The following is a 1,153,433-nucleotide window of genomic DNA, read 5'->3' as shown; positions in this document are numbered from 1 at the left end:
CAGGCACCCCTGTTTACTTATTTTAATGAAAGTATTTGTTAATGGTTCTATTTAGCTATTCCCAGATACATCATCCCTTGCTATAAATAGGCACTCCTTTTATTATAATCTGTAACAGGCACAGTTACTTATTCAACCAAAGCGTGCAGGAGTCCAAAATGCAGTAGGCACAGAACAGGAACAAAGGGTAGGATAATGAACAAAAGGTCTCTGCTCTTACATTTTAGGGATGAATCTATTTATATATTTACTAGTGTGAGTATGTGCTTATACCTATTTTAGAAGAAAAGTGCTGGGTCATAATGGAAACTTAAAATAAATGACCTAGTGTGAGAGTGACTGTTATTCGAGGAAGGTTTTCCTGAGAATGTGAAACCTACACAATGCTCCCAAAAGTAAGCAGGAAAGAAAGAGGATGAAGTAGGGCAGAAGAGGAGTCAGAAAAATCCAGTAAAGAATGGTAGCATATGGAGATCTCTGAAGCAGGAGGTGGCATGGCGCATTTAAGGAACTTCAGAATATCCAGCGTGGCCAGAAAGCAGAGAAGACTGGTTAGAAGTGAATGTGGAGAGACAGACAAGGGCCAGGTCATGCAGTGTCTTGTTCATCATATTGACAATTTTGAGTTTTATCCCAAAAGCAATGTGACCCAGTAGATCTGGGCTCTGGCAATTTTAGCATTACATGTATATAAAATACAGCATGGCTTACCTTTGAATTAAACATGCCTAATTGAAGCATGTGAATGAAATAATACTGTGAATCTCTCTTCTTTTAGATGTCTTTCCCAAAAGTACCCTAAGAATTTTACCTGATGCTTTTATAACACTCATCAAGAGAAACTGTCCTTGATTATTGAACAGGCAGGGTAGAAAAGAAGCTGGTTCCATAGAGCTATGGCTTGAATGTCTGCTCTTGTGTTATTACATTTTAAAGTCCATTGTGTGTGTGTGTGTGTGTGTGTGTGTGTGTGTGTGTGTGTGTGTGTGTTTTAAGTTTATTTAGTTTTGAGAGAGAGGGAGCCTGAGCAGGGGAGGGGCAGAGAAAGAGAGAGAGACAGAGGATTTGAAGAGGGCTCTGTGCTGACAGCAGACAGCCCATTTCAGGGCTTGAGATCATGACCTAAGCTGAAATTGGATGCTTAACTGAGCCACCCAGGCACACCTAAAATCCATGGTTTTGAGGACTTAAGGTTCAAAGAAGATCGTCATGGAAATGTGACAAGAGAGATGGGGGTGAGTGGGTATCAGTGAGAATGTAATAGTTCTCTTAAAACCTGAAGAAGAGAGGAGCTCCTGGGTGTCTCAGTCGGTTAAGCGCCCAACTTCGGCCCAAGTCATGATCTCATGGCTCGTGAGTTCGAGCCCCACATCAGGATCTGTGCTGACAGCTCGGAGCCGGGAGCCTGCTTTGGATTCTGTGTCTTCCTCTATCTCTGCCCCTTTCCCACTCATGCTCTGTCTCTCAAAAAAATAAATAAACACTAATTTTTTTTTTAACGTGAAGAAGAGTTTTACCCACTCCTAACAGACTCCTCATCAGTCACTGTTTGTCATGTTATACCTGTCAACCTGGAAAGACGTGGGTTTTAAATGGATTCAATATTAATTTGAAGTTTACAATCTGAAAACACACCCCTGGATGTTACTAAAGTCAGTGTCTGGAGAATCCTTTTAGCTAAGAGAGTACCAGCATAAGGGAGAAAAATTTTTATTGATTGCACTGATAGTGCTGCTTTCTAAGATTCATTTGGAGAATATATATATATATATATATATATATATATAAATTTATATATATATAATATATAATATAATATACATATATTATATATTATATATATATAAATTCCTTTCTTTTGATGTAGACTTGTACCCACCTCCTTGCCTAGAATGTACTGTCTCAGTATTGCTTCCCCCATTGTATCTCACAAACCCTCTTTCTTCATCCATCTGCTGAGTGCTTTTTTTTTTCTTTCTGGTTTTGACTCCCATTGATTTCTTTATGGAGGTGAAATTGTACAGAGAAGATTTCCTCAAGAATTGAATCCAGGAATATTATATGAAGAAGAACTTCCTACTCTTCAGTTCTATTACGTGACAGAACAAGTTCCCAGGAGCTATAGTATGAGACCAATCACAAGACTTATTTAAAACTCAACCAGATAAAGTCAGGGTGAATGTGCTGTCAGGAATTCCCTCCTTTCAACTACAATAGAATTACAAAGACAAAAAGATAATAAAAGGATTTTTTTTCTGCCGTTTGTTTTTTCTCCTAAGCTGAATTCTGTACTTTCTACTGAAATCAGCTGATACAAATCAGCAATAATAAAAACAAGATTCTTCACTTTTCTGATGCCAAATTTATCAAGAATTGGAACAAAAGAAGGATTGAGCCACTAAGGAAAATCATCAACTATGAAGAAGTAGTCCAATCTCATGAATGAAAATCTGAACTCTGTGTTTCGGAATGTGGGCCCTAATTCTCCTTCTCTTTCTGATTCAGGAAGAGAATCACAGATCAAAGAAAGAAAAATTGCATGGGAACGGGCAATAAGTCCTGACAACATCTTATGATAAATATGTCTGGTTATAAGTCACTTCCTACAATGTCTATGTATCAATTTTGTCAGCCAAATGTGTAATTAACTTAAATTAATTAGTATCTGTTTTGCTATTAGAGACTGAGATGATTTCTCTCTTATCCATTTAATACTTATAGTGTCACTACTCCTACTACTACCTGCTTGATGACTATGACTATGATTTTGATTATGGCACACACCCACCTAGAAGAACATCCCAGAAAATTTTCCTAACCCAAATTATGTAAACTATATGCATTTCAGTTTAGAATACAACTATGCCTCTAGTACTATAGTGTCATGGTTTTTCACTGTGATATCAGAAAGAAAATACATTCTTAAAATGCCCTGAACTTTTACTAAAAATCCCACTATGGTTTCATGAATCAGCAGACTAATTAAATGTAACTTTTAGTTTCTGGAGCACTTTCCCAAACATTCTATCATTTAAACTTCAGGACAATCCTGTGTGGCATGTCTTATTATTAACTTTTTAACATATGAAAAAACTAAGGTTCAGGAAGAGGAGAGGTTTGCTCAGAGGGAGGGTAAGTCCAACCTAAATCCAGCTTGGACTCGATGGCCTTTTACTCTTCCCCTTCTAGATACTTGCCCTTCTCAAGCATTTGGGGGGCTTCATTCTTTAAAAACCATTCAGGTGACAAATTGTATGTGCCAGTTACACTTTCCTTCTTCAAAGTCCTCCTCTACATGTTCTGTTTCAAAACTACACACATAAATATAGGTAGTATTTCAATGAAGGGCTCAGAAAAAAAGATAGAGCCTTATTTATTTGAAAGTATTTTATTTTTCATTCACAGAGAATTCACATTCACATAGGAATTCACAGTTCCTATGAATCGTATGCCTTTTGGATGAAGTAATTAATCCTTCACTTCACTTCATCACCCAATAACTGGATATATTCTTTCTGCTCACTCTGTAACTTCCTCTGACCCTTACTCTTCTTAAATGGTTCTATTTACCCACCAGGTCAAAGAACGTAGCATGTTTCTCTGTGATTTGAGAAAAGAGTCTATGATTGAAAAAAACGACTAAATTTTGGTTAGTTTCAACAGGTAGAGGTGGTAATGTCTATCTTCACTGAGATATGAGCAACAGATGTTTCCATCAATTCATTGCTTATTGTCAGGTAACCATCAAAAACTAAATCTTGATCTTAAAAATGAAAAAGAATAAAAGATATAAACTGGCAAACAATGAAATAATGCTTTGGTTAATGTGGAAAGAGCAGAAAAGAAACAGTTATTTCAACCAAGATCGTACATAGGACAGTGTTTTATCCATTGGCAGGATGAACTAGTTCTACATAAACAATAATGTAAATGGATGTCACAAATATTATTTTCAGTGAGGGAATACAGACACAAGAGTAAATGCTGTGAGACTCTATAGATAATTTCCAAGAAAAATGTAATTTAAAGTGATTAAAATCAGAGTAGAGGATACCTCTGGGGAAACATATATATTATATTTATTATTTACATTATATTATTTAATATATTCAATTAAATTTATTTATTTAGTATGTCATATAATATATATACTATATAGCAACAAAGTGATTAAATTTGCATTTTAAAAGAATACTTATTGGGCGCCTGGGTGGCTCAGTCCATTAAGCATCTGACTGAAGTTCAGATCATGATCTCATGATTCGTGAGTTTGAACCCCGCATTGGGCTCTGCACTGACAGTGCTGAGCCTACCTGGGATTCTGTCTCTCTCCCTTTCTCTCTGCCCTTCCCCTACTTACACTATCTGTCTCTCACTCTTTCTCTCTCTCTCTAAAAATAAATAAAGTTTATAAATAAATAAATAAATAAATAAATAAATAAATAAATAAATGCCTGTTTGTTGGCTCTCTGGAGGATTGAGTGAAAGAGTAGAGGAGCTGGAGTCACAAACCTACTCTACAGGCTATTTAAATAGACCAAGTAAGAAGTGATGACAGCAGAAACAGAAAGAAAAATGACAATGACTATTAATAATGCTTAATGGATACCTAGCTGTGAAAAATAATGGTAAACAAAAAAAGATAAGGGTTATTTTCAATAATGATAATCTTAACTAAGATGATTCAAACTAGATAATCAAATAATTCATCAAATTTAAGAAGGAGCTCATTGTTTTCCTCCTGTGTTTTCGGTGAAAATACAGAAATGAGTATGAGTGTGATTCACCAGGGAGATGTTTGTCTGGTGAGGTAAGCCTGTAAGTCATTAGCACGATCACATTCTAAGTGACTATCACATTAAATATTATCCAGGGATACTGTTTAGGGCAGGAAATTTTTCAAAATAAATAAATGAATGAATAAAGGATTAGCAAAGAAGAAAAAAGTGAAGAAAAGAAAAGAGGAACATCTAGGGAAGCAGAATAAGATCCAGATGGTCGCAGAAGACAAGGGAAAAAGAGTGTTTCAAAGATTAAATGGTCAGTGGGATCAAATCTACAAAAAATCTACAGATGTGCCTGGGTGGCTCATTCAGTTGAGCATCTGACTCTTGACTTCATCTCAGGTCATGATCTTCCAGTCTGTGAGTTGGAGCCCTGAGTCTAGCTCCATTGTGACAATGCAGACCTGCTTGGGATTCTCTCTCTCTCTCTCTCTCTCTGCACCCCCTTTCCCTGCTCTCTTTCTCAAAATAAACTAATAAACCTTAAAAGAAAAGAATCTACAAAGCTCAAGTAACTTGAGATTTTACTTGTGGTTATAAGTTATGCTTGTAAGTGAAGGGAAATTGGTAGTTTGGGTGGTGATGGGAAAACCGACAGCTATGCACCATGGAAAGATTTACAGGTGAGACATAGAATATGTGAAAATGACTGTTCACATAAATTTAGAAGGTAAAAAAAAAAGAGGTAAGAACTAGATGCATAGGTTTTTAATTAATGTCATTTAAATAGTAGAGAGACTTCTGGCACTGTACTGGACGCCAAAGTATAGCTGAAAGAGAAAAAATTAACAAGAGAAAATGAAAGAGCATGGGATTAACAACCTTAGTGACAGAAGTGCAGGTTTCGATGCCTTTGACATTGGAAGAAAGACCTTGTGGACATTGTAGACATAGATAGACTGCACACAGAGACAGAAGAGGTACCTTCTCAAAAAGGGAGATGAAGGAGGAAGTCTAGTGTATACAGCAAGCAGGGAAGGTTTAGAATAGATTGAGCAGAATGGAAGAGGTATTACAACTTTTTGTTCCTTATCAGCTTTTTGTTTAATGTTTATTTATTTATCTAGAGAAAGACAGTGTGAGCAGGGGAGGGGGAGAGAGAGAGAGAGAGAGAGAGAGAGAGAGAGAGAGAGAGAGAACCCCAAGCAGGCTCCATGCTTGAAGAAATAAACTTGGGGTTGCTATGGTCACTGACCCTTATACCCTGAGGCTTACAGCAAAACTTGGAGAAAGCCCAAGGAAATAATTCTTCTTCTTCTATGACAGGGCCAAAGCACTGGTGACTTTCTTTTATTTATTCTTTAATAACAAAGATACAAACATTTAAAGTGAGGCACTTCCCTGGTAGTTATCTTTCATAAAAAAGAAAATTAACCTTTAAGAGCTATAAATTATCTCCAATCATCACACTAACTCAGTTACTTTTTTCTACACAAAGCAAAACTAACAAACAATTTTGGGCAAGACACATTATTATGAAATTACCTCAGTCATTGTTAGCTTGGAATGCTAATAAAAACAGAATGCATCAAGCACTAATAATGCTCAAGGCCCTGATCTTTATTTAAATTTTCTTTTGATCTTTATATTAATTCTGCAAGGAAGTTGTTGTTATTACCCCATTTCACACATGAGCAAACAGGGAAGAAAGCAATCCAAGTTTGAACAGTTATAATGGAGAAAAGCCAATATTTCAGCATGGGCCATTTTGCTCTGGAATGCACAATGCAAAACACTATGGGCTTTTGCTTATAAATAAGGTTTATCACATCAAATCAGATTTAAAAAATAAGTTAAAAAGGTGGACTAATGGGGAGGGGTCAAAATGGTGGAACAGCATAGAAGTTTTTTGTGTGTCTCTCATCCCTGAAATGCAGCCATACCAACACTAAACGATCCTGCACACCTAGAAAACTAATTTGAGAATTAACACAACAATCTGTGCAACCTAACCATAGAGTTTGGCAGGTACACAGCACAGAGAGGTGAACTGGGGGAGAGAGAAGCCAAGGAGGGCAAGGAGCTGTTTTTGCTTGTGGAGAGAGGATGGAGATGGGGGAGAGTATGAGAAAAGCACACACCACCCCAAGCAGCTGGAGAGAAAGTGGAAAAGTGGAACCAGCCACAGGGACTGAACAAAAAAGGGAGAAAAGAGAAAGGAGAGAGTTTAAATTCCATTAACTCTATAAACAGGAGGGGGGGTCAGGCATACAGGATGAAATTCCACAGCTCGATACGTGGTGGTGCTCTGGTGGGAAGGGTGAATCCCCAGGACAAATAGTGAGGTTCAGCCAAGGGGTCCTCACGCCACATGGGGAGAGGCAGTTACCCTGCTGGGAGGACATTTGGTAGAGGCTGTGTGCCTTCCCATGGGCAAAGGTCCCAGTGCACCCCAGAGGAAAACCACATTCACTGGTGTTAGAACAAGGACATTAAGGGGGAAACCTGGTGTCAGATGTGTGTTGTGATTTTCCATAATCCCTGAAATGCTGCTGTTACAAGATCCTGTGAAGGTTTTCTGGGGCAGGATGGCATCCAGCTGCAGTCTCTGGGCATCGGCAGCAGTGCAGTCTCACAAGTGTTCCTGGGCGTGGGCTGGCACCTGGCCATTGCTCAGTGAGACCCTCCCCCAGAAGGTCCAAGGAGGTCAAAACCACAGTCCCTCAGAAGTGACGGGTTGGGAAACAATGCCATTTGGGATAAAACTCAGGAGAGAGGTGCCACCTGGCAGCCTGATGGCTTGGTTACAGACAGTGTAGAAGCAGAGAGTGGATGGAAGCTGGAGACAAAGCAGTGGTGCTTGGTTCCCAGTCATGGAGAGACAGAGTTCCAATACTAGAGACTGGGTAGCAGGGAAACCAGGTGTAATTTGTATCATATTTCATTCTGTTCGCTCGTCCTTTTACTCAATTTTTGTTTTGCTTTTCTTATTCTTAAATATAGAAAGAGAAAAAAATCTATTCTTATTTTCCTTTTTTATTAAACAGATTTTTAATTTTTTCTACTATATATTTTAATTTTTGTAATTTTTTAAAATTCTATTTTACTTTCATTGTTTCATTTTAGTCTATTTTATTGTATTCATTTTTTCAAATATTCAAATGTTTTCCTTTTTTTTTCTTTGTTCTTTTTTTTCTTTTCTTATCTTTCCCTTTTTTCTCTAACCTATCAAACTTTCAACAACCAGACCAAAACACACCTAGGATCTAGCATCCTTTATTTAATGTCTGTGTGTGGTTTTCATATTTTAATTTTTTTTTACTTCATTAATTCTTTCTCATCCTCCAGAATGACAAAATGAAGGAATTCACCCCAAAAGAAAGAACAGGAAGAAATGATAGCCAAGGACTTGATCAACAGAGATACAAGTAAGATGTCAAGACCAGAATTTAGAATAACAATAATAAGAATACTACATAGGGTGAAAATAGGTTAGAATCCCTTTCTGCAGAGATAAAAGAACTAAAAGCTAGTCAGGATGAAATAAAAAATGTTATAACTGAGCTGCAATTTCAAATTGATGCCACAGCAGTAAGGATGGATGAGGTAGAGCAGTGAATCAGAGATATAGAGGACAAACTTATGGAGAATAATGAAGCAGATGAAAAGAGGGAGACTAAGGCAAAAGAGTATGAAATAAAAATTATAGAACTCAGTGACTCTTTAAAAAGGAATAGCATCAGAATCATAGGGGTCCCAGAAGATGAAGAGAGAGAAAAAGGGGTAAAACAGTTATGTGAGCAAATCATAGTGGAAAACTTACCTAACCTGGGGAAAGACACAGACATCCAAATCCAGGAAACACAGAGGACTCCCATTAGATTCAACAAAAATTGACCATCAACAAGGCATACCATAGTCAAATTCACAAAATATCAGGCAAAGAAAGAATCATGAAAGCAGCAAGGGAAAAAAAAAAAGTCCTTAAACTACAAGGGAAGGGAAGACAGATCAGGTTTGCAGCAGACCTATCCACAGAAAATTTGGCAGGCCAGAAAAGAATGGCAGAATATAATATGCAGCCAAGAATTCTTTATCCAGTGAGGCTGTCATTCAAAATAGAAGGAGAGATAAAAAGCTTCTCAGACAAACAATAATTAAAGGAGTTTGTGACCACTAAACCAGCCCCGCAAGAAATTTTAAGGGGACTCTCTGAGGGGAGAAAGACAAAAAAGAAAAAAAAAAAAGGCCTAAAGCAACAAAGACTAGAAAGGACCAGAAAACACTACCAGAAACTCCAAGTCTCCAGGCAACATAATGGCAGTAAATTCATATCTTTCAGTACTCACTCTAAACATCAATGGTCTAAACGCTCCAATCAAAAGACTTAGGGTAACAGAATGATTAAGAAAACAAGATTTATCTATACGCTGTTTACAAGAGACCCATTTTAGACCTAAAGTCACCTTCAGATTGGAAGAAAGGGGATGGAGAACCATCTATTATGCTAATGGTCACCAAAAGAAGGCTGGAGTAGCCATACTCACATCAGACAATCTAGATGTTATTTTATTTATTTTTTTTAATGTTCATTTATTATTGAGAGACAGAGAGAGACAGAGCATGAGCATGGGAGGGGCAGAGAGAAGAGGAGACACAGAAATTGAAGCAGGCTCCAGGCTCTGAGCTGTTAGCACAGAGCCCGACACAGGGCTCAAACTCACAAACTGAGAGTTCATGACCTGAGCCGAAGTCGGACGCTTAACCAACGAAGCCACCCAGGCGCCCCAGACAATCTATATTTTAAAATAAAAACTGTAACAAGAGATGAAGGGCAGTATATCATAATTAATGGACTTATTCACCAAGAAGACCTAACAATTATAAACATTTATGCTCCAAACATTCCCACCCAAATATATAAATCAATTAATCACAAATATAAATAAACTCATTGATAATAATACCATAATAGTAGGGGACTCCAACACCCCACTTATAGCAATGGACAGATCATCTAAATAGAAAATCAACAAGGAAATAATGGTTTTGAATGACACACTGGTCGGGATGGACTTAACAGATATTCACAACATTTCATCCTAAAACAGCAGAATACACATTCTTCTCCAGTGCACATGGAATGTTCTCCAGAATAAATCATACTAGCACACAAATCAGCTCTCAACAAGTACAAAAAGATTGAGATCATAGTGTACATATTTTCAGATCACAACGTTATGAAATTCGAAACCAACCACAAGAAAAAATTTGGAAAGATAACAAATACTTGGAGACTAATGAACATCCTACTAAAGAATAAATGGGCTAACCAAAAAGTTAAAGAGGAAATTAAAAAGTACATGGAAGCCAATAAAAATTATAACACCACAGCCCAAAACCTCTGGGACGCAACAAAGATAGTCATAAGATGGAAGTAAATAGCAATCCAGGCTTTCCTAAAGAAGGAAGAAAGGTCTCAGATATATAACCTAATCTTATACTTCAAAGAGCTGGAAAAAGAACAGCAAATAAAACCCCAAACCAGCAGAAGATAGGAAATAACAAAGATTAGAACAGAAATCAATGATATCAAAACCAAAAAAACAAAAAAACAAAACAAAAAACAAACAGAAAACAAGACAAAACAAACAAACAAAAAAGGTAGAGCAGATCAATGAAACCAGGAGCTGGTTCTTTGAAAGAATTAACAAAATTCATAAACCCCTAGCCAGTTTGATCAAAAAGAAAAAGGAAAGGACCCAAATAAAATCAAGAATGAAAGAGGAGAGATCACAACCAACACAGCAGAAAGCAAAACAATAATAAGTGAACAGTATGAGCAATTATATGCCAATAAAATGGGCAACATGGAAGAAATGGACAAATTCCTAGAATCATATACACTACAAAAACTGAAACAGGAAGAAATAGAAAATTTAAACAGACCCATAATCAGTAAGGAAATCGAATTAGCAATCAAAAATCTCCCCCAAAACAAGAGTCCAGTGCCAGATGGCTTAACAGGGGAATTCTACCAAACATTTAAAGAAGAGTTAACACCTGTTCGCTTGAAGCTGTTCCGAAAATAGAAATGGAAGGAAAACTTCCAAACTCTTTCAATGAAGCCAGCATTACCTTGATTCCAAAACCAGACAAAGACCCCACTAAAAAGGAGAACTGTAGACCAATTTCCCTGATGAACATGGAAAACTCCTCAACAAGATACCAGCCAACTGGATCCAACAATGCATTAAAAGAATTATTCTCCACGACCAAGTGGAATCTATACCTGGGATACAGGGCTCCTTCAATATCCACAAATCAATCAATGTGATACATCACATCAATAAAAGAAAGGACAAGAACCACATGATCCTCTCAATAGATGCAGAGAAAGCATTTGACAAAATACAGCATCCTTTCTTGGAAAAAAAACCCTCAAGAAAGTAGGGATAGAAGGATCATACCTCAAGATCATAAAAGCCATATATGAAAGACCCACTGCTAATATCATCTACAATGGGAAAAACTGAGCTTCCCTCCCCCCCCCACCCCCGCCAAGGACGGGAACACGACAGTATCCACTCTCACCACTGTTATTCAACATACTATTGGAAGTCTTAGCCTCAGCAGTCAGACAACACAAAGGAATAAAAGGCATCCAAATTAGCAAGGAAGTCAAACTTTTACTCTTTGCAGATGACATGACACTCTATATGGAAAACCTGAAATATTCCACCAAAAAACTGCTACAACTGACGGATGAATTCAGCAAAGTTGCAGGATATAAAATCAATGCACAGAAATTGATTGCATTCCTATACATCAACAATGAAGTAACAGAAAGAGAAATCAAGGAATCAATCCCATTTACAGTTGCACCAAAAGCCATTAAAATACCTAGGAATAAACATAAACAAAAAGGTTAAAAACCTATACACTGAAACTATAGAAAGTTTATAAAAGAAATTGAAGAAGACACAAAAAAGTGGAAAAATATTCCATGCTCCTGGATTGGAAGAACAAACATTCATAAAATGTTGATACTACCCAAAGCAATCTACATACTCAATGCAATACCTATCAAAATAACACCAGCATTCTTCACAGAGCTAGAACAAACAATCCTAAAATTGGTATGGAACCAGAAAAGACCCAGAATAGCCAAAGCAATCTTGAAAAAGAAAACTGACGCTGGTGGCATCACAATGCCAGACTTCCAAGCTGTATTACAAAGCTGTAATCATCAAGACAGTATGGTACTGGCACAAAAACAGACACATAGATCAATGGAATGGAATACAGAGCCTAGAAAAGTACCCACAAACATATGGCCAACTAATCTTTGACAAAGCAGGAAAGAATATCCAATGGAACAAAGACAGTCTCTTCAGCAAATGGTGTTGGAAAAACTGGACAACAACATACAGAATGAACCTGGACCACTTTCTTACACCATACAACAAATAAACTCAAAATGGATGAAAGATCTAAATGTAAGACAGGAAGCCATCAAATCCTAGAGGAGAAAGCAGGCAAAAACCTCTTTGACCTTGGCCACAGCAACTTCTTACTCAACATCTTTGGAGCAAGGGAAACAAATGGAAAAATGTACTATTGGGACCCCATCAAAATAAAAACCTTCTGCACAGTGCAGGAAACAATCAGCAAAACTAAAAGATAACCAATGGAATGGGAGGAGATATTTACAAATGACATATCAAATAAAGGGTTAGTATCCAAAATCTATAAAGAACTTATCAAACTCAACACCCAGAAAACAAATAATCCAGTGAAGAAATCGGCAGAAGACATGAATAGACACTTCTCCAAATAAGACAGCCAGATGGCCAACCGAGACATGAAAAAATGCTCATCACTCATCATCAGGGAAATAACAAATCAAAACCACAATGAGATACAACCTCACACCTGTCAGAATGGCTAACATTAACAACTCAGGCAACAACAGATGTTGGCGAGGATGCAGAGAAAGAGGATCTCTTTTGCATTGTTGGTGAGCATGCAAGCTGGTACAGCCACTCTGGAAAACAGTATGGAGGTTTCTCAAAAAATTAAAAATAGAACTACCCTACGACCCAACAATTGTACTACAAGTATTTATACAAGGCATACAGGTGTGCTGTTTCGAAGGGGCACATGCATCTCAATGTTTATAGCAGCACTATCAACAATAGGTAAAGTATGGAAAGAGCCCAAAAGTCCATCAAGGGACTAGTGGGTAAAGAAGATGTGGTATATATACATACATACATACATATATATATACATACATACATATGTATATATACATACATACATATATATATATATATGTGTGTGTGTATACACACACACACACACACACACACACACACACACACACACACAATGGAGTAATACTCGGCAATGAGAAAGAATGAAATCTTGCCATTTGGACTACATGGATGGAATTGGAGAGTACTATGCTAAGAAAAATTAGTCAGAGAAAGACAAATATCATATGACTTCACTTATATAAGCAATTTAAGATACAAAACAGATGAACATAAGGGAAGGGAAGGGAAATAATATTAAAACAGGGAGGGGGACAAAACATAAGAGGCTGTTAAATACAGAGAACAAACGGAGGGTTGCTGGAGGGGTTGTGGGAGGGGGGATGGGCTAAATGGGTAGGGGACATTAAAGAATCTACTCCTGAAATCATTGTTGCACCATATGCTAACTAACTTGGATGTAAACTAAACAATAAATAATTTTTTTAAAAAAGGTGAACTAGAAATATTAAAAAACTCTAGTACTTGGTCAGAGGACTATGTGTCTACAATTGCAAATCATATTATTTATAAGTAAGCCTTTTAATGATTGTACTAGAAAACAACATGGTAAGCTATTACTGTGAAATTAAATTCTAGAGATCATAAATGCATGTTTAAAGGCTGTTTAAAATTTGCTGTAATATTACATAAAAGGGTACTTGTGGCTTAGTATAAAATCTTTAGTATTCACATCGGATACTAATTCAAAAAGTGCTGTCTCAAGCAACTGCACTTTATAAAACATGACATACTCCCCATTTTTTTGTGTTATATAACTTAAAATGTGGATCTAGAAATGAAGTTCCTAAGATCGAAAATAGCAATGACAAATTTAAATGTCCACCTACATTCGCTACTCATAAGCTTTGTTGCAGTAGTTCAGGTTGTCTTAAAAGTCTTTATAACAGGGGTGCCTGAGTGGCTAAGTCAGTTAAGTGTCTGACTTCAGCTCAGGTCATGATCTCACACAGTCCGTGAGTTTGATCCCCGCGTCAGACTCTGCTGACAGCTCAGAACCTGGAGCCTGCTTCGGATTCTGTGTCTCCCTCTCTTTCTGCCCCTCCCCTGCTCATGCTCTGTCTCTGTCTGTCTCAAAAATAAATAAAAACATTTAAAAAAATTTTTAAAGTCATTATTATGTGTTTTCTTGCTGTGAAACAGGATACACCCTTTACATTCAATGTGGTCACATATTTGAGCATACATATATATTTTTTTAGACTCTCCACAAAGAAATACTGATTTCATTGCATCTTTACTTAGATATAGAATGACCTTTTTCAGCAGAGATTGAGACCACGTCTCTGAGAGACCATTGTTCCTGCTCTGCTCTGCTCATAGGTGATTTGCCTTAGTCCTGATGCCATCATTTGTGGCCACATAAAAGGGCTCAGTTCCCCTCAGAATGCACTGAGACTGAGTCTGTAGGCATGACAAGCAATTGAGGCTTGATGGACTCCTCCACTATCTGACCACAGTTCCCCACCTCTGCCAAATGCAGGTAGTATTGCCTGTTCCATTCATTCCCAGAGACGAGATAGCAGAGCTTTCTCATTTCTTTCATCCAACTATTAATATTAGAGAGTACTGTAGGTAGGCAATTCTTCTTTGCAGTACTTAGTGGAATACCAGAATAGGTACAATTTTCTTAGTCTGGAAAGCCTCTACAAATGTGAAGTGTTAACCACAACAGTCAGCAAGCCTGTCATGGTTTTTGCTTGCACCCAGCGCTGTCAGACCCTGGCCTGGAACTCTCGACATATTCTACTATTTACTGGTATGTTTCATGAATAAGGGAAAACTCCATCCAATGTCCAATGCCAGGGATACATGCCTTTTGGCTCCCCCACATATTTCAAATGCCAGCTGCATGCCTTTATATGCTTGTTATTCTTTCTCAAAGTACTGGATGTCAGAAAATACTACTCAGAACAGCGTGTTGTCCTCCCATTGCCTCTATATTCTGTAACTGGCTGGTGAATATAGGAAATGTGGAATAGCTTCAAGAGAACCAGGATTGCTTTTGGCCACTCTGAAGTCCAATCCTCCTACTTGCTTTGTGACTTTGAAAAGGCAGTTTACCTCCTGAGTATCATTTTTCTCCTTTGTAAAAGGAAGGGATTTCATTAAAAGATCAGAAAGATATCTTCAAGGTGAAAAAATCTCTAAGTCTGTGATTGCATAGATATCAATAAATGTAATTTTCTCACTTTTACTAAAGGAAATTTGGGAAGCTAAATATTGTGGGATCATTTGCGAGGATGTGCTCTATTTCATTGTCACTGCTACTATGACATGACAGCTACTTAACATCCCTATTCACATGTCATTGATTTATTTGCGCGCATAAAGTCAGCAGATGTCAGGCACCTGGGATTAGTGGAAGAATATGGTATTATGTGGCAGAAAATCAAGGGATCAAATCTAGGCTCTGTCACAGATCAGGAACTTATGTCATTTCACCTCTCTCTACCTCAATTTCCACATCCATAAAATTAAGGTAGTTATACCTAACTTCCAAGGTTGCCGTGGGGATTGCATGAGGTGATATATGTGAAAAATGGAGCATTTTTGCTGACCCATATTGAGTACCCATGACAGCTTAATTTTCTTTGCATCCTTCCTTAACATTAAACCTGGACAAATCTATAAGATCTATAATTATCCATTTCTCAAATAAATTTCTTGTCAAAACTTAGGCTGAATGAGTATCTCTCCCTCCTGATTACTCTGCCTAAGAATTCAAAGATATAAAATCATTGGAAATCACTAAAGTTATCTGTCTCCCAACATTCACAGATAGTAAAATAAATGACTTAATGTTTGCCATAATGGTATATAAAAAATTATCCTTGGGAAGTATACGTAGAATGATAGAATCCAGAATTTTTGATGCAACATTATAAATACTACCACTTGACAGTCAATACTTTACTGATTTAAAAATATTTTTAACGTTTTTTTTTTAATTTTTAAGAGAGAGACAGAGCATGAGCTGGGAAGGGTCAGAGAGAGACGGAGACACAGCATCTGAAGCAAGCTCCAGCCTCTGAGCTGTCAGCACAGAGACCAACATGGGGCTCAAACGCATGGACTGAGAGATCATGACCTGAGCCAAAGTTGGACACTTAACCGACTGAGCCACCTAGACACCCCAATACTTTACTGATTTTAAATATTATGTTTATTAGAAAGATGTACATTTCTTAAATATCACCCAGGAATTCTCCATTATGTCATCCTCCTGTTACATATTGCTTTTGGACACTTACTGCTATTTTCCTCTATTTTAATTCACATACACATTTATAGAAAACTGAGATACATATCAGTAGCTCAGATGTTAAGTCTCTCAGTTATTATGTGTTATTTAATCTTGAAAGTGGTAAAAATCCAGGCTGTGTGATTGTTATTCCTGACATTATAGTCCCTGACTCTACTAAAATATCTACATTATCCTTGGCTCATGATAAGAAAGCATTCTGCATAGCCTTTCTTGTTGAACGTCCATATTCTTGACCTGAACAGCTAATTACTAACTGTTTTAAGGTCAGAGTGTCAGGTCTGGCAGAAGTATTCCCTCAAGGATCCCATCACCATGTTCATACTTAGTTTGAACTTGAGTCATATGTTTAATGCTCTAGACACTTTCCAGAGCTATAGCTCTCAACCTGGATAATAGATTGTAGGGAAGGTAAATCATTTTCTGTCTGTTTAGTCAAGCCAACAAAAGTAATCTGTTGCTTTGATAACTATGGGAGAGTACCTTCCCCCACTTTTGATTTCATTATTGTCATCAATAATATAAAGGAATTGGACTAATTCACGTTTGCCATTACATCATCTTCTATATTTTCTGACTTTAAGTATTTTTGAGTAGCTATTTTGTACCAGGTTCCATGGGTTTCTAAAGGAAGTAAATGCCCCTGGCTGGAGGTAAGTAAGTAAAATTCTCCTACTCAACGACTATGTATGGGTACTGAGGCTGCGTCAACCAGGAGAGAATGGGAACAAAGAATTAATTGCTCTGGCTATGTGTCTTCTTATCAGACCTTCACCCTGAGAGCAACAACCAGGAAGTGCTTAAGTATGCCTGTGCTGGGCACACAAATAAAGATACTTCTATCTCCTTGTTGAGGGCATATATGGACAGTGGAGAAGTTGCCAACCTAAGTATGAATTAGAGGAAGTTAAATATTCCTAAACCAAAATAGCTTCACCACTCACTGCCCATCTCTCCGATCTAACACACATTTAATGAGCAGCCATTCTGGCCCGACACTGAGCATGGTGCAGAGTACTCCAGAACAAATGACAAACAGCCACCGCTCTCCAAAAACCCAAAATCTGAGACAATGCCTATTCTTGCAGGAAGGAACCTTGGAAAGATTAACACATTAAGAGTTATATGTTGAAAAGTCTTGTGTTCAGAATAGGACCTCTAAACTGTATGATTTAAGAGCAATTACTTAACTCTCTGACCCTCACTTTCCTTAACTATACACATAGTCGATAATGGTTTTAAGACCTTAGAGGAGAGTAAGGCAATGTGAGAAGAGAGCTCCAGAGTTATGATATGATTCAAACAGCTGGGGTAGGAGATTCCAGGAAATCAGATACACACATATGAACTACATATTGGATATTTAGCCATCAGGGCTGAACAAGGATTCAGTTAGCATGATCAAAAATATGCTGAGTCATCAACGTGGGAGTAAGGAAACAACCTGAGATGTCACTGTGGGAGTCTTGGTACGCTCTTCACAACTCATGTCAGCTTCAGTACTTTTGAGATACAAAGTTAGCTAAGCATGGATCTCAGCTGCACGGTCATTGCCTTTTAGATAATACAGTGTGGGCTCTGGGTGCTATTTTAGCCTCACGTGTTTACTCTTCATGTTTCATGTTGTTTTGATATGACGGAGTCCCTGGAAATGAGGTCAAGGCAACACACCAGAAGTTAATATCCTTATTTAAAATTTTGTGCACTTGGGATGCATTTGAGAGTGGTGGGAGAGAGAAGGGAACAGGTCAGTTGCCTGCAAAAGCCACTGCATTTCAAGAATATGGATATCTTCCTGATTCATTCTGCGACTGATATGCACAACCTGGGAAAACTAGGAGAGAGGGAAAGTTCTCAAAATATCCCCTAGAAGAAAGAGCATATTCATCATCTGATGACAAGGCAGGGATGTATCTTCCTGACAGTATATAAGATGTGATTGCCCAGCTGCCTCCTGGGTTTGGACTCCCCACCTTCTGGCTGTTTGGCTGCTGCACCATCCAGCCTCAGGAGCCCATACTCCTCATGCCTACACAGAGGATGAAATGGAGACATAGAGATAAAGAAAGAGTCCACATTTGTTCAGCTTGAATTAGTGAGTATCTGTTTTTTACCGATTTAACCCTTGTTTTGAAGTCTGGCTGCCTGGGATGCCCTCTCCTTGAAGGCTCTGCTGAAATGACTGGGGCCAGTGGAAGGGAGAGCTTGCTAACCAGAGGGCCTTGCTGCAGGTTGCTCTGAAACTCATGGGGCCTTCCCGGTAACCAGAGGGCACCAAAGTTTCCCTCTAGGACATGATTTTGCCCCAGGCACAGTCAGAACCAGCTTGGGGTGCTCTTTGGTCAAGGGTGCCAAAAGACTTTTGGTCTTTTTCACCTGGTCCAGAGGGACCAGGAGCAAATACACCCCAGCCTCACCCTCAAGGAATATAAACCTCCACCCAGACTGTCCTCACACTCTTCCTTCATAAGAAAGGCTGGTCAAGGTTGCTGGTCAGCCTTGATCACACACACAGACAGAGCCTATGCTAGATCTGGCCTTGTGAGGGTGACTGGGATCTTGTCCTCCCTCATCACACCTTCCTAGTTCTGCTGTTCATTCCTCTAAAATAAACAGGTCTTGATCAAACACACACACACGCACACACACACACACACACATATGCACATACACACATATAAACACACACACACACACACACAGTTTAGGCGCATTGTGTAGTTTTTACCAAGAAAAAAATGTTCAATGACTTTAGACAATTTCCATGCAAGGTCAATTATTGGGGCCATTTTGGTATTATTAACTATGCTAGTAAAGCCGTTTCTGTTGTGGTGGCAGTTGTGTTTTAAAAGGCATTTGCAAATGGTCAGTGTAAACCCAGTGCATGTTTGAGTAAAACTACTCCTTAGGGCCAGCTGCCACCTAATAATGGTTATGCAAAGGTGGGTGGGCCTACTCTGTTACCTTAGAATCCTCTTTTTGTTTTGCTGCCCAAATCTAAGTAAATAACCTTGCGAAAAAATAATTACCCTTTTACTAAGAGGTAATTTTTACCCTTAGAACACCCTCTAAAAACTCATTTTACATAGCAATTTTTTTTTAGCCATTGAAACTAACCTTTTATAAGTAAAACACTATTGTTTAGATATGTTTAAAAGTACTTTTTGTAATTTATGTTTTATTTAAGAAGTGTGCCCAATTTTATTATTTCACAAGAAGGAACCAAGAAATAAAAGTAAGTTTAACCCTTCCTGGCTCCTGACCACTGCTAGTCCACTGGCCACTAATGGTACTTCTTATTCACTAGAGTACTGACGTTTAGAAAGACAGTTACAAGATGAAGGTGTGTCTGAGCTATTATATATAATTATAAAAGCTGATGCTGTAAATTCCAGTCTCAACAGTAGAAGTGAAAATTCCATCAGAAGTAGGTAAGATTTCCATTGGTGGGTCATACCTTCTCCACTCTTAGCCCACATGTTCTGAGTAGAATTGACCTTATTCACGTTTGCAGGAAATGATACTGAATAGTACAAGTTATTTCTCCAAATGTGGACTATAAACCATGTCATGAGCATCCCTTGGCAACCTATTAGAAATGTAGTGTCCTGGGCCCTGCATCAGACCTACTAAATCAGAATCTGTCTTTTGAAACATTCCTCAGGTTAACGGACATCAATCATCATAGTCCAAGTCTAAAACAATGGTTCTTAAGTCTGGGTAAACACTGAAATCACTAGGGAGCTTCAAAGGATACTAATGCCTCAGTCACAGACATACAGGCTTAATTAGTCTAAGGTTGGTGTTTTATTTATTTTTGAGAAAGAGAGCACAAGTGGGGCAGGGGCAGAGAGAGAGAGAGAGAGAAAGAGAGAGAGAGAAGGACAGATGATCCAAAGAGGGCTCTGCACCGAGAGCAGAGTGCCCGACACGGGCTTGAACTCACCAATCCTGCGATCATGACCTGAGCCGAAGTCAGACGCTGAACCGACTGAGCCACGCAGGTGCCCCTCAACATAAGTATTATTAAAATCTCTGCAGGTGATTCTAAGGTGCACACACCAATTTTCAACCATTGGAGAGCTTACCTTCTTACCTATAATGCTTGCTTCAGATGTAGGAATTCAATCTAATCCAACCAATGAGAGGCTCACGCTGGGTATTTGTCTGATTCTGAAGGAAAGATAAAGTCTCTCTTTCAAGCTGGAGGTGAAGTTAAAAGTATATGGAATTCAGAAGAGATGTACAAGTGGACAGAGATCATACCTGCCTGGCAGCAAAGCAAACACATGGAAGAGAACAGAGCTGAGCAGCGAAGATGGAATGAAGTGGGTCCTGGTGAGAGTTTTCAAGCCTCACTTGAGGTCATTCCTGAAGCATTTAAGCTTTGCCTTGTCAGCTGGTACATTCCTTCACAGCTTATTGTGATGATTATCTGGTTGTTTTTCTGTTTTGGGCAGCAGACAGTGCCCTAGCTGATAAATTCAGATCGAGGACCCTCTTACTAGACTCAATCTTTAAAGTAAAATATATTAACCCATAATAAGGTTATAGAATTTTAAAGCTTAAAACTTGAAAGGAACTATGAAGTTCTGAATCAGTACTCGTACTTTATAATTGAGAGGACTAGGGGCTATAATGGGTTGAGAAAGCATTCACGACAGGCAAGGGATGAGACTGGCCACTAGGATGGGATGTAGAGCAGCAAGGTGGATCCCAGTGCCTTCAGGACACTTGAACTTTCCTATTTGTAATACTCTCTACCTCACTGACATTCATCCTTGACATTCATAGCATGGACCTTTTAAATTCTCAAATTCTTAAACTCTCATAATCAATTACTAACCAGTGCTCTAAAAGTCACCAGCAACCTGGTAGATAAATGCACAACAAAAAGATTCTGATCAAGGAAATTTGGAAAGTGCTTTTTAATAATTTTTATCTCCTCTGGGGTTGTCACAATTCACTTAAGTTTCTGATAAATGCTTCCGTAAGGAAAACTGTTTAAGTTATCCTTCTCCCTCAAAATACCTATTAACAGCTTTCTGAACTGAAGATTTAGTACACAGCTAGTGAGTAGTAATATGGCTCTGGAAGAGTTTGAGTTCATAAAAGGAGAAATGCCTGGATTCAGTTTCTCCCAAAGCAAACCCTGACAAAAAGATTTGGATAAAATGATTTACTTAGAAGGTGATCTCAGGGAGCAGAGCAGGACTAAAGGAGTAGATGAAGGAGGGGTGGGAGTAAAAGCCAATTAATCAGTCCCCATTTGATGGGGCTCGGACTTCTGAAAGGATAAGAAGGTAACAAAATGCTGCTTTCTTTTTTTTTTAATTTTTTAAAAGTTTATTTATTTTTAAGAAAGAGACAGAGCATGAGCAGAGGAGGGGCAGAGAGATGGAGACACAGAATCCAAAGTAGGCTCCAGGCTGCGAGCTGTCAGGACAGAGCCTCATGCGGGGCTCAAATCCATAAACCGTGAGATCATGACCTGAGCTGAAGTCGGATGCTCCACCAGCTGAGCCACCCAGGTGCCCCACAAATTGCTGCTTTCAAAGTAATCTTTAGTGGTGCAGATTTGGGGGTGATCACCTGCTTGGACAACTGAACGGATGGAGCGATTTCTCCTCTGCTCCTAGTTGTTTGCTATAAACCTGGGGCACAGTTCACAGACCTCTCCCCTCCTATCTTAGCAACAGTGGTCATCTCTGGAGCTTATTAGAGAATTTCAAGTCAGGAAAGAAGAAAAGCCCCCCCCCCCACGCCCATCCCCACCACCTCTGATGCGGTCAGACTTCGTTTGTATTGATCTTTTGGACTCCAGTATCCTGGGTCTCACCAGAAGATAGAAATCTGATATTAGTGACTCTGGAGTCATCAGGATGATTTTAAATTCAAATAAACCTCTTAGACAAAAATGGTACATGTGTGGGGGGCCGGGCCCCGGTGCCAGGCTGAGACCGGGTCGAGCAATGTTCCCCGTTGACTCAAGCCAACCCGGTCGTTCCCCCTCCCATTCATGTGGGAGGCCGGGCCGGGGCCAGGCTGAGACCGGGTCGAGCAATGTTCCCCGTTGACTCAAGCCAACCCGGTCGTTCCCCCTCCCATTCATGTGGGAGGCCGGGCCGGGGCCAGGCTGAGACCGGGTTGAGCAACGTTCCCTGTTGACTCAAGCCAACCCGGTGGTTCCCCCTCCCATTCCCCTACTTTCAAGGGCATACGAAAGCCTTGTCAAGGCTGAGAAAGTTAATTCCTGAAGCCTGTGGTCTGCAGGTGTTGGCAGTAATGCTACCTCCCTTTTTCTACCCCGAGTCAGATAGAAACAAACATGGGAATTGTGTTTTGCTAGCAATCTTATCAACAAGGTCTTGTGACCCGTCTAGAAAATGCACAAGAAACACAGAACTAAATGTTTTGGTTGGCAGCGATTATGTGAAACCTGTTTATTCTTAGAATGGCCTGACCCATAAGAGTCTGGATATAAAAGATTGTGTACAGCAACAATAAAGCCATCACTTGGGCCATCAGCCCAGGGGACCCTCCTGTTCCCAAACTTTCTCTTCTTTTTTCTTGCATTCCCCTACCCTCAGGACCCTGACCTCGGTGTTTGTCGCGCCGGTCGCGACATACATGTTGGTACCAAAGAAATGAAGGTTGACAGTTTAATTTCTCTAAATACTTTAAGCAAAAGGATGTCAGCTCCACTGACTGGTGTGGGGCAGGGTGGGTGGTTGCCTGGGTTGAGTATAATAGACTATGGCAGAGAAATATAATATTAAAACATATCTTTATAAAATTCTACATGGAGAAGCTGGCAGGGACTCTTCTGGGTGAGCATTCCAAGTTGTATTTTGCCTCTTAATCTGGTCCCAGTCTTTACAGCAGGCTGAAATGGGTTGACTTATTTACTACTGCCTAAAACCCTAAAATGACCCTTTCTCTTATCAAAATTTATCAAAGTGCCCCTCGTGTCTTCTGTACATCAGCACTTACACCATTCTTAAGAATGATGATGCTTCAAGTGACAGATATTTATAAAGGGCTCCTGTCTCTTCCATTTAGAAACATCTCAATTTACAATCTCTCAAACATTTTGGGTGCAAGAGCCCTGACATTATTGAAATAGGCAGAAGATTCATGCCACATCTAAGTTTTCTTTTCAAGACAAGGATTGCAATCTCAGATTAACTTTTTAGGCCAAATTTTCTCAACATGGAGAGCAGGGCTCACTGTGAACACAGGACACTAGAAACTACATGGTGGGGGAAAATGACAATGTGAAGAAAATCAGATCTTTTAAGCTTGTATTTCATAATTTTGAGGGTAATTAGAAGAATGCCGTTTTGCGAATGAAATAATTCGGGGGTGGAGAGATGGAATCATCCATAAAAATAAAAAAAAATATTTCTTCTTTGTTTATTTTAGGACATCTACTTTAAAGTATATACAACTGCCCTTCAGCCCAAGTATACTGAACACCATGACGATGATAATAATTACAACTACAATTTATATTAGTTGTATAGGAGAGTTTTTATACTAGAGACTGAGCTATGGTTTTTACCTATGTTAACTCTAATATTTACATGGCAGTTAAACTATCATAGTATGTAAGTCGTGAGGATGAGGAGAAATTAAAAAAAAAAAACTTATACAAGAGGTAACATGTGTTTGTACCATTAACTATGGCATTGGTATCGTTAAAATGAATTTCTAGGCTCAGGATGGAGCTCCTCCTGTCCAAGGTGTCACATCAGCAACCTGGAACTTACATAACTTTAGTGTGTCTGTAAATAATGCTCTGCACTGAGCCTCCCACATATATGACAGCTATTCAATGAGGCAGTAAGCTTTCTTTCAGTTTCTCTCTCTCTCTTTTTTCTTTTCCTCTCTCTTTCTTTCCCCTGTGTCTCTCCCTATCCCTCTCTTTCCCTCTTTCCCTCTCACTGTGTACTTCTCTTTTTCTCTCTTTCTCCCTCTCCTTTCTCTCCCTCTCTTCTCTCTCTCTCTCCCTTCCTCTCTCTCTCTCCTATCTCTCTCTCTCTCTCTCTCTCTCTCTCTCTCTCTCTCTCTCTTCCCTTTCCCTTTCCCTCTCTTCCTCTCTTTCATTCTCTCATTTTGGACCATTAGTCTCTTCACAGGAAGATAAGTTTTCCCTAATCACTCCAAATAAAGAAGCTGAGTCAGTTAGGAAAAACACAACAAAACAAAAACAATCAAAACTTTCCAAAGGATGAATTCTATTTCAGGTGGTATCAGTTAAACTGGATTTGAAAACTTCTAGTGTAAGGAAAATACTTGCAGTTTTGCCATCTGGAATGGCAGAGGTGTGAAAATGTGGAAATAGACCGTGCATGTGCAAAAAAGACTGTGCAAGAGAGAGGTTCCACTCCGCCTGAGCTACAGTGGTGGAAGTTAAAAAGAGCTGCTTCATTCAGTCTCATATTCTGGAGTTGTTTGCATTTATTCACTCTCATCTAAGCTTGGTGGGGCTGAAACCAGGGCTCCACAGTTGATTTCTACAGCCACAAATCGGGACCTGTGGCTGTTGAGTCTGGGACTTTGGGGATGAGAAGGAATGCTTTTGCAAATGTGGACATCTCACAAAATTAGAACACTCTTTACCCGATGGACACCTTTTTCATGACATGGAACTTGTGCCTTTGGTCCTGGCTTGGACAGGAAAAGAGACAACAATGGAGTGGGAGAAGAAAAGTTGCAATACATGAAGAAAACATTTTCAATCCTGTGATAACCTTGCCTCCTCCAAAGTCTGAGTGTAAATTCTAGTTATGCTCTTTTGCAGTCTGAATCTACTTATTTATCCCTAATAAATGTATGATGCTGTTCTGAGAGGTTTGGGCACTTCTTTTTTAACAGGAAAATTGGTTCCTAATGAGAATCTCTTCTCATTTGCATGGGGATGGTGGTGGCCATGTTTGACTCTGACTCTCCATTACCTACCATGATGCTTAGCATGTAATGGTTTCCCCATAAATGGTGATTAAATTATTTAATTAATTTATTGACTATTTAATCATTTGTTAGTGTTATATTGCTGGTAACAAATTACCACAAACAGTGAATTAAACAGCACTCATTTATCATCTTATGATTTCTTCAGATTAGGAGTTCAGCAGGTACAGGTTTACTGATTACTCTGCTCAAGGGTATCATCACGCTGAAATCAGGATGTTGGTCAGGGATTTAATTCTCATTTGAAACTCAGGATCCTTTTCCAAGCTCACAGATTATTGACAAAATTCACTGTTTTGTAGCTATATTACTGAGATCCCATTTTCTTGCTAGCTGTCAACCAGGGATAACCCTCATTTCCGAGAAAATGATCTCAATTCTTTGTCTCATGGCTCCAAAGGCAGTTTACAACAAGGCTATTTGCTTTCTTCCAGGCAATAGGATTACATATCTCTGGCTTCTTAATTCTTCTTTAGTCTGCTGTGAAGTGGTCTAATATAATGTAACATAATGGAATGACTATCCTATCACCATTTGCCATGTAGCACATAATTTCATCAAGGGAGTCCATCGTACTCATGGGCTCTGTTTCAGGAGAGAAAAGGACTATACAAAATGTTGGGAAACTTGGGACATCTAAGAATTCTACCTACCACAAGTGGGGGTATTCATCATCTCCATAATGAGGAACTTCATACATGAATTTCATGTGTCTTGTTTAAGATATTGTTGCATCAACCATCATGGTTAGTCTATTTCCCATATTTTTAAAAATCTATTTTTGTTATTAGTATGAAAAGTAAAAATTATCACTTCACCTGAAGGCATAGGAGTTGCAGGAAAACTTACCCAAATTTGCACAGGTAGTTTGGTTTCTCAAATAGTCCCATTCTTGGTCAGAAGGGAGGCCCCTTTACTCAAAGGGTTCTCCTAATATTACCTACTGAATTTTGGTGATCCCTTGATAGAGAAAGAAATTGTTCACATTATATACTTGCACACACACACACAAAATTGGATTTTCCATCTATGGTTATCCAGTGTGACCACAAACCTTTTTCACTATTCATTGGACAATGACTGGTAACCAGAACGAAGATGAGCCAAGGTTCATTTGGAAATCAAACATAATGACTATACTTTGTAGAAAGGTCACTATGTGCTCAGGCATGTATCAGCCACCATGAAAAACACACACTTAGATGAAAATAGCCCTTTCTGCAGATACAGGTGTAAAATACCTCCTTTCCTAGGGAGAGATACGCAGGTCTTCATCAGTAGTAAGATGTAATTGCCATTCTCAGGGCCTTTTTAAGCATAGATTTTGATCATAATAAGGAATTATTGTTCTATTACAGAAAGTAAGGGCCTCTGGAAAAATACAAAAAAAAAAAAAAAAAAAAAGGAATAACATCTTCTGCCACAGTATCATACCACCTAGCCCAGACCTCCAAAGATGTGATTTCCTGGAGCTGCCAAGTCTAGGCCATGCTCTTCATCTGGTTTGTTCACTTGGACCTGAGAATCACTTGGAAACCTTCAAGATCATCCCTTTAATTTTCTCCATAGTGGCAATATTGTCTAACATTTCCAGGGTAACTATGAGTGACTGTTTCCTCATGTAGTAAGGTCAGATTAATTCAGGTCCTACCTACCATGTCCTATTGTTCTGCTCAGATCTGGTTGTCCAAGGGCAATGATTTTCCTCCTGGGATGTAAGCTTGACCATATCATTTTGGCAAAGTGTGGGGTGTTACAACATCTATTTTCATAGCCTCCAACTTACTAAGACTCAAGGATACCAGAGTGCTTCAGCTTCCCCACAATGAGTTGATAAACAAATCAACTGTAGGATGCTGAGTACTTATTGCAAAGGGCACAAAATAAGTCAAAGCCATTATGTATTCCATTAAGAGTTTTTACATTTATGCAAAGTTTTTCATTTATGCAAAGTTTACATTTATGCAAAGTTAATTATGATACATTAAAAAGTAGAAATTGCAGTGTTTATCAAGTGAAAAAATAAATTAAAACACCCACAGCTCTACTGCAACTATGATTGGGTCACAGTCTGAGTAGACAAGGGATGGACACCTGGATACAGCTGGTTCAGTAAGAGTCTCTTTCCCACAATATTTGAATTATGGGAGTTTTTACTGGACACTTATTTATAATATTTACCCCCCAAAACACATAAAAGATGAAAAAAAAAGATAAGGAAGAGAGGGAGGGAAAGAGGGAGAGAGAGAAAAGAAGAGGTATCTTTAAAGCTTTGGTTCTTGAAGGCTTTCTGCTGTTGGTTCCAGTCCTTCATAAGATCCACATTCATGATGTCTCTTGGGTTGTAAAAGATACATTTGTGTTGTTCTAAGTCTTCTACTTGTTTACGCTAGTTTCACTAACATCTATTACTTTTAACTAAAGGTATCTCACAAAGAGAGGCAGTAATCTCAATCTTCCAATGACACTTGCAATAGGAACTCAGAGAAAGGAGAGGTTTAGATAGACTGGAAATGTCAACATGGGATTTAAGTTAGTCCTGAAAGAATAAGGGTTAATTGAGAAGCCCAAAGGGATAAATGGTATTACAGGTAGTGTGAATAGTATGACCAAAGGCAAAGAGATAGTAATTGACATTTTGTGTATGGATACCATGAACCAATCTCGTCTCCACAGAGGGTTCACAGCATATACCTATGACACATTTAGGCTGGAATATCAGAAATGCTAATTTTGTGGGAGATCAAAATGTTTGCCTGTTTTATTTAAGTTCAAACTGTTAGGTTTGCAACAATGAATCCTCATTTCTAATCAATGGTCAGTTACCCTTTTGCAAAATATTGTCACAAAAATGAGGAAGTCTTATGTGATTAAAAATCTCATGTTCTTTGGAAGGCAGTTAGACCAGAGCTCTACACCAAGCTCCATCACTTAGTAGCTGTATGATGCTGAGCAAGTTACTTAGTCTTTCTGAGTTTCAATTTTCTCATTTACGCAATAGGGGTAATAACACCTAGTATATAGAATGTAATAAAACTATGCATATGTAATGATATTAGGGTCACTAAGATATATGATGTGACTTCCTTCTTGACTCATTCATTGTATACCTGCACTGTTGCTAACTCAGCACTAATCCAAAATGACAATGATAGTTATTGTCATGACAAAATGTGACCCAAGAATTTTGCTAAATGCCTATGTGTCTTATGTATTTAATTCTCACAACAATCTCAAAAAAGATAAAGAGATCCAGTACAGAGTTATTGTTACAAAAATTTTTTGTTGTGCTTACCTCTGGAATTTCTTCCAGGTTATTATCGATTCAGGGTAAGTGAGGATCTCCGGACTCTGAAATGGAGTTTGATTCTGCCATAAAAACAAATTCCCCTCCAACTTAGGCCATTTGGGTGGGCTTAATGAAAGTAAAATGTCACCTTCAGAACAACATGTATTTATTCTTAGGGCAAGTGTTGTATGTATGTTGGCATGGGGTATTCAGAAAGCATGAATAAGGATGCTTGTACTTGATAATTTGAGAAGAAAGAAAGAGATAAAGAAAGGAAGGAAGGAAGGAGTTGGCCTCCAGGTAGAGCTTTACTACAATTAGATTCATCTGTGACTCTCGGGCAAGTCACTTCACCTTCCTGAATTAGCCTTTCTTATTTGTAATAGGTAATTACTTTCATAATGCACAATGTAATGAAGTTCATTGGTTTGAAACCATGGTTTTAATGTCCAGGCCCCCACCTCAGATCAATTAAATTGATTTTCCAGAAAGTAAAACCCATAAATAGATATTTTAACAGTATGCAAGTGATTTAAATGTGCAACCAGACTTGAGATTACTGAATAGATACTTTTTAATGTATAGTTTGTGTCTAAAATTCTAGGTACCATATAGTCATTACATTCTAGAAACAATGAGTAGGGGCAGTATTGTTGGAATTGAAAGGGGATAATGAAAATGATGTCTTTCAAATAGAAGTTATAATAGCCTAATTAGTTTGGGCAACTCTTGTTTCAAGACTGAGTAAAACGTAGTGAAAATAATTTTGAGATACAAGCTGGTAATGATAATCAATTTGGAGATGATTCTTCACACAGATTAGTTTAATTCATTTATTCGGTAGAAGTCTTCGACCACTTATCTTGGGCAAACCCCTACTGGGCATCATAGTAGGAACAGAGATAAATTAGACATGAATCTTACCTACATAGAATTTAACATTTGATGGAAATTCATTATTAGCTCACAAGACATGCTAACATTTCTTTCCATGGGCATTTGAAAATATTTCAGAGAGGGAGGAGGTGATATTTGAGTTGAGCCTGAGCCTGTAAGAACAGATAAAGACACACATATATGTGGTTTGGGAAATGGGTGAGTGGAAGACCATTCAAAACAGAATTGTGTAATTCATGCTTTTCACTTTTTTTCTCAGCAGTACTGATTTTTGCATTTTGCCTCATGGGGTCTTATAATTCCATATCATTAATCAAGCTATTCACTTGATCTGTAAAGCCCTTTGCTTCTTTTTCAGCTGCCTCCTCCAGGAAACCTTCCTCTTACACCAGATTTGGTCCATCTACGTACATCCCTGTGCTTGTCTCCACCATTATATTCACAGTGTAATATCTTACCTGGGTTGAGTTCTTCCAAGTAGGAACTTTGTTCCAAACTGTCATTTATAGGTTTGTTTCTTTTACGTGACCTGGCTCAAAATAGGCCATAAATAAGTTAGATTGAACTGTAAACACTAATTTTTTAATGTGATAAACTATAATGATTCAATCCCTAGCTGGTTTATCTAATATGATTTTTTTTTTATGGCTGTACTTAACACACCACCAAATTTTAAGTTCTTTACAGGTAGGATCCTTTTCCTTGCCTTAACCTACAAAGACCCATGTGATATGCCTTCTGAATATTGGCCTACTATTGTTTAATACCCTTGTCCTTGTTTTTCACCCTGTGCTCTCCACACTGTTCTCTTTTATCCTTCTGTAGCTTCATCTCTTAGCTTTTATCCTTCTTAGCTTCATCTCTTCTTAGCATCATGGCAGTTATTTCTATTTCCTAAGACACTCTCCCTTGTCACATGGCTTACTCTTTCCGATTATTCTATTTTTTTCAAAATTTTATTTGTACATATTTTCCAGCTTTACTGAGGTATGATTGACAAATAAAATTATATATATTTCAGTCATACACTGTGACTTTTTTTAAGATGCACAATATGATGATAATGTACCAATACATCCTGGGTTGATTACCACTATCAAGTTGGTTAACACCTCCATCACCTCACATAGTCACCATTTTTTGTGTGTGTGGTGAGAATACCTGAGGTCTACTCACAGAGAAAATCTCAAGTATACAATACCACTATGCAGAGCATCAGATCCCCAGAACTTACTCATCTCATAATTGCAAGTTTGTAGCCTTTGGCCAACATCTCCCAATTTCCCCCACTCTCCATCCATTTTTATAAATAACAGGTAATACATAATACAATAAATAAATTAGTAAATAAATGACATATACAATAATAAATAAAATAAATACAAATATTATTGTTAGCTTTTTTGAACTCTTCTTTCTAAAAATGAAATAGATTTTTGAGAATCTGTGTTTGGCATCTCTGTTTTTTTGATAAATACCTGTGCCTGAGACATTTAGGGGATGAAAAGCATCTGGGTAAGGATAAAAATGGGATGAGGAGGAGGGAGTAGATATGGCTGATAACCTTTAGAATTGCCTCCTGCCATTGAAAGCCCTATGGAATGTTTCCAGTCAGGGTTCATACTACATTGTTTTAGAATCTTTTAAAATTACCATTGTGTCCCGAATTTCTAAAACATTTTAAACTCTTCAGTGTTATTCAAATATTAATATTTTTCAGTCTACACACATTCTGTAGGAATGTAGGGCAGTCACTTTAAGTAGAAGGCAATGAGGTTCAGAGAAGGTAACAACTTGCCAAAGGTCATATTACAAGTACATGGATAGAAGCAGGAATTCATATTTCACTCAGACATTAATACCCTTAGATAATTTTGTAGTACTGCATCCCGTCTATATTAAAAATCACCCACACCAGTAGTTCATTACATGGTCCTATGAAATGTGTAATGCATTCTATACAACACAACTAAAGTATGGCAGAGTTAAGACTTCAAAAAAAGGATTACACTGAAAGGCAGAAAATCTTCATTCATTATGCTGAATTGCCGTTGCAAAATTACTCCAAATCATTACAAAAGGTTTTAAAAATTACACTCACAGCTGATGCCGCCTTGAAAATCTGGCATTTGTCCATGAACAGACTTGCTATTAGCTGAGCTCTGGCTCATTAAGCATCCTGAATTTGAGGCAAATTGTTTAAGATGCAACATGTGTGAAACCAGTATATTGATTAAGCATGACTTATGGCATAATCAAAGTGCAACTTTATTTTATCTCTCATTATTCCTTTACAATATTGAGGAGCAGATCTTTTTCTGGCCCTGAGTAAAAATCCTCCAGGTTCATGACTTTTATGTTCATTTTTTGGGAAGAGAAAATCTCACTTTAAGTCACAAAGCAAATTTCAATCAAAAATTAGAATATCCAATCCAAGTTGAGTCAAAAGTTTGAACTTAATTTACCATTGAAATCTCTCCTCTCCTCCAGTTGAAGACTATGTCAACTCAAAATCTACATGAGAAAGGGACTTTACTTCTCTGCCACTGCAAAGGCCACTACTCAATTTATACAAATATATTCTGTTGGAACAGTAGGCCCCTAAATCTAGTGAACTGGCTTCAATTAACCTCATTCATCTTTGGATAAGCTCTTTGAAACTAGATGAAAAGAACTAATGTCTTCTCCTGACATGGCCTGTCACTATTCCTTAGGGAAACATTTGGAAAGATGTCCACCTCTCTTGCTGCCCTTCTTCTAGCTAATGATCCCAAAGAAATTATAATGAACAATTTGGGCTCTCCAATTAGTTCTTTCCATTTATGCTTTACAGAGTTGGCTTTGTGAATTTGATACATCATGTTTTTTTGTTTTGTTTTGTTTTGTTTAATTTGGATTAGTATGTTAGAGAACTACAGGGTTTGCTTGGGGATGGTTCATTTCAAGACTAATGTATGAAATGGAACAACAAAAATAAAATATGCTAGGTGATTTCAAGATTATTTTGATTTAATAGTGTGTTTTAAGCCATGCCATAATAAATATTTTGGAAAATCTAATAAGGTTATGTTTCTTGGATATGCAGATTGAAATTTTCAAACAAATTTGGAAAGCTTTCTATCATTATTTCTTTAAATATTTTATCTGCTCCTTTCTATGACTCCTCTCCTTCTGGTACTCTCATTGTAACATGCTGGGGAGCTTAATAGTGTCCCACATTTATCAGAAACTTTGTTTATTTTTCTTTATTCCTCTTTTTCTCTGTGTTCTTTGGATTGTGTAATCTCTGTACATCTATCTAATGTCATCAAATGCTTTCTTCTGCCAGAAGAAATCTACCGGTGAGCACTCCAATGAATTTATTTTTGATTGTATGTAATTTTCAACTCCAGAATTTACATCTGGTTCTTTTTTATAATTTTTGTCTCTGTTTTTGATATTACTTATTTGATATATCATCATCATACTTTTTTTAACTTTAATCAGTGTTTCTTTTAGTGTTTTTGAGCATATTTATAATGACTATTTTTTTTTTTTGAGAGAGAGAGAAAGAGAGAGAGAGCGCTCATGCACGTGAGCAGAGGAAGGTCTGAGGGAGAGGGAGAGAGGGATTCTTAAGCAGACTCCATGCCCAATGCAGAGCCTGACAGGGGGCTGCATCCAACACGACCATGAGATCATGTCCTGAGCTGAAATCAAGAGTTAGATGCTTAACCAACTGAGCCACCCAGGCCTCCCTAATGAGTACTTTTAGTGAGTAATGAGTACTCTAATGAGTACTTTTTAAATCTGTTAAATTTGACATTTGATAAATCAGACAGAGAAAGACAAATGATTTCACTTACATGTGGAATTGAAAAACAAAACAAATAAACAAAAACAGACTCTTAAATACAGAGATCAAATTGATGTTTGCTAGAGGGGAGAAATGGGGGGGGCAGATAGTTGATATAGATAAAGGGGATTAAGAGGTACAAACTTCCAGTTATAAATAAGTCATGGAGATGAAAAGTGCAGCATAGGGAATATAATCAATAATACTATAATAGCATTGTTTGGTGATAGATAGTGATTATATTTATTGTGATGATTATATTTATTTTGTATAGAATTATTGAATCACTATGTTATACATGGGAAACTAATACCATATTGTATGTTAATTAGACTTCAATTAAAAAGAAATATGGCACACTTGAATGTTCTCACGGGTGCTTTCCATAATCTGTTGTTTTTTTTTTTCCCTAGTATATGGGTTATTCTTTTCCACATTTTTGCTGGGCTCCAGTATTTGTGTGTGTGTGTGTGTGTGTGTGTGTGTGTGACATTTTGAATAATACATTGGAACAATTCTAGCACTTTCTTTTTCTTCCCAGGCCTTAATATTACTATCTTGCTTGCTTGTCTCTTTGTTAACTGTCCGAATTATTTTCCTAAATCTATCTTCCCCGCAACCCCAGGGCCCCACCACACACCCAATGTGAAGCCTCGGATTTGCTCTTCAGGGTACACCGACTTGTCCACAGTTACCCTAGGATGATGGTGCTTATGGTGGAACACTCTCTTTTCCTAATCACACACAGTTGTTAGCTCCACTAAATTGCTAACTAGTTGCTCTGTTGTTTTCAATAGTTCCTTGAGAGGTAACTTCCTTTACAGACTAATCCAATCAAATTTAGACTCCTTTCAAGGGATAGTTCTTGAGGTCTGTGACTGATATTTGACTCAAGAGAGTTCTTCCTAGCTGGCACTGTCCTCATTTGTCTCCACCAAAATGAGGACAACTCCCCGGTAGCCTTTGTCACCAATGAATCTATAGGTCTCCTCCCAATTGCCTTTCACCATGACTTTTACTGCTTTTCAGAGCGCTCTTAGGCTTGAACTTCTCTGTACTTCATTGAAATTGCAATCAATTTCTTGGGGATCAGAGATGAGATTAGAGCTCTGTTCTCTGGGCTGCCTCGCCCTGTGGGCAAAATATCTGACCCACTGGTCTGGTCTTGGAGGTAGGGACAATGACCGGCTTCTTTATGAGTGAAACTCCACACTGAGTTACTGCGTGTTCACTTGATACAAGGTGGGCAACGGTCCCAGGTTGCCTCTTCCTGCCACTCTCACCGAGGAATGCCCACCTTAAGATCCCACTCTTTGAATATCCTTGTAATTCTTCGGTAAATCCACAACAGCTCTGCAAAATACAGTTAAAATTTTTAAATATACATCAAAAAATGCCCATCTTCAGTAAATTTCCATAAATGAATTTTTGGACCACATCTATAAGTGAATTGTCCTAGAAAGTGTATTTGGGAGGTTGGGGAAAGTAACATTTATATGGAGGAAAACCCAAACCAAAACAAAACAAAGCATGTGTATCTTTACCAATTTTTTCTGGGAACTATTTCAGTCTGGATATTTTTGCTTTTATGCTAGGCAGATAATCAATAATCTCTGACTCGAATATTAAAAACATTGTTTCAGAATCAACATTAGTTCTTATCTTTCCAATGTATTTATTCTCTTTCTTTTTTCATTTGCTTTATGGGTAAAACAAAGTTCCATATTTGTATAGGGACCTACTTGCAATCTTGTTTCCCAGTTGTGAAATAATTTTCACACATTTATCATGCCTAGAGAGGAGGTAGGAAGGCTTTTAGAAAGGACACTAAACAAATGTATCTGCAAATTTCTAAAACCATTGTGAGAAAAGAGAGAAACGGGTTTTCTGGGTTTTCACAAATAGTAGTTGTGGCTCAGAGAGGGAGAAGGACCACAGGCATGTTGCTTTATTAGCAGGGCACAGGTCTGTTTTCCAAGGATAAGCTCTTATTCATGAGTAGTATGGGTATTTTTGGGAAGAATATTCTAGGCTCCTTTAATGATTGAACTAATCTACCATTTATGACACTTTCTTGTTCATAGAAACACTGAAATTTAATGGCTGAGATGGCTGTTTTGCTTACATTTGCTCATATTAGATTAATCTAAAGAGTAAATCTGAAGATTCTTCCAGGGACACCTGGGTGGCTTAGTGGATTAAGCATCTGACTTCGGTTCAGGTCATGATGTCCTCCTGGTTTATGGGTTCCACCTCCAGCTGGGGCTCTGTGCTGACAGCCCAGAACCTGGAGCTTGCTTTGGATTCAGGGTCTTGCTCTCTCTCTGCCCCTCCCCCATGTATGCTCTTTCTCTCTCAAAAATAAATAAACATTAAAAAAAAAGATTCTTCCAAAAACACATCTTACGGAAGTCAAAAAAAGGTTTGATTATTAAGTAATGGTTCCCCTGTTTTCTTTAAAGTGGCCCCATCATATTTTTCAATGAAGTTACCGCAAAGGAAACAAAGTACATATTTAAAAGATGTTTTTACTATTTTGTTTTTGTGGCTATTGCCTTTCTGACACTTATTTTTTGAATATTAGGTGCTTACATGTGCATACAGGAGTGTTATTACTTTTGTGAAGGCTGTGCAGGAATCTGAAGGCATTTCACCCTTCTAAAAATAAACTGTCAATTTGAAAAGTTTTAGAATTTAAAAAATACTTTGCAATTTCCGAAGTCATTTTTCCTCCCTAAAATCTCCATTTGAACTTTATAACAGCAGCAGCATGAGAACTGGTTTGGAAGATACTATATTATACTCCTACAGTCGAAGAATTCTGGTCTCCAAAAGGTTTTAAAGGTCATTTAATCTAATCATTTCGTCATATTTTTAAGGCCATTTTTTTCACTTTCATTTGAAAATAGTACCAGACTACAAAAGTGGCAAAAGTAAAATTATTGTATACTTTTTATTCAGCTTCCACAAATAAAAAACATACAACCATAGTACAATTTCAAAACTGGGAAATTAAATGTGATTTAATACTGTCAAGTGATTTGTAGACCTGATTCAAATTTTGCCAGTTGATTCACTAATGTCCTTTTCCTGGTCTAGGAACCAATCCAGGATCCTGCCATTTGTTTTCTTGTCTCCTAAATTTCCTTTAACCGGGGGCAGTTCTTCAATTTCTTTGTCCTTCCTGATGATGATGACATTTTTAATTCTATTGGTCCTTTATTTTGTGGAATGTTCTCCATTTGCAACCCTTTCATTTTCAAGTTTAAGCAACCAAGCTGATGATTCCTGAGATATCACAGCAAATTAGTGGCAGATTTATAAACAAATATAAGGCTGCAAATTGTATGAAAATTTATCCCAAGATTTCAGAAGGCTTGTCTCTTACTAGAAGGGTAAAGACTGATACAAGGAACCAGTGAACCTACTCAACTATTATAACAGGTGCAATCAATACATGTCTCTAGTATATTCCTGATTTCCTATTAAATCTTGGATTTTGTGCTAAGCCACGGGATTGTAATAGTTTGCAAAAGCCAAAATGGTCCCACGCCCAGTCTGAGCTCCTTTTTTGTTTCACCCAGGACTTTGTCTTGTCCTAAAGAAGGTGGAAGGGTATATTCACAAAACATTTAGAACATGGCTAGTAGCAAAGTGCTCTTTCAAATGAGTTATGCAAAAAGACTGGGTTTAGAATGAATGTTATAGAAGATCACGAAAAGGGAGCAAAGCATGGCGAGTGATGGAGAAACCTCTAGATACACATACCATCATTGGAGAGATAGATGATGGACTATCTATCGTCACACACACAACCGCACACCATTCCCTCTACTGTCCCTCTGGCGACCGTCCCAGGCCAAGATACATTGTCTGTGCTCTGGGTTAGATCAAGGTTCCAACTGACAGAGACTAAAGGGAAAGACAAGGAATCCCTCAATCCCTCTCCAACCAAAGACGCTGGCAAGAGTCCTGGCTGCAGAGGAAATCTGGACTCCAGGAGGAGAGGACACAAGGGGAACAAAGGGAGAGGCGGAGAACAGGAGGGGAGGGGAGGGTCCCAGGCGCTCCCAGCCGTGGGGAGAGCAGGGCGCGGACTCGGAGTCCCCGCCACTCAGGGACCGCGCCTGCCGGGGTCGCCAGACTCGGGCTCCCGCCCACGTGGCGCGCGGGATTCAACGCGCGACGCCGCCTCCGCCCCCGCTCGCCCCCTCCTCGGCCCAACTCGGACGCAGTCGGGGTCCTGAGCACCCGACCCGCCCCCCGGCCGGCCAGCGGAGAGCCCCGCCCGGCGCCGCCTCCGTCCGCCCCCTCCGCGGCCCAACTCGGACGCAGTTGGAGTCCTGAGCGCCCGCCCCCCACGGCCGGCCGGCGGAGGGCCCCGCGCCGCTGCCTCCGCTCCGGCCCGCTTTCCGCTGCTCTCCGCTCCCACGACGGGAAAAGTGGGCGCCGGCGGCGGCTCCCCCGCCCGGGGAGCGCGCTCCTCACCGGCGCGGGGCTGTGGGTCCTCGGCGCCCAGGGCTCCTGCGGCGGCGGCGGCGTCCCGCGGTCCCAGGGCCCCGCCCGGGAGACGCCCTCGCCCGAAGCCGCGAGGCCGGGCTGCGGCCACTCCCTCCCCTCCTGGAGAGTGGCGGGCTTTGCGCGGGGAGCCGGAGTCGAGCTGCCGAGGAAGCCCCGGGGGACTTTGCTCAGCGGGACCCTGGAACTCTTCTGCTAGAGTAACCGAGAGCTACGGGCTGCGGGGCTGGAGGAGCTGAGCTGACGATCCGCACGTTGGCGGTGACCGGGTCCCCGCATACAAAGGCCACTCCACCTGGGTGACCACCACCGCGTCTTGAGTCCCGAAGTGGCGGCGAGGCGCGATCGGAGAGGTGAGGGGTGAGGGGGGTAAGCGCTAAAGTGTGTGGGTGGGGAGGGGCCTATTAGGCTTCTGAGTTGGGAACTGTGCAGAAAGAAGCCACTGCCGGACTCCTGCCAGGAGCTGTATCACCTCCAAAATGCTTCCGTTCCCCCGGGCCCTCCATCCTCTCCAAGCCCCAACCCTGCAAGAAACTTCTGAGTTAGCAGGTAAATCCTACACTCTGTCACCATGGTCTGAAGCCCAGACAAAGAGTGGATTTGTTATTAAGTACCTGGGATGTGGGGGTGAGAGGGTTAAGTTTTAGGGCAGTCTGACATTCTCAGGAAGGATTTCCCTTGTACTTGCTGCAAACTTACTCATGGCTCCAGTAGGTCCAGGATGAATTATTAGTAAGGGAATTGAAAGTGGACAACTGCAGTGACAGGCATTGTCCTTTGGCGCAGTCCCTCCCTCTGGGCATTCAGGAGATAGATGTAAGTTACAGAGAGAGTCTGCGCGACCTTCTAAGAGCGTGTGTGTGTGTGTGTGTGTGTGTGTGTGTGTGTGTACGTGTATGTTTAGAGCTGGGGCTTGTGCAGCTGGAGAATGGTTGATTGTTTTCCAGTGTGATCCAGTCCTAGAAACATCAGTACACCAGTGACAGCAGCCCCCTGTCCTCCCCCACTGTGTGCCCTCCTTTGGCGAAGAGCATACATAAAGGATTGACCCTTCTTTATGAGGTGAAGGGATCCATAGATCACAGGAGGCTGACACTGGGGACAGTATGTGTGGTGGGCTTGGGATGAAAGCCAGTGACTTTTGGCCATGTCAGAGGACGTTTTAGAATTTGGGGAAGAAATCTGCCGCTCCTCACTGTCAGAGAGTCAATTTAAAGTGAACCTGGAAACTCGTGGGCAGAGAAAACAACAGCTTTGGTGTTTACGATTGAAGACCGTTAACAAAGTGTGTGAAAGTTTTCTAGGCTACCATCAAGTAGACATTGAGAACGTCAGGAACAAGGGCACACCAAAAATTAACATAAGTGAGTGGTGGATTTAATCAAGAAACAGAGAGATTGCTCTTTGAAATATGCACAGATTATCCTGGTTAGCACCTACTACTGTGTTTTCATTTGTAGAATAATTGCCAGACGCCTTCCCAGAGACGTGGTACTTTAGTTAGGCACATTGTGAGCTTCTGAAATGGAAGTTTCGAGTATTGTAAGATAAAATCTGTTCATTAGGAATTCTATGGGACATGGGTTTAGAATGTACTGATGCAGGGGCCTCTGGGTGGCTCAGTTGGTTAAGCGTCCCACTCTTGATTTCCACTCAGAATATGATCTCATGGTTCGTGAGTTCAAGCCCCACATTGGGTTCTGTGCTGGCAGCATGGAGCCTGCTTGGGATTCTCTCTCTCTCTGCCCCTCCCTGGCTCCCACCCTCTTCTCTTTCAAAAAATAAACGTTAAACATTTTTTAAAAATGTATTCATGCAGATCACAGTAACAACATTTAGTATTTCATAGTTCTGTCCTGAGAGCATCCAGAATACCCTAGTGTGTAGCCTTGAGGACACAGGTTCCGGTTCATATGTTGTTCATATACACGTTTACTTCAACAGTTGCAGCAGAGATAATTTCCATGGAGCTCCTGGAGACCTTTGCTCTCCCTGCCTTCTTTAACAATCGCACATCCTTAGTATCATTACCACTAAAATTATTCATTCTGCTTAAATTTGAAATTGTTAAAACTTTCTTCCTTCTTCAAGTAGTTAACTCAGAATTTCTGGCTGTAAAGGGAAGTTTCAAACACATCCAGTACGAAGTAAAGAACTTTGGTCTAAAAATACATATTGTTATCCAAGCTGCAAATTATCCCTTACCTTGTCAAAAAGAATGAGAGAGGGGGAAAAAGCATCTTTGGCAAACCAGATACTTGTGTATTTAAGGACTTACTAAGATGTATTGCCTGTGTGTGTGTGTGTGTTGCAAGCATGGCCAGATGCTGATGATTACAAGTCATATAGGGACAATGTTTTTCAAATCTTGGATGGGTTATGTGCAGGAAGGAAGTCTACTAAGGTTACTTATTGTAGTAAGTAATAGGTATGGTGGCTGTCAATGTTTGAGCACTCAAAGTCTGCTAACTCGTGAGCTTTCTCTTGATTGAAGTCTGTCATTTCTTAATCTTAACCCCCCACACACCCCATACCTTCGCGCTCGCTCTCTCACTCTCTATCTCTCTGTCCTCAGGAGCAGAGGTAATAATCCGTTTCATCTAGCCAGATATATCTGTTTCAGCATCTTGGGGGAGATAAACTTATTATTTTTGTGAATTGGAGTGTGTAGAATCAGAAGTAACCTCTCAAATGGAGGCAACTTGGTGAAATGAAAAACGGGAGATTTGAATTCTAACCCTATTTATTTGTCACGTACCTTGGGCAAATTGACACAATCTGACTTTCGATTTCTCATCTGTAAAGCAAGGTCAGTGCCAATCAGGATTAATCGACAGAATGACACATCTTGACGCACATGAAAGGGCATTGTTGTTGTCAAGTCCTAAACACGTGTGTCGCTGCTACTTCCAACACTTTTGTTTCTCTCAGATCATTAAAGGGAACAACAGTTCATCAACCCCAAATATGAAAACAAAATCAGAAGGTCATGATTTGCCACTTTGATTTCCTCCCCCCAGAAAGAAGTGGGTCATAGGTGTCACACATCCTCTGGATCTGTCTCTTCGATCTTTAGCTAAAAGCCGTAGAAAGACTAATGGTTATACTAACACCTGAATCAAAGGTATGGTGATTATAGACTGCCCACATAACTTTCCAAAAATTCTGAATGGTTTTCTTACCTCCTTTTCCTCTTCTTCCTGTCTACTTTCTGTGCATTTTGCTGATGCTCTTGGGACAGCCATTTGAGGTTGTACCTTTTGCATTGCACGTGATCAGTCCTTTATTATGTATATGTGTGTGTCTGTGTGTGTGTGTGTGCACGTATGAGACAGAGAGAGGGGGACTGAGAGAGTGAGTTCAGAGGAATTTTCAAGATTTTGAGCCATTATTTAAATTCAGGTATTGACATTTGCAGCCTTGGCATACAGGCAAGACTTTTTTGATGAGAACCATGGCAAGATTTGGACCAAATGAGGGAATACTGTAGCATGCAAGATGCCGAACAGATCATTTGTCAGGAGCAGGAACGTGTTGCTTCTACACAACTTATTTTATACATGATCTAACTTTATATGATTCTGTTCACTGCCTGGTGGGGTGTGTTGTGTGTATTATTCTTTGTTCCACCGAGTTTCAAAATGCTAACTAGCTCTAGTTCATTAATCCCGATGAAATTCTTGGTAAGTATGTGGTAAGCATTAATATCTTTTCCTCACATTTTTATGCTGAATATAATTGCATGTTTCAGTTTCTTACCCCCATCTCTTTCTCACTGGCAACATTGCTCAGACAGTCCTCTGCATACATAACTTATGCCATTATGATGATATTAATGTTGCATTTATCAAATTGTATGACCATCTCGTTTTTTGACATGTATGTCTTCTCCTTCAGCTGTTTTTAGACCTGACATGTATCAACACAGCCTTGGCAATTAAACCAGGACAGTATTTTTTTTTGAAAATGCATTATATTCATCATTTAAAAAAATTCACAAATTTTGTGAGGCTTAAATGATCACTTATGTTACACCAACTAGGAAACCATGGTTCAGAAAGAATAAGTCACATGTTCAGGCTCTTACGTGAGTGTCAGGGACAGAGCACAATTTGGAAACTTTTTTGATCTGACTCCCAAATTAATGCCTGCCTTGTGGATTTTAATGTAGGCCATAGAAATCCGAGGCTGTTAAGATCTGTTTGTAAAATTATGCGTCATGAGTTAACTTCAGAGGAGTTCAGGAAGAGGCACATCCTGGATATGGATGCTCCATCTTGAGAAAAAGGAATGCTTTTAATACATACCTGGCAAATTTCATTCCTTAGTTCCAATAGTGAGTACATTGTTCTCCTACTGTCCTCTTCATCTTTAAAGTTTATTTTTGATTTATTTTGAGAGACAAACCAAGCAAGGAGGGGTGAGGCAGAGATAAAGGGAAATAAGAGAATCCCAAACAGGCTGACATGGGGCTCAAACCAACAAACCCTGAGATCGTGACCTGAGCCGAAACCAAGAGGCGAACACTCAACAGACTAAACCACCCAGGTGCCCCTTCTCTTCATCTTCAGAGAGCCTTAAAAGTCAACACTTGAGTGATTCACTGAGCACAAGTTCATAGGAAAATTTTGAGTTCTAGTCTTAGTTCATTCATTTCTGAATCAACAAGAAATCTGATTTTAGCTGGACATTGGCTGTGAAAACCAGGTTTGGTGATCATTTGTATAAGATTTTTTTTTTCAGTTGACATTTTAAATTTTAGTAGAATTGACTTTCTTTAACAAAGTTGTAGTTTTTCTTTTCTGATCAGGGCTCTGGCCCTAATTATGAAGGCTAGTGCATTGTGACATGGAAAGCAAGACGCTGTAGAGGAAGAAAGTATAAGATGTGGAGGCAGATGGACCGGTTTGAATCTCCTCTCTAGGAATCTAGACTATGTGCTTTCTGCTTTCTGATGACACATAGTCAGCTTTTTCTCTGGAGCTCCACCCAGGTCAGAGGCAATGTTTTAGTGTCTTCCATTTGAGGGTATTGAGCTCTTTGTACTTGTGAGTAAAGTTTTGGGGAAACAAGGATGATAGATTGATCTGTGTCCTTGACAGTGAGCAAACCTTCTATTTCACATGATAGGAAATACCTATCTCCCTTTTATTCACGTATACATATGTGTTCAGAAATTCCTGAAATTTGAAACCCACTATTTAAATCAGGTACTGGTTTTCCTAGTAAGACATAAAGACATACTAGTTTGTTTTATATCGCTTTTGTGTTGGCAAGCATGCAATCTTTAGCTACAAAATGCGTAATCTGAGAATAGGAATTAAGCTTCTTTTTGGAATTTGCTTGTACCTTCTATATCATTAAATATTGACTATAGGGGAGGTGGGTTGGAGGATGTGTTAAATGGGTGATGGGGATTAAGGATGAGCACCAGGTGTTGTATGGAAGTGATGAATCACTATATTGTATACCTGAAACTAACATTACATTGTTTGTTAACTAACTGGAATTTAAATAAAAGCTTTTTTAAAAATTGACCCTGGGGATGATTCACATCTTTATCTTAAAAAAAATATATGAATAGAATAGAATAGAATTGGACACAAAACCGTAGAATTAGGCACAAAAGTATTTAGAATGTTTTCTTATTTGTATGAGTAATGGCTAACATGTAAGGAATACTATGGGCCAGGGACAACACTAACAACATTATGCAAATAGTCTTACTAACTTTTCTTTCTACAGGTATTTGCTGAGCACCTGGTATGTTCAGGATACCGATAAAGAAGTGTGTGTGAGATGGTGTAGAAAGTCATGAACCTTTATACGAGACTGTAGAAGAAGCAGGTCATCTGATGGCAGGACTGCCTAGGGAAGTAGAGGTGAGACGGGGGCCTTCTGGCTGGAGTGGTTATGATGGCTTGTGACGAGGGTGATACTTAAATTGGATCATGAGTAGTAGTGAGAACTTTAAAACGGGAGTTGTGAGAGAGCCATAGCTCGGGATAGGCACAAGAACTGAAGAGCAAATGTGGAGAGGACAGATTAAAATTCCTTAATCTACAATACCAGTTTTGAATGAATGTGGGTATATTGCATGCCTAATGAGAAATTGAAAATCGGTCTCCCCCAAAACAAAAATAAAAACAGAAACAAACCCATGCCATCCCTTAGAGATACGATTGCCCTTATTTGCACATTTACATCTCATCTTGAATATCATTGCTTTTTTTTTTATCCTGACTTTTTCCTCAAACACAGTTTTCAAAACAGAGACTGTCGTATTTAGTAAACTCTGTCAGAGACATCCTGAGCCAGGCTACCCAACTGCCACTTTGCTTTATGTCTTTAAATGTATATGCAAATTCCATGACTTTCCTCTCTGTGTATGTTGACTATTGTCCCATACCTCTCAAAAGTATGAAGAATGCACGTGTGTCTCCAAAGGCAAACTGGCCACATGTCATCCCTACGATGGCCAGAGGTGATGGCCTGGAAGAGCTGTGGCCAGTGGGGAGGGACCAGATTCCTTGGAAGATGATGGCCACTGCAGAGTGCACACTCCACTCAGATCAGGTGCGTGTGTAGGAGAGGAAGAAGTTTCCTTCTTTCCTCCAACGTGCTTCCAATTGGTTCAGGAATTAAATTGACATGAGGCAGATTAACAGGATAAAAAAAATAACACAGTGCACACAGAGGCACAGTAATGATATTGAGACTTCAAGAAATGACCGGGGCAGTTTTTATACTTTCTCGACAAAGTGACAATAAATCTGTGAGGAAGTGACAGGAAAAGAAAATGTAACTATGGGAGCTGCAGTTAGTAAAGAATTCTAAACAGAATTTGGGCTGGGATGGTAAAATAGTAAAAAAGTAACAAGGGTTGTGTTTCAAACCTCCTTGGCTCAAATTTCCTATCTCTGGTGATAGAGATTCTCTTTACCTCCCATTCACATTGGAGATTTCTTGCTTTCTGGAGACTAATGCAGGTGTTGGGATGGGGGTGGTGGCAGTCAGAGTGCTCTTTTAACCCTGGTTGTCTCTCAGATAACTTTTATTTAAAATAATCAATACGTCAATGTAGCACATTTGGGAGCAGCTGGCTGTTGGCCCCTACAGATGCAATAGTTGAAGCTTGGCAAGAAACAAAGGTGAAATCTTACTACGTGAGGTTATACTGAAAGAATAGGGCTTACTCTAAAATCTGGGTAGGAATAAAAGGACCTGAATACTCTTGTAGGAAATCCTACCTGTACTTTTACATGTACATCAAAGCTGTCATGTCTCTGTTTCTGCTGAGATCTACTGAATATGTTTATACTACCTTATATCAGTAATGTGCCTTTTACTGTTCAAAATGCTTCGCTTTGGAAGAATTTTGTCATATACTTCAGTTTATTATCATCATAGTCCTCAGAGATGAGAAGGACAGGTATTATTGCCTACCTGTTGTGGGAAATGAAGCTGAGGGATGGCTGGTTGAGCAGAGAGATTTACATGCCAGGTGTTGGAAGAAGGGGGGCTAGAATGTAGGACACAATTCCGTGGCTACCTGGGCTTGCTCAGGCTTTTTTGCCATAGGTTAAGGAGGGAGTTATGTTTTGCCTGAAGCCTGCATTCCTGCCCATTGGGGACCACCAGTGGGCACAGGGTTCCTGGAGTCCAGGAGAACCAATAAAAGTGATATGTGCTGGGCTTTAGAGCAAGTTAGGTGGTTGAGGGTGTTTGAGGGGTCATCATTAGCCTTTAGAAAGTGACCATAAAAGGTGCCAATAAGATTTACTTCAAGTCAGGTGCAATTGCCTAATGATACAAGTGTTATTTTTTATGCTGACAATTGTACATCAGACATCAATGGCTTCTTTTGCTCTTCTTGTATCTGATTGAGGCTGGCTGTTGGAGACAAGGCCGAGGGGAGGTTGTTGAACATGAGAGCAACTTTGTTCTACCCAGATACGCTGTTTACATGACATAACAGAAGCTGACTTTTAACAATGGTAGTAAAAGTCACCATGTCTTTTGAGCACATTGCAGAACATCACTGTTATTTAATTTAATCCTTACAACAACCCTGTGAAATAGGCATTATCCCCGTTCTACCATTGTGGAAAGTGAGGCTCAGAGTGTTACTAACTGGGCTCCTTGGGAGTTACTACAGAACTACCGAACTTCTTGTAGTATAGTACAGAACAAATGGGAGTTCCAGGCAAGGCTTTTATTGGGAACTGTGCTCAAGCACAAGGGTGACAGAACAAAGGAGAGGATCCTTCAGGCTGGCTCTCAGAGCAGAGGCTAAGGAAAGTTGCTAGAGGCTGGTGGGAAAGAAGTGACATCCAAGCATGTAGAGTGGGGAGAGATACAGGAGGTCGGCATACAGGTGCAGTGGGCAGGACATGCTTCATCATGCACTGCATGTCTTATTAAATCTTGTTAAATCTTGTTAAATCTCCACCTTTGGGTGTGATTTTTTAGTGTTATAATGAGGGAGAAAGTTGGTGAAAGGTCAAGTCAGCACTGGGGTCCACCTTGGCACAGACTGGTTTGGTTCAGTCTTCACCAGTCTTCCTGGTTGAGTTCCTTCTTTGGTAAGCATCCTTCCATATTTCTACAAAGTATACTTCTCAGGAGGCATAGGGTTTCAGCTACCAACAAATGCTGAATTTCAAGGTCAGAGTTGAGAGGACCCAAGTCCAGTCCCTGCTGGGTCTTCAAGAGAAAGCTGCCACAAATTACCTAGCTGAAAGGTGGTAAACCAGGGATTCGAGTTTTGTTCTGACTTTGACTCCAGAGTTCTTTCCTCTGTCACACTGCCCTTTTGTATGGGTTCATTTTGAAGTTTCTTAGAAAGGGAATTCATGAGTCAGTTCAAGTGATGGTAGGGAGGACCCTTGGCATGAAGAGAAAAATCTAATTGTCTTCCTTTCCACATTACTCTGTTCTCAGGTTGTTGACCTCTTTTTCTTCTTTTCATGATGTCCACCCATTCCTATGCATGCCACATGTAGCGTCATCAACATACCATCTCCAGCTTGCTCTCCAGGAAGAATGAATACGTGGAAGATGACGTTTGATTCTTCCTGCTGGCTGCTGACCCTAGAGAGACATCATGGACAGCATGGACACTCACTTCAACATGAGGCTACTGAGACGTGTTATCAGGTAATTGGCTAGTCATGCTGTGCCCAATACCTGAAGGCTTCCCAATAGCTGAAGGCTTGATGGTTCTAGGCATCTTCCCTAATTAGGATGAGAGAGGACACGGGAACCCAAACTCATGGGTCATCTGACCCAGGGCTTGCCTGTTTGAAAAGTCAAAGGTCTTCTGTTTAACTCTTCACTTCCCACACTCTCTAGATTAGAATCAAGTCACTTTTGTCACTCTGGTTTGGAAACGCTGCTCTACTCTGTACTCATCCTGCCCTTCATGTTGCTGGGTAGGTGGAGGGATATTAAACTGGGCAGGCTTGGGTTCTCCAGCTGGCAACCAAAACTACATTCAGGGATGGTCCTCAGGCCCCACATTTAAATAATTGTTTTAAGTAAATATTGCCTGTAGAATTAGTGTTCATTCTGTTGATGGGTGTAGGGGAGTGAGCAAGGATATTTATGTTTTAATAACCTCCAAATGATTCTTATTCACACTAAAGTTTGACAAACATTTCCCTAGAGGATTCTTCTATAGGCTTCCATGAACTTTCTGAGCTTGCCTACACATTGTGTGTACTTTTTTTTTTTCTGGAAAGAATTGAGGTCCACAGCTTTCAATAACTTCTCAAAGGAATCTGAATACAGTGGGGTAAGACCCTCTGAAACAGGCTGGTGGACAGATGATAATGTATACAAAAGGTGTCAGAAAGAGGAAAGACTATTTTTCCCTGGGAAGCAGTTTTTCTACTGTTGAAACAAATACTTCATTTTGTAGTTTTGTAATTTTGTAATTACATTCCCATTTTGTAGTGGGACCATCTTGGTACCATCTTTCTTGGTTATCCACATAAACATGATTTGTGTTCTAAGGATAAAATACGGTGTACTCTTTTAATTATAACATATTGATCAGTAGCAAAGACTTTGGAAAAGGCTTCTTGGGTTTGAAATACTGCTTTATCATTTATTAGCTCTGTGACTTCATGAAAATAACTTACTCTATGCCTCTATTTCCTCATATGTGAAAATATTCTTCTTAAAGGGTTCTTCTTAACCCCTCTTAAAGGGTTGTTACAGTTGTAAATGGGTTGGTGAACATATAGCCCTTAACACAGTACCTGGTACATAGTAATAAACATTAGATCTATTGTTATTATTATTATTATTTATTGTTGTTACTGTCATTCAGTTAATAACACTCATCATAGTATATCTAATGTCCACAATGTCCACTTAGCAGATATGTAATATATATTATCTCTCATTTGTAATTATGCTGTCTCCTTTGTCCATTTTCAGGTCTTAGAGCACTGAGGTCATCTCTCTTTTTTTTTTTTTTAAGAGAGAAAGAGTGCCCACATGCATGCCAGCAAGGGAGAGACAGAGGGAGGGAGGGAGGGAGAGAGAGAAAGAAAGAGAGAGAGAGAGAGAGGGAGGATCTTAAGCAGGCTCCATACCTAGTGTGGAGCTTGACATGGGGCTCGAGCTCACAACCATGAGATCATAACCTAACCCCAAATCAAGTGTCATCCACTTAGTTGACTGAGCCACCCATGTGTCTCCCCTTTCTTATCTTTAAAAAGTGTTTTTGTTCTTTTTTTCTATATAGCCCTCACAGCATTTATACCTATTCACTGAGAGCGAATACTTGCTAAATTCTTGCTGGGTGATTTTGGATTTTGTTTTGTTTTTTTTTTTTTTTGGACTTTTCTTGGTCCTCAAAAGCAAGAATACTCATGACCTTGTGCATGAATGTAATAAAATATTATACAGCCATTAAATGTATTGTAGACCTGTATTTAATGTCTTAGCAAATTTACACAGCAAAGCAAAAGTTAAAAACATAAAATCTTAAAATAGTAGGATTTTAAGTTCCATGAAGGTAGAAATCTTTGTCTGTTGTGTATATATCTTAAATATATAACAGGGCATCTGGTACGTAATAGAGGCTCAGTATACTTTGTTGAATAGAATTCTATTTTTGTAAAAGAAATAAAATGTAGAAAAATTTGGAAAAATAGGACTAAAATGTTATTGATTATGGCTTTTTAACTATCATTTAAATTGTGGGGTTTTTGGTGATTCTTCTATGAATATATGCTATTTCTGTTACTTAAAATATTTTATTTTTTAATTAATTTTTTTAAGTTTATTTATTTTGAGACAGAGAGAGAAAGTGGGGTAGGGGCAGAGAGAGCGGGAGAGAGAATTCTTAGAAGGCTCTGTGCTATCAGTGTGGAGCTAACAGGGGACTCAGACTCACAAACTGTGAGATCATGACCTAGGCCAAAATCAGGAGTCAGACGTTTAACCAACTGAGTCATCCAGGCACCCCCCCAAAATATTTTAAACTTAACAAAAAAGATTATGAACCTTATAAGCTTCATTATGCTTCATTCAAGGAACCTAAATTTGACCCCAGAAAAATCTCTCTCCAATAACTAGTGTTCGTAGATAGTTTTGATGAAAGAGGTGGTAAGGTCACTTGGTGTTTTTTCTTCTTGATTGTGTGATAGCAGACATTCTGGGCCTTTCCTCATCAGTTTCTTTAATTAGAAAAGAGACAGAGTTACTTGCACCAAGACTGTATACAATACACTAGACATTCTGGTGACCTGTAATCCCAACAAAGAAAAAATGTATCTCAATTTAAATCTCAGACATTCACTTGATCTTGACATTCATCTATGTGTTTACCTACATGTACATATTCATATACATACACACACTTACACTGCACACCGTTAACCATATGTATACATTGTGAGTCAGGCATTCATATTCTACCTGAAACTCCTTACCCATGAACGTGAGTCATTAGAAGGTGTCACGTGGCTGTGGAAAAGAACGTGGCTGATTGAATTGTTTAAATCAAAGGCAACCTCAGACAAAGGGAGAGAGAAAGAGAAGGTAGAGAGGGGCTGAGGTAGAGAAAGAGAAAGACCAAAAGACTATGATAGAACCAAAGTGAGAGAGAGGGAGAAGCAGGAGAGGGAGAGGGAGCGGGGCAAAGAGGCTATGTCAGAAGCATGGAGACCAAGAGAACCAAAGAGAACATCAGAGGCAGAGTGAGAAACTGAGCAAATCCAGTGACAAGGTAGAACTTGTAATTCATCAGTGTTTTGACAAGTTCCAGAGTAGAACTTGATCTTACACTGACTAGAACTTTTCCTACTCATGAGTTTGTTTTTTTTTTTAAGTGTTGGTATAAGTTCTAGTTTTCTTTTCATAGGTACCATGTCTTACTACTAAAAGTCCCGACACATATGCCAGATTGTGGGGCGCAGGGTAACCAGTAGCCACCACAGTCCCCTTTTGAAGGTGTGTGCATGTGACTTCTGACTTTACAAAGAGAAAGGTATTTCGATTTTTTTTCCTTTGTCTTGGAATGGGTTTTACTTTTGAAACAGTATTCACCCTAGTGGTTAGATTCTGGCAGCCCACGAAAGCCTAGACTGTGTTCGAGCTTATGTTGTAATTTACATGTCCAGAGGGTTAATTTTATAGGCACATCTGGGCATACAACTAGAATTAGTAATTTCATTCCTGGTGAAAACTATACATTTGAGGAGATGTGGGGACCCCAAAGTCTTGGATGTATTTGTTTCCTTTTTTGACTCCGTAGATGCTCAACAAAGGTAGTTGGTAGCTTACCTAACCACATACGCTTGTTCTTCTTTATGGCGAAAAACAAAGTGACTTAGGATTTTTTTTTTCCTCTTTGAAGAAACTAGCACAGGTCAATCACTGTGCATTTTTGCTGTCTTTAAAAGGTGCATTTTGTTTAGCAGGGCTGCATAAAGGGTACACTCAACTAACAATACATTTTATAAGAAACTTTTAACAGTTGTTAATTTGGGACATGAGACCATTGCGTACTATAGGGGCGGGCAGCCTATGTCCCCTGGAACAAATTTAGTTTGCTGCCTGTTTTCCAAAGTAAAGTTTGATTGGAACACCACCACATTCATTTGTTTTTGCATATCATCTTTAGCTGTTTTTTGATGCACCGGCAGATTTGAGTAGCTAGGACAGTGACTGTATGTCACTGCAACACCTAAAATACTTCCGATCTGGCCCTTTGCAAGAAAAGTTTTCTGACTACGGGCCTAGATCATGGGGAGGAATTGTTTATCCATTCCTTTTATATTTGTCTGTGCTGTTCTGATTTTTTTTCCCCATGTGTATGTATTCCTTTTGTAATAAAACTATTAAAACATCTTAAATGATTGTGCTATTGTTAAGATGTAGCCTCTGCCCCCGAGGTTACGTAATTACATAGAGGAAGTAGACAACTATGCAGACACAAAAATGCAATTTATAGAGTGGTAAGTGCATAATAAGTATAATGAAGATTGTGCAAAGTCCTGGGAGAACAAAAATGGGTGAGAAGTCAACTATCGTCTGTGGGAGAGGGAAGGAGTGATGGTATAAGGAATTGATATTTGAGTTAGCCTTTAAACAAGATTAGGGATTTGCCAAGCTGGGGACTGTTGGGAGAGGAAAGGATATCTAGAGCCATTTTTCCCTCCCTTTTATGAGACCTAAGTCCACCTTGTGGTTCTTAGTGCATTTAACAGGATGTGATGAGTCATTCTTCCTTTTTAGTCTCCTCTATGTCCATGCCATTTGGGACTCAGTCTTTAAATGCCATGTTTGATTTCCTTTTTCCTTTTGAGCATCACGTCTCTGACTAGACCAAAGAATCTGACTTCCCAAACAGACTTGCCTTAAATCTTAAACATTTGCTCTCTCATCAATTCACGGTAGAATTTCACTAGCATGTTGTGAGGGAGTTGTGATATTTGTTATGTTGCTCCTTTTATACAAGATGGGAATGGATGATTTGTCATTTTCTTGGCATGTGTCCTGAACAATGCACTGTTGGGATCCATTATGACAAGTCCATTATCATTTTCTCTTAGTGCACTATTGTTACCCTGGGAAATATGATGGTATTCGAAACAGGGAATGACATCATTATTATCTACAGCCAACCTGTTAAATACATATAAATGTAAGAGTACCTAAGTCAGGTACTCTTATCTCTTGATTTTTAACCTTACCAGCTTTCCCAGAGCTGCTCCCAAAGAAGAAAGTTAACTCTTACCAGACTTTGTAAAAATTGTTTTTTTTCTGCAACGACTCCTATCCATCTCTTCTTTCCACCAAATAATTTTTTTAAGTATACATTGAAAAGTGTCCATATTGTTACTGTGCTGCTTGTAGGATTTTCATAAATGAACACACCTGTGTAGCCAGCATTCTAGTCAAGAAAAGAACATTAGCAGCTCCCCATAGGCTTGACTCGTAGCCGCCCCACCGTAGTCATTTCCTTCCCTTAGGATAACCTGTTTTGACTTTAAATAGCATAAGTTAATTTAATTGCTTTAAACCTCATATAAAGTTTGTATAAATGGAATCTAATTCTACGTCCTTTTTTTATACCCATCTTTTTTCATTATTATGTTTTTGAGTTTCTTTCATATTGTATTTGTTTGTGAATTATATGAAGTTATATAATTTGAGATTAGTATGAGTTATCCTTCCATAAATCTTCTCTTCTTTGTCATTTGGTCAACATGAGGACCCATCTCCAATGCTGAGGGCAGTTGTGCCCAGCTTTAGTAGATACTACTAAATATTTTTACAAAGTAATTCTACCAATTTATACTCTCTTCAGCAGTAAATAAGAGTTTTGGTTACTACACATATACCAACACTTGATATTTTCCATTTTTTCATTTTATCTATCTTTTGATTATGGAATATGATTACATACTGATTTTAGCGTTTCCATGATTACTACTAAAGTTTGTTGTTCATTTGGATGTCCGTATCTCTTTTTTTGCAAATTATTTATTCAAATCTTTTGTATTTTATTCTGTTTCCTGTCTTTTTCTTACTGATTTTTGGAAGTTTTTGTTTTTTGTTATGTTTGTTGGTTGTATATCAAATCTGGCTGAGTCATTTGTCATACATACATATATTTTCCTATATGTGATTTGACTTTTCATGATCCTAGGGGTGCCTTTTAATGTATAGAGCCTCTTGACTGTAATTTATTCCTGTGTAGTTACTGCTGCTCAGAACTCTTGAGGGACTGGTTTAAGAAAACCAGACTACATCAAAGTCACCAAAAATGTTTTCCTATATTTTCTTATAAACTATTTAATACTTTATCTTCCACATTTCGACGTATAATGCATCTTGAATGGATTTTTGTGTGTGATATAACATAAAAGTAAAGAAACATATACCCATGACTTTTCTCTGTGGCCATGCAGTTGACACAGGATTACTCATTGGTAAGATCAGTTTCCCTTTTTCTTTATTGAGTGACCTTTGCCATAGATGTGTTGACTTCTATTTGTCAGTGTCTTTCTGGTGTCTCCATTCTGATCCATTAGTTGGTTTTTCCTTATGTTAATGTCATATTATTTTAATTATATGGCTTCATCATAGGTCTTTGTATTGGCCATCTTCACATGTTTAGCAATCTTCTATTATAGGCTAAACAGCATAGAACATAACTCAGAGAATACAAATGATTGTTTCCAAAAGAGAAGTTTCCCTTTTCTTCTGTTAGGATCATAGGATGGGGAGCAGACCACGTTAGTTTTGTCAGGGACTGATCTGGGTTTTGTCTGGGTTTTAGCGTTGGTAAGATTCAGTCTCTTTTGGCTAGCCCCTGCTGCCATGGTGTGATTCTCCATGGCTTTCTACTGAAATCCTGGTGTCTCTGGTTTCTTCACCCCCAGAAAACAGTTAAAAATTAAATTTTATTTTTTTTTCACAGATGTTCATCTTAGCTTTGATCTTTTTAAAAAATTTTTTTTACATTTATTTATTTTTGAGAGACAGAGTGTGAGTGGGGGAGGGGCAGAGAGAGAAGGAGACACAGAATCTGAAGCAGGCTCCAGGTTCTGAGCTGTCAGCACAGAGCCCAGTGCAGGGCTCAAACCCACAAACTCTGAGATCATGACCTGAGCCAAAGTCAGACGCCCAACCCATTGAGCCATCCAGGAGCCCCATAAACTTTGATCTTCTACTCCAAGCGATACTCTTCTCTTGTCTTCTTTCCTTTCCTTCCTTCCTTCCTCCCTTCCTTCTTTCCTTCCTCCCTTCCTTCCTTCCTTCCTTCCTCCCTTCCTTCCTTTCTGCCTTTCTTCCTCCCTTCCTCCCTTCCTTCCTTCCTTCCTCCCTTCCTCCCTTCCTTCCTTCCTTCCTCCCTTCCTCCCTTCCTTCCTTCCTTCCTTCCTCCCTCCCTCCCTCCCTCCCTCCCTCCCTTCCTCCCTTCCTCCCTTCCTTCCTTCCTTCCCTCCTTCCCTCCTTCCTTCCCTCCTTCCCTCCTTCCTTCCTTCCCTCCTTCCTTCCCTCCTTTTCTTCCTTTTTTTCTTTCCTTTTTTGGTAGAAAATGGTTATGGTTTGGTGTCCACCAAACCCCCAACCTTGTCACTCCAGCAGCGTAAAAAAGCAGAAATGGCTGCTAGTCTATCTGCCAACTATGGAATTGTAGCTTTCTGCCAACGGTCCTGACTGGTCCTCAGACTCTAGCTTTTACCAATATTGGAATGTGCTCCCAGGTGAAATATGATTTAGATTCTCAGTATCAATTCACCATGCCTCCTAAGGCCTTCCTGAGTTCCCTGCTCTGGGCCTCTGCCTCCTCCTCCTGGTGGGTTGCTTTTTTCCTTTCTTTCCTTTCCTTTTTTTTTTTTTTTTTTCTATTTTAGTGTTGTTTTATTTTTGAAAGAGAGAGAGAGAGAAAGAGCATGAGCAGGAAAGGAACAGAGAGAGAGGGAGCCACAGAATTCAGGCTCTGAGCTATCAGCACAGAGCCCGACATGGGGCTCTAACTCACTGACCACGAGATCATGACATGAGTCTAAGTCAGAAGCTTAACCGACTGAGCCATCCAGGCACCTGTGGTGGATCGTTTTCTAACTACAGCAAGACTGCAGGTTTGTCTCTTTGTGTTCCTGTGCATCCTCAGAATTCAGCAAAAGTCTTGTGGAGCAAACTAGACATACAAATCTCTTAGAATAGAGGCAAGGCGAATAGTCAGAAGGCTAATTTAGATAGGAAGTTATGGTGGCCAGAAGTAGGTTACTTATAAAGATGGATGGATGTAGGATAAAGTGGAAAAATTTGATACAGATTTTAGGATTTATAACCAGTAACCACAGGGGATCTAGGAAGGAAGGTGGGAAAAGGAAGAGTCAAGGCAGGTAATGCACATATTTCCATGTATGGCAATTGTGTGGCCAATGGCAATATGTGTTGTGATAGGGGACGAATTAGGGGTGCTGGATTTGGGGTTGCCTGTAAGGCGGTAGAAAGGCTGCTGTAGCCTGCTGTACTCTGCCTGTATTTGTACCTTGCAAGGCAGGTGAAGCCCCAATACCACTGAGGGCAACTGTGTGTGTGTGTGTGTGTGTGTGTGTGTGTGTGTGTGTGTGTGTGTGTTTACATATGTTCATGTGCATTCATGACTTCAGCTTGTTTAACTTGTTTACAAAAGTGCAGTCTCCTCTGGCTTCTGTCCTCACTGCAATATTTTGAATCAGTGGTGACCACACAGAGGCTTTTGATATGGGGGATTTTCTGTTGCTTGATTGAGTCTTGTGTGCTGAATAAACATGTGGTTTACCTATCAAGTCCATCTTGGACATCAAATACAAATCACAAGTGTTTTCCTACAAGTGCTTTCTGGAAAAAATTAAGGTGTAGATCAGAGACTCAACCAGTATTGTCATGAGCAAAGCAATCCCCAAATTTAGTGACCCCACAGTGGTTCATTTTAAACTCATCAACTCTTCTTGGTGGCTCAGAGATGAGCTGCCACTCTTGATTCCTTGTATCATCTGACCATCTCTCTGAAGCTTCCTGAATGAGGTATACATGATTAGTTCAAATGATCAAGGAAAATATGTGAATCAGGCTGCGGTAATCCTTAAATAAGTTCTGTCAAGAGAATTGGCAAATAACCTCAGCTCTAGCTACAACTGCTCAGCCAGTTATATACTGAGCCTACTACTAATGGAATCATTTGTGCTTTTCCACCCTTTCTTGAAATATCCTAATGTCTCAATTCTCATAAAAGTCTGTAAAATGCACATGCTAATTCTACAGCCAAGAGAACTTTTTATGTTAGAAAGTTAATAAAGAAACCCTTCAAAATCTTTTGCCCCACCCCCATAGACTATTAGTCCCTTAAATTAACAAGTGTCCTGGAATCTTACAAGTGAGAGGTTCATTTATTCAGTCTGCAATGAATTAGTAAGTGAATGAGAAATGAAGGCTGCCCCTTCATTGCCGATTTTCTTCTCTCACATCTTGCTTTCTCAAAGTTCTCCTTTAATTTAAGCATCTCAGGAGAGAACTGAAGATGAGGATTGGGTCTCGATGTGGGAGACTGAGAGGGTGCAAAGTGGTGTATAAGGAACATAGAGAATGTGTGCCTGATCGTCAGTGATTTGGCTGGTGCCTCACCATAATGACCTTTAATGCTCCATTCCCTCTGGAGGTTATAAATGTGACTGGTGGAAAAACCTAAGAAATAAGCTAAACTGTCTTTGTAAAAGCATGCCTTTTGATTGAATTGAGGAGCTTCCGTTAATAGTAATAGTCAACAGAAAGTATCAGGGCTATTTAGGTAAAGCAGGGACTTTCTCTCACTGATGAACTTTTAACAGAATCCCACAAGGTCTTATTTTCTATCTGAGGCTGTATGGCGAGGTCACCCCAAGGCTCGGCATCTCTGAATATCCAGGTGTCTGCCACTGAATCTCTTGCCATTCTAGCATGAGTAGGTGGCTTCCGGTCAAGTCCAATTCTTCTGAAAACAGACTGCTGTTTTACACTGTCTTGACATCACAGAATTGCTTGTGCTGCTGACTGACTTCAGAACTTTACTGAAACTATCCCTGTGACATTGGTAATTCCTTAAGTGCCAAGGAGTGGCTGAGTTCATTCCTACCATAGCAACAGCTACTTGTGTGATCCATATCTTTCTTTCTTTTTTCCTTCCTTCCTTCCTTCCTTCCTTCCTTCCTTCCTTCCTTCCTTCCTTCCTTCCTTCCTTCCTTCCTTCCTATTATTTATCTTATCTATCTATCTATCTATCTGTCTATCTATCTATCTCCAGAGGCTCATTTTGATTAAAAAAATGAATCTTTCTATTCCTTTTGAAAAGGCTTGCCTCCGCCAATTTTACTTAGTCTCTGGATTTTGGGTTCCTCAGTGTCTATGAGAAGGTAACATGGAAACCATACCTTAGAGAAACCAACTTGCTTCCTTGAGAAGAAGGACATTGTTTTCATGAAAAGTGATGGCAAGCATCAGTAAAATTATATGAGGGAGAGTAAAGCATCTCATTATTGTAGAGTCAGGCTTATCCCATTTATGAGCTCCATTTAATTAATTTTTAAAGGCTAGGACATTTCAAAAAATTTTATCAGCCTCTGTTAAGGTCAAAGTGTTAAGACTCACGTTTAAATGCTTTAGAAATTGTGTTGTGTCAAGAACTCTCTTTTCCATTGCAAGAGGTAAATTGAAATGTAAAGTGGAGGGACCTGGGCTGATTCAGGAGAGCTGATTCATCTTTCTCTACTGTTAACTGGCTCTGTGACCTCAAATATGGTGCTTCCTTTCCATGAGTAAGGACGTAAACATACCGTTTCCCAAGTTGATTGAGAGCGAGTCATAATTTAGGACAATGGCTGATGCAGTGAGGGCCTGACTCACTGTAGATGTCCAGTAAATGTTTGGCTCATCATCTACATCAATTTTTCCTAAGCCATTTTGTTCAAGAAGCTTCACGAAATGCTAATGGTTGTGATTTGTGAGCACTGGTCCAGGATATTCTTTTTAGGCCAGGGAACAATTGTCCGACCTCATCCTAGAATACAAGAATTTTAAGCTCAATTTCATTCATGTGTAACTTTGGGCAAGTTACATAACCTTTCTTGAGCATTTAATTCCCTCATCTGGGCTATTAGCACAATACTGCAGTCTAGTGAAACTTGGGCTCTGAGTGAGACTGCTCGAGTTTGAATCTCCGCTCTACTATTTAATCAATAGTAAATTTAGTCTAAAACCTGGGACTGGCTGAGGAACCTTCTTTGTGTCTGTTTCCTCATCTGTAAAATAAGCATAATGATAATAAAAGCCATCTCATATGATCTTCAAGAGGCTGATGTGAACCAACATGTGGAAAATGTTCTAGAGAGTACCTGTCACATGCTACATGCTCAATAAATGTTAATCGAATGATTTTTATTTCTTCTTAGACTTCACTTGAATGAAATCACCAATCATGGAAAATCAGAATTCTCAGTACACTATTTTTTTTAATGTTTATTTATTTCTTTTGAGAGAGAGATACAGAGAGAGTGAGCAGGGCAGGGGCAGAAAGACAAGGAGAGAGAGAATCCCGAGCAGGCTCAGTGCAGAGTCTGATAAGGGGCTCGATCTCTACAACCGTGACATCGTGACCTGAGCTGAAACCAAGAGTCAGACTCTTAACAGACTGAGCCACCCAGGCTGAGTCCACAGCTAATACAGTGTTAAAGCCATGGAAGTTCTCTGAAGAAAAAGAAATCTATCTAGTGCTCCCGGATTTATTTTATCTGATTTTGTTTTCCTCTCTCTCCACCACCTGTGTGCCCTGATTCCTCTTCTTGGCAGAGCAGCAGCAAAAAAAAACAATAACAACAACTACAGTCTGGGGCCAAACTGCCAGAAACCCAAGAATGGAGACGACCACCCCTCCTCTCTAGTCTTCTCCTCTGCTCCTGGGCTTGTTTTTTTGTTTTTTTGTTTTGTTGTTGTTGTTGTTGTTTTTGGTCAGGAATGCTTCATAAATTTTCTAAGGAGCCTCATAGCTGTGAGCAGCCTTTTTTTCTGGAAACAGAGGCAGTAGGTTCCTACTTCCCTTATAGCAGGCTCATGTTCTCACTCGGGGCATCAAGCTTTTCTTCATCCAACTGGAAACACATGGTCTGCCCCTTCTTGTTTCAGCAGCTCCCACCCCCAGCCTCAGACCAAGTGAAGACAAGTAGGGCTGCCTCCTGGAGGAGTCTCCCTGAGCCCTCTGGGGGAGTTCAGAGTGCCTCTCAGAAAACAGAACTTCGGATTGGACTGTGGCTTCAGCCGCGCCTCTTTTTTCCTGGCAAACTGTGTGTCAGATGACACAAGAGAAAGCTCCCTGCGGAGTGTAATCCAGTCACAGACGCCAAAGGTTGAGGGGAAGTCGCCATTTTTCCTTCCTGTTTACCCCTCAAGGGTCTGTCTCCCTGGATCTTTGAGTTATTGGCATCCTGGCTGTGTACATCGGCCTTGGTATTTGAGTGCACGTGCCGGTGCTCCCAGCACTGACGGTGCGTGGTTCTACCACTCCAGCTGTGTGACTTTGGGCCTTCAGTAAATGTCTCTGAGCTTCAGATTGCTCATCCGGATGATGTGAGTAGTCATGTCTGTCCTGTTTGCTTGATCAAATAAAATCTCAACTTTGTGAATCTGAAAGCACAGGGTCCCGGAGCTTACGTGCTACTCAACGCCGCATTTGTCTGCTGCAGGCAGCCACCAGCTTACTGGCATCCTGGGCAAATGATCCTGCAGCGTCAGCCTGAGCTGTGGCTGGGGAGCTGCCCTCCTCAGAAGCTTTGATTGTTAGAAAGTTCTTCCGTAGACTGGGCCGGGCCCAAATATGAACCCTGCAGTAACTTTTGCCTGCTGGTCTCTGTCTCTGTCTCTTCTGTGGACTCAACAATACATTTTATCCCAAAGGTATTCTCTATATTGAAAACTACTGTAAAAAATGCCACCACAATTTTTTTTAACTGGTTATTCAGTCATCTTTTTAGCTTCTTTGCCTGTCCTGCCTTTGGGGTTCTGATCTGGATCGACCGCATGGTGCGGGGTGTTCCTGAACTTTCTTAGGGGTCCTTGTGTCATTGGTTATAAAACTTTTCTTGAAGTTCCCTGGGAGCAGTGTTATTAATAGTTACTAATGACTTCACTCATATGAGGAATTTAAGATACAAAACATGAACATAAAGGAAGGGGAGCAAAAATAATATAAAAACAGGGAACAAAAACATAAGAGACTCTTAAATATAGAGAACAAACAGAGGGTTACTGGAGGGGTTGTGGGAGGGGGGATAGGCTAAATGGGTAAGGGGCATTAAGGAATCTGTTGAAATCATCATTGCACTATATGCTAACTTGGATGTAAATTTAAAAATAATTAATTTTTAAAATGCCATAGATGTGTTTAAAAACATAGGTGAAAGGAGCTGAAGCAAATATATACATATTTATGTATACATACATATGTAAGAAATGTATACATGTATGTGTTCATATATATATATGAAATAATGTATGTATTAGGAAAACTGGTCACTTACATAGCATCATAAACTTAGGAGTTCTTATTACCTAATATAGGCTGTAATTCTGAATATCATAAATGCTGACTCCTAAAAGTTACATTTATGACTGGGATTATAAGGTATAATCAGACATTCTATTCAGTATTATAGCTGTGCAAAAGTACTATGTTTTCCTTTAGAAATAAAAATTTATAGGGTAAAAAAAGAGCCCAAGAGAGGAAAAGATCTAAGGAATAAAATAGAAGTCATTTGTAACCCATCTCTTTGTAGAAAAGTAAAATTATATTTTTATACCTATACCTTTATCATGTGTCTACATATATGATTATGTGTTTATGTGTAACTGTTGAAATTATGCAACACGTGGTTCTGTAGTCCTACATTTTGCTCTCTTACCGAGAGCATTTTGCTCTCTCTTTTCCTGTGCCATTACCAATTATTTATAAGTATTATCATTATAAGGATTGCATCATAATATTGAATGAATACACTAAAATTTATTTAATAAATTACCCCTTATTGTAATCCTTAATTTGCAGCCAGTTTTTAGGAGTTTCTCTTTGAGAAATGGAAATTGGGAAAAGGCAACACTTGTAGATTCCTGCTGGAGGATTTTCTTTCCCAAGTGTTGGGGTAATCTCTTCACCCCATTCTTCATTTCCTAATTGGGCAGAGTTAACAAGACATAGATCAAGTCCTGTTAGAGCTGGAAAGCTGAAAAACATGGGTTGATTTGTGTGTGTCTGCAGTTCACATATTCAAATTTAAAATGCCATGCTGGTGATGTATCTGATTAACAAGAGGTTTGGGTTTGTTTCATTTACTTATACACATTGGATCCAGCAAGGGCTTGAATAACCCCTTTCCTCAATAGGAAGACTTTCCCTTGATCTAGGAAATCAAGGAAATTCAAGTATCAAGAAATTGCTGTCTTTGAGTGTCAGAAAGAAAACTTTCAATGCACTTGAATCCCCAGGTGGAAATCAAGGAATCCCAGATATGTTTTCCAATGACAAAATCTGAGGCTCCCTTGCTTGTTAGAGCATAGCCCTGGCAGCACAAAGGATTCACTCCCATATAATCAGATCGGTCTTCTGGGGAAATCGAAAAGGGGGCAATACCCCACTTCTCTGCAGACTTATAGACCAATCACCAAGATAGGGGACTAGAAATCTGTTTTTTTAAAGTCTCCAGTGAATTTTGTCAGGTAAATTTAAGAAATGGATCTTATACAATAAAATCACAAAATTACACAAAAAATCATACACAATAAAAGATTTCTAGGCCATCAACTTAGCCTGAAAGACAATCGCTTTACCTTGCCCCACACTTACATTTCCAAGGAGTATTAGTGTCTTAGATACTGGGCTTTGCTTAAAGAATTGTTTCATCTTTGGTAACTATCAAAATCACATGACTGGAAAGGCGTAGCTTCATAAACCTGTAGCAAGACTGATGGAAGGGGTTTTCTCCAATATAGAAGTGATCATTTTTGAAAGAAGTCACCCACATCTCCCCAAAGGCACTGCCACTCATAGAGAACCAGCTGCTGCCTCCATCATGGGCCAATACTACCCTTGTGGAATGGATAAAAACTATGTGTTATCACCTATGGGGCCTGGCTGATTTGAGGCAATAGCATATGGTGAACTGTTAAATCAAAATAAAACCAAGCAGAAACTTGTAGTTGCTTAGTCTCAGTAGAATTCTCAAAAGCCACTACAAATGGCTAAGCCCAGACACAGCCTTACTCCATATGTGTTTTATCTCCAGCCCAGAGGAACAACCTTATTGGGCCTGGTGTGCTGTCCAGACTTTTCTGAGGACACAGGTTTCCGTTTGTGCAGATGAGAAACTGCTAATGGTGTATCTCTTGTGCCTATTAGGAAAGATGAAAAGTCACCTCCCACAACGACCTGGTCCCAGTAGTGAGGATGCTTGTATCTGGGGACAGGTGTCCTCATAGTGGTAGGCTGTGGTAGAGAGGAATAAAAGTTCTAGGTTCTTACCTTTTCCTATGGTATGATTTCAACAACCAGAGAGGCCAGATCCTTTAACCCTCTAACTTTGGTCCTAATGCAGACAAAAATAATAGATAAGAATTATCTTATAAAAACAAGGAAGAGAGAAAGTTTGAGAAGGAGGAGTGGGAGAGAGGGAAAGCCGCCTCTCTTCTCCACATTTAAAGACATTCAGAAGTGTGGGCTGCTTGAAAATAAGAATAGCTTCTCTTTTCTTTGTTGTGCTGCCTGCAAGAGGAATGGATGTTTTCTGTCCCCTCAGTATTGTGGGGTTGTTAGATTTTGTGGGTGGCAGGTAGAGGTACTTGGCATCCAGCAGAACAGGAGACACAGCAAAGTGGGGCCCCCCTCCTTTGAAGTGTTGTCCCTTGCAAGAAATGCAGGTGGGCCTCGGGGCTCTTTGCTCACTGCCTGTGTTTCCTGGAACATTCGGGAAATAAGAGGCAGGTTTCATGAGCATGTGCCCAGTTTTCCCAAGGGAGAGGGACACAGCCAGTGTAGGTAGAGCTGACACCCAGCAGAAAAACTGGGCCCCAAACAGGAGAACAGGAACCAGAGGGACAAAAATTCCAGGGGTATCCCACCCTGCCCCAACTTGAAGAGAAAACTCAGGTGTTGCCGTAAACACCTGTATTTGATTGTAATCCTTGTTTGCTTTTCTTATCATTCCACTTTTTTTCTGACTACAAAAGCAACACATACTTGATAATAATAAGTATCTAGCAATATAAATTATAATATCTAATGTGACAATCACCCATTATTAAATTACCACTTATAGATACCCAGCATTAACTAGTTTTTTTTCTTTTGATGTTTTCAGGAGCTTACAAATTAATTGTGTATGTATTTATAAAAATAATATTTCAACAGAGACACCCACCCAGAAAAATCAGTTCATACATTGAATATTAAGCAACTTGCTTACTTTTACCCTGACAATAGATTTCATTTTTTTTTTTTTTGTTTAGACCTATGTTGCAAATCTACCTCATTCTTTTTTTTTTCTTAAGTAATAGATTTTATTTTTAGAGCGGTTTTAGTCACAAAAAAAATTGAGCAGAATGAGAGTACCCACATAACCTCTCCTCGTCACAATGCAGGCTCCTTCACATTCGATATCCCACAACATGGTGTGCATTTGCTACAGTCCATGAACCAACGTTAGCACATGATTATCAATCATAGTTCGCATTAGGAATTATTCAAAACGTTGTACACTTTATGGCTTTTGATAAATGGATAGTGACATGTGCTTACTATTATAGCATTATACAGAGTAGTTTCTCTCCTAAAGATTCTCCATGCTCCACCTATACATTCCTTCTCCCCCTGAACTCCTGGCAACCACTGATCATTTTATTGTCTGCATAGTTAGGTCCTTTCCAGAATGTCATAGAGTTGAAATCATATAGGATTAGGCTTTTCAGATTGACATCTTTCATGTGGCCATATACATTTAAGGATGCTCCGTGCCTTAATATAGCTTGATAGCTCATTTCCGTTTCGAGCCAATATTCTATTGTGTAAATGCACCACAGCTTATTCACCTTTTGAAGGACATCTCTGTTGATGCAAGTTTTGATAATTCTGAATAGGTGGCTATAAACATTTGTGTACCGGTTTTTGAGTAGACCTAAGTTTTCAACTCACTTGGGTTGATACCAAGGAATGTTATAGCTGAATTGTATGATAACAATATGTTTAGTTTTGTGAAAAGCACCCCGTCTTACAGTCTTTCAAAGTGGATTGTGCCTTTCATGGATCATTCCTTTGCTGCTATATTTAAAAGGCCATTGCAAAATGTAATCATTAAGATTTTCTTTTGTTAATCTCTAGGGATTTTATAGTTTTGTATTTTAAATCTGTGTGTCTGATCTATTTTGAGTTAATGTTTGTTAATTAATTAATTTGCATGTGGTTGTCCAGTTGTCCCAGTTGTCTTTTGAGAAGACAACCCTTCCTCCACAGAATTACCTTTTGCTTCTTTGTCAAAGGTCATTTGACTATATTTCTGTGGGTCTATTTCTTGGCTCTGTGTTCTTTGCCAGTATGGTACTGGAACAAAAACAGACACATAGACCAGGGGAATAGAATAGAGAACCTAGAATTGGACCCACAAATATATGGCCAACTAATCTTTGACAAAGCAGGAGAAAGTATCCAATGGAAAAGAGACAGTCTCTTTAGCAAATGGTGCTGGGAGAACTAGACACCCACATGTAGAACAATGCAACTGGACCACTTTCTTACACCATACACTAAAATAAACTCAAAATGGGTGAAAGTCCTAAATGTGAGACACGAAACTATTAAAACCATAGAGAAGAAAATAGGCAACAACCTCGACCTCAGCTGCAGCGGTATCTTGCTTGACATGTCTCCAAAGGCAAGGGAAATAAAAGCAAAAATGAACTATTGGGACCTCATCAAGATAAAAAGCTTCTACACAGCAAAGGAAACAATGAACAAAACTAAAAAGCAACCAACAGAATGGGAGAAGATATGTGTAAATTACATATTGGATAAAGGGTTAGTATCCAAAATCTATAAACAACTTACCAAACTCAACACCTGAAAAACAAATAATCCAATGAAGAAGTGGGAAGAAGGCATGAATAGACACTTTTCCAAAGAAGACATTTAGATGGCCAACAGACACATGAAAAGATGCTCAACATTGCTCATCATCAGAAAAATACAAATTGAAACGACATTGAGATACCACCTCACACTGATCAGGGTGGCTAAAATTAACAACTCAGGAAACAACAGATGTTGGTGAGGATGAGGAGGAACGGAAACCCTCTTGCACTGTTGGTGGGAACGCAAACTGGTGCAGCCACTCTGGAAAACAGTGTGGAGGTTCCTAAAAACAATTAAGAGTAGAATTACTTTACAACCCAGCAATAGCACTGCTAGGAATTTACCCAAGGGATACAGGAGTGCTGATGCATGGGGGCACTTATACCCCAATGTTTATAGCAGCACTTTTAACAATAGCCAAGTTATGGAAAGAGCCTAAATGTCCATCAACTGATGAATGGATAAGGAAGATGTGGTTTATATATACAATGGAATACTACTTGGCAATGAGAAAGAATGAAATCCTGCCATTTTCAGCAACATGGATGGAACTGGAGGGTATTGTGCTAAGTGAAAAGTCGTTCAAAGAAAGATATTATATGTTCTTACTCATATGTGGAATTTGAGAAACTTAACAGAAGACCATTGGGGGAAGGAAGGAAAAAAATAGTTACAAACTGAGAGGGAGTCAAACCATAAGAAACTCTTAAATACAGAGAACAAACAGGGTTAATGGGAGAGGGCGTGGGGTGGGGAAATAAGTGATGCGCTTTGAGGAGGGCACTTGTTGGGATGAGCACTGAGTGTTGTATGTAAGTGATGAATCATGGGAATCTATTCCCGAAGCCAAGAGACACTATATACTCAGTATGTTAGCTAACTTGACAATAAATTACATTTAAAAAGGTAGTTAAAAAAATATAACATTGGTCTGCATTGCCAAAAATTAAAATGTGTGTGTGTGAGTGTGTGTGTGTGTGTGTGCATGTGTGTGTGTGTATGTATGTAATCTGAAAACTCCTTTTTTAGGATTTAGTTGTCTCTACTGTATCCTGAAGTCTCTTCTATCTCACCTGCTCAGGAAATGTAAGCCCTGAATTGTAGCTGATTTGAAGTTTAAACAGACTATACCTCAAGTGTAATGGCAACTCCAGTGTTCGTTTACCAGGCCATTAAACCTGTCATTTCCCAAGGTAGCCTACAGAGCAAAGTTTTATTTAATTGTTCAAGCATAAGAAATAAAATATAATAGGTGCCCTCCTGGTCTGAAGCATTTTTCCCGGACCTTGCCGTCAGGTAACATTTAAGTTATAGAGAAATAAATTTGGTGAGATGGCCCCATGAAGACTGAAGACCACAATCAAATGGTAATACACATATCTCAAAAGGATGATTTCAGGATAAACATGTGGCATGAAAGAATTATTTTTTCCTCACGTTTACATATTTTTTAAATATTTGGAGAAAATGGTCATTAAGCTAAAATTACAAAATAAATCCAGATGAACAGGCCCTATTTCTTTGACTCACCTTTTTAGCTATTCAAGTTTCATCTGTAAGACCAGTAATCAGTATAAGTCTAGCACTGTCATTACTAGCTTCCAACAATTCTCAGTCATTCTCATCAATTGATACAGAGAAAGAAATTTTGTCAGGTTTATAAGGAATTGCAACTGTGATCACCAATCTTGAGCAAGATTTTGACCTTGGCTCCTTCAATAATTGGTGATTTTCTAGTTCCTTACAAGAGATGTAATGGAATCCCCACAAGGGTCCTGTATGAGGGACTAACACTTTGGCTTTGTGGAGGACAGATAAGTTTAAAAGGAAGATGTGTTTCTCTATTTTCAAGTACTGTAGTTTTTAATTGCAGTGTTATTTAAAGGGATAGATGTTAAAAATTAAATAATGTGCAAAGTCTGTAAAGCCACAGATACCAAGTAGATAAGTCTTAGGAGTTAGGTTGGCAGATCTGGAGGTGGTGGACTGAACAGTGATCACCAACCCTAAGGGGGCAGCAGATGACCATCTCCAGCTAAGTGTTACAGTATTCCAAAGAGAACTCAGAAGAGATGAAAATCATCAAGTTTGTTTCTGCACTTAAGCAAATAAATGGCTTGCTTTGGCCAATAAAATGTGAGAAGGTATTATTCATCCAGAAGCTTGAAAAACTGCTTGTATGGGTCCATCTCCTCATTTGGAATCCTGCTACCATGAGTACAAGCCTAGGCTAATCTGCCTGAAAGTGAAAGACCCAAAGAGTAAGGAAATGTATCCCAGATTACTAGCCTGGAGCCAGCTACCTCTCAAATATGAGGAAGTTCAACCAAAATCAGTAGAAACACTTAAGGAGCTGTAGCTGACCAGAGACAACACACACACAGTGAGTCTAGCTGGGCCTGGCATAGACCAGTAGAATTGTTCAATCACCCCACAGACCCATGAGAAATAAATGTTAACTATTGTTTAACAATGAGGTTTTATGGTTGTTGGTTAGACAGCATTAATGTGGCACTAGATAACTATCAGTCCATGGAAACTGGTCAGTAAATATTAGATATATATGGTCGTATTTCATTGGTTCTATAATGGTACCATCTTGATATTTCCAGAAGCTGTCTATAGAAGGTTTTTGCCCACTATAGTGCCAAGGTTTTGGCATTGTAACTGCCAACTCGATGATATTGACTATTATATTCCACTAATTCTAAGATGCATCCAGAACTTTGAAGATGTTAAAATGCAAAAATCCTGCTTATTGTAGAAAATTTCACTAAGACTCCTCAGAGTAGTGTTGATTTGTGAGTATAGCTGGAGCCCAGCTCCTTAGATCCAGAGCATGCTGTGGAAATAGAGGTTGTCAGCATGATACGATGTGGAATCAGAACTTCAGGTTAATGGGAACGGGGGACCTGGAGAGTGTGTGGCAAATGATTCCCTCCATTCAAGCATGTCAGTGCTATCATCCTCTTTGACCTCCTAGGAGACCAGAGGAGGAGTATTTTCGGTGACTCATGAGTATCCTCTAAACTGCTTAAACATCACCAGAACAAAAGCTCAGATGCAAAACTTTTTTTGCTCTTATAGTTTGAAGGTATAAAATATGCCCCCTAGGGTCTCCTTATGCTGAATTAGGATAGTGTCTAATTAAGCTGCCCATAACTGGTCCTGGGAAAGCCAGGGAGAGTTTAAATACTATAATTAAAGGCTCTCATTGTATGTTTTGCCTTTTATGTTTCCTAACAGTTTGTAAGCTACCCAGAGACAAATTAATATTTTATTCCATTACCTCCACCTTTTACTATCTTTAATGCAGTGGAGCAAACAGGGTTAACATTGGGCATTTAATGGATGTTTAACAAGCATCACAAGAAAACCAATACTGTCATTTCATTGTTATACATCATTTTGGACCAAAAACATTCCCCAGGCTGAGTCCCACCCCTGACTCCAAATAATCTTCCCCTGCTGAAAAAAAAATGCTCTTAAAATAAAAATCTTCTCTGAGGATCACTGCAAAAATAGATGTCCCTAGACTGGGGGAAAAAAAATGATGGCACTACAGGGATCCTGACTGCCCTTTCCATAGCAAAATGCTTTCAAGGGCAGTTGTCAGTCAAGAGGAGTCAACTGAGTGCTAATCTGATTCTGAATACTCTTTCTGGCAAAGGATTCCCAGTACTTCCTTGTGTCCATGTCTAAGAAAGTGCCCTTGACATTATTGATTATCAGGCTGGGAATTGAGCTACTGAATATCCTCCTTGTCTAAGATACAGCTTTGGTTCCCTGCTCAAACCCCTTGCGGTTCCCTGGGAGGGCGAAGGTACTATCTAGGTGGGGTGAAGAGGAGTCTAACTCTGGCTCCACCATATACTGGCTGTGTGACCCTACCTAAGTGCTCTGTTTCTGAACTTCGGTTTCTTCTTCTCTTACAAGGTATGGTGATGATTAATAATGCTGCCTTGTCAGGTATGGTGACACCTAGAAACAATAAGATGCAGCAGGTACCTGTGCATAGATTGGTGTATTTCCATTTTCCCTTTTTTTGTTGTTAGTTTTTTGTTTCTTTGTTTCTATGTTTTGTTTTCAATCCTGAGCCTCTCTGTCTCTGGGCTACAAGTGCTATAGCATGATGCCAACCATCTGCCTGAAGGTCCAGATTTGCTCACTCTCAAATGACACAAGTCCGTGTTCCTCCCATTAGGTGGGGCACTCTCCTTTTTGATAGATTTCTGTGAAGTGACAACCAATCTAAGTGACCAGCATTTATTTTACTCTTGAACACAGTTTCTCTGTTTCTGAGTGTTTGTGTTGCTGACCATCCCAGTGGGCATGCTGTGATCTCTTTCCCTTCCCAGGGAAATCTTGAGACACAAGGTCTACCCCTTTGCAGCCCTGGACTCAGCAGCAACCAGCCAAGGGAGAGCAAGAATGAATCTGTGCAGCCCATCACTATCCCTGTGAACCTTGTTCAAAGACAATTCAATATGGAACTTGGGTTACCTGTGTCACTTTCATATAACAACAACAACTACAAAGGTGGCACTGCTTATGGGATCACCATAAGCATTGACATCCAAGTTTCCAGAAATTTCATGTGTCAAAGCAGGAAAACAGTGAACATTTATCATGCATTTTCTGTGTGTGCCAGTCTCTCTTCCAATGGCTACACATTTATCATTTTGTTTAATACAGCAGACCTATGATGTGAAAGGTATAATAGCTATATTTTATATGAGTGGAAACAGATTTAGAGAAACCAGGTGTCTCACAGAAGTCTATGTAGCTACTGAGGGGCAGTGTGACTCCACAGTTGTCTCTGCTACCCTTCAACTAAAGCCATCCTCCATGGTGCATTTGTCATTTTCAGATTCAAACAGGTTACTAAGGGAACTGGATGTGTTGGGGAAGTTCTTGAGACCTGAAAGGAAGGAGACACCTATGGTTGTGTTGTGGATGGAACTGTATCTTCAGTCACAAGTGATCACATTCAGGACCCTATAAAAGCTTTCTCAGGGGTCAAGGAACAGCAAGAGTTTCAGGTACACTATGTCAAGTGTCCAATGGCATGAAAGGGATTAAATTCCCAAGGTCAAGTCTTTGGGCACCAGTGCATGGAATGTCTTCAGGGTATAAAGAGAAAGACAGATCCACATGCCCTTCCCTCTCTTGGACTCCACTGTCTACTCTGTGTCATATGTAATTAGAGGGCGTGTGTATATGAGCCCGATCTGATGCAAATTAGAAGAGATGTTCTCTAGGGGTGCCTGGCTGGCTCAGTGGGTAGAGTATGGGACTGTTCATCTGAGGTTCGTGAGTTCAAGCTCCATATTGGGCGTGGAGCCTGCAGAGAAGAGAAGAGAAGAGAAGAGAAGAGAAAAAAGAAAAGACAAAAATAAAGAAAAGAAAAGAAAAAAGAAAAAAAGGAATCTTCCTTCAATGCTAAGTCAAGGAATTAACTTGACATGTAATTCTCTCACTAACTGTAAAAATCAAAATAAAGGCATCAGGAACAATACATCCTGAAGCAGAAACGGCATATTTATTTCTGTTCTTACACTTTAATATCAAAACTCAATTATTTGAAACTATACCCTCTCTAGGAGATTTTAAGTTGCCTCTATTTGCCTCTCCTCAAGAAACGTCATACTTAAGCTTTGAATCTTTGGGCGGTGAGGTCACTTAAAGGTTCTTCCTGCCTGTTGGCAATGTCAGGAAGTGAAAACTAATTGTTTTGTTGAACATCCACTTTATTTCATTGATAAAATGAGGACATGTAAAAAAATATGTTCATTGCCTTTGAAAAATCAAAGTGTATTAATTAGGGTACATGTTAGGTCACAAGCTCATGCCTCAGAAATTGTTTTGTTTGAAAACCACAGAAGTAAATTTTGCTTATCCTTATCAAAAACATATCTATATCTATATCTATATCTATATCTATATCTATATCTATATCTATTTTAAGTGAGAGAGGGATTTACTGGAAAACTATCTATCATTAGCCCTGGGGGCAGGGCAGCAGGAACCACAGCTAATATTCTACCAAAGGGACAGTAAGGTTCATGCACCATTGAGTTTCAGATATTCCCTTATTCTAAGTATAATTTGATCAAGATTAAAAGTTCTAAAGAAGAAAATCTAATTGACTAAGACTAGGTCACCAACCTACATCTAGGCTTTTCCAGGAGGTAGGAAGGGGAGAATATGGCCTCGTTGGCTCTCATTTGAGAGAAGTGGCAGAGGAAGGACTTACCTTGAAGAATTCACCCAAATAGGAGGTGACTATGTTACAGAAACAGAGGTAGGAAAGTGTTGAATGCTAACAAGGAAGAAACAAATTATTTTTTTCTTCTAGAAACAAATGTACATATCATGTTATGTGTGTGTGTCTTATAGAACATAAGTTTCTGAACACTGTGTTTAAAATGTCTTTCATCTCAGTTGTAAAAGAGTAACCATCTAGTTGCAATAATTTGGGTGCTGTATCTTTTCACAACTGGTAATGCAAACGGAGCCACAAACTGATTTTGTTTAAAAGTAGAGTTATCGCATAATGGCTTTCTTTAAGGGACAGAAGCTGAATATGTAATTGAACTCCCTTAGGGAAGGGAGGTCTGAATTCTGCCTTCAGGAAGCTTCTGTTTTGAATAGATCTCAATGGAGGATTCCATCACAGATGCCATTACTTCAACCAGACAATTATCCCTTGAGAACCAAGTGTACTGGGATCCCTTTCTCTTTTCTTTCTCTTCATGTGTGTGAGCATGTATGTGATGCTTGTTTGCAATCACATATGCTATTCCAACTCTGACTGGTATGCTTGGTTTTATCCTCTTTTCTAGGGAATTAAGTAACTCATATTTGTTAGTTGAATACATGCTAGGAGCCACTAGCATCTGTTTTAGAATCTACTCCTGGTGATGAGGCTTTCCGTAAGGATCGCCAGCCCAGCACACGTTTTCCTTGTCCAGAAATTCACTGGGGCATAGAAATCTCATGCTTGTTATCTTTGTCCTCTTCTTTCTTGTGTATGGGTCATTTATCCCCTACTACTCCAGACTTTCTGGCAATTTTTAAGCACTTCTGATAAAACTCAATCTGACCTATTGTTACTTAGGGAAATTGACACTCTTGTTTGTTATTTATAACTGGATGACAAGCATGAAAAAAAACACACTTTTCCCACTTTGTATTCTTGTCAAAATACATCAATAATTGGTATCTGTGGCTTTTGTGGGCACCTCTGGGAATCTGCCCACAGGAGTTGGCAACCAAGGAAAGCAAAACCAAAGCCCAGAGATTCTAGTTGGGCTATAAATCGCAGAGCCAGGGAATATACGGACTCCTTGCCCTGTGGAACCCAAGCTTGGGGATTTCAAGACCTGATCAAAATTTTGAGTATAATTTGGGGCTGACTTTGACAAGGTATCAGTTTAAGATTAAAATAAAATAACAAAAACAGCAAAATAAATAAAACATCAAAACCAAACTTCCAGCAGTCAACAAAAGATTTCCAAAAAGAACATTTTTATCACCAAAAGGATGGAAGCACATCATCTCAAATTAAATGACAGTCATTTATTTTGAATAAATTTAGCTTTATGAAAAACAGACTTTATTTTCTTACTTTTTTCTTATATTTAAAACATGCCTCACTAAACTCTTCAACATGACACTCTACAATAAAGATAAATCTCATAAACCTAATGGTGAGTGAAAGAAGCCAGACACAAAATAGCTCATACTGTATAGTTCCATTTTTAGAAGTGATATAAACAGGTGGAGCTAATCTCTGCTGATAAGAGTCTGGGCAGTGGGTTATCATCAAGAGATAGATAGGGAGGGTCTAGGGAGAGACTGGAAGGGAATGAGGTAGGGCCCATTTCTAGGGTGCCAGTAGTATTTGTGTGCTGATTCAGGTGACATTATACTAATCTACTCATTTTGTGAAAATTCAGCAAGCTGTCCATCTTTTACATGTACTTGGTAATATACTGTGATTCAATTAAATAAAAAATAAAGGATTTGTCATCATATTCCTGTATAAACCTATAAGCATTTTTGAATCACTGATTCTGGTTTGGTTTCCCTCTTGACAGAAAGGAAGACTGTCTAGTTCAAAGTCGTGAAGCTAACCAGTGATCTGACTGGGAGCAGAGCTTTCTCGGCTTAGTCCAGGGGCTTGCCACGCTGCCGGGTGCCTCATCCCGAGATAACCATTGTATTTGAAAAGTCTCTGCAAGGAAGGGCCCAACTTATACTAGTGTGTTTATTCAGGTGCCAGGCACTCAGTAGACACCCCATCTTTACTTACTAAGTGAGGTCTAGAGTGCATTTGGCTGTTACTTGTCTTTAACCAGGGAGCTAGACAATTCTTGCTACATAGCTGTCTCTTTCACACTTGTATATCTTTTGGCCATCATATTATCTCTTTAAGAAAATTAATTTCTGGGGCGCCTAGTGGCCCAGTCGGTTGAGCATCCTACTCTTGATTTCGGATCTGGTCATGATCTCATGGTTCATGAGACTGAGTCCCCTGTTGGGCTCTGTGCTGACAGCATGGAGCCTGCTTGGAATTCTCTCTCTCTGCCCCTCTGCTACTTGCACGTGCATGTTTGTGCATGCTCTTTCTCTCACTAAAGGACTCCTTCTGGGTTCCTTCCCTTCTGCTCACAGATATGCTCAATATTCCTCTTAGAGAACAAATGATAAAAAAAATAGCAAAGCAAAATAAACAAAAACAGCCCCTTTCTTTGTCTCTGATAGTGTGCCCTCAGATATATATTGGGTGTCCATCCTGTGCCCACATGCCAGCCCAGGCAACAGTCAGTTCCCAATCTCCCTCTTTGGCTGCTTCTTTACATCTTCATACTTTTTGAAGAAGACATGTAATTGTCAATTCTTCCTCTTCCTCATCTTCGATTTTCTCCTCAGTCCAGGACTGTCTGCCTTCTATTCTCACAGGTCTGCAAACACTGTTCTTTTAAAGAATGCCCATGTCCTCTTGGTAGGGCCTCCCTACATCCTAATTTTCCTGGTATAGTTACAGTATATATACCTGTGGTCCTGCAGCTCATATTAATGAATCTCTATTTTTATTTTTTTTACATTTACAGTTTATTTATTTTGAAAGAGAGAGAGAGAGAAAGAGAATCTTAAGCAGACTCCATGCCCAGCCCAGAACCTGATGTGGGGCTTGATCTCATGAACCATGATATCATGACCCAAACCAAAATCAAGAGACGGACGCTTAATTGAGCAACCCAGGTGCCCCAATGAATCTGTTTTTAAATTCACAAAAATATCACAGATTGAAGAATTAATTGTGATCAGTACTACATCTTAGTCACTATATAAATGGCCATTACTGAGTCCGCTTTCTTATTGGCAGCTGTCAACGTTGGGCATACGTGCATTAAGGCTGTAAGCATAGGCTTTGGCACAGTACCCTGGGTTCAATTCCTAGAAACCTTGTGTAGCACCTGTGTGAGTTTAGGCAAGTTACTAAAGTATTCGGATCCTCAGCTTCTTCATTTGTAAAAAGGGAATAGTAATAATAGTGCCTACTTCATAATGCATTTACATACATTCAATAGGGAAAGTATCTAAAATATGTTGTGCGTTACCTGGGACAATTAACATTCAATTTGTGGGACCAGTTATTACTGCATCTTCCTGGTTGAATCTATCCTATGTTCTTCAGTGTTTCCATGTTTTGTTTTGTTTTGTTTTGAGAGAGTTTGTATGACAGCATGCATGTGCAATTGGGGGGGCAGAGGCAGAAGGAGAGAGAATCCCAAGTCGGTTCCACGCTCAGCACAGAGCCCTATGCTGGGCTCAGTCTCATGTCTACAAGATCATGAACTGAGCTGAAATCAAGTGTCAGATGCTTAGCTGACTGAGCCACCCAGGTGACCCCACCATAGTGTTTTGTTTTTGTTTTTTGTTTTTTGTTTTTTTTTTGTCTTCCATGATGTTTCTTGGAATCCTTCTGTCCAGTCACCCCTTACTCACTTGGTGTCCATGTTTATCATTTCTGTTTTTGACACTACATTTGTGTCTTATGGTTAAGCCTGTGGACTGAGCAGCCTGACTTCATGGGTTCATAATTTCAGATCTGTCACTTAGAGCTGAGTGTACTTGGACTCGTTATTTACCTTTTGTTGCTTTGATTGCCATAATTATAAAATGAGATTTATAGCAGTATCTAACTTCATAGCTGCTACCTGTTTCACAGCCGTAATATTATAAAGATTCAGTGAGCTAAGGCATGTATCAAGTGCTTAACATGACACATGGAACAGGGTATACAACCACAAAATGTTAGCTATTGTCATTTTCAGTCATCAGATTTGGTATTTTGGCCTTGCATTCATTCCCTCCTTTCCCCTGCCCCCATATAGGCATCTATGTTTAGTCCTGTGCATTTGTTCTCTGTGGAGCCCTCACAAACACCACCTCCCGCCCCACCTTTCCCTACCTTCCACTCTTACTCTGGTTCAGACCATTGTTCCTTCTTTCTGATTTACTAGAATAACTTCCTAATTTGTTTCCCTGCCTACACTCTGTTCCCATTCAACCTATTGTCCATAGTAAAGGAGTTGAATTTTTCCAAACCATATCATGTGCTCTTTGACACTAAGAACTCCTGTGGTCTCCCTTTGTCTACCGATTAGATTTCAGACTCTAAGTTCTGCTGTTCAAGCTCTCCTATGTCTAGACCTTATTCACCTTTCAAACATTATTTCTCTTTTGCTCAATTGCTGCATCCAGTGCCTAACCAAATGGGCCTGTTTTCTCTTCCTCATGTTTGACTGCAGTTACCCCATTGAAGACTTTGTTTCCATTGTTCTGTAATTTTCAATACCCTCCCCTCTCTAAATGCCCAGTTACTACCATCTCTTAAAATTCAATTCAGATGTCACCTTCCCTTTGACTTCCCTGATATGTCCTCTGCCCCTGAAATGGAAGGTTTCTCTCTAACCAGTGCAAACCTCTGAGATATTGTCTAACTCTTTGCAATAGGTGCAATATTTTCTACCATGTGTTGAAGACCTTTTCCCACAAGAGCAGCACCTGCAAATGCTTATTCTCCTCGACTCTCTGTCGTCTGTCCTTCATCATGCAGTTTACATCAGTGTGTCCAGGGAAGGGAGGGGAGTTGCTTGATTCCATTAACCTCATTGTGTGCAAGAATTGAACCAGGCTCTGTGAAGGCCACTACAAAAACCATAAGGGCCTCTATTTCTGCCTTGCAGGTACATAAAGCTGAATTGAGAAGACGGCACACACATGAAAATGACTTAGGGACATAAACAGGTGCAGATTAATGAAGTACCCCAGGAATTGGTAAGTGCTGAAAACATGCAGAGTCGGAACAGTCCATCGGCTCTGTGGAATAATGGGTGAAGGGTTGGCGGATAAGGGGGGTTTTGCAGAAGGAATAGAAAGAAGAGGAACAATATAGTATTGCTGGCAAAGAGAAGGAAAGTTACCCTGGTGTGTAGGAGCAAATGGGCAAGGTGCAGCACTGTCTATCTCCTCAACTACCTGAGGGACAAGGCTGGCTCTGTCCTGGAGAAGTTTAGGCCCAAGTCAAGATATTCTCCACCCCCAGCTCAAACACTGAGGAAATCAATCTTATGTTTAATGGTAAGAACATGCATTTTAGAGTCAGACATGCTGGGTTACTTCTTTTACTTATCAGGTGTGTGATCCTGGGCCCATCAGTTCACCTCACTAAGCCTCAGTTTGCCCTTCATCACAGGTCAGGGTTTAAAACATGGGTTTTGTGGTAGATTAAATTCTACCATTCCTAAGTTCTGCATCCGTGACTTTGGAAAAGTCTCCTAACCTCTCTGATCTTCTTCATCTTAATAGGATGGCCATAAGAGTGACTGAAATAGTGTATGTAAGGGTCTTCTATATCATAAAAAAAATCAATGCATTTTATTTTTGTAAAGATTTATTTAAATTCCAGTTCGTTTCAGATGTACAATATAGTAACTGAACACTTCCATACAACACCCAGTGCTCATCACAACAAGTGCTGTCCCTCATCCCATCACCTATTTAACCCATCCCTCCACCAGTCTCTCCTCTGGTAACCCTCAGTTTATTCTCTATAGTTAAGAGTCTGTTTCTTGATTTGTCTCTCACTTTTCCCCCTTTGTTCATTTGTTGTGTTTCTTAAATTCTACATGTGAGTTAAATTATATGGCAGTTGTCTTTCCCTGACTGACTTATTTCACTTAGCATAATACTCTCTAGCTCTGTCCATGTCATTGCAAATGGCAAGATTTCATTATTTTTATGGCTGAGTAATATTCCATTGTGTTTGTGTTTGTGTGTGTGTGTGTGTGTGTGTGTGTGTGTGTGTGTGTGTGCTTGTGTTTAAAATCTTATACCGTAATCTCCTTTATCCATTCATCAGTCAATGGAAACTTAGGCTGTTTCCATAATTTGGTTATTATAAATTTTTTTTAATGTTTTTATTTATTTTTGAAGGAGAGAGAGAGACAGAGCACAAGCAGAGAGAGAGGGAGACACAGAATCCAAAGCAGGCTTCAGGCTCTGAGCTGTCAGCACAGAGCCCGACGTGGGGCTTGAACCCATGAACCATGAGATCATGACCTTAGCCGAAGTCGGACGCTCAACCGACTGAGCCACCCAGGTGCCCCTGGGTATTATAGATACGCTGCTATAAACATTGGGGTGCACGTATCACTTACATTACTATTTTTGTTTTCTTTGGGTAAATGCCTAGTGGTGTAATTGCTGGGCTGTAGGGTAGTTCTATTTTAAAGTTTTTATGAGCCTCCATAATGTTTTCCAGAGTGGCTGCACAAGTTTGCATTCCCACCAGCAGTGCTAGAGAGTTACCCTTTCTCCACATCCTCACCAAAACAATGCATCTTAGAGGATATTATCAGCATTATTCCTTATATCCTTAGAGTCAATAACATCTTCTATGAAATGGAAAGCTAATCATTATTTACAGAGAATGTTGTGTGAGTTTAGTGAGCCATCATCCAAAATTCTGGGCATTGAGTGGGCACCCGATAAATGAAGGGTTGGTACTACTCCAAGACAATATATACCTGAGATCTTCCACTGGATGTCTGGTACTAAACATAGTTTCTAATACAATGTCAGTGTAAACTACTGTCCAGACAAAAAGAGGGACTAGGGAAATAAAATTTTAGTGGGAATTATGGGTCATGCACAGCTGATAGATGGTAGATCTCTATGGACTAATGAATTGTGCAAATTATTTCTGCCTTGTTGGAGGCCATTTTCATTAAATATGGAGAGTATTAATAAGGCTGTAGATTCTAACTTTCTCCAGACGATATTCTTCTGTTTTATTTACACCTTATTTGCAACAAATTCATGTTCTTGCACCCATATTCTCTAACTCTATCCTTTGATTCTTATTTTATTATGTATTTTATCACTTACTATATAAAACTGAAATATTTGTAGGCAGAGTCACCTTGCTTTTAAGAAAGTGCTTTCTATTAGAGTCTAAGGCATGGTGTGTTTCCTGGCAGTTATAATTACTGACTTTTTAAAATGTTTATTTATTTTTGAGAGGGAGAGAGAGACAGAGTGTGAGCGGGGGAGGGGCAGAGAGAAAGGGAGACACAGAATCCAAAGCAGGCTCCAGGCTCTGAGCTGCCAGCACAAGCCAGACATGGGGCTCGAACTTACCAACCATGAGATCATGACCTGAACCAAAGTCGGATGCTCAACTGACTGAACCACCCAGGTGCCCCTGGAAAACTTTAATTAGATCCTGGAAGGGAGGAATAATTCCTTGGGTTAAGTTACACAGAAAAAAAGAGACAAAAATGAAAAAAAAAAGTTCTCTAAAGAATGAAGAAGGGAAGGAAAAGAAGCTTAGTCATGGCAATTTAATCAGCTTAGCTAAACTTTATCAACTTGCAATCTCGGAAGTGGCTAGCAACTTCATTTGCAAATGTTTATTAAGTACCTCCTAAATGCAGGCAAGTGAAGTGCTACACTAGGTAGGGTGGGAATTAGAAGGATAGGGCATAGCCTCTGCTCTCAAGGAACTTCTATCTTAGTTGTAGAGGGAACTAGAAATTAATAAAACTTGAGTAAGCCTCTTGACCACTTTGATTTTAGTCTGTAGAAAACAGGCCATGATGTTGAAGGAGTTTGGAAACTGGTCATCTGAGAAATGATGAAAAGATGTCAGAGTGATTGTTTTGGAGAGATTAAGTGGGAAGGTAGTTTCAGAAACTAAATGGCTACTATTAGGAAAAGTTTCAGATTCATTTCATGTGGCTCCAAGAGGCAGAATTAAGACTGATTAATTTACTATTTCAACCATTTATTTAGTCATTAAATAAATACTTACAAAATGTCAACTAAATGTCAGATAGTGTTGTGTCACAGAGGAAAAAAAAGCAAAAAAAAAAAAAAAATCTATGCCCTAATGATGGGAATTCCCTAAAGGATACAAAGGATGTTTGCTTCAGGAGTTGGACTTCTTCAGAATCCGAGCTTTTCAGCAATGAGCTTCTTATGGAGGTAGGATCAAAAATTTCTCAGAGCTTTCAAATTGTTTATACACAAAAAGCATTCAACATATTGATTGATTGATTGATTGATTGATTTAGCAAATATTACTATTTACTATAACCCACAAACCATACCAAGTGATGGGAATACAGAGATAAATAAAACACAAGTGTTATCTTCACAGACCTTACATCCTAGATGGAAGGAGAGACACAACAAACATTTGTACAAATAAACATGATAGTTTCAGGGATGATTCATGTAAAAATTACAAAGCATCCTTTATAATTGTGATAAGGAGAATCTGAATGGGATGCTTTAAATTGGATGATCAGCTTGCAGACGAATTCCCCATGCTAGTGATTGCCCTCAGCTGAAGAGGGCAGTCACCCAAGACCATGTTCCCTTCCAGGGAGGGAGGTTTATGGGGAGAGTTCACATGCAATGACTCACCAAGTAAGTATGTAAAGACCTAGATACCTCATTCTAATAAGGTACAACTATGCAGAGCCTTCTTCTAAAACTCACCACAGTGTTGCCTGAGACTTTCATTGAGATGGCATCACATTTCTACTTCTCCTTCTGACCAACTCTGTTTTCTTCACTTCCCTTCAGAGTTTCATCCTGAGAACACTCCCCAGTAAATTTCTTGCATGCAAATTTCTGTTGTAGAGTTGGCTTCCCACAGTCTGCTTTTACATGGCCTATGACAGATGCAATTGATAAGGAGTTAACTGTGCAAAAAATACATTGGTCTACTCAACCATTTAAATCAATGAAATTGATGACAATATGGTACTATTATTAATACAAGTCCAAGAAGATAAGATCTTTTTTTTCTGATTTCCAAACAAATATGATCCTAGCCAGCTGTCCCCTCATGAATGTTCTCTGTGACCAAGACTGCCTTAGCATTCCCTCAGCGTGACTCAACTTCAGACAAGTTTCCCTTTGACAAGAGGCCCCTGACTTCCATTTTCTTCAAGCATTTGCTTTAGAACACTTGGAATTATAAATGTTTTCTCTGCCCTTGAAAATGTAAAGCCTTCCTTGCCAGTTTTATAACCCAAGAATGTCTTTGTCAAGGACAGGAACTCTCCCTTTGAAATATGATCATCAGGGAAGATAGGCATATTACCTTGCAGTCTCTGTGAGTGGGCAGGAGCCTAACTTCAATTAAGCACCAATTAGCAGAAAGTGATGGTGTAACCACATTGACCAAACTCTATCCCAATGCCCTCCGGTAGTTTTCCACGAGCTCACCAGCTGCTTAAAAAACAAACAAACAAGCAAACAAACAAAACACACACACACACACACACACACACACACACACACACACACACGACTTCCTTGTCTGTTGAACTGCTTCTGGTGAATTTATTTCTTTGACACCTCCTTTCTCTGACAATCATTTTAACAAGCAGGGAGGCTGGCAAGGGAAAACTAGCTAGAATTAGCAAAGCTTGATTCTTCCAGCAGTAAACTCTCAGATTTTTATATTATTCATTTGAATTCCTCCTGGTCAGGATCCCAGAAGACTATAAGAGTCCCTGTAGTTAAACTTCTATAAGGGCAGCCATAATAAATCTGCTGATATCTCAGACACCCAACTGGATAATCAGGTGGAAAAGAGCTGGTCTTGGAGAGCCAAGCATGGGAATGAAGCTTGGGCTCTGGTGTGGCTGAACGGGCAGTTGAGATTTCAGGCCTCAGGATCTACATTACCAAGCTCCAAAACTGATACTGAGCATCCAAAAGTATGATTAACTTGGCTATTTCTAAGGGCTCTTCCTATTCTGATGATTCTGTATCAACTTCTTTAAGCATCAACATGGACTTCCAAGAGTTCATTTGTTGTGGTTACACAGTGGTCTATTGAGCTGATACACTGAAATTTACCTTACAACCCCCCACTAGAATTTGAGTTACCTATTCTTTGCTATTTGTTGTTTGTTTGCTTGCTTGCTTGCTTCAAGGTTATTTTTCACTAGGATACACTATCAGTGTTGGGATTACCAGGTCAAAATGCATATCTTGTTTATGTTTTTGTTACCTCTTCAGATTGCCCTTTTAAAAGATGGAAAAAAGTTCATTTGCTGCCAGCACTGTATATACCGCTACTCTACAATCTTCTCCAATTCCCTTTATGTAATTTAAATTTGCTGTTTTCGTCATTTGTTTGAATGGACCTGGTAATTATTTTAAAATAATTTAATGTATTTAATTACTGTTTAGTCTATTTGTTCTCTGCAGGTAACATGACAGCAAAGACTCTTGACATACGTTTCAGATAATTGTCCCTGGGCACAGCCCTCTGGTTTCATCTTGTCCTTGGCTAAGTGTAAAGGATTCTTTCTGTGGTTATTTAATTACTGTGGTATGAACAATGGTAAAGGAGAGATCTCAGAGGAACGAGTGCCAAGCATGGAGAGGTATCTAAAGCAGGACTTATTTCTGAGCTGTGAGAGAGGGACCCTCTAAGTTAGGGAGATACACATTGAGCCTGATTCCTGTACTCTTTTCTCCCCCAATCAACTATGCGACATTATGTTAAAATCAAGTAAGAGCAGCTCAAAAAATGTAAGAAGCCCTCTAGAGGTCGCTTCAGTGTGAGGCAGCCAGATAGGAATGGGAAAGAGTATTGGGATTGGTAGGTTACAGGCTAACTGTATGTATATGAGAATTAGTTTATTCATATTAAACAAGCAAACAAAACTGTATAGAGATAAACATTTTGCAAAAATATTACACATAGTTTGAAACATTTGAAACAGTATGCAAGAGTATACATTTTTAAATAATGATCATTTTCCCGTTTTATTTCTGGGAGGCGTCTTGTGTTAAGTTCTGTGTACTTATATAGAATTTTAAACATAATTTCAAATATTATTATGAAATGTATTCATACAAGAAACAATAAGGATTGATGTAATGAATATTTCTTTACCTGTTTTTACTTTACCAAATTTATCAAACTCCTGTATTTCAGGTAGTTCCACATTTGTTTTCTTTTATGCCCATACACGTTATGTAGTAGGTTGAGAAATTTTTCATTCCATCTTTCTTTCTAAATATACTCATAGTCTGTATACAATTCCCCTTCTGGCATTTTCCCAAGTCAGTACATCTAGGATAGTCATTTTCAAACTGACCACACATTATAATCACATGGGAGCTTAAAATAAATCTTCATATTTATGTTAAGATGTTTAAAAATGTAATTGAGAGCTTCTCAGTCTTTGCTGGATATCTACATAATTTCAAATTATGTGCCCCAAATTACTTAACTATTACAAAGAGGACAAGGGTGACCTCACAGTAAAAAGGTCTGGATACCACCTTAATTATGTTATCAAAGATAACATTACCAATATTAGGACAAGATAACATCAGTGTGCTTCCTGACATGATGCACTGAAAGCACATAACATCACTTTTCTAATGTTCCTATCAAAAATTCATAAACTAGATCTAATCTTGAGGATAGCCAAGACAAACAGGACAGTCTACATAATACTCATGGCCAGCACTTGTGTTTGAAGTAAAATGAAAGAACTATAAACTAGTCCTCCCATTTAGTGACTGCTCAAAAGAAGTTACTTTATAAACACACGTAAACAAATGTGAAAGAGGGAGACTAGGGAACCTAATAGGCACCTTCTCACTCTTCAGACATAATTTCTTTTTGCTTTCAAGCATATATTCTTATATTCTTGATGAGATAATCTCATTACCAAATATACACTTAGCAATGTACTATCATAGTTTATGTATCAATATATCTTCTTTTGTATGTGATTTTTGAATGTTTCATTGTATGATTACATCATAATTATCTAGAGTTACTCCTACAGGGTTTATTATAGAATAGAAAATCCTCCAGGAAATGCTATTCTATTATGGATATTCTATATTCCAATGCATCTGCTTAATTTTTGTCTTAGGCTAAATTGTAGGATTGGAATTACTGATCAAAACCTTTTTTTTTCTCTACTGTTTTCCAATGGCTATGGCATTTCACGTCAGTTTTATATTACGTATAAGTGAGATAAAGAAGCATTTTAAGTATTTATCTAAGTCAGTAAAAAATTTGTATTAGAGAGATCTAAGTAAAAAGATTTTTGGCAGAATTCTAGATATGAACATCTAGATTGACCCAGCGAACAATTCAGAGTCCCCATCAAGTGTATATACATTGAATAGTGTCCTTATCTGTCAGTGATGTTCTTCCAAAGAGACTTATATTTTCTAAAAGAGTCACCATTACACTGAACAGCCATAATTTTTAGAATGGAATTTTAGTACTATTTTATAAAATCATAACTACAGCAATGAATTATTATGAAATGCTAATATAAAGATACATGGTTCATTTCTCTCTCTGGATCTTCTTCCTTTCCTATTGGGTGCATTTCAAAATCGTGTGTCTGTACAATTTTGGGTGACAAAGAAAAACGTGACTTTTCACTTTGAGAGTACAATTCCTGTTGACTCCTAACGATCATGTCTAATTTTTCTCTGTTTATCCTTTCTTTCCTCTTTCCTTTCATCCCTTTCCTCACTCCTTTCCTCCTTGTCCCTCTTCCTTCTTTCCTCCCTTCTTCCCTCCCTTCCTCCTTCCTCTCTTCTTTCTTTCCCTCCCTCCTTACATGCAGTTGAAAACCATCTGCTTAATAATTAGCTGTGGAGTTTGGACAAGTATTTTTGGAATATTCTAGGTAGAATAAGTCCACATTTTACTATTGGAGGAGAGCTGGAGTTACCTGATGATGATGTGCGTTCATTTATACTCATTCTTATTAGGTTTGTGTTTGTTTATTATTTTTTTTGGTTAATGTTTATTAAAACATTGGATATCCATACTCTTTCATAAGACTAGAACCAAAGTCATAGACTATCTAGTGAAGAAAGCGTTCGTATTTAGTGTTGGAATTTTTATTCGATATGGAGCCTAAGGATGGATTGTGATTTGAGTAAGTTTATGGTCAGGCAGTGGTAGCGCCTGGACCAGATTCCAGTTCATTGTGATTCCTAGATTAATGCTCTTTTTCTACTCTCTTTTCCCTGACTTTTTATTTCTTTTCAATTACTATTGGGTATATCCAAGAATTATGCATCCTTTATTGCATTTTATCAAGAATCTTTCTTTTTCCTTTCATTGTCTTAATTTTTCTTTTCTCTTTCTTTCACTGCAAAGAATGTAAATCTAAAGGCTACCAGTTCCTTTCCGTAACAAAACCTGCTCTCAATTCTGTTTTCTCCAGGCTATATACAAGCACTGTGTGTAATACAGTGATATCTGTTTGAAGCCCAGGACATGGAATATGGAACCTGGCCTCCACTCTCCACCCTTGAATAAAAATTCCCCTGTCCTATTTGCAGAATATTCCTGGCAAATTTGGATCCTAGGAACGTACATGGTCTGTAAAGGATTTCCTCAGTTTTTGCTGCACATCAAGTTCCTGTGCTAAGTTATTTTTGTGTGAATTGTATCTCTTAACACAGTTTGTACAACAATCCCTTTAAGAGATGGTATTATACCTAATTTATAAATGTGAAAAACTGAATATCGGAGAGGAAATGATAATAATTTATGTTTTAGATAATGCATGATGGACCTAGAATCTGAGGAGCAGTCTGTCAGACTCAGCCAGCTGAAGCTTGATTCCTTCTGTCTTCAGTTTCAAGTGTGTGCGTGTCTGTGCGCGTGCGCACATGTATGCCTGAGTATGTGTGTGACTGCATATGTCTGAGTCCATCCACATATAGGTGATATTTGTATCTGAAATGTGTGCATGTGAATCTATACATATACGTGAACAGGTGTATCCGAACAAGGGAGAGACGATGTTATAATTTCAAGGGATGTGGCTTCTCGTACAAAAAGGAAGCCACATCAAAGGAAGACTAACCTTTGAATAGTCTAAGCACCTCTCAATACAAGTAGAGCAATGCCTATTCTCAGTCTTTTCCAGGGGAGGAATAGGCTCTCATTTCATTTTTTTATAGGAACATCTATCCCTAGTCGGCAGTTTATGAGCAGCTTTCTGTCGTGGGCAGGAGCGCTGGCTCACTATAATTAATTCCTTTCTCACCCCCACACTTGAGAGTGAGAAATGAAAGGGCACTAAAGGGAATGCAGTTACAACCCACAAAGGAGCTACATAAAATGTTACCTTTTGGCTCAACACACCGCTCCCTTCAGGAGTCCTATTCCTAAGTCCCCATCTCAGCACTGAACACCAAGTTTATTGCTGGCTGAGACCCAATGACAGATTCGTTGGCAGTCACTCTCCAAGATTTGGTAGGGATATTCATTAAAACTTTGCTGAAAGTAAAGATTTTGTGCCAAAGGTTTTCCCTTATACCATATGTGTTATGTATAAGATAAATAAAGGCAAAAAAAGAGATGAATCATTGGTGGAATTTAAACCTTGGAGTCAGAGAGTGGGGTGTAGTCCCCACATTGTCATGTAACAGTCTAGAGTAGGGTTCAGTCACCTAGACTTTCTGGACTTCAGTTTCTCTATTTGTAGCACAAGCATGGCAATACTTGTAAGATTTGCGGGAAGGTTAAGTGAGTAAAGTGTATATACTGCCTAACACTGTGCCTTGTACATAGTTCTCAGTCCTCACAATGATATAAATTAAAAGCAATTAAAACACTTCTCCCATTTATCTTCCCATGTACAGTTTACAAGGCACATTCACATCATGTCGTTTTATCCTCAGAGCAATCTGTTAAGACAGGCATACATTCTTTTTTCATTTGAACATGTTTCATAAGTGATGGATGGCTGGGTTGGCTGATGCTGTTTCCAGTGCAGTAGATGCCACTAGGAGAAGAGAACAGTGGCTCTTCTAGCTCTGGATCATGCTGGATGGCTCTGTGGGGAAAACCTTCAAAACACAAACTCTGCTCCTTTCCCGTAGTAGGACACATGGTCTTAAGGAACAAGGGCCTTACAAGGACCAGAATCCTCACCCTGACCTTTCAGTCTGTGGTAAGCACCTTGTGCAAAACCTCAATCTTGTTTCAATTAATACATTTCATAATGTTAGTTCTATTGACTTCTGTGTTTCTTTTTTTTTTCTTTTTTTTAAATAAGGCAGTGTTTTCTGTGTGTAATGTATTATTTGAGGTTCTATCTTCCTCTGTGAATCAGGAAAATAAATTATGGAAAGAGTTGGTACAAATCCAAGGCTTCAGTTTGAGTTTTCCTCCCAGGGGAAATGCCCTGGGGTTATCTCAAGTTGCCACAGAAGAGTACATGTAGAAGGCTTACTCACGTAAGTACATGTAGAAGGGAGGATTTTTGGTAAAATGCAGATATCCTTCCCTGGTTCTCCTACCAGTCTTTGGTAATTTGGAGAAATAAGGAAAAAGAAACAGGTTGAGGGATCCATTCCCTTATAAAAGGTGAGAGAAACAGAGACAGAACTGGGTGGCAAGGAGAATATGAAAAACTTTCTTAGCTTTATACTTTTGAGCCTTCTACCCTTGCCAATTTGGAAAACAAAGCACGTACATAGTGTCATTATTATTGTTTTAATCAGCATAATGCATCCATCTACCCATATTTTTAAAAACAATTTTATGTTTATTTACTTATTTATTTATTTTTTTGAGAGAGAAGAAGACAGTGCGAGCAGGGTAGAGGCAGAAAGATGGAGACACAGAATCCAAAGCAGGCTCCAGGCTCCAAGCTGTCAGCACAGAGACTGATGCGAGGCTTGAACGCACGAACTGTGAGATCATGACCTAAGTTGAAGTCGGACACTTAATTGACTGAGCTCCCCAGGCACCCCCATCTACCCATCTTTAGTTTATTAAAACCCAAAATTGTTATCAATGCACTTAGGTGAACGGTACCATTCTTTAGTTCTGGGAACTGACCTCTTTCAAATCATGGAATGTCCCCATGTGCTCTCATGGATCCAGGGTGGAAGACACTATTGGAAGTCTGTGCCTCTGACACTCATCCATTTATTTTTATTTGTTTATTTTTAAATTCATCTGCAAGCACTTACCTGCTGGGCATTTACTTTGTGAATGGAGGAGCTATCCTAAACTCATTATTACTGGATTCCAAGATAGTCAGGTGAAGTCTGTGTTTCTGGAGAAATGGAGAGAATCAGCACAAGTAGTGTAGATGGATCATCCCCAACCACTGAAAGGAAACTAGAATGTTCCCCAGGACTAGGTGGTATGTATGGACACCCAACACTCACCACCTGCTGTACCAGAAGATGGTTCTACCTTGACATGGTCTGGCTGGAATGTGACTTTTGAATATTGAAGAATATTCAAAAGTATACATCATGATCAGATGGTGGTGAGGGAGACAGGTGCCATTTAAATCTTGGGTGAAAAGAAGCCTATGCCCTCTGAACCTCAAAGGAACTGGGCATTCTGATCCCACATTTTGGAGATGAAGAATCTGAGATTCAGAGAGAAAAGATAACTTCACCTCAGCTTCCCATTGGGCAGCAGGGGCATTAGAATTCACAGCTTCTCATCCCATGTTTGATGTTTTTGGTTTGGTTTCGTTTTCCATAAATCATACTGCCATGAAGCATTAATACAAATAGTTACAAAGTCTTAATTATATCATTATATGTTACCTATGGGTTTTTTGGGGGGAAACAAAAATTAGTTCCAAGAAAAAAGACCATTTAAGTTGAGATGTGATGGGTAAGTAGAAGGTTGGCTAGGTGACAAATGCCAGGGTAGCACTGAATCACTTTGAAGGTGTTGGTTCTCTAGGCAGAAGGATTTTAGTTTAATTCTACAACAAATTTGTGCGTTGCATCCCATCAAAAGTAAAAGGCAAGAAAAATCTTAACAAAACCAGTCCCTGGGATTTTTTTCACAGATGTCTGTGATGGGCTGCCAATGAGGACCTGATGTCCTTAGTCGAACAGCCTGTGAGGAACTCAATCCTGACAACAACCATGTGATGAGCTTGGAAGGGGCCCTTCTCCAGGTGAATCTTGAGATGACTGTAGCCCAGTCCACAGCTGGATCACAACCTTATGAGAGAGGGTCCTTGAGCTGGCGGGTCCCAGATAAGCCATACCCAGATTATGGTTCCAAAGAAACTTTGAGAAAATTACTGTTGTTTTAAGTTGCTCGGTTTTGGGGTAATCTATGACTTAGCAGTAGATAATTAATAATTATTCCTTGCTGGGATCAAGACATGTTCAGTCTCATTTTCATATGTCTTCTCCTTGAAGTCTTTGTCTAGACCCTTGAAAAAGAGGGTCATAAAATTTCTTCTGATAATTTTTCTCAGTGAAGATAGACATCAAACAAACCATTAACCACATAGCTAGAGAACTTTGTCTTTTTCATAGTCATAAAAGTCTGAATCTGAGGTTAATTGACATGGTAACATCCAGTTATTCAGAAACTATGCCTTAATAGTGATACTATTAAGGGCCTCATGTTAAAAAAAGGCCCGTGGGGCTTCTCAGGCCTATATGGTACACTGCACCTTAGGCTATCATAAGGTCAGAAGCTACTTTCTGGAAGGGAGTGGGGGCTGGGGTCATATTCTTCTCAACACAATCTTTTGTAGCTATAGACGGCCTGCTTAGATGGCATGCGTTGTTCCCAGTGAGTTGGTTTCCCTGGCTTCTTTTAGGCCAAGGATCTCCAAAGAAAAGGAGAGGTAATTTGTGATCTCCTGTAAGCCTATGGAAGTTTTTACGCTAATAACTAGGGAGACCGTCCCCTGAGGGATTTGGGAGCAATCCCTTGCCCTCTGCCTCCCACTTTTCTAAGGGGAAATATTACTGCCAAGTTTATTCTGAGAACAGCTTAAAAAACACATACCGAACAGCATGTCCTGGCAAAAATAAAAGCAAGAATGAGGATAGGCTATTTCTAGATAAAAATTTAAAAAAATATATATGCAGAGAAGAAAAATTAAGCTCATGCAAATTTGTGACTTCTCCCACAGTTGTCGGGACCTACATACCAAGAATTTGGTTTTCTTTCTGTTTGCTTTCATATTTTAATTGTGCAATGTTTCAAACTTATCCAGAAAAGAAGAGAATAATATGACGAGATCCTGAGTACCTTAATTCATCCTCAATAATGATCAGCTCAATTATATGTAATCTAGATTCTACTTGACTCCCACTCCCAATGTACACACTGGGTGTGGACTGTGGATTATTCCTTATGCATTTCCAAGACAGTGTACTACTTGTTTCTGTGTGTGTGTGTGTGTGTGTGTGTGTGTGTCTCCCCCTTTCTTCCAATGCTATTCCAGTGCTATTTCTTCTCTTCTAGTACCATGGTCTGGGATGAATGCATAGGCACTGAGGTAATGTGATTTTGCCTAGATTTCTGTTTGCTAAAGATTGTTTATTGAATCCTCTAATAATGCTTTGAAGACAGTACTATTAATAATTCCATTTTACAGATGCAGAGAATGGTCTGGTGAAATGACATCACTTGTTCAAAGCCACGGAGATGGCCAGTCTATGACATGAAGGAAAATCTATCAGAAAATTGATCAATGCATTTTAACAAATAGTTATACTTTTTCCTAAAAGTTTGTTTTCCTCTTTCCTAAAACAGGTTGGATTGTTTTCCATACAAGAGGAAGCCCTTTTTTTTTTTTAAATGAGCCCTCATTTTTTATCCATTGCTGAAGTAGGACAGTGAGAGACTCAAAGGCCTGGCAGGGATTATGCTGAGAGGGCGTTGTGACCACTAGCCACAGGTCAGCTCAGGACATCCATCTGGGATGCTGGAGAATAAAAATAGGGGAGGAGAACAGTTTATTTCAGCTCCGATTAGAATCAGAGCAAAGGAATCAATGTTTACCAAATGAAACTAGTCTAGAATAACACTTATTTCCTAAGTCCCATAGGTATTACAAATTGAAACAGGAAATGAGAAGCTATTAAAATAAATGATCCAACAGTGTTCTTTAAACAACTATCAGCACTTTGATAAAAAGGAAACCCATACCACCCTCTTCTATATTTTCTAAGCTCAAACTCCTAGAACTTACTTGGTAGGTCAGCACTAAATTTGGGTGATGACTGCTAAGTCCTAGACACTAGTACTTAATAGAAGCAGAAGTTAAAAACAATTTCTGTACATGTGGGTGTTTTGCTTATAGGTAATTGGTTGCTAGAGGTAGAGGAAAGTTGAAAACATGGCTATAAGAAAAAAACATACGAGGCAAGTATTACATTTTATTTAATTTAATGTGCTGGATAGAAATGACTGAGCCCATTTCCTCATGAGCTTTAAAGAAGGTGTTGTACCTCTGTTAATATCGTTTCTTTCCTCACATTCCATGGAAGTATCTGTGAAAAGTGCAAGGGGAGAACAATAGATGTAATGTGAAAATAATAATAATAGTCATCATAGCCATTATAATCATAATAATAGCCTCTTTTCCCAGTATTATTTCTCATTAGTACCTAGAGTTATGATCATTCTGTAGGTTTATAGGACTGAGGGCCTTTTTAAAAGTTTTTAAATGTTTATTTATTTTTGAGAGAGAGGCGGGGGAGGGGGGAGAGGGGCAGAGAGAGAGGGGGGGAGATACAGAGTCCAAAGCAGGCTCCAGGCTCTGAGCTGTCAGCACAGAGCCCAATGTGGGGCTCGAACTCTGGAACTGTGAGATCATGACCTGAGCTGAAGTCAGACACTAAACTGACTGAGCCACCCAGGCTCCCCAGGGCTGAGGGCTTTTCAAAACTACTTTAAGGATAGAGTAAAGGTTACTATAGTAGGTGTTTTAAAAGTATATGAATACATCCTATAATATATACACACACGCAACTGAATATATACCACATTTTCTTTATACATTCACTTATCGATGGATGTTTAGGTTGTTCCTGTATCTTGAGTCCCATGAATAATGCTACAATGAACATTCAAATGCTAATCTCTCTTCAATACTCTGATTTCCATTATTTTGGATAAATTCCCAGAGGTAAGATTGCTTTTTCAAATGGTAGTTCTATTTTTAGTTTTTGAGGAACCTCCATACTGTTTTCTCTAGTGGCTGCACCAGTTTGCATTATTATCTGCATGGTGCAAAGGTTTCAGTTTCTCCACATCCTCACCAGCACTTGTCTTTTGGTCTTTTTGATAATAGCCCTCCTGATAGGCATGAGATTATGTCTCATTGTGGTTTTGATTTGCATTTTCTGGAAATGAGGCACTACTAATTAGCAGGCATAAAGGTTCACTTACACAAGACGAATAACTTCTAGAGATCATCTGTACAATAGTGTACCTATAGTCAACAATACTGCATTTTACACTTAAAACTCTGGAGGGTAGATCTCGTGTTAAATGTTCATACCACCAGTAAAAAGAAAAGTGTATGAAGAGATCTAAGTCATTTTGTAATTACTTCTATAGATCATGTGTCTTAAGTGGTTCCATGAAAGTGTTCTTGGACTGAACCATGTGCATCACAGCTTTTATAAATGATGCATCCAGTCTATAGGAAGAGGTAAGCTCCATTTTTCCTCTACATTCTTTCTTCCTGTCTTGATGTTTGCTGGCAGTAGAAAGGGCTGATTGAAATGACTGGTTAGTACAGTGGACAATTCCTCAATATACTAAAGTTAAAATTGTGGTAAATTAAATGAATAAGAAAGTTGAAGAGTTTTTGAAGGACTCTGGCTTTAGTTTTTAAAGTTATACATGTATCTTCTGCAATTAAGTTCCCAAATTAAAGTTCCCTTCATACTTTCGAATTTGTATCTTCCTAAGGGTACTTAGCCAAATATTCCTTCAAAGACCTTGTGTAGTTTATCCCCAGGGAGGCTCATTCACAGGGATTTACTCAAGAAGTAACTGTTATGTTTGCAGGATGTTTGACATCCAAGCTTTTGTTCTTGGCTGAGCTGTTAGTAACCTTGGGAGAAGTCCAGCAGAAGTGGCTATGAGCAAGGAGGAGGGCAGGGATTGATTGCTTCTGTGCATTAAAACATTGAGTGGGAGCAAAAAAGCACTGCTTTCTCAGAGCCTTGCAATTATTAATACATGTCAATACACACATGTACGTTCATAACAGACTGAATACAATTCTCATCACGAATCCTGTGCTTCTGTATTGTGGTAGACTTAAGAGTTAGCATGTTGACTGCTAAGTGCAAGTTGTTTACCCAAATGTGGTCACACTGTGGTGAAAAAATAGACACAAAAAGAGTCAGGACTTTGGGAAGGCTATTAACAAAATTAAAACCAAACACTTCTCCCAAAACTTTTACCTAACTGATCCAGAACCTCCCATTTGGAGACTTCATTCCAAATAATTATGGATCATTCTCTTATTCTCTATTATTTTGTGAAATCTATTTAGATCTAGATGAGCTAAATTAGTAGAATTCCTCCCACATACAAACAGGTTGATTTGAGAAAATATATCCAGGGTATATCTGGGTGGTAATAGCTGGTATTTCTGAAGCATTTAGTTTTTAAACAGTTATCCCTCAGGGATGCCTGGGTGGCTCACTTGGTTAAGTGACCGACTTCAGCTCAGGTCATGATCTTGCAGTTTGTGAGTTTGAGCCCCGTGCCGGACTCTGTACCCACAGCTCAGAGCCTGCAGACTGCTTTGAATTCTGTGTCTCCCTCTCTCTCTGCCCCTCCCCTGCTTGTGCTCACTCGCTCTCTCTCTCTCTCTCTCTCTTTCAAAAATAAATAAACATTAAGAACAATTTAACAATTATACTTCATATTTTGGGCCTCTTCTATTTGTAAAAGAGTTCCAGTTTGCTACAGCCCAATTTCTATAGATAGGTTTTTGAGAGTATAGTTAGGTTGTGAAACAGAGAAGGCGCATGGCAATGCCCAAAGCAAAATCTTGGATGAAACAGTACACAGGTCATCTCTAACCCTTAAGCTGTCTTGGTGTAGTAGAAAAAAAAAAAAAAAGGAAAGAAAGGAAGAAAGGTGCTTACCCTTTCCTCAATACAGTTTACTTTCCTTAACAGAATATGGTGATAAGAAATTAATTTGTTTAAAGGAAATTAGATATCTTACTGCTGGTCGTGTGAATGTTTTTCTTAATAACTACACAAAGATCTGATGTTGGCGATGTGCCGATCAGATGCCCTTTAGTGTGTTACCATTCTGCACTACACAATCTGCACAAGCATATGCACCGGCTCCGTGGTTTGATGGTTAGTGCTGAAAGCTAATGAGGAAGGCTTTCCATTTCCATTTCTTAGGTCCTGCCGACTGAGAGTTGGGTGATGCTGACCATTGTGGTGGCAGGGGTGATGCTCTGATACCTTTACCTGGCAGGGGTGGAATGTTTAGAGGTTAAAGGGGCCCCTACAGAGTACCTTGAAATACCACTAAAATGTTAATATTTCAGTCTGTCAGGCTTCATCTTATATTAATTTAATATTAGCAAGTTGAATCAAGCTTTGAGGATTAAATAATTATGAAAGAAAGACTTTAGCTTGAGAAAAATTCAGCCCAATAATTGAGTGTCTTGATGACGGTTGGGTCAAGTGCCCCTCTTAAAGCAGCAGAGCATCTATCTGAGTGAGGTTTCTACAGGAGTGGAGGTAGGTATCTCCTCCTTCCTTTGAGGTAAGGTCAAATATTAGCATTTGAGTTAACCAGGAGCTCCATTTCCACCAAGGGAAGAAACCAGAAAGCTGAAAGCACCTCCAGATGTCACTAAGACTATCCATATATACTCGTTTTCTTCTCCTTCTATGCATATTGTGACACTGCGCTTGAAACCAGCTATGCCCATTACACTTGTTTTGTCCATTGACATGTAAATGAATAACTCTACAGGTTTGGCCTCCCCTTGGGATTGACTTGGAGCAAAGCTCCCAGATAATGGGCAGGTAGGTACTATGAGAGAGAAATAAACCTTTTAAGCCTCTAGAAGTTGAGAGTTCTCAAATGTTAGTGCTCATCAGAATCACCCAAAGGACTTTTTAAACAGATTGTTGGGCCCACCTCTAGAGTTTCTCATTTAGTAGGTTGGTAAGAGACGTGAGGAGCTCTAACAAGCTGCCAGATGATGCCAATTCTGCTCATCCAAAGTCCACGCTTTGGAAACTGTCTCAGGCTGTCTTGACCAGGCAGAGAAGATGCCCTGATTTATTTAAGTTAATATAAAGGATGACCATGTATTGGTAATTTATTCTATGGTAGGCATTGTATTTCTTCACTGTAACCCTAAAACTATGTTGCATTAATATCACCCATTTTATTGAAAACTCAAGACTTCTAGAGCTTACACTATTGCCCACAGTCATTTACACAGTAACTGGCAGATATGATATCTCAGGCTGCCTGATATTAAATATGAAGCTTATATTAATCTGTTTTTGTATGATTCAGACTATTTTGGAGGTGTTTGATCACCTAAATAACACTGTCTATCAAACTACTGGGTTTTTGGAACATTTTCTCATGTAGTAAGATTATACTGAGTTACTTCATTTCAATATAATTATATTTTAGGATAATTAGGTTTTTTTGGATGTGATGGAGGCCGCAAAGATGGATAAAGTCCAAAATGTTTTCAAAGAATTTTCAGTCTTTTAGGGTAAGTATCCCCACAGCAAGGCAGATTATAAATGCATTAGGATGAGAATAAACAGAAGACTCTGGCAGTCCACAGGAGGGAGGGATTCCACGGATGGGAACCTGTAACAGTGACAGGTCTTTAGAGCAATGTGAGAAGGAAACCGTACAATTGCAATACTGAGCTACAAATCACCACTGAGAAGATTGGTTTGATCCATAATTTCTTTAATTAAAAAATATCCTTGGGACACTTTAGTTCTTTAAAGGTTAATTAATAGATGTATTGAGTGCTATGGTGAGGATTAATTGAGGTGGTGCTGGAGGAATACTGAGGAATTGAAAGCATTATGTGGATTTTCTGCTAGGTCATTTTCCTGTGAGACAGCTAAATATGATGGCAGCGACAAGACCAAATCCCAAATAATATTTCTAAGTAAATTGCTTAAATCCTCAATCTAGTTGTTTTTTTTTTAATCTAAAAATGTAATAGCTAATAAGTTTAGGAAGTGCACACAGATGAAAATGATTTGTGGAGATAGTGATGTAAAATATGTTTGTCCCCAGATTAGGTCCAATAGAGTAGCTTAGTAGCTTAGTATAAGTGGGAAGGAATTGGAATTTCTTTTGGAAAGGATCGTCTAGCATCTTGTGCCTTCCATCAAATAACTGGCACTTTTTAAGAAGCTAACATTTGCCAGAAACAAATGGAGCTGTTTTTGTGATGCTTTTTTCACACAAACATGTCACAGTGAAGTCAATGTGTCAGCTGCCTCATAAATTTGATTGGGTTTTGAACTTCACTTTATAGCAATCGCTTGCTTGAGGCATGTCCAAAATGTTTTGAGACTGCCAATAAAGCCACTAGCTGACCATCTATAGAGACATCACTGTGAAGTGCCCTGATTGTTTTTTCCTCCAGATGTTCTCCACAATATTACTCCCTTGAATCACTAACATTTCTGTAATTCCAGGATGACAAGTGGGGATTGTGGGAAAGTAGGTGGATTTCACTAAGCCGAGTCTAGCCACCAATTCCGGCATCCCTTCTGTGGGCAAGAGAAATGAGGTTAACAGGGATGTGGATTCTGCACTGAGACCATTTGGATTAAAATTCACAACTTCATCTTTCACTAGGGAAGACTGAGCATTATTCCTGTTTGAGGAAATTAAGATCGTGATGGACTTTGGATTTAGACAGACTTTTGTCAAAATCTAAGCTTTACTACTTACTGGCGAGGCATCCTTGGATAAGTCCCTTAGCTTCCCTGAGGTGAGGGCTGTGAGTGCCAGGGAAGCTTCGTGCAAGACATGGATGGGCACGACCTGGAATATGGAAGTGAAGCTAAGATATTGAAACTCCAAGGCTGCATTTGATAACATAAGTTTAAAAGGATCTGACTGATGTGGACATTCTGGTGGGATGGAATTGGACAGGAAATTTGACCACCTCCAGATGAGAAGTATATTAAATTCTCTGCAGAATTTCCCCTTTTGACATGAGTTCACTGGATTTCTCCCAGGCACCAAGGTTTCCATCCTTGTATGTGCTCTCCACTTAACCTATATTATCCAGTGTGAGGCTGAGGGTGACAACCTATCAGAGAGAAAAAAAAGGGAAGCAAGCAAAGCATTTCTCTTTGTGTGTATACTTTAATTTTTAAAATGTTTTTGTTTATTTTTGAGAGTGAGAGAGTATGAGTGGGGGAGGGACAGAGAGAGAGGGAGACACAGAATCCAACGCAGGTTCCAGGCTCTGAGCTGCCACCACAGAGCCTGACCCGGGGCTTGGGCTCACAAACCACAAGATCATGACCGGAGCCAAAGTCAGACGTTTAACTGACTGAGCCACTCAGGCACCGCTGTGTGTATGTATTTTAATATAGACACCTAGACTCAAAAGCTCTGATATACCTGTCTTTTTTGCAGTCAGAACTCTGCTGCTGGGTCTCAAGATTTTGACTTTTCCTCACAGCTGGTGGGTTTGAGTTTAGTATTTGTAGGGAAAAGTTTACCAGGCGCGGTGAAGAGTTTGGTTACTTCAGTGTAAAAGGGAGAAACTTACTGCTTGTAGATAACTCATCAGACTTTAAAGCCATGCCTTTAAAAAAAATGTTTATTTTTGAGAGAGAGAGAGAAATAGAGCGCAAGAGGGGAGGGGCAGAAAGAGAGGGAGACACAGAATCCCAAGCAGGCTCCAGGCTCTGAGCTGTCCGCACAGAGCCTGACACAGGGCTTGGACTCATGCACCACGAGATCATGACCTGAGCGGAAGTCTGACACTTAACCAACTGAGCCACCTAGGTGCCCCTCAAGCCATGCCTTCTAAAGAGTCTTTGGAGTAAAAAAGGGATTTCTGTGGTGGTTGTGTTCCATTCTTAACATGTTTTTTTTTAATTTTCATGTCTGAATCTAACTGGTTTATGTGATTGCCCCCGCATGTGTGCCAGCAAATGATTGCGTTACTCCTCGTCCCATCACTTGAAATGCGGACTTAGAATATTCAGTAGAGAACACATTTTATTTCCACTAACACGTCAAGTCATGAGCATGGGAATCAATATTATTGAACCCTAAGGCATAGCCCATCTTTACTTTTCAGACTCTGCCTTAGTTGGGGTTTGACAACTCTAAGACAGTAGACAGTAAGGGCTGGAGGGGGTTGGAGGTGGAAGAAAGGCATGAAATGAAGTATCAGTCATTTCCTAAGTCCATGGCTTTTCTATTTCTTTTCTTGAAACAGATACGGGCTATAAAAAGGGTCATGTTTAAAGTGAATTAAATGGAAATTTTATTTGAATAATCATAGAACATATTGTCTGTTTCTACTTTTTTCAGAATCTCTAAATTTCTCACATGGTATTTATTTTCCCATATTATAATTCAAGATGTCATATTTTTAAATTTCAGTTTACTCAGTAAAACCTATTGTAGTCTGTCAGAGACTTGTTAACTAAAGAAGAATAAGATTGCCTACTCATCCCAACCTGATCCAGTGGCTTGAACTAAAAAAAAATAAGGAAAAACACAAACAATTTTGACAAGCAGCACTGTTAACAATGAGCTGAAGTATCAGTGGATATATTGGGAAATCCTCCGAAGAAAATATTCCTCCGCAGAAAGCAAGGATTAGCCTTCCAGGCTCATGAGAGAAGATTTATCAATATCACCCAAATTAATTCTAAAGAATGGTAATATACGTTACAAGAAGTGTGTCTTATCATTTGGGAAACATTACGTTAAGCATATTTAACTTTAGGAATTGCCAGAGGCTTTAACATACTACTGCACATTAAGAGAGTCCAATGTATTTGACAATAGGAACATTTTTCTCTTGGGCCTTATTTCAGGACTAATCTTCAGTAGAGGACATTTAAGAAAGCTGATTTAGTTGCCTTATTTTCATATTGATTGTTTCAATGTGATAAGTAGAATAGGGCACACACGAAACCTTTAAAGGGTGGTATTACAAAGGCACATCACATGACTTTATGTTTTGCAGCTTGGTGTTTCTGTCAGAGTTGTAAATGAATCAAGGCATTGAGCCAGAATGAATAGCCTTGCACGGTACTCTTCGATATTGCCCCCACCTTTACCCCATTAGCCCTTCTACCTAGTATTAGTGCTTCTTCCTGAAAACAGTGTTGCTTTTTTTCTGGGGCGGGGAGTAGGAATGCAGTGTTAAGTGTAATAAGTGTGCTGCCCCTTTTATGGCTTCCCTTGCAGCTAGGGACTCAGTTATGGTCAAAATACATACAATGAGAGCACTGATAGTAAAGGTCAAGCATCATAATAGGAGACAATTCTCAGGTACCAGATCTTTCCATTTCTGCTTGCATCAGATATGTTTAGACTTCTTGTGTCCATCCTGTGAAGGTGAGATGAGAATAATGAGGATGAAGGTAGCAGGGGAGGATAGAGGAAAATGGTTTATTGGTGGCTACTGCCTCAACTGTGAGTGTCTTCACAGTAGATATCACTATCTTAGGAAGCTTAAAAATTTCAATATAATGCGTTTATTTGTATTCCCCGATATAAGCAACTTTGCCTTATTTTCTTTATCCAGACTCTTTCTTCATATTGTAAGTGTTCTGGATGCCCAGGTGGCTCAGATGGTTGAGCACCTGACTCTTGATTTGGGCTCAAGTCATGATCCCAGGGCCTTGGGGGTCAAAGTCTGCACTGGGCTCTACCTTGAGCATGGAGCCTGCTTAAGATTCTGTCTCTCCCCTTCCTCTGCCCCTCTCCCCTGATCACACACTCTCTCTCTCTTTCTCTCAAGTAAAAACATAAAAAATAAAATAAAACATACTCTAAGTATTCAAAATCAGCAAGGACCTTTCTTTGAATGTTTTGAACTGTGATCAAAAAAGTTAATAACTTTTTCTAACATATACAGCATTCAAACACCTTCTGGTTTGATTTTTCTTCGCCTGTGTGTGTGTGTGTGTGTGTGTGTGTGTGTGTGTGAAGGCTAAGCAGGTCGAAGACTGCTAAGAAATTTGCTTATGTTCTTCAAAGGCACAAACGTTAGACCTGTAATTTTGATAATTAAATATACATATATTATAAATATATAATATATAATATAAACATATATATAATGGAAAGTGTGTACTGTGTAAATGTAAATATACAATATACCATACATCTAAATATAAATATATATATATAATGGACAGCGTATACTGTCCATATGTAACTGTAAATATAGTTAATAAATTAGAATCCTCACATCCAGCACATTCACTAATCAATGATCATATGCCATTGGCCTGCCCGTGCAAATAGTCACATGAATTCTGTGACCCAAACCAGTGCTGAGTCAATTGGTAGGATTACTAATATCTTTAAAACTTTTTGTGCCTATTGTGGGACAAATTGTTTAATATGGAGATTGTTTTTAACTTAAAGACTACTGATTTGAATATTTATAAAATAAAGGAAAAGTGCCAGCAAAACATAATAATTTAAAAGACGTTAAAAAAGCAATTATTATTGGTTAAAGCTTTGAATTTCCTGGACCATTTCAAATAGGATTGTTCAACTAAGTTGCTCAGTCTTTCTGTTGATTGTAGTCTGTTTTTTTTTTCTTCTTTCCTTCCTTCCTTCTTTCTTTCCTCCCTTCCTTCCTTCCTTCCATCCTCCCTTCTTTCCTTCCTTCCTTCCTCCCTTCTTTCCTTCCTTCCTTCCTTCCTTCCTTCCTTCCTTCCATCCTTTCTTCCTGCCTGCCTGCTTGCATTTCATTCTTTTTTCCTGTTTTATTCTGGCTGCTGCTAAGTTTTGTATCCAAGTAGCCATGCAGCTTGGCTAGCAGGGATTCTGGGAGCTGGTTACATGTTCCTGGGGCTAAGAATTTCTATGAAAGACTCAAAATTAGATATAGAGATATAGATATCCAATTAATTGCTTTGTAATCCTATCTCTGATGGGATCAAGAAAAGTTATAAATCTGCATTGGGTATCATCATTGAGAAATATTCTTTGCTAATGTACTTGTTGTAGAATGATATCTTGCTCTTTTAGTTTTCAAATCACTCTAGGGAAAATGACAATGTTTCATGTTTGTTGAAATAGTTGAGAGTCCCACTGAAACTTTGTTCAGGAGGAAGCATCATAAGGACATTTAAAGAAGGGATAAACTGAGGAGCAAGGCTATACATTTAACATTCCAGGTGCTATTTAATCACAGGCTAAACAACTATGTGGCCAGAATGTGTCAGAGACAGTTAACGAGTAATATTTGGAATAAAAGAACTTTCAGTCTCCTTGAATCCTGACTATGTACTTGGGGATAAAAGAATACATAGAAATGAGTTGTATATCAAAGTGCTAGATTCTGAGCAGAGGAATTTTTTTAGGGTCTTCCCCCCCTTCCTGATGGCTTCCTTCATTTGTTCACTTCCCTCTACTCTTTACCTTTCCCCCTCAGGAACAAGATGTTGATTATCATTTATCTAATGGCAACTCAGATTAGCACCTTCGAAAACATGCCAAGTTTTAACCTAGAATTCGGGGTATCTTCATCTCAATTGTCTTAAGATCCTTTTTGTTGTCTTTCTTTCTAAAGGAGATTTCTCCTCAATAAATTGAAGCTCATTTCATTTTAAAATGAAGCAGCTGCACGTGGTGTTAAGTACGGGGACTGTTGTGTATGAGATAACAGACTATTGGTCGGATAAAAGCTGTGTCTAATGGGAAGTAGGATCAATTTAGCAAATTGCTGTACTAATTTCTAATGATAGCCTGATTTGAAAGACCACATAATCCTGTGTGAAAATCCTAAAATTTTGGTAATTTGGGGGAAGGTTTCGAGAAACCACAATTAGAAAAAACTTGTTTGTCTTTTGTTTTGGCTGTTCTTACTGTGATGCTGAGATATGATGTTGTTTGAGTATAAGGATAAATACACTTCCCCATATTCTGGAGTCTACCACTCTATATCAGAGGCCAAAATAATGGCAGGGGCTACTCCTAGGGATTCAGTCTAAGGAAGAAGTCTGCATAATATTTGTAACTATTTCCCCCCATGTTATAAATGCTAAGGCCTGGAGAAGAGGAAAGAGTTCTTCTTGGTTCCCATTTGAGAAAAAAGATTAATCCTTCTATTAAGAATTTATTTTGGATCAACGGATAGAAACCTCCTGGGCTATTTTAATGTTGTCAGAGATCACTCAGGTCAACACATTCTCTCTTTCCATCTCTGAAATGTCTCATGAAAAAGGTTAAACATCTGATATCATCCAGAGGTCTGTAGCTGGGGAGTTGGCAGAACTGAATTCTCATCCTAGTTTCATCACTGACTAGTTTGTTACTTGAAAAATTTCTCCAGGTATTGGAGCAGCAGGAACCTCAACTGTAAAAGAACAAAAATAAAACCAACAGTCCCAGGGATAGCTATAAAATTCTGTGGGATGTCCACCAAGTCAAGCAATCTCATGCCTTCCACAATACGGTATTCCCAAACTTGTGGACACTCTATACCTTGTGTTGTATCTAAGTGTCTTAATCATAGTACATAAGAAATGTGAATCATATGCATTTGAGGTAGTTCCCATACAAGCTTCTCCATCATACTCAGTAATGGTCAATCAAGACTTCAGTAGATGTCAGAAATGTTGGCACCTGGTACTTCTGTGGTTGATAAAGTCAAGTCAAAGAGTATAGTGATTAATCATATGGGTTCTAAAGTCTGTTGACCTGTTTTAGAATTCTAGATTCTCTCCTACTAGTCATGTGAACTTAGGCAAGTAATTTAACTTGTCAAGGCTTAATTTTTCTCACCTGTGAAATTGTGGCATCATAAACCAACCTACTGAGGAAAATGAAAATGAAATGGGGCTTTTATGTAAATCATGGTGCTAGTACATTTAGGTGATCCAATAAAGGTTAGCTATTATTTTTACCAACCCAAACCTTTTTAACTGAGTTATATTTAGAAGCTATAAAGTACTGTGTAAAATATGACTGAAATTTCCAGATGGATTGTGGTATTAAGGTATTTCCCCACTTTATTTTCCTTCTATAAGCATCTGTAAGCGTCATTAAATTATGCTAATAAACACTGACTTATATCCTCTACTTCTACCTCTATCCTCTTAAATTTTTGGGTTTTTTAGGAATACATTATTTCACATAATAGTTCCCTTGTGAACAATTTAGAGACCTAAGAGAGCTTTCTCACTGATTATTTCACTTCCATTCTGTTAGAGAGAGACCTCCAGGTAACCAATTCAGACCCACTAGGTTGTTAAAACCAGACCTGTCATTTATTTCTTTCTCAAATATTTATTGAGCAGTTACCGTGTTTCATGTAAACGTCTAGTTGTAGTAGTGGATAGTGAGGACATTAAGGAATCCAACTTTCACTAGTCCCAGTGAATGGAAGTCTGCTACCCTCCTGAATTCGTTGCTGTGAGTGTCAGAATTAAAATTCTCAGGACCTGAGAAAGCTCTCCATGGAGGGTGGTTGGGGGGTGAAGAGTTTGGAAAGAGTTAGCAATCAGTCTCTCACTCCAGAGGGTCCTATTACTATAAGTGGGGTCTGTAACCTGAAGAAAAGGGCCCATTTTTTCCCTTAATTTTTAAATTGTTATTTTGTGGCTCATGGATGTCCCTGTCTCTCAGGGTATAAATAGCAAAGATTTTATTCTTCTCATTCCCTGTTCTTGGATTCTCCCTCCCTCTTAACTTTAGGTCTCCACTCTGCACCACTCTGCATTTGCTCTTTCCTGAGCCTCTCCATTAAAAGGATGTTGCAAAACATGCAGTTTTTTTTTAAACAAAACATTTTGTTTATGATACTAGTAAATTCTCTTTGGATTTGCCAAATACCCACTGTGGGTCTGAAGGATTTATATGGAAATTAAGGCAGCACTACATCTGCCTAATTAGACAGATGTACTCATAAAAGGAGCCCCGTGTCTGCTGGAACAGGAGGAGGATTGGGCTGGGGAGGAGGGGGCTGGAGCTCTTCCTCAGCTGTGAGGAGCTGTTAGCACACAGGCTCTAGTCTCCTGGGACACTTCCCTGCTCCACAGGCAAAGGGAGGATAAGTTCTTTTTCACAACCAATAAAATACTCAAATTAACCTCCTTCACCACTGTGACATAAGTAATGCCAACTTTAAGGAAAGCAGTTCTCAGATTTCCAGAAGAATGGCAGAGACCTAGCCACTTTACTGGTAGAGAGGTTCTATACCTGTGTTGCACATGAGAATTACCTGGGGACTCTTACAACTTCTTATGACTGGGGCCACTTAAGACCAATCACTGTCTTTCAGCATCCTCCCAAAATCAACTTGAGGGGGAGGATATAGGTCCCAACGTAAAAGAAGAAAATCAGAATTTAAAATTGTTCCCCTGTGGTGTTCACCATGCCTGTTAGAACAATTTAGCAACATTGATGGGCCAAATCACCATTGCCCGACCTCGTCATTTGTAACTAAAAGTGGCATACAAGTGCTCGGAACTGATAGGGGTTCACAAAACACAGCACAGAGCAGGAACAGAGAGACAAACGCTAGCATGTTTAGAAACTTCGGCCACACAGCTACAGATACATATTCAGGCACACAGATTCATTCCTAGAACCTCATGAACAGGTTCCTAGACATGTGCACACTCAGATGCACATAAACACAGAGATCTCATAGGAAAGAGATCCACAGATACAGATTCACACAGACGTAAGTATTGAGACACAAATAAACAAACACATGCGTGTTTGGATGCATACAAAAGCCCACATGTATCAAGTTAGCCCCAAATGTACAGCAAGACCATTAGAGATACTCAAAAAGAGAAAGCAGAATTACAGAATTAACCTCATGGTTAATTATATCTCAAGAAAGCTATTGAAAAATTAAGACTAAAAATTGCAGAGATATACTTAGCCAACCAGCAAACAAAGATGTAAGAGGGCACAGACACACTCAGGAAATATCCTGTAAAAGTTTTGGGTCTTTTCTATTTGTGTGCGAGTGTCTACAGGTTTTTGGAGCGGCATTGTGATGTTCTCTGCTGCCTCTGGGTGGAAATACTTTTGCCAGACTCCATTGCAAGTTCCCTGGCCCCTTGCCCAGATAGAGCGTGTGGAAGACAGGATTGAAAGTATAGTCTCCAAGGAGAGAATTATCCATATTTTTCTGGAAAAGGAGATTCTATTGAAAAAGTTCTTCTCATGTGAATCTGAAAATTTGAGGAGCAAGTAAAGCATGTTTAATTCAGGTTTGAAATAAGTAATTCAGGTTGAAAGTAATAATTCAGGTTGAAAGAAGTAATACCGGGGCACCTGTGTGGCTCAATCGGTTAAGGGTCTGACTTTGGCTCAGGTCATGATCTCACCGTTTGTGAGTTCGAGCCCCAGGTCGGGCTCTGTACTGACAGCTCAGAGCCTGGAGCCTGCTTTGGATTCTGTGTCTCCCTCTCTTTCTGCCCTCCTCCACTTACACTCTGTCTCTCTCTCTCTCGAAAATAAACATTAAAAATATTTTTTAAAAAAGAAGTAATATCTTTGTGGCCTTGTATAGGTACAAGTTGTTGCATACCTACTAACCAGTTAATTATATCACAGAGCTGTTCCCTATGATCTCAGTTGAACTTCAGAGTGATCAAAGGAATAAGAATTATGTTTATAAACATTTTACACTCATTGAAATTACTGTCCAAAGAAGCTATGTAACATCCAGCCACGGAGTTGAAGTTTTGAAGTCAAATTCACATCTGATAGACTTGTGAGTCAGTGCTCTTGACAATGTGTGCTAAGTCCTCTGCAGACGCTGGGCTTGGGGTTGATCTTATGGCTCATCTTACTTTGCATATGGGAAAACTTACATTTGCATATGGGAAAATACTTTACACCTAGCTCCCAGGGACACATACAGACTTGAAGCTAATATTCTGATTCCTGTTCTAGGACTGATTTCACCAGATAAATGAACCTTTAAAGTAGTCCATGGGCTGTATATGAGCCGGACTAGGTGAAGAAACTAAAGCTTAGGAACCAAGATTAAATTAAAAGCCCACTGGCCATAGCTAGAACATCTTCCAAAGGAGAATGGGTTTCCGTGGAAGACAAAGGGGGTTCTGTCTACTTCTCTGTACTCCTCTGTTGCTTTTCTGAGGAATATGAAACTATTCTCCCTAGCATTTGGGCCAGTGACCAAAAAGTTCTTGGAGGTGATTGCATTCTATCCACAAGAGTGGAGGTACAACTTGGCCCTCAGGAAGAGGTCTTGTCCATTTGTCATTTTCTTAGGGTGTGGGTCTGGCTGGGATGAAACATGTTCAGTAAGTGGGAAAGCATCCTAATCACATTGTAGCATTTCCTCTAAATTCTCTCCCCAGAATCTGATTATGATTATGAAATTCTTTAGTATTTAATTCCATGGGTAAGTGATTAGGGGGAAAAAATTAAGACTCCTTAAAGAAGGTGATCATGCCAAAAAAGGTGGAGAAGCACATTAGATTGTATATTATGAATCCACATATTATTCATTGAAACATTTCAAAGTGTTGTCAACTTCAAAACTTAGATTTTATGTAAAAATCTCAATTCATTATGTCTTTTTAAAATGAAAATCAGAAGATCTGACAACTCTGGCAATGGTTTCCATGGCAATGATTGACCAAACTTGTGTACCAGTTTCACCCATGAGTAGGTCATAGCTCTGTTGTACATCACAATCTCTATACTCCCACTAATTATGTTCATTCTGACCCATTTCACTTATCTGAGTTACCTGTCTGGACATTGCAGGTATGTATTTAGATTCCCAGTATTCAGCTAAAAATCATCACAATTTCAGAGACAGATGTTTTAGCAGTCCAGGGAGAGAGAAGTCAGTGAAAGATTGAGAGCTCAGAGATGGCTTCATAAGGAAAGCGGGAATTAAGCTGTCTTATAACAAATCAAGATTTATTGAGGCAATAAAGGAGGGTACTTTCATGAAGGGTGTATAATAAGGGGAACAAAGTTAAGATAGTGCAAAATTAAATTCTGGTGGACAAAAGACCAACTGCACAAAGTAAAACTTTTAAACATTTTGAATAAAAGGTGAAACATATTTACAATCTTAGGTTTGCAACGATTTTCCTTTTTAAGCAACATAAAAAAGGACAAACCATAAAGGAAAAAAAATAGATAAGTTTGAATCCATTCAATAAAGAACATCTGTTCATCTAAAGACATCATAAACAAGGTAAAAAGACAAGGAACAGATTTTGAGAAGATATTTGCAATGCATAAAACTGACAAAAGCTAAGTATCCAGAATTTATAGAAAGCCTCTACAAATCAAAATGAGAAAAAGATAAACAACCCAATGGAAAAACGGGCAAAATATATGGAAATGTCATTCACAAAAGATAAAAGACAAATGGCCAATTAGTACATGAGAATGTGCTCAGTCTGACATGTTATCAAGGAAAGGCAGATTAAAATAATAGAAAGCTATTATTCTGTACCCCTGATACTTACATAAATCTAAAGTCGAATAATGTCAAAGGGCTAGACACAGATATGACAGATTTCAAAATCCATACAGTGAGAGCTGGTACATTCTTTCGGGGGGCAAATGACAATATTAAATAAATTGTGTTATATACATGCTTTTAAAAATATATATATTTATTTTTGGGAGAGCGCAAGCCAGGGAGGGACAGAAAGAGGAAGACAGAGGATCCGAAGCTGGCTCTGCGCTGACAGGCTGACAGCAATGAGCCCAATGTGGGGCTCAAACTCATGAACTGCGAGATCATGACCTGAGCCAAATTTGGAATCTCAACCAACTGAGCCACCCAGGTGCCCCAGTAACTTTCGTATGTTCGTTGAAGAAATTTTCACTCATGTGGAAAAGATGATGTATGCTTGACTGTTCATTAAATTCTTGCATGTGATTGGGAAAAAAGTTAAAACATCTTAAATGATCCTCAACAGAAAAAGTGGGATAAGTAAATTATTATATAGTCACAAAATTATAAGCTATAAGATAGTGGAAATAATTGCGCTAATACACCTGTCAACTTAGCTAAATCTCCAAAACCTTCAAATAATCAAAATAGAGAGAAATGCACTCAACCAAATATAAAAGCAAGGAAAACAAAAAAAAAACAAAAAACAAAAAACAAAAACCTGTCAGGATAGAAATGGGTTTGTTCCCTGGGGGAAAAGAACCATTGTAGATTCAGGTGGAAGGTGGTAGTTTTCTAGTTTCAAAACTTATGTCTGAAAATAAGTCTTTTGCAAAGCAGCCAGTCCTGAGAGACGGAAAAATCAGTTGATGTTTTCTTCAGTATAGACATCTCATCAAGGAAAATAGTTGGGCTCACATAGACCATTCCCTATATTAGATAAACTTCTCTTCTTTGTTCACTTGCTTACAATGACCTTACTGCTCTCATGACCTTCTGTCCATTCCTAGCCTCTGCTTCTTGAATACATACAAACCAGCCAAAAACAGAGCTCTGAAAATTATACTCCCCTTCTCAGAAATGCCAGATCCTCATTATCTAATCAGAGGGAGCATAGACTTTAGTCAAAGTCCAGATCCTGTATTCTCTGAGGTTTTTTTTTTTTTCTCTTCTTTTAGAATAGTTTTTGGTTTATAGCAAAATTGAGCAGAAAGTATAGAGAGTTCCCATGTCCCCCTACCCCCACAAAAGCACAGCTTACCCCACTATTAACATCCCACACCAGAGTGGTAAATTTGTTATAAATGATGAACCTACACTGATACCTCATTATCACCCAAAGTCCATAATTTGTGTTAGGGTTAAATCTTGGTATTATACATTCTTATGGGTTTTAATATATGTATATCACATGTACTCACCATTATAGCATCCTACAGAGTAGTTTCTCTGTCCCCCAAATCTTCTGTGCTTCATCCCTTTTTCTCTACAACCGCTGAGAACCACAGATCTTTTTACTGTCCTCCATAGCTTTGCCTTTTCCAAAATGTCATACAGCTGGAATTATATAGTGTGTAGCCTTTTCAGATTGGCTCTTTTGCTTAGTAACATGTATTTATGTTTCCTCCATATATTTTCAGGTTGATAGCTCATTTCTGTTAGCATTGAGTAGTATTCCATTGTATGGATATACTATACTTTATTTACCCATTCACCCATTGAAGGGCATCTTGGTGGCTTCCAAGTTTTGGTAATTATGAATAAAGCTGCTATAAACATCCACGTGCAGGTCATCGTGTGGACATAATCTTTCGTCTCCTTTTGGTAAATACCAAAGAGTATGATTGCTGAATTATCATATATTATATGATATCTGAACTATAAGAGTATGTTCAGTTTTGGGAGACACTTCTAAACTGTCTTCCAAAGTAGTCGGATCATTTTATATTCCCACCGGCAATGAATGAGAGTTCCTGCTGCTCTATATCCTTGTCAGCATTTGGCGATGTCAGTATTCTCGATTTTGGTCATCCTACTAGGTTTGTAGTGGTATCTTACAGTTGTTTTCATTTGAATTTCCCTAATGCCATACAATGTGGAACATTTTTTCATATGCTTATTTGCCATCTGTAATCTTCTTTGATGAGATATCTGTTAAGACCTTTTGCCCGTTTTTAAATCAGTTTGTTTTTTTATTGTTGAGTTTAAAGGGTTTTTTTCTATCTTGGATACCAGTCCTTTATCATATATGTCTTTCACAAATATTTTCTCCTGTTCTCATTCTCTGACATTGTCTTTTATAGAGCATGTTTCATTTTAATGAAGTCCATCTTACCAATTATTTTTTTTAATAGTCACGCTTCTGATATAGCACAGCCTCTGATTTTTGACTCCAGCTTTACTTTCTATCCTTCCTCAGCTCTTCATCTGTTGTGTCAATAGGTCTTTATCATGAACTTTATTGTGATCACAGGGAATTGAGAAGGAGCAAGAGAAACAATAGGGTTATTTTTAGGTAGCGCATACACCCAAGTAGAGGCAGGCCATAAACACACTGACAAATAAGAGAATTTCAGAGACTATCAGTGCTATGAAATATGTAAAACAAAAATATGGTACAGTTTCACTGGGGACACTAGGCAACGTGATCAGTCTATGCCACTGGGTAGATGAAACCCAAGCTGACACCAGTAACATAGGAAACAGTCATGTAAACATCTGTGGGAGGGAAGGGTCAGACTCCTCTCCCGTGCTTGGGGCCCAAGTACCCTCCCTACCCTGAAGGCGTCTCTTCCTCTTGTCTAGCCTGTTTTTTTTTCCTACCTGGAACACCTCCACTGATACCTGCTTGTGACAGTCCCACTGCACTTCACATGGTGCCTCCTCTGTGACATCTTACCTGACTCACCGCATTCAGTGCTATTGATCCTGCCTCTGCCAATCCCTTAAGTAGTAAGGTCAGCCTGTTCTCTCTGCTAGTCTGGGCTATTTTGATTACCAGTGATTGAACCACTGAAATAGGCATAAAGGGGAACAAAAGAGAAAAGAGGGCATATATTGGGTTAGAAAGCATGCCATTAAAAAATGATGACAGGTTAGAGCTTCTTAACCCAACTTCTAATTTTAGTACATGGTTTTTGGAAGCAGAGGTTTGTTCTCTCTGGCACAATCTATCACTGTGTCTTACACATATTAGGTGCTTATAAAACATAGGTTGAATAAATCTTTGTATGCTGTTTATCATTGTTATTATTGGCTAATACTTATTGGGTACTTATGTGCCAAGCCCTATGCTAAGAATTGCTTATTCATGGTCTTACTTCCTATATATAGCCTGTGAGCTAGGCAATATGATTATTTATGCTTTACCGATAATGTTTTCAGTAAAAATGTTTAGCTACCACAATAACAAGACAAGGTGTTATTCTTCGACCATTTCTTTGGATGAGAACAGTTTGGTGAAGCACTTTTCTTTTAAAAACTTTCAACTCACCTGCCATTTCCTGTTGATAAAATGAAACAAATTGGTAGTGGCCAGGGCTGACATATTGGGTTACATCAGTTGGACGTAAAACTATTTCTCAGGACATTGCAGCCCATAGGTTATATGCAAGATCATTTTATTAGCCCTTATTTTTTAATACATTTCTTGATCTTTTTTTCCAAGTTCTTGCTTCCAGTCTTTAAAAAAATGTGGAGCATACTCTTCTTCTATTTGCCTTTATGCTTGGCCTTGTCGTCTGTTTGTCCAGTGGAGTATGGGAATAGGTAACATGCTCCATTTCTAACTCTAGGCCTTACAAGCCCTGGTGTGTTTCCATTTACCATCTTTCATTCCTGGCATCTCTCAGGAGAGTTTTCTCTGAGTTTCCTCCCTCTTCAGTCTGGGCCCCAGAATGAACTCATGTCCGTCAGGACTGCCCCAGCTGACTATGCACTATAGACTGCAGCATGAAGTAGGGGGGGGGGGGGTCAGTGGACTCAACAGCCTGAATCTGATCCACACCATGAGAAAAAAAGTGTGTATTGTTGTATGTCACTGTTGGTGCCTGTTGCTTATGTAGCAATAAAATTTAAATATCTATCAAGTAATTTTTATGAGGAATAAAAGTAGAAGTAGTTGGGGGAAGTGATCACCACAGGAATCTGTACTTTATTTAACCTAAGGCACAGTGTCATTCTCTCTCTCTCTCTCTTTCTCTGTCTCTCTCTTTCTCTGTCTCTCTCTCTCCTGTCTTTTTCCTTTCTCTAGCCCTTTCCTTCTGCCTAAATCAGGTTTAATAAGATTGTTTACCTAAGTTAGCATGGGGAAGTATTTTTGCAATAAAGAATATCGCATTATGCTGAACTAAGCCCCAGAAGGAACAACAAAGGTGGCAAGGCAAAAAGAGCTAAGAGAAAGCCAATGTGGATCAAGATGGTTTTATGTGTTTTCTGGGAGTAGATGACATGCGGGTACAGATTACTTTCATTCATCCCCACACTGGCTAGCTCTGTCCGCTTCTCCCAAGTTTAGAGTATCAGCTTCACAAAGTATTTTTGGCAAAGAAAGAGGCATTTTGAAGCATTTGTCTCTGTAATACCTAGGCTATGGCACGATCTTACCAGATGTTGGTCAAACAAATGAATGAATGAATGAACAAGTAAACCAAATAATCAATGAATGGTAATCAATAGAAAAGATTATCAATGATAACAACAATGATCCCAACAGCAATATAATTTATTAGACACTTAAAATGTGACCAGATTAGAGCTCATCCTTTCCTTCCTTTTCCCATTAAATCTTTAAAATGTCCTATTGATATAGATGATATCCATCTCACAAATGAGAAGATTGAGGGTGGAGCAATTAGCTCAGAATGATACAGGTGGTAGTAACATCCTTCTAGATACGTCTCCCGAGACAAGGGAAACAAAAGCAAAAACAAACTCTTAGAACTACATGAAAATAAAGAGCTTCAGCACAGCAAAAGAAATAATCAACCAAACTAAAAGACAACCTACCGAATGGGAGAAGATATTTGCAAATGACATATCTGATAAAGGGTTAGTATCCAAAACATATAAAGAACTTATACAACTCAACACACACACAAAACAAATAATCCAATTAAAAAATGTGTAAAAGACATGAACAGACATTTCTCCAAAGAAGACGTACAGATGGCCAACAGACCATGAAAAGATGCTCAATATCACTCATCATCAGGGAAATGCAAATAAAACCTTCATGAGATATCACTTCACTCTATCAGAATGGCTAAAATAAAACACAAGAAACAACAAGTATTGACAAGGATGTAGAGAAAAAGGAACACTTTTGCACTGTTGTTGGGAATGCAATCTAATTCAGCCACTGAGGAGAACAGTACAGAAGTTCCTCAAAAAATTAAAAAACCCTACTATCCAGTGATTGCACTAGTGGGTATCTTCCCAAAGAATATGAAAACACTATTTCAAAGGGTTATATTCTCTCTTATGTTTATTGCAGCATTATTTCCAATAGCCAAACTATGGAAGGAGCCAAAGTGTCCATGGATAGATGAACTGATAAATAAAATGCTATTATATAAGTTTATATATATATATATGTAAACTTATATATAGATATATAAGTTTATATATATATATATGTTTATATATATATGTATATATATATATACACACACACATATATATGTGTATATATATATATAATATTAGGTATAAAAAAGAATGAAATCTTTCTACTTGAACAACATGGATGGATCTAAAGAGAATAATGCTAAGTGAAATAAACCAGTCAGAAAAAGATGGATATCATAGGATTTCATATGTGGAATTTAAGGGGGAAAAAATGAACAAAGGAAAAAAATAGACAAACCAAAAAATAGGCTCTTAACTATAAAGAATAAACAGTTACCAGGGGAAGATAGGAGGAGGGGATGGGTGAAAAAAGGGAAGGGGATTAAGAATAAACTTGTCTTGGGGCGCCTGGGTGGTTCAGTCGGTTGAGCATCCAACTTCGTCTCAGGTCACGATCTCGCGGTCCGTGAGTTCGAGCCCCACATCAGGCTCTGGGCTGATGGCTCAGAGCCTGGAGCCTGCTTCCGGTTCGGTGTCTCCCTCTCTCTCTGCCCCTGCCCTGTTCATGCTCTGTCTTTCTCTGTCTCACAAATAAATAAACGTTAAAAAAAATTAAAAAAAAAAAGAATAAACTTGTCTTGGGGAGCACTGAGTCATATGTGCAACTGTTGAATCATTATATTGTACACCTGAAACTAATATAACACTGTATGTTAAGTATACTGGAATTAAAATCTTAAAAACAATGAAATTGGTAGTAAAGGCTAAAAGTGAGATGCAACTCCTACTTCTCAGGCTTTACAGAAACTCACTCACTGAATTACTTTTATTGTTGTGGCTTATATCTGTTCTACAGATGAGACAACATGGACTTAAAGACATATGTGAGCCTTGTGTTAGCCACCCGGAAGGACCAGCAGCAGGCAGTGTGGAGATGAGAACTGAGATTTGCTCTATGGAAATCGCAAAATTAAGAGAAACAGATGTGACTCCAAGGCCAAGGGTCCTACAATTGGAAAGAACACCAATACCACACTATGAAATCAGGCTTTGAGGCCCACAGAAAGCTCAGCCATTGTGCTGCCATGCTGACCCTCCCTTCTGAAGGTGAAGATCTGATTGTATTCTACTGCTTACATAAACTGCCTCTCTAAGGGGTTGTCACTGTCAGTACACGCTGTGATAACTTGTGAAGATGAGATTTGATTTCTTCTCAACAAATAGTCTTTCTTCCTCTCTTCACTGCCAGATATGCTGAGAATTACACTGCTTAGACTTTCTTCCCTTAGACCAGGATTTCTCAGCCTCATCAACTTTATCACCGTTAACATGTGCACTCAAATAATTCTTCTTTTTATTTGTGGAGGGGGTCTGCCTTGTGAATTGTAGGATATTTAACAGGCTCCCTGGACTCTACTCAGTAGTCCCCAAAATTCCCGTGCATCACCCCCCATTTATGGATTGTGAAAGTCAAAACTGTCTAGCTTAGTTCAATTAAGAATTCCTGTTAAGATTCTAGGATGCCCATTAAGTTGGCTCATCAGTCAATTACCCCTTTTTGTGCGTGAGTTTCAGATTCCTTCTTGAGAATATGTATTAATGGAATGGTGATTGGAGGGAAAGAAATAAGGAAAAACTTATGAATGTGAAGATGAGGTTTCAGGCATGAAGACATTGACTGCTAAGACTTGGAGTGACAAACACTAATTTCCTCTTTCTTACATTTTGCCTCTCTTCTTTACATTCTAACATTTCCTGTTGATTCACATATATGTGTCTGTTACCAAATTAGCAAAAATAATACATTTTTTAAATGTTTATTTATTTATTTTTGAGAAAGAACAAGAGTGAGCAAGCAGGGGACGGGCAGAGAGACAGGAAGAGAGAAAATCCCAAGCAAGCTTCATGCTGACAGTGTGAAGGCTGACACGGGACTTGATCTCATGAACTGTAAGATCATGACCTAAGCCAAGATCAAGAGTTGGACACTCAACTGACTGAGCCTAATTTAGCTGCCCCTAATTTAGCAAAAAGAGTATTAAGAAGCACTCCTTTATGCTCTTTGGGGGTGAATATCAAAATAAAACACAGTTCTGGACATGAAGCTCACAGTTTTGTGACACTTTTGCAGCCCAGGTCTTTGCTTGCTGATGTGGCCTTGCTTCATCCTACACCAGACTGACACCAAGAAACAAAAAGCGTCTCTTCAAGAATCTTTAAGTACTCAATTCTCAGGAGCTCACAATTTAGGTGAAAGGCTAACAACACTCAGCCTAAAAGTGAACTGTCAGCGATTTCTTTTCCTTAAAAGATGGGGTATTCAACTAATGAACCTGTGTTAAGGACTTAATTGCAAGGTGCTAATAGATTTGGAAAGCACAGTTTTCCATTTGTTTAATTTAAAAATGGAGGTTAAGTACTGATTTCTTTGTGCTACCTCAGGCTGTAAACACCATGCTCATTCATGTATGTGAAACAACAAAATGCACTGGGTCTCAGACAATCAAGGGTCAGTAGCCTGCTCTCAAGGGTTCGGTCTCCCTGGGGCAATTTCCTTCACCCTTTAAGCCCTTCAATCATTTGTGTCCACCCAAGAGTAGGATAAGTGGTTGGCCCCTCTTTCACTGCCAGTTATTTTTCAGGGCAGACTTTTTCACATTTCACTGGTTCTGTGGGAGAAAAATGCCATGTTGACCATAGAGATAGCATTCTTTGTCCATATCGCGTTTCATTAATGTGTCCATTCACAACTGGAGAATTTCCCCAGGTGCTTAGGAAAAGGGTGGGTGAATTGCTATTGACAGTATTTTCCCTTAGATAAGAGAGAGTTACTTGTCATGAATATTCTAAGAAGCTCTAACAAATAAAAGAACTCCTATGCATTTAGAAGGCACATATCATGCCTTATGTGCCCTATTCTTCATATTCTTTCTATTTATCCTCAATTTCTCTCATACATTTTCACATGCTCTCTTTGGTGTAGAGTCATGAGGTTTGTTTACCAGGCATTATCTCCCGTTTAGAGAAGAGAAAACTGGAGCACAGAAGGGTTAAGTGATTTGCCCTGCTTTAGTGAAGCATGCTTCCTCTTTATCCCCAAAATGATGACCGGGAGGATTGTGTTCTTTTTCTAGGGATGCCCTAACAGTTCCACTAACTGGGGGCCTTAAAAAATAGAAATCTATTGCCTTACAGTTCTGGTGGCTAAAGACTGAAATCAAGGTGTCGGTAGGGTTGGCTCCATCTGAGGGCTGTGAGGGAGAGCCTGTTCCAGATCTCCATCTTTGAACATGGAGACGGCCCTCATGTTCACATGACATTCTTTGTTATGTAAGTCCGTCTCCATATCTTCTGTTTTGCAAGAACATCAGTCACACTGGATTATAGCCACCCTAAGACATCATTTTAACATTACCTCATTAAAGGTTCTATCTCTGAAATAAGGTCACATCTGGAGGTACTAAGGATTAAGACTTCCACACAGGCATTTTGTGGGAAACGATTCAACCCATAACAGGGAAATTCACGTAAACGGTTCTCAATAAACCTTTCCTCACTTGCCCTGGAATAAAGAAGTTTCCCTCCACTATTATGAGCTATGTGTCCCTCCCAGATGTAGCCCTTGACCCTGACTTCAGCCTAATCTCTTGCCACTGCACAGCAGGAAATCTAACTCTCCTGAACTACTCAGTAAAAATAACTCATATTTATCAAGCACTTAAGACTCTGTGTTAAGTGCCTCATATATGTGTATAATGTAAATATGTTATACTGATCCTCAGTACCACCATATTATAGATTTATTTATTCATTCATTCATTCATTCATTCAAGCATTCATTCAATCAGAGCTCATTCAATTGAGCTCTATTACATTGAAGCTTTCTTTGTTCAAGATTCAGGGGGTATAGCTGCCAATAAAATGAAAAACTCCCTAGCCTCACAAACTTACATTCTAGTAAGGGAAACAGATAATAATAAATTAAAACATCATATAATACGGATGGCCCTTGAACAACATGGGTTTGTTTGAACTGTGATGGTCCACTTAGAAATGGATTTTTTAAATAAATACAGTACAGTAGTGTAAATGTATTTTCTCTTCCTTATGATTTTCTTAGTAACATTTTCATGTCTCTTTTCTAGTTTATTGTAAGAATATAATATATAATACAAACAATAGACAAAATATGTGTTAATTGACTTTATATTATTGGTAAGGCTTCTAGTTAACAGTAGGCTATTAGTAGTTAGTTTGAGGGTAGCCAAAAGTTATAGGTGGATTTTTGACTGTGTGGGAGATTGACGCCCCTAACATCCCTGTTGTTCAAGGGTCAACTATGTATTAAACAATATGGACTGCAGTAGAGAAAGTTTGGACATGGATGAAAGTGCTCCAGGAACAAAATGCAATTTTTAAAAATTATATAACAATTTTATATTTATGAAAAGGTTAAAAGAATACTCTGCGTCCAGATTCTGCAAATGTTATTCTGAAATAATTCAAATGTATAAAGAAGTTGCAAAATGGATACAAACATGTCATGTGTCCCCCATTCACTATTATTCATTTCCCAACATTTGTTCACAGTTTCTCCCTTCTCTCTCTCTCTCTCTCTTTTCTCTTCATCTGTCTGTCTTTCTCCACTTCCATATTTCACACACATGATACTATAACATCCTTCTTGCTGGATTATACTACTGATGACCCTTATGTAACATACATTTATTTCTTCAACAAATTAGTCTTGAGAGTTTTTACTAGGTTAATATTAATCTTTTCTCAACAAGAAATTGGCTATGTTTTTACCTTACACATCAACATAAAAGTTCAACTAATTTTCAAATTATTGAGCACTGAACTCGGCTATTACAAATTAGATGCTAATTAATGCTCCTTTACTTGCTCATTTATTTGTAATATTTTTCCCCCTGTCAGGGCCCAGAAAAATGTGAAAATTCCATTAATTATTTTTACTAACTCATTGATGGATTGTAGAACAAAGTAGTAATTTTGAAAATTATAGTTATCCAACACCTACATTTTTAGAAAGATGCAACATTCTGAAGGATATTAACTAGATAGCAATTAAAAATTTCAAGAAGAATGCTTCACAGCAAGATCTGTGATAATTTTAATAAATTTCTGAAATGAGATAAACAGTTTCTCTCAAGGACACCTCTAACCTTGAGATTCCATGAAATTACTACTGGTGAAATGGTGGGAAGGAATATATCATTCAATATGTTTTGATATAATGATTAGAAGATATCTAAAAATGTTTGAACACATTTAGGGAAATTAAAACTTATCAAATATATAATACTTGTATTTCATAGTTTTGACAACCATGATCCAAAGTTATTTTATTCCCATTTTATAGATGAGACAGCTGAGGACTGGAGTTACTCAAAATTTATACTCCTCTAGTGGGAGCATTCCAGGTGAGGGACACATGTGAAAATGGGAAGCTAAAGGAATGTGGGCAGCTGGAAGAACTAAAGGGAGGCCAACGTGCCTGGACTATAAGTGTCGTGGGAGAGTGGTCTGAGCTGAGGCCAGGGAGATAGGAAGGATGGCACATGCAGTGTTATTTGGGAAATGACAAGCACCTAGGACTTCAGCCACCATGTTTCAAGATCATTCTTGTCACAGTGTGAAGAATGGCTTGGAGGGGACAAGTGGGAGACAAGATGCAAAGCAATTGCAGAAATCCAGGGAGGAGAATGGTGATGATGTTGATGATGATGATGATGATGATGGTGATAATGATGGCATGGCCTACAGAAGAGGCGAGCTGAATTTGCTAGAGAGTTCATAGGAAAGTGGTAGGAATCACTGATGTCAGGAAAGGTTGATGATGAGGGAAAGGTAAGGACGATGGCCTCCTTTTTGGATCTGCTCAACTGTCTAGAAGGCAGAAGGGAGCACTGATGAAAGAGAAATTAGAGAATTTTCTGAAGTGTTTCTATGGCATGAAGAGTTGAACTGAGACATGTAAAAAATGTATTTGAATATACAGATATGGAATTCAGAAATGTCAAGATTGGGGACATGAGTTTGAAAGCAAAAGTAAGGAATATTTTTAAAATTTATTTCAGTGTTTTTCAAAGTGCTCTTTAGACTACTTATGTCCGAAGGCCCTGCGTCTCTATTTCTTAAGTCAGTGGTTTTCAGGCTTTCATATGCATCAAAATCAACAAAGTACAGGATACTGAGGAAGATGGAAGCTCTAGGTTCGATCAGCTTTGGTTTGAATTAGCTTAGACACTTTCTAGAACAAATGTGGGCAACCTAGCCTCTGTGCCTCAGTTTTTTTCTCTATAAAATGGAAATAATAATACCTCATTGGGTTTCTTGAAGATTAAATTTAAAAAATAAGAAAATAATTGAGTCAACCAAATAAATTGGATTATAAATAAAACCTTTAGGACACTTATGGGCATTTAATAAACCGCCAAAAAATGTTAGGCTAGGCATTATTATTTTCCAGATAATTTATTAAAATACAGATTCATGGGCCTCCAACTCCTGTAAATTTCAAGTTACAGGATGCTGTGGGCATTTTCATGTGGATTTGGCTCTGTTTTGGACTAGAGATAGAGGACAAATTAGAATTCAGTGATTCTGGACATAATAATCCTGGACCCCGCCACATTTATTAAATCACATGTTTTTTGTTGTTATTGTTTTCCAGAGGCCAATTAATCTGCATTTTTAAATAAAGTCACCAAATCTTTTTTTTTTTTAATTTTTTTAACGTTTATTTATTTTTGAGAGAGAGAGAGGCAGAGTGTGAGCAGGTGAGAGCCAGAGAGAGAGGGAGACACAGAACCGGAAGCAGGCTCCAGGCTCTGAGCCATCAGCCCAGAGCCCGACGCGGGGCTCGAACTCACGGACCGTGAGATCGTGACCTGAGCTGAAGTCGGATGCCCAACCGACTGAGCCACCCAGGCGCCCCGAAAGTCACCAAATCTTAATGATGCTGATCTATATCTATGCTTGAAAGGGATAATACTAGACAAAATCTTGTGATACTCATTGTGTCACCATTGCAGTCAATTGACTCCATTGTGTCAATATCCACCATTGTGCAGTTCCATTTCATAGCGGCCATTAGTTTGCAGCAAAGTGGTTTGCCAGCCTGCTAGAACACTGCATGCCCAGTATGAATTTTTGACTATTACTGACCAATAGAACATAAATAGAAGTGATGTTTGTCACTTCTGAGACAATACTTCTAAAACACAGTCATGTCTTTCCCACATTCTGTTTCCCCCTCTGCTCACCAATGCAGAGAACAAGCTGTAGGTGATGCTCTAGCAATAAGATGAAAGAAATCTAGGATTGAATTGATAACAGTAGGTTAGTCTGTTGTTACATGAATGAGAAAAAAGATAGCACAAACGAGGGAAACAACTTCTAATAGATTAGGGAAATGTTGGAAATTACTGCCTATAGCAGTTGGTACCACACTATTTACTCCTCTTAAACACGAGACTTCTTCTCCAAGTCAGTGTTTATCAGTAGCTGCTGGAAGAACAGTATCATTCGAGTATTAGAATTAATGTGTCAGATTCTTATGATGCAAAGAATAAAAAGATCTCTTGTTTGGTTCTTGGAACATAATTCTGTGCCTGCACAGTCCCAATGTTTCATTGTTTACTGGTTGCTTTTGGTTGTTGATTTATAGTTATTGCAAAAAAAAGTGTGCATTTGCAGGAAAGTTTTACATTTTCCTTAGTAAAATTTTAATGTATAATCCTGAACATTGGTAGCTTTGTTTAGTATCACTATTCTTTCTTCTTAGCTCAGGAAACATCTTGGTGGTTTTGTTCCCCCTGAAAGTCGGAGATGGGTCTCTATTATGCATCTCTTCAGGGAACCAAGCACGTGGTTTTTTGTTTGTTTGTTTTTTTTTTTTATAAAATAAAAGAATGTTGTTTGTATCTGGATCATTACTTAAAGTCATAAAAAACAAAAACATTGCCAAACAGTGTAAACATCGATACTCATGAATTATTATTCGTTAAAAATGGTGGCTAAATTTACATATAGATTAAACTTAGAATTTATGAAATGTGATTTTCTTTGAGTCTGATGGCTTAATGCCGCTGGTGTTTTATGGGTAAGGTCCTTGCACAGAAAGCTGAGTGTTGTTCCATGTGACTCAGGACATGGAAGACCTCGTCACTGGCAGACCTCACGGCATTAAATTGCAAACCGAACTTGAGAGGGCAGAGAAAGGTTGTGCTGGAGAGTGACTGAGGGCTGGAAATTAAAACTACATGGAGCCAACACATGTCCCTGATAAACTCCCAAAGCAGCTTCCTCCTCTTGAAAGGGGGTTTACAGAGAGCAGGTTTCATCATTGAGGGCATATATTTGATACAGCTTTTGTTCAGTGCCAACTCTCTCTACGGAGAGGGTGTCGATCTCCTTTCCTGGAGGTTTATCAACTGCACACAAGCACATTGACACCCAACCCTAGGCTGGCCGGGCCCTTACTCTCACATTGCCTGACTGTGGGTGGAAATGAAACCAGATCCTCATGCTTCACCTTGACTTTTAGTGCTTCGTACACTAATGACTTTTACTTGCAACTTTGGTGACAGAACGTAACTTCTTTGGCAGATCCCACGACGTTAAATTGCAAATTGACTTTGAGATGCAGCAAAAGGATGTGGCAGAAAGCGACCAAGGACTGGAAATTAGAATGACGTGGAGTTAATACCTGTGACCTGAGAGACTCATAATGATCTTTCTTGCTTTCTAATGAGGGTTTACAAACAGCAGGTTTAATTATGGAGGCTGTATGTTTGATGTCAGTCTTTGATCGATACTGATTCAGCTTGTTCTCTGCACGAAGATGACCCTCCTCTCCTTTCCCGGCAGTCTGTTGCATGTACACACACACGCGCGCACACGCACACACATACACACACATACACGCCCATCTCCCCCACATGGCCTGGCTCTGGCTAAAAGAGAAATCAGATCCTTATGTTTTCACCTTGATTCTTTCATTCTTTACATCCCAATAGCTTTCTCATTGTGACTTTGGTAACAAAACCAAACTTTTGTTTCTTTCTTTATCATGTTATTTTTTTTTCCCAACAGCATGTGATTTAACACAGTTTCTTAATGTTAATTGGCCTCTCAATAAATAGCCATTGTGAACAGGACCCACACGTGTTGTGTTCTTCCTACCTCTCCCACTCCTCTTTGACATCGGCCCAGGCCATTGTCCTCTCCAAACTGTACTCTTCGTCAACTGTTAAAAGAACGTTTATAATAGATTGTAATATGGACCTTCCCAAGTCAGGGTATCATAATGTCTCTTTTTCTAAGTCTGTCTGTAATGTAAAATGTTCTCCAAATGCACAAATATTAAGAAATCAATCAGCAAGTTTTGAGTACTATGTGATTTCTCAAAATATGGTTCCCAGCCCAGCAGACTCACCTCCGTGCTTGTTAAATACTGAGATTCCTAGACCTGACTCCAGACTTATAGAAAAAGAAGGCCTAGAGCTGGGTCCTGAACAACTGATCCCAAGAAACCCTGGAAATCATTTAAGTGTGAGAACCACTGGTCTAGTATATACCTATTACAGTGGGAGTTTTAAATGGGGTACAAATAAATAAAATTCTCATAATAAATCATTTTCCATTTTGATATATTAAATGAGAATCCCTTCATCTTCTACCTTACCACACCCATATCCAGAGCCATCCTTTGCTGGAACTCAACAGAACCAGATCCAATCCTTCCCCCAAAGCTGGGAGAGTGGTGAAACACTGCTCTGGTGGGTACATAAGAAAGTGTGCTTCAAAACATTGTCAATTCCTCTTGCAAGTAGAAAGTATAGCTTATGAATAAATAAATTAGAAAAGAAAAACCCAATGAGTTCTATAAGGAGCCTTGAGCCTCTATTCCTCAGATCTAAGGGTAACTATGAAATTGGCAAAGAAAGTCATAGTCCTTGCAACCTGCCTCAGAATTATCACCAGCTCCACAAAGTAGGTATGAAATGACAGCCTTTCCTTGTGGGAGAGTATTATCTCTTATCAGTTCCAAGCCAAAAGCTACAGTTAAATAAAATACCTTATTCATTATCCTTACTTTTATATGTGTTTTAACACTTGCATGATATGATTCTTTTTTATTCCCAGGGTCCATGTTGATCAGTGCTGTATTATTGATTTTTGTTTTTCATTAAATTAGAAACAAGTATCACTAAAGTTTATAAATCCCCAAGAGTAGAGAGTGAAGTGTTTTCCAGAGTGAGGACGAGGTATGAAAAATGCCTTCAAATTTCCTGATTTTTCTGATGATTCTATGTCTCTCGATGTACTACAAAGGAATCAAGATTGACTATTATTATTCTCAACTGGATCATGTTGCTCAAAATCATTCCAACTGTATCGTATGATTCTATGTATTTTGACACAGGTATGTTTTTTATACACACACACACACACACACACACACAAACACACTCACTCACTCATTCACCCCAGGTTGTGTGGAAACCAATAAATCATTGTAGGAAAGCAAAACTCAGGAATGACTTCTGATATTTGATTGTACGAAACAAAGGTTTAAATTCTACTTGTATTCAACATCAGCCTAATTCCTATTATTTTATTATTTTCCCTGACAGTCAAAAGTCCAACTTGTATTTGTTAGTTTTATTTAATTTTGCTTCCTTTTGTTTGTGATGGATGGGTCTAAGACAAGGAAGAAGTTCTCACCAAAACAAATAATGAATGGATAATTTTATCTTGTTTTGTTTTTCTATATTTATCTCCCTCAATCTTTTCCTGCTTATGTCCCTTTCTGTAAATTCTATGAGCTAATGTTTATTGGACATTTAGTATGTTCCAGGCCTTGTATTCTGCGTTTTATGCACATTTTACTTCATCCACACAACTATCTAGAAGAGGTGCTTGAATTTAAAAAAGGAAATAAGTGGGGTGCCTGGGTGGCTTGGTCGGTTAAGTGTCCGACTTCGGCTCAGGTCATGATCTTGCGGTCTGTGAGTTCTAGCCCCGCCTCAGGCTCTGTGCTGACCATTCAGAGCCTGTAGCCTGTTTCAGATTCTGTGTCTCCCTCTCTCTCTGCCCCTCCCCTGTTCATGCTCTGTCTCTCTCTGTCTCAAAAATAAATAAATGTTAAAAATATTAAAAAAAAAAGGAAATAAGTTACTCAAGGTCATAAAGCTAGTAAATGAGAGTCAGTTCACTTGCTCATTGGTTCATTCATTCACTAATTCCACTGATATTTATAGCTCACTTATGTACCACAGTCCTTGGTCTTGGGATGCAGCAATTAAATAAAGGACATAGCCTCTACATCATGGAACCTTTATTCTTGGGGGCAGAAGGACACACACACACACACACACACACACACACACACACAAGCACATATATATGGACTATAAATGCTATGGAGAAAAATTAAACAAAATAAGGACTGGAGGCTGATGAGGGTAACATGTTAGTTTGCATATAGTGATCAAAGATGGCATTTATGAGAATGTGACATTTCCATTAAGAGAACTGAATAATGTGAAGGAGAGGGTCATGTGGGTATTTGGGAGGTTTGACAATCTTAATATGGCCTATAAATCCCTGTGGGATCAGTTTCTTGCCTTTCCTTCAATCTCATTGTCCCCCATTCTGTACATTCCTGGATTTCTCTTTTTTCCTCATTGACTATGAACTCAATTAACTTGGAACTTTCATTCATGCCATTCCTTTTTTCCCTCCTGGAATCTCCTCCACTTGGGTTCTGTCTGGCTGTTTTGTGCTCCTTTGTCATGGGATGTGGGTCCTGATCACATGCTATTCAAAAGTTGAACTTTATCTGTTCTTACTTCCTCTTAAAGTGCAAGACCCATGAAGGAAGTAGGTATATATCCAAAAGAATTGAAAGCAATAATTTAAATAGATATTTATACAGCAGTGATCATAGTAGCACTATTTATAGTAGCCAAAGAGTGGAAACAACCTAAGTGTCCATCAAAAGATGAATGTATAAACAAAATGCAGTATACACATTCTATGGAATATTATTCACATGTGAAAAGGAATAAAATTCTGATGCATGCCACAACATGGATGAACCTTGAAAACATTATGGTAAGTGAAGTCAGCCAGACACAGAAGTGCAAATATTGTGTGATTCCACCTACACGAGGTAGCTAAAAAAGATAAAATGATAGAAACAGAAAGTATAACTGAGATCACCAGGGGCTGAGGGGAAGGAATGGGCAGTTATTGTTTATTGGATACAGAATATCTGTTTGGGATGATAAAAATATTCTGGAAAGACAGAGATGGTTACACAACATTGTGAATGCACTTAATGCTACTAAGTTGTACAATTAAATACAGTTAAAATGGTAAATCTTGGTATGTATATAAAATGTGGTTACAATTTTTTAAAAGTTTTTATTTACTTACTTTAAAAGAGACAGAGTGGGGGTGGGCAGAGAGAGAATCCAAAGCAGGCTCCACACTGCCAGCACAGAACCCGACGTGGGGCTCAAACCCACTAACCGTGAAATCATGACCTGAGCCGAAGTCAAGAGTTGGATGCTCAACCAACTGAGCTATGCAGGTGCCTCAGTTATGAAAATTTTTTAAAAGGCCCATAAAGGAAAGCTCTTTTATTATTTTACCTTTTACTCCAGTACCTGACATGCCCAGGAGGTACTCAACACACATTTCTGGAATGAATGAGCCAATATTAGGTCCAGTTCTCTGTCCAGAGCCCACTCATGCTCTTAATCTCTGTACAGTGACTTTCTAAGTGTGTTATGCATGCATCTGCCAGGTGATTTCAGGTAGAACTTAAAATTATTTTACATGGTACAGAGCCATAACCCCATGTACACCACATTATGCCACAGGGAGAAAAAATGTACATACTTTATGATTCTTTTTTTTTTTTATTCCTGTGACCTTTATCAAGGAACAAGCTTCATTTTTGGTGCTATAGCTCCACACTTGTTAATCTTTTGCGATCTTTCCTCCCTCCTCCCTTTTTTGATAACAGGAAACATTCCTTTGTCAACAAGAAACATCAGGCATAGAGCCTTTTCTTGTCTTTTTCTCTTTTCTTTTCTTCTCTTTTTTTTCTTTGAGAGAGAGAGAGAGAGAGAGAGAGAGAGAGAGAGAGAGTGTGTGCATGCTCTGGTGAGTAAGGGAGGGGCAGAGAGAGAGAGAGAGAGAGAGAAAATTTTAAGCAGGCTCCATGCCCAGTGCAGAATCTGACACAGGGCTCAACCTCACAACAGTGAGATCATGAGCTGAGCTGAAATCAAGAGTCAGATGCTCAACCAACAGAGCCATGCAGGCACCCCTTAGAGCCTTTTTATGGGTAGCAACACTTAGCTAGAATGTCATCATATAATCTTTATTGTTGTTATTCTGACTTTTTTTTTAAGATGTTATTTTTAAGTAATCTCTTACGACGCCCAATGTGGAACTCAAACTCATGACCCTGAGATCCAGAGTCATAAACTCTACCAACCGAGCCAAACAGGCACCCCTATTCTGACTTTTTAAATCTATATGTAATAATACTGGCTTTTCATAGGTGGTTCTACTCAAATGTTTACATAAAAAATATTTAATTAATTTAAAGAAAATTAATTAGTTTAAAGAAAATTTAATGAATTTAAAGAAAATTAATATTTAATTAATGGATTATTACAACAACAACAAACCTAGAATGGTATTATAAAAATGGCTGATGGGGCCCCTGGGTGGCGCAGTCGGTTAAGCGTCCGACTTCAGCCAGGTCACGATCTCGCGGTCTGTGAGTTCGAGCCTCGCATCGGGCTCTGGGCTGATGGCTCAGAGCCTGGAGCCTGTTTCTGATTCTGTGTCTCCCTCTCTCTCTGCCCCTCCCCCGTTCATGCTCTGTCTCTCTCTGTCCCAAAAATAAATAAACATTGAAAAAAAAAATGGCTGAGGTGATCAAAACACTTGCCCCTATCTCTGAGGACTCGGTACATCCCTGAGCTTGGGTATGCTTTTCTCATTGTCATTGGTGTCTGCCTCTCTCACTCTCTGTCCCTGTCCTCTCCCCACTGTGTGTTCCATGACTGCCCCTCTTTCTGATGCTCCTGTCTGCTACTCCATCCCCCACCTCCCTACATTGGTGCACCTTAGACTGAGTCTTTGGTTAGTTATGTCACCCACACTATACCCGGGGGTAGGACAGAGTGCTGACAGTCTGAGAGTGACTTTCTATGTGGAATAATTGCTGTTTGTTTCCTGTGGGTCCCTGATAAACAGTTAACAGCTGCTTGCTTTATTTACCACCTCCAGCTTTACCCCTGAAAACTCCTAAACATTCTCCCATCCTTCTATAATTTCCAGAGTTGATTCCCAGTGAATGCTCACAGTGGTCACAAAATTACAAAGGGCTAACAAACTGTACCATAGAGGAATATTGCTTTATTTTTTTAAGTTTACTTATTTATTTTAAGAGAAAAAGAGAGACAGAGACAGAGACAGAGAGTGGGGAGGGGCAGCAAAAGGGAGACAGAGGCTCCAGTCCCAAGCAGGCTCCACTCTGTCAGTATAGAGCCCAATGTGGGGCTTAAACCTACGAACTGTGCGATCACGGCCTGAGCCGAAATCAAGAGTTGGATGCTTAGCCAACTGAGCCACTGAAGCACCCCGAGGAATACTACTTTTAATTGAAGTGCATTTATTGGTTCTCTCTCTCTCTCTCTCTCTCTCTCTCTCTCTCTCTCTCACACACACACACACACGCACACACACACGCACACACCACAATCACCACCACCACCACACTGCGCTTCTTATGATTTGGAATTTAGACCAAACCACGGGTCTAGATATCAGATGAAGAGAGATGGGCTGTTATAATCTGCTGGGTGATTAACTGAGTCCTCCACTGGAAAGGAGTTTCAGGGCACTTCTCTTGGGGTGGGGACCCTGTCAATGAGTCATGAGGGGTGTGTGTGTTTGTGCACACACACCACATTAGTAATGAAAAGACGCTGATTGTGTTCTTCCTTTTTTTAACCTACAAAATCGAATTTCCAGAACAACTCCACAACCTCCTTCCATTCCTGTATCCAGCAACAGGGTGACAAAGTGGACTGCAGGGGAACAAGAGCTTTTCCACACTCTGTTCTACTCCTAAGTCACTTTTCTTCCAAAGCCATCAGGACAAAATTATTTTGAAAAGTATAAACTGCATGTTTGCAAAGCCAGGACTAGGCCTATGCAAAGATGCACAGGAAGGAGGTGAGGTTAGACACATGGCATAAAAAGCCGGAGCTCCAAATTTTTCCCCCAAGGGCTCATTTCCATTGAAAGACAGACAGCTGGGCACCTAGGTGGCTCAGTCAGTTGAGCCTCCCACTTTGGCTCAGGTCATGATCTCATGGTCCATGAGTTCGAGCCCCACGTTGGGTTCTGTGCTGACAGCCCAGAGCCTGGAGCCTGTTTCAGATTCTGTGTCTCCTCTCTCTGCACCTCCCCTGTTCACATTCTGTCTCTCTCTCTCTCAAAAATAAATAAACATTAATTTTTTTTAAAAGACAGACAGAAAGGCAGGCACACACACACACACACACACACAGAATAACTAAAGCACAGATGCCTTCTGAATTAATCTTCAAGGAGAAACTGTTCAAGCATCACTGCAGACAGCTCGATGCAACAGACTTTACATTTCACAGAAATCAAGACGATCAGCAAAGCCCTGGAGAGAACAGATGCCCCCACCTCCTCCAGCCAGTGTGCTCCCATAACTAATGGGAGAGGCGTCCAGGCTGCTAGGCTTGCCCCTGCTATTTATCTGCACAAGCTGCGTACCAGTCAGCAACCTTACTTCTTTCCCCCGGCCCCACATTACTGAGACAAATATATTCCTGGGTTCCACTGTTTCCTAAATTTCAACCTTGCTACAAGGCACCTTGCAGTGGACTCATGTGATTCTGTAAGTGAGCTTACAGTCCACCAATCCCAGTATTCTCTTTCTGTCACAGATGATCAGTAGAATGGCATATTCATCCCCCTTGCAGTGTTAGGCCTGCTTCCCACTGATGTCTAATATCTCATAACCTGCATGACTCAGTGGCTCACGTACACATTATTTAAAACAATCTTGGCCCAGTTTGCATTTTCCACCTATTTTAAGTCTTACGTCAGTGTCTCTGTGGCTTTCTCTTCCTACCATTTGCCTTAAAATTGTTTAGCTCTAGTGAGCAGTCCCTGTGAACATCCCTGTTATCAGATAAGAGGGAACGGGAAGAGCCCTGATCTCTGAGTCAGAGACCTGGGTTTTCTCCTAATCAATGTACCTCTGACTTCTGAATAGTCTTGGAAGCTTCCTTAACTTTTGTAAGTCTTTTTTTTTTTTTTACTTCACACATGGAGCCATGAGCCTTGACTTTCCCATGTTGTTATTAACATGATAAGGTCCCAGTTAGAAAATACATGTGACAATTTATATTATTAATTAGTGAACTTAGTTTGCACTCTGTACAAAATCCTTTTTAAATTTTATAGCCATGTATTATAGTATCTTGGTTAATTACATTTTTCAAAGTAATACTTGGCAGAGTAAAATTTAATCTATGGATTAATGAAGAAAAGCAATAGTTTCTCACCCCACCGCTTATTGACTGTACCCCCTTCCTGAGAAGTTTTATTTTAATAGTTTCTGGCTTTTAATAATTTGTTTTTAAGTGTTTGGGTTGTTAGCTCATAGGTTTTAAGCAGTATTCTTAAAACTGCGTCAGTTTTTTAAATTTACATCTAATTGTCCTTATTTTCTGCATTTCTCCATTTCATTTTCTGAGAACACTTCTAAATATTTCCCTAACCCAAACTTGTGTCCCAAAGAGAAACTGAGTAAAAGGACAAGGAGAAAGTTTCCCCATTCCTTCTCCTACATCCCAAGGCACGACAGCATTATTGTCCCCACCCAGAAAGAGCATTGACATGAGATCAAAGGTCAGCGTGGAGCAGTCACAGATGCGGACATCAATGGGGACACAAGGTCCCTGTGTGACAGCTCTTAATGCGTTATTTACTTATTCAGTGGTCACATGACATAAGAGAAATCACTCAGGATCCTCTTCCTGAACAATAGCGTGCCAAGAACACAGAAAATAGCTTGGTGCCCTTCTCAGACAAAATTGGATGGTCTTTTAGCTGCAAAGAGAGTTGCTTTGACAATAACACGTCTTTTCTTTTTTGCCAGCCTCTGTCTGTACTTGTAATGGCAGCACAATTGGAGTTGGATTCCTGCAACTGTCAAAATGAATGAGATGGAGCATGAATCCCATTGCTTTTTCTTGCTGCATTCGGGGTTTGTTTTCTAAAGTAATTATTCACAAGATGTAGCGCTTCACTTTGTGTCTCCACAGCAGTGGATGAAGACTCACTACAAATCAATACCCTGTTCTTATCGAGAATTACATAGGAAGAGAGCCTTGAAGATGATTGGAGGTGTTTGAGAGAAGGAGAGATTTTTTTTACAAGGGAAAGTGAAAAGGACCACTTAGCTTGTGGTGGAACAGGTTCGGGAGAAATGGTCCCGAGTAATATAAATGAAGGGCCAATACCAAGAAAGCCAATAGAATATCCCTGCTTGCTGCAGAGTAAGAAATATAAAGAAAAATACATTTAATGTGGGTTCAAGCAAAACCTTTTGTTGGGTACAACACTTAATCTGTAAGTGTCTTGCTCCATAGCACTAGTTCTAAAAGTCACCTTCACTACAATAAATAATATAATACTGATATGTAAGAAGAAAAATAATAGCGATTGATAGATAAATTAACGCTAAATTTCCTCTTCTATTACCAAGTTATAAAACTACTATAGTGATAAAGACCCACTTTCTGTCTGATTTTAGAAATATCAGTAAACGACGGCACATAGCGTGTCCTGAAGGGAGTACATACTGTGAAATACTAATACCATCTTCTATTTGGATTGTGTTTTTCGGGTTTTAATACACTTTAAAATTTCCTACCCAGTTTGAATCTCAAGAAACTCTGTGAAGTAATATTATTTTCTAAAGAAAGAGGAGCTTGAGGCTCATGGGGTATGCATAACTCATCCAAAATCAGATGTGAGGTCAGCAGCTTAGCCTGGACGAGAACCTGCTTCTCTTTAACTTAGTTTTCTAATATTCAACTAGAAGGGGAACAAAGAATCTTTCTTTAAATCTCAATTCCAGTATGGAAACCAATTTGATGATAAATTTCATATTAAACAATAAAAATAAAAATAAATCTGAATTCCATACTATGGCAACTAACGGTAAATCTTTGAAAGAAAAGTTTATTGGTTATACCTAATTAAGAAATGTAGCATTTCTCTTGCTTTTCTGTTTAACCGATCACATCCATGTAAGATACCTTCCCCCGAGAAGTCTTTTATAATACTTCTTAGTCCACTCAAATACTCCATATATACTTCACTCCTAGAATCAATGAGAAGGACCTGGTTGTCCTGGCTTAATCATACAGTATATTGATAACAGTTCTTCCAATGGTATTAACATAATCAGGACTCAAACCTTGCTTTCCCACCTATACATGATTGATCTTCCATCATTTACTTAATTGCTCTAAATTTTATCTGTAAATAGTTAATTAAATATACTTCCCTGTTGTGGTTAACCAATTTTTTTTTTGTCTGCTTCCTTCACCAATCAGATTTACTATAGTAGACCTACTAATGAAAAGATCACACCCCTGGGCCTTAGGGTTTGGCATGTGACCTAGACGAGATAACCAGGAACTCCAGCCCCATGGTTGCAGTAATTGATAGGAAGGTGGATATGTTATCAAGAATGATCTGCCAACGTCTTCCTTAGGCCCTACCTGGTGATGTAAGGTGCTTGTTGTAGCTGCCTTTGTCCATCTGCCTTATTACAGGGAGGAAACCTGTCTATGGAGTAGACAGAGTAAAGTTAAAGCACAAAAAGTCAGTGGGAGGAGAAAGAGTGTGCCTAATCCACCCATTTCAGCAGAATCTTTACCAGTAAACCCCTTTCATTTTATTATTTTTAATATTAATATTACATTTTATTTTTGCTTAATCAACGCTGAGTTTTTAGACTTTGTTTATTGGTAATTTGAAAAGTCGTGATTAAGGGCAATATGATAGAGTTACTGTGAGTAATGAGGTGATAAATGAAAAGTGCTTAGCACAAAATCTTACAAATAGGCAAACTCACTTTACACTTGTATCTGGTATTCTTTTACTGAGGCTTAAAGAAACTACATCATCAGCCCAAGATCAAGCAGCTAGAATGTGGCAAATGAGGTTTTATAACTGAGGTCTGCTTGAATCCAAAGTCTATGTTCCAAGGCACCGGTTTGCTGCTCTATTGATTTTTCTGTCGTCTGGTGGCAGCATTGTTGGGCACATAGTTGAGTGATCTTATTCCTTCCCCAGTTGTCTCATCATTTTTCTTACTATTCTTAGGAAGCCCAATGCTGGTGCAGCGCCATCCACTACAGAGGAATAGGCTTTCTAACCCCCAAAGAGCAACCTTCTTGTTTCAGATGGAAAAAAAAAAGTTTCTAAGTCCAGAGAGATCCATGGAGAGTGGCTAAAACCCTGAAGATGTCTTGGCCTTGTTCTCCATTCTGTAGAACATACCCACACTTCCTAGTCCCTGTGTTTATCATCACACTCAAGGCAAAGGATTCATCTGACACCAAGATCCTTCCATGCACATTGTTTGCCAATCCAGCTAAGTAACCTGTTAATGGGCTGCAGGGCTGCCTTCCTGGTAGAATTCTCTCCGAGGCTGTTCACTGTGTGTGTTTGGGACAGTTTGGTGGCCTGCCAAGTTCCTTGATAAAAGCTGTCTTTCTGCTTTTCAGTCTTGAGGGGAACATAATTGATTGTTTTTTCTTAGCAGCCCTCCCTCCACTTCCCTCCCCTCAACTCTTTGCTAAGAAATAGGATAGAGGTTGTTTCCTTTTGTATTGAAAGTTCACACTTCAGTGCCAAGAATGAAATGTTTTTGCAAAATGTCTTGTGAAGCTTAGGAGGGATATGTGAGTGTATGTGAGTATAGGAAGGTGTTACGCAGTGTGTGTGTGTGTGTGTGCACGCATATGCAAGTGGGCACTCCCTATGGCACCTAAAAATTCATAAACTTAGAAGTCCATGAGTGAACCCCCAATGAATGCCATAGACATAATGGACAGACTTTAGGGAGGCCCCATGCACCCTGCTTGTTGGTGTTTATACCTTGTATTATCTCTTTCCTTTGATTGCAGCAGAACCCTGTTCCTTGCTTCTTACCAATAGACCATGGCAGAAGGGATGGGAGTTCACTTCCGTGATCACATACTTTATATAAAGCTCTCTTGCTAGCTGACTCACTCTTACTTTCCTGTTGGCCTTGAAGAAGCAAGCTGCCTTGTTGTGGGAACAGCAGACAGTGTTCAGGTGCTGAGGGTGGCCTCCAGGTGACAGCCGAAAACCAGAGCTGTCAGTCACAACCACCAGGAAGGAAAATCTTCCCCAAACCTGAGTGGTTTTGAAAGTGGATTCTTCTGCCAACAATCCAGTTGAGAACAGGCTGGCTAATGCCTTGGTTGGAGTCTGGGGAGACCCTGAAGATGATGAACTAGTAAAACTGTCTGAATTCTTGGCCCACCGAATCTGTGAGACGATAATCCTGGGTTGTTTTAAGCCATTAAGTTTTTGGTAACTGGTTATGCAGCAACATATAACTAACACAATACACACCAAATAAGGAATATATTATTAAAATTTATATAATTTGAATAAAAGGAGTCTGCAGTCAGACCTTCCTCATTTGAAATATTGACCTCAACTTTTATTTACTGTGTTCTTCAGAAATTTATCTGCTGTCTCTGAGCTTAAATGAGACTTCCTAAACTATTTTAAAAATGGCTATAGTTGTTAACCCACAGGATGTTTATAAACTTGACGTGAATTAATTCATGCCGTAAGCTTTCAAAGATTATAGTCTGCTCTTCACCCTCTGGGTAATCTCTGCCACAGTTAACCTCACTTCCCATAGTATCTTACTCATACCTTTATTTCAGCCTCAGAACTAGACTGTGAGAGCAGCAAAACAAGAAGATTCCTGTCTTGTTGACCTTAAAAATCTCTAGCAAAACCATGACCAGGCTGCCTAGCAAATAGGCTTAATAAGTAATTGTCAGATACATGAATTCATGAATCTATATCAGGGGTTCTGAGCACATCAACATGGTATTTGTTAACTTGACAAAGTTATAAATTATGTTTGTGTTTACTCACTCATCCCCAAGGCTAATTGATGTGACAAGTTTAAATTAAGATAAATTAAAAAAAATTCACTATTGATTAAAAGCTGAGTTTTGCAAATAGAGTTTACTGAATTGCCCACCACCAGATGGCTCATTCATGGCCACTGACTGAGCATCAGTATTGTTTTATAAATAGAACATGGCAATTATCTTAAAAATCTAGCTTTAAAGATCTAAGAGAGATCTAAGATAGAGCAAGCATCAACCAGGAAGGCTTTTCCTAACTACTTTTTTACCTGAAGCTTGAAATTTAGGCTATATGATCAATCACAAAATATGGCCGCAGATTTTTCCCACCCTACTATGTACCCCAGTCTTCAACGTGGCATTGTGAATCCTTTCATTAAGGTGTAGCCTCTCTTTACTCAACCTTGAAACTATACCAGCCTTATGACTTGTACTGTTGAATACACTTGGCCAGAAGTCACAGTAGGAGGGACCCAAAGCTAAGTCTTCAAAGGATTTGTGGCTTCCATCTGCAAATGCTTGGATACCCTCCTGAGTCAAACAAAGAAACAGGCTAGCTCAGAGGGAACGAGAGGCCGAGGCCGTGTGGAAAACTGAGATTCCTAGCTAACCGCGTGCAAGCACCACGAGTCAGCTAGATTACACGAACATTCCACTGATGGCCATGTAAATTACACCTGGAAAAGCCAGCATAGGAATCGTTTAGTCAACCCACAGAATTATAAACAATAATAAATAATTATTTCTTATATAAATAATATGTGTATATAAATAAGTATTTGTTATTTATATAAATAATAATAAATCATTGTAATTTAAGCCATTGACTTTCAGGGAGCTTCGTTACACAGCAAAAACTAACTGGACCCTCTCCCCTAAATTTGCACATGTGCACATATGACATTGAGATTCATTGCTAGTTATTTAGTGACTCTGACAGATATATTTTCTATCTATAGATATATTTAAGTCAAGAAAACAAGCGAACAAGCAGAAAGGGTTAAGAACCATAAACACATTTCCTGAAGCTGTTCTCCTTGTATGTAGAATGAACACATGGTGTTGTTTTCAGGATGAAATGGGTAGGTTCTGAAATATAGTAAGGGCATTACTGGTTTCATCTGTGTCCAAATGTTCATGTCAACTCTAGTCTGAATGTCACGTTGTTGTTACCCATTTGGTCTTTTCTCCATGCCTTCATTTTGGGAACTACTCCTACAAGATTTGGTATGATAAAGGAAGGGTACAGTTTACCAAAAGGGCTTGCTTCCCAATCAGGACAAATTGAGGTCTCCTTTAGGAGATAGGTTTAGATTCTGGGAGGGGCAAGACCCTTGTCCTGAGATCACAAGCTATAAGAAGCATGTGAACCTGAAAAGTTTCCCACCAAGAAGAGAGAACCTGCCAGAAAATGAAGGTGTCCCAGAGTTAAGTAGGGGGGGGGGGCGGAGAGAGGTAATATAATCAGATATATTTATGTATTTCTTAAAAACATAATTTGAACCCCTAGATCCGGCTATTTCTTATATATACAATTTTATTATTTTCAGTAACATGATCAAATGAATTCATTTTTTCCCTTCAATAAGCTTGAAATTAGGTTTCCATCACTCCAAGTAAAAAGCCCCATGGTTAATATACTAAGATAGACTTTTCTGGTGGATTTGCATTGCATTTAAATCCTTGTCTCATAATGAGATGCAAATGCTATTTTATATGAAAGCCTTTTAAATATCAAACTAGCAAGGATGTTTATTTGGGGGTACAGCAAGGATTCTGATGGGGCTTCTAAAATCACATCCATGGAGATACCAGCCTCATCCCTTATGTGCTGTTATTTAAAGTAAAATTGCTATGGACAAGGTAGAAGGGCTTGAATACAGTAAAAAGGCTGACTCTCCCTTAAGTAAGAGGGAGCTCCTCCTGCCTGGCTGCCTTGACTTGGGACATTGGTTTTGTTCTGCCCTCTGACACCAGCTCTCCTCACCCTGTAACTTGCTGTCTGCAAATCTTGAGATTGTCCATTTCCATAAACATGTGAACCAGTTCTTTACAATAAATGAGTCAATCTTTTTTTTTCTCTCTCTCTTCCTCCATCCCTTCCCCTCTCTCACCCTGTTTGAGATAAATGAAGCTGTTACATGATCCACAGAAGAGGATTAATATGCTCCCACCATTATACCTCAGTGTAGTGTCTCTGCCTCATGTGGAAGAAGGCACACCTATTGCACATTCCTTCATATTTTAGAGAAGAAGAAAACACGCTTTGGGGTGGTGATGGCTGGATAAAATAGACATCCTTAAAATCATATAAATCCTAGTAGTCTGAGCATCTTCCTTGTCAGATTTGAGAATTGCAAAGCCATGGGAAATTCTCTTCGATTATAAGTCAGTATGGTTTCTAATATGACTTTGTTGTGGCTTCTATCTTAAGGTTTCCCAGACAGAACCCTAGTAACCTTCAATTCCTTGAGAGAGGAAGGATTGTCTTTTTAACTGGAGTTTTCTGCCAGGTATGGGAGAAAGGAGTTAGATAATTTGGGAAGGCTTCATATTTTGCTCATAAGACAGACAATTAGTAAGCAGAGTAGGAGGAGGACCTTGGCAAAGGTGAATACCTGAAGACCTGCTACAATGGAGGGGAACCTGGTCAGCTGTAGAAGAAAATGAAACAAGAATATTGCTGTGCTCATGGACATGCTCCCTGCCCCCCTGCAGCAAATGTTTTACGACTTCTGGATGTGTGACCCAAAGGTAACACACGTCAATAAAACAAGCTTCATTCCAACATATTCAGCTTAAGGAGAGATTCTGAACATCAGCCTCCCCTCCACATGAACGTTACTATGACCTCCAAGAGAAGTTGGCACATTTAATGGCAGAGCAAAACAGAACACGTTCCCCTATGTTGGTTGCTGAGGTCCTTGGAAATGTCTGGATTCTGATTCCCATAAATTAATTATTCAATTATTTATTGGATTTAAAAAGATACCCCAGTACCCTTACCTATTTGCCCTAGGATGGTTTCTTTTGTGACAAAACAAAACAAAACAAAACAAAACTTTAACATGCGTTTTTTAATATACAACTTTTGAGTAGCAACTGGAGATTTAAGCTCAGGTCTCTCTGTCTCCAAGACTTGAACATTTTTCTTCTCAAATCCAAAACATTGTTAATGATGATACTTTCTCAGTTAAGAATAATACTCTGTAGATACTTGGTTTAAAGAATACTATTGACAATTTTGTAATTTATCCTTTATTCACATTTTGTTGGTTTAAATCGGTATGCCTATTTTCTCTGTATTTCGTTTTACTCGAAATGTGAAATACATTGCGATTGCTTCAAAACTTTTTGTTCTTACCTTCTCCACTCTCTAATTATCAGTAGGCACATTACTAAGTTCAAAAGAATTTCTTTAGAGTTTATTTTCTTTTCCTGAGGTTTTCTGGACGGTGAAAGTATCCAAAGGGGCAAGCGGGTAAATGTCATGGTCCCTCCCTTCCGCATCCTTCAGATCAGAGCCGGCTCTCCCAACTAATTACTTACTCAGTGTGCAGGGATTCCGCAAAAGTGACTGATAACACTGTTCCCCCCCCCCCCGTTTTCAAAGATCATTTTACTCTTGCAATTAAAGTCTGTGATCCTAGCTTACCAGCAAACATCTGCTGTTCATTGATAGCGACGTCAGGCACTCCTAACTCTGCTGGGAAAGCGTCTGTGCAGCGGCCTCCCAGAGGATGTTTATTCTAAAATGACATGCTACAAGTACAGGCCTAATAGTGTAGGTTTGCTGAAACCAGAAAACCAATTTACCCTTTCCACGTTTCTGAATGGACTCCCCTTATGCCTCCACGTGTTCACGGTCCAAGTATATTTGTTTTTTGTATTTGAGAAAATACATAGTAATGTGCCTAGTGAGCGGCTTGAGAGTAAATATGCTTATCAGCATTTCTCCTAAAGCCAGTGGGCATGTAATTCCTAATCTGAATAATTTATTTTGAGGGATGATTATGACAAGGTAGGGGCAGCTATCACATGACCTTTGGCGGTGCTCTGTGGAGAAGTGATACCTTTTAATGAATCCATAAATGTTGCCCCATTCAATTAGTAGCTCCTTGAATTATTGATCAAACACTTGAACTTACTGGAGTATCTTGATGTCACAGTCATGTTGGAGAAGCCAAATTAGAGTGGTGTAATCAAAAGGGCACTGGATAGGATCATTAACCAGCCGCGTGAGCTTCGATGAGCCACTTGACCACACTGAGCCTCACTTTTTTCATTGGTAATGGAATACCTGCCCCACCCTGCCTCTAGATTATTGTGATGTTCAAATGAGACAAACAATATGAAAATAGATGATGAGCAAGAGTGTATAAATTGTATGTTTGATATTACTCAGTGTCTCTTATTTCCTCATAAGAATTTGATGAGATTGGATTATTTTGTGAGTTTAGAGCAAACTAATTATATATTTGTGGTAGGTATATCTACTATATTTCTGTAATAAGTTTATATCTGTAAGTATGCAGATATAATTGTATATCAATTCTATGGAGAGATTTACTCATCCAGCTTACTCCCAGTAAATTCCCACCCAGGAGCAACATACTTTCTGAAACTGTACATGCTTTCTAATGTGAGCCATGTAAATTCCCCCAAGATTTCCTGGAAGGAGCACCACTATTTCAGGGGTGTTGGTCTTGAGTCCCGCACTGGCTTGTCATTTCAGTGGTAGAAACTGTTATGCTTTCCTTCTGCATCGTGAAGCAAATGAATAGAAACTTTTATATATAGGCATAACACATATTTGGATTGCTTTATTGTCAGAAGGGAAACAGAGAGAATCTAAAAGTAGCTTTAGTTTTGTTGAATGTATTTAACACTACCACACTTGCAGTCACAGACAGAGATCAGATTTATATGGGATACAAAGAGCATTGCTCATTTGCTTCTAGACCACACGCTTTTTTTTTTCCTTTTTTTGCAAGCAGCTTGTGGAGCCAAACAACTTAGATATCTCATTTAAAGGATAGACATGTTTGAACCGAGGCATCCCATTTATTTCAAGGCTCTAAGAATAAAGCTGTGCCTGGACATTTTGGTGTACCTCGGTCTGATTTTTGAAAAGATCAATGAAGAAGCTCAGAACTAGAAAATGGAGTTCATTGGAGTGCTGAAGAGTTTGACTGCATGAATCCCGTGAACAGAATAGAAAAATCCCACAGGAGTGGCCTGGAACATGTGAACAGTGTGACGAATCACAGGTCATTCGTGTGCAGGGTCAAAGCAGCAGTGATGACTGAGTCTGAGGAGAGCAGAAGTTCAGAGTTCAACCACTGGAACCCACATCCATGATCAGCTTCATGGGGAAATCATCAAACCTTAATTAAGATTCACTGAAATAAAGAGTGGGGCACTGGTTAAACATCCGACTTCGGCTCAGGTCATGATCTCACGGTATGTAGGTTTAAGCCCCGTGTCGAGCTCTATGCTGACAGCTCGGAGCCTAGAGCTTGCTTCAGATTCTGTGTCTCCCTCTCTCTCTGCTCCTCCCCCACTTGTGTTCTCTCTCTCTCTCTCAAAAATAAATAAATAAGCATTAAAAAAAAGATTCACTGAAATAGGGTAGTAGGAGAAAAGATGAATTATTCAGATATTTTCTTCCCTAACCTAACTGTGGTATAAAAAGAGGTGCAGGGTGGGAAATAATGGGCCTGAACTTGGGGAACTGGATTCAGCTGAGTCAGGGAAAATGAAGGGCGAAGAAGGGCATTGTGGCCGGGCCCAGCTCACTTTGCACTGAAAGAGCTTCCCCAGGGAGACGAGTGCCAGCACAATTTAGAGCGGATGGGCGTTTTAGTGAACACAAGAGGCAGAGATAGAATTCAGACAACTGAGCACCTATATGCTAGACAAAGGAACAGACAAAATACTGATGTGCAGAGTGAGGGGCAGACCAGAATCATGGTTCCCTGTCAGCCCTTGGCTCAGAGATAAGCTGTAGATATACAGGACCATGCTCTATGAGGCCTCGCAGGGAGGTGCTTCTATGTGTCGAGGACTTGAGAAACTCCCCAGAGGTTGGGCAATGTTGGAAGACATTGAATCACAGCCAATCCAAAGTGAAGAGACCTCGCTAAGCACTTCAGGCATTTAGTTGAGACTTCAGAAAAGTCAAATGAGAAGTAAAAGGCAGGCCCAGAATATAAGGGAAGAATTACGACTAATAACAAAAGAAAAAATAAAACCACAAGAGCAAAGGGAAAAAAAAGCCTATCAATGACAACAGGTCTGCCATTAATTAAACTACTTGATTAAACACGTTTTAAAACCCTCTAAAGGAAGACATATGTCACATTCCCTACCATATGTAATACACAATATGTGATATGCAACAAAAATGACTAAACACTGGAAGGAGCAAGAACATATGACCCAAGAATAAAACAAAACGGAACAAAACAAAATAATGCAGCCAGTTAGAAAACTGTTTTCTGTAAAACTGTAAAACTTCATTTTACAATTAGAAGACAAGGAATTTAAATCAATTATTGAAATTAAGTTCAAGGATTTAGAGAAAATGTGGTAATAATGAATGAACTGGCAGGGAATCATAGCAAAAAAAAATGAAAGCTGTAATTCTGTTCTGGAAATTAAAGTCACAGTTTCTCAAAGAAAGGAAACAAAATCATTGGATGGGCCAAACAAGGTATTCAAGACTACTTGAAAGAGTCTATTAATATGAAGATTAATAGAAATTATCCAATCTACAAAAAAAAGTAAATTGGTTTAAAAAATAAATGGGGGCTTAGATTTTGTGCTGCAATATTAATCAGTCTAGATATTTGGGTTCCCACTAAGGAGAGAAAGTGTAGGTCAGAAAAATTATTTTAAGAAATAGATAAAATACTCAAATTTAGTGAAAATTGTCAGACTACATATCTAGCCCATGTATCCAAGATCTTGGAGTCAAAGGGATAAAAAAAGAATAAATACAAAGACAGTTTTCAAGTCTAATTGATGAAAATCAAAGATAAAGAGAAAATCTTAAAAGCAATCAGAAAATAGATACATTACAGAGAGGGAATAACAATGTGAGTGATGGCGGACTTCTTATTAGAAAAAAAAATATATATATATGTATATATATATATATATAGGTAACTTTTATCAAATATTTAAATACCCATCTTACACAAAATGTTTTAAAAATTAGAGGAGGGTGCACCTCCCAATTTGTCTCATGAGGCCAGAAGTGACTATTACCAAACCCTGGCAAAAGTAGTTATAGTAAAGAAACTTTCAGACCAATATCACTCATTAACATAATTGTAAAAAATTATTAATGAAATATTAGCTATAATAAATTCAGGAAAATATACACTTTTTATTTTTTTAATTTTTTATTTATTTTTGAGACAGAGAGAGACAGAGCATGAGAAGGGGAGGGGCAGAGAGAGAGGGAGACACAGAATCCAAAGCAGGCTCCAGGCTCCGAGCTGTCAGCAGAAAGCCCAAGGTGGGGCTCGAACTCACAAACCGCGAGATCATGACCTGAGCCGAAGTTGGATGCTTAACTGACTGAGCCACCACCCAGGTGCCCCTAAATTCAGGAACATATAAAAAAGATAACATATTATTGCCAAGTAGAGTTTATTCCAGAAATATAAAAATCAATCAGTATAATTCACCCTTTCAAAAGAATTTTTAAAAAATTATACAATCATCTCAAAAACATGAAATGAAAAATAAATGCATATGTGATTAGATACATTGATGGATAGATAGATCTGTATTAAAGCTCATATATTAAACATTAAAGGTAGACATTATTTAGTTCTTCTACAAGTATTCACTGTAATATTCCTTCAAATTTTCTGTAATTTTAGAGACGTTCACAATTAATTGTTGAGAAAGATCACTGCAAGCATTTGGGGATATAGTTTTTTTCTTCTTTAGAATTATTTTCTAAAAATAAATCCCCAGGAATGGGATGACTAAGTTAAAAGATATGAACAATAAATAAAACTTGTAAGTTAATAGAATTTCCCATAACAATTAGTCTTTAATTTTCACATGTGCCTAGTGGACTGAGGATGTCAAACATGATTTCCTTATTTAATGGTTATAGAAACTGAATCTCTAAAAGGAGAGTAACTGACTGCCCAAGGTCCAATAAACAGTAGGTATCTGGGGCAGACCCAGAGCAAAAATCTTATGGACTTGGGAATTTTCTATAAAGTAGGGTAGCAAGGGGAGAGTATATCTTTTCTCTTTGCTTTAAAATTGCTATTGATTCCTTTCCATTTTTTATAGCATTTTTATGGCTAATTACAAGGTTTGGGGGGAATATGTCAAAAGAAGAGAGAAAAGAAATTCATTCAGTGACTTTGATATATATCATTGAATTGTAATAAAAATGAAATGTAAAAATAATAAAACTGTTTTTATTGAGTAATAAAGTACTATATTAATTGTTCTTTGAATTATATCATAGAATTCTAACTAAAATCATATGATGTTTTCACTGCAAGATATGAGGGAAAAGAAGCCTGGAAAAGTGGTATAATTTCCAAATAAATAGGCAGTCTGTAGGTTGCAGAATTAGGCTTTGAAACAGGATAGCTGAGACACCAAAGCACTTAATTTAACCCTATTTTTGTATCTCCCTACAGCCATAAAACAGAATTGATGGATTAAGAATATTCCAGACTTATTAGTGACACAATCTGAGTCTTGGTTTTAGCTTTTACCCAGTTTTCTCAGCTACCTGAATGATGAAGCTCAGCATTAGAACAAGGATCACATTGTCTTCTAGCTAAGTCTATTGGGTAGGTTAATGGCAAATTTCCCCATTTTTAAAAATGTTTTATTTATTTTTGAGAGAGCACAAGTAGGAGGGGGCAAAGAGGGTAGAGGGACAGAGGATCTAAAGTGGGCTCTGTGCTGGCAGCAGCAAGACCAATGCAGGGCTTGAACCCACAAACCATTGAGATCATGACCTGAGCTGAAGTCAGACACTCAACCAACTGAGCCACCCAGGAGCTCCATTTTTTTCCATTTTTATCAATGATTCCAGTGCCCTGAGAGTTTGCATAACTCACCCAAGGTCACTAAATGTGTCCCCATCCATGCAGGCAACTGAGCCCTGCTGGTTTCTATGATAAATGAGTTAAGGGCTCTATGCCTTTGACAAGTAAGCAACAGATATAAATGTTCAAACTGTTTCAGGAGACAATTACCATGGAGCTCTACCATGGCTCTACCAGTATTTCTTTTATGTAAAAATATTCCCTCTCTCTCCTTTAATGATAGTGGGGTTTGTAACATTACTGTTCTGTGACATGCCATTTATTACAGTACCAGCTATTCAGAAGAGAGGTTTTTTTTTTTTTTAGTGTTTTTTTTATCTCTCTTTGAGTTCCAGATGGCTTCCATAATTGGTTTATTAACTTTGCAGATGTTGTAGGAAAATTATAGGATGTAAGCCAATAATGGATCACAGCAGCTAATGAAAGAAAGCTTTCAAATTTATTCTTTACTGTGAGAAAACAACTATATTACATACATCAATGCAGAAGTATAGATCTTGAGTCCAGAGTATTTGAAAACAAGTTGATCACGACGAAAGTGATTGGTAACATACTGATTTATTTAGGTCATTGAAAGAGACAATGGAGTTGTGCATGGATGAAGAACAAAGTAGAAATCCTCTAACTTTGATAACATTAGTAAAATAGAAAATCCACTTACAAATGTAATCTACTTAAAAAAAAAAAAGTAACTCAGGATGATGCAATTGAAGTCTATTCTTGCTCAGTCTAGAGGAAAGGACTAGGGAAGAGTTTGGGAAAATTCCCCAAGCAAAGAAAGAGATAATAAAAATCACTAAGTGCAAAAAGAGTTGTACTGATTCTGTGTGCTAAGAAACTTCTTAATTTGTTTGTACACCTGCTCTATCTCCTGATGACTTTAGTCATAGTCAGGTAGGTGGTAACACTAAAGTGTTCTATGCATATGTGTTTCTTCACACCATCTGACTGTGGTCATTACTCCATGAAAGAAAAAACATGCTAGAGAAAAGAATTTTAGTAATTTGAATTCCACAGCTAGTGCCATGTCCAAGAAGCAAAATTTATTTTTTCATGTCTCAGTTTTAAGACCCTCGTGTTGGAATTTAGTGCAGATCAGGCAGTGTGTAGTAATTCTTACCCCACTCTCACTCCCTATGTCTTTCAATGGGTTTTAGAAAATAAAGATAAGAGTACCAAACAATAAAGTCGAAATTTTCTCATAATTCAAGCCCCAGAATGAAAATTGGTGACATTTTCTTGTTTATTCTTCAAACATTTACATGCATGTTTTGCAAAATTAGTTCATACAACAACTGACATTCAACCTGCTTTCTTGTTCAATGGCTAATGACTGGTTTTCTTCCTCTTGCAATTAATTATTCTTCTAAAATTTGATTTTTGTCAGCTACTGTTAGCCATCACTCTTATGTACTGGCAAATAGTTGACCAGTGACCTTTGATTGGAAATTAAGTTTTTTCAAGATTTTTATAATCTGTAACATTTATAAATATTTTTGTGTATTTGTAATTGCACATATAAGACAAATTCTTATATGGACAACTGTTAGGTTAAAGCATATTAACAATTTTGGTTTGGTTTCTGAAACATTGATAAATGCCTAAGTTCTTTTCTATGGCCAAGAGTAGTAATTAGCAAGTACAACACACACCCACGTATATTTCAGAACTGGGACAGAACAAAAGTGTCATTTGATCATATATTTCTGTGACTACTAGTAGCAATAATCTTTTTCTTTGATCTTTTTTTGCATTTAGATCCCTTTGTTTAGGAAATAATATATATTTATCCTTTGTAAAGGGCAAAAAATTGTGACGTACTATATACACATACATGGCTAACTCAGGATTCTTTTTTTTTTTTCTTATTGAAAGAGACAGAGTGCATGAGCGGGGAGTGGGGCAGAGAGAGAGAGAGAGAGAGAATCTTAAGCAGGCTAAACACTCAGAACCAAGCCCCACGCAGGGCTTGATATCACAACCATGTGAACATGACCTGAGCAGAAATCAAGAGTTGGACGCTTAACCTGACTGCACCATCCAGGTGCCCCACGAGTCATTCTTAATCAATCATGATCCAGTTGGCATACCTCTGAATGGAAGGCTGAGCTAGATTCAGTTTTGACACAAACTATATAAATTGCTTCGTAATTTGGACCAAGTGTTCCTTTTATCTCTATGCCTTATTTTTGCCAATAGGGGGAACAACGATGAAAAGAATGATCTGTACGCTTTGAATTTCATCAAGACACCATTGGAATAAGTGAGATCATAACCCAATATTATCATGATATCAGCTACCTATGAAAGTAAATTTATACTTTCATGTTTCATCATGCTATTTAAGAATGACATCAGGGGGCGCCTGGGTGGCGCAGTCGGCTAAGCGTCCGACTTCAGCCAGGTCACGATCTCGCGCTCCGTGAGTTCGAGCCCCATGTCGGGCTCTGGGCTAATGGCTCAGAGCCTGGAGCCTGTTTCCGATTCTGTGTCTCCCTCTCTCTCTGCCCCTCCCCCGTTCATGCTCTGTCTCTCTCTGTCCCAAAAATAAAATAAACGTTGAAAAAAAAAATTAAAAAAAAAAAAGAATGACATCAGGATATTTTGTTTTATGTATTAAACTAAGACCATCACAGTCCTTAGCTATGTTATCTATAGCTCCCCTGTTAGTAAGAAGGACACTGGCTTTAGAAGTTATTAAACACGTATGTGCCAGTTAATACACTAAGGATTTTACATGTATCACTTCATTTAATCTTGACATGTTGGATGCTATAATCACCCTTATGTGTTAGGTGAGGAACTGAGGGTAGGAGCATTTTAAATAACTTGCCCAAGAAGACATAGGTAAAGATATTTAAGGTGGGAGTCAATTCTTGGAAATCTAAATAAAACTACAATGTGGTCTCTGTGTTGTGAGTCTTGGAATAAAAGCATGATTTGAATTCATTGTACTATTAACGTCTCAAATCCACAGTAAAATTGGGGCACCTGGATGGCTCAAGTTAAGAGTCTGACTTCAGCTCAGGTCATGATTTCACGGTTTGTGAGTTCAAGCCCCATGTCGGGCTCTGTGCTGACTGTTCAGAGCCTGGAGCCTGCTTCAGATTCTGTGTCTCCCTCTCTCTCTATCCTTCCCCTGTTTGTGCTCTGTCTCTCTCTGGAAAATAAATAAACACTAAAAAAATTTTTTAAATACATGGTAAAATTAATGGCAGGTTAATCCCTTTCTGACACCCAACAGAAGCCTAGGTCATCATTTTCCATTTTCAGTAACTGAGTTCTCAGAATATACAAAATAATATTAGCCTAGACCAATTATAATGAGCTGAGTAAATCAATGACTGAAAAAAATAAAATAACCAAAAGTACGTCCTCTGAAAATATATTACAGTGATCAGATATCAACAAGATGATGGACTACCAAGTTACAGCCCCTCCTTCTTCAACAGAGACATGGAATTAAAAACAATGTATAGACCAGAATACCTCTGTGAGAACTCTAGAGATGAGTTGAGAAGCTACAGCACCCAGTCCATTGTAAAACCAAAAAGGGATCCAGTAAAAGAAGAAAAACATGAACCACGTTAACTGGTCTTTAGGGAAATGTCACTCTTCAAAGAAACATCAGGAAAAATCCAGGTGTGAGGAGAGAAAATAAAGTGTGTGTGTGTGTGTGTGTGTGTGTGTGTGTGTGTGCGCGCTGTGGGGTGGGGGCTGGGGTGAGTGACTTAATTAGATAAAGTGATCAGAGAAGACTGCCATTTAAACTAAGGCATGTATGAAGTACAAAAAGGAGGCAGCAAAGTACAAACAGAAATGATTCCATGTAAAATGGAGCACATGGCCTGGTGTATAGTGTGTCTACAATAAATAAATATTTTTTTCAACCAATAAACCAGGAAATGTTATTAGTGACTCACTTTGTGGCAGAAATATTGACGCTCAGTAAAATCTTTGGAGATAAGAGTATGGGCCTTGAGAATTAAGCTGGGTCAAGTTTCTACCTGGTGGTCTGACTCTTTTTCAAGTAATATATCAGTTCTCTGGTTTAGTTTGAATATGACTGCATAGGTTTTCAGTGATTGTACATATGGTCTTCCCTTCTGAACTCATTTGACAAGCAAAATCCTTGCTAAATCCTTGATATTTATGGTGGTTTTTTTTTTAATATTAGTCATTTCCTTTTGTATCTGTCTTACCTCCTCTGCTAGGTCATGAACTCATTGATCTCCACAGTGCTAGCCCAGTGCCAGCATTACTTACTCTTCCCTGTGTTGGAAACATCTTTAATAACTTTAATAACTGGAGTTTCTGGAATGAAGAGACTATGTCCAATTTGTTCATGGACTGATTATCTCAGCATCCATCACTTGATAGGTTTTCAGTTATAGTCCAGTAATAGCCTAATGCATATTCAAATTATAATTTCACTACAATCTTTTCAGACAAGGAGGAAAAGCTCAGAGAGGTCAAGTGATTCATCCAAGCTTGCACTATTAGCATGGATGGCAGTCACAGAAATGAAAGAATGCTGAGGCACCCAACACTCTTGAATTGTACGTGCTATACTATCTCCTTTCAAACTAAAGTGAAGGGTGTTTGATCAGTAATAGCAAGAAATAACATTTAGTGTGTACTTACTATGCACCAGGCATTGTGCCAAACCATTCATGTCTTGTCTGAGTTCATTTTACGATACTCCTATGAGAATAAGTGCTATTATTACTACTGTTTACAAGAAAGGAGTTCTTGAAAAACTTGACCAAGGACATACAGTTAGAAATGGTAGAACCAAGATTCACACTCAAGCCTATCTGACTCCCAGGTCCATACACCTTGCCATTATCTTATAAGTCTTTTTTTTTTAGTGAACTTTTATTTCCTAGTTCTAGAGGTAGTGGGTGTAACTGCATTATGTTGTGATAGGAAGCACGGGGACTCTGAGTCTGTACCTCAAGATGGTGATTTCAAAGTGTTGAAGACAGAGATGTTGCATGTGTCAATGGTAGCAATTTGGGATTGTTCTCATTAACTTTAATTCTATATTTTTGTTTTTTACCATACTCTATGCTTCTTCTCTCGATATATCCCCTAATGTATTTCCCTCCAAAAATGGCTTCCAGAAATGCATTTCCTGTTTTTAATCAATTATCTTAAAGGTTCTCCCCTTACTTTGTATTGTTTTTGTGTTTGTCTTCACACAAAAATCATGCTTCCTTTTCTATCTGCTGTTTTTTATCTGTGGGTTTAAAAATGAGTCATCTAAATTTTAACTAGTAATTATTCTGTAATTAGACACTTGGATATTTGACTTTCTTGGCCCATGGGATATCCTAGTCAGAATTCAGAATCAGTTTGTATAATTTGCCTTTTACATTCTCATTTAATGTCCTTGAGTTATTAAAATATACAGTTATGTGATAACATTAGGAGACATTTTTCATAAGGAACCCAGTGTCCTTCAGCAATTAATATGGTGAAGTATTGTAGGAAAGAGGACTCTGATGAAGTTCATATTTACTTACTGATGAACTCTGGCCTGGCTAAATTGTATAAATCTGGACAAACTGCTTATTTCTGAACATCCGTTTTATAATCCATCATATTGTTCTGACTCATTTTTAAAAATTTTTTTAAATGTTTTACTTATTCTTGAGAGAGAGAGAGAAAGACAGATTGTGAGACAGGGAGGGGCAGAGAGAGAGGAAGTCACAGAATCCAAAGCAGGCTCCAGGTTCTGAGCTGTCAGCACAGAGCCCCACGCGGGGTTCGAACTCACAAGCTATGAGATCATGACCTGAGCTGAAGTCAGAGGTTCAAACGACTGAGCCATTCAGGAGCCCCGTGTTCTGACTCATTTTTAAAGTTTTTTTTTTGTTAAAGTCAAATGAAAACTATTCTTGTCATAACACAATCTATATCTGTGAGAGAATGTAGGATGATGATGCCTATTGTTCATGTTGAATATTTATTGAATTCTTCCTGGGTGTCAGGCTGCATAAGATATTCTGTGTGCAGTATCTCATTTGGCCTTCCATTTGAGACTTGGGAGAAGTTTCGTTTCTCAAGTCACTACATTTAACTGAGAAAAGCAGATACAAATTTCTGCCTTAAGAGAGCACATTGTCTAAGTAAAGATGATAGCATATGCATTCTCATATTCCTTGATCACTTGGGTTTATCATGTCACATGAGAAATGGACAAATTCTTTCCTTCACTGAGTCTCAGTTTCTGTATCTTTAGAACAAAGGTTATACTCTGAGGACCTGTTAAGCTAAAGCAATCTATATAAATAAGCCACCAAAATACTCTGTGCTTCTTCTTAGTTTCTGCCCCCAACTCAAATCATATTTATACCACCCTTATTAACTCTTGTTTTGCTTTGCTTGACTTCTCTTTTGAATTTTTTTTTTTAAATTGTGGCTGTGAATGGCTGCTGAGACAGTTGCAAAGAAATCAAGCTTCTACTGTGGTAAGACATGGCCTGGAGGCTTTCAGCAGAGTTCCATCAGCATGCTCACCTAGCCCTTCCCCCCACCCCCCACCTGTGCTGGACAGCTGATGACCTGCCACCTTGCTTGTGAGCTCAAGATGAAAGAGTCAGGAAACCACTAAGGAAATCACATGGGGTCACTGGAAATTATTACTGACACCTGTTTAATGGTCATCATGAAATGAATTGACCCACACATCTGGGGCCAGAAGAAATGGATCTATGGGGTTGAGGCTTCATGCAACATACTATAACCAGACGTTTCACAGATAATTTTTGAACCACTTGAAAAGAATTTTAGGGGGTATTAGAACTAGAATGGAAATGTCTTCTTATACGATATTTCTGCAAAAAATATATGCCAAAAAATAGTTTAAGTACCTCATGCCACTCTAAATTTTCTAATAATGCCCTTCTATTGTCACATAATTCATCCATATCCATTAAACATGCATATATATGTAAAATAATATATATATGCATGTGTGTATAAATATATAGGCAGCATGTGTGTATGTATATAGATGCGTGTATGCATACATAGGTAGTGTGTGCACATGTATATAGATGTGCGTGTGTACATACATAGGCAATATATGTGTATGTGTGTGTATATATATATACATTTATAGGCACTGTGTGTGTGTGTGTGTGTGTGTGCTGTCCATTATGTATTAGGCTTCCTGCCAGTTCTGAGAATATAAAAACTATGATTAAAGGATGATCTTTTCCCCCAAAAAAGCTCTACATGATTTTTAGATATACTGGTTTATAGGATTTTAATATTATCCATTTAATGGAATTGTTGACCTGGATATGTAGAATGCCAGGAAATCTATAAATTTCAGGACTGCGTATAGAGAAGAAATGAGAGTATAGTCTTGAGCTATGTTTTCGGTAAATATTTTGGGTTTTGGAATCCAATCCCAAAATGCATGTTGGGGAAGGGGTTCCCCCACACCACCAAGTAATTCTTTGTACACCAGCTGGGTGTTCTATAATTCAGCTTGATCCTGACCCTATTTACCTGAAGATATATTCTGCAGAGGCCGCTTTTAGGCAAAAGTCTTGAGCAACGGAAACCTGAGTAAGATAAAAGGGCCCACGGTGACTTTTGGGCTGAGTACAAAGGTTCATTAAGCAACCACCTCAAAATAACCATAAGCCCTAGCTGACCACTAAGCTACAACTTACAACCAAGCACAGGTACAGAAAAGGAAAATTCCAAAATTCCATACCTTCCCATACCTTTTCAACTTCCCCCTCTTAATTATAGCCCGCCCCCCCCCCTTTGCTATCCTGCACGTTACTTCCTTACAATGTATTCAATAAACTTCAGTTTCCTTTGTTCTTTCATTGCCTGAATCACCAGACTCTATCCTATCTGGTCACCCCACAGATTCCACAGGTTATGGTTCGGGCTACAAGCATCCCCCCACCTGCCAAACACACACTTCAGATTGTAATCACAAGCCCAGGTTGTTTCCAGTGTTTCTGGCCAATTGGCTATAGATCAGAGGTTTCCATGATCCTCTCCTTGGGTTTAATTAATTTGCTAGAGCAGCTCAGAGAACTCAAAAAGCATTAAAAAATGTTTTTTATGTTTATTTATTTTTGAGACAGAGAGAAGCAGAGCATGAGTGGCGGAGGGGCAGAGAGAGAGGGAAACACAGGATCGGAAGCAGGCTCCAGGTTCTGAGCTGTCAGCACAGAGCCCCATGCGGGGCTCCAACCCACGAATGGTGAGATTATGACTTGAGCGTAGGTCGGACGTTTAACCGACTGAGCCACCCAGGTGCCCCTCAAAAAACATTTTATTTACTAGATTACCAATATATTATAAAAGGATTTAACTCAGGAACAGCCAGATGGAAGAGATGCCTAGGGCAAGGTATGGGGATGGGGCAGGGAGCTTTCATGCTCTCCCCAAGGATTCCATTCTCCACGTTTCTCAGTGTGTTTACCAACTCAGAAGCTCTAAGAACTGGATCCTTTTGTTTTTTTATGGAGGCTTCATTACCTAAGCATGATTGATTAACTTACTGGCCATTGTCAATGGATTCAACCTCCAGCCCCTCTCCCCTCCGCAAGGTCAAAGGATGGAAGTGTAAATTCCAAGCCACTAATCACAGGGTGATTTCCCCTGGCAACCAGCCTTCACCCTTAGAAGAACTTGAGGCATTCCCAAAGTCATTTCGTTAACATAACGAAAGGCACTTTACCACTCCTATCACTGATGGAAATTCCTGGGACTTTAGGAGCTTTGTACCATAAAAGGAACAAAGGCCAAACATACATTTCTTATTATAAATCACAGCATCATCAGAATCAATATATTTTGAACTATTTAATAAGTGACTGGTTTGGAAAGAAAAATGAATAATGTTCATATCTATAGGTTGAATTGTGGAAGAGAAGGAAAGAGATTACCGCTTACTTTGTATTTTAATAGACCTTGTTAAATAAACTTTAGTGTTTCAGGATAAATTATAAGTAGAGAAGATAATTGCACATATAGTCTGTTTCCTGTAGAGCATAGTCATGGCTTGCAACATCTTCAATGAATCTATTTATTTTGTTATTCAAATCGGACATAGACTCCCAATGTTGATTTTGCTTTGATTTTGAAGAAACTGACTTCTTTTTAGTGAAGGATTATCTTTTGAATGGCAAATAACTACTTAGCTGACAAAAGATGAACTCTGGCCTCACTCAAGAAATCTACAAGAATTTGAAATTGTTCAAATTCCTTCACACTTCCTTGAAGGCTGTAATGGTTAATTTCATGTGCTAACTTCACTAGCCTAAGGGGATGCCCAGATAGATAGTAAAACATTATTTCTAGGTCTGTCTTTGAGGATGTCTCAGAAAGAGATTAGCATTTGAATCAGACCAAGTAAAGAAGGCCTTTGCCAATGTCAGTGGGCATCTTCCAATCTATTGAAGGCCTAAATACAACAAAAAGTTGGAGGAAGAGCAAAGTCTCACTTAGCTAAAACTGAGACATTCATCTTCTCCTGCCCTCCCTCCAACGTGGGCACTCTTGGTTGTCACACTTATGGACTCAGACAGTGGTTCTAACTTCATACCCTGTGGTAGAGCCCCTCCCTAAGGAATGTGATGTAAACTTCAAGACAAGGGGAGGCAACCTGACTATGTGCCTGTGCACAACAGTCCTCAGGACTCTGTAACATAGACCACCCATTGAGACTGTATGTTACCATATATGGGAGACAAAGGATCAAAAATTGTACCCCACCCCCACCTCCACTGTGCTTGGCTCTCGGCCTTTTGGGTCTTAGGGCGCTGAGCCCATGCTGGCATGAATAAAGCTGCTTCCTGCAGAGAACAGCCTCAATGTCCAGACTCTCTGTGTGTGACACACTACTACACCTCCATTCTCAGGCTTTTGGACTCTAACAGAGGTATGCTACTAGCTTCCCTGGTTCTCTAGGTTACAGACGGCAGATTGTAGGATTTCTGAGTTTCCATAATCAGATGAACCAATTCCTAAAACAAACCTCTTTATTATCTATTTATCTATCTATCTATCTATCTATCTATCAATCATCTATCCTCTTTCTCCTATTGGTTTGTTTTTCTGGAGAATTCTGAGTAATACGAGCATATAGTAACAAATAAACAGAATCACCAAAAGCCCTCCCTCACCCAGGACACTCAGTATTTATTATACCAGTTGCCCCAACATTTCTACTGATTGAGATCTTTTTTTTTTAAGTTTATTTATTTACTTTGAGAAAGAAAGGGTGAGAGAATTCCAAGTAGGCTCCACGCTGTCAGCACAGAGCCTGAAGTGGGGCTTCAACTCACCAACTATGAGATCCTGACCCGAGCTGAAATCAAGAGCCTGATGCTTACCTGATGGAGCCAACCAGGTGCCCAAGATTTTTTTTCTCTCTCAAGTGTCTTGGAAATAAATTATACAGTTTTGCAATTATCTTACTAATGACCAACTTCCTCTGCCCTTCTTCACAATAATAAAGAGTCCAACAAGACTTGGTCACTCCAATACATCCCAGGAAGAGCTTTAGCTAATAAAGGAGACTGTATCATAAGAGAAAATGTCTCCATTCCTGATCACTATAATTAGATTCATCTACTCCCAGAAACATTTTCATGTACTCTGAAGCCTAATATGGCATTTGCCTTAATGCTATAGAATGAGGAGTAAGTGGAGCTGATAGTCAAAAATAAAATAAAAATAAAACTCAATTGCATATTTAAGTGGATCCTCATGACCCAGAAAGATGCGATGCATTTTTAAAAGGCCATACTTAAAAGTTGTGTGTCCATAAAGAGTAAGGTGGGTTAAAAAATGCTAATAACATACTACACCCCTGCTTTTCAGCTTGGGAACTGAGGCTGCCTCTCCAAGTCACTGAAGTTATCCATTTCTTTCTTAGAGCAGGGACCCAGTTATAGGATTCAGTTACTAATTTCACAAGGGAGCAGTGATAATGAAAAGTGGCTTTCTTAAGAGGAGAGCAGAGTGGTTTCAAAGCAAGAGCTTTGAGATAAGGCAGATTTGGGGATGAATCCTGGTTATAGAAATAAGTAGGGTGACAATGACCTTGTTACTTAATACTCTGAAGCTCAATTTGTTCATTCTTGTAATAAGTCTAATAATTCTTCTTTGATAGGATTTCTGTGAAAAGTTACTGGTAGAAATTCTGCATAAAGGGCTAAACAGTACCCGATACCTAATAGCAATTGGCAAATACAAGCTCCCCTTTCAGACTGGTGTTGAGGCCCTTAGGCTATCCTCTTTCTTCCATTATATTTCTAGGATTGCCTGAGTCCAGCCAACCTGCAAATTTAATTATTTCTCTGTTGTGTATAACTCCAAGGTACTCACATCACTTTTGAAAGAAGACTATGTTTACACTGTCTACCAGGACAGTTTTTCTTCATTCTTGTTCATTCGACACTTCCTTTGAGTTCACTGGAGAAAAGTTTACTCAGTCAGTGGTTTAAACTTTTTCCCCCAAGAAACTATTCAAACATGTTTTGTATGTGCAGGTAAACAGGGCAGTATTTCTATATTTCCCCCAGCTCTCTAGCTTTCTATTCTTATGCTTCTATTAGGGAAAATGCTGCAGGCCCCTTGTTTACTTGTTCTTTGTTTGGGTTTAATGCAAGCCTATATCTATGATCTTTCCTATAACCACAACAGCCCTGAACAGTTTTCTGAAGACTTTGTTGCCTGATTTCAATCTATGCTGAATTCAGAAACCGGAAGCTCCCTCACCTCACCTTGGGTGGGAAATGTGTTTCTCATCTGCTCATTAGAACACAGACTTCTCTCTGTGAATCACAATGGATGGAAGGAAAATGTCTGAAGGTTTGATGAGGAAAAAACAATGGAATAAAGAGTCAGGGATGACTCCTGAGGAAAGAATGACAGCTTGGGAAAAGGAAGATAAAGGGAGAAGGGAAAGAGAAGACTATAAATATGAAGGTGCTAAAAAGTTAAGAGGTATTTCTGCTGTCCAGTCTGACATATAAGGAGCTTAGAAGTTGTCACTCCTGTTGTTACAGGAAAAAAAAATCTGAACAAATTAAAAGTTAACAACTCTTCTTTGATTCTTAGATTCGTCAGAAAATTGAGGTCACAAGGCAAAATACTGCCCTGAAAATTGGAGACACAGATAGGCAGGTAGAGAGAATCCCAGATTACTAGAGCAGAATTCTAGGACCAGAAGCCCACCACTTGAGCCAATAATGGTGTACAAATAGGGACAAACTTGAGAGTTAAAAACTCTAGGCTTAGGGGGACTTCACACTTTCCTGAGATTTACCTGCAAGAGTCCCATCAGATTCTCAGGGTGAAAATAAAGATAAATAAATAAATAAATAAATAAATAAACAAACTTTCCTCTGCTGCAGGTCTAGGGAAGGGAAAATTAGCCATTTTGAAATATGCCCAGGGTGTTCTGTTTGTCTTAACAAGTCTATGTCTTAAGGGAAAATATTTCACTAGATCCTGACCTTCTTGTGTTTTACCAAAGACTAACTGACCTCAGGGAAGGAAAATGCCCAAACTCCAGCCCCCTCTAGTCTTCCTGTCACATTTAAGTGTGTGCAGGTATGGGTGGTAGCTGAGAAGCACTTGTGGGTGAGAACCAGGGTTACAGGCTCCCAGAATGACTGAGACCTAATCATAGGACTATAGAATGCTTCCCTTCCTCCCACATCTTACCACCATATCAACAGTCCTCATATATTTGGGAATTCCAACAGAAAGAACTACACATTTCAGAAAAAGTTTAAGAATTCTCTAGAGAAACACAAAGACACAAGGGAGACAAAGACAAGAGCAACAGAGAAACTTTAGCCTCTGAAATCCACGCCTGTGGTGAACAGGAAACATGGCTTGACTCTAAGATAAATATAAGATGTCACAGTAAAGGCCTATTTATGTCAGGCCTTTTTACTCAGTACATCATGCACAGCTTCCAACCAAAACTTATAAGACATACTCAAAGAAAAACAATACTATATGAAGAGAGAGAACAAGCATCAATTCAGACATAGTTATGGCAGAGATTTTGGAATTATGGATCAGGAATTCAAATAACTGTCATTAAAAATCTGGAAAAAGCAGACAAACAAAAACAGATGGACAATGTAATCAGAGAGATAGAGGAAACTCTAAGGAAGAATCAAAATGAAATACTATAAATGAAAGCACCCTAACAAAACTGATAATGCCTTTGATGGATTCATCAATAGACTAGACATGGCCAAGGAAAGAGCCAGTGAGCTTAAAGATATGTCAATAGAAACTTCCAAAACTGAAATGAAAACAGAAAACAAGAATGAGAAAGATGGGACTCGGAGATAATTACAACAGGTGTAATGTATGTGCAATGGGAATACCAGGAGAAGAAAAAGAACAGAGGGGGATGGAGAAAAGTAACTAACCCAGCAGTGTATGAAGCACAGTAGAGAATTGTGATTAGAAGTCCTAACACTGAAGCCAGAGAAACAGGTTGACATCCCAGCCTGCCACTTCTTCTTGACATATTGTCTTTTGTCAGTTTTCTTAACTCTGAGGAATCTTTGTTTCTTCATATATAAAATTGGGAAAAATAATAGCTACTAAACTATAGGCTTACATTGAGAGATAAAGGAGATATTACTACATGTAATAACTTGGCATAATATTTGAAATCTAGAAAATGCTTAATAGAATTCAGCTAATATCAATGTTTTGAAGGTGTATCCTAACATAGATATTAGGTGAAGACCTATTTATACATTCACATATTTGATCCAGATGTTATAGGTTTATTACACCCATAATATAGATAAGAGACTTAATATGCAGGGAATTGAACTTAGCCAAGTGTGTGTGTGTGTGTGTATATACATATACACACATACACATACACACACACACACACACACACACACATATATATATATTACCATTTATTTCTGCAGTCCCAGAAGGAGGGTTTTTTTTTTCTTTCATTTTTATTATTAAGATGATTCCCTCTCCCTCTCTCTATCCCTTTCTCTCTCCATCCTTTCCCCTGTCTCTTTCTAATTTCTAAAAAGTCCATTAATCTATTAGCTGGTGTTAAAGAGGTTCCACTACTTGTTCTCTCTAATATTAAGAACTGTTAACTAGCTTGGAAGCTTTATGAAACCTCCTTGGAAAATCATTTCAGTATCTATTTACTTCTTAAGTTCTTCTTGTCTCTGGCTTCAATTTACCTTTGTTCCACAACTCTATTGCTTCTGAATAATTTTCTTTTAATTTGTATCTATTTTATAGTAATTTGTTTCATTACAGTGTTTGTCTTCTTGCCTTCTCCTGTCTTCCCAAGGTTGGAGGTTAATGCTGTACCTTCCTCCTGAAGGCTTCTGCTATGCAGGTCTGTGTCATCATAGAACTTTTTCCAAAGGTTCGGGACAGACCACTCTGTCAGCCTCAGAACAACAGGTTGAACTATACGAGATAGTTAGGTGGTTATCCTGGCTTATGCTGCCACAGCAGTAGGAAATTTTATTTATTTATTTATTTATTTATTTGTTTGTTTGTTTTAAATTTACATCAAAGTTAGCTGGCATATAGTGCAACAATGATCTCAGGAGTAGAATCCGATGATTCATCTCCTATATATAACACTCAGTGCTCATACCAACAAATGTCTTCCTTATTGCCCCTTGCCCATTTAGCCCACACCCTCCCCCACCCACAACCCCTCTAGCAACCTTCAGTTTGTTTGCTATATTTAAGAGTCTCTTATGTTTTGTCCACCTTCCTACTTTTGTATTGCTTTTGCTTCCATTCCCATATGTTCATCTGTTTTGTATATTAAATACCTCATATGAGTGAAGTTATATGATATTTGTCTTTCTCGGACTGGCTAATTTCACTTAGCATAATATAGTCTAGTTCCATCCACATTGTTGCAAATGTCAAGATTTCATTCTTTTTCATTGCCTAGTAATACCCCATTATATATATATACACACACACATATATATATACATATACACACATATATATGTATATATATACATATACACATATACGTATATGTATATATATGTGTATATATGTGTGTATATATATATATATATATATATATATATATACACACCATATCTTCTTTATCCACTCATCTGTCAATGCACATTTGACCTCTTTCCATACTTTGGCTATTTTTAATAGCATTGCTATAAACATTGCATGTATGTGCCCTTTCAAAACAGCACAACTGTATTCTTTGGATAAATACCTAGTAGTGCAATTGCTGGATCGTATGGTAAGTTATATTCTTAATTTTTGAGAAGGCTCCATACTATTTTCCAGAATGGGTGCACCAGTATGTGCTCCCACTGGCAATGCAAAAAGGTTTGTCTTTCTCCACATCCTCACCAGTATCTGTCATTGTTTGAGTTGTTATCTTTCACCATTCTGACTGGTGTGAGGTTGTATCTCATTGTGGTTTTGATTTCTATTTCCCTGATGATGAGTGTTGTTGAGCATCTTTTCATGTGTCTGTTAGCCATCTGGATGTCTTCTTTGGAAAAGTGTCTATTCACATCTTTTGCCCATTTCTCCACTGGATTGTTTGTTTTGTGTGTTGATTTTGAGAAGATTTTTATAGATTTTGGATACTCACCTTTTATCTGATATGTCATTTGCAGATATCTTCTCTCATTCTGTCAATTGCCTTGTAGTTTTGGTGTTTATTTCCTTTGCCATGAGAAGCTTTTTATCTTGATGAGGTTCCAATAGTTCATTTTTGCTTTTGTTTCCCTTGCCTCTGGAGACATGTTGTGTCAGAGGTTGCCGCAGCCAGGGTCCAAGAGGTTTTTGCCCTCTTTCTCCTCGAGGATTTTAATGGCTTCCTGTCTTACATTTAGGTCTTCCATGCATTTTGAGTTTATTTTTGTGTATGGTGTAAGAAAGTGGTCCAGGTTAATTCTTCTGCATGTTGCTGTCCAATTTTCCCAACACCATTTGCTGAAGAGACTGTCTTTATTCAATTGGATATTCTTTCTGCTTTGTCCAGGATTAGTTGGCCATAAGTTTGTGGGCCCATTTCTGGGTTCTCTATCTGTTCCATTGATCTAAGTATCTGTTTACAGTGCCAATACCATACTGTCTTGATGATTACCACTTTTTAATACATCCTAAAGTCCGGGAGTGTGATGCATCCAGCTTAGGTTTTCTTTTTCAGGATTACTTTGGCTATTCAGGGTCTTTTCTGATTCCATACAAGTTTTAGGGTTGTTTGTTCTAGCTCTGTGAAGAATGCTGGTGTTATTTTGATAGGGATTGCATTGAATATGTAGACTTCATTGGGTAGTTTGACATTTTAACAATATTTGTTCTTCCTATCTAGGAGCATGGAATATTTGTCCATTTTTTGTGTGTTTTATTCAATTTCTTTCATAAGCTTTCTATAGTTTTCAGTGTATAGATTTTTCACCTCTTTGGTTTGGTTTATTCCTAGGTATTTTATGGGTTTTGGTGGAATTATAAATAAGACCAATTCCTTGATTTCTCTTTCTGTTGTTTCATTATAGGTGTATAGCAATGCAACCGATTTCTGTGCATTGATTTTATATATTGCGACTTTCTGAATTCATGGATTAATTCTAGTAGTTCTTTGGTGGAATCTCTTGGGTTTGCCATATAGATTATCATGTCATCTGCAAAGAGTGAAAAGTTTGACTTCCGTGCTAATTTGTATGCCTTTTATTCCTTTGTATTGTCTGATTGGTGAGGCTAGTACTTCCAATACTATGTTGAATAACAGTGGTGAGAGTGGACATCCCTGTATTGTTCCTGACCTTAGGGGCAAAGCTCTCAGTTTTTCCCCACTGAGGATGATATTAGCAGTGGATCTTTCATATAAGGCTTTTGTGATCTTGAGGTATGATCCTTCTATCCCTACTTTCTTGAGGGTTTTTATCAAGAAAGTATGCCGTTTTATCAAGAAAGGATGCCATTTTATCAAGAAAGGATTTGTCACATGCTTTCTCTGCCTCTATTGACAAGATCATGTGGTTGTTGTCCTTTCTTTTGTTGATGTGATGAATCACATTGATTGATTTGTGGATACTGAACCAGCCCTGCATCCCAGGTATAAATCCCACTTGGTTGTGGTGAATAATTGTTTTACTGTATTGCTGGATCCAGTTGGCTAATATCTTGTTGAGGGTTTTTATATCCAGGGAAATTGGATGTTCATCAGGGAAATTGGTCTGTAGTTCTCCTTTTTAGTGGAGTCTTTGTCTGCTTTTGGAATCAAGGTAATGCTGGCCTCATAGAATGAGTTTGGAAGTTTTCCTTCCATTTCTATTGTTTGGAACAGCTTCAAAATAATAGGTATTAACTCTTCCTTAGAATTCCCCTGGAAAGTTGTCCAGCCCTGAACTCTTGTTTTTTGGGAGATTTTTATTACTAATTCAATTTCTTTACTGGTTATGGGTCTGTTCAAATTTTCTATTTCTTTCCATTTCAGCTTTGGTAGTTTATGTTTCTAGGAATTTTTCCACTTCTTCCAGATTGCCCAATTTATTGGCATTGAATTGCTTATACTGTTCTCTCATTATTGTTTGTGTTTCTGCAGTGTTGGCTGTGATCTCTCCTCTTTCATTCTTGACTTTATTTATTTGGGTCCTTTCCTTTTTCTTTTTATCAAATTGGTTAAGGGTTTATCAATTTTGTTAATTCTTTCAAAGAACTAGCTCCTGGTTTCATTCATCTGTTCTACTTTTGTTGTTGGTGGTGGTTGGTTGGTTAGTTGGTTTCGATAACATTGATTTCTGGTCTAATCTTTATTATTTCCCGTCTTCTGCTGGTTTTGGGTTTTATTTGCTGTTCTTTTTCCAGCTCTTATAAGTGTAAGGTTAGGTTGTGTATCTAAGACATTTCTTCCTTTTTTAGGAAGGCCTGGATTGCTATATACTTCCCCTATATTACTGCCTTTGTGGCACCCCATAGGTTTTGGGCTGTGATGTTATCATTTTCATTGGCTTCCATGTAATCTCATGGCTTGGGCCCACTTCAGCCCTCTGGGGGAAGATCTCACTGAGCAATGCCTAGGTGCCAGGCTTGCCCCTGGGAATGCTCATGTGACTCTGCCGCTGCAGAGGACCAGATTGTGCATCTGTGTGCCAGCCTGCCCCAGAAAAATTGTGCGTGATCGTGTAGCAGCAGTGGTTCAGGGAACTACGGCAAATCACAACACACAACTATTGCCAGGCTTCACCTAGCATCCTTGTTCTAACACCAGCAAATGTTGCTGTTTTCTATGGGCCACTGGGGCTTTTTCCTGGGAGGAGGCCACAAGGTCTTTACCAAATGTCCGCCCACCAGGGGAACCCAGCTCTCCCTGTGTGGCCCAAGGCCCCTTCGACCTCACTGTCTGCCCCTGGGAATTCACCTTTCCCACCAGAGCACCACCAGGTATCCAGCTGTGGAATTTCTGACTCTGCACTCCCCTGTTTATAGAGCGTGAATGGTACTAAAATCCTAGTCTTTCTCCCTTTCTTGTTCAGACCTTTGTGGATACTTTCAGTCTTTCTCTTTCTCTCCAGCTGTGTTCAGGGGGAGCGCTTTTTCTGTACTCTCCCCTCTATCTCTGCCCTCTCTCCGCAAACCAAAACATCTCCCTACCCTCCATGGCTTCTCTCTCCTCCAATTCACCTCTCCATGCCGTGTACATGCCAAGTTCTGTGGCTCAAGTTATGCATATTGTTGTGATAATCATAAGATAAATTTTCTAGGTGTGCAAAATGGTTTGTTGCTAATTTAGCTGCAGTTCAGGGATGAGAGAAGCAGAGAACTTCTGTGCTGCTCTGCCACCTTTGTCCCTCCCCCTCTAGATCGCCAGTAGGAATATTTTACCTGCATATAAGAGATTCCTTCACTTACTAAACAAGGTCTGCTGCTGCTCTCCACTTTGGAGGAAGACATTATATGGGGAAACTATATTTGAGAACAGAAAGATGGATCAAATTATCTTTGTAAAAATTTTCATTCTAGATTGCATTAAATAAGCTTTTTAAAATATTTTATTAAAATATGATATTTAAAAAAATGTCATGTAATTCCTACTCCTGTTTCTATCTCATTTCTATCTTTCTTATAAGAACCTTATTTATGTGGACATTTGTTGTCCCTGTTCTCCAAGTTGCCCGTGGGTGGGTGTGAATGAAAATATTGACAACGATATGGAAGTCACTTTTTTTTCATTTTACTTTTATTTTTTATTTTTTAAAATTTACATCCAAATTAGCATGTAGTGCAATAATGATTTCAGGAGTAGATTCCTTAGTGCCCCTTGCCCATTTAGCCCATCCCCCCTCCCACAACCCCTCCAGTAACCCTCAGTTTCTTCTCCATATTTATGAGTCTCTTCTGTTTTGTCCCCCTCCCTGTTTTTATAATATTTTTGTTTCCCTTCCCTTATGTTCATTTGTTTTGTCTCTTAAAGTCCTCATATGAGTGAAGTCATATGATTTTTGTCTTTCTCTAATTTCACTTAGCATAATACCCTCTAGTTCTATCCACATAGTTGCAAATGGCAAGATTTCATTCTTTTTGATTGCCGAGTAATACTCCATTGTGTGTAATACTCACATCTTCTTCATCCATTCATCCATCGATGGACATTTGGGCTCTTTCCATACTTTGGCTATTATGAATAGTGATGCTATAAACATTGCAGTACATGTGTCCCTTTGAAACAGCACACCTGTATCCCATGGATAAATGCCTAATAGTGCAATTGCTGTGTCATAGGTTGGTTCTAGTTTTTGTTTTTTGAGGAACCTCCATACTGTCTTCCAGAGTGTCTGCACCAGCTTGCATTCCCATGGAAGTAACTTTGAGAAGCTGTTTTGTCATAAAGGCATATGTAAGAGTTCATCTGAATTGTAAAGACATAAAAGCTCATAAAATTATGCTATGATTTCTTCTCATTTTTAAAATATCGGAATATTTTCAGCTGAATAGATTAATACCAATATAAGGGTCTTGAAAGACCACAAAGGTGCACAACCCTTAAGGGAAATGACAAAGTTGTTGAGTGAATCTTCAGGAGCAAGTGAGTTAATAAGATGTAAAGGTAACTCTTAATTTCACTTAAAGTTAGATTTTTGATGGTGGATTGTTTAAAACTGCAGGTCATTGTTTACATTGCAAACTTCCATAAAAAGTTTAGAGTTAGTAAATTCATATTAATCCATTTAATGTGTAATAGAAAAGTTATTTCTTTTCACCAGTTTTGCATTTGCACATTTATCTGCTTTTGAGGCCAATCCAATAAAACCTCTGGTTTGACATTACCTTCCTGTGTCCTGCAGTATCTGTTTTAGTTGGATTAGACCCTGATTGTTGCTACAGTTTCCTGAGGGCATTGATATATATGCCATTGCAGAATGATTTCCTTCATAAGACTTCTTTTCCTTTGTCCCTTTTGAGACTGGTATCCTTTCCACTGTGAAATGACCTGGGTTTGCAAGCAGGAAGATAACTATGGTATCTGATTATATCACCACCTGATAACACCTGCTATGCTTAAATAACTTTCCAATTATGTGACCCTATTCAATATTTTGACGAGGGACCTGAATGACATTTTCTCAGTTATCTTATCCACTTCCAAGTAGAAGTTCTAATCTTTGAATGAATAGCAAAATGAATCTTTTCGTAACGCACACACTAAAGCCCCTAATTTTGAAAAAGAAGATACGGGGCTTTAGAAAGGACAAAAACTCCCAACTTCTAATTATATGTGATAAATCATTAAAAAGGAAACCATTATGTGTGTGCATGTGTGTTTATAATCTCCCAGGCTTTAGTGAATTTGCATCCATAAATTTCTCATTTATAAAATGAAGGTTTGAAGCCCCTTCTCATAAGGGAAATGAAATGGAACAATGAAATAGCTTAATGCACCCATATCTTTGATTCACTTTGTTCCATTCTATCTTGTCTAGTTCAACACCCTTGAACATACAGTGCACATTTGAGAAGCAGTATAGCATAAGGTTTCATCATGTAGACTCTTGAGACAGGTAATCTGTGTGTATATTCCAAATCTGCCTCCAAGTGCCCTCTGTGTCTTATCGACTTTAAATGTAAAACATGACTCAAGATAGTATTTGCTTAGAGAATTGTTAAGGTTAAATGAGATAAGATTATATGAAAGTCTTATTTAAACATAAGTGTCAGTTATTGTTAATATTCTGCCATCTAATAATTAATATCATTACCATATTTGGTGGGCATCTATTGATTTGCCTGCACAACCCCTCTCCTCCTTCTTTGGTAATAATCGTTTTAATTTAATTGGGAAACCCCTTCTCATTAATGTGATTTCTGAAATTTTTACTCATGGTGTTCTATCCTACCCAAGCCAAAGAGTAAGCATGAAATCTAAGGCAGGTAGATCTTCTCTCCATGTAATTAAAAACAAAAACAAAAAACAAAAACAAAAACAAAAAACAAAAGAACACCACATTTTTATTGATATTCTGTTCATATGCAAATCTTTGGACTGACGAAGTTTTATACCATATAAACCCATGGAAACACCTGAAAATAAAGATAAAAAAAAGTCTTTCCTGTATCACAGATACCTGCTTCTGCCTCTTCCTAGTCACTACCCCTAAAGTAACTAGCATTCTAATTTCTATTCTGATGGAATAGCTTTGTATATGATAATACACAGTAATGAAAAAAAATACTTCATACGATATGGATGAACCTCAGAAATATTGCTGCCAAGAATAACATAAAAGAGTATATATTTTATGATCACACATATAGAAATTTGTAATCTGTTTTATATAACTAAGAGCCCTGATTGATACACTCTGTTCACAAAGCCTGCTCTGTATTCCTTTGTCCTTCTACTCAAATTCTACTCAACAGTGCAAGTGCAATGTAAATCATCTCTCATTTAAAAAATTTCTACAATCTCTTGACATTTGCAAACTAATCACACTATTTTTTCCTAATTTATTAAGTCATTTTATTTAAAAAAATAATGTTTCTTCATTTTTGAGAGAGAGAGAGAGGCAGAGAGTGGGCAGAAAAGGGGCAGAGAGAGAGGATACACAATCCAAAGTAGGCTTCAGGCTCTGAGCTGTCTGCACAGAGCCCAACGCAGGGATCAAACTCACAAACCACGAGATCGTGACCTGAGCCAAAGGTGGATGCTTAACTAATTGCGCCACCAGGTTGCCCCTATTCATTGTTATTTTATATTTAATTATTATTGGGCATTGTTTCTACACCCAGAGTCTGAGAGCCAGGAAGAAGGTAGGACTCTTAGAAATTATACAAGAGATAAGATCCTGGGTAGTAGTTACTCATATTCTATTTGAACCCTACCAGTGACTGGGAGTTCACTTCTTCAAGAGGCAGGGTATTCAATGGTTGGGTAATTCTAACCATAAATAAGAAATATTTTAAATAAAGATAAATAGTGTTATTATAATTCATATCTATTGACCCTAGTTAAGTTCTCTGAGACATTCCAATCCCTACACCCTTTTTCCTCCGAATAAATCTGCAGATATTTGGAAAGTGTTATTATGTCTAAACAGAATCTTCACTTTGAATTATTGCTCCATTAATTATTCCTTAGAGGAGATGGCCCCTATCCTCCTGTCAGCCTGCATATAGACTCTGGATTACATTACATTTACCTTGTCAATGGCTTTCAACTGACAGAACAAATCATGTCACTCAAGATGTGTTCAGGTAATTGTAGGTTAGACTAGAACTCTGACTTGATGTCCATACTGTGTTAACATTGTACTTGCTAGGGAATAAAATATAGTAATATGTTGCAGTAAAAGATACTGTTGCTAAAATGTGAGTAAAGGTAACTTTCTATTAAGACATTTTAAATGAACTTCAAATACAATCCCTTAATCATTGAAAATGAGATTGTGGAACAAGAATAATGGTCTTCTTGACCAAAGGTCTTATGGGTTGGATTATTTTATTTTAATTATATATTAAAAATTAGTTTATGAACTAAGTATGTTTAGTAGAGATTATTTATTTCCCAAAGGGTATGCCATGGTATTCTTCATAATAATTAATGCTATATTTTTGTAAATAAAAATTTCACTTACATATAACTTTCAGGAATATATAAACCTTCATTATGTGAAGTAAAATTATCCAATACTCATTATTAATATTTAAAATGAAAGCCAGTGTTTCAATATGATGAAATAATGCATCAACTATTAAAGAGACAAAATTTAATCCAACAAAATCAAATAAAATGCAACATACATTGTGTGTTTGTGTACATATGTGTTTGGAATTTATGAAAGGTCAATAGAAACCACATTAGTAGAAACACAAGAAGATAAAATTGTTAAGGAAAAAAGGAACACAGATTTAAGAGACATGGAATGATATCATGTACTCCAACAAAGGAGTAATTGAAATATTACAAGAAGAAGGAGATGGTGGGGAAGATTAATTATTTGAAGCAATTATGGCTGAGAAGCTTCCATTAAAGAGACACTCCAAATCACAGATCTAAAAAAAACAACTGATATAACTTCATAAGGATAAATACTGAACAAAATCAAAGCAAACCAAACAAATAAACAAATACCCTAGACGTATTTTATTAAAATTGCTCAAAATGAAAGACAATGAGAAAATCTTGAAGGCAGTCAGAAGAAAAATGCACACGACATACTGAGGGTCAAGGAAAATATTCAAAGTAGAGTTTTCATCAAAAATTCAGTAAATGAGAGGATAATGAAGTGATATCTATAAATTCAGATTTCTATGCCCAGGGAAAATATTTTTCAATAATGACATAGAACTAAAGACCTTTTCAGACAAAGACTGGGAGAATTCAATATCAGCAGAGCTGTATTGAAAAAAAAAAAAAAGAAAAAAATTAAAGAAACTTCAAGGAAACAAGTCTAAAAAAACAGAAAGAAATTCAGAAAGGGCACATTTAATTTTAAATATAAGAATATACTTTTTATGACTGTCCTAATCAAAACTAGTTGCAGTACGTTATGTGTTTGCAGAATGTCAATGTAACATGTATGACAGAAATACAACAAAGATTAGGAGGGAGGGATTGAGATTCTATTATACTATTGTAATGGCCATATATTAAACCTGAAGCTGTATAATACTTGAAAATAGATTCAGATAATTAGTGATATATACTATAAATCCTAGGGAAAGTATTAAAAAATTAAAAGAAGTTTAATATAAGCCAGTAGTTGAGTTATTATAATGTTGCAAAATATATGCAATTAAGTTTTTAAAAGTCAGTAAAAAAGAAAACAAAGATCAGACAAAATAAATAGAAAATATCTAGGGAGACAATAGACTTTTATCAAACAACACGAATTAAATTAATTATCAATGATTTAAAATATTACTTAAAACAGAGGTTATCAAACTGGATTCAAAAAGCGAGATCTAGGGGCACCTGGGTGGCTCAGTCGGTTAAGCATCCGACTTCGGCTCAGGTCATGATCTCACGGTTCATGGGTTCGAGCCCCACGTCGGGCTCTGTGCTGACAGCTCAGAGCCTGGAGCCTGTTTCAGATTCTGTCTCTCCCTGTCTCTCTGCCCCTCCCCCACTCGTGCTCTGTCTCCCTCTGTCTCAAAAATAAATAAACATTGAAAAAAAAAGCAAGATCTAACAACCATAAGATACCACCACGCACCTATTAGAATGACTGATAGCTGAATCAGTAACACCATCAAATCCTGGAAAGAGGGTGGACCAAGAACTGTCATTCATTACTGATAGAAATGCAAAATAGTACAGCCCCTTTAGATGGCAGTTTGGCAATTTCTTAAAAAACAAAACAAATTTTTACCACATGATTCAGAAATCACACTCCTTGGTATGTCCACAAACAAATGAAAATTGCATGCAAAAATTTATAAGCCGTTTTTATAAGTCTGAAATCATGGAAGCAACTATGCTGTCCTTCAAGAGGTGAATGGATAAGCAAACTGTGCTTCATCCATAAAATGGAATATTGTTCAGCCATAAAAAGAACTAACATAACCACAAAAAGAGAAATGGCTATAAACTCATGAAAACATATGGAGGAAACTGAAATATATATTATTAAGTATAAGAAGTCAATATGAAAGGATTACACACTGTACAATTCTAATTATATGACATTCTTGAAAAGGCAAAACTATAGATAGTAAAAAGACGAGTGGATCTCTAGAAGTTCATGGGGAGGGAGAGTTGAACAGGTGGAACACCAGGGAGTTTTAAGGCAGTGAAATGATTGTGTGTGATACTATAGTGGTGGATACATGTCATTATGCCTTTGTCAAAACCCACAAAATGTACACAAAGATTGAATCTTTTTGTGCACTATGGATATTATTTAACAATGTATCAGTATTGGCTCATCAACTGTAAAAAGTTGGCTGCATTAAATATAAAATGTTAATAATATGGGAGGTGGGGGAGGGGAGAAGGAAAAAAATTCTACAAGAACACTATAATTTTTGTTCAATTTTTCTATAAACCTAAAACTGCTCTGAAAAGTCTATTAATTTATTTTTTTTTAATTTTTAACGTTTATTCATTTTGGAGAAAGGGAGACAGACAGAACATGAGCTGGGGAGGGGCAGAGAGAGAGAGGGAGACACAGAATCCAAAGCAGGCTCCAGGCTCTGAGCTGTCAGCACAGAGCTCCATGTGGGGCTTGAACCTGTGAACGGTGAGATCATGACCTGAGCTGAAGTCGGATGCCTAAACAAGTGAGCCACCCAGGCGCCCCTAAAAACAGTATATTAATTTAAAAAGGCAAGATATAATTATATGTTAGTTACTAGAAACTTAGATTTAATGTGAAGGCATAGATAGATTAAAAGTAAAAAGGATGGAAATAGATATGCCATGCCAACTCTAACCAAAGCTGGTGTGTCTATATTAATATCAGGAAAAAATAAGTTAAAAACAAAACATATTATCAGAGATTAAGGAAGGGGGCATCATAAAATAATACAATGTTGAATTTGGGGTACCTGGGTGGCTCAGTCCACTGAGCGTCCGACTTTGGCTCAGGTCATGATCTCACAGTTCATGGGTTTGAGCCCCATGTCAGGCTCTGTGCTGACAGCTCAGAGCCTGGAGCCTGCTTTGGATTCTGTGTCTCCCTCTCTCTCTCTGCCCCTCCCCAGCTCATGTTCTGTCTGTCTCTCTCTCTCTCCAAAATAAATAAACATAAACATTTTTTTTAAATGTTGAATTCAACAAAATGACATAGTAATCCTATATGGGTGTGAAGTAAAAAATGTAACTTCAAAATGCGTGAAACAAAAATAGATAAAACTTGAAAGGAAAAAGAGGCAGACACAACATTAACGTTGAAAGCCTCAACACTCCTCCATGTTCAGTAACCAATAGAACGAATAACTAGAAAAGTTGGTGACACTATACAAGAACTGAACACTACTATCAATGGATGTGAACACTTCACCCACTGATAGCAAATTACTACTTTTTTCATGTGCACATGGAACGTTAACCAAGATGAGACCATATTCTACGCCAAAGGTCAGCAAATTTCTTCTGTAAAGAGCAAAATAATAAATATGTAAGGCTGTGTGAACCATATAATCTCATTCATCATAACTCATCGTTTCTGTGGTCATGTGGAAACACGAGCAGCAACACCGAAGCAGCTTGCTAACTTTTTACGAGGTTAAACATGCACTTACCACTCAGCTCAGTTTCACCCGTCTCTACATATTTACCCTTGCGAAATACAAATGTATGTTCACCCAACAATCTCTAGTCAAATGTTTACTACAGTTTTATTGATAATCACCCAAACCTGGAAACAACCCAGATGGCTAGGGAATGGGTCCATCCACATAGTGGAAAAGCACTCAGCAGTAAAAAGGAACAAAATCCTGTTACGCTCGACTATGAGGATGTATCTGAAACACACAGGGCTAAAAATAAAGACACTAGTTTTGAAAAGGCCATATCTGATATGCTTCCATTTATATAACATCCGGGAAAGACAACACCCTAGAGACTGATGTCATAGCAATGATTTCCAAGGTCTGGATGTGTGAAAAAGGTAACTACAAGGTTCCAGAGGGAACATTTGGTCAGTAATGGAACTGTTTCATATCATTATGGTGACACTGATTATATTAATTCATTTTTTTTAACTTATGAAAACTGTATATTGTTTATCAGTAAATGTTACTGTGTATAAATGCTATGCTGCATTCTAGAGAGTCCCTGAAAGATGTGAGTGCTGATACTATGAGTGAGGACATTGTGAAAGCTACCTGCACCCACCTGAAATATATGTTAATTCAATTTCAATTTCAAAACAAACTCCCTTTGTATTTGTTTCAAGAAATAGAGTTCTTTAGAGAAAAATTAAATTGAATGGCAGAGTTCCCAACATTCTGTACTAGATTCTAGCTTATAAGAAGGAAAGACTCAGCTTACAAGATAGTTCCCAAATTTTATTATCCTCAAAGACTCCATAGAATTTTCTGTAAGAAGCTGCTTCTGCTGGGTCTGTCGCTTCTTTTGGGGACTGATACATGACCTTTTTTTTCTTTTTTTTCTGCATTTGATAATGATATTTCAATGATCATTGGAAATCCATTCCATGAAAGCGATGGTACAATATTTAAAAAGAAACGCGTCATTGGAAATGCCTCACTAGCTCCGTGAGTTCCAAAGTAGGCATTCTACAGATGATCTTCAGGTGTCTTAGGGGCTCCTACCAGGAGCGGCATGATGTGAATGGGGGTCCCTCCCTTTCTCTAAATGCATAATTTCAGCAGAGAAACTCTCCTTTTGTTTGGTACATTTAGATTTTCCGTAAGGTTACTCAAATAAAATACTCTACTTTCAGGATGAGTTAAGAACCACAAACCCTCTTGATAAGGGATGCTTTTTAAACAAATAGGTCTGTTGTGGTTTACTTGATTCTTTCCTCTCCAGGGCAACATTTACCCCTCCCCAACCTATGCTTTGTGGGGCACTACTGAACTAGCGGCCATGCTATTTATAATCTGCCTTTGTTCAGTTGTAGTGTCAACACCTGGGAACACCCTTCATCCTTTCCTGTTCTTAGCTAACTTTACTCAGACGTTTAGATTGATTTTAAGAGGTATCTGTGTGGAATGCCCTTGATACCCCAAACTGGATTAGTTGTTCTTTTTCGTAATCCCTCTTTATATATTGATTTGAGTACATTTCCACATTGTGTTGTACTGACCCTTAAAGTGCGTCAGGTCCCAGATTCGGGGTCTCTCTTGGTGTCTTCTTTTTCCTCACTGCCTCTTCTCCCTTGGGAATCTCATTCAGTTTCATATCATTTTATATTACCTACATGCTGATATTCACAAAACTATCTCCAGTTTGACATCTCCACCAAAATAAAGACTTGCACTATGCATTTCTCACTTAAACTCTCCAGGCGTATATGTAACAGGTATCCCAATCTCAACTTGTTCAAACTGAATTTCTATACACTCCCACCCCAAACATATTGCTGCTTCTGAAATATTCCACTTTTAAAATAATTGTAGTTACATGAGTCCAGTTGTCAGGCCAAAGTCTCTGAACTCATTCCTGAATCTTTTCTCTTTATCAGTATCTGATATATAATATAATCCCTCTACTTTTGCTATGAAAATATACTCCTATAGGTCCAGTTCTATGTCAATGTAATCCTCCAAAGACCAACCCTCCAGCCAATTACAATGTCAATTGTGACAATGGACAAAATTCAAAAGAAAAAAAGTGACTACCTGAAAACTAAGTAGAGCAAATAAAAATAGGCAGAGTGTTAGAAGGAAGTTTAAAATGTGAGTAAGTAATCAGCATGAAGTTAGACCAAATTTGTGAATTTCCCTCACTTGTGGCTTCATTACAAGGGTATGCCCCAATAATGGAACAAAGCAGCGTGGCTGAAACTCCAGTAGCAACCATGCCAAAAGAGCTACAAAGGAAGAGGCTATAAGCCAGAGCGTGAGGGGAACTGTAGAGAGGAGAGCCAGAGAATATGATATTAACTCTGTACAGATCCATTTAATTTCAGCCTTATTCCTGAAACCGGCAAGCGCAGGATAGCCCCAAAGCAACATATGAAGGCCTTTGAGAACTGAAGCAAGATTTGTATGTTTTCCCAGGCTGAACCTAACTAACCTGCTTGTCTTTTAGGACAAAAATATCAACACTTTCTAGAGGATTATAATAAAACCCAGAGTTTGTACAAGATACCATTTACAGCATCAGACTTAATTCACGTAGCTTAATGACCTCAAAGGTTCATCCGTGTTGTCACAAATGGCAGGATTTCCTTCTTTTTATGGCTGAATAATACTCCAAAGTGTGTGTGTTTGTATGTGTGTGTGAGTGTGTGCATCACTATTTATCGATTCATTCATTGATGAACACTTAGGTTGTTTCCATGTCTTGGCTATAGTAAATAATGCTGCAGTGAACATAATACATGTATCTCTTTGAGATAGTGATTTTATCTTCTTCAAATGTACCCCCAGAAGTAGAATTGCTAGATCACCTGGTAATTCTATTTTTAATTTTTCGAGGAACCTCCAAATTGTTTCCCATAGTGGCTGTACGATTGTACATCCCTACTAGCGTATGTAGGGTTTCCTTTTCCCCACATCCTCACCAACATTTGTTATCTTTTATGTTTTTGCTGATAGTCATTCTAACAGGTGTGATGGTATTTCACCGTGATTTTGATTTGCATTTCCCTAATAGTGATGTTGAGCACCTTTTCATATATCTATCTGGTATTGATTTTCTTTGTTTTTTTTTCATTCCTGACATTGCTGATTTTTTTCTTCTCTTTTACTTTTTCAGTCTTCCTAGAGGTTTGTTAACTTTTAAAAATCTTTTCAAAAAAGAAGTTTATGTTTCACTGATTTTTCTCTATTTTTCTATTTTCAATTTCATAGATTTCTGATCTTATCCTTATTATTTCTTTCATCCTATTTGTATTGGCTTTATTTTGCTCTTCCAGGTTTTGAGGTGGGAACTTCGATTATTGATTCTACACTTTCCACTTTCTAATGTATGCATTTTAGTATTGTACTTTTCTTGCACAATACTTGGTTTGCTATATCCTACAAATTTTGATATGTTCAGTTTTCATTCAACTTAATGTCTAAAATGTTCTTATTAACCTAGGAAATACTGAGAAATTTACTATTTAGTTTTGAGATTTTGGAAGATCTTTTTCCATCTCTGTTACTGATTTCTGGTTTGATTATGGTCAGAGAACATACTTTGTATGGTTTTAGTTCTTCCAAATTCATTGAAGGATGTTTTATAGCCCCAAATACTGTATGTTCTGGTATATTCCATTAGCACTTGAAAAGTATGTATATTCTGCTAATGTTTGGTGAAGTAGCCTATAAATGTCAATTAGATTTTGTTACCTAATGTTGCTGTGTTCCTCTATATTTTTTTCTCTGATTTTCTACATAGTTGTTTTATCAGTTGCTGAGATGGGATGTGCATGTTTTCAACTATTGGTATGGATTTTTCTATTTTTCCTTTCAGTCATGCCAGTTTCTGATTCACACATTTTCTACTGTGCAAACATATTTAAGATTATGTCTCCTTGGTAGACTGGCTTTTTAAAATACAACGTAATGTTCTTCTCTGACTCCATATATATATATACACACACACACACATACCTCTGAAGTCCATTTTATCAGATGTTAATATAGATTCTCCTGCTTTCTTTGACTAAAGTTTCCATTATATATATATATATTTTTTTTCTTAGATATTCAATATACCTATATTATTACATTTGAATTTAGTTTTTACAGACAGCAAATAGTTGGGTGATATTGTTAAAGACCATTTTTGTTTAGTGTAATTACCAATATGTTAAGACAGACATTTTAGTTTTTATTACATGTTTGTCCTTCTTTCATTGTTTCACTGCTTCTCTTCTTGCTTTCTTGCAGGTAACTTATAATTTTATTAGAATTTTATTTTAATTTACCCATAGTGTTTTTGTTTGTATCTGTTTATATATCTCTTGTTTTTGGTGGTTGCTGTAGGTATTACATTATATGCACACAACTTACCAAGTCTACTGATGTCATAATTTCACCAGTTTAGGTGAAGTGTAGAAATTTGTGCCTCCCTTTATGTTTCTCTGCCACTCCCAATCTATAATTGTCTTTTCTGGTTCCTCAGGTTCCCTCTTATTGTCTTCAATTCCACTTTAAAATTTTTTTGATGTTTATTTATTTTTGAGAGAGAGAGAGCGCACAAGCAGGGGAGGAGCAGAGAGAGAGGGAGACACAGAATCTGAAACAGGCTCTAGGCTCTAAACAGTCAGCACAGAGCCCCATGCAGGGCTCAAACTCACAAACCGTGAGATCATGACCTGAGCTGAAGCCAGAGGCTCAACCAACTGAGCCACCCTGTTCAACTCCACTTTTAAAGAATGCTTGTTCCACCAGACAGCACTAAATTGGGATAACAAAAGCACACGTGCACCTCAGGCATTGTCTTGCTGTATCTGGTACCTGTGTGCCAATTTCCCTTCATGCTTGGTTTCTTAAAATACTGCTTTCTTCCCACTTTTTAATAAGAGAGAAAGGGTTTGGTAGAATAGTCATTACCACTATTAGGAAACAGGATTTCAAGTTAAAAATAATGAGACCATGAGATGTGGGTGCCTTACCAGTCTGGACAAAATGTTACAGATATGACTATAGAGAACAACTCCACATTGTGTCAAGGGCTGAATCAGCCCTTTCCCCCTAGTGCTCACTTTCAAGATTCTATTATGATGGAAACAGGCTGAGAATGAACTCCAATTGCATCCAAACTTCAAAAGCTATTTCATAACTGCTTTTCATCTGGCTATTTAAAAGTATAACCTCCAGATAAGATTCTCAATCTATCTCCCTTATAGAAATAGAAATTATTAATAAGAAAAGAGCAGTTATTCCTATATTCCCCTTATCACATGGATTCATGAAATGATGCTTCTCTTGGATGTTTAAGATAGAGGGTGCATGTCATAATTAAAATACACCCCTCCTTTTCTCATTCATGCCAAAAAAAATTAATCCAGACGTCGCTTATTGATGGCTTACAATCAAATGTGCAAATAATATGCTTAGAGAACATTAAAACAGGTCTAATAGGGTGGCAATTCATTTCCTTTTCAATACATATGAAAAGAAACTTTAATAGTGGCTCCCTTTAATGTATTCACCATGAAGAATGAAAGTCCACGCTAATGTAATTTAAAAACCTAGCCCTGCCTGCAAATTTCAGAGGCAGGATTAAAAAAAAAGCAAAAGCTTATGTAGCAGAGAGCTCTGGCAGTGCTTTTCCCGAATATACTGACTAGATCATCAGCTCCAGCTAAACATTTTCTTCTCTTGACAGTAATCCATGCTTCTTCTCCTTTGTGGAATTTAATAGAAATTGTTACTGTGAAACCAATAAGAGTTTGGTTCTTTTGTTTTTGTGTGCTAGTTACCAACCCACTGAGACTGCAGATGGGTTTGTGGGACTCAGTCTTGAAGCCTTAGTTCTTTGCTTCTGTGAGTGACTATTTCAAACCCAGGGGTCTAGTGATGTGTCAGGCAGAGTACTGGACTATCTGAGGTCCTCAATGCAATGAATCCAGCCATACCTCTTTCTCACCTGAACTTGGCTTTCCAGATTTTGTAGCATCCAAAATGCCCCCGGTACTAAGTAACAGAGTCCTCTGTCTTTGGGAGGGAACAAAGGGTTAATATTTTATAGCACAGTGAGGACAGGGCAAATCGGCAAAGGACTATTTACTGGGTAAGAAAAAAAACATAAAATAAATCTTGAAGAAGTCTGCTCTGGAAAAATGTATCTTATATACCTTATACATTTACCCCTGCGTTTTTTTTTTTCTTTTCTGGTCAAGTCTTATTGCATTGTGGAACATCAATAGTATAGTACAATGGAATAATGAACTTTTATTTATTTCAAAAATATTTTCCTGATTTTTACTGTTCATTTTTAAACAATTGTAAGTAAAAAATGTTTATATTAAGGTATACAACGTCAAAATGGTGTTTTGATATACCTATACATAGTGAAACAATTACTACAGTCAAGCTAATTAATATATACATCTTATGTACTTTTTTTTTTTTGGTGGGCTAATGAGCTTTTAAAATGAAAAATGCTAAATTAGGAAATCATCCTACCTTTCATTAAAAAATCATCAAGGTTCAGGCTTCTGCCCTGGTAATTAAAACTTAATAAGAAATATTCATGATAGTTATAATTCCTTCATTACCTTTGTCAATGAGTCTGTGAGTGGCTATTGATATCCAAAGGTTGGCTTCCACTTAATTATTGTGATCTTTCCATTAATGCCACATTTTTTTCATCCCCAGAGCTTGAGCCCTATCACTATTCGTGCATCATTTCCCCTATATGTGAGATGTAGCTCAAGATGATTTACCTTAAGTTCCATTTTACCAAGGGCTTAATTTTAATCATTACCTGCTGCGCAAATAAAATAAGAGAAGCAACGAGGCTCTCATTATTGATAAAAGTTGCATGTGTTTTTGATACAAGTTATGTTCGGCCACTCTCCTTGAAGTTTTCTGTAAATTTTGAATGAGCTAGGTAGCATGAGATGGCACAAAATCACAAAGACTGCATAACGAAGCAATTAACAGCACACTGATATATTTGAATTGCTGTGTCTTGTTTTAAGTTGTTTGCAGTGGTTTTATCATTGCATTTCTGTTATTATGTGCTCATGTACCTAGGTGCATAACCAGGCAACCGTATTCTTGAAGGCAGTTTCTAGGATGTCTCAGTATTTTAAACTCCTTTCAGTGTCCAAAACCTAGTATGAACTCAAACCCAGTTCTTTTCTAAAAGAAAGTTAAGGTGAATAGGAAGATAAAATGGGTTAAGGTAGACAGGCTAGGACAAAAGATGTCGCAAGAAAAAATGCTCTGGAGCGTTTAAAGGATTAGAAAGGAATTAAACAGGAGGATTTACTGGAACTTCCACTTTTAAACAGTTGTAGATTTCTGAATACACGCAATAGGGCATATAGGGCCACTTACTTTGTAGCTCTGAGTAAATAATGTATTTCAAAGTTAAGTATGCATGTATTTTTTACCTCACTTACTTTTACTGGCTTCCAGATGTACCAATATCTGTAGTAGTGCTGGTAAGCATAATAAATGATGTTTACATGATAAATTATCCGATGTTAGTTGGTGACAAGAAGGAGAGACTTCCCATTGCATCCAAAAGTGTTGTTGCTTTAAGAAAAAAAAAAGAAGAAACAATGTGTCCTACTTGATGATATATAGTTATTCTAACAATAATAAAATCAAAGTTCTTTTGGGGCCAAGCCCACCCTGCATGATGGATGAAGGTGATGTTCTAAAGATTTGATTCTTTGTCATTTCTTATTTCACAAATATTTTATGACACCTGAATTTCATGGCAGGAAGAATTAAGCATCTTGCTTAGACTTCCTGGAACTGGTGACCTGGGAATGAATAAGTCTGTCAGTAAATAAGAATAAAATTAAGGAAAATAAGACCTAGAATTTCATAGTCTCTAAAACTGTAGTATTAACTAAAGTTTCTTGCAAAGGATGGAATTAAATCTCCTTGATGATGCACAAGATGATGAGAGAGTTCTGCTGCCTTTGTGGTTCTTTCTAATTGTCTCTGATAACCCTGAGGCAGGCAATTAGTACAGACAATTGGAGAACATGAAATGCCCCATTAAGTACTAATAAAGTATGGAGATTTGGTTATAGAACACACAGGGTAAGTGGGGGACCTCTTGTCCGTTTTCTCACCTTTTGCCTTGAGCACATCGTTGCATTGCTGCACTGCTGAGGCACGCCAAAACTCCTTACCTGGATTTCAATCTTTGTAAGTAGCTAAGGAAAAGAGTAGGGTAAGAGGAGAAAGGATGTTGTAATTATGGCACAAGAAATTATTTCCATCTTCACCACCATCATCTCTCAAATAGCCATGAAGACTGAGCCAAAAACCCCTTATAGCTAAGTGGCCACTAGTTTCTGGCAATTCTATGCCTGGCCACAACTGCTGTCTCTGATCCCTGCTCCATACCGAGTTGGTCAATATTCAAAATTTAATGAGACTTAATGATGTGCCAGGAGTTGTTTTGTGTCTTGACATTAGAGGAGGAAAAAAAAAACAGTTTAGTGATTAAGAGCTCCAGATTCAGGCAAACTTCTTAGCACTTTGAATACGAGAAAGTTGAATACGAGAAAATTAACATACTTTCTGTACTTTAGACTTCTTATTTAAAAATGTAAGAATAGTATGTAAATTAGCACAATGCAGGGAGAATTAAATAATGAACATGAAGCATTTATAAAAGTGTTACCAGTGTTTACATATTGTCAAATGTTGTATTATTGTTTACCAAGTGTTACCTCTATGTTAAGCACTATAGAAAGTGCTGGGATATAAAAATTTGTGTATCTGGTCTTTATGTGCTTACCTGGGATAGAATCCAGGATAAAAACGCTTCTCTATAGAATGATTTTTTTTCTGCTGGGTTGTACCTATAGGACCTTCCCATGGTTACAAGCATCTAAGTCCTAAAAGGCGTTTCTGGTGATATCATTATGGGGTGTGTTGAGCCTACAGATCCTCCTGGCTAACCAGGGGCCTTCAGTATGTCTGTCTTCATGCACAGTTTTACCTACTAAGGGAATAAAGGGCTCTCCCACTGACCAGCAGCACCATTGGCCAGACAATGAGAGGACTCCCATACTTGTGGTGAGATTCCTTCCCTGTAAGATGTGGTATCTGATTTCAGGCAGCTTAAAGTAGGGCCAGTAGACATAAATCAGCACAATGAAGAAAGAGGGAAAAGCTACATGAGACGTGTGTGATATGAAATTATTCAGTGTCCCCTCACAATTCAAGTGTGAATTAATGTTCAAGGATAGGGTTTTAAAATCCATCTGTTTTCTTAGAAACATGCTCTGCCTTTTATGAGCTATTTGAAGTAGGTGATTTACTGCTCTAAACCTCAGCTTCCTGGTCAGTGCAGTGAAGGTGATCATAGCACCTCTACTTAAGGTTATTGTGTGACGATGTGTAGCCTCTCGTAACTAGTACAGTGCCTGACATATAATAGTCTTTCAATAAATTAAAGCAGTTGGAACAACACAAGGTGAATAGGTTAGGGACTTTCAAGTGTTTATTTTTCCCCTGTACAAAGGGGAGGTTGAATTTATTAAATATAATTTTTAGATACTTGGAGGATGATTCTCATTAAGTATCCAGACTTGAGTAAGGGCTTGCCATTTTGCACATTTCATGAAGCATCTACTTCTGTTAGGGATCACCAGGCTTTTATAACCCAAATCTGTTTTCTATCTTTCCTTTCCTTCATTTTGATTCTCAATAGAAACAAATTCTAAAGATAAGGACTTTTTGGTTTTCAATTACTTTAACTGTTTCTGTCATTCAAAGAGCCATCTTAAAATAAATGAAATAAAAATTAATAAAATTATAGATAGACAGGTGACAGCTAGATAGATGCAACTGTGTAATGAGAGGCTATTAAATTCCCCCCATGTTTTTACACCATCTTCATCTACATGATAAAATAGCGAGGGACTAAAATGGAAGAAGTAAAACAGAGAAAAATTGTACCAAAATTGAATTGAGCTCAGAATGGCATAATACTGCACTTATTCAAAAGAAAGCCCTGTTTATGTTGTTTATAAAAAATTATTAAAAAAAGAAGATAAAATTAAAATATATATATATATATTGTGTTCCTCCACAGAAAATCTCTTCTGGTTAATCAACTGTTAAATTCCCTCAAGCCTTAGAAGTTACTATTTTATGATAAGGAAGCCAGGGGTACACCAGGCTAATTATGTTGTTGGTTTCAGTCCAACAGTGACTTATTCTTGCAAGTTATTAGTGAGTTTATTGAACTTCTAAATCAAAAATTTATTAAAATAAACTGTGTTTTTCCTTGGTTTTGTGAAGCATCAGGGTTACAGATGAGGGTACATAAGGCTACAAAACCTTAAATGAAAGATTATAAGCGTGGGTTTCTAAAGTAAAGCTAGATTTAAAATTAGCAAAGATTGGGGCACCTGGGTGGCTCAGTTGGTTAAGCATCGACTTTGGCTCAGGTCATGATCTCACAGTTTGTGGGTTCCAGCCCCGCATTGGGCTCTGTGCTGACAGCTCAGAACCTGGAGCCTGCTTCGGATTCCGTGTCTCCCTCTCTCTCTGCCTCTGCTTGTGCTCTATCTCTCTCTCAAGAATAAATAAACATAAAAAAAAATAAAATTAGCAAAGATGTAGCTTCATACTTGGACTTCTCAGCAAAATAATGCACTTCCTATGGAAAGGTCCCATTTTGATAAGAAATGTTGCCTTGAATTAAGGTGAAAATATGGAGACTGTAGGGAAATCATCTGCTATCAAATGGCCTAGGGAGAGACGGCTTTCTTTTCCTAGTCCTGGCTCCTAAATGGCAGGTAGTTCTAGTATCATTTGCTTGGGAACTATTCTCTTAATTCTCATTGGATTCCCATTTAAAGCTCGTCTTTGTATCATATGAAATTCCTCACTGGTGATGAAAACCCACCAGTAGAATCTGAATCGATGAAAATTATCTGTAATATACATGTGTCATTTCCTCACTCGGAATGACTACCTTTCCCACTAACCAATGCCTATTGTCATTTTAAAATTAAGCTCTATTGCTTACCCTCTGTGAATTTTTTTCGTGTCTATTCTCATTCCCAGTGAATTCATATGGTAGACTCTGTTCCACCAAATTGAGTCCTTGATTTTGTGCTACCTATAGTTCTTGCTTGGAATGTCATGGGTAACAATTTGTCCTCCCACACGAACTGAACATTATTCAATAGCAGAGGCAGTGATGTCACATGACGAGTAAAATTGGCTTCAATTAAAATATCAGGCATATTTGGAACTTTCTGAGAACACTCTATTTTCTATAAATGGCATCTGAAATAAGTATTGTGACCTAATCTACGGGCCATGGTCACAGGAGGTCGAAATATTTGCAACTAAACGTAAGGTATTTGCTTCATTGGTGTCCCTACAGAGTAGCCAGTTAGCTAGCCTTAGATTTAAAATGACGAAGAGAGGAGCTACATAAGGAAACAACAATAAAGACAACAAAGTACTTGATGATTAGGCAGCAGGGGTTTAAGTGTGCTGGAAAGTGGAGCAGGGGGAGCAGTGGGAGGGGAGAACAGGTGAGAATCACATCTGGGTGAAAACCATATATGCCTCCCAATCAATGACAAAGACTGTCGAACATTGACTTCCAAGAAGGGTGCAGAGGTTCCTGGGAGAGAAGCTTTTTGTTGTTGTTGTTCTTGTTGTTGGGAGAGGAGGGATAATTCTAATTACAGCATGGAGTCCCATCAGTCGGTTGTGTTCCTGTCCACACAGTTCATGTCAAAACTGAATGTGAAACAAAGGTTTTCAAGTTGAAAACAACAACAAGTAATGCAAACGGAATAAAACAGAAATCTCTGGAACACTTTCGGGCATCAGCAGAATTTCTTGAGTGCCACCATCATGGAATATGAGCCACGAGGGAAGAGGAAATATTTCCCTTGCCGTAGTAACACACCCTACAGCTGTGGCAGAAACAGAAGACCAGGGTGTTCTTAGAGGAAACAGCAGCACCTGGTGGGCAAGTGATTACTCATCAGGGTATTATAGTCACTTAGGGATTTTATGGAGACCTAGCAGTGGGAGCCAGCGGAAACCTGGCTTTTTTGTGAGCACATTATTCATCAATGTGGGGATCCCAGAGATGTTTCGCTGGGGTAAGGACTTTACAGAGGATCAGAAATCAGAGTCTATGAAAGTTGCTTTACTATTATTACTGTAACCTCACACGCACCACAGTATGTTAAAGCTTAAATCATCTTCGATTTCAGGCCAATCGTTTAAACTTTAGAAAAAGAAACAGGGTAAAGAATACAAAACTCTTCTCAGAAGAATAGTTATTTATAACTTTTGAGTAAAAAGTAAGAACTAGATCGACTCAGGCTCTTATTATAGAAATTAACAATTCTTACAGATACACCAGAAATCATTCCAAGAGGATAGTAATTTTGCCTTGGACAATTATTTTAAACATTGATATTACTCAGACAATAATTATGGGGTGTGTGATAAATACGGTGGGACTTTTGTTTTTGTAAGGAAAGCGTCTTTTGGACAAGGAAAGAGAGTGAAACTAAGACATGTAATCATTCCATGGAAAATATTCTTGCTTCTTACGTGTGAAATTTCAGATACAGAAGTATTTAATTTTCCCATTAAACCCAGAGATTGGGTTCTGAAGATTTTTAGAAGGAACAAATTCTAGAATTTATTCAGAACAATAACTGAAAGGGGATGTGAATGAACTATCACTGATGCTTCTAAGAAGTGTGCATGGTTTTTCCCTTTTTAAAGGAAACCGTGCATGATTTTTCTCTTACCTGTGGCAGAGAACACAGTTGCAAGATCTATAAGCCTGCTCCCATAACCACATTTTCACCATCATTGGTATCATGAACATTTAACTCAGTACTTAGTATTTGCCAAGCACTGTGTCGAATGATCTACCTATTCATTTATTTGATTCTCTAAACAACCCAATGAATTCAGTAGCCTTAATCCCAGTTTTCAGAAGAGAACGTTCAAATAAATAACATGTACAAGTTCATAGATGTGAGAAGTGGCAAAGCTTGGTTCTGAACTCAGGTATTCTGACCACAGAACCTGTCTTATTGATGAGTGCTTTATCCTGCCTCCCAACAGCTCCTGGTTATTTAAATCCAAGTATTATTTATGTCTATCTTGGAGGAATAATGGAATTCATCTTTCTTGGTTTATATTTGTCTAGATAAGGGATCCTGCTCTTGCCCCTCAAGGAGAGTCATAGCTAAGCTGTTCACAAACTTGCTTCAAGTGAAAACAAACAAACAAACAAACAAACAAACAGTGGTCAACCAAAACGGTTTCTCTGCATTTCTGAAATGACCAGTTACTTCCATATAACTGCAAAGCTACGATGCCTCCGCTGGGTCGGGGGATATTAACCCCCTTTGATGTCAGAGTGAGTAGCAGTGTCCCATGTGTTTAAAATGGTCTTTTCTATCCTGTTAGTATTTACAAATTTGAACGACAGTCTCCTATCTTCCTCAGTGCTGTCATAATCTCCCCACCCTCACATCCCCAGCTATCATCATTTTTGAGAATCTAGCAACTATGTAAGTTTGATTAACTGAACTCACAATTTCTACCTCAGGAAGAACTTACTTACTTTGTTTGTTTTGTCACAGTCTCAAACTCAGTTTACCATTATGCAACTTCCTTCCCTCTCTGTCTCCCTGCCTCTCTACATTCTTCTTTCTATCCTTTCTTATTCCCTTCCTTCAAAAGGCAAAGTGTGTGCCAAGAACTGGTAGAAACTGGAGTTTTGATGAAGAAAAATCTGTATTCTTTGCATTTGACAATGTAATAGGAGGGAATCAACACAGACGTCCATTACTGTAAATGCAGCAAAGACATTGTATAATGGGAACTCAGAAGGAGTAAACGCAGTGGTAGCTTGGTAAACCAGATCTCTGAGGGGAAAAACAATGTGTAGCGTTTACCAGTTTCCAAGTTGTGAATATTTTAACCCTGAAAGTTCTCAAACTATCAAAATCACATCACTGATGGTGAAGTTGGAAAGAGATATAAATGTTTTGTTCTCATAAGCCTGTAGAAGTCACTTCTATCATGTTTTTAGCTGTAGCTGGTTAAACAGCTATGAGCCTTAGAGAAAGCTGTCACATTGGAGTTGAGATTTGATTTGTTTCTCATGTCTCCTAAACTCTTAACTCCTTGATCTGTGTCTTTACATCCTTTTATCCCCACATCACTCCTGTTTATTCTAAATACATGTTAATTTCACTAGTTTAATATAGATACATATCTATGACTAGCCTAAACTAGGAAACCTAAGGATAGATACATATGTATAGAGATATGGATATAAATATAGATATATATTCCCAAGAGAAAATATTTACAGGCATCCCTAAACTACTGTATTGGTGCATGAAATGATAAAACTTGTTTGATATCCACTCATGAGTTCCATATTAATTCACTTTCTTTGGTCTCTCATTACCATTCTGCATCCCCTCCTTCCTCCCTTCTTAACTCCTTGTTTCCTTAATATGTATTTTTTAGTCTGAGAGAGAGAGAGAGAGAGAGAGAGAGAGAGAATGAGAGAGAGGCAGAGAGAAAGAGAGAGAATCTCAAGCAGGCTCCACACTCAGCACAGAGCCCAAACCCTGGTATCATGACCTGAGCCAAAATCAAGTCGGTGGCTAAACGACTGAGCCACCTGGCACCCCAACTCCCTGTTTCTTTATAATTACTGCTGCAAATATGTACCATGACTCTGCAGCCACCGGTTCCACCTCTGAGCCCTTTATTCTCACAAAACAACTCCCATTCCTTCTCTTCTGGGCTCAGGTTCAAACAACACAAAGCTCTCCTTTTTTGGAAGGGGCCACAAAATGCCACTTCTGCATCTTTAACAACCTGGTGAACTTTTTCCATGTGTGCTCCTAGTCTCGTTTATTTCTGACTTCTCTGAAACTTTGTTCCAGGATTTGTCAATATTCTCTCTCTTATATCATCAAAACTCCTGGGTTTTTTTTTTTGTTGTTGTTGTTTTTGTTTTTATTAGTTATTTCCCCCACCTATAAACAAGCTTGGCTTTTTTCTCCTGTGAGAGATTTTCTCCGATTGGCTACATCCTCAAGCAATACTTTTAGCTTGTTTCTTTCCTACGGTGTATACTTTTCAGGAGAGTTTCATAGACTATTTTCCTCTCTTTCTCCTTTTAACATTAATCCCTTACTTTCTCACCAGGCTTTATCTGCACTCCTCTGTGATCAACTGATTTCTTGAAGGGCCCAAGGTGCGGCCTAAGGAGGCACTCCCGAGACTTTTCCGCCAGGCTGAGTGTTGATTGGCTCTTTGCAGCTCCTTTCCTTGACAAGTGCTCTCCACTGCCATTTTGCCCTCCTACTTCTCTGACTGCATTTCTGTTTTGTTCTGTGGCTTCCTTTCCCATCCCCACTCCATAAACATTTCCTCCTTTAGCTCCTCTTTGTGGCAATTGTATTTACTCTATAATTCTAAGACAGAAGCTCTACAGACTTTTTAATGTTTGACATTAGACATTTAACCGAAGGCATTCTAGTGAGTGTGAGGTAGAAATCATGCGTCTCCACTGATGACTAATGATGTTGACTACTTTTTCATGCACGTCTTAATGCCAGTTTTATTTAAGAATATGTAAATATGCCTCTTTGAATTGTCTTTTCAAGTCTTTTGGCCATCTCATATTGTATACTTTGTATTTCTTTACTGATGTGGAGGAGTGCTTTTCTACCTTCTGGATGACAGCCTTTTGACAGATGTAGGTCTTTCTTTTCAGTGCCTTGCCTACTCCTTTTCAATGGGGTCTCTTGAGAACGTTGATGTTTTCATGTTGATGCAGTCTAATTTATTCTAACTTATGGCAGTTCTATTTTATCCAGATAAGTAAAGATATTCTCTTGCAGGATTGTAAAGTTAGTTTCCTGTGGTATTCCCTGGGCGTTTGGAAATGCAGGATTTATATTCATGTCTATGATGTGTCCCCTATTAATTTTTGAGTGTAATGTCAGGTCGTGGCTGAGGTTTATTTTTCATCCCTAGGAATATTGAATTCTTCTGGCACCGTAAGTTAAAAACTATTTTCCCCTTTGAATTGTTGTGGAGGAGGTCATCTGTAGATGTGACCTCTGGGTGACCTGAAAGCTGGCCCCAGGCAGTCAGAGGCTCCTCACCAGCCCCCTCACCTGTCTTTGGAACTTTTGCTCTGCCCATTGTTCCCACGTGGGAGCTGTTTACAAGGATGCAGCCTTAAGAGAGTGAGGTGTTGTGGAGACAGCTGGAAGGGAGGCACGGCTGACCCCAGTTAAGGTCTATTTATGAAGTTGTAAGATTCTGGAGAGCATACAGGGAGATCTACTCATCTTACTGCCAAGAGAAACCCGGTAAGTAAGTTCCCTGTTTTTTTCTAAATTTTTTTTCTTTTTATGTTTTCTTTTATTTTTGAGAGACAGAGACAGCATGAGTGGGCGAGGGGCAGAGAGAGGGAGACACAGAATTCGAAGCAGGCTCCAGGCTCCCAGCTGTCACCACAGAGCCCGACTCGGGGCTGCAACCCACAAACCGTGAGATCGCGACCTGAGCCAGAGTTGGACGCCCAACCGACTGGGCCACCCAGGAGCCCCAAGTTCCCTTGTTTTTTAAAGCTGTCACCTACCAATGTGAAGTGGCCAGCCTTGTTTTCAGTGGCTCCTTACCCTCCAGGTATGGGTTGGGGCAGGGGGCGGGGCCAGTTTGTGAACCGACAGCTGTTTGGCATCTTTTAAAAAGCAGACCTCGGTGCAATCATTCCTTGGGTTCCCCTGGTCTATTTTTCTGTCCTTACTAACAAATTAGTTTGTTCATGGTGGCATTACATGAATCTTGAAATTAGATCGTGTAAATCCCCCGATTTTGTCCTTCTTTTTCAAGGTTAATTTGGGAGTTCTAGGTTCTTTCATTTTCCATATATATTTTATAATAAATTTGTCAATATTGATGGGAAAAAAAGCCTGCTGGGATTTGAACGAGATTAAATTTAATCTTGAGATCAAATAGCAGAGAATTGACATCTTAACAATATGGAATCTTTCATTGCATTAATAGGGATTATCTTTACGTGTATTCCTACCTGCTTTAGTTTCTTCCAGCAGTGTTTCATCTTTTCTCCAGTGTAGAATTCCTGCACATCTTTTATTATATTCAAGTATTTTATGTTGTCTAAGTAATGACAAATCATGTATTTCAATTTAATATCCCAATTATTATTGCTAGTCTACAGAGATAAATTTATACTGATTAATTACTTTATTTCTTGTGACTTTTGTAAATGCACTCATTAAGTTGTGGAATTTTTTTGGACCTTCCTTAAGGTTTTTCACATAGCTACTGCCTGAAAAATATATTTTACTTGTTTCTTTCCTGTTTTTTAAACTTTTTGTTATACATAAACATGTTTATGTAATGTTTAAAAGACATGATGAAAGTGAACATCCTTGCTGTGTTCCCAATCAGAAGAAAACTTCTAATATTTTATCATTAAATATTATGTTGGCTGTAGGTCATACATATGGGTGCTTTATGAGATTGGGCAAGTTTCTTTTTATTCTGGCTTGCTGAGGTTTCTTTTTTTATCATAAATGTGTGTTGACGTTTTCAAATGCTTTTTCTGCATCTACTGAGCTGGTATTTTTATATACACTTTATTCTGCTAATGCAGTAAGCTATATTTATCTAATTACAAATATTAACTTTGCATTCCTGGTATAAAATTTTTTTCAGTTTTGTATAATGTTCATTTGATATGTTACTATTTTGTTGAGAATTCTGCATTTAAATTCATGATGAATATTGGCTTGTAATTTTATTTTCTTATAATGTTGTCTGGTTTTGGCATCAAAGTTATTCTATTATCTGGCCTCATAAAAATGAGTTGGAAATGGTTCTTACTCTTCTATATTTTTGGAATAATTTATTTAGAATTGGTGTTATTTCTTCTATAAATATTTAATGCCAAATTCTGGTGAAGCTCTCTGGGCTGGGCTGGTAATTTTAATTGTGGGGCACTCTTTGAATACAAATGTGGTTTATTTAATAAGTATTAAGCTACTCAGATTGTGTATTTGCGTGTCAGTTTCAAAATTAAACCTTAGAGAATATAACTGAATTTTCTAAAACTTTACAGTTAAGAAAACACAACTTCATTTCAAGACCAAAAAAAAAAAATGGGCATTTTGAAAATGACAATATTATGATATATTTATCTAGAAAGCCTTTATTATGCCAAATAGAGGTGGACACAGATAATGCCATATTTCCCAAGGGAAGAGGAAATATATAAAATGTAAAACTCCCCAGAGTTCCCACAAGTAACCAGTCACTGACATGATGCCTCCTTTGGACAGACCTCGATATAAATGTCAAGAAGCATCCAACCTGCCTGGTGAGACTTTAGCTGAGCCTGACAAATAACACCAGGCTAATGTACAAGTAAGCATGTCCATATGGTTGAGATGCAGTCAAATATTAGCATAGTTAAACAACTGAGGAATGGAAAGAAAAACTTGATGCACCTGCTGCTATTTCAAAAAACAAAATAATTTTACCAAATCATTACACCCTAGTTGTGGCCTTTACCTCCTTTAACATAAAGCTGCTCTCCAGCTACTATATATATATCTGACAGCATCTAAATGTTTTTTAATCTTATTTATTCTTTTAAAAGAGTCAGATATAATTCATATATGATCATTGGAAATAGTTTGGAGAACACAAAAAAGGAGACAACAAACAAATGAAAGCCCTCAAAATCTTATTTTCACAGTTAATGCCAGAATATTTACTTAAAAAAGTATATGTTTATAATTAATAAATAGTATCATACTACATTCATATTATATATTTTTATTAGTATGATATAATTTTCCCATTCAAGGTAGACATTTTTGATTTTTTTTTTTTTTGAGAGAGAACGAACATGATGGGGTGGGGGGCAGAGGGAGAGGGCAAGAGAGAATCTTAAGCAGGCTCCATGCCTAAAATGGATCTCACCACCCTGAGATCATCACCTGAGCCAGAATCGAGAGTCAGATGCTCAACCAACTGAGCCACCTAGGCACACCAGAATTTCTTAATAACATAATATTATGACATCTTATAGCTACACTAGAATTTTGTATAAATTTATATATTTGTGTAAATCTATATATTTTCTTTGCAGAAAATCTATATAATTCTTTGCTAGATTTTCTTATTATTTTGATAGATTCCTATAAAATTAAATAATAGGTCAAATGGTATAGTTTCTTAAGGCTGTTGGTAGAATATGCCTGGTTTGTTTCCTACAGAGCAATGGGAATTTTAAATTCACAGTACAGATAAATGGAAGTACCATTTACTTGCACACTTGTAAGTGATCAATTTGTAAAAAACCTTTGAACTCTTGCTAGATAAATATACCACTATTTTAACTCTCTAAATATTCATAAAGTTAAACATTTTTAGTATATTTTATTTATATGTACTTTTTTGTTAATCACATTATTCCCTTTTCCTACTTACCTATTGACATTTTAGTAAATAATACTTGTTGATATGTAAGCTCTTTAGAGAATAATTGATTTTTTTCTATAATATTTTAGTAAATATTCTTCTTGGCTTTAATTGCCATTTAATTTAGTTTATGTGTTTTGATATTAGAATAATTATGTCAGCATTTAAATTTTTCAATTTCTTTCTTCTGGTTTACTTAATTGCATGTATTTTTAAAAATTCCTGATAGTTATGAAAGCAATGTATCTATATGTTGGTGAGAGTTTTACGGGTTTTTTTTAATGTTTAAAATTCAGTCCATCTGGTATTTATTTTGGTCTACTAAGCCTTACTGTAAAGGAATTTATCTTTTCATTCCCATTATTAAGTTCAAGACTTAGTAGCTAATACAGCAGAACTTAATAGGTAATGAAGTTGATCAGTGTATTTGTTTTCACTCTTTCTTTAAAAAATATTAGTCGTGTTTCTCCTATATCTTAGAAGGGCACTCATTTCCAGCTCTTAGTACATGAAAATTAGTGATTGCATATTTCTGTAGTACAAGATAAAGAAAGTACATTTCTACAGGGTAGGCTGGAGAACAAACATAGAAGAGAGAAAGAGAGAAGAGTATTTGAGCTAATGAGGGAACAATAGAAAGTTTATTTTCAGAAGTGATCTTGGAGCTGCTGTTCAGAGCTTTGCCCAAACAAGTACTATATATGATTTGAATCTCATCAATATGAAACTGTCAGCAAATCAAGAATGTGGAAGGCTTTTTAGAACAATGACCTGGAGTTATCAAAGTATTCGATATTACAAGCAATGTAGGATGCTCATGATCTAGTTGAGACTGCAAAGACTAGAAGGATATAACTGGCAAATTAAGCATGTGAATTTTTACTGGATCTTGAATTTAAAAAAAAACTGGGGGCACCCAGGTGGTTCAGTCAGTTAAGTATCTGACTCTTGATCTTGATTTGGGTCGTGATCTCACAGTTTTGTGAGTTTGGGCCCCACATCAGGCTCTGCGCTGGCAAGGCGGAGCCTGCTTAGGATTCCCTCTCTCTTCTCTCTCTGCCTCTCTCTCACTTGCACTATGTCTCTCTCTCAAAAAAAAAAATTACAAAATTTAAAAAATAAGAAATAAAAAATAAGGTTTTTCAGACAACTGGAAATGGAAAATTGATGGAATATCATAGGATAGAGTTGAATTAACGTTGATCTTTTCATGTATGGTAGTTGTGTTGTGGTCTTGTGGGAGAATATCCTTGACATCAAGAGATAGAGTCTGCAGTATTCTTCTTGAGATGCACATTTGGAGGTGTTGCTATGGATACACCCTATTGTTGAATGGTTTAGTATATGGGGCCTGTGTACAGGGAGAGAATGGAGCAGTCAATTAGTATGAGCATGTGAATTGTAATTATTCTGTAACCTTTTTCATCGGTTTAAAAAGTTTCTGAACACATGCATACATACACATATGAGGATAATAGCACCAAACTGTTATCACAGGCATGTCATGAGCAAGAATTGTGCTGGTTCATGGAAATAGCTTACTAATATTTAATAATGTTCGTAAATGTTAACAAAGAACCTTCATACAAGAATATTGAGAATAGATTTTCTAATGGATGATGTTGATGACAGTGGTGGCGGTGGCGGTGGTGGTGTTGGTTGAGTTCAAACCTCCATCCGATGCCCATATCTTTCTAAAGCAATTCTGGTATATGGTTTCCTCACTTACGTTTGAATGTCTCCAGTAAGAGTACCTTATTATTATTTAATTGCTATCCTTGCATAAACCCATTCTTCATGGCGTTTTAAATGCCTTCTCTTTCATGAGGTATTAAAAGCATTCTTCTCAATTGAGATTATATTTTTCTTTTGAATTCTGCAAACTAACTTATTGCTTATATTATTGATCTGGGCATTTAGATGTGCCCTGCTCCCCTGCCTCTGACTACTGTATAATAGTTCGCAGCATTCAGTTCAGTACCCATTTGTAGTATGAATGCAAATACAGTTTTAGAGCATAAAGAAAAATGCAGCTTAAGAAGAACAATCGATACTATGTCAGGTGTTGCTCTTTAAGATTCTGCCCCATTGTGAAAGTAGAGTTTTCCTAAAAAGTCTGAAATCTAAAGTGAGAAAAAATCATATGACTTTAAAGATCCCTCTGATTGCACTCTACAATCCAGAGTACGAAGAAGGACTGAATATTTCTATGTACTTTGAATTCTAATATTCCTTGCCTACTTCCTAAGTGCACAGATATTTTCTATAATAAAAATTGGCCCCAGAATAGGATTAATGTAGATGAGATTCCCTCAAACACAATACCAACTGTGATCCATTCAATTTAAGTTTCTACTTCCATGGGATTTGCAAGGAAAGAAATTTAATTTTTTCTGAAGACAAATGTATTAATATTTAATAAAAACAAAGTCAGATGACAGTGTTATTAAAAAATAAGAAATGTACATAACATCTTCCTATATTTGAATAAGACAACTGAATTGAGCAGCATTAACTCCTAGACATGAAATGAGATGTGGGTAGGCAGAAGAATTTCAGGCAGAAAAAAATGCTTATCGCACTAAAGTGCTGAATGGATTCATGTTATGGAAATAAATCACAGATTCAGTTTTTAAAAGGTTGTTCTTTCAGATATTGGTGAATATGGATGTGGTTACCAATGGCCTAGGAAATTGGCAAATGTGTTTAGGATGAGTTACCCAACATCACTCAAATAAAGGCTATAAAATACATAGTGGGCAATTAACTTTTTTCCATCTCTAATCCTTTGCATTCTGACTTCTCTCATAATTTGTATAGTTTACTGTTAGGTGGTTCCAAGTTGGGCCTGGCCTTGCAGAGCATTCTAAACCTTTGCTATAGTACTCAATTCAGAAATTGGCATGTAAGACAAGTCAGCACATCCAGATTTCTCTCTGAGACTTATGTCAATCAGGTAGTTGTATTAACTACGATAGGCTGCAGCAATAACTTGAACCTGACATTTCAGAAGCTTGGCAAAACAGAGTTACGGGGCAAGAGAAGTCTAATTTGGGTTGGCTTACACTTTTGCTTGTGACTTCACCATATGAAACACGTGGCCTTTTAGGTCACTGCACCAGCAGGGAGGGAGGCTGTAAGACACAGAAAAATACTTTTAAGAGCAAGGCCTGAATGGATATAGACGATTTTCTTCCACAACTCATTGCTGGAGCTCAATCACATGGTTCTAATAATATGAAAATGAGGCTAGACAATGAGTCTTCCTGTCTACATAGGGGGAAGTGGTGTACGAAAAATGTTTCTTTCATTGCTCTTCCCACAGAGATTAATAGTCTTGTAAAATATGAGCCCGGGTAATTAATGTCCATTTTTTCCCACCAAATATGGAGGGAAGAAAGCCTCCAAAAAAATAAAAGCAGACAAAGAGACATTGTCCTGATTATATCATTTGAATCTTACATACAACTTCATAATTGACTCCTTTTTCTAAGTATTGTTTCTAAGTACAGTTTGGATTTCTCCTTCTTACAACCAAGAGTCACCACTAATTTAAAGCTTTTAGACTAAGGAGGCTAATGCTTCCTAAAATTAGGTTTATTAATCAATCCATAGGAAATAATTAATTTAAAATTATATCCTTAACACTATAGTGCACCTGGTAAACTTCTACTCATCTGTCAAGTTTTATTCTACTGTCATTTCCTCAATAAAGTGTCTTTATCACATTCTGTGGTGGATCACAGCTCCATTAATTCACATACTTCTCATGGGCAGCATGGCATGAAAAATAAAAATATAGGCGCTGAATAGACTCCCTGGATGCCAACTCTGGTCCTTCCAATTGTCAGCTCTGCAGCATTGGCATTGTGTTGAATCCCTTTTTGCCCCAGATTCTACTGGCTGTAAAGTAGGTTTAATATAAAGTTATTTTAAGGAAAAAAGGAGTTAATATTTAGAAAGATAAGCAATAGTAGCACACTTCAGGCAAGCCTTAATAAATGGTATATATTTTACTGCTGTCATTATTATTTTACTTTTATTAGGCTGTGAACTCCTTAATAACAAAGACAGTGCTTATTAACTGAATGTTTCAACAGTGTTCGAAACATGCTTTGTATTTAGAGAATACTCATGAAACTTTAGTTGAAAGGATCACACTAATAGTAACTACTTAGTAATAATTATAACAACAACTAGCATTATTATTAAGCCCTTACTATGTGCCAATCATGGTCCAAGTGCTGTGTGCATACCAACTCATATAATTAACAACAACCAAAAAAAGGAGTATATCACCATAGAATATATAAACTCTAATGGTTTAAAAATCTAAGACTTTATTTATCATTTGCAAAAATTTCACTTGGATGTTGCTCATTGATGAGGACTCCTAGGCGCACTTCTAACAGTACTGACTCAGGGCTCCAGGCTTTGAACTTGGTACTCCACGTCTTTAACAAGGGCTTCTAAGATCACTCTGGAAGATTACTTTTACACCTATTCCATCAATCTATTGACCAACACTTGTCACCCGATTGTACCATTATGAAAATAAATGAAAAACCAAGATTCATTTGTGATTATTAGTAAAATGAAAGCATTTGATTAACAAGACATTTTAAAAATTGGTTTGAGGGGGAGACAAGATTAACACTCAAACAAATGAAAAACAAAGATCGTTATAACTCCACTCAAGAACTTGAATGTACCCTGCAGGATGAGAAAAGGTTGGATTGGTGGAAAAAAAAGGGGAAGGCATTTCAGGTGATGTGTGTGGTGCAACTAAAGGTGTAGAGGAAGACTTAGCAGGTAAACTTCCTGTCAGAAAAACCCAGACCCAGCACATGTAAACCCAGCAATGAACACAGCACACAACCATCACATCCTTGCAGCAAATAATATGTGCATCCTTCTTTCTAGAGGACCCTTTGGACATAGGGCTAAGAGTATTTCTTGGTACAGTTTGAAATGGACTCATTGGATCTGGTTGTCAGGTAAACAGGTTTTTTATATCTGAATCATCTCCTCCTCCTCCTCCTCCTCCTCCTTTTCAAATGACTATATACAAGATGGTCTACTGATCTGGGTAAGGGTGTTATTGTTGGCAACATTTTCTGATAATTTCAACCTGTTGCACCAATTCTGAGTCCTAATTGTTTTCACAAAGTTTAGTGTTGCCCCCTCACCTAGACTATACTTCATTTGAAAATAGAGACATGAGTCATTCCAGTCCTAAGCACAGTGCAGTAAGCACAATCATTTAAATAATACTTCTTTATCTCTTGATTCACTAGTTATTTTTATAGATTCCTGGCACCGCAGTTCTTTTTTAATCTCTGTACATAGGCTTCTAAAGAGAAAGACATAATCTCCAAATCCTATTTATCTATATATCTGTCTTTATGTATTTTTCCCTATTTTTTTCATCTTTTCTACTGGTGAAGCAACAAAAGGCTAAGTTGTGACATTTCAAGTCATGGACCTGTCTTGGTCCCTATACTCCATCTTGTGAGATATGGGGCACAGCTGACCACGAACAAATGATTGCTATTTCCTACTTTACCCTGTTCATACAACCATCAGTAACTCACATTTTATTGAATATGTTGTCCCAGAAACATATGTTATTCCTTCACTCTTCTGCCACATTTGGAGGCTGGGTACCATGTTAGCTTGTGTGGGTGTCCAAGCTTGGCTTAAAATTCTAGTGCTTTCTCTCTTCAAGTTCTAAGGCATTTGAGGGAAGTGTAATAGCTTCCTAGGAATGCATCTGCCAAGTAAGGGGATTAACTAAGCAAAGAAATAGAAATGACATATCATGAAAAACCCAATTCAGGTCCAATTGAGGTGTCTCTAAGAAGCATCTTTTAAGAATAAATTTCTAATACATATTACATTTGTATCTTAAAGTAAGTGGTTGTGGAGATGAATAGATTGCTCTATGTGATGAAATAATTTGCATAGAATAAGTTTCACTCTTAATCTGAAATATGTTTCCTCTGAGGTCCAAAATAGGTTGGTTCACAGTGTTCTACTCTTCAAAGAATTGTATCTTTAGGCTTCTGGATAAAAAAAAATGAGATCTATATTTCCTTTAATAAGTCAATAAGGTCTGACTGAGGGCATCAGAATTGAACTTGGGGACCTAGTGTTGAAAATTTATGATCTAGACTGGAGGTGTATTTTATCTTCACTATTGCTGGCAAAAACAAAGTCATGAGGAGATGATAACAAATTGGATAAATAATGCAACGTTGTTCCAAGAAACAAGATTTGACTACCAGCTTAAGTAGATGGGACTAATGAAAAGCCTATAACTGCAGGGGCTCTGGAGCTAGAAGATACCATTGCACTAATTTTCTTCATTGCATAAGGGTTCAGGGTTGCAGCATTAGGCTAATGGATAAATCAGGCAGTGGATAAGAAGAAATAGCAAGAAAAGGGCAGGATTAGAATAAAGACTTTTCAGAAAAGAAAGGAAATGAGTTAGGCTGCTGAAGTTTGCCTTTTCCCCCAGTGTGTGCATGGGTTTGTACAGTAGTCCCCCATTATCCACTGAGGACACATTCCAAGACTCCCAGTGGATGCCTAAAACCTCAGATAGTACCAAACCTTATATTTATGTTTTTTCCTATGCATATATACCTATGGAAAAGTTTAATTTATAAATTAGTCATAGTAACAGGTTAACAATGATAACTAATAAAATAATTTTAACAATACACTATAATAAAAGTTATGTAAGTGTGGTCTCTCTCTCTCACACACACAATTCCTCATTGTACTGTACTTACCCTTCTTGCGTTGGCATGAGATGATAAAACGGCCATATGATGAGATGAAGTGAGGTAAATGATGTAGGCATTGTGATGTACTGTTAAGCTAGTATTGACCTTCTGACCATATGTCAGAAAGAGGATCATCTGCTTCTCGACCATCGTTGACTGAGGGTAATTGAGATCCCAGAAAGTCAAACTGTTGGTAATGGGGACTACTGTATTTTCAGCAGGTGTGATTTCCTCCAGCCTTCAACTCACAGCCATTTCCTGGTCCAACCCTTTGTGAATGGAGTAGTAGTGTTCGTTTCATTTATTTGATATATGTAGAAATAACAAGCTGTTACCACCTAGCCAGAAAGAAACACACCAGGGGTGCAAATCCTCCACTTTTGCACATCAACTGTGTAAAACTCAGAATGCAAGGCTGAGGATCAGTGATGAGGATGTTCACTGATCAAAAGAGCTGTAGTTAGGTAGATAATGCGGCTGCTGATGACTGTGATGGTAGTCAGCATGATAGTGATAATGGGAAGTATCATTAACAGTCAAATTTTCCTCTCTGACTCTGTTTTCAGTCATACGACTTATTTAATCTTCACAATGGCACTTGGAAATAAACACTATTATTATCCCATATTTTATAGAAAGGAAATGAAGCCAAATAAAGTTGAGTTTGTCTCAATTCACAGAGCTTGTAGCTATCAAAGAAAAATTAATAGTGATAAAAGCAAGAACACAGCTCTAAATTGCAACAGCTGAGACTTCTGGAAAGAAAACAGCACCAACAACCCTTGTGAATTTCTGTAGTTTCCACCCCTTCCTCCAACACAGTAGCCCAGATTTTTCCAGTGACTTCTTTTTAGAAGACCAACCATTTCAGACCCATGTCTAACAGAGGGATGGAGTTCTCAGGCATCCCGGTGTCTTAAGGCTATGATGCTATACCCGGACAAATTCTGATGTTTTTTCCTGGTGTTATTTACCATTCTGTATAGAATGTAATTCTAATTACAAAATTAAGGATGTTGGAAGTTAACAAATTCCGTTCTCTTTTTCACTAAATCAGATGTGGATCTAAATCCCAGTACTCATGGATGAGTGACTTAGACCCTCTGCCCAACTATCTTGTTCCATTTTGACCTATTTGATGGCCCTACAGTAAAGACCAAACGTAGACATTCAGAGAAGTTAGAAGGTTTATCCTTTGTATGTGGTCGCTGTTCTTCTGAGTCCACAGGAGACAGACTACCAAGAAACATTACTCTTCAGGTTATTCCCTCCGAAGTTGATTCCAAAATAATATATAAATCACTGTTTTCAACATATCTCCTTTCCTAGTACTTTTCTTGCTCCTGTAGATTGGCACATTAGAAGTTAGGCTTTATCTTGTAGCTATAAATATAACACCTTGGCATTAATATAGATTACACGCCAGTATGAGATCTGGCAAGAATGGTACTAGCCAATAAATCTGATGAGAAAAGTTAAATTCCTCTCCATGTACCAGCATTGGCAATTATATTTGATTGAAAAATGAGTTGTTCTCACTGGCACTAGAAGTAGCAGATTTCAAGTATTCATATATCAATAAATAGCTAATAACAGATGTTGTATATATCATTAAATAATCATAACAATTATTCTTCTTCAATAGGACTAGAGTACCTTGCGCACTGAAGCTGAGTAAATCACTACCCTGGATGGTTTCCTGTTTTACTCTAAAAAGCAAAGACTATAAATAAGATAAGCCGTTAGCTGTCACACAACTCATATCATTAGTAGCAGGAATATTTATGGAACCCTAAGCAAACCTAATATGATAGAAAAAGGATGAAAGGAAGACTGCAGTGGCATGGATAGAAATACTAGTAGGAGAAATAGCAAGTAACATAGCAGATGAAATAGAATAATATCCGACCTGATTTTGAATGAGCATTCTTCCAATCAACAGATGTGGTGATGCCTTGAAGTTTGCTTACACGTGGTTAGATATTTTGGTGGAAAATATGCCCTGAGTTCTAGCACAGATTCAGGAACACAGATTTTAATGTGCAAAGGTCTGTTTATCTCATAATTTGAAGAAAATATTTAGTTAAGTATTAATGGTTATTTGAAATTGTATTCAGACATAGATTTATTCAGCTGTTTATAACAGTGTATAGAAATAACAGTTTTAAGAAGCTGGAAGTGAAGAGCCAGAAATACAGACTCATATTCATTGGAAGTCCAACTTTGTTATGTGTTCCTTTCCTGCCATTCATATCACATATGATGCAATGTCAAATGGACCTCGTGTTTCAAAAGGATTTCTGTAACTATGGAAATCACTTAGATTTTTGGTTGTATTTAGACTTGCGTGTATCTCCTTGAGGACCAATATTCAACCCATTACAATTGCCAACCAGACTCAGGGCAAAAACTCGCCTATGTGGTGCTTACAATAGACCCATCTTAAGTATAAGGTGGAAAAGACAAAGGAATTAAAACAAATCATATAAATGGTTAAAGAAAGCTGCCATAGCAAATTTATATCAGAAGACTCAGATTTTAAGGTAAGAATCTTTATTAGAGATAAACAATGATAATTTCACAATGATGAAAAATTCATTCACCAAGAAAATATAATAATTCTAAATGCATATGCACAAAATGATACAGCCTCTAAATATGTAAAGCAAAACTATGTGTAATTGAATAGAAAAATTGATCTATCCATAATTCTGGTAGAAAATTTGAACATAGCCTTCTCAGTATGTGACAGAAAAGTCAAAAAAATTCAATAAAATATGGAAGTTCTGAAAACAAACTTGATATACCTAGGCAGACATTGAGCACTGAACTGAACAATTTAAGAATACATACTGTTTTCAAGTGCACGCAAGATTTTTTTAACAAAATAGACTACGTCTTAAGCCACTGCTCAATTCTCAACAAACATCACATAATTGAAATACTAGTGCACTGACAGAGACCTGCCAAAAATTTGTAAATTAAGAGTTATAAGTGAAAGAAGATATGACAAATTAAAAATGGTAGTTTAATGGTCATGAGTAGGACATTGGAACAAAAAATGGAATATTCAATATTAAAGGAATTCAGATAAATCTGTGAATAGAGGAAATTTATAGTCTTAAACAAATACTTTAAAAATTAAGAAAGCCTGGAAAGTAATTATTTAGTGAGTCATCCAAAGAATTTTAGAAAATGACATGAAACAGGTGCCCCAAAAGAGTAGAAGGAAAGGAATAACAGTGATAAAGTAGAAACTGACAAATAAAAAGAAAATAAAATATACAATGGGAAGAATAAAAAAAATCCCAAATCGGTTTCTTTTTTCAATGTTTATTTTTGAGAGAGAGAGAGCACGTACAAATGGAGGAGAGACAGAGAGATAGGGAGACACAGAATCCGAAACAGGCTCCAGGCTCTGAGCTGTCAGCACAAAGCTAAACATGGGGCTCGAACCCACAAACTGAGGTCATGACCTGTGCCAAAACTGGACACACTGACTGAGCCCAGGTGCCCCTCCCATCCACACCATGCTGATTACTTGCACCCACAGATAGCTGTCTTTTGCTTGATGTTGATATACTTCCAAAAGTCAGAACAGTTTAGAACGTTGGTGTAGGCTGTTGATTTTTAACATTGAGTTGGGGGGGGGGGGCGTAAAAATATCCTATTCAGAGCCAAACAGAGTGGACATGATATGTCTTTGAGATTTCCCAGATCTGAAAGAATCAGTTCCAGTGGCAGTCTCTCCTAGTACAGGGGCTTAGGACCATTCTTGTTAGAAGGAAAAAGTAAATAAGGCTTGTCAGAGATCTGTAGGGCTGAATATTCTACATGCAGCATCAGAGTGAAGGAGTGAACAGAAGAACTTGTTGACAGAGCAGCTAGTGGAATCCTGCCTGTCATGTTTCTAGGTCAAACCTATTAAATTGTTGTCATATACATGGATCTAAATCTCAAGCTTACACTTTTTCTCTGTCAAGATTTTCTTAAGTTTTCCTAGTCAAAGGAAGCCTAATGATATGACGGTAACCAGGTAGACCATGGGATGAAATTTTGGGGTCATTCTGGATGTAAGGGGCAGCCACTGGAAGAGATTTCCTTTAAAAGATCATTGGGCTGTTGTGTGGAGAATGGATTTAGAGAACATGAATATGGAAGCAGGGAGACCAGTCACATAGCTGTATCAGTGGGCTCAGTGAATGTACCCAGCCAACCACCTGCAGATAACTGTAAATAGAATTAGTGTGTCAAAGTCACTCTGACTCCCATGGCCATGTCAGATACAGGGCTACTTCCTCAAGCTGTGTTAATTAAGCCTTCTCTCTCCTAATCATCTTGGAGCATTTATTTTCTCTGTGAAAATGATTTGTGCAACAACACCTCTTTTCTTTTTTCTCAAGCAGAGAAGAATCTGAGAATCAAAAGTTCTAGTGTTTACGGCTAGAGAGACGTTAAAAATCTTCCAGCTATAAAAATAATTACCCAAAATGAAAGGCATGAAAATGCCGGCTGGTTCTTATAAATGTGTTTTAGGTCCTGTAAAATCATGTTAAAGGTACAATTAGAGATTATTCACCCCCCTACCCCCCGGGAAGGCTACATGCGATTTTCAGCTGCAGAAATTCCCTTTATCTCTTGAGCTCTAGGCAACCATCCCTGCAGACTGTAATCTGTTCACCTGTATTACATGTAAGAATTGTTGCCGAGGTCAATATCTTCAGAGGTATCAAATGTAGGGAGAATTGTTTCCTGTGCCTGATATGTGTCTTCTGTTAGGAATATTGGGCTGAAATAGTTTAATAGCAGATATTATAGAACTAATTCTGAATCTCCTTTCTGATGGCTAGAAAATTGATAACTCATCCATCAAAAATTATTTTCTAACGTAATTTTTTCTCCAACCCTGCTGTAAAGCTTTTAAGATTATTTTAAGAAGCATCTTTGCAGTTACATTCATCATGGGATGTGAAAGAACTAAGTTTTAATATTTTTTTTTGTCTGAACTTCTTGGTCCTTCTTTATTGTAAGCCTCTAGGTTATATCTTATTTGTGAAGTAAACTCTAAAGCAACTTTGAACAGCTTCTAAGAACTTTTCTGTTTTTGGAAGGAGAAAGGCCTTTTCCATATTCTTATTTTACAGGCTTCTCATGTATCTACCTGCAAGCACAGTAACTTGTGAGCATGACTTCACCCCGTCATGAATAAATACTGAACATATATGTACCAGACACTGTGTTAAGTTCTAGGTGTACAATAGCCAACAAAACAGAGGAGATTCTTGCTCACAAGGAGCCTTCAGCCTAGTGTGAATGAAAATTCATTCATCCCAACTCCCTCACTCTGCTGAGCTCCTGATAAGACATAGGGAAGATGCCAGGCTCTGTATTTAAGAGTCTTTATTTTGAAGGTGAAAGTCTGATATTTCCTCTGTGGCTTTAAACTTGCATATATACATTGCCTGTGGGCCTCGTATCAAGTTTGTGTCTGTGAGACATGGGCATCTAAATGGTTTTTAAAATGTACTAAAAATGTGGCCCATAGACTTTGACTTTCAGTTCCTACTCTGCATCAGGCACTTTAATGTGCGTGCACGTACTCATGTATGTTTGCCTGCACCCTCTGTGCCTTTGCAGTATCCCTTACGAGCAGATTCGTATGACCCATGCACAAATAAGGGAATCAACAGTAAGAAAATAACTCACTCCTGGCCAAGCAAGTGGCAACGAGTGGACCAGGATTAAGGCTTAGGACTGTCTTCTTCAACAGCCTGTTCCTCCAACAGCACCCCTGCCCCACCTCTGTGTCTACATCACTGATGGTTTGGCTTCTATGGCTTTCAGCCGTTTCCACTTATCCTCATGGGATAGGGCAGCTTTCGCCCTTCTTAGACCAAAAATTAGACTTTCAGTGCCTTCAGCTGCTTTCCAGCTTGGTCTTGAAGGAAAAAAAAAAAGGTGAAGGAATTAATTAAGCTTAGATATTGCTCACATTGTATATGTATATGTAGATATTTTTGTGTGTTTATAATGCTTTATGCTATAGAACTAAAGTACATAAGCCCCCAAACTGAGAATCCAAACATAGAGCTATGGACTGAATTGTGCTCTTCCATACCATAGTTCATATTTGAAGCCCTAATTTCAATGTGACTGTAATTGGAGATAGGGACTTTAAAGAGGTAATTAAGGTTTGATGAAATCATAAGGGTGGGGTCCTAATGCAATAGGATTGACACTCTTTAAGGAGAAGGAGAGAAATGGGATGCACTTTGCATGAAGAAAGTCATGTGAGGACACAGCGAAAAGACTGCCATTGCAAGCCAAGGAGAGACCTCAGGAAAAGCCAGCCCCGATGACACCTTTATCTTGGCCGTCCAGCCTCCTGAACCATGAGAAAGTACATTTCTGTGTAAGCCTGTGATATTTTGTTGTGGCATCGCTAGCAAACTAATACACATCATGATAACACTACAAAAAGAAGAGAGAAAGAATAGCTACCAGTTGGAGAGAAGAAATATTTTTTAAAGTACAAAAGGGAGGAAATAAGTGCACAAAATAAGGAAGATGAGATGGCAAGAAAGGCAGCCCAGTAGCTTCATAGTTATTAGTGATAATTAAACTCCCTCGCTCACAGTGTTTAACCAGTGTCCTATCCTTTGGGTCACTGAGAGAGTAAAGTTCCTCCCTCAGTTTAAGTTCTCTATGTGGAGTTCGGAACCACCAGTATTTTTTTTAGAGACAGAGAGAACATGGGCAGGGAAGAGGGGCAGAGGGAGAGAGAGAAAGAGAGAGAGAGAGAGAGAGAGAAAGAGAGAATCTTAAGCAGGCTCCATGCTCAGTGTGGAGCCCAGTGCAGGGCCCAATCCCATGACTGTGAGATCATGACCTGAGCCAAAATCAAGAGTTGGATGCTCAACCAACTGAGCCACCCAGGCACCCCCAGAACCACCACTATTCTGATGTGACTACTAAGAGATTATCACAGCCTAAATATCTGACCTGTGCTTCCTCCCCTAACCACATGAGTAAACCCATGGTTCAAGAGTGGAAAAGATAGCTGAACTTCCCCCTCTATGGTAAACCGAGGGGACACTACCACATAGAAGAGAGAACTCTCTTTCACTTGGACAGTCATCAGTTAAATCTTCTGGTCAATCTTTTTGAGGTCCTGGGATGCGTCTCTGATAGATCTAGTCTGTACTAGATACCAAAGAGTCAGTGGCTGACAATTGAAAGGCCTTTCCAGTAGGGTTCGTAGTGAGAAAGTCTGATATCTCATTGACCAGAAATCTTTTTTAGTACCTGTGGATGACCACATAACATAGGTCAGCCATCATCTGTTGGTCATTGCAGACCCTGCTTTATCTACTGGCAATACTCCTATTAAAGTATTTCTGGTATCTCCCACCATGCACCCCAGCAAACTAACTATACTGCCTTATTTCACTTACAAAATTTGTGTGATAAAACATTGGTGGTGCAATGCAATATATAAGACACTCACAGTCTTCACCTCCTTAAGCCTGTTTCTTCACTTGTAAAACTGGGGTAAATGATTCTTATGAGGATTAGATGAGTCAGTATGCTAAAGTACTTAGTGCCCGGTACATGTCAGTTATCCAATAACTAGAACCTAATGATACTCTGATTATTCAAAATGGGCATATACATGAAGACTTCTTAGGAGAATGATACATGAAGACTTCTACAACTATGGAACAGGCCACAGCCATCTCTGCAGGAAAATACCAAGGTGGTGTTTCCAGGATGCAGACTGCTATTTTGAGCTACAATGTCTAGTATCTCTCCCAGTTCACCAGGTAACACCGACTGGTATCCTCTGGGAGAGAAATCCTGCTGCTTGTTCCCCGTCCCCCTCCCCCCACCTCTCTGTAAATAAGGACCAGAGCTAAATGTCGAGCAATTCTTTTCTATTGTAATTTCAAAGGAGTGATGGTTCCCTAACAAAATCCCAAAGGTTTATTTCTTTTTTTTTTAATTCACTGTTTACCAGAACTTGCCATTGCTTTTCCCAGGGAGTGCTATAAATAACCATCTAGGGGAGATATTTTGAGTATACAAGATGTAACCTCAGGAAGAATTCATTCTTTCTTAAAGCAGAACTCTCTTCTCATTTCCCCTCTCTGGGGACATAATGAATAATGTGTGAGAGTTAGGGAGTAATTAAGAATAATGGCAGTGTCAACCTTAGGACAAGTGATAAATCTTAGTTTGTTTATGATTTAGAAATTTTATTAATGCTTAGTCAAAAGACCACTTCTGACTTGCAGTGAAAGTATACTAGAGTAATTCTTTAGCCTCAGAAATGGAGAAACAGACTTGCAAAATATGTTCAGAATTTTTTTTCCCAGGAGGCATAAATTAAACTTTGATATTCCATAGATTATTTCACAGCATGTGCAATTTCAAGGCTTTTCCATAATATTTAATTTACTTTTAAATATGCATATGTCCTAGGTACCTAATGTCTACGCTGATGATATAGTCCCCACACTGCAGACTCATGGGGAGGTGGGGTGAAGGCACTTACACATAAATAATCACCAAAAAAATGTGATCAGTACAAAAATAACATTCTATGCAAAGTGCTTAGGCAGCACAAACATTGTGGTACTTGAATCAGTCTAAGAAAGGAGATGATTTGTCCTCAGCCCTACAGATTCTGATTTAATTGTCTTGCTGTGGGACCTGGCTTAGGTATTAAAGTTCCAATGATGATGTCTATGTGCAGCCACAATTGAGAACCTCTACCCTAATAGGTAGCAGTCCATTCTGCTGAACTTATTCTTGGGAGTAGCCGCTTTATGATCTCTCTCAGGGAAAAGACAATGGAAAAGTTTCATATTTGGGTTTCAGGTTTTCATCATAATAGAACACTAGATGCAATACCTGAGGGAGAGAAGGGTACTGAAAACTAGCTAGATATATTCAGAGACCAGGCCTTTATCATTCTGAATCTCAATTCCTTGCTCTAGCTTGCTCTCACTTGGACACTCCTGATGTTTAAAATTAACAAGTACAGAAAACACTGGAGAGAAATAGGTTAGGGAAATGATTCTCAAACCTAGTTGGGTATAAGAATCACCTGGAAGACAACTATTTTTTAGTTAATTTTTAGAGAAACAGAGACAGCATGAGTAGGAAAGGGACAGAGATAGAGGGAGACAGAAAATCCTGCACTATGGAGTATGGAGCCCAACGTGTGGCTCAAACTCACAAAACCATGAGATCGTGACCTGAGTCAAAACCAAGAGTCAGATTCAACCAACTGAGCCACCCAGGTGCCCCTGAAAAGGTTAGTTAAAAGCATATTCCTGGGACCCATCTACAGGGATCTGGTTTCAGCTTGTGTAGAGTAGGGCACAGAAATATATATTTTTAATAAGCTATTTGGTTGATTTTTGAATAGGGAATCTAAGAACATATTTTGAAAAAAAAACTGCTGAGGCTTGAGGAATCTCCAGTAGTGCCAATCAAAGGGTTTCCTGGATTTTAGACATCTCTGAAAACATAAAGAAGAGATGGACAGAAAAAGAGGAAACAGGCGTAACAGTAAAGGGACCCTATATATGTGCCAAAGTACATCTTAGTGTAGAAACAGTACTTTGGTGTTAGAAACAACCTCCACGGTGATTTAGTTCAATCACATGTATCAGTATCAGTTATGGCTTTACAAATGAATGGCCATGTAGCCTTCGTTGACCTTCACACAGAGAGTTCCCTATATCCCTATCCATTTCTGGATGACTCTGACTGACCATATCCACCAAACTATACTTACTGACCTTTGGCTTTTAGCAGTATCAAACAAGCCAACTTGTTCCTCCCCATGGCACCTTTCATATACTGAATAAGGACCCTCTTGTTTACGTCCTGTCAGCCCTCTATTCCCCTTGAAGAGTCCTCTTCCTCCAATATTCTTCTTTCAGCAGTTTTCAGACCATTCGCCATCTTGGCCATAATGCTTTGAAAACTGTAAGCCTCACACAGGGTCTTCTCAAATGCTCCCAGGAGAGCAATCCTTCTGATGTTTTATACCACATCTGCTGCCCCCTTCCCCAAGTATAACGAGAGTATTACTTTCTGAGATCATTCCCTGTTACTTACTGTAGTGCATTTACAGAATACTAGCAAAGGATTTGGAGCACGAATAAATGAGTGGTTTTTTTTGTGGGTTCCTTCAAATCATTAACTGACGTAAGAAAGGGTAAACTCATTCCAACAGAAAAGAAGGCAGTGTGGGCAGAGAAATTGCAAGAATTGTTTGCAGACATTGGGGCTTTGCCTCTACACCCAAAACCATGGGTGGATTGTCATGTTCTGATTCCACAAGATTTGGCTCATCACCAGAGGTGATAAATTTGCCATTTGATGGCAAATACAGTCTACTGGGTTGGCAAAACAGAAAATGTAATCCCCTTCGTGAATCTTTGATTTGCAAACTTGTGTTTCTAAATAGTTTTCTATAATAACTGATTTTTATATACTGTGCACAAACAAGGCTGAAGGTTGTTCTTTAAGAGACTGGGGGTAGTTTGGGAAGGGGAATAGTGAAGATGTATTCCTCCCCATTGTTTGCACAGGAAGAAAAGGTACTTGTCAATGAGAAATTGGGAATCTGGATCAGCCAGTCTAAAACCTTCTAAGGGAAAAGATATGGAGCTTTTCTAATCCATCTGAAATTTTTATTATGTTGTTCAATCTAAGGTGGCTGACATTGGAGGTGAGTTGTGGGCAGAGGATCACAGAACTAGAAGATGTGAATGATTCCTTCTTTCTGTGCCATGTGTTTTAGCAAACAAGTCTGAACTTGTTTGATAAGATGGTCAAGTGTAACATTGCTGTACAAATATCCATAATGATGCTTTATCCATTTAGCACAAATCTCCACTGCAGGTTATCTGCCTATTTCATGAATCATTACTTCTCAAGGCACCTATAGCCCTTCATGATGAAGTTCCAAAACACCTTCCTGCAGAGTTGTGTCCCACTAGGTAGCTCAGGGCATCACAGCCTTAACTCTTTGCTGTGCCCTGAACATAGTAATTTCATTCAGACCTCAGACCATTTTTCTTGCTGATTCTTCACCAGGTAGATTACTACTTCTGATATCTTTCCACTGAAAATTTGACTTATTTTGCAAAGGCAACTCCAATGATACAAGGTAAATGAAGCCTTTCTTGAATTTTTAATAATTGCATGATTTATGGAGCTTCTATGTGCTGTGTTAGATATATTATTTTTTATCTTAATCCCCATATTCATCTCATAAAGTGAAATATTATTTTTCTTATTTGAGGACTGGGACTGGAAGTTTAGACAAGTGTTATTTGTTTACCCCTTAGGGTACCCAGTTTACAAGGGAAGACTTGAACTTTCGACTTAGATCTGCAGATACAAGAGTCAACACTCCTCATCACTGTCCTCTATGATGTTCATTATTACTCCTCCCTCTATTTGTACTTCTCCAAAAGGACCATGCCTCTATTTAAAGTACTTACCCTTCTTTCTGCCTTCTCCAAAAGGACTTATGCCTCTTTATGCCCCTATTATCTATTTCTACTTTAAATATAGTAAGCTGGCCACAGGTCTGTTATCCTTGTTCTATTATAAGCAATTCCTTCTCATCTACCATCTTCTCCCTCTGTTAGAGAAAGAGCCAGATCCAATAAATATTCATTGAACTCAAAATGCAGGAACAATGGCTACGTCTTTTGCTTATGGCCATGATGTAGTAGCCTGTGTTAGAATAACTCACATTAACAGAAATACAAAGGAAGTCATTTAGCTAGAAGAAAAATAATCTCAGATGAAAGATGAAACAAGTTTTAAAAAATGAGTCTGTATGTAGATCTAAATAAATAAAGACTGTTTAAAACAATGGCAATAATGGTTTTTGAGTTTTAATATATGTTGTAAGTAAGGGTCATAAAATCTTTTTGTTGTTGGGGAAGTGGTAAAAGTAATAATTTTTTATATACTCTGACAAGACAAGAAGAAATGTAGAAGTGAATTAAGGAAATGTGTAACAGGCAAGCTATTAGAGGGGAAATGGAGTGATTTTTAAAATTCATAATTATTTCAAAAGAAGGCAAGACTATGAAAAAAATATGTATATTCCTACAGAGCATAGATTATGATGGTGGATTTAGCTCAAATATATTATTAATTAAATAAAAATAGATCAAGTTCTCTAATTAAGATAAAAATTATAGGATTTAGAAAAGAAGAAAATAACTCTCATAATAAGAAATACCTTTAAATATAAGGGCATAGAAAAAGTGGAAATAAAATGATGTACAAAGATAAAAGACACATCAAGGAAATACTAACCAAAAAGAAAGTTAGTATTGCCTTAATACTATTAAAAAAGGAAACATTTATGATCAGAAATATTTCCAGAGTTAAAGAGAATATTTAATGATGATAAAAGGGTCAGCCCAACAGAAATATCCACTCATCCTAAACCTGTATGCCATTATTAATGTCCTGAAACAATATATAAAATGAATGGTGGTGATTAGATCCTAGCATCTGATTTCTCCTTCTCCTGACTTTCAGTGATGTGATCATTCTTTTTATCAGGCCCATACATATAAAGAGCCTAATTCTGAATGTTTCACATTCAAGATGGCTTTTGCAACATTTTTATTGCTATTAATATGATTATTTTGTTTATATGCATATATACATGGAAAGATATGCGTTTACACATATATAAAAAACTGTGTGTGCATGTGTGTGTGTGTGTGAAATGCAAACAAATAAGATGCTAAAGTGAATAGGCCAATAAAATTCTCTTACAAGACAGCTAAATCATTTGCCTAACCTTAATCATCCTACCTGTGACTGGATGATACACAGGATATACAGGCCTAGGCAATCCCTGGCTTTATACGAGTTTCTTTGGGATGACAATACTAAAATAAGTGGTATCTAATCATTGTGTACTTTATCTTAATATTATTTTATTTATTAACTATTGGATAGGCAATTCATGCACATTGACTGAAATTCAAAACCACAGAAGTGAATAAAGTATATAGTATGCGTCCCTCCCTGTTTTGTTCCCAGGTTAATGAGTTCTTCTCCTTGAAAGCAACAACTATTGCCTTATTTATTTTCTAAAGGTATTCTGTGCATTTAATAATATCATTCAGTAATTATATATAAAACAAGAGATCTATGTATGTGTGTATGTATATATCTAGATGTGTTGTATATATGTGTGTGTATTTTCCTTATGTTTATTTATTATTTTCTCACATTGCTTTATAGCTGACTTTTTAATTTAAAACTACCACCCGGAGACCTCATTGTTTTTCACAGCTGCAGAGTCTTCCATTTTATGAAGATAGCATAATTTATTTTACCAGTCTTCTTACACGTAAACCAATTTTTCCCTATATTTTGTAATTACAGTTATGCGACTAATATCCAAATACATATATAATTTTACATCTCTTATGACAAAGACATTGGAAACGCTTCTGTAGAATAAATACCTGTATTCAGAATTGCTAAATCAAAGACTTCATTTTTAAAAAAAAAAATTTTAAATGATTTTATTTTTGAGACAGAGAGAGACAGAGCATGAGCAGGGGAGGGGCAGAGAGAAGGAGACACAGAATCCAAAGCAGGCTCCAGGCTCTGAGCTGTCAGCACAGAGCCTGACGCAGGGCTCGAACTCATGGACTGTGAGATCATGACCCGAGCTTAACTTGGACACTTAACTGACTGAGCCACCCAGGCGCCCCAAAGACTTCATTTTTAAATTTGAAAGCTATAGTCCAATTGTCCTTTATAGAGACATTCCAGGTTGCCACTCCCATTGCTAAGGACTTACTCTCAGTACAGTCCTCAACATAGTGCTCTGAGAGAATGGGACTGGAATGAAAGAGAAACACTAGAGGCAACTGCATGTTTCTGAAAAGACATAGCTGTAACACCCACCGATTGTGGGTGGTGACTGAGCATATCCCTCAGGCACCCTGATTAAGAAGGCTTCTCAACTTGGGGGTGCTGTGTAGCTCAGTCAGTTAAGCATCTATCTGACTCTTGATTTGGGCTCAGGCCATGATCTCATGGTTCATGAGTTCGAGCCCTGCAATGGGCTCTGCGCTAACTGTGGAACCTGCTTGGGATTCTTTCTCCCTCTCTCTCTTTGCCATCCCTTGCGCTCGCTCTCTCTCTCTCTCTCTCTCTCTCAATAAATAAACTTAAAAAAAAGAAGGGATTCTCAACTTAAAAACTGCATTGGGATCCTCTTTCCTTAAACTAAAAATTACATGCAGCAAGAAGTGATTCTTTAAAGCTCCAAGACCTCAGTAATAAAAATATAGGAATTCCCACCTTAAATGAAACTCAATGGGGCAAGCATTAACAGTCAGATTAAGGAATTGAAAATATATAAGCATTTAAAGAAGAGCTATTGAATGTGCACATGAGATTTCCCTGCAGGGAAAATGGGTGCAATGCTGGAAGGAGGCAGGAGGGAAGGGTTGAGGACTATATTAAATCTCTGCAAATACATACTATTTGCTCTAGTTCAGCCAACATTAATTCTCTTCTGTTAATTTGCAGTTGAGTTCACTGCAAAGCTCCAGAAATAACAAAAACACCTGGACACATGGAATAGAAAACAAATTTTCCCCATTATTAAAAAATGCTTTAAACCTCTCTCTTCCATCTTCCCCCCTTCCTCTTCTAAAACTACCATTTACATTCTACCAGAAGATGATTTTGTTTGCTGCTATCTTCACACAATTTTCACTTAGTTCCCCATATAATTGCAGGTTTCTCAGGAAAGTTAAAAAGCCTGCCTATAAGAACCAGTCTACATACTCTTGAAGCTACTTGTGTAATAGATTTGCAAATGTCTAAGTTCTAGGGCTTTTCCCCAGATGGTTCAGACCTGTATATGCTCTTGTCTGTGTACTACCCCTTCATGGAAAGCAGTGGTCCTGGGTCAACTTATTATATCAATCCAGAATCTACTCCACAGCTTGGCATTCAGATCCCAGACAGGGAGTTCTCAGTGGCAACTTGCAAAAATTTATTCCCTACAGTGTAGCCACAGGAGTGGAGAATAATAAAGGATACACTGTCTTAATTATTGGAGGGTAGTACAATTTCACAGGGAAAGACTGTTCTCAGTTTATTTTTCCTATTTTTTTGTTTGTTTCCTTAAAAGCCCTCCATAGCAATTAATCAAAAATATGGTAAATAGAGGAAAGGTAATCACCCTTACCCAAAGATTAACCACATCAAACCATTCAGTTCTGTGTTGTTTTTGGTATTTTCTATGTTTTAAACACAGTTTATTCAGCATATATTTACAGAGTATCTGCTAAGTGCCTGGCATTATACTAGATGTAGTTGTGACAATGTCATGTGGTTAATTTTGGAATCTGAGATTTTTTTGTTTAACTTTACTATATAAACCTTTCTTGTTATTATACATTCTTTGTTACACATATTAAGTATATTTTAACATAAAATTATTGCTTGAGGTAATAGTTTTTATTCACGATAGTATAGTGGTTAAAGGTAATAGTTCTGTAGAATCCGAGTGAATCACATTCTGACTCACTCTTTATTAGCCGTGTGAATGTGAGGAAGATAGATAGTTAATAGGATCTTCAATGTTTTCTTGGATAAACTAGAGCTAACCTATACACATGAAGTACATTAGCCTGTATCACCTTGACTTCTTGTGAGCATAAGTGACTTTATTCCAGTAAAATGGTTCTTCTACACCACTAGGCTGCCCCCAACTCTTTGTCTTTCCCTCTGGCCACATCCAAAGTACTGGTGAGAGCTGAGGAAAATCATCCAGTATGGATGACTGAGAACAGGAAGCATTCATTGTCATCATTTGCAAATGAAACATCATGAGCCTACTGATAAGATTCTAGTTAAAATCCCCTCTATTCCATCTTTCATCTCTATAGTGCAGGAGCTGCCCATCTCTCCAAACACAAACTGCTCTGTCACTGCCCTGGATCCCAACTTCTCTTCAACATCTAAGCAAGTGTCTCCTCTGGGTCCCATACCTTCAACTGCTGCCTCCCAGTCGTCTGCATTTCACCAGCCGTTGAGAATGCAAAAATCTTCTCTCGTTGTAAAAACAAAGAAACCAAAGCCAAAGCTAAAATCATGACAACTTTCAAGCCCATATTTCCGTCCAGCTACTGCCATCTCATTTCTTATTCCTAGGTGAACCTCTCAAATAAAGTGGCTCCACTATCTTATTCTGCTCTTTGATCATCCTTTCCCTACTTGACCCACTTGAATATGTCTTTTACCCTTTGCACTCCAGCAAAACCACTCTTCTGAAGATTAGGATGACCTTCCTTTTTTATAAAGCCGATATACACTTCCAGATCCTCATTTTCATTCAGCTCTTTAGAGCATTGGGGACATGTGAACACATCCCCTTTTTAAAAACACTTTTTCCTTGAATCTGTGATACCACAAACTCTTGGTTTTCTCCTTCCAAGCTGTTCCATCCAAGTCTTTATTTCCAGGTTTTTTTCTGCCTGCCCTTTAAACGTTATTTTGATATATTTTCCTTACCTATTGATTTATAAATTGCATACTATTATAGGCTAAACTGTGTCCCCTCAAAAGTCATACGTTGAAGTTCAAACTCGCTGTACCTCAGAATGTGATTATTTGGAGATAGGAGCTTTAAACAGGCACTTAAGGTGAAATGAGGTCGTAAGGGGAGGCCTTAATCCACTTTGACTGGTGTTCTCATAAGAAGAGGAAATTTGGACACAGATTTGGAGGCAATGGAGGAAAGACCATCGGAGGCCACAGTGATATGGCAGCCATTTGCATGATAAGGAGAGAGCCCTCAGAAGAAACCAACCCTGTCAACACTTTGCTCCTGGACTTCTAGATGGTGGAACTGTGAGAAAATATATTTGTTGTGTAAGCCATCTATGCTGTGTGGTATTTGGTAATGGCAGCCCGGGCACAGTAATGCACATATGCTAAAAGGTAAAAATCTTGTGTTCAGTTTCATGACATTTTACACATTGATAAGGTGACATGGAGTTACAACCTAGATAAACCCATAGACTGTTGTCAATCTCCCATGCGTCTCCGCTAAAATAATACCTATCTTGATCTCTGGTACCACATGTTACTTTTGTTTTTCAACTCTGTGTAGGTGGAATCGCGTTGTCTACCTTTTTATATCCTGTTTATTTTGCTCAAAACCACATTTGTGACATTCATCCCTGTTATTGAATAGTTGTACAGTGTTCTGTTGTGTGAATGGAATGGAACAATGTATTATATTAGTTCCTTTTTTTATGGATACCAATATTGTTTTTTTTTTAAAGTTTATTTATTTATTTATTTTGACAGAGAGAGAGAGAGAGAGAGAGCGCACCAGCCCGTGAGCTAGTGGGGGAAGGGCAGAGAGAGAGAGAGGGAGAGAGAAAATCCCAAACAGGCTCTGCACTGTCAGCACAGAGTACAATGCTGGCCTCAAACTCACGAACCGTGAGCTCATGACCCAAACCAAGATCAAGAGTCAGATGCTTAACTGACTGAGCCACCCAGGTGCCCCTGGACACCCATATTGTTTCTACTTTCTACTATTATAATTACAGAATGGAAATTTTACTATATATCTTTTATGGGACATAGTGCTAATTTCTCTTGGGTTCCTGTGCATACATTTTATTAAAAACGAGCACTTTTTTTTCTCTTGGGTAGCTATGTAGGAATGAGATCACAGGGTCATAGAATGTGTGTGTTTCACTTTAGTCTCACTTTTTCAAAAATGAGTGTACTAATTAACACTATACTCATTGTTATGTGGGAATTCCTGTTCCACAGGCTCACCAGCAGGAATTAATTTCTGTTATTCTAATTTCACCTCTTCTGGTTGGGAGTATAGTAGTGTCTCTTTGTGATTTTAGTCTGCATTTCCCTGACTATTAATGTTACTGAGAACTTTTATAAATAAATATATATATATTATATTTATATATTATATATACTATATAATAAATTATATTTGTATATATAATAAATATAAAGTATGCTATATTTATATGTTATATATAAATATAAATATATGTTTAATTAAAAATATACACAGTGAAATGTTTATTACAATAAAAATGATGCTTATTCATCATCAAAATACCTTCTTCTTTTGTGAGGTACCTATTCAAGTATTTTATCCATTTATGTAGTGGTTTGTCAGAATGTTTCTAATTTATTTGTAGGTCTTATTTTTATATACTAAATACAAATCCCTTTGTTTATTTTTTATTCTTATTTCTTATTTGAGAGAGAGAGTGTGAGCAGGGTAGAGGGGCAGAGGAATCATGGGAACATACCCTGAGCTGAAATCAAGAGTTGAATGCTCAATGACTGAGCCACCCAGGTGCCCCATATGTATCTAAATACAAATCCTTTGTTACATGTGTGTATATATGTGGGTTTATGATGTATATGTATGTATATAATATATATATACACAGAAATATACACATACATATATAGAGTTTTCTGTATGAGAAATATTTTTTCAATTGATAACATTATTTTTCACATATAATACTTCAGATTTTCTATTTAATCTTTTTTTTCAGTCTAATAAATTGCATTCTGAAGGAATTGACAATTTTATCTCATTTGTAAATTATTTCTTATAATTTCAAAATTTCACAAGATATTTTCAATGTCTGTAAATGTAATGATTTATATATTTTATTCATGTGCACTGCATGTTCCTTATATTCTTATTTTGTTTTATTTTAACATTTCATTTTCTTTTTATGCTTCAATTTGAATATTTTCTATTACTTTTCCTTGAATTCATTAATCCTATCTTCTGCTTATCAAGTTTTCTATTAAATCTAAGGAGTGAGTTTATAGTTTGTCTATTTTGTATTTAGGGTTAGATAAGGTGAGGGCCAATACCATCAAGCAACATGGGATAGCTGAGTCAGGTTATGATTTATGTTTTAGGGAGGGTCAATTTACTTCTGGTTTATACCCTTCTTCCTCATGCAGAGACTTCCCTGACTTTTTGTTCTACTCCTGGTATGTCTCTATTTCCTCATCCCAAAATAAGAATGAAGGATATTCAGCTCTATCCTTTTGAAGTTTTGAACTTTGCCTTTTGGCCCCTTTCTTTGAGGCTTCAATAGGACACGTGTCTGCTGGAGAGACAAATGTGTCCTTAAGGCAGCCTCTCCCTCTGGTAGGACTTTGCCTATGAAGCACTTAAAGATTATAAGAGCTTTCCTTGTGCCTTATAGAAGATGCTTTCTATTCCTCAAGCCTATGGAACACAACCTTGGAGCCCAAATAATGCCCCAATGGGGGAACACTGGCTGCTCATTCAAGGCTCTTCAGGTTTTCAACCTCATACCCATTTGTCTGCCAAGGTCTCTCACTTTTTCCTCCCATTTCATTAAAGCTGTGGAAACCAAACTTGATACTCAGTCCCTGATCAAACTCTGCAAATGTCCCATTCTAGAAAATGGTCAGTCATGGCCAATTCAACTTGGATGGGCTCCCTTGTCTCCAGAATTTCAATTCATTTGCCTCTCACTGTTCACACAGTGTTCTAATTTCTTTAAATATATGTGTATTATTTATACAGTTTCTCCTGATTCTTGCAGGGTTACATGGGATGGCTGATATAACCTACTCTATCCTACGTGGCAGCAGAAGGCATCTCCTGGGATACTAAAGTTTGGAGTCCCTTTTGACTTAAGGGTAGGTACTCTTTTGCTTTTACAATTTTCCTACTGATTCCGTATTTATGAGACTTTTACATTTATTTTGCTAGATCAGTACCTGAAACCCTGTAAGTTTAGAACTAAAAACATATTTATTACCTCCAACTGGTCCTCTTTTATACTTCAGCGAGTCATAACATTATCCACTTGTAGTGGTTTTTTTTTAGTTTTTTATTTTTTATTTTTTATTATTTTTTTTAATTTTCTTTTAACGTTTATTTATTTTTGAGACAGAGAGAGACAGAACATGAACAGGGGAGGGTCAGAGAGAGAGGGAGACACAGAATCTGAAACAGGCTCCAGACCCTGAGCTGTCAGCACAAAGTCCAATGCAGGGCTCGAACTCATGGACCGCAAAATCATGACCTGAGCCGATGTTGGCCGCTTAACTGACTGAGCCACCCAGGCGCCCCATTAGTTTTTTAAATGTTTGTTTATTTTTGAGAGAGAGAGAGAGCTTGCACAAGTGAGCAGGAGAAGGGCAGAGAGACTGGCAGACACAGAATCTTGAAACAGGCTCCAGGCTCGGTGCTGTCAGCACAGAACCCGATGCAGGGCTCAAACTCACCAACTGCAAGGTCATGACCTGAACCGAAGTCAGGTGCTTAACCGACTGAGCCACCCAGGTGCCCTGTCCACTTGTAGTGTCTCTATTCACTGTCCAGAACCCTGAGAGTCTTCTTTGACTTATTTCTCCCTTACACCACCAATATAGGATAGCAGTCTTTATTATTTACTACTTAAATATTTCTTGACTCCATCCAATTCTCTATATGTGTACTCCCTTCTTCCTACTCCTTGCCACCGTCATTGCTCAATGCAATTTTTGCTATAGTGGCATAGTGCTTCCTGCTTCTATGCTTCTATGCTTCTATGCTTATCCACCTCATTCTTCAAGGGTAACGTGTGTCTTGTCCATTGAGGCTATGATTAATGGAATATTATAGACTGGGTGGCTTATAAACAACAGAAATTTATGTCTCACTAAAAGACAAGTTTCCAGTAGACATGGTGTCTGGTCAGAGCCCCCTTCCTTGTATTCTATATTTTCACAAGGCTGAAGGGATGAAGGTGTTCTCCTGGATCTATATGATAAGGGCACTAATCTCGATGGGCTCCACTCCATGATCTAATCGCCTACCAAAAGCCCCACTTCCTAACATCATTGGGAATTAGGTTTCAACATGTGAATTTGGGAATGGGACACACAGTCTATAGCCATAATCTTTTAAAGCTTCATATTTAATATGTTTCTCTGCCCAAATGTATGGTTTTCAATTTTTCATAAGAATATGTCTATAATATTTAATAAAGTCACTAAGACTGACAAGATTCAGCCTGTATCTATATATCTACACTTAATAGGATTACCCTCTGCTTTACTCTGCTTTATTCTGCTTCAGTTTGAGTGTTTGGAGGGTTTGGTTGTTTTTGTTGTTAATCCACTTTTCTCCACCACAAAACTTTTCATATGTGTTGTTACCCTGACTTGAATACTTCCTCTACCCGATATCATCTGAATCACTCCTACTTATTTTTAAGTTCTTAATATAAATGTCATCTTTCTGAAACAGCCTTCTGTGAGAGTTTATTCTGAGGTTGATACTCCTCTCTCATACATATCATAGTCCCCTTTATTATTACTTCTACTAATATGTTATTATTCTCTCATGCACTATCAAGAAAGAGTTAATTTTTTGTAAGAAAATTTCCAAGTTAAAAAAAATAGTTTTACTGACCCCCACATGTTCATCACCCAACTTCAAAAATTACAACTCATGGACAATTTCATCTATACCTATATCCACCCCTCCCTAGCTCATTATTTTGAAATAACTCCTATAAACGTTTCAGTATGTATATATATGTATATATATTTAAAAGATGAGGATCTTTTTTGAAGAAGAAGAGATTTTAGTTTATATTACTGAGAGAGAGAGTGTACACATGAGTGGTAGAGGGAGAGAGAGTATCTTAAAAAATATTTTTTAATGTTTATTTTGGGGAGAGAGAGAGAGAGAGAGACAGAGTGCAAGTGGGGGAGGGGCAGAGAGAGCAGGGAAACAGAATCTGAAGCAGGCTCCAGGCTCCAAGCTGTCAGCACAGAGCTGGACGTGGGGCCTGAACCCACAAAGCGCGAGATCATGACCTGGGCCGAAGTTGGACGAAGTCAACCGACTGAACCACCCAGGCACCCCATAGAGTCTTAAGCAGGCTTCACACTCAGCACACAGCCGAACTCGGGGCTTGATCTCACAACCATGAGATCATGACCTGGGCCGAAATCAAAAGCCAGTCACTAAACCAACTCAGCCACCCAGGTGCCCCAAAAGATGAGGATCTTTTTAAAAAATTATACCACTTGTCGCATCTAAAACTCTGTAGGATTTTCCATAATTACAGTAGTATTATAAAGTAACTAGTCATTGTTTCTATGCCTCTGCTCCTCTCCCCAGTCCAGTTTGTTTCTCTGAATTGGGAATCAAATCATTAACCAGAAAATAAGTATACATTACAACAAATTAGTATCTTTCTTAAATATGTTTTATACATAGATTATTTTATTTATTTATTTGTTTATTGTCTTGCCATTTATTTGTTGAACAATCATGGGTTACTTGCCCTGTTAATTCCTCTAAGCTGATTTGTTTAAATTGTATGCCCATGATAAGGATATTTAATAACATTTAGCATATTCCTCTGTCTTCTATGTATTCATTATTTGCAGTTAGATCTAAAAGCTTATTTATATTCAGTTTTAATATTTTGTGGAAAATTGGTCAGGTGGTCTCATGTACTTTTATCAGGAGGCACATTATTCTGTTTTTCTCACTTTCTGTGAGCTCAACTTTCTTTAGTTGTTGGGTGCAGTCATTGTCCTAGGCTATTTTGCATGCATTATGTGTTCCACAAGGGCAGGAAACACTCGTCTTGTGCCAAGTCTAATACTTGTTCACACACAATGTGTTCAATTGACTAGTGAATGAGAGTATAGCCTATTGTTGTAATTTATTGTACTGTCATATAGTCTTTGTTTCCATATGGATTTGGGGTTGCTGCAAGGATAGATCCTTTTATATAACTTCCTGGAATGGACTGAAATTTTTGTCACATGATATATCAATGAAGTTTTGAGTGGATGCTTTCAATCAGCCAGGTAATTTCACACGCTGTAGAGAACTATCAGCTGATGAAGGGTCTTAAAGCATATAAACCTCTGAAATTTGATTATCCTAAATCCACGTGGCAGTTGAGAAATTAACTCCATTTGCTTTTCAGCTATAGCATTTTTCATCCAAACTGCTCCTTTTGCCTTATTAATCCATGGTAGGGTTGCCATGGCCTCTAAATTTAAACTTACTGCAACCCCTTGGAACTAAGTTTATGATGTGAGTAGTCACTCTGTGGTTTACAGTTTAACATGCTCAGTTAACTCTAATAGTGCTGTTTTCCTTCAACAGACATAAAGCACTTCCACGATTAAAGAGAACAGTAAACTTTGTGTGCCTTTATTACTTTCCCTTTATTTTCTGTTGATTCATATGCTGTCAACTTAACAAGAACATATTTTTTCCAGCCTATTCTTAGATATGTTATGTTTCTTGCTTTTCTCTTCTTGGTCTGCAAAGACAGGACCAAGTGCAAAAGAGGATTCTACTGTACTCCTTGTAGGCCTGTTCCATGTTAGGTTGATAAATCATGGAAGCAGAAGTCAATTGCCAGAAAACCATTTATTGGAATGAGAATTACTTTATGTTCAGAGCTTGCTGGATTGGTTTATTAATTCTTACTAAATCCATCAAATCCTGATTTTCCAGAAATATAATACATAATAAAATTAAACAAAGTTCTCTGTCTTATAGTAGTACCTTGAAAGGAAATGTAACTGTATCTCGTTGCCATATCATAAATGCCATTATGTTGAATTCAGTAGTTAAATACACACGGACATATTTCAAAATAGATCTAATAATCACTGGTTATATTCATTACCACTCTTGATTTCAAAATAGTGAATATCTCTAGTCATAGCCATAGCCCAGGTCTCTCTCCTGCTGATAAAGAGAAAATAATAATAATCCTCTTTGATAAAGATGGAACTTTTGCTTGTCTCCTGAGTTCCTAATTGAACTCCAGGTACTGACAAACCACTTTTTTACTTACCCCTGAAGTGCTGCATTAAGCAATGTTTTATTATGTATTTCTGTGAAAACCACTGGGATCACCCTGTAACCAGTCCTCAAAATTAAAATTCATTAGTCTACCTGAAAATTAAAGAGGGAAAAATAATGTAAAACCCTTTCAAAAATTATTATAATGCCTGTCCCTGAGGAACATGATAACAAACCTTCCTGTTAACAAATTTGTTACATTAATTTAAGGAATGTTAATGAGCACATCCTCTTTGTAAAAACTCATTGGGAAATTTATTTTCAGCTCCTCTTATGAGACTTGCTTCTGAATCTCTGTTATTTCGCGCTATATCTTGCAAACACTTTCATTTGTGAGCTAATCATATCTTCCCTCTGCTTGGGCTGTTAGGCAACTCTAAAGCCAAGCTGTAGTCTACCTACCACCGGAACGTGATTTTTTACCTGTCTTTTGAGTATTTATCTCCTCGCCCCCAAATTGGGCTTGAATTTATTTCCCTGTTTTTATATTTGTTTGCATTTTTCCCCATCTAATATCTATTAGTGTTATCTATGACAATTAGAAATGTAAATTCCAAGATATTTTATTGTACACACTGTGTTCAAACTGGTGGCAGGAGTGTTACAATTTTTTAGTTTATGTTCCATCTCAATTTGTTCTCTCAAATATGTTCCTCTAGAAACTCATATTTCTCTTAATTGAGTTACTTATTTCTGTTTTGTATTTTCATACTGTTTGGTGACTCCTAGCATTTTTGGGGTTTTTTTTGTTTGTTTGTTTTGTTTTATTAAAGCACTTCCAGGAGTGCCTGGGTGGCTCAATTGGTTAAGTGTCTGACTCTTGATTTCAGCCCGGGTCATGATCTCATGGTTCATGAGTTCGAGCCCCACACCAAGCTCCATGCGCTGATAATGTGGAGCCTGCATGGGATTTTTTCTCTCTCCCCTTCTCTCTCTGCTGCTTCCTGCTCACTCTCTCTCTCAAAATAAATAAATAAACTTTAAAAAGAAAAGCACTTCCAGACTAGACTCTTGCATATTTTCTCTAGTTATTTTTTCTGTAGATGTCAGTACCATTTTTTTATGGTATCTAATTTTCAAAATTGGCTTAGTTTTTTGCATGCTGATGGCAGTTACTATTTTTGTTGTTTGTCTTGCATGTTTTCTATAATCTAGGTTTCTATAATGTCAGGGATGAAAAGAACACATAGGCTCTGTTTGTCATCTTAAATCAGTGCCCCTCAGTTACCACTTTTTAAAAACTGTTTGTTTGTTGGGGCACCAGAATGGCTCAGTTGGTTAAGCATCCAACTTCAGCTCAGGTCATGATCTCACAGTTCGTGGGTTCGAGCCCCACGTCAGGCTCTGTGCTGACAGCTCTGAGTCTGGAGCCTGCTTCAGATTCTGTTTCCCTCTCTCTCTGCCCCTTCCTCCCTCATGCTCTCTCTCTGTCTCTCAAAAAAAAAAAAAGTTAAAAAAAATGTTTGTTTATTTTTGAGAGAGAGAGGGAGGGACAGATAGAGACGGAGACAGAGAATCCCATCTAGGCTCCACACTGTCAGTGCAGAGCCTGATAGAGGGCTTGAACTCACAAACTGTGAAATCATGACCTGAGCCAAAACCAACACTTGGTTGTTTAACTGACTGAGTCACCCAGGTGCCCCAGTCACCACTTTTTATTTTGCTAGAGGAGGGAGTCTATCACTCTAGGATGTATGTGGATCCATCTGTGGATTCTATTTTCTTTTATTCACATGTGTGTCTATTATTTCACTAATAGCATGTCTTGGTCAATTTAGGTTTATAATGAGTCTTGAAGTTGGGTTATATCCATCCTGTGATGTTATTCTTCTCCCAAATGTTTTTTGTTTGTTTCTTTCTTTCATATAAATTTTAGTAACACTTTGTTGATATATGCAAAATAACTTGATATAATTTTGATTGGGATTATATCGAATCCATAGATCAAGGTGGAAATAATTGAAATCTTTGCAATATTGAATCTTGTAGTCAGTGAACATGGAATACATCTCTATTTATTTAGCTCTTTAATTTCTTTCATAAGAATTTTGTGTTTCAGGTCACCTGGGTGGCTCAGTCAGTTAGTATCCCCCTTCAGCTTGGGTCATGACCTTACAGTTCAAGTTCAAGCCTCACATTGGGCTTTTTGCTGTCACAGTGGAGCCTGCTTGGGATCCTCTGTCCCCCTCTGTCCCCCTCTGTCCCCCTCTGTCTTTGCCCCTCTCCTGTTCTCCCTCTGTCTCATCAAAAATAAACAAACATCTACAAAATTCTTAAAAAAAAAGAATTTTTTATTTCCACATATTGATCCTATAAAAATATATTGTTATATTTATACCTAAGTATTTCATTTTTGATGTAAGGGATATGATAGTGTTTTTAATTTCAAGTTCCAATTAGTTTTTCCTGCTATAAAGGAGAGTAATAGACTTTTTAATGTTAATCTTGTATTCTGTACCTTGCTATAATCGTTTTATTCCAGGAATTTTCTCTTTATTTTTTACATTTTTTCCCCATAGACAGCCATTTCATCTACAGATGAAAACAGTTGAATTTTTTTCTTTCAAATATGCACATTATTTATTTCTGTTTCTTTTCTCATTGCAGTAAATTAGGACTTCCAAAAAAATGTTTATCAGAACTGGTAAGAAAGTACATCCTTGCCTTGTGCCCAGTCATAGGGAGAAAGTACACAATTTCTCATTATTAAGTATGATATTAGCTGGAGAGTTTATGAATGTTATTGACCAAATAGAGGAAATTCCCCTATTTCTTCTTGCTGAGCATTTTACCATAAATGGATGTTGGCTTTGTGAAATAATATTTCTATATCAAATGATACAATTACATACATTTTTTTTCTTCTTTAGCCCATTGATGTGATGTATTAAAATAACTTGTTTTTGAATTTTGAACAAATCTTACATACCTAGAATAAATCACATTTGGTCATAGTGCATAATTGTTTTAATACTTTGTTAGATGCAATTTGATGATATATTGTTGAGATTTTTGCATCTGTGTCTAAGAGATAGTGGTATGTAATTTTCCTTTCTTGTTATGTCTTTATCTGTTTTTGGTATTAGGGCAATACTGCCACCAAAGAATGAGTTAGGAAGTAGTACCTCTAGTTATATTTTCTGGAAGAGACTGTAGAAAATTGGTATCATTTGTTGTTAAATGTTTGGTAGAATTAACTAGTAAAACCATCTGGGTCTGGTGCTTTTTTTATGAGAGATTATTAATTATTGATTAAATTGTATTTAATAATTATAGGCCTATTCAGATTATCATTTTTTCCTTTTGTGAATTTTATTATTTTCTGTCTCTCAAGGAGCTGGTTCATTTTATCTGTTATCAAATTTGTGGGAATAGAGTTGCTCAAAATTATTTATTATTATCCTTTTAATGCTCATGTGATGAATAATGATGGCTTTTCTATTTCTTATGTTAATAATTAGTGCAATTTATTAAACAACTTTTTAAAAAATGCATTTAGACTAATAATTTTTAATTACAAATGTACCACAAAGACTAGCAGAGGTTGGGAGTTAGTTAGCCCTGACAGTTGATAGAGGTTTTGCATCTTTGTTCACCTTTTTAGATAAGGTAAACTTTTCTTATATATGAGGTCTTTCTTATTTATATTTTTCTCACATACAACCATAGATATAACTAGATACAAAAACTAGTAGAGATATACCTGTTGTTAAACCAATATGTCAACATCCAAGAAGGAAATTCTTTCTTCTGTTAATAACAATTTTCTGACTGATATGAAAGTGCTATTGCCCCCTCTGTCCCAAACTCTTCTCTGAAACAGCGTTATCTTTAGCACTTTAGGATTCCTGCTTGAAAATCATTTTAGTATAATTTTATTTTGTGTATATTTTATTATGTGCGATGTTGAGTATTTTTTCACATGTTTAATGCTGTTTGAATTTCATTTCTGGTTAACTTCAATTATCATGTTTGGCCGCTTTTCATGTGAACATTTGGTATTTTTTCTATGAGGTTACAAACATTCTTTCCATATTGAAGAAATTGACCCTTTATCTGAAATACGAGTTTTTATTGTTTCCATTTTGCCATTCATCGTTTTTCTTTGTTTATGGCAGTTTTTGGTATTTAAACATAATTTTTATGTTGTAATTGAACAAACTTTTCTAGGTGTGGTACAAAGTTTAGACGTCCAAATATTTTTGATAAATTTGAGTTAAAAAGTAATTTAAAATAGTCCCCGTGTCTTTTTATTAGTGATGTCTAGTTTTATTTTTACGTTTTTTTAATTTTTTTTTAAATTTTTTTTAATGCTTGTTTATTTTTGAGACAGAGAGAGACACAGCATGAGCAGGGAAGGGGCAGAGAGAGAGGGAGACACAGAATGTGAAGCAGGCTCCAGGCTCTGAGCTGTCAGCACAGAGCCCGACTCGGGGCTCAAACCCACAAACTGTGAGATCATGACCTGAGCCGAAGTCGGACGCTTAACCGACTGAGCCACCCAGGCGCCCCTTATTGTTTACGTTTAATTCTTGGACCACTTTGAGATTCAGTCTGCTATGACAAATAAATCCACATTTATTTGATTTTAAATAGGCACCTAGCTCCTAATGCCAATTTACTCTAAAAAAAAAAAAAAAAAAAAAAAAGGAAGGAGGAGGGAGAGAGGGAGGGAGGGAGGGAGGGAAGGAAGGAAGGAAGGAAGGAAGGAAGGAAGGAAGGAAGGAAGGAAGAAGCAAGGAAGCAAGGAAACTTCTGAGAGAAAGTACGCTTCTTGTAATACAAATTACTCTTTTTAAATATTGTTATTGATTTAAATCCTTATAGAATATTTCTTCCTGAAATTATGGCCAATATAATTTCCTGATTTATAATTCTTCCTAGAATCAGAGGATATCTACAGAAAGCTGGATATATTTAGAGGTCTTCTGAACTTTTGCTTTTTAGGCATGTCATATTGATTTCAATGTATTATTTACTAAAATTTAGTATTTCCTTGCCCAATGAAACATAGTGAGTTTTATACTACATCAATGACTATAATATTTACTAAACTCTAATTGGAATATAGCTATTTATGCCTATGCTTACATTTAGTCCAATTCTGCAAAATGCTTATTCTGTATTCTATGAGCATGGCACTCTGTCTGACACTGCAGGGAATCCAAAGATATTTAAGACTACCTCCTGCCCTCAACGAACTAACACAGAGATAAAAGAGTGGTCAGTGAGTACAGTAAGAATCAGAAGAAAATATTTTTCTCAAGAGTATAAAAAATGCTAATCTTCTGGGAATATAAAAGAGAGAAAATCTCATGTTTGTGAGGGAGTTAGGCAAGAAAGGTTCATGGAGGAAATATTTAATGTTTGAGATGGTTTCTACTAGGTTGGAGTGGGCTGTAAGAAGGTCAGTTGAAGAATGGAAATATGAAAAAAATTTTTAAAGTTGGAATAGTCAGAAAACTCTTTCCACACAGAAAGAAGTTTAGTTTAACTGGGTTGTAGAATATTTACTGAGGGGCAATGAGAATTAAATTTGGAAAGGTGAAATGGCATTATATCAAGAATAGCATTTGCTCAGAATTTCCAGGTAGTGGAGAGCCATTTAAAGTTTGACGAGGTAGAGGGTAATGTAATTCTACATCACAAAACTTAACCAAGTAGCCAAATAAGGGTTGACATCAGTTTGAGTTTATTCATGAAGTGTTTAGGAAGCAATCTTTATTTCTGCTGTGGGAATCAATCCCACCTGCCCTTAGGAACTTCTGTCCTGTTGTGGAGGTGTGTATTTTATGTGTGTGGTGAGCAGAAGTGGGAGGTGACACTGAATACAGGCATCCCTCCTAGGATTAAAATAACCAGCACTTGGTGGCTTTGCATTTTTCTCCTTGATTTTCTACGTCATGCAACAATAAAATACTATGTTGAAAGACCTTGACATTTCTGGGTTCTATAGAGTAGTTTTGGCAAATGAAATTGCTTAAGGTGAAAGCCTCTACCTGTGTTGTCTCCTTGAACCTTCTTGGGGAACGGGTAAGAAATACTATGATGTCTTCTGGTGGGGTCAGGAAGAGTGTGCTGGAATACCATATATGTTTGCCCAACTCTTCTTCTGAAACTTCCTAGAAGACTTCTAGCCACTAATGCATTAAAAAAAAAATCAGTCATGTAAATTTAATTTGCTGAAAAGCTTATGAATAAATAACAAAAACCACATTCTAATCAGTGTTTTGAGCTAGCATAATTATGTGATACTGGCCTGGCGGAGAGGGTGGAGAGTTGGACCTGAATGCCTTTGACATCCTGCCCTGTGGTCACCTACACACCTTCCTCCCTTCCATACAAGGCTTCAGTTGATAAAAAAATGTTTCCTTTACCTATGAAGGCTGAGAGAGAGTTGATAAAGGCTCCCTTTGAAGGCTCTGACATCCAAAGGTCAGGGTTGACATTTAAATTTAGCACCTGGACACCTGCATTCACTTCTTTTCATTTAATGTCACCAGAGTGGCCTTCCTGGAAAAGCAGGATTTTTAGCACCTAAGTTTTCTGAGTGATAGATGACATCTAAGTTTCTTTTAGAGTGATATGACTAGGGATCCCATGTATACCCCAGTCCATAAGGAAGGATACTACTTTTCACATTTACCATGCTCAGAATTATAGTAAACGAATGAGGGGAGGTGAAGGAAAGAGAGAGAGAGAGAGAGAGAGAGAGAGAAGGTGAGAGAGGTTTTCATCCACAGGATAGAGAAATGTGAGATGGAATATATGTGATTTAAGCATAGTCTGACAGTGATGCCAGGTACATCCCTACAAATTTGGGGGTAGAATAATTTCCATATGGATAAATAAAGAAGAAATTGAGATCACAGTCAAATCACAGAAGGAGAAACTGGTGATTGCTGAACATGGTGAAGTAGTTAATTGAAGTCATTGAATGACAAATTGATATTTCTATTTGTGCAACTCCTAGAATTTATTTTTATGGGGCCATATTTATAGTTTCTGTAATGTTAGCTTTTTAGATTCCTATTGGCAGCAGGTCTGGAAAATATGGAAACTTGATGGAGAAAGATTGTCTTTGAGCGAACCATGAACTTGGAAGATATAGATAGAAGACCACTGAGTAATAATAATAGATAGAGAGGCAGTTGCATTAGAAAGCAAATGCATGGTCCCCTTGGCTGGAGCTGTGAGATGGGATACCAGGAACATAAGGTCTGGTTATAAGTCAGGCTAAAACAGGAGGTGAAGAAGGGGCCCAAGAGAGTCAGCAGACTTTATCATACCTCAAACTGCAGAATTTTCTCTGGCATTGGTGCAGTTACTGTCTTCAGCCAAAGACCAAATACATTTCCTTGCTTTTAACAGGTAGCGACACAACAACACACACATCCACCATTATTGTTTGCTAAGTACAAAATATGTGCCAATATCTTTATAAATTTCTTTACCAACCTATTATTTAACCCTCCCCATGATCCTCTGAGGTGATACCATGATCATTCGTGTTGAGAGGAGCAACTGAGGCTTAGAGAAAGCAAATAATTTGCCTAATATTTCACCACCAATGTCTGTTAGTGGTAGTGTTTGAATCCAGATCTGTATTAACAGAACTGTTTTACTTCTTGGGGTCTGTAACTAAGATACTGTTATTATTAGGCTACTTATGAGACAACTGGAACTGAGAAAGTACTTTCTTATATTTGGGGTGAGTGTTTTCTGTGGAAGAGAGAGGGGCAGACATTCCAGGGATGTACTTTATTCTGTCAAGAAGGGCCTCAGGCTTGCCATTAAGTGTCAGTGCCCGCACAATTAACGGAGCATTACTGAAGTGAACTCTGGCTTTGAAACTTAGAAATACGCTTTTGAAAGCAATTGCAGGAGAGGCAGCGCTTAAAAAAAGTCAGCAGTTTTGAAGCAGAAAGAAAAAGGTTTATAAAGAAAACTCTATTAAAGTCATCAACTTTCCTTTGCTTAAGGTCAAAAACTTACAGTATGCTGGAATACTATTATATTACAAATGAGTTCCAACAATCATCTATTTTCTTGGTCTTGTCAGGTCTCTGCCTGGGGTCTTTCTATTTGATCATTGTTGTGTTAATGACTATGAGCCAATGAATAAGCTATGATACCTACAGTTTTAAAACAGTGTGTGAGAGACAGAGCTAGAAAAAGAGAGAGAGGGAGAGCAAAAAAGGATAAGAATACATGGTCAGAGGGATTCTTTCTACTGGTTTACATCACTGAAATCAATCTAATATAGAAACTATTGATTTATAGTTGAAAGCAAAGCAATCAGTCAGGAAAGTAAACACAAGTGTTATTAACCCTTTTGAAAGGTGGAAGACTCAGAGAAAGGGGCATGTGGGGCAAGTCCTCCAATGTTTGGCTACCTGATTGACATCCAAGTTCTATACCCAGAAGATTATGCTTCAAAGAGAATTAGCCTCTGGCATTTACATAATGCATCAAGGTCAGCAAACAACTTTTTAAACCACATAATGAAATAAACACAGGACTAGAATTTGAATCTCATTAGAAATAAATTTCAGCCAGAATATGGGTGACTATTTCAAGGCAGGTATATAAAACATTTTTAAACTTCCCTAAGGCAAGTACATACAGAGCAAGTATTTAATAATTCTATGAATACATGAAAGGATGGAGAGAAATGAAGAAAAGGTGTGTGTGGGGGGAATGAACAGTCTTATATGTCAGGATTCATAAGAATGTTCTCTAACTCTAGAGCAATCGTTGTATATCAGAATTTTGATCTATGAAATGGTAATACATTGGGGGGGGCATTATCCTTAGGTCTAGAAAGTTATTTCTATAAGGGATTTCAGGAATCATCTGCTCTATTTCTGGTATTTACAGTAAAAAAAATTTAAGGATGAGAGAAATTTAATAATTATGTGTATAACTCTAGTCAGTGTCAAAGCTAGGACTAAAACCCAAATTTCCTGACATTGTCTTAAGTGTGCATTTGGACATTATGTTAATTTGAGCTCAGGGTCAAATTCAGTAAAATTTCATTTTATTTGTAACTCCTCCTGTTCTATTCATGTTATGTATTATCTAATTATAGTCACTTTCGTGTGATATCTATAGAGCACTTTTTGAATGCCAATATCATGCTGGGCACTAGGATTCAGCAATGAATAAGGTGGGCATAGTCTCTGCTTTCATTGAGTTTACAGTCTACTGGAAACCAGATATCAAACAACCATTAATAAATGTAAATGGTGTTTAGAAAGTGGAGTTGAATAGGGTCCTTATCAGAGCAAGTTTTATTATTTCTATTTTATTGATGAGGAAACAAAAAACATTCCAGGAGATTGTTGGGCAAATATAGAAAGGGTCTGGGACTTTAATGGTTCAGGATCCCTGACATCTTATACCTTATATCTGTATGTAGAGGATCTTAGGTTTATATCAGTTTCTAACTGTTTTAAAGTTAGACAACACAAAAAATACACCAGATAACGTTAAATAGGCAAGGAAGATTTTATTCAAGATTTCCTGTAGGGGTGCCTGGGTGGCTCAGTCAGAGTCTCAGATGCTCAGCCAGTATCTGACTCTTGATTTTGGCTCTGGTCATGATTTGATGGTTCATGAGTTTGAGCCCTTCATTGGGCTCTGCGCTGACAGCATGGAACCTATTTGGGATTTTCTCTCTCCCTCTCTCTCTCTCTGCCCCTTGCCCTGCTCTCTCTCTTAAAAATAAATAAATGAACTTAAAAAAAAAAGAGTTACTGTAATAGGGGAGAGAAACTGAACTCAATTCCTCTGAAACACAAGGTATGAAAGTTTTAACTTTTGGAGTAAGCTGTGAAAGTACTAAGGGATGTTTGGGTGGAGGTTGGTCAATGTGAAGTCCTATTAGTTTTCTAATTGTTCCTGATAGAAATTAAGCTGCTACCCTCTCACAGGGACTGGGGGATAGGGTCACTATCTTTCTTGATGATTACATTTCAAAGGGATGTCTCCCAGGTCCTTGAGAAAGACCTGGGTTATGAAGCTAGCAAAAGTCTGGGAAAAGAGAAAAGTTTTACAATTTTAAGTTTTCTAAAGGTAATGTTCCAAGAAAAGGAAATTCAGGTGCCTATATTCAAGAAGAAACCTATTTAAAATTTAGTGAAGGTGAGGGGAACGTTAAGTCCATTTTGTCATAGAACATATTGAGGAGCTCATTAAAGCTTGGAGCCTTCTTCTCAAGAAAATACACTTAGGAACTAAAGTAGAAATCTGATCTTTTGTCTTCACAGAAGATTTGGTGAATACAAGGGTATCACAGATGTTGGTTAAGGAATGAGCACTTGACCCGGTTGGCCCGATATGGACGTACTGACAAAGAAAAATCTTTCCTCACTATTGGACAGGAAGCAGGAACAATCTAAGACAGCGTTGCTAGGGGTGATCAGATAGAGAGAGCCCACTGTGGAGCAAGCACAGCGAACTGGCAAGTAGACCTAGAGAAAAACAGGGTCCTGATAACATCACTGCAGCTTTTTGGATGTAGCCATGCCTAAAAATAGCATCTTGTTTTTTAAATGAAAATGAATGATTTCCCTGTTTTAACAAAAACAGTTTGAGCTGAGTTTTCTGGTATTTTCAGCTTGGTGGATGAAAGACAACAGTGAAAATGAGGATTCTTTCCTTAATCTTCTTATTTTACTCTGAACCATGAAGAATATTACATAGTCAGAATATTAAGTGTTATATAAGTATTATACAAGCATAGTACTGGCCAGAATACAATATGTCAGGCACTGAGATCAGCTTGTTATGAAACTCTAAAACATAGCTGAAACCAAAGTAAGGAAAGAAGGAGCCAAGGACAATGAACCTTCACGCATATGTGGGTCCACTTAAGGACATTAATCCTTTTATATATCTTCTGGAGAACCCTTCTGTTTCCTTCTTTGGGCTATTGTTCTCCCATAGCAACCTGAGGCCTCTGATAAGGCTTTAACAGCAATGAGCTGGGATGTACTCAAGACTAAGATGTCATTGTGATAATGGACTTTTTCCCATGCTCAGCCCTCCTTGTGGGAAGAAGCAGACAATCCACCACTAGCTCCTTCTCAAAGCTCAGTGCTCAACTGTTGGCAGCCTTATTACATTCTAACAGAATATGTGTTCTCCAATATAGAATAATCAGGACAATATTGGGTACAACTTACCAGTGTGTTCAGTTCTGATGCAGTAAAGGGAGATAGTTCCATAGAAAATTCTTCCATTTGCTTGGGTGAGCTACCTAAAACCACAGGTGATGTCTCTTTCATTCATTACTAGGTGCTATTTCAGTACTTTAAAAATATTTTGTCCATCAACTTTAATCATTTATTTGGCAAGGTTTCTAAATGTGATTGGGAGCCCAGTGCTTGACTAATGGCTCTATTTTTCCAGATTTTTAAAATTTATTAAGCCCTCACTCCAGGCTAGGCAGTGTAATGAATAAATGTGTACAGATGCTTACATTTAGGATTCCCAGAAACTCTATGAGGTAAGTATTATTATTATCCTTACTTTAGAGAATAGGAAATAAAGGTTCAGAAAAATAAAGTGCTTGTCTCAGAGTCTCATAGCAAATAATTGAAAGCACTGGGGTTCAGCCCCAAGCAGGATGCTTCCAAAGCCCATGTTTGTATTCACAAGTTCTTTGATGTCTTTGAAACTTCTAAGGATCTAGGGGTTTATATTAGTTTCCTATTGCTGCTGTAACAAATTGCGAAAAACATAGTGGCTTAAAACAATGCAAATTTATTATCTTTCAATTTTGATGGCCATGGGTCCAAACTGGTCTCACTGAGCTGAAATCAAGGTGCTGACAGACCCACATTCCCTACGGAGGCTTTGGAGGAGAATCCATCCCTGTCTCTTCCAGCTTCTAGAGGCTATCCATGTTCCCTGGCTTGTGGCTCCCTATCATTTGCAAAGCCAGCAATGGGGAGTACAATTGCTTTCACATCACATCACTCTGACACTTCTGCCTCACTTACCCACATTTTTCCCCAGCTTTATTGAGGTATAACTGAGAAGCAAAAAATGTTGTGTACATTTGCATGTACAATGTGATGTTTTGATGTTTTTATGGGTTTTGAAATATTTACCACAATTAAGTCGATTAACATATCCATCACTCCCAGATAGTTATCATTGTGCATGAGTGTGTGTGTTTCTGTGTGTGTTTGTTGAGAACATTTAAGATCTACTCTCTTCCTTTTCACATTTAAGGACCCTTGGGATTATAGTGAATCAATCTGGGCGATCAAAGATCATCTTCCTACCTACAGTTTAGTTTATTGGCAACTTTAATTCCATTTGCAACCTTAATTTCTCTTTGGCTGAATCTTACCCATTCCCAAGTTGAAGGGACTAAGACATGGACACCTTTGGCAGGTCATTATTCTGCCTACATCTAGCTCAAGTCTTAGAGGTACTGTAGTGGTCAGTTCTCACCTCCAGGCAAAGCATGGGTTCTGAAGACACAGAGCCTATTGAAGCTTTTCCTAGGCAAGTGCTTATTTTCCCTGATTTACTTGTTTAAACTAACTGGACCCTAAAATACAATGAGGCGGCGTTCCTTTTGCCCTCACCTGCCCACACCACCTGTTCCGTTAAGCCTAGCCTAGTATGAATCAGTAGAATTCACAACCTTTGCTGTGCATTCCAATAAGGGCCTTATCCTCTATTCCTGAGATGGCAGATTTCACAGGTTCTCAGAGGAGCTGGATTAGCCAGAAATACCAGCAATACCTGACCTATTCCTGTGGACCCATCCTTCCTGGACTTGCTTTAATCATGCTGCTTCCCAAATATATCTTGTGTTTCTCAGAATGTGGTCTGTAAACCATCCACATAAAAATCACGAGGAGAATTATTTTCACTGTTGGTTCTTACTCCTCTTCTCTTGCCCAAGACTGGTCTGAGTTAGAGCCTCAGAATCCTCTTTAGAAATAAGTATCCCAGATGAGTTTTACTCCAGCATTCCAGGGTCACACACTGGAAAACACTCATACATACAAAGTTTCCAAAGCATGTTGAAATGGAGACTTGACTCTATCCTTTGGGCGTGTAGAGAGAGAGGGAGAGAGAGTTCTATGTCAGCTTGTGCTATAATCTTCTTATAGGGAGTCTCATTTAACAGTTCTAATAATCATACAAGGGAAGTACTACTATTATCCCCATTTTAAAGACATGGAAACTGAGGACTCTGAAATATAAGTAACTTAGCCAATGTCACAGAGATATGACACATCCAACTGTATCCATACATTTGCTCTTTTTCCCTGCTGTCTAAATTGGGTAAAATTCTTCAATACAGACAACGACTTCATGGTAGAGTTTATCCTACTCCCAAAGTTATACCTGGCACTTCAGAAAGTCCTTCTCTAAATTTGAATTCAACATGCTTCACATCTGGTTTGAAATAGTGGAAGCAGAATTTCGAGTGTTCTCCTTCTGTCTCAATTCTGAAAATGATTAAAATAACTAGGAGAATACATTGCCATATAATTAAAAATAGAACCAAATCTTTTCTTTTTGGCACAATAATGATATTTTCGTAGTAAACTGTAACTCTTTACCAAGGCTGGTAAACTATGACAGATTCTTGGTTTTAAGTAGTAGCAATAATTTCAAAAAGTTTTTTGAAAATTAAAAAAACTACAATTAAAATATAAAATATAGATTTTTTTTTTTAATTTATAACTTTTGAAAGTGAAATAGGTACGTTTTAATAATTATGCTTGGGCAAGAGGAATAAGCTGTGACCATCCCTGCCAGGCAGACCTTTTCCTTAACTCAAGTGATACTGAATGGACTGTGGTCATGTCTGAATGGGCCTGGCATGCAGCTTTGCAGGGCCCTGGAGATATGGAATAGGAGCTCATCTTCCTGTGGTGAAGAAATGTTTACTGGAAATTAAAACTTTCCTTTAATTTTTAATTAGTTTTTTTTTGTCTAACAAATAAAGCATTTAGGCACACATATATAAATATGCATCTTTGTGTATCATTAATTGCATATATATTTTTAAAAACTGTAGTATATGATTCTAGCGTCATAAAGTTATTCAGTCTATGTATGCACCCATTCACTCATCTATCCATTTATTCCTTATGAACAAAGTGATGGCTAGAATACTTTTCATCATACTAAAATACTAATATTTCCCCCCTCATGAGGAGAAGCTATATTAGGTGATTTCTTTTGTGTTCTGTTTTATTCTGTACTCCCCTGCATAGCTTAAAATTTCATAATGAACATGTTAGCTTTCTTTAATTTAAAAAAATTTTTTTAAATTTATTTTTGAGAGAGCGAGCAAGCAAGAGAGAATGTGTACAGGGGAGGGGCAGAGAGAGGGGGAGACAGGGCAGTCAAAGCAGGCTCCAGGCTCTGAGCTGTCAGCACAGAGCCCGACATGGGGCTCAAACTCACAAACCATGAGATAATTATCTGAGCCAAAGTCGGATGCTCGATGAACTGAGCCACCAAGACGCCCCTTAACTTTTAAGATGTAAAAAATTTTGGTTTTTTTTCAATAGAAAGTTTAACTAATAAAGGGTTCATATCTGCCTCCTGGGTCAGTTTCCACAGTATGAAACCCTAACCAAATTCATTCCCTGCTTTAGCTGTGGTAATTCAGAATTGCCATAGTTCCTGTTTGCTGAGAACAGTATTCATTAAGTCACTTGTCCCCGTAAAATTACTAAGAACTCTGATTCCTCTCTATAGTGTCCTTGTTTGGAAGACAAATAAATATACGCTCACTGTAGCAGCACGGGTTCTGATTAACAGTTCTGTGTGTGGGATATTTATATGCCTTCGTAGTCACCTGTGGAAAACACAGGAGAGAAGCTGGATGAAGCAGAAACCAAGTTGGGGTACAGGCCCAACAACAGCCGTGGCTGATCCCATAGGAACCTCTGGAGCTCACATGGCCCTTCACAGCTGTCCACGTTGGGCTGAGATGTATTGATGTGTTGATCAGTCACTGGATATTGGCCGCCTTGAAAGGGACGTGACTTGGTGGGTCAGCTGTCTCCCACTGGGGGACTCACTGAAGGTTCCTTCTGCTGACAGACCTCATAGCAGTCGTGCAATGATATCTTCATTAGAGGGGAGGCCTGGGTGGCATTTTTGGTGTTGTTTTGTTCTCACTGAAGTGTAGTTTCATGAGGTCCAAACACATCTTTGGGGACCAAATTAGCTGGCCCATTTCATCACAATGCAGAGAGGAAGTGCCTCTAAAAGAAGCTATCTGGTAATGTGAGCAGAGATCCCAGCAGGCCTGGGATGGAATGAGGTGCTTCCCTCATGGTTCTGAGGATGTGTGTGGTCACAGCGGTTATTAAAAGCCCTTTAAGTTGCATTAGGCTCTTTTGTTGTAACTTCCCCTACAATTATGCCTTGTAACTGAACGAAAAGGACAAGGACTTTCTCTGAAGTCTTTCCAGCTGAAAACTTTCTCTGCTAAAGAAAACAGCCAATGTCCCAACTCTCCATTTCTTTGTCTGGGAGGTTAAGGTTTTGGTTTTTGTTTTGTTTTGTTTTGTTTTGCTTTTTGTTTTTTAACACACATATACCACCCCCCGCCCCCGACACTCACACTGAGGAAGCCATCATGACCACACTACAAACCAACATCAATACAAAAAAAATAGTGGATTATTGTTACCCTGGTAGTCTTTGGGGTTCAGGCCGCAGAAGATGACTTTTGTCCTTTACAAATTCACATTTTTCCTGACTGAGACATTTTTTATTAACTTCAAGAAGGAGAGATTCAGATTATGGGAAGGATTCATCTAGACTATCCTATCTCAGATCTTTTATTGAAGGATGTGTCTGGATTTTTCTTTTCGTTCTTCACATTCTACCTTTGTTGTTGTTGTTCTTATTCTGAATTTATTCATTTGTTAATAAACATAAGTGCTCTTGCCAAGAACCCGAAAAGTAGGTGCTACTGGCACCTCTATTTTAAATATGAAGAATCCTAGACTCAAAGACGTTAAGTAACTTGCCCAAAGGTTATTCAGCCTAACATGCGGCAGAGGTTCAAAGCAGGTCTGTCTGGCTCCAAAGCTCATTCCTTTCACCATGAAGATACCCTGTGTTCCTTCATGAAAGGGTCACGACTTTAAAATGGGCAATCTTGGGGCGCCTGGGTGGCGCAGTCGGTTAAGCGTCCAACTTCAGCCAGGTCACGATCTCGCGGTCCATGAGTTCGAGCCCTGCGTCAGGCTCTGGGCTAATGGCTCAGAGCCTGGAGCCTGTTTCCGATTCTGTGTCTCCCTCTCTCTCTGCCCCTCCCCCGTTCATACTCTGTCTCTCTCTGTCCCAAAAATAAATAAACGTTGAAAAAAAAATTTTTTTTAAAAATAAAAAAAAAATAAAATGGGCAATCTTGCAGAGTGGATGTTCTACCTCCCTACCCTGTTTCACTGACACCTAGAAAGCAAGTAATTCAGTTTTCAGGGCTAATTGAAATGTGAATGCTCTAGAGGAGGCTTTTGAAGGACCCAAGTTCATTCTGGGTCGTGGCAATGCATAGGTCACCCAACTCAAAGTAATTGATGTAGTAGTAATAATCAGTTCCTTTTAGAGAGGATTGTGCAGTGTTTAAAATAGGGTTCAGGGGAAAATGTGTTATTTAGCAAAGCATCATTACAGCTTGAGAGGAAAATGACCCATCATTTGTTGTTAATTCCAGTTTTCCCCCCCTGCTCTTGTCCCTAATTTGGACCCAGGGTTTCCTCATTAATTGTATAAATGGGATTAATGACTTCATACCAGCAGAGAACATAAAGTACTTAAGAACTCTGGCCATATGACACATTATTGTAGTAGCAAATGGTGAAGTATTTAGCATTTATATAGTACTTTATTTGCAGTGTGCCTATTCTGATCGCATATTCACACACACATTATAACCCTAATGATCACTTTGTGCTTTTCTATTTGTTATGCTTGTATGTATTTGCAGAATTTAAAATTGGTAATATTAAGCAAAATTAATGCTCATGAAAGCCTGCAGCTGCCTGCCTGTGTGGTTTGGAGTTTCATTTATTCATAGAGCCTCTGCCTCCCCCGCAGAGGACCCTAAACCCATTAGGTTATTTGGCATCAGGGACTTTAGATCAGTCATCTTCTGTTGATGGAGAGTTGAATGATGCCCTAAAGTTATTTAATTCCCCAAGCAGCCTCTGTTAGGGCAGCTTCTCCACTCTTGGTGGTTTCTGGCTACAAATTCCATAACCTTCATTCCTTTTAAGTAGGCTTAGACTTGGGGCACCTGGGTGGCTCAGTCCGTTAAGTGTCTGACTCTTGGCTTTGGCTCAGGTCATGATCTCACAGGGTTCGAGCCCAGCATCTGGCTCTGCGCTGACAGGTGGAGCCTGCTTGAGATTCTTACTCTCTCTCTGCCTCACCTTCTCTCTCTCTCTCTCTCTAAATAAATAAGATTTAAGTAGGCTTAGACCATTCTGGAAGTGCCTGAGTTCTAACTGACCAACTCCCAGCTGACAACCACCTAGGAAAATGCAAAGTAGACTATGATGCATTTTGACATCTTCCCACTGAAGGCTGTTTATGACTGTTTCTGTTTCTGGATTAATAAATATTCCAGAATATTAACAACAATAACAATAGTAATCATAGAATAATACATATGACTCAAGCACCTGGGTAAGTACTCTGTGTATGCAATCTTGTTTACTCCTCAGAAAGTCTCATGAGTTCATTACTAGCATTAGGAAGGAGGAATCTGAAACTTGGAGAGTCAGGGTGACCTGCCCATGGTCTCACATCTAAGAAGTCTTATTCTAGAGTTCCAATTCAGGCAGGATGCATTCCAAAACAACTAGGAACCTTAAAGTCATCTTAAATCACGGGAGTCTCACAATTAGGGAGAGGATTTCATGACGGTCTTGAAAACAGACCGTGTCATCTGTCAGCTGCTTTGTGCACTTAACCTGCTCTTTTGCTTACAAATAAAAGTCAGGGAATTACCCTTAGCAATACGTCTTCTCATTTCTCCCCCACCTTCATTTATTTTTTTCCTTTTGAAAAAGATTACCACTTTCTCAGCGTTGTGCCATTCCTGTTCAATTTAAAACTCCAAATTTACACTTCAGCTTTTTCTACCTCATATTTTAGTAAGATTTAAGTGTTTTTGTGTTACTATTTAATGACATATTTGTGATAATGAGGAAATATCTGGCAAATGGTGTCTTGTTTTTCTATAAAGAATGTGAATTTTGGGTGCCCAGGTGGCTCAGTCATTAAGCATCTGACTTTGGCTCAGGTCATGATCTCATGGTTCCTGAGTTCGAGTCCCACATCCGGTGAACGCAAGCCATGCTTGGGGTAAACCCCTCTTCTCTCTCTCTCTCCCTCTGCCCCTCACTCAGTTGTGCCCTCTCTCTCAAAAAAGAAATGTGAATTTCATTGAGGCTTGGGAAATTGCAATGTCTTGTTTATTTGTTCCTTCCTCCTCCTGCTTATTTTAGCTACTCTAGTGTCCCAAATCCCTGTCTCCTATAGGACTGTGATCCGGAGACAGATGTGTACTTAGTGTGGCAAATCAGTGAAGTACTTCTCTGCTCATTGAGGCAAGTATTTGCCTGGCTTTTGGAGGTGGGGTGGCAGAGGATGGGATGGTTTCTAAACTCTATGTCCTGCTGAGAGGGTGCTTTTCTGTCATGGCGTCTGGAATTTGCAAGTTTAGCTCCTCTTTGGGCAGAACCAATTCTTCCCTGTTCATTACTAGTAGGAGAAGAACAGGGTATTTTTCCTGTGGAAAGGGGGGAGGACCCCTTTTTGACCCCCTCCTGTGTGCTAGGCACCTTTAGACTTATCTCATGGAAAACTTACTACTTTCTCTCATGTTTGGAATTGGGGGTACTTTCTCTCATGTTTGGAATTGGGGGCTGGAATGCTACTTTTACAAGACACAGAGATGGAAAGAAAACCTGGAGTCCCAGTTTACAGGTGCATTGCCATTCTCAGCTTTCTCATGGTCTTCATCACCCACTGGAGCTTTCCTGCATGTCTTTATGCTAGAATCCTTCGACACACCCAGCTGGGAGTTGTCAGCTTTGCAACAAAATATTTTCCCTTGCATTTCCCCCAAATGATATTCCTAAGTTCTCAGCCTTGACTTGAAGCCCTTCTTTAAAAAAACCTCTCCCTGTCCCTTTTGATCTGGGGGTGAGGGGATCATATGGTTCTGAGTTCTTTTTACTATCACCTCCCTCCCTCCGCCCACTGTCAAAAGAGAACACAGCATGGCTGAGCAGTGCCCTCAGTCTGGGGTTGTGCGTCACAAGACCCTTTTATGGTGTTGACCTCTATAAATGCCACTTGGGGAAGTCTGTCACTTTTACAACTGCTGCAGCTCAGGGCCTCAGACCACTACCATTTGTAACATCAAATCAGGTTGAATAAATTTCTCTCTGACAGATTTAAGCTCTGTCGAGACCCAGGGAAAAATCATCCAAAGGGCCTTAAGATTAACTGATCTTCCTGTCCTCAATCGGAAATGAGTAAAAAATGTCAGCGAGTGGAAAGTGTCAGCATGTTGAATGTCATAAATCTGTCAGTAACCTAACTCTTCACATATATGAAATTAAGCAAAGCATTTTTTCCCTCTGATTTTAATTTGAATTATGTACTCAGTATACTTGATAGATTGACTACTCCCCAACTGGTAGGCATGATTTTAGGAGACATGGATGTGTGTTTAATTTTATCCTGCTTCCGGTTCAGTGGTTGAGGTGACAAGTGACCAAGCGTCAGGTGAAAAAAATAATCTGTAATAGGTGAGTGCAAACCACTTTTGATTATACCCAATGAGATATAATTGGTGATATTGGCAACACCAGGAATTGCATTGATTTTCCTATCCATCTGGAAACCTTGATGACACTTTTATTTTCACCTGTACTATCCTTTTTTTAAAAAAAAATAAAACTATTTGTACAATGAAAAAAAATACTAGTTGCAAGTTCCATGTGTGTATCTGTGCTGTTTTCCTGAAGGAAATGCACTTGGATATGTGTTATCTTCAAAAACATCAAGATAAATCGGTTAATGATTTTGGACTCCGCGGGGCCCCCATCTACTGTTGTGCGAGTTGTACATCACACAAGGGCCCCCAGCCAAGGAGAAAACTAGTGTCTGGAATCCTGCCCATACTCCACTTGCCAAGTTGGCCACCCAGAGGAAGGGGCTTCTTTTTCTAATTTACACAAAAACACCATATGAACAAACAGAAATTACCATGTGCCAGGAAAAGACTAGAAGCTCTATAGACTTTATTATATTTAATGTGTACAAAACTCTTTAAAATTCGTACTCATTCCTTACATGTATGGGAACTGAAGTTCAGAGAAGCAACCATAGCCCGTAGTTGAACATTGGATTTAAAAGCCTGCTCTGTGCCTCTTCCATGCCCTGTGCTTATCCACTGGGTTCTAAGTCCTCTACTGTACCATTGAAATGGGTTCCTAGGGAAGGGTTCCATGTCCTACCTTAGATGAAATGGGAAAAGGTAGCTTCTCTGTGACTGCCCCAGGCAGTTATTGAATTATTTTCTTGCTTATGTCCCCAAGTCACTCTCACAGCATGAAAAATGTCTCAAAAGACTACTCAAACTCTACTTTCATAATAAACACACGCTGCTCTTCTAATCAAGATGCATTTTGAGGCAAGACAGACAAACAAGTTCAAATTCAGAGGGAAGATGGAAGGACCACCGGGAAGTCTCATGGGACACAAGGAAAGCAGAACACCAAGCTTTGGGAAGATCAAGTCTTGGTTGTTTTTTTGTTTGTTTGTTTGTTTGTTTTTGTTTTAATTAGAGAGAAGGGAAGAGGGGGGTACAGAGAGAGAGAGAGAGAGAGAGAGAGAGAGAGAGAGAGAATCTTAACCAGGCTTCACAGTCAGCACAGAGCCAGACACGGGGCTTGATCTCACAACTGTGAGATCATGACCTGAGATGAAATCAACAGACACTCAACACACTGAGCCACCCAGACACCCCTCCTTTTTTTTTAAATTTAATCCCTTTTTCTCAGGGTTTCTATGGATTTCTTTCCTCATCTGTTCCATTCTTTTACTCATCTGCTTTCTCTGTGGCTCTACTTCATATATATCTGTTTGCACATGTCCTGATATGAGGAGCCCTAGTCCTGACTTACCAGTACCTCTTAAATCCACCATTTGGAATTCTGTATCTCCCTATTTGAATTCCCAACCTTGGGGGTCCCATTGGCTTACTCTTCCTTCCATGATAGATATCCTACTCAGGTATCTTATCCTGTTATATTTAGCTATAGCTGGTTTCTGCTGAGATTTGGTTAGGATACAGGATTTAGGCTTGGGGCACATGGTATGGCACACACTCCAAGGTACGAACAGTTGGGAGCCCATATTAATGGGCATAGATTGACAGATTCCTGAAATAGATTTAATGAACTTTCCAGATTCTCTAGCTGATATTATACTTTGGAAGGGTCATAACCTATCCAATCCATGGCAAAGGCTACAATAACCAAGGTGCTCATCCAAGGATGAAGTTGGGCCTGATGGAAGGATAAACATGTCTTAGGGTAGGAATGAAGAGAATGAATGGCTCTTAAATTTCAGGGAAAAAAAACTGGCTCTTTATTTTTTGGTGCCCGTATTACCATCACCCCTTTAAAAGTTGTAACCCTGCTAAGATCAGTGGCCAGCAGACCTATAGTACCTTCAGCCACATGCATGTTAAATCTGATATGACACTAGGTTCTAATTTGCACCCTTTGCTTAAAACCTCCCTCATGATCTGGCTGTCTCCATTGTAGATGTCTCCATTTCCACCAGAGTAGCCCAGTTAGGTTGTGGTTCTGGGGTAGCCTGTTTGGATTGGCAGTCAGATGACCTATGCTCTGGCCTGGTACACCCTTAATATGTGGCTTCTGATTTGGACCCTTGAGTTTCTTCTGGTCATAGCCAACCTTACCATTGTATCTTTCTTTATGTAACAGGTATTGAGAATGTATTTAAGTCAGGCACTGTGTTTAGTTCTACACTAATTCATTTGATCTTCAGGAAGCCCCTATGTGGTAGCTGATATCATTATTCTTTATTTGACAAAATGTAAAATAAAGTCTTGGAAATATAAAATATAATATCCAAGATAACCCAGAAACTAAGATGTTTAGATGGAATATAAACCCAGACTCTAGAGCTTGTATTCTGATTCACCACACTACAGTGGTTAATGCCAATATGCCCGATGGGAACACCTAACAGGGAATCTCCCATACACAAGGAGCAATAGGCTTGTTTCTCTGGCTATGACACGTCTAAGTTACCTCCTCCCGACACTTAACATTTCTTGTGGACCTAGGCTATTTGGAGGCACAAATCAAGTTTGCAAATACTGGTCAGAAGGGACCTATACTTCAGCTCTTATCACCATCAAAGGAAAGCTGTCACTAGGATGTGTATGTGTGTGTGCTGTATGTGTATACACTGGTGGGTGTGTTTTTTGCCCAGTTTGAAGTCATTTTTCCTAGGAGAGGGAGGCTAACTATCAATGCTTGGCCGCCCCCAAAACCTGGTTTTATGCTGAAGCAATTAGCACTTTTACAAGTAAGTGTGATTACAGGGCTCATTGATTTCTTCTGATGATTAATTTACTTAAGTAATTTGGTAACAATGACAATGATAATAGTTTTGCATTACCAAAAATACTATTAATGTTATTCACAAAAAATATTAATATAACTAATAATATAAATTAATAAAACTTGTATTTGAAAACATAGTTAATAATGTTATTCTATAATATAATGTATAATACATTATTAAGGTTATATAATATTATATACTATATATTCTTAAATATAATATATAATTATATATATTTATAATTTATATAATTAATATTTATCTCTGGAAAAATCTCTAAATTTCTGCTCCCATTTCAATGGCATGCTGGAGAAAAACCTGACCATCATAAAATCTCAGTACTTTCAAGCCATCTAAAGTGACTAACATGCTTTAATCACTAGTGCATGATTTAGAACAAAAACAAGGCAACTTTCTTCACTCTTCCCAGTCTCCTCATCTTTCCAACCAGATGGTCCAAAAACTATTCAGGCCACTTTGGACTATGGTGGTTCAGATGGATAAGGATTAAAAACTAAGGATGGCTCTGGGCTATGTTTTAAAAACAAAAGGACGGACTACCCCTAGCCCCTTTAAGCCACTTTCTGTGACTGAGATGAAGCCATCAAGATCACCTGTATCCCCATATTTCAACGCACACACACACACACACACACACACACACACACACACACACAGTTGTTCCGGTTATCTTTTGCTGGTGCTTGAAAATTTAGTAGCTTAATGTGACAACTATTATATTATAGCTCACACTTTTGTGGATTAAAAATTCAAGCAGGGTGTGACTGAGTGATCTTCCATTCCAAGTGGCATGGGTGAAAGTCACTTCTGGTATACAACTGGCAGACAGTCTGGTCTAGTATATTTATAAAGGCCTAACTCACATGTCTGACACTTTGGTAAGGGTGGCTGGAAGGCTGGGCTCAGTGGTACAACAGACAGGAGAGCTTAAGTGTGAACTTTCCTGCATGTTTTTTTTTTTTCAGGATAATTAGATTTATGTAGTGTCTCAAAGTTCTAAGAGTATGTCAGTGAACAAGGAAGACCTATGGTCTAATGTGACCTAGACACTGAAGTCCCATAATGTCACCTCTACCATACTCAATTGCTTGAAGCAGTTATAAATTTATCACTTAGCACAGTGCCTGGCACTAAGGAAGTGCCCTCCAAATCACAGCTACTACAATGACATCACTGTTCATAGTAGCTTCCTGAAGGTCAGGGCCTGCCTTGTAGGGAGATGTCATCAGTGAGTCAGGCTGAGCACAAGAGATTGTGATTGCATTATATTGGCGCCCAGTTCAGTAAGGCCAAATCTGATCATCCCCTAGCTCAGAAAGCCTGTCCCTGCAGAGGCATAGCCTGGCTGATCTCTGCCAAGACAGGGCCCGTCTTGTTTACTTCAAACTGCATCTTTTTCATAATTGATAAGACCCAAGGACATCTCCATCATTCACCATCCTAATTCAATAAAATATATTGTTAACTAAGACAGTAGTGCTCGAAATGGCTATTGATTCCAACTTTCATCTGGGGACAGAGGGGGGACTGTCATCCCTCTGAATAGGGATTTCACTGACAATATAAGATGAACATCCAAGCATTTCTCTTTCTGCTTCATCCAAAGCATGGTGTCAGAATTGCTTAAAGCAACTGAACATCGACAACTTAAGCACCAGCAAACCAAGAAAATATCCCTTATAAACCTTCTGGAAAGGGGGAAATGGGCAGATATCAAGCCCTGTGGCACCTCATTGGAGCAAACATCCTCCTACCATTGGCCAACTTTTGTGTTGCTGAGCAAGAAAACAGAGAGGTCAGAGTTTATCCGATTACAGCTCAACTATCATTAGAAAAACCACTTAACAGATCTGGGGAGAAATAAAATGTTATAGCTTCAGTGAGCACTTCAGCCAAGACACCCAGAGTATTATTCTATTGCTGGAAAACAAATTGCCACAAAGGTAGGAGCTTAAAACAATGCTCATCGGCTCAGAAGGTCAGAAATTCAGACACCATGCAACTGAGTTGTGTGCTTAGGGTTTCGCCGGCTGAATTTCATGCTGCATTTCGATCTGGAAGCACTTCTAATTTACACTGGTTGTTGGCAGAATTCACTTCTTTGCAGCTGTAGAACTCAGTTCATGTTTCCTTGTTGGCTTGCCAGCAGGATGCCACTCCTAGTTCCTCGAAGCCACCCATATTCCTGACACATGGCTGTCTCCATCTTCAAAACCAGCAGCAGAGTTTCTCAGGTTAAATCCCTCTCACATTTTTTAAAACTTTTTACCTTCTTTCCCCCCCACCCCTTTTTTTCCCCTCTGACCTCTAGACTCATATTTAAGGCACTCATGTGATTTGTCTGGCTTACTTAGATAATCTCCCTATCTCAAGGCCAGCAGATTGAGGGCCATAGTTACATCCATCAAAGCCCTCTGTGTCATTACCTACCTTAGTGTCTGAGTAGATTTCTGGGACCTGTGTGCATGCCAGATGTCAGGAATCTTAGAATTCTACTTGCCACTCCAGGGATCAGGATTATTTGAATGCCAGGGTTGAAAGGGCTCTTATGTTATTTAGGCTCAGTGAAGAACTCTTGGAGAAGTATCAGCTGTGGAGTTTTGATGAGTGTTTCTAGTAACTGATATTTCAGAAATTAAAGAAATGCTTTCAGTTCACTTGAGTGGTCATGGAACACTTTGTGTATTGTGATTTAAACATCCTTTGAACCAAATGAAGGCAAGAGAATTTTCTTCAAAACCATAATTACTCTGTGGACCAGAATGTAAGCAGCATCAGAATTCAATGAACTAATAATAACACTAGTTATAATAAATAGCTAGGTAATTACATATTTTACTTCCATTATCTTATTAGGTCTTCCTTAAAAAACAAAACAAAACACATAAATAGGTGACATGAGGTGGTTTATGGTTTCTAAAAGTGTGGTCCAAAAGTCAATGCTAATAGATGCCTCAGGGTTAGTGAGGGAGGTGAATGTTAAAAATACAAAGCTGTGAGCTATATCCTAGCATCATGAAGGAGATCTCTGTGGGTGTAGCTTACAAATCTGCATTTTAAACAAGCTTCACTGGTAATTTGTTTGCATTGAGAATGGATGATATTTCTTTCCCTGTGATAAGAGCTAGATTAGGGTAATTTCTGAACTCTTTCTCTGAGTTTACTCCCTCTACCATTTACTCCCTCTACCACAGGGGATATAGAATGTTATGTCTTATAGTAAAGTTTGTAAAGTTGCAAAGAACAAACTGGGATACTTAGTTTAACTCCTTTTCTTCTCCTTGGGGGGATCTGCCGGTGGAGAGGAGGTATTCTCTGCTGTTCTCCTGGGGCAGGCTCCTTCTTTGTGCCCTACATAAACATGGTGGCTGCCCTGGTCCAAAATGAATGGTTATGAGTTGGTCTAATCCTCCTATTTCTGAGGTTATTTGTCATAATCATAAATAAATGAAGCACCTACTTAATTTGATACCAGTAAGCTTATTTTTCCCCCAGAGTGTAAAGTGGTATCTTTTCCTATAAATCATAAACTCTGTTTCCTTTGCCAAATCTCCCTCCCCCAGCCTAGTCTCTTCACAATTATTTTCTCCTTTTGTCTGTATTCTAGTTTGTTCTTCAAGCATAGAGAGGATTTTTATTTTCATTAGATCTTATTTTACATCAGAAATCCCTTCATTTACTTATGTCAAAGTAGGAAACCCTCAGAGAGGCCCAGCTGACCTTACCAGGAGGGAGATAGGGACAAGAAGCACTTCCTTTAAGGCCCTGAGCAAATAAACATCCCTTCTGTGGGGATTTATGATTCCTTTGACTCTACTCACCTCTTAGAATATGCTATGTGCAACTTTTTTTTTTAATTAAGGTTTTTTGTAAGACACTAAATTATGAGTTTTTTAAAGGCAAGAAACGTTATCTTTTTCCCTGTAATCTTTTGAGAATCTAGCATAATGCCAGGGACAGAGTAGTTGTGTGACAAATGTATATTTAGCATGAAATTCCTTGGGATTTCTAATATTTGTAATCAGGCAAATAATAAATACAATTGCAGAAAAATTGTAGAAACCTGAAAATAAGAAAAAAATAATATAATACTGGTTTTGCTATTATATTTTAACACATTTAAAAATAAGTTGGATAAATACAATTTTATAGTTAAATAAGACTTATAATATCATCATTTCCCAATGTTATTCTGAACATATATAGTAAAATAAGTAACAGTTTAATTATATTCCAATGGGTTTATTGATAAACATCTTATCACTTCCAATTTGACCATAGACTACACTGAACATTTCTATGTATAAAGGCTTTTTGAAGGTTAGAGAAAACATTTCATTAGTTTTTACTCCTAGAATTACTGGGTTAAAATTACTACTAATAATATAATTATTTTTATAAACTTTTTTACACAATGTTTGCAACAACTTCCTTTTCTTACTCTTTAATGTGAGTTACATCAAATTTGAGTATGCATATCTTATAAACAATATTTGTAAGCATGTAAAATGATATAAATCTTTGAAAATTTGTAGAACAGATTTTTAATGTTTATTTATTTATTTTTAGAGAAAGAGAGAGCATGGGCAGGGAGGAGGGGCAGAGAGAGAAGGAGAGAGAGAGAAGCCCAAGCAGGCTCCATGCTGCCAGCACAGAGCCTAATGCGAGGCTCGATCTCACATCTGTGGCATCATGACCTGGGCTGAAAGCAAGAGTTGTCTGCTTAACCTACTGAGCCACCCAGGCCCTCCTAGAACAGTTTCTTTTTAAGCTTTTCTGTGAAGTAAGTGCTATTCTGTACAGTGTTATGAAGTTTATGCACTGCACAGATGTTTCTCGGGAGGGGGTTAATGGGCGTGACAATGTGCAGGTGCACCATAGCCACACTACTCACTCTAAACTGGCTCTGCTCAGTGCTGTTCCTTTTTCTAATTTGTGCAGGGTTGTCCTTTGCTCACCAAGCCATTTGCCCATGGGTAGATGGTACTTTATCTGAATACCTCAAACACTTCTTATAGGGCAGAGGGGCCCTGGCCCCAAAATTTTCAAGGCTAGGGGGTCCTATTTGTGTATTGGGTTTCCATGTTCATGTTATTCTCTGAAATAAAGGTGCTCTTTAACTTGGGTGGGTGGGTGGGGCAGGTAAATGTGACACTGTGAAGGGCAGGGACAGTAGGATGTCTCTCTCTCTCTGTCTGTCTCTCTCTGGGTGGTGGGGGGAGTGTTTCTCTTTTAACTCTTATAGATCTCTGTAACTCAGACACTGTTTGTTTCTTAAAATGAATAACAATACAAATGGACAGGCAGTGAGTTGACTGACCTACAGGACATATCACCTTTCTTTTGTTCTCCCTCCCTCCTTTTCTTCTTTCTTCCCTCCCTCTGTCTCTCTGTCTTCCTTCCTTCCTTCCTTCCTTCCTTCCTTCCTTCCTTCCTCCCTCCCTCCCTCCCTCCCTCGCTCCCTCCCTCCCTTAAGTGATTAATATTTATTGAACACACAGTGTGTCATGATCCACACCACAGAAACCTGCACAAGCATATCCATAGACTGATGATTGGAATGTGATATGTCAATGCTATAGAGCTACACACAGAGACATAGAAGAGGGACACAGAAGAGGGACAGGTTAACAGAAGAAGGACACAGAAACCAGGATAGGTTAACATATAGTTAGGACAGTGGGTAGGTAAAATTGAATGAACTAGAAACAAGCCCCTTTTGGAGAGAGGACTGAGTCAGCATTGACAGCATTTCTTGCATAAAAGAGGGCTCAGGTCTAGCTACTTATTATAATAATGCTTTTCCTATAAAGATATATATCCTAAGTGGGGAGGAAAAGGAAAAAAAATATTTTGCATGTAATTAATATTCCTAGCAACTTGCACCCTAACGAAAGAAAAAGTTTGGGGATATTCCACAAATATATTTTAGCTGAGTCCAATACTTTTGTTTGATGCCTGTTCAGGCAATAACCAGGCAGTAAGCCACTTGTGGCTTAATTACTAAATCATATTAAAACAAAGCAATTTAATTGCAATTTGTGTTAGAATAATTTATTCATAAAATGCCAGTATATGTATTTATTTTCTATAATCCATTACTTTCAGCCTGGTACTATGTGTGCTCCATTAAATTATAAAGTACAAGGTCATTAGCCTACAATTCTACTTGTGATTATATTTTTAGATTGCATTCTGTTTGTTCTTCAGTTAGGATTAAATTGTTAGCCCTCTTAGGTCATTTATCTTTAGCTATTTAATTTCTCTGTGATCATCTAAAGGCTCTTATTATTGCTAATTAAACAGGTGTGATCTACTCAGAAAACAGTTGGCTTTCTTTGAACACCTGGTAGGATCCAAAATCAAGTCAGTCCTCTTCAGCTTTCATTGTTCCTCATAACTGAATCCCCTCTTTAGTGATTCTGAAATTGTAACACATATCTGCATGTTTTGGATTATGAAAGTTTTGGAAGCCTTTACAGAGAGCATTGGGCACATGGAAAAATGCATATATGTAGGTACTCTTTTATTCATTTTTTTTCTGAGTCTGGCCTAAGGCTTTGGATGGCCAGGGCTGGTCAGCTGAGCATACAGATAATGAATCTGGAATTGTGGCACGAGGCTTTCCAGGCAAGTAGCTTCATGTAGAGAAAAACCCATGTTCCACCAGCACAGAATGCATGTACTCCTACTACTTAAGGCGAACCTTCTAAATAGCTCTTTAATATACTCGTTTGAGAAAGAGTAGATGGTTCTACCCAAACCCACCCACACTCTTGAGACATTGACTACTTGTTGGTAGGCATAGGAGGGAAATCCAGTTAAGTTCCTCTTGCCAAAGCAGCAAGGGATGTTGAAATGGAGATTTTCAGACCTCTGGCCCTAGGAAAATTTTCCCAATCCTTCAAGAGAGGTATTACTACAAAACCATCCTCCATAGAGGGAGAATCTAGGACCTAGAGATAAATTGACTTGCCCAAGATAGCCGACAGGGAATTAAAATCTAGTTTTCTGGGATTCTAAGGCTCAATATAATGCATGGCATTCTATTTTCCCTTTTGCGGTGCCATACGTAGAACAAGCAATATTCCAGAACTGCGTAAACTGTTTGAGAATTAACCACTTTTGGCCATTTCCCGCCCCTGTCTCCCACATTCTTGCTATCCTCTACCAAGCATGAGACACCCTGAGAGTCCAGGACAGAAAATGTAAGGCAGTCTGTGTTGTGTATTGTGGTGTGTCACTGAAGTTTCCCCTTTAGGACTCAGGCATTCACTAACCTGGCTTCAGGGAATGTTGCTCGTGATAGATCTCAGCTGTGTTATTTCTCCCCAGAAAATTCTCTTGGCCAAAGGGAACTGCTTTACCCATGTTTACACCCCTCTCCAAGGCACCCCTCCATCAAATGGCAGATTGACATAGGGAAATAAAGGTCTGGTTATTGCCTCAATTAGGTAAACTCGTAAATTTTGAATCCTCATGAGTCCCCAAGCTTCAGAAGTAGAACACTCTTCCTTGTTAAAAGCCAGTGTTCCCCCATCATTTGAAGACAAAGAACAGTCTTCTGCCTTATAAGATTAAATCTCCTTTGAGAATCAACCCTTATAACCCATCCTGTCCCAAGACCAGTATGTAGGGTTAATCACAGCACACGCAAGTCAGGGGAATCTAAATTACTAAAGTTGGGAAGTACTCTACTTCATGGAGCTGCTGGACCCATAGAACCAAGCCAGCTCCAACTGACAGAAGCCAGGAAATTATATGTAGGACTGGATCCTGAGGATGCTTCATCTAGGGACAGAAACACATATTGGGCAAGAAATATGTTGCTGAAGAAAATGATCTATCCCAAGATACAGGACTTAACCCTCTAGCAAGACTCTGGGAGACAGTGCTGATATGCTGCTAGGGTAGCTCCTGAAGCCTTTAATAATGTGATGGCTCATAATAAACTGATGTAGAAATGTCAGGGCCACTGAGGTAGATATTGGAAAAAGGGATTAAAAGGTTCAGAGGCATGAAAATACTAGAGTGTGTATACTATGGAAGGCTATTTACAAACTAGCTGGATTTGTTCTGTGACAGGACTAGAGGGCTTTGTGTTTCAAAGAGATAAGGTATGCCCTGGTGAGAGGAGCCCCAGCATCACTTGTAAGTTCACATTGACTGTCCTCTGTAGGTTGAGGCTACGGTGGGAGATGCTGTTACAAAATTGACCTGCCTAAGAACAGTGAAATGGTGGGATGCTAAAATCACAGGGGCCAGGTTGCCATCCTAAAACATTAGATAGGTGGGCACAAAACTGATAATGAGTTATACAGGCAGAATGACAGCCAGGGAAGCCTAACTCGTAGAGAGCTATGGAAAAAATTAATAAAACATAGTATTTCTAAGGGCAAGAATGTTAGGCTGGAAACAAGAGTGTTGCTTAATCTGTTCAATCCAAAGAAATCAAGAACAATCAAGGGGCAAATGTAAGATACCCTAATAATAAAATCATAATTCTTGGCCCACATTTGCTCAATGTTATGGAACTGAACTAATACATTGGTGAATAGGTTGTGTTCTCAGGAGGAAGGATCATATAATTCCACAAGTATATACAATAATGTAGTCCCTCATTCTCAAAGAGAGTCAAGACTACAAATAGATAACTTTTCACTTGAGAAATGGGAATACTATGGCATTTTGAAGAATATTAGATGCACGATCCACTTTGACATTAAAGCCCAGGAATCAGACATGTCATTATTGTGCCCCTCTTAAAGTAGGATATGAGTATTCCCAGGGATCATTCCCTTGGTCCTCAAATGTGTAGTTGGAGTAAGCATATGTGGTTGTTGGTAGGAGCTTCCACCAGTTCCTTGGCCTTTGGGGTAAGAACTACCAAAGTGATGAAAGCCACAAAGACTAAGATTTTAAATTAAAAACAATAATGTATCCCAAGGAAGGCCAGGACTAGGGTGGAATAAGTGAGGCACCTAAGGCACAAAATTTAAGAAAACTTGCACTTTCAAGATCATGTACTCTAGCCCTGACTCTGAACCTAAATTAGGAGGCAAAGATTAGTAGCATACCTGAAGACGTAAAGGATGCCAGGAATATGGCCCAGATTGTAACCATGTTTAATGGCTCCACCAAAAAACATAGATATGGGAAGATGGCAGCAAATTATCACAAAAATCCATGAAGTAATAAATCTATATGCAGGTGCTCTGCCAGATGAGGTATCTTTGCTAGAGCAGATTGACAAAACCTCAGTTATATATTATGAGGTCATTGATCTGGAAAATGTATTCTTCCCCATCCCTACCAAGAATTATCAAAAATATTTTGCCTTCATAGAGGGTACACAACAGTATACATTTATATTTATGCTTTAGGGCTATATTTATTCTGCTATCCTTTGGTATAATATAGTCTCAAATGATCTTCACTGTCTGGACAGTCTACAGAACATTATGTTGTTCTATGTAAATCAGACCAGATGAGCAGGAAATCGCAAATATGTTGTAGCTTTGGGTAGTCATATACACTTTAAGGTGGGAGGTAAATTCTGTAAGAGTTTGGGGGCCAGGCACAAAAGTGGCGTTTTTAGGGATCACATGTGCTTGACATAACAGAGTATCTGCTTGAAAATAAAGCACAAATTGTTGCTTCTCTTGCACCTCCCACCACTAAGAAAGAAGCACAGCTTGATTATCTTCTTCATGTTGTAGAGTAGTGTAGTTTACACTTTATATTATTTCAAAGCATTTGCCCAGTAGCATAAAAGACTACCTGCTTTGAGTGGACCCTGCACTGTATAAAGGCTCTGAATCAAATTCAGGATGTGGTTCAAGTTCTACCGTATGACCCATCACACATGTTGGTATTAGATGTATCTATAATGGGCAACAATGTCATATAGATTTTAAGGGCAAATCCATTAAAGAAGCAGAATATAGATTCCCTATGTTTCTTGAGTCAGGCCATGATATCACATGACTATGTGACCATAAATGTTCATCATGAATTCATTTCTCTCAGACTCAGCAGTTTATAAACTTGGATACAATTACATAGATATGGTGTATCCAAGGTCAGGCAGGAGTAAGGCACAAGTAAGCTGACCAATCAGCTTTCCTAGATAGCAATGCCATCTGCCATTTTTGCTTTAGTTACCTTATTCTCTGCTAACAGAGACCAGCCAACAACAACAAAAAGTTTTGAGCTTGATTCATAGGTGAGTTACCTTAGTATGTTGATAGATACTGAAATGATTGGTAGATTGACTACAGATCCACCCCAGTGACTCAGACAGCAAGCATTTACAGAAAATCATTCTGAGTGGCAAAGTTTCAAGTGTTATACTTTGGAATCCACTTTAAAAAAATTAGGAGTTTAAGGATTTATTTTTAGAGAAATTCTAGGGTCATCCAAAATTGAGGCGAAGTTTCAGAGATATCCCATATAGTGCACCCCCCATCCCCGCACATGCATAGCCTTCCCCATTATCAACATCCTGCACCAGAATGACTTAGAAGAGTAGGAAACTAAAGTATTCTTCTGCCCTATGTGTTGAACTACTCTGGTCACTTCACTTACAACTTAGGCAAATAAAGCAGATGTTATTATAACTGATTTAAAAATGAGAAAATAGGGGTTCAGGCATATCCAAAATTTTTCCATGGCCTATACAGCCAATAGATATTGAGACCAGTGGATTCTAAGTCATGACTTCCTTCCTGTCCCCTCTCAGTGGAAGCAACATGCTACTACTTCTGTTGTAATAGCAGGAGGGCTTCAAGCTCCTGTATTAAGCAAACTTATTTTCTTTACTCAGGCAGAACAGCCTTTTTCCATGATGAGCGAGCCATTTTGCTGCAAGTTTTTGCTTTCTTCCCAAGCAAAGGGAAAAAGTAAAAATATCAAATAACAAAATAAAAGTATCAACTTTTTTTTCTATTTCTGTATGGGATCTTTTCCTTTTCATCATCAACAAGGAGACATTTTTCTCATAGATGTGTATGATCCAGTTTTGTGTTTTGCTGACCATTAACATTGTATAATCAATATGTTTTCTTTCTTTCACTGGTTCAACCCTTTTGAGAACTTACTAGAGACCAGTTCTCTGTTCATCCTTGGAGCTATATAAAGGAACATTAATCATGCTCTTTGCCCTTGCAAGTCTGACATTCTATGGGGTAAAGAGATGTGGACAACAAAAATGACAATATGAAGAGAAACATATTTTCATTGATACCCCTGTCTCCTTAAGTCAAGGATGATTAGGATACAATTAAGTAAGATCTCATTGGCAGAAGCAAAAAGAAGCACAGTATAGCAATTCTGAATGACTGGAATATATATGGGGAAGAGATGTCAGGGTACCATTAGAGGGAAGAGCAAGAATCAGATCAGTAAGTTGAACATCAAGGGATTTGGATTTAAGCAATAAACAAGAACTTCAACCTCTGTTGTTTGCTTTACAGTCTCCACAATTGGCAGACAATGAAAGAAACCATCTTCCTACACTGCCTTGTTCTGTCATCTGGATGAAAGTCATACCTCCACAGGGGGAATGGAGTGATTTACTAGAAGTATAGGAATTTGATGATCATGTTTTCAGAGCAATTTTGGATTTATGCCTGACCACAAGCGAGCATATTTTAAATTAAAATAGCTGGAGGCAATCTATGCTAATTTAATACCTTTTAATGTTTTCTATGAGAAGTAAATCAGATTACTGTTTCCTTGTTATTGGGTCCAGCAGAATCTATCCTATTTAGGTAACTTGAATCTGAATCAATCTGGCTTAAAGTCTGAGTGCTTAATAATAATGCTTCAATCCTGACATGGTTTCTAGGTCTAGTATTCTATGATTCTGTAGGGCTGTTCTTTCCTGGCCTCTTCATTCACAAAGTATGTGTTTTCATCACCACAGTGCTTGACAAATGACCTCCCTGGGGCTTGTCTACAATGTTGGCTGGACATCAGAATCACCTGGCAGTGTTTAAAAGCCCTGACACCCAAGCCAAACCCATGACAAATTAAATCAGAATACCTGACTTTTGGAGATGGGACTGAGGCATGTGTGTGTGTGTGTATGTGATTTATCAGGTTATTCCAATGAGCAATTAAGGTCAAGAATGACTATTGTATAGTAATCAGCCATGAATCATTTATTTTGTTTTAAAATCACATTCTAGGTGTTCATTATGTACCTGCTGTATACCTGCTAACAGAGGGTTAAGCAGTGATTGGAAAATGAAAGACATAATACAGGGTCTCTAGTCTCTAGGACATGACATTTTAGATTGAGGCTCAAGTCAACCGTATATTAAATGGTTAATAAAAAGTCCAGAGATCATAGTAAAAAGTTGCTACATTTATATGTGTGTGTGCACGTGTATACCTGTGTATATGTGTCTTTTCAATGAAAGGGGGGTGACCATACATTTAAGTTTTCCCAGAGACAATAATGGCTTACATCTGTTTCCTTGGAATAATAGTAGTAGTCATATGCTCTCATGTTTCCTACTTTTGCTGATAAATCATAAGCTCACCCTAAATATTAAATAATGAGGCAATGGGAAATCATGGGATGAATCTCAGGAAGATGCAAACATTGATGGGCACTTGTGGCGGAATTAGTAGGGAGAGAAAGAGAAAGATATCAAGGGACTAAGTAAGTACTTAGCATTAACAGTGGTCACAATCAATGGGAAGAAAGTGAGAGGAAGTTCCAGCCAGCATGCAAAGGGGAATTAGAGAAATGAATCTTCCACAAGTAGTGTAAATTGAACATACTGGAAGCCAAAGGAATTTGTAGGGAGTTTTCCTTGTGTGGAGAAAGCTATGAAGAGGTCAGTTTTCCCTATGGCCACTTTAATGGAACAAGGAGTTCCCACAGTTCACCCTTTGGTCTTTGGTTTTACTCAATACAGCCAAAGAACATTCAGTTCCCTGAGCCTGGGCTCATCCCCCATTTCCTCTCTCTCTCTCTCTCTCTCTCTCTCTCTCTCTCTCTCTCTCTCTCCTCCCCCCCACCCCGTCTCTCTCTCTCTCTCTTTCTCTTCTCATTCCCCTTTTTTTCTAAGCTACCTTGTGTTCATCTTCTAAATACAAATTTAAATGTCACATTTTCAGGTAGACATCCCCTACTCCCCGACTAGGTTACCTCTGTGAGGGACTAGGACTGAATCAAAACATTGTCCTTGGAATTGCTGTGGGTCAATGAAAAGATGCAATCCAGGATACACATAGATTTAACCTCCATTCTAATTTTCCTTCATGCGTTCATAACATGGTTTAAAGTTGGTACAGCTTCAGTTTATACATAAGTTCCTTCTTCTCTGAGAGCTTAAATTACTACTTTTTTAAAAAGGCAACCATTAGAATCACTTTTTATATTCAGAGCAATAAAAGTTCATTTTGCACAAGCGAAATGGCAGCTTTGGCCTCTGCTTTGATTTTTTTTTCTCTTCCTGCAGTAACTGTCTCGTGATGAGACTGTCACTTCCCTGAGTGCCCACAGACTACTCAGGTTATTCCTGTTTTGGTTTGTCAGCATCGATTGGACCACCAAGGCTTTTAGAGGATTTTTGTATAATACAATTGTCAACCCCAAAGTAATGTGATTTGTTGAGAGATTTTCAGCTTTATCACTGACAATAAAATGGCCACATCGGTAATACGGTGACATTAAACAGTACTTTGGTTAAAGTTGGTATTCCACAAGCTAAAGAGCAGGTAGTAAGACATTACCAGGTATCTACACATGACAGTTTTTTTCAGGGCCAGTATCTCTCTCTTATAGAGTCAAAACCAAGACAGGGAATTAATTAATTCAACTTAACATTATTAAATGTAGAAACCCAGTTCTGTGCTCAATCCTAAGCATCCGGCATGGACCCCTAGTTCCTATTGGACTTCATGGTCTAGCTGCCTCTTGATCTGCACAGAGGTCTACACTGAACAGTAGTATTTTTCTTTTTTATTTCCTACACTCTGCCGCACCATAGTCTCTCCCCTGGCCCCATGATCAGCGGTCCACCCAATGGGAAGCAGCTAACAGATGCTACATTCACAGCACCAGAGCTGTGTTATATTTATATATAGAAAGGCGTTCCTCAGCAAATTCTCCACAGCATGTGGAGCTGTGTTTTCAAGGACAATTTCTATGTTGACATGTCCATGGAAGCTTAATGAAATCACTGACATCAATCTAAAATTCCCCTCAGATCTTGAGGAGCAGGCAGAGGGGAAGATTCTGGATCCAGGTGAAACAAAGGAGCATCCAGTGTCTACCTTGTTGCAGAACCTCTTCCTGAGGAGAGGATTGTCTCTGGGCTGGGCTAGTCGGTTGTCTCTAGAAGATAATTTAGCTGAATTCTGCCATATCATTGAATACATTATTGATCATAAATATATGCAAGCTGCAGCAATGTGTTTAGACTGTTGAATGAGCTCAATCTTTTAACTTTTAAAATAATTTAAAATTTATTCTTTTCTTTCTTTTATTCTTTTTGTTTTACTTTATGTAAGTTCATCACCTCTCTGACCCTAGTTTTGCTTGCATTTTTAACCAAACTATTAGCTTAACCAATAATTTGTGGGCAAGTAACCATTGTGCCTCAAAGATATAGATGTCCTTAAAATCTAAGGCAGAAAAAACGGATACAATGTTAGATAAAGCATATGGGTATAATTGGTTTACTTCTTGGAATTTTTTCCTACAGTTGGCTGTCCTTAAACCCTGTTAGCATGGTGCTGGGCTTAAGGTCCAGTCTTATAAGTAACAACTACATCGATAGTAATTTATTTTCTGTTAACACCTATTAAAAGGAATAGCACCATGTGATAGACAGTGTGAAGCACCCCAGTCAATCAGAAATTACAGAAGTAATAAAGGAGTAAAAGTATAACTTATTTATGTAACACATATCCTTTGTGCCTTCTGTATCTTGAGCAATAGCCTAAATGGGGGGATAGAAGGTTGTGTGACACAGTACCCCGTCTCCTCAGGGAGCTCACAGACCCAAAGTGGACATAGACACACAATTACAAAAGACATAAGTGCCATAGGGAAAGAGGGGTGGGGGTGGGAATGTAACCTTGTCTAAGGAGATGTTCTCTGGGGAAGGAGAGACCTTGGAGCTCAGATCAGAAAGAAGAATGATGGAGAATGAGAGACGACAAAGGGGCAGGCAGAGGAAAGTGTTCTAGGCAGAGGCATATGACACAGAGATTCTGATATGGTGAGAAGCATAGCTCAATATGGCAGGAGTGCAGAGTTTAGAGAGAGGGATGGGAGAGGTGTGGCTGCAGGGCAACAGGGCCACGTGATACAGACCAAGAGAGACCCACCTGAGGCTTTGCCAATATAGTTTTATTGCCAAAAATGCATAATACAAATCTATTTATGAGTGAAGCATCAGACAAGCACAAATTCATGGATATTCTACAAAATAACTAGACTAATCAAAAAAATGTCAAGTTCATGGAAGATGAGAATAGATTGAAGAATTTTACAGAATAAATGAGACTAAAGAGCCATGCCACTAAATGCTGTTTGTGATCCTGACTTATATACTAGACCAGGAAGCAAACATATAAATAAAGTTATAAAGATAACTATTCCAGAAATTGGAGACATTTGAATACAGACTATGGGTTGCATAATATTATTATATAACATTACATTTCATTATTGGGCCAGTTGTACTTTGGTTATGTGATAGAATGTCCTTGTTTTAAGAATATACTTTGATGTATTTTAAGGATAATAAGATATGTCTCCAAATTCCTGTAAAATCTTTCTGAAAAAACATTGTGTGTCTGTTTGTGTGTCTGTGTTTGTGAGAGAGACAGACATTGTTCCCCCTTGATTTCCATGCCTTTGTTATGTGCATGCTCTGACAATTAAGTCTGACAGAATGTCAGAAAAGATTGATACCCTCTCTAAACCATTGGAAAAAAAAAAAAACTAAAACATCCTGTTCCTTAAGACTAAAAAAATGTATATTGTTGTTTTATTCAGCTCCTGAAAAATGTTCCCTGGGTTCACCTAAATTTTATACTGAACTTAAAAAGTATTAATAAAAATAACCAAAGTTCTATTTGAAGTACTTTGCATGCTTTATACCACTTAATCCTCAAATAGTCCTATGAAATATGAATAGTCATTATCCCCATTTTTTGATGAGGATTTGAAATTTTAAATAAGTCATTGATGGTCACACCACTAGTAAGTGTCAAAGTGAGGCTACAAATCCAGGTTACGCTATTTCCAAATCCATTCTATTAATGATTATACTGGTATTAAGAAGTAGACCTTGACATTTTGATCTTAAAGACAATTCCCAGATCCTTTGGCCTGCCAACAATGCCACGTTGGCACACACAAGTGACAAAGCACAGTCTTTTCCATTGATGTTGGAGATGTAACGTTCTTATCACCCTGTTCTTCCGTGTCAGAGACTCTGTGAATGTCACAAGATGTTGGCCACAGACCCGTGCCATTTTACCACTGTCCCATGCACAGAGATGAGTGGTCCTTCTGAATGTTCAAATCCTCAGTTCCCTCCAAGCGACAAGCACTGAGATGTGACATGGTGCATTTCTTCTGCTGGGTCACCTGCCAAGCACCAGAGTTAACAGAGAGGACACCAGCAATGTCATGGTCAGTTGTCTGATTTGTCTATTCCTAGGAATATGGTGTCAGAAGTAGATACTACAAATACAGGCCTGAATGTGAACAGTGACCTAGAGCCAAAAGGAGATTCTTGTCTTTGCAACAGGCTGTTTCCTTTTCTTAAGTCAAGAAATCTGTCCTCATCCCTTTACCTTCTTGGCCTCACTTCTTCATCAACTATTTAATTGAAGGTGTAGATTAGCTTTCTCCTTATGGCAGTTTGGGTTTGTGTTTTGTGAGTACCAGTGTCAGCTGGGAAAGGGGAGGCAGGACACCATAGAAGTGAGGTGGGGTGGCCCTGATGAGGACCGTGGAAACCTGGTTGGTCCCGGCTCTGGCACCAATGAACCAGGCATCTCCAGGCCTCAGATTGCACATCAGCAATAATCAGGAGAACTTAGTCCTTGTTCAAATAAGGCAGCCCTTTTTATGGTTGTTTTTCCAACATAGTTTTTAATACTGCTCAGTTTCGCTCTCAGAAGTATCCCCATTTGTATGATAAATCCTACAACACCCAAATACCAGAGAGAATAATTGGGTTGATATGAAGATCAGATGGAACAATACAGGGTGGACTGGAGATTCCCTGCACAGACCCTGTAAACAGACTGCTGAGGTTTAAATATTCACTTAGCCACTTATTAGCTATGAGACTATGGATGTGTGACAAGGTAAATTGGGCCACTCCCTCTGGGAACTATGGCAGGTCGTGAAGTGATGCACATATATAGAACTACATACTTTCTGAAATAGTCCTTTTATAAATATTCCTCATGAAACTGTAAGAGCCAGATACTTAGCTATCCTGATTCTTATTAATATACCCTTTATGATTAATATAGATAAATTATAGGTAAATCAGTTCTTGTCAAATGCCATGTAACCACCATTTCTACTTACAGGGCAATACATACATGCATACATGGATACGTAGACTTAACCTGCTGTATGGAAAAGACTTATCAGTGTTTTCTATATTTAAATAAAAGATGTTATTGCCTCACTGCCAGTATAACTTCTCCTTGAAGTTTCCCCTAATAGTGGCTATGTGTTTGCTCTGAATAATCTTTACTTTTTTTTTAATGTTTATTTAATGTTAAGAGAGAAAGAGGGAAAGAGAGAGAGAGAGGGAGAGAGAGGTGGGGGGAGGGAGTGCAAGTGGGGAAGGGGCAGAGCTGTCAGCATGGAGGCTCTGAGCTGTCAGCACAGAGCCCGATGCAGGGCTGGAACTCATGAGCTGAAGTCGGATGCTTAACTGACTGAGCCATCCAGGTGCCACTGAATAATCTGTAGTTTCTAACCCGGGTTTCTCTGTGAGAGAGCTGGGTTGGGGACTAGTTCTACAGACTGTATTCATTCCCAAGAGTGATCCCTCTGCCTCTGCACTGACCCCATTGGTTCCCCTGTGGCCCCAGGAGGTGTGGCATGCCCCTTCTTTTGGGGTACTCTGAATAACAAATTATTTGTTAAGTGCAATTGTCTCCTGATGTGTTGACCTCATCATACCCGTAAAATAATGAAACCTACATTTTTTAACAGATTCTGAGATTACTAGTCACTTACTTGCCAGGTCTTGGACATGTGATTCTAGTTTTTTAAAGAGTCACTTGTTCTTCTCATGGTGATCCATTCATTCCAGTGATTTTGCTTTTTCAATCAAGTAGCATGGACTTTCTCATGCCTTTAGGAAATCCCATTCACAAGATATTTGCAATAGGTAAGGAAAGAGGGTGATGAGTTGACAAAAATTGTCTTAGTATTACCCTAGGGATAATTTTTACATTTTTCTTTAGTGTTTATTTATTTCTTGAGAGAGAGAGAGAGAGACAGAGACAGAGACAGAGAGACAGAGAGAGAATATGAGCAGGGGAGGGGCAGAGAGAGAGGGAGACACAGAATCCAAAGCAGAAACAGGCTCCAGGCTCTGAGCTGTCAGCACACAGCCCGACGTGGGGCTCGAACTCATGAACTGTGAGATCATGATCTGAGCCGAACGAAGTAGTATGTTCAACTGACAGAGCTTAACTGACTGAGCCACCCAGGTGCCCCAGGATAATTTTAATACATGGAATAAAATCTTCTGGCACCATAGTTTAAAATAACTTTAGAGGAAATACCTATTATTCAATACTTTTTCACAACCAATGCCTTATGATTTTTGGTTTTTAAAGCACATCATGAACATTTCCTCATATGATCATTGTGATAACGGTCTTATTATTTGTACTTTCTAGATGAAGGACATTAAATTCAGAGAGGTTGTGGCTCACTAGCTGCAGGGCTAACATTAGAACTGAGGTCGACTTGGTCCCAGTCTTGTGTTCCTCGCTTTGAATCGCACTGTTTCCCATCTATGACATTCCTTTTTATGATGAGATAAAGATAATGATGATAATGAAGATAATGACATGTATTCAAAATGTTTCATGTCTGGCATTTTTATTTTTATTTCTGCAAAAGTAGGCTTTCCTTTGTGCCCAAACATAAATAAGGGGTCATGTTTCATGATCTAGAGAAAAGAAATTATTCTTTCAATTTTTCCCTAGGCTTTTTTCTTCCATGCTAAGAAATATTTTTCAACGCTGTTTTCTTAACTGTAAATAAGGTTACAAGAGGGAGTATTCAACCAAAACAATTATAATTGGCTACAAACATAATCCAATAACCTCATTTCACCCATATTGTTAAAAGAGTTAATTGGACCTACGCTTACAGCCACCAGCTAAATATATTTCTGTATGCAAACACTGAATCCAATTTCTTCCATAAACATCCCTCTGCAAACGTGGTGTACATGAAAGGGTAAGGAGGGAGGATTCTGCAGTGTAAGCCCCAAACTTCACCCGTTTATCCATTTGGTTACAAGTGTGTGATTCTATCATTTCAGAAAGGAGAGAGACAGACAATGTGTGTCTATTATCTATATGCATTTTCAAGTAAACCAGGTAAATGATACAAAAAATAGCTTGTAATTGCAGCCAAGCTCAGCCCAAATCAGGTGTCTTTTCTGTGCAGACATCTAGTAAACATTGCACCTAACATCTATGGCATTAATCTGGAGGAGATGAGGTATCTTTTGTCTGGGTAATTGTTTCACCTCTGGGCACATCAGCTTATATTTTTCTCTTTAAAAACTCAAATATAGTACTTACTTTTTTCAAATCTTACTGACTTGGAAGTGTTGCTGTTCAGGCCAGTAGTTAGTTCATTAGAGGTATTAGAAAGACATCTCACGTATGGATTTCTGCTCCCGCTGTGTTCCGTATTTACACTGCAAGCTGAGGCAAATCTGGAAGCATTTTAAACCTTACATTGTTGTTGTTGTGTTTTCTTTTGTTGTTTTGTTTTGTTTTTGTTTTGTTTTTGTTTTTTTTACAGATGGGATCATGAATGAATGTGAATGAATTTTTTAACAAGTGCAATATACACTATGTGGGAAAATATTCAATAAGTGAATTCAACAAACAATGTAAACAACTATGGAAGAGAAAATTTACTTTCCAAATACAAGTCTCTTTGAATTACTCTTAAAGCATAAATTATATTGTAACAGAGATTCACAAATGGCATGTGTTCACCCTTATTTCATTAACAAAGATCTCTCCCTTGAATATTAATTTAGTTAATTCAGATTTTATTTGTTGTGGCTTTAAAGTACACTTTGAAAGCAAGGTTTTACCCAATTCCATTGTTGGTCATTTCTGTTAGCCAAATTAGTGAGCTTGTATGCCAGCCATTTTCATGGTCTGAGTTGACAAGCCTTACGCTTGGGATTTTGTGTTAATGCAGAAACTCCATTTTTCTAGAAAATAAATTATTTTTCTCTGTAAATTTTATTAACTACCTTTGCTTCTGAGACACTCCATAAATAAGGAAAAGGGAAAATAGAATTCTGATTCCTCATTCCAAGTTTAAGCATTTTCCAAATACTGGGTGTTTGAGTTTATCCCTTAACATATTGTTCAGTATTTATTAGCCCATTTATGTCTCAAGAAAGAGACTATGCCCCTGCCACTCATCTGTTCTGTTTACTTTGAGGATCTTCAATGTGCTTTGCACGATTAGTGTTAATGCTATCTTCCCCAAATTTGTTCCTATTCATATGTTTACCAAGAGTACACTCAGCACAGTGCTATTTGCTGTAAGAGGCAGAATAAAGGTAATTTTAGTTGTTAGTGTACCAATAATAGTCATTATACAAGATTTATGGAGCTTATAGTTCTTTTGGGGAGATGAATGATAGCCCAAAATAGTTAATGAGCAACAGAGACAGTATATGATTAAGGAAAGCAATTTGTGAATCCCGTTGTCAGTGTTCATGGGAATATAGAAAAGATAGGATATAATACTTGGGGGGAAGCTTCATGAGGGAGGTGAGGCATGAATTGAGCCTGAGGGTGAGAGCTGTGTGTGACTAGGATATAAATAGAATAAAATGTGAGAAGAGAGATTTGAGATTAAGATTTCAAAGTGACTTCAGGGCTGAACTATTGATGCCTTTGGGAGAGTTAGTATAGTAGGCTACTCTTTTTTATCCTTTGCTTTAAATGAAGGTAAATTCATGAATGTCAATGATTTGGGCTTCTCCCAATTTAGGCAGTCTCATTGGATCTTATTGCTGTGTCTGATATTTAATATTTATTAGAATAGCAATCTACTTCTTGGAATACTCCTCCCTAGCTCAATCTGTATAGTTTCTAGAGACTTTTTTCCCCCTAGAAAATATCTGTATATACCTTCTGGTCATATTTGATTGGCTCAGGAATAGACCTTGAACTAAGTTTAACAAATGAGTATCCTAGACAAGATTTTTGATCTTGGAACAAGGGAGATCATTAGATCACTTTCTCTATTTGCATCTGTAAGATGTGAAACTTGGAAGCTATTATCACTTTCATGTTTAACCAGGTGTAAACAGCTGCTCTGTGGTAGGAGAGAAGAATGAGGTTGACACACAGAGACAAATGAGTGTGCATGCGTGTGTGTGTGTGTGTGCGTGAGAGAGAGAGAGAGAGAGAGAGAGAGAGAGAGAGAGAGAGAGAGATCATCTTGAGTATGTTGATGGTTCTATTTAAAGCCCAACCACAATCTTGTCCTTACCGTACCTTTTCAGTACTTGCAAGTAAAAAGACACTTCTTCTTTAACAAATGCTATGTTCTGAATATTTATGTCTGCACCCCTCCCCAAAATTCGTGTTGAGATCTTAACCTGCCAGGATGGTTTTAGGAAGTGGAGCCTGAGAGACAGGATGAAGCCATAAGGATAGAGCCCTTGTGAAGGGCATTAATGGCTTTATAAAAGACGCCCCACATCTCTCCTTTGCCCCTTCTGCCAAGAGAAGATATACAAATCTTCAACCCAGAAGAGGGCCCTCTGTCTACCATGCTGGCACCTTGATCTTGTGCTTCTAGCCTCCACAACTGTCAGAAATATATTTCAGTTGTTTATAAGTGACCCAATCCGTGGTATTTCGTTGTGGCAGCACATATGGATGAAGACGACAAATTAACAACTGATTTGGAGATGCAACATTCAGCCCATTCTTGTCCTTACAGCACCATTGTGCAAATTAAAATAAAGATATTCCCTCTCGTTGCCCTGTAAGTATAGGAGTCATCAAAGGAGCACAGAATATCTTATAGTCTGCACTTACCCACCCCTTAACCTGTTGTTTTTGTGCAGTAAAAAAAAAACCTTATATAACCATCCACAGCAACCTTACAGAGGTCATGGCCTTGGCTATAAGGACTATTTTGCTTAAATGATAGCCCTCTGTCCTAAACAGCCTATTAGTTTATTTTTGTCCAACCTAAATATCCTGAGGCACTTACCAGGAATATTAAACTACCTGTATGGAGCTTTCCAATCATCAGGAAATGGATTTGTTATCACCTTCATTTCCTGATAAACTCTGCCATAACATAAACAGAAAAACATTTTTTTTTCAATGAAAGCGAGAAGTGGTAGTGGATATGAGTGAAAAATGTGTGCAAAAAAAAAAAAAAGCCAGTCCTATTTGCCTTTAGTTTCATGATTTGAGTACTCTAAGCAGGAAACTGTAACTTGATTCCTGAGTCAGGAACACTTTTGACAGTTACACTAAGCTTGGGCACCAAATAATGTTCCTAGAGAAACTGAAAATTGGTATGTGCATATTATATTGCAGTACCAAATGAAGTCATAATGCAAACAGAATGCTCACAGCAGGAATAGTTATTCTTGGGCAGATCTGGACATGCCCCCCAGCCTCTACAAACAGAGGAAGCCCTCCTCCCCAAAGTTTGTGAAAAGGCCAGAACATTATATTTTGTGTGTGGCAGGGGGGGCCTTAGTGGGATAAATTCTTCAGCATAAATTATTGCACAACTTGTAACTCTTTTATATAATGAAGAATCTAATTTAGCTTGTCAGCTCAGGGGTAGAAGAATCCATTTTCTTTATAAAGAAGATACCTTACAGGGTAACTGAATATGGAACTAGGAAGGAATTCTCTTCCTAAGAACAGATATTCCCGAGCCACAGATTTAAAGATAAAGAAATCAATCTCAATGGGAGGGTGCCAGCTTGTGATTTATGAAGCCAATCGGTCAACACAAGTTTATGGGACAGGCAGGAGGGAGACTGTTGAAAACATGGTTCCTGCCTCCCATTGAGTATAATTTCTTTCCATCCTCAGAACAGTTGTGTAGATCTTCATTTACTCTTACTGACATCATGCCTTTCCAGTATCTCTGATCTTAGCATTGCGTCCCTGAAATCCATGGCCACGGTTACTTGGCTCAGTCACAGGAGGTACTGTGTAGTTTGGCGGTCAGACCACCTTTGTTCAGATTCTGACTCTGACACTCTCCAAAAAGACCTTGGTCAAACTGTAGATCTTTTCAGGATTTTGTTTTCTGCATCCACGAAATGAAGGTTCAAATAGACCTACCATGTAGAGTTGTTGATCTTTTCCAAAAGCAACCTTTCAGTTTAACAAATTTTCTGTATGTGTTTCTATTCTCTATTTCCCTCATTCTCACTTGAATCTTTATTACTGCCTCCCTTTGCCTTGCTTTAAGTTCAGTTTGCTCTTCTGTATCTGGTTTTGCTGCATCCAGTAAGTTTTGGTATGTTGTGTCTTCACTTTCATTTATATCAAAATATTTTCTGATTGTTCTCATTTTTCGAGTCATTGGTTACTTAGGAGTGCATTGTATGATTTCCCCATATTTGTGAATTTCCCAAATTCCCTTCTGTTACTGATTCCTAATTATATTTCATTGTGGTTGGTTAACATACTTTGTATGATTTCAGATTATTGAATTTATGGAATTTCAAATTATTGAATTTTTAAATGACCTGACATATGGATTATTTTGAAGAATCCTGCTGTCGTTGGGTAGAATGTTATATAGATACATGTCTGTTAGGTCTAGTTAGTCTATACTGTGGTCCCGGTTTTGTTTTTCCTTATTGATCTTCCATCTAGTTGTTCTGTACATTATGGAAAGTAGAGTAGTGAAGACTGCAATTAACCCTGCTAGACTTTGCTTATGGGTTCTTTATGTGTGTTAGTGCATATCTCTGATGCTTAGGCAGGAAGTTTATACCTCTGCCTGAGTCTTAATTTCTTGATTAGAGTCTCAAGGTCAGCCAGAGGTGAGAGGGTAGGGACTTTTCAGGTCTTTTCCTGCACATGTGCTCAGCCCTGGGCATGAAAAATCCCTGTGTATGTGTGTAGCCTTTTAAGTTCCCAAAAATGTGTCTGAGATTTTCACAGCCCCCTGTGAACATCTAGTCATCTATCCCACCAGCATTTTCTTTTATTTTATTATTTTTATTCTTTGGTGAATGCTTATTTTGTGCCCCATTTATTTTTTTTTAAGTTTATCCATTTATTTTGAGAGAGAGAGAGAGAGAGAATGAGTGGGGAAGGAGCAGAGAGAGAAAGGTACAGAGAGAATCCCAAGCAGGCTCTGCAGTGCGAGTGTGGAACCTGACACAGTGCTCAAACCCACAAACTGTGAGACCATGACCTGAGCTGAAATCAAGAGTTGGACACTTAACCGACTGAGCCACTCAGGAGCCCCACTGTACCCCTTTCTTATCATATCAAGCCTATTTGATATTAAACAATTGACACTTTTTTTTTCTTTTACAAACACCCCTGGGAGAAAGTATGTTCATGGGGTTTTAACTCCGAGCCAGGTCCAATAAAGACAAACGAGTTAGGTTTGATAGGGAACTTCTAGCCAGATCAAATAGCAGTTCTTTGGGAATGGTGCTTAGGAGAAGCTCCAGTCCCATTCTGCCCCATCCAGTGCTGCTGACCTCCTGGATTGTGGGGATGCTGATTCTCAAGGCTACAGCAGAGGCAAAGAGAGAGAGAGGGTAATAGGGCAAGTTAAATGCAATAAAGTTCATTATTATTACCAAAGTTCTTTCTCTCTAATAAATACCACTCAGATAGTTATAGGCATTTGCTTAATTCCCCAAGCTCTGAAAATATTGATTTTCACAATTTTTTCCACTGTGCTCATTACTTCAGGGAGGAAAGAACTTTCAGAAGTCCTTTTTCTGCCACTCTCCCTGACTTTACCCAGGTGCAATTTTAATCTTCATCCCCCTGTGAATAATGTTTTAATTTCCCCTCAGACTTCTTTTAAGTTTTCATCTTTATTTTTTTAATCTTATTATGATATGACCTCCTTATGATGATTTTCTTGGTTCAAGTTATTTTAATATCTTGGTTATGTAGATTAATGGTGTTTTAATTAATTTTAAATTGGCCCTTCTATCCTTTCTTCCTTTTCTTCTTCTTTTCTTCTTCTTCCTTCCATCCTGTTCCTCCTCATCCTCCTCTTCCCCTTCTCTTTCTCCTCCTTTCTTTTTTGTGTCTAACCCCACACATCTCTCCTCTCCTTCTTGGACTCCAATTATACATACATGGAAAATGTGCTATTGTCACAGATTCTTTGCTTATTTTTGGTCATGTATATTTCCTGACTGCTTCAATTTGGATAGTTTCTATAACTATGAGGTCAGGTACATTGTTCTTTTTTTTTTTTTTTCTGCTGTGTCTGTCTAATCTGGGAATGTTATTGTTTTTTTTTTTTTAATTTTAAGATATGATATATTTCAATTCTAGAAATGCTGTAAGATTACCTGTTAAATTACCCATTTCCTCAAATTCTATTTATACTTTGTCTTTAATTCCTTGATTATATTTATAACAGATATGGTAAAACATTTCTCTGCATATCCAAGCCTGTCTCTCATTATTAGTAGGTTTCTAATGATTGATTTTACTCTTTGTTATGGGTGACATTTTTAATTTCTTCTTATGTTTACTCATTTTTGATTGGTTGCATATGTTGTGAGTTTTCTGAAGTTTGTATTTCATTTTATTTTCTACCCAGGTTTATAGGTCATTGGACTTTGATCTAAAATGCAATTAAATTACTTGTGGAACAATTTCATACTCTCAAGATTAATGTTTTAGTTGTATTAGGATAGAGTAGCCTTTATTTGACATTACAAGCATTACTTGGGCTTCTCTTGAATGTGCTAGATGTTTAGCAATGATTCCTCACTCTGACTAGTTGGAACCTCAATGCCTTCCAGCCCTGTGTGAAAGTTAGGAATGTTCAGCTTGCAGCTGTTTGATAATCTTTTGCCTAGCACTATGGATTTTCACATGAGGTTTCTTAGTACTTAATCCAAAAGTCGAGGGACTCAAGTGTCGATTTCTGGTATTCTTTCCCTAGGAAGAAATCTCTAGCATTCAGCAACCCAAATTCTACTTGCCTCTACTATCCTGAATTCTAAACTCTATCTCAGAGTTCAACTCACTATATCTGCAAAATTCTCTTTTTTTAATGTTTATTTATTTTGAGAGAGAGAGAATGAGTGAGAGTGGGGGAGGGGTGGAGAGAGACGAAGAAAAAGAGAATCCCAACTTGGTTCTGTGATAACAGTGGGGCTTGATCCCAGGAACCATGAGATCATGACCTGAGTCAATACCAAGAGTTGGACGCTTAACGGACTGACCACCCAGTCACCCCATTATCTGTCAAGTTCTACTGGGTTACTTTTGACCCCTCAGACAGTGATTTGCAGAATATGCCTCACCAGGATAATTGTAGGACTGACATTATTAGTTTCCCTGCTATCAGAGACCATAGTCTTATACTGCCAGTGGATCAGTATCTGAAAACATTTATTTCCCATATTTTGTTCTGCTTTTTCACTGTTAACAGTAGGAGGAGAGTCTATTTCCAGCTATGGAATCAAGGTCAGAAGCAGAAGTTCCAGTCCTTGCTAGGTGAGTTTTAATTCCTTGGTAATTTTGGTCCCCCCCACCCCCAAAATACTTCATGTAATTAGCAATTTTAAAATGCACTAAAATATTTATTAACAATAATAGCAAATACATCAGGATTTTCCTTCCTATGTTGACACTGATTTGTTACTTTTAGTTAAGAAAATTTCTTCTGTGCATTAATAAGACAGTCTTATTCTCTATACATTAATGCTACTATAAAACACGAAGCTTATTAATCACTTCTGCATGTATCAAGACCTCTGCATCAAAGAGTTCAGACATGCTTTGAGATGAGAGGTGGCAAAGCATAATGGTTAAAGACTCAGGCTCTAGGTTTAGAAAGATAATTTGCAAACTTTTTAGCGTTCTGAAATTTGCAGATATCTTTAATTTTTATATGTGTAATGGTTATGGTGAGAGTCCCTACTTCATAGAAATTTGTCTGAAAAGTAAATTAGATAATGCTCATAAAGAGCTTAGCCTAGTATATGTTGTATCTAGTATATGATGTATATTTACATCTTATCCATGTGGTAGAGAAGTAGAAGGAGGAGATGGGGGAAAGAGGAGCAGGAAGACAAAGAGGAAGAAGAGGAAGAAAAAGAAGAGGCAGAGAAGAAGACACAAAGTGCCAAGAACTATCAGGAAGTATCATAAAAATTGTGGGTGGCATCTTACAAGCTTAGTTTTTAACAAGAGAGTTTCCTTCTGCCATTGAAATGGACATTTATTCAGCCCACTGATATTGAGCTATATAACTTTACTTTACCAGAGGAAAATTGGATCTGTCACTAGTTAATTACGTTAGTTAAATACCTTGAAAGGTGGTAGGAGTAATTCACTGGGGGCAATACCTGCCACATTCTGACATCTTTGTGTGGGTACAGTTAATGATCACCCCATTACAAATTTAATCACATGTAAATATATACTGTGGCCCCTGGGACTCCAATCAAAATTCAACCCCAGGAAAATGACAATATAAAAAATAAAGGAGTCAAATGTTTTCAGTAGCTCTTTTAAAAAATAGTTAATCTTTGGGGAGTGCAATAGGAAAGTTTTTCAAACCAGATTGATCATTAGGATAGATAAATATTAACTCCAGATGCACTAGAGATTTCCTTCCTCTATCTGTAGGCACCTCTTTATTTCAGGGTGCCGTTAAGTCCATAAAGTATGACATGGAGCTACCTGCTCTCAGATCCCAGATGTTTTGTGGTCATTTTGGTACACCCCACAACCCAGTTCAAGGGTAAATCACAGCCAAGGATGGTCATACGGCTACATTGTTTCCAAATCTCTCAGAAAACTTCAACCTAATGCATTAAACTTCTCCTGCCAGAATCAGACATAGAACCAATACTGTTCCCAAAAACACCCTGGCCATTGGGTACACACCTGGTAATAGAATCAAGGCTTCATACAGATGGACAAGTACATAGTGACTCTAGTTAGAACACCTGCTTGCAACTTAGGGAAGGTTTTCACGTCTTAACACACAGTAGATTTTCAACACAGGAATGTTAACTGATCTTAATTCCCTGTAAAAGGATGTAACAATGAGGCTCACTCCAACCCCCCAATGTATTTCTGGTCAAACATGATGCCACAATTTGGTGTTTTAGAAACAGTGTTTTGTTTTTTTTGTCATAATAGTTTGAATAAAATTTACTTAAGAAAACAACCTGCTATAAAAAAAATTTAAATCCACATAGAAATGGTTATTATGGCTTAATAGTTTCTCTGTATTTCCTATTGAGTAAAATTGGGCTGCTGCATTACACCTGTTGGATTTGGACTTAATTACTCATACAAAATCAGTATGCTAACTTTGGGGCAATTTTCATAACCCCGTATTTGCTTTGCTTTTCATGTGATATATACATATGCATAAATGGGTGTATATTTATATGCACACGTGTATACATACATGTGTATGTGAATGTATATATATCTGTAAGGAAAGTAAAATGCAGCATAAAACACCAGACAGAAGGTCTATTTTATTTAGAATAGGTGTGTTGTTGACCGCAAGTGTGTGACCTCTATATGACATTCGGATAATAAAGTAATGCCCACTTTAGGCAGGTCATCTTAACATGGAATCTATTCTAATTCCAGAAAAAAAGTCAACTTCCCATGAGGAAGGTATATATTTTCTTTCAGTAAATCTCCATGTTGGTCACACACACCTCACTAACATCACCAACACCAAACATTCCTGATGAAGAATCACATTTAGAACATGTGTCTCAGACCACACAACACAGTTGCTGAATGAAGATGGGGCCAGGATCTGTTTATTGATCGTTTTGTGCCAGGAACTTTCCACTTATTCTTATAATAACACTGCAAGAGAGTTCATTTTATAACTTAAGAGAAAAAGTCTCAAAGACATTAAACAAGTTGTCTCAGGATACACAGCTGGTGTATTATACACCAGAGATTGCCACCAGTTTAATATTTGTTTATATTCTTCCATGCTCCATTGCATTAAGATAAAAATGGAAGAAAGGTATGGAGGGATATATTTATTACATATGTCAAAGCGAAAAATACACCGGACAATGTTAAACAAAAAATAAGATTTTATTCAGGCTACTGCAATAGAGAAAAGAAACCAGAACTGAGTCTGAATTCAACCCCACGGAAACAAACAGTAGGGTTTTAAGAGCTGGATTAGATCATAGGCCATCTGTGTTCGCTAGCTGGCTTTACCCAAAGGAAAAGTAAGCTTTCTCATATCTTCATGACAGGAGGCAATTTTACTACTTGGGGCAAGGCATCCCCAGGGGAAGTTAGGCTCCTACTCTTCCACAGAAACTGAGACGTAGAAGGACTGTCTTCCTTGATGATGACATCTCCTCAAACAGATCGCTCCCAGGTCCTTCAGAAAGACATTCCTGGCTCCTAAAATTGGCAACAGACTTTAAAAAAAAAAAAAAAAAAGATTTACATCCCAAAGGGGCAGGAAAAAGATTTATAATTACAAGTTTTCAAAAGGAAGTACTCTAAGAGAAGGGAAATCAGGAACCTAGAGGCAGAAAGAATTCAGTATAAAATGCCGTCAAGCTGAGGGGAATGATAAGGTGGTTTTGGTGAATATGAACATATCTGTGTTTAGTTTCTTGCCTCTTGCCTCTTGCCCTTTGCCTATTGTGCTTTTATCTTACTCCTTAGTTTCTGTCTTTGCATACTTCTCTCTCATCTCACCACTGGTAAAGCATAATATAAAAGATAAATGTGACTCTCATGCAAATGTAAACACGATTAATAGCTGACTGTTTTTTCCGTTGATGATGGCAGGAGTGCCCAGGAGGGCCTTCTCTCCAGGCTTTTCTTCTTGTATTACATCTCCTAAAACTGTTTCTTCCAGTGAATCCTCATGTCCTGCAAGGCATGGCTTATCTAAAAAATAGGTTGTTATTGCTGTTCTGCATTTACCTTTAGATTTTCTATTGGTACATTTCATTGTCTTTTGCCATAGTGTTCATAGTGTTAGATTTTAAATCATGTATGATGTGTTCTTGGATTTATTTTTAGGTATAAATTTTGCTTTCTTATCTGGGGAGTTGCAGTAAAAATAAAACAGCATCTTGGCTAAATTAGGGTCTTAAGAGCATTCTGGTGGCATCATTTTTCACCAGATGAGGCTCTCTCTCATTTTCCTTGTCTCTTTCTTTCCTATCTCCTCCCTTGCCCCTTCCTTGCCTCCCTCCCTCCCTCCTTCCCTCCTTCATATCCTCTCTTTCTCTCTCTCCTTCCCACCCTCCCTCCCTCTTTTCTTTATACTTCCAAACTCTGGCCCACCTTGTATGAACTCTTTCATAGGTCATGGTGAACTCACAGAGAGGTCCTACCTGAGAAAAGGCAAGACAGAAGCCGACTGACCTGTGCAGGCTGCAGCATTTGAAACAGTACACTGTTTTCACTAATCAAATAATTCCTCTGGGTAAATGCTGTTACCCTGACAATATGATCTTGGAAGATGGATATTTGAAAAATGAGCACGCTAGAAGGATATGAGCAGTGAAATGAACTTCAGATTATAATAGAAAATTAGAAGGGGGAATAAACATATCAATAGCAGAAGAACCTAGGTGGCTATCTATCAGGGGACAGTGTTATCAATCCTGGTACATTGAGTACAAGTGTAAACACTGAAATATTCATGAAGAGGATGGATGCAGGGAAGCTGAGTTACAACCAAGGGCTCCAGTTTGATTAATGCTATGCCGCCAGGGTAAAGGGACAAGAAGAAATGGGCATAAACAAAGGCAAAGGTCCATCTTTTCTTTTTGCTTTTGCTTTCTGTTATCCTCACTCATAAATAAGAATGTCAGAAAATATGAATATAAACACACATGATTTGTTTAGTACCTTGAAACTGAAATATTTAGATTTTTTTGTGAAAAAAATCAGTGAGGGTCTTGGTGGTGGACTTAGTGAGGGGTAGGTACAGCCTCAGTATAACCTTGCTGTCTGATGACATTGGCTCCTTGGGCACACATGAAAGCCAGGGTTCAGTTATAAGCACTACATTTAGACACTGTTTCCCCGATGGAATTAAGGCAGATCAGACGTCACTCACACATGACATGCCAGCACTGCCACAGGAAAGACTGGTGAAGGACCACTCGCCAGGGTCCTCAGGAGTGAAGCCATTTGCTGATCACTACCTCAGTGACCGTCTGCGTTTTACTGCAGCTAACATTCAACTAAAGAGATTTATTCTTCTACTTTCCCTTAAAACATATTTCTAGAAAGCAGGCTGAGGAAATAGTTACTATATAGAAAGAAACGGATACCCTGATTATTTTCCAGGAAAACCAGCCAACAATACTATTTATCTCTTTACTATGAAGATATATGAAAAAGGCAACAAATTGTGCTTGAGAATATAAACTGCCTGGAGTGCTAAAAATACTAGCTGGGCATTTACTTAATAAAGGTATAGACAACATGCAAGCTGTTTTCAATTAGATATACTTTGCCTTTGCTCTCTAAAATAGGGCAGTGTGAGTAACCTTCAACAACTTTTATTCAACAACCAATAATCCAGTGCATCCATATTTTGATGTCACAAAATATTGAAGCTTAAGATGAAACTCTTTCCTGTATTTATAGTCAAAACATTCAGTAAATATATAATTTAGAGTAGAAGGTAACATTCAGCAAATTAATGAAGTAAGGGTCTGCTCATACATCTCTTGTGAAAGCTAATTTATTTTTCAAATGCTCAGAGTTACTTGTAGAAATAGAACTTAAGGAAAGTCCTACTGTGAACTAATAAAATATATGACGTTAAAACAGAAGTGAACACAGAAAAACATTTTAATGGCCACTAATGACTTAATTAAGATAGACCATCACACTGTTAACAAATTATTACCCTTGATAGAAAGAAGTGTGCCTAATGGACTTGGCATTATTTTTCTCTGTTCCACACTTGAGATGGTTATTGATCTTGGTCTATGACACATATTTATGATGCACTTGTCACCAATCTTTGTGTAGCTAAAGAGGCTGGTGGATCTTGACTTGCTCTTTCTATACTATTCTCATGTAAGTGTCCTTCAGAAGTACTATTGGGGAGCCTGTGGTTTTAGCTGACTTTGATGCATGAGTTTCTGGTTGGCTGAAAACACTTGTTCAGAATCAACTGGCCCTCACCTCTTACTTTCATATGAAACAGGCCTGCCTATGGCCACGTTTCCTCACTGGTCTCCCTCTCTCTCTGCTTCTACTTTGTCATACAGACATCAGGATGCATGTAAGATGTTCCACTCTTTTTGTCCACACTGCAGCTCTTTGTTTCTAGATGGACTGAGACTTCTAAGCATAGTAACTGATACTGCTGTATCAGCACCAACTTTTCTCCTTATACTTACTACAGGAAAATTCTGAGAATAACTTGTATGCCACCACTTACAAGTGTGAAGAACTTGATTTAAGTCCCTTCTCAGGTAGTGTTTTTATTTAATGAAAGTAAGAAAGAAAAGAAAGGAAGGAAAGAAGGAAGGAAGGAAGGAAGGAAGGAAGGAAGGAAGGAAGGAAGGAAGGAAGTTAGTTTATATTTTTCTATCCTTTATGCCTGTTGGCTCTGGCACAGTTCACAAGCAATATGCCCTCCTCATCCCACTCCCAGCTCACCACCCAACCAAGAAGACTCAAAAGGATGAATATAACTGCTTTGACTTGTTTACTCTATTTTAAAGTTAAAATTAGAAAATACGTCATTTTAATGGTTGAGAACAGGTGTCACTGCTTTTCAAACTTTTGGGAAAAGCTAAAAGATGACTGATGTGACAGCTGTGACTGAGAGGTAAGAGATCTCCCCTTCACTCTTCACCCACCATTTATAATAATTGTAACTTCTCCTTGACTTTATGGGCTGCTGCTTTCCCATGAGGACATGCTTGATTCCCCTTAAGAGCTCTGTGTTCTGGCATTGTTTGCTGGCCTTGCTCCATGTAGCTTAGCCCAAAAAAGATTCAAGGTGAGGGGGTGGCACAGATAGGGACATATACTAAGGCAGCTGATTTGCTTTTTATGGGGTTTTAATGCTAACTGCTGAGCTATATGTGGTTGTTCAACAAACCTTACAGTAGAAGTTGTCATCCATACTCTGTGCTGCTTATTGTTAGCCATAAGGAGCCATTATGAACAATGACATAGCTCAAGAGATTCTAGAAAGTGAGATTCCAATTAAAGGAGATCTCCTGGTGAAAACAGCACTTACTGAAAATTGGTCCACAGCCTTCAAACCCCAATAGTTCAGAGCAAGGCTTGTGAAAATATATTTTCTTCATTTCTCTGTCTTTTCTCCTCTCTCCTCCCTCTGTCATGTCCCTGGTCTTCTTGCAACCTACTCTCCTGTGATTCTTTGTAATTTCATGTAAGCAGGCCCTCTATACTCCATTTCTGATGTGAAGTATATACCACTGCTGTTAGGAAAAAAATGATTGCTTTGGGTCTTAAATGAGCACCTATACTTGTATTTCTAATGATCTCCTGCTTGTCTACAGCAGAAAGTCTGTTAGCTTCTTGAATTAGCATGATTTGAGAACTCTTTCTCTTCTTCAATCTTCTCCTTCGGCACCCATCATCCCATTTCATGGTATTACTATCTCCTTTGCCATCCAAGCACAAACATTTTTCTTCCCATTTTCTCCTGTCTCAAATCTCACATCTAATTGTCACCAGTAGTTGTTGACTTTGCATTCAATGTTACTTCTCAAGCTGCCAATGCCTTTTCAACCACGTAAGTTCCTAATGTATTTTTTCCCAACTAAATTACTTGCAAGACCCTTGAACTGTTCACTCCAGTCTTGTCCCTTTTCATCCATATCCCTGCTGTCACCAGTATGATTTTACCAATATGCAAATGGATGTTGTTTCTTCTTTTTTATTCTTTTTTATTTTTTAAATATAATTTATTGTCAAATTGCCTTCCATACAATACCCAGTGCTCATCCCAACAAGTGCCCTCCTCAATGCCCATCACCCACTTTCCCCTCTCCCTTCCCCCATAAGCCCTCAGTTTTTTTCTCTGTATTTAAGAGTCTCTTAGGGTTTGCCTCCCTCCCTCTCTGTTGTAACTTTTTCCCCTTCCCCTCTCCCATGGTCTTCTGTTAAGTTTCTCAAGATCCACATGTGGGTGAAAATATATGGTGTCTGTCTTTCTATGACTGATGTATTTCACTTAGCATAATACCCTCCAGTTCCATCCACGTGACAAAGCAGGAAATAATTTCCTTGTTTAAAATCCCAGGGTGGTTTCTTTAATCTCAGACTCTAAAGCTCAAACTCCTTAACTGGAATTACATACCAGGCTTTTCATGATTTGTCAGCTATCTTTAATTATATGTTAGTCTTTCCCTTTCTTGCCTCTTGGTTCTTTGTCCCTCTAAAGTGCCATGCTTCCAAATCATTTTGCAACAAGATATACACTATTTGCCTTAAAATGCTTCACTCACATTCCTTTCTCTGGATAAATTCATACCCAGACCTCAAAACAAGGGTCAAATATCACCTCCTTCCCTCCTCACCTTGTGAACTAACGATTTTGCTTGGCATTTTAAGTTTTACTCTTTATGGCACTATTTTCTAATCTGATATTTTCTGATGTTTCCACATAACTATGAGTTTATAGTGGTAGAAAATATTAGAATCAATGAAGTAATTCAATAATAAATAAATTAAAAAATAAATAATAAATAAATAAAAAATAATAAAAGAGGATACTTTCATTTCTAGCCCAGAAAGAGTAACCAGAGCTAAATTTTACCTTATTGCACAAACTAATTTTAAAAAATGGAACACATGAAACAAGAGTTTTTAACACCTTGGGCATCAGGTAACTGAGATAGTAATCCCTGAAAATAAGAAAATGGATAAAGTCAGTTATGATTGATTGCTTATTGTCTAGAGAACATGTCTGAGCCATGGCACCATGAGGGGAATCCAGGGAGAGACTGGTGGTCTCCTTGAGCTGAGGAGACAAAGTTAAAAGGCAGGAGAGGTCAAGGCAGCTAGAGTTTATAGGGCAGAATACAGGAGAAGAGAGGCCAGCACACAGGAGAATAATAATCAATTAGATTTGTTTTGTCTTTTTAATAAATTGTCATTATAACATGCCCTTTCTATCCCTGACAATATTCTTTGTTGTGAAATCTAATTTTATAATATTTATATAGCCTCTTCACCTTTAGCTTTCTTTTAATTAGTGTTAAGTCATACATCATTTCCCATCCTTTTAGTTTTAACTCACTTTTGTGTTTATATCGTAAGCGTTTTTTCAGCTTTATGGAAATATAATTGACATAACACGGTGTAAGTTTAAGGTGTACAGTGTGGTGATTTGATACATGAATATACGGCAAAACGATTACCACCGTAAGGTTAGTAACACATCCATCACCTCACGTAATTACATTTTTACTGTGTATGTGTTGAGGACATTTAAGATCTACTCTCTTGGCAACTTTAAGGTATTATAACATAGTATTGTTAACTATAGTCACCGTGCTAGATATTAGATCCCAGAATTTACTCTTTTTATAACTGAAAGTTTGTACCCTTTGGCCAGCATATCAACAACGAACAACCATAACTTGCTTTTTGCTCCAACCTGATAATCTGTCTTTTAATTGGACTCTTGAAGCCATTTATTTATTTTTTTAATCTTTTTTACCATAATTATTGATAAGAGTGAGTTTAAAGTCTACCTTCTTCTTTGTTTTCTATTCATTTGTTATTTTCCTTTTTTACTGCCTTTTTCTTGGGGGGGGGGTGCTGTGTATAAACTAGGCTGTGTCTTGAAACCACAACTGTGATCTAAAATGATTCTGTTTGTTAAAATTATTTCATTGTTAACAACAAAATAAAAATCAAACATTTACAAACTAAAACATATCCAGAAAGAAAATATTTGATTCTGTACTTAAAATAAGCCTGAATGCCCTTTAAGTCTAACCTAAATAGTGAAGGATTAAAATTATGGCAGTAAAAACATAGATGACAGAGACAGAGACAGACATGGAGACAATATAAATGGACATAAATATATAGATATAGACATGAAATGACTATAGAAATGGATACAGATATAATTTTGACATTTGGATCTCTAGGCTGACATATATGCAAGATTATGTGTCTGTATCTTATGAGCTCATTTTCTGACATACTATGAATTTCTCAGAAATGTACTTTGATGTCCACACATGATAAATCTTGTTGATTTCATCCCTATCCTCACATTATTTTTAAACAGGGCTCACATCCTGTCTTGTTTCCCCCAGATGTATTTGGGTTCCAGTCTTATAAAGTTCTTTTTTTTTAATATGCAATTTATTGTCAAATTGGTTTCCATACAACACCCAGTGCTCATCCCAACAGGTGCCCTCCTCAATACCCATCACCCACCCATCCCTCCCTCCCACCCGCCATAAACCCTCAGTTTGTTCTCAGTTTTTAGGAGTCTCTCAGTCTTACAAAGTTCTAAGTTAGAAGAGAGTTATCTGTTGTTTTTACAGCTTTGCTTTACTCTGAAAAAAATGATCAGAGCAAATCAATTGAAAATGGGTTAGATAATAAAGCAGAGGTGAGCAATATGATTTCCTTCTTAGAGCCCGAGCTATTTGGGCTGGCTGAGATCATAGTAAGCACACTGTCAGTTAACCACTTCACATTAGTTAACTACTGATCTAAGGGGCTGAACATCCACTGGGAACTGGAATCTGTGTGTATAATAGTGAGCGCTATTAATCCTCTGGTTCAAGTGCTCAGAATCTGAAAGGATCAGAGATTACACAACTTTCCTTAAAGGGCTGTCGTCATCCTGATTTCTGTAGCCTATTGAATTTAGACAAATCTTCTTACAAGGGAATATTATAATATGTATTTATGTATGTTAGGGACTACGTTACATTCCCCCCCAAATTCCTATGTTGAAGTCCTAACCATAGTACCTCAGAATGTGAGTGTATTTGGAGATAGGGTCTTGAAAGAGGTAATTAAAGTAAAACAAAGTCATATGAGTGGGTCCTACTCCAATACAACTGAGGTCCTTATACTAAGAGAAGATTGGGACATACACAGAGAGAAGTCCATGAGAAGATACTGGAAGAAATGTCCATCTACAAGTCAGGGGGAAAACTACGCAAAAAAAAAAAAAAAAAAAAAAACCCAATCCTGACAACTTGATCTTAGATTTCTAGCTTCTAGAAGAGTGTGGAAATAAATCTCCAGTAATTAACCCACACAGTCTGTGGTACTTTGTTATGGTAAGGCTAGAAAACTAATACAATTTATTTATTTACTATGTTAAACTCCACTAACTCAAGTTGTTCAAATACCACCTTTTAAATATTTGTCCCATATTTTACAAGTAAAATTAAGTGGAGAAAGAATAGTCTTTTCAATAATCCTGGGACAGCTGGGTCAACCCATACAAAAGAGTGAAATAATACCGTATGCAAAATTTAATTCAACACAGATTATAGATATAAATGTAAGAGCTAAAATTCATAGGAAAACCATACCCAGAATTTAGTTTTGATTGGAAGAGAGAAAGCTTTAAATGGAAAAATTTAAACATTCCTGCCTCTCCAGTGGCAGTTCCCATGAGTCTAACATTGGCTAGAAAGTTCTCAGGATTAGGAAGCATCATTAATGGTAATGGGAGGAGGGGAGAGAGAAATGGAACAGATGAGAGTGGGGATGAAAGGTGAACTTTATTCCTTATGTTTTGTTAATGCTGAATCTAGAATGAACCATGATAAAGGTGGGTACATTCTCCTACATCAGTACAACATTAGGAAGATTTGAGAAAATGGTCCCCTTTTGTCAGAGTGAACATAGGGCCAGGATGTGGTTCTAAGTAACAAGGAAAGAAAAGAAAATGAAGAAATTACTGGGCCTGAGCTGAGGGTCTCACTACTTTTTACTCCCCATGGTCAAAAACCATGACCCTAAATGAGCTACATCACTTTCTACAAGGTTATCTACATGAGCAAACCAAAGACAAAGCTGGTTTGGGTAAACTGTAAGGTCATTGATAACATATGTTCTGCAGTACAATTTGGGGGCAGTGAACAGTTTATTTGTACAGAACTCTTCTTTTCTTTTTTTCACTCTTTCACTTTTTCTCTCTATTTCTTTCTCTCTCACACTTTTTTTTCTTTTATTTTTAATGTTTATTTATTTTTGAGAGACAGAGAGAGACAGAGCACAAACAGGGGAGAGGCAGAGAGAGAGGGAGAAACAGAATTTGAAGCAGACTCCAGGCTCTGAGCTGTCAGCACAGAGCCTGACGGGGGGCTCAAACTCAGACTGTGAGATCATGACCTGAGCCAAAGTCAGATGCCTAACCGACTGAGCCACCCAGACCCCCCTCTCTCACACTTTTCTTGCTTGCTTGCTTGCTTTCTTGCTTTCTAGTTTTCTTTCTAGCTTTCTTTACTTCTATATTAAAAATAGCTCCAGGGAACACCATTATTAGCTCTTAGGCTTTACTATTGTTTTTAGATCCTAGAACATACAGGATGATTCTCCTACATGTTTCTTGTTGCAGGTAGAGACCATATGGAGGAAGTCTTATCCCAAACTCTTGATGAAATCACGACTGACATAAAGAGGAATGTCCTGAAATCTTAACACACTTAACAATTATTGAGCACTCACATTATATAAGAACTTGTGTTTAGTTAGCACTTCACCTTACCATATCACCCTAGATTCTCAGTCTTTGAAACATTATGTAAATGCATATACATGTATGTATATGCACACATTGATGCATATACGTGCACATATAGGCACACATGCAAATACACATATGTATATATACATGGATAATGTGTATTGTGCATATACACATGGGTGTATATAAACCAATTATATAAAAACACATTCCTAAAATTCTAGGATTTCCATCAGTTTTTTTTTTTTTTTTTTTGCTCTATATCTCCCATATGTGCCCCTTAGGTTTTACCTAGTTCAAAGAGTAAGGTTGTCTTTCTGACAACCTTACACACTGGAGATGGATAATAGAAATTTATTAAAAAACCATAGGGGTGCCTGGGTGGCTGTCAGTTGAGTGACCAACTTTGGATCAGGTCATGATCTCACAGTTTATGAGTTTGAGCCCTGCATCAGGCTCTGTGCTGACAGCTCAGAGCCTGGAGCCTGCTTCTGATTCTGTGTCTCCCTCTCTCTCTGCCCCTCCCCCACTCAGGCTCTGTCTCTCTCTGTCTCATAAATAAATAAACCTAAAAAAATTTTTTTAAAAATAAATAAAAAATAAAAAATCACAGTACCTCAGCATAAAAGGCAAAAATTAAAAGACAGGACTCACACCATATCATATGTACATATACCTATATATCTTATTATAACTATTTGCATGATGCTAGCTGAAGTTTCTCAAAATTACCCAGTGTCTGTGTGATATTTATTTTGTTATATTGCTGCAGCTTTGTCATTCTGGAATATTCCCATCCTTTCTTTCTTTTATCCAAAGCATCTATTTACTTTCTGGTGTTGGCAGATGCTCCAGGATCATTATATTTTTCCTTTCCCCGTCTCCAGAACCAGCCATTTCTCCCAGGATCCCTGATTTGTTTTATAGAGAATGGTATTTAGAAACCAACATCTGGGTTCTAGGTATGTTTATTGCTCTTATGGTTTTACTTTTTCTAGGCCTGCTCAGTGGATGAAACTAAACACTATACATATTTATACTAACCAACATGCAGAAAGACTTCTGTATTTATTCGTTTATCTATTAGATAACAAACTCTATTGTTCTAGTATTGCCAGATAAGAATTTTTATAGTTTACATTTGTGCACTGACATATCATATTTCTTCCTGCATGATGAACTTATTTTCTTATTTCATTTTATTTTGGGTATACCCTTGAATGTTCTTCTAATAGATGCTATCAGATCTTTTTCTGCAAATTCTAACAGCTGAGATATCTCAGGGTCACTTTCTACTGACTGTTTTTACTCCTTGACTTTGAGTCACATTTTTAATTTCTTTACATGACTAGTAATTTTTTATTGTATACCAAATATCATGTAGACTACATAGTAGAAATTCTGAGGGTAGGTAGGTAATTTGGTTCTGCAGTGGGAAGCAGTGGAAATGTCTGCTTAATTCCCTCATCCTTTACCTTATAAGTTGAACTTGGTCCCTTGGCCCTTCCCCTAATAAAGATATTTCAGGGTCAGTCAACAGAACTAGATTTTCATTCTTTCTCTCACTCCTGGTTCTTGGTCCTTTCTAGGAAATTTTCCCTTATTTTCTAGTCTATTTGGTGGACTTAGAGTCAGTCCTGTAATGTCTCAGTTCAGTAATACTCTTGCTTTGTCTTTGCAGTTCAACTACCCCATACCCTGACTATAGAGATACACCCAGCTGAAATTCTGTAGCAATCCTTCCCATTGCAGTTCCCTAATTTTAAGGTTCAATTGTCTTCTAGTTTCTGTTCACTTTTATTTGTATTTTTTGCTTTCTCATGGCTTCAAAGAGATTTTTAAAAATACAATATTTATTAGAATTTATATTTCTTATCTATGGGAGAGCTAGTCCAACAAAATTTACTATTATAATAAGTGAAATAACCTATAATATATTCTAATGAAATAAAGAAGAAATTGAAGGTTTTCTATAACCTTGGGTAACATAAGTTATAATTTGTACATTATTACTTATTCTTTAAAATATATATCATTGTATATTTTGAATTTTTCTGGGCTGATCTGACATGCTATGTCAAAACTCATGCTTCCCTATGTTGCATATTATCTTACATGTAAAACATAAACTAAACAGCAACAAGACAGGTGTTTATGAAAATTGCAATTCCTGTAATTCCAAAAGATTTTATTTCAAAGATCTATAAAAAATGGAAATAACACATAGTTCCTACATTAGGTATTTATCTTAGGGATAAGCAATTGATCAATTAACACCGGGAGACATGAGTTTCCAGTTAACTCATTTGTTTCTGTTAAGAGAGTATGATTTTGAGAAAATATTATGATGTATTAGTTATAATAATAATAGCTGTACTGTCACATTCTTAGAGACTTGGTCTCATTTTTAGCATTAGACATATATTATTCCATTTGATTTTTATAACTTAAAGGTGAATGTAGTGTCTGCCTTTCATAAATTAGTATACTTCTGCCAGGAAAATGTAGGTAACTTTTCCAAGCTCTCAAATAAAATGAGAGGTAGAACCAGGAATTCGGAGACAAGTGAGGAGATTAAGATTCAAAAATGCCACAGAGGAGACCCGTGAATATTTAGAAGAGATTGGTAAGATATGTTTTGAAAGTACTCAAGAAATTGTGATATTAAGAAAATTTTTATCAGATTTCACAAGGCAAATGGCAAATAGATCCTCATTTGAAATTAATATAACAGATCATCTAAACCTATGATTAAGATCCAAATCTTATTGATATAAAAAGCTATGGCTCGAGGAGCACCTGGGTGGCTCAACAGGTTGAGCATTCGACTTTGGCTCAGGTCATGATCTCACAGGTGGTGAGTTTGAGCCCTGCTTCTGGCTGACCGCTCAGAGCCTGGAGTCTGCTTTGGGTTCTGTATCTCCTTCTCTTTCTCTCTGCTTTCTCTCTCTCTCTCTCTCTCTCTCTCTCTCTCTCTCTCTCTCCCTCTCCCTCTCCCTCTCCCTCTCCCTCTCCCTGTCCCTCTCCCTCTCCCTCTCCCTTTCTCTCTCTGTCAAAATATGTAAGCATTAAAAGCTATGCCTCCCACCTATGAGATCAGCAGCCCTGAACACGAATTTTGTCCTGTGAAGCTGTATTTCACCTTGAATCACAGTCCTGTCCCTTTAGCTTTTCCATGGGAGAGAGATTCAGTAACGTTAGATGACCTCCACACATTTAAATTTTAGGGGTTCAAGGCAGTTAATCTCAACAGTGAGAACAAGAAGCAAGATAGAGCCCTAATTTGTGCACAGCCACAGGGACATAGATCATAATAGTGTAAGTTGGCTAATTGTGGGTTTTTCCTTCTGCCTTCTGCAAGTGAAACACAACTGTATGGAAGGAGCTAAGAAGTCACTTGTTGCACAGATATCTTTACAGTGTGGTTTTAAAAGTCAATTATCAGTTACTTTTCTACAATCACTAGGCTTTTGTTTTAGTTTTCATACCCTAGCACTTATTCCATAAGAAACACAAAACTTAACCAAATAACCTATACAAATTAATGGCCTATTCTTTGACATGCAAAATTGATTAAATTCTTGGATTTCATTACTATTTAAATGTCAGCAATATTTTGCCTGCTGAGAGCATACATATTCTTCCTGTTTTTTCATTCTCAAACATCTTATTGCATTTTTTATGAATCATACTGGCCAGGGCTCGCTCTTGATGTTTTTTTGGTTTTTGTTTTTTTAATTATAAACCCTCAATCTCATGATGACATTTTGTTAAGTGGTTGTTGTGAAGCATTTCTAGAAAAAAAAAAAAGAATGAGAGAAAAATTCTTGTAATAATTATTCCCTCGTGTATGACCTTCAGAAGCAGAAATATTAGGAATTCATCAAGGGAACAAGCTGCATTGCTCAACAGCAAATCAACCATCCACTGAGTCTGGAAACATAGATAATAATATGATAACTATTAATTTTAATACTGAAGATGTACTTGGAGACATGATGTGTATCTGCTGCATTTCCATACTTCAGGGGACACCTTGTGTACTCAGTTCTAGGGTTCTTTCCTTTTATTTTGTGTAGAATTGTCCATAATCTATTATCATTCTTCTCAAGCTCTCTCTCTCTCTTTCTCTCTTTTCACACATACACTGTAATTTTGAGAAAGTTCAGCTAGCATCCTGCAAATAGTTATAATAAGATATATAGGTATATGTACATATGATATGGTGTAAGTCCTATTTTTTTTTAATTTTTGCCTTATATGCTGGGGTACTGTGATTTTTTATTAAGTTTCTATTATCTATCTCCAGTGTGTAAGGTTGTTAGAAAGATAATTCCCTTTGAACTAGGCAAAACCTAAGGGGCACGTATGGGAAATACAGAGCAAAAAAAGCTGATGGAAATCCTAGAATTTTAGGAATGTGTTTTTATATAATTGGTTTATATACACCCATGTGTATATGCACAATACACATTATCCATGTATATATACATATGTGTATTTGCATGTGTGCCTATATGTGCACGTATATGCATCAATGTGTGCATATACATACATGTATATGCATTTACATAATGTTTCAAAGACTGAGAATCTAGGGTGATATGGTAAGGCGAAGTGCTAACTAAACACAAGTTCTTATATAATGTGAGTGCTCAATAATTGTTAAGTGTGTTAAGATTTCAGGACATTCCTCTTTATGTCAGTCGTGATTTCATCAAGAGTTTGGGATAAGACTTCCTTCCTATGGTCTCTACCTGCAACAAGAAACATGTAGGAGAATCATCCTGTATGTTCTAGGATCTAAAAACAATAGTAAAGCCTAAGAGCTAATAATGGTGTTCCCTGGGGCTATTTTTAATATAGAAGTAAAGAAAGCTAGAAAGAAAGCTAGAAAGCTAGAAAGCTAGAAAGCAAGAAAGCAGGAAGGCAAGAAAGCAAGAAAGCAAGAAAAAAGAAAGAAAGAAAAGAAAGAAAGAAAGAAAGAAAGAAAGAAAGAAAGAAAGAAAGAAAGAAAGAAAGAAAGAAAATAAATATGGGAGCTGTACAAATTAAACTCTTCACTGCCCCAAACTGTACTTCAGAACAAATGTTATCAATAACCTTACAGTTTACCCAAAACAATATGTCTTTGGTTTGCTCATATAGATAACCTTGTAGAAAATGATGTAGCTCACTTAGGGTCATGGTTTTTTAGCTGGGGAGTAAAAAGTAGTGAGACCCTCAGCTCAGGCCCAGTAATGTCTTCATTTTCTTTACTTTCCTTGTTTCTTAGAACCACATCCTGGCCCCGTGTTCACTCTGACAAAAGGGGACCACTTTCTCAAATCTTCCCAATGTTGTACTAATGTAGGAGAATATACCCACCTTTACTATGGCTCATTCTAGATTTAGCATTAACAAAACATAAGGGAATAAAGTTTACCTACATATTTATATAAATATGTACGTATTCATGTACCTAAATATGTACCTAAATATTTATATAGAAAGGTTATAAAAGACAAGGAAAACTTGAGAAATCATCACAGATTGGAAGAGGTTATGTAGACATGATAATTAAATGCAATGCGGTATCCTGGATTGAATTTTAATATAGAAAAAAAGGACATTAGTGAAGAAACTTTTGAAATCCAAATAGTGCGCAGTTCAATAGTGTTGTATCAATACTAGTATCTTAGTTTTGATAACTGCATTACGGTTTTGTAAGATGTTAACATTAGGGGAAACTGGGTTATACGAGGGCAGGAATTCTCCGTACTATCTGTGAAACTCTTCTGTAAATCTAACATGATTTAAAATAAAGTTTAAAAAAATACAAAGTTATCTCCAAGAAAGAGATTTTAGAACTGGTTAATTCTTCATATCGTCCTATACTTCAAACTCTCACTTGAAAGGAGTTTCATTGAACAGAAATGATGGATATGTATTTCTGAAAGTGTAGAGAAGATGTGCACTTCTTATGAAGTGAGTTGAGGATTTCTTCTGAAGTCTGAAATTGTGAATAAGGAACTTACTGTGGTTCACATAACCCTGTCTGCCCTTCCTCTCTACCAATCATGTGTATATGTGTGTGAGTTCATACATATATGTGTTTGTTCACACAAATATTAGAAATGCTACAGAAATACGGGCATCCAAACTCTAGATTTTCATACTGAAAAAAAAAAAAGAACATGTTTAGTGATTAAGCAACCCAACTATTAATTAATTATTGAAAGTAATTGAGTTCATGTCACTATAATTGTCAGGCAAATCGGAGCATGAAATAAGTCTATTTACAGCACAAGTGAATTCTGAAATGGAGCAATTTACCTGATTAATTGGTAGTTTTTTCTGAACTTAGTAAAATTTAAAGCAAATATATATCCACTTCAAGCATGCCTTCAACAAATACAGACTGTCTTGGTAAACAAAACAACCTGGCCTGCCTTCATGGAGCATATATTCTAGCTGGGTGTAGGATTTCATGGAAATTAAATAAAGAAAACATTTAAAAAAAAAATAGCATAAATGAAAAGCAACTATGAAGAAACCTAAGACAAGATCATGTAAGAAAGAGTTACCATGGATGTATTGTTAGAATGAATGGCCAGAGGAGACCTCTCTAAGGAGCCTGCAGCTTTAAACTAGGATCTCTCCACTTTGAACCCAGCCTTCTATGCTCTTTTTCACGATTTGGGGGCGGCAGCTACGCAAACCGTGTATTTACTTTGCCAGCTGCTCCTTATTAGGCTCTGCCAATAAGTGGCGTGGAAAGGAGTCTGAACATCTCTAGAAAGGAAGAGACGCACTCCTTTCTGTTGCTTCCAGCCTCGTCTCAGCCAAAGTTTTTCATCATGCTAGTGGGAGTTGATCCTAGAAGCAACAGCTCATTATAGAATACAACAATTGACTCTATTCCCCACAGTCCCATGAAGAGCCTCATCACATTCCAATAAGGAGCCAGCACCAGCTGTCTGGCAACCCAGAAGTTTTCATGGATGCAGACTAAACAGGTCCAGCAAAATGTTGCTCTCTCGAGCCAAAGAACCTTGAAAAGGACCGTCTAGCAAGATAGAAAGCTCATAGACACTAACAGTGCTAGTGCAGCCAAACGCCACCAAGGCTGGGAAAGGCTAAACAGATAGGAGGGACTTCCGCTTTCACTGAGCTCAGATTGTCAAGGAAACGTCCTTTGACACGGTCTACAGCAAATGTTCCTTATTGGACAAACGCGTTGTGCTGTATTTATGTCAACCAAGCCTTATCATTAAAGTATTTTGTCCATATTTTCAGACATTATCAGTAATTCTGGTAAAGGGAAATATATAAACCTGGTGTATGTTATATAACATATTATCCTGGTCAGTGAATAACAAATAGTGTGGATGAACATACATGGAACAGGGAAGATTCTGTAGGCATAATGTAAATTCCTTGAAGCAGAGGATTTTATACTTCCTTATGTAAATCAGGGTTTGTTTGTTTGTTTTTTTTAACTTTGACATTACTGACATATTGGGACTGATAATTCTTGGATGTTGGGGGCTGTCCTGTGTGTGATAAGGTGTTTAGCAGCATCCTTGCAATCGATGCCAGTGGCAACACAGGTGTGATGACCAAAAAATGCCTTCAGACATTGCCAAATATCCCCTGAGGGGCAAAATTGTCCCTCAGTTAGGAAACACGGTTATAAACCAATCTCTAGCATAGGGTTGTGGTCAGTATTCTGAACAGAGAATGGATATGTTCAATGGGAGAAAATTATAATTGTTGTGTTTAACGGTAGAATTTACCTCAGAACAGTGAGTGTAATCTGAGACAGGAGGGTACAGTTTCAAGTAAGAAAAAATGTTATCTTGGCTGATACAATTTTCTCTCTTAATATATTATTGCTTCTCTAGGGTAGGAATCACATATTCCTTGATCACCGTTATGTTTCTCTTGCTAGAACAGTGGCTGTAAATAGGAGATATTTTCAAAAATTACATGCATTCACAAGTGAACAAGTTCAGAAATCTTCACATATAGAAGTAGTGAGTTAGCTACTACTAACTAATGAGTAGCTAGGAGTTCCCCATCATTGGAGTTTTTTACACTCCCCAAACGATCACACACTGTCTATCTCATCACAAGGATGCAGGCATCGGGTAGGGCTTGAACTACATGATTTATAAGACTGTTTTCCCCTTCTGACACTATATTTTAGAATTCCATTAAATGTATGCACCTAATTTGCCTACCCTTTGCACAGTTAGGAAAATCTGCCCTACCGTCTGTGAAGCACCACAAAAAATGAAGCTTTTTGTATGTGAGAGAGATAGATTTCTTATCCTGGGGCCATGAGATGAATCTTTCTTTTTTTTAAGAAGGGAATAATTTTTGGGAGTGGGAGCTATTTTTTTAAGTTTATTTGTTTATTTTAAGACAGAGAGTGTGTGCACAGGGGAGGTGCAGAGAGAGAGAGAGAGGGAATCCCAAGCAGGCTCTGTTCTGTCATCACAGAGCCTAATGTGGGGCTCAAATGAATGAACTATGAAATCACAACCTGAGCTGAAATCAAGAGTTGGACACTTAACTGACTGAGCCACCCAGGCGTCCCTAGATGAATCTTTTACAATGGTTTCAAGACATTCAAAAGCCCTTTCTTTTACTCTCCTTTCAGATTATCTCACCCTGCTACATACAGTTCAGAATTTTCAGGTTTCCCAGAAATGTGGTAGGAGCCTGCCTTCTTAGAAGCTAACTGAATAAAACTTTCTTCTGTTATGGTGGCTGATTATTGGATTTCTATCAGGGAATACACCACGGAAGCCAGGCCATAACCAATAAAACTTTTGTTGTTAAACGTTCCTGAAGTGTTGCTCCAAAGTGCCGTACAAATGTTACGTATTGTGATGTGCGAGGCTTCTCTTCCTCGTGGATGCATTAGTGGAGTAAACAGAGAGCAGTAACAACAGTGTCTTTGGGGCCTTTTAACTCCTGGAGCACCTTCTTCTGGGGACAAAACCACACTGGTTGAAATTCTTTTTCTGGTGGAAATGCTCTGTTATTGAAAGACATTCCCAGAGCAGCGTCGTCTGTTGCTACAGAAAAGCATCTTAGTTTTAAAAATAGCACCTGCTGAGGTTTTCTTAATCTGCCTGGAGATGATTGTGGGCCATTTGGGCATCTGCCTGTTTATTTCATCTCTCCTGCACATACTGCTCCATAGAAGCATAATTTCCTGTTTTCATTTTTTTTCCTTAATTTAGAAATATTATCAGCCTTTGAGTGAATAGAAATAGCCATTAGTAATAAATAATGGTTGCAGAATGCTGAAAAAATCTGCAAAGGAGACTGTGGTTGATTATAAAAATGGTCACAGTACTTTATAGTACCTCTGATTAAAAGATGGGGCTTGAATCCCCAACTCTTTCTGCTGTGCTGTGGTGTTTTGACTGCCCTCTGGCAGAGGTGACCTTGTGAAGGTAGGTCCTGGGCCGAGGCTTGACGATGCCTGTAGCTTTGGCTACTGCTGCTTTTGGATTCCTGCACCCCTGTGTGAGGAAACTGAGGCTTCCAGGCCCCTGCTGTTGCCACAGCTGACAACCTGCCAAGTGCCAGACTTGGGAATGACTGGATCCTGGTTCACCCAACTGCTAGGCAATCTGCTGGCTACAGCCAGCAGACTAGAGACTTACACAGTGAGCCCAGCTGAGAGCAACCAGAGGAACTGACCAACTGATTCTCATCATTATGAGCTAAAAAAAAAAAAAAGTGTTTTGTTTTGTTTTTACTAATTTTTTTTACTAAATTTCAGCGTGGTTTGTTACATAGCAAGAGATAACTGATAGAGAAACTGCTTCATAGAAATGAGGAAATACAGTAACAGATGTAGATCTTATGCATATTTTTTGACTCCTAGAATATAAGCCTAATAAAAACAGCAGCCTCATTTTTCTTGCTCATGGCTGTATGGCCAATAACTAGGACAGTGCACCAGAGAGAGTTAATGAATTCAATGTAGTGGCAAATACTTTAAGCATGGCACTGTCTTAATTTTACAAGATTCTGTCCTCCCGTATACTCTGCGAAAACTGCTATCAAGGGGTAACCTCTATCCAAGTCAAACCAGAAGATTTCACTCTTGGGTGCAATTTGGATGTTCCTCTCATCCTGAGCTACAACCACCCAAAGAATGGTATCAGGCAGGCGGTCTTTCTTTTCTTTCTCTGTCTCTTTCTCCACCCCCCTCTTTCCCCGCTTCATTCGTCTGTGTCTATAAAGCAGAATTTCACATACAGTGTGCCTTACTCCAGTAGTCTGCTGGTTATTCAGCCGCAGCAACTGGTTACAACTGGTTTTAGAGCTAGGTTGCTGTCGACCATAATATTTAAGGATGCTTGTCTTTGGGGAAAAGCGCTTTCTCTAAGATGGAAATATGATAGTGATATAAGAGATATGGCTCTCAGTTGTGGTTTAAAATAACTGTGTTTATAAATAAGACTAATACCATGCCCACTTTAGGGGCTAAGCTTCTCTTGAGTGGATTGTGGTTTGGGAGAAGAGAAGAGCTAGGTTTTATATTTCCTTGATTAGGTATGGCAGATAGCAAAATATTGTCCTGACACATTCACAGAAGGCAACAGCAATCTTGTAAACTCTGTAAACACAGAAAACCCTGACAAGTCTCAAGCTCACATCAGATGGCTAATGTCAATGTCTGCTCAGGGAAATAAACTAAACCGAAACCAAAACAACCTATGGTCTAAATCAATAGGGGGAAGATTAAAATATACCTTAACAAAATATGCCGAATTTAATTGATAGTTTGTTAATTACAGGCCATGCTCACTAATTCATATTATAAATGTTATGTATATAAAAAGGAAATAAACTATTAATGTTTTGTTTTGTTAATAAATTGTCACGAGAAAATTACTTGACATGGCTGAATGGCTAACTTCTCTCATTTTCCTATAGAAAGCTTTGAATTTTAAAATGTTATTGATAGGGGCGCCTGGGTGGCGCAGTCGGTTAAGTGTCCGACTTCAGCCAGGTCACGATCTCGCGGTCCGTGAGTTCGAGCCCCGCGTCAGGCTCTGGTCTGATGGCTCAGAGCCTGGAGCCTGTTTCCGATTCTGTGTCTCCCTCTCTCTCTGCCCCTTGCCCGTTCATGCTCTGTCTCTCTCTGTCCCAAAAATAAATAAACGTTGAAAAAAAAATTTTTAAAAATGTTATTGATATTTGCTAATATTCTAATTACTAAGCCCTACCCCCCACATGGCATACCTCTGATTTTGAATCCTTAGGCCAGCAGCCATTTGAAAGAAAGATAAAAAAATCAACACTAATTATTTCATGCCTAAAAATAAGACATATATAGACAGGTTTATAAAGAGATAATCACCTTTTTTTAGCACTCGTTTAATGACGGATGCCATTTAATTATGGTAAGGAGGGCAGAAGGGACATACAATTGCTAAGGAAGTAGAATAAAGAAGCCAATTAACCATTCCTCTCCCTCTTCTCTGTGTTGTCCAATATCAGAAACACTAGTGCTATTTAAGTAGAGTCTTAAATATATACTAAAGTGCACTAAATAAAAATACAAATTCATTCTTCACTGGCACTAGCCACATTTCAAGGCCTCAGTAGTGCCTGCCATTTAGACAATGCAGATATGCAATATTTTCGTCATCTCAGAAAATTCTGTTGGACAGCATTGTTCTAGAGTACAATTTCTTCAGTCTCAAATTTCATGCAAATGAAATTTGCTGCGGTATATACCATAGTCAAATATGGGCACAATTTTTATTTCATATGCTTCTATCCATATTATTTATATTTATGAGTATTATCCCAAGTATTATCCAATAAGAAGATGATTCCATATGCACTTGAGAAGATTGTGTACTGTGCTGTTTTGGGGTGAATTATTCTATCAATATCTATTGTGTCTATTTGATTTATAGTGTGTGGTTCAGGTTTTCCATTTCCTTTTTTGGTCTTGTGCCTAGTTGTTCTTTAAATTTTTAAAAGTTACTTGGGCTTCTGCTTTTCCTCCAACATGTAAAGAACTTGGAAGTCACCATACCCATCCTACAATAAGAAAAAAGTGACCAAACTAAAAATCAGCAACTGCTAAATGCAGTAGAGATTGAGGTCTCAGAACAAACAAATGCCCTGAAAACTGGAGAGACGGATAAATACAGGGAATTGGAACATATTAGGATATAAAGCTGCTGGAGGCAGAAACTGATAGGAATACTTAAATCATAATTGACTAATTTCTGGAGGTTAATCATGGACTAACTTGAGAGTTGGAGACTGCTGGGGGCTCGGTGTTGAGGACTTCTACACTTTTGTGTCTTACTTCCCGCAGCCTAACCATTTCTCACAGTGAAGATCAGAGAAAAAACCCCTGTATTTCTATCAGAAAGTAATCATTTAAAAATATTCCCAGGGTACTCCATTCTCACATTCCACAAAGGGAAACAATTTTGCCAAAGCCTAATTAAGGTGCAGGAAGGGAAACACTCAGTCCCACACCCTCTGCACCCTCCATACATTTTTCTGTAAAGTCTGTATTCTTGTCATTTATGGTCATTGAAATCTCTGCTTGGTAATCTTAGCAGTCAACTAATAACTGAACAGAGATTTATTAAAGTCCTTGAACCAGAAAATCTCCCACCCTTGCTGCTGGCCTCTGTGTGTGCACTGGGGCACACCTTCGACATTCCAGAAGTTTAAATCACTGCATTAGTCTTCATTTATTTTTTATGCAGAGTCTCAAGGTCAGCCAGAGGTGAAATATTTGGCTTTCATAGATTTTTTCCCCTTAGGATGAGTTCTGACCTCCTAGAACCCTAGGAAAATGCCAGTCCTTTTAAAAACTCAGTAGACATTTCATTCTCCTGATTTTCATTTTAAGGTTTTTTGCCTAGCTTTTTGTCTGACCTAATTTAGCCACTATTTCAAGTAGCTGCAATGTTAAACAATTGCTGTTGGTTGTTTTCAACAAACATTAGGGTAAGGCTTTCCTCTATGAGCAAGCTCTGGAAACAAGACTAGCCCTTTGAATGGAAATTTTCCAGTGAGTCAAGTTGTGAAAATTCCCCGGGGATGACAATTTTGTGGAGCGGTGCCCAATCTGTTCTACCCCTGAGGTGATTACTAGAGTGCTGATTTTCACAGCCTCCATGGTTTCTGAAGCTACTAGCTTTCAAGTTTACCTTGAACCTGTGGAGAGGGGTATGGGAGTAGAGTGAGTTACAGCACTGTGTATGGGAGTAGAGTGAGTTACAGCACTGCAAATTGTATTGTTCCTTCCAAGAGTTAGCCATTTCTCTCAACTAAAGTCCCCTCAGATTGCTATAATATATCTGGAATTCTGAAAATTTGATTTGACAAAGTTTGCCAATGATCTGATTGGCGTTAAGGAGGAACATGTTTTTGGCAAACCTGACTCAATTATTCTGGATGTGTTTCTCATATTAATAGCTTTTAATTAAAAAAATCTAGAATCAAATAATGATATTTATTGGGTACTTGGCCAGTGTTGAACATGGTATGGCTCATGCCACAGTTTTGATCTGTTCATGCACAGTGGGACTTTCCATGCAGGGATTAATATAAGGAAATCCTCCCCCAAATTATTTGATTCTATGTGATTTTGTATTTGGAAGGTTTGTTGCTTGTTTGTTTGTTTATAGGATGAGTACTTCATAAAATATACTTTGAGAAATGCTGAGATAAGCAGATCTTGGTTATTCTCACTAGGTACTTCCAGTTGAATTAGCAAAGTGTCACTAAATAACAACATAGGAATTTCACACTCTCGACAGACTATGGATCTTCTATGTGCCAGGTAAAAGTTTCCTGCCCATGATCAATTGGATGGGTTTATGATAAAGGAGGGCCCAATTGCCTTCTCAGCTCACCCCCCACAAGCTTAGAAGTTTATTAAAAATCAGATCTCATGGTTATTAGAAACTTTCCCTAATATCTTCAAGTAATTGAAAGGGCAAATAATTATATCACTAAAAATCAGTTATGTTATAATAAATTACAAAGACTTTCAAAAGGGTTTTAAATTTCATAAAAAAGATAGAGACAATGAACACTCAGAGTTGTCTGCCAAAAATAATTAAAACATGCTAATAATTTATCCCCCAATTTAATCTATTTATTGAGCACCTAATATTGAAAGACGACGTGGTAACCAGGACCAGCTAAGTAATTTGAAGGGTTAAAAATAAAATGTGGGTTCAGGGCACCTGGGTGGCTCTGTCAGTTAAAAAGCTGACTCTTGATTTCAGCTCAGGTCATAACCACGGTTTGTGAGTTGGAGCCCCACATCCAGCTCTGCGCTGAGTGTGGAACCTGTTTGGGATTCTCTATCTCCCCCCTCCTCACTCCCCTACCCTACTTGTGCTCTCTTTCTCTCTCTCTTAAAAATAAATAAGTAAACATCAAAAACTGTGGGTTCATTTATCCAATATTATCAAGAATTTAAAGTAAGCAAAAGCAGAGCTTAAAAACCAAGTGTAAGACCCTTGTAAGAATGGGGCCTTGTATGATGGCATAGATCGTATACTCAAAATCTGGCCTTCCATGCTTGGCATACTCATAGGTAGTATTGTATTTAATAAGGTAAAATTTCTATTCTCTTTCACGAGACACTTAACCCTCAAAAAATTAAATGTTTGCCCAAATGACAGAGCTTGTAAATGGCAGATTTGAGATGGGAACCCAGGGCTTCTGGTTTCAACCGGTCCCTTCCAGCCTGCCAAATCACACTGTCAGCAAATACAATATTTTTTTTTCTTTGATGGCTAGAAGAAGGGATATTAGAGCAATACTTGAAAAATGGTATGTTTAATGAATAGGAAAATGTTAAAATAAAATGTTTTATAAAACATCATGGTGGAAAAACATGAGGCTTGTTAATAAAATAATAACCATTAATAAATGTACCCATTAAAAGATAGGCAAAGTATTCTCATATGTCATTGTGTCATTTAGTCCACATAATGACTCTATGATCAATGTACTAAGATTATTATCCTCAATTCACAAATAAGTTAACTGAGGCTTACAGATAATGAATTATATGTGCTAGAATACAGAGCTTGAGATTTAAATTTGAGCAGCCTAAAAACACTACATAATATTCCCTTTGGTTGGAGTCCAGAGATCTGACTTGTAGTTCTGGCTCTTTCAGAGGCTCAAGTTGTAAACTTCAAACAAATCATTGACCTTTACTTGCCTTTTATTTTCTCACATTGGATTAAGTAGATGTTTAGATCTCTTGTACCTCTAAAAATAGGCTTTGATTCTATAAAAATGAAGGTAGTGGATGAGAAACAAACAACATCCTATGTTTTCTTAAAGTATGCTTTTCCAGATTGTCTCTGAAACCCAGTGAAATTTCAAGCCAGTTGAAATTAAAAAAAAAACACTTCTTACAACCAAGTGCAGATGCATTACTTTTATATTTGAGATTTATTGTGTACTATCAGCATAGATTTTCATTTTGTGAATATTTGTCCAATGGGCTAATTCCTGGGAATATTAATAGATATTACTTGTGAAAAAGTTTCTAGCATTAACAGTTTCCAGTTTTTCTCTAAGTTGACTGAAAATGCGTATAACAGAACTTCTCGTTGTTCAAGGAGGAGTATAATATATGCACCGATTCTTAAAGTTGTTTAACCCAAGAAACCTATTTTAAAAGTTTTTTTTTAACTGAGCCATTCTTATTCAGAATTCTAGTTCTGTTGGCAACATTCAGCATGCTTTATCAAAAAGTACCAATTGGCAACACATAAATTCCAGCAACTCTCCTTAGAAGGCCACACATTTTTCCTGTGCCAGGGAAAGTTGCCCATCCAAGTAAAGGTGTACTTACATTAATAGCAGGTACTATTATTTTCTCAAGTTCTCTCCTCCCCTAAAGAGTTAGTAGGTTGTTAATACTAAGAAATAGGCAAGATTTCTACAGTAATGCTAACCTAAGTATGAGAAACGGTGAGTCACTAAGATTCACTGTTGTAGTTTATCAGTCACAAAGGCATTTACATCAGTCCTTCAATCCCATAAAGAAAAGGGAAAGTGCTAGAAATCCAAATGTCTATGTTGCCAAAATTTTAGTAGAATCTGACTTACAGAGCACTATTTCCATCCCTGATACAAATTAATATCTACTGAATACCTGCTATATGTCAGGCAGTGTGCTAAACAGGCATGTTGATGGGTGGTATCTCACTTAGTCCTCCTGATACTTCCACAAGATAGGTCTTATTATTCCCCTTTCAGTAAGCATCTATCACTTAAGTGAAAATTTCCCTGACCAATAGGGCTGGTGCATAGAGAAGCTGAGATGGAAATACATGGTTTCTGATTCCAAAATCCTTCTCCACTTTCTTCAGCCACAGCTCTGACCAATACAACTGGCCTTTCTTGGTATGAGGAAAAGGAACATTGAGTCCTGCAAAGAATAAGAGTTGAAATAGATAATCCTGTTTTTTAAAAAGGAGTACAGTAAGAGGTAAATAGGAGTCATTGGCCCAAAGTAATTCTCAAATCAGGCTGGAAACATGGTATCTGTTCCTGGATTAAAGTTCAACTCTACTACCTGAGAATGTTTCTCTGCAGCTTTGGGGTCTACCTCCTTGCCCCTAGTTCATTTCTGTGAATCATTCTTTCATTTTTTTTCCTTAATTGAAATTATCTTAAAATCTTCATGAGATTCTTCTGAATGTTTTGGGGTTCAATACATTAGAAGAAGTCATACCTGCAAATCTCTTCTAGGCAGGTTCCTCTATGCTTGGGCTGAGAGTCAGAATGCTAGAGACAAAGCTCCTAAGGTACTTAAAAGCCCCTTTATCTGGTTAAGAGGGTCTATGAAGCATAACTTTATATCTTTTTGGAATATTAACAAAGGGCCTAGGTTTTAAACCTTCTAAGTGTTCTTTATCCTGATGTCATTTCTTATTTCAAGAGGTATTTGCTTTCTGGATAGGCTGGTAATGAAAAATAGTTTTAACCTTGCTCATTTATATTTCATATGAAGTTTGCCTAAAGTCTGAATAGCTCTTTTTTTTAAAACTCGATATAGATAGATAGATAGATAGATAGATAGATAGATATCCATATTTTATCATCTGTCACTGAGAGAGACCAGATATGTGTAGTTATCATCTTAGCCAAATCACCAGTTCATTAGGTATGTTCTATATTTTCCATTGTACCATAGGTGACAGTGTGGCCAAACTTTCTGCCACCACATTACAAGTGTTGCTTTTAATGTACATTCCAACAAGAATTTTCTCCTTGTCCTTTCTGCCTTCATCATCAGTCTTCCTGAGACATTTCCAGCTGCTGCCCAGTCCTGAGACATTTCCAGCCTGCTGCCCAGTCCTATTTCAGTGTTAGATTTTGTTACAGAAGCACCCCACTTCCACGTACCAAATTCTATTCCAAGAAGTGGTTGTTGAGTAAGAAACTACTCCAAAACCTAGTGGCTTAAATTTTAAATATTATGGGTCAGGACTTTAAGCCAGGATTGGCTGTGTGAGACTTTTGTTCACATAGCACTAATGTAGGTCGACAGATTATATTCATCTGCAGAATGAGTTGGTATGCAGGCTCCAAAATAACTTCATTCATATTTGTTGTACCTGGATGTAGATGACAGGAATTCTGGGCTCATATGGGAAATTCAAGCTAAATACTTACATTGTGCTTTTTCGGCATGGATTTTCAGGTTTGGATTTCTTACTTATGGGTTCACAACTTTCAATGACTTTTTCAAGAGGCCTGAATGGAAGCCCCAAGGCTTGTAATGACCTAGCATCAGATGCCTCAGAACTTCCCTTCACTGTATACGTTTTCTAAAGCAAGTCACTAATACCACACTGGGTTCAACAAGAGAGAATTAGAGTCCACTTCCCTATAGGAAAAGTAACAAATGATTTGTCAGCACCTTTGATCATACTAGAGTTCCCTTCGAGATTGTTTTTCATGAGAATGTGAAGTGTGGGCTCCCACTGGATGTAAATGTCAACTGCAGAAAATATTTTGTTCTCCAAAGAATTTTCCCTTCTCCAACCTGTTCGTTTCTATTAAACCCCAGTGTTTTCCCAATTTTATACATTTGTTCAATGATCAGTTAGATCCATTTTATTATAAGTGACTGAATGTCTCACTAAAATCAGATTTTCAGGGACCTACATTTTATTTTTTAAAAATTTTTATTGTTTATTTATTTTTGAGAGAGAGAGAGAGAGGGAGAGAGAGAAAGAGAGAGAGAGAGGAGAGAAAGGGTGAGCAGGGAAGGGGCAGAGAGGGAGACACAGAATCCAAAGCAGGCTCCAGGCTCTCCGTTGTCAGCACAAGGCCTGATGTGGGGCTCAGACTCACAAACTGAGATCATGACCTGAGCTGAAGTTAGACTCTTAACTGACTGAGCCACCCAGGTGTCCTAGGTACAAACATTTTAAAATATTCTTGATCAAAAGAACAAACTTTCTGATCTCCAAAATGGAAGAGACAAGTCACCTGATTTTGAATGAGGATTAAACTAGGGAATCAAATGGTGTGATCAGATCTCAGTATCTCCATTTTCAGACTCTATGTTCATTCAGTGCTTTTGCAATGGCAAAGTTTCTGTAAGATGTTTTAGGCCTGTATACCCCCATGTTCAAATTCATTGGCAAAGATGCCAATTTGTTTAGTAATTAAAAAAAGAAAAAAGTCCCAGGATTAGTTCTGATTGGATCTGAACCAGCATTGTGGACAGGAAAATAGAATAATGAGCCTAGATCACATAGATCACATGCTCATGATCACATACAGTCCTAGAACAGGGGAGTGTATGAAACTATCTGGATTCAAAAGGCATATGAGTGGAACAGTTATTTCTATAGAAAACAGTAGTGGTATTTTTACCAAGAAAATAATGACCTGATGCTAAGAGGCAGATACAACTTTCCATCACAGTTAGGCTGTTCTTTCACATGAAGGACCGTCACTTACCGTCTCCACCTGTTGAATCTTACCCAACCTTACAGTTCTGTCTAAAATGCCACTGCCTTCATGAAATCTGTCTTGATTCATTCACCTCTTTTAACCACCTGAACTAGATTTCCTCCTAATTTAGGTTAAATTGAATTCTAAATTTCTTGTGTGGCTTTATATAATCAACCTTATAACTGTTGTTGCACTTCTCTTAGATTTTCCACAAGCATGTATAATTATTTTTTTTAACGTTTATTTATTTATTTTGAGAGAGAGGAAGAGAGACTGTGTAAGCAAGAGGAGGGGTAAAGAGAGTACATCCCAAGCAGGCTCCATGGTGTCAGCACAGAGCCCAATGCGGGGCTTGATCTCACAAACTGGGAGATCATGACCTGAGCTGAAATCAAGAGTTGGATGCTTAAGTGACTCAGCCACTCAGGTGCCACAAGCATGTATAATTCTTAAGAGTAGAAATTTTGATGCCTTTGAAGATAAAGGTCAGTAACCTATATTTCACAGATACATTAGATAAAGATCTGTCGAATTAGATGAGTTCAGTGACCCCATGATTATCAGAAAGAAATTCTTCTCCGATTATATATATATTTAAATTTTATATAAGACTTTTGTGTAAATTTGTACAACTAGGCAAAGATATAGTATAATAAACACTGTATTTTCCTACCTCAAATCAGACCTGAGTATTTACTTCTTCACATGTGATTTTGAGAGGAAATATTGGTTAGTTTAAGCCAAATTAGCCAATTTTTTTTCTTTTCTCACTTTATTTTTTTCTTTTCTCCTGTGATTAGTTTAAAGATATCTATATGACTGATAAAAACATGAGTGATCTTCTGGAGGGCTCTCTGAGTAAAATGTCTTTTTCCTAAAAAGAAACACAGGAGAAGAGACTGGTAGCATTTCTTTGGTTAGATTTTTTTTCATACCTATATGATACAAGAAACTCTAGCAGATAGTCTGTGACCATGAGAGGAGTTTGTCTGATGGGTAAGAGGAGCATAGTGAGGCTGGAGAGCAGAGATAGAACACAGGCTGTGAGAAGGCTGTTAAGCTTCTGTCTTAATAATCCTTGAACTGCCAAACTCTTCACATAATAAATGTTTTCATTGTTTAAGCCAGTTGGTGTTGCGTTTTCCATTATTTGTAGCCAAAAGCACCTTCATTAATGAGGACAGTCAAGAATGGAATGTAAGTTTATTGATTCCCAGCTCAGGGATTTGTCCAAAAGATCTTGACACTTAGTGAGAAAGAAAAACTTTTCCTGGAGCCTGAAAACCATGTGATTTGTGGGCCTGGCCTAAGTTGATGGAGAACACTAATCACTCGGACAGCTACTTTATAGATTGAATGCTTAGGAAAGGATATGCTAGATTCTTTAGCATTTCCTTGTTCTTGGAATAGTAAAACAATATTCACAACATAGATTCTATCCTTAAGTATCTTTCATTCTTACCAAATGCCTGAGAATTGACCTGTCCAGACTGTTAATGCATGTCCTGCGGATTTTTCTGTTTCTAATCTCAACAGTGCTGTGTAGGAAGTAAATGATAGGTTCTCAGTCACTTGATATACACAAGGTGATTGGATTCCTGTGTGACTCCAGAGAAAACTAATCCCAAGAAGCACAGGGAGAGAAGGAGAAATGTAGGACAGAAAGAAAAATTTGGCCAATTTCATTCCTGTGGTGGAAACATCATCCTAATTTTTACTTGGAAATACTGTCAGGGAGAGTGTGAATATTGACAGGGACTTGCACTCAGAGTTCTGTGATTCCATGTGGATGAATGGAGTGCATCTCTTACAAATTATAAATTATAAAGCAGAAGCTGTTCCATGTAACTCTTTCTAAATTGCCATCTTAATGTGGTGATTATTTTGTGTGGGCATGCCTTGAACAGATATTTAAATCAGGAAGCAGAGAAGAGACTGGGAAGAGACATGTGGTTGGACACTACTCATGCTCCTTTGGGCAAGTTCTGGCTCCTTAGAGCTGAGGTATGTTTGATAAACATAGCACAGAATCAATTGTCACATTTTCTAGGGATTTGTGGTACCATTAAAACAAAATAAAATGGAAAAAGCTTGTCAATGTCTTCTCATTTGTCGTGATTTATTTTTTTCTATTATTTAAATTAAGTACCACAGTTGAATCCACCCTGACTTGTAAGTGATGGGCACATGAAACTGAATTGTAATTTAACTTCCACAGTTTTAAAATGTGTTTTATTTCCTGGGGGAAAACATATCTCTGAAATTGCTATTTTCTTTTTTTTCGTATGAACTGATTAAGACCTTCTCAATTGACATGATTAAATGGTCTCTCCTTTTTTTTTTAAGTTTATTTATTTGTTTTTGAGAGAGACAGAGACAGCAGGAGTGGGGGAGGGACAGAGAGATAGAGGGACAGAGAGAATCCCAAGCAGGCTCCACACTGTTGGCACAGAGCCCCATGCAGGTCTGGAACCCATTAAACCCGAGATATCATGACCTGAGCTGAAACCAAGAGTTGGACACTTAACTGACTGAGCCAAGGCTTGCCTAAATGGACTCTTCTTATTGTTTGTGTTATGTGTGTAATGAATTTATTCATCAAATATTTGTTGAAGGTCCACAATATGCTAAGCATCCTATTAGATGCTTTGTTTTCTATCAACATTGTAGCAAATTACCACAAATTTAGTGGCTTAAAACAACACAGATATATCTTCTTACCATTCTGGCTGTCAAAATTTGAAATGGTTTTTATTGAGCTAAAATCAAGGTGTGAGCAGGACTGGTTCCCACTTGACGCTCAAGGAAGAATCTTTGTCTTGCTTTTTCCACTTCCAGAGGCTATTGGCATTCCTTGGCTCATCACTAGATTATTCTGGCCATATTTTCTGTCTTAAGTATCCTGTGTCTGGCTCTGGTCTTCCTCTGCCTCCCAGTTGTAAGGATCTTTGTGATTATATCATACCCTCCAGGATAACCCAGTATATTTCCCCAATCCAAGATCCTTACCTTAATTACATCTATTAAACCCATTTTTTTTCATATGAGGTATGATTAATAGCTTTGGGGAGTTAAGAAGTGAATTTGTGTGTGTGTGGCAGGGGGTGATGGTGGTGGTGGTGGTGAGGATACTGTTCAGCCAGCTACAAACAGAAAGTGATACCTTTCTTCTTAAGAGCTATACGGTCTAGCAAGGGAAATTAATATATTTAATTACACTGCTTTATAAAAAGAGAAATACTAGGGAAATGGGAGGTCAAAAGAGAGAATGCTCATATCCATCTAAGGATACAGGAAAAGTTTCCTAAAGGAGATGGTTGCACTGGAATTTGAAGGATGGGGATATTTGGGGTTTAACTGATAAAAATAGACATGGTACTTGGTAAGTGGCAGGGCACTTTTAGTAAGTGCTGTGTAAATTCCTTTATTTGTTATAAATGTCTCATAAGGTAGGGACTACTATCATTCCATTACAACAAATGGCTAAAGGAAGACAGAGACAGGTTAAGCTATTTACCCCAAAGCACACACATCCTGAGTGGAAAAGTTCTTCTGCAGGACATCCCAGGCTGAGGTAAGAGTAACTGTTAAGGCAGAGGAATAGTGTTAATTAGAAAGCGGCTTTACTTTTCTCCCCTACACCCACCACAATAACCCATGTCACAGACAGAAATCTCAAGACCCTAACCGGGTAGGGGAGTTGACTTGTACAACAGGAAATGTTGAGACGAGAGACATAGAACAAGACTTACCCTCAAACTCTTAAAAATAGCTTTGCCTTTGTTTATCCAGTTATTTTTTTAAAAAGGGTGACATCTAGAAGCCATATTGCATAACTGAAATTTTGCACAGCAATTGTGAGTTTGGTTAACAATACTGTATTGTATTCCTGAAATTTGCTGGAAGTGTAATTCTTCAGTGTTCTCATCACAAAAAAAGAAATAAAATGGTAATTATATGAGGTGACAGATACCTTAATTAGCTTGAGTGTGGTAATTATTTCACTGTGTGTGTGTGTATGTGTGTGTGTGCATTGTGGATATGTTTTGTATATGTATAATATCACAATATCAAGTTATAAACCTCAAATATGAGTAACTTTTCTTCATCAGTTATACTGCAGTGAAACCAGGGGAAAAAAGTAATTTCCAAGACTGTGGTAGGAGAGTTGCTGTCACAGATCCACGGGGCCTGTAACATGGGTCAGAACCATTCCCATTTTTGAGGGAAATCCCATACCAGTCCTCCGACTAGGCTACGGAAGAGCAATCAGAAAGAAATTGAACCAGGCTGGCCACACCCACATAGTGAATAGAGTTGACCCTTGAACCACACGGGATTGAGCTGCATGAGTCCCCTTGTATGCAGGGTATTTTTTCTATACCGTACAGCATCATAAATGTATTTTCTCTTATGATTTCCTTAATAACATTTTCTCTCTTATCCTAGCTTACTTCACTGTAATAATACAGTAGATGATATATATAACACAAAATACATGGTAATTGAGTATGTTATCAGTAAGGCTTTCAGTTAACAGTAGGTTATGAGTTGTTAAATTTGGGGGAGTAAAACGTTATATGCAGATATTCTACTGTGTGGGGGTCAGTGCCCCTAAATCCCGTGTTGTTCGAAGGGTAAGCTGTACATAGCAATGGAAAATTGGCAACATAACTTGTATCTCTGTGACCATTAAAATGATGATGTGAATCTATATTTATAGACATGGGAAGATGTACCATCTTGTCAGTTGAGAAAAATAGGTTACAAAACAATCTCACAGCATCTCACTTCTTTTACAAAAAAATATGTGTACAATGCATAAATAAATACTGCCAGAATAAACAACAAGGTGTTAGCAGTGGTTATATTTGCTGGATTAGGATATAGATGGTTTCTACGTCTTTTCTTTTTGGTTTTCTATATGTTCTATCCCTTCACTCCTTTTTTATGGTGAACACAGATTTAAATCATTCGTAATAAAAAAGTAAAAGAAAATGATGCCAATAAAGACCTTTTGAAAGAGAGTTTCCCGTTTTTTATTCCCCTCCATCTCACCCCAAATGCTACAAATATTTTATAGGATTATCTCAGGGATGTCCCTGGGGCTCAGGAAAACAAACGGAGTTTCCAGAGCAGAGAAGCATGAACATGAAAATGTTTGAGAAAACAATGAAGGTTTTGTTTTTTTTTTTTGCTTTCTCCAGCACTGACTTGCGGTTTCTCAGTGGGATAATTATAACACTGAAGTAGGATAAAAAAAAAAATAGTACAATTATATTTAATTAGTTCCAGTGGCTGTTGGCTATTTTAACCCTAACCTATGAATATTATTAGCGAGCAGATTGAATCTTACCATTGTAAGCTGCATTAAATAGGTTTTTAGTTCACTTGCTTATTTTATTTTTATTTCTTGTTTGTTTTCTTTTTCCTTGGCAAGTACTACCAGAGTAATAGATTAGATTGCTGTGAAGTCTATTATATGATACATTATTTTAGCAGTGCCTATAAGACAGTAATGAAGAGCAAATTCAATAGTATTGGCATGATAAAGTGAAAACTATTAATAAGGAGAAAGAGTTCATCATAGTCATTAGATTTGAGGGCTGGAAAGAAGCACGGTATGTTAAGGGCTGGCAAAATTGCATTACAAAGTCATTTAATTTATACATGGATTTTCTTTTTTTTTTTTTAGTGAGTAATTAGTATAAATAATTCTGACTGGTTTTAAAAACCATGGATACCTGAAAAAAAAATAAAGGAGTAAATGATGGGAAGCAGATGGATCATTTAATTTATTTCTCAATTACAGTTGACACGTTGGGCACAGAAATCTGCATGTCATCTACTTCTTTATGGTCCATTTTGCAGCTGTGTTTATTGTCATGATACATAAATACATTATCTCATTAATGGAACACTGAATAGTTTTTATTCCAAAACACACACCCACACACCCACACACACATTCGTACAGAATGCTTATGCTCCAAAGAGAACACAACAGGAGAGAATATTTACCTAGCCAAATGAAGCAGAGAAGTAGGGCCTGTGTGGAGCAAAGACTTTAGAAAGTAAGACATGGTCACAGCAGAGTGTAGCCTGTTATTTTTTAGGTATCATCTATTGGACTCCAGGACACTTTTCTTCTCAGATAGTCACACGACTAATGAAGCACACTTGGAAAATCTACGTGCAGTTCCTACTTGATGTGTATTGCATCTGAGATGCAGATGTAGTCCATTTTAGGATCTCCAACTAGAAATGCCAGAGAGAGTGAGGGAAATAAAAGAGCCTACCTCTGGCATTGTATTTAAAGTTGTAAAAGCAACATACATTGGACTGAGAGCAGATAGGTCCTTTATTCTCAAGTGAACAGATGGACTGTTAACATTTGAACGGCTTCCCCATTAGAGTAGTGCAGTTGGCGGTGGAGTTGTGGGTGGGGCAGTTGCTAACTATTGGGTATAACAATCAAGAAGCTTTAAAATATTGAACACCTACCATTGCTTCAGTTTGGATTAGGAACTCATCTGGTCTGAGTATTCAGTGTTGGCAAGGATTATAGAAATGGGTGTGCTATTGGAAACATACTTCTTGGCTTGGTTTGAACATACAGCTGCTATATTGATCCCACTCATTAATTCCCTTAACTATTATATGTTTATCTAACTATGTGGGCCACTTTTATTCAATAGCTATATCCATTAAAAATCCACACAAACCAAATTCTAGAAATGTTAGATTACAATACAGATTCAGAGAAACCTTTATTCAAATCTCAGTTTTGCACAATTTTGTTTATAATCTTGTTGACCTAATATCTCTGGGCCTCAGTTTCCTAATCTGAAACATAGGGGTGAAAAAACAAGTTTTGGCAAGGATGTAAAGAGGAAGTAACCCTCATGCACCATTGGTGGGAATGTAAACTGATGCAGCCACTGTGAAAAACAGTATGGAAGTTCTTCCAAAAATTAAAAATAGAATTACCATATGATCCAGCAATTCTGCTACTGGGTATTTACCCAAAAGAATATGAAAACACTAACTGAAAAAGATATGTTTATTGCATATGTTTGCGACAGAATTATATACAAATGCCAATTTATGGAAGCAGCCCAAGTCAAGTGTCCATCAAATGATGAATGCATAAAGACGTGGTATATATACAGTAGGATATAATTCAGCCATAAAGAAGAATGGCATCTTGCCATTTGCAACTCTAAGCGAAATAACTCAGAGAAAGACAAACAGCATATGATTTCATTCATATGTGGAATTTAAGAAACAAAACAAATGAACAAAGGAAAAAAGAGACAAATTAGAGAACAGATTCTTAACTATAGAGACAAACTGATAGTTACCAGAGGGAAGATGAGTGGGGGGTTGGGGGTGGGTGAAATAGGTGATGGGGATTAAGAATACACTTTCCATCATCAGCACTGATAAATTTATAGAATTGTTGAATCACTATACAGTACACCTGAAACTAAGATAATACTGTATGCTAACTATACTGGAATTAAAATTAAAACATAAAGAGTGGGATGCAGCATAAGGATTAAAACCCAGGACTTAAATCCCCCATATATATATTTATATATATATATATATATATATATATATATATATATATATATATAATAAAAGTACCTATTTCATTGGATTGGATTGTGACATTATATAATTACTGTGAAAGCTTAGGAAAATACCTGGTATGGAGTAAGTGCTAAAATTATTACACTTGTTATTTGTCAGCTTTCTCAGGGTATAAGCTTGGGGATTTGGGTTGAGTATTTTTTTAAGGCAGACTATTTGTATACTAGTTTAGGATATAGAAAAATGACTTATGTTCCAATAATGCATGCTAACCGATAAGACACGCCTTCAAATTCTTTGTACCTCCATATTATGCTGATGTAGGGTGCTGTACAAACACTCAAGATTCAGAAGGACTCCAGTGGTTGGACTAATGTTAAGACTTTGTTCTGATGATAGATTTGATGCCCTTCAAGAGGTAAAAGTTAATCTAGAAAAAGTGGTTTGGATGTCAGCATATTAGAATATCTGGTACCTTATAGATCATAATTTCTAAAACTTGTAGGTGTGTGTGTGTGTGTGTGTGCGTGTGTGCGCGCGTGTTGTAGATCAGTCACACACACACACACACACATATCCAGGATTTCAGGGTCTTTGCATTTTTGGAAATCTGATGATGCATGGCTGCAATTTTCTTATCCCAAGATACTCTTTGATAGTGAGTCCAAGGCAAAGCAAAGGGCTAACTAGACAAGAGAAGAGCAGTTGGCAGAGAGAGGTCTAGATTCTGGGTTGTAAAGTACTAACAAGGACCTCAGGAGGAAAAATGTCTAATGAAAACTATCAAATTGATTACTGTATGGGTTTTCACAAAATTAAAGATTTCTTCATAATGCCTAAGTCTTCAGTGAAGTAAAATAAGTGAATTAACTGCAATTGTGGCATTGATAGGGAATACATTAGAGGATTAAGCTTAAAATCTGGATAAGAGTTCAGGAGGCAAACAAAAGCACCAGCCCTAAGAAGCAGGAGAGGTCAGGGAAACTGAGGCCCACATGAAATTTGCAGAAATCTTTTAGGGAGCCATGGGCCCCCACAGGCCACGGAATTGTGTGTGTTCTACATTTAAGGCAATTTTGCCTACATCTTCAGGGCCACAGGCTCCAGCAACCATCTAATTTAGTTATAATTTTCTTGATATTTGCCATTGAGAGTGTGTCCCTACATATGATGTGTGATTAAAATCATGGGCTCTCCAGTTACTGCCTTTATGGAGTCATCTTCACAGAGGATGTTTTTATGTTTCACCAAATGATGAGCAAAGAGATTGCAGCTGTCTCCAAGTCTTCTTTCTCAGAAGTGCAATCTGTAAAACTGGGCTCGCTCTCTTTGCAAAACTCAATTTTCCTGAGTTTACAGCTCAACTTACTCATGAGCAAGCTCAGACAATTCAATCCCTTGATCCCTGCTCAGTGGGGGTGTTGCCTGAATAAGGGTGACAGCTCAAGACAAGCCATCCTGGGAACAATTGTGAGAATGCAGGGGTGGTTGGCTGTGGTTTTCAAGAGTGTGAAGGGATGTGTGGGTTCCTTTAAGATGCCAGTTCCATGAGTGTCAGTAGGCAGCAGTTGGAAGGGTAAATGGGGAAACAGAGGAGTTTTAATTTCAGGCTAAGGTCTCAATTACAGTAGAAAATGGGTGACAGGTGGTGGCTGCTTTCCTCAGTGATTTTAAATTCACTTAAAAATTACATAACTTGGCCATCAAGTGGCAAAAACTAAGTCTGAAACAGATGACTTTTAATTTTTAGTCCAGTGTTACTTTCTTCCATACATATCTCTCTTTCCAGTTGGAGCTGGGATTGGACATGAATTTGTGCATGTTGAAAAGACAAACTCTTACAGAGGATATGAGAGCTATCTGCCATAGCAGTCCATGGGAATGCCGGCATTCTAGAACTTCACACAAGTGATCCCTTAATTCCAGCAAAGTGCAATACAAAAGTTATCATTTCTCCCTAGAAATGGATCCTAAGTCCTATACTAATTAAGTTTTGGAAAAGAAATAGAAAATGTCTTGTTCACTAACATAACTATGTGCCTATTCATTTGTTCTCCTACAAAGCTATTAGTTCAAGAAATCTTTTAGATGCTGTCAGTTATGGATTTTATTAGACTATACGTAATAGAAAAGCTATTATAATGGCTTAGCTAAGTGGAGATTATTGATGTTCATCGTGTAATGAAAACCCAGAGCTAGATAATCTTGGGTTTGTTCAGCTGATCCAAAAACCAGGCTTCTTCTGTTTTCCTATAACTAAGCTCAGGGATTTCTTTCTCAACTTACAAGAAGGCTTCCCCACCTCTTGGCTCATGTCAGTATTCCAGGTAGAAGAAAAGATAGAAGCAACAAGAAATGGTAATGCTTACCTTAGAAAACTAAAGTATTTCCAGAAATTCCCAGTAGATATTTGCTTAATTTCCTAGGAAAGTACTATCATTTGGCTTCTCTTACCTTCAAGAAAAACTGGGAAATTGAATATTCTAGTTTGCCACGTTACTGACCATCCTAAAATAAAGGTTACGTAAAAGAGATTATACCTATGATAGTCTCATGCAGAGGAGCTCCTGCTTTGGAGGAAACTAAATATGAAGCAAATTATATTAATTCATTCACATACTCATTAAACAAATGTTGGTTGAGTTATTATAATAGTGGTACTGATGGTACAAAACGTGGATACAATCCCTTTCTTCAAACATATGGTCCAGTGAAACAGACATATGGATGGTTGCACTGCCATGGGGTACCCACTATGAAAAGAGAACCGTGGTGCAGCTAAGGAAGCACGAAGGAAGGGCAGGTGGGCCCCCAGGACGGAGGTAAGTGAAGACTTCCCAGATGATGTGCTCGCTGAAGGAACACTTAACACTTTACATTTCCAAAGGATGGCCTTGAATATCATGTCAATTAAAAGGTAGAAAATTTCAGAGCCCATGTGCTTCTTATTAATGTCCAATTGCTCGATCTTTCTAAGCATTGAGGGAACTCAATGCTGTTTTACCAAAATCATACGGCTAGCATAAAGATCAAATGAGCTAATAAGATAATAAAATTAACTTGCACTAATAAGTACCAAATCACTGTTGATTGAACGTGAGACTGAATGCAGACTCTACCACTATCTCCACTTCATAGTGAAGGACAATGCAGTTGACAAAAGTCAAGTACCTTATAAATAGTCTCATAGCAGTGAAAGAGCTGGGGTCTCTAACCCAAGGCATCTGACTCTAAAATCCACCTGGTTCATGCTTTCCCAACTTCTACCACAGGATTTAGAAAACATCCAATAGTATAGATTACACTGTGCATTATAAAGTTTACACAATGCCTGTGAAGAAAATGTGTTGGTTCTACAAAGTCATCAAATTAGGGTAATTTGGCCTTTCTCTCCCTTCACTTCACATCCAGGTGGTCTGATTCAAGCAGTTGGGGTACCTCTTGTGTTGAAAGCACTGTGAAACACAAGAAATGCATTATGCATGATGCTCTCTTTACTGGAACTTTGATTTTTATGTGAAACTATTTTGCTCTCCAGAAGTGCTGAGTGTCCTTATAAGTATTCTTTATTCCTCTTTCCTTAAGAGCTTTCAAAAACACTTAAAGTAGTGTTTCATAAAATGTACAAATACCAAAACAGGACAAAACTCACTAACTAAAAATCCCAAAACAATGAAAACAAAGCTCAAACAAAGGTAAATATAATCACCGATGGAAAAGAAAGAATTAAGCAATAATGAATAACAATGACAGGATTGAAATCAGAAAGTCTACATTTCAGAACTGTAAGATCATGAGATATAAAACTCAGTAATGATCTTCCAGAGAACCAAAGCAAAAAGTCAAAGGGGACATATGACTGAGTTCTAATTGCATAATGAAAGGAAGAAAGTGGTTCTTCCTATATAATAAAAGGAACTGAAGTCAGATTTTCATTCGTTTTGCCAATTTTGAAATCACAAAAGTTTGTCATAGTTCTCTTTATGGAAGAAGCATTTAATGGCCCAATTTATAAAACTCTTAGGGTTATAGTATTTTTAAAATGCATGTGACCTACTTGTTACTCTTCTGTAAGATTGTTCTAAAATAAGTAACATGTCCAGAGACATGGCTAAAACCAAGAGTGGTTTGATGTTGGGATACGAAATGGGCAGACGAGCCTTTCTGGGAATATGTGTGTTCTGTTTCTCTGGACAAATGGGAATCTGTAATTGTCCCGATTCTTTATTACCAGCAAGGCTCTAGTACCAGTTGAGACTTTCTAGGCAGCTGTCTTCAGAGAATAAACCAATTCTATCCCAGAGAAAGGGTCTGGATCCTTCAGTTTTGTCTTTAATTGACACAATATCTCCCAAACATCTTTTCCCGATGTCCCTGGGTATTGGAGAAACAAAGTTTGTTTTATGTCAGTTTCATTGAAATGAAGCAAGAAAAGAAATACAGAACGCTCTGATATATGATCAGGTCAGAATTGTTTTCAAATAGCACTTAATTTTACCCTTCTGGGTATCCCTACCATTTTAAAGTTCGTGTTTGCTCATTTTATTCTGAGCTCTAGGTGAGTGACAGCAATATCTCTTCAAGGGAGAACATATTCTAGAAAGAAAAGCCCAAGAATGTTGGGATGTGTTTATAAATGTATAGCTTCTATGTCTTCTTAATGAAGCACTGGAATGTCATACCTATAAAATGGGAATGGAAATGAAATCCTTTTTTTGTGTGTGTAATGGGAGAACTGGATACTGCAGAGACTTGGCAGTGTTCTTATCTGGCAATCAGTTCCTGGAAGGGGGAGTTAAAGTAAGTCCGTGCATTCATTAAAATCACTGAGCAAAAATCTCAGCTTCATGTGAATAGACATAGCATTTCTTCTATTTTATTTTTAATATATTTATGAGGGGAAAAAAATCTCACTTCAACAGTTTGATTAGAACATTTTTGACTTACAATTGGCATGCAAATGCCTGGCTAAATTGTTTAGCAGATTCATCACTATTCAGCACAGAGGAGCACTCCTGAGGGAGACAGAGAGAGCAGAATTACTGACCTGTGCCTTATTAAATCCACATAATCCAGAGTTAGAAACTGCCTTTAAATGAAAGGTCAGGTGCAAGAGTTGGGGAGGGGGGGGAGTATTATCTGCCATTGATGTGGAGGTTAGGGCCCTGAGGCAAACCTTGGCTCTTTTTTTGGTCTCTGCTTCTCCAGATCTGACACTTGACCTCTTGTGATCTCAATATTTACCCAAGTGTTTCTCAAACTCTATTTCAGTTTCATGATAATAATGAATTATAGTTTTCTGAAGAAGAAATTCTTGTTGTTTCATCGTTTTTCATTGCTTGTATCACTTTTCTTGCCAATAGGCATGTAGATCAGACAAACAGACAGCTAGACTACTTGGCATAAATTCATAGTGTACTATAGTATCCTGGAGTCCCACATATAAATGCAGGGAGACTCCACTCGCTCTGTTTCAATGTAGCTATTTCTTACTGCATTTCCAACAGGTTTTAACATCCTAGTGGAACCAGAACTCTCCATAATGTTTGTAAACTTCTCTGTGAGATATTTAAAGTTTATACTCATAACACATCAAATGTCAATCAACAAATACCATTGGATTCCTCTGTGAAAAAGACAGTTAGTCTCCAAAAGGCTTAAAATACATCTCTGCTATCATGGAGCTTACAGAATACATGTAACAAGACAATCAAAAAAACCTATTCTGCCAGTGTGATGAGGGCCCAAACACTAAACAATCAAACACTAATGCACTATCAAATTCTTATGAAGGAATAGTCCAGACTACTATGGAAAACAGGGGCACTTAATTTATTTTGGACTTTCAAGATACTCTGTCTGCAGATGTGAACATTATTCTGAATAATGGAAATAAATGAAACAGGGAGGGAAAGGGGGAGGGGTAAACTGGAAAGAAGATATAGCTTGGACCCAAGGGAGACATAATCCTGGTACATTTAAGAGACAGAAAGAAGACAAATAGGACTAGAGTATGCTCCTGGAGCAAATAAGTGTGGTTGAGGTTAAGAGAGGGGAGTTAGGCAGAGGTTTTATGAAAGAGGCAGAGTGTGAGTCTTGATGCTTCTGGGTTTCTCTCTCTCTCTTTTTTTTTTTTTTTTTTTTGAGCAGGAGGTGGGGGTAAGGACAGAGAGAAAGGGAGAGAGAGACTCTTAAGCAGGCTCGATACCCAGCACAGAGCTCAATGCGGGGTTCAATCCCATGACCCTGAGATCATGACCATAGCCTAAATCAACAGTTGGATGCTTAATCAACTGAGTCACCCGGACACCCCTTGTAGCTTCTATGAAAGTATTCTTTCTCTGATAGGGAACAAGCTTCACCTTCTCTTACCCATGCTTTCTCTTGAGGTAACATAAAACCTAGCAATGGTCTGTGATCCCAACAAGATTCATAATTGGCATCCATACTGGAGAAAGTTTCAAAGAAGTGCCTTAGAAAAGCAAAATGTGAAACAGATTAAATCAAAAAGTGTCTTAGAGAAGGCCAGCTGCTTGCTTGTAAATCTTCCTTTGCTTCCCATATGAAATAATATTCTAAACTACTTTTCTTCAGATGTTCCTGTCCACTTCAGTATTTGTGTTTGGTTGAAAGAAAAGGCCTGTGGGGTTTGTGGAAGTTAACATTTGCAATATCCAATTTTCAAAGGTCTATGTTAAAATGCTGCTCAGTTGATTTCTTTCTTTCACTGGTCATCTGGACTGGTGAATGAACAGGTACTTTACATGTGTTGATTTTTTAGAGTTTCATTCAGGAAAGACTGTAAATCTTAGTATGTGCACCATGAGATTGTTCTTCCTAGAGGTTTTGGCAAGCAACTCATTACTTGAGGGCACCAGAGTCTCCTCAGCCTGCCTGGGAATGAAAGGTTTTGCATCCAAAACATGAATTAGAATGAACTTTGAGACTTCATTTTCAAGTGGTTTTCATGTTTGCCATTGGAAACATTTTTGCTTTGAGGAGACAAACGTTATCCACCCTGCCCCTGAATTGGCCTGGATTAATTCTGAGCTGAGGCAAGAATAAGCAAGAACCAAGATTCACCCTTTATTAACAAAACATACATGTGCATACATGTACATATATTAATACATGCATATGTAATTTTATATGACACATAGAGAGAATTATGTAATAAATAATAAGCAAGACCATATGTCAAACATAGTTACAATTGCATCAACCTACCTCCTCAGCACTCAGAAATAATCGCTCCCATATGACATTGACATCATACCCCATGGGCAGACCCTCCCACTTACAAAGACATTTCAGATGTAAGCACTATTTGCTTTGGAATTTTCAAATCCTCTTCTTCAAGAATAAAGGCAAGAGTAGCTAATCATTTATTGAACACTTACTGATGTCAGACAGCAGGCTGAGCACTTTACAATAATTTCATTTACTATCCATAGCAACTCTATAACAAAAAGACACATGATATTCTATTTTTCATGTAAGCAAATTGAGGTTTATATAGGTTACTTAGCTTGCCCTTGAACACACATGTACAATAAATCAATATTAGAAACCAATTCAGAATGATCACAGAACATAAGCTTTGAAAAGTCTATGGAAAATTTGGTAACAGTAGAGAAACAGACCTGGATTTAGAGCGAGGAGAACTGAGTTTAAATACAAATTACCCTAAGTTTCATGAGTGGCTCTTACTCAAACATTCTAGTTTCTCAGAGGTGCAGTTTCCTTATCTTGGAAGAGGAGGCAAAAGGCAAAATAGGAAATGCACAGTATATTACCTGGTATTAAGGTAAGAAACTATTAACTTGAACTTTAAAATTGTACCAAAATTCAGATAAAAGGCCATAATTTTTTATCACGTGTGGCTGTTTTGATGTAAACCAACATATTTTCATGAGTGACTAGTCATTCGTATCCTCCAGGTAATTAGGAAATCCTGCCTCTGATGACACTGACACCATTAGTTTCCAGTATTTGGGATGGTCAAGACTGTGTATTGGAAATAATAACATGGAATATTGAGAGAGTTTATAGATGGCTTAAAATCTATAGGTAATGTTCTATTTCTTTGGCTGGGAGGTAGGTATAGAGATACCCTTTAAGTTACTTGTTATGCAGTTTGCCTATGGAAAAAATAATAATAATTCAAAACTGACTACTGATGAGTGAGCCCTCGCAGTGCCTATGATTTCCAGGCAGGACAGAATCATCTTTATATTACTTGTGTCCTGTCTCAGGGAGAACTTGCAGAAGCAAATAGCTCTCCCCTTATACCCATGGTCCTTCTCTGAAATATTGCACTAAAAGTCTTGTGAGGTTCACCATTAAATTGTTTCATGTGTGATTCTAATGTCTCCAGGTAGAATGTATACACCCTAAGGCGAGAGTCTGCATCTTCCAATCTGGTGTTTCCTCGTGGCATACAATTGAGTGCAGAACCAAGACTGAAGACCCCAGGTCGCCACTCTGTCTCAGCCTAGGTTTCTTGCTCCAAGGACCAGAGGAGTTGGATTTGAGTACGTTTTTCTTTCCCAATAGTCTACGATTCTGTGAATTATCTTATTAAAAAACTATGAATAATCTTCAGAAAAAGAAAAAAAAAAACTCTCAAGCTCTAAGCTACCTCCCAAATCATAATGTAAGCCAAAAAAACTTCCAGAATTCTGCAGTAATCAGGAGGAAGCTATGAAATTTTGGAAACAGAACTTCTGCCTTTTGAAAGAAATAAACTAGTGATAATATTGCATTAAAGTCATATCTGTTTTGAAAGGTTACAGCTTCCCTTTCCAAACTCTGGGCCGTTAAGTACCAAAGTTCAGTGGCTTTCTTTGGATGTCCCATGGGTGACATTCATGGTGCAAACACAAGGTGTTTAAAATCCTTGCCTGCCACGCAGTTACGAAGCTTCTGAACTTCATTTTTGAGCATCCTCCAGAGCCATTTCTCAGATGATTTCCTACGCAAATGGAATACTTTGGCCTTTGGCCTCTGGCTGGTTCTTGGATGCCCGTTGATAAAACTGGGTTATGAGCACAGCCTGGCCTAAAGATCCCTCAGTGTCTTCTCCATTCTGTATTTCTATTGCTTATCCTCACTCTTCCCACGACAGCACATGTACTAGACCCTCTATATAGACAGATGGCTTTTGAATGTCTAGGACTCTGAAGATGAGACTATTTGAACTGAAGTGGTGCCATGTCTTTTGACTCTCTCTGCTTCCTTTATTGCTCACAAAGGCTAAAAAATTCAGATAATATATTTGATTTCCTACCCTATTTTGAAGTTAGTTTGGACCTAGAGTTGGTGAATGACACCTAGAATAGGTGAGAGGATATCTCCTAAGAGACAGCAAGAGTGGCCAGAGGGAAGATGGGAGATGTAGGCAGAGAACTTATGGGAGAGCTGCAGGACATAGTTTCCTCCCTGCCATGGAGCACAGATGTGCGAGAGCGTGCCTGGAGCAAGGGCAGCCAGCGTGTGATCTGTCACGATCTGGAGGGCACAGATGAGAGTTGTGGCCAGCAAACCGAAGATGGCTAGGAAGAAAGTTGGAAACACATGGGTTACTGACACCACTGTGACACCTAATGAAAACACCCTGGACCTTTTTACATCTTGCCTAGTGACAAAAGAAACACACTTATTCTAAGCTATTTTGATTAGCTAAAATCTTTCTGATTCAAGCCCAACATATACTCTTTGGGGTTTTTTCACCCCGCTGTCTTTTGTATCACGTTTTTATTTTTTTAATGTTTATTTACTTGAGAGAGAGAGAGAGAGCAAGGAGGAGAGGGGCAGAGGGAGAGGAAGACACAGAATCCGAAGCAGGCAACAGGTTCCGAGCAGTCCACACAGAGCCCGAAACAGGGCTCGAACCCACAAAGCATGAGATCATGGCCTGAGCCAAAGTCGGACTCTCAACTGACTGAGCCACACAGGCGCCCCAATTTTGTACCATGTTTTAATTCACAACCATACTAGAAGGGAGATGATACATCCTCGTTCACTTCTAACAGTTGGAGGAAACTTTAGATGTCATCGTTAAAACTGGACTGTGAAAAGTACATGGAATGACTAAATTTTAAAACATACATCAGAATTATTTATTCTGCAATTGTATAAAAACATACAACTTTGATTAAGGTAGAAATAATGTCAAGGAAAATTTGAACCTAGGAAAGGTCGGATAGGACCCTCCATGCCCCAGAACTAAGTATAAACACATCCTATTACAAAATAATAGCTTAGCACAGAGGCTAGTGACACCCAAGGCTCACACAACCCTGACATTTGAATCAGGCAGACTATAAAGCCCGTAGCTGGTCCTCTGGGTGGGCTGAGGGTAATTGAAATGTGGCTAAATAGGGAAGCATTATTCATTGCCTCCTAGCTCTTGTCAGCAGCACACAAAGGTCTAGGGAACTGGAAACTTCATTAAAGTCATAGTAACCACATTTCCAAACTGCAACCTTTGTTTAGTTACCTGTTTGCCACCAAATTATCTCTTGCTAGTAGTATGGAAATAAGCGGAAAGATGGTAACTGCTCTCCTCCAATATCTCATAATACACAGGTACCTTCCTTAGACTTAAGTTCACGCACAGCTCTTTTTCTTTTTAAGGATTTGAGGAATTTGAAAATGGCAAATCAGTTATCACCTGCTAATGTTTTGTTCATCAAAGAGCATTTCTGATTTTTAATTTTTTTTTTAAAAGTGGTGTTTGCTGGGGCACCTGGGTGTCTCAGTCGGTTAAGCATCTGACTTTGGCTCAGGTCATGGTCTTGCGGTCTGTGAGTTCGAGCCCTGTGTCCGGCTCAGAGCCTGGAACCTGCTTCGGATTCTGTGTCTCCCCCTGTCTCTGCTCCTCCCCCACTCACGCTCTGTCTCTCTCTGTCTCTCAAAAATGAATAAATGTTTTAAAAAAATTAAAGGAAAAAAAAAGAAAGTGGTATTTGCCTCACATTTGCTGACTTCCAGGAAACTCACTGTGTCCTGTCCATCTTTCGCTATGAGCAACCATGTTGAATATGCTGCTTTAGAGTATTAGTTTGATACTTTACAAAAAGAAAGACCATTTTACTATTGAAATAAAATTAAAATGTGCATTTTATTCCTGAAAACATGGCCTGGTTAAGTGGAAATGAAGAAAATATAGCTAGTAACTTGTTCACAAATGCTCTGCGTCCCCTGGGCTGGTCTGTGCTTCCTGGCAGCAGGCCTTACGGCTTAATTGCTTTCATCAGCGTGTCAGACTGAGGTTGAAAAACAAACAGTGTTTCCAAGCGTCTTCTCTTTTAATTAATTATGACAGGGTAATTTGCTTCCATCTTAAGGCAAGTCAGAACTTGACAATATTTTTCTTAAAATGTTGAAAAGAACAAGTTTGTAAAAGGATGGAATAAAAAGTATATGTCCTCGCACAACTTTTTTTTAATGAAATGCCCAAGTGATTTTTATGATTTTGCTGAACTATCTATTATAAATATTAACTTCTTAAACTGACACAATCCTTATACTATCATTAATGAACTATCGAAAATGAGGTCTAGATGCTGAAATCATTGGGCAATTATTCAAATAGTTGGAGTGTCTTCTCCCAGGAAGAATTATGAAAGGTGAAGTGTCAGTGTTGGATGGGAACATATTTTATATATTCATCAGTAATTGGGTAATCAGTAGAGTTATTTTGATATCAGGAGTGCTAAGAATTCTTTTACATAGAATATTGAGTAAAGGCATTCGATTTAACAAAAGTTATTAGGCCTTTCCTGTATTGATGAGATATCCCTCCTGTCCCCACATACACTCATTCAATTAGAAAATTGAGATTGCTGGTCGATTCCTACTCAAGAATAACAACACCTACTATTGGGACGCCTGGGTGGCTCAGTTGGTGAAGTGATCCACTCTTGGTTTTGACTCCGGTTATGATCTCATGGTTCATGATCTCAAGTTGTGCTCTGGACTCCACAGCTGGCAGTATGAAGCCAGCTTGGGATTCTTCTCTCTCTCTCTCTCCCTCCTTCTCTGCCCCCCCCCCCCACACTGTCTCTTTCTCTCTCAAAATAAATAAATAAGCTTAGAAAGAAACACCTGCTATTTACTGAGGACCCCTAGGTCCAATGCATAAAGTCTATAATACTTAAAACAATCCTGTAAAGGGTTATATAACAAGCCCGCTGGACAGTTCCAGTAAATGAGGACAGAGGAATTTACAAACCATGCTCTGGAAGTTCTTGAGCCATGATTCAGAGAGAAGTTTATTTTGTTATTCTACCACGAAGCTCTTAACCCTCTATGCAACTCAATGTATGTGTGCACACACACGCTCACTCACTCATGCACATTGGCATGCACATTCCCATCATGCAGGAGAGTGCTGTAGTGCAGGTGCTAATTGCAGTGAGAGAATGGAGAAAGTACGTTCTAATAGTAGAAATCCAATGAGGGCCTAGGCTATTGACTTCATTAACCTTCTCCCACCAAACTCTGAAAGTTTTTGGTGACTGTCACCAAGAATAGTTATGAGACATGACTGTAGGCTCCAAATCGAGAGCATGAAAACAAAGTTATGATGCATTTTGTGTGCCAGAGACTCAAGAATCCAGCTGAAGAAAGCCACTACAGACAGGGCCAGCACACAATCCTACTAACATTTGCTTAAATATAGTTATTTTACCCAAACTCTACTCATAAGAAATGCTTTCAGATATAACCCTTATAGTGTGCACTGGTCTTATTTCCCATTTGATTTTCAGAATGAATATGGTTAGCAGGAAATATATCATGCTAACTGAAGGATCTTTAAAACCCAAATATCCAAGACACTGTAACCTGATTTTTATTTTTAAGTATTAAAGATATGTTAAAGCTAGTTTTGGGAGTAGGGTCAATTATATTATGTATGAAAAAGATAATTATAAAAGTAAATATAACAGTAAAAATAAACAGCACCAAGAAGAGTGCCCAGCATATAGTAGATGCCAAGCAAATATTTAATAGATGGCTAAATAAAGGAAAATGGCGGACGCTTGGGTGGCTCGGTCAGTTAAGTGTCCGACTTCAGCCCAGGTCATGATCTCACAGTTTGTGAGTTCGAGCCCCGCATCAGGCTCTGTGCTGATAGCTCTGAGCCTGGAGTCTGCTTCAGATTCTGTGTCTCCCTCTCTCTCTGCCCCTCCCCCACTTGTTCTCTGTCTCTCAAAAATGAATAAATGTAAATTTTTTTTTAAATAAAGGAAAATGGCAATGTATTAAACTATTGTTTTTGTAATATGTGAGCATTTACTACAGAACAAAATTTCATCTAGCACTGGCTAAATGTCATCTTGATATTTTATTTAAGAAATAATATCTGAAATGATGTTTCATTCTAGGAAAAACAGAAGGAAAAAAGTATTGCATTTGAATCATATACCAAATACTCATTTTCATAAAATAATATAAAAAAGTTTTCAGTGAACTGTTTTGTTTCAGATTAAGACTTAACAAATAATGGTTATGAAATCCTTCTCAAATACCGAGTATTACCAATTCCTTGAGGAGGATATACATGTAAAGAGACATATGCCTCTTTTTTTTCTCAAAATGCTTTCTAGATTTTTCATTTTATAAAATTATTTAGGAAAAAAAATCCTGTCTCTTATTTTTATGTTCCACAAATGAAAGATTTCTTAGGGGTCTAAAGTTCTGCAGGTGAAAAATAATCATAAAATGAAGTTTGCAAGACTCTGTTTTTTTTAATGCTGACTTAAAACTATAAAAACAAGGAGGGGTTGCTTGAGAGAAATTCAAAATCTATCTCATTTTAGTGGTGACTGCTCAGTGACTTGCATAAAATAAATGAGTCTTGTCTGGAACAACCGGAAGTACATGCTAGAAAATATAGTTAAGATTGATTGTGAAGTAAGACAGCGTGGTTGCCTATCTGGCAAAAAAACACAAGGAAATATTCAGCTCATCTTTGTTAGATGATTAATCTAGTTCCCTTTTACAAAACCATTCACGTTTGTGGCAGAAAAGGGAAGGGGTTGTCAACGTCTAACTTCTCTAGCCAACAGCCTGGTCCAAGAATGAACTTTGATTTAAATAGATGGTGTGTGCTTTGGGCTTAATGTAGTCCAAATAAAAGATCAATTTCTCATTTTCCAGAATAAAGTTTGGTATGAAATACATAACAAAAATTTACTTAACTTTTTGCTTCATTTTGTACTTCTCAAATCTTCAGATTGTTTTCTGGATGAGTCGTAAGACGCTAACAAATCCAACCTGTTCCATTTGCATCTATGTCACCAACAGACATTTGGTGGAGTACTGCTTATGTGCAAATCACCAAGTGTGCTAGGAATTGGCATTCTGTGGCGGCTCGGGGACTGGCATTCTGCGGCAGCTCAGAGATTGACAATTCTGTGGCAGCTCAGTGCTCCAGGGGCTAATGACCTGCCTCAGAAAAGAATTATGCAAACAGTGCAGTTATTCTCCAAGTCTGGCAAAACAACCACTTTCTGACCTCTGCTTCAGGAAACTGAGGCTTGGCCACTCTGACAGAATTGTAACTCTTCTTAGATACCTCCTCCCCCCACCTTGGAAGTCTCTCATCCAAGTTCTTGTTAGGGAAATTGTTATGTCCCTTATCCCTGAATATTTTTCAAATTGTTCTCAGAAGGTCATTTGGTGTCATGGAGTCTCTCTCTCTCTCTCTCTCTCTCTCTCTCTCTCTCTCTCTGTAATCAAGAGTTTAGATATTTTCTCCTGGATTTTTTTTCTCTGGATTCAGTGCACGTCCGCGTTAACAGGCACTCCCTGTTAGCACACATCTGATAGTCCCAGTGTTAATTATATGGAAAACGTTTCTGAAAGGCCAAGGAATGAACTTCATGTACATTTAAACAGCTTAAAGTTTGAGCGAATGTAACTCTGACAGAGCTGGCTTTTGTGAAAGGACAGTGCTGAGAGCTAAGGGCTGGGGCGCTCAGCCCAGAACAGGTAGCCATATAGATTTCTGCAATTTGTGTCTGTGGATGGCAGAAGAGACCAATCAAGATAAGGTATGAGCAAAATTGGCTGGCCCAGTAGGCTTCCTACCTCTTACTCTTACTTTACAACTGTATTGTCCTCATTTCCAATGTTCCAGCTGTAAAAGACCATGTGCATAAGAAGTGCATGCTTGAGGATCCTGTAGGCAGAATCTAGAAGCTGTGGAGGAGAAGTATTTGTGAATAGCAGAATCAGGTGGCCCAATGAGAGGCATCTTAGAGTCCTTCAGTGTTACATCATGCTGGGATCAGGACAGGGATGAGTTTAATTGGGTTAGTTGTTTTCCATAAAGAATTCTCCATGCTGAGAGTGGAATCACTTGTTTTTTACAGCTGCATGCCAGAAGTTCATCCTTCTCCCTGCAATGAATGCTGGCAGTATAGAGATTATTTTTGGGGGGCGGGGAGACCATCATTTTTTGATTAATTATGCAATTTTACTGTTGAATTTTGTATCCTATTTTCTTCATTTCCTTTTTGCCTGTAAAGTTCATTGTTGGGATTTAGTTATAATCATTTTATAATTACTGTATTACAGCATTAATTGATGTCCCATCAAGTCATTAACCATATAATTTGATATAAAATTTATCAAGTCCCAGTGATAATCTATGGCATCCGTGTAGTGGCCAATCTCTCCTTATGGGATCTTTATTTTTTAAATTTTTAAGGATTTGAAAATGCTTTTGGATCTATATATAGTCTTAAATCTTACCCTGTTAGTAATCTACAGTACCCACACACTACTTATGGAGACTTTGTTCTCAGACGCAGCTCTGTGTCCCTTCAGTTACTGTGTTCCTCTCTGTTTCTACCAACTCAAATTCATTATTTTTCTTTCCAGATGCCTGAGTGGCTCAGTCTATTAAACATCTGACTCTTGATTTTGGCTCAGGTCATAATCTCACGTTTCATGGGTTCAAACCCAGCGCCAGGCTCTGCGCTGGCAGTGTGGATCCCACTTAGGATTCTCTCTCTCTCTCTCTCTCTCTCTCTCTCTCTCTCTCGAAAATAAATAAACATTTAAAAAAAGGAAGTGACAGTTGCAGAAACATAGTCCTGTGTTATGACGTCCCTCAGGACTGGCCTCTGATCATCTAATGTCAAACTGCATGCCTGTCATTCTACTACTAAGGCTTTAATGGGTTTGGGTGTCTTTGTATATTCTGGATCAAAACCCTGTTAGAGGATCACTACCTAAAAAAAGGAAGAGGATAGGACTCCAAGATTTCTGTTTTATTTCCACCCACACAAACTGTGTGAGCTCTTTGATACAGCATTGTTGGACCTTAGTTTTTGCATCTGTACAATGTGGAAATTGGGCAGGGTCATGGTGAAAATCCATTACAGCTATACATTTTTGTTATATTAAATTCAATTTAAATACAATTGTATCCTAATTGCTTACAAGCCACAAGAGCTCCATCACTAGGTTTTATGCGAATTAAAAATTAATTATAATTAATGACACTGTATTGTGTACTTCAAATTTTCTAAAAGAGTAGGCCTTAAGCATTCTCCACACACACATAAAAAAATAATGTTAACTATGTGAGGTGATGTATTTGTTAATTAACTTGATCATGGTAGCCATTTCACAAAATATACTCACATCAAAGCATCACATTGTACACTTTAAGTATATACAATTTTATTTGTCAATTGTACCTCAAGAAAGCTGAAGAAAAAATGTTAGACACTATTAAAATGTGTGCTTCTTGATGAAGAACAATTTAAATGGACTTAATATGACCTCTTTAGAATGCATTGGCTCTCAGATCCTGTATACACCAAGGGTTAATTCACTGGGAACAATGAAACAACAATGATAGAAACCCCAAGAAAAGCCCAATAAAGATCCATTTTGTCTCAGTAGAGCCTAGGGAATAAGAATTACTAAGCAGGCATGGGCAGGCAGATCCTGAGCCTCCAGTAGACAACACAATCATGGGAGGGACCTGGGCAAGCAGTCCAAAGAGAGGTCAGGAAACAAACTCAAAAATATTAGTTTTAATGAGGATGAAAGCTTTGGACCAGCTTGGCACCAACCAGACCACTCTAATCTCAAGACAGTCATCCCATTAACACATCTCTTTGGATAAGGCAATGGAATAGGTTATTTTGTGACAATTCAAGCCCTGGCTATGTTTCATCTTGCAGTATTTTCAAGTTTTGTGGGATGATTTGATCCATTTCTGGATGGAGGATCATTCTCACTTTTTCAAGAAGGTTTTTCTAATCATAGGATCCTTAACGTCTCTTGTGGGATTTTGTCTTTATCCCTGGCCTTCTGAAATTCTGAAATAGGTTCCTAGCTTTGGGTGTATGTTCATTCATTGTACTAAGCTAATATTAAACTGTTTCAGTCAGTGTCACTCAGTCCAGAAATTTGAGAAGTGTGGTGGAGGTATCAATACCTATCATGTTCATTGGAAACAAATTCACATTTATTCACACCATACTTGTTTCTTTGAAGTCCTGGGCACCTTGTTTGGCATACTTGTGATGTTTTCTAGGCTCATGCCTCATTCCTTTCCACCCCATACCATCGTCAGTCCAAACTTTGTGCCCTCTCTTCCACTCATTCAAATTCTGTTAGTTACCAGGGGTTGGCCCAAGTCCCACGTGCTCTATCTAGCAAGAACTCTGATGATTTGAATGTTCACAGCTCTATTATTCATTATTATTTACTGGATACCATTGCCAATGCCACGCTGCACATTTTAGTGCATATTATATACAAGGCCACAGGCATGTGGAACTGTAAACATGTTAGCTTTTCCTAGTCTCTTCTGTTTAAGTATTTATGCTTCTCTCTCTGTCTCTCTCTGTCTGTCTCTCTTCACTTTGTTGTCAAAAGAATGTCAGGTGATTTTAATAGCAAAATAATTAATGATGACAGTCATCATAATAGATTAGAACTTTAGTTTTATAGAAAATTTAATATTTTTCCAATAGCGTTCACCATTTTATTGAAATCTACCATTTCATTTCCCAGACAAACTATACAAGTTCCTTTCAATGTTCTCAAGGAAGAATGTTATGCCATTGAAAATTACTGGGAAGTTTTCTTGCAGAAGAAAACAAGTTTCTTGACTGCTTTAAAAAAGTTACAGTTAGAAAATTAAGCCCTTACTTTCTCATGGCGACTGAAATAAATGTATGCTCCAATGAAAAGGAATGTGAATCAATCTCAATATTCTCATTGAGCTGCAAACTTTGTTATTGTCCCTCTAGCACAATGTATATGCCATAAACCATGTCTAAGTAGGCAGAAGAAATTACTTCCATGAGATGTTTTCAGTTGGATGAGGCATTTAAGCTTTTCTGTTCTACCTGATAAGTGAATTTTAATTTAAATGTATTCTTAATCACAGCAAAAGAAAACTCATCTCTTCACAAACTAGCCAAAGTGCATTAATTTCTAAAGTATTGGCATATTTTAAAAATTCATCCAACATATCCTAGTCCAGATCTTTAAATATTCTACTTGTATTAATTTTAAAAAGTATTCAGTTGCATTGTGATTATATGGAGCTTCTTTATTCATAGAACACATAATGTGAGGCACTTTCCAGGTCCCATTTCCAGGGAATTTATCAGAAAAAAAACCATGAAATAGAGAATTTACCAAAAACAGAGGCTTTCAGGAAGCCGCCTGATAGGGACCTAGGACATGAGGGCTTCTGAATGTTAAAGCTATCAAAGACAAATGTAATCAGCTACAAGAGAGCAGGGTTATGAGATGGGGAATAGAGGAAAGTAATTTACACACAGGACATTAGGAGATATATGATCTACTGAGACAAAATGCCAACTTCCTAACTTTCACATCCATCCCAAATCCTCACTTTCAATTGCTTCATTTCAAAGGAGTCTGCCAGGGATGAGGAAGGTGTTTGATTTGGTATATGAGTAATAAAAATGAAGTGTCCAATTTCTGGACATATATCCTCCTAAGGACAAACCAATGGATTCCCCCAAGAGAATGAACTGCCACTGTTTCCAATGAAATGCCCTCTCTCACAAGTGAGCATATGACTTGCGTGTAATCAATAAAATGCAGAGGAAAGGACACTGCACGACTCTTAGACTAATTACAGCTTCCGCCTGCTTCACTGCAACACCTATCTTTGGAGACTTGAACTGCCATTTAAGAAATTTAACTCCCCTAAAGAATCCATGCTTTGAGAAAGCCAAGCCAGATAAAATGATCACATATAAACTCTAAGGCTGGCAGTACTGATCTTTGAGTCATTTCCATCAAATGAATGCATGTGAATTATCTTTTTGATGAGTCTAGCCTTCAGCTACAGAGTCACCTCCAGTCTCTGAGAATACCCACCTGAGGCTTCGGTAATAAAAATAAAGTACCTCAGGAACAATCACCAAATTCCCAACTTGCAGAATCCACAGGAATAATAAATTAGCTATTTTAAGCAAATGAGTTTGGGTATAATTTGTGACACAGCAATTTAAAATAGAAAAGAAATTTATTTGCAATTTAGAGCAAATAAAACAACATATATCCACCACCAGCACTTAAGGAATACAATACTTTAAGTGAAACCAATGCGTCTTTTTATTTGTTTCCCAAAAATTTTTTTGGTGGGGTGTGTTGGAAGTACAGAATGTAAGTGATAAATAAACCTAGAAATGTTGGTTCAAACCAGTATGTCCTTTCAATCAACTGAATTTCACTTTATATATTATTTCAAACGAGGATGTGCAAAGACCTTCCTTGACACTCTTTCTCTGTGTAGTCCCTTTAGCAGATTTTGCCATATTGAACCTTAGTTTTAAAATCTAGCACCTAAGATTTTGTTTTGCTTTCCAGAGTGTCTCAAAGAATGCTCAGGCACAAAACTATTGCTAGGCCCTTGGAGCGTCACATGTGAACTGACAATAAATGCCACATCTTGGAGATGTTCTTGGAAGAATGAAAATTTCCAATGGTGGTGCTTATGGATTTCAAAGCGTCTTAGTCAGGAGACAGGTACTGTAATCAAACCTTGAAGTTTTATAGTAATATGTTCTGCACCAGCGTGGACATTGATCTGTCACTGATCCACTGTATTCCATTTCACTCCATGTCAGTGAATTGCAGAGGGCTTTTATACTTATTTTTAAAGCATGTTTCCTTTGAATTTGGAACGAATGCTTCAAGGTAAGTGGGACAGTGGCAATTTTCTTACTTTTCTGAAGCATCAGAAATAGAGCTGCTTTTCCAAGGTTAAGCAGCTGATTAGTAACTTATTCAGGACTAAAACCCAACACCATACAACTTAGCATGAGTAATTTAACAAGTATTTATTGAGTACTTCTCCAATGCCAGGTCCTGGGTTAGGCACACCTTGCCTGACTGAAAACTTGTTATGGAAAAAGGGCTTTGCAGTCAGCAAAGTAAGTAGGGTCTGAACCAAATACAATTAGATTACAGAAGAAGAAGCAAGTAACTGAGCCAAACTGAAAACACTGGCATGTTTTAAGTTAAGTCACTGAGGATAAAAATGCTGAGCTGCAGTGAGCAGAAGGGCATTTAAATGTGTCTCAGTCTCAGAGAAGAGAATAGGCAAGGACACAAAGTGCCCAGAGTGGTGAGGGAACAGGAGGCCCTTCAATGTGACTGGAGTAGGAACAGAAAAATACAGGTAGAGATATGAACAAGCTAATATCTAGGTGTTCATTTAGACCATTATAAATAAATACATATTAATATACATACACACACATACATATTTATCTATTTTAAAACATGTGACTTATTGTCATTTGGCATCAAGCTCAAGGAAAAGGACTATTGGGAATCTGCCTGGTTTTTATTACTGTGAGATGTTCACGTCTATCCCAAATTCACCTGTAGCCAAAGTTACATTCCATAGTTACACTTGTCTTAGTATAGGGTCTAGTGTAGAGACCAGATGATGAAATTCAGCCTTGCATTTTGGAAGTCTCCCTATGGACCCAAAGAAGCCCAGAAAACTATTACTTACAACCATTGTAAAATTACCCCCACACGAGATGTGGTTAGTGAATATTTTCCTCTTGTAAGATTTGAGCTCTATTTTAGTGTGCTTTATAGCTTAGTGTCCTGGACAACTACCTTCCCAGCAGGCCCCCTTCCTGGGCTGAAACATAAGGAGAAAAATGGAAGAAGTGGCAGAGGATAAGTCTGATGGCCAAGTTACAACGTTTGGACTAAATTCTGCAGCCCACTGAGAGAGAAAAAAAAGGTGTGTGTGTGTGTGTGTGTGTGTGTGTGTGTGTGTGTACATGAACATAGAGCCTAATCTCCCTTCAATTTGGCATTAGTTCTTAAATTTCATGTGAAAGATCTGATTGGTCTTTATTAGTCTATAATTTTAGAGATAGAGATAGCCAGGAAATGTCCTAACAATCTGTCTTAAACCTTTATGCCACAAATTCATTAATTTTCACTTATTTCAGCTTCATTCTTAATTTTAGATACAACTTAGTTCTTCCTTGCTCATTCTACCTTGTTACTACAGTCTCCCTATTTTTACGCCAGGATTATTTTTATAATACTATATAGATTATACTTTTATTTTGTAATATGGAGACAAAATCCTCATTAAGTCAATAAGTAAGCCAAAAATATATACATATATACATATTTTTTTTACGGAAAGAGAGAGCATGAGGAAAGGAGAGAGGCAGAGAGAGAAAGAGAGAGAGAATACTAAGCAGGCTCCATGCTGAGCATGGATCCCACAACCCTGGGGTCATAACTTGAGCTGAAATCAAGAGTCAGACACTCAACTGACTGAGCCACCCAGGCACTCCAATAAGGTAAAATATTGTTAAGACTTCAAAACACTGGTCCTGTGGAAGAAATCACCTGAGAAACCTAAAGACAATGTATCAAAACTTGTTGATAATCTCAGGAGATAAAGTATGGACAGAACCAATTACAATACACATACAACAGATGGTCCATATATACATGCTTAATGATTAAGGCTCAGAGGACTAGGCTAGGCAAACGTGTACCTCAGAATAACTCTGCTCCCATTGTGATAAACCAAGAGGATTTAAGTTCTTCATCAGAACAAGATTTCATTGAACAATGCACTCCCATTAGATTTAAAGATTTAGGGTGGGGATTTTTCCCCCTTCTATAGGAAAAATATGTAGTGTCATTTCATTCCAGAAAAAAAAAAAAAAAAAAAAAAAAAAAAAAAAAAAAAACTTGAGCACACAATTTCAGGCACCAGCAATGAATTTAAAGACAAAAAGTAACTCATGAATTTTGACCTCAGGTACTTCCTGAGACTGGAACCCAGCATGGTGCATTTGAGTGATAAAAAGTGTATACGTGCAAGCCATGGTTATGGGGAACTTGTTCCACAATTTTAACAAGGCTAGGTATTATCCTAGTGCTTAATATCATTCTTAGCCTTTCCACTGAAGTCAGCTAAATGAGTAATCAAGTTTCAGTGAATAAAACTATTGCCTTGGAGGACCAGAAAGTATTCTCTTTCACCATGGCACATTATTGTCTAATTTTCCGAGATATTGTTCAGTCTGGGGACAAGATTGCTACATTACACAGGGTTGCTTTCAAATCCAAATAGGTTACACCAAAGATTTTGGGAAACCTGGTAAGTAATTCTATGATCTCTCTAGTTCCTCTCTGGAAAGGAACTTCAACATCATTTATTTTCATGATTTACAACCTTCTTTTGGCTGCTGACATTTTTTCTAAGTCAGTCTTCGACAATTAATTCAACACAAATAATACATAGAAGCCAAGTGCTCTGATAAGAAATTCAAATTTTCATCATAGCTAAAAATGTTCCTAAAAATGTGAAATTGAAAAGTCACTTTATTTCTCTAACCCTCACTTATTTTTAATATTTGAATAGGAATAATAACAGCTGTCTTACTCCACAGAGTGTTATAAAAATCAAACAGGTAATTTATGTGGAAATACCGTGAAAATATCACATGTATCTAAGATATTATTAGGGCATGACAACAAAAGCACAAAGTTAGCACATTTTTAAGTAATAAATTGTGTTATAAACCAGGAGTGTTCTAAAAATGGAGAAAATTAAGTAGTATTGGTAGTTTATGTAATTATCCTTTTCTAGACATTCAGTATCACTCAAGGATTAAGATTTAGCATATCTGGGATTTTGAGAAAAGAAAACATGCTTCATCCCATGCATGGGACGGGGATGGGGTGCTGTGCATTTGCCATTTCTCTTCTGCATTTTCTTATTCATTTTCTTCTTTTCTAAGGTCTCCATTCTTCTTCCTTGGTGTTAGGACCCATATTGCTTCTCAGGACACATAGGGCACATTATTCACAATTGCCCAGTGAGGTCACAAATCACACAGGATTTCATTAGTGGTATGTTTCCAGTATTCAGAGCCTTGCCGTTGTGAATTCCAACCAGGCTGGCAGTCTCCTCAGTGTCTTTTCTTCATACTGCATTCTGTCTAAATTGCACAGGACCAAATAATCACCTGAAAGGCTAAAATTCCATTGGGATCCATGTCACTAGGGACTGACAAATTTAATATAACAATGTAAGTGTTTCTTCTCTCTTTCTAGCGTGAATAGAAACACAAGTGTTCTGTATGGGAAAAGGGAGAGTATACTGAATATGTTTAGTGGACTGGTGAGATAAGAACGTTAGGTGGGACTTATCCAGGCCCAGTGGGGACATCTAACATGGAGAACATATGACTTCCTATGCTAGGATTTGTTTTATTTGTTTTCAATCCCAGTTCTCCGTCTTGGCCACTGAGAGAATGAACAGAATAAGATACAAAACCCCACAGGCTTCCTGTAGATGTGATGAAACAAATTCCCTACATCCCATAGACATCTCCTGATATCCCACATCTATGTACTGCCACAAAGTCAAGGGTCTCTGATGTATTTGCAAACATTCTGCTGCTCATAGCAATAATCCAAATTATGCCAAGGGAGAGGTGGTGACAGCAGCATTTCTATGTCTCAGTATTGCCCCTGTAATTGTGATGGCTCATGAAGATACTGGCCTTAAGTCTATCTTTGGAATCAGCAGAAAACAACCATTTTCTATTCTGAAGCAGGCCCAATGACTGATTGGAGTAGGTATAAAAATCACTTTCTGCTTTATGATGTGTGGATTAATGAAAGTATTAAACCATTCTAATGATAGATAAGGAAATTATTTCCACTGTAGCTGAAAGAAATAAAACTGTTCCATCTTAAATTAAAGAGGTCTAAAACTTTGCAAGCTCATCAAAAGTGCATGGGCAACAAAGAGGTACAAGTTTATAACCCATTCTGGAGTACCTTAATTTCTTAACATCCATCATTTTTCTGCTTCATTACTGTTCGTGTGCTCCTCAAAAGCTTCTGGGAAAACTAATTTTTGCAGAAAAGGATAATAAATATGGGTCAGGCTAATATCTTTTTTTTTAATAGGGAACACTGGGATTTCCCCATTTTATTAGCATGCTGCACTGTTAATTTTATTTTGTTGACACTGTTGCCTTTGTAGCAGCTGGGTCCTAAGCATGAACGGCATGATTTACTACTCAAAGATTAAATCTGGACTTGGAAAAAATCCAGGCAATATCATTCCTGAGAAGGTCACGGCTTGTGTGCATACCCCCTCGAATTGGTGATATTTGGTTGCGTTTTGTTTGTAGAGTCAGCATAGGCTTGCGGAAAACAGGAACATAAAGAAGGATGTGAAGATATATGTATCAATAATCTCCCATGCAACATTTTTTGCTCTGAGAGGTTAATCTGATTCCAGAAATAGCTATAGTTCTCAGTTCAACACAGACCATGAACAACTTTGTTCAAATTCAACCTCAGACCCTGGGCCACATACTCTTTTAATGAAGCTGTGCCCTAGAAAACTGATGGGAATTTATTTGGCATTCAGGTATGCACAATGTGGAAGTTCAACCAATCAATGCCCATGGAGCCACCCCTTGACCCATAGGTGAGGGGTTTATGAATACGTTTCCCCCTTTCATCCCCTGAATAATAAATTTAGAGAGCCATTTCAAAATCTCCTCAGAAGGTGCATGGGATCAACCACCCCTAACAGCGGCCAAATCAATAGCTTGTCCTTGTGTTGGCTTACTTTACCTCCTCTGTACCTCATATGTGCTCTATGAGTTTACCTTCTCAGAACACTTTTTCTCATGCAAAGCTATAAGGTGAACCCATACTAAGAGAACATTTTTCTTACTCTTTTTCAAAGATGTTAATTATAAGTCACTTGTGCTGATGTTCTCTCCTCCATTACCCACCACTAATGAATCATGGAACTCTTCTGCACTCAGCTCAGGAATGGCCTCACAAACCTTTCAAGTACAATGTCCAGTTAGATTTATTACTTATTTTAATTTGGCACATATTACCCTGTCTTGCCTTAAGTCCTCTGCCTCTGTTCCAAGGGAATCCATAGTCAACATGTGGCTCTGTCCCTCTTTCTGGAACCAGCCACCTTCTAGAAGTACATGAAAGACTAAGGCCTCCATTACTCACCATGTGGTCCTTTTACCCTTTCATGTGTTTGGATAGGGACACTGTGCAGCAGGCTAAGATACTCCTCAGTTCAGTTCTCTTTCCTGCATGTCAATGGTGTGTTTAGGATTTAATTCTCTGTCTTAAAGGTATCAATCATTATTGGATTTTCAGAACCATTGATAATAGTTGAAATTTTAAATGTCAACTCTGAAAATACCATGTTTCTACCATTTAAAAATATTGCTCAAGAACATTTGTTCCATGGCCTAGAATAATGTCAACTTTTTCATTTATCTTCTCCCAAAGAATCTGTATTTTTGAGTTCCGGACTTCAATATCTGATCATTTTTCTCCAACTGAATATCCCTGTTTTTAGTCTCTTGTTTACCAACTTAAACCTTGGAGATGCTAAACTATGTCTTCATTTCCTGACTCCAATTAATTTTATTTCATCTCTGAAAACCTAGAATAGTGTCCTTTAACTCAAAGACACAAAAATTGTTTCCAGAAGTAAGAAAGAGGAAACTATGATGGTATGGAAGTTCTGATACTTATTTTTCCCCAGTTATTTCACAGGAATGTGAAGGTGAGGTTTAGTTTTGGCTAATTGCTATGTCCTTCTCAAAATCACTGCACACTAATGGTTTACCATAAGAAATTGTTGAAAGAAATTAATAATGGAGAAATCAATACTGGCTGGAGGAAAGCCAATAATCATGAAAGATGTGGATATCCTGACAAAGTGAAGTGAAGACTTTCAGGCAACAGAGAAGAGAGTGGTTCCTTGACTTCCTGACATGTAGGCAATTGTAAACTCCTGAAACAGGCCCTAGGAATTTCATTCATAAAGACCATGAAGGGAAAAGCACCTGCCCCAGTACTCAACACACAGATGGGTAGGAATGCTCTATGGTATACCACTCTTACCCAAACTCAGGTCATATTTTATTCTAGTCATTGCTAAGCAACCAGTTGCATGCAAGGGTAAGTTGACAGCACTTCTGACTATGGATTGAGACTTGCTTAGATTTAATAGTTAATTTGGCTAGTATGTTACATTGCGTTCTTAAGCAAATTTGGGTTATATATCTGTCACCTAACAGCAACCAAGACACTTATTCCTGAATGGTCTGAGCCTACCGTGACATGCGCTTATCAGGCCATGGTTGCTGAAATTATCTATTTACAGTTAAACCTGGGCATGGAAATAGCAATAGATGTTCAAATATATTAACTGGATGTCAATCACAGTTTTCTATGTCCCATAATAGTGTAGCACCTATCTTTTGATGATCAAGGTCAGTTATTAATGCTCATATGAAAATTTCTTTCTTTATTTGCTCAGGAAGCAAAAGTGACCAATCCAGATTTCAAGGTTAGTGGAACTCATATTGCCTGGTTAGAATGAACAACCATTCAATTTAGTCTGTGATGAAGGAAGATCCTAGGAGACAAGACTTTCAGTTTTAAAACCTGGATAGTCCTAGGCAAACTAGGAACAAGTTGGTCATCCTACACTTTGTCAAGGGATTCCCTAATTAAGAACAAGTACTTCTATATCTATGGGGACATGGTGCACAAATGTTTCAAGTTGTTTACTATGAGGGTTGGGAAGAAGGGCCACTCCTGTCTTTACCTTTAAAATCCCAGACCCATTAGAACCACAATACTATATCATGACTGTTGGTTTAAGTTTTAAAATGTTGAGCAACACTCAAGGATTGTCAACTCAACCTGGTGCCTCAGCTGTGCCTTCACAGCTGTGCCCTCAGCTGTGTTACTATAATTTGTTACACTAAGCCTGGTGTGTTAGGTCTTTTGAAGAGATGTATGGCTTGTCATAGATTAAGAACCTTTTTATGGATTGGACTTCATGTGAACATTAGAGGATCTGAGTCACCCAAGGATGGACTATTATCAGGTACTTCCTGTACCCTGCTTAAGACAACACCTATAGGAATCTTCTTAGCCATGTCTAATACCTATGTCTGGAAGTAGAAGGAAGTTAAAACTCTGAGGGACAGTCTGTGACCCATGGAGACAGAAGCCAATTCTCTTTCCCCATTCCCCATATATAAAATGCTGAGACTCACTCTGCATAAATTTTCACAAAATCCCATATGGGATCCAGTTCCGTTTCCTCTATGCTCCTAGTGGAGGAAGCTTGAAAACCCACTGTTGGATTTACCTTCCCTCTTTTTCTGTTTCACACCTGTCCTATGGTATTATTTGCCAGAATAAATTACCTGCACATGAGCCTTGCTTCAGGCTCTGATGTATGGACTGTAGAGGTGAAGTTAGGGGATCACCTATCCTAAAATCAATGTCTTAGTATTTTATGGAAGTTAGAACTCTTGCTTGCAAGTGACAGAAATCTAACCCAGAATGGTTTAAACACACAATGTGACTTATTAGCCAAATTAAGTCTTAGATCTAGACAAGTCTGGATCTAAGGGCTTAGATAATTTTATGAGCATCTTTCCACTCGGCTTGCTTCTTGTGGTAGCTTCATTTTGAAGCAGTTCCTCAGGCATGGTGACCCCAGGCAGCTATAGACATACAGAAAATAGTTTCAAATTCAACAGAAAGACATGTTTTCTTTCTTGGAAATTCCAATAAAAGGCTTGGAATTATACATCACATCATTGTGTTAGATCAATGGGTTGTATCTATACCCCGTCCCGGCCAGTTGTTGCCTGAGATGATGCGATGGTCTGGCTCTTGAACTATATCTTTCCATCCCTGGAACAGAGGACAGAGGAGACACCACATCCCCAACTCAACACATGGTTTGAGAGTAGGAAAAGGATGGTTCACCAAGGAAGATAAGAAAGCAATGAGTGCTAAAAAGAAAAGAGATGTTGGGTAGGTAAACACACAGGGTCCACTATACATTGCAGTCCTTGCAATCTTACTCCCATCCCCTTTTCATAAAACAAAAACAAAACAAAACAACTTGGGAGCTTGTGTTCTTCTCTGCCCTACCCTCTACTCCTTAACAAAACACATAGCCTTCCCTCTAGGGGAGGCTAGGATCCCCACTTTTCTTCCACTGTTCTTCCTGGTAAATGCACATCCCTTTACAAATCCTCCATTAGTTTTTATATTTGCCTCTGTGCTCAGGTGTGAACAGCTTCTCTAAGGTCTGCCAATATGTCTCCAGTGCTTTTGTGAGCCTCTCCGTTTCTTTCCAGCACCTTCATTCAGGGAAAGTCACTCACTTCATCACTCTTATTTAACACCATTTGTTTTTGTGTGTGAGAGCATTTAAGCAGCAAGGGAGGCCTCTGAGGTCATCAGAGCTTCACCAATGCATTTTGTCAGGTACCAGGGAGTCTCTATAATAAACTGAGAAGTAGGCTGAGGCATTTTGCCTGCTCAATTCATCATGGAACTAACAGGACACATGAGGTGGGGTGATGGAGGAAATGCCAAGGGAGTAGGGAAAAGATACTGCTTAAAATGTCTAGCAGAGCCTCTTATTTTTCTGTGTTTACTGCACAAGGTTAGGGCTTGAAAATGGATCCATTTTTCAGGAGGTCATGCAACAATTCTACCTTGAATTTCAAGGAAAGGTGAAATCTCTATTTTCTGCTGCTTATCAGCTGTGCAGTGGGGAAAACTCAACTATCCCTGATTGGCTCAGGTGCTTTCCTACCAACTCATGTCAAAGGACTGGATGATATCGCCTCTGTGATGATTAAAGTTGTCCATGGTTAGTGCCCAGCACAGAGTCTACAGGGAAGGATTCACTTCCTGGGTGTCCTAGTTAAATTCAGTCCCTGTCCCTGGGCTGTGGCTAAATTCTTATTTAATCATTTCATAAAGAGGTATCGCTTTGTCACAACGTGAAGGAAGGGAGAAAGCATATTTAGGTCAGTGCATATGGACCTACACTAATTTTAGGGAAATCAACATGTATGATTTATTCATGATAAGTTCAAGAATGTCATTTTCAAGGTAAAGAACACCTAGCAATTAGAGCATGATTATGCATGGGCAGGTGGACAAGATGTTCTTGCCAGAACCCCCATCCCTTCTTATAGCTACAGAAAGAAGATGGATTTCTGAAATCTTAAAAGAGTTTGTATTGGTTTCCTCTGTAGCTCGAGGTGGGATCTTCATTAAATGACTCTATCATAAGGATTATATTACCATTTTTCAGAGTTCCAATTTTTGTATATCTGAGGACATTTATTCTTCCCCAACTAAAATTTATACCCACTGACATCAGATTTAAATACCACACACTGTATCCCCACTATGATTAAACATTTCTCTTGACTTTGCATTTGCCTGTAGGTTACATCCAAATTCTTGGCATGTCATGTTAAAAATTTCAGAATTTTGTCCCGACTGGATATTCCAACCATATAATCACACTCTGGCCATTTCCCAAATATATTATGTTCACTGATGCCATTACACATGTTTTAAATTCTCTCTGAAATGGTTTTCTGTGACTGGTGATATCGTACATCGGTCAAAAGGTTACCTCTCTGAGAAATCTTTCCAAATTCTTGAGCAGATATTTAGCTTTTCCCTCCTCCATGTCTCTCAAGAAAAGGAGTCCCCTTTCAATTTATTATTATTATTATTATTATTATTATTATTATCATCATCATTATTATCATTACTATTGGATAGTAGGCTAGGGTAGTCCTGGATAAGACAATTTTGTTCTGCTCCAAATGGTCCTACATTCTCTAGTAAACCAGCTGAGGCTTATTCTCATATCATATTCAGTCATAGAGTCAGAACAGAATAAGAAAAGGCCTCTTGAGACCTAAGCTCAAAACTGGCACACTGTCACTTCTATTGCCTTCTACTGATCAAAAAGAATTTTAATGGGGCTGAAAAGTGTGGCAATAAATTCCATCTTTAATGGTGGGAAGAGGGAAGTATGGGAATATGCAAGTCACTTTGCGGAATGTTGTGGGTTGGAACATTGGGACATTTTGGTATTCAGTCAATCACAGTGACCTTCCTTGCAGGTCTGGAATTGTACATGGCAGATATATGTCAATATTATTGTCCAAACACCTCTGAAAACCAAGATTACATCTCTATAATTGGGGAAGATGGATATTTTAAAAGGCACATTCTGAAATTTTCCCATAGCCACTGGTGTAGAGAACACTTAGTAATCCATGAAATATATATCTGCAGTCACATATTAACTTGGCTTACATTTCAAAAAATGAATGTAGTGCCTATGCTCATAGCCAGTATGTGCAGCCGAGTGTTCAATACACTGTGCAGTGCAGAAGCATGCTAACTGTGCTTCTGCTTTCTCCCTCTGGTTTTGTCTGTACTGTCTCCATCTGTGTTGTGTCATCGGCTCAACCTTACTGAAAGGATCTCTTAGAGAGTTTGGGGGAAAGGTGGAAACTCATGGAAAATTTTCAGTGTGGTATAACTCACAGGACTGAGACTCTAGAGCCATACATGCCAATAACTATGTTATTGATCCTCACTTTCAACTACTATAAATAAAGATGTCAGACTCTGCTTTTTCCAGTTTTAACATTGCTGGTTTCCAAGATTTAGTACCCTGATGCAATTTGTCATGAAAATGATGCACGTCAGAGAATTTATAATGTTCTTTGAAAATCTTTGTGGTTGGACATGTTGTAGGCGCAACATCTGGAATCATCATTGACATCATTGCAATCTTTTACTGAATGCTTTCGATGTATCAGGCATACACAAGCTCATTTCCTCTTCTCTTAGAAAATTCAGTAAGAGATATTTGATTACCCTAATTTTACAATTGACATTCAAACCAAACAAACAAACAAAAACAACTCTGAAACTTATAGGGAACTTGCTCCAGGTCCCATAACTTCAAAAATATAGAATCTTGGTTAGGTTTGGGTCTGTGAGATTCAAACGTCATGCTCTTGTCCACTAAGCTCCATAAGAGCAATCAAAGACTGAGCCATTTCAGGATTCTTTACAAGATCCAGAAATATGGAAGAAACAGATGTTTCCCTTCTTGATTATTTCCATCCCAACCAATACATAGCCCCTATGTTCTTTAAAACCTGGCCTCTATATCTTATCCCATCCAATAAAAATAATCTCAGATACCTGGTAATATTAAGATTTCAACATTTATACTTTCAAAATATTTCCTTTCATTATTTTTAGTTTTTTTAAATTATACTTTCCAATTTATTATTCCAAGTATAATGGTCATCGTACATGCTTTCATATTTTGTATACAGTTTATTGTCAATTTAGCTAACATACAGTGTATATGGTGTGCTTTTGGACTCGGGAGTAGATTTCTGTGATTCATCATTTATATAAAACACCCAGAGCTCATCCCAACAAGTGTTCTCCACAATGTCCATTACCCATTCTCCCGCCTCCCCATCCCCTTCCACCCTCAGTTTGTTCTCTGTATTTAAAAGTCTTTTATGGTTTACCTCACTCTTTGTTTATAACTATATATATTTTTTCTTTCCCTTTCCCCATGGTCTTCTGTTACGTTTCCCAACTTTCACATATGAGTGAAAACATATATCTGTCTTTCTCTGATTGATTTATTCCACATAGCATAATACTCTCCAGTTCCATCCATGTTGTTGCAAATGTCAAGATTTCATTCTTTGTCATTGCCAAATAGTATTCCAGTGTGTATATGTGTATATGTGTGTGTGTGTGTGTGCATGTGTATATATATATATACACATACATATACACACACCACATCTTCTATATCCATTCATAAGTTGATGGACATTTGGGCTCCTTCCATAATTTGGCTATTGTTGATAGCCTGTACTACCAGCTGTAATCATCAAGAGAGTATGGTATTGGCACAAAAATAGACACATAGACCAATGGAATATAATAAAGAACCCAGAATTGGACCCACAAATGTATGGCCAACTAATCTTTGACAAAGCAGGAAAGAGTAGCCAATAGAAAAAAGATAGTCTCTTTAGCAAATGGTGCTGGGAGAACTGGACAACAACATTCAGAAGAATAAAACTGGACCACTTTTTTACACCATACATAAAAATAAACTCAAAATGGATGAAAGACCTGAATGTGAAACCAGAAACCATCAAAATCCTAGAGGCCGCAGCAACTTCTTACTTGACATAGCTCCCAAGACAAGGGAAATAAAAACAAAAATGAACTATTGGAACTCATCAAGAGAAAAAGCTTGTGCACAGCAAAGGAAACAATCAACAAAACTAAAAGGCAACCAACAGAGTGGGAGAAGGTATTTGCCAATGACCTATTGGATAAAGGGTTAGTATCTAAAATCTATAAAGAACTTACCAAACTCAACACCCAAAAAACAAATAATCCAGTAAAGAAATGGGCAGAAGACATGAATAGACATATTTCCAAAGAAGATATCTAAATGGCTATCAGACACGTGAAAATATGATCACTCATCATCAGGGAAATACAAATCAAAACTACATTGAAATACCACCTCACACCAGTCAGAGTGGCTAAAATGAACAACTCAGGAAACAACAGATGTTGATGAGGATGTGGAGAAAGGGAATCCTCTTGCATTGCCGGTGGGAATGCAAACTGGTGTAGCCTCTCTGGAAAATAGTGTAGAGGTTCTTTAGAAATTAAAGATAGAATTACCCTAAGACCCAGCAACAGCACTACTCGGAATTTATGCAACGGATACAAGAGTGCTGATTTATAGGGGCCCAAGTCCCCCAGTGTTTATAGCATTATTTTTAGTTTTGAACCCTTCTCATTAAGAAGCTAGTACGACCTTCATTTTCATGTTAGAAATTTTATATACGTTACACACATATATATACATCTAAATATACATACATAAATATACATGTATAATGTGTTCCTGTATACATAATTTGTAACATTTTTTGCTATGTTAAACCCCTTATGGCTTTTATAGGATTCTCAGTTTTCAAACAAGAATAAACTTAGCAATTCATAAATTTAATTTATGGGCAGGGCGATCCATAAGTTAAAAGGCAAAACTCAGAGTGGCCAGTGTGTGAATGTTGTCAACTTGCAAACAAACATTGGAACAAGACCCATGGACATTTTTCCCCTTGGAGCAAGCCTTTGAAAATGGAAATTAGTCATACTAACTTTAATTTCCATTTCTTTACAAAATGTTGCAGCTGGTCATTTCCTTAAGAGTACCACAGAAAGATGAGGAAAGCAAGTAGTTCCACAGATAACTGCACAGGAATCTTAAATTACTCTCCAAAGACGGGCACCGGAAGGAGGACTGCTGGAAGAATTTACATATATTGCTTGCCTGTGTTTCTTTAACATCCTTGCAAATATTTTCTTTAACCTTAACTCATATATTCAAAAATCAAATATAGTTTGGAGACTTCTACTCATTTTGAGGAAGGAGATTCGGGAAAAACAAATATATATGTATTTTAAAGTTTATTTACTTTTTTTGAGAGAGAGAGAGCACACAGACAGAGGAGAGGGAAAGAGACAATTCTAAGCAGGCTCTGCACCATCAGTGCAGAGACTGATGCAGACCTTGAACTCACAAACTATGAGATCGTGACCTGAGCTGAAATCAAGAGTTGGATACTTAACGAACTGAGCCACCCAGGTGCCCCCAGAAAAGAAATATTTACAGTGGCAGTCATTCTATATGTTACCACCATGAGAAACATGGTAAAAATAGTGGAACCTGTGTATTAGAATGAAGCAGTAAATGCATACGTTGAGTGAAGACTGTATGCTACCTCTGGGTTTGAAAGCCTTGTTCTTGAGTAATTTGTCATAAAAATTGGGTGCATGTGTATAAGATTTTGAGTCGTGTATCTCTTAAATGGTAAGTTCTTTAGAGACATTATCTCACACCAGGCATACCAGGTTAGTATTTTTATCCTCATGTGATGGATCACTGAACAATTGATTCAAGATATATGGTTTTTATCTAATCAGAGTATATAGCATACAGTGTGTTAGGTGTGGTGGCTGATAAAGGCAAAATGGGTAGGAACTAAGGGATGCTAAGTATGACAGGAAATGTCAATAAACATAAAGTATTCTCTTTTAAGTACAAAATTGGGTGTTCCAAGCTGTTAACGATTTTTTAAGTAGGGGGGTAGTGTTAGGGGAGATCTTGTGGAAACACGATAAAGGAAGAGCTTTTCCTGTATGGGCACCAGTACAAGCAAAGATTTTCAGATGGAGAAATGCAATAACCGCCTTGCGAGTTCAATGATGTACATTATGTGGCATAGATCAGTATTAGGAAGGAGGGACTAGATTTAAGGGAATGAGGGTTTATCGGGAAAGAATTCTGCAGAAAATGACATGTCCTGGACTGTTACTCTTTTGCAACTTTTCTTCCCCTCTCTGTGATTCTGCTATGGCTGTGAATCAAGGGATATTGACACTTCATCCTGGGAAAGAAGGTTGGCCCCAGTCCATCCATTAATAGCTCTTTTGAAGACTGAGGTAGATGAACCATCTCAAGTCATGCTTATGACTGTTGAGGAGCACTTAGGAATGCAGCTGCTGGAAGTCACGGTGTTCCCACCACAGGACAGAGTTTGCCTTAGAGAGAATCCAGCAGAGGCCACAGAACCAAGAATGAGAGACAGAATCCTGGTGGCATATCAGAACCACCAAATACAGCCCTTCCCACAAGTAACAACTTCAATTCCCTTTGTTCGTGGTGGCAGAATTGTTTTTGTTGCATGAAGGAGAATTTAATAACTTTAAATACAATTGAGCAAAAGATTTTGGGATCTCTAAACAAAAGGTAAATCAGGAGAACACGGATATTTATTACAAAACATCCAAAATGAAGCTGTTCCACTGTGTCCTATTTAGAAATATTAAAGTGTGTGAGGAGCTGCGAAGAGATGCATTTTTCAATAACCAAATGTCATATATTTAGCTTGCACTGTTGGTTTATTATTTCTTTTACGGGAGTAATTTCACATACTGCTGCTTCTGAGAAAGCTGCCCCCCCCCCCACTCCTCCTGTCCCTTCTCTTCCTTCACCAGGCCCTCAGCCAGTCTATGTATTGCTTTTTTTGCCTTTGCTCCTCAACATTTTCCACCTCAGAAAGAGAACCTTCTAACTCTGAACTGGGTAAGGGATAGGTTGCCAAGACAATTATCCTCTTAAAGAGATTGAATCATTTTTATACATCCACTGACTGACATTTTCTATTCCTCATCCCACACTGAAACAAAAAGCAGTGACATGCCGGCCCTCATATCTTAAATGGATTAACCTTGCTTTACTATCTTTGGTTTCTCATGGTCAGAATTTACACTCATAAAACTTGATGTCATGGGTGGGATACAGGTAAATTTGAGTTTATAATGAGAAGGATCCTTTATTGTTCCCAACAGATCTTGTGCTCTGTGTAGGCAGTGATTAAGTAAGCATCTCAGGACTCATAAAAACCTACATAAGTTTCCTGGTAACAGATCTTTATTGAAGCCAGGCTAAGACTGAGCTTAGAGAATAATTATGTAGCCTTTCTTGTCAAGAAGCTGTTTCAGGAATCAGGTAGGGGGGAGAGAGGGTGAAGCATGTTGAGGGCCCATGTGATAATCAACTCTGTTCTCAAGTGTCATCAGGAATGTAGAGAGGTCTGGTGGGAGGAACATCTCTCATTGGCAGTGGAATTAAAGAAGGGCAAAGTGGATCTCTGAGAAAAGCTTCAGGTTCAATGTGAGTAGCTCTTATGTAGGATAAATTGTTTAGTCACTAACCTTAATAAATAGTGGTCTAAGCAAGTGGGAATGAGCTGGCCATGTACCTATAAGAATTTGGACAAGGCAGAATTAAAACTTTTGAGCCAGGTGGATGGATAGGCTTTAGAATGGAGGCCAAACAGTAGTAATTGAAGTCACATCTCTCCAGGTCTGAGAAGGACAGATTACCACTTGTGGTTAAAAAAAAAAATCCTACAATGTCCTTGCAAGATTTCTTCTCATTACAGAAATAAATGTCAAGGTATATGTCAGAGAAATAAGAAGAAATAGATAGAAGAAAGAGATTAGTTCCCCCTCATCCTATATTTAATTCACAGTATAGAGGAGAAAGAGAGAGAAGAGATTGGGAGAATGCGGTGGGGGTAGTGGAAAGAATGAGTGAGTGAATGAATGAATGAATGAGCATAGAAGAGACATGACAAGAAGAAAGGAATAGGGAAGACAGGAAGAAAGCCCCCAGTGGATGCATCCATCATTCAGTAACTTGCAGGATGAGTGTCATCAGGTTGAAATGAGCATCAACAGTATGGAAGAAATAAAAACCAGAAACTGTGCTATAAGGTGGCAACTTTCAGCACGGGGGCTGGAGTATGTGACAGCTAGGAGAGAGATGTGATACAAAGTCAACCAACTTAGTTTTTTCTTAGAGTCAAGAGATAACGTAGACCTGAGAGGTTTATTGTTAATTGAATAAGTGCTTCCTTCCTTTTGTAATCTGTTGGTAGTGGTAACTTCTCCCTCACCCTCTCTCCATTCTCCTTTCTGTTTAAAAAAAAAATTAGTGCATCAAATCATCGGATTCTGAGAGCAGCATGAGGCTGGGCCAAGTGTGTCCCAGTTTGACATATGCTGATTATGCCTGAAAAAAGTAAAGATCTAGCACATGTGATGTGGGTTAGAATGGCAGCCAGACCTATCTGGGTGTGATGTCTTACAAAACAATGCATAAATGCTGTGGCCTTACCAAGTTCGCTAATCTCTCTAAGACTTGGTTACCTTATCTTTAAAATGTGAATAAATGCATTCATTTTAGGATTGTAATGAAGAATGAAATGCAGAAGTGCTTACTATCATTCTTGGCATTGAATATTATAAAATGCCATTGGAATGAGGTAAACAAAGAATCCAAGATGAAGTTCTTGATACTGAGGGGGAGCAAGAGGCAGTATAGGGTCCTAAAAAGAGCTTTGGCTTGAGAGATAGGCAGCCCTCAGTTAAAATTCCAGCCCTTGGATGTACCAACTCTTTGCAATGGATATGCCATTTTAATTTTCTTAGCTTTCCCATCAGCAAATGGAAATAATAAATCCACCTTGTGGCTCTTGTAAGGATTATTCTTAATACTTAGAAAAGAGCAGCTTAATCATGCAAAGGAATGATTTATAGGAAGAGAATAAGGAAAGACTATGTGTCCTTCTTATGCTACCTCTTGACTTAGGCTAAAAAAATTGGGATGATAATGAATAGTCCAGAAAAAGACTATCAATCCCTGATCAGAAGGTGCAAAAATTTCTTTGACGTGTTAACTGGGGACTGAAAAACATCTCTCATTGGCAGTGGAATTAATGTCTAAAGGCTGGAGATGGTGGGGAAAAAAAAAACAACAGAGTAAACTGTTGCATGTTTAGAGCTGACAGCTACTAATGTGAGTGTCCTGTAAAAAAGGTAGGGCAAGCAGGAAAAATAAACTTATCAAATAATCACCTTAACAAGCAGTGTTTGCCTCTATTAGACTCACTCAGACCTGTCTTCATGATGAAACCATGCAGCCAGATCTTCAGAAGTTTCCAGATCCCAGAAAATTAAAACTTGCAGAAATCCAGGACATGGCTACTTAGCTTCTTCTTTATATTCCTTATTTCTACTTCTCATGGTTTCTCTCTGGTTTCTCTCTCCTCTTTCAGAAAACTTTTCTGTGCTACAGAGGTCATATGGTGGTAGTAGACAGCTTCCCTCAATTCTCAAATGCACATATTGTAATTCCACACATAGGCACAGACTCCCTCTGGCCAAATCAGCTTCTGGTTTGCATTCACAACACCTATTAGAGAGGTGATACTTACCTAACTTGCAGCAAGTGCCAGAGGCCAGAGGGTCAGGGTCATACTGCGGGCAAGAAAACAGTATGAGCCAGTAGGTACTACAAAAGGTAAATAGGCAATAGTTGCCCAAAGAGTTCCCCACTTTACACAGGGCATTTAGTGGCAGTTTTTCTCACTGGTTTGCTTCAAGTGAAGCAATGGCAAAATGGACATGCTAAAAGAAGAAATGTTCAACTGGACAGAGTGTGGAGGAAGAAATATGGCAGACTGTTGTTTTCCTCAGTCAGAAGAAGTGGGGATTAGAGATTTTTTCCATCACTACCTTCATATTTCAATTTCCCATCAGAAAACATTTGGTTTTTACATTAGGCTAAGAATTTTCTTAGGGAGTCAGTGTGTAAAAGTTTCCCACTACTTCCTGTTCAAATAAAAAACCATGGCTGCAGGGAATGCACCAAATCCCACTCAGTTAAAAAATATACCCAGCATTAATCCAGTAATTATCTGCATTGAGGGTTAATCAACCTTCCCGTAAGTGAAACAATAAATTTCATAGTCTTTTCCCACTCATTAAGAATAACTGCCAGGTGACACTCTCTGCATTTTCTCTCCTCTACACCCCGAGTTGCACAGATAAATTCTTCTGTCATTTTTAATGGAAGCATCTATATGAATTTGAAACTTTTACTATGTTAGCTTTTTCATTGATAAATTTCCAAAATTAGCTAATTTTAAGGTCTTGTAAATCACAATGCTGGGCTAGTGAAGAGTGACAGGAAATGAGTTTAGCACAAGTTGCGGGCAATAGCAGTCGGTCTTGGTCCTCTTTCTGACCATCTGAGTGAACCTCCAGTCCTTTCTCCAGCTTAACTCTGTATCTGAGCTTCAATTCAGCATTATGTCAGCCTGGAGTTGGCAAATTTGTTACATCTCAGGCACTGGAATGAATTAATAGTGCTGTCTAGAATAGGTGTTGAGAAGGACTGAGGGTTTTGTCTAGAATCTATTTGCAAAGAAGGCAAAGGTTGACATTATTGACTCTCCTAGAAGAGAAGAGATTACCAACATGTATCTATACATACTGCCATTCTATGCATACTGCTGGTTCTATCAACAGGAGCCTGGGGAGTGCCACTGCGCCCATACTGGCATTAAGTCTTTCGGAATATGACTGACACTCAACATATGTAACTATGCTCAACACATCCTCTCTCTCCATCTCCCTCTCCTATCTCTCCCCCACCCTCCACTAATTAGCCTACAAAGAACGTGCTACTAACTTACAAGTCAGGACTCGAGGCATTGAGTAGTAACGTTCCCATGATCACATAGCCAGGGAGTGGAAGAACTGGGAATCAAGGCCAGACAATCTGAGTCCAGTGCTCTCAAGTCCTGCACTGTGTGGACTCCAGAGTGTAGGGAATTAACACTAACAGACCTGAATGCTGGACAATCAACTAGAGACCTTTATTAGCTCCATATGTGCTCCTTTGTACCAGCCTCACTGCTAACTTGATTCAGATCCCTCGTGGTCTCTTTTACCTCCACAACAACACTGTGGGATAGCTGTAATTACTCTTAAATATGCACCTTAGAACCACTTGCAAATAGTAAAAATTGTGACCGTTATAACCCAAAATAACAAGGAGATTCAAGTATATCCCACCCTATAGTTAAGATACTGGCATCTGGAGAAGACTGTAATAGAAACAGGAAGACAAACATATTTGCACGTACGTATTAAGGTTCAAAATGGTTTATTTCAAAAAAGAACTTTTTTAAGGGACAAATAAAAAAATCTGTTTGCAGTGGAATGCTATATTTGTATATATTTATTGTCAAAGAGTGTCAAATCTACTTCACTGCAGGTAAATATTTTATGAACTCATTTGTGTTTATAACTCATTGTGTAGCTCATTTCTCATCTGTCAGTTATTTACGCTTTATTTTAAAGGACAACAAATTCATAAAAATTACAGTATTAGCAAAGCTTCCCATCAGCCACTTCTCCCTCCCTAAGTAATTTGTGTCTAGAGAATCAGTTTCAGACTGATTTATTTTTTATCAAACCTTTGCTTGGAAAAGTCCCTTTTTTGCTTATGACCAGCACAGATAAATCTTGGACTCCTCATTCTCAATCCATTGCCTAGGCAACACACACAGATGGTCAATAGTCACACAAGTAGGCAACAGACCATGTAAACAAGCCTTCAAATTATTACCAGCACATCTTGGTAATAAAGTCAACATTCTGCCTAAGAGCTGATTGCATGTATACACCTCCACATCAGTCCCCTCAGGAAACGCAACAACTAGGCTTTCCAATGCTGTATGATTTCAACCTATTATTAGCATGGCTGCTTCACCAGATAGTGTGGACATCAGAGAAAGTACACTCAGTTGGCAGAAAAGGGGTTGATTTTCTGTACCAGTTTTTTTAGAGTCAGAAAGGTTTGTATATAAGAACTAACAGAAAAGGGGTAATGTCAGTATGCCAAATGGAAAGTTGGAACTGTACCTACAAGCCAAACAGAAGACAGGCAAAGTGGCCCCATGATGCAGTGGGAGAAGCAGGGACTATCGCAAACACAGACCCAGGATCCAGTCCTCCATTGACCATTTACCATCTGTGAGACTGCTGAGCAGTTTACTTAATATTGCAGGCTCTTTCGTCATCTCTGAAACAGAGATAATGGTAGTCCGGATTGTTGTGACAGTTAAAGGAGAAATTTTAATGTCCACAACACTCTGGCTAAATGTCTGCATCAAGGTAGTTGTTCACCAAAGTCGGTTCCATGACTAATACCCTCTAGCATCACCCAGGAGAAAGATTTAATTTGAGTCCCAAACCTATCATTTCAGCAAAGACATCTTGTTAATTTCCAAATGAACAGCTCTACAGGATAAAACCCCTCTTTTATTGAATACTAAGGATATTGGGGCTGCCATTTCTCCCCGTGTGTGTGTGTGTGTGTGTGTGTGTGTGTGTGTGTGTGTGGTGCTTTGAGCAGGGCTCTCCACCAATTTCAAGATTATTCTCCTTCAAGCCATCTGGCAACCTCTATTGCCTCTCTATCGTTTACAACCTCTATTGTTTAACTTATTCTTTCTTCTGAGTAATTGTACCCTACACCCCCACTTCAATATACTCTTGAGAAATCATCACTTTTTCCATTCTCTGTCCATTAAATTCAGGTTGGGTGAACTGTACATCCTGGTTCCAAAGGTAAGTGCATAACTCAGGCCCTGGCCAGTGAAAGCTTTCACTGGTGCTTTCATTAAAGCAAATTCAGAGAAGGCTATTTTTTCTTTCAGAGACGGTGGGCCAGAACTCAATATATGAAGAATGTTTCTCCATAATGAGTTTAACACTGGGACCGAGAGGGGGGAAAATACAGATTTTGTTGGCATGATTTGAGACCTTTGATCAGCTGTGTCTGAAGTGTGACCATTTTGATATTAGCACAAGGTACTAAAGGATGAGGGACACCTAATTCAGACTGGGTTTAGAGCCAGAGATGTCTTCTCAGAGAGTAGTGTTTGGTCATGATCAGCTAGGAAAAGAATGTCATGTGAGCCTTGAAAAGGAAGCACAAGTGCACCCCTATGTTAATATGAAAGAAGATAGAGGTTTTGGCAATGGGAAAAATTGAGAAAGATTGGAGGTACAGTTTGATGGGACAGCTATGTGGTGGAACATTTTTGTTATTGGTATGTTCATATTTTTCTTTTTCACTCATCACCCCTTAACTGCAAAAGTGAAATGGTGGAAAAACTCCCAAGAATTAGTGTAACAAATAAAGATCATATGTTTATGAGGAAGAAAAGCTGAATTATCTGGATAATAAATCAATTCAAAGAAATAAGATAGAACAAAATGTTAATGAGAAAGTAAGCGAGAGTGATATTTACTATCAGCAGGATGGTTCAAAATGCCTACTAGGGGCAGAAAGGAACATCTTCATTTACATAAAATGATATAAACTGGCTTCTTGTGTAGAATACAAAATATTTACTCCTTCCATGCCACATCCATTTCCTCCTTTAATGTGTCCCTTTCTACCTCTTCAGGAAAATGCCAGTAAATTTTTCCCATATAAGTCCAGCCCACAGCTTACTCCTTGTCTTCCATCATTATGATTTTGCTGTTATCTTCACCAAACAGAGTTCAATAAATATTTGTCCCATCAATGAATAAGTGGATAGTAAAAACAACGTGCATTGAATTATTTGTTTATTTATTCAATAAGCAATTATTGAACTCAGACTATTAGGCACTGGGGAGATAGAAATGAAAGATTCATTACTTGACCTCAAGGAGCTCACACATGACTGCTTGCCAGAGGAGAATTTCCTAAGAGCAGGATTTGTTTCTCCTTTTCTCCTTTGTGTGTGTGTGTCTGGAGCCACAAGATGAAATATCTGAAATGTGAATAAATATTTATTCACATACTCTGCCCATTTCGTGGGGAATGAGTAATTTTCTTTGCAAGAAAGGTGAAGTTGTCCAGGAGGTGGCGTTAGGCTTTGTATTTACTGGATTCCTCATGATGTCTGCTATGAAAATGAATGGAAGGTATCGTAGGGCTCCAAGAACCCTGACTTTTTCAAAGCTGAGCACTCAGCCTTTCTGCTACAGAGCTGGGAAACTGTCAGAACGGAAGTCCTAAGGTGGGATTACTGCCAGGAGCAAGGGGACACCAAGGATTGGGGTCTATCAGCACAGTGTATGCAAATATTGGTATCTTCACAAGATGGTCAATTGTCCCTTCTGGCTGCAGTGCGGGAGGATATAGAATCTGGAAAGAGGGAAAGAGTTTTGTTTTTATTGAAAAGAATCCTTAATGCTAAAGTTCTAAATTATCCCAGCATTAATAGATTTGCTTGAGTCGTAAGTCATGTATCAAACTCAATCAACTTTGAATATTTTTTAAAAAAATTTTAATATTTATTTATTTTTGATAGGGGAAGGAGAGAGAGAGACAGAGAGAGAAAGAGAGAGAGAACAAGAGCAGGAGAGGGGCAGGGAGAGAGTGAGACACAGAATCCAAAGCAGGCTCCAGGCTCTGAAGCTGTCAGCACAGAGCCTGATGTGGGGCTCCAACCCACAAGCAGTGAGATTATGACCAGACCCAACCCAGTCACTCCTCAACTTTGAAAATTTTAACTAGATAAGAGCTGGTATTATGTGTTCATTGCTGCATATGATACTGTAACAGAATATTTTTGTTTATAGTAGATTTCTTTTGTTTTTATATTTTCTATCTTTTGAGAAAGAATATGTAAGAATGTAATAGAGGCCAGATGATGAGTTTCTAGCCCTTCTTTAACAACTAGGAGGATTTTTATTGAGAAAAGATACTTAGTATCTTAGACTCTGTGCCTCTATCACCTTCATCTAGAAAATGGGGATGATGCTCCTAGAATATTGAGTTGAGAGTTTATGTAGGATCCTGTGGGCACACTGTCATGATTATTCCCTGTTCTGAACCTCCCTCTGAATCTTCTTTTTCTTCTCATTGGAGTCTGAGACACAGTACTTTACATCGCCTTTTCTTATTAGATTGAGGACAAAGATAGGATCTTCCTATAGTCACAGCACAGAGTAGGTGCTCAGTTAACATACTTGGAAGGGGAGGGAGAGGAGGCAAAAATAATATTTATTCATTCACTCATTCACTCATTCACCAAATACATATAGGAGCAAGTGCCATTTAAAGAACAGTTATCATGGTTTACAGCCAGTAAGACAGTATGACCTTGACTTCAGTTCTCCTTTTGTTTCACCAGCTGATTCCCTTTGTGTTTTCCCAGGGCATTGGCCTTCAGGTATGATGCTCATTTTGTCATCCTGCAAGGCTCACAGAGACCTGAAGCGTGGAACACATCTCAACATGTACGGAATAAGTTGGAAAAGGGGAGGACCAAACTGGAAGTGTTGGACTGGTTTGCAGGTGACATGTACCTTTACCAATTCATTTCTCTGAGTACTAATTTTCTCCAGCTAATGGGGGCAGGATGTATTGATGTCTGAGAAAGCAAATCCCCCCATGCTCCAGCCTGCCTTTTGTTCTGTAGGACAAATGTTTTGCATAACACAAGTGTTTTATGTATTAACCAGTATCTATTTGTAAAAATAGGATATAATGAAATGAACATATATTTTGGAAGTAACAGATCCTAGGTTTAAATCGAATCTCTACCATAACCTACGATCTTAAAAAATACTTAACTTCTCTGCACCTCATTTTCTCTTCTTAAATACAGGGTAACAATATTTACCTCATGGTAAGCTTAAATGAAATAATGCATGTCACTAGCCTGGTCTGTATGTAAGGTAGGAAATAAGTAATAAAGTCTCTAAAACCTAAGGATTCTAAGATGCCAAGATTCAACAGTCAAATTTGAAAAAAAAAATCACTATTTAACAAAGTTTAGTCTGATTTGTCATAATCCTAAATATATAAGTGTATTCATCTTTATTTAGTTCTTTTTTGGTAGGAGAAGGTCAGAGTCATTTCAGAATCAAGGCTAAGCCTTGACAACCTCCCTACCACCCAAAATCCAGTGTTGGTAGTAACACACGTTTCACAAGCACCTGCCGTTCTCAACTGGCTCACAGGATCGTGTTCTCTATGGATGGATGGCAGGAGGTCTTGGATTATTTCCCAAATCAGGGAGCTGTTTCTGGAGTTAGAATATTTGTCCTGAAATTCTTTAATCACTTAGCATCCTCTCTTCACAGATTTAATCTTTCTTCCAAGTGACCTAATGTTGCAGATAAATGCTTCCTGTGGTCTGGGAATTCATAATGGGCAGTAATTAATTACAGGTTAAGAAAATAAAATAGGAAATAAGGTAGTAGTTTTCAACTTCTAAATGGAGAGAGTCAAGGGTTGGACCTCAAGTAATTGGTTTCCTGATAAAGTTTTCCTCCAGGGGCTCTGAGAGACCTTTTATTTTAATAAGTATTTGCCAAGATTAGAGTTTTCTGTAAGCTACTGCCACCCCATTACAATGAAGAAAGACTGAAGAGTCTGAAGTCTACAACAGTCTCCAAGATTTGCTGGATTCAGAAGGGATATCATACCAAAAATAACAATGCAGCTGGAGGGTGATTAGTTTCCCTTCTCCAAGTCACCCAAGGGATCTTATTTGAATTTTATGATTGTGCAGAGTTGAGACTCAGGGTAGATGGGATTTGTTCTGTCAAAAGTTTCTAAATTAGAGCTAAGTCTTCCTTATCCTCAAAACTGAGCCTCTACCTAGAGCCCCACTCTGCCAGATAATTAAGAAAGCTCTATGTTTTTATCAATTATGGAATAGTTTCTGTTTTTATTATTGATATAATAAGTGACCCTCAATATTTGAATTAATCAATGACTTAGCCATTTAGAGTTGTTCTCTTCTCTTTTAAGGCTTCACTGTATCTTTCTCCTTGGGGAGGTAGGATGTATACATTCAAAATGATACCTAGTATGGCATGCTGTAACAAGCGTTGAAGAAAGTAGTTCTGACTTCACCAGTGGCTTCTGTGATAAGTGAAGTTTTCCTAGAGAAAGTGACGGCTAACTGTGATGTTCAAATAAATAGGATTTAGGGGAGTAGAAAAATGAGGTAATCTTGGAAAATGGTATCTCTATTAATGTAGAATCTGCATCATCTCTATCTCTATCTCTACCTCTGTATCTATATCTATCTATGCCAATCTATATTGATAGAGATAGATATAGACAGATATAGATACAGAGGTAGAGATAGATAGAGATAGAGATAGAGATAGAGATAGAGATAGAGATAGAGATAGAGATAGAGATGGAGATGGAGATACATGTTTTATTTTGGTATGATAGCACTTTTACACATCTTCATTCAAGAGTTGGAGTCTAATTCCATACCCTTGAGTATATCCTGGCCTTAATGACTTGCTTATAACAAATAGAATGTAGCAAAATGATGATGCATGACCTCCAAGGCTAAATCATAAAAGGTGCTCCAGCTTCTGCCTGGCTCCCTCTTTTAGGGTAGATGTGACTAAAAAACTCTAAACTGCCATCTAGAACCCTGTCTACCTTAAAGCTGCCTTACTGGGGAACCCATGGAGAAACCACATGGAAGAAAATGGAGAAGCCTAAGGAGATCTGCTGATTTATCCCCCAGGTCTTCAAATCTTCCCAGTTCAAGTCCCACACATGGAACTAAAGAAGACCTCAAGCAGCCACCTCTCTTCAACTGCATGAGAAGACCAAACAAAGAGTACCCAACTTAGTTCAGACAACCCCAAGAGCCCTGAGAGACAATAATCATAAATGATTGTTGTTGCTCATGTCTCTAAATTTTGGGTATATGATTACATAGCAATAGATAACAAAAATAGGAGAATAGTAACTGTATGATCAGTCTGGCTGGAGAAAAAAAAATATATATCATCTTGGAGATAAGAGTGAAACAAAACTGGAAAGCATGGTTAGGCTAGCCCAAGGGAAACTTGAATGTTGCGCTGAAAAGTTCAGTATTTTCTCTTCGATGAAAGTAAAGCATTTGGCATCTTCAGAAGATAATTCCTGGCAGGGGTGTGCAGACCAAGACTTGGAAAGAGGTGACTAAGTCTGGGTAAGAAAATTATTGGAAAACTCTAATGATTCACAAATTGCACAATGAAAGTCCTAAAAGAGGGGTGGGGTGGAAATGTATATGTATGAGACTAATTCCAAATTTATATGTATAAAAAAAAAAGTCTCAGTTTGTCGGCAGGTCAAACACCTTCCCCTTATTCTTGTTTTCTTGCCTTTATAGTGCCTTCCACATGCTCAGCACATGGTTGGCCTTCAACACGTAGTCATGGGCAAGAAACAAAGCATGGTGTAATAAAAATATTTTTGAATTAAGAGAAGCAATTGATTCTTATTTTGGCTTCACAACTTACTGATCATGTAAAAATTAAGTAAATTCCATGGGACTAATTTTCCTCTCTTGAAAATATAATAATATTATCTGCCTCATAGGCTTGCTACAAGTGATTCATCTTCCTTTAAACCTCTCCTTAACCAATTGTATCAGTACTTGGGGTTTCTACTGCCTCTCATTGGCAGACCTTCTGAACGTTAAGTCTCTAACACCAATCTGTCCCCCTAGTCCAGATGATAGATCCACCTGGCATATTTGTTTGGGCGCCTACAGATAAACATGTCAAAAATGTAACTGGTCACCTCCTTATTCCAAATTTCCCCTTGCCACCACAAACATTTGAATGCTTGTTCAGGGGTGCCTGGGCAGCTCAGTTGATTAAGCATCCAAATCTTGATTTCAGCTCAGGTCATGATCTCAGGGTTCCTGAGCTTGCATGCATTCTCTTTCTCTCACAGTAAATAAATAAACTTAAAAAAAAAAAAAGGAATGCTTATTCAAAGGAGCTATCTTAACCAAGAGAAATAGATTTGAATAACAAAATCTGGCTCCAGTGAGAAATTATCAAGAGGAAAATATTTGATTTGGAAAACTGCCCATAACTGGCTTACCATCATAACCAGCTATCCTTTCAAACCAAATCTAGCTTTGTCCAAGTTACCAATTGTGCCCTGCATTTATTAAGGGTCTACTAGATATTAATGAGTTAATGAATGGAAAGCCTGATGTACAGTGTATATACATAGAACTGCTGGATTTAAAAGTCACATGCCTACATTCACATACTTTAGGGCACCTATAGCTGAATCAGCCTTATCACAAACCAAGAGACAAACAAACAAAAAAAGTAAAGTAAAATATATACCCAGGATGCCCAAGGATTGATAGACTGTATGTTTGTGATCATAAATTCATTTCTTATTTTCTCCAAAATATCTCGTAATTTCCTTTACTTAGAAAACACAAAGCATCTACAATGACACCTGACTTAAGGTGACTTAAAGGCTTCTCTGAAAACATAGGATGAGAAATCAAATCACTGTTAACACACAGAATTCTGAAGAATATTAATTTGTATTTCTATTTGAAAGGAACCAGACACTGTAGTATAGTCCGGGTTTGCGTACCAGAGCGCATATGTATCCTAAGCAAAACATAAGGAGGTAAAATTATGATCATTTCTCCCTGCTAATCTCAAGTGGAAAGGGATTCTGAACTCCTTTGAGACCTTCTAAAAGGTCCTCTTGGCACTTTCGCACTCTCTACCTCTGGTCAAAGAGAACTCTTAGCTGGATTTCAAATCAATCTTAATTAAGATCACAGCTGAGATAAGAGCTTTCCTTCTGCTCTGAATAATTGAACTTTTATTTGAGATAGGTTTGACACATTCTTTTACATAACCAGGAATGTGAAAGAAACTATAGTTCCTCATTCTAGAAGATTCTCATAAATCAGTGGGGTAGGGAGTTTTGAAGAGTTTCTTGTGCTCTTTTTCTTAGTGGCTGTTTTTTTTGTTTCTTTTTGCTTCCCCTCCCCCACCGCCCTTTAGCAGCCTGAGCTGATTTACATTTGGCAGATTTGGAGGCCACTGGGGCAAAGCCCAGGTTTACTGAGGGTGACTGGGGAAGCTTAGGCTGGTGGAAAAGCACAAACCAAACTATAATTTGCACAAAAGGAAGACAGGCTCGGATGCCAGCTGTTTTCTGAAAGCCTAAACCTGCTTCTGTCTTGCTTTTCCAATTATTATCTATATGCAGGATCAGCTGCCACTGATTTCAAGGAACAAGTCATGAACACAATGATGTCAGCTACTTCTGCGCCCTCCATACACAAGGGAAGTTACTGTTCCGCCCAAACCCTTAGGAACCCCCTCTTTAGGAGCTAGTTAAAAAGACCCTAAATCATAATAAAAATAATTCTTTCTTCTAACCATAGGAAAAACTGATAGTTACATAAACCAAATCCATTACCAAAAAATATTTAAGTACAATTAGAGGTAAATGTTTATCAAAGAGAGCCATTTAATAACTTTATTTAGAAAGTTTTGTTCCTCTGAAGAACTAGGCATAAGCTATAACCTCATCTATTCAAGTTATCAGAAATGCAGAAGCTAGTGTTTTTATTGCTTGCTTGTTTGTTTGTTTGTTTGTTTTTAAGTAAGCTTTATTCCCAATATGGGTCTTGAACTCATGACCTGGAGATCAAGAGTCACGTGCTCTGCTGACTGAGCCAGCCAGGCATCCCCAGAGATAATATCTTTAAAATATAATATTTCTTCAACACAAGAAGGAAGGACTTCAGATGAGAGACACAGAGACATCCTAAAAATGGTAGAAATCAAAAGAGAATGAGTGGATTCCAGTTCCAGCAATGCCAGAGTACCTTTTATTAACCCCTCGTAAATAAAAAATTAAAACTCTGGAAAAATTATTAAAAAATGCTGTTTGCCATCCTGAAGAATGACAAAAAGCAGGCAAAAACTCGAAGCCATTTGAACTTTGGAGGGAATAAAATGGTATTTTTTGAGATCAGTGTTTTATGGATTTTACCATTGGGGCATTCTGCCTTACTCTGGTATACAACTCATGTTGTAAATGGCAGGGTTACGAGATTGAGGTGACAGAAGACAGACTGTAGTTGAAATAGTGGCTGGAAATTGAAGGAATCATCCTAAAAAGGAAAGAGCCATAGTTGAGGCATCCCCCAAATTTATATATTAACTCCTCAAACCCACAGCTGACCCTGCATTTCACATACACAGGGAAAACTCCAGAGAACCCAGAGGAAAGCAGTAAGTGCAAAATTGAAAGAACTGAGCATATATTTGGGCTGCTCAAACCACAATAGGTAGAGGGGAGTCTGAGGTTTGAATCCTACTAAATTATATAGTCGGTAAAAACATTGTGATTCCATTGAGACTCCAGAGGCATTAAGCCTTAGGAATATAGACAAGATTCCAGAACTAAGAATTCTTAGGTTCCGTAAGACTAAGGGAAAACGTGTAGGTAAACAAAAACACCATTACAGAGCATAAACCTAAGAATGCACAATGTCAGTGTGATTACCTACTAATTGTTTATTAGAATAAAAGTGATCACTCCTCAGAGGAAAATAGCTGAAGCCAGAATCTACAATTTAATATATCTAACATATGATTTTCTCCAGTATACCAAATTTTCTAGGAATGTGAAGAAACAGAGCAATTTTAGTTAAGATTTAAAAAAAAATACCAGTCAACAAAAAAAGTGTCAGTATTACACAGGTGTTAAAGTTAGCAGAAAAGGAGAAATCTCAAGGCGAAAATGCAACAGATAAATTAACTGCTTGTAAAAGAAGTAAATCGAAATTCTAGGATCTCAAAATGAAATATACGAATTGAAAAACATACTGATGCTGTTATGAGCCAACTGAACAGCAAAAAAAAGATAGGGTCAGTGATAATGAAAACAGATCAATAAAAAATACTCAATTAGAAAAACAATGTAGAAAACAGATGAGGAAAGTTTCAGTAACCCAGGAGATAATACAGTGACTTACTATCTGTGTATTTAAAACTCTACAAGAAGAGGAGAGAAAGAGTAGTGATTTCTTACCAACCCTTACGATGATTATCACTAATATTTATTAAGCATTTGCCATGTTCTAGGCATTATGCTAAACCATTTCATACAGAGTAGTACATTTAGTTCTCTTATTGACCCCATGTGTTAGGTATTAGTACACTCCCATTTCACAGATGTGTAAAATGAGACTCAGAGAACTTAACTGGCTTCCCCCAAGGTCCCAGAGGGACAGAAAAACCTAAATACTGCCACACATATCTTTAGTCTGTCTAATCTCCATGTTTGTGGCTCTTAATACATCTTACCTTTTATTAATAAGAATTTTATAAAAATATTTTAAATCTATTCCTACTAAATTTTTAATGGGGATGTTATTCTCCTTCCTCTACTGACAAACTAAGAAGAAAGTATTCCAGGCATTATCATGTCACAGAAACATTTTACAGATGGAGAAAAAAAAATATGGTGTTTTAGAAACAGTTCCTGTGATCGTGCATGAGCCAATTATACAAAATTTCTTTCCACGTCCATGGTCAGTGGCATCAGACTAATAGCTTAAAATCGGCATAATAGAGCATTTACACGAGAGAGGTTGCCAAACACTACAAACTGGAATTTGATTTCCACCCTCATTTCACTTCCTCTCCCTGCCAGAAGTTACGAACATTTGCCAGGGTACAACTGATATTTGCCAGTATACTACTGGATCCTACCTCAGTGGTTTGAAATAAAACATATTTTTTCATGAACACATGTAAAAAAAATCAAAAATAAAACTTATCTTCATGTGTAGCATGAGTCCAGGAGTACAATATCATTTTTTTTCCGTATATATGTGTGGGCTCCACTTTCTTCTCTGCATGGGCCCCACTTTCAGACAGGATCTCCCTTTGTGATGCAAAGAAGGCTAGAGAAATTTCAGGAGGAAAAGGAAATACAAAAAGCATGTCCCTTTCTTGGGTGTGCCAACTGCCTCCTAAGATTAGTTTTATTGGTTCCAGTTCGGTTCCCTAACTACCTGTGCATCCAATTTTGTGACCAAGGGAGGTGTTCAATCCTAAATTGCGTACCTCTCTCTCTCTCTTTGTTGGGGTCAGTTCCACCAAAGCACACAGCTTGAGATTAAATGAATTTCAGTTGCTCAGAGTAATGAGGGTATTTTTACTAGAGAAAGGGAATTCCAAGTTGCGTGGCTAAAATAATAACAGATACACACTTTATCCAGCATGTACATGCATATTCTATTTTAATCTATGCTGGGAAATAACTCATGAAATAAGGCTGATAAGACTTTCCAAAATTATGGAGACCTTGGCCTTGCTACAAGATGTAGGTCTTTTATGCCCATTGGAGGCCTCTCTCATACAACACTGTCCTTACAACTGAAATATTTGAGTCGGATCTCTACCAAACTCCTTAGCAGCCAAATCTTGCCCACACAGTGCCTTAGACGCTGTCCATCCACCTAGCATAGTTTCAGGGAGGTGTAGGCTAATGACACAGACTTATTTCAATGCTGGGGAGAAAAGAAAAAAGGAATGGCAAAAACTTTATTTTTCTAATGTTAACAAGAGTATGTATATACATACAAGAATATGAGTTTAATCTTCTGTGTTTTTTTCCTACCGGTCTGGGATTTAGCATAAGAAGTATTAAATTCAATCTAAAACCTTGAGAAAGAATGTGATTCTATGTTTTAGACTTATTTAAAATGAATGAGGCTGCCAGTTCCTATTTCAGCAACAATATTTTCTAAAGCTATGCTTTGTAGGTTGGTCCTGCTGCACACACGGATTACCAGAGACGTACTACTCGGGTTTCCAGAGCGGAGGAGTGGTCCTTTGAGACACAACTAAAGAGACAAGCAGAGACAGATAAATCTCTTGACTTTCAACTTATTTTCCCCTTTTCATTTCCCTTTGTTCTTTGAATAGGGTCACATTGCTGTCACAAATGGTTCATTCTTCCGTGACTGTGTTTACCATCCCCTTTGCCCAAAGTGAAGCTGGTCCACATATTTTCAGCCCATGCCTTTGGTGGGGACAAGGGATTCCGTTTGTCAGATGCCCAGTAACATTTAACTATTATAAAACAAAACAAAAAACAAAACAAAATAACAACAACAAAAACCATGTATATTCTCCATGTTGGATCAAGAGATGACTTTCTCTCTACAACGCAATGTACTTTTAAATTGTTTGGATCTCAGATCTTGCTGTCACTACTTTGGACATGCACAGATGTGTGTACCCTTTATTTTCAATATTCTCTCAACTTTTTACTAACCTAAGCCCTGTATTTATTACAACTTCACATTTATTCACACAAAAAAATCTTTCCCTACCACAAAAATCTTTTTCATCTGTCCAGTCTAAATCCTGACCACATTTTAAGACCTAATTCTTATCTTACCACTTCCCTCCCAAACCATCACTATGTTCATTGCTCAACCATTGAAACCCCATATCATTTCTCACTTAAATGCACATAATTCATTTTAATACTTGTTCATGGGAGTTCTCTTTTTCTTACCTATTTCTCATATTTTGTTTTGTTTTGTTATGTTTACATTTTTAGAGCCAAAGCAGCCTCCATACCCCTGAGGAGCTCTGCTCACAACTTTGTATTCCTTACACAAAAGTTTCTAGTAATACTTGCTGCTATGCTGAGCCCAACTATTTCCACGTGTGTTAGCACGTTTCTCTAACTACTGATGTGTTAATTCTCAAATTTTCCATATCTTAATATTATCTAGGGAGTTTGGGATTATGTATGTAAAGAGTTTTCAATGTAGAGGATCTTGGATAGACTCAGGAATTTTACTTCCATTTTCATAATGTTAACACAAATTATTCTGAGGCAGGTGAGAAAAAAATTAAACTGAAAAAATGTTAGTGAGGAACTTTTACCTGATTCTTTCTAGAGTGTTCCTAAATCATTAGTAAATGCTGTCCTAATAAATGAGAACATCTCTGCTCACCACACATCCCTCAAAATCCTAATCACTTAAAAAAAAAAGTGAAAACCAGAAGTAGAAAAGATCGCTGCTGAGAATGTGTAGTTTGAAGACACCTAGCTGCTACCTCTGGACGTGGAGGTGCTAAGTAGCACAGGTCTTTTACAAGTGAATTTTCCAGATTAAATGATGCCACAGAAGAAAGCCATACACTTGGGTGGCCAATATGTTTTGCAACACTCTAAGATTTGCTAAAGTCATGACCAGCTGAAATTCCAGCCATCATTTACCTAACAAATCAGGTACCTAAGTAATCTGATTACTCTCATTTTGATCCCTTACCAGTTGTTGGGAAAATGGTCATTAAATAATTCAATCCTATTTACAGTCCAGACTTTTTATATGATCAGGGTCATCTCACAGATGGAGCCTTCTGCATGTCTACCATATAAGAAGCTCTGGGGTGGGCAGATAGTGAGTAGTTTCAGGGGCTCATCAGTGCCCATTAACAGGTCTAATGTGGTTTTCTCCTGTGAAGCTCCAGAAACCATGGACTCAGGAGACACGTGAGACAACAGGTGTAGCAGGGGGGCAAAACAGAAACAGGAGACACGGGTTCTGGTGCCCAGCGTGTACAAAATAAAGATAGTGATGTTTATCAAGCTCTCAGCTAAAAATTTTCATTCTTTTTCTCATCTGAGGTTCCAAATAATGTTACATTGTTCATTTGCCGCGGAAGTAACCACGTTAAGGAAGATGAAATGATTTGCCTAATATTGCAGAGCTTGTAAGTGCTAAAATGAGGATTTAAAGCTGGCAGGCTGATCCTGGAAACTATTCCAAACTACTAAAAACTATGTACTGCTTCTTTTGTTAGGGACCTCAGATAACTCAATCTATAAACATCTGTGATATATGTGTGTGCACATGCCAATTCTGGGTATTGCATAGGATTAACCTGCAGTTCAAGTTAAAAAAAAAAAAGTGCATACAAGAGAATATGAGGTAAAATTAAAGGTCTATGTTGTCCAGACAGGTAGTGTGGAACAGGTAATTCGACATTTGCCATATCAACCAAGAAAGAATTCACTGAAAATTTAAATAAACAGGCATGTATTTGGGGAATTAGAATTGCAATTCAGGAAACACAAATTCAGGTTAGAAACTTGAAGAGGGCAGATTTTTAAAGCCAAAGGTCGTTTAGGCCCTGTATGCAAAACAGGGATTGAAACATGGTTACCTGGGAGTGATTGAGACTTGTCAAACGGTGTTGGATCCTTTCAAAGAATGCAAAGGATTCAGGTGTCCTGGTGGGGGCGGAATTCAGTTCAGGTTGAGGGCTTGCAGCTGGAGAAAGATCCACCGGTTCCTCCAATGAGAAAGTCTATAAATTCCCTCCCCTCTAGCCTCTGGAGCTTATTTTGAAAAGATTCTCTGGGTTAGGCTTGGCGCGCTCGCTCTCTCTCTCTCTCTCTCTCTCTCTCTCTCGAGCTTATTTTGAAAAGATTCTTTGGGTTAGGCTTGGCTTTCTCTCTCTCTCTCTCTCTCTCTCTCTCTCTCTGTTTTGAAATCTTTTACAGTCTCCAGCCATTTGTTACTACGCAGGAATGTGGAAATTGTAAGGTCTCTTACAGTTTCTTCAGGAGTAGTAGGTGAAATATTTTAGTTTAAAAAAATTAACCAGGAAAAGGTTATGGTGAACAAAAAAAAAGTCTCCAGAATGCTAGCCTGAGTTCTGCGCATAACACAAACATAGTTTCATTTATAGAAGTAGCTTTTGTACTAGGAGACAGGAGGAAATTACTTAGTTCTGTAGAATCTCTGATGTTTTCCCTGTAAAATGGGTCTGAGGGTAGAAACTTGGGCCATATGTTGTCTTAATGCCTTCAACTCTATCTCTTTCTAAATCTTTGAGCTCTCTATGGGAAAAAAAAAAAACTCTGGATCCAGATATGATTGAGGATATGGAGATCACATAGAGAAAAAGATCTGAGATTCCTTTTGCAAAAGCTTAAAGAATATATTCTCTATGCATTTGAGAAAGAACAAGACATTTAAAAAGTAACTTCTAAGGGGGTAGTTAGGAGAGAATAGTAAGGATAAGGCAGCTGAAACTCTAGCAGTGGGTATGTATTTGGCAAAACTTAGTAAATTGGGAGCTGGGATTTTGGGACATAAACTTGGTCAGGGTGCGGGCTCACAGGAGAGGGAAGAATCAGGAAGATAAGTCGTTTCAAAGAAATTAAGGATGTTCTCATGAGAAAAGGGGTTAAATTTGCTCTTAGTAGCTCCAAGCGTTAGAATTAGCATCTGGAGGCAGCTTTTCTTTTGCAAAAGAGGAGCAGTTTTCACAGCTGTCACACCTACCCAAGAGATACCAAGTTCCTGATTCCTGAAAACCTCTAAAGAGAAGCTAGAAGTAGTGATGCTTTGAAAGAGATGGGAGTTTTAAAATGTGGGGTTCCTGTGGCCCGGCTGCACTAAGCCCAGCAGTTCCTCAGAATCCTGGAGGAGGATATTAAATATCCAAACAGTAGAATCTGATGCTTTAGGTGCAGGGAAAGCTTGCAGACTTGTGTTTTGAGCAAGCAACGCCCCGTTGCTCTGTTGTAGCCACCACTAATATCCCTAAAAGTCCTGTTTCAGGTTCAGGATTCTCTGAAATAGCTTTTAAAATACATTGCATTGGGGCGCCTGGGTGGCGCAGTCGGTTAAGCGTCCGACTTCAGCTAGGTCACGACCTCGCGGTCCGTGAGTTCGAGCCCCGCGTCAGGCTCTGGGCTGATGGCTCAGAGCCTGGAGCCTGTTTCCGATTCTGTGTCTCCCTCTCTCTCTGCCCCTCCCCCGTTCATGCTCTGTCTCTCTCTGTCCCCCAAAAAAACAAACAAATAAAAACGTTGGAAAAAAAAAAATACATTGCATTGAGCGCACACGTTGTACCGTGGACTACGAATATTTGCATTCCTTTCATGATCTTTTGTAGTGCTTGTCCTATTCCATGGGGATGGTTTTTTTACAAATGAGGAAAGTAATCTTTTTGAGGCTATGCAGTGATGAAGTGGAAGATTTCTATACCTCCTGCCCAATGCATGTTTCCTTGGGTCTCAAAAGAGATCCCCCTTGGAATCAAAGGATCCATGAGAGCCGAAGGAAGTTGCCTCCAGGAAGATTATAACACCTGGGCAAGTCTTGGGAGCAATGGCTCTTGGAAAGCCTTCCATCTCACCCACAGCAACTGTGGTTACCCGTCTTCCAACCCACACCTGAGTACTAAATGTCTCCTGTAGCATATATGTGAGATTAATTCAAGGGACAGGGATAATGGGGAAGGGAACTGTGAGAGAAGGGGCGGGCGGGGGGGGGGGGGGGAAGATTTTCGAAATTCGATGTGTTTATCTGATTAATGCCTTGGCTTCCTGCCCAAATATAATGCATATCAGCACTTAGAGACACACAGAATTTACTCAAAATGAGCTGAGGGAGCAGGAATGTGGCAAAATGTAAAGCAAACTGAATAATACAAGCACAATCAACTTGACCAGCATCAGAAAAGGGGCAGTGCCTACGGTATTATAAATGGCCTTTTCTGATGCCTTTTTAGCTGCAGAAAGGCAGCATGAGTGTTTTATGATGATCAGATGGCTCTATTTGCCTCTTTGATTTATTTTTCCCTTCAAGATAGGACAATAGAAGTAAGTCAGTTTTTTTTTTTTTTTTTCCAACCCAAAGCAGACCAAATTTTGCTAAATTAAAATGATTGTTGGGGCACCTGGGTGGCTCAGTGGGTTAAGCGTCTGACTTCGGTTCAGGACATGATCTCACCGTTCATGACTTTGAGCCCCATGACTTTGAGATTCGGATTCTTTTTCTCCCTCTTTCTCTGCCCCTTGCCCACTCACGCTCTGTCTTTGTCGGTCTCTCAAAACTAAATATTTTTTTTAAAAAAATCCAAACTGATTCTGGATAAGTAAGCCGGTCAGATCTTAGAGCCCTTTCTTCATTAACAAAATTAGCATCCAGTGTTGTTGCTTCCAGCACTTCTCACCAAATGAAGATACTTGGCAGATGCCATCAGCAGGGCTCAGGGAGAAATGCATTACATTACCAGAATCCTAAACAGACGCAAGAGCCAATTTTTACATGTATGCATGACCTATGTATTCACGTAAGACCATTACAATTATATTTCACTGTTTTAAATAATACCATTTACATTAGAGATAATGACCTTCCTGAAAATAACAGTGGGGTAATTGCGTTATACAATTATGCTTACTCAGGTGTTTTGTGCTCTTCTAAAATAACACTGTAACAATGGAAGCCAGATGGCCTCTCAGGCGTGGTATGACAGTTCTCTCCTGTTAAAAAAAAAAAAAACACAATTCAACAGAGTAAATTTAATGATTTAATTGGCTTCATTAAATGATTTATGAATTGAGCAGCATCCTACTCAGCAAACAGAAAGAAGCTCTGTCCAGCTGCAGAAAAGAAAATGTTTTTAAAGGTGGAGTACAAAGTTCACCCTCCTAAGGGAAATGGAAGGGACTTAACAATGGATTAATAAGTTGATGGAGAACTTCCAGTTTGACTGGTTAATGGTTATATTCCTGGGGCAGTTGAAATTGCAGTTTGGTAGGTTATATTAAGTTTTGGTTTACTGACCTCGAACTTGAACATACGTGACTCCAGTTGGGTTTTCTCTTTAACATGACTTAACCATGACGGGCTGTGTTGACCTAGTCTGTGGTACACAAAATATATGAGCTCTCAAGAGAGAACATCTTCAAACCTGTTCAAAAACAATCTGAATGGTGGTAGAAAGAAATGAGAAAATGAACTAGGAGGCTTTAGAAATGAGACCTTAAACCTGAAAGTAATATTACATTGTTAACTAAAAGAAATTTAATTAAAAACTTGAAAAAAATTGAAAGACTATTTTTGAAAGATAGACTTGATCAATATTATAAATTTTGAGTTTATTTGAGCAAAAATCCATTTGAATTGGGCATAGGCAAACCAGAAGTGTTTAGTTAGATGACTGAGAGGAACAAGGTGAAAGAAGTTTACTAAAATCTGTGTAAATACTTCATTTGTTTCATTGTTTACAGTTATACTAGAAGATAGTGATTTTTAGATCTACTATTCTACAATCTTGCTAAATGCATTTACCAGTTCCAGGAGTGTTGTAGATTTTATAAAAGTGTTAGTGAAAATAATTTTCTTTTTTTATTTCAATGACTGGGACCTCCAGTGTAATGATGAATAGAAGAGGAGACAGGGATCCTAGATGTCTGGTTCACAATCTTGAGAAGAAAGTGTTCGGTATTTTGCCATTCAGGGTAGGATGTTAACTGCAGGTGTTTCATAGATGCTCTTGATTATATTAAGGAAATTCCCTTGTAATTTTAGTTTGAGAGTTTTTATGATGGATCAACGTTAAGCTTTTCAAATTTTCTTCTGCAAATAGAAAAACAAACATACAGTTGAGCAAATTACTGCAGTATTTCTTGGATGGTGCAGTCAGTTACCATCTGACTCTTGATTTCTGCTCCCTTAAAGCCCCGCAGGGTCAAAGTGGAGCCTATTAAGGATTCTCTCTCTCTCTTTCTCTCTGCCCTTCCCCCACCCTCTCAAAATAAACTTTAAAGATATGCTGGGAATTAATTCTTAAAGTTAAATTTTATTGTTTGAAAAAGTCTTCACTTGATTTATTGTTGGGAGATACTTTTTATGATTATAGAACTCTGAACAGATAGCTTTTCTGTTCTTTGCTCTCCTCTCCCAGCTTTCAGTACTGTTAAAACTTTAAAGATATTGCTTCTTTGTTTTCTAGTTTCCCAAGTTCTGAAAAGGGATGTGTAGGAATCCATAGCTTTTTCCTTCTGTATGTTTCTTTTTCCTCTGGCTACACTCAAGGTTATTCCTTTTTCTTTGTGTTTCAAGAATTTGACTACGATAAGCCTGTGTGTATATGTGTTTGGTTTGATCTTGTTGAGGTGTTTTTGTTACTTCTCTTTCAAATTCTGAATAGAGATCCCTGAGTTTCTTGGATCTGTGGTTTGTTTTGTTAATTAACTTTGGAAGATTCTTGGTCATTAACACTTCAAATATTTCTTGAGCAAACTTCCTTGCCTCTCGGCTTTTTGGGAATTCAGTTACATATATATAGATGTGAGATACTGTCTCATGATTTTTAGATACACATCGGGTACTTCATTCACAGTTGTTCCTTTTTTGTTTTATCTTAGGTAATTTGTTGGCCTACTTTTCGCTGATTTTCTTGTTGTGACCAGATCATTGAAAACCTATCAGAGTCTGGAAAATTTTCTTCGAAAATACTATATATGTATCTGTGTGTATATGTAAAATGTGTTATTTCTAGCATTTTTTATTTCAATCTTTTATTGATGCCTTTTGTGTTAAGCAGAATAATAGCCGCCCAGATATGTACATCATAACCCAATCATCTGAACTGATGAAAATGTTATATTTCATGGTGAAAGGGACCCTTGAAGATGTGATTGAAGTTAGGGCCTTATATAGAGCATGTTCTGGATTATCTGGGTGAACCTAATTAAATCACACAGCCCTTAAAACAGAACTTTCTCTGGCTGGCAACAGAATAGAGGTAGAAGAGGTGAAGGCAGACAGTGTTGAAACATGAAACTGCCTGACCCACCAACCTTTGTTTTAAGATAAGGGAGCTTAATGTGCTGAGGAATTCAGGTGATCTTCCGGAGATAGGAGAGACACCTTTTTACAAGAAAGCAGAGATCTCAGTCTTAGGACCACAAAGCTTTGAATTCGGCCCACAACCTAAAATCTGTACAGATGTCTATATATTTTATTTTATCGGAGTTCTGTTTTCAGCATTCAGGTTGCAGGTATTTTGCAGGATTATAATGAACAGTTACCATTGTAAATAGTATTTTTTAAAATAATGAACTTTATGAAAAAAACGCTTTTTAGAGGTTGCCCTGGAGTTCAATGCATCAAACAGGTTTAACTTACCAGATTTTCAAGTATTGTTCTACCATTTCACATGTGTAAACTTTGGTGAAAATGAAGTATTTCAGTTGTATGTATGAGAAAATCCTTACTTCTATTTATGAAAATTCCTTTCTCTATAGAATTCTGGTTTGATGCTCTGGTTTTTGTATTTTTCATTTCATCACTTTAAAGATGTCCTTTGTTTTCCTTCTATCTTACACTGTTTTGAAGTCTTGTAGAATTCTTCTATTTGTTACTCTAAATGCTAAGTGTCCCCTGCTGTCACCCTTTTCTACCCCCCACCTCTCCCAGTCTTCGATTTTTGTTTCTAGCAATCTCAACAGTATATGCCTAGATGTAGTGTTCTTGGTATTCTGCTTGGTAAACTGAGGTTCTCAGGTATGTTTTTGATGTATACCATTATTTTTGGTAAGTTTTGAGCTCCTCGAGTATCTTTTCAGCACCATTTTCCTCTCTTCTGGGATTCTAATTATACATGTTAGATTTTTTTTTTATCTTGCATCCATGTCTTGATGTCTTATTCTCTCTTTTTTAATTTCAGTTTGATAATTTCTTTTGACTAATCTTCAAGTTCCCTTATTCTTCTGTGTCCTGTCTACTGATGAACAGTGGAAGGGATGATCCGTTTCTCTTACTGTGGTTTTCATTTTCAGCACTTAAATGTGATGATTTCTTCTAGTTCCCATCTCTCTCCTGAAACCACCTATCCAATCTTCTGCGTTGTCCAACATTTCCACAAGATTCTGGATCCTACCAAGCAGAGATATTTTCAATCTTGTCAGATAATCCTAACCTCTGTGTTCTTGGTAGTGCTGATTTTCTTTATGTTCTTTCACTTCCTTAATATGTTTAATTCTTGAAAGCCAGGTATTTTATACAGAGTAGTAAAGATGGAGATGAAACAGCTTTTATGCCTGGAAATGGGCACATTTTTCTTTCTGCTTGATCTTTATTGTTGGGCTTTGACTTAATGTAGTTAGAAATCCCACTGATACTGAGATTTTTTGTTACTATGGTTACTGTCAGTGCCTCACATTCTTCAGATAACTCCTTATTGAAAGAAGTGGCTGGTTTCCAATGCTACTCTCCCTTGTGTCTCATTGGTACTGTGTCTTGGGTCTTGGGGATGTAGCCTAAACTACGGTCTTGCTCCTACCTTGGCTATAGTTCTGAGCCCACCATCCATTTCTGCTTCTCTCTACGATAGGGACTCTTTTGTTTGTTGTCCTGTCCTTTTTCCTCTGTTACAATGGATCTTCACCAATGCCCTAAGTACAACACTGCTTTTTACCCTTCCCTACGCAGATGAAGACTTTTGTTCTCTAGAGGAGATAGGGGAGAAGAATTGTCTCATCTACTTGAACTCCTTGTGCCCTTCCCAGCTCTGTATCATAAAAGACCCTGCTTAAAAATTTTCCCTAACCTTTATGTGCACACCCAATAAGGTTCATGGATGAAAAAAAAAATACCCTTCTAAAGGGTATAGGATTCCTCGATTTCCATGGCTTCCAGGAGATTCATGAATTCTCAATAGGCATGACCAGCCTCCATCAATTTAACCAATGATGATTGCTGAAATAATAGCCTAACAATTTCCAATGGATGTGGGCTTAAAGTCTTAGAGACACATTGGACCATATTTTGTGTAAAATATAGGAAGAATATATAAATTGAAGGAAAAAGAATGGAACGTAGTTATAGGGAAGAAACCACAAACCTAATCTAGTTATATTTATATATAGTATGGAGGTACAATATGTTTTGGTATGGTTTTATTACTCGATGACCCTACCTAAGAAAAATCTGGCACATATGCATGTAGAAGAATCTAGGTACACATGTGCATGTATGTTTCTCTATTATCCTTATATTTGAGCTTAAACAGCAAGTTTAACTTGTGCACACATTGACTCCAAGTCAACTAAATCCTCATTGATTTTTGTAATAAAATTAAGTAGAAGTCAAAGCAATACAACAAATAATTACATAAAGTTATCAAAGAAACATAAAAAATACTCGGATAGTGACCTTATTGAAATTACCTTGCAAGAGGTCTCCTTTTTTCTAAATGGTTAATCTTGCCTAATGAGCTAGTATATAGAAACTCCAATGCAATGGCATGTCCCCAGTAATAAAAAAAAAAGTGGAGCCATTTGAAATTCATCCTTCTAGGTCTCCATATTCTTCTGGTATAAACCACAAAATCCACTAGAGATGGTGATTCCCTCTAAAGGAAAAGATTGCCTCTATAGAAAATAAAAGGAATCAGAAGTGGTTTTGAAATAGTATTTATAAATGACAACCTCTAGCAGAAAGACAAATAGGGAAAATAGGTTGTACTCAAAAGGTTTTAAGAGATAAGAGGGAAAGCAAAGAGCTACATTTTGACAAACTACAAATTGGCAGACAGTTCTGGATTTCTCTCAAGCTCCTATGTCTACAAATAATGACAGCACTAATTGCCAGATAACCCAGAGCAGTCAAGAGGAATAGCTACAGAAATAATTTGGAATCAAAAGCAAAGAATTATGAAATGAGATTGTGCTAAAAGTCCTGCTCTGAAATTTGGAAATTAAATGTATTGTTAAAACTCTACCCCTCTAGTGAATTCCCTGATAGAGGAACAAGTTCAGGGGATTGAATAGTAAACAAAAGATAGAAGACCATCTCCTCTACAAATTGTAGATACTGTCTCAAGGTTAAGAGCATATTCTTAACACCAAAAATAGTGATTTTTTTTTGAAAGATCAATATGGTCAAACCAATAAAGGACTCACTTGAAATCCTGTGTGATTAAGTTGGATAGTTGAACTCATTCCCATTTTTGTTGCTCTGGGAATTTGGGGGAAAAAATCAGATTCAAAAAATTTTCCCATTACTTTCCATCATATGTTGATAAGTTGCCAAAATTTTGGTTTCTCAATGTTGATGTTTTTCATAATCTGTACAGCATTCCTTGACTGATAATAGGCTTGGAATCAACTAAATGTTTTAGGATCAAAGCTCGCTGTCCTTGCTCAAGGCAAGAATATTCTTTTCTTTTTCTTTTTTTTTTTTTTTAAGAAAGTTCCAGTGCAGGGGGAGGGGCTATAAGAGAGAAAATGAGAATATCTTAAAGAGGCTCCATACCCAGGACAGAGTCTAAAGCAGGACTCAATCTCAGGACCCTGAGATCATGACTTGAGACAAAATAAAGAACCAGACACTTAACTAACTGAGCCACCCAGGCACCCAATCCAAGATACTTGAGACATGTTTGAATTAGCAATTCTTACTCAGGTCAGTTCTCACCTGCCATGACATAATCCAAATGATTGAGTGAATAGCTCCACTTTGACAGATTTCAGTCACCTACTGACCTTTTCATCTATGGCTATGCATGCTCATTCCTCCTAACACTGCGGTCTGATCTCCCACATCTTCACAAAGAAAACTCCTGTTCACTGAACATCTGCGGTGGTCCACACACTGATGGGAGGCATTCAAAGCTGAATGGGTCACAGTCCTTTCCCTCGGGATGTTTACAGTCTTCTAAGAGGAGCTAGGCATACAGAAGGAGGGAGAAAGTCCAACATTACATAACAAACGCTACAATAAAAGTATAGCCAGGGTTTTATGGGAATTGATTGGAGGAGTAAGAATAGAATAGGATAGTAGAATTCCAGGCTGAAATGGGTCCTCAAAGATGTATGGTTAAAGTCTTAAAACAGGAATAGGACCTTCAGAGATAGAAAAATGAGGGGATAGAAATATTAGCATCAATAGTTAATACTGTGGAGTGACTGTTTTTAGAACTATGCTAACTTACTTGCATGCATCATTACATTTAATATTGTAAACAACCGTACGGGATAGATGTCACTACTATTTTTATTTTACAAAAAAAATGGCAATTCAATGAAATTAAGTACAAACACAACATTCAGAATCAGGGTATCTAACTCTAAAACACCTGCTCTTAAGTACCATGAACCTTGCCTCCCATATTGCAATGGAGCAAGATCACTGGAGGCAAACAACAGTACCTGAAATAATAGGGAGTTGCACAAGAAAAAGCAAAGCAAGAAAATGACAATATACCAGAGGGGCAGGAAGGAATCAGATCAGAGAAGACCTTAATGCCACAGTAATGAACTCAGGTTCTTAAAATGGAAAGCAACTGAGGCCAGTGACATTTAGCTAGTTGGATTTGCAATTTAATAAGCTTATTCCAGAGGAATTGTGGAAAACTGGACTACAGACAAACGAGACCAGGGACAGGAAGATAAGTTAAAAAATTGTCATATAATCCAAATAAGGAGAAGCTGAAATAAAGCCAGGGCAGTACAATGGAGGGGTGAAACTAGAACTAAAACCCACCTAAAGGTACAGTTATAGAGCTTGTTGAATAGTTGTGCACAGAAGGTAAGTGAGTAGAAATCTTATGTGCAACTGCATAATTGGTCATGCCTTCAATGAAATACAGAAAACAGGAAAAGAGACAGTTTTATGAAGGAAATAATGAATTTACTTTTTGCCCAGGCAAAAATACCTCTACGTCATCCATGTAAAGGTATTTTCAGGAATATGTGGGTCTAGGATTCAGTTGAGAGAGGACTCAGGATGGATTGAGACTCCTATCCTTGGAGAGATTGCCTTTGTGGAGATGTAGATGGAATTTAATCGTCTCATGGATGTTTGGGTTATTTGCCACAAATACTGACTGGTGATGTTCTAAAGGCTAGGTTGCAGTCCCAGAATATTTAGTAACATATCTGCTTACACTTACATTTAAATACTGATGTTACACACACAAGATTTTAACAAAATGATTCCCAATTCTCCACTCTTCACTGTATTCATTTCCACTTTGATGTGTATGAATTTGTTTATAGCTCCACCCATCTTCATGAACAGTTGGTGCATATTTTCTCAACCCTTAAATCTGGACTAAACTTTGACTTGCTCTGGGCAATAGAATGCTCCAGAAATTCTTTTTTTTTTTTAATTTTTTTTTCCAACGTTTATTTATTTTTGGGACAGAGAGAGACAGAGCATGAACGGGGGAGGGGCAGAGAGAGAGGGAGACACAGAACCGGAAACAGGCTCCAGGCTCTGAGCCATCAGCCCAGAGCCCTACTCGGGGCTTGAACTCACGGACCGCGAGTTCGTGACCTGGCTGAAGTCGGACGCTTAACCGACTGCACCACCCAGGCGCCCCAAGAATGCTCCAGAAATTCTAAGCCAGGGACTCTAGAGGCTTTGCATGCTTCCACTCTGTCCCTTGGAACCTCAGTTCCATTATAAATCCTAGCTAATCTCCTGGGGCATGAAAAGTAACATAAAGAAAAGTCCCAGTTGTTGGAACCAAAGTCAATCCAAAGCAAGGAGCCATTAGCTGCAACACAACTGAGTCCCGTGGAACATCTCCCTGACCAAGACTTCCCAGTAATAGGAAATGCTCGTTGTTTCACTAGTTATTAAAATAGTTTGCTGACCAATAACTTTTTAAAAGTTTTTTAAACGTTTATTCATTTTTTTTAACGTTTTATTTATTTTTGAGACAGAGACAGAGCACGAATGGGGGAGGGGCAGAGAGAGAGGGAGACACAGAATCCGAAACAGGCTCCAGGCTCTGAGCAGTCAGCACAGAGCCAGATGCAGGGCTCGAACCCACAAACAGTGAGATCATGACTTGAGCCAAAGTTGGACACTTAACTGACTGAGCCACCCAGATGCCCCCAATAACATCTCTTTAATGTTTACATTATCCTTGGAGTTTTCTACAGGAATTCAGAAAATAATAAAAATATAAGTTCTAAAAAGATTTCAGTAATATTAATTACTTGAGAGACAGAGACAGGCAGAGGGGCAGAGCATCTTAAGCAGGCTCCATGCTTAGCTTTGAGCCCAATGTGGGGCTCAATCCCACTACCCTGGGATCATGACCTGAGCCAAAATCAAGGGACATTCAACTGATTGAGCCACCCAGGTGCCCCTGTGTGATATTTAAATAGATGGTCAATTACATCAAAATTTGGCTTTTATGTTTTATTATGCACATACATAATAATGACCTATTCATATATTTTTGTGGCTTGTACTTGGTAAAACACGAATACCACTATTCTAAAGGGAAATGTTCTTTCTGGAATCTGAATCACTTATTTAGAAAGAGTGGTAACATTGCAGACCCTTGGAAAAGGCAGATTGTGGCTGAAGGCTACTCAACACTCTCATTGTTACCAGGTCCCAGAGCTGGAGCCTCTTTGTTCTCTATTCTGACTTTTTTTTTTCTTTTTTGAGACCACATGTAATGACTTCATTTTATAATAGTGGGGAACCTCCTTAAAGAACAAATACACTCAGATGAATTTTCATCAAAATAGTCGTAAAGGGATTCTATGCCTCCTACCTCTCCCATCCTTTCAACATCCTTGACATTTTTTAATTAAAGGATGCTGATAAATGATGTTAGATTGATCACACGTGAGCTTCTCTGATCTGGAACCCCTGAGAACAGAACGACAGGTTAATCCTTGCACAGCTTCCATATGCTCAGTTTCATATCTATTTGGACACATGTGGTTGACTGGATAGAAGCTATTTTGACTGAAAAGCTTTCCAAGCCCAAATCAGTCTCTACCAGTCCTTTTATTCTTACCTTCGCCTTCTGTGTGTTTTGGAACTGGACTGAGCCTTAAGTATCTTTGCCATCCTGCAAAACCTGCACTGTTATCTATTCTTAGGCACTAGCCAGCCTGATGTTCAGAGAGTCGATTGTGGTTTCCTGCAACCACATAAGGGAGGGACTCCCTGATGGGCCCCAGCCAGTAGGACTGGTTAGCCTTCCTTACAGAGGACACACAACTGTGTTTCTGCTCTGATGTCACCATCCTCCTTTCTGGGTCCCAGATTTTCCTGTCTCTGACTTGACTGTTGTTGTTTTTTTCTATGTCTGCTTTAACAACTCTGACTGGCAAATGCACAAAAGTAACAAAAAATACGTATGGTGTCTGCTCCAGGGGCTTTTTTTTTTATTTATTTTTTTTCAAAGTGGGATTAACTTTCACTTGGGACTTTTCATGTCCTGAAGGGGATGCAAGCCTCCCACAGGTGTCAGCTGTGGGATTGCATTTCTACACACAAATGTGTGGCCCCAAGTTGAAACAAATACTTACATTTAACCCTCACCCCATCAGTGGGCACATCTTACTCCAATAGACATGCTAGAGTGTCCATTCTAGAGTGGAATAGACCGCTCTTATTCCAATGTGAAAATCTAAACTTGCACAAACAAATTCAAATATTTTTAAGGTCTTTGCTGTTCAGAATGCAAAAGTACTAAGAAGATAAGTGCTAACAAGGATGCAGAGAAATTGGAACCCTTACAAATAGCTGGTGGGAATGTAAATGGTACATTGGAAAATAACTTGGGAATTCCTCAAATAGCTAAACACAGAGCTGTCATATGAACCACGAAGTCCTCCCCTAAGTGTAGACCAAGGAGATTTAAATATGTCCATGCAAATACTTGTACGTCAACATTCACAGGGTCATTCATTATAACAGCCAAAATTTGTAAACAATCCAGATGTTTATCTGGTGATAAACTTAACTGATGAATGGGTAGATAAAGGGTGATATAACCACACAATGGAATAGTCTGTGGAAATTAAAAGATAGGAGATATTGATAAAGGTTACAACATGGATGAACCTTGAAAACATACTCCTATGGAATATACTTCAACCTTTAAAAGGAAGGGCATTCTGCCATTTGCAACACCATGAATGAATCTGGAGGGCATTATGCAAAGTGAAATAAACCAGACACAGACTAATACTGCATGATCTCACTTATATGTGGGGTATAAAAAAGTCTAACTTGGAGAAGCACTGAGTAGGATGGTGTTTGCCAGTTGCTGAGGGTGGGGAAAATGGGGAGAGGCTGGTCAAACTTTCACTTGTACAATTAATAAGTTTGGGAAGTATACAGCAAGGTGACTATAGTGAATAATACTGTATTATATACTCAAATTTTGCAGAGAGTAGATCTTAGGTGTTCTTACCACAAACAAAAAAAAAGTGCTGTGAAGTGATGGATATTTTAAATGGCTTGATAGTGGTAATTTCATAACCTATGTGTATATCAAACCATCATGTTGTATACCTCGGATAAGTACAATTTTATTTGCCAATTATACCTCAATAAAGCAGAAAAAAAATAAGTTGGAGATGTAATTGCTTGTATCCCTTCAGAGTACATTGGCTTAGGACATGAACTTTTTTTTTATATAACCACAGTGAAGTTACCAAATTAGGAAATTAAAATTGATAGAATATTCTTTAGTTTCACCACTGTTCCAGTCCTGTCCAAAGGAAATACTTAAATCATTTGTTGCAGTCAGTTTTTATATCTCTTTAGCTGATTTTAATCTGGATGTTCTGTTGAATTTTTGTTTTAGGACACTGATAGTTTTGAACACTCCAAAATAAGTTGTAGAATTGTTTTGTAGAATTGCCCTAATTTGGGACTTGCCTGATGTTTCCTAATGACTGGATTCAGATAATGAGTGGCTGGAATTCTACACCAGTGATGTTCTATTCTCAGTATATCTTGTCCCAAGGCACATGATGATGATCTATTACATTTCTGGTGATATTAACTATTATCCTTGTGTCTCCGAGGTATAGTCACTACTCTTCCCCTTTGAAGATCCCTTGGTAACAGACACTTGGAAACTTTTATGGACTGAAGGTGTCTCTCCCCAAAATTCATCTGTTGAAAACCTAAACCCCAATGTGATGGCTTTTGGAGGTAGGGCCTTTTGAGAGGTGTTTTAAATGAGGGTGCAAGCCCTCATGATGAGACTAGTGTCCTTATGAGAAGAACAGAGGCAGAAACTAACCCTCCTTCCCCATCCTTTGTCTTTTCCCCATCCCCCACATCACTGATCACGTGAGGACAGCAGGAAGATAGGCATGTGCAAGGCAGAAAAATGAATCTCAAGAGAAACCAAATTTGCTGCAACCTTATCTTGGAATTCCTAGCCTGCGGAACTCTGAGAAATATGTGTCTATTGTTTCAGACACCCGGTCATTACAGTTTTGTTGTGGTAGCCCAGGCAGACTAAGAATCTATGTAAATATGCCCTTACTCATCAATTTTTCACCGGCCAGTTTCAGCATCCATTAACGATTTTTTGTCTGAAGCAATGAAGATAATGATGGTTGCCAATTCGTGATTTTTCTAATTCCATCATTCCTTCTACATTTATGATTTAAATTTTATTGCAGGGAAAAACTTTATTCATATCCAACTGGACTCATGGAATATTATCTTATCGTATGGATTAAAAACTCTGAGCCTGTCTAAATAAATAATACAAAGGGTACCAGCTTCATGGGGCCCCACATGCTAAATCTAGCATTATTTGAGCACTGCTTTACTTTATGGCACAAAATAATATTCTAGGCACAACTCCTTTTCTTCCACCCTATCCCTGAAATCAGCCCTTTCTCTTAAGTACCCAGATTCCTTAAGTGGAAGATGGTATGCGAAACTGAGATCTGACCACTAGGTGTGCTCATTGCTGCTTAGGTTATAGTCTCTCTGTGCACAGAATCAAGAATTAAATATATATGTGTGTGTGTGTGTATATATATATATGTATATATATATAAACATGTATACACTGACACATATTCATATATTTATATGTATTTCTCAACATACCTGTATTTATTGATGTGTGTGTATACATACAACCATACATATGTGTGAACATACATATATATAACCAAAAACATCTATAACTAAATCATCAGTTGACACCAATGCCTCCAATTTCAACTGAATACCAGAGAGTTCATAATGTCATTCTCCCTCTCAGTATTTGTAATTTCTTCTTAGGACCAAGAGAAACCTGGCTCCTGTTTGCTACAATATAGATCCTTATTTGCTTAGACCAAGAATACACAGATGGTAGTTTTCAGAATTTTTAAGCCATTTCTTTGTGAAAAAGAAACCTATGGGCCAGAGTCCAACATATTTTAGAATTTTGTAATTTTGCCTTTAGCCGAGGCATATAATCTAAATACTGAAAAGTTGAGAAGTTACTTGATGATTTTTTTTTGTTTCCCTCCAATATGGCTAAATTATTTCTTCAAATATGGTTTTTAAAAGGTTCTTCTATTTGTAATATGTTTTAATATTCTCCTGGTACATTTTGGTATTTTCCTTTTGAGAATTAGAAACACGAACATAGTTGTAAAAGTCAGACTATTCAAAAATGAATGGTCAGAGAAACATCATTCCCTACCCTATACTTCTATATGTTCCATCTTGTTCATCCATGTTCTGTAAGTAACCAGTCTCATAAAGGTCTAGTTTGTCCTTCCTATGGTTCTCCATGTACAGTTAAGACAGAAGCATATTTTCATTTCCTCATATTTCTTACACAATAAATAGCATACTTTGTGTAATTTTTTTATTTTGACTTTTTTTACTGAATTTGTACACTGAAAATTATTCCATATCCTAGAAATCTTTCTCATCGCCATTCTTTTGTTCTGACTGCATTGTACTCCATTATGTAGACACATGATAATTTACTGAACCCCTCTTCTCTTCTATATATAAGTACATAGGTTTCCAATACTTTCATCCATAATCAATGCTGCAATGAATATTCCTAAATACCATTTTTTTTTTCTATTTTTGGAGCTGCATCTTCAGAGGAATTCCTAGATACTGGGTTTCGGGAACATAATATGAACATACAAGTAGTTTTGTTGAATACTGACAAAATCTCCGTAAGCTTATTACCAAGTATATTCCAAAGAATATCTCATGAGCATCAAAGTGACTTTCTCCACCTCTTCACCAACAGCGCATGTTGTCATATTTATTTTTCCAGTCTGACCTGAGAAATGGCAATCCGGTTTAATTTTGTTGTTTCCATTATGAAGGAGGTTAAATATCTAGACATGAAAAGACTTCAGGTATTATGACTTTAACCCCCTTAAATAGATGAGGAAATTGAAATGTCCAAGTCAAGATAAATATCTCCACACACACTCAAATTATGTTGGATAAATAAATCCTATATATGGATGTATTAAATACATATCTCCTGCTATAAATGATAGCAAGCTGATTGTTTCTAGAGATAAAATGGGGAGGATAACCAGGCATCCTAGCTCTAATGGACTTGCACTCTGGGAAATAAAATTTAAGAGGAAGTTACAAATATCAATCAAAAATTGAAAAATTATTACAGCTAGTTATAATTTAATTTCTGTATTGTGAGAGCATATAATAGAAATGATTGACCTTGTCAAGGAGGTAACTGTGAATACTCCTAAAGGAGTAAGAAATGAGCTTGTTAGAAAGGGTGAGTGCCTGCTAATTAGGTGACTAAGGGCAAGGGGCACTGAGGATCAGACAGAAGAGTCTGTGCAGGGAATACAAGAGGCATCAAGAGCAGAGAATAGACCTGTGGTTCTCTCAAACAGAGAAAGGACAGTGTTGGGTGTGAAGGGTCTGTAAAGTGAGAGTGGCTAATTGATGTGATTCTTGAAGATCAACAATTTAAATGACTCAACCTGAGGGAAGAGAGATGACATGGTCTTGTTTGGTTCAGGAGAGCATCCACCATAGTGGTAAAATGGAGAATTTCTACAGAGCAGCAAATTTGGTTTGAGGAGATCAATTCAGAAGCTCTGCAACAGGACTGGCTTTAACTGGAGTGTTGATGATAAAGATTTTTTAATTCAAAACTTAATGACAGCTTTGCCCTTCATCGTCAGGCTCTGAGTTAGGGTCTGGAAGTGGAAAGAGGTAAACCTATATAAATAATATTTAAGAGTTAAAATAGGCAAGACATGTTGGTAGTTTCTATAGGGAGAACCAGAGAGAATAATTTAAGGAGAACACTCAACTCTGGCTTATGGAAAACAAAATGTATAGTGATTCTTATTTTTTATTCTGTTTTTTTATTTTTAATTAAATATAATTTATTGCCAAATAGGTTTCCATACAACATCCACTGCTCATCCCAAAGGTGCCCTCCCCAAAGCCCATCACCCACTCTCTCCTCTCCCCCACCCCCATCAACCCTCAGTTTGTTCTCAGTATTCAAGAGTCTCCGATGGTTTGCCTCCCTCCCTCTCTAACTTTTTTCTCCCCTTTCCCCTACCCCATGGTCTTCTGTTAAGTTTCTCAGGACATATGGTATCTGTCTTTCTCTGCCTGACTTATTTCACTTAGCATAATACCCCTTCATCAGGGAAATACAAATCAAAACCACACTGCGATACCACCTCATGCCAGTCAGAGTGGCTAAAATGAACAAATCAGGAAACTATAGATGCTGGCAAGGATGTGGAGAAAAGGGAACCCTCTTGCACTGTTGGTGGGAATGCAAACAGGTGCAGCCTCTTTGGAAAAGAGTGTGGAGGTTCCTAAAAAAATTAAAAATAGAGCTACCCTATGACCCAGCAATAGCACTGCTAGGAATTTCCCAAGGGATACAGAAGTGCTGATGCATAGGGGTACATGTACCCCAATGTTTATAGCAGCACTTTAAACAATAGCCAAATTATGGAAAGAGCCTAAATGTCCATCAACTGATGAGTGGATAAAGAAGATGCAGTTTATATATACAATGGAATACTACTTTGGCAATGAGAAAGAATGAAATCTGGCCATTTGCAGCAATGTGTATAGTGATTTTAAAAAGAAAACCTATGTTTGGGGAGGAAATTGAAACATTTGGACTGGACCTTTTGAGAATTGAAAGATTTTGAGACCTCTTTTGGAAAGTATTAGAGGTTCAGCTGGTCAGGGGAGTCCAGAGCTCAAGGAGATGTCTGAGTCCGAGATGCAAGGGGGTTTGAGTTAGCTGCAAAGAGCTAGCATTCGAAATGTTGGTGCAGGTGAGGTCCTCCAGGGAGAGTGAATAGAAGGAGGAAAGAGCAGAGCTTGGACTGAGGAAAGGTGGTGTCCCCTCAAGGGACACCAGCACTGAGTGACTATGGGGGAGGGGGTGGATAAATTTGGCAAGAGCGGTGAGAGGGAAAGTAGAATGGTGCAAATCATGGAAACTAATTGGCTAAAGAAGCAGGGGTGTATTGATAATGTCAAATATTCTAATAGAGTAGAAAAGGACTAAAACTATTTATTGGATTTACTGACTGCCCCTTGTTGATCGTAGTGAAAACGGGCGAGTGATGGTGAGGTGACCTAGTGGAGAAGAACTAGGAAGTTTGATTGTAAAAAGGAAAAAAAATCGGAAGTTGCATAATATTTTCCATGAAAACATACAAGTTTTCTATGTGTCTGAGATTCTATGTTTTTCTTCCTTTAATGCCATGCTTTATCAAACTATGCAGGTGTGGATCTTAGGTTCTCATAGAAGGTGCCCCCGGAGATCAGTTAAAAAACCCACCTGGGGCTCTGAAGATCCCCCACTAAACGAATCTCAGACTAAGTTCCCATGTTGCTGTTGGAAAGGTTCCCAGGATAGGAAGATAACATCTGACAACCAAAATAAGGGTTTTATCTTTATTAACCAAACTGCAGCTCTGGGGAACATCTCAATATGAATAAATGATGTTTTTACTAATGCAACCAACATTCAAAAGTAACAAATCCACAGCTTTACACGGCAAGCAATAGTGACAGTTCTGTTTTCCTAAATAATATATCTCATTAACAGGAGCTGTCTACTTAAGCATTAACTCACTGAATGCTGCCACTTGGATAACACATACTGCTTACAACATACATATGCTTTATGATCCCCCAAACCCTGCATTTCTATGACTTTTTGTTTTTATTGAGTGAATTTTATTGTGGCAAAAAGGTTGCAAAGTGAGACTCGTCACTTTCCGGTGGCAGTAATTTAACATCTAACAAGCACGACTCATAAGCCTCTGAGAAGTGGCTCAGGAACCAAGATGCTGGGGGCACAAACGGGATTGACTTTAAAAGGCAGTGAATGTGACTCAGAAATGGAAATCAGGTTGAGAAAGTATTCTCCATTGTGTACTTGAGAAGGAACAAAGAGGAAACACAGATCACTGGAAGATGTTAAACCAACTAATAAGGAGCAGCTGATGTCATGGTAGTAATGTTAATAAAATAATCAGGATATTGGTAATGACTCTCATCGATCAAGTGCCTTAATCTATGGTCTCATGCACTGAACCATGGGCTTTGTAAGCACTGTGATTTAATTATTACCTTATAAATTCTGCAAAAGTCTTAACTTCTTGAGACTTCAGTTATAAATCTGCAACATGGAAATAAAAACGACTGAAGTCACAAAGGAAGTTCAAGTCATGGAGATTTTAATGTCGATTCATCGCTCAAACTCTAACCATCATGTCCATCTCTGAACTAGTAACAAGAGTCCTTCCACATATGGCTGCAAATCAGTGAGGTGACTCAGTAAGGTGGAAGTTCAGTGAAAGAGAAGCTTGCATACAAACTGCCCCACATGTAAAATAAGGAGATTGAACTAGACAAGATTCTAATCTTATTCAGAGTTAACCATTTACCCTTTATATTGCTAGAAACTTCTGCAGAGGGGCTGCTTCTTAAATCCTTACTGGCACCACTGAGGAAAACAAAACCTAGAGTCCTTCACAGCTGAAGACCAGGATGCATAAACGAAGGGTTAAATGGGTGAATGCATGAATGATCAAAGCCCTGTATACCCAGCACTATTTTAAGTGCTGTGGAAATACAGTGATTGGTGAGGCTCAGAATGAGTACTATCTCTTTCAAGTCCCTGGGCTGCGGTGTTTTCTTAGGAAGAATTCTTAGGTGGGGTGGAATGCTCAGATATCATCAAACAAAATATACCTTCAGGATTCTTGATGGAGAATTTTTTTTTTCCATGTTGGTTTCCAAATAGGCAGTATCCCTGGAGAGCCCAATATACTCTACATGACATAGTCAATATGGGTATTACCATTACACACAAATGAGTTTATATGTCTATACTTGTTTTAATATCAGGATCTCTGGGACTAAAAAGTAAGAGTATAAAACATGCAACTTCATAATGTATGTCTTATATATAGCAAAACTTTCCATTCAAATCAATTTTTTCTGATGCCGACATTAATATACCAGATTTTTGCCTAATATTTATGGTTTATCCTCTTTTTGTTAGGTATATCTCTTGTTTTTATGTAAAATACTAATTTAAAATTCTTGACCAATTTTTCAAACATACAACTATAATTTCCATTTACTAATTTACTATTGTGTTTATATTCTTATTTTATTATTTTGCTCTACCATTCTCATTTCTTCCCCTTCTTCCTGCAATCTGTTATTTTTACCTTCTTTCCTTCCTGCACTAAGCTGTGTTACATTTTTCCACAACTTTTTTCGACTACATTATTTTTTCTTTAGCCTTTTTTAAATCTGTAGACATTTGGGATTTTTCTTATTTGACAATTTTATAGTGATTTTGTAGTCTTTCTTATATTGGCTTTTGATTTATTAAGATTTATAGGAGATAAACAATCACATATCTTATTTGGTCTTGATATTTTTAATTTTTTTTTCAACGTTTATTTATTTTTGGGACAGAGAGAGACAGAGCATGAACGGGGGAGGGGCAGAGAGAGAGGGAGACACAGACTTGGAAACAGGCTCCAGGCTCTGAGCCATCAGCCCAGAGCCCGACGCGGGGCTCGAACTCACAGACCGCGAGATCGTGACCTGGTTGAAGTCGGACACTCAACCGACTGCGCCACCCAGGCGCCCCAGGTCTTGATACTTTTATTTGAACAGTAATAATCTTGGGTTTTTGCTTTAGTTTTATCTCCTTTTCAATCTCATCAAAAATAGTCATAGGGTTGTGGAAGCCCCACATGTGTCCACCTGTAAATAAATGGATAAACAAAATTTGATATATATACACACAATGGAATGTTGCTTAGCCTTAAAAAAGGAAGGAATTTCTAACACAGGCTACAACATGGATGAATCTTGAAGATAATATGTATGCTAAGTGAAATAAACTGGGTGCAGAACGACAAACTATAGGATTCCACTTACATGATGTACTTAGAGTAGTCAAAATCATATAGTACAGAGAAAATAGCATGGTAGTTTCCAGGGACTAAGTGGGGAAGGGGATTGGAGAGTTAGTGATGAATAGGTATAGAGTTGCGGTTTGACGAGATGAAAACAGTTCTGCAGAAGAGATGGTGGTGATGGTAGCACATCTTGAATGCATTTAATAACACTAACTGTATACCCAAAAAGGTTATGATGGTAAACTTCATGTTTAGGTGTTTAACCACAGTAGAAAAAAAAAACTGCATAGCTGGTCCATACATACAAAACTTTCTATTGAAGTTTTAAAGTTTTAACCTTTTTTTAATTTTCTGCCAAGAATCCAGGAATTCATTGATGTTACGAGTTACATTAGCATCTCAAAGAGAAATTTGAAATTGATGCAAGTCATGAAAATCTGAGTCACAAGTCACAAGTACTCCAGACGTAGGTAGGGATTTTTTAAGCCCCCCCCCCAACCTCTGTCAAAAGCTGTTTAAGTCCAAATATTGCCACAAGCACTGCTTATATTAGCAGCTATTAGGATAGGGGTATCTCACCTATTTAACAAAGAGAAAGATGAATGTTGGAAATAAATTAACCAAGCCTATTCATAATCTGAGGAAAAAAATGAAGTAAGAGTTTAGTCAGTCGTGTATTGGTTGGTTCTTAATGTTTTTACTTATGTTTTTTGAGGTACAATTGAACTACAGCATCCTAGTAGTTTCAGGTATATAACATGATGATTGGGTATTTGTATATATTATGAAATAATCACCACAGTAAGCCTAGTGAACACCCATCATTATACTTAGTTGTAGAGTTTCTCTTCTTGTGATGTTCTCTCAGCAACTTATAAATACAGAATATAGTATTAAGTATAGTCACCATGCTCTACATGACATTTCTATGACTTATAGCTGAAAGTTTGTATCTTTTGACTCCCTTCACCCATTTTCCCATTCCCTCTTCCCCACATCTGGTGAACATCAATATGTTCTCTGTATCTTTGAGCTTGGTTTTGTTTGGCTGTTCTGTTGGTTTTAGAATCCACATAGAAGTAAGATCATACAACATGTGTCTTACACTGTCTGACTTACTTCATTTAGTAGAATACCATCTAGGTCTACCCATGTTGCTGCAAATGGCAAGATTCCATTCTTTTTTATGACTAAATAATACATACATAGACTTCCTTTGTTCATTCACCCATTGATGGACACTTAAATTGTTTCCACATCTTGGCTATTGTGAGTAATGCTGCAATGAACATGGGAATCTTACAACTTTAGGTATCTTTACACATTTCTGTATAAACTCATGGAATAATTTGAAGCCATAGGTGTAGCATATAGTAAAGAAAGAAAATGAAATAGATCAATTAGTTGAAATTCCAACTTAAAGGATGTTTTAAACCTTTAGATCCAATGATTCCACTCTCAGAATTTACTCTGGGGTGTAATTAGAGAAATATGCAACGATGTAAGTCTAAGAATGTTCACTGAGCACTAAGTAATGCATAGAATTGCTGAATCACTAGTATACACCTGAAACTAAGATAATACTGTATATTAATACTGAAGTTAAAATGAAAAATTTAATTTAAAAAATTGATCACAGCATTGGTTAGAGTATTGGGAAATCTGCAACAACACACATGTCCAACAACAGTAATTGGTTAAATAAATTATGACTTCTATAAAATAGAATATAGTAAAGTTATCAAAATGATAGAAGTGTATTGAGGTAGAAATAGTTTTACATTTAGTTGCTTTAAAAAGGTACAAGGTAGGGCACTAGGTGGCTCAGTCATTAAGTGTCTGACTTTGGCTCAGGTCATGATCTCATGGTTTGTGAGCGAGAGAGCCCCACTCTGGGTGAACCCTGCTTCCCTCTCTTTCTCTCGCTCCCTCTCTGCCCCTCACTCACTTGTGCCCTCTCTATCTCAAAAATGAATAAAATAAATAAATAAACAAATAACAATTAAGAAACAAAAAGGTGATATTATGTAAATCCATTTTTAAAAGGAATAAATTTGTAGATTTAGGACATGATGCAGAGGCTTACAAACCAAAATTTACAGGTACTATTTTTAGATGGTGGGTTGATGGATAATTTTTATTCTTCATGCTTACCTTGAATTCTTACTTTCTTTCAATATCCATATAATTTTTGTGCAATAAAAAAAAATGAGAAAAATGCATACCAGTGAAGATTTTGAGCATTTAAAATATTTTTGTTTGGCTTTTCTGTAATTATTGCTTCCAATTGGTGAATAATTATGAAACCTAGGGTCTTGGAATTCTTTTAAGTTTATTTTGAGAGAGAGAGTGTGCATGAGTGGGGAAGGGGCAGAGAGAGAATCCCAAGGAGGCTCCACAGAGCCTGACATGGGGCTCAATCTCACAAACTGAGATCATGATCTGAGCCGAAATCAAGAGCTGGATGCTCAGCTGACTGAGCCACCCAGGCACCTCATCATTTTTTTTCCCAATGAGTGACTGTCATGCTAACATCCAGCTTTTAGAATTAAAATGTGACCATCTGAATAACTCATAAACTGGTTTTTCATGCTTCCCTGCTAGGGTCATTGTACCCATTAACAGGCTGACCTAAATTAGAGAGAAAACAGACCATGTATTTAATTCGATAGGAGCAAAGGTAGGAATGTCACATTCATCCTCATCATGATCATTCCGCACCCACTCATGCCTCTTTCCTCATACAGAAAAAACACTTGGGGGCTCCTTCTTGTGATGTTCTGACTTCAAAAAAGTATTCTCCTTTAAGTCGGTTCCTCTATCAAATAGGACCTGGTCATATGGAGGAACTATGACTCTGATCATCTTAACTCCAACAGAAAACCTCTTTGTCCAAATGTAGATCGCAGTCTCGGGTCCCTGTGTTTCACTCTCTGACTTTCAGTCACTGTGAGTAAATATCTGATTGAGAGTCAGATCCCAGCTTGTTTCAAATGATCTGAGAACCCTAACTACTTAAAGCTAAGCTATTAGTAGAAAACATGCATCATGGCTGAAAGTTAATTCATTGATGTAGATAACGTTGCATTTAATCATTTTGCACTGAATTGATTGTATTAGATTGCATTGAATTGAACTGATCTGACAATGCTCAATGCCATGAATAAACTAGTAGATTAACCTAAAGGTGAAAAATTGTATAATGATGAAAAGGCTGAGACCTTAAGACACTCTTTCACCTTACTCCCAATCTCTCTAACTTCTATTTTAGAATTCTCCCATATACAGATTAGACATTATGTCTGTTAGGAAATGTATTTCCCCTGTCCCTGCACTTGCACTTAAACCATTCATTGTACTTGGGGTGCCCTTCCCTTCCACACTGCTTATGTAGATCCTATCCTATCAAATGCAAATACTCCCTCCCAGAGACTTGATTGCCTTGCCTCCAACAGGAGGGAAAGAGGCTTTGTTTTCAGACAAGTAGCATTATTTTAGTGCCTAACACATACGTCCAATGTAAAGTGGGACCTAAGGGATGCTGGCTGCATTAAAGAATCAATGGATAGATTCTAACATAAAAAACATGACATTGATCTGTGTCTGTCATCTATCTATCTACCTATAGCACTTTTTTTTAGTAACTTACGTTTGTTTGGATACACATTTTCTTTTTTCTGTCTTTTTTTTTTATTTGATGCTAGGCCAGTTTAGGCCAAGGATGGTGTCAATGGTACCTCTGTACTTGGCCTCTTTTTCTCTGACAGTGATTGGCACAGTTCTTCACATAGATGAGAAATTCAACATAAATTGATTAAATGCAAGACCCTAATGAATAAACGTCTTGCCAACATGCATGTTGTACACTAGCCATATGGTAGTATTCTCATGTTGCTATGTATTATTTGTTTATTTTTATTGAACACTAAATCAATTGGAGAAATAACCTACATCATGTGCATATTTATACATTTTTTACCTTTTTCCACTTCTGTGCCTGAAGCTGAAGAACGCGCATCTCCCACTCATCCTGTATTTGTTGAATAAATGAATAAATCTTAGCATAAAAAGACACCGTCCCATCCTTCCAGGTTTTTTAAATTTATTTACTCCTTCATTCTTGTTATTTGGGGTACTTCCTCTGTGCCAGACAGTAAATTATTCACTGCATATCCCAAACATTTAACACATCCCTGTTTAAAGTCAACTGTGTGTGTGTGTGTGTGTGTGTGTGTGTGTGTGTGTGTGTGTGTGTGTATAGTCTCAGAAGAGTTGATTGTTGACAGAGGGTGGAAGAAGTAGGTGTCATGCTTATATTTAAGAGAAAAGAGAGCTCATACTTTGCTTTCCTACCATGACGATGATATTACTGCATATGTATAGAGGGCGGGGTGAGAAATTCAGTTTCCAGCAGAAGGGTTAAGCTACTCCAAATGTAGATCTGCCTTCTGGGTTGAGTACACACTCAGATGAAAGGGGTTGGGAGGTCAGTCTTTACATCTCAAGAAAAAAAAAAGCTAGAGTAGAAGGCCATGGTCCAGGCAAAATGTCTACTCCGGATATTCAAACAGCAGAGAGGAATCTAAAATGGGAGCTACTCAGAAGTGAAGGGCATTAGGCATTTAGCATGGGGGAAATCTGTTTTTGAGTCACAGCCATTAGCAAAGCTTTCATTTTGAGGAGTTCGGATCAAAGAAGAGCAAATTACACTTGAAGGATGTAACAAAGAAATCTTGAAACTACACCGGCATAAAAAAAAAATTCATTTAATAAGATTAAAAAAAAAAAGACTCCATTCTTCACTAACAACGGCACTATAACACTCGTCATCAAGGTTTGTGAAACTGAATCAAACAACCAAAGACAGAAAAAAGCTATCAATGTGAAAATAATAGAATGGTAGATCATTGCAGATTTATATAGGTATTAAAAATAATGATGTTTCTTCATAGTATTTACTGTTATTGGTGGTGAAATAATTTACCATAGAAAAATGGAAAAAGAAAAAATAAGCCCTTTTTAAATTTTTTGTTTATTTTTATTTTTGAGAGAGTGAGGGTGTCTGAGCATGAGTGGGGGAGGGGCAGAGAGAGGGAGACAGAATCTGAAGCAGGCTCTAGGCTCTGAGCTGTCGGCACAGAGCCCAACACGAACTCAAACCCACAAACTGAGATCATGACCTGAGCCCAAGTTGGACGCTTAACCAATTGAGCCACCCAGGCACCTTGAAAAATGCCCTTTATAATCACTTGATTTAACATTGTACTGGATATTTGAACTATTTCTTTAAGATAAGCAAATAAAGGACACCAGTTTGGAAATTTTTTTGTTCATTTTTTTAATAGGTCTCAGTATCCTCAAATGATGAATATGCCTATAGTATATTCAAATGTGCAGAGATTAATAAATTAACAAAGCAGTAAGGTCCATATATAAACATAAAATTATATGCCACCAATAAAGAAATATAACAAATTTTAAAATCAATCTTCTTTTAAATGGCAACAAATAGAATTAAATACTTGGGAATAAATCTTTTCAAAAATGTCTAAAATCTACACAGAAAACCACAAATGTTATTGATGTAAACTGTTTAAGGTTATATGAGTGTACATATTTGCTATGTGTGAAAATCTTAATTTTCCTCAAAACATTTTATAAAGTGAACATGTTCACACTGTAGGTCCCATCAGGATATTTTGAAATCATAAACTGATTGTAAAGTATACTTGGGAATTCAAAGTGAAAAAATACAGCCTAGACATTCTTTTGGAACAATAAAAAAAAGCCAGAGAATTTATACTACCAAATCACAATATTATTAATAAGCTACAATAATAGAGGTAGTGTGGATTGGCACAAGGATTGACATGTAGACCATGGAAACACAATAAAAAAAAAAAAACATCGACAGACCCACAATTACATTTTCTTCTTTATACAAAAGATAATGTGGTGTGAATAGAAAAGAATGGATATTTCAATAAATTAGGGGTATCCATATTGCAAAAAATACATATATAGAACTCTACTACCCAGGATACTTTTTTTTAAAGTTGTAGGCAGTACAAATTTAAATTGAAAAATAATAAATACGTCTTTAAAAGGCATAGGAGAATATCTTTGTGATCTTAAGGTAGGCAAATAGATTTTTCAAAAAGTAAATATTGTTAAACTGGACACATTAATAGTTTTTAAATCAAAAGAGTAAAGGAGAGCCAATTTATCATATCTATGTATATATATTTATATTAAACATAGATATATAGGTAGATAGAAAGGGATAAAACAATCTTTTCACCTTGCATTAAAAACATTAATTTGAAATGGATCATAAATTGTTTATAAAGTATATTTTCTAAAAATATAGAGAAATAAGATCTTGGGAAAGGCAAAGTTTACCTAAATGTAAAACAAGAAGAGCAAACAAAATGAAAAACTAATTGAGACATTAAAATTAAAAGTTTCATTCAACAACATTAAGGGAATTAAAAAAAAGACCAGACAGGGAGAAAATATTTGCAATACATTTATATAACAAATGATTCATCACCAGAATATACAAATAACTCCTTCACATTAATGATTGAGAGGCTAAAGCCCAATAGAAAATGCTTAAAATAATTGAACCACCTCCACAGAATGAGATATGACAAATGACTACATGATGAGATGGTCAAATGAATGTCCTCATGATGTGTAAACTAAAACCACCATGAAAAACCTCTACAAACTGACCAAAATGACTAAAATGGTAACAGATGATACTAGGCATAGGTAATGAAGAACTGGAATACTCACTGATGGTGTGGGTGTAAATGTATTGAAATATGATTTAAAACTCTTTGTATCAGCTTTGGGGCTCCTGGGTGGCTTAGTCAGTTAAGCATCCAACTCTTGATTTTGGCTCAGGTCAGGACCTCATGGTTTGTGAGACTGAGTCCCACATTGGGCTCTGACATGACATGTTAGCTCTGTGCTGACAGCATGGAGCCTGCTTGGGATTCTCTCTCTCTCTCCCTCTCTCTCTCTCCCCCTCCCCTACTAGTGCTCTCTGGCTCTCAAAATAAATGAAGTTAAAATAAAAAGAAAAAAAACAAATAAAAAAAAACAACCTTTTCATCAACTAAAGCTGAATACATGCATACCCTATTGTGCAATGATCCTAGTCACAGGTATCTACCCAATAGAAATTACAAATCTCCAAAAGGTCTACCCAAGAATCTCCAACAATAGCTAAATAAACTGTGATACATTGTTATTTGGAAAGACCACCCATGGATGAGCATGCATGAACTTTGAGCTGCATACAGCAGCAAAGAGGAGCCCCAGAGTCCTAACACTGAGGAAGAGAAACCAGACACAAACAAGTACATGCTACATGAGTGCATTTGTGTCAGGTTTGAACACAGCAATAATCTATACTGTTAAAAGCCAATATAATTTCTTTTCTTGGGTAGAGGGCAGTGGATACAGAGACTGGAGAGGAGGAGACTTCTTGGTCCACATTTCCTTTTCTTATAAGGACAGTAGTCAGACTGGACTTGGGCCAACCCTCACAATCTGGTTTTAACTTAATCACCTGCAGGAGTATGATTGAACAGAGGTAGCCTAGCAAGAGAGTTTGAGGAGGGGAATAATGGGTAAGGGCAAACCTTCCTAGGGGAGCAAGCAGCCTGAATACAAACCACAGATGTGCAGGAAATTATTCATGTTACCAAAAGTGGTTCAACCAGCATGAGTCCTGGGTATGAATCACTGAGTAGTGAAGGATAAGGCAAGCATAGTTAGGCTTTTGTCCAGTTATGAAAAACTAGGATTATAGATGACATTATGGTACTTGGACTTTGGATAGGGAATTTGAATACCGCATTTGTCCCATATGAAGGTTGAGGACTGCCATATAATTGCTATAACTAAGAATCACTTTAACTTATGGAGTGCATGAGAAATCATGAAGCCATAACTCCCAAATTTATTTTAATCCTATTTGGATTGAGGAAAATGCATTTCATGTGTTATGATTTAGACGTTCAGTGGGCCACATTAAAAAAAAGTTCTCCAGAAACATTGTCAAGGAGAAATCCAATTGGACTGTCGATTTCCTTGCCTATCATTGTCTGGGTTTCTGTACCCCTATAATAACACTAGCATTTCAGTTGGGTATGTTCAGCTGTATAACATGGCTCTATTGCCCACGGGACTGCAATTCAGGACATCCAGCCAAGGCTTGACCTGAAGGTTTTCTGCCCACATCTCACCAAGCGCACGGATATAGAAGCTCAGCCAAAGGCAGGCCTGACTCTTCCTGGAGTGCCCTTGAGGCCAACAGTATGGTTCTGGCCCAGAAAATGTGTAAGCACCTGAAAGCTCATTTGCTGTTTTTTCTCTCCACGCCACTTTCTTTTATTGATCTTCCCTTTAATCCCTCTATATTACTTTCTTTTCTTCACTCCTAGTTTTCCTTAAAATAGCACATGGGATTCTGTTTTCATTCTCTGCCTTGCCTCCATCAAATACTTTTATAATTTCAAGTTCATGTGATTTCCCAAATGAGTCCAGTCTTTGTATCTCTCTGCTTCTCTCCCTGCTGACCTTGCTCTCAGCCCTTGTTTCTAGTGATTTGGTCCTACCCAGACTGCACTATCAGCTGAACCCTCATTTCTGTAATGAATCCTTTGTTCTCCAGCTGACACAGATCTCCCCTTCTTCTGAGAATCTGTCCTACCCACTTGCCACTTACCCATCACTGCACAAATGACAGATGCACCTGAATTTGAGGAGACCTGTATACCCAGAAAAGAGTATATGCTCATTCAACACTTGTTGATCAGTTCTCTTACTGGTGAGAAAGAGAACAATAAAAATGGAGACAAATACTTAAATAGGCTTCTTAATGACCCCTCTCTTATCTTTCTATTTTTTTCTCTGCACACTTTTTAAGTTGCAAGTTCCCCTCATCCTTTCTTGACCTCTATTTTATTTTCCTACCTGTTTTATTCTCAATGCCTCTCATTTTTCCCCCTAATCCTTCTTTGAAAGATTTCCAAGACTGTGAAGACAACATGCACTTACACATATTCCCCCCTCCCCTCTCCCCCCTCCCCTCTCCCCCCTCCCCCCTCCCCCCTCCCCTCTCCCCCCTCCCCCCTCCCCTCTCCCCCCTCCCCTCTCCCCCCTCCCCTCTCCCCCCTCCCCCCTCCCCCCTCCCCTCTCCCCCCTCCCCTCTCCCCCCTCCCCTCTCCCCCCTCCCCTCTCCCCCCTCCCCTCTCCCCCCTCCCCCTCCCCTCTGACCCCCTCCCCTCTGACCCCCTCCCCTCTGACCCCCTCCCCTCTGACCCCCTCCCCTCTCCCCCCCTTCCCTCTCCCCCCCTTCCCTCTCCCCCCCTTCCCTCTCCCCCCCTTCCCTCTCCATTGTCACCCTCCTCTTTCCTGTTCACCCACCCACACATACTGAGTAATTCAAATTTTATTTAGAATGAATAAAAATAAAAATGCTTTAGGGCTCAGACCATGTAGGCCAAGCTTTGCCTGGAGACAATATTTACAGCTGAGTGATAAATAGGGATTGCTCTCAAGGGGTTGGTGGCCTGTTAACTAAAGCAAGGCTGGAAATACTGCCATAAGAATCACTGAACGTGGGAGAGTTCATACTTAAAGGCTCCTGCACTCAAAACAAGTTGGCAAATAGCAACAAATGCAAAAAGAATTACTGTGGTCAATTTGGAGATAGAGTTGTGATACAAGGTTAGGTTTGTCAGAACAGCCTGTCACCTGGCCTGGAGACATCACCTCCAGGCTCACACAAAAATTACTTGGGAATCCAAGCTAGAAGTTGCAACATCTGAGAGCTGGTTTGGTCATCCAAACATCTTATTTGGATAAGTAGTGGCTAAAGGATCTTTCTAAATAAATCAGAGTCTTCTGTTTCAAAGTACTAGAACCATAATAAAGGCTGGAACCCAGAAACTTAGAATGAGGAAAGAAGCTTTTTTTTTCTTTTTTTGGACTGGGGCATAGATTTCTTTTTCTAGGAACCCAGAAGTCATTTACTAGATTCAGTGAATGAGGTCCCTTGGAGGTGCACATGCAGTGCACCACCAATAACCCTATGGTTAGGCTTAGCTAAGTTCCTAAGTTAGGACAAATAAAATGAAAGGTAGAAGTCTTACACATATCTCCAGGCCTGCCCTGTATGACTATCTCACGCAAGTTCCCAATCTCCATAGCTTCCCTGATGGTGACTAATTGAAGAAAACTTTGAAATGCTGAGTCTCAGGATAGAAGCAGCCTCAGGTGGGGGGGGGGGGGGCGTGGTGGTAGTGGGGTGAGTTGCCTGGGTGGCTCAGTCAGTTAAGCTTCCAGCTCTTGATTTTTGTCTCAGGTCATGATTTCACAGTTCGTGAGTTCAAGCCCCACATTGGGCTCTGCACTGTCAGCTTGGGATTCTGTCTCCCTCTCTCTGACCACCACCCCCCTCAAAAATAAACATTAAAAAAAGAAGCCTAGAAGCCTAAGAGGCAGCTGAAGGAGAATCATTCATAAAAAAGAAAAAAAAGATATACACCCAATCACAAGTACCAAGGAAACTTTTGTCAGGCTGTAGAACATGAGCTAAGTGTTCATTTTAAGAAGAAAATAAACAATGGACAGAGATTAGTCTACCATGACAAGTTTGGGATCATAGAACAGCTGGCAGCAAGATTGATCAGAATGAACATAAGTTGGTTGTGATCTTCCTGCTTTTGCATTCCTAACTTTGTTTAAAACTCCCCATTCCTAGAAAACCATTCCCAATCTCCTTTCATGTGGTTTGGTTGGCCCCAATGTTCACCATATTCAGAGGTGGCATAGGACTCAGGTCTAGATAACCAGTATATTCAGTTCCTTAGCCTCTCAGTTACATATGGATTCATAAACAAAAATGGTCCAATGAGAATGAATCTTGAGACATGCTAGAGCCAACTGGAAAGACAATCCTCTAACGGATATGTTGTTATAAGAATGTCAGTCTGGATCTTCTGAGGGGGTAGGCGGTGTCCATGAGGGAAAATCTTGTTTGAGAATGAAGCCAGCACAGTAGAAAGCAAAATGGAGAGGTAGTGATAGCTTCTTGATAACATTGTTTGAATACCCAAAGCCTACTCTTCCTAAAGTGAGGTAGTTTTGAACTTTTTTGTAGGCTATAAATTCACTTTTCCTTTAAGAAAGTCCAAGTGGGATTTCTGAGAATCAGAACTAAAATAGTTGTTTTGAACCCTTTTACCTCATCTCCTATTACCCTGCGTCTGAAGTTTGGGTAAAGTGGCTCCAGGTAAAGATAAAAATGAGAAGATGCATGGGTCAGGATATCTCCCTGCCTGGTTATCCTTCAAAGGAAGAAATACTGAGCTTTGTACATAGAGAACACTCAATAAATGTTTTTGATGTGTCTGCTGAATATCCTATACCATGTCAATAATACTTGATTCTAATTCCTTAATTTCTTACGCAATCTTAATCATAACACATCCTTATGACTAATAAGAAAATAAGATTTTTCCTCAAAACTGAGATAATTTTGAGAGTAAAAAAAGGAGCTCTTAATAATTACACCAAAATATCATGCATAAACTGGGACTTTCCTGGGCAAAGCTGGGGATATATATTTTTCCCTACATGTAAATGAGGATTTTTGACAGAAGCTCATATATGAACCTATTTATTCAAATCCCAGGAATGATACCCAATTCTGACTGCTTCTCTATAGAAAATAAAGAATAATAGAGAACTAGGAGTATGTTTAAGAAGTCAGTATAACTATTATCTAGTGTTATTATTCCCTCTAAGGTTAAAAAAATCATTTGTGAATCTATATATAAAACACTGAATTTTCATAAGAAAATGGTCATAAGAAACTCTCCAGTCATTGTGATCTTTTAGAAAATAATTCTTGCTCAATGCACAAATTCTTAACTGGCATATCTAATGGTTGCTGGCTGGCTTCTTTCCTTTGTTTCTTCCTTCCCTTCCTTTTCTTCTGTCCTCTGCTTCTTTTTTCCTTCTCTCCTTTCCTTCCCTTCTTTATTTTCTTGCTTTTTCCTCATCCATTCATTCAGGAAATACTGACTGAATCTTTAATCTATGCTGAGGCATAGATTAGTCATAGGCATTTAAAATGAAAAAAAACAACAACAATAACCTGAGAAAACCAAGAAGTTCACTGAAAGGAAACCAACAAAAAAAAAGTACATCATGTTTGAAGAAGGACATTTATTAGGACTTAAACATTGCATGAAGTTAAGGGGTATTCTTAAATTTTTTTTAACGTTTATTTATTTTTGAGAGTCAGAGAGCATGAATGGGGGAGGAGCAGAGAGAGGAGACACAGAAGCTGAAGCAGGCTCCGGGCTCTGAGCTGTCAGCACAGAGGAGATTAGGGAGTATTCTAAAGAAGTAGAATGTGTTCAGGTATTGAAAGGCCAAAGACAGGAGAGTTTGCCTTCCTTCCTGGACATGACCATAGATAAGTTTTCAAGTATGTGAGTGACAAGGTTCTGAAAACTGCATGGTAGACTGGATACCATAAGGCTGGAGTTCATGATAAAAATAATCAAAGTGATGGTAAACATTTACAGAGCTTCCACTATTTTGGGGCACTGTTACAGGTGATTTACATGTTTTAATTCATATAATCCTCATACAACCCTGTAAATTAATCTTAACTAACGCCATTCTGTAGAGGAGGAAAACACGGCACTAAGATAACAAGAAACTGGTAGAGGACTTAAAGACTGCAAGTAGCATTGCTGGAATTTAAATCTAGACTATTTTTTCCACCCCTCCCCCTCAGGCAATCATTAAATTATGAGACCTCTGAGATGAATAAGGTCTCCGCCAAGGAGAGCAACCATAGGAGAAATGTGAAGAAGCAAGATAGAAGATAGAACTTGAGAGTGACAAGGTTCTGATGTTCACATCAGACAATTAGGTTAAAAGATCCAGGGAGAGGAAAGAATTGGGAATCATGTTAAACTTTCAACTTGAACTATAGTGGATGGTATCAGAAGAACCCAATCTCTTATAGGGAGGAGTAACAAGGCCCTCAAGGACATGGCTATGCTAGCAAGCAGGTTTGTTTTCAGTAACTCCATAGGTGCAAAATGTAGGCATTGAGATTCCATTAATCAGAATAAGTCAGAATATTAGTCACTGCACAGAACAAAGCAGGAATGTGAGCATGGTAGTAGCAGTGTGTTCCCCCAAGGCCCACAGAGCGATGTGATGAGCCCAGATGGCAGTTACACACTCTATAGGTCTCACTGCAACTTTAGAACCCATGGCCAATGGCCCAGTACGTTTTATAGCAAGCAGTAAACAGAAGAGTCCCCAGGCTCCAGGGAGTGAGGAGTTGTACCGTACATGATGCAGCAGCCTTGGCCTACTTAATTGCCTATGTGAGTAGCAATAGAAATGGCTCAGTGTCAGGGGACGATTGGGTCTTGAGCTTTGGTACACTTGATAAGAATGGGCAAGGACAGACAGCCTCTCCTAATAGGTGTAGTGATGGCCTTAGTCAAAACAGCAACCATATGCAGTGCCCATTCTTCAAGAAAAGATAATACTCCCATTATGTGTAAGAATGTGTTGAGTTTGAGATGTTTTTAGGACATCTAGAGAGCTGCTTTCCAAGAACTAGTGAGAAGAGTTGGGGGAGAGGGTGAAGACACATAAAGAAATGGTCAGTAAGTAGTTAAAGCCACAGCTAAGGTAAAACTGAGTAACATTCTCTTTCTTTTTAGTCAATTAAATCCATAGAGAAATTAACCCCAGTTGCCCCTCTTTCTGTGTATATTTCCTAAATATCTTTGAAGGCCCAACCTAACATGATCTCTAGCACAGCTCTTGAGACAAGAGTTGTAACACTGATATTAGTATTTGACAGACTGTTAAAATGAAATACTAAAGCCCCCCCCAAAATGCCCCTTTTGTTAAATGTTTTCCCAGATCATTCCAGTTCCTCATCTGAATTCCTATAGTACTTTCTTGTTTGACTGTTCATTAAGCCCCATGTGTGTGAAACCTTTTGCAACTCATTTTTTTTCCTACTTGGTTTTACTGGCTTAGAAGCTATTTAAAGACAAGGCTACTAAGTACACATCTTTTTATTCCCCACAGCTTTTAGCAAACTGCCTTGTCTGAGATTAGCACTAAATAAGCCATTCATTTTGACACAAGCAGGCAGAGATTTAACATATTTTGTGTTTTTGTCTATGTTCCTCCAAAAGGAAAATATCCAATAAATGGCTTTCAAATTTGAACATTTAGTACGTGTCCATCACAACACTCATTTCATTGCATTTCCTTGTGTATATTATCTTATTTAATGACATTAAATCACAACAGACCAAAAAGGCTGGCATTATTATATCCATTGAACAGATGAGGACACTGAGACTTGGAAAGCTTATATAACCTGCAGAGAACCACAAAGACCGTGAATCACAGAGCTGGGTTTTGTACCATTGTATACCCTATTCCTAAGCCTGTAGTAACCACAAGCATACCCTCTTGACCTTGATTATGCTCCTGCTTTCTCTTCGAAAGACCTAGCTCTTACCATCATTAATTCTGGAATCTAGATTTCAAGAACAGGCTATCTCTTTGCAGGCTAACAGGTTTCCAGGCCATAGCGACTGAGCAAACCTGGTGTGCAGTAAATGTTAAGGAAGTGGGTGCCACAGGTATTAGGGAAATTGTTGGCCTTGTTCCATATGTGGACTCTGCCTAGCTCATCCCACAGGCAAGATACTGATGCATCTGCTCTCCCAAGGATGAAGGGGCTGAGGCTGATCAAGATACATCCAATCCACTCTCTTCTCTTGAAAGAGGAAGAACCTGGCCTTCCCTAGCTCGTGCTTCTATCAGCACAAGATTATTATTAGTAGTAAATAGGCTTTTATCTACCAAGTCTTCTGAAACATGCATCACCTGTTGAATAATAAATTTAAAGTAAAAGGAGAATCCTATTTCTTGGCATTGTGATTGACTCGGCACAGAATTAGTGTCTTGGATAAATAATATTTCCCATGTATCAGGCTTCAGTTTTTGGCCAGTACCATTCTACATGTTCTGAAGGGATTATCTATCTTAAAATTGCAATAACTCAATGTATGACAAAGCAGAGGAGGAGAAGTTAAGTACATTCTCTAAGGGCACACATCTGGTAAGATGGTAGAATTGAACTTTCATCTCAGAAGGTCTGACTTCACCACTTTTAACTACTACTTTATATTGGTTTTATATTGGCCTGGGATTTCTTTACATAAAGTAGGTACTCATAAATGAGTTTCGTTGTTGGTCATAGCATTGACTCACAAGATGCCAAGGAAGAAAGCCATTCTAACCTCATATTCCTGGAATGTAATTGTATCTCAATAGATTTCTAATCTAGTTTAGATCCTGTCAAATCTACAGTGAAAGAAAAAGTGACGTTGAATGCATCTACTTTTATACCTGCTCCCACCAGCTTAGTCCAAAATATCCTTTCCATAATTACACGTATGTCTTTCTTGCAAAGCATGCAAATGCCCAAATAACCTGAGTGGAGTTTCATTTTCCATGGCAGTTTCCTTCTAGCCATAATAGGCCAGCTGGCAAATATCTCCAAAACATAGTTAAAAACTGTATTTTTATCTGTAATAGAAATGTCACTTGTCCTAGTATCCCCTTAAGCAGCAGGAGGGGGAGAGTGAGAGTGAGAGAAAGAGAGAGATCTATTTTGTGTGATACTGCTTTTAAAATGCATGGCACTTTGTCCCTTTCAAACAAATGTTTCAATCTTTGAGGAGTTTTTGGATCCTGTGCCCAAGATTTTTTTTTGTAATCACTTGCAAGTTTCTCTATAGTCTTGGCTTATTTGGAATTCAGAGTCCTATTTAAAAAAAAAAAAAAGGAAAAAAAATAGAAATAGGCTTTTTTATCCTGTTTTTCTCTGGAAGGTCAAAGGCCATTCCTCTCATCAATTCATGTAGCTCTGCAGGACCCCAGAGGAGAGGCCTTGAAACCCAGCTCTGTCAATGGATGAGCCCTGCAAAGGAAAGGTTTGCTGACTTAACAAAGGCTCCATAGCAAGAACAAACTGGAAAGAGCTGTTCCCATGTTCTTGGTGTCAATCCACTGTGTCAGGTCAGTCTTGTAATTGAGGACTGAGGAAATCTTGATGACTCCAAAGAATGACAGAGAGAGAGAGAATGGCCAAGGGAGTTAGACTTCTCTGCAGTCCCTGTGGTATAAGTTACCGCTTTAACTGCTTTATCTTCTGGTCTCTGAAACAATCAGTCTCCTGTGTCCTTCCCCTGGGTCCGATTCGCTCTGAAGTTTGCTTCAATAAGCCTTCCCTTGACCATCCCTTTTCCCCAGACAGGCACTGCTCACTCTCTAAATCTCAGCTCAGTCATGGATTTATCCTATTTGTCACCTTCTCCTCTGAGTCAGTTACTAATCTAGACACAGTGGATACAGCCAGGAGCAGAAATAAGGAAAAGAAAATCAGTATTGGATTAAGCAACATACACCTATTTCCAGGGTTCAGAAGTGCTGTGAAGAAAAAAAGGAAGCAAGATAAGGCAACAAATACGAGCAAAATAGGGAGTTATTTTGCTTAGGGTGCTCAAGAAAGGTTTCTCAAACACCGTGGCAAAAGAACTGAGGCCTGCAGAATGTGAGGCTGGGGCAGGCCCATATTTGAGAGAAAAGCATTTTGGGCAGAGGGAACAACAATTACAAAGACACTCGGTAAGAGGGCATGAGAACTACAAGAAGAAGGTGGCTGGAGGGAAGGGCATGGTGGAGGGAGATACCGAATTGGTAAGTTCAAGCAGTAGTTGGGGCCAGATTGTAAAGAGGCCTGTAGGCCATGATATGGCTTTGGTATTTTATACTGACTGAGGTGGGAATCCAGTGGCAATTTTTGAGGAGAGATGTGACATGATATGACCTTTGGCTTAAGACACTGGGGCAAATCAGTTGACCATGGACTATGTAACCATGGGTCCTCAAGGAGTGATAACAGGTAGGTAGACAGTAGTGACAGTGAGGTGTGACAGTAATGTGATACTTCACGTGAGAGAGGATAATTGAATCCATAGTGGTAGTGGCAGTTAGTATGAAGTGATTGCATTTTGTGATACATTGTGAAGTTAGTCTCTGCAATAATCAAGGTTTTCATGTGGGATAAGAAAAAGGAGAGAAGAGTTTATTTTTTTTCAAGTTAGACATCAAACTTTATTGATTTTATTCTTTTTAATTTTATTTTTTTTTAAATTATATCCAAATTAGCATATAGTACAACAATGATTTCAGGAGTAGATTCCTTAATGCTCCTTACCCATTTAGCCCATCCCCCCTCCCACGACCCTCCAGCAACCCTCTGTTGGTTCTCCATATTTAAGCATCTCTTCTGTTTTGCCCCCCTCCCTGTTTTTATATTTTTGCTTCCCTTCTTTATGTTCATCTGTTTTGTCTCAAAGTCCTCATATGAGTGAAGTCATATGATTTTTGTCTTTCTCTAATTTAACTTCACATAATATCCTCCAGTTCCATCCATGTAGTTGTAATGACAAAGAATTACTTTAAAGTTTGGGGTCTGAGAAAATTAAGACAAAGCTGACCCTGCCATTTATTGAAAGAGCAAGAATGTCAGTGGAGATGATTTTAGGTGAAAAATCAAAATTTTGCTAGAACTATGAAGTTTGAAATGCCTATATCAAATGGAGAACATCCCCTCGGTTTCTCTTACTATTGAATAAGGTTATATACGGACAAGGTTGGAGCAAATGTTATCAACTCATGACTTTGAAACAGGTCTTCTCTAGGAGTTTCCAAACCTGGCTTCTCACAGACACAGAAGAAGACATGTTTCTATTCCTTTTTCAACAATGTGTCTCTACTTACGGAACCACTTTTGATTAAATTTGTATCAGCAGCCCCAACCAAGATCACCACAAGCATGGCACTTCTCTAGAAGGATTACAGAGACTCTGCACATAGTTTTCATGGCCAAGATACATTGATTGCAACAGCCTAGTAAGAATACACAACCGGGTCAGTAAGGGGAAAAATAGATCAAGCAGTTCTAGTGTTTATATTCACATGAAGACTTCTTTGGTTTTCCCTAAAGAGACCACAGAACACATTCTCCTCCGAATTTTGGAATGGAGAAGATAACACACACACAGTTCTTCTGCCGAGGGATGACAATTGGAAATTCAGGGGCCAGGATTTTCATTAGGGAGTAGCTACATAGACATGATGGCTGGCCATGACTATCGTGCTTCAGACTCTTGGAAGGAAATCAGGTGATTGTGACTGGTATACCTGGCAGGCAAAATATTCTTATCACCTTAGAGAACTTGACAAAACCCAAATTCCCAGACACCAGTCAAAGGGCAACATGTACACAGATCTTTCCAAAGATTAGGCATGCTGTATTCATTCTTTCCTGTCTAATTAGAGGTTACAGCATAAGTGCAGATATCCTAAGATATGGAGTGAGACTTAGCAATCTGTGTGTGTGTGTGTGTGTGTGTGTGTGTGTGTTTTGTTTTTGTTTTTGTTTTTTTAAGATTTATAGCTAAGTTTGATGATCACCCAGGTCTGAGAACCATCACTTGTAGTTCATTGCGGCTCAGGTACATAAAGCTACTTTTCCAGTGAAAACACAGCAGCAGGCATGGAAGAGGATATTGGACACCCTCTCTGTCAATAATTAACTGAGGTTTTAGGCGAATCACTCACCATTCTTTCTTTATCTGTAAATGAATAGAGATAGATCTAAATCATCTCCATAGCCCCTTCAGCTCTAATATTCTTTGATGTAGGTCAGACAAAGCGGTATGAAATGGAAAGATATAGCATCTTGCCCAATGCCGTTCCCCACTCCCTCTCCTCACCTTGCTTGAAATCCAGAAAGCAAAGTCTATTGTCTCCCCTGTATTTCTTGAGGGATGCCAGAGCTGAGGCATGCTATAATATCAAGAGAAGCAAAGACTGCTTTTAACAGAATTCTTCTCTACATTAATGTCACAAGTGACAAGACAATTTTATAGGAGAAGGAAGAAATGTGTTGTGGGAATGGAAGGGGGAAATAAAAACTTGAAGAGACACAAGGGCCTTTAGGAAATTTTAAAGACAAGTCTACCCTAAGACAAGACAACGCTACTGATAAATCTAGATTCCTGGGCAGTAGAGTGCTCTTTAGCATATTTTCTGTCGGTAATCTTTGATGGTCTCTATAAGGAAACTGTGCCTGCATGTTACCTGCAGTAACCAAGATGGAATAAGAAACTAAAGTTTGTAACTCTGTCACAGAATTAAGAGATCTTGATGACAACTCTTGTTTTTTTGTTTGTTTTTGTATTTTGTTTTGCTCATTTTGTTTTGTTTTTTACATTTTAGGTTACAGAGGGGTTGAGTGGGTCTAGGTGCTACAACAAGGTATGGATCGAGACTAATAAAAAGGATAACACCTGACATGTATTAAACCAATAATAAAAGAGCAGATCATTAATAATAATACATGATAAAGTCAGGTTCTCTTAGAATTCTCAGCTTTAAGGAAAAACACTCCTCCTTCATTTATCATCTTTCTTTAACCATCTCAAAATTCTTGTCTCCTGAACTGTATCCATATGCAAGCATATAATAATGTCCCATCATGATAAACATGATACCATCTCAAACTTTTCACCTCCTATTCACTGCACACCTACTATAAAATGAGATTTCTCCCCAACTACTTCCAGGAATACTGCTCTCATTGAGTCTATCAACAACCTCCATGTTGCTTGAACCTGCACAGTTTCTATCTCACTCAGTCTTTTGACCACATGGACAGAGTTGACCATTATTATCGCTAACTTCCTTTTAATTTTTTTAAAAAATTATTAACATTTTACTTACTTTTGAGAGAGAGACAGCATGCAAGTGGAGGAGGGACAGAGAGAGAGGGAGTCACAGAATCTGAAGCAGTCTCCAGCCTCCCGGAGCTGTCAGCACACAGCCAACGCAGGGCTTGAACTCATGGACTGTGAGATCATGACCTGAGCCGAAGTCAGCAGCTTCACCGACCGAGCCACCCAGGTGTCCCATATTATTGTTAACTTCTGAGATTTTTCTACTCACCCAATTCTATAACTCCTGACAAATCCTCCAGTTACACACACACGTGTGTGTGCATGAACACACTTGTGTGTAAAGAGTAGGGACAATATGCACAAGAGTAAATGATACTTGAGCCCAATGCATTTGCATATATACACCACATACTTGTGTAAATACCATCCTGATAAACAAAATATTGTCAGAAGGTTGCCTTTTGTCACCTCCCAGTCAATATACTCCTTCTCAAAGAATTCAATGCTATTCTGACTTGTATAAACCTGTACTGTAGGGCTCCCAATAGCAGCAAGAGGTAGCAAGGACACTGACAAGCAGTTGACATGTTTCTGTGTGAGAAACATTTTTGTTTTTGTTTAATACCTACTGGCCAAATTATGTAACATGAGCAGACCTACATTAAGAGCAGAGCAAGAGTCTCCACTTTTTGTTGAGAGGATCTGCAAAGTCAGTCATTACAAAAGGATGCCCCTGCTCTGCTAAATCAGAGAGAGAGGGCGAGATGTGTCCATATATCACCTCCCCATTTACCACAACTCTGCTGTGAGGTGAATTACATCATGACAGGGAACAAGCCTGCTATTTTCCAACATGTCTCTAGAACCAAGTATACTGACCATATCATAGATACTGATATATGTTTTTGAAAGGAATGAATGACTAATGTTGATAAGTTTTTAGGTCCATATTTTATAACTCCCATTTTAGGTGTAGAAAACAGCCCTAGATCATGGTCATTGCAGATTTGCAGAAGGAAGAAAGCAGGGTAGAGCGCAGGTTACAAACGTGTGACTATTACAGATTATGCTGAAGTGACAACCTTTGCCCAAATCCCCATGTTCCAAGCCAAGGAAAGATCTGCATTTATTTGTTCTTTCAAAAGCTCTGCTTCTGTTTGGTTTGCTTGTTAGTCTTCTGCTGGAGAGATTATTTATTTTCCCTTCTGCTTTTAATTATATTCAATAACAAGGCTAATGATAACAACTGATATTGAGTGCTTCCAATGTGGCAGGAACTATGCTACACATATTTAGTTATTACATTTAATTCTCATTTTTATGTAGAGATATTTTTATTCCCATTGCACAGTCTAGGATCCTGAGACTCAGAAAAATTTAGTGACATTTCAAAGTATCAAAAAAAAAATGTAGCAGGACTGGAACTCAAACACAAGACTGTCTGACTCCAAGTTCATTATTCTAGAGTTAAAAATTCAGTGGAATTTATCTACAGATATAGATTCTTAGGGTTATACCCAATTTTAAATGTCACCTGGTTCAGCATCCAAAGTGTGAAACTTCTCTTCAATATACCTGAAAAGCACTCACTTGTTTATTTCTGTAATCCCTCCAGTAATAAGATAGCTTATGGATTTATTAGAAAGCCCATGACCTTTCTAGGATATATAATCATAATGAAGTTGAAACCTAATGGATTATCTTGAACTTTTAGGCATGCTAGTATTATAATCAACCATCTCATTGCCAGTAAGTTGGTAACAAACACAAGAACCTCATGGAGGCTGGGTTGACGGTGCATTCATTTTGTTCCTGGCAAAGCTGGATTGGAGAATTGTTTACGGCTTCCTATCTCAGACCTTGATTTAAATTGACCTGCCAGAGCAGAAATGAGGAGCCTGAGAATGGGAGACTTAATTCGTTGGAAGGAGGGAAAAAGAGCGAAAGGATCTGGTCATGTGAAGCTCTGTAATATGGGGCAAATGTTCAACATTTAAGAGAGAAAGAGTTTGTCAGATGCACCCCCATTCCCAGTATTTCCATTCAGTAGCCAGGCCTTCCTGTGGGAGATAATTCAACTGATGCCAGATTCTCCCCCAGTACTTCTCAGATTAGGAAACTCCCCTTTTAGGAGGGACAGAGAGGGAGGGAATTTGCAAATGAAATGAAAATACTCCCTCAGAAATGGCATATTTGGAATGTACATGTGTACCTGTGCACATGTGTATATGTACACAGGTGTGGGTCAAGGAAGCTGAAACAAATATATCCTCAGGGAATCATGGAGAATTAAGTGGAAAGTAAGTGCCCCACCCCCACCCCAACAGATACTCACATATCACATGGGAAGCAGTAGGGTTCTTCTTGCTTAGCAAAGTTGAAGTAAATGATGGTGGGAAAAAAAGAAATTAAGGGTATTTTTTTTGTTTATTTATTTATTTATTTGGAGGGGGGGTTGGTAGTAGAGACAGAGGGAGAGAGAATCCCAAGCAGGCTCCACTCTGTCAGTGCAGAGCTTGATGTGGGCCTCAAATTCACAAACCATGAGATAATGACCTGAGATGAAATCAGACCCTTAACCAACTGAGCCACCCAGGCACTCCAAAGGGTGTTATTTTTTCAGATAAATTTTATTCCAGATTTTTCACAGAACATTTTCCCAGTAGTTTGTTCCTTAAGAAAAGGGTTTATTCTCCACCTCCCCTTCTTTGGGCCTAGAATTCTGGGAATGAACTTATCCTCCTGTTTAGAAATCTATAAGACCCATTAATCTAGGAAACTATATATGGCAAATTCAACAACTAAAACAAAGACTAAATATCAGTCACCCATCCCCCCATATAACATTTTTATTAGTCTGTAGAACTAGTGTCTGTGAAAACAGAAGTTACCACTTACCATTCTTCACGTTGTACACTGCGCAAGTCAAGAGGATGCCTTTCACCTTGTTGTTCTCCTAGATTTGTGTAGCCGTTATTTCAATTTCCCGGCAGATGGCGATAACGTTTCTTAAGAAAGGGATGTCTTCTCTACTTTCTTTCTCCCTCCCCCACCCCCAATTCACCTGAATTCACCTTTTATTGGAGCTAAGAGAATATCACCATGCATCTCAGAGTTATGCTTTCCACGGGCACTAGAAGAAATAGTGCGATCCAATACACGGTTCCTTTAAGGTAGTAAGCTGAGTTGTACTCCTTCAGGGTTTTTAAAAAAACATAAAAATGGTGTTCCACAAAACATTAAATTCATTTTCCCTCAGATATCCAATACCTTGAAGTGGAGACACATTTTTCCCCCTCTTCAGAACTCAATAAAACCAGCCAGCAAACAGATGGGTTTTATCTCTGACCTGGGACAAAGAGCCATGCCCAACACCAGAGTTCTTTCCCCCAAAGCAGCAACATTCATGGGCTTGATTAGTTTTAGTGATTCCAGGTACCTGTGGATTTGTAGAAGTCACCTGTGGCAGTGATTAGCCAATGAGCTAGTAGATAGGGTGTCCTGTTTCCAATTCAGCCTTTGTGACATAGGCAATTTTGGCATATCAATGGCTTTCTGCTTCCATGTCCTCATATGGGAAATTGATCATGGTGATCATGTCTGTCATTCCTGCCTTTCATAATTGTGGAGCTGAACTGTACTCAATTGACTAATATATATATATATACACACACACACATATATATATACATATATATGTATATATATATATGAAATGACATTATCAACCATAATGTACTATATAAAATATAAAAGTTTCTAAAATTTCCGTTTTCTCTTTAAGGCAAAGATCACAAGCTCTAGTCTCCAAACGACCATTTAGGTAGTTTTATCAGCTATTAAACTATTGATGATCAACTTTGAACACACCTTTCTTTACACCATTTAGTGACGTCAGGGTCTAAAAACCAAATTCAGGCTTAGCCAGCTACAGGAAACTGGCTACAGAGGGCGCTACAGGGAGGTTGGGGGACCAGAAGAGAGGGGAAGCATTTGCCCCTCTCAGTTTTGTTTCCTTTTTCTCTTTGATTCCAGTTCCTCTTTTCATTCTGTTCCTACTTTGGATTGCTCTATCACTGTGAGCAAAACATTTCACCACCCCCAGTAAAAGCTGTACATTCCAGAACTAGCAGTTTATCCTTAGGGTGCCAGTTGTCCAACCCTTGCAGGTTAAGCTTTACGGTGCTTTTTCAAAGACGGCCACCCCATCTGGTACCCTTTTCTGCAAAAGCCCAAATACCCCTCAGAGTGTTGCTTCTCAGAGGTTTATTTCAGCTCCGGAGACCTCCACGTTTTACCAGGTACAACCACTCCCTGTTTTTCTCCAAACTCCAGAGATGGCACCTGCTTCTTACAATTGTATGGGTTCCCTTGCCTCACTGGCTCCTAATACAGAAACAGAAATTAGGTAGGTTTGGTATAACTGTTTTTTTTACACATTTACTTCAATTTGCATAGTGAACATGTAATAGTTTCCACTTCCACAGATTTATGTTCCTTTATTTATTTCTTCCTTTTTTTTTTAATTGAAACATGCAATTCTCTTGCACTGATCTAATTTACTCATGTCTGCTAAATGTATGTATCAATATTTCGCGTTTTCATTAACATTATTGGAAAATTTGAGCACAATTGCAACGAAAAACACAACTCACTGAACTCAGTGTTGAGGGGAAGTAGGGAGAGTTAGGGGAAGTGACAAAGTGGAGAGGACATACTAAAATTGAGACTTGATGACTCCTGCTGATAGAGTTACAAGGGAGGAATGTGAGCCCAGTATTGCTAGATCCCCAAATTCTTCATGAGACAACAGAAATCCAAAGTTCTGTGTCCTGAATGTAAATGTTCATAACTTACTGGAAAAGAACGTTAAGTATTATGCTGGCTAACATTGTGCAGGCCACACGATAGCCATCAGTGGGGTCAGAGCTGGCTCCATAGTTGTCAAAGTTGTATCCAATACTGTTCCTATAAGCTACATTTCCATGCATATACTCTTAGTCTTGGAAAATTACTTTGCAGCAGAAGAACATACACCCTGCAGCCAAGAGGAAAAGCCCAGTTATTAATGGAAGACTTTGATCACATAATCATGATTTTAGAAAGTCCTATTAAGAAGTAAGTGCTCTTTATTACTGAGACAATTTAGGAAAGAGTGGATGTTGAAAGGTTTTGAGGAATAGAGGCTAGCTTGGAAAGAAAACCTTCTAAATTAGCTTTTAAAATCGCTTGAATATAATTGACATTTCTATCCAAAATAGAAACCTCAAAATAGTACTGGCAAGTTCCAGCCCCATGAATGATATTAGCTGTTATGTGTGTAGAGCAACTGCTGTTCACTAGGGGTCCTCTGAAAAGTTTTGGAGAATGTTGATTGTGGGTTATCATTTTTCAGTAGCATATGATTTTGGAACTTTTTAATGGTAGATAATTGGGCCAAATTTGTAGTTGGAGATACTCTTGCACATGATGGTGGATTGTGAACATAGTTTTTACAGTGGGAAGATTCCAGTTTTAGTTTACAATCAGTTAATTTGCCAATGAGTCATTCACTTAATAGGACTAGCTGTTAGCTGATTGAGAAGCCATGAAGATTTTCCTAATTCCTCTCATTTTTTGCTCAACCTGTTTCAATTACCTTTATTCCTTCCTATCTTATCCCACTTCCAGCTGTCAGAGTTTCTGAATTTTCACTTCCCACCTACCTGGATAACTTTTTTTTTTTTTTAAGATATGTATATATTTAGAACACTTAGATTCACAGCAAAAAGTATAGCAATTTCCCAGAGATTGATTAACTTACACTGACACATAAAAATAACCCAAAGTCTACAGTTTAGAGTTCACTCTGGTTATATATCCTATGGGCTTAGATTAATGTATAATGACATGTATCCATCATTATAGTATATTACAGAGCATTTTCATCACCCTAAAAATCTTCGGTACTCTCCCTATTCAACTATCCCCTCAACTCCAGCCCCGGGAATCCACGGATCTTTTTACTCTCTCCATAGTTGTACCTTTATCAGAATGCCATTTAATTGGAATCATAAGGTATGTAGGCATTTTAGATTGGCTTCTTTTGCTTATTAATGTGCATTTAAGTTTGCTCCATGTCTTTTCATGGCTTGGTAGCTCATTTTTTTTGTAGCGCTGAATTTTCTATTGTCTGGATGTTTCATAGTTGATTTATCCATTCACCTACAGGACATCTCAATTGCTTCCAAGCTTGGGCAATTATGAGTAAAGCTGATATAAATAACCATGTTCAGGCTTTTGTACCGACATGGGTTTTCCACTCCTTTGGGTAAAATACCAATGAGTTGCAATTGCTGAATCATATAATAAGAGTATGTTTAGTTTTGTAAGAAATGGCCAAAACAGGGCACCTGGGTGGCTCAGCTAGTTAAGTGTCCAACTCTTGATATCTGCTCAGGTCATGATCTCCCAGTCTGTGAGATCAAGCCCCATTTTGGGCTCTGCACTGACAGTGGGGAGACTGCTTGGGATTCTCCCTCTCTCTCTCTGACACTCCCCTGCCTGATCTCTCCCTGTCTCAAACAAATACACGTTAAAAAAAAAAAAAAAAAAAAAACAAAAAAAAAACTGCAACTACGTGGACAGAACTGAAGGGTATTAGGCTAAGTGAAATTAGTCAGAGAAAGACAAAAATCATATGACTTTCACTCATGAGGACTTTAAGAGACAAAACAGATGAACATAAAGGAAGGGAAACAAAAATAATATAAAAACAGGGAGGGGGACAAAACAGAAGAGACTCATAAATATGGAGAACAAACTGAGGGTTGCTGGAGGGTTTGTGGGAGGGGGGATGGGCTAAATGGGTAAGGGGCATTAAGGAATCTACTGAAATCCTTGCTTCACTATATACTAACTAATTTGGATGTAAATTGTAAAAAATAAAAAAGTTTAAAAAAAGAAAGAAAAAGAAATGAACACACTGTCTTCCAAAATGGCTGAACCATTTTAAATTCCTGCCAGCCATGAATGAATGTTCCTGTTGTTCCACATCGTTGCTCAGCAGGTGATGTTGTTGCTATTCTGGATTTTAGACATTCTGTTATGTATGCTGTGAAATCTCCTTATTTTAATTTTTATTTCCCTGATGGCTTATGCCCCAAAAAATCATCTTTACATAGGATTTTTTGGCCACTTTTGTATAGATCTTCTTTGATGAAGTCTCTGTTAAGATCTTTAGCCCATTTTTTTTTTTTTTAATCAGTTGTTCGTTTTCTTGTTGAGTTTTAAAGTGTTTGTGTATATTTTGGTTACCAGTCTTTATCAGAGGTGTCTTGAAAATCTTTTCTCCCAGTCTGTGGCTTGTCTTCTCATTCTCTTTACTGTCTTTTGTGGAGCAGAAGTTTTTAATTTTAATGAAGTTCAGCTTATCAATTATTTCTTTCATGCATCATGCCTTTGGTGTCATACCTAAAAAGTTAACACTATACCCAAGGGCGTCTACATTTTCTCTATATGTTACCTTCTAGGCATTTAATAATTTTGTATTTTAAATGTTTTCTATGATTCATTTTGAAGTAATTTCTGTGAGGAGTGTAACGTCTGTGTCCAGACTGTTTTGTTTTGTTTTTGCATGTCAGATATCCATTTCTTTTTAGGACCATTTTGTTGAAAATACTTTATTTGCTTCATCACTTAGCCTTTGCTCCTTTGTCAAATATCAGCCGACTATATTTGGGTCCATTTCTGGGCTCTCAGTTATATTATATTGTTTTATTTGTGTGTTCTTTCACTAATACCACATTGTCTGGATTACTGCAGCTTTTTAAATTTATTTTGAGAGAGAGAGAGTGTGCACACTTGCTGGGGAGGGGCAGAGAGAGAGAGAGAGAGAGAGAGAGAGAGGGAGAAAAAGAAAATCCCAAGCAGTCTGAGCCCTGTCAGTGCAGAGCCTGATGCAGGGCTCGAACTCGAGAACAGTGAGATCATGCCCTGAGCCAAAATCAGGAGTCAGACACTTAACTGACAGTCACCCAGGTGCCCCCATTACTGCAGCTTTATAGTTAAGTTGTGACAGTGCCAGTCTTTCAATGCTTTTCTTTTCCTTTAATATTGTGTTGGCTACTTTATATCTTTTACCTCTCCAAATGAAATATAACCTTTACTAAATTTCTTCATCGATTTATTTATTTTTTTTACATTTATTTATTTTTGAGAGAAGAGAGAAAGAGTGTGAGCAGGGGAGGGGCAGAGAGAGAGAGAGAGAGAGAGAGAGAGACAGAATCAGAAGCAGGCTCCAGGCTCTGAACTGTCAGCACAGAGCCCTACAGCTCAAACCCATGAACCGTGAGATCATGACCCGAAGTCGGCTGCTTAACCGACTGAGCCACCCAGGCGCCCCTTCATAGATTTTTTTAAAAAGTAATGATTCTTTTTTCTTCTCTTCCCTCATTAAGCTCTTTGTGTAGTTGGTCTCCATTATTCCATAGTTCTTCTTCTAAGAATCCTTCAAGAGAGACTCTCCTACTACCTCTGCTTAAATACTATATTTTCAAGGTTCAATATTCAGCCTTTTTCCTTCTTTCCCCGTATCTATATCCTGGACAATTTTATCTACACTCTTTAATTATAGTCTATGTTATAATAGATCCTGTAGTATAGATTTGGTTGCAAGCTCTTTCTCAGTTTCAGACAAACCACTTTATAAGACTGTTGGGCTTGCCAAACTGGCTGTCAAATGGCACTCCACCTCAAAATCATCACAATAGATGCTATTGTTCTTTTCTTTCCCTTTTGTCCTTAGGTTTCTATCATATCTCCTAGAGTTAAAGCCATTAAGCCTGGCCATTCATAAAGCCATTAAGCCTCTCTCTTATCTCTTTATCTCTCTTAGCCAGTCAATCCCCACACCTACTCTTTTCTTACCTGGTAGTGTTTTTCAAGTCTTGCTAATTTTTCCCCATTTCCAGAACCACTATTATCTCAGTTGAGTCCTAAAATCTTCTCTTAACTATACTTCTTCTGCAAGCTGTGAGCAAACCATTCAGGCTCAAGTCAACCCATTGTCCACATTGTGGACAAATTTTACCATAGCACAATAACAATCTACTTTCCAACTTCCAAAACATGCATCGGCTTAGTTTATAAGTATTTTGTCATCTGGCCTGTGATCCACTCTATAGCTTTCTTTGTGTTTCTCTTTGTGCTACTCCCATGTTCCTAAAGGATCATTTTTATTTCACTAAACTTGCCTCAATCTTGATCTTTGCAGGCCATTCTCAACCTCTCTCCTTTTCTTGTATTATGTAGTAAGTATTCTCTTCTAACCTCCTTTCCTTTTATTCAGTGTTGAATTCGTCTATTTTACTTGCTGGTTTCTCCATTAGACAAAGGAGAATATGAAGATCATGACCCACATATCAAATTCAGTTAGTTGGTAGATATTATATGAAGCTCTGTGTTCACTAGATTTCTGAAGATTGGTTGGACTCACTGAAGAAAATAGGACATTTATTATTATTGTCTGCTCCAAACAAGACCACAACAGATACATATTTGCATTTCTTCCACTAGAAGCAATCATTTATCTGAATATTATTGAATATCTTTGAATTATATCTGAGCACCTGTTCTATGTTAGGCACTGTGTTAAAACTGGTCTATAGCTTTTACTCTTACAATCATTGTGGAAAATAATCCACAATGTTCAAATGAGAAGAATTAAATTGCTAAGTTATATTTTTGTATAAGGACACACAATACATAGCAAAAGCAGGATTAACCTTATATCCTCTGACTCAAATGCCTGTTTGCCTTTGAGAAATACACGCTACACCCAATGTTCATAAAATTAAATACATGAGTGGAAGTGTTTGATATATTTCCAGCCTTTTGCTGGATGTTGTAAGGATAAGGATATGAATGAAAATACTGTTCTTGCCCTTAAGAAGTTTATGTGAATGTGACAGAAAGTATGAAGTAACAGAAAAATTAAGGACTAGACCTTATTCTTATCTTTGCTTGTTTGGGAAAAGCAAATGAAAAAAAGGAAGAGGAGGAATTTTATAATGGCAAGTCTGTAATGATGGTGGTATAAATATAGATGCTATGAAGTCTCTCATGGAGAGCTGATTACTCCTTACGAAGATAAATTTCATTCTTCTTTAGAAAAACAGACTACCTTAGGTCCATCAGGCCCTGCTATTTTTGGCATCCTTTAGCTTTCTTGAGGGAAGTTAGAATTGATGATGCCCTTATTATTGGAGCTACAATTAGGTGGTGAGAATTACCACGTTTCCCAAGCACAAAATGCCAGGTAAAACACTGGAAAGCACCTTGACTCAAAGCCATCCAGGTACTGATGGAAAGTTTTGTCCTACTGACCCACTGACACACCCAGGCTTATTAATTTTATAATCTTGTGCAAGTAACATGTTTGTGTCATCCATAAAACGAGAATGATAATTGTGACTTTCCAGGAGTTTCATGCTGTGATGAAATGAAATAATGCATACAAAGTGCCTGATAGGAGGTAGGCGATATAAAATGTTGAGTGTGATGGTGGCAGCAATGATACCGATGGTGGTAATGACAACAATGACAAGAGGAGGATGATGATGCTACAGGTGACTTTGGTGAGGAGGCAGACCTGGGATCTCATAGTTTTGTGTTCCAATATAGCACCTGAGGCCTGATGAGTCTCTCCAAACTTATTTGGCCTCCACTTTCTCTAGGACTTAACCTCTGCTTGATGTATTCACATGCTCAGGGTAACAACCACACTTTGAATTTTATAATATTTGGCAGTTCAGATATTTTCTTATTAAATCAATATACAGAACACACTTGAAAGAAATCCTGGCATGTAGTAAGTCCTATGTAAATGTTAGCTGTTATTAGTATTAATGTTTTTATCAATACTTGTTAGTTCATTTAATTCATACATCAATACCCTGGGAAGAGACAGAAGACTTTTTAATTCCCAATACACAGACTAAGATACCAAATCTCAGAAAAGTCTAGTGATTGCCAGCACTTAGCTCTGTGCTCAAGGGCAAGGAACTTCTACGCTTAAGATTACGTCTCCTAGCACATGTGCATGGCTGCTCCCATGGCAGGTGCTTGGTCAATATTGCTAAGTGCTTATGTAGCTGATTTCTAGGGGTCATAGGAAAATATTGGTTTGGAGGCCTATTCAGGTCTAAGGCAAGGATACTCTTCATGTTAATGTCAAAAATAAGAATTAATAACTTGATTCAAACATTTATATACAAATAAAACAAAGGATTAATTAAGTATACATACTTTATAAACTTCACAAAAGCTGTGCTTAAAATCACAAGGTCTTGTGTATTCACCGGCCCCTCAAATATCCTCAATTGACTAATTTACTTGCTTTTGTTACCTGTGAGAAGAGTCTGAAAAGGGCCACTGATCAATACTGTACTTAGAGAATTGGACAAAGGAAGTAAATGCCCAGGCCCTTGACTGGGGGAGAAAAGACTGAACAACTCTTTGCGATTATCTCTTAAAGCAAAGTTCACTTACTGAGCAGACCTTGCTTCTTCCCCTTTACAGGATGCAGTAAAAGGGACACAGACTTGGAAAGTAGCAAATGCTTTACCCACAGCAACTACTTGTTAATGGAAATAGATTTAACCGAGGTCAAGGAAAACATTATTTAAGGTAACTTGACACAAATGATAAGGGAGCAATTGAAATTCTCTACAGGTGACCCATCAGAGACAAGCTTTGTACTAGGTGAGATGGGGAGGCTCTGTGCTATACAAATAATTCAGAGAGCTCCAATATATATATATATTTTTTACAACAACCATGTTCATCACTCAGTGTGTGACATTACTTTCACAAATGTACCATGGTAACTTAAGCTGATAACCACTAAAGAAGCATACAGGATACTCTCTGTATTATTTTTATAATTCTTCTGTAAATCTAAAATTTATTCAAAAGTAATATTAGAAATGTCTGCTAAATTTCCTATATTAAGTTGGTCTGAGTGTCCAGAAGATGACTGGGATAGTCAGTATTTTCATGCAAAGGTGGTAGTTAAACTGAAAGTTTCAAAAAACTAAAATACTGGTAAATAAGGTGAAACAGATGTAGGGAAGTCCATGCGTAGTAACCTAATCTTATTACCAAATAATGTTTCACCAACATCTTTTTTTAGAAAATGTTTATTTTGAGAGAGTGCATGTGCAAGCATGGGTGGGGGGGGGTGGTTGGTGCAGAGAGAGAGGGAGAGAGGGGAAACTCAAGCAGGCTCAATCCCTTGGGGAACTTGATCCTATGAACCATGAGAGCATGACCTGAGCCAAAATCAAGAGTCAGACGCTTAACGGACTGAGCCACCCAGGCATCGCTTTCACAAACACTTTTATATGTCAATTACGAAAGGTATACATCAGTTTTGAGTTCATAGTTCCTGGAATAAAGGTACACTAATGATTTGTTTAATAATCCTCAAGGTATTACCATTTTTTCTTTCTTTTATAACCGAATCTGTAGGAAACTTACAACTCTATCTCTAGCCCTTTCTTTATGTCATCATTGTACATAAGACCACTCAAGGAGACTAAGTAGATGAGAAGTAAAGAGAATCCTCAGGGGACTCTAGAGAACACCAGCATTGAAGATGGAAAGAGGGGAGCCTGAGAAAGAAGCCTATTTTGAAGTCATCCTCAGTGTGGTGTGAAGGGTTAATAGATGAGAATGACTTAGAAGAGTCCACTAAAGTATTGCTCAGGAAGGAAGTGTAATTCAACACATGAAGAGTTAAGTGACAAAGCCCCGATAAGTGATAGGATTTGCAGTAAGGAAGTCATCCATAGCTATGATCAGAGCAATGCCCGGCACTGTGCTGATTGCTTTACAGGGAGAATTGCATTTAATTCAGACACAGTTTATGAGGCAGGTGATAAAATCCTCATTTTACAGATAAAAAAAAACAGTAGCTTAACTAACAGACTCAGAGACACACATCTAGTTAGTGGTAAAACTCAGACTGAGACCTAGGAAAGCCAATGCTGAAAACTGCACTCTGAACAACTAAGCTCTACTGTGCCACCCACTGACACATCTAATTACTTTCAATTCAGCATTGGACATTAGAGAATTTTGTGGGAGTTTTGTCCTCCAATTTTTCATAAACACAAATATTAACTCACCAGTTCTATTCTGGAGCATTCTCAGGACTGAGACATACCAGCTGCTTCTGTGTGTTCCACGAGTTTTTAGCCCCAAACAAGATACACCCCGAGGTGTCCCATGAATAATTGATCTTGAAGAAAAATGATCATTTACATTGTTATTGTAAGGGCAGACCAGTCAGACTGTCCTCCAATGACACAAGTAACAGATCAAAAGAGCAATGTTAACTATTGACTATGCTCCCTGGTTCTAAGTGCTAGATCATTATACTTCTCTAATTATTTGTGTGTGAAATATCCAAGGTGATAAGAATAGGCCACACACAGACCTTAATGTAACCATAATGGGTTAATAGCACACCCTTTATTCTCAATGCATGAAAAAGCAAACCACAAGAATTGCACCAAAGAGGGCAAACTCAAATCTCTGGTGGGCAGTTCCTTTGAGCTTAGAGTCTGGAACAAACTATTATAGAAGGAGAATACTTTTCATTTTCCAGTTAATAAATAAATCACCAGTTGTTTTATATTTTTAAATATCTGAACAGCATCCCAGGGCTCTGGAAGGCTTTCTACTCTAGTTCCACTGGCATGCAAGCCATGGTGTTAATTGTGTACATAATCTCCTACATAAGCAATGGATTTTGCACCCTTCTGAAAAAGTGAGCACTATAGAAGATATCTCTTGCATAAAACTGGCTGCTACGGTTCAATTAGAGGAGAAATAAATCTTACCATCTTGATGACAGCCTGTGCAACTGAAACTAGGCAATATAGCTGGCTTTGAGAAAATGGAATCTTGTATTCTTTGACAGTGTAATTATGACTCTCTGTCAGCTTATTCTACTTTTTCATAAAAATCACTTAATACTTCACAAAGATATTACTTTGGCCATCAAATATCACTTTGAGAAATGTTAATAATTTAGGAACTTCTATATTAAAAATGGCTAATTCACTAAATGCATGAGATACCATAACTTAAGAGCCCCCTCACCCCCCCTCCCCCCTCCACACACACACATCCTGAAAGTTCTGTTTTATTAGTTTGGTCCAAATGTAGGACCTTGGAGAGAGCAAGAGAGCTGCATTGAGGATCTACTGTCTGGTATTTGGAATTGGAGTGTCAACAGTGCAACTGCAAAGAATTGAGGAAATTACTGTAACTACTTGTAGAAGAAAGAGTTTTTATCTCTGACAACATAACTTACATGTTATTATATGATTACTTTTTAAACTTAAGCCTAGAGCCTTCTTTTTAAAGACATTTCTCAATGAGTTATCGTACACTGGCAATGGGAAATTTTTAATACTTTAGTTGAATTTTTAAATGTATTTACAAAAAGTAAAACTTGCTCTCTTTGAGGTAGACTAACGTGAATTTTTACCATGACATTCGGTCTTGTGTCCACCATCACAATGAAAATACAGAGCAATTCTACCACAACCCCAAATCCTTTGTTCTGTTCCTTTATAATAAAACCATCTCTCCATCCCAGTCCCCTGGCAAACCACGGATCTGCTTTCTGTTCCTGTGGTTTGGCTTCTGCTGTTGTATGAATGGAATTATGCAGTATACAACCTTTTGGGTCTGGATTCTTTCACTTAAAATAATGCGCTTGAGTTTCTTCCACATTGTGTGTCATAGTTTACTATTTTGTAGTGCTGGACACTATTCCATTGTATAGATGCTGTAGCTGGTTAATCCTGAAAAAAAAACTGCATTTATAATGCTATGATGGCAATGATAATAGTGACAAATGGCATCGTGTGAATGCTTATTGTGTGGTAGGCATTGGTTTAGGTCTGTCCATACACTACCTCATTAAATTTCTTCATCTTAGGAAATAGGAAAGAGCACTATTCCACTTTATAAAAGGAAAAGAAGGAAAGGCTATATTAAGTTGCCTCCCCAGGATTATACCATTTGTAAATGTTGTGGTCTGTATTAGAATCTGGGCAGCCTAACTTCTGACCTACAGCCACGATCATAAATTGGTTCCCAGTAATAGCTACCATCATTAAGCATTTGCCCTTGGGCCATGGACCTCATTTCATTTTCACACAAAAAAGGGTAGGTTGAGGAGAATGAGGCTTACAGAGATGATGCAACATGTACCAAATCACCCTGATAACACCCAATTTTCAACCAAACTGTGAAAACTGGATCTTCGTACTTTTAAGGGTATTTAGTTTTGATCAGTTTCTGGGTTTCAATTTCAACTTTTTATTGTCTCCTCCTATGACATTGCATTTTCAATTCATCTCAGCATGCACAGAGCCTTTTGCAGTTGGAAGAACTTCTTGGGCCTTGGTACAAATCATATCCCAACCACTAAGATTAGATAATAAAATGTATTTGGTACAAAAGAGACCTAGTCTCTATCCTGATTTCTCTCTTCCCATGGGGAATGGAAGGGATGAAAAAAAAACGTATCCTGAACCAAACTACATGGAGGTGGCATGTGGAAAATACTCCTTTTTTCACTTTAACTTCGGATTGTTCCTCAAGAGGTTAAATCTTTATTCCAGAATAAAGATAAAATTGGATGCTAGATTGCATGTTATCACCTTATCATGACTTGGAAGAGTTGGAAGCAATGACCTCTAGTAGAGAGAAGTAAAGGAGGCATGTGAATTTATTTTTCAGTTGTGATTATAGTAATAGTTCTGTACTCAGCTCACATCTGTAAGTAAAAGGCCTTGACGTACTTGATGTGCTTTAATTAACACTCACTGTACTGAGGACATAAATAGTATATCAAATTTACTAACGCATAGAATAGAAAGCAAATGTGAGGTCTTAGGGTCGAAGTCATGGCCTGCTGGTAATCATGTTTCATGGTGGAGACAGAGTTACTAAACGAAAGAATAAGAAGCAACACCCAGAAAACGCTGTGGTCTGATACTTCAAAAATGCATCTTGCACATCAAAGGAGTTCTTTGGATTTTTGATTCCTCAACACGTTTCCATAAAAGAAACATAATCCTGCATAATCTTTCCTATCCTCCTTTCTGGATTCATTGATAGGATGCAGTTGTGGAATAGGGTGGAACGTGTGAGGTATGGAGTGTGTATCTCTTTTCTGAACAACCTTAAACGTTTTGGTCAACTTTCAAATGATTCCTAGTTGGACGTTTGGATGGCTGTGATTTGGAGCCCCAGATACATTTGGGGAATTATATGAACTAAGCCACAAAACTGAAGATGTGTTCTGAGGTGGGGCTAAGACAAGAGCATCCTTTAATGGGCCAGGATTATGACACTGTTCTTAAGTCTTCCTACTGGTGGTAATTGTCAGCTATTTGCAAATTTCAGCTCAGTATAAGGATGATACTGTTTTTGGATAATTGGAGCTATCCAGAGTGAGGTAGCTTGTCTTGCAGACAGGGAATCGAGAAGATTCCTAAAGCTGATGGGTGAGATGACAAGGTGCAAAACAAGACCTTATACAGTTCTAAAAAAAACAGCTAAGAAAGTAGTTTAAACTTTTGAAAACAGCTTTATTGAAAGAGGATTGACAACTAATAAACTACACATATTTAAAATAAATAACTTGATAAATGTATTTGGTCATCTTATCCATTAAGTGTGCAGTTCAGTGGTGTTAGTATATTACACTATTGTGCAACTGATCTCTAGAACTTTTTCATCTCACAAAACGGAAACTCTCTACCCATTAAACAACACTCCATTTCTCCTTCCCCTAACCCCTGTAATCACCAACCTATTTTCTGTTTCTGTGAATTGGACCACTTTAAATGCCTCATATAAGTGGCATCTTACATGTTTGTGTTTTTGTAACCGGCTTAGTTCACTTAAGGTAATGCCCTAGGGGTCAATGCATTTTGTAGCCTGTGACAGGATTTTCTTCCTTGTTGAGACTGGGTAGTAGGAGAGAGAAAGAGAGAGAGAGAGAGAGAGTGTTTTGTTTATCCATGCATCTACTGATGGACACTTGAGTTGTTTCCCTATCTTGCCTATTATGGAGTAATACTTCTATGAATATGGGTGTGTAAATATCTCATTCAAATCCTGCTTTCAATTATTTTGGGTATATATGCAGAAGTGAGATTTCTAGAGCATATAATAATTTTATTCTTAAGTTTTTGAGGAACTACCATACTGTTTCCATAGTGGCCACACCACTGTGTACTTCCACCAACAGTGCACATGTGTTCCGAATTCCCTACATGCTCACTGACACTTGATATTTTCTGTGTTTTATTACGGTAATGACCTTCATGGTTTAGGGGTATAAATTTATAACTAGAAAATTTTATGAATTGAAGATATATAGCTTTCCTCGTTCAGATTATTTTCCTTCTGTTACCAATTACATACTCGACCCTATACACACCCACTTCACTTCCCCTTTCAATTTTTCTAACACATATTAGAATAGCACATATCATAAAAACAAACAGGGTTTTTAATGTTACATGTGATTATATGTGCTATAATTACATGTGATATAGATACGTGGTATATAGATAGATGGGGATATAAATGTAAGTGGTTGCATGGCATCGATGATTATATGCGATTGAATCCTTATGTGTAGTAAGACACAGTAAACAGAAATAGGGTAACTTCCTTGGCAAAGTTCCCTATATAGCTGTCTCACTCCCCACCCCCTGGGATCACTTCCCAAATTCACTCCTGGAGTCCTTGTCTCAGGGTCTGCTTCTAAGGAAACCAATGGAACACAGGTACCTAATTAGTCTTAATTATTCAGGTATATTATTTACTTAAAGATCAAATTAAAAGGAGTATATTTGATGGGCCTGGCACTATTCTTGGCAATTATATTCTGTTTTGTTATACTCATTGTCAAGTGTGGAGAACAATTTCTAATCCTTCCTCACTCCCACCCTCCCCCCATCTCTGCCCCTGGAGGAAGAAAGGTAGCCCTGTAGAGAGCCCTGTGCAATCAGAGGTGGAGAATCTCAGACCTGAGCAAGATGTATAGCTGCACAAAAACCATCTTCTCTATGTGTATTAGCAAATAGAAGTCTCATTTTTCCTCTGCATTTACTCTTCTAATCATCAGAAGATGAACAGTGATGAAAAATAAGACATAGACATTGGAATTAATTCTGTGTAGGTTTAAAGAGTGTTGGACCTCACTGAGGCTGACTCCGGGGAAGAAGTGTATACAGGGTGGATTTTTCTGTTGGTTTGGATGGAATGCGGGCTCCTAGAGAATAGGAACCGATTTTTTTTTCCTTTCCTTTTCTGAGATCCAACATAGTACTTGGCATATGGGCATAGGTCGTTTTAACTTTTAGCATTAAATCTGTAAACTGTTTATTTCAGGGACTCCGGGGAGCAGCTGACATTAGTGACCATCTACTCCGTGCTGGGCACTATCCTAAATATTTTCAAAATTCATGTAATCTCATAAACACTCTACCTTTTATATGTGGCTGCAAAACAAAACAATGTAAACTAAGTTACTCAAAACAAAAATAACCAAGCGTCTGAAGTTGGTCATTATAGGGTACTGCTTTGGGCCTGTGCATCATCACCTGAAATGAGGGTGATTTTAGCCGGAGTCTGTTTCCAGATCTCTTTTTCTCTGTTTCTTTTAGTATCACATCACCTGTTAATCTCTACTATTTGCTGGCTGATTGCCCTGTTGTTACTGACAATGCCCTGGGGCACAAATTGCTACCTGGTCTGGGTCAATTACATTTGAGTCCTTCTACTGAGGCTGGTTCTTGAGACTGATCTTTGAAATTTGTTCTGACCTGGGGGGCAGTCTCTGCTTAGTAGTTTCTGGGCTCTCTGCTCCATCCCTGGGGAAATTCTCAGAGAGCTACAGATGTGGAGCTGGAGGACCCGGATCAGTGTTCTGCTTTTCTGGTAGCTATATCCCTACTGGATGAGAAGAGGGCTGTGTGGGGACAGTAGCTTTAGGTCTTCTAGGCCTGCCTCTTCCAGTGCAGAACCTCTGCCCTATGAGTGAGTGAAGACAGTTGGGGCCCAATTATTCTTACCCTGCTATGCCTCCGGTGAAGCCTCTGCTCTATTTGTAGGAGGAAGAAGAAACACAGTTTTGGCCACACTCACCAGAAATCTAGCCTCTGCATTTTACAGCTGTGGGTGATGGCGGATAAGAAATGATTACTGCTCTTCCAGAAAAAACGGCCGAGGTCAGGCCTCATGTCCCATGGCAATGCCATTGTGTTCAGGTATTAATAGTGAGCTGGACTGTTATTACTGTGGCCAATACTGCTCTGGAACCTGAATGTGGCTCTTTCTGCTGCTGCCCTCACTGAAATGCACTTTAAAGTATTCCTGTCTTCCTGATTTTTTTGTGTCATCAGCTTTAGAATCAAAGTTGAGTGTGGCTGCCCCTGATTTAAAGAATCTCAGTCACATCTCGCATCCTAGCTGTAAAAGAAGTCGGAGGAGTGAGCTTTCTATGTCATCCCTATACTGGGAAGGGAAATTTGCCTTCTGTACTTAAGAGTCTACAAGTTCCTCACAGACAGATGAGTACAGATGCCTGTTATGTGTAACTTTGGAAAGAATATGTTGAATTAATTAATAACAGAACTGGGAATAGTTACTAAGAGAGGTTATACATAACTGTTAACGTGGGTTTCCCTCAGGTCTCTCTCTCAAAGATGAAGAGTAGGATCATACTGTCCTCATCCTCTGAAGTCGCCAATGACAGAACCAACCCATTTTGTTCTTTCCAGGAGTCTTTGTCAGGTACATTCTCTGTGTCAGCCATTGCAGTAGATAATGGGATTCAATGGTGAGGACACACAGACATGTGCTTGGATTCATGGAGATGATAGTCTATTACAGGAGAAGCATGTTAAATAATATATATATATATTATTAATACATATTATAATAATTAATATATTATTTATTTTTATTATATATTCTAATATATATTTATTGATACATACTTATATATAATTAATATATATTATAATTAATGTATTATTATATATTAATATATAAATAAATAATATATATTATATATCTTATAAATATGAGAATGTACAATGGGCATATGACCTAGGTGAAGAATTCAGAGAAAGCTCATCTGGGAAGGAGTGACTGAACAAAGACCTAGAGGATAATGAGAAAATAACTTAAGGGAGGTGTAGATGGCAAATAAAAAACTATTCCTTACAACAGAGGAAAAATTCTTGCAAAGGTCAATAAGACACTGGCACAAGTTCCCATTGAAAACACTGACAAAGAGCAGTTATTGAATGCCAGAGGATTTTGTGCAGTTTAAGAATGCAAATGGATACAGGGATGAAACTATATTGAGATTTGGAGAGCTTACTAAGGGTAGGCACTTTTATCCTAACAACTATGGGAAGCCATTAAGGGGTCTTCAGAAAAAGGGGTCCGCGTGAAGTTGCTTGGCCATCTTTGGAAGGTCTGCACTACTGTCTGTCCTTATCTCCTCCCTCGGGACTGTTTGGAACTTATGAATCCATTTCCTTGCTAAGCTGAACATTACTCTTCCTGTGATAATTATGTCTATGTTTGGAAAAGGAAACTCGAGTCCTGGGGAGGAGAATGGACTAGATGGTGTGTGAGGCCACCAGCTGGGTGAAGCTGGCAGATCAGCCTAGATAAGGGAGAGTGGTGGCTTCACCAGGGGTAATGGCAGTAAATCTAGAAATAAAGATCTCCATCCTAACTTGAAGCCAAGAGTGATGTTGGACAAGTAGGTGGGGACGAGGACAGATACCAGCTTTGTACTCATTAAAGTCCCAGTTAATGCTGTGCAAGGAGTGGTAGTAAGAGTTCAACCAGATAATACTTTTCCCCAAATTCATTACCTGCTGCTGTTGATTTTAAATAAAATATAGTTAGGTTCTCTTTATTCTTTCATAGAACTTGAACTGTTCAGTTGATTTAGTAAAATTCTCAGTAACTTCATTTTATTTCTCTGCTTGAAAAGTCATCTTTTAAATGTTAGGTAAAATAGTTATTTACTAGGGAGTCATACGTGTATAGTCCACAATTATTTCTCTAAATATTACTAGCTTTCACATGCTCAAAATCTACGATCTTTCCAACAAATAATATATTTGGTTTAATAAGTATTATAATTTCCTCTCAAATTAGTTAAGGTATAAGGGAGACATTTTAGATAGAACAAAAAGCTCTAGTGTTTAATTTTAGATGTCATCTCCTGTGGCACAAGTCAGATAGACCTCATCTGTCATCAAGAAGTGAGGCAGCCTGGGTAGCTCAGGTGGTTGAGCTTCTGACTTCGGCTCGGGTCATGATCTCATGGTTTGTGGGTTCAAACCCCGCGTCAGGCTCTGTGCTAACAATTTGGAGCCTGGAGCCTGCTTCGGATTCTGTGTCTCCCCCTATCTCTGACCCTCCCATGCTCATGCTCTGTCTCTCAATAAACATACATTATTTTTTTTTAAAAGAAGTGAGGCAGTCTTGATTATGTGCCTTGTTTCCTGTGGAGTACAAATATATGTGAACATGTATGTATGTTTTTAATTTGTGAGTGCGCGCATGTGGTGTGAGTGTGTGTGTGAGTGTGCAAAGAGAATATTGCTTTTCATAAAAGAAAAGTGTGTTTTACCAATTATACCTTAGTATAATTATTAAGGTTGAGTAATTATACATGTGAATCTCAATGGCCAAAAATTGTGAAGAGTAGTTGTCTTTGTGGCATGAATGCTTTCCACCCTGACCCCATGTCCCATAATATCCCTCTCCGCTCTCTATCTCAGTACCTGAAATGTCTTTGTGTTAATAGAAACACTCCTTGGAGAGGTGTCACAGGGAGGTGGGATCAGATCTTCAATGCTCGATGAGATCATAATTATCAGATTTTCTGTACTTGCCAATGGAGGAGAATAAATCACAGGAGCCATGGGAGCTTTGAGGGATGGCACGTCAAAATCATAAATCTTGGGCCCATGGTGCTTCTGGGAATTACAATGGATAAGTATAGGGTATTGGCCACTTGTTAGTGAATATTGATTGTGGAAACAGGTGACCAAAACCAAACTTGGCTAATTTCTCAAAATTTCTGGGGCCAGACCTCCTCCCTATCTTGAGAGTTTTCGAAAGGCTTATCGAGGCTCATTATTTTAGAAACAAATTTGTGTTCCTTCAGAGGACAGTGCTTCTCACAATATACTCTTTAGACCAGCAGCATAAACATCACCGTAGAACAAAATTCACCACACATATTTCGAAGTAAAATATACTTTACAGGATGTTTTAGGGACATCAGAAAAGAGATCTGAGGGCACAGTTAGCCATCTTAGCAAGCTCTTTATCTCCTGCCTCCAGGGCTGTCCTGGAAGTTTCAATTTTTTTTTTCCTTTATAAGCTGAGCATATACTCACCTGGCATCAGGCGCTCAAAGTCTCACTTTCTACACTTAGCCCCTAATAAATATGATCTCACTAATCAGTCTCCCATCAAGAGGGAGGCTGGTGCTTATTGTCAAAGTAAACAATTTTTGATGGTTCATTCCATTCTCCTACCTCCTTCCCTAGATCAAATGCTACCTGAGAATCAGGACTGTGTCCACCTTAGCCATTCCTGTTTTCCCGATAGTATATCTGGCACATAATTCTGGGAATATATTATTGAAAAGTAGATGAATGAATACAAAATTAATGATTAGATTAGGGGAATATCATCCACCCATAGAAGTGATTAGAGTCTTTGGCCTTATGATACTCTTAGTCAATAAACACCTGGGTTCATCAGGACTACAGGGAGATCATCCAAGGTAGTGAGGGACAAAGAACATAGTATGCATGTAAAACAGAAAATGGTGATCAGCTCGTGGAGAGTCATATGTGTATTGGGGAAATGTGAGATCCACGATCAGATAAGTACGAGCTGTGGTTGCACATTCCTTTGCCAGGAAAATGAACGCAAGGGAATTTGGGCCCATACTAGCAAGAAATGACACCACACGCTCTTGAGCAGAAGAATGGCATGATATCAACTTTGGCTAATTCTTATGCACTAGTTCCTATATACCAGACATTTTCATAGACATAACTTATACCTACCAACTATCCTGTGGGTAGGAGTTTCACAGTTTCAAAGCTGAGAGAGCTGAGGCTCAGAGAGGCTGAGTAATTTTCCCAAGGTCATGGAGCAAGTGAAAAACAAAGCTGAGGTCCATCCCAGAGCCCCTCACTCCGAGGCCACTGCCCTTTGAAGAAAGGTCAATTAGTCAGTAGTGTGTGAAGAGGCACACCCTTTGGAAAAGAAAGTCCTAAGATGGCCCTCTCTTTTCTAAAGGTGGGAGGAATTGGGGTGTGTGTGTGTGTGTGTGTGTGCACGTGTGTAACACTCAGTAGGTTAAGACTACAGACAGCAAATGCTCGAAAACGCTCCAGGCTCCCAGTTCACTCTGAGTTAATTGAGCAAAGAGCAGTCTGTGACTCTTAGTAAACTCTTACAGCATCTCCCTTCTCTGGACTGTGATTTGTGTCTCTGGGAAATCACAGCAGGGCAGGCAAGGTGGGAAATGAATGTTTTTTCCCCTGAATGTGAGACAGTACTGTCTTGTTACTCCAGTCAGCCCCTAATGATTTTCTTGCCTGAGTTTATATGCACTTGGAGGTTTCTTGGTTTCCTGCATGGTCTCAAACCAACGTGTGGTCCCAGAGTGAAATTGTGACCTCAGGGAAGGGTGAGGGGAGAACAAAGAGAAAAAGGAGGAAGAAAAGAGGGCTGCTATCCACTGTTCAGTGACTTGATCCACATATTTGTATGGACACACAGCAGAGAAGCACCTCTGGTGGTCAGACATTTCTATGGGACTCTGTGTAGGTCCCACATCAGTCATGATTACAGGTCAGTGTGTGGACCCCATCAGGCAAGGCTGCCATTTTTAAATTGTTTTAAACTGTATTTATTTTTGAGAGAGAGACAGAGAGAGTGAATGGGGGAGGGGCAGAGAGAGAGGGAGAGAGAAAAAATCCCAAGCAGGCTCCACACTGTCAGCACAAAGCCTGATGCAGGGCTCAGACTCACAAACCATGAGATCATGACCTGAGCCGAAATCAAGTGTCGGACTCTTACGCGACTGAGCCACCCAGGTGCCCCCATTTGTTTTTTAACATAGTTGAACCACAACTTTAGATGAGTTTCAACTGTACAGCATAGTTATACAACATAAACATTTATACATTTATTATATAAAGTTTATACATTATGCTATACTCACCACACATGTAGCTACCATCTGTCACCATACAATGCTATTACAATATTATTGACTATATTCTTTATGCTCTGCCTTTTATTCATTCCATAACTGGAAGCCTATATCTCCTTCTCCCCTTCATCCTTTTTATCCATCCTCCAACCCCCTCTCCTCTGGCAACCATCAGTTTATTCTCTGTACTTAGAGGTCTGATTCTACGTTGTTTGTTTGTTTGTTTATTTATTTATTTATTATTTAAGATTTCATGTATAACGGGAATCATAGTATTTGTCTTTCCCATTCTGACTTCTTTCACCTAATGTAATACTCTCTACAGGTCCATCCATGTTGTCACAAATAGCATGATCCCATCCTTTTTTTTATGGCTGTTTATTAGTCGTGTGTGTGTGTGTATCCTAACTTCCTTATTCATACTTCAATAGTTGGCTACTTAGGTTGCTTCAATATTTTGACTCTTGTCAATAATGCTGCAATAAACATAAGGTACATACACTTTTTTCAAAATATTTTTTCTGTTTTCAGACTGCCATTTTGATTCCAGGAAGGTAGGAACCACTCAAAAGATGTCTCTAGTTGCCCACTGCCTCTGGATAGTTGCTAATCAAGCATGGTTTCTGTTAAAAATCCCATGAGCGTTCTTTCTGTCAGTATTCCTAGAGGCACTGAATACTCATAGTTTCTTGTTTACATGGAATATATCACTCTGTCAGCTGAATCTCTCTGCTGGAGATGAGAAATGGCCCTTGCCGTTGTTTTAGATAGGTGCTAAGAGTGGAGAATATTAGCTTCCACTTGAGTTTCAAGGATAGAATTGGAATATTCATTGAAGCAATGGAAATAATTATATCCACATTATTAGTTCTGAATGTATTTCTCATTTACCAATGCATTTTTATGAGCAAGACACTGGCTAAATTATTTTTGTATAGTATTGTTATTCCTAATAGCACACTTGTGAGTAAATGTTGTTTTTGTTTTTGAGAACCTGAGAATTAGAGAACTAAGGTGACTTACCTAAGATCCTTCAGCTCATACATGGTAGAATAGGGATTAAGATTCCAGTGTATCTGTCTGAAATTTTAATAACTTCCTACTGCACCACTGTGCACTGAAATTTCAATTCATAAAAATTCAGAGATTGGTTCACAGTGAGGCTTTGTTTGGCTTCAGGAAAATTACATGTATTCTATGTGTCCTGTTTCCAGATCATAAATTGTTGAAAGTTTTTCCCCCCATAGTTTACATGTCTGATTATTGTTCTGCAGGAAAAGGCATATAGAGCAAAACAGTATATAGTATTTCTATCCTATGAGTTAAAGAAAATTGTAGTCAGTTTTTTTTCATATTTTACTCTTTAACCATACAGTAATAAAAGATGCGTCTATCCTCCTCAGAAGGATAGTTTCCTTCTCAGAGAGGTGCCAGACAAGGAAGGAACCCACGTAAGTAGAACGTGGATAATTTTGGCCTCCATAGTGAAGAAGTAAAGTGGTGTCATTCCAAAGATCAGAACATTCCTTGTTACATTTCAGTGGAAGAGAAGGTCAGGTACGAGTAGCTACAAGACACAACAAAATGGAAATGACCAGGGCCTTAGGAGGCCAGTGATCTATCCCTAAATTTTCCACTAACTGCCTGAGGGGAGGGAGGTTTCTTGTCTTAGGGTCTCATGGAGTCACATGTAAAAAAAAATAGTTTAATTCATGTTTATATCAATTTAAATTTCAGACCAAATCTAGCAAAATGAAATACTTATTTGAAAAAGGCCAAGTATAAATACATGGGAAAATAAATAAATATCTAATTCTTCTGAGAATTCTGTACTTGTAGGGATTACCAGCTGATATTGGAACTCTTGAGACAAAAGTAACTGTTCGTAAGGACAGAAATTTCAGCAATACCCTCAGCTCTGAAATAGGATGGGCTATTCCAGTCAGTAAATTTTTAAATGACTACTTAATATAGGTTTCTCTTTGAAATATAGCCTGACTCCCACAGGGTGCAAATTGTTTTAATAAACTTTATTCTGAACACTAGAATATTAATAAATTGAAGATAAGAGGCACTAAGTTGAAACCTAGTTAGTTAAAATGACCACAGAATCTTAATAGTAAATTATTGCTGGGGGTGCTGTTAGAACAGGATATTACTGGAGTCAGACAAGAGGCAGACCAGGAGAACATGAATTAGATGCCGCACAGTCCTACTAAAACAGACATTTAGATAAATGCATTTTTTTTGTTCTAAAAGAAAAATACAAGTTATGTGAGAGCCTGTGTATTGAATTGAAAATCTCTGAACAGTTTACAGTTAAGAGAAATGAATTCTTATACTACAGACCCTGAGCAACGATGGTAGAGGTCTCAGATCATGCACCTGTCATGGAGAGTAGCAGAGCTTCTGGATCAAGTTAGGGCAGAGCCTCTCCCACCGAACAGACAACAAAGGTTTGTTCAGGGCTTTGAGGCAGAGCACTGGGGCAAGCTTGGCAGCAAGGAGCCTCCACTGATAGAAGTCAGCGCCCAAAATACCAAAATGAAGGGTTAGAAAACCGAAGTTTATAATATGAGAATTCACAGGAAAGCAAATCATACAGCAGTTTTAGACCGTTGCTTCATAGTTTCTTGAAGAGTTGAGGAAGATAAAACCTGCTACTTGACAATTATATTTTGGGGGTATCGAGAAACCTGCCCATGTGTGCACCCAAAGTCATCCATTAGAGCGTTCTTTATATTTTTTTTACATTTATTTATTTTTGAGAGACAGAGAGAGACAGAGCACAAGCAGGGTAGGGGCAGAGAGACAGGGAGACACAGAACCCAAAGCAGGCTCAAGGCTCTGAGCTGTCAGCACAGAGCCCTACATAGGGCTCGAACTCACGGACCGCGAGATCATGACCTGAGCCGAAGTTGGACGCTTAACCGACTGAGCCACCCAGGCGCCCCTATGTTCAATATTTTTTTAAACATTGAAACCATCTAGATCTTCACTAAGCTAGAATGGATTAATAAATTTGAGGGTGGCCATGCAGTGGAACGCTATTCGACAGAGAGAAAAAAAAATCTCAGTAGAAGAGCAATATTCAAGGTTGGGGGCTCCCCAGAAAACAGACTTGGAGTCCCACATTTCCCACAGAAGTTTAACCCTAGGGGTTACTCTTGAGAAGGAGATGTTCTGCTGTATTGCATTCTCATCAAACCCCTCAGTGAATCCCATGTGGCACTCTGACATGGGGAAATCTTTTCAAAATCATCCCCAATTCAGACAAGGGAACTGCACTTTTGTGTACTAATCAGCCTTTCAATGGATGGTTGGCTGCTGGAGTGAAGTCACCAGGGCCAAGGCAGATCCCTTTGACTGAGGGAGCCCCTTGGAGAGGTCTCAGCTGAGAGCAATCCACAGCCAACATACCCAGTTGCTGAGGGAATGAGTAGCTCAATTCTGGAAGTTCTGAAAGAAAATCGGAGCAGCATACCAGAGCATCCAGATAAGCCTGTAATAACATGATAGTATTTCCTAACATAATGTTGATACAAAAAGTTGCATAGGAATAGAGAAAAATGCAATGTAATAATTGTGCAACATTTAAAAACATGAAAAAAAGTAATGTGCATTGTTAGACATCCATAAAGAAGAACTAAACATATAAGAATGATATTGACACCACATACAATATAATAGTTATTTCTGAGCATAAAAGGAGTTGCGTTATGGAGATGCTCACCACCTAGGTGTCTAGATGGCACATTTAATAACTTGCACTATTCTCTACAAATGTTTACACATTTGACATATTTCACTGGAAAATCTTAAAAATTTAATCTGAAAAAATAAAATTAAGATTTCTCATATTTATTCATTATTCATTCATTCATTCATTCTGTATACATGCTTTTTTTTTTTAACTGAGCTCAAACTTTGAAACGAGCCTGCTTCCAAATGCTAAGAGACAAACAAGAAAAGTACAAGGTATTTTTCTCTTACATCTCAATAAGTCTGGAGAAAAATATGAACTATGACAAATATCTGAGATTATCAAGTATGGGGTATCCTAATTCTATTAGATCATTTCATCTGAAAGTCATTATTAATGGCAGTCAATGATAAAGAATTCTGTGAATTAATGAGCCTAGGATAAGTACAGTGAAATAATGCAAAATATGTTTCTGTGCTGCAGGAATTTTCAGAGCCTTTAGAATATTAATGTTTACTCTCTAAGCATAGATACAGGGGATACTTAATACATTTTGTTCAGGTTACTATGATCACTGAACTCCTTTGCATATTGCTTTGTTTTTCCAAACACATTTTGGCAAACACTGGTCTAAGCCATTTATTGATATGTAAAACAGAAAACTAAAGCGTAGAGAAATGGAGTGATTTATCCAAGGTCACTCTGCTGATTAGTGCATGATACCAGTGAGCAGGTAAAGAGGAAAGAGAGTGTTCATAGAATAGCAGTTACCAAAATACAGTATCTGAAAAACACTCAGCCATTGTTTTACAGACTGTGTGAAGGTAATGAGAAAATGTACCCATCCGTAAAAACCAAATAGAGAGTAATGTGCAATCCATATGATTTTTTTCATATTTTTAAAGATGTCCATCATCATTAAACAGCAGACAGAAAACCCTGAAACAGATTATGGCAATAATAATATTACTCTTTTGTTAAATGCTAATTAGACATCTGGAATTCATAGGAGTAGCTTAACACTGCTAATGTGATTATCCTCAGCACATGTACATTACTTAATAATATGCATGTTGCTGTTAAATTAGCTTTATAGATTGTCAGAGGAGAATGGGACATTAGGGATCTCTCACCCTAAACTTCAGTCATTTTTCAGAAGTGGAAACCGAGACCCAGTTTGGGTAAATGGCAAGGTCAAACAACTAATTTGTGGCAGCACTGGGCTGGGACCCTGGGTCTTCATAGTTCTCGAGAAAAGACCTTCCAGTCACGTATGAGTGAGTGTCACAATGCCAAATTACTGGAGGTTGCTCATAGGGTGCCATGCTGAATTCTGATGTAGACTTCCATCAGGTTTTTCCTGAAAGATAGTGACTCTAAAATAAGATGACTTTCGTTCCCCAGAAGCTAGGGTCCCCATTCAGGTAAAGCCAGAAAATGGGGACTGTGGCCTTGGCTGTCTGCGTGAGGGGAGGTAGAGTGTAGTTGTTTGCTGCATGCAGGATTCATCAGCCACAAATCGCTGTTTAAGAAATATTTCCACACAGATCCTGCTTACCCCCTTTCTGGGGGAATGATAGCTTTTCTGTCTCATCTATAAATGTCATCTCTGCTGCAAAGCATAAAGAAGAGCAATAATCAAAAGAAATATGAAGATGATCTAGCTCAGAACAAAAGAATGGTACATGCAGATTTAGCTTCTCCGTACAATATACGGTGAAGGAAAATATTGAGGTGTATTTTGTTATTCTGATTTTAGACTGTAGGGGAAAGGCAGATCTAAGACTGTAGATCCTCAGCCACTTGAACATTGTCTTTGGGAAGGCTTGGTATCACCAAGAAGACTCATAAGGGAAGAACCACACAGACTATCAGCCACCTAGTGACTGACTGCAACTGCCTTATCAGTGTGCAGTGTTACATTTAGGGAAAACCAGGTAGTACAGCACAGCACATATTGGATTTCCCTTACAGAAGATTAATCCTGTTTGTTAGGCCTTAGGAAGTTAACTGTTCTTATGTGTGTAAACTCTATGGACTATACGTTAAACGTGTAATGAAGACCCAGATACGTGTGTGCACAATAATATGGAGCTCACAGATTTTTCACAAACTAAACACAAGCATTCAGCACCCAGATCAAGAAATAGACCTTCACTAGCACCAACATTCTTTTCCGGTCACTGAGCCCTACCGGATACAACTTGACATGAGCATAGTCATATTAGTATGTATTCTTCTGGGTCTGATGGCTTTTATTTAGTAGTTTGTATAGTTCATCAATATTGTTATGGATAACTATGGATCGTTCACTATTCTTTCTTTAAAGTATTTCACCATTTACGCATTCACCTGTTGATTAGCCACTGGGGAATTTCCAGTTTGTGGCTATTACAAGTAATACTGTTAGGTGCATTCTAGCTCAGGTCTCATGGTTTATACAAATATGCACATATTTTGAGCAACATAGAGAAGAATAGACTTGGGTCATCTGAAATAAATATATACAATCTGTGTATTGTGTATGTATAATTGTATATATACATACTATATTCAATTTTAGTAGATGTTACCAAAAATTTTTGCAAAGTAGCTCTACCAATGTATACTCTTGCCAGTAGTATAGGAGGTTCTGGTAGCTCTGCATCATCTGCAACACTTCATATTTTTAACTTTCATCATTTTGCCTATTTTGTGGTTATACACTAGTATTCCATTGTGCTTTTTTATTGAGGTACAATTGGTCTATAACACTATGTTTGTTCCAGGTGTACAACATAATGAATTGATGCTTGTATGTATTACAAAATTGTTTCCATAATAAGTCTAGTTCAGTGTTTTAAATTTATATTTTTTATTCATAACTAAAGTTGTACAACTTTTCATAGGTTTGTAGGTTTATAAAAGACCCCTTTGTGACATACTTTTTATTGTTTCTTTGCCTGATATTCAACTGTTTCCTCTTCTCTTTATTGATTTATAAGTTACGTGTGTGTGTATACACATATAATGAAGACAAATCCTTTGTTTTATATACATTTATATTATAAATATGTTCTCTCTTTTGGGATTCAACTTTCACTCCCTTAGTAGTACCTTTTGATAAATAGAGTTTCTTAAATTTCACATAGCTCAATTTGTCATATTTTCCTTTTCTGAATAGCAAATTCTCTGTCCTGTTAAATACATATTTTCCTACTTTGACATCATGAGTATATTCTCCTATGTCTTCCTTTAAAAGCCTAATACTTATGAATAGTGTGAAGGGCAGGTAAGATATTTTTCCATGTGTATTTCCATTGAACCAGTACTGTGTGTTAATCTGAAAAATAAAATCATTTCCTCATGGTGGTATCCTCTTCCTTCACAAATCATTGGCTGGATTTATGTGGAACTGTTCCTGGATCATTCTGTTCCTGTTTGGTTGCTTAGCCTTGTTTCAGAAGAATACCACCTCCCATACTCTGTGCAATGAGTCTTTCTCTCAGGTAATGGAAGGCCTCTGGGTTTCTTCTTCTCTGTCAATATCCCCTCACCATTCTTGGTCATTTACATTTCATATGAATTTTAAAATCAGCATGATATTAAAAAATAAAGCAAGTGATCCTTTTGATCAGGATTGACTGTGGGAGAATTAATAATTTTATTATACTAAGTTTTCCAACTCATAAACAGGATATATTAATTTATTGAAGTCTTCTTTAATTTTTTTCAGTGAAAATTTATAATATTTAGAACAGAGATGTTGTGCATATTTTTTTCCTTTTTAAGGTTTATTACATTATTATGTTTTAATGTATTAGAAGTATATATTTTTTTGAGAGCACCTGGGTGATTCAGGTCATTATCTCACAGTTCATGGGTTTGAGCCCCACATTGGCCTTTGCACTGACAGTGCAGAGCCTGCTTTGGATTCTGTTTCCGTGTCTCTCTGCCCCTCCCCTGGCCTTTCTCTCTCTCTCTCTCAAGTAAAAATAAAACTTGAAACAACTTTTAAAGTATACATTTTTTTCATTTCCTGTTTGTTGTAAAATCATAAAAACAAAATTGATTTTTATCTTTTACCTGTTATTCTGATATTTTGCTAAAATTACTTATTTACCTTAAATTTGAGTATAATTTCTTTTGGATTTGGTAAACATATGTAATCATGTATCCCACAAGCAAGAACTGCTTTATTTGCTTGCCCATTTTTTAATTTATTTTATTTTCCCTGCCTTATTGGACTGGGTAGACCATCAGCAAAGTATTGAAGAAAAGTATACAGGTCAGATTCTATCTTCTTCTTGTTCTCATTCAGAGGAGCAAAATTTTAATTATTTTATGACAATATATGGTGTTCATTATACTTTTTTTATAAATATATCTTATCAGATAAGAACGTTCCCTCCTATTCATAATTTGCTAAAGAGTTTTATCATTAAAGAGTGTTAAATTTTGCCAAATTTTTGGCTCTGTCTTGTTCAGATGATCATATTATGTTAAATTTGTCATTGAGGATTAGGGCTTAGTATTATTATATATTGTTACACACACGTATATATGTACATAGTTTCATATCTTCTATATATTTAAATTTTTTTAAGTTTATTTATGTGTTAAGAAAGAAACAGAGAGCAAGTAGGGAAGGGGCAGAGAGAGAGGAGAGAATCCAAAGCAGGCTCCACATTGTCAGCACGGAGCCAGATGCGAGGCTCAAATTCACGAACCGTGAGATCATGACCTGAGTCAGACGTTTAACTGACTGAGCCACATAGACGCCCCTCATATCTTCTATACCTTTTTGATTAAGTCAGCTGTAAATGTCTGTCAGAGAAACAGCCACTGTGAATATTAGGAGCATAAAGGCATAAGGTGGGAGAAGCTAAGGAACATAAAATCTGGAAGAGAGTTTCACAGCATCAGAAAAAGTCACTAATCAGTGTGTCTCATGTACATGTGTAGGTGGACAAGTTGAAACATTAATAGGAAAAAAAAATTAAAAGCCAAGGATTTCCAGCCACCGATGTAGGACCACAAAGAGGAAATCCATGCAGAGATGTGGGAAATTGTGCATCTATGAGAAGCAGCTAACACCTCTGTGGGTCCAGTGTTGAGCATCTGATGGAGGCCTGGGACCACTTTTTATAAGCAGATAAAGTATACCTTAATGCAAGAATTATTTTAAACATAAAAAGGATAATCTCATAGGGGCACCTGGGTGCCTCAGTCCCTAAACATCCGACTCTGGGTTTCAGCTCAGGTCATGATCTCACGGTTTCATGAGTTGGAGCCCCACATCAGGCTCTGTGCTGCCAGCACAGCTTGGGATTCAGTCTCTCCCTCTCTCTCTGGCCTTCACCCACTCATGCTGTCTCTGTCTCTTTCAAAATAAACAAGCTTAAAAATTAAAAGATAATTTCATAATAATAAATGGCTAAGGCAACATGAAGATACCAAATTCAAATTTACCCAATAACCTATTTTTGCAATACATTAAGCAAACATTAATAGAACTAAAAGAAAAATGGAAAAACCCATAATCACAGTGGGAAATTTTAACAAATTTCTGCAAACAGCTGATGGAACCAACCAAAAAAAAAAATCAGTGGGCTGGATTATGCGAGGACAACTCGTCCAGAATTGGCAACTGTGTTTTCCAGAACCCCTTTTTGTGCATCATTTTGGGTTGCAGATGACCAATAAAGAAACTAACATGATATCGGGAGCAGAAGGAGGCACCAAACATCTCTCTGGGGACTTTTCACCTTAGATAAGGGGAGACACAGGCAGATGAGAAAGTGTCCCTGTGGCCCCTGCTTGCTCTAGTTGTGCTCTCCTCTAGTCTTTGCTCATCTTGTAGGTGCATTACCTTGCTCACCAACAGTGTCTCCAGGCCCATCACCAGATGCTTGACTCTGAATCCACAGAAACTTACCAATGATCAGATATGATGACAGATAAATGTAGAGGTGCCCAAAGGGTCCCAGAGGTGAAGGACTAGATGTGGCACCTCACAACACCTACCATGATAAAGAGAGGCACAACACTTGATGGGCCTTTGTAGATTTTGAAGGGAACACATAACACACTGGAGTGTGTTCTTTCGTATCATCTGCCAAGTAAAGTGAAATCGCTTCTTTGTGACTCTTAGAAGTTGATTAGAAGAAGAAAGCATTAACAAGATCAATAGCTTACTATTAAAGAGTCAAGATTTATGAGAGTTTACTCTAGTAAATCTGAATTTGCACTTACCACTGAGTTAGGTTGCATGTAGCTCATGGTCAATAACCCAAGCCCCATGTGATTTGTTCACAGGCAAAATAACAGGTTAAAGGAAGATTGGTAATTACTACCAGCACTGCATCCCTCAGGCCTTTAGTGAGCACATATTTCTTATTTCTCCAGGGATGCATCATTGTTTCTGATTTACTACATTGTAACAGAGGAGAAATCCCAGGGAATTTCTTAGCCTTTCCTTCGATAATGCCTCTCTTCCCATAGGTCAAAGGGCCCATGTAGGAATTTCACTTGTGGTCACTTATGTCTCTTCTAATCACACATTCAGGAATTAGGGAAATTAGCTAGATATATCTCTGGACCAAACAGGACCACTGTAATTGAGATGTAAACTAAGACCACCATAATCTGCCACTTTGGCCAACTCCAGTGACACTATGGATATCAAGCAATTAACACCAATGCAGAGCCATTATCTGTTAATACCTGCAATATCTAGACATTTCCTTTTGTAAACAATTACTCAAATGCAACAGGTTCCTTTAGGGAAGGTTTGGGGGAAGATGTAAATTATGTACTTGTAACAATGCTACTATAGGCTTTCAGATCAATAAACTAGCTTAACTCTGGAAACTAGGAGAGAACTAACAACTCTCAATTGTGTTGACTCAAGTCAGGATGCTGGCCACTAGAACTATGTCTATTATATAGATTTAAAAAGTTCTATTAAGCTTACTATCTATTTAATTCCTACAGAAACTGAGCAAATAACCACAGCCACAGATCTCTCAAGTCCAAAATGACCCTGATTATAATACTTCTTTGTTTCTTTTAATAATAAACATGCCCATTTATCTGTAGCACTTATATTCTACTATCTTGCCTCTGCTACTCAAAGATGCCATTGTTACCATTAAAATAAGAAAGCTCATCTCTAACTGGAGGACTTTCCCAAGGTCATGCCTGGCCTACAAAGGAGGGAAAACACAGATAATTTCAGTGTTGAAAATGCTCCCCTCACAAATACATTTATCAATTCCTTAGTGAAGGAAATGTCTTCGCAGGGAATATAGCTAGGTTATGAAATGATGAATATTGAATATAATGCATTAAGCAGATCAATAGCTGAATTTTATACACTCAAGTTCAGGCTGATCAGTTACAGTAAAAAACAAAACAAAACCTATCTTGCACAATTGCACTTGGGAAACAGGAAAGGACTACTGTTTTCCAGTCTAAGCCAGGAATGCATTGATTACTTTGACCCTCAGATGCTCTTGCTTCATCAGAGGTCTAAGGATATTTTGTTTTCCTAATATCTGAGGTTGTCTTATATGCTCAGTGTTGTGTTATAACATCTTTTGAGTGACTTCAGTTTTCCTTAATTTACAAGTAGATATTTATGAACAAGTGAAATGACTACCTATGGCAAGGGACTTTGGTGTGGACTCCATCTATAACTTCAACACCATATGCTAGAAGTTCTTGGAGGGGACATGTATTAGTTATGGTTCTCCAAAGAAACAGAACCAATAGGATGTCCAAAATTTGCAGAGTGGGCCAGCAGGCTTGAGATCCAGGCTGAGGACCCAGGGAAGAGCCATTGTGGTAGTTCAAGTATGGAGGCACTCTGATGGCAGAATTCCTTCTTGCTCAGGGGTCAGGCTTTTGTTCCATTCAGGTCTTAAATTCATTGGATGAAACCTACCTACATTATGGGGTGAGGGCTGTGGCATGGTGGATAATCTATTTTATTCAAAGACCGCCAACTAAAATGTTAATTCCATTTAAAAACACTGTCAGAGAAATTTCCAGAATAACGTTTGGCCACATATTTGGGCACCATACCCTGCTAAGTTAACACATAAAAATTAACCACCACGGAGCCTTTTGGCATTTTGTTTACCCTTATATTTGTAAGGCCAGCCCTTGTATGTAACAGCTCTTGAAAGATCTGGGCATCTTACTCTCTCTTACATACACTTGGATGGGTAATTCAAGGAAAGTTGCATTTTAGAAAGAAACACTACAGTTGCACTAGCTGTGCCATTGCAGATTTTGTTTTGTTTTCTTTCCTGTTGGTTTTGCCTATCTTTCAAATGATGTGCTTTATTTTTCTGACAACTGGCTCTGATGTGGAAACCAGGCAAAGCATCAAGATTTTTATTGGTGTGACTGATGTTAAGCTTTTGTTAATCCATTTTTAATCTCTTTTAAAGATATATAGCCTCAAGTCCTTGTCAATTACCCCTCTAGCTTAAACCCAGGAATACATCATTTTTAAGTTATCTCTGCAAAATCCTTGCAGATCAGGGTCCACTGAATATTCTTTACAATAATTATATCCACCTTACTTTTCTTGTTTCTGTGCTATCACCTAGCTTCTGCTCTTCTAGAACCCTATCAGCCTCAGTGATAGTAGGGAGTCCAATTTCCTAATGGTCTCACCTACTGTTGTCTCTGGCCTGCAAAGGATACCCACGACTGAGCTTCTCACCAGTGCCAATACCCTCCGCCTTCTTCACCAGCACATTCCTTATCATCTTAGCAGGGGGGATGTCTTTGGAGCCCTCTCGAAGAGCATAGATGATAATTTTTCAAGTTTTTGTATAATAGTTCCATTCCAGCATTCCAATTTATGAGTTTTTTAATTTCTACCCAGCAAGTCTTTTCATCTCTGCCAAAGCAGTTCTGGCATCTCTGCTTCACTTAATGTGGGCTATTATTTTTTTCCAACTGTTTTTAAATGTTTACAAAAATTTTATTTATTTTTGAGACAGTGAGACAGAGTGTAAGTGGGGGAGGGGCAGAGAGAAGGGGAGACAAATAATCCAAAGCAGGCTCTGGGCTCTGAGCTGTCGGCACAGAGGGTTTGTTGAACCCATGAACCCGCAAGATCATGACCTGTGCTGAAATTGGACGCTCAACCAACTGACCACACAGGAGCCCCTTTTCCAACCTTCTAAGAGTCATTATGGAGGCATATCAGAACCAGTTCCATGAGTGCTGGCCGGGGTGTCAAGTCTTGAGATTCAGGAGAGTTCCCCTACAGACACAAAATCCACTAATAGGCATGATCTCTCAGGTCCTGCCTGGTTATATGATTCAGGTCTTCTTCAGTGTATGATCCCTGAATATACTCCCTCTGTCTCCTTAGCTGATATGGTGCTCCCCAGCAAGGCCATGTTGAGACTTGACCTTAGTTATCAGTCTGCTATCCAGAGGGAACATTTTGCAGCCATCTGCTTCCCCTGAGGCCTCTGCAAAGTCTTTGGCCAAAAGATTGACCATGAGTCTGCACAGAGGGGAACAGGTTGTTTCTCTAGGCCCAGCTTCTCTGGGGGGAATCTGGAGTTTTAAAGTTTGATAAATGTAACCAACTATCACCACCCCAAGTCTAAGTTTTCCAATTACTCTTTGTCAAAGCCCTGACTTTGGCATTAGGGATTTGCCAAGCCTGCAAATTCAGCCTTGTCTCAAGTTCTGCTACTTCTATAATTCAGTTCTGTCCTCGGTGGTCACTACATTTTGCCCTCTGGCCACTGGGGAAAGACCCTTTAAACACCGCTGTTTAAACTCCCAGGATTTCATGTATTACCTTAAATTGAGATTGGGTCACATTTTTCATGTTCTCTCTTAAGTGCTTTGGTGATGTTCAGCTGCCCTTATAATGTTTCCTTTTCCTTTACCTGTCAAATCCCAGAGGTCCCCCACAACCTGTCTCATCAGGACCTTGCCCAGTTCAGCAGAGATAAAAGCCTTAGTGATTGCAGTGCTATCACGTGCCAGTAGTTACCAACATTCCCTTTCTACCCCTACTGGTTTCCTCGTTGCCAGCTGCCCAGAGAGTGCTCCAACTCCAGAACCCTTTTCTTAGAAGCACTAGCTGTCTCAGGTCAGATTTTCTAAAAGAAGTCTGCAAAGTTAAAGTGCATATTCGAAAGGTTTAGGAAGCAAGTGTTCCCAGGGGACACTGGTGAGTGGGGAAGGTATGTTAATAAAGAGAAGAAGCCAAGGTAGGACTCAACTTTTTTTAATATTTTATTTATTCTTGAGACAGAGAGAGACAGAGCATGAGTCGGGGAGGGGCAGAGGGAGGTAGAGAATCCCAAACAGGCTCCAGACTCTGAGCTGTCAGCACCGAACCCGACGCAGGGCCCGACCCCACGAACCGGGAGATCATGACCTGAGCCAAAGTTGGATGCCCAACCGATTGGGCCACCCAGGCGCCCCATGGAATCAATTTCATTTGAAATTCCATCCTTTATCTGATCTCGTGAGGAGTTCTAGAATCTAAAAAACTCAGGTCTGTCCTAGTTGAAGAAAGAAAGCTGAGCTTTTGTTACCCCTTACCAATTATTTACTGGTGGTGAGCTGCTGTGGAAGAGGCAGCACAGTACAATTCTCTGGGACTTCAAGATCTCCGTAAAAACAAGTGCCCAAGAGTATACTCTGAAGAAAGGTATGGGTGGAAGCCCTTAGCAGGAAAGCTAATAGGAACTGATAATGTGATTGGAGGCGAGTAGTAAGGGGGATCAAAACAGATCTGGGAAGAGCACAAAGTCATCTGCTGTACTTTGAAGCGTTTCTGGCAGCCAGGGAGCACGCCATGGCACCATAGGCTCGGGTTCATACTGATGCCTGAGGATTTGCATGGCATTACGCACTTTTTACATCTATTATGTCTTTTGTATTCATAATATCCAAGTAGGATAGTCAGAAGAGATATTATCTCTTATGACTGACGAAGAAACACAGTTACAAGGTAATCAAATTAGGTAAGAACCACAGAAGGGCCAGAGCCTAGATCATATGACTCTGCCCACCTCACTGGTTCTCCCATTAATGGCTGCACCATATTATGCATTTGAGCATCCTCTAAACTTAGTATCTGCTTCTCCAAAGCAGCTTTCTCATCTCGAAGTCCTTTTTAAACAAAATTCGTGTTCTGTATAGCACACCAAACATCAGATATTCGTGTCATCAACACTATACTAGAAGGCATAGGTGATGAAGGAGAGGACAAGACCACCTTTTTTTTTTTTTTTGTCTATAAAGAGCTTATAGCCTGTCACTGGTTGAATTGTATCCCTAAAATGATGTGGTAAGTCCCAAACCCCAGTGCTTGAGAATGTGACTTTACTTGGAAATAGGGCCTTTGCAGAATTAATCAGGTTAAGATGAAGATTTAGGTGGGGCTTCATCCAGTATGACAGGTGTCTTCAGAAGACAGCTGTGAAAAGGTACAGAATCCCATATGATGACAGGAAGTGATGGAGGTGATGCAGCTACAAGCCAGGGAACAGCAGGACCGACGTCCTCCCCTAGAAGCTAGGAAGAGATCGGGAAGGGTGCTCCTCCACAGCCTTCAGAGGGAGCGTGGCCTCACTGTCACCTCGATTTCAGACTCCTGGCCTCCAGAACTTGGAGATGATAACTGTCTATTGTTCTAAGCCATCCAGCTTTGTGGCACTTTGCCATGGCAGGCGCTGGGGAGCCAGCCCATGTTCTATGTGCAAGGACAAGAATAAACCAGCATAAGGATGAATATATGTGTAAAGATGGATCATTGAACTTTGAAACCACAAGGTATGGGTTTGAACTTTGCATAGGTCATTTGCTCTCCTGGAATCTTAAGCTCCTCAGGTAAGCTGTCCTGTTCCCTCCCTCAGATGTAGCACCAAGTCAAGCAGAGAAACAGCTGGCCAATGAAAAGTGAACAGCTTTTCCAGCCTAGCTTCTTTTTTAATTTGAGGGGAGAAATGTATGTACATTATTAACTTTTTAATTCTGGCGTAAAAGCAAGTTGCTTGACATTATTTCTTTAAACATATTTCAAAAGCAATCTGAAGATACAGAATGCTCTCTGGATTTGGACTACATTGAACTTTTGTAGATTTCCAGGAAACTTAGAGGCATTTTTTAAAATTAATTTTATTTGTTTTAATTTACATTCAAATTAGTTAGCATATCATGCAACAATGATTTCAGGAGTAGATTCCTTAATGCCCCTTACCCATTTAGCCCATTCCCCCTCCCACACCCCCTCCAGTAACCCTCAGTTTGTTCTCCATGTTTATGAGTCTCTTCTGTTTTGTACCCCTCACTGTTTTTATATTATTTTTGCTTCCCTTCCTTTATGTTCATCTGTTTTGTCTCTTAAAGTCCTCATATGAGTGAAGTCATGTGATTTTTCTCTTTCTCTGACTAATTTCGCTTAGCATAATACCCTCCAGTTCCATCCACATAGTTGCAAATGGCAAGATTTCATTCTTTTTGATTACCGAGTAATACTCCATTGTATATATATACCACATCTTCTTTATCCATTCATACATCGATGGACACTTGGGCTCTTTCCATACTTTGGCTATTGTTGATAGGGCTGCTATAAACATGGGGGTGCATGTGTCCCTTCGAAACAGCACACCTGTATCCCATGGATGAATACCTACTAGTGCCATTGCTGGGTCATGGGGTAGTTCTATTTCTAATTTTTTGAGGAACCTCCATACTGTTTTTCAGAGTGGCTGCACTAGCTTGCATTCCCACCAGCAGTGCAAAAGAGATCCTCTTTCTCTGCATCCTCGTCAGGCATTTGGCTTTTAAGATTCCTTACTCAACTGACAAACATTCAGCTACCTGTGCCATACCGAAGGGAAGACAGAGATAAAATGAAAGGGAAATATTGCGGCAACACTTGGACGGTGACAATTCATCAGGAAAGCGTGGTGCTACATTAAGGAGCCTGAAATCTGTGTACGATTGTTGGAAATCACTTATGGCACCGGCATACTTCACCAAGTTCCTGTGAATAAAAGAGAGATGTTTGGAACACAAGCCCTCCCAGAGAGTGAGAAGTTCTAGATGTATTCGCAGCTGTCCCCCCTCAGGGTTTAGGTTTTGCTCCAGAGCCAGTTTCAGAGTCTTATTTCAAATAAAAGCTTTTACTCAATCTGTAATGAATTGAGATTCCAGCAGGTAAATCTCATTGAGGGAAATTGCTTCCTGCCATGATATATGATTCATTCATTCACATCTCTGAGCTATTTAGAGGAAATTATCCATGGGATTGTATCATTAGTTTAAAAGCTGCTGCAATTGTTTTTCTGTCAGTATAATTTTAAAAACATGTTAGAGTATTCACGGGAAAAAATGTATTTGAAAACACAACTATCTCTTTCCATATTGCTAAGACTGGGACATCAGAGATCTTTCTTTCATTTGTAAACAGTTGCATGGATAAAATTGACAAGTGTTAGCCCTCTGCTGTGTTTGTCACAAGATATAGTCCCTTGTTAAGTCCTTTCTTAGAGAAACTTCAGCTGGTCTAGATATAGAGAGAAAAGGTGGCAAGTTCCTTTTCTGAAAACTGCTCTATGGTCATCTGGAATATATCCCATTCAGTTTCTAAGTTCCATATGGAATTTGAGCTACCATTCCAAATTTCAAATGGAATTCAAACTATTCCTCTAAGCTGCACATGCAGTTGTTTTTGTTAATAGGACAAAAATAGAAAATTATATACATGAAGGAAATATTAAAACACTGGGGAAGTATGTGATGGAGACATTATGCCTACATAGTATGTCATCTGGGTTTTCTTGATGAGGGAGTTTTAAACGTCTACAAGAAGCAAGTAAAAAAAATACCTAAATAAAGAAATACCCCAAAGAAGAAAAGGATTGAACGTTGAAAGAAAACTTAGCCGAAGCATATTATGTAGGCTTTTGCTTCCAATAAACAAAAGCATCTTTAGCTTTTATTCTGTTTGCTTTGTATTCATTGGCTTTCCTTGTAAGATACGTTTATTGGTCTACATGAGGGAAAGTAGGAGTTTCTCTCCCCTAGACTCTGCTGTAATACTTAATATATGAAGTTTGTCAGTGATAAGCAATATGCCGATGATTTTTGCTTCTCAACAGTCTAAAAATCTTAAAGTTTCACTTGGAATCATGCATTCAGTTATAATTAATGTAATTAATGATATAATGAATTTGTGACTCCCACTTTTATTTTCTATTTGGCTTATGTTTTCCGACCTTTCCCCATTCTTTGTTTTCTTCATGTGAGTTAATATATTTTAATTAATCTACTTTATTCTAGTAATGTGTTAGTAATTTTTTATGTTGATTGGGTATATTGAAAATGCCCAAATGTATCCTTAACTGATTATAACCTAATGAAAGTCATTACTATTTACTCTTTCTATTAGAACTTCAACATTTTTATTTTTTTTTCAACGTTTATTTTTGGGACAGAGAGAGACAGAGCATGAACGGGGGAGGGGCAGAGAGAGAGGGAGACACAAAATCGGAAACAGGCTCCAGGCTCTGAGCCATCAGCCCAGAGCCTGACGCGGGGCTCGAACTCCCGGACCGCGAGATCGTGACCTGGCTGAAGTCGGACGCTTAACCAACTGCACCACCCAGGCGCCCCGGAACTTCAACATTTTTAAACAGCGTGTACATTCTCCACATTTTTCAGTTATTTTTTGATTGCCTGTTTCTAAGTTAGAAATTATTTTCTTTCACAAGGTTAATTGACTATTTTCTCAACCTGAGGTATTGATAAATGAGTTGTGCTGTTATTCTTGAAGATAATGTCTTTTATTCGTTTTCTGTTGCTTTTAGTATTATTTCTTTCACTTTGTTTTTCAGCATTGCTTGAATGATATACCAAAGTGTGTATTGTGTTTGTGTATGATGTCTATATCCTGTCTAGTGTTTACTGAGCTCCTTAAATTTGTAGATTTATATATTTCATTAATTATAATAATTTTTCTAACATTTTGTCCTCAAATATTATCCATGCTGTGTTCTCTGTCTGTGACTCCTCTTACTCTTATAAATTTTTGGTATGCCCCCAAATACATCATACATTCTGATTTCTTTTTATCTTCTCCATTTTCTTATTCTTTATTTAATTCTATTTTGAATTGGTTGGAATTGGCTGGATGGTAAGCTCATGAATCCTTTGTCCAACTAGCTTATACATCCATTGATGGAATAGTTTTCGCTTTTTTTTCCTTGCTTCAACAGAGGTGTAACTTACATACAATAAAATTCAACAATTCAAAGTGTGTAAATGGGTTTTGACCATGAAACTAATCATTGTGTAGAACATTTCCATCACCCCCAAAATATTTCCTATTCAGTTTTTAGTAATTCCCTTCTCTACTTCCAGTATGATTTCTTTCATTATGACTTTGCTCTTTCCAAAAAGTTTGTATTAATAGAATCATATATTTGTATTTTTTAGCTGGCTTTTTAGTATATTCTTTTAAATTTATTAAAGATGTTGCTAAATATATCTGTAATTTCTTCTGTTTTATTAATGAGTGGCAAGCTCTTTTATGAATCTATAATAATTTATCTGTTCACATGCTGATGAACATTTACGTTGCTTTTGAATTTGTCTATTATGAATAAAGCTATTACAAACATTTTTACATTTTTGTAAGGCTCTGCATGTATGTACATTTTCATCCTGCTTAAGGCAATAACTAGGTAGAATGGATCATTTCATAGGTATATATGTAAATTCTTTTTTTCACTTTATTGACATATAACTGACAATATTATAATTAAAATATACAACATGATGATTTGATATGAGTATACATTGTGAAAGGGTTTCTACAACCAACTTAATAGGCACGTCCATCACATCCCCTCACATATTTCCTTTTTTTTTCTTTATTGGATAACACTCAATCTCTACTCTTAGCAAATTTCAATTAAACAATAAAGTATTATGAACTATATCATCATGTTATACATCAGACACTCTGACCTTATCTGTCTTATAACTGAAAGTTTGTACCCTTTTACCAGCCTCTCCCCATTTTCCCAACCCCCAGCCCCTGGAAGCCACCATTTTACTCTGTATAAATTTGACTTCTTTTCTTCAAATTTTTATTTAAATTCTAATTAGTTAACATACAGTGTAATACTGTTTCAGGAGTAGAATTGAGTGATTCATCACTTACATATAACACCCAGTGCTCAACACAAGTGGCCTCCTTAATACCCATTACCTATTTAGTCCATCCCTCACCCACCTCCTCTCCATCAACCCTCAGCTTTTTCTTTATAGTTAACAGTCTCTTATGGTTTGCTTCCCTCTTGATTTTTCTTTTCCTTCCCCTATGGTCATCTTTTTTGTTTCTTACGTTCCACATTTGAGTGAAATCATATATCTGTCTTCCTTTGACTAACTTATTTCACTTAGTATAATACTCTCTAGTTCCATTCACGTTGTTGCAAATGGCAAAATTTCATTCTTTTTGATGGCTGAGTAATGTTCCAGTGTGTGTGTGTGTGTGTGTGTGTGTGTACTGCATCTTCTTTATCCATCTATTTGGGCTCTTTCCATAATTTGGCTATTATTGGTAATGCTGCTATAAACATTGGGGTGAATGTGACTCTTTGAATCAGTATTTTTATATCCCTTGGATAAATACCTAGTAGTGCAATTGCTAGGTCGCAGGGTAGTTCTATTTTTAACCTTATGATGAACCTGCATCCTGTTTTCCAGAGTGGTTGCACCAGCTTGCATTCCCACCAACAATGTCAAAATTTTCCCTTTCTCCATTTATCCTCATCAACATCTGTTGTTTCCTGTGTTGCTAAATTTGGCCATTCTGACAGTTTTTGTTTTTAAAGATTCTACATTGAGGTATAGTGTGCAGACATTGTCTTTCTCTGTATATCTTATTTCATTTAGCATAATGGCCTCGAGTTTGATTTGAGATTTTCTTCTTTTTAAGACTGAATAATATTCCACGTGTCTGTATTACGTGTATATAACTATCTGTATAAAATAGAGATAAATACTATATCATGTGTGTGTATAAAAAAACTTCTTAAAAATTGCTAAACATTTATAACATGGTTTGTACTATTTGATGTTCCCATTTTCAATGTATGAGAGTTTGAATTGTTCCAAATGCTCACCGACACTTGGTATAATGAGTTCTTATTAATATAACACTTCCTTATGCTGTGGTATTCCATTATGGTTTTCATTTCTAATAGATAATTATGTTGGAAATCTTTTCATATGCCTATTTGATACCCATATAGCTTCTTTGGCCTTAAAATTTGTAACTAATTTTTAATTGAACTTTTTTTCTTGTTATTGGATTTCAAGAGTTATTTATATATTCTAGATAGAAGTCATTGATCAGATTAGCAAATATTTTGTCCCAGTTTGTGGCTTATATTTTAATTTCCCTAATTGTATCTTTTGAAGTCCCATTTATTAATATTTCTTTCTATGTATCTTGCTATTGGTACTATATCGAGGAAAACTGTCTGAAACAAAAATTTGTTCCTATGGTTTCCTCTATAATTTTTATAGTCTTAGGTTTTACACTTAGGTCCAACAGTTCATTTAGAGTGAATTTTATATCATGAGTTATTCTTTTTTTTCACATACATATTCAGTTGTTCCAGACCCACTTATTAAAGTGATTATATTTTTTATTCTGAATTATCTTTGAACATTTATCAAAGTGAATTGACTTTATGAGTATGAATCAATTTCTGGACTCTACTTTGTTTCTACTTTGTTTTATTTATGTAATTATCTAAATTTAATCTAATATTAGACTGTTTGGGTTACGTAGATTTATTTTAAAATCTTTTTTTAAATTAAAAAAGAATTTTAAGATTTACTTATTTTTCAGAGAGAGAGAGAGAAAGCACATGCACATGAGTGGGGGTGGGGAGAGAGAGAGGGAGACACAGATTCTGAAGCAGGCTGCAGGCTCTGAGCTGTCAGCACAGAGCCTGATGCAGGGCTCAAACTCACAAACTCTGAGATCATGACCTGAGCTGAAGTCAGACGCTTAACCGACTGAGCCAACCAGGCACTCCTCCTTTTTTAAAAACAATTTTTTAATGTTTATTTAGAAAGAGAGCCTGAGTGGGAGAGGGACAGAGAGAGTAGGAGTTACAGAATCAGGAGCAGGCTCCAGGCTCTGAGCTGTCAGTATAGAACCCAACACGGGGCTAGAACCCACAAACCATGAGATCATGACTTGAGCCAAAGTGGGACACTTAAATGACTGAGCCACCAAGGTGCCCCTATTTTAAAATTTTGATGTCAGGTAGTTGAGGTGACCAACTTCTTTTTCAAAGTTGTAGAGGCAATTCTAGATACTTTGTGTTTCCTTATGAATTTTAAAACAAAGTTCATCAAGTTCTACCAACTAATGCCTGCTGGGATTAGGATTGTGTTAAACATATGGATAATTGTGGGGAGAATTGACATCTTAACAACACTGAAGCTTCTAATCCATGAACATGACATAAATTTCCATTTATTTAGGTCTACTATAACTTCAATGAGCAAAATTTTCTGGTATTCTGTATACAGGTTTTGTACATCTTTTGTGAGAATTACTCCTAAGTACTTTGTATTTTGATTTGTTATAAATGGTATTTTTTTAGTTTGAAACGTTTATTTTTCATTCTACTATAGAAAATGCAACTGAATTATTTGTATGTTGATCCTGTATTTAGAGGATGTATATTTGAATTCATCAGTTTTTACTCTGTGATTTATTTTGAATGGTTTCTATTCCTACATCTTTAAGTTTACCAGTCATAGTTTACCATTAATCTCTTCTATTAAAATTTTCACATCAGACTTTCTAATTTTCATCTCAAAAAATTTGATTTGGATATTTTTTGTATCTTCTATGCCTCTATGTAACATGTACACCCTTTACACTAGCATCTTGAATACATGCTGTATTTTAATAATAATATTTATAATAACTGTTACAATACCATTGTATATCAAGTTTGTCATTTTGGTCATTTCTAGATGTGTTTGTATTGATTAATTTTTCTCCGGATTATGAGTCTTTTTTTACTACCTCTTTTCATGCCTGACAATTTTTTAATTGGATATCATACTTTGTGAATTTTACCTTCTTGCATGCTGGATGTTTATAAAAGTTTGAGGGTCAAAAAGATACATTACCAGCCTTTTCTCAATCTAAAGGAGGTAATGTGACCTAATTCTGATTGCTAAAATATAAAGAGCATTTGATATAAAAAATATTTAACTCCAAAATAAAATGTTATTTGTAAAGGAAAATCCATATTTTATTCCTGCCCTCAGTTTCCAATTCTGGACTCTATAGCATGAGATAATGATACTTGGAGGAGGGAATCATATTGGAAATATAAGGAGTGACTTGACTTCATCAACATACTGGGATAGACGAAAAAAAAAGTGGGTCCTTTATGGCATTGTTGTGAAACCATATCATGCCTACAGGTGTCTAAATCTGAAGTTTCAAGTTTAATTTTAAATGTCACTATAGTTTAGGCCATTATTCTTTTCATTAGTATGACTATATTGATGTTAATTACAGTCAAAAAATCCTTTAAATATTTTAGGCACAGTGTCCATGCAGGACGTGTTATTTTATGGGATAGTAATGTGCTGAGCTCTGCTGGAACAGTATTCTTTGGCACTGAGAGGCACTATTGAGTGTTCCTGGGAAGGAAGTCTGATCATAGATGCAAGAATTTTAATATGATAACTCTCTCACAGTTATGCTGTGAATCATATTATAGAAACACAGAATTGGAAATTAGATGCCGAAACTCAAACCATCCTCAGAAAATATAACTCAGCCTCTCCTATCCTTGAGACCTCTCCAAAGCAATCTACAACAATAGTTCATACAGTGATGAAAGTCTGAAGATATTTCTAGCTGTTCAGAATACTACATAAGAGTAATTTCTATAAAATCTTTATGATTATAAATATGATTATTATCTTGCTGAGCAAAAGTTGCAGTCACCATCCCAAAGCTCCATATATATATATATATATATATATATATAGAAACGTATTTCCACAAATTAAGAGATATTTATGTCATCCCTCTGTATAAGTCTACCCTTTTTATATTATATAATATCACTCATTTCTTTATTTGTTCCACCCCCCCAAAAAAAATTTCTTGTGAAGTCTCCACTATTCTGAATGGATGCAAAGCATCAAGATGTCAAATAGAGGAGAAACTGAATTACAGAGAAGAATTTTTGAATTCTTGGGAATAATCCAGAATAAAGTATAAATAAAGATTGAATTGATAGGCAGAAGAGAGAAGAGCCAAAATTTGGTGAAAGTTGTATAAGACATTATGTTAATCCTATCTTTTTTCTGGTCCCCTCTGGAACTCAAAAAACCCTCTGACAGGTCTATTAGAGCCGCGAGAATGTATTTTCATGTCAAGGTGATAGTTCTTAGGAGAGAGAGTGCATCACAGGGAAGCAGAAACTTAGTGATCCCTAATATAGAATCAGAAGTAATGCAGAATCAGAAGTCTCACGGTATTTTGTTAAAATCTTGTAGAAGGACACATACATCCAATTGGTAGATGTTTAAATTAGTTATTAAATTTGTTTAAATTTTTACCTGGGCCCTTAGAGATAGTGAGGCCCTCAGTGGCCATCTGAATTCCAACAATAAATAAAAAAAATAAGTAGTATCGTGTAGAAGCACTTTTACATACTAACTTAAAAATGGACACAAGAATGGTATCATCCCATCATCCAGGAAGAGTAATGCTCTTAGGAATGTATATATTAAAATATGTAGGGTGAGAAGAAACCATAAACTGGGATCCTTTCTTACTTTGAGATGCATTTACCAGCTGGAATAGTTAAAACTTCTAGTTCAGTCCATTCCCACAGAATTCAACATTGCTTCCATATTTGTTTCCATTTTGTCTATGGTGAGAAGTTAAGGTGTGTATATGTATATGTGTGTGTGTGTGTATATATATATATAATATATATATATATATAATATATATATATATATATATATTATATATATATATATATATATTAGAGTAGCTAAATAGATACTATGGATTTGTCTGTGTAAGGATACATATCAGGAAATTAGTGTTCAGTAACTTCCCTGCAGTGAGCTAGTAAATAGCAGAATTAGGACTTAAAATTATGAAGTTTGATTCCAGAGCACAAGTAACCACTATTCAGATGCATCTCAATATGTTACTACATCTGGCTAGATGGACGTGTAACAAGAAGACATGACATTTGAAGAAAGATGACACAAATCAAAACAGGGATCAAGGGTTAACTGAAAAAGCCTTTCAATGATTCTCTTTTCCTGCCACAAAGGAAAAGAAAAAAAAAAAAGGAATCTAAAACAAGAACAAAAAAAAGAATATCAGCCAAGAAATAAATCACATGTGTAGGTGACACTTGTGGTAGTCACTTGAGCAGCTTCTGTATTCTAGAAGGTCATCAGTTCATGTCTTTTGTCTAGGACAAGAGTTGCTCTATCTAGAAGAACTAAAGAAAATGCATAAAAAAGAAAAATAAAGCCAATCTTTGCAAAACATTTATAATACATGTATTGTTTGGGAGGGAAAATAGCAGGTAATTTTAATTTTTTTTCAAGTTTTGTCCCAGATGGCTATTGTTAGCTCTAAATCACAGCCACAGAATCTGTTAATACTGTGATCATTAATCCATGCTGTATAATGTCTCATTATTTCAATGTATGCTTCTTATGTATTGCCAAAATATGATAAAAAATTAAAATAACCAAGGAGGAATAATTTGTGGCATTTTTTTCTAAAGCATGCTCTTAAATAACATTTAATCAGAGTAGTGTTATCCAAGGCATTTGGGAATTACACATTACATTAATAAGTAGTTTGGGTAAGATAAATTGTTTTAAGAGTGGCAATACAAGTAACATAGGTATTTCATAGTGTGAATAATTGTCATCCTGGGGAAAGGTGAACCCTGGGTAGATTATGGAAGACAGCTATTGGGAAAGTGTCAGATCCGTGGAGACAAGGAGCAAGAACCACCACTACCATCATATTCAAGTATACTTTGACTGAAGAGAGATGGATGGCTCTACCAGTCTGTGGGTTGGGGGTTGGGGGTATAGCCAGCCTTCACTTCCCTCTTGCTCCTTGAAGAGAGTCATCGTCACAAAGATCCTGTGGTGGACAAATTCGTTCTCTATCTCTAGAAGCATTCTTATGGCTCTGGGGTTCCTTATAAACCCTCTGGCTTCCTTTAGGGTTATGTCTGGATATCTACTATGTGTAAAATCATGTTTCCCCATGTAGAGAACAGCACAGAGAACAGGGGGTGGAATGATACATGGGTAAGGAAAAAAATAACAGGGTCTAAAGAGAATGCATTTTCTTTCAAGATTTACAGAGCTAAGAAATATGAGGCCCATGAGTCTGGAAAGAAAACTCAGAAGGCCAGTGATATGGAAAGGGAGGTACCAGCCACTCAGAGGACAGATAGTTGTAATGGACAGGGAAGCAAAATAGAAAGAAGTTTCTTTTCAATAGTGTATTTGATGTCTTAGTGACTGCAGTAAAGCAATAAAGTAGATAGATGAGAGACAGATATATAAGAAAGGGAGACAGATACCAGAAAGAAGAAAATTCTCTTAGCCCGCTAATCTTAAGACTATGTTGAAGTTTTTTTTTATCTACTGACAAACTATGAAAATTAAAACCAAATTTAAGAAAGTTTCTGAATGCGTATTCAACAGCAAAATATATTCCTACATACTAGCAGTCAAAAATAATGGAAAATAAAGTTTTAAAAAATTACATTTACCACGCCATATAAATATTTATGAATAAATTAAAAAAATACTTCTACACTGAAAATTACAGCATATTGCTGTGATAAAAAGCTAAATAATTTGAGAAATAATTGATGCCTAGGAATCAACAATCTAAACAATGTTAGGATGTCAGTTTTCTTCAAAGTTATCTATAGATTCAAAACATTCCTCTCAGAATTATGATACTGATTTATAAATGTGTGAAAATTAGCATGTTGGATCTGAAATTTATAGGGAAATACAAAGACCTATGAGACCCAAGACAATCCTGAAGATAAAGAAAGAGTAATTATGTTACCAGATGCCAAGGCTTATTATGAAATACAACAATTATTTCAATGTTATATTGGCAGAAACATGAACAAATGGACTGATAGACTATAATGGCATCCCCAAATATGTTAATATATAATGGGCACTTAATTTATGACAAAAGGTGTGTCTATATGGTTTTATGGTGGAAACAATGTGCTTGGCATTAAATCATGGGGAAGCAATTATGTAAGAACCATATCCTTAAGTCCTATTATAAACATTTAATTAGAAATGAATCATACACCTAAATATGAACATTATTACAGTTTTAAATCTTTATATAAGATGTAACATATCTTCATATCCTAAGGATTTTTAAGCAAGCTTTAATGCACTCATTAAAATAGATACAGGAAGCCTGGGTGGCTCAGTTGATTGAGCATCCAACTCTTGATTTCGGCTCAGGTCATGATCCTAGTGTTGTGGGAACCAATCCTGCATCCAGCTCTGTGCTAAGCCTGGAGTCTGCTTAAGATTCTCTCTCTCACTCTCCTCCTCTCCCTCACTTGCATGCTCTCCCTCTCTCTAAAATGAGTATATATATATATATATATAGAGAGAGAGAGAGAGAGAGAGAGAGAGTGAGAGAGTGAGAGAGTGAGAGAGAGAAAGAGAGAATATCCCAAGCAAGCTCCACACAGTCAGCTCGGAGCCCAATACAGGGCTCGATCTCATGAACAAGATCATGACCTGAGCCAAAATCAAGAGCTGGATGCTTCATCCACTGAGCCACCCAGGAACCCCAAGAATAATTTTGGTAACAGAATATATCTGAAAAAGATCTTATATCCAGAATACAGAAATAATTTTCAAATATCAGTATTAAAGTCAAACTATCCAGTTAAAAAATGAGGGAAAATTTTGAACAGTCTCTTTATAAAAGAGGATAATCAAATGGCTAATAAGTGTATCAAAAGTTGCTCAACATCACTACTTACCATGGCAATGCAAATAGTAGCATAATATGATACCACCAAAATCCCACTAGATGAATAAAATAAAAAGACTTAAAATACTAATGATGGCAGGAATGGTAGCAACTGGAAACTTTGAATATTGCTGGGAGTGCAAATTAATTCAACCACTTGGGAAAACTATTTTGTAAAATTTATTAAAGCTAAACATACCTATACTATAGTCTGAGGTCTCCACTCCTTGAAACATACCCCAGATAAATAAATAAATCTACCAAAATATAAGCATTTTTTTCATACTGATTCTAAACTAGAAATATTACAAATGCTCATTTAAACCAGGATGGGTAAATTGTTGCATATTCTTAAAAAGAACAAATTATTGACACAACTAACTACATAGATAAAACTCACAAACTTTATGTTCCGCTAAAGAAGCCAGAAACAAGAGATGAGTTATAAGATTCTGTTTACGCTTAGGAACAAGTTTAAAATAATCCATGTATTTATCTAAATTTGAGGCTAAGAAGTTTCCTTCTGTGGAAGTATTGACTTGAAATGGATATCAGGAGACCTTCTGGGGTTCTGGATATAGTCTGCATCTTGATGTCATGTTTACCTGGGTGCCTACTTATGAAAAGTGCACTGAGCTTGGCACATAAGATCAGGTTACCATGCATGGTAATAAATCACTTAATTAAATGAATGAAGGAAGTAGGAATATATTAATGAATGATTGAATAAATGAAAGAATAGGGCAACATGTTACCTCATCTTGTATATATTAAGCACCTGACCACTGCCTGTCACGTGAATACATGATTGGAGTTGCTCATAATGTGCTGATGATCATGGTGCCCATTTCACTGTGAAGGAGATGCAAAAAATGCAAATGGCCATGGAATCCACTCATCCTACCATTTACGTATTTCTCAGACACTACCAGTTAATACAATTTTGAAATGACCTCCTGAAAGCTTATCCAAGGTACCAGGTGAGGATGATCCTCTGAGGGCTTGAGAGGCTGTTCCTGAAAACCTGTTTTATACTTTAAACAACAGCCATTGTATGGGGTAATTTCCCTAGTATGTGAAAAGCATGAATGGGAAACCAGAAGGTGGAATTAGGAACAGGTTTACTTCCATTACTCTTAGTAATATATTTGGGGACTCTGTTCTCTGCTGAATTAGAAGTTTGCTTTTTCAGAATGTTAAAAAAAATTAAAAAGGGCGGGGTGAGCCTGGGTGGCTCCATCAGTTAAGCGTCCAACTCCGGCTCAGGTCATGATCTTGCGGTTTGTGAGTTTGAGCCCCACATTGGGCTCTGTGCTGACAGCTCAGAGCCTGGAGCCTGCTTCCGATTCTGTGTCTCCCCGTCTCTCGGCCCCTCCCCTGCTCATGCTCTGTTTCTGTCTCTCAATAATAAATAAATGTTAAAAAAAATTAAAAAAAAGAAGTTTGCTTTTTCAGGATGAGAATGCTCCTGCTAAGGGATAAAATAAAAGTTATATTAAACCTGAGAATATAGCTACTGTTGGTCATTGGGTCTCTTACTGTCATTATATGAGCAGTCAAAGAAAGGAATTGCTATCCTGGTAGTAGTAATCTTCCTAATTATCATGAGATCTGGTTGATGCAACATAACGAGACAGAAGAGATGTCGGTAATTTGGAATATTCGCTGGGACATATTTTGTTTCTTCTGTCCCCAGTTACAACCACGCACAGTTAGAATGAGAGCTTAGCAAGGGCATGATAAATAGATCAGATCCTATAGGGATACAGGTCTGGTTTAAGGCACAGCCTAGTCAGTCTAGAGTAGCCAAGGACTGGACAAGCTTGAAGGGGATTTTATGATGCTTGGTAGAGAAGAGACAGGTTGAAGAGCAGTAAGTACCTTAGCAACAACTGCAGCAACAGAAGCTCAGTGACAGGTCATACACTGAAGTGTTCATGACAGGTTGGAACACACTTAGGATGCTGCTAACTGGATGCACAGTACAGAAGCTGGACTCTAGTGGAAGCCATGCTGCCCAGCCTCTGCTCCCTGAACCACACTCTTCTCCAACTGCCATCAAATGTATCTCTTTGCTTGAAAATGTTCTCTGCAAACCTCTGCCAGCTCGGCCTACATGTCTAGTATGCTGAACATTGCAGAGAGTCAGTACCAACTGGGAGCAAAATTCAACACATGAGTGATAGTAGTAATTACAAATGCGTTCTCATTCTTTGGGTGAAGTAAGTCTGAGACATGTCTATTACCCTGGCTTTAAGAGTTCTCCAGAAAATTTAAGCCTTGTACACAAAATGGTACCATGCTTGATAATGCATCCTGTTGACTGCCTCCTCTCCCTTATATCATCTCCTCAGTTAGCTACCAATGTGTCCTAGAATCTTCTCCCAAACAAAATTCCTATACCACAGTTGGCTGCTGGAAGAACACTAGACAGAGTGCTATATGCAATATTGCCCAGTATATTTTTTAAAAGAAGAGAAGACTATATGTCACTAAATATATTTATTCAGCATTTTGGGGCAACAATTTATTTAAATTAGAGGGGTGCCTGGGTGGCTCTGTTGATGAAGCATCCAACTTCAGCTCAGATCATGATCTCACAGTTTGTGAGTTGGAGCCCCGCCTAGGGCTTTGTGCTGACAGCTCAGAGCCCGGAGCTTGCTTCGGATTCTGTCTTCCTCTCTCTCTGCCCCTCCACCTCTCTCTCTCTCTCTCTCAAAAATAAACACTATTTTTTAAAAAAATAGAAAAAAACAAAAAAGAAAAGCCTTGAGTTTAGGATATAGGAACCAAACCTCAGCATTAGTTACTGGGTAACTTTGGAATCGTCACATCACCTCTCTGGGCCTCATTTTGTACTACTATAAGAGGAACTCGATGATGCAAAACTGGTATTTTGTAATTCAATTTGGTGTGTTGTTCTACAAAAGAACATTTTTCTTGCCCATCCTCTTTCCCCTGTTCTTCCCAGGCATGACCTCTGCACCATATTATTTTCAAATATACAGCACAAATTATATTTTTGTCTAGTTGCTATGGTGATCAGTGTAACTCAATTCCTTAGATAGAAGTGCCAAATTTTGTTCTCATCAAAAATGATACTTATCGTTCATGTTGCCTCTTGTGAGGAGTGGAGAAGCCAGAGAGCTCATGGCCGGTGGGACTGGAGAGTCTGCTGACAGCCTCTGCGGCAGGGGATGGAGAGGCCCACAAGAAAGAATACAGGGTAGCCGCACCCTTAGTAATTAGAAAATAAGGTTCTACAGGGACCAGTGATTATCTGTGAATATTTTATACAGTATTTTAGAAAACATTTTCAAATCAATCTCCTACACATAAAAGTCAGAAATTCTACGTAGCTATCGAGCCCTTCAGTCCGTCATCCTTCCGAGTCTATTATCTCCAAATGACACGGCCAAAACATTACCTGCTCTTAGGCAGTTGGCCTTATCCTTGACCAGTTTCACTTCTTTAGGTTCCTTCCCTGGCTCCTAGAAGTTTCTTGAGATCACAACCCATGTCCTTCGAATACCTTATTTTAAATATATGCCTCATCATCCAGCATACTTAGAGAACACATTCTTATCTTTTAGGACAATACAAATATGCTTGGACATACTCTAAAGCTTGAGTTGATTATTTCATTTCTACTTTTCTGATCAATTATTTATTAGTATTTCTCTATCCTCCACAAGACCATCTCTCTCTCTCTCTCTCTCTCACACACACACACACACACACACACACACACACACAGCCTGAGACTGAGTCATAAACATTTACCGGATAATCAATTCACTCTAAATATAAGATTTGCAAAATGTGAACTGAAGTAGGGAGGTTATGTGGAGTAAGCATAAGAGAATGAAAATAGTTCATTTAGAAAGGTATGATCCTGCTGATGAAGTTATAAATTCGTAAAAACACTTTGGATAGCAATTCGAAGAAGAAAAGAAAAAAAGTCTATGTTCCTAATGATCCATCATTTTCATGTCTCAATATCTACCTTAAAGAAACACACTAGTGACTCAAAAGGCATGCACAGTGGCGCTCATTTTAGCATCTATTTAAATTGCAAAGATCTGGAAAAAACTAAATGACAAACAATGAAGCAATGTTTAAAATGTGGCCTGACTGTATTAGGAAATATTAAACACAGTTTAAAGAATAAGGTGGATCTTTACCTTCTTTGTAAGGATCTTGGTAATAGAAGAGAAAGTCGTAGAACAAAATATGCAACACAAAATATTACATGAACACAAATAAAAATGAAATTATATATGTAAATATGTTAGTGCATGCAGTAAAAAAGAATCTGGAAGGAAACACACCAAACCGGTTAACAAATATCTCCAGGAAAGGAACAAGATTTCCAAAGTCATCAAAGGAGACTCTGGATACTGTTTTGTTTTGTTTTGTTTTGTTTTGTTTTGTTTTGTTTTGTTTTGTTAAGAGAGATCATTAAAAATGCAGAAAAAAATAAAATAGTAAGCATCCATATTGCTGTTGTGGTAGGGTCCCCTCCAGAAAGAAAAAAGAGAAAAAAACAACCTCAAGGCAACTTGGCTATATGCATATGTGACAACATCCCTCATGACCTTGTAACATGAGACCACTCAATTAGACTACTACATGTTTGTGTGTTACCAAATATGGGAGACAAAGAAGTAGAAAATATATTAAAAAAAAACACACCACATGGCATTCAGGGCTCAGTTTTTCAGATACGAACCCAACTGAGCCATGCTGGCACGAATAAAGTTGCTTCCTGGAAAAAAAAGCCTCAGCATCATGACTGTCTGTGCTAGAATCCTGCTACACTATTAATGATAATTAACCACAGTTATTTATCTTTTTTAAGCTATTTGCTTTTTTCTTCCACTTTATATTTTGTAAAAATAATGCATGCTTACTAGAAATATTTCAAACAATGTAGAAAACTACACAAAAATAAAATCTTTATGCCACCCAGAAAATAGCTCTCTTTTATATTTGGTGGACATCATCCCCAAAAACTTTAAGAGCATATACAGAGAGATAGTAGATACCTAGACAGGATGATTTTCTAAGTATGACTTCAGATTGTATAGATAATTTTTTTAAATACAAAAAGCATTAATTTAAATTTTATGTAAATTAACAGAAGACAGTCCACTGAAGTCGTTCTTGAATTTAAAAACACATGATACATTACTGCAGAGAGATACTAGTTCCAAAATTACAACTTAAAGCTAAGGAATAAGGGGCGCCTGGGTGGCTCAGTTGGTTGGGCGGCCGACTTCGGCTCAGGTCATGATCTAGCCTCTGTGAGTTCGAGCCCCGCGTCGGGCTCTGTGCTGACAGCTCGGAGCCTGGAGCCTGTTTCAGATTCTGTGTCTCCCTCTCTCTGACCCTCCCCTGTTCATGCTCTGTCTCTCTCTGTCTCAAAAATAAATAAACGTTAAAAATTAAAAAAAAAAAAAGCTAAGGAATACAAGATTAAGGGGCAAAATAAGGAAACAAACATACTGTGTTTCTTTAACATCTTGTTTCAATTTAATGTGACCTTGTTCCTGCCTCTGGTGGAAGGTGACTACCCACACCGCATCTATTCCCGTCGCATGTTTTAAGTGACACTCTTCTTTTCCACTGCCATCTTTAGTAGCCTGTTCTATAAGCATCATTTGATATAAAACAGAAACTTATTAACTGCCCACCATCAATCCTTTTCAGTTTATCCGTTCCTAAGAGTGTTTTTAAAATCTCTTAAATCACAGGATTTGAACATTAGAACATTTTAATTCAAGAAGGATTCATGGGTACTTTGTTCTCTGATATATTTCATGCTTGAGACTGCCAGCCTGTTGCCTTCTAATTTGGATATTCTTGGATCACTTTTTTTTGTATTCAGAATATTGTTTCTGTAGAGCAATCTGAAGCCCATCTGATTTTTTTTTTTTTTTTTACCTTACAAGTGCTTTTTTTTTTTTCCTTTTTTTGATGCCGAAAGTGTCTTCAGGGTTATTCTTGATCCTCAAGAGCTTAACTAGCACCTGGAATGTTTTTATCAAATTTTCATGAAATACTTTATAATCTTTCAATATTTAGATAGAGTTCCCCTTTTTTTGTTCTCATTTTTTTTTTAAATTCAGGATACATTTTATTACATAATTGAATGAATTTCTCTTTTGCATTTACTCAAATACTCCAGTTATTCTTGCATTGGAATGCATTTATCAAGTTTTTTTTTCTTTGTTTAATATACTTCTGTTACAATTAGCTTAAATCTGCCCCCTTCTGTCAATAATAATGTTCTATTTTGTACCTTTTTTGTCCTCATTCAGTTTTTACTCTTGCTATTTTCATTCAGAATTTCTACCCAAATCTGCAGCTTTCAATTCTATCTCCTTCTGTCTTCCTTTCCTCTCATCTTTCAATTCTGTTTCATAGAATTAAAATTACTTTTTTTTTAAATTAAAAAAAATTAACGTTTATTTATTATTGAGAGACAGAGAGACACAGAGAATGAGCAGGGGAGGGGTAGAGATCCGGGGAGACACAGATTCCGAAGCAGGCTCCAGGCTCCCAGATGTCAGCACAGAGTCCAACACGGGGATGGAATTCACAAACTGGGAGATCATGACCTGAGTCGGTCCCCAAACCCACTGAGCCACCCAGGCGCCCCAAATTAAAATTACTTTTATGTAGTGGCCTAAAATAAAGAAATTGTGGCTGTTTTCCCCATTTTCTTTGAGATAGATTTGTCATTTAGATCTGATTGTTTTTATTTTCTGTGATGCCCTTCTCTCCTTCCTTCTGAATAGGGAAAGAGTTAACCTCAGGAAAGGAGAGATAAGGGAGTCTCAGGAGAGAGACTGCAGCTGCCAATGGGAGGCTAAAGAAGCAAGAGGGGCTCGGGGGAGGGAAAAAAAGGATGAAGGTATTCCAGATCTTCTTGGGCTACGTGCCATGAGTGGAGTCTCACAAATTTTCTAATAAGGTCCAAATAAAAAGTCAGGCCACTCAGTCGGGTCCCCTCTCGCTCTTGAGAGCTTTATACCTTCCCTCAATAAACTGTATCACTTTGCTCACTCTCTGTTGTCTCTGAGATTCGTTCTTCGACTCTGTGAGACAGGGACCAGCGTCTCTCCCACCGGTCTGTAACACTTCCTTCTTTTTCTTTCTTACTTTACTTTGAGGGTGCGAACCTTTGAAATTACATCAGTTCTGCCTGTCAGCATGTCGCCCTGAAATCTCAGCATTTGTCAGAGGCAGTCCGTATGTTCCCTTTTTAACAGCTTGCAATTCTCTTCAGTCAAAAAAGGTGGAAACCATGAATATTAATTGGGCTTTTTGTCCCAGTTAGGTATTCTAGTAAGAATTCTTGAAATTTTGTTGCAGCAAAGACTGTTTGGGGGTGGGGGTGGGGATCTGAGTGAGAATCAAAATGTCACTGTAGCTCCCTGCTTCCCTCCAGAGGGTTCTGTTTCTTTCCTGCACAACTGTCTTGAAGACTGTCAATTTCAGTTCTAAATCCTAGATGCATATTAGACTCATTTGGGAATTTTTAAAGGCAAACAGTTAGGTCCTATCTTTCAGAAAATCTGCTTACTGCGTCCGGAGTGGGATCCTGGCATCCTTATTATTTTTTTTTGAATTACACAGGAAATTCTAATAAGTAGAGAAGTTTGAGAGCCACTGCATTATATTCTGTCTTCCCCTTTGTTTGATTGCTATTAATAATTACTTTTTAGGGGGTGGAGTTAAATTTTGCTCATTTAATTAAGGGTAAGAGTGTGAGATACAGTGTCAATTTATTTTCTCAAATAATACATTTATTTATATTAATAATTTACAATAATAGATTTATCTCTTGAAATAGCCTGTGTTTTGAAGAATAGACTATCTCTGTAGCAAATGGTTCCCAGTCTCAGGTCCTAAGGCAATAAAGGTTTCTTGCCCTTACGTCCTATGTGAAAAGCCCAACAGAGATGTTCCTAACTATGTAACTCCCCTCAGTGGCTCGGGGATCACAGCTATCCAGGTTATGGTGCCACCATATTTAACACATGCTTTGGAAATAAACACTGTCATCAGCCAACTGGCAAATGGGGTAACAGAGAAAATTGAGAAGCCCACCCACTCCTCACTGCCTCCACCTGGAAAACACATCATGGGATAGGAATCCAATGCAAGGAAGTCAGCCATGTAGGTGAAATAGGTGTGGTGAGCAGCCAGCCATTCTCTTCCACATAGGCTTACTAATGTTTTCAGTTTTTTTTTTCCATAGCAAATATTCATGTATTATTTGTTGTAACTAAATTTAGTTTTTAAGATGAAAGGGAATTTTTTTTTTTTTTGAAAAAAGAAATCTGGCAGTGAGGAAACCAGACTGTAAGGGAGAGGGCTTTCTGAAGAGAAGAAAAAAAAATAGTGATGGATTGAACAGAGTAAACAAACAAACAAAAAGAGAGAGAGAAATGGAAAAAAAGAAAAAGAAAGAAAACAAAGGAGAACCTAGGCATCCAGGGAGAGGATCTTAAACTGGATAGAATTGGCAACAGAGCTATAAGTTTCTTGAGCAGGGATGGAAACATTACACATCGAGCCAACTTGAGTTTCAGTGCAGAAAATTAGACGGGATCTTTGCCAAATCCCCCAAAGATATCAGAAAACAGTAGCATATATTTAGAAGCCATAGCTCTTCTTGTCCCAATTTGTTCCTGACTTTCTGGCAGAACAGGTAGAATGGAACTCTGTTTTCTGTGCTCTCAAATCTTTCCTTTGACCTTCAGGTTCAAATTTAGAGAGGTAGGAATGTTTACAGTAAAATGATAGAGCATCCAGAAAGCAAAGACCCTATCCCAACAAGAGCCTCCATTTTTTTTTTTTTTTTTGGAAAAGCAGTAATAAAACTAGGGAAATAAGGATCCATGTAATCTGAGGAGGGAAGAATGGTTTTGTTTCTTGCAGGTGTTTGGAACAGAACTATCTGTTAAAGTAAAGTGCCACTGACTTCCCTTCCAGACAAATTTCCACAGTCTCCATAAAAAGAAGCTGGTAAAGTTGCAATTTGTAGCAGAAAAAGCTCATGATCTCTGTGTTCACCCTTCTCTGCCTTATATTAATCTTTCAGAAACACTAGGTGGGATGATTTTCTGAAACATGGTGCTGTGTCCTGTAGGCTGGGCCCTGTGGCCTCTGCTCTGAGCAGAATTAGGACACTGCACAAAGGTTCCCTGGACAAAGAACAGAGGTAAAATGTACACTATGTTTACTCTTCTTGAAGGCTCTGACCCATTGCCCCCTGCTTCCAAAGGTGGACACCGATGGGCATTTCTTCACACTGTAGGGGTAGAGTTTTCTTTTCTTTTGTCTTTAATTTTTTAATTTTACTATTTTTTAATGTCGATTTATTTTTGAGAGAGAGATACAGAGTGTGAGTGGGGAAGGGGAAGAGAGAGGGGGAGACACAGAGTCCAAAGCAGACTTCAGGGTCTGAGCTGTCAGCATAGAGCCCAACGCAGGGCTCGAACTCACAAACCGTGATGTTATGACCTGAGCCGAAGTCAGCAGCTTAACTGACTGAGCCACCCAGGCACCCTAGGGTTTTCTAATTGCTCTTCTAAAAATATGCCATTCCCTAATTTGCACCAAAGGCTGCATTGAGGGGAGGTATAAATCATCCCAAATAGAAGCCATTTCTGGCTGATACTTGATGGGATGTAAATCTGGTCTTTGAGATGCCTGACAGGTGCGTTCACCTTCATCAACCTCATGGTTACCATAGAGTAAGCACGACATCATGACACATTGGTCTGATTCAGTTGATTGATTCAGGATAGACACCAAAGCCAAACCATATTAATCTGTTCCTCTCATTTTTTGGACTAAAAAAAAAATGATAGTAATAGTTTTTGTGTGATTCTAATGTCTGGGGAAGAAATAAAGAACTAGGACTATGGCTCCCACAAAGGGAAGGAGTAAGCTACATAAAAGAGGAGGGGAGAAATGAAGCAGCTACAGAGAGGAGATCAGAGTCAAGCAAGAAGAAGAGACCCCTGGTGGTGTTAAAGCTTCAGGTTCCAGTTTCTTAAGCCTGGTAGAGTGCCTGGCCTTGAATTGTATCAGATAGCTTTCTCTTTTCAAGTACTTAATCATAATTAAGTTACTAAGTTATTTACTTAGTGCTAAGTATAAAAACTAAGAAAAATACAAAAGTCTAACCCTATGTAAGAGAAATGGTTAAAATATTTTTTTAAAGTGATTAAAATGCCTTCCCAGCAACACCTAGCCTCCCCTATCACCCTGTTTCTCCACTACTCTTCACAAAGGAGGTTCTTGAAAAACTCGTCTGCCTGTTCTAGCCATTTATTCTTCACCCATTATAATTCAGCTCATTTCCCCCATAAGGTCACAGAAACCTTTTACATCTTGGACAAAAACAACTGGGCTCTTTTCAATCCTTATTCTTCTACTCTGGCAATATTTAACACTATTGATTATTCTTTCTTTCATAACTGGTCCTTTAGGGCTTTTCCCCCTAAGTCTCTAACCACTCCTCACCCTCCTCTGCAGGATCTCCTCCCTTTTTTCCCTTTGTCCAGAGCACCTATGGATGCTCTGAGGACTGTTCTCTCAGCCATTTTCCTTTTCATTCCATACTGATCTATGGGTGGTCGCTTCCACTTTTATGGCCTCATTTACTGTTCATCCACTAATGATTCCATACCTTGTGCCAAGATGTTAACTTCCCACTGCTGAATGGCTATCTCGCCTTGGGTGTATCACCCTAACTGACTACGCTGCTTTCCCCACACAGTGAAAATCAACACCATCAACACAGCTGCAACATTCAGAAAGTGGGAAGTTGGCTTTGACTCCTCCCTTTATTCATCCCCATTTCCAAGTTAGGACGTGGTGAATTAGGGCTTCACCTTCCCAAATATTTCCCAAATATTTTCCATCTCCAACATGATAATTCTTTTTCATCTTTTGCCATGCTCTCTGATGGCACTCTTGTAGATCTATTTAATTCTCTACCCAGAAGCCAGCAAGAGGCCAAATCTGATATTCTCAAACTTTTGCTTTAGACCCTTAAATAGATTCTGATTACATTTATCATAATGTTTGATATGTTACTATCTTGCCTCGTATTTCATGGACAGGGATTGTGTCTATCTTGCTCACAACTGTGTCCCCAGGGCCACGGTACAGTTTTGGGCACATAGTAGGGATTGGTAGCATAAGTAAATGCATGTTTACCGACTTTGGCTTTAAGTAAATATCCCAAAAAGAATTGCATAATAGAAATACCTCATAGTCCACAGAACTGAGTCCTAATTTCTGTTCTGCTGTCAACTTAAATTGTGATCTTGGATCACTGAGGGTTTTGCAACCTGAGGAGCCAGCGGGTTTACCAGGTTCCTCAACATCTGGCATTCAGTGCCTCTGGTTGTTTGATAATCCTCTTGATCAGAGTACATAGGTGAGCAAAAGAAGAAAACTGGGGGAAAAGGTCAAAGTTTATTAATAAACAGAATCTATAAAAATAGAATGTCTTTGACTAGTGCCTTTCAATTACATGAACTTCTGGTAGTCAAGTATGGAGAAAGCCAAACATGTTCTTATCCCACCTTATCTATGAAATTGAGCAGATAGAGCAAACATTCCCATTAACTGGGATGCCAGGTGTGAAATTAATTCATATTGCCTAGATAAATCAAGGAAAAGAGAAAGAAAAGCTGATGTTTCCGTGTTTGCGAGATTGTAAACATGAGAATCCACAATTATAACTTCATGGAGTGGCCACATTAATCCATCCATACATTGTCATCTGAAATTACCAGTCCTACCAAAAGAGTTCATCAAGATGGTAATACGAATGGTTTTCTGTGACAGTATTAAGCTAGGGGGAAAAAAGTGCTAATTGTCCTTAATTGCATGTATAATCTCAAAATAATGTGTATCAATTTCTAAAAGAAAAATCTGAGCAACACTTGATCGTCAAATATATTTAGTGAAATGATTCACCACTTGAGATTATAAAATCTTCTCTGAAAAGGAAAGCTCAATATGTTTCAGTGAGGCAAATTGGCTCTCCTACATTCATAATAGTTTTCCTACTTGAGTAATGTTTAATGACATCAACAATACTGACTAGCTTGTTTTCATTCACACTATCATAAACAACCTTGGAATATTTCAAGTTTTGTACTCAGTTGCAATTAAGTATAACAGACTGCCAATGTAATATTACAGAGTGGCACCTTATACTCTGGGACCCTAAGACTAAAAGCAGCAAATGTATCAACAATACCATGATGAATACCTTAAGAGTTATTTGTGATTAGATTAACTGCTCTTTTGATTGTTATGAAGATGTATCAGTAGCCACATACAGAAGTAACCAAATGTTGGTTGCTTAGCAGCTGACATTGTTACGTTTAAAAATCTAATATGATCCTTATGGTCTACTTTTTCACTCTGGAGGAAGATGCCATTAGTGAAATTAAGAAGGAGCTAAGCTTATCATAGCAATTGCCCAGTTCTCTCAAACCTTCTCTTCCACATGGTATCACATACATACACATCACAGTCAAATATTGCCTTCATGTTGTATTCTGGATACATGTAATATGGATCCTTGCTGGATCCATGCACAGTTCAGCCCTCTACAATTGATATCCTAGTTCAGAACATCACTGGTTCCTCCACACCAACTCATTCTGCCTTTTAGACCTGTGTCCTTTCACTGTTTTCTTCTCCTAGATGGGTGTCAGTTGAAAAGGACTGGTGGATTTCATGGAAAGTGCTGGTTATCCTGATCTTTTGTTTTGGGGTATGAGGAAAAGTTACTGAAAACACATTTCCCATCATGCATGGCTCCATCCTTCACCCTTTTTTCAACAGGAGGAGTGATTTATCTGCCTTGGTAAGTCCAATATTTTGTCCCTAATTTACTGCCTACCCTACATGATCTATGGAGTGAGAAGCGCTGAGGATCTGCATTGCTCATTTGTTGAGCAGACCAGGTTAGACCTGATTGAGTAAATCGAGCATTCTTCTGCATTCTTATTGTGTCACTGGGTGAGGGTTCAGTCCTTTACAATATGGAAAACAATAGAAAGCCCTGCTTGGTCTTCTTGTCTAAAGCTGAGTTCTTCATTTCAAGCTTACTTTTAATGGTGTATCTCTCTATTCTTCACTGAATTTTAGAACCCAGAGGAGAGGAGAGATACTCAGAAATACCCAATATGCACAGCAAAGTATGCAGTGTTTGCAGTGAAATGGGAAGTTATGTTTTAGTTATCACAATGAATAACTTAGAATAAATCTTATTTAATGATTGATAGACCAATGTAAAAGATATTTAAGGTTAGAAGATCTCTTCAATACACCATACACATAAGAAAACTATTACGTCCCCATCTCTCTATCCCAAAGAAACCTATTGAAGCTTGATCATGTCAACATATTTTGTATAATTTTCTTTATAGACTCTGGATTCAGTGAATTTGGGTTCTGATCCTTTCTCACCTTTCTAGTAGATCAGTGACCTAGAACAAGTTACTTAAATTTTGTATGCCTCAGTTTGCACATCTGAACAATGGGGAAAATACTGCCAAGCTCATAGTTGTTTTGAGGAATGAATGAATGAATGCTTAAAAATTCACAGAATCAAAAAATTCACAGACTAGTGCATACAAAATAATAAGCAAACCCATTACGATTATTATGACTAGTATACTTAAAATTATTATATTTTGCTCCTTCTTTAGCTTTCATACTTTCTTCCTCCCTGACTACCTCCCTCCTTTCTGCCCTCATGGGGTTCTGTCCTTCATGCTTGCTATAATACATTGGCCACATGCATGTCTTTCTCCTTGGAATTTGTTTTCTTCTTGAGGTTTGGGGGAAGTTGACATTCACAGTTCACAGTCAGTAATGTACTGAATAATTAGCTGGACACTTGGAATATTCTAAGCAACCTAAAGTGTTGGGGACATTTAAAGGCATTAAAACTAATTGTTCCAACTGGAATTTATCCAGAACAGCCATGGAAAATGCATCGTGAAGATTTTATTGACTATAAGTGGCAAAGACCTTGATTTTATGTGTCCTCTAAATGACAACACCTCCCTTCTCTCAATTGTCCGCCAGAAGTAGAAGAAAGCAAATTGCACTTCTTGACAGAGATTACTTGGACCTAAAATGTCACAAAACCAATTTTTTTCCAGGGGTAGCGGCAACATATAAAGTATGTGAGAGGCTAGGTGACAGAGACTCAAAGTCTGGATTTCCCTCACTTCTTACCTCCAGTCTGCTAATTACTAGCTGTGAAGTTTGAACAAGTGATTTATTGCTTTAGAGTCTCAGTTGCCTCATTTAAAAAAAAATGGGAATGAAAATATCAGTAGGACAGGTTTGCTGTGAAGAGTAAAAGGGGTAACATTACTAACGTGCCTTGCGCGGGGCCTAGATCAAGTAGACAATCAATAAACATTACTTTTACCCACCTGATTTCAAAACCTTCCTTTGTTTTCAGATTTCACTTTGGCTGGAATCTGGAGAAAGAAGTTACTTCTTTCATATATCAGTATTCAACATAGAATAAGCAAACAATAGCCCCAAATCTGAGCTAAAGTTCAGAAGCCTCCCTTTTCAAGTCTTCACAGATTCTACTGCTCATGAGACACTCTTGTACCCAGTCAATAATTAGGATGCTGAGATATTATTTATTTATTTGATGCATTGAAAAAAAATATTTTTAACACCTGCTGTGGACTGAGGACTGTTCAAAATACTGAGTAAGATAGTCAATGTTCCAGCTCTCAGAGGGCTAACATTCTAAAGATGGAGAGTTAGAATGAATAAACAAGCAAGATAATAACAGAAAGTCAAGAGTGCTATAAACTAAAACAGGAAACTCTAAGAGACAATGTCTGGGTGGGGGATACAATTTTATTGATGAGTTTCTTTGATAAATATTTCAACTCACTATCTCTAAATGATGAGGGAGTCCAGCTGTGAGACAATCTCTGGCAAGAGCCTTCCAGGCACAGGAGAGAGTTAGTTCAAAGGCCCCGGAGGTGAGAATGAGCTTAGAATATTAAAAGACCAGAATGAAGACCAGTGCTGTTGTAGCAAGGTGACCTTATGTGGGAATGGTAGACAGAGAGGCAAGAGAGATTAGGCAATCCTGAGATGATGAGTCATACTGGGGTTTTGTTCCATAGGCACTGAGAAGAGGCTGAAAAGTTTTAAGTTCTCTCCTCTCCTTGTCTGTTCCTCCCATATCAATCAACAATCAAATATACTTCTGCCCAAATCAAAACCTAACAAAGCAAAACTTGTATATTTTGGTTTATGCAACTGGGTACCCTGATGAGTCATTTAACCATACTTTGGTTTTTCAAAGAACCCAACTCTGATCACTCAATATTCCTTGCTAAGTGAAGCATTATTTATAATAGCCAAGATATAGAAACATCCTAAGGGTCCACTGATAGATGAATGGGTAAATAAGATGTGATACACACACACATACATACACACACACAATGGAGTGTTACTAAGCCATAAAAAAAAGCATGAAGGCTTGCCACTGGTGACAACATGAATGGACGTAGAGAGTGTTACGCTAGGTGTAACAGGTCAGAGAAAGACAAATACTATATGACTTCACTTACATGTGAAGTCTAAAAAACGAAACAAAACAAACAAAACAGAAACATATTCATCAATACAGAAAACAGATTTTTAGTTACCAGAGAAGAGAGGGGTTGGAGGGTGGGCAAAACAGGTAAGGGGGATTAAAAGGTGCAAAGTTTCAGTTCCAAAATAAGTAAGTCATGGGCATATAAGGTACAGCATAGGGAATATAGTCAATAATATTATGATAACTTTGTATGGTGAGAGACAGATGGTAATAGACTCATTGTGGGGATCACTTAGTAATGTGTAAAAATACAGAATCACTAGAAGACATAAATGAAAGGTGTTTTATATCAATTATACTTTAATAATAATAATAATGATAAACCAAAGATTCTCTGCTAAATGAGAACAGAGAGAAATATGGCTGCTGATGGAGGTTGCTGATCCTGACCAAAGTCCTCCCTACTGTGGCTTTAGTAAGTAAAATTTTGCATTTTAAGGTGTCACCTCAGCAAAGGGTATTCCTGCCTTTCTCTGTGACTTAACTGTTGCCATTACTGCCTAGAGAATGGAGAAAGAAGGAATTTACTGCTTGAAAGACTTCGTAATAAGTCATTGGCCTCAGCAAAGGTGCTTTTCCTTAATTTATAGAGGAAGTGATCAATCACTAGAAAATACATCTTTCTCGTTAAAGTGAGCTGTTGGCCTCCTGCCAGTTCATCCCACTGAACTAGAGGGTCTAGGTCAAGTGCACATGGACAACCACTGCCATAGGTTTTCAGGGGATGGTTATGAATTTTGTCATTGCAATCAGAGCCCCCAAAACCTATAAACGAGCTGGGATTTGTTAAAAAAAAAAGTTATATGAGAAGAAATATGAGGTTTACATTTCATGGGGCTAACTGCAAAAGTTGTCTAACCCTTCCTCCAAGTATAAATGACCATATGCCTATGGACAGTGGTGCTCCTTAAGATTTAGAAACCTGAGGCTGATGGTCAAAGTAGGGGATTGTGAGATGTACAGGCACACTGAGTTATCAAACACCTAAGCCTCTCCTTTTCAGAATATAGGAACAGAGAAGGAAGAATATTGGAGGAAACAGGAAAGCAAGAGGAAGGACAAGAGGACTGAAAGAAAAACACTGGCATTTCAAGGAAGCCAGAAAGACAGAGGAAGTTGAAATGTGGAGTCATAATACATATGCGATTGCTCAGCACTCTGGAAAACTGGTCCATATCTACTGTTGCTCTTATTTTCAAACAATGCTCAGAACTCTAAGAGATATCTGTTCCTTCCCCTGTAATTTATGGAAATGAAAAACCAGATGCCAGGGCAGATCAGCAGACATTCCATGTCACGCTGGCCTGAGTCCCGCTGGTTCCCCTGACTACACAATGGCAGCTTTGGGACTGCTGCTTTCTGACCCACAGGAACTATCTATGGCTCCTCATCCTCCAAAGAAGAGAAAAGGTTAGGCCAACTGAGAGAGGTTTTGCTCCCCTACTTTTACCAAGGTATTCCTATAAGGGCCTTCATAGGCCAAATTATGAAGCAGCCCCCAAGTATTTTTGATTCTTTCACTCAAGGCTCTCATAGGAGAATTCATCCACCGTTCTCTCCATACAAGATACTCTCAGAGACAACATTTACACCAAGATGTCAGTGAATTTTACTCCCATCTGTGTTTCAACCCTAAATCTAAAAGAATCATTTACAAAGAGTAGAAGTTAGATATTTTCTAGCCTTACAAACAATTTGTAATCAGTGGAGTCCATTGAAATCACCCTTGATATGATCTCTAAGATCCTAAATTATTTGACTTCTTCCCAGGTCTCTGACTCCAATTCAACTACTACCTGTGATGCTCCTCTCCCTTCACAAACTGTCATTTCATCACCCACAGGGCCTTTGTACATGTTCTTCTTTCATCTGGAACTCTCTTAGGCTCTTCGCATAGTTAAGTCCAGCTTAGCCTTCATATCTCAGCTCAAATGTCACTCCTTCATGGAATCTTCCCTGCCTCCCCAGACTCAGTCAGGCCTCCCAGCTATTAGTGCTTTTAGCAGCATGTAACACACACTTACTACTCTCATACGGTTGTTTTTTTTTCTTATTGTTATCATTTCATCAATGACCATCTTTTCCCCTGCACCATAAATGACATGAATCTGGAAGTTTACATGCTTTTCGCATGTTGTTTTCCCAATACTAAATGAAAATCTAGGAGGGAAAAATTCTAGACTGAAAGGAAAGCTATGCTAAAGGACCTAAGGTAAAAAACAGCTTAACATGTTCCAGCCAACAGAGGAGAGCCAATATGGATGACCAGTGGGCAAGAGGGAGGAATAGCAGAAGATGACAGCAAAGAAGAAAACAGGGACAGCACTTGTAGGAACCTCAAGATCTAGTTCCCAATTTACTGTAAGAAGATAAATCATTAGAAAGGAATATTTGTGTGGATTTTTGTTTTAGTTTTTAGTTTGAAAAAGTAGTATAGATTCCCTGTATACCTTTCAAGCAGAAAACACCTTTATAAGTACATTATCAAAATGAATAAATTGACAATGATACAGTACCACTAACTACAGACTGGATTTTATCAATTTTTAAAAAAAAATTTTTTTTCAATGTTTTTTATTTATTTTTGGGACAGAGAGAGGCAGAGCATGAACGGGGGAGGGGCAGAGAGAGAGGGAGACACAGAGTCGGAAACAGGCTCCAGGCTCCGCGCCCGACACGGGGCTCGAACTCACGGACCGCAAGATCGTGACCTGGCTGAAGTTGGACGCTTAACCGACTGCGCCACCCAGGTGCCCTGTGGATTTTATCAATTTTTATATGCACTGTGTGTGTGCATGTGCGTGTATGTGTGTATTATTATGGAATCATATCACATGTATAGATTAATATAACTAGCACCACAATCAGGATATAGAATGATTCCATCACCATGAAGAAACTACCTCATGTTACCCTATAGTGGCACAACTACTGATTTAGTATTTATCACTATAATTTTGTCATTTCTAGAGTGTCAGGTGAATGGAGTCACATACTATGTAACTTTTGCAGTTGGCTTTTGTCCCTCATGATAATGTCCTTCTTTGTGGTCATCTTGCACAGATGAAAAGGACACCTCACCCAGAATTTGGTTTGGATGCTACATATTCACCAAGAGGGTAGGAAAATGTTTATTCCTAATATAATAAGAATTTGTGGAAGAATCAGAATATGTTTGCAAGCAGGTCCAAAATTGTCTTCCAAGAGCAAGGAGGGGAAACTACCTTTGTTGTTTATTGTGGTCAGGAAGTGGGACTGTGGTAAGGACTCCCAAATGTAGTCCAGGGCTCATGTGGTTTGAACTTTCCACCGACACCAGAGGAAAGAGAACCCAAGCCTTGTTATCAGCTTGCCCACATATAGGACAAAAGGGGAAAAGGAAGTGTGGGCTTGAAAGAGGCAGAAGTCAAACGTCAAAAATTGTGTCAGACATTTAAATATGAACTTGAGGTCCATCTAAATACCGTATGTATCAATGGTTTATTTTTATTGCTGGGTAGTTTATATTGCATGGTTGTATCATAATGTGTTTATTCATCCACCCATGAAAGGATTTGTGAGTTGTTTCTAGCTTCTAGCTATTACAAATACAGCTCCTATGAACATTTGTATATAGGTATTTATATGGGTATAACTTTTCATTTATCTATAATAAGTACCCAGGAGTGTGATTGCTCAGTCCTGTGGTAAGCATGTCTAACTACATAAGAAGCTGCCAAAATATATTCCAAAGTGGCTATGCCATTTTACATTCACTAACAGTATATGAGAAATTGCGTTAGAGAGGTTAAGTATGATAACGACATCAACTCGCTTACACTTTTAAAATGATCACTTTAGCTGCCAAGTGAAAAATAGATAAGGAAGAGTTAAGGGCAATAGTAAGATCAGAAAGACTACTTAGGAGACTATTGTAAAACTCCAGAGAGATAATTATTTTATTTACAGAATTATAGTAGTAGGAGTAGAGGGGACTAGATAAGTCAACACAATTAGTTTAAAAAAAAGTTCAGTGAATTTGGTAATTTGTCTGTGGTGGTAGTCGAGGGGAAAAGAGAAATTAAAGAATCAAGATTTTAGCTTGGGCAATCAAATAGAAAATGATCGCTTTGCTTATTAACACAAATACAATGGGAGAAGGGCAGTTTCTGGAAGGAATAATTTATTATATTTTGATCATCTTAAATTTGTAGTGCCCATTACCTAAGTGGAAATGCTAAGGAATCAGGTGAAATTGTTAGGAAAGGTCAGAACTGGAGACAAGATTTGTAGTAATTGACAAGGTTTGACCAGACTTGAGTTTGTCCGTTTGAGTACAATGGAGGAGGTGTGTGTGGGGGGGGGGGGGGTGGGGGGGGTGGATTGAATAATCCATAGTGTTTGTAGGATAAAATAAAATGAATCATAGAAACTAGTAGGGTAAAAGTGGTGAGAAGGACATGAAACAGTAAGGATAAAAAAATAACATCAAAGGATTGAAGATTGCAGTAGGTTGTATAATTAGTAAAATGGAAATAGCAGGTAAATGATCTGGAAGGACAGACAACTTAGAAGGTCACTCAGGAGTCAGAAAACTTCTCTACAGAACCACCCATCCCATGTATTTCCAATCTTAAACCTTGACTATGGTGGTGGTGTTGACATGATATTGGGCGCTTTTATGGTTCATGTCACATGTCAATTTGGCTAGGCCATGGTACCAAGATATATTATTCTAGATGTTTCTGTGAAGGAAATTTTTGAATAAGATTAAAACTCAAATAAGTTTATTTTTAGTAAAGCAGATTACCCCCCCCCCCATAATTTGAGAGGGATTAATTCAATCTATTGAGGTCTTAAAAGGAAAAACAACACCAACAACAACAACAAAACTGACCACCTCCGAGCAAGCAAGAAATATGCTAGCCAACTGTGTTTGGACTCAAATTACAACTCTTATCTGGGTCTCAAGCCTACTTTGCAGATTTGAGACTTGTCAGCCTCCTTAATCACATGAGCCAATTCCTTAAAAGAAGTCTCTTTTGTATATATATCATCTCTCTCTCTCTCTCTCTCTCTCTCTCTCTCTCTCTCTCTGTATCTCTATCTCTATCTTTATCTCTATCTCTATCTTTCTCATCTATATATCTATCTCCTGTCAGTTTTGGTTTGTTTCTCTGGAAAACAAAAAGTGATGAATACAACACCCCTCCCTCTCTTTTAGGTACCATTTAATCCACATTTTTGAAGTTAAGTCTGTAACTTCAAAACAACTTGATATTCCTGTGGGCTCTACACACATTTGCAAATAAGGAGGACTTGAGAAGACTTCAAAGATGTTTATGAAAATCTTCGCAGAATACTTTCTATTTACTGAGGCCTTGCTTTGTTCCTGAACTCTATGTTCCAGATTCTTGGTTCTACCATACATTTGGCTTCCTGTGTCCAACTTTGGATTTGTGGTCCAGTTAACCCCTTAGATCTCAACCCCTGGCCAAAAGGGCAGATCAGCTGGGGAGGGGGGTGGAGAATGGCTGCCCCCATTCACAGGAAGGCTTCTCTTCTTCCCCGTCTCCACCCTGTCTTCTCCCAACATTTGGGAGAAGTTTCTATTATGACTACTCTGGCTATTGTACATATTTTATTTCATTTGAATATTTTGATGAACAATGGTAATATTCTGAAATCTTTTGATGAAACAATGAAACACCACTCAATCATTTAAAAAGAAGTTAAGCCTTCAGTTTGTAATGACATGGATAAAACCGGAATGTATTACATGAAGTAAAATAAGCCAGACACTGAATAACAGATATTGAGTGTTCTCTTCAGAACATGGAATCTAAGAAATGTCAAACACATAAAAGCAGACTATAGAATGGTATTGCCAGAGACTGGAGGGTGGGTGAAAATGGGGAGATGTTGGTAATAGGGAACAAACTTTCAGTGATAAAATGCACATGTCTTAAATATTTAATGTCCACCAGGGTAACACCAAGCATATATTGTATACTTGAAATTTGCTAAGAGGGTACATCTCATGTCTTCTCACCACAAAAGAAAAAAGTTGGTGCATATGTAAGTTGATGGATATGTTAATTCCTTTTATTTTGGTAATTATTTCATAATATATACATTTATCACAACATTGCATACACCTTGAATATGCAAATTTTCATCTGTTTATCTCAGTGAAGATGGAAAAAATTTAAAAGACTCAAGCACAGTTACACATAAAATATCATAGTGCTTGTTGATGAAAATGACCAATATATATTTTTTCTGTTCCCATGCCTTTATGTTAACGTCTCTTTAGATATTTGCTTTTGATGGTCTGAAGCTGGGTTTTTAGTCGAATTCTGGAGAATAACTCATGGGAACAATATTCTCTGAGTTAACAATTGTTTGTGAAAATTTATCTTCCATCTCTATACTTGGAAATCTATTTGGCTGGATGTAACATCCTTGGATTCTGTGTTCCTTCTTTGGAAATATTGAAAGTGTCATTACACTTTCTTCTAAAAGTGTTGCCATAGACAATAGTGATGATAAACGGATTCTCTTTCACTTATGTGTATTGTGGTAGTTCTGTCAGGGTGCCCAGAGTTGGTTGGTCTTTCTTTCTTCCTTTTTTTTTTTTTTTTTAAGTTGCGAAATGTTACTAAATATGTCTTAGGTTTGGATATTCTAGATCAATTTTTCTTGCGGATGTAATGGGTGTTTTAAGATGTAATTTTAAGTCTTTTTGTTTGTTTTTGTTTTTTATTTTCAGAAAAATTACTTAGAATTACAGTTGTTGCTTTTTTTTAATTCACTATTTCTCTACTTTGTTATTCTTCCTGGGAGACACATTTTATGTCATTCTGTATCTTCTTACATATGTTTAAATTTACCACTTCCTCTCAAATCATTTTTTTAAATTCAGTCTGCTGTTCACTCATAATTTTAATTTCTGAACTAATTATTTTTACATCTTATTTGCAAATCTTTATTAAGATCTAATACATATTTACAAAACTATTTCTAATTATGATTTATGTTGGATTTCATATCTTATGCCATTTTCTTTATGTAGTTATCTTCCTTTGAAATATGTTACAATTCTCATCTCTTTTGTGGTCATGTTTTCTGGCATGCTTCCTTGATGTGGGAATATCATTCTTCTCCTTACGCTCTTTTTCTTATAAGGCCATATAAAATTCTATGTAAATCTTTTTGTTATTTGTAATGTAAGAAAATAGGGTTTTTCCCCTCACTTCATAGCTCTTGAGTAACCTCTCCTGTTGTTTTGGTGTGATGGTCAAAATATGTTTTCTTTTTGATGGCTCCTACCCCTGTTCCTCTCCTCCACTTTGACATGGACTTTCTTTTGTCCATGTCTATGGCATGTCTCTTCAGGGCAAGGGCTTTCCTGAAAGAGAGCTTCTCTTGACTGATTTAAGAGTTCATGTGATTCAAACTACTCAGTCCCTTTAGAGCTCATATCAATCCCCTGCATTCACTTCCTTTTGAGTTGGCAAAGCCACTCCAGTTTGAGCAGCTGTTTTCAAGTTGACTGTCTGAAGTTCCCAGCGAGCACATGTTTATTTATCCACTTTTGTGTTTGGGGTAGTCAAGTCCACTAGATGCCTAGTTATTTCCCTTTGCTTTACCCTGCCAATTTTATAGTAATATAATTACTATGACCGATGGCAGTTTATCCTCACATTCTATGTGGTTCATGTTGAAAAAACATTTAACTGGTGTTAAGGTACACATTTTCCAATTTGACTATGTTGTTTGTTTGTGTCTTTGTTGCTATATAGATACTGTCTATTTCATGGGGCATTGGAAAGTGTTTTAAATTATGCTTTCATTTCTATTTCCAAGAATTGCCTTAGTTTATCTTATTTATTTCACAATCCCTGAAGCTATTTAACATTATCATTCTCATTTTATGGCAAAAGAGATAAAGCTTTAGATATTAAACAAATTTTCCAAGGTCGAGTCTCTGGTAAGAGAAAGAAGTGAGATAGGAATTTGTCATTATTTTTCAGAGTACCCACTACCAAACACCCTCATAGGCTACTTCTAAGTGTAATCGAAGCTGACAATAGAAGGCAAAGTCGGAAGTGAACACGTGAAGAATAGGGAGAAATGTGTTGCACATGGAGAGAATGGAAATGTCACAACCTAGGTGCTTAGTTTTTGGAAAATTGAAAGGTCAGTGTGGCCGTAGCCTTGAACTGAAAACCTTGAACTGATAGATAAGGTGTGAACAGGGGCATATGATTCAGAACATCGTAGAACAGAGTCAAAACTTTGGATTTTATGGGAGCCCATAGAGTATGTTAACATGTGTGCAAAATAGCATGTATATTCGGAGGGACAAATAAGGCATTAAGTATCTTAGACTCTGAATCATTCACAGACTACAAGTCCAAAAATATGGAGGATGGGACATGTATAGAGCATTCTTGGATTGGTGGGGTGTTAACTAAACTCGTACTCGATATGGAGAGAAGTCACAGATGAACTGCAGAGTTGGAGGTGAGGCCAGTCCTTGCTCAGGAGATCATAGGAACTATGGCTTCCCCATCATAGTAATCACTGCTGTCAGTTGCCAAGGAGACTACAAAGCCATGTTGCATAATCAGAAACTGAAGAGAAAGACTTGTTTAGTTTGAGATAGAAAAACAGATTTTTTTTTAAAAAGCCACATTATCTTAATGACATTATATTATTCAGAACCCTGCAGCAGAAGGTCCATGATATGTACATGTGAAAATGTGGCAAAATTATTTCACTTCCTTGCTTCGTGTATCTGCTACCTTGTCTTACTCCCCCCCTGAGACTTTGTGAGTTGGTTTTGTGATGTCTCTTAGTATACTATCACGTTCTGCACTCTGTCCATTCTTATTCAACAAAGCAAATGCATCCGGGAAAACAGCAGAAAGGAAAATGCCAGTGACTCAGGTATTATTTTTAAATGCATTCAAATGACTAAGAATGTTGAAATGCTTGTAACTCTTCATATAAGGCTTCGTATCCAGCATTACTAAAATATAAATGAAAATAACATATAAATTAAAGCCACAGTTTCACATTTCATCATCCCTTTAGTGTTAATAAGTCTTATGTTTCTATTTAGACCTTGGCTTCTTCTATGTTTGGGATAAGTGGGAAGTGTTTGTCTAAAAGCCACTGAATAATGTGATGTAGATCAGGGACATTCTCACCTTCAAGGAGATAGTGAGTCAGCAATATTTTTAAGGACCTATTTAAAAAAATTCTTACATTGTTATGAATTATGAGTCATTCACCACCTCCAATGAGTTGAGTGATTGATTGTGTCTTATGCATCTTTATATGCCCAACTCTCTGGATACAGAACTGTAAGATAGTTCAGAAAAAAAAACACACACACAAACATACCTGGACATCTACTCTGTGCCAAGCATTGTTTTTGATGTTGGAGATTACAGAGATGATGATGAAGCTATACTTGCTGTTAGTGAGCATACAAATTTGTATGCTCACATTTAAGCATTATAAACAGCTTTAGATGAAACAATAACAAAGTAAGTTATAAATAGATTTCTCTTGTATTATTCTCATTTACCTAAAAGCTCTGTGAGAGGATTGACTGGGTCCTAACCAACTCTACATCTCTCCAAGTGCCTGCAACTTAATACATTTTTGTTAAAATGAACTTTGTGTTCAGAAGACAGAGCAAAACTTCCTGAAAAACTTTAACAATGTTATAAAGACACAGCAAAGATGCAAAACAATAATTCAGAAATGATAAAAAAATGTTTATTTACCTCAATTCCATGGTTGAAGGCAATATAAGAAATATAATTCCTATTTCCTTTTTCTTAATGGAGCTTGTAACTTTATGGACAAGTAGCACAAACAAACACTGAAAACATTCTAGAACATTTAGAAGGAAACATACAAATACATGGGAATACAAAATGCATGTGGTAAAAATGGTAAGGAGTGCAGACTACTCTTTCCCGAGGTATTTTTCAGTAGTTTAGCTCATTCTTTGGGAAGCAAGCACCTCTGCATTATGGCTAATCGAGGGAAAGGATGTGGCTGAAGTTAGGCGACAGGCAATGAAATCCAAAAAGCAACAGGTGCTTGCTTTGAATTTGTGATTAAATAAGCCACAATATCTGGCTTACTGGAGCATTTTGAAACGAGTCTACTCCTGTCATTAATACTCATAACATCTCACTGGTCATCAGAAAGCCATTCCTCTCTTCATCCCTTCACTTAAAATTGATAGTTTTTGCCTTCAGATTTCCCTCTTGGAGTACTTAGTGGTTTTAAACACAGTTAGCTATTCTCTATGAAATGCATTTTTTGTTAACCTAAAAAAAAGAAAAAAAGTCTATTTTAGTTCAGGACAACTGCTAGCAGAGACAAGTCAAGCCATTTAGATAGCTCTGCTCTATTTTCCATTTCAAATGTCTTCAGTGCCCCAACAATAGCAGATTGTCAGTTTTCTTTTCCGTGGATTTTAGCATTTCTCCATCAAGTAATTTTGCTGCTAACTCCCACCACATGTTAGGGTCTAATGGCTTTATTTTATTTCCTGCTAGTTCCAAAATAATCCCATTTTCCCAGAATTCTATCTTCAGTGCCCCTAACCATCATTCATGTCCAATGGACAAAACAATAATCAAACTTCTGACACCCTGGGACACTGGCAATAGTCATCTACAGTAGCTTTCTGTTGCTATAAAACTTCCCACCTGACCTCAGGGAAAATCTGGGTAGAAAGAGGAAAGCAGAAGGACATCGTCATTGAATTTTCAGACTCTAGTCATTAAAGGAAAATTATGTATAGGAGGAGCACAAGGTTGAATTTAGGTTTATGGGGCCTGAACTAAAAAACATGGTGAACTCTTTTAAGAAAAAAATATCGGGGCACCTGAATGGGTCAGTTAGTTAAGCATCTGACTTCAGCTCAATCAATAATAGCCAAAGTATGGAAAGAGCCCAAATGTCCATCAATGGATGAATGGATAAAGAAGATGTGGTGTGTGTGTGTATATCTATATATACCTATATATCTATATATATCTATATATATCTATATATATCTATATATATGTGTGTATATATATATACATATATATATATATATATATATATATATATATATATATATACACACACATATATCTACAATGGAGTATTACTTGGCAATCAAAAAGAATAAAATCTTGCCATTTGCAACTATGTGGATGGAACTGGAGGGTATTATGCTAAGTGAAATTAGAGAAAGACAAAAATCATATATCTTCACTCCTATGAGGACTTTTAAGAGACAAAACAGATTAACATAAGGGAAGGGAAACAAATATATAAAAACAGGGAGGGGGACAAAACATAAGAGACTCATAACTATGGAGAACAAACTGAGGGTTACTTGAGGGGTTGTGAGAGGGGGATGAGCTAAACAGGTAAGGGGCACTGAGGAATCTACTCCTGAAATCATTGTTGCACTATATGCTAACTAATTTGGATGTAAATTTCTTAAAAAATCAAAAATAAAATTAAAAAATTAAAAAAATATATAAACTAAGAAACTAGGGACCTTTGTCTTAATGTGAATTCAGAAAAGTCGTCAGTCTTGGGTCTCTTACAGGTGCAAATCCTAGGATGCAGACTCTAAGGGATGGCAACATGTTATTCACTAGAAATTTTCTTAGGGGTAAGATGTCTGGCTAGAAAGTAAGACTCCAAATGCAAGCTCAAGTACACAACTACAGTCATGGCAGTATTTTGTTATAGCAAGAAATAAAACATGTAGCTACTGACTGAGACAGTAGAAAAGAATATATAAAAGAAGAAAAAGTGAAGAAGCATGCCAGAATATTCCAGTGTTTCCCCTGATGGTGAAGGGGTCAAAAGATATCTTTAGGAGAATACAATTTCCAATAGGTGGCTTTTATTTAGAGTGTCTTGCTGAAAATGTACAATATAAAACATCCCTGCTGTTCCCAGCCCATCCTTATATCCTCATGAGGTCTTCAGAATAGGTTTTTTTGCTCACTAGTACAGTAGAGGGGGACTAGAGAAAGTTCCTCATTTTGCATCAACAAAATGAGTCAACATCGGCAGACACAAGGCAAGCATAGCTGCATCTGATACTTTACAACCAGAATAAATGCGGGAGTTATGATAGAAATGAAGCACAACACGGGGGGCGTGGAGGGTCCTTTTGTGTGTTAGTTTAATACGGGAACGTTTTCGTTTGACCTCTCATCGTCTTCATTTTACAGCTGGAGAAACAAGGCAAAAACCTAAGCATGTATGTGCTGTGTATAGAACTAGATTCTGTTCATCCCAGAGCACCAAGTCCTTTGACTCCAAATCCAGCTATCTATGTGTGGACCAAACTACTCTTACTTTGACTGACTTAGTTAATCCCTTTTCTTTCCTCTTGGAGATGAAAGGGATGTCTTTAACCTGCACTAAGATCTGAGCATTGACATCTGCTGGGTGTCTGTAAACTGAGCCAGCAGGAGCCCCAGAGCAGCACTCTCTCAAAGTCTGCACATTAAATCAGCAGAGCCTTGGTGCGAGGACATGAGTGCACCTTGTTGCCTGTTCTTTATACTCAAATCCTCTGTGATCCCCACGGCCGACTTTTAAGTTGGGGAATCTACTTGGAAACATTAAGCATTGATAAGACCCTTCTTAATAATGCTGTATGTTTCAAATTTAATGATTACATAAGAAGGGGGATAAAAAGGTCACATTGCCTTTGTTTTGCATTTTGTGGGCCAGATCTCATTATTTTAAAGGTCTCTGTAGTTTCTGATAACTTCTGTGAACACAATAAAATGCTGAGATTTTGTCTCCTCTGTTTTGTCTCCTTCTTGGCAACTTGTAGGTAATGCTCCCCAGCTGTTCTCTAGCCCACTGTATTATCTTCTATTCAGGCCTAAGAAAGACCTGTCAGGCAAGGTGTGGGTTCTGACTGAGCAGTGTGGCCTAGCACAAGAAATCCAGCTGTGTCTGTTAATTTCTGGGTGTGTGTCTGGGAAACCCACATGGAACTTGGGATGGGCACAGGGCTGGGAGGAAATCGGTGGATTAAGAACCAATGGACCTCACCTGAAATGCTTTGATCAATTGCAATTTTGAGATGCTCATTTTCTATCTGTGTATAAGAAACTTGGGGGAGCACCTGGGTGGCTTAGTCAGTTAAGTGTCCAACTTTAGCTCAAGTCATGATCTCACAGTTCGTGGGTCTGTGCCCTGCATCAGGCTCTGTGCTGACAGTTCAGAGCCTGGAGCCTGCTTCAGATTCTGTGTCTCCCTCTCTCTCTACCCTCCCCCACTCATGATTTCTCTCTCTCTCTCTCTCTCTCTCTCTCTCTCTCAAAATAATAAATATTTTTTAAATTAAAAATTGAAGTCTGAGATTACTCTAAATGTGTACTGTTGAGTTCCAGAATACATGGAATATCAAAAAGCCACATTCACGATTCTTTTCTGACATATCTCACTCTGTCTCTAGAATCCAGAGTTAATTAGGGACACATTTTATCAGGCTTCTATTAGGTCATGCCCTTAATAATTCTGAGAATCCTTTTGTTCTGCTGAAAGAATTGAGTTAGATCACCTTAATCCTTCCAGAAATTCTTAACAAAGAATGGGACAACCACATATTAGACTTCCTTTGCCCTTAGATTGCATTTTAATGGTAGTGTCCAGTTTGGGACTTTGTCATAAAGCTTTGTTCAAATAGCCAAAACTTTGAAATAATTAAATAATTATTTTTTAGGTTTTTTTTTTAAATCTTGCAAATCTTGGAATGGGTGGGCTGTCTGTATTTCTTCTCAATTACGTTTACAAATCTTTTTGTGTGTGTGTGTGCTCATTTGTTTTGTAACAATACCTTCTCAGACTTACCTACGAACCACCAGCTCACAATATCAATGTTGTGACTCAAAACCACCCAGCTGAAGACTCACTTATTAATATGTCTTCTGTATTCCAAGTTGGCACAGGGGATTGATTTACCAAACATTTTACCACTACATTATGTGGGTTATCACTTTGCCAACATCCTCTACATGTTTGTTCGCTGATCATTCCCAGCATTAAAGACAGTATTTTTTTTTACTTTGGTTATGGTAACACACCGCTTTCAATGCCAATGTCTTTATCAGTCAGCAATTGTCCAGTAATATTGCAAACTGTCAACATCATGCAACAACTAGCACTTAAACTTATTTTATGGGTCTGTACAGTGGATGCAGTTTGGCTTACCTAGACTAGCTCAGTACTAGGCTGCATGTGTATGTCTGCTCTACATATATATATTCTGAGGTCCATGCTGAAGGAACAGAAGCTATTCCCAGCATGCTCTTCTAATGGCAGATCACTGGAGCATAAAAGGACAACCTTCTGAGCACAGTTAAAGCTTCTGCTTCCATTATATCAATTTAAATCCCATCAGCCAAAGCATATCACCTACCAAAGCCCAAAGTCTCTGCCCACTGTGAAGCTATCACAAGTGTGGGAATGTTATTATTCTTCTACAGGGAAATAATGAATTAGGGCCAATGATTTAATCTACCACAGTGTCTAACACATGAAAACCAGAAAACTTTCATGGACATTGAACAGTTATTTTTGGTCAAAAGAGTGAAAGAACAGCCCTTTGTACCATGTTATTGAATGTGGGGTTAAGGGTAAAGCCAGTGAAGAAGGAAGCCAAATGAGCACATAAAGCAGAAATGTGAGAGACACAGAGGGCTCCCTTGATTCCTGACATCTTCCCCTTTCTTGCTCCCATATTCCTTCCCGAGCCTCAGAAGCTTTCTTCTGCCTCTTTGGGACTCTTACCTTATTCTTAAAATATATTTCAATTTTGGGGCGCCTGGGTGGCTCATTTGGTTAAGTGTCCGAATTCAGCTCAGGTCATGATCTCACAGTTTGTGGGTTCAAGACCCGGGTCAGGCTCTGTGCTGACAGCTCAAAGCCTGGAGCCTGCTTTGGATTCTGTGTCTGTCTCTCTCTCTGCTCCTCCCCTGATCATGCTTTCTCTCTCTCATTCTCTCTCTCTCTGTCTCTCAAAAATAAATATTAAAAAAAAATTTTTAAATATACTTCAATTTTATTCTTAAACTAGATCAAGTGGTTTTCTTATAATTTGAAACTAGACATTACCAGTGAATAAAGAAGGATGTTAATGAGGGCAAAATTCTATATTAGGTCCCCACTGTGTTCAACATCCCAGCCCTGGTGAGTAGGAAACTAGACTAGATGTCTCTCAGGTCACTCCTAGGTTAACAATGTCGGGGGACCTTCCTTTGAGGGATCCAGCTGTCAGGGGGAATCACTGCCTTCATCACACTAGCACATGTTACTAATATCAGTGAAAAAAACCCCAAACTAGGTGAATAACTGAGCATACTTTAATGCTACACAAACAACTCAGTGTGTATATACTTTCCTGGAAGAGCATAACAATCATCTAAACATCTACTGTCTATCTTCTTTCACGGTCCAGAATAAGCACATTAACTCCGGATTGTCTTCTTTAATAGAAGTATGAAAAGAAAACGGTAAGCCAAAGAAGGAACAGGGAGCAACATGAGTTTGCTTTTAGATGGTAATATTGGCAGATACCAATGACCTGGGTGTACAACATTGCTTCAGGGTAAAATAGTTTTTTGTTTCTTGTTTTTGTTTTATTTTGTTTATTTTTTTCAGGGCACAGGACTATTTATCCAATCAACTTAGTCTACTCTTCACTTCCTCAGAAAACTGGATAGCAAGTTGGAGAATCACTCCAGATTTTTTCATATACCCTAGGAAAAAAAACCTCCTCTGCTCTTTCCTTACACAGTTGGACTCTGGAGTTCCCCAATGTGCATCCAAGTACTAAACCCAGAAACTTGCTAAAGAATATGGGGTGGCACCTGTCTCCAGTCCTCCTGCATTGACAATGTTATTTACTTAAAGGAGATTGGTGTTGGGATACAATACACATGATTTGTTAGTAATCGGACATTAAGCAAATTACTTAACCTCTTTAAGGTTCATGTGTAAGATGGAGATGATATCACCTATCTATAGAGCTGTTGTGTTATAAGAAGGTGATACACGCAAATTGATTGGCACAGTGGCTGGCAAATAGCAAGTTTTATTTTTATCTCCCTGTATTTTCTCTTATCTTGCCTTATCTCAGTAGTGTTATAAATGGACAGCTATGGATAATATACCTTTTTTTAAGGAGAAAATAAAGGCATTACCTCTTGACTTTTTAATATCTATTGATCTTGACTTCAGTCTTTAACCAAGTATTCAGTGGACTAAAGCAGTTCTGTCCCTCTCCACGGCTTTCTGGCTTTTGTGCTATCTCTCCATAGTATATTACAACCAGAAAGAGCATTGGAGTTATTGTGCAGATGAAGAAGCAGACAACTGAAAAGATGAGGCGGCTTACTCGAGGTCATTCAGCGAGGTAGTAACAAGGCTGAAATTACATTCGATTCTAGTCTACCTTTCACTTTCCCATCCAAACTAATAAAAGAAAATAAAGGAATGTACACATTTCTCTGGTTAGTTTCCTGCTAATTTCTTAGGTAAAACCACAACAAGAATTTAAACAAAAATTTAAAAAATAAGGATAATAAATACAAAATGGAAAAAGGTGTGTTTTTCTGACTTTTTCTTAGCTCCAGATAATGTACTTATATATCAAGTCTAGAGTTTCACGAGCAGAGGACATACATGCTAATAACTGTGGGTGGATTTCAGAAATCAGTGTAAACTAGTTTATTGAGTCCAAATATCTCTAAACACCAATAGTCATCCAGTACATGATCCAACAAGAGAATAGAAGGGCCTTCCCAGAACCCCCGCCAAGTTTTGGATCTGGGAGCACTCAGCAGGGAGTCAACGGTATGATCCAGAAGCAAGCTTAATTAAAGCACACAGCAGTGTACCAAGTTGGACCACCTGCATCGCAGAGACCTGGAATTTGTTCAAAACAGACAGAATAAAAGAGAAAAAAGAAGAGAAAAAGAAAATTCCAAAGCTGTACTTAGCTCCAAGAGAGATATGTTCTGGTTGCTATCATGCCACATGAGAAGGTGCCTGCCTGCATGATGTAGTCAGGCCTGAACATGTGCATCCGTGCAGTTGGGAGTTCAGCTTTAGGACAAAAACACATAAAGAGAGTTGGCAGGATGTGCCTGGTGAATGCTGGCACACAGTAGGTGGAATAATGCATGTGGCATACATGCAGAGAATGACCATTTTCCAAGCAGAAGCATCTGTAGGCATCTCGTTTTTGCCAGGCACAGAGGGAGCAAAGAGAATGGCTCAAGGTGTTACATTTGAAGAAAATGGCCACCAGAAGCATCAAAACCTCAGTGCCCCAGGAACAAAACAGGCAATGCAAGCAGTATAGTCTTAAGTGAAAAGAGACCATGAGGGTAGGGGGGATGAAGGACGACACTTAGGAAGTGAGACTGGGCTCAGTTCACCTTGGCCCTGCAGATCCAGGCTGAGCTCTGTTCTCCCTTTCTGGTCATCCTTCATTGGGTCTGTGGGCCCTGACCTTGAACGCTCAATTTAGGTGTGGTATCAGTTTGCTGGGGTATCACTCTTTGCTAAACATTCAATTCTGATTTAGAAGTTTTCTAAATATCATGACCATAAGGCCTTACTTCTGAGATTGCCTCGTGATGTTTTCAATAATCGTACCAATTTATGTGGAATTCTCTTTCCCAATCCATACTTAGCACACTGATAGTTTTTATGCTTCTTCTTACATAATTTCCAAACTTCTGTGTCATCCTAGCAAAGGCCATCTCACACTGTTTATTGGCTCTTTTTCCTAAAGATATCCCTGTCCTTTCTCCCCAGCAATAACTCTGGAATGGGTTTCTCCTCCCAACATAACTAGCATCACTCTCTTTTTTTCTTGTCACTGACACCTGCTAATGCTGGATTTTAAATTTACCCATTTCCCTTTATCCATATCGTTGAACGGCTCAGCTTCTGAACGATTGAGGAATTGTTCCTACCTGTAATAGGGAACTTCCTCGCTATTCTAAGTCAGTCCTTACCTCTACATGAATTTCAATATCACAGTTATTGTGATGTCATCATTTTTCCGTAGATTTACAATTTGAATCAGAAAAAAATTTACACAAACACATAAACATGTATATACACATGTGCAAACCATCAAGTGGAAACTTTTCAGAATCCACAATGGAAAGATAACTATTAGTGAGGATATTTCAACTGTATGGTGAAGTAAGATCTGTGTTATCATGTTATATATAACACTAGGAATCTCTCACAAGATAAATTGCACATGTTTAGAGATTGCTTTGGTGACTCAAAAAGGCAGCAAACAAGTTTTCACATGGAAAATGCTTTGTGTGCTCAATTCAGTTATTTAGAACAGCTACCCAAAGGTCTCTGAAGTTGGACAGTTACTCCAGTTACTGTCTGGTCATTCTCACTTAGGGTTGTAACATAGAAAGTTATTTATCCAACAAAAAGCTACATAATGTATACTGTGTACCAGGCACTGTACTAAGGACATGTGCTACAATAGAGTGATATAGACAAGATCTTCCTGTCCTCAGGCAGTTTACTGTCCAGTGGGGGAAGAAAAGGAGAAAAGACACTTACGCATATTTACCTATACATCTGTGTGATTTTACCTGCTATAGAAGGTATGTGCAGAGCATTGTGAGAGATCGTGACTGGTAAATTGACTTAGTATGGGAATAGGGGTACAGAGAAATTTTTCTCCAAAGGTGTGACAATTAACTAATAATATGAAAAGTGACTGGAATTTGATGAGGGAGAGGGGAAGGTGTTAGAGGGTACAGTAAGAGCCAAGGGAACTGTAGCATGTTGAGACATCTGAGGCGTGGAGGGGTGTGACTCATTTTAAAAAGTTGTTCAGTATGGACAGGATGCAGGGAAGACGGCCACAGATGAAGCTAGAGAGATGAACAATGGCCAGATTGGGCTGGGTCTAATGGATGGTGTTCAGAATTTTAAATTTTATTTCAAGAACTAGGATAGTCATTGGGTTGGGAAGTAGAGGGGAGGTTAACAAGAGAGTGATATGATTAAGGTATCCTGAGGGCCTGAAAACTATGGCATTATGTGTATGTAACATAGAACAGGTCTTGATTCCATTTAAAACATTTCTGCTTTGGGATGACATAAAGAAATACTTCTTTGAAGATCTTTCCTATTTCTGTATATCATTTTTACAAAACAACCCTAAGAACGTCATCAGATCTTTTATCTTTGTGGTACCCATCCGGAAGGACTACTCTGACAGTTGGGTGGGGGGAAATCTGGTGCTTTTTGTCCCTGGAGACTAGAGACTTCTTAACTACTACCTGTCAGCTTCTTGTTGCTATTTGCAGGAATTGTGTACTTGGAGATCTGAGTTCCAAGACTGATGGACAGGACAATGTCTTCTGGGATGGAGAAGGGGTGTAGTGGTTGTCCTTGGGAAAAGCAACGGATAGGTTACAATATTACAATTTGGAAGAGAGTTAATCTCTTCACTAGGATTTCCCAACCCACTAGCACACATGTTCACACTATTGTTGTGCAGCTGTTGTGAATGGTTAAATATCAGTTTAAAGTTAACAACCTGAGACTTCACCAAGTCCACAGAAACAGCCAAAGTCAACACCTTGAGGCTCTTTTCACACAGAGTGAGGGGAATCAGATGGGCGGTTTGCTATTGATTCCCGGCTGCTGCTTCCTCCTCAGATCCATTCTGAGGGGGCATGTTTTAATCATGTCTCTCCTCAACTCATCTTTTCTTTTTTGTGTTCTGGTACAGCTGGCCTCCTCCCTGCCCCTCCAACCCCATCCAAACAAAACAAAACAGACAAACAAACACTCCCTTGCTCCAGTCTCACTACCACTTTCTTTCCTTCCTTTTCTATTTGTATTCTTATTGATTTTCTTTATGGAGGTAAAATTGAGTAGAGGAAAATTCCTCCAGAATTCAACACAAGAATATTGTATCAAGAACTCCCTAACAGTCAGCTCCATTTTATGGTGGAATTAGATCCCAGGAGGAATAGTAAGAGGGCAATCATCTGAGTTATTTAAAACTCAACTGGACAAAGTCATGGAATATGTGCTACCAGAATGTCACAGCTCATGCCAAATGGGAACGAAGGAAATGAACATAAAAGATTTATTTCCATCCTCAGCCCAATTTTTCTCTAGGGCGAATAATGTAGCTGCTGCTAAGATCAGCTGTATCCGTGGACAAAAAGATCCCCTGGCTCTCTGTTGTATATTCCTTAAACAAAAGGAGGAAAAAAAAAGATGATTCTTTCTTTGTTTATCAAGGAATAGCATAGACTCATAGAGTCACAGGTAAAAATTTTAGGACCCAACTTCTAATTTCAGGCTTGTTCTATGTCTGATAGTAATTACGTGGAAATTATGTGGAAAAGGTCTGTATGAAACATTTCCACAAATGTGCCTACTTATACATCACTTCCTGCAATTTCTAAGTGTCATTTTTAATTACAAATGAGTAATACTTTCTTGTCACCAAAAAAGCACCTATTTTCTAGCAGCAGGTTATTAAAGCAGTTGATCTGAGGTCTATTTATATATTTCTTAATCTCTTGTGGGGTTTTTCGTTTGTTTGTTTGTTTGTTTGTTTGTTTGTTTTTAAATATATACCAGCTGAGAAGTCTGGCTCCAGGCCAAAATCCTATGTGATCTTTCAGGCCTGACCCTGGGCATTTAGAAGGGTTTCCAGGCAGCCCTTATGATGCACACTCCGTGCATTGAAGTTTTCTGAAGAAAGCTGTGGTCAAGGACTCAGACTTAGGCAGCTGCATCCAGAGGCACTTTGGCCAAGACCTCCTTATCAGGGGCCTTGGTTGATACACTTTTCTTCACTCTGACTTGGTTTTCTCCACTCACACCTCTTCCTTCCTTTCTTCCTCTGGTCCCTGGGTCTATAAAAGGGAATGAGCCTTTTCTGCAAGGCTCCTCAGCAGTAAGATGACTCCCTCGTCTGTGCTACACGTCATCTGACCCCAGCCTGGTGCAGTTCTGTGGGGGGAAATGTAACGTTGGGGAGCTAGCCCCTTTGCCTTTTGTCTCTTGCTTGTGCTGTTTCCTAAGGGAATAAAAGCTTGATTGCTAACTGTGAGTTTGACTCATTGTCTCCTCACCTGGCAGCTGGACACTGGTATTGAATAATATTACAGAAAATCTTTCTGATACTAAATATATGACATATGTGAATGAAGACATTGAGGTAAATCAATGTCCCTATGATGAAACTTAAATAAATATAATCCCCATCCTTCCCCAGAATTTCAGTTAAAAGCCACAATGTTCTGATAAGCCAATAATGTCATGCCTATAGCTCTCACAGTTTATACAGCTCTGTGGTGGACAGAATAATGTTCCCCCTGCAACCATCCACATCCTAATCCCTGCACACCATGGATGTGCTACATTACATGGCAAAAAGGATGGTGTAGATGTGATAAGGACCTTCAGATAGGGAGATTATCCTGGATTATCAGAAGGGCCCAATGTAGTCACTAGGGTTCTTAAAAATGGAAGAGAGAGGCAAAAGAGGAAGACAAACTGATGTACCAGAGAAAGACTTACCACACCACTTCTGGCTTTGAAGATGGAAGAAGGGGACATGAACCAGGGAATGTTGGGGGCCTCTAGGAGCTGAAAAGGTGAGGAAATGGATTCTTCCCTAGAACCTTCAGAAAGGAATGCCACCTTGCTACCGCCTTGACTTTAACCCATTGAGATCTGTGTTGGAATTCTATCCTAGAGAATTGTAAGATAACAAATGTTCATTTTTTAAGTCACCCCAAGTCATTTTTTTACAGAGGCAATGATAAACTGATACATAAATATTATAAATATTCTTTTCACTTGGTCCTCAAAAGTGTTTCATGAAGTAGCTATTATAATTGCTACTAACTCTATTTGAAGTTATTTCCTATTTCTAAAGTTTAGAATGTTCATTTTACCTAAAGCTCAGATGGGGAAATAATTTGCCTGGTGTTGCACAGCCAGTAAGGGGCAGGGCTGGCGCACAAACATAGACCTATATGAATCCAAGCCATGTCTCCTTTGTATTATATCCTCTGTCCCTCTCAAGAGTTTTTGTGACCTCAGCCTCTGGAAAAGCTCAGATGAGTTACATTGCTAAACACTGCCTATTTCTTATGCAATCCTCTATATATGTTGAGCCAAATAACCACACACATAAATGCAACGTTTCAATCAGGACCCAAGAAGCAGTTACTGCTTGGTTTCTTGCAATCAGGAAATCTCCCTTGGATTTTATATCACTAGGATGAAGAAATTAGCCCTGTGCTTTCTTTCTGTGATCACTTTGCAATACTCTGTTCCCTTACAAACTCAATCAACTTCTACTACCATCAGGTCACAACACTGAAAGATAGTTCCTTAGCATGGGTAGCAATAGCTCACTATTGGCTAGAGTTAACAGAAGGGCCAAGCAATGTTTATGACCCCACTGTTACAAACAAGGGTGTGCTGTCTCCTGTGGCTGATTGGTTCCTTCGGCCATGGATAACCACCAAAAGCCTCAAAACCCTGGCCTAATGGATGACAAGTGTAAAAGTGGCAAAGTGGAGGACATGGAATGAGTAGTCAGAATATTGTGAATATTGCTCAGGAGGAAATGTTCCTCAGTAAAGAAGTTAATCAGATCTCCACTCAGATGTCCTTCAAGGGTGGACTGCTCTACATTCAGTCTTCAGGTCTCCCTAACATAAGGGTTATGCCATTGCATTGTCACCTGTAGACAAAGGGTCCCTAATCTACTGTATATCTCTTTTTTTCCACGTAAAAATAGTGTATTATCAGGCTCTGCTTTCTGATTGTTAGCAACGTTTCATCTCAGAAAATAGTAATTTCTCTTGATTTTTGTCTTGTGGGTCCTTGCTCTCATGGTTCCCTCAGAAAAGACTTTGTAAGCAACAGCTGCCAACACAGACAACCAACAGAGCCAGGGAAGAGTGAGTCAGCAAGCAACACTCCTTGGATTCTCTAGAAGTTGCCAAGAAATGGAGTATTTGGAATTGGTCCAGCTACTCAGGCCCATTGTAAATAGTGGTAGTGGTATAGTAATAAGCATAATAATAGCATTAAAATAATAATGGTATAATCTTTTGTTGAGTGTTTCCTATGCTAGAAATAGTAAGAACATTAATTCATATTCTCATTTAATCATCATATAAACCCCTACATGCATGTATTAATATTCACTTAATTTTTTCAGATAAAAAAAATGAGCTTAAAGAAATTAAGTGTATTTCTGAAGATCACATGCACACAGACCTCAGTTTGACTCATAACCAAACACTGTTTCTATTCGACTGGGCAGGGCGAGAATGTGTAACCGGCTTTCTTACTGGTGACTTCTTTGAGCCATCACTGTCTGATTCTGTCCCATCTTGTAATCTCTGCACAACTACCAAGGACTAGGCTCCAGGAAAGTGGGTGAAGATCATGGTCAATGTGCAAAGGAGCCCATTACAAAAAGCCAGGCAGACTGCTAAGCTGAGTGATTGGTCCAAGAGGTTTAACCAGAGGAAAGAATCTGGATTCAAAACTAGTGGTATAGAAATTAGCCCAATGGGGTAGGAGCCAAGGTTAGGGCAGAAGGAAAGTGGTAGGGCCTAGATTAATTCCCCGAGCTGACTGGCACCAGGATATATCTAATTAAAATGAAAACATGTCTTTAAGGCTTAAGAAGATGGATGAAAAGAAAATAAAACAGAATTTAAAAATAAAATAAGACTGGCCTGTCCTCCATATGGACAGTCTAGCTCTGGTGACTTGTGGAAACTTTTGGGTGGTACAGAGAGAGACTATTTAAAATTATTTTCATTGCTCTGAGGAAAAATAAAGCTTAAGTAGCACACTTAACTCATCCTTTCATGTTTGATATGAGGCTTGGTAGATAGGTGATTGATAGGCAGACAGATAAATAAAAGAAAGAATTTAAAGCTAATTTAAGGAAAAACCCTAAGTCAAATAGGTGGTAAAGTTATGGCAAATTGCATAAGGCAGAAGTTATTAAGCTCTTATGGAGATAATGTTTAGAATTTTTTTTAATTCATTATTAATCAATATAATTTAGTATTCCCAACCAAAAGAGACAAATGACTACACATTTTATTGAGCAATATTTTTTTTGTGATGCTGTTATAAGCTCACCAATGTGCTTGTTTCTTTAGTGTTTGACAAAACAAGGGGAAGATAAAATACCTCCTGTCTGTCCTCAAGAAACATATAGTCTATTGTGAGGAGATGTAAAAACCCATAGGAAAATTGGCAAAAACAAATTGAGTGTGAATCTGAGAGGAACTGAAGATATATTAGAGGAGGAAATAGTGCCTTTAGAGGCACAGGTGTCCAGAGAGGTTTCAGGGAATGGAGGAGGCATGGTCTGGTCTGGCCCTTGAAGGATATGTTGTATTTGCCTGGGTATGGAGGAGAGAAACAATACAGGAGACTGGCTGGTGTTATTCCAGGAGGAATAAGTATGTTGCATTTTTATAGAAATGTACAAGTGAGGTGTGTAGGAAATAGGCTTTACAGAGGGAACCTGATATTGGGATCCAGTAATCTAATCAAAATTAGTGTGTTCCAGTAATTCAACCAACAAAAATACCTGGGATTACTGCCTATTTCCTATTCGGAGGTCCTCTGCACTGGTAGTGACAGGAATTTTCCATCTCACAAACTTTTCCCTTTATGAATAATAGGGCTCAAACACTCGCCTCTTTCTAAGTATGAAGTCTATAGTGATGGAAGCAAAAATATTCACGTGTAAACCCACTAAGAAGTGACATAGCACATGTTATGTGTCAGGCACTATACTAGCAGACTCCAGAGATACTGAAATGTGCAAAACAGAATCCCTCTCAGAAGAAAACCCACAATCGAGGGAGAGAAACAGACAAATAAACATTTGATCATAACGTATTATGAAAATGGTATGGGAAGAGTTAAGGACACAGGTTCAGATGTCATCTAAAAGAATTAACCAATTCATCCTGGTGGAGAAGAACTGACAGTTAAGGATGGTTAAATAAGTACTAACTTGAAAGACCAGTAGTCATTTACAAAGCTGATGAGGTAGGAAAAGGTGTCAAGGAAAAAGGGAATACCATATGTAAAACCAGGAAATTAAGATAGAGCAGTGTTCAGAGAATACTAAATATCTCAGTAAAGTAGAGGCTGCATTGAAGTAGCAGTTAAAAAAATGAAGCTACCACAAGAGGCAGAGATTACAATTATGGACATGTGGATTGCATTAATCTTCCCCTGGAAAATAATTATAAATACATACACAGACAAATATGTGTATATACACACATATATGGTTATGGTTAGATGTTTGTCTGAAAGGGCAACCAACTCAAATATTACCTAAGGGGCTTCAACACTTGGAGATAAGAATAATACATAATGTGAGGGACACATTATTCTTGAGTTTTCTCTGGGGACATTTTCTGGTTGGCAGGGCAGAGAATAGTCCCAAGTTAAGTGTCAATTTTAGTGGCCTGACAAGTCTGAAGAGTCAGAGACCAAGCTCCCCACAACCAAACAGCATAAATACAAGTGGCAAAGTTTTGGGGCAGAGAGAACCACAAAGAAACAATTCTCAAAATCTGTAAAGATATATTCTAAAGTCATTGAATAACTCCAAAAGTCTTTTTTTAATGTTTATTTATTTTGAGAGAGAGAGAGATAGCATGCGCTTATACAAGTCGGGGAGGGAGAAAGGGAGGAGCAAATGGAGGAAAAGAGAGAATCCCAAGCAGGCTCCTTGCTGCAAGCGTGGAGCCTGATGTGAAGCTTCATTGGGGACTTGATGTGGGGCTCGATTCCACAAATTGTGAGACCATAACCTGAGCTGAACCAAGAGTCAGAAGCTTAACTGACAGAGCTACCTAAAGTCTTAGGGGAAATTCCATGAAACCCAGTACATAACATTAGGTAGTAACTGAAAGACCAGAATAGAGGTTTCTGATGTCACTCAGAGTGGGGGATGGAAGTTGGAGTTCGAACACCTGGGGATTTCTGCTTGGCTTTAGGAATAAGGACGATTACCTAGGATTAAATACAAAAACGAAATAGATCAATAAAGCCTAAAACCATTCTTTTCTTTTTAAGTTTATTTATTTATTTTGAGAGAAAGAGAAAATGAGCTGGGGAGGGGCATTGAGAAAGAGAGGGAGACAGAGTATCTAAAGAGGGCTTCATGCTGATAGCAGAGAGCCTGATGCAGGGCTCAAACCCACAAACCATGAGATCATGACTTGAGCTGAAGTCAGACACTTAACCGACTGAGCCACACAGGTCCCCCCTAAAACCATTCTTGAAAGAATAAAGCTGATTTGTTGCAACACTAGCTGTCTGACAAGAAAATGCAAACATCTTTGCAGAAAGAAAACATTATCAAGATTCCTTTTTTTTTGAAATTTATAAAGCATCCAATTATTAAATTGATACACTGCAAAAATGAAGAGTGATTAGCATCAAATCAATAATAAAATGGGATGAATAGAGAAAAAGACCAAAAGAAATTTGACTTTTCAGAAAATAATTTTTAATTATAACTAATACATTCAAGAAAATAGGGGAGAAATCTTGAGAAAAGACTTAAAATGTGAAAATGCAGAAACCAAAAATTATAGAAATGAAAAATTCAATAACTAAAATTAAGTATTGGGTATAATATCATATAAGAAACAGCAGAAAACCTGTAGAAAATATCCAAATTGAAGGAGGAGACCAAATGTTTTACAAAATTGAAGAAGAAAATTGTAAAAAACACATGATATATGTTAAAAAGATATGCAAAGCATGGAATTTGTCTCAGGTGAAAACAATGTGAAGAAATACTAGCCTTTTGTTTAACCTGACATAATTCAAGAAACTACAAGAATTGTAAGAGGAAAAAATATTTTAGAAAGCTCCATCTAGACAAATGATACACAAACAATTAAAAGCCAAAGTCAATAAGTTAAGAGCATCCAGAGGGGCAGGGAAAATGATGAGCTGCCCAAGAAAATAATAATAAACCAATGAGCTGTTTTAATTATGTGAATGGTTAAAAACAGAAGTAAAACATCCATTAAATGATGTATCTGAAGTACTGAAAGGGGAGAAGAACGTGTCATCCTAGAATTCTACCCCAAGGAGGATAAGTCCCACAATTGAAAGCAATTTATAGACATCTTCAGATTAATGGATCTGGAAGAATCTGTTGCCCATACATTTGCCTATAAAATATGCTAAAAGCTAAAAAATGATTATCCCAGATATAAATATGGAACTGCAAAAAAGAATGAAAGTTATAGGAAAGGAAAATATGAGGATGTCACAGGTTAGGTTTTTCAGGAAGTACACAGAAAGTTCGCTGGGGAGCCCTCTCAGAATCAACACCTTGGGGAAGTCAGGATGCAGAAGTGAGCAGAGGAATTTGGCTGCCATTCAAGGCCGACAAAGGCCTCAGCTGATCCTTCAGGCCCTAGTACTCTTTTCTTTCATTTTCTGCATGAGGACTTCTCCAGGAAGTGTGGGGTGATTCTTGGAAAAGATGGCTCTCTTCAACCAAGGGCAAATGCTATAAAGGGAAACCGAGTTGTGTGTTTTGGTTATTAACACTACCAGCAGCTGACTGAGTGTTTCAGTCCTAAAGAAGTTAAATCTGGACAGTGTACCACCATGACTATTACAGATCACCTCTTTGGCACTTGGATCTATATATATCCTATAAGTTCCAGGAGGAATCTCCTCAGGATTCTGGTAGGCTTTTTCCACCCTGGATGAGTTGTATGAGGGGAATATTTGTGGTATTAATATGAGAGCCCTAACTACTGCAGCTGGTTTCATGGCCCAAAATGATACTTACCATCTTTTTCATAGACCTTGGATTACATCTTCTTCCCATACTAGCGTCTTTGCTGGTAGAGGTGGGGAGACAGACCCTTAGTCCTAGTTGAATTACCAGGACTTTCTCTGGATGAAGTTGTTCATTTGATAACAAAGCCAAAAGATTCCCATGAAGATCATTCAGATGCCAAATTCATGTTTCCCTGCCACATTAAAAAAATATTTTAGATACAGTGTGCACATGTGAGCAGGGAAGAGGGGCAGAGGGAGGGAGGGAGGGAGAGAGAGAGAGAGAGAGAGACAGAGAGAATCTCAAACAGACTCCACACTGAGTGGAATCAAGAGTCCTATGCTCAATCTACTGAGACAAGCAGGCACCCCTGCCTGTCCCATTTTATAACATCAATCTTAGCTCTTTCTAGTGATCAGAGCCCATGAGATGTGCCATGATAACTCCTTTCCTTGCCTGATGGTTTGAGAAGCTAAAAACATTTGGGTGGCAGTTACTGTGCACAAGTTAGCAGCATTTTTGCTGTCTGCAAGTCAAGCCTCTAAACTTATCGAGTCCAGAATTGTTTTTTCTCAGCAGATGGTAGGCCGTGTGGAGCTGAGATCATGGCAGGAACTTGAGGATTCATGACTGTCCAAAATCATCCTCTATCTGCCACATGATAGCAGAAGTACCTGGAAGGAGGTCACCAAGCTTTCTCATTCTTCTTGTTTTACCATGAGTGTTAAAGAGAATTATAGAACTACAGGCAGGAAGCTGTGGTACTTTACAGTACTTGTAAGAATGCCAGAATAAATTACCTTCTCTGACCTAAAGGGACTTACGGACGTGACACGTTTGCCACAACAGTCAGCTCCCCCCTTCCAGGCTTCATTTCTCCCCAGTGTTGCCAGTTTCCAGCTTGACTCCCATGGCATGATCTGCTATTTACTGATGTGCATCGTGACTGAAATGAAAAGGAAATCAATAAGTTGTCCATCCCACATCCGATGCTAATGGTATTTGCCTTCTGGTTCACCCACTTCCTCCATACAGCAGGCTCCTCTGCCTTGCTGCCAATGTCTCTTATATCCTCACTGTTCTTGGTGTGTGGTAAGGAAAGTCAGAAATTTCACCAGGATTGCTTGTCTTCTGATTCACTATGCATTGTCATCCCCGCCCCTAGATTTTTATCTACAATATTACTGGAAACAGTTGGAATAACAGCAAGAGAACAGAATTTGTAATTTGGTAACCGAAGGCTATAGTCTTCCAACAACACTTTGGGCAAAGCATTTTAGTCTTCAGAACATCAAGTCCCTCATCTCTAAAAGGTAGGAGTCTGATAGAAATATCAATTTCCATTTCAACTAAAAGTTTTTTGTGATTCTATATTCAAAGATATTTCGGGGATTTGAGTTTGCCAAAGGAAATAAGATCTCACATAATCTTAACACTTTCTAAGGATGAGATAGACCTGATTCATTGCTACTGTTTTTGCCACATGGCATCTATTTGGCCAGACATGAGTTAATTATTCATGAATGGAATTGGGTTTATTTAGCCAGCTAATTTCATGAACATGGTATAATGAAAAAGTAATCTAATGAGGGTGTCATAGAACCAAATATGGGGAGTCATAAAGCACCTGGGTTGGCCCTAGTTAAACTTCAGCTTCTTTGTCTCTGAATTAGGGACATTACCTACCTCCCAAGGTTTCCAGAAGATTATGTCAGTTAATATCTATAAATCACATAGCACAGTGTCTAAGCATATTAATATACATTGCTGCCTTCCTTAGGTTTTGAACATAGCTATGATTTCAGAGTCAGTAATCATGTAAATAGCAAGTAACATCCATGTTGACAAAGCTTAGAAAAAATGTTCCTCTTCCTCCTTTGGTTAATGAGCCTCAGAAACAGGGTCATGAAAATACTGAGTTCTAAACCTCCAGCGCCCCTGCCCATGTGGCACCATACAAGCAAAGTGAAAACTGAGAAAATGGAATCCAAGATTTGTTAATGTCTATGGAAATATTTAGCCACAGGAAACATTAATAGCACTGCGGAAGCCCTACCTTGTACTCCCTTGTTGTCACAACGCCCTTCTAGGAAGGTAGACCTTCAATTCTAAGAGAATAGTGTAATACTAATTTTTAACCTTTTTATAAAATAAAAAAGTTCTTAAATTTCATAAAGTCCATTTAATCAATTTTTTCTTTCATAGATCTTCCTTATTAGGTCCCGTCTCAGAAACTGTTATTTCCCGACAGCCATAAAGATTTGCTTCACACTATGATTATTTCACATTGTGTGGTTTTAGTTATATGATGCATTTTGAGGAAATTTTTGCACATAGTGTGAGGTAAGGATCAAAGTTGTTTGTTTTTGTTTTTATTTTTCAAATAGATAGCCAATTGTTCTAGCTTCATTTCATGAAAAGTTTTTTTTTTTCACACATTGAATTACTTTAACATCTGACATCTTTACTGAAAATCAATTGAATAAACAATCAGACAAACTACCTCTGGTCTCACTGTTCTGTTAAATTCATCTATATGTCAATTTTAATGTAAATACAGCATTCTCTTAACTGCTGAAGTTCAAGTAGTGTGATTCCTCCAATGTTTTCCCTTTCAGGATTATTTTGTAGATTTTAAATCTTTCGTACTTTCATAAAAAAATAGTATCAGATAATATCTGTTTTTTTTTTAACGCTGCTCAAAATTGTGTCAGGACTTCTGTTGAATCTACAGACAAATTGTGACATAACTGATATTTTAACAATACTAAGTCTTCCAATCTACGACTATGGCTTGTATCTCCATTTATTTAGATCTTTTTAAATTTACCAGAGCAATATTTTGTAGGGTCATTCTGTAGTTCAAACACATATTTTGCTATACTTATATCTTAAGTATTTAACATTTTGATGTTATTATCAATGCTGTTATTTTTAAATTTTATATTCAAGTATTTATTACTAATATATTTAATAAAATTCATTAGTAATTATAAAACTTGTATCAGGTGACTACAATTGTATGTCTTAGTCTAGTAGGGTTTTGCAGGGGGAGAGGTGTAGATTTTTTTAAAAATTTTTATTTTTGAGGGGGGGAGGGCAGAGAGAGAAAAAGACAGGATCCAGAGCAGTCTCCACACTGCGTGTGGGGCTCAAACCCTCGAACTGTGAGATCAAGACCTGAGCCAAAGTCAGATGCTCAACAGACTGAGCCACCCAAGTGCCCTGGGATTTCTTGTTTATTTGTTTGTAAATTCCTTGGCCGGTAATCTATGAATTAAGAAAGATTTAACTATTCTTCTCTAATCCATATGCTTTTATTCTTCTGAATCATTCATGACTAGGACCTCCAATAAAAACTGAATACAAGTGATGAGAGTATATAACCTTGTATTAGTCCCAGGATTAAGCAGATCATATTCATTCTTTGATCTTTAAGCATGATTTTAGCTGTGGGTTTTTGACAAATACCTTTTATCATTTTTAGAAAGTTCTTTTCTATTCTTTGTGTAGTGAATGTGTGTTGACTTGTGTCAAATGCAATTTTAGCATATGTTGATATAATCCTATAATTTGTCTCCTTCATTTTGTTAACATGGTCAATAGAATTGATTGTTGTTCAATTGTTAAATCAATCTTGCTTCTTTGTATAATTCCTATTCAGATGTTATACATTACCAATTATATCATGGGATTTGATCTTCTGATATTATCTTAAAGATTTTTTTCTCTAAATTCATGAGAAAAAATGGTTGGTAATATTTATTTTTTGAAACGCCTTTATCTGCTTTTGCTATCAGGGGGACCTTAGTCTCACAAAATATGTTGGGGAAGATTTCTTTCTACTCCATGTTCTGAAAGAGTTAGTATAGATTTCGAAATGTTTCTCCCTTATATGTTTGATGGAATTCACCTGGGAAGCCACCTACCCTGAAAGTTTGTTTTTTGAACGTTAATGTATTCTTGATTCAATGCATTTACTATCTATTGTACTTACTTTCTGGATTTTGTCTTCTTCTAGTCATTTCTTTTTTGATACATTTAAGTTATCACATTTATCGGTTACCTTTCTTCATAATATTTACTTACTTTCCCATTTCAATAACAGCTTTAAACAGGTGTATTTAATGTACCATACAGTTCAACCCTATATAATGTACAAGTCAATGTGGATTTTGGGGGGTTGTTTGTTTGTTTTTACTGTATCTGCAGAGCTCATCACCAAGAATATCACTAGTGTCTTTTATCATCACTAGTGTCTTTTATTTATACTTCTTGCCTAATTTTTCTGTCTAGAATTTCCAGTACAAAGTTGAAAAGAAGTGGAGAGCACAGTCATTATTTTCTTGTACCTGATATTGAGGGAGAACCCAGTCTTTCACTTTAAGTATGATCTTAGATGGGAATCTTTTAGAGATATAATTTTTCAACTTGTGGTAGATCCCTTCTGTGCCTGGTTGTTGAATTATTTATCATAAGGCATGTTGAATTTTGTTAAACTATTTTTCTTTGTCCTTTAAGATGATTATTCAGTTTTTGTTCCTTATTCTCTTGATATGATTTCAGATGTTAAGGAAGCCTTGAATTCCTGGGAAAATTCCAATTAGGTCATAATGTATAATCATTTTTATATGTTGCTTAGTAGGGTTTGTGAGTATTTTGTTGAGGACTTTTCATTTATGTTTATAAACAACATTGGACTATGATTTTCTTTGCTTCTGACATCTTTGTCTAGTTTTGGTGTCAAGGAATACTAGCCTTATAAAAAGATTTTGGAAATGCCTCATCTTATTTTTCTGAAGAGTGTGTGAGGAATTAGGATTGATTCTTTAAATCTCTGAAAAAATTCACCAGTGAAGTCATCTGGACCTGTAATTTTTTGGTAGGTAGTGTTCAGATAACTCATAAAATCTCTTTAAATTTGTGGGTATTAGGGAATGAATTGTCTTCCAACCAAAATACATATGTGGAAGCCCTAACCAAAATATGACTATATTTTCATAAAACATGACTGAATTTTCAGAAGTTATTAGCATAGTTTGTTGTTTGTTATGTATATAAAGTACACTGTTAGTTTTGTATTATAGGAGCAAATTGTATTCATCGTAGAATTTTTGGGAGAAAACACACTGGAAAGAAAGATACAGAAAGGCATCCTCATAACCCAAAGATGATCACTGCTATTCTGATAACAGTAATTTTAGAATTACTTTTATTACATATAGTCCTATGTATAGTTGTGATCATGCTCTCTATATAATTTTCTATCTTGCTTTTTATAATAATCATTTATAGTAAATATGTTCCTATATTATAAACTCATGTTAGTTACTGTATCATGTTCCCAAATGGTCGTGTTATGATTTAATTAAGTAATTAACGTTAGATGAGTTCAAACTGATGGAGTCCTAATCCAATAGGATCAGTATCCTTTTAAGAAGAGGAAAAGACATCAGACTGACTCTCACTCTCTATCCACACATGGAGAAAAGATCATGTGAGGAGACAGTGAGAAGACTGCTGTTGGCAAGCATGAAAGAACGCTCTCACCAGAAATCAAATGCAGAGACTTGTCCTGGGATTTCTAGCTTTTAGAACTATGATAAAATAAATTTTGTTTTCTAAAACCTCAGTCTGTGGTATTTTGTTATGGCAGTTAGTATAGAGATTAGTACAGTAGTTCTATTGAGATTTTCTATTTCTTCTTCAGTTTCGGTAGTTTTTGTCTTATAGGAATGTCTCCGTTTGATCAAATTATCTCTGGGTGGCTCAGTTGCTTCAGTGTCTGACTCTTGATTTTAGCTCAGGTTATGATCTCATGGTTTGTGAGTTCAAGCCCCACACCAGGTTCCACTCTGATGGTGCAGAGTCTGCTTGGGATTCTCTCTCTCTCCCTCTCTCTCTGCTCCTCCCCTGCTTGTTCTCTCTCTCTCTTGAAAATAAACTTAATTTTTTAAAATTATCTAATTTGTTGGTATACAGTTTTTCACTGTATTCTTTTATTTGTATCTCTTAATTTGTATAAGTCAGTAGAAACATTTCCTATTTCATTCGTGATTTTAGTAGTAGAAATCTTCTCATTTTCTTTTTTTGTCAGTCTGTACAAAGGTCTGTAAATTTATTCAAACAGTTCAAAGAACCAATTGCTTAACATTTTTTTCTTTTTCACAAATTTCTAGTTGATTTCATGATTTCATGATTTTCATGAATTTCTAGTTTACTATTTTCTGACTTCTGTTTGCTTTATTTTTCTTTCTTAAGTGTATACATGTAGGTTATTAATTTCAGTTATTTCTGCTTTTTTAATGAGAGTGTTTATAGCTACGATTTTCTACTTAAGTATTGCTTTTACTGCATTCCCTAAGTTTTGGTATGTTGTATATTATAGTTAGGTTGGCTCAGTATTTTCTACTTTCCTTATAATTTTACTTCTGTCTCATTCATTATTTAATATGGTGTTTAATATCCACAAATTTTGAAACTTCTTTGTTAATTGTTTCTAATTTCATTCCATTCTCTTTAAATCCTGAGCTGTCAAGCACTAGCCCAATGTGGGGCCCAATCTCAAGAACCGTGAGATCATGACCTGAGCAAAATCGAGAGTCAAATGCTTAACCAGCTGAGCCACTCAGGTGACCCTAGGATGGCTTCTTTAGAGAAATGTTTACTCAAGTCTTAGGCCACTTTTAATTATGTTATTAATTTTTTATTGTTTTTCAATTGAGTTGTAGGAGTTATTTATATTTTTTAGAAATTAACCTTTTATCAGGTACATTGTTTGAAAATATCTTTGCCCATTCTATAGATGTTCTTTTCACTTTATTGGTTGTTTCCTTTCCTGAGCAGAAGCCTTTTAGTTTGGTGCAAAACTATTTGTCTATTCCTGCTTTCGTTCCTTGTAGTTTGGGTGAAATCATGAAATATTCATGAAATCATTGGCAAGACCAATGTCATGAAGCTTCCTCCTACATTTTCTTCCAGGAGTTTTATAGTCTAACTATTATGTGTGAGTCTTTAGTGAATGTTGAATTAATTTTTATTTATGATGTAAGATAAGTGTCCAATTTCATTTTTTTGGAGATAGATACCCAGTTTTCCTAACACCATTTATTTGAGGCTCTCCTATCCCCATTATGTATTCTTGACATTTTTGTGACAGATAAGTTGACCACATTGTGTGAGGTTATTTTTGGGCTCTCTACTCTGTTCTATTAGTTTGTATGTCTGTCTTTATGCTAGTACCATACTGTTTTAATTATTGCAGGTTTGCAATATATTTTGAAATCAGGATGTGTAATACCTCCACCTTTGTTTTTTTTCAAAATTGTTTTGACTTTTAGGGGTATTTTTTGTTATATATGAATTTTAGAATTATTTTTTTACTCTTATAAAAATATCATTGGGATTGTGATAGGGATTGTAATGAATCAGTAGTTTTGAGTAGTATAGACATTTTAATGATATGATGTCTTCTAATACATGAACGTAGGGTTTCTTTCCTTTTTTGTATCTTATTTATTTTTGTTCATCAATGTTTTGAGCTTTCAGTATACAAGTATTTCACTTCCTGATTTAGGAAGTTAGTTAGATTTACACCTAAGTATTTGATCATTTTTGATGCTGTTGTTAAGTTGGATGGTTTTCCTAATTTCCTTTTCAGATATTTCATTATCAGTGTAAAGAAACACAAGTGGTTTTGATATTTTGATTCTATATCCTGAAACTTTACTGTATTGATCTATTAGTTCTAACATTTTTTTTAGTGGAACCTGTAGGGTTTTTCTATATAAGATCAAACCATCTACAGACAAGGACATTTTTACTTCTTCTATTCAGATTTGAATGTCTTTTACTTTTCTTTCTTGGCTAATAGTTCTAGCTAAGAGTTACAGTGTTATGTTGTAGAGAAGTGACAAGAGTGAACGTTGTCTTATTCTAGATCTTAGTGGAAAAACTTTGTTTTTCACTCTTTGAGAATCATGCCAGTTGTGGTCTTTTCTCATTCAGGCTTTATTGTGTTAAAGTCATTTCCCACTATTCCTGGTTTGTTGTGTTTATGATTAAAGGATGTTGGATTTTGTCAAATGCTTTTTCTGCATTTACTGAAATAATCTTTTTTTTGTATCCTTATTCTTTTAATGTGGTGTATCACATGGATTGTTTTTTTTCATTTGTTGATCCTCCTTGCATCCCAGGGATAAATCCCAAATGGTCATGGTGTGTGATCTTTTAATATGCTGTTGAATTTGGTTTTCTAATATTTTGTTGAGGATTTTGCATCTATATTCAGCTGGGATGTGGGCCCATCATTTCCTTTTCTTATAGTGTCTTTGGCTTTGGACTTGGGGCTTTGGACTACAAAATGAGTTTTGTAGTGTTCCCCTGCTTTTAAATTTTTTGGAAGTCTGTCAGAAGGATTGCCTTTAATCTACTTTAATTGTACAGTAGAATTTGCCAGTGAAGCCAGTGAAACCATGTGGTACTGGGCTTTACTTTTTTGGGAGGTTTTGATTATTGTTTCAATCTCCTTACCAGTTATATGTCTGCATGTTTCTAGGAATTTATTCAACTCTTTTAGTTATCCAGTTAATTGGTGTATAATTAATTGTTCATATTCTCTTATGATCAATATTTCTGTGGTATCATTGTAGTGTCATCTCTTCCCATTTTTTTCTTTAATTTGGATTCTCTCACTTTTTTATACTTTTTTTTTTCTAATAGTCAATTTCATCTTCAAAAAACTTATATTCATTGAGTTTTTTTCTAATTTTCTATTCTCTATTTATTTCTGATATAATCCTTACTATTTCATTCTGCTAATGCTGGGCTTAGTTTGTTCTTTTTCTTATTCCTTGAGGTTTAAAATTATGAGTATTTTTAGATCTTTCTTTTAAGCATTTATCATTCAAACTTCTCTCTTAGTACTGTTTTTGTTTTATTCCATATATGTTAAGATGTGTATGTGTTCATTTTAATTTGTTTTAAGATATTTTCTAATTTCTGAGGTGCCTGGGTGGCTCAGTTTGTTAGGCAGCTGACTTGCTCAGGTCATGATCTCACAGCTCAAAGACTCATGGGTTTAAGCCCTGCATTGGGCTCTGTGCTGACCGCTCAAAGCCTGGAGCCTGCTTCCAATTCTGTGTCTCCCTCTCTCTCTGCCCCTCCCCTGCTCACACTCTCTGTCTCTCTCTCTCTCTCTCTCTCTCTGTCAAAAATAAATAAACATTAAAAAAAATTTGAGATATTTTCTAATTTCCTTTTTAATTTTTCCTTTGATCTATCAGTTGTTCAAAAGTGTGTTACTGTACACACATTTGTGTCTTTTCCAGTTTTACTTCTGCTATTGGTATCTAGATTCTTTCCACTGTGTCCAGAAAAAAACACTAGGTATGATTTCAATCTTTTCATATTTGTTAATACTTGTTCTATGACATAACATGTGGTCTATCATGGAGAATGACCTGTGTGCGCTTAAGAGTGGTTTATTCTACTGTGTTTGGGTTGCATATTCTGTATATGTTTGTAAAGTCTATTTCTCTATAGTGTTATTGAAGTCTTCTGTGTCTTTATTGATTTTTCTGTCTTGTTATTTAATTAGTTATTAAAAGTGATGTAATTAAGTCTCTGACTATTAGTGTATTTTGGACTATTTCTGTCTTCAGTTCTGTCAACATTTGATCTGTATATTTAAGAACCCTGATATTGGGTGTGTGTATATAGTTACAATTGTTATATCCTCCTGGTAGATTGACCCCACTATCATTATGTAATGCCCTTTTTTTTCTTACAACAGTATTTGACTTAATATTTACTTTGTCTGGTATAAATATAGCCATCTTGAACTCTTTTGGTTACTACTTATAGGAAATGTTTTCTCCATCTCTTTATTTTCAGCATATATGTGTCCTTAAATCTAAAGGGAGTCATTTGTTGTCAGCATATAGTCAGATCTTGTTTTATTATCCATTGGACTGCCCTATGTCTTTTGGGGAGGTTAATCCACTTATATGTAAAGTAATTATTGGTAGGGAAGTATTTACTGTATATCCTTTTATTAATTGTTTTCTGTTTGGTTTGTAGTTCTTTTGTCCCTCTTTTCCTTTCTTCCCATCTTCCTTTGTGTTTTGTGTTTTGTATTGATATGCTTTGATTTCCTCCTCTTTTTCCTTTGTATAACTTCTATAATGTACAAAGTGTATATTCTATAGGTTATAGAATATAAGTGTATTCCTTGTGGTTACCATAGGCTTACATAAAACATCTTATGTCTATTTTAAGCTGATAACTTATTTCAAGCTCATTCAAAAACTCTGTACTTTTATTTCTCCACACTTTATTATTGATACCAGAATTTATGCACTTGGTATTACTGATGTCACAATTTGCATCTATTTATGCTGTGCATTTGTTTAAAAACAATTATTTATATTTATTCTACTAATTTTGTGTTTTAACTTTTATGCTACAATTAAAGGTGATTTACCTACCACTTTTATACCAAACCAGCATTCACTTATCTATATATTTAACTTTACCAACAAGTTTTACATTCTTTATGCTATCATGTTACTATGCTATGATGTTTAAGCATCCTTTCATTTCAATTTGAAGAAATTCCTTTAGCATTCCTTTCAAATCAGGTTTAGTGATGAACTCCTGCTTTTATTTGTTTGGAAGAATCTTTATCTCCACTTCATTTTTGAAAACAGTTTTGCTGGGTATTCTTGACAGGCTTTTGTTTTTCTTTCAGCACTTTGAATATATCATTCCATTTGCTTCTAGACTGCAAGGGTTGTTGCTAAAAAATTCACTGATAATCTGAGAATTCCCTCAGATGGGACAATTCTCTTCTCAATCTGCTTCAAAATTCTCTCTGATTTTTTACAATTTGATAATAATAAATCTGTGTTGATTTGTGCTCATCTAATTTGAAATGTCCAACTCTTTCCCTCCCCAGAGATTAGTTGAGGTCTACGATTTTTCACCTGTTGGCTTTTCACAAAGCAGAAAGAAACTATAACAACTCCAATAATGCTAAATCACAGTATCATCTTTGTTTTCACTGGCCACCAGGAAGCTAGAAAGCTAGAGTATACTGGTCATGTTAATACTCTGAGATAGGCAAGATGGAAGCCAAACCTTTGACCAGCCTACAGAAATGTTGGGGCATGGGAAGCAGGGTCCAACTCCTTCCTTCTCCAGGGAGAAGCTGGGAGCTAATATATATCACGATTCACAGGTTACAGTTTTGGTGGAATGTGTCTACAGATTTCACACAACCATTCCAGTAGTGAAACAATTCCACTTACCCTAAAAGTGACTATAGGATCTGTAGTAATATCCCACTTTTCATTTTTTCCCCACTTTTCATTTTGAAATTGGTAATTTTTTGTGTTCTTTGTTTACTTCATTAGTCTAGTATGGGATTACTAATATTATTCTTTTCAAAAAACCAAATACAAATTTTATTGAATTTTCATTTCCATTATTTTCTTTTACTACTTCCTGTGAGTTTATTTTATTTTTTATCTTCACAGGACATAGTCTCAATTACAGATTTTGATATTTTTCTTATTTTGTAATATAAGCATCTAAAGCCATACATTTTTCTATAAGCACTGATTTAGCAATAGGCCCAAAGCAAGGCCAGCAGGTAAAAACAGGAAAGGAGCAAGTAGTTACACATGTTCTTTGTTACCCTCTTAGCCTGAGAGCAAGTAAAAGGAGATGATCTGGTACCCCTAACCTACCAGAAGGAACATGGATATTTCTAACTCCTTGATAATAACAGAGAGTTGATCAACAAGTTGTCAGATTTGAGTGTGAATTAAGATAGTAGGAGACTGAAATATCCTTCCACAGCAAAAATATCCTCACCCTCCATCTGCCTATCTCTTTCATTCAGCCATTGTTTAATGTGCACCTAGTCTGTGTTTAGTAGTGGACTAAGTTCAGGGCACTCCACAATGAACAAGACACTACTCTCAAAATGTTCTAAACCTCAGACACTGAGTATCTTTGTGGAAACTGTACTAGATTTCTGGGAAGGTAAATACTTAAGGCTTGGTATGATAAAAAAATCTCAAGTTCTAAGCCTAACTTTACAGCTTACTAGCTGTGTAAAATTGAAACCAATTACTTACTTTCTTTTTATCTCAGTTTCTTTATCTTTGGAAGCAGGTTTGAATGCTATTTACCTGGTATGGTTATAGTGAAATTACTAACTACAGAGCCCTGATACAATGTCTACCATAACACGAGGTTTAGTTTATTTTTTTTCTATCATTAATTGTTATATGTTTAAAGACCTCTGTACAGGATATTGTGAAATAGATGGACCCCTGTTTCAAGAATTTTACAGAAGCTAGAGGTAAAGTTGCCGAGAAAGCCAGACCCAGGTATAACTTTAGGTACAAAACTTAGAATTTTTCAGTCTGTGAAGGGCATTATTTTTCACATGAGAAATCTGCCAAAGCATTGAAAGAATGACAAAATAGTTCCTCACAACTGGGGGCATTTGGAATTTCTAAGACCCTTAAGCATGGGGCTCATTTAGAGTCCCTATTTCCTGAAAGAAGTATTCAGGTGTCTGGGTATTATTTCAAGGCTCATATTGTTTTTTCTATTAGTTTTATATTGTTCTGCCATGCTTTACTGCCTGAGAGTATGCTCAGCCTGTGAAGCTGGGAATTAAGATCCTAATTTACATTTTCATGAACCAGGGATGCATTTTTCTTCAGGAGCACATGTCAATTACTTGTAAGAAGAAATAAACCTCATGAGAACATGGGAATGATGTGAATACTATGGTTGAAAGTCACAAATACATAAATCTGTGGGAGAGAGTGATGTTTTAAGGAGCATTCTCAGAGAAAGGCCCATTGGTGGCTAGTGTAGACACTATAACTTCTTGAAAGAGAGATGTGACTATCCAGAGTTCTCAGATTTTCACTCCCAACCTTCAAGTTATTAAATATGCCAGACTATATGGCTATGGGAGCTCATAGGAGTCTTATCTTTTGTTGATGCCCAAACTGGAAAAAATAAGGAGACATTATGGAATAAAGGAGTCCAATTTTGTTTGGTTCAAAATAGTGAGGGCCAATATTTTTTTAAGCCCAGCACCCATCAAATACTTTCTGATAAAGTGTTGCTTAAAGTTTCTTTGGGGAATCACCTTTACCAATGCTTAGCTCACAAGTTTTGAAATGACTTGACATTAGTCAGACCTCCAGGGTTAGGTCCTAAATTGTCTAGACTGGAATTTTCCCACCAGGATTTATACTAGAATTACTAGGGTACATTCAAAAAATTAATGCCTGGGTCTCACTCCCAGATACTCTGACCTAATTTCTCTAGGGTAATAAACATACCTAAGTATTTAAATCTCCTAAGAGATTTGAATGTGGGTCTATGCAGATCTTATAGTTTTTGGTATAAGATTATCAGCTGATATAATCTCACTGTCCAGAGTGATTGGTTCACAGTTAGGCATTCAACCTAAAAAAAAGGCCAGGGAGATCCTGGCCCTACACAACTGTCATGGCCTAGGGAAGACAAAGTTTTATATTTTCACTTAGACCTCATGACAAAATGATACAACATGTAGAGCTTCTGTAGCTAACTTGTAACCATGAAACAAGTGTCATCTGAGAGTAAAGCCAAAACACAAAGGAGAATAACACTGTGTTGAGAAAGAAAGGGATCTTGGTGACACCGTTCAAGCCACACCTGAAACCATCTCTATCTCTGGACTTTACAATTCTGGGAGTCACCACATTACTTTTTGGCTTAAGATAGCTTGGGTTGGATTTCCTAAAATTTGCCACAGAAAGTGTCCTAAGTGATACAATGGCATGGAAACTTGGGCCAAAGTTAATTTGCAAGCTTGGCTTCCAAATAATAATAATAATAATAATAATAATAATAATAATAAATAGAGTCAATGAAACTAAACGTTTTTAAACCAATGTTTTCTTTTTTAAAATTTTTAAATGTTTATTTATTTTTGAGAGAGACAGAATGTGAGTGGGTTAGGAGAAGAGAGAGAGGGAGACACAAAATCCAAAGCAGGCTCCAGGCTCTAAGCTATCTGCACAGAGCCCAACACAGGGCGCGAACTCCTGAGCTGCGAGATCATGACCAGAGCCAAAGTCGGACGTTCAACCGACTGAGCCACCCAGGTGCCCATAAACCAATGTTTTCAATTTAGAAATGAGAAGACGAAGGTGAACGGTGCCTGGTTATTATATTTCAAGCTACATTTCAAATGTAATGTTACTGACCAAAAAACTAGTACATTGTCCACCACTCTATACTACTTTCATATTTGATTTCTTGAGATCCAACACTATGCTTATCTCTATGTATCCTTTAATGCAGTAGAGGAAAAACAAATAAATGAGCCTATACCCAAACACCAATTCTTTCAATCAACATTTGCTAAAAATCTTCTATATGAAAGAAAATTTTAAGATATGGGATACAAAATCTATGAGGCATGGTTCTTGTCCTCAACAAGTTACACTCAACCTCAGAAACAAAAGAGACATTAATCGGACATAAGTAAAGAAAGTATTTTCCGGTTTACAGAAGAGAAGATTTACACAACACACAGCATTAGTGATAAAGCATCCAGACTTACTGTAAAGCACAACTTCAATCCTGCCTCTTCCACTACTAATTTTTGAACTTGTACAAGCTGCTTACCTTATTTTAAGGCCTCCATTTTGCGGTCTTAAAATTGGAACCATGTATACCTTCCTAAAGTAAGATTACATGAAATATTACAGATCGGATGCCCAGCACAGTGCTTGGTAAGCACTGCTCACTAAAGTAATACTGTTTTATGTATGCACACAAAAATACAGTAAGAAAATGTATGGCACCCTATCATTACAACACTGTGGCATGCAAAACAGATCAGAGTAGCAGATGCATGTTATTCAGAGGCTATAATAGTCAATATGTGGGTTGAATCTGGTCAGCAGATTGTCTTGTTTGGCCTATACAGTATTTTTAAAACTTTCTAATTATTTGCCAATATCTAAAAATAAGACCAGCTCACATACATATCCGGATTATTGTCTTCTCTTGGAAAATGAAAAGATCTGAATATGTGATATCTAAACTTCTCCACAGTAGCAATCAGCTGGAGCAGAGCAGTAGCTGACCATTTGTTTATGAATATAAACTTTCTTATTTGTCAAGTTCTTTACCTTGTCTCCTTTACTTATTTGCATTATTTGCCTGGTCTTTGAAGGAATTCAAATTAGGGGACTCTAATGAATGTGTATTAAAATAGCATCGGGCGTGCCTAGGTGGCTCTGTCAGTTAAGCGTCCCGCTTTGGCTCAGGTCATGATCTCTCAGTTCATGAGTTTGAGCCCTGTGTTGGGTTCTGTGCCAACAGCTCAGAGCCTGGAGCCTGCTTAAGATTCTGTGTCTTCCAGTCTCTGCCCCTCCTCACCCTCCCATGCGCTCTCTCTCTCTCTCTCTTTCAAATAAACATCAAAATACAATAGCATTAGTTCCATGATATGTTAAATAGGTTTTACACACACACACACACACACACACACACACACACACACAGAATTATATACACACACAAAATATTACTCAGCTAAAACGGTTGGAAGTTCTTTAAACTGTAACTTCCCCTTCCTGGAGTATCTCAATTGACTTACATCTCCAAGAAATGCTTAAATAAAGAAACCTGTCTTTTAAATTATTTTCAACCAGTTTTTCCAAGTGTTTTTTTTTTTCCCTGAAGAAGGTTTGTTACCACTGCTAAGAAAGGGTGTTAGCATACAACATAGTTGCAGTCTGCTGGTATAGATGTAAACACACCTGTGGGTTCATAGGAAAGAAAAGTTCATAAGAGCTTATTTATGTGTTATATTTCTAATGCTTAGATACATTCTCCAAAACAGGGCTTCAGAATGGAATTAGTAAGTAATCTGAAATTTTTAAAATACAATGAAATTTTTCAAAATAAATTTCAATTAAAAAAACAGTAATCTAAGAGTAAGAAAACGTTCAGCATCATGTGGGTATAAACAATTATGTGAGATGTATGTGGGATTCTCAAGAAAAGTGAGACTTAGGGAAAGTAACCCACCTATATTACTGATGCCATTCCTTGAATTGAAGGTCTCTGCAGTAGTAACACAGCATTGGATATAACCTGAATCTTGAGCAAGTGTCAGCTTTGTGTGTTTTTCTTTATCCCCCATATTGTACATTACAATGATCCCAGGCCTTGAGAACGGCACATGTTCTTGTTTGTAATCAAAAGCACTGGGGAGATGTGATGGCTAATGATTTGCTTCCCTTCTCTGAGCTGAAATTAGGGTGATCCATAAACTTACACTTCACATCTTTTTTTTCCATGGATCTTACCTCTCTCTCTTGCTTTTGGGTGATGTTACTCAGAGAAGCATGGTTTTGCTTGGCACCACTGGCTTTACCTGGTAACATTTGAAATATCAATAAATGTTAATAATCAATAAACTAAGATATGCATTACATATAATAGACAACTGGTAACCTGCACAATAGAATAAAGACAATGAAAATGACATCAAACAGCAATGGTGCTAGGTAATATTTTGACCTGTTTCCTGTGACCAAGATGACATTAATGTCCATTCCCCTCAGATGAACCAAACTTCAGACTTCCTCAAGACTGTAACCGCTGCGCTCCATTTGTTTAGTGCATTTACTTGAGAAAACTTGCAATTGTAAATTCTTTCTATACCCTTTGAGATGTAAATCTTTTCCCAGTCCCTTGCTGGTTTTATAAGCCAAGAATGCCTTTCTCAATGACTTGGGAACCATCCTTTGAAATGTAATCGTAGGAAAGATAGTCCGGAGCCTATCTCCCAGTTATATCAGAAGTAATAATAGCCAGAGACAGAATAACAAGAGCCACAGACTAACCTCTCTCATAATATTCTCCAGAACTTTCTACACCTCAGAAGTTAAAAACCCTCCTGCTTTCTGTTTTGCCTTCCTTTGTTTCAGGAAGTTTTGATTGAAATCTTCCTTTGCCTATTTAATGTTGTACAATGTTTTGATAGCTCTTTATTTGCTCCCCCCCCACCAAAGTACAGTTTAATAAAGTCCTTAATTGCTCTGCATCCCATATAATATATATTTTAACTAGAGATATAAGATGTTCATTCAAACACCATTTAAAATTAACCAAAGAAAACTACTCAAATGTCCATTAATAATAGAAAACTGCATCATCGTGTATTTATAGGAGCACCTAGGTGGCTTAGTCAGTTGACTATCCAACTCTTGATTTCAGCTCAGGCCATAATCCCAGGGTCATGGGATTGAGCCCCCGTCAGGTTCCATGCTGTGCATGGAGACTGCTGAAGGAAGGAAGGAAGGAAGGAAGGAAGGAAGGAAGGAAGGAAGGAAGGAAGGAAGGAAGGGATGAAGATCATTCAAACACCATTTAAAATTAATCGGAATTGGGGTGCCTGGGTGGCTCAGTCAGCTGGGTGTCTGACTTGGGCTCAGGTCATGATCTCGCGGTTCGTGAGTTGGAGCCCCGCATCCAGCTCTGTGCTGACAGCTCAGAGCCAGGATCCTGCCCCGGATTCTGTGTCTCCCTCTCTCTCTGCCTCTCCCCTGCTCACATTCTGTCTCTCTCTCTCCTTTAAAAATAAATAAACATTAAATAAAATTCCATGGGTAATATGTTGTAGAAAAAGAGTTAATAAACTTAATAAATGTAAAAAATATTTATAAACAGATAAAAAATCAATTTGTCTGATTAGGCAAGTTACAAAAGAGAAAATACAAATGGACAGAAATATAGGAACATATGTCACCTACCAGTAAACAAGAAGTAAAAATGATACCATTTTCGCCTATCAAATTGATAAAGATTTAAAAATTTGTTAGTAGTTGTTATTGTCAAGATACAGAAAAAGAGGTACCCTCAGCCATTATTGGTTGGGGTGTAAACAAGTTCAACATATTTACATATTTGTATTATTATGATGTATGATCCTGACAATTTTTATTTGTCAATTATACCTCAAAAAAAGCTGACAAAAGGGGAGACATCTGGAGGAAAAAAAGACATGCAGTACCCTGACAGGCTGTTTTCTTCAAAAACAAGTGAATTTTTCATTAATTTCTTCTCTTGCTCTTCTCTACATACCCTTGCTACTCAGTCAACATCCCCACATTTATCAAGCAATAGTGAACATTGATTCTTTCGGTAAGTTTTTTGTTCACTGGTAACATGTAATTGAGAGGTCCTTCAATATACACAGGTATATATACATACATTTACATATACTGTGTATGTGTGTCAGTATATATGTAGCTATACTTATTTTATTATTTATTTTTTAATTTTTAAAGTTTTTGTTTAAATTTCAGTTAGTTAACATATATGTAGTATTAGTTTTCAGAAGTTGCATACAATAGATTTATCAGTTGCATACAATACCCAGTGCTCATCACAAGTGCCCTTATTAAACATCACCCATGTCGCCCATCCCCCACCCATTTCCCCTCTAGCAACCTTCAGTTTGTTCTCTATAGTTAACAGTCTGTTTTATACTTTGCCTTTTTTTTATGTCCGTGTTCATCTGTTTTGTTTCTTAAATTCCACAGATGAGTTAAATAATGTGGTATGTGTCTTTCTCTGACTGACTTATTACACTCTAGCTCCATCCACGTCATTGCAAGTACCAAGATTTCATTCTTTTTTATGTTTGAGTAATATACTTGCGTGTGTGTGTGTGTGTGTGTGTGTGTGTGTGGTTCAGTTTCATTCTTTTGCAGGTAGCTGTCCAGTTTTCCCAGCACCACTTTTTGAAGAGACTATTTTTTTCATCAGATATTCTTTCCCGCTTTGTTGAAGATTGGTTGACCATACAGTTACAGCTATACTCATTTTAAATAGTCCCTGCCTGCAATTGGAAACAAACAACTCCCATTTTAATGATCACCTTTGTATTTTTTAGCATTAAGAGAATTAATTTCTGATTCAAATCCAGAAATAAAATTAATATTTCTATTTTCAAATATAACCAAGACATTATCACCCTCCCTCAGTCTAATTTCAAGCATAGTGTTCTAGATTTATTAAAGTCCCAGGATAGTTGATGCCTGTCTCATGCTTTTACTTATTTTTAGTCAGCTCAAGGAAAAATGTATTATGTCTACTCCAAGAAGTCATTCCATTCAGTAAAGGAGATTCTATCCATGTAGTTAGAAGTACTGGGTTAGCCATGATTCATAAATACAGGTTGTTATTTCCTACAGATTGAATGTTTGGGTTGCAACAAAATTTTATGTTGAATCCTAATTCCAATGCGATGGCATGTGGAAATGGGGCCTTTGGAGATGATTAGGTCATGAATGTGGAGCCCCTCTGAATGGGATTAGTGGCCTTATAAAAGAAACCACGGGAAACTCCCTTGCCCCTTCTGCCACGTGAGGACACAACAAAAAGAGGTGTCTCTAAATCAGAAATCAAGTCTTCATTGGATACCAAACCTGCAGGTATCTTGACCTTGGATTTCCCAACCTTCAGAATTGTGAGAAATGAATTTCTATTGTTTATAAGCCCTGGTCAGTCTATGATATTTTTTATGGCAGATTGAAAGGACTAAGACACTATTGCATGACAAACAAGTGGGATTTGGGAATCTATTTCAATATGGTAATTATGGTATATACTGTCAAATGTAAATGAAAGAATAACAATAATTTTTCCCTTGAAATTAATTCCCATTTCTCATGTGAAATTGTTTCTCTCAAAAGACAACATACTGATGATTTGGTGCTCTGGAACTGAAAAATTATTTCCTGTGGCATGCAGTTGTCATCTATGATGAGTAAGAGATGTGTCCTTGAGATGGTCCTTCAAACTGAGGATTGTGTTCTTACTTTAAATAATTTTCAAGTAAATCCACCCACCTGGCAGGGGGGCTCCTCCCTTCCTGTCCTAAGAGATTGAGACAGAATTCTGATTTAAGATAGCATTTAAGATAGCATTCTGATTTAAGGCCTCTGTAATTTCTTTGTTCTCATTACGGAAGGGTTCTTCCAAGGGCTGGAACTTAGAGAAAAAAATTTTTTGGCCCTGGGAAGGCATTAATGAGTGCTAGAGGGTAGAGGAGGAAAGTTGACAAAGTATTTCCAGCAACTTCAGAAGTAGAATGTATTAATTTCCTCCATTATCTTGGTACTTGTTATCATGTATTAATCCTCAGAAACTCTGGTATTCTTCAAAAGAAACCACAGTTGTTTACCACTGCTGAAGCAAATCTTGCCATTATAAATTGAATTACTAAGAGAAATAAAAACCTGAAAGTAATGAATACAAAGTTTAAATGAAGTTTTTCAACAGCTGATTATTAACAAGTAAGTGGCCTGTCATAAACGCTAAGAAATAACCATGGCATGATTTTTTTTTTAAACAGAAGAATATTTTCAATGACTGATGTCAACCTAACTCATCAGATTTTGGAGATGCTGGATGACCAAAATGTCATGAATTTCATCAATAAATAAAGTAACTTAGGAATTTGAAGATATATTGAAGAAATACATTTAAGGTTGCTGGCCCATAAGTTACTAATCAAAGAACAATTATATTCTAGTCATATCTATGACTAGAATATGTCATAGATAGAAGAGAACTAATTGCCAATCTGTTTGTGGGGGTTGGGGAGGGGCAATGGTGGGAAGAATCATCAGCTTCAATTTGAGCCCTTGGAGATCATCTGGCTCTGAGCTTACCAACTTTCAGGTGGTGTGATGATAATGCAGAAAACGTTGGAATTTAAAGGTTAAACATGGTTCAGCTTCCAGGGAGATTTCTGTGCCCTTAAATACCTTTGTAAAGATACATTGTTTCACATGAAAGCAGAGATTTGCTGTAAATTCAAAGAAGTAATTTTGTATAAATTTGAAAAATAGAAGTCAATATGTCAGGAATTTTACTGATTTTTGTAAGTTTTATACATTTGGTAAGTATAAGTTAATTTTTTTATATTTTTGTTGAACAAGTAAAGGAATAGCCTGGATTCTCACCACCCCCAAATGCCAGTGGTATTGATGCAAACCTTTGTGATTTCTCATATAGATCATATTTTCCTAGTTGAGAGATCATCATAACTTCTGATATGTGTAGAGTACATTTTGTTTGACACAGAATTTTCATACACATTGTTTTATTTGATTCTTGTAACAACTCTATAAGATGGAAAACACAAATACCAGTATCTCCATTTTACAGAGGTAAAAACATATGTAATTGATATTTATTAAAAGTCTACTCTGTGTCATCATGGGCATGAATGCTGCAGACATAAAGTTGAGCAAAGAACCTTTCCTCATGTCAAGAAATTAATAGTTCAGGGCAGAAAAGGGGTAGAAAAACAGAAAATTAAAATACAAAATGGTATAGGATCCCTACTAATACCATATCATTGTGCAAGCATGAAAATATTAAAGGTTATGTCATTGTTATTATTCAAGGATTGTCAATGATCAGTTCTTCTTGGGAAAATCAGCGGGAATGTATACTAGAGGTGAAACTTGAATAAAGAGGAGGAATTCTCCAAGAAGACCTTAGGGAAGGAAGGGAGGCATTTTCAACACAAATAATGGGGGCATTATGCAGTTTGCAACACCCAAGGTCATGAAACTATTTAAAGACAAAAGTTAGGTTCAAATTCATGCTTTTTCTACAAGATATTTTCCCCCAATTATAAGTATTCAAACTCTGGCCAAATAAAACTCTGGGCTTCCTAAATAAAATACTGCCTGACCAATTGCCTCTAAAATGGGTGCTCAGAACAAACCATCATTGGCATTCTTGATTTTAAGCCACATTACTTTTGGGAAGAAACTGCTCTGTACTGACAAATCGCAATAGTTATGAACATAGTAATAACATAACAAGAATAATCAAATACAATGCAAATGAAAATGCATCAATTCAAGCTGAGTTTCAGGTCTCGTTATGTTCATTCAAGTTTAATGTGCTTTATGATTTTCTGGAAGTTAAGATAAACTGGCTTCTGCAATTTGGGCTCATTTGGCGATTTATGTTCACATCCACATTCTTAAATTTTTAAGAGCAGACAGCCAACCCATGTACTGTCATCTGGTCATATACAAACTATTAGGGCTAGGGTAAGGAGGGCCGGGTTGTTTATATTCATGTTCAATATATTATCATCATCAGGCTCAAATTGAACTAGCATATGTTTATGTGTCAGCAACCTTTGAAAAGCAATTTGCTCAAAATTTGGTTCTTTTATTACTTCTCAGAGATTGATTAGATATTATGCAATCTTACCCAGGGCTGATGGTCTCATTCTCATTGATTTTCGGTTTTTTTAATTAAAGATTTTTTTGAAGTTTATTTATTTTGAGAGGAGAGAGAGTGAGCACAAGTGGGGGAGTGGCAGAGAGAGAAGGCGGAGAATCCCAAGCAGGTCCCACTCTGTCAGCACAGAGCCCAACACAGGGCTCAATCCCATGAGCTGTGAGATGTGATCTGAGTTGAAATCAGGAGTTGGGTGCTTAACCACCTGAGCCACTCAGGTGCCAGTGATTTTCTATTTTTATATAAAGGGGATGGAATCTGGTTGGAAGTGGGAGCTATTGGATTGTTTTGAAGCTTTTTTTTTTTTAACTGAGATTGAAAAGCTGGAGGAAAAGAACATGAGAGAGTTTGGTAGCATAGCTGGAGGTCTCCCAGGTCTCTCCTCAGTGCCACCAATGGTTGGAGTTCAGGTTTTCCTCTCATCTATCATAATAGGGTGAGTTTTTCCCAGTGGCTAATTGTATGTTGTAATTAAGCCTGCTGTGCACCTATTCTGTAAATAACCCAATGGAAGAAGACACTCTGGCTGTGGAACAACTCATATCAACAAAGACTTATCATCTCCTTCCCTGGCTTTTCTCTCATTTGCCCATATAACAAAATCCAGTGTAAATAACCATTAAAAAAGAAAAGAAAAAAGCAAGACCCTTCTAGTCTCTAAAATGTGATTAAGTTGGAAGTTTGGCATGGTAACTGATTTCCTAAACAGCTATTTTCCCAACAAAGAAATACACACTGAAAACACAAGATTGATGAGTTGCTGAAGTTAGTTATTGAATTTATTTACCTTAACCACCAGGATGGTCTTGCAATGTATGTCTTATTAGCCTCCGTGCAGAGCATATTTTACCTGATATAACTAGGTTATCTCTGTGCAGGGAAAGAATGGCCTTCTTTAGAGCTCCACCTGTCAGTTCTTGATGGAAATAATAGTGAATCAACACATTTATCTACTCTACCGTGACCTCAGATATTCTCTACAAACTATAGTCTGGGGGCCAAATCTAGCCAAGTGTCTCTTCTATGTGTGTGTGCGTGCGTGAGTGTGTGTGTGTGTATGTATGTATGTGTTAGCTTTCTGATTGTTGTTTAGGCACGTATATAGAGGTTATTATAAGGATACAGTCGTGTCTCATGGATGCTGGATGGAAAACACTCAAATGAGGTATCACTCAAGGGTGAAATTCACTATCTCAATGTTTTCCTCTGGTTTTACTCCCTTCAGTCCATTGCCTGTTTGTGTAAATAAAGTTTTATTGGAGCACACAGTCAAGCCCATTCATTTATGTGCCCATGACATAGTTGGATAGTTATTAACAGAGGCCTTACTCTTCCTGCAAAACCTAAAATATTTACTATCTACTCCTATCCAGTACAAGTTTGCCAATTCCTGCTCTATTCTAAACATCTTCAGGTGTAAGGTCTCACTCTCTTTTACTTCTCACAGAAATAAAATAATAATTGGAGTTTACGTATTAAAACCTTTATTTTCTTGTAGTTCGAAAGGATCAAAGAGATGGTTGAGAATTAGCGCACTAAATTAACCCTAAGTCTACAATCATGAGAAAGAAACCACTTATTTGCATAGTATTACTATTGCTGTTATTACTAACAACATGCATTACCTATGTGAATGTCACTATGCAGAGCACCTTCCAAGTTTCTGTAATCCCTATACCAGCTCTGTGTAATGTTATTATGTCCCTTTTCTACATGACGAAGTTAAAACCCAACAGTGCCTCATAACTTGCTCACAAAACACGCCTCCTCAAGTTCATGATAGCCAAAAACCAGTCTACGCCTTTCTGACCCAAAAGCTGATGATTTTAACTACAAAAGGAGTGTATTCCATAGGGTGCCACTTAATAACTTTAAATTCAGTTAATTGCAGTGAACTCAACATTTATTTGAATCCTTCACTTACTCAAGTCATTGTGGTGAATACAGAGGGATACAGAAACATGAACGAGATGCAGGTGTGTCTTTAGGAAACTCAGTTTGGGGTAGTAAGTTCTGTCCTTTAAAAAATAAATACTCCACAAATGACACAACTTTGTTCTTACTTCACACTACATCTCTAATTTTGTTTTGTTTCTTCTAATACTTAGCTAAATAAACTGGTTTCAGTAAAGGTGCAACTGATTAATAGCTGTAGCAGTTTCTGACATACTCAGAAAATGTAAATTTGGATATTGGGAGAGTGAATGGATACAGTTTTGAGTCAGGGAATAACTCAGTCTTTCACAAGAATTGGATATGGGTTGGACTGGGACTGAGAGAAAGCAGCATGAACACACTGGGTGTCTGTGTAAATGAGAAGGTGGGAGGTGAGAAAAGATAAAGAAATTGAACCAGGAGGCCTTCAATAGCAAACTTACCTATTGGACGATTTAATCAAAGTCACGCTGAACAGATTTGGTGAGAAGATGAGTGAGTACAACATCAGTTGTTGTTTATTTGTTTGTTTTAAGTTTATTTATTTCGAGAGAGAGAAAACATGAGCGGGGATGGGGCAGAGAGAGAGAGGGAGAGGGAGAATCCCAAGCAGCCTCAACACTGTCAGCGCAGAGCCTGATGAGGGGCTCAAACTCACAAAGCTGTGAGGTCATGACCTGACCGAAATCAGGAGTCACATACTTAATGGACTGTGCAACCCAGGGGCCCCTACAATGTCAGTTTTAAGTACGTCTCGTCTGTGTTGCTCTGTTTGGAGGTTCAAGTTGATTAGAGTACAGGGTCAGGTCCTGATGTAACTCAGGCTGCTGAAATAATACAACGGACGATGCAACACTGCCTCCAGGGATGCCCATGGCTGAGTAGTTGGGGAGGTGACCACCTCAATGACTGATCTTAGTCCGCCTGCTCCAGCCTCTCTGGTAGGAAGAGTCTTCCTCTTTCTGGTCTTTTTGATATTTTCTCCGGCATGGTGACAGGCCTATCCTACAAACCATCCCAGCAACAACGCGGCCATTTCTGGGCCTGGATCTCTCCCAAGCTTCCAAATTAGAGAATGTCAAGTCAACAAAGGGGGAAAATGCTTTCTTCTGCTTTTATGCTGTCAACCTTCATTTGTCCTGATGTCTTTCTACCCAGTATCCTGGGTCTCATCTGAAGATGTCAATATGAAAATAAGGGCTTTGAATCCACCAAAACTCTTTAAAATTATTTAAAAAAATAAAAATAAAACCTCTTAGTCAGAAATGGGTACAATATTGAAGCCATCAGTAAAAATGAAGACTGACAGTTTAATTTTACTAAATACTGTAAGAGAAAGGATGTCAGCCACAGTGACTGGTGGGCCTGTCCGGGGTGACACATTAAACTCTGCTGAAGAGAATAAATAGTTAATTTGTTTAATCTTTTCAAGACTTTACATGGAAAACCCTGGGAATTACACTCCGGGTGGGGACTTCAGACAATATTTTTCCCCATTTCCCCTGATTTCAGTGTAACACATTGGCCAATTCGGGATTATTTATTTATGGATGCCTAAAACAAAATTCCAAAATCCCTCTTCATGTTCCTCTTGCTCAAGCAGTGTGCCCTCTGTGCATCCCCAGCTTATGCAGTCTTTGAGGATGACATCTCAGCAGTGACAAGTACATTTACAAGACTCAGGTCTTCTCCATTCAGATGCTTCTTAATTTAGAATCCATCAAACATGTCAGGTGCAAGAGGTTTGACAGTAATGAAATAGGCAAATACATACCATGTTCTCACTTTCTGTTGGAGACAAGGATGGTAACTTTGGAATTAATTGCAAAGGGCAAGTTTACTCAACTGAAAAGGCAGAACCGGCACCACCGATAGAAAACAAGACTTCATGCTGTGGGGAGGCAATGATGAAAATGGGAATTTCAGAAAATTTAACCTGTATGTAAACAAATGAGAGGAGTATTAGGATAGTGGGTTTTAAGGTAGGAGTGGTGTGTGGATAGGAATTGCCAAATATCAGGGCACCCAGGAAGAGACTCTGTAAGAAATGTTTGAAGGTGCACTCAAGTCAACACCTGCGGAAGAAGTGAAAGGAAGATAATTTTCAGGGAGAAACTGGATTATGATGAAATCATAATAAAGGACTCAGTTTATCTTAGGGGTGAATCTTGACACTGAGATGACCCTGCAGAGTTGTTACAGTTTAGGGTAAGGGAATGCTGGCCCTTCAAACCTCCATCATATCCCCAGAGGGGAGGATGTGAAGTTAAGAAAGGTGTTTCTATTCAGCCCATGGCAGGATCTTGCAGATGCAAACCTGCAAAATTTTAGTCTCTAAAATCATTGGCAGGTGGACGAATGAGGGTTTCAGTCTTAAGTAGGGGGATAGGGGAATTGGAGGGTTCCATGTAACATCGTGGCAGCTTTCCTCATGAGTCACTCCAATTCATTTCCTTCATTTAAGGAAGCCATTTCTTCATGATTATCCATTCTAGATTCCCTTGTTCTTGTCTATGTGACTTATTAGTGGGGTAACCCATATCCTTATTCATTCGAGTTTGAGACACTTGTCAGGCTGAGAGTACTGTGCTTGTCTAGTAATTACTAACATTTGTATCAAGAAACATCTATGTGGATCAGTAGGGTGAAAATCATATTTTCCCCAATCCCCAAGCACATTATCTCTACTTCCTCCCAACATACAGGATCATGACCACTGTCATGGTGGTGACTCTTTCCCTGCTGCTTTCACAGTTCAGGAGGTCAAGGGCTATGTGTTTGTTTGTTTGTTTTTATTTGTTTTGTTTTGTTTTAATATTGACACATTACTACAAATTACATGATATTGCTCAGAACCCCAGAATAATACATCATGGAATCCTTACTTGTGCTTACCAGAATCTACTGAGCATCTTTTTCTGCCACAGTTTCCTCTAGGTCACAGGGCTGCCCAGATCCTGGTCCTGCTACAGGATCTTTTCCGGATGCCTTTGATGTGACCTGATATGTGGGTCAGTGCAGTACTCCCAAAGCTGGAAGATGCTGCCTCCAAAAAGTCAGAGGTCTACCAGGCATCATGTTTCTTTCTTCATGATAAGCATTGTGAAATGCAATAGTTTGTCCTTTGGAGGTGATGTCCTCACATGCCTCATTGGATCCTAAATCATTAACTGATGTAGCTAGTTCCTGAATATTCATGGACTTTATCTCCCATTCTTTGAAGTGCATGCCTTTTACCAAGTCCTCCAGTGAACTTGTCACTTCTTTCTTATCTAGTCTGATTAGCATGATGTCATAAATAAGTTCATCAGTGTGATGCTCTGTGGGGTGTCCAGATGGCCTAGGTATCTTCAGACTGTATAATAACACAGGATAAAAGAGGGTAACAATCTCTGAGCATCTCACTGGGGCTGGTTCCCTGCTCACCAGCACATTCCTTATTGCTTTGGTAAGTAGATGGTCTTCCCAAGGAAAAATACTCATCTGGTGAATTTTCAATATTTACATGGCATATAACTCCAACAAATTCACTTTTCTGAGGCTTTTGAATCCTTAATCTACCTTCTCCCACAAAAATGCTGGCATTTCTTATACAATTAGGTAGGGGTCATTGCCTTCTCTGACTCCTGAGAAAGATACACCCATATACTCCAAAATTCAGCTCTGCATTCTGCAACCCTTGATCCAACACCTTCAGAATCTTGTTCCATATGTACTGTTGGGTACTCCTGCCTGTATATGGTTAGTAGGTCTTGCAGCTCTTTAAAAATATAGTTAATTTCCTCCCTTAATAATCACAGCATTTATTGACTGAGTTATGTTCTGTATTCACTCTATTTATCCATCTATTAGGCAAGAGTTGATGTTCTGTCCAGCAAGGCAAAGGCTTCTACATAATCTTCAAGTAAGAGGGGTGGGGTTCAGGGTAGCACTTCTTTTTTTTTTAAGTTTATATATTTTGAGAGAGAGACAGAGACAGAGAGGAGAGAGTGAGAAGGGGAGGGGCAGAGAGAGAGAGGGGGAGAAAGAATACCTAGAAGGCTCTGTACTGTCAGTGCAGAGCTCAATGTGGGGCTTGAACCCATGAATCATGAGATCATAACCTGAACGGAAATCCGGAGTCAGACACTCAACCGACTGGGGTTGAGGGCCCTGGGATAGCAGAAAGTGGGAGAAATAGTACACTTCTGTGTGCACAGATCATTTGAAGGAATCTCAATGATCATTTGAGGGAAATCTAAGAAGTCAATATTTTTTTAGTTCATCAAACCAATACAATTTTCCAGGATTCTATTCCTTCCCCTTCCAGGATCCTGACCTTGGCTTGGCAAACCTATCATATCTGGGATACCCAGTCCTCTTGGTAGCCTCTTGTGGTCTTAGGAGTAAGTGCTGAAAACTGTGCTCCTCTTTTTCAGCTATAGGAAATATGAATCTCTTTATATGGTACCAACAAGGCCCTCTGGCGTTCATCCTTAGCTTTTAATTGCTGTTTAATTGGTCTTCAGCATTTTATTATCTTTTTTCAAAGCATCTATTGCATCTAGGAACACTATCATTTCCTATTTCCAAGTTTTTCTCAAATCCTGGCTATATTGCTCCTGCTTGTGCGTTTCCTTTCTCCCAGTGTCATTCCAGTTCTTCACTGTTGGAAAGTTTTAAAATTGTCCTGCAGTCTTGTGCCAGGGACTATCCATGCTCAATGTAACACCAGTGATGGCTTCTCATTGTCACTCTCTAGTGGGTACTTGATCTCTGAAATCTCATCATAGCACCTGCTTTCTCAGAACTGAGACAAGACTGTCCTCCTGGACACAGTGGTCACAGATTTTGTTTCTGGAAATTAGACTCTGAGATGGAGACTGAGTTTCATGAAATGTATTGGGGAATGCTCTTGGAATCAGCTCCTGTGGAGGAGGTGAAAGAAATAAAATTGAACAAAGGGGGAAGTTGAGCTCTGAGATCCTCATGCAAAAGGCTTGAGCCAGTCCTCCAGGAAACTCTGGTGATTCCTTTAGAGTTTTCCCAACTGGGGAAAGTACCTTTGCTTCCTACATCTACCAGTCATTATTCCTGTATATCCCCAGGGAAGAGCCATATGATCTAGACCATACAGCTGCCATTCATGAAGGGCAATCTCTGAGGGGGGACTAAACGACAATCTGCCAGCAGCTCTCAGCCTCTGAGGGAATGATTGCTCCAGTGCTTAACCAGGAGAATCTAGACACAGCACAACATTCAATGTAAGATCAGAAAGATCAATAAGATAATGAAAATGTGTTCAGCATTGGGACTAGGCCAGTGAGGTCTCCCAAGCAAAATTTAAGGGGGGAACAAAAAGCCAATAATCAAAGTAAATATTTAACTCAATATTTTATAACAAAAATTAATGCAAAAACAGTGATGAACCAGATATCAACGTTTTGTCTTTAATTTTAAAGAGAGAGAGCAAGCACAAGCAGGGGAGAGGGGCAGAGGGAGACAGAGAGAGAATCCATGCTCAGCACAGAGCCCGATGTGGGGCTCCCTCTCAGGTACCATGAGATCATGACCTGAGCCCAAATCAAGAGTAATCAAATTACTGTTTTTTTGTTGTTTGTTTGTTTGTTTGTTTTGCTTCGGGCTCTAATATGGCTTGACACGGCTTGATGTACGTGACTGGTTTTGTTTTATTTGTTGAAAAGAATTACTTAAAATATAACTGACTCTTCAATACCCCTGGGAATGGTGCACATAATAACCAAATCACAGCAAATAACTTACTGAGGGTCTTTTATACAAGGGATTGAACGAGGGATTTCAGTAAAAACAAGCTCCAGGATTTATAAGACAGGTCTTGTATTTCCTGTTTTCCAGAGGAGGTGGAGTTGAGTCAAGAGATTAACAACTTTTACATACATAAATATTTAGATGAATCATAGTCTAGGTTTTATTTATTTTTAGAATTTTTATTCAAATTTTTAAAAGTAAAACAAAACAAAAACCCCAGCTTACCTGTTTCTCCCCCACTCCCTGCCTCTTGCCACCACCAACCTCTTTTCTTTAACTATACAGTCAGTTTTGTTTTCTGTTTTTTGTTTCTTTTTTTGACTCCACATATACGTGAAATCATAATGGTATTTGTCTTTCTCTGATTTCACTCAGCACAGTGCCCTTGAGGTCTACTGTGTTGTTGCAAATGACAAGATTTAATTTTTTATCCTTGAATAATATTCCATTGTATATATATAACATGATCTATCCATGCATCCGTCAATGGACACCTAGATTGTTTCCATATTTTGACTATTGTTAACAATGCTGCAATGAACACGAGGTGCGTGTATCTTTTTGAGTTAGTGTTTTCATATTCTTTGGATAAAAACCCACAAGTGAAATTGATTGGTAGTGTGGTATTTCTATTTTTAATTTTTTGAGGAACCATCATGCTGTTTTCCATAGTGACTGCACCATTTTGCATTCCCACCAACAGTGTACAGGGTTCTCTTTTCTCCCCATTCTCAGTAACATTTGTTATTTGGGGAGGTGAGGTTGATACTAGTCATTCTGATAGTGATGAAATGGTATCTCATTGTGGTTTTGATTTGTATTTCCTTGATGATTGGTGATGTTGAGTATATTTTCATGTGGTTGTTCTATTTCCGTTTTCGCACCTCTTCAATTACTGCTGTCAGTGAGATTTGTTCAATTATCTTTCAAAATTTCAAAAGGAATTTTAGCAAGATGAGCTAAAGCCCCTATTTCTGTGGTTTATCTCCAGAATACCACTGATAGTCACACTCTCTGCCTTGCCCCTCCCCCCCCGCCCAATCAGCTAACCCATTTCACATTCTACTTGCTCTTTCTTTGTACTTTTGTTGGTCTACATGACTTATATGGCATCATATAGGCCTAATTACTGAGGCATCTACCCTAGTTACTTTTCACTTTTCAGGCTGTGTCTTCTCCTATTACTTATTCTGGGGGAAGCTTGGTTAAGGAAGCCTCAAGAGACACCAAATCAATCACCTGAGTAACATTCCCACTACCACCTTCTTGTAGGAGTAACCCTATCTCCTCAAGATGATGAAAGCCAACTATTTTAATCAGAATGGTACCTCCCTTCTTTGTCTTCTGGTCCACTGTCATGAGGGGACCAAACTGAACAGGTTGCAGTGACAGTTTAAGTTTAGTGAAACTTATGATGTGTCTCCTAGTGTAAGTATCCCCCCTCATGGAATCAGGACCTCTCCTACACTGTCCAATATGGTAGTCACTAGCCACACATGCCTATTGAGCGCTGGAAATGTGGTTAGGGCAAGTGAGAAACAGCATTTTAAATTTTATTTCATTTTAATGCAGTTAAATTGGAAGTTAAATTTAAAAACCGAAACAGTATAAATTTTGAGTGTGTGTGTGAAACAAAACTGTACTGTTCTGGGGTGGTAGCATTTTACTTTAAGAGTGCAACACATAGATATTGTTTTGTTATAGTGCTCATTTACCATTTGTGGTGTAATTTCTAGTATTCCATAAACAGAAGACCAATCTAAGCAGTATCAGTAATTTGACTTAATTGGAAGTATTTTTTTCTATCCATTGATGTAAAATTGTAATATCCTTATTTGAATATGTTATACATACAGCATGAATTAAGAGATACCTGTGTGAATTTTAATAGATAATTCAAGGACCTATTATAGTTATAAGAATAGAATTAAATTATTATTCATGTTTAAAAAATAAGTATGAACAAAATGTAATATTTAAAATGTACACATAGTACTAATGCAGAATAGAGTGGGGCAGAAATAAAACCATTTCTCTTTAAAAAATGGGAAGAAACTATGTCATAAATTTCACATTGAATGGCAATTGTAATTTTCTGAAATGGAGCAAAATAAAAAGTCCGTCTGTGCCTTGTATTAAAAACAATTGAGGTAATAAAGTGAACAGTATTAAGAGACATTCTCAGAAAATGCATAGTGAATTTGGTAAGAAGTTTCTTCTCAAGTCATAAAAAAGTCAATCAAAATGAGGCAACTGATATCGGAATTAAACATCCAAATACAAATTTTTTTAACAATTCTTTAAGCGTTCTGAAATTATAACTTTACCTACTATAAAATGGTATGCACGCTTGAGTGCACTCACACACACATATACAACCACACACACACACATTAGATGGAAGGATTATGACTTCAGTTACATAATTTTGTTGAAAATCTGTGAGAAACAGATATTTCGCAAAAACAAAAGTTCCTCAATTGAATCACCAAGTAATTGTTTACCAAATACTGGATTTTTACAATAATATAAAAGATCAATTGATTCAAATTTGAAAAATTTCACTTTTCTTTAGCTTTAGATGTTTAGTTTGATATAAGAAACATAGCCCCTTAATATGTTGGATGTGTTTTGCCTCAAAGGGCAAATAGACAAAGAAATGTCAATTTAAGGCCTAAGAAAATAAGCTCAGAGCACAGAAATTTTTGATCTCTCACATCCGTCCAAGGAGAGTTTCAGATTGATATTAACAATTTTGTTTCTATCACAATAAATTGTGCTTTGTTAGGTCTAAAGTCCAGTTGTATTAGATTTTAAAATGAGGTACTATTTTCCCTAAAATAAGAGACTGTTATTCCAATGAATGCCAGATATTGAAATAATTAGTGCATAGTTGTTTTTTTAAGCAGACTATATGAAAAATATCATGGATAGAGTTTTTAAAATTTTCTCACTATATAGGTACCAATGCCATGAATCACCACCAGTTTGTAGAACCTTTCTAAGAATTAAAAGATAATGAATTTATTAATTTTATATTGTCTGTCAATACGAACTAGTTGAGCCATGAAATAATATTGCCAAGATGCATTATATTAATTCCAATTCAAGATTTTCTTGAAATAAAAGTAACTGTCTTATTTTGGGCTGCTATAGCACGTACTACAAACTGGATGACTTAAGCAATAAACATGTTTTTCTTAAAATGCTGGAGGCTAGGAAGTGCAAGGTCAAGGTGCCAGCAATGTGGTGTCTCGGGGGGAACCTGTGTCTTGGCTTGTAGACAGCTGACTCTGTATTTGTATCCTTATATGACAGAGAGAGAAAGAGAGGTGTTGGGGAGAAAGAAGCAGAGCTCCTTCTTTTTATATGGACATTAATTCCATCATGAGAGGCACACTCTTATGACCTAATCTAACCCTAATTATTTCCTAAAGGCCCAACCTCCAAATACCATCACAGTGTGGATTAGAGTTTCAACATCTGAATTTGGATATACAAACATTCAGTTTTGAGCAACAATATTTGTCAAATGTTCTGTTAATCAAAGACAAACCTGGCAATGTGATTTATGCCTTTCTCGCTATTACACTCCATATGAAGAAGTTAAATTTGAAGATCTGAAGGAAGGAAAAGAGTATTTGTGAACTACTTAGACAAGTGTGGTCATTTTTGTTGAAATTAAAAATTTTATATTAACAAAAACGTATTTTACACATTGTTTCTAACTGGAATCCAATGTGCAGATTTTAACTGTATAAATTCACATCAAAATTTAAAAAACAAATTGAAAATTCTTTGCTGATAAGTTTGGAGTTGCTTTTCAATTGTTGTATTATACACCTTTGAATTTTATGTTATGATGATAACCTGACACACAAGAACTGATAAATTTATTTAAGCCAGACAGGTATAGTTTTGAAATGGATCAACTTGCTTCAAAGTCAAATCAATTTTTCTAAAAGAAGATGAATCAATGTTGTCAATGTAGATGCAAACGCTAAAGGAATTTTTTACTTGATTCAGTTATTGGAAACTTTTAAATTATGTTTGGAATAACGTGGGTATGTGAATCTACTTTTTCAACTATAAATTGGATCAGGCAAAATCATCCATTGACGCAAAACCTGAGGGGAAATTTTGATGAGAACCAGGATATTTGCATTGCCTTAAAGTTACTCCTCACCAAATGTTTATTCCTTGCAATGGGTAACAAAAATTATACTGTGAAAATATCAGACAAGACTATGACTGAGTAATCAAAATTTACACTATCAACAAGGGAAATAGGATATCACGTGCCTCGGGATGCGATACCTGGAGGAAAGCACAGCTTCATCTATGTAGGGTTCTGGCACACAATACATATCCCCATCGAATCTCATGTGATCATCAGGCAAACACAAAATAAACAATACTTTATTAATACAGGGAGAGGGTGACGATGTTATTTCAAAATTTTAATGTTATTAAAAAAAAAGAAAAAAAAAAACAAACACAGGCTATGGAAACGTTCCAGATTAAAAGAAGCTAAAAAACATAACAGCTAAACATGACACCTTACTGTAGACTGGATTCTGGTTTGGGGGGCAAATACTGCTGTAAAGGATGTAGTGGGTCACCTGGTGAAATTGAAGCACAAACAGTGTTAAATGAAAACATGGTACTAATGTGAAATTTACTGAGGTGGGTAACTATTGTGGTTATATTGAAAAATTATAACCATTGTTAGTAGTAGTAAAATCATTCTTATCATCTTGGTCATTTATTGAACACGTGCTCTGCTGAAGGTTCGATGTGCATTGTTTCCTTCAATCCTCAGAAAACCCAGAGAGAGAGACAATCCGGTGTAGTGTTGTCCTTGTAAACGTTTTCCAGTGTGGACATCTCTGGGATTACAGCCAGCTGATTACTGAATCCAGACAAGGGAAAGCACTTCTGCTGTGAAATGTCCTTTAATCCTGCTTGAAAACAAATTCTACCCATCAAAGCTGAGCACATCAGAATGGACTGAGTGCAACCAAGGTGACAGGCCCAGGAGGGTGTGCTTGCTCTCCTGTGAAGTGGGGAGTTGGGAGAGGGTTTAGAATGCATTTTTTGAGGATGTCTTTACTTGGTAACACAAGAAAAAGGGTGGTCATGATCGAAAGTACAATGTACACCATTAGATATGAGTGGTTCCAGAGCCAGCTGTGGCTTCCACCAGAATTGTTGTGTGTCCCCTTGTGTAAGTCACCTGACTCTCAGAGCTGATCTTCTTTGCCTGTAATTGGTAGCATGAGAAAGTTTCATCAGATCTTAATACTGACTGCAGATTAGAATCACCAAGGGAGCTTGCTAAAGTCAAATAGCACAAGACCAAAGATAAAGCAGACCAACTAAACCAGTCTCTGGAAGGTGGAGTCTGGAGATACATGTATACCCCCAAGTGATATTTATTGGTGTTGAGATATGACTTACATGCAATGAAGTGAACAAACCTTAAATGTAGAGTTCAATGTATTTTACCACCTATACTCTAATGAAGTTACCTCCTGCATCGAATATATAGAACAATTCTACCACTAAAAAAGACTTCTGCAGGGTTTCTCCCAATCTCCCCCCACACACCCCAAAAGTAACAACCATGCTGATTTCCAACACCACAGATCAGTTTTGCTAGTTTCTCAACTTAATACAACTGGAATAAAACTGTACATCTTATCCTGTGTCTGTTTTTTTCCCACTTGTTATTAAGCATGTACAATTTATCCATATTTTTTGTGTAGTTAATTCATTTATTATCGCTTCACAGTATTCAATTATTTGAATATATCACAAGATTTTTTTAAGAAAAATTTTTAAATATTTCTTTATTTTTGAGAGAGAGAAAGCACGAGTGGGGGAGTGGCAGAGAGAGAGGGAGACGCAGAATCTAAAGCAGGCTCTAGGCTCTGAGCTGTCAGCACAGAGCCTGACACAGGGCTCCAACCCACAAGCTGTGAGATCATGACCTGGGCCAAAGTTGGATGCTTTAACCGACTGAGCCACCCAGGTATCCCTGAATAGATCGCAAGTTTTAATCCATGTTATGGGAGATGGATATTGAATTGTTTCCCAAATCTTGCATATTATAAATGGTACTATTGTGAAAATATGCATACAGGTCATTTGGAAGATAAACACACTCTTCTTGGATGTATACCTAGTAGAGGAATTGTTAGAGCACAGGGTGGTAGCTCTGTATTTCTCTTTAGTAGATATGACCAAAACATTCTTTAAAGTAGTTGCGCCACTCTAATTCCCACCAGAAGTAGAGGGGTTAACCAATTATTCCCCATCCTTATCAACATTTTTTGTTGTCAATCACTGTGATCTTAGGCCTTCTAGTGAGTGTGTAGTGTTGTTGCCTTGTTTAAGAGTGCGTTTCTGTTTTTGTAGTTTGTTTTAATCTCACTTGACTGGAGAATAGAGCACCTTGTCTATGATTACAGGCCATAAGGATATTCTATTTGTGAAGTACCTTTTGAGTTTTCTCAGTTTTTACTATAATTGTCACCTTCTTACGGATCTATAGTTCTTCATCTATTCTAGATGTGTGAAAGTTTTTAGATATATGCATTACAAATAGGCAGTGACTCTCTTAATGGTGTCTTTTGATGAACAGAAGTTCTAGTTTGAATTATTTCTAACAGTTTTTCTCCAGACAGCAAGTTCTGAGAGAGTTAGTGTTCAGGATGTTTCTAAATTTTCCTTTGGACCAACACCAATGGGAAAGAGGGGAGGAAAGGAGATGTCTGTTGATGGCGCATGACCAACAGTCTTAGCTGGATACAGGGAGCTCTGGGAGAGTATATAATTTCTTAGAGTTGTCCTGAATTGGGCCAAAATGGCAGAACTTTTATAACTCTGTCTGGATCAGGGCACTGATCTGACCCTGGAAGAGTATGACTTTGGGCAACTTAAGTTCTCTGCACCTGAGGCAATCCCTAAAGTGGAATGATAGCTGAACACTGTCCACCGACAGCCCTGCCAGCAGCTGGGACAAGTCCTTGTTGGGGGATCCAAGTGCCACATCTTTCTGCCTATCCCAATAACCAAAACATACATTTTTCATTTTATGGTTAGTGCTTTTTGTGTTATGTTTAAGAAATTTTTGCTTCCTTCAATATTATGAAGGTTTTCTCCTATGTTTTCTTCTCGAAGCTTTTAAATTTTTCTGTCATCTTTAAGCCTTATAAGGTATATAATTTTTGTATATGATATGAAGCATAAGTCAAAGTTAGTTTTTTTTTCTAATATGGCTATCTAACTGAAATCAGCTCTGTTTATAAAAAAAAAAAAACAAAACATCGTTTGCCCATTGCATTCAGTGGCACCTGTTGCATTTTTCCTTTTTCTTTTCTTTTCTTTCTTGACAGAGAGAGTGCAAGCAAGGGAGGGGTGGAGGAAAAGGGAGAGAAAGAATCTCAATCAGGCTCCACACTCAGTGCAGAGCCTGACATGGGGCTTGATCTCATGACTGTGAGATCATGACCTAAGCCAAAATCAAGAGTTGACGCTTAACCAACTGAGCTACCCAGGCACTCCAGCACCTGTTGTATTTTAAAGTGTAGTTGGAGTTGTTAACTATGCTAGAGATGAATTTTAAGCTCTCTTTCAGGTCTGAGATTCTAGGTACAAGATAATAGGTATTACAGTGTAAAGAAAGGGAAGTTATATCATTGGCTAATCTGAAAGTGGCCAATGATAATGGTGTGTAACAAGTAGCAGTTATGGTGGCCTAATAAGTTTCATAAAATATTTGTGAGGCTGAACCAAACCTGATGAAATTTTATTTGAGTTCAGGTAAATAAAGTCGAAGTTGCAGCGGAAGACTTGTTGGCTATGTGCAAGCTACAAAACAGTGGAACACTTATTAAATGGGTATGCATATACTGGCAAAGTCTTTTCAGTCTATTTAGAGACCATTAGATACACAATATAGATACTAATACATTTTCCCTTTGGGAATCAGAATAGGTTCTTTGAGTAGGTAGTGTTTTATTGTTTTAATAAAGAGTGGAGAGTAAAGAATATGTACATGGGTAACTCAAGATTGAAAGAGGATTTGAGATGTCACAAATTTCGTAAACAAAGCTTTGCTTCTACCCAGCAACACTGACCTTTACATGCCATTATTTTTTTTTCTTTCAGAACTCATTCTTTAAGAGTTATCTAAAGGTTACCTCCCCTAGGAAAACCATCTCTTGCTCATATGACTCCCAACCCATCACTTATTGATTCCATCATATTTGCCATGTCAAATCCTCAACTAGGCTGTGAGTTCTTCAAAGGCAAGGACCGCGAATTATACATTCCTTCATTGTCTTCTTCCCAGTGCTTGTCACATGATCTGGATCACCATGACCTGTCAACGAATTTTTGTCAATACAAACTTTAATTTAACAAAGATAAATCAAATGGTGTAATTTCCCATCTCAAAATCCTAAAATTGGGCTCGACACATAGTAGGTTCTCAATACTTCTCTACTTTAGAAAAGTGAATTGTGCTCACAGAGTTCTTATTAAATCTATTACAGTAATCATTTTACAATATATAAGCATATCATATTAATACATGTGCACCTTATACTTACACAATGATATCCATCAGTTATATCTCAATAAAGCTGAAAAATAAAATTAATTAATTAGTTTTTAATTTTAAAAGAAACCTGCCCCACAAAGAAAAGTGCAAATAAGTGTATAGGAAATGATGACTTTTTCCATTTGGTTAATTTATCATGCTTGCTAATTAGAGAAAGGAAAGAAAATGCCAAGTTTCCATGGTACCAAATCATAGGAGTGAAAGGGGTTATCTTAAAACGCCAAATCTTTACATTTGCTATTTGTCTTTATGAGAAAAAAATAATAGCCCAATAGATGAGGGAGGATAGACTTCTAGCAAGTTGTGTAACTGAATTAATTACTGGAAGTTTACTTTTAACAAAAATTGTCTTTCTCACAAAATCACTTCCGGTTTGGGGAATGGGTTAACTGTGGCTATGCATTTTAGTTTTCCAGGTTTCCAAAGCATAAGTAAGGTATGTGTTTTTTAAACAACACCCTGACACTTAAGCCATACACTCAGAAACTTTCGCTTTTTTAAAAAAAGAGGAACGATACGTGTAACCTAGACAAAGGAGTAAGTATACCCTTCCTTGTCTGCAAATCAACAACAACAAAAAAAGAACACTTAAAAATGGTGGCTTTTGGAAGACATTTCCAATTGTTGTTTTCACTTTTTCCCCTTCTTATTTCTAATTATAAGAGTTTTGGGTAGCCACAAGTATAAAGGTTCATAGAATTAAAGGCATAAAAAGACATACAGGAGGTAGTGTATTTTCCTGAGTTTTATGAAGCTGGTATCAATCTTTTGTTTCATAAACTTCAGACTGGTTATTACTCTAAACACAGGCTTTGGTGCATTAAAAGTGGCATTGACAGAAATACAAATAAGAGAATTCCCAAGGGGGTGGGGGAAGGATAGGCTTCCCTCCTACACTCGGAGAATGGAATTCAAGAAAGGTCACACAGTACCCAGACTGGAGATAAACTTGAGCTTAACTAGCTCAATAAATGACTCATACATACAGTTTCCAGTCTTGTTTGTTTCCCAATAAGAGGAGAAAGGACAAAGGATTTGATTGAGCCTCAAGACTGAAGCTGAGGGTGATACATTTCAAAGTGCCCAGGCCCAAAGTCAGGAACCTGGAGGAGTTTTTGAGCCAGCTTTCAAGGGTCCTGTGACGTTGGACAAATCATTCAACTTGGTGGGCTTCAGAGGTTTTTTTTGGTTTTCTTTTACTCGGTTCCATTTTTTTCTAACATGTCAAATGACAGCCTTGAACAAGTAACTTCTAAAAGGCTTTTCTAGGGTGCCTGGGGGGCTCAGTTGGTTAAGTGTTGACTTCAGCTTTGGTCATGATCTTGAAGTTCATCAGTTTGAGCCTTGCATCGGGCTCTCTGCTGACAGCTCAGAGCCTGGAGCCTACTTTGGATTCTGTGTATCCCTTTATCTCTGCCCCTTCCCTGCTTGTTCTCTCTCTCTGTCTCCCAAGAAATGAAAAAATGTTTAAAAAAATAAAAGACTTTTTTGGCTTAACAAGATTGTGGACCTATAGCTGCAGTCCTTAATACTCATGAATTACCTGACCATACCAGTTGACCACTCACAACTTTTAAAAGAATTAAAAATAGATATTCTTATCCCAGTTTTACAGTTGAGAAACTCAAGCTATCCTAGGCAAATGACTCACACCTGGCTACAAGTTGATGATGCCAGTTCTAGATTTCATGACTTCTAATCATGTGCTATTCAACAAAGAGAATACAAGTTCTTTCTTAATTGACCATTCAGATAAAATTGGAAAATAGTTCATTAGTCTCCTGATGATATCCAAATAGAAGGAAGGAAGGAAAACAAAGTCTTTAGTGAAATGGCTCCATAATGGACCAAAACTCTAATTTTATCTAAAAAGGGGAGATTGAATAATTAGGATACAACCCAAAAATCAGTGAGGAATGACTAATTAGGGGTCAACAAAAAATCAGCCACAGAGACAATCAAAGGCTTCTAAGCAAATAGGTAATTAAGTTGTAGGAGAAAGGAATGTATATTATGTATATTTATAGAATCACCAAAGATTTTTCAAAATACATTATATAACTACTTAAACTTTATTTTTTCAAGACAAGCCAAAGCTAGAAATAGTATATATACAAAGTAGATGTTTCTAAGTAAAATATATAAGTCAATCAATAAATTCTTTGGGTAATCAGGAAGAAGTGACATTTTTATGAAGAAAGGCTATCATTCAAGGCTTCTTGGAGGGAGTAGGGCTAGAACATGATGGGTAGGATTGGACAGGTAGATCAGAATGGTGAGAGTTCTTTAAGTAAAAAAGAGGTTTGATTTTTTTCCTTTGGACAAACTTAGAAGTATATTGGTAGCAGATTTTAAGTATAACGTAATATGAGTTGGTCTTAAAAAAGAGTAATAATTAGTTATAAGATGCAGATGACAAATAGGTGTAGGACCATCAGGGGTCCTTCAACAGAAGGGATTCTTTCTGGGCATTGGAGTAAATAGCTACTATGCATAAGGCGCAATGCTTCCTGCTTCATGTTTCATTTAATTTTCACAGTTTTGTTCTATTAGGCATAATATCAGCCCTACTGTGTAAATAAATATATACTAGTTGATAAATGTAAAAGTCATTTTCTTAAAGCACCTACTCCTCAGTGATTTAATTCCAGGCCTCTGAGGTCTCCTTCCCCTGGTTTAGCAGAAGATACAAGGAAGTTCTGGTGAGAAATGGCAACTGTTAACCTTATTCCCTCAGTCAGACTACAGAGTGATTACCAAGTACAAGCTCACATCTCCTACTGAAATGCAGGCTAGATGGAGACTGCCATATTCAGCATGTAGCCTTCCAGGTCATTGTGTTGATTTTTTGATCCCACCCCACCAGAAGGGGTGAGGAGAAGAGTAGGCATGAGATATCATTATATGGGTCATTGCTGGTAATGGCTTGATCACTGTGTTTACACTCCATGACTAAAACTCAATCCTGGGCTACACCTACTGACAAAGTGTCAGTCATGCTCACACTCGTCTTCATCACTATGGTCTTCTACTTCCTGTCAAGATGGAGGGAGACACAAAGCACTGAAGAATTTCTTGAGAAATATATTTTTAACAGCCCCAAGCGTGTATGTAAATCTGCACTGTCACAGAACTGATGATTCTGCTTTGCTTTACGAGGTTCATCCACAAGTGAGATGTTGGGAGCAGCACTTGGAAATTGGTCAGTGTTCTCTCCTTTATAGCTCCCTCAAGGCAGTCAGAAGTGCTTGTTGTAACAGTAGTAGAAGGGCATAAATAAAGGATTTTATGTGACATGACTTGGGGTAATTTCTCCATCGCCACAGAATGAAAAACAAAATCTTGAATTTGGCTTCCAGGGCCTTCAATTGGTTTTTCTTGCTTGCTTTCCAGTCTTATCCTCACAACTGGAATCTTTCTCTGTTTTTGCCCTATGATTTCCTACAATTACATTTCACTCATCTTATTTCCTTTTTCTATAATGGTCTTCACCCTTATAACTGCCATCTTCCTAGAAACCAGTCCCTGGTTCTCTCAGCTGGGCATTTATATGTCATTTCCTCACAGCTTTCCTTCCTCCTTCTCTCCTTTCCTCCGTCCCCTAAACTTTTGCAGCCATATTACTTCTTTCTTACATTGTAATCTTTTCTGAGCTTACTTTACCATCCTATTGAATGCTATGTTCTTCTAGAGGGATCTGAACTTCTACAGGACATAGAACTAGGGGTACAATGCAAACGTCTGTATCTCCAAAGTCCTGGAGACCAAGCTACATGCTGACTAAATAGGTATGCTTGACAATAAAAAGAGCCCTTGAGACAATAGGTATTCAAAAGCATTTGTTGAGTTTTAATTGTTTGTTTTCTTGCTTGACTTTTGAGGCTACTGTAACATTAAAATTATTTCATTCCTTGTTTATGTATTAATTAAAACCGATACCACATACATATCATTTGTTACTGTTTTAATGTCTTATTACTTTTGTCTCCAATTAGTAGTTAAACAAAAAAAATCTAATAGCTTATAGTTCTGGTGGTCAGAAGTCTGAAAGGGGTCTCAGTGGGCTAAAATCAAGGTGCCAAGAAGACAGCATTCCTTCTAGAGCCTCTAGAGAAGAATCTTTTCCCCTACCTTTTCCAGCTTCTAGAGGTCATCTGCACTCATTAGCTTGTGACTTCTCCCTCCATTTTCAAGTGAGCAGCAGAGCATCTTCTAACTTCTCTCACACATTATGATCCCTGATTCGATCCAGGGCCACCTCCAAATTCTTAATCACATCTGCAAAATCTCCATTGCCACGTAAGGTAGCATAACAACAGCTCCAGGGATTAAAATGTGCACATCTTTTCCATTATTCTGTCAACAACAGATATCAAAATAAATGTGTGGTCTAGCTGAGGATTTGTAATTGGAATTTTTATAGCAACTCCTCCTAGAATAGGAAAGAATTGCAAATCACAGCTCAGGACTCTTACTCTCTGGTATCACCGGGAGTACGTTGGGTTTGGTCCTAATATGTAGGAAATAAAATGAACGTAGGGATGTATTTTCAAAGCTCTCAGATACAAACAAAAAAAGAAACTTTTTCATTTTGATGTTGTAAAGATTATTCAGTTGACTACTAAAACACATTTAATCGTGCTACATTTATAGAGCCATGAAATATTTACAATCCAATGCCTAAGGCGGATGTCATATAGTACATTCCTTCCACAGTTCAGCAAATCATGGACAAACACTCAGATGGATGCTTTCAAGCATGTTAGTGAAAACAAACCTTTCTTTAAAAGTTGATTTTTTATTTGGAAAACTTTTTCATTCAAAAACATACTGTTTTCTAGATACTTCTAAAATGACATAAATAAGACTAGCTTATAAAAGATTTTTTTCCAGCTAGCATTCAGTCTTTTGGCTCTATTATTTCTGTACAGATAAGATGACCTAACTGTTCTTTACCAGATATAGTATGGTTCTGCCATGCCACGGCACATAATTTAAGTAGCTACCTTTAGGTGTACTTTCAAACATGTATATTTATAGCTTTATCTATCTATAAATAGAGAGATATAGATATCGTTATTCTCCCTAAGCTGATTTTCCTAGAGTTCTAAAAAACTCTTCACTACTGTTTTGGTGCTTCTAGTTCTAGCTATATAAATGCACTTGTAGTCCCTGGGAAGTCATAAGTTTATTGCAATTGGCATGTGTGCATGCATGCACACACACACACATATACACGCACACATATATACACACACACACGCACACACACACGCCAAGTGATAGAGGAAACTTTCCTTTGTAGAATATTGAAATTGTTTTACTAACCTTTATCTTGTAAATATTTACCTTTTTATATGATAATGATTCTGCTTTACGGTTCTATAACCGTTATTCTTTCTTTACTCTTTGCATTTTAAGCAGTCGTCACAAATTTAGTTACATGGTATTTCATCAATATTTATAAAATGAATAGAACATTATTTATGAAAACTACTGTGTACTAGGTTTTGCACCAGGTTCTGGGGTACAATATTAAGAAAAATGACATTGCCCTTGCCCTCATGGAGCTTATGGTAATTTAGTGGGGAATACAGACAGTAGTCAAATTATCACAGAAATGGAGATTTACAGTTGTGATGAGTGACAAAACACAGAGGCATGTGATGCTATGAGGCTTGACAAAAGCTCATCATGAAGGTCTGAGAGAGCTTTCCCAAGAAAATATATTTATTTATTTTTTAAAAATTGTAATGTTTATTTATTTTTGAGAAATAGAGAGAGTGACAGAGTGTGAGCGGGGGAGGGGCAGAAAGCCAGGGAGACACAGAATCTGAAGCAGGCTCCAAGCTCCAAGCTGTCAGCACAGAGCCAGAGGCAGGGCTCAAACTCACAGACCATGAGATCATCACCTGAGCCGAAGTCAGATGTTTTCGACCTAGCCACCCAGGCGCCCCCTGAGAAAATACGTTTAAACTGAGATCTGAGGATCAATGGGGCAAGGCTAGGTGAAGAAGGGAGGAACTAAGCATTCCAACTATGGAGGACAGCCATGTGGGATGTTTCGGGGTCAACATGATGACGGATCCAGCTATGGTGGGATGGTGGCATCAGATGATGCAGCCCCTAAGTGTACTCCAGGATCTGAAGTCTAAGAGCTATCAGAATCTATTGAAAGATTTTAAGCAGAAGGAAAACACGGTCAGCTTGAATTTCAGACTAGTATTTGGAATTTTAAAACTAATGTGGAAATTTTTGACAACCATGATATAAAGGGAGGAAGGCAGTAGAACTTCATGGTCAGAAGAGAGACATACTAAGCAAAAGATAGTAATAATATTCATTTATTTATCTCTTACTGTTTGCCTTCCATTTTGTTAAATTGTCATACCGTTACTAAAAGAAAAGTCCGTTTCAAATCAGTTGCAAGTATATCCTTGGCAATCTAACCCCTTACTGACCGTTTGGCTCTCAGAGATATTATCTTTTCAGTGAGAACAACAAGGAAGAAAATAATGTGAAAAAGGTCAGCATTATGTGACCAGATATTTGAAAGTATGGTGCTTATGTCACTGGTAATTAGTTATTTAATTCAGCATGAACTGGCGACTACAACTTAGGCATCTGGTGGGCAGAGTCCCATGGGTTCATGGGCTAACTAGTTTCCCATTGTTGTTAAGTTCCAGACTCCTTACTATGATGACCATTTTGTGAATGTGGGTCTTTGTTATAAGAGTAGCAGTTGGCAGAGTGCCACCATCCCTGCAGAACCTCAGAACATATGACTTATTGAGCATAGGTCAATGGCATTGTTTTTATAAATAATGAACAGTGCATTTTCTTATCATCTAGGACATTAATGCCAATGATACCCAATAGAGTTCTGAACTTCTAGTTCATGCTACAGACCTATCTGTTATGTTATATAGCTTAATAAATAAGGATCTTACCCAATCATGATTTTAGTCACCTTTTCATAGTCTATGAGATTGATGTTTGGATTATAATTTAGCTATGAGTACTCTCTATGTGTCCAAGGCATTCTAATTAAATATTTGAGCCTATTACTCCTAATTTCTATCCTCCGATAGTGAACATACTATCTCTTGAGGACAGAGTCTCGTTATTTTTCAATTCTACCATGTTTTTAGTCCAAACACAACTTGGTGGTTTTTCCTTGTCCTTTTCTTCAGTTGAAATCCCACCCAAACTTCAAGGTCATGCTACTAACATTCACTGAGTTTTGGCCGAATACCGCTCTTTGGGTGGTTCTGATGGTTGTCTCCTCTGAATCCTCAAGTGTTTCTGCCTCTCAAACATGTTAGATGTTAAGTTAGACAGAGATTCCCCCCTCCCCCCAGAAGTACATAGAACAGTATACTGTAGATGATTAATATATTGAGTTTAACAGAGTTAAGAAACATCTCTGAGACCCCTAATTTGAGGCAGGATCTTCCCACGTTGCCTTGACTGTATGGAAAAACACACTTCTTATTTTAAAGCTGGGCCAGGTCTCCCTGATACCAAGCTAATAATAAACATAAATCCAGGATTCTCAACTGAGAGAAGCTTTTCTGCTGAAATGATTTCAATCCCAAGTGTTAAAATGTGTGAAAAGAGCCAAAAATAACAATGAATGTCAATTACTATGTATAAAGGGCTTCTTTTCCATTTTTTTAAACAGATAGCTTTGTGTTCTTTTCATAGAAAGGCACTATGAAAGGAGCAAGGCTCACTTTTGTTTATTGGCTGTTTGTTTGTGTCATTACTCGTGTGAGAAAAACTTCGACTCTCTGGTATAAATAGTTGTTCTAAAGAGCTAATACAAAGATTGTGATATGGACTTTAAAAGTTCACAGCGCATAGAAAAAGTACCTAAATCCATCAACTTATTAAAAAGGAAGTAATAAACATCTATTTCCTATACCAGGGCCTGTGCTTCCTTCAAAAAATGGAAATGTTTCTATAGCATTTACTACACGATGAACACTGTTCTAAGTACTTTACAAACATCACCCTCTTTGATCTTCCAACAGCATTGTGAGTATGGTTCTGGAATTACTCTCATAACTCCCATTTTATGGACTGAACTGGGGTACAAAGAGATTAGGCATCTTCCACAAGTCACACAGCTAATAAATTATGGACCTGAGTTATGAGATCAAATAGACATAAAGATTCTGCTACAATTACGTGGTAAAGCATGAGAACGTCCAAAATAAAGGAGATAAAATCACTCCTGATACATTAGAACTACTTTCCACGGTATAAAATAGAGAGTGTAATAAAATTGGATAGAAGACAGACAAGTATGATTTAAGCTGGAGAGTTGGGAAGGCCCTTTAATAGATGTCAATAATGCAAAAATTATTTTAGCTTTGAAAATAAGAATTTAGGCTCCTAACTTTAGTGCCATCTTCTTGGAATCCTCCATGCCATGAGAGAGCCAAGTGGAGGAAGAAGTGAATGCACAGGCTGAAGTGAACATGAAGAAAGATGAAGGAGAGGTCCAAGTGAACTGCTAGCCTGTTCACCCATGGAAACCACAGGAGCAGAAATAAGGAAATCCAGCAGCCAGAGACACTGGTACAAATTGTTGGACTGGATGCTTACTTTCTAGAACTTGATTCAATGGATCCTGAACATCCATTGCCATCTGATTGCAATGACCACCTTTCAGAGACCTGCTTTGCTCACGCTAAAAGAGTCCCTCTTGGTCCTTTGCCCTGGACTTGTGACTTTCAGGACTAATTCTTTTCTTTTGTGGCTGAATGTAACATGTGTTCAATAAAACATCTCTTCTATTGTCTTAGTGGAAGAAAAAAAATTGTGGAAAAGAAAGAAAAGAAGAGAAAAGAAAAGAAATGAAAAAAGGATTTGGATCATCAGAGGGAAAGGAGAAGACACTGCAGGTAGAAAAAGAGAAAAAGACAGAGGGAATTAGAAAATGCAGGAGCAAGGCCAAGCCTAGTGTCTAGTGAAAATAACCCTTTATCTAGAGACAGGGTGTACGGGAGACCCTCCAGGGGAGGCAGTGGGAGAAGTTGGTTCAGGACTTCTATCAGGCCAGACCCTGAGCTTACTTATTTTTTAATGTTTTCATTTTTATATAATTTAATACTTAGAAAATTTAAAAGAATTTGCATAAAAATATACCTTTAACCCAAATTCTCTAACGTGAAAACACATTGTCACATTTGCGCTGTGTATGTGCGTGCATAGGTTTACACACACACACCTTTCTCCTGAACCATGTGAGAGCAAATTGGAAGCACTGTGTTCCTTTCTCTCAAATTCTGCAATGTATAATATTTTTTAATTTATTTTATTTTTTAACGTTTATTTAATTTTGAGAGAGAGTGACAGAGCAGGAGTTGGGGGGGAGCAGAGAGAGAGGGAGACACAGAATCTGAAGCAGGCTCCAGGCTGTCAGCACAGAGCCCAATGCGGGGCCCGGACCCACCAACCGTGAGATATGACCTGAGCCACTTAACCAACTGAGCCACCCAGGTGCCCCTGCAATGTATAATTCTTAAGTTTATTCTCTTACATTACCATGGTATAATTTTTAAAATCATGAAATCTACATTAATACAATATCATTTACTAATGCAAAGTCCATAATCAAATTATGCCAAATGTGCCAATAATGTTCTTCAAAAATATTTTTTTGTCAGGTCCAAGACCTAATGAAGGATTGAACATCATATACACGTCATGTCTCTTTGGTTCTCTTTTTCAGTCTTTCTTTTTTTTTTTTTTTCTTGACCTTGATATTTTTGAAAAGCAGTTATTTGGTAGGTTACCCTATAATTTGGGATTGTCTGGTGTTTTCTTATGATTAGGTTCAGGTTATGTAATTTTGGCAGAAATACAGCAGAAAAGATTCTGTGTCTCTCCCAGTACCTCATATTAAGGATTACAACATGTCAATTAGTTCCTGTATTGATGGTGTTAGTTTTGATCATGTAGAAGTGTGAGTTCGATCAGGAGACAAAATTTGAGAAGGTTAAACAGGAGAGGCTTAACATAAAGAATTATTGGCTGTGATAAAAGAGTAAATATTAGACTAACTATAACTACAAAGGAAATCTATACAGTATTCTAGATGGAGGGAGAATACCCATGAAAGTACAAACTTAGACGTTCAGACCTCTTTGGAGAAGGTATTGTTCATGCCACAAGATAGCAGAGAAGTTTCCTGGTTTGGCCAAGTTGGAGCTGGTTTAGACTTGCTGGGTAAACAATACACCATTCTCTAAAGGGCTGGCAGAGATAGGAGGTCATCAAAGCATGCAGGCCATATGGGGGCTTGCAAATTTGTGGACCACTTAGGTCATAGGTAGGCAGCTTGCAGGCAGTTCCATGGGTGGTTTGGCTTCCAGTTCTAGAGAGCTATAGAGCACAACGTTTAAGCTGCAATGTCACAAAAGGATTACATCCTGGCACTCTGAGCTCATCGAGGTGGGGGCACACTAGTAAATATCTGTGTGTGTGTGTGTGTGTGTGTGTGTGTGTGTATACACTTGTATAAACTTCAAATTCCAATCTAACACACTATGGTACATTAAAGTATTCTCCTCTTCCATATTTGTAACTCCCTTCTCCAACAATGAGAGCACTTGCTCCCATTACATTCTATATATTTATTCAATTACTCAATCCTAGAATATATGGACATAGTCTGATAACAGCAAACACATTCTCAACAAAAAGAAACCTACTAGAGTTAAGCACTTGTGTTTCTTTTCCCCCCACTTTTTGGTAGAATATTTATGTTTACACAATGGAATTCACAAATATGAGGTGTGAAATTTAAGACTTTTTATAATGCATAAATGTTTACCACCCCAGAAAATTCACTTGCTCCTCTTATCACTCGCTCCATCATGCCTCCACCAAAATAAAATATTTTTTTAATATTAAGTTTACCTATTATAGGATGCCATATAAATAAAATAATACCACATGTGCTTTCTTGTGTCTAGTTTCATTCACTTAATATAATGTTTTAAGATTTATAATGCTGTTGTGTAAAATAGTAATGTATTTTTTTTATTGCTGAGTACCATTCTATTATTTGAATGCATGACAATTTGTTTATACAGTCTTCCATTTATGTGAATCTGGGTTGTTCCTATGTTTCCAGTTGTTAACTTTTATGAATGAGATTACTATACATGTTCTTGCACAGACCTTCATGTGGACATTTATTTTAGGTACATTTATTCTAGGTACTTAGCCGAGTACCTAGAAGTATATTCATGTTTACCTTTATAAGAAACCTTTAAAATATTTCTCTATCTTCAGTACCACCATCAATGAATGAGAATGCCAGGTGCACTACGTGTTATAAACCTTTTTTTTTTGTCTTTGCCATCCTATAGTAGATGTGACATACTCTATCTTTGAGGATTTAGTTTGCATTTACTTGGGAAAAAATGATGTTCAGTATTATTTCATGAGATTATTTGTCAATGGGGACATTGTTATGGACTATTTGTATCCCTATGAATTTTTTGTTTTAAGCCCTAAGCCCCATGTGACTATATTTGTAGATGAAGCCTCTAAGGAAGGAATTAACGTTAACTGAGGTCATAAGGGCGGAGCCTGGTTCAGATATAATCAGTGTCCTTAAAGAAGAAACACCAGAGAGTCTTCCCTCCCTCCTGCCTCATCACTCTCTCCACATCCATGTACTGAGTAAAGGTCACATGAGTACAAAGTGAGAAGGTGGCTAACTGCAACCCAAGGGGAGAGTCCTCACCAGACAATAACCCTGCTGGTACCTTGGTCTTGAACCTCCAGTCTTCAGAATTGTGTGAGAATACATTTTTGTTGTTTTGGTCACCCAATCTGTGCTTTTTTTTTTTTTTTTTTTTTTTTTTTTTTTTTTTTTTTGTCATGGCAGCCCTGACTGGCTAATACAGATATCTTTTTTTTTGTAAAAAGTATCTGTTCATCTGTTCAATTTGTTTGTCCACATGTTTTATTTAGGTTATTGGCCTTCTCACTGCTGAACTATAAGAAATTCATCATAACTATATCTCAGGTAAGTGGTATGGGATCAAAATGGCTGCTGTACTGGACTATTAAACACTGGTTGAGTACTGAACTATGTGCTTTCTGTACTTTATCTCTTTTAAACTTCAAAACAACCTTATGAGGGAAATTGCTATTGTATTTCCTTAAGGTCTTGCCTAAGGCTCTGTGTTACCCACATGGACTAATCCCATTCCTGACTTTTACTAACCAAAGTTATGTTGATTAATAGAGACCATTTTGTTTTTCTGTATACTTGTCATTTTTTGAATTTTTCATGATTTGTCCCGGTTTGCATATTAATTGGTCGATATATAGAAATATGTGTATGTGTGTTTCTATGGATGTGTGCAGAAGACATTTAATAACACATAAAATTTCATCTCAAGTTGCTTTTGTGTTTCACTTCTTGATTGCTGTATAACAAATCACCCCCTAATTTATTTAATTGAAACAACCGTGCTTTACTGTTATTCCCTATGCTGTGGGTGTGCTGGACAGTTCTTATGTTGATCACACTTATAGATCACTGGGCTCACTTGTGCAGTTGAAATCAGATATGGCTTGAAAGGTAGATGGTCTAAAATGACCTCATTCATCTGTCTGTCACTGTGTTGCCCATGGGCTGGGATGCCTCAGTTCTTTACTATGATACCTCTCATTTTCCAGTAGGAGAGAATAGCTTTTAGTTAGCATGAAGATCACAGGGCAACCTAACAACAGGGAAAGTGCCAGGATGTACTTTGCAAATCTTAATTTGCTGATGATCCCTTACCTCAGACAAGTCACATGGCCAAGTTTGAGTAAATGTCTGAGGGGACTTGAATGCACCTCTTGATGAAATATGTGGGTGTCTCAAAGTGTACATGTGGGATTTTAAATAAGTGACCAAGTCCATTGTCATTGAAAGACAAATTTAATGCAACTCATTGTTTCCCTAGAAATAAGGAGCAAGGAACACCACACAGGGCACAGAAAGAAAATCCAATGTCAACCAGGGGTAGAAAGGTCCAAGGGAAATACATAGGTTATAGCCTTTATTGGGGTTTCTGCAAGAAAGACAAGGCAGAGCAGAGTGACCATCTTGGGACTGGCTAGTTTGAATAATTCCTGTGGGCTCTGGGGTATAGAAGCTGTCCCTAAGTGTCTGGTACCTGTCCCTGAGTTGATTTAAGACCAAAGAAATATTGGCTTAGTTGTGTGAAAGTTAGATAAAAGAGTCAGTAAAGGGTATGGAAGAGGGATTAGTTGGTTTGCATATGAAAGGCAGGTCACCAAGTTGTTTACTGTCTGGAAGAAGTAGCTAGCCCTGGGAAGGACAATCTCTCTTCAGCCAGCAAGGGCCCTCCAAAATGTCAAAAATCATAAGATATAGAAAATTAAGAATATGAGGGTACCCTGGTGGTTCAGTCGGTTAAGCATCTGGCTCTTGATTTTGGCTCAGGTCATGATCTCATGGTTCATGACATCGAGCCCCACATCAGGCTCTGTGCTAACAGCATGGAGTCTGCTTGGGATTATCTCTCTCTGTCTCTCTCTCTGCCCCTATCTCTTCCTATCTCTCTCTCTCTCTCTCTCAAGCTAAATAAATAAACTTTTAAAAAAGAAAAGAAAATTAAGAATATGATTGACACACTGAAAAAGATTTTCTGCCCATTAATCCACTTTAGACGAAGAACCCCAAGTATCAGTGTTCTGTATGGCCTGTGTCAGAAAAGGGTTAGGTAAATCTCCTTCTCTACAAATAATAATAGTGACAACTAATGTTCACTGAGATTATACTATGTTCCAGGCATGATACACATAGTATATCATGATTTAAAGGAATGATCACCATCAATTCTCACATAAAACTTATGATACAGGCACCATTATATTCTCTACTCTCCAGATAAGTAAACCAGAGTTGTAACAAAAGAATTTGGATCTCAGAAGCAGAAAGTTGAGTTAATCATTCTCTTTAGCACAGAACACATTATAATAGTTGAGCCTGCGCAACACCAGCAAGTTTCTGAATGAGGGGGATTGCCTGGAATTGGGCCAGTGTAGGTAGGGTTTCCCCTAACATCTTTTCATCAACATCTTAACAGTTATCCCAATAAAGTATAACCTTTAAAAAATGTTGAATAGAGACCTTTTTTTTGGAGAATTTGTCCTGAATTTCTGACCTTTGTGTGGTTCTAAAACTTAAGCATTTAATCACCAAGCTTCATTATCCTAAATAATAAGGTGTGGAGAACATTTCCTATCATTGCTCACTCTGTGTGTTCTCTCCTGTATCAGAGAAGATACACATTTCCATAGTCGAAGTAATTCCAATTTAACTTCAAACTTAACTCCCCTTGCTCTTCTTTATTGTGCTAAATCAGTCAAAGCTTCTCAGTCATAGACACATTTCCAACAAATTGAATGAAAACATAAGTGTGTGTGAAAAGTGCATAAAACGATTCTTCTAGACTGCTTAGTTATCTGTCTCCATCTGGGTTCCTCTGTAACTCTCTCCTCAGTTTTTTTTTTTTATTTTTTGGAAAGTAACATTTATACACCTTCAAAGTAATTTATTTTCTTTATTCCTTTAAGTGCAAATCTAGGGGCCATTTCTGAGTGTCTGAGACTTTTTTTTCCCCTTTGGCTCATTTCACACTTTTCTCTTTAAAATGGTAACTCCATGAAGCAGGTGGTCTCCCATGTCATAATTACATTCCCTGAATCTTCTGGGTGCAGGTCTAAGAATTACTGCCAGAACCTTTAGTGGTGGAGACGACAGAAGTGAACATAATTGCTTCCTCATCATGGAGGCTCATGTCTACTAGAAAGATCTTGGGAATGCTACACTTCAGCTGCTTTCATGGCTTTCTGTAGGCAGCATAATTTCCTTTCCATTAGAACGAGGAAAGAGAATCTTTTGTGTGGTGGGGGGAGTTGAAAGCTAGAAAACCAGGTACATCCTCATATTTTATGGATTATATTACTGACAGCATGAAACAAACAATAATGCTAGCAGTATTACACCACACAGATATGCTGAAATCCCACCAGGGATTAATTTGAAAAAAAATTTAGCCACAGACAACCACCATCATCAACCCACAAAATCTGAAACATTGAGATCAGGTAAAAATTAGGACCTTCTGAGAGATGTCTAAACCGTACAAACAAATGCATTCACTATTATATTTTTTTCTAGGCTGAAAGCTACAAGGGGACAATTCAGATGATGAAAATATTATTGTTTGTTGGCTGAAAGAATTTGAAGTCACAGATACTAGAGAGAAAGGAGACCCAGTTGTGTGAACATTCTGGAGAACAAATATTGAGATTTTTAAATTTAGGAATGGTGAGGAGACTTTATAGCAAAATGGAGCATCAAATAAAAATGTAAAGGAGCTAGCTGAGCCATTTTGGGGTTATGAAATTTTATATATTTACAACATTGAAGATGTTCGATGAGAGAATTTTGTACATGCAATATCAGTATTAGTCTTTTTCTTTTAGCACTATGAATAGTGAGTCATCTCATCTTGTTCTTTGGAAACATTTTCCTACTATGGTCTCTGAGTTAGCAAAGTTAAGTTCACAAACATATTTCCATTTAAATGTCCGTCAAGTTCCAATATGGAGGCAGAAGCAAGACCTTCTATTTTAACAGAAATAACTTCTATAAAATATCGTTAACCATGTGTTAGAGAACTGAATAAAACAAAAAGAGAAATCTGAGGTATGACAGAGGCAGTGATTGAGGAAACAGCTACCACCTGTAGGACAGGGGGAAGAAATGGAAGAAGTTGGGTTATTAAATGCACAGGTTTGGGGAAATGACTACAGAGAGCTGGAACTCAGGTCTTTCAGGGGAACCTACTACTGCTTGATTACCACACATAATCTGGTACTGGTACATAAACCACTACTGCTTGATTACCACTCTTGCTCAAAAGCTCAGAGCAAGTTCTTGTAGAGCTAGGACCAAGACCATTGACCTTCTAGACTAGAGGTCATAGTTAAGAAGCGTAGAGGTCAACTGCCATGGAGGTAAAACTCAAACTGCTAAAGAGAAGGTATTGGACAGCTGGCATATCTCTAGCCTCATGGGTTTCTCAGTGCAAGTCTTAGAGTGGCATACTAAAATATGTACAAATTGCCTATAGGACACCAAAAGCCCTGCTAAGCACTGTGCCTCCTATTTAATGGTATCAGTGCATGATGAAGCAAGTTGTCGTTTACCTCAGAGGGGATAGCTCAACATACTTCCCTGGGCCTTCAGATACTTCACAAAGATAGTATGTCACTGAACCATCAGAAAGTTCATCTCACCATCTGGATTGCAGGCATTTTTCCAAAGCAACTGAAGTGATTGCTATTATCTGTTCTTCTGGTCTGACTGGCACAATGTCATCAGTGCAATGGACAATTGTTAAGATATTCAAGATTTCTGCAGGCTATAATATGAGTCATAGATAATATGAGATTGGATGTTGCCATGAGGCAACCTTGTTAAGATTAATTGTGGGGTAAAACAGATCTGCCTCTAATGGATAGATCTTGCAAACTGGTATAGAGGGGGGAGAATGGTTTTTCTAGGTAAATAACTGCATTCTAGTTTCCAGGAAATGTGTTCATTTGTTCCGAAAGTTACTTTACCTTATCTGGAACTGCAGCTCTATTTGGAGTTTCCACTTAATTAAGTTTAGGATAATCACAGTCATTCTTGGAGATGCTTCTCCCTTTATCATGGGTTAAACAGGAAGACTAAATGAGGTATGATAGGTATCAGCACTCATTAATATTTCAACTTTTTGATAGAAACACTACACTTCGCAGTCTTCATGGGGGTATGGTATGATTCTATCTTATTCTGGTACAGGAAGGGAATTCTAGGGGCTTCCACTTAGTTTTCCCTTTTACAATAGCCTTTGGTCAATGGACTAAGAGATATTATGTGCATTCTGACATTGGCTATGTCGGCCTATTACAATTATTCATTTGAGGAGTAGGAAAATACGTTATAGTGTACTGACAAAACTTCTGGCCTATTTTAATGCAAATTTGGTCCAAAACTCCATTTTTTGCCTAAACACAATTGTCCCCTAATTAACTTACAGATCATAATCACATTTGGGATTCACAGAAATTACTGTCAGATCAAATACAGTGTCTACTGATCTTGGTAAGTGTTAAGTAATTCCATTTCCCTTTATTAAAGGGGTTCATGCTCCTTTGAAGAGAGTTTGGAGGGATATTTACATATATATTTGTGGCAGTGTGTCCCTTTTTCCTAAGAAGGGATCCCCTCTCTGGACAAGCAGCTCCAGATTTGTAAGCTAACTGTGATCTGAAAATTAGGTGAATGGCCGTGATTTTACATGATGGTAGTTAAAAATCACCAGAACTGGAGTATGTTTTTTCTTTTTTTTTTTAATGTGGATCAAGTAATATTTATTAGACCAACCATCTAATTTTTCCCAAAGGCATCATTATTAATGACATCAAAAGTTCTCTATGGGTGTAAGTAGTCTGATTTCTACTACATCCCTGCTGTTGGTTATAACAAATATTTCCAACTTGTCTGTGATGGTTAGTTACTGCCAATTGTCTCTTGTTCCTCTGATCCTATCATCTCCTTTGAAATCAGGCAGTTATTTCCTGCTGTCCTAACCAACCTAGACAGGGAAGCTACCACAGAGCTTCCAAGGATACTAATGATCTCATCATTAATGTATTTCTCAATGCCTTATTGAAGCTATTACCTTCAGGGCAGTCCTAGAGGATGTACTGGGGATGTAATGAAACGGAAGCCTTGAATGTTAATTCTATCCCACATTTCTACCTCTGTGAACCTTTGGATTCTGTAATTTACCTTATTCCATGGAAGTTCAGGCATCTCAATCATATTAAATGAGGGAAATCACTATATTCAAGTTTCAGTCTACTATCAAAACTATTACCAACTCTTCTAGATTGGTGAATACTAAATTCAGAATCTCTCATAACTACATCCATATCAACATATTTCGCCCCATCGAGGTTATGCTAGAGCCTTCTTTATCTTTGAGGGGCTCCAACGAAGCTGTTAGATTCCATTCTCATATATATTCCCAGGTTTCTGCTAGTATAAATGAGCAAAATCTTGAGAATTTTTAAGAGGATTAGCTATTTTCTGCTGGACCAAATTTTAAGTTTTTTTCCCTAAAGGATTCTAAGATTACCCAGGGATTCTAAGTTATGATTTTAATGGTAGTAATATATAGGTATACAGAGTAAGTTGAGAATAATAACATTCGCCTGTAAGGCAACACCCCAGATGAAGTTATTACAGGGTATTCAAGAGAAAGATAACTAGACTCCTCAGAAACAAGAAAGTATGCTGAATCCATTGGCAAAAGAGACTAAAAATAACTCGATAATCAAGATGCTTAGCTTCGTCTAAGTCTACAGGTATATTCCCATTCCAAATGTTAGGACCCCAATATTTTCTAATAAATATCTTAATTTTCACATGAGATACTTGGTAAAGCTGTGAATCCAACATAAGGTGTAGTTCTGCAACTTGCACAATTAATGTTTATGTCTGGATTTATTTAGCTTAACTCTGTGGCTATAAGAATAAGATATTCTCTGAGGGGCCACCAGAGTAGTTGTTGATTGCTTGGCCATGTTCTTGTAACAGCACTCAACTGGTCTAAGGGTTAACTTGCTTTGAGCTTATGCACTTCTTGCTTTCTGACCTAAGTTCATTGGTCTGTAGCAGAACTAACCTACAGACCACTGGCTTTGAGAAGTAAAGGACCAGGCTTTCCCAGAAGATAAGACCTGGCTGCATTTGAAAACAGCTATCACTGCTGCTAGCAAGTCTGTCAGGGTCATATCAATATATGACTAACTGCCTGGGCACCTGGTTCTCCTGAACGTAGCCCCCCTTCCCTTTTCCTCTGTCTTCCCCTTTAAAACCCTCCAGCTTCACATAGATAGGGTAGATGGTCTTTGGAATGTTAGTCCCACCATGTTCCCAGGTTGCCAGGCAGCTGAACCTGAGCTCAGAACCCATTGTCTGTCTGGTAACAGTCTCAACTTGTTAATTCTTTCTTTAGGCACTCTAAGACAATCAGAAGCAGTTTCCCCACCCCAAAGTCCTTGTGATCATCATTACTGCCATCATAGTCAAATGCAGAAAGCATTGAGTCTCCTGAACACCTGACTTCAGAAGTCACTTTATCACAACCATAGGTGATCATTTAATTGCTTCTCATACCGCCAAATGCCATGGGTCACCAGCACCCCATTCCTATCTCAAGGAATACAGCACTCCTTTCAAACCTGAAGGCATAGACAAACCAATCTCAAATCGTCATCTTCAAGGTTTTGTTTCCTGGGAACACAAATTACCAATTTTACATCATTCAGCTTCCAGTCAGGATGCAAAACAGCTCACCGAATTTTAACAGGACAAATCTAATGTGACAAGTGTAACCAGATATTGGATAATCAAAAGGCAAAAGAGATCACCGATGTATCACTGAGGTAGTGGCTTCAGCTACCACCCCTAGGACTTGGGAGAACAACAGGAAGAATGAAGGGAAGAAGTCCCACCCACCAGACACTCAGCTCTCTGAAGAAGGGGCTCCAGTAGACTGCAACCTGTGTCACAGAATCTCAGAAAAGCACTTGCATCAAGATAGAACTGAAACCAAGACGGAAGTTGTGCTGATATTTCCGAGGGAGAACGAGGGAGCAAATTGGAACCAACCACTAAGACAGAAGCCAGCCACCACAGTCAGGATGAACAGCCTGGGTGGTAATGCCAGCTGCAAGTTCATTTGTCATTCTCCTCTTACAGACTCAATGTAGCTCCCCCTCCTGGCCGAGAGTAACAGGAAGCCAGCAGGCCCAGCAGAAATGGAATGTGCACAGTTCCAAAGCCCAGCATCACAGAGTATAAAAAGGTGGGGTTTTAAAAGAAGAGACACTACCATGATAATCACCGCATGCTGAATAATTCGAATAATTCTCAAATCAAAACGTATTGCAGGCATTACTTAAAAATGAGAATAAAAAGCTACTTTGGCATTATCTCAAAACTTATTTAATGTGGTTATACTTTCCCATATTAGTGTGCAGAGAAGACTGTTTTCCTTCATGTTAGCACAGCTAAGAATAACATAATTACGTGCTTTAAAAAAATCTGTCCTAATTAAAATGAAATGATTTTTGCAGTAATAAAAAATGGTGAGATTCTGAAATTGGTGACTAAGAGTATTTGCTGAATTTGTGCACATGAGATTCTTAAGAAAAGAATATGCCATCTGGATAAGAAGAAGAATGAGCTGTGGAGGAAGAAGCAGGTTCTCTGGATAACCTTTAGAATTTTTTCCCCAGCCTTGGTAGCATTTTGCTGTTTAAAAAAAAAAATCAATGTTCATTTCACATCCTTTTAGAATATCTAGCTTTATCACCACTAGAGCCTACATTTGCATAGGGTTTTGAACTTTTTAAAAATGTTCACATTTGTATTAGTTTTATGTGGCTGCCGTAACAAATTACCACAAATGTAATGGCTTAACAATCCAAATGTATTATCTGGAGGTGAAAAGTCTAAATAGGTCTTTACTAGATTAAAACCAAGGCATTGGCAGGATTGTGCTTCTTTCTGAAGGCTATGGGGAAAAATCTGTTTCCTTGCCATCTTTAGTTTTAGAGACCTCCCACATTCCTTGGCTTGCAGCTCCCTTTCTCCATCTTTAAGCCAGCAACTCTGCGTGTCTTTGATCATTCTTCTGTAGTCATCGTTCTCTCTAACCACCGCTGGGAATGGTTATCTGATTTTAAGGACCTGTGTGATTGGGTTAGGCAGACCTGGAATATGTACACATTTCTAGGTCCTTTCCTTAATCACATGTACAAAGTCCATTTTCCCATGTAACTGAATATGTTCTCAGTTTCCAGGGATGAGGCATAGACATCTTTGGAAGCCATTATTCTAACTACGGGAGCACCTGTAGGAATGCAAGGCAGGTGTTTACAAGTAAGGGAATTGTGACATAGAGAAATTAAGAAACTTGCTAAAGGTTTCATTTCAGGCTAATAGCAAAAGCTTGAACTAAATGTATATTTCATTAATTTGTTTTTATGATGTCATGGAATCATAATTGCCAACATCTAAAATTATCTAGCCCAGTCTTCTATAACACAGATGAGGAAACTGAAATCTATAGAATGAGTGGCTTACTCTGTACCAAATGCTAGGTGAAAATGGAAGCAGAAAATCTATATTTATTACACCACTTTGGCCTTACAAAATTGCTCCGTATCTTTACAAACTATTTTAAACATAAAATTCACAGTCAACGTTTCTGTGGGCATCTGGGCACTTGTCCACAGGTGGACCTCCTATAGACTAGGCTTCACGTGCACAGAGCTGGCTCAGTTCTGGGTTTTTAGAATTTTTGGATTAGAACCAAACTGTTTAAGGCTCAGTCTGTGTGTAACCAGTATGTTGAGCAAGCACGACTCCTGACATAATCAAAACACAACTTTATTTTTGTCTCTCACCATCTTTCCAAAATGTGTTCAGTTGTGATAATGTTTCTCGGCCCCGGGATGAAAACTTCAAGTCAATGATATTTTTGCTTGCTTCTTTTAGTTAAAATATCTTGGAGTCACTTTAAGTAACAAACTGGCCCTCATTCAGGAAGTAGAATGTCCAGTTCAAGATATTGTTGCAAACTTTGGATCTGACTTAGCATTAAAACGCTCTCACCTTCCCAGCCTGCAGAAGCCTGCCTCTCCTGGAACCCTGCAGTGGAAAAGAGAAGCATGGTTGACTTCTTCTGTATTTCCTTGCCTTGCGCTTTCATTGCCCTCATCCCACCTCACTAGACTGTTTCTAACTCCTATAGAGTTGGAGCAGAGTGAGAGTGTTGTGGAAAAGAAGTGTAATCTTTTGTTTAAATGCTAGTTTCACAAGCTAGTTTTCTGCTCCCTGGGCAACTGTTAGAGCTGATCCTTTCTCTTTGGATGCTGTTAGAGACCTTTAGGGTTTCTTTACTGGGCCTCTCTGTCCATATATTTCATGCTCTGGGCATCATACTGTGATTGGTTGATTGCCCTACTAACTTCGGAAACCCCTAGGATCCAGGGTTATCCTTAGTTTTTTGCTGCTGAGACCTGAAATCACTCCTGAACTCTCTCAGTGGCAGTACTAGAAGACCCAAGGTGACTCTAGGCTGGACAATATTCTCCCACATGACCTGCCACTGGCCCAACGGAAACACCTACATATCCTTTGTACTGACTAATTCTTGGAGGAGTGCTGGTTTATTGCAAAATAACCACAAAGCAGCCCCTCTAGCACCACCAAGATTTCACTGATAGGAGTTAGACTATAATTTTTGATCACAGAAATCATATATTAAGTTTCCTATATTCTCAGGAACACACACACACACACACACTCACACACGTATATATTATCTAACTGAAAGTTCCTAACATTGTAGAATTAGTCTAAAGACTTTCCTTTGAACATTCGCGTATATTAATTTGGAAAGTTACTTTGCAATTTTCCATCTCTTGTGCCTTGGTGCTTAGCTGGAATATTACCTCTAATTAACTTTTCCATATGATTCATCGCCAACTTACTAACACCCAAATCCTAGAACAGTGGTCCTTAAAAATTTTGCATGCATTGGGATCTCCTGGAAAGTCTGTAAACTTTGTTTCTGATTCAGTGAGTTTCTCCATTTTTAACAAGTTTTCAAGTAATGCTAATGCTGCTGGTTCCAGGGACCACACATTGAGAACCACTACATAGGACAACAGGATGCCAATGTATCCCTGGTCTGGTACTTTCTTGGAGTTAACAGTTGGGAGATACAGAAAATTCATACATGTGAAATTCTTACATAAAATCGAATAAGTGTAATCCTTCCTCCCATCATCTATGATCTAGTGTCATAGAGTTAGGAACTTTGTTTCCAAATTACAAATGGTTCCATGTAGCAGTATGATTCACTTTGTTTATCAATCCATCTATTTATTTAATTACTCAATACGTATCTATTGATTGCCTATATGTGCCAGATAATTGTATTCTGAAAAGTGTTTCTCAAAGTGTGGCCTCTGGTTCACCAGCATGAGCTGTGTTTTTTTTTTTGTTTTGTTTTCTTTTGTTTTGTTTTGGGCTTCACCTTCCGTGTTTCTAATGCAGGAAGCCCCGAGTGAGGCATGAGAATTTCCATCTCTAACAGGTTCCCAGTTGCCGCACAAGTGTCAGTAGACGCATCTAAACTGTTGTGAAGATATTTCTGTTTGCCCTTTCCAGTTTTTAAAAGTAAGTAGAAACAATGACTTTCTTTAAAAATAAAAGTCACCATCTAAATAATTTTGGAATTATTGGCCAACTAAAGAAAAAACTTATTTTTGGCATCACAGAACATACCATCTTTAATGATAAAAAACTACAAATACAGTTCACAGTCAATTTTATTTATAGTATTCTCCTTTTTTTATTATGCTCTTTCCTGTAATTAGCTCTTTTGAAATCAAAGGCTATAGGTGACAGCGATTGACAAGAATTTTTATAATCCTGCCAATCAAAATAAATCCCCAGCATAAAGACATCATAGTCCTGTTGGCAATGACTAAAATTCAGTGACGTATTTAAAAGGGTCCAGTGGACACACAAAAACAAAAGAGAACTACAATATTTTAAACTTCTGATTATAGCCAAGGTGTAAGAACTTGAATCAGAATAATCCCCCTGTTGAAAACAACTGTAAAATGTAGGCAGTAGCATAAAATGACTGTTTTAAAGGCCTTGGAAATAAACTATACACAGAGGACTCAAGGGGCTACAATTCATACAATGAGTTAAGATCCATATACCCAGTTTTACTCCTGAGTCCATTTATCAATTCATGCTTGGGGAATTATTTTCCTTAAAAAAGTAGCAGTCATATTGGGTGAAGGAGACCGAAGCTGAAGTTTAGGATGGACAGAGCAACTGGGACGTAAAGGAAAGATTCTGCAGGTAAAGTAAACATTTAAAGTGAGTAAAATGATATGCATGTAACCTCACCTTGGAAACTCATGATTTGCACATTGCAGGATAAAACATCAAGGAAAACAGCAGAAAATAGCAGCTACTTGGAAATTAAAGAGCTGAGCTGCACATTGATTTCAGCCACCATACAGTTCTGGGGAACCAAAAGGTGAACTTCAAGGCCTGTCAAGGTACACTGGGCCTTTCCCCAGTTTTGTTTGAGAACCCAGAACTACCATATCATAGCAGCAATAAAGCTGACATAGAGCAGTTCTAACAAACTCTAAAAAAAAATCTTACCCAGATAAAGTTTGAGTATTTTATCCATCACCCAGAAGAAATGTTTATTTTTAATGTTTATTTTTGAAAGAGAGAGAAAAAGTGCAAGATGGGGGGCTGAGAGAGAGAGAGAGAGAGAGAGAGACAGAGAATGCAAAACAGGCTCCAGGCTCTGAGCCGTCAGCATAGAGCCCAACGCGGGCTCAAACTCACTAGCCATGAGATCATGACCTGAACCGAAGTCAGACTCTTAACTGACTGAGGCACCCAGGCACCCCCAGAAGAAATGTTAAAACAATTATGATAAAGATAATTAATCCAGAATATTTAAATAGTTATGTCTGGGATCCAAATAAAAGTACAAAACATGCAATGAAATAGAGAGAGAGAGAGAGAGACAGAGACAGAGAATAGAAACAGACCTGAAGATGAGTCACATAAACAGGCAAGCAAAATAATTATAATTAATATGTTCTGAAAAAAATAGAGAAAAAATGAATAATGGCAAAAGAATCCTTTAAGGTATAAAAATAGTCAATTATAAATTCTATACTGAAAAAAAATTAATTTTAAACCTAAGAATCAATAGGGAAGTGTATTAGAAGAACAGAGTATGTTTGATTGGGAATGATATTAGATTAATGTAATCAAATTGTTTCTTAGAGGGGAAAAGATGGAAACATAGAAAAGAGTATAACAATTTTAACACAGTTCTAATTACATTCTATAAGGGGGAGGAGAGAAAGATTCATAGGCAATATTTGAAGAAATACTGGCTAAAATAACCCTTCAAAATTGGCAAAAAAAAAAAAAGAAAGAAAAGAAAAAAATAAATGTAGCATCAACAACAAATGATTACCATGCGGTTGTGAACTTCTTATGAGATACTATTACTTAATTAGAACTTTGGGAGTCAGATTGTTTATATGCCTTGTGTTGATCTCATGGAGGATGGCATTAACATCTTTGATTTTTGACTTTGGACTCAATCATGAGACTTGCTTAGGTTAGTTAGATGATAGCATACAAGACACAGAGGTGACTTAGGGAACACTTCCACACTCAGGCGTCTTCTCCCAATCTTGTTATCATCATGAAAGACTATATTTCAGACAGCCTGCTGACCCCATGGGAATGGCAAACACCAAATATCACCCAACCGCAGCCAACATGCAGAGGCATGACTAAGAATTAAAGACTGTTGTTTATAATTTTAGCTTTAGTTAATGGTTTCAAGAATAGTTTCTTGGGGCGCCTGGGTGGCTCAGTCGGTTAAGCGTCCGACTTCGGCTCAGGTCATGATCTCACGCTCCGTGAGTTCTAGCCCTGCATTGGGCTCTGTGCTGACACCTCAGAGCCTGGAGCCCACTTCAGATTCTGTGACTCCCCCTCTCTCTGCCCCTCCCCTGCTCATGCTCTGTCTCAAAAATAAAATTAAAAAAAAAAAAGAATAGTTTCTTAAGCAAGACAGTATGCCAATTGTAAAAAATTAAAAAATATATATAAATGTACTAAATTCTCCAATTACAAGAAAGTTGCTGGAAGTTGGGGTAGAAATACTTTTCTCTGTTCCTCTCAGTGATACATTCAAGAACATTGGGCATTATATATTATGCAAACATAAGATGATTTTGAAAGATGGAAATAAGAAAATATATCAGCTGGGTACCTTCAGGCCCAAAGAACAATATAGTGGTGAATTCCCTGGGCTTTCTTTTTGCCTTACATATCACAGATTTCAAGTTGGAAAAGCTGGCAACTTAAAAAACACCAACAGGCACAGACGAAAAAAAAATGCTAACAAAAGACTGTTCTCTCCAATCAAAGGACAAGGAAAGGTACACACTAGCAAGACACAAATCTTTTAGTCAATAACTGCACTACTCAAGCCAAACATAACAGAAACAAAACAAAACAAAGCAAAACAAAACAAACAAACAAAAAAACAAAACAAAACAAAAACTATCTGTGGCTTCATTCTCAGCCATGCCAACAAAGGCCAAGTAGGGATCTTAGATTCCCTACCTGGCTTCCCTACAGCCAGGCTGTAACAAGGTATGCCAAATCCCCCACCCACCAGGGTGGTTTCAGAAAAGACAGAGTAGGGAGTCAAAATTTTCATCCCTGCCAGGCAACCATAAAGCACTCCTTCCCCATAGCAAAGACCATATAGGGAGCTTAGACTTCCACATGTACTGAAAGTAATGAGAAATCCTCTCTCTTCCTTCTGAGGTAGTGTAGAAGAGGTCTAGTGGAGTGACAGAACTTGCCTGTCTGTCCAGTGGTAACAAAGCAACCCTCACTTGGGTGTTACTGAGGCTATGCAGACAGGAGTGCTAAGAACTTTGAGTCTCCCAAGCAGTGAGGTATCAGTGCTAACCTAGTGGAGAGCCAAAACTCTAACCCCACCTAGCAGTAACAAGGAAGACACCCCTGTGAGTGTCAAAGAAACTGAGAGGGCAGTGTGGAATTCTTCTCCCACAAGGCAGTCGTGAGACAGTAGTCCTTTTCCCATGTTGGGAAGAAGCAGCAAAACCAGAGGTTTAAATAATATAATACCATAAATGGCCAGTTTTCAACTACAAGTCTCCCCTCATACCAAGAACCAGGAACATCACAATCTAAGTGAAAGAAGAAGAAGAAGAAGAAGAAGAAGAAGAAGAAGAAGAAGAAGACAAGCAATAGTTGCAAAGACCAAGATGACAGAAATGTTAGAATTATCTGACAATAATTTTAAAAGTACTCCTCAAAAAAATGCCTCAATGAACAATTGTGAGCACACCTGAAACCAAGGTAAACATAGAAACTCTCAACACATACATAGAAAGACACAGCAAACAGAAGATGCAAAGAAGAACCAAGTGAAAATTTCAGAACTAAAAAATACAATAACTGAAATGTAAAACTCAATGGATGGGATTAGAAGAAGAATAGAGAAGAAAAATATAAATGCAGAAATTATCAACAAACTATTGATAAGTCAAATCCAAGAAAGTATAAAAAGAATTATACACCACAACCAATTGGGATTTATTTTATTTATACAAAGCTCGTTCACCATTTGAAAATCAATTAATGTGACCATCATATCAACAGAGTAAATAAGAAAATCCCATGATCATATTAATAGATGCAGAAAGAGTATTTGACAAAATCCAACCCTCACCCATTATAAATATTCTTGGCAAACTAGGAATAGAGGGGAATTTTCTCAATTTGATAAAGTCTATCTGCAAAAAAAAATCTCTAAGTAACATCATACTTGATGAAATATTCAACACTTTGCCACTAAGATTAGATACAAGGCAAGGATCTCCACTCTCACTACTCCTTTTCAACACCACACTGAAAGTCTCTGCTAATGTAATAAGCCAGGAAAAGGAAACAAAAGTTATACAGATTGAGAAAGAGGACAAAAACTGTCTTTGTTCACAGATGACATGATTATCTATGTAGAAAATCTGAAAGAATTGACAAAAACAAAAACAAAAAAAAATCTGGAACTAATAAACAACTGTGGCAAGTTGCAGGATACCAGGTTAGTATACAGAGGGCAATTGCTTTCCTATATATTAACAATGAACAATGGAATTGGAAATATAAAACAATGCCATTTACATTTGCATCCCCTCAAAATGAAATACTTACGTATAAATCTAACAAAATATGTTCAAGATGTATATGAGGAAATTCAGAAAACTCTGATGAATGAAATAAATAAAGAACTGAATAAATGGAGAGATAGTCCATATTCATGGATAGGAAGACTCATTATTGTCGAGACGTCAGTTTTTCCCAATTTGACATGTAGGTTCGATGCAATCTCAATCAAAACTCCAGCATGTTATTTTGTGAATAGCAACAAAATGATTCTAAGGTTTGTATGGAGAGGGAAGACATCCAGAATAACTAAATAACTAACACAATATTGAAGGAAAAGAGCAAAGCTGGGAGATTGATGCTACCAAACCTCAAGACCTACTATAATGCTACAGTAATCAGGGCAATGTGATATTGGCAAAAGTACAGACAAATAAATCAGTGAAACAAAATAGGGATTCCAGAAATAATTCCCCCCAAATATAGCCAACTGATCATTGACAAAGAAACAAAGATAATATAATAGAGAAATATAATCTCTTCAACCAATGGTGCCAGAACAAGTGAACATCCACATTCAAAATATAAATAAATAAATCCAAAGAGTTTACACACTTTACAAAAATTAATGCAGAACAAATCATAAATCTAAATGTAAAACACAAAACTATAAAACTGCTAAAAGATAAGCACAGGGAAAAACCTAGATGACCCTGTATGGTGATGCATTTTTAGATACAACACCAAAGATATGATCCATGAAAGAAATAACCAGTAAGCTGGAATTCATTAAAATTTAAAAGTTCTGCTCTATGAAAGACAAAATAAAGGCAATTAAAAGACAAGTAATGGACTGGAAGAAAAGACATCTGATGAAGGATTGCTTTACAAAACATACAACTTTTTTTTTCATCTTGAGAGAGAGCAAGCACAAGATGGGGGTGTGGGGAGCAGAGGGAGAGAATCTTAAGCAGGCTTTATGTTCAGCACAGAGCCTCTCGTGGGGCTTGATCCCATGAACATGAGATCATGACCTGGCCTGAAATCAAAAGTCAGACACTCAACCAATTGAGCCACCCAGACACCCCCAAAACATTCTTAAAACTCTAAAAACTCATCATGATAGGAAAACAAACAACTCAAATAAAAGTGAGCCAAAATCACAACAGAGACCTCACTAAAAAAGATATACAGAGGACAAATAAGTTTATGAAAAGATGCTCCACATAATATGTCATCACAAAAAATGCAAATTAAAACAACAATGACGTATCAATACTCAACCAAAACACAGAACACTGACAACACCAAAACCTGACAAAGATGTGAAGCAACAGGAACTCTCATGCATTGTTGTTGGGAATACAAAATGGTACAGCCACTCTGGAAGACGGTTTGGCAGTTTCTTATAAAACCAAACATACTCTTACCATATGATCCAGAAATTGTGCTTGTTTGTATTTACTCAAGGCGTTTAAACTTATACCCACACAAACCCTGCACAAGGATGTTTATAGCATCTGTGTTCTTAATCACCAAAATTGGACGCAACCAAAATGCCCTTCAATAGGTGAATGGATACATATACTGCTATACCCAGACATTAAAATACTGTACAGGACTCAAAAGAAATAATTTATCAAGCTATGAAAAAAAAACATGGAGGAAGTTCGAATGCATATTACTAAGTGAGCAAAGCCAATATGGAAAGGCTACATACTGTATAATTTCAACTATATGACATTCTGGGAAAGGCAAAACTATGGAAACAATAAAAAATTTCATGGTTGCCATAGACAGAGGCATCAAGGAAAGATGAATAGGCAGAGTGCAGAGGACTTTTAGGTCAATGAAAATACTTTGTTATTATGATAATGGATAGATACATGTCAGTATACATTGCTCAATACCAGGATGCACAACACCAGGAGTGAACCCTAAGGTAAATTATGGACTTTAAATGGTTACAAAATGTCTCTGTAAGTTCATGCTTGGTAAAACAAACAAACAAACAAACAAACAAAACAACAACAACAACAAAAAAGTACCAGGCTGGTGAGTGGTGTTAATAATGGGAGAGGCTATATATATGTGGGGTATATGAGAAATCTCTGTAACTCCCTTTCAATTTTGTTGTAAGCTGAAAACCCCTTTAAAATGAATAAAGTGTTAAAAAACAATACAAAGTAGGAAGAATTGACCTAGTCAATTTCAAGATGTATTATACAGCTTTAGTAATAAAGACTATAAAGGGGGTGCCTGAGCAGCTCAGTTGATTATTCGTTGGACTCTTGGTTTTGGCTCAGGTCATGATCTCATGTTTTGATTGATGAGTTTGAGTCCTGCATTGGGCTCTGCACTGAGAGCACGGAGCCTGCTTGGGATATTCTCTCTCTCTATCCCTCTCAAAATAAATAAACTTAAAAAAAAAAAAAAGACTGTATGGAGAGGTAGGCGCACAAATCAATGGAAAAGAATAGAGCTCAGAAATGAAAACCAATATGCCCAACTAATTTTTTACAAAGTTGCAAAAGCTTATGAAGAAAAGATAGACTTCTCAACTTAAGTCTCACATCTTATACAAAAAATAACCCCAAATTTATCACGGATTTAAATGTAAAATGTAAAACTACAATATTTAGAAAAAATAGAAGAAGCTTCAGGAATCCAGGGATAAGAAAGAATTCTTAGATTTGACAGTAAAAGCATAACCCATAAAAGGAAAAACTGATAAGTTGGACATCTAAAAAATTAAAAACTATTCTGTGAAAGGCTCTATTAAAAGGATAAAAAAATGCAAGCTCTGTAGTGGGAGAAAATATATGTCAACCATACACCTGAAAAGGGACAAGAACCTAAAATATATTTTAAAAGACTCTCAAATCTCAGTAGTAAAAAAAGAAAATCAAACAGTCCAAAGACTATGTATTTTGCACCGACAAAGGTAAAAAAGCAATTCCATGGAAGAAGAATACAGATTCAGCTGTTGGTGCTAGAGGAACTGAACATCCATAAATAAGTAAACAACGGAAACTCCACCTAAATCTCACACTCTATGCAAAAATTCACTTGACTATATCATGGAATTCAATATAAAGTTTAAAACTATACACTTTAGAAAAAATAGAAATCTTAGGATCTTTACTTACAGATTATTTTTTAAGAACACAAAGAGTGACAGGAAAAAAAACTATATGTTGCTTTAAAAGACTTTAACTCTCAGGAAGATTAAAAGTGAAAGGATGTAACATAAATACAATGCAACACTTTTTGTAAAAAAAGAAAGGCATAGCTATATTAGTAAGATGCAAAGTCAATCTTAAGGCAAGAAATACTACTAGAGACGGAAAGGAACATTTCAAAATGATAAAAGGATGGGTTTTACAGGAAGATCAAACACTTCTAAATATAGTTGATCCTAACAAAACATCTCCAAAGTATACAAGACAAATTGAAAAAAAATCAAGGAGGCACAAACGTAATTGGAAATGTTGGTACTATATCCCTTAGTAAGTAAAAATTAAGCAGAATATTTGAAAACATGATTAGGAAACTTGACTGAAGGGATATATACAGAACACCAAATATAAGTGTTGCAGAACTCATTTTTTCAAGCATGCTCTGAACACATGCCATTATTGATCATAGGTAGACCACTAAGCAACATTTGACAAATTTCAAATAATTGAAATCATATACAGTATTTTTTTCTGATCATAATAGAAGAAACCTAAGAATTTAAAATAAAACAGTGATTAGAGAAATACAAATCTCTGAAAATTCAAGATAATACTTCTTAATTAATCATTAATCAAAATATAAATTATAATGGAAATTAGGACATTTTAAAGTGAATGATAATGAATGGGACATATCAAAACTTGTGAAATGCAGCTAAAGCAGTGATCAGAAGGGAAATATAAAGTTTTCAGTGTGTGTGTGTGTGTGTGTGTGTGTGTGTGTGTGAAAAAGTTTGGAAAAAAATATATAAGCTTCTAAGTCATGAGAAGAAAAAAATAGTAGTAAATAAAGTAAAATAGTAATAATAGTGAAAAAAGAAAAGAAAAAAACACAAAATAGGTACAGACAAAAGTTGTTTTAACAATTAATAAAATTAATAAACTTATGGAAAAACTGAGCAAAAAATGAAAGAAAACAAAAATTACAAATATTAAGAATCAAAAACAGAACATTAATATAAATCTAATAGGTAGCAAAATAATAAGAAAAGTATAAGAGGATAACAGAAACAAACTTATGAAACAGATTTAAAACTTCAGATTGTGGGGAACCTGGGTGGCTACTTGGCTAGGTGTCTGGTTCTAGATTTGGGCTCAGGTCATGATCTCATGGTTCCAGATACAGCCCTGTGACAGGCTCTGACAAAGTCAGTTTGGGATTATCTCTCCCCCTCCATCTCCCCCACTCTCCCATTGGCATGTTATCTCTGTCTCTCTCTCTCTCAAAATAAATAAGTAAACATTAAAAAAATCAGATTCAATGTATAAATTATTTGGAAAAATACAATCTACCAAAATAAATGCAAAAATAAAAATATACACTTTTAAATTTCAGATTATAATATATATTTTAGATTGAAAATTTGTAACTATTTAGATTTTTTATTTCTTTTGATTTCTGAAATATGTGTGTGTGTGTGTGTATATATATATATATATATACAGTGTGTATATATATATATTTATATGCACACTGTGTATATATATGTATATATACACATGAAATTGTGCGTGTAAATCATATTTTCCTGTCCAGTAAACACCAAACCCTGAACACATTAATGGTTATTTTCCCCAAACACGTAAGGAAGAAAATACACCAATCTTATACAAATCCCCCCATAATATAGAGCAAGTGGGAACACTTATTTTGTATTATGTAGCCAACATAACCTTGATTCCAAAATCTGGCCGATATATTGCACAAAATGAAAATTAAAGGACAAGATATCTCATGAATATAATGAGATATTATTATCTCTGCACCATTATTATTTCTGCACCTCCCCCACTTGTGCTCTGTCTCTCTCTGTCTCTCAAAAATAAATAAATGTAAAAAAAAAATCCCACTTAATATACTGCATGGCAAAATAATGAAATCTTCCCCCTGATTTTCTGAGCCCAATGCCATCATATAAAGCAGTCCACTGCCACCATTTTTATTCAACATCATATTTGTCTTCTTGGCCAAAGCAATAAGCAAAGCATAAATAAAAAAGTATATGAAAGAAATATTTGAAGGAAAGAAATAGACATTCAATTTGCACATGATACTATGTGCAATTCATTTTAGAATCTTCCAGAAGATTCTAAAAAAATATTAGAATAAGTAAAATTAGCAAGGTTACTAGGTGCAAAATTAATATAAGAATTAATTGTTTCTATATACTAGTAAGTGTTAATCGAAAATTAAGATAGATATAATATGCACAATGTCATAGAACACCTTCAATATCTGGGAATAAATTTATTCAAAAATGTGCAGGAATTCTACACTGAAAACTAGTGAATACTGCTGAGAAAAATTAAATTTCTACATAAAGAAAGAAAATAATATTTTCATGAATTGAAGAACTCAATATTTTTTAAATGTTAATTTCTCCTTGTTGATCTATAAATGCAATACAATCCTATGAAAAAGTCCAACATTTTCAGTATCAACAAGGTAATTCTGAAACAATCTGGAAGAACTAAGTAGGGGACTTCACACCAGACATCAAGATTTATTGTAATAGTACAGTAATTAATAAGTGTTTTATTAGCATAGAATTTGACAAACTGATGAATTAAACAGAATAGAAAACTCTGACACAGACATACATACAGTCACCTGATTTACAGTAATTACATCACAGCAGTGTATGGATGAAAAGATGGACTTTTTAATTAATGGTATTGGGTTAATTGGTATCCCTATGAAATAACATAAACTTTCATCCTTACCTCATACCATATACAACAATTAAATTACAGATGTATTATAGACATAAATTGGTAAGGAAAACAATGTAGTTTAAAGAAAAAATAATACATTCATGAATATGGGGTAAGAATAGATTTCTTAACTAAAAATGAAAAGCATTAGCCATAAAGAAAAGTTGTGAAGTAATTGAGGAATTGTATTACATACATATTAAGAATTTCTATTCATCTGAAAAGAGGATACAGAAAAAGCAAGCCACAGGTGGGGACATTACATATAAATTATCACGACTGCCTCTAAATAATATGAGGAAAAGGATTATATAAAAGCTTCTACAAATCAATAAGACTGACCACCTAATATTTTTAAAAATGGCCAAACCCTGAAACAAGCACTTTAGAAAATCGGATATCCAAATGGCCAGTAAATACTTTAAAAATACTCAGCATCATTATTCTTCAGGAAAATGTAAATTAAATGACTGTGGGATACCTCTAACTCTCTCTAGCATGGCTGATTTTTTTTTTGATAAGATGTTGATGAGGATGTAAAATTCCTAGAACTTTCATACATTGCTATTTGTAGCAAACACTTCGAAAAACTGGTACTATATAATACAAGTGAACGCATGCCTTGCTAGGACTTCTTGAGTCCAGGCCCAAGAATGTATCCTATAGAATGAGTGTTATGTCTACCAAATAACATGGACAGTGATGCTCAAAGCCACTGTATCCATAGTAGCCCAAATGTGGAAAGTACTTAAAGATCTGTCACTAGTAGAATGAAAAAGTAAATGGTTGTATATTCATACTACTGGAATACTACACGGCAAGAGGACCAATCGTTAGTACACACTACATGCATGACGAATCTCACAATATCATATTGAGTTATAAGACCTTGACACAAGCGTATGCACTGTTTAGTTCTATTAAATATGTTCAAGAAGAACAAAATTAATTTTTGGTAACAGAAGTTTGTTTTTTTTGTTGTTGTTTTGTTTTTTTTTTTTTGGTCAGAGTGGATGCACTTTGGTGTTATTGATTGGTAAGATTCAAGAAGCCTTTGGGATTCCGGGAAAGAATTCTATCTTTATCTGGGTGTGTATGTGTGTGGGGGTGTACATGCATGTGTGTGTGTAAAGGTAAAATCACTGAGCAATATAGCTAAAATTTTGACATTCTTGTGGATGTAGGCTAAATTTCAAAATAATTTATTAAAATACACTTTATATGGGGTGTCTTGGTGACTCAATCGGTTAAGCGCCATGATCTCATGGTCCATGAATTCGAGCCCCACATCGGGCTCTGTGGTGACAGCTCAGCAGCCTGGAACCAACTTCAGATTCTGTGTCTCCCTCTCTCTCTGCCCTCCCCTGCTCACACTCCGTCTCTCTCTCTCTCTCTGTCAAAAATAAGTAAACATTAAAACAATTTTTGATTAATAAAATAAAATCCATTTTATACGCTAAAAAGCACTGTCATTTTTATTGGGCAGGGTTCCCTTCAAACAAGCTATAGCTAATAGCAGTAGGTTGGAAGACATTAACATTTCAGTTAATGATTTTTTAATTGCTTATTTATTGATTCAACTTTTGTCTTGGGTGTAAATTTAGCTTTATGTGACATTTGTGGTGGGTGGCTGTGACTCATCCCAGTGATGATTATCTGACAATATTAAGAAAAGCTAATAAAAAAAAAGGAAAGAAAGAAAGCCTATCAAAGATATGAGGACTCAGGTTTGTCATTCATTTATTCATTCAACAAATGCTTACTGAATGTCTACTGTGTGCCTGCATTGGGTTGGATACTAAGTCTAGGAGATAAATATATATGACATGCGGGACCCCTAATCCACAGAAGTAGTGTGATGGACCAGATGGATGGATAAAACAGATGATTATAATAACAAAAGTATAATGTCAGAATAGGTGCAGGATGCCAAAAGCATATAGAAAATAGATATTGGTTACCTATTTATCACTAACCCAATAGTACTGAAATATAAATTATAAGATGATTTGCATAAAAAGAACCCTTAAAAGTCAATGGATAAATCCCAAACATTCCCTAGGAAAATGTGAGCATGTTGAGGATAATAGCATAGGGCATGGTAGGCAGGGACCAAGAATTGGATTATAAAAAATGGTGACTGGTAGGAACCATGAGGCTATCAATTCAGGCTTAAATCCGTGGTTAGCAGACAGCGAGGAAACAAAAGTAGATAACATGAATCTAAGTAGGTAAGGGAGTGCAAACCTAGAAAATATCAGAGTTGGACTAGAAGATGGAGACATGGCATAAAAGACTCTGTAGAAGTCCAGCATCCAGCAGGCACACAGCACCAGATTAATAATGAACCAATCACCTCTTTGGATAGGGTTTCATAAGAGCGCCCCAGCTAAGACCACATCTGAATTGAGAAAATGACAAGGCTTTGCCCACAGTGCGATTCAGAGTCATACCTGGTAACGGTAACGAATGGATAAAGGTAGCTCCCTGAGAGCTTCCTGGTAACATTGTTTAAGGCAAACAATCATAGATCTCTGTCTAAGCATTCATCTAAGCTTACTCGTGTCGTCAGACTCTATATAACATCTCTACCCAATAAATTGTACATATTCACTCCATGATACATTAAATGGGGGATTCCCCCTGACCTTTCTAAAGTTAATTTTTCACATTGCAAAGAATAATTCAAGTACATAGTCAAAATTTCAGACTACCACCCAGTCTACTGCTTACCTCCTAAAAGCTTGTGAAGGTCAAAGACGGATTCCTTGTACAACGATGCATGTAAAAGACTGGTTTGACAAGAAGAAGGCGATGGTTCATTCCACATTTTCAATTTAATTACAATACAAATGCCTGAGTTTCAACGCCTGTACTCTACTTTTCTTGTTATATCTTATGGGTATAGTGGTCTTAAAATTTTGTTTTATTTCTGGCAGGAGACGAATTTATTTTTGGCTGGGTTTTAATTTCCTGTCTTCCATCTAGGGAGGCACGTTGGAAACCAATGTCAAGTGGAAGGTGATATTTGAACAGTGAAATAACTTTAACAAGAGCTAACACATGTTGCTGTGTGAGATGTGTGCATTTGCTCTGTGCCATATAGAGCAAGCAGCCTTATCTGTAGAAGGTGATGGAATGTCCACTTTACAGGTTAGGCAACTGAGATTCAGAAAGTCAAATGATAATTGTACAGCTAGTGAGTGATATATATTGGATTGAAAACAAGGATTTTGACTTCAAAATTTGGAAATTTAAGCTCCACACTGTACTACCTTCAAGCAGCAGCAGGAGTAGACAGACATAATAAACTTTGGCCTTTGACCATTTCTATTTCCTGCTTTTCTAGTGTGCTTCTGTGCACCTATCAGAGATTAACACACTGTTGGGGATATCTGGACCCTTGGGGGCTGGACTACATCTACTCTTTGTCCAGATAAAATAGAGAAATGGGAAGCAGCACAGAGCAGTTAATGTCTACCCAACTGTGCTGCTTATTCTTTGATTTGTTTCCTCCTTTTCTTTGCAAGCTACTCTTGTGCTCTGAGAGAGAAGTCCCAAAGATCTTATTTTTCAATGGCTACTGTACATTTTATAGAGTTGTATTCTGCTAGAATATTATGCCCTAGAAATCGACTGAATTTGGCTTCAATGTTAACCTAATTCATCTTTGGATCAGTTCTGTGGAAAAGAGACAAAAATAACCAAAGGCTTCTTGTGACATGAGAGCTTTTGGTTGTCATCTCAGTGGCCCTTAAAGATTTGGGGAGTAGCTTTTGGTCTCTCTCTCTTCTCTCCTCTACCCAGTACTCCCAAAGAAAGAAAAGTGTAGCTCCAACTGAGTTCATTTCTTGCTATTCGTACTTTCAAGGAGACTAGAATCAAAAAAAAATGTTATGAAGCTGGTTTCATGATTTACTGTGGTAAAGCCTTTTTATGTTGGACTAACGGACAAGAGGAGGACGGGAGAGAGATAATAGAAGTTACCTTTTACAGTTTCTAGATAATTTTAAGATGATGATAATTTTTAAATATATTCTAATACTTTTTGGTAAAGGTATATTTTTAAAAGTCTAATAATACTGCTCTAAATAAACTTACTTAGTCATAGTGCGCATTTTCTCTCTTTCACATTAAGTATGACTGTTTAAATGGGAAAAATATATGCATATATGAGCTCACACAATGACAGTGATATTATTTCATGCTTCTCTCTGCCTATTTAATTATACAAACCATCTCTAGAAACCTGAAATGATTGTGTAGGCAATGCATCATAGCTAAACAAAAATGATGTGGGATTTTAATTCATGTATGTACAAATTGGGGGCAGATTTGGACTAAATGGTAGAGGTGAATGATAACAAAATTCAGTTTTAAGTTTTTTCTCAAACTCTATGACCTTGGATAAATTTCTTTTTATTCTGTATGATGCAGGTAAAAACTGCCCCCTACCTATCTTTTGGAGCTGCTGCAAGATTTATTAAACTAGGGGAAAGAAACCCAAAAACTGTTTAGAGGTCTGATAAGACAGGAGTTACATAAATACAAGGCTGCATTGTTATCTCCAAGAGGTGTATGAAGTTGAATTAACTTTTACAACATCCTTGTGAGTCAAATAGATAATCTTAGACATATTTTTACGGATAAGAGGGTATAAGCCCTTTGGTTAAAGCCACTTCAAATGGGGATATGAGAAGAGACACAATTACTGGATGCAGACCCAGGCCAGTATGTGTTGGCACCTGGAAGTATTTTAAAGAGCGGTGTTTTGGGGGTTTTTTTTGTTTGTTTGTTTTTGTTTTTTGTAAATTCCCATTATCCCCTTCGGTAGATAATGGGAAGAGTCTGCATATTATTCTCCCTCTTTCTTTCTATGGTTCCTCATGTAATTGATCTGAAATGCAAGACACCTTGTCTCAATGGTATCCAAGGGGAGCCAAGTATTTTGAGAGCTATTAAAAGACATTGTTCTAATGATGAAGCATATAATGTGATTTAGTGCAGCTGAAGCCAAGTTATCCACTAGATATGGAGGGACCTAGGGAAAGGGGAAGACAGGAAACCAGTGTGACAGCTTCTGTAACTCCTGCAGTAAGGTTGTGTCTGTAGTGAATACACCACTGTCTTTAACATTAACCCCCATGCCCACCGAGTAGAAGCAAGTATAAATTGGAGAATACAAATTTCACCTTCAACCTAAACAACTTGTTTCCAAAATTGCTTAACATTATTAGAAATTATTCAAAGTGCTAATTGTAGTGCCTGGCACATAATAAATCATCCATAAACATATTTTTTTATTAGTTGGATTTGGAGAAAAAGTAGTATTGCATAAAGTCAAGAACATATTAGGAATAAGATGCCTGTATTGAAGCCTTCCTCTTTCCCTAATGGCTGTGTGACTCCGTGTAGTTGTATAAAGGGATCTATGAAGTGGGAACAATTATAGTACTTAGCTGAGATGAATTTTGTAAAAATGAATGAATGAGCTGATACATGTAAAATCCTCAGCATTTCTGGCACACACACATATCTTATTGACAAAGTGATAATATTGGAAGTTGTACAGATAGGGCTACTATATCCGTGTGGCTCAGCCAGCCAATCATTTATTGAGTACTCTCAATGAGCCAGGCACTGAAGGAGGCACTGGGGAAAGAAGAAATGTATCAGGGAGATGCAATCCATACCTACATGTGGTATTCTGGGGAATTTTAGCAAAAAACACTCAAATAAAATAACTGAAGACTACTATATATGCTAAGAAGAAACTAATAGGGGGATGATATGGAAAGTGTGAAAGGAAATTCTTCTTGGCTGGGGAGTCAGGGAAAGCCTCTCCAAGGAAGCACAATTAAAGTGAGGAAGTCAGCCATGTGAAGTAGGTGTGGTCGTGGGCATTCCAGGCAGGTGGAACAGCATATGCAAAGTTGAATGAGTTGGAAAAAATATTGGCACATTGGAGGAAGTGATGCCCAGAATGGCTGGAGCATATGGGTGATGGGGGGTGGGGGGTGGCCAGGTGGGCGGGGAGAGCTGCCAAATGTGGTTGAAGAAAGCAGCACTCACCTCTTTCAGGCCTAATTGGCCATGCAAGGATCACATGTGGGTTTTATTCTGCTTGCAGCAAGTCAGTGAAGAGTTTTAAATAGAGGCAAAGAACAATAGTTTTTGTTTTATTTTGTTTTATTTTGTTTTACATTTCAAAGACCCCTTTTGCTGCTTTGCAGGGCAAAACATATAAACTTTTCTGACCATGCAACACCAATCAGCACTTGGCTCCAAAATGTTCATATTCTTCCTCTGTCTCTCCTCTCTGTGTATAGTTAGATAGATGGAAGCGTGCATATATATGTTAATTGGTAATTAAATATTAATGAGGCTATTTTCTTCCTGCACACAACGAATTACCTTGTGATACAATTTGGGTGCTTATACCCCACTTTGGAGATGACTAATGAAGGGACAAGATGGAGCAGAGCAGTCATGGAAGGGGGAGAGCAGTCAGGAAGCTGTTATGCTCATCCAGGTGAGAAATGACGACCACAGACTAGGTGGTGGCCTGTTTTTCATGTGCACAATAAAAAGACTCCTTATTGGAATTACAAACCTATGCTCTCTACTGGCATCTGATAGCAACTGTTTTCCTAACAAATAACCCATTCTTAATGCACTGCATTAATAAAATCTGTCGGGTTGCTTAGTGAGTTGCTGGATAAGAAACACCTTGAAATAGGCTAGCCCACTTTCTCCCATGATTAGCCCAATTCTTGAAGTCTTCTGGAAAAAGAAAGTGGCTTAGGGAATTACTGGTACTTTCCTTTTCTTCTTGTTGACTAAATATCAGAGACATAAGAAATAAAATGAACTTATATGGAAAAAATTCTTGGACCCATTTTCATCCATATCTGTGTCACCTTTTTCTCAAATGAATAATTAGAGTCAGGCATTTAAAAAGAGCCTGCCCTCTATGAATTCTCAGCAAATGGATTGCAAATGATTTCATTTTAAAGGGATTATTGTAATCAGTCTGTTTGAAAAGATGGGAGTTGAAATTTTTGGGAAGGAAAAATCAGCTCTTTCTACCAGTTCTTCAGGAATAACTGTATTTTGAAACCAAAACAATCTAAATTTTGGTAGGGCAATAATAGACTACCAGAAAATTCTCATTCACTAATTTCTTTTTTCCATTTTGCTTTTTCCAGTCCTATATTTAGATGGGAATTTATTTGGGTTCTGACTTTCTAATCTGGTTTTCCTCTCTTGGAGGAATTCTCCCACACTCATCCATATTGGAAAGGAGGTTAGCAGGGCATAGAAAGAAGGCATTAAGTAAACAATCCTGCAAAGCTCTGAAAACCTTTCTCAGGAGAGGAAAACAGCTGCCCTGGGTTTTAACAAACATTGCATTTTGGGAAGAGGGAGGACCTCTGGCTCTCCCCTGCATCTAGAAGCCTGCCAGGCAGTGTTCCTTTTGTAGGAGGATCCAGGCTTGGGGAGTTAAGGTGCTTTTGCAAGAGTAGTCTGTGTCTCCCTTACAAACAGGTCACATTCTTTGATTTCAAGTCCTCACATTTAATGGCTAAGAAGTCTGACTCCCCTTCATTTGCATATTTCTCGGATTGGTGATAAGAACTATGATTTCAGTTATTTTTTGGGTAACACTGCTCTGGGTTGGATTAAGAGAAATTCCTCTTGGACAGTATCAAAAAGGATATCATTAATTGAAGAATAATTACTGTTACTTTTAACTTGGTCCCATCACAACGTCACAATTCAGATTTTTCAGTGAGGTTTCTTTTGCAAGTGTGAAAATGAACAAAAAATGTAATTAGAAACTGAAAATTGTATTATTTTTCCTGGCATTCATTTATTTAATCAGTAAATATGCATTGAAGACTTTAATAGCTACCACACGATAAGAAAAGTGTTATTAGGCACATGAAGACTACAAAGAAATCTGAAGGTATTTCAACCCTTAGAAGCAAACTTTCCATTTGAAAAAGGCTTGGATTTTGAGAAATTCTTTGTAATTTTCAAAGCCCATTCACCTGCTATAAATCTTCATCTGAACTTTTGAACAGTAGCAGGAGAGCTGGGCTGGGCAGACATTATAATCATACAATTATAGAATTTTAGGAGTGGAAAGGATTTTAAAGGTCATCTAATGCAACCGCTTAATTTTAAAGTGTAGGAAGCTGAGAGATTGCCACTTTGTCTGAGGCCCCACAGCAAACTAGTGGCAGAACATCCGGCAAAGCCTGGAAGTCTGCTAGTAAGGATCTCCAGGCATGTGCTAGTAGCTCTGGGCTGGGCACCAACGACACAGGATAAATATAATACCATGCCTCTTTTCCTGTATCTGTTTGCATACAGACACAGAATAGTTTCACAACAGGTATTTGTTGCATTAATGACGGACAGATTTCCTACCGCGTAGGACAGTGGGGCGAGAACCGAGGATAAAAATGGCAAAAAGAATAAACTGGTCACTTCTTCCAAGTTGCTCACAATTCCTGTCCTCAGTGAGTTTGTGGTCTCTTAGGGAAGCCAAGATATACGCCCACAAAATGCAGGAAGATTGGCTTCAAATACAGTGAGCGCTATAGGGGGTCCGGAAAGCTATTTAAGCGTAATAATTGATGGAAAAATCCCCCCTAACCACGCGCGCGCGCGCACACACACACACACACACGCCACACCACACCACACCACACCATAGGATCATTTAATTACATCATTCTCTGCTGTTGCCTTCCCGGGATCTCCCCCAGGCTGGGACACGCAGGCTCTGCTCAAGCTGAGGTCAAGACGCCAACTCACGGAGACTAAGGAGGCAAGGACCAGAAGCCCACCCAACCTTAACACCTAAACTGGAGGAGCCCGGCGGTGGGGGGGGGGGGGCGGGGGGAGGAAAAAGCAGCCGAGACTGACAGAAACAATAAAACAGGAATAGGAAGTCCCCAACACAGCGAGCGCTCCGCGAGCTCCGGCTGGCCGCCCCCACGGGAGGGGCGTGCGGGCTCAGCGCGGAGACCCGAGACCGCGGCCGCGGGGGCGCCGAGTGAGCGGCGGCGGCAGCGCCCGCGAGCCCGAGGGGAGGGTCGGCGACGCATCCAGTCCCCGCAGCCACCCGCGCGGCGCAGCTCGGCAGCGGGACGCGGCGCCCGGAGCCCCGGCAGCGCCCTCCTCCCTCCCCCCCCGCGTCGCCCGCCAGCGCGCCAGCGCCCGCTCCGCCCGTGACTTCAGTCGAGCTCCACCCCCGCGTGGCGGCGGCTCGCTCGGTCCGAAGCCGCGCTCGGCACCAGCCCAGCCTGGGCAAGCGGCCGCCACCTGCCCGGCGCCGCCTCCGCCCGCCCCCTCCGCGGCCCAACTTGGATGGAGTTGGGGTCCTGAGCGCCCGCCCCTCCACGGCCCGCCGGCGGAGAGCCCCGCGCCGCCGCCTCCGCTTCGGCCCCCTCTCCGCTGCTCTCCGCTCCCGCGATGGGAAAAGTTGGCGCCGGCGGCGGCTCCCCAGCCGGGCTGAGCGCGCTCCTCACCGGCGCGGGGCTCTTGGTCCTCTGCGTCCCGGGCGCCTGCAGCGGCGGCTCCTGCTGCCCCCAGCTGCCCCCCGGCTCGGCCCCACGCTGGGCTGCCACCCCGGGGGGCTTCGTTGGCCGGGGACCGCGAGGCAGAGCTGCTGCCACACCCCTACCCCTCCTTGGGCGCCCGCTGTTCGCGGTGGCCCCCGGAGACCGAGCGCTGTCCCTGGAGCGGGCCCCGGGCACCGCGGCGTCCGTGGCGATGGCCCCACGCGCTGGCCGGCGGAGACGGAGTGAAGCGGAACCGGGGAAGGCAGACCGCGGAGAGGGCGCGAGCCGGAGCCCCCGGGGAATGCTAAGGGACGGAGGGCAGCCGGGGCCTGGGACTCTGGAGCGGGACCCGGACAAAGCCACTCGCTTCCGGATGGAGGAGCTGAGGCTGACCAGCACCACGTTCGCGCTGACGGGCGACTCAGCACACAACCAAGCCATGGTCCACTGGTCCGGCCACAACAGCAGCGTGAGTAGACGGGGCCTGAGGGCAAGGGGTGACAGGGGGAAAGGGTTAAAAGCAGGCTGTGTGATCTGATGGAGAATTTGGAGAAACGGGGATTATGCACTTGAGGGATGCTGCAAACTAAAGTCTTCCCTGCCCACCTCCCCTAGGAGTTAATGTCACCCACCAGGAGACCCACGACACCATCAGAGTCCTCTCAAACCCCCTCCCCCCGCCCCCAAAGCTTCAATCAGGGCAGGCAGATACCTGTTTCCTGGTCTTATGGGTGTAACAGAGCTGAAGACCCAGGCAAACAGAGGGGGTTAATGCGGAGGTGAATGGGTTAAATTTCCAGGCAGGATGACATTCTTTTAAGTGACTTTCCCTTTACTTGCTAGACTCAGGGTGAGCACAAGTCAGATCAAGAAGACTTTATTCGTAAGCTTCTTATTTTTCTGCAATGCTCCTAACCCCCCCTTCCTCACAAGGGAAGAGATACGTAGTGGAAACTAAGGTGCCCTTAATGTATTCTCTGTTTCTGGGGACCAAGTGGATGCAAGTTTCAGGACAGGAACTCTCTAGCATCTTCTAACAGCACCAGCCAGTGTGTTTTGAGAGCTGGGGCTTTCCAGCCTGTGAATGAGTGGTTGTTCTCCCCGCATGATCAGTCCCAGGAAGATCAGATATATCCCAGTGACAACAACCCCCTGTTCTTCCCCATTGCCTGACCTCCTCTAGAGAAGCTCACAAATAAAGACTCAGCCCTCCCTTTAGGAAGGGACCAGGGGGATTGCTGGATTCCAGAAGAGTGACACCAGGGAGAGTGGGTGCAGTCCAGGACCTTTGGCCATGTCAGGGAAGGTTTTCGATTTTTGGAAAAGCCTGCATGTTCTGAATCTGGGGTAGCTATTCCAACTTAAACTGCACCTGGGAAACTTCAATGAGCTGAAATAGTAAAGAACTAGCTTTGATGGGAAGAACTGAAGATAATTTAAAAGTGTGGAAAGTTCTCTAGGCTGCCATGAAGCAGAAAAGAACACAAAAACCAAGGATGAGTAAAACGAGAAAAAAAATCAAAGTTTCAGCTTCCATCAGGTTATTGAGATTGTAGCGTTTGTAATATGCACACTCTGAGCAGCCTGGTACCTTTCAAAATGTTTTCAGTTGTGATGTCATTGCCAGAAATCTTCCCAGAAAACTTCCCACTTCAGTGAGTTGTGCTCATTGTCAGCTTTTTAATGAAAGTTGTGAACATTTGAAAACAATAGTCTGTCATTATGGGTTCCTTGAGTATATAGATATAAACTGTATTAAGGCAAATCCTGACAAACAATATTTTGTATTTGTGTCTCTGTCCTGGGAGCATCAGCAAGGTTTTCCCTACAATTCAGCTCTCACGACTGAGGCCATGGTTTTCTATAGTTCTCAGGAAAGGTTTAATCAAATAATTGAAGCTGAAATTCTTTCTGTTAAAGTTCTGGAGACCCTTGCCCTCATTTCTTACCTTAACTATCATATCTTTCATATCATAACCACTAAAATTCATCCCCCAATTTGAACTTGAATCTTCTTAAACTGATTGAATAACTTTCACACTGCTTTAAGTGATTAACTCAAAGCTTCTGGCTTTAAGGGGAGATTTTAAACACATCAAACATATTACATCTTGTTGAATCAAGAAGTGGAGGACATTGGACTCAAAATATTTCTGGCTTTTAATGTAATTCAAGCTGTAAAATATCACTCACCCATTAGACCTCTATTTTAGTTCATCTCTTGAAAGATCTTGGAAAGAGCTGGAAAAGGAGAGTACATCTTTGGCAAATTTTAAACTCCATTTAAGAAATGGCGCCACGCACTGCCAGCCCTTTTCTTTTTTCTTTCTTTCTTTTTTTTAATGATGCTTATAAGCACAGTAGGGCTTATGAGGGTCAGGGCTTGGACAGCCAACATGCAGGGAAATCTGAGATGATGTAGGAAATCAAGGTGGTGCCCATTAAAGACTTGAGCCCTCAAACCCTGTTGCTAATGAGATTTCTACCCTTTGAAGTTTTTAATTCTGTAAGGAACCCCTCTGCTCCCCATCCCTGCCTTTTTACACACAAATTACAGGTTTTTTAGTGTGTGTGTGTGTGTGTGTGTGTGTGTGTGTGTGTGTGTGTATAGAGAGAGAGAGAGGGAGAGCAATCGTCTTTATCCAGGTCCCACAAAACAAAGCTGGCCCAGAGTCATAGGAGAGACAAAGTTTAAAAAACAAACAAACAAAAAATAAATAAATGAAGGAAGGCATAAAAAAAAAACTTTTCTGGGTGACTTTGTCATGTAAAAAGCAGTGTGGAGACTTGGGTTCTAATGCTGGTTTATTTGTGGTTTGCTCTTGGCAAGTTGATTGCATGGTGAGTGTGAATTTCCTCAACCCTAAAATGGGGGCAATGCCAGCTCATTACGTGCCAGGTTACACATGAGCGGGTTGTGACTGTCGAGGACTACACCTGTTTGGAACTCTCAACTCACAGCCCTTCATTTCTCCCCAGAGGAAACAAATACACTAATTTAAACTGGAGGGTGACATTGGGCAGCTCTCATTTTCTTCACGGTTAGGTGTCAGCCCCCCCCCCCCCCTTAAGCCCACCCCCAACCCGCTCAGGGCCACAGGCAATACACATCCTCTGAATCTGTCTGACCTATAGTTAAAAGCCTTTGCTAAGTAGGGTTTCTGATCACAATAACCCCTGCCTTGAAGGTGTAAATGTGTGGTAATTATAGGCTGCCTGTCAAACTTGTGAGGAATTCTGGATGTTTCTCTTGCCTCCTTCCCTTCTTCCTGCCCCCTCGCTGTTGGACTTGTGCGGTTGTGTAAAGACATGACTGTTTTGCCTCATCCGTGGGAGTGATGTGATTCCTCTCCACTGCCGTCTAGCTTGATGGAAAGTGTTGCTGGAGTTGGTGGAACACCTGGGGGGATCTTTTGGCATGAAAGGTGCTGGGGATGAATCATTTGTCATGAGCTTGGTGTCTTAAGCAAGAACATATTGTTCCTACCCTACTCATCCTACCCTACTCATCCTAGGCATGCTGTGCCCTGATCTAAATTTATACAGTAATCCTTAGTTTGTTAAAATATATATTTGTCTGTATATGTATGTGTGATGAAGCATGTATTTATTCCTTATTTCCAAGAAATTTCAAAGTGCTACACTTATTAATCCTTATAAAAATCCTTGTTAGGTAATATGTGAATGGCAAGTGTTAATATCTATTTTTCATATTTTAATGCTGGAGTCAACTTGGATATTTCAGCCTAGTGCCTTGTCCTTTTCTCACTGGAAATAGTATTAGAAGGTTTGTTAACAGAGGCTTTCACTTATATTTTGCCATTCTGATACTTTAATGCTGCATTTGTCATAGATCATGATGGTCTGGTTGATTTCCATGTACCTCCTTGAGGCCTTTAGCTGTTCCAGGACTTGACATTTACCATGGAACCTTAGTGAATACACCGAATCCCAACTTGGGTCAGGTTTTGGGTAGATGTCTTCTCTTCCATCACCTCACTTAATTTTCACAGACCTGCTATGAGGAGATATTCTTATTCTCATTACATAGAGAAGAAAAACCGAGGCTCTAGAAAGCTGAATGAATTGCTAAGATGTTACAGAAGGTCAGTGTCAAATAGGGGCTGGAACCCTGAGTAAGCTGATTTCCCAACCTCACAGAATGGCTGGTCTTAAATACTTTAAGGTAGAACAGAAAAACTCAGGCCTTTTGGAGTCAGAATTTTAAATCATCCTATCTCGGGGTGGATTTCAGATGATGGTGGAGGAAGGCACAGTCCTAGCTGTAAGCTCCACCTGTAGAAAAGCAAGGACTTTAACAGGTGCCTGTCACATTGCACTCTTTACCTTAAGTAGTGATTTGCTCGTTCTCTTATCCGCCTACCTCTTCGTCTTTAGTGAGACATGGAATCTGCACCTGGTGATTCATTGAGCACGAGGTAACCTGCCATCATTCAGCTCTCAGATCTAGTGTTCTTCAGGAACAGATTCCTTTTCGAAGTTACTTCTAAATCTGATTTATAGAGAGGTTGCACGTAAACACTTGATTTGATTGTACATTTAGACATTTTTTGGCTTGTTTTTTAAAGTAAAATGATAAAGGGTTTTAGCTCTCTCTAACAAGCCCACATAATTCCTTCTCTGATCGGTGCTTTGTGCTGTTAGTGAACGTTAATGTGGTGTGACACGGGAGGCAGGGGGTTTGGAAGCAGAGAGATTGGAGTTTGAGTGTTAGGTCTCCTGCTTACCACACTTTGCCTTGAACAAGACACTTAAATTCTTTGAGCTTCGCCTTCCTCAACTAAAATACGGGGATAGCACAGCTTTTGCAGGCTTTTTTCCTGAACAGTTGATATCATGTATATGAAGTTGCTGATACATAGTAAGTGCTCAACAAATGCTACTTGTTATTTTAGTTTAATAAATAATTCTCCAGTGGTGGATAAGAATGCTGAGTTATAGTCCCGACTGTGTACACAAACTAGATATGTAGTCATAATGTGTCCTATGTGGCCTCAATTTCATCCTCTGTAAAATGATGCAGATAGACTAGAATGCCATGGAAATCTCTTACAGGTTAGAAGTAGCTTAATAGTTTGTTCAGCCTGCACGTATTGTGCACCTACTACATTTAAGTGTACTAGGAGAGTTGGGGACACATGAGTGACAAAATGACCTGTACCCTTGACCTGTAAGCAGCAAGCCTTTTGTTCCACATGATTCCTCCTTTTTCTATGGTTAATATGTGTATCCATTCATAGGAAATCAAAACATTTGAGATATAAGCAGGCATTCATTTCAATGTTGACTTGCAGCAAAATCTAATTTATTATGTTTTTTTTTTTGTGTCACATCTTCTCATTAAGGAACTTTGTATCTTTGGACAACAAAATTGATTCATATGAGATTGGGAATTTAGTTTCCCCTAATATATTCAATGGGGTTTTCTAGAGGAAAATGACATAAATGTTGACTCTGGGAACTCTATCCACATCTTTTTATGAAGGGACCCCAGAAACTCCTAGACTAAGGCACAAAACCTGATGGAATTGTTTATTTAATAATTCTTTAATGATTTATCTAAGAGAATAAAAATTGCTCACCTCCAAGGAGAGATTGCCATGTGGCAGCGTTGTGCTAAGAAGCTTGCACAAACTGTCGTATTGACTTTTAATTCTACAAATACATATTGAGTCCTAATATTTGTTAGACACTTCTAATACAGATATATGTGCAGCGACACCCAAAGGTGGGAGTAATTATTCCCTGCCCTCAAGGAGCTTTCCGTCTTGTACTTAAAGAGTTCTCTGAAGAGGTAACAGAATCTGAGAACCCACTGAGGGCAGAGGATGCTATCGGAGTTCAGAAGAGAATCAGACATCTACTGACTAGGGTGGCCTTCAAACTTCCTGGTGGAGCAGGTACTTCAAGTGAACCTTGAAATGTAGAGAAAATTTTTATTAAGAGATGGAGGTTATTACAAGGATATTTTGAACTGAATGGATAGCAAGAGTAAAGGTCAAGAGTAGAGATGTAGATATTCCTGTGTGTTCCAATAAATTAGCCTACTTTAAATGTAAACTATGTTTAACTGACGTGTTAATCTTAGAAATCATTTTAAAAATATGATTTAAGCCAAGATATGCAAATTGATCTTCTAGTGTCTTTGGGTATATTCCAAGCCCCCCCAAAAGAAAATAAAACCTGTGTGGTCACTGAAAGATGCACTCTTTACCTTCGTGAAAGATACGTGAAAGATACGATTGCCTTTGTTGGCACCTTAGATCTCAGCTGGAGTCATCACTGTTTCATTTTTACATAGACATTTTCCACACACAGTCTTCCCTAAAGGCCTTTGTTTTGTTTAAGTCCTTGGTCAGAAATATCACTGGCCAGGCTGCCCAGAGGGTAAATTAATTTGGCTCCTTGCCAGCTTATGTTAAGTCCCTCAACATACGTAAAATATTTGTTCTGTCTTTGTGGATATCTCAATTACCTTTCTATATCTCTGGCTAGAAAGGGTGGAGAATGCATCTGTGTGTCCTAGGGAGGAAACAAGCCAAATGGTGTCAGTGCAGTGGCTAACAGGGATGGCAGGGAATAAGTGTGGCACATGGGAGGTGGAGCCGGGCTCCGTGGAGGTGGAGTGGTTACTCTGGAGGGGCATGCACACTGTTTTCCGTGGGGTGGATCGAGTAGTCAGATGGTTGGCAAGAAACAAAGTGGAACCTTACTGTGCAAAGTTCATAAGGAAAGAACAGAGCCTCTTCTAAACTGTAAGTAGAGAGAAAAAGGACACGAATGTTCTGTAGGAAATCCTACATGAAATTTTCCCTGTGTATAAGAGATACTGTGTCTGTTTCTATAGCCCTCCTGAATGTTGTTACAGCACTTTAGATCCCTTATAGCCATTTCCTTTGCAAAATGCCTCAGCTTTCAAAGATTGGAACATTTCTTTCCTTACCTCAGTTGGTTTTCTCCCCATGGGCCTATGAGATAAGAAAGACAAATATCATCTACATTTCTCAGGTAGGGAAATGAAGGCACTGCTATTAAGCAGGTCAGTTAGTGGAAGAAGAGAGTCAACAGTGTTTTGCCACACCATGTGACTGATTCTTGGCTTGGCCCCCTGCTGGCTTTTCACAGGCAAGAGTTAGAACACAGCTACATCCTAGCCCCTTGGTTTATCTGAGGCCTATGCACCTGTGTCCATAATGTTTTCCACTGTGGGAAGAAGTGTGGGTATTGGCCATGGAGATCCTCAGTTCTGTGCTCAGCTATTCAAGTGATTTGTCCTGGGCTTCAGAGCAGGTGGCCTCATCAGAAGGCTCATGGCATTGTTTAAACCTTTAAAAGGGGACCTTAAAGACAGATGATGGGGCTTTCTGCAAGCAAGGTCTCTGGCAGAAACCCATCCTCCATATTCCACGGCTAATGGACTTGAGAGGTAAGATTACTTACAACTGGGCTAGTTGCAGAAGGAACTTGAGGGAGAAGAGGGGCATACCCACTTCTTCCTCTCTTTAATTGGTTGATACAGATTAAATGTAGTTTAAAATAATAGTAAGTGTGATCTCAGTCAAGGGAACCTAACGTGTCAACATTTGGGAGCAGCGGTAGTCAAATTGAAGGGTGCCTGTTGATACTGATGGGGTTTATTGGCTCAAAGATTATAACAGAGTTCTCAGCTATTGCCTTCACTGCTTATTCTGACTTTTGGGGCATGGGTGGGGGAATGGAGCAAAGGGGAGTTCACTGAACACTAGGGATAGCTCTCTATAGCCAGACAAGATATATTGATTATAACAGAAACCCCTCTTGACAATCATATAAATAACCACCAAATTTGTGAGAAGCTTCCCTGAAAGAACTTTCTAGAGCATCACACTGTTTAACTTCATCTTCCCACCACCGTGATACAAATGAGGTATTATTGTCCTCATTCTAGAGTTGTGGAAGTCAGGGCCTAAAGAACTTGCTTGGGCAAGGTTACCCAGTTAGAAGGTGGCACAGCTGGAATTGGAATTTTGTCCTTTCTGGCTCTAAAGCATTTTCCATTTGATCACGTTGACTCTCTGTAAGGGTTTAGTTCTGAGTTTCTTTAGCAAGAACTTCACAAGTCAGTGCAGAGGGATGGTAGGGGAACTTTTGGCATGAGGACCCCACCTCAGGGTTTTTCCCTATCATATCATCCTGATCAGGGCACCAACCTGATATATTTTACTTAGTAATAAGCTGCTTCATGACAGAGCTCAATCAAAGCCTCAAGGGCCATCCGTCCCCTTGAGTGGCTCTCCTGGGGTTATTAAAACGTGTCTTCTTGTTATTCTGGGAGGATGTGTGGGATGTGCTGTTTGGCTTCTCCCTGCTGGCTAATGAACCTTGAGTGAAAGTATGGACAACATGTACACTTTTTAAAGAAACTGCTAATAAAAATCATGCTATCAGAAGCTACCAACTAATCATGTTATGCCCTGAAGCCAATGGATTGATGCCTTTAGTCATCTTTCCCTAACCAGAGTAGCAGAGGCTATTGAGACACCGAATTGTGGACTATAGATCCTTCTGCTTCAGGGTCTTTGGGGGAGGGGAGGGGAGTTGAAAGCAATAGGCCTTCCCCTTGTCTTAGCACTTCCCAAAATACACTCTTGATAAGAATCATTGGGGAGAAAGGGCTATTTTAGGCATGGTTGTCACCTGCTTAGAAATCTATCTGTATCCATGTTTACCCTGACGTAGGTTTTGCCGAGTTGATGGGGGAATTCTAAACTGGGCAGCTGTGGGCACCTCGGGCAGCATTTCTTAAAGAGCTTGCCCTCATGGGACCTGCTCTTACATCTGTTGATGGGGACTAGGAATCTTTATGTTTTACAGGCTCCCTTAGGAAGTCTATAAAGCTTGAAAATCATTTTCCTAAAATTCATGTGTGAGTTTTGGGGTCTATGAACCCCTTCCGTTGTCTGTACAACCTTGTGTCAATATGCTTCACCTTTCCCTGTGGTGAGCTGGAGCCCACAGCTTTTTTATCAGCTTCTCCACGGAAACTGTGACCCCTGTGGGAAAGACCTGGTACAAGGTGCCTTAGGAGAATGAGAGACAGTTACATGGGACGGTGCAGATTCCCCAGGAAGAAGATGATGCTTTTTTGCCAGATGGTGATGTTTTTTATCGCTGAATATATCCTAGGCAGTTATCTTTCCTGGATGTCCAGATGACCACGGGCAAACCATGTCTTCAGTGGCTGAAAGAGTACATTATTTTAATTAGAACACAATGTTTAGTTATGGGTTTGAGTTCCCACTCCGCTGTGTGCTAGATCCGTGAACTTTATAATTCTGTGCCTTCATTTCCTTAGCTGTAAAATGGTAACGATAACGCTATATTTTTTATATGATTTCTTACTGGTTAAAGGAGACACTAGATACAAAAGTGCTGAAAGTGGCATCTGGCAGATAGCAACCAATCATTGAAGGCTAGCTATTATCATTATTGGTGTTATCACTATTTTGTTAGTATTAGTACTAGTATTACTAATGCTCAAGTATGACCTAAATGGTGTTTTTAATATGTTGCTCATGATAATACTCTTGTTTCTGCAGTTATGTTTTTCTATTTCAGCTACATTTTCTTGTAATGAGTCCAAGACCCTGTCTTATGCTTTTGTCATCCTTCTCAATGTCTCCAGCTATTTGCACATAATAGTTGTAATAAGTGTCTGGACATGATTTCCAATGTGTGTGTGTGTGTGTGTGTGTGTTGGTTGGTTGGTGTGGGGGCTTCCACACCAACAAGCAAAACTCTGACAACAGGTGGGTGTCCTACAATTCAACTCAGCTTCGGCACTATGTACCCAGAGGCAGCACCTCAGAGTCCACCAGTGAAGAGCTCAGTCCCACAGGACTGCCACCCCCTCCCAACTTCAGATGCCATTCACAGCCCAGGGTGTCGCCTGTGCTTTTGACCAACTAGCTGTAAATTAGAAGTTCCAATGAATCTCTCCTTGGGTTTGATTAATTTGCTAGAAAAGCTTATAGAACTCAAGAGAAACATTTTGCTTACTAAATTTCCAGTTTATTACAAAAGGATATAACTCAGGAATAGCCATATGGAAGAGATGCGTTGAGCAAGATTTGGGGAAAAGGCAGAGCTTCCGTGTTCTCTTTGAGCATGCTGCTCTCCCTGAATCTCAACATGTTTACCAACCTAGAATCTCTTGGAACTCTATCCTATTTGGTTTTATGGAGGCTTTATTCCATAGGCACAATTGATTAAATCATTGGCCAGCAGTTCAGCCTCTAGCCCCTCTCCCTTCCTCAGAGGTTACGGACTGGGACTAAAAGTTCGCAACCTTCCAATCAGGTGGATGGTTCTCCTGGCAACCAGCTCCCATCCTTAGGTGTGGTCCCACAATCATCTCATTAACATAAAAAAGGACACCTTTATCTCTCTCATCATATAGGAAATTCTAAGAGTCTTCGGAATTTGGTGCCAATGATGAAATGAAGATCAAATATACATTTATTATAAATCACAATATTGCAAATTGCTTACTAATATTTGCTGTTGTTGGGATAGAAAAATTTTCCTCTACCCTTCAGAGTTCTTGTCTAAGAATTAAATTGACATGAGACAGAATGACAGGAGAAAATCATATTGTATTCTTACATGTAGGGAATCCACATAAATATGAAATTCCAAAGACGGTAAAGCAGAATGGGATATATACATCATCCTGAACTAAAGAGAAAGGGGTATGGGTCTGAGACTTGAAAGGGGGTGGGGGAGGACAATTTACAGGAAGATAAAGAAGATCAAATGTTTAGTAAAGGAAATATTTTCCGAACCACGTAGAAACAATAGGATACAGAGAGGAATTTTAACAAATGCTTTGCTAGGTTCCTCCCTGTCTCTCACACTTAGTTCGTATTACAGTGTAGTTGTCTATGGTGATAGCACCCTTCCTGAAACAGGTCCTCCATCCAGATTCTTTCTGGCAGTTAGGGGGAAGGTCAAAGATTTTTCCCAAGTCTTTTGGACTTTGATTATTTTCAGCTTGAAATCTGCACACAAAGTCATATGTTTTGGGGCCAGCAGCCCTTAGTAACTATACTATTTTGTTTGCTTGTTCCTTGGGGAAAATGGCTTTTCACTTACACAATCCATGATCTTGTTTACGCGTGTTGTAGAATATTCAGCCACAAAAAGATTGCTTATGTAAATATATATACATATATATACGTGTATATACACATATATACATATACATATATATATATGTATATATATATATATATATATATACATATATATATATATATAAGTATATAATTGGGAAACCACCCACAAAATACCAGAAAGGAAAAATAGATTGAAAAATAGTACAAATATAAGACACATGAAGTCCGTGGGGTTTTTTGTCTATGCATTTCCCTCATATATCTCAAGCCTCTAGAAATATACCTGAACATGGAAGGGCTCAATGATTTCAAAATTTTATTGTATGCTATAAAATACCATTACAAAAGAGGAAAGGTATGATTCAAAACATTTCCTGTGATTATAATGAATGTTGGCTTTATAGGTGATGCTTTTTGTTTGTCCATAGTTATGCTGTTGTTTCTCAGTAAATATACATTGCTTGAGTTACTTTTAAAAGTTACTTGAAAAATGAAAAACATAAGAGTGAGCAAAGGAGATTTTGAACTTGGCCTCATTAGAACTGAATTCCAGGCAACTGAACTAAACAAAGAGCCCACGTTCAAGTTGCCTGATTTGCTTCCAATCGCTATTGTTGGGAGAGAGCGAGTGCCCAGGGTTTTTGCAAAGTAGAAAGATCACTCTGTGTCTCTCTTCCGGGTGAGCAGCAGCAGGGGCCTGCGGGTCTTTTGTTTACCTTCCCCTTTGCTGATCCCAGAAAGAGAGATCTGAGGCCATTTCACCAAACTGACAACCCCTTCCAGAAATTGTAGTAGCTTCAGTTCCCATTAAAAGAACATGCATTCCATTTTGAATCTTCATCTCTGTCTTGAGCTTAGTCTCCATCTCTAAATCATATATGTACACATGAGCGCATACATAATAAATGTGTGCATCCCATATGCTCACAACTGCTTAAACACTGATGTACTACACTTAAGTCTCTACTCTCAAAAGTGGAATATTAGATATTGCTGTAAGGATGCTTACTGATTGTGAGAGCTGAATGGAAGAACATCTCCAGAACAAAGAAAAAGAAACCGAAGAGAGACAGACAGTGGAAGCTGAGAGATAGAAAGAATAAGAGAGAGACAGAGAAAGACAGAGACAGCAGAGGTGGACCAAGAAAGAGGAGGATAAAGAGAAGGTGAGGCAAGAGACAGACCAGAGACAGAGAAAAGCAGATGGAGAGACAAAGAATTGTAACAGAGACATGGAAGCGTGGAGTAAATCACAGAAAGAAAGTGAGAGATGAAATAGGAAACATACCAGTGAGTGGAGAGAACTCACTGTCAGCTCATCAAGAATGCAGAACAGAACTGAGTCCTAGTCTCATGGTACCCTTGTCCTTTGGCAACAGCACTTCCCTGGCCTTTGCTCTGGGGGGTCCATACCCAACCCTGTCATGTTGCCAGCAGACGCAGCCAATCTTACGTGTGTGGTAGCTTTGAGAACCACTCGTGTTGGTTGGCTGGGTGTGGGGTGGAAGGGGTGTGTGTAGTGTTTATGCACTTTTAAGCATGTCTTAAGAGTGCTTCCTTGTGGGAGATGGAACTGATGGTCTGGATGGTAGAAAGGCAACTTGTAACCTTTCCTTTTATACCAGAATGTGCTGTTTTGAATTTTTAACAGGGGCATGCATTTCTTTAATAATAAAAATACTAAAACATGTTTTAAGTGGTTGTTGTGTCAGCGCTGTGCTGAGTCTGAGAATACAGAGCTGAATAAGACCTGCCCTTTGCCCTTGAGGGCGCATATTCTGGTGGAAGTAGACAGACACATAAACAGATAAATTGCAATTTAGTATGATAAGTGCATAATAGCTGTAATAGAGCTTTGTGCAAAGTGCTATGGGAGCAAAGATGAGTGGGGAACAACTAATTCTTTCTGAGAGTGGGAAGCAAGGCTTTAAAGGGAGGTGACATTTAAGCTGGTCTTTACACAACATGAGGAGTTTTGCAGACAGAATAGGCCACTCCTAACTCTTTTAAACTCCCCAAATCTTAGGTCTTGGATTCATTTTAGATTGCTAGTGTGGTCAACAAGCTGTAACAGGAATGGCACTGTCTTTCTCCATCATCTCAGTGTCCAAGTTATTTGGAACCTAGGCTCATGGTATGTTTAAATATCAGATTAGACTCCCCAGTTTAAAATGTCTGTTAAGTGCTTGGCCTCACCCTGACCAAAGGACCTTGATTTTCCAAAAGAGGAAAGTTTTTCCCCTGAATCTTTGTGTACCCACGTATGCTTGTACACAAATGTGTACAGATGCATACATACATACACACACAGATTCAAGGTATTTCTGTCTTTTCTATTCACAGAATTTGGTTAAGCAATGATGGAATTTTTTCAAGGTTATTGTATATATTTCTGCTTTTAAAGAGTTAAAAGTTGGTGTTCATGTCATTCTCTTGGACATGCTTCCCAAATCAATATGGGGAACTGGGTGCATTAGGATGAGTTGGATGATCACCACTTAAGATTGCAGTATGACTCAAGGCAGTAAGAGAAGGCCACAGAGTGGCCAGAGATACAGGAAACGTGTGCACTCAGAACTGGATCACGAGCCCATGATCAATTGAAGAGATGTTTCCATAGCCTTTGAGTTCCACCATCTCTGTGCATTGAATTTTCAGTCACACTGAGCTTTGAGATGATGTTACAAGGTCCAGATCTGGCTTTGGAGTATTGTGACTTAGGAATCTTGACCCAGCTTTTGTGCTACTGTAGTAGATTCAATGACTCAGGAATTTCATCCTTTTCAGGCAGAAATGACTTGAGAATGAGCTTTTTAGCTATGCATAAATATACTCTGAGACATATAAATGACCATCCTCAAATAATAAGACGAACTCTACCCTGGTCTGAATGCAACCTTGCCCACCCCCTACCCTCAGATTCATATGTTGATATGTAACCCCAAAGTGATGGCGGTAGGAGGTGGGGCCTTTGGGAGGCAAATAGGTCATAAGGATGGAACCCCAATGAATGGAGATTAGTGCCTTAATAAAAGTGATCTAAGAAACTCCCTTACCCTTTCTACCTTGTGAGGACACAGCAAGAAGATGCCATTTGTGGAACCTGGAAGTGGACCCTCACCAGAAACTGGATTTTATGGTGTTTGGGTCCTAAACTCCCTGGACTCCCGAGCTGTGGGAAAGAAATGTCTGCTGTTCATAAGCCATCAGTCTATGGTATTTTTTTTGTAGCATCCTGAATGGACTAAGACAAGTTCTCTGCCAATTACCTAAGGCTCATTTCCTATATTAGACTCTCCTTGATATTCATTTAAGTTAGATTAAAATCTTAGGGAAAGGAAAAGGAAAAATCGTATTTGCTTTAAAAGCTCATCAAGTATGGAAGTGCCCAAGTGCCTCTCACTCAACCTAAATGTAGGTCTTGAAAATATCTGTAAAGAAGCAACGGTTATATTACCATTTTAGGGAGAGGCATTAGTTTATCTTTCTTTTGCATGTGGGATTTAAGGTAGTTTATTTAAGGCAGGGGTTAGCCAACTGTGACCTGTGTACCAAATTGGCCTAACACTTGTTTGTATATGACCCACAAAAATGTTTTTACATTTTTATTATTTTTTATATGTTTTTACATTTTTAAGTGGCTAAGAGAAATAAAAATAATGATGGGTCATGACACCTGAAAATAATTTGATATAAAATTTTATTGGAACACAACCATCCTCATTCATTTACGTATTTTTGATGGCTGCTTTGGGGCAAAAATGACAAAGTTGAGTAGTTGTGACAGATTGTATAGCTCATAATGTCTAAAGTATTTATCCTCTTACCCTTTTTGAGAAAGGTTTGCCATTGTTTGATTTAGGAGATTGGAGAGAATATAAGCAGTGAGGCACAATGAAAATACCGAAGTTGTTACCTGCATACTAACTTGAAGATGGTCCTTTCACCCTCTCTTTCCTGCCTCAAAGGCGAACATACTCTTAGCCACTGCAAATTCTCACTGCCAATGCAGACCTTTCGTTCTCTGCTCCTGTCCCTTTGCTCATACTACTTCCTCTGCTTAGAAACTTAATCATCCATGAAAAAGAGAAAGAAAGAAAGTTAATCAGCTTTGTTTCTGCCCAGTTAAGTCCATTTCATTCTTTAAGTCATTGCTTGGCTATCATCTCCTTTCTGAGAATTTCCACAATACTTCCAAGAAGTATTGAGATACCTGCATCTTATAAGAAGAGATCTTATGTGCCAAGTTACTCTCTTTATGCCTCTCTCCAAGCACTGTCTTAGATTCTAGTCAATGTGACAAAGCTCCATTCTATTCATTTTTTATTCTTGTAGTTGGTCCACAGGAGGTACTTGATAAATGTACATTAAAATATCAGAACACTAAAGCAGTATAGGATCATTTCATTGGCCTTCTTTGATAAAGAAGGTTACTGGTCAGCATTGAGACACCGTAATGATAGGCTATCTGGATATTTTTCACTGTCCTGATTCATGATATATAAACTGTCTGGATTGCCTCATGCAAATCGTTCGAATAAAATGACCCAAAATTACACAGAAAGAGAGAGACATAGAAACAGATGGGGGGGGGGTGGGAGGGAGGGAGAGATTGAGAGGGAAAACATAAATTCAAATCAAATAAATCAAGTTGTGTTGGAGTTACAGCATCCTTATATCATGAAGGGTAAGGATGTGTCTTAATGAAGTCTGATGTTCTAGCTGCCAAGATGTGCTGATGGCTGGTAGGGGCTACCATTGCCTCGGGCCTGAGGGAGAAAATAACTTCATGCTCCTAATTTAAGGAGCTAGATTGAGAACCAGCCCCCATGATACAGTAGTCTCAGCAAAGCCAGAGCATTTGAGAAATGGTGAAGACCTATTGCATTGTGAGAGATAAAATTGCATTTGTGATAATGGACTGAACCAAGAGCACCATGACAATGAGAAAAGAATTATGGATTAAATGGACATGTTTTTTTCAGGCACATTTACCTGAAAGGGTACCTTGAAGGTTGGTGGATTTCCCAAGTGAGTTTGGACAGAGTGGGAATTCAATTAAAGGTGGGTAAGGACTCCTACGTATCGAGATCTTAGACAATAGTTGATAAAATAATAGTCAACACTTACGAGGGGTTTGCAGTGTGCCAGGTACTATTCTTGGTAATACACGTGTCAGCTATAGCAAGTAGGCATTGTCATTATCCTCGTTTTAGAATTAAGAAACTGAAAAACGGGAGGGTAAATAACCCACCCAAGGTCACTAGGATAGCAAAAGGTAGAATTTGGATTTTAATCCAGATAGTTATGGTCTAAAAAGCTCAGTTCTTTGACATTATATTCATGGCATCTATTCATGACATTTGGAACACTAGAACATTTCATCTTTTTGGTAAATTCAACTTATTCATGTAGTAATTCATTATTAAGTGCCTAATACACATCAGGCATATGCCAGACACTGGGAATTTGTTTGTGATTAAACCAGCAGAGTTTTGACCCTCTAGGAGCTTAGAGATTGGTGGTCCATCCATGTACTCTCTGTGGAGAGATTATGATCCAAGACTCCTTTTCAGAACTCCCAAAGCTTATGCATTCCTCAGGAGTTAATTGAAAAAAAGTATCTAGGAAAACATTTTTTAAACATTGACAGGCAACAGGAAGAGTTCTGGTTGTCATGGTTAAAATAATATACTCACAGAAATCTTTGTCTAAAGGGATATAAACACTTAGGGGTTCTCTTTGTCACGGGCTTTGGCAAATTACTGTATAAATAAAGGACATTTATAATACACATCTCTGCTTCTGCCTTTATATCTAAATCACCAGCCATACCTCTACATAGAGCTGGACAGTGTCTCATTCAGTGTCTCTGCTTTGTTTTCCAACTTTGCAGCCAATTCTATTATGTAGGTAGATAAAAAAACCATACGGCTGATTTTCTATGAAAACAAAAATGCTTGCCCCTGCTATATGATTAAGCAAAGATTTTCTCTATAGATGGAGAAAAATTATAAAACTATTTCAAATGCAGCTATAGCACTTAGTTAAAAGTAGAGCTAAAGTGACATTTATTTAACAAATAATTTGGGATTCTTTCTTACAGCAGTTCCTTTTCTTATGTGGAAATGATCCTATCTATTTAAGAAGGAGTCCTTGATTTCTTTCTCTAAATCAGGGGCCATTTAAACTAGATTGTGTTGTATGCAACTGCTATATTTCAACCTAACACCTAAGTCGCCTTAATTCAATCAAGACACATTTGAACGGTCTGACCTTGATTTATTATTAAAACTACCCTATAGCTAACTTTTTTGTGTGTCTTTAATGGACTTCCTTATTTTTAGGCCTGCTTGCATTTTATTTATGCTAAATTGCTTGCAAAATCCTGAGTTTCTAATTAAGACCTATTCTCTTTCTTTGTTAAAACACTTGGTGTGGGCTACTTAATTTTCCTGCACAGTGATTTTGTGTTGGACAGTGTATCTTAAAATGCAATATTTCGACTGCAATTGAGACAGAAAACCAGAATAGTAAATGGGTTTTGCATCCTTTAGACAAGACCATTTCTGCAATGTGCCCGTCTGGGATGACTGACAAAATGTTTCCTTCCCATAAGTTGCTAGTTTCTGGCCTCTCTCCAGTCTCCTCATTTACTTCTGTAGGTGATTTAATTCAGCAACTTTCACTTCACTATTCCTGGTAGTTTAAATATCTTGTGCCATCCAGAAATGCCTAATGTGTTTGCCCAAGATTTTCCTACCAAACAATCTGCTTTATTCATTGCTTGCCCATGTTTTAACACCACCTCCCACCCACATTGGTGTTTATCACATTGTTTTGGGATGGATATGAGCAGAGAAATCAGAATGCTTTCATACCTCCCCCTTATCCACGGGAAGATAGAGACTATCACCGCCTGGCTGAAGAGGGAGGTAGATTAAATAACACCATGCACCCTGATAACTTAATTCTTTAAAAGAAGCACTACAGAGAGTCGTGGCATATTGAAATAACCATTTCTTTTTGTTTTGCTCTTTTTCAAGAGGTGGTGTGGTTATTCGTTACACATATATCCTTATAATCATGTACAGAATGTGGGCAAGAGACTGGATGCAAAATGTCTTTGTCCCTTTTGTGAAGCTATTGTTTCTCAAAAATTGTGACCACACCTACACACAACACTATGCAGAAGGGTGAGAGGAATGTGGAGGAACTCAGCAGGGGGAGCTGTTCTCTGTGAGGCAGTGCTGAACCTAGCTCTTGACGTAGGCTTCAGCCACTCACTGCTGAGTGCCCACCTAGGCAAGGCCGAGGGCTCTTATTTGTTTGGCAGGGACAAGTTAGCTGTAGGATTATGCTCTCTTTAAACTCAGACAGTGTTCCACATGGGTATATCCCTTTATATGATGAGATAGGGTCAACATGTGCCTAGCTCTGTAGCCGACCATTCTGATTCTCAGGAATATCATTGGTGGTCAGTAAAGACTTACTAAGAGGAAGAGAGTGTGGTAGTTGAAAACATGGACTGTGTTGCCTCCTGGTTTTATTTTATATGTACTAATTCTTTGCCTTTTTTTGTAGCACCAGAGAAATCCTACCATATGCTTAATTTTCTGATATGGCTGAGAATACAGAAGTAGTCCTCCTCTGAAGTGGCTGGCCCTCTATGGGGGAGATAAATGGTTAAAATTCTTTCGGCATGTGCAATACACAGGTATTTACAGAGAAGAATCTAGACAGAAGGGGGTGGGTGAGGTGATGACATCAGCAAAGACTTCCAAGAAGAGGTAACATATCATGTCTCTGGTAAATAAAAAGGATAAATAGGAATTTTCAGCTGAAGCAGTGAAGAAAATATGCTCCTCATGGAAGGACTGGTACATGTGGCAAGTCAGAGGCACGAGAGGGAACAGCCCATGAATGGAAGGGAGGGCCACTAGCACTCTGTGGGAGGCTGGGGAAGGAGATAAGGCTAGAGAAGCAAACTGTCGTCATAACCTGAAGGGCCTTGCAAACCAAACTGGAGAATTTGGGCTTTGTTCTGAATGTATTTGGGAGTGACGTGATCAGCATTTAAGTTTGGAAGAATAAATACGGTGACAATGAATTGGATGGACAAAACATTGGAAAAAGAGGGGCTGGTTAGAAAGCGACTTATAGAATTCATTTGTCCATTGAGCCCATTTGTGAGGCATAGTATGAGCAGCTGAGTGCCTGACTGTGCCCTGTGATTTTCACACGTCCTCTTTAAGATAACACTGCAGAGGGCAGGGCCAATGCACACAGCGTGTCACAAAATGTGTGTGATCAGTTAGTGATATCTTTTGTTATATACTTAAGTCTTCACCTTTGGAAACATACATTGCCTCAGCATTGGCAGAAACTAGCTAGAAGGAGGCCTGTGGTAGGATTCAGAATGTCCAGGTGTGGCCCTAGTTCCATCACAAATTCTTGGGGTACCTAACATGAATCATTTTAGTTTTGGGGGTTTATTTTCTCTTTTGCCAAATGGAAATGCCAGACTGGACAATAGCAAAGGTCTTGTCCATTTTATGGACCTATAAATGTTATCCTACCTATGATATAGTAATAAGAAGGATTTGAAGTGGTATTTAGGAAGAGCTGGGAGAGAAGCCACATTTGAAACTGGAATTTACACTGAATCACTAATGGTTGAGAGGACTTTGTAGGGATAGACAGTATGGATTGGAACCATGCTCAAACATTTTAATATAGATCACTACACAAATGATGTATAAATATATGCTATGGATGAATCTGCTAAACATATAGGAGGTGTTTAATAAATATTCAAATTAATTTTAAGTAGCTTTAACTAACAGATGACACCTGTTTTCCTCTTGTCCCCATGCCTAATGCAGTGCCCTTCTCACAGTAGTGCTTGAGAAATGTCAGTTAATCAAGACAGTTTAAAATGCCTTCTTCTTTCTGAACATGGTTAGATGTGTTTATATAGGAGTAGTACAATGGTTTCAGCTGCTTCTTGCAGTGCTGGTTCTCTATGCCACAAAATTCAAGCTTCCCACACAATCTCCAGTAGGATTCATGAAAGCAATCCCCAATGGGAGCTCTCCTACAACCCGTATTGCCTGGACTCACATTTTAATATCTTTCTTCCTCCCAAACCTCTGCTGCATTTGAACAGCACAGGAAAATGGAGAATGCCCCTGGGAGGCAGCAAATGAGAGGGCTACCCCAGGATCCATTTTTCCAAAACTGAACAGGAAAGCTTTGGAAGACTAAAGCAGGAGAGGATAATATAAGGTGCCCTATCTCTTTCCCTCCACCATCTTTTCCATCTCCTTAGAATCAAGGAGCTTTATTTAAGTGTGTTAAATTAGCAAGAACTGTGTTGCAAGTTGGCGGGGGGGGGGGGGTGGGGGGGAAGAATGGGGCTATTTTTTAAGAAGGTGAATGCTGGTATTTTTTATCGTGCTGTGTTCAGTGAATTCAATGGAATGGTGTTGAGGACAGAAAATGACACTGCTGCCTCAGCATAGCTCCCTGAGTGCAGGACCCACCACTGGGGACTGTACTGGGGAAGCTCCTATGTTCAGCATGAAGCCAGGCATCTGGGGAGTTGTGATCAAAGGCAAAAAACCTCCTCTTTGCTACAGCCAGCCTCTAAAATAGACCCAATTAATCCCCTTAACTAGGAGCCCAAGGGATTCCTCGGCCCAATGCCCGTTACCACTCCACACTACCTAAGACTTCTGCATGCACATAGACAAGAAACAGTAATAATAACTTCGCATTATATGATGAAGAGCTAGGGGCAATTTTGAGTTAATGATCAGAGCACTGCCCCAAAGCAAGTCTGCATTACATAACTACCACCTTCTAGAAGAGCAGTCCAATAATCCCTGTTGAACACACCACATACTTTCTCAGTTCGTTCTGGCTTGGAGAATTGTAACAGTGATAACAGTTGACTCAGGGAGGAAATGTTGAAGTTTATGTTTTTACCTAGAGGAGACAGTAATAATTTTAATTTGTTCTAATGTTGAATAATGTGTGTGTGCCCCTCCCCTCCATGATGTCCATCTCTGGAAAACTGGACAAGATGAAAGTTGGACCAAAAGATGCTCAGTACAGATTCTTAGGAGCTGAATTTGAGTGCACGTGGGGATTTTGCTGGACACTTCCATTCCTTGCTTTTCCACCAGTCTGATTTTGGTAATTGAGTGTTGTTAAATGTTGGGTCCCTCATGAAGAGGAAAGATCTCTGAGATCATTTCTTCTGATGCCCTCATTTTACAGATAAGAAATCTCAGGGCTGTGGAAACTGAACTATATATACTGTGAAGGACTTCAGAGTGGATGCTTTTGTTTTTTCAAAGGATTCAAAACACTAGTAGTCTATATGTAGGATAAAGACTAAGTTTGGATTCTTGGTTCTGCCGTTTCCTAGTTGGGCAACGTTGGGTAGGTCATTTAATTTGTCTAAGAGAGTTTCTTAACCCACAAAATGAAACTAATATTGCATGTACCTAAAAGGATTTACCTGAGTCTCACAAGAGGTCATGTGTGTAAAGACTTTTACACAATGCCGGTCCAAACTAAGTACAATATATGTTAGCTGCTGGGACATTGAAAGACCTTTGGAGAGGTTGTAACTATAGATGTCTTGAAAATAGTTTGTTGCAGGAATACGTATATATGTGCGTATATATTTTTTCTCGATCACAAAGGTTGAAGATACAGCAGACTTTTCTAACCGAAGAATTTTCTATTAAAAGCAGTTGTAGCATGGATTTCACTTAAAAAGCAACATTATAGGCGTTCACTGAGAATATTCAGAGTGTTAGCTCCATCTGCGACAACACGGCCCAATAAGAACAAATGTGTGTTCGCTTATTTGAAAACTCAACACTTAAAAGTCAACCACAAAGAAGCAAACCACAGCAATGATAGTGTGAAATCATCACTGACAGTAAAACTGCATGTCATGAAATTAGAAGTTTGAATGTTCACAGCTTTTAACCTAGCACATTTAAAAATCTATATTATTTATGTATTTATTGAGATAAAATTGGTATATATTATAATAGTTTCAGGTATACAACATAATAGTTTGGTACTTGCATATACTACTTACAGAGTGTAACGACAAGAAGTCTGATGGCCATTTGTTGAATAAAATTGGCTCCCTTTAACCTTTTTGCCCAGCTCCAAACCCCCTTCCACTGCGATAATCACCAATCTGTTTTCTGAATCTCCAAATTTTGTTTTGTTTTTTATTTTAGATTCCACAAATAAGTGAAACCTTAGATATTTGTCTTTATCTGACTTATTGCACTTAACATGATACCCTCAAGGTCCATCCATGTTGTCATAAATGATAAGCTTTCTTTCTTTATTTCTGGCCAAAAAATATTCCTGTGTGTGTGTGTGTGTGTACGTGTGTGTGTGTGTGTGGTGATGTGTGTGCATGTGCATGTGTTTGCGTATGTATCACAGTTTCCTTATCCATTCATCCGGTCTTGAGCACTTAGGTTTGTTTCCATATATTGGCTATTGTAAATAATGGTTCAGTTAACATAGGGTTGTATATATCTTTTCAAATTAGCATTTTTGTTTTATTCAGATAAATATTCAAAAGTGGAATAACTGAATCATATGGTAGTTCTACTTTTAAATGTTTAAGGAAGTTCCATACTGTTTTCCATAGTGTAACCCATTTACATTCCTGCCAACAGTGTACAAGGGTTCCCTTTTCTCTACAACCTCTCGCAGTAGTGCTTGTTATCACTTGTCTTTTTGATTATAAGCCATTATGACAGGTATGAAGTAATATCTTATTGTGGTTTTGATTTGCATTTCCTTGATGATGAGTGATGTTGAACATCTTGTCATGTGTCTGTTGGCCATCTCTATGTTTTCTTTGGAAAACTGTGTATTTGGATCCCTGCCCATTTTTGACTGCATGGGTTTCTGTTGTTATTGAGTTGTTTGAGTTATTTATATATCTTGGATATTTGCCCCTTTACAGATACCGGATTTACAAGTGTCTTCTCCTATTCAGAAAGTTGCCCTTTTAATTTTGTTGATGATTTTCTTCACTGTGCAGAAGCTTTTTAAGTTGATGTGGTCCATAGTGTTTATTTTGGAGTCTGCTAAAAAAAAAACATATATTACAAAGTTATAGTAATTAAAACATCAAAGTACTGACATAAAAACAAACACATAGATCAATGGAACAGAATGCAGAGCTCAGAAATAAACTCACAGGAATATGGTCAATTAATTTATCACAAAGGAAGCAAGAATATACAAAGGAGAAAGGACAGTCTCTTCAATAAATGGTTTGGGAAAACTGGACAGCCTTGTAGAAAAGAATGAAAGTGTCCCGCTATGTGGTTTACAAAATCAACTCGAAATGGATTGAAGACTTGAATGTAAGACCAGAAACCATAAAACTCTTAGAAGAAAACATAGGTGGTAAGCTTCTTAACATAGCATACTTTTAAAGTCTTATTTGAAAACCTGTGTTGCTGGAATCCACATGTGTGAGAGAATTGTGAGGGTAGCAAATGTAGCTTCACAGATTTCATGAGGAAATTTGGTTGCCGAAGTTTGAGATAGTACGTGTTCAGATAAACACAGCCATAGGCTTATTCTCTTTTCAGATGTCAGGCAAGTGAAAACTGTGGATGACTATTAGATCAAGACTGAGTTTGTTTTACTGCTGGATTAATTTGAAGGCTGCCTCAGCATTATCTTTGTTTATATCCTGGAGTGGAATGCAGTGGTTCAGAGAATCCACAGGCCCATAAACATCGGTTTGCGTCTTGGGTCCACTTTTTGCCAGCCAGGTGACCTTGAACAGATCACTTAAGCAATTTAGACCTCAGTTTCTTCATAAAGAGGGGCTGATAATGGCGACCCCATGGGAGTGTTGTGAGAGACAAATGGGAGAACATACGTGAAGCACCTTGCGCTTGGTTAGCTGTGTGGAGGTTCTGAATACCTACCAGTTACAATTTTTAGCTTTATTTCTGGGCTATTATTATTATGTTTTGGTGACTCTATGTTTCTCAGAAAGGACTGTGATATCACTGGAAATAGTTTTTAAAAAGTCCTGCTGAAGGACTAATGCACGTGGATTGGTTATGTTTTGTCTTCTGGAGCGTGGCTTACATCATGGCAGTCATGTGGCAATGGAACAGCCTTGTGCATACGGGCTTGGCGAACTCCTAAATCTTGGTGTATATGTGTAAGGCCTGACTGTACCTTAAAGGATCTACTTTCCATTTTCCTCCTCTATCTTTCCTTTTCTCTTTCTCTCCCTCTCTCCTTCTTGTTCTCTCCTTTGTGTCCCCTAGGATTTACTAGGAGTTCACTGCTAAATCCCCAACTGATTTCAAGGGAAGACCGTGGTGTCCTTAATTTATTTGGAAAGATTTTAGAAAGATAAATGACAATGGAAACTATATTTTGTTTTGGTTCCCCCTCCAAACACCCCCAGACTTTCCAAATAAGCTCATCTTATATCAACAAGGCTAAAACTAAGAGTACACTTCTGCTTGGTTTCTGATTTTCAAAATTATGTTTGTGTGTGTCTTTCCAGAAGCAGCAACTTAAATGTCCTCCTTTTTACCTGCAATGTCTTTTAAAGAAAGAAAGAATATCCAGATGATTTAAGCAAATGAGAATTTAATTCATAAGATTTAATCTTATTTCTGTGCTTAGATTCATAGCTTTAATCTGTAAACAAGCACATCATTAGGGAGATAGGTAATTACACAAATTAGATTGGAGAAACTTTGCCAGGGGAGATGGATTTTGTTTACCCTCATGTGTTTGGCACCAAAGGAATTTCTGTCTCACACAAAGCTACATCTTGTACGGCTTGAGAAAAGGAAATGAATGGAAAGTCTAGAGAAGGAATACTTTTGGCTCTAGAACTAAATCTTAACAGCAATGAACTCTCCTCTGGCCTCTTCCTGAGGGTCAGTCTGTATTGAAGGACAGTACAAAGTGTGGAGCAAATAGAGGCATTAAGCTTTGTGCTTCTCAGGAGCCCGGCACATGATTGTTGCTTCAAATATGTTCTTTGATTTAAATGGAAAGTCTTCTAAGATTTTAGGATGCGCTTTGCACATGTTGAAGTGTGCCCGTGAACAATCAAATTGTCCTGGGGACCTTTACTGTTAAAAGTAATTTCTAAGATTTAAATAAAAAGATACATGATTTGCAGAGTGTGCAAGTCTACTTGAGAAGTAAAATGTAAATATGAATTGATATTTCTGTCTGCTCACCTTAAAAGAAGGGACTAGTAAAACTTGGTGAATAGCGTAGACCATCAGCCTTGCAAGGAGTTTACAGGCAGATATGGTTATGAGGATTGAAGCAGGCAGGGAAGGATGGGAAGGAGGAAATAACATTCTCTGTGGCAAGATGGATTCTCATGAAGAATAATAAGCAAAAATTGTGCAAATATAGTTTGGATCATGGAGGCTAAGTGTTCTCTTTCTCTCATGGGCATTAGGGATCTGGTAAATACTGTAAATAAAAAGTGACCTAAAGAAAGTGCATTAAAATAAGAGTGGTCAAGCATGAATTTCAGAAAAAAATATTATAGAGATGGGGAGATTGTTTAGGAGGTCAAGCATTCATTGTTTTATTTTTAAAGAATATTGACTGAGCACCTACTATGCACTAGGGGATCATACCAGGAACAGGAGATTCAACAGTAACAAAGCAAATATGAATTTTTCCCTGAGAATTTTTAGACATCAAGACCTAAGAGAGATGATTATAGCTTTGAACATTTTGGTGATAATGAGAATGGAAAGGAACTACTTATCTATCTATTCAATACCTCACATATCAAGCATATATGGAGAGCTTAATATATGCCAAGAACATGCGTACCTGGTGGCTCAGTTGGTTAAGTATCCAACTTTGACTCAGGTCATGATCTCATCGTTCTTGGGTTCGAGCCCCATGCCAGGCTCTGTGCTGACAGCTCAGAGCCTGGAACCTGCTTCAGATTCTGTGTCTCCCTCTCTCTGTGTTCTTCCCCATACCCCACCCCCCTGCCCCTTGCACTCTGTCTCTTTCTTTTCCAAAAGTAAATTAAAAAAAGATTAATAAAAAAATTATATTCTAGGAACATAAAATAGGAGCCAGAGGTCCTATAATGAACTGGATGCACATGGCCCCTGCCCTTATGGAAATCAGAGTTTAGTAGGTAGAGAAAGATATCAAATACAGTACAGTATTGATTTTTTTCTTGGTACAAAATTATTGAAGCATAACATACGCAAATTATAAATGATACATTTTCACATAGCAAACTTATGTAACTAGCACTAGACCAAGAAACAATATTATCATCAACCAAAAATGCACTTGTGCTCTCTCTTAGTCACTATCCCACAGGGATAATCACTATATTGCTCTTAAAGGTTAAAAAAAAATAATGTTTCTTGTTTTTGAACTTGATATAAATGGAGCTATACTGTATATACTTTTTTGTAACAGGCTTCTTTTGTGACAGTCATCCACATTACTCCATATAGCAGCAGTTTGTTCATTATTGTTCCCATATAGTATTCCACAGTGTGAATAAACCCCCACTTATCTATCCATTCTCCCCATAATATGTGCTTGAGTAATTTGTAGTTTGGGGCCAAATAGTGCTGCCGTGAACATTCTTGTAAAGGCCAATATTGCAACAATTTCAATACATTCTGTGAAAGCACATATAGAGGAGGTTTAACCTAAACTAATGGGGCAGAAGAAACTATATAACGAAGTGAAATTTGGCTTAGAGAGAATGCGGTCCAGGCAGAATGAATGGTGTATGCCAACATTCGGGACAGGGAGCAAATTCAAGGGTTCCTCTAGGGCAAGAATGGCTAGGGACTGAGTAGGATCCGTGCAGTGGGTTCAGAATTCCCTGAGAACCCACGTCATCTACTTCTCATGCAACAGCCAAGGTCTGTTTTGTCCTCTCTGTCATTCCCACCTCTCAGCCGTCTCTTTCTCCACCTGGCTCCCAGGCTGGAGGGATGATGACTGAGAGGCCAGCTGGCAACTACAGAATGCAGGGGTTCTCTGATGGGAGACAACAAGAGCCATGAAACCACAAAGTCCCAGGTTATTCTGTTGATGAAACACTTTCCAAAATGGAACATTGGAAATGTTTTTTTTATTAAGAGAGTTGGCTAGACCATGGCCTTATACATGTCTAGTGGAGTGATTTGAAGGGAATTTGTTCCTGAATAGAGTTAGATGGAACTGATTGGTTGTCCCAAGTTTGTTCTGCAAATGGAAAGAAGGGAAGGCAGAGGCTCAGTGAAGTATAGGGAAGCAGGCAGTGGGCACTGGATTACTGGAAGTATGGAAAGGCCAAGAGAATATTAGTGTTTTATTAGAAACTTGACCCCACATCTATTTCTGTTTGGATGCAGGGCAAGGACAAATGACTGAGTGGCTTACTCAGCAGGTATTAGTTCCTCAGGAGAGGCAGTGTTGCAAAGAGGCTAAGAGAAATGAACCCTGAGATCAAACGGCATGGACTTGAATCCTGACGTGTCTGTTTACTGGCTGGGTCATCTTGGGCATAACATTTAACTTCCCCATGTTCCTGTTTGCTCATATATAACACAGACATGGTAAAGGCAAGCACAATGACTAAATGATAATATACAAGGCGTGTAGAACACAGTCTGCTGTATCTCAGCATCTTGTGTTAGTTATTTTTAATTTTTTTAAAAAAATTATTATTTTTTAATTTAAATACAAGCTAGTTAATATATAGTATTATAACAATTTCAGGAATAGAATTTAGTGATTCATCACTTACATATAACACCCAGGGCTCATCCCAACAGTGTCGTCCTTAATGCCCATTGCCCATTTAGCCCATCCCCTCACCAAACACCCCTCCAGCAACACTCATTTCTGTGTGTTTAAGAGTCTGTTGTGATCTTGTGTTAGTTATTATCAATTGGGCACCATCACTTGCCAGCTGTGACTTTGGACAAGTATATTCCCTCTCTGGACCTCAGTTCCTTCATCTGTACCCCAAACTCTGAGGTCTCCAAGCCACCTTCTAAGAGTAACATCTGTGATTCTCCAGAACTAAAATGGTATGACCACACAGCATGGTGCTGAAGTATGTTTTGTATGCTCTTGATGTTGACAATAGAGCCCCAGATTTGCCTAGCAAAACCCACTGCTTTCAAGCTTTGATGGCTTGAACTCAATCTGGACTCAATGCATTCTGGTTTCATTGAAGACTGTGTAGATCCCTAGATGGGATCAGAAAAAAATAAAGATTTTTTGCATGTTTTCTATTCTCTCATTCCCTTTTGATTTTTTAATATTTTAACAGATAATTTGCATGAAGTGAAGCCAGGATTCCTTGCACTCTGCCTTGCATATGGGTTCACCAGCCACTCCTGTGAAATGTCTGATAAATGCCCCCATAAGTTGTGCATAAACAGATTTCTGGTTTCTGCCTTCTTGATCTCAAGTTGTCTGTTCCTTTCAGCCTTTTTGTTTCTTTCTCTAGTTTCCCCTAAGACTTCAGAGTCTTTGCTACTAAACAGGCCACAGTTTACTTTCATCCTGATGAACCACTTAAAAGAAAAACCAGACATTATTTATCTAGAAACAGGACTGTGGCAAAGAGTGGGGCAAATGAGGAGATCAGGAGACACTTTCAGTTGCTATAACAACCATATGTAATATCTGTATTCTCTTTCTTTTTTGCTTTTAGTAGCGTATCTAATCTATCTTTTGGTTTCTGGTTATAAAAGTCACCTGGGATCATTTTACAAAAGGACATGTGATTTTTAACAATACCTGAAAAAGAAACAGAAATGCAACAATGGCTATCAAGTAACATGGGTCTCCTGCCTGCCAGATACTTGACTGGGTGTTAATATATGTAATTTCATTGTAATTTTCTGGTTTCTTCTAGAACACTGTAGGATATATTTCTTTTGGGAGAATACAGTATTAATCTGATGCACTTATAGGTGGAGCCATTAGGTAACTCCCAATGCATGTTCTGAGCTTCTTAGAAGAAGCACTCTTATGGATTGGCAGGTGTTAGGCAGGGGAGGGCAGTTTTATCAGTGTCCTTTCATAATTTCTCCAGTGACTTCTGTTCATTTTATACAATTAAAGCTGTGTGTGGTCACATAATTGTATATCTTCTTTGTCAAAAGGAATCCTGATCTGTGTGTGTGACACTATTACTTTTATAATGCTTAATTAGAAAAGAATGTAAACCACAGTTATACTTCAGTGCATTCAGTTTTGTTCCTACTATGTGCAAAACACTGTACTCAGTGCCAGATTCGGTGAGTAGATATAATCTGCAGCCTTCCGGAATTCATATTCCAGCAGGAGAGAGAGCAACATACATGAATAATACAAATAATCTTATAATTGTGCTAAGTCCTAGGAGAGATGTGCCATGATTAAAGGAGGCTGAGGACCTTACTTTCTTTAGAATAAATTTACTATAACAGAGACTTACCTGCCATTGTATAATTGTTCTTTCTCATGGCCCCCTTTTTTGCATTTTAAATCAATTCACAAATATTCAAGGAACACCTATATGTTGGGCTCTCTGTTCAGCACAGGATTTACACTGGTAAATAAGACAGGACCCTCAATCAAAGATATATTGTATGGGGCGCCTGGGTGGCTCAGTCGGTTGAGCGTCCGACTTTGGCTCAGGTCATGATCTCACAGTCTGTGAGTTTGAGCCCCGCGTCAGGCGGTGCTGACAGTTCAGAGCCTGGAACCTGCTTCGGATTCTGTGTCTCCCCGTCTCTCTGCCCCTCCCCTGCTCATGCTCTGTCTCTCTCTGTTTCAAAAATAAATAAACATTAAAAAAATTTTTTTAAAAGATATATTGTACATAGGGGCACCTAGGTGGCGCCTAGGTGGCTCAGTTGGTTAAGCGTCCGACTTTGGCTCACGTCATGATCTCGCAGTCTGTGAGTTCAAGCCCCGCGTCGGGCTCTGTGCTGACAGCTCAGAGCCTGGAACCTGCTTCGGATTCTGTGTCTCCTTCTCTCTCTGCCCCTCCCCTGCTCATGCTCTGTCTCTCTCTGTTTCAAAAATAAATAAACATTAAAAAATTTAAAAAAAGATATATTGTACATAGGGGCGCCTAGGTGGCTCAGTTGGTTAAGCGTCCGACTTCGGCTCAGGTCATGATCTCACAGATCAGGAGTTCCAGCCTGCATGGGGCTCTGCGCTGACAGCTCGGAGCCTGGATCCTGCTTTGGATTTTGTGTCTCCCCCTGCCCTCTCTCTCTGCCCCTCTCACTTGTGCTCTTTCTCTCTCAAAAAATGAATAAAAACATTAAATTGTTTTTAAAAGATGTACATATATACACATGGAGTAGTAAGAGTGTGATTTCCAAAGGAACGTCTCCTTTTCCGATTTCCACCATGTTGTGTGCTCCTTATTGTAGGCAAAGCCAAAGTCATCAACTCATGGCCCAAGACATCACCTGAACAGCCAGAGCTAGGTTTTCAAAGATTTTATTTTTTCACTCCTCTTAAAATCCTTTGGGGTTCTCTATAGGGAACAGTAATGGGAACAGTAATGACCATCCCTGCTGACCTTTCCATGGCCCACTCCACCCTCCCCCTCACATTTTTGTCCAACTACATGGAACTACTGTAGAATGACAAGATGTCAAACGTCAGTGGTCTACTCCAGTCAGCGATGGAGGGAGGGAAAGCTGTTGGTAGGAATTGATAGTACAGAGTCTAAAAGTCATATAATATTATAGTGAAATGACAGCTATTTCTTTATGGAGTGAATCATACCCACATACTTTCCCCTCTTCCTTCTTCACATCTGTGTCCCACCCCACACCTCCCTCCCATTCGAGTGAAAGTATGCCAGTGACTTTGCCCAGGGCCACTAAGATCCTCTGACCCCTTTTTTATCTTTAGGAGTAGGAGCAGCAGCAATGCACAGGAGCAGTAATCTCAATGATGCACATGGAAATTGTAGTGATTTGTGGCAAAGGTGGTGGGGATCTGGAGTTCTGAATGCTGTCCTTTTCAGCAGCTCTTCTGTTACACATGGAAAGCTCTTGAGTAAGCTGTTCATGTTTGCTGCTGAGATAGTAACAGGCAGGAGAAGACAATTAGTTAACCAGAATTGAAATCAGGGGATCCGTTGAGGATTTCTGTTCCTTTCTAGACCCGTTTAGTTTTCAAATTCCTGGAGTCATGATATTAGAGAGTTTCAAAAACTGTGGCTGTGATCAAGTGCCAAGAGTAGTCAAAGACACGCAGAGAGAAGGCTGTGAACAAAACAGTGGGGCTGCGTGGAAGGACTCTTCCCACAAAGTCCATCCCACTGTCTAGATTTCCAGCTCCTTTAAAGACATCTTCTATTCCTGACAAGGGCAAAACAAAACAACACAGCTCTAAGGCTCTTCCAAAAGTGTGACCGTGTTTTCAAAGACAAGAAAAAGCCTGCATGTGTTCGCCCAAGTAAGCTGTGCAAGGACTCATTTTTCTAGATTTTATTCTTAAAATGTATGAGAGGAGAAATAATAGCCGGAATGTGGTTGTGCGCTTAGGGTAACAACAGGGCTGTTGAAAATGGTAATCTTAGTGAATCTTGTTAATGCTTTAACAAACAGACAATAATCACAATCAGCACATTGATTCTTTGAATGGAAGCAGCCACGGAAGTGCTGCTTAAAATAGTGTGTTGATTTTCACATTAAAGTAGGCCAAACTCTCTCTGTTTACAGTATTAATTTGCTTAGCAAGCCCTTTATTTCATTGACAGTAAGGAGATAAGCTTCAGCCCAGCTGTGACTGAATTATCAATCAAGCAACAAGTATCTGTTGTCTCCTGTCTGTGTGCTAAGGATTGCTAGGCACCGTGGTGGATACATCACATAAATAATATATAATAACTCCAGTTTCGAAGGAGATTGAGGAGTTACGTTAGCTAATATAAAAGTTAAATGCTACCTTGTGGAAATGAGCACATAGCATACAAAATGAGAACAGAGAGAATGGCATAGTGCTTTGCAGAGTACTGTGGGTTCTCACTGGATGTTTTAGGTTAGGTATATTTGGGTAGGAAAAATGCAGAGTTTCTCATAATTGGGGAAAAACTTGGCTATAGGAAGAAATGATGGGGTTTTCTGCAGTTTACAGAAACTTGACCCTGGTAAGGTGGGATAGATGAGGGTTGGGGAATGATGAAGGAGAGAAGAGGAGGAGAAGATATGCGGCGGGGGGAGAGAGGGAGACTGACCCGTACTGGAAGCCTTTCAATGTGATGAAGAAGAGAATTATCATAAATTCCAGCTCAATGGAGTCTGAGATGGTTAATTTTTGAGGTTTGATTTTACTACTTTATTCTTCTTGAAGAAAGAAACGTTGATGGAACATGGTTTTTCTATTTTGGGTCAACAGCACACGTATTGGAAGGAGGCTGGGGGCAGGCAACAGGGGAGAGTAGACAAGGATGGGGGTTTTTCTCACCTGTTGATTGTGCCTCAGCTGCCCAGTTTGCAAAATGGATGGGAGATAACTCGGTCACAAAGGATTATCATGGTGGTGTCCTTTGTGTAGTATAGGCACTGGCTAGAAATGTTCTAAATGAAAGAAGAGTGAGGTGCCCTTTCTAAGGTCCCACAACATCCAAGAGAGGGCATGAAACCACGCCATGGGGAGCGACTGTTTTTGAAGAAGGCTTTGCGGTTGGTAGATGAGTTACAGGACAGAGAGGTGGGGCTCAGAGGAGCTGAAATTCAGTCAGGACATAAGGCCGCAGTGTGATCTGAAAGATTGCAGTATCAGGCCTGGGGGAGGAGGGCATGCCGATAATAACGGCCATGCCAACACCCGTGGACACGAATGCATAAAGAGCTGCAGTACAAGATAGCTCGTAATTGGAATAGGTAGGGTAAGGAGCGGGAGAAAGTCTCCAGGGCCCAGCAACCTCTGTGTGGTGTTTGCAACAAGGGAGCCTTGAAAAGTGATTTCAACTTCTAGTTCTTTTCACTTCTATGAGGTACCTAGAATAGGCAAATCCATAGAGACAGAAAGTGAAACAGAGGTTACCGGGGTTGGTGGGGGGTGGAAATGGGGAGTTACTACATCATTGGTCCAGAGTATCTGTTTGGAATGACAGTACCATTTGAAAACAGATAGTGGTGATGGTTAAACAATATCGAGAATGCATTCAATGTCACTGAATTACACACCTAAAAATCCCTAAAATGGCAAATCTTATGTTTATTTTAATACACACACACACACACACACACACACACACACACACACACAAGAACAGCCCTTTCAGGATTACCAGAAACACTACCTGCTTGAAAAAAAACTCTAAGGCTCAAAGTCTATAAAGAAATCTTTTCAATCTTGTGTTGTGTATAGGCCAAACTGTGAGTAGAAGTTGATATCAGACAGGTCCTAAGATCTTTTTATTTTTATGGTCATGTCACAGTTCTGTGTTGCACAGAAGGATTTCTCAGCCATGCAAGGCCACCACTGTAGTGTTGATTTACTCTTGCAATTCTAAATAAATTGCTCCCAGCCTTTATTCCTGTGGGAAGACTTCGGAAGGTTTTTGGTTAATCATTTAAATTACAATTTATCTCTTCAAGTTATTTAACTCTGTCACTGCCTGGAGACCTTTTTGCATTTTCCATTTTAATGATACTTGAAATATCAAGCTTGATTTTAAAAAATGCTGATTATTTGTGACTCTGCAAATAAAAGCAACCATAAGATGAAGCCTCCCACTTTTTTGAAAAATTTACTCTGCCTCTAAGGGCTGTTGAATGGCTAGGTTTTTCAGATTTTCTCACTGTTGGTGGTTCTACTGAGGATGTTTGCATTCTCTTGACTCACAATAAAGTCTCAGTTTCAGGATCATAAAACAATTCTTTTAATCATTCTTTTGTTGTTTGTGAAACTCTTCCCATCTTCCCTGATCGTTTGGTCTTTTTTCTCTAGAATATATAGAATTCTTGGATGTTCCTGAAGAAATCATTTAAGTCTGCTGCAGTTCTAGGGGATGGAATCTTCTCTGTAACTCAGAACAGCATAATTCCATCTCCAATAAATAAACTGACATTGACACCCACAGAAACTCCCACTTGATCGGGGCAGAACTTTTGTGAACTTCAGAAAATGATCAATGGTCTCTCATGTAGAATCCAACAATAGCACTAGTGCTAGTGATGGGGAAACCAAAATCAATAAAGAAAAGAGATTTCAGCCAAGGCTTCAAAGAGGTTATTCGGGGCAGTGAGAAAGGAGAATTAGAAGAGCTGTTGGAGAGGGTCTTAAAGATCTCCGTCTGAGGGCTTGTTCAGAGAAGCCTCTTGAACATAAGATGACAAGTCTACACTCCCATTTTCAGATTAAATGGCAAGTTGGAAAAAGTGGCTAAAACACAAAAACCTAAATCATGTTTATGTGAAATATTTTCCTAGTTAACAACTTTTACTCCATCTCTACCTGGTTTCTCCCTAATGAACAAAGGCAGTTGCGTTATCACTCAGGCTCATGTGGAGCCTTTGACAAGAGTTATTTGTACATTCTTTTTCCTCCCTCGTAATTCTAGTGCCCAATTGAGCCCAATCATTGTATTTCTCTTACCATTGGAGGAAATGGCAGCTCTTGCTTGAGACTGACTGATTTATTCCATGTTCTTTCATCCTGCGGCAACTAAATTCTAGTTAAATTTATTTTTCAACAAAGGTAGTCAGCCTCTGAGAGATTCTCTTTTGAATGAACGACAGCAGACGGTTCTAAGACCATTCATTTGCTTATATCTATTTGCTGTATCTAGACAGCTATTATCATGCATGTGGTACTTCAGAACAGTTTTACCCAGTGTGCTGTCAGTGGCAACCAGCTCAAGGCACCTGCTCCGCTGGACTTGTGCTTGGCATCTTGAAAACTTTTGATATTGCCTTGATATTTTACAAGTTCATGTTTGGAGACAGGTGATGGAAAATAGCATCCTCATTTGCAAATAATTTGCCGGTTTAAAGGGGCTTTAGATGTGTGATATGTTTTCAGCAGCCATCTTATGAACACCTTGGCACAAATGAAATGGGTTCCTCCTCAGAGTCTCGTCACTAGAAATAGTGGCACCACCTGGGAGTAAAACTCGGGAAACTTGATCAAATACTGAGCTTATAGCTAAAGGGCAGTGAGGAGAAATGCCAGAGAACTAATGTAAATCCGCATTATGAGGCAAGGAGAAGCCTTGGGGAAATGCTCCGACTCCAAGTTAAAGGGATGTTAGAGTTAATGAAATCCCAGCTAGGAAAATGCGTCCTGGAAAAATGATTTGGCAATCATTTGGTAATCCTCTCTGTTGTGGTTGGGGTTTTTGTCTGCGTGCTTGTTTTTTTGCTAAGCACATTATGTGGATTTTGTCATTAGATTTGATCCTCACAAAGCAACGTTGTTACTTCATTTTGCAGAAGGAATACTGAGGTTCATCGAGGCTCAGAAACCTGTCCAAAGCCAAACGACTGTACATGGCAGAGATATAGTCAACCACTTCAGGCCTGATGATTTCAAAATATTAGCCACACTGCCCATTTGCCTTGTCTCTGCTAGTGAAAGTTCACTGTTGCTTTGGGCAAACTTCCCCAATTGTGGAAGGAGAATGGAGCATAGTGTCAGCCCTTGATCCTGCTCTCCCATTTGAGGATCCTATTGCTCGTGTGTAAATCCTTCCTCATGGAGAGCATGATTTAAGTTAAGTTTATCTGGAAGAAGGAATTAATACTCCTGACCAGAAAAACAAGTGTGGTGAATTTTTTTTTTTGATGCCCATGGAGATTTGTAAGACTTCCTGCTTACCCTGAAGAGCTTACAGTCTAGTGGAAACATCGACAGAAAGTAAAGGAAGATGTGTTGAAAACCTCTTCAGTTCCAGTCACTTTCCTAGCTGTTTTGCAGAACTACTTTTATGCAATCCTTGAAACATCTGAAGAAACTTTTCATTTTCAAGACACTAAATACATTTTTATTGAGCCTTTTAGTTTACAACATGAGGTGAAAGGAAAGTCAGTACTCTTTAACTACTATTTTACACAGCTGTAGGAAAATATTTCAGACCTTAGGGCATTATAATGGATTACATTTAGGAAAAGTTGGGAATCAGGTAAACAGTATCTGAATTCTTGAATTTTCAAGTTGACTCTTTCCTTACAATATTAACGAGCTCTGATTAGTTACATGTTTCTTCAAGGCTATGCTTTATTGTTGTTGATGTCTTTATATCTGAAGCATTGCTATTTTAGTCACTATCCACTAATTCCACTTCAAGGGTGAGTTGTGCATTTGATGGAATTTTGGCATCGGGCTGTGAGAAAAGGTTCCAAGATGATACATTATTGGCCCAAGGTTACACAACTGGTAAATGAGAGAGGCAAGATTTACATCCAGGTGTGCCTGACTCCAAAACCAATCTTTATTGCCATATTCACCCAACTCCCTATTATATAAGAGTGTGACATCAGATCTGGAGGGAGAAGTGGGTCCAACCTACCAGTTGGAAGAAATCAAGCAAGGTGGCATGGCTTTGAACCAAGCAACCCATATGGAAAGGTAGAATTAGAGCATGAGGGCAGAGGGGAGATCAGCCCACACAGGAAGGAAGCATAAATGAAGTGACAGTGAATCAGAAAGGCAAGGGGTGTATATGGAAGACATCATCAGAGGTTATTCTGTTGTTTGGGTGCCTCTGTGTCTTCAAGAAAATGATTCCATCTTTCTATTCCCTTGAGAATTAATCAGACAGTAGGCAAAGTTATGTCATGTGGGAAAGATACCCAGAAAGGACACACAGACACTTAAGAAAATGAACTAAAAGACATACCAGTTACATAGAAATGACTAACTACAAAGAACATGTCTTCTAAGAAAATCGAAGTAGTGGTGGGGTCAGAACCTATGCAGGGTTAAGCAGATACATCCTGGAAAATTAGAATTTGAAGCATGGGACTGAAAGCAGAGGGAACTGTATGCAAGGAAAGTGCATTCATTGGTCCAAGAAATCTAAGGAAAAGAAATGTCCTAAATGACAACATAGAATCCTGAACCAGTTAATTTCTCTTACCTGGCAAGATCTGGCTCATTATCAACAAGCTTTCTTGAAGAGCCAATGTACCATGGGCATTTTTTGCAATTGCATATCTTCTCTGAATAATCAGTCTGTCATGAACACGATTCAGGTTGGCATCTTATTTGCTGTCCAAGCCACCAAAGATCTGTAAATCATGTTAACCACTGCTGGGCTCAAATGAGCGGGTGGGGGAAGAAAAGGCTACTTGCCCATGGCGCTGCGTTGTACACTGCTCTCTTGCTGTTGCTATTTATGGCAAGCAGAGTGCTTATAAGTATTCTCCCAATTTGCTCATTAGTTCCTAACAAATCTTTTAGACTCTTTATTCTGTCATGGACAGACTGTGTCCCGTCTGCTTGGAATTGATTCATTAATACAATTATATTGAGGTCACAGATCCTCCTCATAACTGGGATACAGGGAAATGCCCACAATTAAAGGAGATAAAATCCCCATCCATCAAAAGAAGTGCCCCAGCAATGAGCAGAACTGTTGTGTCCCCTCTTGTTGGCGTTTCATAATGAGGCTGGAGACATGGAGACAGGCTGTCCACACATGTGCAGGGAATGGGTCCGAAGGAAGATTTCCGACTTCATCCCAGAGGCTGAAAATGGTTTAGATCAAATTACTGGGATGCAAAAGATCATAGAGGTTCTTCTCTCTTACAGGTCATGGGAGGTCAGATTAGTTTTTGTTTCTCATTAAATTTGATTACAGTCTGGAGTCCCAGAATTTTAATAAAGTGGAAAGCTGTCTGTCTTAAGATTTTCTTATTTAAGAACCATAGTAATCTGAGTGGTCCAGGGAAATTTTCAAAGATGCTGACCACGTGTCCTCTCAAAGTCCTAGCATGTCACCTTTTCTAGGCTGATGATCTAAGTGTTTAATTGCAGTTTTTAAATTTAGAAGCAGGCATCGGAGGGCTTGTTTTGTTTTGTTTTGTTTTGTTTTAGACAGGGTGAAGTAAGCCTTGGTTTCCTTGGAGGAGGTCAGGCTTAAAGTGAGCTTAAAATGAAGAGGGCTATGGTATGACTCAAGAGACTACCAAAGCAATGACATACACAATAAGGAAAGAAAAGAAACAACTAGGTCAAAGAGGAGATAATAAAGTCAAGCAGAGATAAATGTGACCTTAAATAGGTATTTAATCAGATTGGATCATGTTTAATCATGTGTTATAGACATTTGCTGACATGTTCGTTTATTGGCAAATCACCTTAGGGACGAAGGAAGGAAGAACATTCCAATTTAGAAGCATTGGTAGCCTTTCTTCTGGGACCTGAAGCATTTCCCATAATGATGGTTTAATACAATCTTGGTCAATTACCTTTCTGTGAGAGCTGGGGATATGTGCCACCTTGCTGGAAATGTTAAAATCCCATTAAACTTCGGTTATTAGTGCAGAGGTGGAAAAAAGAAACACACAACTGAGTGATTCAATTAAGACAAGCTACCAGATGTCTGTGGCACTGAATTAGTTTTCCTGTTATGACCAAGAAATACTGATTTTCAACTTAGCTTAAAGCCTGTTTTCCCCCTCATTCACTATTATTTTTAGCTTCCCAGCCCTGTCATGCCCCCCCACCCCAGTTGCCAGATTTTCAAAGTTTTAGCCCATATCCAAACACAGTAAGCCATTTCTTCTGTATAAAAACATGATACAGTCACCACCTGGCGAGTAGTGTCGAAGACAGAGTATCTACATCCCCTCAGCAGAGTGTGGATGGGAAGACATTGCCCATGTTTGAGATGTTGCTTTTTGGGACTAGGGGACTGAATGAAACTTCCTGACTCATGTGTAGAGCACATTTGTGTATAGCTTACTAGCAATTTCTAAGAAACAAATCATGTGTATCTCCAAATCCTTTGCAAAATGAGCCACAATTGCAATGTTTGTTGGAAAAGGGAGAAAATCACCTCTAAAGAATGCTGAATTTTAGGTCCAGCTTTGCTAACGTTCAGTGGTGGGTAAAGTGCTTAATCCTTGAGAACACCAGTGGTTTTTTCTTCGATAAATTTAAGAGAGAGTGATCTGTGATTTCTACAGATCCTTCTAGCAGCTATGTTACATAATTTTGTGAAATGATTCCACAAACACCAGGAAAAACCAAAACAAACAAACACACAAAAATCTTAGAATCTGCATGTTAGATACCTAGATTTTCCCATAATGATAATTCTTATATGACTCTCTTGTCATTCTTTGTGTCTATATGTCCCTTAATTATTAATTTTGGAGAAAATCTAGCTTGATTTTAATTGTATTGTGATACTGAGGACCTTGAATGGATTTATTCTGATTAGTCATTAGTTCATAACTGACTGATAATACACTGGCAACATAAAATCAGACTGGTCTAGAGAGCTTACACGAAGCTCAATATTGGTTGTCTGTGTCATTGGTAAGAGGGAGATCCAGACAGGCAGGCTCTTCTGACCTAATGTTTCTCAGGATGCCCTTCTAGTGAGAGCAGACGCTGTAAGGTTGGATGCTTGAAGTTGGTCCTGACTTCCAATGGCACAGCCAAAGCGATTTTCATGTTGAAGTGGCCACATATCACTATAATCCTTGCAAATTTCTGGCTGAGCCAATTGGTGAAGCTTCCAGGCCTTTATGGAAATAGAGAAAATGGTCATTTTTGTTTTGAGAGAGCTGGGAAGAGTGGACATTGAGAGAAAATTTAGCTCTCAACCATTGCGGTTAGCTGGCCAAAAGGCTGACAGTTCCCTTGATCAGGTTGGAAAACTGCTGTCTGCTCTGTGAGTTTCATAAAGAAAAAAAAAAATGGCGCATTTTACACATACCCTGACTGGTTGTTTATCAAGTTTGGATCTTTTTCTTTCCTATTTCATTTTTGTTTTTATTATTTTTTGGTTTTGCTCGAACATAACTTTGCAAGTTGACGGATCACTTACTCTTAGATTGGATTACCTTTTTGTTTCTTTTGTACCTCCCACCACTGGTAACTGCACCAGTGCTCAGATCAAACTGGCTACTAGTTCCCAAGAAAAAGTAGCCAGAGGAGAGTTGACACTATTAATTATACACTTCCGTCCTTTTCAGTCTTTTGTACTCAGGTATGAACACTTCAGAGCTAGCTTAAGAACAGTCTCCAGTTTGGGACAAAAACATACGTTTCAAAACTGATCAGCCTCGATTCTGTTTTATGTTAGCTATTTGGCAGGTTTCCCATGGCATACCTGATCCTAACATTGGAATCAGACTTGCAGAGGCAGTAAGACTTAGGTACATGCAATAGAGGCTTATCTTCACCTCAGACAGTGGTCAGAGTTGGGACCTCTAGGTTGGAACATGCCATGCTTATTGGGACCACCGAACACATCTTCTGTCTTCTTGGGGCCGCTGTGCTCCACAAGAACAGTGGCGACAAATGTTTCACAAGCACACTAACACTAAAAGGCATGGTGCAAAGGAGTTTTCATACATTGTATTATTTAATCTTCACTCCGACCATCGTTGGTAGGTGTAAGTGCTGTCTCCGTTTTGCAGATGGGGAGTCAGTCTTTGAAAGGGCAACGTGCTCACATCACCCAGCTAATAAAATGGTAAATCAGATTATAACTCTGACTTGCTGTCTCCAGGGCACCCACATTTAAACATGAAACTATATCTTAGAGGTCAAAGAAGATTCTCACAGTTTGAATTAAACATTCTAAAAATTATCCAGTCATAGTATCATCTTTAACTCAGGACAGACCCCAGATTTGTTTATAATCTTGGCATTAATTTATGACACATTATGTTCATTGAATGTGCCTCGTGCTAGTTGCTGGGGTATAAAAATGAGTTTAGACGTTTTTTTATATTTCTTGCTCTCGAAGTGTTCTGCCTTGTGACTTTTAATCTGTTCATTTCAAGATTCTCTAGTTGAACCTACTTTGCATAATTAGTATTCACACAGTTGCAGTCCATTTTAGTTTCTTTTTTACTGGTTATTGAACAAGTATCGTTGTCTGCCATATTGCATCATTACCATATGCACAGTATTTCATCTGTTCTAAGAATTCAGCATCATTTGTGGGATAACTGTGATTTTAAGGACCAATCGCTTCACTTTTTAATGGGGAGATGTAACCTCATTTAGAATCTTTTACCACGTGCCCACTTGTAAGTTGGAAAATGCTTTGGTTCTCTAATTAAACACTTTGGGCCTCACTCAGTTTGTTTGCTTGTTGTCTTACCTTTTTTGTTCTTTTTTTTTTTTCTGGTCTGTTTGTTTCTGCCCCATGATTTTTATAAGTTTGAAAAAAGTGAAAAAGAGAGAGGGGATATTGTGGGTGTAAAGCAATATATTTTCTCCTCTTGAATGTGAGGGAAAGCAGTAACAGTGAACAGAAGGGGCTTGTCAGAATGACTGATGTTGTCTGTGCATCTCTAACAATGTCTAAAATGACATCAACAACACTGAGGATTTACTTAGCATTATTCCAACTTGAGTGTTCTCTTCTGCTTCCCTTCATGCCCAATTCATAGCTTATCTCCAGCTATAAATTCAGGCTGTAAGACAAGTGTTAAATTGGTGCCTCACTTTGGACCATGAGACAGGATTTTTCCTCTTTTTGTTTTTATTGGGCTATTGTGCTGTCAGTGTCAATACTTTCATTCACTATAGCTATTCATTTATGAATCACTGGAATTAGGGTTTTGTGTTCTTTCCTTCTTCAGAATCTCTCTCTCTCTCGCTCTCTCTCTCAAACACACACACACACACACACATACATGCGCACAGAGTCAAATGTCCTATTTTTTCTGTAATTAATTTGAGTAGCTTCTTCTTCCCCCTTCCTGGTTTAGCAATCAGAGAAGCAGAACCCTGACTTTAGACCAGAACTTCTGTCAACTTTCTGCTCAGCAGTTCTTGTTCTGAAATGGGGGGGGGGTGGGGAGGGAGCGGGAATTAAAAAAAAACAGACTTCTGATGGTTTTGCTTGAAGGAGAAAACAAACATGGGAGAAATATCAGGATTGACCAAGGTCAGGAAAGGCAGGCACTTGGTTGTATTGGGCTTAGGGGGCGAGAATGGAGAGATGAAAATAAGGATGTAATTTGAAAACTATTTTCCCTTAGGAGATGACATCTTTCTGCCCTCTGGAGTGTATGAGGTCACAGCCAGGCTCCACAGCACTTCTCAAGCCTGGCACTGAGCACAGACTGGCGCACCTGCCTTCACGGAGGCGTCCAGTGGCTGTCTTTCTCCCCTTGGCAGATGCCCATACACCAGCCAGTGTCCCCATGAGGATGGGCTTGCCTTCATTTCCTTTTCTCCTGCTGTTTGTTATAAAAATCACACACGAGCAAATTTTTGTTGGAAAAGATTTTTAAAAAATGATAAAAGTATTGGTGTTCTGTGGTCTGTTCCCAAACCATGGTTCTTTTGCCAAAGGTTGCTATGGCAAAATACTATGTATTTTTTTCAGATAGTTTACATATACTGGAGATGCATATACAAGGAAACAAAAAATGTTATTTTGTGTTGTTTTTAAAGTAGTTTCATCCTGTATGTACTGTTCCATAGTTGTGTCTTTTCTCTAAATGACATTTCATGGACAATTGCCATGATGTTACGGAAAGAACACTTTGTGATTTTTACTACAGGATCGTGTTTTATAATGTGGTTAAGTCACAGTTAGCCACATTACCATTAATATATTTAACAACGTGGTGATAACAGCCACCACCTAGCCTTCTCTGTAGTGCTTTTCTTGAAACACCTGAGAAGCCAGATGGCAATGGCCCAGACACATCATCGTATGGATTTTGCATAATTCATGGAGAGCAGGGAGAATGCTTACGTTCTTGTGGCAGCTTAGCTCTGAACCCCTGCTCTACCTAAATCTGGGCATTTTATGGATCATCTCAACATTCTACATGTTTTTGTGCAATCAGGAATGTCTCTGAGGATAGCCAGGAAGGAATTCTATTTTATGAGCTCCTACTATATGCCAGCCACAGTTATGGATGAGCTCATGTCATCCTATGGCAATCCTGAGAAACAGGTGATAATGACCCCAGTTGAAAAGGGAAAATGAAGCTCAGGGAAATGAAGTAACCTGCCCAAGACTGCACACAGATACTCAGTAAGTGGTGCATTATAAATTTAAATACTCTGGCTCCAAAGACATTTGTGATTTCCACTATGCCATATTACCTTCTAGTTTGAACTTCATGTTCGAACTGCTGGTTATTTTGCTCTTTACCTCTTCATTTCTTCATACAGACCCCTAAGCAAAGCTATCATACCCCCAGTTTCCTCTGCTCCTTTGCATAAGTCAATGCTTGCTGCTTTTTGCGCTAGAGACTTGAAATATGGAACCTAGGGATTTTCTCACTGTGGTCTTCCCTACAAGGGAGCATGTTACAAGAAGGGATGTTCTATGGAAATTAAATGGGTTTTCTTGAATGCGGTTAGCCGGCTTTTCGCATTTTCAGTTGTAGCAATTTGGTGCCAGTGATGCATGGCTGGTTTAAGCAATCGTGCTTTGCCTCTCAAGTTAGTCATCTCTGGATTCGTGGAAAGAATCCTCCCTTAGAGAAATAACAGGTGGGAAAGATCTATTAGGTTATCCTTTGCATTATGAGATTGCTTACTGCTGTGAATTTGCTGGGTCTTTGCTTTATCCCTGTTTCGAGTGACCCACGTTATAAGTCTTTGGTCTTTTTCTATAAACTAATAAGTATCACTGTTGCGATTTGCTTAGTCTGAATGGCCTCTTACTTATTTTGAATCTGCCAGTCTAAATCAGACTCTTACCATCAGAGAATAGAATAATATAATACTATACAATCATCTCTCCCAGGCACTTGGCTACAGGCAGGTGAGTTTCTTTTATTAGTTTGTTTCTCTATTCATGCATTTATTTGTTCACTCAGCAAATGCAAATTAAGTGCCTTCTATGTGTATAACACTATAAGAAATACCTTATGACCTACGATTATGTGATGTGGTTTATGATATACGATGATGCAAGGTAGTCAACATCCAACACCCACCCTCAAAGGGTTCAGCTAATTGTTTATTTCTGATGCTAAATATACTCACTTGCAAAGGTAATGCCAATATGAAGTGGAATTAATAACAATGATAACAAGGAGATAGGTTACAAAGCAGGCCATGATTAAAAGCCTGGTATTTATCCTAGATGGCATATGCTTTGTGCTCTGAAAAGGTAGACAGAATAAACTGGAAAAGACCATAAAAGGCTGTACCAAGTGGTAGGTTTCAGGATAGGTGTGAGCAGTCTTGCCTCTCAACGGATAACTCCATACACAGACACTCTCCAGATTTCTTCATTTTTCCACAACTGTGCTGTCTTGATGATCAAGACACATTATTTTATCTATTTACAAATTAATTCAATTTAATTTGTTACAGAGCTACTTGTTTAGTCCTTAGGGAATATAACAAGTACACAGCAGCTGTGTGAAATCAACACTTTCTTCTTAGCTCTACTGACCAGCTTTGGGACGTGGACAACTAGGTTAACCTCTCTGGGCATAAGACTTTAAATACGTAAAATGAAAAGTTTGACGAGGATTCTAACAATTCTTGAGGCTTTGTTTTGTTCTGGTTTTTTTTTTTTGGCAAAGGATTTATTTGGACTGTTTAATTTGATTGTCTCAACAATGCTGTAAGACAGGCACAACACTCTCCATTTTACTAATAAAACAAAAATGAAGGCCAAGCAAGGCAGTGTGACTTTCTCAAGTCCTTAGACATAGTAAGGTGTGTCTGCTTTATAATTCCCTTAATGGGTTTAATAGGATTTCTCCTAGGGACCATTCAAATAAAACCTTATATAAACCATATCCTTTCTCTAAAACCAGATGTATGCCTCAGCTGAGTGCCGGAAATGTACAAAGCAGCAAGAATCTGTAGGTAAATAATAACAGCATCTCTAATATTTCTTTGTTGTAGGTGTCCGTCTGAATAACTTGGATTATTCGTCTCTGAACTCTAATTCTTTTGCACAGTTGTGAAGGCATACTTCAAAACCCACAATAAACTTTTGATATTTTACCTTATTTTTTCACTTCCTGTACTAGCAGGTTCAGCTCCTTTGGAGGATTGTCTACTGCTTTCATTCTACTGGCTGTGTGCTGCATTTCTTAGCGTATACAGCAGTCAGCAAAGATTAGCTGATGCCACAGTAACAAACAACTCTGAATTATCAGAAGCTTAAATCAGGAAATGTTTGTATCTTATTTACATTATGGGACAAGTGTGAGTCATCTAGGGGCCCTGCTCTGCGTGACTATCATTCAGGGACCCAGACATTGAGGAGTTCACCACCTGTAACCGCAAGTTCTGAGTCTGGGGAAGAAAGCTGTGGAGGGTCTCACATTATAATTAAGTGTTCTCATCTGGAAGCCATATATGTCACTTCTTGTCACCGCCCATTGCCCACATCTAGTCATGTGTCCTTAGGTGCCTAGAAACAATCAAGATGCTGCTGTACTCAGGATATGGTTATTATTACAAGAGAAAGATGTTATTGATATTTCAGGTATCTTCAGAAATTAAAAGGAAGTAGAAGTGGACAAGGGCATAAAGACCTCATAGGTACTGTTTACCTAGCTATCACTTCATCTGTGTAGTCCCCATTGATCTGTTTATCCTTTCACATTATATAGATTTTTATCAAGTCCCTTACAACCTTATGGAATAAGATAGGGACAATTTTTAAGACAAAACTGTTGATGGATGTGAAGTAAGTCAGTGAAGGAAAATGATAAAGTCCTAGAATAAATCTGTCATGGGCATTTGTATATGGTATGATTCTCTTCAGCTAATATATTATTCCCCACATTCACTACAAACTTTCTAGTAGCTAAAGCAAAAAATATATATACACATGTATTTAAAAGATTAACAATGCTCATTTGATTTAAAAAATGTAGTTAAGGAAACGAATCTTATTCCTGACGCTGAGAGCTGAGTGTGATTTTTTTTTTCCTTAGAACTCTGAAACTCTGCAGGAATCATTTCCTTTAAGAGCTATAACAGCTTTTCCTTATAATGCCATCCAATATTTAGATGGATGGCTTGTGGAAGAGTGGCACTTCTTTGGTCGCTAACTAAGTACAGGGTAAATAGATAGTTCTCAGGTCTGGCTTGGTTCCAGTAAGAGACATCTTGTACTCATCTGTCCATAGCAGCCATTCAGCAGACACTTATTGAGCTTGTGATATGCTGGGCACTGTGCTTGATTTGGGAAATACCAAGATCAGATGCTCATTGTGTAGCTGGATTGACCTATTGCATAATTACCATTGGGGGAGAGCATCTTGCTCTTGTCAAATGTGGAGTGATGGTTGAATTTGTTCAGCATAAAACTACTCTAAGAGTGAGTCTCATCTATATCATCTGAATGTATGCAACGATAAGAGAGCATATTTGGTGATGAGATCCTAATCCTAACTTCTCATTAACTGCATCCAGCGGCAGAGGCATAACCATTTCTTGCTTTGACCAGTCCTGGAGGCCAAAGAAGTCCAAATCCAGTACAGCTTGTTGATGTTTTTGTTTGTTTTCTTGCCCTTCTAACCTTCTGGACTTTTTATACTCTTTTCTCCCCTCTTTCTGCCCTTCTCATGTAGTGCTTCAGCCATAAAGAAGCACTCTTTCCTTCCTGATCTCTGCATTCTCAGAACTATCACAAGGGCTTTGGATACACTGTGTTTGTTCACTTTCTAAATCAGTCTCCCTATCCTTCCGCCTTTTATATGTCCTTCTGATCTTAACTGAGATATCACCTTCTGCCTTTACACTTCTTTGAGTCTCCACATGGTTAATTTGAGCCACTCCTCTGTTCACCCCCACAATTTGATTCCTCATTAAGTTAGATATGCTAAGCATGGTAATTGACTCAACACACATTAATGGTTTGATTCCTAGTCTTAGTACGATTATACCTTCAATATATATGTTAATTATTGAGAACTAAAATTGAGTTTTCTGTCCAGCATATCTTCCCCTGGTTGGTTATTTTGGATGCACCACTGCCATTCAGGCCATTCTTGGCTCTTCTAGTTCTCTCCTTCTGATTCTTTCTCCCACACACCTGAGGTAGTTTCATACTTGCCAGCTCCCTATTTCTGAGGTCTGGTCACTGACTCCTGACCTGTCCTTTTCTGAAACCTAGACCCTGATGTGACCCCCTAAAAGGTAAGCAATACCTGTGTATCCCAAAGGAATTTCTCTGCATTCTTCAGAGAATTTGGTAAAGTGGGTAGGGGGTAGGGAGTGGAGGAAAGGACTCTGCCAATACTATGATCAGATGAGGTTAAGTAGTCTTCTAAAATGCCAAGTCTTGGAATGCATTTTGGGCTTCCCTTTCTGGGGTAGGCATTTTTGCTTTTGGCCTGTTTAAGCATGCTTTCTTCTGGGAACGTGACCCTGATGGTCCCTTCCCCACTTCCAGACCATGTGGTTATAGTAGAGTAGATCCCACACACCTGATCCTGAGGGACACAGACTCTGGTCTGTCAGTAAGGGCATAGCATCCCTCTTGGCCAGAAACACAGGTTCAAAAGAAGGGAGGTGACAAAGGCCAGACCTTTCGAGCCAAAGAGACTCAATTTCTAGATTTTTGCTGGAACTAATGAATCATAGGGCTGCTGAGCAGGTCAGATATAAACCCAGGACAAAAGTATAGCAGCCTGATGAGAATTTGCTTAAGTGTAATCCAACAGCAATGAAAGCTGAGCTGAGAGGTGAGAGGCCGATTCCTGGCAACATTTGAGCATCTGGAGGCAGTCAGACCTGAGGATTCTCCCCTTAAAATTCTCAGATGCATGGGCAATATATCTTCTTTGTTGTTGAAGCTTGATAGAGTTGGGTTTCTGTCATTTATGTCTAAAAGGGTTCTAATTAAGGCTCTACCTATTAAGGCAGAGGAAAAAACTATATCTGCAATACTTTATTTCCAAATAGAGGAGTGGACTGTTAGTCAACCCACAGTGAAATGATGGCCTGTTTAGAACTTGAGTTTTCCCTGCTTTAAAATTGTGCCCATGGCAGTGGTCACAGGTGGTCAGGAGGATTTGGTTTTTGAGTCATGCATGAAGGAGCACAAAGGGGGCATTATATGGCTAATGGATTCCTCCTTGGGATTCCCTTCTCTGCTTCCTACTGAAATGTAAAAGCCTACACAATGCAGATGGCATATTTCATTAATACAAACAGAAGTCCAGGCAACAGATGCTTCAGGGACTGAGGGGAAAGGAGATTTCTATATTTCTCCAACAGCAACAACTCCGATGACAAATTTCTCCCACTGAGCATATTGAACCAAGAGCAAAGAAACATGTAGTTTTCAAGCCTTAGGCACTCTATGGTATTTAAAAGTAGGAAGATCAAAACCAGCATTTTTTGATAAAGAATGTTTATGCAGAGGAAACTGTAGGGAAAAGGAATGAGTAGAAAAGTGAGGCATGCTCTGTGAATTTCCCGGGGCTTTGGGATGGGCAGGACTTACAGTGTTCTATGTCTGTCTAGAGAGCATATATTAATAAACCTTAGTCGGGGCTACTGTCCTCTACAATGACAAAAGCCAAGCCAGGCCAATTATTTGCACATCAAGGTCTGGGTTAAGATGTTTCCTGTTCCTTTGTTTCTTATATTGTTTTTTGGGAAATGTAATGCAGAAATGATTAATTATAGAGCAGACCCAATTCTCTTTCTGCTTATGATCAGGTTAAATCAAATGCCCAAGTTTAAATTATGAAGCTGTGTCAAGGTATAGTGATTAAGGAATTATAAAAATTATACAATACTTTCTGATCATATTCTCCTGAGCTCATTGTAACTTTGGACAACTGCCCAGTCAGGAGTATGGAAAGAGAGAGGTATGGGGACAGAAAGAATACAATAGGCAGAAAAGTGCTTCTGTACCTTTTTGGTGCTATTTTACTGAAGAGGGAACATTGATAGCTAGCATCTGGAGGCAATATTATGGCAATTTTTGTGGCTTCTCAGCAGGGTACTGATTATGATGGCAGTGATCACAGGACATCTTTCAGCTCAGAAAATGTAAAGATTTATATTACTCTTTGCAGTTGTGCATATGTGTGTATAAGTAAGTATGTATGTATGTGTGTGTGTGTGTGTGTGTGTAAGTATGTGTACCTGTATATTCATTCTTTACTTGACCCTCTAACTGTGTGTGCATTTTTAGCCTATTCAGTTTTCAGAGTAGAAAAAGCTGAGGTAGGCCAAAGAACCACAATCCGTAGCTTTGCATCTAATAGACAGATGGTCAGACTCCTCTGGTTTTTTAAGGCTTTCTCTTTCTTTCCTTTTTCTTTTTAGAGCAGAAGTAAAATGCTAATGAAATGCCCGGTGAGATATAGGAAGCAAAATAAAATATCTTTAACAAATCCCAGTTAAATTCCCTCTTTATGTGTAACTCAAAAGAGGTGATACCATTAAAATTGTGAATCACTTATGATTTCATGCTGCTGCTGGAAACCAGGCTTCGCGTGGTACAAGTTGCTTGTTCCTGCTGTCCTGGCCCAGAACCCTACCTAACACCTTTCCCATTTCCATGACTTCACAGAATTCAGAGGTCTTCTCAGATCCAGCTCCAGCTCCAGGGAAGTGAGATATGCATATTGGTTTCTATGAGAAAGGCCACAGGTTTTTCCTTCTGAACTTTACATTGTCTCATACCCACAGTATTTGAGAGACTAATAACATAAAATAATTTAGCCTTAATAATGACAAGTGTCTAAAATGCAGTGGCCGCTGTTAACCATTCATTAATTCATTCATTCTGTACTTATAACAAATACAGATTTTGTGATGTGTTATGACAGTCATCAGTGGAAAATGGTGAACAAGATATGTATGGTTTCTTAAGATCTACAAAGGAAAGCTCCCTTTCTGTGTTGTCCAATCCATGTTGAAGACATTGACTATTCCGTGGGAAGGAAAGAAGATAATAATTAGAGTCATGGTAAATTAAGAATTGCATACTCAAAAGACTGAAGAAACTGAGTAGTTACATATATGTACAAAGTAGGTCATCTTAAAGTTGATAGGGTGTGATGTGACTCGTCATTAACTGGAGAATGTCATGCTTAAAGACATTCAAGTTATTTTTATTTTAAAGAAAATGGAGTCAACTTTTCCTGAACATAAAACATACACACATGCATATGCACATTTAGTCAATGAAGACAGACTTCAGGAAATATTTTATTTAACTTTCTTAAATTTGAGGTTATTGCTTTCTTTCAAGAATACATGTTCATTGTTTCTCAGCAGAAAGAATTAGTATTTTCTTAAGGAGGGAGAATTTTGAAGTAACATTAAGAATCTTGGCAAATAAACTTTGGCTCTTATGTGGGTATTTTCTTGATCTTTCTCTTGAATCCTCTGTAGGAGTTAGATCTTAAAACAATTTCAGGAGGGAGTGATCAAGATCCAGCCCACTAACCACTGAAATCGTGGGTTAAGACTAGTGCTCACTCCTCTGGGTAATGTTCAGCTTGAATAGCTACAGATAAGAAATGTTCCCCTACCAAGTAGGATGACTTAAACTAACCCAGCTGAAGGCGGATTTTTGGGCTTTCTTTTTGACATTCTCAAAGCTGTCTTCTTTTGTATCCCCCAGACACATAGCTTTGACTCTGTCATAAAGCCTGTCCCAGAGACTATTTAGTTACCTGTTATTATAGATTACAAAGACTGAAACACTCATATTTGAATCTATGTGAGGTAAATAGACCTAAGTGCTCGTTATTAAGCTTAAACCTGAGTAATCCACAGAAATGTCTGGAAGGAAACTTGCTTTTAGTTAGTATGGGGGTTATGTGACTCAGAAAGATTGTAACCTCTCAGGAGACAAAACGTTTTCTCCCCTTGGCAGGTATAAATGTGAAAGAATTGTCATTTGTTGTTGTGATTGCAACAAAATTAGAGGTAGCAGTAAATAATCACATTCTGTTGAAATTACATATTTTATTGTCTGTAAGGTAAATGAGGTCAGGAATCATACCTATTTTGCTAATTATATCTCCTACTACAAATACAATGCCTGGCATATAGTAGACACTTAATGCATGATTGTTAAACCCATAGAGAACTAATGAATGAATTAATTTACTTTCATCTATAATGGCCTTATGGCTTTTTATTTATACAATCCTATGGTTCTTTGGTTCAACAATTTTAAGGGGAATGCATTTCAAACACATACTAGCACTGTTCAATAGAATTTTCTACAATAATAGAAACGTTCTATAACTACTCTGTTCAGTGTGGTATTAGCCACAATGTAGCTATGAGCACTTTAAGTGTGACTAACGTGACTGAGAAACTGAATTTTTAACTAAGCTTAAGTTTAGCTTTACTTAATTTAAATACAAATAGCCACATGTGGCAAGTGGTTGTCATAGTGCTTGCTACATAGACCATATCTTAACTTAGAGAATAATGTTAAACTACTGATTGGGAGCTCCGTGTTTGGACCTGTTCATGGAAAGGGTCATATTTTAGGAGGTGAATGTACAGGCCTCTTGTATTTTCTGGTAGTTCCTCCCTCAAGAGGAGATGGGCTTTGAGTCTAAGTTGAAATATTATGTGCATGTAGCTAATAGAGGAAGAAAACATTTTGTATCAAAATGTCCTTAGTGGAATGGACACTATATCTTGTTTGTTTGTTTGTTTGTTTGTTTGTTTTGCAAAAACTTATATGGGGGCCTAATTCAGTACCTTGCACGTGGTTGGTCTTTCATGAATAGTTACTGAAGAAGAATGAAATTTGGTCTTGAACCCCAATGTTTATAGCAGCACTCTCAACAATAGCCAAATTATGGAAAGAGCCTAAATGTCCATCAACTGATGAATGGATAAAGAAATTGTGGTTTATATACACAATGGAGTACTACGTGGCAATGAGAAAGAATGAAATATGGCCCTTTTCAGCAACATGGATGGAACTGGAGAGTGTTATGCTAAGTGAAATAAGCCATTCAGAGAAAGACAGATACCATATGCTTTCACTCTTATGTGGATCCTGAGAAACTTGACAGAAACCCATGGGGGAGGGGAAGGAAAAAAAAAGAGGTTAGAGTGGGAGAGAGCCAAAGCATAAGAGACTCTTAAAAACTGAGAACAAACTGAGGGTTGATGGGGGGTGGGAGGGAGGGGAGGGTGGGTGATGGGTATTGAAGAGGGCACCTTTTGGGATGAGCACTGGGTGTTATATGGAAACCAATTTGACAATAAACTTCATATATTGAAAAAAAAAACGCTTCAGATTTAAAAAAAAAAAAAAAAGAAATTTGGTGTCAGCAGATGTGAGTTCTAGTCCTGTCTCTGCCATGCACTTAGAGATCTCGGGTCTAATACTTCAGAGTTCTCAGTTTAGTTTTCTTATTTGGGAAACAAGAATATTAACAAATGCTTCCCAAGAGTAATGCTCAAGGATTGCATGGAAGAAAGTATACATACATGTATGAAGGTTACCAAGAGTAGATCTAAGTGTTGTCAGTCTGGAACTTCAGATTGATATCTCCAAGAAACTGACTTCAATTCCAGGAAAAAAGTTATTCAAAAGTACTGGGAGTTAGACCACAAGACATCAGCTAAATTCCCTCATTCCTTATAAAATGATGTCATGTGCAAGAACAAGGTGTTGGGTGAGCCCAAGCAGAGAACTGCACCTTTTCTAACTGGAAAAACCTCCTTGCCTTGTGATTCTCACTCCTTTGTCAGGTCGGTCTCTCTCTCTCTCTCTCTCTCTTCTTATAACAGATAAAGATCGCCTAGAAACCTCATGGGGGAAACAACAAAACACAAATACTGATCTAGATCATAGGAGGAACTCACCACAATACATTCAGAAAAATGACTAGTTCCTCAGTGTGGCAAGGAGCTCCTGGAAAATGGTAGTTGTTTCTGGGTCCCAAGGATCTGCTGCGTGGCAGTCTGGATGTTGAGAGAAGAGCCATAGGATTAAGGGGCTGATATGGATTGACGTGGGAAGAAACATGGAAAGAAATGTAGACAAGCGGGCAAAGGAAGGCCTAACAAGAGATATCATAACTGCTTGCCAATAGTTGTGTAACTTAATATAAAGAACAACCTGGGTAGTAGCCAGAAAATACACATATTACAAAAGTTGTTTGCTCTTCAGCTTATCTGATGATTGTCTACCTACGACACAGGACCTGATCTGCACAGATCCTGTCATGATAGTGGTTTGCAGAAAATGCTGTTACACAGTAGGATTAGCAGATATTCATTGATCATCTAACTGTGCAACAGGCACAGAATGGGGCATTTTCACTTATTTCCTATCATTTTTACAATGTTGCAGTGATGGTAGACTTTTGTATGAGTTGATCCTGGAGGCTAAGAGATGGCCCACTCAACTAGAAATAGAGAAGCGTTTAGTGAAGGGACTCTTCAAGGCTTATTGTCAGACTCAAAGGAAACTAATCAGCAATGAGGAAGCACATAGACACTAGCAAGAGTGTGCAACTATCATTCCTAGGCCTGAAGCGACAAGAAGAGAATATGGTGACCAGAATGGACAGGGAGTCATAGCAGTGGCAGAGGAAGGGAATAGGAAAGTGGTAAACACAGACAGAGAAACGGAGCCACTGCTTATCAGTGGCCTGGGAGAGAAGCAGATGGGAAGGAGAGAGGAATAAAAACTTTGGTCTGTCTCTCTCCAGCCTTGCAACTCCTGCCATTTCCTCCCCTTGACCCAACCAGAAACCAGGGGACCCAGTTGATACAGCCCCAAATGTCAGCATCCTTTGGCACACAGTATGAAGAAGGAGGGTAGGAAAGAATCTGGAGGGACAAATGAAAATTATCCAGCCAATACTTTGCCTTTATTTTGCAAATAGGGAACTTGAAACCCAGAATGAAGAAATGATTTGACTAATAGCATGCAATGGAGGGATCAAATAAAAGGTTTCTGATTCCAGAAATTTTATTTATTTAAGTTTCCATTTTAAAATGAAGTGCTAGGTTAGACTTTATTGGGCTAGGTTTATGAATTGTATTCTCTCAGCACAGAGTTTTATTCAGTTCCTTGCTTGAAGACTACATCCTAACACTGACCAGTCATTTCCCAGAACTTTCCATTTATCACAGAGTATATGGTGAGAATAGTGTGTATTTCCTCATCTTTGAGCACAGATCTCAATACCAAGAAAAGGTATGGTCTTTAGAGTAGATGAATTGTTTAATACAGTATGTGAGTTGGTGAGAATTAGTGTTGGGATAGCATAGAAAAGTGAATGGGGAATATCAGATGAGAGGTCTAACTGGGAATTGGGGGGTGAGGAGTTCATGGAAAGAATCTTGGGTTAAGAGTGTGTTTCCGACTGGTTATGTTAGGAATTGGGCCTTTAAAAACATTGATAATTGGGGTGCCTAGGTGGCTCAGTTGGTTGAGCTTCTGACTTTGGGTTTCAGCTCAGGTCATGGTTTTACAGTTTGTGAGTTCAAACCCCACATCAGGCTCTGCACTGACAGCACAGAGCCTACTTGGGATTTCTCTCTCTCTCTCTCTCTCTCTCCCCCTCTCTCCCCCCCCTTCCCTCTGACCCTCCCCTGTTCTCTCTCTTTCTCTCGCACACAAAGTAAATAAAAATTTTTAAAAAATACTCCTTTAAAAATATTAATAAATAAATAAATAAATAAATAAATAAATAAATAAATAAAAATATTGATAATTTTAGTAAATCTTTACATTATTTTTAAAAATTTTTTAAGTTTATTATTTTGAGAGAGAGAGAGAGGGAGATAGCATAAGTGGGGGAGGAACAGAGAAAGAGAGAGAGAGAATCCCAAGGAAGCTCTGCAGTGTGGGCACACAGCTCAATTCAGGGCTCGAACTCACAAACCGTGGGATGACTTGAGCTGAAATCAAGAGTCAGTTGTTCAACCAACTGAACCACCCAGGTACCCCAGCAAATACTTAAGAGAGTGCATATAATAAGGCAAGCTGTGTTCTAAAGCTTGTATACATAAGCTCTGTGTTCCTTAGCAATTTGAGAAGTGCTATATATGAGAAAATGGAGGCATTAAAGAAACTGAAAGTCATACCAATAATATATGGTAAATAGGATTTGAATCTAGTCATCTGGCTTACCTTGTGGCCAATTCCTTCTACTTTTTAACATTTATTAAAGCAACACACAAAGCCTTAATGTTCTTACTCCTCATTTCTTAAGTGGGGTGAAACATAACTTTGTCTTCTGTAGTACAGTAATAACTTAACGATATATTATCTACATGGAAGGTGGCTGAAGACACTGGAAATTCATCTGTAATTCATATATTAGCAGACAGAAGTGTGCCAATTTAGTATATTTTATAATGGAGATGGTTGTTTCTAGTTGGATAGAGACAGCGAGTGCTTCATAAATACAAGAGGGAAATTCCTGGGCAAGTTGTGAAGTGTGTTTTTATTCTTGGGTTTTTTTGCATATTGAATCCCACACACCATTTGGAAATAACTATGTTGGGGTTATGTGGCTTATTGTAAACAGGACACATAACTTTTTCATATTTGGCTTTAAAACATTTGGCTGAATCACTTTTATCATGCTTCCTTGGATGAGGAGTAAGTTTTTTTTTTTGTTTTTTTTTTTTGTTTTTTTTTTTATTCCTCATGATTTCTGCCATCTACTTAGCCATTTGGTAACTTTCTAAAATTTTATTTTACTGTGCAACTCAGCACTGATAAATCACTGGCCCTTACATATTGAGTGGATTTAAAATTTATACACTGTGACTCAGGTGGGTAGAAATATAACTTTATTTCTCCATAACTGAATATCGCTTGCTCACCAGCACACATTTCTGCTTAAGGAAGGAATACTCATAGGCTGCTTGAATTTATCTCCCTCACTTCCAGTTTTGGTCTGTCTCTTTCAGGTTAAATCTAACCTTCCAACACTCTAGAGAAGATATTCTTCTCTCAGAGTTTTTTTACTCATCCTCTGTCTTTCTCTTTCACGTGGGTTCAGAGGGCCCATGAGTTCAAGGGCCACAGGGAACATTGTCAAGTCGGGGGTAGGCATCAGTCACTCTGTACTCTGGTTCTTACACACTTCCACTGATGAACGTCCCCCCTTGGCCTTTGATGTTGACTCTGATTCTGACGTAGGTGATGAGGTAAATTGGTTCTGTGTCCTTTGGTGTGTTAACGCCTTGAGGTCCCTGCCCTGGTGGAGCAGGTCTCCATCTTAGTCCCCACTCATGTGATGTTTTTACCTAACACTGACTGTGGCTGCCATTTAATCCCTGGCTTGGACCGCCTACCCTCGTTCTTCTCTGGGTTCGCTTTACCTCTTGCCTGATGACTAACCGGTGTCCTTAGGAAACATCCGTGTCCTCCCTGAGGCCAGGGGCAATTTCCACATCTCTTCACACCATGGGGCCACCTTGATGTGAGACACTCTGAAAGGCTGCCTTCTCCTATGTCCAGAAAGAAATGGAGTACCTTCTACCCACAGATCACCAAACCTGTCTCTCAGACTTCTGCGTTTTACCAACTGAAGATTTTTCTCTCTGAAGGGAGCAGAGCTGACTATGTCAGGGGCCATACCTAACTCTAACTATGTTGCTTCCCTAAGTCTCCAGGTCACTCCCTCCTGGTCAGACGTTTCTCTCATTTTTTGGCTGGCAAACTGCTCCTGTGTCTTTCTATACTCAGTGTTTGCCCTACTCTGTGATTTTGCCAACCACTGATACATGGAGATTTATAAAAATAAAATAAAAATAAAAACAAAAGCCTCTTCCCTATTTCTTGCATCTACATATTCCCAGTCAAAGGTTTTGGGCTTGAAATCACTTGTGTAGGTCATGACTTTAGAAGAATAAAAAAAGTATTTTTTTGGAAGTTACAGTTGAATAGTGAAATTATCTCTCTAGTCTGTAACTGTTGCCCTCTGTTTTGAGACTATATCCCTCACCCTCCTGGTCTATTCTTAAGGAAGAAGGACTGCTTAAGGGGTAAAGAATTACAAAACGAGATTATCATTTAGGTAATATTTAGAAACGTTAGCCAGCTTTATTAATAGATAGGAGCTGCTTAATGCCATTTTGGAAGAATACTTAATAGAAAAGATTTCCCAGTGAGTTAAGATTCCCTATACAGTTGAAAGACATAGTAAGACTATGGATTATGCATTCTGCAACAACTATTCGCCATACATTGCTGTGTGGGGTCTAGGACTGTAGCATAAAATAAAAGAAACCAAACTCTTCCCCTCATAGAGTTGATATTCTAGAGAAGAAATATAAAATTTATAATGTATAATGCATAAGCAAAATATGAAGGACATTATATGGTCATCAGTGTTATGGAGAAAATAAAGCCATAAGAGACTCTTTTTTAATTGCTTGTTTGTTTGTTTGTTTGTTTGTTTTGAGAGAGAGAATGAACAAGCAAGCAGGGAAGGGGCAGAAAGAGAGGAACACAGAGGATTCACGGCAGTCTCTGCACTGACAGCAGAGTCTGATACGAGGCTCAGACTCATGAAATGTGAGATCATGACCTGAACTGAAGCCAGACGCTTAACCAACTCAGCCACTCAGGTGCCACAAGCCATAAGAAACTCTTAAAAAGAAAGAGAACAAACTGAAGGTTGCCAGAGGGGAGATGGGTGGGAGGACAGGGTAAATGGATGATGTGCATTAAGTAGGGCACTTGTTGGGATGAGCACTGGGTGTTATATGTAAGTGATGAATCACTAAATGCTACTCCTGAAACCAGTACTACATGGTATGTTAAATGACTTGAATTTAAATAAATAAATTTTAAAAATAAAAAAAAATAATAAAAAACTAAAAATCTACATAAATTTTAAAAAAATAGAAAAGAAAGCAACAAGGATGGTACAACATCTGGGAGAAGCAGGGCTTTCTGTAGTTTTAAATGCAGTGATGAAAGCTGACATATCTTGAGGAGATCAGGGAATGAGCCAGGTGTGCATCTGGAGGGACGGTGGTCTAGGCAAGGGAATGGCAAGTCGAAAGTTTCTGAGGCAGGAATGACCTTGCTGTGTTGAAGAAAGAGCAAGGAGACACAGTAGCTGGAACAGCAAGTGAATGAGAGAATAGAAAACGATGAGGTCAGAGGGCTTCTGGAGGAAGAGGTGGTGACAGGTGGACAGGATGAGGCCTTGCAGACCATTGTAGGGAACATGGCTTTTATTCTGAGGGATGTGGGGATCCAGTGGAAGATCTTAAACAAGGAGTGACACAAAGAGCTCCCTTTGTAACAAAATTGCTCTAGTTGAGATTATATTGGGGCTAAGCAGTGTAGAAGGAAGAGATTCCATTTAGGGATTCATTTCAGAAAATGAAGCAAGTGACAGCTGGTTCAGACCAGGTACACGGCATATAGATGAGGAAGGTGCTCATGTGTTGCATGTGGAAATCACCCATGCATTTTGGGAGCCAGTATTATGATTCAAAACAAATAAAGAAAAAACCCAAAGAAACCACATGCCTGCGTGCATGTGCGTGCGTGCGTGCGTGCGTGTGTGTGTGTGTGTGTGTGTGTGCGCGCGCACACACACACACGGATTCTGCTGTCAGACTGGTTGGGTCCAAGCTGTAGTTGAAGCACTGACTAACTGTGGAATCTCGGAGAATTCTACTAAGGTCTAAGCCACATGGGGGCTTTTAAAAGGATTATAAGAAATGACATGAAAAGCAACAAAAACAGTACCTAGCTCATAAAACTCAAACTGTCGCCTGAAATCATTATTGTCATGGTTACTTTTATCATTGAACTTGAAAAAGCAAAGTTGGAATCAGAACATTTAGGGTTCCTTCCTTCCTTCCTTCCTTCCTTCCTTCCTTCCTTCCTTCCTTCCTTCCTCTTTCTTTCTTTCTTTCTTTCTTTCTTTCTTTCTTTCTTTCTTTCTGACTTTCTTTCTGACTTTCTTTCTGACTTTCTTTCTTTCTTTTTAATTTTTCATGGCTTGTTTTCAGCCCATGCATCTGGGGATGTTTTCCAAAAAGCTTTCAGTGCTTTCCGGATTTGTCTGGTGTAGGTGCTTAGAAGTAAAATATAGAGACTTCTGTTTCTTGAGCCCTACACTTGATTCTCAAGTTGAAAGCTACAAAAACATGCATTTGGCATCTTATGGTTACTGTGAAAAGAGACTGTAAAAAGAAAATTGTGATAGGTCTCTCACATCACCTTAAGCCAGCTCTTTGCTGATATGCAGTACAAGTTTGGTTCCCAAATAGTGGATGACTCAGTAGGGACAATGAAAGATCTTAAGGCCCATTTGGCCAGCGGGCTTATTGGGCTGCAACCCTCTCATATCCAAGGCGGGAGGATGATACCATCAAGAGTCAACACTAATAGCTGTTGGACATTCAGCACTTCGTGTGTACCAAGCCCTGTACTATGTCCATTACTCTCATCCTGCAAAACAGGTGATGCTGTTCCTGCTTTCTAGAGAAGTGAGGCTCAACACTACCAATTTCCATAACATAAACAGCCATCTACTGAGGAATCTATGTTTAACATCCTGGCTTTTCATTGCAAAGGTAGCTTACTTCAGTCACGGGCAGCATCAACTATTGAAGTGTTCTTGGCATCTTAAAACCTGCTAACTGTCAATAAGTCCCCTTTTTTTCTGAGCTCACATTGTTTTCAGTTGCACTTAGCATGGCCTCTAGTGCTTCTGTGTAGGAGCATATCTAAACTTCATATGTTTACATGTGCTTTCTTTCCATAGGTGGCTTAATTGGGATATCTTTTCATATTCTTTAATCAACTTTCAATACTCTTAAATCATCCTTGCTGCTTATCACCTAATTCTCTTGGATTTCCTGGCATCTTAGTGTCTTGTAGGTGATCCCATATTCAGTGAGACTCAGTTGTGCATTCTGATGGCGTTACTGAAGGGGCTCACTCGTACACAAAGACAGGATAATAAGAAAGTGAGGGATGGGTCATGAAACCATATGGCAGATACTTGGCTATTGGGGGATCCTAAAGTTTTTCCACATCACCATCCAAAAAAGTAAAATGAGTTGAAGAAAATAGGCAGCCATATGGACCATTTATGCGTTGAGGAAACAGAGTCCAGCTGTTAGCAGCAGGTGGGGGTCTCTGGTGGTTATTATGTCTTCAGCATTCAAAAGCTTTTAGGCAAGGGGCTCTGAGGTAAGCATTATTGCAAAAGGTGATTGAGTCTCAGTGACTTACTCTCCACCTGGCACATTAGCAGCAGATGAATTCAGTCAGTCTCTGGAATTTTAAGCCTATGCCCATGCTTAAATTGTTAAAGATGACTTTAAAAGAGACACTCCATTCATCTCCCTGAGTTTACAGGATTATCAGAAGACCAGAGGCACAGATAGAAAAAGATCAGAAGAGTTATCCTGCCAGAAATGGAAATTGATGCCTCATCTTAACTTCAGACATCCCCCTCCTGTTTATAGGACCCCACTGAGTGATGAAACAGTGGATCGTAGTCATCATCAGAAAGCTGACTCCATAAAAAAAGGGAGGCAGAGCAGTGTTGACTTTGAATTCTAAGACATTGGCATTATTAATGCTGGGGACCCATAAACAAGTGGTGAGGATTATGGGATTTACCAGAAAAAACTCAGATGGCACTGCTCACCAGCTCCACTGCACAGGCAAGATGGGTTAGTAGAGGAGTTGTGTTAGGCAGCTGCAGGGCAAGATTTGTGTGACAAACTGTGGCAAAGGATGGCTGTATTAACTGCTTTTGTTGGTGTTTTTCCATGCTGTACCATACCTGAGGGCTAGGGTATCCCTTGCTTTTTCCTCCAGAAACCCTATAGAGGGGATGCTTTTGTCCCATATGACTGCTCTCTTTTAGGAGCTGGCTACTTCTCCTTTCTTTCCACTCAGCAGACTAGTGTGTGTTTGTGTGTGTGTGTGTGTGTGTGTGTGTATAAAATGGAGGCAATGCTGTCACCTCTCCATCTTGCCAAACCCCATCTCTATCCACCTAAGTCACAGAGCTCAGAAAAATGGCACAAAACACACTTGTGTGCGTACATTAGAATAGGTTTCTGGCCATAATTTTTGGCCTATCGATCCTATATACAGGATTTCTCCTGACTGTGTTTCTTCATATCATTTCAGCTGTGAAATCTTGGTATAGTGAAGGTCAGGTGTGTATAGGATGAAAAGCTTGGCTTGTGTGTCAGACGGACTTCAGTTCTGTATCTCACTGGCCAACCTTTCCCGAACCTTGCTTCATCAGAGTAAAGGCTTTGGTCCACAATAAGTGTGCGGTCAATGAGGCTATTAGTATTTATGATTTCACCACCTCTCCCATGTCCAGAATTTGCCGACCCCACTGAGCATCCAGGTTTAGTGTTGGCTCTGCACAGTTGGAAAAGAATAACTAACAGCTACCCACAACTTTAAATTGTGTGAAGTAATTGCATACCCTCTCTTAATATCATCAAAAATATTGGAAGATAGAAAGTATTATTGTTGTCATCAGTCCTCATCATCACCACCACCATCATCATCATCATCATCATCATCATCATCATCATCATCACTACTACCATTATTTTACATAGGAGAAAGGGAAGGTCAGTGAAGCAGTGACCCAGTCCAAATTACAAATCGAAACCACAGTGTTCGCTCTTCCTATGGGGACAGTGCCAAAAAATTAGTCATACCAGGGAAACCCGTAATTTCTTCCCAACTTCTCACTGGAAGCAGATGCCTCCCATTCTATTCTCTTTTCTCCCCTATTTCCTTCCTCAGGGTGCTTGATTAGACTCAGGGTTCTCTCTATGGGTGGATACACCGTGACGGGTCACTGGTGGCAAAAGTGCTTTTGGTGCTTCTCCTCCCCCGCCCCCACCCCTTACAAGGACCCATGAGTCAGAGGGTTGGAGATCAAGAAGGCTTATTTACCCCAGAGAAAGTCCTGAGCCTGTGTGGAATCATTCAGGGCTCTCCACTTCTTTTCCCTCTGTCATTGTTGGCTGAGTTAGGAAGTGAAATAAACACAGACTTGAGGGATTTGGTGGTTCTAGGGATGATTCATTTTTCCTAGTTTTCCGTTCAGGATTTTAAGTCTGAAAAGAGCTTCAGCAATCTTAGAGTCCTTTTGAAAGTTGTAAAGATGGATGGAATAAGTATGGCTAGACTTTGGTGGGCTTATTTTGAGGCTATAAGAACTTACAGTAACTTGAAGTTAGTTTTGTGCCATTTTTCTGAGTTCTGTGCCTTAGGTGGATAGAAATAGGGTTTGGCAAGATGTAGAGGTGACAGTGTTACCTGCTTCTTATGCTCGGGAGAACTGGTTTGCTTTTACCTGACTGCCTCACACTTGAGTCCTGTTTTGTTAGATTATTTTACCTCCCTACTTCATGCATTTATTCTTTCCTTAATTATACAATAACTGGTTTGAGCCCTTGCTCAGGGTTTCAGTCTGTGCTTAGTGATGGGGACAGGTAGTATGAAGGACACCCACAAAATCTTCAGAGATAGTATGTGTTAAGATAGATTTTCATGTGCCTGGAATAGCTTAGACTAGTCTTCCCTGAAGCTCAGAATAATAGACTACGTACAGTATTGGTATTATTTGGGTGGAAATCACACAAAAACTAGAACGTCTCTCTTTTTTTTTGATAACCCCAATAAACATTCTTTTTAAAAGAGATTGAATTCTTTTTTATTAGAGAGAGTGAGTGAGAGACTCTGCAAGTGGGGAGGGAAGAGCCGTGGGAGAGAGAGACAGAGAGAGATAGTGAGATAGAAACTTAAGCAGGCTCCACACTCAGTGCAGAGACCCACATGGGGCTTGATCCCAAGACCCTGGGATCGTGACCTGAGCTGAAATTACATTGGATACTCAACCCACGGAGTCACCCAGGCACCCTACCCCAATAAATATTTTCAGTTGATGTCAAGTAACATCAGCCTTGTTATTTGCTAGTTTATTCTGTGAAAACTTTGTCTTTGGTTTTTGTTTTAGTCTAACAAGGATGCCAACAAAACAAAATTACCAAGTAAAATGCTCCAAAACTGACAAGGTTTGTCATATACTTACATGAGAAACCTAGGGATATGATTTTATGTGATTATACCTATTGATGTTTTAGAGATTAGCCATTGGTTGATACAAACTGTTCTTCTGGAGTGGCTTTTTCAAATCATGAGATCCTGAGTCAAACTCCTTTTGCAACTTGAGAGTGGTTACTAGCAACAATTAATATTAGTTAACAGTAATAAATTGTAGTAGCATTAATAGTAATTTTCTCAAATTTGCTTAGATACAGGGAGCATTAGTTGGAAGGGATTAGATTTTCCTCCAGTAAGCCAAGGAAGAGCTGACCCAGAAGGTTTCAGGAAAAGGAGGAACCATGGCCGCTCCAGCGGCTGCAGAAGAAATTGTTCAGGAACTTTATTATAAGGCCTACCACTAGTGTGATGGAAACACTGCACCTGTATTACAAATGACTGTGCCCAGAGGAATAGAAGCAGAAGGTTACTGATCACCCAGTGCTGACCCTCAGAGCTGACTTTATAGAAAAGGTGAGTCAGACAAGCAACCAACATGCCTGCTTCATTACATCTTTGGGTCTCTCATGTCCATGTATACCATTTCCCCTGTGGATCGAAGATACCCCAGCTTAGAACTATCCAGCTATTACACAGATAACAAGAGTGCCACCCATCCCCTACCTAACCAGGAAAAACCCAAAATCTCAACCAGAGATTGCATCCAAATGCAGCACGAGGAACCACTGGAAAAGCAGCTTGTCCGTCACTGAGTTTCCTAGGTGATGTGCTTGTCTCACAGTCCTGAGACTCAGGGATAAAAAAGATGAATTTAACTATCACCGCTGCAATCTGTATAGACAAAATCTAACCATTAAAAAAGAAATTTAGTTTGCTGAGTCAATTACCCAACCCACGGCAACTGAGAAACTCTAGGAACCAAAAAGAGGAAGAGACAGAGGTTGAAACGGGCTCTATGGAAGATCTCTGCAGACAGGGGTCTCTCGCTGATATTTACCTTTTCCCTCCTCTACTCTTCATTTTAGTTTTGCCATGTTTTCATGATGAATGAAATGTTTATTCTCTAAACATTTGGCTTTTTGGTGGCCCTGCCTCTATAAGGTTCTAGTAACCTTCCATCTTTTGTACTTGTAATTATCTTCATCATCATTACTACTATGTATTAAACACCCACCAGGTTCTAGGCATTAGACTTGACATATAGATATATAGTTATAAGTATTGTTATATATATATAGTTTTATATGTATATATAATTCAATGTTTACAACAGTTTAAAAGACTGTTGTTATTTATAGAGAATTAAATAGCTATTCAGATACATTAAAATTTTGCCCAGTATTAAGATAGAAAGTAATAGAACCAATGTACATAGGTCTTTTGGGATCTTTCCATTATACAATGTTGCCTTTTATTTATGAAATAAAGACATTTTTTTTCTCTGGGAAAAATGGATGAAGCTGCTTAATAAAACCCGACTACCTAGTTCCACTCTGGAGTGCCATGTTTTCTAGGGGAAAAGAAAGGGGGCGGGGGGCGAAGCTGTTCTAAGTGATTGATAATGCCCCAAATTTTAAGGGCCAGCCAGCCACCAGGTGGCAGGTTAAATGCGCTGAGCTTTTTAAATTTTATAGAGGACAATGATTTTGTCCTTACCAAGAACAAGACTAAAACGGACTTAAAGTACAAGAGAGGAAGTCACAGAGGAATAAAAATGAAATGCAAATTTTGTGACTCTCAGTGCTGTTTTGATTACTGGTGCTCTTTTCTAGGTGGAAATAAATAGCATGATCTCTAACCAGTGCACTATTCGAAACCACGCCAGTGAGTCACTTAATCGAGCCAATAACAATGATACACATGTTACTTGAATAATTTCTTTTAGGTGAGAAACAAACAAACAAATGAAGTAATTGATTAGTGCATAATGTCACACATTTACAGGTGACAAAATAGAAATGTTGAATCTAGACCTACCTAACTCCTAATTCATGGTCTTTTCATTCTGATATTTTTTTTTAACATTTATTCATTTTTGAGAGACAGAGAGAGGTAGAGTGTGAGTGGGCGAGGGGCAGAGAGAGAGACGCACACAGAATCTGAAGCAGGCTCTGGCTCTGAACTATCTGCACAGAGCCCAATGCGGGGCTTGAACTCACAGACCACGGGATTGTGAGCTGAGCTGAAGTCAGATGCTTAACCGACTGAGCAAGGCACCCCTGTGCCATATTACTTCTAATTTGATAAATGTATTACTTAAAGAGAGAAAAAAAATCTAGGGTAAAAATTTTAGAATACCTCAACATTCTAAGCTATTCCCTATGAACTTCTTTAGCTATTACATACTATAGTCTCTTAATGAGTTTAGACACCCTCCCACACTCCCTCAAAATAATCCACCTGTGTTATTAAATGCATCATCTACTCACACTGGGGATTTGAGAGTGGATTAATTTCGCCTCTGTATATTCACATATTGGACTTTTGGTAGTATTGGCTAGGTTTTACTATGATATACAATGGATTAGGATTTGTGTGTGAATTGTGAAGCTGTTAAATAGATTATATGTCTCTAGAAAGCAATGAGCCCTCTAGGTATTGTGCTTCTATGAGATTACTCAGATGCTTCTCCGGTGTCTGAATTCTCTTCCCTGTGAAAGTAAGCTTTGAAAATTCTTATTTTGACAGCATCTGTAGAAGGGCTTTAAACCCCAAGTCACTTCCAGGCTTTGAACTTCTTTATTCAGTCACATTCTCCTTTTGAACAATACAGCTTAGAAATTTGTTTGGTAATGGGGAAAAGGCCTTGGTTTGTTTTATTGTCAAATTCCAATTGCTTTGTGAGTGATTGTAAAATGTGGAGCTAGTGTCTGTAATGCAATTGCCTCAGCATAATACAAAATGCTCATTGTTGACTCCTCCTGAGAAAAACATTGGATGGCTGTTAAAAAGGATTCTGCGTATACTTCTAGAATGTGCAGCCAAGGAGGATCTGTTACATCCGTCTTCAGTGTGTGACATACGTTTGGATGTCACCAAACTTCAGTATTTTCTGGTTTGGGAAATGGAGCAAATGCACTCGGGAACTTGATTTACTTGCCCTGTCTCCCTGGCATTTTTCTCACCCGCATTTCCCCATGGTCACATTGTGTTGTCCTTACTGTAGTCTCTAATTAGGATGCTTTTTGATAGTAAATCAATTATTGAAGAGTTTAATAAAATAAAACACGGCATGAATTGTCCATAAAGGGTAAACTGTAAAACGAGCTTTAATCATGTTTCTGTGTTTTGGAAGGAGATTTCCCATTTGTTTGCAGAAGACTAACCATAAAACTCTGCATAATAAGTCATTCCAGTTTGAGGAGACCCATGGTGGGTCAGCTCAGATATGATATGTTGATGTTCCGGCCAGCTTTTGTTTGTTTTGTTGTGTTCAAATGATTACCTCAGGACAAATAAGGCTTTCTTAAAATTCAGACAGTGTAGTTTTCAGAGTTGACTATGATACGATGATTTAGAAAAGCCTAGAAAAGCCTAAAGTCACAGTGACCTGGAGTGGCATGTCTCTCTGTCTCTCCCTGTCTCTCCCTGTCTCTGTTCAAATGTGAATAGGGTAAAGGACTTGCCTCCTGTGCCTGGAAGATTTTATGTATCTGGAACCAGAGGTCTCTTCAATAAAACAGAGGCTCTGAGGGCTTCATGCTTCTCTAACTTCTCATCAAGACCTGATACTAGTATTGAGAGATGAGCACACAATTTCAGAAGCTGAGATGCTGAGATTTGGAAACCTACATGCCCTTGAGTTTATATGAGGTGGATCCTCAATGTTTTAATAAGCTTGTTATCAGGATCTCACAAAACATGGACCCAGTAATTTTCAGGAAATGGAATAGATTAGAGCCCCAATTAATTTTGTAAGCTATATTCCTTTTAGATCAATTCACAATGTCTTTTGAATAATTTGTCTTTGTGGCTTTGTAGCATTCACTTGGTCTCATTATGGGGTAGGAAGTTAGTTGAGCAATACATCAAAGAATGCATTATAATACTTCTATTTATTTTTTAGATGAAGACGCCAAAGAGTACATTTGATTAGCGTGCATTTATAACTCTGTTGTAGACTATTAATGACCATTAACAGATAAAATTACATTTCCGTTTTCCAAGTTGTATTTTTTTACATCAGGAAATTCATTGTAATATTTTCCTCCCCCTCCCTTCTCCCTCTCTGTCTCTCCTCTCTTCTCTCTCCATACATACACTTACATACACACTGATTCTGTGCTGAGTATACAAACTGTGACTTCACTATATATATATATATATATATATATATATATATATAGAGAGAGAGAGAGAGAGAGAGAGAGAGAGAGAGAGAGAGAGACAGAGCGCGCGAGAGAGTGTTCTTGTTCATTTACAACCTTTTTTCCCCCTGCTATAGAAATTCACATTAGCATTAGGTATTATTCCTTACAGTTTTAGTTTGTACACTGAGCTAGAATATGGGAGGATATATCACCTTTCCTTACACTAGGCCCTTAATGGCAGGACAAAAGGCCACATGGTGGAGTGCTAGTGTCGTGTCCAAACCCTCAATAAGATCCTTTTGCAGTCAGAATCTAAATGGAATGCCAGGTTGCCCCAGTTCCTCCCTGCATTCCCAGTGAGAGGCTAATATGCAGCTCTGCCCTGTTCAGCCTCTTTTTCATAAAGATGTAGATCCCCTGTCCAGAAGAAAGGCTTTCTCTTAAAGCAGTTTTAACTCATTTTTCAACGTAAGGATCAGTTAGGATTCTTCTAAATGTGTCTCATTTCCTAGAATTGGGCAAGAAATCGGTTTGAGGGATTACACGAATTTACAAAATGGTTATGAACACTACTAAGCTTTCTGAGGGAATGAATTTTAAAAAAAAGTATGACCCATGATACTCTTGTACTTTAAATGGCTGGGTCATAGGTAAAAAGGGTGCTGGTTAAAAAGCATGTGAAATAAGATTGGAATAATACAAGAAAAAATAAAATTAACAATTGAAATGAAATCATTTGAAAGTCTAATGGAAGAAAATGAAACAAAACCAGAAGTCTGTTTTGAAATATATAAGATTGACAGTCCTCCAAGATTTTTCGTCAGTTGCTTTAGATTTAAATGTTCTTTTTTTTAATTTTTTTAACGTTTATTTATTTTTGAGACAGAGAGAGACAGAGTATGAATGGGGGAGGATCAGAGAGAGGGAGACACAGAATCTGAAACAGGCTCCAGGCTCCGAGCCATCAGCCCAGAGCCCGACACGGGGCTCAAACTCACGGACCGTGAGATCGTGACCTGAGCTGAAGTTGGACGCTTAACCGACTGAGACACCCAGGCACCCCTAGATTTAAATATTCTTCTCCTTAAAAATGCTCACTGAACTCTTATAAACTGAGAACAAACTGAGGATTGATGGGGGGTGGGAGGGAGGGGAGGGTGGGTGATGGGTATTGAGGAGGGCACCTTTTGGGATGAGCACTGGGTGTTGTATGGAAACCAATTTGACAATAAATTTCATATATTGGAAAAAAAACTGAGAATAAACAGAGGGTTGATGGGGGGATAGGAGGGAGGGTAAACTGGGTGATGGGCATTGAGGAGGACATCTGTTGGGATGAGCACTGGGTGTTGGATGGAAACCAACAATAAATGTCATAATAAAAAAAAATAAAAGTTAAAAAAATATGCTCACTGAAATTCCAAGTTCCCCTTAGTGGCAATGAGCGTTTCCTTTAAAATTTCCTTTTAAGTATTTAAGTATCTCCTGTAGATACCTTCTGACATCAGAAAATCCAGCTCTTGGATTGTAAGGGTCTTTATTAAACAAACAAACAACTCTTTTTTTGTAGTAAAAGACCTCATCACTTTTGAACAGAAATGTGTCTAAAATGAAAAAGAGTGGCACCTGAGTGGCTCAGTTGGTTAGGCATCTGACTCTTGGTTTTGGCTCAGGTCATGATTTCAGAGTTCGTGAGTTCGAGCCCCATGTTGGGCCTTGCACTGACAGTGCGGAGCGTGCTTGGAGTTTTCTCTCTCCCTCTCTCTGTGCCACACACGCTCTCTCTCTTTCAAAAATAAATTAATAAAATGAAAAAAAATAAATTAATAAAATGAAAAAGAAAAAAATGTATACCTAAAAAAATGTTAACAAAGAAGAAAAAAAGCTAATTAAAACAAGCTCTTTTTAAAGAGTAGTGAAAGTAAAGTTTCAAACATTTGAGGCCATTTCATTTCCACCTCAGAGCCCCTGAGGCCAGAGGCCCTGTTCAGACAGCTGGGAAACCATGCTTTGAGGACAGGAAAATCTCTGCTCTGAGAGTTTCTGGAAGTGCAGGTGTGATTAAAAAACAAACAAAGCCTGAAATTAAAATGAAGGAAAACTGTGCAATTTCACAACAAATTGGATAATTTAGAAATTGTGCTGTTGCTTCAAACATGCCAAATGGGAAAGTGCTGTTGTCTCTTTGTGGGATCTCTTCTTACCAGTTTTAAACTGAGTTTTTTCTTCACTCACGCAGAAACAAAGCCATGTAAGTTTGTTGGGAGTTGGAACACCAAGAGAATTTCTTCCTAGTGCTTTCCTGTCAGTCCAGGTAGCTTATAGCAGTGTTTTACTTTGTGAATTCTTCTCACTGGTTTTCTGGGTCATGTTAGTCACCCATGAGATGGCCCCACAAAAGAGGCCGATGGCAGTTGCATGGCTCTTGGTTTTTGTTTGTTGGTGTTTTCATATTTTTCCTTCTGTTCCTTCTTAATCAGTTTTTCTTCCTGTCATACATTCTGGGTATTTTTTTTTCTCTTTCTCTCCGTCTTTATATATTTACTAGGTCTAAAACTCTGCTAATCTAGGAATTGACTAAGTGTTATCCATGGGCAGGCGACACATCACATGTGATTAACTTTTTCTGAGCGCGCTGGATGCCATTGTCACAGAAGGCAAAGACAGAAAGCAGCACTGAAGGAACTAGCTTCTCAAGTGTTTGACCCACAGGAGGCAGATGGGGGGGGTGAGCTAGCTGAGAACAGCTCTCAAAGTGGCAAAACTTGTGGCTCAATGTTACAGTGGTCTCATATAGTGGTAGGCGTGTCCCTGAACTCACATTCTATTTACATGATATAGGAAATGCAATCCAGTCAACTTTTTATTTCGATGAGTTTTATAAAACCCCTTGTGAAGAAACATGTGCTACCTTTCACACAGATAATTTTCTTGGGGTCAAACTGTGACTCAGTGACCTGGCACTTATTTCAGGAGATGTTTTCTTACTTTAGTGTGATCCACTGAGTGGTAAAGTTACAGGAAGATCGGACTCGTATAGAACAGAGGGAAGGATTAATGAGATGGTTTAGCAAAGTACTTAGGCATACAGGTTCTAGAATCAGAAAGACTTTGAACTGTGACTGGAGTACTTCCTGGCTTTGTGGCCAGATTGACTGACCTCTCTGAACCCCTGTGGATTCACTTATTGAATGGGAATATTGATAATACTTCATAAGTTTGCAAGACTAAAATGAGATGATAAATGTAATGTGCTTAACACACGATCTGGTAAAGAGTATATTAGCTGTAACCATGAAAAATGGAAGTGGGGGAATCAAGAGAAGGCTCTAGGTGCAGGATAGAACCCTGGGGACCAACCATGCCTCTGATTTTTCTCCAAGATTCTGTTTTAAATATTACATTTTTTAGACCATTGAGATCAGTTTCTTCAGGTGACAATTACTCTAGGAGATTGAATACTATTTTTACTGTCTTAATCATGTTTTGAGGATGAATAAAGAGGAGAACTTGCAAAAATTTGCTTTTCTAATTATTCTAGCAGTGGGGCAACTTTTAGCCCATGCCTGCAAAGCACTTCTGATAGAAGTGTAGTAATTTCTTAACACTTTGCTTACAGAACTGCTAAAAGTCCTTCACGTGCAAAGCTCTTTATAAAATGATGCACTATTTGATTGAAGATAATCGTCTATCAGTAAGTATGTTGCTACTTAGACACAGGGACTAGGAGAAAGGATTGTGGGTAGTTGCTCAGAGTACATTTTTTTTTTTTAATCTAAGGAAGCGAAGCATTCCTTAGATAAATTGGAAGCATTATTGGTGTTCAAAATCCCTTCTGGCTAATGCTGGAATGACATGGGCTTAAGGGAGATCATCTCATTTTATTAGTTGCCTGTAGATTGCAGAAGGTATCTCAGAGGGAGAGATTTAGTGCCGGGGAACCTGAGAGAAAGCTCTTCTTTGGCAGTGACAAGATGGCACATTGAAAAATAACAGTATTGTTTAGTGTCCGCCACTCACAATACCACTGGGGGTTTTGTCATTCATTGGAAGACTTTGAGGGTGCTAATCAAATACATGAAAAGCAGGTTGTTCAAAATGGTTCTAAAAATGGAAAAGAACCCAAATGTTTATTGCACAGTTTTACTGCTGGGAAACATGGTCTTTACGACTAGAGTGTTAGTCATATATTCATTTGGGTCTCTGAGGAATTTCAGGCTGGTGAGAATTATTTGGATTGCATGAGAATAATCATGTTACAATTTGAAAACTAAATCTCTCTTTGTTTTTACCATACATTTTATTTTATTAATCTCTTAGATGGGAGCAGCTCATGAGGAAGATTGTAAGTCAGCCAAAGGCAGACACTGGGGTCCATCCAAGATACCTTCAGTATTGGCCAGTAAATCCAGGTTTTGTGATAACTCTGAGTTCTCCCGTTGGCAATGTTTGTGTGGCATCTGTGCTGACTTCCACGGAGTTGTCACTCCACCAAGGATGCTAGTCAGATGGAATGAGTTTCTCACACAGGACCTTCCTGGTTTGTTTCTAGAGATTTTTTTTTTTTTTGCCTCAATTTTCTGTTATCCATTTTCCAGAATCAGAGGCAGGAGTGTGCAAAATCTCTTTGGAGGGTTAGTTAGTTGATGTCTTGGCATCTAGCACATTTTTCTTTCCTTACTCTTTTCACAGTGAAAGATGTAGCAAAAAGTCTTTAGTAATGGTGGCTGTTGGAACAAGTGATGTTTGTTTACTTCCTCACTATCTCCTTCAGGATTAAGCACTAAAAACCAGCCCTCCGTTCTGGCCGGTGTTATAGAATGTGGCCACTGAAAAGTTGTGTAGTTCTGACTGCCTTAATCCCAGTGACCCAATTCCAGATAGAATCTGTGTTGGCACAACTATAGAACTCTGCCAAAGAATGGTGAAAATTCTGTATACAGTGAGAGGTGTTATCTCCTTTAGACTATTCCCTCATGATCTCACCCACCATTTCTAATTAATTAACTTCTTGAGCGCCTTTTATATATTTCATGAGGAATACAGTATAGTAAAACATGGCATTTGTGTTCAATGAATTTAAGGCTTGTTGTAGATAATACGTAAATGCCACTGCCATGAAACAATAGATCATCTTACTATTGCTTGGTGCTAAATTTTGAGATATGGGATGTTATTGCTTTGGAAGCTCAGAAGAGAAGAATTTAGGACAGTGAGTTTCAGTGGCGGTCCTAGAAGAATGACCAAGTACAAAGAACACTTTGTACCAAGTACATACATCCGTGAAGAGTTTCCTAAACACAGTTAGTGGAGAAAAATGCAGAGAGCAGCTTCTGCAAGAATACCAGGTGCTGGGGGGATACTTGGGAACTGGGTTGAATGGAAGAGGTACATCCAGACCCAAGGCATTCGTTAGTTTTGGAACTGTTGCCATTGCCAGAGAACACTTTAGTCTGGGATCTGGGCAAGACTTCTCCATACAGAAAGAGTTCACATGCAAAGTCCCTACCCCATAATTCATTGTCAAACACAGGCTCCTCTCCCTTGGGTGATAAATTACTTTCTTGTTTCTAATCTTGTTTTGAATTCTCTGCAAGCTGAGCTAGAACTGGTTTGAATTGAATGAACATTTTTTTTTCCCCAAGCACTTCTACTACTCCAGGGCAGAATCCCCTGTTTTCTGGCTGTAAGTTATCTAGCAGTGTGGCCTGTCCTCAGAAAAGTTAAAATTGCTACAGTGGAAGATTTTGTTGTTAGGATTAATGATGTAGAACCCCTGCCTCAAAGCATTTTACAATAGTATTTAATGTACATCACATAGGAAAGCCATTTCAAAAGTAATATTGGGCTTCCTCTAAATTTTTCGAATTCCCTTTTATTCACATAACACTTAATATTGATTTTAGGTGATCTAGGAACAGCAGTTACATTGAACAGGTGGGAACCATAAGTTTCCCAGGCATTAAATGGTGGTTTGGAATTGCAAAATCAGTGAAAATGAGTTTTCTGACTTCCCAAATTCTCACCCTCCTTCTCTTCCTAAGTATTCCCTTCTCCCCTAATTGCCACACTCTCCTCTAAACCTCTTCCTTTCCTCTTGCTATTGGTAGCATATAGTGAGCAGACCATCATTCTCTAGAGGCATCAAGGCATCTTGGTTAAAAGGGAAAGCTCTGGAGACAGTGATCCAAATTTGAGACCTAGCTGTCTGTTACACAGCAGTGTGGCCTTGACCCACTGATTCAACTCTTCTTTGTTTCAGTTCTGTTAAGTATAAAATGGATACAATAATGGTAGCTATCTAATGGATTGTTGTGAGAATCAAGAGATGGCCCTTAAATGCTAAATACAATGCTTATAATGAATATCCATCAACCTCAGTTATTAATAACGGAATACATAAAATAAAGATCTTCATATATGTTTTCCTGAGTTTTATCCTATACTTCCTTTCATAGAAGCATGCAGAAACTACCACCATAAAATCATGTCTGTTAATTTACACATTTGACAATAACTAGTGGTAGATAAGTAGTAACAGTTTGCAAGAATGGTAGGATTTTAAAGTATGTATATTTTAAACATTTGAGACTGAATTTGGAATGTATACAACAAATAACATTCATTATGCCACCGAATTTGAACTGAAAATGTTTATAAAAATGGTATTCAGTTTTGAGAGTTTGATTACCTAATTAAATGTTTAAGTATTTTAAAAACTGGAAACATAGCTAAACCACATGGAAGACCTCAGAGACCACAGGGGAGGGAGAAAGTAATAAAACATCAGAGGGGAAAAATGAAACAGGAACACATGAAAGCCTAGGTCAGTGGAGACTGAGAGTATGAAGGAAGAAAAGCATCATTAGAAATGAAAAAAATAGGGCAAATCCCTCGGAGGTGGAGTTATTAGAAGTAACAGATGCATATAATCAACAAGCCGCTTTCATCTTGAAAAAGCATAACAGATAAAGGATGCATGTCAAGTGTGAGTGCTACAATAGAAGACTTTTCACAGAGGAGTTAAATATATTGGATAAACACACCAACTACTCTCATGATGCAAATCTTTCATTCATAGCGATGGCCCAGATACCTACAGTTTTACGGGAAATGGGTTCCGGGCTATGACTTGGAATAGCAGCTACCGTCGTCAGAACAAGCAGAACAATAAACTCGAGGGACACCTTGCAGGGTCTCCCTTACCGTGTTCTTCCCCTCAGCAGGAACCAAAATAAAATACTGACCTCTGTTTCCTTACCAATAACTAGATGTTGCTTTCTCAGAAGTTCCAACAACATCATTAAGTGTTGACTCAGAAAAGGAGAGTGGATTTTATTTTGCTTCGACTGAACCAAGGGAATAAACAACTTGCCTTCATATATTATTAATTATTGGCAAATATTTGTGGGATGAATGAATTAGACCCTGTTCAAACATTGATAGTATGCTGGGTACCGCTAATTTTGAATTCACTGGGGCACTGTGCTTATTGTTGAGAAGAGGTTGCTACAAGGAATATCAATGCTGTAGGATATTAATATGCGTTAACAAAAATGTTAAAAAGGCTTCCGTAGTCAAATATGTGTGCACTATGCTGGCTAACGCAATAGTAAGTAGATTTCTGGACTGTAGGACTTCAGAGACTTGAATATGCTAAGTGTGCATGGCAAATAACCATGAAGGTTGCCTTGCCTTCTTCACACCAGCCTAAGTTTTTCAAAGTATCTCAGAGTCCTGGCATCCTGTTAACCATGGTGCCACAAACCTAACCACAGACTTTGATGTCACAATGTCACCGACTGTGGCAGCCCACTGATTGTGTCCAAGTATTTGAGTTTCAGGCACTGTGCAGAAAGTCTCTAGTTAATCAATGAGGACAGTGGTGGTCTACCTCCTTAATTTTTCTTCCTGGTGCTTCACCCTTTTGAAGCAATAAAGCTTTGTTTCTTTATAAAGAAAGGAAAAAGAGGGGGCAGCAGAAGAGAGTCAGCTGATACGGCTGGGGACAGTGATAAAGGGAATGTGAGGCTAAGAACTCTTAGCCAGAAAACAGAAACTGTAGATACAACTAGGGAGTGAAAAACTGAGTTCAACTGTGGCTATTCTTGATAGCAACATGTCTGACACGTGATCCATATGGAAACTGGAATGATTCAAGAACAGATTTTACTAAGTTCTCCAGTTAGGTTGCATGTTGCTCTCTATATAACAAAAATAACTTCACCGAAAGGTAAAAAGCTAGATGGGTTGCATGTGAAGCTATACATAGGAAAGGTGTGACTTCAGAGACATGAATGGGAGGATTCAGGAATCTGAAGAAGTATTCTGTATTTGTGAGCTTGGGGATTTCTGACAGTCTTCATTATTTTTTTTAAAAAATACGTTTTATTTATATTTGAGAGAGAGAAAGAGACAGAGCATGAGCAAGGGAGGGGCAGAGAGATGGAGACAGAATCCAAAGCAGCAGGCTCCAGGATCTGAGCTGTCAGCACAGAGCCCGATGCAGGGCTTGAACTCACGAGCAGCGAGATCATGACCTGAGCTAAAGTCGGACGCTTGACCAACTGAGCCACCTAGGTGCCCCGACGATCTTCATAATAACAATCTGTCTTTTGTGCGGTGGTGATGTTTTATCCAGGTGTCTGTGCAAAGAACATTTACTCTAAAGAAGGCATTGACTCCACTTTACAGATGAGTAAACTGAGGTCCAGAGAGATCAAGGCACTTACACCCCATCATTTTTGGAGATTCAAAGCAAAGCCTGCCTGCTTTCATACTGTGCTGTACCATGCTGCTTTCTTAAATTGAGGTTAATGGAGGAATCACCGTTACTGGTTTCTGGTATCAGAATTTCAAGCCCTCTATTTTAACATATAAAATTTAATATATTCTGAGTCATTATGAAGTTGAACTGTCCAGTTTGTAAAATTCCCAGGGATTATTTTGAAGATTTCTTCCAGGCGAATGTACTTAATAGGGCTGATCTTTACAGATATATACTATGCCATTTTTGGATATTTATGCCTTGAATATCTACTGCCTAACAATCAACACTCACTAAATATGAGTTACTATTATCAGTGAAAACACTTATAGAATGCATCTTATTAAAGAGATACCTGAACCCAGATTAAATGTTACCTTCTCCATGCCATCTTCCCTGGTCCCCCAACTTAGAAGATATTTCACCAGTTCCTAACTGTCCAAAGAATGTCTTGCATTCTTTGTTGTCATTGCAAGAGGCAGTATGGCCCAGGAAAACACAAAGGACTTGGGGTCAGAATGCTTGGAATTAAATGCCACTTGCACTATTTATTGGCAATGTGACTTGGGCAAAATAGCTTAGATTTTTATGCTTCAGTTCCCTTATCTGTAAGATGGAGACACTAAGAGTATCTGCCTTATAAGTTGCTGTATTATTAAGTTCGTGTATATTTGACACTTTCAACGGTGACTGGCAAGCATTAGTACTTAACAAATGGGATTTGTAATTGAATTCGTGTCCCTGCCCTCAATTGGATTGTAAGCTCCTTAAAGATAGTAGTGGTCATGCCTCATTCATCCCTGTTTGGCAAATGATGGGCACTGTATACATATTTCTTTATTGAATAAATGTGCCGAATGAATGGCGACGAAGACTTTCCTCACAGTTTGGCTGCAGTTTTCACATATTTGTAAAGAACTGTAACCATCAGGTGAGTGCTCCTTAGAAAATTAGTGGCATCTCTTTTCCCTGTTTTTCCTGGCCTTTCCACCTTGGCTGATCCCATCTCTCCAAATCTTTTCCTCTGTTTAAAGTGGTATCCTTAGGGAAGAATTATGTAAGAATATCTGTGCTACATTAATTGAAGCAGTAACTCATTGTAATTAAAAGTAATTGAGAACATACAGTGAATGGACTTTATTGGGAGCACAGCAGGCATCAACCAGACAGAGCGTCCTGGTGCTGTCCTAGCCTGCTGAACTCTAGTAACCCTGCGGCACTGGGGCACAATGGGGCCTTGTGTCAGTGTCACTGCATATCTCTGAGTGCCCTACTGGGGAAGTGACCTTTTACACAGAGATCTGTGTGTCCCTTGCTGGCTTTGGATAGTAGTCTGGATAGAGTAGTTAAAAGCGTAGGGTTGAGGGTCAGGTCCGCATGTGGCTTCTGGGGTAATTATTCAAACTTTCCTAGTCTTGCTAGCTTCTCGTTGTTGTTGTTGTTGTTGTTGTTGTTATGTTATGTTTTGTTTAGAAATGAGTATTAGGGGTGGCTGGGTGGCTCAGTTGGTTAAGTGTCTGACTCTTGATTTTGCCTCACGTCATGATCTCACAGTTCACAGGATTGAGCCTTGTTGTGAGCATGGAGTTGGCTTGGGATTCTCTCTCCCTCTCTGTCTGCCCCTCCCCTACTCATGCTCTCTCCCCCCAAAGATACATAAACATATAAAAAAAAAAAAGAAATGAGTATTATACTGGCTGTCTAGAGTTGATCCAAATAATGCCTGTGCTCTCATTTCTTTCCTTATGCAATATTAAGTGCTCTTTTCTATTTCTCTTTTTATACATATATCTATATATGTGTCTCTATTATATATTATTAATATACATATATAAAGAGAAAAATTCATGGTATAGAGTTGAAGTGAAATAGTACCGATTAACTAAATCACACTCTGGCGTTTGCAGGTGCTTAATGCATGTTGTAATGTGATTGGCATTCTAAGGCATCTGTGTGGGTAAGGTAGCTAGAAACTTTTTCAATTGCTGATTTGGAAATTAAAAAAGTCTGGAGGCTTTCATTGGCTGAGTATGGCTTGCCTTTTAGTATTAGCTCCAGACTCACCCCTCTGTGGGCTTTGGGAAGGACCAGCTGAACCTCCCCTAACTGTCCGTCTACATTCCCTGGGGCCCTGTGTTCAGCTCCGCCCTTAGAGGGTGATAGACCAAAACGGCAAGGTTGGAAAGGAGGTCAGGACTTTCTGTCTTCCCTTTACCGTGAGTATCACCATGGCAGTGCTACTCACCTAGACAGCCGGAGTGCTTGCCTTCCTGTAGCTGCAGTCTAACCGAATTGCAGTTTTTCCAACATTTAAAGAACTGACCTCATCGTAAACCTTAGAGATGCCCCGTGAGCCAAAGCAGCACCTGCTTCTCTCAGGTAAGAGTTTCTGGGTTTCGTCAATTATAGCCTCTTTCCATCTTTCTCTCAGCTTTCTGCATTGTCACCTCATGATACTTTAAGTTCCCTTCAGACATGGTCAGTTACCTGTTAACATTTTTATACCCAGCTCACAGCTCTTTGAAATTCTGCCTGTCCAGGGGAGCGTTGTGGTTTCTGCCTGCTGGGGGGCTGCCATGTGGGTCAGTGCACCTGTGCAGCTGGCAAATGCCAGCTGGGCAGTGGCTTGCTAAGTACTCTATAGTTATTAGATACAAGGAAGTGTATGAATCTGGAAGGATGGTTGTCCAGGGATGTGGTGCCCTCGATGTCTCACTTTCTGATGGGAACCTTAATTGCAGAGGAAGTTCTCTGCCCATAACCGTTGCCACACTGGTGAAATGACTCACCCTAAGGCGGGTGTCCCTTAGAAGGTTCATAGGTTGCAGGGGGTTCACATAATCCCTTGCAGTGGTGTGCAAAAATTGAATGCATGGACACTTTTTGAAGAAGAAGCTTTTCATTTCAGCAGGTTTTTCATGGAGCCTTGACCCATAAAAACTTAAGAAACACAGTTGCAGTGGGGTTATTTGAAAAAGAAAATATAGATGGCTTTTTAAAAGAAGCCTGGGAAATATTTTGGGAATGAACATAAATAAAAATAACTACATAAAATATATGGTGGGATATTTCCTGCCCTTGAGGCTGATGTGGGAAGAGCAACTCCTCCTCCCTGCCAAGGTCCATGCTCCCTCTTTTGGCAGCGTGATTCTGAGCCAGATGGGCTGTGATTCTGACTTGTGCTGGTCATTCCAGCGTGCCCAACCTCAGACTGGATAGAGCCAAAGCAAATGTTTACATTGTACATCTTTTGCATTATTCACTCTTAACACTTAGTAGATGCCAAGGGAAGGATAAAAAAAAAAAAAGCAAACAAAAAAAAACAAAGAACCTTCCTAGGGACTTGACTCAGGTCAATAGCAAACCTCATTTATGAGGCTTTTTTTTGGGCATATTTTTTCTTAAAATCATTGGAAAATTGATATCACTCTCCTTATATAACATATATTCACAGGATAAATATATAGGTATTTATAAATTTATGCATTTATATATGTAAATATATACTCATATATATGTATGTATGAATTAGAATGCTCCAAAATATTCAATATCATCACTAAATAAGATAATAATAATTTTTGTCTTGAGAATTTTCCAACAATCCATGCAATCATTACAAACATGTATAATTTTTCTGTATTACTCATGCCCTATGAGAGTTGGTATAGTGGATTTGAAAAGAGAGATTTTTAAAAATGATGAGGGGAACGTAATTGTCTTTCTTGAGACTGATTTTGCATCCACCATATCTGAGCACCGTAGGAAGTCTAGGAAGAGATGCTTTCAATGGAGGGTAAGTGCTCAAAACTGTGTGTTAAATTCTGCAATCCTGCTCTCTCATTTTTTTAGCAATTTGTATTCTTTCCAAGTGTAGAAAGAGGCATTTAAGTGGGACTGTAAAATGATGCAGCTGTTGTGGGAAACAGTCTGGCAGTTCCTCAGTAAGTTAAGTGTAGACTTACCATATGACCCAGCAATTCCACTCCTAGGTGTAAACCCAAGGGAATATTCACATGAAAAAAACAAAAACAAACAACAAAAAAACCAAAAAACATAACAAAAAAAAAATACAACAAAACCAAAACCAAAACAACCCACAAACTGTGTCTGAACGTTCACAAAAGCATTATTCCTAATAGCCAAAATGTGGAAACACCCCAAGTGTCAATCACCTGATGAATGGGTAAAGAAAGTGTAGTCAATCCATAGCATATTTTTAAAAATTATTAGGCCATAAAAAGGAATAAAGTACTGATACATGCTACAACTTGAATGAATCTTAAAACATTCTATGTCAGACATATATCATATGACTTCACTTGTATGAGGACTTTAAGATACAGAACAGATGAACACAAGGGAAGGGAAGCAAAACTATAAAAAAAAGGGAGGGGGGACAAAACATGAGACTCTTAAATATAGAGAACAAACGGAGGGTTACTGGAGGGGTTGTGGCAGGAGGGATGGGCCAAATGGGTAAGGGACATGAAGGAATCTACTCCTGAAATCATTGTTGCACTATATGCTAACTAACTTGGATGTAAATTAAAAAAATAAATAAATAGATAAATAAATAAAATAAAACATGCTAAGTCAGGGAACCCAGATAGAAAAGGCCATATTCTATACAATTTTATAGAAATCTCCAGAATAGGCCAGGCCATGGAGAATAGAAACAAAATAAGTGATTTGGGAGAGGGGAGAGAGAAGAGGGACTGACAAGGGGCGTGGGGTTTCTTGCCGAGTGATAAAAGGATTCTGGAATTAGATAGAGGTGAGGGCTGGCTGCACAACTCTGTGAATATAGTAAAACTTACCGAACATGCTTTAAAATGATGAATTTCAGGGTGTATAAATTACGTCTCATTAGAAAAGTGGAAAAAGGATTGGTAAAAATCAATCTTTTGCATTGAACGAGAATCATTGCAGAAGACAATTTTGAATTTTGTACTCCTTTCTCTTTCAAATAAAGACTGCTTAATTTGTCTAATTCAAAAGAGATTTTTAGGGCTATGCATATGAGTTTTAAAATTTTAGTCTGCAATGGGATTCTGAACACATGGAAGTGGTAGGGCTGTAGATGGAATCAGCGTGCATATCTCGAGCTTTGACCACATTCCCTTCCCTGGATAAGATCACTCCGTGCTCACGTTGGAGGATCTGCTCAGCTGGACAACGTTGTGCTCCTCTGAAGTGCTTACTCATCAAGTGCCATACCTACAGTGTCAAACCAAAGTCAAGGACACACTTTAGATTGAGAACTCCATTTATAATCAGAAGGACAGAGGAGGTCAACAACAACAACAACAACAACAACAACAACAACAACGAAATAGCCAGTATGTGCCATAGGAACTATAGGGACTCTGCTAGCAGTGTGTTCTCTCACCAGCTAGGTTTCATATGTAATTAATTATTGTTGTCCGTGGATAATGCCCACTCACTCCCTCCCACCCCGCCAAAGATCATAGTGAGCTAGGGAGAAAAAACAAAAAAAAACCCTCAAGTTTAAGAGTCAGACTGATTTGTGCGTAAAGTAACGCATGTTCAAATACTTACTAGTTACGTGACCTTTTCAAAAACTACTAACCACTTTAGTAACCAGTTCTTTATGATTTATCCTAAGTTTTAGAAGGTGAAATGCACATGTGGCTTGATAATATTTGAGGGATTAAATTCTCGTCTCTCCTTGGTACCTCGTACCTGCTTCGCCAAACTCAAGCACACAGTGTGCTTGCTGCTGAGGAATCTTCTCTGAGGAAATTGGTAGGAAAAACGATAGATGGGCTTTACAGATCTTCCGGGCCTTTCTTTCCAAAAGCCCCTGCCCAGAATGGAGTCAGGATTTGTGGTAACAGGCTTTTCTAGAACAGATTAGAGATGAGAGGGAGAGGTGGGGGAATACAGTCACCATAAAGCAAGGCAGTCCTTGTTATGTTTCTCAGCAATACCATTGTGATGGTGGCGAGATCTCGGAGAGGAAATGAGGATGGGGTCATAAGAGAGCCAGAGAAATCATTCAGTACCACGCTTGCCATGGAGGCAGCAAAAAGCTTGCTTTACTTGTTTTCCTTGCTTTATCTATCTATCTATCTCTTGACAGCTGTGTGGGTTGGGGGCATAGAAGCATCATGATTAGCATCGTCATCATAGCCAACACTTAAGGTAGTGCTCTAAATGTGCCAGACATCTTTTGTAAGTTTATTTATTTAGAGAGAAAGAGTGAGATAGTAGGAATGGGGCAGAGAGAGAACGAAAGAGAAAATCCCAAGCAGGCTTCATGCTGTCAGTGTAGAGCCCGATGTGAGCCTCGATCTCACAAACCATGAGATCATGAGCTGAGTTGAAATCAAGAGTCAGACGCTTAACCAACTGAGCCAGCCAGGTGCCCTTGTGCCAGACATTCTCTAGCCACTTTACAAATAATGCTTTTTTTTAACACTTACAACTCTCTGAAGTCGGTGCTCTTTATTATCTCCATGGTACTAATAAGGAAACTGAGAAAGGACCACAGAGGTAGAGTGAATTTTCCAAGGTAACACAGCTAATAATTGAGAGAATGGGCATTTGAACAGTAGTCAGTCTGATGCCAGTGGCTTTTAGGTACCATGTGGCATGTGTCTCATAATGATGAATTAAATATTGTATAGAATAAGGGAACTAATAGTTCCTAAATAGTTGCCTTTATGGACCAGATTTCATATCTGCTGTGCCTAAGAAGGCACATGGCATTTCATAAACCTTATTGATATATGCATACAAAAATTATACTAAGAGGGGTGCCTGGATGACTTGGTTGAGTGTCCAGCTTTGGCTCGTTTCATGGTCTCACGGCTCACGCTTTTGAGCCCCACTTCGGGCTCTGTGCTGACAGCTCAGCAGCTTGGAGCCTGCTTCTGATTCTGTGTCTCCTGTCTCTCTGCCTCTCTTCTGCTTATGCTCCGTCTCTGTCTCTCAAAAATAAATAAACCTTTAAAAAATTATACTAAGATGTTTTGGAGTGCTAGACTGATTGATACCCCTTTCCAAATGAAATATTCTTGACTTGCACATTACAGGAGGAGCAAGTCTAGGAGGCCAATATGATCTCTCAGAGCACTGGGCAAGGATCAGAAAATGTCATCAAAATGGGCATCCAGAGACTGGCCAGAAACTTGTGGTCTTGGGGAAAATTCTTGAACCAGCTGGCCACTTTTCTTCCCCAAGATTTGGACTTGGATCCAGGGAAACTGTGTCAGTCTGTGGTGGGAGAGAAGACAGGCTACATTCATAGAGCTGATGAGTCCATGAATGGCCCAATCCAGGGGGAATGACCTCAAAATCCCACAGCTAAAATCCCTGAAACTGCCTCATCTCCAGAATGACTGTGAGTTTCTGCCCAGCTCACATGAAACCATGCTACCCTATCAGTTCTTTATAGTTTTACCAACATAGTAGGTGTTACAACTTTTCTGTATTAATGCCACACTTTCAGTATTAGAGTTGGCTAATTAGGCAAGCAAGGTTATGTTATGGAGGGCCCCACTCTGGCCAGAAGCAGATTTTTGTTTCATATTCCAGAGGCAACAAGTCAACATCTGTCATTTCTCCTTCCCTTCTACTTAAATGGTTGGGAATACACTACTTACTCTTTTTCCTCTAATCTCTCTTAACCTTTAATAAAGGAGCCAGTCCTGTCCTGAGTTTCTTCCGTAGAAAGACTTCAGTAGTGTTCAGAAAATAATGATAGACCTGATTAAATTATATAACAATGTAGGCATTTTGAATCTTATGATGTAAGAGTCAAGGACTAATCAGCATTAACTAAATGACTTTTGATCACTGAACTTCATTTCTCTCTAGCCTTGGGTCTCCAGTAGATTCATTTGTGGAGCCTTGTAGCAGATGGCTGGCTCTTCACTTTCAGATGGCTGTTACCTTTGAAAAGGAAGACTAAGTAAGGATCCTAAGAAATATTTCCAGATTTCCTTGTGGTGGTTTGCATACGCATTCTCATTTCACTCAAAAACATTTTTATTTGGTGAAGTGATTGAAGAATGACAAAAAAGGTAGCAGCTCATAGTTTTCTGCCTGAAGGGATTTGAGGCTCTTGGAGCCAAGAGTACAGAGCAAACTTTAGAGTAAAATGTAGGAGCTATTTCCTGCCTAAATGGCAGTAGAAAGTGTTCATGATGCTTGGAACCCTAGGGGTGAACTCCAAGCTACCAATGCCCTCTCAGTTTCAGACAGAATGGGAAAATCAACCATCTGGATTGATTTTATGTAACTTTAGGACATGGAGGGAGAAAATCATAAAAATATTAATCACCATGAATATTTCCACTTGTCTTCAAAGGCGCGGGCTCCCTAGGACTGAGAAATTTCTTTATGAAGGTTGGGAAAATTGTTTTCATTATAAGAAGAAGGTGATAGCTAAGTTTTGGATCCGAAAATCTAACAGGTTGGATTTGAATCTTGTCTCTGTAATTTACTAGGTTTGAGATTCGGCCTCAGTTTTCTTGTATTTGTAAAATGAGGGAAATAATAGTACCCATCTTCAGAGTTTCTGACAAGTTAAAATGAGATTATGCGTTAGAAGCTTGAAACACTCACTAAATGTTGACCATTGATCTTTTTATTCCTGTCTTTTGCTGCATTCTTATGGCTTAGAGTCAAAAAATGCTCGTTAGGAATGCTGATATATGCAGAACTTCTTAGGATTTATTGGTGGGGAAGAGAATATTCATTCAAATTACAGACATTTATAAGATTTCAAAACAAAGTGATGCTGCCTTTATTTGGGTCTAGTACTCTGCTTCCCCACTATTTAGATGGTGTTCTTATGCAAGAACCCTGAGACTCACTGTCTTCTTCTGTTAAATGGGAATCATAGTAAACGACACTTTGTGGTTGTCTTGAAGGTGGATGGAAGCTACTTGCAAAAATAGCACTATAAAATTACTACTTCCTTTAATCTGTACCAAGACCACTGGAGGTGTATAATAAAGTCTTATGAACAGAGCTTACAGAGATGGTATAATTATACAAAAATATAACTCAGTGCATCAGCAATAAAAGATCGCTGTCAGCAAGAGAAGAGGAAAGAATTTGTGTCTGCTGGGGAACAGGCAGGATCAGGAAGGTAGATACTGCTTCTGGATAGATTGTCAATAAACATACCTTCAAAAAGATTACATAATATAAATCTTCAAAGAGATAACGTAATATAAATTCCAGTATATAGAGTGTAGGTCAGGGTGCAGCAGGCTGTTTACATTAACTGGGGCTCAATAGAAGGCAGGATGGAGAGAAGGCTTCAGAGAAGGGTCACTTTACTGGCTGTCACTTCTTGCCCTAAGCACTGTTTTCTTGGGAACAACTGGTAACCATGAGCCAAAGTGGATCTGCTTCTCTTCACTGTTTCTCTCCTTCAGGTACAAAAAGTATAGCTTTGAGCAACAGGCTTTTGGAGGCCTAAAATCAATCAGGACAAATATTTCAATTGATTGTGGTGGTCAGGGGAGACAGGGGTAGGACAGATAGGTATAAATAGCTTAAAATTTTTTTTTTAATTTTTATTTAGTTTTGACAGAGAGAGACAGAGCATGAGTGGGGGGGGGGGTGCAGAGAGAGACACACACACATACAGAATCCGAGCTGTCAGCACAGAGCCCGACACGGGGCTCGAACTCACAGACCACGAGACCATGACCAAGCCGAAGTCAGACGCTCAACCAACTGAGCCACCCAGGTGCCCTGTATAAATAATTTTTAATGGCCCTCCAGTTTTAGGATTCTAAGGTGGTAGGTCCAGATGCTGGTAGTTTATTCAATCTTTTCCATTATTAGCCAAGGTAATTATTTAAGTGTTAGAAATAAGTTGAACTACTTGGTAGGGGGGATTTAAAGCCACAGGTATCTGCCTAAAAGAATTGTAAACATTTGTGAATAAACAATATTAGTTAGTGGAGGGAGTGAGGTAACGTGAGGACACATTGAAGATCATTGCATAAATGTCTTTCAACTCTGTGAGGTTTAGAAAGTATTGAACTCTACTGAACATTTTAAGCCTGGTTTCCTTACTGTTCTTCCCCTTCTTCATTTATTTCAAGTATTGTAAAATTCACTCAGATTTCACTGCAACTAAAGAGTTATCGTCATTAACTTTTGCATGATCCCACTGAGTTTCCATCTTTGATTTAGAATGTGGATTAGTGAGGAAGAAGTTGCAAATTCATGTAGGTACTTGATGGTGGCATGAGAAAGCTAAGGATTGATATCAAAATCTTACCATCTGTATTTGTATGTTTATAATGTATGGGGTAACAAACATATGAAGCTAAGTTCCTTTCATTAAGAATACAAAAATGAAAATTCATAGCCAGGCTTACTTTAGACTCATGGTCGATGAGGATTTATTTGTATTGTTATGACCATGAGGCACCATGGGATTTTGGATTGCCTTTCAGATTATCAAACCAATACTAAATCATGTTAAACATCTATGAGTGTCACACAGCCTAGTGTTTGGGAATTGATTGCGTATGGTACACATGGTTACGTGTTATTAACCGGAATTGAAAAAACACCACACCAGCTTTTTTTTTCTTTTTAAAAAAATTTTTTTAATGTTTGCTTATTTTTGAGAGAGACAGAGACAGACTATTAGTGGGGGAGGGGCAGAGATAGAGGGAAATGCAGAATCGGAAGCAGGCTCCAGGCTGAGTCAGCACAGAGCCCTATGCGGGGCTCGAACTCACGAACTGTGAGATCATGACCTGAGCAGCCCAAGTTGTATGCTTAACTGACTGAGCCACCCAGGCACCCTAAAAGACCACCAGCTTTTCAATGGTCTTAAATGGTTAGTTCTATAGAACTTTCTTAGCTGTTTGTCATGTTGGAATGTTTTCCTCTCATAGAAATAATAATACTATGCAACTGTCATGATTTTTTTCACAAGTTTTTTATATACAGTTTTATTAAACTATTGCCTACTCATTTCAGGAAACATGAAAATAGAGAATCATATGAAGAACACAAAAGCTCCCATTCTCCCACCGATAAGAAAAAACTCCTAATATGTCGGTGCATTTCATTATTTACCCGCACACACTTACATAAATATGTACAAAAATATACGTATACACACATAGAAACATACCCACACACATATACACAAACATATGTGAGACTAATTACATACACACACCCCTTCTAGGCTACTTCCCAGTGTCTAGCACTCACTCAAGGAAAGGTCATCCATTCTCACTGTCTGAATGTCTGATTTTATGGAACCATATTTATTCCTATATAATTTGAAACATGCTCTATGGAATTTTTCCCTTGACCGGAAAGAATTGCTTGAAACAACAGAAGTCAAAATCAAAACCAAAGCGCTACATGAAAGCACAGCAAAGCTCTTAGGTCTTCACACATTCTTACCACCGACTTCACATTTTAAGGTGCATTATCCCTGACCTTGTTGAACTCTTGGGAACTAGAGAGAGAAGGGGCACTAACTAAAGGAAAAGGAAGTGATAAAGGCATGGCATAAACCCAAGTGATCTGCGAATCAGTCCCCATGGGCTTATGGAGTGGCCACATTTCGTTTTGTGGCAGTTTCTCTAGAGTGTCTGAACAACTAACTTCTATCTTCCTGACCCTGAAATTCAGACCTCATGGCCCAGCGAAGCTGGACTAGTTGTCCTGAGCTGTGGCAGGTAGGTTATGAATAGTTTTAGATTCCTGTGGTGTTTTAACATCTCCTGTTTTTATGGGTATTTTAATGAAGGCAGTGGCTTTAGTTAGCTCTGATTATAACCCAAATGTGTCCCCTCCTCAAGTTAACTTTACGTGCCTCACTCACTTTGCAATAGTGTGATTAAAATAATAGAAAACAATGTTACAGAGGTCTTAATAGGTTTTAAAATGTTAATATTGATTTAAAAAAATAAGGTGAGGGTAGAAGAGATGACCTGATTTTTCCATTGACTTTAGAAGAAATTAAATTCAATTTCCTTTTAGGACTATTACTGTCATAAATGTAATAAGCTCTTTTAAGTTAAGAAATTAAGCCTACATTTAAAATTATATATGCGTATCCTGCAAGCTGTGTGGTTTTGGACAGATTGCTTAACTTCTCTGTGCCTTAGTTTCCTTATCAATAGATGAGGAACTGGGGGCTGCTTATACCTACTTTACAGGTTTGTTGTGAGGATTCCTTCATATAACAAAATGGGAAGTACATTTAATAATGCCCGATATGGAGTAAAAACTCAGTAAAGTTTAGAAATAATAATAAGGTTAGAAATAAAAGGTTCAGGGTGCCTGGGTGGCTCAGTCGGTTGAGCGTCTGACTTCGGCTCAGGTCATGATCTCGCGGTTCGTGAGTTGGGGCCCCGCGTGGGGCTCTGTGCTAAGAGCTCAGAGCTTGGAGCCTGTTTCAGATTCTGTGTCTCCCTCTCTTTCTGACCCTCCCCCATTCATGCTCTGTCTCTCTGTCTCAAAAATAAATAAACATTAAAAAAATTTAAAAAAAAGAAAAGGTTCAAATTAGCTTCTAATAATTGTTTTATAGTTATTATTGATTAAACCTTATTCTGTTACTGTATTTCTCTATTGCATTACAATAAGCATATTTGCAATTTGCAATTATTCATGCATGTATGTACCGTGCCCTACTTATTTCCAAAATAATTTTAAGGTATCTTACATAATATGATAGATAAAATGAAATAATAAGTTATATGGATCAAATAAAACAACCAAATCACTAAAGCAATGATAGAATAATTATACCAGAACCTAGGTTAATAAAGCTATTACTTTGGAGGCTCGATTTTGCTCTGAACTGCCCACAAAAAGGCAAAGAGGATAGCGGTGAATTATGGAGCTTTTACTATCTTATAAGGGGAAGCATGTTGGTTTTTCAAATAGTTTTTTTCTCTTGTACTTCAATCTAAATGAAGCGTATTGCATTGCCCTTTGCATAAGGGGCGTTGAAACACCCAGTGGATGGTGTCTTTATTAGCAGTTTTACTACAAAAAATATACCATGAATGGTCTTAAAAGTCATATTCTTTGCCTTTAATAAGCTAGAAGTAAGCATTTTAATTAGGTATGTAGTCTTTTGTCATGATATTCTAGTGATATTTGCTTGGGAATTTACTTATTAAATTTATTTTCCATATGATAAGCATCCATTATGGATGTTTTTGAATATGCTGTTTTCTTTTGTCATTTGATTATTTGTGTACATAATTGCCTGAGTTAGGCTACTATATGTAGGATAATTTTGTGTTGAGTATCATTAGATTACTTGGTAGGGCGTCTGAACTGGTTCATTTTTATATCTAATTTTCCTTAAAATTGCCTTTTTCTTGGTGGAATACATCACTAGCATAGCTCTTACACTTGTCAGGCGCGATTACTGTTATTTTTCACTCTTAGATGTATCTAAGTGGAATAGAGAAGATAAATTTTCGTGAGTTAACTTGGTAAGCGAAATAGGAGGTGTATTTGGAAATGTGTGTACTTCATTCAGTATCCATTTGTTGAGCATTTTTAAGGCTTTGGTTAAGGGTCTACTGATTATATAACATGAACTAAAATATGATTTTTAAGCCACTTAAAAATCTAGAAAGACAACCATGATACGAGGAAATAATAATGAAATAAGTTATATTTGGTAACTTTTTTTCAACTAAAAACATATTGTCTAAGCGTAAACATAATTAGAAATGTCAAAAGAGAGGGGAAGACTGTGAGCTGGGGCTTGTGGTGGCAGTTATGACAAAGTAAAGGAAAAGGGTTGTTGGCACAGATATTGAATTGGGCACCTCCTTTCATGATCACGCAAGGGATGCCTTTGGTCAAAAGGGGGTGCTCCAGGGCTGAAAGCATGCTCGGGACACAGAAGGAGGGAACCACCCTGTGTGAGGACAGAGGGCTGAGGAGGTCGGGCAGCCTCACATTTGCAGGTCTGGAACATCTGAGATTTCCCTAAGTACACGACAATAAACATTATAGCACAGAAACTTACCTCAGTGTACACTTTGTCATCTTTGAAGGCCTTTCACATACAGGAATTAATTATAACCGCATAAGAACCCTCTTCAGACCATTATCCAAGTTTTACAGATGAGAAAAAAAAATCAGTTGGATGGGTTATAAATTGCTGAGAATCCGACGGATAAAAGCGCAGAAGACAGGGCTAGAACTCAGACTTTCGCCATCCTTGTCGCCATTTCTTTTCTGCTGTGTGCATTTTAATACTGCAGTGACTGTGTGTTCCTGTGTGATGGTGTGTCTGTGTGTGTGTGTGTGTGTCAAGGGTGCAGGGGACTTTTAGTTACAGTAGAGCTGCGTTCTGTTACTGGTAAGGATTCTGTGTATGAGGACAAATGATAAATTAAGATCACTGTGTTTGTCAGAAGCATTCTTTGACCTGCATGATAATCAAATATCAAATCTCTGGCATTCTAATATACTTCATAATTGAATTTTATTTCATTTTGTAGAACATCTACTCTAGAGTCTGAGTAGATTACTGAGGGTTTTTTTTTTAATTTACTTTTTTTTTTACATCCAAAAACTTGAAATAAAGTATTATCTCCATTGTCTGGGCTTGTGGAGCATAAGCCTGCTTGATGGCAGGAGGGTGGGCCAGATGGACTTCTGAGGTCCCTTTCATTTTACAGAACTCATTATTGTCTCATCTCCGACTGCTCCAAAGGTCCTTTCATAATAAAGCTCATAGTCAAAGCCCTAAACAGGCCTATCCTTTATACAGAATCCCCTGGATTCTTTACAACAGCAGGACTGCAGGTCCTTGAATCTGACATCCACAGTGTTTCTGAGACTTTTCCTTTCATTGTCATTTATGACCTCGCAGGAAATCTGAGCTTCTTGTTTTACTGGGAATTTGAACATCTCTTCTGCCATCTGAGCAGTTATCAGGCAGCATAAAGGCTTTGTCTCAACCAGAGATAATGCCTTTAAACAGTGTAAAACACAGCAAAGTAATTGCTTTTGTTTTAAGGTCCTTATCTTGGAAGAGAAAACACTGAAAAATAAGATTGTGTGGGAAACTATAGCCATATCATGTCATGGTTTCAGCAAAACTAGACTGTTCGCATTTGTCACTTTTGCTGAAAGAGTGTCTTTATAATGTGTGCGTGGGATTTGCTTTTGGCCTCATATTAGGAGCTAGCTCTGTGGAGTGAAGTCCCTTGTTTTGAGCTTATTGGCTGGCCTGCCTATAACCCTAGGCTCCAATGAGAAAACAACAAAGACAGGTTTTATGTTCTGTGTTAGAGATGATTTAGATTATGCGAAGGAATTTTTATACAGACATTAGTCATAGGAAACAAATTCAGATCAATGAAAACATAAAAATGGCTTATTGGTTTTCTGTCACAAGATGCATGATGAGGAAGAGTTTCAGCACATGAAAAAAATAAATAAATCCAGGGCACCACTGTTAGCAGGGTGCTTTTACAGTTGGTGATTTCCCTATTTTTGGTGAAAAGTTGAAAAATTGTGTTTACTCCAATGTCATTTTGATAGCAAACAGATTCGGATTTGTAGTGCTTTAAATTGTACTACTTGAGAATAAGGCAGTCTTAGGCAGTCAGAATTAGGAACCAAAACTCTGTGTCAACCCACACTCTGAGGTAAAGATCTTTAATATTTGTAATTGCTAACCTGTGTGACCGCTAACGTTTATTTTCTGGTTCCCATGTGTCATGCATAGCTCTCTATCTGTGAATTTATCTCCCTGTGAGGTATGATTATTATCCCCATTTACTCATAAGGAACCTGAAGCACAGAGATGGTGAAACACTTGCTCAAGACCAGTCTGGTAAGTAGCAGGGCTGGGATTCAAACCCAAGCATTCTGAATTGGGAGTCCTTGTTCCCTGAGACAGCAAACAACTTGGAGTGCTTTCTGAATCACCAAAAAAATGACAAAGATAATTTTATTGTTTCTTAATCTAACATATGCTGCATCTTTGAATACCACCCGTGTTGACTCTTTAAATGAAAATCCTCTGTTAGCCAGAATATCTATTAACTGGAAATCCCTATTTCTCTGTCGAGTTGAACAAACGTTGACTTTCGATGTCCCACTTTTGAATTTGGTCCAGCGAACACATTCCACTCTCAGAAGGTTGTGATTCCTGTGCCATAGTAGCTGCATCGCAAAAGATCCTACTCTTTTTCCCTCGACAAGCAACCAAAACGTTCTGCAAATCAGATGGGTTTCTTTCATTTAAGGTGCTGTAGCCTGAATATTTTTGTCCCCTCATAATTCATATATTGAAACCTAATCTCCAAAGTGGTGGTATTTGGAGGTGAGTCTTTTGGGAGGTGATTAGGTTGTGAGGGTGGAACCCTCATGGATGGGGTTACTGCCCTTATTAAACAGTCCCCAGGCGGCTTCCCTTGCCTCTTCCACCAGGTAAGGACACCTTTGAGCAACGGAGCTGGCAGAAGAATTAGTATTAATGTGTTGCTTGTGGTGTACTTCTATTAGCGTGTAATCTTAAATTTGTACAGAATTTGGCATTTGTAAATTGAGAACAAATGTCATCTAAAATGTAATATATTTTTCTTTTATTGCCCTTGTTAATGGTGGAATCTGTGGGGGCAAATAAGATATTGAAGCTCAGTTCTATCAGACATTGTAAGAACCTGGATTTCTAGAGGGAGGGAGGAAGACAGGGAGAGAAAGAAAGAAAGGGAAAGACAGCCACAGCTCATGGGCAGAAAATGGACACCTGACTCTAATTAAACATGAAAAAAATTCCTTTGTGTGGGTTCAGGAGTAGAGTGCAGTTGGACCCTTTTGCAGGGGGTGTGGATTGGGAAAGGTGAGCCTATGACTTACAACTCCCAAGACGCAGAGACTGGTAATGTTGTATAATGCCTGTTATATGAAGGATAGACCATTATCTTAATTGATTGTGTTTTCTCATAATTGAACTTAGTGAGTTGTGTTTATGTGTGTGTAAGGAAGAATACACTGGCTGGCTTTATAATGATGATCACTTACGGTTGATATTTGTGTTCAAGAAACTCATTTTAGGGGCATTTTTTTTAACCTATGGGGATACATCTGTTTCATAAAGTGGTTATACACTATTTATTTGAGAGTAAACAATGGAGATTTCATCCTTTTCAGGTCCTTTGAGTTCTAGTGTTTTTCCCCCCGCTTCTCTGTGTGTTCCAGTCATGTTCTTTGGAGTCTTAATGATGACATTTAGAACAGAGAGGGGTCAGTGGCCAAATGTGGGGATGGGGAAAGTGAAGGTTGGGTGCGGGAGCTGATAATTAAAGTTTTTGAGCGTAAAGTGACAAGAAAGCCACCCAGCACATGGTGAAAGAGGGATAAACAGAAAAGACATAAATAGAAAATGATAATAAGCTGAAGTTGTAATATCTCATTTGTGGGTATATACCAGTTAACTGTGGCTTCTTAGTGACAAGAACCTCCCCTACATGATTGGGCCATAGATATTCACTCTAAGACTATAGTAAGATTGCAGACACAGCTCCAGTGTTTTCTGTCTGGCCTGGAAAAATTTGGGGTAAGGAAAGAGTAAATTTCACCAGTACATTAGCCAATTGGATCAACTTATTTCTCTTATTTCTTGACTTCTTGCCCTTTGTCATTGGTAAATAATTTGGATGAAAAGGGGAAACATTATTCTGCTTTCTATACATCTTTGAATTAGCTGTCAGTGGTTGTATGCTGAGCATATGGTTGGAGACTGTCTTCTCCTGCCCTCATGAGTGATTTCCTTCTGTAAACTCAAGTTTCTGTGCTACCAGAATGCATGGCACATCGTTCTATTTCCCAGTAATTGGCAGAAAACGATTAAAATGAAAAGCTCAGTGGCAGAGGCAGGACGTTTTATGTGTGTCTCACAGACTGATGGCCCATAGCCCTCCTCCCGTGTGCCTTGCAAGGTGGGACAGTGGTCGTGCCCTGTGCTTTCCCAATGAGGCAAGAGAGCAGAGTCTGGTAAGTGACTTGTTTTTCCAGGACATGGTGGTGGTTTGGGATCTCTCGAGTCCTGGCCCATTGTTCGGCTCACTGAACCATACAAGTACATCACTTCATCTAGGCTCTTTTATGAGGTTCTTTCCCATTCCCGAGCACATTTTTTATAATGGCTGATGGGCTGTTTGTCGTGATTAAAGCCCCCCAGACGTCTGTACTCTGTAACAACCAATGTCTATAAGGAGCTAGTTCCACAACTTCTAACATTCTTTTCTGCCAAATGTCATAAAGAAACTACTGGTTTCTGAAATTAAATAGCTTTGTTTCTCCACGGCTGGAGCTCAAATTGTCAAAAGGGGGTGTGTAAAGAAGAGTAATCTCTCAAAGTAATCCCTCACGGGTGACTTCAGCCTTCAGAAGAGAAAAGGGAGTTACGGATTGGGTCCGAGAGCAACTCCTTTGAACAGAACATATCTCCTTGTTTCTGTCCTGATATGGCCTATACTGAAGTGGGCTGCACTCTCAGCAGACTGGTGCCAGGCATGTCCTGGTATCTTCCCTATTTCTGAAGCAACCACAAGGCACCTCCAGATGTTAACTAGAAATGTCTAGCTGTTTAATTTTCCCTGTCTCCTATCACCCCGATGGGCAAGTCTTCCCTTTGAACCCAACAGTCATTGCTATATCTGGTAGGAAAAGAACCCACAGAACTTTGTGTATTAATAAACAAGGTCGTCACCATTGCAGAGCACCCTCAGCAAGAGCGCTTACGTGCTGATAGCAGTCTTCCCTGCCCACCAGGGGAGTGTAAAAATCGAAGATGGACACTGCTTTTAAAAAGTGTTTTCTGGGGGGAGGCACCTGGGTGGCTCAATCAGTTAAGTTTCCGACCTCAGCTCAGGTCATGATCTCACGGATCGTGGGTTTGAGTGCTGCATCGGGGTCTGTGCGGACAGCTCAGAGCCTGGAACCTGCTTCAGAGTCTGTGTCTCCTTCTCTCTTTCTGCTCCTCCTCCACTCATGCTCTGTCTCCCTCTCTCTTTCAAACATAAACATTTTTTTAAAGTGTTTTTTAATTATTTTTATAAGTTATAAAAATGTATGAATTGCAGTCATCGTCATTGCAAGTAAGGTAAAAAATCTTTGGACGTGTATCAAGCACTCTTCCATATTAAATCTTGCCTGTATAAATTGAACTTACCAACTACTCCTTTATGTCCACCTCTCTTTCCCCTGGGCCAGACCTCTGCTTCTCTCCTGCATCCTGGCTTCACATGAAAAGATGCTAGTGCTTTGCTCTTGTTTCGAACACAGAAGGTAACGGGGATGAAGGAACTGGTGGTATGGGTGAAATAAACCAGAGGGGAACAGGAAGATGATGCTCTTTGTTCTTCAAGGTTTCCCTCTGACATCTTTACCCCCATGAATTCTTCTCTGGTCCAGTGATTCAGAAGCAATTTCCTTTATTTCTGTGCATTTTATTTTGACTCCTCCATGGTCCTTAGCGTATTCTCTTTTGGAGCCGAGGTAGCTGTGCTCACATCTGGCCTCTGACTACATGGTAGGTTCTGTGAATCTTAATAGGAATGGCTAACACTGGGATGCCTGGGCGGCTCGGTTGGATAAGTGTCTGACTCTTCATTTTGGGTCAGGTCATGATTTCTTGGTTCTTGAGATCAAGCCCCCCATCAGGCTTTGTGCTGACAGCATGGAGCCTGGCTGGAATTCTGTCTCGCTCTTTCTGCCCCACCCCAAATAAATAAATACGCATTTATTTTAAAAAAAAGAGCAGCTAACACTTACTGGGCCTAGAGTCATGACAGGGGCTCAGCAAGTGTGATCTCACCTGGTCTTTTTTTAGAAGGCACTAGGAGGAGAGTCTACTCTTTATTCCATTTTGCAGACAAAGCAAAGAGATGTAGTAAATAATTTGCTCAAGTTGGATAGTATTTCCTAAGTGTTGGGATTGAGTTTGACAACTCCCCCGCACACTCTAGCCAGTGCATAGCTCCTACCCTGCAGTTGCCACCTGGCCATTGATTAATAAATGTCTGAGGGAGTACAATTCTCTGCGTTTAGCCTATCCATTGCACCCCATGCCCTGAGTTGTCATGTTAGTCTTTTAGCAAGGCTGTGAATGTAACATTTCCCTGGTTATCCTTGACTCCCAGGTAAAATCTCTCTCTTGCACTCAGTTCCAACCAGACTTTCCTTCTTTCTATCCACCAAATGTTCCCCACTGTGTCTGTTGCACGGGTAAGGTATACACGCTGATCTCTCTGCCTGGAATCATCCCCTCTCCATCTCACCCATTTGTTCTCCTCCTTTGGACATTAACTGAAACTTCCTCAGGACATCTCCCAGCCACAGCCTCCAGTTACATGCTCTCGCAGTAGCACCCACCATTTATGTTTCAGAAGTCATCACAGTTAGAGTTCTCTATTGTCTCAGGGCCCTTGGCTGGATCTGCTCATCTCTATATCCTCACCATTCATCACAGTGAAGATACTGAAGTTAAAAAAAAATACGTAAGCAGTTGTTCACTTTTCCACTTGCCTCTTACCCGTTGTGAGGTTTCCACTTCCCATTTCCTCTCTCTGCACCATATTGCATATCCTTCTGGAACCATTTGTTGAGGCATTTCAAAATAAATATCAACTATATGAGAGGTCTTCAATGCCTGATGGATATCAGAGTCACCTGGGGAGCTTTAAAATTTCCGATAGTCAGGCCCCACTCTTGACCAATTAAATTGGAATCTGTTTGGGGCAAGTGCCAGGTAATGACATTTTTTGTTCCTTTAAGGGCTTCTCAAGTGCAACAAGGGTTGAGAACTACTGATTTGAATGGTGATTGCACACCACAGGGACTCTGTGTAAAACTGCTCTTTTCCAAACAGGTGCATGCATTTCATAAATGTAGACAAGTTCTGTGCAGTGGGACTGATGGAAGCAACTGCAGGCACTTACATGTGACGGGAAGACACCAGAATCTTTATGAGACCCCAGGATTGCTGTTTAGCTTTGTTTTCAGTGAAACCTATCCGACTTCTGAATCATTTGATTTACCTCTTCTTTTTTGCTCCAAGCAGATTTTTTTACAAGCATTTTCAGTGAACTCGGTAGGAGGACTTTCTGTCGCTATCCAAGTGTGTTTTTAAATATCATGGCTCTTGGGGTGCCTGGGTGGTGCAGTCGGTTAAGCATCCGACTTCAGCCAGGTCACGATCTCGCGGTCCGTGAGTTCAAGCCCCGCGTCAGGCTCTGGGCTGATGGCTCAGAGCCTGGAGCCTGTCTCCGATTCTGTGTCTCCCTCTCTCTCTGCCCCTCCCCCGTTCATGCTCTGTCTCTCTCTGTCCCAAAATAAATAAAAAACGTTAAAAAAATTTTTTTAAATATCATGGCTCTTCAAAGTTGCAAGTCAACCTTCTTTTTCAGTTGGAGTCACTTGACTAAAAGTATTTTTTTCTGATTCAAGGGAAAAAAATACACAAACGGTGAAGGATAAATATTCATATCTGGCTCACTGTGCAGTTCGTATTCAACTATGTACTTCACCTTTGCCTGTCCAAATTCATTTACCTGTGGTAAAATGTGATCTGCATTTTTTTCAGAAGCAGAGATTTTTAAAGGCTTTCAGTAATGGCAGAAACCTGCTAAAAGCTGTTCTTATTTTAATATAATAAATCATAAATTTGTAAAGTGGATTTCCCTGGAAGTATGAGTTTTAAAATTTAAGTGTGTAGGGGGGTACATATTTGAAGAGACTAATGCATCAGGACTCTGCTAGTGGAAATCAAAATTAAAAAGTTTAAATAAGAGAATTTGGCTTGGGACAGGGTTTCTTTAGCATCTGAGTGAATGATTGAGTGGCTGTAAGTGAGAAAAAGCAATGGGTTATATCTGTAACCCATTTTAAGTGCACAGAGAAAATGTGCTCCCAAGCTACACATGTCATTGCCTCAAGATTTCACCATACCTACATAATAGTTGACTCCTACTTTGTACTGATTATGATTATGTTAGAATAATAGTGAGCCACATGGGTTTCAGTAAAAATGCTGAAAGTTCCTTTGTTTGTGATGGGTTCCATTGGGAAACTATTGGAACAATAGAGTTCATTTGGGAAAAAATCGTTTTCTGCAACCATGCATTTCACGTCTTTTCCTATCACTAATGTTCTAAAATAGGCCTATTTTACTAGAATATAATCCACAAAATTTGATGAAAAAAAAAAAGCCCATTGTAGAGTAGAAGTTGACAAGTGGCCAGAAAATAATTCACAGAGACAAGCAAAGACAAATGCACAGGAGGCGAGGGGCAGATTCAGGATTTCTATTATACTGTTGTTTCGAAAAGTTCTCCTGTGATTGCAGAGGCTAGAATTCTGTGTCTGTCCTTGCATTATCCTTTAAGGAGGTGATATCTATCTGTCTTTCTGTCCATCTATCCATATTTCTAGATGTGTTTATACCTGCCAATAGTGGGTGCTCGGTAAATGGTACTTGAATCTGAAGATACAGAGAACTACAGTGAGCATACATCCACGAAAGTTGTTCTGGAGAGCTTCAGTGTACAGATGTGGTTCTGGGTAATTATTCACAGTGCCCCTTTCAAAAACATCTTGGTTCATTTCTAATTTAATTTTTTTTAACGTTTATTTATTTTTGAGACAGAGAGAGACAGAGCATGAATGGGGGGGGGGGTCAGAGAGAGAGGGAGACACAGAATCTGAAGCAGGCTCCAGGCTCTGAGCTGTCAGCACAGAGCCCAACGCGGGGCTTGAACTCACAGACCGCGAGATCATGACCTGAGCCGAAGTCGGCCGCTTAACCGACTGAGCCACCCAGGCACCCCTCTAATTTAATTTTTTAATGTTTATTTATTTTTGAGAGAGAGAGAGAGAGAGAGAGAGAGAGAGAGAGAGAGAGCCAGCTGGAGAGGGGCAGAGAGAGAGGGAGACACAAAATCCAAAGCAGGCTCCAGGCTCAGAGCTGTCAGCACAGAGCCCAACCTGAGGGTTGAAATCACGAGCCGTGAGATCATGACCTAAGCCCAAGTCTGAGGCTAAACCAACTGAGCCACCCAGGCGCCCCTATTCATTGCTAATTCATATGGTCACTTTCTTTAGAAGCAGTAAGTCCTACCCCTTGGGCTTGATTACCTGAGATGTAACGCATTGGACACATCTTGAAATTTGAAAATGATCCTTGATTTGGACTAAAATGTCATCCTCATGTCTGAGGTTGTCCATAGATTCCCAACTGCTGAGAAATGATAAATGAGTCTGTCCTGTGACCAGCAGGTATCTGCAGGGGTGGGTTAGGGACCAGAGGTATTTAACAGCTCCATTAATGACTGGAAGAGCTGTGATAAGCAGCTTGCTAATGAAACCTGCAGATGATACTAAATTTGTAGGTGTTGGAAGCAACAATTGAAGCATGAATAAAAAAGGTTCCAAGCCAGGCAGAAGCTAGAACTACAAGTCTGTTTAGGGTGACTTTGTAAAGCAGTTTTATGCAATATCAGTAGTCCAGAAGACCAAAGTGAGGCAGAGCACAGAGGTGACTTATGTCATTGAAAATTCTGTGGCCACAATTCCCTTAGTCTCTAAATCAAGGAGAGAATGCTGGCAAGACAGAAGATTAGCCTCAAAATAATTGGGTTCAAATTCCAGCCCTTTCATGGATTAGCAGGTTTTGAACAACTTACTGAATCTCTGGGATTCTTAGCTCCTTTCATACATGTTAAAATAATTACATATCTGAAAATGTTTGGTACTCATATGTAGCTCAATACAGACTGGTTGAATCAAATTTTAAGTGCAGCATCATAACCCCCCCAAATTGTTCTTTCTTCTATATCAAGAGTCCATGAGTCTCTAGTAAATATATAGATAGGGCTTCAAAGGATCCACAAACCCTCTGAGATGATATACCAAATATTCGGTGTGTGGCTGGGTGTTTTTCTGGGGAAAGTCTATAGCTTTCACTATGTATTTAATGATGTAGACAGCTAGAAACACATAAGAACCTCAGCGCTGTGAGCCTCTTGTAAGTTCCTTTTCAGTAATCTAGCCACATGCTGAACTTTCTTTACCTTCAACATGCCATAATGGCTCACAGCTCGGGGCTTGGAAAGTTGCTGTCTCCTGCCATCCCCCAGATATTTTCATGGCTGGGAAAATCCCAGCTCCTTGGAAAGGTTTTCAGGTACTCTGTATCACTGTGCCCTGTTTTGTTATCCTCATAATGCAAGACCAGCCAAAGTGTGAAAATTACTTTTTTGAAAAAAAATTTTAATGTTTATTCATTTTTGAGAGATGGAGAGAGACACAGTCTGAGTGGGAGAGGGGCAGAGAGAGAGGGAGACACGGAATCCGAAGCAGGCTCCGAGCTGTCAGTATAGAGCCCAGTGTGGGGCTCGGACTCATGAACAGTGAGATCATGACCTGAGCCAAAGCCGGACACTTAACTGACAGCCACCCAGGCGCCCTGAAAATTTCTCGATTATTATTTCACTCACCTTTGTGCTCCCATCCATTGAACTACAGGCTCCTTGAGAACAGTGCCTTTGGTTTTCTTGCTCACTGCCATATGCCTAGTACCTAAAAGTGACCCATAATAAGTGATCAGTGGTTATTTGTGGCAGGGAGGAACAAAGAAACAAGCCTTTATTTCATGTGGAAACCGTCACATAGTATAGGTTAAATGATTCAATGACTAAAAGACTGGAAGGGTACGTGAACGAATGAGTACTGCTCACTGAGATTCTTGTAGAAATGTGGAGGGAAGGATACTGAATGATGGAAAACTCACCGTCCTCTTCTTTGGCCCAGTAGAGAGTTTTTGCTGTCTCACCTTTAAAACCTTTTCCATTATCTAGTCCTTAGGTAAATCAAGGTGGTGCTTTTGGCTCTAAAAAGAAGGATCCCAGGCACATCTCCTGTACTGCAAGAATGGACTGAGCGATCTGTCCATTTCTTGGATACACGCAGGAACTCTGGTTCAACTGCTGACAGGATGAACTCTTGGCATTTTGAATTCTATCCGGAATTCAGCTTTGAGGAGAGGTTCCAATAAAAGCATTCTCTGCCTCCTTTTATTCAGCAGGACTAGAAGGTTCCAGAAATAAAGCCTAAATGGAGTGGCATTTTTATCACTGGGGTTTCTATTGAACTGCCCTGCAATCAAAATACATCCTTCAGAATCAGAAAGCCATGTCTTAGATTCTTCTCCTCATAGGAATCAACCTCCCCTGATTGTGGAAAAGGAATTTTCCTTATGGCTGAAGCCTATACTCCTGTTCTTATTTGATTGATTCATAGCTCACATTGGATTTGCTCTGTCAAGTGTTTAAAAGTGGCCATTTTCTCTGAAAGCCTGTCAGCCCTGGATAGCAAGTTGCAGAATAAAAGAAAATATATGACCCTTATATGTAAGCATCAGCTATTGAGCCAAATCTACCAGTATCTAAGATTCAGAGAGATTAATTAACAAATATATTTGTTTTGACTAAATCTCTCCCTTAGGCTAGTTTTTAAAACTTAAAGATTCTGGTTGCTTAGGCCTCTTCCCACAGGAGCACGTGTTAATGGGCCAGGTTTCTTGAAACTCTTGGGATGTACATGCGTACTTTATGCAACAACAAACACAATTTCATATACTAATATCCTTTATTAAATGGGCTTGAAGCCAGAATCCTAAGCTGAGGCATATTGCATTTTTTGACTGATTGTTCCCTCATCATACAAACCGTTAGTCAGGGCTGGGATATCAGCATCATCCTACATACGCCAAAAGTACTGGAAAAATCTTTTTCCTAAAAATCCAGGTTCATTTCTAGACTCTTGTAATTTTTACTGCATAATTAACAATAATGTCTGACACTGTCATCCTCTTGACAGAATCTAACTTGGAGCATCTGGTGTTATTTAGCCAAGAGCCTAGTTCTATTCTCCCAGTACAAAAGGGTTCTGATTAATTAATCATTGCCCAACCTGAATAATACATTAAAGATAAACTTCAATGCTTAGTTAAAAACAAAGGGGAAAGTTTTCTTATGTTAGACGGTGGGTTTTCCTATTAATAGACATGTAAAAATGAGTATGGTTTAGCATTTACTTACCACAGATTTTAAGCCAGAAGTGAAATAGGCAGTGTCTTCTTAGATGACTGGGGTTTTGGGTTCAACCCCTGACCTTACCGCCCGCCCTGGAGTGTTTATCCCCTGCTCCTCTCTGAGCTACCCCACCTTGTCTTTTTAATGCCTCTCTCTCACACCCGATAGGTCCTGTTTTCTATGCGCCAGGAAGGAGAGAATAGTTCATTAGGAGTCTAGATTGTAAATTCGGTATGAACACTATTGTTTCATTCTGTATCGTTCACTTAGCGCCCAGCAGAGTCCCCGACACCAGTAGACATTCAGCAGGTGTTTGCTCAGTTTGCAACTAGGGATCCCTTTGCTGTGCCAACTAGTGGTATCACACATCCCCGAGCTACTAGTGCCTTCTTCTTATCAAATACTAGAAGTTGGTGCAGTTTACCATTCCATCTGCTTTGCTCTGTATATATGGCTCTCTGACCCACAGGCTCAATATCTACAGACTTCTAAAATACTTAAAGTGTGTAATCTTCATTGGGTTGATGATTTCTGTTGCTTTTTTGCCCTTTTTAAAGAGTCCTGCAATAGGTTTTTCAAACACAGAGTCTCTGTTACTGTTACTAAGTGTGATCTTGTGTGGCTTTATCAAAATACCTCCCCCCATGAAACCTGTCCCTCTGTGTGCTGGTTATGTCCCTTCTATGGCTTTTCATTTAGACCTAATACAGATATACTTTTCTACTCTATCAAATAACACTCTTTCACCTATGTTCTAAGTAGGTATGAAAAGTTGTACTTAACTTACGTAGAGGATATCGGTCAATTCCAAAGGTCATGAGATACTTTCCATCTTCACATACTCCCTAAAATGTTTATTTCTGAGTCCCTGTCAGTTCATTCAAAAAACATTTACTTTGCAAATAGTACACCCCAGGCGAGGCCCTAGGCACTGGACATACAACAGTGAACAAAATGGCAGGCTCCTCCTTGTGCGGTGCTCACTCATCATCAAAAGACAACACAGAGATGCACGCTGTACTATTTCAGTTGGTGTTAAGTGCTATGAAGGAAAGTAAGGCAGAAAAGGTGGAAAGACAGGGAGATGGTATCCTAAGGTTTTTTGTGTGGTTACTGAAGAGTTCCTTGGGCATGACTGCGTACCAGTTAGATGCAGTGCTTGGTGCTAATAGCCCATTCCCTCTAATGGATTTTCAGTGTAATGAGGAAGATAGGAAATCATAAAAGTAGTTAAAACAATGTTGAAAATAATCAAGCCAATAAGAGAGGTTTAGCACGGTGTCCAAGGGCTTTGGAAAAGAGAAACAATCCAGAATAGGGGTGTAGGAGATTGGGCTTCATTCACAGAGAACAACATAAGCAAGGACATGACATTGGGAAAGTACTGGCAATGCACTGAAGTAATGAATGATCCATTTTGGCTAGAGTGCAGTGAAATAGTTGGGTACCATTGAAAGAGAAGCATCAAGTTTCCTTGTGGCCAAATTTTGAAGGGCTTTGGATGCCAGCATGAGAAATTGAATATAAGAGCAACTTAAAATATATATATATATATAATATATAAAATATATATATATTTTAACATTTTTTTCTGATTATCAGAATAACATGTTTTCAGGATAAAATGCAGACAGTTCTTAATGAAGTTTCAGACAGAACTGTGACTGAATCAGAGCTCTAGTAATAAAATAAGAACCTGTCGGTAGCATATAGACAAGCTGAGAGTAGAGGATTTGCAAAATATTGTGTAAGCTTATTGTAGGTAAACATTACCTACAATAGTTTTGATTTTGGTTTTTAATTACTTGTTCTGCTGACATCTGGGTTCTAGCTAAAATAAAAGTGAATGCCAGATGGGCCTTTTCCAGAAATCTTATGAAATTCAAATATGCAGCCACCATCATGGTTTACGGACTGTTTGACAGATACCGAGCCTTCTTGGCTAAATGTTCTTTCTTGCACCTTGTACTCTAAATGGTTGTCCGAAGTGTTGTGCGGCCTCAAGGGAGACTGGTCCTAATTAAAGATTGCATTTTCTGGAAGGATTTTAAATCCCAGCAATTAATACAGGAATTTAGAAATCCAAATGATTTCTTCCTTGGAATCAAAGTCCTTCCTCTTTTTCAGATTCTTTGTTTCCTGTCGGGATAATAATGTCTTCTTTCACACCCCCTGGCATACATAATAAGATATGTGCCGGTGCCTAACGTAAAGACTCTTTCATCTTCTTGAGTTTTCTCACCCTTTCTTTCTGGGCTGCATATGGACTTGTATGGGCTACAGTCACTTTTCATTTGGAGCCCATTTCCCTATAAAAATATATTAAAATCACATTTTATGACCTAGTTGGTATAAAGGCAAATATATGTTGTTTATTTGAACATTGTATTTGAGCTAAAATTTATTTATTTTTTCTTGTGACTTTGAAATAAATTAAACCATTGCCCTGGTCTCCTAAAACTAAGGTGAGCCTTAGGGACACCGTGTACTTGGCCTCCAGGGTTGGTTGGTCCTTCTTCCTTTCTGTGGACAATTGACGATAAGCCGAATTGAAAACCAGTACACATGACTGGGCCCAAAGTTGTTCATGCCCCATAAGACTCTACAAATATGGACTTCAAGTCAGATATTGCATACTTTGAAAATGTCTCCCAGTTCTCCACTAGGAACTTGGGGAAAGGTCAGATTCGTTTTACTGACCTTTTCATTTTGGTCAGTAGTGGCAGCTATAATCTCCTATTTTCAGGGAATCTGGGAAAGATAGAGCACTTCCATGAGACCCACCAACTTCAGAATACTTACATGAAAACACAAGGGGCTGTTAATTGTGCCCCTTTAAATGGACTTCCAGTTTCTTAGGGCTTGTTTAATAGAATGAGGTTTTTTAGACCAGAGTCCCAGTGTACGAAACATGGAAATGTCATGCACACATGGGCTGGTAGCCACTGTCCCAACAAAAACCTATTTGGGTTCCTCCCCTCTAGTGGTTCTCCATGATAGAAGAAAGCCCAACTCTTAACTTGCCACCGACTGTCCTTCCTAACATTGTGTGACAGCACTCGAAGCCTGGCATCTCATTCTCCGGCCATGCTGAAGGACCTAAAGTTACTCAAATGCTCAGTCTTCTCTTTGGGCTAAAATCCCCTTCTTTCCGAGACCTGTGAGTGTCCTTTGCCTTTTGAAAGACCCCTAACAAATGCCATCCCTTCTCCTGAGCTTGTGTTGACCCGTTGGTATAAAAGCCTCTCCTTTCTTTGTACCCTGCCTGCATATCTGATACACCACCTGTGACACATTATTGTGTCTGTTTAATTGTGACTTTACCCTTACAAGTTAGAATGTTTGTTTCTTGAGAGTAGGGCCTATTTCTTACTGTTCCTACAAATTACATTGACTGTGTATTAAAAGCAGGGTACATTTTTTTATTTATTTATGTTTGTTTGCTTTGTGTATGTGTGCATATAATTTATTTATTTAAATCCTTAACAATAAACACAGTATCTGTCTAATGTTAGACAGGGCAGGATATCTTGATTGCTTGGTTTCTTTTTTAAGTGAAAAAATAGCCAGGCATGTATTGGGTTTGATACGACTGAGATTAGGATGAAAGGTGAAAATCACCAGAAAAATATTTAAAGCAAACAGTTAAAAATGAAGGATCTCCTGGCTTCGTTATAAGACTTCATTATAAACAGTTCTCCATAATACATTTTTGTTTTTGCTTTGTTTTGTTGTGGTTTTGCTCCAGCAAGAGGGAGAAGAACAAAACTAGAACAAAACTGTGTGATCTGTTGGTGTGAGCAAAAGTGGGGAAGCTGATGTGGCAAAAAGCGAGTGCCTAATTGGGAGAATATAAAAAGGGGTAAGCTATGTACTCCTTTCTTTTGTGGAACTTAAAATTGAATGCAGACAGCATTATCACAACCCAGAGACAGAAACTAGCAGGGCTTTTGGAGGGATAGTCTAGTTCCATTCATTGAATATTTACTGAACTAAAGACACAGATCATGGAACATTTTACTAGATGGAAAGACGGTAAACATCAAATCCTACAACTAAAAATATAATTGCCAACTCTGGTAAGCCTCTTAGGCAGTTTGTTGTGGAAGGGCAGGGGCAGAAGGTGGCTTGGTGTGAAACATGAGGCTGGAGGGATAATATGGGACCAGATCTTGACAGGGAGAAGTATGGCCTAAAGATCATGGCAATGGAGAAAATACATACTTAGAAAGTTTTGGGGCCATGGAAGGAAGGGAAGAAGACCACCACAAGGACTGCAAGAAAGACTCATTAGCTTGTTAATTAATTAATTAACTTAAATTTAGAAAGAGTGTGCGGGGGAGAGAGCAGAGAGAGAGAGAGAGAGAGAGAGAGAGAAACTTAAGCAGGCTCCATGCTCAGTGTGGAGCCCAACACAGGGCTTGATCCCACGACCCTGGCATCATGACCTGAGCCGAAATCAGGAGTTGGCTGGTCAACTGACTGAACCACCCAGGTACCCCACAACTCGTTAATGATTTTCAAGAAAGTCAGAAAGACTTGATCACTTTGCGTGTTTGGAGGGCTGGTCTTCCTATGATTTTAATACAGATATTTATTTCCTCTTACTTTATGTCTTCATGGAAAGAGCATCATTTGGATGCAGACTCACTGGGTCCAGTGATCCAGGCCGGGTCCCAAGGACCAGTCAGGAGGGTCCTTGGCTTTACACAGGATATAAATCAAACACAAACAGAGAGGAAGTGAGAGCAGAGTTTATTGAAGGCAAAGAGAGAATACAGATACAGAGTTTCTGGGAGACTCAGAAAGGAAAGAAGAATGAGTCTCTATCTTTGCTGGGGACTGTACTTTTTACTGAGGATTGTGGTTCAATGGATGTCTTCTTACACATCCAGAGTGTTTAGGTGTCCTCCATAAGTCACTTATACCCCGGAGCCAGGGGTCTTGGTGAGTCAGTGGTCTATGAAATCATTCATGACAACGCCACCCAGTCACTCCTTATCCGCTGTGCTGGTAGACTCCAAGGAAATCATTAATTCCTTGCCCTTTACAAGGAGGACATACATTAGCTGTCCTACAAGGTGTGTGTAAGTTAGAGTTTAGGTCCTTACAACAACAGAAGCAGGAAAAGGAGCAAAACAATCCCTCATGGGATCCCTTCAGTTTCCCTATTGGTTTCATCTGGGAAAGGAGAACGTGTACCTTTCAAACGACAAAGTCAATGTTGTAAGACATTTGCCAAAATGAAACACGCAGGTTGAATAAAAACTTGTGACAATAAGGACCTATGATACTACCCATTCCTAAGTCCTCCTCTCTGGGGATATGAGAAAAGGATTTTTTGCTTTTCCTTAGGTGCTTTTCAGAGATTTGCCTGGACTAGATTTTAATGATTGAGAATCATCAATCATTAAATCATCAATCATCAAATGAGGTCTCAACATTTCCCTGGAAAAATTTTTTCCTACTATCAAATTTGATTATTTTGCAGATTCCTTTTTTTTCCCTCTTTGCTTAACTTAATTCTTGATTTGAAGGAGGACAGCTGATGAAGAGGAATGTATTAGAAGCCTGGGGTCTTTGAGGGGTGCCTGGGTGGCTCATTTGTTTAAGTATCCAACTTTGGCTCAGGTCATGATCTCATGGTTCGTGAATTCAAGCTCCACATCGGGCTCTCTGCTGACAGCTCAGAGCCTGGAGCCTGCTTTGGATTCTGCGGTTCCCTCTCTCTGCCCCTCTTCTGTTTGCACTCTGTCTCTGTCTCTCTCTGTCTCTCAAAAATAAACATAAAAACATTTTTTTAAGAGCCTGGCATTTTTGGGAAAAGAGTTGGGAAGTCTAGCTCATTTTTTTTTAATTAGAGAGAGAGAGAGAGAGAGCACACAAGTGAAGGAGAGGGGCAGTGGGAGAGAGAATCTTTAAGTAGGCTCCACGTTCAGAGTGGAGCCCAATATGGAGCTCGATCCCATGACCCTGGGATCATGACTTGAACCACAATCAAGAGCTGGCTGTTCAACCCACTGAGCCACCCAGCTGCCCCCATCACACATATTTTAACACATTTATTTGGAGATTGCTGCAGAATTTGTAATATGGAGCCCACCACAGCTGCGTCACTGCATAATGGTCAGTCATCACCTCCCCACTAGTACACTGGAAGTCTGAACTGACCCATACACACAGCGTGAGAGCTGCAATTCTCCCTTACCATGCCAAAAGCAGATAGTTCAATCTCAAACCATTCACACTGTCCTAGGATGGCCTTGAAAAATACCACCAAGAAATTTGAGTGAGCACAAGAGAGAACACTTATTTGCCAGCATTGGCTCTAGATGATTTCCAAGGTTCTTTAGAAGTCTAGATTATGTGAGTCTGTTTTAGAATTCAGCTATCAGGCCCCTTCCTGCCAGATGAGAGTTATTCATGATTATCACTCTGGTTCATCGTTCTTGTTTTTGTTGAGTTCCTGGGTAATTTTGCCCAGTACAGTGCCGAAAATGATTACGCCAGACGCAAAGACAGAATGAAATTTATAGGTACAAGTTCTAAACCACAGCAGGAGATCTGTGGCTAACTGGTTTGTCAGCACAGTTTATTTAGTGTGGTTGTCCCATGCATAGTTACAGAGGATGTGCTTACGAGTCTGCTGTACTTGAGGGTTGATAGCATTGTGAAGTTTTGAAGGCTATCATCTCTTTGCTTGATATGGTGCATTTTAAGGTTAATGATTCTTTGTTATGGACTCAGATTCGAAACCGGAACAAGGATTTTAATTTTAAAAAGCTGTACATTTTTTCTAAAATGCCTTAAGAGCTGTTCTTTTCTGTTTTATCAAACCTAAAAGGTAGGTAGGAACATATTATTATTCCCATTTGTGATAAAGAAATCGAGGCATTGGAAGGTTAATTGGCTTGTCTAGGGGAACATAGATATGTACTCTGAAAGCACTGTTTGAAATGCAGTGCCCCATCCCTGCTGGCTAAGGGTTCTGAGGTCTGTGATCTCATTCCTCCTCACTTTTCAGTGCATAGCTGGATTTACTGGGCTTTTATGTAAAATTCTATTTGAATGTAGAACTAAAAAATGTTTAAAAACCATTGGTGTAAAGGAAGGAGAAAGGAGCTGGAAGCCTGAGTGTATTTCATTTGCAAGTGAATAACACAAATGGGACCCCACTGACCCCAGAGCTGAGGGGGTTTCCACTTCTATAACCACATCAAAAGGCATCCCTACCTTCAAGCCCCTTTGGAGCCTGGTGCTTTAGTCATCAGAAATCTCCCTTCCAGGCTTTCATCTGGACATTTCTCTAAGTATGTTTCGTTCTTGGCCAGGATCTTCCAGAAGGTGGCGAAGATAGCCAAAGTCAAGAAATGCTTAAGCCACAGCAGAGGGCGAGACCTTCTTTCCCAACCAGAGGTTGGGCATTAACCAGAGGTCTATGGCTGCCTCTGTGCATTAGACAGGGCCATGTGCTCCTGGAAGAATCATCAGATAGGAATATATGTGGTAAGATATGCTGCACTTTAGTGTTTTCTCCCACAAATACAAATTATGTCATGCTATAAATTTGTTCTGAACATGCTTTTTTCCACCCCCTTAGCAAGACATTTAGATGTTTGGTGCATGTGAATTCATGTAGATTCTTCTTCTTTTCTACTGTTGCATGGTATTCTTGAATTGTGCTAATACAATATTGATTATTTAAGAATTTTACCAATAGCAGACATTTAAGTTATGTGAGTTGTATTTCTCTTAACAAATAACAGATCATATTAATGGCATTTCATATACCCCTTGGACTACATATGAGATTATTTCTCTAGAATAGATGTCAGGAGGTAGATCTGCTGTGCTAAAAGCTATGAGCTTTCCACCTTTGATGAGTGTCACTTGACCTCTAAAAATTTCACCAATCTGATTAGTTCTTCAAGTTAAGATAATGGTTGCTGCTGCTCATAGCAAATCCTTATCGAATACTCACCATTTCTCAGGTACTCTGTCAAGTATTCTCTTTTAATCCTTACAAAAGCCCTGAGAGGGTTACCCCTGTGTATGCAATAAAGGCCAATTTTAGTGGGATTGCTTTACAGAAGAGTATGTGCATCTCAGAGAGTTGTAGTCACTTGGCTAAGTTTAGAAAGGAGTTTGTATTGTCTTGATAAACTAAAGATGAACTTCATGTTCTAAATTTAGAGGGCATATTACTTGGGCCATCCCAAGTGGTCAGGGAAGAAATCTGGCCCCATGTCTTGGGCCACATATGTTAAGGAGCAAATTCCCAAATGTTCTATCCCTGTGTTCAATATATGTGATTTGGATCCCGTACAGTATTTCTGTAGTTATTATCTGGCATAATGAAACGTAGACTGAAACACAAAGCCAATAACAGAAAATTGCTACTGAGGTTCTTACTGATCGAGAGTAACCTAGAGAAAATTAACATGGCAAGAAGAAAAACTGGGGTGGGAAATAGTGGGGACATTGGTTAAAGCAGCACACATTTCAGAGTAGGGCATGTGGAGAACAGTGGACTCATTGGCTATTGTGCAACATGATTAATGTGGTGATGATAGTGATTTAGGAATTCTTGAAGAATATAAGCCTTGTGACTTTGTCCCTGGCTTCCTGGCTGGAGTCAGTTGGTATTAAGTACCCTGATTTTCCTTAATCTTGTGAAGAAATGTGTTTATTTAACCTCCAGTTATTGTGGTCAGATGTTTAGCTTATTTAACATAGATTGCAGTGGTGGAAGATTGTCTGGTCGCTTTAAAAAGGAGATCAACTGCTGAGCTCTTAGGAGGTGGTTAATTGGTAGCTGCTGAGTCAAAGAGGAACCCCATGCCTCCCAGCTGAACCCGGAGGAGATCCAGAGAGGAAGGAAGGCTGCTTCCAACTATTCCAGAAAGAATGAGCTGAGCTCAGTTATTCTGAGAGTCAGGAAATAATCAGACCAGATAAATTTAAGATAGTTCGGCTCATACTAGAGAATATTAAAATAGTCTTGGTACATTGGAATTTTAGAAGTTTCTATAGAACAAATGAGAAAGCAGCATATATCAGGCCAGAATTTTCAGTCAATTTATAAAGAGGTCTGGCAAACGTTTTACTATAGGTTTTTTGGATTACCTTCACATTGCTTAGCTTAATCATGTTTGGTAGTTTGACTCTGTTTGATTTTGAAAATGACTCCTCTTTGCTTTGGCATAAATTCTTGTGGCATGTCTTTAGTATTTTTTTTAACATTCTGAACCTATAATGTTTTAATATTGGTCTTTTTTTCTGCATACCTCAAGGTCTGCAAAAGAAGAACCAATCACTGTTGACTTCTTGGCATGGATTAGAAGGTAGAGCATCTTTCAAATACTGTAAATATCTTAACTGACTCAGCCAATGGGAGGCCGACTGTCCTCCTGTAGATGGTGAATATTTATTTGGAGCATAGTAGTCAGTGTCTGTCATAGCAAGTTAATGTCCCATTTCTGACTGAAGTACTAACATTTATAACCTTTATTGCCCTGGAAATGTGTGTCATGCACTGGGCACTGTTAAATATGCATTATGTCATTTAACCAACACCACCTGCCCACTGGTCTCAGGGAGCTTGTACTTTCACCCTCACCCCCATTTTAACAGAAGCAAAAGAGAGTTTAAGCAGTCCCCCTGGGACCATGGTTATTGAGCATCTGATTGAGAGCTGGAACTCGCTTCTGTCTGATTCTAGGACTCATTACGCTACCTTGCTAAATGCTTGCTTTCCTTTCCCTGCCTTTTCCCCCTACACATTTTCTACAGCTTTAGGAGAAATCTGATTTTTGTTTTGTTTTTCCATTGCAAGAAGCTTCTGAAGTCTCAATTTGGTACTCTTTAACAAATGTTCTCTTTCCTCTGTAGCTTTGTGGGGTGACACCTGGCCCTAACTATGTATGTGGGAGAATGAGCACATGAATAAAATGTCCTCAGAAGTGTAAAGAAAGTTCCTTCTTTTAAAATTTGATTTGGGACTTGATGAGCAAGTTTCTCCTATTAGCCTCTCTAGCTGAAGGAGTTGGGACTAATGATCCTTTTCTGGTGTTTATCTCAAAGGGATGTTAAAAGAATTAGATGAGTCGTTTGCTGGAATAACAGTATAATATTCAATATTTTGAGAATTACACCAAGTTTCCCCATGATTTGGCCTGGAAATGATTTTATCTGAGAAAAACACTGGGTTTCCCTACTCCCATAACTCATTTATAAAATATGCCAATACGCATTCAAGCTTTTTGGGTCCAGAAGCCACATAGAAAATGCAAACATATTATAGTCGTTTAGTTCTTATTGAGCTATCACCAGGTTGAATACAGTCCTAAAATGAGCACAGTGATCCCTTCCTCCTTTCCAGGAGGAGCGTGTCCTCATGCACTAAAGTTAATCACATAACTTGTGTCAACATGGAAACATATCACAATCATCGAACCTGGAAAGACCAGCTTCATTTCTTTGGTTCCTGACTTAAAAACAAAAACAAAAACAAAAACAAACAAACAAAAACACACAACCATAAATGGCTACACAGAAAACTAGCAGAAGTGGAGCCTTCTTTTTACATAGAGCCCTGTACAATAAATGAAGGTGACTCTAACATCCAATTTAATATTTTAGAACTTGAACTTTTCTTAACCAAGGGATTTTTTCTTTACCCAAATGTGAGTGGGTTCATGTGAGTCTAGATATTTTAACAGGAGATATTCAGGAGATGCATAAGAGGAGGAAGCGTGGCATAAGAAGCTCTCAAGTCTTAGATCTGAAGCTATGGCTGCCTAGAACAGTTGGAGTTCTCGCTTGTGTTGAAATCAGCATTATGAACAGTCACGTGGAACGAGGTCAGAGGGCAACAATGAATCTCTAGACCAAGCAACCTGAATTACTTGATGAAGTCATCTACCTGTGTGATGGGCTAAGAATTTAAGTGCACTTATATAAGTGTCAATAACTCCTTCCTCGGGTGTGTGTGTTCATGTACACGTGTGAACATTAAGTATACTGGCACTGGTTCAGGGTTCCCCATTTGTACCTCACAAATACTCCCTCTAAGAGAGGTCTAAAATGAAGAAAACAAAATCCCAGAATTTCTTATTACCAACACATTAAACACTTCCGTTTTATACTGGCTAAATTAAACAAACAAACGAACAAAAAGATGCATTTGGGGCAGGCTTTTAATTTCACTTTATCCCTAACAGGTATAGCATTTTGGCACAGTATAAACTTACAGGGTCAGGAATCACATCGCCTGTATTCAAATCCTGAGTCTGCCGTTTACAATAAATATGACATTGAGATATAAACTGTAAAATGATGTTAGTAATGATAATGTTGATTTCATAGGAAGTTTGTGAGGATTAACTGAAGGCATACAGGTCAAGCACTAAGAGGGCCAGAATTCTAGAAGTGTTAACCCTGTAACTATTAGTCTGTTCTGAAACACACTAGAGATTTAATGATTCTTTTTTTTCTTTTTTTTTTTTATGTTTATTTATTTTTTTTTTTGAGAGAGAGAGAGCGCTGTCAGCACAGATCCTGATGCAGGGATTGAACTCACAAACCATGTGATCATGAACTGAGCCAAAGTCGGACACTTAACCAACTAAGCCACCCAGGCGCCCCAAGATTTAATGATTCTTAAATTTGAAATAACTTTGAATTGAGATACGAGATTTACCACTGGCAGGCAAAAACAAGTTAGAGGCAAAAGAGCCCAAATTATGGGTGATGTTTGCAATCACTCAGCCGGCCCTGTGTGTCATCTGTGTAAAACCCCACTGGGAATGATGAAGTGCCATGCATAGTATCCTGTTACTAATGATAGATATGAGGCTCTCACTCCATTCTTCTACCAAAGCATGGTTCTGCTGCTATGGAGTTGGCCAAAAGGTGGGGCTCTAGGTCACTGGGTTCACTCTGAAGGTTGTTTTGTTTTGTTTTGTTTTGTCTTGTTTTGTTTTGTTTTCATAATGGGAAAGAGACATTCTTGGTGGGAAGCAAAGCACCCTGATCCCTGGACTTTTCCTTCAAAGAGTAACCCTGCATAACATCATTTGTCATTCTTCTTTTCTAGAGGAATTCACTGAAGAAAGATACTCTAAGATGCCTTACAGTAAGGGGCACCTGGGTAACTCAGTCGGTTAAGCGCTCTTGGTTTCGCCTCAGGTCACGATCTCATAGTTTCATGAGTTCGAGAACCATGTCAGCCTCCATGCTGACTCTGCAGAGCCTGCGTGGATTCTCTGTCTTCCTCTCTCTCTGACCTTCTCCAGCTTGTGCTCTCTCTGTATCTCTCTAAATAAACTTAAAAAAAACTGTTTAAGTAATATGCCTTACAGTAACACTGGATCAGAATGTCAGTCTCCACATGTGTAAAGATGTAGGGAATCGGGTACCGTGTGCAGCACTATCTTCCATTTAATGTGGAGATTGGTTGGGATTATAAATGTTGTAATAAATATCCTAAACTTGTTTTATGTTATAGATGCCCAGTTGAAAGTGTACATATGTGTGTGTTCTTAGTTACACAGAAGAGCTAAATCATTCAACTTTGGCTGATATTCCTTTAATATGACGAGGATCACACTCAGTTTATCAAAGCCATTCAGATTAGCAGGTTAGCATTTTTATGTACTTAATAAAAATGAGTAAATAGATAAGCCACTGTACGTGTATGTGTGTGTGTGTGTGTGTGTGTGTGTGTATATATATATATATATATAACATGTGTGTGTGTGTATACCTATATATATATATATATATATATATATATATATATATATATTTATATATATGGCATGAGGTTTATGGGAGAACATTGTGAATGGTGTTCTGGGAGAAACAAAAACCAAAATCAAAAAAGATAGGAGTTAAGTTCCTACTAACCTGACCTGTCAGAAAGACAGGTATGTCTTCCATTCTTTAGGTTGTGAATGGAGCTGGAGAGAGGCTCAGTTTTCTCCATTAGAATCATGGGTGTTGTTTTACACTGAAGTACAAAGGAGGCAAAGTTAGCACCCCCTGAATGCCTCTCAGCCACACTTCTCAAGCAGCCTCTGGGCTCCTCACTCTTGACTTGTCTCTGATCCTTGGAGTGAGGCCAACTGGACGCATTGACTCAACCACATCCATCTCCTTCCTTGCCCCTTCTCACCAGTTTTGTTTATGAGACCTTCTTTACTACACAGTCTAATTAAGACTTAGAGTGCTTCCAGATGTGACAAATAAGAGATTTTCCTGTTGAATTGATCTGCCTCTCTTCTCTCCAAGCTGTCCTGTGGAACTCTCTTTCCAAATGTGTTTATGATCCTGATTAACAGTTTCCCCAACCCACTACCAATGAGCTAGGGGATTAGCTGACTTAGAATTGTATCTCCCTTCTCCCAGAGCCTCAGGGGTGATTAACATGCCACATGCAGCTGCTTTTCCTAACTCTGTATTTCATTATCCGAGAGGCTTACCAGTTCCAGGCTCCTTCACTCTACATGGCTGAAAAGTTCTCCTGGAAGCAGAAAACCCACTTGTACTGTTAACAACAGAACTCAGAAGACAAGGAAGTGGGGGTAAGGATTTTAACAAAGCAACAAAAACTTCCTGTACCTCAAGGATGGAAGAAACAACCACTAAATTCTAGAAGCTTTCTTTAGACTCTTTACAGGAGTATTTAATCTTGTTCACCTGTAGGTCTTCTGTCTGTAAAAGGAGGGATTCCCTATCTTCGTGGATTGTTGCATAATTGTTTACTATTTCAATTCAATTACTTGAAGTAGGAACTTAGTTTAGTTCTTGGCACACAGACATTAGTGTTTACTTGTAGATAGATCACTGTGTTCAAGGCCTTCACCATCACCTGTTGGCTGTAGCAACCAGACACATGTACAGCCTGTGCTATGCTCCAGACAAGAATCGAACCAGTACTGTTTTGTGGCTATAAGAGGAAGGCTTGGTGGGAAATGGGATTTGAGAAGGGCCTATCATATCATGTGGGTTCTTGGACCTGTGCCTTCCTTTAAAATGAAGACCACGAACTTGTTTCGTTGGCAGGTTTTGAGGTGGACAAGTTTGGTAGCAATTGTGACAAAAATCCTTCCAGTGGTGAATTTTTGTTTCTAGTTTAATGGCTGCAGCAGTGACTTTGAAGATCTGATGTGGTCTGAAGTGTCCTGAGTGAGGCAGGGTTGGGCGGGAGGCATAAGTGTGTTATTCCAGCTCGTTTCATTGCCTCTGTCAGAGCAGCTGTGTTGTCATTTTCCTTTGACATTGGACATCGTGGAGAATTACCCAACTCACAAGATATCCCCCCTTTTTTTTCTGGAGACATTTCAACATGTCTATGGGGCAAAGAGGAGGTTCCTAGCAGGCTTGTTTATAGTAAGTGACTTCCCTCTCCTAACTTGTAGCTGGTTGTGAATCAATGCAGTTTCCCACCCTAGGAAACTAGAATTGGGACCAAGGGAGAGCAGCCATTTGAACAGACAGAAACTCTGGTTGTTCTCGGGAAGCTATTTTCCACCCAGCGTGTGGAATAAGGAGCAAGAGAGGGGGGCGGAAATTCAAATAAGGAGAGAAATCAAGAAAAGATATGGATGAAGAACACTCCTTGGATCTTCATGGTTCTCATGCCCAATTTCAGCCCCAAGGCTTTCAGTCCATGCTATGCCCCTTTATGCATGTAATCACTTACCCTTTATTTTCTCTTTTTTGCTTAATCTAGTTCCATCTGGTGTCTGTTAATTGTTGCAAGCACAAAAGTCCTTATACTAATAGATATATGTCTGTGTGTCTTATGTGTATTTATGTGTCTGGAATGCAGCTCTGGGTAACAGATCCCATTCAAAATGCAATCCTTCAGAGTCTCAGTCCCACAGAGAAGCAGTGAGACCCTGCTCTTGGATCTGTCAAAACATCACAAAGGCTACCACTGATTCGACGGGGCTTTCCTATCCCTCTTTTGGCACCATTGGATTGTGCATAGATCTGAGATTGTGAACACGATCGAGTAACACGTGAGGAAGAATGACATTTCAGGATTATTCCAGATTTCTGGCTTTGGAAAGCAGAACTACACAAGATTCTAGTGCAGAAATGTTGAGAAAGGGAACCAGAAGAAAGGAGAGGAGATGCCGAGGCTAGTGTGGAACACAGATACGCTTTCAAGTGTCAGAGAGAAGCCCAGAGAATGGCCTCTAAGCAGTTAAGCATAATTACCTGAAAGCCAGGGCTAAATGGAGATTGGGTGTCATTCACATTTTGAGGCTGTTAATGCAAAGTTCTTCTTCCCTACCAATATCACAGAAACCTTCCAGAAAAGTCAATCATTTTCAATAAGAATGGAAATAAAGTCATTCAAGGCAGCTTGCCAAATTATATTACTCTTTGCCTTCAAGCCATAGGCATTGATTCCTAAAATGACTCTGGACATGATCAATTGCTTTCAGATTGCTAATTTGATGAGTATTATAGACCAGGGCTAGAAAAATTGTGTTAGAAATGGGAGGGGGAAAAAAAAGCCTGGCAGGGGTTGGGAAGGATCACTGAAAAGTTACTTTTTAATGAAACCAAACGAGGTAGCTTAGCAATGAATGAAAGGACAAACTATCGATATGCCTAATCGTTCTCATGATCTCTCGTGATCTCTGATTTCAAGGGTTAGGGAAAGAAGAGTTTGTTCTATCAGTATATTCAGCCAAAGGTGGGAAACTTCTAACTTTGAGTGTGATTTCATGTGTTGAAGACCTGTGCCTCAGTCTAGGTGATGATGCCCCCCAGCTAAACTAAGCCTTCCCATTCAGAAACAAGGCAGTTTCTGAGGAAAGAACAGTTTGAGAGCCCTGAACAGCAGTCAGCCCTCTAATTGTTTCTCAGAGGACAGCCAGGAGAGGCAAGATTCTGAGATTCAGGTGAATTGCACAGAATACTTGGAAGATTGAATGTGTCTTGTGTGTCTCCACATCGTGGCCCTTCTCCTACTCGCAGGTCTCTTGCTCCCTTTTTGTGTTTGTGATTCTCTGCCTTTTCCTGAGTTTTTTTTTTTTTTATCAGCCAAGCTTTATCTTCTATTGTCTTTCTCTCTTATGTCCATTTCTTTTTTTTCTATATATTTTAAATATTTTCAATATAATGTAAAAATTAGTTTTGCCCTTAAAATGATTATTATATTAATTGAGCAGAGCTTGGTTTTTGTTCAAAAATGAGTTTGGCCATGACTAGACTTTTACCTCAATCTTTCACTATCCCTCCAAGCAAAGAAAAACATACTGCGTAAAGTTGCTGTTTCACCTCTGTGAATTGGGATTTAAAAGGATCTTATTAATATATGTCAATACCTATTATGTTTGTGATTTCTCTTTGTTTGCGTAGCAGAGCTATGGGTGTGGAGAACTGAGACACAAAGAGGGCATAGATGAAAGCACAGTGGACTTTGGAATGTACAAATTTTGGATTTAGGTGTGGTCCCATTATTTAGTAATAGCTGTAGGACTTCAAATACGGTATTTAACGCTGTTTTCTTATCTGTGACTTTGGGATCAAACTGATACCTACCTCATGGTGTAGAGAGCGGGATAAAGTACTATGAATGTAGGTACAGTACTTAGCCCAGGTCTTTAGGAATTCTCAATAAATGATTGCTATTATTATTAATAATGCTCTTATTAGACTCGTCTGAGTTCACCTAGTACTAAGTAATACATGTGGGAACTGGCATTTGACCAACAAAAGAGATACTCATATGACCAAAAAAAGTAACACAGAGTAGACCACTGTTGATGTCCTTCATTTTTTTTTCAAGTGGCAAAATGGTTAAAATAATTTTAGAATCTGTAAGCTCTTGTATGCCGCGGTTAATTCTCTCTGGACCCGCATACGTTTCCAAAACTCATCTTATGTGCTTCTATTTTCTACTAGCTGCATTCCAAACACCCCTTCCTTTTATCAACTCCTCCATTGCCACGATGTTCCTTCCTGCCTTAGAGACGCCACCCAAGCCGTTCACTCTGCCTAGGATGTAGTTTATGTTTTCAACAATAGTTAAGTCTCTGATACAGGAATAAAGAGCCTACCTACCAGCAGAGAACTTGGGTAAGAGTGGGACAGAGACAGAATGTGTTTGCATGTGTATACAGCTGTGTGTGCTTGTATTTGATTAATGTCCACCCCCCGTCCCGGCCCATCTTAACTGTAATGTCTGTCAATCAAGGGCATACTTTCTTTACCTTATCCCATATCCGAATACTTAGTTCTGGTCTGACACACAAAAAAGAGACCAATACGTATTTACTGGATTAATTGAATGACCCATTGAGCGTTTAGGAAATAGGCTTCAAATGGAGAGACTCTCCTTTCATTCATGGGGCTTTATTGGGAGTGAGTGAGCTAATACTATGCATGTTTATCACATACTGTGGTTTGGAGAAATTGTAGGGCAAGGGAGATGCAGACTGATTTTTGAGGTTGGATGCTTGAATGAATAGTGTATCCTAAGGAGGCTGTGGGCGCCCAGGAGAGTAGGTAGATTTAGTGAGACTTTTCCTGACTAATGTGCTCCCAAACCCATAAACCCATCCTCCTGACTATTGAAAGGGAGTATTGACCAGTATGCAAATGCCTTTATGGTACTTTCCCAGTACTGTTACACAAAGATGGCAATATACCAGTGAATGACCCAAACATTATCTTATAAAAACAAAATTAAACTTCAGGCTTGCCTAGGGGATTTGCTTTAATGAAGTAAAACAATTGATTGAAATCCCTTATGAGAACTTCTAGCACAGTATCTGTACATCCTATGGGCTTAATATATATTAATCTTCTTCCCATTAGAGCAAAGTTAAGAAAATTATAGGGCTTCATTTGGCTTAATATCTTTAACTGGGCTGACTTCTTGATTTGTTATCTAGTGACTGTGAGTGTTCATTTCCTAGAATCACAGACCATTGAGCCGGAATGACTTTAGAGATTCTCGGGTCCAACTGATTCATTTTAACAATGAGCAAAGAGAAGCCAGGGGAGGTTAAGTGACTTGGCAAAGGTCACACTTGTGCTTCTTTGATTTAGAAGTAAGCATATGTAATCTGTTATGCTCCCTGTAGTGAAGGGAAGTGAGGAGAGACAGAAAAAGAATTGCCTGGAGACGAGAATCTTGGGAGTTACACCAGCAGATGTAGCACATGGTTACTAGAGTTCAAAGTCCTATTTCTCACAGTTGATTGGTTGGTCGGTCGTTTTCTATAGCAATGCTTAGTTGAGTTGTAGAGGGTTTTCTGAGGATTTAGTGAATATAGCCAACTATTCACACAAACCAGGTATTGCTAATCTGTCTCAAGAACACGGTTTAACAGTGGTTTCTTCCACTTAAGGAGCACCTGCTATGTTTGACCCTTTACACTAAGGACAGATAAGAAAACGGAGTCTCCAAGGTGATCAACACATTGCCAAAATTACAGAGCTAGGAAGTGGTACAGATGGTGCCTGAATCTGCACCACTTTTTTTTTTCTGTCCCTTGTCTGCAGTTTCACATGAGGAAAGGATGGGAAATTCAACATTAAGGATAGTCAGATGCGAAAACATTAATGCCATCATCTAAGATCTGTTAGCCTAAATCTTGAAATTCCTTTTGAACTGAATAGTTTTACCAGGTAAAGATACAGATGCCCTCGATCCACCTGGTGGGAGTCCATTGATCCAGAAAACACCTTCTTCCCCATCAAAACTGACCAGTTCAATTTGTGAGGGATAAAATTTAAAAAAGAGAGAGAAATAAATTCAACCCCACGTTTCTGTTTTCTTTGGTAAAGTAACCTTTATCTCATTCACTAAAACTCATTTACTTATTCTTTTATTCACTCACAAAACATAGTTTGAGAACTCACTTAGTAGCAGACACCACATGGAGAAATGAGGATACAAATAAATGTCTGTTCTTTTCATCAGAGTGTTCACATTCTCACTGAGGGAGGACCGACAGGTGCACAAAGAATTGTGATGCGGTGGTTTCGGTACCTTGACAGAAATCCGCTTGCCACGGAGCCGGTGGGTTGTGTTTAGGGCTCAGGTAATTCTGCGTATAAGGACCTGCCAGAGGAGTTGAGGGAGGGGAACCTTCCCCTGCAGCACTGGGTAACTGAAACTTCTGCGGTGCCCTTGCCGATCCTGCTAATAAATCAGGCAGGATCACCGTGTGGCTCTCGTGGCTGTCCTTGAGGAAAGGTGTCATAGAGCTGCTCAGGGCTGAGTGTAATGGTTTATGACTTCAGCACCTGAAGTCCTATCACACAGCAAGTTCCCTGGAGATGGTGATCATACAGAACGAATATTGCTTAGCTGGTGATAATGTCATGCTGCCATGCTGAGTTACACGGGTTGCCTGATTCCTGCAGCTAAAAAACTCCTGGCTGATTAATCCCGATGCCATGTAAATAGAGTCAGTGTCAAGGAGATCGTAAATGAGAAAATGGATGCTCGGGTGGGGACATTAGTGAGGAATAGAGAGACACCACCACCCTGCTCATTCCTCAGTCAGCCCCTGACAACATCATTATCCGGGTGACAGGAGGCACGTCACTCAGCCAGATTCTGGAAGGCTTCCAGATCTTCCTCCCCTGCCCCCACCCCCAGCCCTGTTTTCAACAGTAAATATTTTACAAATCATGTTACCAGGCTTTCTCTTGCTTGCCATGCCTTCAGGGAGGAGTTAAAAGAACAGCCCAGAATAAGAGAACCTGATAGTCAGGCACCTTAATTGCCAAGCAGAGAAACTGGGGCATGAGTTATTCATATTGTTAAAGGATTCATTAGAGATTCCTTTAAGACATGCTCTCACATTTGACTTACAGAAACTTAATTGCACATATAAGCTAGATTTCCAGTTTGCTGACACTCAGCTCTTTAATTGGTTTCTACCCAGAGATGTACGGGTCCATCCACATCAATTGTCTTGTGTGTTTGGCGACTTTGCTGCCAATGTCAAGGGTCCTGGGGTGGTGCCACATCACACAGCGCACTGCCTCTCACCACCACGCTCGAGCCTCTCTTTTGTCTTTTCTGGGTCTTTCCTCTCCCTCCCTTCCCTGCCTCTTCCTTTCTCTGTGTCTCTCTTCCCATCTGGGGAAAAAAAAATATTTCAGGGATAGTCTCTGCTTCAAGCTTTAACCAGGGCACTGCCTGTAAACAAATCTGTTGCTCTTCCAAATAAATGCATCGCTGTATGAAAGAAATAACTATGTTGTAAGAAATTTCATTAAATGGCATTTCTGTCCATCTTGTTAAACTTTCCATAAACATTTCAATGTGTAAATGAAATTTATTTCCAACCTATTGGAAAGACTTTAGAGATTTGGAGTCATTTATTCTTTACCACGATGCTGGAGATTTCCTTTTATTGTGGGTGGTCACAGCCCTGTGGCAGATGGCAGATTTTTTAGGTTGGCAACCACAAGGTCTTGGGTCGGGGAGGGGAGGGCTTGTAAGTTGTGTGATGAGAGGCTGATGTAATTTTCAAGGCTGACTTTCAGCTGACCTTCAGCCATTCCAGGGCTTATCTCTTCATGCCAGGGTTATTTCAGCAATCCCTCCCATGGCCCTCCTACTTCTAGGATCTCCCCCTTGCTTCTTGCTGTTGTCAGATGCACCTTCCTGAAGGAAGTCTTTATCCCATCAAAGACTCCCCTGGCTTCCTACTGCTTGTGGGATTAAGTTCCAGCTCCTCCGTCTGACATCTAGGGTACTCCAGAAATTAACCTTCCCCTGACTGAGTTGACCTTCCTGAAATGTGCCTTGGTTTTGACATTCCCCCTAGGAGTCCTCTCGAGACACAGAAATTAACCATTTTGTTATACTTTATAATCAGTTGGTTTTGTTTTGGGTCTTGTTTCCAGTAGATCTGATTTTCTTCATCTTCTTTATATTCAGATACATGGAGCATTATAAAACATAATACCGTCACACTTTTTTTTCACCCAACCCTCCCTGCCCCCCCCCCCCACACACATACTTCACAACCATTCATGTCATGGTGAGGCTTCCATTGTTGCAGTCATGTGCTTCAGTTGAGGGGCACAACCCTTGGGAGCTCCCTGAGGTTTTAAGTCTTCCTACAAGTCTTAGCCACACATCTGGGGTATGCTTGAACCTTCAAGAACTATTTATACCCATGCTGGCATTTCTTGGGTTTGATCCCTTCTTTCAGACATACTTTACCATGGTGATAGTTCCAAATAAATCTAGAGATTTCAGTCAAGGTGTTATAAATTTTGGTGTGTTTTTGTTGTTGTTTGTTTGTTTGTTTTTCAGTTGTAACATTTCCAATCTGTTTTGCTTTTTTGGCAAACCATTTATAACACTATACCCCTCCTTACTTTTTTAGGTTCTGGTTTTGTGACCTCTTCGACAACACCTGGCAAAAGTCATTTGACATAAATTGTATTAGCAGTGACACACTGCGCTTTGCGTCAGGTCATTTTGTGGGCATTATTCAGCTAAACCACTCCCCAGTACTGAGAAACCTACCCTTCAGCTCCAAGCAGGCTAGCTAGATCTCTGCAGATTCTTCCAAAGTAGAATATCCTTCTTCTTCCTTACCTATTCAGATGCTCCTAGAGTATTTAATGATATTCAGGAATTACTGTATTTTTAGATGTGGTAAATGTCTTAACAGTTTTAAATGTCTTACAGTTATTATTCTTGGTAAGAGACCATGCCTTTTTAAAGATGTACCCTATGAAACAATTACCGATGAAATAATAGTGCATATTGGGTTGCCTTTAAAATAATCCAAGAGGAGGGGTGCCTGGGTAGCTCAGTCGGATAAGCGTCCGACTTCAGCTCGGGTCACGATCTCGCGGTCCGTGGGTTCAAGCCCCGCTTGGGCTCTGGGCTGATGGCTCAGAGCCTGGAGCCTGCTTCCGATTCTGTGTCTCCCTTTCTCTCTGCCTCTCCCCCGTTCATGCTCTGTCTCTGTCTCAAAAATAAATAAACGTTAAAAAAAAATAATCTAAGAGGAAGGTGAGACAAGTGGGCTGAGGTACACGTTAAACTGGACGGTCTATGGGTAACTATTGAACCTGGGTGGTGGTTACTTGGGTGCTTATTATACTCAAACGTCCTGAAACTAAATGCATTGACATCACTTCAAGATCTTGTTAAAATGCAGATACTGATGGGGTGTCTGGGTGGCTCAGATGGTTGTGTGTCTAACTGTTGGTTATTGGCTCAGGTCATGATCTCATGGCTTGTGGGTTTGAGCCCTGCTTTGGATTCTGTGCTGACAGTGCAGAGCCTGCTTGGGATTCTCTCTCTCTCCCTTTCTCTCTGACCCACTACCCCCCCCCCCACACACACACTCTCGCTGTCTCTGTTCCTCAAAAAATAAATAAATAAAACTTAGAAAAATTAAGTATAAAAAAAGTGCAGATTCTGATTAGAGAAATCTGCGGTTGGGCACAGAGTTCTGTATTTTTAACAAAACACCAGGTGAAACTGATGTGCTGATCCTTTGACCACATTTTTGAAAGCTTTGAGAAAGTATTACAGTATGTTCTTCTCATTTGTAAATATTCAGAATTTTCCAAACAACAACAAACCGCTTCCAACCATCTCGGCCTAACTCAGGTTCCATGGCTTCCTTGACGTTTTTTCTCCTCATATTAGAACAGATTGGTTTCTCCCTGTTTTGAGCTTTACTAGGCGTTGTAGTCTCTACTATGTATTGCTATATAATCATATGGTATTCCGAACTGTAAGTTTCAATTTATGTGTTACCGTTTTCCTGAGAGTGCAAAACTTCTCGTGTCCCAACCATGCTGTGTGTCTTTTGTACCCATGTTCCCTCTAACACATGTTTCTGGAGTTAGATTTGCCTCATGGTGGGGGAAGGAAAAGTAGATATTGCCTCGACTTGGACGTGCTACAATGAACGCAACCAATTTAAAACCCAGAAAGGTAGTTCAGGGATAGGGAGTGGCAGAAAAGGATGGAAAAGGTTTTAGTCTTAGTGAGAGGGTCTTTGATTACCTCCCTTTGTGGCAGGAAGGCCACCGTTTTTGGGAAACCTTTGTGTGTGGGCAAGATTGTGGTATTGCTATAGGAGACCTGGGCGTTGCCCTGACATGGAGAAGGTGAGCTGCCTGGCTTGTGACCTGTGGTGGAGCCCAGTAGATGGTGGCTAGAGATCTGCCATGCTCTAGACGCAGTGACTGACATCCATCATCCGGTACAGTTCTCACAGTAACACTGCAGGTAGTTACTGCTACCTTCATTTTCCTGATGGCATACTTCACTGTGTACTTGCATAAGCCACCTAACCTCTCTGAGACTGTGCCATATCAGGGTTCAAACCCAGAGCTCTGATTTTAGAGGCCAAGCCCTTCATTACTAGGCTCTCACTTTGATGAAAACTGTCTCACTTGTTGTCTGCTGAACTTGAGAGAGACTACTTGGCGTGTTTCTTCTCCTCTCTCCCTGCACCATGAATCAAAATGTTGAGGGTGGGGCTTAGGCATCTGCATTTTTTTAAATGTTTATTTATTTTGAGAACAAGTGAGCAGGGGGAAGGGCAGAGAGAGAGAGAGAGAGAGAGAGAGAGAGAATCCCAAGCAGGCTCCGAGCACCGATTCTGATGCAGGGCTTGATCCCACAAACCCATTAGATCAAGACTTGAGCTGAAAGCAAGGGTCAGATACTTAACCAACTAAGCCACCCAGGCACCCCTGGAATCTTCATTTTACAAGGGCTTTTCGCATCCTCAAGTCTGACCCACTGCTATGTTGTTCTTCTGACTGGCTGAATTGCCCACACATGTGTGCATACACATGGACACAATCCTCAGCTTTAATCTAGACTGGTATTCTGATAGCTTTAGACATGCTCTCTGGGTCTGTTTCCCCATTTCTACTGTCTTTAATTGTTGTGACATTTAGTTGAAATTTTATATGCAAGACATTGGGCACACAGTAGGCACTTAATAAATATCAGCATCATCTTCCCTTTTTACTTTTAATGGAGAAGAAAGCTTAGTTACCCAAGTGAAAGTTCCTTATCTTGTAAGTGTGTGTGTTGTTGTATCTATGCAGAGAGGGGTAAGGTAGATTTAGTTGGGAATTTAGTTCCCTGGGGTTGGGGTGGGTGGGAGTCTTTTTCCAAGAAAGTTTAGGGATTACTCTTTTGTTCAAAATTTCTTAAAATTGCTTTCTCTGAGTCAAGCACCCAATCAAAAGTATGAAATTTTGCATAGCTTCCAAAATCCATTAGAGAGGTTTGTCTCTAAATGTGTAGGGCACAGAAATATGACACATCAATTCAGTGCATTTGTGTTCTATGCTGTCCTAGGGCTTAGGTACAAAAATAAACCCTGGAACAGAATTTCCTTAAAGTGCCTTTGAGGAACATTGATTCTATCCATGTTAATTGATGATGACGTTAGTCACAAAAAGTTGTAGGAATGTGAAGCCTAAACAGGTTTCCTCACTGAAGAACTGTTTTGCATCTTTAGTATATGCTAAAATCTAGAGGGACAAAAGTTAAATGTCTCAGTCATGCAGATATCAGACATTCCCCCTCTCCATCCTCCTTTCTCCCCACCCCAGCATTGCAGAGGACAGGTAATCAAGGCAACATATCCGGGCATCGGTTTTGAACAAAATCTTATAGGCCAAGTCATCTGGGGGTTATTCTAATTCCATACTGCAGTCCATTTACTACACATAAGTCTAACCAAAAGAGCTTTTTTTTTTTTTAAAGCCCATTAGTGAAATTCTGAGATTAGAGGCTGCCCATTTAGTGAGCATAAAAGGTAAAGGCATTTGTCCTATTTATGCCTCCTTTTAGTCATTCTTGTCTGGGCAGAGTGACTTGGATAATTTGAGATAAAAGCACTCATCCCAAATTGACTTCAACTCAGTGGTCATCACCATAGGGACATGGGGTGACTCTCCCTAGGAAGAGGGAGCAGAATGGCCTTGGCTTATTGAATTTTGGGTCCGTATCCTCAATGACTGCATTACTTCTAAAAGCCTTCTCGGATTGTCTGCGGTTCACAGTGATTGCTCCTTCCTGGAACCCCAGAGCACTCGCTCGGTTTGTAGCTCTTGTTCTGGCATTTACTTTCATGGACTCCTGGAGTCCTGTGTTGGAGCTGCCTCCCTAAGTAGACCACAAGTTCCAAGAGGGCAGAGTCACGCCCCGGTGGACTTGGCATGGCACACTCCACGTGGTGCACGGAGACTGATACCGGCTGTTGGGACAGAATGCACAGCCCCTCTGCACTTGCCTTTAGCATTCGAGAAATTCCAGTGACACCTTTTGATTGAATGGCACTTTCCCCACTTGGGCTGTTAGGGCTTTAAAAAGGATGACTTCTAGAAGGAGCCTGCAGAGACTGAAGCATGTGGCACAGGGAAAGGGATCGGCAGAATGAATGAGCTCCCTGTGAGCAGACACTGACTGAACCCTAATTCACTCTGGAATGCTGCAAACCAGTTGCCTTTTCTGATTTGGACCAGTTGAAAAACAATCTTTACAATAATGTGTTTTGTGGTTCACAAACTCATATTCCTATAATAACCAGTTTAGCAATAAAAATGAATGGCGGAGACTATGATAAGCCTGAGAACATATGGTCATTGAAGGAGGAACAGCCGTTTTTCACCTTGACTCAGTTGTTGCCATCAAGGATTTGAGCTAAAGATTGCAAGATACTCAAATGTTAAAACAGCAACAACAACAATAATACTCTGCAACTGGTAGTTATAATGACAAATCTGAGTTTTACAAAGTTTGTTTATTGAAGTATGGAGGTTCCTCAAAAATTTAAAAATAAGACCACCCTGAGACCCAGCAATTGCACTACTAAGTATTATCCAGAGGATATAGGTGTGCTGCTTCGAAGGGGCACATGTACCCCGATGTTTATAAGCCCAAATGTTCAGTCCATTGACTGAAAATGAATAAAGAGGATGTGGTGAGTTTGTGTGTGTGTGTGTGTGTATGTGTATGTATATATGTGTGTATATATGTGTGTGTATGTATGTGTATGTATATACATGTGTGTGTATATATGTGTGTGTGTATGTGTGTGTGTGTGTATATATATATATATAATGGAATAATACTCGGTGATCTAAAAGAATGGAGTCTTCCCATTTGTAACAACATGGATAAAACTAGAATGTATTCTGCTAAGCAAAATAAGTCAGAGACAAATAAATATATGATTTCACTCATATGCGGAATTGAAGGAACACAACAGATGAACATAGGGGAAGGGAAGGAAAAATAAGATAAAAACAGAGAGACAAACCATAAGAGAGACTCTTAAGTACATGAGGGTTGCTAGCAGGGTGCTGGGTAGGGGGATGGGCTAAGTATGGGTATTAAGGAGGACACTTGTTGGGATGAGCACTGGGTGTTATATGTAAGCGATGAATCACTAAATTCTGAAAACATTATTACACTGTATGTTAACTAACTTGGCCTTCAATAAAAAAAATTTTAAAAAGAAAACAATCACATTTATTGCAAGTTTATATTTATCATGTAGAGCTACCTTCTAAATCTACAATTTCCCCCACCAGTCTGCATCATATACTTATGCGATGCTTAAGAGTTTACGAAATGGTTGACTATTATTATGTCATTTAGTATCTACCACTACCCTGTCAGATGGACAGGGATCCCCTTAACAGACACAAAAACCAGGGTTTAGATTGGTAAAGTGAGTTGCCCAAAATTATACAGCAGATCAGTAACAGAGCTAGGGCTCAAACCTAGAACTCCCAGTACCTGGTTTGGTGTTCTTTCCACCAAAGTGCTTTGTCCGAAGGTTGTATTTATTTATTTATTTTTTTTCAGTTTTGAAAAGATATTTTCTGATTAAAATATAACATATACAGATAAAAATGTACAAATCTCGAAATCACTGCTCAATGAATTATCACAAAGGGAATGTGTGTATACACCTGAACATTCCCAGCATGCAAGGAACCCAGGTCTGTCCCTACCATTTTCCTCAAAACTAACCACTCTCCTGACTTCGAATTTAGTACGTTGTTTTGGATTTTGCCTGTGCTTGTTCTTGTTGTAAATGGAATTAGCCACTTCGTATTATTCCATGTCTGGTTTCTTGGGATCAGAATTGTGATTCTAAGATTTATTGTTGTTTGTTTCATGTAGCAGTGGTTTTCTCATTTCACTGATTATGATATTTATCGCATACTATTCTATTGCACTGTTAATTTATCAGTTTCACTGTTCATGGACATATGAATTGTTTCTAGTTTTTGGTTGCTACAAATAATGCTGAGATGAACATTCTGGCACCTGTCTTTTGGTATCAAAATAATTTTTGTTGGATATATCTAGCGGTGGAATTTCTGGGTTATAGAGTAAGCACTGCTTACTTAAAAAAAATTAAATGTTTTCATTACTTATTTTTGAGAGAGAGACGGAGAGAGACACACACACGGAGAGACAGAGTGTGAGCAGGGGAGGGGCAGAGAGAGAGGGAGACACAGAATCCGAAGCAGGCTCTGAGCTTTTAGCACAGAGCCAGACACAGGGCTCAAACTCACGAGCTGCAAGACCATGACCTGAGCTGAAGTGGGTCGCTCAGCAAGCTGAGCCACCCAGGTGCCCCTTGCACTGTTTACTTTTAATAAACACTGCCAAAGAGTTTTCCAGAGTAATTGAACTAATAATCATATCCCTACTGGTGATGTAGGAGAGTTCCAGGGGCTCCACTTTTCACCAACAGTACATATATTCATGTCTTTCTGATCTTAACTACTCTAGTGGATATGTTCAGGTGTATCATTAGCGCTTTTATTTGCATTTTACTAAGGAATCATGAAGTTAAGAATTTTTTTCATGATCTTTCCTCTTTTGTGAACTCCTTGTTTAGCCTCCCTCCCCCCCACTTTTTTTCTGTTAAGTAATCTTTCCTTTTGATTGAAGGATTCCTTATATGTTGTAGATACGAGTCCCTTACCAGCTATATATGTTGTAACTATCTTCTCCCACTTAACACCTTGCTTGCTTCTGTTAATGGTTTCTTTTGATGAGTAGAAGTTTCTCATCTTAAAATAGTCAGTTTACCATTCCTTGCCTTTCTGGTTAGTGGTGTATGTGTCCTGTTTAAGAAATCTCTTGTCTACCCCAAGGTCAGACCGATATTCTCTTAGATGAACTTCTAGAAATTTTATTTTGTTGCCTTTCAAATTCAGATCTACAATCCACCAAGAATTGATTTCTGTGTCTGATACAAATTAAGGTTCAAGATTTATTTATTTTTCCATATGGATATATCCGGTTGAGCCAGCATCATTTATTGAAAAGACCATCTTTTCCCCTCTTTTCTACATTGCACCATTGTTATAAATCACATTTCTATCAGTATGAGACAGTTTTCTTAATTATCTGTTCTTTTGACTTATCCTTTCACACTGTTTAATTTTTATATATCTACAGAAAATCCTAATATCTAGTAGTGTAAGTTCTCTAAATTTTCCTTGCTGTATTTATGGTATTCATGGATCCTTTTGGCCAATTGTGTTTCCATATTATTTTATAATCAACTCCTAATGTTCTATTTTGACTTGAGTATTTTCTAGCCCAAAGTGATTTCTTTGAGACCCTTACAAATTTGTCAGCTGCAATCAGAAATGATAGAAATGAAACTCTTAACTCATGCACGTGTTTTTCAGGAGACAATAGGAAAGACCCCATGCTAGGCACCTGTCCGCATTGTTTAAGATCATAGTTCATTCAGAGACTAGCAGGCCATGTATCATATGTTACTGTATTATTATAGTTATTATTTTAAAATTATTTCAAAGTCGACAAATCATTTTCAAATATGACCTGTCAGTTCTCTATATTTTGATACCAGGAGAACTGTCCTTGTTCCAGTCAGGAGTGCTTCTGCATCTGAACGTTTGCACTGGCTGTACCCTAGGCCTAGAATGCTTACCTCCAGATACCAGCATGCCCAACTCCCTTACCTTTTTCCAGTTCTTGCTTAAATACCACTTTCTCAATGAAACTGATTGTAGTTAAACTTAGGACTTTTACCCCACTTGCCCTATTATATTTGTGGTGTGTGTGTGTGTGTGTGTGTGTGTGTGATGACAGTAACATTTGTTGTTTTCTGACATACCGTCTAACGTATTTCTGGTTAAGGGTCATATGTATTGTCTGTCTTTCCACATCATCAGAGGTGTTGGTACTCTTCCTGAGGGAGAACTAGTACCCTGCACATAGTACATACTCCACAAATACTTGTAGAGTAAGCTGAATAGAAGGTTTCTTTCTTAAGCTAATCCCTCTCTACATGTAGTTTAGACATGTATGGGACAGTCTAGCAAAAGGGTGTAGCAGCGCTAGAAAGTCACTTGGCATGCACAAGCCTCTGAGGAGCCTTCTGGAAAGAACTCATCCTAATCATAAACATGGCACTGTAATCCAGCAATATATCGCTGTAGTGTTTGTAGGGGAAGGATGATTCTGACCTCACTGGCTTCTTGTAAGAATTCACGTCGGCATCCTACAGGGAGGGAAGAAGCAAGTTAGAAAGAAAATGAAACATTTTTTTCTACAGAAATGCTATAAAAAAGAAATTATCAAACGTGAATGTGCATTACAGTTATTTAGGTAGCTTGTTAAAACACAGATTCCTGGGCTCCAACCTTATTGTTTTGTGGCTGTTGTCATTGGCATAAGGGAAGATCATTTGTATTTCTAACAAGTTTCTGTCCTATGCAGGTGTCCTATGCTGGCCCAGGCCAGCACTTTGAGAACCAGTGTTACAAGGTATCAGAAAGCAAGTGAGCTGGACCCTTTGAATGTGACCCTAAGACAGAAAGAAGCAGTTTTGCATTCCCTAGTCTCTCAGTTTGCCACAGAAAAACTTTCTAAACTTGGAAACTTTGAAGCATTTTAACAGCTATGAAGTATCCACTGGAATCAACAATGGGACCCATAAGAGGGCCAGCGCTCTGCAGCACTAAGCAAAAGCCAGAAAAGGGTACACGGAAGTGGATGCCATGTGACGGAAATATTTCCTTTTTCCTTCACTTAACCCCCTTTTTTCTCCTTCCTTCCTTCCTTCCTTCCTTCCTTCCTTCCTTCCTTCCTTCCTTCCTTCCTTCCTTCCTTCCTTCCATGTACACATTTAAGCTGCCCCCAAGGATGATGGGAAATAACTAAGTGGGCCTTCTTTGTGGGAATCTAGAGATCCTGAATTACCAAGAGCAGGAGTCAAGCGTTACACGGGTTACACATTTTTGCAGACCTTTTAGCCCTGATAAGCTTGTTAGAAACAAAATCTTCAGCAATCTGGACTTACATGCTTGTAGCGTGAGGAGGTCAGGCACGTTGGCAGGAGGAGGCCTAGAGGGAGCTGACAGTGTCATTGCAGACTCCATGTTTTATTTAATTCTGTCTTCCGGCCACTAGCCAAAGGGAGACTCCAAACTGAGGTGGTGCTGCATTCTAATAAATAATCCTAAAGAGCTCTTCAGGTTTCACCTGGGCTTAATTACAACATGTAAATATGCAGACAGCCCGTTATTGATGTTGGTGTGGGTGCCCGGTGCCCGTGCAGGAAGGGGAGACTAGCAGTGAAACATTGTACCAGTAAGGGCCTCTTATTAGCCCCTTCAAAGTCGGAATGAGTCTCCTGCAGGTTCCTTGCGATTCACAGTTACCTCGGAACTAATTCCCTTCCTCTGCTTGGCAGGTTCCATCTCAGTGCCCCGTGGAGTTCCTGGCCAGTTCCACGCCATTTACTTGAACTTCTGTAGGGCTTCTTACTGAATTTCAACAAGGCCTGGGCTCTGGGTTAAATGCCACACAAGTTATGCAGTTTTTCCTACAAGTTTGATTCCTTGCCTCCAAACTTCCTCCAAACCTACTCAAGGTAGATGCAGTGTCGTGTTGCCAAGGGAGCCCGCGAAGTGCTGGGGGGCAGTACCTAGATCCTTTTTGTTCACTAGTTCAACATTAACTAGCTATCTACTGTGTATCAGTTACTCCACAAGCCCCTGAGATATGGGAGGGAATGCTCTTTTCCTGATCTTCAGGGGTCAAATAAAGGAACTAAATTGGACACCTTGACAGATAATGGCAGAGACATGCACAGAGACATGACTGTAGAAGAGGAGCAAGTATCTCAGCCAGAAGGGGCAGGTGCAGCCTTCTCAGTGGGGGTGGTAACTTGACGTGCATCCTTGCTATCTGATAGGAGTTAGTTAGGGAAGTAGGTAGAGAGAAGAGAGAAGAGCATGGGGAGTGCATGTTACAAAATATTATAAATTAAAAAACATAAACATGATGAGTAACCGAATAGATTTAGTGAAGTTTAACATTAAGACACGGATGGAGGAGAAAGGATCATGGTGAGTTGGCAGTCATTCTCTTAATGGACATTCAGTTTTTGTGTATAAAACAGTAGTTGACTACATGGATTTTAGAAATAGATGGTTTAGATTCAAATTTTGATTTCTTCCACAATTAGCTGTGTGACCCTGGGCAGGTAACTTCATCTCTCTGTGCAGGTTGCTTAACTTCTTTGTGCCTGAGGGATCACAAGTAAAAGAGGGATAATGATACTGTCTTTCTCACAGAGTTACTGCGAAAGCAAGTTAATATATGGAAAGTGCTTAGCGGAGTCAGAGCTAAAGAAATATGGTGCTAGCTTTGTTATTATATATTATTATTAAATATTTAGTATGTTTAACATCATCATAATCTCCATTACTTCTCCCAACAATCCTATGAGCTGTTAGTGCCCTGGCTTGGATTTTTCTCCCCAAACTTGTACAACATCAAGACTTTGGCTTTTAATCCTAATACTAGACTACAGTTCTACAAGCCGCCACTGGAATGCCACAAATGTTCAGCCAAAAAGTCGGCAGGGGAGTGGGACGGATGAAACCAGATCGAACCTGAAGGTTATTCCCTGAAGCTAGACAACAACGCGGAGTATGGAAGGCAGGTGCACAATCGAAGCCAAGCCAACAACCCCTTTTCAGTTTTAGGCAACATTGCATAGGAATTCATGGAATCCAAACCCGCTCCGTAATAGCTCCCTCTCCCTGTTGCCTGGCCAGATTCGTGTGGTGTCTGTGTGGTCCTCTGCTTCTGATGTTAAATGTTGCCAAAAAAAAGAGGATGAAATAGTAAACATATGTGGTGATTTTCCCCTCTTTCAGAAATGAGTATTGCCTAATCCCACTAGTTATTGTAAAGATAAATCAGTGTTTGAACAAATTCACCTTTTCAATCCAGTGCCTTCTAAGCTAAAAATACCTCAAGTGTGCTAAATTAACTGGTCCTCTGTGTCATGCACTGAAAGACACTGGGGAGAGAGAACCCCCTGTGCAGTGACTTTTGGTGTTCAGGGAAGTCAAAAATAACTAAGTGGGAGCTTTGTAGAAGACGGATGGAACATTCCGTTGTGTTCTCTGTTGTATTCCATTGTATGATCTGATAAATCTTTAAACACCTCCATGGACCAGGTTTCTAAGAGGTAGGGATTTTTCAAGATCTACACAGAGTTGGAATTCCGTGGGAGGCTGTGGCTGGCTGCTAGGTAAACCTTGTACCCATGAACATTGAATGAGAATCCACGTAGCATCTAAAGGAAGGATCATCAGGTGGCTGGCAGGGCAGAGGCAAGGATATGCATTTGCAGGAGAGAAAGAGCAGTGTCTGAGGCTTACATAGATTTCTATTAAGAAAACGAGAATGTGTGTTTCTCTTGAACGGGGAAGGTCTTGTTTCTTGCCATCTGCTTGCTCTTGGTGAATTTGATATATTTTCTCTCTCAGATTGTCAATGAGCATGTTCTTCCTGCAGGAGGTGGCATTTGAATAAGGAGTGAAAAGTGGTTCTAGAATTAAGAATTGCGAGTTTCTCCCACTGTGGATGCTGATCTGAGAAAGGGACAATGGAACTAATACCAATCCATAAAGGGGACTTGATTTTGTCCACGGCCAAGAAGGTGGAGAGGTGGACACAAGGAGCTTCTCTTCATGGGGGTGCCTGTCGGGATGTCTTGGTGATGAGGACAGACTTGTTTTTTCTCTTCCTGTGCCCCCTTTCCTCCGTCCAGGCCCAGCATGCAGGACTCGACTTTGTCATTCTGGACAGATCTTATAGCATGTCACAGAATAACAAGGCTCAGCCCCATATGGTTCAGTTGACTTACGCATTTTCTGGTGGGGGTATGAGAAAAGTCATGGTGTATCTGTCTCTGGTGGGAACATCTGACTTGAAGGCTCTGATGTGAGAGAAGCTAAAACATTATCTGCAAGACATGTTCCATACAGCAGGAAAAAAAAAAGAATCAGGACAGTGCTGCCAATAGATGCTGTCATGGTCCACAGGGGCCACCAGAACTCTGAGCTCTGCCTTAGAGAAGAAAAGGGACATTTGAGTTATTCAGAGGTATGGGCCCTCCCTAACTGACCACAGCCCTGAGGTTAACCTCATTATTCCATCTTTTCCCACTAAACTTTCTTGAGCCAGGCTGATTTTCCAAGATTTGTGCTTGGTGGTAAGGGAAGAGCCTGATCGAAACTGATGCCAGGGTACTTGACATCCCCGAGCTGTGGATCAACACATCTGCGGGAGAGACGAGCTGAGTGATGAATGCTCACCAATGCAGGATGTGTAACCAAATGGCGTTTTCTTTTCAAGAGTCATTCAGAGAGAACGGGGGGAAAAATGCTCTGCCTTGTGAGCAGGTAACTAGGCCTCAGATCAGTGGAGCATGGCCAAGTATGGCTGGAGTTTTCTTTTATATTCTTTCCTGCAGAGCAGCTATTTGAAATGTTTCTGGCCCGGTGGATTTTCAGACTTATTTAGCTAGGAGCCCATTTTATAAATGAAACTTTTTGCAAAATCTCCTTTGTCCTGTAAAAAATTAAATAATATTTCATTTAACTAACTTCTCAGTTCAGATTTACATGCACTTTTAAAATCTGTAACTTCAAACATGAAGGTTATTTAGATGAACAAAAATCGGAAAACAGATGTTATGGCTGACTATTACTACATTTAGAAATATGTTCGATGTTGGGGTTGAGCATCCGACTCCTGATTTGGGCTCCAGTAGTGATCCCAGGGTTGTGGGATCAAGTCCTGTGTCAGACTCCGCACTGAGCATGGAGCCTGCTTAAGATTCTATTTCCCTCTGCCCCTCCACCCTGCTTGCACATGTGCATGTTCTCTCTCTCTCTCTCTTTCTCTGTGTGTCTCTCTCAAATCAAAAAAAAAGAAAAAAAAAGAAAAGAAAAAATATATTTGATTCTGTGATTGTTCATGCTAGTGTGGTTTTCTAGAAGTGGGAATATACGAGCTTATAAAAATTTTTCAACAACTCAAATCTCAATTTCAAGATATACTTCTCTTTCCCTCCTATCTTTTTTCTAGTCAAATTCACTGAATGTCTTGAATCACTACCATCATTTAATAATTATTTACATCTCCCAAGATAAAACCCCATTTTAAAGGTTAAGTAAAAAAAAATGTTTCCTCAGAAGCTTAAAATCATTATGTTTGTTGCAAAATACTGCTGTGTATGAGATTGTAACATTTTCAATCCTTTTTTTTTTAATTGTGCGTATTTTGTCAAGTTTCTCAGTGACTCAACAGTTCAAAACAGGAAATTTTATTTTGCTTTGCATGCTCACTACAAACTTTAAATTTCCATTTCATTCCCGTCCCTTTGCCCATAGTTGTAAGCTCAGTAACATTACACCCTGCATTGCCAAATTGAGCATGTTCTGCTTACTAATAACTTCCACAAGATTCACAAGAATCTTGTTGGAACCATATTGTATGTTTGAGAGAAACAAGCAAAAATTAGTGATTTCTTGTGTACTTGAAATACTCATCCTTGCACCTTGCATTGATCAGAAGAGCTGAAGAACATCAGTGAAAAAATAAAAATTGAAACTCACTACCCAAATAATTTTAAGACATCTGTGATTCAGTGAACAGTGCACAGTGCATTATCTGCCACAGTGTTGATAGACGATGCATCTTAAAAGGTGGTGCTAGTCCATGCAAGATACAAAGACTACTTGAACATATTAAGGGAGTAACTTTTACAAGGGCCGTGGTATTTTACAGATTTTCCTACCTTTTCCTAGCATCTATACAGATGGAACTGTGTTTTTGCTGTACTGGATTGTATGTTGCAAAAACAGATCCAGACCCTTAAGAGTATCTGTTGTATAAACCTAGAATAATCAAATAGGATATCTTCCTGATATCTCCTTGCCTGCTCACAACTCACCTGAATATGTGAAACAGAGAGAGGTCTACAGGGACCGTTATCATTTACAGCTGGACTCTGACAATCCCATATCCTGACCTTTGGGCAGATTTGTCCCATGTGTGGAATTCACTTTCTTTGCTCCATCTCTGCACTCCGTTAACAAATAATGTTTCTGACTGTGGATTTTGTTTTGTTTTGTTTTGTTTTTTCACATGATCTATTCTTCAGGCTACCTACTGCATTGTCACAGTCAGGCTTTAATCCACTTCTTGTCTGTTGTGGACACACCTCCTTTTCAGGTGATGAAGCAATTTATATTGGACACGTTTTCATCAACATACTTGAATTTTCTTTGCATTCATGTCTTCAATAACATTTGCATGTGTAATGGTCTCTGAGAGAATCTAGGATGTAGATTTTTAGTTCATAGAAAAATGACCTTGTGGCTTGGCTGAAACACTGTTTTGCACAATTGCACTGCATAAATCCCATTGAGGTTTGGACATCTATCACCTTAAAAAGTGAAACCAATGACAAATGCTTATTGTACTGTCCTTTTATGAATGACTTTATGAAAAATATTGGGGACACTGCTGTTTTATGAACTGTTGAGATTGTCATTAGCACTAGTTGAAGAGTCATATGATGTTAGTATAAATTGCTATCACGTTTTGATCAATGAATGATCAATGTCATCATGTCAATTCTAATTAAAAAAACGAATTATCCAGGGGTGCCTGGGTGGCTCAGTCGGTTAAGCATCTGACTCTTGATTTCAGCTCAGGTCATGATCTCACTGTTCATGAGATCAAGCCCTGTGTCTGGCTCTGTGCTGTCAGCATAGAGGGAGTCTCTCTTTCCGGTTCTGTCTCCCTCTCCCCTGCTTGCTCGCTCTCTCTCTCTGTCTCTCAAAATAAATAAGAAATATACTTAAAAAATTATCCATAAATGTCATGACATGTTTCTAATATAATTAACCTGTGGTAAATAAATGCAATGCTGTTGAAATTTATACAACATACAAAAATTTTATAGTAGTTATCATGGGAGGACCTAAAACTTAAATAGGCACTGACATTTTATAAGAATATGTGGCACAGTTGACCTTTGAACAGCTTGGGTTCGGACGGCACAGGTCTACTTACATGTGGAATTTTTATCGTACAGTATTGTCAATGTGTGCTTAATAACATTTTCCCCTTTAGCTTACTTTATTGTAAGAATACGGTATTTAATATAAATACAAGCATATGTATTGATCAACTATTTATGTTATGGGTTAAGTTTCCCATCAGCAGTAGGCTATTAGTAGTTAAGTTTTGGGGGAATCAAAAGTGACACATGGATTTTTGACTGCATGAGGATCAGTGTCCCTGACCCTACACTGTTCAAGGACCAACTATGTATTCACTTGCTATTCCACACTTAGAAAACACCCATGACAAGGGGCTGGGCCTCGAATGGTACTCAACTGGATGTGGAACAGATGTGCTGAAGTAGTTCATTCACTTTAGTATACTCCTGTGTAATGGGCCAACACAGGTTTGATTTTTAAAATCTTTTTTTTTCAAGTTATGTAGAATATTCTACTTAGCTGTTTCTGAGTTACAGACCACTCTAAAATATTGTGACCGCCAACTCCAACATTACTTATCTTGGCTATGGATCTGCAGTTTGGGCATGGCTCGATGGTGGCATTGCCATGCAGTGTCAACTGATGAGGCTAAATGAGGCTGGAGAATCCATCTTCAAGATGGCTCACGTACTGATGGGCAAGGTGGTGACGGCTGGTGCCTGGGCACTCAGCTGGGGGCCTTCCTGCTTCATCGGGGCTTCTCTGTAAGGTTTCATGGGCTTCCTCTTAGCATGCAGGCTGAGTTTCAAAAGACAGTGTTTGAAGAGACAGGAAACGGAAGCTGACAGTTTGTTAAGACGTAGTCTGGGAGAAGGCACACTATCACTTCTGCTCTATTCTTTTCTCTTCAGAGCTGTCAGAGACCTACACAGATACAGAGGGATGAGCCAAGGAATCTCCTTCTTGGGAGCAGTGTCAAAGAATCTGTGACCATCCCTGATCACCATACAGAGAGAGTTACCACATTGATAGTGGATGGATCTTTACAGGAAATTCCAAATAATTACCCAGGGATTACAGGAGAAGTTTTAGAGTGAGGTTAACACAGGGAAATGGCTTAACCTAGAAGAAAAATGAACAACTTTGATTGCCTCTGGAATGCTAGTGTTTGCTAGGGAATATATTTGAGCAAATGAGTTTTGTTTTTTTAATTATAATCAGTGAAAACACTGAAAATGTAGTTTTAAAAGGGATGAGAATAATAGAAGAATCTGGAATTCTGTGGAAAATCATTTGAAACATATTTTCGTGGACTCTTCTTTCAAAATCTATTTTTTGTCTTTTCTCCAAAGATATTCTTCTGAGTTCTATTTGTCACCCTCCTGGGTTTCCAGTTTCTTTATTGTTTATAGAGTATGTCGCTGTGCTGTCTGTTCTTTTGGTGCTCCAATTTAATTTATATCCATTCATTCATTTAACAAGCGCCTATTGAATATCTATTAGGTGCTAAGGACAGGGTGAGCTGGGATACAGAGACAAAAGGACATAAGTTAGACTTGTCTCTTTTCCGCTCCACTGGTCTATCACTAGGACCTAGAACAGGGTTTGTGAGGTAAGCTGTTGCTAAGTGTTGAGTACGTGAATGAGAGTTCACAGTGTTCAGTGAACTGAAAACCTGATAGGAGATACAGAAGTAAGTAATTAAAACTCACTGTGACGTGCATTCTAATAGATACGCACTACAATCAGGACATGTAAAGGGGGGGCCCCAGATCCAGCCTGAGATTACACACCCCAACCAAAACAAATTACCACGCAATCAAGAATGGACGGTTGATAGAATTTTCGATCATAATAGTATATAAGCTGGACTATTTATTGATTCTAACTAATTCTAGGTCTTAATTCAGTTAATTATCATCATGTATTAACAGAGAGGTTAAAAAGGGGACCTGTAGGGGCGCCTGGGTGGCGCAGTTGGTTAAGCGTCCGACTTCAGCAAGGTCACGATCTCATGGTCCATGAGTTCAAGCCCCGCGTAGGGCTCTGGGCTGATGGCTCAGAGCCTGGAGCCTGTTTCCGATTCTGTGCCTCCCTCTCTCTCTGCCCCTCCCCCGTTCATGCTCTGTCTCTCTCTGTCCCAAAAATAAATAAACGTTAAAAAAAAAAAGACTTTAAAAAAAAAAGGGACCTGTAGCTTCCATTATTTTTAATGTCACACGGTATCTTAGGATCATTGCCGATTTTGCCATTCATCTATATTTTCATGATCTCACCTCATTAAAATTTTTTTCTCTGATTACCACAGCAAAATAATCTTATTGTAGGAAATATGTAAGGTACAGAGAAGTACAAAAAGGGAAAAAATTACCTATAATTTCAGCAAGAAATAACTATGTTTACATATATATGTAGTCATATAGAAGAAAAGAAAGTACAGTTTGGGGATTATAAGGTTTTATGTGGTTTTTAAAATTCCTACATATTTTAGTAAAAATTCTATACTCAGCTTTTATTCATGAAATGCCTTTCAAAAAATAATAACTTCCTACATCTATATCATCACATTGTATAAAATTTCTGTAATTTAATAACCTCTATTTTCAAAGTCTGTTTGGTGTTCAGCTGTTTTTTTTTCCTATTATAAATAATGCTGTGATGAACTTTTACATGTGTATCTTTGACCATATTTCAATTATTTTCTTAGGATTTTTTGCTATATCTGTGATTTTCTAGTGATAGCCATAAACATGCTAGGATTGTTTTTAGATAAATAGACACATTCTTTTCTTGAAGTTTGCATTATATTATCACTTTCTCTCCCTCTCTCTCTCTCTCTCTCTCTCTTTCCCTCCCCACCCGCCCCCCCCATCTGTCTCTCCCTGCCACACATACACCAGCATACTTATGGGGATTTATCTATTTCATCCCTTACAAACACCTCATCTATAATGGAAGAGATATATTCCACATTTTTCCTACCCTGCCTGTAACCCAAAGTGTGGGCCTTTAGAGGGGGAGTCTAAGAGGGACTTTCCAGAAGAGCAGACACTTGAACTGAATAGTGAAGAGTAATTAGAAATTAACTGAAAAAGGAAACTGGAGAATGATTGTAGCAGCCTGTTTAAAAATCCAAGCTTATATATGGGAAGTGATTACATACAAGAACAGTAGGATTCTTTGCTTTAAAAAGGAGTATGGCATGGATTTTAAATTTTTTTTAATTTAATTTTGGGGGGTGGTTTTAAGAATATCTCTATTAACTTTGTCCTTTCTATGAAATTTTCTATAAAATAGCCTTGATGGTATTGAAAGTGTCACCAGGTAAATCATTCAGTGACACTCTTTTATTTTTATGTGTTTATGTAAATTCATGATGAGGTTTATTCATACAGTAAAACATACTGTGGGGATTATGGTAAATACTTGTGTATGTATTTATAATGGAAACTTATTGGTAAATTACACATTTAAAATAGATTAAGGAATAGAAGGTATAATTGAATCACATTCCATCTTTTGTTGACAAATACAATTGTATGTACTAAAGTGTACAGTGTGATGATTTGCTATACATAATTATTGTAGAATGATTGCCAAGATCAAGATAATTAACACATCCATATTAATTCTGTGTGTGTGTGTGTGTGTGTGTGTGTGTGTGTGTGTGTGTGGCGAGAATGCTTAAGATCTACTTTGAGCAACTTTCCAGTATACAATACAGGGTGATTAACTGCAGTTACGTGGGTTGCCTTTTATGTTATTTTATTTCTATTTTAGAGAAAGGGCACATGAGCATGGGAGAGGGGCAGAGGGAGGGAGGGAGGGAGAGAGAGAGAGGGAGAGAGAGAGAGAGAGAATATCTCAAGCAGACTCCATGCTCAGCACAGAGCCCAACATGGGTCTCAATCCCACAACCCTGGGATCATGACCTGAGCTGAAATCAAGAGTGGGACACTCAACCTACTGAACTACCCGGACACCCCATGGGTTACCTTTTAATTGCATTTCTGTAGTCATATTTCCCTCCTTCCCTCCCCCTTCACCCTCTCCCTTCCTTCCTCCCAAATTTTTAGGGCCATATTAATTATGTAAATGAGAGGCACCAGGGTCCTGAGCCAGAGGCAGGGTCTTCTCTACGACATGGCCTCCATCCTACACAGCTGGCCAGAAGCTCCATCCAGCATTGCACAGATATTGCAGATAATGTCTTTGACCTTTTGGAGTGTGGTACACTGTGATGGCACATTTTTGTAGTGGGAATTTTAGATATGGAAAAGTCACCGCAAAAGCATCAGATCTAATATTCTCCCTTGGATATTTATTTAAAGAATTAATAGTAGATTAAGAAAACAAATTTATCAATAGGTAGGTAGGTAGATTGATAGATAAATATGTTATTTATATTTCTACTTGCATATATGCTTCAGTTTTACATAGATATATATGTTCTTATATTGCTGCTCCATTGGAAGCGTGCAAGGGGTAGATGGTTTATGCACATGGGTGCCTTTTGTAGGACAACTTTTTATAGTAATGGGTGAGCTGAGCAATACAACCCTACTCTGATTTCTGTCAAAATGCCAGTCTTCTAACTAAATCTCAGTTACAACTCCCATGCTGAGTGATGCATGTCAGCAAATAGTGGGACACAGGCATGTGGAGCCTTTACACTTGTGTTTGAGAATAACACATGTTATTTCCTCCAAGATTTAAAATCAGATGTAATAAGTTATGAAGAGAAAATAGTGGAATCTAACTAGTTGAACTCTTGATAGGTACAGATGAGTTTCTCTGTACAAAATGCAGCCTGGAAATGCCAGACATAATTATCTTAGTTCATGTGTAGGCAACTCTAGCGTGCATGTAAATCATGTGATATAGAGTGTTCAGGAGAGTTACACTGTGTTTTCTCAAATTCTCCCAGGTTTTTGCAGCTATAGAAATGAAGACTCATTACCTACAGTGTCGGCTTGAGCGGGCGCTCTGTGAGCTGGAAGGAGTTGCATACAGGGGGGCAGGGCACTCAGGGGGGGTAAAAGAGAGACTGTTTCTCAAGGCTTCCTAAATTAGTCTCAGGTAGGAGCTTCCCAGGGCCCTGGTCTGACAGAGTAATTAAAGGAGGCTGGGAAGGTTCACTTGCTTCATAATTATTTTTTAGCTCCAATATAGTTTTGACTTTACTAATTCAGAATTATTAAGAGAGATATTAGTTTGGCTTAATGAGAAGCATGAAAAATATAACATTTTAAATTGAAACACGGCTTTATTACTTGGGGCTATATTCCAAACCACAAACTAGCTGCTTAACACCTTTGTGGTGATGCTCCTGGGCCTGCTTTAATGATGAGATAAAGATGATTTTTAATTTGCTCAGGGCCATTCTTTTTCCTGATTTGGCATACAAATCCAGTAGTATTTTGCTGGGTTCATTTTCTATGCAACTCCTTTTTTTTTAAATTTATATATTCTTGGGATTTTTTCCTCCCAAATCATAAAAGTGACACATCACCACTATAAGAAGTCAAAGGAAAAGAAATGATCTGAAGATAAGAGTTAATAAATACCCTCTCTTTTAAGTCCAATCTGAAACATAACCACTAATAACAGTTTGGCATGAACTTTTTTAGACCCAAATTTAACTGTCTCAGCCAGGGCACACACTAGATGCTCAATTAATAGTTGCAAAGCTGACTTGAAACCAGTCCCAGCTTACTAACAGCCAAATTCTGTCTCTTATGGTGTCCCATTTCCTTTCATTCCTGTGGATCCCAACCCAAGCTTGACCCTCCACAGCTTTGCTTTTAGCTGGACTGCAGAAATGGCTTCTACCCAACAACTGGTCTGAAATGTGCCCTGTGTTGTATTTCCTTTGCCCAGAAGTCTCCCACCGCCCTCCCCAGTGCCTATGGAAACAGTGACATGCCACTTAGACACCTCCACACTTGGCCCCCATCTGTATAACCTCATTTCTCTTGCACCTTCCCCCTTACACATTTAAATTCCAGACAAGCTGGACTTCTGAAACTTCTTGTCTACACCTAGCTCCTTTCTGTATCTCTGCTTATGTTAATATCAGCCTCAGCCTAGGCTTCAACATTAATTTAAGACGCTGCTGTGTTCAAGACCGTGAGCTACTCACTCCAGAGTGACTTAACCTTGTAGAGGTAAGACATTGTTACTACTTTTAAATGTAATGTGAAAAATGTTGAGGTAATTATGTAAGAAGCTCTAATCAAATAACCTCTCCCCATTTCCCATTGTTTTGTCCATGCAAATTACATCCCCTTTTCTTCTCTGACATCTTTCTTTCCTACCCTCCCCAAAAGTGGCATTGGCCATTCTGGATTTGTGTTCCCACCGGACATCATATTCTGCCTCAGATCACAGACTGTCCCCAGTTTTTCAACTCAGTGATGCGTGTAAGCTGTACATGTTCAGTAGAACCCCTATTTGGAATTTAGATCTGCCCCAGGGCCAGCCATGCATAGTAGGATCCTTGCTGCTGATGTTGTATTCTGAGCACATTTAAGGTAGGCAAGGCTAAGCTATGACATTTGGTAAGTTATGTGTCTTAAATTCATTGTAGACTTAGGATGTTTCAATTTACAATGGATTCATTGACACAAAATCCCACCATAAGTTGAGGAAGATCTGTGTACTTACTTGTGTCCTTATCTTATCCACCCCCCCCCCAACTAGATTATAATACCTCCTGAGGACAGGGACTGTCATTCATGGTGACCCATGCTATGGGTCCCCTGAAGCAAGCACATTACTGAGAATAATGTCTTAAAACTATGAGTATTGTTTATTAATTTGTATATATTTACTCAACATTACCTGTATAATTTATTTTTTTTTATTTTTGTTTATTTATTTTTGAGAGAGAGAGAGAGAGAGAGACAGCATGTGAGTGAGGGAGGGGCAGAGAGAGAAGGAGACACAGAATCCAAAGCAGACTCCAAGTTCTGGGCTATCAGCACAGAGCCCAACATGGGGCTCAAACTCAGGAACCACGAGATCATGACCTGAGCTGAAGTGAGACACCCAACCAACTGAGCCACCCAGGCACCCCAGTGTATAATCTAATTTAAACACTCACATTGGATAAGCTAGGTATTTGCTTTAAGCTTACTGAAGTTCAAGTTTTTAGGTAAAATTGACTCATACAGTTAATGACCTGTCCGAGGTTTTTGCTAGTTCAGGAAGAAAGAAGGAATATGTATGTTCTCAGCACCACTTAGGCATCTACTTCCTGTGGATTTGGAAATACAAATCTTTCTCTGGCCTTCTCAGTAACAGCCTTTAAAAAAACAAACAACCAAAAAAAAAAACCCACTGATTTCAAATCCTTGTGAGTTTTGTGGACTTAACTGAAGATTTGGCAGGGAGAGCAGAGAAAGGAGGGACCCAGGAGCACAGGTTTCCATCATGACTTGGGTTTGATTTCTCTCTTCCTTCTCCTCCACACATCTCCCCTCCTTACCTACCCTGTTATAGAGTGTTCCTGGAAACTCCAAATGTCCCCACCAGCCATCGTCTGCTGAGATCTTTTTAAACCAAAACAAATAGAACAAAACAAAACAGAAAACAAAACAAAAAAAACCCAGGATCCAAATCTGAGAGGAATTCTGGTGTCAATGGTTAAGATAATACAATTTCCCCTATTGTTACACTTGAGAAATCCCATTTTCATCATGCATAAGTAAAATGTAAGCTCAGCCTTTGCCTAAATTTGTAAGGCTGAATTAAGGAGGTGTATTCTCCAGGCTACTGCCTGATCTGGAAATAAGAATGGCTCAGAAGTCCCTGAAGCTAAGTTATTGTTTGAAAGAGCCGAGCTTCTGCTGGTGCAAATGGAAACAGTTTGTCTTAGAAGTCAAGTCTAGGTGATTTCTCTTCTGACAAAGTGCAGAGATGGGAGAATAAATATGTACCCTGAACTCTGGAATCCTGTTTCTGCTGCGTAATTTAAGGCCAGGGACGAAGCACATTTTCTTAAATGAAACAAATGGTGCTATAAATGGTAATAGAAACAATGCATCTTCCCTGTGTGATGTGGCTCTGATGAGCTGCTGTTAATGAAACAGGACGCAGCAGACGCAAAATGATCAGAGTAGAGGACCAGAGATGGGATTCCATGTGAAATATAGACCCTCGTGCCTGGAGATCTGATGTTAGGGAAGAAAAAAAGATGTCTGTCTGTTCATGTATGTGTGTGTATCCGTGTGTGTTTGGTAGTGGTGTGTGTGTGTGTGTGTGTGTGTGTGCGCGCGCGCACGCGCGTGCATGGGATGTGTGTGTATATAAGTACATATTTAGTGGTCTGAAGATGCTGGGCCGTCCTTGTTTCTGTTAAAACTGGAGAATGTGAATCTAAAGCCATCATTGGACGCAGGCTCTTGGGAAAGCATTCAAGGATCTGCTTCATTTGAGGCACTTTAGAAATGTTGTTACTAGTTATTTCTGAAGATTTCGCTTGGAGTCATTCCTTGCGGACATCAGATCCCTAGAATTGTTCAGCATTGAAGTTGGATAGTCAGTGACAAATGCAAGAACTGAAAAACAGAACAAGGCACTGCTTTTAATTGCCTGTTTATTGTCTTTACTGTCCAAGTCTCCTCTAGAGACTGTTAGCTTTACTAACCACGGAGATGAATTTTTGCAGAGTCCAAAACTTGAGGAGCTCCATGCATCAGAGAGGTTATTTCCAAAAGAGAGGAAATCGCTCCTTGTTTAAAATGAGGTAATGGTATGTGTGTAGAGGGCTGGGGGGGGTGGGGTGGAAACATTTAGCGCTAATGAATAATTCACTTTGATTTACTGGAGAAATGAAGGAAGATGGCTCTCTGCCCTTCTCTTAATGTAAAAAAGATAATGGCCATTTCACTGTAACATTGTATCTGAAAGTATCTAATACAGCTTATTTTTATTCCAGGTCAAGTTATCAGCCTTTAAAAATAGTTTAAGACTGGCTGTCGTATTAAAGTGCACTTTTAGAAATAAAAGGAGTCTGAGATGAAATTGTGCTTGAATGCTCCTTCACCCCTCCCCTACCCAGGTGTCCTTGCAAAGACAAAATGTGTCTTTTTTTTTTAATTTTTTTTAATGTTTATTTATTTTTGAGAGACAGAGCGCAAGCCAGGAAGGGGAAGAGAGAGAGGGAGACACAGAGTCAGAAGCAGGCTCCAGGCTCGAGCCCGATGCAGGGCTCAAACCCACGAACTGTGAGATCATGACCTGAGCTGAAGTCGGACACTTAACTGACTGAGCCACCCAGGTGCCCCCAAAATGTGTGTCTTAATTGAACATTAAAGACATGAACAAAGCCAGAGGTTGGGAATCCTGATGACAGGAAAGGCCAACATGAATGACCGCCCCCCCACCAGTGGTTCACGTAACCAGGCCAGCCCCCTGTGAAGCTAACGCTGTGGGCGCATGGGTTTTCAGAACCTGAGTTATTTCTTGTACCTGTTACTCTGCACCACAAGTTCTAGGCCCCTCAGCTGAGGCACATTTTAATAAAAGACTGACAGTCATGTGAAGGCAGTGGATATTCACATGCATGAGTGTGTGCTTATGAACTTGTGGGGCTTGACATGATCAGTACAAGGAGGTTTTGTACATTAGGCTTCTGTTCTTGCTTATGTTTGCAAGGCTGCTCATAGGTTGCATTTGGTGGAAGTCTTCTCCTAAATTAAAAGCAGACACTATAAGTATCTGCTGAAGCTCTAAAAAGTGACCAGAATAAATGGTCTCCAACGCAGAGTCCTCTCTCTCTCCTTTCTCCAGTTACACAGCTGTGAATAAGGGGACCGGGGAGCTGAGAAGGGGTGTTGTTCAATGTGGGGAGATGCATAGTTCACCAAATGCAAGCAAAGTTTCAAATATGTTTATGTTTTTCTTTCTTTACTTTCCTTCCTCCCTCCCTCCCTCCCTCCCTCCCTCCCTCCCTTCCTTCCTTCCTTCCTTTCTTCAAAAATGTCCAAATCATATTCTCAAGCTTTTATGTAGACATTTAGAGAAAACCTTCAGTAGAGTAGCACACATTTGTCTGACATTTGATGCCTTTTGGGAGGTTTCCTGAATATGGGAAATCTGTGTTGGTTATAATTGGATAGCTTGGAACGTGTCCCTGTTTGCATGAGAGTAAAGTGCTTGGACATGGGATGAACTGGGGTAGGTGTTTTGCTGCGGGCTGGGCTGGAGGGTTGCTCTGTGGCAGCATATCTATGAGAGTATACTCCAGCTATAGTCAAAGAGCAAAGTACCGGGTCAGATTCAGAGATTTTTTGCCAGGAGAGAAATTCTAAGAACACGGCAAAGCTGGAAGCCTAGGGAAATGAGTCAGACACTCAGAAGCAGGAACCATGAGGAATAAGGCTGGGAAACACAGCAAGTGCTCAGGATGAAGAATCATTTGTGACATACCTGTGGGTGCCAGTCACTGGGCTGAGGATGAGGGTAAATCATGCATAGCTCTTGCCCAGTTAAAATTGCTGTGGAAAAGTGTCAGAGGGTTATCTGCTGTGGTACCGGCTCTGTGGTCATAACGCTACATCCAACACCCTAAAGGCCCCAGGCTCTTCTGGTGCAGCTTTATAAAGAAAAACGGGATGCGAAAAGGATTTTATGCATTCCTCCTACTCTTTCCTTCTCCCTAAATGAGAAGAAAATCCAAGAAAAAAAAATAGTAATGGAAATGGAGTCCCATATGCTTCATTTGTGATTTTAAATATACTTCTTTTCATTTTTAGAAAACATCATAGATATTCCTTTATTGCTGTCATGTAGGCACTGGGCAAGTTTCCCTGAGTGTTACAGACATTGAGTTTAAGTTTCTTACAAATTGGGCTTTACCATTTCCCCCAGAGTATTGACACTAATCACTTTATGTAGGTGACATGCTCTGGTCAAGTCATCTAGAATGATCATTGCCTGTCTGCTATTATATCATTGGGATGCCTCATTTGCAAATAGGAAAATTGTAGCTCTGAAAACAATATGCTTATGATTTCTTGATACAAAGAAAAGGCAGGTGGTGGTTGGGGTAATGCTTGAGAGAAGTTATCCATGTGACTTCTGTGTATGATTCACACTGATTTCTGAGGATCTTGGGTCTCCAATTGTAGCTCAAATAATTCAATGTTTAAATTTTTAAATGTTTATTTTTGAGAGAGAGGGAGAGAGAGGGAGAGGGAGGGAGAGGGAGAGAGGGAGAGACAGAGAGACAGAGAGAGAGAGAGAGAGAGAGAGAGAGAGAATGAATGCAGGGGAGGGCAGAGAGAGAGAGGGAGACACAGAATCTGAAGCAGGCCCCAGGCTCTGAGCTGTCAGCACAGAGCCGGGTGCAGGGCTCGAACTCATGAACCATGAGATTATGACCTGAGCCGAAGTCAGACACTTAACTGACTGAACCACCTAGGTGCCCCACAAATAATTCACTTTTTTGTGAAAAATTTGTTCCTCAGTTGGAAAACTTTACGTTGTCTATAGCACACCCTTCTGGAAGTTAATCTGATTCTGATTTTATGAAAGCCATTCCATAGTTTTTCAAATGGAAGACAAACGATGTAGCCACACGAAAAATCATTTTTGTCTTCAGGCAGGCAACTTCTGACCTGACCTGTGGAGGTCCATTGATACCCCCAGCCCACCCGGGAGGGAGTTCTGCCTGCATTTGCACATTCGTTTCAACATTCTTGTAATCTCTGTAAATTGATGCTTTTTTGGACTTCGCTTTAGTTACAACATCTGGCAGGTTCCTTCATTATGAGTAAAAGAAATGTTGAACGCATGTTCTTTTTGTATCTGTATGAGAATCATGATTTTTCCGATTATGGAAAATTATTTCCAAAGTGCTGTGTTGCCATAGTTGCTGCTGTTGCGACCAGTACAGCTCTAAGTTCTGTATCTACCATGACGGATGTGTTGGGGACAAGATCAGTGTACAACTTCCCACGTAGCCCTCCCTTCAGAAGAAAAGAGCCATGCGACGCTCTAGAAAAGCAACGCTTGAGGTAACTTTTATTAGCATACCTCACCTGGTAAAGCAAAGGCTACATATCGTACCTGCACAGCCTTTTTACTCCCTACTCCTTCTCAACTTATAGGGTAAACTGATGTTAGCTCCATCTGTGGCAATCCTCGCCAGAATGTAACAGAAAAAATACAACTCGTTGAATGGATCCCATTAGTTTCTCTGCACACCGCCCCCCCCCCACCAGCTGACGTATAACTCCAGGATTCACTACCGATTCAAATTCTTAATTCGTTCCTAAGGCTGCTCTTCTGTTCTCACTTTTTAACCCCTAATATCCACCCTTCCCACGTGAATTCGAGCCCTTCTTTCAGGAATTACTAATAGCCATTCTACTGACAAGGTTTCCATTTGATTTTCACAAGATGGACTGGTCGGTTTACTTTGCTTTCTGGGCTCAAAGAGTGGAGAGGAGACAAAACACATTTCGGCGCCTGCCTCTAGGGTGTCTGTCAACTCCCAGCCCGATTGCTATTGATGAGTTATTGCCTCTTAATTTTACCCTTCTCCTCAAAAATATTCGGCACCATTTCAGAATGCTATATCCTGAGTTGTTAAACCTTCACTAGTAATTTCACATTCAAATAATGCTAAATAGCATGTTTGCCTGCAAAATTGAAATGGAATCTGAACTATTACTGTTACTTTAGGGCAAAAACAGCTCAGTGGCACAGACTTCTGTCCAAAGTAGTTTTAATCAGCAGCTAAAAATAAAATCAAAATCACCATTTACATTGATAGCGTTTTCAATACAAAAAATGGTTTTGGAATCTTTTCCCAAAGTATCTATTGGCTTAAATAGGGTCAATTGCTATAACTGTGTCCCTGTAATTTTTATTTGCTATTTATATGATATAATCCTATTTTTTTATTCCCTGATTACTTAGAATGGAATTATATACTGAGTAGTAGCATACTGGCAGACAAATGGATACCTGATTATATTATTTTTCTCCAAGCCCTCTTTTTTAAGACATTCAGCCTATTTCCTAAGGATTGTTGTCATGCTGTGGTCATTTTGCATAAAGAGCTAACCTCAAAAAAATCAATTCTGTAGCTAGAAGAATTTCAATATCATGCAGGTTCCCTGAAACTCGTTGGGACTAGATTTTAATTAGAGTTTTAATAGACCTATATTAATAGCAAAATAGGTTTATTTTTCTTATCAGAATCATGAATTAATATGTTTGTCTCTAATTTCCCCTACTATATAACTTATTTCCCCTTCTTCCTATAACATCCTTGGATGAATAAAATTTACTTGGTTGATTATTGGCTTCCAAAAGAGCATTTTTTCCCCCTCATTTAAAGCATATTCAAAGTGCTGATAGTTTCAAATGTGAACAGTGAGGCATGATACAATTCCAGACGGGCAGTCCTTTTTGTTACAGAATGAACAACAACAAAAAATTATCTAGTTTTTAGCTTGAGGAAATTATTTGTTTAAAAAGATAAATCTTGAGGGTGCCTGGGTGGCTCAGTCGGTTAAGCATCCAACTTCGGCTCAGGTCATGATCTCACGATTTGTGAGTTCGAGCCCTGCGTCGGGCTGTGTGCTGACAGCTCAGAGCCTGTAGCCTGCTTCTGATTCTGTGTCTCCCTCTGTGTCTGCCCCTCCCTTGCTCATGCTCTGTCTCTCTCTCCTTCAAAAATAAACAAACATTAAAAAGATAAATTTTGTACACTCCTCTAGAAATCAAACATTCTCATTCAGTCTTTAGCCTGTATCACTGCCCTATGGCATTGACAGCTAGATCTTTTATTTCCTTGAGCCTCAATTTTCTCCTCTGTGAAATGGGCATGACCAATAGTCAGAAGGATGCCTTGAGGGTTATATTAATTAAAATGCATGGGGGCGCCTGGGTGGCTCAGCCAATTAAGTGTCAAGCTCTTGGTTTTGGCTGGGGTCATGATCTCACATTTTCATGAGTTTGAGCCCCACATTGGGCTCTGCAATAGCAATACAGAACGTGCTTGGGATTATCTCTTTCCCTCTCTGTGCCCCTTCCACACTTGTGCTATCTCTTTCTCTCTCAGAATAAATAAATAAACTTAAAAAAAATGCCAGTGGAACTTTATGTGAAGTTGGTGTCATAAACCGCAGGAAGTGAGCAGTCTGCTGTCAGCGTCCACACACGGGAAGAGTTTCTGGCCCCACATGGGGAACTGAAGAAGTGCTTAGAACCTTGGCCTCAGGAGTAGTATCTTGACCTAATGTGAAAGCACTGTGAGAAATAAGTGGAATCTTAGAGTTGGACAACAAAGCCTCATAGAAGAATCTGGGAAACATATTAGAAACCACTTTATAGTTTTCTCATCTTGGAAAGACTGTGGTAAATGTATGATACTTTTCACTTGATTATAATCTGTTGTTAGTAGGTTCAAAATTGGCCTCTATTTTCCTGGTTTGAGCCTACACAGAAGACCCCTCCAGCTCCTCGTTATCACGGAGGAAAGGGAATCTGAGCCCCAGGAATGTTGGGGAAGCCTATCCAGGAGCCGGGGATTCGTTTGTCCATGCCTGTGCTTTCAAGCCCCTGCAGACTGTAGTTCTTGAGAGACGTACCAAGAAGCACATTAGAGACAAGCATCAGCAGCCTATCTATTGTGATCCTGTGTTGCCTGCTCAGTCTTCGCCTTTTTATTCCGTTCCTTTCTTCACTCTAAGTTATTGAGACAGTATTCACACTGAGCCACCTTATAACAGATGATATTTAATTGCATAAAATATTTCATCTCTTTCAGATCTGTCACTGGTAGAAGTGGGGATAAAAAGACCCAAAAGACTAATTTACTTTTACCATCAGAATCAGATTCTAAATGTAGAAACTAATGAGACGTTTGCATACTTTTAAAATGAAGTTACAAACGGAAAATGCAAAAATGACTTTATACAACCCCCGTTTCATGCTTTGTCTCTTCTCTTCTGTCCCTTGCTCTTGCTTTTGTCTCTTCTTCTTCCGTTCTCATTCTCTCTGTGTATCCTTTCCCCTTCCCCCTTCTAGTAGTTTCTGTAGCCTGCCTGGGATTTAAGATCCGGCGCTGCTCCTGAGGTAATGGTTTTTTAATCAAAGACAGATAATTATTAGTGATGTTCAAGGCTGAAAATCACGGATTCACCTTCCCTTGATTCTGTTGACTGTATTCCAAAAGGCATAACTACTTTTGTTGGTACAGCTGGCAGGCATACGTTGAGGACTCACACAGAGATCTGTTCAGAGAAAATCAATTTTCAAGTTAGAATTGCCCACTACAATTAAGATCTGTGCACTTTCCAACATTTCAGCCCGAGTTCGCCTGTTAAATGCAGCTAACCGTGCTCTCATTGTTTCGGGTTCTGATTTCATCTACTTGAGGAATGGAAAGGACGGAATGAGGGTGCCATCCCCCCGTCCAGCTTGTCAAACACATCTCTGTGGGGAGAATTATTGAGCCATTTGAGTTCTGTAACCAGGAAACGAGAAAGCTGAAATAACACTCTTGCTTCTAGAACACATGCTGAGTAGGCATTGGCTTGGGTGGAAAGCTCTCTTGTATCCCAAGGGCCTTACATGTCAAATAGAAAACGTAAGTCAAGGGCAATGGAACATAAAGTTGTGTGCTGTACCTGGTATTTGACAAATGGCTAAACATAAGTCAGATTAGTTAGGCTCACGGAGTACTGAGTGGGTGAAAAAGTGACAGCTTTCTTTCAAACATGATTTAGAATAACTGACCTCCAGTACTCAGTGGCTACGGATGAGATTCCCTTTAAGCAAACTTATTGTGTCAACAATTATAACCATGGAAAGCACAAGTTAAAAGGTCATTAGCTCCTTTTGCAGAAGGGTAATTTGCCCCAATTAAAAGAGGTGTCCATAAATCTCTTTAAATTATACACTCTTTTGGTAGAATTGCAATCATTTTTGCATTTTTAATACGTTAGTTTTGTCTATTCTTTTTTTTTTTTTTTTTTTTTAGGAATCAATTTACTCACACTCTTAAGCGTAGACCCATTGCATTAAATTTATGTGTACGTGCAGAAAGAATAGGATATAGTAGGAATAGAAAGTGGCAAATAAAGGCGTGGGTTCTCTCCAATCTCCTTAAGTCCGCTTATTCTTTTTTTTTAAGTTTATTTATCATTTTGAGAGAGATATACACACACATGCACTCATTAGTGGAGGAGGGGCAGAGAGAGGAGAGAGAGTTCCACGCAGGCTCTGCTCTGCCAGCACAGAACCTATTGTGGAGCTTGAACCTGTGAGGCTGTGAGATCATGACCTGAGCCAAAATCAAGCGTCAGACCCTTAACCAACTGAGCCACCCAGCGCCCCAATCCTGTCATTTCTTTTAAATGTTTATTTATTTATTTTTGGGAGAGAAAGAGACACAGTGTGAGCAGAGGGAGAGCAAGGAGAGAGGGACACACAGAATCCAAAGCAGGCTCCAGGCTCCAAGTTGTCAGCACAGAGCCCCTATGCACGGCTTGAACCCACAGACTGCGAGATCATGACCTGAGCCATAGCCAGACACTTAACCAATTGAGCTACCCAGGCGCCCCACTGTTGTTCTTAATTCTCAACGATTTTGGTCTCCATTTGCCCTTGCGATTTGTGCTACCATTCACTATGATGTTGGTGGCAGCATTCACTCTGAAGAAAGAACAATTTGAAACATGTTGTAGACTCCCAAAGCTGTGAGAGGGATTTCAGGTTTCACAGGAGGGTGAATGAACCTTTGCTACAATCAGGTCTGGACTGGATGAGACGTGTTGGGTTCGAAGGGACCTAAGGAGACTCTCTCCCCCTAACTGCTGGCTTCTGAGCAGACGATCCTAAAAAGGAAGCTGTGTGCTATTTCAGAGACGTCTTCGTTGCAAGGTGCGCCTTTTTTGTACATGTTCAATAAATGACCCTTAAGATTAAGAGCGACTTAGACGAAGCTGAATTTAGGAAGTGTGTGCACGTAGAGAAGTTCTGACTTAGAATGGGTATCAACGGAGGCATGCTCAGTACTGCCTGTTCAACTTGAGAGTCCCTGCCATTAAGAGAGGGTAGTGATGGTGGATAATAGGGAGGGGCTCTGCTAGGGAACTGCATTCCGGATGAACTTTAAAACGTCAGCAATGTCCTGCTGATGGAGACAAGGCACAGATGAGGCTTGACGATGGGCAGCGGAGAAAGGAAGTAAGAGAGAGCTAACTTTCCATACATCAAGGTTATTGCTTACTATTAGTGAACTTGACAGAATGAGGGTGGTGCCGAGGGAGACAGACAGCCTGAAGGGGAGTTTTAGGGAAGGCGCTTGCAATATTCTAACATCATTTAAATTAGAGGCAAAAAAGCCCCTCCTAGGGACATCTGATCCTTGTCTTATCAGTACAAGGTTGTGTTTTATAGAATAGTCTCTTCCACTTTGCTCAGTATACTATAGTTTCACATGATGGGACTTCTGGCTGTTTCCCCTGGGAGGTTATTACAAAGTCTGAAGATATTTCTGTGTTACAATTGTGTTAAAAAGGCACATTTTGAGACCTGATTTTATTTATTGTAGAGCATTGCAAGCATTTATACTGCTACATGTGTGTTAAATATTAATGCATTTTTCCTACTCTACTGATACCTAAGCATCATGCGAATGTATAATTCTGGAAAAGCATTCAAGAGCTTCCTAGGGGCTGCCCTACTTTACACTTAAAAGACTGCCCTCTTGCAGAAGATCCATTAAAAAAAATTAAAATGGTTACCCACTTTTTAACCCAGTGGCTCCCTAGAAATGAGTTTCTCTCCAAAAGTGGACAGATTTCCTGGATACACAGAAGTTGAGATGAGGGGCTGGCATAATTATCAGCCCTCGAGCTGTATGTGGGGACTAAGTGGCCTTACCTTAGTCAGCTGTAAGCAGAGGTAATATATTTTTCATCACTCACTCTTCTTGTCAGCTGAGATACGGATACTGCCTTTCCCTGGTACCTCTCTGAACAAAGAATGATTTTAAACCCACCACTATTTTAGATCTTGGGAGTAGCCAGATCGATCCCTTTGCCCCATGTGAACATGGGTATGGTGTGACTCAAATTTTATAGAATAAAGTTGACATGTGAGACAGAGGTCCACTTCTGCTTTTCCCATTGCTTCTTTTGATGACTAATTTGACACGTTACAGCAAATTCACTGAGCATGGAAAGAAATGGCAGATGGATAGCTTCCCATAGTCCTCTGTAATAGGGTGAGAAGAAAGGAGGATGACTCTGATGAAATGGCCTTTCTCTAACCGTTTAGTATATTTTTGTTTTTACCATTGTTTTGTTCAAGGTGGCCCTGGAATCCACCTTGAACAAAATCGGAAAAGAGTAGAAAGCATTCTAGAACATAAGCAAGCGACTCGTTTTGTAATCACCGCCATCGTCGTCGTGTTCCAAACGTTGTTTGAAAATTGAGTTAAAAAAGGAGACACACTTGTAACAGGCAGAGTTTTGGGGTTTTTGCTTCGTGTAGCGTTTTTGTTTGCTTGTTTGCTTTTGAGGAGGAGCCCCAGGTTGTTAGAGGAGTAGTGGCTAGCAGACTAGCTCCTCCATAGATAATAACTGTAAACTCTGAAGAGGAAACAAACAAAAATTACTTGAAGGCGTTGGAGAGGGATCAACCATGGGCAGACTGAAGGTGACTTAACTGGGGAAAGGAAGGAACCAAACTGGGCGATACCTGTGTTCTCCCCCGAGAACACACCCCCATCCGAATGGCACAGTGTGGGTCGGCCTCAGGGAGAGAGCTGCTACGATCAGGGCGTTGGTGTTTGGAGTTGGAGGCATCCAAAGAGGCTAATGACTGATCATGCCTCTGAAATGAAGAAGCCACAGTGGTGGGAACCTCAAAATCTATATCAAATATTTGCTGATTCCTGGATTCTAAGGAGCCAGTGGACACAAACAGTTTTAAGATGAAAACAGATAAAACCGGTGTCACCTGCTGTTTACTGAAAGGGGAAGAGTTTGTGGTTTGTATTCTGCCCAAGCAAGGAGTAAATACCTGAGCCTTCCATTCAAACACAGAAGGAGCACACCCTAGTGATCAAGAGTATATATGAGAACTAAGGAATTTTCCAGAAGTCTAAGGGAATATCTAAACTGCCTCATGCTAATAAAGTATAAAGTTAAGGTTCCACAAGCCCCAGGTGATTGGTTAATAATTGTTTAACAGCCTATTAGGAGGGAGGGAAAAAAAAGTCTTCATACGAGGATAACAAAATCTATTTCCTTCCAATATAGTATCCATGATGTTCTATGAACAATAAAAAGTTACTAGTCATATAAAGAAAGTGGAAAATGTCACTTATGGTGAAGGCAATAAGTTGTCAAGAGAAACCCACCTGAAAACGCCCTCGTTGTTAGAATTAACAACAAAGACTTTAAAGTTGCTTTTATAAATACATTCAAGGACTTAAGAGAAAAGGTGGTTATACTGAGAGAGTATAGATGGAGGTTTTAGAAGAAAAATGACAACTATCAAAGAAAGAGCCAAAGGGAAAAGATCCTATATAAAATGAAAACAAGTATTAAATGAGAAGGTTGTACAGAGAATAAGGAAATATTCATAAACTTGAAGGTATATCAACAGGAATTATCTAACCTGAAGAGCAAAGTAAAAACAAGCAAAACAACAAAAACTTCTCCACTAAAAAATTAAAAAAAAAAATAGAGCTTTGGTGAACTGTGAAGGGGAAAAAAGCCCCAAAATTTGAGCAAGACATTTAAATATCTATGAGGCTCAGCAAACCCCAAGTAGGATAGATACAAAGGTAACCACAAAGTATCCTACCCCAAGTAGGATAGATACAAAGGAAACCACAGTTAGATCTATCATAGCCAAGCTACTGAAAAACATTGTGTTTCAAAATTCATTTTGGATAAGGCTGCTATCTAATATGGAGTTGATTCTTAAGGAGCATTTCATCATTACATTACTGTTACCAGCAGAACACAGGATGTGGGAAGAACCTGCTAGGTCTGTGAACAAATAGACCAGAATTTGAATTCTGGCTCTGATGGTAAATGACAGAACCCGTGGAGAAAGGGGCACCCTATGTCACATTTCCTCATATGTGATATTGTCAGTAACCATAGTAACCCCATAAGGCTGTGTGACGCTTGGATGATATAATAGGAGGTGCACTCAGTTAACATAAGGCCTCATGAAAAGCAGCCTGTAAATGCTCACCTCCTTCTTTTCTTTCTTCTCTCCAGGCATTTAGAGCGCCTTTGAGTTTACATGATTCTGGCTATTCTGTGGCATATACATAAGGGTATATTTTATGAGAGAGAAAAACTAACTTTCTAATTCCAAATCAGAGGCCTCTGGTCATTTCACCTTGATTTTTTAAATATTTCATATAATGTTTCCAGTTGCAAGACATGTTTCCACCTTACAAGGGTTTGGAAGACAAACATGGAAAACACAGAACTCTGAAAATTTGATGATCCATATTTTTAAGCAACTCAGAAGGAAGGTGGTTCACGTTTGTTAATGTTTTCATTCTTATTCATGTGTCTGTGAGGTTTCAGGATCGAAGGCATCTCTGACGTATGTTTATAAGTATGTGCCTATAGAGATAAAATTCACTTCCATAGGGGCGCCTGGGTGGCTCAGTCGGTTGAGTGTCCAGCTTCGGCTCAGGTCATGATCTCGGGGTCTGTGAGTTCAAGCCCCGTGTCGGGCTCTATGTTGACATCTCAGAGCCTGGAGCCTGCTTCGGATTCTGTGTCTCCCTCTCTCTCTGCCCCTCCCCTGCTCATGCTCTGTCTCTTTCTCTCTCTCTCTCTCTCTCAAAAATAAATAAACATTAAAAAATTCACTTCCATGCCTTTCAGTACCACATGAATGATGGCGAGAACAGTAATTCTTGGGATTACGAATGGTGATCACTATGTTCATTTCTGTAGAGTTAATTGGTTTAGCTATGCCTGAAGCTTTGCAAGGAGATCTGGGAAGTACCTGAGACATTGCTTAGGCAATTTACATGTTAGTAAATAAGCTTGTGTCACTGGAAATATTTCTAAACTGATTAAGAAGTAAACTAATCACTCTCAGCTATAAATTATCATTCCATCCTCTTAAAAATCTCACCTTTAAATTATTGAGATAACACTTTGGTGGGACTTGTTTTAGGGTTCTTTTTTTATAATTGACTAAAATGTATCAGCCTGTTTAAATATATGGTCCCTTATTCCACTTCCGTTCCTCTGATATATAAAATACATTGATAATTTCCATTAACACAGAAATTGGTAAAAGTTATTAGCTTTTGCATTTAAAAATTTTTAACAACTGGCCTTAAAAATTGTCATCTTTCTTAATAATTATCACCCTATGAGTGAAAGTTAGATGTGACCTTTACAAGTTGTCATTAGGACCGAGGACAACTTATAGGTAACGAGAATTTTGCCATTGATTCCCCTACTGGAATATTGGGTATTCCACCAAATATCGGGTATGTCATAATTGCTGCTGTTTAGGTGACTTAGGCTTCTGCTTTGCTATTGCTGCTGTTTGTATGGAGTTTTTCAATCTGGAAGTTTGTGGTAAAGTCAAACACACAGATGGCAATGCACTGTATGAAGGTACATCAATGTTTACCAGTGGTTACTATTCATAAGAATGGCTATTAATATTGGCAGAGGCTGGTTGCAAAGACCATGGGGAGTGTTGCTTATGGAACTCTAGTAGTGATTAAAGGCAGTAAATCCTTGGGAAGCAGTAAGCACTTTTTACTTGAATGGTTGACCATATTCGATCATTACATAACAAGGAAAAAAAAAAGCAATGCTGTTTTTGGTAGGGCCCCCACTGTCTTAAGGAAAGAGAAAAAACCTCTGATTTTCAAAATTCTATGCATTGGGTTGCCTGCTACCTATAGGATAGATTATATAAGAAAATAATATCAGGGTGTAACGGTATACATAATTCTGAATTAGGCAGTAAACTGTGTATTGTCGAAAAGTCAGCACAAGTTTGAGTGTTCTTTTTTAGTAACACCTTTGGTATTTCATTAATTTGACCAATAGTCACAGTAATCCTGTGCCAGGAAGCTAGTCACTCATGGTGTAAGATAAATGGAATAAGGTCTCTGATATCAAAGAAGTCTCCCCAGACTACCTTCAGGAATAATCAAATGTTCTTTATTTGGTTATTTTATCTCCTTAAAAAATATGAACTCTGGGAGAACAATATATTAATGGGTAAATTTTAACCAAATTCTGATGATATTCCAATAATATTAAAATGAAGTTCTGGGGGGTGCCTGAGTGGTTCCGTCGGTTGGGTGTCTGACTCTTGATTTCTGCTCTGGTCATGATCCCAGGATTGTTGGATCTCTCTCTGTCTCCCTCTGCCCCTCCCCTGCTCGCACTCTCTCTCTCTAATTTTTTTTTTAATTTAATGAAACTCTGGTAAGCTACAACCAGGAACCCAAACTTTGTCTTTTCTAGAATATTTGATTATCATGTTTGTATCTTTTACCTGTGATCCTGACCTCTTTAAGGGACTGGGAATAAAGTCAAAAGCACAACTGAGTGCCTTGAAAAGGTAATTTGCTTAACTGTGAGTTCTGATAGATTACTAAAATGGTAATAATTTGATGAAAGAGAAGTCCCCTTCCTCTCCCCACCCCCCCCACTTTAAAATCTCAATTAGTTTTTTCATCCTTGAAACTGGGCACAGTCCTCTGTTTACATTTCCACATTCCATGGACTAACATACTGTGAAATTTCAAGCCTAGCTGTCTTGGCTAATGAATATACAGTATGTTGAAAAAGTACAATTCTTAGCTTGGAAGACAGAAGCACAATTTTGTTAGCAATTCCTCCATATCAATATTTATTTAGCTCCATATATATATGTGTGTGTGTGTGTGTGTGTGTGTGTGTGTGTGTGTGTGTGTGTATGTGTATTCCCCCTAGTGGTTTATATATATTAATGTTATTCTTATAAATCAGCACAGCACATGAGAATCTTAGGCATTAAGTCATGGTTGAATCTGAATATTGCATTTCCCTTGATCAGATTTTAGTGATAGCCTTTCTTGTGGTTAAAGAATTCAGTTTAGCCTCTTACATACAGTCTAATCCAAGACTATGTTCTATCTCTTGTAATTATACCTGACCATTTCCAGGTACCAAAGTCCTTAGATAAATAATTACCATGCTTTGGCTAATGTATTGATGCCTGAGTCCTGCTGATGGGATTTGAAACTCTACACAAATGATGAAAACCAATAGATTTGAGTGGGTCTTGGGGTCAGAAACTTAGTAACCCTCAGTGAATGTTCGGTGCTAATAACGTTTTCTGAGCTTCTCACAGGATTTCCATGAGACTTTCAAACCCTAAGGGACATAGAAGAATCAAGCAGCTCAGAATGCATTTACAGAGAAGAAGATGACAGGAAAAACCAACAAACAACAAAACAAATAGGCTGTTAAATGCCCCCCTTGCTTGGTAATGAGGAGCCCTGTTCTACCTGTCTTCTCTTTGGATAACTGGTTATTTTTCTGAACACTACATTTTTAATATGCCTCAGTCTAAAGTTAGGGGCAGGAATAGAATTCTCAAAGATGAAAGATCCATTATTCTTTTGAATCCTCTGAGGTTATAAGTACCCTGGAGAAGTGATAACATCAGCAGCCTCTATCCTCTATTTTGGAGGCACATTGGTTGTATGAGAAAGATCATCTGCATCCCTAACATTGACATCATCTCTGATGTCGTTCTTTACCTAGAGTTTAAATAAATGAGCTTCGGAAAGTTGCCCCAGAATTTTCTTCATAGCCATGGTTCATTGGAAGTCGTGTATCTAGTGGCCATAGTTTTTTTGTTTTGTTTTTTGTTTTTTTGTTTTTTTGGGTTTTTCCTAGTGGCCATAGGTTTTATCAGGTACTCAAAGAAATTTATACCCCGCCTAAAAAAACAGGGGCAATAAGCTCAGAACTCCCAATCTCACTAGAATTCAGATTTAATTATTCTCCCCCACTGAAGCATTTGGACAGACTCCTGGCAGGCCACAGTTACAACAAACGCATTCTTGCAAACAGGTTGAAACTCCTTTAGCTTCTAGTAGTTGGTGCATTTCGGCAACATTTGCCTCGTATTTTATTTTATTTTTTGGTTGGTAGGGAAAGGATGGGGGTTAAACCTCTTGTATACTGACAACATAAATAACATCTTCTGGGCCAGTGGGTTACTGCAAAATAGACTTGATGAATCTCTGCTATCTGAGCTGTGATCTTTTGATTGGTTCGAATCCCTTGAAACTTAAGGAATTATTTACCATGTTCTACCCTGTTTTTTTTCTAATAAACAAAGGAAGCCTTTAGTTCAAAGTTCAAGGAAGCATGTTTCAATGAAATAAATTAAATCTCTCAAGAGAATGAGCATTGAAGGAGAAGAATGAAAAATTGATGACCTATTAACAGTTATAATTCTCCACCTTGAATTATTGACAGCATATGACATTATAACCTTACAAATTGCAATCTATAAACAGTGTAGAAAATATGACCTTTGCGTTACAACTGGTCTCACAAAGCCTTCGGCTTATTGCAAACAGCTGCCACCAGCACATTTTCTTGTAGACTGCAGAAAAGAGGGGATGCGTATAACCGGAGAACTGGATGCTATTTAGAAAGAGCTCAGCAAGGCCACTTACAGGCAGAAGTGATGGATGGTGAGTGGCAGCAAACTTCTCAGCCAGGGTGAAGGTATTAGAAGTTTGCTTGTCATTGATTTACAGTCACCAAATAGAAAGAACTAATTAGCCGAGGTTGGTTGACTTAGCACTTTTTCTCCTCCACTTTTGAAACAGACAGGGACTTAGAATTCATAAGCAGGACAAAGTAGCTCCAGGGTATTTCCACCAGTCCTTCTACCAACAGTTGTTCTTAAGGATAGAATACAGCTAAAACTTGGATATGAGATGTGGGTTGGTTTTTATTCTGTCACAAATGGTAGAATAAACGTTGAGACTTTTTTTATGTGGCTTTGAGGGGGGGAAAGGTAAGTCATAGACACACAAGTAGTATATGTTTGTTCTGATATATTGCATTTGGATATTACCCACGGACATGGTTCATCATATTGACCCATCATCGTTATCGGACTCGTTCTTTGTACTTTTTCCTCTTGATTCAGGGAATATCTTTGTTAGGTTTTTCAAACATCCCAATTGTATTTGTGGTAGAATGCCCTCAGAATATTGGAAGTAGCCCTGAAGTCATGAGAAACAAGTTTTGTCACTGGTTCTGTCACCAACTGAGCGTCGACTTGGACAATTCACGTGACTTCTCTGGGCTTCAATTTCCCCTCATGATTTCAAACACAATTATTTAACGCTTGATGGTCTACTGTGTGTCAGTGCTTAACATAGAATATTTCAGTTAATCCTCATAATAATGCTCTGAGATCCTCTGAGGAGCTGAAATTATTCCACACTTCCCTGATGAAGAAATTGGAGCGGACAGAAGTTAGGTCACCTCCCATGAGAAAGTGGGAGAACCAGGGCACCATCCTGGCAGTTCCAAAACTCAGACGTTGATATCAGAGCTCACAAACTCACATGAATGCTAGCACCACGTGAGTGGTGTCGGTGAGTAATAGCAAGGAGTTTGCTCCAGTGAAAGGCGATCCCATGTTTCGTGAGGGGGAGTCAACTGCTGTATCCTGCTGGCTAGTTATGCTTTGTGGGGATATGAACCTGATACTGCTAGTTTTTCTGATATTTTTCAAAGAGAAGTGAGAATTCCAATTCTGTGTATAAATTCCTGGTTTTTAAATGCTGGCAATTTGATCCACTTTGTTTTTAAATCTGGCTGATGGCCAGTATTGTGTAGGGCAAACAAACCATGATTTGGGGCTGCTGTGGTTTGACCATCATCTGTGTAATGATCTACGACTTAAACACCGCCTCCCCTGCTACATTATAAAATGGCAAATTAGGACTAAGTCATCTCTAGGTGCCTCCTAGCGTAAAAATTCTGTATACTTCTTTGATTATCTCAAGCCTCTGGTTTCTATATATGCGTCTTTTCAAATTGCTGTCTTCCAAACTTTTTAGGAGAGCTTCTCCCAGATGCTTAACATAGTAGACCTTGTCCTGTCAAAGATGTCTCTAGTCCTCTTTTTTTCAAAACTTTAAAGAGTAACCCCCTTAGATTATTCCTTGTTCTTTTTCCTACAACATCCAGGGACTCCCTCCTTCCCCCCAGCACCCCGTAATCTCTCTTCCTTTTGTTCTCTTCTTTCCATTTTTATTCCTACCACCCTGGTACAAGCCTCCAAATTTTTGCACCAGCACGTTTAAATAGACTCTTAAAGGTCTCCTTAACTTTCAGACACTTACTGCTCTAATCCAGGGTTTAGCAAACTAAAGTCTTAGGGCCAAATATGGCTCATCACCTGGTTTTGTAAAATGGTTTTGGAACACAGCCACACAATTTTGTAGACAAATTGTCTATGGTTTGCTTCCATGATACAGCTGTGGAATTGAGTAGTTGTGACACGCATGTTGTGGTTCGCAAGCCTAAAATATTTACTATCATGTTCTTTAGGAAAAAGTTTGATAGTACCTGCTAATCCATTGCTTACATAGGTGTCAGATTTAAAATACATCTTCGCATCTTGCGTGCGTCACCTCTGGGCTCAGAATCTTAAATTGTGCTCCATATTTCACCATGTACACACACAAGAAGAGTTCTAGAGATTTCTCAACCTAGCATTAGAGACCACCCAAAAATTACCTTAGTGTATCTTTACAACCATCTTTTTCAAGCATCACTGTAATCTGTGACCAGGCTGGTTTAAATGATGAACCACAAATATGCCGTGCTCACCCGAACTCTGAACTTTTGAGAAGGTGCTGCCAGCGGCATAATTTGCGTCCCATCATTCTGCGAACTGTGGTATTCAACGGACACTTAGTTCTAACCCAGCTAATTGTTATTGAGAATCTACTGCGCATCAGGGATGGCAGTTGGCTTGCACGTTTAATAATTTCATTCGTTGTAAATTGACTCACATGTTTACCCAGACGCATCTACGCATTGTGTAATTATTCATTGTCCACCTACCAGGGGTCCTTTTATGTCCTATTCCATCTTAGCACAAGAAATTATACTTAAAAATTCAACACCTAGATGACAACCTGATGGAAGAGACAGGTAAAAAGCAATGACAGTGGTGTGCCTCAGCCGTAGTAGAAACACGCTACGCTAAAGAATCGTAGGTGAAGCTACACAGAGAGCCTGGGATGGCTTCACGGAGGAGACGGCATCTGAGCTGGGTACTGGAAACTGAGAAAGCCCCAGAAGCCTGAAAATCCATGGTGGTTCAAAGAACAGCAGGGAGGCCAGGAAGGCAGGGTGGCAAGGAGAAGTGGCACCAGATAAAAACTGGAAAGAGAGCGGGTGCTATATAGAATGGACCTTCGATGTCCTGTGGAAGAAGAGGGGATTAATTTAATCCTGTTGGGGCAGGCAGACCTTGAGTGTTTTCTTCTAATCTATAAGACTGCATACCTTGCATAAATCAGAATCCCTCTGCCCCATATCATAATTCTCTACCTTGAAACGGCCAAATAGATTTACATTTGATACCCTTTCCCCCATAGTGGTCAACATTTGTGTCTACGCTTGTAACCAACAACATTCCTTAGAGTTTTGTCTGAGCTTGATAAAATGCTGACACCAAGATAGTTAAAAATAAGTGTGCAATGAGCCCAATATGCCTACGCTCGACTAACCCACCACATTTTGTTTCTTCTGATGCCAACTTCATCTCTCACCCAACATGCCCAAAACTGTAGTCATCAGCTTTCAGGCAAATTTTACAATAATTGAACACTCAGCCTCAAAAGAGGCCAAAACATTACTTCTTTCAACCCCAAGGCCGGGCTGAGAATATTGCGCTTTCACAAATTCCTTTGACATGTATTGAAACTATTAAATTAGAGGCCAAAAATATTTACTTTCTTGAACGACCATGGCCGGCAATATCTGGTCTTTCATCTGGGGTGCATGTAAATTATTACCTTCTAAGCCAACGGCACTGAGTGTTCATGATGGAAGGCTTATCTCTCAGCCTCGTTAACTGCCACCTAGTTGACCTTGCAAAGTATCAGCATATGTACTCATTGTTACCAGTTGCAAGAAATAATGCAGGGCTGTAGGTGTCTCAGCTTTAAATGTCAGACCTCAGGTCATTATGTTTGTGACGTTGATTTTTTTTTTTCTCAAGGAAAAGACATTTCAAAAATTTGTAATCCGAGCTAGTTTAGCCCTGTGGGAACTGTTTTGCTTCTTTCCTCAACCCAAACTAGAGTTATGATTTCATTCTGAGAACTTCATAAAGTTGGGGTGATAGGGCAGTTCCACTTTCCGATTTGACTGAGAACCAGAGTCATTCTTTTTTTTTTTAAGTTTATTTATTTATTTTGAGAGAGAAAGTGCTTGTGTGAGTGGGGGAGGACCAGAGACAAAGGGAGAGAGGGAGAATCCCAAAAGGGCTCTGTGCCCGATATGGGGCTCAATCGCACAGACCATGAGATTGTGACCTGAGCCAAAATCAAGAGCCAGACGCTCACCCGAATGGAGCCACCCAGACACCCCAAACTGGAGTCACTCCTGTGACCCGAACCAGTTTCTTTGCTGTGGTTCCAGTGCAGACAAACTTGGTAATTAGTAAGACCGGTAAAGAACAGCCTCAGTAGCCTTACCTCACTACTAACCCTGGTTTCAGATTCTGGTCTTTGAGGCCAACTTATCTTGGAGGCACAGCATCTCCCAAGGGTCCGTGGTCATCCTGCATCCCTGCTGATCCTTCCATAAGCCTTTTGTCACTCCTCCCTTCTCTCATTTCCTTCTCCTCCCTCCCTGAGCCCTACCACATCCAAACACACCCTCTCCATTCAGAGGGCATGTGCACATCAGGCTTGCACTCCTCTGGTCCCACATGATTTGCAGCCCCCTTGGCTGGACAAGCTCTGGATACAGTGTAACTGCCTCTGAGAAGAGTTTTCAGATTCCCATCGTCCTACCAGGCAAATCCTCAGAGTGTTTTGTATGCACCCCTATCTTAATGCTTATCACACCGTACTTATAAAGGGGTCTGAAGCCCCCCCCCCTCAAATAGTGATCAACTCAAGGGCATAGAACTCATTGCTTTTTATATCCATAGTGTATGCCAGACTCTTAAGTTCTGTTCTTGGCCCACAGTTGTTGCATGAAAAAGATAGTAATAGCTCTGACGTAATAATAAGTGACACCCTCCTAGTCATGGCATCAGATGCATTAGCAGAAGTAGGTGCACATTTAAACCTTGTGAATAAAGGGAAGGGTCTCCTTACTGAATCTCACTCAAACACAGCCCCCTGATCCAATGAAATCCCAAGCAAAATGCAAGGACATCACCTTTATCTTTATTGCGCTTGCCTCCCCGCCAGGCACTGCCATTCAATAATTCTGCCAAGTGGTATCTTTTCCTCACGACAGAGTGCTAAACAGTGATTTATTGCTTGAATACACATTGCTTTCATGGAAGTGATTTGTTTAAAACAACAGTAAAGCACTAAATAAATTATTCATTCCATGCTAATTCTTCACTTTTATGTGCTGTAGTAACCGTCAAAATAAGCAGCCTGTGGGGCATTTTATTTTTGCCACATTAATCTTGGACAGTTTAAAGGAAAAAAAAAAATAGGAGGAAATCTAAAGAAGAGGTTCCATTTTCAAGAAAATGTTTTTTTTTTGCTTTTTTTTTTCTTCTAGCCCCCCTGCAGCAGCCAGGCAGTGAGTTCTGGTAGATGGGTTTCCCCTTCCCCCACGACTGGACCCAGAGAGGCCCTCACCCTCCTGTTCAGCTCTGTGAATAGCACGCCTCCTTTTCTCCACACAGGGCCATTCGCTGTGGCCCATTCCCTGTCACAGGGCCAGACACTGATTCTTTCCTGGGAGATTTGCATTTCCTAGGGCAGACAGGGTGTGAGGTTTCTATATTTCACGAGTGTCTTGATATAGGATTAAAGGATTAAAAATTGAGAGGAGCAGCAGTGACATACTTACACATTTTTGCAACTGATTTCCCACATGGAATAGAGATACCTTTTTTTTTTTTCCTAGTCTTATCTTTCTTTACTGAAGCCTTGTTTCTTGTGTTTGCAGTGGGGTCATTTGAGTGACTTTCAGGATTCTTCATTAGCAGAGGGGGATATAGACAGTCTTGTTTTAGATTCTTGAGAAGTTTCTCTCCTCTTTTCTGAACATGACCCTTCCATGTTTTATACCTGCTGGGGGATGAGGAAAGTTGTGGCTCTCTGGCCTGTGGCGTCCACAGAGGTCTCAGCAAGAGAGATGCAAAGATTGATCCCTCAGCTCAGGACAGTAGAAAAACGAACTCAGCCCATCCTTCAAGCCTTTGCTCCAGATCAGAAGCCAAGAAGATCTAAGCTTACATATGTGTGACCCAAGCCCCAGGCCATCCCATCTCATGTGTAAGAATAGCAAATACTATCCTCCAGCATTGTAAAATGAATTAAATGACATACTGTGTGTAAAGCACCCGGCTTGTAAGAACTTGAAAAGATCCCATTTGTATCCAGCTAGGGATTGCTCCTTTCTCTTTGTTCCCACAGTACTTAGTATCTACAGCACTCAGCTCTGTGAGTCTCCCCTTAGCTGTTATGTGCAGTGACGGGAGGTATTTGTTTTCTCTGTTTGTATCCTCAGTAGCACTTAGAAGAACAATTATGAATTGTGGTAGACCTAGAAAAACAATTGAATAGATGATAGATAGATAGACAGACAGACAGACAGACAGACAGGTAGACAGACAGAGCTTAGCATCAGGCTGATTAAAAGCAAGAAGTATACTCTTTGAAACTTTCTGAATCTCTTGTCTTTCCCTCTCCAAAGAGGCCATGCAGCATGGTGGTTAAGCACCTGAGCTCTGGTCTAAGTTTATTTGAGTTCAGATACCAGCTTCCCACTTATGTTCTAGCTGATGTTGGGCAAATGCCTTAAATTCTGCCATCTGAAAATGACAAACAAACAAATAAACAAATGCAAGCTTTGGCTTTATAGGATAGTTAAGAATGTATATAGATTATATTATTTAAAATGCTTAGCACAATGACAATTTTTTTTAAAGTATTCCCTAAAGTAAACTGGTGATAACAATCCAGTTAGAAATGGAATTCTAATTTTATTAATCTTATTCAATAGGAAAAGGGAGGGAGGAAGAGTTCACTTGACTAAGCTCATACAAGGAATTAAAATTGGCTCTGTAACCAGAATCCAGCCCTCTCATCTTCTAACTTTAGGTCTCCAACTTGATTTTAGGCCACCATACTTGATTTGGCTTTGTCCCCTTGTACAGAGGATGCAGTTTTGAGTGCCCTTTAGGGAATAGTTGAAAAACCTGGAATTCAGATTCTGATTCCAACTACGTACCCTTATGTTCTTGTACTTATACAGGGCTCCCCATTTCTAGATAGAAGAAATTCACACAGTGGGAAGTAGATCTCTTCAGTTCCTGGCCAGTTTTTGGGTATCTTGCATGAAAGCTTACACTTTTGAATGATAGCACAGGAAAAAATCAGTAAACCTTTGGATTGGTTCCTAGGCATATTTTATAACTACCCAGCCCTCCCAAAAGAGATATACAACATTGAATTATCTGTAGCATTTAATCCTTTAATCAGCCTAAACTTTCAAGAGGAAATCCAGTGTTTGGAATGTCATCCATAAGATAACAATTTCAGGAGATAGCATTGCCCTTGTGTTACAGTTACTCAGATTTTTTTTTTTTATCCTGCTTTTCTAGATGCTTGCTACAATAATTGCTCACGTAACTGGAACGTGTTGTTTATGCCTGGAAAAGTCCATTACCAATATAACTACAGTCAGTCAGTCAGACCACTAACAAATATTGAAGTTCTTTAGGTCAGGCAGGAGAACACTACATCTGGGTTCACATGCAGTTGTGACATTAAGGACCATTGGAAGCGTAGCGACTGGAATGTGCGTGTAGGAGCCATGTTCTACTTTATGAAATTTAAACTTTAAGATCAATGGGAGGCCACACAGATATTCCAGAGAGTGGGGAAAAAACGACATTGCTCTTTAAAAAAAAAATAAAATAAGGTTACAGTGGTAGCAGGGCAGAGGGTGGCTTGAGGGAAGCGAGGCGAGAGGGTGGCGGCATCGTTAGAGGCACTGGAGCAGGCCAGAGCAGTGAGGGGGGGGTTAACAATAGAGGCAGTTAGGGCTTAGTGACCGATGAGGTTTGGGGAGAAAACAGGGGGATCGAGTGAAGGCAGGCTCAGAGCTCTAGGTTGAGCAACGACAGTAGCATTTACTAAGCCTGGCAGCACCAATAGCATAGATGAAGGTGCTCAACAGTGGATGGTATTACAATGGGAAGAGACCTTACAAATGGGTAGTGTAGCCATGGAGGAGACTGAAGCCCTCAGTGTGAGTTCAGGCTTACGTCCATGTGTCCGGGTTCACAGCCCAGGACCGCTGAAACGATAGTTGCTTCGAAAAGATCTAATGAGCATCTCATGTGGAATCCCATGCGAAGGTGGCCAATAAGTGAAGCCAATGAAGGTCAAGAATGAGAGTCTTCACAGGCATGGGCTCCTTCGCAGGCTGGGTATTTGGGGGGGAAGCTTCGATTGTTTCAGGCACGGAGGGAAAGCTAGGGCGCAATCAGAAAACAGTTCTCTTTTCTCATTTCTGCCAAAATTGCCTAAAGGTATCTCAGAAAAAAAAAAAGTGTGCAGATTTTTAAGGCCCTGGCAATTTGCTGTGATCTAATTTGTCATTCTAATAAGTGCTGTCTGTTAAATCTCGTTTTATTCATAACTTTGTATTCTGTTTCTTGAAGAGAGGCCCTCAAATTGTAGGACTGTCATCCCCACAAAACCGTGTCTAGGCCTGATCCTACTGGTCACATTCCTCAGTTGACTTTTTTTTTTCTTTTTAATGTTTATTTTTTGAGAGAGAGAGAGAGGGAGGGAGGAAGGTGCGGAGAGAGAGAGAGAGAGAATGAGCAGAGGAGGGGCAGAGAGAGAGGTAGACACAGAATCTGAAGCAGGCTCCAGTCTGTGAGCTGTCAGCACAGAGCCTGATGCAGGGTTCGGACTCATGAACTGTGAGATCATGATCTGGGCTGAAGCTGGACGCTTAACCTACTGAGCCACCCAGATGCCTCCCTCAGTTGACTTCTTGTAACTCTCCCCCATGTCAGAACTGGCCCCCTCCAGTCCTTCTGTTCATAGGAGCTCCTGCTCCTATAACCGAGTCAGCATATGGCATGCTAAGATTATTCCTGACTCTGAGAAGCTCCTGATTAAGAACAGATTCTTCTAAAAGTATAACCTCCACCATTTGTCAGACAAGGTGGTTAGAGTTACATGATCTTTGCAGTCCTTCCTAATTTTGTCATCAGTTTCCTTTAAAAGAGTGACAAAATGCTAAATATTTAGTCATCCAGATGCCACTGGAGAGGATTAGAACTGGAATCCTATGGAAGCATTTTGGTTCTGTGATTAAATTATAAGAAATGCATGAGAATCACTTAACTTCCATAGGTTTTTTTTTTTCTTCCAACAGAACACTTTATTACTTATTAATAAGTTTTACTTGGGATTTCCAGATGCTATTTAAATTTCACTTTCAAGCCAGCTTTTTTAAGTTTTGAGTTTCCTCTCAGGCAAATTGTGTCCCATGACACCTTAGCACTCAGACAAGGCAAACAAAAGATCTATTAATAAAGGTCAGTTGTTATTGATTATTTATTTATTTTATAAAAGACAGTAAAATGTTTCTCTTCCTCCCTGGTTCACCTTAAGACTTCCCCATGGTAAAGGAAAATATTTGAACTTACCGTGTTAACTATCTCTGATTTTTTGTTCTTACTGCTTTTCTTAGTTTCACTGAGTGGTAAAGGAGAAGAGAAAATGAAAAAAAAATACAGCCTGTATTCTCATTTTTTAATTTCATTTTTCTTGAGGTTCCTCTTCTGACACTTGGATCACCATAAGATGCATGTCTCTATTTATTAGCTTCCTGTTAGTATGTTATGTTAGCCTTGAAAATAATATTTTAAAAAATTGAGTTAACCTCTTCAGACCCATGAATAACAACATAAAAACCAAGATGCAAAAGTGGAAAAGGAATGACTTGGGTCATTTCTTTGTATTGAAGCTTAATATCAGGAAGCATAAGAACAGAAGGGCCCCTCATCATTAACACACAGTTTGCTGCTTAATGGTGTGTTCATCTCGTGTGTGGGTTCTCACATAGGAAGAGTTTAATATTTAGATAGTGTCTCTAATTCAAACAGAGAATGATTTGAGAGCTTGGAGGTTTGTATTCCTCAGATCAGTGTATCAGGGACGTTAAAAGGGAACTTCTCCATTCCTCACCTCCCTTCTCTCTCTCCTGACAAACTCAGGTTTTTTCCCCTTTTACTGAAACATAGGGATTTCCTCTCTTTCTTTTCTAGATTTCTAGAAAGATGATACTGAAAGAAATGTCTTCTTACTGTTTTATAACTCCTTATTTGTGCCAAATGACATAATTCAAATAGGGATTAAGTCAAAGGAGGATGGTCTGTTCATTCCTTTCTAAAAATAATGGAGGGGAAGGAGGAGATCATGGTAAATACTTTGTTTCTTTAAGAAACATTTGGCTTGCATGGGTTATCCTATGTGTTTTCCTTGAACTGTGTCTCTCCAAACTATCCACTGAATTCCCTGCTTATGTTCCCCCATTCCCTAGCCCCATTTATGTTCACGTCTTGAAGCTCTGCCTGTAGGTCTTTCCAGGTCTGTTTAATTTTTCTATTTTACTCTCCCTATATAAAGAGGGCTTGGCTTGAATATGCATTTTCTCATATATTGTACACTTTATCTTGGTACTCTTTGAGGATTACACTGGTACTGGTATCATGCTTTTTTCTAGGGGAAAAAAAAGAAGATCATTTAATTTAGTATCTCTCTAGTTCCCCTGGTGTTAATGCAGATGACTAAAATAGAGTATAATTTAGAGCAGAATAATTTAAATAGAGGAAGGAGACTATGAAATGGTTAACATTATCCATTAGATATGGATATATACTTTGGGAATTATCCTCTTTTTTTTTTAAGAGACAGAGAGAAAGTGAGGGGAGAGGGGAAGACAGAGAGAAAATATTAAGCAGGTTCCACACTCAACATAGAGCCTGACAAAGAGCTTGATCCCACAACCCCACAACCCCACGACCCTGGGATCATGACCTGAGCCAAAATCCAGAGTTGGATGCTCAACAGACTAAGCCACCCAGGTGCCCAAAGCCTATTTTTTATTTAAAAAAGGAAGAGGAGGGACGCCTGGGTGGCGCAGTCGGTTAAGCGTCCGACTTCAGCCAGGTCACCATCTCGCGGTCCGTGAGTTCGAGCCCTGCGTCAGGCTCTGGGCTGATGGCTCAGAGCCTGGAGCCTGTTTCCGATTCTGTGTCTCCCTCTCTCTCTGCCCCTCGCCCGTTCATGCTCTGTCTCTCTCTGTCCCAAAAATAAATAAACGTTGAAAAAAAAATTTAAAAAAGGAAGAGGAGGAGTAAGAGAAAGAGGCAAGAACATGTAGGACTGAATTGTGAGCATTGTGAGATTAACAGATTTTGGAGAGAGTTGTTGTTGTTGTTGTTGTTGTTTTCTTTTTTTGGAGTTGATAGTATCCGTCACCTTAGAGAATAGAGAATAAGTCCTATTTTCAAGATTTGCTTCAAAGAACAACTTAAGTCCACTGGATTTGTTTGCTAAATATAATGACCTAGCTCTAGGAATAGAGTATAATAGCCTTTTATTACATGCATTTCTTTGTTAGTCACTACCGGGAGAGAACTTGACTTTCAGCACACAGAGTGGGGAGAGATGTGAGTTGCCTTGAGTGAGAGCTGCAGTTTTCCTCACGTGGAAACTCCTGGGACAATGCTCCCCAGCTCATGTGCCATCAGTGGCCGCACATCTTAGCTGCAAATGACCTCTAGATGGGAACAGACTCAGAGGGAGAATATAGCAAATTTTACTTAAAAACATTCTACCTTCCACAAGGACTGTTCCATATGCTGTGGTTTGCTCTGTGTCTCCCGGCACAGAGTCAGTTATCTGTCTATCCCTGTGTCTGCAGCACTGTTGGCTGTCTGGTCTTGTAAGCTCCCCAGGAGAGGTGCAGTAGCCATCTAACTCACACCATTTCAGTGTCATTCAGAGGATATTACATAAAGAAGCATTACATTAAATTAGGTGTGGGCTCTTAGAAAACGTGAAGACCATTTGGGATTAAGGACTCTCCAGGGGCAAAAATCTACTCATTGCTTTCTGGCTGGCCCCACACCCCAAATTCACCCCACCCTTTCTACTGGTTTTCTTTTCACACTGAGTTTGTATGTTCTGGATTACCTCCATCGGATGACTTAAAATTCCTGTGTATGGTTGTTGTGTGCGCCATTATACTAATCTTTCAACTCCCTTCTGAGGTCTCTTACTCTGATTTAGCTATTATTGATTTCTCCTCCCTTTGATGACTCAAATGGAGCTCAATTCCACATTCACTTAACTCTTCCGAAAATGAAGATGCCATAAGCTGTTCTGTTGAAATCTTCACTTAGATGTGCATGCATTCATTGTCCGGAACCCTCATCTGGAGGCTGCCAAGTTCTGTGATTGAAGTAGAAGGATCATCTCCTAACAATGAATTTCACCAAGGTTCAAAAGTTTTAAAAAATAAATTAAAAACAGCAAATGGAAATGCCATTGATGTAAAGTCAGTGAGGAATTAAAACTCAAGTTTGTCTCAATGAGGAAAAAAAAAATATCCCAGGGATGTCTGAAAGAAGGAAGAGTAAAGGAGTGGTCTGTGGCCAGTAACACGTCTGAAGGACAATAGGTCTCCAATACTTTTGAATTGGACACAAAGTGAGGACCCAGTTCTGTCTTGCCTTTAGTTACTGGAACACTTAATTAGGATAACATACCATGAGGGTAATGAAGCACCGTAAGAGTCTATGTATAATGTGAGTTAAACTTGTCCACCACTTACCAGCTAAATAATTTAAATCACTTAGCCTCTTTGTGCCTCAATTTCCTCATCAGAAAAGAGAGAGAGAGACAGAAAGAGAGAGAAGGAGAGAGAGAATTACTTGAAATGCCTTTAATATTTAAATTTGGCACACGGACTATGCATCCAGTAAATATTAGATGTTATTAATAATAGCAACTACTTAAATTTGTGGAGTACTTTAACATTTTCACAGAATTTGTCCACTTCTATTGTTTGTTTCTCCCATCTCTAAGAGACTAAGGAGAGACAACATTATCTCTTTGTTTTTAATGTTTGTTTTTAATGAGTCTGTTCAATATTTAAGTGACTTCTTTGAGGTCACACAGGGACAGACACTACTAGTTGTTCTTTGAGGTCACACAGTGACAGATACTGCTCAGCAGCCTCTACCCACTTTTCTGTTACTGGCAGGGCCCATCTCTTACCATAGAAAACAGCAAGTCTATCCCCAGACTTCTATCCTCCTTGTTTTCTCCACTTTCATTGAAGCCATGATGTGGGCACATGGCTGAATCCCTGGTCATTGAGACAGCGGAGATTTTGCTCTGAGGGCTTTGGGAAAGAGTTTCCTTTATAAGCTAAAACCCAAACCAAACCAAACAAAACAAAAGCAGATATACACTAGAGGTCCTTCTTTACTTCACTGAGTGTGACTGGGTCTGCATATGCTGCAAAGAAGTGTTATGGCCGCCGTGTGAGTGAGGGCACCCGGCACTAAGCATTGACTCCATCAGACAGGAAATACATACATATATCGTGTGGCTGCTTGACAGCATTGTGAGGCTACATTAGTCCCGGAACTCCGTAAACTGTGGACATCTTGTTATATGAGACAATATATCCCTTATTATTTGAGTTATTTTTACTATTCTGTTGCTTGCTGCCAGAGACATGCTAACAGATATGGTGGCTAAACCAAGACTCAAAGTCTGGTCTTCTGATTCCAAAGTGTTTGTTTGCTCATTTATTTGTTTTCGGGAGAGCATAGGGTCAGCCTATAATTAAGGCCTCCACAGAATAGCCAGATGTATGTGTCTATTCTGATATTCTGTGCGTTCTTACCCCTAATTTAAGCCTTAGCTAAACTCAAGGACTTGCTCTCTGCTGACTCCTCTGTGAGCTTTCACACCTCAGGACCTCTATCTTCTCGCTCCCTTCCCTTAGAAAACCAGCTCTGTAGCCTTTCGTCTCCAACAGAATCATACACATCATCTGGGATTTGTCTTGACTGTCTTCTTTTGTAAGAGTCTATACCCGATTATACTTTTCTTTCTTCCTTTCTCAGAGATTTAAACACTTTTCTCTTGCGTGTGACCATCTGTGTACAACTTAGTGTGACCTTAGTGACCTTAGTGTGACCATCTGTGTACAACTCTGCCTCTCTACTTGACTGTGAGCTTCCAGGGACGGGTCCTGAGTCTCATTCTCCCTTTGTGTCCTCACAGCACATATATATATATATATATATGTTATCCTTGCCTCTTAAGATGGCTTAATAAATGTTTATTGAATTAAATGTGTAGAATTTTAAAGCCAAAAGTTCTTTCTTCTGAAGAAAGCTCTCATTTTCTGGGAATTATAAGAGGCTCTTATCCTTGCATTCATGACCCCCCTAGGATTCGGGAGATCAGTGATATCATTAAAGTTATATTCATTGTTTTATGCTCATAGATTTTATTAGATCAGATTCTTAAAGAATTCATAGCTACTCAAAAGAATTAGAACTTCTGTTTAAGTTAGAAAGTTGAATAAATGCTTTCTGAGCCAAAGACACAATCTGGAATATGCATATTTTTAGGAAAACTGCTGTAAGTTTACTTTTTTTCCCTAAAACTGGAATGTAAAGAAAACAACCCAAAAGAAAACAGATTTCTGGCTCTTGAACACCCCTCTTTATATTTTATCCAGTTATTCAGTCCCCTGAAAGATTGCTCCAGATCTCTTCAGACCTTACAATTTTTTGTCCCCATATCACTTCTATCCACATATTCAAAAATATCCAACCAAATGGTCCCTGGAAACAGCTGTAGTAAGGAGAGGTGGCCATCTGAGATAGAGCAAACACCAGGTGAGGAGACACCAGGGCATGCTGGAAGCTGGTGGAGAATGGACGGAGGTAGTCAGCTTTCATCCCTGAACCAACCTGCCGGCATCTTCAGTGTGGCTTTGCCATTGTGCACCCAAGCAGGACTGTGGCCCAGCCCAGGTAGGTGGAATTATGAACAGTAGCATGGTTGAGTTCTATGGAACCTCCCCATGTGTTACAATGACAGAAACACCTGCCCAGGCCAGCCCTGAAGCATCAGTAACAGAGAGAAATACAAAAGAAAATGCCTTGTTTTATAGACCAGGACCTGTGTCACCATCTACATTATTCAGGAACTGGAACTGTAGACCTTCAGGAATGAAAGAGACTTTAGGATCTTAATGCCCAAACAGCTCGCTGTCAAGGAGGCCAAGGCCACCCTTTTGTTTTCCCTGGGATTAGAATCCACTTCTGCAATTGGACACAGAAAAAGGAAAAAAGAAAAAAAGGAATGCAAATCATTAATAATTGAAAAACAAGGGGACATGTGTTGCTTTTCTAGGATTTGCCAGAGTTGAAGACGAGTTGAGGTAAAGGGCAGTGGCCAGGCCAAGGGTCCTGATAGAACTCACCTCTCCCTAAATGTCCATAAGTTCTCCCACAGTTACCTGGCCAAAATTCATTGTTTAAGAAGAATAGTAAGCTTGTTAGACCAGCTCCTCCTTCAAAACATTCTCAGCAGCCCTCTATCAAGCAAGTTGCTTGTCTGCTCCTTAGCTAAAGAACTAGAAGAGACCACTTGTAGGGGGAATATTTACATTCTTCTTAGGGAGTAGGGGGAATGGGAGATTCATTGATGCCCTAACCTTCCATCTGCCTTCTTCTGGGATACACTGTTTTAAGTTAGCAAGGGAAAGGGTCAGTACACCGTGTTTCTTCCTTAGGAAAAGAAATGGAGAATTCCTATCCTTCTACTTGAGAAGTGTGGAATAAACGTTGGTCTAGGAATTAATACAGTTGTTTTCACAAATATATTGTGTACAATCAGGTTACCAGGAAGGAATTTTAGGGGGGTCCTTAAATGTGTGGGTTTTCATTTCTAAATGATGTTTTTCAGATAATTAAAAAAAAACATGCCGTCACATTCAAAGGTGTCATCTGGCCAGCTACTTGGCATACTGGAGGCTGCCAATGTGTAAATCTAGGGTGCTTCCATGTTGAGACAGCCGAACGCACACCTGGAAATAAGACTTGCCCTGATGTTTTGCTGCAGCAGAATATTTTTTCCTGGGTTTTGCTGTTTTACACTAGAACACTGTTAATAGCCATCCATATACTAGTGTGTCTATCTCTATGAATGTTCCTGTTTCATAACCCAGTGCAGAGGGAAGTTGAGGGTAGATGAGGGGAGGGGCATATTGACCTTTTCCTGCCCCCCCCCGGGTCCATTGTGATGGTTGTTCACCCCCCACGACCATCTTTATTGAGGAATAATTGACAAATATAATTGTATATGTTTAAAGTACACAGTGTGATGATGCTTTGATATACATATGCATTATGTAATGGTTGCTAAGATAGAGATGATTAACATATCCATCACCTTGCATAGGTCTCTCTCTCTCTCTCTCTCTCTCTCTCTCTCTCTCTCTCTCTCTCGGTGAGAATGCCTAAGATCTACTCTCAGTAACTTTCAAATATATAATATTGTATAATTAATTATAGTCGCCCTGCTGTACATTAGAGACTCAGAACTTCTTTTTAAAAAATGTTTTATTTATTTTTGAGAGATAAAGCACAGATGAGGGGCAAAGAGAGAGGGAGACAGATAATCCAAAGCAGGCTCTCAGCTGTCAGCACAGAGCCCGATGTGGGGATTGAACTCACAAACTGTGATATCGTGACCTGAACCAGAGTTGGATGCTTAACCCAATGAGCCACCCAGGTGCCTCCAGAGCCTCAGAACTTCTTATAACTGAAAGTTTGTACCTTTGACTTGGGTCGCCCCATCTCCCCTTCCCTCCTAGCTCCTAACAGCTGCCATTCTATTCTGTCTCTATAAAATCAGTTTTTGTTTGTTTCTTTTATATTCTGCATATAAGTGATACCATACGCTATTTTCCACTGTCTTATTTCACCTGGCAAAATGCCCTCCTGTTTCATCCGTGTTGGCAGAAATGGCAGGATTTTCTTTTTAATGGCCTAATAATATTCCATTGTGTATATGTGTATATTACCACATTTTTTAATGTGATGATTTATTGGCACCTATGTACAGAGGGTTGGGTGAGAACTGGAGTTGTTGAGTTGGTGGAATTATTCAGCAGGAGCTTTCTTTGAAGACTGTGGGAAAAGAGGGAGTAGTTTGGTGAGACCAAATAGTATAAATTTAGCTCAGTCCTGGGAGGAAGCCCATGATCACTTCCTCAAAGAACCTCACTCGTCCCTGCACAGACCCTGGCATTGTTTCCGGCACCCTCCCACGACAGTACTTTGAAAGAGTTATTCGCCATGATCAAGTGGGATTTATTCCTGGGCTGCAGGGCTGGTTCAATATTCACAAATCAATCAATGTGATCCACCACATTAATAAAAGAAAGGAGAAGAACCATAGGATCTTTCCAGTAGATGCAGAAAAACCATTTGACAAAATACAGCATCCTTTCCTGATAAAAATGCTCAAGAAACTAGGGATAGAAGTAACATGCCTCTACATCATAAAGGCCACATATGAAAGGCCACAGCTAATATTCTCAATGGGGAAAAACTGAGAACTTGCCCCCTACAGTTAGGAACACTGCAGGGATATCCACTACCACCACTGTGGTTAAACCTTCTAAGGAATTAATGTAACAGCTTGGAAGGTTGGCTTCAACACGCTCTTTATACATATGGACAACGTGAAGTTTCCCCCAGTAGCTTTGTAAGCAATGGATATGGCAGGAAGGAGCCACAGCAGAAGAACAGGACAGATGGCTCCTAGACTGGTTGGGGAATCCTTCAATGTGCCACTGTGGAAAGTCCCAGAGATAACTGGGTGCTGAGATCCTGGCAAAGTGTAGGTAGAGGCGGTTAAGCCACTGACAGTTGGATTATAGCCATTTAAAGAAAGTATCCTGGGGCCCCTGGGTGGCTCAGTTGGTTAGGTATCTGACTTTGGCTCAGGTCATGATTTCTCAGTTTGTGAGTTCGAGCCCTGTATCCGGCTCTATCCTGACAGCTCGAAGCCTGGAGCCTGCTTCGGATCCTGTGTCTCCCTCTCCCTCTGCCCCTCCTCCTGCTCGCCCTCTGTCTCTATCTCTCTCAAAAATAAATAAACATTAAAAAAATTAAAAAAAAGAAAGTATCCTAAGATTTAAAGAGGAACCTAAAAAAAAACCTTTACCATATGGTCATCACTTATTGTTTGGAATCAGGGATATTTTGGTACTATATAATAAAAAAAAAAAGATATAGAAAGAAATGCAATGCTGATGAGCATTCCATTTTGTGTGTGTATCCATCAAAACAGTCTTGCTCTCATTGATTGGATTTATAATTAAAAGCTGTGCAGTTAGGCTCAGAATTAAATCTATACAGGAAAGTTGTTTACTGAATGAATAAAAATAAATTACTATTTATGTATTTTAAGTACATATAACAGTTCACTTGATGAAAAAACTTCACAGATCTTTTTTTTTTCTTTTAACGTTTGTAAAATGCACAAAACATATTAGACAATGGGTCCAGAAGAGGCAGGCCATTGCATTTTCCCTTTTTTCTCATCTCATACTGGCAGTTTGAGTTGTGGTCCCTTTAACAGGTACTAATTACATTAAATACTATTGCTAATTAACCAGAACAGAAAAACAAAGAACCCACAACAAACCAGATTAAACATAATGATGGATCACTATCCACGAATATGGGGTAAATATGGGGGTAAATAATGCACATAGACTGTGAACTGGGGAAAAAAGAGGAAGAGAGAGATTACAAAGAATCCATTGGAGACACAACTAAAGGTTAGCAGTTCCCCTTCTTTCTTGCTCTCATTCTGAGAACAGAAAGATGAGATTGATTCAAGCAGATATGCTTTGGAATGCCAGAAAGGACACCTCTTCTGGTGCAGTATTGATAAACTGCCTGAGTGTATCAGTGGCATTTTAGTTTTACTAGCCCCTCAAAGAGAGTCAGGGAGTGGATTTTTACCTTCCTGCCCACCTGCCTATGAATTGTTTAAACAGTTTCTTTGTGTATGTGTGTGTGTGTGTGTGTGTGTGTGTGTGTGAGAGAGAGAGAGAGAGAGAGAGAGAGAGAGAGAGAGAGAGAGAGAGAGAGAATGACTCCGCACCATTACCTGCTGGGTTAAAAGCTTCCTTCTCTGGGGCCTCTCTGAATTCCCTTGTCAGATGGATGAGAGATGCAGCCTGTGCCCAACTGAACTTCATTATTTAGTTTCCTGCTGTATTGTGACAAGAGAGCAACTACCCACAAGTGCTTTATGTCCACACCCCCATTTTCTTGGTGGAGGATTCGTAGGCCTCTTAGGTAAAATCATACCAAGGTAGAGTGGCAACATCACTCTGTGTCTTCCAACAAATAGCCACCCTGCTGCCACTGATCAGTGTTCCTGGGATAGTGGTGATTGAAATTTAGCACTTAGAGCAACTTAATTGGCACGCAGACCTGTTAAGCATATGCCCCCACCATAGGTGCACCATCTGATGTACCCATAGGGTGCCCAGTGTTTCACACATGCTCACATTTTACTAAAGAAGCAAGTTTTGAAAGGCACCTGGGTGGCTCAGTTGGTTAATCTCCTGACTCTTGGTTTTGGCTCATGGTTTGTGGGTTTGAGCCCCAGGTCGGGCTCCTTACTGATGGTGCAGAACTTGGTTGGGACTCTCTCTCCCTCTCTTTCTTCCCCTCCCCTACTTGTGTTCGCTCTCTCCCAAGAAATAAACTTAAAAAAATTAAGAAAAAAAGTAAGCAAGTTTTGAACAGTTCCTTGAAGGAAGCCCGTGCTGTGGTTTAGGACAGGGGTGGCCTTAGAGCATGGGTCCTGAGATCTCTGCCCATCTTTGAGTTACCATATTTCTTCCTTCCTGTGAACTTGGAACAAACCTAAGGTTGTAGAGTTCCAGTTTGCTTGCTGTGAAAGAAGTGTTGGGAATCTGCTCATTAAAGCTTGTGCCTTAATCAAGCCCTGTGCTAGCAGAGTGGAACTTGGAAGGATTCAGCATTCCTTGGCAGCTTGCTGCCTTGGAATTCAAGGTTAGAATGTTTTGTGCTCACTGTGACTAGAACTGATCCCTTGGTCTTCCGGGAAAATCCTGGAAGTCGATGTCAACATTTTTCTGCTGAATTGGAAACAGCAAGCCTGGGCCAAATGTTCTAGGCTATGAGAATTAGGAGAGAAATGGAAATCTCAACAGAAAAAGGATCAGACCTATAAGTTCTGGTCCTTATGTAAGAAGAATAAATGAGGGCTGAGAAATCACTGGTTAGGAACTCACTGCTCTGTTGAATCTTCCCAAGTGTCCTGGTGCTCATGAGCTCTAGGTACCCGGGGGACCCTTGGTATAACTGCAGATGCCTGGAGAAGCAGCCTTCCCCAGCTGCCATGCTAAGTGTCAGTGAGACCGAGGAGGGGTAGATCAGCTGTCTTTCAACCTAGGTTTTGTTTGGTGAGCTTGTCCTGTCCTAACTGGATCACAGACCAGCAGGCCCCATCTGTATTTATGTTCTCCTGGGCATCGGGGTGGCGGGGGGGGGAATCCTGGGTTCTTAATAAATGGTTAATGAATTGTGAAAGAAAGAACTAAGTAGTTGGGGTTTCTCTGAGTGATGTGGACAGCAGCACTGGGCTCAAATCAGATGGGGGTTTGCTGTGATGCTAATGAAGCTGAAATGTCAGTATCCCTCAACTGCAGAGGTCCCTTCCTGGGACCCGTCCCTCAGTTTAAATTCATAAGTTTATATTCTACTCCTTATGGAGGGTTCCCCAAATCCTGTAAGCTTCAGGACCCCACAGAGCATAAATATGCTCCTTTTAGAATGTTCTTGCTGAGCCCTGTGGAAGCATGGATTCCATCCAGTGGCTTTCCCAGAAATTGTGGAGAATCAGGAGACATCGATAAAGCCAAACCTACAAAGCAAAAGAAAGGGAAGGAACTGACATTTAAAAACGCTATGCAAATTGAAGAATAATTAGCATGTATTACCTAATTTAACTCCGCACAGCAACCCTTTCTAGGCAATAGCATTACTGCCCCCATTTCTTTAATAGTCGGGAATATTGAGGTTCAGAGAAGCAAAGCATCCTGCCCAGTGTGGTACAGCTACTAGGGCTGGGAGCTACAACATTGACCTTTCTCTTTCCTGACCATCTGCTCACCGGCCCCTTGCAGGGTGCACATTTGACAGCTTTGCTAGTCTTCCCTGAAAGCCTTAAGCCCACGAGGGTAAGGATTGCCTGGATGGGCAGGTAACACTTCCTGCAGGATACAGAGAGAAGTTGGGGAGGGGATCAGGTCTGAGTGGTTTAAAGGAAGGCACTGGCAAAACCCTTCCCCAGTCAGCATAAGCAGTGTTGTAACAATTCATTCAATTATGTTAAGCACCTATTAACGGAATCCTGAGTCCTCCCTTGGGCCATTTCACAGCTATGAGATTGTAATTGTTGGAGACTAACCGTGATCTCTTCTTTTGCCTTCAGGTGATTCTCATTTTGACAAAGCTGTATGACTATAACCTGGGGAGCATCACTGAGAGCTCGCTTTGGAGGTACGTAGATAAAGTGAGCTAACGGTTACTGTGTTCCTTGAGCATCACACCCAAGACTGCTCTCCCTCACCCCCTTTTCCCTGGTGGGAGGATTTTTAGTTACGTGTTCTCGTTGCCTCCCCTTTTTGCTGTTTGCCTTAGTCATGGGTTGGGATTTATCTCCAGGCAGGCCAGATCCTTCCTTCTTTCTAAGTTTGTATTGGTCACAGGTCTTTTTGCAAAACTGTTCATCAGGTTGTCCTGACACATTTGGGTTCCCCTCAGTTCTCGCTGATCTTTGAGCTCATTGGAGCAGCAGTGAGGGAATGCAGGTGTCTTTGAAGAGGAGATCAACCTCACCTCTGGTTTTGCAGTGCCCGGGGAACCTTCCAGTGTAGATTCTGCACTGCTTCCCTTCCTGGCCCTCAGCTCACCAGCGCACAGGTGTGCACACACACTCGCATACATGCCTTCATCTCTGGGATTCACAGTGTGTTGCCTCACACATGTAAGAAGGTGCAGTAAATTCTTTTCCGGGGGAATGCCATGCCATAGATCCTTCAGGCTAGCACAAACTCACTGAACACCAGCGCGAATGTGCAGTTTGGGTGAAACTAGGGACAGAAACGTCCTCAGAAATCCAGGCAGCTATTCTCCCCTTTTGTTCTTGGGGACTATATGTTCTGTTTGTTTCTAAAAATCTGCTTTATTGATCTAATCCCGATGGGGTCTTTGCCAGCCTATGTCACGTGTCCACACCCAAACCAACAGGAGAGCACTGGCTCTGATTGGTTAGGCCTGGATCTTGTGACAGTCCCCGGGCCTGGAAGAGGATGGAGATGACTTCAGGGGTGATATTCAGTGATCATGGGGTTGACGTCCAGCCCAGAGTCTGATTGGTCAGTGCCCTGGGTGTAACGATGGCTTAAACATGGCGTATATCACTTCTGATCAGCCATCCCTGAATACATACACTTGTGTGCACAGATAAAGGGGGAAGGGGTATACTAATAACAGAGACACTGGGAGTAGTCTCGGGGCAGACACAAGCTAGCGAGTGTCCTCCATGTAAGACCAGTGGGGAATTTCATCACCTGTCAGTTAACATGACCAGAAGAGACTAGCTGCTGGTCCTCAGTCTCAGGGCTAAAGTCTAGGGAGAGAGATTCCAATCTGCCCTTCATGCCAGGGGTCCATGCCTGCTATAGTGAATAATGACAGGGGTGGTGGGGAGGAGGTTACTTTACATAGTAACAGTTTGGTCGCAGGGCCTGCCCCTGTGAAATCTAAGGGAATCTACCACACAAAAAGGATGTTCATTGAATTTTGTTTTAACCTGATGGCTATTTTCCATTAGACTTCATACTATGTATAAGAAGCCCAAAAATAAATTGTTGTGTGCTTTAGGAAAACCCCAGCGGACCAAAGAAAAGGATAGAATCCTGTTCTTGTGTTTGTTGTGAGGTGTTTGTTTGTTTATTTATTTTTTAATATATGAAATTTATTGTCAGATTGGTTTCCATACAACACCCAGTGCTCATCCCAAAAGATGCCCTCTTCCATGCCGATCACCTTCCCTCCCCTCCCTCCCACCCCCCCATCAACCCTCAGTTTGTTCTCAGTTTTTAAGAGTCTCTTATGCTTTGGCTGTGAGGTGTTTAGATTATTGAACTCCTCCTCCAACTGGAAGGTCAGTAATGCAGAGTTTCTGTCCCAAGGAAATTATGTCACTAAATTAAAGTGTGGGGAATGTGGAAGGAGCTTGAAAAAGTACAGTTCTTTTAATGCATTAAGAACCTGACACTTGCTCTGTTGTTTGAATTCAGTACCCCTTCGTCAGGCTGTGACTGAGTAGGGTTCTGCTTCCCTGATAGATTTCTCTAATGCATGTACATACATGAAAGTAAAAGCCAACTTTTATTCCTCAGTGCATCTGCTGTATAAAGTGTTGTCAGCATATTAGAAAATTAAAAGATATGCAATTCTGTCTCAGTGGGACAGAGGCTATCAGCAGCCCTAAGTCTCAACTTGAGTGGTGGGAAGGGCATGCCCGGGGCCAGGAGGAACAGCTTGCCCTAGACTACAGAAACTCAGGTTCGCCGCACCCATTTCCCTCTCACGGGGCCACTGTGACCAGCCGAGGGAGAATAGTTCTCTCACCTTAGGGGAGAGGGTTAGTAAAATAAAAATGACGACCAGTAATACCAGGTCTTTCTTCTGAAGGAGCAACCTCCAATGGCCTTAAGCTTAGGAAAGTGTGGCAGGGGCGATCTGCTGACCCTTCAATCTTACCTTCAATCAAACCCCTCAATTTCAGAGGAGGATATATACATATATACACACACACAGATACACATACATATATACACACGCATGTATACACACGTAATATACCCACATATATTTAATTTTATGATATACCCGCCATAATCATTTGCCATGTATGCCCTATTTTATACTTGTCATTTGTGGCAAATAACTATTATGGGTGCTCTATACCATTAGAACTATCATTTTAATACTTTGATAAAATAATCCATGCTTAATGAAAATATAATTTAGAAAAGAGGCAAGCATAAAGAAGAAGATATTTAGAATACTTCATATATGCTTTGGTAGGGTGTGCATTTTTGGGTGCCGCATGATGCCCATGTTTTGTCTTTAGGGAATCTCTTTGGGGGTGTTAATATAGAAGAAGAGATAGGTCTGGGTCAGCCTTGCTTGAAGGAAACTAGTGCTAAGTGTGGACTCGTTTTTTCCTACGTCAGCTCTTACTTGATTTTCAAAAAACCTGCCAAAAATTGTGGGGGGCAGTTGCTGGGGACACACCAGGGTTTAGGTATTCTCATTACATCCACAGTCCAGAGCACTGGATTTATCCCATAGATGATGCTCAGTAAGTAACCATTTTTGAACAGACCAGCGAAATCTATGATTTTATGTTCTTTCTTATTCACTTGTTCAACAAAGATGTATTGAGTAACTTCTTTAGGTCTTAGATTGTTCTGGTCCAGGGAGAGGAATGTGGTTGATACATGGATCGACAGCACGTGAGCTCTGTCTGACTGTCCTTTGGATGTTCATTGTCTAGAGGGGGCAAATTTCTGTGGATCATTCACATGAGAGATAAATGTACTTGTGTATAACCAGGGTATTGAATCAGGTTCTTAGGCAGCCCCCTAGAACTGCCAGAACCCAGAAGAAGATAAGATAAACCTAGTGTAAATACACAAACTGTCATACACAAGATAAGTGTTCCATCTTTACTTTGCTCATGTGTATATTTTCTCTTCTTAACTGGACTTTAAATCCTTAAACTCAGCACCTTTATGATTTAATGATCATCCTTTTTAATGATCAACCTTTATGGTTTAATGATAATGGCAGTGATGCTGGTGATAATGGTGATAATGACGACAATAGCAAAAACTAACTTTTATTGAGTGGTCACTATGCATCAGGCATGATATCAAGTGCTACACATGCATTATTGCATCCCCTTAATTCATTTTTATGATGTATTCAAGGTCATCCAATTAGTAAACAATAGTGCAAACACTTACAGGGGTAGTCATAAAGTTCAATCATTTCACTGCTTACCTGTCTTCTGGAGCCCCATCTGCCTCCTGGTGGCTCATTCTGTACCTAAGCAAATGAACAAACAACATTTTAATCATAAATATATGAAATGAGTATCATTTTCAAAGCACTGTGACATTCTTAGCAGCTTGTTACCTATTCCAGAAAAATCCTGGGCAACCGGGAAATGGTTTCTTGTCCAACAAACAGATCCAATGCGCTTTTCAGGTGAGCCCTTGTTCTATACAACTTTTTCCCTCTGATCAGTGAGAAGGGCTCAAGTTGCAAATGCCTTGGGGTGTCAGGACAGGAAAGAGGCCAAGAGGCAGCTGTCCTGGTAGTGATGTCCTAGGGCTTTACACCTTGCTGTATGAACAAGCCCTGGATGATGGGGTGAGATGCTGCTCTACTAAATTAATGAGCGTTTGCTCCCAGATGGTCTTGGCGTTGATTACACCTTAATCTTGGAGCAAGTTGTTGATTTTGTTTTGTTTTGTGTTGCCGTTCACTCAGGGAACCAAACTGAGAGGAAAGGGGGATGATCTGACACAGAACAATTAACTACACCTTAGAATCTTCTCTGCTTTACAGTGGATTAAGCTTTGAGGTTTGGTGGAACTGGGGGTTTTACCATATTGGAGCAAGATAAGCTTAAAGGTCGAGATAAATAAAATGTCACAATCTAGATACAGTCTCTCTGAGAGTAAATACATTCATCTTTCTTCCCTCTTGTGCCAGGGTAATCAGCACTTTGCTGAGAGAGGCTTAGCTGGTGAGAAAGCCCTAGGCAATTCTGGAAGCAGCTGAAAGGATACTCTTCAAGGGACACGCAGCCTGCAGTGCCTCTGTCCTAGAGGTCGGCTGACATGGCTGACTTCTCTTCAAGTCCAGTATCCCAGTTCAGATTCAGGTGAAACACAAGCCAGCATCCGAGCACATCTTCAAATGATGTACTTTTCAAGGAGCACTACTTGCTTTGGGGGGACAGGTGCGTGGGGTTAAGGTAGGGACAATGGTTAGACTTCTGCTTGATTCCAGTCCGGGAGCCAGCCCCATCTCCTCATTACAGGAGTATCTTTGTTTCTTCTTGGGTGTTCACACTGCAGTTATCAAGAGAGGCTTCCCAGTGGAGTCTGTGGAGAGAATGGCCATGGAGTGCCTTGGGGCAGCGTCTGTGTGGGGCTGGCTGCAGAGAGGGGTCTCTGGAGAGCGCCTGGGGTCCAGGCTGACAGCAGCTTACCTGAGGTCTGTGACTCTGCCAGCCCTGTGGTTGAGGCACATTAGCTGAGTGTGTCTGGCCTTCCCACTCATCATCCAGAGGAAGAGCAGGGGGCAGCTTGGCACAGGTTCTCAGTCCCTGCTTTGTAGGATGGTTTGCTACAAAATTCTGTCAACCACAAAAATAAGGATATGAAATAGGAATACCCACCCTAAAAAAAAAAAGAAAAAGAATTGAAAAAAAAAAAAAGAAAAGAAAAAACAATGAAAAGAATCAAGCTCGAGTGTGGTGATTTCCCCACAGGAGGGCTCTTTATGTCACGCAGCTCTGATGATGTTCCTCAGCCCCGTGCAGGCCAACGTTTAGTGCCTTTCCAGGGGCCCCAAGGGGAGAGCCACACTCCCCAGCAGGACCAGGAGCTGCTTTAGGTTCTGGATTCTTTTAAGCTTTCTAAATTTCACTCCCTTTCCATATTTGTATCATGTGGAGTTGCTGTGGCTCCTGGAGTTATAAGCTTATTGCATTAAACCTTACTGTAATATATGCTCATTATAATAAGCCAAACAATGCAGAGACTAATAAAAATTTTAATAGTCTCTTACTCTTCACACATGTCTAGCTTTCTTGAGGTAGGTGATGCTGAGAGCTTTTGGTGATTCTGTCCATACCATTAGGACCCAACTCAAAAAAAAATTATATATATATATATATATATATATATATATATATATATATATATATATATGACTATCTCAGCATCACTTTTTTCATTTGTTTAAGAAAATAGGAGTAAGTATCCACAGGACTCTGATAACCTGTTTGTTTTACTTAATAATGAGTCATGGGTGTCTGTCTAAATGAATACATTAGAAAAAAAAAGTCAGCTTTGTAAGCATCAAATAGTGTGGAGGTTGTATGCTGGATTAAGCAACGATGTCCTAATCAGCTTATGCACTGTTTCATGTGCACCAGAAAATGTTCTCAGTGCTGTCTACCTGCCTACCAACACTGCAAAATAGACATTGCCTGTGTCCCCAGTTTACACATGAGAGAAGGGAGGCTTGGAGAGTTAAGTAACGCTCAGCATCATGCAGCCAGGAACCGATCTTTGCTAGCCTGTGCCTCCTGTTACCTTTTTAAAATTTTTTTTTATGTTTTATTTCTTTATTTTTAAGAGCAAGAGAGACAGAGCATGAGCCAGGGAGGGACAGAAAGAGAGGGAGACACAGAATCTGAAGCAGGCTCCAGGCTCTGAGCTTTAAGCACAGAGCCCAACATGGGGCTCAAACTCACAGCCCGTGAGATCATGACCTGAGCTGAAGTCAGACGCCTAACCGACTGAACCACCTAGACGCCCCACCTCCCGTTATGTTTTTAATGGATCTATAGCTCATTTCCACGGTATTTGCGATTACACATAGTGCTTCCACAAACAGGTGACTTTCTGAAAAGATGGGAATAATTCACATACCAAACAGCAGCAATAAGTTACATACTTCCTGATGGTTTCACCAGTGCCGGCTATTTTCAATTTAAAAGTTGAATTTAAAGTTTTAGTTTTAATTTAATTCCATTTAAAATTTTGCTGGTCTTTTTAGTAGAAATGGTGTCTTAATCGCTGCGTGGTTTAATGGGTATTTCTCTGACCACTAGTGATGCTGAACACTTTTTCATATATTTATTGCTCTGTGGACCTGTAGACCTCCTGTTCCCACCTGCCTCCCCCTGAAGCAAAAGTAAATTGTTGCTTACTCAGTAACCCCATAGTGTGTTACATATCTTTGTCTTAGGATGGTTATTAGATATATATTCGTTTGGTTTAGTTTAGCACATACCAAATAGCCCCCTATTCTGTGCCAGGCACTGTGCGAGGCAGACACTGGCAAGGAAGGAACATGTAAATAATTGTTTCTTCCCTGCAAAAACTGAAAATCTACTGAAGGGCAGACACTCAGCAGGTGATTTCTGAAGTGTGGCAAATACAATGCAAACGTTATGCATGAATTAGTGTCTGTGTTCGCCTATTTCCATTCTGACCTCTTTCCGAACTCAAAGGCTATGGTTAGGTCTTAGTTATTTTTGTTTGTTTGACACTCACGGAACTTGGCACACAATAAATATCATTAATTTTTTTTTTTTGCTTAGAAGCAGTATATTGGAGCGCCTGGGTGGCTGTCGGTTAAGCGTCCAACTTCGGCTCAGGTCACAATCTCACAGTTCGTGGGTTCAAGCCCTGCATCGGGCTCTGTGCTGACAGCTGAAAGCCTGGAGCCTGTTTCAGATTCCGTGTCTCCCTGTCTCCCTGCCCCTCCCCCACTCGCACTCTGTCTCCCTCTGTCTCAAAAATAAATAAACATTAAAAAAAATTTTAAAAAGAAGCATATTAAGAAATGGTTCAGGGTTTCTGAAAGCCAGGTCTATGTCTTATACTTGCTTATATCCTAAACTTTTACCCTAATGCCCTCCATGTAGGGGATGCCATTTCGAGTAATGTGTTGCATGATCTGGTGAAACCCCAGGACATGCATTCTAAAGAGTAAGCGCACAGCCAGCGCCCAGAGTGAAAAGCCCAGATTCAATTGTGGGAACCCAGTTTGTCCATAGAGCACCATGAATGCTTGTCAGCACCCTCAGCTCTGACAAAACCTTCTTGCATCCCCACATGGAGGCTGTTTCTACAAGGATCTGGCTGCATTCTGCCTGCAGACTCTGCGGACCTTCCTGACCTCTCTGTGAGAGTCAGCCTCTGATTGTACCTCTGCACTCATCATTTGCCTCGTTTGCCTCAACGGTTGACTCTCTGTGGAGTTTCCTATTTCTTTCTTCAGCAAGCAGTAGATGAGATACATGCAAAAGCATTCATTGCCCTGATATTCTAGAAACATTATCAATACGAGCCCAGGAAATAAAAAAACTTTGCTAGAGAAAGTGGAGGAACTAACATCCAAGGTTAAAACTAGTTAGAGATTCAGGAAGTACTTAGAATGTTAATTACCACTTTACTACACTGTCTTTGAGTAAAGAACTGTGTACTAGACCCCAAGAAGTTCACAAGGTACAGAATTTAATTATCATGTGTAACTATATACAGTCTCATTATTCAGTCAACATGACTAACTTCTCATTTTTCAGGTCTCAGCCTGAACACCACCTTATTTTTGAAAAGGCATTTACATCCTCCTTATTTTAAAGAGGACCCTTGTTTTTGTCCATCACATCTCTTTGCTTATTTTATTCACTGTACATGTCCTGATCTGTGATGATTTTATTCATTACTTGTCATTGGCTCATGCCCACTACTAGAATGAATATAAGCTCCCTGAGGGCAGACACCTTGTCTGGTTTGCTTTCTGTTTTTTCTCACATGCTCGGGAAAGTGCCTGGCACATTGACGTTCAAGTGAGGTTTGTCAAATTAACTGAATGTATAAATAAGTACACACCTAGAATGATGCTAAATGGTGTGAATCCAGATATGAATAAGATCTGATTGTTGCCCTGAAGCAATTCACAGTCTGGTAGGAGAGACAGATAAATAAATGAGAGATTAATGTGTCAAGTACCATAATAGAAGCACCACAACATGCTCTGTGTCGGGGAAGGGAAAGCTTCATGGATGAGACGATACCTGATCTGACTCTTGACGAACGAATAGGAATCAAGCCAGTAAAAGAGGCTATTTATTTATTGTGTACCGTATTCTAGGCACCTGTACATGCTGTTGACATGGCGTCTTAAGGAGACTACACAAGATCACAACATGGTCTTGTGTGTGGATGGAGTATATGGAAATGATTTTGGAAAAATTGAAATGGGCCAGTCCATATTCAGCTGTGCTAGATATTCTGACATTTATCCCAGAGGAAGTAATGCATCATTGAAAGTTTGGAGCAAGGGAAAGACTTGATGAAATGTAAATTTTAGGGGGAAAAACTGACCTCTGTATCATGTTGAGGATTCAGTTGGAAAAGAGCGAGACTATTGACCATGAGAACAGTAGTCAGTAAAGTAAGAGAGGAAAATGAGCTGACTTGTTTTTGTTTTTTTGGGGTTTTTTGGTGGGGAAGCATGAAGAAATGGAGTACGGGATATGGTTGGCAGGGGGTGATGATTCCAGTGGATCTTATACAGTGAAAACCAATAGGACCAATAGGAGGAGTGAAAAGGTGTGAAGAAGAGGCATTTCTACAATGACTTTCCTGCTAGTGTCTTGCATAGTGCAATGGATGGTGAGGCTGTTACTGCATATACATTTGCTCCACTGCTGTCTACTGAGCACCTGCAACTGTGTGTGATGAGAAAAGGGTATGGAGACAACTCCTCTAAGAAAGCAGCTGTGAAGGGAAGTAAAGGAAGGGAGCTGATTTTTCCATAAAGGAGGTCATAGGCTAAAGGAATGCCTTCCTTTCCTTAAGAGAGGGCGATGCTGACCATGTTTTATAGGGGAATAAATAAGATGTTGAAAATGCAGGAAAACCTCAGAGTGAATGAAACTGGTAGGAGATCGAGTGGCAGAGAGGGTATGTGTTAGGAGCTCATATGGGGGACTGTTCAGCCATGTAGATCAGAATGGGCTGAGGGGTGAGCACAGCAGGAGCATTTCTTTTACCACACAGGGAAGCCGGAGTGGGGCACACATAGATCAACTTTCCTGGGAGACCAGGAGTTGAGAGAGTTCCTGACATTTGGCTTTACGGTGAATGGAAATGGGCTGGAGATGGGGTTCAATAATTTGGAAGAGCTGCTGCGGAGGCAGGAAGCGGGACTTCTCAGGGGCCTGCAGGTGCAGTGCTGGGCATGCTCAGATCCCAGCTGAGGCTACAGACTACACTCAGTGTGGCTGTGCTTTCACTACCGTGAGCCTTGTGTAATGCTCAAGAAGGCGGCTGCTTATGTAGTTCCTGAGAGTTGTTGAAGAAGGACAACAGGACGTGAGAGCTGAGGGGAGGTTGCAGCAGTACATGAGGGGGTCCGTGCCAAATCGAGAAGAAAGGAAGTTTGGGATTGGGGGAAGACAAGCGGTGAAACAGCAGAACCCCCAATCCAAGCATGTTGATAAGCTTAAAGAACACTGAAGAAATAATACCCAGAGGCGTGTGACTTTTTATAATATTAGACTTAGAACATATCTCGCCCCCAGCGGATGTTGTGAAAAGGAAGTGGCTGGAGCAGGTGGAGTTTATCAGAAAAGCCTTTTCTTAAAGTTGCTGTTAAGAAATCCACTCAGCTCTGTGGGAGAACGAGCTTCTATTTTTCTGCATGTGTATGGAACGACTGGATATACTTGTGAGGTCCCCCACATTCCTAGGTATTTGTGAGTGACAACTTACCTCCACATCTTTGGGGAACACTAAGCAGCATCCTCAAACTGGTTATAGTAGCTTTCCTCCAGGTAGGTCTTACATTCAAGACCTAAGACTTGTCTATTAGCCACATGTGGTAGTCACTGCCTTACCTGTGTTAAGAGAGAGAGAGAGGGAGAAATAAAGAGAAACAGAGACAGAGACCAGCCCACATGTCATACTGAAGCGATGTTGAGTTATTTCTGGTCACTTTTGTTTTTCTTCCCACAGTGTCCCCTGGAGCCCGCGCCAATGATTTGTTCCTTTTTTCTTTAAAAGTCTAGTTCTGGGATTTAATTTTCTGGATTCTCAATTCTGCCTTCGGCTTCTCCTGTCTCTCTCCTCTCAAATAACCATATTCCTTGAACTTGGTCACTCCAGTTATTAGAACTCTCAATAAAGGAAGATCATGGGGCGCCTGGGTGGCTCAGTTAAGCGCCAACTTCGGCTCAGGTCATGATCTCATGGCTCGTGAATTCAAGCCCAGCGTCAGGGACTGTACCGACAGCTTAGAGGCTGGAGCCTGCTTTGGATTCTGTGTCTCCATGTCTGCCCTTCCCCCAGTTGTGCTCTGTCTCTCTCCCTCCCTCTCTCTCTCTCAAAAATAAACATTAAAAAATTCTTAATAAATAAAGGAAGATCATTATATGTTCCCACCATGGTGAACTCCCTGAAGGTTTTGCCAAACAACGTTTCTTCTTGGAAGGCTGGTCCACAAACAGGTCAGCACTTGGGCTTGGATGTTGAACTGCCCACACATGAATCCAGGTTCTGTCCACTTGCTAACTCTGAGGTTCAGGGGAGGCATCTTAATCTCTGCTCCATTTCCTCATCTGGAAAAAAAAAAGAGGTTGTAATAGTATTTATCTCATAGGACTATCAGAGGACTATGGTGACATTTAGGTTAAATGTGTATCATCTACTGAGCACTCAGTAAAGGATGCAAAACAAAGAAACAGAAACATTGGATCTTATACTTCTATGGTCATGTTTGTTTGAAAGGTCTTTTCTCCTGTGTTCGATTTATCTAATAAATAAAAACAATAGCTATTTATACTGGCTATTTACGATGTGTCACGGACTTCTCTTAAGAGTGCTTTATACATATAAATTAAATTCTTCCAATAACCCTATGAGTTGGTACTATTATTATACCCATTTTATAGATGAGGAAGCTTGTCCATAGGGTCAAAGGGGTATTAAGCAGTAGAGAAGAGAGATCTGGATCCAGGCTTTCTGGTCCAGGGCCCAGGCTTTGAACCTCATGGGGAATCTTGTGTGATTCCTTCCCTGATCACCCCCTTCATACAGAGAATAAATTACTACTCCTGTGCTAACTCTTACTGTTAGACACATTTTCCTTTTTGAATGCATTACTTTGAATTGTAAGTACTTTCTTTATATTTATTTCCCTTACTGGGAATATTTTGAAGGTCGCCTGCTGTCTTGCTCAATTTTGTATCCCTGATGCCAAGCACAATTCTTGGCTTGTTGTATGTATTCAGTAAAATGGAGCACTGGGGTAAATGTATTGGGGAAAGGAGATTTAAAAAAAATTATCTATGGACTTAACTAATTTATGTAAAGCTTGTCTCATACCATATATCATAGGTAATCAAAGGTTAACTTCCCTCTGTCATTGAATTCAATTGTCAGTTATTGCTGTCACTTATTGACATTGCACATAAAGGAGGTGAGAAATATTAATTTGAGTTCAGCATGTAGATTGACACTTTTATGCTGCATGTCTGTGGCGATGCCTCTGTGAGTGTCAGAAGTGGGTATGATTATAAAAGGAAGATGAATTTATTCCCATCCGTGTGTCCTAGTTACTTGTCCTGTTAGCGTTAGAGAGTTGTATAAAATAAATATATGTTGAGCCCATGGGAGTTCCTGATCCTGAGTGCTGTGCTGTCACCAGAGAATTAACTTTAGGTAGAGGAACATGGGACATCATTATAGACGGGCCTCACTGGGAGCAGAGGCTAGGGGAGTTGTACATGTCAATGAAGCTGGTATCCAGGGGTGGGGGCTTGCCCTGTGTGTCCTCGGACAAGAGGAACAAAAGCAGCATTACTGGAGAACTTGAGAAAACCCTTTTTCTGATTTCAGGTGAGGTTTCCCGAAATGCTGTTCATCCATAAATCAAGCTGGGGCACTTTCCGTTCCGTTCTCTTCTTTCCAAAGGGAAATGGTGTGCCAAAGAGTTATTCCTCAGCACGGCTTTATTTCTTCCTCCTGCTGGGATGTATTAGCAAGGTCATCACCTTTGGTTTATTGGCTTCAAACAATCTGTGATTGCAGAGGATTATGACTTCTTAGCTTGCAGAAGCAGGAGATGCAATCAATTCATGAAAGGCACAGGACTTTTTTTTTTTCTTTTGAAAAATGTATATTTATTTCTGCCAGCATTTCTGGGGACCAAGACTTAAAAGAGCTTTTTGAAAAGAATTTATCTTTGAGTGTCCTGCTTCATCGTCCCTTTCAAATACGAACATTGAGACAGACCAGTGTGAACTTAGCTTTAACTCTTTGAGTTTGAAAGAAATAAGGTGGCTTGACAGAAGTCTGTCTTCTCCATCCCCAACTCTACACTATATTAATCAGGAAATTTATGCTTGCTGCGTTATACCAGAAAGATACACTTGGAAATAATTGGGGGCTGGGATTAGCCAGGCCTGTTATAAGTTGATGTATAAATTCTTTTCTTTGGTGGGGCAAGGAGGTTTTTTCATCTGAAAACCCTTACTTGATTGGTAATGATTCTGAAATTTGTTTTCTCACTTATATTGTCATTTGGCAACTTCCTAGATCACCCTTTCTCGGTTTATTCTTCCCTTCTCCCAGTTGGCGATCTATCACATCTGACCCCAAAGAAGTGTGAGAATTTAAACCACCCTCTCCCTTCTCCATTGCTTGGGCCATTTCCTCTTGTTGGGTGGCAGAAAGCCATCCCAACAACCTGTCTCTTCAAAACTTAAATGGATGTTATAACATGGTTACTATACTTTTACCAGGCGACAGTTGATCCCAGTCTGTAGTGGCCTTAGCAATCAGAGTTTTGCTGACATCTAGTGATTGTGGTTACTGCTGTACTCTTAATAGAGGTCTGGCCTCTAATTTCCCCTTCTTGGAAGCTCTGCAAAGAAGCTGATGCTCTGATGCTGAGATGACATAGGAATCTGTGGACTCTGCCTATATCTACTACTTTAAAATAATTGGGTCAGTTTTAGAGTGTCTGCAAAACTGGAAGACTCTTGCTCAAAAAGGCCCTTCTTACTTATCATTGGCTTGTTTAAAACCAACATGATACGATTGTTCCCCCGGTCACCAGGAAACATTTGGGACTGCGGAGGGGGTGCTACTGGAGTTGGCTACTGTCCAGGCTTTGGCCAGCATGGAACAGCTAAGGGTCTTGCCTCCTTGACGGTTCTAATGATTTCAGTTTCACTAGCCAGCATGGCAGCCTGGGGTACATCAATTTGCCCTTTGCTCTTGGGTACTGATTCATCTGTGTTCCTCATCTGTTCCAGATACAGCTCTGCAGGACATATTCGAACTGAAACTTAGAGTGATTTCTCTTATTCCAGAGACCCATTGTAGTTGGGCGAAGGTCAAGGTACAGGTACCAATCTAGTTAATAATGGAAAACATCAAGCTGGTGGATGTGGGGTGTGAAAAGCCCCTGAAATAGGCTTCAGAACCTAGAGCAGATTTAAATTGTGCATTTTGGTTCCTCTTCCCTCTAGTTCCAGGGCCAGCTTTCTTTGTAGATTTGGCACTTTATGTCACCCAAGAGTCCCTGTACCCACCGGAAATAATGTTACCCTTCCTTTCTTACGGATTCTTTGTCCTTGTGGAGAAGGTAGAGTTGAAATGTCTAATTACCCTCTTGAGCCCTCATTTCCCTCATCTGATACATGGGGCTGATAACCTGCAGCATTTCAGATTTAAAGGAACACAAATATGCTAATTTAAGATTGGACTGAGTTTTTATTGTATTTAACCAAAGGCAAAAATCGATCAAAAACAGGGTGGTCACAAAGAACTGTTAGTGATTTTGTCCGTGAAGGATAGTTTGCTGCCATGTCTGAGAATCTGGTATTTTGAATTTTGATGATGCTTTTAGAGTTGAGGCTTACATTATATTCAAGAACAATCGTTGTATTTGATACTTCCTTGTAAGTTTTCATTTTCCTCCGGGGCTAATGCCAAGCCTGTCATCATCTGATCTGTGGAGGAAATCAGGGTTCAATAAATCCCTGAACAAGAGCTCAGCTTCCGGCTTCCCAGTGTCCATGAAAACCTAGTTCCCTGTAAGCACATCTCGTGTAGGTTTGCTGTGAGGAAAAATCATTTTTGCAGCTGCAGATGCACAGTAGGGCTCAGTAAGTGTAAGTTTCCTCTATCAATAGTATTTTCATACTTTGTTCTTTTCTTGGTGGCTGAAGACTTTGATTTCAAGCTGCTGAAAATCGCACCAGGGCTGAGAGAAAGCCTCTCAGATGGGCTCACCCAATCTTGGCTCCTATTGTGGACTTGAGTGTCTTCTCACTGCATTTCATCTCAGTTTTGTGCTCTTTTCTGGGCATAGGATTCTGGGGTTGTGAGTTAGTACCAATCCTGTTGTTTTTTCCTCAGAGAATCACACAACTAGTGGCCATTAGCTACCACTCAGGACCCAATTGGACATAGGAAGGAAAGAGCTTGATGAAGTGCCCATGTCACAACGGATGCTTTGGAAGACCAAACTGAAAGAAACGAGGGGAATTGAGATTTTCAGCAATTAATCTGCATTTAAGAATAGTTAGCTTCCTGCATCATACTACACAGCACTTTTGCAGATTTTTAGGAGGTAGAAGAGAGTAGCTCACATTCAAATGTGGCCCTAGATGGTGATAAAAGTGTGTATTCAAAATAACAGAGCTTAGGGGCTCCTGGGTGGCTCAGTCAGTGAAGCGTCCCATTCTTGGTTTTGGTTCAGGTCATGATCTCACGGTTTCATGAGTTCAAGCCCTGTGTCAGGCTCTGCGCTGACAGTGTGGAGCCTGCATGAGATCTTCTGCCTTCCTCTCTCTCTCTGCCCCTCCCCCACTTGTGCTGTCTCTGTCTCTCTCAAAATAAATAAATAAATTTTGCAAAAAAAAAATAGGAAAAAAAAGAACAAAGCTTAAAAAAACAAAACAAGAGCAAAAACAAACCTAGAAAACAAAACCAAAAAAAGAACAGCGTTTCCAGGCTGCCAATTTTTCAATTTTTAACTCTTACCTTTCAGAGTAGTTTTCAGAAATGTTAGAAATTCTAAATGAAAATTGAATAAGTTTCATCATAGACTTTCCTCAAACTTTTGCAAATACGTCAAAGTATTAAATCTGTTAAAGATTTACCACTACTTTAGTCATTCCTATGAAAATAAGTAGCATGTCTCGTGCATGTTTGAAAGTTGGTATGAACACATCGTGTGTTCTAATCTTAGCACTGCCACTAATTGTGTGATCCTAGCCAAATCATTTTATTCCATAGAGTCCCAGGCCCCTCATTTATAAGAAGAAAATATATACTAGATGGACCCTGATTGTCACGATAGCTTTGATGTTCCATATGTCTAAGAATCATTGCTCTGAATAGCTGTGTTGCTCAAAGCACATGTCCTCATATATTTTGGAATGCTAATGAGAAGATATTAATACCCTTATTTTAGATTTTTTTCGCCTTACATGTCTCCATGATAGCTTGTTGCTAGCTTATTAGAGGTAGACAGAAGCAGGCAAACTCACTCTGGGTTTGCAGGTAGTAACCTGGTTTTATGGCCACTAAATTAGAAACCCCATACTCGAAATTAAAATGACATAGAACAGGGGTGCCTGTGTGGCTCAGTTGGTGGAGTGTCTGACTTCAGCTCCGGTCATGATCTCACGGTCCGTGAGTTCGAGCCCCACTTTGGGCTCTGTGCTGATAGCTCAGAGCCTGGAGCCTGCTTAACATTCTGTGTCTTCCTCTCTCTCTGCCCCTCCCCCATTCATGCTCTGTGTCTATTTAAAAAATGAATAAACGTTAAAAAAAACATTTAAAAAATGACAGAGAACAAATAATTAGCTTGCCTACATCACCTTATGTCTTTGAACCTTGATTTCCATGTCAGGTTGGTGATGATGATAATTCCGTCAATCAGGTTACTATAAGGAGTAAATAAAAATTTTTAAGACTTGTCTGATACGTTTTAAGAGGTAGAAACAATGGAAACTCAGGTCTTCTGATTGTAAAGGAAAAGAGGGAAAAGAGCTAGCTATCATTTACTGAAAAGCCGCTGTGGGCCTCACTTTTGTAAATTTTGTAAATTTGTAAGATGAGGATTTTAAAAATGCTTTCCTTAGCTACGGTTGTTCTAATTATCTGGTAACCAGATATCATGATGATCCACATGTTCTTCAAGTTGTAAAGTGATCTGGAGGTAGTTATTCTTAGTTAGAAGTTGGAGCAGGGAAAACTTGACCTTTGTATTTGCTCCAACATGGCAGGGGACATCCCAGATGTACCTAGTGTCATTGCAATTCTCTAGACCCTGGGCTCCTTGAGAATCAGTGTTTGGTTTGCAACTTTTGCCTTGTAGCACTGGAACAGAGAACAATGCCTACCACATAGTGAATACTCAATAAGTATCTCTTTAATGAATCAGTGAATTCATAAATCACTGATTTCATTTTATTTTCTGTCTTATTGATCATACGCCTGGCAATATGCTAAGTATATTTCATAGTCAGTGGCTCTTAATGCTGGGCACATTAGAATCTCCTGGGCAGCTTTTAAAAATATGTGTGTGTACCCACCCCAAATCAATGGAATCTGAATCTCTGGGACTGAGCCCAGGAGATAGGTAGTTTAAAAGCTACCCAAGGGATTTTAATGTGTGAGAGACACACAGAATCAATGAACGCTTGATCCACTATTTTCCCGGGCTTTACATGACCGGGCTGCTTGCTAATGTTGCCAATTACTTACTTCTGGGCATCCAAGTTTCAGTGAGCATGTTCTCCCATCTTGTCATTTGTCATGGCTAAAATATTCTACTTTAACAAGGATGCAAATTTATCATCCACATTAAGAGTGTAATCTTTTTTGCATCTAGTCCTGAAATGCAGCCGTGCTCTCCATGTAAATCATAAACTTAGATCCTTTTGTAGTGTGAAAGAAAACATGTAAATTAGGACAGAGAAAATTAATGTTGACGAAGACTCTGGATATGTTGTAAATTGCAGAGGCCTGGGTCTCAGACTGGTTTCAGAATTGCAACATTTGGTAATTGTTCCATAACATTATGAAATGAGGAGGCAGCCCTGGGAAGGTGGTTTGAATTGGACGCTAATTCCTATTGAAGTGTTTGCTTCGCAACGGTGTTGGTGCAAACCAGCTCACTACTGCCATTGCCGCCAAGGGGGGAGTGCTCACCTTGAAGGTACTTCCGATTCTTCGGATGGGAGAGGAGACAGGATCATTCTGGGTGTTTGTTGAGGATGTCCTTAGAGCAAAACTTTGTCTGAATTCTTCGAAATCATGTTGCTTTGTTTTTCTTGGACGTTGACATTTTCTTCTTCTTTACTTCTTGAGTCCCACTAACGTGTCCTTTTGTTTAAAAAGCTAACATACCTTGTGCTGTAGTCAGTAGGCACACACATGTGTTGAGGAGGAGGGGGAAAGATTGCTATCACTCCAAGGCAACAATACATACCTTTGCTTTGTCACTGAGTGACAATGTAAGATAACAACTCAGAATTCCAGTAATAACACAGGGTGACAGGAGGGCTGTGAGGTGCTTCAAGGAAGGGTGATTAGATGCCAGATGAATGGTATCAGGGGGCCTATCAGCAGCTACATGTGAAGTCATTTTTACTCAAGCCAGTGATTTCTACTCTGTTTTTAAAAACCTTAGGGTATCTCCAGGTATTTCAAAAAATGTCACACACTTCTCAAAAATAATAATATACTTGTAGCGTATATTAATATCATACCTAGTATGCTTTTAAGGGAACATGGGGGTGGACCAAAAATTCACATAATGTCACTGTTCCAGAAATGAGGGATCAGATGGGTAACTGATCTGCTTGACACATCATTTCGCCATGAGAACACCTCCCGACTGTAACTGTCATTGTCCCTAAACCCTGTCTTTTTTGAACCTCCTGGAACCATGCAAGCCTGTGACTATTCCTGCTGTTCTGGAAGAATCTGCATTTTTTTCCCCAGACATTTGTGCTATCTCACTGGCATATGCAATCTAGATTTGTGGTGCATTTATCTCTTATCACCCTTTTGTTTCTCTCTTTCCTCTTACCTTTGATTCCAGAAATGTTTTTAAAATAATGGATGGCGGTTAATAAACAGCATGGCAGGCTGGAAAAAATAAACAGTGGTGTGCTCATTTTGATAGACTATGCTGTCTACAGATAATTTACCAGAGCGGAGTGCTGACATACACAGCCCCACAGAAAGGGCTTATCCCTGATCTTAAACCAAAATCATTCTTGAAAGTTTCCATTATTCATAAGGCATGATCCATGAAAACTGCAGGAGGCTGTCCCGTGATGATGCCTCTGAGCTGGTGGCTCTCCGGTTCAGGAGTTAGAAACAAGCAAACATCTGTATTTGTGCACTTGGGGTGATTGCCAACTTCCAGAGGAAGAACTTCACACTGGAGTCCAGCATGGTGAAACAGAGTTTTCTGCCTTTCTGACCAAGTATTCCCCCTACCCACTTCCATGCCCCCCCCAATGAGTTCTGAGACCCTGTTCTTGCAGCTGCTTTTAGCTTCATCGCATTAGATGCATTTTGTCACCTTTCTGTCTTGCCTCTACTGTAAACCCTTTGATGGTAGGACAATGTGGCTTTGTGTGTCCCTCGCCTACTAGAGTGCCTGCCACATCAAGTAGGCTCATTAAAATTAAATGACCAGCTGAGTGAATGAATAAAGATCCAAAAGAATATTTCTGGAGTGTTCTGGGTAGTATCTGAGTGAACCCTCTTCCCAAATATTATTGAACCTTCAGAGTCCGCCAGGAGACAAAGAGCAGGACAAGAATCTCCAGGTCTTCTCAGAATTAGGAAAGAAACCATACAGTGTTTATCTTCCCAGGATTCTACCCCACAGCATATGGCTTTTCCAGAATCACACACGTATATTTTGGGGGGATCCAAAGGCCACAGTATCTGCATTTTAATATATCACATAGCCAGCTTCACCATAGTTCAACTCCGGGAAGTTCTGATCTCAAAGCTCCACTGAAATCTGATAAGATTATCCTGTTTTTGAAAGGCAGACTCCCTCTTGTCTGCCTTTGGCTACTAAAGCTGTGAGCAGATATGAGTTGGAGAGGTCATGGGAAGCATTAGGACACTAGGTCTCCTAAACTTTTGATAGAAATTTCACTTAGAAACCTTACCTAACAGTGTGATCAAAAAAACAAAACAAAACAGGGGCACCTGAATGGCTCAGTCGGTTTCTGCTCAGTTTCTGCTCAGGCCATGATCTCACAGTTCGTGAGTTCAAGCCCCACATCAGTCTCTGTGCTGACAGCACAGAGCCTGCTTGGGATTCTCTCTCTCTCCCTCCCTCTGCTGTTCTCTTTCTCCTCTCTCTCTCTAAGATAAATAATAAACTTAAAACAAAATGAGAGTCCTTACTCCTCTGAGAACCAGTGTGTCTTTCCAGATTCTAAGAAAAAACAAAACACAAAACAAGACACACTTGATCTAAGTACTGATACCATCAGTAGAGCTCTCCTGTCTATGGCCTTGGAGCTGGCCATTCTCTTTCATGCAAAGATGGTAATTTTTAATGAGATGCACAAGTGTGCACATACATGCATAAACCTACACAGGCCAGCTTCTGCATATTCCCAGAGGCAAAATGAGGCAAGGCTAGCAGAGGGTTCTGTAAATAATTTGTATTCAAACATACAGCAGCCCTGACACTTATTTTGCAGGATAAGCTGATAACTGTTTACTCTAAGCATAATGACTCTGTTAAGAGTGACCTTTTGTGATGATTTTCTAACCAATTGGTCTTAACCCTTTAATTAATTCATTTGTTTAAGCAGAGGGAACCCTTCGACCTCTTTTCGCTTAGCCATCATTCATTTGACACCATACTCAAAATTATTGGTTTGGGAGTTTTAATGACCGTACACCATTTATTTTCATCCTTCTGGCTGGAATATCAGCAACGGAGGGTTCTGATTATTCTGGTGTATGTGTGTGTGTGTGTGTGTGTGTGTGCGCGCGCGCGCGCGCGCGTGCGCATATACCTTCACAAGTGTGTGTGGTCATTCGTTTGTTGTAGAAACCTTGCTGACTGCTCCAAAATTCAGCCAAGAACAGCACTGTGAGTGACAAAGTTTGATTTTCCATGCACTCAGGATACTAAAACAATGGAGGGAAAATGAACCAGAAAGACTGCAAAATAGCCTTTCTTCAGTGATTTACTTTTCCAGAAGCTGATGAGGGCTCTGATCTGTCTTGATGCGGCTTCATTATTAGAGACAGGGAAAGAGGAAGAAGGAAATAGTGCCTTTTCTTTACAAAAAAGGCCATTTTAATAGGGATGGAAAGTAAGCACAGTCCATATCTCTGGGGATCTTAGTTTTCTATAATGGGACAATTCACATATTTTTCTGTTCTAATATCCCAAATCTTTTTTTTCTTTCCTTTGTTTACGATTTGAATTTTTCTATTAACTGTTACAAGGAGATCTTCATATAACATATAGTGGAAAGGAGATGTAAAAAGGCTGAGAAATTTTAGAAGATTTTAGAAGTCTTTTGTTCTGAAAAAGTTCATTCTCTTCTGATCTTTGATATAATCGTAATCCCCTTCTAAGTCTGTCCTCTAAGGCTAAGCCACCCTTGAACATGAAGCAGTTCTTAACCACTAAAGCATATTCATGGAGACAAAGCAGCACAGAAGGAGCCATTGATAATCTCACCTGGGAGAGTGTCTATCTTTCCTGTGGATGTTTTAATGCTTCTCATCATCAGTATACTTTATTATTTTATTTATTTTTTTATTTTTTGTCATCAGTGTACTTTAACAGTATTCTCTAATTGGATATAATTGCAAGTAAAAGAAAATTTTCTTTTTTTTCCTATAAAATTACACATACATGCAATCACAATCACTGTAGAAAAACATTTAAAAATATAGCAAGTTTATTTGGTTAGAAAAAAGGCAGAAGAAAAAGTAGACGTGGAGGTGGGTGGGCAGAAGCTCCTCCTCTTCGCCGTCTCCCTTTTCTGACTTCTCTTCACCTTCTCCCGGAAGAATGGATTACTTCTGCCCACAATCACTTGAAATGCCAGATCACATGCTCAAATGGGGCCACTGTTTCTGTGAGCCCAGGGCATAGCCAGGACAGGAGCCTGCCCACCCTCCCTGCTCTGTTGTCTCTCTCTGGTCTATGTACCTAGCTCAGAAGAACCCTGGCTACAACCCTATAAATATATTATTTTTCTTTTATGTTCTGTTCCTGGTACCAGCATAGATACATGCATGTTATCACTGACGTAAGCATTAGTCACTGTCTCTTGTTGGGAAGGATGGCTGTAGTTTAAGACCCTTGATCTAATATCATTTTAATATCAGTAACACTATTTAATAATTCTTCTGCTTCAGAGTGAACTGTTGGATGTGTGCCTCTTTATACTTCTGAGTATCTGAGATTTCAGTCTACTTTTGTATTGTGTCTTCTTCTCTAGTATTCTTTCTGGTTTTAACCACATGGGATTGTGATTTTTTGACCATTTTTGAACTACAAATGGTTTGATCTTACAATAATAGTGAGTGCTCAGTAAAATGTGACTTTATCATTCATTGAACACTTCCCATGTATCATCCCCATTAAGTCCCAAAACAGTCTACTCAGGATTGTTTCTTTTAATCCCCACCTTTCAGATGAAGCAATTGAGGCTCAGAAAGACAAAGTGACTATTCATTATTAGATGTCAGACCAGGAGGCAAGCCAGGATTAACATGCAGTTCTCTTTGACTTTCCAGTTGTTTATTCAAGGCAAACACATTATTTAAAAAAATACATGTTTTTAATGGCAATGTAATAGCTCATTATGTAGATCTGCTTTAATATTTTTAACTTAAAAATGTTAAATCCCCTGATTAACATTTACATTGTTAATATTTTTTCATTATTATGAAGAATGCTGTGGTGAATATAATTCTTAGTATACATATAACCATATGCTGTAGCTGGGACTAAATGTATTTTCTTTCCCTGTATCTAATCCTGTGACCTCCATAGATGGACAATATCCAATACCAGCCTCAAGATACCAACAGAAAAAAAAAAAGATACCTTTTTTTAAGTCGTTTTTTACTTGTAAAGTGTTGTATTTTAGAATATTTTTACAGCAGAGCTCTGGTTATGTCTTTATATAAAACATTAGGTTTGTGCACAAATTTCCAGGAACACAACTATTTAGAGAGCCTGATATACCTGTAATTGCTTCTCCTTCCCATCATCAAGGAAATCTTAACAGAGTCATTGGCTTTACTACTCCCTAGAACATGATGTCCCTTCGGCTCTAGTATTACTCCCAAAGATATAGGGCTACTGTTTTCTATTGTGTCGTTTCACTGGGAAGGAACAATTTCATCATAAAAATAGAGAAATAGACTTGAAGCAATTATATGTGAAATGCTACATGAACAAATTTCAGGTTATCCAGACAAAAGGGAACACTAATTGAACCGAGACATTCTTCTTCTCTCAAGCAATTTTTGATGGGGGGCACAGTGAAGTGGGGGTAGATTGCTATTTAGGGTTGGAAAGACCCTGACTCTTGTTCTGGGATCTCAGCCAGTTACGCATCAGGAAATGAGCTTGAGGCCAGCAAGAGGGGCTGCTTATGAGCACCTGTATTTCAAGTCAATTTCATGCTAAGCAGGGAGCTTGTGTAATTCGGGTGTTCAGTTTCTGCTGCAGGGACAGCCAGTTAAGTGCGGTGGTGGTCCCATCCAGGAGTCCAAAAGCAGATAGTGAATGCTGTGTCTTGTGGAAAATGAGTCATGCAGAGTGTGTAGCATGAGTAGTGGCCAGCAATAAGCCCTGGGGGATTTTTGAGGCTGCTCTGACTACAGAGCAAGAAAGGATCGGGGAAGGGACCTTTGTGAGATACAGCAGAAAACCTTAGAGAAGACAATCACTTGTCAAGGATTATGAGGCTTTTCCTGCTTCAAATTAGCCATTCTGCCAGAGTTTTGATATTTTAATTTGCAAGGTCTCAATGATTGCAAAAGGATATTTTTAATGTGTATGACACGATGCATAATATAGAATCGAAGAGTAAAAATATAATTTTAAAATAACTTTTGAAGTAGATATGTTTTGGAAAAGTATGTGTGTATTTCTCTAGTATATCTATTGAGTGAGCAAAATAATTATCATTTTGCATAGATCAGAACATCCAAAGTTTGTTGAAAGCAGAACGAAGATTTATAAAACTCAAGATACTTATAAAAGTTACACAAGAAATACATTTGGCTGGTCTGTCTTTGTAGAAAAAGTGAATTCACATTACAATCATGTTACCTTGAAATGAAAACAAAACAGAATAAAATATACTTAAATGTAAAAAGTAAAATTTTTTTTCAATATATGACGTTTATTGTCAAATTGGTTTCCATACAACACCCAGTGCTCGTCCCAAAAGGTGCCCTCCTCAATACCCATCACCCACCTTCCTCTCCCTCCCACCCCCCATCAATCCTCAGTTTGTTCTCAGTTTTTAAGAGCCTCTTATGCTTTGGCTCTCTTCCACTCTAACCTCTTTTTTTTTCCTTCCCCTCCCCCATGGGTTTCTGTTAAGTTTCTCAGGATCCACATAAGAGTGAAACCATATGGTATCTGTCTTTCTCTGTATGGCTTATTTCACTTTGTAAAAAGTAAAATTTAATGGGTGGAGGATTCCTATTCACTCCAGGGGATATCCAGCCGCAGTATTAACATTGGCAGAAGTGAAAGGATGATGGTCAACTGTTTTAACAAGATCCTTCCATGCCACTCATTGTCATCTTCTTATACTTTCTTTTCAAATTTCTCTTTTGCCTTTTGCATACCTTTGGACTAGCTCCTACATATACGTCTACAGTGTATATATTATCTATATCTCTATCTCTATATGGATATTTAGTGAAATTTCTGTAATTTTCATAATATTAACAAATGTCAGAGCCTTTGTTTCTTTGTTTTGATTTTATTTTTTATCATATCAGGCAGTTTTATTGTATCCAATAGGCTTAAAGATCCCTTTCCATCATTGAGCAGTTTATCGGGCATCTCTGTCATCATGCATTTCTCACTATAACCAATGATTTTAATGAAAAAGTAGATGATCACTTTAAAAGATTTTTTTCATAAGAAAGAGAAGACAAGCCACCAGACTGAGAGAAAATGTTCGCAAAAGACACATTTGGTAGAGGTGTGTTATCCAGAATTTCCAAAGCACATTTAAAACTCAACAATAAGAACCCACTTAAAAATGGGCAAAAGATATGAACAGGCACCTCACCAAGGAATGTATGCAGACATCTCACCAAAGAAGCCATATGAAATGATGCTCTACATCATCTATTATAAGGAAATTGCAGATAAAAACAACAGTATTCCATGGCACACTTTTTAGAGTGGGTGAAACACTGGCAAAACTAAATGCTAGGGAGGGTGTGGAGTGACAGAAACTCTCATTAATTGCTGTTGGAAATGCAAAATGGCACAGCCACTTTGGAAGATGGTGTGGCAGGTGTTTACAAAAGTACACATAATCTTGCCATATGACCCACCAGTCTTGCTACTTGGTATTTACTCAGATAAGTTGAGAACTTATGTTTACATAAAATACCTGCACATGGATGTTTACAGTGGCTTCATTCATAATTGCCAAGACTGGAAGGCAATCAACATGTCCTTTAGTGGGTAAATGGATTAATAAACTGTGGTATATTCAGACAATGGAGTATTATTCAACTCTGAAAAGACATGAGCTACCAAGCCATGAAAAGGCATGGAGAGACCATGAGTACATATTTCAAAGTAAAAGTAGCCAATCTGAAGAGGCTACATGGTTCCAATTATATGCCATTCTGGAGAGGGTAAAACTATTGAGACTATAAAAGGAACAGTGATTACCAGCATTTTGGGAGAAGATGAGGAATGAAATGGGATATTTAGAGCAGTGAAACTATTCTATGAGATGCCATAATGGTAGATACATGTCATTATATACACCAAAACCTGTAGAATGTACAATACCAAGAGTGAACCCTACTATAAACTATGGACTTTGAGAGATGATAAGGTGCCAATGTAGGATTATCCATTATAGCAAATTTACACATTGGGTGCAAATGTTCATAGTGTGGAAGACTGTGTTGGGTGCCAGGATATAGGAACTCATACCTTCCACTTAATTTTTCTGTGAATATAAAATTACTTTAAATGAAATAAAGCCAATAAGAAAAACACCTAAAAACTCCTTTGACAAATTCTATTACTTGATGGTCCCAATTCTTTGACTTTCTGATCAACATTTTTATCCATTTGTGGTGTTTGTTTACTCTTATAAGCCCTTCAGAGGGGAATTATGGGTCTGCCCAGGTAACAGAAGCTGCTGGAGTCTTCATGTGCAGTTGAAACCAAGTAGTCTCATATTTCCTGTCCTTTGTGAGGCAATCCTACAATTTCTTATTCTGTTGAGGTTCTGTATTAGCGCCCAGTGGTGGTTGCATTTTGAGCCCGTGATACATGGAACCTGTATAAAGGAAATCAAAACTTTGTCCTTGGAACAAAATTAAGTGCCCAAAGTAACTTATCCCTTTCATTCTTTCTTAAGCCCTAATGTTCACCACCTGAGGAGACCTGTCTACTCAATATGACTGTCCATTTACAAATGGCATTTTCAGATTCTTGACCTTATTATATATTTCTTAGTGTTTTCTGCTTCTGGGACTTCAAAAGTTCAACAGATCAGAGGGGATTTCTCAACTCCATATAAGAGCACACAGGAAAGCAATTTCTTAGATTTCCCTTGTGGGAGTAAGGTGCTTGGCTCGTATGAAGAAGGACCCTAGAGAGAGCTTTTCGGAAAGCCCAGGCAACAAGAAAAGAAATAAGCACTGTTCAGATTGAATTTGTAATGGATGGAGGCGGGATGTCAGCCTGCTAACCTGGTTTTGTGTTCCTAGGCACTAGACCCTTAATGTTAATACTCACAGAAGGTTTATAGCTTCCAATGAATCTGTACACTTTCTACTGAGGTGCCAGTGTGATAGGCAGGCATTACAATTCCAAGGTTAACTGTGAGGTGAGCACTCCCCTCTCTCCTCAACCCCTGCCTTCCCTACCGTATTCTGACTTATAAGTTAAATGGTTGTTGTAACCTGTTTCTACATTCACACCCTTCGGTCAAGTAGATGAGTCGGATAGAAGATACACAAATATGTCAGGAGGGTGAGAGTATGTTGTAAGGTGGGTACCATTACAAAGAGAGCCAGAGAAAAGTATACTCTGAGCCCTCTCTTCCCAATTTCAGGAGGTTGGTGCCTGTCACATCACTTGAGCCTGGTAGGGATCAGGAGGCAGAGGCATTCACTAGGACTTGCGTGTGAGGAGCTAGATGAAGAAGGTTTCTTGAAAAGGAGTTATCAGAGCACTGAGCTATTTCTTATCACCATCACATGGTGATGAAGAAACGGGCTTCAAGAGAGCTTCCTCTCTGTCTCCCCAAATTTGGCGATACAAAGACTAGCACCTGACTCTTAACTGAAACAAATGGTTTGTGGATTGGGGTGGGACTCCTGCCTGGCAAATCTAAAGCGAGAGGCAGGAGCCAACCACCTGCTCTATGATGGGTCACAGAAGGGGCTGCTGCTTTGGTGCCCTGGGTCTGGGAAGTGGGAGTGTTTAGCAAAGACCAGGCTGGAGAGAGTATTGCTGGTCTCCTCTTGGGTCTTGTTCAGCAGACCTGTCTGAGGAGGCCAGGAGACCTCACAGTGGAAAGGGGGGCTTCCAGGTGACCACCAGCTTGGGATACGGTCCCCAGTTATTACTTAGACTGGAGATACAACTGTCCAGGCCCCGGGAACATAGGAGGCAGGGATGGCAGAGGGCTCTGAAGACCTCACCAAAGAGTCACTTTTACCGTCCTCTCTGCCCAGACTGCTGAACCAGCCAGAAGTAAGAATGACCCTTATTCCTGCCCTGCCTCCTCTCCTGCCCTTCTGGAACAAGGCAGCATGTAGAGAATTCAGCAGGCTTAGTTAGAGTGCTCAGAGAGCAGAAGGCCTCCCTCCCACAGTGCAGGCTTCAGGCTGGAAGGCATGGGGGGAGTCAAGGTGGGAGTAATGGGGACTGGAAAGCAGGTGTGGGAGGTAGGAAGGTAGGGAGTAGGGAGAGAGAAGGGGGAAGATTTAATGCAGTCAGATACAGCTTTCGGATTACTAACTTCAGCTGGACAGTTTACTGAATTAATGCAGTATGCAGCATTACGTTGACTTTGGGGCTGTTATATTAAAATAAACAGAAAGCTCAGGGGTTTGCCAGGGGTTTCATCCAGGAAACATTGCGCAAAGAATAAATTTTAAGAAGAGAAAGAAACAAAACCATATTGTAAGTCAGAAGTCATGTGCGTTTAACACTCTGGTTACAGGTGTTACCTGTAGATTTGAATATGGAAGTTGGCCCTGGGTCCCAGTGGGTGGCTGGGTCGCTTTATTTCATGCTTAGTGTCTGCCTTTTTCTTTGCATTGGCCATTGCTCTCTGGTGTCCAGTGGTGGGAGTGTAAAATTCCTCTCGTGGGAAGTGATATTGTAGCCTCTGAAGAGAAGGGAGGAACTTGTCACCTAGTCCCTAAACCTATCTAATATCATGAACAACCTGTGGGAGGAAGTATTCAACTATTTTAAATGTGATTATACATGAAACTTAATGTACTAACCTAGTCACATACATTGTGAACCTGGACAATGTGCAATTTAGCAAGATTATACAATTAACTTTTCAAACTGTAATCCTTTTGAGAGGGGACGCTAGGAATAATCATGTTGAGACAACAGGAATAAATTGGGATTATCCTGAGCAAGCCGGTACATATGTGGTCATTCTATACATATTCTGCTCCTAATTTATAGAAAAAAGAGGTCCGTCCTTCCTTCCCTCCCTCCTTCCTTCCTCCCTCCTTTTCTTTTCTTTTTCCTTCTCTTTCCTTCTCTTTTCTTTTCTTTTCTTTTCTTTTTTTTTCTTTTCTTTTCTTTTCTTCCTTTCTTCTTTTTGCTAGAAGTCAGAGCTAAAATCTTACCCTGCTTTTGTGCAGCATCATGACATTTACTATGTAACGCCCTTAAGCATTCCCTGAATCAAGTAGCTTAGAGAATTTACTTTTTATTCACTTCATGCTCAATGATATTATGGGTCACACACACACAGCCATCAGAATCCATCCAAGGCACTCAAACGGAGGTATGAAATTATGAAACAATGCACATCTTTCCAGGAATCTGTACCTGCCCCTGGTTAGAGGTCCTGGCAGATATTCTTTACCCAGGCAGACCACGTTCAAGGTAATAGGGGAAAAAATGACCACAACTGTCACGATACTATATGAAGAGTCAGTGAAACTAGGTGTGTTCCTCGTAAGAGTCCATGGGATTGGGTTAGAAAGTGTATGAGATTTAAAATCAGGAGACCTTGACTGAAATGCCTCATTCTAGTATTTACCACACGAGATTTAGCAGGCATTTAACCCTTCCCCATGAAAAGAGCATTGCTCCCTTTCCAGCCGCTCTTTATAAAGAGGTGTTTAAGTGGTCAATATTACAAAAGGCCATAGAATACACACTATATTATACAACTTCCAAGGTAGTCGTTATGAAAGCTCCTGTCACTTCTTTTCATTTACCACTAAAATTAACTATAAAACTTTTCAGCCCTGCCTCTTCCTCTCTCTGCCTCTGAGCTCAGATGTTGAAACTTCTGGTAAGGAGTAATTAATTACTTGTTTTTCAGTCCTGATCACAGATTTGAGGCCACTGAATACACCATTCATTTCCGTCTGTGTCTGTCTCTCTCCATATCTCCCTCTCTCCGGGTATCTCTCTGTGTCTCTCTGTTTGAGGAGGTAATGTGTGTGAGAATACGCAGCAAATGGCAACGTTCAACCATATCTTCATTATTCAGAAGTCACTTTGCTCAGGTGCTCTTGTGTGTGGCAGAAGGCACTGTAATAAACCAGGTGCAGATTCTTACCTCTCAGGAGGCTGTAGTCGACAGGAAGATAAAAAATACAAAAGGTAGTTACAATGATGAAAACTTAATTGGTGAGTTCAGGGAATAGTAAACAAGATATAAATCCACCTAGTGATCCGAGGATGTTCAAAATGAGCTGTATCTATTGAGAAAACAATTACTAAGGAAGAAGTTAGCATAGGCCTCCAGCCAATTTGGCTGCAGTTTCTAGCCCTTGAAGTGAACACCACTCATAGAAGCTGTCAGGTATTTTTAGACATTTGTTGTGTTCCTTGGCTCGAGTGGAACCATTCCTCCCAGAATTTGAGGGACTCTTAAGAACCTAGAGATTGTCAGGCTGGTTTGCAATCCATTAATCAACACTGGTTGAATTAAACACTTAATCCAGTGGTTTTCAGTGGGTTATTGAGAGGTGAATGTTTCCCACACATGATATTTGGCAATGTCTGCAGGCATTTTTGTTTGTTATGGCTGAGGGTGGGGGTTGCTACTAGCATCTAGTCCTTGGGAGGCTGGGGATGCTGCTAAACATCCTGCAGTACCTGGGACAGCCCCTTCAGACAAAGGATCACTGGATCCAAAATACCAACAGTGCCGGAGATGACAAACCCTGGCCTAACCTTCCTGTGGTTTTAGCACCATGGGGGATACAAAACAAGGAAGAAATAGGATTGCTGCCCTCAACAGATTTAGAGAACTAATTCAGAGACGAGAACACTATGTTCATTAGTTGAAATACTTCTACATTCTGAAATATTTGCTGAGCACTTACTACATGCCAGGGAGTCTGCAAGGTTTTTGCATCACTAGTAGTCATGGTAGCATCTGCACTGACGAAGCGTAGAATGTACTGAGGACACATGTTGTAAAGGAAAACCTACAATTCACTGTATCATGAGATAAGCCATAATTGGAAGGGAAATCCATGTTGTCCTTAGAATAACAAGAAGGTTAGATTGCGTGATCAGGGAGAACTTCCCTGAGAACATGGTATTTCAGGTGAGAAAGAGTTGGCCAGGTGAGAAGTGAAGGGGGTGAGGGCAGCAGGCGGTGAAAGCCAAGTGGCCCCAGGTCCCAAGGCAGAAAAGAGCTTGTAGTTGTAAGTAATTCGGGTAGTTTGGGTGTGCCAAAACGTATAGATGGGGTGCAGTCAGGTCAATTAACCTGGTAATAATTCAAGGAAGAGAGAAATAAATACAGGTAAGAGTCAGCAGGGAAGATCTGGAGGAGAAAATAGCAAGTTAGTAGGCGGGAGAGAGGGATCCGCAGGCAATGGTTTGGAGAGAGAAATAAAAATGGTTTATAAAGAGAAAACAAACAGTCTGGCCTTCTTGGATTAAAGTAGGACAAAAAAGATATGAACTTTGACTTTCAATCAGAGTGTTTTTTTTATTTTTATATATTTTTAGTGTTTATTTTTGAGAGAGAGAGAGAGAGAGAGAGAGAGAGAGAGACTGAGAGCAGGGGAGGGGCAGAGGGAGACAGAGGGTCTTAAGCAGGCTCTGTGCTTAAGGGGCTTGAACTCATGAACCAAGAGATCATGACCTGAACTGAAGTTGAGCATCTAACCAAAGTCAGACAGGAGCCCCTTATTAGAGTGTTTTTTAAATGGGGCCCTTTCTTTGGTGACATTGTATGTGAGTGATTGAAAAAAAAAAAGAAAGAAAAAGAAAAATTTGGGAAAGTAGACCCTTGTTTGTAAAGGGATTGACACAGGCAACTTTATGTGGAAGACCACTCTAGCAGGGAAAAGTCATATAATTCAAAGAAGCAAGTGTGTGGGCCTGGAATTGGCTGATGGTGGGATGGAAAAATATAAAATGCATTGCTATCAGCAGCTACCCACTTCGTTCAATAAATGTGTTCGAGTGTCTGATGCGCTAGACCCTGAGAACATTTTGGTGAGCAAAATCAGAAGTGGTTTTCAGCTCTCAGGAAATTTACAATTAAGCACAAGAGATTCCACTAAAATAATGAAAGTAACTCTTCACAGAGTTAAGTACTGAAATGAATGGAAATTTGTCCTCATACACACCAATACCTAGAGGATTCTAGCTAGACAGCAGTGACAGGAAAGACTGTTCTGAGAAAGTGGCAACCAGGAAGCATATAGATGTTGGCCAATTGAAGTGGGGTGGAAAGGCAAAGAGGAAACACCTCAGCCAGGGCACTGACATGTGGAGGGAGGAGTCATGGCCCACAAGAAGAACTCAAGGAACTCCAGTGTGATTGGAAGGGAAGGGTATGGGAAGTAGAGTATGGGTGGAGACCCACTGGTAGGGAAGGCTGGGGGGAAGGTGGCATAGATGTGGGTGGGAATGGGGAGAAATGGGCAACTGTGCATTTTGGAAGATCCAGGAGAAAGTGCTGTCAAATCATGTAGGAAGATACCGCAGAGAACCAGGAGAGGGATAGCGCATCTTGGTTAAGGTCTTGACAGTGGGAACATGCGCTGGTTTGTTAACATTCAAGAAATGCTCAGCAGGTGTTGGGGGCCAAAATCTAAGATTTGGGCATAAAGCCATTGAAGGAGATGAGAGTGTCAAGAATGAAGGCGAGGTGACTGAATTGCCTAATGGCATAGATAATGGTACCATTCACTGAGGGAGGGAGGCTTGCAACAGGATCCATCTTGGGGAAGAAGATCACAGGTTCAATTTTAGAAAAGTTGCATTTGGGGTATGTTTGAGGTATCCTAGAGGAGTTCTAGCATGCAGGTCTGGAATTCAGAGGAGAGGTCTGGGCTGCAGATAAGCAACCACCCTGCTCCTGCTTCCTTAAAAGCTGACACTCCTTCCTCTGGAGAGGCTGGTCCCTTGCCCCACCCCTCCACCCCATCCTCACAGTTCCATCTCCTTTGACCTGCAGGCTTGAAAATGGGAGCAGCCTACCCCTTCCAGCTGACAGTATTGCTGATCAGAAGCAAATCAAGGAGCCAAAGAGAGTTTAAATCCAAGATCAGTCATTGAACACATGCTTAGGGGAGAAAGAAGGAGAAGGGTTAGCAATCAGGTATGCCAGTGGGAAGGGGGGGAACACTTCCACCCGGCATGATTTGGATAGAAGGGAAAGGAGTGTCGCATTAGCCATTCATATAAGCCCCGAAATAGCTGATTAATGCTGTACTGGCTAATGAGCTAATTGGATGGCAGGACTGTCTTTTGGAAAGGGATCTTCAGAGTTATCAAAACCCATCCTTGCCTTTTGGGGTTGAAGAAATTAAGGTCCGGGGAGGATAAATGGCTTTTTCCCAAGTTCATCCTACGTATTAAGGACGTAGGGTGGCTGCCATTTCAGTTGATTTCACTGCCCTGTTGCACTCTCCCCAGGAATTCTGGTTGTGAAGGAGAGTAACACAGAGTATTATTTCACTGCCCTGCACTTGGAGTGTAGACGTTGATCAAATAGCCCAAGGCCCCTTTGGTTGAGGAGAAAGTGTTTTGTTACTTTTTGCTGGCATATACTTATAAATCACCCCACTGAAACCCAGAATAGCTTAGATAATGATATGAACCTTAGCTACACATTTAGCAGTCCGTTATGGCATTCAGCAATTTTAGTTTATTACTGTCCCAAGGGGAGAAAGGGGGGAAAACACTGTAAGAAACAAGCTAATAAATTTGTTTTTAAAACCCAAGGTCCTCCTCCCTCCTCCCAGCAAATGTTGTAAATTCTGGGCATTTATGGTTTGCTTGAGGAAGCAAGCTCAATGTCAAAAGTGTTTTAATAGCCTTTGATTTACTTTTTAAGTGCTTATTAGGATGATTGATGACAGTGTTTTGAAACCAATCACAAACTTGGGAGAGACAGGGAATTCATTGCTGTCTTCCCCTTGACTCCAGTGCCTGTTGGTTTGTTCGGTTTGGGAGGGGGACTTACAGGCAAAGCAGAGACTCTTCATTACCTTTTCTCTGGGAGTGCCAGGTGGTTCTTCTTTTTCCCATTTGTCACCTAACAGAATATGGTTTGGACACATGGACATTCCTTAGGCTTCTGTCCCTCAAATGCCCGGTTCCAGTAGCCTTCTACTGAGTAGGAATGGAGGTGGCCTGTTTTGGGGTCCTGCCTTCAAGATGTCCAGGATGAATTATCCTTCTGTGTTAAGCCAAGAACTCAGACAAGAACCAGACTCCATCTCGTATGCCTCCAAGTCCTACTGAGAAGTAAACCAGGCGGTTGAAGCAGTAATTGGCTTGGGTCTTCATTTGTTCAGGCCATAATAACTGCCTCACCGTGCACAGTCCCAGTGGGGTGAGCTGTGAAACCCCTCTCCAGTAGACAGAATAAAGTTGCATTTCATCCTGTACTCATTCTCAGAATCCCCAGTGGCCAGCATAACTGGACTTTTCAGATGTAAATAACTATAGCCTCTGCATGAAAATCCAGGAAGTCAGTTCCTGGGTCTCTCCTTACAAGACATTTAGAAGAAGAATCAATGTATTTCAGTTCCAGCAGCATTGTCCTTCCCTCTATATCCAGCCACAGTGTTCATCAATTTGTTTAATAATGCCTGGGGAGCCTCTGGTTCCAGCATTGAGTAATGGACATTGGGAGTGCTCACTGCTTTAAACACTTTCTAAATCTGGATTCCCTTCTGTGCAAAAGGCAAATTGACAGGAAGGAGATTTTCATTTTCTCATTCTAAAGAGAATTGACATAGGGAAGTGTGTTTGGGTAATGACACCTGGCCAAAGGGAAAACATTTTGGCAATGTAGTCCCTGCAATTTTTTTTTCACTGCCCAGTGGTGTTGCCACCACAGAAGAGGCTCATAATCCAACTGCCTATCAGAATCCCATATGAATCTTTAAAAACTTCAGCAGTTCAGCTCCCACATCTGGATGCCTGGAGTTGAATCTGGGTGTCTAGATTTTAAAGCTCAAAGAGTTTGGTTCTCCTTATGCAACCAGAGTGGGGAACCAGGATTGTGCTACCTAGCAGGGATTGCTCAGTTCTCTCATGTAATCACATAGAGTGCAATAGTTCTATCTTTTGTGGACTTAGATGCTCTGGGGAACCCACTGAAATGCAAATTCTCTGGCCCCCAGACATTCTGATTCCTCTAGGTCAGGGGTAAGTACCAGGCATCTACAATTTGACAAGATCTTCTTGTGCAAGAAAGAAAAGGTCATCTCGTGAGAAAAAGTGGCATGAGTAGACTGGCAGGTGCCATTGGTGTTGCGTTTTACTTGTTTTTGTTTTATTCTTGTTTGGTTATTCTGACTTATAGGATTTTGCTACTTTAAACACATTGATTGCACTTCATTCCTACTTCTCTCCATGCTCTGTAGGTGCAGCCTTACTTTCTGGCCATGGTTAACCTAAAGCAGTGGTCCCTGAGGAGTCTTCCTAAGGAACTTTTAATGTAAATGGATGCCAAAGCCCCTGCATCCACCAAGAGATTCTAATTAAATTGGTTTGGGCTGGCACTCAGACCAGTACTTTAAAAAATTTCCCCATACGATTTATAAGGTGCAACTGAGATTGAGAACCACTGTCCTAGAAAAATGTGCAAAGCCCAGGAGTTCTTGGATTGGCAGAGAAATGCAAAGAGCTTTACTATGACTGCAGATACTGACAGTGCTTTTGGGGTCAGGTCTTCCAACCTTGGGGACCATGCTACCTGCTACTGAGGTCAGGATCCTGACTTCCTGATATGGATGTCCTGAAGTTAATCTGTAGAGAATTGGGCCGAGACTTTGTGACTTTAAAAAAAAATGTCAAGAGAAGAAAAAGCAAAAAGGACATATGTAGGTTTTGTTCTCATTACTGGGCTCCAAGGGTGATGTCAATAATCGGTTACCGCAGTAGGGAATCCCAATGTGCTACTGGCTGGGATTGTAGTCATTTGTGGAATCCCGAGTGACACATCAACCAGGTAGCTTATGGATAAAAGAAGCTCTCTTTTCTTTGAAAAGCCACCTTGTTGCTTTTCAAAACTAATCTACAGACATCATCAATAACAACAAAAAGTTCTTGGTATCAACTGAAAACACCATGTACTTGCCCAGTGCTTTACAGTTTATAAAACCCTTTCACATACATTTTCTCCCTTAACCTTTACAAGAGATCCGTGAACGGGACCAAATGAAGCAAGTGGGGTTCAGAGAGTTTAAATGATTTATCCAAGTGCACACAATAGGCATAGACCAAACAATATTGGGGTGCAGTAATCAAGCTGCTTCCAAATGCAGACACTTATCAGAGTCGGGACGTGGACAGACATATTTAAGATGTTAGTCATTGCTACTTATTTTATGAATAGTAGTCAGTGATCAACAGCACATCGGACCTATGATGTAATGGTTGTTATCTTAGATCAGGCTAAGAAAAATAGTTGAGTTAATTGAAAGAAGAAAAAACAAAAGTGGAGTGAAGGATAGCACATGTGGTGGTCCAGCGATTAGGTAGAATCGTGGTGGCACATGAATGACCCTGGATTGGGCAATGCTGCTCCAGTCATGCCTTCTTTACGTGCATATGTATGTTCTAGCAGATACTAATCATTGGAAAGGTTAAGCACAGAAAAACCGTGCAGTTAAAAAACAACTTACTATAGCTTCCTCTGCCTTCCAACAGGAGATAGTTGTCATAACTGACGTCCTTGGTAGTAATACATCCCCACCCTCTATGCTCCGTGCAGTGACTGTTAGGACGAGTTAGGAAGCAAAGTCGTGCATGGCCCTCTGTCTAGGGCAAACACTAAAAAGGGTTTACTCTGTGCCAGGCACGTGATGAGCACCTTTCCTGGGTCATCATTTCATGTGTGCCTCACGCAACCCCCATGGCTCAATATCATATTCTTTGATGTCCTTTTGTATTATCTCCTTAGCTGCATTTTATATGTAAAGAGACTGTGGCACAGAGTTGTGTAGTAGCCTACCCCAGTTTCACACTGTAGAAAACCAGACTCCTGGCATCCAGAGCCCAGTCCTCAACGTCATCCCTACACCTCCACCAGTTGCAGACTTTGCATATGTAAAGGAGAGCAGGGTCAGATCTATGTTTGCAGGCAGAGGCCACAGAGAACAGAATTGTTCTGCACTATTTATTTAGCAAAGCTGTTTTACTTTGTTAAAGCAGAATGGTTTGGCTAGGAAAAAAAATGCCAGTAAGTAGTTATGAGTGAAAATTGCTAAAAAGTTTTTAAAGTCATTTTTCCTGCCATGATATGCAATTTGGTTTCCTCCCCATTGTGCTGAGCTCTGGAGACTTAACTCTCTGCAAATCAGCAATCATATCGTAGTGATACCTGCACATGTATTGTGTGGAGATATATATATATATATATGTATATATATATACATATATATATATATATATATATATATATACACACATACATATGTATGTGTGTGTGTGGAGAGATAACAAGCAAAGGGGACTGGATTTCACAGATAAGAGGGAAAGGAATGTCCACTGGAGGTAATAAGTGAGAGAGATACAGAAACCAATTGGGAATAGGAAGTAATTTTGAAAATTAAATATTTCGAGGATGCATGAAAATCCCAGGAAGGATGTGTGGTAAAGGGATTAAACTATTAACTGGGATAGAACAGCACACCCTCCCCCCCACCCCCATTTATACAGTAGCACGTAGTTGGTAGAAAAGGCATATCTATGTGTTCTTGGCAGAGGTGAAGTAGGGACATGGGCATGTGGATTTCAGAGTTGATATGATGCCATGGTCTGGGAGCAAAGAATCCCCTTCTCTGTATGTACATGTGTTGAGTCTGCACTTCTCTATTTCAATTTCTATTCCTGAGTATATTTTCTTTCTCCCGCTCATGCCACACTTTATATTCTCCTACTCTCTACCTATAGCCACTTTGCAGGGAAAAGATGATGACTTATGACCAAAGGAAATACATTCTTTTCACCTCAGCGAAGTCAGCAAGGGTCCTCAGCATGAGAGCTATGGATTGAGGGCAAGCAAGGCAGCCATGCAGCCAGCATAAAATTGAATGCAGCCCTCAAAGTCTGTGTGGTCTGTGGATTTTCAAATGGTTGTGCCAGAGCCTTCTTCCCAAACACCAAGGGGGCTAGGATCCTACACTCTAGGAGGAGAGGGAGTGGAGAGGGCAAGATACTGCTTGTGTAGTGGATGTTGGATGATTAGCTGAGGTGCGCCTCTCAGGGAAAAGCTGACCTGGAAGTCAGGCATTTATTTCGTCCAAAGCATCTGAGGGAACAAGGAAGACAGGAAGGGTACAAGTACCATGAAGGCAAATAACGGAGTGCATGGAATGTTTAAAGTTGGTTGGAGGGACAGGAATTAGGTGGTGGAGCCTAAAGATTCCTAGTGCGGATTTTAATGGTTTCCACAGATGCAGATTAGGGTAATTCTTGAAATCATAAATGAACAACCTAGGACTGACTAGAAGAAGCAGAATAGTGCAGTCTACCTACCTAGGATGGCTTCTAGTGCCACACAGGGAGCAATTCTATTGCAAGGTCCCTCCAGTGTTCGGGGTGTGCTGTCTATAAGGACTAGTGGGCCCGTGGGAAAGGGTAGACAGTATATCCTACTGAAGATGCATCCAGCTTGTCCCTTGGGGGGAGCAAACTTAACTACACAGGGAAATTCTTCAGCTGTACAGCTAAAACAGAGAAGTAGTCCTCCTATCAGCCATGCCAGTCCAGGGAAAGGACAAAATTGATCATTGGAATGAAAGAGGATCAATGCTAAGAGCTCCTGGAAGCCTTTAGTGTTGATAGGCAAGTGACATCAGCTTCAGGTTTAGCATCTAAATTCTGTGTAATTGTGTGTTCATGAACTTCTTAGTACTACTCGGTGGTAAAAACACCTATCCTAAACATTAAACATTTCTAAGGCTGTTGGGGACTTAGGACAAGGAGTACTAACATATGCCCAGAGGCCATAAGCTCTATTGCCTGACAATGATGACGGGGGTGCAGATACCGGGGTGTAATGGTGTATAAGCTGCCGTGCCAGGTTCCAGGGTTGGGGAAAGAGACGTATAAATCATGATTGCTGACCCTCTAGGCAGACTTCTGCCCAGAGAAAAAGGTTGAATAAGAACTTAAGGCTACATATTTTGAGTCAGATTATGGATACATTCCACACTTCAGAGGAATGACAGTGGTCTCTGGCTGTTAATTAAGCTTTCCTAGGAAATTTGGACCTGACTGTACTTGTATCGATAGGTATAGGTAGCATAATCTTTTTTTTTTATCTTATTCATAGATACGCCTATTTTATTTTTGTTATCAAAATGGAAATACTCTGATTACTTTTCTGATTGCCAGAGTAACATTGACTCCTTAAATATTAGAACCAATTAAAATATATAAAATCTACCAAATCCCAGTATCCTGGATAAAAACTTTGATATTTGTGTATGCGTGCTTCCTTATTTCTGTATGGGTAGGCACAAATAGCGGGCTAGCTTAATCATAGCACATTTGACCTATATCCTTTATTCTTTCCTCATTAGTATGTATTAAGCATATGTTCATGTCAGTAAATATAAATCTACCTCTTTATTTTAATAAGGGACAATACTTATCGAATATATAAAACTGTGTGCCAGTGCACCCATTATCAGACATGAGGTTCTTTCTAATGTGCTACTATTATTTGTAATACTGGGATAGAATCCTTTGACCTAGCAATTTCACTGCTAGGAAAGAAGCAGAAATCCTGTAAAGAGTCACACAAAATGATGTACATAGTTACTCTTCAAAACAGTTGCACTGAACATACACCTACCTGTAAGTTATTTAAGTGCTTGTCTCCCACATACATTTGGCAGAAATGGGTATTATCATTCTTTTTCAATTTTTGTCATTCAGCTAGGTTGGAAAGAAGGTATGGTGAAATAGCATTTTGGGGGGCCTCTATGACCTTTATAGTGTCTGGAGACTGATTCTTTTATATTATGGCAAGTTGGTCAGTTGGTACATCCCTCAGTCACGTACTCAGTCCCTTCCCCAGGGCACTACAGCTGAACTTTCCACACTCTATTAATTTAAAGATGCTTTGGGATCCAAGCAGAATGTCAATTTCCGTACTCTGGCCTCAGCTTTGTATTTAAAGTAGACTCACCTGTTATTACAACATATAGTTGTTGAACCTAAATGCTTCCCCAAAGGAGAGAGAGGTGTTGATATGAGACAGAAGAGATTGGGTTATAACAGGAAAGAAATTGACTTAGTTATAACCTCAGAGACCATACAAAGAGTTTGTAGTAAATTATGGGAGGTTACTAATAATAAATTGTGAGAGTGTTTTAAAGCATTCTGGGACTTTCTAACCCTCAAATTCTGTGTTTGCACAGTTGATAGTAGAGTTGGCTGCATTCCATATAAGTCATTCTTCTGACACACCCATAAATATACCCACATACACACATGTATGCACACATGAACCAGTGCTTCTATTACAGGCAAAGAAAGTGAGATCAGGGAAGTAGCATAATTTGATGAAAAGTCAGACAGCAGATTATCGGAAAACCAGAGTCCTAAGTCCTAGCTTGTTTGCAGATTCATTCCCTAACATTTTGGAGTGAAATTACATATATATTTTAAAATCACTCACAAAACAGCCTAACTCTGTAGCCCTCACTGAGGAAGAGGGAGATATGGAAGAATGACTAATAGTTCATTAACTTTTAATAATCTTGCCCCATATAAATCACAGGGATGAAAAGTACAGCATAGGGAATATAGTCTATAATATTGCAATAACATTGCATAGTGACAGTGGTAACTACACTTATCATGGTCAGCATTTCATAATGCTGGCAATTGTCATATCACTATGTTGTATACCTGAAAACAATAAGACATTGTATATCAAATATGCTACAATTAAATATATTTTTTTCAAATTTTTCTTTATTGAATTTAGTAACATCAATTTTCTTAGAAATGTATTAATTTGACCTAGATTTTCAAATATATCAACATTGTATGAATAGAGGAATTTATATATTCTTTAAACACTGCATTTACCTTTTTCTTCTCCAGTTTTATCAGTTTACTTTTCTATTAGTGAATTTACCAGATTCACATATTAATGCTTAATATTAATATACTAATTTTGTTTCCCTAAGAAGCAACTCCTGGATTTATTGAGAAATTTTAATATATTTTTTCTCTTCTCTATGTCATCCTTTCCCACCTTTATTTTTATGGTTTCCTTCCCCCTGCTTTTGTTTGTAAAGATTATGGTTATTTTTTACCTTCTTAAATTTAATAATCACTTTTTTGGCCTTCATTTTAACTACTTAATTATTAAGGTGTTTGAAATGAAGCATTTATTTTAGATGCACAGTGGAGTTGTGGTATATCCCATGTTTTGATAATAGTGTTTGCATTTTCATTATTTTCTAATTAGTCTGTAATCGTAGTTTTCATTTCTTCTTTCACTCCATACCTCTCTTTGGAGAGTGTTTTTGGTTTCTTAGTATAACATTACTCTTACTTAAAAAAATTGTTTAATAATCTAATTTTACTTCTTGAAGTTAGCAAATTATGTAGCACAGTATAGAAGTCACAGATCCCAACGTTCCTCTTTATTTTACACCAGATGTCTACATACAAGTTGGCCAATAGGAGTCCACTCGGTTGGACCCATCTGTAAAATAATTCGGTAGGCTTTTTCCACATTTGACATAGTTAAGCTGTAATTTTATGTTTCCACTTCTACGGCTGTGTACCTTTCCATGATTTTACGGGTTTGTCCACAGAAGGGGAGGGAGATAGCGATGCCACTAATAGTTCTATTAAAAACAGTTAATGATCTATTTCAAGTCTCAGTGTTAGCACCCAGGGTGCTTGACTTCCACTCTCCTCTCAAGCCCTGGGCTGTGATTTGTCTTATCACCAGACTCCTGTGGTCCTTAGATGCCTTCCTCTCTGGTACTTCTTGCTTCTCCTCTTTCTGGGGCTGAACCTTTGAATATGGACCTCCTTTTCTCCATTAGAAAGTAAGCTCTTAGAAGACATTCTTATATGTTCTTTTATATTTCTTAATATAGACATGGGCATATACTACACACATAATAAACTCTGAATAAAGTTTTTTTTTAAATAAATCTTGAGACCGATTTTATATTTTAAAATTGATGTAAATTACTTGATTTGGCAAATTTCAGCACATTTCATGGCCGCCTATGAGACTGGTGGGGAAAGGCAGAGCTGTAAGTATACATTTACTATATGGCACATTTCCCTGGTGTTGACTATTGATAATATTTCAAGGAGGAATTTACAGGAGCTGGATGATATCCATGATTCCAGTAGTAAATATGTGAACTTTGGCAATGTCAGTTCACTTCTCTCTGCTTCATCCACAAGCAAAAAGAAGCTATGTTTTCCTAGAGCTAAGACTCCTGATTCCTAAACTCTGAGTTAGGGCTGGAGAAAGAAAGGTGATTTTTCTAAGGTATTACAAAGCAAACAATGGCAGTGATGCAAAACCCATCGCTAGTCTTGGAGAAATCATAGTCAACAGGCAAATAAAACCATCTAGTCCTTTGCATACAATGGATGTAAATTATAAGATTTGTATATAGCTACAGTCCAGTCCCTAAGACAAAACCCAAACAAATGAGGAAAGGAAACCTTTTCCCAAGCTGAGGCATCTCACAGTAAGTAGGATTTGATTTCTTTGCCCCACTGAGAATGTTGTTATTAGTATAATTTAAAGGTAATTAAAAATACATTTGGTTTAGTTGTTACTTTCTCTTCAAAGTCTTCATTCTTTCTTGTCTCTGAGAGAGTCCTGCTGCGTCAGTTTGATCTTCCAAAATAAACAATGTTGGTTAACTTACAGATATTTTAGGAAAAAGCGTTAAAAGATGATGGTGTGGGAAATCACCACAGATCCAAGTCAAAACAGAATTGTCTTGCATTGTTTTGTTTTTTTTTTTTTAATTTTCTAACAGTTATTCTGCTTCAACTCTTGGAAATGACAAGAAGCAATTGGCACTCACGATGAACCTCTTTTTTTCTCAATTCACGAAGACAGTTTATTATCAGATGCATGGCCTTGGCTTTGCTGCTTTTTATGCTTGTCAGTTGTTGCCCTAATTGAAATTGCAGAAACAAAAGCTTTCATAAGGGTCCATGAGCCCTTAGAATTAGCACATGCCCATTAACCACAAGACTCTCCAATGATGGATGTTAGGACTGAAAACATTAAAATGGAAGGGGAGGCATGCACCACCAAATCTGGAGGATAAATTAGACAAAGGGAACACTGTGTAAATGATTTTATTTCACCTGCTAGTACTTGTTCTTGATTCAATGCCTGATATGCCCTGTCCTACAGGAATAACTATCCGTAGAGTCACTTTCCCGGTAGAGCCAATCTAGATTTCAAAATAACTTCACATAAATATAAATATTATGCATCTGTATTGCAGGAAGTTTGGAAATTTCATAAGTGTTGATAAGAAAATAGGTCACCCATAATTCCATTACCGATTCTAATAATTATGAACCACTTGATGTTTTTCTTCCTATTTTTCTAGGTTTATTAACATTAAAAAAGTAAGCTCATACCATATATAAAATTATGAACCTTGTGTCTTTTTAAGCATTATACATTAATTTCCATGACATGTTGTAGCTTTTAAAAGCTAAAATGTTAATGTTTATTTTAAGTATCCTAACATATGGTTGAATAGTTATTTTTTTTTCTTTCAGTTGGCTTTTAGGTGATTTTTAATTGGCTATTATAAATCATAATGTGGTGATTTGGGAGACATATTTTGTTGTATACATGGGTGTGAGTTATATCCTTAAGGTAAATCTGTAGGAGGGAAATATTAAATTAAAGGTTATGGAATATTTTTAAAATTACTGGGTCCAATTTCAAGGTCTATATTAAGGCTTCTATTACAAAATGCCAAATTAATTTTCAAATATGTTCTCCCAATTTACACTTCCACTGACATTATACCAAGTGCCTATTTTACTAAAGTTATACAAGCATTGCACATTATCTTATTTTAATCTCTACTTATTTTTGTAATAGAATAGTAAAATCTCCTTTTCAAAACTTTGTGTATCTTTGATTGTTTAGGAAGTTGAACATTTAAATATGTTCTCTTCCTTGTCTTAATGCTGTAGATAAATTCGTATCTCTTCTATAGTTTTCTACCTAGTCTGGTTTTCATTAAAAAAGAAAACAGTAGATTTGTGTACTACATTTGTACACTGTGTGTACTGTATTGAGCTGTTTTCTAGTTATTGTGGAAGAATCTCTTGTATCCTGGGTGATCATCGTGATGGCAACACTGTTTCTAAGGCTGTAGAGTGATCTCTGTGTTTGGTCCTAATATTCTCTTACGGAGGGAGTTTAGCATGCAACTCCATAGGAACTTTCTCTAGAGAGCAGCCTTTGGATAGAGAGGCACCATCAGCAACTGATATGTGAGCTTCTAAAGTAAGGATGCTAGAAGGGCTAATGGACAAACAAAGCTGGTGGGGGGAAAACCTATGAAGTCCTATAGGTAGATTGTCCCTTCAATTACATGCTGTAAACTTAATGGAAGATTAAACTCTCTACACCTCAGTTTCCTCGTGTATGTAATAAAGATGATATTTCTTCCTACTTCATAGAGTTATATGACTTCTTAAACTTAAAAAAAATAGTATTGGATACTGTCTTAGCTGAGTTCCCCCAGAAACACATTCAGATAGTAGGATTCTGGTACAAGATATTCATTGTGAGACAATCCCTGGACACCAAATTTGGACAATGGAGACAGGTATAGGAAGGGAAGGGTACAATGTAAGCAAACATTACCAAATCAATCAACACTGTGGGTAACTGGAGCTTAATCTCACTGGGGACATCTAGGAGTCACTGTAGAATGGCCACCCCTGAGGCATCGTGTACAAGGGATGAGGGTTTTAGATTATTTTTATGCCAACTTTTATCAGTGTTTGTTTGGAGGCTGCTGCAGGGGGTGTTCATTCCCTGGCACCTCCTGGAGGGCGGGAACCCCCGAAACCCTAGAAAAGCCACAGGCAGTTGGAAGTAGGGTTATGAATACATTATGGCAGTGAGGCCAAGGACGTATGGGTAGAGAATTGGCAGCTATGTCAGTACCAGAGAGACTACAGATCCCTGGACAGTCGGTACCTGAGCACTGCTGTGATCCTCACGCCCTACCTCAAACACAAGGAATGTCACATCTGATTTCAGTTCTAGTCAACAAGTATTGTTGCCAGACACTGTGAAAGCCACTGGGGATAGAATGACTAAGACATAGATTCTGGACTCAAGCAGCTCACAATCCTGTTTTTGTACACAGCGGGGGTAAGCCAACGATGTGATAAATGCATGCCACTTCACATGCAAAATCAGGGATTGATGTAGATTTCTGAGAGAGACAACCGTGAGAACTCACAAGGAGAAGTCACATCTATGTAGTGTGTGGTTTGGAGGGTGGTTTGGTAGAGGTGACCTTTGAGCTTCCTTTTGAGGTATGAGCAGGTAATAGCCTTTCAAGGAAGGATGAGATGGATACAGAGAGAAAATCTATATAATGTAATGAGTGAAATCACGGGATGATGAAATAAGATGGTTTAGCCAAGGATTTACCAGTACTTCCATATTCCTGGAAGGAAGGGCTCATTTGGCCAAGTGGTAGTTGTGGAGTCTTGAGAGCCACACCAGTGGCAGGCGATAGAGAACCTGGTGAAGGAAGTAGTGATGACATTTTGAAAGTCTTGGGGAGTCACGGAAAAACTTTGCACAGAAAGCATTTTGAGTGCTATTTAGAAGAGACTCTGTACAAACATGACTCTGGAAACAAGGAGACCAGTTTAGGGGCAACTGTAGAAAGTTTAGCCAAACAGTAGTAAGCCCTAGTGGCAGAATAGAGTTAAGTGATGGTAACGAGGTGAAATCGAAAGAATGTGAGCGCTGAGTCATGTGTAGAATTATTGAATCACTGCATTGCACACTTGAAACTAATGAAACACTGTATGTTAACTATACTGGAATTAACCTTAACAACAACCACAAAAAAAGGACATGAGATAGGTTATGGGGGTTGAGGAGCCAGATGAGTGAGATGGAGCAGGTCTGGATGGTTTTCAGGATTTCTGACTAGGCCACTGACTGCATGTTTGTGCCGCTCATCAAGCAGATGTTGGAGAGAGAATGGAAATTTAGCGGGTGGAGGACACGATGATGTGATGAGGCAGGTTGTTGCATTCTTTCTTTGGTGTCCGTCATTTCCCTCTCTTTCTTCCCCATTAATGTCTAGTTGAATCATCAGTCTTGATGGAGCAGATTTCACTTTTCTTGCCAAACCCATGTCGTGAAATCCTCAGGACTCAATGGGGAATCCATATGGGGAACTTCATGGCTGCCTCTTTGGTTCATGTGAAAGTGAGAGCAAATGAGTTGGATTAGGGTGGGTTTTTACCTACTACAGAAAAAAAAATGATGTAACCCTGGCTTCTCATCCCAGCAGCCCTCCCACCTACCAGTAGGACTTCGGAATGGTTCCCTCACTACCTGGAGAGATTGTTGTGAGAAATGAATGGCATAGGGGGTAAAGAATATGCTTAGTAAAACCTTAATGACCATGTAAAAAAGTAATTAATCCATAAAATAAGGGAAATCAATTCAGTTAAAACAAAACACTACTCTGACAAGAATAGGCGAGACCATGCAGTAGGTCCCTTACCTTTGAACTGGGGACAGAATATAAATAATCGTCCTTTAAGGTTTGTAGGAAAAGGTGATAATAAAGACAAAGGCAGAAATGGGTGGCTTAGAACAGGGGAAGAAGTCATCAGAATGGTAAATAAAATCAGGAGCTTTTTCCTAGGGGAAACATAAGGAGGGGAAAACAAAGAGATTAAGATGAATGATGTAATCAGGCTGGCAGCCCTACCCGTCTTTCACTCCCCCACAAGTCTGGCCCTGGCTCCTGTCAGACACACCACCCACACCTTCTCAGCAGTATCGCCTGGATCTGCACCCTGAGAGCCATCTCTGCCTCCCCCCCCCCCAAAAAAAAACCCTCATCTTTTGATTAGTGACAGTGGCCATTTGTTTGACACTGGAATTGTGGCTTCCTGGGCCACGTGGCTTTTTGGAATGGCTGACATGGTTGTTCTTTCATGAATAATCAGAGGAGGAGGATTATGAATGTGGGTGGCTCACTAGCTCCTAATCTACCTATAAAACTTTCTGCATGGAAAGTCCAACAGAAGAACAGAAATCTTGCTGAAGAAGTTGGTTGTCAGACGTCTAATTAGATGGGCGGATGATTAGCAGGCTCAGTGCTGTAGGTGAGCTTATTTTAATAGTGTTTGGGACATCAGTGGGCAGAACTGCAGCTGATCAGCATGAACTGAAAGAAATCTGAGGAGCAAAATAACAAGACTGGAAGTGGGAACAATGGGGACATTTTCAAAACCTTGCCTTAAAAGAATCAAAGGGAGGAGAGGCTTTCACAGGGCTCTCGTAGCTTGTTGAGATGTCAGTGAGGGCATTGCTCGTTTGAAGTTATTTGTGCAAATAACATTGTCAGGTGGTGTTTTCTATTTGCAAGCAGTGGGGATCAGCTCTGGCTAATTAATTGAAGTGGAGGTTACTTGCAGGAAAACTGGTGCTCACAGAAGCAGTAGGAGTGATGCCCCAGCTTAGGAATTGACGGTGGCCAGACCTGCACCAAAGGTCTGACAAAAAGGGACTTCAGTACCATCAGGTCAGGATGCTGATAGGAAATGTCCAAATGCAATGGTTTCTTCCATTCTTATGTTTCTCACTTAAAGTTCAAAATCCTGGGCTAGCCTGTCACCCTGGCTAAGCTTTGGCTACAGGATCACCCTGTGGTTCTACATAGTGGAAGGAAAAGGATTCGAACCCCTTTGAATTCTACACAGAGAAGACACCTGCTTTTAACCTTCCCACCCAACCTTCTTCTCAGTGATGGAGAGGTAATCCCCCATAAGGGAATTTGGATGTTGGGAAGGAAGAATGGATTTTGAGTCACACACGTACGTGCTCGTACACACATACACAGACAACGGCAAGTTTCCAGTGTGGAAATTTGTGCCTCAAGTGGTTTCAGTTTAAAAGCTGGAGTAGTGGGGCACCTGGGTGGCTCGGTCGATTAAGCATCCAGTTCTTGATTTCGGCTCAGGTTATGATCTTGTGGTTTGTGAGTTCGATCCCTGTGTCGGGCTCCATGCTAACAACACTCCCTCTCTCTCTCCCTCTCTCCCTAGTCCCTACCCCTGTTCATGCTCTCTCTCTCCCTCAAAATAAATAAGGAAAAAATATAAAAAGCTTAAGTAGATCAAGTTTACCTGGGGATCCCTGTCAGGAAGGCTCCGAGCTGATACCTGGATTATATCTGTAAGGAGAAAAGATAATAAGTTGGAATATTGGAAAAAAAAAGACTTGAGGCACCTGGGTGGCTCAGTCAGTTAAGCCAGGTCATGATCTCACAATTTGTGGGTTCAAGCCCCACATCAGGCTCTCTGTTGTCAGCACATACCCCAGTTCAAATCCTCTGTCCCCATCTCTCTCTGCCCCTCCCATCCTCTTGTTCTCTCTCTCTTTCCAAAATAAATGTTAAAAAAAAAAAGAGACTCATGTAATCCTCTTAACAGCTGTATGAAACATATTCTCAGATTAACCCCATTCTGTGGATTGAGAAACTGAGATTTGTGGAAAACAACTTGCCCAAGATTTTACTAAGAGTGTTTCTGAATCCAGCTAGAGCTCTTGGCTCTTCTGCTAGATTTTGGGATTCTTCATAATGTCAATAATGTGATGAAATAGCAGGTCACTTCTTGTTTTACCTGTCTAGAAAGCTTTGTTTTGCTGGTTTTATGCATCCAAACTCATGAGCAACTACTTTGCTTGGTGGAAAAGTCAGATTGACAGCTCCATCAACCCCTTCCTTCCTTCCTTCCTTCCTTCCTTCCTTCCTCCCTCCCTCCCTCCCTCCCTCCCTCCCTCCCTCCCTCCCTCCCTCCCTCCCTTCCTCCCTTCCTTCCTTCCTTCCTTCCTTCCTTCCTTCCTTCCTTCCTTCCTGGGTTTCCCAGGTTTATTCCACACGATCTTTTTTATCCCACCTCAGAGGTCTCCAGCATTGCTGCTGTCATTCTCGTTATTTTTCTAAGCCCAATCCTTTAAGGACCTGGCCTGAGATCACCACATCTTACTTAACAGTGATGGTCTCTCCAGCCCATGTAATTGCTTTAGACTTGTATGAACAGGGATTGGAAGTTGTGGCTTAAATGGCTTTTTACACAGACCATATAACTTCAGCCTTCTTGCCTCACGTTCACCACAAAAGACTTCCTGTTCTCTCTCTCTCTCCCTCTCCCTCTCCCCCTCCCTCTCTCCCTCCCTCTCTCTCTCTCTCTCCCTCCCTTTCTCTCCCTCCCTCTCTCCCTCCCTCTCTCTCTCTCTCTCTCCCTCCCTTTCTCTCCCTCTCTCCTCCCTCCCCCCCTCTACACACACATACACACACACACACAGACACACACACACACCCCATTAACTCGCTGCATGCTGACAGATTTTCCCAGTTTGCTGTTCATTAAGTTATATTAACTGTGGAAATAAAATATGTCACATGATCAAATGTTATTAGATAAAAATGAATTTGCCACCTGCTGCTTCACCCCTGCCCCTCTGGAAAATAAAAGGAATTGGATTTGCTGAGAAATCCCCCAACTTGTATTTTTTTTTCTCTTTAAGAAGCTCCATATGTCAGGGACAGAGCCACAGCTGTAGTGGGTCGTTGAAAAGTCCATCTCTGTTAATAATGAAGAACTTCTATGCAAATAAAAAGCCCCATTTTATAAGATAAACTTCCTGTTTACTTGCAAACTCATGTTTTATATCAGAACTGATGATGTATTCAACCTCATGCTGCTGGCCAAAAGAGCTGGGAGATAATTACCCATTTTGGAAGAGTGTGAAGTGTTGAATAAAAACATTCAGTTTGTCTTTTGAGCTGAACACTCCCTTTACCCTTCTTTCTCCTCTTCTTTCCCACCTACTTTTTTTTTTCTTCATCTGTGACTCTTTTAGAGGGGGAAAAATGACACTTCCTGACCCTTTCTACTATTTTTTCTACTTATTTTTCCCTAGACTAGATACAGCATATGATGACAGCATCTTTTATTTTTTTTTTGTATATATTTATTTTGAGGGACAGAGTGTGAGAAGGGGAGGGGCAGAGAGAGAGGTAGAGAGAGAGAATCCCAAGCAGGCTCTGAGCTGTCAGCACAGAGCCTGAAGTGGGGTTTGATCCCACAAACTGTGAGATCATGACCTGAGCCAAGATCAAGATTAGGACTTTTAACCGGCCGAGCGACCCGGGTGCCCCAACAGCATTTTTTAATTTGAAGGCTATTTAAGGATATTCATAAATTTGGGTGTGTAAGATCATATTGCATTAATTTATTTCACTCATTAATTAATTGTACACATTCCATAAATAGTGCAGTATGGGTCAGGCACTATGCCAGGTGCAGATCACATACTAATGATCACAGGCACAGGTGGCCCTTGCACATGGCCTTTGCATGGCGTTTTTAAGCTAACAGGAAAGAAGAAAAAAAGGTTAGTAGCTTTAAATGAAGGTATCGTGATAAAATCTGAGCTAAAGTTGATATGTATAGATCAAAAGAGGTGTTTCTCATTTATTTTGTTGACTTATAATTTTTATAGAGTATTCATTGAATGTGATCATATTTGGTAACTGATGACAAAACTCTGTACTTGGATGAGGGTAGGAGAATGACAATTGGTAAATTTTTGAAATGGATCTTGTTTCTGTTTTCCTGTGGTTGTATTGAGGGAGATTTGCAAACTATACAAAAAGACATTATTTTTTCATTTGAAACCTGGAGTTTAGTATATAATATATGGGGTTTTAATTATCGAAAGCTCTTTAGAATGTTAGAACTGCACACTGAACCCTAGAATAATAGGAATTATTCTTACTTATATTTACATCTTACCTGAAGGAAAACTCTGGAGAGTCTGTGGAATAATTGGAGTGGATGTATAAATGAATGAATAAATATATGGCTGCAACTTAGGCACTGATAAAGTCCTAACATCTGTACCTACAACCTTTATCATCAGGTTTAAAGGCTTTGAACTGAGAGGGCACTTTGGTAAATGTTGGCATGGAATGGTCACCTGTGCTAGGCGTTCTATAGAGCAGAAGAATGACACAGACCCTAGGTTTTCCCAGCTATGGTGTGATTGAGGACATTGTCTAGGATAAACAGCCACATCTGTTTAAAATAAGTCAGACTCTGACTTAGAATAATATACTGTTTTTGAATCAGAGAAATAGTCTAAGTTGCGATCCTACTTGAACTGTTGCTTAACTCTAGGGTCACCAAGGAGTATCGATAAGTTGACAGGTACCCTGGTTGATTTGACCACAGGGGAAATCTTGGTGCATTTCATTCAATTTCACATCTACAGATTAGCCTACTAGCAAACCCATATAGGGTACAAAATGCCAAGAGACTTTGCCCATGGATATAGAGAAGGATTTGTGTCAAGTATATTCAGGGTCACATGTAAATATAGTCTGACATTGAATGTTAAATTTGGAGCAAATTGATCAGAATTAAGGCAGTGTTGATGCATACCAAATTGGGCAAGCTATGGTGGAAGGAATAGTCTATCTGCTGCCCAAAAAGAAATGACATCACAATGCATCTCTTAAGTAAGTTAAGCATGGGAGATTGTCAAGTAAAACTAGATGACTTTTAATTCTCCTTTATGTGTTTAAAAAAATAATGGATGGATGGATGGATTGGTTTAGCTGAAACCTTAAATTAAGACAAAAGTCTATGATGTAGTTCTTTTTTCTCTGTTTAAATCTTTTCTGTGTAATTGTCGAAGAGGAAATCATATTTAGTTTAAAGATCTAAATTGAAACATAGGATTACTTTAGTATATTGATATGGATCAAGGGAACTGTAAACTTAAATCTGTTCACTCATTCATGTATTTGGCACCTACTGTACACAGGCATTATTGTTCATTGTGATCACTCTGCTAACTTGTTTATTTCTCATCCAAAAATACTTTTTTCTTTAAGTTTCTAAGGGCCACTGGTTAATAGCACAATTTACCAGGTGCACTGTGTAAAAACAGCTTCTTACCCCCTCCAGACCAATCATCAGCTTGATTAATTAATTTAATCAAACACTCCAGTGTGACAGTTCATCCTAATTAGCTAATAATATTCTATTTCTCAGCACTCTTGGGACATAGATATTTTTGTTTTGTAAAATAACACAGTCACCATATTGCCTTGCTATTCCTGAAGGCCTGGGGGCTACCCAAATGTGGGATAAGTTTAGAAAATGTTTTCCACTGAGAGTGAGTCAGAGAGGAAAATGCATCATAAATAATACTAAAAGAATAATCTTTGAATCTGGAACACATGCTAAGCGCTGGCCTTTCTGCTGGAGCAGTCATAGTTTCTATGACCTGGTATCGATGCTCTCAACTCTGTTCCATAGGACAATTTATTCAGTCTGTGTTGAGACATGGGCCCATGATTCTACTTTCAGCATAGTTGTCCAGGGGAAAACACACACAGAAACACACACACACAAATAGATAGATAGATAGATAGATAGATAGATAGATAGATAGATAGATAGAGATAGATATCTCTATCTATCTATCTATCTGTCTATAGATATATATAGATATCTATATATCTATATATATATAGATATCTATATATCTATCTCTATCTGTCTATCTAGTTGTGTGTGTGTGTTTCTGTGTGTGTTTTCTGTGTGTGTTAGATAGATATATCTACCTATATCTATCTATATACATATACATACGTATGCATACATATACATATACATACGTATACATACGTATACACATACATACGTATATATATGTATGTATATATATATCTATATGTATGTATATATGTATATGTATGTATATAGAGAGAGATGGATAGATATAGATAGATAGATAGATAGATAGATCACAAATGGCGCCAGTAGCTGGCATTCTACTTAGGTTCATAGTGTCGGTAACTACCATAACTGGGCTTTTCCCACCATAAACCAAGAGGGGATTTTGTTAATTTCACAGCCACTGCTGAGTTAAGAATTGAGAAAAGTCCCTTACTGTTCCTGTTCAACATTCTTCCCTTGTAACCCACTGATTTATTTGACCATTGCCTGTTCCTTTGTCTGCCTTATATGCCATTTACAAAAGTTTTCCCCATCACTAATGCCTCTTAGGGCTGATTTTACATACTCATCACCAGTGATCACATTTTAATTACATGGGCCTTTGTTTTGTTTTCTCCTTTTTAATAAGGCTCCACTGAGGAGATCTTCCGCTTTCTGGGTCTAATCAGGTTGTCAGATCAATTAAGGTAATTGACAGCAGGTTTATCACATTCCTTAATCAGGAGTGTAGCCATTTTATTAGAGGAGAACAATCCCTAGATGATTTAGAGATAGAAAAAAAGGTTCAATCTGTATAAATAGAGGGAAAGAGACAACCTGAAATGTCAGAGTTCTGAGTGAGAGAGGAAGATCAGACAGAAATATAGTAGAGGGTTTTCAGAGCCAGACCCCATCAAAAAATAATGCAGTGGTCCCCAGAAGTGAGTGTGCTTCAGAATCACTGGAGTGATGGTTTAAAAATTAGATTGTTGCTGATAAAGAAATGTGTGAAATGAACACATTGTTCATCTTAAGCCTACACAATGTTATATGTCAATTATTTTGAAATAAAACAGAATGGGAAAAAAAAATGTTTCACACATAGCTACTTAAGTAGATATTTGAAAGAGCCTAGAAATCTGTATTTTTACAAAACATTCCCCCAGATGAGTCATCCCAGAAGGTGGTCCTGTGCACAGGGCACTTTGAGAAACATTAAAGATATCGGAAGATGGCGGCCTAGTATCAAGCTAGGTCAAAGGCAGTGCTTTTTACACTTTACTGTGTGCACAAATCACCTGTGTGCTCTCTCCCATTGGGCATAAGTGTGCTGTGAGACTCGTGCTCTTCCAGCAAGCTCCAGGGAGGGATGCTATTGCTCCTGGGCAGTGGAATGCACTTGGGGTGCATTGGATCCTGTTCTTTTTTTTCTTGGTTTCCTCAGTGAAGAAGGCAAGTTGACAGGGCTAGGGGCCAGGTTGTCTTCCCATTAGAGCTACTAAAAGTCATGAGGTAAGGAGGTGAGGCTTTCTGCCAATGTCTGGGTTGCGGACGGCACAAGCGAATGGGGCTTAGCCTCAGGATGCCTCAGCCTGTCACAGTAACATCTTGACTTCCTCTAACATGCTCTGAAGCTGTAGGAGGATTATATCTAATCTCTAAATACATAACACAAAGACAGGAATTTTTGTTTTGTCTTTAAAAAAAAAAATGTACCTCCCAGTGAAAGAGTTTATTGGAATGACCTTAATGTTAGGCAAGTCATTATTCTCCCACTGTTCTTGCGGCACATAGGCCTCTCCCTAAAAACGGCACCTTGTAATTTTTAATTCTTTCAGATTTCTCAGATGCCTTCACATCTGTGGTTAATTAATTTATCAAACATGAGTTCTCTTCTGTTGCTCCAGTGCCAGACATGATGCCTGGAGCAAGACCTAGAACTGGGTTCCTCTACCCTTAAGCTTATAATCTAATTGAGATAAGATATAATTCAGTGGTTTGTATCACTGGCTGTGTTTTTATTTTGTATGCAAATAGGACATTCAGTCCAGTGGAGAATAGATTAGTTCAATCTGAAATCATCACTCAAGTGACACTTTAATTGGTCATGGAATGAAAACCTGTGAGGCCAACAAAACAAAATATTGCTCCCCTCAGTTTAAGTAATGTAACCAAGGCTAACGGATTCCCTGGAATAAACACGTAAGTCTGTTTTAAACAGGTTATTTCCCCCATGTTGCTTCTGGCCTCCATATTTTGACTTTCTTTCAGTGCTGTTTCTACAGAGAGAGAGAGAGAGAGAGAGATGGTGGGGGGCTCTAACCTCCCATACCTTCTAATAGTCGACTAGGCCATGGTGAGCTTGATTTTATTAGAAGACCTAAGACTTTACCTATTTTTTGACCACTAACATATTATTCTTTCCATCCTTTCCATAAAATACGTACTACCTCAGACCAGCTTCTGAAGAATGGAAAAGTGCTCATGTTCCCTGTGTTCTCCTTTAAGAATGCAAAGAACATTCTCAGATTCGATTTCACTTATCTTTGTGACACCACGGAAGGTGGGGATGAGCCAACCCTCTCCCCATTTATAGTTAATCAAACAAAGGCCTGAGGAGCTGAGGATTTGCTTCAAGTCATCCAGTAGGTCTGTGATAGAGGAAACGACACAAGCCTATCTTGGTGAGCACATAGTTGTTAGTTTTTTCTGCATAGCTCTTCTGTCTTCGGGTAGAGTGTTTCTGTCTGCAAGAGAAAGAACATGGAAATACAAGGTGTGTAATAAATTACCCACACATTAGGAAACAATGCATTTGTAATGAAAATTATAGTCACTTAAACATTACAGAGCATAACTTAAGAAAGTAAATCTCTAATGAACAAAGGGGAAAAAAAAGGAAAGAGACAAACCAAAAACCACTCTCAACCATAGAGAACAAGCCGATGGCTACCAGAGGGGAAGTGTGGGGATGGATGAAGTAAGTGAGGGGAATTCAGAGCACACTTATCTTAATGAGCACCGAGTTATATATGGAATTGTTGAATCACTATATTGTACACCTGAAAAAAATAACACTGTAGGTTAAGTACACTGGAATTAAAATAAAAAAAAAAAAAGACAATCACAAAAAGAAATACTACAATTTTGCTTGTATGACCTGTCTAAAGTAGTCAAACTGATGGAAGGAAGCAGAAAGTAGAATGTTGGCTTCCAGGGCCTAGCGGGAGGGAGAAATGGAGGGGGTGGGGGGTATTGTTTAATGGATATGGAGGTTCAGTCTGACAAGATGAAAAAGTTCTGGAAATCTGTTGCGCAGCAGTGTGAGTATACTATTGAACAGTACTTAAAAATGGTCAAGACAGTAAATTTTAGGTTATGTGTTTTTTTTTAACATGTTAAAAAAGAAAGTAAACCTCTATAGTGATCATTACTAGATCATCTTGTATGTATGTATGTATGTATGTATTTATTTATTTATTTTAGATTGTGTGTCATGTGGGCAAATTTTATAAGCTAATTATTTGTCCCACATAGTAAGAGTTATCACTTATTGAAAGCCTACTATGTGCTAAGTGCTTCACATCTGATTCTTTAATTTTTTTTTTTATATATTTTTGAGAGGGTGGAGAGAGAGAGAGTGTGCACGCACACACGAGCAGGGGAGGGGCAGAGAGAGAGGGAGACACAGAATCTGAAGAGGGCTCTAGGTTCTGATCTGTCAGCATAGACCCTGATGTGCAGCTCGAACTCACAAACTGCCAGATCATGACCTGAGCCAAAGTTGGATACTTAACCGATTGAGCCACTCAGGCACGCCCACATCTGCTTCTTATTTGGGAGGTTTTATTTAAATTTGGAGTCTCATGACTGTGCCACAGTAATAACATTTTAAATTTTCCAATAACCCTTTAATCTATCTAAGATTACTGCATGTCAGGTGTGATTTTGCCACTTTGATCTCTCTATTCTTTTTAACCCAGAATAGTATAAAAATGGTTATATAAATAATTCCTGAAGAAAATAGTGATGTTATCCTGAAATAGTGTAAATTAACACATTTCTGACTTCATTTTCATTTTACCTTGTCAACGGTTCCATAGTTTTATTTATTTAATTGTTTTGGATTTATTGAAATGTTATAATCATGATCAGTTATTAATCAATATTGATATTAAAATGAATTAACATGAATATTTTCTTGTGTGACTGATATTGGTATTTCACTGATGTTTATGAATCTATTTGTAATACCTGTTGTAACTGATATTTCTACCTTATTTCAGAGGACTTTGACTGTTGGTTCTATGCAGACAACTCTGTTTTCAAGGTCCTAAGCCTCTGCTATGTTCTGGGTCATCCCTTTCTAAACATTCTGCATTTAGAGGCACCTGGGTGGCTCAGTCAGTTAAGCATCTGACTTCGGCTCAGGTCATGATCTTGCAGTTCATGGGTTTGAGCCCCATGTTGGGCTCTGTGCTGACAGCTCAGAGCCTGGAGCCCACTTAAGATTCTGTGTTTCTATCTCTCTCCCTGCCCCTCCTCCACTTCTCAAAAATAAACATTAAAAAATAATAAACAAGTATTCTGTGTTTGGTGACTGGCATAGCCCTGGACACATGATACTTAATAAAAAAAACTGTTTTCTTTTTTGTTTACGTTTATTTATTTGCAGAGAGACAAAGGCAGCGTTCAAGGCAGAGAGAGAATCCCAAGAAGGCTCCACACTGTCAGCACAGAGCCAGACATGGGGTCCAAGCTCACAAAACTGCCAGATCATGACTTGAGCCAAAACCAAGAGTCAGACAGTTCCCCGACTGAGCCACCCAGGTGCCCCACTAACCACTGGCTTTTGGATGCAGCTGCAAAAAGCTGGCTTTTAGCTGCAGCTACTGCAGCTCTAGCATTGCTCATATCCTCATATTGTCTACTAAAACTGAGCTCCCAACGTCACACTTTGAGAGCAGGTGTTTCCACATATACCTGTCTGTGCTTTCGGGCATTAGAGGTTCTAGGTTCCGGAAAGGGAATGGATCTGACACATAATCTTTTTGTATGCTTGGCAGTCAGTACATTTAGTTTACTTCTAATGAATGATACCTGCAGAGCAGCTACTCAGGATCTTTAATAACATCCATCCTTCTTTCATGCCCAGGCTGGTAAGGTTGAGTTGCAATGAGCTGAACAGATCGATAGTAATCACAGGGTGCTTGGAAAAGACAGCCTCCTCTATAATCTTGGGACAGCTTAGTTAGTGTTGCCACTCAACACAAGATGAGTGTGTGTGTGTGTGTGTGTGCGTGTGTGCGTGTTTGTGTGTATGTGTGTGTATAATAGTTGATTTTAAGTATTTCTAAGAACAAAACAACGGCAACGATTCATGGTTCCTACTGCCTTTTCTTCTTTATCAGAACATAAGCATGTAAATAGCACAGCGAGCATCCCTGCTGCTGCTGCTCGGAGACTGTCTTGTACTTTTCCCCCAGAGTGGTGCTCAGAGACACCCTTATTAGTTTCTCATCTTTGCTAGAACAATGGATGCAGTCTTTTCCTAAGACCTGCCAAGTCTCAGTCCTTTGCTGCTGACCTCATGGGCAAAAATCATCTTTAGATGTTCGGCCATGAGTCCTTTCCTTTAGAGTAAAATTAGGAACCATTTAATAATTAAGGGCCAAAAAGTAGAGAAACCAGGACATGCAGTCCTATTTGATCTGAGATTGACCTGAGGAAAGTGAAAAAAGGATTATTTTTTCTTTCTCTCTTTTTCTCCAAGTTCTCTCTCTTTAAAGTTTTTTTATTATATTTTTAATAAAAATAATTGGCATATCATGTAAAATTTAGAAAGCATAGAGAACCAAAAGGGGGAAAAATGATGTGATCACTGTAGCACTGCCTATCTGTGTCTGTCTAAATTGTCTGTTTATGATATCCTGCCAGTTCCATCAAGCTTTCCCAGAAATCCAAAACAAAAATTTTCTACTGTCCAAAGCACTGTCTTCAGCCTAACACGAGGACCATAATTTTACCAAACCATGTCCCTAATGATGGTTACATCTTCGTTTCCAATTGTTCATGTACTTTTGTATCCTCAGTGGGATTTGTAAGCTGCAGTGAGCTTAAAACCTCCCATGCTTCTTTCCTCAATAATAGACGTTTAAGTGCTTGTAGCATTGAAATGATTTTAATTATCCAGTAAGATCATGTTTTCGTTTTTTTTTTCATTACCATCTTGAGATAGCTTTTTATTATGAAAAAGAAATCTAATTCTTGAATGAATAAATAGATATCCAGGTCTTTAAAAATGCTCTCGGTCTCTGTTGTTTTGGGTGACTTTCCTAATTTCCAACCACTGGTGATATTCAGCACTGAAGGTGTTTGTGCTCCAGACAAGTGGAGGGAAATTTAATTTGCCTGGTATGGGCTTTAACTGACAAATGTTAAAAATTGACCTTTTCAACAGAAATTTACTTGGAAGTCCTAAATGAAACTCTGCTTTAAGCTAAATTTGTCACCAAGACATGATTAAATTCTTTTAAATGTAGATCAATTGCACATATTATTAATGGGAATTGAAATCTCCCTAAATGGTTCCATAAATTTAAAAGAGAAAAAAGAAAAAAAAAAGATGTGAAGGTTAAGGTGCCTTATCCACGAAGTCGATAATCTTGTATTATCTTGGAACTCTATTTGAGGGAAAGAGTAGGCTGTGGCTGGACTATTTACAGTATTGCATGATGGGATTGAATGCTAAGTTTCCGATACTACTAGAAACCAAGAGCCCCACATCTCCTACCATATGGTGACAGTGATGAAAATATGTTTCAAATGAGAGAAAGAAAGAATGAGAGAGTAAGAGAGAAGGAACAAGGGAGGGAGGAGTAAGTTTTGACAACTTTCCTAGATGCTAAGTAGCTCACAGAATTAAGGAGAAGAAGCAGTATTAAAGAGATGTGGCCTGAGAAATGGCTGACGTGTTCAGCAGGGAAAATAACAATGTATTTGGCTCAGATCTCCAGCTATGGGTACACTGTGAAGTTTGAGCCTTGATTAGAGATGCCAAAATATAAAAACAGAGAACTGGATTCTTCCTGTGGTGACACTATATGAAGGGTCACCTTACCTGTGCAAGGTCAGAAGCATCATTATTTTCTTTCTCCTCATGAGTCAGAGAATCTTAAGTCAAAGAAATGAGTGGAGCTGGTAACAGAGATGCAACCAAGATCATTGGTTAATAGATTTGCGAATTATCTTTTATGATTGTGAATATTAGCTCCTATGTGCCCCATTCAACATTTGAGCATGACAGAACCTGCAAGATGAAAGAGAAATGAAAACTGTATCAAAGGGTAAAAGGGGGGAAATGTGAAGGTGTTATTATATTGCTGATAATTTATTCTAAACTTATGAACCTTACCCCTCATTCAGAGGTACTCTTAGGGCTTATAACATGCTTATGCAGATCAGACACATATCTCAGGTTGGTGGTAAGTGGCTCTTCTAAAATCAAATCAAATTGAAAGACATCTGCTTACTCTGAAAGGTCAATGACTCTACAAATGACAAGGGGAGCAGGCTGGTTGGATATTACCTAAGCAGGCTTGGGACACCTTATATGGAACCTCTTCTGGGACTTTCAGCAGCCATGTCTGCATATCATCTGGTTTTTGTGGGCAGAATGATATGGCTTCTAACGTATGGTGATGGCAGTTGTTCACTATAATCAGAATGCAACTTGAGTCCAGGTTTTGCTGTTGGGGAGGCTTTTTGTTTATTTTGTTCTTTGTTTTTCAATTGAATCCTTTAACTTCAGCAGTCATCAAGAAGTCATTTACTACAGAACTCCCAATACAGCCCTGCCTGGACTACATCTCTAGACAACATAATTTGTTGTTTATCCCATTTTTACTAAAATTCTTTAGGAAAGCCTTCTATGGGAACTTGTGCTTTGTGTTTCATTTTGTTTTGCCATTCGCCTTCTGTTCCATTAAGTGTGTGTGTGTGTGTGTGTGTGTGTGTGTGTGTGTGTGTGTGTGTGTAAAATCTCAGGATAAAAAGCTGAGTCAGCAACGAGGAATTCTAATCTGAAGAATCTAGAATCTAGAACAGAGTCAGCAAGCTTTGGCCAAATTCTACCTACCACATGTTTTCGTGAATGAAGTTTTATTGGACCACAGCCACTCCCATCTGTTTATATATTGTCTATGACGTCGTTCCTGCTACAGTGATGGATTGGTATGGACCACAAAGCTGAACATATTTTGCGTCTGGCCATTTAGAGAAAAAAGTTTGCCAAACCCTGATCCAGACAATATTCCAAACATTGCTCCCAGGATCAGGTTGGTAGAACTCGGTAAATTGAAGATGAGAATGACACATAGACAACCCAGGAGCAACCACAGTAAACCTATAGGCAGAGAATTTAGGGATTCACTACTTTCACTGAGCATCTGAAAGAGATGCTAACTTAGATTTTACTTTGGATGAGATTTCCCTTCGAAATCCTAGAGAGAAATGGACGAATTCATATCATTTCTGTGTCCAAGGTATTTACACGGCCTGCAGTATATAATCAAATGTTCAGTACCTGCCGTTGAATGAATACAAACATACCATAGGGCAATTGGCACCATAATTATTACCAGTTCACTGGGGGTTGATGGGGCACCACGTAAGAAATATGTTTTAAGAATGCTGGGTTAGTAGGATGGCAGCAAATTGTAATCTTCTCAGCTCCTGCTGTTAATCCCATTGGTCTTTAACTACTTTAGTTGTCTTGATTTCTTTTGTCTCTTCTCCATAAGTACATAAGTTGTGGATGGATCATAGGCATGAATTTTATTAGATGGGATCTGAAGAAGACATTCCTAATATAAATGAAGTTACTGGAACAAATGACTAAGAGATGTTAATGAATTTCCTTTTCTGGCCTTTAAAAATAATGGGATGCAAGTCCTGCTCTCTGAAAAGGTTAAAGACCAGGGGTGGGGACTAGTCAGTTTAAAATATATTTATCACCCTTGGAATTTTTGTCTCCAACAGAGAGCAGACAGAAGAATAGATATTTATTAAATTGGCACAGTGTGCCAAAATGATAATAATTCTTTTAATCTTCACTACCACCCTAAGGTCTAGGTACCATTCTCATTTTGTAGGGAAAGACATTAAAACTTGACGAAGTTGGAAAAATTACTTGTAGTCATCTTGTGAGTGAACCACTCAGGTTATGAATAAAGGTCTAGCTATCTTCAAAGCCTAAGCAGTTCCACTGGACCATCATAGCCCCTCTCTTCCCAGTTGGTCCTTTCTGTCCTTTTTGAAGGGATTTACTCTATTTTGGAAAGTGGAGCTACTTCTTGGTTTTCAAAGTAGCATCAGATTCTGTGCACTGATGCAAAGAGGAATTCTGATATTTTGTTCCATTTTCTTTCTTCTACTTGTTTGTTAGCTTCCTCTTTGTTTATCCTGTAGAGTTTTAAACACTCTAAACCTTTCTCAAAGTAGATTGCTCCAAATCTAGGAAACTTTTGAAGTTAAAGATTCCTGAATACTTCTAGGACCTGTTGGACTAAAAGCTCTGGGGAAGAGACCCAGGAATCTGAAGTTTTAGCAGGCTTCCTTCCTCCACCCTCTGTCATAAATATCAGGCAGATTGTCCTTTAGAGAATTGGCCGTTTAATGCCCCTCAATGACCTATGATTTAGGAACTCCTCAACTTTGAACTGTTTTCCTAATTAAGCTTATAGATATAGTTTTTCTTTCTTTTTTTATTTTTTTACATAAAAAAGATTACCTTGTTGTTCTTTAGTTCCAAATCTAGTCTAGTTAATATTTCTAACTGCAATATGGCTGGCTCTTTATAATTCTGTCAGGAAGAATAGAGCATGCTTATATAACTAGTAAAATGGAACTCTTGCACACGAAGACTTCATTTTGGACCGTCATTGGGAGCCTGATCAGTATCTGTCTTAGGGTCCAAATAAGGATACCCATTACAATTTGAATTCCAAACTCTTAGCCACCAAGTGCCATCATTATCAATCTTATTAAAACTAATATCTCCCATGAAACTCTATTAGATTTCTATTGCTGCCTAAAAAAATTATCATAAACTTAAAGTTTAACAAAGCACAGTTTTGTAGATCAGAGGTCCAGGTGAACTCTGCTGGTTTGCTGCTGAGGGTTTCACAAGGTTACAGTTAAGGTATCGCCTGGCTAGGCTCAGACCTGGGGTATCTGGGATAACATTCTCATCCACTCAGACCTGGGGTATCTGGGATAACATTCTCATCCATGTTAATGGTCAGGTTATTGACAAATCCAGTTCCTGAGGCTGAAGGTCTGAGGTCACTATTTCTTTGCTGGTTGTCATCTGGTCCTGTTCTTTGTGTCCAGAGACAGGCCACATGTCTTCACACATGGTCTTTCCACGTTCAGTCCAGCAGTGGCACCTGGCATCCTTCTCAGGCTTACTCTATGGCTTAGTCTTCTGCCACCACCCCCTGACTTTAAAAGCACATGTGGTTGTACTGGGTCCATCCAGATAATCTATGATAAACTCCCCATTTTAGGGTGAACTGATTAGTAATCTCAATTACGTATGCAACGTTCCTTTTGTCATTTAGTCTAACATATTCATTAGGGAAGGACATCTTTGGAGAGGGAGGCAAAAGTCTGCCTACCACATCCACATACATCATTAAAATTTAATTAAAAAAATTGTCTAACTGTAATATAAAGATAAAAGAAGTATTGTGTTTAATAAATGAATATATTTTTCATGTATTTTAAAATGTAAGACTATAGAGCCTACACTATTAGAAACTGTCCACAGGAAGAGTATGATGAAAGCTTGATACAAATGGTGAGGATCCAAGTTCCATGAGCAGCATGTGATTTTAAGAAACTGTGAACAACTCTTGGAAAAGTTCCCAATAGAATTTTGAAAAAGAATGAAAAGAATTCCCTTGAGTTAAATGGGAGTCAGATTCTGTAAAATTTAGTATATATTAAAAATTCGAAAATATATATGTTCATATGTACATGGAGTTTGACAGTAGAGATATTTTTCCAGCTATAGGAAAGCCTAGTAAAATATTTGAAAATGATGTATGACAGTATCTAGCATCTCTAGGCCCATGTCCTATATCCCCCCAATCATTATGACAATTCTAAAACATCCAAAAATTACAAAGGGTCCCCTAACAGATGATGACACCCCAGATGAGAAACACTAGCAGAGTGAGAAGGGAAATTTTACAGCTTGGAAATACTGGCTGGTTCTCTCTGGACCTTTAAAAGAAGCTCTGTTGGAGCACCTGGGTAGCTAGTTGGTTGAGTGTCTAACTCTTTATTTCCACTCAAATCATGATCCCAGGGTCATGGGATTGAGCATGCATTGGGCTCTGTGCTCAAAGTGGAACCTGCTTGAGACTCTCTTGCCCCTCTCTCTCTCTCTCTCTGCCCCTCCCCTACTTGTTCAAAAGAAAGAAAGAAAGCAAGCAAGCAAGCAAGCAAGCGAGGGCGGGCAGGGGAGGGGAGGGTAGGAGAGGAGAGGAAAGGAGACAAGGAAAGGAAAGATAGCTCCTCAAAAACAATTTCACTAAGTATCATACAATCTGGCCACTTACACCATAGGGACATGCATAGACAAGGAATGAGGGTCAGACCTGCAGTATTCAGTTCATTCTTGGGCAGTGTGTTACAGAAAGAATGTAAGATAGAGGTTACAAGTATGGACTTTGGAGTCAGACAGATTGACATTTGAAAGCAGGTTCTACCCATTTACAGTTGTCTAGGTATGGACAGGTTCCCTTAATTGCTGGAGCCTCACTTGCATTATCTGTAAATAGGAAAGTCTGTCTGTAAGAGTACCTTGCCAGATGCTATGGAAGAAGCCTCTGCTTTTTTCAGGCATGCCCTCTCCCTTTGCTTCTGTTCCCTGTACCTCAGCACCAGAGCAGGATTCTGCATGTAGCAGATGGTTCATCTTTAGGGTATAAGTTCTTGAAACTGCAAGATGAAGTTGGCTTTCCAGAGGGACTGGATTCTTCGAGAATCTGCAGATTCCCGTGTCCTTCTCCAAAATTCTTGTCCAGAAGGTCCCAAAAGTGTCTCATGATGAGTAGATCAAATATTCAAATACTTAATTTCCACTGCTCACCAAACTTTGCCTATGGTTTTCTGAGGGCTCTATCCATTTTTTGACTAGAGTATTATCTCTTCAAAAATAGATTGATGTTTGAATTTTCTCCTACAGCCCATTAAGAACCTGAGTTTTCTTCCCTGGGTTTTAGGGAAGATTGGTTATTGTTGATAATTTGTATAAAATCCCAGCTGTGGCAAAAAGAAAAGATCTCAGGATTTTCAAACACATTTTAAAGCAAACAAGGGTTGAAATGTCTTCGGAGATATGAAAATAGTAACCGATTCTCATTAGCCTCATCACTGTAAGAAAAAACTTGGCAAATGCCTAATTACTGAAGTCCTTATGCCAGGTGCTATGCAGAGGACACTGTACAGGCACAGTCTCTGTCCACGGGATGCTTGCTCTAGAAAACCCTCTTAATAATATGAAAGTACCACATCTTTGGGTACAAGGATGGGTGCTGATGGTGGTGGTATTTTCAGGAGCCACAAGAAATTACATTGCAATGTGGGAGGGAAATATAGCTCACAGCTAACCACATAAATGATGCTCAAGAAAGAGCTAAAGATTCAACGAGTCCTGGAGACTTCTTTTCCAAGGCAGTCTCTGAACAGAATTTTGGGGAGATCATCCTTCATTTTGAGAGAATTAGGCTCATGCATGATGTGGAAATGCTGGGGCATCCTGTCTGTCATTTCTCCGCCACCCCTCTGTGTAGTTTTGACACACGATCCACGTGGCTGACCATTTTTCTTCTGGGAGGAAGCCAGAGAGTGCATTCCCTTGAGCACTTGCTCAGGTATTAATCTCCAGCTCTGTGCTTTCATTTCACTTCCTGTAAAATTCCATCAAATTCCATCTGTAGATCCTGTGCTTGACCTAAGGTTAGATGGCAGGGGAACAAGATACTGATTCTCATTTTGAATCACAATAGTTGCTATAAATAGCAAATTTTATAACTTGGTAGCTCCCTTGGATGCAACATGATGGATGAGCTTCTGCTGATTAAAAAAAAAAAAAGTCCATAACTCTTAAACTATAGTTCAAGTTGAAGTAAACTATAATAATAAAGCACAACTAATATACTCCTGAATTATTCATGTTGAGTATAAAAACTGCGCCTTCAATGTCAAAGAAGCCACATCCCCTACAGTGTATCTATAATCAGAAATCACAGGAATTACCCAGTCCTAAATGAAAAGGAAGGTTCACATACTTTCGGTGTTATGATAAAAAGAGCATGAACCAAAGAAATTATTGTAACTAGAAAATGTTATAAAGAATAAATCGAAATTATTATAAATTGTTAATAGAAATCATTGTTAAGTTACTGTATTTTGGTGCAGTTGATAAGTTGATGATGACCTTCAAATACTCCCCACTGACAAATGAAGCCCAAGGATGACTCCTGACTGAAGTCCTTCGTCCAAGCCATCCTTATCCCCCAGCTGGACTCCCTGCTTTTCCTACTTCTGCCATCCTCGAGTTTGTTCTACAAACAGCAGTCAAAATTACCTTTTAAAAACTGTTGTCAGGTTCTGACATATCTTTGAGCAAATCCTTTGTATGCTTTCCCATCTCAGAAATGAGAAAATCCACAATTCTTATGCTATACTCCAAGGAAGGCCTTGCATAATCTAGTCTCTGCCTGCTTCTCTCTACTCATCACCGTCTAGAAGCTATAACCACACAACTTTCTTTGGTCCCTTGAATATCCCTTAAGGCTTTTGAACCTGTCATTTGTTCTGCTTCAAATGTACGGCCATTTCCCTCCGCAGCTTAAGTCATCTGCCCAGAGAGGTCTTCCAAGGTCATCCAGTAGTCACCAGGCTGTCACTTTTTTAATAGCAATACCCAGTTTTGTTTTCATCCGAGAACTTATATAAACAATAAAAAAATATCAAATAATCTTCTTCCTGGGATTGATTGCCTCTTATGCTAAAATGCACGCTCCTTGAAACAAGGATCCTTTCTTGTTTTGTTTTGTTTTTGTAATTTAAGTTTGTTTATTTTGAGAGGGAGAGAGAGAGAGAATGCATGCACATGAGCTGGGGTGGGGCAGAGACAGAGCAGGGGAGAGAGAATCCCAAGCAGGCTCTGTGCTGTCATCCTGAGGCCTGATGCTGGGCTCGATCTTACAAACCATGAGTTCATGACCTGAGCTGAAATCAAGAGTCAGACTGAGCCACTCAGGCATCCCAAGATTCTTGCTGGTTTTATTGAATATTTTATCCCCAGTATCCAGCACATTGTCTGTCATATATTGTCCACAAGTCATCTGCTTTGTTGTCTGATAAGCTCAGTTGTACACATATGTTATTATAGAAGTGTTATATACTTTTACTGTTTTAATGGGCTAGAATCACTGTTGTTTTTTCTTGGGTTTTTTTTTTTTTTGTTTTTTTTTTTTGTTTTTTTTTTTTTTTGCTTGATAGGTAACTAAAGCCTCACTGATCTGATTCACTCCTATCACTAACAGTAGGAAACCTAGACCATCCCCAAATGCCAGCAGACTTATATTTAAGAGAAAAGAACGATTTCAGACACAACGTTGACTGTCATTGTGGAGTCCAGATAGCATTTTCTCAGATTATGCAAATTCTTTGGCTCTCAGATGCCATGAGCTCATTGTATATTAGTAAATATTTATAAAGTGCTCTGTATTGACTAAGTGTTTCACAATAAGGTTGATTAGTGATTCCTCCCAGCAACCTTGTGAGGTCAATCAGCATTATTAAAGAACAGCCCAGAGATGTTGGGCAGTTTGCCCAAGGTCACTCAGCAGGTCACTGGCAAAGCCTGCATTGGCAACTTCAGCGCCCATTACTATGACAAGCCCTGGCGTGGACTCCTCTTGGAAGGGTGACCCTTAATTGCTTCTCTTGTAAGGTAGGCGTATAAACACTAAGTGTTCTGAAGTGAGAGAAGAGTAAAGGCCTTGAGTTGAAGGAGTTATTGGTGCAATTAGAAACGGGAGCCAGCTATTGAAAATTGAAAATGGTTCTTAATGGAGGTGAATTAGAGGACATTATTTTTGAGAGAATGAGAAAATTACAATGTGAAGAAGTAGGAATGTAAAAAGCAGGGCTATGTGTAGAAAATTAATTTGGGTGGCATTGGAGGTTGAGAAATAAGAAGTTATAGGACCAAAATATTTTAGGAAGAGTCTGGGTTAGGGTATCAGGCGTAAGTTCCATCCAGAACTAATTTGAGTGTTCCAGAATAATATGCCACCCTCTCAGCTGCAGCAAGCAGTGTTTTTTGATGTTTTTTGAGGGTAAAACCTGCTTTCAAGTGTTTGATTCCCTAAAGTCCAACCTACAAATTACACAGGTCCCATCCTTTTCTTGCTGAATATCTTCTAAAAATGATCTGTTTTAAGAAACCGTGCTGCATCTCACTTCCCTTTACATTTTTCTTTGTTTTTTTTTCTTCCTTCAGGATTTAAGATAAGTTGTTCTAAGTCAGTGATCTATTATACTCTATATAATTTTCGTCCTTTGCAGCTTCAGATTATATCTCCTTACTCTGTTCCTTGGAAGCAAATTCTCTGAAACTAACCACCAACCACAATAATAACCGCTTGCATTGAAAAAGGATTTCTTGCTACACCAAAAACTTTTCAGGAAGCATCTTCTCTGACCCTTCCAACAATCCAATGAGAAACAGATAGCATTTATAGACCCTTTATACAGACAGGGACACTAAGCTCCCAAGTGTAAATCCAGAACCTTTGTTCTATGAAAATGTTAGTAATATAATGCTTGCCCTTCACGGAACCTTCCAAAAGCTTACCATGGCATGCAAGGCTCAGTGTGTTCTAGGTGCTATCATCTTCATGAGGGGCCAACTGTGTTAGCACTCTCCTCCTTGTTTATAGCCTTTGCTGTAGACGTGCTCACCTCCTTTCCAAGTCATGTACTCGGACCTCATTTAATGCCCTGGTACTTGTTTTTCCTCACTGTTCGTAACACTCTTTCTCAACATATACACCTGCCCACCTTCTATGATTCTGATTTATTCTCAAATGCCTTATCAAAGAGGACTTTCTATGTAAAGTAGCACATGCCATGTTCATTCTTTGTCCTCCTAACTCTCTTATTTTACTTCATGGTATTTACCGTCAATTGAAAATTTATACGTTTGCATATATGTTTATAATCTGTCTCTCCCCACTGGAATTTAGGCTCCACAAAATTTTAGCAATTTTGTATTTTTTTCTTCGTTTGTCTCTTTTATTTCCGGGGCTCAGAACGAGGCCTGGAACATGGGAGACACAACATCACCCAAATAATTGTTATTTGAGTGAATGAATGGACCATGGCACTTTATTGCTTGCTATACTATTTCTAATAATTAGATTAACTTCATGGTAGCTACACATTATGCCTGGTTATGAGGAATCAGTTTTGGACTTTTGGTGAACATTTTGTAGCCCCTGTTACCAAGCATTCAGGTACCATCAGTGCTACAGAAAGATGTGAGCCAAGAAGGATGTGAGTGTTTTAATTTATAGTATGTAAGAATTCAGGGAAGGGGCTATTTTAAGATCATGGATGGGACTGCCAGTTTTTCCTAGATTACTTTGCTTTTTAAATAAAATCAGAAAATCTGAGGGAAGTGGGACCTGGAAATTCTCCTGGGTGCTTGTGGATGTCAGTGTGGTCTGGAGTAATAGCATAGGTTAAAAGTCCATCCCCAGTAAACTGGACCATCCAGATTTTGTTGAAGGGATTTTGCTTGTGGGTCAGTTATATATCACTGCAGGCAGACTGGACAGAGTACACATCAGTGATTGAAGTGTTTCTGGGTTTTGTGTTTGTTTATTCCATGAGGGACACTGGAGTACTTTCTTTGTAAGGATTGTATGTAATTTAAATTTTTTTAATATCCTCTTTGATTGACTCTAGCTCTAGTTCTGCTCCCTTTCCCAAATGTAATCATAATAATCAATTTGGTATGATTCCAAAGTACAGTTGTATAAGTTTCTTAAACATCTAAGCCTCTGTTTCTTTGTTTTGTTTTGGGGGAGAATCAGCTTTTTCACATATAATATTATGTCCCTTCCTTGCACTATTAAGTGATGCTAAGAAGGATAGGCTTTGTAAAGTGATTTTTTTTCTCTGATGAGATTAAAGTACTTTTGCATATTTGATAACCTGTAATTCTGAGAAGTGTCTTGGTATGAGAATCAGAAAACCTGGGTTCTCTTCATGACCTCTTCATGAATGCTTGACTTGCTTTACTCCTGACTCTTAGCTCCTTTGTCTGCAGAATCATAAGGCTGGGCTTATTCCACTGTGTGGAAACTCCTTTATTGATCCCCAGAAGTTGTTTGAAAATGTTAAAGAGTTAGTAAAACAGGGAGACTAGGGTGTGTGTGTGTGTGTGTGTGTGTGTGTGTGTGTGAAGAGATTTGATGGGTTGGGACAGACCACAGGTGTTTCAATGAGGATAGTTCCCTATCTGTTGAATGCATAGAATAGGGCTTAAACTCTTCCACTGTGAAGGAAGGAAGGAAGGAAAGGAAAGGGAAGGGAAAGGAAGGGAAGGGAAGGGGAGGGGAGGGGAAGGGAAGGGAAAGAAAGAAAAGAAAGAAAGAAAAGAAAAGAATAAAGAAAAGGAAAAGAAAAGAAAAGAAAGAAGGAGGGGGAGGAAGGAAAGAAGGTAAGAAGGAAAGAAGGAAGGAAATCATTGAATAGAGATGAAATCATCTCTAAGACCTTATTGAAGTTCTAACAGTGTAGCATTTTTAGTTCTCCTGAAGGTAACAAGGACCCCCCCCCAAAAAAAATGGTGATATTATACTGCAATGATATGCAACAATGAACAAACTATGTTTTCTGACCAGGCTCAGTCATTTCACTTTTGAAGAAACTAAAAAGAAAATAGACAAGATATAACAGGCGAAGGATATACCTCCATCTTAACACTCCAACCCCTGGCTGTCTCCTACAATTTGGGGATGAGAGTTTTCTCTAAGCTTTACTTCTCAGAAGTATGTTGTTGGCTCCTCTATGGATCAGAGTTCCCCCATACTCCTCCAACTACAGGAATTCTTGAATGTTAGAAAACAAGGCTAGAGATCAGCTAGTCCAGTCCTCTCCAATTACACATGGAGAAGCACTCATTCATTTCTCAGTCACTTAACGGTTAGGATACTGAAGGTGGCAAGAGCTCAGTTATGCACCATCATGTGAGGCTGCAGTTCCTTCCATCTATGGGGGGGGGGGGGAAACAAAACAAAATAACAAACAAAAAACCTGACAATCTGACCCTAGACCATGACACCCAGAGAACAACTCACACCTCAGGATAATTGGATCGTTTCATATCAGGGAATCAAGTCAAGCCCATTGTCACTGCTAAATGTGTAGCTGCTTAGGCTTCCAGAATACATTTTTTTCACAAGTTTCGTACGCATGTGCTGATTGAAGGGCTAGGAGGACCGAGTAACATTGGCTTCATTCACAATGAATGAAACATTTACTAAAGTTTGCATATTCCCAGGGCAGGACAGATACAGTGCTTCTTTAGCAAAACAGTGTGTCATGTACGAGAGTAAAGCACTCTGGCAGAAATCACATGTGACAATAAGCAATTGCAGCTCAAATTCTTTTACTGACAAGGATGGTTGGTAAAAGAAGCGATATATATACATATGTGTGTGTGCACGCACACACACACACACACACACACACATACGTGCCATTTCCTGTCTGACACTCTACACAACCAGGGCGAAAGTCCACAGTGGCCCCTGGTACCATCAATACCTCTGGAGTCTTAGTTTATTACATGCTTGGGCTAAGGGGTCCTTATTCAAACACAAAATTGACTTGAGGATGATAACTGGCGGAGATTATACAGTGGTGGTTGATTGTGTGAGAGGCAGGTGACCTAAGCTCCGTGTGCTTCACTGGGAAATCCCATCTCTTTTTCTCCCCCAGACTATCTTCCTTAGAAAGAGCACAACTCCAGTGCATAAGCTGCTACATCTTTGTGTTAAGCATGCTGGCTTTGGGGACTCACTGCCTGGGTCTGAATCGGGCTCTGTTGCCATGTAGCATTGGGAAAGTCAGTCATCCTCTCTAAGTCTTGATTTCCTCGTCCATAAGATGTAAATCATACCAGTACTTAACTCATGGAGTGCCATGAGAACTGAGTGAGCCAATCCTTGTAAAGTGCTCAGCCAGAGTGTGGTACGTTTTCAGCATTCAGTCAGTGTTCAGTATTATTATTCATAAGCAATTTGGCAAGTAGTTATGAGTGTGTGGTAATGCGGCCTGTGAAGATGTGGCCTCAGCATGAGGATAGATGCCCTGTGCAATGGATCAGAAATGCCTGAGGATTAGGGTCCTATCAGAAGAGAGAGCCCTCGGTAAAGCTGAACAGACATGCCTCCCCTCCTAAATTTATCTTTGTGTAACTAATAAATATATATTATGTTTTCCATTGCCATATTTATACAGAATACATTAATAATGCATAATACATTCTATGTACACATTTGTGTGAGTTCTTCCTAAGTAAGCCCCTAAATTCTCTTATATTTATGTCTCTTAATGACTCTTGCCTGACATAAACTCAGGGTGTGGTAGCCCGGAAATTTCCTTGCCCCCTTACCCTCCAAAAAGAAATACAAAAACCAAATGTGGAATTTCTCCAATTATATTTTCTGATAAGACGGGAGAACATTTAAGAGAGGTGGGGTTCAATTCACTCAGCAACATGATTTGAGCCCGTTCTAGATTTCAAGAAGTAGCTCTCATGTTGCAGAGAGACACAAGAGTAAGTATAAATGAACTGTGCTCTCTAGTCGGTGGTATCAGATGGGGAGAGGAGAACCAGACAAGGTTATATATGGCAGAATATAGAAACAATATAGGAGATGTTCAGTTGAGTCTGAGCTCCGTTCTGCAGAGGGATGTGAGAAAGTTCAGTGAAGGAAGGATGTTTGAATCCAGCCTTGAAAAGAGAAATGGGCACAAAGAAGGTTGAAAGGGTAAATACGAACTACTCCTGCCTTTGGAGAGCACAGTCTACATTAACACAGAAAACTGTGAGCATTGATAGTTTCAATACAATATATAGCCAAAATAGAGATCCAGGTATCAGTGTTACCTGACAACTTAAAGTAGCTAAAATTCAAATTTTAGTTATTTTTATGCTCGAAAGATGAATCTAAAGATATTTCAGAGGTAAAAGTCACCCCTATATTTGGTGTTCGCTGTGTTATAGACCAACGGTCTTATTACCCCCAGCAGAAGCATGTGTGGAAATGTGTTGTTTACTACATCGCCGCCCTTTCCTTTCCGTGATACATAGAGTCACATTGAAATGCATTCCGGGTTCTTACCTCAACTACCCTGTGTGGCTAGAAAGAAACTTCAGGAACACAATGTGATAATCCCACAAGGAAAAGAAGACAATGGCACCGAAAGACCAAAAAGATGAGCAAGAACTTTTATACCTTATGGACACAAAGGTACCCATCCCTTACATTTAAAAAATAACTTTAAAAAAAATTCCAGATCAAAATAAATTGGAAATCCCATGACCTCTGGCAGAGTGGAAATATCTTTATAGCACGCTGCTGTTCCTGTCCCTAAATCTACTATTTAACCCCCTTCTCTCTAACTCTGCCAATTAACCTGAGAAACTCAGGGTATCCAAGAAACAGAGGGAAGCTTGTTCAGCTCAGGATGTACCATAACGTCTCAGCAGCACGTTTAAATTATACGTTTAGGCTGACAGGCAAACGTATTTCACGGCAGAATCCTTAGAAAGCAGGAGACAATTTCCTTCAGGTCCACGTCATCGTTTGATGTAGATTGCCTATTATATTCTTGAGGTATTATGAAAAATGGATTTGGAGATATTTTCTTGACAGTGGGTAGACTAATGGAATCTGGTGACTGTATTTAAAATGTGCAGGGGTTTGTTATAACGTGGTAATAGAAATATCAGTTGCACTGACAGGTTAAAAAAATCTGTCAATGCATGATAATGAAGTTATTTAAATGTCGACTCACTCGCAAACATTTTCCAAACCCTAAATTATTCTCACTGCTTTAACCTCATGCATCCTAAGTTATTAAGGAGCAGTGTCTGCGATGCAGCCAATGTGCCTTTGGCTTTGGAAGCTATTTTTATGCCGCCAAATGCATGAGGAGCAATGAAAGTGGCTGCTCTTAATGATTTTAGGAAAGAAACAAAACACAGAAGCCGCAGCTGCTTGATTTAGAGGTGAATGTTGTTCCACTTTCAGGATATCTCATTGGCACCGATTTGGGTAATGCTCCTATGCTTCCTTGCTTCCTGTCCCCAGGCTTCCCTCTACAGCTCAAGTCTTTGCTTTGTGACCTTGGAAGTATGGCTTGATGGGTCTGGGATAGGGCATGTTACCTCTCTGGGGTCTGAAGGGAGAGGAGGAGGAGGTCAGGTTATTTGGATACTTTCTAAAGCTTTTTGAAGAAGTAGTCTGACTCATCCTTGGTTCATTGAGTGTCCATCAGGCTTCATGCATTCATTCACCTTCCATATGGAGAAGACACCTGATGTGCCAGCAGTGTCCTGAGTCCTGGAGATTTGGGGCTGACCAAACATAAGCCCCCTGCCCTTCTAGCACTTCAAGTAGTCTAAGATGCTAGCCAAGCGCTTCTTAATTAACAAGTAGAAGAGCATAGAACATGCTCCCAATGCAGGTCCCATGGTACCCCACACAGCTGATTGACTCTGTTAATAGCAGGACTGCAGCACCCTGGCCAGATTATGCAAGCTTCTTAATTTTGACTCAGTAGAAGTCCAACTGACCACACAAGAGGAGCAAGCTTCCACTGAGTCAGCCGGTCAGTCAAGAACAAATTATGAGTGCCTGATGTGTCTGGGGCACTCCTCTGAAAGCTAGGAAGACAGAAGTGAACAAAAAAGACATCTTTTCTACTCTCATGGAGTTTTCATTCTGGTGGGGGAAGACAGAAAATAAAAAAGTAAGTAGAAATCTATCAGATGGGGATAAATACTATGGAGAGAAAATAAAAGAGGCCAGGGAGGATTGAGTGTGCTGGGGGTGTGGGAAGATGCTATTTGATACAGGATGACTGATGTTCAGAAAGAAATGAGGGGCCGTTTGGGGAAAGAGCTTTCCAGATACATGGAATAACAAGGCTGGAGTGGGCGAGGGCAGGGGCAGGCAGAGAAGGCAGGGAGATTAAGAGTTAGACATCTATTCTATCACCAACTTGTTAGATAAATAAGTAAATATGACTTGTCCAAAGGAAGTCTGAAGTTTATTTGTTCAGGAAACCAGGCACTGACTGGTTACTCAGCTACTGAGTTTCTGTGTCCACTTCTGTTTGACTCCAAGTATTTAATATTTCTCTTAAGCTATGACATCTTGGTAGTCTTCCTGAGACATCGTCAAATAATTAACAAGTTGGCCCACTTACTTTTTCCATTTTTCTAACCTTACTAGGAGCTAGGGTGGATGAAAGACATACCTTCTCTTATCATTGTGAGAGGCTTTTTTAATGTTTTTCTTTTTTTTATTTTGAAAATTATTTTATTTATTTTATTTTTATTATTTTTTAATATGAAATTTATTGTCAAATTAGTTTCCATGCAACACCCAGTGCTCATCCCAACAGGTGCCCTCCTCAATGCCCATCACCCACTTTCCCCACCCTCCCACCCCCCATCAACCCTCAGTTTATTCTCAGTTTTTAAGAGTCTCTTACGGTTTGGCTCCCTCCCTCTTTAACTTTTTTTTTTCTTCCCCTCCCCCATGGTCTTCTGTTAAGTTTCTCAGGATCCACATAAGAGTGAAAAAATATGGTATCTGTCTTTCTCTGTATGACTTATTTCACTCAGCCTAATACCTTCCAGTTCCATCCACACAGCTGCAAATGCAAATGGCATGATTTCATTCTTTCTCATTGCCACATAGTATTCCATTGTGTATATAAACCACAGTTCTTTATCCATTCATCAGTTGATGGACATTTATCTCTTTCCATAGTTTGGCTATTGTTGAAAGTGCTGCTATAAACATTGGGGTGCAAGTGCCCCTGTGCATCAGCACTCCTGTATCCCTTGGGTAAATCCCTAGCAGTGCTATTGCTGGGTCATAGGGTAGATCTACTTTTAATTTTTTGAGGGACCTCCACACTGTTTTCCAGAGTGTCTGCACCAGTTTGCAGTTTATGCTTTTCTTAAGATCAGTTCTCTCTGGCTGGCCCTCTGTCCTTTTACCTGATATGAAGAAAAGCCAGGTTTTGGTCTGCACCATGTAACTTCAAAGATTTTGAGTTCATATTCCTTTTACAAAGAAATGCTAAGCCAACTTTTGTAAATACGTTTTCTTTTTCTTTTGTGGCTTTTGAGAGAGGCAGTACAGCATGGAGTTAAGTTAGAAGTCATCTTCCAAATTCTCTGGCATTAAGCAGTTTGACTCTACTCCTGGATTCTCCTTATCTGTAACATGTGATTAGTATCAGTGTCGATCTCATGGGATTCTGCATGTGAAGAGCTTAGATCACATTTTAAGCACCCGATAAACACTCATTTTTGTTCCTTATTAGGTTTCCTAAGCATAATAGTCCGTTCAACAGTGGAAATCCTGGAACAGTTATTATAGAAGAGTGTGGGATCTTTCACTTCCAAATTCTAATTCTTACCCTTCTCCAATTTGAGGCCCACACAAAGCTACTAGCACACATAACCTCTGAAATATGATAGACTAGATTTGGTTACATTTAAAAATGGTAGGGAGGGTGCCTGGGTGGCCCAGTTAGTTGAGCGTCCGACTCCAGCTCAGGTCGTGATCTCGCAGTTTGTGAGTTCGAGCCCTGTGTCGGGCTCTGTGCTAACAGCTCAGAGCCTAGAGCCTACTTCAGATTCTGTGTCTCCCTCTCTCTCTGCCCCAACCCACCCGCATTCTGTCTCTGTCTCTGTCTCTCTCAAAAATAAATAAACATTAAGAAAATTGTAGGGGTGCCTGGGTGGCTCAGTTGGTTAAGCGTCCAACTTCAGCTCAGGTCATGATCTCATGGTTAGTGGGTTCCAGCCCAGCATCAGGCTCTGTGCTGACAGCTCAGAGCCTGGAGCCTGCTTCAGATTCTGTGTCTCCCTCTCTCTCTGCCCCTCTCCAGCTCATGCTCTGTTTCTCTCTGTTTCCAAAAATAAATAAATGCTATTTTTTTAATGGTAGTAACTTCATGAATATTTTCTAAGAAAGCTAAATCTAAATTATTTTTTGTGACTAGGATTCTTGAGGGTTCATGTTATGGGTTTTGGTGAGTACTGGGTAAAGAATACCAAAAACAATCAAGAAAAAATTAGTGATAAATAAACAAAAGCTGCCATTTAGAGATTGCCTATTACATGCCCATCATTGTGTTCAGCACAATGAATGGATTTTAGGGATTAATTTAGTTTACAAATGATTCGGTGCTTATTTATTATCTCATTTGATGGTATCAGATTATAGCACAGGAAATACAATCGCACATTTTATTTCGACCACTTCTGTGGAAACTAGTCATGCTCTGTGTCCTTACCTTCTTTGAGTGTGATGGGACACTACCCTCTGAAAGAGATCATAAGGTCTCTGGGAAGGTAGGCGGGGCCATACACTGAATGTGTTTTCTCCATCCATCAAGGAAACTCATTTCAGCTCTTTGAATATAGTAAACACTTAAATAAAGACATACTTTCAAATGCTCTAAAAGTCACTATTTAAGAGATGTTTGCAAAAAAGGTAGTGTAAGGATTAAGGATCAAAAGCAAAACCAATGGCACCTTGATTTAATCACTTGCATATTTACTTTCCTGGAATGCTTATTTTTTTAAGTTTTCAGCTTTTTCTTGCACAGCATAGGTGTTGACAGAAAGCCTGTTTTTCATCTGGATATAAGTCAACCTATAAACAGAACTTGAAAAAAATTGTTTTGGAATGTTTTAAAAAATGATACAAGTTGAGAAGTCAAGGCCGTTTCTATTGCATCTTAAATACATCTCTGCGTGTTATATTTTTTTAACATTACTTTTTTTTTTTTGGCCTTGACAGCAGCAGTCACTTTTTAAAATTTTATTATTATTTTTTAATATAATTTATTGTCAAATTGGCTAACATACAGTGTGTACAGCATGCTCTTGGTTTTCAGGGTTGATCCCGTGGTTCATTGCTTACATACAAAACCCAGTGCTCATCCCAACAAGTGCCCTCCTCAATGCCCATCGCCCATTTTCCCCTCTCCCCGACCCCCCATCAACCCTCAGTTCATTCTCTCTACTTATGAGTCTCTTATGGTTTGCCTCCCTCCCTCTCTGTTTGTACCTTTTTTTCCCGCTCCCCTTCCCCCATGGTCTTCTGTTAAATTTCTCAAGTTCCACATATGAGTGAAAACATATGATACCTGTTTTTCTCTGACTGACTTATTTCACTCAGGATAATACCTTCCAGTTCCATCCACACAGCTGCAAATGGCAGGATTTCATTCTTTCTCATTCCCAAGTATTATTCCATCGTATATATAAACCACATCTTCTTTATCCATTCTTCAGTTGATGGACGTTTAGGCTCTTTCTATAATTTGGATATTGTAACAGCAGTCACTTTATTATTAGCATAGGCTGGCACTTTTCTCTGAAGATTTGATTTGTTTAAATATTTTTATTGTTCTCCTTTTCTTATAAAACCAAGATTCATAATCTTTTGCTTTTTATTTTTTGCCTTTGATATGCTTTTCCAAAGCATGTTGCTCAGAACACTAATTTAATTAGCTATCTTTCAAGAATGAATCCTGTAATCAAACATGTTTGGAAAATGCTTCATGGAATATGCATTTAAGAGGTTCACAGTATATATTAAACTAGCAAAATAGATATATGTGTGTGAGAATAATAAAATTTATATGTTCTGAAGTAAAGGAACATTAAATTTTGCCTAATAAAGCATTTCCTAATTTTTTTTTTTTTGATCTTGGATAACACTCCTCTCCCTCATAGCTAGGAATGATACTTAAAATATTTACCAGCCAGTATATTGGCTCACCAGCCAGCCTGCTGCTCAACTGTCTGTCTCTCATCCATTCTTTCAGAGCCCAGGTCCCTAGGGGGCTGCAGTCCCCACTGTTGACCATGTTAGGATAACTGTAAGCATCTGTTAGCTACGAAGGAGAGTTTGCAGATGAGCACTAGGAATTGCTTTCCAGGGTGCAGTGCCTTCTCCAAGGTCACTGTCTCCTCCACCAGGGCTCAGTCTGATTGGCATGAGCACTAACCAATCAGAGCAGGTGCTCATCTTAGTGCTGAGCAAGTTTCTTGAGGACCTCGGCTGTGCCAGCTTTCAATCTTTTGGTTGCTGGACTGTGAGGAAATCTAGGAGGCCTCCAAGGGAGAGGTCATGTGGTAAGGCTGTCAGAAGTGCTACTCAGAGAACTTAGTGCAGTAAGTATTTACCAGTTGGTTTGGAAATAGTAAATATTTTTATTTATGTACCCTTGAACCAATCTATCCTGGCTGATTGTTAGTTTTACCCAGGACACATGTAACACTCCATCTATTTCTAATTCTGTGGGACAACCTTGAACACCTGCCAGTATGTCCTGTTTTGTGTGTGTAGAAATGCATCATTTTTTCCCCTCTCTCCATCTATCAGTTATCATGATGCCATAATGCCTAAACATGCAGCTCTGCTGAAATTGAGAATTGACAAATTTTTATTCAGTTTCTGAGCTTTGAAAAATCAAGGGGCAAGAGATGGCATTAAACAGTAATGGCAGATACCTTGAAGGATCTGTACTGCTGATGTTATAATAAAAGGAAAATATCCAATAACATACTGTAAACTCTCTGAAAAAAGGTTACCAATGTATATGTAAGCTAGTAACTCTATTATTGCCGTTACATTGAGATTTCAGCTAAACACACACATACAGACACACTCTCTCACACACACACACACACACACACACACACACACACATGAGTGAGTCCATGTAGTGTCCTTAAGGGATCATCCTCATTTGCCCTGTAAAGTATACTTTTTGAATGTAAACATATTCATTGAATATCTTAAGGGTTGAGTTGGTAAAAATGATGAGAAACTCATTATTGCCCCTCTATAGATTTATTCCTACTTCTCTGGCCTCGATTTCCATTATCCCACCAGTAAACTGAACCGTTCTCTCATCTCCAACATTGTCCTACTGATGTCCACCTATGGCTAGGCAGCACCTGTCAGTGTAGCACACCCTGTCCCCCTGGCATAGCCACCCCCATGATAGATTTTGCCTCTATTTGTTTGTTCTTAACTTGTGAGTATTGTTCAAAATAATGATTAGAAGAAGTAATCTGAAGAAAAGAGCTAGAGAAAGGCTAGTGACATTTTAGAGACAAGAAAGTCTTAAGAAAGAGATGACGTTGATCTAGTAAGGCCTGGTTAGGATTGGGGGGGGGGGGGGTGGATACACCAAACACCAGGATTGGGCAAGTGGAGAAAGCAGTCTTAGAAGTTTTTCAGAGAGCTGGAGGAAATTTCATATCAGCTTGAGTTTCAGGGGAAAAAGATGAATATGGAAGGAAGATCTAAAGAAGTGTGCTGTAGTTCATGGATAAGATCTGTGAAAGCTTTGATTGCTCTTCACATATTCTTGGCTATCAAGCCAATGTTTGTTTGATTGGGCTAGAGAACAGGCTGGTCCAAAAGAAAGCCAGTTATTTATTTGGGTAACACAAGGTGCCTTCTAGTTCATCATGCTCTGATTACTTCCCTTTCCTAAAGCTCTACCCATTTTCCATTTTCAAGGGCATTAGTTCTTCCAAGAAACTTCACATAATACCCCAATCTTCACTGATTTGGAGCATCATCTAAACTCTATAAAGTGTTGACTATTATAGAATTGTATTTAATTATTATATAATATTTATAATTTATAATATAAAGTATATAGTTTGTTATATAGTAATATATCTATAATGTTTATTTATAGATAATTATTAGATAGGTATTACAGATAATTATAGATATACATTATAATGTATCTATGATATTTATAGATATTTTATTATATAACAAATTATGATTTATATTATGAATTATAAATATTATATAATACATTATATGATTATATATAGATATATAATATTTATATTAAAATATAGTATATAGTTATATATATGCAATTATATTTGTATATATATATACATATATATAGTTTATATGTGTATAAATTTTAGGGATAAAATGCCCTGGATCCCCAGCCAGAATAAATTGTTAATTCCTTAATTCCAAGATCATGTATACAGCTTTCTTGCTCCAGTGCCTGGTCCAGGGTGGGTTCTTAATGTGTGATGATGCGGGTGTTAACACAAACACCTTCTATGTAGTCTTCATGACCTGTAGGGATTTGTATCTTTTATTAATATCAAAGATTAATTAAAATAGCTACATTTTTATGTGTCCAATTACACCAACTTTATTTTCTAAGCCTTGTTAATTCTTTTTTAAAAAATGTTTATTTATGTATTTTGAGAGGGAAAGAGAGCGTGCACGAGCAGGGGAGGGGCAGAAAGAGAGGAAGAGAGAGAATTCTAAGGAGGCTCCATGCTGTCAGGAGCTTGATCTCACAAACAGTGAGATCATAACCTGAGCTGAAATGAAGAGTCGGATGCTCAACTGACTAAGGCACCCAGGCACCCCTAAGCCTTGTTAATTCTTGTCTGTAACATTGAACTTAACACATGATAACCTTATATTTCTGCCTCTCAAATAAAGTTGTTAGATTTTGAAAGTGGGGCAATGTATTGCACCCTGGTACATAGCACAGGTTTGGTACATTTTAGTTCTACAAATGTGAATGAATGAATGAATAAATGAATGAGTGAATGAATGAATTGGGAATCTCCTATATGTAAAAGGAAGGCAAAGAGGAAATTACGTTTCCTTCATTTTAAACAAAGAAACAAACAAACTGTGGTTTAATAGAAGTAATGCGGGACCTAGGGCCAGAACACCTGGATTCAAATACTAGCTGGCAATTTGTCAGCTGTTTTCTTTGAATAGGTCACTTAAATTCTGTCAACCTCTTACTTGAAATACAGATAATATTCCCTCCTGCACGCGGTTGTAATGATCTAATAAGATTACAATTCTGAAATATGTAATAAACTTTGATAGAGAAGGTGATTAAAGCCTATTGATTCAGTCAGAATTAATAAGTTATTGACCAAGGGCTAGATAAAGATGAGAGAATCTCCAAAATAGATAGGGTCAGTGCCAAGAAGTAATGTCCTCCCAGCTGAAGGTTGCTTAACAGCAGAAAAGGCCACCAAATAAGATTGTGAAATTTCACTTATTATTAAGATGTTTTCTTACTCTTAAATAATAGGAAAAGACTGAATGACCTTTGAAGGGACTGATCCACCATATATTCTATGACTCATGAAAGGAAACACGATTTGTAGATAAATCATGAGAACCTGCTTTTCCACGGTGCCAGACATAAAGCAAAAGTTTGAAAATGTCAAATCTGCCAAAACTCTTCATTTATGTGGTCAATTCAAGAGACACTCTCATCTTTTAATCTTTTAAAACCAACCACATATTTTATGCAGAGTACGTACATTAAGGAGCAGTAAAGAGATGGAGTTTTAATTTTTACCAATTCAATTTAAATGCAAATGTTAACCACTCACATGATGCCACTGTGTACATAATTAAGCATCATTATATACTACATGAATCATCTAGAAACCTCCTGAGAGCCATTCTACTACGTAAAACATGCATTATACTGACAAGCAGCCAAGTGACGTATACTTCTGTCCTCATTAATGCTCCTTTTGAATTATAGGTCAACTGATTATGGAACAACCTATGAGAAGCTGAATGATAAAGTTGGGTTGAAAACAATTTTAAGCTATCTCTACGTGTGTCCTACCAACAAGCGTAAGGTAAGATATGTATATTCGGTGCACTGTTTCTTCATGACGTGACTTGTGTCTTGGCTGGCTAGCCTCTCTAGCTAGCTAAAAATCCATGATTTTACAATTAATCTGGGAGGAGAGGTGTAAAGATGAGTTGACAGATGTTAAGGGGGTAAAATGTCTGACTTCTCATAATTCCCAGAGCAACAGCTGTGAATGTAGGAGGGTGAGAGGTAGGCATATCATTACCATTTCTGAAAGGCAGCTCCAAGGAATCCTTGAGTGGATGCTGCTGAGTCTCTTGCAAGAGCTCCGACCAGTCACGAGAATCAGAAGCAGCCTTGACAAGATAGAAAAAAGAGGTGGGGTCTTCCTCTGAAGTGCCCCTGTTTTCCCTTGACGTGAGTAAATTAAATAGAATTGAAGTGAATGTGTCCTCTGGTAGCAGGTTGGGCATTTAATTTCTAAAGTATGTTCAGCCTGCACACAAATGTCAGAACGGAGGTGCTGCTGGAAGGAACCATGGAGATTGTCATAAACTGCACCCTAATTTTCTAGATGAGAAAAATTAAGGTTCAGTGAAAGGTAATGCTTTGCCCCATTGCAGAGTTATGGGTGCAACAGGAACTAGAATTCAGGTTTCTTGGTTGTCAGCCATACTGTCGCCTCTGCATTTTACTGCTCCTAGTGAGAGGGTTTATCTGCTTTTCTGAAAGAGATGTGACTTTCTCAAAGAAGAAAACATTTGCTTTTAAATGATAAAGACTTATTTGTCTCAGGAGGAGAGAGCGGCACCACATCCATTCTTTGGTGTTTGTAAACTTGCATTGTCAGATTCTGAATTCTGACATACAGTTTCTAAGTGTTGTGCGAACTGCATGAAATAACAGTATCCATCCGGAAATAGAAAATTGTTGTCCATTAATGTCATAAGCCATATTTTTTTATGATGGTAGCACTGATATCCAGGTTCTCGCTTTAGATATGTCAATAGTTAAGTGTTAGTGACCTTGGCTAGGTTCTGTGTTTTGTTATCTGAACTATGGGAGGTAGATGAGAACATCTCTCAACCATCATTCCTCAACTCTGGCTGCATATCCGAAGCACTAGTTGATTCCCAAATGTGCAAGCCCTGGTCTTACCCCCATTGCTCTGGATTAGGGCCCAGGTAACTGTACTTTGAGCAAGCTCCCTGGATGCTTCTGGTATGTATCTAGGATTGAGAACCAGTTTTGTCAAGTGTAACATTCCCTCTGGCCCTAAGCATTTCAAGTGCTTCAGTAGAAGCAGTGGAAATAGACTCTGGCGTCATATGGCTTGAATGCAAACCCAGCTAAACCAGTTAACAAGTGTATAAACTATGGTGATTTACTTAATGTCTCCAAGCAGTGTCATAGAATTTAAAACAGGGGTAATTCCAATTCCTGTCTCATATGAATAGTGGTAACTATCATATGAAATGAGGCATTTCAGGTGTTTAGGACAGAACAGTTAAGGCTCTTATCAGTGTCTTCTCTTTATTATTTGTTTCTCATCTGCCTCTTCCTCCTTCATATAATTATTAGAAGTAATAGTAGCGACTATCCTCCCTAAATAGAAATGTTCAGTAGACCTTTCTGTAATGATAGCAATGTGCCTTTAATCTGTCCACCACCTGAGACATTAACCACTTGTGGCTATTGAGTATTTGAAATATAGCTGGTGTGACTGAAGAACTGGGTTTTAAATCTAATTTCGCTTTAACTTAAATGTAAAAAACCACCTGTGGCTGATGGTCCCAATACTGAACAGCATAGCTCAGTAATGTCAACGTCACGGATGTAGAGGTGTATGTTGAACATTCCTTCTTCCCCTCACTGGCTAATTACTGGTCCATCATCAGCAATTACATCCAAACAATTTGACCTACTGTATACAGTCCTAAAGTGAGCAACTGAACTTATATCCTTTAGTTTTATAATGAGATTTAGTTGTTGGTTAGCTTTGAATCAATTCTTATATCCCCTATTGATTTTTCCTCCACTTTCACATTTTTAATTAATTTCATTTAAGAGTCAACAATCTGTGGGCATCACAGGCTACAAAGAGAAATAAATCACTATTCCACCCTCAAAGGTCCTGTATTCTAGTAATAAATGGAATGTGACTTTCTGTCATTGAAAGTTCCTTTGACTCTGTTTCCACCTAACAGATGACTTTGGGTGTAACATTTACATGTTCCCCTTTGCAAAGTGATAGAGGCAAAAACAAAGGAATTTATAGCTGAAAGAGACCTCAAAATTGTTTTTAGAATTGTTCTAATCTAGTGATAAGTCCCTGTTTTATTGATGCTGTTAGAGAGGCATATTATTAAAAAAAAAAAAAAAAAGATGCCAACTACTGAGTGTGAGCACAGGATTTTCTGTAGCAGCAGAGCAAGTGGCTCCAACATTGTCGGCAGGAGCAGAGCTTGAAAAGTGAGCCTCTCAAGCCCAGGTGTGGCTCCTAAGGTGGGAAGGGAAGCTTAGAGGGAACACAGCCAGGAGCCCTGCCCTCCGATCCACTCACGTCCCTCGGTGTGCAGCATCAGCCGCTGCACACTTAGTCTGTTGTTATCTGCAAGACTGTGAAAAGTCACTGGCCATGGCATTTAGCTAAAATTAAAACTTGGCAGACCCTATTTCCAGAGAAAGAGAAGTCATTGTCCGTGACTGAGAGAACAGCTTTCTCCAGGCCTCTTACCTTCTAGAAGCAGAGGCGGGCCTGCACTGTTTCATTCACACCGTTTAAGGGTGAACCTGAGCCGAAGGATCTTTTCCTGTACAGATAAATGAGGCCTTCAGGGTCACTTTCTGAGACGCTGATAGATTTAAGAAATATTGGAGGACAATGAAGGTCTTTACAATGGTGCAGAAATCAATAATGTTGACATAGCAGTATATTCGTGTACAGTTTCTCTACTTATGAGGTGAATTTATCACCATGAAATATGTCTTCCCCCCCACCAAAAGGGACATACTCCAACCAAAGAGATAGTACCTGCACAACATTTTAAAGTGTGAATATATTTCCCCCAATCAATGAGAGTTTATATTTTTTAAAAAGGTGAAGAAAGAAGAAGAAGAAATAAAGAAATATCAGACTCAATTAATTATGCAGGACAAAAGCATTCAAGTTCGCTCTGATTCTCCTCGGACTTCTGCGTCCTCCAGTATAAAGGCAGACTCCTTTGTAGGGTTGTATTAATTCTTTTCCGTCTCTAGGGTGCCATCGAGCAAGTTAACATCTTTTGTACCAGATATGTCTCTCTGCTTTTCACATCAGTGGGAGCAACTGGAATAAAACTGACATCAGGGTAACTGCCTTGCATTCCCAGAAACCTGTTTTTGCCTTCACATCCTTATTGCTATTTTTAGCTGCTTGGGAGGACGAGCACAGTTCTTCAATCAACGTGGCTCCAACAGCGGGCATGACATCCTGGCTTTGCAGACAGCTTGTTAGGGGCATTCCTGGGATCAGAGTCCAGAACAAAACAGGCCCTTATTTACAGTTTAAATTAATGATCATCCATTGGCTGTTTCTCTGCAAGCCTGCTGTAAATGACAGCAGCTTTCCTTGGATACGTCTGTTACAGTAAAAACTGTAATCTCGTCATAGGGCAGTCTAGGAAATCTTGACTAAGAGACCTAGAAAGCCTGCTCCCAGGTATTGTCCTAGCTCCCTCTTTCAAAGGAGCCCTGCACCTAGTAGATGAAATAGGCCCAGAAGAATAAGGATAAGTGGATCCTGGTGCCGGAGGAGAGGCAGGCTAGCTGTCTATCACCACGTCTCCAGAGGAGAGCGCTCCCCAACCCAGCCCATGATAAATCCCAAGGCTTGTTGGTGTCAGCAATGGTTTATTGGCTACATACATGTAATCGTCTATGGGAAAGGATGATTTAACATGCACCTGAAATGAGCAGCTAGGATGTGGAAGGTGATGGAAAGAACTAATACAAATGTAACAAAGAAAGACAAAATCGATGCTGAAATCTTCGTCTCAATCTTAAATTCTCACTGAGTTTATTGGTATTCTGCCTAAAAAGAAAACTTCTTTAAACTCTGTGTGTGTCTATCAGCAATACCTTTCCCATCACCCCCAACCAGCCTTAGCTGCTCTCCCTTCATGAGGTGTTGTATAACATCTTCGAGGATTAAAGAATACAAAATCCCAAGTGGAATTCATTGAGAGGAAAAATAAGAAAAAAAGATGTTTGGTTTTGTTTTTTAACCTGGAACATACAGTTCGTTTCATTGTTATATCCTTGTCCTCTCCATGCACTTTGTTCTCAGCAAAGAAGAAACCTAGAGAGTATTTGCTCTTTATATTTCCTGTGCCCCCCCACACCCCAGTTTCTTCTCCTTTCTGTGTTATCACCACTTAATTAATACTATTCCTGCTGAGAGAGCCTTCCAAGACTTTCATCTTATAAATAGAACCCCAGCTCCTCAGATGCATTGATCATTTTTGAGGGTCTCTTGGTATATGCCAGCATTAAACACTGTTTGCATTTTCTCCAGATGTTAGGTTTTAATTACCTTACTGTACGTGGCACTTTCTAAATAAGCATTTGGTTATTGACTCCTTGTCTTTTCTCTTTATATCCAGGGCATGCTTAATTCCTCTTGACATTTCCTTGGGAGGGGTGTGTGTGTGTGTGTGTGTGTGTGTGTGTGTGTGTGTGTGTGTATGTAGATAAATATGGATATAGATAGGTATAGATATGGACGATATAGATATAGATATATAGATGTCATGCATGTGACTTCTGGGGACAGAGAAAAGATGCAGGTGATAATATCTGCCAGCTTCTCTTAGGAAAAAATATGGAATCATTGAATCAGAGCCTAAAAGTTGTTAGAGGTATTCAGATTCTGTTTTCTCATTTAACAGATATGGATACTGAGTCCCTAGAATTTAGTGACTTGCCTGAGGTCGCATGCAACTCAAATTAGAATCTAAGATCATTAATTAGACCTTTAAGGTAAATGTCAAATATCCTCTGTTCCACAAAATCTAATCAATTCCATTAAAGAAATGTTCTCACTCCTTTTTTTTCTTTCTTTTTTTTTTTCTTTTCCAGGCATCTGCTTCTCTTTTCTAGCACTTTTCTGTCACTCCTGAGTAGTTGGTCTTGACCCTGTCTAATGCCCCATTTAGAATGAAAGGCCATAGAGAGGATAAAGTACCTTCATCAGCTTCCTAGGTTGTAACAGGCCGAGCGCAGCATCCTGGCGTATGGTAGATGTCCAACACATGGCTGAGGATTTGAACCAAACTTAGGTTGCCTTTTGGGCTCCTCGGCTGGAACTTGAAAAGCAAAGGACATTGTAAAACCAGCTTTCGCTCGTTTTTTTTTTCTCTAATTATGAAATTAATTCTTTCAAGTGAATAAATAAGGATAGTAAAAATCCCTGTAGGTTTTAGTTATTTCTAGGCCAAAATGTATAATTTTATCTTTTCTAGCCAAGAAGGGCATGATTAATATTTAAAATGCCAGGACTTTGCATAGCACTCCCTCAACGTTATCTGGCGAGGCCAAGGGGAACCAGTTTATTGTATAATACATCAAAGGGGGTACATGACATTTCCCTTGGCAGATACTCAGCAGTTGCTCATTCCGCCCTAACTCTTTTATCTGTCCCTTTGTACACAAGATCATGCATTTGCCTCTAATCTTTTAAAAATAACATATATTTCATTCATGAAGAAGAGCAGCCCATGAACTCAGAGACATAGTGGAAGTGGCATTTTCCAAACTTCCCTATGTTTAACCTGGGCAATGATGGCTAAAGGGAGAGATCATCTCCTCTGATCCTTCCTGGGAACAGTTGAGTGTATGTGCTGTTTCAGTCCATCAATCTCTGTTCTGTTCTCTTCTTGAGCATTCAGAAAGAAAATCAAGTGCAAGAAAACATGCTGCATGTACATTTCCCGCCCCCTCTGGGTGATTTTCCAAGAGTCATCCAAGCCATTGGGTTTCAGACAAGCTACAGAATACTAAGTGCAAAGTGCTCTGTTTGAAACAAGCAGGGTGCCAGGAGCTGGGCCCACGAGCAAACCCTCTCAGTACCCCAAGGTGGCCCTGGGGAGCCCCCTGGGACTCCTGGGCTCCATAGAGCAGAGTTGGGGAAAAAAACACTCATCTAGGCCATCCATCCTCTGTATACTAAACTACAGCTGAAACAGCCATGTACCTTGTACAATTTTATATGAATCAAAGCACCCAGGATAACATTTATAAATAAATAAACATGAATAAAACCATAATCTTTTTGATTTCAGCACATTTTGTTTATAGTAGCACCTAGTTGATTTTTATTAAACCTTATCTGTGTCTAACGCTAACGTAAAAAAACATAGCAAGTTGATAATATACCAATTTTCTCAGAACTGATCCAGTTAAGTAGTATATTACTGTTTTATTTCATGTAGTATTAAGTATTGCTAAGTACTTTTTTACTGGAAAGAAGCTTCTTGCATAATTAACATCATATATTTCTTATCCCTCATTTGTAAGATGTTGTGTCTATCACATATAATAAGCATCTAATGCATTAAATATTAATCATGAGTTTCTGATTTAAAAAGTTATATGTGTATGAGGATCAAGTTTACACAACATTGCTTTCAAAGTTCAGAGTTTATTATGATTATTTTTTAAAAAATACACAGATAGCTAGCTAGCTAAATAGGTAGGTAGAAAGATGATAGATCCACAGATCAACCTTTTCTAAGTTTAGATAATGCTTTCTAGTTGGCATCAGGTGGTGTTTCTTTATCACACTGAGGAAAAAATTAGAACTCTGTGTTTTGGTTTTGTTCTTTTTTAATAAATGAATCTAATCAGGATGGATCTAGTCTGCATTGGTCTCCAAATATGATGAAGTAAGACTGGCCCGGAGATTGCGTTTTTCTTGTACCACTGACTGGGTCTGAAAAGGTAGGTTGCTTTTGTGGCCAGGTGAGCAGAAGTTTTCAAAAAGGGAAAGAAGCCTGTATCAGACACTGATCATTCTTCAAATACACATAATAGACCCTCTGCTCAGCCTTCTTTGGGGATCAGATTTTTTTTTTAATTTAGCTATTTGTTGTTGTTTTTTTTAATTTATTTTTGCCTCATCATCTGTCCTTATTAGAACTTGTATTCTCTGAAGTCTGGCTGGCCTAATGTTAAATGCCCATCCATTACCCTTTTATGAAGGTCAAATGCATCATTTCAGGTTGGTTCCGAGTTATGCTCTGCTGTGGAAAATGGTCAGAGGTCTTTTCAACATTCTGGTCTGTTTGCTTCCAGCATACTCCCTGTGGCTTCTCAGAGGTTTCCATCATCCGGTGTTTGACATACTGTATCTAGAACATTTGTTTCTAGTGAATAGCCCGAGCTGCTCTCATGATGGATGGAGATGAATGCCGGCCGCTACAGGAAATTGCCATATTTACTAGGGTGGGGATGTTTCACTCCAATATATCAGATCTGCCTCAAGCTTTCTTGGTGCTGTCAGGAAAAACAAAGTCAATGTCAATGAGCCTTTAATAAAACCACTTTCTCCCCCCTTGGAGAAATTAAGAGAATACCACCAGCCTCAGAGGCTAAATCGCTTCCATTTAAACATTCCTTCTTCTGACCTGACCTTTCTCTTAACCAAATCTTTTTCTGTTGGTTTTGTTCCTCTGTTCTAGGCATCCACCTCCCATTTTACTGGGTCCCTAACTGCTCGTGTACTTCTCATTCCCTAACCTTCCAAGTCAACTACTGAAAATAACTTATGCAGAAAAAATACTGTAATTTGTAGGTAAGAGGATGGGCTTAGATCTTCGGAGGTAAAAAGGCCTGCACTATGGGATATACATTTTGATGACTGGGAGAGAGAAATCTCTCCTTCTGGCTTCCTGGGGCTGTGTGTGTGCGTGTGCGCAGGTGCGTTTGGGGACTAGAATACTAAGTATTTCCTTGCCTGGCAACTGGCACCCTGGAATGAGCATTCCTGTAGTGAAGAAGAGGATGATGTGGATGAATCCAAAAACTAGAGTCAGGAAAAATGAAACCTCCGAATACACAGTCTTTCACAGATAAAAGAAGAGGTGTAGGAGGAAAGGCACAGATGTCAACCCAAGAGAGAAGGTGGCAGAGACGACTGCACAGCATTTAAAGTAACAAAGCATTGATGAGAGAAAGCTAATACAAAGCGCACAGTGAAGGCATAAGTTAGAAGAAAAAAATATAATAAAACTATAAATGTTTTCAACAGTAGATTAAGAATCTCTTGAGATCTCTCAGAGAGAGGAAGGCTAATTTACTGGGAACTTATTAAGACTTTCCAAGGGAGTACAATTTACCCTTATCTCTCTGTTCTTCCTGAGTGCTTTCAAAGGGGTAAAGGATGTTGATGGCTGTGGCCGAAATTGGTTTTGCCAGAAGGGAAAACACAATTATGCCTCAAGTGTGGGGGAGTAGGAGGCCTCGATCAGCTCCCCAGCTCCCCAGCGGCAGATTCAAATATCACTGCTGCCGCCCACAACTTAATGATTTGTTGTCCTTTTAATGCCGCCTCTCTTAGCTGCTCCCCATCCCTCTGTGTCATGGCCTCTTCTATTTACATGGACACCTTGTGATTTCTGCACTTGTCAGGTGTTCCAACTCAGCACCTATTTACAGTCACGGTGGAGCTACATTTTGTCATTTGAAGGTGGTCACTGTAAATTTTTGCCTTGTGGAATCATTAGTTGTGGTATAATGGTTCATGTAATGGACCCTGGAGCCAGTCTGCCTGGCTTTAAATTCCAGCCAAGCCACATAATAGTTGTATGCCCTTAGACAAAGCTTTATTTGTTGGTGTGTGTGTTATTAACCTCTCTGTGATAGTTTCCTCATATCTAAAATAAAATACAATGATGCGTCAATATCATAAGGCAGTTGTGAGAAGAATCAAAATCAGGCAAAGAAGAACAGTGCCTGACACATAGCAAGTGTTCAATAAATGTTAGTCTCATTGTGACCACTATTATCGCCTTCAAATGACATGGCATTGCCTACGCTGTCATTTGTCAACTCAACCAAAATTATTAAATGTCTATTTTGTGCCAGATCTTTTTAAGAGCTAGGAAGTACAATAAAAATATAAGACATTGTCCTTTCTCTTAAGGATCGTGCAGTCTGGTAGAAGAGATGAATGTATAAACAGTCAACTACAGTACAGAACTTATGTATCATAATAGCTGTGTACATAGAACTCTGTCTTTGGGGATTCAATGAAGGCTTCACAGAGAAGCAAATATTTGTCAAAGGAGAAGGGAGAAAGATGAAAACTGTCTTTCATTGTATGTCTTGAGAGAAACCAGTGTTCATAGACCACAGTGCATGCATATAGCTTTGATTGGTTTGCAGATTTTAAATGAATAAGCATGTGCCTATTTTGACTCTTAAACATGCTAATTTCCATTTCCATCTGACTATATTGACTAATTAGACCAAAAAAATGCTTTCATGACCCAGCTGAATTTTAATTCTAAAATAATAACACAATGTCTTTTCAATTGTTATAAACCTTTTTCCTGTCTTGCTTATGAAATCAGTAAATGGCCAGTGGTGACATTATTAAGATTGAATTAATAAAAGTAAATTTTACCTTATTGTAATTGATCAATACTGATATATTCAGCATTTATCTTAACTACTTGTCATTCAGAACTACTGATGAGATTTGGAGGTACAATTTTAAGAAATCAATTTACACATTTTATTGAACACTTGGCTTGTGCCCAGTTCTTTGCAAGCACATTGGTGAATGTTAAAAAAAAAAAAAAAGTGTGAACCTTGCATTGCCCTTATGGAATTTACCATCCTGCTGCAGGGATGCAATTAAAGAACAGTGCGAGTTAGAAGATGATGGATTGCATGGTACAAATGACAAAGGCTCTAAGAGTTTAGAGAGGAATGTAGTCTGGGATTGTCAGGGAAACAGCATAAGAGGGGCTTAAATTGCTCAGTGAAGCAGACTGGTATGATGCAGGGTCCTGACATTTACAACAGAAAAATGTAATCGAGTTGAACCAACATTATTTAGTGCTAGGTGGTGGAGATAACACACGTGCATAAAACAGGGCACTGTCTGCAAAAATGGAGATTGAGGGGAGAGGTACGTAGGTAGAGATGAACGTGGGTTTACATTGGCACAGGTACTACACCTTTTATTTCCTGAAATCTTAATAACTGGATAATATAAATTACACATCCTACTCTTTTGCATTCTAAAAGTGCTCCTCAAAGTGGTCCTTTGCTTATCTGAATTGTGGATTTCGAAAATATAGTGTCTTTAAATGTATTGAATGCTTAGGAGAGCGCCCAGGTTAAGGCAGTAGGTGACTGTCAGGGATGACAGGGAAGTGAGAAGTATCGAGTGAAACAGTGCAGTAAGAGAACCAGTGTAGCATTTGTAGGGGGTTGGGAGGGCGATCCCCGTCCCACTGAACACTTCTGGTGTTCATCTTTTCCGGGGACAGGGACTCATCCTTTCCCCTACTACTGCTAAGAGGGATGCGGTTTTCTCTTGAGAGAGGGAAGAGTTACAACTTCTTAGCAAAATGCTGGTGTTCTCTTTCAGCAAACCCAAATTTCACTCGGATGAAGTAGCTTTAGGACCTAAGCCCAACCAGCTTGACTCAAGAATCGGTAGAGTTTGAAGTTCAGAGGACGCCCGGGAAGACAGCCGAACTTCTGCCGAGGAAAAAGATGTTGGGTCTTAGGAAGGCACTTGTCTGATAGGGGAAGCAGTCTGTTTTATTTTGAATTTATGTTATGTGGTATGTTTGTGTGTCTCTGCCCCTTATGCTTTATTAATTCACTATTTCACCGACAGACTCACATATTTACTCCGACAGCTAATGCTGTCTTTGTTCCTTGGGCCCAACGCCTTTGTGCTTCCATGTGGAAGTGTGTTACTGACATTTACAGACTCCCACAGAGGACTCAGTCAGTTACCACCATAGATATCCATTGTTCCAAGAGAGCTGACCTTTACCCCCAGGCACCAATTAAAATCTACTGCTACTCACCCCTGCAGTGCTTGCCGTAATTCTGGCTGACTGCCCAGTGTAACTGTTAGGAGACCTTCTCCTTTAGTGCCATCTTCTTCTTTTTCTTCCCCAAACAAGAAGAGAATGGCCTGCAAATGGAAATGCATGCTTCTTCTGGAAGAAAAAAGAGGCAGACCACCAGAGTGGAGAGCAGTTTTCAATTAAATCACCTTTTGTGTTGACACAAATGAAGACCTTAAATAAATGGTATAATTAGGCGGAATTTGGGTCACTGCCTACAGGTTTATCCCAGATTCACATATCAGCAGAGCTCTCCAGTTACTTGGTGGTGGTGATTTGTTACTAATTGCAGGGCCACTGTGCCCTAAGCGTAGCTGGACCTGCTCTGTAGCAAGCTGATAGAGACCACAATCCCAGCATGCAGGAAATCAGGCGCCAGCCCTCTATATGTCACATTATGTGTGTTACCAGCACAGCGCCAGGATGGTCAACTTAAGTTCCTTTCTATAAAGGATTTTGAGATCAGGGTTTTTAGGGCTGGAAGTAGTTTGTATGATATGAGATCACAGATGCTCGTCATAAAAAGATTGATATTTCTGCCGGACCAGCAAATTAAGATGTGCTTATTTAGGGAAACAGGCATGGCAGTGTATTCAGAGGTGTATCACCTCCTTTGTCACTCGTTCCGCTCTTCGTATCCCCCCCTTCTGTATGCTGGGAGTATGATATTGCTGACATTTTAATGGTGTTTGAAGACAAATTCTAGTGACCCAGTTATTTTAGTAGAAATGGCTGTCGTGCAAACAGAGACAAGTGGCCCAGGAACAAGTCTCTATACTCAGATTGAGACCAGAAGTCCCGATTTGCTGAGAGTAAATGGAGCTTGAAATTTGCCTTTCCCTGTTTAGTTTAAAATTCCAGAGGTAAGCAAGTTAAAGCTTGATGGAAAGCACTGTCCTCTTCTTGTAGAAATGGCCTCTCCCTCCCACCTTCTCCCTGCACGGACAATGTGAACCACACTGAGAGAATGCAATTAATTCTTGCATCTGCAGAGCAAACGGTTCCTACAGTTATATTATGCTCCCCCCTTTCTCCTCTCCTTACTATTTGAAATTTTATAGACTTGTAAAGATTATATTTGTATGAGGGCTTAAAATTTCCCACGAGCCACCACATTTCACTTTTCCCGCCCCGCAGACCTTGGTAGAGCCTGCGGGGGGGGGGGGGGGGGGATGTAACGCAGCAAGTGGGAAGCCATCTGGCTCCCTGGAGATCCATGTCAGCATTTCATTACCCAGAAACCACTGGAAACTGGTTAAGCTCATATGACAAAACCCAGAAGATTATCAAACCCAAAGCATTTGGCTCCACTTATTACAAATACAAAGTTTCATCCATGGTTCATTATGTTCCTCCTATACAAACCCAACTCAGGGGAATTACAAAGAACTCAAATAAATACGTGGGAGAGAGCGGTGTTGAAATTGGATATTACCTGTCTACAACTGCTTAGTTTGCTGCTGCTTTCATTTCCTTCACTCCCCAAACCTTCCCTTTCCACCTTCCTTCCTTTCATATTCTCTCTCTTTCTTTCCCAAACTCATTTATATGGAAGAGAGAGAGACAAGAGCACCTTGGGTATTTGACACAGAATATATTCTCAAAATGATTACAAAATGTGTGTGTGATCGTCTCATCCATATAAAAACATTGGGTGGGTGGAGAAAGTATTTACTACTTGAAACCTTGTTAGTGACTGGTAGTCTTTAAGCAGAACCCAGGTCTTTGCATTTCTGGTCTGTGTTCCTTTTTTAAACTTATTTGGGAGAGGGAGGGTGGGAAAGAGGGAGAGAGAGAGAGAGAGAGAGAGAGAGAGAGAGAGAGAGAGAGAGAGAATCTCAACCAGGCTCCACACTCAGTGCAGAGTACGATATGGAGCTTGATCCCACCACCTTGGGATCATGCCTTGAGCCAAAATCCAGAGTTGGACACTCAACTGACTGAGCCATCCAGGTACCCTGGTCTACCTATGTTCCTTCTATCACCACTTCCTAAGTATTTCTCCAGTTGTCTTGTCTGGGAGGTTACTTTTTAATAGTATTCTTGAGACTAAGTGCTGATTCCTCTATAGACCTTTAATAAATTTTGTGTTTGAAGTATGAATTATATAATCTCAGATAAAATGTGAAGCACGGAGAAAATATAAAGGCAAGCCATATGTCACATTTGAAGTCAGCTTGTATAAAATAATTCAGCCTCCTGCTTATCATTTCATGATAATAGCCTTGACACCTTTACAGGCTAAATCTGATACTTTCAGAAATCTGAAAAGGACTCCATACAGGGTCCCAAGGGAGTTTCATTTTAACCCCAGGTCCCAGTACTGCTTCCCAGTTCGAACTCAGGAAATACTTGCTAATAAATGACACGGGAATGAATAGATAAATGAGTAAATAAAAGAAAGGTTATGAATATATTTCTTCCTAAATATTTCTCTCCCTAAATATTTCTAAGATGAGAGTGGCCAGCAATAATCAGACTAGATTAGCTCTGGCAGGAGGATGGACAGAGTAACCATCTTAGCACTTGTTAGCTCTGTCCTTCCATCCTGTAACTGGCAGTACTCCTCGGGCTGGCCCTGAGCTTTCGTGCTAGCCCGGTGTGCTGCCTTTGTGACTCACAGTCTGTATTTGTGTACTCTGGGTTATTATTTTCCACTAGAGGAAATGCAGATCAGACATGAACTGTCCTGCCATCACACCTGTGGCCAATGACCTGAGAAGGGGGACAACTAGCCAATATTTGGTGCAGGGATCTACTTAGACTCCATCGGGGGCACCTGGGTGGCTCAGTCGGTTAAGCATCTGACTCTTGATTTCAGCTCAGGTCATGATCTCAGTGGCTCATGTATTCAAGCCCTGTGTTGGGCTCTGCTGACAGTGTGCAGGTTGCTTGGGATTCTCTCTCTCTCTCTCTCTCTCTCTGTCCCTCCCTGATCATTCTCTCTTTCACTTTCACAACACATAAATAAACTATAAATAAATAAACTATAAGTAAGTAGATAGATAGATAGATAGATAGATAAAAGTAGACCCCATTATCCTAAAGGGTGGTCCCTGGAGAAATCACACCTTAAATGGTTCTAACATCATTGCATATGCACACTGGGATGGACTTGGTCTTCCCCTAGCGTGGGCTGTGATTAGACCTTGTGACTCCATCATTGTTTTTCAACTTTGAAATACATCATCATTCAATCTCTCGACACCAGCTTTTTCTGCAGAGGCCACTACTCCCTTTCAATTCCTTAGAGATCCTCTTCTTCCAAGCAATTTCCTCTGTAGCAGCATTGCCAGCAAAACGAAACAAAACAAAACAAAACAACAAAATTACCTTGTTAAGAGTTGACACGTGGGCCCAAGTGAATAAACTTCCTGACTGCCCCCCACTTTGTTTTTACATTTTTTTCTGTATGAAATGGATAGTAGAAAGTGTAAAAATTATAAGAGCGAGAGATGTAAAAGAAGCATTAGAAAGGAAGTTGTTCCAACTAGACCTAAATTGGAACTCGAAATTTCCCTTTGCCTCTTGGGCTAAGTGGCATTTGAAATAACCCAGGCTCATATTTGCCAGAGAATTAATAGAACAGTATGGTTCCTGTTTCTCAAATGCATGCGTATAATAAACTGTAAACTGTAAGATAATCACCTATGAATGAAATGTACTGAGAATATTCCCACACGTGATGATAGTTGATGTGGAAACAAACAAAAAAAAAACAAAAAACAACTCTGAAATCAACAGGGAAAGCACCGTAAACTCCATTTTGACATTGACATATGTAAAGCTCAAAAAGTGGGCTGTCCAGGTCCTGTAGGAGGTAACCACATATAGAGTTGGCAAGGAGCATAAACATCTTCGGAAGCTTCTTAGTTAATATTCACCTTCCCTACACACTAACTAAAGAGGATAATCTCCCTAGAGCCGCAGTTATTTCCTCCAGGGGATGTGGAGGGCAACAGCATCTGCTTGAGGAAGCAAGCAGTAACCATAACTCTGGGTTTTGGCCATTTATAGAAGAATGCTGTTAGCCTGAATGCGTTGCTATCTGTAACCTGATATACATGCAAATCCTTCAAAGTATGTCCACCTGCCTTTCAGAAAATTCGTGGAATGAAGTGGCCAAATTGGTACTGAGTTTTCTAAACCTGTGAATATATTAGATATTAGAATCACCTAGAGAGATTGTTGAAATGTAGATTCTGGGTCAGAAGCTCCGAGAATGTGCATGTTGATGAGCAGGGACTGCCTCCTCGTCTCCCCGGGATGCGGTGGCACATGGACCGAGGGCTACACTGCTGAACAGGGAATTGCTGTCCTAACAGTGAGGTGTCATTTTCCGGTGACTCCCTTGGTTTCATTTCTCTTTAGAAAAGTAAAATAAGTAGGTACAGTTCTTGGTGTTTAAGTTATGTGTTTGGAACCGGCTGCCCTCTGCTGGACACTGGAAGATTTGATGTGAAATGAGACTTTGTCTCCATTTGTCCCTGACATTAAAACTGGATTCATCATTTCCCTCCCAGAAAGACAACTGTATATACATTTGACTGCTGAGTGGATAAAGGTCACAAGCACATAGACGCACCCGGGGCAGTTTTGAGATTTAAGGAAATGGATTTAGGAGGCTTGGGAGTAAATTAGGAAAGAATAATATATAGGCGTGTGTCATTCTTCTTCTCTTCCACCTAAGAATGAAGTAAGCAGGGACTGGGATGGTAATTCTTAGGCACTTCATGGCACAGAGCTGCTTCCTAGCATTTCAACTTTGCCGAGCTGTGGGAGGCTACTATTACAGTGTTTGTTTAGCTCAGGGAAGGGTGCTTCTTGAAATTTTGCTTTGTGCCAGTTCCACCCCATTATCCCCGAGTTCTGACTTCATTCCTTTGCACAGCAAGTGGCTCTGTGTTGGTATGAAAAACAGGCAGCCCACACAGCCTGACTTAGTAAAAGCTGCTGTTCAGAGAGCCCAGGAGAGAGAGGAACATTAAAAAAAATAATAATAAATGAGGCAGGTATTTTTTGAAAAACAGGTTTGGGTATAAACTCTAATGTATGTCATTGTAAGACGAGTGACAAGAGGAAGTATCCTTGCTTTGAGTTTGGACCAAGGAAAGCATGGTTTTATGGAAGCATGGATGTGTGAACTCTCACCTGTCAGTGAACTTGAACCCTCCCCAGCTCCCAAAAGATGGTAGTGAACATGAGGACTTTTTATTTCACGTCTCTGATGCCTCCCCTTCTGTACCCACAAACACTAGGTAAGTGAAATAAAAAATAAAGGAAGAAAAGGACCAATGTGAGTTGGAAAAGAGACAGACACAAATGCCCAGAGGGGTCTCTTACTTTACTCTAGAACCAGACACTCATACAGATTCTGGAGCTCTCGTTCATACTGAAGGAGAATCTATGAAGGCCATAGAACGAAAGGAAGAATAAATTGTTCAGAGACCACCAGATGCCCTCCCTTTCTAGCCCCTTCCTTTGTACCAAGAAGCTCAGCCTTCCCATGCCCCAGCATTGCCAAAGCTCATCTCCATCTTCTAGTTTGACTGTCATGTCTTTCCAGCTCCTGCAGTGACAAGTGGAACTGAACAGGGCTGGGAGGGGGATCCTGGCACAAGAAGGCCTTCCTGGGAGACCAGTGTAAGATTGGAGCCTGCTGTCTTCTCCAAAGGGCAGCCCGGCTCCAGAGCAAGCATATCAGCCAAGGGATGAGTAAGTTCCTTCATCCCTGGCACCTGCTGTCTCTGTGCCAAGACCTAGTCCAGCTTCATTTCCCATGTCCAAGAACTTGGAGTATTTGCTTGTTTTAATTGTATACCTCTATAGTCTCTCCCTCCCCTTTCCCCACATCCGACTCCCACCCCTGAAGCAAGCAAACAAGGTAAGAAAGAAAGAAAGAAAGAAAGAAAGAAAGAAAGAAAGAAAGAAAGAAAGAAAGAAAGAAAGAAAGAAAAGAAAAGAAAGTGGAGAGAGAGAGGAAGGAAGGAAGGAAGGAAGGAAGGAAGGAAGGAAGGAAGGAAGGAAGGAAGGAAGGAAGGAAAATATGCCTTGGCTAGGAAAAAAAAAAATATGCAAAGACTGAATTTGAGTCTGATGACTTGGCTCAAATCCCATATCTTGTTTTCTTTACAACTGGCAGTAAAACAGACAACTGCTTCAAAACTATCTCAGCTTTTCTCTGAACAAGTTCAATATCCTTTTTATTTCCTTTTGCTCTTCTGGGTTAACCCTTAAGTCCTGTCCAAAAGCAAGAAGCAGTGTGACTAGTGTATGTGACATGAGAGCGTGTGGAATAAATCAGGGGATGTGGTATGTTCGTCCCACTTAACACTTAGGCAATGCTGAAGGGTAGTTAAGAGTGCAGCTCCTGGAAGCAACCAACCTCCACCAATAACCCAGCTTTAGTGACGCTGGTGTGTGTGCCTCAGGACGTACTTCTCCGTGCAATAGGGAAAATGAGGTAGGTGAGCTGTGTGCTGACCATTAAATGAAACAACACACACAAGTATGTGGTGAATACCCCTGACTACTAACTTTGTTCTGTATCCTCTTCGTCTTTCAAGGTGCCAGGCTTTGCCTTCTGTGAACTCAAAAGCCAATGGGACTTTCATTCCGCTGTACTTTTTGTAGATAAACTCAAAGCGCAATTGCAAAGGAGAATTGTTTTCCTATTGTTGTTTTTTTTTTCCCTGTGTGGGTGTACATGTGTGTGTGGAAGACAGACCTGCTATTGCAGGGCACTCTTGCTACGGGGTGCAGACGGTCCTAGTTGACTATTCTAGACAAGTACAGACTCGTAGGACCAGCCTTGGGGAAAGTGAAGACCAGAGGGATTATAACCATTCATTCTGAGTTCTATAGTTGGTTCATTTCAGAACCAGCAAAAGAATCCCAAGCATCTTATTCCATCTCGAAAATGGAGAAAGTACTAATTCTCCCGCCTCAGGATTAGTGAAAGAGTAAAATGCAATCATACATGAAAAGATAGCTTTATATTTCAAAACTAAGTTTTAGAGGTACAAGATCAGTGTTTTTATAGTTATTTCCAAGACAATGTCTTGGGGAAATGATGGAGAAGGTTTATATGAAAAAGGCATTCTTTGAGGTATGGAGAAACGTGTATGTGAGAAAAAAAAAAGTAGGAAGCAGATTCCTCTATGATCACATCTGGCAGTCTTTTCTCTCTCCTCTCTCTGTCTCTCTCTCTGTCTCTGTCTCTCTCTCTGTCTCTGTCTCTCTCTCTGTCTCTCTCTCTCTCTCTCTGGCAGGGAGAGACAAGAGGCTTAGTTTTTGCAAAATTGTGAAAATGCCACCTACAGAGCAGAGGGGATTTTAGAAAGAGAACAAAGATCCCTAACTGGGATGGAAGCCGCAGACTCTTCTGATTTTAATTACCACCCCTTATAACACGGCACCCTCTCACCACTTGGCCTTAAGTATTCTTTTGTGTGATGTATACGCAAAACCACACAATGTTGGGTGCTACTATTTCTTTATTTGTGAATAGGGATAATAGCACAGATCCTCCTAGCTGATTGCATTGGAGCAAGGACCAGGAAATTACAAACACAAAGGGATACATATTTTTTTGAGCTAAATTCATTATTTTAAAACTGTGTTAATACCACAGGGAAGAAACTTCGGAGAGGGTGTGATCAATCCCTCCAGGCAAGCTTTAGAAGGACTCTTGGGAAAAGAAAAAGTTTTGAGCCTGGACCTTGACAAAAAGGGAAGATTTAAAGAATGTCCTGACACTGTAAACTGATGAAGGAATCATGGCCGATGACAAAGGAGGCTGTGATGATCGGGCACACTGTACATATTCTGTGCATCACGTAACTCCAGAAACTGCTTTGACCCAAAAGTAGTTGGAGCCCAGCAGCTGGTCTTTTATTGGCAGAGGGGCCCAAGAAGACAGCATGGGGAGAGGCTTTTGTTACAAAGTTCCTGGTGGAATGCAATTACTTGGAATGGAATCTGGCCAGGGCAGTTGCTGTTAATATCACTTACCCTTGCAGAAAGTTTCCAGGGAGCCTTCATGGCTCTGAGTGGTCAGGACCTCTCTTTTACATCTCAGTGAAGAGCCTGCAAAAGGACACAGCCGGAAATCACCAGCCAAGAAAAATCACTGTTGGTACCTAGATCTGCAAATTCAACATCTGAGCCCACAGGTGAGGAGCAGGCTGTCAGGCAGTTTTAGTGCTAAGCCAGTGAAACAGTTTATTATAACATGTCTTAAGTGTCATTTCAACAGAAGTTTATATTTTCAAGAGGGGCACCTTCTCATTCAGTGTTGCTCTTTGGTCTCTCTCGACACACAAAAAAAGGTTTTTTGTTTGCTTGTTTGTTTTTGTTTTAATCCAGCCCTACATTCTTCTTATTGATAGAAGTCCTCTCTCCCTCGCCTCCCTTTCTTCCTTCCTCCAAAGTGGATGGTCATGTTAGCAGAACGCCTTCGATAGTGTCACTGACCTATACTACAGTACAAGCTAAGCGGCTACGGGAGTAATCTCAAGAGAAAGATGGGAAAGAAAGGGAAACCTAGTTGGGTTCCCTTGAGTTAATCTCATTGTGCTAACGTTCCAAGGGAAGAAGGATGGTAAACATATGTGCCTTTCTCCCATGGCTTTATTGATATTCCGTTCAGGACTTTGAAAATTAAAATACAGTTTCTCAGCTCCATTTATAGCATGATGGTAAGTGAGTGGGACGGGATGTTGAAAAGAGCCAAGCAATTATGCATTTGTCATGGGTAATGGGGAAGGAGGAGTTGTCTTCTTTATTTAAAGGGCTTCCTCTTCCATCAAATGGGCTGTAGTCCCACAGGACTTTGCCTGCTTTAAATGTGTAGTTTCAGTGTTGTTCTGAATACCCAAACGTAGACATATAAATCAGTGCTCTGATGGCATGAGTTCACTGTTGGAAACTCTGAACGACAAGCCTGTCAATAGGCTGAGTGGCCTTGGGCAACTTGTCTTATCTTCTGGGCATGTGGGAATAAAATAGCATCATAAGATTCTTTTTTTTTTTTTTAATAAGTTAAATGGATAGTAACCTTAAGATCTCATATAAATGCCATGGGGTCCTTTCTACTTAACATATTCCAGTTCCTTTGATGTCTACTACAATCTGCTCTCTTTACCTGACCTTTACTTTGTAAGACTAAGTAGTAATTTGTAGCTTCTGGCTTCTGCGTGGGGTTCCTGAAGGTAATAGATTCCAAGCCTTACCTATTCCAGGAGTAAGTTAATCCTTTAAAACCTCCACAGTTAGTGCCTTATCATCCTTATCAGGCTTTCTGATACTTGTTAGATAATATCCTTTAATCTAACCAATTGATTTGTTATCTCTGAACACCATTGTAGTCTAATTTGCAGCAGTGATGTCCATTAGCAAGTGATTACAGTAAATAGACTTAAATTGAGATAAAATACCTTTTCAGGTCCTTTGGATGGCCTGGGGAGTGATAAATCTGTGGTGCTCAAGAAAGCTTAAAAGGTTATGACAGTTGGATCCTGAGGTTGATACAAATGGTTTTGAAATTCAATTTCTTATATTTATAGTTTGCACATAATCTTAGGGCATCAGCGAGAGGTCATTCTGAAAACACTGAATAGCTGGAGCTAGTTTGCAAAGTGAAAATATAAATGAATCCTCTTTTCTTAGTGCATTCATGTCCCACAGAATGGGTTATCTATCTTCAAAACAGTGATGTTTTTCCCTAGAACTTTAATTCTGAGTGCACCTCTGTGCCGGGATCTGCCGTAATACGCTATGTTCATGAAGACATCTGTGTATTTCAGTATTGTTTGTGGGTGTACCATGCTGGGAGATTTCATTACTCTGTTCAAGTGGAGTTTCCACATAACTGTAGCTTATCTTTACAAGACAGTACTGCCTTCCTTCCCTTTAGTTTACCTAAAAATATTTCAAAATTATATGCTCACCCTCCTTATTAAACAAAGTATTCTAGATTTGTTATTTCCTTCATTGTATGAACTTTAAATATCTTTTTATCTTTGTAATAGTAGTATATGAATTTTCTCTTTTGATTCAATTTTTTTCTTTACCTTTGTTGTTGTGGTTAACTTACTTTACTTGTTTCTGTTTACCATATGGAAAAAAATTGTCCTTGGATAAATAATGTCCTGTCAAGGCTTCCATTTTGCTACTTTTAATAAGGAATTTTCTGACCCTAAATGGGAAAGAAATGAAAATTTTATAATGGCTTAAATTGAAACAATTGTATTTTGATTAGCTTATTATGGAAGTCAAGGACTTCTGTGGCCCTTTTAACTAGTACTGATGAATGGATAAAGAAGATGTGTTATACACACACATACACATACATACAATGGAATATTACTCAGCCGTCAAAAAGAATGAAATCTTGCAGTTTGCAAGGACATAGATGAAGCTAGTGTGTATTATCCTAAACTAAATAAATCAGAGAAAGACAAATATATGATTTCACTCATATGTAGAATTTAAGAAACAAAACAAAGGAACATTAGGGGGAAAAAAAGAGGGAGGCAAGCCATAAGAGACTATTTTTTTATTATTTAAATTTTTTAATGTTTATTTATTTTTGAGAGAGACGGACAGAGAACAAGCAGGGGAGGGGCAGAGAGAGAAAGGAAGACACGGGATCCAAAGCAGGCTCCAGGCTCCGAGCTGTCAGCACAGAACCTGATGTGGGACTCGAATTCACAAACCATGAGATTGTAACCTAAGCTGAAGTCAGATGGTTAACCGACTGAGCCACCCAGGCGCCCCTAAGAGACTCTTAACGATAGAGAATAAAATGAGGGTTGACAGAAGGTGGTGGGTAGGGGATGGGCTAAGTGTGTGATGGGTACTCAGGAGGGCATGTGTTGTGATGACCACTGGGTGTTATATGTGAATGACTCACTAATTTGTACTCTTGAAACTATTATTACACTATGTTAGCTAGCTAAAATTTAAATAAAACTTGAAATACAAAAGCAAGCAAACAACTAGTGCTTTGCATTCTAGCCTGTAGCAGCTCTCTAGCAACAAGTTGCATGCTTTTTTTTTTAATTTTTTATGTTTATTTATTTCTGAGAGAGAGAGAGTGGGAGGGGGGGAGAGAGAGAGAGAGAGGGAGAGAGAGGACAAGCGGGGGAGGGGCAGAGAGAGAGAGAGGGAGACACGGAATCAGAAGCAGGCTCCAGGCTGTGAGCTGTTAGCACAGAGACTGATTCAGGGCTTGAACTCACAGACCGTGTGATCATGACCTGAGCCGAAGTCAGACGCTCAACCGACTGAGCCACCCAGGCACCCCAAGTTGCATGCTTTCTTTTTAATTTTTTTTATTTTTAACATTTATTTATTTTTGAGACAGAGAGAGACATAGCATGAAAGGGGGAGGGTCAGAGAGAGAGGGAGACACAGAATCTGAAACAGGCTCCGGCCTCTGAGCTGTCAGCACAGAGCCCGACACGGGGCTCGAACTCACAGACCGCGAGATCATGACCTGAGCCGAAGTCGGACGCTTAACCGACTGAGCCACCCAGGAGCCCCAGCATGCTTTCTAAATGACATAAATTTCCCTTGCCTGACTTTTCATTTCTATCCTATAACCCTTTCAGATGGTGGTATTTGCTTATCACTAATGCATCAGGGGTGAAATTCTAGCTTGATTCACCCAAACTTCAAGGATGCAGCTTTGCAAGAGTGATATCTATGTTTGAAGGTCCATATAGGCTCTTCAGAATAGAGTCACCACATGTACTTGAAGCAAAGAAGAAATGGGTACCTTCTGAGTGTGTATGTGGCGGGCGGGGGAGGGGGGCAGGGGGTGACTGGAACCATCTCCTTGCATGTACTTCCATCCTCCCTTTTGCCTCCAAAATGAAAGTGGCAGGGCTCCACCGAGATGGGTCTGACTTCTATTAGTATGGCATTCTTAGGCTGGGTAAGAACCTTCTGTTGAAGAAAGAACATGGCTCCAAATCACAACCCATTCCTCTACTGCTGACACTGGGCCAGATGGCTTGATGTGGCTCCCACTCTGGGGTGGGGATGTTCGTGATGGGCTTGGAAGGGCAATAGAAAATATATCTGAAGAAGGGAGACACATTCTGCCATGGGTTTTCAAATTGTTTTCAGGCCACTCAGATCTATTTGTCAAGGTTTTATTGGCCTCTGCCAAGCTCCCAGCTCTGTCATAGACAAGGTCATGCTCTTTAATTGATTCAGCCATCACTTATTGAGCATCTATATGTGAGGCAATAATCTAGGTATGGGATAAGATGGTCAGGATACTTCTCCATAGTTTTAATTCTAGTAAAAAAAAAATGCAGATTATAGAATAAATAGTTTCTAAGGGTTTTGCCACATATAGGTCAGGGTTCCTTAAATAAAAGCCCATGGAGAGTACTTGAGCCAGATTTAAGGTAGGCAGAAGGTCAGGAAAGGTATTCCAAGGATAGAGGTGTCAGATTAAGAAATTAAAGAATTCAAGGAGATAAGAAAGCATGTCTAGCTAAAAGTGTGTATGTTAAACACCAATAGGAAGGATCACTCACAGACTCAAAGACAGTTTGTGAGAAGAATTTTGAGTTTGGGGAGGGGGATAGTTATTCAAGGCTAAAGAGGGAGGTGGGAGTAAGATTATGAAAGGTTTTGTGTGCCATATAAAGAAGTTTAGACATCATACTGAAAGGGATGGAAATACACTGGAAATTTTAGGTGGAAAATGGACATGAACAGACATTTATTTTGGAAAATCAGAGAGCGCAGGGGTGAAGGCAGCACAGGATAAGATTTAGGAGCCCAAGGCAGCAATGTTTGAAAAAGATGATGCATTTCTAATCCCCAGGCAACTCAACCTGAAAGAAATTAGCTAATGTAACCTACTACCTAGTGGAAACACCAGTCTACAATATGCACTGTGTATGAGACAGGAAGAAATACGTGTAAGGACTAAAACCAGAGACTTGATCAAAGAGTGAAAGTCCAAACATACTGAGATATGAAAACTTGAGATTTGAGAAAACCAGGAAGAAAATACCATTATATTCAGTAAAGTCCTGATTTAAAAGGCCAAGAGACAGGTGGAATTTGCCTGAAGAATTTCAAGAATTCCCACGTTCGTACATTGTCTTTCAGAGATTCTAAGATTTTTTTTTTCCATTTAAAAACTTTTTAAATACCTAAGGTTTTACTCAGAGACTTCTGGGAAAAGATTTGGTGATTTAAATACACAGTCTTCTGAATTTGAGAATAGTATTACCTGACCTTAGATTTCCATGGGATTTCAGGGCTATCTATAGATGTTTTGCTTTCCTAAAATAGAATTATTTTAGGATTTTAGAGTGTGTCTGTAGCTAGCATACCTTCCTTTGGCATCCCAGAAACACGCAGGCTGTATCCATGATGTCACTGACATCTAAGTAAGCATTGCTTCCAGATGTCCAGATTCCAAAACGTCATCCTCCATTGTCTCTTCTGAAAAACAGCATTTCACTATACATTTTCCCCAAAAGCATGAGATTAATTATTTCCATACACATCGTTGGTAGTTATGTTTCCAAACTACTGCTGATCTGGCGTCTAGTGGAATTAGTCTCTGGGCAGTGTCCTCTTTTTTGAATAAGAGATTTTCTTTGATGAAGCAAATATGACAAATACTTTCTCACTCTTTCCCATCAGTTTGTTTGACTGACCTGTGCCTTGCCCAACAGACTTCCTTTTTCTAATGAAACCCCAGGTTTCTAAACACCCTCCTTTTTTCACAGTCGCCACAAATTGGTCCTATATTCTCCTCAAATTTAACCTGTACGATAGGCCAATTGTGAAATGGTTGCATGTCAGTTTCACTCACACAAATCATCTATACAGTAGATATTTGGAGATTTTGATATGAAAAATGTCCTTGTAGAAATCAGCTGTAATAGGGAACTTTCTGTAGCCATTCTCTGTTACAAACCCAGATTGGGAGCCAGGGAGAGGATGTGAGGCCATCCATTTCATTGCATCCCTTGGCTGTTACGATTCCATAGATACTGCATTCAGGACTTCTTTTATCAGTTGTTCATAACTTTCAGAGAATGTTCTTCCCTCCCGTCCTTATTCGCATCAATCAATAAACAATATACTAGCTGGAGATAAGCCAAGATGTGTCATTGAGATAAGGAAGGCTAAAGAGCTGATAGATGATAGAGAAGAGATACTGAGTGTTACCAGTACCCACTACAGCTTGGATTCTCACAACTGCAGCCATGCTACCAAGAAGACAGAATCTAACCATGCAAACATACAGAGTATTATGACAGTGAAAACCACTGTTAGGCATCAGGCTTGTGTGTGTGTGTTTCTGTGTGTGCATGTGTAGGTGAAGGAGCATATAGCGTCCTGTAAAACATGCACTGGTAAGTTAGGTGCCCCAATTTTGCATATTTCCCCACTGTTCAATATTCTCTAAGTAAGCATGTTCTCCTCTTCTAACATAAAATATACTTCTTTGTAAAGGCATGGGTATATCCTGGAATGATGTGTCATTAAATCTGTTTCATCAAGGGGCGCCTGGGTGGCTCAGTCGGTTAAGTGTCCGACCTTGGCTCAGGGCATGATCTCACGGTCCGTGAGTTTGAGCCCCACTTCGGGCTCTGTGCTGACAGCTGAGAGCCTGGAGCCTGTTTCAGATTCTGTGTCTCCCTCTTTCTCTGACCCTCCCCCATTCATGTTTTCTCTCTCTGTCTCAAAAATAAATAAACGTTAAAAAAAATTAAATCTGTTTCATCAAGAATACTATCCCTCATTGTCAAAACCGTGATTTTTATCTACGGGCACATTGCTTAAGCCTCTCCTTTTAAATCTTGCAATCTGGGTGATTTTGCTTTGGTGAACAAAGGTCTGGGCCCAAGATCTGTGCTCTAGGTTGGCTTCAACTTATGTTGCAGATGGTAAGGCCCTTGCACATGATCAGGTAAAAAGAGAAGTGGCCCAGTCCTCCTTATCAGAAGGGACAAAATTATCCACAAATAAAGGATGATTCTTTCCTTCCTATGTCATCGGCATTTATTTCATTTTTTATTATTTTTTTTATTTAAAAAAAAATTTTTAACGTTTATTCATTTTTGAGAGACAGAGAGAGACAGAGCATGAGTGGGGAAGGGGCAGAGAGAGAGGGAGACACAGAATCCGAAGCAGGCTCCAGGCTCCGAGCTGTCAGCACAGAGCCCGACGTGGGGCTCAAGCTCATGGACCGTGAGATCATGACCTGAGCCGAAGTCAGACCTCAACTGACTGAGCCACCCAGGTGTCCCCTGTGTCATCAGCATTTAAAGCAGCATTTTCCTGCAGGGCTTTTTTTTTTTTTTTTTTAATTGTATAACGTCAAGTTTTGCTGAGTATCTACGCCATTGCACATGCTTTGCTTTGCCTCCTCTACAGGCAAGGCCTCCCTGAAGCCAGGCTTACATTACCTGCCTCGTGATACTTTCTGCCACTAGCCAATCTTCCCACGTTTCTTCTAACCCTTGGATTCTATAGTATCTGCACCCCATTTGAGATTTTGTCTTTACTCTCAGGTTGCTACTTTCTATTTTAGAAAATGTGATACGTACTCAGTAAAGGAACTTCAGGCAGAAGGTATTCTGAGGCAGTGACTTAGACGTATCTATCCCTCATGTGCCTGACTGAGTGAGTTGACCTTTGAAGGTGCTCAGTACATGCTTCTAACTTCACAGTGAGGCCATATAGCATAAAGGATGGAAACATATTCTGGAACTAGATGTTTACATTAAATCTGGGCTTGGCCACTTACCATGTGTGATTTGGGGCTGGTCATTTAACCTGTCTGTGCTTGGGTATATTAATCTGTAAAATGATAAGGCTAATAGGAGCTGCCTCATAGCATTTTAGACGTACATGAGTTAAGATCTAGAAAGCCCTTAGAACAAGTCCTAGCACATACGAAAGGCTAGTACATATTGCTATTAATATGATGTCTTGTGAATTAGTAAGATATCAAAATTACAGTCTAATTATGGTTAATACATAACATGTATACAGAGATTCAGTTTAATGCCCCAAACAATTCTGTTTAGGGACATTCTTCCTTGTCCTTCTTGTCCCCCCTTCCCTCCCTATTCTGTTTCCCTTCTCATTTTCCTCTTTCCCTTTCTTCCTTTGTCCCAACTGTCTTCTTTAGAATTACAAACAGTGGCACATATATTAGGCAGTGTAATAATATGTGAATATTAAGTGCTCATTTAAACACTTTATGAGTTATGAGTACATTATTCTAAAATACAAAACAAAATTCTGTTCCTGTGCATTCCGTCACCATATTAACAACTTACTGTTCAGAAGACACTAGAAGAGGATGAAAGATGCTGTGTGTGCCATGGATACCCCAGTCTGTAAAGGAGACACACAAGTGAAGCAGCAACAACTCTGAGTCATTAGTTTGGGAATAGTATTACATCCAGTGTGGTTTTGAAGGACAGAGGAAAGTCACCCAGCCCAGTCTACTGGGAGTATAGGAGACTCTCTTTCTTCTCAAGGTTGACCTATAACCTGTTTACGTTTTGGCCTCTCAGTTTGTGGTGTTAGTGGTTTGTTGATGAATGAGAACATGTAGACACAGTAACCTCTCATGGGTAGCTTTGTTTACAGTCCTAGAAGTGTTCTGGAAAACAGAAATGCCGACCTTCAGGAAGTCTTGCATTCGTATGGTGGCTTTATTTAAGTATTATTTAGGGGAGCACTTTTTTGTTTTCAAAATGATTCATGGACGTGAGCAATTACTTTCTCTGGCATGTGAGTCCTCTGTGCATCTCTTCACTCATAGAGCGTCATTTCTTGGTTGGGAGATTGGAGCTGTAGCTCAGAGCTGAAGTGTTGGGAGATAGTACTCACTGTAGGTCAGTTACAAATGAGATAACACATCCAGTGCAACAGCGCATCATCATCAGAAGCTAGGTCTGTGTTAAGATGCAGCACAGTAGGGTTGGCAGCTGACTCTGATTGTGTATAAAAGGGCCTGCTTGATCCCTTTAGCCAATGCTGCACTTGAGGAAGTGCATGTAATGGTTCTGCCCTCGGTCCTATAGATCTTTGCCTGAATCTAGGAATTGCAGGCTTCCATGCAGGAAATGGAAAAATAAGGTGACTGAAGGCATTTCTCCCTTTAGGACCCTTAAGAAATGGTACCTCATATTTCAAAGAAAGGTCAAATAAACTTTTTGTGTCTTATAGCTTTACTTCTTGACTAATCTGCCTACTGTTCTTTAAAAAAAAAAAAAAGCGTGTGTGTGCGTGTGTGTGTGTGTGTGCGCGTGCGTGTTTTGGAGGCTTGTGCGATTAGTTTTATTTTGTACAACCCTACACCACTCTGGGGAAGTACCGTTTCCCTAGGTGTCCAGACTGCTCATTCAGAGCCCCAGCCCGCCAAAGCCATCATCTGAGTATGGTTGATTGCATGGACTTGAAGGTGGTAAAAGCAAACTGGCCATCTGTCTGGGGCCCGTGTAGACACATAAGAGAGATGATACTGGATAATATTCAGATTGATGTTTTACCCCAAGGGTGGTTGGAGGGGGGTTTGTTTTGCATGTTTTTCAACAGACCTGTTTTAAAAATTCATGGATGCACCTGGTTGTTTGTTCCTGTTCTCTGTTTTTCACATATTGTGGTACAGCCAAAAACCTCCTCAGCAAGAGACTAAATTGGAAAAGGGTTGTATTCAGAGCTTAGAAGAAAATCTGTGCAGTTCTCATGAAAATCACCTAAGCATAGTGCTGTAAACTGAAAAGATGGGGTATTTTTCAGGTCAAGATTCCCAAGAATTAGCAGCACCACGCAGTTTACTTTTCAATCAGTCTTAGAGTAAAACATCCTTTAGCCAAATGCTATATTTGAAAGATGGAAATTTGGGATGGATCCTATTGCCTTTGAATTCCAAAATGCTCAGAGGTATTTGATGCACTAGATGAGGACAAAAAGAGCCAGAACAAAATGGCACTGTTTTTTTTCCAGTAGGTAATCTTACTGAATCTCTTAGAGTGAAGGTGATAGATCAGTGAGCAAAGTGGTTATCGGATCAAAAAAAAAAAAAAAAGGAAAAGAAAAAAGAAAAAGAAAGGTGCTATCTCTTATACGTAAGATTTATTCTGGGTTCAAAGTAAAAATTCCGGTTCAACTGTGGATGAGCCAAATTAAATTTGGTTGGGATCCAGGGAACTCAGTTTCACATCAATTAATCAGTAAAAAGTTTCTATTCCCCATGCTTCTTTGTCTCTGTCTCCCGCTCCCTCCTTTACACCAGGAAAAGTGAAGAAAAATATTTAGCCTCAAGGCTGAGCTTTAATAAACAGAGTGACCTTTACATTTTAGCTCAAAGAAATAAATATAATCTTATAGGTATCATTGACAACTGAGCCTGGGTGGGATGGGACTTAAGGGGAGAAGGCAGCACTAGAATTTACCTTCAGGGAGAAAACAAATTTGATAAGGGGACTGGTGAGAAATGCCGTATGTCAAGAAGATATACATCTTCTTAAAAATCTGTGATCTTAGATATAGAAGCTTGCTGAACTTTCCACAATTTAAAGCTCCCATTTAGCACAAACTTCTTTTGGCTGTTTTTGGTACCATAGGTTTACCTTGATTTCAGAAAAATCTGAACTGCCAACATGTTAATTAATCAATAGACACAAACAGCACTGACTTGTTTTAAATAACAGGCGATCCTTATACGTTCTACTAAATAAGAACAAAATTTAAGACTCAAATGCCAGGATCTAGTACCAAAAAAAGATCAGTTAAAGATAAAGAATGGTATTTCTGGAAAAGGCAATGCCATATAAAGGTATATAGGTTTTGATTGACTAAAATTTGATTTGCCCATAATCTCACTAGAATGTTCCTTTTGCCCCAGAATGATTATGTTATGTTTGAATCAAAAGAGACACTAGAAACCGTATTTCTTTTCCAACCCAGACTTTTAAGAGGTGAAATTACGGCTCAGAGAGGTTAAGTATCTTTCCCAATGTCCCAGAACTGGACAGTGGCAGAAATGGAGCCCAGTTTCCTATCCAGCTAGACGCTGCCTTTCCCCATGACCTCTCCTGCAGCTCCCCTACCTTTACAGAACATTCTGATCGGGAACAGCGGACCTCTTTCCTAGTCCTATAGTTGTAGCATTCTTTTTAACTCCCTCATATTGGATAACCTGAGTACTTGTAGCAAACATCTCGCTCCCTACAAATGCCAAAGATAACGTAAAAGTTCATTATTCTAAGGGCTCAGAATAGATGTAGATTTGGTCATCTCTTCAAACAAGACGGATCATCAAAGCCAGGCCTTCTTTCCACGTCTGTAGCCAGCAACAATATCACCGGATCTGTTCCTCAGTGTTCGCATTCTGATTGTTTTGTTTCTTGTCCTCACAGATAAATTTGAAAGTCCTGAGATTGATCTAAAGCCACAGAAACTGGAAGGAGTTGTAAGAGGGAACTAACACCTGCCATGTATCATCTCAGACCAGTAATGCAGATAGTGGATCAGTACTTCCCAAAGTGCGTTCGCAGAGTCCTGCTTCTCCAGAACCCCATGAACAAAAACGATTTCTGTCTTCTAATACATTTGACAGATGTTACAAATCTCCTTCATTTTGATTCAGAACGTGCTCTCTAGAGACTTTATTTAGTAAACCAAAGAAAGGAAATGTAAACATTTTTTTCTTTACACTAGTAGTTCTCAGATTTACATAACAATTGCATTTTTATAGTATTATAACAATTTTGCTAAGAAAATGCTGTGCTCCTTGCTTTGGCTCCCTTTAATAATCATCATGAACACCTACTCTGTGTAGTGGGCATTTTTAGCCCCATCTCGTAGCCATGGACATAAAGGATCAGACAGAAGAGGTGGTTTCCCACCTGTGCTAAGAAGCAGCCCACCTGGGACTCAAAGCTAAGTCTGTATTTTTGGTTCCTACATAGGAGTCTCAATTTAAATACCTGTTCGCTTGAACCATTAATTATTGATGAGTTAAGTGGCTAGGGACTTTTTGAGCACATGCACTTTATTTTAAGGAAAAAAAAATTAAAAAGAGCATATGAGTTGGGGGAAGTGAGGAATAGCTTCAGTATCTAATGTGCTCCCTGGCCTCACAATCTGTTGTTTGTTGTCCCATTTTGAACAGCAACAGTGATGCTATACTTCTCTTTTATTTTAGCTCTGAGTTTATGCTGTTTTCTTTTTCTTATATTAATGGCAAGGGCCAACAGAGGCCAGTTTTCAGTGTCGAGAAGTCAACAAAGGGTGAGGTGGAGTGTGGTAAACTGGAAACCATATGACCTCTCTCTGTAGGAGATGACAGCTCTAAAGCTCTTGTTTGTTATGGCCACTTGGGAATAGGGTCTCTGTAAGTCTGGAAGTTATTAGAAAATAGGCTGATAAACATTATGCTTTAGGCTAACATTATCTAAATCAAATGGAAGTTGGGTGCTGGTCAGAGTCAGCTTGGGACCATGGAGTTTTAACCTCTGCATTGCACTGTGCTACTTGCCAAGGGGGAAAAAAATCTCGCTGAAATGATTCTTTTTATCCTGATGGTTTCCTTTGTGGCAGTTCCACATTCTGTGGCTTGAGGAATGTGTTGAACATTGAAAAGGCACATGTGCTCACTTACATCGGCAAGTGTTAAATTGGGGAGACATATGTTTATTCTCCCCTCCTGTTGGATCCTTGAAGAGTGTTGGTTGTCAGATATAGCTATAATTTCCTAAGTGGTGTGCTTCTAAAAAGTCTTTTTTTCATAATCTGCAGTACTTAAAAATATGTCTGGAAATAACTATAAAGTATGATTGGAATCTCAGTGGATTGGAATCCTTGTAGTAATGCTTAAATGCCCAGTTTTAGGACTACTTTTAGTTGGTCTAAGATTGTCTGGGTATGTTCCTGACAAACTTTTCTTAGATGAACCATTGCAATAACCTCTCAAGTGAGTTCCTTGACTCCACATTTTCGTCGCTCTTTTTTTAAAATTATATAATGTTTATTTATTTTTGAAAGAGGGAGAGAGTGAGAGTGTGTGAGTGGGGAAGGGGCAGGGAGAGAGACACACCCACACGGAACTCTAAGTGGGCTCCAGGCCTCACATTGCCAGCCCAGAGCCCTATGTGGGGCTCAAACTCATGAACCATGATATCATGACCTAAGCCGATGTCGGACATGTAACCAACTGAGCTAGCCAGGTGCCCCAATGTTTTCTTTTCTCTAAGCCAACCTCTTTATTACCTCCACGGTAAAGATTCTAAGTGAGCTATAGTCTTTCTGTTGTCCTGTATTGAATCTGTATGGATGACACAGAATAAAGAGATTCTCTTGCCATTTAAGTCATAATCCCTTTCCATGGCTAATGAAGCTATGGAACTTGGCTGTAGACTGCTTGACCTAGCTTCTGCCATCCTGAGGGACTGGCTATTTCCTGAACATGTCATGTGTGTTCGCATTTCTCTGTCCTTGCATGCTGACTCCTCTGCCATGAGATCCTTCCCGCCTCTTCTATCAAATACCTACTCAGCCTTCAGAACCCCTTTTAGTGTCACATGTGCTGTGTCTCGTTCCCTCATTCCAAGAACAGGAGCACAGCTGCTTTCCTGTTCCCTCACGTTACTTTGTACATCCCAGGACCTATACACCTGTGTGTTTTCCCACTGAATTTTGTCTGTTGTTTCTGGATCAGAGCTGGGTTGTAGAAAATTGCAGTCTAGTAAGGCATTCAGTGTCTCATTCATCACTTCCTCCCCAGTCTTAAGCCTAGTAGCTAGCACTTGGTACCTAAAACTACCTAAATAAATTAGAGAGAAGAAAAAGAAAGAAGGAGAAATAAATGGCTGAATGGTGAGCATCTGGCCACCCCACAAGGAGTGACAATTTTCTCTCTCTCTCTCTCAAATAAAAAAAAAACCCTCTATATTCCAAAAGTCATATTTTTTCTATTCTTGAAATGCCTAAAAAAGGATTCTACGCATTTTAATTATTGAGAGTATTTTTTACATTTTTATTGAAATATCTTATAAATAAGATTATAATGTTCCATTTAGTGCCTCACTTATCATTTGAATGTAAATTGTACCAAAGAGGAAAAAATGCCGAATTTACATTTTCTCATACGTTTGAGACAAAGTTGGTTAATACTCAATCCCAGCTCATGCTCACTGGACAGAAAGTCTGCTTATTATGTGGTCTCATGTTTAGAATACAGTCCTGGGAATTGGGTCCTTAGCTATGAGCCATAGAAATGCCAAAAAATGCTCTGGCATTATCTTGGTGAAATCCTCATACCCTCCCTGCCTAATTTCACCCCCTTGAGGTTTGCTTCACTTTCTAGTTGGAATGTCTTAATTCGCATTTGTAAAGTGCTATATCATGCTTAAATGGAAACATCGTGTATGTATAAAATCTTCTTAAATAGTAGTTTAACAAATTTGAATCTCTTTGTGAGTGAACTATTTTTTTTTTAATATTTTTTTCAACGCTTTTATTTATTTTTGGGACAGAGAGAGACAGAGCATGAATGGGGGAGGGGCAGAGAGAGAGGGAGACACAGAATCGGAAACAGGCTCCAGGCTCTGAGCCATCAGCCCAGAGCCCGACGCGGGGCTCGAACTCACGGACGGCAAGATCGTGACCTGGCTGAAGTCGGACGCTTAACCGACTGCGCCACCCAGGCGCCCCGTGAGTGAACTATTTTTTAACATCTTAGGATTTACGATAAATGGGTGACAAGAAAGGCTTGCCTGTGAATTGATGGCATAGTAAAAAATGGAGAAATAATGTTTTTCTGCAGCTTCTTTATTCAGGGAACGCAATTCCTGAAATATTGTGCAGTGTAGAGTTTCTAAATTCTTTGGAACTTGTCTTCAAACTTGAAATACTCACCTGGGATCACCCTTGTGTATGTGTATAGTATGTGCAGAATGATAGTACAGAGTGTTTTCCAGAAACTTAGATAAGGATAGGAAATATGTATAAGCACATTAGGCACTGTTACAAATAGATAATAAGGTAGGAATGGCAATTTATACAAATCAACAAGAAAAAGAAGCATGATCATGATTTAAAATGGAGAAAAGGGGCGCTTGGGTGGCTCAGATGGTTAAGCGTCCGACTCTTTCCATGGTCTTGCGGTTTCATGAGTTAGAGCCCCGCATCAGGCTCTGTGCTGACCCTGTAGAACCTGCTTGGGATTCCCTCTCTCTCTCTCTCTTTCTGCCCCTCCCCTGCTCGTGCTGTCTCTGTCTCTTTCAAAAATAAATAAACTTTAAAAGTATTTTTTAAATAATAAAATGGAAGAACAAATCCTAAGCTGGATTTCATTATTATTAAAAACTGCTTTGGGGAACATAGGTGGCTCAGTCGTTAAGTGTCTCTTTTTTTTTCCTTGTTGTTTCAAATTTTTATTTAAATTTCAGTTAACATACAGTGAAATATTGGTTTCAGGAGTAGAATTCAGTGATTCATCACTTACATACAACACCCAGTGCTCATCATAAGTGACCTCCTAATACCCATCATCCATCTAGCCCATCCCCCACCCCCTCCCTCCATCAACCTTAAGTTTGTTCACTGTCATTAAGAGTCTTTTATGGTTGTGTTTTGGTGTCGTATCTAAAAATTCATTGCCAAATCCAAGGTCACCAAGATTTTCTTCTATGTTATCTTCCAGAAGTTTTATAGTTGCATGTTTTACATTTAGATCTGTGATCCGTTTGAGTTATTCTTGTGAAAGTGTAAAGCCAGAGTCTGATTTCATTTGTTTGCATGTGGATGTCCAGTTGTTTTAGCTATCTTTTCTCCATTAAATTGTTTTGCTTTAAAATACTAATACTAATAAATAATAAATAATAAAGAGAAAAATTATGAACCAGCAGTCTACCAAATGAGGATATTCAAATGTCTAAACACAAATGACAAAAGGAAGAGAGGGAGGAAGGAATATTGACTATCATTAGTAATGTGTCTTGATGCAAAACATGCCTTTTCACCCAATCAGCTTAGAAAACATTATAAAAAGAGAGAGAAAAATCTCGCGTTGGTAACAGGTACTTCCCAAGACATGCCAAGGAACTATGAATTAGGACTTTCTTTTTCTGAAAGACATTTGGTCATATGAATCAAAAGAAGTTACAGAATTCATGTCTTTGCTCCATAAATTCTACATTGAGGAAACGACTTGAGGAAATAATAATTGATGTACAGAAATATTAATATACTTTGGTTCATAAGATTATGAACCAGTGAAGTTTGGGTACCTTCTAATAAGGGATACATTACGTAATGGCTTATCCATAGAATCAAATTCTGTGTAGCCAATAAAAAATGATAACACGGAAGAATATTTAATAGCCTAGAAAATGTTTGCAGTGTAGTTTTAAAGTGAGGAAAGCAGGTTAAAAAAGTATCACGCGTACTCTCTCGCTTTATAAATCTCTTTTCTCTCTCTCTTTTTCTGTCTCGCCCCCTGTCCTTTCTTCTCCTCCCCCATTTGTATCTTTGTGTGTATCTGTGTTTGCATAGAAACAAAGATTGGGAAAGCAGATATCAAAACATTAGTGATAATTATCTCTGCCTCATGATGATTGATTTTTCTTTTCTTTCTCCTAAGTATGTTTTAGGGGCATTTTTCAAAATTTACTGTAATGCATACATGTTAATTCTTGCTCATATTTGAAAAAAAATTACTAAGTTTTAAAAAAAGATGAATAATAATAAAAAAAAACCAACATGTTCATACCATTGGCACATGCATATTTAGCACACACTAGACACCTGCCAAGTAGGTTAACAACCTGTACTCCTATCATCTTTGTCTTTATCCTTTTCTTCTGAATTGAAGGAATTAGGTCCAGGACCAGCTGTTTGTGAATTGAAGAGAGACCAGGTTTGAGGGGCTCCCCAGTAGCAAGACTGAGCTGCAACTTGATAGTTAAAAGTGTGGCATTTAGAGGAAAAGAACATGATTGATGGGGATACTAACGAAGAACCCGTTAGTCTTGTCAGCTGTTCCACAGAGGCTGAAGCAAGTAGAGAGTGTCTAAGAACTGGGAGGTAGTCACTCACTATTTCACAGGTGAGGCTTTGCTTAGTGATCAATATATTTGGGTAAGATTTCCAGAAAAACATAAATTTGCTTTAAGACAGGTTTAACTTGGGAAATTCGTTCCTAATTTAATAAATATATGTCATTGGGAGAATTATTTAGACTGAAGGTGGAAGAGAGGTTTCTATTATATTAGTAAGAGCCTCTCTGACAGTGGAAGGCTGGGGGTGAGTTAAGAAAAATGGTCTGACGTCAGAAAACTATTTCATGTTCAGCAGAGAGCTCGGCACACTTCAGTAGTTCTAGAAAGCATTATTATATCATAGTAAAATGAATTAATTGAGATATATTTTCATGACCCCGAGTTTCAGAGAAAGGTAAGTAAAGGATATGTGGTGTAATTCTGTTAAGGAATGTGTGGGTCTACCCATGTGTTTGAAGATTTTTTTTTTCTCTCATTAAATGTAGTAACTTTTTTTTTTCTTTTGTTCGTTTTTAATTTGCTTGGTTACCTACTTTTGGAATAATGTTTTGAGGGTTTTAGATAAATCTTTGTCCCACTAGGTTGAATTGTAATTTATTGCCCAAACAATACATTTTTGGGTGTCAATAATAATATTTATGATGATACAACATGACTAAACCAGGACTGTCTAGGACAAAATCTGTCCAGGACATATGTTCACTCTCCCTGGGATCCATTCAGAGAAAGCCAAACTGGCTGTGAACTGTCATATGGTCAAAGCAGCTCTGAAATCAATATCAGCCAACTTTGTAAATGGTAGTGTCTTTATAGGTGTATTCAACTCATCACATATCTGAATCGCAGTCTAAAAGTACTTTGGTACAGTCACAAAAGAGAATTGCACTGTTATAATTGGATTGTATGGTAGCACCTTGATTAAAGAATCAGTCTAATTGTTAAGCGTGGTAACTTCTGAGCAATCGTGATGACAAGACTCGTAAATGATGTTGGCACAGACCCATAAAAGATCATGTGGTTTGCAGAGGTTCTATGATGGCAAGATTTGTGTTCTTTTTGAACACTTTTTTAGAGCCCTTTTGTTCCTTTTGAATTGGGGTGCTGAGAAATACCACTGAAGTCAAGAGAGTTGACTTTGTGGTTATTTTCTCAAAGTGTGGATTCCCTGTTGGTAGTATCTTGGAGCAGATGAGTGTTTTACAGAGTTGGCATAGTATCAGTAGGAATTGAGTTATGCGGCAGGATGCATATAAAATAAAAAACATAAAATAAAAATTTTGGATGGTTTTACACGGGCCTGCACCATGATAAAAATTGAAATTTCTGTATGTGTCTGAGACACATTTACCATTCATCCATTCACCCTCAGACACAAATGGTCTTGTGTTGTTTTTGTTAGTCCGAGGTTACCTAAAAGTCACTTGTTTTTTTAAGACCCAAGAGAACAGTAAGTATCTTGGTTTCAATTGCTAGGTTATATTGTAATTGGTATTGGTGCTTTTGTTGTCAACATAAAGAGACAAAGAGTATTTTGCTCCTAAGAAACTCATTTTTTAAAAAGTATCGTATCCTTAATTAAATGATGAGACTGTAATACCTAGATATGGGCTCCCTTAATAAATACTTAGTTATGCACACTCTAATGGACATTTAACAGATTTATCCTTCTGTAATTTAATCTGGATAATTTATACACTCTAAAAAATCCACAGCCTGGAATTCTGTGACCTTGGGTCTCTTGATGTCTCTGTGACTAACAATAAAATTCATTTGGTCTTCAATAAATATTCACCTTGAAGTGATACCAGATTAGGAATGTACTGCATTCAAAAAGTTTAAGGTAGCTGAAACCCAATGAAAAATCTGACAACTTCAAATCATCTGTATGTCAAATTTGCTCTGATCACAAGAAGACCTTAGTATTCATATTGAATATAACAATAATAACAAACTTTGAATCATATTCTCCTTTTAATTTTAAGTGACAAATTGTACAGAAAATAGTTGTCATCATGTATCTCCAAAATGGCTGCCACCAATTCTTGCCACGCTTTCCTCTGTATAAGTATTCTTCCTCCCTGAAGAGGTGGAGTTATTCCCCACCCCGCCTTTACATCTCGCCCAGAATTGGTGACTTGTTTATCCAATAGAACGTGGCAAAATGGATGTGCTGGGACTTCTGAAGCCAGGTCATAAGAAGCATTGCACCTTCCACTTGAGTCTCTTGAATTACTTGCTTTTGGGATACTCACACTTTGAGGAAGCTGGTCACCAATTAAGAAATCCAAGAATGATGAAAATTCAATGCTTTGTGAAGTTCAGACAAGATGGAGAGAATGCCCTTCCATGTAGAAAGAGAGAGATGCTAAGGCCAATTACACGGGTGAAGAAGCCATCTTGGAAGTAGAACCACTGGTTCCAGACTCACTGTTGACATCATGTGGCTTTGAAACCAACTACCTCGCTGAGCTCTTCTCGAATTCCTGACCCACAAAACCATGAGCAAAATAAATAGTTGTCTGAAGCCACAGTTTTGAGGTACTTTGTTAAACAGCAGTAAGTGGAACAGAGACCCTTTTCTCTTTAATATATTGTACCCGTTCTGCTATTTATGAGTATGCATTTTCAAGTGGAATTAGCCTGAGATATAGAAGGGCCTAGAAAATGCAGTCTTGGGGGGAAAAAACCACATCATCTTAAAACACTGCACTGCTATACCACCTGCTCTGAAGGAAAGGAAGAAAGTAGGGAGGAAAAGCAGCAGATCGTGTAATTATCCCCAGGGGCATGTCGATTAAGCATATTCACCATTTTCTCCCTCTCAAAAACAACTCGAAATGATCAGTGTCTGTCGTTAAATAATTGAAGACCTAAGGAAAAAAAAAATCACATGAAGCAGATCTCTGTGTTAACAGGAGGCACTTCTTCCTGGATGTTCCCCTTCCGCCCCATCTTCCTGGGAGCTCTGCAGTGATGCTGCAGGGGAGATTCTCACTTCCCTAATCTGCAAATCCTGTTTGAGAGAAACCCCTGGTGGTCTGCACAGTCTTCTCAGGAAAGCTTTAATAGCCAAATGCATTAGCAGGGTCTCGTGTGGCTGAGACCTCATTAATCTTCCCCGATCCACCCTGGTATATTTGCCCATTTACCATGAAGCATTAATAGAAGTAAGTAAAACTGAAACATGCTTGTCAGGATGATGGTACGGTAAAGCAAGGGATGAAGAATGTGGGCACATTCTGTTCACTCGTTTTTAGAATAGGTTCATTCGTATGGGCTCTTCTTTTCATTCTCTTGACTTTCAACTTGACATTTATTCAAACTCTAAAATCAGATGCACAACTTAGAGATTTAACCAAAAATGGTGTGTCCCTCACCTAAATCAATGTTAAAATATACCGATAGCTTCTCTTTCTTGCTCTCTCTTCCTCCCCACCTCTTCTCCTTTTATCGTTTCTGGTGGAATAAAGAGATTTCTTATCATTAAATGAACATCATTTCTTGTAAGGTTTCCCAGGAGCAAAGAAGATGAATGTCCGTTTCTCCCAGCATCGCTCCTCTGTCTGATAGCAGCTAACATTTTAAAATGATGTAACCTTTTGGCATTTATAGATCTTTGGGGATTTAAGAGAGAAGTTACTCTGGGACTTGTAATGACCATGGAAGTGTGTTCTGATTGAGTTTGAGTGGAGGCTATGGGATAATGCTGGAATTTTGAAGGAAGCTCAAATATTCTCAAGGTATTTAATCTGTCTCCATAGTGGCTGCAATACTAAAAATATCTCTCAAATTTGTCCATCATTCTCTTCCTTTAAAATCTTATTTTTTAAATGTTTTTATTTATTTTTGAGACAGAGAGAGATAGAGCATGAGCAGGGGAGGGGCAGAGAGAGAGGGAGACACAGAATCTGAAGCAGGCTCCAGGCTCTGAGCTGTCAGTACAGAGCCTGACGCGGGGCTCGAACTCACGGAGTGTGAGATCATGACCTGAGCTGAAGTCGGACACTTTAACTGACTGATCCACCAGGTACCCCTAAAATCTTATTTTTTTAAGAACCAGATGATACAATGCTAACTGTTCATGAATATTCCATATTCCCTCCTTTCCCCTTTGTATGACAATAGCTATTTCTCTGGCAAAATGACTTCATTTTTTAGGTGCCAATGGGTCATATGATCTCTTTATCATAAAATCAGTTACACTGTTAACAATTTTTATTGGCTTTAGCATAAATTTCTTCAAGAATCTACTTGTGAGGGAAGTGTTTGTTTCCCCACCTGTGCTATGATTAAGTCATGCCTTGTTTGCTCATTTCTGTCATTTTTTTCTAACCTATACTTGTGATAAAGCATAAAACCAGTCTTCCGGAGGAATGATGCTAGAAGGGTGAGAAAAGAAGGCCAGGGTCATTATTAAAAATCTGAGTGTGAAGCAGGTCTGGGTATTTCGATTTCATAGATTTGTATTTACAGCCAAAACATTACCTTTATTTCTCAGGAATATCTCATCAGTCATTTTGTTATTGAGAGTCTCCATTACCTAACTCCTAATTGCTTATTGCCAACCCCCTTTCCTCATCTAGGCAATATTTTTGTGAGATACTTAAAATATAGTCCGCCTCTCTCTCTCTCTCTCTCTCTCTCTCTCTCTCTCTCTCTCTCTCTCTCTCCCTCCCTCCCCTTCCTTCCCCCCTTCCTTCCTCTCTCCTCCTCCCCTCTCTTGAACTCAACTCCCACATTTTTATAAAACATAGTACTAAATGTGCCATTCTTTGTGAAGTACTAATATTAACATTAGCATAAAACTTAGCATTGCTTTCACACAGATGAACTTAATCTACACATAAACGCTTGCAGCATATGCCGTAGACAGCTTTACCACTGACTAGCTGTGTGACCTTGAACTAATCACCTCATTTCTCTAAGCCTCATTTCCTCATGTGCCAAATGGACATAGTATCTACCTGAAGTATTTTTAAACAATTTAAGGAAGTAATATTTTATTTTATTTTATTTTATTTTATTTTATTTTATTTTTAAACATTTTTTTTAACGTTTATTTATTTTTGGGACAGAGAGAGACAGAGCATGAACGGGGGAGGGGCAGAGAGGGAGGGAGACACAGAATCGGAAACAGGCTCCAGGCTCCGAGCCATCAGCCCAGAGCCCGACGCGGGGCTCGAACTCACGGACCGCGAGATCGTGACCTGGCTGAAGTCGGACGCTTAACTGACTGCTCCACCCAGGCGCCCCAGGAAGTAATATTTTAATGGCTTAGTAGACTGTCTTGTACACAACAGATACTCAGTAAATGTAAACTTTTTTTATATAGTGTTACTACTCTCAACAAGAGAACAGGCTCATAAGAAGATTAAAGTGAGCTATGAGCTTTTCAGAGTGGCATAACTGATACATAGCAGAGATGAAACTCAAATCCATCTTTGGAGTCAGTCCCCTTGTTATTTCCTGTGATTATAATTTATGTTTATAGTTTGTTTTTCCTTCTTCTCGTGACATGAATGACCTTCACAGCATGTACTCTCTTTCTTTGTTTTTTCTGAGAAAGTACACACATTCACAGCAATATTGACTGGGGTCAGGTTTAGGATTTGATCATGACTCTTCACATGGAAAACAGATCTGTGGTTCACGATCCCTATGTTCAGCCCTGGAGATCAATCTGTCCATGTACATGAACATATGTTTCCTTTGTAGGACGATTAGTTTCATCCACGGTAATGGAAGCAGATTCTTGCCATGAAATGGTGTTTTTTAGTTCGATATTCTCTAAGTTGACTCAAAGGAGAGAATTATGTTCAATAGTTCCAAGAGAAATAAAAACTCAATCGTAGGCTTTTTTTCTTGAATTGTCTTCCAAGGAGTGTAACCTATACATTGTCATTCCCAGTGAACATCATTAATTTCCTGTGTACTCTACACGGTTGGGCAAAAGGAGCACAGTTTATTGTTATGTAATAATTAAGAACTGGAGTTTTCTGACAAGGCTAGTAATAGATGTATGAAGGACTGGAATTATAATATTCTATATACTTCTTGAAAATACTTTTTGCCCCTAAAAAGTCAAAGCCTTTGGGTCCGCATTAAGAACAATAAAATTGAGGGGTGCCTGTGTGGCTTAGCAGGTCAAGTGTCTGTTACTTGATTTCTGCACCAGTCATGACCTGGTGATTCTTGGAATTGAGCCCCCATGACAAGCTCTGTGCTGACAGAACAGAGCCTGCTTGGGATTCTCTCCCTTCCTCTCCCTCTGTCCATCCCCTGCATGTGCATGCTCTTTCTCTCTCCACCCCTGCTGTCTCAACATAAACAAACTTAAAATAAAAGTAAAGTCACAGAATAAACTGTTTAGAATATAATGCCACAGTTTCCCTGCAATTTCATTGAATCAACTTTCAGGTCAGGAGTAAACGGTCTGTTGCCTAAATGTTCTCTTGGCCTCTTAGTATTTAATGACCGTACTTTGTGTTAATGAACATGGATTGTGCGTTAGAGGAGCTTCACTGAGTTTGGGAGAGGGGGGCAGTGGGTAGGAGTCGGATTGTATACTGAGTCCACCTTTCTACAGATTCTATCAGTGTATACTTATTTGAGCTTTTTTTTTTTTTCTATTTAATCACTTCCCTCTCCTTTTCTTGCTGTTGTTTGTACTTCAGTGACTTCCTTTTCATGGGTCACTCTAGGATCCTGTATAGCTTTCCCTAACACTGTCCTCCAAATGGCAGCCACTTGGTAAGCACTTATTGTTGTCACTCTCCACTCATCTGGTGAGGATAAATGCTCAGCTTGCCTTGGGAAAAGGCAGCTTTTCCACCTATATTGATAGCACATCATTTACTTGCTCCGATTCAATTTTACCTAATTTGTTTTTAATATTGAAGCCAGAGGTTTGCAAATAGCCTCTTATAGTGTTTATAGACAGATTCTTGTTTCAATACAGTGGTTAGGTAACTGGAGTGCCCGATCGCTATTATCAGTATTTTTTTTGTCATTGTCATTATCATTATGGAAAGTATTTGTTTTGCACCTGTGATACAGGCGTCTAAATCTCAGTTAAGCCTTAAGCAAAGCAAAAGAGAGACCCCCAGTATATTACCTCTTCATGATTAGAGTCCATGAACGACAAGGAGTAGACAAATGAGCAAACAAATAGTGAACACCTAAAATAAATAATTTGTGCTTTAGGACCAGAGGAATGGTAGGAACAGGTGTATTCCTGGAGGTGGTGAAATTGCCCCTTATTAACTACCACTTTGTCTAAATGGGTAAATGATGGAATTCCAAGAACAACACATCTAGGAGAATCTGGAAAACTAAATAGTAGGGGGATGTCCTCAGTGGGCACCTGGAAGAATCAGAAGGCTGCCAGGCAGACTTTTGTAGAATTGCATCATGTAGCCATATGTTGAGTCTGAAGCAAGTCAAAGAGAATAAAGATGTATTTAATTTCTGATGACACTGAGTTGTCAGAAGGACTAATACCAAAAAAAGAGAGAAGTGACATATTTTAAATCTATAAATTGTATTTTGTGTTCATTTGTCACCTCTAGGAAAAGCAAATAAAGTTTCTTCCTTCTCCCAAAGTGGATGATGAATGATTGCTTAAGGTTGGGTGGCGGGAGCCTGTGTCACTGTTATTGACTTTCTATGGAAAACAATTCATCTACAGATGCAGTCAGCGTGGTGTGTGTGCACACCCAGCAAGGCATACGTAAACTGGTTCTAATCATTCACGGGCTGATCTGAACAGAGAATAATTACTCTCCTGTTAAAGACAGGCTCTTCCCCTTGTCTCTACCGTCCTTACCTCCAAGTACAAGAGCAAGGATTTGTTTGAGAGGACTCAGACTCATAATGTCACTGGGGTCTATGGACTGCATTCAGCCAAAGTCAGGTGTGAAAAGAACCTACTCATTTACTCACTCATTTATTCATTCATTTGTTTATTTACAAAGATCTATGGACCTGCTGTGGACCAAGCTTTATGCCAGCCAAACAGGGTCCTCTCTGGTTAGAGAACTGACTTGAGGAACTGTACAAAGTTTAGATTCATGCCTTTTACAAAGTCCTCCTAAAATTCCCTCATTATGATCCTATTCTAGAATGCAGAGGATTAAACATTAAAAGCCAAAAGGGGTCAGAGAGCCAGCATAAACCAGCAAAACAGGGATCATTGAACATATTTAAGAAATATAATCTGTTGAGGCACCTGGGTGGCTCAGTCAGTTGAGCATCCAACTCTTGATTCCAGCTCAGGTCATGGTCTCATGGTTCATGTTTGATCAGGTCATGATCTCATGGTTCATGGGTTTGAGCCCCACATCAGGCTCTGCCTGTACTGTCTGAGGGGGATTCTCTGTCTCTCTCTCCCTCTGCCCCTCCTCTACTCATATGTACAGGCATGTACTCTCTCTCCCTCTCAAAATAAATAAAGTTAAGAGAAGTGCAATCTGTTATTTTTTGAGGAGTATTAAGTAACTTGAAGGTATTATTTTGATAATATTTCCTAGGAGAATACCTTTTTGAGAAGATAGGACTTTATTTATAAATGCCATCATTTATGTCTAAAGATTGGATCACATTTATTTTTACATTGTTTCTTTTTCTCAAATAGGTTAAACATTTTTCTATTTAGATGTTGCTTAAATTCATTATTTACTTCTTAACTTATTTACTTGTAATAACCTTCAAAAGGACACCATAAACCTCAACCCATTTGAATAAATTACTAAAAAAAATTGAATTTAATGACTGAAATAATAGGATTCTATGTATTCAGTTAACAGTAAATTGTCAAGTACTTATCGCTACTCAACCACTGCACTGATTGTAACCTAATTATGTTGAAGGCTATGATTAAGTAATTGAAATATTTTATACACAATGGTACATACTCGTGTGTGGATATGCATTTGTGTGTTTCTGGTTCAGTTAGAAATGAACATAGGCCATTATATTAAGTGGAAAAACCCACTACATCCATGATATTATATATAGATGTGAATAAAGAAGTAGAGGGAAGCACACACATGGTTTGACTTGTTCAAGGAATAGGGTCATGAGCAATTTATTTTTCTTTTATTTTAAATTCTTCTGGCAGCCTTACAAAGTTGTTTGTGCAATAAAAAATGGCTAAATAAAAATGGGTCCAGATTGACCTGTTTATTTTGCCTGGATTTGAGCAGAGATTTGAGAGAGGAACCAATGGAAGGTTTGTGTCATACAGATACACCTATAAATCTTCCAGGGGAGAATTTCCTGACATCTTCCATCATTTCCAAAATGTCAGATTTTCAGATAGGGTTTCAGGTGAGGACTGGAGAGAGAAGCTGAGATTTGGGTCTATATACTTTTAGCATTCAGAATAAAAAACCAAAGGGGTCAGGAGTTTTGTTTATTTAATATTAAGTATCCTTGCGTTTGAAAATGCTTGTGTTATTCTATCTCCCCTCAGCCAGTATTATCTGGAATATCTCATATGGTCTCATGACTTACACCATTAGTGAGTCTCAAAAATATTTTAGATGACACATGAAAATCAGCTTGATTTGAGGATATTCTGTAGGCCTACTGTTTTTATTTTGGTGAAACAGTCTGCCAGGGGAAGCAGGTGGTGCAATCTGCTCTCATGGGAAGAAAGGAAAACATATTTTGGTTGACAGGGAAATAGAAAGTCAGAGGAGGAAAAAAAAAATCACCTTGCCTGAGACAATGGCCGCTCTACAGAATCGATCCTCTTCATACTATCATGGAAATTACTTTCTGGCAGTAGAGCCGAAAGGTTGTTATGTATTATTGTTGACTGTGGTTGGAGACACAAAGCAGTGCGATCATTTGATGACTTATTTGGAAAATGACAGCTTTTATGTGCCAATAAATATGAAATCACCTGCAAGTATTCTTGTGAATTTAGGAACCATCCGAATGTCCTTTCTTAGTGCATAAGGTAGAGTTTAATGAAGCCACGTGACTTGTACTTAGTCAATTATCTGGCGGTTCTGTCTCCGCCATCCGATGAGGGAACCCTGTCCGCTTGGTGAGTGCAAGACAGAGAGGCCCGTGTAACTTTGTCAGAATTTCTGGTTGGTGGACAGCGGCTTCCCCGGAACATGGAAGGAGGCAATTAGTCTCCAGTTTTAGGTGTGCTTTTCATCTTGTGCAGAGTGTGGCTGACGGCCACAGCATCCCGCTTACTCCACCACATCCCTTTTTCTCCTTCAACAAGGGTGGGTTGAAGGAATAGCAAGGAGCTTTAAATTCATCCTGGGTTACAGAAACACAATCCAGGCTGAGTGTGTCTGGCGTGCGGTGGTCATGTGCCATTGGCGGTGACAGGACACCACTTGCAAAGATGACGCTGACTATTCTGAGGTTTTAATATGATTGCCTCCGCACGCTTGAGAAAGCCCCATGTGTTTGATCTTTTATGACATGACCCTATTTTTTTTTCTTTTCCTTCCTCTCTCTTCTTTTCCTGGAACTGCTGCGTCCTCAGCTGGCAGTCTTTAAACCCTGGGCTGCAGTGATTTCTCTTCATATGACCACACATTAAGCATATCTTTCATGCTTCTCTGAACCAAACTCAGAAAGTGCCAATTAATAAGTTGATGGGGAACAAGTTAATGGGTAGCATTAAGGCCACCTGTCTGGAGGCATTAGGTGTGCACGTTGACTGAGTGAAAGGAGACCTGCAGAGAGTCGGGAATGAGGTACTTTATCACACATTCCTAGAGGCATAGAATGAAAGAATAAAAGTCCGTTTTCAGGGCAGCCCCTCCATCTTGTTGCTCTTGTGGATTGTTCACACTGCTCTGGCCAAGGTTAACCATCCTCACGAGAAAGGACAAAGCATCTGAAGCTGTGAGTGTTTATACATGTAAAGCATATTTCTTGGTCAGTAGGCTAAAGATTGAGAAGAACATCCGATACTTTTCCATGGCACTTCCATTCATATCTGCTCCAACTATTCTGGGCATCTTTCTATTGGACATGACTGGTCTGAAAACTCTATTCATTCATTCATTCATGTATACATTCATTCATTTATCCATTTATTTATTCATCCATTCATTTGGAAAGTACTCACTGAGTTTATAAAATACGCTGGACCTTACTCTAGCTGCTGGGAGTATACTTGTGGGGGAGAAAAAGAGAGGAATATCATAGATCCCTGTTCTCATTGAGTTGATGTACTAGTAGGGAGTATGTAGATGAGAAGCAAAATAAATCAGCAAATTATAAAATAGGTTTAAAGGTGATAAAATGTGGCCTTTATACAATTTCCAGAGGGGGATTTAGAAAGCTCAGCCTTTGAGTCAAGACTCAGAAAATCAGATTAAAGGTAGGAGGACACAGAATATTGTTGGTGTGAATAAGAGGGCTTATGATTAGAGGAAAAAAGGAATGGGCCCCATCCTCTTTCTCTTTCTTTCCACCTTAACCACAGCAGACTATGACAAGTCTTGGATGGAAAGTAGACAAGGCCCAGTAGGAAAGAGGGCTGAGGTTAGGGGAACAGTAGGGCATATTTCAGATGAAGGACATAACCTTGAGAAAATACAAGGAGACCCATAGAAGACAATAAAATGCACTTCATTCTTTCCTCTCCCTTCCAGCTTGTCTGCCTCTTTGATTTTTTAGTGAAAACAGTTTCATGGCATTGGTCCAGGAGAACAAAGCGACAGAGCCAATGTCCTTGTTTAGCCAAGCATTCTTTAGTCCTTCTTGCTGTCTTACTGAACTGTTAGCTCCTTTCTTTAGTTTTTGTAAGTTTGGAAACTTAACGTTTTGTTGTCTTCTTTCCCCAACAATTCTCGGCTGCAGATCATGTTACTCACAGACCCGGAGATTGAGAGCAGTTTACTGATCAGCTCAGATGAAGGGGCCACCTATCAGAAGTACCGGCTGAACTTTTACATTCAGAGCTTGCTTTTCCACCCCAAGCAAGAGGACTGGATTCTGGCATACAGCCAAGACCAAAAGGTGAGCATAATTACCTCATTTGAGACAACAGTGCCTGGTTTTCCAGGGAACGGACCAGGAGTTGATTGTCTCTACCTTTCTTCTCAGCAGTGACTTTTGTTCTGTGCAGTAGCCTGAACTCTGAACCAGGGGGTTGGGAGCAGCAAGGAGGATTTCAAGGTGTTTGCTTGAGCTGTGTAAATATCTGAAATAATATACAAGGGAAGAGCCTGACACTAAGGAAGACATGGTGGAGAAGCAGTTATTAATAGATGCCATGGGCCATCAGGGGCTCCTACCCCCCATGGAATTTGAGACAGTGTTTTGTGCATGTGGAGATGTGAGCATTTTTCTGGATTAAGGGCCCAGAGCTTTTTTTCAGAGCCTTCTTGGGAAGGAAAACTCTAAAAAGGTGAAGAACACTATGATTTGCTAAAACAGTGAGAGACATGGCCAGAGGAGCAGTGATAATGTTCATAGAGGACATTATTCAGAACCAAGTCATTTCACCCTGACAAGACAACTCTGTCTTCTCTTGGTGGTTGTGCTGAAGGAGAGGTCTACTTTTTAAGAACATTGACTGAGGTTGTGCTAGTGTGTGTGTGTGTGTGTGTGTGTGTGTGTGTGTGAGAGAGAGAGAGAGAGAGAGAGAGATATGTGTATATATTTTATGGGGTATATACTATATACTACACATACACTATAAAATATCTCTAGTCCCTGCTTTTAAGAAGCTTAAATTTTCAGGTAGAATATAAGGTGAGCAACAGCAGATACAATTAAAGAAACAAAGGATTTACAGGCAAATATGAGACTCTAGCTATAAAAGCCAATGAGAAAATAGGTGAAATATTGCAATGCTCTTTGTGAAGTGAATGATTCAGTGAAGTTATTCTGCAAAATCTTTTTATGGGAATCTTGTGCTAGAAATTACATATATTTAAAGAGATACCGAACTTCTGTGAGTGAGGAGGTTATTCTAGGGTTTGTTTTTTTTTTTTTCTGTCGAGCAGATGTAGATGTGCGGGGTTCTTCCTGAAGGCAGGGGAAGGGTAGACGCAACCTTCCAAGATCTCTACTGACTCGGGCATTTTGGAGGTGGCAAATTAAAATTCTTAGGATTGGAGTTTTATTCATGCTGCCCTTACTGCCAAACAAAATGCACATTGAGCCTAAAAATAGAAAAGATTTACAATTAGTATCTTCTTTTCCTCTTGAGCAGCCTGGCTACCCTTTCAGCAGAATGTAAAATTTCATTCCTGGAGTCAGGCCACAGTGCATCTGGTCCAAGATGGTGCAGTTACCAGAGGCGAGGCTGAGCAGCTCGGGACACAGAGAATTAGTCATTTAATCCACTGGGTTGACTGTATTTTATTTGACAGTTGGTTAATTTTCCCCCTGATGCCAGAGGCACAGTGAGGACCAGATTTACCTGGCTAAGTAGAAACTCTACAGTTGTGCGGGAAGAGATGCCCACACATGTAACCCTTCATGTTCCAGCACTTCAAACAGGGCCTCCCACAGCCACTGTGGCTGAGTGAACAACCCTGGAGGAGTGTGGACATCTGAGTTGTGGCCCCAACTCAGCCACAGTACTTGGTGAATGGTGCTTGGTGTTGGTCTTTGCCTTAACACGTGTTTACACAAATAAGTATGCTTGCAGGTGCACTTCCAATGAGATGGACAAAAATACATTAGACTCCAGCTCTGTTGTAGATGCTCCTCATGGTGCAGTGTTGGTCTAAATCAGTTTATCAAGGAGCGTTCAGTCCATGTGGGGAGAGAAGATAAATGTACATGAGTTCACTAACAGCCTAAGAGAAGCCAAAAAGGCAGTACCCTCATTCACACATAACAGATACCCAGTTGAAGTAGCTGGATGGATTATATGAAATTGGCAGCCCAAAGTTCAGGAGATAGAGATCTTATGAAATGATTTCACCTTGACCTTAAAGAATATATGTCATATTTCTGTTTGGAGGACCACACTGTACACAAGAGGAATGTCCTAAGCAATAATATAAAGTTAGAAAAACAGTGTTCACAGGGTTGAGAATGCGTCCATTTGACCGAAACTGAAATTTAGTAAAGTTAATTCTGTATATATTTTTGGAATCTGATCTTGACTGCTTTTTGCTGTTTTGACTGCCTGACTCCTAGGAAAAATAAGTTTTGTTTTCATAATTAGGACCCTTTTGAAAAATCTGGCCAGTGTGATGGTGTCTTCAGAGGTATACACTACGAAGGTTATTCTGGTAGCAAAGTTAGGATGAACTGGGATAATATGAGGTCAAAAGCAAGAAGACCGGTTAGGATTATATGGCAGTAGTCCTGGTCTGGACCAAAAATACCTTCTGTGACCATGGACCAAATGAATTCTATCACTTTAGAGCTGGAAGGAGCCTTAACAGTCATTGCTGGTATGTAGCTAACAAACCAAAACTATGAGAAGTTAATGAATTTCCCCCAAAGAGAAAAACCATTCATTGGTATCACGTGTCAAAGTTCAGTGAATGGAATAAAGGCTTATATGAAATTTGGTAGCATTCTCATCCTTGATTATGACATCTAGAGATTAGCAGTTAGGCAGAAACATACCAACCTTACTGTTGAGCTCTCTGTTTTTCCTAGAGAGAGTGAAGGAGAAATCATCCTAGAAAAAAAAAATTGTAGATAGCCTTCTAAGATGAGTCGGGGATAGAGTACTCCATATCTTAGGGCTTAAGTCACAGAATGAGGAGTGGGGCATTTGGTGGGAGGCAAGTGGGCTGCAGCCATAAGATGAGCCATTGGCCAATGAGGTTGGCTGGAAGTCAAGTGGAAAGGGTGTGTGGCCACTCAGGTGGGTCAGTGATATGAAAATAATAGCCAGCAAACACCCATGAATCATGGAGCTTTTAACACTGATGAGATGCTGCACTGAGCACCAAGGAGAGCCCTGTGCTGGTGTTGGCAGGCCAATGACTATATTTGCCCAGGAAAAGGGAACATTTCTTCTTTCATGTAAGGATTGCTCATCAGTTTTTCTGTGACAACTACTATTGCTACTGCGGCAGAACTCCCCGTGAAGATCTTAGTCTCATTGCTGGTCCTCGCGCTGCTGGATGCTTTTCTACGCCAGCCTATGGTGAACAGAATACTCAAGTAAAAGGTGCTGTCCCTTTGAAAGAATCTTCTTCAGGTGGCCACTCCTTGAGAACTCACCCGTGAACAGAGTCCTCCTCTCCCCCCCTTCCTGGTCTCCTGCCCCCATTGTCTTCTCAGACGTGCCCTCCCTCTTTTGAATACATACTCTCCCTCTTTCGCCACCCTTATTTTCCCCTTACTTCCCTGCCTTTGCCTTTTCTCTCCTTCAGTACAGGAGACTTTTAAGGCCCTGAGGACAGAGTCTGGAGCCCTGGCTTGCAGGACACAGCCCATATGAGCTGCGGTGTTCTGCTCTGTCTGCATTTCATCTTGTGTGCCTCAGTACCAAGAGGAGGTTTTTTGATGTGCGCATTTTAAAGGACCCAAAGTGTTTTGTTGAGCCTGTTCTCCTTTCTGGCCCAAGAGAGAGTTTTACTGGCCACCAATTCCATAGGAAATCAGATTTATTTTCTTAAAAATAGCTTTTCATCACAGACAAATGTGTATGGACCAAGGCCCTCAGAATTCATAAAATCAGGCCTTCTGATGTTTCAGTCCTTTTTTTTTTTTTCTGAGAGAAATCTGACTATGATATTCAATGTCTAGATGGTTGCCAAGAGGTGAAAGCTTTCTTGAATGAGCATGCAGCTTTCCAAACACCACAGGAATGACTGAAGCAGAAAGCAGTACCTTTTTTTCCCTTTAAGGTCCTGAAGTACCCTGGCTACTTAGGGAGCCCTGTCCGGGACCTAATGCAGTATAGACAAAGGAGTTAGCCTCCTTGGCTTCTAATGGGTCTTTGTGAAGGTGTGCCTTTGGAAAGCCCTGAAATCTCCAGAAATGTAAATATAATAGATACTATGGAAATTTTGTCAAATGGACAGAAGGATACTGGTCCCATAATGTCACACTACTAAGAATTCTTACAAAATAGCAGTCAGTCACAATGGACACAACAAAGAATTCATAGCATTTAGTACAGGACCACCAAGATCTTGCTCTCCTTTATTTATTTATTATCTTTTTTATTTCCGTAATTAAGCAGTCCGCAAAGCAAACATTCTGTACATTTGGTTGTTTGTTTGTTTGTTTCTTTGCATTCGGAAATGGAGCCGGCACCGGAAAGCAGAGAGAGAGTTCTTCACTTCCTTGCTAGTTTCCCCTCACTTGCTTGCCTCAGTGCAGGAAACCACCCAAGGAAGGCTTAGCAGCAGGCTGAGTCTGCCAGATTACATCTTTATTTTAATTTGGCAATAAACTAGTGTACAAACTGTGCTGTAAAACATTGCCTCCAACGGCATCTCTCAGTCTGTCTTAAACACCTCACTAAACATGATGTGTTGGGAAACATTTGAAATGAGAGAAAACAAAACGCAGATGTGACTGAAAGAGAAAAAAAAGAAGAAGAAAATTATAGGAATGTGCATATACCTCAGCTTTGCAGACCACCGTGGCACTGGGCCCCCGGCCTCTCCATTAGGGGTTGCACTGGGGGACAATTTTTAAAGGGGGGGCGTCTGCAGTGTTGGGAAAGCAACATGACCACTTGGGGCTCAGGCCAGTGAGCAGCTCTAGAGGAAAGGCCCCCTCACCTGCTTGCTCCACTTAACCCCCTGGCAAAGATCTGCCGGGGGGCCTGCTGGCTCTGACCCTTTTTCTCTGGTCCCAGGAGGTGTTCTTCCTCTTGCCGCCCTTGTGGATATCCAAGTTCATTGAGGCCATGAACGACAAGCAAGAAATGGTACCGAACAAAGCGGCTGGGTCTGGGCTGTGAGGTGGAGAGCAGGTGTTCATGTAGACATTTAGAGGGGTGGGGGTGGGGAGGTGTTGGGAGGCTCCACCCTGTTGTTCTTGCAGCCTTGGGTGGCTCGTCCAGTGTCACCAGACCTTCATATTTTCTCAAGAGAAGGAATCCTGTTCTATTAGATATGGTATTTTCATACTTTTAAGTATTTACAACTAACTCAAATTAAAAAAAAATAATGTTATTTATTTTTGAGAGAGAGAGATAAAGCATGAGCACGTGTATGGGTGGGGTGCAGAGAGAGAGGGAGACACAGAATCTGAAGCAAGCTCCAGGCTCCAGACTGTTAGCACAGAGCCTGACATGGGGCTTGCACTCATGAACCGTGAGATCATGACCTGAGCTGAAGTCGGACACTTGACTGAATGAACCATTCAGACGCCCCAACAAGCTCAAAAACTTAAAACAGAAAATGGTGAGGGGAGAATAAATCTCATCTTGCTGCCTTGCATTAGTCCCCAGATCACTTTTCTTTCCCTTCTGTCTTTCCCATCAGCTTTCTTTTTCTCCTGTTCATGGATCTCCCTGTCAGTTTTATTTCAGATGTTAAATTGTTTTGTGATTTTTTATAAGTTTTATTTATTTATTTTGAGAGAGAGAAAGAGCATGGGAGGACAGAGAGTGAGGGGGAGAGAGAGAGAATCCCAAGCAGGCTCTGCACTGTCAGCTCAAAGCCCAGTGCAGGGCTTGATCTCACAAACTGTGAGATCATGACCTGAGCCAAAGTCAAAAGTCATCCACTTAACCGCCTGAGCCTCTCAGGTGCCCCTGTGTTGTGAATTTTTAAAAAAATGCTTCCAAATTGGGTGATAAATTCTGTGGCGGTAAGACAGAACCTTCAGGACAGTATGGTGGGCTACCCTTCATTTTGTGGCAGTTCTAGAATATTCACCAGTTTATATTGTTTCATTTATTCTGGAGCTTGATGATTCAGCATTCCAAGTAATATCACGTGAGAGCCTTCTCGACTCCTCTGTATTCCAAAGAATCACAGTTTATGAAAGAAGCAAGAAATCCTAAGGGTTGCATGTTACCTCACCTTCAATATTTTGGCATTTATGTGTATGTGTGAGATGTATACAAAACCGAATCATAGCTCTGAAGGGGGCGAACATGTTTTGATAAGGAGGCTCTTTTCACACATAATTAAAACCCTAAATATTAACAGTCGGCATTCTCTGCATGAGTGAAGACTAACTTTGAGCTAAAATGATATATTGATAGAAAAGGAAAATTATACTGCCAATGTGTTCAATAGCATACAATAGAATTTTAGTAACCTGTATAAAAGTAAATAAAAAAAATACTCCTTTTAGTTTCATATCCATTCCTAAAAACCAAAAAAAAAAAAAAAAAAGCAACAACAACAAAACAAACAACAAAACACCTCCCTCCCTCCATTCCTTTTTAATCTTTCCTACATCCTAACAGAAAGCCATTGCTGATCTTGGTTGTTCTGGATCTTGGCAAACTGTGACTGCTTGAAAAGGGAATAAAGGTCAGCATTTTCCAAAACTCAGTCGTAGTGCTTTCTCGCCAGTAGGAGACAATACAGCAAGCCAGATAAGATCATGAGCTCTCTACTCTGTCAGGTCCTACCAATGGCGGGGTGACCTTTGGCAGGTCACCGTATGGGTTCTACAACTGTAAAGTAGAAGTAACAATAAGAGAACGTGCCTCACGGGACCGTGTGAGGATGCTGATATAACGTGTGTAAAACACTTACCACAGAGCCTGGTGAAGAATAAGCATCATAGAACTGCCAGCCAGTGTATGATTCAGAGGCCTGAGAGCGAGCCGACCTGGTGTGGTGTCGCTGGATTTAGACACGGGGCTGCCTTAGCAGCAGTTCGGTGTCTCCCCAGTACCTGAAGTCGTAGACATTTAGGTCAATGTCAGATGCCCCCTTAGCATTCAATCGCTGAAAGGTACCATGGAACCAGAATGAATGGAGCAAGGAAGAACCGATGCGCAGTACTCAGAAGGTATTGATTATAATAACAGTAAACCATTAAGTATTAAAGCATTTGTCTTCACAGTAACTCTGTTTGTTTTCTAATAGACCTGGTAGCCCCTAAATGTCAAAAGGGCAAGATTGTAATAAATGATAAATAGATCCTTGAAACTCAGCTCCCCGGGGATAGTCAAATAATTTCTGCACAAGTGCAGTTAGCAAATGCATAGCTACATAATGCCATCCTGTTTCTCCAAGGCACGACAGTAAGTAAAAAGGCACTCAGTTATGTATATGAAATATGTTGAGCATTATAGTCCTTGCTGATTTGGTAGGATTTCCATGTGCTTGAAATTTTCCAATGTCAGAGCTGATTTCTATTCTCATGAATATGTAAATAATGTAAGTATCCAACTACAAAACTGGCAATTAGAGTGGAAACCATGGAGCTTGCTAAATGTCATCCCCAGTGCTTGTTTATAAAACAAATTCTCTAGCTGAAATGCCATAATATGTAAACAAGAGAGGCCTCTGTTCACCTTAGATGCCTTGTTTAACTAGGTGATATCGTCATTTTTCACTTGCGACCTGGAACACTTTGAGCTACCTGTTCCTAACCATTTGAATGGAAGGGGCTGCAAGAAGGAAAACTGGACATATCGAAAGGAGGTGCTAGGATTAAGGTTTGGACAGGCACAATTATGCTATCTGGTAGCTATTTAAGCTTTGAAATAAGGTCAACATTTTTCCTTGTGCCGCTTTTTAGCCAGCTCTTTTGATCTGTTCTGTCCACCAGTACTTGTCTGAATGGAGTTTGTCACCTCCTTAAACCAAGTCCCAGTCTGGAAAAGTTTGGAGGACATTAGACTGCTTAAGAGAACCTGGATTTGTTTCCTTACAGAGCTCATTTGTAAGATGCCCAGAAAGCCCTGCCTCTCAGGGGCGCCCTTTAGAAATCTTATAATGCTAGGATTTTCTGCATTCTTCCATGTCAAGAGTGGTTGCAAGCAGTGATGTTGCCAAGAAGGGCAGGGCTTTGGGGAGGAGGAAGGCTTGGCCTTGTGAGTAGACACATTTTGTGAATTTATGACTATGATTTTCATATTTAAAAAAAAATGTGATCTTGGCCAACCTTTTACCATGATATTGTAAGTACGTATTACAAATGGCACAGTCATTGTTCCCAGGGACTCAGAGGCCAGGATCACATAGCTGGCAAGAAGAAGAAAAACCGGAAGTTACACACCCTCCTAAAATTGCCAGGTTCCTAAAATCAAATGAAAAGGCACCGATACAGACCTTCAAGACTCTCATTCTCCCCACTTACTTAACTCCAATGCCTGCCTGGCCAACGCAACTACAGGCATGTCGAGAAAATATCCCAGAACAAGAAGACTTGTGATTCAAAGCCAAATAGCTTCTGTTGCCCTAGGAAAGACCATGATAAAAAAATATTCAGCCTCAGAGGCTGGGAACTTGGAATTCTTATCTAAGACCCTTCCTTGCTTCCAGAAAGTCTGGAAGAAAAAGACAGTCACATCTGCCTCTCCCTGTCATTCCTGCCTTCCTCAGGGTCTGTGGATACTGAAGCTTGATGGCAGTAATCCGTAGCAGAAAGAGGAGCGAGACAGAACTAGCAGTGACCATTCATTCATCCTGTAGCAAGCCTTCTGCAGGGTTTTTCACACCAACTGCTCAACTTTATTCTTGCAGCGAGCATTAGTGATGTTATTATGCTCATGTAGCATTTGGGGACTCTGTGGGTCTAAGGAGTTAAGAAAATTTCCTAAGATGGCCTGTCAAGCAATTGCTAGAACCAGAGTATAGTCGTTGTTTGAATGTCTTCGCGCTCTGTCCTCATTGCATTAAAAAATCCAAAACCCCCCCAAAAAAATGTTTGCCTTCCTGGAAAAGCCATTATGGTTTTTAAATTTTCTTTAATTGCCATTTCCCTCCCCCTGTTTTTATGTAATTGTCTCTTCTCTGTCCGACCTACCACATATCCCTCTGACAGATACTGCGGTGCCCATATCAGGAGCTGATTTCACAGCAGAGGGAGGACTGTCGTTTGAAGATCACGCAGGAGAGGAAGCGAGGGGTGGTGGGACCTGTGAGCCGGAGGGAAACCAGCCCTCACTGGTTCCTAGGCACCCACACCCCTTGTGACAGAGAGGAGTCTGCTTGTAAAATTTCCCCCTGCCCAGGCCAAGTGATAGGGCTTTCAGAAGTGACCCACTCGATGGGGACGCCTGGGTGGCTCAATCGGTTAAGTGTCTAACTCCTGATCTTGGCTCCGGTCATGATCTCAGGGTTTATGAGTCCACATTGGGCTTCACGGACTTTGTCCTGACAGCACAGAGCCTGCTTAGGACTCTGTCTCTCCCTCTCTCTGCCCCTCTCCTCTTGCTCTCTCTCTGTTCTCTCTCAAAATAAATTAATGAACTTAAAAAAAAAAGAAGAAGTGACCCACTCTAATGTTCCACTTCTGGTCGGATGTTTTTCTTTTTAAATGTTGTTTTGTTTGTTTATATTTTTTAATGGCCTCCCCTTCCCTCCTTCTCATACCCAGGGGCCCTGTCTAATCCAGGCACTCACTGGTCCCCCGCCCTGGTGCAGCACCTTCCAGCTGGCCTGTCTCCTCCATTCCATCTTCACGGTCCTAATGCATTGGTCTTACAGAGACACAGCTCCAATTACGTTCCAAGTGACGATTTTCTCCTGCTTATTTTTATGTTTCACAACTTCTGAGCTTTATCATCTGTGCATTTAAAGAATGGTATGATCGTATGGCTATGGAGGGCTACTCCTTTTATCATCAGTTGCCTTGATATTATGGGATTTGTCACATAGATTGTATTTCAGCATCTAATTATTTTATTTATCTTATATTTATTTCTCCATCTATATTAGATCATCTTTAAGGCCAAGATTCCATATTATACACACACACACACACACACACACACACACACCTCCAGACCCAGGTGCACAGGAAGTATCTATAAATGAAAGTGGCCCTTGGTCACATATTGAACCTTCCTTCCCAGACAGCCCCAGCTCCATATGTCTAATCTCCCAAGGCTGCCTCAAAGTGCCAAACCCAACTGTGGGGCATGTGACAGACTTCAGTGACAGCTGGGGAATGGCCAGTGACAGATTTGATAAATCCAGCCACAGGAGAGATTGATGGAGCCACTGATATGCCATCATTCCTGCTCACTGTTCATCAGCAAAGGCTGAATCCACAGCCTTGGTGCTCTTGTCTTTTGACCTTGGTGACATTTGGATCCAGTCTATATTAGCTCCCTGCAAGTTTCAGTAGGATTGCATCTGTCCATCCACATCCATCTCGCACCCAGGCTCTGTTTATAGCCTCTCGGCCCCCATGGCTTCACCTTTCTGCACATGGCCCAGTCAAGCTGGGTCTCTTGCAGTTCACAAACAAAGAACAAAAACACGACCCTAAGCTTTGCAGCTCTGTTTATTTGCTCAGACTAACCTGTTCATTCTGGAACACTTTTCCACCACATATTTATTTTAAGGAATTTTAACTGTCCTCCTAGGCCCATCTTGAAAGTTCTGCCAGATTCCCAATCTGGAAGAGTCTCTCCTGCATAGGCCACCATAGCACTCTGAACTGAACATTATACATGATTACTATATGTTATCCGTGATATTCTAGCCTTTGGTGTGAGGAATTTGCGTGTGTTGGCGACAGGAGTGCTGGTCTGAGACAGCCATGATGCGTCTCTCACCACCTATCCCTATACCCACCAGCCAGGAAGAAGACTTGTGCCAACGCTTAGGGAAGCTTTATCAAACTACTTTAGGTACCTCGGGGTGTGCTATTCCCTTCAAGTGAGGTCAGGCCTTGTTCCGTGCCGTAGAACCAGAGTATCCGGCACACTTCTGACGACCATGGATCTCTGTGGATGGATTCTCTTTCTTCCTGTTGAAGCTGGTGGACGAAAGAGCTTGATATTTGCAGTGCCTCGGGCCTGGCGTTAGGAATTCATTTGAAGTCCTCAAGGTGCCATCTCTTTTTTCCTAAGAAGAATTCAGTAACAGCATTGAGAACTGGAGAATCATGAGGTAGATGAGTGCTTTGTACCCAGACCATCCCCAGGGCATTATTAGGATGAGGCAAGTAAAATAAAACTGGCAGGGGTTTCTGTCAGCCATCTCAAGAAGTGCAATTTGCAGGCCTCCTGCCTCTAGAATGTTAAGGGCAGAGAAGCAAAAAGGAGCAAGCAGGCGACCTTGAAAAGAGCCCCCAGCGGGAAGTATTCTGCCAACATGGAAGCCTCTCAAGGAGTCTGTGCGGAGGCGACCCGGGGCCTGCCTCCTCACTGGGAAAGTCTCCATGAGGAGCTTTGTGGAGGAAGCATTCAATCCTGTCAACCACAGATCTAAAAGATGTTATCGCTCTTCCCTTTTGCCAAATTGTGTCCTCGCACCAGTATCCTAAGTGCAGAAGAAAATCCCTAATGTGCACTTGTCTCACTTTGAAAGAGTGGCTGCATTGATCTGATTTAGAAATATTGAGAAGACTTTCCAGGGACAGTGATGGTTGCAGGCTTTTGCATCGGCACACGGAAGTGGGATTTCTCTTCAAAGAAAGATGCTTCCCTGCTAGGGCTTCAGCCACCATGCAGATGGTAAGAAGATGGAAAATGGAAGTTGCCACCAGCTGTGCTCACACCCCCCTTCTCTCACCCCGGCTTAGTCTGCTGAAGAGCAGGAACACCGAGCAATGCCAATGACTCTCACTACTTCTCACCCGCAAGCTCTCAGTCTTCCTGTGGCATCCATCTTTGTTCTCCCCTGAGCCTGCAGCCCTAATCCTGTTGCATCTCTGCAGCCTCCTGAGGACGGCCCCAGAGATGGCTGAACTGGTTAAAAGCTCACAACAAAACTAACCCTTGCCATTGTATTCTTTGCAATTAACTGTATTTTTATCTGGACTCTTCTCACAGCAGACAACGGCAGATGGCAAAACAAACCAGTGTGAGAGATGTCTAAAAAAGAAAAAAAATATAAGAAGAAGAAAGAAGGAGGGAAGGGGGGAGGGAGGAGGTGGGGGGAGGAAAAGAGAGGGAGAGACCATTCTGGAAAGGAGCCTGGCAGGAGGGAGAAGTATTGACAGGCCCAGACCAGCATAATGACAGAGTGGAGGGTCAGGCCCTGAGGCTGATAGTAGATCTGGAGTGTAGATGAGCATTGGGTTTGTGCTCATTAAAGTATATTTACTGAGGAAGGAAAGAGGTCTCTGGTAGTTTCGGATGATTTGAGACAGGAAGGGCTTTCTGCCTTGCATTCTTAGTCAACCAGAATCCTTTCCGTGTTCCCTTTCTAAAATTTCTACTCCTTCAAAAAATTTTCCCCAATTTCCCCCAATAGTTTGTACCAGTGTTAGCCCAATAAAAACAAAACCAAAAACCCTTCAAGAAGGGTGTTTTGGTGTTTACGACAGAGGTTAGTAGATGAATGTTGCCCTCCTAAAACAAATATTGTGTCTTCCCTCTGATCGATCTCTCTCTCTCTCTTTCTCTCTGCTCAGCATTCCTGGAGAAAGCTGTTCTGTTTTCTCTGATGTGACAGATAGTAATGATAGTTCTTAGTGTTGTGTTCTGACAGTCAAAAGAAACCTTAGAGCCAGAGACAGACAGACAGGGAAATAAATCTTATTTAGGTACTACCAACACTATGAATTGTATTAAAGGACGTTGACTCGTTCTACACAAAAAGCCTTCCACTGGCGGCTGAGACCGTGTCATTGAGTAAAAGGCCTTGAGCCCTTTCTCTGCTTTATGGAGGAGAATTTTGCTGTCAGACTCTGCAGGTTTCATTAACACGTTGATTTGAGTGGCTCTGAGTTGGTAAACTTTTCTTGCTCTAACTCCAGCCTGGACACTAGGGGGAAAATGTTTAAAGTAGTAGGTGAAGTACACAGAGCAGCTTTGGCTAAGGGTAAATAGGCAAGACCCTGCTTCCAAATCCTTGGCAGTGTCAAATGTACTGATTTTTTATAGTTTTGGCTTGTTCATTTGTTTATTTTTTAGATATAGACCTCTACTGTGGATCTATGGAAATAAAACATATCCCTCTGATAAGTGACCTTTGTTCGCCCACTGGGAAACCTGGGTGGTACTTTACTGGGTAGATTCATCACTAGGGAATTTGCATGGTATAAAATCGATACTCCTCCCCCCTCTTATCATCACTATGTGCTAGACGCTTTCTGGAAGGAAAGGATTCCCGATACCTATGAGCTTTGTAGTCCTGTCAAAGGGGCAGTGAGTGGTCTCAGATATTTTAGAGTGATTTAAGATAAGGAGGAACTCCTGCCTTGCATTCCTAGAAGGTTCTCTTGGAAGGCTACTGAGTAAGTTAAATATAAATAGGTGGCCTGTAGTTTGATACCATCTGTGGAACCATAGATCTTTGGAAATGAGGCCACTGGGAATTTTAGTGTGTAGGAGAAAGTTCATAGAAAAGGTGTATTTTGATCTGGGCCTAAAAAAGAAGACTGACATTGAGGTAGGCAAGTCCTGAAGCCACCGCAGCCAGAGTGGGTAGCATCAGTGAAGACACAGCAGAGGAAATGTGTTCAGGTGTGGATGAGAGAGTGAGAAGGTGGAGTCCGCCAACACCAAAGCGGACCTTTCGAGAAAGAAGGCCGGAAGTAATGTCACCAAGCTGAATAAGAGGCTTGGTTTATTGGATTGTCTGGTATATCTACTGCTTGAGGGGCCTCTGGATGTTCACAAATAACAAAGCAGCCCGTGAAGACGATAAAAACAAATATCATGGGACATACCTGACTGGTCCACAGATTCTGAATCCAAGCCTAGAGGGATCAATTAAAAAAGACATAGAAAACGCGCGCGCGCACACACACACACACACACACACACACACACACACACAGATGCCAGCACCCAGTGATTCCTCACAGAGATGAATTTTCTGTGGGGGCAGGGGTGGCCCCATATGAACCCTCAGAGTTAATATTTGGTTTTCAGGATATCTGGGAGTCCAGCTTTACACCTAGAGTTGTTATTATTTCAAACCATCCTTCTTCTGTTACAGTTGCATAAATCCTTATATATAAAGATAGATATTAACGTACATTTATATAGAGACAGAGACACAGACAATGGTGTGGACTCTGCTCTCTTTAAACTCATAGAAAGAAGTGTAGCTCTGGGCTTTAAAAAAGATAGCGCTGGGGCACCTGGATGGCGCAGTCGGTTAAGCGTCCGACTTCAGCCAGGTCACGATCTCGCGGTCCGTGAGTTCGAGCCCCGCGTCAGGCTCTGGGCTGATGGCTCAGAGCCTGGAGCCTGTTTCCGATTCTGTGTCTCCCTCTCTCTCTGTCCCTCCCCCGTTCATGCTCTGTCTCTCTCTGTCCCCAAAAAAATAAATAAACGTTGAAAAAAAATTTTTAAAAAATAAAATAGAGCAAGGGGAGAAGGAGGAGCAGACCCTCCCATTCCAGGTGCTTGCTGTTGTTCCCCAAGTCTGTGCATTCAGATGCCAAGTGTTCGCAACACGCTGGCAAACAAGTAGCAGGACGTGTGTGCCCTGGCTGCTTGGGTTCTGAATGGAGAGAGAGTGAACTGTCCCATCTGTTGTTATCTCTGTGATGGGAACTGTGTCCCCAGCTCTGCGTGGCACTCTTAAAAGGAATCAAGCATAAAATGTATGCAGGCAACCTTTCCCCAGGCATGATGGGGCAGAGAAAAATAGTAAGACTTGAAAGAAACAGCCATAAATTCTCCTTGACCAGATACCCAAATACTGTGTCGTTGGACTCAGTTGAGCCACTTGCTTAGTAATCACATATTTCAGCCTTTTCTTTTTGGCTTTAGAGTCTGTTTTGACCCACTGGACATACTGTCATAGGAAGCTCTTCCAAGGGTCAGTAAATACTCACTTGAGCTGACCTGTTCCTTGGACTTGCCCAGTGCATGTGCAGCCTTGGTGAATCACTCGGTGAGTCATTTGACCCTTCACTGAGTGCTGAAGCTGGAGACAGGACAAGGCTGGGCAATCATGGTATTCAGTAGAGTATGACTCATTATCCATTCACTGTGGGATTGGGCGAATGCAGTGGTGGAAGATTGGGATGTGACTGGGTTACAGACCAGGCACACAGTAGAAAGGAGATGTTTCCAATGATATTTATCACATCGGTAGCCAAATGTCCATGGGACCCAGAATGCCTAGAGCAACAGGAATCTCCGGGCTGCCATGAGGACACTTCTCTAGAGCTGTAAAGATTATTGGAGAGGAGCAGAGGTGTGGAGTGAGCCAGAATAAAGAGCAAGATGTAAGAGAAGAATGACATTTGGAAGGAGTGGAATATGTGGAGCATTAGACCCTGTCTCATGAGCAGTGTTTCTTTGTAGTGGCCTCGGGAGAGTACTGAAGCCATGTAGTGTGTGGACTTGAACTCTTACCAGCTGTAGAGCCATCTGTAAATTAACTTCATATATCACGGGGATGATGTGTGGATGAAATGAAATAATGCATGGGGAGCCCTTGGATCAAAGTGAAGGTGTAGTCCATGTGGGCTGCTGGAATAGCCTGAAGCTTCTCTGGCTGTTGTGGAAAAGACCAACAACAACACTGGCTCCCCTGGGCTGCAGTTCAGTTCCGGGCTCCCTGACTTACCATTCAAAGCCTTTTCCCAAGTTGCCCCCAACATTCACATCTATATTTATGTAGATAAGCCAGGCTTATTTGTATACTGTCCCTGCACATCTCACCACTTTGACCCACATCACTCCTTTTGCAGTGAGTGTTCTGTTTTTGTCAGTGTGAATGCTGCCATTCTTTTGGACCTCGGCTGAATCCGCACACATCTGTGAGGCATCCCTGATTTCTGAGTCTCCCTCCTTGGCATTCCTCTGTCCCTGGTGGCCTCATGCATTCCTCATGACTTTAGTCAGGTTCAGGTCATACTATCAGCTCTTCGAGAGCCAGGTCTCGATTTTGCACTTCTTCGTATTCCACACAATGATCTGCACGTGATATCATTAGGTCACAAGGTACCACTGGCTCTGTCACTGGGTGAAACCAAGTATGAATCCCAGCTCATTCTAATGTTTAGAGGGTATGCGATTTCCAACAAATCACTTAATCTTCCTGCACTTCAGCTTCCTCAGTTGTAAAGGGGGGATATTAATATCTGACTTGCAGAGTGTACATGAGGAGTAGAGATGACACGTGGATCATTTACCGGGCAGGTACTCAACAAATGGTAGGCACTAGTGTTGTTGTCATTGTTATTCTTACTGTTATTGATCCCGTGAACTAATATTTGTATATCTGATGTGCCACGGGTCATAGTGCTGAACAATTTCTCTTCTCAACAGTTATACAGCTCTGCCGAATTTGGGAGAAGATGGCAGCTTATCCAGGAGGGTGTCGTACCAAACAGGTTCTACTGGTAAGTCTCATTGTTTTTGTAACACATTAAGAGATCACCTAGTAAATGAGCTTTGGAGTCTTTTTCTCACTGAAAGCTCTCACATGAGGTCTGTCCTTTTTAGATATGCCTACATCCCCCTACAGAGCAGGATGTGATGTTGGAATAGTCAGCACCTTAAGGGAAAGTTACAGCCTTGTCACAAACTTCTCAGTAAGCCCCAAATAGATCACTGAGATTAGTGAACAGCATGGGCTTTGTAACTGTTGTTTTATTCTGTTTTGATGGGACTTGTGAAATAGACACTTTTAACATTTTAATACTGTTTTTTATCACTAAAAGCATTATGTGCACATATATTACAAAGGCAAAGGTTTTCAGTGTAGATAAATAGATCTTATTCATCCAAAAGTAGCTTTTCCTCCTATCCCTGGTTTCATGTCTCCTAGATCTCATCATGTGGACACAACCAGCTTTCTTCGGTTCTCATTTCTCCTTCCGTGAATTTTCTATGAGTTACCAAACATATGTATATTCTTAGCTTGGGCTGCTATAGCACAATACCATGGACTTGGTAGCTTAAACAGCACATTTCTTTCTCATGGCTCTTGAGGCCAGCAAGTCCAAGATCAAGGTGCTGGCAGATTCCGTTCCTGGTGAAGATCAGGATATTTCAGAGGATATTGCAAGATGTTTCAGAGGATAGTGCAGGATATTGCAGAGGGCTGCCTTCTCGCTGTGTCTGCACACAGGGGAGGGGAAGAGAGGAATAGCAAAAGAAAGAATGAAGCAAGGAAAGTGATATTCTTTCTTTTCTTTACCACCTTTGCCCATCCCCCTGATGATACTAGAGGTGGCTTCCCTCCATGGGAATGGGTGGCCCCAATTGAAAAGAAGGGAGGGGTGCCTGGGTGGCTTAGTCGGTTGAGCATCCAACTCTTGACTTTGGCTCAGTCCAAAATCCCAGGGTCCTTGGATCAAGCCTCACAACAGGCACCATGCTGAGCTTGGAGCCTTCTTGGGATTCATTCATTCATTCTCTCTCTCTCTCTCTTCCTCTTTCCCCTTCTTCCCCACTTGTGCCTTTGATCTTTCTTTCTCTCTCTCTCAAATTAGAAAAAAAATCGGGGGGTACCTGGATGGCTCAGTTGGTTAAGTGTCTGACTTTGGCCTAGGTCATGATCTCCCAATTCATGAGTTCGAGCCCCGCGTGGGGCTCTGTGCTGACAGCTCAGAGCCTGGAGCCTGCCTCAGATCCTGTGTCTCCCTCTCTCTCTCTCTGCCCCTCCCCTGCTCATACTTTGTCTCTATGTGTCTGTCAAAAATAAATAAATGTTAAAAAAAATTAAAAAACTGAAAAATAAAAAACAAAATTAGAAAAAAAAATTTAAAGAAAAAAAAGGGAATAAAGAAGTTCCTTTCGTTTTTTGTTTCCAAGGGCCTACATCCTGGCAAAGCAAGAAGAGTAGGAAGTGTTCTAGTGTAATGTTGACTTTACTTATCAGCCACTTTTGAGTTTACAACCCAACCCCTGCCAGAAGATGTGACTACCTTACTTGACCTAATCTGCCCCTAGAAAGGACATTTAGATTGATGTTAGACTTTTGCTGGTACCAACAGTACTATAAGAACTGGCTCAAACAAGAGTTTCAATATGTCATGTCCACACCATTCAGAATCATTGGAACCAGGACCTTCAAGGAGCCAACAAGCTCCTTGCTTGTTGTGCGTCTCCCATTTACTCCTCCCAAAATCACACTGCCTCTCACCAGCCTTTGGGCTTCCAGGCACCTGATGGCTCCCCACACCCAACCCAGTTCTCTCACTTCTAAGAGCAATGTGTTTTCATCTTTCTCATTTTCAAATCCTGCCCTAAAAACCCTTGTGGGAGCTGAAAGCCCAAGGAAATGCATTAGAGGAGTCTCTTAACATACTTGTGAAACTGCCTGAAAAAGTGAAGGACAAGTCATTTGCAAACAAACTGGCTCGAAGAGAACACCTGGAGAACTATGTATGGAACAATACCTTCTTTGTCCGTCTCATGAAGAGACATTGATAACTAAAGGGGCACCTGGGTGGCTCAATCAGTTAAGCATCCGACTTTGGCTCAGGTCATGATCTCACGGTTTGTGGGTTCAAGCCCCGTGTGGGTCATGCTCTGTGCTGACAGCTCAGAGCCTGGAGCCTGCTTCAGATTCTGTGTCTCCCTCTCTCTCTGCCCCTCCCCTGCTCACACTGTGTCGCTCTGTCTCTCAAACATAAACATTAATTTTTTTTTTTCAAAAAAAAGAGACATTGATAACTGAAGAAGGTTTTTATTACACAGGAGCTCTTCACCTCCTTCCCCCTGCTTCTCTTGCTCAGAGGTGGCTTGAGCCTTGCTTTCAGGGTCCACATCGGCCCCTCTCTTCTCCGGGAATCCCCCTCTAGCTGTCACTTAGTCTCCCTTCTCTGGTGGGCGTTTCTTGCTGTCTTACTCATGCTATCCCTTACTCACTAGTATGCAAGGTGTCAACCTTGCACCTCCATCTGTTTTGCCTTATAAATTATGGAAAATTATGAAATCACTTTTTGGAAAGAGGGTCCATTTTTTTTTCTATTTTTTTTTTTCATTCTCTCTTTGACTTGATGTTCCATGTGCATAGCTTGCCAGTGAAGAAGTGTAAGGGACAGATCTTTCCTCAATCCTGCTTCCAAGTGACTTCAAATAGCTGCCTGTGGACCCAGCAAAAGAAAGTAGGAAGTTGCAATTCACAAAGGACTAGATAGACATATATTCTTACCAATAGAAACAAAGAAAAACAATGACTGAAAAGATGGACAGGAACAAAGAACTAAGATGGGACTATTTCCTATGCATGTGGTACGTGGTACACACTATTTTCTAGCTCATGGAAGGTCTTATTCACAAATAGCATTTTGAGGTGAACGGACCAATCATTTCTTTGGCGGGTGCTAATTACAGTCCATTTTTATCTATTCTCTGAATAGAAGTCTTTCATCTGAAAGCCTGATTAGCAAAGCCCTTTTAACCATATGTCGTAATACTATTATCTTTATAAAAATGATTGTGGATGAATCCTGATTAATCTGTTAAGTAAAATAAATAATACCCCTCTTTCTACCTTTGGGAACAGAGAGACACATCTTGTCCATTCAAGCCCCACACAGTGATAAGTATGATTCAGACTTAAGCTATTTAATTCTTATAACAGTTTAATGAAGTAATGAAGTAAGACTTGCATTATCATCATTAACAGATAGGGAACCTGTGGCATGAAGAGATTAACTAATTTAGCCAAGGTCACACAGCCAGAAAGTAGCAGAGCTGGGATTCAAAGGTAGACAGTCTGGCTCCAAAGCCCATGCTCTCCTAAATCAATGGATTCCGTTGCCACTGCCTCGTGGCCTTTTTTTTCTGGGCTGAGGCTATGAGCCCTGGAAATTCAGCCCATTCAGGCAGATGAGGAGAGAAAACCCAAAGCTCTTTTGGCCATGGTGCCGGCATGAGTATCTCTCCAACTGGGCTTGGCAGATGGCCCCCATGGGTCCTTTAAGCTCTTTGGTTTTTCCAGAGAAGGCATGAGACCTTGTAAATTGCACAGTGCACATGACTGTTGATGAAAATCTCTTGATCTCTGGCCACGTGGTCTGTATTTCTGACTGAGCAACTTCCTGAGGCTGGCAGCAAAGGTGTCAGTCAAAGCAATATTTATTAGACTCACTCCTGGAAACCAATTGCTTCAAATGACATAGGGACCATGGGGCTATCTAGGATTGCTCAGCAAGCTTAATTACAAGAGGCCCCTTTTAATCATTTTTGCTTGGAGCCTGACTGCGGGGGTGTGGAAAGGCCTGAGGGCAACTTTTCTAGTGATGAATTATCTAGCGTAAGGGACTCTGGGTAATAACACAGCATTTCCCATAGAGAGAAATGAAGATGAATTCATATCTTTTCTTCATCACCAAGTACACTTGAGAAACATCTCTTCTGGTTGGCAATAGCAGTGCTCTCTCCGAAAGTAGTCAATGGCAATTAGAAAATAATTATGGAACATAAGACCTTATTCTTATGTCATCGCGGCGGTCCTGTTAGTACAACCATAACTAACATGAATATGAACTGTCCTCCACGGAGTTCATATTGTTTTTAAAACAGATTTACAGATTTACACGTATACATAGCAGCTTATAAAACACATCTTAGTACAATATTGCCCTTAAAAGAGTAGGTGTCCTTTTTATTTCCCTAACTGTGATAGCAGTCTTGTTCTTCGCTACTGTCAGGAATCGATTACCCTGGGAGGCAGGACGACCTGGAGATTAAGGGGCCCAGAGATACTGAGGTAGGAGTTCCAGCTTTACCATTTAGTCTGTAAGGGATCCCGGGGAAGTTACTCCTGGTTGTCTCAGGTTTTTCCTCTCTGAAGTAGAAATAATTAATACCTGCTTCATTAGATGAGATGTTTCTTATGAGCTGGTTACATACCTGGCACCTAAAAATTGTACTAAGTGCCCACTGACTAATCGTAATGATATTCTTAATAGAGGCTGACCTTCAACATCTATTGGTTTTATTCTCCCCCCAGCCCCCACCATGCTGGCTTCATTCTCAGGTTGGTTCTCCCACTTGTGGTAGTGACAGATATTATCAGCTCTACTCTACATTCTAACAGTTTAGAAGCCCTATCAAATGAGCCTACCTCTTTCCTCACATTTCTAGGGGTCAGATCTGTGTGATTAAGGCTATACAAGGCAGTACATTACTCACATAAGTCAGGGAACTGAAACAGGAGATGGGGTTGAGTCCCAGGCAAACTGCATGGTTCAAAGTTAGGGGAGATAGGATTGCTAAAAAGGAGGAAAACAGGATTCTGTCATAAAAGGCAAGAAAAGATTTTTATGAGACAAAATAGAGATGGGAGAACTGAGTGTCAGCAAGATAAAGTTCCATAATAGGGATTTGTATACAGTCACTAGAATGATCTGGACGCCTGATAAAAGCATGTCATTTGATCCTTATAACAAGACTGTGAGGTAGGGATTCTTGTCCTCATTTTGATGAAATAGAAAGACGATGTATTTTATCCAACATAATATATATAATATATAATACAACCAAGTTTTGAAACTTGGTCCGTCTCGGCCCATGGCCCTTGCTTACAGTAGTAAAAATCAGTCCTGTATTTAACACTTATCTCTGACCTGCTTCCTTCAATAATAACAGATTAATAGTTTATTAGGCAGGAGCCAAGGTTTTGCTTTGACATTGAACAAGGACACAGAGTTGGAAGATCACTGGTACCCAAATGCCTTGAATAGAGTGAAGTTCCTGCCAAAAATTCACTAATAGTAGTTGCTGAATGTGGCCTTGTTGGGATCTGATTCAACTTTTGAACAAAGCATTGGAAGGCAGTTTTCATTATAAGCTACTCAGCAATCTATTATCTATGCAAAAGACAAGGCAATCTTAGAGCTGTTTCACTTAATTAAAAATAGGTTCAGACTTATCTTATTGATTATGTTGTTCTGACATATAGGGGGCTGGCTGGAAGCAGGGACAGCTGAATGGTGATTACATATTTTCTGTGACTAATTCACGCACAGAAAATTAAAAGTTGACTCAACAATGAGCCTTTGTATTCTGGAATGCCAGCCTTGTTTCAGTTATGTCCCTCAGGGGACACATGACAGCTGTACTGTGCAGCACAGAGACACAGGAATACTCACAAGTCTATACTCTGTGCTTTTGAGCATGTATACACATTGTCATTCATTCCCATGTGCCAGTCAATAAGAATGACTCCCCATTCCATGTCTTTGGCAACAAGTCCCATTTATTGAGCATTTACTATGTGCCAAGCCCTATGCTAAGTGCCTTGCACACATTGTTTCAGTCAGTCCTGAAATCAATGATCAGAAATAATTTAGTCATCAAAACTTTTTCAAGATACGTGATAGAAAAATGCAACCTGTTTTAAGGGAAAAAAAGTTTTTGATTTTTTGTTTGTTTTTGTTTTGTTTTGTTTGTTTTGTTTTGTTTTTTAAGAGATATGGGGTCATGGATCTAGAAAGTCTAAAGGTCCAACTGTATTTAGACTCCACGGATTCAGAGGCTCCTTAAGTTGATCAGATCTTGATATTTCAGCTCCACCCTCCTGGATGTTAGTTTCACTCTCAGGCAGGCTTTCTTCCTGGCAATCTCTAGCAGCTAACATTTTCCCGGATTTACTCCAGTGGAAAAGAAAATACCTCCTTGCTTGGAGGTCCCACAGAAGTCCCAGGATTAAATTTCATAGTCCTTGATGAGGTAGCATGCTTACATCTAGACCCCGGGGGTAGAATCAATTCCAGTAAACCACATGGACAGAAAGTAAGGAATGATGATACCCCTGAAAGACTCGGTAACTTTTACCAAAGAAAGTGAGGTTAATGGGATACTATCAGCAAGAGGTTTGCATTGCTGGTAAGTGTTTTAATTCCCATTTTTGGATGAGAAATAAATGAGAAGATAAATAAGAAAACAAAATCCCAGAGAGATTAAATAATCCTGACTCGTGTTATGTGTTAATAAGTTATGGTGACACAATTTAAACCCAGATCCGACTGGCTAAAAAGGCTGTGTTGTGTAAGCACGCTCTGTTCCCTGGCTGGAACACCAGCTTTCCTTGAAGCTTTTCTGAGGACCCTGCTCCACAAAGCTTTCTTCTCACTCACAGCTGTAAAGTTAGCAGGCATTTCCTTTTGACCTCATACCCTTTGGGCCTGATGTCCAGTGGTTAGAGTCACATTTGTCTATATACCTGGCCTGTTTTTCCCATCCAGAGTTCCCTCATCCAACCTCGGGCATGAGACACAGATGCATAAACTTGGGCTGGTGTTATATGGCTATGTCAGAAAACACTTCAGCGCTTAAAGTAATCTCTCTGTGACTCTGACTCATATCACTAACACTCATCCCCAAGTCTTTATTGAATATTGCTGCTGGGCCAATGCGAGGAATTTTTTTTTTTACCCTTGTTGTTGTTTGGTAGTTTGTTTTTTATACCACCAGGCCACCATGACCTTTCTTCTTCCTCCTTCAGATATGCTGGCCACTCAGCATGGCATCTCCGAGATTTCTAAGCCATTCGCAACAAAGGGACATAGAGGATGTGGCATGAATTGGCTGTGACTCTTTTCTCTTTCCCCAGATGGGTTTAATGGATTCCTCTGCACTCTTCTTTCCCCATGTCTTGCAAAGTGGAAATGGATTGGGGTCTAATCATATTACAAAAATAAAATAAATAGAATAAAATAAACTAGTAAAGTAAAAAGTAAAACTCTGTCTTATCAAAATAGCTAGAAAATTGGGTGTACTTTATTAGTAAGGGAGTATGGCTACTTTTTGAAGATACTCTGCCTCATCCTTCACCCAAAGCTCTGAAGTGGGTCTTCGTTTGCCAGGAACTTCTAAATAAACACCATCATTAGCTTTCAATTTTATGCCCAGGTGGAGGTGGAACATCTCACAGTTCAGAATCGGATTTTGATTTTTAGGCGTCTGTATTTCTGTGTATCCTGTAACCCAGCCGTAGCATTTTTGAGCCATATTCCCCTCTGTTCTCTTACTCAGTTCCTTTTATATGTTGATTTTCCAATCCGCATCACTTCTACCTCCATGAAGTTACACCTGCCCACTTTCTTTTCTATTCCCATTACTCTGGCTCATTAGGAATGGAGAAAAAGCCCCCCTCTCCTGATAGCATACTAATGCCTAAGGAATCTTGTAGGCATTTCCCTGATCAAACATTTGCCTTGTTCCTCATTGCTTACAACATAAAATTAAAAAGAATAAGAACATAACTAGATTCTTGCCATCCTGAGTTTGAATGCACATTTTTCTGACCTCCCGTCCCCAGCCTCCCAATTCTGTGTGCTAAATTCCAGAAGGCCAGATAAATAATTCTAAGCACTGATTAGTCTATGGACCAGTTTATCCCTCTTATCTCTCTGGCTTTATAAATATGCCTACCTGGGGGATAAACTGTCCTTATTATCATTATTATTTTTAGCAGTGACTACTTTTTAGCACTTACCTTGTGTTAGGACAGTTTTGATCTTTGAATACAAAAATAATGGATGAGGATTTTTGTCATTATTAGGATCACAATGTTGGATCTTTATGGCCTTACAGTGATGCCTGCCTTTACTCTCTGAACCTTCTTTGATACGTGCTTCTTGTTTTTCTAGGCAAGAAGAATCTCTTTCTTTGAATTTAAATGTGGTTAATGTGAATTTAAATATGTCACAAATAAAATGCAGTGGATCATAAAATGTGTTGTACTGCAAATCTGTCTATGTGATTGTTGGAAGGAACACAGGCTTGGAGTCAGCACATCAAGCTTCAGATTCCTGCCTTGCTTTTTACTGATTGAGCGATCCTGAGAAACTGCTTCACCTGCCTGAGCTTCAGTTTCCTTCTCCCAAGGCTTATTTTGGGAATTAAAAAGGACATAGATAATTATTATTAAGTAACTTAGCACTTAGTAGGTTTTGCATATCTGTCTTTTTATTTCCTCATTTCCCTCTCCTGCTAATGGATAATTTCTTAAGGACCAAGACTGTCTTTAACATGTTTCCACCTATTTTATGTAGGGCAATAAATGGAACAGCAGAACTTGGTGTGCATACACTCGCGCACGCGCGCGCACACACACACACACACACACACACACACACACGCACATAAGGTACTGACTTCATCAAATGCACACATGTATGTATATGCACTGCATGAACCCGCAGATACATCCAGATTAAAACACGTCTTGCATGGACTCCATTTGTTAAGTCAAGGAGCCATAAAAGATGCCTGGGTGGCTCAATCAGTTAAGCATCTGATTCTTGGTTTTGGCTCAGGTCATGATCTCACAGTTCATGGATTCAAACCCTACATTGGGCTCTGCACTGTCAGTACAGAACCTGCTTGAGATTCTCTCTCTGCCTCTCCCCCGCTTGTGCCCTCTCTTTCTCTCCCAAAATAAATAAATAAACTTAAAAAAATGAAAAAGTTAGATTTCTAAGCTGTCTGCGTACATATTGAAGGGAGAAGAATTCTAGATCGGTAGAAGGAACACTTTTCTATGTGGTAGGCTGCTTATTAGCCTAATAGGCTGTCCTGGGGGATAATGAGATCTGTGTAAGCATGGATGAGGTGACCGCACCCTGGACTGCCCAGAACTGCCCAGAACTCATGGGGAGTTCTGCCCCAGACTGCCCAAACTGACAGATCCTTGATACACTTCAGAGTATGGGCTCAGGAGAAGAACCCCAGACCGCCCTTTCTTTGGAGTATTGACTTCATTGTCTCTTCTCTTACACTTTCCCCCTTCCTCCCAGACAATCTTTTCTGGTCCTGAGCCCCCTACCAAACTACCGTCTGAGCTGAATCATGCCTGTGGTTTGAGTCAGGAGCAGGAGAAGAGGCAGGAAGTCATTCCTGAGATCCCATCCCCAGAGCTACACTGGGGCATTTCTGGTACCTGTGCTGTGAGTGCTAGATAAGAGGATTTTCATTTTTCTTGAGAGGACTGATGTTTTATCTTTTTTTTTTTTCCTTCTGTTAATGATCTCCACATGAGTGCCATTTTCTAATCCTCTTGTACTTTCCTCCACTTCGTAATCTCCCCGTATGATTAGCAAGTTTCCTTCCACATTAAGTTAAATTCCCCCTGCTGCTGCATGTGAGCCCATCACTTTTCTCATGGTCTTCATTCACTAATGGCCATCACTGATCCCCGTCCTCCTTATCTTGATGATTTCCTGTCTCCATGGGCTGCAGCTCCTCCATCTCTGAGCAGCTGAGACTCCATCACTTCTCCAGATTCCCACTAAGAACTATTATGATAGCAGAGTGCAAGAGCGAGGGGAACATCCTCATTATTATGGCTTCCTAATTTAGAACAATATTAAAAGAAATTGACTTATGCTCTAGTGATCAGACTTCACTTAGTCTTCAAGTTCAAGAGCCTCTGGGTTTATGCTGTGTCTGTGTATGTGGTTTCTCTTGCTCATACATTCATATGTCGCTTTTGTGTGTTGTCTTCAGTCAATAAGAGGTTGTGTTTAGGGGCGCCTGGGTGGCTCAGTCGGTTAAGCGTCTGACTTCGGCTCGGGTCATGATCTCACAGCTCGTGGGTTCGAGCCCCCGTGTCGGGCTCTGTGCTGACAGCTCAGAGCCTGGAGCCTGCTTTAGATTCTGTGTCTCCCTCTCTCTCTGCCCCTCCCCCACTCATACTTTGTCTCTCTCTGTCTCTCAAAAATGAATAAACGTTTAAAAAAAAAAGAGATGGTGTTTACGGTTTACAGTTGAGAGCTCTGGAGTCAGAATGACTTTGCTAGAATCCTGTTCTCAAGGGGTGTGACAATGAGCTATTTAATTAACCTCTTTAATTAAGCCTTATAGTCTTCATCTATGTATCAGTCATCATTGTAGGGTTGTGTATACTTACCAGGATAAAAATGAGAACTCAGGTTAAACTCTAGATACATATAATACATGATGAGTAAATATGAACTATCATCTAAAAGCGTAATAAGGAAGAGTTGGGCATTAGTTTCTGGAATGTGGCAATCTCATTTTGACATCCAATTTCACAATTTATATTTTCAATGGGATTTTTTTTTAATTTAAATTTTAGCTAATGTATAGTGCAATATTGGTTTCAGGAGTAAAATTCAGTTATTCATCACTTACATACATCACCCAGTGCTCATCACAAGTGCCTTCCTTAATACCCATCACCCATCTAGCCCACCCACCCCTACCTCCCTCCAACAATCCTCAGTTTGTTCTCTATCTTAAGATTCTCTTATGGCTTGTTTTCCAGTCTCTTATCCCCCCACCTTTCCCATATTTTCATTGGTTTTTGTTTCTTAAATTCCACATATGAGTGAATCCTATGATATGTGTCTTTCTCTGATTGACTTCTTTAGCTTAGCATAATACATTCTAGCTTCATCCATGTCATTGCAAATGGCAAGATTTCATTCTTTGGATGACTGAGTAATATTCCAGTGTGTGTGTGTGTGTGTGTGTGTGTGTGTGTGTGTGTGTATACACATACACATCACATCTTCTTTATCCATTCATCAGTTGATGGGCATTTAGGCTGTCTCCATACTTTGGCTATTGTTGATAATGCTTCTATAAACATTGGCATGCATGTACCCCTTTGAATCTATATTTTTTTTATCCTTTGGGTAAATACCTAAGACTGCAATTGCTGGATCATAGGGTAGTTCTATTTTTAGCTTTTTGAGGAAGCTCCATACTATTCTCCAGAGTGGCTGCACCAGTTTGCATTCCCATCTACACTGCAAGAGGGTTCCCCTTTCTCCACGTCCTTGCCGACACCTATTGTTTCTTGTGTTGTTAATTTTAGCCTTCTTACTTGTGTGAGGTGGTATCTCATCTTGGTTTTGGTTTGTATTTCCTTGATGATGAGTTGTGTTGAGCATACCTTCATGTGTCTGTTAGCCATCTGGATGTCTTCTTTGGAAGAGTGTCTATTCATGTCCTCTGTCCATTTCGTCACTGGATTATTTCTTTTTTTGAGTGTTGAGTTTGTAAGTTCTTTATAGATTTTGTATTCTAACCTTTAATCCAATATGTCATTTGCAAATATCTTCTCCCATTCTATAGGCTGCCTTTTAGGTGTGTTTATTGTTTCCTTAGCTATGCAGAAGCTTTTTATTTTGATAAAGTCCCAATCTTTCATGTTTGTTTTTGTTTCTCTTGTCTTCAGTGATGTATCTAGTAATAAGTTGCTCAGGTTGATGTCAAAGAGGTTGTTGCCTGTGTTCTCCTCTAGGATTTTGATGTTTCCTGTCTCACATTTAGGTCTTTCATCCAATTTGAATTTATTTTTGTGTATGGTGTTGTTCTTCCACTTGTTGCCATCCAGTTTTTCCCATTACCATTTGTTGAAGAAACTGTCTTTTTTCCATTGGATATTCTTTTCTGCTTTGTCAAAGGTGACTTGATTATAGAGTTGTGGGTCCATTTCTAGGTTTTCTCTTCTGTCCCATTGATCTATGTGTCTGTTTTTGTGCCAGCACTATACTGTCGTGATGACTACAACTTTATAATATAGCTTGAAATCCAGAATTGTGATAGCTCCATTTTGGTTTTTATTTTTCAGGATTGCTTTGGCTATTTGGGGTCTTTTGTGATTCCATACAAATTTTAGGATTTTTTTGTTCTAGCTCTGCAAAAAATGCTGGTGGTAGTTTAGCAAGGATTGCATTAAACGTGTAGATTGTTTTGGGTAGTATAGACATTTTAACAATGTTTGTTCTTGTAATCCGTGAGCATGGAATACTTTTTCATTTCTTTGTGTCCTCTTCAATTTCTTTCATAAGTGTTCTATAGTTTTCAAGTACAGGTCTTTTACCTCTTTAGTTAGGTTTATTCCTAGGCATCTTATTGTTTTGGGTGCAATTGCAAATGGGATCGAATCCTTGATTTCTTTTTCTGCTGCTTCGCTATTGGTGTATAGAAATCCAACAGATTTCTGCACGTTAATTTAATGTCCTGTGACTTTAGTGAATTCATGTGTTTTTCTGACTATTTTGGTGAAGTCTTTTGGGTTTTCTGTGTAGAGTATCATGTCATCTGCAACTAGTGAAAGTTTGACTTCTTCCTTGCCGATTTGGATGGCTTTTATTTATTTGCTGTCTAACTGCTGAGGCTAAGACTTCCAGGACCATGTTAATAATGGTGAGAGTGGACATCTTTTTCTTGTTCCTGATCATAGGGGAAAGGCTCTCAGTTTTTCCTCATTGAGGATGATGTTAGCTGTGGGTCTTTCATATGATGTTGAAGTATGTTCCATCTATACCTGCTTTGTTGAGGATGTTTATCAAGAATGCATGCTGTATTTTGTCAAATGCTTTTTCTCCCTCCATTGACAGAATCATAAGGTTCCTATCCTTTATTTTATTAATGTGGGGTATCGCGTTGATTGATATGTGAATTCAGTGGGAATTTTTAATGCAGACATGTATTTTACTTTCCTGTTGCCCCAGAATCAGGAACAATGGATAGAAAATCAGTTTAGTGTTTAATTTTATAGCTTCTCAATTACTTAGAAACCCTTGTTACTCGGTTCATTTAATTTATATCAATTGAGTGAGTAATTTTTAGATCTAACTCCTGGCCGTGAACTTAGAGGAAACACAGTTCCTGTCCTGGAGGAGTTTGCAGCTGCTGAGTTGGGACTGTAGCATGGCCCCCTCTGGGAGTTGAAAACCAGCATCTGGCTTGGGGCCTGAGGGTGCGAGGTTGGCAATCTGGAAGAATAGCTGGACATAGAACTTGGGAAGGGAAGGGCAAGGACAGACCAGACCATAACTTGCCAGCAATTTTTTGCTGTCTGTTGGCACCTTGAACCAAAACGACCTTCAGAGTGAAACGGCTACTGCTTCCCTGCTGTCTTCTGCATCTCATATGTACTTCCTTTTGGTCAGTTCTAATCTGAAATTATAGAGACTGTGGAAAATATGGTTGTAGATTGGGCAAGTCGATCCAATACAAAATCACCACAGTCTACCCCTTGAGAACTTGGTACCTGGCACATTTGTAAAACCATATATAATCTCCAAGTAAAAACAAAAACATAATTATGCTTCACCTGACAGTGATGTGATTGTCCCCCATATAACATAAAACATGATAAATGCCTCCCCAAAAAGATGAGAAAAAATTGCATATTCCGCATTGTTTTTGGGTAATATTCCTCTTTTAACTGAGTCATGCTTCTCCTTTTTGTATTCTGTAACCAAAATACCAAGAAGTAAGGTCAGCCACTATTATCTCATGTTAACACATTGAGAAATGGGAAGAGGAGAAGGAAAAAATAAAAGACACACACAAATATATATTCATATTAAGTTATGATGGAGGGTGTTCCTGGGGAATGGTTTTTAAGGAAAGGGACTTGTCTATTGATAGGCCAAAGATGAGAAGAAATTGACCAAAGAGCTAATGGAGTGAAATGCCTAGAACACTGCCTGGAGCATACCATATCTCATCAACTCTAAAATCCCATTGAATGATGATACCTTTATTTTATGTATTGTCAAAAAAAACATGCCAGTTAAACATTATCATTTATTTTTTTAATGTTTATTTATTTCTCAGAGGGGGGTTTATTATTTCTCAGAGCAGAGAGAGTGGGGGACACAGAATCTGAAGTAGGCTCCAGGCTCTGAGCTGTCAGCAGAGTCTGATGTAGGGCTCAAACCCATGAACCACGAGATCACGACCTGAGTGGAAGTCAGACACTTAACTGACTGAGCCACTCAGGTGCCCCTAAACATTATCATTTCAATGATTATAAGATACCAATGAATTTAAGAGATGTTAAAATTTTTTTAAAAAAGTGAGCATTTTGGAATTGATAAAGTAGATGCTCAATAAGTATTTGTCAAATATGTGAAAATTAAAGAATGAATATGGGGATGAGGCAGCCACAGATACCTACTTTTCAAATCGAAGGTTAGATAATGTTGTCTTAATAGGTAACTAATAAGATGTGGGATGGTAAATCCTAAACAGAATGGTAGAGAAGATCTATGAACTGGCTTGTTTGACATGGTAGGAAAGAAAGGCAGAGCGGACAGAAGAAGATCCTTAAACCAACTCTTTGACCAGGGAGTCCGTGTAGATGACCAGCCCTGATGTGTTTATGAATGTATTCAGAATGTTACCGGGATTCTTCGAGAACTTTGAAGCTATCACATATGACCTCCTATGAATTGAAGGAATCCCTTCCACACAATTCTAGATAAATGGCTAAAAACAGCCTTTTGGATTGAGAATGAACTTTTTCTGTCTGTCAGGATCTCTCTTTCTCTACAGAGAATAACCAGAGGAAATGGACCTGTCCCACTGTTTTTTATCGTTTGGCTCTGGCACTTAAAACATCAACATCTCTAAACAAAGCAATTCCATAATTTAGAGAAAGCTGTCAAGGTTTTCACACAGGCATGGCAAGATGTGCCCTGGGGTGGAGGACAGAACCTGCTGCAGCATTTATGAAATTTATGGTAAAGGGTTTTCCATGAGTGCCTGAAGTTTAAGGCAGATAAATACCAGAAGACAAATTCTACCAATAATTGAATTACAAAGCCATTACCATGTGCTGAACAGAGCAATTTTATGACTCTATTGTGACAAGATGAAACTTGTTAGAATATTTATGTGCCTGGGAGAGCTTCTGCATCACTAACCCAGAGAACAAACTAGCTCTTCCAGAATGTGCCTCCTATGGGCAGTTAGCCTTCCTGTATTCGGAAGCCAAGGAAGGCAAGGTGCCTAAGAGAGAGGAACCCAAAGCAGACATAGTGTACAGGCACATCAGCCGGAGCTTCACATCCACCCTCACACTTCAACAGTTCCTGGGCCAACAGATTTATGTTTTCAGACTCCTCCCACAGTAATCAGGGCAGCTCTAGAATCAGAAAAAACTCTGGCTGTCCACATGCATTTCTACTTCTAAATAAAGGAAGAGTAAGAACATCTCAGGAATACGAGCCACTTTTCCAATTGTATCATTTTTTTAATAGTATAACTTTATTTTTTGTGATTATTGAAATCTATGAATCATAAATTTACACTAGTTGGAATGCTACAGTAGTTTACCCATTTTAGGTGATAGAATGACCTGACCCATCCATTCCATGTGACGCCAATGATTTAGAAAGGGCAGATCACTTTCCTATTTATAGTAGTTTTCTTCGAAATGAGTACATCCTTGGGAGATTTGGGTATAGTTTCCCCCCTAACTTTTTATTTCAAAGTAATTTTAGCATTAAAGAATTGTAAAGATAGAATGGAGAGTTCCCATATCATCTTCAGTCAGCTTCTCTTAAGTTAACATGTTTTATAACCATGGAGCAGTATTTACAATGAAGAAATTAACATTGGTAAAAGGCTGTCAACTTAACTGGAGATTTGATTTGGATTCCCCCAAAATTTTTACATAAAAAATGTCCTTTTTTCCCAAAATCCCACATGGCACTTATTTGTTGTATCTTTTAGTCTTTTTCAATCTGTGGCAGGTCCTCAGACTTTCCTGGTCTTTGATGACCTAGGCAGTTTTGAAGAGTGCTAGTCAGATATTTTTTAGAATGTACCTGAAATCAGGTTAGTCTGATATTTTCTCATGATTACAGGGTTATAGATTATTTGGAAGAATATCACAGAAATGATGTCCCCTTCTCATGGCATCATATCAAACAATATAGTATATCAATATGTCTTATTACCAGTGATGTTAACCTTGATCACTTAAGGTAGGGTTTGCCAGGTTTTTCCATTGCAAAATTACTGTTTTTCCTGTTCCATACTCTATTTGTTAAAAGCGAGTTACTAAATCCAGTGCATTCTCAAGGGAAAGAGAATTAAGCTCCAACTCTTGGCAAGAAGAGTATCAAAAATTTTGTGAACATATGTTAAAAACACCAAAATAATTAATAAATATTTTGGGAAAGATTCTTTGAGGCTATGCATTTTGCCCACTAATTCTAGTGTTCCTCAGTGGATCTTGCCTGTAACAGTTATTTCTGTGGTATTCTGATGGTAATTTCCTACTTCGATCATTTCTTATTATCAGTATTAATTAGAATTCCCCTATAAGGAATAATTGTCCCATCTTGATCATTTATCTATTTATACCATTGGTTAGTGACCAGAAAAGATGATGAATAAGCCCATCTTACCGGGGTTGTTGTTTCTTTAGATATCTCTGTGCCCTTGTTCTGGGCTAGTTGGAACACAATCCCATTAGACACTAATATGCCATTAAAGTGCCACTTGCTAATTAAAGGCAAGATCACTCTGTCTAGTAAAATCATTTTTAAAGGAATATTTTAGGGTCTGACCTGGGATAAAGATCTCAGAAGGAAATGGATTTTCCTAGTGACACAACTCCTTTATTGGCCCTGGAGGAGGGGATTTCCCTCCACGGTTCTGGGCTTCCCCCAGTTTGTTCAGTTGGGCATCTCACAGAATCTTCATCATCAGGAGGGTGACTTGGAGGTACTCATCATCATCAACACACACACACACACACACACACACACACACACACACACACACACTTCTTCCTTTCCCCATCTTCTTTGTCCCCATCAAAGAAAAAGCAAGATTTTCTGCTTCACACCAAAACCCAAACTTCTATAAAAGAGTACTGACCTTTGTTGTTCAATACTGATTTTAATTACCAAAACAAAGGTTCCTGGTTGGTTCAGTCTGTAGAGCATGTGACTCATAATCTCAGGATTGTGAGTTTGAGCCCCACATTGGATACAGAGATTACTCAAAAAAAAATTAATTACCAAAAGAAACAATCCAGGTTCCAAACTTAACCTGTTAAAAAATATATGAAAAAGAAAGTACAATAAATGGGCTAACATCCTAAACAATTTAATCCATTTTACAAATGAAAACTTGAGTAAAATCATCTCTGTGGATATGAGGCCCATGAACATGATAGGCAATCTATAAAGAAAAATAAAAGACAAAATGAAAATGTTGAGCCTCACAAATCAGAAATAAAAGCAACAAAACAAACAAGATATATAATTTATTAAACTATCACAGGGATAGATTTTTTTAAGAAGATAATACTTAGCCTTGGTGAGGCCTTGGGGAATGAACACTGTGTATGCTGTTCTTAGGAGCATAATTTATATAAACTTTCCGGAGGACAATTGGACAGTGTAACAGGAGTCTTTTTTTTAATGTTTTTATTTATTTTGACAAAGAGAGAGACAGAGCATGAGCGGGAGAGGGGCAGAGAGAGAGGGAGACACAGAATCTGAAGCAGGCTCCAGGCTCTGAGCTGTCAGCACAGAGCCCGACGCGGCACTCGAACTCACAGACTGTGAGATGATGACCTGAGCCGAAGTCGGACGCTCAACCGACTGAGCCACCCAGGTGCCCCAATGTGTAGCAGGAGTCTTAAACAAATGCTCATTCTCTTTGAGTTAGTGAAATTCCCTCCTTGAATAATTCTGCCTATTAAAAAATCAAGAGTTTAGAAAGACAGACCAATATTTACCTACAAAGATAATCATCACAGTATTATGTATGGACACTACCAATACTCTGTAGTCAGCCTATCAGTTAAGTAAATTACAGAATACTGGTGCAGCTGGCAAAATAGTACGTTCCAATATTATGGTATGTTATGCTATGTTCCAGTATTATGTTATGTAAAAGTTTTTTTTTTCTAAAAAGGAATGCCTACAGAAGCAGAGAAAAAGTACCCTAAAAGATCAACAACAAAATGTTAAAGTTGGTTGTTTCCAGATGAACTCACTGTGTGAATGTTTTATTTTCCTTTGTATACCTTGGTCCGCTTTCCATTACATTTTAAGTGAACGCATATTATTTTTACCATTAGATTTCTAAAAGCAGTGTTATTTAAATAAATTATACCAATTACAATAATAATAGAGCATTCAAGGATAATTTCCAGCTGGAGGAATTCAGGGTGGGTGCTGGTGGTGGCTGGAGACAAACAACAGGAAGGCTTGGTGACCTGCAGAGAAGCCACTGGACAGAAGCTCTCCTTTCCTGCCCCTTTCTTCCTCCTTATCAAGTCTTCACCCTTCCATCCAGGCCTCTTTTGCTCCTTGCCTGCTCGTCCCCCTTCCTCTTTCATGGCTTCTCCTTTCTGCTCCTCTCCCTCCCCTCTATTTTAACTTCTCCCCGCTTCCTGTCTTTTCTTTCTGTCACACTGAGATGTTTTTGACTCTAACTTTAGAATTTTCACCCAGAGTGGATTATTAATTTAAAAAAATCAAAATGTATGTTCGATGCTTTCCATCATCACATTCGTTTCCTCGGCCAGGCAGTTAATACGAGTTCAAAGGCACATTGGCACTGGCCTTCAAAGTATTTTCACGGGGTATCATCGCTGTGTTTGCCCAGTTCCAAATCCCTGGACACCTTGTAATCAGAACTCCAGAAATTCTTTGTAAATAAGCAGAGTACTGGAGAGAGTAGCTGCCTTGTGACACCCCAGGAATGTGTGCCCCTGCTGTGATGAATCTGATTTCTTCCTGTGTGTAACTGGATTCTGTCCTTGCTTCCCTCCATGCTTTACTGACTGGGTTACTTTCCCTTCTCCACTGAGGGACTTGTGAGATATAGCCTTCTGGGGTACTTTTTCTGCAGTGTCAATATCCAGCAGTGTTTTTGTTTCATAACAGGTTCAAAAAATAAAGCAGAGCTCTGAGAATGGTTAAACCAGCCTTAGGTAGGGGGCGGGGACCTACCGGTCCAGTGTAGAAACTAACATTATGTTTCTCAGAAGGATCAGAACTTATTGTCATTTTTCAAGTAACTGCAGAGAAGCCACGTAGGGGCCCTGATATTTGCGGATCTAAGCTAGACTTAATTTCCAGGCTAATTTCAGATTCTAGGATATAGAACCCACACAAATATGCCTAGGTCCACACTACCCTAATGCCCATTAAACATGTTTTAGTCCGTTGGGGTTGCTATAACAAAATGCCACAGACTGGATAGCTTATAAACCACAGAAGTTGCTCTCTCACAGTTCTGGGGGCTGGGAGTCTGAGATCAGGATGCCAGTGATATGGGGGTCTGATGAAGGCCCTCTTGAGTGGGTTACAGGTGGTTGGTTACCTCCTTGCTGTGTTCTCATATGGTAGAATGAGCAAGGGGGCCCTCTCTGGTCTCTGTTATATGGGCACATATCACCTACCCAAGGCCTCACATCCTAATACCATCTCCTGGAAGTTAGGCTTCAACATAAATTTGGGGTGAGGGGGACACAAACATTCAAGCCATAGCATCACATAACCCTCGCAGGATGTCACATGGTCTGAAGTTTTCTCATCATCTCTCCTTACCTTTTTGGTGTAAGACACATACATTATCTTTTATGTTAATACTATCTTTGCTGAGATACTAAGGAGTAAAAAGAAAATGAATTGTTTTTCATGAGAAGGACCATTGGAGTAAGTTAAGAACCTGGGTTAGTAGTTTCAGTCTTGACACTGTCTGAGTGATGTGGCCTTGGACAAGGTATTTGCTCTCTTGAAGCCTTGGTGTCCTCAATTGTGACATATGGTGTTTGAATTAGTTAACCTGTAACAGACTTTTCATCTCAAGACGATCCCTTAATTTATACTGTTGACGAGAGTGATAGCTTCACCTACTCTTTCTTTAACTCTTCAGAACAGTTTTTTTTTAATGAAATCTTGTTGCTAACATTCTTTTTTACAGATGATACATAGAACTGTAGAAAAATTAGAAATCCTAAGTTCCTATCTGATTGTGTCATTTATTAACTCTATGCCCTCAGGCAAGTAAATTGCGTTCAGAGCTGCCACTGCCTTTCTCTTATCTCATCATTATTTTTCCTCAGTTTGTGTCATGTGTGAATTTTGTAGACACACAATAGGTATTCTCATCCGAGTTGTTGACAGTTGATGAGCAGGAAGCCAACAAGGGCACAGCCTTGCAAGTCCTGTGTGGTATCGATTCTGTGCTTAACAGATGGACACCAGCCATTGATCAACACTGTATAACAGTGGTGTTTTTGATGTAGTTAAAGCTTCGTATAGTTTGTATATATTTTTCCTACACAACTCTCCAGAAAGGTTGTTATCACCACCTGATAGATATTTATGTTTATTTATACCTTCCCTGCCTTCTGCATTGAAATGGAACATCGTGAAGTGCAGTGATTATCCTGTTTAATTTCACTACTAAACCCTTAACACATTAGAACTTCCTCTGGCACATGGTCCCATATCCAGTAAATACTTGTTGAATTCATTCATTCATTCATTCATTCATTCATTCATTCATTGAAAAACTTAATTGAGAATCACCTGTCTGCCCCTCCGAGGTTTAAATACTAAGGATAATCCAGGAATCCTTAATCTAGACCAATAGTCTCCATGGTGATTTACTCGCAGCAGCACCCCAGAGATGTAAAAGATGATTCATTCAGATGTAGGGAGAAGATACTGCATTTCCTGGGTATTTCGCTCCTGTTTTACTTTCTATTTTGTGTATATTTTCTAGAGTTAAAGTGTAAGCATCTTAGTGCATTTCCTCATCTTACAACTAACAAATCATTGTATATTGGCATGTGCTCATTTTTGTTTTCCTTCCTTGGTATGTTCAAACAAAAACTGTGAAGTTTGCTATTGTTGGACTTCTCTTCTAGAATATAATTTCTCTGAGCCAAATTGTATCCAGCAACAAAATGCTCAGGTTTCACTTCCTTTACACTTACTTGTTCTTCTCTCTAAAGTCCTTTGCCCTTAACAGAAATGGAAAGAAAGGGGAAGTGGTGAAGTTCTGTCCTCTCCTTGTCTTCTCTTAATATGGCCCCTCTAGTCTCAAGCTGGACATTCACACCTTCCTCCTCTCACTTAGAATTTAAGACCAACACACACACACGCGCACACACAAACACACACGCACCCTTGTGTCTTTAGTGGTGCGTCCTGCCACTGCTCTTCCATGGCATTACCTTCCAAGCACTCTTAGTAAGTTGGTGGCAGAAGTGCAAGTGCTCTGGGGTTCAAGAAAATTCCAGGTCTCCTCTGCATGCTAACCTCACTCATTGCTTCTCTCAATCCCTTTGTGACTTGCACACATCGATTATGTTTCCTCATAGACTTTGTTTTCCAGACTGAATAAACATTCTTACTGTTAATAATAGTACAGGTTTATTATTATTAATTATAAGAATAGTGCATAAATACATATTCCTTGTAAAAAATTAAACTACTGATAGGAACAATGATCTCTTTGACTGTCACCCCCAATTCTAAAACCTCTCTCAGAGATGACTACTGTGATAAATTTTGTCTGTGTATTTCCAGTGGTTTTTTTTTTCCTTTATTATACATTTCTGTTTCAGGTCAATCAGTAGACAATAGGTAGACAAATTGGGTATTTTCATTTAATAAGTTGCAATAAAGTAGAGATCTATGTCATTAATTTTATGATGTGGCATGGAACAGTCTCTAAGATGTATTAGAGTAAAATTTACAAGTTGCTAAAAGTACATAGAGTATGATAGCACTACAGTTTAAAAAGATTTTAAAAAGGGGGGGAAGAAGGGGGGGCTGGGTGGGTCAGTCGGTTAAGCGTCCGACTTCAGCTCAGGTCATGATCTCACAGTTTGTGAGTTCCAGCCCCGCGTCGGGCTCTGTGCTGACAGCCCGGAGTCTGGAACCTGCGTCCAATTCTGTGTCTCCTTCTTTCTCTGCCCCTCCTCTGCTCACTCTCTCTCTCAAAAATAAACATGAAAAAATTAAAACCAATAAAAAGATAAAAATAAACTTTATTAAAGAAATATTTTGAGCTACTCCTTTACCTCAATCCCAAACTGTTGGATCATTTAAAATATACTTCTCTGTATCTCACTGGCTCACTGACTTCTGTTTGGGGACCCCACTGACCATGTAGTCATCTTCCCTGGTGCCTCTCTAGATCCCCTCATCTGTATTCAGGAAACAACAAAGGTAAGGAGAGGGGCCCAAACAATGGGAAGTGAGAAAGTGGGAAATTAATCAATGGTTTTAGAAGCAACACCATTAAATGAGAGAAAGGGAAAGTAGAGGGAGGGGGAGCATTGTGGCAAGATGGATTTTCCTGACCAATTTAGATCTGGTTGTTTCAATGTCTAGAGAGACATAGTGCTAGTTGCTCAGTATTGCTTTCTGTGTTTGGCTTTGTTTCTACCATGCACTTTGTTTAACAAACATCCTCATCCCCCTACTGCCTTCCTGAGCTTTATGTATCTCTTAACTGAGTCAGATACCCTCTCCATTCCTCACTTTGCTTCTGTAAACACATACACAAGCACATGCACACACACACATTTGTTGCAGATATCACATAACTCAATGGTTGGGCTTCCAGGTGGGGGGAGTAAGGATGGCAAAATGCAGAATTTGATGGAGCTAAGGATGTTGGCCATGTTGATTCACAGTAGCCATTATGCATTTAAAAAACTAAGCACTTATTTTTGTCTGTCTTTCTATTTATTTGTTATTTGTAGCAACTATATTTGGTTTTGGGAAATGAGTGTGACAGTGTGGAAGACAGAAGAAAGCAAGCAAGCATGTGTCTTAGGATTCAGAGAGAGGCTAAAATGACGCGTTTAGGATGCTTTTTATTTACTTTTTCCTAGCCCATTTTCTCCAGAGGGGCAGGAGATGAGACCTCAGGATAAGCTGCTTTGTTCTAGAATAAAAGTTATTGCATTAACCAGGACTCTCCTGATGACCTTTGTCTTGAGAGCAAGCTGTGAGGGTAGCAGAAGAGGGAACCCTTGGCTACAGAAGAGGAAGTCAGGGGATCCAGCCACTAATACCTGCCAGCAATTTGTTTCTTCTCCCTGAAAGGTAGAATCACTTGCTTCTATGGGCTTTGTTGATGGAGAGAGCCTGTGGGAACATGAATGCTCTTGCAAAACAAAAAGAAAGCAGGGGTTTCCAACTCCCCAGCCTCTGTTACTCTGCAGATCCCTATTCCTTCCTCCTTATGCCATTAACTGCAATTCTAAATCTGAATAAATAGGTGCTATCCCATCATCGTGTTTATTTTTTAATACTTGCTCTGCAGTTACCCATATCAGGACATTTTGTGGCTCTGCAGCATTTATCGAGCACTATATTAAACTGGTATAAACTCAGACAAAATGCCAAGCGAGTGATAAACTAGTGACATTTCTGAGTTTCTCTGTAGAAAATGTCTGCAAAGGCTGCATTTGGCTGATTGCATTTCAGAAGGCTGACGTTGCACTATATCAGGGACTGATTGTTTTATTTGCATTCTTGGCTTCAGTTACCCTTAGATTTTTATTCAAAAATGATTTCTGCTTGTGAACACCACTTTAAGATACTAGAAGCATAGGTGTGAGAGGCTGGCTTTGTCTTGTTTTCAACAACAGAGCTGGATCTAGCATGGCCTGAGGGCCTTCACCTTATACTTTGCCTGCACGGGGAGACCCACATATAGATAGACTGGGATAGAAGTTCTTCTTTTTAGCTATTTACAGCCTTGCCCACTTAACTCACTTCATTGGCATTCCATGGCTTTTAGGATCGACTAAAAAGCACAGGGTGCTTCATGAATGGACCCCTGGCTAACTTTTGATTTTACTTCCTACTTCTCTACTCTGCAAACGGATCTGTTTACTTGCTAGTAGATGCCTCTATGGGCCATTCTCTCTGACCCTGGGCCTTTTTATCTGCTATTATCTCTAAAAAGAATGTTCTTCCACCTCTTCTGTCCATTGATCATATTACTGCATATCCTTGAAGATTTAATTCATTTACTCTACAGAGTTCTCAGACCTTCCTTCTCCCACAGGTTCCCATCTGCAAGTAAAAGGTCACTCCTCTCACGTCCTTAGCTAGCACCCTGAGTATCTTGTTACATGGGGTGACTCTCTCCTCTTTAGCTCTAAAGCTCTTGAGAACAGGGAATTTTTAGCCCTTATTCTTAGAATGTTTCACTAAATAAAAAATGGATTTTATTTGTTCATATAGTTGATCTCTGAGCTGTTGACTCTTTTTTTGGTCTATTGATATATGATGATAAATAATTTTAATAAATAATTTTTGCTAATGGGGTACCCATGAAATCTCAAGAAACTTTTATTGCCAACATTAGTTTTAATTTTCAGATGGATGTTTACATTCCCCACCTACTTCCCAAAATAAGAAAGGGGGAAAAAAAGTGAAGAATTCAGCTGCATTTCAGAGCCCTTGCTATGTACAAAGAAGCTGCTAAGTGCTTTAAGATATATATTCTAGGAAAACCTATTTTAGCCTCGTTTTATCAATAAAAATAGTAAAAGTACAGAGACGTTAAGTAACTTGCTAAAGTTTGTATATACGAGTACATCGATAGGGGTATCTGGAATCTCCGTCAGCTAAGCGTCTGACTTTGGCTCAGGTCATGATCTCACAGTTCACAGGTTCAGGCCCCAGGTTGGGCTGTGTGCTAACAGCACAGAGCCTGGAGCCTGCTTCTGATTCTGTGTCTCCCACTCTCTCTGCCTGTCCCTGCTCGCACTCTCTCTCTTTCTTAAAAAGAAACATTAAAAAAATAATAAATAAATAAATAAATAAATAAATACATACATACATACATACATACATACACACATACATACATACATACATTGGTAAATGTTTGCATGTTGGTTTATACTTCTGCTTTTCTAAAAGCTCTCAGTAAACATTTATTGACTATACATGGCATGCATGGTACCTGGCATGGAAATACAGAAAGGTTTGAGTTTGTGGGTTAATAAGGATAGACAGTGAAGTCACCAGTTGAAGCATAGGCTAATTCATACTATGCCAAAGTATGTGCATCGTTCTGGAAGTTTCTGGAAAGGCAACCAACTTAGCATAGGTGGCGTCGTCACTGGAAAGTCTATTTTCAACTTCATGTATCTGCTGCTGAGCCTATAAAAGTGCACAGACTATAAGAGTTAAGAAGGTCTGGGGTGCATATATGTTTTAGAATTAGTGGGTTTTTTTCCTTAGGGTAAATACCCAGTAATGGAACACTAGATCATATGATAATTCTATTTTTAATTTTTTGTGGAAACTTCATTCTGTTTTCTATAGTGGCTACACCAATCTGGATTCTCCCAACAGTGCACAATGGTTCTTTTTTTTTCCACACCCTTGCCAACACTTGATTATTTCTTATGTTTTTTTTCAATTATTTTAAACATGCTGATAGTTGTAAAGTTTACTGCATCATTATGTATAATAGCCAAGATATGGAAGCAACACAAGTGTCCATTGATAGATGAATGGGTAAATATGTGGTATATGTATACTGTGGAATATTACTCAGCCCTAAAAAAAGAAAGAAATGAAATCTTGCCACTTGCAACAACATGGGTGGGTCTAGAGAGTATTATGCTAAATTAAATGTCAGCCAGAGAAAGACAGATACCATATGATTTCACTCATGTATAGAATTTAAGAAACAAATGAACAGCAACAAAAAAAGAAACAAACAAAAAATACTATTAAATGCAGAGAACAAACTGCTGTTTGCCAGAGGCAGGTGGGTGGGGTAATGGGTAAAATAGATAAAGAAGATTAAGAGTACACTTACCTTGATGAGCACTGAGCAATGTATATGACTGTTGAAATATTATATTCAAACTAGATATGTATGTGTGTGTGTGTGTGTGTGTGTGTGTGTGTGTGTGTGTATTTTTAAGAGTTAAGGGGCACCTGGGTAGCTCAGTTAGTTAAGTGTCTGACTCTTGATCTTGGCTCAGGTCAGGATCTCACAGTTCATGATCTCATAGTTCACTGATGGCACAGAGCCTGCTTGGGATTCTCTCTCTCCCTCTCTCTCTCTTTCTCTCTCTCTCTGCCCCTCCCCCACTCATGCTTGCTCTCTCCCTCTCTCACTGTCTCTCTGACTCTCTGAAAATAAATAAATAAGCATTTTAAAAAATCTTTAAAAATAAAAATTAATTAAAAACAGAGTTAAGGCAGAAGAAGAATAAGAGGGAATTCCAGACAGAGACCCCCCCATACATGCAAAGGCATGAAGTTTCCCCGCCCTTCTGTGAAATTCATTTCAAGAAGGGAATTCATTTTCCCAAATATATGTAGAGAGAGAGAGACAATATAAAGATTTATTAGATACAGCTGCTTATTGCCTCTTTGTATAATTAAAGGATCCTGGATCAAACATTTTTATCTCACATTTCCAGAGAGGTTCTTTTTGAGCCCCAGAACTGAACAACCCAGTATATCAGATATTACAGCAGATATTGACCAGTGTGAAAATGTTGTCTATATACTTACTGAGGAAACATTCTTCTCTATGCTCTAGTGAATGCAGAGAGCTCAGTGATAAAGAAAACAGAAGACCTGCCTCGTGAGAGCTCAATGAAGTAAGAGAGGCATTTATATAATGAGATCTAGCAAACCATTATGAACCATGACAGGTTATGTACAGGGTGATCTGGAAGCATAAAACAAGGGTGTCCAACCCTTTATGCCTAATACCAGAAGTCATACTTACTATCATGATGGATAGTGATACTTGAAGCCATTCTTGAGATCTCACTCTGAAAAGGAAATCATCAAGGGAATATTTTAGGTTAAATTTTATGTTTATGCTGTTTTTGATTTGTTACTATTTTTGAGACTTATTGAGGTATAATTGACAAATAAAATTAAAGTATATTTAAAGTATACAGTGTGATGATTTGAGAAACATATACAGTGTAAAAGGATTTCCACACTGAGTTAACATATCTATCACCTCATATATTTACCCTTCTTTCTTTTCCTCCCCTTCCCCTTTCTCCTTTCTCCTTTCTCCTTTCTCCTTTCTCCTTTCTCCTTTTTCCTTTCCTTTCCTTTCCTTTCCTTTCCTTTCCTTTCCTTTCATTTCCTTTCTTTTATTCTCTTTTTTTCTTTGTGAGAACATTTAAGTTCCACTCTCAACAAATTTCACTTATATAATACAGTGTCATGGATTGTAGTCATGTACATTACATCCTCAAACTTTATTCATCTTATAACTGAAACTTGGTATCCTTTTACCATCCCTGTCTCCCCCACAACCCCTGGCAACCCCCCATTATTATTATTATTGCCACCATTATTAAGCACAATAATTGGTCTTACTATACACAAATATGCATCAAACCCCACAGTTACAAGTAAAATGTATAAGTGTGCTAGGCCACAGTGCTTTGTGGTCAACTGCAGTGATGTGCTTGTGCAAGGTGTCTGGTCAGTGACAGGACCGTTAAAACCAGCATGTCTGCAGACATTTAGCCTTGTTAGGCTTCAGCTTTTGAGAATGTACCGGGGCCACAAAGTAAAAGCAGCAATAATTCTTTATAATCTGTGACTGCAGATCTGGAGGTACTCCTAGACTCCCAGGAAAAGGAGCGAGCCTATCAGCAAATAAAAGTTGTTGGAAACATTGCAGTTTGACTTTAAAGTTTTATTTTCTTGTTGCAGTTGTTTTCCTACAGGTAGGGAAAAAAACAGGCAGGGTAAGAGGAGCTGGTTAGCCACAGGAGACTTTGCGGAAACAAATGATTCTGTTTTGTCCCTGTCTCTTTCTGTGAATTGGTAAGAGGGGACCCATCACTTGACACAACAGCTCCTGCCTTTAGATGTGGTATAAAAGATCTTAAAAGAAAACTGCTATTATCGATTTGGGGCTATGAGCACATGGAAAGTTGCAACTGGATGCAGGGTAATTATTTCGTCTCCCGTTGACATTCACCATTAGCCGAGCAGATAGGTCTGCATGCTAGCTTTCACAACGTGTCTGGGATGCCAGCCTTCTCCTGGGAATAAGAAGAGCTAGTCACGTCAAAGAAGGAACTCAGGGCGGCGGGCAAGGTGGGAGGTGAGCAGCGGGCAGCTGCCTGCTAATAATTTGCAAAAACTCAGCAGTTAACTGCTGAGATTTCTAGTTGGGAGGTTTTTAGGGAGCTTGTTTTCTTTTTCAGCCTCAGGACTGTGGCCTTGTCAGAAGAGGTCACCTGTGGATCCCGTCAGCCCTTCAGTGTGGGAAGTAGAGAGCCACCGTCCCTAGATGAGCTCTAGCATTTAACTGAAATGATGGTCAGGATGTCACCGACTGCCCGTATTCAGATTGCACTGATGGGAAGCATCCAAGTGTGTGTCCCCTGTCTCTTTGGGGGAAATCGTAAAACCCTTATGAGGACATTTCTGCTTCCGGAGAGAAGAAAGTAGGGTTTAATGTTGTGAGCATAGACTCTGAATTTCAGACCATGTATCAATCAGAGAAGACTTACTGACAGTGATAATAGGGCCGTTAGGAGACTCCTTTTCTTAAGAAGAAGAGAGACTAAGCTAGCTATGCTTCAGAGTCTTTGAGCTGAGAAAATGAGTTCAAATAAGAAAGAGCTCTGGAAATGCCCTTAGGACAGTGATTAATTTACTTATTTCAAAGAGCTCACATACTGTTATATCCTCCCTCCCTTTCTCCCTCCCTCCTCTCATTTCCTTCCTTCTTTCATTCAACTTTTGACTATCTGTTATAGCTCAGGTAACAGAATAATTATTTTCTATTTAGTATGGCTCACTGCAAGATTACACTAAATAATATACACCTCCAAGGCACTTTAAATAGACTTTTATTTTACTTTTTATTTTATTTTACTTACACATATGGTTTCAGGCACCCTTCCTAAAGTGAGGTACATCTGCATTTTCCTCTCACCCTGGTTCAATATACAGAGAATGGTCGCTCTGTGCCATACAGGCCACTGCATCGGTTCAATCACATGGTTTGTTCCTAGTTCACAGGACAGTAGGACGTAGTTTTGCTCATTTCAAATGAAAAAATTAATTAGATCACTCAGCAATGTAAATCACCATTCAAATGACCCAACTAAAGCAAGCAGCTTACTTGGCATCTGCCTGATAAGTCTTGAAAGTTTAATATACTGTCAGTGAGGTTGTCACTAGCTGAGCCCACAGGAAGACACATATGCCATGTGTAGGACTTATTTGCAAGTCTGAGCTAATAACATACAGCATCTTTGCCAGAGTTAAGCCCGGCCTTTGTCAAATAAAGGTTTCATTATAGTTTTTATTTGAAGTGGGAATTTCACTGTCAGGTTGTATAAATAAACATAGTAGACATATTCCAAGGCTTGTGGTGTTTAAATCCTGTGGACGTTAATAGTCTGTGGGCTCAGCTGAGTTTCTCAAAGACACATATGAAGTCATTCATGTTGGTGTTCCTTTTCCTCTTTCTCCACGTTTTAGGTCTGTGATGGGATCAAACAAGGAACCAGACCTTGTGCATCTCGAGGCCAGAACTATAGATGGTCGTAAGTAATTCAACTCCTCCATGATGTTATCAACCTACCATGAGCCGAGTCTATGTTTTAGGGAAATCACAGTGGCAATAATCCAAGTCCTTCATAATCCAGAATTGTCTTAATCACTTCCGGCATCTCTCATCCAATCAAGGTGTTTTTCTTTCCCGGTTATGGGAAAGTTCCCCAGTATCTTACTTCTGAAGCTTTTGTAGTTATTGTCATTATTATGTTATTGCTGCTGTTTTGTTTTCATTTGTTTTTCCAGTTTCCTTATTTTATCAGATACCACCTAGGCAATATTTCGATGTTTTGTCTGGGAAGTCACAACGCACTTGGAAATGACAGGGACAAGAGAACCATTCTGTGTGTCCCTCATCACAAACAGGTTGAAGGACACATCGATCGAGTTCGTTTGCTGGCGTATTGGTAATGTTTAGCAACCCAGTTAGGCCGGCTGCAAGGAGGGACTATGCTTTGTGTAGAGACTGGGGCTTTGAGTACATGAAAACTTAATAATAATGATTCTTGGGGCACCTGGGTGGCTCAGTCGGTTAAGTGTCTAACTTCGGCTCAGGCCGTGATCTCTTGGTTGGTGGGTTTGAGCCCCGCATCGGCCTCTGTGCTGACAGCACAGAGCCTGGAGCACGCTTCAGATTCTGTGTCTCCCTCTCGCTCTGTCCCTCCCCCGCTCACACACTCTCTCTCTCTCTCTCCTTCAAAAATAAATAAACATTAAAAAAATATTTAAAAAATAATAACAATTCTTGTACTAGCTAACATTCACTGAGCATGTACCCTGTACCAGGAACTATGCTAATCACTGCATATATTTTATCACAAGTAATCCCCACAAGAACTTGTAGGTTATTATCCTAATTTTACAGACGAGGAAACCAAGGCATAGCTGGTTTAAGTAATATATTTAAACAGCAATAACCTAAGTTTCCTCTCCCTTCTTTGGTCCAGAGGATCTCCAGAAGGTCTAAGGAGTGGAGGAGTACCACCAGGCCTACGATAGGGCACCACAGGTTAAAGGGATCAAAGAAGGAGAAAAGAAGAAGAAGAACAGGTGAAGTAAGAAAGGATGGGGGGAAGAAAGAAGTCAGCCTCAAGCAGAGAGAAGAAAAGGCAAACTGATATCCGCAGTTACTGCAGAGCAATGAGGTTGCCCAGCCCAGAGCCAGAGGGTGATGATCTAAGTATTGAGACCTACCCCTCGCAATTCAAAAACTTCATCATCACTGTCTCCTGTACCTGTCCACTTGCCCTTAGCTCGTCTGAACACAAAAGCAGAAGGTAGCTGCACTTCACTAGCTTACAGCTAAAAGAAGCGGGTCACCCCTGCACTCCAGACTCTCCAGAAACCACACCTACTTCATTACTGTGCACACAGCATGAGCTTTTTCATCTCCAGCGGTTCCCCTTCTTCCCCTTTGGGGAATCAATATATTCCTTGGCAGAATCAGCGGGGGCACAGTTCAGGGTCCAAGCTATCACCTTCCTCCTTTATAAATTCAGGCAGGACTGCCACATGTAATATGTCCAGCACTATGCCTGACACAGAATGAACTCAGCAGTTTAGAGCTTTCTTCCTATCTCTTCGGTGGGCTCTCTCTGGTCACGACCCCCGCCCCCCCTCCCCCATTGCTGTAGAACTGATTAGGTTGTCTTGGATGGCAAGGTCCAGTTTTTACTACACAAGAGCCAGAATAATCTTTCCCTCAGGTAGAATGATTAAGGACACCTGACCTTGACCTACAGTTCCAGTGTAATCTGGTACCTGCCCATTTCCTTAGCTCGTCTCCCCGTGTCTTCTCTTCACTCCTTGTCTGCAGGCCTGTGGGCCTGCTGTGAGTTCTTGGAATGTGCAGGGTCCTATGTGTCACCACAAGGCTCTGAGGCCTGCTGGTTCCTCTGCTTGGAATATCTACTTCCCTTCTGCCTTCCCTGACCCATTCGTTGTAATTAATCAGTAGGGATGTTTCAGATGTAAATATTTCTTTTTTATTTTAACTTTTTAGTTTGAAATAATTTTAGGCTCACATAAAAGTTGCAAAAACTAGTACAGAGAGTTGCCCTGCACCTTGCACCTGGCTTCCCTCAAAGATGAGCACCAGTGTAACCACAGAATAATATCAAAACTTCCAGTCTAAACCAGTGTCTTATTTTATTTGCTTTTGTTCAAAACTCTTCTTTGTCTTTATTGTGCTCATCTCAGCTTGACGTTACTCAATCTATTTACATTCCTTTTCCATGATTATTTGATTACAGTATCTTTCCTTTACCAGTCTTGATGTTCTAGGAGTGAAGGGGCTGTGTGTATCTTTGTTCAATATTGTGTCTTCAGCACATGCCTCAGTGTCAACATGTAGATAGAGCTTAATACATATTTGTTGAATGAATGAATACACACAGTTGACCCATTGTCAGGGTTACCAAGTCACTTACTAAGTTGTCGGAAAATTTTAGGGCATTGCATCTCAAGCTTGGACGTAACCTGACCCAACTAGGGATCTTGTTAAAACATGGATTCTGATTCAATACGGGCCCAAAAGACTGCATTCCTAATAAGCTCCCAGGCGAAGCCAATGCTGCTGGTCAGTGAAACATGTTTAGAGTAACAAAGTCCCATAACGAAAACCTAATGAAAGAGCTTTAGGGTCTGTCTCCCATGACTGCACCTCTTGTTTAGAAAGCCACAGATAGAATTGGTAACATCCCAGATTGCTTTAATTTTCAAGCTTTTGGGGATAATACTGCTTCTGGCTTGTGGCATCTAATGCATATAACCCCCTATCCTGAAAACAATAAGGCTGTCGCTTTCCCTGATCTGCACATTTTCTTTCACCCAACATTATTCCTATGCTCCCTGCAGCCATGAAGGTTGATAACGCCAGGCTGTCATCTCAGGCTCAGCTTTCACATGGCATGAAATAGATCAGTTCTAATTTTATTTATTTTATTTTACTTTTTTTTTTTTTTGCAAAGGCAGCATCTTCAGAAACTACCCAAGAGTGAAAATTCAATAAAGGGATTTAATTTGAAAAGTTATCCCTGTCAAAACAAAACAGGAAAAAAGAAATTACCTACCAATTGAAATAAAGGATCTAAGCATAATGCCTGACCTGACTGGGTATAAAAAAATGAGATTTTCTCAATATCATATTCAGTCTCTCTCTCTCTTTCTCTCTCTCTCGCTCTCTCGCTCTCACTCTCGCTCTCTACCTCCTACCCCTTTTGCACTCTTTCTCTCTTCCTCTTCCTTAAGGTACCTACTTCAGGTCAAAGAAACAGAGAGGAAGAGGGGAGTAGGAAAGACCACAGAGAGATCAGAGTAGTAAGGTATTATTAACAAATATAGTGGAGAGTGTATTTATGTTTTATTTATTTATTTATTTATTTTTATGGAGAGTGTATTTATTAAACTCAGGTTCCAGGCTGGTCAGTGGCTCTAGAAATTCCAATGTCTGATGTTACCTCTCTCCCTATTCTCTGATGGAGATCCTTCTTGTTTTTCTGTGCCTTCAAGGTTATTTAGGACGCAATTTAAGTATGTAGAACCCATTGTTTATATTCCAGGTCATGCGTCTTGTAGGCTATATACCAAATCAATACGATATTTTTTACTTTGAATAAGTACTTTCTTTCTGATGTTAATGGATTCAGGAATTTTGTAGTTTTGACACAGGAAAAATCCTATACTAGCTTATGTGTCTCCTCCCTACAGGGAGGCTTACAAATACTTATCTGGGCTTGATATTCAAAGTTTGGTTTTAGTCTCATTTCAAATTTCCCTAGGTTACATTTTATAATTTATTTCTGTTTCAACCGAAGTCTCCACAGTTGAGGACAAGTAAGCTCTGGAAAGCATTTGCTCTGTTATGGTCTATGACTAGCATAGACATTTCTGCCACTGGGCTCTAGAATCTGGATGTCTTACGGTTTACACTGTGACAACGTTGCTATTATTCCTTGCCTTACCTCTCTACCTTGGGAGGCAACCTCAATTACAATCAATCACAGGAATTATTACTGGAAAATTTTGAATGTATTTATTGGATGTGGCATTTGTTATTGGCCCTTGCATCTAACTCGGAACAAATTGACAGGTCCTCACCCCAGGTATAAAGATTTTGCTGTTTAAATATCTTGTGTGTGTGTGTGTGTGTGTGTGTGTGTGTGTGTGTGTGTCTGAGAGAGAGAGAGAGAGAGAGAGCCAGACAGCCAGAGAGAGAGAGAGAGAATGTGCTTTCACACATGCATTATATGCACCCAGTGCACTAAAATAATAAAAATGAAACCTATATTCTACTGATTCACCTAATATAAATGCATTTGTGAATGTAATGCATGGGGTTAGAAAATGTTAACTAAACCATTGGATTGAAAGCTTTGTGAAAAGCCATATCCTATTTTATTTTGGTTCTGTGTACAAAACAAAGCTCAGAAACTGACCCATCTGTTGACTTAATAAATGTCCTTATCTGTATAAGCATGTCTTCTTTTTTTATTCTTTCTTTCTTTCTTTCTTTCTTTCTTTCTTTCTTTCTTTCTTTCTTTATTTTTATTATATGAAATTTATTGTCAAATTAGTTTCCATACAACACCCAGTGCTCATCCCAAAAGATGCCCTCTTCAATGCCCATCACCTCCCCTCCCCTCCCTCCCACCCCCCATCAACCCTCAGTTTGTTCTCAGTTTTTAAGAGTCTCTTATGCTTTCGCTGTCTCTCCCACTCTAACCTCTTTTTTTCTTTTTTTTCCTTCCCCTCCCCCATGGGTTTCTGTTAAGTTTCTCAGGATCCACATAAGAGTGAAAACATATCGTATCTGTCTTTCTCTGTATGGCTTATTTCACTTAACATAACACTCTCCAGTTCCATCCACGTTAAGCATGTCTTCTTAAAGAAGGGCTTTAAGGGCCTGCAGAGTCCTGGAGAGTCAGCAGAGGCCTGGAGGGCTAATGGGGGCATGTGAGAACCTGTCCAACTCCCTGTAATTGTATGCCGTGTGTTTGTCTATGTGACTGTGGAAGAAAAGAACAGAACTGTTACCAGAATTCTTCACACACCAATTATGCAGGGATGCATAGTTCTATTTTCATACACATCTGCAAACATGACCTTGGAAGGAAACCTGTAATACCTAGTTTAAACTTTATTGCTCCTCCCTTTCACTTCTAAAATGAACAGCCTCGCCAGTGACATGAGTGTTTCCGTACTGGTGGTGATCCGTGCTACCATGGACAAGGGACAGGGGACAATTACTGGGCTCGTTGTCTATTTGCATGAGTAAGTAACCTTATAACAACTTGCATAAGGACTAATCTCTTTCACTGGGGAAAAACAACCTTGGCCCTTCAACCAACTGTGAAAATGCCCAAAAACTCTTGCTGAAATGAACCACAGACCAGCATTTTACAAGGTGAAATAAAAATCAAAGGAGACTCACAACTTTATGTAACCACCATACCACAAATTCTGGTCGTTGGTGAGAACTGGACATCCCCTTTCCATTTCCTATTCTCCAGCGCTCCAATTGATTTCCATATTGAATAGCATGCCTAGCAGTGTCTGGAGAGAGGAAACACGGCCGCAATGCTCTGGGGTCGTGATGGGGACCTCGGTTCTCATCAGTCCTCAGGATGTCATCTGCGGGGCGCTTTCAGTTCTTCCTATAAAAATAGATGACTTTTATAACAACAAAAGTAGCAGCCATGACAATAAAAAAAAAAAAAAAAAAGGATAAGCCGCACTCAGGTGCATCAAGTGAAAAGTAAAGCCCACTTCCTGACCTCCCTTCCCATTCCCCAGAGGTGGTAATTTTTTTTTTAATATTTATCCTGCATTTTTTCAGAAATCGTTTGGGCCCATACCGGTGAATACGTATGCGCATACACATACATACACACTCAGAAATGTTCATGTTGTAAAACCGTTATGCCAAATTCACTGTTGGAGAATACCATAGCCAGTTAAATTTTTCCACATTGGCACATATAAATGTAGTCACTTCATGACCGATCACTACAAAAAACCCTACCGTGCAGGCAGCTGTAAGCTAGTTTGCCGTTCTCTCACTGACAGACGTGTAGGTATTTGGCCCTTTCAAGCGGTGCCAATACATACATCCACATGCACACACGTTACTTACTTGGTTAGTAAGCACTCACCCTTGTGCAGGCAGCAAGCCCTGCTGAAAAGAGAAATTTAATAACTGCAAGCAGATCCCTGGGTCTGCAAGTATATACATTTAGCATTTCAGCAGACCTTGTTACGTTGTCCCCTGAGGTGCTTGTGTCGTGCACACTCACTCACTATGAGGATGTCTGCGTGTGTTTGTAAGCCCTCAGTAGTCCAGGGCATTATCAGAGATCTTTCAATAATAACCCATCTGATGAGCAAAGAGCCATGCCCTGTTGTCTTAATTTGCATCGATTTAATTATGAACGAGATCAAGATTATTTATTTACTTATTCATTCATTCATTTATTTATTGGCTATTTGTATTTCCTCATCAAGGAACCTTCAAATGATACCAAATCTCTTTAACGTTCTAGGGAAGATTCACACTTTGGCGTGTGTATATAAATCTAAAAAAGGATCAAAAAAAATAATAAAAATAAATCTAAAAAAGGATCAGCCTCGCCACTCTCCCTCCAGCTAAGGTCCCAACACTAGCACACCAACTGGCATTATTAGACGCCATGTTTTATAATCTTCATTTACCTTCTTTTCCTGTCCCCACAGCAGGCGTCAGGCATTAGGCGGCATGGCGGCACCTTGCGGTTGGCTTTTTTCCTGGCTGTTTCGTTCTGATCCCATTGTTCGTACTGCAAAAGCCACTTCCTTTCAACTACTTGTGATTTCAGCTCGGCCTCTGAGTTAGTAGCCTGAAAGACAGCCCTGAAAACTAACCAGAAAAGCGTGAAACGTGATAACACAGGCTTCCCCACACAGCAGTGAACACCTGACAGTGACACACAGCCACAGGCTCAGCTGGGCAGCTTTCAAAGTGTGCTCTTTGTACCAGCTATGTGTTACTTCCCCTGTGTCCTGTATGCCCAGCCGCAGTGGGAAGGTCTGTGCCCTGACTTCCCATCCTCAGGAGGAGAGGACAGAGGTACGCAAGACAAACCTATCATCCCCAGGCTTTAACTCTACGACAGAGGTCTGGGTTTCTACTGGGTGTTTAGGATCCCCCAGGACACAGCAGCACTAGTCCATATAATGTGTGACAATTTCCAGCCATCTGGAAAGTTCCTAGTGCTTCTGACTCCTGCTTAAAAAAAAAAAAGTGTTCTAAAGATCTTGGCACTGACTCCTACATTCCCTTCCTTTGTCCTCTATGTTCTCGAGCAACAATGGTGCTGGTGTCATGGATTATATTCCAATATCATTGGCCAGGCACTAAGGCACTTCCTGCTAATCTTTCGCTGCACCCTTACATCAGTTCTCGGAAATAGCCTCTGTTGTTATCTTTCTCATTTTAACTTTGAGGAAAACAAGGCTTTCAAGGATTAAATGTTTTCACCATTGCCTCAGGGCTAGAATATGAAGCCAGGTTTGCTTCACCTCAGACATACTATTCTTTCATTCAACAGATATCATTGGACCTGAATGCTGTGCCAGGTGCTGTCCCAGACGCAAAGGAGAGATGGAAGGGAACGTTGCAAAGGCCTCACTCTCCTCGACTTTACCTTGTAGTTAGGGGAGATGTCATATTTGAGTGAATAGTGAAATAGTCTCTATCCCCAAAAATCTGCTAGCCAGGTGGGCATAACAGGTCCACAGTTCTGTGTGATGCAAACTAAAATAAATGCTGTCACAAGACAATTTCTGGCACAAAGTAGACCATCTGTGGAGAGGTATAAATTTGGGTGACCCTCACCTGTGGGCTCCCAGCACCTGATCCTTCCTGGGATGCACTCACCATACCGCATTATAGTTGGCAAGTTATTTTTTTTTTTGCATTTCTATTAAATTATTAAGTCTCTATGTTCTGTCTCATGGCCCTATTTCCTAGTCCTGTACTTTGCAAAAAAAAAAAGGTATGATCTCAGAACTTTTCCTGGAGTAGTCATGACCTCCTGAAGACATTTAGAAAGTTATACTGGACCCAAATCAAGAGATTTCATAGAAGAAAGCAATGCCACAATCTTGTTATGCCAAGGGAGAACATTTAATCTAAGTTTATAATTTTCATGGAAATTTTTTGAACTCTGCATAGTATTTTCAGGGGCCATGGCTAGAGTCTCATTTTTGCAGATGCCAATTTCTGACTGGTACATGCCACAGAGGGCTCTAGAACCCTGATGGTACTGAAGGTTATATGAGCACAAGCATGTGGGCTCGACGGGTGTGTGTGTGTGTGTGTGTGTGTGTGTGTGTGTATGTGTGTTAGGTGGGAACATTTAAGACGAAAGTTCTCAAACAAACAATGGAACAATATAAAGGACAAAAGAAAGATTTATATGCAGATGCATGGGCTTTAAAAACTTCCCTGTTTTAAGGTTGAAAATTAATGGAGTTTAGGGTGAGTTTTAAAGTGCTCATGACTGACTGCCTACAGAGTTTATGGTTTTGTCTAAAATGAAACTTTTGTAATATTAAGGTATACAAAAGGATTTGGTGCTAAATATTTTTTGAATAATAGAATCACTGGTAGAGTTCTAGAGATCTGTGATGTTTTTCTTGCTGTGTCATTTACTAGCATGTGAGCTTGGACAAATCTCGTCTCTAAGTCTGGAGTTCTTCATCTGTAAAAAGTACCTCTTTCTGAATTTTTTTTTACAAAGTTTAAAAAAGAAAAAGCATGCGATCCACTTAGCATGGTTCCTGACCCAGAGAAGAGGTCACTGTGGTAATTCTGGAGGTTAATGCTGCTGCTGCTATCATTGGAGAGATTCTGGGAAAGGAGAGGTCAGCCTGAGCCTCAGGCAAAACCCCACAGAAGAAAGCCCAGCAAGTATTTGGGCAGGGTAACAGGCAAGGAAAAGGAAATTCAAACCCGAGTAACTGCCTGAATGGACACAGGTGTCAGCCAGGAATGAACGTGCTGTTTAGAAATAGCAGAAGTCCTGAAAATGTAGACTTAACCAGCAACATCACGGAGCTTCATTTCTTCAGGCAGGGGTGGGAGGTTTCAATGGGTAAAGTATAGTGAAGACCTGTCAGATCTTAAAGTAATAGTCTGATTCTTAATGTCCTTTTTTAGTTCTAAAGTTCTCTCTTTTTTTTCTTTTTAATGCTTATTTTTGAGAGAATGAGACAGAGTGGAGCAGGGGAGGAGCAGAGAGAGAGGGAGACATGGTATCTGAAGCAGGCTCCAGGCTCTGAGCTGTCAGCACAGAGCCCGATGGGGGGACACTCGAACCCACAAACCGTGAGATCATGACCTGAGCCGAAGTTGGATGCTTAACCAACTGAGCCACTCAGGTGCCCTATAGTTCTAAAGTTCTAATAATCTTCATTACAAAGAGAAAAAGTCTGAAACCTGGCTTGCTAAGTGACCTTCTCAGAGTCATGCAGCATGTTGGAGATAGAGCTAGGACCTAGAACATCATTCCCAACAGGAGGAAGCATTTGCAAAGCAATATGGCTGCAGGCTGACAGGCCCCGTGTGCTGGGCACCCAGCCAACTCTCATGTCCTCTTCATACCCCTGGTTATCTTCCATTTCTTCCCACTGCCCACTGACTCACACAAACACCTATTAATTATACAAGGAGAATACTTTTCATGGTGCTTTGAAAAAGACTTTAAAAAATCTTTAATTGAAACCAAACATCAAATATGAAGAAAGATGTGTCAGGTAGAGATGTCTGGAGTACTTTACAGTTGAGACACAGTGGATGGTACTGGTGATTCAAGAGAGAGGACTTCAGTAGCAATCACTGCTCCTGTTAATGGAGCACGGTCTAGCCCAGCCCTAGACTGAACACATTTCATGACTGAAGTCTTTGGGCATCACAACCACCGGCAAGATGGCTCCCATCTTTTCCATTTTACAGATCAGCGTGCAGAGAGGTGAAGTGGTTGCTTACATTTACAAAGCTAGCAGGCCTTGAACCTGCATTTAAAGCCCTGTTCCTCTGCTTAAAGCCTGGCCTTCGAAAGGCAGCCTTTGTCTACATCACAGATTCTGCAGGGGTGGGAATTGCATTATGCCAAGCAGCAGCTGTTATACAGAGTGAGGATGCCTGAGAAGAGCAGCACAGGGCCCTAATTACCTATGGCAAGGAAAACATCTGTGTGGGAAAAGTAATGAAATTAATTCTAAAGTCTAGCAGTTGCATGCATTAATTGACGTTAATTAATGCCAAATTACAAGATACTTCCTATGGAATCGCATCATACACTGACTAGAATTGAATATGGAAAGAGTTCATCATACTTAATGCTATTATAGTAAGCCCCAAGGGGAATAAGAGTGATTGGTCCCTCATTATGAAGTGCAGCCAATTTCTCTCTGTTTCCATTAGGAGGAGAAAGAGAACAAACCAGGAGCCCTTTACCAGGGGCAGGCAGCTCAACATTGTTCATTTCCCCTTCAGCTTGCAAATTTCACTTTGAGCCTCTCTAAGCAAGCAGTGGTTTCAAAGCCTCTTCCCTGGGACTTTGCTTGTGTCGCCCAATGGAACCTTTGGTATTTCTTAGCCCAAAGATGGGCTCATTACACATATTGTTCGTGGTGCTCTGCCTCAGTATGTGTCATGGGGAGTGGGAGAAGCAGAGGAATTAGAGAAGCTTCTCTGATTTTTGTGGGACAGATCTCACACGCCCCCTCCACTTCCTGGCTGAGACATGCTTTCCAGGGCTTTGCACACAGTTGTCTCCTTCTCTCATATCACTACCTGTATACTACTGTTGACATCTCATGTATATCTTTTATTCATTTTTCCAGTGTAAGCATACATATGTAGATATCTATATATACAACTTGCAGAAAATCGGGTTGATATGCACATATTTTGGTAACCTACTTATTTTGGAATAGTTTTAGGTAAACAGAAAAGTTACCAAGATAGTACAGCTTTACCTAGCTCTCCCCAATGTTAACTTCTTAAATAACCGAGGTCTGTTTTTTAAAACTAAGAAATTAAAGCATTGATACAAATTATTAATTAGAAATCTATTTTTATTATATGAAATGCATTAACCACTTCTGTAAATCTTCATATACTCTTTAGAATCAGGATTTTAATAACAAACTATGCATGTTCTGAGGTTTTAAAAAGTTATTCCTCTATGTTTGACCATTTTTCTATTTAGTTTTGTTATAAACAACACTGATGAAAATTGAAGTACCTAAATCTTTGCATAGATCATTACTTATTCCCTTGGTTAGAATTCTCAGAAATAAATGTGAGGTCAAAGAGAGTATTTTCAAGGATCTTGATCCTATTGCCAAATTACTCCACACAAAATATAAATTTACTTGTCTTTCTTTTTGTATCTGGGTGTATGCATTGCTACTTAGATCAAAGACGAAATATAATTAACAGAAGTTGGCCCCAAACTTAACAGCATTCTTCACACAATACAGAGTAGTGGAAATAAACCAGCTTTGGAGCCAACCAAGTTTGAAACCCATAATGCTATTTCTGTAAAACATTACGTATTTGAGCTTCATTCTCTTTATCTAAAAAAATAGTTGATATATTATACTTTGTAGTATTATCAAGATTAAATGTATGAAATAAATGTGAACCTGGCACATTGGTATTCAACAATTGTTAGTTTCCCTGCTCTTTTATTTTCTTCCCAAATCCCTCAGCTTCATAGTTTCTCAATAGCTGAGTTATAAATATGAGAAGTGTATCTTTATATTTTCCGTCTTATACTTGTTCAGGAACCTTTGGAGAGGAGGTTCAAGTCTTAAGAAAGCTTTAAACTCTGAGACCCCATACAAAGAAAACAAGCACTGTGTATTTATCAAAAGTTCTCATCAGGTGACAGTCCAAGAAATTCTGATTGGAAGTTGTATTTGTAATTTGAAGGCCAAGACCTCCTAATCAGGAATCTTTGATTTAGTTTGGTTAGTCATTGTTTTTGTTCATTATCTCACATAAGAAGTGCAGAAAAAGAGCAGCTGTAAGTTCAGTATAATCAGTAACTCAGTGTCATCAGGAAATAGGTCCTTTTCATCTCTTTGCATACTCATTAGGTAAGCTTAACTGTAAGCTTACTGGCTCCTCTATGTAAAAAGAAGGCTAGAGCAGTTCTCAGCATCACATTATTCTAGAGAGGCAGAACAGGGTCTTCTTCTGTATTTCCTGGTCTCTCCCCTGCAGCCCCTTACAAGACTGCCCTCTCTTCTCATTTACTAGAACTCAGTTTTAATGCTCTTTCCTGAACCAACCAATGGCAAGGGGAGTCAGAAGACCTTTTGCGGGCATAGACCCAAGAGGATTAATCCTTGCATATGGGCACTTCTCAGTCATGCAGGAGGAAGGATAAGTCAACCGATCCAGTATTGGCTTTTCCATCAAAGAGGCCGGGAGGAATGGGTATCGGGCAGGTCACCAAAAGAAACATAGCTGATACAGAAACATAACTGGAGTACTCAAATTCAGTTTAACTAGCCTTTAAAAGGCCCCCAAACTGATCCAATTATTGTGAAAGGTAGCAAAAGAGAAAATAGGAATGTTATCATTATTGATAACAGCTCGTATCTGTACACATTTGAGTTTTAAAACATTCAGCATGTATGCTATTATAGTTAATCCTTAGAGCCAAAATTCAAGAGAGTTGACATTGGCATTCACATTTAATGGATGAGGGTGGCAAGGCTCAGGAGATTGAAATTTCTTTTGAACTATGTAGCTAGTAAGTGACCAGATAAGAACTCAAGCCCCGGTCTCATAGTTACCAGTGTCCATTGCTGTGACCCCAAGCTACCTTTGGAAAAATAAAAGTCGTTTAAAAGATGTGGAAGAATCTGGTGGAGTGTGAAACTGTGAGGTGAATATTTTGTGTGCTATGGTGGGAAAGGGGACGATTCTGGGAAGGACTGACTCCCAGAAATTGTCTTCAAGGAGAAAGACCTTGAGTTATGCCCTAAGATGGAATGATAAAGAATGTTTGAAGAAGGTGGTAACTAAGAGTGAGTAGATGGCTCTTCTGTAGTTCATCTACAGAGATAGTTTCACTACAACCAGATGGCTTAAAGTACTTCAGAGCCATCCCATCCCCACAGACAGCAGAGGCATGAAGGAATATTGTGAATAAAGTTCATCTCCAGTCTCATAAGAGCTTATCCGCAATTACATGTCCTTGGTCAGATGGAGCAAATATGCATGCCGCCCCCTTATGGTCCTCCTTGTAGAATACAGATTTTACCCAATTTCCATAGGTAAAGATGGTCCTGGAAATGTCCTTGAGAGAAGTCATTAGTGAATCCTTGCATCCAATGCTATACTATTGCCTACCCCCATTTCATGTAAATCTTCATCTCCTTATTTTGTTTTAATTTGGAATAGTGGATTTCTTTATACATCCCTGATATCCTAAAATCAAACATCCATTTATTAAGCATCAAGGAAAAAAAAAAGGTAAAATGACTTTCTTCTTCATTGAAAAAGATATATTACAATAAAAAGGCACATTCAAGTGAATATTTACTCATTGGCCAATATGTCCCTGGAACAGTATTAGAACCTGAGGGTACATCAGTGAACAACAAGTAAAAGGAGTCACTATCTTCAAGTAGCTTATATTCTAATAGAGACAGACAGAAATGAATTCCATGGGGGGGAATTAACAAAATGGTGTGTGATCCAGAGTAATCATGCAAGACCCTCAGAAATAATAGTAGACTGAAATCTAGAACTTTCTTTGCGAACAACCAGGGGAAAAGCATTTTAGGCAGAGGGAATACAAGCGAAAAGTCTCGTAAGTAGTAGAAAGTTTAGCCAAACTTCTGCATGTAAAGGAAGCCAGATTAGAAGACTCACAGAGAGAAGAAGAGATTAACATGTGGGGACATTGGAGTGGTGGGTGGTAGAAGATTTGAATTTATTTTAAGTGCAAGGAGGCAAAAGGAGTTTTAAGTATGAAATGACGTCTGATTAGTAGAGAGAGCAGAATAGCTGTGGTTGAGAAACCAAGGCAGCCACCCTGATACATTGCACTTCCAGCCATAGATAGCAAATGTATAGAAGAGTTAATTTAACTGATAGGTTTACCATCTGCTGTCAAGTCTCAGGTAAGATCCAGGGTCTTGGTTTTCTCATCTGTAGAATTACTGACCCAAGGAGCAATTGACCCAAGAGCAAATTATTGGACCCAAGGAAACTCCTCTCTATTCTATTTCACTTAAAATTATTAGAAGAAAGGCGTTTGTCTTGACATGGAATTTTACTGCTTATAACAATGTTTATAACTTCTTGCATGAGATGGCTGGTAAATGCATGTTATATCCATGTTTCCCTGCTTGTTGGTCAAAGGTCAGAGTGTGGAGGAAGAGCCTACAAATGCAAAAAAATAATTAGGAAATCGTAAATATTATTGCCAGTTTTTAAAAATATTTTCATTTAGGTTTGGGAGAGGAAAATTAATTAATGAGGATTTAGTATTCCAGGATGGCAAGGTTTGGTGGAGGTGAGGGGGCATGCTGGTGATGGTGTTGACAGAAAGTGAGTAAAATAATGGGGTGCCTGGATGGCTCAGTCGGTTGAGTGTCCGACTCTTGATTTTGGCTCAGGTCATAATCCCAGGGGGTGGGATCAAACCCTGTGTCAGGTTCTACGCTGAGCGTAGGCCTGCTTAAGATTCTCTCTCCCTCTGCCCCTCTCTGCCATTTGTGCTCTCTCAAAAAAAGAATGAGTAAAATAATAATGATACCACTTTGAACGATAATAATGGTAAAAACAATGCAGCTAAAGAATGTGAGATTTGTTTTAAGAATCGGAGATAGGAAGGGAAAGAAAAAAGGTCGACTCTGAGTGTGATACTCAGTGTGTATACCTTCCCCCTACCTTTTTTTTTTTTCTTTCAGATTCACAGTACCTAACTTGCCGAATGCAGAACTGCACAGAGGCCAACAGGAATAAACCCTTCCCAGGCTACATTGACCCAGACTCTTTGATTGTCCAGGATGATTATGTGTTTGTTCAGGTATGAAAGATCCACTTCTGTTGATTGTCTCAGACAGTTCTCTTCCCTGCTTCCATCCCTAATGCAGCCTCCTTTGCCTGCTTACACTCCCTTGAGGGTAAAAAAAGGAAGAAAAATAAAATCATTATCTTCTTGACAAAAGGAACATTGCCAAGTGTCGAAGCTTCTATGCTCACGGAATATTAATTAGCTCCTTTGAGCAGCGTCTGGAGGACCTTATCAACACGTGGTCACGGAGGCACCGCTTAGAGTATGAAGGTTGTCTCCAGAATGATGCGCACTTTTGTTCACCCTTCCTCTGCCTTCAGTGAGACTGAGTGGATATGTCACTCTCTTCCTATCAGAAGAGTCAGCCAATCAGCCTGTTCCTCAATACTTACCTTAAAAATAGAGAAACAGATGGCAACAGGAAGCTGCGGGGTGACTGGAGGTAGTGGGAGGCAGAGGCGAGGTGGAGAGTAATCAGCCATTATTGTCATGCTCTGACTATGATTAGGATGAGAAGTGAAGATGTATGCAGTCGGGTTTTTCTCTCCTAAAGAGAGTGGGAAACCTTTTGAGGTAAAGTGGTTAGAAGAGACAGGGAGCAAGTATGCTTTGCTGCTTTTCAGCATTTCAGGAAAGTTTTAGGTTTGTTTGAACAGTGATTTACTTAGTTGTTAGGTAAGTTTAGACAGACTTCACTTATTGCTTCCCATGGTAAGAGTGACAAAGGTACAATTGCTGAATAGTTCTGTGTGTGTGTGTGTGTGTGTGTGTGTGTGTATTAAATATATTGACATATATTTATTACATATATTCATTTTTACACACATTATATATATATACATACACACACACAATTTCACTATGATTGAGACACATTCTTAACACTAATATATTTATTTGGACAAGAAATCATAATTCAGAATATTCAATCCCATGTTTTAAGGAAGCAAATGTTCAAAATGCACAAAATCAACCTATGTACTCTTAAAATGTTTTGCAAATGATTATACATACACATACACTTCATTTCTTTGTTGGGGAAATGAATAATGAGTACTCTGATAACTTCAGCATCAAATTATCAAGTGATATTAAAATGGTTACACATATTGGTTGTATCTATAATTCCTTTCTCAATCACTGTTTCTGCCAGGAACCTTTTCTGTTTTCTAATAATGATTTGTAATCCACATATATGACTAACCAATGAGAATCAATTCTGCCTTTAAAATGTTATGTATTTTCTACCCATACCTCTGTGAACATGATCCTGTGAACACTGTGAACATAACCCATCCCTAGAATTAGGAGGTGATCTGGCCCAATCATGGTGGACAAGATAATTTGCCGGTCACTCTCGTACGTGTCTGATGGACCTTCACCCACGGCATTTGTTGACACAATCTGAGTATGCAAACTCCAACTGATTTTCCAGCTCCAGATATTTGTATGGATTAAGAGTGACTCCACCAACTCATAGAAATACAGACTAGATGGTCCTTGCTGCGGGTTGGGAGGTGGGGAGACGTTGGTCAAAGGGTACAAATTTCCAGCTATTAGATGAATAAGTTCTGAGGATCTAATGTATAGCATAGTGACTATAATTACCAATATTGTAATATATACTCGACGGTTATGAAGACAGTAGATTTTAAATGATTTCAGTACACACAAAATATCATAATTAAATGAGGGGATAGAGGTGTCAACTAACCTTATTATGATCATCATTTTGCAGTATATGCATTTATCAAATCATCACATTGTACACTTTAAAGTTACCTATCTTAAATGTGGACATCTCAACCAAACTGGGAAAAAAAAAAAACAGCGGCTACAAAGGAGAGGGAGACTGACAGTAGAGCCATTGCCACTCCACGAAACAGTGCTCATGCTGGAAGACTGCACCCCTTCTTGCCCTCCCTCACACCCACAGGCTTCACTGGGCTGTATGTGCTGGACAGACTTGGAGGAGGTAGCTCAGAGTTCTCTTCTGGAAGATAGAGATCTATGATGATTTGGGGCTATGATCCTGGCCAGTTTTCCGTCTAATGTGTCAGCAGCGCGGCTGTATGTGAGACATACTCGCATTCATCTAGGGCACAGCATCAAACGGAACTCAGCGCTCAGAGATGAGAGGCTCCAGCTCTGCCGCTGTTTCACCTGGGCTGTTTCCTTCTGATATGGCATGGGGACCTGTTTGCGTGGTCATAGTCTTGGGCTGGATAGCTGGGGACGGCTGATGGACGTTAAGTCAATATACCCTAAGGCTTCTCTCGTTAGAAACACAAAAGAGAAGAAAAATAAAAAGGAAATGAAAATGTTTCCTTGTTTCTGAGCTACAGGGCAAATCCAAGAATTTTATGTTCACCCAGTGGGCTAGGTTGGGCCTCAGACCAGTTCACATACACTGTGTGAGTCGTTTTTGAATGGAGCTCTAGTTCTTCACACTTGTCCACCATAGTCATTCACACTGTTGGGTTAGCAGCTACCCCCTTCCATTCATGGCTGTTGTTCGAGGGCCTGGAACTATTATAGGAGCTCTTCTTACAACTCTTGTGTTTATGATCCAGCTGACATCAGGAGGACGGCCGCATTACTACGTGTCCTACCGAAGGAATGCGTTTGCCCAAATGAAGCTGCCCAAGTATGCTTTGCCCAAGGTATGAGCTGAATGGATTTCTTCATTTTAGTATTTTCTTCAATTCACATATTCTTGACCTCACCCCTTTCCCAAGGACCCTTTCAGTCTTTCGTATTCATTTATCTCTTCTCATCCCTCATGACTGCTTTTCACGTTCTCTCTCTCTTTCTCTCTCTCTCTCTCTGTCTCTCTCTCTGTCTCTCTCTCTGGAATTCTTGTTATAGGAGCATCTAAATAAATTGTCAACTGATTTGCTTTTACTTTTCAAGAAATATGTACTGGTATTCTAGCAAAACAGAAAACATGCTTTGGATATTATGTCAGTACGACGGGGGTGACGCATTTCTATCCCATTCTATTGTGATTAATTTTTGAGAGGGAGTACATCTATACGGCATCCAACCTTTGCTTTCTCTCTCAATAGAACTTACGATACTGGCTGTCTTTAGAGTTCTGAGGCACAGCTAAATTTTTTGGACTTTCCCAAAGACGTTACTCCTTTGGAAATAATGACAGACAGAAGTTAAAGACCCTCAACTGCTGACATTCCCTGGGCTCTTTCCAGAAACACTGAAGAACTGTGTTGATATGGAGCGCCACCTAGTGGAGGTCAAACTGACTTGGGCGCTCCAAGCTGTGGATTTGTGGTCTGAAGTAACTAATGCATTGTGCCTTGATCTTAGAGCAAGGGAGGTATGTATGACCGTAGGAAGGGGGAAGCGTAGGTTTAAATATAGTTGTAGCTCAGTTTTGAAACCTTTGGGTTGGGCAAAGAACATAAAGAACTTTTTTCGACTGAGTTTTCATGACTCTTTATCTTGTGTTTTTGTCCATGACTTTCTAGTGTGCTATTGTGGCCCAACACCAGCTAGCTGCCAGTGAATCGTGTGATAGACACAGCACAAGGTCATTGCAGATCTCTTCTTCCAGGAAAGTAAATGGTAGCAGTTGCTCTGGCTTCTCCAGGCAGAATTCTCCTTCTGGGCCATCATTTTGGCTCTAAGCCTAACAGGCATAAGGTGGGCTGAGACATCAGCACATTTGGGATAATAACACACATTAAATCTCCCTGTTGACTCCATGAACAATAGCCATGTTAGTATTTACTATTATTTCCAGCAGCTAAGAAATTAAGGACAGTGGTAATTGCCCAGAACTATTTCTGTGCTTGTATACATTGAACTGCTCCTTGCTCTTGATTCGGTTTAACGTGTTTTACAAAAGGACAAGCTACAACTTTGGAGTTGTGCCTTGGATGAGACATGGGGAGAGTCCATATGTAAAACTAAATCTGAGTGCTGTTAAAAGTACCTTGGATAATCTTTTGGGAAGGCCCAGGAGGGATATGATCATGCCTCCTCAGTAAGTCCAACGGAGCCGTTTTGGGTTTTTTCCCCCTTCAAGTGCTGAAATAAATTGCTATTTCTTTGATTGATCAGCAAATGCAGTAGTTAGCTTGCAAGATTTACACCTTTAAAAACAAGAGTTAAAGTCAATGCAGGGAGATGCCCTTGCTCAAGAGGCATGTGGGAATTGAGACCAAATCAGGAGCACCAGATGTGAGTCAATCATCTTGTTCTAGCTCCTGGGAATATACTCTTTGAGTGGAATAACCCGGGGCCAAACCAAATGCTGTCTATAGCAGGACTGAGGCCAGCACTGAACTCCCCTGAGCTCCCAAACTAGCATCCTTTATACTTTTCTTCTCTTGAAATAATTGAATAGTTTACTATTATAAGATAGCAGATCCCCCACAAATTTTGATATACTGGAGGGCCATCAAAAGAAAAAAACCATGGACCAAGGAGCCCCAGAAATGGTAGTTTAAAACCAAAGGAGCATCAGACCTGGCACTGGAGTGTTAGGAAAAACACGTACTTTGCATTGCTTCTTCATGGCCATCACATAGATTGCTGTTGACAGTTGCCCCCAGTGACATCTAGCCAGTTGTACTTTGAACCTGAATCTGCTGTCTGTCCCCTCCCCTTGCTATCCCAGATGAGCACGCTCCATTACTAGCTTGATGTGAGATAGGAGGGTAGAATGCAAGGATTAATTTAGCTTTTCCCTGGAAAAATAGGAGTCAGTACAGCAAATGAATGTATTATGTAGTCCAAGGAGATGTTTACTTAAGGCAATGAGATGCCTCATTACAACCCATTACACCTTCAAAGAGAAGCCCCACCTTGGGTGGAGTGATTTGTGGGAAAGGCACATGTATTTTGTGGCCTTCTATCAAAGCCAGGGCTGCCTTGGCTGGAAAGGAACAAAGCTTCATGCGCAACAAAGGAATCAAGACAAACCAGCACTTTGATGTCAAATTTTCTGTAATCATCCGCTGCCTTTGTATCAGCTCTTGAAAGACTATGGTTACCCCGAACTGTGTTTAAAACAAGTTAATAATAATAATAATAATAATATAATGGTAATGATGACCAGAGAGGGGGATGGGGAGACTTTAATGTTGCTGCTGCTATTAAAAGCATGAAAGCCCTAGACCAGGAGACACAGTGAAGGTTTCCTTCCCTTAACTTACTTGGAGCTCATTCTGAGCCCCTCAAGTGAGATAAACGAGGCAATACTTATGAAAGTGCTTCAAGCACTTTGGAGGACAGATACTCTATAAAAGCGAGGTAATATTATTATCAGTATAGATCTCGTTGTCTGTGTGGTGGGAGATCGATGGCACCCAGGGCATGGGCGGTGCAGAGACTGTTTGATTCACAGAAGGAGGCCTGGATTCCAGACCTACATAGGTCACTAACTTGCTGTGGAACCATGGACTGGCTTATCAGTTTCTTTCTCTGTTTTTTGTTTGTTTGTTGTTTTAGGTTTTTTGTTTTGTTTTGTTTTGTTTTGTTTTTACATTTTTAAAATAAAATAAATGTTACTCTGAATCAAATATCCTTAGAGATACCTCATGAAAATTTGGCTCTATGATCAAATGAGTTTAAGAAGAAACCTAAATTTCATTCTATGTTCTTTGCCTTGAGAGTAATGGTAGGTCACTGGTGTCGAAGTTTCTAGGATGTCCTTTGAGCAAGAAAACTATATAATTCATCACTGATCAAACATTCCCAAAGAGATCCACTTAAAAAAAAAAATAATAAATTCTATTAAAAGTCCAACATTGCTGGTGTGCTATGGAACAGACTTGGGAAAACACTCTCGTAGAAGATCTAAAAGGCTACTTCTTGTTCTAAAAGTTTGTGTCTCAGTAAAAGCATTCAATATAAAGTGCCATTCTGGTAGAAAAAGCATATTTACCTGATAGAGGAGAATATAGGCATGAATTAAAAAGAAAGATGCCATTGAAATATGTCAGGTCCTTCAATTCAAATACCTAAGACCAACATCATTTTTAAGTCTCTTCACTGTAATTGGATTATATGGAGAGAGAGAGAGAGCTGATCTTGCCCCTTATCTAGAGGTAGTCATTTGAATTTGTTATTGTTATGTGACTGGTTCTCTATGTGACCTTGAGGCACTGTGTTTTAGTTCTGAATCTACAAAATAAAGATTTGTCTGAGTGGGATAGTACAGTTAATGTACTCTATCTAGTCCCTAGCATTTATTAAGGAGATGTCTGTGGTGACCCAGACTTCAGGGGTTCACCAGTGCACAAATTCACTCCAAGGCACAGAGGTAGGAAGTAGTTATGTAGGGGCCAGATCTGTGTTAAAATATCATAACATGAATTCAGGAAAAATACTGCATCCTGCTGATGAGTGAACATGAATTAGGAGTAGTTCTTTGAGGATTCTAAATGCTACAATAAGGATTTGGGTCTTTGTCCTAATTTAGGAAATGGGGAGCCATAGAAAGTTTGCCCTCAGTGGTTGAATGGCCTTTGAGCTAATTTCCATACCTAATCCCCTCCATTCAAAAGAAGCAAAATACTTGCATGAACTACTTTTTATTAAGTATACTGGTTAACACTCCAACATTTGCGGTGAAAAGAAAGGCCAAATCAACCTTGCTTAATCAACAGAAGAGATTTAAGGGCATGTGTCACTGAAAATAGCTAGCCCGTATGAAACAAATGCTACATGCCAGGCACTATAAATGTGTAACACTTAGTAACTGATTTAATCCTTACAACTCCATGGAGGGCACACTGTTATCTCTGTTTTACAGGTAGAAATGCTGAGGCACAGAGTTTAGTTCACACAGCTAAGTTACAGAGGGAGGATCTGAACTCAAGTAGTTTTACTTGAAAGTCCATTCTTTTAACCTTTTTTTTTTTTTTTTTTTTTTTCCCCCTAGTGTTCTCTCTAGCTGAAAGGTTTACAGGTGGGGCAGGCTTCTTAGCTGTCCACAATCAAAGACTCAAAGACATTCACAGAATGTGGCCTCTCTTTCTTTTGAGCCTATTTTCTTCAGGACTGTCTTCATCTCCTGCCCCTAAGATATGTCTCCATCAGATCTAGAATTTTATTTTATTTTATTTTATTTTATTTTATTTTATTTTATTTTATTTTATTTTATTTATTTAATCTTAATTTTATTTTTAATTATTTTATTTATTCTTACTGCTTATGAACTAATAGCAAGATATATATATGTATATATATATATTTTTTTTTTTTTTCTAATAATGCCGCAGTCATTCTATAATTCTGTCTTACTGGCTTTTTGTTACATACCATCACTGATCCAACCACTGTGGTCAGGGACATTGCATATTCAACATGCTCATTTCTGGTGCTGAGGGTGGAAGAAAGTAGCAACGACTGAGTACAGGGAGGAAATTTCTCGGAGAGCAATGAGGGTGTTTGTCAAAGAACATCAAGCTACAGTTAGCTGAAGAAATGGAAATAGACATTTGGCTGATATAAGCAATGGCCAACTTCCATACAAAACATAAGTTTGCATTACTGACCTGCAGTGAATTAATGGGAAGGATTCATTTTTGGCCTCCTACTCTGTATTCTTTTTATAAAAACATTATCAAATTCTGGAGTATGGCATGTGGTACCTAGTAGGGGTGAAGGAATATGAAGCCGTCTGCATGAGGATCTCTTCCTTCTGGGGTCATAGGAATTCACTGTGATCCCGGTAATGGGGAGAAAGACTTGTTCCTATACATTAGAGCAGAATCCAAGCTGAATTGCCTTTGTTTGATTGAAAGAACGTCAGCATATACAAGGAGAGCTTTAGGATAGAAGTTAGGTAGAATTTTCTAGCACTGATATTCTTGCCAAAAAGCATTGAACAATCTCCCGAAGCTTTTCAAGAATGGAGGATGATCCATCTGGGAAGATTTGAGTAGTAAGCTGCACAAAGGCCAAGAATATTTCCTTATTGTTCTTCTGTCTTTGTGCTTCTATATAATTCTGGCTTTGGTTTCGTTTTGTTTCTGTTTTTGGTTTTTGAGAGTTATACCAGTGTCTGCTGCCTTGGGCAAAGGGTGAAAGGCCTCCAAGAGCTTGTGCGCGGGAGACAGCAAGCCTTGGTTTATGTCAGCCTCTCCCTGAATATTCGCTACTCTGGAGTTCTGAATGGGGAAGAAAGGATTTGGAATTCCCACCCCAGGGACATCTACTCACTGCCTCCATACTGTCTTTGCCTTATTTTTATCTTCCAGAACTATCAGAGTCTGAAAGTGTCATCAGTTAAGCAGTCTACTTTTTTCCCTCTCTCACTTAAGGTTTTCCAGTGAACTTCTCAGAGTAAAGGTTTAGATAAACCACCAAGTGCTTGAGCCCTCATTTACATGACAGCTAGTGCTTTGGGGTTCTCAGGAAACGTTCGTTTTTCTCGTGGGCTTCTGGGAGTTGCTGAGCCTTGGGCAGTGTTTCTCAAACTTTAACATGTTAACAGTTAAAGTTTAATGAACTTTAACTCTAACTTTAACAGAACTCTGAATCAGTGAGAGATTTTATTTAAATGCAGATTTTTTATTCAATAGGTGGGCCTGAGATTCTGTGTGCCCGACAAGCTTGCAGGTGATGCCCCCATGCTGGTGGTCCATGAACCACACTGAGAGATGCAGGGCTTGTCTATTTTCTTTCTGTCTCTCTGACTTTTCCTCATATTTACCTCACATAAGCCTTCTGAACATGTACCATGTTTGTGCCTGGCAAGTATATCAAGATGACTGATTCTCCAAAGTCATACATATTTGAGAAGGTATTCTTCATTTATCTAATGAAGTAATTAAATTATAAGTGAGCTACCAAGCATTTCTCTGTCCTATTTTCTCATGGCCTTACTGCTTAACTTCACAAATGACAAAGGAAATACATGGTTAATGCTAACCTAATCAATTCTTAGTTCACAAATATACACAAGGAAAATTTCTATCTTCCACTACAGTGCCTAAGTGCCTATCCTGTTGGTCTTAATTAGATTCCACTCTCTTCGGACACATGCCATGTTAATGTTCGAACCTGTTCATCCTCTGTATCTTTCTTCAGGACATGCACGTCATCAGCACAGATGAGAATCAAGTGTTTGCAGCGGTGCAAGAATGGAACCAAAATGACACCTATAACCTCTATATCTCAGACACCCGTGGGGTCTATTTCACGCTGGCCTTGGAGAATGTTCAGAGCAGCAGAGGTCCTGAGGGAAACATCATGATTGACCTCTATGAGGTATGTCACGAGGCATGTGCAGTCCTGAGCCCCTGTAGTGCCTGGACTGGAGGTAAAGGCCTACCATTGGCTGTTGCCTTGATCATCTTAATTATTAGTTCCTTACGTGGCCTCATGTCATTCGGGAGAAGAAAGGATTTGTAGAGCATTTTTGTTGGTTAATTTTTAATCTACAGAACACCTGTGGGAAAAATTATTTTTTCATGAAGTCCACAGGCCATGTAGTCTCAGAGACCTAGAGAGAGTATCTGGAGAAGCAGTCAAACAATTGAAAGGTTTGAACAAGAGTGATCCTAATGTGAATTTTGAAAATAATCTTGAAGGACAGACACGGTGTCCCAATGTGAGCAAAGGGGTAGTGGGCATGTTCCCTCTCTCTTTGAAGAAAGAAAGAGGCAACTCTGCATTGGATCAGAAGATGCTCCCATTGGATTTGAATACCTTTTTTTTTTTTTTTTAATATTTATTTATTTGTTTGGAAAGGGGGTGGGAGGGGCAGAGAGAGGGAGAGAGAGAGTCCCAAGCAGACTCTGCACTGTCAGCACAGAGGCCAACTTGGGGATTTATCTCATGAACCGTGAGAGTCAATCAAGACCTGAGTCGAATCAAGACTCAGATGCTTAACCAAATGAGCCACCCAGGTGCCCTGGACCTGAATACCTTTTTCATTAGATAACTTCCATTGGCTAATTGTCATCCTCTCAGAGGGCCAGTGAGTGAGACAAACATGTAGGTCTTACTCTCCTAAATGGGAGGGGGGAGGAAAGACAAAAAACAAAGTTTACCATAATTCCCTAAGAGAACTACGGCCTTTTGCTTCTCAAAATGACCAAGGTACAAAATAAAATCATACATGTTGGATCACTTAGCTTTCATGACAAATGCCAACACTTGAATTGCCATTTAAAGCACAGCTAGGTAGAAAGAAAGCTGCTATTTGGGGATGGGTTTTAGCCATTTGTCAGTCTTCCCTTCCACTATGAAAGATTTATAATGGGTTATAATGAGCCATTACAAAATGTATTCAGAATTTGGGAAGTGTCTGTATCATATACCTATATCCTATCTGAAAAAAAATCTAGAATGGATTCAAATATGTACAGTCATAATGATGCTATCTTTTGGTTGAGTATGAGTTTCAGAAAGTCAAGAAGTTGCTTAAATAACAAGAAGCAAGGGAATAATATCCAGTATATCAAAGAAAGGATCCAATTTCACTTAAGAAATTTAAACCCACTGTTGTAATTCTTTTTAATGTTGTCTACCTCTCTTTTCCTTTAGGGGCTCTTGGGGATTTTCTTCTAGTATCTAAACTTCTCTGTATGTATAAATGCGCATTAACAAACTGTATGTCCCATTCAGAGTGCAGACTAGCATGGGACATAGTTTGTGTGTATATATTTAGAAAAATGCGCTGCAAACTTTTTTACACATTCACAAGTTTTTTTCCACTCGTTTCCTGCCCATGTTCCAGATAAATATAGTATCATATATCTCAGTCTCAATCTGAAAATGTATTCTGGAAAATATTTACATATTCTGGTGATTTAGTTTCAAATTTGTGTTGGATAAAATTTGTGATTTAAAGTATAAATTTTGGAGTCAGGTTGACTGGATTTAAATCCTAGCTATACCCATGTGTATGTATTCTAGAGACAAAGCCAATAATTTCCAAGCCTCAGTTTCCTTGTTTAAAATATGGAGATATACATAGTATCTACTTGATAGGATTTCTCTGAGGATTACTTGTGTTAATCTTAACGTACGTAAAATGGTTCCAGAAATACATCAATGCTCAACAAATTATAGATAGCATAATTAATATTATAGTCCAATGAGTTTAAGCTATAAGACTTAGGCTTTAAGACTATTCTTATAGTCTTAAAGTCTATATTCTTATAGTCTTAAAATCTACCCATATTGTTTAAATACCCAACACATTTCTACTATTTTGGATCTCTCTTGCTTCCCATATTGCACTTAGCATGGCCATAGTAATTCTTGAACACCAACTACTTGTCTTCTTATAAACAAGCGTAAATTGCCACATTTCTTTCCTCACTTCTAAATGCTGTACAAACATTTAAACTTTAAATGTGTTTTGTGGAAATGTCATTCGTTTTCGTGCCTTGATCCAGCACTTACGATGGAAATAGCTTGCTTCAAGAGTCTCATAAGAAGTCAAAGCAGCTGCCCCAGATCAATCACCCAATTTGTTTCCCTGGTCTTGACTCTGTCCTGTTCTCCCGAAAATATTTTCTGGTTTTCAAGTTGCATTTTTTTTTCCCCTTCTGATTAACTGCTCCCCTCTTTTCAATCTATTGTGGAATAGTTTGTTGTTGTTGTTCTGTTTTGTTTTGTTTTTTGGGTTTTTTTGTTTTGTTTTGTTTTTGGATAAATTTTGTCTTCTGCCAAAACAGAGACCATTTTAATTGGTCCCTTGATGATGGAAAAGATGACAGCTTTGGACAGGAATGACTTTGCCATGTTCTGTGATTCACACTTGTTTTCATGAATGATTTTCTGAATTCAAACATTGCTAACAGGTATGGAATGCGAAAAGGAAACAGGGTGTCTTCGGGACACGGCAAACCATTTCTTGGCTAATCCTTGTGTTTCCCCTTTGTGTCTCTCTTGCAGTTGACTGTCTGTAGGGAAACTGCTGGCTCTTATTATCATCACTTTGAGCGGTGGTGTGACTGCATTATGTAAAGGTGTTCTGCGTCCTGGGGCTGGGGAAGAAGAGTGTTTGGTTTTATTAGCCTGACAGTTCACAGCAACTTGAATTGAACTTGATGTGATCAGAACGGCGGTGCCGTATCTGCTGATTACCTAGATACAAAGAATATTGGCTGACGTGGAACCTGGCACAAATGTTCCTTAACTCTGATTGTTCTGGCTAGCAGAAAGCTGAAAGCCATCCAGCATGAATTTCCCAGTAGAATTTCAATGAATGATGAGTGCTTAGAGGTAAATGAAAAGTAAGCAAATCTGTAAATGAATTAATAAGGAGCAGAGATGAGCAACATATGAGGTAGGGGTAACAAAGACAGAATATATGGAGTGCACGTCTGCTCACATTTGGGGGTGACTGAGGAGGACGGCATGAGTCCGTTGCTTGTATGCTTCTGCATGCCAACTACCTGCCATTGCTGTTTGCTCTTTAAGCTGTTTCAGCAGAGGCTGACTGTGTAATGTATAACAATAGGAGTCTGTGTATCGAGGAAATGTACTGTTGATGAGTCTTTGTGGGAAATGCAAAAGGAAGCACATGTCTCATTAAAATCAATCATTTTCATATACACACATTAGAACCTTACAACAAATGTGGCCCTTTCTGCCCTAGAAGCACATGTGTGTATGTGATGATGTAGGGAGTGCTGGGGACCAAGGGTTGGGTGACCATCTTACGTGGTTTAATCACTGCAATGCTAGAATTTTCCCTCAGTGTCAGTTGGCCATTGAACGTGTACCACATTTGAAAGAGTCAAGAAATGTGGACCAGGAGAGTTGTCCACAGAGCAAAAATGCTAGATAAGGATTTTTGTTGATGAAGGTTCATAATAACAATAGATAATATTTTAGGGGCCAGTATGTGTCAGGCATTGTGTAAAGAACCTCCCATTATTATCTCATTCAATCCATACATTAACTTTATGATACTAGGACTATAATTACTCCCATTTTAAACATGAGTAAATAGAGGCAGAAAGAATGCAATCATCTTTGCAAGATTACAAAGCTAGTGGCAGAATTAAGATCTAAACCCTAGAGTATGCAACTCTTTTTTTTAAACTTTTTTAATGTTTATTTATTTTTGAGAGAAAGAGAGACAGAACATGAATGGGGGAGGGCAGAGAGAGAGGAAGACACAGAATTTGAGGCAGGATCCAGGCTCTGAGCTGTCAGCACAGAGCCCGATGTGGGGCTCGAACCCACAAACCATGAGATCATGACCTGAGCCAATGTCGGACACTTAACTGACTGAGCCACCCAGGTGTCCCTAGAGTATGCAAACTCTTAACAACAAACTATTTGTGTCTCTAGAAAGATTTGGGCTTGTATTTGGTTGTGGCCCAGCAATATCCCTAAGAAAAGACATTGAAAGGTAGGATAAATGGTACTAGACTTTACCTAGAAGTAGAAGAAACCAGACAGAAAAAAGAAAACAGTCTTGGAGAAGGGCCAGCTCAGGATCTGCAAATGATCTCTCTGGACCTATTCACCACCTTCTGAACCACCTTAGTCTGTAGTTAGAGCTAAATTCAGGCAGCACTGTCATGTCCCTTCCAATTTTGTCTGGTGGATGTGTTTTTTTCAGAGAAGCCTAGAAACGAGTGTTCTAAAATTCTGTCATTCCTGAATAGCACAAACTCTCCAGGGGCATCACGTGGGGATGGGTAAGAGAGGACCGCATGCCTGACGGTGGCCAGAGCAAAAAAGACATGACGAGTGTGTCTGAGACGTGTGATTCCTAGTGTATCCGTCTGGTGTGGATGATGAGAGGGGGTCTGACAGCTTTGGACAATATCCATCCTCCTCTGGGAAGGGAATATTAATTAATGATGATGAAGAGCACTTTGGCTTAATGGGCAATGACAGTTTATCCCAGCCAAGTGGAAAGGGCTGTGTTGGGAGTCAAGCCACCTGGCTGGCAAATTGGGGATGCACAGAATGTGTGCATACATGAGTGGGCACAGTGGGCATGATGGAAGACATAACCAATGAGCAGCGCATGTTCTATCACACACATAGTGTCTTCTTCACACTGTGAGTGCACCTCTTCAAAAGAGAAAGCCGAACAGTTGCGATGATGTACTGACGCCTTGACTTCTTAGGGAAAGGCTGCCTCTTATAATCCAACATAGGAATTAGAGAAGAAAAATGCTTTCCTATCCAAGATATATTTCTTACTGGGTACCGAATGTACCATCTAATTGTGTTTAAGGTTACTTACTCTCTCCTTAGTAGAGTAGTGTTGCCTGGTTAAGGCCATGGGGAAGAAGAGAACACTTGGACATTTCGGGGGGAGTAGGCTCTTTGACTTCAGAGTTACCCCTGACCCCGCTCTCCCTGAGTATGTGTCTCTCCTGGCTGCAGTTCTCTCTTTAGAACAGAAAACTATCCTGTCTCCAAAGCCTGAAGAAATTATGGTCACAGATATGTTCTCTTTCTAGCTACACTTGTTGATTCATATTTTTTATTCTTTCCAAATTTTGACACTTTGGATTGGTAATTGATATCTGAGACAGAGAGGGTAGGAGGAATCATCTCCCAATCCTCCGTAGAGTCAGAAACAAGCAAAAACTCCTGTGCAAGAGTTTTCCTAGCTTAGCCTCTACATGCAACATGTGAAAGAAAGTTTGGGAGAGGAGAGCACCCTCTAGAGATGCATATTAAAAAAACAAAGGAAGAATACAGGGTTCTTTGTTAAAATCACCAAAGAAACCCAAGTCCCAGCACCGAACACATTCCCACTGTCAAAAACAATCTGTTCAATGAACATATAGTTACTTAGACATTCTAGGTGCTTTATCGTCAGCGCTTGGAAGAATGCATGATAAATAGTTGATGCTCAAACAATATTTATGGGATAACTATTAAGGAAACGTACTGAAGAATGAATAAAAGGTAGCCTCAAGTAAGTATGACATCCCATCCCTGACATTTCTCTCAGAATACTCTAGGATGACTGAGAAATTTGAAGAAATAGTAGGGCCCAAAGCATTAAGTGTGTGGGCTCTCGAGTTAGATTGAAGTGGAGTCCAGCTATAAGGTTCTCTGGGGAATGATCTTAGGGAAGTAACTGACCCCATCCAAACTTTGGTTTGCATACGTGTAAAATGAGGGCATCATTGACTCTGCCATTTTGAGTGCATGAGAGATTAATGTGCTCATGCTTGCGAAACCTTTCGTATAGTGCCTCACGCTTCATAAGTACTCAGTAAATATGGGATAGTGTTATTGCTGTCCTATCTTCTAATGCAGAATTCTTACTACCTATTTTATTAAAAGCAAAATAAGTCTTATACAAAGTGACTCTTCTAATATTCATTTTCGTGAGGGAGTATGGTGGAGTGAAAGATAATCCAAAAGTTACATTAGAGTGGGAGACTGTAGTGTGAGATCTGTCAGAAGTGCTGATGACTATATCATGGTAAGGAATGTAAGGAGCCCTGGAGAAGTTTGGGGGAAGACTGATGCTCTTAAAAACCTACACAGTTGTTGAGAGACATGATGTCATCTGGGGGACAAAATGGAGGTAAGAGAGGAAGAGTTGGGGACAGTTAGGGGTTCTGGTTTCTGGGAAAAGAGCTTATGGAGCTGGGTTTTGAGGTATGCCTGGGTAGAGACATTTCTGGATATTATCCAAGGGAGTTGGGGACAGCCTATGTGAACAAGGAGAGTAAAATAAGAGAAGGGAGGATGGCCCTCCAAAGCTATCATCCTAGGGCACAATGAATGTGCCAATGTGCTTTGTGTCGGCTTGAGGTTTGAGCTGTAACACTTCATGTTTAAAGTCTAATAAAAATGGTATTTGGGCTCATATGATATTAGAGAAGAAGAAATAATAACTCATTACCTTTGAGACTTCTGGTATCAAATTCCCCATATGCAAGGCAAAGAAAGATAAGTGGCTTCTCAATACACTCAGCATTTTTGTGCAGAATTCAGAAAGGTAGAAAACGTAACAGGTCTTTCCCCAAAGGAAGACGAACTTCCAACAGTGAGCTGTGTCATTCCCACAGGGAACATCTTCCTCAGAAACCGTATCCATGTGAAGGCATATCTTCCTCGGGACTGTTACTTTTTCCTGTCCTGTTCCATCCTTCAGCCCCACCTCATTCCAAAGCAGCACATACTGTAAATACTGAGGGAGGTTTTCTCGCAACATGAACATGTCCCCCCATCCTCAGTGGAACCCCAGACGCACTGTTGTACGTGCAACTACACACACATTCCATATTTTGGGCACTAACACCACTCCCTTGATTTCCAAAGTGATAGCCAAAGTAAGAGGGTAGCGGTTGCAAGAACCGTAGCGTGAGACCTCACGAAAGAGCCCTTGAGGAAAGCGTGTCACGCATCGGACACACACAGAGATGGGCTTCTCAGGCTCGGAGCAAAAGGAGCAGTGGATGAGCACAAGAAACTTAAGAGCAGGGGTGACCGTCTCTGCAGACCAAAGAAGCAAGACAAATGAAAAAGACACCACAAATGGGATTTGCACAGATAAAGCGCCCTGGCCACAAGAGGAAAATCAGCAGACCCACTCCAGATCCGTCCCTTATTGCCACACGTTGCCTCTGCCTTGGCACGTTTTTATTCCCCAAGATAAACCTGAAGGCCAAGCTGCCAAAGATGAATTACAAAACGCAGCTCTCTGCTCAAGTGGCATTTGATAATGCCACGCAGTCGGGGGCCAATAAAGTCACCGCTTCTGCAAATCAAATGAACCAGCTCCTAAACACATATAACCCTGTTCTGACACTCTTGCCAAAAAAGCGAGAGGGCAGGAAGGAAAATGGGCAATGAAACTACTGGAATAGGTAATCGTTTTATTCTTTCCGTACTTATTGTAACCTAGAGTGTCGCGTGGTTCAGACAGCATTGCTTCTCATGTGTGAGTATGCTGTGGAGGGAAAATAGGACTTGGTGAAAATTCTGATTTATGAAATCTAATTTTTAAAGAACTGGCAGTTTAGTCATATTTAAACATGTAACAGCCTCTGGAACATATGCAAAACCAATACGGGGTTCCCTGGCGAGCAGTCCTTGTAGAGCTGGGATAGTGAATAACTAAATATTATTTGTAATTGACGTACCATTGTCGGGAGGTACAGTGCTCCTGGAATTTATGTCTTCCGCATTTGTCGAGAATCAACAATGCAGAAGAAATTATCTGCTTGCTCTCGAAATGAGGCTTGTTTTCCTAAGTAGTTCAAAGTATTCCTCCCAGCTACTCATTTATACCATTTATTTGCTTAACAAACTTGTCGTTCCAAAGGAGTACGAAGTTGGCCCAACTCTAAATTACCCCAGATGCCAAATCAGCAGGTACAAACTAATGGGGTTTGACTGTGTCAAAAGCCAAGGTAAAAATGTACATATTCTGTTGATTGAAACCCAACCTCTTTAAGTTGAGAAATTCAGAGCTGTATTTGTTAAAAGGGCGTTGGAAGTCAGACAGATCTACATGCGAACCCCAACTCTGTCATCATAAGCAATTAAAATTTGCCTACACCTCAATTTCCTCATCCATAGAATCCAGGTCCTAGCTGTTAGGCAGGTTTGTAGTGAGTGTCGGATGTTTTATATATAAAACACTATGTTTTATGTATAAATACTACATTTTATATATGAAAACACTATGCACTGGGCATAGTGCCCAGTCTGTGCTTCACAAAGCCAGTCATTGGGTTCCGGTTTCCTTATCCTCAAGATATGGCTGCTGATAACTCTATCTCATGGTTACTGCAAACATTAAGGGAGGTGGCTTGTGCACAGCCCTGGAATGTGCTGTTCCACACATTCAGACCTTTCTCCCATTGGCCCCCACTCTCCCTGGGTTGCCGTAATTCCAAGTAGAATATAAAAGAAGTATAAGTGCATTTAATACATTCTAAAACACTTGAAAAATACGGTACACACTAATGATTTGTTATTGCAGTTTGTCAACTTACCAATTATTACCTCTTTCCTAAAGTATGGAAGAGAGAAGGCAATCATATTGTCAGAGCCAAGGAATTAACAAGGACTGTTTCTAGTGGGAACAAGGTGCTATAGGAATGCAGGAGGGAATGATTTGACAGTTTAGGGAAATCACTGTGTCTTTATATTTAAAAGCTGTTCTTTTTTGTTCAGTGTATTTCAGTGACTTAATAGAGTGATCTTTTTACAGAAAAAAAAGGGAGAGAAAAAGCAATAGTATTTGGATAATGGGCTTTAACTGACCTTTTCCAATTGCCTAAGGCTGTAAATAGCTCAATGGTTTAGACAGTTGTTAAGAGCATGATCTGTGGAGCCATAAGTAGAGTTAAATTTCCAGGTCTGCCACTTACTATCTGTGTGACCTTAGGTAGCATGACCTTGGAGAAGTCACCTTACCTGGATAAGCTTCAGTTTCCTCTTACATGAAATAGAATAAGTGATACTTAGCCAAGAGGTTTAAATGAGATAAAGTATTTAAGACCATGGGTGCTATGCCTAACATAAAATTAAACTAGTCCTATTTATGTATCATTTACCAAGCACCACAAATGAAAGCACCAGATTTTAACTCTAGGCAACTGTAAGATACCACCAACTTACCTGAGAGGAAACAAGAAGCTTCTATCAAATTTACAATACAATACCCATACCATAAGGGGCATAGACCTATTGCCATGTGTCCCACAGTTCAGGGAATCATTCTGCTTGAGGATTACCACCTCTCCACTATCCCTACCCTCTCCTTCCTCCACAAGTGCTCACAGCTGAATTGGACAATCTGCTTTTTTTTTTTTTTTTGTAAAGTAAATAAATATATCCCATCTCAAATTGATGTATTTTTCAGCCATGTCAATTTTTCCCAGGTAGCAGGGATAAAGGGAATGTTCTTGGCTAACAAGAAGATTGACAACCAAGTGAAGACTTTCATCACGTATAACAAAGGCCGAGACTGGCGTTTGCTGCAGGCACCTGACACAGATCTAAGGGGGGACCCCGTGCACTGCTTACTGGTGAGTGTTCACATTGGAGAGGAATGTTCCACACAGTGAAGGGCTGGAACTGGATTAAATAAGCAGATGAAGATCGTTCCAGGGCTTGTTGCTTAACTGGTGAACAAAAGGGGACAGGGCTGGGAGTGAAGGCAGAGTATGTAGAAAAAGGGTGCTGTGCTGCCTTGTGTGATAAGCCAAAGAGATAAGAGGACTTGAGTAAGTTCCTTGCTCATTTCAAGGATTTTGAGTTGTGACCAGGTTCTGATGAGGACCTCAAATTGTAGTTTAAGGGAGAATGTGATCCTTTCCGTCTATGGTGGGGAGATACACCCTTACTTTTAAATGAATGATTCGTTACATATCCAATGATGCATAAATTCAGCTGCAAAATTGATGAACTGACAGCAGAATGTATAGGTGTATTTTCCAACAGAGATGTTTAATCATATTTTCAGAGGAGTTTATGCCTCAAACAAGGGGTAAGAACCACTGATTTAAACCCTCACTTGTACCCTTTGTAATGTGTTCCATTCATCTATGTCTCATTCTGTATAGCTGGGATTGGTAAACCATGGCCTGTGGGGCAAATATGGCCCACCAATTGTTTTTCTAAATAAAGTTTTACTGGGACACAGTCATGTTTATTTATAAATTGGCTCTGGCTGGTTTTGCTCTAAATGACAGAATTGAATAGTTGTGGCAGGGACTATGTGGTCCATAAAGCCTATAGTATTTACTATCTGGCCCTTAAGAAAAAAAGAAAGAAAGTTTACTGTACCCTGCTTTGAAGTAAAGCTTTATTTTAGTTGCCTAACATTTGACACTCTGTAGATAGATCCGCATGAATTTATTTCTATATTTGATTATATGAAGGTGTCCAAGAGAAGGATCAGAGCTGAGTCTTGCCTTCAGGGAGTTTGCAGTCCACTTGAAAGACACTCAATTAATAAATGAGAGAGTAGAGGGTCACATCTCACTCTTCATAGTGGTTTTGGGGCTGCCCTGTGCTTGATACATGGATAGATACTGAGTGAATGCAGAAGGAGGGGAGGATGAGATTAATTGCAAAACAAAGTATAATTTAGTGCTAATTTCTGTGAAACAATTTATAAAAAGGAGAGATCAGTATGTAAACCTAGAGGGGAGACTTCTTAGTTTTAGTAAGAAAGTTTTGTATACACACACACACACACACATATGCACATATCAGTGTTTGCAGTCTTCATACAATTCTCACTTTGATGTTATTCACACTCAGCTTGCTTTGTCCCAGGAAGTCTGAACAGTCACTTTGCAGGTTCATCTCATACAGCTGTAGGCAGGTCACCCTTGTACTCGAGAAGATGCCAGCAGCCATAGCTTGACCTTATTAGTTGCAAAGGATATCACAGTTGTCACTGTGCATCAGGAAAGCAGGTTAAAATTCAGCCTCCCACTCAGCTACTATCCTTATTACTGGCAACTTACGGGGGGGGGGGGGGGGGGAGGGGGGGTAGTAAGTGCACAAAGCCAGTGACAGTAAGTAAATGTAACAGTTATTTATTGAATACCCACTGTATACAGGGTATTCATTGTCCAGTAGCTTTTTAAAAAACCAGAGCCACCTTCCAAGTTTAGCTATTCCAAGTCGGGGCATTGTGGTATTTAACCAAAGAAGCATGGGATGCACCAGTGCTTCAACATGGCCCTCCATCCCACCGTGCATTTTGGAGATAAAATGCCCATGAGAGCGAATTAACCGTATCACCTGACGAGGTTTGCCTGTGACCACTCTGGCATCATAAATGCGTGGGTGGAAATGCCTCTGACACAAAGCACTTAGTGAAGGGCCCCCTGTTACAACTTCAGCCCAGTTTTAGAAAGTCTTATTGCCATGCCTCCAAAATATAAACGCAGTATCAACTTGTTTACCCATCTCTACTGGGACTGTTCCAATCTAAGCTGCCATCATTTCTCACCTGCCCTGGAATGAGAGGCTCCTAACTGGTCCTCCCGTCTCTACCTGGCAATCTCTTCTCCACACAGCAACCAGCGCGATCTTTTCTTTTTCAATCCAACTTTACTGAGGTAAAACATACGTAGAAAATACCCACTTTCGGGGCGCCTGGGTGGCTCGGTCGGTTTAGTGTCCGACTTTGGCTCAGGTCATGATCTCACGGTCCGTGAGTTTGAGCCCCGCGTCGGGCTCTGTGCTGACAGCTCAGAGCCTGGAGCCTGTTTCAGATTCTGTGTCTCCCTCTCTCTCTGCCCCTCCCCTGTTCATGCTCTCTGTCTCAAAAATAAATAAATGTTAAAAAAATTAAAAAAAAAAAAAAAAAGAAAATACCCACTTTCAGAGTATAGTTTGACGAATGTTGACAAATGTTATGGACCTATGTAACCACTACCACGGTCAAGATAGAATATTTTCATCACTCAAAACTTCCTTTGTGTCCCTTTGCAGTGAGTTTTCACACTCCCAGTCCTAGGCAATCACAAATCTGCTTTCATTTACTATAGATTAGATTTCTCTTTTCTCAAATTTTATGTCAGTGAGATCAACTTGAGCTTTAAAAATTCGGATCTTGTTCTTAAGGTTTCTAATGACTTTGAACTTCTAACAAAGTTCAAGTACATTACCATGGCCTGCCAAGTCTCATATGGTCTGGCCCCTGTTTTCTTCTTCTGCCTGTTCTCCCGCCTCTCTCTCTCCTTCTCTACATAGTCCATTGTGGGGAGGACAGCACTTTTTTGCATACCTTTAACTCACCCTGCTCATTTATGTCTTAGGCTCTGCATTCACCATTATTTCTCTTAAAATGCCTTTTCCCTCGTCTGGCTTTTTCTTGGCATTCAGATCCTTGCCGGATTACCTTAATCTAAGAGGCTTCTTAAGTTTTCTCTAAGAGTTGACTCAACTCTTTTTTATCCATGATCCTTCTCGTTCTCTGAAATTAGCACATACGTTTGTTGACTGTCTTGCCTACCTTCCCCTGCTCATATATGAGCTCGAGTATAGGAACTGAGCTGTCTTTTGGCCACTCCAAAGAATTAGCTCAAGAATCTTACCTGCCACGTGGTAGGTGTTCAACATGTGTTGTTATGGGTGTTGTTTGTCTGAAGTCGATGTTCCACTGACAGGTGTTGGTTGAGTTTCACATTTCAACTTGAGTGGAAACTTTCCCTTGCCACTGACAGCCACACAGAGGGATTCATAATATCCATCCCTGAAACTAAGAGGCCTAGGTTGACCCCACAGTTAAGAAAATCAGTAGGCTCATTAAGATCCAGGAGAGATGAATTAATGGGCTCTAAATGTATGGCACCCAGGAGTCTTTGGCCTGCCTCCCTCATTAACTCTCTGATGTAGTTTCAATCTGAGTTTTAGAAAACACGCTGAGGAAAGGCAATGGCAAAGGGAGTGGGGAGCAGGGACCAAAATCACTTATAAAAATCTGCCAAAAGCACAAAATAGAAAAGAAAATCTTTGAGCTACAGGAGACCCAGACTGTTAAGAACCTTCTTTATGCTTGGGAGCTGGTGGCAGAGAGGAGATAAAAAGTGATTTTAGATTGTGAGTACTTGGAAAGTGACAGTGTCACCAAAAGCACAGCCTAGTGATTAGAAAGGAGATTTTCCAGCAGGGCTGTAACAAATGTGGAGTGGAGCAGGTTCAGAATTACAGCCCCAAACAGAATGTTCCTGGTAAAATGTATTCTATAGAAATAAGACATCCAGAGTAACGTGGGGCTATATTTTGGGGACTTTTAGATTGATTGCCTGGAGGGCTCAGCTAGGATTTCTTTTCTCTGAAGAGTGCATTGTACACTTAGATGGGGTATTACAGGTCATGGTCCACCTGCCACCAAAGCCTCAGAATTGGGTTCCCAAGAGGCGAGATGTGAGCTGAGCCTGTGACAAATCCTGGGTCCCTAGGGAAAGCAGAGTGTTCTGTAGAGAGAGGCTGTGACTTCTTTATGGATTCAGTTGACAGTTCTCTAGTGGAGCTAAGCAGCCAGCTACCCCCAGGAGATTCTTGACTCTGCTTTCTGCTCCTTTGCACTGGCTGTGACTCCCCACGCTGTGCTGGATTGGAGTGCAGCTGAATGCCCCCCAGACTCAGCCTGTTGGTGCAGAGCCCTCTCTCTCCCAGGCTGTTGACTCTTTACTAAGAATCTAATGGATTTCTAGCTCCAGTTCAGGGTCATAAATAGCACAAATGTGTGAGTTCAGGGCGTGGATTTGGAGGATACTGTTTAAGACCTTAGCTGCTGCCTTATTGATAAAAGGTCTGATTTGACTTTTCAGTACAATACTCAGATTAGGGGCCCTAGGGATAAGGGTACCATGAAGATGAGACCCAAAGGCTGTCAGTGCAGAGGATGGGGAAAAGAGGAGGTAGAATGAGTGCTGGTTGACTCTTAAATAATCTCACAGTTTTTTAGTTGATTTAATTCATGGTGGGGGCATATCTCCTATCATTTAGTAATTTTCCATTGGTCAGCCACAATGCTCAGAAGACAGTAGCTGGTTAATGGATCGGTTAAATCCAACAGACATTTATTGAACACTTACAATGGCCAAAGGATTTTGTTGGTTAAAATAAGAAATATAAGAATAAGACAAGAGAAAGGTAACTTGGAGCTAGAGGTCCACAGTGGCCTTCAGGAATCTGTGAATTCCCTAAAATTGAACATTAAACTCTGTGTGCATATGCCTTTGTGTAATTTTCCTTGGGATAGAGTCCTTAACTTTCCTCAGATGCTCAAAATCTGAACCTGTTCCTGAAGAGATTAAAGACGAGAGATCTAGTTGCTTCTAGTATTGACCAGCTGATGATGTGCCATGCCCTGTGACTGTGTGTGAGTAAATACACAAAGGATGGTTTCCAAACATGTATGCTGCACCCTTCATTGTCTGTACGTCAGCTGCTAGGCCTTGGTGGTTTCAAGGTACAGTTCTGTATTTTCTTAATGTGGAAAGATAAGGAAAATAGATGCCTTTGTGACAAACTGTACTTTGACTCTTCCGAATTGGAGATAACTCTGCAAAGATACTCCGGTATTTCTGACATGGTAGGTAATGGGAGAAAAGAAGGGAAGAAGGCTGGAAAGAAGGAAGGAAGGGAGAGGTAGACAAAGTGCCCCTGCCTGGGCAAAATGTGCGTAACAGTTAGCGAGCCCTGTCCCGTGTCCTGCAGGAATTGGCAGTGGCATTATAATAAACCTCTCTATTAAGTTTTGGTGATTTGACTTTGACAGATGTTCAAAGCTGGTCAGGTAGAAAAGTTTAACCTAAAAAAGTAAAGATAAACCACTTAGCATTGTTTTTCTTTGAGCATTGATGTAGGCTCTATAACTTCCTTGCACAAATGGAAGAAGGAAAAAAGAAAAGCCACAGAATATTCTCCTCACACCAGCTGGGGGCAATCCAGTACTGCAAATGTGAGAGTGGAGGAAAAAGTGCACCAGAAAGAGCACGTCTAATGTTGCTGCTACCGCCTGAACTGGTGTCTTTTCTTCTCAAATTAATTTATCTCGGGGCTCTGAAAGCCATAGCAACAGAGCAGTGCTGAGGTGACCAAGCCAGAATACCCTCTATTCTTTGGAACAGCCAGGACCAGATATCAAATAATCCTTGATCAGGCTGGGTGGAGAGGGAGCATCACAATCTTCTAGACTGTTGGGTGGTGAAGTAGGTGGCAAGCATCTGGTTCAAGATTGCAAACCAGGTGCTCCCTTAGCCAGGGATGTTCCCTCTGTGGGGGACAAAAAAGTCCCTCCATAAAGCCCATGGGACTAGGCTAATTCCCTAAAAGTTATGCATGTCTTGGAATGCCAGGGCGATAGTCACATTAATCTGATTATGTGGTTTATAAATAAACCCAAGCTACTTCTGGCATTGTTCCTAGGTCAATTCCTAGGAATTGTTCCTAGACCTGTTTTCAAAAGGTCTTTCAAGTCCTAACGTAAAGCATTGCTTCATGTTTTGAGCATTTATTGACTGCCTTTTTTAGATTCTGTTCTGGGTTCCACAGAAGACTCAAAGTAGCACTTAAAGTTTTCTCTTTGTTTGTAGAGTTTCTCTCTTAGGGAGGTGGTTTCTTATTTGTTGAGTTTATCTCTTAGGGAGATAAAACTGTAGGTACCTCAGACAGATAAGACAAGATTGCAAGTGGTCAAGTAAACAGCTGTAAATCAGAGAAGGAGGGGAACCTGATAGGCTGTCGTTGTCAGGAAAACTTTCATGGAAAAATGGTTTGATATCTCTTCTTTATCCTGTCTTAGCATCTATCTGAGTGCAACGCAACACTGTCCTGGAACTTCTGGAACATGTAGCAGTACCCGTCCTCGTCTTCTTCTTGGGCAAAAGGAAGCCAAGCATTTAGTTCCCACTGATTCTTTTTATTTGTATTTTTAATTTTTTTTCATATTTATTTATTTTTGAGAGAGAGAGAGAGAAAGAGCACAAGCAGGAGAGGGGCAGAGAGAGAAGGAGACACAGATTCTGAAGCAGGCTCCAGGCTCTGAGCTGTCAGCTAGAGCCCCATGTGAGGCTCAAACTCACAAACTATAAGATGAACCAAAGTCGGACACTTAACTGACTGAGACACCCAGGCGCGCCCCCCCCCCCCCCACCTCATGCCACTGATTCTTTTTATAAGGGAAGCCCTCCTTCGTCTTACGGAACATTATAAAGTAAAAATTCCTTTTGTGAAAACTTTCTATGAAATCTCCATGCAAAACTGTTCTTTATTACTATCTTTCTCCCTTGAGAGTTTACCTTCTGTGTTGGCCGTGAGGAAGGCCCAGTTGTGACCCACGGTTTTATTTCACCAGTATTTTGGCTGCTTTTCTTCCTGAGATTCATTTGTTGTTTGTCATTTACTCTATCCTATATAAATTTAATCACTGTATCTCTGTAGCTTTCTGAATATCTGCTGGCTGAGACTTACGGAGCAGAATGAAAGTAATAACAGAGATACATTGGTGATTCCAAAAACTCAAGTCAATAAGATTAGAAAATAATCTTTTTGAGAGATGAAAAGAGATGTGGGTTCAGACACAAACTTGTAGTTTTTGACAACTCAGTACGAGAACTATTTTAAATGAAATTCGTGTAAGATTTATTATCCTGTATTTGAAAACTGTTGATAGCTTCATCAGAGAATTTGATCGAGATTGTTACACACAGACATCAAGTCCCTTAAATTTACATTTAAATTGTTATTACCAGTACATTTTGTCTACAGGTATGACTTTTATATTGAATAATACTGATCCTGATAATTCCCTGACATGGATACTATGTCAGTCATCTGATAGATGTTAGGACAGTTTCACACGCAGCTTCTTCTGTACAACAGAGACCAAGTTCTCCCATGGAGGGTGGCTGGGAGGTGCCATCTGACTTCTTCAGAACCCTCCCAGTCTGACCAAACCTTCTTTTCAGACTTCATATCCATCCTTCCTCCTCACTGTAACCTGGCTGCCTACTGTATTATAGCTAAACTCATTCTGCTTCTTTTCTTTGTTATTGATATCACTTAGGCCTGAACTATCCTTCATCCTCCTGAACATCTCACCTGCTGTTCATATTCTACACATCATTGCCTCAGGCACCATTTTCTCCCCAAAGCCTTTTTCTGATCCAGCGTTGAACATAGTTGTGTCAGCCTCTCAAACTTCATATTCCGTCTGTATTGATCTTATGACTGTTAAAATAGTCTCTCTTTATGGTAATCAATAGAAAGATCTTAAGCTATATATCTCATAATGGCAAAGACCAAAATTTAGTCAGTGTAAGTCTTTCATAAGCTACATCTCGTGTTTTTCAGATAGAGTACTGAAATATTTCTTGAATGACCAAATGGCAATCAAGGCAGTAGAATAGGCCTAAATCAAAGGGGCCCCCACCTTCACCAATTTGGCAGCTGTCTTATACTTAGTGGACCCCAGGTATCTGTGGAATGAAAGGTGTGTGCATGGATGGATGGATGAATGGGATGGATGGATGCCCTGAAACTGGACTTTAGATGACCTTTTTGATCATGTGCTTTCATGACACTCATTTCTCCTCTTCACAGCCCTACTGCTCACTGCACCTTCACCTGAAGGTCTCTGAGAACCCCTACACCTCAGGGATCATCGCTAGCAGAGACACAGCCCCCAGCATCATAGTGGCTTCAGGTAAGAAGCTTGCCTGGTTGGCTTGCTGTGGAAGATTGCATTTATTTTCAGAAGCTAGATATCTGTGCTGGAAACTTAATGAGTAAGCAAAAAGATATTTTGAAAGTCAACCTAAAGCCATTGACCCCGAAGCAACTCTGCAGAAAAACCCTGCTCAGATATAGTGTTTACAGTGTAAGTCTATCTCGAGCAGTGGAAATGGCCATTACAGCCCATTGTTAGCTTTTGTGAAAAGCTCCTTTCACTACTGATGATGTGCTCTTTCTAGGTAACATAGGTTCCGAATTGTCAGACAGCGACATCAGCATGTTTGTCTCTTCAGATGCAGGGAACACCTGGAGGCAGGTGAGAAAGTATCCTGGGTCAAGTTGCTGCAGTTTAAATGACATAAAAATTGTTCAACTGGGTTAAATTCTGAGAACTCATTCAGCTGTACATAAATCCTAAAGCTTGTCAATGTGTTTATTTTCCTGTTTTGTTTTATGAGAGTCTTAAAGTTTAGCAAATATTTGTGCAATTTGTTTGTTTTGTCATTCAGTAAAAATGACCCTTTTTCAGAGTCTCTATGTAAGAAAGCTTATAAGTGACAATGAAACCAAATCGGATCTGACAGAATTTTTTTCCATAAAAGGAAACCAGGATCCTAAAGAGTTTATCATATTGGGAACATGGAAGCTGGAGGGTAGATTGTATACCCAGCACTGAGCTTCCCCCATAAATTCCCCTTGCCTCAGAGTCAGAATATACAGGAAAGCAATGATTCTGAAATAGCCATTACCCAGGTGGTGTTCTGAAATGTCTATATGTTATGTGCAGAAGACAGAGTCATAACCATCAGGGTGCATATGTTAGGAAAAGTAGAATTGGAATCACTGTAAACCAACATGTTTAGCTTAAATGCTTCCTCTCTTTCTTCTAAATGAAAATTAGATACCCATAGCTTATAAAACAGGCATTTAATGAGATTTAGCAATCATAACAAGATATGTGCCTAATGCACGGTTGTTACACTTCAATAAATATGTTTTAATAACCTACTGACGTTTAATTATCATACAGGAACTAGCCCTGTAAATTGAAATCTAATGCACAGGTAATCACACAGAAGTGAGAACTCCCTGCTTTATGTTTTAGATAGAGATGCCCATGTTATAGTCCAAGTTACCATTTCCTAGCTTCTGACCCCTTATGGACCCTCTGTATGATTCACATGGTTTGAGGACAGCAAGGCAGGAAAGATGTTTGCTTAAGAATCCCCAGGGCTATTGCTGGAGCCTGCTTCAGATTCTGTGTCTCCCCCTGTCTCTGCCCCTCCCCCACTCGTGCTCTGTCTCTCTCTGTCAAAAATAAATAAACATTAACAAAATTTAAAAAAAAAAATAAAAAGAATCCCCAGGGCTAGTGATCTTGGAGGTATGTAGGAACATGGACTATTAAGCTTCCTCTGGAGAACAGCTCGAAAGCCAGGATCCCATTTTGTTTCTTCCAACACCCCAAACAAAGAAAAGGACTTTTTACATCTGTAATCCTGGGGTATGTCTTAGATATAAGAAATAAACAAAGGGAAAAACAATCATGTCTGTAGTGTAACTGCAGACAAGGTGACACCAACAAAGCAATTATGAAAAAACAGCGCATATCTCATATAGTGAGGACACGAAACTTGTTTGTAGCCCATCTCCATTTGACTTCAAATTGGTTTCTCCACTTTTGGAGAAAAACCTAAATGACGCGTGTACCCAAAGATGATTCCATTTGGATCAGAACTCCTATATGGTTTGCTAGAGAATCTATGAATTGAACCAGAACAGCTTTCCTCTGAAATACTTGGAAAACTTGAAATAATTACATCTGGAAAGAGCCCTATAACTCCGCAGGTCTCGGACCCGTGAATTACTACACACATGGTCTTGGGTAAGTCACCACATCTCTCTAAACCTTAGTTTTCTCATCTGTAGAAACGAGAATGCTGGGGTAAAGTATCTCTAAGGCTTCTTCCATCCAAAGATGTTACACAATATGATGGTTACCCTGCATTCTGAGAAGTGGGTCCTAAGTGGGAATCAACAGAACTTGCCATAAAAATATGGGAATAGAAGCATGAATACATAACTATTAATTCTTCAGGTTCATTTGTGGTGTACCTAAAATCATTTTGTACAGTGCCAGTGGTATATGCAGCCCACCTTGGGAAGCATTATTTATAAGTGTCTTTCCAAAGAGGTGGGGACACCTTGGTGTATCATGGGAAGGACTTTTCCTCCTCATATGAAGGCTAATTCTCTGAACTCTGGGTGTGTGTCCATGTGGATGTTTTCCTCTTGCAGATCTTTGAAGAAGAGCACAGCGTTTTGTATCTGGATCAAGGTGGAGTCCTGGTTGCTATGAAGCACACGTCTCTCCCGATTCGACATCTCTGGTAACGGCACTGATCATGAGTCATGCACCCGATGGTTCCATACTGCTAAGACCAGTTGAGGAGTCAGGCTATCAGTTGGTGACGGTGTTTGCAATAAACTGTCAAAGTCTACTAGAACAGCATTTATGCCTTTGCTCTATTAAAATAAGGCATCGCCAGCAGTTTCACAAGAGGAGGAAAGGAGACAGAGAGGAGGGAAGGAGGTGGGGGTGGGGCTGGAGGGAAGGATATTGAGAAAGACCGAGATTCTACCCCTGAGAGAAGAGCTGCATTATGGTTTTCAAATATGACAGTGCCCTCCCCAGTACCGTACTCTTTGAGCACACTTGTGGGTACAGTGGTGTGTCAGGTAAAATAGGTAGAAGTCAAGAGAGGCTTAACGTGTGTCCGTTATGTGTGTTCTGCACAGAGATCAGCAGTTCAGGGCAAATCTGTCCCTATCTCATTTCCCCCTGATTCTATTGGGGGAAGGAGGTTACTAGTCTGCACCTCTACCGGTAGGTCTTGCCCAGATGGACATTTAAGGCCCAACTTCCAGAATGGTTTCTAGTAGACTCCTTCATCTCTGTTTTTGAAAAGGGCTCTCTCCACAGCGCAAGCTTGTTCAAAACCAAAAGCCTGATTTTCCGCCTGGTGTGAGTTACTTAGGAGACTGAAGAGAAAACTGTGGAAATAAGAGAAATGGAGGCTTAGCGTGGGGGAAGGCATCCGCAGGGAAACACAGAACAAAGGAAACATCCTGGGTGACCTTCAGAGTTGCAGACTTCTCTTACTCGCAAGAGCCAGTCCTGTACCCATTCACTCAAGGAGTCAGCCAGGATGCAAAACAGTGTTAAGAGGGAAGCCACCAAGGGTTTGATCTCTTGGAGACAGCTGGTTCAAGTCCATCTAAGTAGGTCTTACAAGGCCATTGCTCTTCAGAATCACCAGTAAGACTTGCTGCTAGATTGCACTGAGGTTTTGGAGAGAGTCACATTGAGATCTAAGATCTAATAAAATATCCAAATTAAAAAAAAATTCTATCAAAGACTTATTATCATTCCGATTTCATGCAGCTCTCCCCTTATGGCTGTTATAATACATCTGGGTCCCGAATCGCTTGGCTAACTGTATTTCTACCTTCTGATGTAATTAAGAGTACGTATTCACATAAAAGGCTCACTTTGACAGTGTCCCCAGTACTTTTAAAATGTATTCTTCCCTGGCTGATAGTATTTTTCCTCTGAAAGGATTTTTTTTTCTCTTGAGATCTGATGCCTGTTATTTTTTTCTTTCATTAGGTTGAGTTTTGATGAAGGGAGATCTTGGAGCAAATACAGTTTCACATCTATTCCACTCTTTGTGGATGGGGTTTTGGGCGAGCCTGGGGAAGAGACTCTAATCATGACGTAAGTGGAAAACTATGATGTCCTCTAGTCTTAATAGAAATCCAGGAATATGTTGTTTTTAGCAAAGCCTATTCACTTTGCTACTCTTATATTTGAAATTACTAGCAAGGTCAGTACACCTGACTTCATGATTCCTTCGCAAAGGGGAAAGAAAAATGTGGGCGTGGCCAATTTCTTGGCTCTTTACTAATTAGGAGACCCATACTGAGGACTGGCAGCACAAGGGCACAGTCTATTTTTTCCTATGCTGAATGGGTTTAGGGAAATTAGAAATTATTATTTCAACAGAAAATAAAACTATAAATTTAAAACTTTAATAATAAACTCAATATATAGAAAATCACAGGCATATAAGAATGATTTCACTTTAAAGCAGAGCGCAGAGCTTGATCAAAACCCCACAAAGGATTTTATTTTTCTCTGGCTCTTTACCTAACCCAATTGTGAGGCGTATTAGGAAAACTGTGAGAACAATCTGTTCTTGTGAAATTGCATTTGCACTCATTCTTGTCTGGAAAGTGACGATCATTAATTTGTGAAAGACTTGATTAATGAGTTGCCTGCTTAAGGGTTTCAAAACATGAGCTTTGAATTTGAAATATGAAACAGTGAGTTTTTTTTCTTCCCCTGGAAAATTAGACATGGAAAACAGAGAGAAGGTTTTAAAGTAGTCGACCTTGTGATCAAAAATCATAGTGAATAGTTGGTACATTTTCTAATTTTTTCTTCCCCTTTTTTAATGATAGAAAAGATCAACATAAATTTAATATGCCTAATAGCTACCCTTTGCCCCTGGTATACATAGCTCAATTAGCAATTTGTTCCATAATTTATCTTTATTCAGTTTTCATATTTGCAAAACTAGGATGAAAAAACACTGACTGAAAAGGCTACTTTGTGGCTTTTATCCGCGGATATCTATGGTTGGTGATTCAAATGCCTCATTATATACCCGAATTTCTCTGAATAAGGAGAGTGGAGTGCACAGTGTAGGAAGCAGTTCTAACTAGTTGGCCCCATTGACCACATTCCCTAGGGACTGGTGGGAAGGTAAAATAGCATGGAAACCATGGGAACCAGGTATATTAGCAAGAGAACCTACAAGTGTAATCTTGGACCACATAGAATGCAGCATTTGTAATGTTTTTCTTATTTTCTTTTTTCTTTTCTGTCAACCAACCATTCTTGTGGTATGATACACAGAAGTGGGTTTTTAAGTCAGACACCCTGTGTTCTGAATCAGCCAGGTCTTAGTTGTTTCTTTGCATATTAACAATACTCTCTGAGCCTGAAATTACTCAGATGTGATAGGGAGCCAATAATAGTAACCCTCCTCATACATGTGCTTTGAGGATTGACTGATATGATCAATGTAACATGTTTAGCATCATACTAAGTTCATAGCAAACACCCGGCAAACGCTAGCTATGGGCCCTGTTACTCTTGTGATTATTTTTTATCATTTTGAACTCTGTAGAGTGTTTGGACACTTCAGCCACCGCTCCGAATGGCAGCTGGTCAAGGTGGACTACAAGTCCATTTTTGATAGACGGTGTGCCGAGGAGGACTACCGACCCTGGCAGCTGCACAGCCAGGTAGGACGAGGACAGCTGAGGTTAAGTCCTGGGTGGAAGGCATGGGTCATGTTGGGAGAAAGCTGGCCATTAAAATGTAGGAATAGGGGGTTCTCTAGGTTACAGTGCCCATCTACCACTTTCTTGCATGTTTTGTGTTCCACAGCGGTGAGCAAACTCAACATTTATAGCTTGTGGTGAAGTAATTTCTTTTTTTTCTTTATTGTCCTAGGAGATAATGAGATAAAATTCAAATGTGCTTGGCTTAGACTTAAACTCAAAATGAAATACCAACTCAGCATGCAGATCCAAACATAATTTATCTGAGCATGTCATATGGTTACAGGGTAGGGGCAGGGGTGACAAAAGGATCTTCAGTTTTATCTAGCAATGCAGAGATGTAAAATAATAAAATTATGCGCCGTGAGCAGTGCCAGTAAAATCCTCTCCTGTTGCCCTGTGATTCCCTGGGATTGGGTAGTGCCTCTTGCCTCCAAAGGTACTCTCGGTACAAGGGGGCAGAATTATTAATAGGAAACTTTCCTTCATTCTGGCCCCTCCCCTGATCAGCTCGTATCAGAATGCTTGGCCAAAAGCATTTTTCTGTTGATTTCCCAAGGTGGAAGTCATTCTACAGGTCTCTCTGAGGACATGGCAGAGGTTCTCACTGCACAGCCACCGCCATACTCAGGGAGGAACCCATCGTCTCCCCAAACCTAGACTAAGTACACTTGACCCTTGAACAACAGGGGTTTGAAATGTGCTGGTCCACTGACAAGCAGACTTTTTTTCAGTAAATACAGTACAATGCTTTAAGTGTATTTTTCTCTTACTTACGATTTTCTTCATAACATTTTCTTTTCTCTGGCTTACTTTATTGTAAGAACACCACATATAATACACATAACATACAAAAGATATGTTATTCAACTACTTATGTAATCAGTAAGGCTTTCAGTCAACAGTAAGCTATTGATAATTAAGTTTTGGGGGAGTCAAAAGTCACATATGGATTTTTTACTGTGCGAGATAGTCAGCACCTCTCACTCCTGTGTTGTTCAAGGGTCAAAGTAATATATTTACATATAGATGTGTCGTGGAGCCAGTTAAAGTGAATTTGCTCAAGAAACACCGTGTATACTAGCCTGGACAAAACTTTTTTCCATCCTTGAGACACAAAGAAAGCTGCGTTTGACAGTAAGGGCTGCATCAGTTAGCATCATATACTCTTCGCAGACTCAGTAATAAAAGTATTACATACATTGCTGTTACTTTCCCTTTTGAGATGTGCAATCACTATGCTATCCAGAGCTTTTATTTATTTTGTGGAGAAATACTGAGTTTACTTCTCTCACTTGTCTGGTAGTTGGACATAAAATCAGTGCCATAAAGCTGTGTGGGCAGAGGCATAATAAATTGGGACAAATGGATCTTTATACTTCTTAGGAATACCCTTCTTTCATATGCTCATAAATGACCAAATGCATAAATCTTTTATTACAGAAGAATTAAACTTAATTACCAGAGATTTCTTGGCAATACATTTGTTATAAGCTGAGTCTTGGCTATCTGTGGGTCCCTCAAAGCACTGGACCTCAAACCTCGCCAGGTAAAAGTTTGCTGAATGCATCAGGAGTGAAGGATGGTTTTTGACACACCCTCATTGCTTCTTAAGATTGCATTTATAGTTGCATTCTACACCAGAGTTCTCTACATCAAAAAGAAAATGCCATTAGTACAAAGTAGGTGACCTATGTCCACATTACACTAAGGTTTGAGAACATCTCTCTGAATGTCCTGAATTGAAGTAGGGAAGGTCCAAGTGATGTGCCCAACTGAGTGAGATCCTTGTCTCCTTACAGGGGGAAGCATGCATCATGGGAGCAAAAAGGGTATATAAGAAGCGAAAATCAGAGAGGAAGTGTATGCAAGGAAAATATGCAGGAGCTATGGAATCTGAACCTTGTGTCTGCACGGAGGCCGATTTTGACTGGTAAGCTTGTGCTGATACTCAGTGTATCAAATCTGTGTGAGTCTTAATGAAAGCTGAGGTTTGAAATAATAGTGACATATACAGAGCTAAGTGACAAGCCTCGTATTCTTATGAAATTACCTTTGGAGGACAACATTTATTGGTTATGTGCATGTGTATATGAAAAAACTAGGAATTTCTTTGGACTGAAAGAGGATTCAGAAGATGTCTTGTAGCTATCCCCACATGTTTGCTAGATCTCAGGACAAAAAGGGAGACCAGATCCCCCCTTGAGTTGCTTCAGACCACAGCACTGAAAACAGTAAGTTGACTTTTCAGAGAGCAGATATATTTGTGCTCAAGGTAAAAACTTCCTAGAATCTAGGTTCCTAGTAGTGGAACAATGAGCTTATAAAGCAGTAAGTTTGCTGTCACTGGGAGTTTTCAGTCAGTGGTTAGTTAGCTGATAATTGTGTATGCAAGCTATGGAAGACTTTTCTGATTTCAAGGCAAGGATTCAGTGGCATTGGCAGTCTATGGCTCTGTGGACGTGGTGGTATGGGAGACCTCTCCCTTTACCAGGATTAAGCTAGTATAAACCAGAAAAGTACTGAGATATTTGAGCACGATAGCATTCTTCCTGAAGCATTTGATAAGCAGAAAGCTAGCCTGTGTTGTCAGCAATGCCCTTACTTTGTTCCAGGTCAGTGTTGGCATTCAAATGAGGTTGGAAATTATTAAGGATGAGTAGGTGGTAACTCCCTTCATCATATCCATCTCATTTTCTGTTCCTTTTTCCTTTCTTCTTTTTTTTCCTTTTTCCTTAAATTGATTTATATGTTTCGGTTTAGAGAAAACAATTGTTAAATATATATGTCAATGTTAAGTGATTAAAACTTGACGTGCATAAGGAACCAAAGTTATTCCTTTAACATTGGATATCTACCTATGTAGCAATCATAGATCACTTATCTGACTGTCAAAATATCAGTGCTGGGCTGAGATACTGTGCACATACACATCATATAGCTTAGAAAATGGAAGTCTTCTCTCATGGTAGACCTCTGGAAACATCCTCTGAGTGAATAGTTCTGTGCAGGCCTGCCAAAATTGGCCACCAGGTCTCAGACCAATAACCCAGGGCTGTTTCCCTCTTTTGGTAGACAAGGCAAGCCAAGAGCCAGTGCTAGATCTCTTGGGCTCAGCCAGAGGACAAGAGAACTTCAGTTACATTGGAGCTCACAAGGAATTCTGCCCCAGCTGTAACTTCCATTGTAGCCAGTGCAACATTATTACAATGATAAAAAATATATTTTTCCTGCCCTACCTTTCAGGACTGACACCCTGAAATGCATTCATAAGGAAAACTTCCATGGAATTTTAAAGTCATTTATCCCATCCTTCTTTCCAACTGTTTCTCCCTTATCCCCTCTATTCAAAGAGGATTTGTAAAGGATGACATTTTATCTTAGTCATTTAGCTTTGGCCTTACCAAATAGTCATTCCTTTGTAAAGAGCAAATGTATTCTAGTAGAAAACCAAAGAGAAAAAAATGAGATGAGATGTCTTGATTCCCTGATGTCTCCTGGAAGTGTGGGTTTTGGGGCAGTCTTTTCCACAAGGTTCCACAGTAAATGAGTCTTTTGTTATTGTCATGTGTTGTTTTTCTTCTTCCATTTTAAGCTAATCTAGAGTAAAAGGAACACAGGGTAAGGAAGGCAATTAGGCTTTGCCCTTCCCGTATCTCTGCCTCCCCTACAGTGTTGGCCCAATTCTTATATTCATTTGTGACTGGAATCTACCTCTAACTGAAATGTATTCTGAGAAGTGGTCAATGAATCATAAACGAGGCCATTGCAAGGTTTTCTGGTAAAAAAAAAAAAAAGGGGGGTTTTGTTACTGCATGATTTCTAAAAATATTTTGGAAGACTCACCATGACTTTGTTGAGTTTCTACCAGTAGCCAAAGCCTCAATGAGTCCACTTGCCTATAGCGTAATAAAAGGTGGTTGTCACTAAATGTTCCCTCTCGGCTTGGCTCTCCCCTGGACGTTCCCCCAGATGACCTTGCCTGCCATCCCCAGCACTTGTAAAATAATTACCTGAAATGAACACCGGGTATCCTACAGGCAGCATTTCTGAAGTCTTCCTCTCCATGCTGTGTTGAACCAGCACCAAATCCAGCTGATATGTGCAGGATTCTAAGTGCCAGCTGCCTGGTGACAGGCCCCATGGCTAAGCCTGTTTCTCCCTTCCCGACCCTTGTGTGCCAACATCTCACCTCCATCACACAGATGGGCCAATTCATACTAATGCTTGCTGGTGACTGCCTGTGATTTGTCTATGCATGTGGAGGTCAATTTGTTGTCAATCTCTGTGCCCAGGTTCATCCTCCAGAAGCCAAGAATATCAGGCCACACAGAGGGCTCTGGAACCAAGAAACAGAGGAGGCTGGGAGAAAAATCTTTGACTCTTGCCAAGCAAGAGAGAGGCTTTCAAGCCGTCAGTCTCCACTGACAATGCTAACTGACTAGGATAAAATTTTCCTCAGAGAAATGCTCATGACATTCCTGAAGGACATCTCCTTTTCTGCTGTGACTTTGAAGCATATGGCTTGTGCACAGAGAGACCTGGCTCAGCTCTACTTGGTAGATCCAGATGTCTTGGAAAAGCACCCCAAAGACATCACCAGTAATGGGAATCGTACCACATGTGGCTGTGTTTGTGTCAGTGATGTTGACACTGAGGGTTGAGCTCCCACCACTGTGTGTTTTCTCTTTGTAGCTGTCTTGGGGCCCAGCCACCATCAGTGTTATGTATTCTCCTAATTAGAACATAATCTGCTCTCTCAGCTTAAAGCCGTTTAATTGGAACTATTGGTCATTGAGTCTTCATCTCTACACAAGCATCTCTGTTGCTTTCAAGTTATCTCTTCCGGCATTAGCCTGGGTAATTGACAGATATTCCACAGGGGAAAAACACTTCCATTTTTGGAAAGGTATTGATTTGGTGAACTCTTGTTTGTTGACCACTTGGCTAGAGTAGAAGTTGGCTGTAGACTACCATGAAACCATTCTCAGTAATTTTGCCACCTGCTGACAGGTTTCTTTTGGCCCTTCCCCCCACAGTGACTACGGTTATGAGCGACACAGCAATGGTCAGTGTCTGCCAGCATTTTGGTTCAATCCGTCTTCTCTGTCAAAGGATTGCAGCTTAGGACAGAGTTATCTCAACAGTACCGGGTGAGTTTCTGAAGTGATGACCTTGAGAGGTCAATCTCTGCTGTTTTTCAGCCTGTGTGAAACATGCAGAATTACTCCTGCTTGAAGACCAGGGCTTTTGCTTTACAGCACGATTTATTTGTTTTTCGTCCTTTTAGTAATGTGGCACAGATTTGTGTGAATAGTACAAATTTCGTCTGAGAATGAGACCCTACTTGCAAATAAAGAAAAAAATGGGTTTCTTGGATGGAGAAGATGATGATGATTATAATAAGTTTCTTCATTTTATGATACTTCATTTCAGAACTATTTCTGTGAAACTACCCTTTACTCTCATTGCATCTCTGTGAAGAAGGCCAAGTAAATATTTCATAGGTGCACTTCCTGTTTTATCGATGTGGAACATAGAGTGAACAAAGAAGCTCAGTGACTTATCACAAGTATAAAGCTGTTCATGGAAGTGTGTTTCTTTTTCTTTCTGTGTCCAGTCTTGACACATTTAAGGCATGCATCCTGATCTTTGTAAATCTGGAATTACATTCTAAAAGTTTGTGTTTAATGTTCTGTGTTGTGGGGCTTATCCAATATCATCTAAGAAATACCATAAAAGAAAATATTTCATGACTTTTCCACAAGTGTAGTTGATGTGTATAGACTTTAAAAATAGTATACAGAACTTATTTGGATTCTACTCCAAACATTATGTATAAAAACATCTTTCAGCCATTTGGAGAAATTGAATATGGACTGGTGATAAGGTGATATATTCATCAGGGACAGAGAAACAGAACAAATAGGAAATTACATACATATATATGCATCTATATATATACACATGTATATACATGTACATATGTGTGTGTGTGTGTGTGTGTGTGTGTGTGTGTGTGTGTGTGTAGGAATTGGATGGCAAGTCTAAGTCCCCAAGATCTGCAAGGTGACTTGGCAAGCTGGACACTGACAAGAGCTGATGGTTTGTTTGAGTCCAAGTCTGAAAGCATGAGAACAGGGAAGCCAATGGTGTAGCTGCTACTAAAGGCCAGAAGGCTCAAAACCCAGGAGAAGCCAGTGTTTCAGCCTGAATGTGAAGGCAGAAAAAAAAAGCCAATTTCCAGTTTGAAGGCAGGCAGGAAGAATTCCCTCTTACTCAGGAAAAGGTCAACCTTTTTGTTCTATTCAGGCCTTTACCTGATTGGACAAGGCCTCCCCACATTGGGAGAGCAACCTGCTTTACTCTATCTACTATTTAAAATGTTAATCTCATCAAAAACAGCCCTCACGGAAATACCCACAACAATATTTGACCAAATATCTGAGCACCCCATGGCCCAGTCAAATTGAGGCATAAAATTAACTATCAAGGTGGCATTAGATTATTTCTAAATATAAATATTCTTATTACTTTTATTGTGTTAACTAAATATAGTTACTTATTTAGGTGTGACAATGGTATTTTGGTTTGACTTAGAAAAAAGAAACCTTATGCTTTAAGGATATATGATGTGTGACTTTTTTTTTTAACTTTATTTATTTTGAGAGAGATAGAGATAGAGACAGTGCAAGCAAGGGAAGGGCAGAGATATAAGAGAGAGAGAGAGAGAGAGAGAGAATCCCAAGCAGGTTCCACGCTGTCAGCACAGAGCCTGAAGCGGGTCTCAATCTCACAAACCATGAGATCGTGACCTGAGCCGAAATCAAGAGTCAGATGCTTAACCCACTGAGCCACCCAGGTATCCCGAAATTTGTTATAAAATGTTAAAAAACAGATAGGTATTGAAAATTTTTGTAAGTGAGTTAATGGAGGGCATGGCTATTCATTATACCTTTTCATCTCACTTGTGCATGTTTGAATATCCTGATCTTAAAATGTGAAAAAGAGAGGGAGGGAGGGAGAGAGAGGGAGAGGGATGCCTCACCAGCAGGGCCAGATCCACGTGAAAGTTCCTCTTCTCCTCTCATGCCAGCTGCAGTACACAGGTGAGGACTTCCACATGTCCATTTGAGCACTTCCGTATTTGAGATTGTAACAACGTGTTTTAATTAAGAACAAGAATTACCAAAACAGCCTACATTTTTCTTTTAAAGGAAGGAAACAACACGGACTTGTACCCTCAGATACTCTTATCTCTGATGTTAGGGATTCCTAGAACTTTGGAAAACAGGGATAAGCTGTGATTTATTCGAAGCATAGCATAAAACCTGAGGAAAATACAAATGACATTTTTACAGCAGGGGGTCAGTGAGGCCGTCAGCATGCACAGCGTGGAAAACTGCAGAGGGCTGCTGACATATCCACACTTACCAGTGAAGGAACGCCCGAGAAGAGTTTTATTACGTGCATGTACCAGCTTGTTTAGACATTGTAAAGGGCATTGGAAACCCCTAAAGCTAATTTCAGAATTGATTTTTTTCTCACTAACTCAGTCAAGGAAGTTATATCATTTTCCCTTTGGTATTGATGAGGGCAGGTCCCAGTACACAGGGTCTAAATTGTTCCAGACACTATTCAAGTCACTGGAATAAGACTAAGTGTAGGCGATGACCCTCACTCTTCAGGTTATTGAGAATACACACACACACACACACACACACACACACACACACACACACACATTTTAGGCTATCCCTAAATAGGTTGCACCCTCTCTTTGGTAAAGTTAGTATGTAAAATTCAAATAAACCCTGACCCCTATCAAAGAAAACATCAGAGATGATTGAATCATAATAAAGAGTCTGTTCAATAGTATTTTTCATCTGTATCTTATAAAATTAAAATTTCAATTAAAAATGTTACTCAGCAGTAAGTGTCCAGGTATATAAATGTTAGTCAATGCAGTTGTGTTTATTAATCACAGAATCACAGACATTACTGCCTACAACTCACCTGCTCTCTCAGAGCTTTGTTCACGTGAGTATTGCATGATAGCATCTGACCCAAAAAGATTTTTGTTAAGTTACCACATCTACCAGGGCACCTGGGTGGCTCAGTCGGTTAAGCGTCCGACTTCAGCCAGGTCACGATCTCGCGGTCCGTGAGTTCGAGCCCCGCGTCGGGCTCTGGGCTGATGGCTCAGAGCCTGGAGCCTGCTTCCGATTCTGTGTCTCCCTCTCTCTCTGCCCCTCCCCCGTTCATGCTCTGTCTCTGTCTCAAAAATAAATAAAGGTTAAAAAATTTTTTTAAAAAAAGTTACCACATCTACCAGTTTCCTCTGTTCCATGCACTTTCTCCAGAAAAGCATCCACATCAGCGAGTGGGCTTGTGTAAAGAGGAGATGTGATAAATGCCAGCCATCGGCTTGTACCATAAGCATCTTGCTCTCAAAAGCAAGGTGCTCTCAGGTGGAGGAGTGACCACTCTCACAGGGCCCTGTGGGCTACAGTCAGGAGGAAGGGTATGAATATTCACCCTGCTGATTGGCGTATTGGCTGTCTGTACATTCTGCATTAAGAACAAGAAGATCCTTAGCTGGAGCAGGTGCCTGAAATCATCTTCGTAGAAAGCCTCCTCCCATCAAATTCCCATTTGCTGTATCTGGACCCAACTCAGAAGTTGGCAAGTGGTAAAGAATAGATGAAATTGAAAAAGAATGAAATGTCCCTCCAGCCCCTCACCTTGGAACTGTCCTGGCTTTGTGTTGAGTCACTGGAATTTATAAACACAGATTCAGTATTTGATGTAAGCCACTACAGGGCCGCCATTAACAATTTAGCTTTTCACTTAAAAGTATTTAATTGCAAAAGGAATATATACATATGTTTTTCTGTGTTTAAAAAAACAATTCAGATCGTCACCCCTCTCCTGCCCCCTTTTCCGACACAACTGTGATCTGTTTGGTATTCATGCTTCTGAACACTTTGCATTTGCCAGCAAATAATTATGCCAAGAAAGAATGTACAAAGTTCATTTGAGAGGTTGTTCTTATATGTCATTTCCTATTAGATATATTATTATTCTGTTTTTCCTTTTCATTCAGAGGTAGATCTTAAACAACTTTCCAAGACAGAATATATAGGTCTCCCTTCCATATAATTTCTTTTAATTCCAGAGTATTAAAGTACCTGGTATTGTTTCACCATGCCTTTTCATGGACATTTGGGTTATTTTCTATTTTCTGCCACTATAGTCAGTGTTGGAATTAAAAAGCTCGTACCGTAATAATTGTTATAAAAATACCCAAAGATAATTAGATTCTCTTTTGGCAATTGGAAGTGTTTCTGCTGACTTGTAAAGCAAATCCCATTCAGCCAACTGCTTGCTTCTTAGACCTGCAGATCCAGGTCTAATATTGCCAAGTCCATGCCAAATATTGCCCCATATGGGTTAAGACACTAGCTTCCTGCTCACACACTACCAGGAGTCCCACATGTTAGAGATTCATTTGTATTAACCGTCCTCTTCTTTTAAAATAAAAATGCCAATGGCTTATCTAAGGGAACGCTGAGAGGAAGGCCAAGTGGGATTTCCCAAATTCACTAGGGGAGGAAGGTCACTTCAGGCAAAAAGAATAAGAGATGACCAGGCTGAAAGGGTCACGTGATGCCAATGCCTGGAAGTTGATGATAGACCAAGGAGCCACAGTGCATCCTAAGCCTCTCCCAAGTTGGTCTTAGCTATCCATGGGCACCCGTGCTCTGTCAGTCTGGATTCCGTGTTGGCATCAGGCAGGTATGAAATACAGAGGAATCACAAGGGAAAGGGCAGCCTGTGGGTAAGAGAGACAACTCCATCAGTTGTACTGGCCAGGTGCCCTGCCCGCATCACGGCACCCCTTCCAGCAGAGCCCACGGTGCAGACACACAGTCAGAACTTGAACTGAAAGGGTCTACTGAATGACTGCCCCTTGTCAGTCGGGTTTGACAAGGAAATCTCCTAGCAGCACCTTCTGAGAGTTTGGTTTAAAGCATGCAGATAAACCTTCCTCTTCCTTTTATTTTGCCTCACCCTTACAAATGGTTATGGTTGCCTTCAGAGTCAGCTTATTACCCTGTATATATAGCAGTGTTCGTGGGTTTGCTTACTTCACCAGGATGGAAACAGTCTAGGATCAGTTATGATTATGCCTAACAGAATTAGTATTTTTAGGAGATGCCAACATTTTTATCAGCTTCACTGTATAAACATGAACAATTTTTGTTTTAGCAATTAGCTACATCTGAGAAAAGATAATTGGAATAAGAGTGGAAATGGGTGCAAAATGTCCCTCGGGTGGCTGGTGCTACCTGTCCTTAGTTCTTGATCCAGTGGTGTCCAATTTCTAAGGTTCACATCATGGAACCTCATGTAAGCAAAGTTCCACCATGTTCTCCATGGTAAGCTCCCTGCCTCTTTTCATCCTTTGCCCTCACACCTTCCCCAAGCCATTCCATGGAAAGCCAGGAGGCTGGACCAAGGCCTCAGGAATTATGGATAGAGAGGGAAATGTAATGGGGATGTTCTAAAAGGGAGTTATTTTAGAATGAAACAAGTAAGGGTTTTAAATGACTTCTGCCATTTACTATTATCTTAGCAAGTAGCTTCCTTTCTTTGAGCCTTAGCCTCTTAACCTATAAGATTGTGCTATTTGCTTTTGGGATTTGACTTAAATGCAGCACTATATAAAAAGCATGTAGCACAATGCCTAGCAGATAATGGTCACTTTGCAAAATGCATATGCCTATCACCGATAGTCAGCATCTAAGGGCTCCTCTAGAGTGAAGGAAAAAAAGAGGGGAGACATCCTTTCATGGTGTATCTATAGCCCCAGGCATTTATTTGATACTTAATAGTATCAACTACTGTGACCTAGGACATGTTTAATCTAAGCCCCTGTTTTTTCATCTGTAAAACAAATAATCACCTGTATACACTCATAAAGTTACAGGATTACTAGGCATCAAAACACATGTCTCTTTCCCTCTACCACTCAAGGCAGATAACACCTTTACCTGATTAGTGAACAAGTTCCTTTTATTCAAATAGAATGAAATCAGTATTCATTTGTATATTTTCCTGCATTTTAGTACTGAAATTACCCTAAATTTGTTTCTTTTTGTTTCTCCATCTGTGTCTATAAATATCTCAGTTTACACATACACAAACACAGTCTCTAGTTGTACTTCTATACGGTTAAATCTTGTTTATACGATTTTGGATCCAGGGAACATGCTGCAAATTCAAGTTGCTAAATTAACTAGGACATCGCTTGTTTCATGCCAACCGTAAAAGATTCTGTAAATATAAAATAAAGTGGGCATTGGATTGGTTTATTATAAGAAAACAAGATAATCTTCTCACGGGACAGATTTCTTCTTGCTATTAAGCTAGAGATATTTCTAGATGTGTTAAAAAAAAAGTATGTGTATAGAAATTTCTGTCTGTGGAGCTTCTTTTGAGAAGCCATTAATCCCTTCTGAAAGAATGTACAATAATAGTTCTTACTGTCCCTCAGGGTTGGTTTGTCAATATATGCAATGAGGATATTTACTCAAGGGGCCTAAATAGATTTTTAGCATTAATTTTTAACATTAATTCAGTATCTATGTAAGAACATTTAATGTGTCTGACAAATACACAAACACATACACACACACACACACACACATAAATTCTATCAGAATAGCAATCTCCATACTGTCAACACACATTTGGAATGTTTTAAAAATTCTTTCTAGAAACATATTCCTTTCTACATAAGCCATAAGAACACTTAGACCCTGGCTAACCTGCCATTGCCCTGGAGTTACTATTTCCAGGGGCTTTGAGGGCTGTGGTCTTCTCCCAAGTGACCCCACTCCTGGGCTTGGAGGGGATTTTGATATTCAGTGTGATCTCCTCAGCAAGATTTGTCAGTGTGCACCATGGAGAATAAGCAGTCCTAAAAGTGGTGCATGTGTTTAAAGTCCACAGAAAGGAGATCACTTGCATAGTTTACAGACTAAACACTACAGGGGGCTGTGTAGCTGTTGTCTAGCAGAGCTGTGCAGTCTCACAGCAGATACTCAATAATTGTTTGTTGCCATGAAGTTGACTCTTTAGAGTACGTACCTTGCTAGGATATAGTTTTCCACATTTTTATGGGATGACATTGGGGTTGAGAAATGAAGAGGGTGAATGTCGCTGTGTGGAGACCTAGGTCCTCATATAGCTATTCTTGCCCATGTCAGTGGTATTGGCATTAATGATTCTTATCCAGGTTGTCTTGCACAGTGGCAGGAGACAGTAAACTTAGTCTAGAGACCCAGAGCTGTTAATCGCTTCCCATGTGACCTTGGAGAACTCGGAACTGTATCGCTTTTATTTATGATATTTGAGATCCCTTCAGACTCTGACATGTCCATGACCAATTTGAAATGATTCAGTATTAGGATTCCTAGAACTCCAGGTGCTCAAAAAAAGGGGAAATTTCTTTATATAAATTAGTTGTACAACTCATTGGCTCAGATCGTGGATTCCACGAGTCATTCTCATGATTCTTGTTTTTTAGTCATTTAACCGGGCCATATGTAACATTTCATCATGTTGACATTCAAAATAAAGTCACATTCCATTTACTAGTCAAAATAAATTACTGCTGAGTGCAAGGAAAGTTGTTTTGTGTTTTTGTTTTTGTTTTTGTTTTTTTTCCATCAGCTAGCCTCCTCCTCCTGGTCTCCTAATCCCAAGCTTGCTTACCTGAAAACTGTTCCTTTGAAGGGGAAAAACTTGGAGAAACCTGCTCAGTCAGTCACAGAACCCCATTCTTCCTGAATGTTGATGTTAAGGCTACTACATAGGTTTTGTGTTGAAACATGGGAACATGAGTCTAGGAAGATTTTAAGTCTTAGTCATGCACTGTACTCACAGCTAGCTGCCTTCTCCCTAAGACTCGCACCGCCTTTTGTTTTGTTGAGTGTTGTAACAAGGCAGTTTTCCCTTGAAAGCAAAGGCACATAGTATGATCCAAGAAAATAAATCATTTAAAATCTCATTGTGAGCACAAACGAGGGATACCATAGCTCAGTGACCATAAGCCTTGCCTAGACTATAAGAAGACCTACAGTTACAACTCTGCCTTGGTCATGACGTGTGATGACTACCCTTTAAAAGGCAAGAGACAACACCACAGAGAGACATGATCTCTAAGCTGATTTTTACAGAATGAGTGAAAGCTTGACAGGAGGAAAGAGCAGCCCAGGAAGAAGGAAGAGCACAGGGAGAAAGAAGGCATGTAGCCTTCAGCGTGGCCTGGGCTCAAGAAGCACATTGGAAAAGGGCTGAAGCTACAAAAGTCCCCTGAGGATAGATTGGGGACTGCACTTAAAACTTCAGTGGGATCCTTTATGAACAAGCCTACAGGAAGTTTTGAATGAGTCTAAGAAAGAAATTGACATAGTCCGATTGGATTTTAAGATCATGAGAGTGCAATTTCTGTTTTCTGGAAACTTGCTGTGTAATAGCAAGTTCGTGTTTAATACTTTAAATGCTAACTTTTTAACTAACTACTGATATTTTAATATTTATTAAGTCCTAACAAGGCATCAGAGTCTAAACTAAGCCCTCTTGAATGCAGTATCTTATTTAATCTTCTCAAGAACGTCATTGAAAAGAAAGATGCTGTAATTATCCCTCCCTAATTGACAGGCAGAGAGTCCAAGCATTAGAGAAAGGTTGGGTAACTGACCAGGTTCATACAGTAAGTGCCCAGATTTAAACTCAGGCGCTTTGGTTCTGCAACACTAGTTTTAACCCCAGGGAAGTGGTCTTTAGTTCTGGATGCACACAAGAATCACCAGGGGAACTTAAAACAAAAACAAAACCACCCTAATGCCCAGAATTCTCAGTTAAATCACAATTTAATCAATTCTCAATGAAATCAAGACCCCTGGGAACAGGGTCTTGGCATCTATTTTAAAAGTGCCGGCAAGTGATTCTAAAGCACAGACAGAGTTGCAGTCTACTGAGCAAGACTACAGTGTCACCTTAACATACAGGGAATAGTCATAAACATCCATATTCTACCACCACCCTAAAATTGCAAGAAAAAAAAAACTACGAAATAGTAAAATCACAGAAAATGAGGACTTTCATGGCTTTTTTTCCAGTTTTACTCTCAGAGAAAAGCTATGGCCTTCATCTGTTTTAAGACTGGCAGGCAGCAACGAAGAAAAATCAAAGGAGGTAAGGGTAAAAAGGAAAAGGTGACAAAGGGGTTTCAAGGTGGGAAGGAAGAGAATGGTTGAAGTCGGGGCTGTTGAAGTAATAAGACACTATCTACTGATGAGCGGTCGGTAATATCAAAGGCACATTTGCAGAACGTTTCCTTTTCAGTAATTGTACAAAGACTCCCTTGCCATTACAAAGCACTTTTCTTCTTGGCGGATTGAAGAATGCTTTACCAACTAAATGCATCCCAGTAATATTCAGAGCTTAGGTCCAACATAATCATAAGTTGCCTTGTTATTATGGAGGTAGCAGCCCCATTTAATAACATATTAAATGCATTATTCATTTATGTAACTCAGACCCAGGGACAGCTGCTGGGATGAAAATAGAACCATTCTCTAATGCAAAAAGCAGGTGTGTGCTTACTTGAGTAAATGAACTCTATAATATTCTGCACAATTTTCTTCTAAATTTCAGGGACAGGTCTGGTAGTGCTAATGTGATGCCATTTTCATCCAGGAAATAAAATGGTTTCAGAATGGTTTTTAATGAGCATTTAAAAAAAATTACCAACAGTCTTCTCGGCGGCAGAATCCCAGGGGGGATGGATTCGTGCTTTGGATTTAAGCAGAACTGTTGCTGCTGGATTCAGGAAAGCCTGGGGCAATGATTGGTCAGAACTGCGGCAAACAAAGGAATGTACTCTAGCTGATGATGCCAGTGGTGATGGTGAGCCCATGTCTTTATAGCTGCTCGCCAAGACAGAGTCACAGGTGTGCTTGGATGCTAAGTGATTAAAAATCATAACCTGCCTTCAGTGAAACGTGCAGGGAGTTTCTGATGCACAAACTCACTGGGATGGCATAATTACCATGTGACATCACTGGTCATTTTCTTGCTACCTTTGCTGGTACCAGAATGTCACCATTCTGCAATGCCGGTGCATTTTTTTTCTCTCTCTCTCTTTCTCCCATCTACCATCATTTTCTCTTTTAATCAGTATGCACTGAAGCACAGTGGATTTTCTTAAATATCAAATGGAGTGATGTTAAAAATGCTCACCCAAGATAATGACCAGTCAGAATGGGTAAGGATCCTAGTGCAGGAGCAGAGATTTGGAGGCTGCCTGAGGGGCTAGGTGTTAACCCCTTAGTTTCTGGATTGTAAGGAGAAGCAGGGACTTCAAAGATAGGAATTGGTCACAGCTGGGCTGGTGAGTGAGGTGCTTGAAGGGTTTGGGGCAGTGGTCGTACCCAACTGCTGTGCAGATACTTTAGCATTTGAAATGGTACAGTCAGGGGCTCCTGGGTGGCTCAGTCGGTTAAGTGTCCAACTTTTGGTTTCACCTCAGGTCTTGGTCTCACAGTTCTCATGAGTTCGAGCCTCACATCTGGCTCTGTGCTGGAAGTGAAGAGCCTGCTTGGGATTCTCTGTCTCCCTCTTTCTCTGCCCCTTCCCCACTCATGCTGTTTCTCTCAAAAATAAACAAATGAACATTTAAATTAAAACATACACACACACACACACACACACACAGTACAGTCATCCCAGTGTGAATCTACTATCAGCTTTGTATGTGCCCCGGGACAAGGATGCCCTCAAGGAACTTAAACTTCAAGTCACACAGGAAGACAGAGAAGGCATAAATGGGTTCCTATCAGGCAAATCATAAGGATTCCTTTAAGAGTTCAGAGGAGGGATGATCTCCTTCTATTTAAAGAGTCAGTACAGTCGTGGTAAAGAGAGGAAGTGTTCTAGAGACACATTTTCTGGGGTCTTGACTATGTGATCATGAGAAAACTGGTTAACTTCCATGAATCTTAGCTTCTTCATCTATATATTGAGAATAATACTTTCCTTAAGCAGAATACATTTCAGGGTATTTTTAAGGTAAGTGGCAAAAGTCATGTAAAGAACTTAGCACAATGACAAGTATAATTAGCACTCTCTCTATATGAACTTTTTATTATTTCACTTCTTATTTTACTATCCTTGTCAGGAAAAGACAGATGAAAGGATTTGTTGCTTAAAGTGTAAATTTTAGGCAGCTGAGAGAGCATGCACGAAGACAGAGAAGCAGAATGAGCAAAAGAAAATAAGTACTCTCAGAAGGATTGAAAATAGAGGTTTGGCTAGGGCAGAAGGAGCTTTTTGGTGAGAAAGAATTCAGAGACGCAGTGAAGTGAGCTTGCGGAGGGCTTCATGCACAAGATGACAGGATTTATGGCTTATCCTAAGGACATTTGGAAGCTGTGAAGATTATGAACAGGTCACAGAAATAATAATATTAAGTAAAAATAACTGGTAACCTTTCATAAGCACTTGCTAATCATCAGGGCGGTTTTAAATACTCTGTGTACATCAATCCATTTAATTTGTACAACTACCTTGTGAGGTGAATTACATACTAATAACTGACCTTAGAGTGATCCATGGTGTCCAGAGTACTTTCCCAGACAGTATTTAATTTGACTTTCTCAACCATGATCTTAAGCAGTCAGTCCTGAGACTCAAAGCACAGGAAAGGACATGGGTTAGATTTGAAGGAGTAGGAAAACTATGGCCTGCGAGTCATAGCTGGCATACTGCCAGCATTGGGAAATAAGGTTTTACTGAAAGCCAGCTGTCTCCATTCTTTTATGCATTACCTGTGTCTGCTTTCATGCTGCAATCAAAGAGTTGAGTACTTGTGACAAACAGCAGATAGCTGGCAAAGCAAGAATATTTCCTATCTAGCGCTTTGTGTTAAAAGTGTCTCCACTTCTGGTCTAGAAGAGTGGAAAGACCTTAGACTTTGCTTCCACTCTGAGCTCCACCACTCATTCTAGGTAAGTGACCTTGGGAAGTCTGTTATATGAATTCATAAAGTGGTTACTATGGCCCCCACCCAAAAAGATGATGAATAGATAACACTGAAGCTCAAAGTCTTAAAGGTGAATTGTCCTAAAAGCACAGATTCTAATTAATTATGAATCTGATAAACTGCATAGGACCAATTTGTGGAATAATCCTTTTTTTTTCCTCTATTAAAGTGAAAATAAGAAGAAAGAAGCGAAAGAAGAGGGAAGATTTACTCAGTCTGCATACTGGTCTCCTTATTATGAGTTTTCAATAATTAGCCAGTATATCTCTTCATAAAATATCGAGTAGAAACAATCACATTTAGCCAACTTTCTGTACTACACCATTACCATAGCATCCTCTATGGGGTTTAATGTTAAGTCACATAATCCATAACAATCTATTCTTTGCCTGAATTGCAAATTCCTTTGCAATATGCATTACTCATTCTAACCCTCAATCATATAGCCTTTAAAGTATCTCCTAGACTACTGACAGATGTATCTTCAAGATTATAAACATGGTGAGGGCAAGAAGCATGGCTTCTATTGCTGTGCATTTCCCGTAGCTCTGAAGTGAAATGATTCATTGACAGAATAAAAGAATGATATTAAGGTGCTAATAATATGTACAGTATGTTCCTCTGATGATTTGTCTTTCTGGTGGGTGCTTTATAGGAATTAGCTCTAATCCTCAGAGAACCATGCTGTGTAGTTATTGATAGCCCTCAGGGCTACACAGTGGTAGGTCTGGCTTTAAAAAATTGGGAGTGATTTGAATGGTAATGAGCCGGATTACAACGTGAGCTTCTCTCGTTTTAGGTATAGGAAAGTGGTTTCCAATAACTGCACCGATGGAGTAAGAGAACAGTACACTGCCAAACCGCAGAAGTGTCCCGGGAAGGCCCCGCGGGGGCTGCGGATCGTCACTGCTGATGGGAAGTTGACGGCAGAACAGGGGCACAACGTTACTCTCATGGTGCAGCTGGAAGAGGTAGGACCAAAGCCCGAATCCCTTTTGTCTTCTAGGGCCAGTGATTTTTTTTCCTAGGAAATCAGGTTTGGTGTGTTTTTGTTTTGTTTTATTTATTTATTTATTTATTCTTACACGTCGTTGAAACTTTTTATGTTTTTCTACCTTTAGTTCTTTGGTTTATGGTTGTTGCTGCTGCGACTTCGCCTTCTCTGACACATTTCCTTAATTATTTTCATTTCAGTGCAAGTTGTTCTTCATGCTGACCTAATCTATCACTTCTTGGGAATTCTTTTTGGAGTTAATTGTGCGTTATTGGCACTTCCGGCAAAAAGGTTCCTCAGAATACATTAATGGTATTCCTAAAATAATTAAGCACACACGCATGTTCATCCTAAAAGGTATTACTGCTGTCTTCCTCTCTCAGCCTGAAGTCTTGGCTTTTCTTTTCCGAAGGCAGCCTGCTGGCCATACATGAAACACAAAGGCTAATCTAAATATAATTGAGTATACATACTGTCTTTGGCAATTGAGAGTTTGTATTTTTGTAACACCTCTGCAATATCACTATGAGGATCAATTACTATTTGACAAATTATGGTTACCTGAGATTTCTGAAAATGTAGACTGGATAAAATGAAACTTATACTGTGTTTTTTAAAATACACACAGGCATTTTATCATCTTGCAAATGAGGAAGATGTTCTCTAAAGGAGAAATAATTTCATTAAATGATCTCAATTATGAAGCCAGGCAGTGCTGTATCCAGCCGTGTTTTCTGAGTGCTAAAATATGGGAAGCACTGTGCTAGGCCTTGTGAACACAAAGGGATTTAAAAAGTTAATAATGAGGGGCGCCTGGGTGGCTCAGTCGGTTAAACGTCCAACTCTTCATCTTGGCTCAGATCATGATCTCAGGGTTCGTGAAATTGAGCCCTGCATTGGGGTGTCTGCTGACAGTGCAGAGCCTGCTTGGGATTATCTCTCTCTCTCTCTCTCTCTCTCTCTCTCTCTCACCCTTTCTCTCTCTACTCCAACCTCTGCACGTGCACATGCACTCTCTCTGTCTTGAAATAAACTTTTTTAAAAAGTTAATAACGACACCAGGATTAAGATCATCATCATTGACTTCCATCAACTTCTGATAGCTCGGTGGCTTTCGATCTGTAAATGAAGAAAAATTACCTGGTGAACATGTCAAAACAGTTTTCCCAGGCCATTTCTCCAAAGGTTCTGACTGAGTAAGTTGGGGGGGCAGGGGCTAAGAATATACATTTATAACAGGATCATAGGTTATACATTGTACTTTGAGATAAACAGGGGCACCTAGGTGGCTTAGTTGGTTAAGTATCTGACTCTTGGTTTCAGCTCAGGTCATGATCTCACTGTTCTTGAGTTCAAGCCCACATCAAGCTTGGGATTCTCTCTCTCTTACTCTCTCTCTGCCCCTCCCCTGCTCATGCACACACACACACTCTCTCTTTCTCAAAGTAAATAAGTAAACTTAAAAAAAAAGAATGAACAACAAAACAAGGGCAAAGTCAAGGGGGATAGTGTAGCCTGACAGGCTCTGGAGTGTGACTTGAAGGGGAAAAGATGAAGCAATTAGGATTGCTTTGTCAGGATTGATCAAAATCATTGGTATTTTAATTCCTGTAGGAAAAACAACTGTGAATTAATGAGTTTGAAACTCCAGCTCAGGGTGGTGCTGAGGCTTCTGGTCCAAGGACCACTTAGAGAACCGTTCTTGTAACCTAATACTCCTTTCTGGTATCTCCTTAATAAGTGCCTTTCAACCATACCTAATCGCCTAGATACATACTAAGGTTTTCCCAAATTTTTCAGTTGGCTCTAGAAAGATGCAGACCAATTTAGGCCAATTGGAGTTGCTTGCATTTCACAGAACTGGGACCAGTGCCTGAGGCTATGACATATTAGCTCACAGCAAATAAATTTAGAGAGAGAGAGAGAGAGAGAGAGAGCCAGAATAAGATTCTGAGAGAGAGAGAGAGAGAGAGAGAGAGATGAGGGGGAAGAAGACTGTGACAGAATTGTCAAGAGGATTTAGGAAAACAAAATTCTTTTGTTCATAGATAGGACATTCATTGCCATGAGTCCAACAGTTCATGCTGAATTCCTCTCAAGAACTTTGCCAGTTCATACGTCACATGTAGAGGAGGTCAGATTTCAGATTCCCAGTTAGAAGGTCGAGCAGAAAGTGTTGGCTAAAGAGTTGGCTCACAAGGCTGGGAAGATAAAAGTTGACTTCAGGTCAAATCCCAGAGAGAAGAGAAACATAGAAAAGTAGCACAATTCTGTGCATTTTTGTCCCTCTCTGAGTTGTTTGGCAGCATCTACGTGATACAGAAAAAATAGAACGCAGTCACAAAAAGGATGAGAAGTCAAGCATAGTTTTTAGAAGGATTACATTTTGAGGAAATAAAAATTAGAGTTCAGGGACTATCAGGGAAAGAAGCTCTGGTGAGCAGTACAACACTGGGTTCTTGAGACTTCTAGAAAACTCCGTCATATTTGTTTTTCATATAAAATATTGAACATTTAATTTAAAATATTACATATATATCCAGAAAGAGGACCATGAGGAGGAAAAAAAGCATCAGAAAAAAAGAACAGTTGTCTGAGATATATTTAATATGTTCATGAATATGGGTTAAGATAGAAAATGTAACCCACCAGCAGCAATCAGTAGGAGGCAGTCAACAAATGGAAGTTGTAGAAATAAAGATGTAATAACTGATATTAAGAAGTTAGATGGATTTACAGCCAACTGAACCCATATAGATAGAGGATCAGTTAACTGGAAGAAAGGACAATTGGAACTTTAGCATTTGGCATAAGAGAAGAAGGATAGAAAATAGAGAAAATAGGAAGGGAAGGGGCACCTGGGTGGCTCAGTTGGTTAAGCCTCCGACTCTTGGTTTTGGCTCAGCTTCTGATCTCATGGTTGGTGAGTTAAAGCCCCGCATTGGGCTTGCTGTTGGGCTTGCCCATAGTGCAGAGCCTACTTGGGATACTCTCTCTCCCTCTCATGTCTCCCTCCTCTCCTCACACACGTACTCACTCTCTCTTTGTCTCTCTCTCTCTCTCTCTCAAAACAAGTAAACTTAGGGGCGCCTGGGTGGCTCAGTCAGTTGGGAATCCGAGTTTGGCTCAGGTCGTGATCTTGTGGCTTGTGAGTTTGAGCCTGGAGACAGGCTCTGTGCTAACAGCTCAGAGCCTGGAGCCTGCTTGAGATTCTGTGTCTTCCCTTCTCTCTGTCCCTCCCATGCTCATGCTCTGTCTCCCTCTGTCTCTCAATACTGAATAAACTTTAAAAAAAAATTCAAAATAAGTAAACTTAAAAAAAAAGAATAATAAGGGAAAATGATGAAAGACTACCATAAATGTAAGTGGAGACCCAGAGGAGAGAAGAAAGATATAGAGTCAGAATCATTTTTGAAGAGATAATGTCTAATAATATTCTGAAACTGACAAAAGGTGTGAGCATATCAACATAGATGGGAGAGAATCCACAAACCCCAAGCAGGAGATATACAAAGAAAACAAAAATCATGTAGGTATCATATTCAAACTACTGAAATCTAAAAACACAGAGAAAATTTTTTAAAGCAGCCCAGGAGAAAATGGAATGACATTTTTGAAGTTCTGGAGGAAAAACAAATGTGAAGGTAAAATAAAGACATTTCTCAGACAGAAACCGAGATGAGTTGTATAAGCTGATTTCTATAAAAAGAAAAACTAAAGGTAATTCTTCAGGCATAAAGAAAATGATGCCAGATAAAAGTCCAATAATGGAAAGAGTGAAGAGAAAAAAAGAAGGCATATTCGGGGGTAAATTGCAATTAATAATAACTTTGCAGGCCAATAATGATCAGCTAGGGGTTTAAAATATATGTAGAATTTAAATACATGACAACAATAATTCAGTGTGTATTAAATGGCATTAAAGTGTTTTCAGTTCCATGAAATGTCTGTAAAGAAGTAAAAGTACTAATTTATATGAGACACCAGCAAGTCCAGAATATGTGCTTTAATATCTAGAGAAACAGCTAAAAGAATAGTCAGAGACATTAAACTACCAAGTTATTGACAGAGGAACTGGAATAATATTAAATGCACCTCATTAATCCAAAAGAAAAGAAAGAGAGGAGAGGAAACATTCTTACAGTCAAGACAAATAGAGCAGATACAGAAATAGTAGGTATAAACCCAAATATTATCATTAATTACATAAAATAAATAGTGATTTTTGTGGCTTGCTTAAGAAGTCTGTGTCTAACCCAAGGTTGTGAAATCACGCCACAGTTTTTCTTTAGTTTCCACATTTAAGTCTATACCCTCTTGAATAAAACCAAGGTAGAAACAGGTTTTTCTCTTTGCATATCCATTGATCCAGCACCACTGAAAGACAATTCTTCTCATGCTGAATTGCCATGAGCCTTTGTCATAAATCAATTAAATGTACCTCTGTGTATTTGTTTCTAGATACTGTGTCCCATTGGTTTTGATTTTCAAACCTGTGTTAATTGATCATTCAAACACATTTTAAGTACTCTAGATTTAGAGTAAGTCTTGATAGTTGGGCATATAAATCCTCTGAACCAATTAAAAATCATATATTATATATAATTATATATAATATACTTTATAAAAATTTAAGAAACAAAACATATGAACATAGTGGAAGGGAAGGAAAAGTAAGATAAAAAACACACAGGGAGACAAACCATAACAGATTCTTAAACATAGAGAACAAACTAAGGGTTGCTGGAGGGGTTTGGGGTGGGAGGATGGGTTAAATGGGTGATGGGCATTAAGGAGAGCATTTGTTGGGATGAGCACTGGGTGTTATATGTAAGTGATGAATCACTAAATTGTACTCCTGACACCAATACTACACTATATGTTAACCAACTTGAATTTAAATTAACGAATGAATGAATAAAGGAATGAATGACATTAAAATATAATGCATACCTACAAACAAAACTAACACCTTATTTTCAATATATCTACCCAGAACACTATAACACATTTGGAAAAAATTTTTAAAAACATAAAATGTGTAGTGAAATATACCATGATTGTGAATTGAAACATGCAAGGTTATGAAAAGATGCCAATTTCCCCCTCATTGGTCTTATATTCAAGGCGATTTCACTGAAGTCCCAGCATATATTTGTGGGTGAAAATTGCATGATCACAAAACAAGAAGCAAGAGCTCAAGAATAGCAAAGATAATCTTAAAGATGACTCACAGAACTGGATGGTTTACATTACAGATATCAAAATTTATTATAAAGCTATAGTAATTAAGAACGTGTCAAGATATATATATATATGTATACATATATACACACATATATGTACACACACATATATACATATATATGTGTGTGTGTATGTGGTATGTATATACATATATGTATATGTATATATATGTATATGTGTGTGTGTGTGTGTGTGTGTGTGTATATATATATATATATATATCCTATATATCCAAGCTGATCAAGAGAGGGAATAGTGAATCACGAAATACACGCATACATATATATGCATGTGTGTGTGTGTATGTGTGTGTGTGTGTGTGTGTATATATATATATACACACATCATACTCTTTGTGACAAATGATACACTGTAGTAGAGTAGATAAATTATCTTTTCAATACACAGTGCAGTGCCATCAAAGTCCACGTGGGAATACGTGAATCTTGATTTCTCTTAACACAAAAATAATTCCAACTGGGTTGTCCATCTCATTTTGAAAGATAAAACTAAAGTGTTTAAAGAAAATGCAGAAGAGTATTGTTAAGCAGAGATTGTTTTAAAACGGGAAATGAAACGTACTAAATATACAGAATAATATGGTTTGATTAGACTATATTAAAATTAGGAATTTCTTTTCTTGAAAATACACTATTTAGAAAATAAAAAGGTAAGCCCTGGAGGGTAAGAAGTTATTTGCAATACATAAGTTCAATAAAGGACTCATGCCCAGAAAATTATAAATGAATTCTACAATCAATTCTACAAAAATTCTGGCAACTAGCTAGAAAATGCACAAATGTCTTAAATGGACTTCTCAAAGAGGACAACCAAATAGGTGATAAGCATATGAAAAAATTCTCAACATCACTGCTCATCAGGAACACACCTGAAAACTAAAATAAGATATTACTATCTACCTATCAGAAGATTAACATTTTCAAACACTAATAATACCAAGTATTATTGTTGGAGTAACTGGTCATTCATACAATAGTGCTTGGAGCATGGATTGTTACAGTTTTAGAGATCTGTTTGACATTAACTACTAATCACTGTACGGTTCTGTAAATATATGTGCAGACTATAATCCAGGATTTCTACTCCTAAGTGTACACTCATCAGAATGCATACAAATATGCACCAGAATATGTGGAAAATAATATACATGGCGGACTTACTCATAAGAGGTCAAACTGGAAACAAACATGTATCAACAGTGTCATCAAGAAATAAGTTACATTATACTTATAAAATGGAATGTGGTACAACAATGAAAAAGAACAAACTATTCCTCCCTACATAAACTTGGATGAGTCTCATATCCACTATTACAGTAAAGAAATCAGACTGAGAAAAAAAAATACATGTATACATATATATATATGTATGTATCATGTGATTCTGTTTAATTAAGCTGCAAAAGTAGGCAAAGCTAATTTATGGTAACAGAAGTGACAGTGACAGTTACCCTGGGATTTGGGGGTACTGGAAATTTTCAGTTTTTTTCATTGATTAATGGATACATTCATTTTGTAAAAAAAAATCAAGTCGTATATTTGATTTACTTATTTTTTCTTTATGTCTTTTAATGCTCGACAAACAGCTTACTTAAAAATCATTTGAGAAATTCAAATAGCATTTATCTGTACATTTTGTATTTAGGTCTTTAGGGAAAAAAAAAGAAAACAGAAAGAAAAATTTGGGGACATTTAGGAAAGGATGCACTTCCTGGGTCAATCCTATATTCTATACTTCCCTGTATAGTGAGCATGAAGTCATCTTTCCCAGAGATATAAGGAACCTGGTTATGATGACTTAGAAGGACATGATCTTTTGAAGCAGCAGATGTTTGTGTGGAAGCAGGCTTCAGAATTCAGAGTTTTGTTCCATTTCTAAGAGCACAATAGCGCAAGGTCTGAAACAAGAACTTACGCCTGGTCGGCTCTGGCCTTTGTACACCCTCCAGGGACAGAGGCCAGGTTCTCATCCATTCACCTTTGCTTTCTATGTAACAAAGATCATCAGGCATCTCAGACTTGGCTGAGTGATGTGAGAACAGATTGGGGAATCTGGTTCTAAGATGTGTAAATTCATGCCTTCTGGGCGCACGAAGGGGAAAAAAATAACAAGTTAGTTCATTCCACTTGAGTGGGCAAAGCTACAGCAGCGAGAAAGAAATCTGCTATCTTCAGCTGTCAGACCTGGCCCCTTGATGCTCTTGTCTCCGAGTGCAAAGTACAAGCCAAAAAGACTGTCCCCACATCAAGAGGCCCTGGGGACCTCAAATGCAGCTGTGGGATTCTGTGCTGATGTTCACAAACTGTCCTTACAGAAGCACCCGGTTTCTCTATTAATCTCTGGGTTATATACATAGGCTTGGGTGATGCACATGATCAGGCATACAAAGTAAAGGAAAGTAGAGTGTCGCTGAGAAGCTGGGGAACATTGATAAATGTAACACAGTGACAACAATTTGGATATCCAGCCTTTAATGAACACTGAGTGTAGTCCAGTTTGTGAATGTTTTCTTGTATTATTTCATTTAGATCCCACAGCAACCCTAGGGGAGTAGGTGTTACCCTCCTCATTGCATTTTATAGATAGCCCAGTTAAAGCACAGAAAGGCAAAGTAACTTACCTGAGATCCCACAGCTACTTACACATAGAGTCAGGAGTCAGATCCAGGCTGTATGGTATCTGGCCTTTTTATTACTTCCCTCTGGTGGAAAGCGCCAAGTTCTGGGAACGGACCTCATGTAGTTCCTAATGTTCCCTAGAAATACTTCCCTGGAGACACATGGTAACAAAGACCAAGAAGTAGAAAAAATAGGCAAAATTTTCTATGCCCTAGCCAGTCTGGCTTAGGGCTGCTGTTATATTCTTACACACTGGTCATATATAAAGCCAAATTTTCCTCCTGGATTTTCTGAGAATATTATGGCTTGCGATCAATTTGTTGAAGACCATTTTAGCAACCAGAGATCCCAAATCCTTTCTAGGTTTCCTTCTCTTTGTAAAATTCTATCTGTATTGAATGGCTTCTATGTATCTGGTATTGTTTTATCCATTCTAAAGAATATTGGAAATATAGGACATGAATGCAGGACTCAGAGAGTTTGTCCTCCATGTATGCCCAACTTCTCCAGAGTCTTGGGTATGAATTAGATTAGAAGAATTATGTAATCAAATCCAAAACAGAAACAAACAAAACCCCTGACATATGCCACTGGCAACACACGCGGTCTGTATTATCCCCCTCAAAGTCTCTGAATCCGCTTCTCATTTGAATTTGACACTCCTAAATTCACTTTAAATACAGTATTAGGCTCTTGCCACCATACCTAGTGCCAATTTTTCACAACAGTAGGGACATTACTGCCAAGCTTCTGATGCTTCTAAAGTAACAAGTCCTCAAGGTACCAAAGGGGCCAAGAAGTCCCCACTACATTCTGATAATTACACGACAGTGTGATTAATGCAGAAATAGGCATGAGACTCTCCAGTTTGGTATGATATTTTGTCATTTGGACACCACGGATTAGGCCTATGTGTCTCCTGGCTTACTCATAATTCAGTTTTCTCCTATAGGCTTGTCTGCTGTCTATTGGACTGTGTAGGGCTAGGGACTGATATCATGCCCCGTTCTTTGCCCCCAGTTATTTACATACAAGCCCCTCCATGTAGGCTCCACCTCCTGTACATATCAAGTGAAGTTTGAATGGCCTGAGGAATCAACTGTGCCACCAAATAGTTATCGTGTGTATTTATTGGTTTTCCAACACATATTTTACTAAGTTCCAAGTTTACAGCATGTACTTTTCATTTATGAGTAGACCTATTTCATTTTGTAGAGATCCGTGTTTTTGGTGAACAAGGGTCTCTGCCGTATCAAGTTTCAAATAACAATCTAACCACATGAAATATAAAATAATAAACATTTTATATTCATTGAAAACAAACATACAATTTAGTTTACTGCATTATATTGTAATAATATTCTTGGCAGCCCCCACCACACAATAAATGCCGTTAAGGTGTGAATCATGCCATGCTTGGTTGTAGGCCCAACATCTCTTCTCACTGCGCCTAACACATGGATAGAACTCAGTCAGCGTGTGTGGATTTGGATAGGCTTCCCCAAGGAGTATAGAGATGAAGCCCAAACTTAAAAGGAAAAGACTCTTAAATTTTCCATCACATCCAAAACATGTTTAGCTCTTTATCTGAAATCTAAATCCCTTCCTTTGTTCTGTACTAATGCTTGTCCTAATTCTAACATAAGAATATCAATGAAAACCTTGCTAACATCAGAGCGAAGAAGAGAACGTCTTAGTGATGGAAGATTCTCAAAGGCTAGGTACACTGATGCTGGCTTGTATGTGTCGGAGTAAAAATTGTGCAGACTTGACATGTGCAAGAAATGGAAGGTGTCCTTCAAATAGCATGTGAGGCCACCCTCCACATCTAGGTGACAGAAAGGGCTGTGTAACACAGCTGGTTCAAACTCCCAAAGCTTGGCTCCCCCACCTGTTACTCAGAGAACCACATAAGTCTGTTAAAGTTGAGGAAAAGCCCCTATTGTCAGAAACTCCGTCACTGCCATTTTCATGTTCTCTCCCAAAGTACTCTAATGAAGGATCCTTCACCAGAAGCAACAAGGCAAAGGAGACAATATTTATTCCACTGCAGACTCCCTCATTGTGGCTAATACAAGAACATACAGGGGCGCCTGGGTGGCTCAGTCATGTGAGCGTCCAACTTCAGCTCAGGTCATGATCTCGCAGTCTGTGAGTTCGAGACCCGCGTCAGGCTCCTTGCTGACAGCTTGGAGCCTGGAGCCTGCTTCGGATTCTGTGTCTCCCACTCCCTCTGCCTCTCGCCTGCTCATGCTCTGTCTCTCTCACTCTCAAAAATGAATAAGTATTAAAAACAAATTTTAAAGAACACATATACATATACACTCTGCATTTATGCATCACTGTTTCCTTGGGGACAAAGAATAGTTAATCCAGAGACCAACCAAAAGGGGAGAGAAACTGTCCATAAAGTTATATCTGACTAGCCAAACATTTTCCAACCACACCTGAATTTAAGGGAGCCTATCAAAGGTGTTTTGCCCTGAGATCCAAGTATCCAATGACAGGTGGCATCCCTCTGTCTGGAGACTTGTTTAAGATGGATGTTCTCTGGACCACTAATGAGCACCTAATGAGCCTATAGACTTCTCAGTGCGATAACTCGGCTTCCTGGAGAAATCCAATGCAAGAACCTGAAGGCATAAGATGGATGGCAGAGAGCCTAATCAGTCTTAAGAACTCAACAAAACCCATTTGGAAGGCATTCGTTGGAGAAGACTATAGGCAGAAATGGTGTCTGTCTGTTACAGAAGATAATTAAATCTGTTTTAAACAGCTGTAAGAATAAGGAGATGCAATTCGCTGCATAATTTAAGACTTTTAAATTAAATCTGAGGCAAGGGACTAAAATTAAAACTTTGATCTGTATCTCATTGTCTTAATACTTCAATTTACATACAGAGACTGGAACTTAATAAGGAAAATTCATGATTATAACTTCTTCGGTGAGATTTAACTTCAAAACATGAAGGCTGTGTCCTCATTAAATGGATTTCAATGATCTGTAATTTCACATACATTGAAAGACTTATGGCAGCATAAAAGTAACCACAGTGTAATAACACTTCATAAATATTGCAGGATGCTCCCAGCCGTCGGATGATAGAGAACATGACTCTTGATAAAATTTTCTGTGAGAACCTCGTTTGTTGAAGTCGTAAAGGGATTTGACCTACTTTTTCATCTGGGGGAAAATTGGGGCCTTTAGAAATGGCACAAAGAGTTAGTAGGCAGTGTTCAGTCTAGACAGGTATCAGTGTCTAAGCCAGCCCAGGGCGGACTCAGAAGCCTCGGCTGTTTTCTCCTTTCACACAAAGGAACAGGAGCTGATTTCAATGAGCCGTGGGGACTTAAGAGGCTTTCTCATGTATTATCCCATACTCTATTCAGCTTTATTCTCTTTGACTCTAGCAAGGTAACTGAGCCACTTGATTTCTTCTCCCTTGCTGCTTCAAGTTAAAAAAGAAAGAGGGAAATGAGGCGGGCAATATAGGTTGTCTCTAGCCAGAGGCCTAGCATCTGAAGTTCAGGCTGGCTTGGTTACCAGCTCTTTTTTTTTTTTAATGTTTGTTTATTTTTGAGTGAGAGAGAGAGAGAGAGAGAGAGAGCGTGATTGGGGGAGGGGCAGAGAGAGACACACACACACACACAGTCTGAAGCAGGCTCCAGGCTCTGGGCCATCAGCACAGAGCCCGATGTGGGGCTCAAACCCGCAAACCATGACCTGAGCCGAAGTCAGATGCTTAACCGACTGAGCCACCCAGGTGCCCCTTTTAGCAGCTCTTTCTAAGGCTCCACTTTTCCTTCCCTCAATACTGGTCCACATACATTGGGGTGTTGCTATTCTTTAGGGTTTCAGGGAATCAGTGTTTGCAAAGCACTTTGCCTTGACAAGCAAAGAGCGACACCTGGCTCATTACCGAGAGTTTCAGTCTCTCAGCCTGTCTGCTTTAGGCCCTACAACACCAGTGCCCCATTTCATTCACACGACTGGCCACTACCCCCGAAGGAGAACTTCACCCAACCATGCAAGGTTTGCCCAAGTGTGCAGCTTCCTCAGGTTTCTGGCTTTGCACTTTGTCATTTATTATTCCATGACTTTGTCTTATCAGCTCCTTCCTTAGTGTAATCCACCATTTTTTTTAATTTTAATTTTTTCTATTAGTTTTCTTTATTTATAAGAGGCACGGAGAGACAGAGCACGTGTGGGGGCGGGACAGAGAGGGAGGGAGACAGAATCGGAAGCAGGCTCCAGGCTCCGAGCTCTCAGCACAGAGCCCGATGTGTGGCCCGAACCCACAAACTGTGAGATCATGACCTGAGCCAAAGTCGGACGCTCAACCGGCTGAGCCACCCAGGTGCCCCTAGTGTGATCCACCATTTGTGTGCGTGGACAGTCTCCACCTTGTGACCAGTAGCACTTGAATGAACTATGCATCTTCACCTAAGAGCTGAGATCATTTTAGCAGCCTGAAGGGGTGTTGGAATATGAGTGGATCTTCACTAATGCCCATAACAAGAATAATACAATTATGAAAAATAGCAGGTCACCTACCCTAAATTTGATGATTTGGCTCATGGTCATTCTGCTTATTTTTATAAGTAAAGAAATTGAGGTTCAAACGTAAATTGCATTTCAAAGGGCATGTAACCAGAGTCTTCCAACTCCCAAGTTACCAGCTGACTCTGTAGGGCACTTCTTCTTCATACAGTACTCTGTAGACCTCTATAAAGTCACTTAGATCTCTCAAGAACCTAATAATTTGGAAAAGTGAGGAAGTAAGCATCTGGGGCAAGAAATCATATCCATTTCAGAGATAAGATCTTATGATTTTGGTTAAGTCTAGCAAGTGATGCTAGATAAAAAAGTTTTGAACGCTATTTAGAAATTTTGAAAGCATAACATAAAACAGTATAATGATTCCAGGATTGTGTGTGTGTGTGTGTGTGTGTGTGTCTACACATTTGCACATGTTCAAGTGCTTCTCATTGGTTACTATAACATTCACCAATCTAACAATGTCATCTCTGGGTGATACAATTATGAGCAATTTGAATTTTCTTTTTCCTCATTTGATGTGTTTCCTACATTTTCTTTATGAATTTTCCATAACTTTCTCTCTTTTTTCTTCTTTCTTCTAATTAAGCTAACATATTTCTATAAAGTATTTTTTAAGTTTTTTTCATTTTGAGAGAGAGAGAGAGAGAGAATGCACATGCAAGGGAGGGGCAGAGAGAGGACAGAGAGAATCCCAAGCAGGCTCCGCAGTGTTAGCACAGAGCCTGATATGGAGAACGATCTCATGAACTATGAGATCATGACCTGAGCTGAAATCAAGAGTCGGATGCTTAAAAGATTGAGCCACCCAGGCGCCCCAAACCTAACATATTTCTATTATATATTTTACTACATAAAAATATGTAGGAAAAATTCATTGCATAAGTTTATTCCTAAAGGAATCTCCCTACTCCTTTTTTTAAGCACCATTTTGCTCTTACTCCATACCTGAATGCTTTAGACTGATTTTTAAAAATTATTTAAAAATATTTACATGATTTTTGTCATTTGGTGGCACCCTAGTTTTCCTACCAAAGCTTGCTGTGGTGATTCCTAAAGCCACCATGTAGTGGTAATAATGTACTGATGTCCTATATTACCTAAAAAGTGTTTTTAAAACATAATGGGTCACAAGTATGAGCTCTATCTACCACAGTGTCTAGATGCCGTGAGCGGACCTTGGCTTATAGTTATTGATCTGCTTACACAAGCCAAATGTCCCTCCTGCCTTATGGTATTCTGTTCCATTCTAAGCCAGACACCAAGTACAGAAGACATAAAAAGAGAATGTGGAAATTTGCTGTTCGTTTCAAACACATGGTGCTATGGCTCATTTGGAAATGAAGGATTAAACCATTTTGTAATGTTCCAGTTGGAAATTCTTGGTCTGAGCATTAGATCCAGAAGTGTTTGGATACTTAGCTAGGCAAATCCCAAGGATCAGAGTCCTCAGTGAAGGGCCCAGCCATCTGTATTTCATCCTAGGGAACATGAAATATGTATCCAGTCATATGATTTGGGGGATCCATAGTCTGGTCTTCTGGCATCACTGACCTGGTTGGACCTGAGTTCTCCGGTCAAATGTAAAACCCCATATGCACCGCCCTCCTCCCTTGTGTGAATATTCTCCCTCCGGGTCAGAGCGTACAAGTTTTCTGCTGCTACCTTTTCTTTCAAGAGGTGTGGGGGTCTGCACATTTGGGGAGGCACCTGTGCCAGAGAAAACCATCTCTGAGTAGACAAGGGGAGGAGCTGACTCTATAATTGTGCAATCATGCCACTATGTAAGTATCTTGAGATTGTGTCCAGAGCTCAGTTTTTAAGCTGAAGAGAAACCCAGAGAGCATGAATTGAACCACATATTCAGGAAACACTTTCCCAGCAGATCTAGTGAGGCAGTCTCAGCTTTCAGTAATGCTAGCATCTCTTTAAAGGATACCAGAGAGAACCAAGACTTGCTTAGGAACAGAAGATAGGGCATTTGCAACTGTCTTTTCTTATAGACTAGTGTTATCCTGTGCTGGAAGGACTCAGTTTACCATTATAAAAGGGCAGGCTCAACACAGTCATGTCAGTTGATTCTTGTTTAGAGTTCTTCTCACTCTGTTGAGCACTCACATCAGCAGGGTGTTCTCAAAGAAGTTTTGCAGCTTCCATGGTATTTTACAGAACCTGGCATATCATACTGAGCTCCTCTTACATTGCTATTTAATGAAGAATTTGATCCATGTTGGCATTCCGTTAGAGGGTTTTAGCTACTGGAACTTACAAAAGCTTTCTGGTTTCACATATGAGTGAATCCTTTCTTCAAGAGCACCCACTGGGAATGAGCACAATAAAATAGTTTCAGTTGTGAACCAGTAGTAGGAGTGCTGAACTTGGAGTTAAGAAGAGAGAGTTTGGTTCAAACTAGTCTTGGGACTCAAGGCAAATCTTAACAGTCTTTTGGGGTTGAAGATTAAATGAGATACTATACAGAGAGCAGTTATTATTTCTGCCACAGTGAACTTTCAAGGAATGCTGTCTTTTCTCTTAGCGACTACCAGGAGATGTTCTAGAATAGTCTTACTTGCATATTTTATATAAGAAGTCACCTTCCAGAGCTCACTCTTACTGAATAAGCACAAGGTGGATAGCACTGCTCCCATGAACTTATTTCCACCAGCTGAAGAAACCTCCTGTTTGATAGCTAGGACTCAGTGTACCATAGTGATCTCTTTTCCTGTTTCTTGTTGAGATTCTGTTAACCTGAGTCTGACTAAACCTACCGGGAGTAGGCTATGCAACGCACAGGTGGGTTACTTTTACTTTGTGCTCCCCACTCTGCTAAACATTTTTAGTATTAGAAAGGGCTGAAATATCTTATTTTTGTTTCTGTCATTCAATGCTGTCTGATGATTTTTTGATTGTACTTTGTGGTCCAAAGAGCATTAGAAAGAACAGAAATCTAAGACCAAAGTTGGCTGTACTCCCTCATCAATCTATGATCAATCTGTGTCCCCTTCTGGTTGTTTCTCATATACCTAGTCAACATTTAAACATTTACATTAATGGTAGAAATAGAATGGTGTGGTTTGTGGTATTTCTTGTGTCGTACCATACTCCACCCCCCGCCTTTGAAATTTGGTGAAGTCTTTACTTTCTCTTCTTTACTCCCTCCCTCTTTTAATCGTAAGTGTTGGTCTCTGTCTGCACCTCACATCTCTTTGCCCCCCATGGAGTCAGTGTTAACAGACTGCACTGCATTTACCATCACCTTTATGCTCGTAAGAACACACACATATAGTACGTATACTGTTATCTGTTGTGTTTCTGTTTGTGACAACAATGGGTTATACTCAAGTCAATTCTCCGCATCGTACTTTTTGCCACATGAACTTTAAGGTCCCTTTCAAAACTGAATTTTCGTGAAGGCTGAGGCAAGCTGGAGCTTTGCAGGGGCCAGACTCTGACATATGAGCCCAGTTTCTATCTGCAGTGAGTCTATAATGCCTTCAGGAGTGTCTTGGAATCTCATCTTGGGACGAGGCTGTCAGTGTTGAGTTACTATAGCATTTGTTTTCCCATTTTCCTCTCAAGCCATGTTGCAGGAACTGATAGGTTCATACACCTTCCATTCCTCAGGTTAATCTCGGCTCCTTAGTGGCCATTTGACATATTTGTTTTTCTATTACAGAAGTCAGTGATGCCCTTGTCGAATCCCCATATGGATTTCATGTGGCTTTTGTGCTTTTCTTGGGCACATCTTTTGAGCTAATAGTTCTATATCTATATCAGGGCACATGACGAAAGGGCAGCAGGTCTAAAAAACGTTATCTGGTAGCCTAGATATTTGCCAGCCTAGGTTCCATTTCAGGAATGATGATTTGTGGTTTATTGAATTGAAGTAACTCTCAATTATACACACATTTTCCTGACTGCTGAATTATGAGTACCTCTTGTTCCCCATATTGTCTATTCTCTTTATGGCTTCAACGTGACACTGCTTCACCAGAGGGAAGACATAAGAATGTAGTATGGTGTTCACGTCAATCCATATTTCCCCTTCTAAACAAAGCTGTTGTCAGGGTGAGGGGGGATGGGGAGCCAAAGCCAGGGATGGAGTCTAACAGGAAAAGAAAGTGATGCCTTGCCTTTGTTATCATCTTTCTCTCTCGCTGGAAACGATTACAAGTAACTTTCAATTAAGGAAGTTCACCAAGGACTGAACTGCGTGGATAAAGTTCAACCACAGATAATCTTAAACCCTTAAGTCTCACTGGCTGTGGGATTTCAGGCATCTTATTTAACCCGTCTGTGCCCCAGTCCTCCTGGTGTAGCAGAGCAAAAGAACATCTTCCCTTGCTATCTCCCTGGACTCCTGACAGCCAACCGAGATAATATATAAGGAAGCACTCCAGAGAACAAACAAATGGACAACAGTCCAAATTTGTTGAATTAAAAGAATGATCTGCAGGCCCTGCATCAGGCACTGAGGGCACAGCCAGTAAGGACACATCTCAGCACCGAGGAGTTCATACCAACTACTTATGGATTAGCCAGCAACTCGTTTTCCTCCAGAAGTTAACTAATCTTGGCCACAGATAGTGTGGAATTTTTGCACGTAATTGTGTACCAGACACTGAACAACAAGTGCGGTTCTTTCATTCCTGGCCTTGTTGGTGCACCTTTCACACTTAGACCTCGAAAACATCCTGGGAAGGCTTCGCCACCATGCCAAGATGGAAGGAGAATAGCATCAGCTGGTGCCGTGCTGTATTCATCTGCAGATGGATTAATTGACAAGAAAACCTACTATTCAACCATCCGATCCCACGGGCTTCAAATTTCGGCACAGTCCAACATCCTCTTTGGACCTTCTCGAACCCCAGCAGTACTGAGCATCTTCCCCAGAGGCCCCGAGCCAAGAGGGGAGGGGTCTTGAGTGGTAACTGGGCATCAGCATTTTTTCTTTTAATTTCTGTAAGAGATGCTGATAGCAAAATCTGAGATTCACTGCTTTCAAAACCAATAAATGATGGGAGTTAATTTTGACAGGAAGGTACATGTAATTTCCTGTTGCAACTCATATCTCAATCTCCCATCATCTACCCTGAGCTACCCCCTAATTAGCTTCCCAGAATACCTGGGCCTCCTTCCAATTCACCCTCCATATTGTAACCAGAGTGATCTTTTTGAATTAAAACCATCATTATGCCGTCTTCCACCAAACCTCACTTTAATGGCTTCCCATTGCTCTTAGGAACAAAATAAAAATCAGAAACTAGGCCCCAAGTTCCCAAATGTAAGTTTTCTCCCCTTCAGTCTGATTTAATAATGTGTCCCTCCTGTGTCTTTAACTTCTTTTGATTATAGCACCCCCCTTCTGCTGCAGGGCGTTTGCACATCTGGTTCCCTCTGTCACCCTTGCCTGGACTCCTCACCTCCATGTCAGTCACTGGTGTCCTTTGTTTAGATAAGTTATTTCTTCCCTTCAGGTCATCACAGCTCAGATATAACTTTATCTGGGAAGCTTTCCTGGAAATTTTCGATCAGATCCAATTTTTAGCTCTCCACCTCTCCCGACTGTACAACTTGCAACACGATGTCTTTCCCTGTAATAACTTTTTACTTAGGTTTGATTATTTAATCTGTCTCACTGAAATGATAGGCCACATCTGTTCTGCTTGGTTTGTTGTAATTTACTTACCATCATTTTCCCATTTCATGCCTGACACAAGATAGACATTCAGTAAGCAACCATTCAATTGGTTGGTTGGTTGGTTGGTTGGTTAGTTGGTTGGTTAGTTGGTTGGTTGGTTGGTTCATTGGTTGGTTGAATGAATGACCAGAAAGCCAGTCAGAGTAGGGGAGTGTGCCTAATCAAATGGTGATCGAGGACTTAGGCTCTCTTGCCCTTGCCCTATTTCTCATTCTCTGAAACGACTTGGCAGCTCTGTCTCAGATGGTAATTTCAGCCCAAGGAAGTCAGAGGCTGATGACTGATGAGCCCCAAAGAGAGGCAGGTACAGCTGTGTTAGGCTTGGGAAGCACCTGAGAGCCTCTGAGGGCAAAAGTGTGGCATCTGGTTTGATCTGCTTGAGTGGGCAAAGCTGCAACAGCAGGAATAAAATCTGCTACCTTGGCCCCTCAGAGTTCTTGGTTCCCGGTGGAGAGTACCAAGCCCAGGGGCCTGCACTCATGTCAGAGGGAGGGAGGGAGAGAGAGAGAGAAAGATCTTCCTAATACCTGACCTAATACCCTAAAAGCATGATTCCCCTGTGAAGTCAGCCCTGCTGATACATTAGACCCAACACCGTGGCTCTCTTCTTTCGTCTATTAAATGCATGGGGAGCATTGTCGTGACTGGATAATTAAGAATGCTGTCAGGCCAGAAGGCTAACATGACAGACAGTAGTCATCCAGACAGAACTTGGGAAGAGTTTTAAGTGCTGAAAGAGGTTTAAATCCAGGCCCACAAAAGCAGAGCGGTGAATACCAGACAGGAAGGGCAAGGCAGGTGGACTCCAGCAGGGGCAGCCAAGGTTATACTTTTCCCAGTTGTGTGGGGGCTAAGGTAGAATCAGCTGAGCTGTGAATCTCCCCTCTGTGTTCTTGCAAATGGTGACTGTTACCTGATGTCCATTCTGTCTCCACAAAGAACCCTTCAGCTTTCTTTTTTTTTTTAACATTTTTTAAATGTTTATTTGAGAAAGAGAGAGAGCGAGAGAGAGCGAGCGCTTGTGAGTGGGGGAGGGGCAGGGAGGGAGGGAGAGAGAGAAAAACCTAAGCAGGCTCCATGCTCCCACAAGAGGGGCCGATCTCCTGATCACAAGATCATGACCTAAGCTAATATCAAAAGTTGGACACTTGGGGCGCCTGACTGGCTCAGTGGGTTAAGTGTTCGACTTCAGCTCAGGTCACGATCTCGCAGCTCTGGAGTTCAGGCCCCATATTGGGCTCTGTGCTGACAGCTCAGAGCCTGAAGCCTGCTTCAGATTCTGTGTCTCCCTCTCTCTCTGGCCCTCCCCTGCTCACACTCTGTCTCACTCTCTCTCTCAAAAATAAATAAACATTAAAAAAAAAAAAAAAAGTCTGATGCTTAATTGAGTGGCCACCCAGGTGCTCCTAAACTTCTCTTTCTTTCTCAGTCTCTGTCTCAAACTCCCTCCCTCCCTCCCTGGCTCCCTCCTTCCCTCCCTCCCTCTCACCCCTTCCCCTCTCTCTCCTCCTCCTTCACTGTCCCTCTCAGTCTCTCCTTTTCTCCCTTCCTGCCCCTCCCTCCTACTCAAGTGCCTGTGCACTAGTTTGCTTGAGCTCTCCTGCTAGCTCCCTCTCGCCCTTTCAGAAATTATATTGCCTGTCATGTTCCTCGGTTAACCCAGTTAACCCTAGCTATTCCTGATAATTCCCGGGACACTTGTCCCAAATGATGTGAGATCTTAAGGTGGTTTCTTCTTCTGTGCCCATACCTATGGTTGTCTGGCAGCAACTCTGTTGAAAATCCAGAAAACATGAGACAAATGAGCAGAAACAGCATGAGAAATTGATCAGTCTGATTTGTGCAAATGAAGGACAAGTCAGCGAGAATGGTTGACATTTATATTTATTAGTGAAGGGAATTCAGGTAACTGCACCATGTCTGGGCTTGTGGCTAATCTGTCTTGTAGTTCTGAATGGAGTTTCTTTCTCCCACCCTAGGGGAGAGTTCTTGCCCATGCCCTACTGAGAGTTAGCTAGTGTGCCCCCCACACAGTGCTTGGCTGGGCATAGAACAGAACAGTAGGTCATGGAGATTCATAGGATTTGAACGGCTTTTCCTTTCCTTGTGAATTAGCCTTTTAAATGTCAGCATTTTAAATTTGGCCTTTTCAAAAAAATATGATACCAGATGAACCTTACTTAATCGAAAATATTTTTTATTTAAAAGGTGTTTGTTTGTTTGTTTGCTTTTAGGTTTTTTTCTCCCAGTTAAAATGGGAAAAGCTAAGAAAACTTGAAACTTGATAAAGGATGGGCTGCATGGGAAGGAAGCTGTTTTTTGTGGTTAAGGTCTAAGCAACTTTGTTCCTAAATAATCTCTGCTGTTATTCCAAAAGGCAATTTTCTTACAGGTCCCGGATTTCATAAAGCAGACCTGATCCTCCCTCTCCTGGCCTACCGGTGGGAATATTAGAATGGTAGGATTCCAGGGGCGCCTGGGTGGCTCAGTCGGTTGAGCGTCCGACTTCAGCTCAGGTCACGATCTCGCGGTCCGTGAGTTCGAGCCCCGCGTCGGGCTCTGGGCTGACAGCCCGGAGCCTGGAGGCTGCTTCCGATTCTGTGTCTCCCTCTCTCTCTGCCCCTCCCCCGTTCATGCTCTGTCTCTCTCTGTCCCAAAAATAAATAAACGTTAAAAAAAAAATGATTAAAAAAAAAAAGAATGGTAGGATTCCAGTCCAGCTGTAAAAAGGGTTATGGCAGGTCCTTCACAGCTGCGTTGTTTTGACAGTAATTTATTTTGAAGCAGAGTTTTACAGATGACTGATTAACTCACATGTCTTAGAACAACCTTTCAAGTTAAGAAAGTAAGGTATTCTTATGCCCATTTCATAGATGAGGTAATGGACACCCAAGGAGGCTGAATGCATAAAGTCATGCAGCCTGTTACTGGCACACTGGGATCCAAGCACAGGGAGCCATCAGTGTTCTACCCACCTGTAATGAATGAGATGCAAATCCAGGGAGATGGGCTCAAATCCAGGTCTGCTGCTAATTAGCCATGTTAACCTTGAACAGATCATTAAAACGTCCAGCTTCCCCACCTGTAAAATGGACAAATATTGGCCTGTTTTTTTCTCTCCCAACTAAGATTCTGTGAAGAATAAAATGTTATCATTCTGATAGCACAAAATGCTGAAGTATGAAAGCGTTAACCTTTATTATCTTAATAACAGGGCTGAGTCCAATGTCATATCAGGTACGAGGCAAGATGTCTTTTATGCTTCTCCTTATATGGTTAGGGAACCAGAAATAAGGGGCCCAGGGGTTCCGAACACATGGGAGAGGTCTGTGACCATGTGGGGTAGGCTGAATTTTTAAAGCTGTGTGTGTATACCTTTTATTCACGTGGATGCTAAGAGCATAAACAAATCCCTCTGAGAAATTGAATATCAAGTTAGAGCTGATTAACGAACACTGAATTTTCCAAACCTTGAAACTTTCAGTCATCAGTGCCCTTCAGATTGGGAGACCGTCCATCTTGGTAAGCTCCTGTCTGCTAGGGAATGTCACAGGGGTTCTGTCAAACACAGCCAGATGCTCCCAGCTGTAAGAGGGAGCCAGGGTCTGCCATTTTCTCAGAGCCAGGAACCAGAAGAAGCCCCTAGAGCGGAGGCAGCAAGCACCAACTCCCCTTTCCTGATGTTGGGCTGTTTTTCAGGGTGACGTCCAGAGGACACTCATCCAAGTGGACTTTGGTGATGGCGTGGCAGTGTCTTACGTCAACCTCAGCTCCATGGAAGATGGCATCAAACATGTCTATCACAACGTGGGCATTTTCCGAGTGACGGTGCAGGTGGACAACGGTCTGGGGTCGGACAGCGCCGTCCTGTACTTACATGTAACTTGTATGTTGTTACTGTTGTTGGTTTATGACATATTTTAAATGCCGTGTCCTTTTAACATATAACCCCAAATGTCATATCTAGAAGCAGCTCACACGTTATCTTTGAGTAGAAGGGGAGAGGAGAATAAGAGAGCCAAATGGGGAGAAAATAAAAACAGGGGACAGAGTTTGAAGAATCCTAGAATTTGCGTTGCCTGAAATTGGTCTCATGGCACTTCCTGTGCCTCTTCCAGATGCTTCTGAGATCAAACACCTGTGTCTACGGCTGGGCCTAAGCAATTTGCTGAGCTATTTGACTGAATATGGATTTGTCTTTTTTTTTTTTTTTAAGCAAGAAACATTTGAAAACAACTCCCGTGTATGGCTCAGTCTACTGCATTGAGAATTAGCACTAGTGATGGAATTTCTCCCCATCTCATTATTCTTCTCTTCCCATGATACACCTCACTGTTAATAACTCTTTTAGACTCGTGCTCCTATTTTGAAAGTGTATTTCCTGGGCTTTTATCCGTGATGATTCGGTGCTAGAGAGAAGTTGGTGTCAAGAGAGGGAAAGAGTGTAAACAGTGTTGCGGAAGCTGTATTACGAAGCAGTTCCAAGAGGTGTCGAAGCGCTTGCCCCACGGAGGAATCTAAAGATGTGTTAAGTCTGACGACATCATGACTGCTGCTAAGCTGCGTGTAGTACAAACGTGCGCCATGAAGGCCCCTTGTGGCAGGGGTGTGGGCATCCCCAAACAGGTTTAGAACATCTTTAGATTGCTACAGAATGCTTTGCTTTAGAATGAAAGTAGCTATGTGAAGCCCCGGTGGCCTAATGGAGAAGGCACTGGCCTCCTAAAATGAAAGCTCCTTTTATGGACAGCCTGGTCCAAACTAATTCCAAATTCTAAGCGAAGAATATTAAGGCCAGGCAGTATCCCATGCCTCCCACCTGCCCCTGGCCCATGAAACTAAACTGAGTATAGAACATACCAACTCGAATCTTTTTTTCTTAAGCTTCTTTGGTCTAGTGGGAGGACAAGAGTATCCAGGGATTTCCCAAGTGATTGTTAATTACTGAGGATTTCAGCAGTAATTCTTGATCTTTCTCTCCTGTACACTCATGACAAAAGGGCTTTGAAGAAACGCATCCTCCCTCCTTTGGGTTGAAGCAAAGTTGTACAAGATTCCCAGTGTGCCCACTCCTCCTGCCTCTTTTCAGCTAAAGTTTATGAAGCAATTACTATGTGCCCACTTTTGTGCTAAGCAAGCTCTTTGCATGTATGATCTCACGTCTCAAAATGACCCAAGGAAGTAGGCACTATTAGAAACCCTACTTACAAAGAGCTGTGGGTGTCAGGGAATTTGAATAATGCATTTGTAGACCTACTATCTGGCAAAGCCAGGCTGCAGACTCAGGTCTGCCAGACTCTGGAGTGCCAGCTCTTGATCACTGAGGTCAGTCTTGTCAGTGATGCAGCTTGTCTCCACCAACCCTTATCCCCTCCACTCCTTCACAGATTGTCCCGAAGGAACATGAACTCCTTGCTGTACCACTACATAGGTTCAAGGTGCCTTCCATAGGCTCCTTTCCTGCTGACTCCATGACTGCCCCACCCCAGGCTGTCCTGTATGGACTTTCTGGAGTTGTCTCTTGCTAAGAAATAATCTTTCTTACTTAGGAATAATCAGAAAATCTCTCAGAAGTACCTCACCAACATTGGTTATTAGTAGCAAAACTAACTTGCCACACAAATGCTGGTACCTTTGCTGAGAATGGCCACCTACCTAGCAACCTGTCGTTTTTCCATGGCTTATTCTGTAAGGGGGATTTTATCCTTACAGCCATTCAGTCTCTCCTGAAAAATTACAGTGATTTTATTCCATATCTCGCCTATGTATGAAACATCTACCACATGCTAACCATGTGTAAATACCGAGTTCAAGTTCAGCACTAGCTTTGTGTCGCAGTTTCTCAGGCTCTCCCATAGATCATCCATACCTTGGTCTCTTGGTCACCCTATGGATTCTTCCTCACCCCTTAAACATGATCAGATCCTCTGAGAGCTAGCTCCCTAACCTGGTTTTCTCCCAACCTTACTCAACCCTGGGAAGGAAAACAGCACAGAGATTAAAGGTTGCTGAAGCCATGGCTTCTAGAAGAAATGTACTGCTTTGTTCAGTGGCTTTTTTTTTTTTTTCGCATTAGCCTAGTTGAGTGAGTGGCTCAGTACTTTGACTTTCACCTTAATGGCAGATGGTTAGTAATGGAAAATTTTGTGTTATTTTTTTTTAATTTTTTGTTTTTTACATTTATTTATTTTTGATAGAGAGAGACAGAGCACAAGTTGGGGCAGGGCAGAGAGAGAAGGAGACACAGAATCCGAAGCAGGCACCAGGCTCTGAGCTGTCAGCACAGAGCCCCACGCGGGGCTCCAATTCACAAATCACAAGACCATGACCTGAGCTGAAGTTGGATGCTTAACTGACTGAGCCACCCAGGCGCCCCTGGAAAGTTTTGTGTTCTGATCGCAATTTTGTTAGGCTTATCTTGGGTTAAGTGGTTGGATAAGCATACTTCATGTAATGGAACCCTTTCTAAGCCTGGACTTGGGGATAAGAATGAACTCTTTTTTACTAACTGCATCAAAACAGGATTTTTTCCTAAACTTTCTTTAACTCGCATACATCTAAAACCCCCGTCATAAGCAGTTTCGGCAGGTCTGACATATTTGCTCACATCACCACTTCTCTCCTAAAGTTCGTGTCCCTGTGCAAAGGCACATGTCCTCCTTTGCTTCTCCTGACACTTGTACCATGACAGGCAACATCGGCCCTTTCTTGCAGATGGAGCAAACGAAGATGGGAGGAGTGCTTTGACACCATTGTATACTAAGACGAAGTCAGAACAAGACCGTAATTGATTAACATTCCCCCAAATCTCAAACCTGAAGGGTCTCTTGGCCATTTTGGGCCACAGTACCAGGGTATGGGGGCAGGGCTGGGGGTGGTCTTTGTAGAAAAAATGAAACCCAAACGCTGGACTGAGTTGGGAGTTGGCCCAAACTCCTGGCCAAGTCACTCCATTTCTCTGAGCCTAGATTTTCTGCTGTCATGTGAGGAACGCACATCTTGCTTCTCAAAGGTTCTTTCAAGCAAAATATGCTGTGACCTGTCAACTAGCAAAGCTTGATTTCCCATCATCACAAAGTAGCACGTGCGTTTCTACTTAGTGGGTTCTGAGCAGCAACCCTTAGGTCATTTCGCCAAGCCTACCCTCCGCTTCTCTTACTAACACCCTCCCCTTTGCCCAGAATTCTCCCCCATTTCCTGTCTTGAAGAAAGATTCTCTCTACCCTCCAAGTCAGAAAGGTGATTTGAGTCCAAATCAGAGAGTTTTGGTTTTGTTCTTGTTTTAGTTTTTAATACGGGTTTGCAGAAGTCATCAGAAACAAGTGGAGAGGATGTGCCTGCTGTAAAGTTTCCAGGAGTGGGTGAGCCATTCCCACTGGGAGGTTGGGTAATCTGTGGTAGCCTGATAGAAAGTTCTTGGGGATAGTATTTACTGTGCTCTGCTAGTTTGCAAACTAATGGGACACGTGGTGGTGCAGCCAGTGTTGGCCTCAGCTGGTGGGAGCGGGTAGAATTTAGAGGACACGCACATTTCTGCTCAGAAAGCTGCCCCATCTCAGGCAGACTTGCAGGAAAAAAGTCACCGAATACTGTGCAGATTAGCAGAATGAAAGGTTAAAAATAAGTAGTTGAGCTAGATTTTGTAGTACTTTCTAGATCTCTCTGCAATTACCTCCTAACATAGGTACCATTTACAGATGCCTTTCTGCTCTTACCTTAGGGTGAAGTGATCAGTTTGTTGAAAACCTATGTAGTTTTGCAACTTTTCACATCATTGTTATCTTGGCCAGCAAATGTTAGACTTGAGTTTTGTAAAGCGTGGTTGAATGAGTCACCCATCCCAGAACTGCATGATAATAATGCAGTGTTAGTTCCAGACCTGCTGTATTGGAATTTCTAGAAATGTGCCCATAATCTGCCTTGAACAGATTAGTATAATCCGTATGCACATTGCAGTTTAAGGGACTCTGGTTTGGGATTTCATCTTTATACTTTGAACTACTTTAGTTTCTCCTAGAGCTTTTTTACATTGCAGACAAACATCAATGTAATGCACATACAATATTCAATTCTACAGTCAGAGGTCTCCAGGACAAATGGTAGAGTCAGTCCCAAACGATCATTGTGTGTGTAATTGCACGTGTACACACACACACACACACACACACACACAGACGCGCTTGCACGATGTCCAGCTTCACAGGCGTCAGCTGCTTCCTGCAGCATAATAGGACTAAACAAGAAAAGAGAAGGGAAACCCGATTCACACAAGTAATTTCCCATTTCCTTCAACCACCTTGCAGCAAAGATTCATATGGAGTGATGCAGTGCCACCTGCCGCCCTTCTTCGGCACCACAGGCACGTTTGTCATGGAGCTACCTCTGCCAGCTTGTTCAGCTCTGGATTTAGAGCAGCCAGCCAGCTGGGGGCCTCCAGGGACTGGAGTTTCGCTTCCACGGCTCCCCTAGCTCAGACTGCACCCTCTGTGCATAGAAGAGATGCTTAAAAGCTAGGTTTGGGGCAGCAGAAACTAGGTATGTCAAATGCACAAAAAGTAAATGAATACAAGAGGACAAGGTGGGAATATGAAAGGTAAATTGCACACATTTGAATGAACCCATGCACACATATGCGTACTTCATGGACTACAAGCCAACATGCTATGCGTCCTGAATCCTAGGTCTCCTTGGCTTCCACTCTTTCCCTCCATTTCTCCCCTGCAGCCACTTGGGCTTTCTTGCTAGTCCTCAAACATGGCGAGCAAACTTCCTCCTCAAGATTTTGCACTTGCTCTACCCTCACCCCGATGCATCACAAATAGTGCACGCCTTCACTTTATTCAGGTCCCTGCTCCAATGTCATTTCTTCTGAGACACAAAACTAGCACTCTATCACGTACCCCTGCTTTGTGTGTTCAGTGCCTGCCTCCCTCATTAATACATAAGCCCCACCAAGTACCAGGTGTCCCCAGCACCTAGAATAATGTCTGACATATGGCAGCACTCTAAAACTATTGAATGAATTAGTGACCATTTTTCACTAAGAAGATTCAACTGTTGCCATTAAGAGGACACAGGCACCATCCTCACTTTGATATTCTGACTTTAAAAATATATTAATGGGGCACCTGGGTGGCTCAGTCAGTTGAGCGGCCGACTTCGGCTCAGGTCATGATCTCGCGGTCAGTGAGTTCAAGCCCCACGTCGGGCTCTGTGCTGACAGCTCAGAGCCTGGAGCCTGTTTCAGATTCTGTGTCTCCCTCTCTCTGACCCCCCCCCCCCCCCGTTCATGCTCTGTCTCTCTCTGTCTCAAAAATAAACAAACATTAAAAAAAATGTTTTAAAAAAATAAAAAATAAAAATATATTAAGTACTCATATGTGAGAGAGACAAAGACAATGAACCCCGTTAGAATGGAATTGGCATGTCTAACAAAGCTCATCTAGTCCTTGTCTTCTAGCTGAGTCATTTAACTCAGATCAGGGGAGTCAGGAAGAGCATTCCAGAAGAGTGGTTCCTGGAACTGAGACTTGAAGACTGGCAGGTGCCTCAAGAGGGGTGTCTAAGCCAAGGCCTCAGGGCAGAACAGGGCCTAGCCTGCTGGAGCAAAACAGCAAGAGCCGCGTAAGAAATGAGAACATGTATAAAGTGCATTTGCCAGTGCCTGGAATGTATTTAAGTAATCAGTGGATGCTGACTCTTAATAGCTAATTTGTTAAAAAGGGAAAGGTCTTTTGAGCATTTGTCAGCTGGCTAGAGCATGAGCTCTAAGATCAAACTTCTTTGGTTCACACCCCAGAATGGATGTTTCCTAGCTGCGTGACCTTGGGAAAGTCACTTTCCTCTGTTGGTTCATCTCTAAGCAGACGTGATAGTATCGCGTACTCCATAAGGCTGTGGAGAGGAGCAAATGAGACTCAAAAGGGTCATTAGCAGAATACGTAGCACATAGTTATCACTCAGTGAATGCTGCCCTTTTATTATTGTATCGAACCATTCTGACTTATGAACAACTACTTCTTATCATATGGCTTATAAACCAGGAAATCAATTCTTGCCTGTATTCTGGTCACCAAGACTCTATTTCTATAAAGAGAGAGAAGCATAGACAAAAGCAGAAACAAGAAATTGCATTGTCTGTTTATTTACCCAGCAAAACACTCGATTATCTGCTACATCTCAGGAACTATGCTAGCCTTTATGTATAAAGGTAAATATGAAAGACTCTTACCTTCCAAAAGTTTGCAGCCTGTGTTCTCTGTCTCACAAATGTTAGATCAATAGGTCTTAACTATCATCATCATTATAATTAGGGAGTGCGAAATTTAGTTTTGAACAAGTGAGTAAGCAAGATCAACTTGGCTTTCTAGAAAAATCACTCTCACAACAGTTTGTAGGGTGAGAGGTACGTAGTCATTGCCATACATTGTATGAACATATAAATTGTATACATGCAAGAATGAACTCATACAACCCACATATGCATAGTTCAGATACACGGACTGACATGCTGTATGTACAAATACCTCTTAGGTCTCAATGGCTTCCACTCTTTCCCTCCACCTCTCACTGCAGCCACTTGAACTTTCTTGCTATTCCACAAACATGGAGATCCAGTTCTTCCTCAGGATCTTTACACTTGCTCTACCTTCACCCTGGAGCATATGTTTTGTTCTGGGCACCGTGGCACTTGGTGCAGCTTGTCTATTACTGAGGCAGGCAGGCAGTGAACACACAGAGCGGGAGGGTGGATTAGCACAGGAGCAGGTTGGAAGCCAGAAGATCTGTACGGAGCATGACAGTCCAGGTGTATGAGCCAGGGAAGGATTGGGGATGGTGAGAGGAACTCTAACTGAAAGGTATTTATGAAACCAGATCCATGGTTTCTAACATAGAATGAGTGGCAAGGAATAAGGAATCTACATTGACTTTATGCTTCTGGGTTGGTGCCTTGGATATACATTGTTTTTTTTTTTTTCATTAAGATATGGAGATTACAGAAGGGGTGGGGGGTGTGTAGGAAATGATGAATTTCTTAGGAACATTTGGCTCCTAATGGAGTCCAGAGTCAAGTCGGTGATTTTTGAGTTCTAAGCATGAACTTTATTAGTTGAAGGTCAGGATGTGGATGATATTTGTCCATCTAGCGGGCCTCCGTAGTTAGAATCGCCCCCCCCCCATTTTTTTCTTCAGTTGAGCACATCCTGAGAACCTGAGAACCACAGGGCTGTCTCTACCTGCTCATGCACGCTTTGTCCTAGACAAGCTGACCTAACACCAAACAGGTGGTGTTACATATGCTCGGGCAGCGACACACACACACACACACACACACACACATATGTGTCTACACATACACAGATCTTTAAAATCTAACAAAGAGTAAAGAATCATCACATCTAAAATGGTTTGGGGATTTGTGAAGTCACCACCACCACCAGCTCCCCCTGCCACCCACCTGGACTCCGTGAGGTTTCCTTCATCCTTGTTTACCGCCACAGATATGACCTCTTGGAAAGACTTTGCATCTTCCTATGAAGTCTCGTATCATGGCTCTTCTTTTAAGGACTTCATACATTACTTGTAAATTTCTAAAGTTTTACACATGCATAACTCAGGTTTTAGGCCTGGAAGAAAGACCAGTAAGTGGAAAATATTGAGATACAATGGGTCACGATATATATTTTTCTCCAAAGCAGGGGCAACCCCTGGCACTTTGCTCAGGGAATAGGACTGTCACGTTTTGGAGACTTCCAGAACTAATACGTATTCTCTTCAGAGCAGGGAAAGGTGAAGCAAAGAAAGTTCTTCCTTCTCCATGACTCGTCTTTTCTCTTGTGCCTCAGGTCCCCTGGAGCATGTACACCTGTCTCTTCCCTTTGTCACGACGAAGAACAAAGAGGTCAACGCAACTGCAGTGCTGTGGCCCAGCCAAGTGGGCACCCTCACTTACGTATGGTGGTATGGAAACAACACAGAGGTGGGTCAGCCTTCCACGCGGCATCAAATGGCAGCTCAGCTCACACTGGCTGAAGGGAAAAGAGGAAATGAAATGGCTTCTGTAACTCAAGGGTCTAGGGTAGTCCTCGTGTCGGGGAGAGCAGGCTCTTAGTACACCAGTCATCTCAACAGTTTGTTGCCTTTGTCTCTCTGTCTGTCTCTCACCGCACCACCCCTACCCCTTATCTTCCTCCACATTGGCCTTCTTCTCCAGTGAGATTTGCCTTTGCAAAGACCCTTTTCAGCAACCTGAGCTATTTAACTGTCACCACCTAGCAGGGAAAATGAACTGTCTTTCATAGACGTTCTTACAGATGTCCCAGAATGGAGTATTATTGACCAAGCCTTCCCAGTGGTGGGAATGGAAAAAGAGGTGATGAAATCAGTCTCCTTGGAACCACATGGTCCAAGAGAGGGCAGAAAACGGTCCACAAAAAGAAAAAAAAAAGCCAATGGATAACAGAGAGTCTGAAGCAACAAATACTTACTACAACCCAGCCCCCAAATGGCCTTCTCACCCTGAATCAGACGTAGCCACAGCTTTACCCTTTATGTTTTCCCTGTAAAAAACCATGGCCTGTGACCAGAAGTCAGCAGCACCTTTAAACTCCATAGAGACCATAAACCTCACTTACTGTAAGCCCTTCATTTTCCAGAAAAAAATGAGGAGGACACACAGGAGGTGGTTTCCCCGCCTCATTCAGCGGCTTCACCAGAGGCCAGATCCAAGGCCTCCCCATGCCCATGGGAATTGTTTTCCCCTCATACTAGGCTGCAAGCTCCGTTTTGAACTGACTCCATTCTCAGAGATTCAAATTGGCTTCCAGATGTCCGTGCAGGCAGCCAGCCTCAGGCCTCCCCAGGAGGCGCAGGGATGAGTTGGTGGGACTAGAACCCTTCATCTTCCTCCAGCAGAGTCGTTTTCTTGCACTGGGGGGCTTTGCTCTTCAAATATAGTGCAACTTATTCCAATACAAATCTGATTCTACCCCAGAGCTTAATGTTGGCTCTCACTGGAGACCTAATTTTGCACAGGCCCAGGGAAGATACCTCTCCTGACCCCAGCCCTGCTACAGGCCCAGCAGGGGGAGGAAACGCTCACCTCTATGGCTAATTTGACTCAGCTGCTGAAAAGAAGCCTTTTTTTTTTCTTCTGAAACCTCGCATATAAATTTGACCCCAGTAGGACCCACTACCCACAGTGGCAGGGGAGAAATCTAAGTTATTTGCCTGAAAGCTAGTGCTAGAAGGTGAACATACTAAACAACTTTCTTCCGTGTCTCCTTTTTTTTTTTTTTTTTTTTTTTTTTAAATCTTTCAGCAAAAAACAAATTCTCCACAGATTGTGTCGAGTAGACTTCTTATGCCGGGCTTTGGTCTTCCCTCTGCCATACAGGGAGGAACATGAATTTAGATTTTAACATTAATTAAGAAAAGACAGGAAAGAAAAATGTTTGTGAGGAATGAGTTGAGGGAGGTCAGTAAGCTAATAATCTTTTCCTCCAGGACCCCAGCATCTGATTATATTACAGGCACTACTCCAAATCTTTTTTTTTCTTTTTTTCTTTTTTTCAGTCCTCAAACCACTATCCAATTAGTACTTGTTTCCATAGCAGCTACTTCCAAAAACTGCTGATAGGGCTTCTCAGAGGAACCAAGCCACACAAGGCCACTCCAGTCTAAATAGTACAGTTTTGGTGTCCACGGTCACTGTGTTCCATTGTAATTTTCTATAAACGGTACACGCTGGAGATGAACAACTGGAAGCTTACAGATTTTCAATGACTACTGCTTAAATCTGGATTAATATGAACTGCCTGTTTTGGTCTGATTTGAGTATTTCTTTGTGTTAAGGGATCTGCCTGCTCTGAGCAGGTTACAGATAGAGAGCTATATCCCACCAAACAGCAAGACCTACCAGTGTCCCCAGATTGCTGTGTAAAGATACCGGAAGAGAGGTGTCGTATTCACAAGGAATGGGCAGAGTCACTTAGGGTCGTGGTTCTCGTAGCTCCTTTCTAGCCTGGACTTGAGATGATGGGGAGGCATAGATGGAGCCGGTCACCCAGGGCCACACCAGGAAGAGCCTATGCTGACTTAAGTGGTTTGTTGGTGGATCAGAGCTAGTGGCTGTCTCATCTGTAATTGAGCAAGTGTCCCCTGACTCTGGGCCTTCACCCATTTTAGCCTCTGATCACCTTGGAGGGAAGCATATCATTCAAGTTTACTTCTGAAGGGATGAACACCATCACAGTCCAGGTCTCTGCTGGGAATGCCATCCTGCAAGACACAAAGAGCATCGCGGTGTATGGTGAGTGCCCTGTCTACACTAACCCGTCGCTGGGCCCAAGCTCAGATGAACTAGCCTGGTGCTTTCGTCCCACTGGCCACCCTGGCTCATGACCTCTAACCAGGGAAAAGAGCGTAGTGGTAGAGAAAGAGCTGAGTCAAGTCTGATCTCCTCCTTTTGGGAGAGGTGGTTCCCCCACATAGTTGCTGTCACAAGACCCTGGGGGCGCTTATTGGACTGTTTCCTGAAAGTGGCTCTGGGGCACAAAGGGCAACTCTACACCCATTCACCTGAGTGGGGTGGAATGGGTTTCATTATGTATAAAGCTGATCCATTCCATTTGGTATTCTGGTGGTGTTTGAATAACTAAAACCCCCATTATAAAAGAAAATAGATAATATTTAGGCTTTTGTTCAACTTCAAGGGGGACCTGGGTGGCTCTGCCAGTTAAGCATCTGACAGCTGATTTCAGCTCAGGTCATGATCTCACAGTTCATGAGTTTGAGTCCCACATCAGGCTCTGCGCTGAATGTGGAGCCTGCTTGGGATCCTCTCTCTCCCTCTCTCTCTGCCCCTATCCTACTCATGCTCTCTCTCTCTCTCTCTCTCTCTCTCTCTCTCTCTCTCTCTCACACACACACACACACACACACACACACACACAAAATAAATAAATTTCAAACAATTTAAAGTTTAACTTTAAGAGTCTTGATTAGGGGCGCCTGGGTGGCTCAGTCAGTTAAGCGGCCGACTTCGGCTCAGGTCATGATCTCACGGTCCGTGAGGGCTGTGAGTTCAAGCCCCGCGTCGGGCTCTGTGCTGACAGCTCAGAGCCTGGAGCCTGTTTCGGATTCTGTGTCTCCCTCTCTCTGACCCTCCCCTGTTCATGCTCTGTCTCTCTCTGTCTCAAAAATAAATAAATGTTAAAAAAAAAAAATTAAGAGTCTTGATTATTAAGAAGAATCTACCAATATGTAAATATTCTGAAGATCTCTTCCAGAAATACATATCATTAAAAAAAAATACTCTGATTAAATTAAAAACAATATCATGCAGATGTCATGTATCATCATAGATTGGATATTGGTTGAACAAGCAATGATACAGAACAGTCTGCTAATCAGTTGGGGAAGTTGAATGTAGTCAGAGTATTGCACAGAATGAAAATATACTGAAATGAAAAGATAGGATCACTGACTTCAAATGGGGGATTAAAGACAGTTTATACATATCGATCTCATTTTGGTAATTTTTTTTTCTGCACCAAAAGATAGATAGGTATGCACTGAGTGTATAGGTGGATGATAAAAATGTGAAAATTATTGTTAATATGAAAGTGGTATATATGCATCATGAAAAATTAAAATTTAAAAGTAGATAGGAAAGGTAAATGCTGTGCAGAGAGAGAGAGAGAGAGAACAAAAGACAGGGATGAAGGGAGGGAGGGTGAGACCAGGAATGAGACAGAAAGAGAGAGACAAAGAGAAACTAGCTAGTGGTCCAAATATTATCAATTGCCCCAGTCCCAGAATTAATTGGCTCTGATACAGGTACTGCTTTCATTTCTCATCTTGCGAATTTGACCTTCAAATTCAAAAAGCAATTTATAAGCATTTTTGAACAAGTCTGAGGACATTATTCCTCGCATGGCTGGGTGTTAAGAGTCATAATGTGTCCTCCCTCCTCCCCTCCCCTCCCCCCACCCCCACAGGCCCCTGAAAGTAGCTTGATTAAGCCCAAACAGTAAGTGAGAGCAAACCAGGGCTGTGGTTTTCCTAACAAGGTCCCGTCAGTGAGGCAACCTCTTAGCCAGGTGGCCAAAATGGGGGAGTGCCTTTGCCTCTCTTTCCTTCTTCATCTCTTTTCTATGCTCAGTGAATGCACTGAATCCTCACGACGACCTAGCATATAGTAGGTGATGTTAATACTCTCATTACTTCAGCGGGACAGATAACTTGCCCCAGCTAGTATGTTGTGGATCTGGGCTTCTAACCCTGCCCATCTAGACCCAGGGCCCATGCTTTGAAATTACCCCCACTAAATAGCTTTCATGTCTTTTCCATCTGAGACTCCCTTTCCTCTCTTTCCTTCCTGGATGTCAATAGGTGACACTAATGGGCACTGACCCATGACTCCCAACAGATGTTCTCTTGGTTAAGCCTATCAGCAACCTCATCAGAACCACAAAGAGAACGTTAAACCTAGAAGGTCTTTGGCCTGACCTGGCTCATGCCATCATTTCACAGAGAGGAAATCGTAGCCCAGAAATGGGAAATTACTGGCTTTGAGTCATTCTGCTATTCAGTGACAGCTCCAGTAATAATAATAATGGTGATGGTAGTGGTAAAAATTAACATTGACAAAGCCCTTACCAACATCTGTTCAAAGCACCTGATACATATGATGTTTTATTGAATTCTCTGAGCAGACTTATGAACAATAGGCTATATTTACTCCTATTTTTCAAATGTAGAAATATGAGCTAAGTATAATAAACAGATAGAGCCTAGGAATCTGAATCCAGAGGGAATGTTTCTAACCACTTTCCACCTACTTGCCTGGCTTAGTTATCCTTCTCGCTAAAATGTCTTTAAAGGTGTCATCCAAGAGTGGATCGCTCTCCATCAAATGAGCTACCTTCACTAAAATCGTCTCTTTATCAAAAGCTTGAGCAAGGAAGTGGTCTTCCCTCCTCTAACCAAATTTCTGAGCAAGCATCCTTCATTTATCTTAAGTTAGATGAAGTGTCAGAGTTTCAGGCATATTACTAGAAAACCTTTTTTTTTAATTGTTTTATGTTTTATTTTATATTTGAGAGAGAGAGAGAGCATGAGCAGAGGAGGGCAGAGAGATGAAGACAGAATCTTGAAGCAAGCTCCAGGCTCTGAGCTGTCAGCACAGAGCCCAACACAGGGATCAAACTCACAAGCAGTGAAATCATGACCTGAGCCGAAGTCAGGTGCCCAACCAACTGAGCCACCCAAGTGCCCCTGTATTACTAGAAAATCTTAATGAAGTGTGTGATCTATTAAAGATACATTATATCACACAGAGTTAAACAGGCAAGATTGAACTCACCTAAAATAAAAGTCAGGAATATTGTTAAACCCAGGGATGAACTAGTGGAGGAATTCAGAGGTGAGGGATTATCACCGTCATTAGGCTGACTGTGTTTGCTAAATGGTGCTCATGAAAGGTAGGCTCCTTCTGTGTCATGGACAGAGGTCCATTGTGCCTGCCTGCCTTCCTTCCTTCCTTCCTTCCTTCCTTCCTTCCTTCCTTCCTTCCTTTCCTGGTACACATGGCAAGAGTATGTCAATCTTATTTTTGTATTGAGATACAATTGACCTATAACATTTTATCAGTCTCAGGTATACAACATAATGATTATTTGTATATATTGTGAATTAATCCCCACAAGTCTAGTGAACCTCTAGTAGTGTATGTAGTTACAATTCTTTTTTCCCTCATGATGACAACTTTTAACTTTAACTGTTTTAGCAATTTTCAACATTCAATGCAGCATTAATATAGTTACCATGCCCTATATTATATCCCCGTGACTTATTTATTTTATACTTAGAAGCTGTACCTCTTTACCCTCACCCATTTTGCCCACCTTCCCACTCCTGCCTCTGGCAACTACATATCTGTCCTCTGTATCTGAGATTTTGTTTTGTTTTTGCTTTTTCTACATTCCACACATACATTCCACACTTTCTGTATCCGTTCATCTTTCTATGGAGAGTAGGTTATCTCCATATCTTTGCTATTGTAAATAATGCTGTGGTGAATATGGGGGTGCAGATATCATTTCCAGTTAGTGTTTTTGTTTCCTTCAGGTAAATACACAGAAGTAGAATTCCTAAATCATCTGGTCATTCTATTTTTAATTTTTTGAGGAACCCTATACTATTTTTCTATCTTTCTTGATGGTTGCATTTCAAAGATATGGTTCCCAGGTCCTTAAGAAAGACATTCCTGGGTTGGAGAAGATGTGCATCTCAAAAGAGCAGAGGAGGAATCTACAATTGCAAGTTTTCGAAAGTAGTAAATGCTCTAGGAAAAGGGAGGTCAGTGGCTGTGGTCAGGAAGAAATTTGCCTAAATTTAGTCAAGCTGAGGGGAACATTAGGGCCATCATGGTCAGACTGAAGGAAGCATTATATTTGGGAAATGGACCAGGAAAAGATTGTCCACCCAAAGCCACAAAATAGACTGTGGGAAAGAAAATCTAATTTGCATTGTTTTCCTTAATTTGCTTCAGGGCACAGGTTTGCTTTTAAAAAAAATGTAAATATGCTGCAAACACATGTGCGCGCGCGCACACACACACACACACACACACACACACCACAGGTGGCCTGTGAACAACACGGGTTTGCACAGGTCCACTTATATACAGATTTTTCTGATAAATACAGTACAGGACTATAATGTATTTTCTCTTCCTTATGATTTTCTTAATAACATTTTCTTTTCTCCAGCTTACTTTATTGTAAGAATACTGTATATGAAACATAACATACAAAATATGTGGTCATCGACTATTTCTGTTATCAGTAAGTCTTCTGGTCAACAATACACTATTAATAGTTAACTTTGGGGCACCTGGGTGGCTCAGTCCCTTAAGTATCCGACTTCATCTCAGGTCATGATCTCGTGGTTCGTGAGTTCGAGCCCTGCGTCAGGCTCTGTGCTGACGGCTCAGAGCCTGGAGCCTGCTTCAGATTCTGTGTCTCCCTCAATTTCTGCCCCTTCCCTGCTCATACTCTGTCTCTCTCTCTCAAAAGCAAAGCAAAACAAAACAGAACATTTTTTTTAAATGAATAGTTAAGCTTCTGGGGAGTCAAAAGTTAAATGTCGATTTTCGTGTACCAGGGTGAGGGAGGGCATCCTAACCCACACATTGTTCAAGGCTTAACTGTATGTATGCATGTACTTCGGCTACTTATGCTTTCCACTGCTCCCACATGCACCCCCTGCTTGTTGAGTAAACTAAAGTGTGCAACTCCTGTCCCCTGCTAGTGGGCCCGCTAAGTTATTACAGAGAGAGCTGTATCATTGTTCTGTTTGTGTCTTTTTATTAAGATAAACACCTTCCCTTATAGATTTGGTTTCTATGGTTTGGTAAGAGGTTCAGGGAAAATGAAAAAAAAAATCAACTTACATCTTTTTTTTTTTAACGTTTATTTATTTTTGAGACAGAGAGAGACAGAGCATGAACAGGGGAGGGGCAGAGAGAGAGGGAGACACAGAATCTGAAACAGGCTTCAGGCTCTGAGCTGTCAGCACAGAGCCCAACGCGGGGCTCGGACTCACGGACCGCGAGATCATGACCTGAGCCGAAGTCGGCCGCTTAACCGACCAAGCCACCCAGGCACCCCTACCTTACATCTTTAAAGTGAAAAGTTAGGGTTCAGTGAGTGATTCCTTGGGGCTTCCATTTTCCATGCTGCTAATTAAGATGCATTTTGTTATTCTCCATCAGAACTGAAGTGCTGATATTCATATAGGTGACCAGTGTCTCATAAAACGGGCAAGCTTTGAAAAATAGGACTTTGGAACAGGCTAACCACCGAAATACACACCTTATAATTTAAGAATCTTCAAATCCTGTGTCTAGTAAGTCTTTAGCATTGTTAGGAAATGCAGAAGTGGGCTCTTATGTTTTCCGAATGTGTAACTGGCATTGCTGATGTCACTGAGCCACTACTGAAACGTGAGGACATGCTTAAAACAAGAAAGGAATGGAGCACATGCACAGATTACAGAGAACCTCTAGAGAAGTTTACACATTCATTCATTCAATAAAATTTATTAATTAAATGACTAGAAAAACCTACCATGTGCAGGGCACCATCCCACAGGGCCAGGAACCCAGAGTTTCCGTCCTCATTGACCTAGTATTTCAGTATGGGAGACAGACAGTAAAAACAAAATACTTTAAGTGGCCAGAAGTCTGAAGATGACAAATAGGGTCATATGATGAAAGGTGTCTGAGGCTGCGGAAGGGAGGATAACTCAGGTTGCGAGTGGCAAAGGCTTCTCCCAGGAGAGACTACATGATGAGAAGGAGCCACCTGTGCTGTCTCTGGGGAAGTGGAAGAGTGCTAATATGGGAAGGAGCATGACAGCATGCAGAAGCAGGGGGAAGACAGGGTCCTGGAGCACAGGGAAGCCTGTGGACGTGAGGCAGGAGAGAAAGCCTGTACCGGGTTATGTGGGGCTATGAAGGACATGGTTAAGAAGCTGAATTTTTAGGGGCACCTGGGTGGCTCAGTCGGTTACACACCACCTTTGGCTCTGGTCATGATCTCACGGTTTGTGGGTTCGAGACTCACATGGGGCTCTGTGCTGACAGCTCAGAGCCTGGAGTCTGCTTTGGATTCTGTGTCTCCCTCTCTGTGTCTGCCCCTCCCCCGCTCGTGTTCTGTTTCTCTCTGTCTCTCAAAAATAAATAAACATTAAAAATGTTTTTTTTAAAAAGCTGAATTTTTATTCTAAACACCATGTGGGGCCACTAGCAGGTTTTCGGGCAGCGACATGACCTGACTTGTACTCAGCTAAGTTATCCAGGGCTGGGCTCTGAAACCCGTCACTGTGCTTGGGCCAAGGCCATGCCTCCCGTGTGCCAATCCCAGCTAATGACAGAGTGTGACAGGGATATTAAAGCAGACCCATTCCCAGGGTGCAGGGTACTCCTTCATCACTGATGTGCCTTTGGAGACTCCCTGACGGTCCTGCTGAACCTTCTTCACACTGCAGGGTGGTCAGCAAGCCTTGCTCCCTCTCTTCCATAAATGTCACATATGCGTCTGTCTTGGTGCTGTGGTTCTCCAAGTTCCTCTGGCTTCCTGTATTCTCCCCATCAGACCCTTGCTTTTGTCATCCCATCCTATCTTGAGGATCACGATGAACTCAGGAGCTACAGAGAGAGTGAACAAATTATTTGGGTTAAGGAGCTTAAAATTCCATCAAATGACAGTTCCATACACACAAAACATAGCAACAGAATGACAATAATAATAATTATAATCATGTAATCAAATAATAATAATAATAATACAATCATATAATGATAATGGGGATAGGTGCTACTCACAGTAGTGCCCTTAAAAAAGACAATGAAACATGGCGGGGAAAGGATTCAATCGGTAAGTGCTCGAACTAGAGCTTGAATACTGTGTGTGTGGACAATAGAAAGGATGGGGTGCTCCTTGGAAGGGACAGACAGTAAGTGCAGAAGCTCAAGGTCAGAAACCTGCCATGCATTCAGGGCATGCCGGGCCTTTCGTGTCTGGGAATGCACAGTCCAGAACTAGGAACCGTGGGCAAAGGCTGCAGAGCAAGGCATGGGCCAGACCTAGGGCTTTGGTTTAGAAAATGAAGGCTGGGAGAAGTAGCAGGCTTAGAACGGGAATAGCAGATTTTCCTTCCAGAAGGCTCTCTGGCAAGTGTGGAGGAAAAAGACACATTACGAAGGCTTTGCATAAAACATAAAGTACAGCACACTTTTGAGAAAACTCATGGACTTACGGTGATCACCCTACTGTTGTATCCCCAGAGGAATTCCGGTCCCTTCGCCTGTCCTTCTCTCCGAACCTGGACGACTACAATCCTGATATCCCCGAGTGGAGGAGGGACATCAGCCGAGTCATCAAAAAGTCCCTGGTGGAAGTGAGTGCAGACAGTTCCTTCTCTTGTCCCGACACGTTTTTCTCTCTGTCTTCCAAGAGCTGCATGGTGAGGGCCTCTTGTGCAGAGAGCTGACAGGGCACGAGCTAGAGCCCGTGGGAGGTCTGGCTAAACACCTGCTTTCTGCGTAGCGGATCCCCATGCAGGCAGACACAGCACAGTCGCTTGAGTTAGGGGGATGAGACTGGGAACAAACACATGGTCCTTCCGCCTTGTGAAACTTTTCTTCTGCTTAGAGAAGAGAAACATGGAAATTTATGACCATCATATTCATACGGCAGGGTTCATGATCAGGTCATTAGTAAGTGTAAGATCAGCCACCTGCTCAACACTGAAGGGACACAGCATGAATACGATTAGTGAGAGCAACCCTGGCCTCCAGCCCCACAGGCAGTGAGCCCTCGGCACGTGATGGTCAGCCGTCTCTCTGTGTCTCAGTTCTTTTAAAGGCATTTCTCTCCTGCAACCACCCCAATGGGAGGGTATTATTGTCCTCATTTTGCCAGCAAAACAGCTGAGTTTCAGAGACTTTAAATAACTTGTTTAGGTCTCACAGCTAATAAGTGATGAAGCTCCTGCATTGAAGTGAAGGGTCTGAGTCCAATGTCTGGGTTTGTACACATGAAACACAACCCCCAAGTTTTCTGGGAGAATACCAAGATGGTGTGGTTTATCCCTGTCTGAGTATCACTGATAATTTGGGAAAACAGTCTCTTTAGGCACATCTTGCCCTGCATATGCCACTTTCATGAGTAAGCAGAGGAATGGGGTATTATCTCATGGAGCTGCTTGGATTTATTGCACAAACCCAGAAAATCAGAGATGAGCTGTCTTTCCCCAGGGTATCTTCTTAGTCTGAAAAGGAAAATCAGTTGAGGGTGTTTTAGCCATTGTTTCCTGGACCCAGGAACATCATGCCTTGTGACATAAAGAAGCTGATGGGCTAAAGGCATTCAGATAACCCCTGCTCAGAAAACAGATCTCATGTCCAGCCTTTTGACAAAGGGCCGGCCTTGTCCTCATTCATGCCATTGTCTGTGTTGATATTTATGTAGAACTTAACAGTATTCCAAAAACTCTTCTCAGTGCTTTTCCTTTGTTAGCACATTTAATCACAAAAGAACTAGCTTCTGATGTAGGTACTCTGATAATTCCCATTTTACAGCTGAGGAAACTGAAATAGAGACCTTAGGTATCCTGCCCAAGGCCAAACTGTTAAAAATCAGACTCGAATCAGACCACCCTCGTGGGATCCCAACCACTCCATTCGATGGCCATCCTTTGCTTTATTACATGGAGAAACAGGAATACATGGAACAGTGGGGTGGAGAAGGACTACCTTCATGTGCCTCTGTGTAAATGCCACCTCACCTTTGTCTTCATGACTCAGCGTCCGAGACCTTGGTGGTGGCTAAATATCATGGCCACCAGGGGGCGCAGCGATTAGACTACAGGCCCCCTGGAATGGATCCTTCTGCCCCTGGAGCTGTTTGTCCCTGGGGTGACAACTGGTTTCTCTCCTCCGCTGTCCAAGAGAGATGACTCACACCCCTCAATGAGTCCACAGATACCTTCCTTCCATCTGTAGCATTCTGGGGATCAATATCCCTATAGGCCTCCCAGGTAGCTGCCCGACTCCCCCAGGTGATTTATCAACTAGGCATTAGCCCGTCAGTGACCAGTCTTCCAGGCTGCTTTGTCTTCACATTTATAGTCTAGGGATCACATCCCCTGGGCGTCTACCTTTCCACCAGCTGTCCAGAAGGCTAGAAACTCCTGCTCATCAATATTTCCAGGCTGCCGCATAGCATAATCAGCTAAATACAGAATAAACATGTTGACTCAACATCTCTCAGGGCAGGGTGTTGTAGGGTGGAGGGGCCAATCCCTTCCAATTTCAAAGACTCCTTGACTACCCAATCTCAGGAGGCAGCTGACCCAGCCCCTGGTTCCTAGCATCCCACCCTGTCTTTGAGATGGGTAGTTACACTTGGCTAATTCCTTAAGCCCTAAGGTACCGTACTATCAATTGGACTCTAATAAACCCTATAAGAGATACAACTTGGGGTCAACTTTTTTTGGCATGTTTCTTCCAATTTACTATGTAACAGAATATTATCTAAAAACCGGTTCCCTTTATCTCATCAAATGGGATTTTTCTCTTGACACTTCACAGTGAAATCTTTAAGCAAACTTCATTCAATCAACATTTTTGCATATAATGAGGATGATTCAGATATAATGTCTGAGTTTCAAATCGAGGAAGGCCCTAAAAGAGGACGTTAGCTGGGATAGGGGCTCCTGCATGTAAGCATCAGGCGAAGGGAGGCAGTACAGCCGTGCTTGAGAACACGGGCTTCGTGGTTAGACCACAGTTCCAAACTCAGCATCACCACACACTGCCTGGGTGGCCTTGGGCCACTGTTTAACCTTCTTCTACCTGCCACGTGTCCTGTGGCAGAAATAGAGATGCAGCACACACATCCCTTGGGGACAGATCGCTAACTTCGCCCCTGGGAGTGTCATTGGCACGGGCTTCAGCGGCCTTGCACCATGTCAGGTCCTTTCCAGAAAGCTCACGTCCTTCTTGCCTGCCCGCACCCCCCACCCTCTCAGAGTACTCTGTGCTTTTCCATGCTTCTCACCACCTTTTCCTATGGGACTTATAGGAGCTTCTGTCTCTCCCTCAGGCCACAGGGGTCCCAGGCGAGCACATCTTGGTGGCAGTACTCCCTGGCTTGCCCACCGCAGCTGAGCTCTTTGTCTTGCCCTATCAGGATCCAACTGGAGAAAGCAAAAGGTCAGCAGAAGACCTGGAGCAGGTGAGTCCCCCAGGTGACATTCAGGTTCCGCAACAGTCTGAGCCACACCCCTGCTGGTACTGATCACCAGCACAGCAGCTCTCAGGGCACTGGACCTGAGAGGGAGCACAATGGCTGCTTGTGGAGTCTTCAGCATTGTGGTCCTCTGTGTCTCATCCGTGATCTGGTGATCCTAACTACAGCATCACCACAAAACCCACGCAGGAGTGGTGACTGTAGGCAGTGGCTAAACCATTCGGGATATATCTCCACACTAGAGAACACGGTATTTACAATGAATTAGATAAATCTGTGTGACGAATTGTCCAAGATACCAAGTGGGGGAAAAAGCAAGTGGCCGAATAATACATGGAGGTTGAACCCATTTACTCCTTTTGTTTCTTACTTTTATCACGAGCGTGTTGCAAGAATCAAACAGCGTGACACACGTGATGTCTTTTTTATTTTTTATTTGTTTTTAATTTTTTTAAATGTTTACGTTTTTGAGAGAGAGACAGAGACAGAGACAGAGTGTGAGTGGGGGAGGGTCAGAGAGAGAGAGAGAGAGACACAGAATCTGAAGCAGGCTCCAGGCTCTGAGCTGGCAGCACAGAGCCTGACACGGGGCTCGAACCCACGGACCGAGAGATCATGACCTGAGCCGAAGTCGGATGCTGAACCGACTGAGCCACCCAGGTGCCCCCATGATGTCTTTTTTAAAAGGTATGACTTGTATACAAATCGTCAATCCTCTGTATCCCCACTATGTGAAATTAACTTATTTGTGTTTGTAATAAATGAAGTAATATTAGCTCCAGATAATCTCTAGTGGTCCGTGGGGTCCATTTTTTTCCTCATGTCCACCATCTCCTGCAGTATTAGACTGGTGTGTGTGTGTGTGTGTGTGTGTGTGTGTGTGTGTGTGTGTGTGTTTCTCTTCCCTGCCCCCTTTGATCTTTGGCCTCTCCCTCTCTTCCTTTTAACTTCAAAAGATTCTTTAATCTGTGTTGTGAGGATTATTATTATTATTATGCTGTTGTTCTCCTTTCTCTACTTCCTCTTCTTCCTGTTCTCCCTCTCCTTCCCCTTCCCCCTGCTCCCCTTCTTCATCATCTGTTGAGATAAAATGATCAGTCTGGAGCTGGCTACCTCATTAGAGACTGCACGATTCTGGTTTCTCAGTTCTTTCTGGCAGAAAGATTAAAAATAGGATTCTTCCCAGGCTCTGAATAAATACTGTCTTTGTCCCCTCGAGCACGTGGAGTTTTTCAGTTTGCTTAGAATGAGCCCATAATCGAAAGGAAACAAAAATAATACAAAAACAGGGAGGGGGACAAAACAGAAGAGACTCTTAAATATGGAGAACAAACAGAGGATTACTGGAGGGGGTGTGGGAGGGGGGATGGGCTAAACGGGTAAGGGGCTCAAGGAATCTACTCCTGAAATCATTGTTGCACTATATGCTAACTAATTTGGATGTCAATTAAAAAAAAAAATAAATTAAATTAACTAAATAATAAAAAGAATGAGCCCATAATCTAGTCCCATGATCTGTCGTCTGCCAGGCTGACTAGAGAATCTCCTATAACAGCCTTGTAACAACAACCCCACATTACAGCCAGGCCCACCTCCCAGCACACACCCTCCTTTTGACCCTGCTTTCTCACTTGGCAGAAGGCTCACCTCTGTAATTTCCTCCTTGTACAAGTAAGGAAGAACAAAGCTGTCCTGGAGAGCCCTGCTGAAGTCCATTTCCCAGAGAACTGCAATTGAAGAGCAGGTGGGGCGGGGTAGGGGGGTGGGGGGAGTCCATCAGATTTGCTTCTGACCCCGCTCAGCCCTGGCACTCAGTTTCCCATTATTTTCCACAAGTTATCATCTGCACTTGTGACTTGGTGGGAGCAAGAAACGGATTGCCTCTTCTGCCAGCACTGCTGAGAAGCTGGGCGGGAGGTACATCAGTGTCCACAGCCTTTAGGTAGAAACGCGTACATTTGTTCCTCCTCTGGAAATCTTACCAGCTCTCCATGCAATCCAGATTCTCATGTTTTCAGGTATGGAAGAGAGTCCAGATTTAGAGCCAGCTAATTTCCTATCACATCATCTGTGCATCTGTCTTTCTCACACTTTTCTTTTTTTTCCTAAAAGGATCCTATTTTCTTGATGAGAAATGTGGACAGAAGAGGGGTACGTTCTATGAAGCTTCTTTTGCTTGTTTATGAATGTATCTTGTTTTGACTTTTTTCTCTGGAGTTCTTGTTTTGTTTTTTCTCTCTCTCGTCTGAGAGAGACATTCTGAGAGATGAGTGGTTGTCCCTGAGGCAGCCTGGTGTCACCGATGAACCATCGAATCAGAGGTCTCAAGGCAGCTGGCTTGTTTGAAAGCTGTGTGACTTAGCATTTGGCACACATTCTGGGGAAATTAGCCATGTTATTAGAACACATAGGAATGGAAACATGTAAACCACGTTTCTAGTTTCAGCTCTGATACCCATTATTTTCATTATTTATAGATGAAGTAATTTAGGATAAGGAAAGTTAAGTAAGTTCCCCAAAGTCACACAATCTGTAATACCCATTTTGTAGGGTATTTGAGAGAACATTAAAGAAATGATATGCAGGGCGCCTCGGTGGCACAGTGAGTTGGGCGTCAGACTCTTGGTCTTGGCTCAGGTCACAATCTCACGGTTGGTTGGTGGGTTCGAGCCCCACGTCTGGGCTCTGAGCTGGCTGGCAGCACAGAGTCTGCCTGGGATTCTCTCTCTCTCTCCCCTTCTCTCTTTGCCCCTCCCCTGCTTGTGTTCTCTCTTTCTCTCTCAAAAGTAAATAAACTTAAAAAAAAAAGAAATGATATGCAAAGTACTTGGCTTTATAATAAATGCTCATTAAGTGGTAGGTAAATGATGGATACATGTGTGGTCATCTTATGATAACAAGAGAATGTATGGAAATGCAAAAGGAAAGTTTTGGTTTTTGTTTTTTGTGTTTTTTTTTTTTGAGAAAGAGACAGAAGCAGTGTGAGTGGGGGAGGGGCAGAGAAAGAAGGAGAGACAGAATCCCAAGCAGGCTCCACACTGCCAGTGCCGAGCCCGACGTGGGGCTTGAACTCACAAAATCCCGAGATCATGACCTGAGCCGAAACCAAGACTCAGTCATTTAACCGACTTAACCACCCAGATGCCCCCAAAAGGAAAGTTTAAGCTTGTGAAAGAGACTATTGGGCTTGGTCAAGGGCATGTATTGAAGAAAGATGCTGGTCGGAGTGAGAAAAAGAGAAATGAATGAAATCACACAAAATCAAGAAGAGAAGGAGGACAGGCAGAGATAGAAAGCATGCACATGAGTAACTATGCAGGAGTAAGGAAGACCCATCAGAGTTTTCAAGTGGGTTTGTATCAAGAACGGAATCAGACTAGCAGGCTAGCAATTGTCAGTCTGTTTAAGGAAACTACAAGTGTATCCAGCTTATCTAGGACTCAAAGCAAGCAAATATCAAACCCAGCACATGGGAAATCAGTGTCCTTATATTAGGGAATGTCCTCATCCTGATTTAAAAAGTCCAGTAACAAAATCAACACATAAAACTGAGCCTTGGGTCAAGATGCCGTGACATGGACTGCCCTTAGAAACTTGTAGTTTTCAACCCTAAGAGGCTGCTTGGACGCTTCTCTCTGACTCAGTCCCTTTAAAATAAAGGAATTTGAGGTCCCAACACAGAGAAGTCAGTGACTTGCCTGAGGTGACACAGCTTCTGTTTCTACAAGGAACTCAAGCCCGCTGTCCCCCACACGGCCCTGCTGCAGACGTGGATCAGATACCACTCTGCTCCATGGGCCTGAAAATACCAAGGCTGTTGCACCAAATGAATGAGAAGTGTTCTGTTTTGTTTTGAGTTTGGGGATCTTTTTTCTTTTTATTTCTGATTGCGACTGACAGATAACCAGTTTAAACCAGTTTAAGGAAAAACAGTGACATTGTGAGCTTATTTAACTGGAAGGTCCAAGGATACAGTGCCCACATGGATGAATTCAGAGCCACTCAAAAATGTCACCAAACACGCTCCTCCTTCCCTCTTTTCCCCATCTCTTTGCTACCATATGAGAACGAAGCCAATGGGCAGGAAGGCAAGGGTGGCCACAGGAATCTCCAGCCTCGATTCAGCTGGCCGGTCAACCCCATTCAGGAAGCACTGCCTCTCACCCAGTAGCGCCACAGGAGTCTGCACTGGCTTAGCCTGGGTGAAGCAGGCATCTCTTACAAGTCCCTATAGTCGGACAGACAGAGTGCTGCCTCCGACAACTCAGAGGTTTGATATGTTGCCTGGATCAGGGGTTCGGAAAGCCTCTCCAGAATCAACTGGACAGAGATGGGTAAGGACATGGTTCCTCAAAGAAAAATAGGGAGAGAGAAGTAACACCAGGGAGACACATGCAAGTGACTCCCTTTGTAATAAATTCCACAGAAATTTAAAATGAATGCAAAGCAGATCCAAATAACAAGAAGGAACGCCCGCCCCTCCTCACTGCGCCCTGAAGTCTGGCTCTCAAATCCCAGATGGAACTTGGAAAGGGCTGACCTTACCCCTCTCTTAATGCTCCAGCTGCTTTCTTGTAAATATACAGCACAGATCTCCCAGCAGGGGAAGAAGTGGGACCCTGGCCAGATGGACCCAGAAGATTGTAAGGGTGAGGCCCCAGCAAAGGGCTCTTGGCTCTCCTCCCTTAGCTTCCCCGGGGGAACGGCGATGCTGGCTCAGATCAAGCTATCTTGTCTGTGAAATAAATTGAAAATTCCTCACAGTGAGAAGTACTTGACCTTGTTATCAGGATAACGTGGGCAGGGTTAATCAAGTGACCTCTGTCTGGGAGGGTTCCACCAGTCTTTATTTCAGATCTCTGGGGAGTAAGAAAAGGCTCACTTGCCCTTAGCTGGCCTCATCAGGGATAACACATCCTGCTTCCTCAGCTTGTCAGGTATGGAGCAACCTTCCCCCGGCCCCCCACCCTGTACTCCCTTGCTTCTGAGTCCTTGGAAGCGAACTGATTTGTATCTGGCTCTCCTGGAAGGAGGAAAGACCATCATGTTCTGCCAAGGTTGTTTGTGATGCTGTGCTGGGGAGATAGGGAGCCTACATGTTGTCTTGCAGAATCTTAAAGGGCATGAAAACATTTAGAAGAAACAAAACGATTATGGAAAAAAATGTCAACCATCAACAATGAATTTTCTCCTTAACTGTCTCTCTTACCATATACCTTTGACAGATGCAGAATCCACCATCCAGGGGTACCTGTGGCTCAGTTGGTTAAGCGTCTGACTTCAGCTCAGGTCATGATCTCACAGTTGGTGGGTTTGGGCCCTGCATCAGGCTCTCGGCTGACAGCTGGGAGCCTGGAGCCTGCTTCAGATTCCTTGTCTCCCTCTCTCTCTGCCCCTCCCCCATTTGCACTCCATCTCTCTCTGTCTCTCAAAAATGAATAAGTGTTAAAAAAAAAATTCAAAATCCAGAGAAAGGAAAGGTGTCTCTGGAAACGGAACAGTCTACTAGCAGCATTTTAAGGAATTAAAGATTCATTATGAAATATAATTGATAATCTCAGACTATTACCTGCATAATCTGCCCTGTCCAGATTTTTTTAACATGGGGAGATGAATTATAGAGATACTCTGGAGTTTACGAAGAAGAGCATTAAGGCAGGAAACTCTAATTGAAAGTTGATTAGGTAAGAGTTGGACCAGAAGGAATATGGCAAAGGGAGACAGAAACTTAGAGCTGGTGATGGGGAATACAAGGGAAGGAAATAGGTATAACCAATGTTTCTTCATTATATCACGCAGGAAACTTCTCAGGCACTTTAATCAAGCTGATTCTTCTGGGCTAAGAAGGAAGGGAATGGAGTATGCTGGTGTTAGATAGAATTAGTGTTTGGTTCCATTGCCCTCTCCATGATATAATCCAAAAATTATGCTGGGTGAAGTGGGAAAGGTCTCCCTCTTTGTTGAGGGATCCCTCGAAGAGATCCTTCTTTGTTGACTCCAAAAAGATGATTTTTCAACTGCTGTTTGAAAGGACCTTAATAATGTAACAGGATCAGGAGTGATCTACTTGGGTCAGCTCCAAGGTCAATACAGGCAAGTAGCACTGAACATGGCACCAGAATGCTGTCTACGTTCAGTAGGCTTTGCATCCCTCCTGCCAACTTCAGAGATAAACATTAATATTTTGGCCCAGTGTAGCTTTATCATGGATACATCTGCCAACGACCATTTTGCGTCTGTAGTTTGACCTTGTACCATTTCTTTGGCTTATAAGTTTCATAGATTTACCAACTTCTCTGTCCTTAAATTTCTCTTTTTTCGTGTTTCAGTGTTTGACACTTCCATTACAACCTGAGAGTGTGTTTTCCCCTATTGGTTTAATTTAAAATTGTTTGTATGTTAAATGTGTTCTTTGTGTGGTAACCATCACTGCTGTATACTGAATATTTCCAGCTCAGGGCACTTGGGTGGCTCAGTCGGTTAAAGTATCTGATTCTTGCTTTCAGCTCAGGTCATGATCTCATGGTTTGTGGGATCAAGCCTGGCGTCATGCTCTGTGTCGACAGCGCGGAGCTTGCTTCCAGGTCACTCTTTCCCTCTCTCTCTCTGCCCCGCCCTCACTCTCTCCAAAATAGATAAATCAACATTAAAAAACATATTTCTAGTTCCCTGCCTTCTGGATACATGATAGGGTTGTACCTTGGAGTCTCTTCTGCGGGCAGAACCGTGTGACTCATTCTGGCCAATGCGCTGGGAGCAGAAATGATTTGTGTCACATCCAAGCTGAAGTATTCAAATGCCAGTTGTAGACCCTTGAGGGCTCTTTTCCCTCCTGTAGTGCTGTGGGTAGAAGCATCCACCAGGCTGTGTCCCTATGTAACCATAATGAGCACCACTGCCTACCTGCAAGGGGTAGGAAATGTAAGCCAGAAATATGCCTTCATTGTTTGAAGCCTCTGAGATTCGAACCCTGTTCCCTCTGCCTAACCTAGCCTATTCTGATTGCTATACTTAATGTTATATGTTGTGAAGAAGATAAGGAAGAGAATTGGCATTCTCTCTGTAGCAGGTCCCTCCCACTATGCTCTTCTGATGGCAGCTTTCCCAGCATTTTTATCGCGTCCCCACTGTGTTTTTAGCTGGTACTTCAAGTGAAACTTGAATCACACGCGTAGTCCGCCACGAGGCGGATACCAAGAATAATATGTTGTTTCTTTGATCGTGATTATTTAGCTGAGGGAGAATAGAAAATGGACTGTATAGGAGAGCAGCAGGAGAGGGATCACAGCACAAAGGATACATGAAATTTGCTAAGACAGCACACTTTGGACAGTAAGAGAAAAATAAATATACGGAACTGGCTTCAGCAGGTTCAGTGTCCCAGCAGCCACACATTATTCCACTTAGTTTGTATCATGCCAGGTTTTGTGTTTCTCATTCAGGCTGCTGCCACTCTGGATTCCCTATAGATATGCCAATCCCTATGGATTCCAGCTTATTCCACTCCTTTTATAGCCGAAGTCTCTTCCAAACATTACAAATTGTATTAACTGGTGAACAGGATGTGGCAGACCAGAGGAGAGGGTTGGCAATTGCCTGTCTGCACAGCTTATACTGGTCAGCTGACATGGGACTGCTGTCACAAGCCGTGCACCTCACAGATGAATAAGAGATGGCAGCATAATTACTGAAATGCTACAGTTTGGTTTGTTTTGTTTTGTTTTAATTTCCTACACCTGATCAGCCAGACCTCTTTCCAGGTATCTTTTGCTCTCTCTTTTTGTCACCTGGTTCGAGGAAAACATTTTTAATGAAAATATCCCAGGATTAGGAGTCAAACAAAATCAAACTCAGGTGTCAACTCTTCAACTGTTAACTGGGTAAACTTAGGTATGTCCGGTGAGATCCATGGTCCTTTCCATGGAGACACCAGCAGGCTGTGTTAGAAAGATAGTAACAAATATACAACTCTGCCACTATAAAGTGTTCCATGCATATGAATTGTATGGTATATTATGTATCTGTGTATTATATAAATAAAAAGTATTTAGCTTAGGATCTGATGAAAAATATAGGGTAAATAATTGTGCAAGCGGCATGAAAAAATTTTAAATATTGTCCAAATCTGTCAACAGTTTCATACTAAATTTATTTGAATAGAGAATTGCATGGTTATGATTGAGATTATTCTTGTGTGCAGTGTACATTTCATTTAGTTTTGTTTCTGTGCATAATTTCGTTCCCACAGATATGTGTTCTTTATTGCATGTCCTTTGATGCAAGTTAACTACATGAAACTTACTTTCTGCTACCAGATTATTTTGGCATAACCTGCTTAATTTTGTAAATGATACAGATAAATCCAATGAAGTAATGTTATAAACCAAAACAAATCTTGGAAGTTAATTATCTCACAAGGAACTCTCCTGGAGATTATAAATTAGAAATTTGTTGTTCTGATGAACTCTATTTTCTGGTTTAGTTATTTGCATCTCTCACTTGAGGAAAAAACATCTTCGGGAATAAGAAATAAATATCACTTCAACTGGTTGAAAGAGGGAAGTCTTTCTCTTGCAAATAAGTATTTCCCTTTTGGCCACAAGATGGACTCTGCAAAATAAGGCAGCTCTTCAATTACTTCTGACAAGTCTTTCCTATTTGAGTTAAAGTAATTTACTACAAATGTAAAAAAAAAAAAATATATATATATATACACACACACACACACACACACACATATGCACATATATGCATATGTATATAAACACATATATTTCACACATATTTGTACACATTTCTCTCTGTGTCTGTGTGTGTCTGTTTCATAACCAAAACTTTTCTGATTGACCTCTACTAAAAATCCTCTGTCAGAGTCCCATAACAAACTTACCAATTGAATTATAAGATACGATAGGAACCTATACATTGCAACACTTTAGAGATCACAGAGGAAAAACATCTTATATAGTCTGTGTTAAAAATCTGTTCCTATAAACCTGGAGCATTCTGGAAGATCCTTCGTGTCCAGGAAAAAGAGTAGCCTAATATAGAGGATAAAGTTGTTTTCACCATAATTGTATCACAGACTTGTTTTTCTGCATGGCTTGCCAAATGAAAGCATTTGAGACGCTGAGCTTGCACTGGATCCCAGGTGTTGAACCGCGGGTCACTGACAGTCCTCCCAAGTTCCCATTGTTAAGCAAAGAAGTTCATGTGCAGGGCAGTTCAGTTCCATTACCCATCAGGGGCTTCTGCCAGGAACTCTCTGCTTCAAAACAAAGCCATCAGCCCCTGCTTAATTGATAAAAGGAATCAATCAAAGGTGTCATTTTGGCAAATCGGTGGACTACATAAAACTCAACAAATATAAAAGGGAAAAAAAAATGGTGGGTCAGAAAGCATCTAATTGGACTTAAATAGCATACTAAATAAAATATTAAATTGATGATTAGAATGTTAAAAGTAAGGCAAGGAGTCCAGATAAAAATAACAGGGGTGTGGTTTTCCCTAATATCTTTTCAGAAATTGTTCAGAAGAAGAAGAAAATTGAGCTGGGTTTTCTACTTTGAACAAGTGCACAGTGCTGCCTTGTCTATAAAACTGTCCTTATGCTATTCCTACTGAAACATGGTCCTTTGCCTCTTTTTAGGGTTAAATATTTTGTGGTCCAGAATTCCATAGGTCTGCCCAGCACACCTGTGTCAGCCTGGGGAGTTGTTTAGCTGATGTCCATAAGCATGAAACAAGGATCAGCCAATGCATTACCTAGATTGTGCTTTTTATTATTTAAGCAGAACTATATTTACCATTCAATACATATTCATAAAGTATTCTGTGAAAGCCACAGTATACAGTTGGGGGAAGGAGAAGGGAGCACAGATGAGATGGAGTCTACTATCAAAAGCAAAATAAATGAATACAAACCTCACCAGAATATGTAAATTGTACAAAATCACTTAAGTTTTTATGTATAACAAATGCTCTTTCAAAAAACTGGGCATGGCTTTTTCTAGGATAATATAGGATAATGTTTTAAGAACATAAATTTTTATATTTACTATTTGTCCTATTTTGTTGGATGTAAATTCCGGTCATGCTTAAAACACCATTATGTCTGCATATTCTGGAATAAAAATTCAAAATCATACAAGACTCATTTATATAACTCATGGGATGCTTTGGTAACTACAGTAAGTATCTCTCAACATGTAGTTGGTATGACAGTTTTGGTGGCACTCATTTTGACACTTCTTCTTTCAGATATCAGAACTGCTGATCCACAAGCTCAATCAAAACTCGGTGCACTTTGAGCTGAAGCCTGGGGTCCAAATCCTTGTCCACGCGGCTCACTTAACAGCAGGTCAGTTTACAGGTCCCTGGCTTTGGGCTAGTGGCTCTAGCAAAGGGGGATCCCAGTCTGTCTTTTCATCTTAGCAAGACGAGGTGGTACCACTGCTAACGAGAAATAGGGCATCAGTCTTTGGAGGTTCCCTTGCCTGGCATTTTTGCCCTAATGAGGACCTGTAAGAGTAAGGTGACTTTTCTACTTAGGCACCAGCAAAAACTGTCAGGGAATCACCTGGATACACACTCCTCAAATGATGACACGCTCTGTCTCAGCAGGAGTCTCAAAAATAAAGTTAACCTTACAAATAACCTTTTTTCTGATCTTGTTGCAAAACTTTATTTTCAGTTATTTACGTTATCAAGAGTTTTCTTTCTTTCAGTTTTAGGATAGTGAGTAGAAATAACTGGGACTTAAGAGCTGTACAGGGCCATAGCCAAGATCAACCCTAAGTTGGTCAGGCATGATCTCAGTATCCTTGAGTTTCTGTCTATTCACCTGCAAAAGGTGGTTGGGGGATCCTCCTGCTAAGTCTATATAGAAATCTCAGTGATAGTTCAGGTAATTCCAAGTGTATATAAATACATATTTTTGTGTTACATTAATAATAAATTAATATTTACTGAGTACGTATTTTTACAGAGTATAGTTCTGGTATACCATGGAATACAAAGGCCAATAGGAAATGGTCTTTGTCCTCAAAAAACATATAATCTGATTGAGGTGTGACAAAATTTGGTGGGAGCAATGGTGATGGTGCCGTGGGGTTGGGAAATGGGCAGTAACGGGGTATCTTAATGAGTAAAATGCATAAATGCTTAAATAGAGACTTGGTGTACTTAAGCACTAGATTTTGCAAATTTGCAGCCAGATCATAGGTTGCAATCTTGGCTCCCTCACTTCCTTGCCATATAGACCTTGAGAAGAGACTTAACATCTCTGAGGCTTAGAGGTGGCACTCTTACCTGTGTCCATGGGATTGTGTGAGGATTAAGTTAATTCGGGTAACATACTTAGAGTAGTGCCTGGCACTAATAATAGTAAGCCATTGTTTCTCTTTCTATTTTTTTTTTATTGTTAACAATCAAAGTTGTATAGGAAATGTAAAACAGAAAGAAATTGTGTGTAGTCAGAATGATATAGGAAGGCTTCACGGAGAAAGTAGTCTTTGGGAAGAACCTCAATGGATAGAAAGGATTGACCTCCAGAGATCATTTCAAGCACCAAAGCCCCAAGGAAGGATCATGAAAGTCTCCAGGGTTTGGGAGATGCTGAATAAGTGGGGACATAAAACAGCAACTTCCACCTCCCTTCTCTGGTTGTCTGGAGATTCTGGAGGTGTGCCTAGGTCTAGAGGAAGGCCAATGAGGTTGGCCACTGGCCTGTTTTCTCCTTGGATTCTATTTTTTTTTTATTCTTTATTAGGGTTTCATGAACTATTTTATTTAGAAAAAAAAAAAAATCCCACTGCCTTAAAAAATACTTAAAAGTCACTGTTGTGAGGATGAGATATGGAAGTAGAGTATGGAAATATGCCAGGCTGCCATTTGTACTTACTTTGGTGGGCTCTGGGAAGCCATCAAGGTGATTGAATGGAGACATAACTGAGTCAGAGTATCACTTCAGATGACCCTTCAGAGCAAGAAGGATTGAGGAGGGCTGATTTTCTATTCTCCAGCTTGTCATCCTAATTCATCCATTGAACAGGCATGTACCGAGTACCTTCCAACTCTGATTCAAGCAATGTCCTCAGCATAGGACAGAGTCTGTGCCTTCATGAAGCTTCCATCACTGGAGAAAGCCACACAAGGAATAAATTAACAAATGCCCCTTTTTGAGTTGTGTTGCTCATGAAAATGCCATGAAGAAAATGAGAAAGTGTGAGAACATCGGGAACAATTAAGTAACACCTGTGAGAGCAACTGTTAAGCCTCAGGCAGGAAAGAAAGCTGCCAACTTATCCCAGGACATTTGATAATCTAGATGAGCTGTTTCCTCCCAAAAGGTTGACCTGTGGTCTTTGGTGAATGGTGGTGACACAGGGCAGTTACACATGGCTGGTTGTACTGGAAAACAAAGTACAAGGATATCAGTTGCACTCATTCCCATGTGGCATCATAGCCACGCCATTGACACATTTTTCAAATGACTGAAACGTAACAACTTCAAATTGTTTTCAATAGATTTACCAATTGGGGCACCTGGGTGACTCAGTCGGTTAAGCTACTGACTTGAGCTCAGGTCATGATCTCATGATCCGAGAGTTCAAGCCCCTCATGGAACTCTGTGCTGACAGCTCAGAGCCTGGAGCCTGCTTCAGATTCTGTGTCTCCTTCTCTCTCTGCCCCTCCCCCATTTGTGCTCTCTCTCTCTCTCTCTCAAAATGCATAAACATAATTTTTTTTAATAAAAATAAATAAATAGATTAACCAATCAATCTAATTAGACAGTCCAGCTTGTTTAGGTGGCAGACTGAACCTTACCATCCTCTCCTATGACAGCTAGAGTTCCTTGTTCCCTTTTGGTTTAGAGGTTAAAGACAACTGAGCCATACTCCACACTGAACTCTGGGTTTGAAGGGATGTGGCCAACTAGCCCATCCCCCATAGTGCAAAATTTGCTTTACAGCTACTCAGATTCTAAACAAATACTATCTTCAAGCAACATATTTTTCTGTGGAGTAGCTTCATTTATTAGAAAAAAAACCTCCCTTACTGTTTACCTGGGACCTCTGTTGGTAAGAGGACTGTCCTCGGTTAAATGAGGCAGAGAACTAACCCCACTCCTTCAGCTCTGGAGGCCACCTGCATTTTCCACCTTTGCTTCCTCCCATGCTTCTACTCTAGCAGTTATTTTATGTGCCTGACTTTTATTTAACTGATTATCACATCACACTCCAGAGATGGTTCGGAATATTTTGCTAAATTCGAAATCTTATTTTAAATGTTACCTGAGGAGGCTTTCCTGTAATGACAACTGGTAGAGCTGGGATCAGGCTGAAAAATAGGGATCAAAGAAATGGGCGATTAGCTGAAACTGGTTTGGCCACAGCTTGGCCAAGGGAAACCTATATAGCAAAGGCATCCAAAAGCATCCATGTGGGATTCATAGTTGCAGATAGGAAAGAAAGCCCATTCCTGATAACCATGAGGGTTAATTACACTAGTGTAAGTTCCAGCAGGCAAGGAATAATGCAAAGTTGGGAGGATCTGGAAAATTTATCCAATTAATGTTTATAGTTCGTTCCACCACTGGGAATTTGGGGGGCGGATCTCTGGGAAGAAGTGGTGGCAAAAGGAAGGTATGTTACCAGTGCTCAGGTAAGCACACTGACATTTGAAGAAGAACTTCCTGCAATATAGATCTATATGATGCACGATTACTAAGAGAATAAAATAAAAATGAAGTTCGGGGCACCTGGGTGGCTTGGTCGCTTAAGCGTCCAACTTCGGCTCAGGTCATGATCTCACGGTCCGTGGGTTCGAGCCCTGCATTGGGCTCTGTGCTGACAGCTCAGAGCCTGGAGCCTGTTTCAGATTCTGTGTCTCCCTCTCTCTCTGCCCCTCCCCTGTTCATGCTCTGTCTCTCTCTGTCTCAAAAATAAATAAACGTTAAAAAAAATTAAAAAAAAAAAAAGAAAAATGTAGTTCAAGGCAAAACCCCAATGTTAGACTAGGTAGTTGGAAGAGAGTGAAGTCTTTGACTTCCAACCACTGTGGCTTATTCAGGGTTCTTCTCTGTTAGATTGGAGAGTAGGGCCTTTTGACAGGATGACTTCCAGACATTGATCAAGTGGCATTATTGATCAATTATGACTGGCCCAGTGACTGGAGTAGATGTAGACTTCTATGTAGATAATCAGCTCCAGTTTGAAGAGTAAAGGAAGAGGATGTCAAGGGCTGATGGAATAACGGAGTTGAAGACTTGCTGTGTTGAGTGTGGCCATGTTCCCCATCACTGCATTAGAACTGGTGCAACATCACTCTTGGCCTCACTTTGACTGCAAAAGGCAAGATTTAGGTTAAGGTGTGCTCTCTTTAATGACTGTGACAAGGAAGTGAAACGTGTGATGGATCAGTTTCCCATTGGAGATTGCTCCTAAATTAGCCCTAGCCATTCGATGTTGTAAACTGTTCGAACAGAGTAGCAGATTGTGTCTGCCAAGACTTTCTTTAAGTTGAAATTAGCACACTCCTGTTTGGGTGACTAGGAAGAGAAGGCCGAAGGTCCCTGGGGGAAAGAGCAAAACAGTGAGGAAGAGTATTTGAGGCAGAATGTCTACCTCACTCCCTTTCCCTGCCTTTCATCCCCCCTGCAGGCAGGAGGAAATAAAAATTGAAAAAGAAGAAAAAAGAAAAAGGGAAAAGGACCACTGTTTGTAACATTTCATGTCTCCTAAGCAGGATTGCTAATACCTTCCTAGGGACCATTCCAGCACACTGCTGCATTCCATTAATTGCCCAGCAGATGTTCAGCAGGCTTCTTTTAAAAATGTTTGAGCCAGAGTATGTTGCTGGTGAGAGAGGCAGTGCATAATTTGGTTTGTCTCCAAGGAAAAAGAACTGTCTCCTTTCAGGAATTTACTGGCCTTATTTTGTTTTTCAAATTCAGTTCCCTGTTTGCTTTTATGGGAACACAAGGTAAGCACTTCTAGGTCTGGATGTCATTAGAGACTGGATTTAGGCTGTTTCCCCCTACATGTTCTACCTGGGAATTCATTAGCTTTGGTATCTACACTGAGCTAAACTTTGAACGCCGTCCGTGTTTTGTTCTTAGCCACTCCTGTGCTTCTCCATTTCTTTTCACTTCCTCTTGAGAGCTCAGCCACTCATGACAGCTAGGTTTCTGAAATTCTCTTTGTGGAAAAAAGGGATTTGAAATTGCATGTGAGTAGGGAGAGAATGAGAGTATTAACAAGAAGTTGAGGGAGGGCCGTGGCCAGAGTGGCTCTCTTTGGCTTTTGAGACATGAAAGCAGCCGTGTTTAGTGGACAAAGGCCATGATGTTCCGCAACAACCCAGAGAGTGGGAAAAAGGAGTAGAAATCGATCAAGCCAGGTACCGGACTAGAACACCAGTGTTTTGACTGAAGTGTACCTTTGCTCATGCTGTTCTCAACTAGAATATATCTACCACCTTTGCCACCTCTCTGCATCTCCTAAGTCTGTTTGATTTTTAAGACTTAAATCAATGCCAACATTTGCATGGTTGTCTTTCTAGAGACTTTTACCCAGGATATCATCTATTCCTTCTCTCAACTCACATGGACTTTTTAAATCTATATTTGTCTAGTGATGATGGTAACCATTGTACCTAGCAGAGAACTTGCACATATCAGGTGCTCAATAACTATTGCCTTTCTAAATAATTAGATGTGTAAATAATTTATAACCACTAGAGATATATTCAATATCCCATTCCCTCAGTGAACCTTTAGCTTCAGTCTACTGGATGGTGAATCTGTTCCATGACATCCTGCCTCTTAACAAATAACTGGTGAGGTAGACCTGGCCTTCTCTTCTCCAATAAGCGTCTGCGGAAAGCACATCTTTGTGTTTTTCTTATGTCACATGTCCCTTCAAGAGGCATTATAATTGTTTATATCCACGTTGTGGGAAATGAGAAAGTTGAAGAAAAATTAGAGGTCTGTGTCCCAGATTAAGGAAACCTAGAGAGGAGGAGAAGGACTGGCAGGAGAGCAGTTCCAGAAGGAGACTGCGCCAAGTATACGTAGCAGCCCTGTTTCCCTGCCCTGGTCACTGGCAGGAGTGTTTCCCAGGCCACACTGTGCCTCACTTCATGGCAGAGCTCAGGGTCAACACGGTAGATTGCACTATCTTGACCTTGTCAAACCAGACCTTCTTCACATCTTTTGTGACATCTCCCTTGAGCTCTCTCTCATCCATGGTTTTACCCTGGCCTTCTATTATTCCTTGGTATTATTTTTATTTACCTACATTCGTCCACATCTCAAGAGCTACGATGTCATCCCAGGGAGAGTTTTTCCAGTAAGACTCACAGGAAGGCTTCAAATCAGATGCAGAGCATTTGATCTCTGTTGGTGCTTATGAAAAGACAAAGTTAAGCTGTTAAGAAGATACCCTCAAAATGCCAGTGGTTTTTCTCATTGCCCCTCGTACTTGGAATGTACTCAAGGGCGAGGTCCACTTCAGATTTATCACCTTATTCCTCGCGTGACACTGTGCCTTACTTTGCAATTAGTCCTTTAAACCTTTGGTTCATCTGGTGATGTGAGATGAGCGAGGAGCCTCACTCAGTCCACACTGGCTGAACCTGAGGCACAACAGTGGTTTGCAGGAAGCTTTACTAATTCTAAATAAAGAAGATGAAAAATATTCCATGCAGCAGCCAGGTTCAATAAAGATGAGCTTTAAGGTTGAATACGGATTCACCAAAACAAAGAGAAAATAAGCATGCCAGGTTGAGGGGCTGTGTTGAGCAGAGGCAGAGCAAGGTGACTTTGTGTGGTTTATGTATAAAGTGATGCATAATTTGATGTGGTTTGGGGTATCTAGATATATATCCTTAAATATCCTTAATTGATATATCTACTGAAGGTAAAATTATGAGCAGAGGCAAGAGAGAGGGATAAATTCAGGGAAATCAAATCTGCCATTATTTGATACTCCATTTATGCTACAACCTTTGTTGTTCATCACCCATGCTTGCTAGTGAGAAAACCCTCAATAATGCATCCTTGAAATTGCAAAGTATGATGCATATGGAAAAGGAAAGAAGGGGCAGATGGAAGAAGGATTTTTTTAAATAATAAGTTTGGGCAACAGTCAATAAGCTTTCTCTTTTTAACAACATTTTTTTACACATTTTAGAAGATGTTTTCAACCCACGAGGCAAGAGATGGTAACTTATCTGATAGAGACGGAGCCCTAGAAGTAGGAGCCTCTTTTTTGGTTGCCAAAGATCAGTGGTTCATGTCGGGTTTGATATCATAAAGCAGATGAGAGGAAAACTCTACCTGGAAGCTGGAAATAGAACGTTGATACCCTGGTGAGACCAGGAGCACACTGCACATTCAATTCAGAGCTAGAATGTACCACCTTATAGCCGATTCCTGGGTAGGAGGGGTCTGCTGACAGTGGATAGATCAAAGCCCTAATTGCTGGTACAAATCTTCTAAGCTATTTCAAACTCTGTATCTTTGTTGCGGTGAGAACCCACAGTCATGAGTAAATTCAGTGATTACATTTGGCCATGGGAGTGGGGGAAAACAGCTTAAAAATGTGTTGATTCTTTCAAGGTAGAAGAGATGAGGTTCTGCATGAGAATGGAAGTTAAAGGCTGAACAAGCAAGGGGTACTATTTTATTTGAGAACAGAAAATCTAACTAGATTGATTCACACTACATTACAAACAACAGCACCACGGGGATGATTTGCATCTCACAGGAATGACTTATTGGACAAATAAACTGAAACTTACGTGGTGTGGCTGCCACACAGAGGACCTACAAGAGCTAGAAGTGCTGGAACTGATCCTTCCCTGGAAACATGTATGGTTGGAAAGACTCTGTATAAGCCAGTGTAGACGAACCCAGTTATAAAGCATCTGTTCTTGACCCAACTCTGCTTTCTGATTATTTAGACAGCTTCACAAAAGTAGAGATTTTTCAGGTCTTCCTGCACATAAATCAAATCCCAAGGAGTGATACTGGTAATGTGCATTTTTAAACAAGTTCCCCAAATGATGTGTATACAGCCAGGTCTTTCCCCAGGCTCACCAACCACTCCCATAGAGCATTTTACAGACACAACTCCATCTGTATAACAAGGGAATGTGCGTGTCTGTCGCCAGCAATAAATCTGATTTATAGCTCAGGGCATCCACTAAAACAGAAGCACGCATTAAAAAAGAAAGGCCTGTGATATTAAGTGTAGGAGGAAATTAGTAATAAACATTAAAATCTAATTTTTCCGCATATCTGGAGCCAACCTAATTGGCAGAATGGGTAGATGGCAGTGGGAGGAAGGGGGGAAAAATGAAACATGTCTGTGAATCTGAGATCTACTATATCCGTTATCTAGATGAATGGCAAAGGCCAGCCAAGAGCTATGGCCGAGAGGCAGTTGAAAAATGATTAAAGTGTGAACTAGAATCTTAGTGGCAGATGTAATTGAATAGCCATGAGTTTTATGAAAGTTGAACAAATTGTATTATCTAGATGCTATTAATGTGCTAGTGGGAGCAGAAAATGATGCCTCTGCATTTCACTGTATTTTTTGCATGCGTTAGAGAACCAGGGTGATCTTCTACCCTCAGCTTTCCAGCGGGGTCACTGCTCTTCCAGAGTTTTGGATGCAGATGATAAAAAATGTGAAAGGTTAATATTGCTCAAAGGAAGAGCCTCAAATTCCAGGTTAAATATATATATATATATATATATATATATATATATATATATATATATATTTTTTTTTTTTTTTTTTTAAATACAAACTACTCCCACCCCATCCTGTCTGTCTAGCAGTTGCCTTGTTGAAGCTGTTTAGGTTTAGGAAAGCTGTCCTTTGTCAAGGATATGTGTGGGTTTTTAATAAAACTGTTATCTTGTGTTATCTTGGCCTCCATCGTTGCTGCTGACTGGTTCAATTTCTTTTTTAGGTGTAATAAAAAGATAACTATCGCAGAGATATTAGAAAATTAATATTTCCGGGCTTCAGTTGCTACCCTTGGATATGTTATGAGTAAATGTGGGAGGGGGTAAGGAACCAGAACTTCAGCCTAGGTCAGGATACATCGTGAATTGTGTGCAACACTTTCACATTGAGAAAGAGACTTTCCACTTGAAGGTGGAATTAGCATCAGTTGAGAAGCTTTAGAAAGTACAATATCATCTAAGTGACATCATTATGGATGCAGATGCCATATTGTAGAGTTGTGGGGCTCTGAACTGTAAAGTGAAATAAATTGTTGCAATAACATTTTCCATTTAGGGATGAAATTAGTACTAGTGAAATTCTTCCACAGCCAATAAATTCATCCATCCCTTTAGTCTCCGGTTGCCTTGTTATCTACACAGTTATCATTCACAAATCTTTGTAAGTAAAGTCATCCTAGTAGTATTTTTCCCTTCTTCTATTTTTCCCCCAAATAAACGTTTTTTGTCCTCTGCAAATATTTAGGCTTTTTCACAGTCGTGTGGATTCTGTGGCTTCCGACAACTATTAAGCCACTATGGCTTTATGGCAGGTAATAACGGGTGCCAGCATATCTAAACATACTCCTTTCCCCAATGTGATCTCATGAATGTGTTATTTTCATAAATATATCAGAGGCCAGCATTGAGGTTGCTCTTTAGCTTCTAATAGATTCTTTCTTCACCATATTTTCCTGAGATGTTTCTGGCCCCATAAAAAGAAGAAGAAGAAAAAGAAGAAGAAGAAGAAGAAGAAGAAGAAGAAGAAGAAGAAGAAGAAGAAGAAAAAGAAGGAAGGAAGGAACGAAGGAAGGAAGGAAGGAAGGAAGGAAGGAAGGAAGGGAGGGAGAAAGAAAGAAAGAAAGAGAGAGAGAGAGAGAGAGAGAGAAAGAAAGAAAGAAAGAAAGAAAGAAAGAAAGAAAGAAAGAAAGAAAGAAAGAAAAGAAAGAAAGAAAAGAAAGAAAGGAAAGAAAGAAAGAAAGAAAGAAAGAAAGAAAGAAAGAAAGAAAGAAAGAAAGAAAGAAAAAGAAAAAAGCCTTAAATGTCTATATGGTAACTGGCCTGAGTTGGCCTGGCCTGAGGATGTTTCTAGAAACTCTTAGGTGGAAAATTGTCAGGGGGAGGGATCATACGAACAATTCAGATACAGGGTACAAATATGCATCAGGTTGGAAATAGAAATGATAGTTAGGATGCAGGAGACACAGTTCCCCAAAGGGAAGGCAAGGCACATAGTCCAGAGAGATTGGCATGAGATGGAAGGCAGGAGAACACATATAAAATACAGAGAAGACACCAGACTTAGGACAAGCTACCTTTTAGACACTAAGTTTCTTCTACCTAGAGGTGAACAGGAGTACTCTGGGTTGTATCTGTAGTGTGTGCATAAGCTTTAAGAGCACTCCTTTTCATCAGTAAAGTGTTCTGGTTTAGAAGAGAATAGTTATGGTTATCTTACTTATGTCCCGCCAGTCTGCCCGTGGGAGCAGAGTTCCATGGCAAGAATTGGGTAATGTAGAGCCCAAACATAAGAATTGCTAATTGGTGGGGCGCCTGGGTGGCTCAGTCGGTTAAGCGTCTGACTTCGCTCAGGTCATGATCTCACAGTTTGTGAGTTCGAGCCCCGCGTCGGGCTCTGTGCTGACAGCTTGGAGCCTGGAGCCCGCTTCAGATTCTGTGTCTCCCTCTCTCTCTGCCCCTCGCCCGCTCACACTCTGTCTCTCTCTGTCTCTCAAACATAAATAAACATTAAAATTAAAAAAAAAAAAAAGAATTACTAATTGGGTGTTTAACCAGTAGAGAGGAATTTTGAAGAGAGAAGGTATTAGTAAGCTATTGCTGTGTAACAAATCACCCAGAAATTCGGTGGCTTAACAGTGAGCATCTATTATTGCTGTTGAGTCTGTGGATCATTTTGGTGGTCCTGGTTTTGTCTCTACTCATTGTGTGTCTGCAATCAGCTACAGATCATTGGGGAGGGAGTTCTACTGGTCTTAGCTGGGCTGCCCCATGTGCCAGGTCTGCTGGCTGTAGGCTGCTCTAGAACTAAGGTCTCATCAATGTGATCTGTCATGCTTCATCAGGCTACTCTAGGGGTGTTTATACATGACAATGACAGGATTCCAAGAGATAGAGGAAAAGTGCAGGGGTCTTGAAGCTCACATTGACACACATTCACTCCCAATTCATTCCATGGCCATATCATGTTGTAGTACTAGTCCCGATTCAAGGGGTGAGGAAACAGATTTCACCTCTTGTTATGAAAAGCTTCAAACTCAAATTGCAGAGGGCTTGGATACAAAGATGGGTAGAGAATTTATCCAGCAATACAGTCAATCTCCACAAGGCTGCCCACTCTCTTAGGGGAGATTGGAAATGCTTTTAGGTAGTTTAACAAGCTCTCCCAAAGTTACAATGAGGTTAAGCTACTTTTAGCAATCAAGGGGTATGTCTTTTATTTTGTCTTATTTTAGTGACCCAGAGAATGTAAAGGTTAGGCACAGTCTAAAGATAAGGACTGGGTGTTTTATGAGTGATAGTAGGTGGGACCTTGCATGCAGTATTCTCAAACTGTTGTGCACAACAGTGACCTGTGTAGCATGTTGCATATAGTTTTCTGAGATCGATTCTCAAAGACGTACGGATTTTTCTTTTCTCAGATGAAGCCTAGGGCACTGCATTTTCACACATTCTCCAGGTGATTCTGATTCGGGTAGTCTATAAATTTATACTTTGAGAAACACTTTACAAAGTAAGCAAGATTTTCAACCCTGGAACTTTCAACCCTAGAAAACGAAAATACACCTTCTCTTCTTGTCTGTCAACTACAGTGATAAGTTTTGTCTTTGAGTCACCCGTAGTTGTCCTTACGTGTCCAAGTGACCTAAACTCTATGGCTGGACGTTCCTGAAGACTATTGTCAATTTAAAAATAGTAGCAATGCTTCACCAGGCATTAGTGCCTTCCCTGGAATTCTCACACAATCTGGCCATTAGGCCTCCAGGATTGTGGCTTTATCTCATTACAGTATGGCAGTCCTTATGGCTCTCATGATTGGGTTTGGATTTGAACTGATAGAAAGAAAAAGTGTTTTTGTAAATGAAAACCTGTTACTCTTTCTGCATTCTAGATTATCTTTGTACCATTTCCATATCACCTTAATTTCTAGAAAAGAGATTTCAGACCACGTGGATTTCATGATATCCGGGCATGTTACTAAAGCCCAGCTCAGGTCTGCTTGGGAGGCAGGAGAGTCAAAAAGAAAATCAAAGCTTGGCAGACTTGCTTTTGTGAGTTTCTTGACAGCACTAAGTCCTGCATTAGAAATGTACAAATGAATTTGAAATGTAGTTCGGGGTTTCAGGGTCAGAGTGCAGGTAGGAGTTCTCCAAGAAAGTCCCTTTGCTAGGACGAGAGTACAGACAGCACTAAGGATGTCTAGCACTGCTTCACCGGCTAATGGCACCATATTTACAACATGGAAATAGACCAAACAAAGGGGCAAGCCTGTAGCAAAGGGGGAGGTGGTGCCCAGTATGAAGCTCTTCCTCAAGTATGTTGCATGGGACCTAGGTCTGCAAAGGGTCTTTGGCCATATGATTTTGGGAAACACTATGGTAGAGTTCAATGAGTTTCTTTCCTGCAGGACTGCTGTGAAAGTTTAATTACTGATGAGCATTGCAAATTTCTAAGATGGGGAATTTTCAAAATTATCTAGCATGGTTAATTCCATCATCCATCGGGGCTTGTTTTCTATAGAAGACCCTTTCGGGATACAATAGCAAAGACAGGACAGCGTTACAAACATTGAGCGCATACTATGTGCTGGGTATTATGCCAAGTGCTATAAAAATTCCGTCTTGGTTTATCCTCACAACTTTCTAAATCAAGCACTTAGTTTTAGCTCCATTATGTAGATGATGGCATTGAGGTTCAGGGTAAGTCACTTAAGCCCAGAAGTGGCAGACTCAGAACCTGGTACCAAAAAGGGACTGTAATCAATTTCTTCACCCCAGACATGGAGTTTTGAAATTGCTTTCATGCACACAGGCCATGACCATTTATTCAGCACACCCTATATACATCATTCACTTTTCACAGGAAGACTTGTTATCCTCATAAGCAATGCCATTACTATAATCAGCCTAGGTCCTCATGAATAGAACATAATTCAGTGCACTTCTGAGTCCTCGCAGGATTTCAGAAACAATGTGAGCCAGCACCAGGCTTAGAAAATGTGGACTCACTTACAGAACGGACATGTCCCTGCTTTAACTCTGTGTGTGGATAATGGCAAATAAACTGCTCAGCACGTTCTTTCCCTTTTCTACCTTGTTTAGGCTGCAACTGGAGAGGGATTAATTTATGCTAATTCCACACAACAAACTAAAACCCATTTATCACAAGTTTTCATTCCTCAGCAGAACACACACACACGCACCTAAGTGTTAGGCAAACTGAGATAATGCAGCTGCTGTTGTGCGGCAGTAATAGGCCCATTTATATCCTGGGCCAGGTCAGCAAGCAGCGCCACGGAACACAGAGGGCAGTGGCATCCAGTCTCTCCCTGGTCTGCCTGCTGCTGCCCCCCACCCCACCCGCATGGTGCTAAGTGATGCAGAGATGGGGGCAGCAGACAGCGTGCGCTTTAGAACTCAGATTACAGAAGTTCATTTTCCCAAAATACTTTGCTAATTACTTACCAGTGCTATTGCTGCTTATTTACGAATGATGATTTAATGAGGAATGATTTGGAATTGAATGATTTAAGCCTGTGATGTGGAGATAGAGGATGAGGAAGGGACGGGAGTGCACGCGCGAGCCTGGCCGAAGCAATTTCCTCTCTTTACTTTTCCATTTGTTCCAAATGCCAGCCCTTTCAAGCAGTTACCAGTATCCTTCCTGGTAACTGCATAGCACTGATCTCTGCTGCTTTTGAAAAAGCATGCAGCTAGGAAGGAGAAGTTTCCTCATACGGCTAACCTGCCTCTAAACCGTCTTACACAGAGGCCCCTCCCTGAACCTGCATGTGTTCCCTGTCAAGCTAAGGGTTTGCATTAGAGGATTACCTATAAAGTATCTTCCCACTTTTATTTCCTTGTGTGTGATGACACGGTTGTGATAATGTCAAGACAGAGCAAGACCTTCTCTTTGAGAGTTACAGATGGAATTATATGATAGCTAAGATTTGCTTCAGAATAACCCAACAGTTGAGGTTGTCAGGACTAGATGGGGAAAAATAAAATAATGTTGTCTGTGGATTGGTGTGTGTTGAAGCCAGGTGCTAGGCACGTTTCTCTATGCACATGTACCATGCACGCGTGCACACACATACCATATGTATGAACATATATATGTCACCCAAGTGTAAGAGTGCATGCTCTGTGATTCTAATTGGTCCTGTTAAGGCTTGATAATATTTTAGCTGGAGCCACTTAATTTGCTTCTCACACTGTAGTTCTTCCATAGATACATAGAAGATACAGTGCTTGGTATATAGACAGAAGTATGTTTTTAAATTTCTGGTATGTTCTGCTGAAATTTGCCCCAGGTGTGTGTTTGGGATGGGGCTCGGGTTTAAGGCTTAGTACTTCCACTTCCTAGTTCTGTGTCCTTTGGAACGACATGAACCAGTGAGAGCCTCACTGTTCTTTTCTGTTCAGCAGAGGTCACACTGCCCCGCCTTACATTTGTGCGAGTCAGTCGTGATAATGTCCATGAAAAACAAAAGGTGGCCTCTTCTCCAGGGACAGCCTGCCAATTCTGGTGTGTGTTCCCAAGTGTTTCCGGACTCCTTTGCTGATGGCACTGTGTTTGCCTCAGTGAATGAAAGACACTTTCATGTTCTCATTTTGACCCGGAAGCACCTTGGCCTTGGCTGTCTCACCACAGCCTCCTCACACACAGACTCACCCACGGGCACCACAAGCACAAGCGCTGCTCGACTTACACAAGAGAGAGAATCACAGGGGTTGCTTAATTTGCCTGCTTTCTAAAAGCTGATTCTACTACAACAACTAAACCTGTTTTCTGAGAAAGAGGGCTTGACCTGTGTTTCCCACCAAAACGATTTGGTGTCCGGAACATGGCTTTTCAGTAGTGCTGAGTGGCTGGAACTCAATCGTACAATAACCAGACAGAGCAGAGGCTTCCTCGGGTCTTGTTGGAGAATGTCAGTATACAGTCCCCATTCCTGAACCTTTGTACCCGGGTGATGAGAAGGTTGCCTTCTTGGCTCCCAACAGAGAAAAGCCACGGGAAATGGTGCTTGAAGGTCACCCACATTTCTGACTACCAGACTTGACTTAAATGATGGAAGATAAAGGTCAGCATCCAGGCTTCTAAGGTGTGCATGTGGTTTGGCTTTTATGCTTGAGCTACGCTATATTTCCAAAATGTCAGTTTTTGAGAGATTGAAAATTAATTGCAAACAAAGCCCTTAAAGCACGAACAGATTTGACCCTAAGATTGCAGAGGACTTGGAGGTGGAGAGAGAGATGCTACGCTCTGAGAGCAAACTCAGGGCTGGAGGACTTTTATGGATGCAAATGCATCTATTTGGTCCAAGAGGAGAATTCACTGCATCTGAGAGGCTGGTCTTTCCTGGTATGAGCTGTCAGGGCTTTGGGAAGTTCTACAGACGACCCTGAATCATACACCCCTCTGCCTGCATCACAGTGGCTGATTTTGTGAAATACTCACTTAGCCATCAGTTTCCTGTGTGCAGAAGAGATAAGGATGCTCCATTACTCTCTAGTTCTTTGTCTCACATGATGGTTGCAGAGACAGGGGGGGGTGGGGATAATTCATAAAAATCTCCCTGTTGGTTTTTCTGGGGATGTGCATTGCTTAGTGCGAGGAAAGCTTGCATTCGAGAGTATAGGAAAGTATAGTAATTATAGTCTTATAGGTGTTGATTAAAAATAATAGCAGCAGTAGTAATAAACTGTGGAACTTACAGAAGACTTAATACATGTCTAGTACTGTTATCAGTGCTTTACGTACATTAATTCAACTGGTCCCTACAAAAACCTGGTGAGATATGTACTGCTGTTCTCATCTCACCACGTAAGCCTGTTGAGTGAAATAACGTGCCTAGAATCCCATAGCCAGCACGTGGGAGAGCAGCCTGGAATCCCCGAAGTCTGGCTCCAGGGTCTGTGTTTCCAGTCATCCACTGCACTTCTTAAATAGGCCAGCTGGAGCATCCTAGGGGCTAGGACAGGCTCTGATGCCCCCCTCACATGTCAGCTGTGTGACATTCATCTGTGTGCAGACTCCACCTGGTTTCCTGGCACTCACCATGCCTCTGTGGGGAGAGTTGTGAGCCTCTTACAGAGCCAGGCATGCCCCCATCTCTGCTGGTGACCATGCCTTGTATTCTCCCCTAGCCCCGCTGGTGGACCTCACTCCAACTCACAGTGGGTCTGCCATGCTGATGCTGCTGTCAGTGGTGTTTGTGGGGCTGGCCGTGTTCGTCATCTACAAGTTTAAAAGGTACGTGTCCTTCCGTCCATGTCTCCCCTCCCCTGTCCTTCTCCCTGACAGGTTCAGAAGCATGAAATGCCGCGATATACGTCTCCCATGCATAGCCATGATGCTGTCTGTTAATGTTTTAGGAAGATCCCGGGGATTAATGTTTATGCCCAGATGCAAAATGAGAAAGAACGAGAGATGGTCAGTCGAGTCAGTCCCACTGAAAGCAGGCCCCATATCCCTCAGACTGAACTCAGGAGGCCTGGCCAACTGATAGATGAGAAGGTGGATTCCCAGCTCATAGGTAAATGACTCCCAGTAGCCCTCAGCTGTTCAGCCTGGGTAGTTAATGGCTGACTCTGCCTAACCCCTTTCTGGCTTGACGTAACCACTTTCTTCTGCTCTAACATTCCTGAGAGAAACAGCTAAGATGTCTTTTTCCCTGCTTCCTCCCATTGGAATAAGAAAAAAAAAAAAAAAAAGCCTTCTTGCTCCTATGTAGTTTTTTTTCCCCTCCCTCTCTTGTGACTTTATTCTTCTTTTTGCAAAAACTTTTCCTTTAAATATGGGGCTCCAAAAATGTTCATGGGCAAAGAGCAAAGCATTTTTTCTAACAATGTACAAGAAGGATGGGCCTCAGAGGCTGGATCTGGTCATCTGGAGGGCCAGGCAGCTTATGAGGAGCGGGCTATGGAGTGACAGGGTAAGACAGGACAGCCTCACCTAGAGACAACTCTAAGGAGGAGATATTACTCCAGAATACTTGTAGAGAAGTGACATGATAGAGGAGGACCGGGCTGATGACCCTGGGTTTTTGTTTGTTTGGTTTTTTTTTTTCTTTTTAATTTGGCAGTCATCTAAAAACTGTCCTCCAGGAAACACGGAACCTGGGAATTCTGAGGACAAGAGGCATAAAATTTGTAGAGCATTCCAGGAGTGACGTTTCCTGAAAGAGACCACTGGAGGGCTAGACTGTTACAGAGCAGATCAGCAGATTTTTTTCCTCATTTTTACCTGTCCCCTATCAGAAGTCTTAAAATGGACCTTACTCTATATCAGTAGAGCTCCGTCTCTCTGCCTATGAATTAAGCATGGGAATCCCAACAGCTAGGTCTAGAACCTTACTATTTGTGGCAGAGGAAACTTGCCAAGGGAGGTCGACAAACCCATGGAACCACCATTGGGATCCATGGCTTGCCAGGAATCAGGAGTTGGCATCAGGAATCAGGAGTTGACGTTGTAATATTGCCATCTAGATCCTGTATTGTTGCCCAGGGTGGATAAATTATTATTTAACCATTCATGCCTCCCTCTAATGTCAGAATACCAAACCTTCTAGAAGGCCATTCATTGCCTAGGATTTTGTATCTGCTACTTAGAAAACGAAATGAGCACCTAAGTGGAAACATAGCCCTCTCTTTAAATGGATGGGGGAAAAGTTCTTGGCTGTATTGGGGAAAATTTCAGTGCAGTGACTGGCTTGTATCAGAAGTAATAATAACAACTGTGGCCACAACTGGGGTCCAGTTTTCAGAGCGTGCTTTCTTTTATTTGGGGAGACAGGGTGATAAGTGTGTAATTGCTTTAGGTTCAGGAGAAAAAGGCTTTTCTGTCTTTAAGTCCAGAGAAGCATTCACCCTGTCTATTTACTTCTAAAGCTTGTAAGCGCATTTTTGTGGGTCATTTGGTTTTCAATCCCATTTCCACGGGGTATGAAGCACAGCGCCGTTGACTTTATTAAAGTGGCGATCCCTCCTTCGCCAGGAGCATCTGGCAGCACACTGCACAGTCTCTGACACCTTCCCATTTCCAGTGTCATTAAGTGAGTAAGTGTTACACGTTTTCTCTTAGGAGAGTAGCTTTACCCTCCCCTCCCTCCCCTTCTACTCAACCTGGTGACTCATCTCTCCGATTGCAAAGAGCAAGACACGCCACTCCGCCTTCAACGCCAAAGCGGGGATCTGCTGGGGCGCAATTTGCAATTTAAGGAAAACCCCCAAAGGCTACAGGCGACCTGCCGATCAGGAAAGAATTTCGCTCTTGTCAAGTGCACCATCCTTCATGACCACTAACTTTATGTTTTTTTTTTCTTTCCTTTGTTGTTCTGTTTCCTATTTTGCCAGGAAGTATTTCCATAGTTGCTGAGAATCAAAGCACAAAAGAAATCCCTACCTATGTAAATGTTTGAATGGAGGACGCCAGTAAAAACAAAAACAAACAAAAAAAATAAAATAAAAACAATCAAAATCCAAACAAACAAACAAACAAACAAACACTCACTGCATCGGGACTTTTTAATTCTTCAGACACAGACAACAAGGGTTTTTAGCTTTAAGCCTGTGCATGTGGACAATACCTTGAGAACATGCTTGGAGGGGCAGTGTACAGGTGCTCTATTTTAATGGAAAAAACACTCCCCTCCCCCTTTCTCCCTCTCTCTCTTTTTTCTGATCGGTCGTGTTTGTAGAACATTCATAACATATAGAGGCCAAGGAAATCTGCATGTGTTTTTGGAAATATTCTTGGCTCTAGATTTAACAGCTATTTTAGCTCTACAGGCTGACGGGTGGATTAGCCACCCCAGCCCCTTTCATAAGACACAAAGACATGCACAGGAGTGTGAAACCCTGAGCTGTTTCTCTGTTCCACTTTCCTTACTGCCATTTTTCTGTTCTCAGTTATCTCTGGTAGCTCTGTTGGCCAGCGGTGACCACAGGGCTGCTTTTTTGCATTCTGTATGGCCACAGGGATGAAGAAGCGAGTTGAAGTTCCATATACTCAGGCAGAGTGATGCAGGCAGGCAGGGGGCAGGCGTGTGAGAAGTGGACCTTTCCCTCACCCAGGCTTTCCCTTGCAGCTTCCCTACTCTCACCCCAACCAACATAGAAAAGAGAATCCCAGTTACCCGTCGTCTGGCCTCCCCATGTGTTTGCTATCCATGTGTGATCATGACCTCTTGATGTCTTTGTACCTCTTCCTTCCAGTTTGCAAGTGGTCTTTCAAGTCCCCCTACTTGTTTCTTCCCAAACATGTTGCAAGATTGTGGACATGAACCTCGGTATTTCCTAAATACTGGCCTGGCGCCTGCCAACCTTTCCCTTGTCACATTCAAATTTCTGATCCGTCAGCATGCCAGCTTCCCTACACACTGACCAGGCTGTCCTGCCCTGCAGGGTTCAGCTCCATGTACCCTTTGTCTCCTCCTGGAGAACCTGCCTCTTGCAAATAGCCTTGCCTTTTCTCACCTGGAAACATGCAATGTGTGTGAAAGAGTTGATACATGCAAAACAATTCAGACCTGGCTATGTACACTGGAAAAGAAAGCAGACAGATGCGTAGTGGTATTCTCACACCTTAACAAAAATCTCTCGTGTGCAGATTCCAGAATATTCTCGCGAGAAATGTTTTGACATGTTACTGTGTGGCAGGGCAGTTTCCTTCTGTAATGGTTGCTATTACCCAGTATTTGTTCTCTCACCGTAGAGTAAAACTATTTGTAAAATAAAACTGATTTTAACGAGAAGAAGAAGCAGGTTAATGGATTTAATATTGAAGAGTGTCAAAAAGTCTGAGAACATATGGAGGTCTTGTCTTACATAAGGATGCAATTTTGGTTATGAAGGAACCCAGACATTTCACATGTGTGATCTCTGATCTCTGAGTATCGTAGTATTGGCAAAGGAAAAATTAATAAGCTTCAAGGGGAGGAGGTAGATGTCTAACTAAAACAGAATGACTCAAGGCATGAAAAATCCCTGTTTGCCCAGGGCAATAATGAAAGAAGCACCAGAGAAAGAATGACACAGAAGCATGTCCAGCAGAAGCCCTTGGAGGATTATGAGTTGGGTAAAGCCCACTCTAAAATATAGTAGAAAGCAGTTTTGAAAAACCACTCAGAGGGAGCAGCCTCCTTCTTGGCCATGTTCCCAGGCCAGTAACAGTTTATAACAGGGTCCCAGTGATAATGGGGGTGTCCCAAAGGTCTTGAGGAGCCCTGCCCTTATGTAGCTGGGCAGGAGAAGAGTGACAAAGCTGCAGTCAGAAGTTAACCAAGCAGAAGTTTTTGTGATTGAGGATGCCCAGTGTGGATCTGGGAAATGGATTATGCCTGCGGCAACCATCTGTTTGTAGAACTCAATTGATCCCCAACCTGCCAGGCTTCCTATCCCATAGGACACATCCTCATCGATCCGCTTCAGTTGGAGCTGCCCAAGTTTAATCTGGAAGACAAAATGTTGGGAAACCAAAAGAGGCTCCCTCAAAACAGCACAGGGGGTCCTTGGAGTTGCAGTTCAAGTAATTTTAATCGGAAAACTATGAGAAATGGAAAAACCCTCTGAATCTAGCACAGTGCCTTGCCTAGAGTAGGTATTAAGAAAACCACTCGTTAAAGGGATACATGAAAAGACTACGTAAGAAAACATAGGGAAGGATGGGCTTGCAAGTCCTAAGTAAAAATCGAGGTAGACATGAGATGCCTGGCATTTTGGAAAGTGATCACAGATGGCCAGCTCTCTAGTGAGCATCTCCAGGGTCCTCATGTGCCTCTCCTCCAAGTTCCCTCCCACCTGTAGGAGATTAGTGAGGCTAGGTACTGCTCAGAGGGGACCTCATTGTTCTTAGAATCTAGCTCTATGGTTCTCAAAGTGTGGTACCTGGACCAGCAGAATCAGCATCACCTCAGACTTATTAGAAATTTGGCGTCCCCCTACTGAAGTCCTACTGAATCAGAAACTCTGGGGGGGCTAGGGGCCCAGTAGTCTGTTTTTACCAGCCCTTCAGGTTATTGTGATGCACACAGAAGTTTGGGAACCACTGCACCCTGCCATTCCAGCTCAATCCCAAAGAGAACGTAGTAATGAGAGCCTACAAATGGGAGGGACCCAAGTGCCTACCTACTCACTAACAGCAGGTGCAAACTCAGTGAGGAGTTTGGTGGGCCAGAGGAGTGAGTGGCGAGGGATGGGCGTGGAAGGGAAAATTCAGGGCAAGCTAAAAATCTGATATTGTGATGTTTTCCAAAACTCCCAGAGGGCAAACTGTGCATGCTCTACCCTGAAATACCCAGCCAACATTTTCTCCTTCGCCTTATTCCTAATTGGATTCACTGTCCAAAATGCAGAGGTTTGCCTTGCTTTTTTTTTTTTCAGAAGTTCCAAACAGCAACTTTGAGAGCAATGGGGTGTTTGGCAGCTGTTCTGTGTTTTCCAGGATTCCAACTGAGCATTGAAATCCCTCATTTGCCAACTTATTTTTATAGGAAGCCAATTTAAAAAAAAAAAAAAAAAAAGAAAGTTTTCTTATAGTATTGGAACTACTTCTAATTTTCAAATGACTTTTTTGATGTATTTTTTTGTTAAATACTATGTAGTGTAATGTATAATTGCTCTTGTTTATTGCTTTTACAATCATATTTATTAAACAGATAATGTCTCTAAAGTCTTGGCCTCAAGGAGTGTATTTTATCTCGAACCCAACTGTGACATTCAGTCTTGATACACAAGTGATGCAGCTATAGGATTTTTATTAAGGCTAATTACATGACAATAGACTAAATACCACAGTCTCCAAGTGTTTTTCTGTTTGTTTGCTTGCTTGCTTGGTTTTCGTTTTTGCTAACGAAGGAGAGTACAAATACCTAAATTCTACCTGTATTCTAGTGGATTATATAGTGTTGTTGCTTTATTAAAGTACATGATTCTGGGGCGTCTGGGTGGTGCAGTCGGTTAAGCGTCCGACTTCAGCCAGGTCACGATCTCGCGGTCCCTGAGTTCGAGCCCCGCGTCAGGCTCTGGGCTGATGGCTCGGAGCCTGGAGCCTGTTTCCGATTCTGTGTCTCCCTCTCTCTCTGCCCGTCTCCCGTTCATGCTCTGTCTCTCTCTGTCCCAAAAATAAATTTAAAAAAAAGTTGAAAAAAAATTTAAAAAAAAAATAATAAATAAAATAAAGTACATGATTCTACTTAAAAATCACTCCAAACTGGTTACTTTGGAATGCGTAACATGCTCATTATATTCAGTTCAAAATTAGAACTTATTAATATGGGACAAACCCATTCAAATTGTTTAAAATCTTGTAGTTACTGAAGGAGCGAACCTCCATGTGATACAATGACCTGAAAAACCCGGGGAGTGGTAAAGACCCAGATGACAGCATAAAAGAGGCTCCCACCCTGAAATTAGGAGAGTGGAGCTCTCCTCCTGGCTATGCCAGCTGTGTGACCTTGATCAAAGACTTTCACATACGAAAGCTTCAGCGTCCCCATGCATGTAATCTGAAGGAAGAAGATAACTTCCAGTTTGGGTATTGTCAGTGGGTGAGTCATTCCTGAGAGGCCTCGACAGCTGATTTAAACCTGATGGAAAACAACGAGGTGGACTGGATCCCAAATCCTCCAGCCTTGTGGCTTACTTACTTGGGTGGCATCTTTTCTTAGGCAACATTTTGCCCATATATTTTGTATAGACAGAACCTTTCTTAACCTTCCAAAGACCCACCAGGCTCAGAATGGTGTTGCCTCAACAGCATTGTCCTCAACATGCCTGAGAATCCCTGTTGTTTTTAGGTGGCCTTTAACCTTTCTTTTCCCACAGGCTAATCTTCCACGGGCCCCTTCATTCTTTTCCAGGCCAGAGCCTGTGCTGTACTTCCCAATCAGGAGTTTATCTCCTGTTTCCCCGAGGGTACAGGCAGTCATACAAAAATCACCCCTGGAGATTTCAAACTGAGGACAGGGAATTTGTTTGCATGAGTAACTGAAGAGCCAAGATGCCAAATAGGAGAAAGCAAGGCAAGGCCAAGATTAGCATCAATAGGAAGCCTCTACCTTGCCTAGGCTGGAAGGACACAGGGATTCCTACAGCCCAGGACCAGGACCACCAGCTTGACACTGAAATCATGGAGGACATGGCTGGCACTTTCTGGAAACACAGAGGAGCCACAGCCATAGCGCAAGCAAAAAGATGGAGAGAGGACACTTATTCCCCTTGCGCTGGCCTTCCCATCTTCAGCCGAAGCTTCCCATTGGCCAAACCCATCCATAAGCCAGTGGGCAGTGGGCCCTGGGAAACGTAGTTTCCTGAAGTACAAAGCAGAATAGGGGGGGAAGGGGAATGAACTTGAGAAAACACAGGCAAGTGACTGGCACAGCACCTCTTTTAAGTTCAGACCACCTCAACTCCAGACTGTCCCACCAGTTGAAAGGCAATTAAATAGTAGGCGCTCCTTGCCCTGTGATCTTCTTTCACATACTTCCCTTTGAACAGCACGTATTTAAAACTTAGCAATATGTTTCTGTGCACCACTTTTTACACCTTTCTCACCGAATTCTACAGTCCTGTAGGAGAGGATCTTTATTTTTTTCTTTCATTTCATTGCTTCAGCCTCTAGCGCTGGACATCGCCATCAGGGGGCACTAGATAAATGTTTGCTGAAACTCAACCTGGATTTTTCAGCTCCCTGTCGTGATCAACAAGCTGAATCGCAATCTGTCAGACTCCCCTTACCCAGCATTTCTAATTACATGTTAAATTGGTGCTTGTCAAGAACCAATAAATCCTTGCCCTTCATCTCTCTTACCACTCAAGCTGCTGTATTCACAGACCTATTCTTACATATTAATTTAAGTGAAATCATTGTAGTTTAGAAAAAGAAAAAAAAGGTTAGAAAATAGTGTGAGAAACAAAGGCCTAAGTTTGGTTTCTGAATCATTATGTGTTTACCTAGTTCTCAGGAGTTAATAGTGTTTTGAAAATGCATGTGAGGCTGATGCTTTTGTAGTAGGGAAAATCCCAAAATAATTCTAGATGAACACATAAAGGAAGTAGGCATTATAGTTTTCATGTTAAATAACAGAAAAGTAATCTTCTGTTGAAAAAATACAAATATTTGTTAATCCCTATGTGTTGCAGACTTCTTTAGGTCTGCACATTTGACGATACAACTGTGAACAAGGCAGATAAGCTATCTGGCTTTATGAGCATATATTTCTAAAAGGAACATGAACAAATAATAAAATGTAATGTAACATATACAATGCTATAATACCTATAAGATAAATTTGATAAGTAAAAATTAAATAAACACAGCAGAGAGCAGAATGACCAGGGATGGGGATGGGAGAATGGGAGTTGGTCCCTGGCTTCCCTGGGATCTGAAAGCTGAAAAGGAACATTAAAATAAAATAAAATAAAATAAAATAAAATAAAATAAAATAAAATAAAATAAAATATAAAATAATAAAATAAAGTAAAATAAAATAAATAAATAAAATACTTTAAAAGGCTCCTGGGTGGTGTCTGACTTCAGCTCAGGTCATGATCTCGTGGTCTGTGAGTTCAAGCCCCGCGTCCAACTCTGTGCTGACAGCTCAGACCCTGGAACCTGCTTCAGATTCTGTGTCTCCCCCTCTCTCTGCCCCTCCCCCCACTCTCTGTCTCGGTCTCTCTCTCAAGAATAAACACTAAAAAAAAAATAAAATGAAAGTTGAAAAGGAACCAGTCATTGGGAGACACATACATGTCCGAACTTGTTCAATGTCTATCTCAGATAAACCTCAACCAGAAAACAAAATTTTGGACTTCAGCACAGCAATTAGAAATGGTTCTGAGATGGGGCGCCTGGGTGGCGCAGTCGGTTAAGCATCCGACTTCAGCCAGGTCATGATCTCGCGGTCCCTGAGTTCAAGCCCCGCGTCAGGCTCTGGGCTGATGGCTCAGAGCCTGGAGCCTGTTTCCGATTCTGTGTCTCCCTCTCTCTCTGCCCCTCCCCCGTTCATGCTCTGTCTCTCTCTGTCCCAAAAATAAATAAAAACGTTGGAAAAAAAAAATTAAAAAAAAAAAAAAGAAATGGTTCTGAGATTAAGAAAAAGCAGCTTTCACAATGGTCATGCGTACGAATCTTCCCAGGGAGCTGTATATACAGTCCGTTCTGTTATGTGACATATGAGTTCCTAAAATATCACCTCATGATGCTAAATAATGCAATAAAAACACAAGGCTTAGAAAAAGAAATGGGACCAGCACACAATACACAAACTTTCCCATGTGTCAGCTTAATGTGTAATGTGTCTGTGACACATTAATAAAAGATACAAAAGATACTTTCTCAGCCTGTTCTTTTATAACACAATACCAGATACTGGGTGGCTTATAATTAACACAAATTTATTTCTCGGGGTTCTGGAGGCTTAGAAATCCAAGATCAAGGTGCCAGCAGATTCAGAGACCTGTTTTCTGTCTCGTAAGTGACACCCTCTCACTGGGTCCTCATCGGGCAGGAAACTGTCCCGCATCTTTTCTGCAAAAGCAGTAATCACTTCCCAAAGTCCCCACCCTCTAATACCATCACAGTGGGCGTGAGGTTTTGGATATAAGAGTTTGGGAGGAGATATCAGACCACAGCAAAACCTAGTAAAAATGGTAGCACAGTTTTATGTGTATTAAATGGCTAAGAAATACACAGATAAGGGGCGCCTGGGTGGCTCAGTCGGTTAAGCGGCCGACTTCGGCCCAGGTTATGATCTCGCGGTCCGTGAGTTCGAGCCCCGCGTCGGGCTCTGGGCTGACGGCTCAGAGCCTGGACCCTGTTTCAGATTCTGTGTCTCCCTCTCTCTGACCCTCCCCTGTTCATGCTCTGTCACTCCCTGTCTCAAAAATAAATAAAACGTTAAAAAAAATAAAAAAAAAATACACAGATAAAACACCTTGAAAAGACCTGAAGTTGGCTTGTGAAAGAGGGCATTAGAGTGCTTATAGAATTATTGTTATTGTAATTGAGTTATTGTTATTGAGTTATTGTAAAGTGAGTTATTGTGACATGAGTTATTGTAAAGTGAATTATCATAAAGAAGGAAAGTTACCTGAAATCTGACAGAAAGTTATTAAAACCAGATGGATGCTGTAGCTTGGATCACATGAGGCAAATGGAGGTAACTGGTAGATGCTGGAGGTGTGTGTGTGTGTGTGTGTGTGTGTGTGTTGTGTTGTGACACAGCTGAATTCAGCTAGGTATAGTTTTGTCTCTTCACCTAATGTTTCTTATAGGGAAAATCATACATAAATACAAAATTTGCGTTATCTTCTATTTTTTGTCTAATATACCCCATGAGGACAAATGTACGTCTTCAAAAAATTTTTATCACAGAATTAACAGTAATTCTGATGTTAGTTTAAAAGTAATTTGGATATACTGATAGAAGGAAGATGTCTAACTTGACTACAGAGGGAAAATAGAAGAACATAGAGCCAGTCCTCATCATCATCACTCTCAACCTGAGCATTTTTAGTGTGAGACCAGCAGCCTGCCCATAGCACAAACCTCAGAGTACCACTCAATGTCCACCAACCTCAACAACTCGTGTTTAGAAATCTCTATTTGTGGGGCATGTGGTGGCTCAGTCAGTTAAGCATCCGACTCTTGATTTCAGCTCAGGTCATGATCCCAGGGTCGTGGGATCAAGCCCCACATCAGGCACAGTGCTGAGTGTGGAGCCTGCTTGGGATTCTGTCTCTCCTTCTGCCCCTCTCTGCCCCTCTCTCCTGCTCGCATGCAGAACTCACTCTCTCTCTCTCTCTCTCTCAAAAACAAAAATTAAAAATAAAAAAAAGAAACGTGTCTTTGACCCCAAGAATGTTAAATTGTGGTCAAATCTCTTTGTTAAAGAATAAGATAGTATGAAAGGGCATTTATAAATATCCCATGAAAAGTGAAACTGGAAGTTTTAGAATATTCAAAAATAAGCTTAAGCTATCTAGATCATAAAAACACTTTATGAACAATCCTGAGCAAGGTATTTCAATATATGCACGTAGAGATATCTCCATGAAATCTTCCTGCCAACAGAAGCATTATACAGCTTGCACATGCAGAAAAGGGATGCAATAAACAGTATTTATAAACTAATTAGTGATAAATATTATATAGCCATAGAATAAAATAGAATGCTTCCACTAAAACTATTTTTCTAAAGAATACTTAGTGGCATGAGAACATTCTGTGATGTTAAAAGGATGCAGAATTTAAGACTTTACATAGTATGAAAACAATTTGTACAGAAAACATATAGGGACAGAGAGATTGAAATATAGTAACACTCCCTATTTCTAATTCATAAAATTAGATTGTGTGTTGAGTATCGCAAGCCAGTGCTCTCTGAAGAATGTTTCACACTCTTAGGTACTCACGGTCAGCACCTGAACTACACTGAGGAGGGTATGTGTAAACAGAAGAATTACTTCTGGAGGAAAAACATCTGGAAGCTTCTGGAGGATACCCTGACTTAGTTTATGTAGTTGCATTGTTAATTGTTCAACCAGCAGTTGTTCACTCTCCCTGCCATCTTGTGGCCACAAGAAGGTGCCAACCATACCCAGTAATAGCACCAGCAGAGAATATTTCACACACACACACACACACACACACACACACACACACACGACGAATGGCAGGGACTGGTTTAGCCAAGTGTTCCCTAAATAACCGCGCAGGATGTTCTCATTGGCCAAGGGTAGGGCACAGAGGCAACACTGCCAACCAGAGGTATAAGCAAACCAAATTCATAGTGTAAGTCTAGGTCCAAGCACTGATGTGAATATATATGAACACTAAGTCCAAAGGGCCAAAGGCTATCATGATTTTAATTCCTAAGCCAAGAGTTCAGTTACATAAAAATAAAAGATATGAATGGAACCAAAGTATAGAATGAGGAAGTTGTGAATGGAAAATGGATTAATGTCAGTAATAAAGCAGCTGCCATTTTGCAACATTATTTATGTATCATTACATAATGCACTGTATAGTCATTGTCTCATTTTATCCACACAAGCTCTTAAGTAAGAAAGGTTTTCTTCTTTTACATTTGGTGAAAACAGGGCTCAGAAAAGTAAAATGACTCACTTGCGATCACAGGATAGCAGGTCTGTATGACATCAAAACATTCACTTTTCCTTCTGTGCTGTGCTTCCTACAAGATGAGCAATGTTTTAGACTCATTTCTGTGGTTAGTAGGTGGCTGGGTAATTGGTGGTCTGGGTTGACCCAAAGGGTAAGTCGAGACTCAAAGACCAGACAGGCCTGGGGCTCGGGAAGCTTAGAAATGCTCCCGGATCTGTTCTAAATCAAAGCCCTCACATGCGCTGGATTAAAGAAAAGAAAGCTGCTCCATGCAATGAGGACTGTTTTCTGAACCCTGCAGTGCACCGCATTTCAGATGGCTCAAAACAAGGCAGACACAGTCATCCTCAGTGTCTTGCCTGGCCAAGCTGCAGTCTGGAGGAATGCCCAGAAAGATTCAGTTATTCCTTCTAGCACTGCAGAGCTTTTCTCCTGGTTGGGATCAGATAGATGTCCCTGGGGATTTATGGGATCAAATCACTGGGCATCCAGGGAGGGAAGGTGGACATAAGTTGGTAAAATGGATCTCTATCACACATGTGCATTTTACTTTGGAGAGGGGGGTGAATTGCTAGACTAGTGAGAACAAGGGAAATGATTAACATAAGAGTTTTCTGATAGAAATACTGTGAAAATGCTTCCAGGAAATCTAGAAGGGCAGAGAACTATTACTGATTTTCTTTTAATATGGCAGACAAACAAATCAGTTCTTTGTTCTGCTGAGTATATCATTACCAATTTCTAGATGTATTTCCAAATGTGTTGTATGTATTATTTCTTCTTTTTAGCCACTTAATTTCATGCAACATATACAAGGGTCTTGGGGCTTTGGGACAGAAGGGGGCAATAAGGTATAAAAGGAGAAGGGAAAAAAGTGGTGATGCATGGTACATTTGCTATGTTATAAGGAATAAATGATTTAAAACGTGAAAATGCAGGGCTCCTTGGCTCAGTCAGCTGAGCACCCAGCTCTTGATTTCAGCTCAGGTCATGATCCCAGGGTCGTGGGATTGAGTCCTGCCTTGGGCTTTGCACTGAGCATGGAGCCTGCTTGTTATTCTCTCTCTCCCTCTTGCTGCTCCCCCCTTCTCTCTCTCTCTAAAATGAAAAGAAAAAAAAATGATGATGCTTTAAGGTAGTAGGTTCATTTAATAATGCAGAAACCTCTGTCTGGAAAGTTTAAGTTGCACGTCCAAGGTTGCAAAACTGGCAAAGTAGTAAAGTCAGAATTTCAACCCAAGACTCCTAAAGGACATGCCCACTCCTCCTTCCATCCGACCCCACCTCCCCTACAATCTTGCCACAGGCAAGGTGCAAACAGGAGATGGTTTAAAACAGCAACTGTTCATGCAGCTCCCTGCTCCAAATGTACTTGTGGGGAAGAGTTTACACAAGGAATAGAGTTATCCTTCCTTTGAAAGCACACCTCAAATCTCTCAGCCCTTGCTACCGAGTTACACAAATGAAGACTTATTCCTTTTGACCTTACTTGATGTGGTACATAGGGAAGACAGGCCATCTAAGCTCTCCCGGAGGAAAGAAGTGATATTTGCTGCTAACTTGGGCAAACAAATGGATATAGAGGAACTGTTTTCCAAATACCAACACTAAGAAATCTGAAACTCAGGAGCTTATACAGCGCTGAGAGTAAACCACAGACATCGCTTAGCCCATTGGGGATTGGGCTTTTTACTGTGATCTTCATGCTTCTGCATGAGGTTTCCTGTCACAGCCTCACTGCAGGGCAAGACCTTCTTTCCCCACTGTGGCCCATGGAGTGAGACATTTCTTGTAATAACTCACAATGAAGCCTCGTGGCTCTATTATACATGAGCACATTTGACCAAATGTGGTTTTGGGTTTTGTTTTTTTAACTGATGAGAATCCACAGTACTACTGCAAATAGGAAAAAAAACTAGTTGGTTTGGGATGTCCTGAGTAGTCATCATGAGATATGAGTGGAAAGGACAAAGAAAACAAGACTGGAAAGGACACTGGTGAGACAGGACTGACCCAGCTGAATGGCTCTTTCTCGAATATAAGGTGGTATCCAAAGAGGTATAAAAATTTTAGGTTGTGTTAGGCACAATCCTATAGGTGAAACATGTACCTGAAGATTCCACTCAGTGATTATACCAGAAGGCAGGCTGGCAGCCATGATCCCAGTGGCCCCTACATGTCCTCAGTCATCAGTATTAGTCTATGATGAGTAAGACTCTCCTGAGGCACCTGGCTTTGGGAGGTCAACAAGGTCTAAACCTGATGGACAGAATGGCAGGAACAAATCAGAGCATCTGGGTTCCATTTCAGTGGGCTATTAGCAGGACAGAGCAGGGCATCTGGAGTCTAAGAAAAAACTGAGGCCAAAGGCTAAATACCTAGGCATAGCCATGTGGTGGACCAGAGAATAGTGGGGATTCATGAAAACATTAAGAATTAAAAGCTAATCCCAAGCACACTGGACCCACAGCTAAAAGCATTGACATTTTCTGTCAGACTGAGGAAGTGGGCTGGAAACTTCTACTATATTGTTCAATCCCGGTAGCCTTGGTTCTGGGGCAAAATGGACTCCATTTTCTCCAAACCTTCTGGGAATGGATTCTCTGGTTATTTCTGGGATTCTTTGACAATTTCCCAAAAAGTGACGTGAAAGAAGAGCTAAGTAAATGAAAATAACTACCCATTTGTTGTCAGGTTCAAGTAGATTTCATCTGCACTTTCTCCCCCTCCTCCCTACCACGTTCACACTATTTGCCTCTCTTTACCGTCAGCACTGAGATGGGGCCCACGTCTGTGTAGTTTTAGGAGACAACAAATAAAGTCAGTGAACATGTAACCAACTCACCTTCAACTCTTTCTCAGGGAAAGTTTTTTAGTGAACAAGCACATTTGTTTATTCTGTATATGCAGATGCACTCTTTGGTATAATGCGTGGTAGGCAGTTTTTAAGAACAAAACCAAGGCGACACCAGGATGGTTTATTAAGCATATTACAGTGGCCCGCTCTGCATGATATCAGAGGCACTACACATGGGACTGCTATCCATCCACTCATGGGAAGCAGAGGCACAAAACTCAACCTGCGTCCAATATTTTTGGCACTCAGAGGATATCTCTGTCAAGAGTCCAAGTTTGCCAAAACTGCTTTGCTAGAATCATAGACTCAGAATTCTAGAGCTGGAAGGGAACTTAAAAAATCATTCTCTAAGTATTTCTTGAGCACTGATTAAGTCCTCTGCATCATGTTAGACTATCAGCTCATTTGCTTGAGATCCAGCTATTTGCTCATGGACACATAGCAAGTTAGCAGCAGAGCAAAGATTCAACTGTTCTTTTCTCTGTGATACCTTCTCCCATCTTCAGTTATGTAGAACATAGCCAGGATCCTTGGAATGAATAGAACAGGATCCAGTAAATGTGAGAAAAATGATTACCCTCTAATCCCAGCTTTGAGGGTGTGGCATGGTCCTCACTCCATGAAAAATAAAGCATTTGTTTATTCATTTATTTATTCAGCAAACAATCTGAGTAACTACTGAACCACAAGACAGTCTCTGAGGTGGATAGCTTCTAAAGCAGCAGCCAAGTCATCAACCAGTAATTTTTTAAAAAGCAATTCTAACCTTTGCTTGCATCTTTCAAGGACCATTATTGGGAAAATGATTCATAAGCCTAGCAACAATTTTCAAAAACACTTTTGAGTTGTCCCAATTTTCTCCTTCTCCTGATTGCTTTGGAGTTTCTCACAGCAAAAACGGAACTCTGGGTAACTTTTTCTGTACCCTCCATTCTGGCTTGTATCCCCCCTCCAGGCTCTTTGTGGTGTAAATCAACTCAGATTGCTGCTAAAATCCAGTCCCTGGCCAGATCTCTCCCTGTGCACTTGATTCTGCCTTCCAAATGATGTATTTTAGATAGGTGGATGAGAGGAAGAGAGGGAACCTTTATGCTTCCATAAATCTTGCCTGAGAATTGTATGTATTAATAGGAGGAAGTAGATCCAATGTGATTTGGCAAAATGTCAAACATCAAAAACAAGAGATAAAGTGGTGTTAAACAGTAATGCCAAATTTGGAACTTGGAGAATAATAATGCTCTTTGAAAGAGAGGATCTTGGCAAAGATAATGATTTCAGATTTAGATACATTGCATACAAGAGGTGGTAAGGACCCACTGACAGCAGTGCTGAGCAGTTCCAGCAGATAGTATAAGGATGTTGGAACATAAGAAGTAGAAAAAATATAAAAACCTAGACATCCAGGGCTCTTTAGTGCAGGGAAAAAATCCTAAGTACATCATTACTTAGTTCTGGAAGGTACTTCTCCGAACAAAGGCGTATAGTCGTAATGGTGATCTACGTCAGAAAGATGCATTTGTATTATTCAGAGTCTCTTTATGGAGGAAGTGGGTGGCAAGTATAGCGTATTTTAGAAAAATCCACTGACAATTGTTAAAAAATAGTTTGGCATTTACAGTGATACGGTTCAGTTATTTTAAAAGGAAAATAAGAAAACCTCACTTAGGCAAAACTCCCGATGCCCTAAAGTTGCCACATAAATAAACTAAATGGGGGTGACACTTGAGTGTTTCAATTAATCTCAAGAAACCAGCAAATCTGGACATTTGAGCCATAACTGTCTTTTGGTAAAGACTGTTCATCCTTATTTTTTTCATTTCAGGTGTAACCCATTTTTCACCAGCGCTGGCTACTTAGACATTGCCATAGTAATGCTAGTAAATAGGATTACTAAAGTGGATTTCTATCAGTGTGCTCGGAGTCCCTGGTATCAGAGCTTCACTTCACAAGTTATGAATGGATTTTCTTGCCCTCAAGTTCAGTGCACTGGTCTCAATGTGAATTTGGAGTTAATCTGGATTAATGTCCTGGATCTTTCCCTTACTATGTGGCATGGGCGGGTGTTTCATTTCTTCCCTTGCCTTTCCTCTACTCTCATTTCTTTTCCTTTATTATTTTTCTCTTTAAGCTCAGTTGTACAAAATAAGATATCCAACAACTTCAAATGATTAATGCATGGTTTAGAAATATAATCTATGGAAAACATTTAGTGCACAGTCTGGCATATAGTAAGAACTCTATAAGTGCTGGCCAGGAACTCTAGTAGTAGTAAGTCGTACTAATAGTAATACAATGTTCCAAATGTTCCTGTATCTGGTTGTTTAAGGTCATGGATGATAAGCATGGCTTAAATGTAGTACTGCCATATATTAATCAACGTTCTTCAGAGAAATAGAATCAATGAGATATGTACATAGATTTTAAATTGGCTTATGCAATTCTTGGGGCTGACAAGTCTGATATTTGTAAGGCAGACCAGCAGGCTGGAAATTCTAGTGAGCTGAGGTTACAGTCTTGACTCATAAGGCAATCTGGAGGCACAATCCTTTTCTTCTCTGGGGAGCTCAGTCTTTCCTTTTAATGCTTTGAACTGATTGGATGAGGCCCACCCACATTATGGACAGCGGTCTGCTTTAGTCAAAGTCTACTGATTTAAATGTTAATCCTGTCTAAAAAAATAACTTTCACAGAGCAATTGGGACTGTTTTTAAACAAACAATTGAGCACATTAGCCAAATTGACACATAAAATTAATCATTGCATGTCAGCAGCATAATTCCCTGGACTATGAACTGGTCTGGCAATTAGGTACTGTACTTTTCCCTGCCATTCTCCTTTCCTCTATAGTCTCCTTAGTCAAGCCACTTCTCTGAGCCTCAGTTTTCTCCCGTAGAGTATTTTTCCAATTTTTTCATGCCCCTTTCTAGGGATTGTCTTCATTTAGGAAAGTTGGTCATTGTATAAAAAATGTCATGCACATATGTAATAGTCTTGAACAAGTAAATATAGCCTTTTTACTCTTCCAGCTAGAAAATGAGTAAAGTTGGGTCCTTCAGGAGGTTAGAAGTATTGGCAAGCCACTGCCCACTTTAAAGATGTATCCAGATGGCTGGCTCACACCTGACAACTCTGTTCTCAAGGGAGCGTTGAGTAAAAATAGGCCTTAATTCATTCCTACAAATAAATTAAGATGGCCCAGGGGGCAGTGCACATCAGGACCGGAGACGTTCCCATCATAAACCCAAAGGCAGCAGGCAGGGGAGCTCAAAGATCAGCCCTTGCAACAGCAGCTGCTGGGCCACAAGGACTGAACTACTGTTGTATTGTTTTCCCTAAATTTAAAAAATATGAACAGTTTTTCACGTTTTCCACAGGCTGCAAACATGAAGAATGATACTCGAGCAGGAGAGAAGGAAAAGATAGAGAATAAAGAATAACACAAGAACACGGAAAAGGAGAAGGGGAGAAAGAAAGAGAGCATAAAGAAATGTTTCTAGGCAGATGACACGTGCAATAATTGTCATCAAACCACCAAGTCATCACTCCGTGTGCGGTGAGGGGTGGAGGGTTCTTTGAACCTCCAGGCAGGGTGGAGGTGGTTGGGAGACCCTCTGAGAAGGAGGGAGTGCGTGTTGCATATTTTGCTTTCTAAGAAATTAAGATGCTAAACTGAATGTATTAGAAGTCTAAGTAGAGGAGCCTTGGAATTAGAGAATGGCATTAAAGGAAACAAAAGGTAGTCATTGCTACTGTCAAACTGGGAATGGAGCAATTCTCTAATATTTGGGAGGTTGGAATGAACTGCCATGACCAAGCAGGAGCCAGGGCAGTGGTCATTTAGACAGGAGACGGCAGAAAGCAGCAGCTCTAGAGAACTGGGCCCAAGTCATAGGCAGCAGAGGATAAAAGCAGAGAAAGAAGACAGAGTCACACTCCTGAGCAATCAAAACAGAATGATCCAGTGTTTTCACATGCGAAAAGACAGATGGCCTGAAGTCTATTCTAGTCCTCGTCTTCCTTCAAAGTTCTGTCCTTCCGCTGTGCTTAAGAGAAGCATTAATATCTGGATTTCCTCAAGGAGGAGAGTTTGAAAAGATGGTGAAGCTGAAAGTCTCTGCAATCACCATCACACAGCCACAGCATCCCTCTTTAGGAATAGGAATGGGAGAGGAAATACAGAGCCCATTGTACGTACAGAAAATGGATAGTCTTCCAGATTGGCTGGAACATGGACTCCAACAGTGAGTTTTTTGGGATATAAAACTGAAGAGATGGGTTGGTGATGTGTTGTGGAGAGCCTTGAATACCAGACTAAAATGACAGGACTTGCGTTTAGTAGAAATTTCATCTCCAAAGCCTTTGGAATTTTTCAGTATTAAAATGGCATAGTTCTACTTATAAAATTTACATTGAAGCAGGTTTAAAGATAGAAGTTCTCTTAGCTATCTATTGCTGCATAAGATGTTATCCCCAAATTTCCCAGTTTAAAATGACAAACATTTATCATCTCATAATTCCCAAAGGATAAGAATCCAGGAGTGAGTTAGCTAGAGAGTTCTGACTCAGGCTTCTTCATGAGTTTGCAGTCAAGGTGTTGGCCAGGACTATAACCATATGAGGACTTGAGTGGGCTGGAAGATACACAGAGGTAGTTCAAACTCATGGCTCTCACAGGAATCCTTAGATTCTCATCACGTATACCTCTCTACAAGACTTCCTAAATGCCTTGTCTGCATGACGTAATGACAGACTTCCCCTAGCATGGATGACCCAAAAGAACATGAGTGAGGAGGAAGCCTGGAGATTCTGAGATCCAGTCTCTGAAGTCTCACGCTGCCACCTCTGCTCTGGTTCATTCATTAGAAGCAGGTCACTGTATCCAGCCTACACTCAAGGGGAGGGAAATTAGTCTCCATTTCTTAGAGAAATAGCAAAGAATTTAAGGACCCAAATTAAAATAATAATAATGGTAGCTTAGCATCAGGACATTCTAGAGATTTTGTACTTTACATCTGGTTCCACCCATCCCATCCCAACATCAGAAGGCTAGTACAGAGGTGAAGGACACCAAATGAGCAGATCTTAGCTAACACAATGTGGTGGTAAGAGAAATGTTAGAGGCAGCACATGTGAGGTACATTATGAAGGAAGATTTTAGGAAGACATGTAGTAAATTTCATAAGCAGGAAGGAAGAACAAACGATATCCAAAATATTTTTAATTTATAAATTAAAAATATTTATAATTTTAATTACCCATGATCATCAGATATGATAGACTAGACTGGTCTGATTATGATGCCATTGAATAAATGAAGTCTGAGAATGAGCTGAGGAAAGACGGGAGATAATGTTTTTGCTTTGGGAAAGGCTGAGTTTGGGTGATCAGTTGGTCTCCCATGTGCAAACACTAGCAGGCTGTTGAAATATTAACCTGGAATGGAATTGTGAGCCTGAGAAGTAGGGGTGGATGTGGCCATCATCTGCACTGAGCAGGCACATTAACCAGGCAATGAATGAGTTGAAAGAGCGAAGAAGGCCAAGTTCAGACTCATGAGAAATAGCTATATTTAAGGGAAGGAAGGAGAGCTGGTGAAATTGCCCAAGAAGAGAGTTTAGAACTGCAAGAGATACCAGTGTTGTGGGAGGACAGAGTCAGCTTATACTCTCAAATGCTGAGAAGTCAGGAAGGATGTAGACTCTGTGGGACACTGTATTTGGAAATTATGTCTTCTGTGACATCTAAGGGAGGGCTATAAGTGGGATGGAATGTGAGGCAAAACCCACATGGTATGGCATCGAGTAGTGAGTGCAAGACTTCAGTGATGTGCTGAAAAAGGTTTCAACTGGCTTTCTGGGGGTGGGGGCGGGGGGAGGGCCTGACTTGTAGCATGTGTTGGACTTCATGGTGTCAACATTTCCATTATAGCCAATTATAAGCTATCAACACTTTAACAGTTGACTCACAAAATTCCTGAGAATTTGACAGTTGATTCTCATGAGTCTATATGAGCAAGTTGCCAGAATATCACTGGAGGACTAAAAGAGGAATGGGTGTATGTTAGGTATTCTTTTTGAACATTTTGGAAATAGGTATGGTAACTTACACCCATCCCTTCTAACTATGGACAGGCATGGCATAATCCCAGAAAACTTCACAATATCCAGAGGGAGGAAGGACAGGAATTTTTTTTCCTCCACTGTATGTGTCCCTAGCTGTTGGTGTCACATGTCCACCTACAGCTTCTTTGTCCTTAGTGTCTCTCCCTCCTTCCTTTCCATCACTCTCCCCATCTGGCTGACTTCACCTCACAGCAGCTCACATACAGTTCTTCAGTACGAGTCCTTTGCATTTAACGCTCACATTCTTCATGGATGAAGTACCAAAAAAAAAAAAAAAAAAACTTTCTAATATGTGTCATCTCTCAGTAGATTTTTGATATGGCATGCTTAAAGCCTTCTCCCCGACCAGGGATAAGAACAGTGAGGGATAAAGGGACAAAAGAGGAAGGACATCAGAATATAGAACGTGAGATCTCGTGGTGAAAGACTAGCTACCCAGTACTTCTCTGCGAGAACACTCACATTTCTCATGATTATTGGGAGTTTGGACAAAGGCATTCTTGGTCCTGAGCCACCACCTCTCCACAAAGGAATCCCAACAAAGACAATACAAAGAAAAGGGTGCTCTTCTAAACTGTAAGTGTTTCTCCTGTGCCAGAGGATAATGTGCTTATTGGAGAATTCAGAAGAAACTCAGTGCCAACATTTATTCATGATGTATGTTCTTCCAAGCCTAAAATTACAGGACTTGAAAGCTGTGTGAGTTTAAAGCAAATTGATCAAGACCACAACTGTTAATAAAATGCATGACTACAGTCTGTATATTAACTATGATCTCAGAGGAAATACACTTGGGAATCTCACACCAGTGTTTTGCATTTGAGTTTAGAATCCTCATTTTTTAAAATGAAACTTTATTGTGATTATTAACCTGCAGAAATTGTAATTATCCTTTCAATGCTTGAAGGTTCCTAATGGAGAGGTGCCAAAAAAAATCCCACTGCTAATTAAATCCAACTGAATATTTCCTTTACCTGAAGATATAGAAGTGTTTCTTGTTTGTCAAATCCCTTTTAGCCAAATAACCACTTAACTAATCTCAAATTGAATATCTTATTTAAGATTTTGAATTATCCTTTCTCTCCAGGGAGCTGCTGTTGAATATTGTAATAGCATCATCCAGGGAAATATTTCTTACCCTTCTGACTAGAGGAAAGGGGAAAATATATGTTTCTTTATACCACTAAGTAGATTGAAATCTGGGGAAATGAACAGGCTGACATTTTTAAGCAGAGGACATTAGTAGAAGGTAGGCATGGTTTCCATAACTGCATATAAATCCTCGTTTTGAGCTCACAAAAAAAAAAAAAAAAGAAAGAAAGAAAGAAAGAAAGAAAAGAAAAGAAAAAGAAAAAGAAAAGAAAAGAGGATTTGGATCATTTCATGTTTGGACTAATTTGGCTCTTCTTCCTGAAAATTCTAAATTATGGGTCTAACAAGCATTACCCCAAATCACCAAATAATGACCTGGAGGCCCTACATGTCATTAGAAGGTGCAGAGTGACCCAGACATCAGCATATTACAACAGAGAAAATAGAATCAGACCTGGCTCTCACTTGCTAGCTTTGTGACCTTTAATAGTTCACTTAAATGCTTAGTGTTAGTTCAAATGACATCAGTCTGAGACATGCCTGAAACAGTGCCTACCTTTCTGCCATTTAGGACTATTTTACTGGAAATAATATCAATAAAAGCATGTTACAAAATTAACTTACGTTATTTCTCTGCTCCCACCATGGAATGGCTTGCTATTTCACTCAGATTCAAACCTTTGGTCTGTGATCTGACTCTGTATTGCCATTCTGACCTCAGTTCCCGCTCCCCTTTCCTGTGTTCTTGCTCTTCTGGCCACACTGACCTATCCCCTGTTCCTTGAGAAATAAACTTCTACACTAGCCCTCTGCACTCACTGGTAGCTATTCTTGCAGTGCTCTTCCCCTGATTTTCTCCAGGGCTTAAATCTGTGAGGTGTTCTGAAATTTCATCACTTCACTACAGCTGGCCCTTCCTATCCTTCTTAATATGAGACAATTTATTTAAAATTTTAAGTCTCATATAAACATATGTGATAGTAATTTTAATGTGTTAACTTGGAAGGTGTTTTTGGAAAGATTATCATTTAAAATGGTGAACTTCAAGTTAGCAGGTTCCCTTCCATGGTGTGGGTGGGCCTCATCCAATCAGTTGAAGTTTTGAAAAAGACCAAGAAAGAGAGAATTCTCCAGCAGACTGCTGTCAGACCAGAACTGCATTTCCCACTCTCCTGGCTCTCCAAGCTGCCATCTTTTAGACTGGAACTGAACCAACATCTGTAGAGCTCCAGGCTGCTGACCTTCAGACTGGAACTGTACCACCCACTCTCCTGTGTTCCAGTCTGCTGGCCCACACTGCAGGTTTTGAACATGAAATCCTTCATTACTATGTGAGTCGATTCCTTATAATTTCTCTGTTTCTCTCTCTCTCTTTTTCTCTCTTTCCCAATCTGTGTGTGTGTGTGTGTGTGTGTGTGTGTGTGTGTGTCCTACTGGTTCTGTTTTTTGGGAGAGCCCAGAGTAATACAACACCAAATTAACAAATATCAAATATTTTATTTAACTCATCAATTTTAATGAGTGAACCAGTAAGAAGACAGCTTCTAACTTAAATTACACTCATGGTTTCTATGAGTCAGGAACCTGGGTATGGCTTGTCTGGGTTGTCTGCTTACTGTCTCACCAGGCTGCAGTCAAGACATTGGCCAGGGCTAGATCATCATACAGAATATTAACTGGGGAAGAAGCCATGTTTAAGCTCATTCAGATTGTCGGCAGAATTATTTTCCTGTGGTCGTGCGACTGAGGACCCCGACTTCTTGCCTGTCCTCCCTCAGTTCCTCAAGGCCACCTATAGTTCCTAGAGACTGGCTCTAGTTCTCTTCCATGTGGGTTTCAACAATATGGCCACTTATCTCATCAAGCCAGCAGAGAGAGTCTTTAGAGCAAGTCTGCTAGCAAGACAGAGATTTATAGAACATAATCTTGGAAGTGACACTCTGTTACCTTGTTACAGAGTCCAGTCACACTCAAGAGGAGGGGGTTATAGAAAGGCATGAATACCAGAGGGATGGATGGATCGGTGGGTACACCTTACAGTCTGTCCCTCGTACAGTCAAGGTCAATCAAAGGCTCAGATTCCTTTAGAATCCTATAATACCTAGAGACTCCACCACATAAAACCCAGTTTTCCATTGGAAGGATACCCAATACTCTACAAATTTTCCTAAAATCCTTCCCTGCTTTATTTTTCTTATGACTTATAGCTCTCTAAGCAACAACAATGAAAATAAACATAAGATAAGTAAAATACATCATCTATCTCCTTCATTAGAATGTGAGCCCCATTGCAGAGACATTTGTCTTTTTGTTCACTGCCGAAGCACAGCATGGAAAACAATGGTGGATGCTAGATACGCAATAATATTTGTTGAAAGAAAAGATAAATGATTAACCTGTTTTGCAAGGGGTATTGAGGAAGATGATGGTGTGTCACAAAGAACACTGGGCTAGAACCCTGAAACCTGGGTGTGGGAATTGCTCTTAAATGCTTACAAGTCCATCAGCTGCCCTGGTCAAAACCGCTCTTCCTTAGAGGTAAGTAGGAATGGGGAAAACTATATAAAAGGGCTTTTCTAAGAATGTAGTAAATGAAAGTGAGTCATCTGTTTCTAGCTCTGACATGTAAAGGGATTGGACATTGTCACTCCCATCCTTACAACAACAATAGAAAACTGGACACAGTGGGAAAAAAGGTGACTTCTCTTCAACCCATCAGAGAACTGAAGTCGCAGGCAAACTGCCCTTCCCAAACTTGATGAGACAGGTGAACTCCAAGAGTCACAGCTGAAACAGGCTTACTTGGAGAAGAATCCACTAGAGCCATGAAGCGGTAGGAACACTTCAATGGTAATCGTGATGAATCATTGAGGATGAGCGTGGATTCACTTGCGAATGAGTGACTCATGAGGTGCTGAGTTTTGGGGGCCCCCAAAGTTCTGTGAGTTTGACCTCCAGGACATACACCAGGTTCTCATGGTCAAGAACTAAGAAAGATACTCTCATGGCTCTGCCAGGGGCAGGAGAAAAGCAATCCTTGTGAACGCACCCAGAACCTTTGTAACAAAGGCTGGCTCTCAGGAGGAAAGTACTTTACCAGCACCCTAAGTGACTTAGGTTTAGGGGTCACTTCAGACACCTCTAGCTTTCCTGTTCATCTAAGGGGGAAAAAGCAACATTGTGCAGGTCACACAGCCCAGGGACACAGTTCCATGAAAAGTCTGAAACAAAAGATTGTAGAATGCTTCCCACTCCCACAACTAACCCCTGCAGCAGCACAATACCAGGGGGTTGCAGCTAAGAGAAGCGCAAACACAGACCCTGTCTAAGGAAGGCTTCTTAGGAAAACCCAAAGACAGACAACAGAGACCTTGGACCTGAAGAGGCTTCTCACCAAAGAAAATAAACAAATGGGAAATAAGCATGTGAAAAGATGTTTAACATCAGATGCCATGAGGAAAGTGCAAAGTAAGCAAGGAGATATGGCCTCATACCTATTAGAATACCTAAATCCCCCCAAATCGGACCATGCCTAACACTGGTGAAGATTCAAAGCAACAGGGACTCCCATTCATTGCTAGTGGAATGCAAAATAATACAGCCATTTGGAAGACAGTTTGTCAGTTTTTATACAGCTCAACATAGCCTTACCATATGTCCAACAATAAGGCTCCTAGGTATTTACCCAAATGAGTTGAAAACTTAACGTCCACACAAAAACCAGCACACAAATGTTTGTAGCAGCTTGATTCATAATTATAAAAAACTGGGTGCGAGGGATTCTGGGGAAGAGGAGGGAGGGTTGAATAGGGAGGTGAAACTCTTATAGAAGATACTGCAATTGTGAATACATACCTTATGCATCTTTCAAAACCATTGCACTTTAATGAACAAAAAGTGAGCCTTAATGTGTACAAGTTTTAAAAAACCATGTAGGGGTTCAAGAGAATCCAGCTGTTGATTTTCAAGCCGATAATTCCTGTGCCCTTTCCTTCTTCCTCCTATTGTTGATTCTCATGTTGAGATATGAGCTGAAATCTCAATGACTTGGAAGAAATGTTTTTCTGTGTGTGTGTGTGTGTGTGTGTGTGTGTCTTTTATTAAAAAGTGGCTCATTTTAAACTTAAATTTGGATACGACTAATCTACACTATGCTCTCTCATGGAAAAACTTTAAGTTCTTTCTCCATTGTTTTTTTTCTTGTGATTTGTCCCCAGTAAAACAGAAAAGGAAACAATAGAGACAGGGAATGAAAACACTGGCTTTGTAAATAAGCGTTGGAGCAGCAAAGTTCAAGTTTGAGGACAAATGAAGAGGCAGTACTGTTGATGGGCCTGATGGACTCAGCTCTGCAAAGGGCAGAGATTGACTCCTTAGTGGCGAGTTGGAGGCTGAACAGCAAAGCCCCCCCCCCCCACACACCCTCTATAAATTTTCAGTCAGTTCTTATGAGTGAGTAAAGTTCCAGAGTGGCACAGTTGGCTTACTGGTCAACCGGCAGTCACATCCACTCAATGACCAATTTGTACACATAGGCTTTTTCCTAGTATGTTGGCACCATGGAGCTGGCACTGATGAAGGTACTCTCCTGCCTAAATGGGTTGCCTATTTTCATACGTGTCCCACTAGTCCCTCACACTCAAATTAAAAGAATCCAACTTACTCTACCCTCTTGTGAGTAGCATTTTACTAGCCAAGCAATGAGAAAAATGTATACAGTTTCCATCAGTATTGACTTTTACCATTCTTTTAAGATATCAACAGAGAAGATAAACTTGGAACATCAGGATAGACATGAAATTATTTTCCCCAATGTGGGGCATCAGCATTGAAGTTCTTAGCAACTAGGGAAGATGTATGTAGAAGTTACCCACATAAACACATCTCTTGCTCATTAGATTTTAGAACTTTCCTTTCTCCACACAGTGAGGCAAAAAAGGAATGAATGATTTGGAGGAAATGAGAGAATTTTTTTTGTTGTTGTTGTTTTTGTTTGTTTGCTTTCCTTGTTTTATTCATCTTTCATTCAGGAGGATTTTCTTGCCCTGTACAAAGAGCCTTTACTCATCCTTACATTCCTCCACAACGTAAAGCTTACATTTATTGAAAGCCTACTTTGTGCACTGTTTTAGAAGTTTTATACGTAGTGGCTTACTTGATACTCATAATAATCCAGTGAGGTAGATTCTATTATGAATGTATTTTACATATGAGGATACAAAGTGACAGAGAGGTGACATACTTCACTCAAAGTGATACAGCTAATCAGTGATGATTCAAACCCTAGCAGCTTACAATTTAACACTCCCAATCCCATCACCAGAATAGAATAGGACCAGACATACCCTTCCTGCCTTCCCCCACCATGATATTGCTTAAATCACTTCACTACTTAAGACAACCACCATGTCTTTTGTAATCTTTCTTTCCCTTCCTTCTTTCCTTCCTTCCTTCCTTCTTTTTCTTTTCTTTTCTTTTCTTTTCTTTTCTTTTCTTTTCTTTTCTTTTCTTTTCTTTTTCTTTCTCTCTTTCTTTCTTTCTTTCACCCATCACAGCCAATAGATAGATTCAAGTTATGCCCTAGGCAATCTACTCTTTCCTTTTGACATCAAAATATCAATTTATCACCTCCTACTTATTCCTAGAGATATAAGAAAGTAAAGCATGTTATCTCAAATATTCAAAGCATTTAATGGAAACATGCAGCACAGTTAAAAGGTAATTACCAGACTTTGTATACTCACGGTTAGGATTCCTTGAATTCTTAATACGGAACACAGTGTTTAGGTCATGTCTATAATAGAAGTTCTAGAACATATGATCTGAGGTTTTGACAGAGAGAAAGTGTACCAAGATACAGAGATGTCCAAAGAGATTGATTTTATTCTTGTGTTTGTTTGCTTGTTTTTCCTTGTGGGGGGGGAGTTGTTTTTTTTTTTTAATGTTTATTCATTTTTGTGAGACAGAGAGTAACAGAGCATGAGTGGGGGAGGGGCAGAGAGAGAGGGAGACACAGCCCAAAGTAGGCTTCAGGCTCAGAGTTATCAGCACAGAGCCCGATATGGGGCTTGAACCCACGAACCGTGAGATCATGACCTGAGCTGAAGTCTGGCACTTCACTGACTGAGCCCCCCAGCACCCTGGAGTTGGTTTTGATACAAAACAAAAACAACTTCTAAAACATCTTCTAAAAACACACACTTAGAGTTTCACTTTCATGAGAAAGTAAACAAACAGAAATCAAAGAAACAAATAAATAAAATACCTAGACACTACTAGTAGAATGCACTCCACTTAAAACCTTGAGCTTTCAAACTCAGGAATAATGCAATTAACCTGAGGATGGTGAGGGAAAAAAAGAGCTTAATCACCAATTACTTATTGAGTATCTATCATGTTCCAGGGATTATATATGCATTATGATAAATAACAGAGGAGAACAAGTCCTTCTGTTGGAGCTCTGGGCATTTACAAACCAGTTGAGGCATGAGGTATAGGTATATATCTATGAGGATGAAGATCCGTGGAATAATTTACCTTGGCATGGTACTATTTTCAGATCACTTTTTGTTATAAATGACAGAATACCAGCGCAAACTGACTTAGGCACAAAAGGGAATTTTGAACCCTTGGACTTGGGCCAGCCAAATAGAGAGGCTCACAAACGTCACCTGAAATTTACCTGTCTCGTGGTTCTACTTCACTCTGTGTCTCTAGAATGGCTTCTCGAACCTTATCTTCTTTTAGCTCACTAACTGTAGCTGAAGGAATTTTTTTTTTCAGTAATTCCAGAAAATCTGAGTTTTGGAGTTCTTGCTTGGATTATGTGCAATCCCTGAATCTATCTCTGTGGCCAGTAAGAAGAAATTCTCTGATTGACAAGGCCAAGGTTGTTTGTCTAGCTGAGTATTGGAGTAGGTTTAGCATCATTCATGCATTAAGATTGGGAATTAAAATGAAAATCAGATGCTCTGAATAGTTGAGGGAGAAATGGATGCTGCATGGGCAGAACAACATAATCTTCCCATATGACCACAGAACCATGGTGTATTACAGTGGCCCGATTCGGTGACCTTCAGGCTTGTCACACTAATAGCCTTAAAGGCAAGCCCACTTTGTGGATGACATAGAGGCTTTCTTTGGGATGAGCCTGGGGTGCAGCTTACTTATCCCAGAGCTAGTTGACTGACTCCCAGCCAACAACGTTAACTTTTTAATATAAACTGGGTCTCGGTCAGCTTCCAACTTCAAGTCAAGGTGTTGATTTTTATCCATTATAAAAACACTTAAGTCTCTCGTCACTGTAGTAGCAACAGTAGGGCTTATAATTTTGGTTCTGCAGACCTAGCTGCCTTAACTGATTGCCTCATTTTTGGAGCCCCTACCATGGTCTGAATTCTGTTTTTCTTTCCTGTCTCCCACTCAACAGAGTTCTAAAACAAAATTCAAGTTGACAATGTCCAATGATAAGATCTACCATTGATGCCTACAGAATGAAAACATCCTCATGAGCTTTGGAAGAGACTTCTATTTTTGCATATTTCTTCAACTGCCTTTATTACATAGATCCATTGTCATTTTTTTTAATTTTGGTAAAAAAAACCATAACATAATATTTACCACCTTAACCATTTTTAAATCCACAGTACAGTTGTGTAACAGCTTTCTATAACTTTTTTATCTTGCAAAACTGAAACTCAATACCCACTGAACAAAAACTGTGTTTTTCCCTTTTACCCTACCCCCTAGCTTCTGGCAACCACCATTCTACTCTCTGATGTCTCTTAAAAGGGCCCTAATCCCAATTCATATGATAAATAATTGAGGTACCAGCAACACTTAAAGCCTAAGGGACCTGAGAGCTATTCTCATGCATCAAATATCTGCCATGCATATCTTCTGAATAGACTGCTTCAAATCTGACTTGGAAGCAAGTAGGATATGAATGATTAAAAATATTACATTACGGATGATTCCAGGGTCTGGCATAAGGGTCAGATATTGGGAAGTACCAGAGGGAAGAAGTTAGACCCACTTAAGAAGGCACTTTGTAACAGAGCTGTCTTACCATGGGATATGATTCCTCTGGGAGAATGGAGTTTCACAACATTACAGATGTTCAAATATAAGCTCCTAATAAAACAGAAGAATTTGATAGAAGGTCATCCAGGCATCATGCAAAGATTAACTTAAATGTTCCCTTTATTCTCTCCTAGCAGTAAAATTTCTCTATGGCTTTGGAAAAGATAAAGACTATGGTTTATTAGTTACTTGGCATGACATAAATACAAAATTCAGTGTTTTATAGGAGATCCAGAAAGTTGAAAATTCAAACTACCTTACCTTGTGAACATACTCAACCACAGTATACTTTATCAAAATTTAAAGTACATACGGGAGGTAAAGGGATTTCTTCCATTCTTGGCTATAATGGAGTATTAAAACACACACACACACACACACACACACACACACACACGCACACACATACACGCACACAGAACACATGAATAGACACTTCTCTAAAGAAGACATACAGATGGCCAACAGGCACATGAAAAGATGCTCAACGTCGCTCCTCATCAGGGAAATACAAATCAAAACCACACTGAGATACCACCTCACACCAGTCAGAGTGGCTAAAATGAACAAATCAGGAGACTATAGATGCTGGTGAGGATGTGGAGAAATGGGAACCCTCTTGCACTGTTGGTGGGAGTGCAAACTGGTGCAGCCGCTCTGGAGATTCCTCAAAAAATTAAAAATATATCTACCCTATGGCCCAGCAATAGCACTGCTAGGAATTTACCCAAGGGATACAGGAGTGCTGATGCATAGGGGTACTTGTACCCCAATGTTTATAGCAGCACTTTCAACAATAGCCAAATTATAGGAAAGAGCCTAAATGTCCATCAACTGATGAATGGATAAAGATTGTGGTTTATACACACAATGAAATACTACGTGGCAATGAGAAAGAATGAAATACGGCCTTTTGTAGCAACGTGGATGGAACTGGAGAGCGTTATGCTAAGTGAAATAAGTCATACAGAGAAAGACAGATACCATATGTTTTCACTCTTATATGGATCCTGAGAAACTTAACAGAAGACCATGGGGGAGGGGAAGAAAAAAAAGAGGTTAGAGAGGGAGGGAGCCAAAGCATAAGAGACTCTTAAAACCTGAGAACAAACTGAGGGTTAATGGGGGGTGGAAGGGAGGGCAGGGTGGGTGATGGGTATTGAGGAGGGCACCTGTTGGGATGAGCACTGGGTGTTGTATGGAAACCAATTTGACAATAAATTTCATATTTAAAAAAAATAAAAAAACACAGAGCACCATAAACAACTATAAAACTGGGCAAAATATATTAACTGACTGCATTCATACATTGGACACTAGGAAATGCTGGAATATAATGCCTGAGAGAAGGGAAATAAATGAATTGAGTACTACAATTTACCTAGATAAATGTCTAAGGACAGTTCTTGAACCATGGTGCAGGGAAGGGCAGATAAACAGGGCCTGAGGAACTTGCTGAATGAAAGACAGAGAGGTCAATATCGAAGGAGGCTGAGGCCTCTGGAAATGTGAGTAGAACTCTGAAAAGATAGAGTAATGTGAAAAAAAGAATTCTAGAAATCTACATAAGGGTTCTCTTGAGTAATTGCTAAGTAACAAGCTACCCTTCTATAGGGTGGAAAAAACCAGATGAACAAATAAGGATCACAGAGCAGTAAGGTGATCACAGGGCAAATCTCACAGAGGGTAAAGAGATATCCAGGCTTCAAACAGCCAGAATGGAAAGTCCTTTGTGAAGTCCCAGAGCAGTGAATTAATTCCCAAAATTTCGTGTTGTAGGAGTAAGGCTGAACTATCCTGGAATGAGAACTACTCTAGCTCTAGACCCACCTAAAAAAAAAAAAAAAAGCTTAAATCACACCATGAATAAATCATATGCATCAACAAGTAATCTAACTGCCTGACAGAACAAAGCCCAGTGTTCTTTAATTCTTGACACTCAACATTGAGCTAGTACCAAATACGTCAAAAAGCAGGTAAAGGCACTCCACAACCAAGGAAAAAGATCTGTCATTAAAAACATACTCATCAAAGAAGAACTAAATAAATGGAGGGATAGTCCATGTTCAATATTATCAATATATCTGTTATTACCAACTTGATCTATAGATTCAAAGCAATCACAATAAAAATCTCAACAAGTTCTTTTATGAATATTGACAAAGTTATTCTAAAGTTTATATGGAAAGGCAAAAGATCCAGAATGGCCAGCCCAATATTGATGGATAAAACAAAGTAGGAAGTCCTGGCTTCAAGATTTACTATAAAGCTACAGTAATCAAGACATTGTGATATTGGTAAAGAAATAGGCAAATAGATCAATAGAATAGAATAGAAACCTACCATAGTCATAAATATAGTCATAACATAAACTCATCTTTGACAAAGGAGCAAGGACAAGAAAATAAGAAAATGGAGTAAGGATAACCTTTTCAAAAAAAAATGGTACTAAACAACTGGATCCATATGCAAAAACATGATTCTAGACACAGACCATATACCCTCCACAAAAATTAATTCACAATGGACATAGGCCTAAATGCAAACACAAAACTATAAACTCCTAGAAGATAACTTAAAAGAAAACCTAGTTGGGTACAGCAATGAATTTTTAGATACAATACCAAAGACATGATCCATTAAAAAAGTGATAAGCTGCACCACATTAATATTAAAAACTTGTGCTCTGGGAAAGACAATATCAGAAGAATGAAAACACAAGCCGCAGAATAGGAGAAAATATTTGCAAAAGACACATCTGATAAAGGACTCTTATCTGAAAATACACAAAAGAGTGCTTAAAACTCAAGTATAAGAAAGCAAACAACCCAATTAAAAAATGGGCCAGAGACCTCAACAGACACTTCACCAAAGAAGATACACAGATGACAAATGAGTTAATAAAAAGATGTTACACATCAGGGGTGCCTGGGTGGCTAAGTTGGTTGAGTGCCCGACTTTGACTCAGGTCATGATCTCGTGGTTCATAAGTTCAAGCCCCATGTTGGGCTCTGTTTTGACAGCTCAGAGCCTGGAGCCTGCTTTGGATTCTGTGTCTCCCTCTCTTGTCTGCTCCTCCCCTGCTCACACTCTGTCTCTCTCTCAAAAATAAAGATTAAAAAAAAATTTTAAATAGATGTTCCACATCATATGTCAACAGGAAAATGCAAATAAAAACAACAAGATTTCACTACACATTAATTAGAATGGCCAAAATATTGAACGCTATCAACAGCAAATGCTGGAGAAATGTGGAGCAACAGGAACTTTCATTCATTGCTGATGGGGATGCAAAATGGTGCAGCCACTTTGGAAGACAATTTGGCAGTTTCTTACAAAACTGAACATACTCTTACCATGTGATTCGGCAATCACCGTCCTTGGTATTTATCTAAAGGAGTTAAAAACCTATGTCTGCACAAAAAAATGCACAAAATGTTCATACCAGCATTTTGCATCTTTGTCAAAATCAGCAAGCACCCACGATGCCCTTCAATAGTTGAATGGATAAATAAACTATGGTACATCCAGTCAATGAAATATTACTCAGTGATAAAAAGAAATGAACTGTCAAAACCATGAAAAGACATGAAGGAATCTTAAAGGTATATTATCAAGTGAAAGAAGCCAATCTGAAAAGGCTACACCCTATATGATTGTAACTATATGACATTCTGGAAAATGCAAAACTATGCAGACCATAAAAAGATCAGTAGTTGCAAAAGGCTCGGGGTAAGGAAGATGAATAGATTGAGCAAGAGGATTTTTAGGGTAATGAAAATATTCTGTATGGTTCTATAATGATAGATACATGCCAGCCATTAAATCCACAGATGTACAATACCAAGAGTGAACTGTAATATAAACTGTGGACTTCAGGTGATAATGATGTGTCAATATAGGTTCACCAATCGTAACAAATGTACCACTCTGGAGCAGAATGTTAATGGAGAGGTAGGCCACGCATGTGTAGTGGCAAAAGGTATATGGAAAATCTCTGTGACTTCCTCTTAGTTGTGCTGTGAGCCTAAAGCTGCTATAAAAACTGAACTCTGAATTTTTAAAAATCCAGAAATGACAGAGATAACAGAAGTAACTCAGTAGGATGTCAGAGTAGCTTTTATGGATATGTAAACGTTTTTAAAGATTAGCATGAGGAAAAAAAATGATATATAAAAGGACCAGTGGCATATCTAGAAATAAGAAATAATATATCTGAATTGAAAAATTCACAGCATGGAATTAATACAAGATGGGAGATTGCAAAAGAAAATATGATCTAACTTCAACAAGGAACTCTAGCATTTATCCAAACTGAAACACAGATACAAAAAGAAACACTGCAGGAAGAAGAACATTGTCTCAGTGACCTTTGGAACAATACCAATTGGTATAACATGCATATAATTTGAGTCTCCGAAAATAGGAAGAGGGGCAGAAAAGCATTGAAAAAATAATGACCATTTTTTTCTATATTTGATGCAAACTATAAACACACAGGTTATAGAAAAACATACCAAGGGACATCATTATCAAATGGATAAAAAATAGTGATGAAATAAAAATAACATAAAGGCACCAGGCTATTAAGAGACATTTGAAATTCTGAGGAACAAAGGTCAGAATTACCATGGAGAAAAGGATAGAGCAAGTGCAGAACAAGGGTAAGAATCACTGAAGGTGTTGTATAGAATATGCACGTCAGCAGAGAGTGGAGCAAATCTGTCGAGTGTCTGTGGGGAAAATCTGATAACCTACAATTGTATCTCCAGCCAAGAAAAAAAAAATCTCCAAAAATTAAAGTGAAATGAGTAATTTTCTGACCACAAATGCTGAAAGAATTTCAAGGCAGCAGATTCATACTATGGAGGATACTTTTAAAGTTCTTCAGGTGGAAGGAAGTCACACGCGAGGGACACCTGGGTTTATTTAAGTAAATGAAGATCACCACCAATGGGAAATACAAAAATCATTTTACCTCATTTTTTTCAGTCTTTCAGAGGAAATTGACCATTTCAAATAACAACAACAATGCATTGTGGGGTTTATAATATATGTAGAAAAATGTCTGACAAGAATATCACAAAGGACAAGAGGAGGAAAATTAGAGAATATTCCTCTAAGGCTTATACATTTTTACATTTTGGATGCATATTGCAAACTGTGAGGCACTGACTAAACTAACAGAGGAAGTTGAATGGAATAGAATAAATCAATCCAATAAAAGGCAAGGGAAAAGAAAAAAAGAACAGACACTGCCATGATAAATAAGAAACAAGACTATAGATTGGATCCTATTCATATTTGAAAATCATGATTTGAATGATATAGACAATTCCGTTTGAAAGGCAGAAGTTTTTCTGACTGGACAAAAGGGAGTTCCAACTGTAAACTATCTACAAGAAAACCATTTAAAATATAAATCTACAGAGAGGTGCTGCTAGGGAGATAAAGTTGGTGGTATTGATATTTTTTATCTCGATTGTGGTGTTAGTTTCACAAATATATAGCTTGGACTCCTGATTCTACACTTAAATGGGTACATTTTATTGCATATAATTTCTGTTACAGTATACATATTATAATGCAGATGATACAAGCTTTCATTAAATTTTAAATCAGTAAAGTTGTTTTTTTACAAATCAAAACAGAATCCAGTTTAAAAAATAGTTAAGGTCAGAGATGTTCTGCTTCCATGTAACTAAAGGCCATCCAAGTCTTTGTAGTAAAGTTCAACATATGGCCTAGTAGCCTCTAGGACTTTCAGGAATATTCCTCTTTTCCTCTCTAACCCTAGAGCAAGAGCACTGACTTTTCCCAGAGTTAAAGCTGAGTTTGAGCCACCTACGTTCCACCTGTGCTCTGTGTGCAGCATAAAGCTCCCATTTTTGCAGGGTTTCTTATGAGCTAAAAGGACACCATCAAGCTACTTTCCTGCACAGCACGCTGGTCTTGCTCCAAACTCAGTAAGCACAATTGGCAAGGTGATATGGAAATGCATTTTGTGGGTGGGGGAAACTACTTTAAGACACAAGCTAGGGTTTATTACCTAACTCTGATTTTTAGCTTACATTATACAGTCACCCTCTGCTCCGCCCTTCCTCCCTCCGTGCTCCAAGCACTAACAAACCCTCTCCTTGGCGACAGCTGTGCACACACACACTTCCAATGGTCAAGTCTAAGGAAGGAAATGACTGACTCCTGAACCTAACGGGTTTCAGGAATGGAGCCCAGATCTCTGAGCAGATCCCCTCAGCTCTCATAGGTACCTAACTCTGGTTTATCAAGAGGCGGCTCCAGCAAATGAGTTTCAGTGTGTTCCTGGTGATTTATGAGCTTACAAACTAGGTCATGAGTAGGAAATAAATGCCATTTATCAGCTTTCTGGAGTCAATGGCAAGCCATTGAAGAGCTGGCTCCTAAGCCTGATAAATAGCTCCCACCTACCCAGGTGGGGCAGGGACCACAGCTCACCTACAGCCAGAAAGCAGAGGTATCATCACACTTCTTACCAAATATTTCTTTCGCCAAGAGATTTTTCAGTTCCAGTTGGGAATTAAAAAACAAAAAACAAAAAACAAAACAAAAAAAACCACAAAAAAACCACACAAAAAAACACAAAAAAAGGACATGTCAAAATTAATGTTGAGAATTGGTGTTATGAATAAAAAATTGTGCCAAATTAGCCCTTCAAATTTAATTTTAAATGCAGCATGCTGCCAAGCAACTTGGAACATTTGCAGGTTGTTGGGAAATTGTTACGAATGGCAAATAGCTTCCTCCACCGCCTTCTCCTCCCCCGTCCCCCAGAGCATCTCCCTTGGGAGAGACAGGGATATGTGATCTGTGTGGGTGTTGGAGGGGGTGGGGCAGATGCTAGGCATCAAAGGGGCCTGGAGTGACTGTGGAAAATTGTTAGATTGTTTCTATTTGCATTTCACAGGAAGGATTTTCAGCTCCCAGATTTGAAACAATAGGAACTTCTTAAATTCAGATCCCTACACCTGAATTCACATTCCTTGAGACAGAAATGATTAAAAAAAAAATCAGCCTTTTTTCACTACTTGCTCTATCCAAAAACCTGTAAGAAAAACTGCACATTGTTTCTCCAAGGTAAAAGATTTTTTTTTTAGCTTGCTAAACTTTTTTTTAATCAAAAACCAAGTTAACTTACAGTAGACTTACTGTAAGTTAGAAAAAGTAAGAACATACTTTTCTTATTTATTTTTATTTTTATTTATTTATTTTTTTAATTTTTTTTTTTACATTTATTTATTTTTGAGAGACAGAGACAAGGCACAAGTGGGGGAGGGGCAGAGAGAGGAGACACAGAATCCGAAGCAGGCTCCAGGCTCTAAGCTGTCAGCACAGAGCCTGACATGGGGCTCGAACCCACAAACCATGAGATCATGAGCTGAGCTGAAGTCGGACGCTCAACCGACTGAGCCACACAGGCGCCCCAAGATTTTATTTTTAAATAATCTCTACACCCAACATGGGGCTTGAACTCACAACCCTGAGATCGAGAGTCGCATGCTGCCCTGACTGAGCCAGTTAGGCACCCCTATTTTTAACCACCCCCTTCCTTCTTCATACATTTTTGGTTTATTATGTTATGCATTACTATGCATTTTACATTTTATGTTCATACAACTGTACATTTTGAAAGAGTCTGAGAGGACATCTGGTTTACCTTTCTTTTTGCAAGGGAAGCTGAGCTGCAGAGAGAGAGAGAAGTCACTTCCCAAAGCTCACAGAAAGCCTCTCAGGAGTTCTAGTCTTTGTAGCTTTCACCGTCCAGCCAGGATGATTTGCATGACAGGCCTCTTCTATATGCAAGAAAAGACTGCTTGCTTTGCTCCCTCTAGAAAGAATATCTTAAATGTTTGGTGACTACATTATTTTGCACACTTGCCTCAAAGTTACTCTTGAAATTTTAATGTATTCTCTTGTCAATCAACCAAATGTCCAGACTCCTGTTTTGCTGTATGTCCTGGAGTCTAATGGCCTGAGCACTCCCAGTATGAATTTTGTCCTCTCTTAATGGGCCACAGTGGAGCGAGAATTGAATACTGGCAGAGTAGTGCACACAGTGGAATATGAAAAGGGAAGGAACTGTTCACAGGCTGGGAGATAATCCAAATATCAGACTCTTGTGGGGGTGGAAGAACCAACAAGTACAATATTCGGAGGAAGCTTAGCCACTGGTCATACTCCAGGAGCCAAGTGAACCACATTTTTATTCATTTATTCATACAAAAAAAATATCACTGAGCACCTCTTATTTGAATGCAATCTATTAGATATTCTGGAGAAGGCAGAAATACATAGCTCATATATTTTATCCTCAGAATTGAATTAGAAAGCCACACCTGAATTCTAGAAGGCACAGTGTCAAAAAAAAAAAAAAAAAAGTTAATGCCAGCGACCAAAGGAGAGGCACAGACAAAACATGTTGTATAATTCCCACATAGTGAGAGAGCTCATTCAGGCTTTGGCCATTACAGATTGCCACACTAATTACCATTTCTTGTTCACTTATTATGTGTCAAGCACTGTGCTAAACATATTTACATATATTAGCTTATTTAAATTCTTACAATGGACTATATATTTCCCCTGTTAGAGATGAAGGTACTAAACTTTGGTTAGTTTTAAGTAACTAGTCCCAACTTACGGCAGTTATGAAGTGTCAGTGCCGAAAGTCAGCCTCAGGGAATTTAATTAATAGCCAAACTCTGAGCAAGGAAGCCTGCACGGACGGCATGAAGTGAACCAGAGGCTGTTTGTGATTTGAGTAGATGGGGATTGAAGAGAAGGGTCCATCACTGGAGGGAAGAAGAAGGGCCAGAGAACTCAATGATTTAGGGGACTTGTAGTTTATGCCAAAGTCACTTCTATTGGGATCATATCATGGATAGGCTGGTTGTGTACTCGAGCACTGTCCCACAGGGCAGTGGTTTGGAATAATTTGGACCGGAAACACAGAATTTGATTACATCCCGTATCAAGACAGACGGCCTATGGAGTCACTCCTCCAATGCTACCTCCACTAGAACAAAAGAAAAGCCTGTTTGAATCATCCTGTTCTTTGTCTTTTACTTCATTATTTTCTCTTCCCTGGGCTGTAGGTAATATCACTGGTCAGACTCTCTCCACGTCAGCAAAATCAGCCTGGAGAGAGACAAAAAAAAAAAAAAAAAAAAGACAAAAAAAAATTAGATCTTGCCTTCAGTAAAGATGCTCTTTGCCTGAAAAACAACACAAAACGAATCAGCTTTGCAGTTTTTTTAAAGCAATTCTTGTAGTGTTCAATAGACGACAGAGATGAAATGAATTATACCACTGAAACTAGAGATCATGTCATCTCATGATTGGATCATGTTTTATTCTTTTTCTGTGTGGTTTTAGATATATTTTCTTACTGTGATTCAGTAATTCCTCTTCACAGTTGAGGCATCTGGGCCAAGAGAGTCAAAAATTTTGCCAGGATAATGCTGATGTGAGTGACAGAGCTAAGCAGGACCACAGGTCTAGATTCTGCAGGATCTAACTAGATGATATATGCCCTTACTCTCAATTTTCTTCCACTTACATTATTGGCTGTCTCTTATTTTAAGGAAAAAATAAATTTTCTTCAAAATGACTACTTTCATTCCTTACAATCAAAATATATATTTGTTAAGTATTTCTTTCTTCTTGCATTAGGGGTTTCTTGAGCATTGGGGTCATGTCTTAACCATCTTCATATTTTTCACAGCCCCTGGCATATACCAGGGTCCTACACAAGGATGCCCTGCTTAAGTGTAACAAAATGTTTATGTGTCCCTGAAGTGGAGAGGTGGCATGATGTAGTTAATCACATCAGGGTTAAAAGGTAAACAGACCTGGCTCTATTTTTTGCTGTTTGTAGAGTTTTGAGCAAGTTACTTCACCTTTCTGATTTTTTAGATTTGTTTTTTTTCCTTTGTAAGATGGAGATACTAATAGAACTTAATCTTATAAGATTCTCCGAGAACTGACGGACATTAATACATGTGAAATGCTTAGCACCATTTGTGGTATTAGTAGGTTTCTGGTTCATCGTAGCTGTGAATATCTAACTACTCATGTTTGAGAAGGCAGGAGTGAAAAAGACTTGCAGTGCCATCATTGGTTATTAACAAGTTTGAATATGTAATGCTCCCATTGAATCACACACCTACTCCTCTTGAAAACAGCCATTTGAACTGAGCAAAACAACCAAAAGGTGAGGGTTAATTTATACAGAAGTGTACTGTGTTCATTGAAAACACAGCCTTGAGTCTTCTGTAGTGTGTGAGATAATTTAATAATTGATTCTCCTGTTATTAATGCAGGAGAGATGGTTCTTGTAACTTTTGTCCTTTTCACCAGGGTAGTGCAGCTTCAAGGGGATGACGGTAGGCTGCAATAATAAGCCTGAATTGATGACACCTAATGACTTCTCTCCTTGTGGCTCCAAATATCGGTTTTGTGTTCAGATCAGTGAGTAGAAAGCTTCACTTCTCTTCAGAATGACATATACATTGCCAGTAATTACTTTCCTAAAATGGAAAAGGAATTAAAATAAAAGGCTGAATGCAGAAGGGGGTGGCAGGTTTTTGGAAAAGTGTATCGGCAATTTGAAGCATGAATAATTAATTTTGTCTTGAGATTAAGTTCAGTCTGTGTTTATGATCTGTTGGAAAAAAAGAAAAAAAAACCTAATGGGTTCTAAATAAATTCAGTATCAATTTAAACTATTAGAGGAAGTTAAATCAAAATAATTAGGATATTAAAATACTTTGTGCATTTCCAATCACTGCCTTATTGAGGCTCTGGATCTTTTCCAAGGAACAATAATAGCCTGAATATATTAGGATGTTTGCTTCTCTTAGAATGTTACTGTTTGCTCATGTAAAGATGATTGAGAACTTGCAGGAGACAGAAAGCCAGATTGATGTGTTGACATATTCAAGGGAGAAGGTGCTATATAAATGATAAATTATTTTGTACATATGGATTAAAGACAGCATTGTGACAATTTATTGTTAAAATAGTTGAACTTGATTATTCCTTATTTACAGTAATTGCTTAATTTCACACTATGGGAGGGAGCATTATTTTTGTGGCATTTTCAATTACTATAGAATGGGTTGGTAAAATCAGAGTAAGACTCAGGTGAATTCCAGTAGAACCCAGAGCTTCTTTGCTTATTTGCTTAAGGCTATCAATTCTCATTGTCATATAAGTGGAAATAAAGGGATTCTTCCTCTATGTTACTTATTAGGATTTTCCTTCCTTTTATGCCTTCTTGGAGCATAGCAAGCTTGGAAATTAGAACAAATATAAAAAAAAATTGAGATATATAGTTTTTCCCGTTTCTGAACGAAAAGCTCATTTATCTGTAAATAATTTGGGTGAATTTATTTAGTGATTGTCATGGTGAAATGCCCATCAGCATTCCAGAGCTCTTGAACTGTCTGGATACAATTATTCCGAGGCTTTCAGGAATTGGTCTCTAAGTGATTTCCGTGCAATATTTCAATGTTTTGTTTGTTTGTTTCTTTTCTCCTAAATATTATTATCCAGCTCATCTACATTTAATGTTATCTTTGGAAAAATATTACTAATTAATCCCTATCATAAATATGATTTGATAACTGAATATCAGAGCTGCCATACAATTACTGTGGCAATATAGCTTGCTTTCTTATTTTTCCAGAGAGAGAAGAAAAGAAAACAGAATTTCAGGGCATCTTGAGTAATTTATTCTGAAACTAAAGCATTGCATTGAGTACTTTGCTTCTTGGAGAATCAGAAAATTTAGTCAGGATTTGTAAAAATATGGATCCTCTGTCCCCAGCAGACATCGTAAAGTATAATTTTTAGTAATCTTACAAATGATCTGGCAGAACAATAAACATTTGAGCTCCAAGGAGCTCAATAAAACTATAAACAAAAATTAAAAGGAACTAAAAATCATTCTTAGTAAAATTATGAAAATATTTGTTGTGTGTCCTAATGAGAATGAATAATGGATACCTAATTCACTATTTATATGTATAGTGAGTTTTCCCTGGTTTGAAATACGCTTCTCAGTTTGTAATGTTAATGGAAATGCATTATTTCTTTGCCTCATTAGAAAGGGGTTGTTATGCTTTCAAAACAGAAGTTTTATATTTTCTAAAATAAGGCTGAGCATCAGCAGTTGGAAAATTATATCTTTAAAGGCTTTTGTCTCACCTCAGAGGATTCAATTGGAAGAGGCTCTACTATGGATAGGGGCAAGATTTTTTCCTGAGTTAATTTTCCTAATATTTCTAATAGAGAAACCATGTCTGCATTTGTCCTAGGACAATGGTGACTCACTTCTGTCACTCTCTTCCTTAAGAGTCTGTACTTTCATTCCTCCTATATACAGTGAAGCTAAAATCATCCTTTTTCAGTCTTCCTCAGGAGGTAGATAAATATTGTGTGAGAGAAACTGGAAAGATTGACAAGAGGAAGGTAGGTTAGTATGGTGGAAAAGCATTGGGTTTGGAGCCTGGTAGTCCTGTGTTTTCTTGCTGACACCATCACTGACCTTGGGCGAGTGGCTGTATTTTACTGAGCCTCCATTTCTCATTTGTAAAATAAGTAAACTAATAACACCTACCTCGCAAGTTTCTCATAGGCAACAGAAGTGATTTATGTAAAGCATCTATTACAGTTCCTGGTAAATAATATGTATTCAATAAACATGGACAAGTAATAGGACAGGCAGTCAAGGTCATAGTTATTGCAATTGTAATATTTACACATCCAGCTCTTGTCATTTTGCTAGGGGTGACCATAAGTCCCTTATTCACAAATTATTATTTTTTTAAGTTTTGGAGTGTTTTAAATCCAGTGCCTACACATTCCAGCTAGGTAACTTGAACATGTCCCAGTCAGGTGTGATTTGAGGAGTGGCAGGTGGTATTCAGGATCCTGGTCAGGGAGGCAGCACACAGCTGTGGAGCCCAGAACACTGGAGAACACCTGTGGTGTCTACACAGGGCAGGACTATTTGCTTCCAGCTGGTTATTTTCATTGAGTAAATAAAGGTTTCTTGTTAACCAAGCCTTCCATGATTTCCCAAGAAAACCCAGGAAACTGGAGTTAATGTAAAATATCCTCCTTTACATGTTGGAAGCACACTAAAACATATTGTGTATAATAACAGTGCTAGGCTGAACCCAGCATGATTGCAGGACAGATCTAGCCTGTGGTTGCCAGTTTGAAATCTCCCATCTATATGATAGACAGCAATGCAGTTACTATTTGCACAGCATGCACCATATACTTGGTGGGCATACTTTCAGGTACTTTACATATATTAATAAGTTTAAGGCTTCCAATGACCCTTTAAGATTGGTATTAATAATCAGTTTTATTGTTACCAAGTTCATTTCACAGATGAGAAAACCAAGGAAGGGAGAAATTAGGTAACTCACACAGATTTAGCAACAGAACTAAGATTCGGAGGTAGGTATTCTCATGGCAAAGTTTTTGCATTTGACCTGGGGTTTGCAGAATGAATTAAGAAATTCTTAATTATAGAAACCATTGTAGGGCAGGGGTGGGGGCGCCCAGGTGGCTCATTCGGTTAAGTGTCTGATTCTTGGTTTTGGCTCAGGTCGTGATCTCACGGTTCCTGAGTTCGAGCCCCACATTGGGCTCTGTGTAGACAGCACGGAGCCAGCTTGGGATTCTCTGTCTCCCTCTCTCTCTACCCCTCCCCCATGCTCGCTCACTCGCTCACTCTCTCTCTCTCTCTCAAAATAAATACATAAACGCTTAAAAAAGGAAAAAAAAGTTGTAATGGAGTCTTGAAGGACGAAATTCTATAGGACTTCAATTTTATTTTAGGCATACATCATTCACTAACATTTACTGAACATGTTCAAAATGCAGATCCCTAAATAAGAAGCAGTGACAAGAATAAAGATATATAAGTCATGGATTGCTGTCTTCAAGGTTCTTTTAGTTAGTAAGAGGAAGTGTGTGACTAGCAAAGCATCATAATACAGAGATGAGTTCCATAGGATGTTTCTAAAGGTTTTTGGTATTAGAATGGAAGCTTTGACTAGCAGTTAATGGGTAACTTGACAAATATGGTGACATTTTAACCTACACATCCCCCAAATAGGTTACATTTCAGTAGGCACATATGAAAGTACTAGGTGTCTGTGTAAGCAGAGATTTTGTGGCAGAAGAGACTACATTGTAGAAAATGCCAGGACTAGCCCAGTTATTCCAGGTATTCTAGAATTAGGAGGATTCACAGAGGAATAGAAGAAGGTGGAAAGACATCTGAGGGCTAAATAGGGATGCTAATGTGTTCTGTTTTCCCCCTGTTGTAATTCTAAGTCCATTCCCTAATCATCACATGAGCACGCATGCACACACACACACAAACACACACACAATTTCACAAAAACAATAACAACACCAAACTAACATGAAGTTTCCAGAAGGGCCAAAATATTTCAAACAAGTGAGCAAGGTCAGTTTTTGAAATGATTTGCTATTAGTGCCCCACAATAGAATTGTGAACAATCAAAGAGCCATAAAGAATCTCCTTTCCTTGCTTCGTTTATAAAATAAAAATCATAGGAGATAGAGATATTTCAGAATGAGACCACAGAAAAGAAGATATATTTTAGCAAAAGGGAAGGAGATTATGAATGGCCATGGATGTGAGCTGAGAATTACTGGCCCACTACCTAGACTGAATTATAATTCTCAGTCCTCTGCCGGAGTAACACACACTTGCTGTAATCTATTGCCAAGCACAATACTGTTAGGCGGTCATAGTGATTCCATAACTTCTTGTAAGTAAGTGTTGGCTCCCAGAATAAAGTGTTCATGTGTAATGAATACCATTATATAAATAAAAGTGGTTCTATTCCCTTTTCTTATATTAAAAAAAACTTGGGGTGCCTGTGTGGCTCAGTCGGCTGAGTATCCGACTTTGGCTCAGGTCATGATCTCATGGTTTGTGAGTTCGAGCACCACATCAGGCTCTGTGCTGACAGCTCAGAGCCTGGCGCCTGCTTCAGATTCTGTGTCTCCCTCTCCTTCTGCCCCTCCCCCACTCATGCTCTGTCTCTCTCAAAAATAAATAAACATTAAAGAAAATTTTTAAAAACACTTTATTATTTTAAAAATATAAATGCCATTATAAGTCTAACTGATATGAAACTGTTTTCCAATACACACTACTTAACAGAAATAAACCAAGACTGCAAGGCAAAAGTTCTCCTTATTTTTGTCTCTTCGATCTCCTTGTTAAATCATACCTTCAAGTAAATGTGTTTTAGGTATATAAAATGTTCGCACTGTGCATGGCATAGAAAACTGCTCTGTGCATTTGGCTATGATAATAATATTACTTGTTATTATTTCTATCATCCTCAGCAGAAGATCTCCTCCCAGGTTGGATTGGAAAACCCATACCCTAAATTTATTTTGATCATTAACCTCACCCGAGATGCTGCTGGATTCATGAGGTCTGACAAGGCAGAGTTTGAACAATATCCTGTGGAAGGCCATTGAGTTTCAGCACCAATCATTGTGAATCTATTTATTTGCTGCCAAAGCCTTTAATTTGCTGTGTTAAATCACAACTGTAAAAATTGTCAACTGAAAATTTCCCCATCAAATATGAAGCCTTAAAACACAAATTACCTTTTAAAGCATGCATTTCATATTCTTCCTTATTTCTTTGCATACTATGTCATTTTCCTCAGGGGGTGGGAAAAGTGGTTCAACAGGGACCTGTCTTTGAAGTTATTTTAATCTTTATTCTATCCAGTCCTTTCTGGACTCACACTCACTTAATCTGCTTGATTTTTAAGTTGTGCTTATATCCTCCAGATACCAATTCATGACATCCTTCCAAAGAATTGTTCATTAAAATCTAATTTTTACCTTCTAATTCTGGCTTTTTAGCTAATGAAATCTGCAGTAATTATAAATATCCATCTTGCAAAACCTCAGAATTATTGGCATTTATATATAAAGTCGAGCAATGAAGGAATGATATTAATACTTAGGTTAGCTCTTTCCTTTTCATTTCAAACAAGTGAAGTTAGTACATATATAGTTATGTATATTTAAATAAAAGAATCTCGTTTAGCTTCTTTCAATATTTTTACACTGTCATTAGAACTCTTTTGAATGGTACCCAAGGGAGACCACATCTAATTTAAACTTCATGGCAGAAAAGACATCGGGAAACTTCAGATCCATTATTTAGCTTGATGATCTAAAAAGATTGGGGAAAGGTTTCTGTGATATTAGGCTCTGATCTACCCAAGGTGCCCTGTAGTGATGGCCTTTCGTCATTTTTTAATAAATTATCAAATGAAATTTTATCAAAAAGACAAATCATTTATGAAAAGCTGAAACAATTCCCTAGCTCATAAGTTTAAGCTTTGCATAAGCAGAACAATAAGCTCTGAGTTCCCTCAGCACTAACAATGTAAGAGCAAGGGTGTGCATCCTGATGTGACGGGGGTAAATCCGCAGAGAGCACAGTGCAGGTCTGTACCCAGTCTGTACAACCCCAAGTAAAGTTCAGGTGATAGATGTGCAAGGTCCACAAAATATGACTTCCATTGAAGTCGACTGTCTGTTGGAGGGGGAAATGGACTTCTTATGGCTTAGTAAAGATAGGACAGACTTTGCCCAAGGATACAGGGTTAGAATTTGGCAGAACTGTGATTCAAATCCAGGGCTGTTGGATGCCAAATGTATATAATGTATCTGAGCTTCCATTTCATTATCTACAAAATGAGAATAATAAAGCCTACTTCAATAGGACTGATCCAAAGGTTAGATAAGACGTTATCCACCATTTATTGAATGCTTTCCATATGCCAGTTTACTGCTTTCATTTAATACCAAGTGTGCCCTGGGGACTAGAAGGGAAAATTAGCTACTGTTCCTCAGTGATTGAATAAAGTCCATTGCCCGCTAGAACAAAGCATGAAATGAAGCCCATTGTTCACAAGCAGATAGGCTTCAGTTTCTTTCCCTTAGGCTGGTGTTTCAGACTCATGCAAATATATGCTTCATATATCTTCCTTGGAGATAATTGAATGGGAAATACAAACTTCTGGGCCCCTGCTCTGAACTTCTGCTTTGAGAGGGCAATTGAACTGACATCAGCAACAACATCAAAGGATGGTTTTGATAAAAATAATTTTTATTCTTCCAGCATAAAATGAGAGAAGACTTAACCGGATTAATGCACTTCCCCTTACTTCACACCAGACTTAATTTCAAATACCTTGGCTAAATCTGATAGTTTCCTTTCCTGTCCAATACTTCATGAGGGGTTATACTAGCTAACCTCTTTGAAGTTATACTAGCTAACCTCAGTCTTTGCAGATTGAGAAAATACTTCATGTTATTTTGCTTATTTATCCCTATTTTGGCTTTAAGAGAAAAAAATAAATTATTTTCAGGGCTTTCTATACAATTTATCAGATTCACAGGAAGTCAAAGTCTATTATTTTAGGACCACCAAATCATAAGATTTTTGAGTTTCAATGTTACTTATTCAACATTTCTTTATGGAATGTCCACAGCAAGCACTATATTCAGATAGATTGATGATAGATGATAGATAGATACATAGATAGATTCACTTGATATATATTTATTATTAATTACTATGCATTGAGAAATCTGAAGAGTAAACATAGTAAAGAAATAATTTGTTGTTTTTCTTGCCTCCTAAGCTCTTAGAGATGGTCCAATAAGACATGATTAACAGGTAAAACTAAGTTACTAAGGAATAAAACAAAATTATAGATGGAAATGGTGCAACATATTATTAAAAACAAGAGTTGGGTCACCTGGGTGGCTCAGTCGGTTAAGCACCAACTTCAGCTCAGGTCATGATCTCATGGTTCATGAGTTTGAGCCCCACATCGGGCTCACTGCTGTCAGTGCAGAGCTCGCTGTAGATCCTCTGTCTCCCTCTTTCTCTACCGCCCCCCAGCCACTCACACTGTCCCTCTCAAAAATAAATAAAACATTGAAAAAAAACAAACAAGCAAGAGTTATCAATAAATGATAGCTATGTGTCAGGCACTGTGCATTTATTATCACATATGAAAATCACATATGATCATTACCAAAATTCAACAAGGAAGATGCAACTAGTTTCTTTCTAAAGGAAAGAAATAGAGATTATAAATGATCACATGGTTTTTAAGACCACTTGCCAAGTTAGTGGTAGAGGTGGGACAGTGACTATCAAGAGCTCAAGGTCTACCCACTCTTCTAGAAAATCTCTTACACATAGAGAAAGTCAACCCAAAGCCAAGGGGAAATCAGTATGGATGGGATTAGCTGAAAAAAATGTCCATGGATGAGATGTGTATTTTCTCTATACATCAACATTGTGCCTGTTCTGGGGTACAAGCTCTTATATTGCTATGTCCCTTTGAAAAGCAAGTTATTTAATAATTTATAATGATTTTGAAATGATGCATTTTAAATAAATATTAAGGTCCTTAGAGGTCTATGGATTAGGAATAAGAATTTATTTACTGGATAAAGTAAGAATACATCTTCACTTGGGAGACGTAAAGCTGAGAGGCCATTGAAATCATAAGGTTTAGCCCTTTGTTTTATAAAAAAAGAACTGAAATTCAGCAGTGTTTTCAGCTCTGTGTACACATTTTAAGAAGGGAGTTGAAAAACTGGAATGCGTTTAAAAAAACCCAAACACATTCTGGAGAAACATGTTAGTGTTTTTATTTAGTGTATTCTGTGCCTTTACCCATTCCTTCCATACACATCTACTCTGTGACTATGCTTGCCTTGTGCCTGGAACAAAACAACTGGAGGCTACAGTCTGCTCAGCAGTGAAAAAGCAGAGACCTGAGTCAAAAGACTCGGGTTGCAGTCAGAGCTCTGCAAATTAATAGCCCTGTGACTATGGACAGCCAGTTTAACTTCTTAAGTTAACCTTGTGGACCAACAATGTTGGTTGAGTTCCCCTGAAGCCATCTTCCTCCTTCTTTCCCTGGTAACAGAGGACTGATTTGGCTTCTGTGTCAAACTGGGTAACGTGCTTGGTGGGAAGGGAAACTCCTTGTGTGGCTCTAGAGGACGAATCATTTTTATGCCATTCATGATAATCCCACCATTTTCAGTCAGTCAGTGTCAGGGAGGGCATGTGACTCACTGCTGCCCAACAAGAAATAGGGGCATGTTGGCTAAGTGAATTCTGGGAAATATTTTACATCCCATGAAAACAGAAAGCTTCAAGAAAAGAATCACTTGATTCTTATGCTCTCTCTGCTAAAGGCTATAGGAAGTCATTATGTCACTCTGTCTGGTTGGTTTTCCTGTTCTTTCCATCCCTACCTGCCTATCCAACTCCCATGTGTGGTCATTGCCTCTACTATAGCGAACAATATTGCTGTAGCCATCCTGTGAACATGAACAGAGATATTGCTAACTAATATGGAAGCCTAGAAAGTCAAAAGCCCCAAACTATCTATCTTACCTTGCTTTATTATTCTTAATAGTTATCACTATATGCTCTAATTTGCATGTGTGTGCTTATGTGTGTTTGTGTGTGTGTGTTCATACAAACACCTCTCATCTGCAAATCTTCTATCCATCCATCAATCAGTCATCTATCTACCTGCTTACCTGTCTACTATTTCCATTTGTCTCTTACTTCCAACCCAAATAGAACTAGAATAAAAGTTTAAGAGGATAACAATTATGGTGTTTACTGCTGAATCCCCAGGGGGATAAATGAATGAATGACTCTTTGACAACATTGTTGAGATGCTATACCTGTCACTAGATTTCTTAGAAACTCTTAGTATTTAAATGGCTTTTAACAGGGTGCCTGGGTGGCTCAGCCAGTTAAGCCTCTGACTCTTGATTTTGGCCCAGGTCATGGTCTCACTGTAGGTTTGAGCCCCACGTCAGGCTCTGTGTGACAGAGTGGAACCTGCTTGGGATTCTCTCTCCCTCTCTCTTTGCCCCTCACCCACTTGTGCTCTCTCTCTCAACATAAATAAACATTTAAAAATAAATAAATAAATAAATAAATAAATAAATAAATGGCTTTTACTCAGGTGGTCAGTTATTTACCAATGAATATAGTGTAATTTATATGCTATATAACCCAGAATATTCTAAAGCTATAAAATGTTTTATCAAATGGTCTCTTGTCAATTTTTTTTTAGAAAGCTTTAATAGTTTGTACGGTTCAATATCCTTCTATACTTTTATTCTCCTACTTTTATTCTCTTTGTATGAATTATCTGCTTATTCCCTTTGAATAAGTCAAAAAAATGTTTTAAAGAGAACATATTGAAGAATAATGTCAAAAAATAATTTTTTTTTCATTTGCTAATTTTTTTGCTATAAATTGAGGTAAGCCCAGGGAGAAAGGAAAAATCAACTAATAAGAATCCCTATGTTAGGCTGTGTGAAGAACACACAAACATAATGCAATCCAAAATTGTTTTTGTCCTCAAGTTGCATGTCCTGAAAACCATACTGAATGCATGTACAACATCAAAAACAACAGGGCAATAAATATACAATGTGTTCTCAAATATGTGAAAGATATTTAAGGATTGTAAATGTACTCTTGTAGCCATATGTATATATTCAAATTTGTGCTTATCTCTCTACGTTGTAATTATTTATTTACACGTTCATCTTTCCCACTAGAATATAAGAATTCCAAAACTTGGACCTGAATTATACTAGTATATGCATTGTTGGCAGCTGGTAACTTTGCATCTCAGCACGTAGTAAATGAGCAGTGAATGATTGAAAGATCAATGAGATATCAATGAGTTTGAAAAGACTTCACAGAAGCCCTCTAACTAACTATTGAAGACTGATTAGCATTTGAAAGGACAGAAAGGAGCAGAGTATTTGTAGCAATGGAGAACTTGATGATGCAAATCACAGAGGTAGGAATGGTTGTTGAATGGCCACAGATCAGTAAGGCCAGAGCACTAGGACAAGGAAAGGGTAATTCACAGGAAAGAGATGGATAGAAAATGGGGTTCAATAAGGCACAAATCATGGAAATCTTTAAAAGTCAGTATAAAAAATTATAATTCACAGGTACCGCAATAGGGAATGAAGAGCTTTGGTCAGAGGAGTGAGACAGAAGAGGCAATGACCAAGAATGGGAGTTGGACAGACAGGTAGGGGCAGACTGAACAGGAAAACCAACCAGACAGATCCCATGTGACTGGTGCCAGCAATCAGGCAGTGACATAATGACTTCTGGTATTCTGGCAGTACAATCTATGGTCCATCTTACAAACGCTCTTTAATGAAAGTAGGTATTTGCAACTCTGTTGCACTCTCAAATTTGAAGGATTTCTTCATTCGTTTATTCAATACATATTTTTTAAAAATCTGTCACGTGTCAGGGAATATGCAATTTGTGGGGATACAAATGTTTAGAAACTGGTTAAAGATATGGAGCTGAAACACCGTGACTCAAAATGTTCAGTTTAAATCCCTAAATAATTTTATCTATGAAGTTTTTGAACAAAAGATGCTTCCTTTTGTAATGCCTTGGGTTGATGTCTTTTATACCACAACCCACAACTCAGTTGTGTTATACTGTCATGGTGCAATTTTTAGGGTTCTGTCTGATGACATTGTGGACATGAACATTTGTTGAAGCATTAATAAATGAAAGCAATATCGTCCCAGACATTCAGTTTTCTGAGAAAATGACAAACCTTGACTTTTAATAGCATATTAAAAACCACAGAAATGGGACGGAGCAGACAGCCTTAAAAAAATGCATCATTTTGCTACTGCCATTGGTTTCACTGTGCTAATGACATGAAATTATGCCCCAAGGGTCAGTATTCATCATTGTGTTGATTTATTCCGGAGGAGGTAGACTGCTGTAGTATGTATTAAAAAGAAAAAAAAAAAAAAATCAAGGGGGAGAAAAGTAAGCCCAGATCATCAGCACGCAACAAAGAGAAGAACAAATATATGCGACTATCTAGATACTGTGTTGGTTTCATGACCCATGCTTCTAGAGATGCCATTGCCTATATTTGCAAATATAGACATGACAGGAAAAGCTGACGTCTAAGTAATTCGTGCAAAATGGTTTATTCAAGGAATGAGTCAGTGAGTACAATTGATAGGGAAAAATCTGTTACAAGATGGCCAGCAGGACTGACAGGGTAATTCCAGTCTCCAAAAGAAGACTCCCCTTCCGGGTTCTTCTTCCCACCTCGCTCCCCGCATGCGCCAAATGACTACTAATACGGAATGCGGAAGTGACGGACTATAAATTGTTCCCTCTGCTTATACCTGGGCTCAGACCTCTGGAGAGTGATCTCCTCTGACCTGCCAGTGTGAAATAATCTTGCCTTCCAAGATCTCCGAGTGCCGCTTGGCTCTTCTGCCAGGTGATCCAGACCAGGTTCCGTAACATTTGGTTTCCTGACCGGGAAACCGTGCTGGCCCATTGTTGCCACCGGTTTGGGAAAACGGCGAGGCGGTGACGGAACGAGGAATCGCAACGGAGAAGGCGCGCCCTGCCTGAATTTCGGCAGTCTCCCTCTCGGTGGTCTCAGGCCGGCCCCAGTCTGTGTACCGTTCCCACTGGACTGGAGGAGACTTGGCCTTGGAGCATCTGGACCCGACGTCGGATACAGGTAAGGCCTGGGGCCCCAGTTCGGTCTGGCCCACCCATAGGGGCGGAAGGGGGACCTGATCACTCCCTGGAGCCTTGAGAGGTCTCACAGGTAGAAATTCCGTGGGAGGGAGTGTCATAACCTCTGGTGTGTATGTGAGTGAATATGCGACTGGGTCTGGCTTGCCTGCCAGGTTCGATTCTGTGGCTCCATGGGCGGGCACCCTTAAGGTCCCCAGAAGCCCATGGAGTCTGAGTGGGCCTGTCTGTGATTCTGTGGTGAATGGCATACAGTCTATGGCGGCATCGGAATAGTTTCCGGTGGTAAGTCACAAAGCTGAGACCGCTATGGCTAAGTGTCATCTAGGTTCCTTTGGGACACGAACAGACGGGCATCTGACTGGTCTCCTCATTAGAGGGGTCACCCCTACCCGTCTGTCTGTCTTTTTGACTCCATCCCACGGAACATTGCAGGGTCATGACAGAGCAAAGAAGGGGTTTTTGGGAGACTATGGAATTAAGATGACACCCGGCAAGTAAGGACCCTATGCGAGTTGGAATGGCCTACTTTTGGTGTAGGATGGCCTTCGGAGGGAACCTTAGGTGTCCCAATGGTGCACCGCATCTGGCATGTTGTTGACAGAGACCCAGGTTATCCTGATCAGTTCCCTTATATTGACTCCTGGTTAGAGATTGCACAAACCCTTCCCCCTTGGGTGCAAGTTACCTGCAACAAACAGGGACACGCTAGTGTCTTAGTGGCCTCGACAAAGTGGCCCAAGGAAGGTCAACAGAAGTCCTGACCTCCACAAATTCTTGCTGGTGATCCAGAGGAAGAACCAGTCTTACCCCGCTATATGAACCCCCCGGTATCCCAATACTCCGCCACCTTCAGTCTCCCCACCACCTCCGGACTCAGCAGATCCTCTCTCCCCCCCCAGATCAGTGGCCAAATTCTGCCCTCGGCCTGATTCAGGCATCCCCCAGATGCTGGTCCACACCTGCTGGTACCAAGAGGCTGTCCTCCAGGGCATCTGAGCAGGGGCTAAGAAGCCCATGAATATGCCCTGCAGCAAGGGGAATCCCGGGGATTATTTTGAGGGTCTCTGCGAGGCTTATACCCTGTCTGATCCGAGGCAGAAGAGAGACACAACAAAAGGACAGGGAAGGTCCAGCCATCAAATGTGGGGAGGCCCCAAACCTCTTTAGCAAGGGATCTCCTACTACAAGGAGAAAGGACATTAAAAGAATAAATATTCCAAGTGGGGAAAGTCCCAGAAACCCAGCTGATATGCACAAGAACCCTGCAAAAAAGACCGCATAGGCCTAGCAGGAATAGATTCATATTGAGGGGGACCAGGCTCACTACTTCTTGGCCCCCATGAACCCATGTCAAAATAAAAGTAGGGGGCCAAACTATGACTTTTATGTGAATTTGGGGGCCACACGGTACGGCATGAATTCCTCTACCTACCTGAGTGCCCTATCCCTCTCCTCGGCCAGGATATACTCTCAAAACTGGGGGCCCAAATAACCTTTGAGCCAAGGGGATGCACCAGCCTCCAATTGGACCCAAAGGGAGGCTATTCTGTACCCAAGCCCAACCAAGCGGCCTGCCCGAATTCAGGACTGCCTTTCCCACTGTATGGACCAAGGACAACCCTCCCCTCCCCCACCGGACTTGCCCACAACCAGGCTGCAGTCATTGTAGAGTTAATCCCAGGGGCTCAACCACAGAGACAGCGGCAATACCCCCTCCCACAAGAGACAAGGGCAGGCATCCAAGAACACCTGACCAGACTCAAAGAAGCAGGCATTCTGGTTGAGTCCCAATCACCCTGGAACACCCTGCTTTTGCCAGTAAAGAAGCCGGTAGGAAAGTACCGACCAGTTCAAGCTCCTTGCACCTGGTGGTCCCTAACCTGTACACCCTCCTCACCCAGATCCCAGGCTCTTCCAGATGGTTTACCTGCCTAGACTTAAAGGATGCCTTCTTCTGCCTTCTCTTGGCACCCCCCTCCCCCCACGGATCCAACCTTTGTTTGCCTTTGAATGGACTGAACCAGACACAGGGCATCAGATGCAAGTGAGTTGGACGTGCCTCCCACAGGGGTTTAAAAACTCACCTCACCCTTTTTGGGGAGGCACTGGCTGGAGACTGCTGGCTTTCCAAGGGAGGCCACATACTGCACCCTTCTCCAGTATGTGCATGACCTCCTCTTTGCCAGCAATACCTGAGAGAATTGTACAGAGGGCAGAAGGGCCCTCCACCAACTCCTGTCAGACTCAGAGTATCGGGTCTCATGAAAAAAGGCACAGATCTGCCAAGAGCAAGTCCGATACTTAGGCTTCCTCCTTACCCAAGGAAAATGAGCACTAGGGCCAGAGACCTCCCTACCCTAGCGCCAAACTAAGAAGGGGCTATGAAAATTCCTAGGGGCTGCGGGATTCTGCCGAATCCGGATTCCCAGATTCTCAGCTCTGGCAATACCCCTCTATAATCTCTTGGTAGGGCCGGATCGAGAACCCCCTGTCTGGAAAGAGGAGGCTGAAGCCACATTCCTAGAGATAAAGTCCGCCTTGGGGCAGACACCAGCCCTTGGCCTGCCAAATATAAAAAGCCTTTTAATCTCTTTGTGCATGAGAAGGTAAAGGTCATCCTCAGGGTTCTCACACAGACTGTTGGCCCTTGGTCATGGCAACAGCATACCTGTTGTAGAGGCTGGACCCGATGGTGGCAGGATGGCCACTGTGCCTTAGGACACTAGCTAGCAGACACAGTTCTGCTCATTAAGGAGGCAGATAAACTCACCCTGACAAGAACTAAATGTCAAGGTTCCTCATGCTGTTGTGTCTCTCATGCCTCTCTAACTCTCGGCTAACACAATACCAGGAATCCTCTGTGAGAATCCATGGGTCACTCTTAAAACAGTATGGACACTGAACCCTGCAACTTTCCTACCTTCTGAAGGACATTAGATCACGACTGCTCTGCGGTGACAGATAAGGTATTCACAAGCTGCCCAGATCTGCTTGACCAGGCCCTACAGAACCCAGACCTCACTTTGTTCAGTGATGGTAGCAGTTTCATCACAGAGGGCATTGAAGTGACGGTATGCAGTGACATGTCTTAATCCGAGCGCTCAGCTCTAGTAAAGACAAGTTCGTCAACAACTCCCAGTACACCTTTGCTACCATACACATACGTGGGGCAATCCACAAAGAGAGGGGCCTCCTCACCGCGGTAGAGACCAACAGAAACAAGGAGAAAATACTAATGCTCCTTGAGGACTTCTGGCATCCAAAAGAAGTTACAGTTCTACGCTGCAAAGGACACCAGGAGCGGAACAACCCTACAGCATGAGGAAATTGTCTAGCAGACAAAGCAGCCAAGATAGCAGCTAATAAGGAGGTAGACATAGCTCCCTCCCTTATGTGCACTGAGACCCCCACCAGGAGTTCAAAGAAGAAATTGTCCCCTGTCCCCGGTTCTGCTTGCCAGCCACAATCCACAGGGATAACAGGCCTATGTTCCTGGCTGACATTATACAAACCAGCCTCAAAGCTCAGGGAAAGTAGAGCAGATGAATTGCATACTCAAAGGAACCTTAGCCAAGTTATGTCAGGAAACAGACCTCCCATGGCCGGACCTGTTGCCCCTGGCCCTCCTGCATGTCCATTACACATCAGGAACTCAAGGTTTCTCCCATTTTAAACTAATATATGGGAGGCCCCCTCCATGTCTAGGGAGCCTCCCAGGGAACCTGCACCAAATAGGGGATAAGGGAATAAGAGAACACAACGATATACCATTGAGAGGGCCCCAATCTCTTTAGGATCCCCTGTACGCCCCTTCTCACCAGGGGACTCGGTCTAGGTCAAAGACTGGAAAAAAGACCCTCTCAAACCCGGTGGACTGGGCCTCATACTGTTATTCCGACCACCCCTACTGCCCTCAAGGTCACAAGTATCACTCAATGGGTCCACCACTCCAGAGTCAAGAGGGCCAATCCTGAGGAGCCCTAGAATTGAAAGACTGCCCAAATCCAATCTCAGCCCTGCTCCAGCCACACGCTGGAAGCTGGCTGGTCTACCCATGGCAGAAGCTTGAGGAATCACTGGTCCTATGAAATGAATAGACTGTCCTTACTCCTTGCCATCGGATTGGCAGAGGTTGCCCCAGAAAGCTGGGGAAAGAGCGAGAGGTTCCTGCTCGCAATCACCTTCCTCTTATGGATAGGATGTTTTGTTGGTATTGATTGCCTCTGATCTGGGCCCCATTTGTAAGAGCAGGGTGTCTTCAGTGGAAGAATCTGAGGGGTTGAAAAGCTTAAATGTGGTGTAAACCTCTATCGGTCTGCTGGTTTGCCTGCCAGTAAGAAGGTTACTAATGCCATTTTGGGAAAGTGTTTTCACTGATGTATGTGCCTCAAGCTTCAGGAAAAAGAGATTAAATCATTCTCAAGATAAAAGCTGTGCTTAGATTAACCTTCAGCCTTAAGGCCCAGGCTAAATGAGGGGTGTTGCTACCTGTCCTCCCAGGGGCAGGGATAGCCACGGGGATAGGGACTGGCATAAGGGGCATAGGCTCTTCTGTGGCACTAACGAGTGGCCGACTCCCTAGTGTCCCTACAGAGTCAAATAAGTTCCCTGGCAGGAGTTGCCCTCCAAAACAGACAGGCACTTTTGTTGCCAGGAAAGGGCACACCAACATCTTCCTTGGAGAAGAATGCTGTTACTTTGTAAAGTAGTCAGGAATGGTCACAACCAAAGTCAGGGAACTAAGGGAAAGGACGAGCCCGTAATAAATGAAGATGATGCCCTCTAATACAGCCTAGATCTGTCTAAAGGGACATCAAAGAGGGGAATGATAGGGAAAAATCTGTTATAAGATGGCCAGCAGGACTGATAGGAAAATTCCAGCCCCCAACCAAAGACTCCCCTTCCAGGCTTTTCTTCCCACTCCACTCGCTGCTCTAATGCGAATGCAGAAGTAACAGACTATAAACTGTTCCCTCTGCTTACGGGATTCAGACCTCTGGAGAGTGATCTCTTCTGAGCCCACCAAAGTAAAATAAACTTCCTGCCTTCCAAGAGCTCCAAGTGCTGCTTGGTTCTTCTGCCAGGTGGTCCAGACCAGGTTCTATAACACAAGGTGTATTATACTTAGGGAAACTACAGTATTCTAATGGGAATATAGGAAATTAACAAGATTATCCCAGTTAAGAGTAAACAAAAGATCACAATAACAGGAGTAGAATTTTGTTGTTATTGTTGCTTGTGTTCACCTGCAAGAACTCCATTTTTCTCTAATTCTTCCTGATTTGGTAAGGTCAAAAGTGAATTATTTTTGCTATAATTTGTGCCTTTTCTGTTCTTTTTTCCTGCACTGTTCATATATGATAAAATCAGAGGGAGAAAAGTTACAAACATGTAGTTCAACCCAAATAGTTACCACACTCTCCAGGGGGCATCTTATATGCCGTTTTTGTTTTTGTTTGTTTGTTTGTTTCTGCTCTATTCCATTGTCTTCTGTTGAGGCTATGGATATTCTATGTTATTTCCTTCTTTCTCTGGTCTATATCTTTGCTCACACGAACTTTCATATTTCATATTCACATACATAAGACCTAGAGAGATGGTAGTTCATTCCCCTACTTTTGATTTATTCTGTTTCCCAGGTGCAAAGTAGAACTACTTCATTTCCTCTGTTTTTACAGAGTTCACTAAGACAGTTCTTTTATTTTACTGATTTAAAAAAAAATTAGCCAATCTACTCAACTGTCAGACATAAATTCATGAAGATTGGATTATAAATGATCAATACTCTTCTCTCCTCAAGACCACTCTTGCTCTTTGGCATTAATTTATCGTTCTTGGACCAATTTAGTACTGCTCAACTCTCTTTTCTCTTGAGATAAGATATTTCTCAGAAGGTTACTGCATCTATTTTATAAACAGTCTTCTGGAGGGCCTGCCTCACCCATCTTCAGACATGATCAGATAAATCTAAAACATTGAGAGAATATAATTTAGCTTCCTGCTTGGAAACATCCACTCTAATATATATGTGCACTGTTATTAGTTTGTGTATTTTACATTCAATATATTTTCCCATTGTTTACAAGTATCCACATGTAAAAAAAAACACAAATAGAAATTCAATTGTCATATCATCACAGAGACTCTGAGTAACATTTTTTCATATATAAGGCATTTATATAGCTAATTATGAACAGAATGAGGATCTGCTTTGTTTTAATGTTTATTTTGAGAGAGAGTGCAAATGCACGTAAGCAGATTAGGAGCAGAGAGGGAAAGCGAAAATCCCAAGCAGGCTCCACTTGTCAGTGCAGAGCCCAACCAGTGCAGGGCTCTATCCCACCAATCATGAGATCATGATGTGAGCCCGAGATGAAGAGTCAGCCGCTTAACCTATTGAGCCACCCGGGGGACCCCAAGGATCTGTTTTGGATCATTGTTACTTTCAATTTTAATATTTTAACAATTTAAACATTTAATGGTTGGATGTTTTATGACTTGAGTCCAGTTATCTTTGTATATCCCTCCATTGAGGATATTATGGTTAATATCTTTTTACCTAAACAGGCAATAGGGAGAACACAGAGTGATATAAGCAAAGACATCCCATTGTTGATACTTGAGCCTGGACTATGAAAGAATTTTATATCTATGATACCCTGACACAGTATTCAATCGCAAAAGTAGGTGTATGAGCCATTGTATGATAGGTCAAACCCTGATCTGTACAATGGACAGAATTATTTGCTTTGGCATCACATAGCTGCAATGTTCATATTAAAATAGCTCACATATTCTTGAATACCCATTTGCAATTCAATAATTATGGAAACTTTGTATTCCTTTAAAATTATTTTCATTTAAAAATTGAGAGCTAGGTTGAAGGTACAACTTGTTAGATGCTGTAACTAGCACTCAGTGACCCACAGTGTAGGTCTGATTTATTATGCAAATACAGAGGCAGAATAATATATTCTGTTTAATCATGCAGAATTTTTTTTTTGTTTGATGGAGTGTCCAGGCACACAAATGAATATTCTATGAATCCGAAATCTACTTCAGAAAGGAAGGTATTTATAGGGGGTTGTAAGAGCAAGGTGCCAGAACTGTGATTTACAGAATATGCCTGGTCGATTTTAGAAAAACAGTTTGTCTTTAAACAACTGAATTTTATAATGAGAAAATTACCAAAAGCTTTTAGCTACTCAGGTTATTTAAGTGAAAGATGAATTTGTCCATTATGAGCTATAAAACCCATTGATTACTTGACTTGATTACTTAAATCTTGTGGCCTGAGAATCTTGTCTGACTGATATATCCCCCCTTCACCCAGAATGTATTATTGAAGAATGATTTTATGATACTGCAGCATTTCAGGTAAGCACTGTTCTCTCAGAAAACATGAGGAGATAATTCACATGGGCAAACGATAATATATTTAGAGGCCAGCGGCATTTGTTGGCAGCCATTAACCATTCCCACGCCAGTGCCAAAACTCACATCTCAAGTCTAAAACCTGAACTCAGCAGGAGAACCATGAATAATTTGGTTTTTAGCATTTTTCTCAGGGTTCAAATACCTTTCAGCAAAATTGTATTTTTTTTTGCATGAGAACTGATACATATATCAGAGCAGAATAATTGGGAAAATGTTGACTATATGAATGAATGAATATATGTGGAGATTAGGTTCATGTGGTTTGCCTTGCAGAAGTGAGAATATTGTAAAATTTCTTTATTCTTGATGCTAACCTTGAAGGTAGGTACTATTATTCCTATTTTACAGACAAGAAATCTTCAGAGAAGCTATATAACTTTTCCAAAGACATTCAGCTGAGAAACAGCAGCATTAGTATTTCAAAACAGATTTTTCTACCTTTTTGTGTACTCTTAGAGGAGGACCATTGGTGATTTCACACTTGATTTTTAAAAACCATAAGGAGAATGTCATGATAAAAGTTATAGAAGGAAACATATGTAAAAGGAAACAACCACCAGAAATTTAAAAAATTGCACTAATATACTGTTAACATGCCAACAAACTGTGGACCTACCTAATTTGATGGCTGTCTTCTAGTTCATTTCAAAAATCAGATTAACGTTTATGAGTCAGTTAGTAAAGATTACAATGTTTGTTGCAATTATCCAAACTGAGCTGACTTCTTCGAGATTCCCTGCTCTCTCCACAATCCATGAGAGACTGATGAATCCTCTCAAGAAGAAAATTTTAGAGCTTATTAAAAAAAAAAAAAAAAGAACATAAAAGATACAATTTGCACTCAAACTGACAGATTTTAAAGTTGCATGATTTGTTTGAAGGAAGCCAAGGCCAAGATTAACTCATGATGTTCTTAAAATTATGATGGCCATCTGCCTTCCAGTATGTTAATGTAGAACCAATCTCTGAGAAGTGCTCCTCATTACTGAAATAATAATAATGTAGAGTGTTGTGCAAATTGCATTTATTTGATTGCTGCATCATTAAGAGTCTTTGATGCTTCAGGGCCATCTCTACAAAAATGTTCAGCAGTAATTTGAAACAATTCTGGCTATTTGCTACATTCAGTCTTGTTCATATTCATTATTTATTTACTTTTTAATTTTTAGGTAATTCTTCCAGAAGACAGTTGTATAGAGAAATAATTTTTGCTTTTAAAAGTTTATTAAATGGGGGGCACCTGGGTGGCTCAGTCGGTTGAGCGTCCCGCTTCGGCTCATGTCATGATCTCACAGTTTGTGGGTTCGAGCCCCCCGTTGGGCTCTGTGCTGACAGCTTAGAGTCTGGAGCCTGCTTCGAATTCTGTGTCTCCCTCTCTCTCTGCTCCTCCCCTGCTCATGCTCTGTCTCTCTCTCTCTCCTTCAAAAATAAATAAAAACATTAAAATTAAAAGCATAAATAAATAAAAGTTAATTAAATGATAGTACCCTATTTCTACTTGAGGTTGTAATTTTTTTTTTTTCTTTCTGTCTTTATCCTTAGTTGCCATGAGGATGAGAGCTGCTTTGTTCTATCTGATGGCTACTTTTCTGGTTCTGTGATTTGGGGAAGAAGGGGAACAAATTTCACAAAATCCGCTTCATGTCCTTACTTAGAATGAGGCAAAGAAGAAAAGGTACAAGAAATAGAACTCCTGTTGATGGTTCCCCAAATGGCTTTTGCCCTTGCCTTTCTTCTCTGTAGCTGTGTTATTATCAGCATTTCCTTCTTTCCACAGTACCACATGTACTGTCCTGGGGCAGCACAGTCATGGGGCAACAAAGGCACAAAATGGGGCCTGTAGAGGATCCAATGGTTGGCCAAGGTAATGTACCACTAAACTTCATAGTTTATTTATTTATTTTGAAAAAGAGTGAGAGTGCCAGTGTGGGAGGGGCAGAGAGAAAGGGAGAGAGAGTGAGGATCCCAACAGGCTCCTCACTGTGAGTGTGGGGCTCAAACTCATTAACCACAGATCATGAGCTGGAAGCAAGAGCCTGATGCTTAACCCACTGAACCATCCAGGCTCCCCTGTACCACTAAATTAGCCAATAGAATATGATCCCTCTGAAAGTAGAGACCACAGGTGTTTTGCATTAGTATCTCCAGTGCTCTAGCACATGGTAGGAGTCAGAAATTTTTATTTAGAGAATGAAACTGACAATCTCACTCTCTTCCCCTCTCTACACCAAAGTGTATTCTTACCAGCAATTTGTGACTCCTTATGCTTATTTAAGGGACTGAAAAATCTTCTTAGGAGGAATAACCAGTCTGCTTGGTAGAGTTTGTTGGAGAAGGAACACCAACGTTTGGGACAATGGGTGTTGTCAAAAATAAATAAATGCTGGGCATCTGGGGGGGTCAGTCGGTTAAGTGTCTGACTCTTAATCTCCACTCAGGTCATGATCTAACAGTTCATGGGATCAATCCCCGCATCAGTCTCTGCACTGATGGCATTGAGCCTGCCTGGGATTCTCTCTTTCCCTTTCTCTCCGCCCCTCCCCCTGCTAGTGTGCTCTCTGTTGCTTGCTCTATCTCTCAATATAAATAAATAAACATTAAAAAAAGAAAGAATTTGTTGGAGGTGTGGTGGAAGGATCGACAGAGAGAGGAATACATTGCAGTAGATCCTTTAGCAGATGAATGAACACAATAAGAAGGGACAGCCAGAAGGGTTCAAAAGTGATCTGAAACAAATACCTATTTCAGTGACCTCATCCGGTTAGTATGAAGAGCCTGTGCTCTGAATCATAGAAAGAATAGTTATAAATACATCAAAGAGTATTGTTGTGAGTTTGAAGCTACTAGTTCATCACACGCCTTTCCCCTCCACATTCTGAATCAGTGGGCCAGCTTTATTTCTGCCTATTTTGATTAAAAAACCTAGAATGACAGGACACCCCGGTGGCTCAATTGGTTGAGCATCTGACTTCAGTTCAGGTCACAGTCTCTCAGTTTGTGAGTCTGAACCCCACGTCGGGCTCTGTGCTGACAGCTTGGAGCCTGGAGCCTGGTTCGGATTCTGTGTCTCCCTCTCTCTCTCTCTGCCCCTCTGCTTCTTGTGCTCTGTCTCCATCTTCCTCTCAAAAATAAATAAACATTAAAACAACAACAACAACATAGCAGAAACATGAATTTAGGCTTCCTAACAGATCCTTTCTCCTCTCTAAACGTAAAAAGCAGGTGGGATGGCAGGTTGCTTTTGCAGAGCACACACTCACCTGGCTGGATATATGGAAGGTGACAGACAACCCCCCACCTTATCAAGCGTAGAAAGGGCAAGATCCCGAGATCCAAGCAGCACAATCAGCATTTCCCATATTAGCCCTGCCTGAGAGAGAAGTAAGGACAATTGACAGTAGTAACTTCAGTGGTCTCACCAATCAAATAAATGATCCCTCTGCCAACAGGGAGAGAGGGAAGAGGGGTAGATTCTTTTTCCCCATTCTCTCTGAGTATTAGAAGTTCCTTGTATACAGGTTGGCAAGAGTGAAGGGGAAGGAAATGATTTCTATAAATATTATCGTCTCCGTTATCATCCCTTCTCTTTCAGTGGCAAAGGATTCAACTCTCTATGAGGATCTTAGGGGCACAGGCTCAGTGACGGCAAGACGGCAGATAATTTCACAGTGAGTAGTGCCTAGTGGGAGCTTTGGACACGATTTCTCTCTGGCTACCAGAACTCATTCTAATGACACTGGATAGTAAATTCTGGACCCTGGTTGTGTCATACTCTGAATATCCTTCCTACTAGTTTACATCTGTAGGAGCTCCTCAAACTCTGTAGGAAGTATTGCATGAAAGCATCTTTTATGAGATGGGTGAGTATGAAAACTCTAGAGAAATTCTCTTCACACACTGATTCCTCTTTGGATCTCTTTTTGTAGTTCACAACAGCAGCCACATTTCTATTAAATTAGAAGGGCACAAGCTACAGAATTTAATCTTAGTAGTGCTTAGGTTGTTCTCTCTCTCACTCTCTCCTCCCTCTCTCTCTCTCTCTGTCTCACACACACACACACACCCCACACATACAGCCAAAAAATTGTGATTGAATGATTTATAAGCCTTTCTACATAAATGTGAACTGGGGGTTACATGCGTGTGTGGAGGGGGGCTATTCTTTATAAAGAATTATTCTTTATTATGAGATACAGATGACAGCAGCAGCTACAATTATAAGCCGATTAGGTAGATAATTGACAACACAAGCGTACTGTGGTTGTGTTCCTTTTGTTTCAATTGTGTTTAATACAAGTGGCATTCTGTACTCTTCACAGAGTGAGGCTTCTAATCAAGGCACAAATGATCTTCTAATTAGCTGCCTTTTGTCTGATCCTCCGGAATAAAATGTAGTTTTGTTTAGGGAAATCAAGTAGGTGTCAGAGTCATCCCAGACTTTATTACGGGGCTCCTCTCTTTGCTTTCCAGTGGCTTTATCATCAGAGCCACAAAATTAGTGCTTATACACTGTGAGTGCCATGCAATCACTGAGTAAATCATACCAGTATCTTTACCAACCACAGGCATATTACAAAATTCTGAATTGTGACTTGGTCGTATTTTCCAATTTTGTCTCCAGTGGTTTTGATTGTTATCACAATCAGCTTGTAAAATCATTTCCTAGTCATTGATTCTTATGCATGGCTGCACATTAGAATCACCTGAGAGGTTTTTAAAAACCATAAATGCCCACATTTCCACCCCAGAGTAATGTAATGAGTCTCTAGAGGTAGGAGGACCCCGTGGCAGGTGATTCTAATATGCACCAGAGTTGAGAATCACTGACGGAGACCAAAGGTCAGCTTTCTCATTTTTTTTTTCTGTAAAGCCCAGATGGGAAATATTTTAGGCCCTATCACAACCACACAATTCTGTAATAACTAAGTAACCGCCATCCAGCAGCCATAAACAATATGTAAACAAAGGGGTATGGCTGCATCCTGGTAAAACTCTATATGCAACTGTGAAATTGTGATTTATAATAAGAAATGCCTCATTTCTGTCACAGAGCTCCTGAAACTTTTGGAATTTTCTAAATGATGAGGGCGTTTTTTGTTATATAAATGAAGTGACTTTCTGAATGTACCTAAGGATGTCAGACATCTGGGGAGAAGTCAGGGCCTGGAGGTTGAATCAGTCGCCAATGGCCTACATTTAATCACTTGTGCCTATGTAATGAAGCCTCCATAAAATCCCAAAGGGATGGGGTTTGGAGAGCTTCTGGATTCATGAAAATGAGATCTGGGGGGTGCCACGCTTGGACCCCTGGAAGCTCTGTGCCTTTTCTCCACATATAGCCTGAGGTTTCTCTCCCATCTGGCTGTTTCTGATTTACATCCTTTTATAACAAACCATGATCTAGTAAATAAAATGTTCTTCTGAGTTCTGTCCCTCTAGCAAATTAATCAACCCCAAGGAGGGGGTCGTTGGACCCTCAATCTATAGCTGGTGGGTCAGAAGCATAGGTAAGGACCTGAGACTGTGACTGGCATTTAAAGTGGGAAGGGAGGGGAGATCTTGTGGGGCTGAGCACATAACCCATAGAATCTGATGCTGCCTCTGGGCGAAGAGTATCAGCATTGAATTGAATTGTAGGACCCCCAGCTTATGTCAGAAAATCGCTTGGTATGGGGCCTCCTCCCATGCACTCACACGTTGTTATTAGGTTCCATAATCCTTTCAATAACCAGAGGCAGTGTTAAAATTCAGCTGACTAGATTTTAAAAATCTAATTGGCTTTATTAATTGATTTCATTAATCAAGCAGCATCCCATCTGTCAAGCAGAGAGAGGCACCAAGGAGTTGTACAAAATGCGAGGTTTTTATAGGAAAGAGGGTGGGGCAAGGAAATAATTAACCAAAGAAAAGAAAGGATTGTTTCCGACAAGGTTGCTTTCCCTTAGGGGGAAAAGATCAGGGCTCTTACCTTGCAGATGACCTCATCTGTTGAGGTGGGTATTGGAGAGGACCCCTGTGACAAACTGCCTCTTTGGTGTGGATGAGGAAATTCTTGAACAAGCCTTTCTGGGGGAGGTTGAACTATTGAGTAGGTTAAGTACTAAGCCCCGGTTTGGTGATTTGGCCTAAATGACTCATTTTGGACCTATGCTTTTCTTTTTAACACGAACAATGTTAAAATGTACGTGATCTGAGATTAAGGATTTGGATTCAATACTAATTTTCGCCTCAGAATCGGTGATTAATTTAATAAATGGGCATCCATCATGATGTGCTGACAGCAGAATATACTAAAGAGAGCATTAGCTTTGTAACCGAACCAATGTGACCTGACTAGTCACAGATGCACTACGTGAGCTGTTGCACAAGGTGAACTTTGTTTGCAGCAAATAAAGAGATCACAGGGAATCATTTCCAAAGCTGTAACTCGGAGAGCAAGGGTGAATGAGTTCCTTTTATTTAGACTTAAGGTGAATATTTAGAAAGGAGAGCCTTGTCCTTGTTTGTAGAGGTGGGCAGAAGGCCTTGCATCTTTAGGAAATGTGCCTAACACACACATTGTCTGTTATGTAAATGAGGTTTGTGCTCCTCCTTGGGCGGAGATTTTAGAATCACAATGAGGTAAAGGCAGTTTATTCCAGAGGTCACTCCAGGGTCCATCTGTGCAGGTGTGAGTCTGGGGTTATGTTCAAACTGGTCTTCCTGTGGGCAGTCATTATTGCTTGAGGGGTAGTTTCGGTTTCCTTCATGGGGTGTTACCCCCACAGGGTCCTTCTTCTGAGTTAAGAGATAAGCTGGACAGAAAAGCTTAAGGAAAAATGTGAGACAAATGTCAGCGAGTATAAACAGGTGAGTAGTAAAGGTCAGGTCTTGGGGTCTAGCTGGTGACAGCTTTAACGTAAAAAAGTATCTGGGTTCGAAACCTTGCTTACACTGCCACGATTTGCTGCATAAAAATGAGAATGCCATTCAGCATATGTGAGACACAGCGTCTTCACTTCTAAAATAGGAATAAGGCTAGGACGTCAGGGTGTAACTGAATCAAGGAGAGTTCGGTTCGCTCCTTGGTGCGTCAGAAACTGTTCCAGGTGGAGTTGTCGCACAAAGAAAACTTTATTTGCAGCACATAGGAGACCACAGGGAATGGCTTCCAAAGCTGTGACTCCGAGAAAGGGTGAAGGGGGGTTCCTTCTGTTCAGGGTTAGGGTGAAGATTTAGACAGGAAAGCCTTGTCATCTGATACTGTGACTGAGCAAAAGGTGGCGCATGTGCCTTGAGGAAACATGCCTACGCACACTGTATGTTATGCAAAGGAGGCTGAGCTTAGGCCCTGACTCGCGCCTCTGCAGACTCGCGCCCCTGCAGATGGACCATGGAGTGACCTAGACCGTAAGCTCCCAGTGGTCTGGATGGTCTGGCCTGGCTGGAGGTCTTGTCAGGGCACTTGATACCCCCTCGAGGGGCAGTTTTGCTTTCCATTTGCCTGAGTTAAGAGATAAGCTGGAAAGAAATGCTTAACAAAACTCCTGGGGCAAAGGGTAGAGCATATGGGCAGTAAAGGTCAGGTCTTGGGGTCTACCTGGTGACAAAGGGACCATGGTGCTGCTGAATTTCTCAGGAAAATTCAGTAGTTTCCCTAGCAAATAATACTTTATTGCGCATTTACCATATAGTAAGTGCTGTTCTAATCATTTCTATTCATCAACTTATTTCATTCTCCTGTGGGGAAAGACAAAGATAAAAATGACACGGACTTGTCTTCACTGAATTTCCACCACAGTGGAGAAAAATATGTATATTCATAAACTGCTACATTTCAGGAATTTATTTCAGAACATGGTAAACTGGTCCTTGCTAAAAGATTTGCTGCTATATACTAGGTATTAGGGAGGGAGAATCACATTCAGGTGTGTTAATTAAAATCTTCAGAAAATGGGGCCCCTGGGTAGCTCACTCAGTTGAGCATCCCATTTTGGCTCAGGTTATGATCTCACGGTTCACGAGTTTGAGCCCCAAATCGGGCTGTCTACTGTCATCACAGAGCCTGCTTTGGATCCTCTGCCCCCCCCCCCCACCCCTCTCCCCTCCCAAAAAAACATTAAAAAAAAGTCTTCAGGAAAACAGCTGGTAGTAAGACGTGGTGCCTGAAGGCTGGGTGTAATTTCACCTTGCAGGTCTAGGAGTAGTGGAAGGAAGTTGGACAAAGATGGGGAAGTGGGGAAGCAGGAGATGTGTTTAGGGAGGAAGGCTTCATTCGCCCTTGTGCTAGTGGAACAGAAAGTGTTACTGCAGCTTAGAGTCACAACGTGCGGGAATCAGATTTCCAGGTTACATAGTGAAACCTATTATAAATCAACAGAGAAATATTTGAGGATTGTAGAGGTGATGCTATGTTTTGAGCTGTGATTTAGAACAATGAATCTGACGGTGGGGGGAGGGAATTGTGGTATTGTTCCTTCCTTCTACTCATTTCATAGAGTTGTGATGATTAAATGAGTTAATAGAGTAGAGCTCTTAGAGCAGTGTCTGGCAAAGGGTGAGAACTGTACAGGAATTGTTATTGTTCCATAAATGATATGAAACCATTATCTAACCTTTAAACAAGTATCTTTTTTTTTTTTTTTTGATTTGTCTAGTGCAACATAGCTCTAAAAGACAATCATAGATGTATTTGCATCATACATTCTGTACTGATGTTAAGGGCACAAAAATGCTAATGCTTGAAAATAGGGCAAAAGAGGTGGGGGCAAGCCTGTCAGTGTCATGCTAGTGCATTACTAAGCCTGTCCACAAACTGTTTAACTTGGGCCCACTGCCTTTGCAAAGTAACCATAGAGGTTTTGAGCTTAGGCAAGACCGAGCGCCTGGAAGTGCAGCCGTGGAACATTGGATAGATTCAAATAGGAGACAGGAAACCAGAGCTCGGTTAAGCTTTCCAGCTAAGAAGCTGTGAGAATTTTAACCACAGTGATGGTATCAGACGTACAAAGGAGAACTCAGATTTAAGGGCCTCGATAAGTTCAACACCATGGCGAAGCAGAGGATGGCTAAATGGCAAGATATAAAAAGTCTACATCAGTGTTTTCTAAACAGTGGAGTCGTTAACAAAAGTCGGGAGGTCTCAAGGAGGAGGTGATTAGTGGCGAAGCTGTGGTCGATTTGTGGTCGATTTCTTTCGACCATGTTCTCTTGGAGGTATTCAGAGCAGAGCTATCCTGCAGGTAGTTGGAAATGTGAAAATTAATCAAAACCAAGTGGGAATCCTGCAATTCCATGAATTGGGTAACTGTGAGAAACCATGAGCAAGTTTCCCTGCAGAGATATCCTACCACCTTTTCCTTTCCTGTTGGCTCAAGATTTGGTCAAGTCAAGGAAATTCAAAGGACATACTTGATTGTGCAAGAAGCCAACTTCACTCTAGGAAATCACTAATCTATTCTAGCTGTATGCCAAGGTAAGATGATTTTTTCTACCTGTGTGCATTAAGGGGCATGTTTTACATAATACTTCTCAGAGCAGATCCATGTGCCATAGAAAGCTAGTTAATTTTGTTCTTTTTTGTTTTCTCATTTCATGGTGGATACATTTGATATACTTCTTTTATTTACTCAAGGCGAATGGATGCCAAAAATGTGAAGAAGTCAAATATTAAATTTTAAAATGGGAAAGTATGCAAAAAGCCCACACAGCTCTCTGCACCTTTTCCTAAGGTTCTGTGGACTTAGAGTTGAACAGTGTTGAATGAAGGTCTTGTAAGAAACCGTGTAGGTAAGAGAAGGCTGAAGGAGTTGGAGTAACATTTGAGGGTGGTTGGGAGTCAGGAAAAGTTTCTGAGATGAACATGTGCACAATCAGATTCCTTCAGGTGTTTGATGTAGACTAGTATAGCAGCCAAGTTGACAAGGAAACAGGTGAGTTAGGAAGCTCTTGAAGTGAATAGTGGCAAAGTATATGAAAGACACCAGAGGAGTAGAATTGGTAATATTTAGCAAATGACTAGTTGAAAGGAAAGGAGGGTGAGAAACATGCATCAAAGGCCACCATATTTTTCAAGCTTGAATGGCTGAGGAATGTTAGTTCAATTAAACAGGTCAGGAAAGCTGGTAGGAGAAGATGTAGCTTTGTTCCTCGTTCTGGAGCAGGGAGGACTTTGAACATGAAAGTTAGATTATCTGTTAAGGACCTTTAAAGAAAGCTGACATGTGTGTGAGGTGAAGGTTAGGGAAAGAAGAGGGCGTGGGTGACTCTTTGGGTTGGAATTGAGCAGAAGGAGGAGAGGTTTTCGTTTTGCCCACATACCCACTGATCCACCAGTGGATTCCAGGCCCATTTCCTGATTCAAGCTTCTAGGAAGTGTGATGACAAAAGACTGATCCATACATGGTGGGTCACTGCCTCAAAGTCACCAAGGGCCAGACACGGGACTGTGTATGTTCAAGGGATGGGAAGCTACTAGAAAAGTGTGGGCTCTCTCTTCAATGCATACACCATCTCCTAATGTTTGAGGGCTCTCTCTGTGTTTTTTGTTTGTTTGGTTGGCTGGTTGATTTTGATTTCTCCTTTCAGATAATTCAAGACTAACTACAACGTACTTGTCATCTTTTTCCAAACAAACGTCTGCTGATTTCACTTAGTAATTCAAGAAAGGTATAGGCTTTGCTTCTCTCTCAAAATATCCCCAGGCCAACCCTTTTCATTTTACTTTCCTGCTTCATTAAAAAATGTGTACTTCTGCTTTGGGAAAGCTACACTTATAAAAATCTATTTTTATTTAAAAAAAAATTTTTTTTTAACGTTTATTTATTTTTGAGACAGAGAGAGACAGAGCATGAATGGGGGAGGGACAGAGAGAGAGGGAGACACAGAATCGGAAGCAGGCTCCAGGCTCTGAGCCATCAGCCCAGAGCCCGACGCGGGGCTCGAACTCATGGACTGTGAGATCGTGACCTGAGCTGAAGTCGGACGCTTAACCGACTGAGCCACCCAGGCGCCCCAAAAAATCTATTTTTATTTTTTTGCTAACCTTTGTCCAATACCCACAAGTAGTAGTGGCATATAGAATAGTGGTATAAGGGTATAAGTATAGTTTCCCACTAGGCAATTTAAGGGATACTAACAATAGACTGTGGTTAAATTAACTGTCAGATGGTCCTCCTCACCATGACCTTTTATTTAGGGTGGCAAAACTAAACCCTCCATTGTTATGTGGCTACAACCCCACAACCACCCACCTCCACCTCCCCCCCAAAAAAGACAAAAGCAAAATATACAAGAAAGCAGTTGAAGTCATGAATTCCTATACAATCAGCTTTACACAAGTAGTTAGTAATCAGTTGTTGGAATGCATTCAGAGGGTATTCGTACTTGGCATTTGGGTAGCCCTTATTTACAGTGAGCACATTTCTGAATTGTGTTAATGAAACTGATGCTGATATAATCATTTCTTTTCTACAGTTCTTCTCAATTTGGTTTCATTCTCTAGCCCTTTTGAAAGATCCTAGGGAATAATGTGAGAATAATTGTCCCCATAATCTACCACAGTCATGGCTTTTTCTAGCGTCCCTTTCTTTCTTTCTTTCTTTCTTTCTTTATTTATTTATTTATTTAAAAAAAAATTTTTTTAACGTTTATTTATCTTTGAGACAAGGAGAGACAGAGCATGAACGGGGGAGGGTCAGAGAGAGAGGGAGACACAGAATTGGAAGCAGGCTCCAGGCTCTGAGCTGTCAGCACAGAGCCCGACGCGGGGCTCGAACTCACGGACCACGAGATCATGACCTGAGCCGAAGTCTCGGACACTCAACTGACTGAGCCACCCAGGCGCCCCTCTAGTGTCCCTTTAACAGTGGCCATTGACCTAGTTACTTTTAAAATAATCAGTTGTTTCATTGAACTAACCCCATGATGGTGGTAGCTAAAGGCACTTTTTTTAGTCCCTAATGGGGATTTACAAACAAGTTGAAAAAAACCATTGCATTTGATAGTGACAAATACCTTTTATTATCTTCCCTCATTTTTTTTTTTTTTTTACTGGTATTATTAGAGTCATTTTCCAGTTCAGTAACAATTTCTAGTCCTACACTCATTGAAAACATGCAGAACTTCATTGTGTCTTTATCCTGTTGCCTTAAAAAAATAAAAATAAAAAAAAAAGTAGCTTCCAGATTCTATGAGACAATTGCCTCCTGAGAGGCAGATTAAGTAAAATTCATTTCTGTTTTTGTTAGAACTGGCGATGACTCTAAAACCAGGCACCTTCTCACCAGTAATTACTTTGTGGCAGCCTTCATTTCAGGAGGTGCCAATGAATGGAATCACACCAGTCTGTCTCTAACACCACTGGCACATCAATGAAAAGAAAAATTGCACGGAGGATAAAAAACACCTATGTCTGAAACAAAACAAACAAAGGAAGGGCTCTAAGAGCATTTTTTATCAGCACAACAGTGTCCGTTTGGTGATGATGATTCACGGAATTAGTGATAGAGAGCTTCTGGTTCTTGGTAGGTGTATCTTAAAGCAAAATACACGACCCCATGCCAAGTGTTGCTGGTGATGGTACTTTGAAATGATAGGTTGTCTCAGAAAATTTCTTTCTTTGTTCACTCAGGCTAACGTTGTTATATATACATACATACATATATGTATTTGACTCCTCACTGAGAATAACCTGTTCATCATTAATTCCTTATAACACTCAACACTCAACATTGTCCACTCTGAACTGAAGGCAACCCAACTCAAAGGGGGTTAAGCAAAAGGAAGTTTCTCACACACCCTCTCTTCTCAAAATTGCATCACTGAAAAGCCCAGTTTGGAGTTTGTTCTATTCACAACTTTATTCCAGACCTTGAGTAATGTGATTAGAGTTTAGTCTATTTGTCTCCATTTGTCAGTTTATCCTTCTCTTGGGCTGTATTCTTTTTTTTTTTTTAATTTTGTTAATGTTTTTATTTGTTTTTGAGACAGAGAAAGACAGAGCATAAGCAGGGGAGGGGCAGAGAGAGGGAGACACAGAATCTGAAGCAGGCTCCAGGCTCTGAGCCGTCAGCACAGAGCCTGACACGGGGCTTGAACTCACAGACTGTGAGATCATGACCTGAGCTGAAGTCGGATGCTTAACCGACTGAGCCACCCAGGTGCCCCTCTTGGGCTGTATTCTTA

At 39.3% G+C, this 1,153,433-nt stretch overlaps 1 protein-coding gene and 1 long non-coding RNA gene across 5 annotated transcripts; both read left to right on the top strand.

Moving 5' to 3' along the window:
• Positions 1–440,700: 440,700 nt before the first annotated feature.
• LOC128312643 (uncharacterized) lies at positions 440,701–486,122 on the top strand. Its single transcript, XR_008292187.1, has 3 exons — positions 440,701–444,036; positions 470,236–470,398; positions 485,610–486,122. It is a non-coding gene; the product is annotated as an uncharacterized LOC128312643 (long non-coding RNA).
• Positions 486,123–582,988: 96,866 nt separating this feature from the next.
• SORCS1 (sortilin related VPS10 domain containing receptor 1) lies at positions 582,989–1,085,485 on the top strand. Of its 4 annotated transcripts, none has more exons than XM_015082978.3 (27): positions 582,989–583,791; positions 768,144–768,211; positions 850,334–850,433; positions 898,434–898,592; positions 914,839–914,912; positions 944,757–944,821; positions 959,811–959,929; positions 962,491–962,580; positions 968,981–969,160; positions 978,736–978,882; positions 986,930–987,032; positions 987,301–987,377; positions 989,360–989,451; positions 990,732–990,839; positions 992,317–992,434; positions 994,276–994,406; positions 997,513–997,626; positions 1,010,389–1,010,560; positions 1,032,428–1,032,614; positions 1,040,575–1,040,708; positions 1,042,916–1,043,039; positions 1,050,585–1,050,697; positions 1,053,406–1,053,537; positions 1,063,813–1,063,912; positions 1,079,962–1,080,067; positions 1,080,190–1,080,350; positions 1,082,170–1,085,485. In XM_015082978.3, exons 1-27 carry the CDS (start codon positions 583,234–583,236, stop codon positions 1,082,232–1,082,234), a joined length of 3,597 nt encoding a protein of 1,198 aa, XP_014938464.2. In that variant the 5' UTR covers positions 582,989–583,233; the 3' UTR covers positions 1,082,235–1,085,485. The 4 variants fall into 4 exon arrangements, with proteins under 4 accessions (XP_014938464.2, XP_026918822.1, XP_026918823.1 ...); XM_027063021.2 differs by lacking the exon at positions 1,082,170–1,085,485 and adding an exon at positions 1,081,898–1,082,040; XM_027063022.2 differs by lacking the exon at positions 1,080,190–1,080,350 and having other exon boundaries at positions 1,081,898–1,085,485.
• The last annotated feature ends 67,948 nt before the right edge of the window (positions 1,085,486–1,153,433 follow it).

Source organism: Acinonyx jubatus, chromosome D2 (genome assembly GCF_027475565.1).
Source record: "Acinonyx jubatus isolate Ajub_Pintada_27869175 chromosome D2, VMU_Ajub_asm_v1.0, whole genome shotgun sequence".
In the NCBI taxonomy this organism is placed as follows: domain Eukaryota; kingdom Metazoa; phylum Chordata; class Mammalia; order Carnivora; family Felidae; genus Acinonyx; species Acinonyx jubatus.
Note: the sequence above shows the minus strand (reverse complement) of the source record. Positions and strands in the feature narration are given on the sequence as shown.

What these genes read in the sequence shown, in the direction of transcription:
- SORCS1 (XM_015082978.3), top strand. Translation starts at nt 583,234, where the DNA reads ATGGGAAAAGTTGGCGCCGGCGGCGGCTCCCCAGCCGGGCTGAGCGCG. An exon ending in GGTCCGGCCACAACAGCAGC is followed by an intron (nt 583,792 to 768,143) that starts GTGAGTAGACGG and finishes TTTTGCCTTCAG; the next exon opens with GTGATTCTCATTTTGACAAA. An exon ending in GTACCAAACAGGTTCTACTG is followed by an intron (nt 914,913 to 944,756) that starts GTAAGTCTCATT and finishes TCCACGTTTTAG; the next exon opens with GTCTGTGATGGGATCAAACA.